Raw genomic sequence first — 1,153,433 nt, 5'->3', positions numbered from 1 at the left:
GTATCCCCCCACCCACAGAGGACCTCTGCATGAAGACAAGCTCTTTGTTCCTTGGAACTTCAGTGAGTCCTGCTGCTTAAGCCTCACCTCAAATCCTCATCTTTTCTTTTGAACCTCACAGGCAATTGCCTTGGTGAAGATTATGAATTTCACAAAGAATGGATTATGATTTTGGTTGAGTGGTGAGCAGCAGGAGTGTTTGAATTTTAATGCATGTATTTGCTTACAATAAACAGCAAGTGATCTCACACATATGCCTAGTTATATAAAAAAAATAAAAGTCCTGAAAACCCAGGGAGGAAGTGCTTCTGAATTTTCAGTGATGTCTCAGCTGCTGTATATCAGTCAATTGGTTAATTAACATTGTTTCTGATCTTGGTACTTTGCTTTTTAAGGACGGAAATGCAACTATTAGTTTTGTTCCCTAGATTCCTTGATTTTGGGGTCAAGCTGGAAAAAAAAAAAAAAAAGAAAAAGAGAGCGTCTGTTTCCCTGCCCCACCCCACACCCAGTCCATTCCCTATATTTAACATTTGCAGATCGGAGTCAGAGTTTCAGCACGTAGATTTCATGTGCTCTGTTCAGTTGCTTATCTGACACACGCGTTCTCTCTCCCTTCCCCCTACCACTCCTTTTCTGTGGCAGAAATATGTTTTCACCACAGGCTGGCGTTTTAGTTCTGTCCTTTTACTTTTTGGTCACAGGCTCACACAAAAAATGCTTTGATCTTCTTTATGCCATTGATTGATTTTCAAAAGCTCCTATGTCAGATCTGCCAGTTACCATTTTGCCAACGAGTTAAAAGGCTCTGTGAACTGTTCCTTGTAGCCAGGTGAATCTATAGACATTGCACGTCCCTGTCTCTTATCTAGATCTGCTTTTGCCAATGCCAAGAGCCGTGCTCTTTTTGTGTTGTGCCAGGTGACATAATTGCATTTCTTCCCAGCATTAGGCCCTGTCACAGTCTAGATGGATATCTCTCTCATCCAACTTCAAGAAGCAGAATATTTCAGCAAAGCTGAACTGAACTGACAATGAGCTCTGTGCATTTTCAGAAGCTTTTCAATGTTCTGACTTTTGTATTTTGTGCGTGTAGCGGGGAGCAATGGCACAGATTAATGAAACAAAGACCACATTGTGGTAGTTTCATTGTGTTTATCCCATAGGGCGGACAGGGAGTTGGGAGGAGGAATGTGGAGAAGAGGGAAAGGAAGATGACCTGGAGTGCCCAAGCAAACACTCCTCTCTGATCACATGGCATATTGCTACAAGCAGGTGACATTCCTATCTGTGCAAGCATTAGCAGTGTTGTGAGCTAGAGAAGAGGTATTGTTCCGCACCTGGCATGTGTGGGTTTGGTTTCCTGTGTCCTGCTGGTATACAGTGCTGTCTTAAGAGGAGTGTGACTTTAAAGGCAAATTTTCAAAGGGTCTCTGAAATTGTCTTGATATTTTCATCCATTTACATGTGCAAAGCTCCTTTTTGGCAGGTGCAAAGCAAATATTCATGCTGCTAACAACACATTTCTATGTGCAAATACTTTATTTTTTGGATATGCAGGTAGTTATATCTGCAGATATTAGGGGGATATTTTGGCATATCCCTGCAAACTGTTATAATATGGCACAAATGGATGTCATCTGCAACTCCATTAGCCCTGCTATTTTAATAGTGACTATTGCCAGTTTGGGTGCCAGGGGTGGATGGGGCACATTAAACTGGATATTGCTAGGTTGCCAGGAGGGAGTAATGCACACTCAGTGCACAGTGTACTGCTTTGATTTGTCATAGTGATTTTTATCTCGGGAATGAATGCATGAAGCATCTCAGGAATTGCTCGTCTGAATTCTTGAACCTAGATAGAAACTAAAGAGGTGGTGGATGAGAGGGCCGGGGATAGGTGATACTCCATCTGCACCGTTATTGGGTGATTGTTGCTCTTCAGCTGGCACCAGGTACAGGGATATTTGTCCGGATTTAAACCATCTACTTTTACATGGCTGGTCGTTGACCATGAAGAGGGGCAGTGCACCAATGCAATCTCAGGCTTTGAGCTGGTTGTAGTGTTTGTCTGCTATGGAGGTTCTTCCATGTGCTAGCACCCAGGATTGAGCCCAGCAGATCATGCCAGCAGGTGTCACCATCATCCCTTCAGATCCCTACAGACATAGTTAAACAGCTGAAGATGATAGGTTTCCTAAGCATCTGAGGCCATGCTGGTGATGTGTTTAATTCTCCGGCATTTTCCTTTAAAGTAATTCAGAAATACAGAGCTGGCTGTACTTCAGGGAGGGATGAGAAGGAATAGCCTTTCCACGAATTTTTGTACTGTTCTGAGGAGCACAGCTGACATTAGCAGGTGGTGCTACTGTTGTCTCAGCTGGTATTAATTTAGGGTAAAGAGTCATAAGCACTTTACAAGGAGAGGCCATAACCAAACCAGAAACTTCTCGGTCAGTATGGAATTTCTCAAGGGCAAAGAGATGGAGGAGGATGTTCTGTATAATGAAGATGCTCACAAGTGGTGGGTTACTCAACCATTTCTTAATAAAATAGGATGCTGCACGCTGGCAAATGAAAAACTTGAAATTCCCTTTCACCTGAGTCCAGGACACTAAAGTCAGCAAGTTTGGAAGAGGGACACGCTGGTGATAACAAAAGTTACAAACTGGGAATCTAATAAGCACGATTGTTTAACAAAGAACAGTGTTTACCAATATCAATAACTGTGCAAATCAAAATGTGCAGAAACCTCAAGATGGAATTTTGAAACTAATTAAAGCCTCATTACAGTTGGACTTTTTGCACTGAAGGTGCTGGTAACGGTAAGGTCAGGTATTTTTTCCCATGGTTTTGTGTAGCCCTGTTGAGAGCCATACTAGTGCCAGACAAAATTAAAACCAGAAAACCCTGTGCTCTCCACAATTCCTAGTGTCTTTAGATGCATCCTAAGAAAGCATCTGTCCCAAGCTGGGAAGCAGAATCTTCCATGAATGGGAAGGATTGGTGTTAAGTTATATCCTCAAGCACCAGCTTGATAACAAAACCCAGCAATAAAGGTTTATCATCATCATGGGTGCATCTACACTAGCCGGCTACTTCGAAGTAGCCAGCTCAACGTCACGTCTACATGCACCATGTGCTATTTCAACGTTGAAATCGATGTTAGGCGGCGAGATGTCGAAATCGCTATCCATCCAAAGATAGGAATAGCGCCCTACTTGGACATGGAACGTTGAATGTCGAAGTAGGGTGTGTGTAGACGATCTGCGTCCCGCTACTTCGAATTAGCAGGGTCCTCCATGGCGGCCATCAACTGAGGGGTTAAAAGCACCACAGACTCGGATTTCCTGTCGCAGGAAGCTGAGAGTGTGCAGGCAGCAGCATAAGCACATGCTAGCCCTGCACGCTTTCCAGAGGCCCCAATTTGCACTGCCACCAGCCATGGCATCGAGCCAGCCCCCTGAGCGCCCCCAGGGCTCCCCTCCTGAGGGGACCCAGGCACCCCCAGCAGCCAAGCAGGGGACCAAAAAGAGGAGGGGCCCCTCCTGGTCGGAGGCTGAGCTCCAAGACCTGCTGGGATAAGGTGGGAAGGTGATACATTTTACTGGATGAACTTCTGTGGGTGAAAGAGACCAGCTTGTGACTTACACAGAGCTCCTCCTTGGGTTAGCTCTGAAGAAGAGCTCTGTGTAGCTCAGAAACTTGTTTCTTTCCCTAACTGAAGTTGGTCCAATAAAAGATATTCCCTCATCCACCTTCTCTGTGTAATATGCCAAATGGGCTACAATGGCACTGCAAATAAACTATGATAGAATCAGAAATTAGGAGAGGTGTATAACAAAGTGGAGCAATTCTATTTTCAGTGCAGACCTGACTTTGCAAAAGATAGAGAAATTTAACTTCCTACACAGACAGAACCCGACATTTGCTTGCTCTGAGACAGCTTTAAGAGTACTATCTGGAAAAGTGCTTATTATGCTTTGTAGCTACAGTTGCACCTAAGTATAGTCAGCACTGGTGAAACTACAGGCATGGACATGATGACAGCAGCAGGGAACTTTCTTAAAGAGAAGTATAGACAAGGTTACTCTGTCTTTCAGCCCAGCCCTGCTTCCTCTGAATTCAGTGGCTTGATTCCTGTTGACTTCCCTGAGAACAGTTTGATAAAGATTCAAGATCTCTTTGAACGGTGACACTTGTTGCTGGCAGTCAAGTTTCATTCACTGAGTAAGCAGGATGGCAGCCCATGTTGGTCCCAAGAATCCAGTACAATGTGAACCAAATCCCAGTCTAAGTTGCATTTGGCTTTCATTGAACCGTTAATATTTGTCAGGGTCACTTACTTCCTCTGCTCGTCCTAGTAAATTCACGTTTCTGAGCCAATAATTCTTGGATCACTAGCCCTGTCTCTTGTAATTTCAGCTACTTGAATAATTATGGTCTCTGGACTCATAAATTGGGTCAGTGAGACAGGAGGGCCCCAAAAATGGATGATCACAACAGAATTGGCAGTTGTTGTACATTCCTGCCTGGATGCATGAGCTGCAGTGCATCATTTTATGTTCCTGCTTTTGCACCAGGCTTGTCCAGGATGGACTCCTTACTCAGGCAAAAGTCCTTGCTAGAGTCAAAGACTGTGTGAGAACTGTTGGTTCAGGAACTGTGTGAATATTCATTTCAGATGCTCAAACCTGCAAACTCTCACACTCATCTAGACGTGCACACTTTTTTCTCTACCTGCCCTGCATTAATAACCATCTGGCTTGTGATTGCCCTTGTCAAACATATTGGCATCTACTTCCATTATAAAGCCTATTTTTGGGCTTTGTTACAGAATTTGTTTAGTCAAAGGAAGAAATAGTTATGACGGGAGGGAGAGAAAGAGAGAGAAGTTGTAGTGAGACAAGAAAGGCAGCCGGGACCCCTAAAACCAAACCAAACAAAATGTAGTTCTGCCCTGCTTAGGGGAAACAAGACCCTGACCTGTTGAGATTCTTGTTACAGTCTTTTGGTAGGAGATGATCAATGCAGTGATTGACAGCGTTGTAAGATCTTAGGTAGACCATTTTATAGTTCAAATCTTTGTGTGGACTTAAAATCAGCAAAGAGACAGGCACTGTTTGTTTTTTCTTGTTTTTACATAATTCTGTTCACAGAGTAATTTTATCTTAGTGGAAAGTATTAACTAATTAAATTGTGCTTAGGTAAATTCTAGGAATCATACATACATTTAATGAGAGAAGAAACTTCCATATTTAAAAATGTTTCTCTTAACTGTGGTGTTAATAAGCTAGTTTATGAAAAAGGGAGTTCAAAACCTCGATTGAATTCTCACCATGTGTGTGCATTTTTGTACTTCACTTGGCTAGTACAATGAAACTTGACTGCTATGTTTTACTTTCGTTTCCGGAAGAAGAGTTTTTTCAAAGATGGGGTTTGTTTTTGAAAGAGCCCCGTCTACCCTGCTTTTTTTTTTTTTTTTTGAAAGAATCTCTTCAAAAGGAGATTATGCAAATGAAGCATGAGATATGCAAATCAGTGCCTCGTTTGCATTTTTGATTTCACTCATTTGCATTCCTCTTGAAAGAGGAATGCAAGTGTAGACACAGCCTTAGTGTTATGCTGTCCCATACAAGTGCTTGTTTCGTCTATTTTGCCCAACTGTGGGGAGAAAATTTTGCACTTTAATACATCCACAGAAAACAAATAGAGACAGTCATATTAACCCATCGACAAGTCAATTATAGCACTGATGCCATGTTTTCTATTATCCAGCATGCCAGCAAAGCATCTGGGAGTATCTGCATTTCTCTAAACACTCAGCATTTTTTCAATAAATACTAAAACTGGCTTTACTGTTCATGCATTATTTAGAGCAAAGAATTTGCAATCAGAATTAAACACACTGGGTTTATCAGTGGAAAGCAGCATGTTGAGAAGAGGGTTCCTTTAGAGTTCCAAAAGAAGAAGTTGGAGAAAGGGACAATTAATTGCATTGCTAATCTCTGGTTCAGGGACAGAGTATCCTGACCCTTGAAAGATAAGGTTAATTAGTAATTATACAGTAGTCTTGCTGCAACATGCAGGAGTCCATCGGCTCTGATGTAATTGTCTTTCATATATCCCACTTGGAGATAGTTTGATGTTTTGGAGGAGTATAATTGTTTTGATTTTTTAACTAGTTATTTTTCAACAACACTTTCCACCCAAAAACTAGGTGTCGGCAGGGGCTGGGAATGAGAAATTCAGCTTTGCAGCTCTCAGTCTCTGGAATAAATGATTCCCACATTGGTAGTGACTGAAAGTTCTTACCATGTAATGTCTGACCTAAGGGAACTGGTGAAGGCAGTCCAGCTGCCAAATCTATAAGTGTCCATACTAGAGTCAACAATGAGATAATCCCCAGTTCTTGTTTGTTGGCACTTTCAACGGAAAGAGCTAGGGGGAGAGTGGTCCATGGAGAGATTCCATCAAGGGCAGAACTATCCAGTTACCCCAGAGATTTTCCCTCAAGGGCAGGGATAGTTTCTTGTTCTAGAGTAAATAACCAAGGTAATTCACTGGTAGAGGAAATAGCTGTTGTTTATGTTAACACAAACAAAAATAATGGTTGCATATGGATTCATTCAACAAGACATATGGGGGACAGATTCCAGAAGTGGACATACGCTCCCAATAAGAATAAAAAATGCAAAAGGAAATCAAGATTGTACTGGAAGATGGGATCAGAAAATGAGACCATATGAAGACTAACAAGAAAAAGCCCCAGTGCCAGACAGGAAACATGGGAGATACACTCCTTTCCAGCTCATTGTAACCACTCAGTACGTTGTCAAAAGTGTGTAGAGGAAGTGCTGGGAGTGTGCTTGGAAACCGTGCTGCATATGCTGACAAGACAGAGGCTAATGGAGCACCTGGAATGTTAGTGTTTCATTATGACAGATTCTCGAAAGGGAGATCGCACCTAACAAATCTAATGGCATTTTTGGGAAGGAAACAGCAAAGAATTCGAAGGAGAAGCAGCTGTGGATACAAGTGACCTCTGCTTCAGGAAAGGGTTGATGGAGAATTGTACAAAGAGCTAAGCTGACAGTCATAAATACAATACAGTGCATTGCATTTTAAGGTCTACTAAAGAGCTCATGCACTTATCTGTGGTTGTTCCCAATCAGCACAGGAATTAGTCAAATGATCATCAAAACATCCTTATCTTCATCACTTACTTGGTCCTGTAGCATTCTTCAAGGAAAATATAAAAATAGCACCTCACAACAAATAATTCACCAAATTTAGAAATAGTTTTTGTTCATGAATTATCAGCAAATTTTAAATGTTTAAAATTTCTAGCAAACAGAGTTACGTCTGAATGTATTTCTGGCTATGGATTGCTCATGAACCATTTGCTGGGACTACTGTTCAATCACACTGCACAAATAACGACTACTGATCACCTAAGTGAAATGGTATTTTCTGCTCTGGGACAGAACGAGTCCCCAGATCACAATGAGTGCTCAAATGGCTATACAAACAGTTCTGTAGTATGGATGTGGCTAATGAGAGACTTCACTGGGCCCTTGTGGGGGGGAGCCGGCTCCAGGGGCCCCCTGAAAGGAGCACGGCCTCAGGCAAAAGGGGTGCAGCTGGGGTTGGTCCCTCCCAGCTGGCCTTTCAGGGCTTCCCAGGCTGCAGGCCATGTTTTGCTGTGGGCTCCTACCACAATTTAAGGGCCTGGTGCGCTGGTTAAGGGTGCTGCGGAGGTAGCCATGATTGGGATGCCTGGGATCTTTTAAATTGCTGGGTCCTGGGGCAGCTGCTCCCTTTGCCCTCCCAAGCCCCCACTGGTGACCCTGAGCATGGGAAGCTATTGGCGGTGTTATACACATATGTACTGTATGCTGCTGATATACATCTGCTGGAATAATGAATAGCCTTGGTGTATTTTTTGTAAGTAATCTGTGAGCAATCATACTTCTTTGCTGGAGAACTTCAAACCATTACACCAGTCTGGCTGCGTGCAGATAATTCATGGAGAGAAAACATTGCTAAAGTTGCTGAACAAATTGTAATGAAGAGGTTATCCAGCTCAAGCAGATGTCAAGACTTTGTGTGACCTCGGCTGTGTCTAGACTAGCCCCCAACTTCACAGAGGGCATGGTAATTAGGGTGTTGGGAGATTGCTAATGAAGTGCTGCGGTGCATATGCAGCACTTCATTAGGTTAAATTCCTGCCCCCCCCGGCAAATTTGAAGTGAGAAGCTTCGAAGTGCCGGTTTGGGTGTAGCCACGGGTCAGCCACAGATACTTCAAAGTGTCCACGCTACTGCAAAATTTTGAGGAGTAAAGAGACTTGGCAGTAGCGTGGGCATTTCGCAGTACCTGCGGCTCACCCGCAGCTACACACAAGCCTGCACTTCGAAGCTTCACACTTCAAAGTTGCCGGGAGGGGGAGATTTAGCCTAATGAAGTGCTGCATATTCACCGCAGCACTTCATTAGTAATCTCCCGACACCCTAATTACCATGCCCTCTTCGAAGTTAGGGGCTAGTGTAGGCACAACCCCAGAGACTTTTAGGGACAATGCAGCCTTATTTAAAACTAAGGCTGACTTTCAAATCTCCCCTTATTTTAGTGATGTAAAAAAAAAAAAAAGATTTTACATATAATTACAGACTTTCAGACCTTGAAAATTCTCGACTGTGGAGATTAACATTTTACCTGTTATAGGCCCCAAATCTCAGCACATCACCGGCTTGTCTCCATTGTAGTTTGCTGAGTGCCTGTTGTGGTTACTTATTGTTTTAGTTTTTCCGTGGGTTCCAGCCCAACACCTGTTTAATCAATGAGATGATCTCTCTGAAGATTTCGCGGTGTGCATTCCAAATAGGAACACATGCTGCCTCTCTCTCTGTGCTGAGCTGCACATGTGTCAGCAGAGCAGTGCCATGATGCCATGAGATCACTTTGCTCTGAAATTTGGAACTGGACCAGCAATCAGATGGTACCTTTTAGAGGTGCATGAAAGCAGCTCATAGCTGAACCCTAAAGCAAAGAACTTGCTATTGAAGGCACAGAGAAAGTAGATATGGCAGAGATGCATCAGTGATTCCATGAAAGAGTGAAAGTATAAGGAATGGCACCGAGGATGGGGTGTGTGTGTGTGTTTGTGTGTGTGTGTAAAATTTGTGTTTTGTCCTTCCTTCTATCTCCCTATTGAGGCTGCAGCTGCTTATTGGGGGTTAGCAAGCCAGCTGTATCCCAAGGAGTGGGGTGATGGGCTGAGGGGTGGGGAGTCTCACTGAGGGCCATCCCAGGGCAGGGATCAGAATTCAGCTCAGTCCAGGCTAAACTTTCCCTAGGCCATTGCTGCTGCTTCCTGCCCTCCGTTGGGGAGTGGTGTAGGCCCTGACAATGCTGTGATTAGAAGCACATTCTGCCCTGCACTGAACAATGCAGTGCCAGCAGGGGAGGAGCTATAAAAAAATCTAGGGGGTGAGAGGTCAAACCAAAGAGTGTGCTGCCATGTCTTGGAGCGGCTGTCTCACTACAGTGACCGGAGCGTCACTGGTGCTCCACTGCGGCATGGCTGCTGCTCCTGTGTTGCATTTGAAGAGTACGTGTCACCTGCGTTGCGAAATCTCTGCTTGTCTGACGGAGCCTGGAATGGCATTGGGGCTAGAGTGTTCTGTGCAAGCCAAGAAGTACATTACGTCGCAGTTATCACTGATGAATATTTGCATATGGGAAAGTGTTCTTCCATTGGCACCTAGTGAAGAACCAATATACAGCCCCTGTTGTAGTCTCTGGTTTCTCTAGCTTGAAAGGAAAGAACAGGCAGCTATACGGTTTACCTTGGCAAAGAGTTCTTCCTGCAATATCGTACTGTCTGGTTGGGACAGAAGTCCACACACATGCATCCATACACACTCATGGGCACACTCACTCACTCGCTCACAAGGGTAAAGTTTTCCAAAGCATGATGAGACACTTAGAAACCTAAGTCTTAGTGAAAGGTGGAGGCTCCTGAGTGCCTCAGTCATTTTTGATAGAAAAGTGGTATCCTAAGGCAGATAGGGATTGTTGAAAATGTTAGTCCAAGACTGTGCTATTGGCAGAGCTGTGGTACACTGTATCACAGTGGTGGGCAGTCTGTGGCCCACGGGTGGCATGTGACCTATTGAGGTTGTATTTGTGGCCTGTAGGACGTTTTTATTTGCTGTTGCCCACACACATGGTGGTCAGATTCCGCTGGTTTCCATCTGGATAGTTTTTTCCCTAAAGCGACCCACACATTGAGCAAGGGCACATGAAGTGAGGTGGGTGCTGACTGCATGCAACGTTGACTTGGAGAGCTGTGCATTTCCTCTGTATCCAATCAGAGTGCTGCTACAGTACAGGCAGCACACCTCGCAGATTCTAGGCACACAAATGCAGGTAGCAAACCTATCCTGTCTTGGGCATGGCAATCTTGCAGCTCACTGAGGTGAAGGAGGGCCACTCATGCAGCCTGCCTGCTAGCCTAGATTTCCCAGGGCTGCTGTTGCAGCAGCAGCTCCAGGGCTCTCAGGTTACCACTCAGTGGCGGTAAAATCAGGCCCAGTCCTCATAATTGCAAGTGCCACATAACCAACTTGCTGATTCATGTAATTTACATATATATTTGCATAGTATAGAAATGAATATGAACATCATAAATCCAATGCCTTGTCTACTTTGAAGTGTAAGATCCTTGGAGCAGGAACCTAGTTAGTTCTGTTTAGTGCCATGCACATCAAGGTGCTCTCTGGAAATGCTTTTTTTTCTCCCTTTCATTTGACATTCTCCAAGCACTTACTAAGCCACAGACCATCCACATGAAGCAGGTAAGAAACACATGAGGATCATGTCATTCCCTGCTGAAACACAGTAACTCTAGGCAGGAGCAGCAGCAGTTAGCACCCAGCAGCACTGTGGAAGTGCTCAGAAGAAGAAATTGAAGAAAAATATCATATCCAACTATCAGAGAGGTAGCCATGTTAGTCTGTATCTTTGAGAACAACGAGAAGTCCTGTGACACCTTACAGAGTAACAGATATCTGCAAGAAGCATTTCAGGGGCAGAGTGTATTTATACCCCAGCTTGGGTTTTTGCCAGGATGCTCAGTTTTCAGTAGTGATGGTGCAGTCAGCTATGAATAAGGGTCATGCTGCTGTCTCTGCTTGGGGGGAGTTGCAGAATAGCAGTAGTTTCTGAGGACTGTGCATGTCTCATTCATTTGACCTCAAACTCCTCTGCAGAATGCCCTAAAGCCACTTAGATGTGGTGCCCTGCTGTTATGCACAGAATTCAGGAAGTTTACAAAAGATAGAGTGAGCTACTTGCTGTCATCAACTCTGTGTTCAGTGCAATGTTTTCTGTTATAGTGCAGATGGACCTTGTCCAAGGGAACAACTGGCTTTTATAAACCCTGGGCCATCATAAAAATGCCCTTTTGGATTCTCACTATTTTACTGTAATTACATTAGATGAGCTACAACTTTGAGCAAAACATGTTTCAGATCAAGCTGATTTTAATGTCCCTTTCAGTAATGTAATGTTGTTTATGGGATTATGCCACAGGATGTGTTTCTGTCAGTAAGTTTGTTCAGCAGAATAGCTAGATCATGTATAGCCAGATTTGGAGAGGTTCTGAGGCTCTGCAGGTTGTGGGTGATCAACCTCTATCAGAATTTGGCCCTTATAAACTTTTCTCTAAATAATATTTTGTGCTTTCATAGTATCTTTCATTTAAGTATCTCAAAGCATTTTGCAGATGACCTACTGAGCATTGCTTCTCGTGACCTCTGTGAGATGAGGCAGTAGCATTGTCCTCATTTTGCAGACAGAGAAACTAAAATGATGAGAGGTGAAGTGACTTGTCCAATGAGAGTGCCAGGAGTAGAACATTTCTGATGCCAAGCCACATGCTTTCTCTGCTAGAGCGTAGTCCCCTGCAAATGCCAATAGGAATGAAATGCACTGGAGAGATGACACGGGGCTTGTTTCCCTCTTTGTGGGCAACCCTCACTTTGAAGGGGATCAAAAGGCTTTTCAACTGCAAAGAGACAAGTATAAGTTTTTCTGTTTTCCCCACCACAATTGCTAAAGTCACTAGCACCTGGGTAAAGGGTAAGGCATGTAAGGGATGTAGTTCCTTGTGCTGCTTTTGGCATCAGTGATGCCAGCCCATGTTGCAGAAGCAACACAGAAAAACCCTGGACTCTAATTTTTGGCACAGAAATAAATCGGTGAAATATTTTTCAAAGAATAAGTTTGAAAAAGAATCTGTCATTTTAAACCATTCATTTATGTTCCTCAGTTGGGGCCAGGGTTAAATGCTGAATAATTATAAGAAAAAGCCCCTGACTTTTGTGATTTTTCTCATTTGTAAGATTCCCTGTAGCATTTCTGAAGTGGTGCTTGCCTAGCTGAGGATGAATCAGGGCAGAACCAGCCTTCATCATCTCAGTGTTCCCATTTTTAACTTAACCCATTGTTCTAAACTAGAGCACATACTCTTGCCTTTTATCCTCGTATTCTACCACCTAAATAGGGTTATTCTGGGTCAGTATTTAGATGGGGTACCCATCTGTAGGCATAGTAGAAAATGACATTGATGATTCAAGTATCAGAGAGGTAGCCAAGTTAGTCTGTATCTTCAAAAACAACAAGAAGTCCTGTGGCACCTGTGACAAAGTGGGTCTTTGCCCACAAAAGCTTATGCTGCAAAATATCGGTTAGTCTGTAAGGTGCCACAGGACTTCTTGTTGTTATTGATGATTCAGTAAGTGGCATGTCCCCCTCTCATTCAGTTAGTAATCCATGCCCCAGACTGGGATAAGGAAATTACTTTTCTGATGAGGCATAAAACAGTAATTAAGTCCCTCTAGTGCTTTGTAAGTCTACCATTTAAAAACCTCAGTGCCTCTCACACATATCTGTTTGGGTATATGCTTGAAATCCATTCATTGTCATCTCCTGTCCTAGATTCCTGGGGGTTCTTTCTGTGTGACATTAAACTGTTGCTCTTATTTCATCCAAACGAGAGTGGGGGAGGAAGCGCTGTTGGTTGTGCATTAGTTGTGTATATACTGAGGTTTGTAAAGGGCTTTGTGGGGCCTCCGAGATGAACGGACATTGAAGTTATTTGACTCTATTGACAATTGTTTTCTTATGTTGTTCATTCTTGCTCCCCTTCAGCTGTCTGCAATTATGGTGTTTGTTACAATGGAGGAAACTGTATGGAAGGATCTTCTCAGCTCTGTCGCTGTCCTTCTGGTTTCCAGGGACCCCGCTGCCAGTATGGTGAGTTGCTTGCCAGTCCCTTACCTTAAGCCTTCCTTGTCCAGACTCTGAGTTTAAAGCCAAGCGAATAAGCAAGGAATGTTTCACCTGCTGTTTTGTTCCTGACCTCAGCATCCTTTATCTTCTGCAAGCTGCAGTTTTATCTGCACAACTCCAGCAATTTGCTGTACTCTTATCCAGGCTCCAGTTTGTTATGTTTTGCAAATGGGCTGTTTGGGAAGGAAGTGCTTGTCATGCCTTGCTGTGAATCCAGCCTTGTCTCTCCACAGTGGCTTTTATTCTGGGCCACCACCAGCAGAAGTGGTTTGTTGGAATCGGAGAAGGAAGCTGATTAAATCTGGGTTGAACAAAGCAGCGCAGGGGTTGTTTCCTGTAAGTGAAACCTTTGGCCATTGAATGAAAGCCAGAGGGAGCTCAGCCGTAGGCCATCACCATTAGAAGGGGACAGGAGTGGTAAAGCAATTTCTAACAAGGGTTTCTGTACATGTTTTCACATGTATATGTTGTTTAAACATTGAGACTCTACAAGAGAAAGGACTGGCTAGAGGTGTTTTGTCTTCTGTCAGGTCTTGTTGATTTTGAATGGTTAAACTCTTAGCTCCTGACGCAAAACACACACACTGTCTTGAGGAGATTATTGGACTTCTTATATGCTGCAATTCAGAATCTTCTTGTTCGCAAATATGCTGTTCAGTAGCAAGATGCTGCCAGACAGTTGGCCAAAAACTCAGACTACTACTGTGTACAAAACAAACATGTAGGAACAATATGCATTGTATTATTCCTAATGCTCTTGAAAATGTCCATCCATACCTCCAAGCAATCAAGCAATACATTTACAGTATTTGGTTGGCCAGGAAAATGTCATAATGTAACGATTAATTGAAGTTAGCCTGGGCATTGTGAATCTGTAACAACACATTAAAATTAACAGTATGTATATTGTTCACATTGCATAATTAATTGTGCATTTGATGGCCATTGGATATAACTGTGGCCAAGATCTTAGTGGTTATCAGAACGGGAGTAGACATTTGTATGAACAAAGAGACAGTCCTCAATTACAGCAAATAGGACTAGACACTTTGGTGTGTCGGTGGAGGAGCCGGTCATTGTTTGATAGGAAGACATATCCTCCAGTCAGATATTTGATAATTGCTCACTAATGGGTTTCATGCTCCTTCCTCTCATGTGTTTGGCATAGCTCACTGCCAGAGTATTGCAGTAGAGAGTTGGGACTCAGGGCATATGGAATCTGCAGTCATGGATTGCAGTTTATATAGAAATACAGCCTTCATCCAGCTTGCTTGGGCACTGGAGCAGCGAACTCACAGTAACACTGGTTTCAATGCAGGCCAACTACTTGCAGGGGCAACTGGTGCCTGTGGACAGAGGGGGTGCAAGAGGGGCCACCTAGAGAGACAGGGAAGGATCATGTGGGGGCACCGAATTTAGCAAGTAAAATTGTGGCAAGGGGCATAAAAGGGCAGTGCACCTCTGGAGTGTGACCTATGACTGCATGGGCTGTGGGGATCCCAGGGTTGGGGAGGGAAGCACTCCCAGCCCTGCCCCTTCCACCTGAGCCCCTGCCCCCACTGGTCTCTGACCATCCCCTCCCACACACACAATGGGGCAGTGGGCCCCCAGTCTGCGATAGTGAAGCCCTGGAGCTCCATGAAGCTGGTGGGTGCTGCGGTGCAGCCCCTAGCAGAGTCTGTGCAGCTTCAGGTGAGGCAGTTGTGAAAGCATTGCCTTCCCCTGCCTACGATACCTGCTGCCCATGTATGGCTGCTTGAATAATTACCCAGAGGTCGCGGTGGGCTAGTACAGCCTGCACCAGCGTCTGGTTTACAGGGATTTTGTGGCTGCAGTTTCCATAGTTGTACTAATGATAGCTCTGGTATGTCCATGGGAGCTGCAGTCACACCCTGGGATTTCCTCGTGGATGCACGCTCAGCGCAGGGATTCTGCTGCCTTTGCTGGCTTAGGGAAGGTGGAGAGTTCAGGACAGTAGTCTTTCCCTGCTGTTTTTAGAACTACTGGGGAGGTGGGCGTTGGTCTCGCTGCCCTGGGTTGTTGATTCGTCTCTGTGGGCTGATCTGCCATTTAAGAAGGGCTGGATGCGGGGAGGGGGGTGGATCCAGGATTGCAAAGGAACAGGAGCTTCCACTCCACCTAGAGCTTGGCATTTTAGCCTTTGTGGCCAGACTGCCCAGAAGAGAACCAGGGAAACAGGGCAGTCTGCTGCATTCCTCAATCGCTGGACTGGTTCTGCTGCTGGAGGATAAATGAGCAGCTTATTGCTGCACTTTGAAGAAGGCAAGGGGACGCATTCCCCCCCTTCTGGTGTACCACAAAGCACATAATTACCTGTTATAGTGGCCATCTAGGCTTCCGCTCCTGACTCAGCATGTTAGAGCCTATTTTTCATGCCACATCTCTTGTAAGGAACTTTAATTATTGTTACAGCTATCAATTAAGACGTGTTTAAAAGGCCTTAAAGTCTCATCCAGATAATCCTGTTAAAGACCAAAAAAAAAAAAAATCCCTTGGTTTCGTGCTCATTCCAGAATACAGTTGCATGTTAATAAGGAAACTCTTGGCTGCTGAAAAAGAGTTTGTTCTCAACTTCAGATGGTGTTTTCAACTGTCCCTGTCTCCATCCTGGACAGACTGGAGGAGGGGAAGTGTTCTCTCCCAGAGAACCCAAATCTTCCTTTGGGCTGAGCTGAGCTGAGCTGAGCTAAGCTGAGGAACAGCAAGTGTACATTCAGTTGACATGCAATCCTTGATTTGTGGTAACCCTATTTTCCTGGTGTATCCAGGTAGGGAGAGACCAATTTCCCTAGTAATTTAAATAGGGTTTTCTTTAAAGGCCTGGCTGTGCTGGCAGCAACCACTTCTGCTGCTCTTTTGATGAAGTACCTCTAAACCTAAATCATTTTCAGCAGTGGAGGTTTAATTTAGAAACAAATGGCCTCTTGACCCAATATTCCGTTCGATTTGAGTGTCTGCCCGCAGAGTTTGTAATGAGCTTCAGCCAGTCCTTCTGGAATAGTGTGCCCAACACAGATATATCCTCCAATGTTTCATTATGTGCATGGTGCTGCTTGAAGCTGACTGCACAGGCTGCCCCCTCAGCAGAGAAAATAAGGTAACAAGCTGCTGGCTTCCAATCCTTGGTGCAAGAGAACAGAACATCTACAAGTTTGTTGTGGCTTTTCCGATGAGCTGATTTGTAACAGTACTGTACAGAAGAATCCAAGTGCACAAAGTGGGGCACTGTGGAAATGCAACAAAAGTTTAACCTGCTTTTCCCTTCTCCAAAGAATCCCATCATGCACCATTTCTGGAGGGCAGGGAAAATGGCGGGGGCAGCAGCTGTGCATACCAGGATACTGCTTGCTCTTTTTCCCTTTCCTCTGTTAGGGACTGAGGAGGAAGCCCAAGGCTTGTGTGCATGCCTCTTGTTCCTGGCTGGTATGGGTGGGGGGCAGGGGAATAACTCACACAACCGTGTGCTTTCCATTCGCTCACTGATAGTCAGGGGAATGGGAAGAAGAGGGAGCAGAGTTCCCTGCCCCACTGAAATGGCGTCCATGTCTGAGATTGGAAACTGGTGTGAATCAAGCCTTTAAAAATGCCCAAAAAGCAGAGTGAAAGGTGCCACGTAAACACTCGCCTCAGTAGTGGTGAAATTCTGGCCCTACTGAAGTCAATAACAAAACTCCCACTGAGTTCAGCGGAGCGAGAATGCACCCATGGGCTCCTTCCTGCTCAGCTGCCTAGGTTTACCATAGACAGCCGTGGGGCCCCTCATGCTGTTCCTCTCCTAAGCTGACCCATCTCAGCATGTGATGTTAATTCGGTCGGTGCCTTGTGAAATTTGTCAGGGTACTGTGGGGGCTGAGCCAGGAGAGCACCACTTGCACTGATGCTCACTTGAGATGCTTGAGTGCCTCTGTTAGGTGCTAGACTGCGTCCACTAGCCAATTACACTTAGTCTTTTACAATGGTTCTGCTTCTTGTTACCGTTTGTCTTAGACATCCAGTACTCGGCTTTAATACTCCCACACTCCCACCCCACTGATCTTTTTGGAGCCATTGGAGACTTTGCAGTTTTGTGGTTACCCAGGCCAGTTTTGGAGGGCAGGGGGCAGTAGCCATGCGTACCAGGACCCCACTGACTCTGCATTCACGACATAGATGGCTGAAAGAGAGCCTGTGCCAGACCTCTCAGCATCATATATCACCTGTCCCGAATGAAGTTTTGGGATTACATCTGTCACCTGAAAATAAGCACTGGGTAGCGTAGGTCGAAAGGGCAAAGATGCTGACTGTTGCCAAGGATGCCAGAATTTCTAGTCTGAACATGTCACCTTTTTGTTTGTTTTGTCAATCACCCTAGCTGAAAGCTCATTTTAATAATGAGCTGCATTCTAGTGAAGTTGGAGATGTCATGGCTTATATTTAAATGTACAGTATGACTCTGCGCATAGCTCAGGACAAAAGTTTCAACTGCTGTTGAAGCCAGGTTTGGCTTATTGACTAGGAGGGCAAATGGGAACTAAGTCCAACAGCCTAGCCATGCTTTGTAACCTTACTGAAGGGGATGGCGAGGGGCAATTCAGAACAAAGGTGAGGCTGACTTGTTGCATGCAGTGACACTCCAGAGCATACGGTTTTGGGGAGAGTCTGGATTTCTCTTGTGTGTGCACGTGTGTGTGCGTGTGCCTTCTCTAGTTCTCTGCAAGTGGCAGTGACAGTGCACTGATCTATAGAGACGGAGCTCACACAGTGATCTCCAGTCTCCTGCATGGCAGAACAGGGCATTAACAAAAAGTATTGTGCTAGTGTGGATAAACCAGGGCGCATTCTGCAACTTCTTAGTTCAGATTGGACCCCCGCCCCTTGTAATCAGAAAGAGTGAGATGACAGACTTTGATCCATGCTAAGGCATGAAATCATTAGTCTGGAATGTCCCATCATTTGCACCTTGTCTTCTGTACAGGGGAGGGGATCTGTTTTCCACACCGGTTCCTACACCTCTTTCAGTGCCATTAGCAACATGATGTTGGTAATTTAATATCCACTGTTGCTTGCTGTTTTGAACGTAATATTGCAGTGGGTGGTCATATGTTGTTTGAGCATTGGCCTGCTAAACCCAGGGTTGTGAGTTCAATCCTTCAGGGAGCCATTTAGGGATCTAGGGCAAATAGATTAAAAAAAAAGAAAAAAGGAAGGGTGCTTGGTTCTGCCAAGATGGTGGGCACTGTACTCACTGACCTCCCTAGGTCCCTTCCAGTTCCATGAGATGTGTATCTCCATATGTTTCATAGTCTGGCGAGACAGCAGGACAGTGTGAATTTCCTTCAGCCATGTTTTTTGTTTCATGTTGCCTTGGGACAGATATGGAAAAGATGTGATAGCCTCTCCACATTCTGCTGACAAAGATGGTACAGAATTTGATTGGCATAGCCTCTCCTTTCCTGTATTTGCTTGCAGGAAACTCAACATTTCAGTTTTAACCTGTTGGTCACTGAACATTCTGGGGCAGGGCCAAGATTAAATGTTAAATTGAGATTTTAGTGCAAGAAGTAAAAGGGCTTGCTGTACAAATCATTTACAGTCAGCACGGCTGTTTTTGTTTTTGTAGCTAGCCAGTATTTCCAACATACTCAACAGTTAATTGTTTTATAATGACATAGCTCCAGGGAATAGTCCATGAGCATAGTTGTTCTTCAACATCTGCCAGCCCAATCCACTTGTTAACATTTCTGTTCTTCTCTAATTTTCTACATGAGGAGGGATCAGAGGAGAGCTAACTCACAGGTGACGTACTCACAACAGAATGCTTGTGTGCATATGTGTGAGTGTGTAAAAGAGGGATTAGTTTCCTTTGGAAGTAAACATTCCTGAAAGAGTCAATTGCAATTTTTTTCATATTTTCCTCATACAAGATCATAATAGACACACAGAGCACCTCCCCATACAGAACCTGGGCAATATAAAACAGTGTCACATTTGTAAAAGTTTAACAAATCCCTAAATTATAATTGGTTGCAGCTTTAAAAATAAACTATATATATATAAAATTTGGTACCTCAAATAGTGTTGTCTGGAAAAAAGGGGAAAATGACTGGTTTATTTTGGAGAGAAAGAAAACACATCTGTAAATTCCACTAACTTACCCCCCTTGGAGAAAGGTTCTAAAGTCAGTGCTTTCGGCTTTAAAAGGTCAAACTTTGTAGTGCTGGAGATTAGCCTTTATTTTCCTTTTCTGTACAGCTTTTGCAGGAACAGCATGAGACAGAAAGTGAAGGACAATAGTAGCTTGTATTAGTGGCACGCTCAGTACCATGTGCCTTATTCAGACACTTCCATGGGGCTAGTCAGGAAAAAAGAAATAAGGACCTTCACAAAAGTGGAATAGAACAGAACAGTTGAACCATATATCACTGGTCACTTTTCCAGTAAGACCAGGTTACATCTAGTTTTCCCTTGATTGTAGCAGGTTTGCAGGCAAGCAGAAGCATCTCCTGGAATGGGGCACTTCCCAGCCAAGTAATGAGTGGCCATTAGTCAGTGCAAGTGATAATTATGATCACCCATTAAAAGCTAGTGCTGGGGCAACCTCTAAAGGACCAGTTAGGACAAGCCCCCTTAATAAAAATGCTTCTTCCTTTTGTCTGAGCTGTTAAGGAGTGAAAAAATGGCTAGGAAATCTAGCAGAAAAACAGCCCCATTTGACAACATCTGTCCAGCTCTGCCGGGTTGAGTATCCAGGCCCAACGCACTTCTAGCTGGCGGTCAGTGACCCCTGTAATTTTTTCCATCCATGAATGGAATACATTTTGTTCTGTGCTCCAAGGCATATGCAGATGTGCACCGCCAATAGAAACGCATGCTGCTGGCTGTGGATGGCTGTGGGTGCTCTGCTGATCAACTGGGCAGCACCTGAATCTCTTCTGGGCAGCTGCCCAAGTTCTCTGCGTACAGGGAAGATGGCTGGTGCTGCTGTTGTTTCAGGATTTGTTTCTGGAAAGACACAGAAAGCAAAGAGGCAACCAAAAAAAAAAAAAATTAAAGGGGGAAAATGTTACCCAAGCTTTTCTTTCAAACTTTACAAATGGCTTGATTCAGATTGGGCTTTGAGTGGCAGTTCAGAGAGTTCACTACTCAGTAATTATGATGTTATTAAATTTTAAATAACTCTCCAAAGTGCAAAACACTGGGAGTCAGCTGGTGAATAGCAACATAGCTTCACTGATGTCAACAGAGAGAAGCTGAGTTGCGCCAGCCAAGGAAGCAGCCTAGAGTGCGTAAAAGGTAAAGTGCTACATCCCCAAACGATCCTTAACTGAAATTAGAGAAAAAAAAAAGTTACTATGAAATAAGCTAATTTAAAAAGTGAAGAGAATGGAGTGTGCTGGGTAAATCATTCTCCGTGTTACTTAATCTCAGTCTATAAAACTCAGTTTTTAATTTCCTTTTAGAACAGCAGAACCCAGTTGAACTGAGTGGATTGTTTTTTCTTTGCTTCCTCAAATTATTTTAATTCCTAAGTGAAGCATATCTCAAAGCTCATGGCAAGGGCAACCCTGTAACATCCCATCCTGCTAAGCTAGCTGTGTCCTTTTTGTTAGTCCTATGGTTTGTAAACTTTCCAAAGGCATGGCCATCCTGCTCCTCTTAGGGAACTCATACAGACACAAATGTCTGCTCATTAGAGTTAGAAGGAAGTGGCAGGACTTCTAAAAGCTCAGACCTAAACAGGAAATGCTGCATTGTTTATGATGTCTATTGTTTCCCTGTTCTTATGTTAAAATAGCGGAAGATGTAAGGTAACTAACGCTGAGTCTGGATCTCAAGTCAATTCCAAGAAAAGCAATGAGGGTAAAAATGTAAAATTCTAAGATCCTGGAGGAGTTTTCATGGGAAAAAATGGTCTCAAAAGTGCAAGATGACAAGTGTTTCCTGATACTCAGATTTATTGGGAAGTTAAGGATTCTCAATCCCTCAGAGGATCAGACCCATAACAATATGTTAACATCAAAGAATTCTGAGGTTCAAATTGGAAAAGGACCCAAGAGCCTATTTTGGGTTGGAAATCTCCTGAGAGCTGACTTTTGTGAGATTTTCAGTGATGGGGTCAGACAGGAGATAAATTGCTTTTTACAGCATATTTCCATTTCAGAGCAAAATCAGGAAGCACAAAGAAAGGTCCACAGACATTCTTGTTTTGAGTTATGTATGTTCATTGCAATCAGTATGAAGTAAGTAAGTGCCAGACAGACAGGCACACTATGAAGCTAGATTCATCATCTATGTTAAAGCTACCTCCACTTAATCAAATATTGGAAAGAGTGAGAGCTTGGTTCGCATTTTAAGTAAAGTTTTGGACTTGCTTTTGCTTTATCCCAGCTCTTCAGTCTCAAATTGTACAGATAATCTTGCTGCAAGGTTGCCTGAGGCCAAGGGAAGATACATTCACCTGAAAGGTACCTTATAGATTGGAAAGTGCCTCTTTGACACCCTTAAACACCAGCTCCTCATGTGTTGACAGCAAGCTGCATTCCTGAAACGGCAAGGTGTAAATCAGGGTTCTTCATGCCAGGCTTTAGGTGTAAAAGACTTTGTGACTGCTCCATACAGGTGAGAAGGGTTTTGCCACTTTCGATCAAGTCTACATGCAAAGGAGCACAATCCAACTCAGTAACAAAACAGAGGCTGTATGCAGAGTTCCCTTTCATTTTTTTCCACCCATGTGTGGAATACATTTTATGTGCACTGGGACAGGAGCAGATGTGCTCCACCAGTAGAAGCACATGATGCAAGCCGTGGGCACTCTGCTAATCAGCTGGGCAGCATTTCAATCTCCCCTGCATGTCCACCCAAGCACACAGCTTGCAGGGAGACTGACTATATCCAGACCTTTGGTGCTAGCTTGCTCTAATCATCTGAATTTTAGAGATGTGGTCATTTTAGGCCATTCCTTGGATTTGGCGATCCTGTTATTTGTATGATATTTATGTCGGAGAGTTGAGCATCACCTACTTAAAATACTATTCTCATGAATCCTCCTCCCAGTGCTCCTGGCCTCTCCCTGCTTCCCATTGGAATTTGCCTCTTCCCTTGCTCTGGGAGGCCCTAGGTTACAGTGAAGATACTTTGCCCGTTTGTCATTCCCCTGCTCTTCCTGAGATCTGTGGGATGCTCCCCATTTGTGTTTCAGTGGGTCTGGGACACAGATTAGCCCCCAATACTCTTGAAAATCAGAGTTTGGGTCACTTATCATTAGAAGTAGGTTTTAGTACTTTTCTGCTTTTTTCTGGTTCCTGTAGATCTTTGGAGAGGTGCTTGCATGATAATTTTTGTGGCTTTTGCTACATGCAGTTAGAAGTTAGAATGGTGCCTCCTCGGGGATTGTCATGTGATCAGTAGCAGTAGGAGCAGTAGTAGTAGGCATCCTTCAGTCTGCACAGACTATGGATCGCGCCCATTAAAGTTTCAATTGAGGACTTCATTTACAGCATCTATTGTGACTATGAAGACCCACACGAGAGTGACAGTCCTTGCTGCATCTCTTGCAGATATAGTGGGTGTCTGGCAAGTCCTTATCGTGCTTTCTGTGCGCTCGCATCTCCTCTGCTAGCTGTCTGATCCTCATCTCGCCCTTCTGAAGGCCCATGTGTAACCCCTGCCTCCATCTGCTGAGGTCGTCTGCTAGTTCTTCCCAGTTGTCCAGCTCGATGTCTACCTCTCTGAGGTCTCTCTTGCAGACATCTTTGTAGCACAACTGGGGGCGTCCGGGAGGTCTTTTGCCAGAGGCTAGCTCACCATACAGGATGTCTTTTGGAATCCTTCCATCATTCATCCTGTGGAGGTGGCCAAGCCAGCAGAGTCGACGCTGCCTGAGGAGGGTGTGCCTGGTTGGGATTCCAGCTTGCTCGAGGATGGTGGTGTTGGTCACTCTGTCCTTCCATGATATTCCAAGGATGCGCCTGAGGCAGCGCAAGTGGAAGACGTTCAGCCTCTTTTCCTGGCAGGCATACAGGGTCCAAGTCTCGCTGCCATAAAGGAGGGTGCTGAGGATGCAGGCTCTGTAGACTTGCATTTTGGTGTGAGTGTACAGCTTGTTGTTATTCCACACTCTCTTGCTGAGTCTGGACAGAGTTGTGGCGGCTTATCTGATCCTCTTATTTAGCTCAGTGTCCAACGACAGGGTGTCAGTGATGGTGGAACCAAGGTAAACAAACTCGTGGACGACCTCTAACGTATAGTTGTCAGTGCTGATTGATGGGGATTCAGCAACATCCTGACCGAGTACATTTGTCTTCTTTAGGCTGATGGTAAGCCCAAAGTCCTTGCACGCTTTGGAGAACTGATCCAGCAGTTTTTGAAGCTGGTCTTCTGTGTGAGACACTACAGCAGCATCGTCTGCGAACAGCATGTCTCTGATGAGGACTTCTCGCACCTTAGACTTAGCTTTCAGCCTTGCAAGATTAAACAGTTTCCCATCAGATCTTGTGTGCAGCAAGATGCCCTCTGTTGAAGATCCAAAGGCTGCTTCAGGAGGAGTGCGAAGAAGATCCCGAACAACGTCGGAGCAAGCACGCATCCTTGTTTGACGCCGCTCCTGATTCTGAAAGCATCCGATAAAGCGCCATCATATTGGATGGTTCCTCTCATGTCTTTGTGGAACGACTGGATCATCTTGAGTAACCGTGGAGGACAGCCTATCTTGTGGAGCAGTTTGAACAGACAATCCCTGCTGACCAAGTCAAAGGCCTTGGTCAGGTCGATGAAGGCTATGTAGAGTGGCTTTCTCTGCTCCCTGCACTTCTCCTGCAGCTGCCTTAGAGAGAAGACCATGTCAACAGTAGACCTCTGTGCGCGGAATCCGCACTGCGATTCGGGGCACATCCTCTCAGCAATCTTCTGGAGTCTGCCAAGGATGATGCGAGCCAACAGTTTACCAGTGACACTTAGGAGGGAGATTCCACGGTAGTTGTTTCAGTTGCTTCTGTCTCCTTTGTTCTTATACAACGTTACAATGTTAGCATCACGCATATCCTATGGAACTTCACCCTCTTTCCAGCACAGGCACAGTAGCTCATGTAGGGGTTCCAGGAGTGTGTCCGTGGCACACTTGATTACCTCTGGTGGTACACCATCCTGACCAGGGGCCTTTCCTGCTGCAGTGCTGTCGATGGCTCTCTTCAGTTCATCCACAGTCGGTTCTTGATCCAGGTCATCCATTACTGGTAGGAGCTCGACGGCATCGAGGGCTGCGTCAACCACAACGTTCTCACGTGAGTACAGCTCAGAGTAGTGCTCAACCCAGCGCTCCATCTGTTTAGCTTTGTCAGCAATGACTTCACCAGATTTGGATTTCAGAGGTGCCATCTTGTTCTGGGTGGGTCCTAATGCCCTCTTCATACCCTCGTACATTCCTCTGAGGTTACCAAAGTCGGCACAGGTCTGGATGCTACTGCATAGCTGGAGCCAGTGGTTGTTGGCACAGCGCCTGGCTGTCTGCTGTACTGTTCTTCTGGCCGCTCTAAGTGCTTCCTGGGTACTCTGGCTCGGTGAGCGTTTGTACTCCAGCAGTGCAGCACGCTTCTTTTCAATGACTGGAATCATCTCATCAGAGTTAGCTTCAAACCAGTAGTTCATGTTTCTAGCTCTTCTTCCAAACACCGACAAGGCCATGTTGTAAACTGTATCCCTCAGATGTTGCCATTTGGATGTCGCATCGGCGCCCCAGGGCCGCTGCGCAGATTTTCCTGGAGGGTCTCTCTGAACTTTTCAGCTTTCTCCGAGTTTGCCGTCCTTCTGGCGTCAATGCGGGGCCTTCCAGCAGGTTTAGAGCGGTACAGCTTCTTGGGTCTCAGCTTGAGCTTGGAGCAAACTAGCGAGTGATCTGTATCACAGTCAGCACTATGATAGCTGCGTGTCAGAAGGACGTTTTTGAGGTTATTACGCCTAGCAATGACCACGTCTAGTTGATGCCAGTGCTTCGAGCGTGGGTGTCTCCACGACACTCTCTGCTGTGGCTTCGATCAGAAGAATGTGTTTGTGATGCACAGATTGTGGTACGTGCACAGTTCAAGGAGACGCTGTCCATTGTCATTCATTTTGCCCACACCGAAGTGTCCTAAGCAGGAAGGCCATGAGGCCCAATCAGCTCCAACTCTTGCATTGAAGTCACCCAAGATGTACAGTTGTTCACGAGCAGGTATTTGCGCTACAGCAGCACTAAGCATGTCATAGAACTTGTCTTTTACTTCTGGTGTGGCATACAGGGTTGGAGCATAAGCGCTGATCAGGTGGATGGGACTGGCGCAAGTTTGAAGCGTGATCCGAAGAAGTCTTTCTTATCCGCCCGTGACTAAATCTACCATTTGTAGAAGGGTGTTTCTGACAGCAAAGCCAACACCATGCTCTCTGGGTTCTTCTTGGGCTTTACCCTGCCAGAAAAAGGTGTAGTCCTTTTCGTTTAGAGATCCCAAATCTGCGAGTTGCGTCTCTTACAGTGCAGCCATGTCAACTCGGAGCCTCTTCAGTTCCTCGTTGATGACAGCGGTCTTTCGGGTGTCACTGATGGCCTGAAGATCTTCAGTCAAGCCGGTCAGCATGATCCGCACATTCCAGCAAGCAAGCTTAAATTGTTGATGTTTCTCATTTCTTGTTGATTTTCTTATTGGTTTGCCTGGTGCCCAAATTTCAGTCACTTGTCAGGTTCAGGAACCTTAAGCCTTATGCACCCAGCGAGGCAGGTGAACTGTGGTGGGACAGTACCCTATTGGCTGGGCGCTGCCCAGCGAGATGCGAGGATCTCTCCCACCATCGAAGGCAACCCCTGGCGCTTGTTCTCTACGCCAGTCGAGCAAGAGCTTATAACCGGTATCTGTTGCCTCCCGTGTTGATGCAACGCTGTTCAGTGATGCCGGAGCACCTCTCCAGGTACGAGCCTGGGCACTTACTATGGAGACTCTGGGCTGCCCAGACACCAGTGTCCCCCTCTCGGCTTTCCTGATATAGTCCAAAGGAGAGGATAACCTCCACGTCTGGTACCAGCTCAGCTGCAGAAGTTGTTGGGACAGTGCCAGAAGTTGACACCGAACCGCCTTCTGACTCCACTCCGGATTTTCTGTCAGGGTTTACTCCCTTAGCCTTTCTCCTTCCCAGCATAACCCACAAAGCAGTGGGGTGTGGAGAATGTGGTTAAGGATCCCACTACTTCATACCTCTCTGTCACCACGAGTCGCCATAGCTCCCTGCAGAGCAATGACCTCATATCCCCAGGACCCTCCTCCCCACCTTTCGCCGCCCCTTCCCCCAGCTACCATCACCATAGGACCCTCCCCAACCCACTACCCCCATCTGCTCCCATGTCCACCCTCCTCACTGCACTGGCCCTTCTCCCCCCAACTGCTCTCAGTGCCCCCAGGTCCACCTTTCCCCATCGCTCTTCAGGTTCTTCTCTTCAGAGACTCCTCTTCCTGGTAGTGCTGCCTTGCAGGGCACAGGTGGAACACCATACCTTGTTCACTGAGAGCTCCCTGCTCGGGGATTGTCATGTGATCAGTGGAGCTCATCTGTAGTGAGGGTATTTCCTGTTAAAGAAGAGAAGACAGTAAACTCGCTGTAAGTGACCTATTCTGAGTCAATTGATATGGATTCAGGCTCTGAACAGAAGGCAGAGCATGCAGCAGGGTCTTAAACTGCCTTTCAATGAAAGCACCATTAGTCAATACAAAGGAAACAATTTCAGAGGGTTAGCTGTGTTAGCCTGTAGCTTCACGAAATACAAGCAGTCCCGTAGCTCCTTAAAGACTAACATTTATTTATTAGGTAATGAGCTTTAAGACCAATTTGAAGAAGTGGGTCTTACCCAAGAAAGCCCAAATGGTCTGAAGTAAACAGGATGAAGTTTAATAAGGACAAATGCAAAGTGCTCCACTTAGGAAGGAACAATCAGTGTCACACATACAGAATGGGAAAGGACTGCCTAGGAATGAGTACAGCAGAAAGGGATCTAGGGGTTATAGTGGACCACAAGCTAAATGTGAGTCAATAGTGTGAGGCTGTTGCGAAAAAGGCAAACATGATTCTGGGATGCATGAACAGGTGTGTTGTGAACAAGACACGAGAAGTCATTCTTCTGCTCTACTCTGCACTGGTTAGGCCTCAGCTGGAGTATTGTGTCCAGTTCTGGGCGCCACATTTCAAGAAAGATGTGGAGAAATTGGAAAGGGTCCAGAAAAGAGCAACAAGAATGACTGAAGGTCTAAAGAGCATGACCTATGAAGAAAGGCTGAAAGAATTGGGCTTATTTAGTTTGGAAAAAAGAAGATTAAGGGGTTAGCAGCTTTCAAGTATCTAAAAGGGTGTCATAAAGAGGAGGGAGAAAACTTGTTTTTCTTGGCCTCTGAGGATAGAACAAGAAGCAAGGGGCTTAAACTGCATCAAGGGAGATTTAGGTTGGACATTAGGAAAAAGTTCCTAACTGTCAGTGTGGTCAAACACTGGAATAAATTGCCTAAGGAGGTTGTGGAATCTCCGTCTCTGGAGATATTTAAGAACAGGTTAGATAAGTGTCTGTCAGGGATGGTCTAGACAGTACTTGGTCCTGCAATGAGAGCAGGGGGCTGGACTCGATGACCTCTCAAGGTCCCTTCCAGTCCAAGCATTCTATGATTCTATGATTCCCTAATCAATATGTTTGTTAGTCTTTAAAGCGCTACAAAGGAGACAGTTTAGTAACCCCAGTTGGGTTCCTGCTTCTTTTGTTTGTTTTCCAATGCAAACAAGGGCTGGCGAGTTTTGAACCTTCTGATTTTATTAGGGTAAGGCGAACTAACTGATTTACTGTCATAAAACCAATGGCGTGGAGGCCAGAGAGCAAGAAAAAGGATCAAACCAGAAACTGCTTTCCTCAAGGTTAGGACAGTGTGAATTGCTGAGTTTTTGAAAGTACAGGCAATTCTAAAGATCGATCATTTCAGGTTGATCAAAACATTTTTTTTTTAAATGTTGATTAATTGAAAAGTTTGGAGGGGCAAAAATTGCTTTGGGGTGAATGACATTTTCTTTGTACTAAAAGTTAAATGGTGCCTATTGATTTCAAGCCTTTTTTCCTTTTTTGTTTTTCCTAGTTTGTTAAAAGTAAACAAACTAAAATAATTTTGAAACAAAAGGTTATTTCAAAACACTAAATTGAGATGTTTTCTTTTAAAGTTTTCCAAACAGACTTTTTGAAATTTTAAAAAAGTTTTTCAACTGAAGTGATTCACTGAATTGGACACAAACTGGTGAAAGGTTTCAATCAACTCACATCTGCATTTTTAGCTGAGAAAAGTTTCTGTAGAAAATTTTATCTAGTTCTACTTAGGAGGATTCCTGGGGAAGGTGTTTGGTGGGAAACAGTGAGCACAGGTTTAATGATTCTGGTAATATTTTAATGGTGATGTTAATTGCGTCTCATTGGGCTGAGTATTCTTTCCTTATCTGACAGTTGCCTAATTTTGATTCTGTTAAGTGAATGAAGGGGGGATAGTTTGTGCTCACATAACCCAGCAGCCATCAATCTTTTCTAGCCTCTTGATATAGGTTTGCTGTTCTGCAAACACATGACACGTGAAATATTTCCTATTTAGCTCCAAATGGAGAAAACGATATATAGACAAAGTAGCTTGGAGACTGTATTTAATTTGCCAGAGAGTTTTTCTGCAACTTCCCCCAGTTCCCAAGCTTTCTTTTTAAATTCTATTTCCTGCCAGTGTTTACAGTATACAATATTACTGGTGTTGGTAAATAAAGTACTCTGCATACATTGTTGCTGGTTTGTTAAGTTCTAATCTTGTTTTTCTTTAGTGTTATGCCAGGTATACCTCTCTATTATCCAGAACATTTGACTGTCCGGCAATGTCTTGGTCCCGGGGCTGTTGGGTGTGAACAAGTTGACTGTATTTCAAAATAACTGTTGTAATTTTGAAATAACTAACCTAGCATCTACACAACACAATGGCTATTTCAAAATAAATTCTAAATAACGGGCATCATATTTCAAAATTAGTAAACCTAATTTCACGAGGAATAGCACCTATTTTGAAATAAGCCATAGTGTGTCCAATAGCTCTATTTTAAAATAGGCTTTATGTGTTTAGACAGTGCATTTTGAAATATCTAAGTGTTATTTCAAAATACTTTTTTGTGTGTAGCAGCATTATTTTGAAATAAGCTATTTTGGGATAGGTATTTTGGAATAAGGCTGCTGTGTAGACATACTGATATGTGTACACTTGCATTCCTCTTTTGAAATAGGAATGCAAATGAAGGAAATTGAAAATGCAAATGAAGTGCTGATTTACATATGTTTCATTTGCATAATCTCTTTTCGGAAGAGATTCTTTCAGAAGGAAAAAGTGGTGTAGAAAGGGATCTTTTGAAAATAAACTGTTTTTGAAAGAATACTTCTTCCTGAAACAAAATTGGAAGAAGGGCTCTTTCGAAGATGGGGTTTATTTCTGAAAGAGCCCCTTCTACACTGCTTTTTTTAATGTCGAAAGAATCTCTTCTGAAAAGAGATTATGCAAATGAAGCCTGAGATATGTAAATCAGCACTTCATTGCATTTTATTTCCCTCATTTGCATTACTCTTTTGAAAGAGGAATGCAAGTGTAGACATAGCCACCATAGGTGAAGGTAAACTGCTTTAACTAAGCTGATGCTAAATTGTATGTTGAATTTCTAGAGCAAGCTAGATCAATGTCTGTGAAAGCTAGACCAGTGTATGAGTGTTCTCTTGTCACTCTGCACTGGATTAAAGAGCCTATTTAACATTACATATCTGGTTAAAGAGGTGCAATTTCTATGGGCAATCACAGCCTCTTTTCTACTGCCTTAAGAGGGGTCTCTGTGAAATTAACAGGGTCTAGTCTACACTTAAAACTTACAGTGGCCTAGGCTTGCTTGTAAGGGGTGTAGATTTTTTTTTTGACCTAGCTACACTGGCGCACAGGCTGTAGTGTAGACACACGAATGATGGCATAAAGGTGCTATTGTGAGCATAGCTGATGTTTCTTGAAGGACTGGTATAGGCTATGTCATTTCATACTCACAGAGTTTCTGTTCAACTATATTGGGCCAAAAGGATGACTATAATCCGTTGACTGGAAGACTTTGCCTGTTTATTTTTTTAAGTTATAATATTTAGTTATTGGTGGATAAAGCAAGGCAGGTGATACTAGTGGATAGATTAGTATGATTCTAAGAACCTCAGTCCAGTGCCAATCACAGGAAAGATAGCCATCTGGCTATAGTATTTTGTGGGTGGAGGTTTCAGAGCTGGAGAATTCATATATGTAGGCTTAAAATTCAGATATGTTGGGTGGCACACGAATGATCTTTTGGATAAGCCTGGGACTGGGGGGAGGAATGGTCAGAAAATGGTTCTGTTCTTGGGTCTGCTACAGACTTCTTGTCACCTTGGGCATGTCTCTTAATTTGTAGTGCTACTGTTTCCACATTGATAGAAGGGGTTGAATTCTGGGTTGTTTGTAGATACCTTTGAGACACTTGACTCAAAGGTGTTAGAGAAGGGCAACATTATTTAGTATCATACTATTTGTGGGGCTTCCTCTGCAGAAAACTGCAGCAGTTCCAAATGAAAGAGAAACAGTTTGTCTTTTCCTTCCCACCCCTTTCTCTCCTCTCCTTGTCCAACAGCAATGCAATGGGACTGCTCATCAGCCCTTTCACCAGTCAATTTTGCATGTAGCATTGATTCAGAGGTCAGCCAGTGGAAAGACAACTATTTCCAACCACTGTTTAACCACCCAGACCTTCCATTTGCCTGCCCCTGCTGCACGGATAAATGTTTTTGGGACACCTGGGCAATACATACTGGAAAATAATTAGCTCTCTCTCACCTACATTGCTAACATTCCATTTTCAGTAGACTGCAGTGGCACTGAATAACAACTGGCAACACCTTGGTGCATTGCTTCGGCAGAGTGCCAGTGCCTTCTGAGAACGTGGGGGTTTCTGTGAACTTTTGTGTTGAGGGTGAAAGCAACAGAGGCCATTATTTTTGTTTTACACTGCAAATCAGCTCCTTGGCTGGATTTCACAGGAGGTTAATTGCCTTGGCTTCATGTTTGCATACTAAATATTTAACTCTACGATAGATAGTTTCAGCCACATGGAGTTTCTGAGGGTTTTTATATTTGAACTTTGCTGAGCTTTAGAGGTTGACCTTTCTAATTAGGCTGGCTGCATTTTGAGTGGTCATCCAGGCCAACCTAAACCTCCTTTAGGCGCTACTGAAGAGGTTGGCTAATGAAGTGAAGAAGGCCCTATTATTAACATGCTCTTTTGTCAGAGCCAGCTGGAAGAGTTTTTTGCTTTCTTATAGGACATCACTGTTTCTTTCCTTTGTTTTGCTGTCCTCATCTACACAAATGTTTGACTTGCCCTCAGTGCTACTTGATTGACTAGTAACACTGTTTCTTTCACTAATCCCTTCACCTTGTTCAGCTGGAAGAGCTCTGGAATATTTCTGCATGCACTGCTGAGCAGTGAGAAGAGTAGGAGCTGGAGAGATGGATTTACTGTAGAGTTGTTATCAGAGGTGATTGTCGGGGGGTGGGGGGAAACTCACTAAACTGCAGAATACTTTCAAAGCATTACAGGCACACTGGGAAAGGTTTTCTTTCTCCCCCTTTATAAGCAGAAGAAAATGCCTTGTAGCACTTTTTTTGAGTGGAAGATCAAGAGTATCAGAATGAAAGCCAGGGCTGTATTGGATATGTGTAGAATAAGATGACCTTGAACTCAATTCAGATATCTGTTTTAGTCCAAATCCACTGGACCCCCACAAAGGTTCATTGGTTTGACAATAATAGGATATTGTGTTCAATGTTTCGTGGTTTTACAGTTCACACATCTGGTTTAAAATATGGTTGTTGGACTAAGTAGCAGCAGTTCCTGATGTCTCATCAGAGCATTGGATAGATTCCACAGTTAGCAATACCACTACTAAATAAAGTAGAGCCTTTTTCCCTCCAGCAGCCAAGAAGTCACAATACTCGTATTGACAAACAACCCACAGAGTGTTGGGGAGCAGAGGAGTGCATGAACCCTGAGCTGGTCACCTTCAGGGTTTGCTTTGTGATTGTGCTTGGGTAGGCTGCTCCTTTCTTGTTCTTTTTGGTTCTGACAGGTAAAGGAGCAGGGACAAAAGGTGCAAAGCTCTGCTTCATTCTATGCTATCTGCTCATCTGTCAGCCAAACATTAAATGTTTAGTAGTTGGCAAATAGGTAGCTCTGAACCCTCTGAAGAAGCTAGGAAGAGGAAAATCAAGAGTTAGCCATGTGGAGGTGTACTTAGCTCAGAAACAGATTTTGATAAATTATTTGTAAGGGGAAAAGCAAATATGCGTAAGCAGGCAGAAGAGCTGGGATTCTGTCTGCAAACCTCCAGTCCCTTTCCCAATGTGTGTTTGAGATCAGAACCAGTTATTACCACATTTTTATATCAATAACCCCACACAGGTGCTTCTTACGGTTTCTGATGGATGTATCTGGAAGTATGAAATGTTTTTAAATAATTTGGATGTGAGCATTGGTGCATTAGTCTATACACACTAATTATTTAGGCTTTCTAAATAAATTAAGACAGAAGTTGTTCAGCAGCTCAGATCAGTAATAAAATAAATTCACGGGCTTATAATTATTATCAGACCATTTTGCAGGAGTGGAAAAGCAGTTGATGTTTCAGGACCTAGCCTACTCCTTTAGAATTCAGGAGAAATCTTTCCATTCATTTCAGATTTTTCTTAGGTTGAGTCAAGCCCTCGTTTGCCAGACAAAAGTCAAAGTTCATGAATTGTTGTTTTCCTTGAAAAAGTTGATGACATCAGATAAAAGAAAATGCAACAGTGGTGTTTTTGGATGTCTTTCAGTGCTTAACTCACTTCTTGGTAGATAAAGGAGTAATTGATTTGCAAATAGTATGCATCAATAATGTTTTGTTCTTAATAGGTTCAAAATTGTCATACAGACTTTTAGGCTGGATCTACATGGAGACATCCTGCCCACTGCTTCATGCTAATGAGCAGTCTTGCAATTGCAAATAGCTGCTCATTAGCCTAGCTGTGTGGGATCTGGCTGCTGGCAGAAGGCACTACTGCGAGCGAACAGGCCATGTAGATGTGCTTCTGCCAGCAAAAACCCCCTCTGTTGCCAGCCCTTTGGCATGAGGGGCTGGGGACAGAAGGGTTTTTTGCCAGCAGAGGCACATCTACATAGTCTGTTTACTGACAGTAGCACCCTCTGCTGGCAGCGGAATTTCATGCGGCAAGGGTAGTGAGCCATGGGAATAGGCTAATAAGTCGCCGTTTGCAATTGCGAGACTGCTCATTAGCATGAAGCTGCGGGCAGGACATCTCCGTGTAGACCCAACCTTACTGTTTTAATACCACCTGCATCATGGAGGTGTTGTGAATATTCTCTGCATTTCACACAAAGGGAAACAGAATTTAGTCACTCAGCATATATCAACTTGAACATTTTGCAGTTTTTATGTCTCCACAAAGAGTCCATTATTGATTTTGGACTTAGAGTGGATTTTTAAAGCTGTTTTCACATTCTGAACACATTTGACAAGCCAGGAATTTAAGAGCCAGGCAGACTTCTAGACTTCATGCTGAACCAGCCTGGAAACCTTTTGAGAGCTGGATCTCTTATCATGTTTATAGGCAGGCCAGAAATATCGAGCAAACACCCTGGTGTTGCAGTACTAAAGGTTCTGTGCTCTCTGAGTCCAGAGGTGTGTAAAAATGTAACAGAATGGAAAAATGTAACCAACTATCTTAGAAACATAAAGTTCTGTTTAAATTATTCATTTCTAGAGCTGGCAAAGTTCTGGCAGCACGTAAAAGAGAAAGTTCTTACTTTGTCTAACCAGTTTTGCTGTCTTTGAGAGCAAGCAGTATGTGGATTACTCAAACTTTTGCAGCACATTCCTTACTAATAACTGTCCTTCAGTGATGGTATTGTATATCACTATGATCCTATTATCCTCAGCAAATTGCAGGTAGCAGGTATACATAAAAAGAGTAAAAAAGGTGACTTTTGTTCCTCAACAGATATTTAATGGTGCTCTGAATATTTCTGGAGTACTTGGGCAACCCTCCAGGAATACAGTTAGTAAAATAACACAAGCAAGTTTCAATTTCATTTGGTGTCCCCTAGTTCTTGTATTATGGGAAAAGGTAAATAATTTTTCTATATTCACTTTCTCCACACCATTCATGATTTTATATACCTCTATCATATCGCCCCTCAATCGCCTCTTTTCCAAACTGAAAAGTCCCAGTCTCTCTAGCCTCTCCCCATATGGGACCCGTTCCAAGCCCCTAATCATCTTAGTCGCCCTTTTCTGAACCTTTTCTAATGCCAATATATCTTTTTTGAGGTGAGGAGACCACATCTGCACGCAGTACTCAAGATGTGGGCGTACTATAGTTTTATATAAGGGAAGTATGATATCTTTTGTCTTATTATCGATCCCTTTTTTAATAATTCCTAACATCCTATTTGCCTTACTAACTGCCGCTGCACACTGCGTGGATGTCTTCAGAGAACTATCCACTATAACTCCAAGATCCCTTTTCTGATCTGTCATAGCTAAATTTGACCCCATCATGTAGTACGTGTAATTTGGGTTATTTTTTCCAACATGCATTACCTTACACTTACCCACATTAAATTTCATTTGCCATTTTGCTGCCCAATCACTCAGTTTGCTGAGATCTTTTTGTAGTTCTTCACAATCCCTTTTGGTTTTGACTGTCCTGAACAACTTGGTGTCATCTGCAAACTTTGCCACCTCACTGCTTACCTCATTTTCTAGATCATTGATGATCAAGTTGAACAGGATCGGTCCCAGGACTGACCCCTGGGGAACACCACTAGTTACCCTCCTCCATTGTGAAAATTTACCATTTATTCCCACCCTTTGTTTTCTGTCTTTTAACCAATTCCCGATCCATGAAAGGATCTTTCCTCCTATCCCATGACCACCTAATTTACATAAAAGCCTTTGGTGTGGGACCGTGTCAAAGGCTTTCTGGAAATCTAGGTATATTATGTCCACTGGGTGCCCCTTGTCCGCATGTTTATTAACCCCTTCAAAGAATTCTAATAGATTAGTTAGACACGACTTCCCTCTGCAGAAACCATGCTGACTTTTGCCCAACAATTCGTGCTCTTCTACGTGCCTTGCAATTTTATTCTTTACTAGTGTTTCTACTAATTTGCCTGGTACTGATGTTAAACTTATCGGTCTATAATTGCCAGGGTCTCCTCTGGAGCCTTTTTTAAATATTGGCGTTATATTGGCCGTCTTCCAGTCATTTGGTACCAAAGTGGATTTAAAGAAGAGGTTACAAACCACTGTTAATAACTCCGCAATTTCACATTTGAGTTCTTTCAGAACCCTTGGGTGAATGCCATCCGGTCCTGGAGACTTGATACTATTCAGCTTATCAATTAACTCCAAAACCTCCTCTAATGTCACTTCAATCTGAGTGAGTTCCTCAGATTTGTCACCTAAAAAGGCTGGCTCAGATTTAGGAACCTCTGTAACATCCTCAGCCGTGAAGACTGAAGCAAAGAAATCATTTAATCGCTCCGCAATGGCACTGTCTTCCTTGATCGCTCCTTTTATATCTTTATCGTCCAAGGGCCCCACTGCTTTTTTAGCGGGCTTCCTGCTTCTAATGTATTTAAAAAACATTTTACTATCATTTTTTGAATTTTTGGCTAGCTGTTCCTCAAAATCTTTTTTGGCTTTTCTTACTGCATTATGACACTTAATTTGGGAGTGTTTAGGAGAAACTCTTCATTGATTTCCCTTACTCCTTGTGACTGGCAGGAGTACCGGGGTCACTGACGGTGCTATGACTAATTTCGCACGTCCCCACTAGGCATGCTAAATCAAACTCTGGAAAATGGACCACCAGTGCTTTGATCATCCCGTAAGTGTAGACATACCCTTAGTCCCAAGAAAATAGACCAAGAGTGAGTTTTGCATGGAGATGGGAGCAGTAGCTTGTTAGCCTAAGACCTGACACCAATAAAAGAGAGATGTGGGAGAAACAGCCTGTTCACGCTGCTGTGTCTAAGGTTTTTTACTAGTCATTCTAACTTTAGGTCCAGTCATGTGAAATGCTGAATGTCACCTTCAGTTTCCATTGAATCCAGTGGGAACAGAGGATGTTGAGTGTCTCACGTGGTCAGGTCCTTAATCATTACTGAAACAGTACAATAGCTGTCAGTCCCAGCTCTAATCTTCCCCACAAGGATTTCAAGCGGATGATTACTCTCAACTGTGACCAATTGAAAGGGTGGGTTTTTAATGTGCAAAACCTTGATGACTCTGGAAAATTTAGGTTGGGATTCAGAGTGCATTTACAGTGTTTTCCCTTTGTTTGTGATTTGTGAGCCGTGTGTCAACCTAAACATTTTGCTCCTGTAAACCATCTATTGAAAGCCAAAATGTATGCATGGAGGTGAGTTGAATCATATCTGTGGAGAGAGAGAGCAGGTCATTTCTCAAGTCAGGAAAATATAATGGTATGAAAATGGACCTGCAGGGGGTCTCATAGTGTAATTGGTGCTAAGGAGGACTTGATGCATGAATGCAAATGGAGAGAATTAGTGTGGAGTCCATGAGCCATTCAAACAGCAAAAAATAACAATCATAATATTAAATGGGTCCAAAAACTAAAAGAAAATAGTTTGGGCAGCATAATCAACTCTGGGGGTGTGCGTGAAACACACTGTCCATAGTCGCATGATCATTGGTGGGGACCAAGCACAAGCTGAACTAATGAGAGGAAAAAACAAACTTTTGTTTATGTTTAGAATGAATCCAGATCAAACCCCAGAAGGGCCTAAAATATTTGCTTAATGTTGTTTATTATTTATTTAATTTCTTTCCACTCCTAGAGGTTCAAGTAGTTTGTGTGAATATCCAAACTTCAAGGTGCTTATCAAAATTGAGACTAAACTCTGAATCTTTTGAGATTCACCCGGAGCTGGAGAGTGATAAGAAATTAAGGATGGAGCACCGTGTGAGGTCCCCAGGATGCTGATGCGTTGGGAGCTGAGTGGTTGACCTTCATGTTAGTGGAATCATTCTGTAATAACCTCTTGATTGGAATGAGCAGCACAGGACCAAAACTATCAGGCCAGAAAGACTGTAGCAACTAGCTTGTGTCATTTTTAAAAAAAAACAAAACAAAAAAAAATGATAGGAGTTTTCAGCCCTTCTTCTGCCTCTGTTTTGGTATCTGATATTTTTCTGAGAACAGATGTTTATTGCAAGACAGAAAACAATTTGCCTGTAACAAACTAGTGATTTTAATCTGGGAACAGCAGAAGGTCCAATCAGGTGGAATTGCAATACAGGCGAAAAAACCTCTGAACTCTACTGAGCTCAGTGGGAGTCTTTCCACAAATGTAAGTGGGCTATTGTATACTGCTATTGTATCGGGAGTGTGTTGTGGTTCTTAAGGCAACTAATTAGCAGGTCATTTATGCCAATTCATATCATCTTGTTATTCTGTTTCTGAAACAAACAATAGTCGGCTGAGCTGAAAGTTTTTTCATAATCTTTATTATTTTTTCCGTGCATTTAATCCCAACACATTTGCTTCTCTCGCCCTCACTCCCAGCATTACAGAATCATCATAGGAATAGAATAAGTAACATTTATTTTAAAGCAACTAACATAGTAATTCAAGAAGCTACTAATTGGCAGTGTCAAAGTGTCTTTGAGATGCAGTGTGTTCTGGGAAGAGACATTGAAGATTCCAGCTTCCAGTGGCATAATTAATGAGGGCTTGTGAAAAAATAGAACAGTTTCCCCATATCCTTGAATCAAATTCAACTGCTTGGCGGCTCTGCGCATTCCTGTGGCTCTGTGGAATTGTTTCCCAGAAGAGGAACCTGGCTCTTCTGGGCAATATCTAGCCAGACTACGTTGTTTGATAACAGAGCTCTTCAGAGGAGTAGAAGTTTTCTTTGGCAACTGCTGTAACTGGATCAACAGCTGGCACCAGCCAGAGAGAAAAACTATTTGTTACAATAATTTTTATTGCATAACATCTGTTACCAAATGCTGAAGAAAAATGATATTGCAGGAAAGATATCATGCAGGTATCATTATTTCAAGTTCAAATGTGAGGCTCAAGGTAGTATCAAAAATTTCCCCTTGTACACCTCCTTTTTTTTCTGAGCCTTTCTGACACTGGTTGGCTTCACAATATTAATGAATTATTTTAATAGTTGGTGAATAGGCTTGGACTTAAAAAAACACCACCACCACCAAAATCAAAACAAACAAACAAACAAATCAGCACAAAACCATAGACTAGCCCTTCTGCTCCTCTCCTTTGCCCATTTTTAGAACCAAACTCAAAAATCAACCTTGGCTGAAGTTCTGAAAGAGCCCAGTAGTTGTATTTTGTCTTAATGCTGAGCTAGGAGCTGAAAATATCCCCTAAAGCCTGTTCTTGCAGGATCTCTTCTTGGGTCTGGAAGCTGAACCCACCAGAAGTTTCTCGAAGTTCTGCGGGGTTTCTGGCCCATTTTGGTGTCAGAGGATGTTCAGGTGGTAATTATTGAAACTGTACCTTTTGAATTTACCTGACACTAGTAGCAGCACTATTCAAAGGGGGATATCATTACATCAGGATTACAGGTGGCTAAAGTGATGCACAGAGAGTGTTACAGATTGGCTGAGCGCAGACCATTCTTAAGAAGGCCTTGCCAGTAAGTGGCAGTACCAGTGGAGCATGCACTCACCTCCATCAATTAGCCTGGCTAAAATTCATTAAATAGGTCTGCTGACCCAGCCATCTTCCTTTCCTCAAAGTGGAGACCTCAAATCCAACCCAAATGGAGCACAGAGAATGTTTTGGTGATTAGATTGCAATGTGGGATTTCGGATTTCTTTTGCAGTAGCCAGGGGTCTCTGATGAGTAAGTCTACCACATGCCATGTGTCCCACTGTGATGGTGACTGGAATGTTTGATGTTGGATAAGAAAACTGACATCCTTTGGTGGTCTCAGATGGATTGGCTAAAGGTGTCTCTTACGGAAAGTATGTACTACATTTCAAGATTTCTACCTCAATGGAAATGTGAAAATTAAATACTCTTCTATCAGCCTCCCCATTAGAAAGGCCTATGTGATATACAGTAACAGAGAGGGAGCCGTGCTAGTCTACATACTGTCAAAACAAAAAAGCAGTCAAGTAGCACTTTAAAGACTAACAAAATAATTTATTAGGTGAGCTTTCGTGGGACAGACCCACTTCTTCAGACCCACTTCTCTGTGATATATGTGATTTATCAGACTAACATGGCTGCCTCTCTGGTAGCTATTAATCCATGATGACAGTGGACAAAGCTAAGGCCCTTAGTTGGACAGTGAATGAAGAGAATCTTTGATCCCTGTCCTCTGACTTAACATGCCATTTCACAGAATTTGTATTGGTAGAGCTAATCTCAAGACAAGTTTGCTAATTCATTGTAATACTAGCCATTTGATCAGGCCCTCTCAAAGCTCCAAAGAGGCCCAGGCCACTTCCCGCTTTTGAAGCCCTGTGGCCATAACAAAAATAAAAAATGCCGACACATGAAAACAAAATAAGACACCATCAATTTTGGACCAATATGCGCATAAAAACAAGCTGTGACACTTATCAAATCCTCAAAAGTTAACAAGTGTCTAAATCTGAGGCCCCCTTTGAGCTTGAAGCCAAAGCTCAATGCCCTCCTGGCCCTCGGCCCTTCCCTCCCTTCCTTGGACCTGTTAGTGCCCATGCATCAAAAGACAATAGAATCCAGAGGAAACTAAGTCAAATCTTTGCATTAGACTATGTGGCGGAGTGGCCGGAGTCACGTTTGTTTTTTTTTCTTTTTTTCCACCTGGCTGAGGAGTGAAGTCAGAATGCTTGCAAGCCAAAAGGATGTGCACATTGCATTTTTGCCAGCAGAAACAGCTGCAGATTGAATGGAGCATCCAATCAGCATTTGCTATTTATGGGGCAAGATTTTCCAATCTCAGCAGTATTAATTTTCTCCCAGGCACGCAACTGCATGCCTAACTTTAGGGGAGCAGTGTTTCTCATAGTTTAACATACATACACGTGCACATGAGCTGCACGCAATTATGGAGACATTTTTTTCTTTGCATGGTTTAATGTTTGTGGGGCCTCTAAACCCACTTTAGTTATTTCCATAGGTTGCAGTGACACCTGCTGTGTTCTCAGTTGGCAAAAGCCAGCCAAGGAGCTATTCTGAAAGCCAACAGGTGTTTCTGGTTTCCGGGAATGCTCAGAAAATTGGTTGTCTTTCTATCTCCTGGGCAAAGAAAAACACAATGGGCATCTGGAAGCTCTCCACCCAACATGAGAACAGCAAGTTGCGCAGTTCATGAGCGTCAAGAAATCAAATAAGTCTCTCTTCTGACTCTCTGACAGTCATGGATTAGATTCCTCCTTCAGTAGTTGCCATAAAAATATGTTTTTTTCTTCACATGATGTTTATAACAGTTAAAGGCTTTTATATTGTCTGTTTTTGTATGTCACATCACATATGATGCTGCCTGTCACTCAGCCTGTAACCTGGATGTCATCTTCAACTCTTTCCAAGTCCTCATGTCCCTGTTCTGTCCATCACTTCTGCCCTCTCACATGGTCTCCTAAGAACTGGAAGGTCTCCTAGGAGTCCATTCATGCTAATAATCTCTGGAGTAATGTATCTATGTAAACAAAGTTATCTCTTGCAACATTCCACTCTTATGGTTCTTTTCCACCCAAGGTTCAAGCACTGCACGTCTGTGGAGATCTTTTTTTAACATTCAGTTTCAAGTCCTGCATTTCAAGTGTGTCAAAATACTTTCTCAGAAGGATGCATGCAGTAGCTGGACAGGAAATGGCCACTTGGCTTATCAGGGCTGTCCTCTTCAGCTTCAGTGTGTGCTAAATGTAATAACAACAGTTGCATGACAAGCTAGTTTCCAGTTAATACACCAGAAGGCCTAAAATGACGAAAGTCCCGGCTATGTTTAGCTTATGCCGGAGAGAAGATAAGCTCAAAAGATAAATGTGCAACCACGAATCAACCTCTGGGATATATTTCATGTATGCAAATAATGGCATCCTAAGGCTTTCTGATCCTTTGCCACATGTGGCACGGTCTTCTCAGCACAGCCACAGCATTTGTTCTTTCACCAGCCTCAGTTGCACTGTGGATGGTTGCAGGATCCATGGTAGAGTTTACAAACAAAATTCCTTTCCAGCACCCACTGAGCATTACAGCATCATTGTAGTTTGTCCTTCAGAACATGTGGTTAACCTGAAGGGCTGTGGTACCAGTTTCTTCCCTTCCCTGGAGACCAGCGGTAGAGGGACTCTTAAGCTGCAGGCAGCTGCCCTGATGTGGTGAAACTGGGTTCCTGTATCTCATTGCAGCAATTTCCTTATCCTGGTTAAGGGACCAACCCAGAAACCAATCTGGAATAGCTTCAAAGAGAGAAGTCTGCTCAGAAATGCACTTTATGACGTAACTCAGTCACTCAAGCTTTGTTGCTTCAGGTTTTGATTGTTATAGCTTATGTACAACATAAAAATACATGGCAAAGTCCCCAGTAAAAATATGCCAAAAAGCATATAATCCATCACTCCACAGATACTGGAGTTTTGGCAAGTACTGTAGCAGCTACAATAGAAAGAGGTTTCTAACATTTGAACACATTACTGGCATAGTCCAGTAGACAACATAATATTATTCATTTGCATAAATGTATATCTGTTCAAGCTACTATCACATAGGAACCAACTCCAAACCCATTTGCCCCATGCAGTCATCTAAGAGATATCTTTCTCTTCCTGGTATTTTTTTAGCGTTGTGTAATTGCACCTCCCCAAAAGTGGAATTTGAGCTATTATGTGACAGGTTGAGTAAAATCCTCAGCTGGTGTAAGTTGGCCACACTAGCTCACGGGAGCTGTGGAGATTTATAGTAGCTGAAAATCTATCTGTGCATGTTTTTCTAAACTACTCAGATCTCTTGTATTTCCAGAATGAATTCTGTAACACATGCTGTTTTGGCTTTTTAATTTTTGTTTCTTGCATGGCAAGATGCAAAAAATAAGTTTAAGTACTATAGGGGCTCATTTGCATACTTGGCTTAATCTAATTCTTGGCTCCCCCCCTTCTGCCCCTCTGCTCTCTGATTTGCTCACCTTGATAATTTTTTCCTGATTTCTCCACCTTGATTACTGTTTTTGGTTCTCTGGGTCCTAAATATTGAGTCTGTTCTGGTCTGGCTATGGTCTGAAGAGGTGGGTCTGTCCCACGAAAGCTCCCCTAATAAATTATTTTGTTAGTCTTTAAAGTGCTACTTGACTGCTTTTTTGTTTTGATAGTATATAGACTAGGACAGCTTCCTCTCTGTTACTACACACAAAAAGCATTCTTTCAAAAGTAAATCAAAAGAATGTAACTCTCCTTTCAAAAGCGGTTTTCCACTCCCATTTGAGGAAAAACTCCTTCTTTCAAAAGAAAACATGTGTAGGCGCTCCGTGGGCCCTTTTTTCAAATGAGCGGTCCTCGTGGCACCAGTTTTTTCAGTCCCTGGCCCATTCTTTCAAAAGAGTGGGGCTGTGTGCACATGCTCTGTTGAAAGAGCAGATCACTATTTTGATCCACTTTTTTGTGTGTGGATGCACTCTTTCAAAAGAAGGTGGTGTTGGTTTTTTTTCTGTTTTCCCAGAAAAGATCTTTGGAAGGGCTTCTTTCAGAAGATGTCTGTAGTGTAGACATAGCCTTTAGAAGTTCTGAGAAGCCTCAGAACAAAAGTGAGATGTTATGCATGACACCGAGGACCAAATTTTTTCCAAGTGGGCATCTGGCTTTGTAAAGCTGGTACCACTCTGTGATAGCTGAAGTCATTGTTACCATCGTAAGTCTATAGCATCTAAAGGGAGAATGGATCTGAGAGAGCTTTTAGTTCTTGTTTTATCTTCCAGCTGTATTATGTGGAAACAGCTTGTTCATTCCTTGCTCTCTGATCCCAGTGATTGGAATGTGGATAAAGGGCATATCAAGTGGCAAAGAGCTTTGCACAGGTAGCTGCCATGTAGAGCTGTCATTTACAGCAGACATCACTAGTAAAAGAACCCCAGTCGGTTTCGTAGGAGTCAGGTGACTTTTAAAGTGGGGAGGCAAAGATGGCACATAAAAGTGTTCCTCAGAGCCGCTGAATGAAGCTGATAATTTTTGTGATTTTTCAACAAGCTAGGCAGAGCCCACTCTGATCCTGTCCCCATTGTCATGTTTGGGAGAGCTGCCCTTGCACCGCACAGCAGTTCTGCTATATAGCTTGTTTTAATATTCAGAAACTTCACATGTCACATATACTTTGAAGCCTGTACAATAGGCTCTGGGCATTCAGTGACTGACTATTACCAGAAAAAGATCAGTTCCCTTGCAAGACTGTGCTTTAGTTGTCCCTGTGGCATTAACAGTCACTGGTAAAATGCTGTGAGCTGGCTTGATGTAGCCTATATATTTGCACTTAATTTAAACTGGTAAACAATTTGAATGGGAGAACCTGAAGTAGAAAGCACATTCAGAAGGTCTGAACTTTGTTTTTTTTCCACTTGTGGGCTATTTTTTAAAGTAGCAATGACCCTTTCATCAGAGGGAAAAGGAAGGGCGTCTAAATGCCTTTTGTACCTTGGTAGTAAATTTGCTGAGGACTACATAAAACAGGCTCATAAAATGTTGTTTAAACAACATTACTTTTTTTCAGTAGCAATGTGATATTTCATCCCCCTGTTAATTGCTTGATGGAAGTCATGGAACAAACAAGTTTTCTTTCACCACTGTTTCCATTTATTTTCAGGGCTTTTTTGTTTGCTTTTTTTTGTTTGTTTTACCCTTGATACCTATTATGCATCAGAGAACATCAAGTGGTTTCTTTAATGGAAGATAAACAGTGAGTTGAGGAATCAGTAGTTTCATAGTCCATCTCCTCTCATCTAGCTGTTGCTGCAGCTTCTGAGAGTCTCACAGGATATTTTCTCCCTTTGGGGTTTCAGAGGTGTGGAGCTCAATTATATTGTAGACAGAGAAACTAGAAGGAAACCGTGATTATCTAGGAATGTACAGATCATTTGCGTCAATAACATGCATAGTGTTGTTGCCTCAAAAGCTACAGTATTTGGAATAACTTTGAATGAACACCCCAAATTTCTCCTCCTCCTTCAAATTATCTAGACTTCTTGGTGCTGCAAAGCCCAGTTGAAAATTTGGCATTCTTGAGCTGTCTCTTTCTTTGCCATTTGTAAGTTTTAGTTAGTCTTTTTCTCAATAGTTCAGAACTTCTGGTTTCCGTTCCCAGCTAGAAAATGGAAGTATAGGTTTATTGGGGGTAAGGATGAGGAAACAGCTTGTAGCCAAACATTTCACAGCCTTAAATGATTGTGGTAAGGTTCCTTCACAAGAGGTCATGTTCATGTTGTTTCTTACATATGAGTTAGTTTTACCCATCCCAAATAAACTTGCAAATGCTCAGTCTTATTCTTTCAGCCAGAGCGTCGTTAATTTCTTAGGGCACGTCTCCACTATGAGTGCATCAATGCTGCAGCAATTGATCCACTGGGGGTTGATTTATCAGATCTAGTGAAGAGCTGCTAAACTGATTGCCACTCCCTCTCCCATGGATTTCTGCTACCAGAATGAGATGAGTAAGGGGAGTCAGCGGGAGAAGTTCTTCTGTCAACCAAGCATGGTGTGGACCCTCAAATAAGTAGACCTAAGCTATGTTGATTTGAGTTATGCCACTAACTCATTGTATAGCTTAGGTTGCGTTGCCTCCATAAAGTAGACCTCCTGTTAAGTATAACAAAAAAGCAATCATGTAGCACTTTAAAGACTAACAAAATAATGCATTAGGTGATGAGGTTTTGTGGGACAGACCCACTTCTTAAGATCATAGCCTTACCAGCACAGACTCAATATATAAAGCAAAGAGGTCCAGCAATTGTTCTGGACAATTGTTTTTCTGATTTGTCAACCTTGACAACAATTTTTGGACCTCTGTGTTTTATATATTGAGTCTGTTCTGGTATGGCTATGATTGGAAGAAATGAGTCTGCCCACGAATGCTCATCACCTAATACATTATTTCGTTAGTCTTTTAAGGGCTACATGACTGCTGTTTTGTTTTGGTAGAATACAGACTAAGACGGCTACTCTTTGTCACTGTTCCCATTAAGTAAGTATCACAGGAAGAGTACTTTCAAGAGAAGTCAGGTCCCATTAGTGCCTCATTTTGATCATTGTGATTACTCAGGTCATTACTTCCTGGTTAAACATACTGTGGCTAGTATCACAGAGGTAGCTGTGTTAGTCTGTATCTTCGAGAACAATAAGAAGTCCTGTGGCACCGTATAGACTAACAGATATTTTGGAGCATAAGCTTTTGTGGGCAAAGACCCGCTTCAGCATACTCTGACTGTGCATTAACCAGGGCTGTGCAGTAGAACCTCTATAAAAGCTCTCAACTGAGAAAATGTCATATTGCTACTGGCATTGGCAGTAGGGTGTTAACTTCCATAGGCCCCTGTAGAAGTGCCAGTCTGCAGCTCAAACATGTATACCTGCAGGAGATTAATGTAACTACTTGAGAACACATTGTTTAGTCACTGTAAACTGCTGTCAGGGAATCTGTCAGCTCATTGATTCTGGGTCTTTTGAAAGGGACTGGGCAAGTAGCATCTGTTAATTATCAAGAAAAAAAGGTTTGACAAATGGGCTTTTAATGGATGTGTGTGTATATACAGGATCAAAGAAAAAGAGAAACAAGTGAAGGGCTTTATTATGGCTAATCAGTTCTGCTCTGGCTTTTAATGAGTGTACTCATCTATTGATCTTGTCTGTCATCCTGGGAAACAAAAAGGCTTGCTGGCTTTTACAGGTACAAGGTCACAAGTTTATATTGTGCAAGGATTCAGAAAAATACATCTGCTATTTAAAAAATTTTAGCTTCCTTGTTAGCTTCACTCCATTGCTCTTCGCCAGTAATTTGCCATATTTACAACTCATTAAAAATCCCCCAGGCAGAAGATATATTTCTGTAACAAACATTCCCAGGAGGGATTTTAAACCAAAAGCAAAACGTTTTTGCTATTCACATTCTTATAGGTAGGTGGAGATTTATGGATACTTAAATAAAATACGTGTAAGTGCTTTCTCTTGGTGGGGAACCCAAACTAGGGAACATCGATGCAGAAGCTGGGAGGTATGATTAACAGTGAGGGTAGACAAGACATCTACTCTAGCTGGTGAGCTGAAAGTAACAGTGTGGCCTCAGCATTGCTGGCTGTGGCTCTGGCTACATAAGAGTATACCAAGGAGGTAAGGGTAAGGCTAGCCCAAGCCACCGATCCTCCTGCCAGGGCTACACTGGTACTTTAAGCACGTTAGCATGAGCAGAGCTAGTGCACGGCTGTCCACCGGTTCTGAAATCACACCTCTCAGCGACTGTGGACATTCCATAGACTGTTAATGAAAGGCAAATGCCATGCACTAAGTCCTTTCTAGGGAGCCTTCCTCATAATGGTTTGATCGGTCAATTCCTTCTGGTTTTGACCATGGCTCTCCATACCCTTGTCTGAGATTTCAGCAGGCGCCTCTCAGAATGTTTATGCATTCAACTCATGGGGATGACACCACTATCAGTTTGTGTTGCTGAGGGCTAGGCGGATGACAACTGTCTTGTGCTACAAGACTTTGATGGCTCTTATCACAGTTTCAGGGTGATTGTTGTTTCCCCGCTCCTCTGTGGTGCACTCCTGGAGTGCCAAGTCCAGCCGTCACCCCTCTCTGGGCAGGGACCCTCGTCCCACTTCCTTCTGACTGGGTTGTAAGGCTGCACAGCTCCCTGCTGTATAGTGGCATACTTTAAAATTTTGTTGGCAATTTTAATTTTTGCCCCTTTGTTGAGGAAAACTGAAGCTTTTCATTTGGGGGTTTTCACTTCTTCCTTCACCCCTTAATTTATTTCCTTCTGACATTCACTGGAAGATCTCCAAGTAGTTTACAAACACCTGTGCATTAAGTCTCACAACTAGAAGGCGCATAAGCTGAAAAGTAGGCAAGTCTTTTGATATCATTTTGCAAATGGAAGAATTGAAGCAGAGAAATTAAATGATTTGCCCAAATAACACAGCAAATCTATGCTGAATCTGGAATCCAGATCTTGTGTATCGCAGTCTTAGGTTTCAGCCCTTTGTGCTGTTTCTGTGATATTGGAAATGACTGAATTGGCACAGACGAAATAATTCACCTGAAGCTTTTTGCAAAGTACTGTTTGAACCCCAAAGATTGGCATGGTTATATGCACAGTATCAGAGAGGTAGCCGAGTTAGTCTGTATCTTCAAAAACAACAAGGAGTCCTGTGACACCTCATAGACTAACATGCTTTGGAGTGTCAGCTTTCGAGGGCAAAGGCCCGCTTCGTATAAGGTGTAAAAAAACATAGTGCATCTCTGCGGTAAGGAGTGAGGGTGTAGGGACATAACGGCTCATGTAGGTGACTTGTGATTGCACATTGGGAGTTGCACCCCCCACAAACCCCATGCCTTTGCCAAAATTTTAATTCCCAAATGGGGTGTCCCCTGTGCCTCCTCCACACTCCTCTAGGTTGTCCTCCCTGCACTCTTGTCCTGCAGGCATGAGTTGCCCCTGCTGGCTTACAATGCATAGACCTAACTGATTCTGATGGTCAGCATCAATATTCCCTCCAACTTGTTCTATCAATGTGTGGAATAATTTTTGTTGTATACACAGAGGCATATGTAGGTGTGCACCACCTGGAGAAACACATGCTGCTGGCTGTGGAAGCTGTGGGTGCTCTGCCAATTAGCTGAACAGCACCTGAATCTCTTCTGGGTGGCCCTCCCCCACCCAAGCGCTTCGTGTACAGAGAACAGTAGTTTGCATCAGATTTTAGGTTGTTTGACAAGATGTGTTTCAGAGGCATTGCTTTAATGAAGGGACAAGACACTAGCCGGTGTTGTGAATGGGATTTATTTTCCTTTCGGTGCCTATATGCAAGTCCTGTTCTCTTCTTCTGATTGCCATCTTACAGGACAAAAGAATCAGAGAGGTTGGTGCAAAGCTCCTCAGTCTGGTGCCTATATTAAATTAACTGGTGTTTTAGTTAGTGTTACCTGCAACATAAATGAAAAAGCTGAACATAAAAGGTCTAGAGTCCACAGCAGAAGTAACGGTTTTATTACACTCAGCCTTACAGATTGGCTTATCTTACAGAATTTCAGCAAGATCGCTGTGCTCACCTGTCTCAGCTAGAACAGCAAGGAATCCTGTCACACCTTAAAGGCTAAAACATTTATTTGGATATAAACTCTTATGGGTTGGAGCTCACTTGGTCAGATGCATGAAATGGAAACTTCCAAGACAAATTTCAGTGACACTGAATGAAGTGGGCTCCAGACCACAAAAGCTTTTTATTTTAAATATTTTTTAATCCTTAACGGGGCCACATGGCTCCTTGTTACCTTTCAGAGTGCTTCTTCTCACTCCCATCCCAAAGCACAATGGCAGTTTTACATATAGGCTACATCTACACTTACGAAAAAGTTCAAAATGGCCATGCTAGTGGCCAAATCTAAGAATACTAATGAGGCGCTGAAATGAATATTCAGTGCCTCATTAGCATGCTGCCAGCACGGTTCGCTCCCCTGTGGTTCATCTATGTGGGGGTCCTTCTTGAAAGGACCCAGCCAGCATCGATAGCTGATAGGAATAAAGGGATTTTGATGTTGGCAGGGTCCTTTCGGCGGCATGCGCCATGCTAATGAATATTCATTTCAGTGCCTCAGTAGCATTAGCATGGCCATTTTGAAGTTTTTTGTAAGTGTAGACGTAGCCTATATGTAAACCTGCTGGTGTGCTTTGGGATGGGTGTGAGAAGCAGCACTCTGAAGTTTTTTGTAAGTGTAGATGTAGCCATAGAGTGTTCACTTCATTCACCATTGAAATGCAGCCATTGATGCAACAATATTGGACTGACAGTGAAAAATACAGTTGAACTTGAGAACCAGCCTAGGCTATATTCAGAGGTGGAATCTGCAGTATCCAGGTTGGAAATTGTTCACTTCACTATGATCACCATTCTTCTGCTTTCACCTGCCCTGTGATCTTTAACCACCAGGGTCTCAGATTTATATTTCACCCAGATTCATTGTATTTTTAAGGAGTTATAAATAGTGTAGTGGGATGTTTTGACAGCATTAAAGAAATGTGGTATTTCCACAGCATCCCACTGTGGGTCATTTGCCAGATTTGTATGCGATAGGCCAAGAAGAAAGAGCTGAGAAGCAGCCAGTTAATATCGAAGTAGGAAAAGCCTAATGGAGAAAGACACATTACACTTCCCAGCTTTTAGGATGAAGCTAGAAGGGTTTTTATGTAAGGGTGGCTGGTTCACAGCTAGCCATAAAAGAAAGACATATGGCTCACCAGGGGAGCCTGAGTCTGTGGCGTGACTTGTGACCTTGATGTTTTCCCTAGAATTGGAAAGTATCACGCAAAGCCTTGGAGCAGGATAAATGGGGAGATATGGTCCTGAAGGCCTCAGTGCTGAGAGTGCATGGCTCTGAACCTGTGGTACAACCAGTATGCTACTGATCTTCTAGGGACCAGAGCACAGCTGCACTCAAAGGGACTCCTGCTTGTGGGATTGTTTATAACCATTCACTCTCTTGCCAGCTCTGGCAAACGTATGGAACCACTCTGAGCACAGCAGCCCTGTCTGTCTAGTGCAACACGCACTCTTCCATTTTCTTGGCAGAGTACTGCACTCTATTCATCCAAGAGACTTGTTAGTGCACATGGGAGACTAAGTTCCATTTGCTGCTGTTGCCTGTTAGATTAAGAACTGGAATTTTTGAGCAAGTCTTGCGGCCAAACTCCGGGTCGTGGCTTTATGTCAGAAGAGGAAAGAATGGGAAAGTGCTGTTCCTTGAACAAATTGGAGGATTGTGAGACAATTCGGACACTGTTGGCAGGTAGAGGTTTGGGCTAAATACTTTAAGAGTGGCTAGGTTTCGAACTTGGAATCCAAGGTTCTTTTTCAAGTATTTTTCCTGTGAGGATCCCATACTTGTGTGCCATGTCAGAATTCTGGAAGGTGGGAGAGTGTCAAAAGGGGGATGGGAGGGAAGTGGGATGAAAGGAGAGATATGAGGGACCAAGATACTGGAGCAAGTCCCTGGAAAGCAGAAAGCCAATTTTCTAATGTAACTTGTAGTTGGGTAGTGCATCTATCATAGTGATGGGGGGCATGAACAGGAGGTCAGTGGCAGAATATAGGTAGGAGAAGGCAGGAAAATGATATCAGAAATAACTGGTTGGTAGTGATGATGTAGGATAGGGAAGGGGTGAATGGGAAGCAACTGGGCACCAGTAAATTGCAGATGTTATGAATACATTTGTCCTGCATAGAGCAAGAGTATTGTGTGAGCCTCTTTGTCAGCCCCATTTTCTCAGCCCTTAAAAGAACATCTTCAGCAACCTGGAGTTATTTGCATGGGCACATTTTGAAGTACTGCGTAACTACTTTCTGACTTCTCCTATAGCCTTTGCACAGCCAAAAATGAATAACTCCCCCTAGCCTGGCAGGTACTTCCATACATCCCAGTTGTGAAGGGGTGATTCCAAACCAGTCTTTAGCATGGTCTTTTAATTTCTCTTCCTTAGGGACTAGTAAACCTGCTACTTCCTGTCACTGGGAGATGGATTTCTTAGTCACTAAATTGTTGCTAAGGTTGATTAGGAGGACATTTTTAAAATGATTTCCTCCCCTGAGCCGTTCTTGCTGGGAGTGGTGAAGGGTTCTTCATGCCAGGAGTTAGCAGGAAAGAGACTGATGAGATGAACCTGCTTGTAGTCTTTGACAAGAGGTCACAGATGTTATTTAGCATCTCCACTAACCCAGGAAGCCTCTGCAAAGCATCTGGCTAGTCTGATGGAAACCGTAAAGGTAGTGTCCTGGAGAAAACAGTCCAGCTGGGGAACTTGAGGGCTAGAATGGCTCCTTTAGTCACTCACATAAATGTTGAAAATAGAGACAATATTTAATGTGAAACACTGTGGCACTAAAGAGGTCTGTTGAAACATTCAAGTAATCATCTTCCCAGGCACAGGATAAACAATTAATAGGCTTCTGAGGACAGCACTGGAAAGTGACTACTTCTGGGAGGTAATCAGCTTCTTGGATTTACATTTCCACTCTTTGTGCCGTTCATATATGTGTTTCAAGCTTCTCAAGTGCCAAAAGGATCCGTGTGTGGTTCCAAACAACATAGGATTTGATCTGATGTGATACTTCAGTTTCCTGTTAGTAGAGAGTACCATGGGAACATCTAAATTCCATGTCATTTCAGACCCATATCTGGTTCATTTAGGAGGGCATTGGAAGAGAGACGTACACACACATCAGTAGCAGGAGAGTGGAGTTTATTTAGGTCAGCTAAATACCAAAACTGTCAGAGTTTTCAGGCCTCTGTTTAACCTCATTTCTGAGCCATGGGTTTTCTGCTTTTTTCTCACTGTTTATTCCTTATCATTCCTGCTGTGGAGCATGGATGGTGGTGGGTGAACCTTTGAGGAATAAGGGTTCTTCCGGAAAGGGTGTTTCCTTCTAAAGGAGTCCCATCTACAAGGCAGCTTTTGCTTCCTTAAGATCTTGCGGGAATATGCAAATGAAGCACAAGATATTTAAATCCCCACCTCATTTGAATGTTGCCCTTTTCTCATTAGCATGCCCCTTCCTGAAGGGCAATGTAGTGTAGACATGGCCATAGAACCTATTTTGAAATAGAGCCATTGGACACACTATGGCTTATTTTGAAATAGATTCTGTTCCCTGTCTTATACAGCACATATTTGGAATTAGCTGTTTTGTAATAGGTGTTGTTCCTTGAAGAATGAAGTTTACCAATTTCCAGATAAACCAACCACTATTTCAAAATAGTGGTTGCATTGTGTAGGCACTAGGATAGTTACTTTGAAATAATGGCTTCTATTTGTAAATGACTTTGCTAGGTGGGTCTACATGTGTCCCTTCCTTTCGGAAGGGGCATGTTAATGGGCAGGTTTGAAAGATGCTGATGAGGTGTTGCCATGAATATGCAGCGCCTCATTAGCATAATGGCAGCTGCAGCAATTCAAAAATGCAGCTTTCAAATCGTGCACCACCTGTGGAGATGGGGACCTTCGAAAAGGACGCCCCCACAGTTTTTGAAAGCCCCTTCTTCCTAACACCAGATAGGAATAGGGGCTTTTGAAAACTGGGGGGGGTCCTTTTGGAAGGTCCCCATCTCCAAGGGCGGCACATGATTTGAAAGCCGCATGTTTGAATTGCCGTGGCTGCCATTATGCTAATGAGGTGCTGCATATTCATGGCAGTGCCTCATTAGCATCTTTTGAACCCACTCATTAACATGCCCCTTCCAAAAGGAAGGGGCTCAGGTAGACACAGGAGCTGTATAGACCTACCCTTATTTGCAAAAACTTTCTAGTAAGGGCAAGTCAGCTGTCCTGCAGAATACAAAACTAAATATCATGAAATACATGATGCAGCTCATCTCTGTTTTACATTTTCTTAGTTAGTATTTCGAAGATGATTTTCTATTTTAAATGTACTTTTAAGCCTTCACAAAGTAAGCATTATTAGTACATCTATAACACACTAAAATAAAGATATTTTAAAGTAATCAATCAGAGTGGTTTAGGTTGCTCATAACAATGTTCATTGCTTTTAGAAAAAGGGAACACTAGTTTTTTTTGTTTGATGATCATATGAATAGACATGTTTATGAAATTTCACCATAAGTTTATGTTAAAAATATGTTCCAAAAGATTTTAGGCATAAAATAGGATTTTACACCTTAAAAAGGCACTGATTTTGATGGAAGATTCTCTTAAAACTAGTTTATCAAATAGTCAGAAGAGAAGAAAGGGAAACTCGTTTGTCCAGAAATCTGGAAGGAAAAAAGATGTTGTCCTTTTAAGGATTCTCTTCAACAGGAGAAAGAAGGGTAAAAGATTATATCAGGGTTGGACAGAAAGACCTTGGAAGCAAGTCTTTTTGTACTATAGTAATTAAAATTAAAATGTGTATTTTAGATAAGGGTGATCTTTTGAAGAGGTTATTCTAAATAACTGTATGTCCGAAGAGCCAAGCATTTAAAGCTAAAGATGAATGGTACTCAGATTGTGCATCTAAAAATCTATGCAAGGATTTTTAGAGTATTATTTTATATGCTTCAGCAATGAACTAATACATATTCAAAGCAAATGTTAAACTAAGGTCATGTAAACGAACAGGTTCTGAGTAAATATGTAATAAAGAACTGTTTTTGTCAGTAAATTTAGAAATGGATACTTCCAGGTAGGCAAATGCTTTGCACGTGTTTTCATTACCATTTAATGGCTCTTTTCGACATTGTGCTAATGGTCTGGCAAGCTGGAAGCTTTTCATTTTTAAGTTTCTCAATCTACTGTGGAGGAAGAATCACTAGGCTGCAACAGCCTGCTGTGGGAGCCTTCCGGAAGAGTCAGAAAAGAAATAGGAATAGATGACCCGTTGGGCACTATGACCCAGGAGAGGCAGTGCCTTCCCTTGCTCTTATACCTTCTGCCCAAGCTGGGGAGGAATTTAAAGAAAAAAAATCAACCTTCCCTAAATTTTTGCCCTTTATTTGATTTCAGAGCAACTAGGTTTTTGGTTCTGACACAGGTGCTTAAAACATTCACCCCCATGATTATTTTTTACTTCATTTCCATGAACAACTTCTGCATGTTCTGGTTCTGGAGTGGCAGTGAAAGCGCTATACTGCCATCTGATAGCCCAGTGGTAGCACTGGGTGAGCTAGAAGCAAGGCAGTACCAGAAAGGTTTAAAACAAATACCATTCTCATAAGATGTTCAGCCTTTAGACAGCTGGGCTAGCGTTCAGACAAGCAGCGAGACGTTCCACAGCTTATCTGAACTGAACCTCTGAAGCATTTGAGCTTCATCTATGATTATATCCTTTGCCCTAGAAAAAGTCAGAGCCTTCACACTTTCCCTGAGAGTATTTAGAAGAGAATGTTTGACTTCTTTAAAGTTTCTGGTGTCAGAGCATGTTGTACAACCTCCAGGAGCTGAGTTCAGGAGACAGGTAGGTTTATGGCCAAAGTGAGGCAAATCATTTCTTTGTGAGACTCCAGTGATACAAATGGAAGGTTCATTTGAGAGCTGATACCACCATTTGCACTTTTCCTTTAAAACTGCAATGTGTTAAACCTACAGATTTCCCAAACTGGTCTCGTAAATTCAGAAATAGTAATTCCTGTAATACATATAAACTTGTTCTGTGGTACTGCTTGTGTGCACTTTGGCTGTATTTCATACTTATATTTATAGAGAAATTTAAAAGAAGCCAAAAACTGTAATTATTCTTTTCAGAAAGGCTGTTTGAGGCTCACACATAATCTTCAGGATACATATCTGGTATGTGTGGAGATGATATCCAAGTGATAAATTCAATTTATTACTCCGCTTTGACCACCATACCTGAACTCTGCACACTACTCCATCTCCACTGGGACTTTTTCTAACATTCCAAACCTCTGAGCTGATTTACACAGATGTCATACTTAAATTTGCCTGCCAGAAGAATACTTCTTTCCTCCTCCCAAATGTAGAATTTCCCTTTCCCCTGAAACACTGTTTTGATCTGACTCTTTGGATGAGCAGCATGCAGTCCTGTGCCAGTGATACATTTAAGACCATTGCTTTTCCTTGCAGGGCTACAGTTTTTAATCGTTAGAAAGTCAGAAATCTTCCTTTCCAGTGAGACACACAATACTTAATAAGAAAATTTTTTGAAATATTGGACCATAAAATCCCAACATTATTGAATTAGCATAAGCATAAGATAAATTTCTAAACTATTATAGTTATATTTGTTCTCTCTTTCAGCATGATGCTTATGTGTACATAACTGTATGTCTGTGTGTGTACACAGAACTAACAGAGGAAGTAGGATTATTGTGCACAGGACTGCGAGTCTGGTGGTCTGAATTCTGTTCCATCTCTGCCGTATACTAAGGCCAAAATTTTCAGAAGTGGCTACTGATTTCGTGTATTTCATGATCTGCAGTGCTTAATTTAGGCTTGATATTTCAAGGTGACATGAACTGTACACCCAAAGCAGTGGCCTTGCCTGAAAAGTTTGGTCTAGCTGCATGACCAAAGTCATTTAGGGCTTAATATTCAGAGGTGCTGGGCATCCAGTGCTCTGATTGACTCCACATGTAGCTGTGAATGCTCAGCAGGGCCCATAGCAGTTGCAACTTGAGTAGAGTTGATCCTCTGGCTACTATTTCTTCAAACACAGGGACAATTGAAACAAAAAAGCAGTCCAGTAGCACTTTAAAGACTAACAGAATAATTTATTAGGTGATGAGCTTTCGTGGGACAGACCCACTTCTTCAGACCATAGCCATACCAGAACAGACTCAATATTTAAGGCACAGAGAACCAAAAATAGTAATCAAGGTTGACGAATCAGAAAAGTATTGAGGTGAGCAAATCAGAGAGTAGAGGGGCAGAAGCGGGGCAGGCGGGAGTCAAGAATTAGATTAAGCCAAGTATGCAAAAGAGCCCCTATAATGACCTAAAAAATTCCCATCCCGGTTCAAAGTACGTGTTAATGTGTCAAATTTGAGTATAAAAGAGAGTTCAGCAGCCTCTCTTCCCAAAGTAGTGTGAAAATTCCTCTTCAGTAAGATGCAAACGTTCAGGTCATTAACAGAGTGGCCCACTCCATTAAAATGCTGGCTGACCGTTTTGTGAATCAGGAGTGTTTTTATGTCTGTTTTATGCCCAGTATTCTTTGTCTAAGAGAATCTGAAGTCTGTCCAATGTACAAAGCATCTGGGCATTGTTGGCACATGATGGCATATATGATGTTAGTTGAGGAACATGAGAATGTGCTTAAGATTTTGTGAATAACCTGGTTAGGTCCAGTGATGGTATCTCTAGAATAGATATGTGGACAAAGCTGGCAGCAGGCTTTGTTGCAAGGAAAAGTTCCAGGACTGCTGTTCCTGCAGTATAAACTGTGGTTGTGGGTGAGAATCCTCATAAGGCTGGGAGGTTGTCTGTATGAGAGAACAGTCCTGTCACCTAGGGGCTTCTGGAGTGTGGCATCCTGATTAAGGATAGGTTGTAGGTCTTTAATAATGTGTTGCAGTGACAATTGAGTTGAGAGTGTGTTGTTGGTTAGATTTCAGGTCAGGTGATGAGGTCATACTGCATCTGTACCCACGTTGTGCCTCTTTTTATGCCTGCTTAATTTATTCCAGTTTAAAATGTTACTTATGTCAAGTTCTGTCACTCTTCATATTTGATTCCCAGTCTGACATGCTTACGGAGTCTGGTTAAAAATTCCAGCAGCAAGGCAGGAAATGAAAAGCAGACTTACTGCACAGTAATTTAGATGCTAAACTACTGCCATGCCGAATGCCTGTTCGGTTGTGATTGGGCCAAATACTTTAATCCTTACTGAGGCAAAATTCCTTAGAACTCAATCAGACTCAGTTGATGCGATACAAGATTGGCTTGAATAACAGTTGTAGGGTTTTCCTATTATTTACAGTTTATTTGTTTGCAGAGAAGAAATGATCAGCTTATTGTTAGAATGCCTATTGTTGTAGCACAGAGAGGAATCATCTGAAGGTCAAGTTTCCTTTGTGCTAGGCTGTGTGTACACATATAGTGAAATGAGGTACATACATACCATGAAATGGTGCTTCAGAGAGCTTATCAGAGGTCACAGGTGGACACAACGAGCAGATGGGAAGCCAAAGGACCAGTGAAAGGGTTACAGTTAGTGGAATTAGCATCAGTTGCTGTTTATACAGTAAGGAGGAAAGCTCTTCATGGAATTATTGCATACAGAGTTCAGCACTGGTAATGCGTCTCCTGGCATCTTGGTTGTGATGGTAGTTTATCCTGCTGCTTTTTAATCAGCATGGCCTGGCAGGCAGCCTGTTCCTGCTTGTGTATTCGTTCTCTCTCGCTTCCTCTCTTTGTAGACATCACCAATATGTCTTAAGTCTGCAATGTTGTTTATATGCTTAATTAGTTAAGGTTGGATTAACTGATCACTAAGGAATAACTTCAGGCACAAACCCAATGATGTTGACTGTTTTACGTCTTACTGCTGAATTTTGGGCTAAAGAGGAGAGGAGGGAAAACAGTTATTTTGGTAATGATTGTTATTAATCTTGATTTCCATGTCTCTCTTCCCGAAATCCCTGATTTGCTGCTTTACAGGAATAACTGGTCATTTATCTTCTGTCTCTGGCATGACAACATATTTACTTGTTATGCCCAGAAATGGTGGAATTCAATCTGTCTTTGCACATCTTCTGACAATTTGAAACCTCTTTTAAAAAATAGGTATCTGCTAAACTTATTTACTATTCATTGCTGATATCACATGTGCCAAAGTCCTCACTAGCGTGAGGAGCAAGGCCGCAAACTCAGTCCCTCAATCTGGAAAGCCTCCTTTCCATCCATGTTAGGAGGATCTAAATGCTGTATGTCTTGGTCCTCTTTGGAGTTTGCCCAACACTTCAGATATATATCTGAAGAGCCTTTGACTTAGAAATGTTGCATCAGTACATCCCACTGGAAATGCCAAGAGGATAAACTCTTCATAGCTTTTGTACTTTTGGTCCTAGTCTAAATCCTGAAATTGGGAACATTCACTGCTAAAAAGCTAACTTAACCTTTTCCAGCCTTGGAGCAGGTTTCAACATCAGTTGAGGTTTCAGACTGAAGTTCAGGTCTGTTAATTTTTTCCAAGCCACTTTGTGTATCTCTGATTTCTGCCATAATTTTCCTTCCCGTCGGACATCAAACTTTGCCTTTTCACGTCATATTTGAAGAGCTTTTCTAACACCTCTGAGATGCTTTTATCATTTCTTCTTCTTCATTATCCCTTTGATCAATTTTTGGTAAATAGCAGCTGGCTGTTTTCTAGCTGTGTCTTCTAGAAAACCCCCAAATGAAGGATTAGATGTGGGGATTAGGGTGAGGGGGTCGGCAAGATCTCTAAGAGCAGGAGGATGGTATTTTGTAAACAATGGACTCCTAATATGTTCCAAGGCTGAATTTCATTCCCTTTTATGATGCTGACTCTTGAGTTATTGTTGTTGAGAGCTTTAGAGATATTTTCAATCTAATTTAGTTCTGTCAGTCTCTCTGTCACATTTCTACTGTGATAATCACTGTCATGTCTAAGTACCAATAATACTTTGCTTTTATCCAAGAATCCCAGAGTGCTTACAGTTAATATAGTCATCATCTGGCAACAGCCTGTGAAGTAGGTAAAGTGCTATCACCCCTGTGGGAAAACTGAGGCATGAGTCACTGACAAGACACAGCAAAGTCAAATCAGGTGTAGAGCAGAGGCAAGACTAGAATTCACATCTAACTCCTATTCCTTTTTCCTTAACTGCAAGACCCTCCTTTCCCAGTTTTGTCTATTGACTTTGTGCTCATCCTCTTAGCCAATTCAGAGAGGGGCAGAAGTTAATCCCAGGCATTTTAGCATCCAGTGCAATAACTTTTGCACTTTTTAGATGGTCACAACTACTTTTTCATTGGAATTTGATTGTAAAAATTAATACAATGCCCATGTGCACAGGATATAAAATAAAGGATAGTACCTCTAATTCTCCAAACACGGCTGCTTTTCTCCAGTGCAGCTGATTTCATAGAGATATGCTGTTTTAAAAACTAATTATGCAACGTTTCCTCTCAGAATTGAATTAATTCATCTCGTTAGCACTAACAGCTCTTCTCAAACAGCAACCTCACTCTGTTAAATTCACTGTTGTTTGAAGGCTTGTGAAACTAGTCCTGGAGGGTTGAATCCCACTTTAAAGTGTCAAGTATTGGAGGGGTAGCCATGTTAGTCTGGATCTGCAACAGCAACGAAGGGTCCTGTGGCACCTTATAGACTAACAGAAAAGTTTTGAGCATGAGCTTTCGTGAGCACAGACTCACTTCATCAGATGCTGGTCTTGGAAATCTGCAGGGTCAGGTATAAATAAGCCAGAGCAAGGGTGGGGATAACAAGGTTAGCTCAGTCAGCAAGGGTGAGGCTTACTACCAGCAGTTGATCTGGAGGTGTGAACACCAAGGGAGGGGAAGCTGCTTCTGTATTTAGCCAGCCATTCGCAGTCTTTGTTTAAGCCAGAGCTGAGGGCATCGAATTTGCAGATGAATTGTAGCTCAGAAATTTCTCTTTGGAGTCTGGTCCTGAAATGTCTTTGCTGTGGGATAGCTCCTTTTAAGTCTGCTACTGTGTGGCCTGGGAGATTGAAGTGCTCTCCTACAGGTTTTTGTATATTGCCATTTCTGATGTCTGATATGTGTGCATTTATTCTTTTATGTAGACTGTCCAGTTTGTCCGATGTATATAGTAGAGGGGCATTGCTGGCACATGATGGCATAAATTGTATGGGTAGATGTGCAGTTGAATGAACCCACAATGGTGTGGCTGATCTGGTTAGGTCCTGTAATGGTGTTGCTGGTGTAGATATGTGGGCAGAGCTGGCAACGAGGTTTGTTGCATGGATGGGTCCCTGAGCTAGAGTGACTGTGGTCCGGTGTATAGTTGCTGGTTAGGATTTGCTTCAGGTTGGCAGGTTGTCTGTGGGCAAGGACTGGTCTGCCTCCCAAGGCCTGTGAAAGTGGGGGATCGTTGTCCAGGATGGGTTGTAAATCCCTGATGATGCGCTGTAGAGGTTTTAGCTGAGGACTGTAGGTGATGGCTAGTGGTGTTCTGTTGGTTTCTCTCTTGGGCTTGTCCTGTAGTAAGAGGCTTCGTGGCACACGTCTGGCTCTGTTGATCTGTTTTTTCACTTCCTCAGGTGGGTATTGCAGTTTCAAGAATGCTTGGTAGAGATCCTGTAGGTGTTTGTCTCTGTCGGGGGGGTTGGAGCAAACAACAGATCAACAGAGCCAGACGTGTGCCACGAAGCCTCTTACTACAGGACAAGCCCAAGAGAGAAACCAACAGAACACCACTAGCCATCACCTACAGTCCTCAGCTAAAACCTCTACAGCGCATCATCAGGGATTTACAACCCATCCTGGACAACGATCCCCCACTTTCACAGGCCTTGGGAGGCAGACCAGTCCTTGCCCACAGACAACCTGCCAACCTGAAGCAAATCCTAACCAGCAACTATACACCGGACCACAGTCACTCTAGCTCAGGGACCCATCCATGCAACAAACCTCGTTGCCAGCTCTGCCCACATATCTACACCAGCAACACCATTACAGGACCTAACCAGATCAGCCACACCATTGTGGGTTCATTCAACTGCACATCTACCCATACAATTTATGCCATCATGTGCCAGCAATGCCCCTCTACTATATACATCGGACAAACTGGACAGTCTACATAAAAGAATAAACGCACACATATCAGACATCAGAAATGGCAATATACAAAAACCTGTAGGAGAGCACTTCAATCTCCCAGGCCACACAGTAGCAGACTTAAAAGGAGCTATCCCACAGCAAAGACATTTCAGGACCAGACTCCAAAGAGAAATTTCTGAGCTACAATTCATCTGCAAATTCGATGCCCTCAGCTCTGGCTTAAACAAAGACTGCGAATGGCTGGCTAAATACAGAAGCAGCTTCCCCTCCCTTGGTGTTCACATCTCCAGATCAGCTGCTGGTAGTAAGCCTCACCCTTGCTGACTGAGCTAACCTTGTTATCCCCACCCTTGCTCTGGCTTATTTATACCTGGCCCTGCAGATTTCCAAGACCAGCATCTGATGAAGTGAGTCTGTGCTCACGAAAGCTCATGCCCAAAACTTTTCTGTTAGTCTATAAGGTGCCACAGGACCCTTTGTTGCTACTTTAAAGTGTGTACCACAGGTAAGAGTTTGATTAAAAATAGTTTCTTTAAAGGTGGGAAAAAAAAAAAAAAAGAACCAAAGATGGATACTTCAGCACACGGTGGCACATAAGCATATGAGGTAGCATGCTCTCTTCCTGTGCAGGCAGAATACCCACTGAGAACAGGCTGCAGGATCAGAGCTATGGAAATGAGGCAAAGAATAGTATTTTTCCAAACTGTAATAAGTTATGGTATAATGCACAAAAATGCAGTTATTTCTGATGACTCCCCAGAGTACATGTATCCTATTAGGCTTGAGTTGTCATGGCTGGGGGAGAGAGGGTTTGGCAAGGCGGAGCCCAAAAAATAAATAAGTCTTGTGCAGAGAAAACTTTGTCTGAGATTTTTGTCCTTATTTAAGTTAACAATAAAGTCAAAGCCAATGGAAAGGAGAGCGGGGATCTGTTATGTGAAGAGTAAGGAACATAGATCATGAATCAGCTTTTGGGCATGTTAATTCTGTTCCATCATAAATTTCCAAAAAAACATACTGTTTCCTGAAACTGCCATTCAGCAAGATACGACCTCTTCCTCCAATTTGCCGCACAGCACTGAGGTGTCATTCAGCAATGTTATTAGTTACACAGCAGTTGAGCATTAGATAGTTAGACTAATGTTAGAGACAGTCTTTATAGTTGATAGTTGCACTATTGATTAAATTTACTTGGATTTGTTAAATAACTGTGGGGTTTTTAATTAGCTGTACAATAGTTATAATGCTGTCTTAAATGTAACAAGTATTGGAGGGGTAGCTGAGTTAGTCCACATCTGCAAAAATGAGAAGTCCTGTAGCACCTTATTGACTAAGAGGTGCTTATGCTCATTTATCAGAGCATAAGCTTTTGTAGGCAACCTACTTGACTCTGGAATTTCCACTACATGCATCTGAGGAAGTGGGTCTTTGCCCACAAAAGCTTATGCTCTGATATATCTGTTGGTCTATAGGGTACCACAGGACTTCTCTTTCTTAAATGTAAGTTTTCTGTATTCCAAGTCTGTGAATAGCAGTGTTACACAACTTGCAGAACTCCTTTATGAGCCATGTCTCTAGTCCTAGCAGGTTTGTATATTATCACCAGTGGCAAATGATTCTTACAGGAAATTACAAGGTGAGATCTTTACATTAAGTAGTTTATATGCAGCAGATAATTAACTTTGTGCATATGGTACTGGGAGGCAGTTCACTTAACATAAGAATAACCCTGCTGGATCAGACCAAATGTCCATCTAGCTCAGTATCCTGTCTTCTGACAGAGGCCAATGCTAGATGCCCCAGAGGGAGTTAATAGAACAGGGAATCATCAGGTGATCCCTCTTTTGTCATCCACTTCCAGCCTCTGACAAGCAGAGGCTAGAGACACCATTCCTACCCAGCCTGACTTACTTGACTTAAACCCTTGTACTCTGAGTGGTCATCTACAAGTCTCCTCCACTCTGTCTTGAGACAAAAGGTCTAGCTGACTCCAGGAGTCCCCCAGTTGTTGTCCTTCAATCTCAGTAAGTCTTCTCCACATTGTCAGAGGTCTTCCCCTTTTGCATCTTCCTTGCCGTTCCATGTGAGAGCTTGACGGACTATGCTGGATGATGGTTTTCTGAGAGTATGGCCCAGCCATCCCCACTTTCTTTTTTTGATTGGAACAACAAATGGTTTCTGTTCTGTTCTGTTCCAAAGCTAAAAGTTTGTGACAAACTGTTGCCCTTTGGTGTGAAGTATGTACCTCAGGCATCTGTTTACAAACCCATCCTGGCTAACAGCTAATTCGCTTAGTGTGAATTTAAAAGGATGAGATGTTTGTATGATTAAAAAGAGCAGCTACAGATGTAACAGCCCGTTAGATATTATGAGGGTTATGAATCCATACGTTTCAGGGCACAGAAGTCCCATATTATTGTATTGCATTGCTGGATGTATTATAGAGGATGGAACTGTGACCCAGTGATGGCCTATTCCATCATGGCAGGGCTTGTGTGCCTAAGAATCTTCTCTCTTTAGGATTAATCTGGAACTAGTCTGCTTCTGCTTGGCAGGAACTCTTGAAACCCCAGTGCCTGGTAGGACTTTGAGCAGGCAAGTCTCAGTGATGTGCTATATTTTTCAGTTGGGGTTAGCACTTACGTTGATTTGTTTCACTTGTGAACCCATGTCAGTTAATCCAAGGAAACTGTCCTGCTGTTTCCTGTCTGCAGCAGGCAGGTCATTACAGGTGTTTCAGCTTCTCTGGATTGGCCCTGGCTCTCTGCCATTTCCTTGTCTTACCTGGTCTCAGGCCAGCAGCTCATTAAATGCAAAGGGATATTGCAGGATTATGTTCTCAACAGAGCCTGTCTGTACAATTACAAATTAGGGGCCTTCGTAGATTAATGTGTTCTCTCTGTCTCCCTTTCTCTTGTCATGTAATGCGAACACATGTAAATAATCACAGAGAGGTAGCTGTTTTAGTCTGTATCTTAACAAAACAAAAAAGCAGTCATGTAGCATTTTAAAGAGTAACAAAATAATTTATTAGGTGATGAGCTTTTGTGGGACAGACCCATGAACACTCAGATCTGAAGAAGTGCGTCTGTCCACGACAGCTCATCATTTAATAAATTATTTTGTTAGTCTTTAAAGTGCTACTTGTAAATAAGTAAACGAACTATTTCATAGAACTACAAAGCACAAGCATATGGATTATCACAGTATCTTCTATTTAGTACATGTCACTGGATACTATGTAATTCACTAGGATTTGGCAGGAGCTTTATCCCTGGTACTAGTACACCTGTAGAGTACAATTCTAATTACTTATATCAATATAAATTAGGCACAATATAATTGGAGTCAGTGGAGTTGCACTAAGGATGAGTAAATTGAGATGAGGAAGAGGAAGACTAGAGGCACTGTACTAAAATGAGTGCATGGTCTCATTTCCTCATCTGTGAAATGGAGATATTAATACTTCCTTTCTCCCATTCTTTGACTGTTTTAGCTGTTTAAATATTAAGTTCTTTGGGGCAGGGGCCATGTTTTCCTCTGTTATGCAAGCCCCCAGCACAGTCAGGCCCTGCTCTCAGTTGGCATATGTAGGCATTTCTGTAATGAAAATGATAATAATTAGAATCAGTCTTGCAGTCCAGAAAAACTGAGGCAAAAGAGCACCTGCACGAACACAGTCTGAAACTTTGACTCTTGCTGGAGAAACATCCAGAGAACGGTTTTATATATGAACATGTAGAATAGCTCCAGTTCCAGGAGTTGATGGCATAACATTCTTCAAAGTGATGTGTTTACACACTTCTGTACTTCCTGGTTCTGGCTGGAATTAGGAGCAAAGAATTAAAATCCTTTGAGAAATCCAGCTCTGGCAAGTTTCCAGAGACTTGCAAAAAAGCCCACCAGACCTGGGACCTTTCATTTTTTAGCTATTTTGTATGAATATTGTGGAAACGCTGTGAAACAGAGTAATTGGGGCTGTATAAAAACTTTGTGGTTTGAGTTCACAGATTCCAAGTGTCCAAGGTGAGAAAGAGTCAATGTGATGAAATAGTCCGACCTCTTGTGTAATACAGGCCAGAGAACTTCCAAAAAATTCCTAGAACAGATCTTTCAGAGAATAATCCAACTTTGATTTAAAAGTTATTAGTGATGGAGATTTCACCATGACTCCTGGTAAATTGTTCCAGTGGTTAATTACCCTCATCATCAAAACTTTATGCCTTATTTCCCCTTCTGAGTTCCGTGTTAGTGTGAAGACTTCCTTCAGTTTTGTTTTATGTGGTTTCCACGGTCCAACTCTCGGTTTTGTTGACAATAACATGACAAAATCTATACTAGCTATTATTTAGCTTGTGTGTGTCAATACATTTTTAACAGTCTGTAACTTTGCTTTTTAAATATCTTTTTTCTAATTTAATAAAGCAACTGCTGCTTACTGAAGATGGCTAATATGGAAAAAAAGCCATTTTAAAACCTTTTTGAGAAATATAGAAATAATATGTATGTTTGTTTTTGCAGTGTAAAAGTTAACCAGTTGTGTCTTTTGCAGACTGTGCTTTATGGGGGCAGGTTTCCTAGATTTTTCCCAGAATGCTGCCCCTAGACTCTCTGATTCACTCTACTCCCTATTATGTCTGTGAGTTACAGATAGGAATCAAGAGTTGAGTTGAAATTTAGTGGTTAGAGTTATTCACTGGCTGAACCTCTTCTGGGATAGCGGGCACAAAAATATGTAGAAAATAATTCAGTCCTAATCTCATCCCTAATTATAGTGCTGAACCTAAATCACTGAACTCGTTTCCTAAAGAAACAAAAATTGTGCTAGACCCAGGTTTGGCCTATGGAGCAAGGTGGCTGCAGTTGAAGATTTATCAGCTTTGCAGATAAGACCATATTTATAGACAGATTCAAGCCAAGTGTACGTAAGATGTAGCATGTGTGTGCATGGGATGCGGGGTGGTGGTGGTAGTGGAGATGATTATTAGGGGTAAAATCTTGGCTCCATTCAAGTCCATGGAAAACTCCCATTAGCTTAAAGGGGCCAAGATTTTCCCCTTGGGGAACAGGAAGCTAATCTGTTTCCCTGAGTAATTTTTTTTGCAACCTGTTGCAAGCTTGTTTATTATTAAAAATGGATTACACTACTGTTTATTCCATTCTCTGTTTTTCAGCTACCTGTATCTTTCTTCTCTTGCTCGTAGCTGTGCACCTAGCTCTTTTAGAGGTACTTTTCATCCACAGACCTCCATGTGCTTCGCAAGAAAAGGGAATTCTTGATGTTCTCATAAATAAAAAGGTCTGCAGAGAAACAGACTCCAGATCAACTGCTGGTAGTAAGCCTCAGCCTTGCTGACTGAGCTAACCTTGTTATCCCCACCCTCGCTCTGGCTTATTTATACCAGGCCCTGCAGATTTCCAAGACCAGCATCTGATGAAGTGAATCTGTGCTCACGAAAGCTCATGCTCAAAACTTTTCTGTTAGTCTATAAGGTGCCACAGGACCCTTTGTTGCTGTTACAGACCCAGCTATAGTTCCCCTTACTTTGATATTTGTCCACCATTTTGTCTAAGATTCATCTTAGAAATCTTTCACCCTGTGTAATGGTTCTTGGGGAATGTAGGAGTGTGTGTCATCTGGTAATCCTCTGCTTCCAGCAGGAAGGAGTCTTTCTTATAGTTACTGGGTTTCAGCTGCCTAATACTGCCAGCCTTTCAGCCACCTTGGCACTCTGCTTTGGGATATAGCAGCCCTAACTCTGCCTTGCAGAGTGAAAAGTCTCCAAGGGATAGCCATGTTAGCCTGCCTCGTTAAAAACCATGAGAAGTCCTGTAGCACCCACAGAAGCTTATGCCCTTATAAATCTCTCTAAGGTACCTTGCATGTTAGCTGCCAGTGCATCCCAATCCATGAGTCCCTTTTAACTGCTCCTCTGTAATATCCGGCCTCTAACATCAGGCACTCTGAGAAATTCTAGCTCCTTTGTCCCCAGAGGTGTAGTGTATTCCAGTTTACTAGTTTTACATTAAGCCATCATGCCTGTAAACCACACAGCACTTGTAAGCACTTGAAATAAAGCAAAAGTAGGTTTATTTAAGAAAGACTAAAGACTTAAGTAGAAATGAGAGTCTTAAACCTGACGGAGACTGGGAAGGGAGAAGGGCTTCGTCCAGAAACAAAATTGGTACTAACGTGGGTGGATGTTCTTTCAAAATCCAGTGACTGAGCTGTTTTTGCTATCAAGGTTAGCTTTCATTATCAGAACTGGAGAGAGAACAGCGACAGGCAATCAATGCTAGCGAGTGTGTCGCAGGAGTGGCACTCCTCCATCCCAGTGGGCTGCAAGATTATCGTAACCAAGATGGTCTCCCAGGACAGGGTAGTTTTGCTAACTGCACTTGTTTATCTAGAATTTGCAGGATGTGCTGATTGAGCAGCAGCATCGCCTTGTTTGGATGCAGAGGAAGTGCACAGCTCTTACAGTCAATGCTGTGTGCAATGAGCATGAACCTCACTTCACTTGCCCTGGCCTGATGTCCATGTCACTTTAGTGATACCAATAGAAACCACTAGAATCCGGCAACCCTGCCTGTGGACACTGGTACACAAATGTCTCAGGGGGCTACACATAGAACCCCAGTGGGCTGTAAGTGGTCCCTGGGCTGCAGTTGTCCCACCACTGAGATAGAGGCAACAACAGAAGCACTCTGTGTTGTCTGCCAAACTCCCTCTCCTTATCAGCTTCTCTTCGGGATCGGAAACCCAACACCAAACTTTAGCTTCCACTTTTGCTTGTGTGTTCGGCAAACACTTTGTCTCTGGCAGTCAGAACCTAACTGGGGATACTGCTGTGGGGCCTGGGGCTGTAATGGTCCTTTAATTGGGAAGATGTTTCTGGCATGAGGCAAAGTTACAGGGCACATTTGCAGAGGCTAAGGGCTTTAGATCAAAGGGGGGCAAAATGGTTGAAAATTCTTCTTGTAGAAAGGAAAGGGGAGAGCAGTTGTTAGCGGCAGTTTATGGGGACTGCATGGACTATGTCAGAGGCTGTGTAGGAAGGGTGGGAATTAGCTAAGCTTGCCCAAACTTTGAGGCAAACTATAAGCTTTCAGTGAGGCCCAGGTATGTCAGCATTTTGATGTTTTAACCCTGTTCTGTGATTGCTGTGTGCCTCTGGGCAAATAAACCACTTGCTTGTCAAAAAGTTGCTTTGAGTCACCTTGATTGGCTGACTGTCACAGGCTTCCAGCGGGATGTTTCTGTCAGGAGCCCAGTATGCTTGCGCTCTCATGTTAACCTGGTTGTGAAATGGGGCTGCAGCTTATAGAGCCAACCTAAAAACGAGCGGAGGTGACTCAGGGAAAGGACCAAAAGCCTGTCACCTGAGGGTGGTACTGAAGAGAGCCTGAGGCGTAACTCTGACAATTAATCTGCCTTACAGAAAAATTTAGTGTTTGTGACCAAGACTCCTCAAACCGACTGTCACGTGAAGTAATATTTATATTTCCTTTGATTCAAAATGTGACCAGCCATTACTTTACTCAGAAGGACCCTCTGATTTGTGCATTTAGGAGACAAGGACAGAAAATGCCATCTCTTCTAAAACACAGGTTGCTCACAAGAGGCTTGAGTCTGGGGCTACAGGGAAGTTTGGCAGACAGGGAAGAGATGGCCAGCAGCTGTGGTAGCTTGTCTAATATGTTGCCAGATGGTTTGCTTTGCCATTATTGGTACATTGTCTTTGGGAAGTTGCTGGGACAGTGTCAGCTGTTGACAGGCACTTTATGTGCTGTGCATAAGTATACACTTTTCCCAGGAAAGACGACCATTTAGCAAAAAGAATGAAAAACATTCAGCTGACTTGGTCAGTGACCGCAGTACAGCTCAGCTGTATATTCTCTCTTGCTTTGATAAAGAATGTGTTTAAATATATATTTATACAGCTACAGACACATAGACACAGACCAGAGCAGCTAGTAATTAGCTATCAGCGTATACAGTGGCTTTGTGGTTAGTGGGTTGACCGCTGGGACATACAGCAGGGAGGTTGCAGTTAGTAGTGACAGGAGGAAAGAGTCAATGGAATAACCTTGTGTGGGTCATGGAGGAAGAGGAATTCCAGCAGCCAGAGGAATTGTCATAAATTTCGACAACATTGCAGAAAAATGCCGTTCGCCTTCTCATGTATAAATGGAGAAAGTGGGCTCATCTCAGCCGAGGTTACCATGCTTTTCCTCACCATAGCTAAAAAGAATCCAAAGCAATTAGCACAATCAAATAAGAATAAGGAAGTGCATTGTCTCAGGAAGGATGGTAGTGTGTTTTACCAGTTAGAGCAGGAAACTGGCAGTCTGGACTTCTGTGTTCTTCTCCTGTCTCTACCACTGACTTGCTTTTGGCGATGATGATCTTGTTTCTTTGTGTAATTGTCATGCCTTGGAGCCCGGGTTATGCACTTGGACTCCATTGAACCAGGCACTATACAAAAACAGGCCATGTCTGCATTACCCAGAAGATCAACCCACTCAGGGTTGATCTTCTGAGGTTTGATTTCACGTTCCTGGTAGGATCATGGGCAATCAACCGATTAGGGACCAGAAGTCAATCCCTGTACTCATCACTGTCGAGAGGAGTAAGGGAGGTCAATGGGAGAAACTCTCCCGTTGACCTTCCTCAGGGAGAACGGCCAGGTAAGTTGATTGCAGATAAATTGATTCTAACTACACAATTGCTGTAGCTAGAATTGGGTATCTGCAGTCCACTTACCTGCCTAGTGTAGACCAAGCCATGGAACAAAAGACAATCCCCCTCTGTGATTCTGGGTTGGCCTCTTTACTTCATTTCTTTTTTGTGAAATGGGCATAATAATCAAGAGAGTGGTGAAGAATGGAGTGGGCAAGGGAACTGAAGGGCTTGTTTGATGCTTGTTTTTAAGAATTTTGGTTTACTTGGCTAAATGAGGCTCTGGAAGTGCAAAAGTTTACCTGCTGAACCTACCTTAATGACCCTTTGCATTGGAGTTGGGAAGGTGTGGTGAAGACCACAAGCCTTTTTGCATGAAGAGGCAACCAAGTGGTGTAATGAAGCATGGCAAAGGAGAACCTCAGTGATTCAGTTCTGATGAGAAGTAGAAATTCAGTTTTTTCTCTGATCTCCTCCAGGGCTGGATATCTAAGAAGCCAAGGCTCTCTCAGGACAATCTCGGTGCCATCACACCCTGGTCTGAGAATGCTTGAAGCAGCACTTCCATCTCTCCCTCTGCCCCATCCAGAGCAGACCTGATGCTCCTTTTTGTGTTTGTGTGGAACAGGGACAGGGAAGTTTGCTCGCATGACAGTTGAAACCCAATGATTGCTCACATGCATCAAAAGTTCATTGATTAACATGTTAATTGCTTCTTCCTTTTTGCATCTGCTCTGATGTGCAGCCTGACGTAGGATTAATCAGTGAAAGGTGGTGTGTGACATGCCAGTTATGCATCTCTGGAATTAATGACTTGGAGAGGTTTGACACTCAAGTAAGGGTGGCAGAATACAGGGAGTTCCATGAAAGTAGTTGGAAAATACCTATTGCTGCCTAAGGGGTTGTTTTACTATTTTACCAAGTTGTTTCAGAAATTTGACTCCACCTGCTGTCACTGACACAGGATTCTTGGGTTCAGCATTTTATGGAGATGCAGAGTCAAATCTCATCAGTATTCTGTTGTCTCTATTAGTTTTCAGACCTGAAAAGGAAACAATTAGATGATGCTGAATCACTGACTGAGTTCATGTCCATCTGATAGCAAGTGGCAGTTTATCTCCTTCCTGCCCTGGGCTCCCACGCGTCCTGCGTGTTAACAACACAGCTTTTCATACTTCCTATTTCTTCCCCATTCACTTCCCCCACCTTAGAATGCTCTTCTGCTCCACTGGCTTTTCAGGTGGTGGCCTCTGGTTCCTCAGCAGCACTCTGTCTGACCAGTTCTGTAAATCCTACAAAGAGCAATAGACAGAAACATGCCAAGCAGGTAAAACAAAGCAAGTAGTCCTGCAGCACCTTAGAGACTAACAATATTATTGATTGGGCAAGGAGCTTTCATGGGATAGATCCACTTCTTCAGATTCTAGAGCAGAACATACGTGTTGAGGGGCAATGAACCATTTCAGGGAACTCTGAACTGACTGGAACCATCACCTCTTCTCTAGGACCACATGTATAAAGGACCTGTTCTATTTTCTCAGGTTGGATCAGTACCTAAATTCCTTCTAAGCTGTGCAGCTTAGTGGCCATGCAGCTGCTTAACCAGCCCCGTGCCTCTGCCCACTGGCCACAGCCATGGCACCTAACCTTGAGCTGCACCAGAGCACCCTTCCCCAGCTCCTACCCAGCTTAGCCTGGCCGTGCTCCAGCTCGGGGACAGTCACCTCTCCCCTGGCTGTGTCCTCTCCCCTGCACCCCAACCCTCTGTCACAGCCCTGAGCCTCCTTCTGTACCCTGACACCTCGGCGCCACCTCTGCTATATACTGTCCTTGTGCAGAATGACTTTTGTGGTGTGGTACGTCACCTCCATATTGGAGCACACAATGAAAGTCACGCCACACACGGACATAATAATTTAGGTGGAACTCTGATCAGAAGTGAGAGAAATCTCTAGAGAAAAACTCTTCTGGGGAATTTCCAGCCCAGTTTTGCAGGCTCAGGTAGGCTTTTGAAATTTGGAGAAGCTGCACTTTTGGAGGCATAGATACGTCGAACCAAGCTGTTCTCAATAACTGTCCCCTGGTACAAAATGTTTCTTCTTTGGTCAGTTAAATTGTACTGCCATTAATCTTCCTCTCACCTGATTTTCACTGGCTCTGCTTCAGGGGTTTGACCACCCTGTGCTTGAATGGCTTGATTTTGTCATGTTCCTGACTGGGCAGGAAAGTTGCAATTCTTTGGGGGAGGTGAGGTCAGCTACAGTTCTGAAACCAAATTCTCTCTGGTTTGCTAGTGGTGAGCATTATAACCGAAGTAGATAGATTCTGGGTATGAACTGGGAGTACAGAAACTGTCTTTGCCTTGGAAATGCTGTTAATAACTTAATGACACCTGGAAAAATTTAACACCTGCTTCAACGTTTAATTGGGACTGGTGTCTTCATGTGTATCTCCTTAGAGTTTTGATACAAGCTACTGTTCTAATTGTTCTGACTCTATTTTCGTAAATGTTTAATACAAAACTTTTATACTTCAATTTTTAAAATATAAAAGCAGTTTCAGTCTTGAGAGACACTGGATGTTCACTGTGCACCCAGATAAAACAATTGTTAACTTTTGTGCTGCTCCGAAAGAGAGAATGGGAGCAATTGCTTCCCCCTAGTGGTTTGCATTACAATTGCAAGTAACTTTAAAAGTGTGCCTCAAAAATGAATGAATGCCTTTGTCAGTGAATGGATCCTTGGCTTGTAAACTTCAAGTGAAGCTGTGTGAGAGAAGAAAAAAGAAAGAGACAGATATAAAGAGTCAGAAAATGAGGAGAACACTTAAAACAGTGGGCTTTGTGGAATCATCCTCTCTTGCTTTCTCTTCATGGATGAAAACCAGTCTGGAGGTCGTTCTTTTTACTTGAAGACAGCCTAGGGAAATTGCAACATGTTTTGCATTCCAGAAAATAAAAGCTTCCTTCCAACGTGCAGCTGAACCAGGTGTTAGCAAATTAGTTACCCAGTAAATAACTGGATGTCACCTATGTGCCAATGTGGGCTGTAGTCAGGTATGACTCTTTGCCCATAGAAACGTAAAATTCTTTTGCTTTATTGCAAGGGCGTGCGATCAGCATCAGCTCTTCAGGAATTTTCAGTAGGATCTTCCATAAATAGGTTCAGCATGCTTTTCCTAGCAGTGAAGGGTGAAAGCATTTCAGTGTAAGTCCTCCTGTATTGCAGGTGAATTTAAAGTTTTCCTGAAACAGGCCTAGCCGAGCCCAAAGGCTGTCCGCTCAGTATAGCTGCTGTCTCAGAACCGTGAGAATCTCTGCTGCTGTCTTGCCTGCAGTGATGTTTGGCATATGCCTGCCAGTGTAGAAGTCCAGCACCTTGGAGCTGGGAATTCAGACTGCGGCTGGTAAAACAAAATGAAATAATTAGTGAAGTTTGGAATTTACAGTTCTCTGTGTTATGCCTTTGGTGCTGCTCACGTATGTCATAACCTCAGCCATTTAGCTAAAGGTGAATGAATAAGAATTGCTGCAGATCATGATGTGCTCTGAGATGAATGGAGGGGAGCTGATTGATCTTTTGTCTGTACAGGGTAATTGGCCAGGATATAAAACAACAGGCCTGCGATCATGCCAGTGCTATCTGACTTGGCACAGAATTTCAGAGAAGTGATGTTTAAAATCACCCTTATAAATAGCACATTAACACATGGTTTAAACCAGGATGGGAACTTTCTGAGTCACTATAGGGGCTTGTCTGCATACTTGACTTAATCTAATTTTTGACCTCCCCCTGCCACCCCTCCACTCTCTGATTTGCTCACCTTGATTATCTTTTTCTGATTTGTCCTCCTTGCTTACTATTTTTGGTTCTCTGTGCTTTAAATATTGAGTCTGTTCTGGTCTGGCTATGGTCTGAAGAAGTGGGTCTGTCCCATGAAAGCTCACCTAATAAACTATTTTGCTAGTCTTTAAAGTGCTACTTGACTGCTTTTTGTTTTAAAATCACCCTGTGTCCCAAATCAACTACTGACAGAATAAATCAAAGAGAGGCTTTTGCAAACTGATTAATTGATGTCAGTGTCTCTCTAATGCCAGCTAATATTCTTTTCTTGGTAATCATGGTCACTGTAGTTGATGCTTATTTCACAGACTCGTCCCACAAATTGGGAGGCAACTTTTGGGAATAACTGGCAGTGAGATTTATTTAGCACTTCTGTTTTAGCTGGTTGGGGAAAAGTGGCCCAAAAATGTCCAGATGTTATTCATAAGCTTTCATTGTGAAATTACAGATGTGTCTGTCCTGGCTGCTGACAGTGTAAATGAGTGGGTTTTTCTCCCCCCGTATGCAAAGGAAATGTTACTCCTAAAAGAAGCTTGACAAGCCAGCTGCTTACTTTGCTGTTTTTTTGATGAATGGAAGACTTGGGGGTAACAGTTGTGTTGGGAATATAATTTAAAGAAGAATCCACGTGGCTTCAGGCAGTGTTAGGGAATGGAAGAGGGACCCCCTGCTAGGGACAGAAGATTGAGTGACTCAGGTAATGTAGAGTAGCTGCCTATAGCTATGCAGACTCTCAGTATTTTAATCAAACTGCTCAGCCTTTGGAGTTCACCCAGAACTGATCTCTCTGAGCTGCAGGAGAAGCAGGACAGGGCTTGGACGGGTAGAAAGGAGTAGTCAGCAGAGGACTGAAAACTTTAGAAGCAGTTTTCTGTCAGAGCAAAGACAATGTCTGGTGTCCAATTCACCCTACATTTTACTCCATAAGTGAAATCAAAATTGGGGCAATAAATCCAACACTGCTCATTTTCTGTGGCATGAACTGCTCTGTTTCCTAACATCTACCATCAGCAGTGCCACAGCCCTGCCCCTTCTACCCAAGGCTCTTACCCCTCCAGGAGCACAGAGCCACACCTCCACCCCTTGACCCAGAGTCTGGCAAGTCTGTTAGCCCTCTGCCCATGTCCCATGCTCCAGAGCAGCGGTTCCCAAACTTTTTGTCATCATGCCCCGCTTTTGATTTCTGAGAAACCCTCACGCCCCTCTGCCCCTTCTTTACCATCATCCAACCCCCCTTAACAAAAATTTTCAATTAGTAATTTAAAATAAAGACAAAAACTTGATATAAAAATGTTATTTAAAATTAAAAATAAGCACAAATAATTTTCTTGGCCCCTTGTTGGGTGCCTGGTGAAGCCCCAGCTGGCCAGGTGCCTGAGCCCCATGCCAGCCTCCAGAGCTACCTGCAACAGTCACCTGCCCGCCAGAGACCTGTGATGCCAGAGCTGCCCGCCCGAGTCCCACACGGCTGGGGCCAGCCACCGGCTCACCCACCAACCACTGGGATCAGCTGTCCACCTGCCTGCCAGCCGCCCAAGCCCTGCACTGCTGGGACCAGCTGTCAGCCCACCAGCCGCCTACCTCAGCCGCTTGGCCAGCCATTCGAGCCACTTACCCAAGCCCCACACTTCCAGGGCCAGCCACCCACCTGCCAACCCAAGCCGCCTGAGTCCCGTGCTGCTGGGGCCAACCGCCCAAGCCCTGCTTTTCCAGGGCCAGCTGTCTGAGTCCCCCGCATCCCGCAAGCTGGCCGGCTGCGCGAGCCCCACAAGCCCTGCAAGCCGCCCACCCAAGCCCCTCCCCTGCCCTCCCACAAATCCGAACACCCCCACACCCCATATAATCCCATCCTCCTCCTCCCCTGCAACTCACGCTCTTTTTCATTTGTAGAAGACAGCCAGCTCCACATGGGTGTTCGCCGGCAGCCTGCTTTTTATAGGTCACCCACGTAAAATGGAAGGCGCTGAGAGCCGGAAGCAAAGGCTGGATCTTTCTTCAGGTGGGGGGAATGATGCAGGGGGCTGGGTCACCTCGCACCCCCCCCCCCGAATTTCTTCATGTCCTCCTAACATTGGGAAACCACGCTCCAGAGGAAGTGACAAACCCCAGTTTCTGGGAATCTGACCTGGGGAGAAATTCTTTCTCAACCTCAGTTACGGTGGTCATGTGGGAAAGGTCCATCAGATAGATACCTGACAATGACGTGAGAAGAGACAGTAGGTACGTTCCAACCTCTGGGCCTCCTCAAAATGATTCCTGCTCAGTCAGAAGTTTAAGGATTGGACAGTCCCAAGTACAACTGTCAAGTACCTAGTCAGCCAGGCTGTCTAACAGGATAGATGCACAGTGACTGGATAACAAGTGTCCATGGAAGTCCATTTGCTGGTCACGTAGCACTTTGAGAAGTTACTTTATAATAAAAAGATATAAAATCTTTGGCCTACTTCATGGAGTCAGACTTCAAGTTCCCCTACCAAAGGCCATGATGTTGGAGATCACGGCTGAAAGTGTGACACATGGCAGGCAGTTGCTAGCTGTTCTGGCCAGAAGTGCTTGTTAGTGCTTTGGCTGGCATATAGCAGCCATGCTTAATATGAGAATATCTCTTATTTCAAGAGAGATGCAGTGATATCCAAGCCAGCTGGAGGATAGTGTGCTATGCGATATTGTTCTAGGTTTTAATACATTGGTGCCATTCAGACAGGGCATGTAGTTTGTACAGGGGCACCTCTCCTGCCTTTGTCCAGCTACTCCACCACACATCTATTGACATCAAGAGACTAGGAGGTTCTCCCTTTAAAGGTTACAGTTTGGGGAATGCACAGATGTATGTCACTCCAGTTACTAGTACGTGCATAGCAGGGGGAGCGGCAGCCAGGCAGGCAGGCAACCTTTTTTGCATTAGCAGAACGTGAACTTGGGCAACTCTGGGGGGAGAGCAGACATACGTGAGGCAGCCCGGCGTAAGCATTTTGCCAGTTTCCTGGTACATTGTATGACATTGCAACGTCATGATGTCACAGGTTCATGACAGATACAGCTTCTTCTCTTGTCCATCCTTAGTTTTCGGCACGGAGTGCTGCTGGGTGTGCAGGAGGATGCTGAACCTTCCTTTTTGTTACGATTCTGTTGCTAATTTGAACGAACTCCAAAGTGGGAGACACTGAAGTGTGTTAGATACTGAAGGGTGAGACTTGCTGTGGGTTCAGAGAAACATCTGCAGTTGTGCAGTAGGAACTGGAGTGGTGACCTCGGCAGGCTGCTGGGATTGCCAGCATTTGCTGGCCTGGGCCAGGCAAGAACAGCCTCTCGCTTGTGGCTTAGTGCGTCCTCTCTCCTGTGCAGCTGCACCAGGAAGCACCAAGGAGGATGGGAATGCCAAGCACCGCCCCCAGAGTTGCTCATTTTCAGGCTTCATGTAAGGGCTTTGTTTGCGTTTTGCTACAAGAATCTGGCCTTTGTTTCATTTCATCCCCACTGTTCATATGAGCCTGGGGAGACATAGGAACACTTTTCAGTGAGGAACAAGAGACCAGGCCTTTTGTGATTGAGAAAAGGATAGTCTGCAAAACCCAATTAGAGTTTCACATGTATCTGAAATATTTTCCATAACCTTTACCCTGTGATGTAAGCTGCACCTTTTTATTTGCTCATTGGGCACATCAACCAAATGCAGTGAAAAAGCTCTGCTGTTTTTAAAAAAACATATTTCAGTGCAGCCCTTTATTTTAAGACTACCACGTATTATGATGCCAACACTTTAGACATAAAGCCTGTCTGAAAGCAATTAGTTCCAATGGAGAATAGCAGCTCTGTGAGGTTCTCCTAATATCTGGATACAAATATAAAGCCTCTTTTGCCTCTTCTGTCCATGATTTTGATGCCCATTTTAAAATGTGATCGCTTTTCCAATTTTTAGAGAGAATTTGGTGTTGGGAACCCGACTCCCATTGTTACACTGCAGTCCTGTCTCTCACCAGCACTGGCAATCCCTCACTTGCTTCTCAAGAAAGTACCTTCAGGGGACGAGAGGCTCTGGGGCCCTTCACTTTTTGACCTGTCTACCAAAGGACAGATTGGGTGGCAATTGTGATGTGCACACCAGTCCACTGGCAGCTAGATTGCAGGCAGCTACCCGTTTCAGCTACATCACAAGCAGCTGTGAGATACTAAGGGCTTTTGAGGACTGACAGTTGGAGCCAATTTGGAGCAAGCAACACAGGTGTGAAAATTTGCACTGACCCATTCAACCTCCATTGGTGCTGAAGTTAGTTTGTGCTGCACAGACGTGCCGATGTGGAAGAGGGGCAAAAGGCACAGTTGTACTGAGTCCAGTAACTTGAAAGGGGCCAGGAGTGGTGGTGGCCAGAGCGCTGGGCTCTTTAAATTGCCACCAGAGCACCATATGGTATGTTTCGGGCAGCTCTGAGGGCTAGAGTGTACCAGCATGGTGCACTCCAGCTGGCCCTGAGAGCTGTTTGCCCCAGACCTGCCTCTGCCACTTGAGGCCACACCACTTCTGGGAGTGTGGAGCCAGGCCCCCACCCCAACTTGCACAGAGCCCAGCAAGGCTGTCGGTCTCCCCAGCACATGTAAGGCAGGCTATGTGAGAAAGAAAAGCAGCCAGGAGCGACGAAGAGGATTGGAGATGGTGTACACCGTGCACCCTGAAACGCCTCACTCCAGCGCTCCAGTCAGTTTTTAGGCTGTGATAGTGAGTCTGCTAGTCTGTGATTCAAACCAAGTCCATATATGTTCTGTCTTTAATAAGGGTTTGGAAGAATAAACCATCTCATTCGGCAACATCTTCCCTTTGCCTTCCAGGAGAGGGTCGTTTAACCTGCTGTCTAAGGGAACACAGCTCCTTTTAACAGACTCCAGTGAAAAGCAGCTTTTCTAATGCTGTTGTTGAAGTATTGCAAACCAAGATTTACTTCCTATTCCTCGTGTATAGTGGGGTCATGAATGTTTTGAGATGCTCACAAATAACCCAGTTGGTGCCCTGACGTGTGTGGTCCCCATTGCTTTGGCTTTTTATTGCCCTGTAAGAATAATGGTACAAAGACATTCCTGTCTTTCATGAATCTGGAGTTCCCTGATTTCTACCGCCTCAGTGCTCAGGGTCACTCAGAATTTGCTTGATGTTCATGTTTGAGAATTGGGAAATTGGCTGTGTGTTGATAAAGGGTAACCATTGTTCGGGACGCAGACAGATGCCCTAGACTTGGAACTCTTCATTCTTACTGCTTCCTCCGGGCCTTTTCACAAGAGGCTGTAAAGCCACTTGACAATAAGTGGTGAATGTTAATGGGATTTTCACCCAAAGGCAGATGGAAAGTAAGGTTATTTTTTGTTATGAATTTAGTCCAGCGGGTTTCTTTCATCTTGGAATGTTGAGACTCCATAAATAAAGTACCAAATACCAGATGTGCTTGAACCACTTTTCTTTTAAATCAGTTTGCCGTTCTTCATGAAAGTTCCCATTCCTTGTTGTCACTAGTTATTTCCCTTCAGTGGCTTTGCTGGTGAAAAGGTGTCAGAATAGCCATTCTGGAGATTGCAGACTGTCCAGCATGGGGGTACAGTGTGGACAACAGCATGAGTGTAGCTGTTGTGCCCTGCCACTGTGTCATGACCTAGAGAGCATCCTATCAATGGATTAGTGGGCAATTCAGCATCCATGATCCATTCCCTTGATGGCATTTCTGCTAGGACTCCTAACAAAGGGATGACTAGTGCTCATTATGAAGATGTTTTGTGGGATCTGGACATTCATCTGCTACAAACTGAACTGAGGCAACCAATTGATTTCACAGAAGAGCCAAACAACTCTCTCATGTTAATGACATTTGGTCTGACCATTATTGATCTCTTAGTTCAGACTAGTGACCAAGAGGTGAAAGGCCTGAATATCCCAATACCCATCCTATACCCGTCTGGAAACTGTTGTGTTCTCTGCTCGCAATTGTCTTTCTTTTGGCTGACAGGAATTCTTATTGGTGGAGCTGGCGTCATCTCAGGCAACTTTCTGGCAATCAAAGATTAATAAGGCAAATCTTACAGCAGTTTTAAAAATAAGCCTTCTGTCAAATTTATCCTGAAGAATGCTATGGCTGTTCAGATGTTTTTCATATTAAGATTTTGAGGGAGCATATTATTCATCTGAAGTCAGAAGCCTGGTTGCGCAGCTATAATGAAATGGTGGTACTGAATTAAATACTGTCTCTGAATTACCATGCAACACTGAAAATAAAATGTGTCGAGACAGTGAAATGTGTCATTTGAACCAAGGTGAAAGTTCATCACTTTCTGAACAGAGCAATTTAAACAAATAGGTATTAAATATCATTAGATCCACCAAGGTGTTGGAATCTTTCTCAGTCTCATAAGAGCAAGCAGACAGGGAGCCAGTCAGCATATTATTGCTGATGGGCTGATCTGTTCAGATAAAACAAAACTAGCCCCTGATTTCAGCCCACAACTAAAAGGGTACTTCTGCATTTGAGTTAGGAGATGTGAGTCCCAGCTTGCAGAAGTGTACTCACTCCAGCTATACCACACTAGCACCTAAAAATAGCAGTGTGCCTATGGTGGTATTAGAGGCTTAGCAATAAATGAAGCAGACCTGGCACAGGTATGTCAGGTATATCACACATCCCAGCTCAAATGTAGACACAACCAAAATCTGATTTTAAAGTGTTGAGAGTTTCCCAGAACTTCAATTGACATTTTGGTTTTTGAATTCCATATGCATTTCCACTTCCTGCTTTTGAATAGGTAAAGAAATGGAAATATTATTGCTGTATAAGGAAAGCTGTTTTCTTACTCCCAAGCCTCTAAAAATAGAGTGTCATGAGACTTTCACAGAGTTTAAGCGAGGCTGTGATGATCATTTACTTAGGAGTTGAGAGAACCTATTCAGCATTACAGCTCGGTGCCTGTGACTGAAATGATTTGGAGGCATTTGAAGAAGAAGCACAGCTTTTGGATGCTACTTTGAACTGTTGGACACTGCTGAAAGCATCTCAGCAAATAAGCCATTGAGCTAATCATAGTGGCCACTTTTATATCTAATGTGTATATAGAAGAGATATGCCGTGTGGATAAATGTGAATGGCCATTTTTGAGGAACTATAGGGACAAGTCTCAAAACTTCTCAAAAACACTAGAAAAGAAATAAATATGCAGTTGATCTAAGTGGTGTTTACGGCACACTTAGAGGGCATGATGATGAAATTCAGTAAGAGGTCTATAGCAGAAGTTGGAAGGATTATGGTTACCTGATGCCAATTCTAGTAGTTGGAAGGAGACAGAGAAAATTAAGTGGATTCAGTTGCATATGGAAAATGAATTTGGAGTGAATCCTATACAGGTGCAGGGATAAAAGGAAAGTGGAAAAGAATTATGAAGGTATCCCAAAGCAGATGAATTCAGTCTTACATAAAACATGGTTTTTAGCAGGCTATGTTTGAACTTGAGAAAGAGTATTATTCAGTGCATGTCTCTCACGCTGCTTAAAAGTGCATAGATTCTTTTGGAAATTTAATCACAGTAATGCATTTTTTTGCAAATCCCATTCTGGCCATTCCAAACTTCACAGGTTTGTTTGAACCTCAGAGGCCCAGGCTATATATTATAGTCTTAACATGTTCATTGTAGTTTTGTGGTATGAACCTTGCAACAATGTTAGACTAGCTTGAGAAATGTAAAAGGAATATAGAAGGTTGCCTGGAAAATGAAATACAAAAGTATAACAGTTAAATGCTTCAAAATCTTAATTGGCCTGTGCTCAGACTAGACTTTGGGATGTAAGAGCAGGAGGTTCCTGAGCTCAGGGTTGAAGTGCTTTGGCACAGTTGGGTGGGTAGTTGGGTTTGACTAGAATGGAAGGAGCATTGGTGGCCAGCACTGAGGTTTATTAGAAGAGCTGGAAGAGAGGACCTAGAATAGCATCAGCTCAAGTTGTGTAAGTACTTGTGCTACTACTTTCTTTTTTATACAAACACCAACACCAAAAGAGAGATCCAAATTCATTGCCATGACCTAATTTAGAGTCAGATTCTATTATCTTACATTGTTTGAAAGTACCATACTCTACAAGCAGCCCTATGGACTCAGTGGAATTACCTGTGGAGTAACATACCACTAATAGGAAATTATGGGTATAAGAATCTAACCTTTGTGCATTTTTAAAGAGATCCTTTGCATATAATTTCAAACAGTACAAGAGGTACATTTAAGTCTTACTGGGAAGATTTCTTATACTGGATTTGTCTAGATTTACGCTGGACCATTTACTTTAATAAATATGAGTGCATGGTTGAATAATTTAGTTGGAGTTGGTCCTGCTTTGAGCATGGCATCGGACTACATGGCCTCGTAAGGTCTCTTTGAGCCCTAGTTGTCTGTGATTCTGTGATTCTTTGATTCTGGGTTTAATGTACTCTGACGTGTCCAGTAGCATCAGGAAGCTTCTTTCAAGAGACAGGTTTGCTGGAATTCCTGGGAACTTCCTGAACATGACCTTAGAAATCAAGAATGGGTGGAGCCTGTTGAATTTATTCTAGGCGACCCATACTTGGTTTCAAGGGACAGCAGGGAATCATCAGAAGAAACACAGGCATTATTTTATTTGCCATTAAATGTGGAGGTGAGCCTCAGGGCAGCAGTTTGGGGGCTCAGGGTTGTGGTAGAGGAGTAGGAATGAATGCATGGAGTTGAGAGGTATGAAAGGGCTCAGAGTATGGGGCTGGGGGTTCAGGGTAGGAGGCAGGGTGCAGGAATGAGGACAGGGAGCTCTGAGGGTTGATGGGCGCTCAGGACAGGGGATGCAGGGTGCTGAAGTGAGAGCACATGACAGTGGGCTAAGGGCCCAGGGTTTGGTTGTAAGAGCTCAGGGCAGGGGGTACAGAAATCAGGGCAGGGTTATGGGTGGGGGCTGGAGTCAGGGCAGGGGGTGGGGGCTCAGGGTAAGGTGTGCAGGGAGCTGGAGTGAAGGCTGGTGGTGGGGGAATTTCAGGGCAGGGGCTTCTGCATAGGGGGCTCAAGGCAAAGGGTGGGAGGGCAGGAGTGAGGGCAATGGCTGCATGGTGCAGGACTCAGGGCAAGGGGCCCAGGGCAGGGGGCTGGCAGGCCAGTGGGAAAGCTTACTGGGGTGGTGAGGGTGGCTTCTCCTGGGAGGCTGGGGCTGTCCTCCCTGGATAGTGACCCCTCCCAGCAGGCCAGGGCTGTGTGGACCATCTCCAGCCTCCAACCTGACCAGGGGGACTGGGTTTTGGGGCCTGGCCCTGGCATCCAGCTGCCCCCACACCACCCTGTAGTCTGTTTGGTGGGGACAGTGGGGAATGAGTCTGTGCTCTGGGGCAGACCTAGACTCCAGCTGCTGTCCCCTGGCCTGCAGCTAGTGGGAGGTACATTTACCAGGTCTGACGGCTGGCACTCATGTGGCGCTCTGTCCCCAGCTGGTCACACTCCTGGTGGTGCAGCTGCCCCCAGTGGCCACTCTGCAGTATATTATCTGTCTTCCCTGTGCCCATCCTGCCTTTCCATGCTCTGGAAAACATTCCCCCACTCTTTAAATACCCCTCTGAAACCACCCCCGCACTCATGCATCTGATGAAGCGCGTCTTTGCCCACGAAAGCTTATTCTCTAAAACATCTGTGAGTCTGTAAGGTGACACAGGACTTCTTGGTCTCAAAGCTACAGACTAACACAGCGCCCTCTCTGACACTTATTTCCATTCTAGACATTTACCATTTTTCGGGCGCAGCCAAACCCCGATCTTACTTTAAATCAGCATAAGAGGAAATTCTGTGGTCCTAGCGCTGATGGTTTCGGAGGAGTTCTTGAACAAATGGAGTCTCAGAAGCATGGATGGACAGATGCATGGACAGACACACTCCAAATTATATCTATTGATCAATTGATAGCTAGAGAAAGGGGGAAATGAGAGGAGGACAAATTGGTTAATATACTGCATTTAACATTTCAGGGTTTTTCTTTCTTACAGAGGATCCTTCTACTCCAAAATCTTTATTTGATTTTTATAAATCACTTGGTTTTTTTCTGGTGAAAAGCCTTTGTGTATTTTTCCAATTCATAGCGAAAAACTTCATGCCCTGAACTCCTCAAGTAATTTACAACCCAAACCAATTTGGATAGCTGAATCCAAAAACCAGACAACACTCACTTCACAAACCCTAAAGTTAGACTGGATTCAGAAAAAAAAATGACTCATGCACATCAACGCTGTGTTATGGCTGAGTGAATTTTTGAGCTGCTGAGTTCATTCAAAGTTAAAATGAGATGCAGGAGTTCTGAGCCCCTTATTTCTGCTATTAGCAATTCTCTAGAGGTCTACAGAAGAGAACCACACAGAGGTCTTAATATTACTGGATTTCCTGGAATCTTCCAAAGTAGTCCCACAAATAGAGGTTTTCTCTATGACATTTGTGCTAATGGTACCAGCCAGTACCTGGCAATTCCTGGGTGAGTGAACATGAGGAAAGGACCTTTCTGAATCCCAAAAGAGAGTATTGTTAGAGGTCTGCTTTGCAAGTTTGAATGGGTCTTGTTTTACCAAACTAACTTTCCCATCTCCGTTTGTTCCGCTTAGGCCCAATCTGGACTGCATCAATTTCACTAGCCTTTGGAACAGATGGTAAATTTTCTATAGTGCCCTTCCATTCATGACCCACAATAGTATCTCAGGTTGGGCTTCAGATTCTCAGGAGATGAATGAACCGCTGTGACTGAACTCTCATATCTTACTTAATCTTTATTCTTTCAAGGAATTTTAGAGGTGAGTTGTTGATGAACATGGACCTCCACTTCCTGTACTGGCTCTGTTTGTATCCAGAGGGTTTCATTATCTTGGGCTGTCAGTCCAACCCTTTTCACCAGCCCTGAATTAATCCAGTAAAAATTATAAATGTAATAATAGAGTAATGTAGATATATCTTCTGATATATGAAATCATGGACAACTGTACATTGGAAATAATCGTTTTCAATGTGAATGATTTTCACAGCAAATGACTGTCTGCAGAGTGAATTTGTTGTGTCCATTTGGCTCTTGAAGAGTGCAGATTCCTTTAAAAAATTGAGACAATGTACTCAGGATAGGGATCAAATTACCTGCTTTTAATGACTCTGGCATTTGCCCCTTTGAGACAGATTTGTTCCTTGAAAATGCCGTTATCCAGAAATGTAACCTGATTTATAAACTGAGAAGGTTTTAGCTGGAGCAGAGCCAGTGAAAGGAAATCCTGATGCAGTCAGTGGGGAGTGATTTTGCATGGACTTAGGTGACTGGAAGAAAGATAGTAAAGGCTGTGTCTACACTGTAAGTAGGGGAATGATCCCCCTGCTCTGGTAAGCATACTTGTACTGGCTCTTGCTGAGCTAGGATGCATAAAAATAGCAGTGTAGCCACAGTAGCAGATGCATGGCCAAGCCATACTGAGTTCAAACCCACCTGAAACCAATTGATATGTAGTCCACTGCCGCTACTCACACTCCTGTGTCTACGCTGCTCTTTATGCTTTTACTAGTTCAGTGGGTATCACCCTAGGTCACCTGGATTAGAAAGGTTCAACCTGTAATCACATTCCAACTTAGAGCATGACCAAAGGCTAAGCCATCAAGTTTCCAGGAATCTGAAATGAATACATGGACTTTATCTATTAACTTCCTGACCTCGCATACATAAGTGCTACCACAGCACTGTGGCAGTTAGATACTGAGACTGCAGAACTCCCCAGTGTTGCCTGCAGGAAATTAAGATTCTGTGCAGTGGCATGAATGGCACATGCCTGCTGTGGCCATGGTCCCACTTACTGAGTTGTAGGAGATAACTGTAGCTGCCAAGTATTCAATATCATAAATCAATGCAGTGAATGGAGATCACTCCCGAACCTTTTAGCATACTTTATTATTTAACAAGCTCAGAAGGCATCACAAGATAACTAAGTGCCTTTCAGTTAACACATATTTGTCTGTCACTTTAGCCGTTTTAAAATATTTAGCTTTTTAAACTTGCTACATGTATTCTTGCTGAATTGCAGCGAAAATCATAAAGTAGATAGTTTATTTTTGTTCTCACTCCTAGATGACTAGATACTATAGGTTGAACCTCTCTAGTTTGGCACTCTGGGGAGCTGACTGGTGCTGAATGAATTTGTTGAACCATGGGAGGTCAATATTGTCTAGCAGCATTACTAACACTTCCACTGGTTACTGAGCTCTTAGAAGACATTTAGGTGTAAATTCCATCTAAATAACAGTACAGAACACTGAGAGCCAGGGCTGGTGGCTGTAAGCAAACTTTATGGGACCACAAGAAACTTGGCCTCACCCATGATAAGTGGACTCTTGGATAACTAAAATCATGCGAAATGATGGATGTTGCTGGATGAGAGTGCCAGACTAGACAGCTTCAATATGTAGGAGGGTTTCTGTTCCAAGCAAACAAGCATTAAATGTTTAACTGTCAAACCAAAAGGTACATAGTGCCTTTTCCCCACCAGTGATTTCTTGCGTAAGTTTTCTACTGTTCAGACTCAAATGGAATTCACACCCTCTGAGTTTTGAGCTGAGTTCTGGAGTTGAAACAAGACCAAACATTCAGGGCAAAACTTAGTGAAAAACACACACTTTCACCCAGCTTCATATAAGGACTATAAAAAATTGGCAAGGTTTCTGTGAAATGAGAACTTAACCCTTATTTACTCAAATCTAGGCCTAGTTTACTTGAAAGAATTTCAGAGCTTTCAGGGAACCTGAACTGAGTTTGAATTGTTCAGATTTATGAATATAAGATACTTTTGAATAGAATTGGGTTTTATAGCTAGTGCCCTGCATGGAAATAAAATTGGCACCTGCATCTTCATTGGTATATGCAAAAGGGATCCACATATAATCTCCATCCATGTCTCCAGATGGGAATATAAAATAGATAGCCATGGATTTGCAGGTTTCTATTAATAACCAAAGAAAAATGTTCCTGCAGCTCGGATATTTCACAAATGTGCAGTCACAGGGCCAGATTCAGCTCTCATTTACATTGGTGAAAACATAGCATAACAAGTAATGTCAGTGGAAAGTTGCAGTGGGTTTACGTCAGCATAGAATGACTAAGAGCAGAGTCTGACTCCTGGGCTGTATATGGATTAACTATTTGGAATGTCAGTTCAGAGTATTTTATTGAAAACTCCTCAACAAGTAAAAGGGTTCCTATGACTAAATTCTTGACACTTAAATCACTGATATTTTGGGTGGTGTATGCTTTTAATCTTGCATATGTGGCTCATATATAATCTCTAATGTGGACCAAAGACATTTAATGAGGGAAAGCCAGCAACAATCACACTTTTGTAAAACATAATGAATTGTTTGAAAGTGTAAGATAACCTGGGAATGTAAGTTCTCTTTCACCAAGCACACAAGGGGTCTGTTAGGACTGACACCAACCCAGCTGGTTCTAGTTAGTTCAACTTCAGTAGAGTCTAGTTTGATTTAGTGTCCAATCTCTACCACTGTTTGCTCATGACACCTGGCTGCAGATGACAGCCAATTCATGGCCATTCAACAGAGGCAAAATAAATCTCATAGCGCTGTACTTAGGGGTTTAGATAGAGTTTTCTAACCTTCTTTATGTAAAAGCAAAAAAGCAGTAAAGTAGCACTTTAAAGACTAACAAAATAATTTATTAGGTGAAGAGCTTTTGTGGGACAGACCCACTTCTTCAGATCAGCATGGCTTTCTCTCTGTTACTATGCAACATACAAGGCACTTCTTTATGTAGAAGTCCGAGAGTCCTGCAGGCCCATGAAGATGACCAGAGGGTCCCAAGATCATGTTGGTAAAAAGTTTAACTTATTCAGTCCTATTTTTTTTTATATTTAACCAAGTATGGATCATTGTTATCCCAGTTAATTTCCCACTCTTATTGGTGTTCCTAGTCAGTCATAATAGTGATATTTATTGGGAGAGTTTAGGAATAGCATTAGGAAGTGGCACTCAGAGTACAGACTGTGGGGGCCTGCTAGAGACTTTAAAATATCTCCTCGCTAAAGGTTTGTTTCTAAAGACTTCCCAAGATCACAGATTCCCTGGCCTTGGGTTGGTATTGCTACCCTTACCCAAATGCAAAAATCCCTTCTAGAACCTAGGAAGATGTATTTGGAATTCCTTCCTTTGGGGTACCCTCCAACTCTTTCACCCTCCCTCTGGAGGGAGCTGGGCAACTGTAATTTTTCTTACTACCTCAGCGGTGCAGTCTTAGACATGTGCGCACAGGACAGCCTGACTTCTAAGACACAGAAGCTTGAAATGGTGCTTTTTGTTAACAAAACAAAGAAAATACATTTGGTGAAACACATTTGATGCTAGGTGTTACAGAACAACTCAAATGGGTTGAAACAGAGAATTTCTTCCTTGGGATTCAGTCTAGAAACCTACAGTGTGTGGGGGATGAGGTGGGGAGGTATAAATGTGCTCAACGCAGAGAAGTCCAACAAACTCCAAAATAAAGAAAATAACCTGATCACATGGGACTAGAGATTCCTGGTTCATCGTACATATCTGTAGTTCCATGATGGCATGGGGTGGAGATCTGTCTTGATTCTGTTTTTCCCTGGGGATGGGGCCACTGAACACAGGGTTCCCGCTCTAGAAAAAAGACTGTTCAATGAATGGAAAGCAGTCAGGTCTTCGTCTTCAACTGGCTTGTGAAATCACCTCCCCACTCTAAGAGAATACACTGGGTAACAACCCAACTCAGTGATTCAACCCGTCTCATGGTGAAAGATGGCAATTTTGACTGAGGTTTCCCTTTGGGATTTCAGGATTCATTTGTCTCTGAAACGTAAGACAACACATGTGAGCGCTGAGATAAAAAAAAATACAATAACTAAACCACAAAAAGTTTACTGTCTCCTGCACGGTGAAGTTGCCCACTTCTTTGTGACTTTATGTAGTGTGAGCCCATTACATTTGTTATTTTGGGTGTTACATTAGGTTCCCCTTTAAAGCTTCTATTATTTGATCCTGCAGGGAGATCAAAATGTTGATTTGTGGCCTTGCAATCTCTTCCACAACTGCTGAATGTAATAAGTGAAGGATTAGGATTTTGCACAGAAAAAGCAAAAATGTCCTGTGAAACCATCACACATTTTAAGGATGAGTTTAATGCAGACAGGAAAACCACAGCCTCATCAGCAATTTTTGTTATTAATAATCTTACTCGGGCTACCCCAGCATGAAAAGCCCCCCTTTAATTTGAACTCATTTTTACTCCTCTCTTCATATTTAACTCAGCCTGGCAGATCCTTCTTTGCCTTGAGATGCCCTTCGAACTTGTAAAATGTCAGTTGGGCTTCAAATACCGAAGGCCTTTCAAAGCGGATCAAAATCCCAACAAGTTATATTTCTTAGCTCCCTTCCTGTCACAACCCTCATAGAGACCTTCGTTTTCCAGTGGGCATATATCTAACCAATCCATAGTCACTGCTGTTTGCACTAACAGCTGCACCTTCATGGCTATGTTCATAATGGACCAGGTTGGGAAAATCTTTCTTGTGCTTACGAGCAAGTGCAGTTTGCTGCATTTTAGGACTGTCTCATTCTGTACAAAACATGATCTGCCGTGTGTGTGGCTATTGTGTCCACCAGGGCTGGCCTCAGCCTCCCAAAAGATTTTTAGTGACCCAGTGATATGCATCTACTGCATTGGATTTTTGATGCAAATGCAAGGAAGGCATTTTAACTGATCAACATATTCTCCCCAGAGCCAGGTTAAATACATCTCGGGAGAAATTCCTAAACTAACATTTTTGCTTAGCCAGGTGCTGTGTTTAGGAGATTAAATTGTAAAGTGTTTCATTAAAATGTGTGCTGTTTTTTCTTTTATAACCTTAGGGAATGGAAATCCATTTGTAGGGATAACTCTGAGTGATAATTATGCACCACTTCTAGTAACCCTGTCGTAGCCTTTCTCTGTTCCACAACGTGTTTGGAATGAACTGTCCTGGGGGGTCTCCTAACCCCGGCAGGTTGCTGGCATGTGAGGATTAACTGAATGTAAATCCTGTTCAGCTTCAAGAGGGCTTAGGGTTTTGAGCAAGCAAAACAAAATTTGTGCAGCCTCAAGCTTTAGAAGTGGACAGAGCATCTTGACCCAAACAGACTTGTCAGCGCAGTAGACAAAGGGGGTGGAAGTTATTAATTGTGGACTAATCATCTGGGTTTTCAGGGAATATGAGAAATGAAAAATCACTCATCCCTTTGTGTGAAACATAGTCCAAGCAGAAGTCAAATCCACCTTTATTTAACAGTCTTCTCATTCAGCATCTCTGGTCTTAAATCCCCTCTAGCTGTAACAAGCCCTTTTAAAAATTCCTCTGGCAATAGGGAGTTTATGGGCATGTTTGGAGGCTTTGCCCCCGCCAAATGGCAAGCCTCTTGAAGGCAGAGTTTGCACACCTCCATGCATAACCCCACTGGCCTGACCAGAGTGAGCCTCTATAGCAGCTGAACACTGCCTGAGGAGACCTATAAAGCCAGCAGAGTCAGAGCCTGTGCCAGGTGTCCCCATTGCTCCATGTGAGCTGGGATGCAGGAGAAAGTCAAGCCAGGGCAATCACAACACAATATCCTCTCTGTGAACGGATGTCTCAGCTGGTTGGTTCTCTGTTTGTATGTTAAGAAAATAGAAAAGTGAGCTGATTTCTCTTACATATGCGTATACAGAGAGATCAGTGGCATCACTCACTCATACAACTCCAAGGATGTCTACAGCAGATGTTTTCAATTTTTTCTTTCTGAGCCCTTCCCCTCAACATGCCATAGAAACTCCAGGCCCAATTTTTGCACAACAACTTTTTTTCTGCTTATAAAAGCCAGGGCCAGCATTGTGGGGCAGCAGGCAGAGCAAGTGAGATGCTGTGCTGTCTTTGAAAGGTAACTGTTATCACACTGATTGCTGCTGTGGAAAATGAGCTCCCAAAACTACTGGGGTGTCTTTCTCTCTTGGAGAGCAACTCGCTTCCACAGAAAAGCAAATTGCCCTTCAGTGGTCATTGCGTGCTGCAAGCTGGTCTGATCTGCTGCTGATCCTGTCAGATGCAAGCAAGGCAGCAGGGAGGGTTTAACTGTCCAGCAGAGTCTCCCATCCATGATCTATAGGTGCCTCCTATGCTGCTCCAGCACCCAGCTGTGAGCAAAGCTCAGCCCTTCATCCTGGGTGTGTAACTACCACATGAGGGGAGGCAAAGGGAATCTCCCCCTGGCCAAGCCAACTAGAAATTGCTACCCTTTGGTGCAGACACAAGGAGTCACGCTGAACTGGCCTTACATGGACCACATGGTGCTTACTCCACGCTAAGCACGGACCACCTGCGGTCTGTACAGGAAGTAACAGCAACGAAGGGTCCTGTGGCACCTTATAGACTAACAGAAAAGTTTCGAGCATGAGCTTTCGTGAGCACAGACTCACTTCATCAGATGCTGGTCTTGGAAATCTGCAGGGCCAGGTATAAATAAGCCAGAGCGAGGGTGGGGATAACAAGGTTAGCTCAGTCAGCAAGGGTGACCTGGCCCTGCAGATTTCCAAGACCAGCATCTGATGAAGTGAGTCTGTGCTCACGAAAGCTCATGCTCAAAACTTTTCTGTTAGTCTATAAGGTGCCACAGGACCCTTCGTTGCTGTTACAGATCCAGACTAACACGGCTACCCCTCCGATACTTGTACAGGAAGTAAGAATTTAGTTCTTATTAGGAAGCTCTATGATGGCATTACAATGTGCCATCTTATCAGAGGCTGGTTATGAAAAATAAAGGCTTCAGTGTTCTTATTGGCAAGAATCTGCGATGACTGTAGAATGTGTGAGGCTCAATAAAAGCAGAGAAGCAGCTCGGTGGGTGTTAGCATCGTTCGTGGATTTTAAACTGTGTTGCACAAGTATCAGCTACTTGCACCGGTGAACTGCACCATGTTTTGAGCAGCAATACTCCTTAATTAAGTCCTTAAGAGATTGCCTTTGTGTGTACAAGTGTATGTGTGTGGTTTAGTGTGGGAACAGAAGACTGGAAGTCGGGCAACTTGGGTTCTAATCAGGGTTCCCTGTAAGCTGAGCATTTGGATAGCTGCCCAGAAGAGATTCAGCTGCTGCCCAGCCGATCTGCAGAGCGCCCACAGCCAGCCACATGTATGTCTGTTGGTGGTGCGTATCTGCCTGTGCCCTGGTGCACATACAATTTATTCCACCCAGGGGTGGAAGAAATTAGAGGGAACATTGATTCTAATCTTGCCTCTGAAACCAGCTCACAGGGTAAGTCTGGGGAAATCACTACACCCCTCTTGTGCTTATGGTTTCCTGTTGTAAAATGCAGGTCATACTTGTCTGCCTAACACAGGTTGTTTGTCCCACAGGGTCAGCATCTGCAGTGCTCTTCGTGCTCCTCACTGGGGCTGTACAAGAGCAAAATATCATTAACTGTGACACGGGTTGGCATAATGTGGGTTCCAGATGCTTTCTCTGAAGTGGTTACAGGTATTGGATACACTCAATAAAGTAGTCACACAAGTGCCTAGAAGTCTGGAAAAGAATGGAAAAATTACCTCCAGATGATTACACTGACATCTGGGGCTGCGGAGGTAATCCGGTTAGGAGCCTTCAACTCAGGAGAAATGTCCTGCTAACAGCTGTGTTCGTTCACTGGTATTGTAAAGCTCCGTAAATCCCCAGGACCTGTATTCTCTTACATTGCTGAGATGTGGATCTCCTTCTGTGAGGCAAAGTGGGAGGCATGACGGGTCTTTGTGTGTCCATCCCGATCTATGAGTTTCTGTTATTTTGTGTCCTTTCTTCTACGTACACCTCCCCCCACATGACGAGGAATAATATATTTGTTGCCACAGCTGTTCTCATTTATGTGCACTAACTGGTCACAGGTCACATTCCATGCATTCAGAATAAAACATAAGCCCCTATGGATCATATTAGACACAATAATAATCGTTCTCCAGCAAATCATCCCGAACCACCAGATGGGTAAAAGAAAAACAGCAACTCCTTCCCCTGCTTCCAATAGCCAATCCAACCTGCCCTGGTCTAGGATCCTGGACACCTTTTAGTGGTGATGGCCTGAGTTTGAAAGAGTTCCCAAAGCAAGAGAAATATTTGTTTGGTTAGGGGTTTCACTGCAAACTTTTGTCTCTCTCAAGTATTAACCTCCTGCTGAAATAAATGCTCCATTTACTTTGCTGTCATGTGTCGTGTAGCATATTTAAAAGGTTTCAGTGTATGAACAAAAGGGAAACCATTGTCTCCATTTTTTGGGCCTGTTTTGATAAACTCTGTAACCATATTGCTGGAAGTACAGTGATTCATGGTGCTCAAACATGTAGACACAGGATTTGGGCAAACAGATTTACATTGAGAAATCCTCTTCTGGAATTTGGCAGCTCTGAGAGAGTGCAATGTAGCATACACTAGTATTAGGAGGTAATGAATCACAAAACTGCAGGTTTGTGCTTTCTTTTTCTCTTTTTCAGCCAGTGATATTTGGTAATCTACTGAGGTCTGAATTATTTTACTTTATTTGGTCTCCTTTTCCAACACTGCCATATTTTCAACACAGCTTCAGCCAAAAGGCAAACATCAGGTTGTCCCATGCTAAGGGATTTGTAAATTGCCAAAGGTTCAGAATGCAGAGTGAATGTCTGAAATGAGAATAACAATTGCACATAAGTGGCAGGCATAATTTATTAAGGGTAATTGGATAGCGTCATCATAAAAAACAGAAACTGCTCAGGGCAGTTCACTCCCTGAAATCTTCCTGTACAACTTGGAGCTTTTCTTGTTTATTCTTTCTTATATTTTTCCACTGCCAAAACCTAGTTTATTATAGGCTTTCACAGTCCTCGTGTAATATGCATAAGTCTCCTTTGGTATTAAGAGGTGAACTTGACAGGTCAGGTCACTACAGACATCTGATTTTTTTTCCTCTTACTGGTATAAAAACAATCCACTGCCAGTGTTATAATGACTAAAGAATGCCACCCATAGGACCATCTTTGTGAATAGCTTTTTCATGGCTGGTCCAGATACAGCTTTCTAGAAATATGGTGTCAGGCCCCAGGTTAATTCTCTTTGCAGGAATGTATATGTTGGAATAGTGATTGTGTTTCCATGCTGACACTGATGCACGCTTTGTTTCACCTTTTCACATTCATTTCCTTCCATTTATTTTAGCTCCCCCGTCCCATTTGTTGGCACATGTGCTGCAAAGTCCGTGCAGAGCTTATGTGATGGCTTTCATCTTAGCCTCTTAAACAGCTGACATGGAATGTTTGACTCCATGGCAGACTGGTGTTCTTTCCCAGCATAACCCTGGCCCCCCAGGTAGTCATCATTTCCTGAAAATGCACATTGTCTCCCTTCCTGGGGATTGTTTCTACATCTCTCTCTCTCTCTCTCTCTCTCTCACTCTCACCTATCTGATCTGTTTTATCTGTATAGCTCACATCACCACCCTATTTGAGCATCTTCTCTAGCTCTGGCTTTGTTTTGTTTTTACTGTGTTTCAGATGTTGGACTGTTCTGATGTAGTGAATTCATGTGCAAGGGGCCATGAGATTTCCCCTAGTGATGGGGAAATCTCAAGCTTCAGGAGGATGGTGGAGAGTTTGTGCAAGCTCGCAGAGCTGCTGATGCTCCAGTTGAAGAATATGCGGACTATTCAATCCCTTTGGGTCTGCGTATTTGGGCTGGAAATCTCAGAATAGGCTGTGTCACAAGATGCTGTTTACTGCCTGTCGTTGTAAAAATACTGCAACTGCAGACTGAGTCTCAGACTAAATTCAGAAGTACCGAGTTAGTGCAGGACAAACATGCCAGGAGGGCAGATCGATAAGAACGCTGCATTTGGTTTGATTCTAGAAGATGGCATGAGTGTTCAGGCTGGGAGAATGATAATTCTTCTTGACATGCTTTGCCTAGAGCTGCCTTTTCTTCCTTCAGTGAGGAGTGTATCTTTCTACAGAACTCTTGCAATATAATTCATGGACAAAGTGGTGGAGTTTACCCACCAGTTGAAAATGTCCAGTCTAGCCTTTGGTTCTTGGACTGGAGAAGAGCCAAGGAGGCCTAGTTCAGGTTGTGGTTCTGCACAACCTCATCACTCAAGCTTTGTTTTTGCAGAACCAAGAAGCAGAGGCTGGTTTAGAATTCGGGTTTCTGTTAATCGAACTACCCAAATTTAGGGAGCTGGGGCATTTCAGGAGGGAAGTTCTGGTTTTGTCCCCCCGCCAGATAAGCATACAACACAAACCCGTGTGTGGAGTTTTGCCAGCTACATTAGAGACAGTAATGATTAAATTAGTGCATAAGAATGGCATCTTTCTCCTGAAGCTTGTACATAACAAACACCATGAAATTTTCTCAAAACACAAGTGATTCCACATCGTGCAGAAATAGTTAAGTGTTAAACAGAACTTGTGCACTGTTTTCAAATTGCCACCAGGTGGCATCCGTTTTACAAGAACAAAAAGCAACCTGGGATGAGCTACAGGAGAGGGATTGGAGCCTTTGGCAGTTTTGCAGAGGTGCTAAAAATTGTGCATAAGCTTCTCTCAGAATGCTTTTCACCCAGACACAGCAATTCGTGCTTTTATATGAATGTGGCCAACTGGAGAATAGTGCTTTTCCTTAACCAGTTTGTTAATTTTCCTATAATTGTGTCCCAATGCTTTGCCAACCAGAGAGGCACTGCAGCCTACAACTAAAAGAATGGTAGAGTCACATTAGCAAACTGGAATGACAGTAGGGTAAATCATCTTAAACAGAAGTGTAAAACTGATAATGATTGAAGATGCTCTAGGCAAGTGATTTCACTTTGCAGGATGATCTGTATGCTGGATGTGTTTCCTGAGGAGTTGGTTTGAGCATTAGTCCAAATTTTATAGTGTTCTTTCTTTGGCATTTTGTTGTGGCTCTTGTTTAGTGGCATTCTGATTTGCTTCTGGCATACAGCAGATGGCTAATGTAATGTTCAATCTCTTGGCTTCCCGATATTTTGGCCACAGAACCTTCTTTAGCAACTCTTTTGCGTCTGGTACCTTTCTTTATGAGGAATCGTTTTTTGGATCCCTGCACCATCCTGGATGTCAGCTTGATGAATATCATCACATCTCATGCTCTCCCACTCTTATTGCAAGACATTGCCTCTAGTTAGCAGAGTCTGCAACTGTTCTTTATATTACAGCTTACACCTTGCTTTGAATCCTGTTGTGACAGTTAAGGTCTGCTGGACAGCTCTAATCTTGAAGACTTGGTGGCCAGAGGCAGGCTTTGTCAGTCAAAGACCCCAATTACTGGCCCAAGTCTTGTGACCATTAGGGCAACTGACCTGAAGCAGCTACCTGACACAGAGACCCTTGCTTTTTTTTTTTTTTTTTTTTTTTTTTTTTTTTAAGTGAAACTGACCAGTTCAGAGGTGAAATGAAAGCCTAATTGGTTTACCAAGAATGTTTTTCATTACTCACAACGAAGCAGGTCACTGCCCCCGAAAGCTTATGCTCCAAAATATCTGTTAGTCTATAAGGTGTGACAGGACTTCTTGTTGGTTTTGAAGATACAGACTAACTTGGCTACCTCTCTGAGATTTAAAAGTAGCAGTCCTACAACAAAAATTTTTCAAAAATAAAATGGAAAGAGAATTACTGAGCTGCAATTCATTTGCAAATTTGACTCCATCAACTGAGGATTGAACGGAGACTGGGAGTGGTTGGCCCATTACAAAAGCAGTTTCTCCACTCTTGATGTTCAGACCTCCACATTAGCATCTGACAATGGGCCACATCCCCCCGACTGAACTGACTTGTTTTCTCCTCTCTTGATGTTCACAACTCCACATTAACTGCCAATAATGGGCCATATCCACCCTGACTGTATAGACCTTGTCAGCTCTGGCCCTCCCCTTTACTGAGACACACTCTTTAAATCCTTTTCTGAAACCCCCACCAGTCATGTGTCTGATGAAGCGAGTCTTTGCCCACAAGAGCTTATGCTCCAAAGTATCTGCTAGTCTGTAAGGTGCCACAGGACTTCTTATTGTTATTTGAAGATACAGGCTAACTCAGCTACTGGTCTGATACAGAGTCAGCAAAATCCTTACCAGTTTGGCCAAATGGAACACTCACTTTTGGCTGCTTCAGGTTCTGTCCACAGATTTTCAGAAGGCAAGTTAAAACACTCCATTGTAGAAGTGTGAGCAATGCCAAGTTGGAACTTGCCACTGGATGAGAAAAAGTGCTGATTAAGTCCTTGGGTTGACAAATACATCAGTTAGCTGGAAGGTAGTTCTGGAGACTTCCAGAAGTTTTGGTTCTGAGTTCAGTGAATCTTTTCCCTGTGGCACATGTTGACTTCAGCAATGTTTTAGGTGGAGCTGTTTTGGAGTAAGTGACTTGTTTAAAATAACATATATTCAGCAGTGTTCCCTTTAAGCTGGGCACTTGTGTGAACACTCAGGGAAGATTCTAATGCTGCCTGGATGATAGGCAGAGCTCCCACTGCGAGATTTTGTTTCTGCTGGTGGTGCATATTCAAACATGCCTGAGTGCACAATAAAAACCATTCTGCATGTGGATGGAAAATATCTACAAATGGATGGAAAAGATGAGAGGGAACCTGGATACACAGTACTTCAGGCTACATTTCACTAACATTTATTGTCAGTATGGATTATGCTCACAATGGACATCCAGCTGTCTCTGCATTACTTCTAAAATCACATTACAAAACAAGAACAAAGTAACTTTCTTCCAAGGTGCAACTTTCTGCCAATGTATGATCTATCAGCAATAATCTTTCTGACCTTAGCCTTTATCCAGTCGGAAGTGTGCTTTACTTTGTCTTTATTGATAATGTTTATGAGTTTGGAGTCAGAGTCATCAAAGTTAATTGCGGTGTGGGCAGGAATGGAACCCTTCCCTCTGTAGACAAGTGTGTGTGCCCTCTCAGCCCAGCGTGCATGAAGGGAAATGAGTGAGCTACAGCAGACAAAGGAATTGTACAGAGTACAGTATATATGGAGCACATACAGCTCACGATTATGATTTCCAGACCAAATGCATTAAAAACCATGCTGCTCTCCTCTCTTCTGACAGATTTGAGTAACGTGTGCTCTTTACAACACAGAACTAGCTGCTTGAACCCAAATACATTTTTTGCATGTCTTCATGCCAAATGCCAAGAATTTAATAGTGAATCAGTTCATCTCTTTAAAGCCTCCCCACACATTTCCGATGGCTGATTGGAGCATACCATTTCCAAATTTGGGTTTGTTTTGCATTCTGTAGCGGAAAATATGAACTATCCCACTATTACCATGGTAGAACATTTTATTTCTTTTAGTCTTGGTGTGGAGTCTCCTAAAAATCTCTCCTGCAGCCTATTTACATATGTTATTTTTGAGATTGCTGCAAAATTTGGTGGCTCTGAATTGATACTGAGTATTTCTCCTGGATGCACGTCACAGTATGGGAGGGTCAGATTATATACAGTGACACCTGTACAAGGGAACAAACTGCTGTTTGGTTATCCTGTGCCTAAGCCACCATGTGAAATTATCTTTAATGTTTAATTTTTCACTTGAATTCTGACCTCTGCCAGGCAGCTGATTTTTCCCTGGTCCTCTGGTGTTGGCTGCAGGTTGCAGAGAACTTGAAGTCTGAAATGGCAGCTAGTATGAGGTTGAGTCTGATATGCTGTCTTTAGGAACACTGGCCACTCATGAAGATAGTCTGTTGGTTTTGAACTAATTAAAGTCACGTCACATATTTCAGTGAGGTATGAAAATGGAACATTGCTCTTACCAAGAAACTGGGGTCACTTATTCAGTTATTAGCATCCAGGTGGATTATGGGGAGGATGGGAGTTCACTGGAATGGGATGTGTACCCAGAAACCAGCTACTTCAAGATAGGCCCAAGGAGGCCAATAATAGAACACCACCTATAGCCCCCAGCTCCAAGCCCTGCAACGCATCATAAAACTTACAACCTATTCTAGATCATGATGCTACACTCCAGAAGGCCCTAGGTGACAGGTCTATACTCTCCTATAGACAATCTCCTAACTTAAAGAAGATTCTCACTAGCAATCACAGGCTACACCACAGTAATACTAATCCTGGAACTTTTCCTTGCAACAAACCCCGTTGCCGATTTTGTGCATATATTTGCTGTAGAGATACCATCATTGGATCTGACCACATTAATTACAAGATTAGGGGCTCATTCTCATGTACCTTGACCAATATTGTATTTGCTATTATGTACCGGCAGTGCCCCTCTATGATGTACATTGGACAAACCAGGCAAACACTTCACCAAAGAATGAATGGATGCAGAGCAGACATCAGGAATCTCAGTACACTAAGCTGGTCAGTGAGCATTTCAATGGAGTGGGCCATTCTGTTAAAGACCTGAGAATATACATCCTACAACAAAGAGACTTTAAAAATAGATTACACAGGGAGAACTGGGCTTCATATTTAAATTTGACATATTAACACTTGGCATGAACTAAGACAATAGTTATCTCACGCTTTGCAAGGACTGCTTCTCTTCCTTTGATGTTTGTAATGATCTCAGACAAGACATTTAACATCCCTCACCACTCACCCCTCCTTCAGTTCATGTATTTAATTTGTCAGTTTTTATTGCACATTTTTTGGACCTCTGTGCTATATATCTGGGTCTGGACTGGAAATTTATATAGATCTGAAGAAGTGGGTCTATCCCATGAAAGCTCATCACCTAATAAATCAATGTGTTAGTCAAGTGCTACTTGACTGTTGTTTTGTTTTGTTAGAATACAGACTAACACAGCTACGTCTTTGTTACGATGGGAGGAGAAGTGTGAACTATAGCTGATTTGGAGATTTGATTCTTAAACCTATATCCGGTTTTGAAAGCTAGCATTGCTGTCTGCCCACAGAGTTCCTTCTGTGCCACTGGCCTACACCCCACAGTTCAATTACTGAACAATGCCATCTGTTTTTGTAGATAACAGAGGAACCAAAAAAGAAGAGTGGTGCTTTCCTCTTCTCTCTGTTGGTATTTATACAATCATTTTATTTAAAAAATAAAATCAGTAAAATACTTATTAAGGATCTGACCTGAAGGTTGCTGAAATCAACAGGTTATCTTTCTGTTGATTTCAGTGGATTTGGCTTTTCAGAATGTAAAAAAGAAATTCCTTGCTGCATTAGGGCAGAACCAGGACCATTAGATTGTTTAAACAAAGAAAGAAAGAAATTAAAAAGAAAGAAAGGAGAGGGTGACTTCTGCCCCAGAACAGCTAACAGCTCCACTGGTTAGGGAGTGGAAGATACAGACACTCGAAATAAGTTTCAGTTTCTGTGAATCTGCATTTTCTGAAAAAAACCTGTTTAACTGAAAAAATTCCCAGTCAGCTCTTGATCAGAGGTTGAACTGGCAGCCTTGCATGCTGATTTTTTTTTCCACCAACCAGATGTACACATAGCAATGGCAATGCCACTCTTGCCCCACGTGCCTTCATCTCAATTCATAGACACACCCATCAATGGAGGAAAAAAAGTTCTGTCTCCATGGACAGACTTGGCATTGGTTGGAAAGCCACCATCACCAACGAACAGATCTGAGAAATCACCATCTTGCAGCTTGCTTTCCCCAGAATCAGAAGGATGCTCTGGATTTGTTTGGAGCATATGTGCTGTCCTTGTTCTGTGCCCTCCCTGCGTCGCCTGAAGAGCTAATTGTGGCAGGCAGAAGGTGCGAGGGAAGGGTAGAGGAGTTGATTGGCAAGGTACTCCCACTATTTTTTCCCACGGAGTTGGTGCCTCTGGCTGCAGATCAGGCCACCTTTCAATGTATTTTTGTTTTATGGTTAGAAAATTCTGAGTGCATATTTATCATACTGGTGCTTCTTTTCTTCAACAGAGCACTAAATGTTTTGCTTTTTAAAGCTGACACGTAAATTAAACTTTTTATGGTAGATAAGTAATGAAACTCAGTCTCTGAAAGATTCTCGCTCACATCTGTGTATTTGCTGAAATGACCAGATGCTGCAAGCGATTAAGTGAAAGGAATTCCCTACAGAGCCTCAGCAAGAAATAATTGAGCCAAATGCCATGGAGGAGGTATCATGCTCTGCTGAGGATTATTAAACAGGTGACACATGAAACTTGATGGCATCCAGAACTGATCAAGAATTACAAGGTCTGAATAGTGGTACTGAGTGTAAAGGTAACAGTGGGGGTTTTAGACAGAGGAAGAGATGGACTTTTGGCTTGTTTTCTTTAATGTGACCAAAATATGTGCAAGATTATCTTGGAAACCAATCTTTTTCTAACCCCTGGATTCTTAGTAGAAGGTGAGTGATGGATTTGTTTTATCCTTTGGGTTTCCTCTATCAGTAAAAATTTCCACTTGTTACTTTTTGTCATGTGTATTTTTGAAGGTTCCTGCTGTGCGTCATTTGAAGATGGATTTTTCTTGTTCTCTTCATGTCCCCTTGTTAATAATTACATCTGATTTGTTGGGCACGAGCTTTTGAACGTGTTTATTAGACTTAGATTCCAGTGGGGTCAGCCAAGTGACTTTCTGCTGTGATCTCCTCTTCCATGTGGAAGACTCAGCTTACCTTCTGCCCTGGGTTTTTCACTGTCTTGGGCCTATCACAGATTCATAGCTCATAAGGATCCATGGTGATCATCTGGGCTGCCCCCCACCCTTCATCCTTTTCCTATAACACAGGCCACAGGGTGTTCCTGAATTAATCTGTTTGAACTAGAACTTGAGGGACTGGGAGCACGTGTTAGGGACCTGTTGAGTTGCTGGTCAGGAGGAGTGTCTCACTCATGAGATACCGGTGCAGTAAAGAAGCTGGCAGCAGATCAGAGGCTAGTCCACTGAGGCTTTAAGCAGGGATATTTTTCCACAGCACATAATGCAAAGTGAATAGGAGGCCCTCGTGAGCTGCTCAGGGCCTGAGGCAGTGGCTTAGCCTGCTTACTCCTGGCACTAACTGCATCTGATCATCAGAGGCTGGTGCATAAAAAAATAAGAGACCTTCCAAGAGTCATTGTTGCCTTATCAGACACTGGTATTCAGTAAGGATCATTGCTACTTAGGGGTTTATTTGTAACGTTATAATCATCTGCATGATGACGTCACAGGTAGAAAACAGCAACCTCAAATGAACAGCAAGCAGCAAAGGGGGAAATAGAACTACAGACAATATAAAATAGTCCATTTTCTCCATAAAAGGGTAGTGGATATTTAACAAGTTTGGCTGAGAAGTAGCCAACTCTTGCTAATCAATTACTTTGCTGCTTAGTTCTTAATGAATCATGCTCCCTTTCTTTATGTTGTTTGGCAAATCAGTTACTTTGGGCCATTCTGACAACTCGAATATCTTTGATTGGGGGACTGTGGTATTAAGGAATGACTGCAGTTCTTACAGGTTTGATGTTTTCTGTTATTGGTTGAACCTCTCTAGTCTAGCACTCTCTCGTCTGGCAACATCCGTAATCTGGTATGATTTAGTTAGCCAGAAGACCATTTATCATGGGTGTAGCCAAGTTTCCCATGATCCTATAAAGTTTGTTTCCAGCCACTAGTCTTGGCTTGCAGAGTTCTGATGCAGCTTTAATTTACCCCGAACGTCTTCTAAGAGCCCATTAAGCAACAGATGTGTTGGTAATGCTGCTAGACAATACTGACCTCCCATAGTCTGGCATATTCTCTCGTTCAGCACTAGTCAGATCCCATGGGTGCCAGACTAGAGAGGTTAAACCTGTACTTACACTGCTGTCTTGTTCGAGCTCACAACTGCTTAGGTTATGTCATCGCTGCAAGTATAAATTACAATATTACAGTATCACTTTTTCTTCTCTTAATATGGCAATAAACATGAGAACTGTTTCAGAGGACAGGACTGATGGTCCATCAGGTCTGATGGCTGTGGCTGTTTCTGAATGTTGCAGTGAAATCCTTAAATCTCCTACATTGCAGTAACTGTGAAATTTGATTACATGTTGGGAAGTTTATTTAAACTGGTGACCAGCTTACACCCTGAGATACAAGAATTGTGAATCCTTATGATTTTTATTTTACGTCTCTTCTTTCCCATGCAACTGTCTGGGCTTTTAAAAAGTTAATGTACAGGATTATTATGGTAAAATTTTCAAACTATACCTCATAAATTGAATCATAGACTACTAGAACTGGAAGGGCCCTCAAGAGGTCGTCAAGTCCAGTTCCCTGCTCTTACAGTAGGACCAAGCACCATAAATAGTTTCTGAAAAATAAATGTGTGCTCAATACACCTAGCTTCCAATTTTTGCATGCACAAATGGGTGCTATTGGGGGAAATAGGATATTTGTATAAACAAATAACACTCTGCATGCAAACACCTGTACTGTGTGTTCAGTGGGGAAAGTACCTGTTTTGTAGCAACACCTCTAAGCTTTAAAACGTATCCCTCAGCATGCACTCACAAGGTAGACTCGCTTTTCTCTCCTATTAATGATCCTTCCAGTTTTGCTGTCCACTGAAATCTCAACTTCTCCCCTCCCCAATTTCTCATCTCTTGCAGATGTCAATGAATGTGAATCTGGGAATGGTGGTTGTGAGTTCCAGTGCTGCAATACTATTGGCAGCTTCTACTGCAAGTGCCCCAGTGGCCTGAGGCTGAAGGGCGATGGGAAGGTGTGTGAAGGTAAGAATGGGGTGGCAGCCTGCTGACCTAGGCTAGCCACTGGGGGATTTGATGAATTCTCTTGGCTTCTACAGCTTTGTGTTTGTTACAAAGAACTGGTTTGTACCCTTAGAAATTACAAAGCCAGACCTTGCCACATTTATAGCAGAGTAATGCTTAGGGATTTTTACAGAACAGATCAGATCTCCCTGTGACTTGTAGAGTAAGAATCAGCTCTTGTAGTGGGTGCATTTAATTGTCTGTAATGTTGAGACCCTTCTGCTTTAGGAATCTTTATTCTCCTCTTTCTGTACAATCCAGCTGGTTTTAAAATAGGGTCTTTCACATAGTAACAGAGAGTAAGCCGTGCTAGTCTATACACTATCAAAACAAAAAGCAGTCAAGTAGCACTTTAAAGACTAGCAAAATAGTTTATTAGGTGAGCTTTCGTGGCACAGACCCACTTCTTCAGACCATAGCCAGACCCGAACAGACTCAATATTTAAGACACAGAGAACCAAAAACAGTAAGCAAGGAGGACAAATCAGAAAAAGATAATCAAGGTGAGCAAATCAGAGAGTGGAGGGGTGGGGGGGAAGATAAAGAATTAGATTGAGTCAAGTATGCAGACGAGCCCCTAAAGTGACTCAGAAAGTTCCCATCACGATTTAAACCATGTGTTAATGTGCCAAATTTGAATATAAATGTCAGTTCGTCCACTTCTCTTTCTAAAACGGTGCGATAATTTCTCTTCAGTAACACACATACCTTGAGGTCACTGACAGAATGCCCCATTCCATTAAAATGTTGACTAACTGGTTTGTGGATCTGGAGTGTTTTGATGTCTGTTTTGTGCCCGTTGACCCTTTGTCTAAAGGAGTTAGAAGTCTGTCCAATATACAAAGCATCTGGGCATTGTTGGCACGTGATAGCATATATGATGTTAGTAGAGGAGCATGAGAAAGTGCTCATGATTCTGTGAGTATCCTGGTTAGGTCCAGTGATGGTATTTCCAGAGAAGATATGTGGACAAAGCTGGCAGCGGGCTTTGTTGCAGGGAAAGGTTCCAGGACTGGTGTTCCTGGGGTGTAGACTGTGGCTGTTAGTGAGGATCCTCATGACGTTGGGAGGCTGTCTGTAGGAGAGAGCAGGCATGTCACCCAGGGCCTTCTGGAGTGTAGCATCCTGATTAAGAATAGGTTGTAGGTCTTTAATAATTCGTTGCAGTGGTCTGAGTTGGGGGCTGTAGGTGATGACCAGTGGTGTTCTGTTCTTGGCTTTTTTGGGCCAATCTTGGAGTAGCTGGTTTCTGGGTATGCGTCTGGCCCTGTCGATTTGTTTTTTTACTTCTCCTGGTGGGTAATTCAGGTTTATGAATATTTGGTAAAGTTCTTGTAGTTTTTGGTCTCTGTCAGTTGGATCAGAGCAAATGCGATTATACTGAAGAGCTTGACTGTAAACAATGGATCTAGTCACGTGTGCAGGATGGGAACTAGAAGGGTGTAGATAAGTATAGCGATCAGTAGGTTTTCAGTACAGTGTGGTACTGATCAGGCCATCCTTGATTAGTACTGTAGTGTCCAGGAAATGTATCTCTTGCATGTTGTAATCGAGGCATAAGTTTATGGTGGGGTGTAGATTGTTAAAGTCTCTGTGGAATTCTTCTAGAGCCTCTGTACCATGGGTCCAAATCATAAAGATGTCATCAATGTATCTTAAGTAGAGGAGTGGTAATAGGGGACGAGAGCTGAGGAATCGTTGTTCCAGGTCAGCCATAAATATATTAGCATATTGTGGGGCCATACGGGTGCCCATAGCAGTTCCACTAATCTGGAGGTATAAGTTGTCCCCAAAACGGAAATGATTGTGTGTGAGAACAAAGTTACAGAGGTCAGACACCAGATTGGCTGTGGTGGCATCAGGGATGGTGTTCCTGATTGCTTGTAATCCATCTTTATGTGGAATATTAGTGTACAGAGCCTCTATATCCATTGTGGCAAGGATGGTGTTATCAGGAACTTTTCCAACGTTTTGTAATTTCCTCAGGAAGTCAGAGGTGTCTCGGATATAGCTGGGAGTGTTGGTGGCAGAGGGTTTTCAAACCAGCTGGCAAAGAGGGTGCTGTTGTCGTCCTGAATATGTCAGACTATGAACAGGAGGCAGCCAGACAACTCTCCAACACCACATTTTACAGAGCTCTCTCTGCTGATCTCACTTTGGAATTCCAAAGGAAATTACAACAACTACTGAAGGAACTCCCTGCTGCTACTCGGGACCTCATTAACTCAGACACACCGTCTGAGCCGCAGCCTGGATTATTCTGTTTACTTCCCAAAATCCACAAACCTGGAAACCCTGGACACCCTATCATTTCAGGTATTGGCACCCTTACCACCGGACTATCCAGTTACGTGGACTCCCTCCTCAAACCCTATGCCACCAACGCTCCCAGCTATATCCGAGATACCACTGACTTCCTGAGGAAATTACAAAACATCGGAAAAGTTCCTGATAACACCATCCTTGCCACAATGGATGTAGAGGCTCTGTACACTAATATTCCACATAAAGATGGATTACAAGCAATCAGGAACACCATCCCTGATGCCACCACAGCCAATCTGGTGTCTGACCTCTGTAACTTTGTTCTCACACACAATCATTTCCGTTTTGGGGACAATTTATACCTCCAGATTAGTGGAACTGCTATGGGCACCCGCATGGCCCCACAATATGCTAATATATTTATGGCTGACCTGGAACGATTCCTCAGCTCTCGTCCCCTATTACCACTCCTCTACTTAAGATACATTGATGACATCTTTATGATTCGGACCCATGGTACAGAGACTCTAGAAGAATTCCACAGAAACTTTAACAATCTACACCCCACCATCAACTTATGCCTCGATTACAACATGCAAGAGATACATTTCCTGGACACTACAGTACTAATCAAGGATGGCCTGATCAGTACCACACTGTACCGAAAACCTACTGATCGCTATACTTATCTACACCCTTCTAGTTTCCATCCTGCACACGTGACTAGATCCATTGTTTACAGTCAAGCTCTTCGGTATAATCACATTTGCTCTGATCCAACTGACAGAGACCAAAAACTACAAGAACTTTACCAAATATTCATAAACCTGAATTACCCACCAGGAGAAGTAAAAAAAACAAATCGACAGGGCCAGACGCATACCCAGAAACCAGCTACTCCAAGATTGGCCCAAAAAAGCCAAGAACAGAACACCACTGGTCATCACCTACAGCCCCCAACTCAGACCACTGCAACGAATTATTAAAGACCTACAACCTATTCTTAATCAGGATGCTACACTCCAGAAGGCCCTGGGTGACATAACTGTTCTCTCCTACAGACAACCTCCCAACCTCATGAGGATCCTCACTAACAGCCACAGTCTATACCCCAGGAACACCAGTCCTGGAACCTTTCCCTGCAACAAAGCCCGCTGCCAGCTTTGTCCACATATCTTCTCTGGAAATACCATCACTGGACCTAACCAGGTTATTCACAGAATCACAGGCACTTTCTCATGCTCCTCTACTAACATCATATATGCCATCATATGCCAACAATGCCCAGATGCTTTGTATATTGGACAGACTTCTAACTCCCTTAGACAAAGGGTCAACGGGCACAAAACAGACATCAAAACACTCCAGATCCACAAACCAGTTAGTCAACATTTTAATGGAATGGGGCATTCTGTCAATGACCTCAAGGTACGTGTGTTACTGAAGAGAAATTATCGCACCGTTTTAGAAAGAGAAGTGGACGAGCTGACTTTTATATTCAAATTCGGCACATTAACACATGGTTTAAATCGTGATGGGAACTTTCTGAGTCACTATAGGGGCTCGTCTGCATACTTGGCTCAGTCTAATTCTTGATGTTCCCCTCCACCCCTCCACTCTCTGATTTGCTCACCTTGATTATCTTTTTCTGATTTGTCCTCCTTGCTTACTGTTTTTGGTTCTCTGTGTCTTAAATATTGAGTCTGTTCGGGTCTGGCTATGGTCTGAAGAAGTGGGTCTGTCCCACGAAAGCTCACCTAATAAACTATTTTGCTAGTCTTTAAAGTGCTACTTGACTGCTTTTTGTTTTGATGGTCTTTCACATAGGTTACGTCTCACAATGATTTGCAAGATAAATATTCGTGTAGATAGTGTCTGGGGGTGGGAGGAGTGGGAATAATAGGGTCTGGGGAGGCTGGATGATGTTTTGTGAGATGGATGTGTAGGTCTGGGAGTAGAGGTTGAACCTCTCTAGTCCAGCACCCTCGGGACCTGACCAGTGCCGAATGAGAAATTTGCCAGACCATGGGAGGTCAGTGTTGTCTAGCAGTATTACCAACACTTTCACTGCTTACTGGGCTCTTAGAAGATACTTAGGGGTAAATTACAGATAAATAACAGCACAGAACACTAAAGCCAGGACTGGTGGCTGTAAACAAACTTTATCGGACTCTGGGAAACTTGGCTACACCCATGATGGGTGGACATCTGGCTAACTAAAATCATGGGGGGTATGGATGTTGCTGGACCAGAGAGTGCTGGACCAGAGAGGTTCAACCTGTAGTACTGTGGAATGTATAGGGGCGTATTTCGGGGCAGTGTATGTGACTGCAAAAAGAACAGTAGAGATGTCATCTTTTGGCCACAGCAGTAACTGCAGTTCTGTACCCCTGAGATCATGCCACAATCGGGTAGAATTCTTCTTCTCTTTCGTAATTTCAGGGTGTGAAATAAGATTTGAATCCTGCTTAGAGCCAACATCCTGCCTTCCTGAGACGGACTTAACAGGACATTGGGTTTCACTTAAACACAGCTTAGCATATTGTGTGAGAACAAGCCTGGAACTTTTGTTTTCCTTTATTATAAGAATTGTAACTAGGCAAGCAAATACCGAGCATACACCCACTACATGCTCCATAAGTGATTGCTTGCAGCTTTACTGCTTGGTTTCACTTATTCATTTAATTACGGTACGCCTTTTATCCCATCACCTAGGATGCCTTTCATTTGAAAACCCCTTCTGACTACTGGGAGGTATCTTAAATTTCAGCCAGATTTCCAAGGGAATGAAAGACCATTAGCTAGGAGAGGCCATCTGGTGTCTCTCCCTTTCTCTCTGTCAGGCAACATATTATTGTCTTGCTGCTAATAGAACTTTCTTTTTGTGACGCAAAATCACTGAATCCTCCCTCTTTGGAAATGTAACAGTTCTGTTAGTGCCTTTTCCCAGCTGTGTACCATCTGTGAGTGGAGAAGGGCTGCTTGTGGTTTGAAAGCATTTTAGCCTTCTTGACTCTGTTTTGGAAAACTTTGGTACTGAGCTGGTTTTAAATGGGCAGATTTGTTCTGATCATTCGAGGAAAGGGGGATATATGCTTGGAAAACAGGTGGTTGTTTATATTTGTAGGTTAAAGAAGCCTGCTCTCAGTAAATAACTATACTCTGCAGTTTTCTGCACTAATGCTCCCATATACTAAAGCTGGCCTTAGTAATATAATTTCTCAATTATGTAGCAGTACTGACACCACCAGTTGGGACAACAGCTGTAAGAACATTTTCTTTGACTGGGATGAGGCAGACAGACTTGCTAATTATTTAGCTTGTTAAATTTTCTTGAGTCTATTCATCTAGGTGAGAGAAGGAGCAATGTGAAATATGTGAACGTAGAAAGATTTCAAGTGATCTTTGTGGGTGTTTCTAATTTTGGGAAAAAATTTATGGTTTTGAGTGGAAATCTGGCAGAATTTGATCCTTCGCTCTGGGAGGTTGGAGGGTGTTCAGAGAGAGAACAGCCTCTGTTGAAAGATGTCTTTATTTCTTTCCAGTTCCTGCTAATTTACTGCATGGTGTCTGAAACCTAAAACAAACATCCTGGAAAGGCAGAATTGCCTTGAATTTTCCAACATCAAATCCAGGCTCGAATAAAACAATCTTAAATCAGCCAGCACCTTTGAGGTTTGAGTGTAAGTTAGCAGGCCGTAAAATGGAGCCTGTGATGCCAAAAAAAAAAGTCTTCTCTGTGCCAGGGCTGAAGTACCCATTCCCTTTACCCACTTCCACTTAACATTCTCCTTTTATGAGTACTCACCTATTCTTTTTCCACCAGGACTTGCCAGGCCTAGAAGATTAGTCTTCCCATTTTCTACCAGGCTTCTCTTACTGGGCTCCATCTAAACAGTGGTAAGCTGGCACTGGCTTCCTTGGAAAACTGAAATGGTCCTTTGCAGGGGTCAGAGGAATTGGAGCAGTAAGTTAAAATGAAGGGGTTATTCAAATATGGGCTGTTAGTGGATTCAAGTGTAAAAGCTGCTCCTGTAAGAAAATGTCCAGCTAAGTTGGCATTTCTGATTTCCAGGTATCTCTTTTATTTCTTTAAACTGGTGACTGTGTACTGCTGCTAGCACAGCAGTGAGGAATTAGAAGGAAAATGCTAACATCGACCCAGCCATGGTATCTAAATGTTAATATATTTGTTCAAACTTCTAGAAAAAGCACTTGCATCTTTCTCTCTTCTTGCTTTCTTCAGTCAAAGTCCCTGTCACATGCGTAATTTCTATATACATTTGCTCTTGCTTTGATGTTAATATCAAAATGCCCTTCAACAAGGGTCCATGCTATTATAAACTATAAGCTGACATCTTTTTTGTCATCTGCTGCTGGGAATTCCTTGTTGCATGTCATTTCCCTATAGCTGTCTCAGAGTGACAGAGCATGGAGTGTCATTCTAATGATCCTCTGAGAATGATGGGGTTTCTTCAAAGTCTTGTAGCCTTCTGTTTGTCATCAGTACCGTCCTCTCTTCCAAAAGTGTCTCTGAGAGGAACATTATATTTTTGTGCTTAAATTACCTTGGGAATAGTAGTTTAACCATGCGATTGAGGGTTCTGCAGACTGTGAAGATAATGGACAGCTCCTTAGCCATTAGAAATAATTGATAGATCGTTCTACAGAGGGTTAGTGGTAATGCTCAGCTCCCTGTAATATTACTCTTCTCATTTTTACTCTGTTAATACCTTTTAGCACCAGATCATGCTGTGGTTTGGTCATGAATCATTATGTATCTAAGGAGGTTTTTATAGGTCCATGACCTCACCCACAGAGTAGCCCAGAAGTTAGTCCTAACAGCTAGATTTTAAAGGCCAGGCTGTCTTTGCTCTGCATACACTCCTGTTGTCAATCAGTCCTTCAGCATAAGTGCTCAGTTCCTGGGTACAGTCAGTAACATGGACATCTAAAATGATACCACGTGCATCCACAGAGGCTGGAAAAGGGTGTCTGGTTTGAAGCTGGGATGAAAATCAGGCTTTTGGGGTCAATCTCAGCTCCACGGATGTCAACTGGAGTTTTTCCATTGTCATACCAGGGCTGGATCTGACCCAAAGGGTCTCTCTTTGACTTTGAAGTTGCTCTTTCCACAAAATAGGTAGATACACACTTGTGCATCGTGTAGAGTGAAATTAAGGTTACAGTGTGCAATGTAATAATCTAGCCCACAAAATAAACCTCAGTAATATGAACATTTCTCCCTTTGGAGCTCAAATTCATTATCATTATCCAGCTGACATAAGAGAGCTAAACCTTCTCCCCACCCCCGGTCCCCAGGAATTATCTGCTACACAAGTGTTGCAGGTTTGGAATGACTGAAGCTCAGTATCAGAATATTGCAAGGGATTATTTGCTAACCACAATCAAAAACTAGCTGTATTTTTTTCTGAATATATGCCAATCCCAACACTAGCTGAAAATGTATGAAAAGGACACCTTTACCAAGTTTTTACAGCACTAAACATATAAAAACATACTTTCTTCAGAAAGAATTAAAGCACCCAACTCAGCATGTTTTAATGATATTTAAGTATTGCCATGTTTTGTAGTAGATTTATCGTCAGTTTGCTGCAACCTATTTGTTCAGTGGGAGAAAGAAGAAACTGTTCAAAGTAATCAACAAACATTATTGACATAGTGAGAGAGAGCCATGCTAGTGAACATTGGTTTGTACATCAAGGAATTTTTCTCCATCCTTGCCATTTTCACATATTTGTCATGTTTTGTTTAAAATAGCTGAAAAGTATCTCCTGGCTTCTTACAAGCACTTATTAAGATGTGTGAAATGAACAGCCTTGTCCTTCTCTGAGCCAAGTTATAGTACTTTGAATTTCCCCTGGACAAGGATTATTTTCTAAGATGATTTATTTCATGGGTTCACGATACTGGTGGGCATGAACCAGCCATGTACACTCTCTGGTACAGATCATGTGGAGCTGTTATACAATACAGACTGGTAAGGCAAAATAGTTTGGCTGAAATTAAAATGGACATGAACCTTTGCCCTGAAGTTAGACTCCACTAAATTGTTTTGTTTTAAATAGCAGCGACCGTAAAGGGCACAAGGTTCAGGAGCAAGTCTATTCCGAGGGCATTTCCAGCCCTGGCTAAAGAGCCTTGTGCAATTTCCAGCACCTGTCCCTTGCAATATTATCATTCCACTTTCCACTCTGTCATGGTTTGAGTAACCTCATGCAGACTTTTGGCCCTGACTCTCCAAAATGTTGACCCTTGTGTGGTCACTGTGCAAAGTGGGTTCTGAGCCAAATGGGGTTTTACACACACTTTGGACTGACTTTGCTCAAGTGTAATTGTGAGGCTTCCTCAGGATGCCCAACACAGTGAGTCACCTCATTGCTTCCTCCAGGAGGGAGCCTGTCTTATAGTGTCTCCTATCACCCTCTGCCTATCGCCAGCCTCTCTGACTTTCAAGCCCTGTCCTTAGAGTTCTGCCAGCTCTTGCTTTGCCTTACAGGTCTCCAAAGTATATGCCAGTCTCTGAGCCCATCTGAGCACATTCCCTGCAGTGTTCCGCTCCCGTTACCAGCCACTCTCAAAAATTACCAGGTTCTCTTGTTTGCTTCAGCTAAGTGCCACACATTGTTTACTAACACAGCACTGAGATGTATTTATAATAAAAACAAGAACCAGTTTAAAAAGACCTAGGACAGAGAATCGAAGACTCCGGTGAGCAGTGAGTTAGAATGTTGGACACAGCATGGTAACATACAAAACAAAAGGATAAGACTCTTCTTGGAGTCTATACCTTAACATGCTAAAATCCCTCTCTGGAGTAAGTTCTCATCTCAGGCAACTTCTGAGCATGGTAGGCAACCGTTCCTGGACACACAAAGAGTTCTCTTTCTTGTTTCTTAGTGATAGCTAACTGGGTGCTGACCCTGTCCTCAGAGATACAGTTCAGAAAAACCTCTGAAGCATGTCCTTTTAAAGCATCCACCTCTCCTCCAATAACATTCTTCTCCCTCCTGATTTTTAGCCCCTGTGTGCTCTATTCTGAGTGACTTCACAGATTTCTGTTGACTCAGAATGTAAATGTAGCTCCCATTGTATTTGGTGTATGCTTAATTTATGTCACAGAAAGGGATAGGTGAATAGACATGGTCAAGGTTCAAAAAACTAGGTAAGTTCATGGAGGTTGGGTCTGTCAATGGCTGCTAGCCAGGATGTGTGGGAATGGTGTTTCCCTAGCCTCTTTTTGTCAGGGCTGGAAATGGGTGACAGGGGACAGATGACTTGATGGTAACCTGTTCTGTTCATTCCCTCTGGGGCACTTGGCATTGGCCACTGTCAGAAGCAGGATACTGGGCTAGATGGACCTTTGGTCTGAACCAGTGTAACCATTTTTATGTTTGTGTGTTTTCACAGCTGGCAGAAAACACAGCTCTGAAGTCTATTGTGTTTCATTTTCATTGTCTATACATAACTTCTTATGCAAGGTATGTACATACCCTTTGCAGTCATATCAATACCAATGGTCAATGGCTTTGATCTGGCACCTAGTAAGACACTGTTCTGGTCTGGCTATGGTCTGAAGAAGTGGGTCTGTCCCACAAAAGCTCACCTAATAAACTATTTTGCTAGTGTTTAAAGTGCTACTTGACTGCTTTTTGTTTTGCTAGTAAGACACTGTGGATAAATACCATGAAAGTGGTATGTTATGTGTGGTGAGTGTGTCAGGCGCCAAGAGCTACTTTTACAAAACAGTGAATCCTTTGCCACTTTGCACTGAGGAGCTCTAAAGGTCACAGTAAATAACTATACGAGGGACAAAAGAGTGACGAATCACAGGACTTGTGTTGAGCTCATTGGCAAAAATTCTTATTCCTGTGGCAGGGTGTACTCTGCTATGTTGGAAGTGATTTACATTTACTCCTGTTTCTGCATCAGAACTAGGAAGCACCTTCAAATCCCTGGTTTGTTAAGGGATATGTAAAGAAGAACTAATGGGCTTAGATCCATTTTTGTGCCTTTTTTTTTTTATAAAGACACAAGACACAGAGATATTTAAAGTTTGAAACCTGCTTTTCTTACTGGAAATCCTCTTAGACTTTGAATAAAACAATCTGGTCTCCAGCATGCAACCTCCTGTCCTTCTCCTTGGTTCCATGTTGCAATTCACACCTTTGTTGAGAATATCCTGAAAGCATGAGCCAGGGCAGCACAGGCTGTTGTTCACTGTCCTGCTTGTGTGACTTGATTAGTGGCCTTGCAATATTTCAGTCACACCAAATCACCGGCCCCTTTGGGATCCTCCCCTTTGATGTATCTGTTAGATCAACAACCGCACAATAACATCAGCGGGGGCTTGGGGTAGAGTTGAAAACTTCCGGACTCAATGTTTGTGTTCGGGGTAGGAAACCTTATGAAAAGCACTTTAATCTCAGTGACCTGCTCTAAGGGCTTGGCAGCCCCTGAGGTAGATGCAGCACTGAAACCAAGAGTCCTAAAACCAGGTGCCCATTTGCTGTTCAGCCACGGCTCCTAAAGCACCAACAGGCTCAGAATCACAGCACTATTTCTGTGATTTTATGATTAGTTGCTGTACTGTAGAATTTGTGCAGGGTGATTGTCACCATATTGGAGGGCTTCCCATGCGGCAAAACCTCACACAGATTGAGATACCACTTTTTGTTTTTATTTTTATTTTATTTTGTCTTATTTTATTTTATTTTTACTGGTAGGAAAGTGGGCAACTGTGGGTACAGAGGTCCAATACAAAATTAAGATCTCCTCCAAACAGCGGTACGTGCAGTACTGTGTTCTAACCATGACTAGCAAGAGGCCTGAATCCTCCAGAGTGTGGTCCTCTCACACTGTTAGTTTTAGGTCATCTGTCTAAATATTATTACATATTCATGGAAGAAGCGTCTGTGAAGCCTTGTGAAGAGAGTGGCATCATCTGAAATTAAATTTCAGTTTTAGCTGGATTTTGTGACACAAGTGTAATTCTGCACAAAGCGAGTTCTATTTAATTATCAGCTAACATGTTCCTTATGCATATGTAGAAGGGTTCCAAAATCTGCCTTGAACACATCTGAGCATTCAGCCTTGACTGGTATGTGTTAAATTTTCTATGCTGTTTATTTACGTGTCTTTTCCCAAGCCAATGTTATATCACAGCACAATGATAGAACAGCCGAGATGCTATTTTGCAGAATCAAAATGTCATGGCTAGACAGATTTCTCCTCGTAGACAAACATGTCTGAGTTGTGCCAAACTACTTCATAGCATAGGTTAGTAGGGAATGAAAGGCGAGAGTGACAAATGAACTCTGGATAAACCATAATCGCCCAGTAGTTTTGCTGCTTCTTCTTTGCGCAGTCTCTAAATCTATGTGAAGCTTCTTCTGTTCCTTCTTTAAATCCTTGAATTATTCTGGAATCCATGTTAGACTAGTTTGATTCTCATTAGGAATTCAGGAATTTAATGCATATTAATGATATGCCCCAGTTCAGCCACCAATGATGCTAAAGCTATAGGACTTTCCTCATCTTTTTAATGCCATTTTAAATTAATTGTGCGTGGCTCGAGTTCAGGTTATGAGCTTTAGGTTGTTGTATGTTTGGGACAGAGGCTAGAATATGAACGTTTCTGTTGAACATGATTAGCTAGGTGCCTGAAAGGTGGGCATGTAGCCGTAGAGCAGAAGGCTTTGGGTCCTCATGTCACCTCATGACGGGATTCAGAGATTAAATTTCTTGATGCCTTAAATGACTGCTTCTTGGAGCAGCTAGTACAGGAACCCACAAGGGGAGAGTCAATTCTCGATCTAGTCCTGACTGGAACGCAGGATCTGGTCCAAGAGGTAACTGTTACTGGACCGCTTGGAAATAGTGACCACAATATAATAACTTTTAATATTCCTGTGTTGGGAAGAACACCGCAACGGTCAAACACTCTGGCATTTAATTTCAAAAAGGGGAATTACACTAAAATGAGGAAGCTAGTTAAACAGAAACTAAAAGGTAGAGTAACTAAACTAAAATCCCTGGAAGCTGCATGGAAACTGTTTAGAGACACCATACTAGAGGCCCAACTTAAATGTATACCCCAAATAAAAAAACACAGTAAGAGATCTAACAAAGAACCACCATGGCTTAATAGCCATGTTAAAAAGGCAGTGAGAGAGAAAAGGGCAGCTTTTAAAAAGTGGAAGTCAACTCTTAGTGAGGAAAATAGGAAGGAACATATACACTCCCAAATTAAGTGTCATAACGTAGTAAGAAAAGCCAAAAAAGATTTTGAGGAACAGCTAGCCAAAAATTCAAAAAATGATAGTAAAATGTTTTTTAAATACATTAGAAGCAGGAAGCCCGCTAAAGAAGCAGTGGGGCCCTTGGACAATAAAGATATAAAAAGAGCGATCAAGGAAGACAGTGCCATTGCGGAGCGATTAAATGATTTCTTTGCTTCAGTCTTCACGGCTGAGGATGTTACAGAGGTTCCTAAATCTGAGCCAGCCTTTTTAGGTGACAAATCTGAGGAACTCTCCCAGATTGAAGTGACATTAGAGGAGGTTTTGGAGTTAATTGATAAGCTGAATAGTAACAAGTCTCCAGAACCAGACGGTATTCACCCAAGGGTTCTGAAAGAACTCAAATGTGAAATTGTGGAGTTATTAACAGTGGTTTGTAACCTATCCTTTAAATCCGCTTCGGTACGCAATGACTGGAATACGGACAATATAACGCCAATATTTAAAAAAGGCTCCAGAGGAGACCCTGGCAATTATAGACTGATAAGTCTAACATCAGTACCAGGCAAATTAGTAGAAACACTAGTAAAGAATAAAATTACAAGGCACGTAGAAGAGCACGAATTGTTTGGCAAAAGTCAGCATGATTTCTGCAGAGGGAAGTCGTGTCTAACTAATCTATCAGAATTCTTTGAAGGGGTTAATAAACATGCAGACAAGGGGCACCCAGTGGACATAATATACCTAGATTTCCAGAAAACCTTTGACACGGTCCCACACCAAAGGCTTTTATGTAAATTAGGCGGTCATGGGATAGGAGGAAAGATCCTTTCATGGATTGGGAATTGGTTAAAAGACAGAAAACAAAGGGTTGGAATAAATGGTAAATTTTCACAATGGAGGAGGGTAACTAGTGGTGTTCCCCAGGGGTCAGTCCTGGGACCGATCCTGTTCAACTTGTTCATCAATGATCTAGAAAATGAGGTAAGCAGTGAGGTGGCAAAGTTTGCAGATGACACCAAGTTGTTCAGGACAGTCAAAACCAAAAGGGATTGTGAAGAACTACAAAAAGATTTCAGCAAACTGAGTGATTGGGCAGCAAAATGGCAAATGAAATTTAATGTGGGTAAGTGTAAGGTAATGCACATTGGAAAAAATAACCCAAATTACACGTACAACATGATGGGGTCAAATTTAGCTACGACAGATCAGGAAAGGGATCTTGGAGTTATAGTGGATAGTTCTTTGAAGACATCCACGCAGTGTGCAGCGGCAGTTGGTAAAGCAAATAGGATGTTAGGAATTATTAAAAAAGGGATGGATAATAAGACAAAAGATATCATACTTCCCCTATATAAAACTATGGTACACCCACATCTTGAGTGCTGTGTGCAGATGTGGTCTCCTCACCTCAAAAAAGATATATTGGCATTAGAAAAGGTACAGAAAAGGGTGACTAAAATGATTAGGGGTTTGGAACGGGTCCCATATGGGGAGAGGCTAGAGAGACTGGGACTTTTCAGTCTGGAAAAGAGGTGATTGAGGGGTGATATGATAGAGGTATATAAAATCATGAATGGTGTGGAGAAAGTGAACATAGAAAAATTATTTACCTTTTCCCATAATACAAGAACTAGGGGGACACCAAATGAAATTGATGGGTAGTAGGTTCAAAACTAATAAAAGGAAATTTTTCTTCACACAGTGCACAGTCAACCTGTGGAACTCCTTGCCGGAGGAGGCTGTGAAGGCCAGGACTCTATGGCTACGTCTACACGTGCAGCCAACATCGAAATAGGCTATTTCGATGAATAACGTCTACACGTCCTCCAGGGCCGGCAACGTCGATGTTCAACTTCGACGTTGCTCAGCCCAACATCGAAATAGGCGCAGCAAGGGAACGTCTACACGTCAAAGTAGCACACATTGAAATAGGGATGCCAGGCACAGCTGCAGACAGGGTCACAGGGCGGACTCAACAGCCAGCCGCTCCCTTAAAGGGCCCCTCCCAGACACAGTTGCACTAAACAACACAAGATACACAGAGCTGACAACTGGTTGCAGACCCTGTGCCTGCAGCATAGATCCCCAGCTGCCGCAGAAGCAGCCAGAAGCCCTGGGCTAAGGGCTGCTGCCCACGGTGACCATAGAGCCCCGCAGGGGCTGGAGAGAGAGCATCTCTCAACCCCCCAGCTGATGGCCGCCATGGAGGACCCGGCAATTTCGACGTTGCGGGACGCGGATCGTCTACACGGTCCCTACTTCGACGTTGAACGTCGAAGTAGGGCGCTATTCCTATCTCCTCATGAGGTTAGCGACTTCGACGTCTCGCCGCCTAACGTCGAAGTTAACTTCGAAATAGCGCCCGACGCGTGTAGACGCGACGGGCACTATTTCGAAGTTGGTGCCGCTACTTCGAAGTAGCGTGCACGTGTAGACGCAGCTTATTAGGGTTTAAAAAAGAGCTCGATAAATTTTTGCAGGTTAGGTCCATAAATGGCTATTAGCCAGGGGTAAAGTATGGTGCCCTAGCCTTCAGTACAAGGGCAGGAGATGGATGGCAGGAGATAAATCACTTGATCATTGTCTTCTGTTCTCCTTCTCTGGGGCACCTGGCATTGGCCACTGTCGGCAGACGGGATACTGGGCTGGATGGACCTTTGGTCTGACCCAGTATGGCCATTCTTATGTTCTTATGTCCAGGCTTGAGGGTTCTAGTCTGGGCTCTGCTACTAATTCACAGTGCCAGCTTGTGTGTCAGTTCTCACCTGAGTGCACTTTAGGAATGACTATAACATTTGTAAAGCGCTGAAGCTTGGCAACACCCCGAGAACCAGAGTCTGCTGATCTAGTCATGGAAAGCATGTAATCTGGGCAGTGTCAGGGCAACCTACCTTTACGCAACACAGTCAATGTGCTGCCCATCTGACTTGGCAGGAGCACCTCTTGGGCAAAGGGTGGGGCTCATTCTCTGTGCCCATTCAGTCTTTATCCTCTCTGAGACTGCCCACAAGGGTGCCAATTTGTTCCTTTGGTACCACCGTTTTGTCTCCAGTGAGCACTTGTCTGTGTGTGAGCTATACAGCGTGAGCTATTGCTTTGAGCAGAAACTTGGAGAACAACAAAGATTACTTAAAAATCCAGATGTTTTATCAATAACTGCCTCCATAAAATCCTCCGGATCCACTGGCCATACACCACCAACCACCAAGACCTGTGGCAACTGGCTGCCAAAAATCCTGCTGAAGAAGAAATGGGGAAGAGAAGGTGGCAATGGATTGGACTTATCATCAGAAAACCAACCCACCAACATCACAGGGCAAGCCTAAACCTGGAACCCACTAGGAAAAAGGAAAAGAGGATGCCTAGGAAACACCTGGCTAGAGACCTGAAGTGAGATGCTAAAAAGATGGGATACACCTGGTCACAACTGGAGAAGATCATCCAGGACAGGGGACTCCGACAAATGGTCATCAATGGCCTATGCTCCAAGATGTAGGAGTGGAAGAAGCTTACTACTACTACTACTACTACTATGCCATTGTTCTCAGGACAATGGAACAAACTTGCAAACCATTTGTTCTTCTCCCTGCCTGTCAGGTACCTCCCCAAAGGCTAAAATATCTGGAGCAGTTCACCAGGCTGCATCACTGGATACAAGACAGCACTGCAAATGCAACTGCAGCATGCTGGATATGCAGAGGACCCAAAGGGGCTTGGAAGGATGAATGACAAGCATGTGGTGTGTTACCGTGAATGAAAACCATGATGAGCTGAATGGGTCACGCAATGTTTGGAAGCTGTTGACATTTGGAATAGTCTACTCAAATGACTAGAGACTCAAGTCCACCTTCCTTTGGAAACTACGCGGCGATGACACTAGTCTGTTGTTTCTCTCCTGGTTTGGACTCCTTCAGTGTTGCATATTTATCACAGAGTGATATTCATTGCAGTCTAAACCACAGATTTTATTCTGGAATTTTGCTATGGCCAAATAATACCACTAAAAGGAACTGCTGTTCTCCTTCTACCATATGAAGACATGTTATGAAACATTCCAGAAAGCTAATGGTGCTTTATGAGTTGGCCTCTGGAAAATCCAATAAGCTATGCTTAACTCACTGTTTTTAAAGTTTAGATTCTATCCTCCATAGCACAAGAACTGGTAATATTATTACTGTCTTAGGGTAATTGGTGTGGCTTGGAAACAGAGCCTTAATTTAGAAATATTTAATAATAATAAAAAGAAAGACCCGGCGAAGTTTCTTTACAAATAATGGTTGCTAGAGAAACACTATGGGCATGGCTACACTAGCTCCTGCCTTTTGGAAGGGGCATGATAATGAGACACTTTGGCAGATGCTAATGAGGCACTGCTATGAATATGCAGTGCCTTATTAGCATAATAGCAGCCACGTGCATTTCTAAAGTCCCTCTTTCAGAATGCACACCACCCATGTAGACAGGGGCCTTTCGAAAGGACCCCCTGATTTTGAAAGCCCCTTCTTCCCAAAACCAAATGGAAATATTCATAGCAGTGCCTCATTAGCATCTGCCAAATTGACTCATTACCATGCCCCTTCTGAAAGGCGGGAGCTAGTGTGGCCATGGCCTATGTGTCAGCCACTTTCTTTGCTCTATTTTTCTCAGTTTGGGTCAAAAGGAGGACCAAAAGCATTGGAGATACCAAATATAGTCTGTTCTCCCATAGCTTTCACCATCTAGGACTGTCTGTGTTGGGCAAACAACCAGAATATGGATTCTCCTTTTTTTAACATATGGAGAATGTGTCCCCTCCCCAATGTTTTCATGCCATATTTTCAATCACAGGGCTTGACAACAGTGGGTCATGTGTTATTTGCAAGATGGGATAGCCAACCCATGGTTAGTTAAGTATCCATTGCATGCGAGGAGGAAGAGGAGGGATTTTTTTGGTCACTCCTAGAGAGGATAAGGCTAAGAGGATTCTGGTTGTAGATGGCAGGAGGCTTCACCACTCATCATTAGTCAGAGGGTGAAAAGGATCTGGGTTGGAAGTCAGATGGGAAAGAGAGAGTTCTTCATGTCAGTCTTGGGCTGGGAGGGTTTGTACTTCATCACTAAAGATTGCAGTCCACTTTGGGTTGGAGTCATTTCCGGGATGTATTACTTTGTAACGTGTAGCGGTAATAGGTGAGCAAAATGTCAATATGCTTTGGCTTGTCTTTTTTGCTTGCCGGTCAACCTTTGGGATTAGGGCTGACCCTTGAAGGCCACTCTGAGAGGATTAAGCACTCTTTAATCGTGGTGGTACCAGTGGGTGCAGCGGACATCTTGCAGGTGTTAGGCGTCTACACCCCCCTGTTCTAATCCATGTTAGATAAAATGTGGTTTGGGAACCACCTGCTGGCCTGCAAAAAGTGAGCTGATGATGCAAGTCCTATCTACACCACAAAACAAAGGAATCGCTATTGGCGTTAACTGCCATGCTCAATGTCAGTGTGCAGAACAAGAGTGAAAGCATGTCTTGTGGTTAATTATCTAGCCTGGTACTCAGGAGATGGAGGCTCGGTTTCTGTCTTCCCATGTAATCTTCTGTTAATCACTTCACCACATCTGTCCCTGCATTCCCCAGTAATAGTACTCTCCTCCAGTGAGAGGTGCCGTGGCGGTGAGAGCCCTGGAAAAACCTGTACCTACAGGAAAAGATTTAATGGGTCATGGAGACTGAACTCTTCTTTCACCACCTGGTCCTTCCAGATATGTGTTTATGCACTCACATTGGGGATTGGTGGGATGGGGGTGGAGGGTCAGTAGCTGGCTCTGTGGCTGCCTGTGTTATACCTATTCTGCAGTTAAAAACTGACACCTTTCAGCAGCACGAGATTGACTTAAAAACTAAAACAGCCTTGTAATAACAGGATCGTTCAGCCATCTTTCTGAAAAGACAACCCTGTCTTTCAACATGTGCTGTGCTTGTTAAGGCAGTTAGGGGCCACCTAAGGACAAGCATTCATATGTATAGCTTCCACTGGCATCACTGGGATAGCAGAGGACTTTGTAAAGCTCTAAGGAATTATCTTAATGTCAAAGTATTGCGGGATTCCTTTTCCCAAGCAAAAATAAGAATACAGTCAAAAGGGTTTTGCTTGGGCTATATTTGTTGGCTCAGGTGCATTTGGGTGTAGTTTGTGGGCTTCTGTTAGCATTGTGTATGGGCAGCAAACAGCTGAAATGCATAATGAAATAATGCAGCTCGTTTTCTTTTCAATGGTAACAGAATGTTTGTCTTTGCCTTTGATCATCTTTTTGTTCATGCTCTTTATTCAGAAGCAATCTGTGCAAACATTTGGAAAAAATGGTTTTGTTTGCTGTAAAATAAAATAAAAAAAACCACAAAGAGATTATCACTGACTCTTAGGTTTCCGGAATTGAATTGCAAGTGTTATTAATGTTTCTGAGCATTCCAGGAGAGATTATATTTGTATTATTTCATTAGTAAGACTGTACAGTGTGGGAACAGCTTGTGAGTTTTTCATTCTTCAGTTGATATCTTGATTCAAAAGACAGGTTTGTGCAGAACTAACCTTTGTTTGTTTTTAACAGATCCCAGTGTTCTCTTGCATGCACACATGCACACACAAACATTCGTATATCCACATGCAGCTCATAATGCACACAGTGCGACAGGGTCACTACCACTCCTGGGCCCAAGACCTCAGTTTGGTCCCCAGTCCCACAATATAGCACTCACTTGCCCTTTCTGGGGCTCGGACTTTGGTCCCTGGGCTTGAAGAGCTGAGGTTAGGAGCCCCCTAGTCCAACTGGGCTGAGTAAACTTCAGCAGAGCCCTGGGTTTACCAGGGGCAGGCAGCCCCCAAACACTCCATGTAGGAGCTGCTCACCTTCCTAGCTGTCTCTGATGTTGCTGTTATTCACCTTCACTGCTCTCTAAGTTTCTTCTTGCCTGGTCAAATCTCCTTATTCCTGTACAACCTCCTCCTCCACTCTCTCCTCTCACCCTACTGGGGGAAGGCTTTTAAAAGGCCCGTGGCAGCCTCAGGTGGGACCATCTGGCCCTAACTGATTTATAGCAGCCTCTTCCCCTTTCGCTCCCACTCTGCCTGTGATAATGCCTGATTGCCAGGCCTGGCTTTCTGGAGCTGCATCTCCCCTTGTAAGTTAGTCCACTAGCCTCACCCTGTCACAGCAGCCACACATGCCCAACACTTGTCAATCGTAGCACACACATGCCCATATGAGATTGTGTATCCATTGCACGTACATGTGTGTTAATCTAGGGCAAGATTCCATTAATTAATACCTGCTTTCAGCCCCTTTCCATAATGCCCCAGGGGTCCCTTTTTGTACCTAGAGGGGCTTAGAATGATGAATGGTCCCTTTATGATGTGGTACTCTGCAGACAAAGGGGCACACAATATGTTAGTATTTGTTCAAACGAACAACTCTGTGCTATCTCACATGCTGCCCCTCATGCCTTGGAGGAGCTACATGTAAATAGCTTCAAAGCTACCCTATGATCTTCCTTTAAATTGCTCCTAAAACACAGAATGGTTATCAGAAACATAACTTTGTGATCTTGCACTCCTAATATGGCTGGTCTCTATAATAGACTCTTCACAGGAATGCCACAGCAAAAGCTAGCAAAGCCAAAAGTAATGTTTTCCAGTCATTTAACAAACCTGGGACAGCTTGTGTAGCCCTTGGGTACCACTCAGGTAGTGGCAATTTTAGCTTCTTAACTCCTCCAACCATGTGCTTCATCCCATAGGTGGAGAAGCAGCTTCTAGATCAGCCACGGGCAACCTAGTTTAGTGAGCAGGCTGCATGTGTGCCCCTCCTTCATCTCAGTGGGCTGCAAGATTGTTGTAACCAAGGGTGGGACAGGCTGTTTTTGCTAACTGCGCTTGTGTATGTATAATTTGTGGGGTATGCCATTGAACTGTAGCAGTGCTCTGATTGGATGCAGAGGGATCACACGACTCTCACAGTCAATGTTGTGTGAAATCAGCACCCACCTCGCATAAGCTGCCCTGCCATGATAGTAATACCAGTGGGGGTGGGAGGGGCATATGGAGATGGAAATCAGTGGAATCTGGCAACCCTGCCATGGGCAAAAGTAAACAGAATGTCTTGTTGGGCACAAACAGAACCCCCATGAGCTGTGGCAGCCTGTGGGACACAGGTTGCCCACCATTGCTCTGGAAATAAGAGTAAAGTTATGGTCTTAACTCCAGACCTCTCAGCTGACAGAGGAGCACCGTAGTGTCTTTTATGCCCTTGAGGTCCTTAGGTGCTGGTCTGGGACCACCAGTTCATTTCATATTGGTTGTGGAACAATTGTCAGATAGTAATTTATGATTGCTAGAGATGTTTACTAGTGCCAGTGACCTAAAAGGGAAAGGCTGTGTCTGGCCACTTTTGAGTATTATAGACACAATTGACTATTTGTGTGCCCAAGCTATGTGTGCAAATACAGTACTGGGATTACAAATACCCTTACAGCAGTGGTACACAAGTGACCATTTGTATTAACTGACCCATTGCATGAGCATTTACCACATTTACATGCATAATTACATACTTGCGCACAAAAGTGATGTGCACCAAAATACAAGCAATTGCTTTTGCAAAACTCTGGTCCAAAATTTTAATTTCATGAGCCATCAAAATACTTTTCAATGTTTATTTTAGTCTAGGTTTCATTTGTAACATTATCCAGTACTGATCAGTGTATAATTGTTTCTTGCTTACATAGGCAGGGCTCTGTGGTCCTGTTTTTCCATCTGAAAAATAGGAAGTATATTCCTGTGCATCAGTCAAGAACAGAGCTGGTCAAATAACTTGCAAGCAGTTATTTATATAAATCACTAATTTTCACCTCCCTGGCAATTGTCTGCAAGCAGATTGTGATTGTTTTCAAGTATATTAATTATTCCCAATGTATTTGCAAATGCTCGCTTCAAATAATAAAGTCTATAACCTGTTTGCAAGCAATCTGTTTAAATAACAAGATAACCCAGAATGTTTTGATTTGACACTTTATATGTTTCTGTTCTTAACAGATGTGTTGTAGTTCTTAGTATCAGTTTTCTGGTGGAATATTCATGAATACCAGCCACAATTCTGTTCTGCAATTTGCATTTTCTGTCAATGAATGTTCCTGCCAGGAAACAGCAAACAGAAAGAAGCAAATACTATCAAAGTGGCTTAATTAACATTTTTGAACCACTGTTGGTAGGGGTTAGGTTTGAACCTAGGAAGAAAAGTCCTACTAAGTTCATCATCAGAATCCATACACCTAAATTCTGCTACTGAATTTTCCATGGGGGTTCCCAAATACCTGTGTTTGGTGTATAGGTATCAGCTGAAGTGCTTCTAACTCCACTCTCTAGAACTGGATGTTGTACTGGGGAATTAGAGACCAGACCTTGCAGGGCAAGAGTCTTCATCTCTGGAATTCAGTCCTCCCATTTTCTGCCAAGAACAGCATTCAGTGCAATGTGCTGGACTCCTGGTTCTGGCCAGCATTTGCTTGAATTTGGGCTAAGACTGTAAATGTCAGGCTTGTTGATAGCAGCACCTGTTGTCACCTAGGCTGGTTGAGGTATCATTTAAACATGTACTATTTTGTAAAGTCACAGCAATGGGGTATAATTGTCTACTAATTCAGGGGTGGTCAACCAGTTAGGGACTAAGAGCCACAGATAGAGTTCAAAGAGCCAAGTGGATAGAGTGCAAAGAGCCATCTATCTATCTAAAAAAATAAATATATACTATGGCTCAATACCCTCACCCTGCCCCAGAGGGGGGACACCCAGTCCCCCCTCCCCTCACTCTAACCCAATGCCCTTCCCCTCCCCCAGAGCCAGGCACCCACACCCCCTGCTCTAACCCAATGCCCTCCCTCTTCCCCAGAGCCAGGCACACCCCAGGCCCCACACTCAAATTCAATGCCAGTGACTCACTGGAGCCATGTCATGCGATTCTCCCACCAGGTGCTGGGACACGTGTGCAAAATGGCTGTCATCATTCCTGGTGCATGGCTCCGAGGAGGAAACTCATTTAATGGCTCAAAGAGACACACGTGGCTCGAGAGTGGCGGGTTGGCCACCCCTGTACTAATTGATGGCCTAATTTAGGCATCCAAATCGAATCACGTTGTTTGGTTGTGTCAGGGTTTGTGCTGCTAGAAGAGAAATTGTTCTTCCTGCTCCACCATGTGAGTGCCTTGGGATCTGTTGCTCTACAGTCACTAGCAGTGGTGAGGCAGGACTTTCCAAAATGTGGTGTTGATTTAAAGCTCCCGCCCCTTGCTTCTCCCCCAACTCTCCTATTTTTTGCTAACACGGCCAATTATAGAGCTCCAGCTTGGCCCAAACCCAGCTTCCCAATAATGCTCCGGAGCTGCCAGCCAGGAATTTTTTGGTTTCTCTCGGTTTGTGTGGGTTTGGGAGGAATGTGATGTCACGCACAAACTCTGGCTCAGGACAGAAGGAAAAGAAGCAGAGCAGAGGAGGGAGGGGGGAGAGAATGACTGTGCGGGTGGAGACTGTTCTGCTGGGTTTGGCCTTTACCTGCAGGAGGCGGGTAGAAAGTTGAGAACATAAAAGCGGAAGGGGTGTGGGAGGGTTTCTAAGAACGCTTGGTCCCAAACGACATGTGTTGTTATGAAGCAGTAGCTGTTATTGCAACGGGACATTGTGCATCTGTGAGTCTTTGCAGGGCAGGTTGGCTCTGTGTGCTGCTTGCCCTGGAAGTGACAAACACACTCTGGGGAGGTTTTATTTTCTCCCCAGTTTGTATCTTGATCGTATTGTCTTGTTCGTTTACTCTGCAATCCTGTTTGTGGCTTTTTTAAACATTCTGGTTGGCTTTGCATCATGGGAGAGGAGCAGATGCTTTTATGGATGGTGCTCTGGTGCAGTGGCCTTTTTGGTGGCTTCCCAAGTGCTGCTGGCATTCACTACCGCTATCTCTGGAGAAGCTGTTATCCCTGTTACATGGGGTATGCAGGGTATGGAGTTGAGATGAGGCCAGGTATGTATCCCTGCTCTATTCACGGTTACAGGGATGCTCTTGACAGGCTCATTCTTAGACAATGAACCTGTAGGAGGGGAATATTTTTTCTGTACACCTTGGAGGAAGCAGTCTTCCTGACAGCAATTGAAATCACACCAGTGACCAGGTTGCCCGTCTGATTACATTTTGGTGTAAATGTTCAGTGTTCTAGACATATTTCTGCTTGCATGGGTTTATTATTCTGAAAAGGCAGTCTTGGCAGGCAGGCTTTGTTTATGGAATTTCTTGTACTTCAGTGGCTATAAAGTTATGTAGCTGCTGCATAACGAGCATATTAAAACAGTATTGGGTCATGGGTTGTGCTGCTCTGAGTTTTGCAAAAGCCAAAGGGGCATCATTCAGTAGCTCTGTGCAACAAATGAAATGGTAAAATTCACGCTCTCTGACTGAGAGATTGCTCAAGTATGCCTCTGTTGTCTAACCAGTGCATGATGAGATCCTATACAGTTGTGTTGTATAGTGTCATTGCATGCAATGGGAAATGCTTTTAGAGGGTTCATTTTTCTAGTGGTAATTAAAGACAAAAAGTGAGGAGCAGAGCTGCTATTTGCACGCAAAGTAGTTATGAGAGGACTACTGCAGCCTGGAAAGCACAGCAGATTACATCTCTGGATTTAAGGGCCCAGCCTTACTAGTGTCTTTGTTAAAAACAGATCCCTACCCCCTTTATCTGGAGCCTGCTGCTCTGTGGCTATTTCCTGGCAAAGGCATGCAGTTGTCATTGAGAGAGTCAGACTACATCCTTTGTAGTTGTAAACATTAAGAACATTCTGTTGCTGTCATGTAACATTTTGTCATTTGTTCTGCTGATCTGAGTTCTGCAGGTGATAAAATACTACAGGTGGAACCTCTCTCATCTGGCACCCTCAGGACCTGACTGGTGCCAGGTGAGAGAATTTGTTGGACCCTGGGAGGTCAGTAGTGTCTAACAGCATTACCAACATTCTGCTGCTTGCTGGGCTCTTAGAAGGCATTTAGGGGTAAATTGGAGCTGAGGATTTATGGGGCCCCACATAGAGTAAATAAACTGGTGCCCCTGTGCCTGATGGCAGCTGGTTTTGTAGAGATGTGATGTTTATAATCTTCAGCAACACACTAATGAAATATTTAAACCGGGGTTGGGGAACCTAAAGCCTGTGAGCCAGCTTTGGCCCGTAGCTTCTTGCTCTGATCTGGCCCACAAGGCTCAGGGCCAGGTTCCCCACTGCAGGTGGAGGAGTCCCAAGCCTCCTGGGCGCCATCCAGGCAAGCGAGACCAGATTTGGTCCATGGGCTCCGCCCTGCAAGGGGAGGAACCACCCCCTGTTGTGGTCAATGTGGGTGGGGGAGGGTGGCAGGAGTTGCCAGTGGGGGGTGGTTCCTTGCAGCGCACAGAGCAACATGCATGCCCCTCCCCCGATTCTGTGCCAGGTAGGCCCTCCCATCCCCTGCCCTTTCATGCTCAGACGCTGCACCATCTCTTCCAGACTCGTCATCGTGCTCCTACAAGACCCCGGGTCCCTTCTGCTCAGTCCCTACCATCTGGATCTCTCCCTCCCATCACCACTGTGCTCCTGAAGCCCCCTTTCAGATCTCACACCTGCCCTCTCCCTCCCAGACACCCCCGCTGCTCCTGCACCCTGCTGCCCCACCTTGCACCCTCACGATCAGCCCACTCCTGCCCTCTAGCTCTGGCTGAGACCTCACATCCCCCCCAGCCCACTCCCTGGCAGCCCCCTCTCTTGCACTGGACCCCTCATTTTTTGCCCCACCCTAAAGCCTGGGAGGCCGGCAAAATTTACTAGCCCTGGTCCCCCTGAGATCTGGGGTGGAGCTTGAAGGAAGTGAGGTGAATGTCTTTTCTGCTTCCCAGTTGGGGTTACATCTGAGAGGTTTATTTGCTTCTCACTTGCATGTGGCCTCTCACTGATTCTCTGGGTCTGTGGCCCCCACCCCTATTTGAAACTAAGGTCTGTAGACTAACACAGTAAATTCAGAAATCGACAAGGTTTAGCAAATGCCTGTTACCTGGTTTCATTACCATTTGAATGGCGTTTCCACAGGTTCTGCCAATAGCTCTGGCCGGCTTTGCCTCTTTTCTATTAACTAGATCCTCCAGAGGAAGCAGAGGCACAGAACAAGAATAGGAGGAAGCAGCGGGGTGAGCATTAAGACTCACCAGTGCCCCAAATCCCCAGGTGGCCTAGGCAATTGCTTATTCTGTGTATAGGTAAGGATGGCTGTGTTCCAGTACCAAAGGTCCCCTTAGAGCCTTTCACTATTAGATAAAACACATTAATTGTGGTATCACTTCCTACGTTACTATCCAGCGTGTTCTGCTTTGGGGACCTACGTTGTGACCTTGCTGTGTTGCTTTCAGGCAAAATGAAGGTGAATTAAGGACACAGCACGTGACCTGATTCTGAATTTGGGGGCTTCTCTGTGTTAAATAACTTCATTTGGCATTATTATTTAACCAGATGAGATACAGTAAAATCCCAAGAGCGAGTGTTCCTGTTTTCCTTCGGGATGGGGATAGAGATTAAAGAGCCATTTTGGCCTCTTAGATGGGCACCAAAGTGAACCCAGCTCTGTGCTGGCTCTGAGAAGTGAAATTCCCTCTCCCCGTTTCCCCGAGGGCTGGAGACTGCTTGCTTGCTTGCTCACCTGGATGGATCTGCCAGTTTCGTTGGTGTTTCTCTCTGGGCCTGGAGCCAAACTGGAGGAGGATTATGAAGAGGAAAACTAAGATCCTGTTCCAATAGCTACCTTGACTGGGGCTGTGTTGTGTGAGTTACTGGTGCCTGGGACTCTCCTGTTGAGTGTTGTTGTTATTTATTCATGTCTACAAACCCTAGTCATGGACGAAAGGCCTGTGGTGCTAGGTGCTGTACAGACACAGAACGGAAAGGTGACCTCTGTCCCAAAGAGCTTGCAGGCAAAATGTAAGACGGGTCCCGGCAAGAGAAACATGAGAAACAATAAGATGGTAATGATCAGTGTGGTGAACAGGTGGTCTTTTGCCCCACATTTCTGGAAAACAAATAAGGCTGCATTCTGTAGCGCTTACTGCTGCATGTAATCCCGTCAGCTACTCAGGTGAGCAAAGAGCAGGGTGTGGTTAGTTCCCTGCTGCAACTTGAGAGCAGTGGTACTTGCAGCACAATTGTAGAGCCCCTGGTTTCTCTTCAGGTGCCAGCGTGCTTCTCAAGGCTTCCTTCCAGTCACTGCAGTTCTTTGTACCTGACAAGGCCATTGGCTTGTGCCTGGAAGGCTTAGCTCTCAGTGCCAAGCTGCAGTGTTCCACCATTGCAGCCGGAAGATGTTATTTCACAAAGGTCGAGGGTCTCCAATTAATTTTTGGGGCAGATCCTGTCCTACTTCCCTGAGCTGGGTCACACGGAGGGGCAGCCACCTGCAGGCACCCTACCCCGGATTCTCCCAGAGAGTGTGGAGCTCCCCCCAGCCCTAGGGCACATGGCAGAGAGGAAAAGCAGCTGTACTTGGGCTGGGTCTGGGGCAGAGCATTAGGGAGCCCTAGCCAGTAGTCAGTCATAGATTCTCCCTTCTGTTTCTCCTGGGCTGTCCTGGGTAGCAGAGGGGACTGGTCCTTCACTAGGTGCAGCCCCAAGCTCAGGCATGACCCAGCTGAGCTCCTGTCCTGGCAGGCTCCCAAAGTCCAGCAGGAAAGGAAGATGTGCAGCAGCTGGAGTAGCTTTTGCCTCCCTGCCCTGCAGTGCAAGATACCGCCACTGGGGGAGCTGCTGAACAGCTGGGACTGGGAAGAGACAGCGGCTGCTCTCAGCACGCGGGTGAAGACCAGACCTTGGGACAGCAGGGGAAGCAGTGGGAGGCAGCAATTTCTTCTTACTCCTGTGGCTCTGGAAGGCCACTGGCTGGCCACACTGCTAGCCCTGAGGCTCTCTGTCCTGCGTGTGCTGGGTGGTCTCCTTCGCTGTGCCTGTGGGACAGTGGTGCTCTTGACAGTGCTCTTAAAACAAAAAAAAACCATAATGCTTTCCAGTTCCGTGGCACTTTTCATCAATGGTTCTCAAAGGCACTTCCATAACAGAACCAAGCCTCCCCCAGGTACGACCACTTCCCCTCCCTCTCATTGCCTGCGTGGCTTCGTGGTGCCCAATGCTGGTGAAAGCAGCGGTCCCTGCACCAGATGGTTAAACAGGGAGAAGACAGAGTGCCACAGAGTGATGGGAGCAAGCAGAGACAAATGGGAGATGCAAACCCTGCTACACTTCAGTGATTCTCTCACTGCTGGGACTTGATTTTGCTGTGTTTTTTCAGGATTTTGGGCAATGGATGTGTGGCCTAATAGAGCCCTGACAATTACCCAGATTGCCCAGTGGGTGGGAGGGGAACAGAAGGAGAAAAGAGTGACCTCAGACCAGTTAATTTTTCATCCAGTGTCTTCAGGTCCCATTCTGTGCCACTGATTTCCATGGGGAATCTGCAGAGTGGGACAGCCATTCCAGGTCCATATACATATTTGCACAGCTCTGAAATTTTAGCAGTTTGATTCTGAAGCTGCTTATTTGCTGCTTGTTTCTCCGTTTAACCTCAGTATTTCCTGTAATTGCTGTAACCAGCGGTACCAAACTGGTACTGAAAAGATAAAGTAGCACAATCCCACATACGCACTTTAGAGATTTCAGTTAACCTTTCCTCCTGCATCCCTGCTCTGTAATCCAGGCTAGTCACCACAGAGATTAAAACCTGGCACTGGATCTGTAGTCACATACAGCAAACCCCAAAAGCGTATCTACTGCTTGCAGATGGGATACATCTGCTCTCACTCCTCCTCAGCCTTTCACAGGAGAGAAACTGCATCTGTGCAAACATTTCAGTAATTTGCAAGCTGCTGCTGCCCTGTGTCCAGTAAAACACTCCGATAGGTGTGAGCCGATGCCCAGGTGCCAGCTAAAGATCTGGTGGGGCAAAGGGGGGTGATGCCACACCAGCAGCTACGCTAAGCAGCCAGGGCATGCTGTGTTCTTTGGTTTGTGTTTAGTTCAGGTACAGCAGCAAGAGGAAAATTACACTTAGAGAGGCTTTAACAGTTACTTTTTATTTATACAAAGGTAGAAACAATTTAACTAAGACAAATGATTAAAGTACAAGTTAGTACTCGTGGTTTTTAAAAGTGGAAACAACACAATTTAACTTAAGAAAAGTTTTAGACAAACTAGCTAGCTTACACTAATACAATTAATGTGTACACAAGAAAGGCACGTTGCAGGTGTGATTTTCACCCCTGCCTCTTAGACCCGGTGGAACCAGAGTCTTTCCCTCAATTCCTATAGGAAAGAAGTGTAGTACAGGTGTAATTCTTACCCCTGCCTCCTAGATCCGGTGTGACCCAGAATCTTTCTCTCAATCCCTCGGGAAGAAGTAGATGCGAACCAGGCGTCCCCACTCTCGGGAGTTAATTCCAGACCTGGCCAGCAGGTGTAGGTGATTGAAACTCAAAGGGGGGTGGGCTGCCAAACCCCTCTTATACCCCTTTTGTCACGTAGGCTTCTTCCTGGTCACAAGTGGCCAATCGGGAGGAATGTGTTTGAACTCCAGGTTTCCCAGGGAAGGTGCAAGGCTCAATTTGCACCTGTGAATTGTGGACAGTTGGGCACCTTTGGAGGTGATGGGCGGAGATTCCCCGTTCTTCCTGGGGCAGTGATCAGGCGTGTCAGTCACCGAGATCAGCCAGAAGGGCGGCCATTAGCTAGCCCATTCACTGTCTGGTTTTTGTGTATAGTAGAGAGGCTGGGCGAGACAGCACACCTGCGCTCCCAGGACATCAAAGGCTGCCTGTCTCCCCTGCTTGTTTCTCTCTCTGTCTCTCCCAGTGGGGGGGAAAGGAAGAAAAGGCCAAATGGGGGGGTTCATGTCTGGCTACAGTAGGGAATCCTGTTTAAGAATTATTTCAGTTTCATTCAAAGCGGGAACCATGCTCGTTCAGGGCAATGTGGTCAATCACCAACATCTTCTCACATCGTCCTTTACTTCCACTCTTGTCTTCTGGTTTGTTCTGCCTGTGTTGGATTATAACCTCATTGGTTTGCCAACCATATTGTAAGATATGTTTTGGAAAGTGCAGTGGGGATGTACAGCTATCTCTAGTAATAAAGGATTAACAGCTAATCAGAGACTTCTACCACATTCAGGGAAGGTGCTCAGTGAATCAGGTATGCAGAACTTGAACTAAAGGATCATTCTTGTTAGTTGATGCTAACATGGTGCTTATTCCTAGGCCATTCTGTAGAAGGCAAGGCATTCCCAACTATTCCTAGGTCTGAGTCTGTCTGTCATATGGCAGCAAGGTACATGTGCATGCAGGCACACAGCGTGTACCTAATGCAGTGGGTCTCAAACATTTTCATATAGCTGACTCCTTATAAAGGAGACCTGCCCCTTCCCATCTTCTTCCCTAACATCCAATCTCAATTCCATACCTTCCTTGTGGCAACTATGTCTGGAAAAAGTGATGGAGGACAGTGTTGAGGAGATAAGAACCACTGGATTGCATCATGGCCCAAAGTATCATTTGGAAGTTCCCCCTCCTCCTCCAGGCTCCTTTTCTGAAGATTTTCAGTTTGGAGTACACCCTGGATTGTGATTTGTTGACTCCAGTCTGAATCCATCTGAGCTCTTTTTTATTCGCTTAAAATTTTGTTTTTTCATTTAAAATTTTTTTGAATGCAATGAATTTTGAGTTTTCATTTTTCAAGCCCACTAGTCACACTTAACCAGCCAAATAGCCACCTGTGGCTAGCGCATTTGACATCCTGGCTCTGGGGGAAATGGTGGAAGCATCACCAGGTGACACATTTAAATCTAGACTGAGCAATGTATTAGCAAACGTACTTAAGGGAACTATGTAGATGACTCAGTAGGTCCCTCAGTCATTCCTGAGACTCTGTGATTTCAAATACATTAAGCAGGATAGTAACAGAGAAGAAGCCGTGCTAGTCTATATACTATCAAAACAAAAAAGCAGTCAAGTAGCACTTCAAAAACTAACAAAATAATTTATTAGGTGACCTTTCGTGGGACAGACCTGTGAAAGCTCACTTAATAAATTATTTTGTTAGTCTTTAAAGTGCTACTTGACTGCTTTTTTATTAAGCAGGACATTGTCTTATGACAGGTCCAGCTGGACGTGGCTTTCCCAGAGACACTCTAAATGGGTCCCATTTGACTCCACACCAGACTTCTGCCCCAGTTGTTATTAATAGTCACACTTTTCTTGTTCCTCCTTTGTTTTCTTTTACTTTGGCCTCTCCCCTTTCTTTTGCACTCCTGTTCACCATTGCTTGGACAAACATGGCATACTGGAGCTCCCCCTCCTCCCAGGTGTGCACATGCGTCCCTGTTACTAACGCCATAAGCACCTAGGGCTTCTGGGAGAGCTCTGGGCCTCCTTGGGATTTCTGTGCACCTGAGAACCGCGGGAGTGGTGTGGCATACTTTATAAACATTTTGAAGGTGCTTTGCAGCCCCAAGTGAAAAATGCTAGAGGTGAGATAAAGTACTTCTATTATACTTCATAACTGGGCCATAGGAACACAAAGCAGGTTCTTTTTGAGGCTTTAGGAAGCACTCCATCCTTCCAGGGTTATTTTGTCACCTTCTTAAAGAAAGGATGAAGACCAAGGAGATCCCTTACACAGTCCCAGCTGCTGCATCAAGCAGCAGAGGGCAGGACAGAAATGAAAGCAGGACTGGGTGCTAATGCTGGTAGGTAGAGGGGATTCCACATGTGATTAGTGTGTGCTGGAAACAAGGTCCTGCAAACAGCTTACGTGCAAAGGCACCAGCCGTTATGGGAAACACCCTAGAATGGTTAACTGAGGAATCCTTTCTAGCTCCTATTAGTAAGAACCGGTGCTGATGTGTGTTTGTTTATCAGGCAGCAAGGACATATCACTCTGCTGCTGGCTTGACCTCTGTGCTGGGCTGGGGATGTCTGCCCCACTGCACCGATATATGTGAAAATGTATCGCTCCCTCTGCTGCTGCTCTCTGTAGCGGGAGGAAAGACACAGTAGCTGTTGTTGAGTAAATCCATTGGGGGATCTCCATGGCAGTGCATTGGCACAGAATCTCCGGAACACTCTCCCCATGTGTGCTGTAAATCCTGGGCATTGGAAACCTCCCAAGGCCAGAAGCCTTGTGCGCCGAAATTCGACTCCTGCCTTAGCTGTTTTATGTATTTCATCACTTATTCCTTTGAACAGCTCCTGGGAGACTGGCTGATACCTGGGAGGCTTGGGCGGAGAGAGCAGCTTGGGTTTGACGGGCTGGTTAGAGGGCAGGCTGGCATTTGGGTGTCATAGGCAGGGAGCAGAGAGTGTGTTGTTTGCAGGAGCTATCTGTGCAGTAAGGAAGCCATATTGGCTCTGCTGGAAGCAAATCCGCGTTCAGATTAGATTGAACTGCAAAGCTCTGAGCATGAGGTTCCCCCACAGTGGGGCTGTATTTGTGGTTTAATGACAGGCAAGCAGAGCTAACTGTTTATCTCCTTAAATCAGAGGGCTCAAGCTCAATTTACACTAGGGCCAGTGCCAGCCCTCAAATCCTCTTAGTGGGCCAGCAAGCTCTCCCCTCTGGCAGGGCTGGGGGTGGGGGAGAGGAAGAGGAGGGGGTGTGTGTTTGTTCTATCCCCCATGTGTATCCCAGCCCTGCCTGCTGGCTGTCACGCTGCTGCCATCCATACGTCTCCATGTCCCACCTGTCAACCTGGGCGATATAAACCCACAGGGAGGCCCCACCATTACCACTGGCAGCACAGCAGGGCTAAAGCAGCTTCTGTCAGCGAGCTCCATGCCACAGCCAGCCCCTCCCTGCGGCCAGGGGAGGAGTGTGCGGAACCGGCCCATCCATAGGTGCAAGCTGTGAAACGCTTCACTCATTTGTGAACCTGATCAGAGATGCTCAGTGGTGCAGCTCTCCTGATTGGATCACAACTCTCCTGGGAATTGGGGCTCTTCTCCCCACCCCCACTGGAATGTCCCAGCCACATTATTAGAATTAGGCCAGATCTGGCCACTTCACTACCTGATTCCTCCTGCACCACTATCAACTGCGAGTGCCCTGACTTGGCCAAGTATGCTTGTTTGTTGGTGCACGGTGTTAGAAGAAATCCCCAACTGCCACCGTTTGTGTTTTGTTTTTTTTTTAAAGGAAGACTTTAGGTCACATGGTTTGGGGAGAAAAGCTAGAAAATGTGCCCCGAGTTCAGCCAAACAGACCCAACACCAGATGCCAAATAAAAAGATCCCCAGGCGTATATTTTCGGGAGGAAAGGGGGGCTGATTTATGAGTGTGGAATGCCTGGGGTTGGTGATATATTACATGCAAGTTGATGGTGTCGCTGTCTGTGCCCAGCTGTCTGTGTCCAGCAGCTCAGACAGAGACCAGGATCCTACAAAAGACAAGAAACTGAGGCCTCACCCTCACACCCCCACATCCTTGGGTTGGACTTTCCCCTCCCACCACCTCTGCTACCATCTGTGCCCTCACACTGGGATCCTGCCTGATCCCCCGCTAACACCTCTGTCCTTGCGCTGGGGTCTCCCACCCCAGCCTGGGGTAATCGAAAGCAAAACCCACTGGCTCAACCCCACTGGCTGCAGAAGTACGTCAGCTTGGGCAGCTTCCTGGCTAGCATGGCTCACATCACAGCAGAGGCACCCACTGCGGCTTCCCAGACTGACTGGCACCCTCCTCAGTGGGGACTATGCAAGCACTGGGGGCCTGGGTTTCACTGGGAGCCATGTGTGCAGGTGAGTCTCTGCATGCCACGTGGTTGGGCATTTGAGACTCCTGTAATACTCTTCTTTATGGTCTCCCATGTAGCATGCAGTAGTGGTATGCCAGAAAGGCCTGTCCACCTAAAGGTAGAACTTGTTTTAATTTGATAAACTGTTATTGCAGATTAGAATAACATGTGATTTAACAAAAGGTCTCACATTTTCCATAGTCTCCTTGGGTTATTGTTGTTCCCTGCTACAGAAACAATTGCATTTAATTATGTTAACCTTTCTTTTCCATTGTGGTTTTCAAATTTCAGTTGTAATCGGATAGAAATATTTCTGGGCTCATTTCTTAGTGCTTTGATACAGTAGTGAAAGGAGAGTTGGAGCAATGGAAAGGAAACAGAATAATAAAGTATACTGGTTTATTCTCTCAGCCAAGAAGAAGAATGGTGTTCTGGCTGTACAGTTCCAGTTACATTGGATTAATATGACTTTAAGCCTCTTAGCAGGAAGGGAAGATGGGAACCAAAAAGAGACGAAAAATTAAATCTAGACTTGTAGTTTGTCTGTATGGAGGTACCTCTCAGCATGTTTGCATAATTATATGTGAGAGTTAAATATATGTATCGTAATTGACTGATATTCTCAAACACAAACTGTTTTTCATATAAGGAATCTCGTGTCTTTGAACCCTGCAGTTGCCTTCAGTGCCTCTAGCTAAGATAGCAATGGATACCATGAAGCTCCCAGGTGGTTACCTTCCTTGTTTCTTCAGTGCTTAAGGACAACTGTGTATGACTCAGTCATTGGGGAAACAGGAATTAGTTTCTTGTTTAATCTTCTTTTCATAGCCTTAACTATAAGGTGGGATACATGCGTGCTCTGGAAATAATGGATCGGTTAACATTTGAATCCTTGAAAGAATGCTTATTATTTGGAGAAAAAGATCAGGGTTGTTCTGGCAGGGAGAATGGCTTTTATTCAAGCCCAGATAGTTTCAGTTAACACAAAGGAATGCTGGCCAAATGGATCTCTCTTAATAGAAAGCTTTGCCTCAGTCTGATGAAGTTTGTTGTGCTGTGAAAGCCATGATGCCATGGACATCTGTGCAGTAGAAGGAACTAGAAAGGGTAGGCAAGAAGGTTACAACATACGTCAGAGTTTCATAGGTGGGGTCAAGTTGACCTTAAACAAATGTCACTGCATTATGAAAAAATTCTTATACAAGTCCATTATACACAATTTCAGTGTGACAGAATGATTTTCTTGGCTTTGTGACATCTAAGAGCTTATAGACTAACAGATATTTTGGAGCATAAGCTTTTGTGGGCAAAGAACCTGCTTTGTCAGATGCATGCATCTGAAGTGGGTCTTTGCCCATGAAAGCTTATGCTCCAAAATATCGGTTAGTCTATAAGGTGCCACAGGACTTCTTGTTCTTTTTAAAGACTAACACGGCTACCTCTGTGATACTAAGGACATATGGAATTTCTGAGCAGAGGTTGAACATCTATCACCTTCCACCCCAGGATTAGCTGTATGTCTACAAAAAGTAAAAGGAGATCTATACATGTAGTTTGTTAAATTTATTAAGTGCTTTGGGAAATCTGGGATGGAAAGTCTAAATATTAATAACATTTATTAGTCATATGCATTTGTCAGTATGCTTCAGGATGAAAGCGTATCCTGCTCGTGAGAGGGAGTGTTGGCCAACATCCTAACGACAAATGAATGTTTTCTTATGATGGCCTAAATTTTCAAAATGTTATGCAGAGATGCTGCATCCTTGACTTATCTACGTGACGCCCTGTGCAAACAAGGAGTATTTCTACACATCAAAGTTATTTCAAAATAGCTGCTGAAATAACTATGTGACGTTCTACACAACACAACCACTATTTGGAAACAATTTCAAAATAGCGGTTGCCTTATTTTGAAATGGGTAAACCTCATTCCACAAGGGATAGCGCCTATTTCAGACTGGGGGCTGTGAAGACAGGGAATAGGGCCTATTTCAGAATAAGCCATAGTACAGCCAATGGCTCTGTTTTGAAATAGGCTCTATTGTGCGTAGATATTCTATTTTGAAATAACATACAACTATTTCAAACTGCAGTTTATATGTAGCCGTGCTATTTTGGAATTTACTATTCTAGAATACCTCTTCTGGAATAGCTTATTCAGAAATAACACTGCTGTGTAGACATAGCCAAAGAAATCAGGCTGGCATTGACAGATCTATATCTTGGGGTGCATCTACACTAGGAACTAACTTCAAAGTTAGGCGCTACTTCGAAGTAGTGAGCAGAGAGTCTGCACACGTTTTCCCTGACTTCGTTAACTTGGTTAACTTCAAAGTAGAGAGCCCAACTTCGAAGTCCTTACTCCATTCCTGGGAATGGAGTAGTGCCCTACTTCGAAGTTTAACTTCTAAGTAGGGTGTGTGTAGACGCTCAACTTGAAAGTTATTTTTGTAGTGTAGACATAGCCCTTGTGTATATGAATCAGAAGACACATGCAGGCTTTGGCAAAGTTGAGCTTTAGTGTCTGTACAGAGAAGGGAGGATTCCTCAGCCAGCCCAGTCTTTATTAAATAGTAAATTGCAAAGAATCTGGTCTGTCTGTCTGAGAAAGATGCAGGTGCTGAATCAATCCTGCTGGGATTCCAACCCATAAGTCCAGGGAATCTTGGGATTTGAAACTTGCTGCTTTAATGTGTTCTTTTAGTCCATATGCTGTAACTTTTAGCTGTTTCCTCTTGATAGTATTACAAATAATTTAATGCATAAAGAGCAAATGGAATAGCCCAGCCTGTATAAGTTGAGTGAGAGCAAGGAGGGCTTAGAGGATGTACAGATCTTCTTTAGGTCTCAGAGATGGGATTTCCCCATGGTATATTCCAGTTGTTTAATTCAGACCATCTCTGCTTTCTTTACCCTGACAGCATGTTCCAACATCTGAAAGTGGCGTATAGTAACTCCTCTCTTAATGGGGATGGCACTGTTGCAGAGTCAGGTCTGAAGGATGATTTATTTTGAGTGACTTTGGTGCTCTTGGCATGTCTGACCTTGTGATTTTCACAACAGCCTGAATGGTTAAACCTGATGATAGGGTGCTCTGTCCTCTGGTCCTTTGTCCAGTCCTCAGATCTGGAGTCAGCCAAAAGCCAGGAAAATGCTAAGGTCAGCTACTTTCATGCCCACTTCTGTGGATGTTTCTGTTCCTCTTCCCATCTGCAGATGCTGATGAGTGCCAAGTTCACAATGGAGGCTGCCAGCACAGATGTGTGAACACTCTGGGATCCTATTACTGTGAGTGTAATCCAGGCTTTCGCCTGCACACTGATGGCAGGACCTGCATTGGTAAGTTGAGGCTTTCATTCTTTTGAGAGTGTCCATTCCTCTTTATCCCTTTTAGAACCCTGGGCAGCATTGTATGAAACACAAATACACTTTCCCTCTGCCCGTCTCTCTTGCTTCCATTGTCCATGCAATCAGTGACACACTGAAAGGACAAAAAGCAGTCAAGTAGCACTTTAAAGACTCACAAAATAATTTATTAGGTCAGCATTTGTGGGACAGACCCACTTCTTCAGACCGGCCACTTCTTCAGGTCTGTCCCACGAAAGCTCACCTAATAACTATTTTGTGAGTCTTTAAAGTGCTACTTGACTGCTTTTTGTTTTGATAGTGTATAGACTAGCACGGCTTCCTCTCTGATACTGAAAGGGCAGAAATCAGTTGCTGATTTCCTACAGTTTTCTGGCTCAGTGGCTATGAGGCATATTTTCAAACCCAATCAACCCCCAAAATGAACCGTTTTGAATGTCAAGCCATCCCAGCTTCCCTAAACATCCAGGTTTCTTGTTATTTTGGGCAAAAAGTTCAGGTTTGTCCTTATTTTATCTGAATCAATTTGCCCATTGCTTCATGAATGCACTGTCGAAGGAGATTAATGAGTATGGTGGCGTGGTTTTTTTTCATGTTGTCATTGTGGCTGTGGTAACCTCAGAACCCATGAGATTAGTTCCAAGTGTGCCCTGCTTGGGTTTGAGGCTGACCTCAGTCATTACACTATCTGGTCTAAAGAATGTCTAATCCAAAACCAAATATTAGTGAACTGTCTAGAGCCATGGGAGCCAAGTCGGGTTCAGGGAGAAGGTGTTTGTGAGCTGCATGCCCATTCGTGCTGGGAATGAATCTAGCTGGCAGTGAAAAAAGTGTTTTAAAGAAAGGAAAAAGAAACCTGTTGTACCTAGGCAGTACCCTCGTCTGTCAACCAGCATTTCATAAAAGGTTCATTCCTATGAAAGTAACTTACATTAAGTGCATACTCCACCTTACGCCTCCTAGAAACTAACGTGACTTGGATTTGTGTACTAACAATGTTCCAAACCTTTCCATGAGGATCTCAAAGTCTCTCGTCTTTGTAGGGTCTCCCATTCATTGGCCAGATGTTGCTAATGTAATGTGACCACCTGTTGGGACAACAGTGGTGTTTGATCCCCATGGTTCATTCAGTCTTAGCACTGTGTACTGGGTGCCAGCCTGTGTGGACAGCATTCTGGTAGGAAATAGACCTGCAGATCAGACATTAGATCAGACATCATCAGACCAATGTTTTGGTCACTTCTAACAAGGGATTTGAACTGGTGACAGGGAGGTGGCTGTCTCATTGCTGTGCCCAGTATAGAAACTAGCTGATCTCCCTGCATTTTGTGTGTGTTATGAATGTTTTGAATATGGAGTTCATAGCAGGTATCAGTGGAGTTAGTAGCTCAGGGTAGGTAGCCTGTGATCAAAAAGCCTTCTGAAGTTGGAATTTTAAAGTGTGAAAAAGGGACTGTTCATGTTTTGAAAAAAGCAAATTTCCTTTGAGTTGGTGAATCAATTTTTTAAACTACAGGTTGAACCTCTCTAATCTGGAACTCTCTCATCCAGCAAAATCCATAGTTGGGCATGATTTTAGTTAGCTGGATGACCATTTATCATGGGTGTGGCCAAGTTTCCTGTGGCCCCATACAATTTGTTTACAGCCACCAGTCCTGGCTCTCAGTGTTTTGTGCTGTTATTTAGCGGTAATTTACCCCTAACTGTGTTCTAAGAGCTCAGTAAGTAATGGAAATTTGGTAATACAGCTGGACAATATTGACCTCCTGTAGTCCGGCAAATTCTCTTATCTCGCAGTAGTCCAGTCCTGAGGGTGCCCGATGAGAAAGGTTCAACCTGTTGTAACAAATTAATTATATATCAGCCAGTCAAAGAAGATCCATCCTTGGTTTTAGGTTTTAATTTTCTCTCTTGATAGTATGTGGAAAATGTTGGCAGTATGGTTGGTCCCTGTTATAGCAAGTTTTCTGAGCAAAGGATTAATGAGTTCTTGAGAAGGAAGAGCAAGTTCTTGGATACAAGGGCACAGTGCTATGCCAAGGAAAAAATCTGAGGTGCTTTTCTCCATTCATAGGTGAGATTTTGGGTAGCATTTGATTCATGTCCCAACTTTTTGGAAAATTACAAGAGTATATCCTGCACTTTTGGCTGTCTGTGCTCAGAGAAGTCTCCAACTGCTTTCTCTGGTTCAGGACTGAGTTGGGGTTGCAAGATTTGGCTCAAATTATCCATACATTTTGGACCAATTGAACAATATTTTTTATCTGAGAGGATTGCGATAGCATAAAGGGCAATAACAGAACAATATGTTTAGTATGCAGTTACTTAGGTTTTTATTGATGTCTTCTGTGATGTGATATAGAAAAGCTATGGGAGACTCTCAGAGAGTTTGGAGGCTCTACTCATTGCTGAAAGTCTTGGGAGTACAAAACTAGACTGGCAGTGTCAGAAGAATTGCTTTTCTTGTAAGACATCAGCTACTTTCTTCAGTTTGGAATTCTTTCAAAATCAACTTGCCTTCTGGCATTCTGGCTCTTCCACTGCCAGGCAAGCGCCTAGACCCAGAAAGCACGGCTCTTCAACATCCACCAGGGCCGCGAGTGGGCAAGCACAGCAGTCACTTTGTTTTGATTCTCTTTGCGAATGGGAAGATTGGTTGCTTTTGGATCCTGCTCCCTTCCTAGTTCCTGACATGTGGCAGTGAGGCTAGCCAGCACACTTCTCAGCAGCAGCAGCCGGTCTCTTGAGTTCTGGTACCTGCTGTTGTTTGGAAGAGAAAAGAAAACTTCATAAAATTACAATTGATCTAAAAGCAGAAACATCTGTTGGAATTTTGTGTCGCTCTTCAAGAAAAATAAGACTTTACTGCATTCTACAATCAGTCTTTGTCGGCCAGCAACGGCAGATAGGGAGCGAAGTTAGCACAAGAAGTTCTTTCTAACTTATCCTTCACTTATTCTGCATTGGTTTACACTTCTTAAAATTGTGTACCCATTTCTGAGTCAGTAGAACCAGAGGGACCTAGTTAGCACTTTTGTTCTTTCTCCCAAATCTTTTCTTTTCTCTGTTTGAAGTCCCCAAGATTTAATGAAAGAAAGAAGAGCCTCCAGTTAAGACCCTGCAGAACAAGGGGCATTTTTAGTTGCATGTAATGTGAATGCCCTCTGAGTTGCACATTCATGAACTACATCCAAAGTTGCTATCCATGTTCTGGAGTTATTTGTATGCCTTGACTATGGTATCACATGTACAGTAGGATGAGAAGAGTCAGAGAAATATGGAATTTCATAGCTCTTGCTAAGTCTTTTCCAAAGTGTTCTAGATGTGTTGTGAAACATTTGTAAGATTTTAAAAGAGTTCTTCAAAAGTTAAAGAAATTTTTCGCCTCTCCTCGTGCTTTGAAATCTTTAAGAGGCGCCATCTATTTGACTTCAGTAATCCAATCCAGCTCCTAGTTCAGTCTGGTTTTCCGACCTACTTCCCAGCTGTTGCTGCTGGGTTTTCTCACACCCCTGGTTCTTGCATTTTAGAGGACACACTACACCAGCAATGTGTATTACTCCCAACTGTGCATGAACTCCATTCAGAATTTCTCTTCTATGGACTGTTAGCATGAGCTGACTGCTGACCAGTCTAGTACTATGAGATAAGTCCACATTCTCAGTAAATTAAACCACTTGGCTGTTTGTTTAGAACTGAAATTGGCCCCAAGACTGCCTGCGGGTAGTTCTGCCAGCCTTTTATTTTATCGGAGACTTTGCATGTGTAGCAGTAGCTTAAATGCTGAGAGCTCAGGTTTCCTAGCGTGTGCACGGCACTCAGGGTTTTTCCTTGCTAGACATAAAGCGCTCTCTGTGTCTTACATCACAACGAAAGAGGCAGAAAGGGAAGAGAATCAACATCCTGGAAACACAAAAGACCACATTTTTAAGGGCAGAGAAGGGGTTGGGTTGGGCCCCAGTTCGTATTGGTTTTTGAGAACTTCCCCCAGCCAGAGATCAACTTTCATTACATGGGACGGGGTCAGCCCTGAAGGTCAGCCTGCTGCTAGCTCAGGAATGCACTAGGAATGATGAGACAGGGTTTTTAATACCAAATGTAAAAGTTTGCGTAGAGGAGGTTTTTGAGATAATTAATCTCCTTAAAAAATAGCTTTTCCCTGAAGCAGGGGGTTTGCTCTGAAGGATAGTGGAGAGATCTGGAGATAGCAGAGTCTTCAAAACACCTTATTCAGTGCTTGATTTTGAGAACCCCACTGCAGTGATATTCAAACACACATTAATGGGGACACTCTTTTTCTAGCAGCTCTGTAGAATAGTGTTTACAACAGTGGCAACATGTTTTGGCATGTGCCTGCAAAAGCAACACTAGGAATTGTGCTGTGAAATAAATTCCCCATCCACCTTTTCCTCTGCGATTCCACACACGCAGCCCTTGGCTGCTGGAGATCCATGCCTCACCTTCTGTGCTTACATATAATTTCAGATGTAGTGGCTGGCATTTGGTTGGTTTCCAGTCCGCTGTCTTCTAACCATTCTCCCTGGGCTCCCCTCGTGGGCTGATGAGCTCAGCCTTCTTTCTCTTGCTGCTGCTGTTTTCAGTTCCTCCGGGCTGCTCTTTATTTGACATTTCTGCAAATTATTTCAGTAAATATTTGCAAAAGTGGAACAAAATTTTGGGTTTGGGGGTTTTATGAAACTTGTCAACTGCTGTAAAAATTGTCAGAGAGAAAGAGTGAGTGAATGTGTGTTCACCAGCCAATCACAACCGATGTGGCAACCCCAAATCAAGCCATAAATCTTTCGTGCCACATGGAACCATTATGTATATCCCATGCACTGCATTTATGAACTCACTCTTCCTCCCGTGCTCTCTGTCATATTGACACCCAGGCACCCCAAAAAACAACACAGATATACTGACCACAGCATGATATTTCTAACATTGTCAGGGCAGCATCAATTTAAATTGGCAGTTCATGGAATGTCATATGTTGCATGGCAAACATCCAGGGACAAAGGGATGGCAAGCAGAGAGAAGAAGCCGATGTCTCCCAGTCCATTGCTGTGACCACTTGAACCAATAACCATCCATTTATATGTATGCGCTGCTGTTATGTGAATTCTATAGAGTGAAAACTTGAACTCTCTCGTTTGGAAGCCCTTCCCCACAAGCCAAAGAATTTCAAAAGAAAACATATGAAGGATGATCATCATTAACAGGAACACTCAGTTAATGAAAATGGATTTTCCATGGAGTTCCAGGAACCTTCGTGCTTTCCTTCTCTATGGAAACTTTAACACTTGTTTGGAGCATCTATGCAAAACAGTTCCAGTGGGAATCCACTCAGGCCTATGCAGGCAGCAAAGCAGCTCTGAGTTAAACTTCCCAGGAGGGATGAGCAGGAGCGTGCCTGGTCCTAAAGCATAGCTACCAGATTGAAGGTGTCTCCATCCATTAAACCTGTGGGGGCAGCTTCTCATATCTCCTGATCTTGGGGCTGGCAGAGCGTGATATTATTCCAGCATGTCTGCACCTCTGTGACAAACAAAGTACAGCTAGGATCTGACTAGACGATGCATAAAGAGCTCGTAGAACCTCCAGGCCAGTGTTCTCTCCATTTTTTCCATCCATGGGCAGAATATATTTTGTTTGGTGCACCGAAGCACCACCAATAGAAATAAAGGCTGTGGGCACCCTGCTGATTCACTGGGCAACCCCTGAATCTCTGCTGGATGGCCGCCCAAGTACTCAGTTTGCAGAGAATCCTACTCCAGCCTAGGCAATCCATAAATTAATGTTTTTAAAAAACCACCACCAGGACACCTGTAAAGACACAGCATTCCTGCTTCGGTGTGATGCTTTTTGTCCTTACACACTTTCACGATAGAAGGATGAGGAGGGTGTTTGTTCTTACTTTATGATAACATCTGAAACCATGTGTTCACTAGGATCCAAGTTAGCAATATGGTAATTTTTAAAAATTCAGACTGGAATAGAGAAGTTGGGTTTATTTCCACACACAATAGGTAGGTTTATGACTGCCTTCCCTTCACTTCTAGGCCTTTGTTTGGCTCCTGCCATGAAAGCTCGTACCCAATGTGTGCCTCCTTTCCTCAGCTTTTTCTGGGTGGATGGTTTCCACCCCATCAGCTTGGTGTGGTGGTTCTCATAGTACCAATAGCTGCATCCTATCCAGTCACTGGCTCCACTTCAGTAGTCATGAACTGCAGCTCAGCTGACATGTTCAGAGGTGGTTTGAATTTGCAGCAGTCAATCAAACATACAGTCATCAAATAACAACCCACAGAAAGTGCCCCATGCTCTGCACATGAGGAGGCCAAAGGGGCACACTTTCCCCCGAGATTTATCTATCAGGAAAACCATGTTCCAGGGAACAGGGCAGGGGCTTCCTGTTCATTTACCAGACTCTGAAACTTAGGCTGATAACACCTCAACGTCTGGAAAATGCAAGGAGTCAAGCCAGTCTTCGCTCACTGGGTCACTTTGTAATAATCCCTGGCCCTTGAACGCGTGCCTGCTTTCTGTGGTGTTTTCACAAGTACATGAAAGTGGTTCAATCCGCCAGTGCTCAGTCTAGATAAATATTTACTCTGTAAAGCCAGAGGCTTTTCTATAAGTTGATCTTTGAAATCACATGGTTTTTATTAAACCAACATTCTTGACAAGTATTCCAGGGCTGGCTGTTTGAGGGCTGTAGGAAAGTGGGTAGTCTGCAGCAGAACAGACCTGACTTCTCATTTAATAATAACCTGAATTTATTCTTTAGTTTTCATCTTTTACAAACTCAGTTTGGGCATCAATTGAGAGGAAAAAATTTCTCCCGGCTGAATGAAAATCATAAGGTACCTGAAGGCAGAGGAGCTATGTGACCGAGAGAGAGAGAGAGAGAAACATAGTGAGCAAATTAAGTGATAAACCAGAAGACAGACTTTTGGTCAAATTTGGTGGATCCTCTCCAGTGGCAAGGATCCTCTCCTTGATGCTTTGGAAGTTGGTTCAGAGCGGCACCCCAACACTGGAAGGTTGTGCGTGGACACATATTTAAAGGGGTACTGTGGGTGGTGTACAGCAACCTATATTTGTAGCTGCAGTTAGGAATTTGAGCATCTAACTCAGTGCTGGGCAACCTAGGCTTGTGAATGGGCCATATAAGTGGCACTCCTTCATCTCAGTGGGTTGCAAGATTGTCATGACCAAGACTGTCTCCCACGGTAAGGCAGTTTTGCTAACTGCACTTCCATACCTGGAATTTGCAGGGTGTGCCAACTGAACCATAGCAGAGCTTTGGCTGAATGTAGAGGGAGTGTGTGGCCCCCACAGTCAGTGTGGTGTGCAATCGGCACGCACCTCGCTTCACATATACTGGCTTTATGTGTGTGTCACTTTCATAATACTGGTAGGAAAAAAACTACGCAGACAGAAATCAGCAGAATTTGACATCTCTGTGCATGAGCTACAGTAAACAGAATGTCTTACAGGCCACACATAGAACGCGATGGGCCGGACGTGGCCCTCAGGCCACAGGTTGCCCACCACTGATCTAAAGGGTGAGGGAACGTTTTCTAGTGATTATAGTAGTTGCTGCCTGCTAAGACATTCAGTATCCTGTATAACCATAAACACATTTAAAACTATTGTGATGATCTGGTTACTAGAGGTGGGCCTGGAGTCTGGACCTCTGCCCTCTGCTGGATGGAATCAGAACGTCTCGGTTGTATTCCATAGACTGTAGTACCTAGTTGTTGAAGGAAGTTCTCCAATGTTTCAGAAATGTAGGAGCTTGTGCTTTTGGGTTGTATCCCAGTGATGTTCTGAATGACATTGGGCCCAGTAGTGTTATCCTAATCCAGGCAAAACTCCCCTTGAGCTCATGGGATATTTTTTCTCTGAAGGGTCAGGCCACTTCTTTGTGTACATGGGCTGCATTTCAGCATGGGATATCTTTCAGCTGCAGTACAGAAAAGTCGCACAAAATCATTGCAGTTGTAGAAAATGGATTGTAATGAAACAAAGATTTAATAATAAATGCAGTGGACTCCCTCAATTCCATTCTGCTGAAGGGAACATGGAACACATATATTGGTTCCTAATGGTGCTCTGAGCCAAGGTACCCAGGAGTTTTGTAGTCCAGAGCCACTGTCGAGTAAGGGTATTAACTTTAGGAAGCTGTTGGCAATACTACTGGGCAGAAATGCAGGGCTAGAGAGTGTTTTGGAGACAGAAAGAGTATCTTGCTGTGAAGTTTCAACTTAAAATATATCAGCCCATGAATCCAATTCTCTGAATGTTTTCCTATCACCACAAAACCCGCAAAACTGTTGATTCATCAGCAGTACTGACTGAAGCACATCCTGTCTCCAGAGCCCCACGAGGGGAGGCTGGTGCTCTGTTAACTGTGAAGGTACGAAACCTGTTGCAGAGCTCAAACCACAAACAGGGCAGCAAAAGCAGAGGATGAATCCTCTTCCACTTCTCTGTTTGAGTCACTATTACATGTCTGTGATGGATAACCCAGGCCTCTCTGGTTCTTTTCAGTATTCAGGAACCAGAAACTAGGTGACATTTGGCTGCTTTTTTCCCATGCCTTGTGCCTCTTGTAGCTGTTTGTGATTGAGCACTTCGTACAAGTATAAATGGTGAGGCAGATTGCAAAGCAGAGGTGAATCAGATCTATGAGGCTCCTGAAATACGGAAAATATGTGGAAAAGCTTTTACAAAGGAAAAGAAAGGAAATAACCTAACAAGAAGCATGGCAGTTTGATAGTTAAGGTTGTCCAGGTAACAGAGTAATATCTGTTAGATCGGGAGGTATATTTCACCCTTTTTAAGCATCTTTCATCCAAGGTTCTCTAAACATTTTACAGTCCTGTGTCTCAATGGAACCTCATAGTAAACCTATTTTATTGCTGGGTAAATTGCTTCTCAGAGAATGTAAATGACTTAAGCAGAGTGCCGCAGTGAGATAGCAGCAGAGTCAAGAATAGAGTCCAGAACTCAGCCCTCCTTCCCCTTGTCCACCCAGTAAGCAAGTGTGGTACCCTTTGCAAAAGGCTTCAACTGCCACTCTCACCATATACACTGGACAAACAGGCCCCAAAAGCTTCAGCTGCTGCCTGGGGCCAATTTCCCTGGTGCAAGAACAGAAGTAGAGAAAGCCACAGGGTGTCTGCTGAAGACCCCTTTGCAAGCCCCATCTCGGCTGCTGTGCTAACTTGCAGGTGAGAGTGGCATGGCAGAGAAAGAGCTTAGCCCAGTACTGTGGAGATTCTCTACCATGTGGCTGCCCATCAGCAGCCAGAGACAGGCTGTTATACCTTACACTGCCCTCCAGGGCTGTTTAAATTCTGCCAGGGGCCATTCGGGGCCATGGAGCAGCCTAGAATTGGAAGGATGCACAATTTGTTAAACCCACTTCTCTACTCTTCACCCCTTTCATGGGCTGTGATGTGCATGTGGACAGTACAGCATAGAATCTCACCATGGCTGACAACTCATTGCGTGAGCTGCAGCAAGGTTGTAAGAAGTTCTTGTGGATTGAAGTATGACAGTCCAGCGTGAAGTGGCTTCAGCACAAAAGAAAAAGGAAAACAAACTGAGAGGTTGCTGCTACAGACGAGGACATCGTCACACTGTCCTGAAATTACCTCACATCCTGGGCCAGAAATGGATGGGGAGGGGCTAGTGGCAAATCTTGGCCAGTCCTTTTGTGCTCTTTCAAAGGGTGTTGCTTTTTTTTTTTCCTGGTCTTGGACTGCATTGCAAAATGAGGGATTTACTTTGAGCCAGTTGCTTTCTTTGGCCTGGGAAGCAGAGATTGTCCTTATTAGCGCACATGTTTCTGGAGCTTGTTGGCACGTCAGTTACACAATGTAGCCCTATTTATATCATTAAAGGCATTTTAAATGAAGACATCTCAAGTATAGCAGGCATTTATTTGATTGGCTGGAAGGACTGTGTTTTGAAGTTTTGTGTGTTTGCTTAAGTTACACACCCAGTGTATGTGCTGCCATTATGTAGAGCTCTGTTTTTCATCCCCCTGTGTTGTATGGCCCACTTAGGTAGATGTGTTTGAAAATTTTAACCCTTATTGTGTACAGTGGTGTTTAACACTCAGATATTTCATGGAGCTGAAGACTTTGTGTTAAGCAGTAGGGGATGAGTCCTGTGCTGACTGCTTTGATTGACTGCATTTGTGTTTAAAGAATTTTCCAAGTACTAGAGGGGTAGACATGTTAGTCTGTATCCACAAAGACAATGAGAACTCCTGTGGCATCTTACAGACTAACAGATGTTTTGGAACATAAGCTTTCATGGGCAAAGACCCACCTCATCAGATGCAATATAGTAGAGTTTTCCAGTTACCATTGATGACAAGACGAATAGACTTGAAAGAAAGGTACATGGACCACAGATGTTGCTGGACTAGAGACCGCCAGTGGTAAAGGTTTGCGGTGGGCTGGCAGCGGAGCTGGTTCAGCAGACTGTCATCCTACAAGGCTGCATACTCACTTGTTCTGCACAAGCCAGGTCCTGAGGGTGGTCTAACCTCCAGTGCATAAGAGAGAAAAAAGTGAGAGCAGGAGACACTGAGTCAGGAGGCCCACAGGTTCTTTTTCCAGCTTGACCACCAACTCGCTAACATATGTGACATTAGGTGTTGATTCAGCAGAACACCTGTGTTTGTGTGGCATAAGTTGGCTGCCTTCTTGGTACTACCCAGTGGCCTCAGTGTGGCCCTGGAAGCATCTCCACATACCAGTTTCCCTCTTCTGGAATCCGCAGTAATTCCCCACAAGGTTTCCAAGTATAAGTAGCCTGTGGCAGGATAATTAATTGCAGAAGTCCCAAAAGCATGGGTTGGGATTCTCCAAGACAGTCCCAACAGTACATAAAATCTTTCATATCTTAGTAAACCATCAGAACAGCAGGTGCTGCTCTGGCATCTCTTAATGTGCTCTGATGCAGCTCACATACCTTGCTTTAGCCTATGGTATCTCTTTAGACTGTCAGCCCGTTGTCACTCCATATTTGGTTGTAGTGCCGCTGAAAAGTTATGGCGAAGATGTTTGCTCATCATAGTAGCGGTTAACTCAAGGGCTTTCTTCTAAAAGACCTTTCTCAAGGAGGACTTGCTGGCCAGTTGCTTGAGGTGTATGTCCTTTCACTATTTGCTTATATCCAATGTAGCTTTATAATGACTGAAAGTCATTGCCATCTGACAGTGCTTGGATGGCCATACAGGTCCTGTGCTGGAAGCTTCACTCTGTCTTATTGTATATAATTGTCCCCATCACCAACAACCCACTATCATAAGTCTTAGCTTATGACATCTGGTTGACCTGTCTCAGTGGAAAGGCCATGGATTAAATCAGTGGTTCTTAACCTGGGGTGCATGTACCCTGTCAGGGTACATGATGCCCTTTCTGGGAGCGTGAGACATGTCAGATGTTTTTAGAAGGTAAATCATCAGAAACACAAATTAAGCACAGGCACGTAAGTACAAATACTTTGTTTCATCAGACCTATGAATTTATTAATGTTATATATTTTACATATATTTAATATGCATTTAAAAGTGTATAGGCCCCCCCTTCTCCATTTTTGATAAGGGGTGCAAGAACATATTCTGATAACCAAAAGGGTGCAGCCTGCAGTAAAGGTTAAGAACCACTAGACTAAATGGACATGGAAGATTAAACCTGATTTTCTTTGCTATCTAATTGGCAAGGGAGTCTTTCCTCTCCTGTGTCACAAAGGAGAAAGGGAGCAGGTTCCGAGTTGGCCAGGGCTTGTTTCGCAAATGGGAGCTGGAGAATGAGTTTGTATTTCATTGTGGGCAGAAATAGCTGATGCTGGTTTTCTTCTTCCGTTAGCGGTAAACGAGACCTGGGAGAGAGACTGACAGGAACGTAAAAGGGAAAACGAGCCTGCCAGGTCTCTCTGATCAATAAACTTTTTCCCATTCGGCACTAAGGAGAGAGGATGTCTCTCACAGCAGAGTGGCTGTGGCCAGATTCTGACATCACCCAGGCAGGGCCTGTTCTCAGTTTTCACTGGTGTCATAGAGCACAACCTGGCCCTTTTTTGCTCTGTGTTCTCAGACATGCCTAAATCACTGGTGTGTTATGGCCCAGTGGCAAATGCTCCTCTCTACTCCCAGCAAATCTGCTTTGGAAGCCTGCACTGATATTGTCCACTGATTGCTGTTGTGTGGCTGTCATCAGGGACTTCCCTCTCCTGGGCTGTCAGCACAGCGTGGTGTTGGCTTTCAAATGAAAAAAATAAAAACCAAGAACTTTGATTTTGGATTTTGAACTTTTGCTTTGTGTTTCTCGCGTATGGAGAAATGTACTGGCTGAGTGTCTCACCATTCCTCAGTCCTTTCCTTCTGGGAGGGTGCGTGTCGTCCCATTTCCATTCTCTGGTGTGGGTCTCGCTCTTGGACAGGGATGTCATTGGGCTCACCCCTCTATGAGTCTTCTGCTCTGTCAGGCCCTCCAGTGTCATCCCTGTGGCTCAGGGGACCAACAAGCATATCTCTCTGTTGCTATCAGCCATCTCTGGCCATCCCATCCAGCCTGGGGAGGTTTGTAGGTAACCCCTGTGCTGCCTTTCTGCCATCTGCTTCTACCAGCTTTATCTCTGGCTCCACATCCTGACTAGAGAACTTTCACCCACCCTTTCTTTAATGGCACCCTCTCCCTGTCGCTGCCAGCTCATCTTTGCTCTTCTCCTGAGCTCTCTGCTTCTCTAGATCCCTGATCTCTTCTGTTTCCCATTCTGGACTCTGAATTGTGTTATGCCTTTGGGCTGTTCCCCATTGATAACTCTCCAGAGGCAGACTTAACCTGGTGACTGCACCAGTCTAGGTTGCACCTGGATTGGGATAGGAGAGCTGACCTTGGTTGCATGTTGGGGACCAGCTATCCTGATGCAATGTGCTTAACTTAAGGCATATAAATTAAGCACTTGTTTAAGTGCTTTGCTGAATTAAAGCTGAATCGGGTATAATTATTTGCCGGTTGGTTCAGTCCATTCTATTGTTGGACAATCCATTGACAGATGTGGCTTTCTGCGTGTGGTGAATCCTGGCACTGTCCATGCTGTATCTGTTTCAGGATCAGGTGAGGACCTCGTGCTAGAGCCATCAGCCCAGAACCTTCCCACCCACAACACTCATTTTAGAGACAGAGAGGATGGAAATAGTCCTGTCTCTTTTAAGGCTGTGAAATATCATCTGTGGAAAATCTTTTTTCTCACAGGGATCTACATGATAGCCACTGTGACACTGGGTTTGGCAGTCTCATCTGTTCAGAAAGTTTCAGCTAGGGAAAGCTTCTGGGAGTGTAAATTTGTTTCGGTGTGGCTTTGTAAAGAAAGGGGTTATTAATTCAGATAAGACGGGTAATCATTCTTACTAGCCTTCACCCACCGCTTTGTGTAACAGCATTCTAAAGAGGCCCACGACTAAAAGGCCTTTCCTTTAAAAAGAAAAAAAAGAGGAAGCTACTTACTTTTTAGTTCTTGACATTCCCTGTGTTTAAATTAAACCAGTCTGCTTCTTTTCCTAGCATCTCTTAATGCTGGCATCCGAGATCGCTGCTACTACTCAGTGTAGCGTGGGTGGTATGTATTACAGGCAACATGATGTTATTGCTTTGATCCTTTTTGCCATAAATGACTTTGGGCTGAATATGCCAGCAATGCCAATCACCCCACTTTCTTGTCCATACACCTCTTGCCAGAGAATGACGTCTGGTTCCTATTACTTGTACTGGGCTGGAATGTACCCGGCATAGTTAACACAAACGGAACACTAGGGTTCTTCAGACGGCATGGCCACAGTCAGAATTTATGAGGTTCAGATGGGATTATTAGTTTTCAACAATATATTTGTTAATGAAACATATTGTACTTTGGGGAGAAGTGGGGGGCAATGAGTGGAAATAAAATAGCTGTAAGATCTCCACCTTCCTGGTGCTTCTGCTTTTGGCTTCAGTTTATTAGTTCTCTTCAAATGTTTGAGTTAGCTTTTGCAGAAAGGGGTCAAGGCCCTTCACAGCCCATTGTCACTCCATGTTTGATTGCAGTGCCACTGAAAAGTCATGGCAAAGATTTTTGGTCATCATGGTAGTGTTTTATTGAAAGTCGTTCTTCTAAAAGTCCTTTGTCAAGGAGGACTTGGTAGCCGGTCGCTTGGAAATGGAGTGTATGTCCTTTCACTAGTTGCTTATATCCGGTGTAGCTTTATGATGACTGAAAATCATTGCCATCTAACAGTGCTTGGATGGCCATACATGTCTTATCCTGGAAGTGTCACTCTGTCTCATTGTATATAATTGTCTCCATCACCAAAAACCCACTATGACAATTTGTGACATCTGGTTGATGTGTCTCAGTGGAAAGGCCAAGAACTAAAATGGTCCTCTCAAATCTGCTTGGAAGCCTGCACTGGTATTGTCCATGCTATTCCTGTTGTGTGGCTATCCTCAAGGACTTCCCTCTCCTGGGCTTTCAGCACAGCGTGGTGGTGTTGGCTTTCAAATGAAAAAACAAAAACAAAAACAAAAACCAAGAACTTTGTTTTTGGATTTTAAACTTTGGCCTTGTGTTTCTCCCATATGGAGAAATGTACTGGCTGAGTATAGCATTATTTTAATGATTTTTTTTTAAAAAAACAAGAACTGTAAGGAGGCTTTGAATATGTTTTTATTAAACATTTTAATATACCAGAACATTTTAAATGGCTACCATCCAGCTCTGTTATAACTCAAGTGATATAACTATAATTCTCCAGTAATGCCAATTCAGGACAATTATCACAGGCTGGTAGTTCTTCCTCCAGTATTATGCAGCATTCTGCAACATTTTGACCCAATTAAGTCAGTTTTATTCACAAAAATGTTGTTTAGTTAATCGGAGACTCATGTTTCCCTTAATATGAATGGAAGTTCAGAACAGATTTGCTCTGGGGAATTGTTTGTAGAAAAATCAGAACATTTTTGTGGTTTTCCTTGTGCCCTGTGGATCAAATGTCTGTACAACCATAGGGAAGGCTGTTGGGATACTGCAAGCACTCCGGTGAAAATAGACTATTTTAATCAAACAACTTTCAGTACTTCATCAGCATACTTTGCTACAGTAGAAACTGTTTGAAATGATGTCTGACGGTTGGCATAAAAGGTGCAGGTTAAATGGGTTTAATTAGGAGGGAAAATGAAAGGCATTGAACAAGTCTGAGAGGTCTGTTTCCATACTGTAAACATCCAACCTCAGGGGTCATTTTTCGTAGCTGAGCCAAAGAGCTGTACTGTATGTAACTTATAAAAGCCATGAGTTGTCATTTGATATAACTTCTTAGCCTTGTTTTTCTCAGCATAGTTCTCTGATGTTCTTTCTATCTGTTCATAACCCTTTCTAGAGGAGTAGGTCTTTTTGTTTCAAAGAAAGCTATACATAACAAAGGAAAAATCAATTTACAACTGCACTGTGTGCTGAATTCCCCCTTGACTAGGCCAAGAGAGGCATTAGACAGCACTCCTGTCCCAGTCAGATGAAGGAGGCATCCTACATCACCCCAAATCAGGCTAAGGGGGTCATTCACATACTTTCTGAGGAGGAAGAATAGAGCACCCAAAGGTGAGCAAGTGAGGTATTCAGTATCCCCAGCTTAATAAGAGCAAGACAGCAAACTTTCTGAACCTCCAGAAGGTTCAGGTCACTTGGAGTTCTGGCTAGAATTTCACTCCCACTCCATTCAGGTATTAGGCATGTATTTGTTTTTCTGTGTACCACCCTGGGGGTAAAGAGGCTTCTATGATTCATGTTTGTAAAGATCCAGCAATAAGAAGTGCTATGGACCCTGAGTGCTACTGTTGCTGCATGTTGTGATTGTATTGTAAAATATAGGTTGGACCTCTCTCATCCAGCACTCTCTGGTCTGGCAACATCTGTTGTCCGACATGATTTTAGTTAGCCGGATGTCCTTCTATCAAGTGGCCAAGTTTCCCGTGGTTCCATAAAGTTTGCTTACAGTCACCAGTCATGGCTCTCAGTGTTTTGTGCTGTTATTTAGCTCCAATTGACCCCAAATGTCTTTCCAGAGCCCAGTAAGCAGTGGAAGTGTTGGCAATGCTGTTAGACAACATTGACTTCCCATGGTTCAGCAAATTCTCTGATTCGGCTCTGTCCAGCTCCTGAGCGTGCTGGACTAGAGAGGTTCAACCTGTAATTATATTTAAAAATGAGGGAGCTGGAACCTTGTAGTGTCTCCCAGAGAAGTTTGTGTTCCTGCCACACTTAATAGGAGTCTAAGGATCTCATGAAGAAATAGAGGCTTTTATTAGCCTTAGCTTTCCAAGGTTGACTGGGTTAGCAATACTTTGGAGTCTGCTGTAAACTGTAGTTACCTGAGCAGTGCTGGCTTTTGTTAGGGACAGAGGTGATCCCCTTGTAAGACTCTTCCCTATAAGTACAGCAATTTCTTCAGCAAACTGAAGGTCCAGTATTTTTGACCTTCAATATATTTGAATCATGCACATTCTTGGGCTGCTGAGAACTCATTTCTATGTTTCTGTTTTAGAAGCAGCTTGACATATTCACACAACTCTGAAGTGTGATGCGCAATGTAATGCTAAACACAAGTGTGCAAGTGTGTGTTTAAGACAAAGTTTTAGGGACTGTTTCTCAGCTCTGCCAGAGGGACATTTTTGTTCAGAGTGAGTCAAGGGAAAAAAGTGTAGTTGGTCAGGCAAGAAGAAGAAGACAAAAACTGAAAACTAACAGAAAAAATTTTTAGGTACATCAGAATCAGGAAACCTTCCAAACAGTAGTGTCACTGAACGATTGAAATGCTACAGTAGCACTCAAGGATGTCACGTCATTGTGGAGGAATTAAATGAATTCTTCGCATCTTCAGTCCACAGTATCTCAAGAAGATTCCCACACCTGAGCCAGTCTTTTTAGGTGATAAATCTGAGGAACTTTCCTAGCTTGAGGTGTCTATAGAGGAACTCTGGGAACCAATGAGTGCATTGAACAGTAATTAGTGGCTGATTATTCACCAGACCAGCTGATATTCACCCAAGAGTTCTGAAAGAACTAAGAGATGAAATTGCAGAACTGCTAACTGTGCTACATAGCTGTCACTTAAATTAGTCCCTTTACTAGAGGACTGGAGGATAGCTAAAGACTGAAAATAATAGCAATAGTTAGAAAAGGCTCCTGGTGATTAAAGTCCAGTAAGCCTAACTTCAATACCAAGCAGACTGGTTGAAACTATAGAATTATCAGACACATAGATGATCCCAGTATATGTTGGGAAAGAATCAATATGGCTTTTATAAAGGAAAACCATGCCTCATCAATCTCTTAGCTCTTTGAGGTGGGGTTAACATACATGTGGACAAGAGTAGGATATAGTATAGTTAGAGTTCCAGACAGCCTTTGACAAGGTCCATCACCAAAGGTTCTTACACAAAGTAGTCATGGGATAGAGGGAAGATGTGCTCATGGATCAATGACTGATTTACCGTGGTTTTCAACCATCTCTGACCTCCACTATAGTGGCTATTGCTGTAACAAACTAGACATATTATTCTGAAGTTATATTTACTATTCAAGCCAACTAGCCACACTCAGTCAGCCAAATAGCCACATGTGGCTAATGGCTAGCATGATGGATACCATGGGGTTAAAAGACAGGAAACAAAGAGTAGGAATAAATGGTCAGTTTTCACAGTGGAGAGCAGTAGATGGTGGGGGCCCTCAAGGGTCTGTAATGAGACCATTGCTCTGGCTCATTTTGGCCATGCTCATATTCTTGTAACAGCAACGAAGGGTCCTGTGGCACCTTATAAACTAACAGAAAAGTTTTGAGCATGAGCTTTCCTGAGCACAGACTCACTTCATCAGATGCTGGTCTTGGAAATCTGCAGGGCCAGGTATAAATAAGACAGAGCAAGGGTGGGGATAACATTCTTGTGTTACTCTTCAAGGGAAATTGAGGATAGTGGGCAATCAGCTAATTCAGGAGCCTCAGTGGAGGCATCCTCTCATCCCAGGTCATAAGAGGTGTTTTTTTTCTTGTAGCCCAAGCAGCCTCTTTTTGTCTTGTTCATTCCAAGTTCCTTGGTGCAGAGAATTGCCATGACTTACTGAAGGCAAAAATTTAACAGCATGGCCACCAATGGAGCTCAAGAATCTGGATTCCCAGTCCCCTGTGCCAACCACTATGTGGTACTCCCTATCAGCACACCTCTCTGTACATCTCTGTGTGACCAAGAAGACAGCTAAGTGACTTTAGGAGTGATGGCAGTAGTTATAGGGTGAATGGTTGAACAAGCCTGCCAACTGTCTGAAGAGGTCACCATTTCAGAGTAGCAAATGGCAGGTTAGGATGCAGGATTTATGTGCCAACCTTCAGGTGCAGCTTAGGACATATATTCCAGAGTCTGTGATGTACAATTCATTGTTAACAGTTATTATTGACTTAAACTAGCTGGGCTACTGAATCTGCAGCCAATGCCTTTGAACACAACTGGAAGTCCTGAATCCCTGCCCTCTGACACTGCCACCTGCTAGGGAGAGATTAGCCTTTGTAAAGCAAACATGCTTGTTAACTTCCCTCCCATGTTGCTTTCTGAATTTAGCTTTAGATTAGGGAACCCAAGCCAGAAATATTCTGGCCTGTGTTTCTTTGCCCAATGAGCTGCTGGAAGTTGTACCAGGAACTCTTTATTTCTAGCAAATGGTATTTTCAGGATGCTGACTCATGCTGCTGACTAGTGCTGCTCTCAGCATTGAAGAACAGTGCCCAAGTCTGGGTGTGCTGCCCAGAATATCCTCCTTGCACAATACTATAGCCGTGTCTTGCATACTGAATACAAACGAGATATGTATAAGAGCAAGAATCTGTGTCAGTATAGCACGGTGTAAAGATTCACCAGGAACTCCCAGGACTGAATATGCTGCAGAGTTTGGAATTCTTATTAGCCAGTCGGATTCCTGCTGTATTTGCAGATTTGCACGTTGGAGCCTGTATTTTGCCCTGGCTTTCACAAAGCAGACTCTTGTGTACTAATTGTCTGCCCGCTCTAATAATTTCATTCTCTGACCCTTGCTGTCCTAGCTGTGAACACCTGTTCCATTAGCAATGGTGGATGTGAACATGACTGTGTGCAGCTGACCCTAACACAGCACCAGTGCCAGTGCCGGTACAATTACCAGCTGAAAGAGGATGGCCATCACTGTGTCCGTGAGTCTGCTCTGAGCACGCCAAATGAATAGTGAATTCAGAAGCGCTGTCCTTCCCATTTGTCCTTTCTTTCCCGGGTTGTCACCAGAGCTAGATTTATTTACAAGGAAGTCCTGTGCTGTAGAATTCCACATGATGATAGTCCCATGTTCTCACTCCCATTCCTAGAGCAGAGCCCAACATGAAGTGCATAACATAATTTAGAGGCTAGTTTGTGTGGATAACAGAACACGAACTGTGGGGATGCCACAACTGCATGCCCAGATGTGGAGCATGTGAATAGTTGCACTGTAGTAGAAGCTGGTGCCAAGTCTCCTGATTATATTGCCTTGAACATCTTCTGTGAATTACTTTGGAAACTCAGGAGGAGCAGAAAGGAGTCTGGCCAACCCACCTGAAATGCTGTTCCAAGGAAGTGAGGGAACAGCAGCATCTATTACTGCAACAGAAACCCCTGCACTTCCTTTCTACCTTACCACTGATTTAAGGCTGTCCTGCCTCCCCTGCTGGGAGAGGGAGAAAGCTTAAAGGGGGAACGAGTAGAAGCTCAGGCTTGTCATTTATAGCACTTGTCATCAGTTCCGAGAAGGGAGGTCTTTGTTGTGGAGCTGCTGAGAGAACAGGACTATTTGGGATCAGATAATTCGGGCATCTGGTGGGATTTTGCCATTACGTATCTGCTTGGCTCCTGTAACCGATCAGAAATTAGCCTATCTCTTGGTAAGAAATCCTTGGAAGAGATGGGCCCTGCTTTTCCTGCCTTATTACTTGGTGCTTTATTCTCCCATGAGGCTAATGCTAGCAAGAGAGAGGATCTGAGTGACTCGATGTTTCCTTGGTCCCTGCTCTGTCTCTGTAGTGAAGAACCCATGCGCCAACAGGAATGGAGGTTGTATGCACCAGTGCCAGAATCGCCGGGGAGTAGTACATTGTGAGTGCCACCCTGGCTACAGACTGGCAGCTGATGGCAAGAACTGCGAAGGTACAGTATCCCAAGAGCAGCTTGCATGGAGAGGGACATAGCCTTTGTCTTGCTCTGTAAGGTATTGTTAATGGTGGCAAATGTGACTTTACTTAGTCAACCTAACACAATGACGAATGAGCCTCAAGCTTTTCCAGAGGTTCAGATCAGGAAAGCATCCAAGATTCCTGTGCCTGGCTGAAATCTGTCCAGGAGCCTTACTTCACTGATCGAGCAAGAGGTCCAGCAGTTTCCTGTAAACAGATTAATAGTTCCTGGTTTCCAGCCCCTCTGTTTGCTGGGGTCTCTGCTTATGATCTCCACACCATTGAGCAAGTGAGAAGCTGGGGAATGTAAGGAATTTATCCCCCTCCCCACCACAGTTAGAACCAGAAACACCATAAATGAAATGCTTGGTCTCTGGTTTGAGTCTGTGGCAGAGGGTTTGGAAAAGAAGACAGGGCAAAACACACTATTCCTAACAAAATAGGCTCCTGAGCCAGCAATCCCTGCTTCCAGAACACAGGAGTGCAGTCCAGAGGAAAGACAGTCAGGAGTTTCCTGGTCCATAGACACTTGCCACTTCCCCCTCTTGCCCTCTGCCACTCTGCTGAAGTCCCATTTAACTCCATCATGCAGTGTATGTGGCTGTTTTCAGCACTCATCTCTTCAGCAGGACAAGGGGCCAGTCTACTGGGGGCAGTTCAGAAAGGAGACCCACAAACAGCTCCTTTTTTGGAGATGCTGAAAGGCAGGAGGAGTGCTCTTTCACGAGGGCATTCCCCTGGCAGAACTGCTCTGCCTGGTTTTAGTAATCGCCTGCCTTTCTCTTGCAGACATAGATGAATGTGCGACTGGGCTGGCCATGTGTGCGCACAGCTGTCTCAACACCCGGGGCTCCTTTAAATGCACTTGTAACTCTGGCTATGAGCTGGGGGAAGATGGCAAGCAGTGCTACAGTAAGTACTACCCACCGTGCCGGGGCTCGCTAACCCACTGGCAATGAGGGCGAGAGCTTTGGTTTGCCGAGGGGAGAGTAAACAGTGAGAAAATCCTTGACAAGCCTTCATGTGGCATTGTTCTAGATGAGCAGGCTCAATGAAACCCTTTCAGTGGCATCTTCCAAAGGAAGTTTATGGAACTGCTTATTCTCCCATCAGGACAAGAGCTGGGCCAGGTCTTTAAAGGTATCAGGAAAGCACATGCCGTTGCTTTGGTGATGTGTCAATAGCTGTTCAAAAACAATGGCTCAAATTCCACTGCACTCCGTCCTCTCCAAGCAGAGCTGGGTGAGACTGCACAATTGTAATGGAGACAGAACTTGATCTAATGCCTTTCCATCAGTTTCCTCCAGGGAGGAAATGACACTCCTGGTTCTGAAATGATGAGCACACATGGTCTTTATCAAGCTAATGAGGAGCAGCAGGGACAGCTTATTGCCCAAAGTGAAGTCACTGGCACTTAAAGCTCTACTGTCCATTTTCAACGTGATAAAGAACCACCATATATGTCCTTCTTGTTCTTAACATATTTGGTAAAGGATTAATGTGTTGCTAGTTGGATTGTGTCACTCACTTCCTCCTTGCTTACCCTACCTGTCTTCCACACTCCACTAATCAGTTATGGCATACACTGGGCTGGAGGGTAGTACAGTTACTCAAGCTTATTATTTCTTAAAAGAAGCAACACAATATCAGACCCCTACTTCAGAGCTTCACTCCTGTTGCTATCAGGCTTATCTGTGATCTAGACTTTGTCATTAAAAATGTCTTGACAAGCATGCAGATGCTGTAGCCCATTTATCCATTAAAAGAACATTGGGTTTTCCCCTAACAGTATAGTTCCTTGCGTCCCATGGACAGTTCATATAAAGCTATTTCCCTTATCACAGTGCTTTCACATTCATTTAGCAATGTTCCTTCCCTTTCTTGGCTCGGGATACAAAAAGAGAGCAGCTAGGTTTTTGGATTATCATATGAGAAAGGTAGATGCTAGTCCAGGAGTAATGGATTTGTCCAGTTAATTTCTCATAGGTTTGTGAATGTCCCAGCAAAGAATCCAGTCTACCTATGACTTTTGCTGCTAATTGGCAGACAGGTGACTTTTGAAAGATCTGTGCTGCTATCAAAGCCATGCTGCTGTTTAATAACAAGAGGTCCTGTGGCCATTATAGTCTTAACAGATTTATTGAAGCAGAAGCTTTTGTGGGCAAAGATACACTTCGTCAGGTGCATGGTCACCTGTCTGCCAATTAGCAGCCATGGCCATGCATCTGATGAAGCGGGTCTTTGCCCCGATAGCTTTTAGCTATCATTACATCTATGTGCAAAACCTACAGGCAGGTAATGGGCCAGATTCTGGCTGGCAGCATGCACTGGAGCATGTCTGAAAGCCTCAGTTGGCAGCAGGAGTAAGCAGTGGGCTTTGTCTGCCCATTCCCAAGGGCATTTGAAAGGTTGTAGAGAAGGAAGATTTGTGCAGGGATATTACGGGGCATAGCCTGGGATCGGGGTAGTGAACATGTAATGAGTTTGTGCAGTGACTCCTACATGGTGCAACTACTCCTAATACCCATAGCCATTATTGTGAACACACATGTTCTGGGCGTCTGTTATCCTAATGCATGGTGCCTGCCCAGATTTGGCCCTGTAAACCCAGATACGGCAGGTGTGGCTTTGATCCCCTGGAAGAGTACTGTGTAAATGTTACAAGGTGCTCCTTACAGTGCGTGTGTTTGCTTTGCAGGGATAGAGATGGAGATTGTGAATAGCTGTGAGGCCAATAATGGTGGCTGTTCCCATCTGTGCCGACACACCAGCTCTGGCCCTGTCTGCTCCTGTAACTTCGGTTATCAGCTTGATGAGGACCAGAAAACCTGCATTGGTAAGGGAATCAGTCTGACCTGCAGAGCTGGCACCATTGTGTGCTGAGTGATACGCCATTCTGTTAGGACTTGGGGTAGCTCAGCGTGCTCCACAGGGGCTGGAATGTCACAGAATACTGGAACTGGAAGGGACCCCATGAGGTCAAGGCCGGTTCCCTGCTATTACGGCAGGACCAAGCACCGTCTAGATCATACCTAACAGACGTTATCTAACCTGTTCTTAACTATCTCCGATGCTGGAGATTCCACAGCCTCCCCAGGCAACTTATTGCAGTGCTTAACCACCTTGATGGTTAGGAAGTTTTTCCTAATGTCCAACGTAAACCTTCCTGGCTGCGGTTTAAGCCCATTGCTGCTTGTCCTGTTGTCAGTGGTTAAGGAGAATAATTTTTCTTTCTCTTCCTTGTGACACCCTTTTAGGTACTTGAAAGCTATTATCATGCCCCCTTTCAGTCTTCTCTTCTCCAAACTAAGCAAGCTCAATTCTTTCAGACTTCTCACATAGCTCATATTCTCTAGACCTTTAATCACTTTTGTTGCTCTTCTCTGGATTGTCTCCAATTTCTGAACTTTTATGAACTTGCCATGCAAAGCCTATTCTCATCCCTTGTGTTTCTCACAAAACACAAGATATTTGCTATAGGTCTGCGTAGTGTTGCTTCATCTCCAGCAAGTTTGAATTATTTATAGTCTTCTTCATTCTCAGCTTTGATCTGGGGATAGCAAAGCCCTTTACAAGGGATCCTCCTGGAAAAAGTGTAAGTATTAACCCTATTTCACACATGGATAAAGCGAGTCCCATAGGGATTAAGGACCTAATTTTTAGTTCAGATGGAGCTGCAAGTGCTTCTCACTTTTGAAAATTATTCCTCAGTGAATCAGTGACAGATCAAGGAATAGAATCAAGCAGTCCTCGCACCTAGGCCCGTGTACCTGACCTTACTCCTTTCCTAGTTTACTTGCTGTTATGGACTCAGAAGGTCTGCTAGTCTGTAGCTTCACCTGGAAAGCTCTGACCTCTAAATAACTTTGTTAGCCTTTAAGGTGCTACGGGACTGCTTGTTGTTTGCCATTTTGGGTATTGTGTCACTTTCCATGTGCGGTCGGATTTGCATCCTGTCTTTAAAGGTAAACACCAAAGTTTTGTGGTTTTTTTTTTTTAAATCCTACACTGTTTATGGATCTCTATGAAATACGAAGTTCATGGAGATTTTCAACAAATAATCCAGATTGATAACTACATCTCTGCAAGAAACGTTGGCTCCATCTTTCTCATCCTTATCTGCTGCATCCAGGGTTCAGGTGACCTGCAGCAGCTGATGCTGTTGCACCAAAGCCACCACCTACTTTATTTTAGGTTGGTATGAAGTTGTCAGCTCTTGCAAAGGGGAGGGAAAATCATGTGTAGATATTTGGTTTTAAAGTGTATTGATTGCTGATTTCTAAAGGGGCATATTGTGTCTATTATTGGTTTGGAATCCAGATCTTTTTCTGTAACCTTTGCCTTTAAATAAATCACTGGCCTGAGAAGCGTGCTCATCAGGCAGATTAGAAATGGAGTGGCGCAGACAGAGGTACGTGTCTGCTTTCTGCAAAGCAGAAACTCTCCCATTTGATGCTAGCTGGTGTGTTTTATGTTCTGTCTTTAGACATTGACGACTGTGAGACTCGTTCTCATTGCTGCCAGCAGGACTGTTACAATTACCCTGGTGGTTACACATGTGTTTGCTATGCCGGCTACAGACTCAACACTGATGGTTGTGGGTGTGATGGTAAGCAGCAGTACCTAGTTGGACTACTGTAGGTAAAGGAGGAGGTGTATTGACTCAGCTCATCTGCAGTCTGGTATTAGGTTAGTGACAGCTCAGGCATGGCTGTGTTGGTCCTCCCATTAGTCTTGGTATACCTGGTTTTATGAACTTAAGATAAAGTCTGAGCCACGTCGACACCTGCCACAGGCCTGGGAGCAAGGTGGGAGGGGGGCCAAATTCCCCAGCCACAGAAAGGGTGGGGCAAAGGCAGAAGGGGTGGGGCTTAGGGCAGTCAGCCCTGCCTACCTCACACACCCTCAGAACAGCATTCAGAGAGGCAACACAGCACTCCATAGCATTTCAAGGGGGCCCAGAGCTCTAGCCACTGCTGCTGCTACTTAAGCAGCAGTGGCTGGAGTTCTGGGCCCCCTTGAAATGCCAGACCCAGGGGGAACTGTCCCTATGCCCCCACCCACTTTATTGGTGGGCCTGTAAATGTTAAATCAGATGTAAAGGCTTATTTTTATTGATTCCTCTTAGCAGGAGAAAAGAAGCAAAGACACACACAAGCCAGAGGTTCGCTGCAGTGTAGTATCAGCTAAAAAGAACAGTCTGGATCCAACACAGAATTTCCCAGAATTGAAGCGAGTTGGTTTGGTCTCACCTCTTCTAACAGTTACCAGAAATGTCAGGTTGTGTTGCATGTAATAGACCAATATTCCTGGTAATTTTGGCATTGAAGGGGCCCAGGCAAATGTCAATGTATCTACAAAAATATAGCGAGTAAGATAATATCTAAGGAGAGCTCTGAAATGAGATGACAAGAAATTCTTCCGTATGGCCCCAAAAAGCTGGCTGTTTGTTCTTGTTATTTCCCCCAGTGAATGTCAGTTTTTCCCTCAGTTCTGAATTGAGTAGCTCATTTAGCAGTCAAAATACATTAAGTGAGTGGGATTTGGGGTTACCATTGCCCAACGATAACCTGTTTTGTCACTATCTTAGCTATCCAGCCCCATTTGATGTTGTTTGCTGGAAGATTAAATTAATCCAGCTGGCCCAGCATATATAAACTGATTCATATAACTTGGGAAACTTATTTTCCAGTATCTGTGGTTGACTTGCTTGTGTGATCTTTGTTCAATGAAAAAGAAACATTAGCATATTTGCATGACTCAGTAAGACAGAAAATGAGGTGAAGGTTGTTTATGCGTAGATACTGGTAGGAAAAGTAAATACCGCAAATGGGAAGGAAAAATTATTCTAATCTATCTTGTGATGTGGTGAAAACAGAAGTCTTTGGGCTCCCGAACTATCAGCCCTGCAAAGAAACTCAGCACAAAATTGATTTAATTTTAGAGATTAGCACTAATACTTGGTGTCAGTCTCTGAATTCTATGGTGACAAGTCTCACAGGCATAGTGGTGTTAGTCTGTATGTGCAAAAGCAGTCAGGAGTCCTGTGGAACGGGACTTCTCTTTGTTTCTGAATTCTGGGAATGCCGGGGTGCCCACACTGGACACTTGCGTATGTTCATGTAGGCCTATCTATACATTTTTAGATCTGGATGAGTGCGCCTCAAATAATGGTGATTGTGAGCACATATGTCAGAACCTGGTGGGATCCTTCCAGTGCAGCTGCCAGACTGGATACAAACTGGACGAAGACCGGAGGAGCTGTATTTGTAAGAAACATTCTATACAGCTTTGTGTGTGTGTGTGAGAGAGAGAGAGAGAGAGAGAGAGAGAAATTTCCCATTGAAGGTATACATACATAAGCTATACATACATATTATACATAAGCTCTTCTACTGGAAATGATAGAAAGTAAAAACAAGGGTTTCTTATCTAGTCCCCTTCCTCCCCTTACACTGCTTTTACTTGGTGTCTTTTCCTTATGAAGCTTTGTGTATAATCCAATCCTTTTCACTGTACAAAGGCCAGATTGGAGATTTCCAAAGCAGTCACGGTGGGAGGAGATACTTCAATGTGCATCTTCTAAGGAATGGAAGGCTTATATCTAAATCCTCCAGGCTGCATTGAAAGCATCTTGGGTGGCGTATCTAAGATTTATTAAACCATTTCTGAGCCTTTGCTGGCTTCTCCACGGCTCCGTTATTAACACAAACTGCAACTATGTACTGTGTTCTCATAACCTCTGCAGCCTCCAACGGCACAAGCAGATCTTTTTCTTTTCTTTCACAGAGACTTTCCTCCTGGCAGGGTTGAGATACATCTTCCATTAATCTTGTTACATGATGCCGACAGCTTCTGTTGAATTATGATGATATAGTTCATGGTAGCTTCTGAAGTGCTGTGGAGAAGCCGAGAAAAATTGGAAAATGAATGAACAGATTTTAGCTGTACTATGCCCCCTAATATTTTTAAATGCACGCTCGTTTTAAATGTTAACCAGTTTTCCCTTCAGCTTCTGAAATGAATATTTTTAAGGGAAATGTCAAAGTAGCGATGTCGTATTTAGGCTGTAAAAACTCAAATAATAGGCAAAACAAGAGTGCCTTTGCAGTAGCGTGAGATGGTGAGCTTGCACTGTGTAACGGAACAGTCTCCTGGAAAATCAGATCTCTCTGTAAATATAAAACGTAGGCCTGTCACAGAGGTTTTTTCTGAGGCAGTCAGATACTCACATGATGAGAATGGTGTAAAATTCTAGACTGAAAGAAATAAAAGAAGGTGGAGGAAGAAAAGAGACAGAGAGTGAGTCACAGTCTCTAGAATGGCCAGGAAGAGTTGTGTGGGACCCTGGAGCAGACAATTAAAATGCTAGATCGGTACAGAACTCCATTGACTGTGTCAGGTCTTGTTCTCTTTTCATTTTACATTTTGTCTGTCTCCTTTGCTAATCTTGTGTTCATCTCTCATGTCTTTCATCTTTGAATCTCTCCTCTTTGGGTGGGTGACGTGTTGGAAATTGTTGCTCTTTCCCCCACAGCTTTACAAGACCCTGTGGAGGCCCTTGGTGGCCAACACCCCGTCATCCGCACAATTCCTCATGTCGCCATCTTGCGAGATGAGTACACCCAACTCTTTGATGAAGACTATGAAGAGGAAGAGGTGGAAGCAAGAGGAGAGCACACGCTTTCGGAAAAATTTGGTGAGCATTTTGTAGCCAGGGCATGTGGAAAATTCTTTGGAGTCTTTAGTAGTAGCAGCACATTCAGAACAACTTACATGTCCAAATTTGCACATGCAACAATGCATCCAAAGAGTTGGTCACATACCTGTTTTACTTACAAAAAACCTGCATTACCACACAGATCGGGTGAGCTGTTGTCCATTAAGCACATGGAGGCTGGGTGGCTGAGCACTCAGCTACAGTTTTGGTCTGCAAGTCTGTGCTTGCAGATGGAAAAATACTGCTCTTCCATTTTATAGATGTCATCAGTTATATTACACAAACTTGAGTTGTAAACGAGGGTTCACAATTTGTCGCTTAAGATCATATCATGTTTAAAACCAGTATCTTGTTTCAGGGCATTGGTTTGCTGCCAAACAGAATAAACTACCTCCCCACACATCTTCTTCACTTACGCATTTGGATTAATATTTTACCTCTCATTAAACACCTACTGTGAAATCTTGGCTCCATTTAAATCAATGGAAGTGTTGTTATTGATTTCCGCAGAGCCAAGACTTCACCTCAGATATTCCAGGTTTTTGATGGTTATTTCCAGACTCTGTTCTGGGTTCCCCCCATGCCCGAGACACTCCACTCCAGCACCACTTCTCTATACATTACTGGTGCATTGGCTGGAGATTCAGTATCCCTAAGTGGTGGGGTTTGGCTGCCCCACTGAACCTTTCTGCTCAATGAAACAGCTGTTGGGAAGCCTACTCATCTGCAGCTTCTCTTTATTCCAGTCTGCTTGGAGGAGACCTTTGGCCATGACTGCAGCCTGACATGTGATGATTGCCGAAATGGTGGAACATGCAATGAGGACCAGACTGGCTGCGACTGTCCAGAGGGCTGGAGTGGAATCATCTGCAATCAGAGTGAGTGAAGCTGGAGAAGGACAGGGGAGGGACAAGCAAAGAGCAGGGGGATGATATTGGTTTTGTGTTCCTTCCAAAAACCAGTCAAAAAGAAGAGTGAGCTGAGCACAAACCCCCATCTGGTCTGAATCGCACGAATGAGGCTGGCTTTTCTTTACCCACTGCAAGCATTGGCCATGTTTGTGCTGGCACAGCGCAGTGGTTGTCACCAGACAAAATCCCCAGTAAAATTCTTTACCTCTCATTGCCATATCAAGCCCATAGGGCATGAGTCTATAGTTCAGACATACAAATGTATGGATTTGGTTTTGAATCTTAGCTTAGCTCTCAAACAGCACATAAACCCATCGGCAGTGAATTAGATGTATTACGTTCTTTAAGAAACTATTTAAGGCACTAATATGAGTCCTCCACATTCCTCCTTCCAACTATACTTCTGGCTTCAAAGTGGTTGGCAGTTTATATGAAGGAATATTTTCCCCTTGGGCCTCTTTCCATTGAGACATTATTGGCATTTGATGCCCATTTCAGAGTACGGGCTGAAGTTTGCTATTTCATTTTGAATTTGAACCTCAAAATCCAGTTTGTCCAGCCAGTTGTCAGTCTCTAGACTGCAATATTTGGACCTGTATTTGCAAGGGGTTGAAAGGAAAACGCTAACTAGGTTCCCTGCCCTTTGGCTAGGTGCGTGCTTGTAAATATAAATAGGACGCCTGGATCTGGAGACAAATCTATTTGTAAGTATGGCATTTTCAGAAAATTTAACCATCTGTGTTTCAGAAGAGAGTATGTAAAAATGAATAGATAAGTTGATAAAATGGTAATGAAATTGGCATCTGGATTTCAGGGTTTATTTTCTTTAAAAATTTTGGCATGTAACTTTCAGCAAAAGAAATAAAAAAAATGTAAAGCTGGAAAAGTTTACTTTCCAGGTATTTTCTGTAGTGTAGAATGCAAAGCCAGCCAAGGTTGTTGGAGAAAAGAGGAGAAGAAAACTTCAGATATTGGAATAAACATCTAAACTGAACCATATCTACAGATTTTGTTCAGCTTTTTCTGGAGTTGTTTATACAATGAGTGTTTATCCATTGAAGTTTTTGGCTTATTCTTACTGCTACCATCATTAACTATGTGTCCAGAATTAGAGAAGGCAAGATCGCAGTCTTGAAGAGTTTACAGTCTAATTCAGAGAAACACCATTACCGAGGATAACAGGCAAGTGCAAGAAGGAAAAGAAGAATGTCGTCGACATAGAGGCTTTAGACAAAAGATGGAATGATAGCAGGCACCATGGTCAGTTGAGAGTACATCTCAGCTGGTCGTCCTGCAACTTTCCTACGTCCCTGCACCAGCAGTGGGATAATTGGAGTAGAGAGGTGAAGAACAGATCTGAGACTATTCCCTCTGCACAATGTATTGATTTCATACATTCCCATATCCATTTCTCTGCTTCACTGTGACCCATATGAATCACTGCAAATTCAGGATGTGCTTGCTGCAAGTCGAGCAGGTAAAGGTCTCACTGAGTTTGCTGGAAACTGATTGAGCTGACTGCCAGCTCTTATTGCAATTACTCTGTCAATCTAGGGCAACAGAAGTCAGTGAGTAGCTGTGAAAATGTGACTGCTTTCTGACCGCTGTCTGTCTGTCCTTTCACAGCCTGCCCTGAAGGCAGCTTTGGGAAGAACTGCAGCTTCACCTGCCACTGTAAGAATGGAGGCACATGTGATCCAGTGACTGGGAAGTGCCGCTGTCCGCCTGGGGTCAGTGGAGAACTGTGTGAGGATGGTATGGTCACGCTTCCCAATCTCCTGCTTCATGCAGCAATGAGACTCCCTGGTTTTGCTCCCTCGTGCCCCTTTCAGAGAGCGGCATGACAGTGAGGGAGATTGCGTCTGTGCAGGAAGTCTTGTTCATTGTACTAAATTAGACAGCAGGTTGTTAGAAACACTGGGCCACCCTGTGCTCCCGGATCTGTAACTGAGGGCACAGTCTGGCTGCAATTCCTGTGCCTTGCAGATTGTTGTGAGTGATGTTTCATATGCAGGTTAAGCAAGTGTGGGAGCTGGGGCTGGGGAAAGTAGAAAATGTCAGCACAGGACTGGAAATCAGGGACGCCTGAGCAGCCATCCCAGCTTTGACACTGACTTCCGGTGACCTTAGGAAATGCATTTAATCTCTCCACCTCCAACATCCCCTTTTGTAAAATGGGCACAGTGGTACTGATCGGGCTCACCAATGGTCTGTGATACTGAATTCATGTTTATAAAGTATTGAAAAGAGGAAAGAATTATGTCAGTGCAAAACATGTGGAGGATGGACAGAGGGATACGTGCTCAGGACGGGCACAGCCTCTCTGCTACTCTGGGCCCTGAAATGTTGTGCAAGGTGCTGGGAGTTGTACCTTCTTAATTGTCTTGTTCTCCTCCTTTCCCAATAGAATGTGTCTTACTGAAAATGGGGACAGACCTAGAGGAAAACAGTATTTCTTAATTGCTTACAAGTTACATTCCCAGAGCCAGCAGGGTAGCGCCTTTGCTGTTTATCCCTTGGTGGAGTGTTTGCTGTAGTGATAACTGGAGATTGTGGCCAGGTGTGAGGCTGTGGACGTTTGCAGTCCTTTTGTGGTTCTATTGAAACCTTAAAGCGCATTTCACATGATGTGCTCTGTTCAGTTTTTATTCCTTACTGTGTTGCTTGACACCTGCATTTTAAGGTCTCCTGACATCTTTTAACCTTTTTATGCGGATCATCACTGTTTGCATTAGGCTCTGACATTCATCAATTCCATCTCACTTACTGGTCATGTGGGCTTGCATTTAAACAGACTTTTTTTCCCTCCATATATAAAGAGCAATTGAAAAATCCACTTGATATGATTCAGTGTTCTAGATCATGCTACAATTCCAGCTCCTAGCTCTTAGCTGCCTCAACTTTGCAGATCAACAGTGTCCTTCTTGAGCCAGGAGACACTAATGGTTATGATTATGTACTGGGGAAACTTCAGTGTAAGGCAGAAAAAAAAAAGCAATAGAAGTGATCATACAATGATAGACTCAGAGAACTGGAAGGGACCTCAAGAGGTTATTGAGTCCAGTCCACTGTCCTCATGACAGGACCAAGCTCGCTCTAGACAATCCATGATAGATGTCTATCTAACCTACTCTTAAATATCTCCAGTGATGGAGATTCCTCAACCTCCCTAGGCAATTTATTCCAAGGTTTAACCACCCTGAAAGTTATGAAGTTTTTCCTAATGTCTAACCCAGGGGTCTTCAACCTGCCGCTCTGAAGTTGCATGCCGCTCTGAAGTTGCATGCAGCTCTTTAAGAACTTCTTTGTGGCTTCCAAAACTGTTATTGCAAAGTTTAAAAACAAACAAACAAAACAAAACAAAAAAACCCCAAGTATCCTGATTATTTTCTGTAAACAGTGCATGTCTAAAAGCCTAAAACTGAACAACTCATATCTAAATAGCAAATGATATGTGATCTTGAAACATTGGATAACTCCCCCTAGCATCCCCCAGAGAGAGAGAGAAGGTTCGGGAGTGAAAGAGAAGGTATGGGAGTGAAAGTCAGGAGGACAGTGGTACAAACACACATGTAAAGTGTTAGGAAATAGAATATGTAAAAAGTTTTTATACATCCATCACATTACAAATCATTGTGTCTGCACTGTTCTTAAAATAGGGGTACAAAAAGTATGGTTTGATGTTATTTATTAAGGACCATCTTGTGTTCACATGCATTGCGGATCTTGAATTATTGAGTTTTTCACCCAATTGGAAAAAATGGCTCTTCTTGCTACTTTGATTGCCAACCCCTGGTCTAACCTAAATTTCCCTTGCTGACTGTTGCTTCATGTCCTACCCTTAGAGGCCAAGGAAAACAATTTTTCTCCCTCCTCCTTGTTGACCCTCTTTCAGGTACTTGAAAACCGCTATGATATACCTCCTAAGTCTTCTCTTTTCTAAACTGAACAAGTCCGGTTCTTTTAGTCTTCCCACATAGCTCATGTTCTCTAGAACTTTAATCATTCTTGTTGCTCTTCCCTGGACCTTCTCCAATTTTTCCACATCATTCTTGAAATGTGGTGACCAGAACTGGACACAGTACTCCAGCTGAGGAGTGCAAGGTTAAAGAATTGTGGTGTCACCGTTGTCACTGAAGTGGAAGTAGGCATTGAAGACATTTGAGAATAACAGCTTCCCACCTTGCTGCACAATAGGAATCAGTTATGCTGGTGTAGATATTGATTTATTTCTTGTCCTGAAGGGTGAAAATCATGTTAAAAACATGAAAATGGGGAGTCAACAAGAAATGCAGATGATTGGGAGCAGATGGAATCCATTCCTGGAAAAGGCATTTGAAGCAGTGTCTAATGAGTTCAATAGACATCCAGACATTTTTCCTTGGAGAGGAGGCAGTTGAGGGGCACAGTGAAAAAGCAGGAATGTGGAGTTAAAATGAATAACAGAGAGCTAGGGAATTGGATAGCCTTTCTTCTTACTAAGCTATCTGATGTTACCAGATGGCAGAAGGCTTGTTCTACCTTTACATATGCTGGCTGGAACATTCTGCTGATACTGTATATCTGGCATATGCTTTCTAATACTATGTTCTTCAATACTAAAGAAAAAATTGGCAATTGTTTTATTCCTTTAACAGTTCAAATATGATTGTAATTTTTCCCAGGGGGTGGCTTACTGGTCTAAGTGTCAGATCTAAAAAAGCTTGACTTCTTGGAGTGATGTTTTGGCTGCTGACAGGAATGACTCAGCTCTTCATCCTTCCAGTGTGGACACAGTAGTGCTGGGTGCCTCGGAAGTGCCTTGGATACAGAGAGGGAGAAAGTACCATGTAATGTGCTGGGTGGGGCCCACTCTAATCTTGGGAGTCATCAGAAATCACAGAGCCATTGTCTCCCACTGGCCTTAATTTCTAACCTGACGCTTCTCATTGGGTGCCCTGCATGCAGCTGGATTTCAGTGCTTCTCTGCATTTTGGGTTGTGAAGCACTTTTGCGGATATTGGACTGATAGCAGGTGTGGAGCTGTAAATGGTAATTTGGCCAGTTGTGTTTTCTAGTTTGCAGAGTTCTGTCTGTAGCTCAGGCTTATCCCCATGCCATAACATAGGGTGCGTCACAGGAGGTCAGATCACTCTCCAGCAAGCCCTGTATCCTGTCTGTGGTATTGCTGATTCCTGATGGCTTCAGGCTATGTCTACACTTAGGGGAAGATCAACCTGCTGGCTGTCAATCTTCCAAGGTTTGATTTAGTGCATCTAGTGGGGATGTGCTAAATCGTTCTGTCATGTGCAGCCATCGATCCTGGTACTCCTGGCGTTTGTGCGGAGTAAGGGAAGTCAGCGGGAGAGTTTCTCCCTTTGACCTCCTACTGTGTGGATGTTGGCAAAAATTGATTTTGAATGCGTCAACTCCAGCTACCCTACTCTTGTAGCTGGATTTGCATAGCTAAAACCGATTTTACCTCCTGGCCTCAGAGAGAGCTCCTACATCCCATAATGCACCTAACCCAATAAGCAGCCCGATACATGAGGTGAGAGATGCAAGTCCTTCCTGACACCTGCAGCCATTGCATTATGCCCAGATTAAATGCTCCCTTCTCGTTACCTTACCTTTCAGTGATTCAGGCATTCTTCTTGTTGACAAAATAATCCACTCTCACCTTCATATCCAAGTGTCCTGTAGGACTGGGAAAATGTCTTATGATATACAGGCATTGGAGTGTAATTTGCAATGGGAATCTTCTTGTGAAGTTCCATTAGAAGCCCCCACTGATGTTAATGTGGTGCATCTATGCTGGGAGCTCTTACCAGAGTACACCTCCCTCTTTCTAGGCTGCCCGAAAGGATTCTTTGGGAAACAATGCAGGAAGAAATGCAATTGTGCCAACAGAGGGCGCTGCCATCGAATATATGGGGCCTGCCTGTGTGACCCTGGACTTTATGGACGATACTGCCACTTAGGTGAGTCTGCCCAGCTGTTGAAGGGTTGGCTGACATCTGGCGTGACCCCTGGTGGCTGCAGATGGCGTAGATAGCTTTCCTCCCCACCGCCAAAGGTCCAGTCGTGCTGGTGTCTGTTTCTTCTGGTGACTTGGTCCTCCACCCAGGTCACATTTTAGTCCCCACCTATCCCAGGGTAAAAATGTTCTTCCCCATCTCTGGGTCTCATGGTCCTCATACCCTTCTCTCAGGCTTTTGGTTATCCTGGTTGGGGGCCTCCGGCAGACTCCTTGCTGCTGCCTCCCTGGACATTTTCCTCTCTTGTTTTCAGGCCATCTTCCCACAACCTCTCTACTTTCCCCTCTTTCAGGGCTGGGACAGCTGGATTCTCCTTTGCAATCTCCCCAACAAAACCCCAAACTAAACATGGAACAAGAAACCTAACTACTGACCACTTGTCTCCTCTCTCTGTTTCTCAGCTCAGTGCCTCCTATGGCTCTCTCCTCAATGCCCAGATCCTACCCTTTTTGCAGGGCTTACCCCTGCACTTTGCTCCACCCTCATGGATGGTCCCTGCCTTGCGCAATGTCCAGCAAGGCTTCTGTACTTGGGGGAGAATCCCCCAGGCCAGCTGCCCCTGGGCCTCCTCTTAGACCCTGCTGTTCTCTCCCCACTCTACAGCCGACAGTGGGTTGAAATATTCTTTCCTTCTCTCCTTGCAGTCCCACCCCCATCTGATCTTCCTTCCTTTATAGTCATCATCCAGCTTGGCTTTATCTTTAGTTAGGCCTGTGCCCCCACTCCTCCCCCTGCCAGGTGTATTCAGGTGAGTGAATTAGCCTCTCAGGCCCTCATTAACCCTTTCAGAGCCAGTATGAGCACCTTCTAACACCGAGATGCAATTGATTGTCCTCTGCTGTTCGCTTTCCCAAAGCACTTAATGAGGCTTTCCCACTACATCTAGCCTGCCCAAAGTGGGCCTATGGGCCTGGCTGCTCCGAGGAATGCTCATGTGTGCAGCAGAATACCCAGGAGTGTGATAAGAAGGATGGCACCTGCCGATGCAAACCTGGTTACCACGGCAAAAGATGTCAGACCAGTGAGTGATTGAGTGACGTGGTCTGTGGGGTGGGGGAGTCTTTTCCTGGGCCATGCTTTTGTTTTTTCCCCTCCGCCTTAATTTTATTGGGAAAACAAAGAACCACACAGAAGACCCTCCTCAAGGACATTCTGTTAAACACTTAAAACAGGAGCAAACCTTGGTCAGCTAAGTCATCGTGTCCAGTTCCTCACATGTGGCCTGACCGTGCAAACCTCCTGAACTTGTCCGGCTGGGGGTGATGTATTAGATCACTGAGGCGGGTGCGGGGGCTGTTACATTTCCACAGCAAATATCGTGAATCCCTGCTAGTCTGTTTGGTCTGGGTGTTCGCCCCAGGTCTGTTTGCCGATGCCAAATGCTCTTCCTTGTCATTCATAGAGTGTGACTCTGGCTACTACGGTGGTGGCTGCAAGAGCAAATGTAGTTGCAACCCAGGAGTTTCCTGTGACCATGTGAGTGGAGAGTGTCAGAAGGAATGTCCGGAGGGTTACCATGGAGACAATTGCGAGCAAGGTAACATGCATGGAGCTGGGCTGCGGAAGGACAGGTGTTGCACAGCACGTCATGTCCCACTTTTCAGAAGCTCAGTGAGCTGCTCTGGCAGGTTCCTCTGCAGGCTGGTGAAGGCTGTTACTCCATTTGTTATTGTGCATCAAAGCTGGAGGGTGGGAGGGAGGAAGTTTCCCAAGTGCAACAAAAGCTGAGAAAAAGAAGCACTGGGCAGGCAGAGTAGGGATATTTTACACTTTGCAAGGATGACTCCTCTTGCTGTAGCCTGACTGCACTGCTCGGGGTCAACATACGCACATCTCTTGTATGGTTCTGAAGGCTACTTGTGTATGAGGTTACAAAGGAGTTACTGACACATGTAACAATTTCTAAGCATGCTGTGGATACAGGGTAGATTTTTCAAAAATGCGTAGTGACTTGGGAGCCCAAGTCTCACTAGGAGTACTATATAACTGACTTCCAGATAAGCGCCAGTCTGTTTTGAGCACCACCAATTTCAGTATGTAGGCATTTACCGCACTTTACATTGAGAGTGGCACCTTCCATGGTAAAACGCATATTAGACAAATCCAGGACATAAACTTGTACAAGGGTTAGTGTGAATGGCTTATTTCTAGGCAAGGACTTCTTTGAAATGAAGGATTACGGTGGGACTGCTGTGGGACTGCTGGCCCAAATTATCAAAAGCCAATATTAGTGTCTTTGGGGTCCCCAGGTTTTAGATTCCTAACGTGGCACACAGTAAAGGGACCAGATTTGGCTTCTTTCAGATATTTCAAGTTGAGCTTCCAGAATCACTAGTCCCTTTGGGAATGTTGCCCTCTGTATGTATGCTCAGTGTCTTGGCACTGTGCCGTGAGCATAGATTGGCTACATTAGTTCTCCAAGGATGATTTTTGATTTATCTCCTCTCAAGTGCGTGTGAATTTCACAAATGAACTGGGACAAAGTTCTTCTCTCTCCCAGTTTCCAGTTTGCATAAACCTGTCTTCTTGTGGTTGTCTCTTTGTTAGGCCAAATATCTTTGCAGGGTGCCTGCATTGCCCTTTGTCAGCGGCTGCCTGTGCAGACTCTGAACATCTATAGAGCTCAGTTTAAACGTCCCCTCCTGAAAGTAGTGAAGCCAGGAGAGGGGCCAATGGAAGCTACTTTTACAACCCTCCAGCCTTCCCATCCCTCTGCAGCCGATCAAAGGAGCTGAAATGGAAATGGATTTAGACAATAAAAAAGAGCCGTGGTCTTTCTCAAAGTACCGAAGTTTCTTTGAACAATGGAGGGAGGGATTTTTAAAATAACAATTCTTAATCAGGGCAGGAGGAAAAGGCCCCACTTTCTCCTGTCATTTGGGAGCCTCAGCTCTCACAGATGATGATATTTATTGGCATTTTCTTTTTATTCCTTTGACATCTATTTACTTTCAGGCATTCCTTCCCTGGTAGACTAGAATCAAAGTCTTCTTTCTGCAGTTTTATGCCATTGTCAAACCTTTTTTGATCTGCAAAAGGAAGAGAAAATCTTATATTTCAGTGGTCTTAAAATTTAACCAACTGCCTACATATGAGCCTGGAGAAGAGGGCCAGCAAGGAATATTGCAGAGAAATACATGGCGGAAACTCCACTGGAGCTGCAAGGCAGTACTCTGACTGCCAGAGATCCCTGGCTTTGTTAGTTCATGGCTGATGTGCATGTTAGATTTTCTGGCAGCGAATCTCTAAGGTTGATGTAAACAGGCAATAAAAGAACTGCTCTTTTGAGATTTGAGGGGATGATGAGCCACAAAACGTGGCAGCAACTGAATTTGGAAAATTGCACTTGGTTACAGCACCCACAGAGCAAAAAGCACCATCTCATTTGGGGGGCTGTTTTGTTCCGTGGCTCATTTCATTATCATTATTACATGTGTGTTACACTGGGGCCTCTGGGCTGGTCGCAGTAGGGGTGGGGGCATTGTGCAGTACTATTCAAACCCAGAGCAGCAGATGGTTCTTGCCCCAAAGAGGCAAGAGGAAGAGACAAGACAGACACAGGGTGCGGGAAGGGCTGTAGAACACCAGCAGAGTGAAGTGACATGCATATGTCGATAGCCTGTGGCTTGGTCATTCCTCAGTTCTTGGTCCCTGGGGATGCTGTGGGGAGAGGTGGCCCCATCTGGACCCCATTTTTTCCCTTCCTACCCAGTGCGAACTGCTTTGATCCAGTAGGAAATATCCAAGTGCTGTCATCTCCCAGGAGAAAGGCAAAAACCCACAGCATAAAAACACTTGCTGCCGTTCAGCGCCCAAATTCTGATTGTAACAATGAGTGAATTAATGGGTTTTAGATTTGATTTGGGTCTCATACCCAAGCACTTCATTTACACTGCTTTCAGCAGGTATAAATGATAGTGTAAGCTAGTAGCATGGCCTTGTGCTGAAAAATAGCACAGAAAATGTAGCTCATTCATCTTGTCAGTGAGATCAAAAGCTGTACATTTTCACCAACAATATATTCCAGTAGAACAAGTCAAAGTGTTTGCTTCTGTATCAATCCTACATCCCCATGAAAAGCCAAGGACAGTAAATAAGTGCTATAGATCAGCTTTGGTTCTGTGCTTGCAATGCATGGGCTCTCCTGACATGAATACCTTCCTAACAACAAGCTCTGTGGCTTAATTTTGTGTTTGTGTAATACAGTGGTGCAGAAAGAGACAGGGGATATGAAATACCCCAGCCCACGCACTCTTTTGCCTGTCACTTCAACCAGCTCAAACTGATTTTTTTTTTAAAGGTAATAGAAGTTCTTTTCTCCTATTTCCCCTCCCCCCAATTGTTTTCACTGTCATGTGCTTCCTGGTGCTATTGAGGTGTGGTAATGGCTATGCCATAGTGCAGTAAGAAAAGTTGCTCATGTGGGGTTAATTTAGTTCTGATTGTAAGCAGGAGGCCCTTGAAATATTAGGCCCAGGTGTGTCAGATTTCCAGATGCCAAATAAAGCTTTAGAAAGTTGGGCTAAACCCTGGAGCTGAGCACACCTCCAAACTTTAGGAAGGCTGAATACAAGCTTTGCAGCTGGCCCCTTTTTGTGTAAAAGTCTGATCTTTAGGTTGCAGGTCTGTACTGAACTGTTGAACCCTGTGGGTATTGTCCAGCATGGCCTGAGATTTAGACTCATGTTTATATTTCCCGTCAGGACCAACATTATGCCTGTGGGACTGACCACGTGCAAATGCCACTGACTTTCCTTAGTAATTCTTTCCATGCCGGTCAGGCATTATTCTCCTGAAGTTTGTGCCCTCTTTCTCCGAGACTCCTATATGCTGCCCTCCTTGCCAAATCTTAGAGAGTTTCAGAAATCTGCCGGAGGAGATGCAGGGATCATTTACAAAGTTTGTGCTTCATAACAGAGTTCCGAGCTTCCACTCACCTGGGAAGCAGGAGTCCTTCCTAAGGTCACTGTCGGGCTCAGAGCTTACATGTGGCTCAGAAATGCACTATATCTGGAGCCCTTGAGCTAGTTCAGAGGCTGGAGATTTCAGTCAGAAGGTGCTTTTTTAAAGAATAAGGAAGGAGCCAGAGTCCTCTGGGAAGAGTCACAGGAAATAACACAAATATTTTGATAGGAATAGCGGGCTCTTGACATTTCTTTGGTTCTGGAAACTATTAAAGAGTGAAGACGAACATCTGCCCTCAATTAGCAAAGAAGACAAACACCAGAAAACTCTGCAGTGTCCCTTTAAATCTCAGAACTGGTGTGCTTCTCCTCCTTCACCGTTTGTGAGTGTCAGTGTCTTTCACTGCCTGAGTCTAACGAAACTCTGGGGTGTATGAACAGAAATGCACTGAGCATGGAGCTCTCCTCAGAGATTCAAATAGGATGTAAGGATCTTTGACTTTGAGGCATTCGGTCTCTGTGCGGTTTAAATACTAAACCAGATTATGCTGTGTGAAAAACAAAGTCTGGCTTTTGCAAATCATCTTCAACTTCGCACAGTGAGCAAAAGAAATGAAAACTCTGCATTCCTCTTGGGCATGACAAGTCTCTCTCTTGTTTTGCATTAAATTATCCACTGTCGGCAGCGCTGTTTCTTAACACTTTGACTCCATAATGTCTGAGAACATCCATCTTAGCATGTTGAGGGGGTTTGGATCCCAGGGCTATGCTAAATAAATAAATAAATAAAGGGGTTAGGGAGAGCAGAGGTTTGACTCATTTAAAAATAACGTTCTGCCATGTAGGTGCGTACATATCTGCCCTCTAGTGGATGGAAGGTCAGATGTGTAGAGGTGTTGAAAGCCGATCCTGTACCTTAGATGGACATGGCAGGTAGTTACAGGTAGCTGACTGCAGGTGCAGCTACCCCAGTCCAGTGGTTTAAAAGGGCCCAAGGCTTTGGTCCACCACTGCCACTAGAGGGGCAACAGGAGCAGCCACAGACCTCGGTGCTGGGCAGAGCACACCAGACCATGTTGAAGGGCTCACTGGAGGAAGTGCTGCTCAGCCTGGAAGGTGCTGAGGGCTGGCTCTGGGAGCTTAGCTTCCAGCTCCACCCATTCCACTTGAGGCCGTGCCCCTTCTGGAGGCCTGGGGCCAGGCCCTCCAGGGGCCAGTGAAGTCTGTCGGCTGCGCTGGTCAGTTATGAAGCTTCTTAGCACTGCTCCTCACAGCACTTGCTCATGGTTAATTGACGTCAGCAGTGTCTGTGTGCGCATCAACAATGTGCCCGTTTTACGTGTGACTCAGTAAAAACATGGCTGCTTCTTGCATGGGACTGCCCTCCTGTTGTATCCTGCAGCTATATCATGAGGCCGCCACAATCATTTAGCTGATGAGACTGATACGAGAAATGAATGTTGATGACTGTACAGTGGATGCAGGAACCCCCTGACCCAAACAGAAGTATTCTCCTTAATTGGTGTGGGAGCACAGCAGAAGTCAGCCATGTGAAGAGCTTCCTGATTTGTGGTGGTTTGGTTTGGTTTTGCTTTCTGGGAGGAACTCTCCTTTAGCTTCTCAGAACATTAAGATGAATTTGACAGACAGAAACCAGGACCCAGAAAATTGGTCGTTGCATTTCAGTACAAGGGAGCCACTGACCTGACATCCTCAGTTGTTTCATGTGGGTTTGTTTACAGACAATGCCGAATTTTGGTGGAAGTCCACTAGAGGTGCTAAAATCTGGCAGCTCTTGGTTGATACCAGCCCCTGCCTATGGAGGGGAGTACCTCTGATAAGGACTCTTTGCAGAGTAACATTCCTGGCAATCAGCCATTGGCAGGATGGGAGGACAGTTTGACCTTAATGCTAGGTACTGAATACATGAGCTCTCATTGCTGTATGATGCGGTGTATGGTGAAAGGGCCGGCAGCAAGAGAGCGAGCTATTTTCAAATGGAAAAAAAAGCGTGGTGCTGTCAAATGTTTGTGTTATCACTTTGTCAGGGATCTCCGCTGGGGGTAGGATGCGTGAGGCCTGAAAACAGAGTGCAAGGCTGGTCTCCTTAGGGGAGGGCCTGGTCGTGAGGTCAGATAACTGAGCAGGGCATGCATTGGCAGCAGCAGTGTCTGGTCCCAAGTTCAAGCCACAACCCCCTCCTCCGTACTAAACGGTCTAGTTACGCTCCATTTCCACCTGAGGGGGCCATTTTCTCTCTCCCCTTCTGACGCATGCACCAGGAAGCAGCCCTAATTTGGCGCACAGAGTCAGGGGAAGAGGTATCTCCTTTGGGATGGCTTGAAGGAGCTGAGCTGTGATTGGCTGAACACCTTTTGAAAATTGCTGTGATATCTCCTCCATTATGTTAACTGCAGAGTGTCCAGAAGGGAAGTTTGGGGTTAACTGTTTACAATCCTGTTCCTGTGATGGCTCTCCCTGCGATCGGCTCACTGGGAAGTGCATCTGTTTGCCTGGCAGGACTGGACTTGACTGTGGCAGAGGTGAGAAGGCTAGGGGTGTGCTTGGGCTAATGGGGGTAAAGTTAAAGTGACCACTGGGGGGGGGGGGGTTCTTATTCTTTTGTTAAATTAAGGAGGTTTTAGAAAACCTCCTGCAAATAGATTGTATGGAAGTAAAATAAAGCAGCGTGCTGCAAGCGTACGAGACTCTGCCAATTAAACTGGCTCGGCGACGCCCATTGTCCAAGCTGAATGAAGTGTAAGCAGGTGATAAATGGCACAAGGAATTAAAAGTGAACAGGCTTTTCCCATTAATGCAGTCAAAGGAATTCTTCTTTTCAGATGTGGTTTATTATTCATTTATTTATTTTTAATCATCCTCACCATATCCTTTAATGGCTGGGAGACCAGAGGTCCCTAAATAAAAAAAGTTCAATACAGCAGCTGGAAGATATTAGTCATCTTGCAATGTTTTAGTTCTAATAGCTTAACTGAGAAATAGAAGACACATGAGTACGACACTTAATAGTTCCTCCCCGTCCTTGGCGTGGCTTTGGTATCATTTGAACAAGGGTATTCGATTCTACTTTTGCACTTCTGTGCTTCTTGGCTCCTTTTTTAAATTGAATGCAAATCTTGGGAATGGTGAGCAAGAACTCTGTCTAGCAATGGGAAACCAAATTGCATAACTGCAGACGCAATTATGTTTTCTTACGGAGGAGCAGGTCAGAATCCCCCTGGAGTAATTATAAGATCAAGAGGCATGAACACATTGTAAAGCACTTGGGCAAATACTGGAGGAAGAATTACATGCTTGCATAGTAGGCATCCTTCAGTCTGCATAGACTATGGATCGTGCCCTTTATAGTTTCAGTTGAGGACTTCATTTACAGCGTCTACTGTGACTATGAAGACCCACACGAGAGTGACAGTCCTTGCTGCATCTCTTGCAGATGTGGTGGGTGTCTGGCAAGTCCTTATTGTGCTTTCTGGGTGCTCGCTTCTCCTCTGCTAGCTGTCTGATCCTCATCTCGCCCTTCTGAAGGCCCTTGTGTAACCCCTGCCTCCATCTGCTGCGGTCATCTGCTAGTTCTTCCCAGTTGTCCAGCTCGATGTTTACCTCTCTGAGGTCTCTCTTGCAGACATCTTTGTAGCACAACTGGGGGCGTCCGGGAGGTCTTTTGCCAGAGGCTAGCTCACCATCCAGGATGTCTTTTGGAATCCTTCCATCATTCATCCTGTGGACGTGGCCAAGCCAGTGGAGCTGATGCTGCCTGAGGAGGGTGTGCATGGTTGGGATTCCAGCTTGCTCGAGGACAGCGGTGTTGGTCACTCTGTCCTTCCATGATATTCCAAGGATGTGCCTGAGGCAGCGCAAGTGGAAGACGTTCAGCCTCTTTTCCTGGCAGGCATACAGGGTCCAAGTCTCGCTGCCATAAAGGAGGGTGCTGAGGATGCAGGCTCTGTAGACTTGCATTTTGGTGTGAGTGTACAGCTTGTTGTTATTCCACACTCTCTTGCTGAGTCTGGACAGAGTTGTGGCCGCTTTTCCGATCCTCCTATTTAGCTCAGTGTCCAACGACAGGGTGTCAGTGATGGTGGACCTGAGGTAAACGAACTTGTGGACGACCTCTAACGTATAGTTGTCAGTGCTGATTGATGGGGATTCAGCAACATCCTGACCGAGTACGTTTGTCTTCTTTAGGCTTATGGTAAGCCCAGAGTCCTTGCATGCTTTGGAGAACTGATCCAGCAGTTTTTGAAGCTGGTCTTCTGTGTGAGACACTACAGCAGCATCGTCTGCGAACAGCATGTCTCTGATGAGGACTTCCCGCACCTTAGACTTAGCTTTCAGCCTTGCAAGATTAAACAGTTTCCCATCAGATCTTGTGTGCAGCACAATGCCCTCTGTTGAAGATCCAAAGGCATGCTTCAGGAGGAGTGCGAAGAAGATCCCGAACAATGTCGGAGCAAGCACGCATACTTGTTTGACGCTGCTCCTGATTCTGAAAGCATCCGATAAAGCGCCGTCATATTGGATGGTTCCTCTCATGTCTTCGTGGAATGACTGGATCATCTTGAGTAACCATGGAGGACAGCCTATCTTGTGGAGCAGTTTGAACAGACCATCCCTGCTGACCAAGTCAAAGGCCTTGGTCAGGTCGATGAAGGCTATGTAGAGTGGCTTCCTCTGCTCCCCATTTCTCCTGCAGCTGCCTTAGAGAGAAGACCATGTCAACGGTAGACCTCTGTGCGCGGAATCCGCACTGCGATTCGGGGCACACCCTCTCAGCAATCTTCTGGAGTCTGCCAAGGATGATGCGAGCGAACAGTTTACCACTGATGCTTAGGAGGGAGATTCCATGGTAGTTGTTGCAATCGCTTCTGTCTCCTTTGTTCTTATACAACGTTACAATGTTAGCATCACGCATATCCTGTGGAACCTCTCCCTCTTTCCAGCACAGGCACAGTAGCTCATGTAGGGGTTCCAGGAGTGTGTCCGTGGCGCACTTGATTACCTCTGGTGGTACCATCCTGGCCAGGGGCCTTTCCTGCTGCAATGCTGTCGATGGCTGTCTTCAGTTCATCCACAGTTGGTTCCTGATCCAGGTCGTCCATTACTGGTAGGAGCTCGACGGCATTGAGGGCTGTGTCAACCACAACGTTTTCACGTGAGTACAGCTCGGAGTAGTGCTCAACCCAGCGCTCCATCTGTTGGGCTTTGTCAGCGATGACTTCATCAGATTTGGATTTCAAAGGTGCCATCTTGTTCTGGGTGGGTCCTAATGCCTTCTGCATACCCTTGTACATTCCTCTGACATTACCAAAGTCAGCACAGGTCTGGATGCTGCTGCATAGCTGGAGCCAGTGGTTGTTGGCACAGCGCCTGGCTGTCTGCTGTACTGTTCTTCTGGCCCTCTCTAAGTGCTTGCTAGGTACTCTGACTCGGTGAGCGTTTGTACTCCAGCAGTGCAGCGCGCTTCTTTTCAATGACTGGAATCATCTCATCGGAGTTAGCTTCAAACCAGTCATTCGTGTTTCTAACTCTTCTTCCAAACACCGACAAGGCCGTGTTGTAAACTGTATCCCTCAGATGTTGCCATTTGGATGTCACATCGGCGCCCCCAGGGCCACTGCGCAGATTTTCCTGGAGGGTCTCTCTGAACTTTTCAGCTTTCTCCGAGTTTGCCATCTTTCTGTCGTCAGTGCGGGGCCTGCCAGCAGGTTTAGAGCGGTACAGCTTCTTGGGTCTCAGCTTGAGCTTGGAGCAAACTTGCAAGTGATCTGTATCACAGTCAGCACTATGATAGCTGCGTGTCAGAAGGATGTTTCTGAGGTTATTACGCCTAGCAATGACCACGTCTAGTTGATGCCAGTGCTTCAAGCGTGGGTGTCTCCACGACACTCTGTGCTGTGGCTTCGTTTGGAAGAATGTGTTTGTGATGCACAGATTGTGGTACGTGCACAGTTCAAGGAGACGCTGTCCAGTGTCATTCATTTTTCCCACACCGAAGTGTCCTAAGCAGGAAGGCCATGAGGCCCAATCAGCTCCAACTCTTGCATTGAAGTCACCCAAGATGTACAGTTGTTCACGAGCAGGTATTTGCGCTACAGCAGCACTAAGCACGTCATAGAACTTGTCTTTTACTTCTGGTGTGGCATACAGGGTTGGAGCATAAGCGCTGATCAGGTGGACGGGACCGGCGCAAGTTTGAAGCGTGATCCGAAGAAGTCTTTCTGATCCGCCCGTGACTAATTCCACCATTTGTAGAAGGGTGTTTCTGACAGCAAAGCCAACACCATGCTCTCTGGGTTCTTTTTGGGCTTTACCCTGCCAGAAAAAGGTGTAGTCCTTTTCCTTTAGAGATCCCAAATCTGCGAGTCACATCTCTTGCAGTGATGATTGCATAAAGCAGGCAAGAAAGCAAACCCGTCTCAATCCACAGCAAAAGCAAATAGTTCTTAGAATTTTAGGATACTGTTGTGGGGAGTGCTGAGCACCATTGGTTCCCATTGAACCCTGTGAGAATGGATGGAAAGCAATGTCATGCAGGATCAGGCCCTTTTTAATGTCAGTGAGCAGCTGGCATACTTTACTGTGGGCTGTTCCACACTTCCAGGGTGATAGATCTAATCTAAACAATTTAGGTAACATGAATAGCAGCAGAAGTCAACGTACGTAAATGTAGATACTGCAGTGTCTTCCCTGCAATGTATTAACAGGAGACACTCTCCCATCAAGGTGGAGTACAGGAATCAATGCTGAGAAAAATCATCAGTTAATATATCATGTCTGTGTTAGACTCAGTAAATCAACCCTTGATGGTTCGATCGCTGCCCCGCCAGCCAGCCAGTAGCGTAGACATACCCTGCATGTCCCTTGCATATTCGATGGGTTTCAGCTGCCTGTATACACAGTCAGAGAGTTGTGCATATTCAGCTCCTTCCTCAGCAGAGTGCTTTGGGTTACAGTAAACCCTCGAGTTACATGGGAGTTGCGTTTCTGCAACCCTCATGTAACTCAAATATTTGTGCAAGTTGGGGGAGACAGAAACCAGGCTGCTGCTGGTTCTCGGTGCCCCTGGGCTTGCAGGAGCCAGGAAACTGACCAGCCCACCAAGGCTGGTCAGTTTCCTGGCTCCCAGAGTGGCTCCTGGCTCCTGCAACTTTCAGAGAGGGGAAACTAACCAAGGCAGCAGCCTTGGTCAGTTTCCTGATTCCAGCCAGTGGAGGGGAGCTGGGAGCCAGGGGCAGCCTGGCTCCTAGCTCCCCTCCACTTCTTGGAGCTTTCCTGCTCCTGTCAGGGCTGGCAGCCTGACTCTCAGCTGCTGTCCCTGACAGGAGCAGGAAGAGGTGGCAGTTGCATTAACCCAATACACGCACATTTCGGAGTCGTACTGTATCTGGTGCCTCCAATTGGTTAGAAGAAACTTGGCCCAACCTGTTTGACCTTAGTAAGGCCAGCATTTTGTTTCACTCTAAATTGGCACTGGATGAATTGCTGTTTCTAAAGCAGCACTATTTGAAACCCCCAGCAATGTTGCTTTGCTGACATTCTTGTGGCTCATTTTTCATCCAGAATATCAGAAGAAAATAAACAAAAACTCAGGTAAAGAAAACAAACGGAACCTGCCAATGCACGTAAGATGCCCAGCAGGCTCAGAAAATCGCCTCAGGAATTAATAGCATTTCTGGGGGCAGGCGGCGTCTTTTAGTTCATTGAGACAACGTGCCTGTTTTCACTCCCAGTAGGGGACAGTGCAGCATCCCTAAAATGAGTGAAACAGAGAGAACTTTTTGGCTGCCAAAGGAACAGCATTCCAAAGAGACAGGTCTGGTGCAGAATGATTGCATTCCTAGAGACTTTGTTATCATAAAGATAACTAGCCCCAGCAGCTGAGATGCATGTAAATCCGTCCCCCAGCACCACACATTGCAAGAGAAGAAGTTTGACTCACGAGAGCATGGGCCTCACTTAAGTCATATAGAAACAATAAAATAAATCTTTCTCTCCAGTTCCTTTTAAATGGCTCTGTGGCAAGGTGCCCAGGGCTTGCAAGCACCCCAGTGCTGTAATATTTGAAAAAATGCTCTTGAGTTGAAGACACAGATTTCCCAGCTCATGCAGCATTACATTCACATTGTTCAAACTCCTGGAAAGATTGCCTGATGGGGGAACAAAGGGCTTGTTAAGTTTAACTATGTGACTTGAGCTGTCTTTGCAATGTCATTAGCTTCCCTCCCTTTCCTGGAGAAGGGTTTTGTTTAGCTCTGATTACAGGCGCAGGAAGCATACCAAGGAGAATTGCTTTTTTCTTGTTTTGCTTATTTTATGTTCATTCAGTTTTCTCAAATCCAGAATACAGGGAGAAAAGCTTGATTCCTAGGAGATCCTAATAATTAAACTTCCTGGTGAGTGTAAACAAAGCAATGCACTCTCTGACAGCATTTACCTTAGGGTGAGTTTCTGTCCTGGAATATGGGCCAGTGGGAGAGAGAAGAGGGGGAAGGATAGATCAGAAAACTTCAGAGTTTTTGCAGCCTCTTTGGTTCCTGGCTTTTACTACTCCCAGACCCTGATGTGACGAGCAGCAATAACAACCACAGGGAGAGTGAGTAGCATGGTGGTCTTACGCCGCTTCCTAGTGGAGAGGTGTCTGCATTGCCATTGGTGCTAATTTCCACCTTATTAATGCTCTCAGCAGAATGGAGCCCATCCCTAGAAATGGCCTGTCTGGGTGGGTTGTGGTGGTATGCTGGCTGGCTGGGCAGTGTGGGGGAGGCTTGCCCTGTCTCTCTGCCTGTAGCACACCTGCTCTGAGGATAAGCAGAGCTTGTCGTCCTCCAGGGCTCTGCAGCTAGCTCCTTTTCTCAAGCGCTAACTGGTCTTTGAAGTAACAAGTAGAAATTCCTCTGGCATCTGTCTCTGTGTGTGCTGCAGCTTGCCCGGATGGCCGCTGGGGAGTGGGCTGCCAGGAGATCTGCCCAGAGTGTGAGAATGATGCTCGCTGTGACCCTGCCTCGGGGACCTGCCTCTGTCCACCGGGATACTTTGGTAGTCGCTGCCAGGATGGTAAGCAGTGTTCCCTGTAAGATGAGCACTTGGGCAGCTACCCAGCAGAGTTTCAAATGTGGCCCAGCTGATTACTAGTGTGCCCACAGCAGCATAGCATGTGTTTCTACTGGTGGTGCATGTCCATGCATTCGTCAGTGCATATAACAAAATTTAATCCACACATGCATGGAAAAATTAGAGGGAACGTTAATGATAAGTGGGGCCATTAGGCTGGATTTGTTCAGTGTCTCTGCGAATGCACATCAGTGGTGATAACTAGGATACCTACAGGAAAGGCCTGGCATATCCCCTTCCCCTGGGGTAAATGAGAAATGGAGCTGGGCACTGTTCGTCCTGGAGTGCCATGCATTCTCTTTATCCTCACAACTCCCTGGGAGCTACCTGGAGTCCCATATAGGGAACATGCCAGTGATACGGGGGTCATACCAGTGTCACTGTGGTGCCATAGTTGTGCTGGGATGATCACATGGGGAAATGCTGCTACAGCAACAGAAGGGGTTTTTCTGGTGATGGCAGCTTCTATCGACATCTGCACTGGGTGTGAGATTGGCAGAGCCACATTGCCCCCAGGGGTGGGAGGGAGGAGGGGCATTTCTCAGGTCGCTAAATGTTAAATGTAAGTTAGCCCTGGAAACCAAGGCACCCAGGGGTTAGGCAGCTGGCCCAGAGTTCCTAGGTCCTCTTGCTCTGCTTAGGCACCCCTTCTGTGATCTGACAAGTGGTCTGGACCTAAAGTCAGGCTGTTCACGGGTAAGTGGCCAAATTACTCTTCTTTCCCCAACATATGGACAGGAGAGCAGCTCCTTTGGGCAGGTTTCTGGGTCTGGTCAGCCCAGGAGGGAACAGCTGAGCTCAGGCAAACAGGATTTTTAGAACATGTTTCTGGGAACAATGCAAATGGCCCTTCTCTACACCCAGGCTGGTAATCAGGCTGTGTAACACACACATGTGGTGTGTCAGAAACAGAACCACCACACCCTTGCCATAGCAGCAGTTTGCTCTTAATATGTCTCTTCCCTTTCAGTGTGTCCAGCTGGCTGGTTTGGGCCAGGCTGCCAGATGCGGTGCAGCTGTGGGAATGATGGAGACTGTCACCCAGTGACGGGGAAATGTAGCTGTGCACCTGGCTGGACTGGGGATAACTGCAGGAGAGGTAGGGGGCCTTTTGTGCGCAGAGTACCTCTCCTCGGGGGAGCCACTGAGCTGTCTGTGTTCTGTCTCATCTGTCTGCGTTCTGGCTGTGCTGTTTCTGTCAGAGAACCTCTCATTTCCCCTCTGCCTACCTGCCCTGCCCTCACGCTCCCCTTCCAGTTTCTTTGTGGTGCTTCTGTCTGCACACACAGAGAAGAGAAGAGCTGCTTCTACCCCTTGTCTTCACCTAGCTGAGGTGGGGCTGGGCATTGCCATTCAGGGCATGGTCTCCCCTCTGTTTCAGCTTGTGACGCTGGCCACTGGGGCCCAGATTGTGCTAACACGTGCAACTGCAGCAACAGCGATGGAAGCTGCAATTTGAGGACAGGACTGTGCGTTTGTGAAGCTGGCTATACTGGTCCGAACTGTGATCAGAGTGAGTGTTGTCATTTACCCTTGGATTCCAGGCTGGAGTGCTCAACCAAGCTAAACTATCAGCTTTGATGGTAGGGGGAAATGTGCTGGCCTGGCAGCCCTTCTGAGTGAAAATCTCTGCTTATCCCCCATGGTTAAAGAGCAGATAGCAGCAAGGCAAACCTTCTCTGTCATGATACCGTGGTTGGAGGTGGGGCTCGTTCTTTTCCCATGCCCAGTTTCTTTGCTGATATAGTAGAATCTCAAAGATACGAACACCAGAGTTAGTGACTGATCAGTTAACCACATCCTTCATTTGCAACCCAGATCCACAGTCAGTCAACAGAGATGAAAGAAAAGCAAATACCGTGCAATGTTGTGTTAAACCTATATAGTGCCCAGAGGTAGTGAGCCCTCATCTGGGGTGAGTGAAGTCTCTGCTCTACAGCCCCAGTTGAGAGCTGGCTGGCCTTTAGCTCACATGGTAGAATGCAGAGCTTTAGACCCTATGCTCGCAGGTTCTAGCCCTGGTGCCGGAAACCCAGGTCTGTTGGCGTTACATGTAAATACCAGAAAATAGTGGAAAGTTGTAAAGCAAAGTTTTGACAAGGTAAAGAAACTGTTTTAGTGCTTGTTTCAGTTAAAGTAAGATAGTTAAAAGCAGCCATTTTCTTCGGTATAGCAAAGTTTCAAAGCAGTATTAAGTCAGTGTTTTGTTGTAAACTTTTGAAAGAACCACAAAGAGTTATGGATAATTTCCATTCCTGAGGTGCTGGTAATTCTGAGGTTCTACCACTGTGTGCCAGTCACAGTTGGTGGTTTGGCAACATGGACACGTTCCCTAAGTTTTGGAGCAGAGACCACCTGCCCACTCCAAGCAAACAGCTATCATATAGCCCTGTTTTCATTCACTGCTGTCCTCCCTGAGCAGGGTGTGCAGCAGAGGACTAGCTTAGCCCCTGTAAGTGACTCTAATGGGAAGGATACTCCAGTCAATGCTGGTTGTCTTGTATTTGCTAGAGTGTCCTGAAGGATGGTTTGGGCTAAGCTGTCGACACCGGTGTCAGTGCGACAATGGAGCAGTCTGTGACCATGTCAGTGGGGCATGCACTTGCAGCCCTGGCTGGAGCGGGACGTTCTGTGAGCGTGGTGAGTACCCCAGAGATAAAAAGAACCTGGAGTCTTCGTATCGCTGAGATTTGACCTATGGGAAGTGTTGGCAAGAAGCACTCAGCAGAGCTGTGGAGATAGCAGGTTCATCCACAACACAGCCTCCCTCTTTGCACACCTGTGGGTATGGTACACATCTCATAGAGCTAGAAGGGACCTTGGAAGGTCAGTGAATCCAGTCCTCTGCCCTCAGGGCAGGACCAAGCATCATCCCCAGCAGCAGTTTTGGTTTTTAAATCTGTTTGCTCTAGACCCATAAATGGCCTCCTGAAGGATTGAGCTTACAACCCTGGGCTTAGCAGGCCAATGCTCAAACCACTGAGCTGTCCCTTTCTGACATGGTAAAGGCTATTGGATTTTGGCATAGTGCATGCATTTGAAAAGGGTAGCACTGTACTTCCTGGGTCCCACTATGACTGAAAGGGCTAATAAAAGACTGCTCTCATCTGATCTCCAACTTGGTCTAAGCAATCTCACAGCAAGGTATCCCACTCCACGCGGGGTAGGTACTGTGGGGGTATTTATCCAAATCAAGCTGATCGCAGAATCATGGAAGATTAGGGTTACAAGAGCTCTCAGAAGCTCATCTAGTCCAACCCCCTGCTGAAAGCAGGACCACTCCCATCTAAATTATGAATGTTTGAAAAGTCCTGCCTTGAGCTGTGAGCACCTTGGGGCAGGAACCATTTTTGTCATTATGTCCTTGTACAACAAGATTCCAGTCACTGGTTAGGACCTTTAGGCTGCCTTAGTATTACTAGCCGATTACTGGTCCAAAGCTTCTAATTATGGTGGTTAAACCCCACAGACTTAATGTCCGTTGATGTATTTGTAAAACAACTCACTAATCAGAAGAATCCGCTGTTTTGAATGGCCCTTTGAGATGTGTCAAAGATTCAGACTGACGCCAGCATGTATGTCAGCTCCCAAGGGCCCAAGTCCTAATCTGGGGGATCACTGAGGCTGCAGGTAATACCCCCACATCACTGTTCTTGTTAGTCACACACCTGGGCCCCAGTGTGGCCCCTGGTTCCACACCCGGCGAGCAGCCATCTTCAGCAAGCCTAGCAACGTGTGTCTTATATGGAGAAAACCAAATCAGTAAAATAAGCTCCCTGCTGAGGTGAGCAAGACCCTGAAGAGGCCATTTCCATACAGACCAGGAAGTAAGCCCTGTCGTGTTACTACTGTGACAGGACCCCCTGTGGAGAAGGCTGGAAGACCCCCACCCAGCTCAGAAAACAATAGGAACCACCAAGAGCTGACAGCTGCCTTGATAGATTTATGTTGGGGGTGGGGACCAGGAGAAGGTGAGTACTTAGTCTGCAGGCACCACCTAGCCCTGGAGCGCAGACAGTGGAAGCCCGTTTCTCCACCAAAGGGAAAAGACGATTAGTCCCTGAGACAAGTGCTTTGCTGTGCCCTGACTCTGACTGGAGCCCCACACACACAGGAGGAAGGTCGGAAGAGGCTGTGTGCAGTTCTCCTAGAACAGAAAACAAGATGGGATAAAGCACAGGAACAAGCATTCTGCAGGGCTTCCTGCCCTCTTTGTAACCACAGTGCTGTACAACTCTGTACTGACAGCACAGCTGCACCCCAGGATCTCCAGGCAGGTTACAAACATGAAGGAATGAAGCCTCCCCCTTTCCCCCGGTCTGTATTAGAGCTTGTCCACACAGCCACTTAGCTTGCAGCATGTGCGGTGTGAGTCTGTGCTGTGCAGTCCATGGGGACCCTGCTGAGGCGCACTAACAACCACCTCGCTGTGCTCTGGTGGACACCACTTGGAAGTGGAGTAGATAGAGTACACTAGGGCAGTGGTTCCCAGCCTTCTGAGTAACATAGCGTGCTACAATGAGGCAAGCAGTTCCACAGCACACCCACATTTGTCAGCTGAATCGGTTGCTCTTCAATGTCGTATTTACTTGCATTTATTACGGTTATGTCCTTACTAGAGAGGTTTGCCACATATTAGTCCATACAACAAGCTACAGAAGGGTCAAGTTCATTCACGTTTCAGATCCACCACAGGATACACCATCTCTGACAGTGAGCACAGGCACATTTTCAAAATCTGCTCTGCTCAGCTATTTCTAACTAGTCATAGCCCTAAATCTGTTCCACATGCAGCATTCACTTCACGCATCTGAATTTTGCCTTTTCACATTATGAACTTCATATTGGTAATAATATTTTTACAAGTATAATTTTTATTAAATTATTGAACTGATAATTGAAATTCAGTGGATCAGAGCAAAGTGCAAGGTAGAGTAAATAGCATCTTACCAGGTTAGTGGGAAACCTGGGCCTGTCGTTGTTCAAAAAGGTGGGCAAGTTGAGGAGGGGGTTGCCCCTCCAGCCCATTGGAGTTGGGATGTGCCATTTAAACCAGGCTCCCGGCCTCCCTCCCTCCCTGCTTGCCACAGCAGTGGGGGAAGCGGGGAGGACTCCCCGCCAGCTCTTTTGACCTCGGCAGCAGCATTTTAGCTGCCACCCAGTGTGAACAGGGTCCTGCGGGGTTGGCCTGTCCCCTTATGGTGGCTGTGCAGAGAGCCACTGTGAGGGAAATTTGACCAACCCTGTGCCAGCTGGGACTCAGGCAGCCTTGCTGCTTGAGCTCCAGCTGGCTTAGGGTCATCAATTCCTGCCCCACCCCCACAGTGGCTCTGCAAAGAGCCATGAGGGGAAATTGATACAATTTCACTGCACACTTAGACAGTTCTCATGGCATGACAGTGTGTCACAGCACACTGGCTAAAAAGCACCTCACTAGGGAGGTGTTCTTGCCAATCAGCAGGGCCCACACAGATAGTCAGCAAGTGAGTGTGTGGTAAATTCGCATCCCAGCTTGCTGTGAACTGTGTGTGTGTGTAGACAAGCCCGCAGTCTCCATCTTATATCAGTGGGGATATGGGGGCACGGAGGGGATAAATGACTCCTTCAAGATCTGAAGGCCAAAATCACCCCTATGCAAAGAGGTAGGAGAAGATCTGTGCACCACTTAACCCTTAAATGGCCTTTGTGTGGCTCACCCATAGTTAATAAGGAAAAAACCCGAAAAATCGGAATTCCCAGTCCTCTGCTTTACCCAGTCAGCATGGCTTAAGTCTCGGATACTGTACTGGGTAATATAGTTTATCAATGTAGAAAATAACCTTTGACAGGATATTCTTGGTCATTGACCCAGGTCCGCTGAACACCCAGCCCTCGCCTTTCATGTCGTGGAGCTCGTATTGCCCTGGAGCTCCCAGTCTGAATCCTGTCATGGAGCAAGATTGAAACAAATTACTTGTGAACCTGCCACAAATCCCTAGCAAAATGCCTTATTTGCAGGATGATCTATTGTGTGGGAGATTTCCAGCCTCCTGTACAGACTGACATTTGTGCAAATGTTTCTGGGCTTTTTCTGTTTTCCCAGCCTGTCCTGAGGGATTTTATGGATTGGAGTGTCAGAAAACCTGCACGTGCCTGAACGAAGCACAGTGTGATCACATGACGGGGCGTTGCATTTGTCCTGCTGGTTGGATTGGACCTAGCTGTAACCAAAGTAGGTGCCACGGGTATACCATTACAGCTGTCCCAGTAGAGGATTCCCATTTCCTGGCCACTGATGCCTTTTAAGATGAATCTGGTCAGAAACCACTTGCAACAGATCAACAGGACCTTTGTTTCTGTCTTGGCACATGATCCAAAGAGAATAGTTTTTTCATCTCATTTACTGCCTATTTGAATCCACATTGCTATCGTGGCAGATTGTGATGTCAGGTAGGGAGTAAGCAGCAGGAGCTGGTGGATGCTGATTGAGAAGTTGAATGTTGTGTGGGACTCCTGTTGGATGATGCTCCAGGAGACAATAGCCCTTGAAAAGGAGTGTTCCATATATACAGATCAGCTCTGAAGGTGAGTTTTGCCCTTAAATCTGGAAATGTGCAGGTGACGGGCCAGATCTCAGGTGGTGCAAATCAGCATAACATCAATGAGGTCAATGAGCCCGCTCTGATTTGCACCAGCTGAGTATCTGGCTCAGTGGCTCTCCATCTAGGAAACCCACATTCAGTTGAAACTGCTGCGGTAGTTTTGATTGGCTAAAGGTAATTATTTAACCTGGATTTTGTCCAGGATGAACTTGTCACTCTAGTGAATGTTTTTTTCAAAGCTTTTCATGAGGTGCCAGCAGCTTTTTAAGAGCTTGTGCGAGTGAAACAAACACAGAGTAGTGGGGGGAGACTTTTTTCCTGTGTACACACAAAGCTTTGCTGTTGCCTTCACATTGGTATGAAGAGTCAATGCAATCACTTGTGCCAAGATAATCAAAGACACTGTTTATGTTTTGCAATAATGAAACCCTTCATTCTCAGAGTGCTGCTGTCTTTTTAGTAGCAGGAAGGCGGAGTTTTCAGACCTTGTTTGAAGGCAGGTCTCAGACACCAATGTCTCCTGCAGTATTGATGGCTTTCACTTTCAGCAGATGCATGGTGGTCTTTTCCATTTTGATCTCCTCTCTCCATTTCAGCTGTGCTCTTTATCTGACACTGGCTACGTCTACACGTGTACACTACATCAAAATAGCTTATTTCGACGTAGCGACATCAAAATAGTCTATTTCAATGAATAATGTCTACACGTCCTCCAGGGCTGGCAACGTCGACGTTCAACTTCGACGTTGGGCAGCACCACATCGAAATAGGCACTGCGAGGGAACGTCTACACGCCAAAGTAGCACACATCGAAATAAGGGTGCCAGGAACAGCTGCAGACAGGGTCACAGGGCGGACTCAACAGCAAGCCGCTCCCTTAAAGGGCCCCTCCCAGACACAGTTGCACTAAACAACACAAGATCCACAGAGCTGACAACTGGTTGCAGACCCTGTGCCGGCGGCATGGATCCCCAGCTGCCGCAGCAGCAGCCAAATGCCCTGGGCTAAGGGCTGCTGCCCACGGTGACCATAGAGCCCCACAGGGGCTGGAGAGAGAGCGTCTCTCAACCCCTCAGCTGATGGCCGCCATGGCGGACCCCGCTATTTCGATGTTGCGGGACGCAGATCGTCTACACGTGCCCTACTTCGACGTTCAACTTCGAAGTAGGGCGCTATTCCCATCTCCTCATGGGGTTAGTGACTTCGACGTCTCGCCGCCTAACGTCGATTTCAACTTCGAAATAGCGCCCAACACGTGTAGCCGTGACGGGCGCTATTTCGAAGTTGGCGCCGCTACTTCGAAGTAGCGTGCACGTGTAGACGCGGCCACTGAGAGCAGCTGTGCCCACCAGGGAGGGTGAACAGACTTAGGAAAAATAAGCCCCCTCTTTCCCTGTCCTCTGGCCCATAACCCTTTTCTATAATCAATGCCCACGGGAAGGCTTGGAAATGCTGAGTTAGCTTTTCTTGTTCTTACATCTGTCTATTGCTGCCAAATTTCAGCTCAGGCCAGGTGTGGACATGCCAGAGTGGGCAGTTCTTGTGCTGAATCTAGCATGACTATAATCAGGAAATCCCTAGAATCTCAGAGAGGGCCTGTTCTTGCAAGATTTCTAGCCCAGTTTTACAGACTGAAGAATTTCAGAGACTATGTAGATCTGAATTGTGCAGCATTTATCTGAAACAGATGCCCAAATCTCAGGGGAATTCTGGGAGCAAATTTTGTCTGTTTTGCAGTTTACCTCCAAGAGTTTTGAATGGCTCGGTTTCTACGCCCATCCTAGCGAGGTCTGGGGTGTCTGTGCAAACAGCTTCCAAATGGGTTACTTTCAAAATATCCTGGAAATATAACATACATATTTGTGAGCTGTAGCCATATGTACAATCTGACTGTTATTTGCTCATGATACTGTAAACAAGTTTTTACACACACATACACACACACACACACACTTTTCAAAAGCAGACATAGCGGGCAGTTAACCCAAAATTCATGTAACAGTTTGGTTGGCAAGGTTTCTGGTTTGTCCCCTTTGTCTTCTCCCAAACAGCTACATTTCTGAATTATCAGCAAAAGTCTGTGCAACTCAGGGCACATCTTAATTACGGGGAAGAATTCTGCTGCTGCTGCTATCAATCTTCCAGAGTTTGATTAGTGTTCCTGGTAGGGATGCACAAAATCGAACTCTCTGGGTGCCCTGGGTGAGTTGTCAGTACTGATACGCCTGCTACTCGTGAGGTCAAGGGAAGTTGACAGAAGCATTTGCTCCTGCAGGGAAGACAGCAGAGAAGCTTAAATTAAGGTATGTCAACTCCAGCTACATAATTAATATAGCTGGAGCTGTGTATCTTAATTCGACCTTCCCATTTAATGCAGACTTGGCCTGAGGGCTTGTTTCCACTATGCTGGGATTGATGTGGCAGTGATCAGTCCAGCAGCCATTGATTTATTGTGTCTGCTTAGACATGCTAAATTGATCTCCAAGCACTCTCCCGTCTATGCTGGTACTCCACCAACATGAGAAGAGTAGCTGGCACTGATGGCTGAGCAGCTCTCGCTGACCTCGTTGCCTGCAAGAGGCTACAGTGAGTGTGTCGACTTCAGCGACACTATTTGCTTAGCTGAAGTAGCTCAGTGGCAGGGGTTATTGTAGGCCAGGCCTAATACCTGTTTCTTGGTTGTTGTTTCTACTTCTGCTTCTCTGCAGCTTGTCAGGATCACTGGTATGGTGAGAATTGCAGTCAGGCATGCACCTGCTTCAATGATGCCACCTGTGACCATGTTAGCGGGCAGTGTCTCTGTGCGGCTGGATGGACAGGAGCCACCTGCCAGCAAGGTAATACAATGTGTGATCACCGCCTGTTCCAGACTGTCCTCTTCCTTGTCTTGGGGGAAGAAATCAGCCACTGGAAAAAGAAATGCAAGGCTCTGGGTGAGCTGTTGTTTGCATCAGCCTAGCCTCTGGCTGTATGGCGTGCCCTGGTGGCTTGGGGCTGATCCGAGATTGTGGCTGAAATCTTCTCCCCTTGTGCTGCATGTGCTAGCCCTCAGTAAGGATCTGGCCCTGATCCAGCAAAACACTTAAACCCAAATCAGTGGGACGCTACCCATGCTTGCAGTTAAGCATGTGGTGATGTGCTTTCCCTGGGCTCCAACAGCAGCTTAACATGAGTAAAGCCGTACGGGATCAGCCCAGTGGTCCATCTGGCCCAGTATCCCGTCTTCCAACAGTGGCCAGATGTTCAGGACAGCGGGGAGGGTGCCCAGCACTCAGGGAGGGGAGAATCATAGAATCATAGAAGAGTAGGACTGGAAGGGACCTCGAGAGGCCATCGAGTCCAGCCCCCTGCCCTCATGGCAGGACCAAGCACTTTCTAGACCATCCCTGAAAGCCATCTATCTAACCTCCTCTTAAATATCTCCAGTGATGGAGATTCTACCACCTCCCTTGGCAATTCGTTCCAGTGTTTGATCACCCTGACGGTTAGGAACTTTTTCCTAATGTCCAACCTGAACCTCCCCTGCTACAATTTCAGTCCATTGCCTCTTGCTGTATCCTCAGAGGCAAGGAAGAACAAGTTCCCTCCCTCTGCCTTATGACACCCTTTTAGATACCTGAAAACTGCTATCATGTCCCCCCTCAATCTTCTCTTTTCCAAACTAAACAAGCCCAATTCTTTCAGCCTTTCTTCATAGGTCATGTTCTCTAGACCTCTGATCATTCTCGTTGCTCTCCTCTGGACCCTCTCCGATTTCTCCACATCCTTCCTGAACTGTGGTGCCCAGAACTGGACACAATACTCCAGCTGAGGTCTAACCAGTGCAGAGTAGAGCGGGAGAATGACTTCTCGTGTCTTGTTCACAACACACCTGTTAATGCATCCTAGAATCATGTTTGCTTTTTTTGCAACAGCATCACACTGTTGACTCATATTTAACTTGTGGTGCACTATAACCCCCAGATCCCTTTCTGCTGTACTCATTCCTAGACAGTCCTTTCCCATTCTGTATGTGTGACACTGACTGTTCCTTCCTAAGTGGAGCACTTTGCATTTGTCCTTATTAAACTTCATCCTGTTTGCCTCAGCCCATTTCTCCAGTTTATCCAGATCCTTTTGAATTATGACCCTATCCTCCAAAGAAGTTGCAACCCCTCCCAGCTTGGTATCATCTGCAAACTTAATAAGTGTACTTTCTATGCCAATATCTAAATTGTTAATGAAGATATTGAACAGAACCTGTCCTAAAACAGACCCCTGTGGAACCCCACTAGTTATACTTTTCCAGCCGGATTGAAAACCATTAATAACTACTCTCTGGGTACGGTTATCCAGCCAGTTGTTCACCCACCTTATAGTAGCCCCACCTAAGTTGTATTTGCATAGTTTATTGATAAGTATATTATGTGAGACCGTGTCAAATGCTTTACTGAAGTCTAGGTATACCACATCCACCACTTCTCCCTTATCCACAAGGCTCGTTATTCTATCAAAGAAAGCTATTAGATTGGTTTGACATGATCTGTTTTTAACAAAACCATGCTGGCTGTTCCCTATCACCTTACCACCTTCCAAATGCTTGCAGATGATTTCTTTAATTACCTGCTCCATTATCTTTCCTGGCACAGAAGTTAAGGTGACTGGCCTGTAGTTTCCCAGGTTATTCTTGTTCCCCTTTTTACAAATGGGTACTATATTTGCCCTTTTCCAGTCTTCTGGAATCTCTCCCGTCTCCCTCGATTTTCCAAAAATGATTGCTAAAGGCTCAGATACCTCTTCTATCAGCTCCTTGAGGATTCTAGGATGCATTTCATCAGGCCCTGGTGATTTGCAGACATCTAATTTTTCTAAGTAAATTTTAATTTGTTCTTTTCTTATTTCAACTTCTAAACCTACCCCTTTTTCACTAGCATTCTCTATGTCAGGCATTCCTTCAGATTTCTCAGTGAAGACCGAAACAAAGAAATCATTAAACATCTCTGCCATTTCCAAATTCCCTGTTTCTGTTTCTCACTCCTCACTGACCAATGGCCCTACCCTCTCCTTGGCCTTCCTCTTGTTATCAATGTATTTGTAAAAAGCCTTCTTGTTTCCCTTTATGCTTGTAGCTAGTTTGAGCTCATTTTGTGCCTTAGCCTTTCTAATCTTGCTCCTGCATGCTCGTGTTGTTTGCCTATATTCGTCCTTTGTAATTTGTCCTCGTTTCCATTTCTTATATGATTCCTTTTTTATTTTGAGATCATGCAAGATCTCCTGGTTAAGCCAAGGCAGTCTTTTGCCATGTTTTCTATGCAGCGGGATAGCTTGCTTTTGGGCCCTTAATAATGTCCCTTTGAAAAGCTGCCAACTCTCCTCAGCCGTTTTTCCCCTCAGTTTAGCTTCCCAAGACTGCTGTTGGGACTGGGTGGACTGGGCTCCCCTCTCCCTGCCTCCTGCCCTTCCTCATTAAGCTTGTTGCATTTTTTCAGTGGGATTTACACCCCAGTTTGAAAACAAGTGAGCCAGAGGCTCGTCTAACACTGGTTAAGCGCTGGATTAGATAGTGGCAGGGAGAATGCTGCTTCGGAGGTGACTACATCTCACAGCCAAAGGCCTGGACCTGGACGAACAGCCGGAGCCAGCAGGATGGTTGAGGCTACTGTGTTTTGTACCCCAGCCTGCCACTAGATTCGCTGCTCTGCACCCATCACCCAACTTTAAGAAATAAATCGCCAGCATATTGCAGGCCTGGCTAGAAGAGCCTAGCCCAACAAACTGCCTTCTCTGGCAGGGAAGGCCTCTCCCCAGCCCTCAGGGCCTGTCGTGGCTCTTGGCCAGCTCCCACCAGCCTGGTGCACTTCGGAGGGGTCACTCGGGACCACTGTAACCTCAGCACTGAACCAGAGAGGAGCAGGGCTTGTGCCTACACTTCCGTAGCAGGAGGGAGTGAAAGCTGGCCCCTGCTGTGCACACCGGGTGGAAGGTGGCCTCAGGCAGGCCTCAGGAAGTCATGTCAGCACCAAGTGGGCACCGTGGGTGCTGTGGAAAGGCTCACCAAGTGGGAGGAAGACATGGGAGAGGAGAGTGGGGTTAGGTACCAAGAAGGCTTCCCATGTATGTGACTCCCTCAGCTCTCTGCTCCTTTTCTCCCTTCCCCACCCCAGGCCAGTCCCCTGATGTGCAAGTTGGAAATATAGAACCTTCTTGTGGGGCCAGCTGGGCAGCCCCCAAGTGTTACTCATTTACTCATGTAGCAGCTCTGTCTGTTCCAGCCCCCCTTACTCCCACGTTGCAACACACCTGATCTCTGCCTTGGAAGCCCAGCGTTGAGCTGCTTTCTGACACTGGTCTTTGTCCTGGTTCCCCCCAAGCATGTCCTGACAGTTTCTATGGCATGAACTGCCAGCAGCATTGCCTCTGTCGGAACGGCGGAACGTGTGATCCTGCCACGGGCCACTGCACGTGTCTAGAAGGATGGACGGGATTGGCTTGTGAGCTGGGTAAGCACCAGGAGGGGAGCACCTGGCCCTGCTAAGCACAGGCCATTGCAGAGCACGTGTGACACATATGACCCTCTTCCAAGATATTTTCCCTAATTTCACTTCAGTCATGTCCTGTCCCATGAGGTGAGTACAGTGCACTCTCTAACCTAATCTAACCTCATCTATACTCAGTTGAGACTGCAGCCAAGGGGCAGAACACCGGTGGTCTATGGAGCCATAATGCCAGTAGCCCAGTGGCTAGTCTTAGAACAAGCTGGTGAGAGCAGCAGGGTCACTAGCGTGCACTGTCTGGAGGTTGCTTACGCTGCAGCTGGGAATGTGCCTCCCAGGTGGAGCAGACAGACATGCACAAGCATTGCTTGAGCTAGAGCACCAAAACTAGCCAGCGGACATTGCAGGGAGGGTGAGGGCCAGCCGACTAAGCTCAGAGTGCAGGATCTGGGTGGGTTTGAAGGGGGAGCCAGCCCAGGTTCCCACCAGCATTTCAGTGTCCATGCTTCTGTTTGTAGCACACTAGCTTCAGCAAAGTGCTTTGTACCTGGGCAGAGGCAGCCGCTTGCAGCTGCCGTGCAGACATACGATGACTTTCCATCCCCGAGGAGCCGTTGTGGGTTTGTATTTCTGGGCTAAGATTCCACCACATTCCTTCTCTAAAACCACTTCCGTCACCTCTCTGGCTTCCCCTAGAGTGCGCGCCAGGCCGTTACGGCGTGAATTGCCAGCAAGCCTGCGACTGCCAGAACTGGGGGCTGTGTGACCATCAGACGGGCCGCTGCATCTGCCAGGCTGGCTGGACGGGGCAGCAGTGCCAAAGCCGTAAGTGAACGCCTAGGGGCCCACCAACAGCCGTAGCTCCTACTGACTTGGCAGGACAAGACGACGGGTGTGGCTGGCCTGAGCCCTCCCTCAAAGGAATCTTCCGGGAAGTCTCGTTACCTTCTTGTATTAAAAGGCTGCTTTTGATGCAGCAAGAAGAGCACAAGTCCTCTCTGCCGGCTGTAGCAGGGACTTTGCTGGGCACGTCAGTTGGAGGCACCAGGGAATTATCGAGTAAAGGAAGGTCCCCACATCTGGTTGGCACAGCTTATGAGGAAACATGCCACGGTTCTAGCTGTGTGAATGTGTTCCACCTGTTGCGGTGCTCCCCTCATGGTCTGAACAACGGGAATGTTCCTGGTGCTGTTCCCTGCATGTACCCAGTGCTGTATGGTCATGAAAAGGTCACAGCTCTTTCCAAGGACCTAACGAGTCACCCACCGCCCCCAAGGCCCACCATGGGCAAAGAAGGCACTTGCATCTGTGCTCAGCATTTCAGAGGGGCCTGGAGCTCTGGCCATCGCCGAAGCAGAAGCCCCAGGCCCCTTTGAAATGCAGTGGAGTACAGTGCACTGCTCTGCGGGCAGCTGAGAGGGAGCATGGGGGGGCCCAGGGCTGACTGCGGAAAACCCTGCCCCTTACTCCCTTGTCCTGGCTCCTGCCACCCACGTCCATGGGCCCATGGTGGTTGTTGGCACACTGCAGCCTCCCTTTGAAGTCGACGGCAAACCTGCAGGAGCAGACAAACACAAAGGGCTGCAGTGGCCCTGCACAGCAGCTGGCGAGGGGAGGAGAGGTGAAGCTGAAGTGTCACAGGAAAACCTCTTCCTGACCCAAGACTTGAATGGCTCTGTGCTTCTCCAGCTCACCTTCCCTCCCCGCCCCCGTTCCAGCTGCTGAGCTGACTTGCTGCTGGCACCTCTGGGCAGACCCCCGATCCCTGGCTGCTGTCCTCAGCCCCTCATCATCAGCAGGGCTAGGAGAAGTCCTGACATTCACAAACTGTTTCTCATGTGTCACTGTCAGCATGTGGCTCTGGGCTTCTGTCGGTAATGGGGGGGTGGCTGCACAGTTCCCTGGGTTGTTAGGGGGAAGCAGGCTGCAACCTGTAATATGATGTTGTAGGAGCATTTCTTGGTGTGGTGTGGGACAAGGTCAGGCAAGTCTAAGAGCTGTTTGAGGCTTTACAAAGCTAAGAAACTCTAATCTTCTTTCTCCTTCCTGAGTATCCCTTCCGCTACTTCTCTCTTGGCTGAGCTTTGTGGACGTTACATGACATGCAGCACCCTCCTGCTCCCTCTTAGCTTCTCCATGATCCAGAGCTGCTGTAGCTTTTGTCGTCTCTCTCTGTATCCTTCCTAGTTCTCGCACACGCGCCCATCGTGGGCATGGCTTTGATCTGTGTAAGGCAGCTCTGGGGGATTGTTGTCTCAGACAAAAACAGGACGTGCTCTCGTGGTTAGAGGAAAAGCAGCTGAGTTTTTGGATTCTGAGCCCTCTCATTGCTGAATATGGAGAGTTCCTCAGCATGGCCTTGTGCCCCTCTTCTTAGACGAACTCTAAGGCCAGCGTATGGGAGAGGCCGGGGCAGAGTTCTGAAGGCCACGTATGAAATTTGTTCTAGTGTTTTCCAGACTTGGATGATGCAAACTGCAGCCAGCAACTCCAGCTCTGGTTCTGCTTCTCTTTCCAGTTACAAAGTGCAGGAAAGTTACCCACAGACACAAATGCTAGGGGAAGATTCCAGAGGGCTGCTCTGTTCCACTGCCATCCTGCTTGTTACCTTCTCTTATTTGCATTGGACCAGAGCCACCAGGTTCTTCTGTGTGAGGAGAAAAGAGGCCCATGTCATAAGGAGGTTTGACTGGACTTGGTAGCCCCTCAGTGCAACACTAGCACTGTAACGTGAAACGTGTTTCACTTTACCATCCACCATCATGGTGGACCAGCAGGCACCCAGATTTTGGCTGAGTATTCAAGTCAGCCTCAAGGCACTTTCCCAGACCATGCGTCCGTGTTGCTGTGCTATTTGAAACTCTCTGCACCTGACCATCCTCTAGTCAAGTCATTGATCTTCACAGGGCAGCTGTCAGCAATGGGTTGTCACAATCAGATTGAAGATTTGCAGCAAAATTATTCAGGACACTTGCTGTCTTGTTGTAAGTAGAATTTCACTACCTTGAAGCCACTGTTTACACTGACATAAAGATTTAAAAATCCTGGCACTGGCTAGCTTGTCCCACCCCCACCAAAATTTATAATCCCTTCTTTGACTTCTTTTTAGGGCTCATTACTAAAAACTGTGCAAATGTGCCTGCATGAGATATGTGCCTGTGATGGGCAACCTGCAGCCCATTGGGGCTCTACCCTGCAGTCTGCACCCTTCTTGTTTGTTGCTCTTCCCCTCTCACCTTTCAAGAGACGGGGCGTGTGAGCCTCAGGTAGAACCCCAGTGGGCTGCAAGTTGCCCTGAATGCAGAGCCACTCATGTTGCCCACTCAGTAATCTTGAATTGCCCATCACTGCCACATGCCCGACTGCGTGCTTGTGGTTACTACATTTGCATGTGCACCTGTCTTGTCATTTGCACATGCAGGTACTGAATTTGTGTGCTCAGTCATGTTGACTAGCTGCCAGTTAGGTGTGTAGCTTGTGCATTGTGTAACTAACTTCTTTCAAAGTCAGGCAATGAATGTCCTAACTGGTTTCCCTCTGCTTTAAGAACCAGCTTTCTACTTCCTCCGTGATGAGAGGGTGCAAATGGTTCTTACAGTGATGATGCTGTCCTGGCACCTAGCTCCCACTACATAGTGCCAGGAGCAATACTTCCAATGGCATCTGGCAGTGTTAGAGAAAGAAACTTTCATGCCAAATCAGGACGGAGAGACTGTTGATGCAAAGATCAGTTTGTTGGCTCACAACTTGCTTTCTTCCCCTCTTTTTATCTGGCTCAGCTCTTCCTGTGGCCTCAGCACCTGCTTCCTCCCTGCCCTGGATTCTGCCAAAGTTTCTGACCTCATAGGCTGTTGTCTCAAAGAGAATGGGGATGTCACAGATGCAACATTCTGGGCCAAGTCCATCGCTTTGTGTGTGCATAAGTGTGTGCAGCTCCACTGCCTTCGGCAGGAGCTGTTTACACCCGTCTGACCCGACGACCTCAGTTTATGAACAGATGGGTCAGAAAATCCTTCACTTAGAAACAAGCCCAGGTTGTTGATAGTTACAGAGAATGGTAAAGAAATGCCGAGTTAATGGATTTCCTAGGGGACGGGCTATTTCAGAGGACGGGAGATGGTGCTCACAGGTTTGCTGTTGCTCAGAGCTGTTGTGATTAACACATAGTATTTTCTGGTGACTGTTCAGCAGTCTGTGTCATGTGATTTCATTCCCAGTCAACAAATTTCCCCTTTGACAGGTAAACCAGCGGCACAGCTGGAACTGGCTGCCTGCTTTTTTCCTGGTCTCAGCCAAGAGGCCAGGGACTCATTAGGCTACAGAGATCAAATTCTCCCTTGCTCCTAACACAGCTGCAGTACAGGTATTGGTTCAGATCAGGGCTGTGGCACCACAGCCAAGCCATGTTGGGAAGCATGCATAGCAGCTGCCCAAGCTGTACCTCTGCTGGGAAGGAACAGAGGACTCTGTCCTCCAGAGTCGTCTGTCTGGCACCTAGCTCTCCTGCCACAGGAAAGAAACAAACCTGGTCTATTTGATCCTGTTCCCAGTCTCCTCAGGCCCTGTTCTGCAGACCGATAGATCCTGTCGGACTTGTCAAAATAGGAAGTGAAATGTAAAACGTTCCCCCCAACACGAGAAAGCGAAAGGGAAATAAAACAAATGTTCCATGTCCATTGTAAGGGAGATCTGGGTTTCAATTGCCCTGTGTAATGAAACTAGATGCAACCTTTATTCATTCTGCACCGCCCCAGTAACCCTGTCTCATGCATGTGTTAATCCCTACAGCTTGCCCAGAGGGTACGTTTGGAGAGCGCTGCGCAGAGCAGTGTGCCTGTGGGGATGGAGTCTCATGCCACCATGTCACTGGTGCCTGTGACTGCCCCAAAGGCTGGCGGGGCCAGCGCTGTGAGAAAGGTGAGAGTATCACGCCCTCCTCGCATTGCCTCTGCATCATCGCTGATGGTCTGGGGATATTTCAGTGCCGATGAACCCCTGGAGTCGTGGGCACTTTGGGAACAAGTCTGATTTCTCTGGAGTAACCGACAAAGTGGGACTAGCTGACTTGGGGTGGGCAGTGGGCTATAGACAGAGGCTTTTATCTCTCGCACTGTAAGATGTGCTGCTGGCTGGGTGATGTCAGAGATCTAACCCCAAACAGTCCTCCGTAAGCTGGTTGCCACAGCGTTATTGGTGCCAATGGAGACCAAGAGGGACCCCTCAGCAGAGGCTAAGGACTAAATGGGTCACAGAAACTGAATGTTCGCTTGCCTCTGTCATGTCCTGCCAGGCCCAGGCAGCACCAAGGGAAGCTCATACAGCTGGTCCCCTGCTGCACCTGTTCACTGAAGAACAGTGCTTTCTTGGCCTGTCTGTCTGGCCTCTCTCAGCTCACTAGCAAGAGACATGAGCAGAGGAAGATGATCAGGAGGAGCAGACAGACCTTGAGACTTGTTCACTTACAGAAACATCAGCACTTTCCAGCACGTTGGACAGAAGGTGCCCAGTTGAGGCATGATGCACCTTCAGTTCCTATTGGTTTTCACTGGGGCTTTTATTTCCTTTTCTTTCCAGGGATGGCCAACCAGTTAGGGATAAGGAGCCATGGGGAGAGAATGCAAAGAGCTGTGTGACTAGAATGCAAAGAGCTACTTGTCATGTACAGCTGATATATAGATAGATAGATAAAAATAAAAATATAATACATGGCTCAATGCCCTCCCCCTCCCCCAGAGTCAGGAACCCCCAAACCCCTTCCCTGCTCTAACTCAATGCCAGCGACTCATCAGAGCCGCTGCTGCCGCTGCCCCAGAACTGCCACCACCACCATGCACTTCTCCCACCAAGTGCTGGGACGCGTGTATGGAGCAGCATACAGCCCTCCTGACGCGCACCTCTGAGAAGGAGCCACATTTCCGGCTCAAAGAGCCGCAAGTGGCTCAAGACTGCAGGTTGGCGATCCCTGCACTAACCCCTCCATTAAGTTTCATTTCAGGAGCGTAAAATTCCTGCTGGTGCTGGGCACTAGAAAGAGTTGGCCAATCTTTTGTCTTGATGTCTTTTCTCCCTCTTGTTTCCTTCCCACAGCCTGCCTCCCTGGTTCATTTGGAAAGGGCTGTGCCAGCCTCTGTGACTGTCCCCTGGGAGTGCCTTGCAACCATGTCACCGGCCAGTGCGGCTGCCCTCCGGGATTCACGGGCCTTGGCTGTGAGAAAGGTGTGGTGAATGGAGCAGCACTCCTCCAGTTATTAGCACAATCCAGATGGGCCCATTCATTACTACTAAACAGCAGTGCTTTGCCAAAGAGCAGCTCATGTCTGGCCAGCGGTGCATGCCCACTTAATCTTAGCAGAGCAAAGGGAGCCAAAGGGGAAACCAGACCAGCGTATTCCATCCAGAGGATTAGCAATAAATCAGAGTGAGAAAGAGCTGCTGAGTGTGTGAACCAGTGTGGGTGAAACGGGCATGAGAGCAGATTCTTCAGTGCTGTAAGTGAGCGTGTGGATGCACGACTGCCGAGGGAATCTTGTGTCTGGAAGTTCGTCCTGTTCTTTTCTGTCCTGTTCCTTTGTGGGTCCCCACCACTACCCCCATGTTCCTTATACCAGGACACACCAGCGAGACTGGTTCCCATTGCCCCTGGCTTTGAGTGGCGGGCGAAAGCTGTTCTAAATCGTGGCTCTGGATTTGCTACCAGTAAATCCTGCCCTATATTTGAGACCTGAACATGACGTACATTAGGGAATGGAATTGGGCAAGACATTGGCCCCCACAATAATGATGTGTTGTTTTCATCTCTTCTCTCCCTACAGCCTGTCTGGCAGGGACCTTTGGGCTGAACTGTGCTCAGGCTTGTCAGTGCCCAGCAGTGAACCAAGACTGTCACCCTGTCACTGGGGAGTGTATCTGTGCGCCTGGATATCATGGAAGTCAGTGCCAGCTAAGTGAGTTTGCGCTAACCTTTGTTTTCTCTTGTCAGGGTGCATGGGACCTCATCTGCAGCATCTCTGTTGGATGCTGCCAATCAGGGGCTGTGTTCTGCATGCTGAGTGTCCCCAGGAGAATCCATCATCATAGCAGAGCTGAACATCTTAGGGGTCAGAAAAGACCTTCCTTGTAGCGTTCACACCTAACGTATCAGAGGAGAGGGGACTGCACTATCTTCTGCAATGCTGGCACCAGGAAATGAACTCCAGGGAACTTGGAACTGCTCCACTGTGGCACCTCCTGCATTCGAGTTGCCTGCCACTCTACCTTCCCACTGGCTTTCCTTTCCTTTCCCTGCCTTGCACAGCTCGAGATGTTTTTAAACATTTCCCAGGTTGTGGCTTTGTGAACCTTGCTACTAATGGGGAAAATAAATTCTGCTCAAGCAGGCACATTCTGTTCCTTTGGTCCTCTATCATCTGTCCCTGCATGCTCTCATAGTATCACAGAACAGGAAGGAAACTCCAGAGGTCAAGTCCAGTACCCTGTGTTCATAGCAGGACCAAGCACCATCTAGACCATCCCTGACTGGTGCTGGTCTCACCTGCTCTTAAAAATCTCCAGTTATAGAGCGTCCACAACTTCCCTAGGCAATTTGTTCCAGTGTTTAACCACCGTGACAGTTAGGAAGCTTTCTCTGATGTCCAGCGTAAACCTCCCTTGCTACAATTTAAGCTCATTGCTTCTTGTCCTATCTTCAGAGGTTAAGGAAAGTAATTTTTCTCCCTCCTCCCTGTAATACCCTTTTAGGTACTTGAAAGCCGTTGTCCTGTCCCCTCAGTCTTCTCTCTTCCAGACTAAACAAACCCAGTTTCGTCAGTCTTCTCACACAGGTCATGTTGTCTAGACCTTTAATCATTTGTGTTGTTCTTCTCTGAATCGTCTCCAGTTTGCCCACATCTTCCCTGAAATGTGGCACTCAGGACTGGGCACAACACTCCAGCTTTGGTCTAATCTGCACAGGGCAGAATGGAAAAATTACTTCTCATCTCTGCTTACAACACATCCATTAACCAGTCTTCACACAGACACGCAGGCTTGCTCTCTCACCTACATTCTCACTTTCTTACTAATCAGTGAGTAAAATCGTGTGTCATCAAAACCAACTTAATGTACCCAAGTGCCACATTCTGCTGTTCCCCATCTAAACCAGAGGGAAGTTGGCTACATATCAACAAAGAACATTTTCCTGTGGTTTTCCCTGAAGAGTAAAACTCCTTGGATGAGTGTCTCTCTGCCAAAAGCAAGAAGGGCTACTGAGAGATCCCATCACCATTCTTCTTTGGCCTGTGCCACTGGAAGAAGGGCAGCACCTTATGGTAGCCCTCTCGAAATAATCTCCCCCACTTTCATTTTTGCTCATTTCTCAGTGCATGATTTTTAACAAGTGTCTCCTTGCTGCAATAATAGCTTCTGCCTTAAGAGCCTCCTTGAAAACCAGGGACTTTCCAGGTTATTTTACATAGATCAGTAAGAGTTGGTTAATGCGAGATAAAAGGTGGAATGGGCCTATAGGTGAGCAGCTGTCAGCTAAGAGCTGTTAGCATTTATCCATGTTCTGTGCTGTGTGTCTGCAGGTGCGGGGCAAAGGAACCCAGCATCACCTTGTGCTTGGATTATTTCTGTCACAGTATGTGGATTATATCCAATCAAAACAGCCCACTCCATCATGCTGGCCATTAGGCAAGAAAAACCTAAATCTTTGTGCTGCTGGCGTGAACATCATATCAGCAGGACTGGTTTCATTGGCTCACTGTGAGATTTTTATTCCAAGAAGTCAGGAAATCAGCAGCTTCTCACTCAAAACAGTCAGGGAATGACCTTCTCCTAGCCTTCTTGCACTGATTGAAGCCTATTGGGTAGTCATTCTCTGGCACGCATTCGTGTCAACAACATTTACGCCAACTATGAGCAAGTACTCTGGGGCTAAAAACATGTTTACAAATGTTGACATTGACAAGTATATTCACAGGCTTGCTAGATTGCCAGTGTGCTGCACTCTATTTGTAATCAGCTTGCCAGGTCAGCACCAACCTCATGTTTAATAATAGCAATTGGGGGGAGTCCCTTGCAGTGTATGTGTCTCTGCAGATGCCAGATGGTCAGTGTTTGGGCTTGGTCATTTTTCTAAGCTTTGGTTTTTTTTAATTGTTTTCCTCCCAGGATGCTCAGCTGGTTGGTATGGCCCCAGCTGTGAGCAGCAGTGTAAGTGCAAGAATGGAGGATCTTGTGAGACCACCACAGGGATGTGTCAGTGCCTGGCTGGATACATTGGTGCTGACTGCAGTGTTGGTAAGTGTTCAGGGAATCACCAGGGGAAGTCTGAAACTGAGTAGTGGGGTGCTGTAAATCACCCTGCGGTGAACCCTTGCATTGGCTGCTCTCGCGAAGCTTCATTTGCAGCCATGCACATGAATGTGATCCTGCCCTTCAGGAAACAGCAGCCTTTACAGTGCATGCCGCAGCCGAAGCATGTGGCAGGCCACTTTCAAGCAGAAAGTTTGCTTTCCAGGTCAAGCTTTGCAAAAGATTGCACTGACCATCTCCCACTGCCCTATTTAGCGAGGAGAGCAAGTGAATTCTCAGTCACTACCGAAGTTCATGGACCAGTCCTTTGTCTGCTGACTCCCAGGGACTCCTGTTTTAGATGATTCACTGTCCAAAGGAACAGTAAAAGCAGGGCTGCGTTCACCTGGGGCATTTCTTACACTTTTAAAGGTTTAAGACTTCAGCAAGGGAAGGGAGTCACTTAGCACAAAACAAAATAATAAGCCGCCCTCTACAAAATGCTGTAAATCAACATTGAACGATCGTGACAGCTTTGGTTGGTCTTCTAAGAACAGATTCATGAAGCCTTTTCCTCTAGGGTTCCAGCAAATGTTTTTTGTCACAACACCTGCAGGAGCAATGATGACCTGCCAAAAGTACTTTGGCAGAAGGGAGTTTTCTTATGGCTCCTGAGGGATGAGTGTTTTTGCTCCAAGCTCTGTCCTGATTCTAATGATATATTAGCAAAATAAAGGGAAAGTGATTCGCTGCAAAAAATTCTTGCTGTTGCCAAAATGGATTTCACCAGAGGGAGCTCCAGCTGCAGGTGGGAGTTTAAGATGATCGTGATGTGCAGATAGGTGATATTGTGCTTTACAGCATGAATGGATCATCTGTAGGGTCCGGAAGGAACCTTTTCTTCTGGGTACAGCACTAGGTGAGTCGGGTGCATTGGTTGTCCTTTCTCTGAGCCACACAGGAGAGGAGGTGGACAAAGAGCTGCTCCACTGTTATGGCTCCTAAGGAACTGATTTAATTTCTCACTTTTCTTGAAATGGAGTCACTTCCTTGCTGTGGTTTCTCTCTCTGCTCCGTAATTGCTGCCATTTGTGGAAGTGCTGCATTGATCTGGCCATTCGCTTGTGCACTGTCCCATGTCGTGGCTCTGGAGGTTCTCTTCAAATGCTTTCCTCCTCCAGCACAAGTGATCTTGATGGCACTTTTACTTTCTCTACCAAATCAGGTGTAAGATCACAAGGTTAGTGGCAGAGCCTGGAAAAGAACCCAAGAGTTCTGACTCCTTGTCTCAGTGCTGTAACCACTGGACACGTTCCCATATGCCCCAAAGCCAAACCCTGCTCCTTCCTTTTCAGACCACAACCAGCTTCTCAGAATGCTCCTGTGTTAAGGTCCTCATCTCTGATGGAAGTGAGACCTCTCTTCTCCCCTCTCCTAGGCTGCCCTGTTGGTCGCTATGGCAAGGACTGCATCCACCTCTGTTCCTGTGGAGAAGGAGCCACTTGTCACCACGTGACAGGCACCTGTATTTGTCCAGCCGGAAGAACTGGTCCCAGCTGTGAACACGGTAAACATTACCCATGGTGCCTTTCAACCCAGACAGGGCAAACCGCAGTGGTGGCTAGAAAAGGGCTGTAGGGTTAAGTCCAGGCACTCAATCCCACTCTCTCCTCCTTTGTCTTTTTCAGTCTGCCAGAAGAACCAGTACGGGTCAGGCTGCAAGCAGACCTGCTCCTGCCAGAATGGAGGCATCTGCCACCCATCCGACGGCTCCTGTTCGTGTGGGCTTGGGTGGACCGGGAAGTTCTGCGAACTGGGTGAGGCCTCTGGAGGTGCTCTGTCCTGGCCCCAGTCTGGCCATTGTTAAACTGAGTTTGGGTTTGGAACGAATGTCGTCTTTGCAGTGGCCATGTACATGGCTGTGTCCTGCCCCATAGGACACCCCCTCTGGCCTGGCCTGGCCTGGCCTCAGGATGTGCTCACGTCTGAGCCGTGTGTCAGTTTCTCTCACTAAACTGTGTTCCCCGCAGAGTGCCCACCAGGGAAGTATGGCGCCAACTGCCAGCTGAACTGCGCCTGCCACAATAATGGGACTTGTGACCCAGTGGTGGGCACCTGCCGCTGCAGCAGAGGGCACTACGGGCACTTATGCGAACACAGTAAGTTTGAGCTGCTGCTCCATGTTTGCTAAAGATGTTTAATGTGGGTGCCGGGCTGGTGGGGGGTGGCCATGTGGCGAGGGGCTGATCTGACTCACATAGGGCAGTGTGAACATCACAGCAGGTGAAAGACCCAATGGCACTGTCACCTCCAGACACACGCATCTAGGGGGGGCTTTGGGCTAGATCTCAGGAGAGCCAACAAATCCAGTGTCCTGTCTTAGAGGCTCTGTCAGAACTCTTGGTAATGCACCCAGCCAGCTCACCACCGCTCTGTCCCCGGGAGGGGTGGGCTTGTGGGCAAAGCAGCCCGATGAGCCACAAGAGCCCTGACGCATGTCAGCCTCCTGGTGGTCGTAAGGTTGCATAGCCCAGCTGGCGTGGCGCCCCTGTGTTTGGCAGCCCTGTCATGGGCAGGTTATCAGTCAAGTTAAAGAGGCTGGTGGTCCGAATGTCCAGCCCTTGTATTATGCATACACAACATGGCCCCTGTTAGCAACTGCTTAAAAACATCCTGGAGGTTTTTTGGGTTTTTTGATTTTTTTTTTTTTTCAGAAGACAGCAACATGGTCCCATCTGTGATGTCAGAAAAGTTTTGTTTCTTTGGGGTGCTCAGGTGGAATCTGTGTTTTATTTCTAACCCAGGTTACCTAGCAGTATGGTAGGAAAGGCAGTGCAGCCACACACCAGCATCCAAGGGAAAGATTCTGCCCCGTCTGGGTAGTTGCACACACTTGTGGACTGAATAGAGATACAGGATTTATGGCTTATTGCAGCAATCTACAGCCCAGCCTTTTTGTCCTATGACTGCAAAATTAGCAATGGGCCACTCTTCCATGAATGGTCCCTTAGAATGTGTGCTTACTACTTATACTAACCAATCTGTTCTGTCTTGCATTTAGCTTTGATGGTCAGAGTATCTTAGACCCAAAAAAGAGCGGTGTGTGGCTGGAGAGTTTCACTCTTTCACCAACAGAAGTTGATCTAATAAAAGATATTAGCTCCCCAGTCTTGTCTCACACACAATGCTTTGCATTTTCCCACTGAAATCTTTCCCTGTCGTTACTAAAATGGAAGCTGACTTTCACAGACAGACTCTACTCTGGCCTTCACAGGACGTCTGTGAAATAGTTCAGATGAGTGAAAAGTTAGCTGTTGTGTACTGAGCTTTCTTTTTTTCTTTCTTTCTTTCTTTCTTTCTTTCTTTCCAACCCACATTGAGAGCCATGGTTAATGGCTCCAGTCTTACTGAATTTCAGGAGCTGCCTGCTGATAATTTGCAAGCTCTTTGTTTGCAAGGTCTGTGTTTATGTAGCACCTGACACACTGGGGGCCTGCTGTGTGAGCAGGGCTCTTAGGTGCTACACTAATAAATGATCCATGGAGCTAAAAGGCAGGCTGAGTGCAGCAGCTGCTCTCTAGATGGAAAAGTGTCAGAAAGGCCATTGGTTAACTCCTCCCTCTCCTCCGTAACAAAGAACAGGAGGGCCCTGTGCCTTTCAGAACTTCCCAGCGTAGAGTGCTCATGATTTCTCTCAGGAGTCAGTGGGAGGGTGAGCTGCTGGGTCACCCCTCACTATGAATACCACCCCATTGAAGTAATCTGTGTTCACTAATGACCTTTCCCACTGGCTTCCTCCCCAGCCTGCCCTCCAGGTTTCCATGGACTTCGTTGTCAGGAGTTATGCAGTTGTCAGAATGGAGCGACTTGTGACCCCGTGACCGGTCAGTGTCTGTGTCCTGCTGGCTTCCACAGCGACCGCTGTCAGACAGGTACCCATCGCTTCCGCCCATTTCCCATCCATGGGGCCAGTATTCCCTGTAAGCTGAGCACTTGGGCGGCTGCACTAGAGAGATCCAGGTGCCGCCCAGCTGATTAGCTGAACGCCCACAGTGAGCAGCGTGTGTTTGTGTGGGTGGTGCACATTCGCACATGTCTTGGTGCAGAAAATAAAATTTATTCTGCCCATGGAATGCTGCCACTGCCATCAGTGACTGTCCTGCCAGCCGACAGCAGTGGCACTAAGTGTGGTATGTGGGGAAGGTACCGCTGAAAAGGGCAAGGGCCCAGTAAGTCTGAGGTGGTATTTGCTAGCCAGAGGGCTTACCGCCCACTCGTCACACATCAAACCCCAGTGGTAGCTGAGTAGAGCCAGCCCCACTGTGGTGCTCAGAGGGGGAACTGCACCAGAGATGATGGAGACAGCAACGCAACCCTGGTGTTCTGACTTCCAGTCAGTCCCTGCTGTGATCCCAGACTGCATTCCTTCACAGTGATTAGAGGAGCGCCTAGACGCCAGCCTTCTGTGATTCTGAGCCAGTTGGAACGACTCAAATTGAGACAAGCAGAGGCACAACAATATACAAATAATCCAGCCGTTCTTTCTCTGCACTCTCCCCGCCCCCCGCCCCTCCAAATCGAGAGCCCAGGACCAATCGCCACATCAGAATTGGGACCTGTCACAACAGAGTCCTTTTGGTGGTGGGGAGTAGCCCTTCCCCTGCCTGAAGAGGGAAGATGCAGACGGGGTCTCCTGGTGCCTTGAGAGTATTTCCACATAAGGAAGATTGTCTCTTGCCTGGGGGCTGAGTCCCACAGGACTGGCTGTGAATTTCATCACTGGGAAGATCGAGTGTGAAAAAGCCCAGGCCAAAGGGCTGGAGATCTTTGTATGGCCCCTCACCCAGTCCCTTGTGCCAACAGGCTGTGAGGTGGGTCGGTTCGGAGAGAGCTGCCAGCAGTTGTGTGACTGTGAAGAAAACACACCGTGTGATCCAGTCACTGGGCACTGCCTGTGTCCTCCCGGCAAAACGGGTGCCCGGTGTGACCTGGGTGAGTGTGGGTCATTCATGAGTGGAAATCACAGTGGGTGGGCCTAGGGTGGGCCTAGGGTGGGCGTGCTGTCATCACTCTCCTGTTGGGGGCCGGGAATACTGAAGGGAGGGGTATTTCTGGGGCCTCGCCATAAGGCCTCAGACCCGGTTCTCCTTGCACAAATAGGAAAGGGGAGCGGTGCCCATTGTCTTGGTAGGACACGTTCATCAACCACAATAGGGCAATGATGGACATGAGGGAGGGATGGCTTCCTAGGGGCTGCAGGGCCGTTCACCTCTAGGTCTCCCAGCAGCAACTGAATGCCATGGCCTGTCTCACGCTTGCTGGAAGGGTGTCCCCATCACAACCCCCTCTTCTGCGCTGATTGTTGGCTGAAGTCAGAAGCCAGTAACCGAATGGAACTGGAGCTCCCCTCTGGGACTTTGAGGTGGTCTGACAAACCCAGGAGTGAGGCACAGCCTGGGAGCAGCCAGTCCCCTCCCTCTCCTATGGCAAACTTCCCATTACTTCGCCACGCCTGCGCCGTGTTCTGCCACCTCTAGGTCAGGGAATGCTTTGATAGCAAGGTGAGCCAACGTGCCGAAAGAATCGCAGCTTCTCCACACGGCCTCTCTGCCTTTCTGACCTCTGCAGACTGCCGCCTGGACAAATTCGGCCCAGACTGCGCCCTGACCTGCGACTGTGCCACTCTCAACTCCTTCTGCAATGCTCAGAATGGCCAGTGCACCTGCATTAATGGGTACCTCGGCCCGACCTGTCAGGAAGGTAAGCTCAGGCTGCAGCGCTGGGATTTCCCTGCTTCACACAGCACTGGTAACCGATGGCAAAGGCAGGGGCAAGATAAAAATGGTTGTGGTCCGTGTTTGAATGTGGGGGCCCCCCCACTCGCACTGTGACATTTTCCAGGACAAATGCAGTCTAGCGTAGACAGCCCCATTGTCCGCTAGATTCTGCCTGCAGGTTCACTGCTACAGTGGTGGGGGAATGGTAATGGCCGGGGCATCTTCTCTCTAACTAGCATTCCTGGCCCGGGAAACAGCTCACACACCCAGAATGGCAGGATAAAACATTTGCGTCTGTGACATTTCCTGCAAATTGTGCCGTCGGCCTCTAATATCTAAAGCTGACATTCAAAGTTAGTCCAAGGCGAATGGTTTGTTTCATGCCCAGGAATTAATTCGACCCAGCAACGGCAGAGTGCATAAACCTACTTTCCTTCAAAAGATTTTAATCTAGCAGCCCCTCTGTTAATATAATGGAAAATCTGATACTGAAGTAAATCACACCAGTTCTTCTCTTCCTTAATTGTATTAGAGTAACTGGAAATGTGTACATACAACTATAGAAGCTGGTGATGTAATAATGCTTACATGGTTCAGAGTACTTTCATGTCTTGATATATATATATTGGTTGCAAAGTGCAATGGAAGTTGCTATAAAAATGCTTACTGTGCTCAATACTGAGGCAGAATAGGAACACAGGGCAATTAGTTTGCTGTACTGGTCCCATTTCATTTCACATCAGAACACAGATTTGTTAAATCAAAACAAAGCATTTCTCTTCTGTTTTGGTAACACAGCACAAGGTTCCAAGCCACCCGTTCTGGAATGGGAATGCTGCTGTGAAACTTCCCCTGAACAAACTCCATGTTCCTGGGGAATGTGAGCATTTTGATCGCACCAGCATTTTCCACTGGAAAGCTTTTGACCAGCACTAGTGAACTCCCCTTTCATTAGTGTTGTGGGCCTCTCAGGAGATGCCATGCAAGCAGTGCTGGGTTACCTACACGTACCACTGTGCCTGTCTGCCCTAGAAATCCCAGCTTAAACGCGTCCTTCTCTTGTTTTGGCAGGTGGCCCACCCCGTCTTTTATCCAGTGAACAACGGAGCCCCCAGCCAGGTCAGTCACAGCTCTTCCCTAGGCAAGAAATTATAGTAAAGTGACCCTGGAGCCCAACAGCTGGGAAAAGAGAACCCTACTGCCGGAGTCAGCTACAAGGGACGCGATGGGGGAAGGCATATATAGGCTTAGCTTCTGCTGTCAGAGCCGGGAGCCAGCAGAGAGGCAGCCCACGCAGGGTAGAGCACCCCGAGGGAAGCAGCCCTCCCACAATCGTTAGCCAAAGCAACCCGGGAGCTGGACCTGAGAAGTACTTGCCAAAGGGGTGTGCATTAGGAGGTGGAGAGGTTTCACTTTCTGACCCGGAGGGTGCGATGGCACTAGTCATCCTACACTTGTGAGGGCCCATCGGCAGTGACGCCATGGCAGTGTGGCACTAGCTACAGAGCACCCAGCTACGTTACCGCTCGCCTGGGTAGCGCTCGCCGGCGCGCTGCTGGAGCAGACGTCAATGGACTGCGCCTGCCAGCTGGCAACAAAAATTACTATACAGCTCCAGAAGGGTGACCAAAGCTAGTGCCTCCCTGACCCTGATGTCCAGACTAGCGGGGAGGTGGGGGAGCCAAAGCTGAAGCCAAGAGATTCAGCCTGCAAAGGGCTGTAGCCTGAGCTCCACCATCCGGGGCTGAAGCCCAGGCAGTAGGGCTCAGGCTTCAATCCTGGGCCTCAGCAAATCTAAGCCAGCCCTGGAGACCTCATTAAGATGGGGTTATGACCCACTTTGGGTTCCTGACCCACAGTTTGAGAAATGCTGCCTTAAAGAGAACCAACAACATTTGGTGGCACAACGCGGCACAGGAGCAGAGATGGAGTAGGCTGACTGACCTATGATCCCAAGCCTCTTATGAGATCTTCCCTTGCTCCCTCTTCTCTTGCAGATGTGGCATCTAGAATACCTTATCCGTTCTCTCCCAGGGGAGTGAAACATTAGCTCATACTGCCATCATGTTCAAGGAAACTAAGAGTCCTCTTTTAACCAAGCCCCTTGGCTTTCTGCAGTACCTCTCTTAGCAAACACTAACCACACAGGAGTTCTTTTGGTGACAATACTGGACTACCTACGCTCTGAAATTCAGCTCTGCAGAAGTTTGAGGCTAACACACAAAGCTCAGCTCAGCTCTGCAAGGGGACTGTGAGCAATTGTGTAAAAAGCCACACACCTGGAAGAAATCCTGTTGGAATTTCATGCTCAACAGAGGACCACAGACCTTGGGAAGCATTTTGATTTTACTCTATAATAGAGAAGATGTGGTTTTCCTCCAGTGGGCAATTACTGGACTTCTGCAACTCATCCTCTAATTTTTTTTTATTGTCTGCCTGAAATTTTAATCAAAGCACATATTTATGTAAAGATATTTATGGGAAGATGTACAAATGTGTTTTCATACTGGGTAGCCAAAGACCACGGCGCCAGAGTGTGGATGTGCTGCATCACTTGATTTTTGAACTTGTGAGCAGTCTTTTCTTGTAGTTTACCTTTGGCCATGGTGCTGTAATAAAATAAACATTCAATTAGTTGGTCATAAGAGCATTTAAGTTCCAAAATGTACTGTAAGTCCTGGTTCCATAGAGGAGAATTTGATACTCATGGATGACGAGGTCTCTGGGAATTGTGCAAACTATGTTAAACTAATAAGACTTGACTTACACGGGACTGCTTCTTCTAGCATCACATGATCTAGGAAACACAAACTTGTTTTTAGTAGCATGTATATACAATAGTGGGTTGTGGTAGCATTGTATTTGTAACCTTGTTTTTCATCAAATGAGCAACGAGTCTTTCCAAGTAAACTTGGTCAGGCCCCAGACAGTGGAGCTACTAAACCACTTATCCTAGAGATGTTTTAAGGGGGAGTTTGAAGTGTTTTGCACTCTGTTTCACAGCACAAACTCAATATGTTACACTCATCCCCTCCACAGGCTGGGTCTGAGAAATTTTTCTGCTTTAAAAGAAAAATTAGCCTAGCTGCTCATTTGAGGAAAAGTTATTTATTTATGTATGTTCCACTTTGTACTCCCTTGAACCGAGGATTGCTAGAACTCAGTATTATGTCAAAACAACAAAAAGTGGTACCCAGTTTGGATTATAATAAAAGCTAAAGGGAATATGGTTTCATTGCTTAATATCCCCCATATAGATTTACAGCCAGACCACACTGTGTGTGTGCATAGGAAAAAGCAATACCGAAGTGTTTGCTACAGAGTGAAATGGATACCACATCTACGCAGGTATAGGTCCAGTTGTTCTGGACGGTGTCAGACAAGAATCCCAATTTCACCTTCTTACTGGGAATCTTAGAGAGAAACACTGTAAATGCGTTGAAATGTATCTTCATAAACAGCAGTCCAAATACGCTGTGCAACAAGGTTATCCTGCTGATAAAAAGTAGAGCAAAAGGCTATTTTTCTCTTCTATCGCTTCTGTTGTGACTGAAACAAACTTATACAACTGAGTTAAAACTGTTTGACTGCATACCTAATGAACACATAACTCTGATTTTTGCATTTACTGATTATTAGTAGTACTTAAAATCACAACTACGGTTTACATTTATTATTGAATCACCCTTCTTTGTTGTTTTCATTATCTGACGTTTACCAGCTACCACTGAACAGAATTGAGCACTTTCATGTAGTTATGAATCACAAGGGCTATGTCTACATGGGCACGCTACATCGAAATAGGCTATTTCGATGAATAATGTCTACACGTCCTCCAGGGCTGGCAATGTCGACATTCAACTTCAACGTTGGGCAGCACCACATCGAAATAGGCACTGCGAGGGAACGTCTACACGCCAAAGTAGCACAGATTGAAATAAGGGTGCCAGGAACAGCTGCAGACAGGGTCACAGGGCGGACTCAGCAGCAAGCCGCTCCCTTAAAGGGCCCCTCCCAGACACAGTTGCACTAAACAACACAAGATCCACGGAGCCGACACCTGGTTGCAGACCCTGTGCATGCAGCATGGATCCCCAGCTGCCGCAGCAGCAGCCAGAAGCCCTGGGCTAAGGGCTGCTGCACACGCTGACCACAGAGCCCCGCAGGGGCTGGAGAGAGAGCGTCTCTCAACCCCTCAGCTGATGGCCGCCATGGCAGACCCCGCTATTTCGATGTTGCGGGACGCGGATCAGCTACACGTGCCCTACTTCAACGTTCAACTTCGAAGTAGGGCGCTATTCCCATCCCCTCATGGGGTTAGCGACTTCGACGTCTAACGTCGATTTCAACTTCGAAATAGCACCCAACACGTGTAGCCGTGACGGGTGCTATTTTGAAGTTGGCGCCGCTACTTCGAAGTAGCGTGCACGTGTAGACGCGGCCAAGAAGCAACATAAACAAACCATGTGTTCCTATAGAATTAGATATGGCTCTACAGTTAACTTGATAGGGTCACAAACTGTAACTGCCAGTGATGTAGGAGCAGTTTAGCCAAACACCAGAGGGCCCCATGTGTGCTGTGGGCTTGTGACCATTCCCAAATGTTTTAGGCTATCAGTGAACTGCTTAGCCAAATGGTTGTTTTGATAAGATAACTGTCCCCATTGATGTTTTGTGCTTTGAAATCCCTGCTATGCTGTAACAAGACTTCTACAGGAAAGGTTCATGGTGTCTTAGCATTGCCTTTGATTGAACTGCTGTCATTAACTGACACCACGGCAAGAGTTTGTGCATTTCCTTTTGCACGTGCAATTTTCCAAGCATCCCACATTAGAGAGTTGAGACCAAGGGACTGATGTACCTTGAAGAGCAGTTTCATTAGCTGGTGGAATAGTTTACACCAGGTGAGCTGCCTACAGCAGTAGGACCCTGGCTAGGGTTCTGTTTTCCCTGTAGACTCTGCCATGATTGCACAGTGTCTAACGCTCATTTAACTAGGGACAGCAGCACAGGGTGAGTTCCATGTTTTGCCTGATTGAACTCATTGGCAAAGCCCCTGTTGCTTTAATTGATTGTTGTGGTGCCGGACTCAGCCCCTGATGGCAGTTTCAGTAGTAGAAACACCACCAATGGGGTGAGGTAACAAGTCAACAATCCAATCATCATTTAGGCAGCTGTACTCACGAACCAAAAAGTGGAGTAAAAGTAGATGGAGGAATGGGCGGCTCGCATTTGAATTAGGGTTTCCCTGACTGTGAAACTTAATGAGGAATAACCTTGGATGTTGTGAATAAGCCTCCAAATTACCCCAGTGAATGTGCCAACCGCAGTTTTTCTTAAGCAAGCCTAAGCTAACTCATGGCATCGGCGTGTCGGCCCCCTAGCCATTGATATACTTCACCAAGTTAACCGCTTAAAGTGCACTGCTGCTAGGACGCAGGCCCTCGTCACCCCACGAAGACTGGTCCTTGTAGCTCTGTTGGGCCTAGGTCTTAAAGACAGGCCAGGTGAGGTCATTTTTTGGTTTGTGGCCCACCTTTTGCTGGTGAAAGGGAGGCGTGTGAGAGCTCTTTTCCCAGTGACAGGGCCCAGCCCTGACAAAGACTTGCTGGAATGCAAAAGCTTAGCTGTTACCAGCCAAAGGTGATACAAGTCCCTTGTCTACCCTGCCGCCGTGAAAACACCACCATTTGTGCAACACCGGAGGAGGTGGGCTTTCTTGTGCTGCCGCAGCATGGGCTGCAGTAAACTTGGGCTCAATTCCCTGCTCTGCCACAGGTGACATTGGTTGTATCAATTAATCTCTGCACGCCTACACCTTTTTACCTTATTTGTTCAAATTGTTAGGTGTATAGCGCAAGGGCTTTGCTCTGATGCAGGTTTGTACTGGCTGCCATTCTCAGTGGGCCTCTGCATGTCACTGTACTACATGCCTAACTAATAATGGGACACAGAACAGTCAGTGCAAGGTGTGTGTGACACAAACCATGACAGACCAGCAAACCCAGGCGTAAATAGGAAGAAGTTGAACTCTCGCTCAACAGTGATTGGTATTTGCATCACACATGCCAACCGGATGTGCATAAAAGGCACCGAACAGAATATCCAGTGCTTGAGCAATGTCTTTTAAGGAGCTCTTGCTGCCGGTGCCACTTCAAAATGACTTTTCTTTTAGGGCTGTCAAACAATTAAAAAAATTAATATGATTAATGATGAAATGTAAAAAAAAAATTAATCGCACCGTCAAACAATAATAGCAATACTATCAATTTAAATATCTCTGCAATAATTCAATAAATACTGCCATATAATTAATGCATTTGTGTCCTCCCGCTGCAGGGAGGGCTGAGCCCCTGGGCTGGGAGGGCACACTCCCACCATGGGCAGTGCAGAGGTCGGGTGGTGGGAGGGGGAGACGCACACCCAGACTTAACTTTGGCGGGGCAGTCCCAGCCCCAGCAGGTAAAGAGAGGGTGGTTTGGGTGAGCCCTGTGGCCGCGGGGGCGGGGGGTGGGGGGGAGGGGGAGCGCCCAAGGTAGTCGCAGCTTGGGCAAGGCCCACCACCACTGGTTTGTTTTATGGGAGGGGAGCGGGATAGGGCAGGTGACCACATTTTCCTGTGCCAAACAGAGCACATCTGGCTTCCAGCAGTTTTTGGGGGTGGGGTGGAGGGGGGGGGTGCGCGGGGTGGGGGCGGGGGGGAGTGTAGCCCATGTCTTAGCTGCCCAGTGAAAGGGCATGCTAGTGATAGCCTATGGTGGGTCTCAGGGCAGCAAAATACCCTAGTAGGGCCTCGCACAGGGCTGGTCCTGCTCAATGTCCCTGCAGCTGGGCCCTATTCCTGGGCGCCCCCTGGTGGTGGGTTGCATTACTGTGCTTCACCAGGGATGGCGCCCTCCTGAGCAACACCCACCACACTGATCGGCGTTTGTGTCTAACATGTTAATGGTGCCCACGTTACTCGCCAGCCTTACCGTGAGGGACTTGCCAGCCCTGAGTCTTTGGCCGTGCACTGCATCGCTCATGCACCAAATGCGTGTTCTGGCAGGGGTACACCTAGCCATCCGCTGTGAACAAGCAGGGCATATGGCTGGCGGTTTGGGCGGGGGCGGGGGCAGTAAAATAAAAGGCCCATGAGGCGCCAGCGTTTGCCCAGCAGGTAATGCCTGGACAGCTGGGACAACAGCAAATCACGGCTGTGCCAGGCATAGTGTGCGGCTGGGTGACAGAACTCCCCAGATGTGACACCAGATGTCACCATAACTGAGCTACAAAGGCAACTTTGGCGCAACTGCCACTGGCCTGACCGGGCTGTGGGTGGTTTGTGGGGTTTTTTTTTTTTTGGGGTGGGCGGGGGGGGTGTGCTTTCCAATGCTGACCATTAGGCATGGCTCAGCAACCTGTTTGCCTACCCAAGAAGAATTGAACGGACCCTTGTGTGGTCCTCCAGGCCAAGCGCTTATCCTCCCAGCAGGGCTGACCAGACCTTGTGCCCCCGGGGGGGGGGGGGGGGATTAATAGCACAACCATGCCGGGGGGGGGGGTCCGCCGTCCCCCCCCCCCCCCCCCCCCCCCCCCCCCCCCCCCGGGCAAAGAATGCTACCCCCAACCTTTTTTTGTAACCTTCCTGCAAAGACATACACACAGGTTTGTAAGACAGCCCTTGTGTCAGTCTGGGTTGGTGCACCACTGAAGTCAATGCCAACCCTGCATGCGTGCGTGCGTGTGTGTACACGCCCACGCCCTTGAAGGGGGGGTGGGGGGGCTCAGCCTCAGCTCCAGCACTAGTGGTGTGCGCCCCTTTTCTTTTTACTAATGTACTGCATTTAAACATCAGCTATACACCGCCCCCAACACACACACACACACACACGAGAGGTCTTAAAAGCGCAGGGTGCTTTGCTTTACTGTCCCCATTCATCAGCACTGCAGCTGTTCACAGCGTGATTTTTGTTTTGCTCCCCACGCTGAAAAACAAGGGCTCTTGGAGCCCAGGGGGGTTGCCTGGTCTGGCATGTGTCAGGCTAGTGGCAGTTGGGCCAAAGTGGCCCTTGTGGCGCCTCGTGCGGTGAAGCCTGGTGGCACAGCTGGGGCGTTCTGGCACCCAGCGACGCACGTGTCCTGGCACAGCCGTGAGTTGCTGTAGTCCCAGCTGCCCACGCGTTACCCAGTGGGCAACCACCAGCTGTGGCCTTTTCTTTCACTGGTTCACCCCCACGCCCTGCAGCCAGCCACGCATACCCCACCCATTCGCCACGATGGACACATGCAGCACGCCAGAACATGTCTTTGATGCACGAGTGTTGCAGTGCGTGGCCCAAGATGTGGGGCTGCCATGGCCCTTGCAGTAATGTGTGCACCATTAACGCGTTTTACACACACACACACACACACACACACACACACACACACACACACACACACACACCCCCCCCCACAGCCCAGCAGGTGCTGGTCAGGCAGGCGCCATCGCTGGTGAGGTGCAGTAACACAGCAGGCCACCAGGCGGCGCCTGGGAGCAGGGGCCAGCTGCAGGGTCATGGCAGCAGGGCAAGGCCTCACCAGAGTACACCACCCCATTTCCCACACACACCCCCGCCCGGCTCACTCAGCGGCTGTGCTGTGCCAGGTGTCCCCTGTTTGGCACAGCGGCTGAGCAAAAAAAAAAAGGGTTGCTTGAGAAACATAGAACTGTGCTAATTATACTGAAGCATTTAGTTACATAGTCCACAACTATTTCCCTACCTAGCCGTGGGGGCAGTGGGTACCAGACGCGTGTGGTTTTTTTTTTTTTAAAGTCACTTGCCAGCCCTACACTAGTGTGTGCACAGCACAGCCCTAAGCAAGCAACAAGAAGGTGGGTGGGGCCAGCAATTGCTGCAAGGCTGAGCCCTTGGGTGGCCACCCAGGAGCAATTCAGGGGCTGCGCAGCTGATTAGCAGCGCACCCACAGCTGCCAGCATGGTGCATTATTCGTGGCGCACATCTGCACATACCTTGGTGCACAAACTATTTACCACCTCCCCCTCCCCCCACCCCGGCTGGAAGAAACTAGAGGGGCCATTGGTGGCGTGAAAGTTGTGCACCACACAAGGGTTTGGGCGGGGAGGGGCAGGGGCAAACTGACCAGGGCCAGAAGGGATGTGGTGGTACAGGAGATTCCTGTACGTCTTGGAGTGGCAGTGGGTTTGGGACAGCGTGGGGGGAGGGGAGCTGGGCTGGCGGGGTCGGGCGGGGCATGACTAACAAGTGCTTCAGCAGTCTCCCCACCATCTGCAACGTGCCTGCAGCAGGCCCGGTGCACAACAAGTATGCTGCCAGGGAGGCGGGGTGGGGGTGGGGGCGGGGGGGGCGCTGTAGACTTCTGCTGGCCTGGGATGCCTGGAAAGCATGTTGGGGGGTGGGGGCAGGGGCACCCGCCTGCCACACAGCTCCTGGCTAGTCCTCTGCTCATACAAAACCTTGCTTGTGTGTGTAAGTGCAGTACTCTGGGGAGCTGGCGGTAGGGGCTGATGGGCTCCGGGAAGGTGGAGGAGCACGTATTTCTTCACACACCCCTCCGTCACCTGTGGCACTACTGCCCACTGGCCGGTGAGCAGGCCAAAATTTAACTGGGTTTAAAAAACACAAACTCTGGTGGGCAGGTCTATCACTGGGCCCTTGCTCACAAATGCACACATGAAACCTCTGCGTGCTAGAGGCTGGGACCAGCTCAGGAGAGCTTGAGGGGCAGAGCACAGGGGCAGATCCACTGGAGCACCAGCTGCTGTGCCTGCTACTTTAGCAGTGATGGTGGTCTGAGCTCTGAACTGCTGCAGCTGCAGGAGGGGCTGGGGGCATGCATGTGCTTGCTAGTCCTGTGGTCCTGGTGCCACTAAGGGCTGACCTAGACCCAAGCTCTCAAACAGTGGCTGTCAGCCCTGCTGGACTGGCTGACTGGACTATTCCCCACGGAGGATCTAGCACAGCCGTTTTGGGAAGATGGGCAATGGGACAAGATGGAGCAGGTTCAGAGCCTGGCCGCGGATGCAAAGCAACAATAGGCAGCTAAAAGCTGTTTCTAGGCAAAGCTCTTGAAAAGCAGGATCAGGCCCCACTAAGTTTTGCGACTAGAAGAAAATTGTATGTGTTAAGGACCCAATCACAAGCTGCAGTACCTCACACCAGACTCAGCTAAGCCACTCGTTACAGAGACCTTTTCCTGTGGAAAAAAACCCAAAGCCAATCCTCTCTGTCAAGCCGTGGGGATCTTCACACCCCATTCCTTAATCAGATTTGCAGCTTTCCATACCCTCCAGAGACTGAGCTGGAGCCTTCCGCCACACGGAAAGATAAATCTAGTGTCCAATAATGTCCCAATGAGCATGAAGCAAAATATTGGCTTCCTGCCTTCCATTCAGCCCAGTGTGCTGAGTTAGGATGGCTGTGGTGTGGACCCTGGGGGCAGGGAACACTTTGCTATTCTGTTTGATTCTTGAGACTATTATCGTACATCACGTGCCAGAATGACACAGTCTGTGCATGCCAAGTCTTGAATTTCAAGCGGAATACACAAAATGCTATTCTTTTAGCATCTTGGATGCATTACTTGCTAGCAACCAAACTACTCTGTGTGTAGTTCCCATTCTAGCAGAGCAGCCATCGTTTAGTTTTAGCAAGTGATCTGATGCTTTGTAACGGATGTCCAACTTGCACTCACTGTTTTAGTTGTGAATCTTACTGCACTTGATCAAGATGGGTCAACTACGACCCTGCCCCTACATCTAGGGAACCTGAGATCGTAGAAGGTACCTAGCATTTTACAGCATACACAGGAGTTTATCAAGACAGAGAGTCAGTGGCTGACATATCCATCTCTCCTCCTCTCTCACTGCTTCTTTCTTGTGTTACACCGACCTCACCAGCATGAAAGGAAGGCAGGAATTTAGAGTTACAGTGCCACTGGAATTGCGATATGGTCGGAGCACACCAGGTTGAAAGGCTGTAATCAAAGTGTAACCACCTCAGGCTTGCTGTCAAACTCAGAGGCTGTACTCAGTGGCACCCCACATCAACATTCCTGCCAATCTTTTGCATCCGGGTTTTGATTTTTTCCATCCATGTGCATAAAAAATTTTTATGTGCACTGAGGAATGTTACTGTGCACCACGAGCAGAAACACACAATCTCTCTGGGGGTGCTCTGCTAATTAGCTGAGTGGCATCTGAATCTCTCTGGAGCAGCTGCACAAACCAACAGCTTATGGAGAACGCTGTTCTGCCCTAGTCAATATTTGCATTCAGGACTGGGAGCAGAGAGCACGCTTATAAAATTGGCAAGTAACACCAAGCTGGGCGGGGTCGCTAGCACGCCGCAGGCTAGAATTCACAACTGCCTTAACCTGGAGAATTGGTCTGAAATCAACAACATGCAAGTCAATGAAGACAAGTGCAAATCCCTTAGGGTGGAAAAAAGTCAAAACACACAACTACACTGTGGGGAAAGCTTGGTGAGGTGTAGTACTGCTGCAGAGGAGCTGGGATAAAACCAGCACCTACTGCGACAGTCAACACTGATGGGGCAGTGATCAAAGTTAATATTCTGGGGTGTATTAACAGGAGTGCCATATTGGGGTGAGCAAACTTTTTACATTAGGCCCCACTTTTCATTGCCCCCCCCACACCTGTCTGAACTGATGGAAATTTCAGTTACATTTGTAAGGAATTAAGCCTGTAGAATGTAAATACTTTATTCATTGGTATATAAATGTGAAAATTCATACACTAACATATTTCAACATGTTTGTGAGATGGATGAGTCTGAGACCCAACAGCTGATTAGGCTGTGCCCTCTCCACCCCCCCCAATTAGGAAATTTCACTCCATGCCCAAGGTGGGCTGCCCCGCAATTTGCTCACCCATTTTATATAAAACATGGGCAGTAACTGTCTCAAGCTATGACTTCAGCTGCAACAGTGTGTCCAGCTCTGGGTCCCGCCCACTAGGAAAGCTGGGAACAAATTGGAGCGAGGCTCTAGAAGAGCAACAAGTCATCAGGTATTGAAAACCTGACCTCCAAGGAAAGGTTAAAAAAACTGGACTGGGTTAATCTTGAGAAAACTGGTTAGGAAAGGGGCTGATAATGGTCTGTAAATACATTGAGGGCTGTTCTGAAGAAGGCTGCGATCGATTCATTGGCTGGCAAACAACTTAGGACAAAGTAACGGCTTGCCCCACTTAAATCTCCCTTCCAGCAGGTTATTAGAAGAACTTGCGAACACTCGAGGGCATGGTAAATGCTGGAACTGGTTTCCAAGAGGGTGCGGAATCCCAGCAGTGGCGGGTTTTAAGAACAGTTCGGGTGTCGGCGATAGGACTGGATTACTTGGCCCTGCAGGGCAGGACTTGAGAGGCCATCAAATCCAGCCCCTGAAGGTCCCCCCCCAGCTCTCCATTTCTACAGAATTCAAACCTTCAAAGCGTAGTCACTGACCCTCTTGGGATGGGCCAGCCAAAGGAATAAGGCAGGTGCAGACCGTCTGAGAGGCCCACATGCCCGAGCTGCAGCAGAAGGGAGTGCAAGCTGGAAGCCGTGAATTAAAATGGAAGCCCTGCCCTTTGTGGTTCCAGACAAAGGAAAGCTTTGGGGGATCTCCCGCCCTCTATACCCAGTGTACATGCCTGGTTTGTGAGAACCACTCAAACCTCATTCAGATACTGGGCTTGTCGCTCGCTCCCCTGGCAGAGATACCAGATTCCAGGAGTTGACTGGTGCTAAATGAAAGCCACCTTTTGAGCAGCATCTTGGATGTGACTGGGTCCCATGCACTGGGGTAAGAGAGAACACAGAGCAGCAGCACCGTGAGCTGACTTTACTCTAACTCCCCTCTGTGATCCACTGCCAGGCCGCAGCTCCCACTGACTAAGCATTTCTCTTTCTGAAGCTTCGGCTGCCACCTAGTGATTAGATTAATTAGAGGTGCCGAACAATGGAAAAATAATCACAATTAACCACAAAACTAAAACCCAGTCACCTCTAAATCACAGTTATAAGAGCCCTATCACACAATAATAAAACACCTATTTCAATAAAATTTATTATAAATATTTTGGATTTTTTTTTCTGTTTCCCACTATACTGATTTCAGTTACAACACAGGCCAACGTGTACAGTGCTCACTGTATACAACCCCTTGGGATTACAAATATTTGCGTGATAAGAGACCTGGGGGAGGGGGGCAGAGAGTAGGTAAGTGCAGCCACCACCCACACCCTGCACCCCCCTCCCAGCCCCATTTCCTCACCCACAGCCTGCTCCTGCCCCTCCCTCCCAAAACCTTCACCTCCACCCAGACCCATCCCTTTCGGACACCACCCCCAACCCTTTCTGCACCCTTCCTCCCACCTAGACCCACACCCCTAGCCTGCTCCTGCACCCGCCACCCCCAGTCCATTCCTGTACCCTGCTCCTGCCTAGACTTGCCCAACCCTGCATGCTCCCTCCAGCTCAGACCCCATCCCTGGCCCCATTCAGGGGTCACATCGGAGAGGGATTCCCCCCCTACTTCTCACTTGCGTGGCTCCAGACTGATTCATCTGTGGCTCAATGACCCCCAACACAAGAAAGTTTCCCCTCTGTTCTACACACACCCGCCAGGTAACTCACCTTATTGTATCAGCCAGACTTGCTAATGAGCAGCTCCTTGGACGCCGAACTAGCAAACCCCTCACCACTCGTAACAAATCAGCAACTTTATTGGCTCACATATTGCTACATACAATATACAGCAGTGTTCCCATCCCTTGGGTAAGTAAAATTTACCAGCTCAAGGTGCTGGAATTACAGATTGGTGCCTCCAACCACATTGCACATTTAATGGGTAGACAACAGATGCACTTCCACCCCCTCCAGCACAGACAAGGTGGCAGGTTATTTACACCCACCCACACCAGCGTGGGACATTAGAAAGGGTTCCCAAAACCATGCAGGGCACAAAGCACATCACTGTCTGCACCAGGCCATGCACAGGCCTGTCCCCCCAGCGTGGAGGCCGGAGTAATTTCAAACATTTTCCTAGAAACACAAGAAAAAACCAAAACCCCAGGGGAGAACTGAGAACTGGGGGAGCGGGAGCCAGTGCTTTAATTCCTTCCAGAAGCAGAACACGGTCAGGGCAGAGGGCTGGGGGTGGAGGAGGCATTCCAAGGCTTGAAATGGCTCAGCCGGTGAGCTGCAGGGGACAACTCCAGCTGGTCTGCCGGGTATGAATGACTCCCCATGGGATGCTCAGGATTCTGTATAGGGAGGGCCAATCTGTTAAAGCAACTGGCTACAAAGGCATTGGTTCCCAAGAATTCCAACCCTCTAATTCCAACCCTGGGGCCAGGGGCAGAGTACTTAAAAGTTTTCTTGCTGGTGTGTCCACACCTTTCATTCAGATCTATGGGGAGTGTGGGCTGGGGTGTGGTTTCCTGCATCCCAGCCCTTCCTCGCAACCTCAGTGTTGTGTAAAAAGACACTGGAAAACAGCTCCCCAAAAATCACACAGCGGGGTAGTCCAACTGCCACCATAGTAGCCTAAAATTATTAAGTTGCTCATGCCTTTTTCTGGGCAGGGAAGGGGAGAGAAATCTGGAACATCCAATTGTCCTGAGAAATCCTCCTCTTAATATATAATCAAGATGCTTTAAGATGGGCTTATCTGTAAATATGTCCCTCCCCATCCTGGCAGACTTCACACATTCAAAGCATTTAAAAGCACTTAAGGGCCCTGCTGCTAAGAGATAAATGTCATTCAAAAAGCAACCAAATCTCCACCAGTGCCCTATACTCACTGACTGCAAGCTGTTCCATGAGGCCACTGGAGATGGCTCCTTTAAGGCCATGCTTTCTTGCTGCTGTGTGGACACTGATTGAACAAATACAAGTAATCCTTGGAAACCAGCTGGCGGATGACATGGAGGGGCTCAGGGAGTGGGTGAAGAGGAGAGGAGCTTTGGAGATGGCGTAGTGCTGAGTGAAAAACGACACAGCCTAATCTCTGCTGGCAATAGTGTTTCCAGATTCATTAGGCAACAGACTCCAAGCCTGAAGAATTCCAGTCCTGGGGGTGTGGAGGTGAAACACTTAACTCTGCAGAGTCCCCACGGTGCCAGCTTCCCTCACAAGGGCCGACTTTTCCTCAACTCCCACCACCATCTTGGACTAGGTTCTGCCGGTGCTTCCTGGGGAACTCGCCATTAGTGCTCAGCACCGTAAATTTTCACGGCTCTCTCTCACTTTGAAGCCATCTGCCTGGAGCCTTTGGGGGCAGGGGAAGGTACAGAGCTGCATTAAAGGAGAATTCAGACATCCTCTACCCTTCTCTAAAGCTGCTCTGGGCTCTCATGGAATCCAGGCCCCCACCGTAACCAGTGCCATAAATACTGCCCTGAGCACTGTTGAAACAAGGAGCTAAAATAGAAGGATGACCTGGCACAAACCTGCATGGTGCACTTTGGGGCAGGGGGCACAAACTCAAGCGAAGCAGACTGAGTAACATGCCCACTCCAGATCACAGACAGAGGATGGCTTTGAAAGGCTGCCTCTGTTCCCAGCCATGGAGCGCTCCCAGCAGGGTCAGGATGAGAACCGATGGTGGCAGTGCAGTCAAACTGGTACCTCCAAGAAGTGGAGCAGCTACAGGCTAGGAGAGATTTCCTGCAGCAGCAGCCAGAGGAAAGTCCCATTTCAGTCACTTGCTCCCATCCCAGGCCGCTTGGTACAGCTCGCTTTTTCCTCACTCATTTTGTCACTCATTAGCCTCTCACCACTCCCCTGAGCACTTGCCCAGGGAGCTGATGGGGTTGGAATGAAAGGGAGGGAACCAGACAGACTGCAAAAGATAAAACGAACCTACCCATTCAAGCCAGAACTGCAGCAACCTCACCTGCCCGTGGCAAGCTGCCTTTCAGGTCCAGTCCAGCTTGGCTGTACTCTGAGGGAAATCTCCTGGATTCACAGGAAACGTCCCTGCCCCCGCCAAACACCCAGCCCAAGTCACATGGGGGCTAAGAATCCACCTGACACCAGGCTGCTCACATGGGGAAGCATCGCACCAGCTTCTCTGCAGCGGTTTCAGACCTGGCGTTTGTACAGCCTCCTCTGTGACTCTGGGAATCTGGAGGCTGGAGACTCAGGGACCACCCCAGTGTTTAAGACGCAGCCGGCCTTTCTGAGCCCATACACAACTTGCAGGACAAATCCTGTGCCGCTGGGGCAGGGTGCTGGGTGGTTTCTCCAATGCTTATAGTTAGTGATAAGCACACTAGAAAGCAATCACGGCCTAACCTCCTTGGTCCCCAAGCTCTCAAAGGATTCATCCTGTGCATGGCTGCAGAATCCCATGAGCAGTCACCCCTGGTCTGGATAAAGCTCAGACTGGCATGGACAGACATTTGCCCCACATTTCCCACACACTCTCCATGCTGCCTAATGATCCTCCAACCTCCTGGCAGGGTAGAGCCAGATGAAGACAGACCATTCAACTCATTAACAAGGACAAACATCCATTTTCTAGATACACATTGATAAAACTCAACCTGGATGCATCCCCCCAACACCACAGCTGTGGCAAAGAAGCAGTTGTGTGTAAACTGCTGTGTTCTGTGTCCCCAAGATGTCCTCGACCCAGGGCTGACAGTGGCAGGTGATGGCAGAGAGAATAAAGGAAAATCAGAGACAGCAGCATCTAAACTTGAATACCTGACTAAAAGGTTTGACTGGATTTCAAAGCATGGAGCTATGGCTTTCAATTCCTTGCAACAAATTCCAGTTGATCATTAGAAAACCGTCCAGTCGTGTGAGACGGGGCAGGGCAGATTTCAGGATCTAACATAGCCCCGAGGCTTGCTGAAGTCATCACAGAGACAATGACATGCCCAGACGTCCTGCAGATCCCTGTGCTGCACAAAGCGCTCAGGTGTGAGACAGGTGTGACCCACTAAAGAGAGAAAGGCAGCCTGCTCCAAAGACCATCAGCATGGGAGAATAGGACAGATGCTGCCAGATCTGAAGTCTCGCTCTCTGTGGTCTACAGGCCCAGCCTGTTTGCAGGGCTCTAGCTTGTGGCCTTTAAACTGGATTCTTCTAGAGAAAATGTCCCCCCTGGTCTGGGACTCAGACATCCGTCTCTAGCCGCAGTCGTTCCATGCGGCGGACGTTGCTCTCCACAGCGTTGCGGTTGGTGATAGGCTGAGCACACGACTGGGGAAACCAGCCCCTCTCGCCATCCCGCAGCCTCTCGCCCAAGTACCAGCCTAAGAGAGAGAGAGAGAGGTGTTCAGAACACACACAGTCTGTCCCAACCCCTGGCTCCAGGCACCTTCCAGTAATGAACTGCACGGCGCCTGGAAGAAGCTACCTAGTTTGACACAGGCTTCCAGCTCCATGCCAGGGACCCTGGAACTCCCAGGCCTGGAGTGGTCCACAAGGTGATGTCCTGAAGTTTTAGATCCTGAACTCCCCTGCAGTCCGCCCAGCTGTCCAACCGAGCCTGGCCTGGCACTCCTTGACAGAGCATCCAACCCAAAAGGAAACTCTTTCCTCACAAAGTTTCTGACCACCTCTAGTCATGATTGCATCTGGTTGCTGCTCCAGACAGCTCCTGGACAGGCCCAGCATACTTCCTGGGGAAGATGACAGCACCTGCTATCCCCTGACCTCAAAGCTCTTCCCACATCATCTCTCCATGTGGTACTGACACTGATGTGGGGAAGGGAAGGGACTTGTGCAATGGCCTTATGGCAGCATCAGGACCAAAGTCCAGAGAAACCTGCTCCAAAAAGCAGGGGGCTCATTTCGGAGCACAAGTTCAGCTGCCCCCAGATCACTCTCCCTTCCCAGAGCCAAGACCAGCACTCAGGTACCCTGGCTCCAGGACCCCTGTTCTAGCTTCCAGACGACTCTTCCCCCTCTGCTCTGTACCACAGTCCCACCCAACCACTCACCATCCTCTTCGTCGAGGACCAAGACAACATCCGCCTGCTGCAGGGATATCTCATCTGTCTGTTTAGCCAAGAAGGCCCTGATTATCTCCACCTGCCTCAGCTCTGGTTGAGGATTGGGGGAGGAGAGAGAGAGAGAGAAAATGAAATACAAAGATGGCATTTGCTGTGCTGAGGCTATGTCTAGTGGGACCCTACAGCCAAAACTACCTTCAGTCCCAGGTAGACGACTGCCTATAGGCCCTCCTGAATCACTGCTGGCTGCTGAGTGAGGGGAGGAAGAGGGCGAGATAGACTGCCTTTGCTCATGCAAGGAGAGCTGTAAACTTGGGGCCCTGGCATAACTTTTCAATACTTGAGCCTGGCAATGGTACATTCTTAACCATCAAACAAATCATCTGCCACTGTCCAAATCACGTGCCCCGGAGCCTCTGCACACAGCCAGTGGGGCAGAACAGGAACTGGAGAAAGAAGTTATTTCTATTCTGTCAGCTTTGAGCTTTTCATCTGGCTGATGAATGCCCCCACTGCACTCATTTCTGCAGTGTTTGGAATTAACACGACATTCCTGTTCACTTTCTGGTGTGGTCCCAGACATAAACCGACTCTGGAGTCCCTGAGCCAGCAGAGGGAGCAGAAGTCTCTTTTTCTATTCAGGAGAGCATTCATTCCAACTCCACTTTCATTTTCCTTATGAAGCTTCCCAACCCACCTTTACAAGGAGATCACAAACTCATGACAGACTCTTAGAGGGACCAATTTAGAGTTAACTGCACATCCCAAGTTAAGGGAGCTTCATGAGAGGCAAATGGTGACAGCAGGAGAATGTTCCACACCTTAGCATGAGTCCCTCAACAGGAAAAATTAATTAGACCTGTCCATATTTAATACATGTCCATCCACGCACAATGAAATCCCCGGGAATCTCAAACTTTCCACCCACAGACTTTGACCTTTGAAAGGAAATCTTCACAGTTCTTAACCATGTAAAGTTGGATAATGATTAACAGACATCAGTGTGCAAGCTACCGCCATGTTAAAAATAAAACTTAATGACCGAGGACTGCTTATCAATGAAGCTGTACCTCCTTTCCTAGCCTTGTCCTCTGACTTGTTTTCTCTGTGCATCAGAGCAGTGATCCAACGAGCCCGATCGCTCCTGACAGGAGGAAAGAGTTAAAGACGTTGTTATGGGGCAGGAAACAAGCATGGAAATAGTTTGCATTATATTACAACCAAACAGTACTGGTGGGCTATAGATAAGATACAACTCTGGCTTTATTCTACCATGTGCACCTACCCTCTCTCAAAAGAATCCAACATTTGAAGGATGCAAGACCAAACAAACAATTTAATCTATATGAAGTGTGCCTGGAGTTTATATTCTCTGCAGGCTGAAAATCAGAGGGAACAGAGTTGCAGCTTTAAAGCAGAAGCAGTATAAACATTTGCTCAGCAGCAACAAAACTTTGTGACATGTTACGAAAAATCAGGTGAGAGACAATAAAATGGTGGAGCTGGCAGAAAAAAAATACCCAGGATCAGTGGCAAAAGTTTGGGGATTTGCAAAAGAATAGTCTCTCTACCTGTAAACTTCTTGCGAACCAGCATCAAGAATGATGAATGAAGGCTCAGGGGGCCTCCCAGAGAAAGACCAAAATGAAATGCAGAGTCTAAGACTAGCAGGAAGTGAAAAAATGAAGAGAAGACCAGGTTCCATAAGAGAGAATGGGATTTAAAAGCAGCAAAAGGAAGTTACCTATGACCAGAGGGTAAAGGTAAGGCTTGGCAGGAAAGACTAAAGGGAAAGCTAAAAGGAGGAAGCCACTGTGGATCTAGGAGAGCCCAAAGGAAAGCAAAAGCAATGCAGGAGGCATTGAGACGTTAGTGGCTGCGTTCTCTGCAGAGCTATGATTTCTGCACGATGTGGGAGGAGAGGTTGTGGTGGCCATTCTAATGTATTACTTCATGTGCTATAAAGCCAGTCACTAGTGTAACACAGACCAGCCTGTTATGTATTTTTAACAATGCTCTCATTATTAAAACAAACAAACAAACAAAAATAGCCACCCACAAGCCAGGGAAAAGATTCACTCACAGAGACTCTGCGGACAGCACCACCTTCTCCTCCTTGCCTTCACTGTTCTTCCTCATGATCACTTGAAACAAGTGGCCGCTGCACTGGCTACGGGCTGTGCCACTGGGCCCTGGCTTCCCCGGGGGAGATGAGGGCGTGTCGGGTCTTTCAATTTTCTCCACTATGGTCTGGTCTAGCTTGGCGTAGTCCGTGACTGCATAGCTCTCCTCGCTAGGGGCAACCAAGCACAGCAGGATTAGAACCTCACACTGCTGCTCCCTCCCAGAGCCACGCTCCCCAGGGAAGGGAATTTGGTCTTGAAACTGGCCTTCCCTAAGGCGTACAGCACCCATCAAACGCCAGGACACACTTGCCATCAGGCCTCATTTTAACTCCCACCTCCCCTCAAGGCCAAGTGGTTTGCGCAGCTGTTGGACTTCTGGCACAGCAGGGCACCAGCATAGCTGTGCTGGCAGAAACCTCAAGGGGAGATGCCGTTATGCCTGGTAAGCTGCATGGACAGTGGTCTGCTTTGTGCTGCTCAGGGTACGAGCACGAGCCAGCAGGAGCAAAGTCTCTGTGTCCGCACAAGCAGTGCTTTGAGGGAACAGGACATTAGCAAGACCTGGCCTCATGGACTGTTGGACGCCATGGCAGACTTGTAAAGCCTGCAGAGCAGGTGCAGGATTCTATCTAACCTTGGTTGCTGCCTGGGGTGGACATCAGAACATAAGAAGGCCCAAACTGACCTGAAGAAGTGGGTCTGTCCCACGAATGCTCATCATCTAATACATTATTCTGTTAGCCTTTGAAGTGCTCCTGGACTGCTTCTGTGTTTTGAACACCCAAACCATGCCAGAGCAAATGTCCATCTAGCCCAGTGTCCTGTCCCCTAACAGTGGCCAACACCACATGCCCCGATGGACCCATCCCCCAAGAACTCATTTCTTTCTGGGGCTGTTATATTTCAGGCTTCACAACATACCCCGGCCAGGCGTTCCACAGGCTGCCTGTGCACTGTGTGAAGAAGTACTTCCCACTGCTTGTTCTAAGCCTGCTGTCCCCTTCATTTCACTGGGTGAGCCTTGGTCGTTTTGTTAAAAGAAGGGATATACAGTTCTGCATGCCCTTTCTCTACACCCGTTGCATAACAGACCTCTGTCTTAGTGGCCTGTTTTCCATGCCCAGCAGTCCCAGCTCTTTCAGTCTCTCCTCACACGAAAGCTCTTCCCCACCCTTCAGCACTGTGGTTGCCCTTCTCTGCCCCTTTTCCAAGTCTGATATTTCTTTTTTGAGACAGGGCAGCCAGAGCTGCACACCATGCTCAAGCTGTGGGCGTACCCAGGCAATATATTTTTGGTTCTTTCTCGTTCCATTAAACTGTAATCTCTGTGGTGCAGGGGCTGTCTGGAGCTATGCATCAGGACAGCTCCAGTCCAGATCAGACCTTTGACATGCTATCGTAAGACACAGACCATCAAAATCCACCATGTCCTAGAGCAAAAAGTGGAATATTTGAGATGGGGCTGGTTTGATTTTGGCCATTGGCAACCCAAGTTCAGTTAGGGTTTGGCCAGGTAATGACACAGCTAGCCTACCCCTCTGTCACCCTTGCTGTCTGTCCGGATATAACACTCTGTGCAAACTGTTAAGCTCAAATACAAGAAGCTATCAGCACAGAGAGGATTACGCTTACTCCCCTCATGGGGAAGCCCTGACAGTTTTGGGGGTCCCTGGGGGCTGTCCGTCCTGAGAACACCTTTTCAGGGCTATGAGCTGGGGGCCATGTGTCTACTTTGAAGTCCTCCACCTTTTTAACTCCTGACTCTGGGTGCTCTACTCAAATCTTGGGGGGGACAGGGATTTTTTTTTTTAAAGTAAGATCATCAGAGCCCTCCTCCGCCTCCAACAAGAGAATGAAATAGTGGAGGCTGGCTTCAGCAGGTTGGTTTCACTACCTTGCATCGAAGACGTGGGTCTTTGCCCACGAAAGCTTATTCTCTAAAATATCTGTTAGTATATACAGGTGCCACAGGACTTCTCGGTGTTTTTGCCCATTATTAGTGCTCCCAAACAGCTGAAAGGGAAAAGTTCCAGCAACAGGGCCACGTGGGGGAGGGAGGAATGCTACGGGTTAATGTGTGCCTAAATTATTCCTGTTTGATGACTTGTAAGCAAAGTATTCCCTCAAAGATCAAAAGTTTTCAACATTCTGTTAAGGGGAGTGTCTTGGACAAAAGGCTATTGGTGCCTTCCCCTCTCTGATTAACTCACTAATAAAAACAGCATTTCTAGCTTCCCTTGCCCCAGGGGCTCAAATGACAGGATTGGAGGGTAAAGCCTCTTTTAGCCAGCAGGACAGGAACAAGTTTCTACCCACCCAAACCCACCCACTAACCCACTGAGAGAATCTCTAGATTTCTGGTTCAGGAGCTAAACTGAAAAATCCAGAACAAATATCCAGTTGCATTGAACCTGAAATAATATTTTGTTCTTTACTTGCTTTGTCTTGGGTCAAAATAAAACATGCTGTTCAACATAAAACGATTCCCTCCCTCCCTAGTTGTTTTTGTTGTGGGTCGTCTTTGGGTGCTTTTCCACCTGAGTTTTTTTGAAATTAGCTGAACTGCAAAACAAACTGCCCTGGTGAAGCGAAACATCCAAGTATTTTGAGACGGCTGATGTGAAATGATTAGACTTTTTCACATATATGTTTTTCAACTTTTATTTCACAGTGAAACTAACTGCTCACCAAATCAGAGAGGTGGCCGTGTTAGTCTGTATCTTTGAGAACAACAAGAAGTCCTGTGACACCTTATAGACTAACAGATATTTTGGAGCATAAGCTTTCGTGGGCAAAGGCCTGCATTTGCCCATGAAAGCTTATGCTCCAAAATATCTGTTAGTCTATAAGGTGTCATAGGACTTCTTCTTGTGCTCACTGAATGTGATCCAATGTGGGAACATGTTCTGAGCCCCCCAAATGCAGTTTTCAGTGAATTGACTATCAGCCTAAAATACTTGCTCAGCTCTATTTGCAATATATCCCACCCCTGGCCTAGGGAAAACATCTCAGCACAAGAGGGAATGATCATTTCAGTCTCTGGCTCCTCTGAGGAGATTAGCAGCAGCTCTCTATGGCAGTGGTGCTCAACCTTTCCAGACTGATTAGGCTTGCACTCCCCCAAGTTTCACCTGACTTACAAAATCAGACATAAAAATACAAGTGTCAAAGCACATTATTACACACAAATGGCTCTTATATTTATCATGATTATAAAACCAAATCAATTGGAATATAAATATTATATGTACATTTCAGTCTATAGTACATAGAGCTATGTAAACTAGTATTGTCCATAAAATTGTAGTTTGCACTGATTTTGCCTGAACTTGTTATACATAAACTGTTATATATTTGTCGTGCCAGCTCATTTTCAGCAGTATTTCTAGATCTGAGGACGGGGTCTGCCCCACAAAAACTCATCACATAATAAATCATTTTGTTAGTCTTTAAAGCACTACATGACTGCTTTTTTGCTTGTGAAGACTCCTAACACTGCTCCCTATGGATTCAAACTGGTGACAGGTGTGACTGTGCCACCTCTCATGCCATTCTTCTGCACAGAAAGGTATTCATTAGCTGGCAACTTTTCACTAGATAACGCACCCTCAGTGCTAGTGACTGCTTCAGCTTAGGCAATTGCAAAGGTCAGTGTCAAACTACCTGATAAAGGCTCTCCCAACAAACTCAATAAGAAGCAGACCATCCATTCCCTCCCTTACCTTTTCTTCTTGGTTACGATCAGGACATCGTTAAACAGGAACAGGTAGCAGCTGGCTCTGCCAAAGCCCTTGCGGAAGATACCAGCATCTTCTCCATGGGACAGGGAGAGCTCCCCTCTTTTCAGCAGCCAGCGGGAAGCAGAAATCAGCGGTAAAGGCTGGAACAGAAACAAGATGTTTAATCAGTTTTGGGACATAACAGCAACAGTAAAAGGAGAGTCCAAAATGACCCCAAAGGTCACACAGTGCACTGTCAATGGAGCACTACACAGCCATTCTAGGCCCAGGTGTTCAGAGCAGCTCCCTGTGAGGCAATGAAAGAGGCAGAGGTCCAGGTTCTTTGGAAAATCTGGACTTAAGTTGGGCAATGAGCAATTCTCAAAATCTGGCCTGGGATGCACTAGCACTTAAGGAGTTTGCTGGTGGAACAAGAGACAATGATTTTAGTGATGTGAAACCCTCCCCAGACCATGAAGAGTAATTCTTTATTGCTCCTACTTCTCCTCTGAAGGGGAATGGCTTAAAGGGATTTCTTTCCAATGCACAGCAGTTCTTAAAGTAACTAGTCCCACCTGTCGGGTCTGATCTCCCAAAGACTGGTAATGTTACGGACTGCCACCAGATTGGCAGCGCTCTTGGAAAAAGGGACAGAAAACTGGTATTGAGTGTTAACCATTTGCACCTTCAATTTTAAAAGGAGGAAAAAAAAGACAGCTGGATGAACAGCTTTTGAGAGAGACTGTTTACTCAATAAACCAAAGTTCTTGTTTTAAACAACAGAACTCAGAGACAGGGTTTCAATGCGAGTTAGCATGTTCTAATCCATCTCACAAGATGTCTAAATATCTTTGCCAATCTGGCTGCAAGTACTGCTAAAGTTGCCACCACTGTTAACCCCTTATTTCCAACTCAAAGGGTTCCTCACTTTGATCTTTCCAAACTCCAGCTGCTTCTGAAGCGTGTACATCTGCTCAGTCCTCTCCATCGTGTGGGCTCCCTCATTGCACTTCTTAACTAGCTGGAAGCAGAAAGTCAGAGAACATGAACTGAAGGTCAGGATAACAGTCATTGATGCTGGGACGCCTCAGGCTTTAAACTTATATAGCTAAATGTACACCAATAAACTGCTTCTGGCTCGTGACTACTCAGCAATGTACCAGGGATCACGTTTTAATGCACCTTTAATTTCATTTCAGCCTCCAGACATGAGCAAATAGTTATGAAAAGATTCCCCAAACATTTTAAAAATCATCCCTAACAGCCATTACCACTGAGTTTGGCAACGGCAAATTCCACATTGATGGTAACATGCTGTTCTGTGCAGTAAGCAGCAAGGCTGTAGAATACAATCAATGGCAGACAATTATGGAACACATTGAAAGAGCTAAACAAACAATGGAAAATGAAAACAAGAGGCTGAAACAGCAGGGCCAATGACAACAGCAAAGAAACAATGCATTGGAACTGGCTCATTCTATGAATGTTATTTTATTATAATGACTGATGGTGCATGTAGGCTTTGAAATAGCTTAGAAATCAAAAATTCATGAATAAAGCAAGGTGGTCAACTAATAACTATATACCTTGTAGCTTGGAGTAAGGGTATGTCTGAGTTAGGTGGAAGATCAGCTCAGTCAGGGCGGCTCTTCTGGGGTTTGATTTCATGCCCCTGATAAATAGATTTATCTGGGGCCAGCAGCCAAGCCCTGCACTCCTCCATTTCATGAATTTCTCCTGTAGCCCTGTCTCTGTGAGGACGGCCAGGTGAGGCGATTGTAGGTAAGTTGATTCTAGCTATGCAATTTCTGTAGCTAGAATTGTGTATCTACAATTGACTTTAACGTCTAGTATAGACCTGGCCTAAGTATCCTTGCAAGTCCCTCCACAGCTAGCAGATTCTTAGCCAAGGCCACTGGCCATTCAGGAGCAAGGCAATCTGCTTTCTCCCCCCAGCCTCTTTTCAGAAGTTCTCCCTCTTCCTTTAAAACTGGCCTGGAAGGCAGTGGGTAGAGCGTAACTATGTGAGGATGACTGCTTTATAGGCCACAGGGAAAGTGAGAGGACTTGTTAACGAAGCGGAAACCACATCCCCTCGACAGTACGTCCCCTCAGACTGCAGTGCTAGTGGTATCTCTTCCGCTGACAGCTGCCCTTCAGTGCTTTTCAATCACACCCAGGTACAAGGTCACATCATTAGCGCAAAGACCAGAATACAGTAGTAGCCCCTTAGTGAGGGAAAGACGTTACTTCAACACTCATGCCAGCTGGAATAAATGCAGTCCTGGGCTGTGATGGATTCTTCGGGTTATAGTGTTGAAGTACTGTCAGAGGGGCTTGGCGAGATGCCTCCCGATGTGTGAAGTAACAAAGGGGTATAGACAACTGTAACCCATGTGTTCCCACAGCCCCAGGAACCGTATCTCACATAATCGCTGCAGATCTTCTTGCAGTGAGGCAGAGCCCCTATAGTTGGACAATACACACAGATCTGCTCTCCTTCTTCCAAAGCAGTGGAGGCCTCACCTTGCTGATGGCTTTTAAGGCCTGCGTGGCAGCTTCGTAGGCCGTGGTGTACACGTTGGTTTTCTGACAAACTGTCTACAAATCAAAAAGAGAACATGACAGGATCCTTCCAAAACAAAGGTCAATGTAAACTGCTTTGCTCTGTTCCCCACCCGTTCTAGGATGGGTGGTGACCTACTGAACATCGCCTGGTTCTGGGTCAAGGCTTGCCTGACTCTGGTCCCCAAGGCTTGGGCTTCTCTCCCCCAACTCCCCAGCATCCACTGTGAAGTAGAGGGTGTGGAGCCCTGAGCCTCACAGGCCAGAGTCAGGCAAGCTAGGCCTGGATCCAGCCCGCGGACTCTGCGTGCCGGGGGGTGAGGTGGGGGGGACGCCTCAGAGCTCTACCTCAGAGTCCATAAAATCAATTAGCCCCCCGCCTGGGACTGGTGCGCAAGGGGAACGTCTCTTTCATTTTGGGATTACGTCAGTGACGTGATTTGGGTTTTTTGGTTTTGTTGGCTTCTTACTTGTGTGCCCTCCGACTGATTTTTTGTGGGTCAGTGTTCCCAACCCAGATGAAGATTTCTCCCCACCCCAACCAACCCCCTAGTCTAAGATCTGGCAAACCCAGGGTCCATTCCCAGCACGGAGCTCAAAACTAGGACATGCAAGTGAGGGAGGGCAGGACACAAGTGATACTGAGGGAATTCTAAGCAAAAGTGGGAGAAGTAACTATTTTACTACTTGGAGGCATCTTCTCCCCTTGGCCTCTCTTGGCATTTACTGTAGATGAGACATGGTTACTATTAACGAAACAAGGACATTAAGATGGTCTCTTCCCTTCACAGAAACTAGCTGTTTGGAGCAAAGTAAAACTGGCTCTTCCTCTCCCAGAAACTTGCTGGCTTGGAGAGTCAGTGGATTCAGGGATGGGGCACCCAGGCTGAATCTTCCAGAGACAGCTCTCTCTGGAACTCCCAGGTGCACATCACTGCCAGCCCAGCCAGGGGGGCGCCTACTGTTCTCCACGGCGTTGCACAGGAGCCACACCCTCAGTGCTTTCACTTGACAAAAAAAGTCTTAGTTTTGCTGTCACTCTCCTGTCCAAAGTCTTTGCCCATCCTGCCTGGGGGGGCTGGGCTGTGACAGTACCCCTAAAACAGGGAGTGAAGGGACAAGGGCAGAGCTCAAGGGGTGAGACATGGCACAAGTCACATACTATGCTACTGACGGGCCCTATCTGTTAATGAAGCAGAGAACAGGGCCAACCAGCATTCTGGGATGGAGATCAAGTTCTTGACAAAGGCTCAGGTCAGCTTCCAAACCAAACCTGCCTTGCAGTTAGGCAGCCACCCAAGCTCCAGCAGAAGCCAGGTCCCAAGAACTCAGCTGTGTTAGACCCCAGAGCAGGGTGCATTTGGTTCAGTGCACTCAGTCCCTTCAAATGGTGCCAGGGAATTCCATGTGCTGGCTCTCACTTACATCCATAAGCAGTGGGAGACGAGTTACTCTTTGCATGGGGAGGATGAGAAAGGAGCTCATGGGCAGCCCACCACACTCTGGCTTCCTCTCGATTTGTTTCAAGGCCTCTTTAAATGTAGCATTTGTGGCTCTAAAATGGGAGACAAGTACCCTTCATTAGGCGTGGGCTTTCCAGACCCTTCATGAAATACAGATTCTCACAGCCCAGGCATGTCATGGACTTCCCAGGGTTTCTAATACAGGCTGAACCTCTCTAATCCAGAACTCTTTTGTCCATCAACATCCATAATCTGGCATTATTTTAGTTAGCCAGACAACCACTTGCCATGGGTGTGGTCAACTTTCCTGTGGTTCCATAAACTTTGTTTACAGTCACCAGTCCTGGCTCGCAATGTTCTGTGCTGTTATTTAGCTGTAATTTACCCCTAAATATCTTCTAAGAGCTCAGTCAGCAGGGGATTTGTTGGTAACATGTTAGACAATATTGACCTCCAATGGTCTGGCAAATTCTTGCATTGGCTCTGGTCAAGCCCTGAGGGTGCTGGACGAGAGGTTCAACATGTAGTCGGCTACAAGTCCCAGAGAGCCAGCAACAACAGGGACATGTGCTTGTTCAGAGAATGCCTGGATTAATCCCCTGGGAGCTTACAAAAAGGGGCCATAGACACCCCCCTCGAACCAATACTGACACTGCGACGAACTCTATGGCCTTGACATGAGCTGAAGAAAGTATGACTGGAAAACAGACAACCCCATGAAAGGTCCTTGATTCCAGGCTGTGGTCTGAGCCACTTTTCACCTGTGAGTCCACAGATCCAGGAAGGGAACAGATCCAACCCAAGAGCCCACACAAAACATCACGCTATTACTAGTTGAAGGTAGGTTTCCCCCTACCCCCTGGGGTGTGACTTGATGACTAATGACTAATTACAGGCCCAAAAGCCCTACCTGTTAGCAATACTCACAGCAGCTTCTGGAGCGTCCTTTGCTGGTAGACTTCATTGGAGCAGTAGATGACATAAGGGTTGAAGTGGTTCGACACGTGATCCTCCAGGATGTCGCTGATGTCAGGGATCAACACGTTTTCTTGGTGCCGCTTCTCCAAGTCCTCAAAAAAACTGCCAAGAGAAGATAAATACACAAGGCAGTCAGAGGGCCCATGGGAAGCAGACTTCAGGTCTATGTACAGGTATGCTCCTTTGTGCCCTTCTGGCTTGCCATTCCTTTTGTCTCTTAGAGCTTCTTGATCGTCCCTGGAGTTCTCTCTTCTCCCCTTTTCTCCTCATTCACTCTCTTATTTAATGCCCTGTTGTCTAGAGACCTTTCTTACCAGTGATATAGAATCACAGAACACTAGAACTGGAAGGGACCGTGAGAGGTCACCAAGTCCAATTCCCTGCCCTCTTTACAGGACCAAGCACCATCTAGATCATCCCTATTAGATATTTATCTAATGGGAAGAAGGATTCTTTCAAAGATGGGGTTTTCTTTCAAAACAGCAGCATCTACACTGGCTTTCTTCTTTCGAAAGAAGCCCTTTCAAAATTAGAATATGCAAATGAGATGTCAAATATGCAAATTTATACCTCATTTGCATTTCTGATTTGCCTCATTTGCATACCTCTTTCAAAAGAGGAATGCAAGTGTAGACACACCCCTTGATCCCTTTCCACAGTACTCCATCCCGGGTAGAGTCCCTTCCCATTTTTTATGAGCGAAACTGATTTTTCCTCCTTAAGTGGAGAACTTTGCATGTGTCCGTATTGAACTTCATCTTATTTGCCTCACTCCATTTCTCCAGTTTGTCCAGATCGTTTAGAAGTCTGACCCTACTCTCCAAAGCTCTTACAACCCCTCCCAGCTTGGTGTAACCTGAAAACCTGATAAGCATACTCTCTAGGTCATCATGGAACACTAGAACTGGCAGGGACCTCAAGAGGTCATCGAGTCCAGTTCCCTGCCTTCTCAGCAGGACCAAACACCACGTAGACCATCCCTGACAGGTGTCCGTCTAACCTGCTCTTAAATATCTCCAGCAATGGAGATTCCACAACCTCCCTAAGGTTACGTATTTCAGTGTTTAACCACCCTGACAGCTAGGAAGTTTTCCCTAATGTCTAATCTAAAGCTCCCTTGCTGCAATTTAAGCCCATTGCTCTTTGTCGTATCCTCAGAGGCCCAGGAGAACCATTTTCTCCCTTCTCCTTATAACCCTCTGGCTACGTCTACACTGGAACAAAACTTCGAAATGGCCGTGCAAATGGTCATTTTGAAGATTACTAATGAGGCACTGAAATGCATATTCAGCGCCTCATTAGCATGCCACCGGCTGTGGCTCTTCGAAATTGCCCCGTTTCACTGCCATGGTGCTCGTCCAGACAGGGGTCCTTTTAGAAGGGACACTGCCAACTTCGAAATCTATCAGCAGGTAGAAATAAGGGGATTTCGAAGTTGGCAGAGTCCTCTCGAAAAGGACCCCCATCTGGACAAGCCATGCAGCAGCGAAAGGCAGCAATTTTGAAGAGCCGCGGCTGGTGGCATACTAATGAGGCATTGAATACGCACTTCAGCACCTCATTAGTAATCTTTGAAATGAGCATTTGCATGGCCATTTCGAAGTTTTTTCCCAGTGTAGACACGGCCTCTTTGAGGTACATGAAAACCATTATCAAGTCCCTTCTAAGTCTTCTCTTTTCTAAACTAAGCAAGCCCAGTTCTTTCACTCTTCCCTCATCGCTTCCCTGCTGTGTGAGCATGCTTGAGTAAGGCTATGTCTACACGTACCAGGAATGCCGACAGCTGCTATGCAATTTTAGCAAAGCAAAAAGGCAGTCAAGCAGCACTTTAAAGACTAACAAAATAATTTATTAGGCGAGCTTTCGTGGGACAGACCCACTTCTTCAGACCATAGCCAGACCAGAACAGACTCAATATTTAAGACACAGAGAACCAAAAACAGTAAGCAAGGAGGACAAATCAGAAAAAGATAATCAAGGTGAGCAAATCAGAGCGTGGAGGGGTGAGGGGGGAAGATCAAGAATTAGATTGAGCCAAGTATGCAGACGAGCCACTATAGTGACTCAGAAAGTTCCCATCATGATTTAAACCATGTGTTAATGTGCCAAATTTAAATATAAAAGTCAGCTTGTCCACTTTTCTCTCTAAAACAGTGCGATAATGTCTCTTCAGTAACACACATACCTTGAGGTCATTGACAAAATGCCCCACTCCATTAAAATGTTGACTCTGACCCATGATTCTGTGAGTAACCTGGTTAGGTCCAGTAAAAAAAACAAATCGACAGGGCCAGACGCATACCCAGAGACCAGCTACTCCAAGATCGGCCCAAAAAAGCCAAGAACAGAACACCACTGGTCATCACCTACAGCCTGCAACTCAGACCACTGCAACGAATTATTAAAGACCTACAACCTATTCTTAATCAGGATGCTACACTCCAGAAGGCCCTGGGTGACATGCCTGTTCTCTCCTACAGACAACCTCCCAACCTCATGAGGATCCTTACTAACAGCCACAGCCTATACCCCAGGAACACCAGTCCTGGAACCTTTCCCTGCAACAAAGCCAGCTGCCACTTTTGTCCACATATCTTCTCTGGAAATACCATCACTGGACCTAACCAGGTTATTCACAGAATCACAGGCACTTTCTCATGCTCCTCTACTAACATCATATATGCCATCATGTGCCAACAATGCCCAGATGCTTTGTATATTGGACAGACTTCTAACTCCCTTAGACAAAGGGTCAATGGGCACAAAACAGACATCAAAACACTCCAGATCCACAAACCAGTTAGTCAACATTTTAATGGAATGGGGCATTCTGTCAGTGACCTCAAGGTGTGTGTGTTACTGAAGAGACATTATCGCACCGTTTTAGAGAGAGAAGTGGACGAGCTGACTTTTATATTCAAATTCGGCACATTAACACATGGTTTAAATCGTGATGGGAACTTTCTGAGTCACTATGGGGCTCGTCTGCATACTTGGCTCAATCTAATTCTTGACCTTCCCCCCCACCCCTCCACTCTCTGATTTGCTCACCTTATCTTTTTCTGATTTGTCCTCCTTGCTTACTGTTTTTGGTTCTCTGTGCCTTAAATATTGAGTCTGGTCTGGTCTGGCTATGGGCTGAAGAAGTGGGTCTGTCCCACGAAAGCTCACCTAATAAACTATTTTGCTAGTCTTTAAAGTGCTACTTGACTGCTTTTTGTTTTGATATGCAGTTTTAATATGCCAATTGCGTACCTAAGCTCGATTTTGCAGCCGTCGACACTGGTCTCTGTCTTCACTGCAGAATGTCGACGGGAGTGCTCCTCCTGCTGACATTCCTTAACTCTTGAGGCTCACAAGGAATTCTGGGTTCAACATTGATCCCAGAATGCGCATTTGATCTTCTGTGGCTAGTGTAGACCTAGCCTGAGTTCAGATCTCCAGAGCAGAGAACTTTGCAATAGGCCATAAAAGAAAGAACTCCAGGGAGGAAAGGAGTCAGCAAAACCCTTCCAGAGAGGGCTCTGGGAAAAACGCTAGGTTCTAAAAGACAGAATGATGGATTTCCATCTGCCCCAGGCGCCACAACTCACAGAAACGCGCTCTGCTCTGAGCTTTGTAAATGCTTAACATTGCTGTGCGGCAGAAGACAGATTCTCTGCTCCAAGAGAATGAAGGCTCCAGTTGCTCATCACTGCGAACTAGCAGCCAGGCGAGACAGTGCAGGTTAAGAGACAAGAAATCCCACCCGCCCCATAAGCACTAAGGGAAGGGACATCCCAGAAAGCAATGTCGGGGGGAGGGGAACAGATTAATTACCCAGCTGGCAGATGGCTTGTGCATTTAGCTTTTATTACTTTGTTTTAACTGGCTGTTGCCCAGGAACAATTTTTGAATCAGCCATAACAATGTTTTTAGCAGACATGTCTTCTCCCCTGCCCAGGGCCAAAGGAACCAGCCCAATGTCACCTACCTCCTTTCACTGAAGGGGGCCCAAAGGCACACAGGGGTTAAGTGACGGACCCAATGTCCCAGAGCAAATCAGTGGCAGAGCTAGAATCAGCACTCTGGGTCTTCCGCTGTCCTGTGCTTACCCCTCCTGCAACAGATTCTTTCTGTCGTCTCTTTTAGGAGTCATTCTACTGCAACTTCCCTGCCAAAACCCTCTGTGCCCTGTGCAGGCCAGCTCTAGCCGGGCTCTCATGCAGACCAAGCTGTGAGCCAGGCATTCACAGAGCACCCATCCACTACAGGTGGCCAGGCCCTGGAACGTCCCCAGCCTTGTCGAGTCTTTGGCCTGCGCTTTCTCTGTGCGCGTTGCACATGGCTCAGCTCCCTGACAGACAGCGAGCTTTTGGTTCAGCGCCAGGCCAGAAATAGTCTCTCTCTCGCACATGCACAGTCGTGCACACCACACCCTGCAGAGCAGAAGCCAAGCCTGCACTGGCAGGTTAGAGATGGAGCTCTTTTGCTTATGCATCCCCGTAACAAGTTGGGACAAAACAAACAGCGGCTTGCCAGAAAGGCTGCCCAGCAGCCTCTGCTCTACCAGCCAGTGTCACATCTGAACTCGACCCGGCCTGTACCAGGAGAGTCACCTGAGCCTGCCTCACTGCCCCACATGACGAGGCTCTTCTTGAGCAGCAGGATGGGAATTTGAAACCAGGCAAGGCGGCCCAGCAGAGTCTACCTGAGAATACAACACTGTGGGCACGAGCTGTATGAATATACCCCACAGGGCCAGCTCCCCGGTATGCCAGTCAGGTGGGCTCAACACTGTGGCACAGGGACTTGCCAGAGGGGAAGGGGAGGCAGGCAGGTCAACAGTACATTTGCTAGCCATATATTCCATTCAACCCCTGGGTGACCTTATTGTGTCCCACAATTGTTCCTTCAACAACACAAACAGTTCAAGAGGAAGGGCAGCCAATCACAGGGCATGGTGGATTTCTCCATCATTCAGGGTCTTGAACTGAAGACTTGATGCTTTTCTAAAATATCAGCTACAGCTAAGCAGAAGAGCTGGGCTGGATGAAGGTTCCTGAGTGAGGGTCTCTGGCTTAGGCTCTGTAGACTTGAGGAATGCAATGGCCCACTCTGCTCTTAACATCTATGACAAGTCCTGGCATCATTTCAGCTATTTCCTGGAGGATGGGGTAAATTCTGGTCCCTGCTCTCCGGACCAGCAGGGGACCCAGATCTCCCTGGCCAGGGAGCTTCCCCTCACTCTTACCCACACATTACATAAGCTGCTGCTGTCGCCAGGAGTTGAATGCTTAGCCCCTGTGGCACTCCACTGCACAGGAACTGATGGGTACAGGTGAACCAGGCTGTGATCCCATTAAGCCCTGCTGCCTTCCCCTGCACAGAGGGCCCAGGCCAAAATGTTGTGATATTAGGGCCACCCAGCTAGAGCAACTCTCTCCAGCAGCAACTGTACTGATCATGTCCCCCAGGACCTACCTACGGGACTTTAAGCAAAGGGGGTACTCCCCATTCCCCTCAGCACCCCAAAAGGCTCCACCCTTCCCCTCCAAGACGTACCTTTTGCTGATGCTCAGGATCTCACCAATGTTGGAGAAGAGGTGATGGTGCTCGGTTTGGGTCATTGTCGCCTTCAGCTCTTCGGATTTCAGGAAGTGACAAACCAAGATCCCCAGGCTGTGCAGGTAGGAGTATTCCGAGGTGATGATCTCAAAGATAGCCTGACCCAGGGGGCACCGGGAGAATAAAAGCCATGCCCATCAGCAGCAATCATCCCCACAGACAACACGAATGAGCAAAGCCGCACTGGAGCCCCCTCTGTGCAAGAATGATGCACACGCTGGACTGAAGAGGCCAGAGAAGTTTGCACTGTCACAGCATCATTCCATGGATAGGCTGGAAAGCTACTGTCATTGGGGTCTGAAACACACCCGCAGTAGGTTTGCTAATGAAGGCACCCACTAGCGCACCTGAAAAGTCTCTCCAAGGATAAGGCTCCCATTCATCTCCCCTCAGCTGACTCCAGCCCTCACGTATCCCAACAGCTTCCCTCACCTCTTGCCGTTTGCGCTCCTCTGGGGTGATTCTGTCTAGGATGCCTGCTTCCTGCACCTGAACAGGACAGAGAGACAACACAGAGTGGGAAGGACAGTTCTGCTTCCAATGCCAAATCCCATATGCAGGTGGGAAAGATTCCATAGGCCAGGTTTATACTAGACCTTGACACTGATTACAGATGTGCAATTCCAGCTCTGGCAATTGCGTAGCTGGAATTGACTTAGGTATGATTGACTTACCTGGCTGTCCTCACTGAGGGAGGTTGACGGGAGACCTGTCAACCTCCCTTACTCCTCATGAGACAGAGTACAGGGGTCGACTGTCGACCCCAGATAGTTTGATTTCTTGAGTTCCCAGTAGGAGCGTGAAATTGAACCCCGGGAGATTAACTTTGACCAGACTGATCTCTGGTAAGTGTGGATGTACCCACAGGTGGTGCATCATACCCCAAGGCTTATGGCAAGAGGTCCTATCAGGCTCCTGCATTGTGTCGTCTTAGGATACAAAAGCCAATTTAGCAGGTCCAGACCCTTAATCTGACACTTGGCTTCCAGCAGCAGACAAAGGGTGGTTCAAACAAGGATAAAAATAATTTCCAGTGCATGTGGTCAACAGCAAAAAGCTGTACATCATGGGAGATATTCTTCCTGAGCCTTGCAAATAACCTTATTGCAGCTGGAACACGGGATACCACACCCCGCCCAGTCTGGCAGGGTGCTACCTGAGAGTGGAACCTCTTGGCCTGAGTTATCAGGTCCCTATCTCCACAATCCCCTCATCCAAAGCTAACACTGAAGCAGATGGCAGCAGCAGCTAAACTGCCCTGCTGGAAGGGGTTAACTTTACCAGTGGCTCTTACAAGTGATTTTCTTGGAGACATTCTTGAGAAGCTTAATCCCTGCCATGGGACGGGAAAGGGCAGTGAATAACCAAATCAGGAAAGCAGGCTCGCAGCCTTGGAGGCAAAGACCCTTGGAGGTCAAAGGTTAACCACAAATGGTGATCTTCTATTGGGAAGTGTAAAAGGCATTTAATAGAAGAGTCACATCAGCAGAAAAAACAAACAGAAGAACATTGGCAGAAATATGAAGCAAATATGAGTGTAGGGAGCATTTGGGACGGAAGGACGCGCGCGCACGCACGCACGCTTCTGATGTCTATCTGGAATGATGCCCCAGGACAGCCAATTAGATGCTAATATGGATCTCACCTGCTCTGTAAAGGAAAAGAGTGAAAGCAATTTTCTTTTACTAGACCCTCTCTCCTCAATCAGCTCCTTCTCTGTGTCCATTTTATGAAAATTAACCTGTCCCCTTGCCAGCCCCACCCTGTCCTGCAGGCGCTTGCCCAGGGTCACAATCCCAGCTCTGACGCTCAGGTTATGGTGTTAAAACCCCTTTTAATTTGGTTGGGGGAAGAAAAAAAAAAAAAACGACAACAAAATAGAACAGCCGCAGCCACTGCCTCTGTGGCTTGTGTCCATTTCCTGGCTTAGCAAGATTTACACCAGCTCAACCCCAGCTTGCAGCCAAAATGAAAAAACCTCCTCAGCCCCCAGAGAGACTCGCATGCAGTGAGCGCCAAAGCTGGATCAGAGAGGGAAAACAGAGACCTTCAACCCCAACACAGCTGTGTCTCTGCAGGAATGGAAGTTGCCCCTCAGCTATATAATAGTACGAGCCCTTCCAGCTACGTAACTCCAGGTGAGCAGCCCTGTTCCACACAGCCCAACCCCACTGACAGCAGGGGAACATACAGTGGGGGACTGAAGGAAAGCTGGAGCCCAGCTCCTGAACTAGAAATCCCTCTGGTAGCAGCAGCGAGCTCTCTCTGGAATGCTGCAGGGCTGACAGACTCCAGGACAGGACAAAGCCACAGTGCATGAGGCAGAGCTCCTGCTCCCTACCTCTGGTAGCTGGCTCCAGGTCACCTGGGCAGGGCGATAGCTTTTCACCACAATGGAGTGAGGAGCAGGATGCTCCTCCGGAATGGATTCCTCCTCGAGCAAGTCATCGTCTGACTCATGGTTGATGGAGTTCAGCCCTCTCTCACGGATCTCCTGATACAGCCGGGGCTCTGGAGAGAGGATGCGAGCCAGGAAATTACAAACACACTCAGAAATCATTCCCCTTCCAGCCAGAGCCCCCTGCCCCCCCGCAGCCCTTTCCACAACAGGGGGGAGGGTAGAGACCGAGGCCTCCTGTGAGGCTCACAAGGACCTTGCATTCAACGGCCTCCAGAAGGCCTCAGGAGCAGGCTCTTCTCAGCTGGGGCAGGATCCATGGGCAGGCTGGGATGCGGCACAGGACGGCATGGGAGTGCTGAATGGGTCAGAGGCATTGCTGGCAAATCAGGGGCTTTAAGACGCTTAGAGAACACTCATGAAGGGAGAGATTTTATGGAGGAGACATTTAGAGAACCTGAAACGGCTTTGTGCAGAGCTGGAGCTGAGGAGAAATCAAGGCTGGGGGACACTGCAACAGCCTGCTCCTGCTCCCAGGAAACAGGGTCAGGAGCACAAGCAGCAGCTGAGCTCTTCGCAAATGGACTAGAGCCAGAGGCTCATTAATTCTCACACCACCCTCAGCAGAAAGGGTAACAATGAGAGGGGTTAATGTCAAACATGACAATCCCACGGAGGAGTGCCTGACTCCCGGCACACCTCTCAGAACAGCGCTCAGGACCACGGGACACTGGCTGCTTTGATCTCACACAAAATTCTGTCTCAAGTAGTTCAGGTAGATCCAGAGTGCCAGGGTGACAGCTAGCCCCCTGATGAATGAATAAAGGTAGGTTCCCCATCCCAGGTCAATGGTTAAAGGCAAGAGCAGGGGAAGGGGATGAAGCAGACAAGCATGAGGATGCAGTTGCACAGGAGGCTGGGGCTTGCATTGTGCGGGCTACATCCCCCCTGCCCCTCAAGTGTGAGCAGTGTTGATTTGATATGACCAGGACTTGCTGCTGCTGGGTTAGTGGTAGGAAGGACTGATCCATTTGCTGGGTGGGCTCATTTGCACAGCTCTTTCCAACAGGGGATGCTCAGACCCAGACTCTGGCTGTCCACAGGCTGTTCTCCAAGAGGGCAGCTCCCCGTGGCACTGGAGGCAGGGGGCACCTCTCAGCCAGTGGACACTCCCTAACTCTCCCTACGAACCAGTGCCAGGGGAGAAATGGGTCACGCCAGCAACACCAAAGAGCCTGTCAGCAGTGGGAGCAAAAAACAACTCACCATCCTTAAAGGAGCCCCCATGTTTCTGCATCCGCTTCCTCACCAGGGTTCTCTGCAAGAGTCACAGGAAAGATGCAGTCACTAGCAGACGGGGGTGGACAGAGCCTCACCTCCTCCTGGCAGCTCTGAGCCAACAAGTCCATGCTGGAGTCTGCTTTCTCCCAGTCAGTTTTACGGGGAGCGGAGCTCATGCATTAACAGCCCTGAGTCTGCAGTTGACCCACAGATCAAGCCCAGCATCTGTACCACCTCTGCAACACGTGCTGGTTCTCTGACCTTTCTGCTCTCTGTGTCCCTGCCTCAACCTGGTGGGAGTTCAGCCTGCAGATGTTCCACAGAAGCTGCCAACCCTTGAGTAGATCCAGTACTGCTAAGCATCCACAGAGCAATCCAACACTGACAACGTGATGCACTAGTTAAGTGAACGAGTTGGTTCCATCCCTCAACCTCCACCATCCTCCCCACCTTTCACTATAGGTCGGGTACACGCTCTTAAGTAGCATTAACTTTTGGCCATTGACAGCACGGGCTAAGCACGAACCTGCAGCCCGTTTCCAGCCTCTCATGGTTTATCGACTGCACCGGTCTCTTTCTCATTCCCACTGCCTACACCTAGGAGTGAAAAGCTATAAATTTGCAAGAGAAAAATCCTGGTTCATGTCTGAATGAAACACACGTGAACACTGAGCTCAGTAGCAATGTTAGCTGAACAGGTTGTGTGTGCAGAGAGGGAAGGATGGGTTTTTTCTCTTCCAGCAGAGAGATTTCTCATGGCAGAACACTTTACTCACATCAGGTCACAAGTGGAGAGTCACAGAGACACATCGGTGACAAGGAGGGTCAGAACAGTTTTTACTATGGGAAGACAGAAGATGCCTCATTTTACCTGCATCACAGGCTAGAAAGAGAAACTTTTCTCTGTATTAAAAATAAGAGGATTGATTCTCTTTGTTCCTCTGCCATCAGCAAAGTACTCTCCAATTTTGATCTGTGGAAATCGCCTAAACTGACTTATTCTGGATGAGAACATAAAAAAAAAAGAAAAAAAAGTCAGGGGCCAGCTGTGAAAATGTTGGGCTAAGCAAGTTGCCCAGGGTCACACGGTAAATCGGTGGCAGGTCTGAGATAGAACCTAGGTATTTTCAATCTTACTGTTTTTTGTTTTGTTTTAATTTAGTTCCTTCGAAAAGGAAGTTACCTAACCGGTGAGTTACCCAGTCAAAATCCTTGTTTTTCCAGGAAAAGCATGTGAATTCCACAGGCCTTGATTGCAGGGTTTGTTTTTTTTTTGTAATAATAATAAAATAAAAAGCAGGGAGTGACTCAGCTTTCATCTCACGTTACCTAATTCTATGTCAGAACAGCCTTAAAGGTGTATCAGTATTTTTTTGGCAGATGCTGCCTCTCTATGTCTAGTCAGTCCATGTAGAAAGGAGATCTGCATGTAATCCAGGACAGCGCCTCTGTCATTCATTTCTGGGCTTACTTCACTCTTCTACAAGCACTAGCCCTGAGCTGGGGGCAAGTCTGAGAACTGAGCCTGCAAACACACATGGTTACATTCTTATTGGCTCCCGTCTGCACTGCCAACATGTGCCAGGCTGCAATTCAGTTGTGTTTTCTGCGTATATCTGCACCGGGTGCTGTAACACTTCTCTGTGCCGAACCACGGATTTTCTAAACTTAGCCCATGCTCCATCGGCTGCTACTTACATGCTTGAGAAAAGTGCTTCAAACCAAGCAGCTGCCCTCAGCCATAAGTCTTAGACAAGACTGTGAGTGAACGAAGGAGTCAGGCAGGACAAGAGCTGATGTTAAACAGCTGGATCATGGCCTCCCAAAGGATTAGTTCCCACATCAGTTATACACAGCCTGTTCTTGCCCTCAAATTCTGCCCTGCCCCGCGAACCTTTTCAAGTGAGTTTAGCTGCTAAAACTTAACCTGGGCTGATCTCATACCCTCCCCCCAGCTCTCAAGTCCCAGTTTTGAAAGGCACAACAGTTCTGACGGCATATTTCTTTTGATCTCAGCCAAGTACGTATAACCTCCCAGGTGCAGAACACATTCAAGGTGGCTCATGGATTGAAAATACACGGGAAGCCAGGGAGTTAGTTTATTTATTGTTCTTTGGCCTCTCACCTCTTCCTGACTATACTTTGGGTTCAAGCTGCAGTAATTAAAGCCATCTGCTTATCTACAGAAGCTGGACCTGAAAATAGGAGAGGGGGAGGGGGCCGGAAGAGTCTGAATGTTCTATGGTAATTTTGCAAAATTTCACGTTAGAGCCAGGGGTTGGAAATCAGACCCCTGACCCTCTTGGCTGCAGGGAAGTACTTTCAAATAATGGGTTGAACTGTGAAACAGCATGCCATTCGGACACAGAGTTAAGCCACCAAAAAGGGCACGGCAGTCCTTCCAGCACACATCAACTTTGCGTGCAGCTGTTCTTCAAAAGCATGGCCAAGCCACATGATCGCTAGCTACCTACATCCACAGAAAGCAGAAGGCCATCTGGGCAGTGAGGATCAGCTGCTTCTTCTCAGCCAGTTTTTTTTTTTTTTTTTTTTTTTTTAATACCAGTGACTAACTCCCAGCCAGAAGCGCATGACAGCACCTAGATGAACTGGTTTCAGGACAGAGGCATTTGGCAACCAGCCCTGAGGGGAGGTGACTCGAGGAGGCTGAACCAAGAGAGACACCATCCCTGCTCGACGCTCAGCAGAACTGTACAGAGGAGCACAAAAATCTGGTCTGAGCACTGGCTCTGGGAACACCCAGCCAGGTGCGGCTTCACCTGATGGAGTCCGGCCAGGAGAGGTGGTACTCTCCAAGTAGGGTGTGCAAAGTGCAGGGTAGGCCCCCTTGGGGTTGTGAAATTTCTTAAGTGCGGGGCACAGCATGATCGGCTGCTGGGTCTCAGGCTCATCCATCTCATTAAAATGTTGAAACGTGTCACTCTTTTTCTGGGTGTGTACACATATTTATGTACTGAATAAAAAGGCTTTACATTCCGCATGCTTATTTTCATACATGTGCTGGAAGTGTTTTTTCATATGAACATAACTCAAATGTCTGTCATTTTGAATCACATTAGACAGGTTGGGGAAGGGAGAGCCTCCTGACTGCAGGGATGAAAAGTTAGGCCTGACGTAAAATGTTGGCTCACCCCTGCTCTGAAGTGTAAGCTCCCCGAGGGAGGGAACATCTTTTTGTTCTGTTTGTACAGCACCTAGTGCAATGAGTTCCCTGCTCCATGGCTAGGGGTTCTTCAGAGCTAAGCCATTACCGTTACTAATAGCCTGTGGTTCAGGGAATAGCACCCATTGGAGCTCTGGCAGCAGGAGGGACCAGAAACACGAAACAGGGCCTACCTTGGTTCTCCCCGGGCTGCAAGCCACTTGTGCACTGGTGTCCTCTGACGGTGGCTTTAGGGCGGCGCCGCCCTTCAGAGGCTCAGGCTCCTCAGCGGTCTCATGGCCCTTCATGGCTGCCCGGTATGAGGTGCTCCGCAGGTTGCGCATGGGCCTCCCGCTGGAATCCATCTCGATGTCCAGATCGTCTGTGGAAATGCTGGGGGCCGACATCCGCTTGTGGTCGCAGCGAGTGGCCTCTTTACTCAGCATGGCTACAGCGAAGCTCTGGTGCCTGGCAGGGGTCTTAGATTTGGTGGACACGGCCAAGCTTCTGGGGATCAGCTGCTGGGTGCCCATCTTGAGTGCGGCTGGGCTCTCCGTGCTAAGGATGACCCGTCGGGGCTCAGCGGGAGGCGGGGAGTGCTGGGCTGCCAGCGAGCCATTGTCCAGTGCCACCACGGAGCGGCGATTCCCAGGGGGAGAGGTCACATGGTCATCTATCTGGAGCTCCGATTGGAACCTTTGCTCCAGGAGAAGGGCCTTGTCGCTCATGGAGCCGTCAGAGTGCCTGTGAGACATGCTGGTGCTGTGGAGAGCCACGGACCCTGCAGAGAGAACAGAAAGGCCACAAGGAGCTCTTACCTCTTCCCAAGGCAACGAAAGAGACCTGGGAACAACAAAGCAGGGGCTTCCCGACTGCATGGGTTGGTTGGCTTGTTCATAGAGACACACCCCCAGGATGTGCAGCGTCTTAGAAACATAGGAGAGTCTGGAAAATTTACTCTAAACTGATGGCAGACAAGAGCACAGGCTAGCCTAGGACTTTTGTGATGGGAGAAATTAAAAAAAACAAAACCAAAACAAAACACCACACCCACACAAAAGACAAAACACCCAGCAAATAAATCAATATACAGAACAGCAGCCCTGGGAAAAAAACAAAAACACCCATGAGTGTATTTACTAGCTACTCCATAGTGCAGAGAGTTTATTTGAATAAGAACTCCTCTGGAATGGTCGGAGCTAGAACCACCAAATTCAGTATACAGCTTCCTCTTATTGTAGCTTAAAGCAAGGCAAGAATATGGCTGTGCCTGGAAAATGGGATGTGCCTGGAATAGGATTGCTTCTAATAAAACAAACAGAAAAGAGACAGAATCACTACATTAAGTAGAGGCCTAAAAAATGATGTAACTCAGGCTATGTCTACACTTGGCTAAGACAGTCAACCACACATATGCTATTCTAGCTACAGCAATTATGTAGCTAAAACCAACCTAACTGTGCTCCCTATACTGGGAAGGTCGACGGGAGAGCTTCTCCCATTGACCTCCCTTAATCCTCACTTCTTGCATCCGTGACTGCAACCCCCGAGAGGTTGATTTCTCACGTCTAGTAGAGACCTGCGAAATTGAACCTCAGAAGATCAAGTTGGAATGTTGAAAGACACTGAACGAAGATGAGCTAGAAAATAGGATGAACCTAGAATAGGATTGCTTCTCAATAAACCTTACAGAAAAGAGATAAAAATGGAGAAATTTGGAGTCATGCACTGTTTTGACACAGCTAAATTAATGCATAAGATTTAAAAATAGAAGAAAAATGTTACTGGAAACCAAATTGACAATAGCCCTTTTTTCTTCATACATAGCAAATTATAAGAGCTTATAGAGATGAAGAAAAAAAAAAAAACACTTGATGGAATTCCCATTAAAAAAAAAAGGATAAATTTTAAGGAATCTGAAATAAAAATTAACATCATATAATAACGCCCTATTTTTTCAAAAGTACAATCATTTAAATAAGACATGGACATTTCCCTTTTTCAATAAAAGCCCACTTCATAGAGTTTAGGACTCTAACAACTCAAGAAATCTGCTAGTTTATTATATTTTGATAACACCAGAGGCAACTGGCACCTGTGGGGTGGGGAAGGAGGGGCAAGGAAGGCCATGCAGAAGGACAGGAATGGGGAATGAGGGGACACCCCATTTAGCAATTAACATTCTGGCAGGGGCGCGGGGGAAGGTGCACTTCCTGAGTGCTACCACAAGTCACCTTTAGCCTACCACCTTGAAGATCCAATGAAGACTGTAACCCTATCATGCTAGGCCTTGCATGTGTGGTGAGAAACCGTCCTGGCCCCAAACTACAAGCTCAGATAAAAAGTGGGAGGGGAAACAGACCCAGACAGGGGAAGTGATTTGACCTGCTGGGTGGCTGGAAACAGAAAGCAATCTCCTGTGCCCCAGCCTGTGCTTGTGAACCTCCAGGGAATCTGGAAGCAATTGCCTGAAGGAAGAGAGAAACCGATGTGAAAGTACCACAACCTTGCCATGTATGTAGGCCACCGCTGGCCCTGAGACAAAGTGTGTGGAGCAGGGCCAGAGGCCGCTGGCCCTCAGTACCTGTCAGAGCACAGTGCTGCCCCCTCAGAGCCACGTGGGGTGCCCAGGGCAGCACTCTGGCTGTGAAATAAAGGCCAAAGTAAGTGCAGTGGTGCCAGGAAGTCCTGGGCCCCTTTGAATTGGTCAGCGCTGAGGCAACTTCCCACTACGCTCCACTCATTATCTGGCCCGATGAGTCAAAAATGAACCCCAAGAGGTGCCTGCATTATCCAAGTGCCATCAGCCAGGCTCACGCTATGGCTGAGCTCGAACGCAATGGAGACCTCTTGCCAACACCCAGCTGGCAGTACCATGGGCCCAAGGCACACCCGGACTTATGGAGCTGCAGGGCCACACAGGTGACAACGTGAATCCCGACTACAGACCCAAGCAGCCCACCACAATTCTGGGAAATCTTCTAAAAGCAAAGACCATAAAGGAGCTGTTTGTTCTCCCATGCTCTGAGAGCAACCAGAGACTAACACCACAGCCCCGTGGCACATCCCAGCCCCCACTGCCCCCAGGGAGCTTCCAAATACAGGCTGTTATTGTCCAGGCTTTTGGTACTCTTCCTGGGCATTTCTCTCCTCTCCTGAAACACTCAACAGGAGGCAAGTTGCTGGCCTCAAACTGACCAAGGACACTGAAGACAAGGAGGGACAGAACCATTCACAGTCCTTTACACATGGGTTCTATCCTGCAGCTTCAGCTGCCATTTGAGTCCCCCACATTTTAATACTGAAAAATGCAAAGCAAAAAAAGTCTCTGGGGAAAGGACCCTTGTTCTCACTCAGAGAGGACAGCAGTAAGTAATTCCAGGCCTGAGGCTGGGTACTCGGGTCTCTGCTTACAGGATGAAGTCAAGGATAAAAACTAGCAGGTCTCTTAAAGACACAGAGGTGAAATTGAAGTATTTGCTAATGTTCTAACAAGGCCAGCAGGCGTCAGACAACTAAAACAGCTTACCCAAAGTGGGCCTTGGATAAGACCATCACAACAGCCAGACTGCGTCAGCCCAAAGGTCCATCCAGCCCAGTGTCCTGTCTTCTGACAGTGGCCAATGCCAGGTGCCCCAGAGGAAATGAACAGGTAATTGACAAGCGATCTAGCCTCTATTGGCTATTCCCAGATTTTGACAAACAGAATCAAGAGACACCGTTCTTGCCAAGCCTGCTAGTAGCAACCGATGGACCTAACCTCCATGAAGTTACCTAGCTCTTTTTTGAACCCTGTTATAGTCTTGGCCATCACAACACCCTCTGGGCAGACTAGAGCCAAGGAGAAATAGCCAATGGGAGCTGAGAGATTTTGCCAGTGGTGGGGGCAGTGCAGCACAAATTCTCAGCTTCCATTGGGTGGTTGACAGCCAATAGGAGCTGACAGATTTTCTTGGAGGCTGGGGCTGCGTACAAAGCTCTCTCCCCAGCACAGAGAGCCACATGGAATAGCCAGGGGGCTGGGGCTTCTGGCCAGGAGCTGCTTAGGTAAGGCTATGGTCAGGAGGTGCTATCTCCGACACTGCAGCTCAACTCCCTCCCAGACCCTGTACCCCTCCTATACCCTTCCCCAGGCCAGAATCCTCTCCTGCACCCATACCCCCTCCCAGACCCTGCCCCAGGTCACAACCCACACTCCCTCACCCAAACTGCCTCTCAGACCCCACATACCTCCAGCACCCCAGTCTGCTACCTCAGAATCGTTTCTGCACCCAACCTCCATTCCAGACCCTCAGACCACTTCCCAAGATCTTGGCATAGCCCCCCATAAAAATATTACTGCCCATCCCGGTTTAGCATGCTTGTGATGAGCTTTAACTGTAACTCATTTTTAAACAAGAAATTTAGTATTTCAATGACGGTTTAAAAAGCCACTTGAAATAAAAATATTCTGATTTTTTAAAGAAGTCATTGATTTGTATCCACCTTGCGAATAACGCAAATATTCTGCATTGGTCTCACCGTGAGCAGGCCACAGTTTGCGTGCTGTTTGGTTGGCTAATAAAAGCAAACAGTGTATGACAGAAAGAGCTGTGTAGTCTCTGCTGTACAGCCTGGGATCCCCTCCCTACTGTGGGCACCCTTGGGAGGCTGAACTCTCCCAGATTAGAGGAGGTGCAACCCCCAACTGTGGGCTGGGTAACTACAGATAAAGCTACATGTGAGCACAAGCGAACAGCACCTGCAGTTCCTTCACAAATGCCTCCCACCCCCTCCAGCCGGCTAATTCACAGCAGGTCCCAAACGGAGGGAGCCTTCACCAGGGAGGGCTGGTTTGAAAGACAACACAAGCACAGAGGTAAAGTTAGTCCACTGCCCACGGGAAGGGCACAGAAGAAATACATACAGTTCCTGGTAAACGTCAGCCTCAAGTGTTTGCACAGCGCCTAGAGCAATCAGCCTGCGCAGCCCGACAGCAATGCAAACATACGGCGCGCCATTGCCGAGCTCCTCCCTTCCCTACTAGGCAGTGACACGCACACAGGCCGCACCCGGGCTAGAGGGACAAGGAGGAGGTTTGGCAGGTCTGGCGGGTTACCAAGCGCTCCCACTTCCTTTTCTTGGCTCTGGGGCTGATGTCAACCCAAGCAAGCTGCAGTTCTTTGCTCCAATCAGGAAACGGGAAGATTACTGAATGTGTGAGGCTGACAGAGACCTGGGTGGTTGGTAGGCAGGAAGGAAACCTGCAACCTTACCGGCTAAAGCAAAGTGCTCTACGGCATGAGCTAAACACCAGCCGGCTCCCTGCCAAGACCACAGAGCAGAGACTTGACTCTCCCTTGTCAGTGGTCTCGGTGCTTCTGGGGTCACAGACACAAGCCCCACCTGCTGTGCCTGCCCCTTACTTCCTGTGCCCATGCCCACCGCTGCCACCCTGTGCTTTCTCTAAAGGAATCCACATCATGCTACAACCACTGCCCTACCGGGAATGCACCTCAGCTTGAGTCCCAACTTCCCCACCGGTTCCAGATGTCTCTAGAGGAGTGTTTTTCAACCTGCGTTCTGCAGAACGCTGGTGTTCGGTGAATTGGCGTGCCGCCCACCTCCAACACTTTTTGGACTTCATACACAGATGGCACATACTCTCTGTTGTTAACACCAGACACAATGTTACTTCTTCATTGCTGTGGTCCGTGATGAAATTACTTCCTTTGGGTTTTGCTGATTATGGTGCTGTTTGGTTTTTAATCTGACAATGATTTTTTTTAAGAAAGTTTTCATAGATGTTCTGCAAAAAAAAAAAAAAATGTTATAGTTTGGTGCTCCACGGTCTCCAAAAGTTTAAGAAACACTGCTCTACAGGTATCCACACCAGGCTGCAACCACTGCACTAGAGGGCACACACCTCAACTTGAGTCCCAACTTCCCCACAGGTTACAGATTTCCCTAGCACCATTCGGAGAGTTCCCTGTGCAGAGCAGAGGGCATGCATGAGCACACAAAGTCCTTCTAGAAAAGTTGGGGCAACCCTATTTACAAGCAGCAGCCACCTCCCAGGCCCCACTTGGCACGTAGCATTCTGCAACACAACCAACGGCCTGACCTCCACACCCCTTTCCTCCCCATGATACCATTTCAGGAAATAAACAAAAACATGCTCCACGTGGTCCATACTGAGGTCCCATTGTACTCAGCCCTCCCCGAGCCTTTCCCCATCAACCACCATTGAACAGAAAATACAGACCAAGGCTTGAAACATGGGCTGCTGTATCAGAGCTGGCAGCCAGACAAGTCAACCCATCTACAAAAGCCTGTTTGACTGAGAGATGCTGCTCACCCACTTGGCCACTGTCCTGCCAAGCAGCCTGAAGGGGAGAAGAATAAACAGCAAAGGGTGTTACAAGGAGGAAGGAGAAAAACTGTCCTCCTTGACCTCTGAGGGTAGGACAAGAAGCAATGGGCTTAAATTGGAGCAAGGGAGGTTTAAGTGGACATTACAAAAAACTTCCAAACTGTCAGGGTAGTTAAGCACTGGCATAAATTGCCTAGGGAGGTTGTGGAATCTCCATCACCAGAGATTTTTAAAAGCAGGTTAGACAGACATCTGTTGGAGATGATGACTCTTGGTCCTGCTGTGAGGGCAAGGTACTAAATCTGATGACCTCTCAAGGTCACTTCCAGTGTTTTACAGGAAACCTAGCAACCTATAGCCATTGCAGAGCTCCTGAGGGGCAGTGCTCTGAAAAAAAACCAAGGGGTTCTGCTGTTCTGAGCACAGACCTCAGAATCAAGAGTTCCTGAGTTGTAATCTCAGCTCTGACACTGAGTCACAGTGTAACTTCTGGCAAGTCACTTCACCTATCAGACAGAAACAATCACAGCAGGGAACAGCAGCACTCAACAGTAAGAACAATGGGCCCATGCCATGAGGTAGGATCAGAATTCTGACCCCACCTTGCCTGAGGGATGGGAAAGAGGAAGTTTGTCTCTGACCCAATTCCTGGGCAAGAGTCAGCTGCAAAATTCAGCTCCAAAGTAGCTTCTGAACTTTTGCCACTATGGAGGCATTTGGATCCAGCATTTTGATTGAGCTTTGGTGGGTGACAAATTTCCTCATGTTTACCCATAGCAGGGCTCTTACACCTTCCTCTGAAGCACCTGGGAAGGCCACTGCTAGAGACAGGATATTGGACTACATGCCCACAGGTCTGATCTTGCCTGGCCACCCCAGGTTCACTGTCTCTCCTATTACTAGTTCTCACCACCCTTCTTCTCATGACCCAGAAGCAAGGTCCATGTTCTGCTCCTACTGCGGAAGACAAAGCCCAACAGACCTCTGTGAGCCCTCCCCGCCCCAGCCAGTGAGCATGGATTGGGAAGGGACTAGAGGGGCTTTATTCCCTCACAGTGCACCACGCCACTTTGCACCAGCTCTTCGTCTGGACTCTCCTGCACTTCCTTTACAGAAGAGTCCCTTAACGCTTCTCCCACCTGCTTTGCAATCGCACAAGGACGCGACTGGAGCCTGTCCAGCACGTTCTCAGCCTGCTGACGCTTATGCACCTGCCTTACTCACGCAAGCAGTCCCTTTTTAGTCAGCAGAACACCTCCTGTGCTACAAGTTACATATGTGCCTACGTGTTTGCAAGCTCACTGCACGGGAATGTGTTCAGCAGCATCTGAGGCAGAGTCCCAATTACACATACCCACCAGCAACTTACCAGACCCATTAGCTGGGACTTCTCTTACTCACTCCCTTACCACTGAAGAAAGGAGTCAACCACATTGAGGGCAAGGCCAAGAAGCTTTTCCAATGGGATCCAAACTCCAGCTCATCCCACCCTTGCAGGGCTGATTTCCCCCTCTCTCCTGGGACACTCCTCTGGAAAATGGCTGTGTGCACTGGGAGGTGGAACTGTCAGGAAGAAGGAGAAACCAGATCCAGGTTCTTCTAAGACCAGTTCAACTGGTCAGGAAATGAGAAGCTTTGTGGCAACCGGACTCCAGGGCAGGAGATTTTCATGCCATTTCTCCCTGGCCTTCCATTCTGCACAAAATGCAATAAAGTGGGAAACGCTCCTACATGCTTTCCAATATCACAGAGCCAACAACAGAGGGAAATCAGGTATTTTCAGCCTCAGGGGCAGCATCATGGGTGTCTCTCATTTAAATTTGCATATGCATGGATGAGCTGTGCTCTACACAGAGTACAAGGGTTTACATCAAGTAGGTTATGTGGAGGGGGAGGGCCAAAGGGGAATCAGAAACAACCCTAAACACATGGCACAGAGCTAGGATAAAGCTCCAGGTTAGAACTGATTGGGTTGTTTTAAAACTTGACTGTATCACAGAAAAGCAATAGCAGCTCTGCAGCAACTAAGGACCAGAGGCCAAAGGGAGGAGGAATGTTTGCTGCTGACAGCTGTGCTATGCTGTTCTTTGTGGTTCGGGGCATGGGCCATTTGCTAGCAGTGATCAGGAAGGAATTGCTCTTCCATTCTCCCCTAAACCTCCCCTGTGTAGCATGAGGCACTTTGCCCTTCCTCCTGCAGGGTCTTGTAGCTGGAAGTGATGGGACACCAGAGTAGATAAACTAGTCTGTGTAAGGAAGCATGGCAATTCCTGGCTTCCAGATGGATGAAATTCACTAACGCCTCTTTGAACAGAGAATCTGCCTTTCTGGATTGGCTCCATCAAGCCCTGCTTTAAAGGGACATCAAAGACTCCACTATACAATTAGACCCATTACACAGTGCTGCATTTCCTTCCTGACCTGTGTCCTGAAGCATGACATTTGATCACACATATAGCAGTAGACACCACAGATACTACTGGTTAGAAAATAACCTGATTCTTCTTATAATCCAGTTTCTGGGCTTGCCAAAAATCATCCAGCAGATACAGAGATGCTACTCTACTAATTATTGACTCTGATGTTCAATCTATCAACACAGCCAGGAGTTAACCCTGCTACATCCCTCCCTGAACCCAGTCATTAGTGGCGGTATTGGTTATAGTTCTTCACAGCTAAAGAAACCGTTGTGTCTGCAATTAGTCCAGACCGTGCCACGTCATACTAGGAGCAGAATGTCCATGCAGGAACACCTGCTGCAGGTTCACAGTTCAAAGATATCTGCCCAGGAGACAGCCTCTCCCAGAAGAGTTTGTTCAGTGAAAGGCAGGAAGGGAGAGGCAGGTTCCTTTGCTTGCTTAGCAGTACCAGAGATTGCTGAATCAAGATGGCAGTAAACAGTGAAGTATTTCGCTTTTACATAGTCACTACCATTCTGGGTCTGCATAGCACCTGTATTTGAATGGCATTCTTTGCCTCAATTCCTTCACAAACGTAAATATCCTCTGCACAATCTACTCACCTAGGGCTGAGATCCTGACACCTCTCTGAAAAGCAGCAGTGATGTTGCAGAGAAGAAACTGCAGGTTCCCTTTCGGCTGGCATCTCATACTCACTCCAGTTACTCTTTGGCAAAGACTCTGCAGTTACCCTCCTTGCTCCTTTGTCAAATGCCATGTGATTGCTAATGCCCCAGGTCATATACCAGGCCTCAGTTTTAGCTCTCACCCAGTAACTTCAACATCACTCTAAGCACTGGCTCAACACTGCACCAGCTTTAAACTCACTTCTTGCACCAGTCTCATTGTGAGTTTGGGGGGGAGGGGTTTGGGGGCCTAACTCATTACCCCTTGCAAGCACTCCAAGATCCTCAGATGGAAGTGTAAAAGGGTTCTGATTTGTTCCAGTGGAGACCACACAGGGTAACAAAGCAGAGACAATCTCTGCCCAAAGAACTTATAGAGTGAGAGATGAAGGCAAAGATTTGCAAGTGAGATCAGTGATTTTGGGTGCCCACCCCAAGACACCTGAAAGGACCTAGTCTTCACAGTGTTCAATGCTTTTCTCAACTCCAGACCACTTTCTGGGGTCTTGACCGGGTATCCTAAATCACTCTTCCCTTTGGAACCTATCAGCCTGACTGGGAAATTAAGAGGGAAGAGCTATTCTTGGAGGTGGTTGGGAAATAATTTAAGATACACAACTCCAGCTATGAAAATTGCATAGCTGGAGTCAGCGTATCTTAAACTGTTTGTTTTTTTTTTGTTTTTTTTTTGCCCTTCCCACAGTGAGAGGTCGATGGGAGAATTCTCCAGATGGCTTCCCTTTTGCCTCACAACTTCCAGGAGTACTGGGGTCAGCAGCGGTGCTCTGATCCTTCAGTTGTGCTCGGCATGCTAAATCGAACCCCAGATGGTCAACTGCCAGCGTGTCGCTCTTCTGGTAAGTATGGACTTGCCCTTAGTGTCTTCTTTATACCCTTACTTCTCAGCCCAGGAGGGTAATACTTATTCGGAGCAGTGCTACCCAAGTCACAAAGCTCCTCGTGGTCTCTTGCCCTGCAATTAATTAGTAAAATCAGCCCTTTTTTGTGTTGGTACTGAGTACTGGCCCTTCGACAGCACCAGCTGTGGGATTGGCTGGGGGGTGAAGATGGCTGAGTGGCAGCACCTCTTTTTTTGTTTAAAAGAAAAAAAAAGTACTGAGTAAAATAAAATCCACTCAAGAGGTGTTTTATCATTTCTTTGTGTAATTTGCTTCCATGCTCTAAGCCAGACTCTTGAACATGCCCCGACAGGCCACTGAAATTAATGACAGGTATTGTCCAGGAACGACGACGGTCTAATCAATGCAGTTGGACGGCGGAGACCGTGCCAGACTCCACTCCCTGTCCCTCCCACTGAGCCAATTGATTTGTTTATTTTGTCATTCCAAGGAAGCCCCTGACACATGTGGGTTTAGCAGCTGCCCCAGCTCCTGGGCTTCATTCCCCAATGGCTGGGCTGCAGCTTCTTCAGTGTGTGATTTTGGGTTCCACAGAGCATTTGGTTTCACCATGGAAAGGGAGACCTGTTGGGCAGGTGAGCATTAGCCAGCACGGGATCTACGAAAAAGCTGCCTTCCGGTTAGGAGCGGTTGGCTGACTCTTAAGGAGGCAGTTCTTGTTCCAGCAGCAAGCTGGAGGCCTGGGCTCCTCAGTTCTACTTGTGCCTGACCTTGGGCCTGTTGCTCAAGCCCTCTGGGCCTCTGTTTTCCCACCTGTGAAGTAGGTGGTCTCTCCCACACACCACCACTTTGGGGTATTGTGGGGCTACGGCACTCAGTGCCTGGGCAGTGCTCCTGGGAGTCTTCTGTGCTGAAAAGATGGTAATGAAAGAGCAAGGTCTATTACACCATCACTACACTGAAGAAGAAGCCTCAAAGACACTTCGCTCTCCCCACCGGCAAGGCAGGGTGGAGGCAGCAAACCTTATAAAACTGAGCACCGCTGGGAGAGCAGGGTCAGAGGTTAAGAGGACTTGTCCCCCACCTGCAGAATAGCTGTGAGAACAAGAAGCACCCCATTCTCCAGGGCCGAGCTTGCGGAACTGGTCTCCACTCTGGGAAGCGAGCATCCCTTACCAGCAGGGGTGGGAACAAGTAAGTGAGAAGGGCAGTACTTCAAAGAAACCAATCACACCCACTAACCCTCAGATCAACTCTGCTGTCAGCTTCCAGTGGTGGTAGAAGTAACCAGCGTTCCCTCTAGTTTATTTCCAACCACCTGCAGAACAAATCTGGTATGTGCAGCAAGGCATGCACAGATATGCACCATCAATGGAAACACACAATGCCGGCTGTGGACTTTGCTAATCAGTGTGGCACCTGAATCTCTCCTGTGCAGCCACCCAAGCACTCAGCTTACAGGGAATGCTGGAAGTAAACTCTTGGCCTCTAGGGGACTGGATCCTCCTGTCTGAGCACAGATCTACAGTGTGCACCTGCTTAATGGCTTTTGCAGACACAGGTCTTCACCCCAGAAGGGATCAGTCCTCACCGCTTAGGGGTCCTGGAGACCACAAAAGCCTTGCCTTTTAGTGACCATACAACATCCCTGGCTGAGCCCAGCAGTGGTACACAGCCATGTAGTTTGATTTGGCCCAGGGCAGACACAATCTCAGTGGTACACCCCACCCACTGCACTTTTCTGTTGTAAATACGAACGTTGGAGAGACACTCAGGGCCTGCCTGCACACAGAGCTGAAGACCAGGAGAGTCAAACAGCGCAGCTATAATTACAACCATTTCCAAAGAGGAAGGGAAACCAAAAGGCCTGCCTCCATTAGAGGGTTTGGTCCAGTATAACCATTCTAGTAACAAGAAAACTCACATCCCCAAGCAAAATAGTTCTACTGGCGGAAAACCATGTGGGTAAGGTTAGACCAGGTTTTTGGCTCTAAATTCACTGCTGTAGCAGCTACACACCAACACCAAATCAGCATTGCATCCTGAATGAGGAACCGAAGCTCCCTCAACTGAGTTTCCATAGAACAAAACACTAGTGCTAGAAGGGACCTCAAGAGGTCATCAAATCCAGTCTCCTACAGTGGCTGTCCCAGGAAGGGAGTCAAGACATTGGACTACCTCATTAATACAGACTCACCCTGCATCTCTCCAGGCTGCTGTTCCCAGAGGCCAAGGAACATATCACTGAGAATGGGCAATTGTTAAAGCAACCGCTGAACAGTTTTCCAAAATCACAGCCATAACCCATGCAAAAAGCTTTGCCAAAGATTTTAGCACGTTTCTCTAGCAATGCCCCAATCCGCTCTCAGGTTTGTGGATACTAGTGAAGCACCAGGAGCTTCCAAGTTTTACATACAACTCTTCTTAGGCTGCAGAGACTTGGCCTGTCCCGTAAGAGTGGGGACACAGCACTGATACCAGAACTAGTCCTAAATCAAAACAAGATCGCAATGGCAAACTGCGGGGGGCCACTAGTTAGCCATGCCATACATCTGTCTACACTTCCGTAGCTCTCTTAGCACCCAGGAGCGACTCAGGTCACAAACACTGTGTATAAACCAAAAGGGAAAGCGCTAAGATAGTAATGAGCATGCCCCACTGTCACATAGTCCTTCTCATCCACCTCTGGTTTCAACCTCAGCATTGTTATCTCCATTTTAGAAACAGGCAAGTCCCCTTCTGCCTGAGGTCACCCAGCAAACCAGCAGCACAATCAGGAACAGAACCAGGCTCCTGCTTCCTGGTGGGATGCACCAGCCCTGGGCAGGAGCACCCTGGGGGTTTTTCACGTGGTGCACGAACACCCACACCCTTATTTCAGGGTGTGATGGGATCCTCCAGTTTGGCCTGGTGAGCTGCTGGGCTGAATGTCGGGGAGTGGGGCTGTGGTGTGCATGACAGGTCACAATGGCACCCTCTGAAATGGGGGTCCCAGGGCAGCCTGCCCTCCCCCCCATTACCCAATCACTGCTGCGGGCACCACAGCCCCGCAGCCCGACACAGCCCACAACTCCCCACCACAGGACGCAGCCCAGGAGAGCCAGGGGGACTCAGCCACTACGGGGGCCGGCCCCAGCCGCAGGGGAGCCAGAGCAGCACCCGCATCCCAAGGTCCAGCGCTGCAGGGCCCCTTGCCGGCTGGCGGGTCTCGCCCCACACATGCAGCAGCAGGAAGCCAAGCGCCCGCCCCACCCTGGCTGCAGCCCGGGGGCAGAGTGGGAGCGGGAAGCCCAGGAACCGGCCCCGCCAGGCTGGGGGGAAGGGGCCATTCAGGACAGCGGCGGAGCGGGGGGCAGTTAAGGGACGGCGGGGGGCGGCGCTCCGCAGAGGCGGCTGCAGGGGTGGGGGTCCCGCGTTCGCTGCTCCGGCCCCGCGCCGGGAGCTCCGCACGGAAGCGGCCCCGGCCGGCGGCTGCCCCCCGCCCCTACCTGCGCGGCAAGCGAGCCCGGAGCGCTCCCAGGCAGGTCAGCCGCGGCCGGGAGCCGCCATCGCCTGCGGGCAGGTGCGTGACCCGCCGAGCTCGGCCGGCTGCCGGCGCGGGGAGGGAGCAGAGTCCGCCCCGCCCCGCCCCTGCACGGCCGAGCCCGCTGCCCCGCGGCTGCGGCGCCCCCTGCTGTGCGCGGCTCTGCCCGTGGGATGGCGCTGCGCGCCCTGGGGTGCTCCGGCAGAGCAGAGGAGGCGCCGCTGACTCCGCTTGAGCTTGGTCCAGGGCAGCGGTCTGCCACGTGCGGCTCTGTAAGGACTCCTCTGTGGCTGGAGGCTGGACTTGCAAAGTTAAAAACCAGGCAGCCAACCTCGTGATTATTCGACAAACGGTGAAGGCCTGAAAGTTCCAACGCTTATATCTAAATAGCAAACCATATGGGATCTCCAATCCCGGATAACTCCCCCAGCCTCCTGCAGAGGGAGAAGGCTCAGGAGTGACAGGCAGGAAGACAGTGGTACAAACAGCCAAAGGTGTGAGGAAATAGAATATGTAAAAAGCTTGTGAAAGTCCTGCAGTAAATGTGTATTGCTGTACACATCATACTGTGTGCGCTGTTCTTAAAATAGAGTTACAAGATGTCTGGGCTGACCTTATTTACTAAGGACCAGCTCAAGTTCACATGCATCCCTGCTCCACGGTAGCTCTGGTGGCGGCTGAAAAAAGCCAGAAGAGAAGATGAGGGAGCCCCCAAGGCTCTGCTGCCCAAAGAAGCCCCAGATGCAGCCCAAAAATCCAAGCACCCCTCCAAAGTTTTAAACCATCTCCTGATTCCTGAGTGGGTGCAGGTGCGGTTTGGCTGTGACAGAATCCAGGGAACTAGTTTCTAATGCCAGACCTGGCCGTGGGCCTCTCTCTCCACCCCTAGGCCCTGAAGGAGGCCCAGCCTGCCCTGCACAAGACACCACCAGCAGAGACCTCACTGCAGAAGCTGGGCAAATGACTTGCGAAGTGTCATTTTGGAAGAAAGTCTAGAAAAATCAGAAATAACAAGCAGCCCTGTAGCACCTTAAAAACTCACACATTTATTAGGTCACAAACTACTGGGTTTTACCCACCACTGCTCAGGACCTAATAAATGTGTGAGTCTTTAAGGTGCTACAGGACTGCTTGTTGTTTATGAAGCTACAGACTAACGGCTATCCCTCTGAGACTATTAACCAGCTAAATCAACTAAGCCACAGGGATGGGGGCACAGCTTTACCCCTGGTGGGGGTAAATCTGCTCTGCCCTTGGTTGGCCAATTCAGTGGTTAGGCTTCCAATGCCAAGATCAAAAGGAACAGAACAGCCTATGATATTGGATGGAGAGTTGCTGTCATCGCTAGCAGCTGTGGTGTACATGGCTGCTACCTGAGTCCTATTCCCAGAGCCCTGCCCTGCCATTTTCTCATACAGCTGCATGTATAACCAGGAGACCCGTAGCACCTTAAAGACTCACACATTTATGTATAGCGACAGAGAGGTAGCTGTGTTAGTCTATATTCTAACAAAATAAAAAAAAAGTCATGTAGGACTTTAAAGACTAACAAAATAATTTATTCGGTGATGAGCTTTGGTGGGATCTGAAGAAGTGGGTCTATCCCACAAAAGTTCATCACCGAATAAATTAGTTTGTTAGTCTTTAAAGTGCTACATGACTGTTTTCTTGTTTTTATTTATGTATTGGGTCATGAGTGCTTGGGGGGGTAGGACGCACTTGCAGTGAGCTAAAACCTTACCATCACTAGGACAGGTGGAGAGCTACAGCCCCTTACCACGGCGGGGGAGGGGGGCAGCACAGGGAGGTGTGGTCAGTGCATGCTGAAGGACAAAGCAAGGTGCTGGGTCTAGCGAGTTTTTTTGCCAGGCACAGCTGGTGAAAGTACTGGTGGGCTCCAGGGCCCTGCCAGTCCTGCGCAGCCGGCAGGCGTTGGGTAAGGCTGCCCTCTGCTGCTCCCAGGTGAGTATTGCAGCGTTTTCTGGAGCCAGCTGGTGCTGCACATGTAGGCCAGGGATGCACAAAGTGTGTGTGAGGAGGGGCAGTTCCCCGCGAGGGTGAGGGGAGAATGAAATTTCCTAAGGGGCGCGGGGGGGAGGGCAGCATGATCAGCCCTGGGTCTCAGGCTCATCCATCTCACTAAAACTGTTGAAATGTGTTCCTGGTTTTAGGTCTGTGCAGTCACAGCGCTATCCGATTGAGGGCGGGTTTGCATTCTGGGAACCTATTTTCTTACAGGTGCCAGAAGGGCTTTTTTATATGAACATAACCAAAGTTGCCATCTGTTTGGATAATGTGCACTGAGGTATGTGAGGATGTGGACCACCAATACAAACACACGCTGCGCACTGTGGGTGCTCTGCTAATCAGCTGGGCAGCAGCTGAAGCTCTCCCAGGTGGTGGCCCAAGCGCTCAGCTTAGAGGGAAGGGGGCTGTCAGTATTATCAGGTTTTCTGCTACTGTCAGTCTCCGTGGTGCTCGGACTGGCTGTGGGCTCCCTTCTCACTAAGAAGCTGTACTTTGTATTTCTGGCTCCTGGTGGATGGCCCAAAATATTTACAAGGGAGATATATATTCCATAAGGGACTCTGCCTAGGGCATCCTTTGGGAGCAGGTGGTACCATGACAGGGGCTCCTGCCTCAGTTTCCCTTTCTTCCATCCAGAAAGACACATAGTTTCATGGTGTCTGTTACAAAGCCAATCTCTAGACCCAAGTTCTTTTTTCCCACCAGCACAGCAATTCCCCCAAAGCACTGTAGTAAAACCATTCTCCAGTTCTCGGAGCAAACATCTACAGACACAACCTCTCTCCATCCTCCCTCCATCCCCCACAGGGGACATCACCACCCAACTTCAGGTTTGCCACAGCCTCTCCCCTGCCACCCACCCTTCACTCCAGTCTCTTCCAGAAGGTTTCTTGCAGCGCTTTCCTCCTCCAGGCCTCTCTGTCTGTGAGTCCTGCCCTGGCTCGGAGGGATTGGCTCACCCAAACAGACCTCTCACTTTCTGGGTCAGCTTCCCCTAACCAATGTGGAGCCTCCACTGCCTCCAGGGGCCATCACCCCAGGCAGCTGGTCAGCTGGAGCTCCCACCTGGGAGCAGTTCTCGCCAGCAGGCCTGTTTCAGCTCCCATTCAAACTGGGCTGGGGTGATGCTCGTCTCAGGCAGCTCTCCCCAACACATGCTGTGTCCAGTTCCCTCCCTCTCATGCCAGCTACCTTCTCTCCAGCCTCCTTTGGGTACTAACTGACCTGTCACAAGTGCATGGCCTTTTCTCCAAAGGCCACTGTTGTCCTGAGAGCCTGCGTCTGATCAGGGTCATTTTACAATCACTACAACAGGGGAAAGAGATTTAATTCTGAGGTGCCCTGGCAGTAAAATCAGCCACAGGGAGGAAGAATTGGGTCTGCCTTTTCCCACAGCAGCGAGGGAGAGACTGAAATGTAATGATAAACTGCTCCCTAGCGGCACATGGAGATATAGCCACGGGCAGGCTGCCTGGGCTGAGTCCCACCTGCAGGCACAGAGTGAGCTGGGCAAACACATTTTGCACAGGATGAACCCTGGCTTTGATGCACCCCATTGCAGTTTCACCAGGGCTGGGAAACCAGGACTCTTTTTCCAGCACCAGCGGAGCTACCCTCGTGCTTGCCACGGGGCAGTCAGTTGTTGTTGAAGATGGGATTTTCCCAGCATGACGTCCTACTCCAGTGGTAGGGTGGTTTCTAGCACTAGTACAAGCAATGCTACTGGATAACGAGGGCACATGTTCACCCAGCCCAGATCTAACAACAGTGTCACTGTGAGGTGGATAGAGACCTGGAGGAGCTGTTTCTGGTGAGGTGCAGGGCCCGCATCACTTTCTGCTGCCTGCCAGGAATGAAAACCAGCTTGGAACTCTGTTAGCTGGGCACCTCGGTGGGGTGTCTCTTCCTTCCATGCTTTCCTTCTGGGCCTCCATAACAGTGCAGCTTCTGTGTGTAGAACTGTTTTAGCACGAGCCTCTCACTAAAGCCCCTTGACTCTGAAGACCAGCCGTGTGACTCGGATGCTCGTCTTCCTCACTGCAAGAAGCTGGTTCAGTAGGTGATCTGATCTCACCCACCTTCTCATTGATACTCTGTGATGGAGGTGGCTACACCTACACTGCAGCGGCTGACTCCCAGGTACAGTTTCCAAGTGCGGTTATCAGTCTCAAGGGGTCAGTAGGATTGCTGGGTTCCTGGACAAGGTGTGGTGGTGGAGGGGGCAGGTCTCTGATCCTGGAAGGGATGGCACTTCAGACAGAAAGGGAGGGGCTGGAGGCTAGACTCCCTCTGCCAGCCCATCAGCACCACTCAGAGCGCATCACCCATGGCTCAGGGGTGGTGTAAAGGGCCCAGGGCTCTGGCCCCTGGTACTTCTGCAATAGCAGTGGCAGCAGCTATCCAGGTCCTTTTGAATCGCCAGGCCCAAGGGCAAGGCCAGCGGCATCGGCAGGTCTGATGGACTTAACTTGAGCTGGGTTATAGAAGAACGGAGCTGCACTTTCACCCAAAACCTGTTCCCAGCCCTAATCTGGAACCATTTCCCATTCATCAACCTTCCCACGTTTTAAACAACCCAACCTCCAAGCTGCTCATGTAGCCCAGGTCTGGGAGACCAAACTCCTGTGGTCCGAAGCTAAGCTCTAGTTCGCCACGGCTGAGCTGCAGGACGTTGACATTAACAGCACCAGCCTGATGCACCACAACAGGCAGGTTCCAGGCCTTCAGAAGTTCCCCTATCACCTGTTAGTGGCATCGGTCATCTGCTGCCCATGGGCACAAGCTGATGTCACAAGGGGCACTTTCTTTGCCTCGGAGGATTGTCCTGCAATGGAATCTGATGTGGGCGTTATCGTACCCAGAACAATTGAGCTTTTCACTGCAAATCTTTTTCTTCATTATTTTCTTGACCTATTACATAGTGCCAGTGTTCACATGGGCATCTTCCCTTGTTGGGCTCTCTCCAGGAAATCTCTTTGCAGTGACCTTAACATGAGACAGTTGGCTATTAGCGAGTCTGCTGGCAGAAGCTTTGTTGTCTCTCTGTTGGGGGATGGTGCGTGGGGGCAGGGAGATGGTGACCAGGCGCACACAATCTGATCACATTTCTAAGGCCGGCTCTCCATCCCATCTCTCTCCCCATAGAAGAGCTACGAAGTTGGCATTGTTTCCAAGACTAAAAGTGAGGTGGAGGCTGGAGCAGGCTACTAACGGGATTAGGAGAAACCAGAGGTTGATTAGAACCATGTGGTGCTAACAAAATGTTTTCGACCTGGGCTCAGTCCAGCTCCCTCACACTGAATAGTCGCGAGTACGGAACTAGTCCAGTCTGGTCCAGAACCAGACTTTGCGGCTGACCCCCTTCTTTGCATGAGGCCAAACCCAAATCACAGCCCTTCCCATCCCAAACATCCTGCACCAGGGGCTCAGCCCCAGCCTAATAATTGAATTAGAGCAAGAAAAGTACGTTCCATAATTCATCCAGGCCAGCCACAGGCAAGAAGGGACCAGAGCTCTCGCAAGCCAGAGTGCCCTTTCCAGGCCATTCAGAGCTCGGTGAACATCTTCGGAGATTCTCCCACCAAGTGGCAAAAAGAGCGTTTATCTCCATTGCACCGTGGAGTGATGCTGCAGTGGGCAATCCAGTAGCCATTGATTTAGTGTGTCTGCTTAGACGTGAGGACTTGGTTTCTGCGTGCTCGCCCATCGATGCTGGTACTCCTCCAGGACAAGAACAGCAAGCACTGTGGATTCGGGGGGAGGGGGGGGCGGGAGGTGTTTAGTGTAAACAAGGCCTAAACTGTCAACTTGCAAATTGTCCTTGGGCGGTGTCAGCAATGGAAAGGCGGTGACATCTCATGCTCTAGGGCGACTGGCGACGTAGAGACAGTTCCAGCCCACACAATTCAATGAGCAGCTTGTGTTCGGGGGGTGAGAAGCCCCCTGTGTAGAGGCCAGCAGGCAGCCCCGTGTGACCCAATGAAGCCTGATTTTGAGAGCCTAAGTGGTACCAGGGCTTTGTGCTGGCTTCCTGCATAAGGAGGCTGAGAGCCCCCCAGCTGCCCATTGTTAGCTGCCAGTAGTGGTATGGGATACCAGGCAGCACCCACTGGCCCCATTGCAGCAGATATGCCAAGGATTGAATGAGCCTAAGCACCCTCGAACATGCTGGTTGGTTCCATAGCTGACTGTCAGCCCCCTTGGGCCGGGAGGGCTGCGACATGCTGGCGTTGTCATGCTTGTAGGTAAGCAGAGGACTGCTGGCTGCCATCATCCGCCAACACTAACATCACACAGCAAGGGTAAAATGAAAATGGCTCCTCCTTTTACAGGTGGGAACTGAAACCTCGGGAGATTAAGGCCCCAAAAAGAGCCCCGCATGTGGCACTTCTGTGGCCTACTTGTGTTTACAGTAAAGGCATCTCCCGATCTGTTCTTCTGACTCACAAGTCTAACAAGGGATTGGCCCAGAGTGGTGCAGGAATTTAACCCAGATCTCTGAGTCACAGGGCCATGCTGCCTCTAAGCAGGGGGCGGTGGGTGGGGGGAATTTTGGCCTCAGGGCAAACTGCACCCTGGGACACCCTGCCACGTAGCCAACCCATCCGCTGCGTGCACCACCAACAGAAACACACACTGCTGGCAGTGGGTGCTCTGCTAATCAGCTGGGCAGCATTTGTATCTCTCCTGTGCAGCCACCCAATCACTCAATTGAAAGGGAACAGTGACTCCCACCCTGTCGTACAAGTCCCCTGCTTTGCCCCCCTCTCCGCCCCCCGCAGGACCAACTGCCCCATCCAACCATCCCTGCTCCCTGGGACTCTGAACTGATGGCCCCACCCAATCCCTCCTGCTCTCTGCCCCCCAGTGGCCCCTCCCTAGAGGATTCCCACTGCTTCCTGCGGCTTGGTGCACTGGGTCTGATGGTGCTACAGCCACTCTGCCTGTCTGGAGTGCACAGTTGCACTGTCTGGAGCACTGGGGGAGATGAGGCTGGAGGGGAGGAGGGACAGGAGGGGAAGGACAGGAGCTGGATGGCCAGACATAACCCACAGGCAACAGTTTGTCCTACTCCGCTCTAACATTTTTGACCCTCTCCCTCGCTTTTTGAAGTCACACCTCGTATGTTGATGGCTCTGCATGAGTTCGCCATGAGTTCACCATGATTCCACCCACCTCAGGCCTGCCTCTTCTGTTTCTATCGGTAGCTCTTTGGGGCAGAGAGTGCCCTTAACACTATGTACACTTAGTGCCTAGTACAGTGGGCCTTTAGATACTGTGGGAAAAATAATTATTACTTATAAAACCCTCCTGGACACTCAGAACATATTGATCTCAAATCCCACGACTGCATCATGTGCTTCATTATTCGCGTGCATTTTGTATGTTAACGAAAAGCAGGTTATCAACAGAGAACAGGTGTCGCAGCATGTCAGCAAGACCTAGCCCTGCTCAACAACACTGTGCATCCACCCCACCACTGATAACACACAGTTTGCTGGGAACAGATCTTTCCTTGACCTTTTTTCCCCTCCCCTGTTGATTTTTTTTCTCCCTAAAAATGGAGCCTTTTTCTCCCCAGTTTATACTGAGAATTAAGTGCTTTCTGGATGACAAAGTCCACTTGTCAGCAATATTCTCTGAAATGTCTCTGTTCTCTCTCAAAAGCCTGCCTGACAATCGCTCTATTATCGGAGCTTTCTTAACCAATAGACTTTTTTTTTTTTTTTTTTTTTTGTAAAAAAAAGAACGCCCCTCCAGGGCTAATAAGAAGTTGTTTCCAGCTGTTGCAGAGATGCAGAAGATTTCAACTCAGAGTTCAGCTCAGACTGAAACCCTTATATGGTAAACTCCGGGGCAGAGCTGTTATGTTGTATGTTGGATACTTTCATTTGAGCTTCATGAATGACTTTTTCAAGTGCGGCCCATTCATCGGTTTTGTAATGCACACTGTTAGTTCAAAGGCCCTGCTTTCAAGTCATTTTTGCTCCCAGTGCCCCCGCTGAAACATCTGACTACCACCATGAGATATTTCACTCTTTGCTTATTGTTCTGAGGGGAAAACTTTCCCAACTTCCTTCCTCTTATAGTGTAAGAGACTCACCTGCCACTAAGAATTTTCTGCTAAGAGGCACACCCGTTCGAGTACCCAATAGGGCTGGATGTCTCTTCTTCACCTGGGAAGAATAATTCAAGAGGGTTAGGGCTTCAGGAACCCATTTTACCTTAGTTGTGTCTTCTCCACACCATCCAGAAGTTTGACTTAAAAGATCTCTTGAAGCATTTCAGATGTGGCCATGGAGAGGTTATGCTTGTTAAGGTCATTCTACAGTGTTATTTACAATGCAAATGTCCTGGCAGCTTTGGGGCACTGCTGTTCAAGTGGTCACCCCAGGTACTGAAAAGTGAGTTCATGCCATCTTTTCTGTCACACACAGTTGCTTAGATTCCTCCTCATCCTTAGGGCAGTGCTCATAGGCTTCTCTGAAGAAATATTGCCAGCACTTCAGTGTTCCTCTTTGCCACTGGAAAACCCCTCATGGGTTTCTAGATGATGTGTAACTTACAGCGGGAAGAAGAATTGACTGTACTTTGCTGCTCTCTATGGCTACAGTTACACTACAGCAATTTGCTGACAGAAGTCACTGTCAGAAGAGATTTCCAGACAAAACTTCTGTTGACAGAGTGAGACCACACCCTAAAGCCAATCGGAAGAGTGCTCCACTCTGTTGACAGAGTGACTGGACTACCTGGCCACTCTCTCGACAAAACAGGCACCCAGAAGCACAGCAGACAGGGCTGCCCAGGAATCTGGATGCCCTGTCTGCCGAGAGAAGGCCACCCAGAGCGTCCACACAGCTTTTTTGTTGACAGAACCTGTCGACAAAAGGTGGTTTTCCTCATCTGGGAGAGGCAGAAGGTTGTTGGCAGAAGTGCCGACTTTTGTCAACAAACTGTCAACAAAACGCATATTGTGTGTGGACGTTCCACCAGTTTTGTCGGCAAAACTTGCTAGCGTATCCGTAGCCTATTAGAACATAGCAACAGCAATGGAGTGGGTGGGCAGATGGAATCGAAGAGGCTGTTTTCCACAGTTGAGGTTAGAAAGAGTTCAACCCTCTAGACTTTTACAAACTCTTCTCTTCCTGCACCCAAAACCAATCAGCCATACTGGGCCCCATCTTTTATTCAAACCTGTGTCCCGATGGAAACTCCTGGGGCTGCCAGTGAGTTTATTAGGCCCAAACAGCTTTATTATGCTAGTTCTACAGTCAAAATGAAAATACTGCACCATTTTCAGGCATGACTTTCTAGTCTGTTGTCTTGTGCCAAGAAAGCTCACAGGGCCACTACCTAGAAAAGCACACAGGTTTATTGCATATCAATCTCATGTATAAATTCATTGTAGCATTGGAAAGATTACATTTGGTATACATTCCTATTCTACAGCATTAACCTCAAAATCAGCTTTCCTATTCATAATTTTAAAGGTCTTTCTCTACACAAATACATTTGCCTTTTATCACAAGCATCAAAATGAAATTTGTAAAATCGCTTTTTAATAATTTTCTACACATCCTCTCTTTTATTTCATTATGCTCCCAACAAAGCGATTTCATATTAATTAATAACTGCCACTTTTTTATTTCTTCCTTGGCAGTTCAAGGCTTCGAGCCTTGTACGCAAAACCTAATCACATATACAATAAGTGCATCTACAGAATTTTTTTTCTTTTTGATAAAAATTTCACAAACAGACACCATAATGACTGCTAAACACAAGTCATGCACAGTTTACTTATAAACATAACAGAAGCAATATACAATCAAAGAATGATATAGAACAAGCACCATCCTCTTTCTCAATGTTTTTTAAACATTATATGAAAACCAGACATTTACAATTGATTTAAAAAAAAACCAAAACACTATACAGGTCTAAAGAGGGGGAAAATCCTAAATCAAATCTGTATTGTAACAATGGGAGACAGAATGACATAGGATGCACAGATTTATGATTTTTGCAAGCATAATATATATATATATATGTTTAAATTACATTTTCTGCAGGCTGCAAATGACATCGGGGAAAACATTTCTTGCTTTGAAGAGAGAGATGAGAACATAAAAATATACAGAAATATTTTCAGAATTAGTTTGTTCACATGTGAATTGCACATTTGGAAATCAAAGCTGCCTTCCCCTCCCCCCGTCTCTATTTCATTCTTTTCCAAAAGTGGTAATCAGAATCAATGACAGAAAAGAAAAACATATTGGAATAATGCAGTAACATTTTAATCACAGTATTACTCAACACTACAGAGAAACAGTTTCATGGCTTTAAACACTACTGACCATCCACTAGGAGCAGAGCTTTTGCCCTCATGATACCAACACAAATCTGAGCAGATTGTTTCATTACCTGCTTGTTTTTAAACAGGCAGCAAAGTACAGGTCCCTATGTCATGATGCTCCCCCCTTCCCCCCACACACTCACCCCTCTCCCCACACAAATACAGCACGTAAAAATTGAATGTAAGTCAGTAGATTGAAATAGGGTGAAGGGGTGAGCCGGGGCCTTACAGTCCAGTGCTTTGATGCTTAGAGTCTAAACATGTTAATATGTCATTGTGCAAGTGCTTTTAAAAAGCCTTCATCTGAAATGAAAGAAAAAAAGAAGCAGTTTTCTCTAACTATTGAATTTCTAAGTGCTGATTTTGGGGCAATCGAGAGGCTCCGCTAATGTTTTTGAGCAAGACAGAAAATCCTAACTTTCTTTGTTGTCCTGGGATGCAGAGTAGCATTTCAGCTCATGTTCTCACTCTGAACCCTTTTGGGTTAGGTTGTTGCTAGCATGCTGCTGTGCCGGCTGGGCTCTGATTGTCCAGTGATATAATGGCATGTCAGACACAGCTGGTGTGGTCCACAAATCAGTAGATGTATTCTGTATAAAGTTCAGCAGCCCAGCAAGTGTCTTCGACAGGATCCTGCCTGGTTTGTCTAACAAAAAAGAAACAGAGTCTTCCAAAAGCTAAGCAAGTGCATTGTAGCTGGATGGACCTGGCACAGTCAGTAACACAGCAGTTGCATTGCATCTTGAACATTCTGTACCTACCAAGTGATCAAGCTCAACCTTGTTATTTTGAATGCTGGCATCTGAATGAGCAACAGAATGGAGTAGTGGGTACACTGATTTATTTATTTATTTTTGCTTTTATAGTTAGCTCATATGGAAAAAGTCTGAGTTGAAAGTAGCAATCAGAAGGAAGGGTCCCTCTGCCTGACAGTTTTACTTCAGCAGCACTGAACAGTCTGGCACAGCCCAAGGCTGTTCATAATCTCCCTGGATCCACTGAGTGATATGAATAACAACACAGTGGGTCCCATTCCTGACACCTCCCCCCGAGAACTACTATGGCAATATGGCTGCCTCCTACAGACATGAAAACAGGTCACATAAACGGCCCCATCCAACAATGTTCTTTGTTATAATCACCTCTGGAATGGTACCTGATTTCGAACAATTCCCAGGCCTTATGGCAATCATGCTAATGCCACCCATGGATGTGCCACATCAACAGCATTGGTTCCTGAGCATAATATGCTAGCGATGTGGGGCATGTGAGAGCTACATTAAGGGTCCTGATCCTTCCCTTTGCTAGTTCTAGATGAGAGTCTGGATTCTGATTGTGGGACCTTTCTTGCCTCTATTTTTATCATAAGCACATCTCAGGAAATATCCTTCCAAATAAGCAATTGTGTTTTGCTTAAGCCCCAACAATATTAGCTACAAACCGCAACATTTTGAGTGCAGTTAAAGAAGGGGTTCAGGGACAATTATAAATTTGATTAGGTATTAGTGTTTTTTTTCTTGGTTGGGGAAAAAACAATCTTAAAATGTGTTGCCAGTGCTGGTTTTGAGAAATCAAGATACTTAAATGGACAGAGGCCAGCTGGAAGAAAAGAAAGGCAACAAAGTATGGTCCTTTTTAAGTAACAGGAAACAGAAAAAAAACATTTTATGATTTAAAATTTCTTTTCATCTTCCAGGGCTATAGAGCGTCACTTTTACGGTGATGGGTAACATACTCCTCAAATCCTGTTCAAATTAGTGAGCTACTGAGCCCCAGGACTGGTAGCACAACTTGGTCCCTTGAAAGTAAATGAATATTGCTCGTTGCCAGGCAAAATTCAGAGTTCTTAATGCGTTGTTCTTTAGAAGAAACAATGCATCAAATGAGGGGGCAGTGTCTCTAGATTGGAGGGAAGACAAGAAAACCTGTATGACATTTTTAAGGTCTTAGCTGAGGGTTTGGAGATGAGGTCACCTTGGAAAATTACCTCCACCCATGGTGAAGCCAGGCTGAACCCCCGCTTCAAAAACCCATGCTAATTCCTGCCAACCCAAAGTTGGGAGAAGACCTTGCCAAGACCTAATTCTGCTCTTAGGGCTTGATCCCGCAGGGTGCAACACACACTTACCCTAATCAAGAAAGAGGCAACAGCACATGCATAACCTTAAGCATGTAGTAGTTCCATTGACATCAAGCCCAGGCTTACCAGTTCTATCTGAATCGGGATGGATTTACTCCTATGCTTAAGGTTAAGCACATGCTTAAGTGCTTGGTGGTGTGATTGATGTGTGATAAGCCTTGACTGGTGTGGGCCTCTGAGCTTTGATCCTGCAAACGCATACATGGGTCAAGTCTACCCTAAAGGGGAAGGTCGAATTAGACACACAACTCCAGCTTTGTTAATTATGTCGCTGGAGTCAGCATAACTTAATTTGGGCTTCTGTGCCATCTACACTGTGCGAGTTCGATGGGAGCAAACGCTCCCGTCAACTTCCCTTACGCTTAGCGAGGGGCAGGAGTGTTGGCACTGATGTGGTGCCCTGTGAGTTTGATTTAGTGCATCCCTACCAGGCGCACTAAATCAAACTCCAGAAGATTGATCGTGGTAGGATCAACTTTCCCTAGAGTGAAGATGTGCCCATAGTTCCATTTGCAGGATGAAACATCGCCTCACAGATTCTTTTGAGGTATGTTTGTTTCTTGAAAAGAGTAAATATTTTAGTAACTATATTGCTGATCACCTCGCTACAGACTACACCCTTTTAGTTTTAGAAGAGCCCCCTTTAATTCTGGTAATTATACCAGTTACTTTTGTAAATGGCCAAGGGAACAAGTGTTATCCCCCGTGTTATCCATCTACACTCCTTGATTTGCATGTGAGATATTTACAAGGCCTAGATTGCTTACAGTCAACAAAAAATATACTGATGGGACTTAGTTTCTATTCCTTTATAAAAATAAGCACTGATTCCCCTTCCCCCCCAAATATGGTAGATTTGCATTGCATGCCATCCTGGCTACAATATGCAATTTCACAGAGGTTGTGGGTTTTTTTTTTTGTTGTTTTTTTTTTTTTTACAGTTTTTGTTGTTTTCTTTCTGTTGCTTTTAAAATTTTGTTTTCTTCTTTTGTTTTTTGTTAAGGGCACAATGGACAGGATTTTTGCTTGGCTTTTGTTTTCTCATTGTGATACTTTTTTTTCCAAACAATAAAAAATAAATAGAACACATCCGACATGCAAATGTAATTGAAACTCAGATTTAACAAAATATATGATTGTCGGGAAAATCGGCAGCAAGAGTAGCAGGTTATGTAGGGTCATTTGGCACATACAAATCTACTCCCTGGTTATCAATCATACAACATACAACCTTAATTACACAATTTTGGTCCTTCACTAGATACTTATATTAACATTATTTCTTCACAATAATGATATCCAATGCAAAAAATACTGTTAAGGAAGAAATAAAATAAGAAAAGAATTAGAAAAAATTACAATTTATATACAGATTAAGGTAAATTCCATTAGGAAAAAAACAATTATTTTATTATTTTAAATTGGCCCCTATAGGAATAATTTAAAGCCCAAGTGAATGGCAAGTACTGTAATGTTAGCATAGGCAGATGTGCCAGGGAAAGGAATGTTCCATACAACTCTTAGAGAATAGCTTCTTTTGACCTTTTCAGTTCTTGGGCTATAGCTAGTCAAGAGCTTTGTGCAAACATTTGAAGCTGGGGGTGGAGAGTAATCGATCACTGTTGGATTTGGAACCTTCAGCACACGTACATGTGACTTGCTGAAACAAGCAGGAGGCATGTCATCTTTCCCTGGGTGAACTATGGAGAATGCTGCGAACTATCCTTCCATGGGCTCTGCACCAGAGGCAACCAGAGGTGCAGCCCAGGGGCCAGCGGGGGCCTCATGGTTGACCTCTGGAGTATGCAAATCCCAGCATGCAATGCTCAATTGTAATGCAACCTGTTGCTTAAAGATGGAACAAGGCATGCTGGGACCGCCTCTGCTTCCATGATCTGCATCTCCATAGTCAACAGCAGAGCAGCAGCAGTCTGTTCCCATATATATAAACTAAGGGCATGATCCCTCAAATACCGATGACCTTACTACTGTGAGAAATTTCTCGGAAGTCAGCTGTTGGCCCCCTCATGAAAACACTTACTACTAGGAGTAGCACTTACTACAAGGAGTACACTCAGCTGTATGTGTAAAGAACCTGGTCCAAAGTACACTGAAGTCAGTGGAAAGAGCCCTGCTAACTTCAGTGGGATCAGAATCTAGCTTGTACTGAATTGGGTCCTTAGAACATCTGGAGGTTGTTAGGTGAGCTGCTGATGCAGCACCCAGATGGGCAAGTTTGGGGCACTCCTGCTTTAACTTAAAGTCACTTTATGGCAGGCACCTGTCTTACCTTCAGGCAACCCTGATTCTGGGACACCTTATCTACGTGTTTCTCAGCACACACATTACAAAGGTTGTCAGAGAAGCCAGTGTTATTCTTTGTAATATTTCTAACCCCTTTCAGAATTATCGTCCGGTTCACCTATAAAAATCACAGCTAGAACACCAGGTTGTTATTCCAGTGCAGCAATAGCACAAACCAATGTCACAGGATTTCTGGCGGCTACTTTATGCCAGCAAAAGAGCCGAGACGTCAAAGCAATTTAAAATCATCTACAAAAAACTGCAAGTAATTTGAGATCCAAAGAGAAAATACCTTTCCTTACCCACAAGTCTGAGCAGCATCGGCTGCATCTACACTAGAGAATTTTGTAGGCACACCTGGGATTTTGTCCACAAAACTAGTGGAGAGTCTACACACAAAATGTGTTTTGTCAACAGAAATTGTCGACAAAAAAGCCACGTAGATGCTCTGGGGGACCCTTCTGTTGACAGAGCAGGACAAAAGCTAATCCACTTTTATGTGTAGACATAATCTTTCGACAGAAGTTTTATTGGACCATCTCTTTCGACATTAACTTCTGTAGACAGATGCTTCTAGTGTAGACACAGCCAAAGGTATTAACAGCAAGGATTTCTTGAGACATATCATCAGAATGATGGGGAAATGATAGCAGGGCACTCTGCATAAGCAGCCACTAGCAAACCAACACAAGGGCAGAGGTTTCTCCCACAGCAATGAAGAGACAGCATTTGAAAGGCCCTCTGGGAGGGAAATACACAGGAGCTTTCTAGGGTCAGGCATACGTATGGGGTGTTGTCTGTGCCAACCCCACAATGCTCTTTCTGCACCAGTTATTTGTGCTCTTGGCAGAAGTTAGCCCTGTTTGGACATTGCACGTCGGGGAGCGTGGCTTCCCACAACAGAGACGCACGACACTGCCGTGTAAAGGCGGGCACTGTGGTGGTGGGGTGCAGAACTGCATGCTCTTTGAAAAAGCTAAGTAAGATTGGTCAATTTCACCATTCCTTGCTATAATGCTGGGGACTGTAACAGAATCACACCAGGGATGGACCAGCTCTAGACCTCTTCATCCACCCCCTTAGGACTGTTATTCAGTTGACATGAACATGATGTCGGGTGGCCAGGGGCTGAATGACTTCAAGTTTTAGTTTATAAGCAGAAACTAGCTGGCTCAGTTATATTGGCTTGTAAGTATAAAGGGGCCAGTATTTGATTGCACCTTTGCAATTCACTTCTTGTTTACACTATTCTTAGAGATGGTGGAATTCCAGGGCTGCTTCAGGGCTGTTCAGTTTGGAGAGTTTCTTTCTGACAAACTAGGAACGAACACCTGCAGATAGATAAAAATTCAGGAACTGCAGGTCATGTTACAGGTTTCGTCTCTCAGCCAAAAGCCCAGACAACTCCCTGAGGCCCTGATCCATCTTCTGCATGCTAAGATTTCTGATAGGGCAACTGCAGCACCACCACCTCTTCACTCGGACTCTGAACCAGTGCCTTCTCCACCCATCAGAGGTGGTTGATGGGGTTAAAGGTCCCCGACTCTGATGTGGCTCCTGCCATGTTCAACCAAGCATCCAGAGAATTCTGGGAGGAAGGATGAAGGGGAGTGTTCTCAGAAAGGGACAGCATCATTGCATAAGCCTAAAGAAAGGGAAGAAACACAGAAAGGGAAATGGATGAATACACACATGCTCCTGGGTCCTGGAATAACCTCAAGAAGTAGAGTCATTTGACTTTTTGCAAACTCAGGATGCTCAGTGTCAGTTACGTTGGTGTGGGCTGAGTAGTCTGCCTGCCAAACAGTGCTTAGGTTCACACAGGAAGAAAACACATAGACCTCACCCTCAGGTTTTATCAGGCAGCAGTGGGTTTTAGAAAGGGCACATTAACCAAACCTCTTAACTTCCTTCCTTGCACATGGCACTGCATGACAAATGCTGACATTTGCTTCCAAGCCCTGTTGCCTAGAGGGCATCGCTCCTCCCACCAACCATAGCTAGTGACTTCTGGCCTTTTTTTCATGTCCTTTTCAAATGTGCATTCAGAACAGTGTGTTGCTGAGTCTTGCAGATCTGCCTCCCCCAGCTGAGCATGATAATTTCACAATGCACCGGGGAAGACAGGAGCTCATGCACCTGTGAAACGTTGGCCTGCACAAACTAGTATTGATTCATGGAAGGAGAATTCTAAATGGCGATTCAGGGATGTGGGATAAAGGTGCCTGGCTCAGTGGAGAGGCACTTGCAGATGGCATGTTTCATTTCCTGAGCATCTCCCTTGCACCTGGTTGGAGTTGGAACGTATGGGTGTCTATTTGGGAATATAAGTGTGGTATGTTTGCAAGCATGTCTACATGTGCTCATCACAGTGCTGCCACCTGACAAAGCCTAGTCTGTGAAAGGGCTGAGATCACTGCTTACTGTATGATAACTTGATTTCTTTGCTGCCACTTAGGCCTTCTGCCCCCTCCACTTTTATTTGTCTCGTCTCTTATTTGCATCTTGTCACAACCCAGGTTCTGAACATTCCACACTGAATCCTGAATGTGCATTGTGAGTTAAAGTTTATGGAACTCCCTGTAGTGTGTAATGGGAAGGACACCTATAAATCTTTGCAGGCTAAGGCCCTTGATTGGATGCTGTCTTCCTACAGATGTCCATACAGTGCCTGGCAGGCTGGCATCTTGATCTGTTACTGCAATACAGATTTAATAAACAATAGTAATACTCCCTCCCCCAGAAAAAACCCTCCAAATACAACCTCCTTCTCCTCCAAAGGAAGCTCAAAGCCAGACCCAGTTCTCAATCTGACCATCACATTTCATGCTCACTGTATGTGTTGTAGTGTGTTCTACTTTGTGGGTATTTTACCTCCTATAGTGACAGTGAGCCAAAATTGACAGAAACGTAAGATTTCTGGTCTGGTCTGACCAGATAAATACTATTTCCCCATCAGATTGCCTATCTGTAGTATACGCAGAGCAGAGAATTTTACACTGTGCAAGTTATATCTCACAATATATAATATCTCACTTACTATAAAATTACTTCAAAAAGCAATCCTGTGCCAGCTCTAACCTTGCCGCCAAGAAAAATCAGGTTGTGCCTAACTAGTTAGTACACTCAGCATATTAGTAAGAGAACACAGACAGGCATGCAAGTGACTCATGTTAAAAGAATAAATGAGCTCCTTTTTCACTAGAAAAGCAGTTCAGTGCTATCTTTATAATCAAAACATACCCTGAAGTGCAGGCCAGTTGGTACAACACGCCCCCCACCTCCAGTAGACAACTTCTACCCAATGCGCCCTCTAATTTTTTCCATCCATGTGCAGATTTTTTCCATGCATGTGCAGAATAATTTTTTCTGTTCCACTGAGCATGTGTGGAATGTGCACCACCGGATGAAAAAAAAGCCTAGCTGTGGGCACTCTGCTGATCACCTAGGCAGCACTTGAATCTTCATGAGTGGCTGCACAAACACACAGCTTACAGGGAACACTACCCATATCCCAACTTCCTGGTTCAGTTTTAAGCAGCCACTATATAGTAGTCTTAGTGGTTTCAGCACAGTTTCCATTCCACTCAATCTTTAACTAAGACCTGCCTCTCTTAGGAAGTTGCATTGATTTTCACCCATGGGTGGTCTTTAAAAATATTTTATTATACTCCCATTGCTTAAAGACCAGAATGATTCCAAACAGCATCTCTCATCTTCAGTAAAACCTGAAACCAACGGAAAAATACTGCACCACCTTTGAACTCTTTGGCCTCTTTTATGCTGATAGAAACAGGTGGTTTATAGGAAAATGGTTGCAGGTCTTCTCAGGACTATTACTTGAATCTTGTCTCAGCATATCCTCTCTCTGGAAATGGGGCTGGGCATCTCACAGAGCAGCTCCCTCATGAATTCTGTTGCTGCTTCTTTCAGACTCACATGCAAATGTCATCAGAAGAGACCCTCTTGTGGCATTTCTGTTTATGGCAAAACCAGTGAGCCCAGAGCCATGCTAGTTAATTAAAAAAAAAGTTTTGCAAGTTCTTTCAAACTTCAGGATTTTGTTTCAGTTTTAGAAGAAGACCTGCATCAGCTTTTGCTGTGCCTAAACTGGTATGCCTTTTGATAATCGGGAGAATTTTGTTTTAAAGATGCAGTGGCATTAGATTTAAAGCATAATGCACAAAACAATTCTCCAAGCAAGTCTAGAACATATTACTCTGAATCTGATTTTATGTTGTTGTTACTACAGGAAAAGCTTTGTTATCTGGAGTACTTGGTTAATTGGCCTCTGCCATAGATAGCATTACAAGTCCCCCTTCAGTTAAACAGAAAAATTCTGACAGCTATCCAGCATCATTTTCCAGCAGTTGTGGAAATGGTGTTTGTTTGATGGCCCTGAGGAAGTAGAGGAGTAGAGAATTACAGTACTGAACATCTAGGCATAGGTCGACTTAAATGCTGCAGTGCACAGAGAGTTGATGGCAGAGTCAGGTTTCCTGGTTCCTAGATTGATGCCCTTCTTACAGGGTCACACTTTGGGTGAACATGGCCTTTCCAGCTCCTGGATGAAAGGTGGAGTGTGAAGTAAGGTTATTTCATCTCTTAAACATTTTTGCATTTGGTGAAAAAGCTTGATTAACCGGCACACTTGATTAACCGGCAGCACCTGTTCTCCATGCATTCTGGATAACAGAGCTTGTACTCTAAATCCTGTTATATTTTACCACTGTTTCAAAGGGACCAGACACTCAACTGGTGCAATTATCATTAACCAGGGAAACCAATGAAACCATTCCAGTGTATGCCAGCTGAGCACCTGGCCTGAAGTCTGTAACTGTTGTAGGATCATATTTCTGTGTATATTTCTATAGAGACCTATGGACAAAAACCTGCCCTCACTCCATAATGTGGAAAGTAATTATATAAAAATTGATTTAACAATTCCTTCCCGACTCCTGTTTCTTCAGGGCTGCAACATGGTAGCAAACCAATGCAATTCACAAGTTAGTCTTCATCATCAGAATCCCAATTCAGTGTGGACAGAACCCAGACCTGGCTAAAGGAACCCAGCTTGGTAAAATGTTCTGTCATATACCTACCTGGTTTTTAGCCTGCCTGTACAGAGTTTGTTTTATTGTCTCAGAGTCTAAGGTGGAATTAAACACATCTTTAACTTCAAATGCTTCCTCGGCTGCTTTGCGAAGATCCAGCCCCTTCCCAAAATTCGGCATCTGCTCCAAATCTAACAAGCCGGCTTCGTCCTCCTCAATACACCTGTACCAATGACCAGGGGAAGGGGTTGACCTGTTGTTAGCTCATCTCACTGTTTACAGTCTGACCAATGGGTGTGTTGCTAATTCAGTGCCTGCATGCACATACCATGGGTTCTCACAAGCTACATGCATGAAGAGACAGACAAACACATAGACAAAAATGCGCATGATGCCAGGAGCAAAGGAAAAATGGAAAGCATGGTTATACATCTACATCTCTAGTATTAGTGCTACTGTAAGCTCTGTGGCTTGGGATAGTTCTGGTTTTCATCTTTGTCCCCTATTCAGAGTTGTCTGGTTATTAGCTTTCCAGGGAAATACTGCACCACATTCCCTAGACTTTTAATTGGACAATTAATAGGCTTAATTGGAAAACTCTATTATGCTAAACACCCTCTGAATACAAATAATACTTTGTATTATACAGCACTTTTCACCCACAGCTACTGAAGCCTATTTAGCAGACAGAAACCTGTGGCACAAAAGAAGCTAAGATCTGTGATTGCCATAGTGGACTTTAATGTTGAGTCTTCTCAACCTTCTGCGCCCAGAAGGTCATGGACCGACCTTCGTTACCTACCACTTGATTTTCTCAAACACCAGCTACCCCCAACGGAAGTCAATGGGGAGTTCCTCCCTTCAGGAAATACAGAGAGTTAGAAAGACTCTTCCTGAACACTAGGTGTAGGTTGACTTAAAAGTTGCAGTGCACAGAGAGTCGATGGCAGAGTCAGGTTTCCTGGTTCCTAGATTGCTGCCCTTTTTACAGGGTCACACTTTGGGTGAATGTGGCCTTGCCAGCTCCTGGATGTAATGCCACAGGTTTTGTGACATGCAAGTGCGTTGGAGAGCTAAGGAAGGAGCAGTGTCCATTCTTCCCCATTTTTTACATCTTTAGAGTCAAACCGTGCTGTATTTTATTTTGCTTTTTAGCATACAGTTATCCTAGGGTACTTGCATGCTCATACTGCAAACTAGCTCTGCAGCCGATGGTTGTCTGTTAGGGTTAACACAGCTCTACACTGGTGTACTTTGTACGGTCAGCATGAGTAAGAAAGAGTAGAACAGAATACCAATGAAATATTTCAAACGTGTCCCTTCAGTACCCGAGAACATCTCCCTGGCGGTGTTCTAAACCAGGTACACAGCACAGATGGACACAAAAAGCAAACAAAGGCATGGGGACATAGCCATTCTGCCCACACAAAGGCCTGATGAATTGCTTCATCTGAAATTCATGAGGGGACTTCCATCTTGAGACAAAAGGGTGCTGCTATTGTGTTGCAGATCAAATGGATGGAGTAGTGGAAAACGGCCATTATCATCGACACTTCCTTGTACCAGCTTTCTTCACTGACCACCATCAAGACATTACCATTGTGTCAGGTGGAAGAGGATGCTGTTTTCTGATGTGCTAACTAGCCTCAGAGGGTAGCCATGTTAGTCTGTAGCTTCACAAATAACAAGCAATCCCGTGGCACCTTAGGGTAGTCTGCACGGCAAAACTACTTCAAAATAACAGCTGTTATTTTGAAATAACTATTTACACAATGCAACCACTTTTTCAAAATAATTTCAAAATAGCAGTTGGCTTGTTTCAAAATTGGTAAACCTCATTCTACGAGGAATAGTGCCTATTTCAAAACAAGCCATAGTTCATCCAATGGCTCTATTTTGAAACAAGCTCGGTGCATGTAGATGCTGTATTTCAAAATAGCTAAGTGCTATTTCTAAATGTATTTTTGTGTGCAGCCTTGTTATATCGAAATAAGCTATTCTGGAATAACTCTTTTGGAATAGCTTATTTCAAAATAAGGCTTCTGTGTGGACCTGCCCTTAGGCTAGGGCTACACCGTAACTGTATCTCAAAATAACTTGCAGAATTTGTATTGCACAAATTGCATAAGTTATTTTGAGATAACTTATTTTGAACTCGGTGCCATCCAAACAGGACCAAAGTTCAAAATAAGTGACTATTTTGAACTTCCAGCTACCCCTCTCATGACAAGGGGTAGTGGGAATGAAATACCATGCTCAGAACAGCCTTGCTATTTCAAGCATGGTGTTAAGCTGTGGGGTTTCTATTTTGGGATACAAATGTATCCCAAAATAGAATCCACAGTGTCACTGTAGCCTTAGAGACCAACAAATTTATTAGGTCATCTGCTTTCGTGGATAAAACCCATTTCCTTTGCAGGGGAGGGCTTGACCTGTTGATAGCCCATCTCAATATTCACAGTGGCCGTGTCTACACTAGCCCAAAACTTAGAAATGGCCATGCAAATGGACATTTGAAAGTTTACTAATGAAGCACTGAAATACATATTCAGCACCTCATTAGCATGCGGGTGGCCGTGGCACTTTGAAATTGATGCGGCTCGCCACCGCACGGCTCGTCCAGATGGGGCTCCTTTTCAAAAGGACCCCGCCTACTTCGAAGTCCCCTTATTCCTATGAGCAGATGGGAATAAGAGGACTTCGAAGTAGGTGGGGTCCTTTCGAAAAGGAGCCCAATCTGGACGAGCCGCACGGCAGTGAGTTGCGTCAATTTCGAAGTGCCGTGGCCACCCACGTGCTAATGAGGTGCTGAATATGTATTTGAGCGCTTCATTACTAAACTTCGAAATGGCCATTTCCATGGCCATTTCGAAGTTTTGGGCTAGTGTAGACGTAGCCAGTGAGATTAGCTAACAACAGGTAGGAAGCTGGTTTTACCCAGGAAAGCTCATGGCCTAATACATTTATTAGTCTCTAAGGTGCCACAGGACTGCTTGTTATTCGTGTGCTAACCTTTTACCTTTCCTCCTGTGCATTTGTCAGGCCTTGTGTTTGCTTTTTCCTCTAGTTTTGTATTTCAGCTGAATTATTTGTGCTCCCTGCCCTGGTGAAAATGAAGTTCCTAAGGCTGATGCCTACAATTAAACGGGAGGTATGATTCATGGTTTGAAAAATAAAGTGACAGCGCCCATGACCTACTAATGACACAGGGTGAAAAATCTAACCCCATTCTCATTCCCAAGGGACACGGCGCCACCCACCTTCGGGTATGGTCAAAGCTCATGGTGAGGGATGTGGGTTCTTCATCCTCCTCATCCTCAAACGTTCCTCGTGGCTCTGTCGTGGGTGATACTGTTTCATCCTGTGACTTCCCGGTCAGGCTATCATCATCTTCCTCCTCCAGTTCTTCTTCCTCCTCATCCATGTCTTCCGTTTTCTCATTTGCTAACCCATGACACTGGGAGTTGCTATCAATGTCTTGGATTTCTGGCCTGAAATGGTGGAGCAGTAGGGAAGAAACCAAGATGTGAGCTGAAAATGGCAATGCATTCCTACGTGGCTGCAAGAGTCAGGCATTTAACCATTTATTTGTTCTTTAGGGGCCCACTGATGGGGGGCAAATGGGGGCCCAGTGATTCAAAAGGACCCAGGTCTTCAGGGTGTGGCAGCCGGAGCCCTGGGCCCCTTAAATCACCACCAAAGCCCTGTGCAGCTCTGAAGGGCTAGTGGGGAGGCTAGCCTCCAAACCCCTCCCTTCCACCAGGGGCTCCACCCCTTCTGGGATTACGAAGCTGCCCCCCGTTCCTTGCTCCAGGGCCCAGCAAATTCTGTTGGCTCCTCTGTTTATTCAAGGTTCAAAATGGATGGGGTCAGAAAATCCCTATTAGATGAGCTAAGCCATGCTCCCTCACCAGTGCAAGATTATTCTCTACAGTTTCTAAGGCTGCGTCTACACTAGGGAAAGTAAGAAGATTGCAGATACACAATTTTAACTAGAATCAACATATCTGCAATCGACTTTCCTGGCCATCCTCACTGAAGAAGGTCGACAGGAGAGTTTCTCCTGTCTCCCTCCAGTAGTTCTCACATCTTGCAAGGAGTACAGGGTTGATGCTGACCTCTGATAGGTCGATTTCATGCGCCCCTACCACATGCACGAAATTGAACCCCAGAAGATCAACCCTGAGTGGATCAATCTTCCCAGGTAGCATGGACATAGCCTGAGAGCTAATGGAGTGAGTCAAGCATATTCCATTCTTAAAACTAGATTTTGTCCATTGTGGTTTTAAGTATCTCCACCCTTTGGATTGTAACTTCTATGGGCCAAGGGTCATGTTTTTGTCTGCACTGAAAGTATTAAAATCACCACTCACTCAGTGACAAAGCTGCACATTGGGACAGGAAAAATTTTAAATGAAACCTATCAGACAACCTAAATCTTCTTTTGTCCCATTGCCCCTTGTTAAACCCATACGGACATGAGAGTATGTAAGTTGCCAAGAAAATAAAACAAACCAGGTCAAGAGAACAAGATCCCATATGGAAACAGTATGTAGTTGCTAGATGGAATGACAGAAGTTTAACTTCTGCGCCCAGAAAATTTCCACTGCCCAATTAACGTTAAAACCAGGAATGTCATTGTCAGGTTGCTTTTGTTGAATGTAGGTTATACTAATTACAGGGAGGTCCTATACAAACATTTGTGCATTTTTTTTAAAAAAAATAGAAAAAAAAGGTTTCAAACTTGATATCAGCATTGAATGGTTATTTGTAAAAAAACAACAGAGCAGCAGGAACATGATTACAACTGGCTCTGGAACGGAGTGACATTTGTACTACACAGAATGTCCTTTTGGGTTCCTCTGTAGATTAAATATCACTCAGTCAAAATAAGGTTAAAAAAATTAAGGGGAAAATTCTCCAATTCCTGGATCTTGTCACTTAGTCTAAACACATCATCAGCATGTTTGTTTTAGAGAATTTTCATCGATTTTCTTTAAGGTACAGGCACAAATTTGATTCTCCCTCTGGATCAGTTTTACCAGCTTGAGAAGGAGTTCTCCTCCTGTCTTTTTTTTTTTGTCTACATCAGGTGAGGTTGAAAGATTCCTCATTTCCCCGGGGGAACAGTGAACCTTCATCCCTACCTCCCATCCCTGTTTTATTTTCACATATGCAATCTAAACAAAAGGCTTGTGTGGAAGCTTGCATCTGAGATAAGGTAACTCTATCTTGCTTCCAGGGCTGAGATGAAAACAACGGGGTAGGGAGGGAAATGGAACACGTCTCTACGTCACATTTGTACAAGGGTTCTGGGTTAAGTGTTGCATTCCACACATAAGTTCCAAAAGACTGTCACTACTGTGCCAGTGGCAATGAAACCAAGGCTGAGTTGTGGATAAGTTCAGACCTGGATTCAGTGTAATCATCTTCAGTACAGTCTGCTCTTTGTCTATGAGTGCAACTGAATATCCAGGACTGGGTCCATGTGTGATGGAGAAAACCTGGGACAAGAGCTGGGCAAAACTTTTTGGACCAAACTTTTTTTTTTTGTTTTGTCCAGGAGAAAACAAACTTTTTTGCAACATCTATGTACATTCTGTCAGTTTCACCAAATTGTTGATTTTGGCATTCCCCGCCCCCTTTAAAAAAGGAGAGTGGGGAGTCTGAAAGAAATGAAAAATTTTCTTTGGACCTTTTTTCTAATGAAACATTTCAGTTTTTTTTGTTTTTGCTTGAAACAACACTAACAAGTTCTCTTAATTTTACTTTAAATATCAGGTGTTAAAGAATAGCAGAACAAAGAACTAAACTGCAATGTTTCATTCAGCCCAAAGCAATTCTTTTTATCCATTCAGTTTGCCAAAATTTTCATTTTTGGTGCTATCTAAAGGAATTTTTTTTCACTTTTGGAAATCGTCGTTATATTGCCAATTGCGTTATTCACCCAGCTCTCCTTGAGCAATGGGACTCAAGGGGCTTGTCTACACTTCAAAGAGGGCATGTAAATGAGCTGGATTGGTGAATAGCAATGAGGTGCTTTGCTGCATATACAGCACCTTTTTAGCATAATTCTTGCCATGCCAACTTCGAAGATTCTAACTTTGAAGCACTGGCAATCAGTGTAGCTGCGGGCACTTCGAAGTACCTGTGCTACTTCGAAGTTCCCTTACTCCCACAACGTTTTGGGAATAAGAGTACTTTGAAGTACCATGGGTACTTCGAAGTGCCCACGGCTACACTGCTTGCTGGCACTTCAAAGTTACCAAATTCGAAGTTTGCTTGGTGAGAATTATGCTAATGAGTTGTTGCATATGCAGCGAAGCACCTCATTGCTATTCACTGATCCAGTTTGTTTACTTGCCCTCTTTGAAGGAGGGGTCTAGTGTAGATGAGCGCAAGGTGTAATTGCCCACAGGCAGGTTCGAATCTGGGACCTCTGGAGCTTAGTGAAGGCACCTCTACAGTTTGAGCTAAAAGCTAGAGAGTGATCTGCTACAGCTATAGAGGGGACTCCTCCTTTCTCTGTCTCAGTGTTCTCGGTGCCACTACTTTGGACAGTGACCCACAACCCTAGGTGCGTGGGTTACAAAGGTAGCAGTGACTTTTAGAGGGGAGCAACAGATGAGGAAGCACAAGGCCAAATTCAGACTTGGTGGGAGCCAGCGCAGTTGCACAGAAGCTAACAGAACAGCACTCTGCACCAGAGTGCTAAATTTGGCCCAAGGAGCCCACAGTGTGGCAGCACAGAGAGCTCATGCCTATTGCATACAAGCTATGAGAGGGTGAAATACTAGGGGCTAGTTGGAAGTGTCTAACTAACAGGGAGAGGGTACACTTTGATGGATCTGGGCCATGTTTCGTGTTAACCCTCTACCATTAATATGCTGTTCTCATTGACTGGAGGGGAATTCTTTTCTGTAGCTCATGTTTCAGGGGTGAAAAGTGTGATGCCATTTACCCACATCTGCCGTCATGCTGAGGTCTCAGCTCAGCCTCAGCAATGGAACACAGTACTTGGTTTATATTTCCATCCAGGCAGGTCAAAACCCAAGTCACGACACATTTGGTTTAACTGAAACCTACAACATCATCTTTCTCCTTGTCCTTCTTGGCAAACTCAACCCAAAATCCAGGCTGAGTGCTTCTGTGTTCCTTCAGCAACCTCTTGGCTTCGACAAAATGGGTTATGGCATTGGATGGGGACCGGGGATGGACCAGCATTAATGGATATTTTTAATTTGAGGGAAATGAGGTTTCCACAAGTTGTTCCTATTGGGAGTAACACTGCACATGCAATCTGCTTCTCTCCACGTCTGCCTCCACTACTTGGTCTGGTGAACTGTGGCCATGTCCCCAGGCTTGAGTGGTTTCACACTGAAGGTACACAAGGGTATCTCCACACTGCAGAGAAAATCCCAGTGCATCAAGTCTCTCACACTGGGTTAATTGTCTGGGGCCAGGCCAACTGATGGTGGTGGTGGGGGAAACAAAGGGGGAGTTGCTCCAGGGCTCCTTGCCACTTCCATTGCTACTGTGGCACCAGAAGCAGCCAGAACCCTGGGCCCTTTAGAATTGCTGTTGGCATGCTCCAGAGCCCTGCACCATGTGCTCCAGCCAGCTGAGGGCTGGTGGGAGGGGGCTGCCGCATAGTCTGGGTGGTGCTGGGAGCAGGCTGCTCCATCCTTCCCCTTCTGCCCTTGGCCTCACCCCTCCATGGGTGGGGAGCCAGGCTCCCCCATTTCCAAAGGGCCCAGCAATCCTGTTCACACCCTGGACTGGAGCTCTTGGATTAAAAATGACAGTGTAGACGACATTTCTACTCAGATGGGAGAGTGGGCTCTGAAACACAGCATTGGTGAAGAGTCTTAGAGCTCAGGCTCCAGCTCAGCTGAGAACATTTTTGTCTCTGCTGCCCAAGCTCTATTGGCCCTGCTCGAGGACTTGGCACTGTGGGTTCTTCTGTGTAGTGTTGGACCCTGTGACACTTGGAGTAGGGTGATGAAAGGATTTAAAAATACCTGGTGGCCAGAACTTTGAAGCATAAATGCACCAGCTCTGCCCTGGCAGAAGCTGCTCAGTTTTGATACTGAACCCAGAAGCAAACAAGAAACCAAATGTCTGTAAGTTGAAAGTCAAAGACAAGTGTCTTGAGCCAAGGCTGAGTTTTGAAAAGTGAACCTCTTCATCTATGAAGAGCGTCTGATTCTTCCTCAATAGTGCTCTTCCCCGCTGAATTCTATACTTATTATGGAGAGTCCTGTCTGGCCCTTCCATTCCTTACATTCTACACACTGGTCTGATCTGTATCTCTCATTCTGGGAAGGAACTTGGGCTCCTTAGACTCATTTTACAGCGATTTATGATCCTTTTCTGCAAACTGAATGGATCACTCGATGATTCCCTGTTATGTTCATTCCCTGAACTTTGGTCTGACCTTCTGTGGCTGTTCCTATGTAACTTCTGCCAGCAGAAAAGCATCCGGCAAATCCGCATAAAGAATCAAAGTTGAGTGCCTGGAGGCATACTCATTATGACTCTTATGCCTTCAGTCAATTTGACATCAAGTTTTGAACATGGAGATGGCTGGCTAGAACAGGCTGGTAAGAACTGCCCATGAATGTGGTTCTATAATTATTTGTTTACCTTTTATCTGTTAAAGTTGATGCTTGATTCATCTCATTATTTGCAATAAAATTTCTGATTTCAGAGAAATACGAGTCCTCTTTCTCATCTAAAAGTGCATGGTTGTCTGACTCCGAGTTTGGGGAGGAGGCGCTGGTCCCAAGGTGGTTAGTAATGACTCCAGAGTGCTGGCTCACTGCACAGGGACAAGAGAAGAACCAGGGGAAAGAAATCAGGTATTGCCAATGCTGCTCTCCACAGAAACAAGGAGGAAAATTAATGCAATAAAGCACCAGCTGCATGATAAGAATTTACAGGAAGTTTCAGGATGTAAGTATTGCAGCAGAAAAAGCTGATATCTTCTAAAAGTGAATGCGCACAGAGAGACATAATGAGCATCTGAACAGGGATAGGAAACAGTCTTAAGTACTATTCTTCATCTCTTGTAGCTTCTTATCTGCCATCCCCTCACCACTGCGGTGTCTGAGCACCTCTTGAGCGTTAATAAATTTATCATCACAGCTGTATGGCCACACCAGGAAAGTGTTATGCTCTCCATTTGACAAATGCAGGAATAGGGGCGGGGAGAAAGGAAGGGACAGAATTTTACGAGTATTTAGGCATCTAAAGGACACCTAATGAGATTTTTAATCCTGCCAAGGACCTAGTGTACAGGACACCTTTGAAAATTCTTACTGGGATTCAATACCTTTAATAAGTGACTTGCCCTAAGTTACACAAGGCACCTGAATCCATGTCCCCTATGTTCCCACCCCAAGCATTGAACCACACTTCCTCCCTGTTACTGTGGAGTTAGCAGTTCTAAATAATATGTCAAGTTTCTACCATTACATACACATTTCAGCATTACTGGCATTTGGGATATAAAACATTAGAGAAGTAGCATCCGTTATAAACTTCCATGTCTATTTGCTTGTAGCTTTTTCAAGAAATTCCTTCAGGGCTGAAAGTTCCTAGACTGGGTTTCAACACAGAGGTTCCTTCTCTGTTTGTGGGGTTAGTTTGTTAGATTTTTTGCTTATGGGAAAACTAATTTATCTGCTTCAGTATTAGGTGAGCATCTAAAATACATTTTTTCAGCTTTGTGTGTGTGACACACAGAGAGCAATGCATTTCTTTGTAATGTTAGAAATGCACCATCTAAAATTAATATTTTTCTTTTGCTGTCCAGTAATTTTCAAGTACAAGAATGGATATTTACATGAAGATGTTCACATGTGATCAAAAATGACAAATTTCTCTCTCCTGCCCCTAACAAAATTAAACAGCAGAGTCGACCCCCTACCTGGAACATTCTCATGTTCATGCTTCTTCAGGTGTCGGTCCAAATTGGTCTGCTGCCCAAAGCATCGGTTACACAGGTGACATTTGAATGGCTTCTCCTTGTTATGGATGTTTCGAACGTGCCGCTGGAGGTTAGAGGAAATGCTGAATGACCTGTCACAGTATTTACACCTGAAAAATAGAAGCAAATGCCAATGAGTGCAACCGAGGGGGGAAAAAAAAAGCAACCATCAAACATTGCTCTATAAATCTTTACTTGACGGAGGACCTGGAAACATGGGACATTAATCATCTCAGTCAATTCTGATATTATTATTCAAGATGCAGGAAGAAGGGGTTAGGATTAATTAAGAGGTTAGGCAGTCCAAACAAATAGGAACTTAAACCTAAATAATTACTTTTTCGTATATAAATGTACCAGCACAGAAGGAGAATTTATGTGTCTCAGGATTCTTATTTTGCAAAGAAAGAAGTGGGAGATGGAGATAGGAGGAGAAAGAACAGGCCATTAGTAGAGTCACAAGTGACAGAGTCATTTGGAGAGAAAATACACTAGTGATTTTCTGTGAAATTTCTAAAGGTCTGAAGGCGCAAACGGATGTTAAGGTATAGGTCTATTAGCACATCAATAATAGCCATTAATTAATAACAATGATCTCGGAAACAATCTCCAAACAGCAGAAAACACACTCCCTGCCTGAGGAGTATACACAGTGTAAAAATAAAACCATGAATTATGTAGCAAATGATCATGCAAACCAGAACAGCCATTTGTAAAAGTGTGTGGGGTGGGGTGGGGGGACCTACCCATTGATGGGAATCTAGTGTATGTAAGGAGCCATGGAAGAGAGCTTTGAAAAGAAGTGAGTGGGAGTGTATCCTTTCAGTCTCTGCAGAACCCACAGTTGATGTGACAGCAGCTGGATTTTTCAATACCCCCCCCCCACATCCTACCACCACACACACTTGTCTTTGAAACAAAGGAGTAACCAGGCCTTTATGAAAACAACCGTGTCTTGTGAGCCTAAACGTCTAAACTCACTTGCACTGAGGAAGAAGAATGTACCTAACTTACTGAAGAGGGCAGCTTTGAGCCACAAGGAAGGGTTTTAATGTCGAAGATTTCAAACTTTACGTCCTTTTGATATCAGCCGCAATTTCAGTAAGTTAAAAATCCTCATGTCTCCTTTCTCCAAATCCCATCACCACAATCAGCAACAACAGTGGAATTCTTTCTCCTCTGTAGGCTTTTGCAAATCTTTTCAACTTTCTGGACCAACCTCTGCCCTGACACCAACATAAATCCCACGTAACTTTACTTATATTTAAATAGTTGCTCTGGATCGATATGGACATAACCAAGAATAACCTTTGGCCCATTAAACCCAGGCATTACTGAACACAATTTAAACCCTACTGTTGGTTGAGGATTGTTAATGTTAGTTCCCTTTACTTCAGAGAGAGTCCTTCCCATGTGTGAGGAAGGCCCTGTTGTGCCATGAGCTCTGAGACTAGATTCAGGTCATTGGTAAGACATAATGTTGGTTTAAAAAATGATTCAAATGAAGGAGGGGTGGAAGTATCAAAAATTTGAGCTATTACAGTACACATACATGTTTCGTGCTACAGCTGTGACTTGTCTTTAAAAATATAGTCCTATTATTATTGAAAATAACATATACATGTGAAACTCTTTCTCTCCAGATAGTTATGGATTCCACATCCATCTCTCTTTTTGTGACTGTTAAATCACAAACAAGGATGAAAGCATTAGATATAATGTAACTCCATCCTGAAGACACCAGAAAACACACCATAGTGTTCTTTATCTCATTTTTTTCAAACTGCCTTTCTCCAAAAAATATTTTCCAAACTTTTTTAACTCAGCTCTTACAAAATGTGAACTGAACTACAGAGGAAAACAGAATAAGATGCCTCACTGGACATCGTTGGCAACAAAAGGAGCAAACACGACCCTGCCTCCCCCACATTTTATATAGCGATGACTAGATACACACCTTTGATACAGCTCCCTTTCCCGCCCCAAAATTGAAGGGTCCGATTTTCAGATAAGCTGGGTATCTGCAGCTTCTATTGAAGCCACCCAAACTGAGGGTGCCCGTCACTTCTGGTGATCAGGATTAACATGTCCAAATAAGAAAATGTCCCATTTGTTCCATAGACACCTGGTTTCTAATTATTCCTCTTTGCTGTCTAGCCTTTTGAACTATATTAAGAACAACAACATACAGGACAATACAAGAAATGGTTGCACTTTGACTCAGCAATGTCATATTTGTGTATAGACAATAAATAAATAAAGGCAATGCTAAAATTGGGAGAAATACCCCAATTAAACCAACCCAAAAGCATGGTAAGCCAAGCCAAGAAGCTCCCAGCTAGCTGTGTGAAGACCTGTGGCTTCCGAAGAACAGGCAGTAGTACTGAGAAATGAGTTTGAACAACGTGTGTGCTGTAAAACAATCGAGAAACTCTCAGGAATTTGCAGTTCTCATGGGGGCATGAAGACATGTCACAGAGGCGGGTGCAACATCACTGGAAGTGCAGGAAAGCAGCACCCCCCGATGCAAAGGTGCATCACTATCTTACACTAACTTCTGACTTCAGGCAATATGACAAGCATACTGTAGAATGACACAGATCTCTAGAAAGAGACACAGGACATCTTAGCTTCTCAAATGGGGAAGCTTTTCTCTCTCTGGCCTTGATGTCTGCAAATTCACCCTCCAAAAGTCTGCTCCCCATGCTGTTAAGTCTACCTTCCCAGCCATTGCTCCGACCACATGCTCTGACTACCACTGCTGTGGCCATCAGTCCCCCAGTAGCCCTTACTTCGCTGCCCCTTCACCCCACACCAAACATAGGCTTCTCCTTTTTGCCATCAAGGCACTTTGTCACTGAGCCCTGCCCTGCTTCTCTCCAGAGTGTTTCCTTCCTTTACTCTGCAAATGTCACTGGCCTTCCCGACCCACCAGTCAGTGTCTTGTGCATGGGGAATGCTCCTGGATAAAAATCCACGCAGGCAACCCCTCATCCTCCCTGCACTCCCTGCATGACTAGATTGGTGAGGATTCCTTCCCCTGACCGCCTTTTCCAACTCCCTTACTCTTTCTGCAATTGCTATGCCTCACCCTATGTCTAACCCCCAGTTAATGGCACCGGTGTGCCATTTGGGGTAGTGACCACCTCTATCTGTGTTTGTACCATGCCTGACACAATAGGGCTTCAGTTCTGAGTGCTACCATAATATAATTGTCTACTTCTGCTGCTACTATTGTAGGTCAACTTGCCACGTCCAGCTCACATTACTCACATGAGCAGTCCCAGGGACTTCAAAGGGCATATGCATGAATAAGGCAAGAAAGATTTGGCCCCATGTTTGTCAGTTTATTTAGATGTTCAGGAAGCCTTTGAAAAGTTTCACTTGACAGGCCCTTGCTTTAACTATGAACTATGGGGATCCAGGGTAGGATATGGAGAATGGATCAAGAGCTTGTTAAAAAAACAGAAAACAGAGGGACATGTGAAGGGAGGCATTTCTAATGTCTGTGAGTGCAGAGACGAGGGAGACACACTGTATTAAATGTGGTCCCAGAGGGGGTCGGAACTTGGATCTCTGCTGGTTTTAATCTAAATAAATTACCTCGACAGAGAGACCAACTAACTTTAAACTTAGGGAAGAGGTGAACGCAGAGGCTGAACGAAAGTAACATACAAAAGGAGTTGCATTTGGTTTGTAAATGCACTGACAAATGTCTAGTGAAATTTATTGCTGAACAATTTAAAATAATACACCAGCAGGCTCAAAAATAATAAGCAGGAGCAAATGATGGATAGCAAGGAACCAGAGCAGGGCGACTTTGAGAAAGCGCTCAGAGAAATAGTGGATAACCCATTAGACCTCAAGGAATATGGAGACATGGTTTAAAAAGCCAGTGGGAGAGAAAAAAGGCACTTAGAACACGGATGTGTAGCATTGCTTAACTCAGCTAATCACCATAAAACTAAGATACTCTGATTAAATCTCAGCTACAATATTATGGTGCCTTATTCTCTCTGTATGGTAAGATTCTACTTGTAAAACTTTATATTTATTTGAAGACTCAATAATATGAGCTGTAAAGATAGTAAAAGCCCTTAAACACATGGGTGTGCATTCCTTCCCTATGTAACTTCCAAGTCGTGAGTGGAGTTTCACCAGGGATGCATTTAGCCCATGATCTTTAACAGGAAAAAAAGAAAGAAGAGGTTTTTATTGAACTATGTGAAATCTTAAATGACATGGTAAATGTCAGCTGTAGTTGTTAGTTTCACCTTAAGGCAGACAACAGGACATAGGGGCCTAAAAGGAAATTAAAGAAAAACAAATTCAAAACAGACGTCAGGAAGCACATCTTTATAGAAAGAATCGCAGATCGAGGGAACAGTGTAACAGGCAAGGCTCCGGGATTGGGTGTAATTCAAGAATCAATTAGATGGCATCCTGGAGGGACTGGACTTTTGAAACAGGGAACAAGTCTCATTGAACCTAATGGCCTTTGCTTGGTCTTGATTCTGGATTTATGTAGTTTCAAAGCAGGAGGGGAAAAGCCCCAGCAAAACACCCTTGTATTCTTGTGTTTTAAATAGTAAGAGGATCATTAAAAAACTGCTTCTTCTGAATTTTGCTTTGCAGTGCAAGAAGGATGACAGAGCCCTGTTTTTTCACTACCTGAATTACCAGAGAAATTTGACTTTATTTCAAAACAAGCCAAACTTATTTTGTCCCCCTCAGAAGGAAATTGAAATAGTAAATTTGATTGCTTTGTTTTATTGTTGGATCCTGAAACATACTGTTGAATTTTAGACCAGCTGGAGGAAAAGAACTATAAATAGGAAAGAATGTCATCTAAATATACTATACTGCTTAGATGTACATATGTCATGAGGCAATTGAAGCATCTTTAACCATTTTATTTTTAAACATGTATGTAAAACACATTTGCGAGTATGGCTCAGTTACAAGACAAGTAGCACTTTAAATTTTCAAAGTATGGTATAAACGTTAGTTAATTAACCCCATTGGTAATGTATTATGCCCATTTTACAGATGGGGAAACTAAGATACATAGATGTAAAGTGACTTCCCAAAGGTCAGACAGTTTATCAGGGGCAGTCAGGAATAGCAGCTAGGTTTGCCGATTTGCTAATTCCTGCTATAACAATACTGCTTCTGTATTTCTGTATGTATGTTTGTGTCTGTGTTTTATGTATGTGATGGTTAGGTTTGTGCCATTGTGAGTTTGAATAATCTTCCATATTACAAGAGTGAACACAGCAACTGCTTACAGAATCAGAATAAAAGCTGCAACAACAAGAAAAAAATCCTAAAACCCAGTGATGTCCCTTTCCCCACACAAAGTCAGTGTTTGCAACAAAAGCTTTCAAAACAATTATTGTTGCTGAAGTTGGAAATGGCAGTTCTCAGAGAGCAGAAGAAAATCAATGATAATTAAACTCTTCTGTAAACATATCACTAACTCTCAGGAGTACTATTCCAATGCAACATTGTCCAGAAGTCAAACCTCTATTAGAAAAAAATACACACATAGCTCGTTTTCTGGGAGAAAACCAGATCAAATAAAATCTTTATTTTCCTAACCTTAGTTAGGTTAAATGTCTCCATTTTTGGAAGAAAACTGGACTAACGATCTGTGTGTAGTCAGGAGTGTACATTTTGGTGAAACCAGGGTATGGAAGGAATATGTAGTCTTTAATCACTTCATATCAAATAATGAAACTAAAGAATTGGAAGAACAGTGAACGGTTATACAATATGTGCAATTTTACAGAGGACTTGAAGTAATTTTTAAAATAATTTTTACAATCAAAATTTAACTGCTTCAGGAAACATTATATAAGAGGGAAAAGTGCATTCATTGACTTAAACTAAATCAACAAAGATGAATATCCTTTATGTTTGACCAAACAGCCTTTTGCTTTTCCTAAAATTGTTTCCGTTTGCCTTTATATGGTCAATGTCACAGGTCTCTGTAGAGATCCTCAGACTATTAATTATTAAAACACAGTCACAAAAATGAAAGTTACCTGAATTATTAATATTAATGATAATCCTCAATAAAAGTAACCAGGCTTGTTCTGAAAAATGTTAATAAACACAGGTTGCACTTCTCTAGTCAAGCATTCTCTGGTCCAGCAACACCTGTAGTCCAGCATGATTCTACCTAGCCAGATGTCCACTTATCATGGATGTGGCCAAGTTTCCCATTGTCCCATAAAGTCCTTTTGCCAGTCATGGCTCTCAGTGTTCTGTGCTGCTATTTGGCTCTAATTCACGCCTGAATGTCTGCTAAGAGCCCAGTAAGGAGTGGAAGCTTTGGTAATGCTTCTAGATAATATTGGCCTCCTGTGGTTTGGCAAATTCTCTTATTTGGCATGGATCAGGTCTTGAGAGTGATGGACTAGAGAGGTTCACCTGCATTATGCTAGCTTTGGTGAGGACCCAATTTGTCCTTCACTTGTGTAAGCTCAGGTCTTCATGTACCTATGCTGACAGTAAAGCTAGAGCTGCTCAAAATATTTTTGTCTAATGTTTTGTGGGCAACCAATAAAACTAATTAAAAAATTAAAAGGAAAAAAATGGCAAACATTCCCATTCTCATTTGTCAATGAAAAAATGAACTTTACAATTCACACTTCTAAATTCTAAAACATTTGCTCCACCTGGATTTTGCATGCACAGCTTTTATCACTTAAATGTGCTCAGGTTAGAAGGCACTGGAGGTAAGCAGATATGAAAAGAGTATATGTGGGTTGGCACACCTGTCATTTTGTGCATACACATATGGAGACTGACGTGTGAAAATCAGGCCTTTTGCTTACTGTGACCAATACTTTCCAACTGACTAAAGTAAGAACTTTATTTGTGCATATTTAGTTAGATTTCAAACAAGATACACAAAAAGGCCCAACGATCAGCTATTCCAGGCACTTCTGACAAATATTAAAAGAAAACTCATCTAGCTAAACCCACCAGCAAGGTCACTGGCAAGGACTGCAGAACAGCTCGATATTCAAAGAATGTCTTCAGCTCTCCTGGAAGTGAACTGTGAACGAGAGTGTTAAACCGCACTGAAAGTCGAACCACTCACTTGCCAGCATATAGCTAAACAGAGATGAAGTGCTTAACCTGAGTCTGCCAAGTCTGACACTTTTGACCTGTATGCATAATGTACGACCTTGCCAGTCACTACACGTAATACTATGTTACTGCAATATTATGCATGAGTAACTTTATTGAAATCAACGGAGTGGCACCGTGGGAAACCAGGCCCTCAACTTGTAGAGAAGGAATATTATCTGGGGAAGAGTATTACCTGTAGGGTTGTTCTCCTGTGTGTGTTCGGAGGTGCCTTGTCAGATTCGCTGATCGGGGGAAAATCTTACCGCAGTACCTAGGAAGGCAGAAATCAAAAGTAACCATCTGTGCATTCAGACTCTGCAATACATGTTCACTCACAACATTCCATAGCACCCGCACCTCCTTCTCTCTCCTTTGGGTGACATTCCCAAATAAGAACATTATTCTTTCTCAAACAACTTGTGTAACAACACACTCGGAAAGTGCAGGAGACTCTAGTAGAATCAATTGTATTTAAGACAGAGTAAAAGGAACAGAGTAAAAAGCAACTGGTTGTGCTCAAATGCTGAGAATGAACAGGAAAGCAGGATCAAGTACTCATCATTACATGACTATAAATTACCATTGTCTGGAAGAACTACTGCAGGTGCAACCATCTGCTTCAAACCAGGTGGTTTCAGCTTTACAAAGTGGTAAGCAACCAGAAAGCAGGAAAATGAGAAAGGGAACTGGATTTCACAATAAACACAGAAGGAGAAAGGGCTATATTTACTCATACTATGCTAATACACCATGATAATAACAAATAAAGCTTTAAAGGAGGGATAAAATTCTGCCACCGCAAAACCTGACAGTTAATGTTTCCATGGGGGGAATATGAACCAGCATGGCTTTATATGGTGAATAACAAAATCCAGGAATTTCTGAAACCTATGTAGAATCTGATACTAATTACTAGATCTCAATTATGGATACATTCGATGCATCCACTCTCTCAAAATGCAATGGGAATTGACCCAGAAATTTGGTAATTGCACATAAAACTATGGATGTGTAGATACAGTTGCACATAATTGTTATTCAATATGCACACACAGACATAGGGTTTTGCAGCTGGAATGAATACCTGCCTTTGACACACTGTTTTGCTGCATAAAACACCATTTTAAGTAGCAAAGTTTTGGATGGTTGAGTCTAAAATTGGGCTGTATAAAAGGCTTATTCCCCTCCACCCCCAAAAAATTGGTTTAGAAAATTCTGTTTGTCCTGAGAATTGCCAGATTAAGGCTATCGGTAAAAGGAGGCTGCTGAATTTTCTTCAAACAAACCAAACAGTTTTAGAATTAATGTGTTACCAGAATGCTCTTCTCCAATGCAGCTCTGTGGATTTTTTCTCCACGCCCCAATGGAGACTGTTAACTCCTCCAGGTGCTCCATAACAGGTCTGTGTCTGATACAGCTTCACATTCTGCTCTGTAGTCTCTGATGTTGTCTTAACAATTATGGAATCATAGTCCCCAAATGTCGTACCTCGGATTGATTTTAGTGGTGGTGCAAAGCTGCCCCAGCCTTTACCTGCAGGTGTAGCGCTCTTTGCCTTTGCGCAAGATGGGGTCTGACAGCGTTGGGGGTGGTGACCGGAAGTTGAAGGAGTGATGTGGTAGAGGCTGTAGGGATGTGCCAGTGTCTGCTTTCATGGCTGCAAAACTCTCCAGTTTCTCTGTCATGGTTTCTATGGCTGACATCTGTTTGCACAAGTAGAGAAGTCACGTTATGAAAAACCACTGAAAGTGGACCATGGGAAGCACAGAACACATTTCTTAGCTGTGCTGTGTGTGTTTCAGAAGCTATTCCTGGCTCTAGCCCACACCCTCTGAAGCCAGAAAATAGATGAATGCACTTACAAATAATTAACCAGGCTCTGAGAAATCAGCTTCAAGATTCAGCTGATGAAGCCAAGCTTGGCCATGTGGTGAACATTTTGAATGCACTTGGCTTCTCTCTCCCCCTATCTAAACTAAGCTCATGGTGGTGGTGGCGGCAGGCAAAACTAGATAAAAGTATTGAATGCAGAAGTTGCAGAGCAAACACTTTCCTCTGACACAAAATCAACCCAGGCTTGGAAAGTAGCACAGAGTATTTTACTTTGCATAGAGCCTCCACTACCCTGACTTACCCTCACCAAGCATTTTGGAAGCAGAGGGAGAGCCAGACCACCCCAGGGAGAAGAGAAAAGATGGGATTCCACCTGGAAGTGGTTCACAGGGAGGAGGCAGGAAAACTCGAGATGAATGGCAGGGCGAAAGAGCACAAGGGAAGGAGTGATTGTCAGCCCTGGAGAAGGGACTCCCCCCACTGACTGAGTTTGGAGGAGTGAAGAGAGCAGACAGGGAATAGGTGGATCTGAGGTCAGAGCTAGGACAGAGTGAGTCCTCAGGGAGTTTTGAAAGCGAAGACGGCAATGTTTTAATTAGACAGCAAGCAGGTTAGGAAGCCAGTAAAGGTGGTGAAAGGGTGGGTGTGATATGGGTGTCATTTCCTGGAGTGGAAGAGAATTGGAGCCAAAATATTCTGGCCTCCTTGCAGTTTAGAGAGTGAGAGTTTAGAGGGCATAAACTATGTCTTTTAAGGACTTAAAGAATTTGGGTGGAGGAATGCAGCGTTGGAGGATTCAGAAAGTCACAGTGGCATGACAGAGCATGTCTACACTGCATTTCCACACAACCCAGGGTGGGTTCATGCTAGCTGACTCAGGCTTGCGGGGCTCAGGCTAAAGGGCTGCTTAATTGCAGTGCAGGGTGACCAGATAGGAAAAATCTGGAAGGGGATGGGATCTAATAGGGAACCATAAAAGAAACCTCCCTCCAATATCTGTACATCTGGTCATCCTAGTTTGGCTCAGGCAGCAGTCACAACTCTAGGGCCCTTTCTCTTTGCAAAGCATGAGCTCCACATTTTGGACTGGGCTGGACAACACTAATAGGTCTTTACCATTGGTGGTTTCTAGGATTTATGGAAGCTGATGCATCAATGGCTGTCATATCATAGAAGCATGGGATTACATGGCCAAGTGTGATGGCTAAACAGCCCCCGGGGACAGCCATATGCAAAAAAATAAACCTGGTAAAAAAGGGTGAAGTGAAGCTTTTCTACTTCCATTGTCACCCAAATGCTCACGCAGACAAGCCCAGGGAGAAATGCAATTGAGAAGAACTGGACAACATTAGTAACAATCGTTTCTCCATTCATGAGGATTCTGTCAAGATACCAAACCAAAAATTTGGGTGAAATGAATGAGCCAGCAATAAAACTGTTGCCTTGCTGCAGATTACAGCAGAAAGAAAAAGCGAGCAATGGGGAGGAGTGGGACCTCGTGAGCTGGAGAACCAGCTACAGTGCCGGGCCAACTGTGAGTGAGCAGAAGGGAGTAGGAAGCCATATATCAAACTCTAGTGCTCTAATGTACAGGAAGGGCAGACCTTTTGCACATTTACACTATATTAAATGGGGTCGGAGGGCGAATGGGAGCCAAGATATTGTTTAAAAATGTATCACTGTAAAAAGTTGTGTTAATCACCAAAAAATACATAGTGGAAGGTTGACAACCATTCATAAACCTTAAGAAAAAGAGGAAAAATAAAGCCATTTCTTGTTAATAGAGCCACAGCCCGTTAGCAGGAGGCTCGCAGCCTATGATAAATAGTAAGTAACACTTAGCAGCAGCCACTTGAAAAGGTTACTGGAGCATTTACAGCAAAAGTCCTGTCCTAGCTGCCAGTCATGTAACAAAACCATCATGTTAAAACACTATCCAGATCTTTTAGAGCCATGTCACTTTGTTCTTTGCTGGAATACCTGGAGATATCTTTTGTTGTTCCCTATTCTTTAGGCACTTAGTCAGAGATGTTTGCTAGCATGATAGCTGTGGGCTTATTTTAAAATTCTAAATGCCGGCCGTGGCCTCTCCAGTGGTAGAGGTGCTTTGTTATTTAGGGAACCAGTGACTGGTATATTAAAAAAAAGAAAAGAAGAAGAAAAGAAAGTTAACAGGTGGGAAAGGGTTTGCCATTAAGTACTCATGAAGTCATACCATTTATTTACGTTGTCTAGAGGTTCACTTAAAATAGACAATGGCAATGAAAGCATTGGAGAGGGACTGCAGAGACGTACTGGATAAGGAACCAGAGCTGTGTAAAATTCATTTGGCTTCAAGGGAGAAACGCCTTTTGACTGCTCAGTCTGTGTCACACGTTAGGGTTGAATTCTACAGGGCTCCACTACCCAGCACTTCCTATGAGGTTAAGGGGACTTTTCACTTGAGGAAGGGCTGTGGGATCAGGACTTTCCCATTGAAGTTAAATCAATTTATTTCTCAGTTGTGCTCCAGTTCAGAGAAATACTGAACGGGTGAAATGCATGCATCTAGATTAATATGAGCTGTAAGAAGAGCAGAGATAAAGACATAAGAATCCCTTCATTCATGGGAGCTGGGCATACAACATCCCCGACAGGAAATGGGTGGGCAGCCTGGATGGAATCCACACAGCTCTAGACAAACACATCTTCTCTGTCTGCTTCCCTCTCTACGATCAGATGAACGACAGAACATGGGAACAGTGTGGTCATTTCATAACTCTGATCAGAATGAATTTATAGCTCGAGATTAAATACCCTTTGTACAGTATCCTATTGTACTTTTTTATCAGGAAGTTTCAGGCTGAGTGATATTTAGGTTTTAGACTATTTTGTGTAATAAGCTATTAGAGATAACCAGACCTTCCCTATCTTACTTTTTTCCATGGGAAGAGGAGGGGGTCTGGCTTTCATGAACAATGTTAATAGCCTTCCACCCAATGCTTGCTCTTGTTCAGGGCTTGTAAATTTCTCACCGTCTTGCTGGCCCCAGGCTTGGTTTTAGTCGCTCCTCCCTGCTATCAGATCCTTTACAGGCAGATATCCCCACTATTCTAATTCACACAAACACAGGATGTGCCTGACCAGCCTGTCGCCATTATCCCACTAGCTCGAAGGAAAAATCAGGGGAAGTTATTAACCAAACTCTCCGGCTGATGCGAAACAATGAAGGAACTAAGTTTAGACGTGAAAGCAGCCAGTGTCCAGCTCTCACAAACCTGTGGGTTATTTATCCAAGGTGGGAAATGCTCTCAGAAGAGAACAATGTATATAAATATAAAGGAGACCACAACTGTGACCACTGAGCTCAGCTCACACTGTGTTTGGAAAGGGGAGCGGATTGCGATCATACTGAAAGGGACAGTGCGGTAGCATGGCAGAGCTGACAGCTTTATCTGTAATGGCACAATGAGTCCCACGGAGCATTAGAATTATGTTAAATGACGAGAGGTTTGAATTTGTATTTACGTAATGCATTTTACGTGGGTCTGATTTGCACTGCCAGCCACTCTGGGTTTAAGGCTCAAATATGCCTTTTAAGCACAGTTCTGCACTAAGGGTTCACTGCTACACCCAGCAGAAGGTACAGCATGTCCCCCACAGATGTGTACCTGACTTTCCTAGCCATTACTTGGGGGTTGGCCCCTCTTCTTCCCCACCCCCTCTGAGATGAAGTGCACCTTACCGAGGTGCAGATGGAGCAGTCTCTGAACATGTGGGAGCACAGTGTCTGTACCTGTGCCCAACTGCTGTGCAGGGGCCCAAGAGAGCTGAGGCCCAGTCTTGTTCTTATGAGCAAACACATTCTTGAACTAACTGTGTGAGGACGGCATGATTCTCCAGTGCCTCGCATGCTGTGTCAGTATGATGGCGGCACTAACAAATGGAGCACCGAGAAATGCTGCTCCTTTGATTTGGGAGTTTCTTACTCACACTTTGCATTGGTTTAAACTACTGCACAAGGTGCAGGAAAATGAAGACTTAAAGCTGCATTTTGGAAGAGGACAGCCAGAGGTCAGTGCATCGCTCAGCCCTTTCTCATTTGTACCCTGGCAAGATGAATATCCTTAGCACTAATGGGACAGTAAGGGAGTGGTGATTCCTTCATTCTACAATGGGGCCTTTGCTTTAAAAATGAATGTTGGGTTCAATCAGAGATGTGACATCTCCAGCTCTAATTTCTTGCCATCCTATCAACACTGACGAGAAGAGCAGCAAAAATGATGAAGTTCTAGAAATCATTACCTCTGAGGGATGATTGAAAGAATTAGGTTTGTTTAGTCTAGAAAAAAGAAGACTGAGAGGGGACATGAGAACGGCTTTCAAGCATCTAAAAGGATGTTACAAGGAGGAGGGAGAAAAAATATTTTGCTTAAAGTCTGAGGGTAGGACAAGGATCTATGGGCTTAAATTGCAGCAAGGGAGGTTTCAGCTGGACATCAGGAAAAACTTCCTGTCAGGTTGGTTAAGCACTGGAATAAATTGCCTAGGGAGGTTGTGGAATCTCCATCACTGGGGATATTTAAGAGCAAGTTAGATAAACATCTGTCAGGGATGATCTACATGGTGCCTGGTCCTGCCATGAGGGCAGGGGACTGGACTCAGTGGCTTCTTGAGATCCATTCCAGTTCTAGTATTCTGTGATTCTACTGTATTGTGCTTTGCTTGGTTTTACCTGCGGGTGAAAAAGCAACGGGGAAGGCCGCAAGTACTTCTCCTTTAGGGCACCCACTGGGTCTGTCACCTTCCGCTTCTCCACCCTGCTGGACGACAACACAGAGGGTTACATACCCTACAGGGCTGGAAACGGAGAAGAAAACTAATAGCCACATATTATTTGCAGAGCAGTTGAAATACGTTTTAAGGCTATGATTTTTGGGAATAAACACACAGCACCTCTCCCCTACACAAGGACTGCAAGTGGTCAAGCTGAGCCAATGATTTATATATTGGGAGATGGTTTGCAGAACACCCCACAAAGCTCTGGTGCTAACAATGAACAAAGGGATAGAGGTGCCCAGGAAGCAGTGTCCTGGTGCCTTTGCTGCACAGACCTATGCCCAGAGGTGAAAGTAAGCAGGTGCGCCCTGCTGTGCAGCTCCTGCTAGAACCGGCTACGCTACAGCAAAAGCCAGTGGGGAGCTATTGAAAGACCTGGCAGGGACCAGATTGCAATAGGACAGGACCTGTAAGAAATGTTGAGTTACTTTCACCCCTACCTGTGCCCTAAAATGTTCATCACAGTTGTGGAATATTCTGACTACAACCCATCTGTGCTGCAACAGCTAAGTGCAAGAAGGAGAAGCTACAGGGTCTGTGGCAAGCGTAGCAAGGAAAGACCTTTGCCCCAAATTGTCTTCATCATACAGTTAACATTGACCCTGCTTCTGTAGCCCCAATGTGTACTAAATGTGGCTGGAACCACTAGGTGTTTTCTATTTATTTCCTCTCTCTCAAAGCTTAGACACACTTTGCACTGGCTTAGCTGGTAAATCCCTGCGGCCAAAACTGTGAAAAATACAAGCTGAAACTTTGGCTCATCAGAGTTTAGCCACAGCGTGTAGCATGCAAGGGGTTGGGACAGGGATCAACAACCCCTGGCACAGGTGCCAAAAGCAGCACGCGAGCAGATTTTCATTGGCATGTGAGGTGAGAGCTCAGCTCTGCCTCTTCTCTCCTGTGTGGCTATGAGTTTGCTCAAAGACAGACTGCCTGCGGATCAACAAAAGACCCACTAATGCTACCAACCACCACCTAACTGGTAAAGTTCTGCATCTTCATTTATTTATTAATGAAGTGGTTGTAAGTGGGACTATCAGTGACTTTAAAAAGCATCGCCGGCACTCAGACTGTACACAGAGGTCAAACTTTGGCACTCCGCCTTGGAAAGGTCGCTGACCCTTGCGCTAGGTGGGAATTTAAAGAGCACTAGATATTCTGCATGAACACTTTAAATATTCACTCAGTCTGCCCTCAGGCAGCTTAGCTTAGCACCCTCCAAAGTGTATAAAGCTGCAGCACACAGAGATGTTCTTTGTGCACAATAAGTGCATCCACACAGGAAGCTAATGGAGAGGAGTTGAAGTGCAATAGCTACATTGGGCTTCTTCCCCATGTCAGCAAGCCCTAAATCTACATTTAGCTTCCTGAGTTTGGTTTTCCAAAATACCTAAGTGACTTAGGAGCTCACGTTGCATGAGAGTCATGTAACTTCTTTTTAAAATCTCAAGATTAAGCACCTAAATATGGATTTAGGAGTCTAGCTTTTGGGTCTTATTTTTCAAAATATTGGTCTTGACATTGGTCATAGATTTGCAGTGAAACCAAGTGGTGAAATTATCCAGTCAAAGTCTGAATGGGGAACTAGAGCATTGCTGGGAAAGTACAGTTACGGATAATAACTCTTAGAAATGCAGCTGTATCTTTCAAACCTTGGGCTAGATTCTATTTCCTCTAGCCCAGTGAAAATCCAGTGTAAACATAGTGACTTTAACTACATTTCTCCAGGGTAAATGAGAACAGAATCCAGCGTTACATCTTAGCAGCTTGGTACCTAGTTTAGATTGCCAAAGGAGTAGCAAATTGGTTGCCCAGTTTTACTGAGTATATAAATCTAATCGGAAGCTAATCTTGCTAGAGGAAAAGAAACAAGGAGGATCTAAAACTTAGTCCCAATGATTATTATTCATTTTTGGGTATAAAAATTATTAATTAAGTCATTTTTGCATAAGAATAGCAATTTGTAGAACTAAATTTCAATCTGAGCCAGTGTAAAATGGCAGAGATATGTTAAACTCATTTGGAAAGTACTCTCCAAGCTACCTAGAAGGCTTCCCATGAAACAACCCAAGTGGCATCAAAAACAATGGGTGAAGCAATATAATTGCATGCTGCTCACCCCTGCCATCTTCCACTGCCAAGGACTGAATACAGTAAAGGCCAGATCTCCCTGTCAGAACCAAATTCCACAGTGACTAAAGGATTAAGCTGATCTTTTCAGCTCAGTGCCTGAGAACATTACCTTAACAAGGCTGAGTTGAACATGGCACTGATTTCAGGCTGTCTGGCTGCATTAAATTATATCACCAAGAGAAAATGTCAAAGACTTAAGCTGCCTTTGGGGCAGGGGTTGGGGGTGGGAGGAACCCAGTCTGGGGAGACAGTCTGATAAAGAGAAGTTTAGAAACAAAATATTTTCTTTTTTTTTTTCAAGCTAAAAGTTGGAGGCAACTATTTGCCTCCCATGGAATGCAGCAAATGACACCCTCATCCCTCACTTACATCTGTCTTCTGGTCCTTTGTGGTTTTCCTGAGCCAGCTATTTTAGCTGGCAAGGGCCCTTTACAAGCGCTGCTATTTTAGCAGTCCTTCTGAGACTACCCAGAAGTGGTGGAGTCCTAGGCTGATTCTCCGCTCCCACCCAATCCACCTTATTGATTGTCCAAACGCATTTTTACAAAAATAAATACCGGGCCTATTAACATCATCACTTATTTTTCTGGAGGAGGAGGCTCATCAGAGATGCCAGAGAGAATATATTGTAAGTCTGATGTGACGAAGCAGCCGTTTCTCCACCATAAAGGGCAAACATGTAAGTAAGCAGTGCCTCATCAGCCCTGAAAGTCTTGACGGAGAGACTGGGGCTGAATAGCAAAGCTACCCGGGCTCACTAATCCTTGTCTTAGTTGACTGCTCCTTGGCCTAGTTAGACCCTGACATTTTTTTCCCCACACTTCTCTGCCACACACTTGTCGCAAGGCAGTGCACAGCTGGTGTTGGTTTCCTGGGCTTTCCGTCTATTACAGTGCACACCTCTCAGAGCACATGGACAAAGTGCTTGGGAACCCACATGCCTGCAGGACCTGGAAACCTTCCATTAAGATGACTGTCTGGTTCCAACCATAAGAGTGTGCCCAAAAACCTTCTGTGCCTGGGCTAGAGCTAGACTTGGTTTCTCTTATCACCTCTTTTTCTGCAGATCAGTTGAAGTACATATAGTCAAGTGCTGGGTTCTCCCATTTCCACAAAGAAAGCAATGGAGAAACAAACCTTTAAACTCCTGGACACAGTCTGGAAAACGGACGCTCTAAGCCCAAACCCAGTACTTGCATTCTGAAATGGACACCGTGATACCCATTTGAATTGTAAGTGCCTACTTTGGTGCCTACCAGTGTTCCCAGTAAGCTGAGCGCTTATGTGGCTGCTCAAGAAACATTCAGCTGTTGCCCAGTTGATTAGCAGAGTGCCCACTGGTGCACCTTGTTTCTATTGGTGGTGCACAGTCACACATGCCTTGGGACACTTAAAAATTTGTTCTGCACATGGATGAAAAAACATCCACACAGGGATGGAAAAGATTAGAGGGAATGTTGATGCCAAGATCACGAATCTGACTCCCCAGTTTCTTTGGTCTAAATATTCGTATTTACCACTCCATAATGATAGCAGTACCACGGTATCTTTTATTTTAAAAATAGGAAGAAACCACTGACATTGCAGGCATGGGGGTGGGAAGTACGGTGCATTTACAGTGCCCTTTTTTTGAAACTAGAGTCTCTATGGGCTTTTAGTTCTATAAAAACTTGTAAAAAGTGCTAACATGACAAAAGACTCAAAGCTGCACTGTAAGTTTGAATCCACGCTCACTTTTTCTGGAGCCTCAAAAACTAGGTTTTTTTTTTTTTGCTGCTAAACTTCTGCATGCTCCCTAGGTTCAACTAGCACCAGGAGCAACAGTCCAAGCATAAGGTCTTCCCCACAGCTGAAATTAGGAAGCACTCAAACCTTGCTGTGAGGGAGACATGCTTGTGAGATTTGCAGATGAGAATGATTTGGATAATAATAATACAACACTTAGCAGTCACATAACGCCGGTGGCCTGCAGATCTCAAAGTTCTTTGGAAATGTGAGTATCAATCGTAATCCTCAGACAGAATAAATACAATAAAGAAAGCAGATAAAAGAATTCTCCAAGGGCCATAAAGATGTCAGTGGCAGAGCAGGGAATACAATTTATGCCTGCTGTCTTTCAGAGTCATTCTCAGCTCAGTATGGGTTCTGACACTTGGTAGAGCTCGCTGAACTGCTGTCTTCTTTCTCCAAATCAAACTCTTCGGAATTCACCCACACGAGGTGCCACTTTTTAGGCTGTGTCTACACAGCAAAGTTATTTTAGAATAACGGCCACTATTCTGAAATAACTTTGTGACAATCTTCACAGCAAAACCGACATTTCAGAATAGTGGATGGCTTATTTCAAAATCTTTAAACCTCCTTCTACAAGGAGTAGCACCTATTCCAAAATAGATATTTCAGAATAGGGGCTGCATAGACAGGGAATAGGGGCTATTTCAAAACATGCTATTCCAGAATAGGATTTTTTCCTGAAATAATGTTGCTGTTTAGACAGTGCTTCCAGGGGCTCTACTCCGAAACAGACTCTATCATGTGTGGACACACTATTTCGGAGTAAGTTTTGCTTATTTTGGGGCTTCCCTGTAATGTGGACGCATTATTTTGGGATAGCTCATTTCGGAACAACAACTCCGGAATAAGCTCTTCTGAAATAACTCTGTAGTGTAGACATGCCCTTCGTGTTGGCTAAGAGGTTCTTAAATGAGCCCTGCTCCTTCTTGTTGAAAGGGGAACATGGCTCTTTCCTCACACACACGTATGCCTCTGGATAACCTCAGTGACGATTCTTTTCAGTTATACAGCCCTTTCCATCCACAAATCTCTTCCTGCTTTACGAAAAGAAGACAAGCACCATCCAAGGTAGCAGGCATTGACTGAGTCATCCTTCACTTTTTTCCTCCCCTCCCCCCCAATGTTTTGAGCTGCTTTGATCTATGAACTGGTCCCACTTCAAAATGAGCCTGGAGGAAGCAACGATTAAGAAAGGATATGTTAATACCTGTATATGGGGTCCATAAAAAAGGGTGATGGCTTAGCATAATGCAGGGATGGCTGCTGTGGGAGCTGAGCCTGAGAAATCTTGGGTAGTACTTCACTGGCCATTAGTTTCCTTTCCCCATAGATGTGGTTTTTCTGGGGCTCCCTCCCTCCATTGTGGCTGGCTCGGATGCGGTTGCCGATGCTTAGATCCAGTGGCTGTTCCTCCCCAGACGATGGGGCTGGCAAGATCTTGGGGGGTGGCAAGATTGGCTTAATCTCTTTTGGTTTCATGGTGAGATCGAAGGGAGACTCTGAGCTGGTGCTCCCTACTTTGTGAAGGTCCCTGGGTGACTTTGGTTCTGCCTTGACTAGCAAGTTGTGATTGAGGGTCCGGTCCGTAAAGGGGTACAGCGAATGGGGAAAGTTGGGCAGGAACTGAAATGGGAACATGGAGTGGTATGGGAGGGATCCGATCTTCTTCTCCTGCATCCCCATAAAACCGGGTCCAAAATATTTCTCGGCAATGGAGGCGATCGCTTTTATGGAGTCATTGGCTGCCCCCGTTGTGGGTCGCAGCTGCTCCTCGGGGGGAGGGAAGAAGGAGTGCTGAGAATAGAAAAGGGGGAGCTCGCTCACATTGTTGGTGGAGCTGGTGGACACCGAGCTGCTGACAAAATCTGGCTTGTTCTCCGCCTGTTTGCTTTTGTCTTTCGTTTTGTCACTCTCCGCGTCGCTCTCCAGGTCAGAGCCAGTCCCCGTGGTGGTGTCAAGGTCCGTGCCGGTGGTGGTGTTGACATCCTCGAAGTCGCTCCCATCAGACATGTCGCTGTTCCTGGCTTTTAGCTTCTCCAGGTAGGAGTTTTCCAGGCTGCTCTCAAATTTCTCCTCCCCCAAGACAGGCTGGTTGCTGTTATTCACAGCGGAAATCAGAGGCAGCGCTGGGTTCCCCAGTGGGCTTGGAAGCTTGGCGTCTTGAGTGTGGTTCAGGGGGCTCTTAAGTAGTGGGGTTGGGGGCAACAAAGGAGGCCTGGGGTATAGAGAGGGGGGGAAAATCCCTGGGAACCCTGGAGTAAGGGCAGGAAAGGCTGGGGGAGCAGGCGAGAATGGAATACCCCCTGGGTGAGGCCGGGATGGGAAGTAATCGTTGAATCCCAGGCTGGCATGGTTGAGGTTGGGGGAGGGTTTGGATTTGTCCATCATGGAGGTGGGTGTTAAAGGGAGGCCAGGGGCAAAAATCCCCCCTGGGTTGTAATGGTTCTTGCCCTCACAGAAGCGTCGGTGCTTGTTGAGAGAGGAGGTAGTGCTGAACATCTGGCCACAGTCCTTGCATTTGATCTGGGTGCGACAGTCCGCGTGCATCCGCTTGTGACGGCAGAGGTTGGAGAACTGCGTGTAGGATTTGTGGCAGACCTCACCTAAAGCATCAACAGACACCAAAAACCAAAAAACAATATGAAATTAATTTGAAATTGCTTCGCTCCTAGAACGCTGGGCTTGCTGGGTGCCCTCTCCCTGCTCTCCACCCCATCTCACCCCTTTTCTCCCACAGCCGTACAGAAACAAGGAGGCACAGACTTCTGGGTAAGCCACTGGTCTGTCAGCTCTGCCTGTAGTGACTGGCTCTACTGCAACCTTCCTGTGCAATCTTAGGCAAACTACTTCACATCCTTGTGCTTTGGGCCCCTGCTTATAAAAGGGGGACAATGAGTCTCCTTCTGTCTGTCTCGTCTAGTTCAAATGTAAGCTTCCAGGGGCAGGTCCATTTCTTACAGCTCCCAGCACTGCTGTCTCTTGATGGTGGCTGAAACATGGAAGGGTGGGTGTAATGCAAGTAACAATAATAACCAACAAACTTTCCTGTGAAAAAGTTCTGGGGGAAGCAAGTCTCAACTCACATCTCTCCCCCTGCAAATCTTCAGAGACCTGATGTAATGTGCTATTCTAGCTCAAGGATTTTTTTTTTATTATTATTATTTTAAATAAAGATAATCATGTACTTTAATCATAGTATCTATTTATATAAGCTAGCCTGCTTTCCTTATAGTCTGGCATGGCAGGAAGTAGTCAAGGTTGAAGGGAGAAGAACTTTGATAGATTTGATTAAATGAGGCATTTTTTTAAAATGCCATTAATAGTAGTTACCACTCTGCGGGAATGTTCTATAAATATTCCTCCAACCAGGGCTCTGCTTCAGCTAGGAATGAGAAAAGATTTTGTGTTTGTTAAATTAATAAGGGCACCCTAGCAGTGTCAGAGGCAATGCCCTGTCAGCATTTTCCATATAGATTTTTAATACCAGGCTTTCAGAATGTGACTTGCTGCAATTTTTACATTGCCAGATTCAGACCTAGATGGGCCTGGTGAGGTGGTTCTGAAGAAACAAGAATTAAACCCAAGTCAAACTGTTTCACTTTTCAAACACCCCTTCTGCACTTAATATTACACTGTACAGCCCAGCACTTTTACTCTGTCTTCTGCCTGAGCACCTCAAAAGCAGAAAGGTGAAATTCACCCCTTGTGCATAGCCGCCATTCACCTAAATAGGACTTAAATGGTGCAACAGCCTTGGACAGGCCTCCAGCATGGGGATAAATGCCACCTGTTCAAGAATTAAGTCTTTCACTGATTTCACAAGAGTGCTGTTATTATTGCCATTTTACAATGAAGGAAATGGAGGAAGAGCAGGGTAAGTAAATTACACAAGCTAGTAGCCAAGCAAACACAGAATCCAGTCCTGTGGCTTATAGCTGAGGCAATATTTCTTTCTGTGCTAGAGGCTTAAAAGTGAAACCTTTGCTCTAATTTATTATCCTCTTGGTTTACACTCGTACTGGAATAGACGTATCGAAACAATGCAAGGTGGGGGAGGTGTTCTAATAATATTTCCAACTCACACAAATCCTGGCACTCCTAGAAAGCTGATGGGGAATCCAGTTCACAGATCTGGCAATTCAGTACACAAGCACCCTACAATAATCTCACATTAACAGATGAGCTCTCATTGAATCATAGAATCATAGACTCCTAGGGCTGGAAGGGACCTTAGGAAGTCATCTAGTCCAGCACCCTGCCTAAAACAGGACCAATCCTGACTAATTCATCCCAGCCATGACTATGTCATGCTGGAACTTAAAAACCTCTAGGGATGGAGATTCCACCACCTTTCTAGGTAACACATTCCAGTGCTTCACCACCCTCCTTGTGAAATAGTTTTTCCTAATATCCAACCTACACATCTTCCTCTGTAACTTCAGACCATTGCTCCTTGTTCTGCCATCTGCCACTACTGAGAACAGCCTCTCTCCATCCTCTTTAGAGCCCCCTTCAGGAAGCTGATGGCTGCCATCAAATCACCCCTCACTCTTCTCTTCTGCAAACTAAATAAGCCCCAATCCTTCAGCCTCTCCTCAGAGGTCAAGTACTCCAGCCCCTTAATCATTTTCTTTGCCCTCTGCTGAACTTGCACCAATGCATCCACATCCTTTTTATACTGGCTGTGTGGGTGGGGAGGGGGAGGAGTCAGAACTGGATGCAATGCTCCAGATGTGGCCTCACCTATGCTGTGTAGAGGGAAATAATGACTTCTCTAGATCCGCTGGAAATGCTTCTCCTAATGCACCCCGGCATGCCATTAGCCTTGGTGGTGCATATCTAGCCTCTCATCCACTGTAATTCCCCAGGTCCTTTTCTGCTGCACTGCTACTTAGCCAGTCAGTCCCCAGCCTGTAACAATGCTTGGGATTCTTCCATCCCAAGTGCAGGACTCTGCACTTGTCCTGGTTGAACCTCATCAGATTTCTTTTGGCTCAATCCTCCAATTTATCTAGGTCAGTCTGGACCCTATCCCTGCTCTCCAACATATCTACCTGTTTTCCTAGTTTAGTGTCATCTGCAAATTTGCCTTTTCTCATGATATGTTTGCACTCATGCTTCTGGCAACTCAGCAAGCTGAGCACCCAGGAAAGATTCAGAAGCTGATCAACTGATTAGCAGAACACCCATAGCTGGTAGCAGGTGTTTTTATTGGTGGTGCACATCTGCAAATACCTTGGTGCACATAACAAAATTTATTCTGCCCATGGATGGAAAAAATCAAACGGAATATTGCTCAGAAGTGCAAAATTGAAAGGGCAAATAGGAATCAAACACCAATCATTTTATCAAACTTGCTTAGTCTATCCCCAATTTCCAGCATTCACACTTTAAACTGCAGCAGCCTGTCCTCATACATATAGTATGATGATTTTTCCATACTTTGTTTCAACTATCTTACACTTTCAAAGGAGGTGTTTTGGTTGATGGGCTTAATTTTTTTTAACATTGCCTTGTTTTTAATGATTATTTCAAAAAGGTATTAAGGGAAATGAATCCCAAACGATTTTCAGTTAGGGTAAATGAAAACAATTTTGGCTTTGTTCTATTTACACCCTGATTTGTACAGGGGAATCCGCCTGAGTTTGCAAATCACAGAAATCACAGGTACTTGCACTATATTCCAGCTGTTGCCACTGCCCTTCATTTTTACAGAGCCCAAGAGACAGGCTTGAGGCAGCCTCAGAGCAATGAAGGGTTTCCTATACTGTAATAAGTGTTGCAGAAAATAGGCCAAAGTAAGGACTGAACATTCAACCTTAACTCTGCATTTCTTGGCTTTGACAGTTCCATCTCTTTGACTCTTTAGTTCTAGTGTGAAGGAGCATTTCTTCCTGAATGCTTATGTGTTTGCTAGGAGAGCATCTGTAGGCCACTGAGAGTGTTTGCATGTATTCAAGAGAGCGTTTATATGGCTCTGCATGAACACAAGTGTTTCCATGTGTGTGTGAATTTATAACTCCCTCTCAAATTACTAATAATTTTTGGATAAATGTCACATTTTTGGATTTATTGAAAAGATGTTTGTATATTTTTCTTTCCAGTGGAAAATTACCCCCTTTCTAATTTTAACTATGCCTCCTTTAATGTGTGCCAAAAGATGTTATATTGTGGCTTGGAAGAGATATAAAAATTCATAATAAATAGCTAATCTACTTTAGCAAATTACATCAGAACAGAATGCAATTTTTGTAAACATCTGTTGGCTGAACATTGGGTTTGTGGGTTAGCATTATCCCTATGGTAAATGTGTTTAATAATACAAATAAACAAGCAAAGTATAATTATCTCATGCAGAAAAAAGCTTATGGAAAGATGAAGGGTAATATTAAAGTAAGTTCATCCAGAGAAAGGGATTATCGTTTTTCATTTCTCCATGCCCTAAAGCAGGGGTGGCCAATAAGTTGTCTTGGGGCTGGATGTAGTCTGCCAGGGTTAGCTCCTGGTGAGCCACTGGCACTTTATTGATCCGTGTGCTTGCAGGTATGGCAGCTTGTAGCTCCTGTTGGCCATGGATTGCTGTTCCCAGCCAATGGAAGCTGCAGGAAGTGGCATGGACTGAAGTGACAACTTCCTGCAGCTCCCATTGGCCAGAAGCCGTTATCCATGGCCAATGGGATCTGCAAGTGGCTGTACCTGCAGACATACATGAATAAATCACCAGCAGCTCACCAGGGGCTAACACTGGTGAATCGTGTCCAACTTCTTGCCCACCTCTGCCCTAAAGGGGGTCGCACAGCTAAAGATACCAGAGCTTACTTTATCATACCAAGGCAAAGAAGGGCTTAAAATATTTTTTTCAAGTCCAGAGGTGCAATGATTTTGGAAATCCCCATGGAATCTCCTTGCTTGCTCTTTTGGGCTTTAGAGTTATAAAAGTCCCAAAACTAAGTTGTGTTATTGTCCAGGTGCAAACATTTTCTATTAAACAGAAAGAAAAAAAAGTCCAGGGGACTATGGCCCTAAGATTCCCCACAGCAGATCCAGGAAGAGCCCCAGCCCCCATATTTACATTTGTTACCTTTTACCCAGTTAACAGAGTCAATATTAACACGAGACTCCACTTGTCACACATGAACTGGATAGGCTCATTCTCCAGCTATTTGAAACCTTGAAATGGATGAGAACACTTTACCCTAATTGCTTTGGTAACAGAGTGAAGAGATTGATAGCAGAAACAGTTCATTTCAGTGTAGAAATATTATGAGATTCAGATTCTCTCTCTCTCCTTTTCATGCGCCAGTTGGCATGATATGCTCAGTGAAAGATCACATCATCATCTCTCTAGTCAGCAAAAAGAATGAGAATAGTAATTTCTATTTCCCTGCGGATGCTCCCCAGATGATCTCAATGCACATTAATGAACTTCGCTTTGCACCTACCCGTGTGCACTCTTCCCACTAGGGATAGAGAGGCACAGAAGTGTTGTGTGGGTTCGCATGATGTAACACAGGGGCAGGAAAGAAGTGGCTCACAGGCCAGATGCAGTGTGCCAGGGTTAGTCCCTGGTGGGCCCTGGCTGTATTTTCCTGCACATCCACAGGTGCATGGTCACTGCAGCTCCCCTTGGCAGCCGATTGCCATTCCCAGCCAATGAGAGCTGTGGGAAGCAATCACCTGGTCAGTGGTGACTGGTGTGGAGATTCCAGGGGGACATCGGCCACGTGCCCCTCCCCCGCCTCCTCACCATCCATGTTCCAACTTCTATCCACTCTGCCCATAGCTGGCCCAGCCCCCCTCCCCGCTTTCAGGCCACACTGCTCCGAGGAAGAGGCAGGACTGACCCCGCACTCACTGGAAGTGACTTGCTGCTGATGGTGAGTGCGGGGATGGGGGCAATGCTGCATGTGGTCCCCTGCACACATTGCCCTGATCCTGGCCCATGCCACTTTTCACAGCTCCCATTGGCTGAAACCAGTGCTCTGCAGCCAGTGAGTGTTGCAACAGACCATACCTACGGGCACACAGGTAAAGTGCTGGTAGCCTACCAGGGGCTAACCCTGGCAAACCACATCAGGCTTATTGCCCACCATGATATGACATCTGGCTTCAGACTCAAAGCCAGGAACTGAACATAGATCCTGTTTTGTGCTTCAGCTACACAACTCTTCTACCCTTTTATGAGATGCCCCCAGAGCACTTTATGCACATTTCTAGTGATGTCAAACACACCTTCCTGTGCTCTTACCAAGGTGCAATGGGTACGATATAGATTTATTAAAAAAAACAGAAAAACAAAAAGGCATCTAGAATAGAGATGAAGAGCTTGCAGCATTCCCAGGGTAAACAATCCCTTTGGAAATGTCCTTCTGAATAGCTCTAAGAATGTAGCCTGTTTGCCATTTAATTGGTTTCAGAGTCTTGTCTACATTAAAGTCTTCAGGAATTAAGAATTAAAACTCCTGCTTTTTAAAAGTGCTGTATTACTAGCATCGGCTGCCTTCCCAAATCCTTCAGATCAGGTGCATGATTTGAAGTACCCCAGAAACCCATTTCTATCAGGCTATTTATTTATGTCACCAACAGGAACATGAGAAAAAGAAAGAGAGAAAAGAGAAGAGAAAATGGCATAGCTGGGACTGCTGAGAGACTCAGCTTTTAACTTGTCAAGAAAGTCAAAAACTGCCATGCATGTTTACTGAAAAAACAAGGAGCATGCAAAAAAAAGAAAAAAAAATGCTGCGGAATTTCATCTTGTGCTCTGACCTATAAAATTACAGTGGCTGCTCACCAGAGGTACAGCCTGCACTGGGGGCCCCCCTCAGGATATGTGCAATTATAGTGAAAGCCAGGAACCGGGGAGGGCCATGACAACTTACATATGAAAGGTTTGACAGTACTGTGAATGTGCTTGTGTTGTTTGAGGCCAGACGAGGTGGCGAAGGTTTTGCCGCAGTCCGGGCAGGCATGTGCTCGTGCGCCAACGTGCTGGGAACGGATGTGCCGCTGGAGGTTGCTGGGGTCAGTAAACACCTGAAAGAAGGAGAAAAGAGAAAAGGCTGTCAGGGGCCAGACACAAATGGGGCGGGGGCGCAGGCTGACTGCGGTTCTTCGTCAGAAGTGTTCTTGGAATCACAGAGGCCGAGTTTGACCATGTGGGATTTTCACCTTGCGCTGCAAGGTGAGAACTGCTGCACTTAGTGCCAACCAGTGTTCCCTGTAAGCTGAGTGCATGGGTGGCTGCCTAGGAGAGATTCAAGTGCCGCGCAACTGATTTACAAAGCACCCACAGCCAACGGCATGAGTTTCTATTGGTGACACGTCTGTACATGCCTTGATGCAGCTAGCAAAATTTATTCTGCATGTTCATGGAAAAAAATTAGAGGGGACACTTGTGCTGACTTGCATCATGTTAACCTGTTGGCACTCAAGTCATCTGTAGTGTATTCAATTTTATACATAGAGTATTGCCTGACACTACACACACTTAATGAGGCTCTCCTGAAATCGGCAGAACCTGGCAATGCTTGGGAAAGGGCTGGGAGAACAGTTGCTTGCAGGTAGATTGGGTTCCACAGGCTGAGTCTTTTTCTTTGCTTTCTGTTGCAGGTTCCATCTCCCTGGTTGACCTAAGTGGTCCTGGACCAGGAAATGTCAATGCCCTGCTGGACTCCGGGCTTCCCTCCCAGCTGCTGACCTCTTCCTAGCCCTGGTCCCTGCTCTCCAGCTCTGGCCATGTCTCCCTGCCTCAGCCATGAACCACTGCTCCCAGCCCCAGATGGACACTGCTGTCCCTCATCTCCTAGCCCCTAACTCTCAGGGCTCTCTGGTCCAGCAACGTCTATGGTTGTGCTGGACCATGGATGTTGACAGACCAGAGAATCATGGATTTTAGAGGTTCGACCTGCCCTCGTGTTGCCTTATTCTGAATTATGGTTCCAACTGTTGTGCCTCAAGCCAGTAAAACCATGCCGACCACCACGGCATTTCATTATTTCTGCTGAGTTCCTCCAGCTCACCAGGTCTTTTCCCAGATGTTGTGGGAACCCACGCTGCACCGTGCCCTGAACCATACCTTCACACAGTTTTCACATTCAAATCGTTTGCCGCTGTCATGTGACATCTGGTGGCGAATCAGGTTTGATTTCCAGTTGAAGGCTTTTGGACATTGATCACACTTGTACTCCCTCTCCTCAGTGTGGATGATCATGTGCTGATCCAAGCTGGGAAAGAAAGATACGCAGCGCGTGGAGAATTCAGGCAGACAGCCACAATCAATGAACTAATGAATAGACCAGTTTCAATTTAGAGACAGGCTGAACAAGCTAGCAGCTGACAGTGGAGCTACAGTTACTGTAATCCCTGTAATCCTGTCTTGCGCATAGCTCTTCAGAGTCACGGTACTAAGGAAGTTTGAGGGAGATGATGGTGATTAAAGATGGCGACAGATAAAAAGGTCAACAACTATTAATTTTTTTTTTCAGACCTATCTAGCTGAGATGGTGCTTGTTACATCACATGACTTCAAAATCCTTTAAAAATAAAGTGACTATGGGATTAACAATGAAGGGCATTTCTAGGGTAATACTTTTTCCTTTGGGGATTTAATTTCACATTTGAAAACAGGCCCATTCTACTCTCCAAAATTTGTATTGTTTCATGAATTTTCTCACCAAAAAATGGGCTCTGTTCAGTGCAAAAGAGAGATAAAATGAACCCCTCAGTTTCCCCATGAAGGAAAAAGACTTGTGACAGAGACCCCTGCAGGATTCGGCACAGGAAAGACAAGATATTAGCTGTGGCTGCTTAATTTATCACATTGCCTTTTTTTCATGGGCACAAGGCCCATATCTTTGCAAAACACTGGGACTCAACATTTGAAAGAAATGTGATAAGGTGCAAACACATTTCACTTTTTAAATGTCAGACATCTTTTATTACTTAACTCGGCAATTTCAGCTTCTGCCAGCTGGCAGCTTCTCTCAAACCAGGACGATGATGGCAAACCGAAGTGGCTACTGGAACAGTGCCATTCCAGAGAGAGTTTTTCAGAGAAAGCTGTAGGTTCCCGTATTTCCCCCCCGTGCCAAAGCATTCTCTCTGCCTTTTCATCTCAAGAGGCTGCGTCAGCAAGCCACTCTCCTGCAGAGCCAGTAACCCAGGAGGTGACAGGAAAGGGAAGCCACTGTCCTGGGTGGTGGGATCAGTAAGAAGGACAGAAGCAAATTAGCTTCTCATTAGCAACTCAAGTGCCGAAAAAGCTGGAAAGGGTTCACCCTGTAAGCCTGGTGATCCTGAGAAAGGAGGAACATTTGTGACTGATTGGCTGGGAGTCCAGATCAGTGGGTGTTGCAGATGCTGAGCTGTACAGAGATATTCCACAGAACTGTAAGATCTACTGAAATGTAACAGAAAATGAAATCCTCTTGGTAGTTTTTTTTTAAGTTATCCTTATGGAATTTTAATGGAGGTAAACAATTGCATATTAAATTCTATGGGAAGGCGAAAAAAACTGACAGAAAGGTTCTGTGTGTCTATTAAATTCTGCAGACCAAAAACGTGCAGCATTTCTGGGTTAGGCCCTACGATTGGAATTTGAAAGAGGTTTTTGGGAAGTTGGGAAGACAGGACTTACATACTTAACTCCCTTAGTTTCATTGGAAAATCTCAGCAAAAAAAAAAAAAAAAGACTCCTGGGAACGAAAACTGACGTGAATTAAAATAGCTGTGATGTGGTGGCATTTGCTAGTTCACCAGTTACGATCACTGGGCACGTTGCTCTACCTCTAGCGCCCGGCTAGCTTTCCTTCTGCCAGATAAACAACATCTGATGAACCAAGGCAGTTTCAAATCTCATTACTCCACAGGATAGCCTCTCTTCTCCCATCAAGTTCTGATTGCTAATTGTCACAAACAAGACACTAATAAACTAACATGCTGCTAATGATGAAGAACAATCATCCATTCTGACAAAGAAACTAGGTTCACCATGAAGTTGTATTATTTTCCTGTGGTTAGTTGCAATTTATGAGTTTATTTAGAGAAAATATGGGCAACTAAATACAATATTTACAGGAAATACCTATTGAGATTAGCACATCTATTTACTTAGTCATCCGCTAAGTGCCCAATTTCAGCTCTCTAGTGATATTTTTGATTTGATCTATATTAAGCTCCAAAAATTGTTAGGCAAACTAGTTATATTGAATGTATTTATCTTGCTGCTTTATCAGGGGTTCTCAATGAATAAAGGGCAATGTTCAGATTTACTGAGGACCAAACACAAATCAATTGTTTCTTATTGAAGAGTCATTACATTTAATACACTCATGGAATTATATATTGGGAAAAGGGTATCAAAACTGAAATCCTAAAATCAACTGGCCAGAGGATTTTTAATTTTAGTGAAAGGTGACTAGTTTAACGCACACATAGGCACTCTGTAATTAAAGCATTTTCATTAAAACTTTCAATGTACAATTCACAATAAAGAGCTGGAAGTGGTCTCATACTTTAATGGCTGCTAAAGAGAAGAAACTCAACTGAAGATATCCTGGTTTTTCATTCATTTCCCCCCCAATGAGATATTTCTCCTTCACTTCTGAATCAGAAATAAATATATTTTAACAAAATTTGATTGTGATGGAAATTTTTGGATCACCTCTGTAAGACAAAGCTACAAAGGTAATGTTGTAGTCCTACAGCCATCTTTCTCTGGTATAGAACCTCTGCTCATTGACTTCAATGGTGAAGGAAGGGTTGTCCAAAGTGAACCCCCTCTGCTTGTCTACTGAACCAGCTCAGCATTGGAAGAAAGAGGACAATCACACCAGCCCTGTCAGTCTCAACCGGAAAAGAGGCAGGTGGAATATAGTCACTATGCCTGGTCAAGCTTTGGCCATTCTGCTGAGGTGGCCAACAATCAGAGCCAAATATCAGTATGGATCTTCTAAGGCAGATTGAAAATAGAAAATGTATTGTGTCAGTGGAGCTTAGGGTATGATCTGAGACCACAAACTCACTCAATGTCAGCTGACAAACAGCTTCGTGACAGAGGGTGATTTTCTGAGAACAGCTGGTTGGAGCCATATTCTGAATGGTGGCCTATAGTTAGTGGAGCCAAGAGCCAGAACAGGCCCCAGGACAAGGTGTGGGGGGTGGGCCCGGCTCCGCATCCCTGAAAGGGAAAGAGCCAAGGGCAGAAGGGGCAGGGCCAAGGGCAGTCGGACCTCAGTGCTGCTTGGACCAGGGCGCTGGCTCCCCCCTCCTTCACAGCCGCTCAGAGCAGTGGAGCAGTGCTGCTGTGGCACTTCAGAGAAGCCTGGAGCTCTGTCTGGCCACCACAGCTGAAAGTAGCAGCAGTGGTGGTTGGAGCTGTGGGCCCCTTTGAAATGTCAGGCCCTGGTGCAACTGTCCCCATTGCCTCCCACTCTTGGTGGGCCTACCTACAGCTGAAAAGCCACAGTCTACTACTAACCCGACAGCTCCCCCTTGATTCGCTCCCTTCCAAATCCTATTTTGTGGCAGGATATTTTCTTCTAGCTTTCCACTTCCCACCAGCGAGGGGTGCTCCTGCAATACCTGTATTTATTGGGGAACATTCTCTCACAGTCTTTGCACTCGTAGGCCTGCCCATCGCTTAGCCCTTCCTGTTTGATCTCTTCATTCAGCGTCTCGTACAGCAAGCTGACAGAATTGCAGGCATATTTCTTGTGTCGCCGCAGGTCCAGCTTCGACTGGAAGAGTTCATCACAGTCCTCACAACGGAACGTGTGCTCTTCTAACAACAGAGAGACAAAATGGCTCAACTTCAGACACGTCATGGCAATTCTTTTGATCAGCTATTTCTCTGTACATAAGATGACAAGCACTGAATGTAATCGGAACAAAGCTTGTTTGAATGCTGCAGGTACAGAATGCACATCCATAAATGGGACTGGTGCAGTTAACATCAAGCATGAATGATGTGATTACAAAAGTCAAACAACCTAAAGAGATCAGGCTTTCAGCTTGCTCTTTGCTACAGAAAAGTGCCTTGATTGGCAGCAGTTTGAATGCGCTTGTCTGCTTTTTGTCCTCAACTCTGTTGTGGCTTTTCGCTGACACCTATAGGTGTTACTGGATATATGCAGTACTGGGCTTGGGGTGCCTTTTTAATTTTGACAATTAAATGTTTTTCAACTACAAAAAATTTGGGGGCTGTTTCCTCAAATGAGCCTGCCAAGAGGTGTGAAAGAAAATTTTGCAAGCCAGAAGAATTCCCGACAAAAAAAAACCAAACAAACAAAACAAAAAACAAAAAACAAAAAACCATACCCCCCACAAAACGCCAAAAACAAACAAAAAACTGTAATCAATAATAAATTTATGCTAGGAAGAGCTTTTCTACTTTAACACAACATGGAGAACATACTTTTCAAGGAATTGTTGTCTCCCCCGCTCCCCTTAACCCTCTAAGCTTGTTATGTAGAGGCTACAGTGCTCTATGAAGGAGAGTTCGAAACCAGAGCACCATGCAGTGAAGAAAAAGGAGCCAAATTCTTTGTTAAAAAAAAAAAAGATCTAATGCACATAATAAATTATGGTAGTCAAGGTCAAACAAATTAAAAAGGGGGCAGCTATTATTAAGTTTACAAGGCAGCATCCTGACCATAGTGCCAAGTCAAACAATCAGCTCAGAGCTGTAAATTTTCCAGGAGAACGACTTCTGTGAGGGAGTTGGGACAATCCAGGGTTTCTCCACCCAGCAGTCAGCCTGAAACAGGAGCTTTTGAGTTACCGTTTAGTCTTGTGATGCCGGATTTCCCCCTTCCCCTTTCTCACTCCCCACTCCATTTCTGAAAGTTGTCTTTGCAATTCAAGTTTCAGTCTCACACTGTAAGAGCTTTACTGAAAATTTAAAGCCTGCAGCAAGACTCATTAACTCAAGAGACAGAATAAAAATATTCATTTTAAATGGAGAGAGCTTCTAGTGAATTCATGAGCGTGGCTAACATTGTTAGCTCTGCGATGGATCAACATAAGAAAGGAGATGAGAGTGTAAAAGATGGATGTGTTCCAACATGAACACTCCCCTGTGTGCCTCAGTCTGTCTGTCCTGCACTGGTGCTTCTAAGATACGTAACGAAATTTTTCTGATTTCCCTGCTATTAGTTACATCTGTTAATCAGCAAAAACGTTTGCATAGAATATCAGCACCATTTAACCTTTGTTTTATAGAGTCCAAAAGTGTGTTTGATGTAAATCAGAGAGACAGCTTCTGGAGTCAGTATGGTTGGGGCAATATAAGTGAAGTCATAATAAGATCCAAGGTCTTTTACTGCTTCCATGTTTGACAGTCAAGTATCAATCCTCCTTCGTAATTTTCAGTACAGGTTGAACATACCTAGTCCAGTACTCTCAAGACGTGGCTAGTGCCAAACCAGAGAATTTGCCACATCATGGGAAGTTAATACTGTCCAGCAGCATTGCCAACACTCTCATTGCTTACTGGGCTCTTAGAAGACATTTAGGGGTAAATTACAGCTAAACAACAGCACAGAACACTGAGAGCCAGGACTGGTGGATGTAAACAAACTTCATGGGACTATGCGAAACTGGGCCACACCTATTACAGGTGAACTTCTGGATGACTAAAATCTTGTTTGATTATGGATTTTGTGGGACCAGAGAGTGCCCAACTAAAGAGGTTCAACCTGAACTTCCTAGAGCAATGTAATGACACTAAATAGTATCAATATTAAATAATAATTACCACTCCCAGCACTTTTTAGGTAAAATAACACTGAGAGATTAACAAAGCAATTAGCTCTCCCACCCCCCGAGCAAGGAAGGCTATTGACACTGTTCCCTTTGGGCAAAGGAGAAAAATGAAACCCGGAGAAGTTGAGTGACTTGCAGATGGTGAGAAGAAGGGATGGAGAGAGGGGGAGACACAAAAGGCCAGCAAGTTGGCATTTCCTAAAAGTAAAATGTTCTCCAAATGTTTTGGTTCACATTTTGAAAAATGGGGCAAAATGAGTGAGATTTTCAATTTTTTCTTTTTTTTCAAGATTAGAAAGTTAATAGAATATGGATCTGATTCTTCTGCTACTGATGTTATCAATGGCCAAAGCTCCCCTGGCTTTAGTGGAAGCTGGATTGGGCCCCTGTTTGTATGTCATAGGGGAAGAAACTATGTTCATTGGAGATCTTGAGAACTGAGCCAATATGTGACATATTTTGAGTCACTGGCGAGGGAGAACTGTAAACACAAGCAAGAGAAGCTACCTGGATTCAATAGAACATTGACAAGGCATTGTAAGCTGAAGCACTTATTGTGTTTATTCTGTCATTAAGAGATTGTTTCTTATAAAATAAAATTATGTACAAGTTGAATTATTAAATTACATGGTCACACTTTATGGGATGCAGAAGAAAGATGTGATGCACAATGTTTCCATGGTCAAATTAAGTCACCATTGCTGCATTCCCTTAACAGCCTTTCCTGGGGGCATTATACTTGTCGAAGACATAATACATCTAGAGGTGCTGGGGCAGAGAGGAGGCTGGTGCAACAACATTACAAGGATCAGCCTGAACACCTAGTTTAGCAGCCATCTCAATGCTGTCACCAACACATTCCACTTCTGTCCTTTATTAATTAGATCTTGATCTCATTGCATCCTGCAGCTGATAATTATTGTACATTATGCCTATATCTCAACATCTAATTCACATTGGAAGCTGTACACCAAGTGCCATCATTGCTGGTAGTAGCTAATATCCCTACGTTTTTGTTTTGTCTTTGGGCTCCAGAGAATCAGGTGATACAGGTTGTCTAGCCCCTCCCTCCTCCCATCTGCAGGGTAACGGGATCTTCTTCTATAGAGGTCCATTGGTTATCTGTTTTGGCAACAAGGTCATCTACCTTAGTAACTCATCCTATTGATCTACCCTTCCGTCCGTCCGTCCTTCCTTCCTTCCTTCATCTACCTACCTACAGAAAGCTTTGGTCTGGAGAATTAATCAAAAGTTCATGTATAGCGGTTGTCATTTTTTAAAAACTTCCCAGTTGTGGCAATCCCAGCAAAGCCTGATCTCTTACAAAATTCTGAGTGTCCTAATTCTGTATGGGATCAAAATACCTCAGGTCTCAATGTACATTGGTGTTTCATCTTCTAACTCAATCTAAGAAATGCAGAAGTGGAATGGATTTTTTTTTCTTTTAACAAAAAATGTCCTTGAACTTAGGGGGCAGTTGCATTGGTTTTTATTTTACCTGAACCAGTTTCTAGGGATGAAATGTGCAGATGAGTATAGGCAGAGCTAGAAGGAACACCAGGGCACCTTTTCCCAAGGGGGAATATTTCATTAGCTAGATACAGGTAAATAACACATGCACGCACATTTTTTGTTTGTTTGTTTGTTTTGTGTACCCTTCATGCAACAAATATTTTGCAGATCAAGCTATTTGTGCTTCATATGTTTTGGGGCAAAAGTATCTATTTTGAGCAAACCTGTGAGAACATTCTTCTTCCCTTATCAAGTACAACAGCTTTTCCATGACCATGGAAAATGGACAATAGGAACAGAGTGGATTTTCTACCACTAAGAAAAGGAAATATATAAGAGAGATACAAAAGATGTCAGAGACTATGGTGGCCAAACACTCAAAACGTCCTCACTAGTTGTAATTCCTATCTGATTCTCAGACCCCCGGAAATAAGCTCTGTTAAACATTTATAGGGGGGAAGAAATTGATTGGCTCATAGATTAACCGAACCTCCCAGAATGACACAGAATAGATGCTCCTTTTGCATTCAGTGCTCTGAATTTTCATGCAAACAAATAATGAGGAACATTAGCAAGTTCAGCCTCACAAGACCCTTGTCTTATTGCTGCAGGGAAAGAAACTGCAACACGCAAATAAAGGCTGGATCAGCAGCTTGTAGGATCAGATCTCAAGTCACAAAACAAGCTCAGAACTAAACTCAGATCTCCTGGCTTCCAGAGTTGTGCCTTTATCCCTGAATCATCTCTCTATTTGTAGTTAATGATATTTGGGTTCACTAACGGATTTTTCCCCCTTTACGCACAATGTACAAAACCTGTGCCCTTCAAACACAGGTTCCCACTTTGATATATCAGCAAAAAGAAAAATCCAACACCACAAAATAGCTGCCAGTGCTCAATGTCTTGTTTGTCAAATCTGTGGTTATATGCGTCTATCTTAAGTTCCATCAGTAGCACTCAGGACAAAGCAGGAATGTAACAGAAAAATAAATCAGTGCCTAACAGCTTTCAGAGAAACCAAGGGGAACACAATTATGTGGCATCTACATGCTAATCTACCAGACTCATGTCTCAAAGGAGTTCAAGAGCCCTTTTCAAAATTCCTGCAGTGATAAGGGGTCTACTGCATTTGGCTGGGGTTTGTATAAAAGATTTTTATGATAATTATCTTTGTACAGAACATTTTTGCATTTTCTTTCTTGTGCAATTCAGAATTTAAATGGGGGGGATTGGGACAGGGGGAGGAAATCATTACTGAAGGTGAAAAGGTATTAAAAAGACAAATATTGGATGTTGGGCTATTAAAATCTGAAAGCAATTAGCTGGCAAAAACATGACACATTATTGTGAGGATGCAGATAAATGTTATATAATGACAACAAAGGCATATTTTAGGGAACAAGATGTTTTTGCTTGTTCATATAAATGTCAATTAAAAACAAAAATGAAATCTCTGAAGTAAAACAGGACACCCTACATTAAACTAAATACCTTTGAGATTTCTTCCTGATTTTTGTGCCTTTTTTTTTTACACAAATTATCAAAGGTCCATTTAGTTTTTATGCTATTGTTTTGAAAAAGAAACTACTCACCCCTGTGTCTTGCTCACAAGAATAGCTTTACTGTTTCTGAGAGAATACTGAACAATAAATTATTCAGAAACAAGAACCTGAATGCTGCAGTTAATCTGTATAAATTGTGTTTTGGACTCTGATGTTTTTTCCGAACACTCTTAGCAAAAGTGCTTTTTTGTAGGAAACAGCAAGAATCAAGCACACATTGCAGACCAATCACAAAAAGTGGAGTTTACATTTATAACCCTAAAAATTCACGTTAGAATTCTGAAACCAGGGAGTTAAATTAATCCACCAGCTAGGGAACAAAACCCAGCATGCAACCAGAATGTCCAACCAAAATAGCTTAGTTTTCAAATATTGATTAGGTAAGGCAATAGGCAAATAGCTGATGTGCAACCCATAGGATGAAATGGATTTGTATAAATCAGGCATCAAATAATAGCAAACAAGTCTATATTAGTCACGAACCATTTGCACGACCAACTTTTAAACAGAAAAGATGGACAAAATTCAGCTAATTGGTCAATCTAGAGCATTCAGCAAATCTTAACTTTCATCATCACCTAATAATCACCTAATAATAATAATCATCAGAGTAAAAAGCATATTCAAATACATTAATTCTTTAGCACATCTGTGGTAACTGTGGTAGCTTAGCTTTGCAATATCCTAATGAGACTGGTATTGTGTCAGTGTTACACGTGGCTTGCAAAGGGTTTGTTTGTTTTTTTTTAAAGAGGTGGGTTTCTTGCTCTTTTTTGAGACTTTAAAGGAGGCTTACAAGGTTACATTTTTCTATTGATTTACTGTGGCTTAGGTTGTTACCAGACATGGCATGTTTGGTTTTCCCTGTTTTTGTGGGAAGATCACCTCCCTGCCTTAGAGACCTTGCATTGTGAGCTCTGTCCCTTTAAGTGAAAGGGGAGCAGGTCCTGAATCTTTAATTAACACACCCTCTTTCCAAAATGTTGGTTGCTGTGTTCCATGAGCATTAATAAAACAAAACACTGGAACTGAGGAACTGTCAGAATGGGTCAGACCAAAGGCGCATCTCTCACGATGCCTAGCACCAGTGACTTAAAATAGTCCAACTATTTTCCATCCCCTCTCAAAAACTGCTCCACTTTCATGATGTCATCACATCACTAGTTCTCCAGGAGTGACAGACTATCCTGCTGGAGACAAGACTTCTAAATCTGAAAAAATGCAAGCAGACAGCCCTCCCCCTTTGATCTGGAACAATCATTTTCAGGGCATCTTTAAACATCATAAAGGCAGACACAAAATCAGTTTTTTCCCTTTGCAAGTTACCTTTAATTTCACAAAGCAAGTCAGTGGCATAGCCAGAAACAGGACCCAGGAGTACTGACCAATGTTCTCTGTAAACTGAGCACTTGAGCAGCCACGCAGGAGAGATTCACGTGCTGCCCAGCTGATTAGCAGAACGCCCACAGACAGCGGGATGTATTTCTACTGGTGGTGCACATCCACACACACCTTGGTGCACATAACAAAATTTATTCCACTCATGAATGAAAAAATTCAGAGGGAACGTTTGCCCTGACTCACAGCTCCTTGTTGGAACTATTATGAAACCCTCACTTCTCCACGAAAACATAATGGCTCATTTGATGTCCTGTGTGGTCACTGAACTTTAATAATTATAGAATCATAGAACACCAGGATTGGAAGGAACCTTGAGAGGTCATTGAGTCCAGCCCCCTGCCCTCATGGCAGGACCAAGTAGTGTCTAGACCATCCCTGATAGATATTTACCTAACCTGTTCTTAAATATCTCCAAAGATGGAGATTCTACAATCTCCCTAGGCAAATTATTCCAGTGTTTGACCACCCTGACGGTTAGGAACTTTTTCCTAACGTCCAACCTAAACCTGCCTTGCTGCAGTTAGCAAAGGTTGAACCTATCTAGCACCTGACTGGTGCCAAACCAGAGAATTTGATGAACCACAGACAGTCAGTATTGTCTAGCAGCATCACCAACATGTCCACTGCTGGCTGGGCTCTTTGAAGACATGTAGGGATAAATCAGAGGTAGACAACAGCACAGAACACTACGAGCCAGGGCTGGTGGCTGTAAAGAAACTTTTTGGGACCACAGGAAACTTGGCCACCCCCATGGTAAGTGGACATCCAGCTAATGACAGATGTTGCCAGATCAGAGTGCTAGACTAGAGAGGTTCATCCTGTATCCATGTATTTAGGTGGGGAATAATTACACTAATGCAAAAGAGCAAGATAAAAATGTTTAACCGGTAGGCCTGCTCAATGCACAATACCTCTATGCCATATGCTCACTCAGTGAGCCCATTTGACCCAGACACCTTCTGCTGCCATTCCAATATGCTGCCAAGAAAGACACATATTGCCAGGCAATGTAGCAATGAAGACGATAGCTTTGGTTGTGATCACTCATCCCACTTGGAACTAACTGTTCGGCTGAATGCCAGGGGATGTTGCAGAGCCATCCATACTCTTAACAGAACAGGGGCAGTTCCAGCTTTGGAACTAGTCACATTTGCTCTTTGGTCTAAAAACACAGCATGGTTTAAAAGTCTTACAATGGTTTGTTTCAGTTTTACTGCAAACAAACCACCCCGATCACCCTAGAAATTAAGGAAATGCTTCTTCTTGTACTCAAAACCTGACCATTCCTTAATATTATATATTCATGTACCTAGGCCTGTGTTTGAATTAAGAAAGGCATTGCTCAGATTTTACTGCCTAAGAGAAACAACATAACCAGCAAGAAAGGTATCACTATAAAACCTTTGAACAGTCTGCACTGGATAAAACACCAGTTCATGCACCAGTGGAGATTTCATTACTTACACAATGTGCTTTTGTCACCCCCAGTTGTGAAGTACACAGCGGAGTTAACAATAAGGACCTTACCTTCCAAATTAGGTGGCATGTTCCCAAGAGAATAGGCACCTTCCTTCATATACACCAGCAGTTCTTCTCCCGGCTTGATTTCTTTAATAACTTTATAGTAGACCTAGGGAGAGAAAAACAAAAGAGAGACAGACACGCTGAACAGGCAAAGCAATAGTTTTATAATTTTATGCAATGACTCAAATGATTCTGGCTAGGATGGGAGGCTGTCACTCTATTTGTTTGATAATTGCAACTGAGCTCTTTCTTTGCCTTTGTGTATACTCTACATGTATCAGAACTCCGTGTGGTTTGAATGATAAACTAGCATTTACAGTAAGAGTCTCTCTCATCCAGACAACAGAAAAGCTCGCTCCCCCAATAAGGTGACTGAACTTATATTTGTTCATGTAAGGGGAAAATAAAATTGCATAGAAGCACTTGGGGTTGCTACCTTACGAGACCAGACTCAAGTGGGAGCTCGAGCTCTTCAGCTGACCTAAATGATCATAGTTCCTTTGAAGTCAATGGAGCTACCCCACCTTACTCTGAGTATTTGAACCTAAAAGATGCAGTATCTCACCGCGGATGCCTTATGCCATTTTGCCCCTATCGTCAACCAAACTTAGTATTCTATAGGCCAAACTTTTCAGAATTTGGCAAGTATAATATTGCACCTCTTAGACATTGGTTTTGCCACCTTGAAGCACCATCAGGGAACATGAATAGCATTCACTCAAGGGCAGAGGCCTCAACAGACCTATGCACCACTCACTCCTCTGCTGAAACTGCATAACACAGAGCTCAAATGTTTTGAAAGAACTTACGTAATATAGATATGTACTGGAATGAGCTTTGACCACTTGTATATAAGGCAAACTTCAATAGAGCCCTAAGGATACATTTATTAGAGGGGAATAGAACTTGTTTTATTTATACAAGGTGGAAATTCATTGAATCCAAGAGACAAAAGACTAATGCTGCAAGCTAATATATGTTCACCGACACATGGCAGGTACCGCTTATTAAGCACATTATGTTGCACGCACTGTTATTTATTATGCACCATCCAAAAACATGTTGTTAGAGCTTTTACAGAGCAAGGGAGATAAGCATGATCCCACTAAGCGGACGCTCTATGGCCCTTCTGCAAATTATTACACCTGGGCAGCTTCCTGCACCCATAACAACTCAAGAATGACATAACTTATGTTCTTATGTTCCAATTCTTGTGGGCAACACAGGAAAGAGATTTTAGGAGCAAGTTGACGGAGGGAAGGTGAAGCCCCAGTAATCAAAGGTTGAGAGGTGATCTAGTGAGACATGCAGAAAAGAAAAAGTACCAAAATGGGAGTGCAAGAAGAAAACTAAAGATTGAAATTGAGCTGGTGCCTTGGTAAAACAAAAAGCAAATGTGCCAGGAGAAACGGTTTAAGACATTTTGCACCTTAGATGTGAAGCCAAGAAGGTTTCCAATTTTCCAAAGAGTTTGCTGGAGTTTGCACTAGTCTAATAGCAATACACTGAGAATTCAATGGATATTAGCTATTAACCTTAAAAAGTCAATTGGAAGGTTTTGTTAGTGCTGGGCAATCCTTTTAGTAACGGTGAATAAGTACCACAGTGTTTACATAACAGACTCATACAAATTTTCTTTTTTACAAGTTAATCAATGACAAGTCTCCTTTCCCCAGCTCCCATGCAATTTTCTTTTCTGAGTATAAACTACATTATATTCAGCACTTTCATAGTTCACTGATTTAGTTACAATAATTACTCAATCTCTGCCAATCCACAGTTTCAGTAGGAAACTAACATACAGAATTCCTATAAGTCTAATGGTGTGTACTGATCAATATCCCTCAAATGAATATTTATTCACAAAGTCTCTTTAATTTCTTCATACAGAGACTGCAGTACACAAGAATGGCCAAATTCCCAGAAGTTCAGAGCATCTGCAACTCCAGCTGAAATCAACAAGAGCTCAGCACCTCACATGATTTGGGCCTTCATTGTTTCTTGATCTGATCTTGCCAAAACTTACATAAAGTACTGGTTTTACTTCCATGTGGAGTCTCACTGAGTGCAGGAGGACAAAGTTAAATAGGGTTACTCATCTGAGTTTTTTCCAGAATGAATCCCTAATGAGATCACAAAAATCTCAAATACAACAAATAAATGCAGAGATGGCAGTAAGCTATCTCAAATATAAGATTATTTATTAATAAAGTATAAACTTTAGGGCTATGGTTACACTACAGCACTCTGTCAGCAGAAGTCACTGTCGGAAGAGACTTCCCAACAAAACTTGTGTTGACAGAGTGCAGCTACACGCAGAAGCAAATTGGGAGAGCTCTCCGCTCTGGCGACAGAGAAGCTGGAATTCCTAGCCGCTCTCTCAACAAAACAGGCACCAGGAAGCGTGGCAGACAGGCCTGCCCATTACTGGGGATGCCCTGTCTGTCGAGAGAGGACCCCTGGGGGCCTTTATGCAGCTGTTTTGTTGACAGAAATCTGTCAACAGCAGCATTCTGCATCAAAGTTTCGAGGCAGAACACTGCTGGAGAAAGTGCTGGGTTTTGTCGACACACTGTCGAAAAAGCCCATTTTGTGTATAAACGCTCCATGAGTTTTGTCAATAAAACCTGTTTTGTTGACAAAACTCTCTAAAGTAACCGTAGCATAGGAGTTTCTGCAGAGGTGTGATCTTGGGAATAATATCTTGCTCACTGCTTGTCTGTAATATCTCTTTTGTGTTTGCTTGTTATTTTAATTTGATACAATCTGAGAAATGAATTTAAATATAATCATGTTAAATTACACAGTCAGGCCCCAATTTTCCTGAAGCCAAGGGAAAGTTTTGTCTGACGAAAGAATGGGCCTAATGCATCAGCATCAGATATCAGCTTAAACTATGATTCATATTTTTAATCCTGTTAAAGAAAGAGAACAAGCTAGAAACATGTATTTACCAAGGACATAACTCTTTTTTATCATTATTGTTCAGTAAGATTATCTCCACTCATTATCTGCTGTAATAAATTGCTTATAATGGGTATAACTTCCATTCAAACCATTTTGATTTTTCAATTCATCTCATATACATTTTTGTTGAAAAGTCTATTTGGCTGGCTTAACAATCAGTGAGAAAGAAAAGCTAATTTTTTTTCAGATTTTAGTTCTTTAAAGAAAACACCTAGCTATTATTGTAAGGTAACCTAGTAGCTGAGGTGCTTTATTATGTCTCCTGAGTTCTTCCATTAGGGGGCACTCTTTACCAACTAAAATAATAGCTTGTAAATAAATACCAAAAGCTATGGGCACTCTCTCCTCACCCCGACCTTACACTGCAGCTTTCACTCACTGCTTTTCACATAACACTTGTTTTAAGGCCATCTCATCCCAACCTCCTTCTCCCAATTTAGGAGCACGCATACCAACTACACATGCAGAATCTATTGGCAGCCAAACCTATATGTAAAGATCCAAATCGTGTTTTTGCACGATTACCTTAAACCTTATGATCCAATTCAAGACAGTAAGCACAACAAAACAAGGACTTTGTGAAAACAAAAATGCCAAACATCACATGAAAACAAAAAGAGTCTAGCACAGGTAAGAAGTTATAAAGAAAGAGAAATTAAGTGTCTAACCTGTTTTCTCCGGGGAAGACGCATCAGTTCAGAGACTTGAGTTAAGTTTAAGGCTTTGAAGTAAGGTATCCCGGTATTAGTGGATCTGGTGACAAAAGCCATCCACTATACTTTAAGAGAGGCAGCAGGCCTTGTGACAGCTCCTTTGCTGAAAGATCAGCCTGGCTACTGCATTTTCATTCTGTGCATCTCTCTTACAGAGGACAGGGATTTCTTTAGAGATCCTTTTGCAATTATCTAAACTCAGACACTCCCCCTAATCTTACCAGTGAGGACTGTTCTCTCCAGAGACCCTCCCTACGTTATGCATGTAATAGAGACTATCACACTGGTGTAAATCAAAGGAAAAGGAAGTTTGGGTTATATAGCCAGCAGTCTAACTTTCAAACAGGCGGAAGATTTTATTTTCACAGCTCCATCTTCATTAACAGGCCTTACGCTCAAAAAAATTTTTCTTTTAATTGCAAGAAAAATCTGTATTATGAAGCTCAACTAATAGAGAATAAATCAGGCCAGGCCAAAAGAAAAAAATCCATTATTGTTAAATAATTTTATGACAATTTATTTGATTTCCCCAGTTGTCTCTGCTTGTGTTCATTTATTTTAAAAGTCCTATAACTTCAGCTGGAGATTAATTCAACAATTAATATCACATTCACAGCAGACCAATGAGTTCTAACATGAAAGCTGTTTTAAGTTCCGTTGTTTAACATGGACTTTTTATAGTAATGTGGACAAGATCTCAAATAGAAAGAGGGAAAATAAAATCCATCTGAAATTGACTAGTATCACATTCTTGCATTTTCTGTATTTATAAAAATCAAGCAGCCCTGTAGCACCTCAAAGACTAACACTTTTATTTATTAGTTAATGAGCTTTTGTGGGTAAGATTCACTTAATCAGTTTTGGCTTGTTTTGAATTGTTGTAAATATCTCACCCAAATTTCACTGCTTGGATTTCCAGTAACTCCTTCCCAGACCCACAACTGCTCTGATCCTATAAGTCAGTGGGTCCCTGTGTGGGCTCACAGAGTCTTCCCGTGGAGAGCTACTTGCAGGATCAGGGCCTCCAATTGTCAAGTGCTCTGAGATTCTCACCCAAAAGGCTCTATAGCAGCGGAACACATTCTTATTTTTAAAAATATATAATGTTGAGGAGTGAACATATCCCAGAGAGAATATGCTTAATCATTATGTACAAGCCACAGTCATCTGCCTCCTGGATAGACTCCAAGGAAAAACTACAGTTGATCTGAAGTGTTACTTTTTTCAAAAAAGGTTTTTCTTCATTTTCACATCATTCTGGTTTCTTTCCTGCCTCCTGCAACTGACACAAATACCAAACATCTTGTACAGTTTTCAGATCAGTCGTTACTCAGGCAAGAGCTCAATGGCAGTTTTGCCAGAGTAAGGCTTGTTTGAGTAAAGGTCTTCCGGCTAGCCTCAGCCAGCACAAAATTGATAATTTAGTGACACTTACAACTCACCAACTGAACCAAGAAAAATTGGGAAACCCAGGATACCTGCTACTGAGCATAACCCTCTGAGCCAATATGCCAGAACCAACCCAAACCGTTTTGTACATAAATATAAACAGCAGATGAACTAAAATCATGAATAAAATCTAGACCCCAATAAACTCAGTACTTAAGGGGTCCAGGATTTCACCCAATAGCTTCAAAATGGTAATTATCAATGACTCAAATTAAATCTAGTTTAATATAATATCATCCTTCGATTTTCCCCCTTCCACATGTTTCAAAACGAAAAGCAGCTGCAGTAAACAGTAACAATTAAGAAATGTAAAAATACAAGACAGATTAATTACTCTGAAAATAATGTTAGAATCTGCAGGAGTCACATTCGTTTTATCAAATGTTTCATTATAATTACCTTCATCCTGCAACTGAGCTCCTGAAATTCTGAATTAATGAAAACTATTGCTGTGTTTAAAACCTTTTCCCTTTTGTTTGCTGGGTTCTAAAACATACCAGATTAAATAGTACAGTCAAATCTTATATTTTTGAAATAATTTATCTTTTCTACTTTAATCAAAGTCCCATTACATTTCTTTTCATTTTTTCTTACATAAGAAGATGGTACCATTAACATTTTTAAACATCAGCCAAACATTAATGACTAGTGAATGATATTTATCCAGAGAAGAAAATACAAAAATATAACTTTAGGGCAGCACTCTCTCAGATTTGAAAATGTTACTACCATTTGCACTTCTTGATTCTCCTAAGAATTTCTCACTTTAGCTGGATATGGATTATTAATAAAAACAGACAAACCTATATTGGATCAAGGCACAAACCACAGCACAAAGGAAAGACTCCCAGTGACGTCAATGAGTTTTGGACTACTTTTAGGAGTCCCTTTTAATTCTCCCTCTTAAATTTTGTGTTTCTCAAGTTGTTTATAAGGATGTGAGCCTGATGTTTGGGCTACATAGAAGAACCTAGCTCTGAGCAGAGTACATCATTTTGCAGCATATTTAAAAAAAAAGTACAATTATTGATTATGCAGAATTCCCCTTCATTTACACTATATGACAATGGAGCTAATAACTGTACCTCTCCTGAAACAGACATTTCAAAACAATGTGGTAACTGTGCACATGCAATAGATGAAGATGAAGTGTTGAATAAACAAAGTTTGCCTGGGCAATACCTCATTATTCAAGTATCTTTCATTAGAAACAGCATTGTTTACCTGTTGCATGAGTGATGGCTGCTATTTACTCAAGCTTCAGCGTGATAGCATTTTTCTGCTTTTAAGAAGAGCACACACCACAGAACTGAGAAAACAGCTGCAGTGTTCGGCCAAAGATCAAAAAGTGCACCCACTAATTGCATCAGTGTGCAACAGACGTGAAGTACACAGTTTGAGAGAATTTAAATGGAGAATTACTGCTGTAGGGCATTTTTCTCCCTAGTTATATTAGAAATTACATGACTAACCCAAAAAGTATTTTTAAGTGCTGCTAGTCTAAAGATACTGTCAGACATATGTAAACTATACCATGCCAGTGTGTTGTTGCCTGAGCTGGTATTGGTAAGTACTTTGCCCATATATGTGGGCAAATCGAGATTGTGTATTTTGCTTTTACTTGGATGTTTATTGGGCCAATAACAACTGGCTTTGAAAATATGCTCAAAATTGTATTTGGAAAATTCGTTTACATATAGATCTGGAGGATAAAATGTTACAACTGGTGTCTTTAAAGAACAGCAACCAGTTCCTTTAGAAGAAGTTGAGAAAATATTTAGCCATCCACATTCTGTTTGCAGGCACACTTCTGCAAAACCAGAATAGTTTTATTGGCATTATTGGAGCTGGTCCTGCTTCCCATGGGTGTCAGTGAGATCAGAGCTCAGTCCTATGCATAGCAAAATAAGAGTGAAAAGGACCAAGTCCCAATGTAAACATGCATTATTTTTGTCTGGATAGCAAAAGGTTTTGATTAAAACCTTGTCCTGGCTTTCATCAGCACAATAGTGTTTAGTTATTTTGTGGGTAATCTTTTATTGTAGAACTTGTGTTTTCTTTACATGTTTAAAGAACAAAGATTAATCTTTGCATGCCTACTGAATGGGTGGGGTGAAACTTTTCACCATGTAGCCTGGGTCCCAGTTCATAGAAAGAATGTGCACCAGGCTGTACAAGAAATTAACATTCAGTTGTTTGTTATGCTGAAATTGAAAATGTTCATTCGTTTTGAAAAGTCACATTCGGCTTGAGCCAATAAAATTCTGAGCTGCCCAAATTCTCATGACATGGATATTGATGGTGCTCAGGACCTTGCAGAATCAAACCCCAGTTAACAGTGCCTCTAACATGCTAAATGTACAACACATGACATGTGGGAGGATTAATGCTTGTAAAACACTATGGCCCCAACCCTACAAACATAATCATGTAAATAAAGCGGCTCCTGTGCATAAACTTACCCCTGGGCATAAGTATTGAAAGATCAGCCCTCATCTGAGTGTTAATTGTTATTTCATTCACACTGAATTCTAAGAAGTGTCAGGAAAAGAAAGAAGAGTGAAGAGTGAAATATGATTTTCTCCCTTCAGTTTAAATGAGGGCTGAAATAGATAGGTTTTCACTAGCCACCAGGTGATTTAAAATGCACTTGAAGGTCTAGTGTGTCTTTGTAATTTTGCTCCTTGGTTTCCTGCTGGATCTGATGGGTGGGATCGGAAATACCTAAACCTGGAGTTTGGGGTCTAGGGAGTGCACTGTGACAGGTACCAGACATTGGCAAAGGTGCTAAAAAGAGTATTTTCTTCTACTCCAGAAGACAACTGTGGCTAGTTGCAATGCTTTCTGATTCCCACTGCATCCTACCGGAGCTGGAACTGGCTCATGCTCAGCTGAGACAAACTTCAGCCCTGAGGAGGAGGTATGTGAGTTTTTTCCTTTTCTGTTACCTCCTCGTTTCATATTTCTGTTTGTTCCCCCTTCACATTAGAACACCTCCAGCTGAGAATCCTAGGCCTGTCTGTATCTATTGAAATTCCTCAAACCAGACTATCCACCAGCAATTTCACCAGAGTCTCACTTAAATAATGCCAAAAGTTTGCATTTTTCCAATCAAGGAAAGTTGTGTTTGCATTTTGTTTTTAAGGTGGTGAGGAAACCAGGAAATGGGGGTAGTGTGGGGATAATATTAATACAGCATGGGCTTGCTTACTGGTGTCTTCCACCACATAAAATTAAAAATAATAACAACAACAAAGCCTACAAGGATTTCAATGAGCTGCTGATTATCCTAAAAATTACAAAGCCTAGAGCTACCCACAGACTGTCATAATGAACTGCTTGAGAAAAAGTACACCCTGACCTTGATGTTGCTCTGCCTATGATTTCTTCACATAAGTGTCTGGTTATCACTCACCATTGTCTGCTGCACTTTATACACTGGACCTTTTCATTCCTACCAGCTGGCTTGACCTAAAAGTCTTCATTGCTTCAGGAAAGAGGCTGGAGGGAGAAAACACTTTGAAATGCCGACCATCTAGTGGCATTCAAGGCTCTTTTTCTTCCCCTCTTCTTGAATAACCATTTTGTTACCTTTTTATGTACATTTTAATGATCTTTTGAATAAAGGGAACACCCAAGAAATGGCTAGAATGTAGCAGCAGGTAGAGAAAACAGGTTGAGGGTGGGTGGGGAAAGCAATAAATCAATTTTTTTCTAATCAGACTGTTACGTAAATAGAACCGATGCACAATCAAGAAGCTCCAGATGAAGGGAAAGAAATGCAATTAGTAGGTCTTTAAATAAAATGTGATACAAAGAATCATTTAGCCCTCTAGCTGTTGGCAACACACACACACTCAGTTCATTAGCCTGGCATGCTTAGAAACAGTGGTCCAATGGCTAATATTTCAAACAGAAAAAAATGGACATTAACATCAAATTAGCATATTTCATTTAGTCTCATTTTTGTACTTATACTTTTTTGCAAGGAGCCGGAACTTGGAAGGTACTTACCCCACCTAATGATCTGCCTTGGTGGTTTGTGTTTGTTACTGTAGCAACACTGGTAAATTCAGAAACTGGAAGCAGCTTCTTTAAATTCCTGGTGCAGGGCTTTTTTGGCAATGGCAGGTGTTAGTTAAGTGGAGCTGCTTGAACAGATTGTTGGGCAAGGCAACATTTCTTAAGGCTGGGAATGGACGCAACTCACTGGAGACATGGTGAGTAAGATATTAGGCAGTGCCAGAAGGTGTATCCCATTGTACTGGAGCAGCTAAATTTACTGGCAGACCCAAAGATATGACTTAGTGCATCACACAGATTATTCAAGTTTAGCCTGCTACAGTGGGAGAAAATCAGACCATTTGTTGCCTGCCTGGAGACCTGCATAATCTGACTGTAAAGGTCTAGGTAATAGGTAAGTGGAAACGTAATGGCCCCACAATATTTAGCTTCTCGCTCTCTGAAACTGAGACATGGAGTCCAGCTCCACCTGTAGACAAAATGTCCAGTGTGACTTTAGCTGTGAGGCAAGTGGCTGAGGATAAATGTAAGGTTCTTGGTTGTCGGGTCCAACCAAAGTTGTGGTCTGTTTTGGTGAATTTCACGGTCATAGCATTTTAGAAATGGCAAATGTCATAATTTCTGTGATTTAAATTTGAAATGTTACAAGACTGTGATGTGGGGGGTTTAACCCAAAAAGGACTGTTGAGTGTGTGTCGGTGGGGTCACAAGATTATTCGGGGGGGCGGGCAGGAAGGGTAATGGAACTGGTACCCTGATTTTTGCACTGCTGCTGGCAGTGTGCTGCCTTCAGAGCTGGGCCCCGGGAGAGCAGCAACCGCGGGCTGGGAATCCAGCTCTGAAGGCAGAGCCACCAGCAGCAGCAGAACAGAAGGATGGCTTGGGATAGTATTGCTGCTCTTCCTTCTGTGCTGCTGCTGGCAGGGTGCTGCCTTCAGAATCGAGGACCTGGCCAACAGCCGCTGCTCTGGCTGACCAACTGTGAAGCCAGCACAAAAGTAAGCCTGGCAAACTGGCAATACCACCTCCCCTGCAAAAAAAAAAAAAAAAAAAAAATTAATCCTGCAACCATCCTGCAGCTTTCTTTTGGGTCAGGATCCCCTTAGTCTGAGAAATGCTGATCTTCCCCATGAAACCTGCATAGTTTAGGGTGAGAGCACGCAAAAGACGAGATTTCACAGGAGGCGATCATCCAGATCCTATTGCAGTATTTAGGCTTTCCCATTCAAACTCATTTCCAAAGTCAAGCTCCACGGGAGCATGTTAAAACATGAATGAGAAAAAAAGTTTAGGGAACTCTTTCAAAATTCACCAAGTTTGGGTTTGGACTGGGTCCAGCATGGGGTAAAAAGTTCATATCCATTCTCATTTTATATGGACTGATGTGTCCCTCTACGTGAGACTCGGAGCCATACTCTGACTTCCATTTCTCCTCAAGAGTTTCTTGCATCTTTTTCCCTACCAACATGCATGTTAGAAAGGTGTTCTCATTCACAGCTCACTCAGCTGTTTATGCTTCCTATTGGCAATGCTGGGTAGTAATAATCTTAGCACTGCACTTCTCATTAGAGGTACATCTGAATCAACATCGTGGACGTGAACTTGACTTAATCTGCAGTTTTTATAAGTCCCCAGATCAAATTGTTCATCATGCATCAATTTTGAGTTTTTATTCTTCTGGGCACTTTACAAACACTAACTAAATAATACTTGCAACTCTTGGTCATCTCTCTTGGAGGAAAGATGACCAAGCCTTTGGGAACAGCTTTATAAAACTCACACTAATTCCTTGTAATATCCCCTCCCCAAGGAGGGCGTGTTACAGGCATCTCTACAACATGCCTATTGCTGTCTCTGAACAGTCCCCAAAACCATCCCCTCCAACACACTTAAATGCAGACAAAAACATCACAGCTTGGGGCAGACTTTCTACCCAGCCTTGTCAGCGTACAGCTTGAAAGACAAGCATGCATCTCCATTAATTTCTTTATTTTTTAATCAAGAGAATTCAGGTTTCATGCTTGATGTCAATGATTTGCAATTTCCCCTTCCTAGAAAAGAGGTCTTTGGGCCAGCAGATCTCCACCAGTCTAGCACTCTGAAAAAGATCCTGTTATTGATATCAACAGCAGTGTCCCTGAACTGATATCCCACTTTGATTCAGCAAAAGGTATTGGTGTTCTACATGGCTTGCTAAATTATGGGCCCAAACAACTGTCATGACTTTAGATTGGGCTATCTAAGCCTCTGTCTTGGATTAAAAAAGAAACCCTGGAGATAATCTGCTGATTGTTATTAGGTCGCTCTTGCAGCATTTATAGAATAAGTGGAAAGAAATATGTGTGTCATTTTCTTGACTTGCACACAAAGAAGAGATAACATCCCCATGAGGGCTCTTTTACCAGCACTCTTCAAGTCTGAGGGGTGCCAGAGAAGGATAAAAATAAACAAAAGAAAAATGCAGCTAGTGAAATGGAAAACACGACCTCTTGGAAACTAAATGGCCCCTGCTTCATTTCCCTATCATTCCCTTGTTGTCTTACATTGTGCAACCTTATGAAGAAGCTTTTCAACTGCATATATCCTCTTCAAGTGCCAGGGTGATAGCCGTCTGCTACCAGAGACAATCACTTCAGGAACAAACAAGTTGCCTTAAAAACATTTACAAATTGATTCCTTGGGAGTTTTATTCTGTTCCCCATGTGGCAGTAACACAACTTGAGTTATACGCACCTCCTTTTTGACCAGGCATCAGCATTAATTCCCTAAAGAAGAGCTGATATAAAGTACAAAGCTTTTTTTTCCCCCTCTTTCTTTTATGGATAAAAACCCCTTACTTATGGCTGGAATCACCACCACCTTGTGCCTTGTATGAGCTTTGTGACTGTGTACAGTGCTGTCAAAACAGAACGTGGTTTTTTATACAGGTGTAAAGAACCACACTGCCATGGCTATCTGTATGTGTGCTGAAAAAAGGATCTTTTTCCAGTGTATGCACTCATTCTGCTTATTCCTCAGGCAAAGCCGTTATACTTCCTCTGTGATGTCATCTGCTCAGTAACCAAGTATGATGTCACAAACAGAATGTTACGGCCAGTGTGAGTTTGTGTGTGGACAGTGGAGGGGAAGACAGAATAAGCTGCAGGCACAGACAAAGTCATATCAATTATTGGGTTTTAGATTTTTGGACGTTAAGAAAAAAACATTACCAAGCTTTATACATTGTTAAAACAAAACACCACATGTCAAAACATGCAACAGATCACACTTGTTTTCACTATTCATTTGTTACTCCACTTGTAACAAGCCTAATTCATAAGTCCAAAGCACTGGATATGGACTCTGATACATTCTCAAGCAGCAGTCTTCTGTGGGTGTCTATTTGTACTGTGACAAAGTCAGTCCTGTTCCTGGGCCTCTGTCGTCTGGTCTGTCCATTAGGACCCCTTAAAGGCCCTGTTGCCCTCGCTGGGGCAAGGGGTGGTCTGGGGGGCACCTGGCCTCCGCCCACTTGTACCGGGTTCCAACCCAGGGATCCTGTGCAGCTGCCAGTGGGAGGAGCTGACTCCCTTACCCTTGCCACAGCAACTCTCCTCCCTGGGCCACTTCCCCAGACAATTCCCCTGGTACCTTCTCCAGGCTGTAGCAGTCACGGGTCCTCAATCTTGACCTTGTAGAAGCTCCTGCTCTCCCGCTGTGATCTCTGGTGTTCCTGCTGCTCTCCTCTGCTCCTTTCAAACCTGTTCACTCTCTGCTCCTGTCTCCTTGTGTCTCTCTGCTCACCTCTCACTCTCTCCCCCTTGCCGTTCCCACCGTGGGGGGGTTTTAAAGGCCTCGTATTGGCCCAGTCATTGGGACCAGCTGGCTTTAATGAGGCTGAGCCATCTCCTAGCCAGCTGCCTGTGATTGCCCTGCAGGTACTTCTGCTTGTCTGGGCTCCCTCTGAGGGGCCCTTCAGCCTGGCTCTGCCACAGATCCCTCCACCCCCGTTCAACATCCTGGGGTTGGGCTACTTGGGTCCAGCAACAGTGCACTCCGGACAAGCCAGCTGCATTTCCATTTTGGCTTCTGGATCGATGTTGCACCTTGAAATTGAAGGGCTGCAGGGACAGGAACCATCTGGTGACCCTCGCGTTTTTGTCTTTGTTGCAGTGCATCCATTGTAGGAGTGCATGATTGATGACTAGGGTGAACTTCTGCCCCAGGAGGTAATAGCGTAGGGCCTCCATGGCCCATTTCACTGCAAGGCATTCCCTCTCTACGATGGCCTATCTTTGCTCACGCTGCAGGAAGTTTCTGCTAAGGTATAGGATGGGATGCTCCTCCTCTGCTACCATCTGCGACAATACCGCCCCAGCCCGACTTCTGAGGCATCAGGCTGTAGGATAAATTCCTTCTTAAAATCAGGGGCAATGAGGATGGGGTCACTGCAGAGGGCAGTTTTCAGGTCCATAAAAGCCTCCTCAGCTGCCTGGGTCCATTTTACAATATCAGGGCCATGGGCTCTGGTCAGGTCAGTCAATGGGTACACCCTGGAGACGAAGTGGGGAATGAACCGGTGGTACTACGCAACCAGCCCTAAGAAGGCTCTGACCTTCTTCTTTCAGGATGGATGGGGCCAGCTTTGTATTGCCTCTACTTTATTCAGTTGGGGTCTTACCAAACCCCTTCCTACAATATACCCAAGGTACTTGGCTTCAGCTAACCTGATCGCACTCTTAGTGGGGTTCGCTGTAAGGCCAGCTTTCCTCAGGGTCTCCAACACAGCTTCCACCTTCTCAAGGTGCGTGTCCCAATCTGGCATGTGGACAACGACATCGTCTAAGTAGGCAGCTGCATACTTGGCATGTTGACGCAGTAGTTTGTCTATGAATCTTTGGAGTGTTGCGGGCGCGCCATGCAGACCGAAGGGGAGGGCGGTGTACTGGAAGAGTCCATCTGAGGTTGAGGAGGCCATTTCCTCTTTGGCCCCTGGGGTCAGAGGAATTTGCCAGTAGCCTTTGGTTAAATTGAGGGTGGACAGAAATCGAGCTTTTCCCAGTTGGTTGATCAGTTCATCTACCTGTGGCATGGGGCAGGCATCAAATTTCGATACCTCATTCAGCCTTTGGAAGTCGTTGCAAAACCATAGGCTTCCATCTGGCTTGGGTACCAATATGATAGGGCTAGACCATTGGATGTATGACTCTTCAATGATGCCCAACTCCAGCATTTTTTTAACTTCTGCTTTGATCTCCCCTTTCTTTGCCTCGTGTATCCAGTAGGGCTTCACATTCACTTTAACTTCTGGATCAGTGACGATGTCATGGTACACCTCTGTTGTTCTGCTGGGTTTAGCTGAAAACACATCATGGCTTCTCTCTATCATGTCAAATACTTCCATGCGTTGACCTGGGGTCAGCTCAGGAGATATCCCCACCTGCTTCTGGGCATCCTCCTCTGGGGCTGGTGCTCCCAGAACAGCCAGCTCTACTTCTCTGTCCCGCCATGGTTTTAACAAGTTGACATGATATATCTGCTCTGGCTTCCATCGGACAGGCTGGCGGACCTTATAATCCACCTCGCCAACAACTTCTATCACCTCATATGGCCCCTGCCACCTGGCGATGAGTTTACTTTTGGCTGTTGGCACCAACACCATCACCCGGTCTCTCACCTGGAATTTCCAGGGTGTCACTTGCAGGTTGTAGTGGGCTTGCTGGGCTTTCTGCGCCTTCTCTAAGTGTTCCCGCACGACTGGGGTGACTCTGGAGATTCAGTCTCTCATCTGCAGCACATGATCAATGATGTTCTGCCCCAGGTTGGGCTGTTCCTCCCAGGCCTCTTTGACAAGGTCGAGAATTTCCCGGGGGTTACGGCCATACAAGAGCTCAAATGGGGAAAACCCAGTAGAAGCTTGAGGGACCTCCGTTACAGCAAACATGAGAAATGGCAGCAGCATGTCCCAGTCCTTGCTGTCTCGACTCACAACTTTTCTTATCATGCTTTTCAGAGTTCTATTAAATCGCTTCATGAGACTGCCAGTCTGGGGATGATAGACTGATATCCTCAGGATGCATATCCGGCGCAAGGTACATAAGTCCTTCATGAGCTTGGACACAGAGGGGGTGCCCTGATCTGTTAGTATTTCCTTGGGTATCCCCACCTTCGAGAAAATGTGGATTAGCTCCTTCGCTATTGTTTTGGACAGGGTATTGCGCAGAGGCACAGTGTCTGGATACCTGTTGGCATAGTCCACAACAACTAGGATGCTCTGGTGCCCCCGTGCAGACTTCTCTAGTGGCCCAAATATGTCCATGGCGATCCTCTCAAAGGGGACCTCGGTGATTGGTAGGGCACCAATGGGGCCCACAGGTGAGGTCGGAGCCCGTGTAACTGGCATTCTGGACATGAAGTACAATATTTCCGGACTTCTGTATAGATCCCTGGCCAAATGAATCTCCGCAGAATGTGGTCTCGGGTCTTGTCCATCCCCAGATGCCCCCCAAAGTAGTGGCTGTGGGCCAGCTCCATTACTGCCCTATGGTGCTTCTGAGGTACTAAAAGTTGTTCTACCCCTTGGTCCTGTATCCGGGCTACTCTGTACAACAAGTACCCCTTAATTACATAATAAGGGCCCGTACCTTTGCTCCTTCCCTCTACAGGGGTCCCATTAACCTCGACCACCTCCTTATGGACATTCTGGAGCACTGGGTCATTGGCCTGATCCTGGCCAAATGTTTCCTGAGGGAGACTCACATGTTCAGGGTCGGGGGGCCCATCTTGTCCCCCTCCCCTGATAAGCTAGGCCCTGCCTCTAGCTCACCTAGTTCCCTGCTTTCTTCCCTAGTAGTCAGATGGGGTTGCCTGCCTGCCAGGACCTGCTTCAGATTGTGGCCCAATATCCTGGTTCCCAGCCTGTTGGCTGCCCTTCTCTCCCACCTCGTCTTATGGGCCTTCCCGGCAACTAAGAATAGGTCCTGGGAAAATTCACAGAAGATTGGGACCAGGCTATCCCCTTCGGCCCCAACGTGCTGTAGTAGGTTATTGAACCCGGGGAAGTCCTGCCTATGACCACGGGATAGGGGAGCTTGGGAACCACTCCTGCAGTTACGTTACCTTGGACCTCTATCTTTACTGGGCTGGCCGGATAAATAATTAACATCCCCATAAACACAAGAGATCCCTGTGCATTTGGCCCGGGTCAGTTGGTCCTGTCCCAATAACATCTCCGATATCAAAGTAACCTCACTCCCAGAGTCTACCAATGCAGTTGTTTCTATCCCATTCATCTTCACCGGGTGTGTGTACTGATGAGGGGCTGCTGAAACGCCAGCAAGGTGAATCAGGGCACAGGGATCTTGCAGGCACCCCAGGCCACATTGCATGGGCTCCTCCTGATTGGGGCATTGTGCAGCTATATGCCTCAGCTCCCCACAGACGTAACACCTATGCCCTCTGTGGGGCATCCACCTTTTCTTTGGGCTGCTGGGTCTGGCTCTTGGGCCTTCCCTACCTTTGCCCCCAAGCTTCCTCATACCCTCCAGCTGTTCCTGTGCCCCCTTCTTCTCTGCCCGTGCCCATTCTGGAGCTTCAGGAACAGGGGCCCTGGGAATGAGGCTGGGCTCCTTGCTCCGCCACACCCTTTCCCCGGGGGGGGCGTCGAAACAGTTCCCTGGCCATCAAGCATCTCTCCATGAGGGCCACTAGCTCACTGAAGGTAGCAGGGTTATTCTGCCCAACTCACTCCTGTAGGTCAGGTGGCAGTCCTCTGATATATCTGTCCAGGATGACTACCTTGATGACCTTCTCTGCACTGTGGACCTCCGGCCACAACCACTTCCGGGCCAGGTGGATTAGGTCAAACAACTGGGTTTGCGGGATTTTGTTCTCCCAGTACTTCCATTCATGAAACCTTTGGGCCCTCACTGACACCGTGACACCTGCCCATGCTAGGATTTCTGCCTTCAGCTGGGGGTAGTCTGAAGCTGCTTCTTCCACCATGTCTATGCCTTCTGGACTCAAAAATGGGGCTAAAATACTGGCCTTCTGAGCCTGGGGCCAGCGCTCCTGTACCGTGCTTCTCTCAAAGGCTAACAGGTAGGTCTCAACATCATCATCCCCTGTCATCTTCTGTAGGTAACAGCTAGCACGTGCCGACTGGGTCCTGTCCTGATTTGGTATCTGGAGAGCCAGGGCCTTCACTGCTCCACGACCTCCTGTAGGGTAGTGCGGTCCTGGGCAGCCTGACTCACCAGCAGCTGCTTCGTTCCCTGCTGGACCTGAGTAGCCTCTTGCTGGGCAGCCGTGGCCTGCAGGAGTGCCTTTATCACATCCGCCATGGGTACTTCTTTGCGAGGGGCCCAGATAGTTGGCTTTAGGGTTGTTGTGAACCTCACAGCAGTTAGATCCCACGGTTGCAACCACATGTGACAAAGTCAGTCCTATTCTTGGGCCTCTGTCCTCTGGTCAGTCCATTAGGACCCCTTAAGGGCCCTGTTGCCCTCGCTGGGGTGAGGAGTGGTCTGGGAGGAACCTGGCCCCCACCCACTTGTGCCAGGTTCTGGCCCAGGGACCCTGTGCCCCTTCCATCTTGCCCTGGGGCCCACGGTAGCTGTTGGCCCTGCTGTTATTGATGGACTTTTTTTTTGTTGGCTTGTGTGTGTACAGTAAAACTGACATTTATTGATAAAGATTTCATCTTTCCATGTCTAAATATATGTAGGGAATAGAGAGCTTGTTCACCTGAAATAAAATGAGACCCATATATTAACCTAAAACTCAAAGAGAGCAAAGAAAAAATACCAGGTGAAAGGCTGCTCCTGTTGTAGTGTCACTTTGGCTGTAATTCCAGAAATATCATGAATCTCAGGAGAAAGCACAAATTCATCTTGTTGAAGTTTGATTCCAAGACCAGAGATGTTCAAAAAAAGCATGCAGATTTGAGGGCAATTATCTCAGCTGTCTACAGTATATAACTCCTCTGAATTTTCACATGGTGTTGTTTTGTTTTTCCCCTACATACAAAGCAAACCTGTGTTTGTTAAAGCGATCAGTAGAATGTGGCCACCTGATAATTGCCAACATCATAAAAAAATATGCTGACGGCTCAGTGGAGAAGATGCGTACCTGGTCATTAATGGGACATACAGCTAGATTTTGTTCATCACAGGAACATGCTACTCGAATGTATTTCAGCCAATTTCCAGCTCCAGTCTGATTAGTGTCAGCGCAGAATTTTTCATTTCCCAGGTCATCGGCAATCTAAAGATGAAAAGGAGGTAGATATTTTTCAGTTGACACGAAAGGATGATAAATATGGAAATCAACAAGTGAGAAATGTACTTTTATAGTTATTTGTATTGCAAGGCTCCCAAACAAGAAAACAAGCTACAGAAATAGCTTTTAGCCTACATGACTAATAAAGACATGCAAACAGAATAACACCAGTTATATTACACAGCTGCTTAAGTCCCAGTGAAAGAGTGTCAGACTAGAAGAACCTCCACTGATTTGAGGGGCACATGATCACATCCATAATGAATAAGGCCCTGCCAAATGCATGACCATGAAAAACATGTCATGGACCATGAAATCTGGTCTTCTGCATGCTCCTACCCTGTGTTATGCTGATTTCATAGAGGAGACCAGTGTTTCTCAAACTGGAGGCCCTGACACAAAGAGGAGTTGCATGGGGTCAAGAGGTTATTTCAGCATAATTACAGTATTGCCACTCTTATTTCTGCATTTTCTTCAGAAGGGGTGGCCTGGTGCCCAGGTCTGAAGGCAGCGCCCCACCAGCAGCAGTGCAAAAGTAAGGGTGGCAATACCATACCACCCTTACTCCTGTGTTGCTGCTGGTAGTGGCTCTGCCTTCAGAGCTGGGCTCCTGGCCAGCAGCCACTACTCTCCAGCTGCCTAGCTCTGCAGGCCGCACTGCCACCAGCAGCAGCACAGAAGTAAGGGTAGCAGACCTGTAACCATCCTTACAATAACCTTATGACCTGATCCAGACTCCTTTTTGGATCAGGGCCCCTACAATTAGAACACCATGACATTTCAGATTTAAAGAGCTGAAAATGTGAATTTTATGAGTTTTAAAGTACTATCACCATGAAAAGGACCAAAATGGACCATGAATTTGGTAGGACCCTAATAATGAGCCATGAAAATAGAGCTCTTGTATCCACATATCTATTACAACTCAACAGGTCACCTTTTCTGACCTGGTTTCTATGAACTATCTAGGCACTTTTATGGCTCCATCTCCATCTTGTCTGTTTCTATTCTTAGGTTTAAAAAAGGATCACACCACTTACTGTAAATAAAAACAGACATTCGATTCCTCAAAAACAAATTAAGAGTAAAACAGACTGTTTTCTTAAAGTTGCAAAATTAAATGTATAAATAAAGCTGGACACCAAAAAATTCTATCCTGATTTGTACTATTATCCCCTGCTGTTATGACCTGGAGTTGGTAGATCTGCACAGATGTGGAAGGTGTAACTTTCAGAACAGAAACCCTTAGCATAACAGAAGGGTTCTGAGGTAAGGGAGAGAGGAAGGGTGGTCTGTAAGCTAAAAAAGGCATCAACAGCATAAGACGTATGGCTTTTGCTTTCTTAAAACAGGAACATAACATTTGAGCGTGTAGTGATCAACAGGTACCCAACATTTCACACCACCGTATTTGAAAAGATGTTGGTTTTTTTCCAGCGTCACACTCAAAATGAAATTTACCAAATTACACATTATCTAACGGGTGAGGGAAACAAACAAACAAACCAAACCCCACAGCTTAAATAGGTTTTAATCATGTCACCATTTCTCAGTGATAACCACCCAGATTGATGATCCCTTGTGAATGTCTTGGTTTTTAAATTTAAATTCCCCTCTAACTCTCAGAGCCAGGAACCTTGCATGATTATTTCTGCCTTCCAAGGTTCTCAATATGCTTTTCCAGCAATTAATACCTCATTGGGCATGATGATACAGGTTGAACTTCTCTAATGCAGAACTCTCTCATCCAGCAAACTCTGTAAGCCGGCATGATTTTAGTTAGCCAGAAGACCATTTATCATGGGTGTGGCTAAGTTTCCCGTGGGCCTATAAAGTTTGTTTACGGCCATAAGTCCTGGCTCTCAGTGTTCTGGGCTGTTATTTAGCTCTAAGTTACCCCTTAAATGTCTTCTAAGAGCTCAGTAAGCAGTGGAAATGTTGTTAGTATGCTAGACAATATTGACCTCCCATCATCCGGCAAATTCTCTCGTTCGGCACTGGTCAGGTCCCAAGGGTGCTGGATGAGAGAGGTTCAACATGTACTTTTTTACCCATTTATAAGATGAAGAAACTGGGAGAGTGGGGCAGAGCAGAAGAGTTAAGTGACATGCTGAAAGTAATAATGAGTCAGAGGCAGGGATGAAAATTAGAAACTGCAGGGCCAGATTCTCAGCGGGTGCAAATCAGCATGTAGATTTGCGCACCATTTGAGGGTCTGGATCCATGAGTCCTAATGCCCCAATTTCTGCTCTGAGCATTAGATCACATTTTCTTAAACGAGCTGCATTAAAAATGGAAAAAAGGGAAAATCAGGGAGGTTAGAGCAGGGATAATCAACAGGCAGGATGCAGGCCAAACATGGACCACCAGATGCTTTTGAATGGACCCAAAAATCTTTTTATTTACTTACATCAGACCGGCTCTACTGGGTCAGACCAAAGATCCATCTGGCCCAGTATCCTGTCTTCCAACAGTGGCCAATGCCAGGTGCCCCAGAGGGAATAAACAGAACAGATAATCATCAGCAATTCATCCCCCATCACCCACGATTTTCAAAGATATTTGCCACACCAGAGAACATGTAGAAGTTTTGGATTCTATGCCAGGCTCTGGAGCATCATATTCTGTAGCGATCCCAGATTCTTCTGCCAATTCTCCCCAGCTTAATTCTATTCACCATTCCCTCCAATTTGTCCCTATCCCAGTCTTGCATTTTCCCTGCATCATCCCAGTCCCACTCCCATTATCTAGTCAGTTTCAGTCATTTCCCCTTCAGGGTTGCTCACCGCAGTCTGCTTTCTGAACCTCCTTTCTCCCAGTCTCAGCTTCCTGGCCTGGACAGTTCCAGTTCTCCCCTTTCAGGCTCCTCCGCCCCCTCCCAGCTTGTGCTTGTGTCCCCTGTCAGATTTTCCAGCCCCACTGGTTCCCTATCCCAAGTTCCCTCCATAAGCACCTCATCTAATCTCAGTGTCCCCCTCCCAGAGTCCTTTTCTCTCTTTGCCCAGCCAGTCCCAGTTCTCTCCCTGCAGCCTGATTCCTATCTACCCTCCTACCAACCTCCATCACCCTTCTCCATGACTTCCCAGGCTTCTTTCCAGGCCAGTCCCAGACTCTTTCACACCTCCAGTTCTCAGTCCCTGTCTCCCTCCATGCTCCTGCTCATTGTTTCAAAGGATTCGCCAACCCTTGCTTGCTTTGCTTTTGTTCTCCGTGCCTCAAAATTGGACAGCTTCCACCTCATCTGTGCTGCCTAGGTCCAGCTCATTGACAGCATGGGAGAGACAAATGTCTGGTTCTCTGTTTTGGTGACTGGCCCAGAGCAGCCCAGAAAAAGCAGCTTCAGGAAAAATCCCGGTCAGCCCTAAGCTGGAGACATAGGGTATGTCTGGACTACGCAGATGATTGAGCTGGTCAGGGTTGATCTTCTGGAGTTTGATTTTGTGTGCCTGGTAGAGATGCATGGAATTGAACTGTCTGGGGTCAGCAGTTGACCCCTGTACTCCTCGATATCGTGAAAAATAAGGGACAGTTTCTCCCCTCGCCCTCCCTCTGTGAGTTTGGTCAAGTAAGTCGATGGCAGATAAGTTGATTCTATCTATGCCACTGCCACAGCTAGAACTGTGTATCTGCAATTGACTTACCTGCCTAGTATAGACCAAGCCATAGATGACTGGTGCTGCACCATGTGGTGGTGGGGGGGCACGTTCTAAAATGGAGGAGACCTGATCTTTTCACATCCTCTGCCCAGTGACTCTTGCCTGGGGCTTTCCATGTCCCACGCTACCATGTTACTGTGGGAGCTCTGTTCTTCTCTGCCAGGGCCTCCCCTCCACTCAGTGTATTCGGCTGCCCTCCCCAGCCACTGGGCAGGGAGCCGCATGGAGTAATTTCTGTCTGAGCGAGCCTCGCTGGGCAGCTGGGAACAGGAGCCGAGTGTACCAGAGACCCCCTGCCCCCTCAAGACATATTCTGCTTGCTTGGCCCCTGTCTTCAGCAACTGGGGTGGCACCTTTTCATGCAGAAAGTACATCCCTGACAAAAAGGACGAAAAGACCATCACTCCCTCGCCAAATCTCAAGTTTTTGCTTCAAAGAGGAGAAGGCTGGAGCTTTAGGAATGGTCACCACGAATTTCAGGCATCTGGTAGAGACATGCAAAATCAACCTATCAGGGATCAGCAGTCAACCCCTGTACTCCTCATACATTGTGAGGAGTAAGGGAGGTGGACAGGAGAAACTCTCTTGTTGACCTTCAGTGAGCATGGCCAGGTAAGCTGATTGCACATATCTCGATTCTAGCTATGCGACTAGCTAGGCTAGAATTGCATGTCTGTAATCAACCTACTTGCCTAGTATAGACATAGCCGTAGGATGAAATCTTCTAAAAACATTTAGCCTAAGTCAAATGTCTAGCATGAAAAATTTCAGCCCAAATGACTGAAGTTATAAGTAACCTAAAAAAAGGGCCCCAATAATGGGAACTACCAGGAAAGCTTAATAATAGAGGGTGCTACCAGCCCTGCTTGCAACAAGGAACCCATTACCCGCCTTGCAGCTACCCCGTCTGTGCATCCCTGTTCAGTCTCCCCTTGGAAACTCCATTTCAGCCTGACTTCCTGAAATAATTTTAAAGAAAAGTACGCACATCCTCGCAGGCTTCAGATAATCTAATTTCCTACAACAGGATACAGAAACAGAGAGCTCTCATTTAACTGGGTCCTAGCCCATATAGGGTCTTACAGATTTGTAAACAAAGAGGCAAACAGTTCCAAGACAGATGCACTGAGGTTTTCAAACGTTCAGACCAGAATGAGAACTGCTGCTGCATTTTGCACTAGCTGAAGCTTCTGGATGGACTTCAAGTGTTGCACTAAGTAAAATGAACTGTGATAAACTAGCCTTGAGGTTACAAAGGTGTGAACTACTTTGGCAGGGTCTGTCTCAGAGAATAGTCATAGATTCTGGGCCAGCCCCATACCATATTTCCATAGAGAAAGTCTGAAACTAACTGTGAAAAAATGATTATTAACCCACAGCCTGCCAGAAAATGCCAGGCTTGGCTAGATGAATGCTTATATAGCAAAGCAATGGGTAGTCTGAAAGTCCCATCAACAAACAGATTTATATGATGGATAAGAGTTAAAAAAGAGGCTGTATTGCTAACACAAAAACTTCTGAAGAAGTGGGTCTGTCCCACGAAAGCTCACCTAATAAACAATTTTGCTAGTCTTTAAAGTGCTACTTGACTGTTTTTTGTTTTGATAGTGTATAGACTAGCACGGCTCCCTCTCTGTTACAAAAATTTCAGAAGTTTGGAAAGTTTTTTTAAAAAGGGGGCAGTTCTCTTGGGAAAAGAAGGTATTTGTCAGCACAGATCTGACTTATGATTGAGAGAAGTGTATACATATGTAAAATTTGTGTAAGATGCATGTCTCCTTCAGTGATGTAGAGGGGAAGTGGGACTAGACAAGTAAGTCCCTGACTCTGTGTGTGTCCCTTCTGCAAGGAATCTTCTGATTTTGAGACACTTTTATTAACAGGGTTACTATCTCCTTGGCCCCTTCCACCTCCCATCATCTCTCTGGGTGAGTATGAATCTATCATGCGCAGTAACCAATGTAGAAGAGACAGCACTAAGAGTTTGTCTACCCTGCAGAAAAAGTGTGCTGTTAAGGAAAGTTAGCTGCCTCAGGTTAAAGGTTCAAGGAAGATACACCACCCTGTTTTGAGTTCAAGTTAAGATCTAACCTCAGGCTCCCAAAAAAGCTTTTATTGAACCTGCGGATGCAAGCAAGTTAAGAGCAGAGTTGCTGTGTCAGCGATTTTAACCCATGTGAACTAACACAGGTTTGCTGACTGGAGTTAGGATTATCACACCCTGTTTGCAGTGGGGATGTACCTGAAGGGGTAGGAAGGGGGCTAACTGCCATCATTAAAATTCTCTAAGTAACTGAAACAGGATGTAAGTTTGATGCTCAGCTGCTGAATTAAACACTTGAAGTTAATAAGCAAATTAGGTAGCATGTGACAGTGTCCCCCGACCTTTCCAACACTGTCAAGGTGGATGGCTAATTACTGGTCTAAATTGCCTATGATGGTTGTAGAATCTTTATCATTGGAGATATTAAAGAAGGGGTTAGATAAATATCTAACACCGATGATATAGCTGATACCTGGTCCTGCCGTGAGGGCAGGGGACTGGACTTGATGACCTCTTGAGATCCCTTCCAGTTCTACCACAAACAATGAGAAGTTGTGGCATCTTATAGACTAACAGATTTTTTGGAGCATAAGCTTTTGTAGGCAATGACCCATTTTATCAGATGCATCTGACAAAGTGGTTCTTTGCCCACTAAAGCTTATGCTCCAAAAAATCTGTAGTTGGGTCTACATGTGCTCCCTCCTTTCAGGGGGGGCATGTTAATGAGGCAGTTTGGAAGATGCTAATGAGCCACTGATATGAATATGCAGCACCTTATTAGCATAATGGCAGATGTGTATGATTCTAATATGCCTATTTTGGAACTTATGCTGCCTGTGTAGACAAGGCCTTTCAAAAGGAACTCCCTGACTTCAAAAGCCCCTTCTTCCTATTTGGTTTTAAGAAGAAGGGGCTTTAGAAGTCGGGGGGGGGGGGGAGTCCTTTGGAAAGGCCCCCATCTACATGGGCGGTGCGCATTCCAAAAGCAGCATTTTCGAAACACATGCTGCCGGCATTATGCTAATGAGACACTGTATATTCATGTAAGCACCTCATTAGCGTCTTCCTAACTGCCTCATTAACATGCCCCCTCCGAAAGGAGGGGGTATGTGTAGACACAGCTTGTTAGTCTATAAGGTGCCACAGGACTTCTCATTGTTTTTGCGGATACAGAGTAACACAGCTACCCATCTGATACCTCCAGTTCTAGTATTCTATGAGTCTACAATTATAGTAGTGACAACCTGAATAAGGTCAAATGCTGACAACATACAGTCAAAGCACATAACAATGACCAGGACTACAAACACAGTCTAAAGTACAAGCTTTCTTTTGGTACTCTCTGAGGGATGGGGAAAGGCACTTCAGCGAGAGTGGGCTAAATCCAGAACTCAGATCAAAGACTCACAACTCACAAACCATGGCACCCCTGTGTTTCAGAATGAAACCTTGCCTGGCTAAAAAAATCACATGAAGCTCACTGTTTTGAGCTTTGAAACCCAAATCGAAACTCTGGGGGCGTGAAATCTCATGAACCAAAACCGGAAAGAATGTTTATGTGTAACCCTGAGAACTGAAAGCCCTGTCCTTCACACACTTCTTCTCCACCCATCAATAAACGGAGCTGATACGAACAGTGGCCCAGCACAAACACCAGCCTGTGTTTCTGTCCAGTAGTCTCTCGTTGCAGTGGAAGACAGATGGCAAGTAAACAGTGGTAGGAAGGCCATTCCTCCCATTTTTAACAGGAGACTTTTGGTTTTCTAAGGTTGTCCCCTGGTTGTTTCTGAGACAAAGCTGGACTAGGTTTTGAGACAGGAGATACCTTTTTGAAGAATGTGCTGCTCCTCACCTGCTAGCATGGTTCATACTAGTAGGGGCATGCCTGCAATATTCCTGGAAGTCCCAAGATGTCAGGTATTCTGGGAATGTCTGGGTGGCCACCCTTGTGGTGGGGCAGTTTTGTAAGAAATGCAATTAAGTTACGAACATACAGCTAGCACAGCTGAAAACGAGGAGAGCTATTGCTAGCACTTCTCTGTAAGGAGGTCACATTCAGGGCTTGCCTATCCAGTGAATGACTGCACTCGAGGGATGTAAATTCTAGAGCACGCTCTGCACTCAGTGGCCTGATGTGGTCCTGCTGGCAGGCCCCAGAAATTCCCTAGTGCACATTCATGTAGGTCTGTTTAAAATGGGACTACCTGAACCTGCACCAGAGAACTTTTATCCTGCACTGGAAGGGTCTACATGGCCAATATAGTGCAGCAGAATTTACATGTCTCTACGGTGGACTAATGCATGGGGTATCTAAGCCCCCAGCCTGCATTAGGAAAAATCACGTACAACTAAGGCACTGGACCAGCATTCTGGACATCCAGAATCAATGTCTGTCTCTGTCATTGTCTTCCTGTGTGACCTGAATCTCTTACTCTGGGTTTGTACTGTGCTTAATTAGGCCTTGATCCCAGTTCGGGCTGGTCTACTTTGCCCTCATATAAATAAGCTTGGAGGAGCTAAATACACCCCAACATTTCCTCCTTATTCATTGGTAAGACATATTCTTCCACCCTGGCTATGTCTACACTAGAAGCATCTGGCAACAGAAGTTACTGTTGACAGAGAACTCGCGATGGAACCTCTGTTGACAGATTGCTGCTATACACAACTTGCTCTGTTGCCAGAGAACTGCCAGACTGCACTGTCCCTGGTGATGGAAAGTGGAATGGCAGCTCTGCAAACAGGGCTGCTGGGCAACCGTAAGCCCTCTCTGTTGACTGCACAGCTACGTCTACACTAGCCCCTTCCTTTTGGAAGGGGCATGTTAATGAGTGAGTTGGGAAAATGCTAATGAGGTGCTGCCATGAATATGCAGCACCTCATTAGCATAATGGCAGCTGCACGTGATTTGAAATTGCTGCTTTCGAATTGTGCTCCGCCTGTGTAGACAGGGGCCTTTTGAAAGGATCCCCCTTGTCTTCAAAAGCACCTTCTTCCTAAAACCAAATAGGAAGAAGAGGCTTTCAAAGTCTGGGGGTCCTTTCGAAAGTCTCCATCTGCATGGGTGGCATGCAATTTGAAAGCAGTACTTTTGAGTGAAGCGCGGCTGCCATTATGCTAACGAGGCGCTGCATATTCAAGGAAGCACCCCTTAGCATTGTCCCGATGCGCTCATTGCCATGCCCCTTCCAAAAGGAAGGGTTCAGTGTAGACATAGCCCACTTCTGTCGACAGTACTCTATCGACAGAGAGTTATGCCTCAAATTTTTGAGGGGTAACTCTATCAAGGCAAAAGCAAAGTTCTGTCAAGACTCTGTTGACAGAAGGTTTTATGAGCATTGATGCTCCCTGAGTTCTGTCGACAGAACTCTCCAGTGTAGACACAGCTCCTCTCTTTGGAGCTAGATACGATATAGGCCTGGATACTTTTAAGTGTGCTACATTCCACACATGCTACATTTTTATGCAACAGAGAAATCTGAGTCTGAATCTTATTCATTTGGTACAGTGGGGTATTACTCTTTAGAAAAGGAAGCGCTGATAAGTGTATTATATAAGTCTAACATAATAGGCACAGATAATCAGTTTTAAAACAGTTAACCCAATACATTTTATTTAATAGTCTGCCTGGCCTCTAAATTCTCAAAGGGTAACTCTTCTCTAGTAATTAATTGCACCAGCATTGTTTTCTATGCACACAGTTAATCGGAAGTGAAAAAGATAGCAGTTGTAGGTTTAAGTACCTGATCTATATGTATAAAATATTAGTTAGTTGTGTAATTACTTTACTTGCCTGTAATTTAGTTGTATGGGAAACTGACGCAGTAGAACAACACAAACACACACACACACACACGCGCATGGCTGGTTGTTGCATCTCACAAAGCGGGTCTTTGCCCATGAAAACTTATGCCCCGATGAATTTGGTGGTCTATAAGGTGACACAGGACTTGTTGTTGTTTTTATGGCTGGTTGTGAAAATCAGCCATCTCAGTTGCCAAAGCTGACCATGCAGTTTCCCCATATATAGAAGGGAACTATCTGCACTACCTTAGATACCATTTACTGGCAAATTTTGACGTAAATATTTCAACATATTTAAATGCCTGATTATTTTTCTGACAAGCTTCAAAGGCGCCAGTCAATGAACTGCTGAAAAGAGATGATTTTCTGAAGCCACACTAAGAATAAGAGAATCAACTTCTTACTGAAATAAAGTACTGAACAGCCAGCTCCATGGTACAGGCATTCTTAACTGAGCCCAATACACTGTGGCTAACACCTTGAAATATACCAACACCCACGTCCTTTTCTGATGCTCTATAGGAAAGTTATGCCTTGACTATAAAAAAGTGATGAAAAAAGTTGGTGAGCAGTCCCTTATTACATGAGTAGTGGACTGTTTTTCTGAGTCAAATGTGCATGTACACAGAAAGATGTTTAAAATACCCCATAAAATAACCCCTAGGTTTTCATCAGTATATGTTGGAAAACAATCAGAATCTTAGCACTTGCGAATTCATAGCATCAACTGTTTCCAAATCAGTTAAAGACACTTGTCAATATTTTTCAAAATGATTGTGATTTTGGATTGACTAGACAGCAAATCTATCTTTGTCTGGTGTTATTTTTGATTATCTAACAGTGCATATAGATACCCCAAACAAGAACAAGGCTGCTTTTGGTGAAGCCTTGCACAGACATATACGAAAAGACAGTCAAAGTGTGGGAGGGCTGAAGAACTCTTATCTGTATTTTAGAGATGTAGCATTGTGGTACACAGAGATTAAGCAACAGGGTCTGTCATAGCCTATTGTAGAGCCAGGAACTGAATCCAGCTCTCTCTAGTGCTGTGGTCTTTTCACAGAACCACCTTTCTATCTGAATGGCATGGACTTTTCCTTATCTCTATTGACAAACAAGTCACACATTTATAAAGCAACAGCGCCCTGAGAGGTCCCTTTTGTGTCAGCAGCTGCAGGTTTGTTTGACCGCCCAGCCTCAGAGGTCCTCTATTGTTTATTCAGTGTCAGCAAACTGAATGATACTGAAAAATGTAAAAGTTGCACCTGGACTTGGCAAGTGAATCTGAACTAAGCAATTAAAAATCTAACAGAAGAAATTCTGCTTTTTGTTTTACACCTCAGCAATCTCTTTTACACCAGTGAAATTGCACAGGTATGTGTAAGAGGGACTTCAGCCCAGGATTAACTAAATTAATCAGCTATCAACATAAAAATCCCGAGAGACTAGCAATGATAAATATTTGGCAGAAAGTCAAAAGAGTGTTTATGGATATTTCATTCAGTGTCAAGCCAACGTACCTGCATTCTTCCTTGCACATCTTACCATGAAAATGGGATAGCACTGCCCACAAAGCAGAGTTCAGAGGGAAAGAGGAACATGTGTCTTCCTGACTATACCCAAATCTATCTCTCTCTTGAACCAGAGTGCAAGCTCTTTGGGCAGGGACTATGACTTTGTACGTGCTTGTCGGTCACTTAGCCCAAAAGGGTTTGATCCAATTTAAGTCCTTTGTGCCATATGGCAATGTTAAACATAATAAATAAATCAATGTGTAAGGCTGTCGGACCCGGGTCATTGGCAGGAGGGAATGAACCTGCAACCACATGAGGTCAAGGCCAGCTGGCTCGCAGCCAAGGCTATAGAACAGAGACTTCACTCTCCCTAGTACGTGGGCTTGGTGCCTCTGGGGTTACATAAGTATGATCCCTTTGCAAGCTCTCGTCCTAATCAGCCTCCTATTTCTTCTAGAATTTCCAATTTATTGTCATGGATTTCCTCTCTGCTTTCTGAGACTCAGCAAGTCACAGGTTGAATTTACCTTTTTTGAAACATCTCTCTCCTCTCTTTCTCCATTCCATTTGACAGCTCCACTATCCTCTTCATCATTCCACCATCCAACCTAGGGTTAAGCAGTATTAATTTATTTCTTTCTCTCTTCACATCCAAACTGTGTTGCTTCTACTCTAACCAACCCCTTCTCTGTCCAAGCAGCCAGGGCCATGGCTTGGCTCCTAGGGATTACTGATAGTTTCTATGACCCCAGCTCTCCTGCCTTGTCCCTCTTTAGTCTCTTCCATTAAAACATGCTCTGGCCTTCAGGTGTGTCTTTATCTGTGGGTTGGAACAGGCAAGAGACAGAGAGACGAATTTTGGAGCCAGGTGTAAAGTTCTGACCAGTTTTGGTTCTTCAAACACATTTTTATCCATCCATCAGGAAATTGTTGACATGCTCTAGGGCTCACTTTGCAACTTCCTCTACTTTCTGCGTTCACAATCTGAATCCAAAAGGCTCATTTATCTCACAAAGACGCCCGCTTGTAATTTATAAACATCAGAAATGTTGAGTTATGAAGTAAAAGTTATGGAAAAAATTCTCTTCACCATTTACAATTTTTTTTTTTGCACATCATTTGAGGTTTCCTGCTTCGCTAATTTGCGGGAACTCCACTGGGTTGTTTCTTTCACGTTTTAATGGGCAGAGTCCAATATCTGGCTTCAGCAGAGGTGTGCCATATGGACTGGAATGCCTGCGGATCTGTCGTCAGTTTGCCTAATGGATTCCTAGTGTGCAGGAAGAAATGAAGCGCCCTTGAGCTTGCCATCAATGACCCAACGTCCTGTTGCTGTAACACCACTCCCCAGAAGCGGAGAGTGCAATAAACCTTCTCATCCCATAGTCGCAGGATCTGCCTTTGACAGTTTGGCTGATGTATGAATTTTATTTGGCAGGAGTGAGGGAGGATTTTTTTCTTTAATGACCCACAAGCAGATTTAGAGCAATAAACTGTTGCCATAGGTTTTTTAAATAATGAAAAAATTGCTACAATTTATGACTTTTAAAAGTCACTGAAACAGAAAGTCCATTCTTGCAACAAAATGAAGAGAAAAAATATTGTCCAGAGAAACTTCTCTGTCAATGTGTAGACACGAAGCCTGGATGAACTCATAAATCAGCACTCTGCATGCAATTAACCAGGCTTCCTGGTGATCTGACAAAGAGTTAATAAGACGTGTGTCAGACAAAAACAGGTTGTAACACTGAAAAGTCCACATGAGGTGCAACAGAGCCAGCCCTGTTCATGGGCTCCCCACTAACTTCATGCCACAGGAAAGGCTTGGAGGGACACTCAAACAGAACTATTCTATAAAGCATAAAGCATAAAGCACAATCTCTGGCTCAAATTTAAGCCCCGCATACATGACTGCGTGTCTCCTCCCCATCCAGAACATCAGTGTCGTGTGATACAGCAAACAAGGATTGGAGGGGGCTTTTTTTTCAGGAACCAGGACCTGGGTTCTGTTTGATGGATCTGCCCCAGACTACCTGAACATTGACAAGTTGCTTAGGCTCTTGCTGCAAATATTGACGCACATACATAACTTTACTCCTGTGAGTCGTCAAATTGATTTCAAAGGAACTTCTGATGGGAGGCAAGTTAGTGTGTTTGTAGAATGACGGAATCACAGAATTTTGTGAGGTCATCAATTACAGTCCCCTGCATTCATGGAAGGACCAAGCACCTCCTAGACCATACCTGACAGGTGGTTGCTAAGCTGCTCTTAAAAATCTCCAGTGATGGAGATTCCACAACCTCCCTGGGCAATTTGTGCTAGTGCTTAACCTCCCTGACAGTTAGGAAGTTTACCAAATGTCCAACCTAAACCTCCCATGCTACAATTTAAGGCCATTGCTTCTTTCCTATCATCAGACACTAAGACGAATCATTTTTCTCTCCTCCTTTTAACAACGACTTATATTATTGCAATGTCTCATACTGTTAATGATTGCCTTAATTTCTCTGTGATGGAATTGCTACATTTATAAACTGGGAATACTATTATTTGCAGGCACACCATAGGGCTCAAATTCGTTGAGATTTTTAACTGGCTTCAGAATGTCAGATGGTGGGAGTCGCAGCATAACTAAAAATTGCTATGATTTATTCCAATATATAGCACCTCCAATGACTTGGAAATGTCATATGGGAAGCAAAAAGAAACCCTTGCGGGATGTCTTTCCTTTAAAACAAAATGTGCTAATAGCAACTGCGAAGATGTAGGGCTGGTCGACATGACAAGGATAGGTCAATCTAAGCTCTGCAATTTGAGTTACGTTAGAAGTGTAACTTAAATTGATGTAGCTTAGATCTATTTACCGTGGGGTCCACAGTGCAGGGGGTAGACAGAAAAAAGGTGTGGGGTCATTACTGGATGAAAGAGGTAACCTAGTGGCAGATGATGTAAGAAAAGCTGACGTACTCAATGCCTTTTTTGCCTCAGTCTTCACCAAGAAGGACAGCTCCTACACTACGGTGCTAGACAATGTGGTATGCGAAGGTGGAGGGCAGCCATCGGTGGGGAAGGAATGAGTTAAGAGCTACTTAGAAAAACTAGATGTACACAAATCCATGGGTCTGGATTTAATGCACCCAAGTGTACTGCGGGAATTGGCAGATGTCATTGCTGAACCTTTGGCCATTATCTTTGAAGACTCTTGGAGATCAGGAGAGATCCCGGATGACTGAAAAAAGGCAAATGTAGTGCCCATCTTTAAAAAAAAAAAAAAGACAATCTAAGGAACTATAGACTGGTCAGACTTACCTCAATTCCTGGGAAAATAATGGAGGGGATCCTCAAGGAATCCATTTTGGACCCCTTGGAAAAGGAGAAAGTGATCAAGAGTAGTTAACATGGATTGAACAAGGGCAAGTCATGCCTAACTAATCTGATTAACTTCTATGATGAGGTAACAGGCTCTGTGGACATGGGGAAGTCAGTGGATGTGATATACCTTGACCCCAGCAAAGCTTTTGATACAGTCTCCCACAACATTCTTGTCCATAAGTTGAGGAAGTATGGATTGGACCCATGGTCTACAAGATGGGCAGAAAGCTAGCTTGACAGCCAGGCCCAATGGGTAGTGGTTAATGGCTCAATATCTGGAAGGCGATTGGTTTCAAGCAGAGTGCCCCAAGGCTTGGTTCTGGGGCCAGTGTTTTTCAACATCTTTATTAATGACCTGGATGAGGGACGGGATTGTATCCTCAGCAAGGTTGCAGATGACACGAAGCTAGGGGCAGGGATAGATACGTTGGAGGGTAGAAACAGAATCCAAAGTGACCTGCATAAATTGGAGGATTGGGCCAAAAGAAATCTGATGCAGTTCAACAAGGAGAAGTGTAGAGTCCTGCACTTGGGACAGAAGGATACCAAACATTTTTATAGGCTGGGGATCAACTGGCTAAGCAGCAGTACAGCAGAAAGGGACCTAGGGGTTCTGGTGGATGAGAGGCTGGATATGAGTGAACAGTGTGCCCTTGTAGCCAAGAAGGCTAATGGTATATTAGGAGGAATATTGCGAGCAGATCTAGAGAAGTGGTTGTTCTCCTCTATTTGGCACTGGGGAGGCCACATCTGGAATACTGTGTCCAGTTTTGGGCCTCCCAGTATAAAAAGGATGTGGATGTGCTGGAGCAGTTCAGCAGAGGGCAACAAAAATGATTAAGGGGCTGCAGCACATGACCTATGAGGAGAGGCTGAGGGATCTGGGCCTATTTAGTTTACAGATCAGAAGGCTGAGGGGTGATTTAATAGCAGCCTTCAACTTGCTGAAGGGGAGCTCTAAAGAGGATGGAGAGAACTGTTCTCAGTGGTGACAGATGGCAGAACAAGAAGTAATGGTCTGAAGTTACAGGAGAGGAGAGGAGTAGGTTGGATATTAAGAAAAACTACTTTACCAGGGGGGTGGTGAAGCACTGAAACGCCTTGGCTAGAGAGGTGGTGGATTCTCCATCCGTGGAGGTTTTTAAGTCCCAGTTTGACAGGGTCCTGGCTGGGATGACTTAGTTGGGGTAGATCCTGCTTGAAGCAGAGGGCTGGACTCAATAATCTCTTGAGATCCCTTCCATCCCTATCATTCTATCATTCTATGATAGTCATCGCCTTTTACCTAGAGTGCCAGAGTTGACAAAAAAGTAATCAATGGTTGATTTAGTGCGTTTTTACTAGATTTGCTCAACTGACTACTGGTGGATTGATGGTTGCAGTGTTGATTCACCCCGCAGCGGAGGCAAACACTCAGACTGCATCTTAAAAGTGTATCCAGTGACCAATTCAGTTGGAAGCTTTTCTTCTCAAATACAGGGTTTATGTCTTATATTGGCCTTCATAGCAGGTGAGCAGCTTTATTCTGATTAACAAGCCTAGTGATAACAAACAGCTACCAGAGATGGGAAATAAACTTCAGATTAAAAAAAAGATTGTTCTTGAAACTTCACTCAAACTCAAACCAAACTCATGGCTGAAATGAAAATGTTTTGTTAGGTTATGTTGATATTTCTAAGAAATATTCACTACGGCTACGTCTACACGCAAATGCATATTCAGCGCTTCATTAGCATGCGGGCGGCCGCAGCACTTCGAAATTGACGCGCCTCGCCACCGCGCGTCTCATCCAGATGGGGCTCCTTTTCGAAAGGACCCCGCCTACTTCGAAGTCCCCTTATTCCCATCAGCTCATGGGAATAAGGGGACTTCGAAGTAGGCGGGGTCCTTTCGAAAAGGAGCCCCGTCTGGACGAGATGCACGGCGGCGAGGCGCGTCAATTTTGAAGTGCTGCGGCCGCCCACATGCTAATGAAGCGCTGAATATGCATTTCAGTGCTTCATTAGTAAACTTCGAAATGGCCATTTGCATGGCCATTTCGAAGTTTGGGGCACATGTAGACACGGCCTATGTTATCTGAATTCTGCAAGGCCTGGAAGCAGAAACATCCATGTCCTGCAAGTAAGACTGCACTGGTGACTTATTTCATGTATTTTCTTTTTGTGACTAAGGACCAAACTCACTTTCCTCCAAGCCCAACTGAGAAAACTAAGTCCAAAGACTAGTAGATGCCCCATGAAATCAGCCTATTCTTTCAAAATGTCCTATTCGATTTCTAGACCAAGAGAGTCTGGATAAGCTCAGACAACCTTTGGAAAGTCATTGGAATTTCTTGTCTCCAGGCTGAATCAAACCTCCTAGCCTTTTGAAGGTCTGCCCATTATTAATTGCTATTCAGTTATGTACCAACAGAGAAGCACCAATTATATTTCCAATGTATCAGTTGGCTTTGGGTGGGGATAGACAGCCTGAGAAATTGCTGTGTCCTTATAAAAAATTAGTCTCTTTCATGGATGTATCTTTCAAGACACCAGATTGATTCCAGCTGGGTGTATATTACACTGACGGTAAGTACAAAATCTCACCAAAGAGAGCAACAGCAGCAATAATAATACAGCATACTTGTCTCCAGAGCTCACTAAACAGGATTTCTGTATAAGCATCTCCCTTCTCTAGAAAGCAACCAGACCCACCATGTGTGAGAAGGTCTAAGGGAACTCATACTTGTGCTACTGACAGGGCAACCTCAGTGCAAAGGGTTAAGAATGAGAAATTCAAACCTTATGATAAAAATCAACAACTGCTCTGCTTTTCTTCCACTGTATATAGATCCCTGTTATTTTCTTGCTCTAAAGGTGCAGGCAATTTACACAGAAGCCAACTCTAAGTAGTACAGTGTGTCAAAAAAGTGCCACCCATGCTGATTATGACCAGTGCATGTCATCTTTTCCCCCTCTCTTTCTCTTCGCTTGCCTCCTCCCTGGCAACCTCATTCTCCTAAAGAGGGGAAGGGTTAAACTTTCACAGCAACAGGTGATCATCATGCAGAAAACCAGAAAGTAAAAATGTCAAAACAGAAGAAGAGGTTCAAGCTGCTGGCAAGCATTTATCTCAACAAAAGCTCATGTTACAGCAGTAATGTAATTCATACCACCCTGATGTCAATTAAACAGTAGGCTGTAAAATATAATGTTCAAGATCACAGCAAGGCCTCAGATGGTTGTACACACACATCAGTAATGGGACTGTCTGACTCTTCCCAACACATGCACACTAAATTTTGAAACTTTCTTCCCAAGGAAGAGCTAAGAACATATTTTTTTCCTAGAGTGCATTTTGCTGCATCAAAAAACAAAGCAACACAAAAACAATAGTTGGATGCACTTTAATACTAATTGTTCATCATAATCTGGAACCTTGTGGATGGAAAAAGAGGCATTTACTTGAAAAGAAGCACTTGACACAGTAAACAAATGATGCACAATATTTGCAGGTATATTGGGATTTAAAATTTCGCTCAATCTAATTCCAGTCTGGCTGGTGTGGACATGGGGAACAGAAGCATGAAGAATGGTACAAGTATTTTTCTGGTGCTGTTCAAAAGAATTATACGGGGCATAATTTGGATATAACTTGCTAGTAATCATTTAAAAAGGATTCTGTATTGCTGACGGGGCTTTGTCTGATGACACAATGTCAAGCCCAAGTGGTGGTGGTGGTTTTCAGAGCTGCACTCCAAATAGAAGGGAGAAATATAGACATAGAAACACTGACTAGAGAAGCGGAACAGACTTACTGAAAGAAGCCTTGGAAGAACCTCTGACGGGAACTTTTCTTGGTCTCTCCTTAATTCGTGGGGACTGAACTCGCTCAGCAGCAAAGTGCTACTTCTGCTTGTCAGAAGCTGGGAATGGGCAACAGCAACCGGAGCACTTGATAAATACCTGTTCTGTTCATTCCCTCTGGGGCACCTCTGGATATTTATTGACCACTGTTGGAAGACAGGATACTCAGCTTTCGTCTGACCCAGGATGGCTGTTCCTATGCTCTTATGCTCTTCCAGCCCTTCATTATCTTTGAACTTCATAGCTCTGAGCTTCTTAGACTGTCCAACACTTCACCCAACAGAAAGGGAAGGCTCCTGTAGACCTGCCAAAGGATCCAGTCATCTTGTTCCAGCCACAGGAGTCTCTGTATCTCACATATTGTGCAGAGACCAGCCCTGCTGGTCTAATGAGCAGCTCCCAGTAACGGCCCAGTTTGGAAGCTGAATATAATTGAAAGCATATTGGTAAGTTATGAACATATAACCTCTTTCTTTTAAAAGGTGACATGGACCTACTGGCATCTTGGAATTTTCCCTGACAACCTGTGGTTTTGGGAATTGCAAATAGAATAATATAGCAACCACTGTGTGGATGCAAACATGCCATCCAGCTGTCCCATGGGATGAAAGGAAATGGTAGAGCCAGTAAGAGTTGGGAGGAACTCTGTTAGCATTTTTACTTAACTGTTTGTCCACTGTTTGGCAACACACAATCATTGAGCTTATAGCACATTTCAGAGGTGAGAAAGTACCATTGTTTCCACATGACAGATAGGTAAACTGAAAAGAGACATAGTGTGAGGCTTGCTCCAGGGTGAGGCAGCAAGTCAGTGATTTCTCACTTCTGGTCCTTTTTGAATGATAAATACAGGAGGTGCCACAGTCCCCAGACATTGCCTGGCAGGGATTACTCGGCGTAGTTTTGGCTTCTTCTGAAGAAATGAACAGAGATCATTCCTACAGATCAGAAGGGTGTGTTCTATGCTTGTGATCTTCTGTGGCTGCAGGGAGAGTGGGCATTTGTAGGCATTTCTACATGATGAACAGAACCCTGAAAAGTGTGTGTGTGTGTGTGTGTCTGTGTGTGTGAGATCAAGAGAGAGAGAGAGAGAGAGAGAGAGAGAGAGAGAGAGAGCGCGCAGGAGGGAAGATATGCTTGTGGGTAAGGCACTGGAATGGGAAGTGGCTGGAATGAATTCTGGCCCTGGTCTGCCTCATGATGCCTGTGTGACCTTGAGCAAATCACTTCATCTTCCTGTGCCTCTGTCCACAGTCTGTAACACTGGGATCACAATATTCTCTTTGTCTGACTTGCCCAAATGGCAAGTGCTGTGACTGTCTCTAACAGGGGATTCAGAGCTCAGGCGTTACCTTGTGGTGCTACTGTGTTAAAAACAAACAACTCTAGTGTCAGAATGAATGTACGCTTCTTTCTGTTATGCTAGAAAGCAAAGCCATGGACTCAGAAGGCCCCTCAAAACTGGCCTCAAAACAAATACACAAGCCCTTTGATTAACTTCCATTAAAAGATTTTGCGTCTGTCTCTAGACTAGCATCCAGAGGGGTTACTGCTGCTGGTCTGAAGTCACTTATTACTATATGCCTCTGTATCTCCCTCGCTTTAAAGCTTCACGAATAGAGTTGTGGAGCACCACAAACTTGTAGGCCCCTTCAGAGTGATTCACTGAAAACACCGAGTGCCAAAATCATTTGCCACATTTCACACTCTTGCCAAATGCGTAGTAGTAACTTCCACTGCCCATTCATACGGCTAATACGAATCACAAATGCCACCCTTTTTGCAGCATTTGCAAGGTCAATGGAAGGCTTGGCCATCAGGAGAGCCATATGAAATAACATTGTCTGAAAGATCTCTTACAAGCCTCTTATGTGGAAGAATAATGGCTGGAGTTTGACAACTTCTTAGACTATCTTCTCCCACACACCAAACCAAAGCAATCAAATCAAAACATGCTCAGATTCTTCCTGATCAGTAATAACATATAAAAAAAAATTATCTCAGTTATCCAGATGACCAGGGAATGTTGAATGAATTCAGATAAGTGAGTTTTTAGAAATAAAGGGTGTTTTTAATTCAATTAATAGACATTGAGGCTGGGTCTACACGTGCCCCTTCCTTTCGAAAGGGGCATGTTAATAAGCAGGTTCAAAATATGCTAATGAGGCACTGCAATAACTATGCAGTACCTCATTAGCATAATGGTGGTAGCAGCAATTCGAAAGTGCAGCTTTTTGAATCGCGCACCACCTGTGAAGATAGGACCTTCTGAAAGGACCCCCCCAGTTTTCAAAAGCCCTTCTTTCTATATAGCTGCGTCTACACGTGCACGCTACTTCGAAGTAGCGGCAGCAACTTCGAAATAGCGCCCGTCGCGTCTACACGCGTTGGGCGCTATTTCGAAGTTAACGTCGACGTTAGGCGGCGAGACATCGAAGTTGCTAACCTCATGAGGAGATAGGAATAGCGCCCTACTTCGACGTTCAACGTCGAAGTAGGGACCGTGTAGATGATCCGCGTCCCGCAACGTCGAAATTGCTGGGTCCTCCATGGCGGCCATCAGCTGGGGGGTTGAGAGATGCTCTCTCTCCAGCCCCTGCGGGGCTCTATGGTCACCGTGGGCAGCAGCCCTTAGCCCAGGGCTTCTGGCTGCTTCTGCGGCAGCTGGGGATCTATGCTGCAGGCACAGGGTCTGCAACCAGTTGTCAGCTCTGTGTATCTTGTGTTGTTTAGTGCAACTGTGTCTGGGAGGGGCCCTTTAAGGGAGCGGCTTGCTGTTGAGTCCGCCCTGTGACCCTGTCTGCAGCTGTGCCTGGCATCCCTATTTCGATGTGTGCTACTTTGATGTGTAGACGTTCCCTCGCTGCGCCTATTTCGATGTTGGGCTGAGCAACGTCGAAGTTGAACATCGATGTTGCCGGCCCTGGAGGACGTGTAGACGTTATTCATCGAAATAGGCTATTTCGATGTTGCTACATCGAAATAAGCTACTTCGATGTTGGCTGCACGTGTAGACGTAGCCTATGTGATCAGAAGAAGGGCTTTCGAAAACTGGGGGGTTCCTTTCGGAAGGTCCCATCTCCACGGGTGGCGCGCGATTTGAAAAGCCACATTTTCGAATCGCCGTGGCCATTATTATGCTAATAAGGTGCTCCATATTCATTGCAGCGCCTCATTAGCATATTTCGAACCTGCTCATTAACATGCCCCTTTCGAAAGGAAGGGGCACGTGTAGACCCAGCCTGAGAGACATAACTGCTTCAGCCTACAGAAAGGTTCAGACATTTGAGGTTTGGATAATCAAAGATGTAGTGTATTATAGTTTTGATGCATATGAATTTAAATTAAAATGAGATTGTACTTAGAGCTGATTGTTTGATTCTCTCCTTTTTTCTGTATGGCTGTCTGGGCAATTTTTTTCTCCCAAAACCTTTGTGTGTTATCCATAGCGCCAAAAAAATCTGTTACTGGCAGGAAAAGTTCTGAGCAATATGACGGTAATAGGATTCGGCTGAACAGTCTCTCCAGATTAAGGAAAAGTCATTTTGTAGAATGACACATTACTACGTATGTGATCTACGCTAGTTGTACTCATCTCAGTGAGAAGCATTTTCAAGGTCTCACTTCATTGTAATTCACCTGTGTATCTGCTTTCCCACCAAGAAACACACTTAGTAGTAGTAGGCATCCTTCGATCCCGAGGGATCATGGGTTTGTGCCCCAGTTGGACTGATTCGAGCAGCGTCTTCTGTGGCTGTGCAATCCAATCCAGGAGTGGCAGTCCTTTCCGCACTGTGAGCAGCAGTAGGCAGATGTCACTCTGGTATCACGGGCACGGATCTTCCTGAGGGCTCTCCTGTCTTCCGCTTCCTTCACCAAGGTAGTTTCATACATAACAAGAGCTTCCTTCACTCCCTGTTTCCAGGCATGCCTGTCTGAGGCGAGTGAATACCAGGTGTTCACACTGATAGAGAAAGCCCTGAGGTCACACTTGCACATGTCCTTGTAGCGCAATTTAGGTCACCCTTTCGGCCTCTTTCCAGATGCCAGCTTGCCGAAGAGGAGGTGCTTCGGTATTCGGCCATCCGTCATGCGTGAGACATGGCCCAGCCAGCGCATACGCCTCTGTTTGAGAAGGGTGAACGTGGAGGCGGTGCCTGCCCTCTCAGGCACTGCGCTACTGGGGACCTTGTCCTGCCATGAGATACTGAGTATGCGCCTAAGGCAGCGCATGTGGAATGTGTTGAGCCGCTGCTCTTGTTTTGACTGCAAAGTCCATGTTTCACTGGCGTACAGCAATGTGCTCAAAACACAGGCTGTGTAGACCTGCACCTTGGTGTGTACAGTGAACTTTTTGTTAGCCCATACGCTCTTCATCAGCCTGGAGAACGTTGTGGTGGCTTTTCCAATGCGCTTGTTGATCTCACTATCAAGTTGTCCGAGATCGTCCAGCCAAGGTACACGAACTCATGGATGACTTCCAGTTCGTAGTCTAGCACGTTGATAGATGGCTCATTACCCACGTTTTGGCCTATCACCTGGGTCTTCTTTAACCTGATTGTGAGGCCAAATTCCATACATGCATCCGCAAAGCGAGTTATGAGTGACTGCAGTTCCTGCTGAGTGTGAACAGCAATAGCTGCATCGTCAGTAAAAAGGAACTCCCTTAGACACTTCGTAAGCACCCTGGTCTTCGCTCTAAGCCTCAACAGTTTGAAGAGGTTGCCGTCCGTTCTCATGCGGAGAGAGATGCCCTCTGTAGCAGTTCCGAAGGCATATTTGAGCAAAACTGCAAAGAAGATGCCAAACAGTGTTGAAGCTGGCACACACCCCTGATTCACTCGGCTGAGAATCTCAAAGGGTTAGGATGTGGATCCATCATATGCGACGGTCCCCTTCATGCCTTCATGGAAGGACCTAATAATGCTGAGCAGAAATGGGGGACAGCTGATCTTAGCCAGAATCGCGAACAGACCTTTTCTGCGGATGAGGTCAAATGCCTTGGTCAGGTCGATGAAGGCAATATACAGAGGTTTGTTCTGTTCCCTGCACTTTTCTTGTAATTGCCTAACAGAGAAAACCATGTCTGTGGTGGACCATTCAGCTCTGAAGCCACACTGAGACTCAGGGTAGACTCTCTCCGCAAGAACATTGAGCCTCTTCAGAAACACACTTACATGTACACAACAGTGCTAAAGGAATGGGCAATGGGGATTTAATGCCTTGGGATGCCTATGACTCATTCAAGTGGAATTCAGATTAGAAATTACCCAAATTTGTTTCTATTTTGTGGTGATGGTGATGGTGAAGGCAGCTGTAGTCCAGTCACAAAATCAGCCCTCATACTCAGGCCTTTTTGAGACTCAGCAGAGCAGGCAAAAACCTGAATGAGTCACAAACAGCGAATTCCCAGCCACACTACCTGGAGGCTACGTCCACACTACAGTGATTTTTCAAAAGAAGCTCTTCTGGAAGATCTCTTCCGAAAAAAGCTTGTTTTGAAAGAGAGTGCCCACACACAAAAAAGCAGATTGAAAGATGGATTCATTCTTTCAAGAGAGAGCGTCCACCCAACCCCTGCTCTTTTGAAAAAACAGGCCAGGGATCAAAAAATCTGGTGTCATGAGGACTGCTCTTTTGAAAAAAGGGTCTGCAGAGCATCTACACACCCTTTTTTTCCAAATATAGCTTTCAACAGAAGGCATTCTTCCTGATCCAGGAGCACAAGACGGCTTCTGGAAGAAGAGCCACCTTCTTTCGATTTCGGCTCGAAAGATCGCATTGTGTATGTGGACGCTCCGCGTGTTCTTTTGAAAAGGGGCCTGATTTTCCGAAAGAACTTGCTAGTGTAGATGAGGCTGCAGGTTGTAACGTGAGACACCTTGGCAGGGTCATTGTTTCTTTGAAGCTCACACTACAAAGTAGTCATGTTGTACTTGCTTGGGGATGAACTTGGGAGCTAAGTTTCACCAGCTATAAATTCCCAATTTAAAAAAGTAAGGAGAATTCTTGTACAGCTATATTGTCCAACACACTAGCCACTAGCCACATGTGGCCATTTGGCCAGTTGAGTGTGGCTAGTTGACTTAAACAATAAATAGATGTTCAGACTAATGTGGCTAGTTCACTATAGAACTGGTTAGACACCACAGATATACAGCGTCCATCTGTACTGAGATGAGCACATTTGAACTGTCTCCTCTGAAGAAAGAATAAATCCCTTCTTGCCTCTCATTTACAGTCTCGTGTCAGTGTATTGTGTTAGGAATGTTACTCTCACAGCATACATTTTTTCCACATACTCACATGAAATTGCACAATGTTATAAGCCAACAGCTTGCATATTATCACAGCCTTGGGCATGACCCTACACCTTGTGAGAAGAGAGGTTTAGAAAACGAAAAGCCATATCCTCTCCTCCCACCACCCAGCCCTGCTTGATATTGCTTTGAGCATATCAAGCCTGAAGTTTCATTTACACAGGAAGCACCCCCTCATCAAAGGTGCCACAAATGTATGGGGAAACACAGTCCTTGTAATCTTTCTTGCCAGAAATGAGTACAGCAGCTGCTTTGCAGATGATTCTCGTGCTCTTTAGAAGGTGTGAATTAGATGAGTTTGTGAACTGGGTTGGCCCTGAAAAAAGAATAAAAGGATATTGTAGGTTTACCTCCTGATCAACTTAGTTGACTGAAAACAAGAACAAAGACCTCTATTTGAAGAGCTCTGCAATCAAATCAGCCATCTCGCAGTACTAAGGTGCTGCTCACTGGTCACAAAGCTGAACTGTGTTATTTTCTTTACATTTTATGTTAACCCAGAAGGAGGTGCAAAAATGAGAGCATGAAGGCTGCACAATTGTTCTACTGTAACAAGGGAGGTTCTTCCCCTTCTGAGACTACTATGATGCTGCATTAGACCTGTCCAGGAGCTTTTCTTTGATAAACAAAAACCCACTAACATGGTAATAAAGCTGCAGCTTCTGAGAACTTGGTGATTGCCACAGTGCTATGACTTTGTAAGGATAGTCGGGGTAGAACTTATGTCTTCCTGCCCTTAAACACAGACCTTTACCTCGGGTGAATGGGAGGTAGCCCTTAGCTGGTAGCAGAATAGGGCTTGTGAGACACAAGCTACATCTACATTATAAGCAATTGGTGGCGGTGCGCAGGACATGGATAACTGCATGCCACAAGGAAATGCAAGCTGCCTGCACACTGCAGTGCAGCTACATGCACCAGTGCAAGACTCAGCTGTGGCTCAGTCCTTCCCCGTTGCCTCCCCCCACCACCAGAGTGGTTCCCCATTAGTGAGAGTCTTTTCTCAGATGGAGAAAGGCTCCAGTAGGGGGAGGCAGTGGGATGCTGTACTGCTCCAGACAGCAGCCCAGCTAGGGAAGCACAGCTTGGGCAACTAGGGAGCCATGCACAGTACCTAGCCCCACTGTTCAGGTGTTACTTTGCTTGCCCAAGTCATTTATACCCAAGCTGGGGGCAACCCACGCATGTACTCCCGAAGTATGGAGCATAGACGTACACATAGCAGTTATGCAGATCTGGTCTGTCCAGCCCAGCGTAGTCACACACACGTGCTAGGCCAGTGACAATCAGCCCCTTGCTGCCCCAGTGGAGAACATATTATTTCAGCAAGGGCTAAGGCTGCCAGATTTTCAAACAGTGTCTGCAGGACACAAACCCCACTAGCAGCCCAGCCATGGGATCCCTGCCAGGGGTGGGGGGCAAGGGGGATTTCCATGACAAGTCCCACGTCCCTCATTTACACAAAGAAGTTCAGTGGGACCTGGGACTTGTTATGGAAATTTGGGACTTCCCTGTAGATTGCAGGTTGTCTTGACAACTCTAGCAAGGTCTAGGGTGCAGTCAGTCCCTGAGGACAGATTCACTGTCCTCTTCTGCTCCTTTGGCAATTCTTGAGCAGTCGAATGGGAACAGAGTTCCACACAGGAGAGCCCTCCCATGTTGGAGTCCGCAGCTAAGCCTAGAGTCAGCATGGCTAGATCCTATATCTCCTAACTCTCAGCCCAAAGAAGAGGGCTGTGTCCAGGTGGGGTGAGTACAAGACTGAAGTGTGTTGTGTACTGGCTATCCTGAGCTAGCCTACAGAGCCTAGAGGACCAGTGCCTTTGGCATGAGTTTGAGGAACCCTGGAGCTGCCTAAACATGCATTGGAGCAGAGGATCAAGGACCTGTAACTACCTATTGGTTCTCAGAGTCTGCTCTCTTTTTGCCTCTGATGAGTTGTCCTCAGCAGCTTTGGGTTGGTGTGGGAAGTCCCCATTTGGCTCAGAAAAAGAGCACCGGTCAAGCTCCAACACAGCTTTTGTAAACTCAACAGACCCCAGTCATTTGTGGGGGGAATCGACCCTGGAACCCCCAGAGTTTAGAATGTGAGCATCTACTGTGGGAGCTAAAAGCCAGCTGGCTGTTAGCAAAGGCTGTGGAGCAGACTCATTATCCTCTCTGCAAGTGGGTGGAATACATTTTGTTATGTGCACCAAGGCATGTGTGGATGTGCATCATCAGCAGAAACAACACATGCTGCCGGCTATGGGTAGCTGTGGGTGTTCTGCTAAGCAGCTGTGTGGCACCTGAAGCTTTCCTGGGCAGTTGCTCAAGTGCTCAGCTTACTGGGAACACTGGTTACAATTTCTCCGGTGCTTCTGAAGTCAGGAGGGAAGTAGGCTAGGGAGCAGCCACGTACTTTCCTTGCTGCCCTGCAGTGCTGGGCTATAGGGGGTCTGGTTAATACCAGCTGCAGAGATGTGACAGCAGAAGCTCAGAGCACTGGGGGCCCACAGCAGAGCTGCTCCTGGAGCTGCAGCGGAAGCAGTGTGGAGGCAGCATTCTGCTTGGAGCTGCTTGTACAGGTGAGGTCTCTCAGAGGGAGGTGCCTTTCAAGTGATAGGCACGTCACTTTCCTGATTAGGAGAATTGCCCTTGAGAACTACAGGGGAGAGCCCCCGGGCCAGAGGCAGCTCACATGCTATGGACTGGTGGCTGTTGTCTTAGACAGTTGGATTCTCTGCACCTACACAGTGCCTGCGCTCTGGGCATTTCAAATCTCTTTTACAGAAGTAAATGAAGGATCCCTCAACCATACTCCCAGGTAAGCATTAGTCCCCTTCCACGGGTGCACATAAAGTGAAACATGGCAAGTGAAGGGGTTGGCCTCCAAGGCCACGCGTTTGATTTTAAGGCCTATTAAGTCCCCAGCTCCTGGACCAGCACTGCATTCTGGTGCACCCGTTCAGAACAGTAGCCACCAGGCCCCTCCTGGGGCATCCCACCTCACGGGGTTGGTACTAGGTTGTACGTCTATTGGCTCCAGAGACTTCATCCACCTCCGTTGAGGGCCTATTGTGAGATACCCTCTAAGCCTTGTACTGATTCTCTTTCTGAGATGCTCTGTTTGCTGGCATTGAGTCACAGTAGTTGGAGATGGCAAACCCTGTTAGGTCATCAGGTCCGTCTCCCTGCCTGTCATGTGTTACACCCACTGTACATTCTCCAGTGATTTTTCCAGTTTGGTGTGAATTACTCCAGGAGGGGGTTTCTATTGCTTCCGGGGGGATGCCCACAGTCAGGCAGACCTCTTTACTGACATGCAGCCTAAATATTCCTTGGCACAGCTTCATCCTTTTACTGCTGCTCATTACTATCAGCCTGTGTTAATACCTAGTCCCCAGGAGAGACTCAAGGATGTGTTGCGCTAGGTGCTGTTCACATACATCACAAAGATGGGCTAAATTGCAGCAAAGGCAATTTGGATTGGACCACAGATGTCCAGTCCATAGGATGAACTGGGGTGGCCGCCCCAGACCCCTCGCTTTCAGGGGGCCCTGCAGTGGTCACCCAGCTGTTCTAGGGATGGGAGTGGACAGCAGCAGCTCAGAACACTGGGGGCCGCAGCAGCAGGGGGTTGCTTCCTCTCAGCCCCCACACTGCACTCACTACAAGCCTGGTCTGCTCTGCCATGCCATGCCCCCCTGAGCTCCACTGTTCTGTGGCAGCAGGAAGCAGCGTTCACTCCCCCGAAGCCCATGGAGAAGAAGGGCTCAGTGTGCCAGGAGGGGCTGGTAGAGCGGAGCAGGCTGCTGCTCACCCCGCCCATGTGGTGAGTGTGGGGGAAGCTCCAGGGAGGTGGCCCATGGCTGCTACCATTGCTGCCCCACCCTGCCCCAAGTAATCCCTGGTCTGGTTAGTCAGGGAGGCAGTGAGGGGGCAGGGTAGGTGGACGTGCAGGGCCTTGGGTGTTCAGGGGTTGTCGTGGGCTCCACATCTGTGGCACTGGGTGTGGAGTTGCCTCAAGCCCTCCCCTCCCCTACTGGCATGGTTCTGGGTTGGACACTAGAAAAAACTTACTGTCAGGGAGGTGAATTACTGGAAGAAATCGCGTAGGGAGGTTGTGAAATTGCTGTCACTGGAGGTTTTTAAGAACAGATTTGACAACTACCTGCCAGGGATGGTCTAAATACTCAGTCCTGCCTTGAGTGTAGGAGACTGGACCAGATGACCTCTCATGGTCCCTTCTAATTCTACCGTTCTGTGATTGTATGAAAGATAACAGCAGCTCCCTCGGCTAACTTACCATCTTCTCTTGGTGTTCACATCTTTCATACAGTTACACAGCCTATATCCTCCTGTCTTTTGCCAGCTACATGAGCCATACACGGCCTGCTTGCCGCTGAACCCCTATCTGATGCACTGATCAAAATTGTACTAAGGAAGGATTCATTTTATTTCTGTATAAAGCTGGATGGTTAGGATCTGAGCACCCAGCCTAAAGAAATGAAGCAAGTATCTTGTCAGCCATCAGGAAGTGGGTTTTGAGCTATAAAGTTGCATGAGAATTAGTTGCATGTCTGGGTTTCAGTGCCTTCAGGGATAACTTTAGCCCAGGCCACTTTAAATAGAAAATTCTATATCACAGGGTATTGATTTGGATGAATAATTTGCCTATATGGAATATGCAGGTATTTTGAAACTTTAACATCTAGTACCACAGATTTTGCCATCTTTAAGGCAAAAGCTTAATTGCCACCCTGGAAGAAGAGGTCATCATTAAAGGTGCACTAATACCTTATTGCAGATTTGTTGTGCTGAGACAGAGGGCTCAGAACAATATGTATGTAATCTGACATTTTATATCTGGTGTAATTGTAAGGCAGGTTTGAGTTAAGGGGAATCTGACAGCTTCAACACAGAACTTCCTTTTCGTGTGGGTTTATTTCTCTCAATTTTAAAGACACACGTTCCAAGCAACTGAGTCCAAAATTTTGATCTATCTTAAAATTGTTCTAGTCCACTGAGAAAAGCTTCCTCCATTTCTAAAATTCACTGATTTCAGCCCAAAAATTAATCAGAAAAGAATACAGCAATAGCTACTGACTATCGCTAAGAGGTTGCAAAGCCAGACAGCCATCCAGCTGATGGAGCTAAAGTTAACATGTACTTTTTTGTTCTAGATCTGTCCGAGCACAAGAGAGGAAACAGACTATGGTTAAAACAGGGATGGCAAATCCAGAATCCTGAGTCATTCTTTTGGCTCTGCTGATGACTCATTCAGAAGCAAGTCACCCAATTTCTTGGTGCTTTTCTTACTGTAAAGGGAGTTAAATATTTGTCTATTTCACAAGATTTACTTCTGATTACTGTCACATTAACACATGGTTTAAATCGTGATGGGAACTTTCTGAGTCACTATAGGGACTCGTCTGCATACTTGGCTCAATCTAATTCTTGACCTTCCCCCCGACCCCTCCACTTTCTGATTTGCCCACCTTGATTATCTTTTTCTGATTTGTCCTCCTTGCTTACTGTTTTTGGTTCTCTGTGCCTTAAATATTGAGTCTGTTCTGGTCTGGCTATGGTCTGAAGAAGTGGGTCTGTCCCACAAAAGCTCACCTAATAAACTGTTTTGCTAGTCTTTAAAGTGCTACTTGACTGCTTTTTGTCATATTATACGTGATTTTTAAACCAATTCCTATATCTGCCTGAGTTTCTATACTCTGACCAAGTATCTTAGCAATATGATAAGACACATTCTCTGTACTGAAGAACTTGAAAGCTTAAAAACATCAAGCCAGCCATTCAGAAGACAGGACCCAGCCATCAGGTCAGAAAAGAAATGGAGTATGAATTAGTAAATAAGAAGAGGAAGCAATTAACTGCATGTGAACATGATTACCTCCTCTGGCTCTGAAAAAAGAAACATCGGGGAAAAAACTATATGGAATATGCAGGTACTTTGCAGCCTCACCCAGAAAGTTCTTACTGACTCCTGTGCAGTTAGAATGAATATTGGCCCATTTCCTTGTGGCTTCATTTTGACCTTTTCTTATGTTAAATAAAAGGCACCAGATCGCATCCAAGATGAAGCATTACTGACCTTCCTTCGAGTTGTAATAAAATCAGGATTTGAATGATAAAGAGGAAAAATTAAATCTCTTTTTCCCTTAGCAATCCTTCAGCATACAAACACTATTAATTGAAACATGCTGAGAAATTAAAAACCGTATTCCTGACAATATTACCTACATGCCTTTTGAAAGCACTTACGTAGTAAGTTCAAGCATCTATTCATAGCCTGAAATGCTGCTGAAAGAGTTTATTAAAACCTAACCCTATAGCCTTTAAACATCTAATTGTATAGTATTTCCATGGTATAAATGAGTCTCATATGTATCTGGCAGCCCCATATGTTCCCAAGGATGAACATAACAGAGTCAATTATCCCAAATTAAATATGGGTGTACATAAGCCACATAGCATTTTAATTGGGACATTTCTTGGCTTTTTTGAAAGAACTATATAATAGCAGAATCTTCAAGGATGATACGACACATATGTTTTCTCCCGTGAACTGCCTGCTTTTATTAATTACTCTGCCAGAGATATGTTTATATTGATGTTGTCAGTTTGTGAATAAAACCTCATGGATAGAAATGGTTTAATTAAAGCAGCAAAACATGGTTTATGTGTGCTTAGCAAGTCTGTTACATGAAGTCAGTAAAACTTTCATAAGCAATTAAACAGAAATAAATCCAAAGAAAAGATTTGTACTGAGTCCATCTTTTTACATGGTATATTTAAGTATATTACAGAAGGAGCACGCTCACAGAGATGAGACCCCCATTGTCTGTGTTCTCTCTGGGTGATCTCATATGGTGTCAGCTATCATCACTCATATGATTCATAAATCTTCTCCATTCAGAACTTGCTCCCTGTCTGTCCAGTCCTGTGTCATCATCAGAAGCTCAAGGAGTCCATGCTGCTCTCTCATAGTAGGATGGGTCCACATGCATCCCCACCACTCGCTGCTCTAAAGCAGCCATAAGGAAGCCTCCCTATGCATTCAACTCAGGTGCACACAGCTCACCTTTAAGACTTAACTTTGGGGCGCTATCCTCATGAGGTTGATGGACAGTTCCCCACTTCCAGCTTGGGCCATGGACCATGCAAGGGCGCCTGTGGGATCAGGAGAAGAGAGTTCTGCCAGATTGGTGTTCCCTCTACTGCCAAACTCAGAGGAAAACCTTGCTCCAACAATTAATTATGTAAATGCTCGTAAACGGCTTCAACATGGAACGTGTTCTGGCAGTGCTATCTGTTGAAGGACATTGCACCATCACTGTAGTCAGGGTGGCTGGCAGACTTGCCAAGTCCCAGGTCAAGATAGGTGGGGAGTCTCCATTCCCCTGGAAGGGATGGGGCCTTGGGTGAAGAGGCAGGGGCTAGCCTCCCCAACGCAGCCCTTTAGCACTACCTGGAGCATGTCATTAGGGGCTCTGACAGTGATTTAAAAAGCCGGAGGCTGTAGTGGGAACCCCAGGCCCTTTTTAATTGCTAGGCCCCAGGCAGCTGCCCCCTTTGTGCACTCCCCACCCAAGAGGCAGACCTGGCTGTAGTAACTGCACAATTGTTCATGTATTTCTGCTCACAGCAGCCCCAGGAGGTAGGGCAGGGTTACTATCCCCATATCACAGATGGGGAACTGAGGCACAGAGAAGCTATGGGCACATCTGTACTAGAGCTGGGAGCTCCCTGCTCCCCTGCACAGGCAGATAGGCTACCTCAGCTCGGGTGAATGCAGTGAAAGTAACAGTGTGGCTATGGCAGTTCTGAAGAAGAATTAAGCTAGGCTCCACCCTCCACCCCAGGGTCAACTCCAGAGGGTCTGAGCTGTAATGGCCATGTGGCTATTTTTAATGTGCTCACTCAAGCCGAACTAGTGCTAGCCCTGTCTACCCAGGATGTGAGGGTTGCTCCCAGTGGCAGTATAAACAGACCTTTAGTGACTTTCCTAAGGTCACCCAGAAGGTCTGTAGCAAGGCAGGAATTGAATCTAGGTCTCCTGTGTCCTTACCTAGTGCCCTCACCATCTGTTCTCTCTCTGATAGCACTGTTACGTACCATCACTTAACAGAGATGTTCCATCTAACATTCTTGCTTGGGGCTGGCACATGTCCCCCACAAGGTCCAGCTAATAAGTTCTGTTGGTAAATTATGCTGCACCTTGGTAACCTCACATATCTGATGTGGACAGAGAGCAGCCGGTCATTGAAAATTAAGTAACAAGAATATAAATAAATCAGGGCAACCTCTGAGGTATGGAGACCAGAGACGGGAAAGCATATTTTAGACCTATTTACTTGCCATGGGGGTGTTCCTGCCCAGTTTGCTGTTCCTCTTTTTCTCTTCCTCTTTTCCTTGAAACAAAGTTCTTGTTGTTGATTGGAAATGTTCTTCAGAGACATGAGACAGAACAAGGGCATGCAAGAGGATGTCAAACTCACATTTGAATAAATAAATAAAAATAAACATTTAACCTGAAGTAAAAGATCCCTCATTAGACACCCATAATCTTTTTTTTTTTTTTTTCTTATTCCAAGCTCAGTTTTTACTGGATGGGATCCAAGTGATTCCACGGTAATGTAATGGCCTTTTTCTCTATATGAACAAAAGTCCTTTTCTAGTCTGGAGGGCTGACAAGTTTATCCAAATATTCTTCGTTTACTGCTAGACCCTTTTTGAATTGATGGATCCAATAAAAGGACACTTTGTATCTTTAAAACTGCACCACAGAGCAGTAAAAAGCAACCCGCTAAGGAAACATGCTCAGGCCACTCGTTCCTGTCAAAGAGGCATAGCCGAGAGAGACCGAACAAACAGAGCATGTGCAAGGAAGAGCCTCTCCCGCTTCCTCCCCATGGCTCATAATTCACAGAAAAATATAAAAGCAATTCTTCCTCCCCTCCTGCCCATCTCCCCAATCAGAATGGCTGCACACGCTAATAGCCTTTTCCATGTTTCTGCCTTTTATTTTGGCTAAGCTTGTCCCGTCTGTTAGCAGCTGCCAAACGTATGAAGTAATGAGAACACATAGGGAGAGAAAGCTGACTCCATTCCAGTCGTGCTGAAGCTAACACAGCCAGTATGTTCTGTGGCTGTCAGCACGCTGTTGAAGTGGACCTCATTAGTGGATTTGACTTTAACAGCCAGACAAGAGCCATTCCTTAGTGCCACCTCCTCCCTCTGTGAGGCGAATCGTGTTGGCTTATCCCTTCAGCAACTTGATGAAACTCAAAATGGTTGCAATATTTGTACCAGAGTAGTTCCCCTCCCTGCCACCCACTCCCCTCAGCAATGGCCTATTACTTGTGATAACAATAATCATCATTAATCACTAAGTCTACCCAGGATTTGAAAGAAGAATAGGAAAAAGTGAAATAAACCACTTACTCTATATTTATGACTTCTGTTGAATAGCTGCAATACCAGGTTCCTGACACTGCTGACCTACTGCTGACATTCACCAACTGCAGCCAAACTACACAAAGTGCTGTAGCCACCCCGCAACCCACACAACAGATCAGTCACAACGCAGTCAGCCAGTTTCATCTCTCCACAATGTAAACAAACAGTTCGTTCTTTTTCAGGGTGTTTCCCATGAGCAGCTGAAGTTTGGTTTGAATTAAAATTCATCAGTGGAGAAAAATTAAACCTCCTGAGGCTGATAAAAAAGATTGGGTCAATTGCTCTGGTAAAAGAAGAAATTAGGTAACTCAGACTTTTAAGCAGAGCTAGAATGGTTATCAGGTAGCTTGATTGCTTGTTTGCATACTTCTTGGATTTTCTGGGGACTAGAGATGAAAATAACAAAACACCAAGAGAAAGGATGCTCCTTATAATATTCTGGTCTGGGCCAGAAATCAGGGAAGAACTCATAGACATGTGTCTCATCATCCTAAGTTTGAATGCTTAACCAAATGGATCCCTTCTCTGCTTCAGAACTATATGCATCACCACTCAAAATCCTTTTCTGGGCACGCTCTGTGTTGATGTTGGCCATATACATAGCCAGCCAGATGTAAATAGGGACCAAAGGAAGAGACTAGATAGATCAGACAAAACATCTAGCCACACTCCAGTAGAAATGTCTGAGAATAGAGTGCTGGGAACACAGTAGAATTGTGTGGGTATTACTAGCAGATGAATAAGATGTTAGACACATACTTTATCATCTCTAGAGCTAGTTGCATACTAGTTATCAAGCAATTATTCAGTAATTAATGGTGATATATGCTGGAAAAGCTATTCAGAAAAAAATTTCCCATACGGGACTAGGTCTAATACCTAAATTTGGCTAAATTAACTTCACTGTGTTCCCCAGTAAACTTTGCAAATATTTGTATTTATAAATACAAGTCATATTCACATAATATTGAAACACAATTTTCAGCAGATAAATAAATCTCTTTTTCTTTGCCTCATTAGAACCATTGCTTGCTAGGAAAAAATGAACCTTGTGTATCCCCAGAACATTTGCTCAGTTCTTGACAAGGAGTTTGCAATAACAGGCAAAAGAACATAGCTGGGATTAGTGCTACAATTTCCACGGGGCTGAGTGCCACAGGTGCACTAATATAGGCATTAGTGAATGATTAGGCCTCATAAAATATATGAATGCTGTTTCTTTAAGAAGCCATAAAATTTTATTGAGGAAAAAATCCATGTGTAAGGCTTTTGGTTTGTTTCATGCGGTCATTCAGAATCTCCCTCATTTCTGACAGGACTATGATAATTAAAACTGTGCCCTGGGTCTGGTTTCTATAAAGTCCATCTGGCCTTCCGCGATGGAGAGTTTTGGAAGTATGCAATTGCCTGGGCATCAAATAACTATTTTGCCCTCTGCAGTAGTTTAATTTTGTCCTTGCAGCAGGGGAGCAAAGTCAGAGGGGCAAAAGATCATTAACGTCTGTGGTTAGAGAGAAGGGCTCTGGGGGCAGCTGGCTGGCCTGTGTTTGTTAAAATGCTTGACACCAATGGGCCCCATTAATGCAGGGTTAGATACAATCTGTGGAAACGGCTCTATTATAAAGGGATTATTTGGAAGTGTTCACTAGATGGGGGTGGGTGTGACTGAAGGACTTAAAACTGTTACATTAACCCTTGGGGCACTCAAAGCAGTAACAAGCTCAGCATTAAAGAGCTGGTGTTTGTCATATTCGCTTCATTTCTTCTTCCTCAATAATGTAAAAGAGACTCAAAATGTCCATAATGCACTTTTTAAAGACGAGGCTTGTTTTCTGACAATTTTATGGTTGTAGCTGAAACCCCATCAGACTCATTACACACACACACACACACAGAGTACACCCAAGATTTGACAATAAAGTAAAAACATCAGTAAAGGTGGAGATTAGTATGGATAGTTTGGCAACAAGGACAGAGAGGCTCTAGAGGTCAGAATGAGCATCCAAGTCTCAGTTGCTCATGTTTAACTTATCTGGAAACCAAAACAAAGCTCACATTTGCAAGCGGTGACATTCTGCTGTCTCCGACACCATCACATAGCTACTTCCTTGTCCCTGCTGGACACCAGGAAAGATGTGCAAAACTTCTTTTATAAAAATAAACTTTTGAAACCACATAAAAAGCAAGTTCAGATTTTTTTTGCATCAGTTCATAGGTTATCGTTGATGAAAGAATATTATTAATAATCATTTGTATGGCGTGAGCCCCAAACAAGAGTTTATAATTTAAGCATGAGAATTGAGACAATAGACAGATACAGTGGACTGACTCGGGGAAGAAAGAGGCATACAACATAACAGTGAGACTGATTGAATTAAGTAGCAGTCATCTATTAATAACAATTATTTCTTTGTTCCCAAATGACTGTGTTCCTCCACCCGGGGCCCATTTGTCTTGTTCTGTGAAATGCTGTATTTCTGTCATTGGGATCGCGCATCTGGTACGACTGTCCAACACACACTGTCAAACCAAGCACCTGATACACAAGTCTTTACAGTGGCATTGGGAAAGGGATAGAAACAATAGTTGCAAGAGTGTCCCATTTCCTTCAGCACTGCACCACAGTTTATGGCAGGAATGCAAGTGACTGGCTTGGAAAGAAACCATGGTACTTAAATTAAACATTCCCCAGCTCTGACTTGAAAGAACAACAGGCATCAGAGTGGAAAACGCACTTTATGGAGAATTACTGAAGCTGTGAAACTTCTAGTACAGGTTTTCTAGTACATTCATTACTATTAGAATCTTTCTGAGCTGTTTAATAGCTCTATACAGAATATCAGATAGATTAAAAATAACGCATTTAAAACTCTATTACAGTTTATAAACCCAATGTACAAAAACTGCTTAGGGTATATACGTAATAGTATATATAGGTATATACGTAATAAGTAATATAACTGATAAATAATGTTAGTCTCTAAGGCTGTGTCTACACTAGTGAGATCTTTCAGACTAGCTGGGACTCTTTTGAAAGATCCCATGGCATGTCTACACACAAAATGTATTCTTTCGAAAGGATTCTGAAAGAACAAGACACTTGTTTCAGAGGCCCTCTTCCTCTCCCAGATGAGAAAGACACCTTTTCCTGAAAGATGCTTTCAGAAAAAAGCATGTGTAGATGTTTCAGGGGCCCTTTTGTCAAAAGAGCAGTCTTCATGGTGCTGAATTTTTTGATCCCTGGACCATTCTTTTGAAAGAACGGGTCTGTGTGGATGCTCTTTCAAAAGGGCAGATCATTTTTTCACGTGTGAACGTGATCTTCAAAAGAAGGGTTTTTTTTGGAAGAGATCTTCCAGAAGAATTTTTTTTGAAGGATTGCAGCCAAAATAAGCTATTTTGTAATAGCAGTTCAGAAAGAGCTTATTTCAAAATAACGCTGCTACACACAAAAAATGCATTTTAAATAGTACTTAGCTATTTCAAAATATATTGTCTAAACACATCAAGCCTAATTAGAAATATAGCCATTAGATGCGCTATGGTATTTCAAAATAGACACTATTCCTCATGAAATGAGGTTTGCCAATTTCAAAATAAGTCAACTACTATTCTGAAATCATTTCAAAATAGTGGTTGCGTCCTGTAGACGCTAGGTTAGTTATTTCAAAATAACAGCCATTATTTCAAAATATCTTTGCTATGTAGACCTACTCTAAGATGTTACAGGACTGCTTCTTATTTACTTAGGGCAGGGTTTAATATCGCATTTTACAGTTCAGGAGTTCTGGCTGAAGTCTAATGTAACAGGTCTAATAAGGTGAATATTAGCCTGGAAGATTGCAAGCCACATTCATTAACTATACAGAAAGGCAGAGCATACACCCTTTGAAAAATAAGTAGTAATATAGAGTGTTAAAAATGGAGATCGCAGATCACGACTGAAAATTTAGGATTGAGATATTTTCAAGCTTGCCATCACCATGTCATCTGGCACAAAGTAAGCTAATTAAGGAAAACAAAACTTTCCGTTACTCTCCAAGGTTTCATTTTCCCCCACTTTGTATTGGTTAACCACAGCCCTGCAATTAGCAATTAATCTAACCAAATGAGACCAAATTGAATCAGTAGAATCAATAGTAAAAAAACAGCTTGAAACTCCAGGCAGATTCTGACACGGTAATAAGCGACGGTTTAAATGGGTTTAAAAAAAAGTAGTTAAAAGAGTTTAAATTGTCTGTAGCATCTGACATTCATCACAGAATTGTATAACATGTCACCTGGCATATTGTTCCTCACAATTTTATCTCAGTCTCTTCGACCCTTTCCATGGAATATTGTGTAAGAGATGCTGTAGTGATTGCTACATACATCAGTGTCTTGACTCACTGAGGCTATGTTCCATTTTGGAAAAAGAAGAAATATCTCAAGTTAAGGGGAGAAAAAAAGGACTGAGTCATAACAGCTCTCCCCACCCTACCTTCTGTCCCTCTACTCTCTGGTTTGCTCACCTTGATAATTTTTTTTTCTGATTTGTTCACCTTGATTAGTATTTTTGGTTCTCGGTGCCTTAAATATTGAGTCTGTTCTGGTCTGGCTATGGTCTGAAGAAGTGGGTCTGTCCCACTAAAGCTCCCCTAATAAATTATTTTGTTAGTCTTTAAAGTGCTACTTGACTGCTTTTTTGTTTTGATAGCTCTATTCCTGCGTGCAAACTCAAGGGCACTGCTCAGAGCTTGAATAGCTACATCTACACTACAGAGATCTTTCAAAAGAAGCCCTTCTGGAAGATCTCTTCTGAGAGAACTTCTTTCGGAAGAGTGTGTCCGCACACAAAAATGTGGATCAAAAGAGTGATCTGCTTTTTTGAAACAGAGTATCCACCCAGCCTCCGCTCTTCCGAAAGAAGAGTCTAGGGATCAAAAAATCAAGTCCCAAGAAGCCTGCTTTTTTTGAAAAAAAGGGCCCGCAGAGTGTCTACACATTTTCTTTCAAAAGAAGCTTTTGAAAGAAGGCACTCTTCCTGAAATTCCACATTCTTTCGATTCACTTTCGACAGAAAGCTTTTTGCATGTAGACGCTCCACAGGCTCTTTCAAAAGAACCCCCTTCTTTCAAAAACTCTTAACTAGTGTAGATGCGGCCAATGACAGTGCCACATCTGCAATCTTTCTTCTGAGCTCTTTCTTCATAACATAGGGCATGTCTATACTTACCCACGGATTGATGCTCTGGAGGTCGATTTTCCAGGGTTCAATGTCTCTGAGGGACATGCCAAATCGAACACAGAGGATGCTCCCATTGATTGCTGTGCTCCTTGCATTGTCAGGGAAGTTGATGGGAGTGTTTTTCCCATTGACCTCCTGCTGTGGGGATGGTGCCAAAGTTTGATTACCTCCAGATTGGGTTACTGAAATTCACTGCATTTGAAGCTGAATATGAAGAGAAAGCGTAGGCGGTAGCAGGTACAGACTGTGCCTGGCTGTGCTCTCCATGTAGGTGCTCTGTATTTTGGTGTCTGACACTATTTATAAAAAACAACCCTCCAAATTCAATTTTTACCCTGTAACAGAAATACCAGAGACTTAGCAAAGTCTAGTAGTGGCTTTGCTATTACTATTCATTATGGCTGGGTCTACACTGGAGAGTTTTGTCGACAGAAGGGCCCTCTGTCAACATAACTTCAGGAGCATATATGCGCTTAAAGCATTCTGTCGAGAGATCCTCGACAGTATTATCCCTCAAAAATTTGAGGCATAACAATATCTGGACATAATACTGTTGACAAACATGCAGCGTAGGCACGTCTGTGGACAGAGCAGGCTTATGGTTGCCTGGCAGCCCTCTTTGTAGAGCTGCCATTCCACTTTCTGGCACCAGAGTGCAGCGCAGTCTGGCAGTTCTCTGTCGACACAGCAAGTTGTGTGTAGATGCAATGTTGACAGAAATTCTGTCGAGATTTCCTTGTCGACCGAAGTTACTGTTGACAAATGCTTCTGGTGTAGACATAGCCTATATGTGGAGAGTAGTCAGAGATATTAAAGAGATGCATTGAAATATAAGATACTCTGAGGTACCCACAGTGTACATCATAGTCAAACACACCACCCAAATATACAGAGGACTCCTTTGACCATTGAGTTCCTGTTTATGCTGAACCAAAAATTCCAGCTTGTTCTTGGATTCCTATTCCCTAAACTCACCCAGCTCTAGAAGACAAGAGGGGAAATGTTGGCAAAGAGCAGGGAATTGTTCTCTAAAATCTCCTGAGATTTTTTTTCTTTACAGAACACACTTAACGTTTGATTGATAACTGAGACAAGAAGTATATATTTTGAGGCACAAAATAAAGTTGTCTTAATGAAACAACTGATTAGCAGCATATTTCTACAACCACAGACAAAATTTTCACATGTGACCACAGTAACACTTGATGATAGCAGATGAAATCATTATTTCTAACATTTAAGCAGGCCTTCAAATATATGAAATATTTTTCTTGATATACTCTAATTTAGTTATACTCTAATTTATGTGGTGCCAATTTAATTACTAATGCTTTTAATTATACTTCCCTATTGTATGTTATTGATAATATTTAAAATAATTGGCTGTATTGTAAAGTAACAAGCCTGCCAAATACATTTTGGTGAATTTACCTTTATAATTTGTCAGTGTTCTCTTTAAATAGCTATTAATGAGTGTGAACAGAATTATTTACCAGAGTCAAAACTAAAGCATACTTGTACTAACTTGTAGAAAGACACATTACATGTTCAGTATGATAGACCATTATCCCATGCCAACATTTATACAGAATCACTTTAAAGAATGACACCATTTCCCCTTAAAGATCACATCAAAAAGACTTAATTCCTTCAAAGATATTTTAGATATAGATTCATTAACCTGGTGACATTGCTAAGACTAAGAGAGAAATTTTGCTAGAAAAATAAAAGCAAGACTGCCAACAATCCAGAAGAAAACAAGTTTCTAGAGAGGAAAAAAAATGTCAGAATAAAAGAAGCTGTGAACGTTTATGATGATAAACACTGCTGACAGGTGGAGTGGAGACTGAAATTTGAACTCCAAAGTAACTGCAAATAAAGATTTGTTACAGATGGTTTTAATATGACCTAACACTAGGATGCCAGCTACAGAATCACTTTTTACTGTAGCCTGGACAAAACTAATAATACAGTTATGGAAACATGTTACACTAAAGCAGATACATAAGGAACAAAGCTTTCTAATATGTGTATACTATTCTCTAAGGAGAGTAAGATAGGATTTTTTATATATTTATAAACTGTGCTTGAAAGAGGCATCAGTGCTCATTTTAAACAGATAAAGTCAAGTCAATCCAGTAAAAGTGAAAAATCATGGAGATGTACAACTTGGGCATGTGTTTAATTTGTGTCATGGGCTTTTGATTTTAGAAAAATTGTTCTTTATTTTTCAAAGACTACATTTGGCAAATGGACTTTTTTTTCCATCAGCTGAGCTAAGAGAATGCATATGCTGACAGTATTAGTGCTACTGGTTATAATTGTTTCACATTGCCTTCTCAGAAGGGAACATTTGGCCATTTTTCAACTATTAACAATTTTCTCTTCTATTCAGTGCACCTCCAAGAGTCCATTTCCTTATCAATGGTTTGAATTATGTGTGATCACGCCCTCCCTCTCTTGGCATGAATCATCATGGGTACTGCAGTGACTACAGAGAGAAAAGCAGTAAGGTAAAAATCACACATAATTTCCTTTCCTTAGGTCAGATTATCTCCAATAACTACTTGTACCACTATAGCAAAGTTTAGTTCTGATGAACTGCATCTGGTTTCCCACTAAAGGAGTATTTCTTGCATTGCTCAAGATGCTGAAGATGCATTTTAACCAGCGAGGAGGAGGTGAGAACACAAACCACAACCTTCTTTATAGCTCTATGTTTACAAAGATTCAGGCTATGTCTGTGCTTAAAATGGAACAGTGGCACAGCTGCATCACTTCAGTGGAGCCTCATCAAAAGTGTTCTTCTATCACTGTAGGTAAAGCACCTTCCCAAGAGGTGGTACCTAGGTTGTCAGAAAAAAACCTAGTGCTGTTTAGGTGGGAAGGTTAGGTCAGCGTAGCTACATCTCTCAGGAGTGTGCATTTTGCATGCCTGTGAGAGACACAGGGGTAGCTGTGTTAGTCTGTAGCGTCACAAAAAACAAGCAGTCCTGGAGCACCTTAAAGACTAACAAATTTACTTATTAGGTTGCCCTCCAATCTGAAGAACTGGGTCTTACCCACAAAAGCTCATGACCTCATAAATAAATTTGTTAGTCTTTAAGGTGCTCCAGGACTGCTTGTTTCTTTAACCTAGGCTGATGTAAGTGAGACCAGTGAAAACCAGCCTCCAGGAAAGGAAATAAAAGATTGCCCTAGACAATTCAGAGGAATTTTCATTCTGAGTCAGACCCCTGGTCCAATTCAGTGAGTGTCCTGTGCCTAAGCATGGGCTAGTACAGCGGTTCCCAAACTTTTTGGCATCATGCCCCCCTTTTAATTTTAGAGAAATCCTCACACCCCCCACCTCTTCTTTACCATCATCCAACCCCACCTTTAACAAAAAATTCAAGTTGTAATTTAAAATAAACACAAAAACTTGATATAAAAATGTTATTTAAAATTAAAAATAAGTACAGATAGTTTTCTTGGCCCCTTGGGGTGCCTGGTGCAGCCCCAGCTGCCCACCCACCTGAGCCCCGTGCTCCCAGAGCCACTCATCTGAGCCAACCGAGCCCAGCGCCGCTGGAGCCAGCCACCTACCTGCCTGCTCACCAGACACCGGGTCTAGCCGCCTGCTCGTCTGCCAGGGGCCAGCCGCCCAGCTGCCTGCCCAAGCTCCATGCTGCCAGGGCCAGTCGTCCGCCTGCCAGCTGAAGCCACCCAAGCCCCACACTGCCGGGACGAGGTGCCCACCTGCTAACCTGAGCCACCCAAGCCCTATGATACAAAGGCCAGCCACTCAAGTCCCACAAGCCCTGCATCTAACCCCATTTCCTTCCTGCTCCCCAACCCACATTCACCTTTCCAGGAGACAGCTAGCCCCACGTAAAAGGCAGGGGCTGAGAGCAGGAAGCAAAGGCCAGGTTTTTCTTCAGGTGGGGGAGATTGTGAGGGGGGCTGGGGTGCCTCGTGCCCCCCCTGGCATTTTTTCACGCCCCTCAGCTTGGGAACCCATGGGCTAGTGTAACCCACACACCTAGGCGTGGTTAACTGTCCCCTGTAGTGGTACCTAGAGCATGTCACAGAGAAAGAATAAGTGTCCTCCACAGCCTAACCTGAGAGTCAGCTGGCCTTTAGCTCAATCTGTAGAGGTACCTGCACTGAGGTCCCAGGTTCAAGCCTACCTGAGGACAAGTAGGGGCTCCTCTGTTATACCAGCTGGGTCTCTGAAGTGTGGGATGTGCTTCTTTGGCTAGGGGAAGTATGTAACCCACACACCTAGCTGTGGTTAACTGTCCCATGTAGTGGTACCTAGACCATGTCACAGAGAAATAATAAGTGTCCTCTATAGCCTAAGCTGAGAGCCAGCTGGCCTTAAGCTGTAGAGGTGCCTGTGCTAAGGTCCAGAGGTTCCAGGTGTGATCCTGCCAGAGGACAGCTACACTAGCAACAAATGTTATACTGCAAGCTTGCCTGCAACAAGGAGTTATGCAGTAATTTACCCTGAGCAAAAATTTCTTCCTAACCTCCATTAATTTGTGATTGGTTTATCCCATGAAGTATGCAGGGGAAGGGTATGTCCCTTTCAAAGCTCTTTGGTCCACTGTGTAAGGATGGGGGAGCACGGGCCAGGCATGCAGCTGGATGGACGTGTTCATAGCTTTTGCAAAGTACTCTTGGTAGTGAGCAAGGCAACTCCTGGGAAAATCCAGGAGGGACAAAAATGAAGCCCAGATATCAGTTTGCAGAGCAAAAATGCGTTTTGGAGTTGGAAAGCTACACAACTGCATGAGACTGCACTGACACATGGTACTGGAGCTGCAGTTCTCAGCTCAAGCAGATATACCTAGGCTAGCTTCCAGCAAGCTCACACGCTAAACCAGAAGTGTACTCATGGGAGCATGGGCAGCAGCATCACTAGCTGCCTACCTTGTGTGCAAACTTGCCTGCGCCCCCAAGAGCATCTAGCTCCTGCTACCACCTGCCACTGCCTGTGCTACTGCAGGCAGTGTACTACTTTTAACACACTAGCTTGTTTAGACTCAGCAGGGGAATGGGCACTTGAGCCTTAGCTCCAAATGTAGGTGTAGTCGGAATGTACAGAATATACAACCTGGGACCTCTAGGAGATTATGTAAATATACCTCGGCTCCACAGAGGGTTTGATGCAGTGACTGCCATGTCAGAGGAAATTGATCTTTCCGGTCATCCCTTCTCAGAGAAAGCCATGCCAACCAGGTTAGAAAAAAGTACAGATCATCATGAAGCATGGGGAATGAATCACTGAAATACATTTTAAGTGGATCTAGTAGCACAGCCCAATACTGAGGCTGTCTGATTGCCTGATAAAACCCAGTTTTCATTTGCTTATAACTCTGCCATACCTTAGCCATTTGGCTGGAATTTTACCTACCAGGGGACTGCTTCAAGCTTGTTGGTTTTTTTTTCAATTTTGTTTCCTTTTTTTAATTTCACCCACAATGGCACAGCTATGTGGGACACCTGGGATGGATTGTCTGAATACAGTCTCTCAGAATGTTTTAAGGAACTTCTCAGTGGGTGTGTGGGGGCGGGCGGGCCGGGGGGTGAGGGCGAAGACACTAGGTTGATTTGTCACAGATTTTACACACGAGCATTTCCTGCAGTCCATTAATCTCAATAGTTTTTTGGTTGCATGAACAGACCTTTCTGTTCTTCGATACTCATAGAGATTCTGGATAAAAAGGATGACTCTTTTTCCATCCCAAATTCATACAGCTGACCCTCTGGGATAAATAACTAGGGAAAGTGTCTTCTTTGGACATGTCTACCATACCCGCTGGATTGATATGCAGTGATCAACCCAGTGGGGATCAATTTATTGTGTCTCATATAGACATAATAAATCAACTACCAAGCACTCTCCCATAGTCTCCGGTACTCCACCAGAATGAGAAGCTTACACAGAATTGATGGGAGAGCATCAGCTGTTGACGGAACACAGTGAAGACATTCCAGTAAGTAGATCCATTTTTCATATACCTGAAGTTGTGTGAGTTAGATTGTCAGACCATGGTAGTGTAGATAAGGCTTTTAGGGCAACTTACAACACTCTCTTTCTCCTTTTCCTTCCCTAATTTCTGAAATCTCTACCTAATTGTAACCCAACAGTGCAGCTGAAATAAATTTGGTTGACTCATCTTAGTCTATACCTTGAGCATGTCTTAGTTTATTCCTTGAGCACAGCTGGCACCTCTTTTTTTGTTAAGATCTATAACAAACCCAATTGCATCTCAATTCTTAGACAATTAGTTTTTCCTCAGAATGGTAAATAATCAGCCAAGAGTCAGGAAAGAAAATGGTCCATTGTAACTGCTCGGCTAAACATAAGAACATATATTTAGTTTTCATCATAGATTGCTTAAACTGTGACCCATGCAGGGGCTCAAGCTCTTAAAAAATATGAACAAGATTTTCTGAAGCAACTAATGACTTGGAAAGCCTCAATGTTAGAGACACACACACAGACACACATACGAGTTTATCTTAAACTAATAAGACACATAATGAACACAATGTAACAGAATCAGTTCAGCAATGCAGACTGAAATAAAGTTAAAATGAAATTATTCATCATATTGGTCATGAAAACAAAATAATACAGCTTACAGTAGAGTACAAAAGGGAGCCAGTTTGTCAGTAATATCTATTGTTTTCCTTGCTGATACGTATTTATCATATATAATAAAGACAACTATAAGAGAAAGTGGAAGTTAAGAGTAGTAGTAGGCATCCTTCAGTCTGCATAGACTATGGATCGCGCCCTTGAAAGTTTTAATTGAAGACTTCATTTACAGCGTCTATTGTGACTATAAAGACCCACACGAGAGTGACAGTCCTTGCTGCATCTCTTGCAGATGTAGTGGGTGTCTGGCAAGTCCTTATTGTGCTTTCTGTGCGCTCGCTTCTCCTCTGCTAGCTGTCTGATCTTCAACTTGCCCTTCTGAAGGCCCTTGTGTAACCCCTGCCTCCATCTTCTGTGGTCGTCTGCTAGTTCTTCCCAGTTGTCCAGCTCGATGTCTACCTCTCTGAGGTCTCTCTTGCAGACATCTTTGTAATACAACTGGGGGCGTCCGGGGGGTCTTTTGCCAGAGGCTAGCTCACCATACAGGATGTCTTTTGGAATCCTTCCATCGTTCATCCTGTGGACGTGGCCAAGCCAGCGGAGCCGACGCTGCCTGAGGACGGTGTGCATGGTTGGGATTCCAGCTTGCTCGAGGACGGCGGTGTTGGTCACTCTGTCCTTCCATGATATTCCAAGGATGCGCCTGAGGCAGCGTAAGTGGAAGACGTTTAGCCTCTTTTCCTGGCGGGCATACAGGGTCCAAGTCTCGCTGCCATAAAGGAGGGTGCTGAGGATTCAGGCTCTGTAGACTTGCATTTTGGTGTGAGTGCACAGCTTGTTGTTATTCCACACTCTCTTGCTGAGTCTGGACAGAGTTGTGGCCGCTTTTCCGATATTCCTATTTAGCTCAGTGTCCAACGACAGGGTGTCAGTGATGGTGGACCCGAGGTAAACGAACTCGTGGACAACCTCTAACGTATAGTTGTCAATGCTGATTGATGGGGATTCAGCAACATCCTGACCGAGTACATTCGTCTTCTTTAGGCTGATGGTAAGCCCAAAGTCCTTGCACGCTTTGGAGAACCGATCCAGCAGTTTTTGAAGCTGGTCTTCTGTGTGAGACACTACAGCAGCATCGTCTGCGAACAGCATGTCTCTGATGAGGACTTCTCGCACCTTAGTCTTAGCTTTCAGCCTTGCAAGGTTAAACAGTTTCCCATCAGATCTTGTGTGCAGCAAGATGCCCTCTGTTGAAGATCCAAAGGCATGCTTCAGGAGGAGTGCGAAGAAGATCCCAAACAATGTCGGAGCAAGCACGCATCGTTGTTTGACGCCGCTCCTGATTCTGAAAACATCTGATAATGCGCCGTCATATTGGATGGTTCCTCTCATGTCTTCGTGGAATGACTGGATCATCTTGAGTAACCGTGGAGGACAGCCTATCTTGTGGAGCAGCTTGAACAGACCATCCCTGCTGACCAAGTCAAAAGCCTTGGTCAGGTCGATGAAGGCTATGTAGAGTGGCTTTCTCTGCTCCCTGCACTTCTCCTGCAGCTGCCTTAGAGAGAAGACCATGTCAACGGTAGACCTCTCTGCGCGGAATCTGCACTGCGATTCGGGGTACACCCTCTCAGCAATCTTCTGGAGTCTGCCAAGGATGACGCGAGCGAACAGTTTACCAGTGACGCTTAGGAGGGAGATTCCACAGTAGTTGTTGCAGTCGCTTCTGTCTCCTTTGTTCTTATACAACGTTACAATGTTAGCGTCACGCATATCCTGTGGAACCTCACCCTCTTTCCAGCACAGGCACAGTAGCTCATGCAGGGGTTCCAGGAGTGTGTCCATGGCACATTTGATTACCTCTGGTGGTATACCATCCTGACCAGGGGCCTTTCCTGCTGCAATGCTGTCGATTAAGACCTGTTTCCTTTATCAAAAAGGTCAAAAGACGGCATGCAGGGAAATGGAGCTTTTCATTAGCTGTTCAGTGTTCTGCATTCAGGCTGAATGCTGTCACCACCTGATGGCTCTCTGTTGTCCCATGTGAAAGGACCTGGTGATCTAGGATCTGGTCCTAGTGTTGTGTATTACATGGAAGAGGTCCCAGAGATGACAGGGTGAGAAAGGCACAAAGTGAGCTGATTAGTCTCACAGCTCAGGCAGAATGAAGTAAGGAGGGAGCAGAAAGACCTGCTAGTGTGGTGCATGGCTCTGTTAGCAAAAGTACAAAAGGCTAATGGGTGGCAGATTCACACTTAGTTCTGTTCTCCAATCAGTGATAGCAGAACATGAGTGACAAGCACAATCTTGTGGCCCCTTAGAGACTAACAAATTGATTAGGTCATGAGCGTTTGTGGGCAAAATCTGCTCCATTAAATCAATTTGGAGCAGAAACACAGAAAGCAAAATAATCACGAAAGCTCATGACCCATTTGTTAGTCTCTTAGGGGCCACAGGACTGCTTGTTATTTGTGACATTACAGATGAACATGGCTACGTGGATGGTATGCTGTAGTTCTAGTCAAAATCCATCGAAATTTTCTGCATTACCTAAGGCTATTGTAATTGCTAGCTGGGCAGGTTTCTCTTCAAGATCCTACAGCATGCCGTATTCTAGCGCTGAATAACTAATGCAGTGTCTGTGGTGAACGCTGCTAAGGCTTCTTGGACAGGGCTACCTTCTTAACATCCCAGCAGGCATGCACACTGAGGTTGGAGCTATGTTACAGTTCATCTAATTGAATAAGTTCACCAGTTATTTGAACACCAGGAGTAATGAATATTTACCATTAACCTTATGTCACTTGCACTGGACACTTGATCCACCCTGATCACCAACTCCAAAGAATAAAGGCATTCTTGGTGCTGCTGGGAGTTAGAGACCATTTTTTGAGGGGACAAGGTGGGAAAATGGCAGGAAAGCAAAAACACCAAAACCAAAAGCACCCTAAGCAGCTGGATCCCAGGGAGCTTAGAAGAAGCAGGAACAAACACAATTAAAAACACACAGGTATCCTTCTAAACCAGCTAGCAAAGACGCAGCCTTACCTTTCTTGGAACTTGTGAAGTAATGCCATGCCTCACTCCTATGGTGTGTTCTACTCTTCACAGGATCAAATTCAAACTGTATACTTGGGAGAAGAATTCCAAACTTCACCTACATGACATCTTAGCACAATGGCTACTGAGGAATAGAAGTTGCTTTTGCTTTGTTACAGCAAAGGAAGGTTTCTCTTGCTACACAAGCCTTAAGTTCACTAAGAGAAATACACTTGAATTGAGTTCATCAGGAAACTATTACCCAGGCACATGTATTAGTAAGCACTAAAGGAAGCCACACCTTTCTATATTTCCTTTTACTCATTATACTTCTATTTTGAAACTTTTTATGAATACCAAACACGAAAAGCGTACTCTGAGTAAGCCTTTTTTTTTGCTAAACTGGATAATACCAATGGCCTTTGGGCTTAAAACATTAAGGGACTGTCTGTCCAATGTCTATTTTTAATATGAACCCAATCCTTTTTTATCCTGTTTAGTATAATATTATACTGGGTGGACATATTTAGGGCCTGAATGGTTTGACACTAATGATTAATACTGTGCATTAGGAGATTCCAGTGAAAGTATCCAGGAGCAAGCTGTGCAGTTTGGTTCTCATCAGATGGTCAGGCCTACAGGCCTATTAAAAACAGCAGGAGAGCTGCAGACTTAATCACAGAGGCTGGGCCCATGGAGGGAGGAAGAGAGATGAAAAAAAAAAACCCAAAACCAAAAGCCCAAAAGAAATAGAGACTGAATCGAATGACAGAGTGGAGATATGTGAAAATGCAGTTTAAATCACTCTCAAAACAACAATAAAATTAGAGCAGGAGGAGGGGGAGAGAGAAATATTGAAAAAAAAATAAAACAGGGTAGAACGATTTTAAATATTGAAACTGCCTCCACACCCATAGCAGGTAACATTGCAAGAATACCTTGAAAAAAATAACACAGTGGTACCAGAACTTTGGGTGAGAAAGGAATTTTAAAAGCAAACTGCAAAATCTTTAAGACATGAAATAAAACAAAAGGAGGGGGAAAGAGTGTGATGATGGAGTGACCCAGAAGTGGCAATGCTCCCAGTAAGCACTTGGATGGGATTGCAAGCCCTGAGAGAATGTCTGAAAGCAAATTTATGAAGAGAAGTCTGGTAAGATAAGTCAACCACTCGGGCAGGGAATCATACATCATTGTTTGGGTACTTTCCCATGGCTCATATGTGCAGACTCATCTCTGAGGAGCGGGATGCCCCTCTGCAGGATGTAGGCCCAGTCCAGTCCCAGTTAAGTCACTATGAATGTAGTCCTTGGCTTAAAACTGAACTGGGAGAAGGTTCTATGCCCCTTTGTGATACCTGCCATGAGCAGGGCAGCAGCATCCGTCTGCAACACTGAGTACACAGCTCATTGTACAGATGATTACAAAGAAGTGATGCTGGGTTTGTGGCAATCTGAGTGACTGAACAGACAGGTGCCTGCGTTTGAAACTGGGGGGAGCATTTGCAGGGGGGTCGTATTTATGCTCTGATATGATGGATTGCAATAATGTAGCCAGGTAGTCACGAATGCGTAGCTAGATCTATAGGCTCAAGGACGATATCCTGATATATCTTGTTGCCCTTCCAGCTATATGGGTAGCCACCTGCACAGTGGAGTCCAAAAGGAGCTCTAGGCTGCAGAACAATGAAGCAATCTGAAGGTCGGCACTCTCAGAAAGGGAAGCTGTCACAGGGATGTTGATACTTTGAAGCACTTCCCTCTTCATTTTACCAGCATCTTCTCCGCTGGTGCTGATTTGAGCTACTCACTAGAAAATGGGAAGAGGGTGTTTGATCATAAGGAGATGTACTAAGCTGAAGGTCCCCTGTACACTGCTGGTGCTTCTGCCTGTATTATCTCATCAGCTCTTCCAAAGGCTTTGGAGCAGTGGTGGGCAACCTGCAGTCTGTGGGCCTCATGCAGCCCATCAGGGTTCTGTGGGTGGCCAATGTGACATTTTGTTTGCTGTTGCTCTTGCACACAGCTGCCAGATTCCACTGGTTTCCACCTGCATATTTTTTCCTAGCAGTATTACTACTGTGACATGCATGTAAAGCAAAGGTACGTGAAGTGAGGAGCATGATGATTGCACACAACATTGTGAGAGCCATGCACTCCCCCTGAATCCAGTCAAAATGCAGCACTGGTTCTATCACCACATCCCACAAATTCTAGGTATGCAAATACCTAGAATTACCTTCCAACTGCTTCAAATCCCAGGCAGCCTACCCTTCCCCCAGAAGACTGTCTTGTTCACAACAATCTTGTGGCCCACTCACTAGTCAAGGTTGCCCATCGTTGATTCAGGGAGATTTAGAATAATACAGGGGTGATGACTAGACCTTGTGGAGTTACAAAGGTGAGAATCTTGCTGGTGGATGAACAGATGCCCACACCTGCTACCTGGGTTTGGGCCAAGTGGAAGGACTTGAACAATGTCATTTTGTTTCTGTTCTGCCTTGCCTCTTCTAGGAGCTGATCTGCAGTATCCAATGCTGAGGAGAGGCCCTCTCTGATATATTGGATATTTCCCAGTTATACACCAGTCTGCTAGTCCCAATATTTCTTTCCTGTCAGGGGTGTTGGCACCCCTTCAGATACTTATGATCCCTTACATCTCACCTGGCATCTCTAAGCCAATTCTTTTAGTCTTTCTCATTCTTCAGTCACACTAGGCTTGTGATCTGAAACTAGGTCGCCTACTCTGATAATTAGACTTTGCCTTGAACTTTTTGAGTCTTCTCGGCCAAATGATCTTTGTAAATAAAAACATGTTCTCCAGGGATTTCACAGGGCAGCAATGTACCTCCACACAGTGAACTGCAGATCAGGGCCAATGGCTTCAATATCTTACCTGTAACTGCATATATAAGTTTTCCCAGGATTGAGGCCTACACAGAAGGGCATTTTACCCACCACTGAAATGCATTTTGACCAAACTGTTTTACAGATTTGATCCCAAAACCTGCCCTCATATGAAGTTAGAGCTCCTGGCCCTTCAACCAGGCATGTGTATTTATTCCATTACTCAGTGCCCAGTCTTTCAGAACATAAAAAGGCAGTTTATACATCTGCGTCAGGAGAAACATAATATCACCAAAGAAGTAAAGTCCTCCCAACTGATTCAAATCACAGGCAGCCTAACCCTGTTGCTTACTTCTCATCCCCTCCTCACTGAAAAATGAGCTGTGCAGTCATAAAAGATATCAGCTCAGAGCTAGTTGAGGACGTTTAGGCTCTGCTAGAAAAGACAGACCTCAGAACGTGGCCTCGACTCCAGCTGTCAAGGAACACCTTGCCTGTGACTACAGCTGTTTCATCCACTGCTGGTGGAAGAGAGTCAGTGGGATGGAAGGGGCAGTGCCTGGAGGATTCTTCCTGTCAGTGGAGTGCAGCTCCATACCCATGCTCTCATATTCTAAGCATTGCTTCATGATTAGGATGATGCTGTGGGAAAGTCAGCTTGAGTACTGAATAGGCAAGACATAAAACCTGTATATATGCTAAGTCTAAGGGTAAGACTTTTGGCCTGTGGGATCAAGTACACATGGGAAGCAGATTAATGGGTTGTGACATCTGTCATGAGGCCAGACATATAGTAAGACATACTAGTAAGGAAGGCTGCATTTCCAGTGTGTTCTTATAGTTCTGAGAAGAATGATCCCAAGGGCCTTGAAGAGATCAGCCAAAATTTCCTAAAGAGTGACTTTCTGAAGCTGGACACCTGACTCCATGAGAAAGGCACTGAAAGAAACAGCCTAATTTTCGAGAGTGCTCAGTGCCAGGGAGCTGCCAGGTAATTAGCACCTTTGAAAATGAGCCCTCTCTATGAAGGTGCTTCGATATGAATTTAGATGTCTTTTTTAGGCACCTGGGGTGTGCTGTGCTGATAGGGAGTGGAACCTTGGTACCCTCCCAGTTCTGGGCTGCTGCTGGGCCTGGAATGACCCCCCAGTGTAACTGGAGATTGCATAAATTGCAGCAGCCCAATATGAGCTGCCAATAGTGGGTAGCAGTAGGCAGAACCTCCCCAACAATACCTATTCCTTAACATCTCCTGTGTCACGCAGAAGGGGCCTTGTAGGATGGCCAGTAGCTGTCTTACTCCCTTCCTGAACTAGGAGAATTTTCTTCTGGCTGGACCAGGGGCTTTTGTCATGTGTTTATAATGACTGAAAGTGCTGTAGTGGGAATTCCTCCCTCCATTTTTAAAGACTTGGCTCGTTATCTTAGGTTTACAGTCTTATTGTCTGATTAGCTGGACAACCCTATGGTAAGATTAATTATGAATGGGAGTAGACTGGGAGTGCCAAAATGCTACACTATAGCCACCCACTAGAGAGCACACTTTGGTAGACCATGGCACTATGATATGTGATAAATTCTGGCTTCCAGTTCACACTCAAAACAATGCATATAACAATTACTGTAATTAGTCTTTAAAAATAAACACTGGAAAAAAAGAAACAAATACATAGAAAATAGGATGGCTTATTTAAAAGGTTTTTGACATCCTGTCCAGAATGCCTGATGTATACTGTAACATATTTCACATCCTGTTCACAGCTCACTTCCTTTCCATGGGTTATTTCTTTGTTGGATGTGATAGCAAAGTGATAAGTGTAGTTAAAAATGTGGGAATGTAGAATGCAAATAATGCATGGTGTGGCTTGAAAAGAAGATTTTTGAAGTTTTTTTAGTTTGTTTAAATTTGTGTGTTTATTTCATTGCTATTAAAACCACTGATTCCTGTTTAGATTTATGTTATCAAGAGGCAAAAATTGCTCAATGCTCCCATTTCCAGAATATTACAAGGCACTAAAGTAGTGAAAAATGAAAATCAAAACATTTATGAACATATAGAAAATGAGAACTAGAGTCATTAGATGTTTCCTGTTGCCTCCTATAGGACAGAATGTGATGAAACAGTTAAATCTTGACTGCTTGTACCCAAACCTAGGAGCTTGTCTATTAAACCAATGACCCATGCAGGAAATGTATTGATAGATAAGTTTTGCACTCAATCTCTATCCCATTGGACACAATGGAAGTTTGCCTGTTTAAACACTGAGTGAAGAATTCAGCATTGTTTCCATTTGTAAGTCATCAAGGAACACTGTTTACATGTATCCTCTGGCTCTGCTTAATGAGAGTCACAAATAAACAATACAATGCAAACTCTACATTATGTCCAGTCATACTACAAGTCGGGAAGTTACTCCAGCTTTGTGCAGTGTGCCAAAATAAGCTTCGAGCATCTACAGCCTTTGAAGAGCTCTTTCTTTAACTACATTCCAGACATTGGCTCAGAGAGAAAATTGAGAGAAAATCTGGTCCAATCTGTGTCTTGGGGAATGGTTCAGGTGAGGTGCTGTTTAATCCAATTAATCTTGTCCATCTCTAAGAAAGATTCCCACATACACACAAAGGCAAGGCAAAAATAAGATAACGTAAACACTATTCCATCTCCCAGTTTGTTGTATTTGGAGTTAATTTTCAGAATTTTATATGTATACATTTTTCTCTCATGCATACAATAATGAAGTAAGTACTGAACAGAGGCAAGATGCCTTTTTGAGGGGACCCTAAAGGTATTTTGAGCTGCACATTCCTAGAAGAGAACAGACCGAGGCTTAGTAACTTGTCCATGGTAGGCATGATTTTTCTTTTCATACTTAAGGAAAGAAGGGAATATGGGCCTGATTTCAAACTGAAATAAGGATAGAAACTCCATATTTTCTGGAGTAACTGGTCCATTCATTGTGGAGAACATGGCCTTATAGCTTTATTATTATTTTTGTAGCTTGCCTGATGAGCTCAGAGGCCACTGTCTTCTCCTGTACTGCAAAAACTACAACTACTAAATTGGTACTCTCTGTATGGGAATCTCCACAAAGAGGCCAAGGACTGCATAGACTGTAGCATATGGGTGAAGCTCCAAAGGTCCAATTAGAATAAGCATCTGAAAGTTAAAAACCATTTCCTGAAACTTATCCATGCTAACTCAACATCTGGAGTCTTGCTTATTTTTTAATTTACAATTTATAGAGATGTACCCACCACAAGACCTCTGGTTACATACGTAAAATAAAATGGAAACTAAAGTTCTGTGAAGAGTGCAAACATTTTCTCTGGAATAGTCAATTGAATTTTTAAATGAACTCACTTCCTCCATTCTGGTGCTCCTTGTGTTGGACTCAATGACCTCTTGAGGTCCCTTTCAGTTCTAGTATTCTATGACTCTATGATTCAAACCACCATTCACCTAGTCAAATTTTTTGGCATGAAAACTGGGGCAAAGTGAATTTCAAAGCTGAGAGAGTATTTATGGAAGATCTGAATAGCCAGCCTGGAAGTGCTTGTTCAGTCAATACCACATGACTACTCTAAAAAAGACAGCTGGATAGTGATACTAAAAGATCACATTTTTGCAGAGAGCTGTTTGCAATCAATCCATGTAGTTGAGAGTGTCTACTACAAAGTACCATGAAATGATTTCAAATTTTATATTTTATATTCATTAAAGAATTCATCATCAGCTGATGGCTTATTTTATGAATAGAGAAAACATTATTAATTATTGTCTCTGGTCTAAAGAAAATAGAACTTTTTCCCCAAACGCCACTTTAGAATCAGATGTTTTGGGAGTAAGGGCACTTCGAAGTGTCCACAGATACACGGCTTGCCAGCGCTTTGAAGTTAGCAAGTTTGAAGTTCACGCAGAGAAAATTATGCTAATGAGGTGCTGCATATGCAGTGCAGCACCTCATTGCTATGCACCACTAGGGCTTGTTGACATTTCCCCTTTGAAGGAGGCGGCTAGTGTAGACAAGCCCTTAGAGCGTTAGGTGAAGGTTTGTGTCAGCTCTTGATCCCCCAACACTTTGGCCCATGACTACCATGGGCTGTCAACCTAAGTAATAAAACTTCAGCAACATAAATAACATTGCTTAAGTTGACGTACTTAGGTGTACTTACCATGGTATCTTCACAGTGGTAAGTTGACACTGATGGTCTCCCATCAACACCTCTTACTCTTCTTCTTTTGGTAGAGTAGTGGAGTCAATGGGAGAGCACCCTGCAGTTGATTTATCATGTCTATACTAGACACAGTAAATCAACCCCTTTTGGATCAATTGCTGCTCATTGATCCAGCCCATAGTGAAGACATGCCCTTTACTTGAACTGGTTTCTGTAGGTTAAGTTTGAGGCACTTTTTTAGTTCAAGATAGGGATGATCATTACCTTGTGTGGATAAACACAGGACTTTTTCTTCTGACCTCTTACCTTTCACCAGTGCTAAGTTCACTTTAAAAATTAGATTAGCATTAAAATGCAACAATATTAAAACTCCAAATAACAAAGCCCCTGAGGTCTTCTAAACCTCCTTTAGATGTCAGAATAATCAGAAACCCAAAACAATAATTAATTCTTCTCCGATGCACAGACTCAGTTCAGTGACAAATGCTAAAAATACAGCAAGAGACAAGTGGTCTGGAACTCTCTGAAAGTCTGCAGTGCTGATTAAATAAATTAGATCTGAGTTGCTAAGATGGGAAGGACAGAAAGTTCAACACTGGTACAACAAGAGTTTGCCAAGGCTTTGAGTTGGAGGAGGAAAAAATCCACCAAAAAGGGGGGAAAAACAGCAGAGTTTACCTGATTACTGAATTCCAGACTGTTACTATTATTAAAGCTGACAATGTGATTTTCAAACCTAGCATAGCTGTGTGAATGAGAAAGTCCTCTTCCTGAATTGTATTCTCTGGCTATTGCCAAACAGTAGTCAGCACTGCACATAGAAAAGGGACTGTAGAAGCATCTCTGTGCAGAGGGCAGGGGAGCAACAAAACCAGGAACAGGCTCTAATACAGACAATAGACATACCAAGCAACTGAATGAGTTTGGACAAGGCTACAGAGCTGGGCTCTCAGGACAGTCTAACTTGGGATGTTCTAAAGATCTTTCTTGCTCCCCACCTCTTCACCTGGCTAAACCATCTTCAAAGTCCTGACTGCATCATGGTCTTCCCCCCAGAAGTGATTAGTACCGCATGGAGCATTGTCCATATATTGTCAGAGGACTGGAGTGCTTACAGAACACCAACTCTGCTGCATTGTGTAGTTCTACATCACACCATCCAGGAAGAATGAAGGGGCTGTTGTGGTTTGTTTAATTTTTTGCAAGCCAAGGGCTCTTTCTTCCTAGCTCTCTGGTGGACCAGTAGGGTGAGACATTCTATTTTTCACTTAAAAAGAAAGTTTATATTGGAATACTGAACATTTTAAAAAGGGAAGAAAAACTGGCCTGCCATATATTTCTGGTCACCAACAATACAGGCCATTGTCTAAAGATACGAGGTGCCGCATCTGGATGTCACTGGGCCTTTCGTGCATGTTCACAGCAATGCTGAGCCCATATGTACCATAAGATTGTCTGTAGCCTTTCCTTTTCAAGTAGATTCTGCATTATAAAACCCAGTAGAATAATTCCCTTCTTATGCACAGCCAAAATGCTTGGCACTTTATGATGCCTGAATGCAAATACCTATGTTCCACAGACTTCTCATGGTTCCAACCAACTCTGGAACCTGGGCAAAGATTGTATGTTCCTCTTCTGGAAGCATTTCTATTGTTTTTGATTGCAGCTTGAATCTGACTGACAGCAAGAGAACACTGGGACAGGACTTCAAAACACCCTACTGCTATCTTCATGTTATTTGGATTTGCAGGTTATCAGTGGGGCAGCAACTTCAGCTATGACCTCATTAACTAATGTGGCCACATCAGCACCCTTCCACGGCCTTTATCACTCATCATGTGTCATAAAGCCACTGGTTGACACCTCCTAGCTGACACTGGTTGTATCTTATCTCCTGAAGGGCTAGGACCCTCGCAGGGAGACAGAGCACGTCTAGGAATGTAGTTAGGAGACAAGTTCACCAGCAGCGGCTGACAGAGGATGATTTCTCAAACAAACACTGAGTGGGCTATTAATGGGCTTTGGTTTGCCACTGATAATACTGAAGAGAAATACATTAACTTCTGACTGCTGTAATTCAAGAATTATTACTGTAATTTCAGACTAGAACTACTGGGACATTTCCATCATTCTGCATCCAGAGTACAGCTGCTTTAGCTTCCTAACCTTACCATTACAGGAAGAAAGTCCAATATATTTAATTTTCAAAAATATAGTTTTATTGGAGGCCTGACAATGGTCTCCCTCCCTCCCTTCTATTTTATTTTTGGGAAGGTTGTGGCAGTACTTTTACCCCAATTTTTGTGCATAAAAATCATTCGTTTGCATCTCTTATAAATAGGACACAGAGGGAAAAATCTACCCTAAACCACTAGCTGCCAAACAGCTGGATTGCAGAATAAAATGATGCCAGGACGTCTTACCTTGTTACACTTAGCAAGAATCTTGTTCCCAAAATGCTTTTTTAAAAGGTATATTTTGCAAGAAAAATAGCCCATTTAAGTGGCAGAAGCTGTGCTTTCTCGTCTTGATGCACAAAGAGGGCTCAGCGTGGAAGTGAGTCAAGCGCTGGGATAGGGATGGCTTTATGTCACCAGCATGTACATTTTCAGAGAGCAGCAGAGAACAACTCCCCCCACTTCTCACCGCACATACCCTTTTTCCCCTCCAGAGCAACAAAGAGGCTTTGGACATGAATATTAAAAAACAGAGTTGAATGGAATTGCTTTATGTTCATGCAGAAAAAGGCATGAAATGGGTTATTCAGAATTAAATGAAAGCGACAGGAACACAAACACCAAGGGTGAATATGTTGGTCATCACTGACCTAATTCACAATGCCCTATAATCAGCAGTAGCAGCAGAAAAGAATACACACCCTGACAAATCCCAGTAAGAACATGGCTTGTAGTCTGGACCAAGCAACTGGCCCTATTTGGAGCAACAACAGGAAATATGGACTGTGGTTACAGCAGTGGACTGGGAGGCAGAGGACCTGGGTACAGCTCCCAGGTATGCCACAGACTTTCTTTGTGATCTTGGGTAAATCATATGATCTCTCAATGCTTCAATTTCCCATCTATAAAATGGAGATAACAGTGATGTCACTAAACTAGGGAGAGGTAGACACACTGGAGGGTAGGGAGAGGGGCCAGTGTGACTTAGATAAATTGGAGGATTGGGCCAAAAGAAGTGTGATGCATTTCAACAAGGACAAGGTTAGAGTCCTGAGCTTGGGACGTAAGAATCCCAAGCACTGCTGCAGGTTGGAGACTGACTGGCTAAGTAGCAGTGCAGCAGAAAAGGACATGGGGATTACAGGGTGGAAGCTTGATATGAGCTAGAAGTGTGCTCTTGTAGCCGAGAAAGCTAACAGTATACTGGGGTGCATTAGTAGGAACATGGCCAGTAGATGTAGTGGTGAGGCCACATCTGGAGTACTGTGTCCAATTCTGTGCCACCTCTTCCCCCCATTATAAAAAGGATGTGGATGTGTTGGAGAGAGTCCAGTAGAGGGAAAACAAACAAACAAACACAATGAATGGGGACCTGGAGCACATGACTTATGAGGACAGGCTGAAGGCTCTGGGCTTATTCAGACTACAGAAGATTTGGGAGGAGGGTGGATTTGATAACAACCTTCAACTACCTGAAGGGGGGTTCCAAAGAAGATGGAAAGAGGCTGTTCTCAGTGGTGACAGATGACAAAATGAGGAGCAATGGTCTCCAGTTGCAGTGTGGGAGGTTGGATATTAGGAAAACCTATTTCACTAGGAGGGTGATTAAGCACTGGAATGTGTTCCCTAGGGAGGTGGTGAAATCTCCATCCCCAGAAACTTTTAAGTCCAGATTTGACAAAGCCCTGGCTGGGATGATTTAATTGGGAGTAGTCCTGCTTTCAGCAGGGGGTTGTTCATGATGACCTTCTGAGGTCTCTTCTAACCCTATGATTCTATGGTCCTTCCTTTCACCACCCTTGCCTCTTTAGACCATAGTGTCTTTGGAGTGGGTTTGTCTCTGACTAGCTGCCTGTACGTCACCTAACACAGTGAGACCTTGCTGCTATTTAGGGCCTTTAGGCAGCTGCAGAGACATAGATAGCAGTGCTCCTGTCCATGGATGTCAGTTTCTTTCTACAGAATCTTCACAAGGCCTATTTCCTACCTTCTCTCGGAAGGACGGCGAAACCTTCAAAAGTTGGTGATTGTTTCTTTGGCAGTTAGTTTACCTTTGGAGACTGAACTTGCTGCACATCAGATACGTGAGTGCCAGATTTTGCAGCCTTTTCCTGCTATGGAATGTTACTTTTTCGGCCTCTTGACATGCGGAAGAATCATCTTTCTGCACACGGTGAATCATAGGTAGCTTTTTTGACTGAATAGGAACTTGGCCTACAGTTCCTTCATTGTCGTCTGGTACATTATGTCCCAGTGTAGCAATCTTTGTATGAGATTTCTTAACAATTGCAGTGCCTGGCAAAATTGCTGCTTTCTCTTTGCACTTCTTGCCCTTGAAAGAGAACACCTATTGCTAACCGACCACTAGGGTCTGCCCAGGCTTCTCTTGTGTACTCCAGGAGGCAGATTGCTGAAAAGGAATGCATAATGCTCTGTCCCTCAAAAGTCTGCGTGCACTGCTGTGGTGGGAAATCTGTGGCCTGTGGCCCATCAGGGTTCTCTATCTTGCCCACAGGGCATTCTGTTTACTGTTGCCCACTTGCAGGGTTGCCAGATTCTGCTGGTTTCCATCCACCTAGCTTTGTTCAGGTATTACTAAACAGACATTCGTGTAAAGCAAGGGCACGTGAAGTGAGATGGGTGCTGATGGCACATAGCGTTGACTGTGAGAGCTGTGCCCTGCCTCTGCATCCAATCAAAGCACTACTATAATTCAATTGACACACCCTGGAAATTACAGATACCCAAGTACAGTTTTCAAAATTACCCCATCCTGGGAGACCATCTTGATTACGAAAATCATGCGCCCCACTGAGATGAAGCTTGGGTTGCCCATTACTAGTGCACTGTCTTTCATCATAATCCATTCTGGGGCAACAGAACAGCACACAAAGAAATAATTCTAGCCCCTTTCTTCACCTAATAGAGCCAGATTTCTTCATTCTAAGTTCAGTTAGAGCTTAGGATATGAAATGACTGAATTTTGAAATCAAGAGACAGAATGTGAAGAACCCTTACTAAATTTCAGGGGAACTTTGTATCAAAATATAGATTCTGTGACAGGTTTTATTTGGGGGTTTGGCAAAATTTGCCATTTGTATTTGTACATTGTCAATAATGGGCTAGATTCTTCATAAGCGCATGATCCACAGGTGAAATGAAGTCCTTGTTAATTTCTCTCTGTCACTCTTGAGCAGAATATCATATCTTCACAAATCATGATGTCACACATGAGCTGCGTCTACACGTGCACGCTACTTCGAAGTAGCGGCACTAACTTCGAAATAGCGCCTGTCGCGGCTACATGCGTCGGGCGCTATTTCGAAGTTAACTTCGACGTTAGGCGGCGAGACGTCGAAGTCGCTAACCTCATGAGGGGATCGGAATAGCGCCCTACTTCGACGTTCAACGTCGAAGTAGGGACCGTGTAGACGATCCGCGTCCCGCAACGTCGAAATTGTGGGGTCCTCCATGGCAGCCATCAGCTGGGGGGTTGAGAGACGCTGTCTCTCCAGCCCATGCGGGGCTCTATGGTCACCGTGTGCAGCAGCCCTTAGCCCAGGGCTTCTGGCTGCTGCTGCTGCAGCGGGGGATTCATGCTGCATGCACAGGGTCTGCAACTCGTTGTCGGCTCTGTGTATCTTGTGCTGTTTAGTGCAAGTGTGTCTGGGAGGGGCCCTTTAAGGGAGCGGCTGGCTGTTGAGTCCGCCCTGTGACCCTGTCTGCAGCTGTGCCTGGCACCCTTATTTCGATGTGTGCTACAGTGGCGTGTAGACGTTCCCTCACTGCGCCTATTTCGATGTGGTGCTGCGCAACGTCGAAGTTGAACATCGACGTTGCCAGCCCTGGAGGACGTGTAGACGTTATTCATCGAAATAGCCTATTTCGATGTCGCCACATCGAAATAGGCTACTTCAATGTAGGCTTCACGTGTAGACGTAGCCATGTGCAGTCATACAAAGGAGTTTGTGTACGTCTGCAATGCCCAGTAAACTCTTTAATATCTGGCATTCTGTCACCTGGAACTCTCAAATAACCGGCATTTTAACCACAAGTAAATTTTAGTTACGTTTTCCGTAAGTACAGTACAGTGAAAGTAAATTGTCCCACGGAAGCTCATCACCTAATAAATTATTTTGTTAGTCTTTAAAGTGCTACATGACTGCTGATTTGTTTTGTTAGAATACAGACTAACACGGCTATCTCTCTGTGACTATACAGCAAATACAATATAAATTTACAGTGTGCATTACTACTGCTGTTGGTATGCAATACTCTGAATACATTTTGTTTGTTTCATAATATGTAATCTTGTTTTTCTTTAGTGTTCTGTATTGCTAGGTATACCACTCTATTATTCAAAATACTTGAATAACCAACAACCTTCTGCTCCCAGGGCTGCCAGATATGAAAGAGTTTACTGTATTCTTTTTAACATGCAAAAAAAGAAATGTCTTATGGCACCCCATTTCTTAACCACATTTTTTGTGAATTGTTTAACACTATAATGGAGTCAGAACACCATGTGGCAGCTAAAGGCAGTAAAACTCACTTGATGATCTGACAGTTCAGCTCCTGAGACAAGCTACACAAAGCCACTAGATCGCCTATCTTTCCTCTCAGATGTAAAATGTTTAGGGAGCATTTAGGATCTCACTGAATCTACGCTGGGAGAAAGACTCTTCCCTGTGCCTTTTCCAGACCTTAAACCTGATCTTTTATTAAACCACATTAACCCAAACATCCTCCATTTAGTCCTTCCCTGCTGCGTAACACCATGTCAGAACACAACCTGCCAGGAAAACTCAGTGTCCTGCTGAAAGCTGTAAAGTGGTAAGCTGACTAAATGCATGGAGCAGAAAACGTAAACACATTGGACTGACATCTTCCTCAGGGATTAAACTGATCAGGAACATCATTACGACTGCTCTCAGATGCTATAAACAAAAGTGAAACCCAGTGAACTTCTCCCATACCCAACATGCCAGGAAAAGCCATTGTTTTAAAATTAAATTGTCCTGCCCTCAGAAGGTTCCATTTCAGCAGAAATAATGATGTCACAAAGCCCCAGACTGTGAAGAGCCGTACATATTCAATACACCTTTATATACTATAGGGGCAACATTGTCTTCCTGCCATGAGTCATGGAGAAAGGAGCCAGCGATTTCAGATCTCACCTCTGCTACTGACTTGGAGCAAGTTACTTAACACTTCTATGTCTCATATTTGTCCTTTTTTAAAAGATGCTAAGAACACTTATTGATCCTGTCAGGGCGGGAGTAGCATTAAGTAGCTCATATTTGTAAATACTTTGAAGTGTAAGGATAAACTAAAGGAAGACTTCATGGAAGCTTCAGAGGTTCTTTTAAAAATTTTGTATCTTGGGTATACTGTGCTTGGTTTTTACCACAATACAGACAAGGCCAAGCCACCTTTGTGAATCTGTGAGCTGCCATATACACCGCCAGCTTGGACCTGCTCTGCATTTTGACGGGACATCCAAGGAACAAACAAACAAACCAGATACTGCTGACTCCCAACTTTCCCCCAAGTCAGTAATGAGGGACTGACCCTCACTCATCTCCTTACTCTAAAATAGCCCAAATTGTTCGACCTTCCTGACATGCTGTAAGGCCCCCCATTCATTTACCCAAGATTTTGGGGAAAGCAAGGGGCCGCTTTTAGTCATCATAAGGTTGTGATAGTATTTGGTTTATTTTGGGTTGTTCTTTTTCTGGCTTTGCACAAGCTTCTAATTTCTTATGACAACTAGAGCACCACGTAGCCTCTATTGTGAGTCTAGACAAATACATAAGTGAATAATGAGGGAGTGTGGTGCAATGGGTCAACGAGTCAGGCAGGGTGTGGTGATAAAGTCTCTCTTAGTGGCCCCAGTAGGCTTTCTTTGACTCAGAATTGAACAAGTGTGTATGCCACAGAGCATAGAAATGCTGGCACTTTAAGATCTGGTCTGTATGTGTGTGGGCAAAACACTATATAGTGCCACAAGTCAGTCCCTCAATCAGTGTGTCATGCAAATTCATCCAAGTCAATAAAAAGAAATACACACATGTGCACACACACACAGACTCACTTTTTCCTAACTTTATTCATCAAATTTTGCCTGCAACTTATACTGACCCAACTTAAGATTTACGTCCTCAAAATCTGGCCTTTTGATTTTATAATGATATATATTTCTATTAATTATGATATATTATAATAAATAAGAATCATTGAACTGGAAGGGACCTCGAGAGGTCATCAAGTCCAGTTCCCTGCACTCATAGCAGGACAAAGTAGTATTAGTGGTGGCAGTAGTAATAATAGTAATAGTAGCAGTAATAGGAGTAATAATAGTAATGGCATTATAGAATATATAATATACTTATATTTCTATTATATAATATATAATTCCATTTAATATACATATATTTCATTCATAAGTTTAATTCTAAAATCAGAGGGCCACATTGTGAAAACGCAACCACTAACCTGGGCCTATATAATTCCCAGGCAAAATAAGATAACTGAAGGAAAACAAGTATTTGCATATAAAAAGTAGGTATTTGCACATGCAATTTCCCCCTTATTTACACAATTACCCCTTTACACATACACACATATATCTGGGCAGTCATGCTTTTTGTTTTCACTGCTTTAGGGATTTTGTTTCATTAGCTGATTGGTATTCTTTTGGCTATTAATGTTATAAAAAGATCATTGTTCTTCTAGATGATCTTTACAGAGACACGTCCCTCATGAACGGTAACATTTAGTTAATAATTTAACACTGTGCTGTCTGCTGAATTTTCTGAACCAAAAATACAATCAATGGGGCAAACAATTGGTTTATTGAATTTCCTGGAGGCTTTATTTCCTGAAGAGACAGATGAGAATGCAAAGGATAGCTGCTGTGTGGGGTATACCATTGAAAAATTAGACTAAATCAATGCAAGTTGCCAAAAATAATTGTTTTATTCTCTCAGGGAATGTTCAAGACGCTATTGGATGCACTGACCCATAAAGTTGATTCTTGAGAAGTGCAGGTAGTTTGGCATTTATTGGCATTTTGTTTGCAACCTCAGAGATTTTGCCCAGTAAATGCCTACACTTCTATTATTTTTACTTTGTATGTTAGTGTTAAGGGCTGGAGGGAAGGGGAAAAGGGAGAGGAAGAAGAGGTAAGGCAGCCCAGCATACTTTGTCTTGCACTGCAAATATGAAACTAGCCATTTCAAAAACTAGCAGATTTACCTGGCGTTAAGGGGTTTTATTTGGAAAATAAAAGGAAAATGCACAAGTTTAATTTAAATATTTGTATTTTTCAAAAATAAAGTGATATTTTTATGAATTTTTATTTCCAATTTCTTAAAAACAGATTGTTTAAATGTGTATATTTAACTTTGTTAGTATTTTTTTTAAATGGGAATTCCATCTAGTGTATATTTTCTTCATCCTTATAAATGTATAAATTCATTATACTTTAACAAAAAAAGGCTATAGTCAATTTGGTTTCCAATAACATTTGAAGCAGTATAAAAGAGAGCACTGCTCCAAAATTCTCCATTTTCTCTCTTTGCTGGAAGGTTTATCAAGAAGCAGTCAATTTCAGGTTTGTCCCATTTTCTGGCTCATCTTGGTTCAATCTCTTTCAACATACAGTCAGTTACCTCAGCTTTGAGAACTGTATTTGATTTGGTGAGTCTGTCTCTTTTCTGTTTGGTCTCATGAGCAGCAATCCCATTTCCAGCACATCCTGTTTTCCTGGCACAACCAAACCCTTACGTTGCTTTAAGTTATGGTAAGAAAAAGCTGTACAGTATACTGAATTTGGTCATCCTCGGAGGCATTCTTGATTAAACAGAAAAACTCTCTAAAATATATAGCAGATCAATGTGTGGGTCAATGCACATATCCTGATGCTTTTACTTGCTCACATGCTGCTGCACATTCCCAGAGCAAGGAGACCACAAACTGAATGGACCAAGAGAATAGACTGTCTTCATTCCTTTACAGGTGAAATCTTCCAAGTCAGAGTTGATTTCACTTTGGTGGAGGCTAGCTCAGTAGAGGTTTGTACTGTCACTGCAGTTGGATTGTGTATGAACACAGTAAGGGCTTCAGTCCCAATGGTTATCAGTCTGCCTCATTCCCAGCCTTATATGCCATTACTCTCCTTTTGCTGAATGTATCCTACTATCTAGCACAAGATATACTCACAACCATAGTTAGAATTCTCCCAGAGGAGTGCTTGAACAGGTTGTTGTTGGTTTTTTTAATAGCAAGGGATGCTGCCAGCCAGGGAACAAACCCTGTTTATAATGGAAGTCTCTTCAAGCTGTCCTAGGCTACGTCTACACGTGAAGCCAACATCGAAATAGCTTATTTCGATGTAGCAACATCGAAATAGGCTATTTCGATGAACAACGTCTACACGTCCTCCAGGGCTGGCAACGTCGATGTTCAACTTCGACGTTGCGCGGCACCACATCGAAATAGGCACTGCGAGGGTACGTCTACACGCCAAAGTAGCACACATCGAAATAAGGGTGCCAGGCACAGCTGCAGACAGGGTCACAGGGCAGACTCAACAGCCAGCCGCTCCCTTAAAGGGCCCCTCCCAGACACAGTTGCACTAAACAACACAAGATACACAGAGCTGACAACTGGTTGCAGACCCTGTGCCTGCAGCATAGATCCCCAGCTGCCACAGAAGCAGCCAGAAGCCCTGGGCTAAGGGCTGCTGCCCATGGTGACCATAGAGCCCCGCAGGGGCTGGAGAGAGAGCATCTCTCAACCCCCCAGCTGATGGTCGCCATGGAGGACCCAGCAATTTCGACGTTGCGGGACGCGGATTGTCTACACGGTCCCTACTTCGACGTTGAACGTCGAAGTAGGGCGCTATTCCGATCCCCTCATGAGGTTAGCGACTTCGACGTCTCGCCGCCTAACGTCGAAGTTAACTTCGAAATAGCGCCCGACGCGTGTAGCCGTGACGGGCGCTATTTCGAAGTTAGTGCCGCTACTTCGAAGTAGCGTGCACGTGTAGACACAGCTCTACTGTCCCACTTCCCTCCCCCTTACTTCTAGCACTTCTGGCCCCACTCATTGAGTAACGAGCATCAGTGAGGGCTGAGATTCCATCAGAGATAAAACGTAAGCGGGGATGGTCTAGAGTTCAGCAGGCGTATGATAAAAAACTGTACGGCTGTGTCTACACGTGCCCCAAACTTCGAAATGGCCATGCAAATGGCCATTTCGAAGTTTACTAATGAAGCGCTGAAATGCATATTCAGCGCTTCATTAGCATGCGGGCGGCAGCGGCGCTTCGAAATTGACGAGCCTTGCAGCCGCGCGGCACGTCCAGACGGGGCTCCTTTTCGAAAGGGCCCCGCCTACTTCGAAGTCCCCTTATTCCCATGAGCTCATGGGAATAAGGGGACTTCGAAGAAGGTGGCGTCCTTTCGAAAAGGAGCCCCGTCTGGACGCGCCGCGCGGCTGCAAGGCTCATCAATTTCGAAGCGCCGCTGCCGCCCGCATGCTAATGAACCGCTGAATATGCATTTCAGCGCTTCATTAGTAAACTTCGAAATGGCCATTTGCATGGCCATTTCGAAGTTTGGGGCACGTGTAGACACAGCCTACAACTGATATACTTCACAAGGAGAAGGTGGCAGTGAATCCAAACAGAACAAACATCTCATCTCAGGGCAGGTCTGCAGTAGGGCAGAAAGTCAACTTAAGATACGCAACTCCAGCTATAAGAATAGTATAGCAGGTGTCGACGTACTGTAGGTCAACTTTCTCTGCTGTCCCCAAAGCAGGAGGTTGATGAGAGAGTTCCTCCTGTTGACTTCCCTTACTCCTAGCAATTGTGAATAGTAGTAGGGTCAGCAGAGTACCGCTAAGGGCTGACATTCCATCAGAGAACCGAATGTTAGCTTTGCCACGTCCCATCTGGATGCACTAAATCAAATCCCAGAAGATCAACCTCTGGTGTGTCGATCTTCCCATACATATAGACGTGCCCTAAAACCAGCCAAAGAGATGGGTCTATTTGTTTTCTTTGTTTTTTAGTCCAGGGAATAAATGCCAATGTTTGCAAGCATAATCTCTGATACTTAATACATTCTCTACAACCTAATCATTTGGGTACCATATTAAATTTGATACCTTAAAACCTTTTAAATACTGTCCCCTGCCAGGTAGTAAGCATGTTTACTGGTGCATCAAATCTCCAAAATATTTAGTGGCCTTTGCAGGGAATTCTGGGTCATTCTTCCACAGAATATTAGCAGTTTCACAGAAATGAACCATCCATGCAGAAACAAATACCACAGCGGACAGAATAGATCTAAAATGCAACTATATATTGAGAGCTAGCCCTCAAACTATGCCAGCGTCGGGAACTTGCCTAGGCTGAGATTTTACTTCCCTTATTCATTTTAAGGTCATCATGGGCTTGCAGGTGTGGAATGATGCTCTTTTTACTTTTTCTTTTTTTTTTTTTTAAATGAGAGATTGCAAACTAAGCAGGTGTTTTTGAGCATTCACATCTCTCCTTATTTGCACTGCCAGTTTTTGCAACACAATGTTCTGTGTCAGATAAATGAAATCTTTTCCTGTCTGTTCTGTAACTGATACTCACTCCATAGGGATAGGCCCTAACCTCAGGGCCTCAGGCTTTATTTAATACTGCATTTCTGCCATGCTGTGAATAGAGCCTGGATACAGCAGAAATAGCCAATATTCAACTAAATTCCAGATACTCTTTATCTCCTTCCTGAAGGGGCTGTTCTGGGACATGCTAAGCAGTGTCAGCAATGCTGTTTATTTGTTATCTGTAACATTAAAGACATTTGTATTTAAACTGTACTCGAGCTATGTAAATTTATGAATGTTTCATAAAAGAAGTCTGAAAGCTGACAGGTGAGTTGCATATGCACATGTGCAATGCACTCCTCATGATGCAAAAGTAGGAGGAAAAGGTAGTTAATGGAGACTTAACTGAAGTAGCTATTGAAACAAACATGCTTCAATCTGCCAGCCATTTGAATGTTTAGGATGATGTGAACCTATAGCTGCAGTGTATCCTCGGTACAATGCAGACAAAATACTAGAACACAGGGTTTATAATGTGAATAATGGACTTTTTTGTTTCACTAGCAATTCTGTAAAATCAAAAAAATGTCAGTTTGGGTTGAACTACAAATTAACTTTTTTCAAATATATGCTGAATTGTAAATGGAAAAACATTTTGTTCTAAGCTAAACTCAAAAATTTTTGGACAAAATCTAAATGTTTTATTTATATTTCTACCATGGTATAAGGCATCTGTTTATCTGAAAAAAACAATTAAAGGAAGTTTTGAAATGAAGATGGCTTTTGAACTAAAAAAAACGCAAAATGTTTCATTTTGAAAATGTCAAAACAAGATGATTTGTTTTTCTCAGATGGGGGTACCAGGAACAAAACAATTTGGTAACTAACACAAAATCACAAAACTTTTTTCTGGAAAATGTTTCAGCCAAAAAACTTCATCAGTCTTGATTTATAAATGTATATGGTCTAAATGATAAGACAATACCTGGCATGGATTTTTTTTAACTGTCTGTAAGTTTTCTAAAAGGACTCAATACTTCTTAGAATCATTTTACAGGTGGGAAAACTGAGCAGTGGTGTGTCAAGTGCCATGTGTTGTCTTATGCCACAAGTCAGTGACAGAGGGGGAATTTAATCCAGGAGGCCTGAGTGATTCCAAGGTCATTTCTCTTAATTTATACAGTCAGAATTAGACATGCCCTTGTAACATCCATTAGTAGAAAACGTGAGTTACTGTGGGTGCCCGAGGAAGTGTGTTACACATAATCCTCTGTAAACCTTAAAAACCACCAAACACATCTTTCTTTTTAGTGCTAGCCAAACGTTACCAAGTACAGGGAGAATGCAGGTTTCCCCCAACACTTGCACAGCCGGGACTAGCAGTGAAAACAACTGTCAGGGGTGGGATCTATTTGCTTTCCTTTCAGATTATGACAGTAAGGGGTTTTAGTTTTTAGTTTTTCTAAACAGAGCTACGACCATTCCAGAAAGAACACTCCATTACTTTGAAATGCTCTAAATGACTCATCCGGGCAGAGAGAGCTGACAAAGTAGGAAAAGGGAAATATAAAACATCTTGAAACCTGACTTCCTTTCCCACCTGAGTATCTGAAAGGCACATTTTTTTAAACAGGGAAGAAACCCAAAACATTCAAAAGTTCATTTATGGAAAATGAAAAATGAGCCGCATTAAAGCCTTGTTCAGCAGGCCCATAAAAAACAGAGCTGAGAGGGCTCAGTGTTTATCAATGGAGGCAGCCAGGAGCATGGCAATGCAATGCTAATGACCCCAAGAACATGAACCTTTTGGTCAGCAAAAGAGTCTTTTATGTAATTTTGGCTTGTCTTCCTCACTTGGCTTTGCCACTGCAGGGGTATAATGTAAAGTGGTTTCACTCCATGCAGAAATAATAAACTCTTAAAACTGATTCCTGAGTAACCTATTGGATTCATGGACACTTCCAATACCTGGAATAAGAAATCACGGACAAAAATTAATGACCAATTTTAAAGACGCTTTGAGAAAGAAAAGAACTAGTAAAGAGGCAGAAAGCTCTGGATGTGGGAAGGTTTGAAAAAAAGCAAGCCAGCACTAACTTAAAATAGTCATATCAAATCTGATCTTTTTCATGCATTCTGAAAAAAATTCTCTGTTTTTATCTTTTTAACCTGTTGATTACAACAACCAAATGAGGCTTCGTATATTTGGTTTTGAGAAAAAAAAATCAATAAACACAATGGAAATAAGAAAGAGAAAAGGGAGTATGCTGCTGCTGCCATTTCCACGACTGGAGAGGCAAAGCTCTCCATGTGAACCAAATGTGGATCTGTATCCCATTGAAGTGAATGGAAGTCACACAAGTTCATGGCTTTGTCAGATTAGGCCTTCAGGCTACATCTACACTTGCTTTCTTCTTTCGAAAGAGGAATGCAAATGAGGGAAATCGAAAAAGCAAATGATGCACTGATTTACATATTTTGTGCTTCATTTGCATAATCTCTGTGGGAGAGAGTCTTCGAAAGAAAAAAAAGGCAGTGTAGATGGAGCTCTTTTGAAAATTAACCCCATCTTCAAAAGAACCCTTATTCCGGAAATAAAATAGGCAGAAGGGTTCTTTTGAAGATGAGGATTATTTTCGAAAGAGCCCCATTTGCACTGCTTGTCTTTCTTTTGAAAGAATCTCTTCCAAAAAGAGATTATGTAAATGAAGCCCGAGATATGTAAATGAGTGCCTCATTTGCATTTTTGATTCCCCTCATTTGCATTCCTCTTTCAAAAGAGGAATGCAAGTGTATACATTGCCTCAGTGATTACTGTATTTGAGGAAAACCCTAAGGTGTTCTTTTCTATTGCAAGTACAGAAGTCGTAATTGGGAGCATGCACACCATCCCACTGTCCTTTCAATGGATGTCAGATAAATATTTTCTTTGGTTTTAAAAGTTTCTTGACTTTGGATTTTCATGAAGTTTGGGGGTTGAACTAACCCCAGTTCTTGACGGGAAACTTCATTCAAAACTTGGCACCAGATCTTTGGCATTGGTTAAGCGCCTGTTTTACTGCTTATACTTCATGGTGATTTCTACCTGCTTACTAGCACTCTGTTCTTGGGAATCCTGAAGGAGGTTATTTGTCCTTCAAGGAGCAGGGGAGTAATCCCCTGGTGCAAAGCAATCCCTTCGCCGCTTCCCATTGGTATGAAAATGACTGTGCTGGTGTTCTGCCCTTGACTCCTCCATTAACATAGCGTATGTTTGGAAGTATATGCTGTGATCCTGGGCTGGCCAGCAGAATTCAGTCACTTGTCAGCCCCAGGATCAGGAGAGTTGGAAAATCAGCGTAGAGCCACCCAATTGACAAACACACCTCAGCTGAGGTTAAAGATGTGCAAAACTGAGAATTTTGTCATATTACAGGTTGCACCTCATAAAATTGGCACTCTCTGGTCTGGCAACATCCCTCATCTGGCAGAACCAGGGATGCTCCTGGACCAGAGGGCCAGGGCAGGAGTGCAACCAGCTGGCAGCGGTCTGGGGGTCGCAAAGCTGGGGCTGGAGGTAACTTCCCCCAGCAGGCCCACGGGAAACTGAGGCCAGAGCACTGGCTTCTGCTGGGGCTCAGGGTACCAGCTGTGGTGGTCAGCTATGGCCAGGGAGCTGGACAGCCACAGCCAGAGGGCCAGCAGGAGATAGCATTAACCCCCCAAACTGGCTGAATATCCAGTAGCTCCAAGGTTTACTGCAAACATTTTGTCCAGTTTTAGCCTATCTGTTCCCTTGGTGAAATGATATGGGTACCAATTGATAGCTGAACATACACACACACTGTCTCTCTCACATGTGTGAACACACATTCCCCCTCTCTATTAGCTTCTGCTCTTTTGTACTATGACAAGTAGGACCTCAATTGTGTGATGCTCTAGGTACATTTAAAAATGAAGGACTTCATTACATTTAATCTGAAATGTTCAATATAGGAAGTACAGCATTTCCTGTGTTACTCCTTTTCATATTAAACACACCTTGTTCCCAAATTTTTGGTATGCCATAGATTTTTTGCATGGAGTATATGAATCTGAGACTCTGTACTTAATATTTTTTGATGTACAGTCAAGTTAATATATACACAGGGGGGTAAATTTTCTTCTTACTTGTTTTGATGCATATCTGGAAGAAGTCAATTGAAGTCAATCAAGGTACACCATCAAGTATATAGTTCGATTAGAATCTTGCCCACACATTGGTACAGCAGAAGCAGAAGGCAAATTACACTAATATTTAATTCAATTTTTAAAAAAAAGAGCTGGTGCACAATCTTATTATTATAGGGACCCACTGTAATTGAGAAGCAGAAAGAACATAACTTGAAATACAAGGTATTGTGCATTAAATAACTGTTTTAAACAAACTATCACAACTATCGGAGGGGTAGCCATGTTAGTCTGGATCTGTAACAGCAACGAAGGGTCCTGTGGCACCTTATAGACTAACAGAAAAGTTTTGAGCATGAGCTTTCGTGAGCACAGACTCACTTCATCAGATGCTGCTCACGAAAGCTCATGCTCAAAACTTTTCTGTTAGTCTATAAGGTGCCACAGGACCCTTCGTTGCTATCACAACTAAAGGTTGAACCTCTCTAATCCAGCACCCTCAGGACCTGACTGGTGCCAAATGAGAGAATTTGCCGAATCACGGGAGGTCAATATCGTCTAGCAGCATTACCAACACTTCCACTGCTCACTGGGCTCTTAGAAGACATTTAGGGTTAAATTACAGCTAAATAACAACACAGTACACTGAGAGCCAGGACTTGTGGCTGTAAACATACTTTACTGGACCACAGGAAACATGGTGACATGCATGATAAACGGTTATCTGTTTAACTAAAATCATGCTAGATTATGGATGTTGCTGGAGGACAGTGTGCCAGACTAGAGATGTTCAACCTGCATTGGAATTTACTTTATGGATGAATGTCCTCAGGCTTTTTTAAACTGAAAGTTAAAGTTTAAATTACAAAGGTCTCTAGACCTGCTCTGCTCATTTGAAATGCTATTTATGTGTTTTGCTTGGCCACTTTAGAGTAAAATAAATCTACTCTGCCTCTTCCAGAATGTTGTTAAACAAATGTTAAACGTTTTGCTCACCAATTCTGATGTGACTGAAAAAGTACTTTTCATAGGTGAGTTTTCATTGGGTCTATTGGATTAGTTTACATGTTTTCAAGGGCCTAATTGTCAAAAAAAGGGAGGGCAGAGGGAGGGGAGTCAATAAAATCTTTATGCTTGTTTCCACTTCTGAAAGGGTGTTTAACATACTGAAAGCAAGTACTCTTATTGCTACACAAACTGTCTCCATGGAATATTCACCACTCTATGGCATGGTCTCCTAGCTCCACTCCCTCCTAGAAACTAGAAGTAGGTAGCAGGTCCTTTTGTGAACTTGGTCACAGAAAGTCATGACTTAGTTATAGAATGATGCTCTCATCTTGCATTTTCAGGTCTGCAGTGCATGGCTGTCTACATCTGCACTACAGTGATCTTTCAAAGAAGTTCTTCCAAAAAATCTTCTTCCAAAAGTGTGCATCCAAACACAAAAAAGTGGATCAAAAAATCAATCTGCTTTTTCAATAGAGAGCATCCACACAGCCCCTGCTCTTTTGACAGAGAAGGCCAGGGATCGAAAAATCCTGCACTGTGAGGACTGCTCTTTTGAACAAATGGTCCGGGCAGTGTCTCCACATGAATTTTTTTGAAAGCTGCTTTGAAGACGAGGAGCACTTCCTGATCCAGGAGGCGAAGAGGGCTTCTGGAAGAAGAGCCACGTTCTTTCGATTTTGGATCGAAAGAGTGAATTGTGTGTGTGGACGTGCTCCACGTTCTTTCAAAAAAAGGGCCTGATTTTCTGAAAGAACTCGCTAGTGTAGACGTGGCCACTGAGTCAGATTGAGATGAATCTGCGTCGCAGTAGTGCAATATCATTCATGCAAACACTCGATGCCAGGGATCACACTGGGTTTGTACACTCCTCCATGTAATCCCACCGAGGTTAGCCATTCAATGGAGATTTCCTGTAGCAAGAGCTGTTGCTTTGTTAGGGTATATCTACACAGCAGCCTTATTTCAAAATAAGCTATTCTGGAATACCTTTCTTTGCAATAATGCTGCTAAGTTTGCTGTGTAGATCTACTCTTTGGCTGAATCTACGCTACAGTACCTTTTTGAAAGGGAGATGCAAATGAGGCAAATTGGAAATGCAAATGAAGTGCCAATTTACATAGCTCACACTTCATTTGCATAGTCACATTTTCAAAAGAGAGTCTTCCAAAAGAAAAACAGCAGTGTAGATGGGATTCTTTTGAAATGAAACACCATTTTCAAAAGCACCCTTGTTCCTGAAAAAAATTAGGAAGAAGGGTGCTTTTGAAAATTACATTTTATTTCAAAAGAACCCTGTTTACACTGCTGTTTTAATTTCAAAAGACTCTTTCAAAAATGATATTATGCAAATGAAACATGCACTATGTAAATCAGCACTTCATTTGCATTCCTTTGCATTCCTTTTGAAAGGGGACTGTAGTGTAGACACAGCCTTACAGTGTAGAAAAAGTATTTGCTCATATTTCCAGTTACATTTAATAGTGATGTGTGTGCTCCTATCCCAGCAGCATGGAACTTTATCTCTCTAGCTCGCTGGTTGTATCAACCAGCAGTGCAACATTTAAATGCCCATGGAATACCCATAGCATTTTTACAGGCTTTTGCCTGAAAATTGTTGCTTTTTGTAAAATGTTTATGAAATAATCATTTTGCATATTAAAGTATGCATTTCTGGATCTTTTCTGCTAAGGAAGCTGTCTTAGTTAAGTGGGCTCAAGTGAAGTAGAAGAAGGAATTGATTATTGTTTGCTTGAGGAAAATAGGTATAATTCTCAGCAAAATTTTCCATGAAAATAACAAGAAGTCCTGTGGCACCTTATAGACTATTATAGATGTGTTAGTCTATAGGGTGCCACAGGACTTCTCATGGTTTTTGCAGATGCAGACTAACACGGCTACCCCTCTGATACTTGTCACCATGAAAATAAGTTCATTGCCCCGTATCCTACAAGACAAAAACCTATCATTTCAATATTTCATACATTGCTATGAGTGTCTTGCACGTGATTATTACTTCTGCAATGGCCCATCTTGGCCATATACTGCCACTACAGTATATGGTTCTGCACTAATTTTAGAAAAATCTGCCCCTAAACTTCTCTAACACAGCTTTTGACAAAAGAAATATAGCTGCCCTTCCCGGGTGATGAGATACCGTATTTTATGTTAATTACTATGCTGGTTTGTTTTCATTTTTGAATCTCTTCCATTAGTTGTGGAACAATAGGGACAAGATGTTAACTTTCTGGTGTTCAGGATCTGAATCTTTTGACTGATAGCGACACATTTATAATACAGTATAGTTATTTCCTATGTCTCTCAAAATGACTTTTGTAACCTTCGGTGTAGGGCTGGTAGTTAACTCTTTACTATCAGGGAGTATTAGCGATATTAACATTTTTTGACACCCAAAATGCTATTAATACCTAAACTTCTTTTCTCAGGAATCTTTCCACTGTAGTTATTAGAAATGTGTTGATTACTTATATAGTTGAGCGGTACTGTTCTTACCAACACAGCAGACTCATTGAAATGTATGAGAAACAATTAAGCGTAATTGGAATCAATTAACTGATGATTTTCCTGTGAACTGGTACCTGATCTGTGGTGAATTCTAATTACTCGTTCTAAGTCTAGGAAATAAAACTAAAGCCACATTATAGATTTTTGAAAGGATTGTAAGTTATTTCCATGGGAAGAGCTGCTGTTTAGGCACAAATATAAAAGCAGGAAGGCTGTCCTCTGTAAATGAGAAAAATAAACAAATGCCACCAATCCAGGCTGGCATTGCTGTGACCACTGGATCTGCATGAATTCTTGACACACATCTGCTGTATCCATAGTTCGTCCATTTGCCTGACCTGGGAGCAATATTATAAACAGAATAATCTTGAAAATAAGAGAGTTTGGTTTACTACGAAGTAGTTTGCAGTGCAAACCTAGCCATGCATTCTCTATTATCTCTAGGGCTCCTGCCAGCTCCCACCCCTGCAGTCTCTGCTGTCCTGAAGTCTCTAAACTTGCTGCCCACTGGCAGTGTTGCTATGTCTATGGCCTCTTGCTCCTCAGGGTGCTGCTCAGAGCCAATGTAACGCTCTCCACGACATTCTAAATGTGACAGGACACTGAGAGATCTGCACGTTAGCAGGGGTGCTGAGTTGCACACTAATTCCTCCAGCTTCCATCTCCACATTCTCCTCTCACTTTTAATATTCTTATGTTCTTATGTTCTTATGTTCTTAATACCCAGGCCTTATTTTTTCACTGATGCATCGGTGTGACTCCCCACCTTCTTAACTGGAAAGGGCATCACAAGGTCAGACATGCAAAAAGCCATCCTGTCCTTTGCTTCTGATGGTGCATCCTGTGCTTCAACATCACGAGTTGAATGTGCTGGAGTGGGGTTATGGGGCATATGCAAGGGAATGTGAATGGATTCAGCTCAGCTGAGGTAACATCAGAGGCCACTGGAGCAAGGCAGGTGCATCAGGGCAGAGAAAAGTGTGAAGAATTTTACTTTATCTGTGAAGAATATTATATAATATCACTGGGGTGATTCCAAATACTCCATCCTCACTCTGGGATGTTCAACAGACCACTGTCTGACTTCTAACTTCAGCTGGTGAGTGGAGTTGCCCTGTCAGTGTTAAGTTTTGTGTCTATCCCTTATCAGATCAAACCAGGCTGGAGTTTCACATTCTGACTCCTGCCATTCTCCTTGCATTCATTCTTACTTCCTGTGTGCTGAAAGTCAAGCTCCCATTCACAAAAAGCCTGGACTTATCTTCTTACCTCTTGACCCTGAATCATGGCTGCAAGTATAGGATTTAATTTCTACCAGTGAGCTAATAGGGTGACAAAGTCCTTTAGTTCAGTGCCTTAAAAGAATAAAAGGAAGGCCATTTTGAGAGCTCTCATTTATGTTCCATGCATTGAAGCGAGTTTGCTGCAAAAGCTCATTAAAACAAAGCTCAGCTTTAGAATTTAGATGTTAAGTATTCAGTCAAATCAACATTAGAATTACATCTTAAGTTGTGAGAGTTGTTGGTAAGAAAATGAAGAAAAACATGGTGAGTTTGGTGAATTTTCCCTTTTACATGAGCCTAAAATTCAAGCATCTGGGAATAAACACTGAAGAAAAAGTTTCACAGGAAAGGCTGTGATCATGAACCAAAATGTCTCTAATTCCAAAGATAAAAGAATGAATCATGACCCTCAGTGAAAGTCCTGCAGAGTATTTTATAGGGGCTAAGGCTGAGTTTTCCAAAAAGCAGGAGTGAAGGTTAGGGATGTAGAGAAGAGGCTTGATGGGAGATTTTCAAAGGCACAAATGGAAGCTACTTTCAAAAGCCATTGATGCTCAGTGGGAATTGGGGAGGAAACTTTGTACTTTAGAAATGATTTGTGAAGTGCTGAGGGCCCCCGTCTCCCCTTCACTTTTCCAGGAGTTGCACTATGTTCAGCACTTCGAAATTCAGGTCACCTTAATAAGGATCTGGGAACATAAATTCATACTTTGTTTCTTTCGGCCTTTGCCATTGAGAGGTATTTAGAAATGATGCTAGAATTTAATAGAGAACAAGATTCTTGCTATATAATTCTATAGACTGACTAAAAAATTCTGTCCCATCACATTCTAAAGGACTTTTCCATAATGATAGACATTAGAAAAGAGTGTTTGCACGCATGCTTCACTGAGGCCATCTAACATAACAGCTCTCACCAAGATTCACATTTATAGTTTGCTTGACCTTGCAGGAGTGTTATCAGGTCTGGCTGACACTGCACTTGAACTGAGAGGCTTTTGGTGGGGCCAGGACTCTGCGACTCAGTTAGAGTAACTACCACATAAGTGTCAATGAAAGTATAGAGAGGAAAATCTAGCTTTGTTGCTTTAATGCCTTGGGGGGAAAAACCCACATTTATTCAAGACCACTTGTGTGTCAGACTACATTAAAATCTTGCACTGCTGGAATAACCCCTTCTGTTTCAAAAGTTAGAGATTTATTTTAAGAAATGTATAGAGAACAGACTACTGCTACCTCCTATGGTGGGCAGCAAAGGGTTAAGAAAGTCAGTGGAGTTTGACAAGTACAAGGTGAAGTGGGTGGTCACAGGAGTCTAAAAGGCACCCTTAACCCCTCTTGGCTGGGAATTCAAGCTCTTGTTCTCCGTGTAGACTTGCACATCATCACTTGTCGATAGAAATCAAAATCAGACGGCTGTGACAGACTGGTGCTTTTGTTCTTAAAGGGACAGTGATTCCAAATAGTGCCTCAAAGTGGACTTCTTTGAAGATACCTTTGCACTTTCCTTTGGCCTGAGACATATACTGCTCTGAATGCCCTAACAGCCTTGTTAGCGGGGCTGCATTAAGCTCTACTTAAAGATACCCCTCTGTAATTCACATGGTGCTTGGCAGGTCAAAACATGGGGAAAAAAGTCAAACCCTTTACACAGTCAAAACAAAAAGCAGTCAAGTAGCACTTTAAAGATTAGCAAAATAATTTATTAGGTGAGCTTTCATGGGACAGACCCACTTCTTCAGACCATAGCCAGACCAGAACAGACTCAATATAGTATGGCTATGGTCTGAAGAAGTGGGTCTGTCCACGAAAGCTCACCTAATAAATTATTTTGCTAATCTTTAAAGTGCTACTTGACTGCTTTTTGTTTTGATAGTGTATAGACTAGCATGGCTCCCTCTCTGTTACCCTACATAGTCAGATTGCCTCTTGCACATACTCTTCATATAGGCCCTGAAACACTTCATTCCCACTTCCCGGAGGCACAGCCTGGTGCCAGTGACAGTTTAGAAATCACTGGAGTGTTGCTATCTTTTCTGTTTGCTGCAGAAATGCATGATCCTTTGGCCCCTCTGTCAGGAATTAGGTAAGAGACGGACAGCAAAGTATAAACTACCCAACAAACCACAGAATGAAGAGTTCTGATGGATATTTCCAATGTGCAGAGAGTTCAGAAAATTAAGTCATGTCCTCTATGCAGTGTTCCCTGTAAGCTGAGTGTTTGGGTGGCCATCCAGGAGCAGTAGGCCCACAGGCAAAGTGAGTGGGGTGGCGGGGCAGCTCCATGCCCAGAAGGGGCAGGGCCAAGACCAGTCTATAGTGTGGCGCTGGCCCCAACCTCACTCCCAGACAGCTGCAGGCATCTGGAGCAGTCCTGCTGTGTCATTTGAAAGGGGCCCAGAGCTCCACCACTGCTGTTGCTATTTTGGCAGTGGAGGCAGGCAGAGCTCTGGGCCCCTTTGAAATGCTGGGGCTAGAGGCAACAGCCCTCCTCCCCGACAGCAGCCCTGCTCAGGAGAGAGTCAAGTGCTGCCCAGATGGTTACCAGAGCATGCACAGTCACCCACAGTGGGCAGCATGTGTATCTATTGGTGGTGCACATCCAGACATGCCTTGGTGCACGGGACAAAATTTATTCCACCCTTGGATGGAAAAAAGTTAGAGGGAACCCTGCTTCCATGATAACCCCTGGGAATGTCTTTTTTGTTTACGATTATACAGCACATAGAACCAACAGGCTATGTTCCCTGATTTGGGCCCCAAAGTGGTACAGAAAAAAAAATATATATAGTACACTTGAACTTCCTTAATCCAGGTTTCTGTAATCCAGGAATAGCTGTGGTTCAGACCCACCCCCACCATGGCTCGAACACCATCATGATAATAAAAACAAAATAAGTTTAAATGTAGTGCAACAAAACTAAAAGTATACACAGAACTATATACTCTACTGTTTGAGCCAAGTTTAACTTGTAAACACGAGCAAAGGCAGAACACTGTACAGTACTGTACAGTTAATGGTCTTCTGCTTAATTCCCTACATATAGTAATAAAAACAAAACAACAATTTAAATACAATGCATGAAGAATATATCTTATGACATGTTATACAGGTACAACGCTCTATAATGGATTGTACATACAAAAGCTTTAGCAGTAGACTTTGTTTGCTCTTCACTATGGCAAACACCCATGCTCTCTAAAATTCTGTAGACCAGCCTAGTCTATTTCCTAAGGTCGCCAGATTAAAGAGTTTCAAGAGTAATTAATAAATAGCTCTGTTGAAACTGGTGCACTCTAAAGGCCAGACAATGAGTGTGAACTGTGTGAAGAAGCTAAAACTAGGTTCACGATGTTTCATCCCTCCAGTCACCTTGATAATGGGGCAAATGATACCTGAAGGGCCATATCCTCCAATCCTTTACTCACATGAAGTAAGCCTTGCTCAGGCAAATTGTGTCACCAACACCACTCAGGAAGGGCTGGCAGGACCCCACCACCTTTATTTGTTAAAAAAAGAGAAATCAGTGTTACCTCTGTGAACTTGTTTCAAGCTTCCAGTGTCAGATAAAAGTGACATGAAAGCATGTCTCTTTACTGCATTCAGAACTATCCTTTGTCCCACAGCAGGACAGTGCGACCTGACAATGCGCAGTAGTCACCGAATTGTTCAGAAAACTATGTCATGTACAAGATAGGCACAGAGAGCTGGTATTTAACCAAGTGTCTGTGGCCCTTTGAACTCGTGATGAGCTTTGTATGTTCCATCCTCTTTGCTGTTTGCTGTAACTATTCCAGCTCCTGGGGCAGGTGAAGAAAAAAAATATAAGGCAGGGCTGTGTAAGGAAGAAGAAGGGCATGGGCGGAGGGGTAAAACTGATGAGGCAGGTATTTGTTATCACAACAAACTAGCATTGGAAAAAATTCAGAAATTAGGGGTTTGGAACAGCTGCTATATAAGGAGAGATGAAGAAGAACTGGGACTTTTCAGCTTAGAAAGGAGGCTAATGGGCGGTATGAAATAAGGCTGTATTAACTGGTGTGGAGAAAGTAAATAAGGAAAAGTTGTTTACTAGTTCCCCAACAAGAATTAGGGTCACCAAATTAAATGGATAGGTAGTAGGTTTAAAACAAACAAATGGAGTTATTTCTTTACACAAATGCATGGACCACCTGCGGAACTCCTGGCCAGAGGATACTGTGAAGACCAGGACTTCAACAGCGTTCAAAAAAGAACTAGATAAATTCTTGGAGGAAAGATCCATAAATTGCTATTGGCCAGGATGGACAGGAACGGTGTTCCTAGCCTCTGTTCATCAAAAGCTGGAAACAGGTAATGGGGTGGATCACTTCATAATTCCCTGTTCTGTTCACTCCTCTGGGAAACCTGGCATTGTCCACAGTCAGAAGACAGAATACTGGCCTAGATGGTCCTTTGGTCTGAGCCAGTGTGGACATTCTTATGTCCTCATAAGCGCTAGACACGTATCTGAATCAGATCTGGAGCAACAGTACACTAATGCTTTGTCTACACTAGCGAGATTTTTAAAAAGAGTTGGGGCTCTTTCAAAAAATCCTGCGGAGCATCTACACACAAAATGCATTCTTTCAATATTAAATTGTTGAACGTGGCACTTTTTCTGGTGGCCCTCTTCCACTCCTGGATGAGGAAGTGCGCCTTTTTCTGAAAGATTCTTTTGGAAATAAAGCATGTAGACACCCCAGGGGCCCTTTTTTCAAAAGAGCAGTCCTCCATGGCACCAGATTTTTTGACCCACGGTGTTTCCTGGACTGTTCTTTTGCAAGAACTTCTTTTGCAGGACCACTAAAGTGTAGACGCAGCCTAAAAAGACAGCACTTTCACTTTTTATAATTGCCTTAATTTTTTTATGAAGCTGGCGAAATGAAACCATGACCATTTCACATTCCTATAAAGCAGAATCTCACTTCCTTTTATAACCATTAGTCCTTAATATCCAGGTGAGGAAGGTAAAGTACCTATCTACAAATGGGTAGGGTGAGGCACAGAGAAAGGGGAAGAGACTTGGCCAACACCGTATGGCGAGAAAGAGAAATACAACACTAGATTTCTTGCTGTAAGACTACTGCCCAACCCACTGCAATGAAATGGGGTATACATTACATAAAATGTTTGCAAAGCAATTGCTGCTCTGCTGACATCATGCTGCAGAGACTGTGCTGAAGCTCTTGTAGTGGGGTCACTTCTCAGAGTAAATTCACTGACAGCAGAGGGTCATTTAAGGACTTTCATTTCATTTATCCGGTACAGATCATGTCAGAGTTCTGCAGAGGATGGCTCCCCTAAATCCATTTCTTATCCACACGGATACCAGTGTACCCTTCTGCCTCTCTGCAGTGAGTTCAGAGCAGACATCTCATTCATAGTTACTGTGGCAGGGACCACTGGAACCGTAAAGGGACTATTTAGGAATAAATCTCAGACTAACCCAGAGAACCCAGTTTTCAGAATTACATAGGGATAGGCAAACACAGATTTCAGTTCCTACCAGTTTTCCAAGGTAAAAATCAGATCCATTGACATTTCATCCACTTTAAAAAAAAATGTTTGTTGGCTTTGCACACAGCCCTGCAGTGAAGCTAGTACAGTTAAGCTGGGATACATTATTCAGGAGATCTCTCCCCAGCTCAGGTGCAGGAAAAAGGAAATCCCATCATTATTTACTGTGTCATTACTTGAGCATGCAAGAGGTCTTCCTTGGCATTATCTTCTTCCTTGCAACTTTTCCCTCTCTGTCTTTGAATAAGGCCCCGTTTCATTCCCCAGATGTCAGTACACCGGGTCTCAGAGTATCAGCAAGCACATCAGTGATTTGATACATTCAGTATCAGTAACATGATTAGCCTGGGGGTCAGATAACTTATTGTTGGGATAAACAGAATCACTGTAATACGCCTGTCTAAGCTGGTTGGCCCTATTTGTCTATGGTCTCACTGAAAAATGAGTCCCAGTACAGAAAGGGGATGGGAAGATGGGAGCTTCAGGAAATGGGTCTGGGACTTATTCATATTGAATCAGACTTAGGAGGAATGGAGGGGTTAAAGAAAACTTCTTCTGAGAGTTAAGCAAGTGGATCAATATCTGGCCCTAACGCTGTTAAATACCCTGTATTTTTTGACTTGCCTCTGACTTGCTGGGTGACTTTGGGGAAGTCACCACAGTTCACATTTTTAAACTGCTGATTTCTATTGCCCAGTATGAGATACCAGAGCCCGATTGTGAGATGAGCTGTACTCCTCCAATCAAACTGCAGAGGATGGAAAGGGCAGGCATTCCATGCTAAGCAAAACAAACCCTCACTGTCAAGCAGGGTGCTTGGAAAGTGGAATGAGGATACTTTTGAAAGTTTCATCCATACTGTCTCTGCGCCTCTGTGAACTGAACTGAAAAATGGATCTAATCCCTACCCCACATTCATCTTTGGAGAGTGCTTTGCATTTTTGCTAACTTCTCTGGGGATTTTCAAAGTATTCCTGCAATTAGAATGTCAAAGCACTTGTGAGTACCAACATGCATGACATCACTGCCTGCTCTGCACAAGGGTGCTAATAACCATCATTTGATGGTCAGTACTAATGTCTGTCTTTTGCTGAAAGCCTATTGATAGAGCCACATGAGCACACAGAATGTGTGCACAGACCAACTTTGCTAAGAATACATTTTACGGTATTCACGGAGCCTGCAGAAGCAGCAGCGTGAGGCAATTGAACTCCACAGTCAATCTTCTACGATAACAGGTTATCTACATAGCAGCCTGCAGGTCGGGCCTCCCATAATGAGAGATGCCTGGCAGTTGACTGAAAGCTGATTCCTGTCAGAAGCTATTTTCTCTCTCAGACAGAGGAGACATTGTACCCGTTGGTGCTTGAGTGTGGCCTTGGCTACTGGCAAAAGACCACTTTTTTTTTCTTCCCTGAGACAAAACAGAATCCCCCTGCTGTCAGCTCTATCTGGGGCTGCTGAAAGGAGATGTATAACCCTGGTAATGCTGCTGAGGAGATAACTGTCAAACAGCATGAAAAACTCTGCCTGTCTACCAAGCAGAGGAACTGAAGCACCGTCAAGAGTACAACTCAATGCTCAACAGTTTTTGGCATCTGTGAGGTCTTTTTTTTCAGTCACTCATTAATACTGTGGTGAAAGAAAATACCGTGGACACCAACAGAATTCAGAGCCTGCTTTCTACTCAGCAAAGCATTTGGGGGCTGGTCAACTGATTTTTGATTGGGGATGTGGCAACAGGCATTATTGCTTCTGAAAAGGAGGAAAAGAAAAAAAGACAGATTCTGTAGCCTATGGTGTGAATGTGAACTAGATTTTCAACTTGATTCTGCAGTGTTGTGCTAATCAGAAAAGAAGAAAAAGGCCCTTCCAGACGCACAAGTCTGCACTAAAATCACAAGGACTGCAATGTGCACTGCTAAAAAGTTGCAGCCTTTATTTTATGCTTTTTCCAGGGTACACTTGCATGAAAAACAACACAGTCTGAGTTGATAGTCAAGCCAGGTGGAGAATGTGGATGTACTAATATTACAAAAGCCAAACAAAAAAGTCAGAGACTATTAGGCTGAATGTAAGATGAGCTGACTTATTTTATGCCCCACAACAACACAGAATCACAGGACTCGAAGATAATCGTGAAAGACCATAAAATGCAGTCCCCTGCCTTCATGTCAGCACCAAACACCATCTAGACCATCCCTGCAGGTGTTTGTCTAACCTGCTCTTAAAAATCTCCAGCAATGAAGAGTTTACAATGTCCCTGGGCAACTTATTCAAGTGCTCAACCACTCTGATAGTTTGGAATTTTCCCCTAATGTCCAACTTAAACTGACCTCTAAACCCATTGCTTCTTGTCTTATCCTCAGAGGTAAGAGAGAATATTTTTTCTTCTACCTCCTTGTAACAACCTTTTTGGCACATTCCAAAGCTGTTATGTCCCCTCCCAGTCTTCTCTTTTTCCAGACTAAACAAACAATTCTTTCAACCCTCCCTCACAGGTCATGTATTTGAGACCTTCAATCATGTCCGTTGCTCTTCTTTGCTCTTGTTCCAATTTGTGTACATCTTTCCGGAAATGTTGTGTCCAGAAATGGACAAGTACTCCAGTGTTTGTAGGAACGCTACTAAAAGCCTTGTAATCAAGTCTTGCACTTCATGGTATATGCCCTGGGGGCTAGGAACCCATTGCCTCGCTATCCCCCGCTATACCTGACCACAGGACAAATGCTTATTAGAGGTTTGATCCAGCAAGGTGCTGAGCACCCACTAAGAGCTGAGGATGCTCAGCAGCCAGCAACTCACTTGACCTGTTCCACCACTCTCTGAATGAGTCCTCACACAGGCAGGATACTGGAGTTGGATTATTTCATATGACAGCATCTACGCTATGAAAGTAAGAAGCTATGACACACTGCAGTAAAAAAAGAAAACCCCAACCAAATCACCCCACCCCATGTTTGAAACAGAAAAAAAAAAAAGAGTAAGAAAATTTTCCTCCTTAAGAAAAACAACACTGTACTAAACTGCATTGAGCTGCAATGTGAGGTTACTGAAAAGATGAGTAATGAAATTCCAGAGAGTAACAAGAGGGGGAAATAACCTCCCACTGATAGTACAGTCTCTACAAGTGTATGAAAACCAAGAGCTTGTCCACTTGAGCAAGCTGGGGTGTGTGTCTACCCCTCACCAGCTTGCTGCAGTCTTGTTCTCTGTGTGGAGCTTACAGAGGCCCATGAACAATTAATTTGAGCACTTTGATTTAACTGAGCTACTTGGCTTTGAAATGGGACTGGGACAAAGGATGCTGGGAATGCACGTCAGTAGGTTCCACACAGATGCCAAGCACTGGTCTTCATCATGAACTTATGGTGCATAAATATGGTACTTTAGGGTATGGACCATCCACACCCTGCAAAGATGCAGTTATAGCGACCAGACAGCTGGTGTAGACATTGCTGTGGTGACAGGAAGGCTTGTCTCATTGACATGGTTACTGCCTTGCCAGGAGGTAGAATACCTGCACTGGAGGGAGAAGCTCTACTGTTAGCATACGTTGTGTCATGCCTAAGTGCTGCAGCAGCTCAGCTGTGCTGCTCTAAGTCCAGGTTGAACCTCTCTAATCCAGAATTCTCTCATCCTGCAACATCCATAATCCAGCATGGTTTTAGTCAGCTGGACGATCGCTTGTCATTGGTGTGGACAAGTCTCCTGTGGTCCCATAAAGTTTGTTTACAGCCACCAGTCCTGGCTCTCAGTGTTCTGTGCTGTTATTTAGCTCTAATTTACCCCGAATGTCTTCTAAGAGCCCAATAAGCAGTGGAAGTGTTGTTAATGCTGCTAGACTATATTGACCTCCTGTGGTCAAGCAAATTTTCTTGTCCAGCACTGGTCAGGTCCCGACAGAAGCCCGATTAGAGAGGTTCAACCTGTATTTTATACTGCAGCCCACTACTGTGGGACCATTCTGCTGCATAGTCAAACCATCCCGCTGCATAGTAAGAAATGCAAACATGGTAGGCAACCAGCTTGGCTTAACAGGGAAATTCTTAGTCAGCTTAAACTCAAAAAGGATGCGTACAAGAAAGGAAACTGTGGACAGTTGACTAAGGAGGAGTATAAACATATAGCTGGAGAATGCCGGGCAGTAATCAGGAAAGTGAAAGCACAGTTGTAACTGCAGCTGGCAAGGGATGTGAAGAGTAACAAAAAGGGTTTCTACAGGCATGTTAACAATAAACAGATTATCAGTGAAGGTGTGGGGCCATTACTGGATGAGAGAGGTAACCTAGTGACAGATGATGTAGGAAAAGCTGAAGTACTCAATGCTTTTTTTGCCTCAGTCTTCACAGACAAAGTCAACTCCCACACGACGGTCCTAGACAATGCAGTATGGGAAGGTGCAGGGCAGTCATGTGGAGAAGGAACAAGTTTTGAGCTACCTAGAAAAAATAGATGCACACAAATCCATGGGTCTGGATTTAATGCACCCAAGGGTACTGAGGGAATTGGCAGATGCCATTGTTGAACCTTTGGCCATTATCTTTGAGGACTCTTCGAGATTGGGGGAGATACCAGATGACTGGAAAAAGGCAAACATAGTGCCCATCTTTCAAAAAAGGAAAGAAGGACAATCCAGGGAACTATAGACCATTCAGCCTTACCTCAATCCCTGGGAAAATAATGGAGGGGATCCTCAAGGAATCCATTTTGGAGCACTTGGAAGAGGGGAAAGTGATCAAAAGTAGCCAACATGGATTCACCAGGGGCAAGTCCTGCCTGACCAATCTGATTAGCTTCTATGATGAGGTTAACAGGCTCTGTGAACATGGGGAAGTCAGTGGATGTGATATACCTTGACTTCAGCAAAGCTTTTGATATGGTCTCCCACAATATTCTTGTCCATAAGTTAAGGAAATATGGATTGGATCCTTGGACTATAATATGGATAGAAAGCTGGCTTGATGGTCGGGCCCAACAGGTAGTAAGTAGTCAATGGCTCAATATCTGGATGGCAGTCAGTTTCAAGCAGAGTGCCACAAGGCTCGGTTCTGGGGCTGGTGTTTTTTGACATCTTTATTAATGACCTGGATAAGGGACTGGATTGCACCCTCAGCAAGTTTGCAGATGACACAAAACTCGGGGGAGAGGTGGATACATTGAAGGGCAGAGAGAGAATCCAGAGTGACCTGGATAAATTGGAGGACTGGGCCAAAAGAAACCTGATACGGTTCAATAAGAAGTGTAGAGTCCTACACCTGGGGTGGAAGAATCCCAAGCATTGTTATAGGCTGGGGACTGACTGGCTCAGCAGCAGTACAACAGAAAGGGACCTAGGGGTTATGGTGGATGAAAGGCTGGATATAAGTAAACAGTGTGCCCTTGTAGCCAAGAAGGCTAACGGCATACTAGGGTGCATTAGGAGGAGAATTTCGAGCAGATCTAAAGAAGTAGTTGTTCCCCTCTATTCAGCACTGTTGAGGCCACATCTGGAATGCTCTGTCCAGTTTTGGGCCCCCAGTATAAAAAGGATGTGGATGTACTGGAACAAGTTCAGCACAGAGCAGCAAAAATGATTAAGGGGCTGGAGCACAAGACCTATAAAGATAGGCTGACGGATTTGGGGTTGTTTAGTTTACAGAATAGAAGACTTAGGGGTGATTTAATAGCAGTCTTCAACTTCCTGAAGGGGAGCTCTAAAAAGGAGGGTGAGAAACTGTACTCAGTGGTGTCAGATGGCAGAACAAGGAGTAATGGTCTGAAGTTGAAGAGGGAAAGCTGTAGGTTAGATATTAGGAAATACTACTTCCCCAGGAGGGTGAAGCATTGGAATGCGTTGCCTAGAAAGGTGGTAGATTTTCCATCCCTTGAGGTTTTTAAGTTCCAGCTTGACAAGGTCCTGGCTGGGATGACTTAGTGGGGGTTGATACTAGCAGGGGCTGGACTAGATGACCTTCTGAGGTCCCTTCCAGCCCTATGATTCTATGACAGGGATAGCACCTATGTAAAATCAATATCAAGATTCAGTGGACTCTATGGCTTTTCTGGCTGTCTTCCTTTTAGAGTATTTTGGTTGGTTGATTATTGATTTGTTTGTTACAAGCATTTATTTTGGGAGTAGTAGCATAGCAGAAAAGGGGCATCCATATTATGTGTCAACGTGCTATGCTGCAAAGAGTGTTTCAAAGTGGAAGGGTTTGTGGTGTTTCCTTAAAGGCAGTCAGTATTCTTAATCTCCTCTGGAAGTTTGCTCCCTAGTCAGATCTCTTGAGCCAAGAATGCTTCACCCCAAGTTCTCACACGTGTGAGCTGCATTGTCCCAGGGACTTTTCGCTCCAGGTTGGATGCCCCACTGTTGCTATTTTTATGTTACCTCTAGCTGATGCCATACCTTTGGGCACATGACAAAGGCACAACTTTATGCAATCAATTCACACATACGAGATCTGAAACTGGGCCTATGTTTTCTAAAACAATCAGATAGAAAATCAGTCTCCTCGCTCAGATGCTCTTGAGGAGGAGCCTGAATCTGTTGGAGCAAAGGTCCCAAATTGCTATTACTTGCCCAAACTAAAACCTGCTGAAATGCAGCTCCTGTTTTCTGATACCTAGAGCGTAGTTACGAATGGTTCACAGTCATGCTGGAAGGACATAAAAAGCGGAGTCCAGTGTGGATCTGTTCTGTTCAATGTCTTCATCAGTAATTTTGATAATGGCGTAGAAAGTCCACTTGCAAAGTTTCTGAACGATACTGAGCTGGGAGGGGTGGCAAATATTTTGGGGGTAGGATTATAATTCAAAATAATCAGGGCAAACTGGAGAAGTGGTCTGAAGTAAACAGGATGAAATTTAGTAAGGACAAATGCAAATTACTCAATTTAGGAAGGAATAATCAGTTGTACAAATAGAAGATGGGAAGTGACTGCCTAGGAAGGAGTACTGCAGAAAGAGATTTGAGTGTCACAATGGAACACAAGCTAAGTAGGAGTCAACAGAGTACCATGCAAAAACAAAAAACAAAAACAAAAAAAAGGAACATCATTCTGAAATGTATTTGTAGGGGGTAACTCTCTACTCTGTGCTGATTAGGCTTTAACTAGAGTATTGTCCAGTTCTGGGCACCACTTTTCAAGAAAGATGTGTACAAATTGGAGAAAGTCCAGAGAAGAGCAAGAAAAATAATTAAAGGTCTAGAAAATGTGACCTATGAGGCAAGATTGAAAAACCAGGGTTTGTTTAGTCTGGAAAAGAGAAGACTGACAGGGGACATGATAACAGCTTTCAAGTACATAAAAGCTTGTAACAAGAAGGATGGAGAAAAATTGCTCTTCTTAACCTCTGAGGACAGGACAAGAAGTGATGGGCTTAAATTGCAGGAAGGGAGTGTTAGATTGGGCATTAGGAAAAAGAAATCTTAGCTGTCAGGGTGGTTAAGCACCAGAATAAATTGCCTAGAGGGGCTGTGGAATCTCCATCATTGGAGATGTTGAAGAGCAGGTTAGACAAACGCCGCTCAGGGATGGTCTAGATGGTGTTTGGTCCTGCCATGAGTGCAGGGGACTGGACTAGATGACCTCTCAAGGTCCCTTCCAGTGCTATGATTCTACGATTCAGAAAGGAATAGATGCAATAGCCCTCACTGTATTTAATTCAACACTGAGCCAGGAGTTCAAACTTACACTAACATGTTGGTACAGTATGCAAGTCCACACCAGGTATGATTAGTATGTAGCAGGAATCGCATACAGCTACTTCCTCACCTATAGTTTTTGCTCCATTCATTACAAAAAGACATTGCTATTCACTGATTTTTTGCATACATGCTGGGCATGGCGAGTATGTGTGTCCTGGAGATCTATTTTAAGTGTCGTTATAGACATAAGGACAAAGCAGCCTTTGCACTGCAAAACCAAAACATTCTGTAACATTTCACTACAAATGCTGATGGTGAATTGGGAATCAACGATCACCATGATGACTTAAAGTGTGTGCTGGGTGATCATTTTTCACTACTTATCTGACAATAATGAACCTGATGAGCAAACACATAGCAACAATCAGTTAGAATGAGGGAAGAGGAGTAAATGTAACCCAGAGCAATCCCTAGCTCCCTGGTATGTTGGGCTGATAATAGTACAAACTGCCCCTCACCTTAGCTTCTGTTCCTGAAAGTGTTGGCACATGCAGCTGCTGGTGCAGTATGGCAGTATAAACTGTTGCATCTGGGTATCCAATCCTGCGTACATTTTCTTTTGGCTCACATTTGGCTCCTACATACCTTTTTAAATATAATTGTAGGCAAGTCCATCCCAAAGTCAATAGACCATATTTCTGTCATAAGAATGAGGGCTATATACACTTGCATGGCTGGTATTGGACATACACACCCCTAGAGCAGTTTGCTTATGCAGTGGGAGTCAGCTCCAGTCCTGGTGTATGTGGCATTGACCTGCTGTCTGAGCCTGGATCTAACGAATCTGACAAAAAAGCCCTGTGTTACATAAAATAAATTTTTGGCACGTGGCATATTTTAGATGTTATCTAAGAAGATAAGTGTGGTGCCTTCAAAGTGAGCTGCAAAAATAAAAAAATACTAAGGAGGCATTTTGCATGAACTCAAGGCTTGGAAGTCCCAAATGGCCCCATTCTTAGTAGTTTGACTTCACTACATGAGATGAGTTTTTGTGCCCTGAGAGGGGCAGGGTTCATCATTTAATATTTTTAGTCTAGAAGAATAAATGGGTATTGAGATGGCAAAGCCTTTCCTGTACAAGTGTGTGTGTACATACGTGTGTGTGTGTGTGCACATGCAGATGTCCATGGATCTCAACCAGAAGCTACACACTGTGACGCAAGGGTTTTGATAACTTTAGTGATGGAGACTTCATTGGGACTGTGCAGAATCAGCCTTGATCACACCTTCTCCCTGACTTGCCTCACCCACTTTTTGACTGGGGCTGGTACTCACCTTGTACCTCAATCTCCATGTGCAAATTCTTCATCACTAGGGGACTTGCTTTGTGCCTCCAGTAGCCTGCATAAACCAGGGGTGGGTTTAGCTCCACGGGTATATTTTACATTTAAAAATGGCTTACTCAGGTTCATTAGTAATTAAAAGCTACAGTGTTCCCTCTCTATTTATAGATTTCCATCCAGTTAAAGGGGCCTTGGGATGAAAAGAGTCCACCAGATGTTCTAATTTAAGCATGAATTCACATGCAAAGCTCCAAACAAAATGTGTAAATTGAAAGCATAATGTAGTTGGGACCAAGTGCACAATAAATGGCTGCCTAAACCATCGTGATGGAGACCTCAGCCCACAAAGTAATTAATCAGATACTTTCTTTTTGTTTTGATAAATGATAAGCAAATCTGCTTAGTTTATGTGGACTGTGCCTGCAGGGACGACTCCTTCCCCCGCCCAGTACTAGGACGGCAGCAAGCCAAAAATGTGAAAATGCTAGCATTTTGAATTATGTCAACCTGTGTGTTTATTTCTGTTCTCTGGGAACAAGAGACGTCTACGAGGAATTTCTGGTTTCATTCTTTGGTTCTGCTTTTCCTACATCTAACCACAATATCAATCCCAATTTTTTAAAGCACAGTTTGATAAATAAACTAAGTACCCTTCTGTTTATACATTTAGCAGGTGATAGTGGGCTAATGTGCTGTAACCATTATTCTCCCCTTTTCTGAATGAAAAAAATAATCCTTCTTCATGAAGCATGTCAAGTGGCATATTTTCAAGTTGCAGATTTTTATAGATTTACATAACCAAGCCAGCCCAGTACCACAGAATCCACTTTGGAGCTTATCAGCTGCAGAAAATGAGGCTAGAATGTGAGGACTTTGGCATTAAGGCTTGGATATTAACCATTAGAAAGCTTGGGTTTAGGCTCAGAAATGCCTCTTTGACATCATTACATAAGCGATCACATTACAGCCTCTTGCCACTGGATGAACAAATAGCCCGAGAAAAGCTCCTTATGTTGCTTCAATGTTCCTAGAGCTTTTGAATTGGAGCTTTTATTACCGTGGATTAAGGAATAAGGTCCAATTCAACTTTAATAACTGCAGCCCTTCTCAAAAGACCCCATATTTGCCTATGACTATTTTTATGGTCCCCTTCTAGGTCTGGTTTCCCACACAAAGCATTAGTAGTACTATCTTCTCTTCTGCTGGTATTTGCTTCATGGGCAGGACAGGACACCCTATGAACTAATCTGGGGACTGCAATATTTGAAAAGTGCACCTCTTCACCCACCTACGAGTGCCTGTAGCCGTCTTCTGATTGCATCCGAACACAGCTCTGGAGAGAGCTGAAGCCAATTATCTCTCATTAGTATAGGAAGAATGAGACCTCCTGACAAAGAGAGAGCCAAACGCGCAGAGCTCCAGCCACTGCTGCTACTCCTTTGCCAGAGGCAGTGGGCAGAGCTCTGGGCCCCTCTGAAGTGCCACAGCAGCACTGCCCCCACTGTGAGCGGCTGTGAAGGAGTGTGTGTGGGGGGTGAGACAATGCTATGGTCTGGGCAGTACTGACAGCTGACTGTTCTTGGCCCTGCCCCTTCTGGGGTGCAGAACTGAGGCTCCTCCCACCTTGCCAGGGATACCACAGTGGCTGCTAACGCCACTAGAAAGAATAATGCCATTAAAATCCCCAGTGACCTGGGAAATCTCAGATGAGAGACTCAAAACAAAATCAATGAGAGTTGTAGCAAGCTCAACAATTGAGCATTTTTCCTTTAATTTAAACCCTCTGAACCAAACAGGCCACACATTTGACAATAATCAGAAGAGTCCAATTTTCAACAATGGCACCTCTGCCCATCTGGGTGTCTTTGATCAGAAATATTATTGAAGAGAGTGGAAACGCAAATGTGTGAATTAATGACTCTTATCACTTGCTTGCCAAGTCAGGAAGTCTGGTATTTAGCTAAACCTCTGTGATATGTATGAAGAGAGTGTTATCTAAACCACTAAGAAGACTATAAAATATCTTAACAGCTTCTGCTGCATGGCTGGAAGCGGGGCTCCCCTAGTATCTAATATGAAACAAGTGGTCCAGCCTGTGAAAGGCAGCTCTATATTCAGAGGCCACAGAGGCTGGAAGCTAAGGGGTCGTCTCAGAAGCTCTCGATTGTTTTTAAATTCTGTTTTTACAAGGAGCATGAGATTTATAGGCTCTTGAGGGGAAGAAAATGATGTAACTTGAGTAAATCAACAGGCCATTTATTCCTGGCCCTGTTTCCTCTCTGTCACCGAGCTCTGGAACTAGCCCCCCAGCACTCTGCCTATAAAGAGAGGAAAAAAAAAAAAAGCCAGCCCAAACTGCAGACATTTTGCAGCGATCATTAAAGGCACAGTTCCTTTTTCTGTTGCCTGTTTCAAATGCAGATGCCTCAGCTGAGCCCGCAAAATCAACACAATGCAGCTTGGGTGCATGCAAAATAAAACTTGCCTGGCACTGGCATTTGGTCTCATGCAAATTGGGTACCAGTGTCTAAGTATCCATGGAAGATGCAGAACTTGCACAATGCGAACCCACACAGATTTGGGGATGCCTGTGTGACCACCATCAGGCAGACTCAAACCTGGAACCTCAGGAGCTTAGTTCATGAGTCTCCACAGTTTGAAAAGACCGAACAGGCCGGCGTGCTCTTGTATGACACGCGTATGACAACTTTGAAGAGCAGCGATGTGTACGCTTCATTGATGCTCGTGAGAGGAAGAAAGCAACAGCAGCAGCCACACCAACAGAGCCAGGACATTTCCCTTGTCCCCACTGTGAACGCCCATGCCATTCAAAGCTTGGACTCCTCAGCCACACGTGAGTCCACAACCAATGAGCCTGTGCATGCTTAAGATGTAGTCGTCGGACACGATGGACTACTTACTACAGTTTGAGCTAAAAGCCAGCAGGCTCTCAATGAAGGCTGTAGAGAAGGCTCATTCTTTCTTTGTGTAAGTGGTGAAAGGGCCACTACATGGGACAGCGAAACATATCCAGGACGCATGTGGGTTACACTTGCAGCAGGGGCATATCTTAATTTAGTTTTTTCCTGTATTAAGGGGTCTAAAGACAAGGACACACTTTGAATTGTCTGATAAGAAAAGCTTTCCAGAAGCAATGTACTGCAAACTGGAATGAGTCTTGGAAACTCTACTTCCTAAGCTAGCAATGGACATAGGTTCTTCTCCACTTGCTATAATCTCACTCTTCTTCTATTCTAATGTCTCTAATGACAAATCATCGTTTGCTGAGCTGTTATTTTCAAAATTGCCCTTCATATTGCTGTTGAGCTTCAGACCTGCTTGTTGACACCTCTCAGCATGCAACACTGTCAGTCTAAACATCAATACAATTTTTAGGTTGCTGTGTCATAATTAGTGTGGTGTTGTGGGGAGAAGGGGATGTTATGAATTCCCTTCCCAGGATCCCCCTAGAGATGCTAGACAAAGTTCACTTTAGGGCACAGGATCCATGAAAAGTTCACTGTAGTGGAGCCCCAGTCCTGACTGGGATGTTGAATGCAAGAAAACAGGCCATCGGGACTGGCTGTAGGCCAACACGGGGTGTTTGCTAGGTACAATAAGGTCTTGGAGTACACGAGGGTTCCGTTCCACACACCCTCGCAAAAACCCAGATTTCGCACAAGTTGGGGTCTGGCTTTTTTCCCGGCAGAGCACATGTTCCGCAGCCAGGGAAGCAGCAGAAAGGTAAGTCCTGGGGCAGAGGGGGCAGCTGGGGAGTGTTAAGCCTGGTGGTGGATTGGGGCTGTGGAAGGCGGGTGGGAGGGTTGGGCTAAGCCTGGGGTGGGTTAGGGCTGCAGGGGGGTGAGGGGTGGAGTTGAGCACAGGTGGTGAGCTGGGCTGCAGGGGGAGGGCCGAGATTTGAGCTGGAACCAGAGCCATGCCTGGGTGGTGAGCCGGCAGGGGGGTTGCGTTGGAGCCACGTGGGGCGGGCGAGCAGGCAGGCAGGCAGCTAGCTTGTGAGCTGGCAGGGGGGTTGTGCCGGAGCCGTGCAGGTGGTTTGAACCAGAGCTGCTTGCAGGTGGTTTAAACCGGGCCGGGGCGGGGTCAGGATCAGATGAGTAAGGGCGGGGCCGCGCACTCTGAGTTCGCATACTCTGAGACCTTACTGTACTTATTACATGCACATCACAAAGAGCACAGTTCCTCCTTGTGTGTGACTTCCTTCCGAAGCAAAGAGAAATAAGTGAAATAGGCAAACAGCATTCCCTCTAATTTTTCCATCCATAGATGAAATAAATTTTGTTGTGTGCACCAAGGCATGTGCAGAAACACATGGTATCTGCTGTGGGCGCTCTGCTCATCAACTTGTTGGCACCTGAATCTCTCTTGGCTGGCTGCCCAAGTGCGCAGCTTACAGGGAACACTTTTGGCAACTCGTATCCAGGGACCTGCTGCAGTTAAAACAGACAAACTCTTCTGATTAAAAATGGACTTTGTGACTCTCGAAAATGAGGGACACAGACCTGAGGCAGATGCCCAGAATGAGCAATACACTGCATGAGTTGCCACAGCAAAACTTCGATCACCTGCTGAATTAAAGCATGAGAGCTGGAACCCCTAACCGGCAGGGGGCGTTTGGGTGCGGGCCCTAGAATGAAGTCCCTTTGTAAGGTTTCTTATGCCTAAGCACACATTTAATAATCCAAACAAAAAGCAGTCAAGTAGCACTTTAAAGACTAGCAAAATAGTTTATTAGGTGAGCTTTTGTGGGACAGACCCACTTCTTCAGACCATAGAGAAGTGGGTCTGTCCCACAAAAGCTCACCTAATAAACTATTTTGCTAGTCTTTAAAGTGCGACTTGGCTCCTTTTTGTTTTGATAGTGTATAGACTAGCACGGCTTCCTCTCTGTTACTATTTAATAATCACTTTTCTTTCACAAACCAAAAGCTGAGCAGCTGAAAAGCCTGCTAAAAAGTCAGGAAAGCTTAAGCACTCCACGTAAGAGAACATTTTAACCCTTGTGCTCCTCAGATTTTAAGGCTTATTAGCATCTCCTCATTTGCCCCCTTAACTGGGAGGAAATTTTTTATAAACATCATTTAATTGACGTACACTCAAATACTTGACCACCAGTCCTTTCTCAACGCCACCTCCTACGCACTGAGCAGACCCCTCTTTCTGTTTCCTGCTGACACACAGAGGTACCACTTCCAAGTGAGTGCTAAAGTGAGCAGGGCAATTTTACTTTTCAGGCCAGTTAGCCTCATTGACCTCTCACCTTTGACAGGGATCTTTATCTGGACTCCATCTTAATTATTTATCTCAGGAAGGTCAGGAAGAAAATACCTCTCTTCAGACCCCTTCTCTTTCATTCTGTATAACTTTTTAAATTGAAGTTTCTTGTATAAATGGATCCTAGCAGGCTGTCTCAGACATTCCTGAATCAAATTTATATCAATTGTTAAATTTCCAGAAGAGATTAATTGACATCATTTGCATTTGTACTATAAAGACATGCTGTAGGTACCGAATTCAACCTATTCTTGCAATAGATTTGCTGGGAAAGAGGAATTCCATTAGTATTTTCTTGGCAATACTGAAATATCTTCGGAGGAAGTTTAGAAAATTGCTTGTGTTCATTTGGTACATTCAAACTTAGTAAACGGGAAGCTTTTCTCTTAAAGTCAAAAGTCACATTAGATAGTAAAGATTTCCCATTAATATGAAAGTAAAGCAGTTTTCATCATTTTGGGTTAAAGTATGCCATTAACATTTTTTTGTGGTTAAAAGTTGAAAAGTCTAACAAAACAGAACACACAAAAAAAGCCAAACACCCAACCAACCAAAACAAAACCTCTGACACACTAACACTTTTAAAAATTTAAAAAAAAAGCAATAAAACTTTTAAATGAGAATTCTTCACCGACATAAATAAGATTTAAGTAGAAAGGAGCAGTAACTGCAGTCTTCATAGAGTTATTAAAAATGCAATGCTTCCTTGTAATTGTATTTAACCACGTAATTTAAGAAAAGCTCCCCCCCACCCCACACACATACACAAAAAGGAAGAGAAAGGAAAAAAAAAACTTGTAAAAAAACCAGGGTATAATTTTCTTCAATCAACTCCAGCTCATGACTGCAATTACCCAAAATCTTTCCGAACCTTGCTGTGATACACCAGGGACAGGTCTTGGAGCCTCTGTGGGTGGCAACCTTTCATCTGCCTCTCAAACTGTTCTTTATTGTAAGGTTTCAAATTAGTGCTAGCAGCAATGAGCAAATTTGATAATTCGATCTCAAATTAGTTAATGTGAAGTGCCAAGAACCACTAACAAGGGCATTACAAAGGTGAAAATGTCTCTTTCCATAGTTAGGGTGCAAAGTTAACCAGTCTGACTTTTTATATCAGAAAAGTTGCTCTTTGCTTCAATGAAAGTGAAATACTCCTTTGCTCTCTGGGTGGTTTTTCTTATTCTATATTGTAGAATTCACTAGAAATGTGACACATGCTGCCTTTGTGATGCAGTATGAATTTTGTCCACACAATGAAGATGCAGATAGGACATCAATAGAATCACATGTACTGTCTGAACCTTTCTACATTAAGGATATATTTCAATGGAAAATTTCAGTACAATGAGACAGACTAATGAGTGACATTTCAGATCCTTATCTGAAGGTTCACAAACTAATTTGTACCAGCACTGAGGTTGAAATATTGAGGAAATATCGAGTAAATATAGTCTTTATCTTCAAGTTTTCAATACTTTGTGATTTTGACTTGATACTATGCAGGCAATTCTCTCTCACTGTAAGTGGATCATTTTGCTCTGGTTAAAGCAAACCAGAAAGTGAATGGGACAGATTAAAAAGAAAAAAAAAATGATTTTTTAAGAACCCAATTCCTTTTTTCTTTTTTTTTCAAACTTTAAAAAGAGCTTTGGGTCTGTGTTCAAGCTTTAGCCAAAGTTTTGAGTTAATTATTACTGAATCTGGCTTTTTGCTTTCAAAAGGCTCTCTCCTCACCCTGTCTGCTCAATGTACATGGAAAGCCATCAGGAGGGCCTTGAATGAGATGCCCTAATTGGCTTATTCACAAGAATTTCTAATGTGTGTGAGTGTGTGCGCACGCATATGCTTTTTCGGTAAATGTGGACCACGAATTTTTTTAAATGTAAAGGTGTTCAAAATAGTCATGCAATGAGTATATATAAGAGAGGTTAATGAAAAATTTGAGTGGAAGCAGTGATGGGTAAAATGATTTTGTTACAACATTCTAAAATGTATATTGTAACAAAGGTCTTATAGAAAGTACCTTTTTGGATCTTGCTGTAATATGCTAAGTGCAAAACAATATTCTGAAGCATTCCAGGCTTCATCTTCAGTAAAGACTATATCTAGGCTAGTGGTAAGGAAATAGATTTTAAGTAACAGCAAACTTTTCTTCAAGACAGTAAATTCACAGCAGTCTCTCTCTAGGCAGGGAGCTGGCCAGTGAACTATAGCTCCCAAGGTGCCTTGGGTTCTCCCATCATGCCCTGCAAGCTTGCTCTGCACAGCACAGCAGGGAGGAAGGGAGAGAAACCGGACATGGGTTTATTTTCTAAAGCACCCCATCTACATGGCTTTTTTCTTTTGAAAGAATCTCTTCCATAAAGAGATTATGCAAATGAAGCACAAGATATGTAAAATGGTGCCTCATTTGCATTTTTGATTTCCATAATTTACATTCTTCTTTCAAAAGAGGAATGCAAGTGTAGACACAGAGGTTGAAAGATAGAGCTTATTTTGAAATAAGCCATAGTGTGTCCAATTGCCCTGTTTTGAAATAGGCTCAATGTGTGTAGATGTTATACTTCGAAATAGGTAAGTGCTATTTAAAACTGCATTTTGTGTGTAGCAGCCTCATTTTGAGACAAGCTATTCTGGAATAGCTCTTCCAGAATACCTTATTTCAAAATAAGGCTGCGGGGTAGACATATCCTTAGACAGGAATAGCGTCAATCCACTGGAGAAAGGAGCTGGGAGAAATGATGAAGCCCATGTCAGCAATCTTGACTGAGGGAGCGCACCAGCTGCTCATCACATAATTCTGCACTTTGGCTGCCTTTCGAGATCCAGTAGATTCTGCCCTAAATGTATACATAGAAGTAGGGCAAGCCTGCCGACGGTAGGGGAGAAGAGGGCAAAGGGGTCAGTTGTCCCCAAGCCTGGCCTTTCAAAGGGGCCCAGAGCTCCAGCTCCTACCACTGCTATTCACAGTTCTGGTGTGTCTGGGAGGGGTCAGGGGTCCAGGGCTGAGGTCCCAATGGTGCCCAGTGCCAAATGCCCTAAGCCACACCCCTTCCCTCGGACCTGTGGAGGCCGTCGATGGTGCTGCAGCAGGATTTGTGCATCTGCCTCTGTTCTTTTTATAGTCTGCACTTGGTGGAAAGTCTGAGCATTTTTCTTTCCACAGCAGACTTCAATACAGCTACCCATCCTTAGTCACCTCAAAACTAGACCTTTTAGTCTGCTGGGGCTGGGGCTTCAGTATGGGACAATTCAGAATCAAAAGCTACTAGGAAGGCTACCTGTTAAATAATATTTGACACTTAGAGCTAGTGATACCATCACTTTGTAGACTACAGTCAGTGTCTCTCTTGTTTCCAGAAATATCCTCTTGCTATGTTGGGGCAGCAGTTTGTAGTCAGTAGAACTAGCTGAATTGAGATTGTCCTAATTTAGAAGAGAAGGAGATGGCAGAAGTCATTTTCATTTGGCAGTTCTTGAGAAGGCAACTCACTTCCTTCTGTTGCCTAACAGAGACTATTAGGTTGATGTGGACAAGCTGTAATGCTCATCTGTTTTCATGGACACTTGACCAGGAAGGAAAGGATAGTGGGAAGAGGTGAATAGTTGTTAGCTCTTCCCACCAAATCCTTGTGCATATTGATATAGTAAGGCCTATTTTAATAGTCCAGTGTTTCCTGTGGTTTACATCTTGCTTGCAGGGAAAACCTAAAGAAACAGCAAAACGCCTCTGACTAGCCTTATGAAGAGACAAACTCAAATTCTTCTGATCAGATTTGCCAATTTCCAATTTGTCAAACAAATCTGAAAGAGGCGGACTCCGAAACATACGCTTATCATGGTGAGCAGATGTTGCTGGTCAGAAAGACATTCTAATGATCACCGATATTTAGCAGAATGGAAATTCTTATAACTTTAAAAAATTAAGATTGTGAACATTCTTTTAGCTGCCAATATAAATATCTCAGCAAAGTGTCTCCACCTTTAAATAAAACCTCACATGAGGTGACATTTGGTCGGTGGGCCCCGCATGGCTCATTGAGTTGGAGAAGGCTCAGATGAGGGTGGAGAGAACACACAACTCTACTGCTCCCTGCAAGCTTCAGACATGGAGGGAAGGGAGCTCTGCCCTGACTATATATTGGGGTTGAACCTCTCTAGTCTGGCACCCTCAGAACATGACAAGTGCTGAACAAGAGAACTGGCTGGACCATGGGAGGTCAATATTGTCTAGCACATTACCAACAATTCCACTGCTCGCTGGGCTCTTAGAAGACAATGGGCTTGTCTACTCTACCTCCCTACTTTGAAGGGAGGATGGTAAGTAGGGTGTTGGGAGTTTATTAATGAAGTGCTGCGCCACATATGCAGCACTTCATTAAGCAAATTCCCCCCCGCGGCAACTCCGAAGTGTTAAACTTTGAAGTGCCAGCTCGTGTGTAGCTGCGGCTCACCCACTGGTACCTGTACCCGGGCACTTTGAAGTAAGAGTGGGTGAGCCGCAGCTACACACATGCCGGCATTTCAAAGTTTAACACTTCAGAGTTGCCGTGGGCGGGGGGGGCGGAATTTGCTTAATGAAGTGCTGCTTATGCACCGCAGCACTTCATTAATACGCTCCCAACACCCTACTTATCATCCTCTCTTCGAAGTAGAGAGGTAGTCTAGACAAGCCCATAAAGGGGTAAAATGCAGCTAAATGTCAGCACAGAACACTCACAGCCAGGACTGGCAGCTGTAAACAAACTTTTGGGACCATGGGAAACTTGGCCACACCTATGGTAAGTGGGCATCCACCTAACTAAAATCACACTGGCTTATGGAACTAGCTGGACTTGAGAGGTTCAACCTGGACTGCTAAACCAGGGTGGCAGGGAGCACTGGAAACATACAAGAACAAGGGCCACAGTATCTGTATTTACACCAGAGTGCACTGAAACTGCAAGGCTTCATTTCAGAGGCTGGAGTAAGAGACAGGTCTTTTCTAGGACAGGAAAATGTTGTGTAGTTAGGACATTCGCTAGCACGTAATAACTAACACCTTTTAACAACCTACTGTAGGAAAGGCAGTGTGTTACTTCACCCAGGCTCAACAGGTGGATGAAAATCCACATTTCCTCTAGATGAGCATTTCTTAAGCTGTGTTCTGCAGAGCACTGCTGTTCCATGACCTATTCCCAGGTGTGCCGCAAGCATTTGTAAAATACACTCATGGTCTATATTTTCTGTTATTAAAATCAGAAACAATGTTACTTCTTCACTGCTGTGATACCAGATTCAATGACTTCATTTTGGTCTTGCAGTATATGTTGCTGTTTGGTTCTTTTTGGTGTGACAACAAATTCTTTTTTAATTTTCTCATAAAAATATTATTGTTTGGTGCTCTATGGTCTCGAAACATTTAAGAAACACTGCTATAGACTTTCACTTTCCATCAGCTAAGCACATTAAGGATAGTGAACCACCTCATTGATATTAGCTTTTACAAGCTTGTCAGTGACCCCTTAACACACCTCCAAATCGTAGTTTATACAAAGCTTTGGTGGGAGAGAGGACACAGATGGGCTGGTCTATCACTTGAGCTAGGGTTTGGATTCTGTCACTGACACTTTACCCACCTCTCGCCCTATAGAAATCTTATATAACTTGGTCTGTGGCTTCTGGAAGGAAGATACTTGCTGGGAGGAAGTGAGTGAATTTCACTCATACTTCATAAAGCAACGAGCTTTCACGGTGCTTTTTAGCAGCAGCAGCAGCAGCAGCAGCAGCAGCAAAATGTTTGCTGGGCACAGCCTACCCCTTTCAGGAAGAATGTTTGCCTGGAATGGAAACAGTGGTGGTAATATATGAATGCCAGGCAGTTTGCTGCAAACCCGGGGAAGCTTTGAAGCAAGCTGTGGAAGTTAAGATGGAGGACAGGCCTGGAGAGAGTTTCAAAAGCTCCAGTGTTACTCCCTGTTTTAATCCGAGCTGAAAGGCCTCCGTCCCAGAGGCTAGTGACAGATGATTCTGCCCTGAAACATTTTAAAGTGGAACAGAAGAAGTTCTTTATCTGTGTGGTCTGAGCTCATTGACTCCAGGAGAAAACTACAGCTCCCTCCTGACTGAAAGCCAGGTCTTGTTCTCCCATCTGACGGATGAATGAAATTTAGAAGTTTGATACTGTCCCCGGAGATGTCATTTTAATCCACAGATACAGTCAACAAGCAGGCCAATGCCACTCCTTAGACTCATCTCTCCCACTCCCTACCTCCTTTTCCCCCATTCATTAGAAGAAGTCATTTTCAGTTTATTATTATTGCGAAATGAAGACATGGCTCCAATAAATATAAAACACAATAACCTGGGGTAGGGGGGAAGTCTCTTATTTGCGGGTCATTGTAATCAAACACAAACCACTCGTCCCTCCCTGAAAGATTAAGAATAATTACTGGGAATGTTATAAATTGTACACCTTCCCAAGGAAGTCTTGCATTTTCTTTCTTAGGGAGTTACCACATGCTTTTATGACTGGATATGAGTACTCAAATAGCAGAACAAAGCAAACAAAAGCGTTTCCACGTCCAGTCACCTGTCTACTGAAAACTCATTGGGAAGTTACCAGTTTGTCTTTTTTTTCTTCTTCTTTTTTTTTCAAAGATTGTGTAAATAAAGTTGTGGGGAAGGGGGAGGTTCTCACTAGTGCAGTTTCTTATGGAGGAGTCAGGTGTCAAATTGTAGAATGTCAGTGCTCTCTCTGGTGATATTTTTCTCCCAGCACACAGATAATCCTTAGTATCTGTAGATATGGCATTCCAGTTTAATGGATCTACACATCTTCTTGAGAGGCAAACATAAATCCACCTCCCACCCTAGTCATTTGCAAAGTAGCCGTGACAGTTTGATTTACTATTACCCTCCTGTTGTTGCCTTTAAACACCCAGAACTCAGAAAGCAAAAATGCTGCTGCAGAAAGGCAAGTAACTTTTTCTGGACCCCAGAATGAATTTACCATGGTGACAGCTGCACAGATCCTCCTCCTGAGTGGACCGTGTTCTGGGGCAATTGTGGTAGAAGCTGACATAAGATTCCTCCCTCTAGAGCAATGAACAGAATAAGCATCTGATTAGCTAGTAGTGATCTGTGAGCATTAAATCCAGCTCCAACCAGATTGCACTAGTCTGCACATTTTTCTGCATGCTATGTTCCTATCACTTTATCATCAATAAGGCACGAAGACAGTCAGAGCTGCTACTGTTGTAATCCATCCAAGATGAACAGCAGAGGAAGCCTGAAATAAAATCCAAGTTTCCTGTCCCACATATTGGCCAGACTGCTGGGAAGAGGTCAGGGGTATCCTCGCGCCAGACTAGTAATTGCAAAAAAATGAAGGAGCTAAACCCTAGCCAGTAGATCAAAGGACTAAGAAGCGAACAGGAGAGGGAGGGATTTTACAGGGAACAGACTAATATGTGGGCAAAAGAATAGGAAAGAAGAACTTCTGGTAATACAAATAGTTGGTAGAATTTTGAGAGTGCCTCCCAAAATAAGGGCTAGTAACTAGGCAAAGTCCTGGGCACTGCCTTACTTCTTTTTCTGAAGCAGAAGTAGTTTAATACTTCACTCCATGGATACACTTTTACAACCAAGATAGTCAGTATGGCAAACGGCAGCAAAGATTTTCCTTAGTTTTACTGAAGAGTTGAAACTGCAGCAGAAGCAAAAAGGATGTTCTTCGAAGTCCAGCATGGATTTACTGTACCTGGAATTGCTGGGTGAATAGGAGTTGGGCAAAATTAAGCTGGCACTGCTTTGGCATCACTGACAAAACTTCCCAAGGCCTGGCCCAAGGTGTTATTCACAGCAGTTGAGGTTGTGCGACAAGCAACAATTAGAATGAGAAGGGGATTGACTCAGTTTAAATTGGAATGTGCCTAAATCAGCATTCAGGCTGAAGACATGAAAAGAACCTGATTAATCACAGCACCGAACCTTTCTTCCAACTGCTCAGTCACTAGCCCAGCAACTCCTATGTAGCCTCTTATTTCCACCGAGTTCTGGCAGACACTCACCCCAGCCCTAGATTACCACATGGATACAAAAAGTGGATCCGCATCTGATCCTCAGCTGCTGGGCTCAACTCCTCAACTGATTCGGAATCCATGACTCGGATTTTATCTGCATTGACAAATCACCTGGCGGGGGCAAGGGAGGGAGCACAGATGAGCAAGAAGAGGACAGGGTCTTGCAGGAAACAGGCAGGCAGCACAAAAGCAGGCACTGGGGTAAGGGGCAGCAGGGACCCAGCACTGGGGCTCTGCAGGTCAGTGCTCATCAGATGGAGTGAAGCCGGGGGTAGGGTAGGCAGGGCCAACACTCAGACCCTCCTGCAGGGAGGTTTAAGGCACAGGTTCTTGTGTCCTTTTCCTGCAGGCAGCTGGCCAGAGTGGGAGGAGAACCCTGCACAGTTATCTACTCCACTAGCCGTGGACATCCGCATCCACGGATGCAGACTTAAGCAGCTCTGAAGCGGATATCCATGGATATGCAGGACTCTGCCCATGTCTCCACCCACTGATTCCTACGCACTGTTAACAATACCTATTACCCACCAGCACGCCCCATCTCCCACTACATAGATGCCTCTTATGCTACACTAGGGGTTGGCAACCAAAATAGCAAGGAGAGTCACTTTTTTTTCAAATTTGGTAAAAACTTGGTAATTTGACAGCCACAATGCAAGTGACAATGATTTGTAATGCAATCCAACTTTTTACATATTCCATGTCCTCACACTTTACAGGTGTGTGTTTGTACAACTATCTTCCTTACAGTACGTGTTGCATTTCACCTCAGGAAACCCGCAAGCTTCCTTTTCCTTCTCAAAATCAAGACTTCATTAGCAACACGACCCAAAGGTATCCTATCCCACAATGCACTGCACATACTGAAGGGGGAGTTATCCAAAGTTTCGAGAGCACATATCATTTGCTATTTAGATATGAGTTGTTCATTGTTGGGCTTTTAGATGTTCACCGTTTATTGAAAATAATCATGAGGTTTTTTTCCTTTTACTTTGCAATTATAGTGCTGGGAGCCACAAACAAGTCCTTAAAGAGTGGGAGCCATAGGCTGCAGACCCCTGCTCTACCATCCTCACTACTACCTCATTGTCCCATCATCCCCTTGTTTTCCCTGTTGCTAACTGAGCCATTTCTTTTGAAACAGAAAATGCAAACACGTCCTCTCTCTAAGCAAATACTGTATCACCTTAACTAGGAACCTGCTGGTATTGAGAAGAAGGTGCTAAGTACTTGTCGGTCTAAACTGTTTGGTAAAAGAGGAATTCTCTCGATTTTGAATCTCTCTGCATTGGACTGCCCCAAGTCCTTAATTCTGTATCACATTGGAATAGATAATATTATACAACCCACCAAGATTTTGCAGGCAGAATGGATAATAAATCATGGTTTTTGCGAGTGCTAATAGTGCTCATATTTATTCCTGTTAATACTTCCTGGTTTTGAAAGCTGGGCCAGTTCCAGAGATAATGCATTACAAGCCTTCCCGCTGAAGTCTTTGGGTTCCTCTAGGCTCAGTTCCAGTTATAACTGGCAGCTAATACTTTCACACATTCACAAATCCCTAACTCCTCCCGGAGGGCAGAGGAGGATGGAGAGGTTTTGGCTTGGGTCAGCAGATTGCAGAGTGTTACAGAAATTAATGGGAAATGATGCAGTCTTCTCAAAACATCAGGCTATAACAGAAAGATCTCTTCATAAATGTATGGGCTTGTGTGTAATAGATAAATAATGGTTGTCTGTACTTATATAGATGTCTGCACAACTCTGCACAGAAATCCAAAATCAAGAGTTTCAAACACAGCAAAATGCAGAGTAGATATTTACTGTCAGCCCTACAATAATCCTATCAAACAGCACCTCAGACAGCCCTACAATAACAAGCTACCATCCAAGTAACATAGCAGCTCCCAGAAGCAACCCTACAATAAATACAGTATGGAGGAAACATATGTTAAGAAAGCATGCTTGAGTTTGAAGTAGTTAAGAACATAAGAATGGCCACATTTGGTCAGACCAATGGTCCATCTGGCCCAGGATCCTGCCTTTTGACAGTGGTCACAGCCAGATGCCTCAGAGGGAATTAACAAAACAGAGCAACTGTCATGTGATCCCTCCTCTTACAAACCACAGTTGTGTTTTCCTGACTCCAAGGTGTCTGGTTCCAGGCAGGACGAGAAGTGGAGTATTGGGTGGTTGGAGCACAATGGAGGAAAATCCTCTCTCTAGCCAGACTCAAAGGAGGTTGTAGCCCAAACCTTGTGAAATTTCTTCTCCTAGTAGCAGAAAGCAGAGTACAACCCCATTCCAGCTGGAGTCAATAGGAATATTGCTACCCACTGGCGCGAAATTCATCAGGCCAAGGTTTGGGGGTGAACTCATTGTGGAGAAGCAGCTGATTTTTAAATGGTTTTGACTGATTGAACATCTCAACTTTCGAAGTTTGCCCTTCACTAATATTTACACACAAATGTCATTTAGTAAATGATAGAAACAGCATGGCCTAGCAGACTGAACGTGGAATCTGGAGTCACTTCCAGGAATTCTTACCATTCATTGAACTTGGTCCCTGACACTGACTTCCCTAATGTGGATTTTAGACAGTCACTTAATTTCTCATAGGACATTTCAGGAGACATGTGGAGAAATTGGAGGAGGTTCAGAGAAGAGCAACAAAAATGATTAAAGGTCTAGAGAACATGACCTACAAGAGAAGATTAAAAGAACTGTGTTTGTTTAGTTTGGAAAAGAGGAGGCTGAGAGGAGACATGATAACAGCTTCTAAGTACCTAAAAGGGTGTTACAAGGAGGGCGGGAGAAAAAAATTTTATTTAATCTCTTATGATAGGAGAAGAAACAATGGGCTTAAACTGGAGCATGAGTGGCTTAGGTTTGACATTAGGAAAAACTTCCCAACTCTTGGGGTAATAAGAACTGGAGGTATTTAAGAGCAGATTAGACAATCACTTGTCAGGGATGGTCTAGATGGTGCTTGGTGTTACCATGAGTTCAGGGGACTGGACACAATAACCTCTCAAGGTCCCTTCCAGTTCTAGTGTCTCATGATTCCATAACATCAACTCAGCAACAGGAAATGTGCTTCACAGTCTCAGCAGACAGACACGAATTCGCCCACTCAAGGTAGTGCACCAAAAATAGTACGGATATTGTGGCATGGGCAGAGTTGTGGGTACTAGTTGCATAAGTACAAGCCCCTGGTCTACTTACATGAGTATATCCATGCTATTTTTAGTATGCTCACTTGAGCAGAGCTAGCTTGTGTCTACCCACCTGGGCTGACGCTCCCAGCTGCAGTGTAGACACACCCTCTGTTTCAATTTCCCCACCAACAAGTGGGGATAACAATACCTATCTACCTGCTTGTTGGGGTTATTGTAGGGATTAGCTACTGTTTGTAAAGCACTTTTAATATGAAAAATCTATATAATGAGATATGTCATTACAGGGTCACTTGAACAGACATAAGCAATTGTTTTATATACAGCTAACCATTTAAATCAGATTTAAACAATTGCACATTGCTTTAAACCTTGCCCCTAAGGACGGCTCCCAGACCACAGTAAAGAAATTCAGAATAAACCCAAAGGCTTCTGCTAGTATTTATTATATGCTCTAAGTAAATCATAAGTGTGTGCATTTCGGGCTGTCATTATTAGTGTGTCCAGGGATGCCTATTGTTTTTGATGAACAAATAGGAAGACCTTTAGAACCATGTGGGCTTCAGAAAAGTACCTTCCACCTTCTTGAAAGTGTATCTCTTAGCGTACATTATAAATTTTAAAATACTCCTCCATTCTGTGTGAAGATCACACATGTTCATGACCCATGTGTACATTTCAGAAGTTATTTCTGGAAATATTGAATCTCATAACAGCAATAAAAGGAAAATATCACTGTAGCCAAAATAAATGTCTATCTGGAACATGTTTAAAAATATATTGGAATATTTGTGTAAGATTGAAATTCCAGCCCTCATAGAAGCACAACTTGCCAGTTCAGAGCTATTAAGAAGGAGGATAAATTCCTGAAGACCTTCTTACTTGATTTGACTATTTAATAAAACTGCTCAGTGACATAAAAAAGTCTGATATCAGATTCTTCTGTGTCCGTGAGATCAAAGTCCCTTTGATACCTCTTTCAAATCCCTTACAAGGGATAAACTCTACATGGACAGTATAAAAAGCACGCTGCACATTTTGATACAACCTGCTAATGCTTAAAATGCTTGTACTCATCTTAAGGCCTGGCACTGGAAACTTACAAAGGCCTGCATGTGCATCCTTTAGAAATGGATGCCAGTACGGAGGGAGAGGTAAGCACAGCAAAGAAATACAGGCATGAGGAGGGGACTGTACCACTCCTCACAGGTATGCACGAAAAGTGACATAACCTCAAAACATAAAATGGTGGGAAAATATGTTTTCTTTGTCCCACACTGAGAAGACAGAAACATATTTTATAGCTTGGTCTCAACATTTTTCAAAGTTGCTGTTAGAAACATACACTAATTCTGCCTAAAAAAAATCACTTAACAAGTGATTTTATCAACAAAAGCATCACCAAAGAAGTATTCCAAGAAAATTCTAATCTTTCGTGTTAGCTTCTGACAGTCCAACCGTGTGCTATAAAGTAGAAACTTCTTAGCTCAAGTCTCCTTTCAGTGTGTGCTCTTGTGAAACTGAGGGCATTTTCAAGAGGAAAAAAGCTGCTGGGATAGCTAGACAAATGGATGTTTATGTGGTAAACAGGTCAATACTGTTTGTTCTCTGTAAAATACAGGACATTTATTTGTAAGCTGCTCTCTGAAGTCAAGGAAATTACACCAGATGACACCATCTGAATGTCTGGCCTGATGTCTCGAGAAACTCTTGATCTTGTTTAGCCACCCTACAGCTCAGGAGCATGGTAGAAATACATGATCTATTGACCTGCAGATTTTATTTTCCCCTGAAAGAAAAACAGATGATCAAATATATTGAATCTAGATAGTGTGGGGGGTGAGGGGGTGGGGGGGTGAAATTAAAAAAATGGCAACCACAGTGACACTTCTCCCAGACCAGGAATGGTATCTTGTAACACTGGCGTGATTGTTGCTGGAGTGATCTGGTTTTCATTAGAGACAAGCAATGGGTCCAGTTTCTGTTGAGGACTGTGAGCTTACATCTTCCTGGTTGTGTCCTCTGCTGGCAGTTAACCCTTTAATTGGTCCATGGGCTGCTCACTTCTGGCCCTGTGTGGTGATAGGCCACAGATAACGGTTTTAAGACATAAAAGTATCCACACATGATATAAAAATCACTCCAGGTAATGTCCGCAGCCACGACAAGTGGGTACGGAAGCTTTCTGTCTCTGATCTCAGAATGGAAGGAATTAAATTGATTAAAGGGTTGCGGGGGAAATTGATTTATGTGGAAAGAAAAAAATAAATATATAATTGCACCAAAGCTTCAGGAACGCAAATTAAGGCCAGGTTCAGGGCTCTTTGAAAATGTGGCCCTTAAAGTGAATTTAGTGCTTGTGAAAGCTGATGTCAGATTAAAAGCTTGAGGAATGAAGGCCTCTATTTATCCAGAGAGTAGGTTCGGAATGGACAAAGGCACTGGAAGGCTCTTGCCTTCCCACTCATTACCTCCTGCCAATAGAGATTTGGAGGGATCTCCTTTTAAAGGTAGCCTCCAAAATGACAATAGGCAGGAATCACCCCCCTATCACTACTGATTTCAGGCAGAGATGAACTGGCGAGCCTGAATTCTTCAATCACCAAAGTCCCCACATGCTCGTTTTAAAGTTGTTCATTTGCCTGATGACACCCCTTTTCGTACATTAGAGTAATATTTGGTGGCAATCATTGTTTGAGAGGGACAGGTATCATTCTCCATTGTTTTGTTAAATTGAAAACAAGAAGGTGCTTGTTTGAACATGGAACAAGTGTGTGATGGAAGCTAGCAACTTTGGCCATTTGGGGTCAGGAGTAAACACATCAATACATTTTGAATATCTCTAGTCTGGCACCCTTGAGATCTGACCGGTGCTGAACAAGAGAATTTGCTGGACCATGGGAGGTTAATATTGTCTAGCAGCATTACCAACACTTCCACTGCTTACTGGGCTCTTAGAAGACATTTGGGGGTAAATTACAGCTAAATAATAGCACAGAACACTGAGAGAGTGATAAGTGGACTGCCTGCTAAAATGATGCCGGATGATGGATGTTGCAACACAAGAGACTGCCAGACTAGGGAGGTTCAACCTGTAGTTAATCAGTAAACTGCAAACAAAATATGTCACCATATTTTTGGTAGTTCTTAAGTGGAATACATTTGAGAGGTTCACATGAGGCAGTCTGTGAACAGAAAAAGAGAGGATCTTGATCCAGGAAATTACTCATTGCACATTTGTAACCATGCATCTGTACTACATATTCTGCATGCAAAACTCCCCTGGACAGCTACATAAGTCTGGAACTGTCCTTTTCTTCTGTATTCGTACAGCACCTAACAGAAAAGGTCCCTGGCCCATGATTAGGGTTCCCAAGAGTTACGTCACTACAAATAATAAATAATTACACAAGTCCTGTTGGATTTCTCTGTTGCTCCTTGTTTAACTACGAGAATTTTAAATTGCATATTAGAATGTACAATTTGCTATTCACAACTCAACCATGCTCAGAATTGAACTTTGCTGTCTGTGAGTAGCTCTTCTAATAAAGCTCTTTCACCAGCATTTTTGTGACAAATGAACCCAGAGAGGGCACGAGTGCAGCTAAAGCCAAAGGCATTTTAAAATTCACAAAAATGTGCATGCAAATTCTGTCTGAGGTATCCACCTCGCTCTGTGCACACTGTAGATCAGTGAAGGGAATTCTGCCCCAGCTTTGGAAGGTTCCACAATAACATGGTATTTATTTATTTATTTATTCTCTAGCTAAAAATTGAATAGATTTTGCATTATTCATGTCTAAAATGTGAATAAATGCCAGTCATATAGCTTGCATAGAGCGGCAGCTGCTCAGGCACCATGGCTAATGAAAGGGGATTGTTCAGCTGGTCTTGTCAGACCAAAGCTAGAAAGATTGAATCTTTCATTCCAGTTTACACATCTTTCAGACACAGAAAGCAGGTAAAGCTTGCCGAAGACATGAATTCCTAAGTCGTGCTATGCACATCTGCTGCCTCTATAAAACACTGTCCAAACAATACACAAAGGTGTTTGATTTTACAAGCTGAGAGACGTTTTTAGAGTTACACCGGGAAGCACTGCAAGACATGTGCTTAATTGTTCTGCCACCATTTTTAAAATGCCAAAAACTAGACCAAAGACCACACAGCAAGGCCAACAAAATCCAGACTGAAAAGGCAGATGAGGTGGGATGTAGTTTGGGCCCCACAGGGAGCTATAAGATCTCATGAGAAGGACACATTAGTCTAGTACAATTTTGGCTCCCCAAGGAATTTTTAATGTGTGTTGATTTTACCATGGCTGGTTCAAATGACACAGTCACATGTGGCAATATTTTACCATGTTCTTCCAATTTCAGGATTAGGTAGGCATAACAAATCTTTGCAACTGGAGCAGGATACAAACCCCTAAAATCCTCCTACCTTCATATGGAGATATTCACCCAAAACATCCCAGCAGTGCAAAAATTTTATTATGAAACATGAAAGTCTCTGTTTCCCAATTTGTTACCAACTCTTCACTCAGCCCGTTTGTTGAAAGGTTTGCAAACTTACACATTTTGTTAAACGAAAGTGTTAGGGGTGACCTATGACCTTTTCTTGCCATGACACCAACCAAAAATACCCAGTAACAATGAGGACCCACCATTCTAAGCAATTCTCAAACACAAAGGAAAAAGCACTCTCTGCCCAGAAGCATTTATGCTCAGATTATTAAAGGTTTTAAAGGAATTGCTCTGCTCAGCACAGAAAGGCCTAAATGAATGACTTAGGCATTTTTGCATGAAGTGTTGTTGAGGCCATGGCAGTCCCAGGGCATTAGAGGCACAAAGTGAGTGAGGCAACATCTTTCAGTGTTTCTTTGGCTACATCTGCACTTCCCTGGAAGATCAAACTGCTCAAGATCGATCTTCCGGGATTTAATTTCATACATCTGTATGGAGGCAAGAAATTGACCTCTCACGGGTTGCAGTCAACCCCTGTACTCCTTGCAAGATGTGAAGAGTAAGGGAAGTTCAAGGGAGAAACTCTCCCATCGACATTCACCTGTATAGACAGACAAGTTAGCTGAGCGCAGATACATTGATTTTAGCAATGCAGTTGGTATAGCTAGAATTGTGTATCTGTGGTCAACATTCTTAGTCTAGTGTAGACGTAGCCTTAGTGGCACATTTTTGTCTTATTGGGAATCAGGCTCCTATGCCACTTTGGGAAATACAGCGAGGAGTCACATTAAAGACTAACAAGTTTAGCTGGGCATAAGTCCTCATGGGTCAAAGCCACTTGGTCAGATGCATGGACCTCTGATAAAGTAGTTTAAACCATGGAAACTTATGCCCAAATAAATCTGTTAGTCTTTCAGGTGCAGCTGTTCTCCTTGTTGTTTTTACAGGTATGGACTGACATGGTCACTTCTCTGTGACTTTGGGAAATGGGACTTAGCCATATAAGTCACTTGGGCATTGCAGCTCTGAGTGGAGCTACACCAAAACACCTTTAAAAATCTGGGCCTTACCATCTAACCCCCTGAGCCTGCAATGAGTCAGTGGTGAGTAGGTAACAGCCTGCACCCATGTAGGCAGGGAATGTGCACCTGCATCAAATTCATTGAAGAACCAGGGCCTGTTTTCAAACCCATGCACAAAAAGTAGGTTTAACAACCAGAGGGAATGGGAAGGAAGGATGAAAATAGCCAAGATCATATAGTTTCACAGACTAGTTTGCACACAACTTGATGTACCTAAAATAATATATAATTAAACAAATACACAAAACGGATGTTACCAATTCCCATTGGCAAACCAGGTGTAACTAAAAAAGTCTGCCTGAGACCATGTCTACATTACCTAGAAGATTAGCCCATTCAGGTTTGATCTTCTGGGGTTCAATTTCACTCCTCTGATGGAGACATGAAAACAGTTTATCAGGGATTGGCAGTTGACTCCTGTGCCCCTCGCTATCATGAGAAGTAAGGATGGTCGATGAGATAAACTATCAGTGAGGATGACCAGGTAAGTCGATTGTTGATTTTAGCTGCACAATTGTCGTAGCTAGAATTGCGTATCTGCAGTCAACTTACTTGCTTAGCATAGACCAAGCCTGAGTCTTGCTTTGGGATTGTTTAGAGCCCAAACCCCAAAGGTACAAAGCAGGTAGACTGACAACGGAAATAAAAATATGTGATCAACCAGAGGTTTCTTATCCTCTCCCTTCTTCTCAGAACTCCATTGTTCGTCTAGCTTGTGACTCAGTCTCTACATTTGTTACCTGCTCAAAAATAATTTACATGCAGGTTTTAGATACAAAATACAAAGCCAAACCCTTGCCCAGCTCAACAGCCTCTCGTATTAGTCTGTTACATGCTCTCAGCTGATTTGCCCTTCTGTCACTAAAATCAGCTGGGTCTCCAGGGATGGTCTAGACAATACTTTGTCCTGCCATGAGGGCAGGGGGCTGGACTTGATGACCCCTCAAGGGTCCCTTCCAGTCCTACTATTCTATGATTCTATGATTCCCCTTAGCGCAAAACAAACAAACAAACAGACATGTAGATCTATAATAACACCAGAAATACCTAGTAGCAATCCTTTGGAGAATTCATTTAAAATTCATACTCTCCCAGAACTCTGGTTTGCATGCATCCACAAATATTCCTAATCACAAATCTGAGCAACATCAAGACACCATAATGAAGATTAATGGAGGCAGTTTCTGTCCCATTGACTGAATATTTTTCTCTTCTCCTCCTTCTGCTTCATATTTCTATGGGTCCTTTGGAAGGAGTTCTCTTGAGGATGGAAAATCCTGCCAGCCCTTTTATTGGAGGGAAACCTCTGGTGGTTTCCCTTTCCCTTTAAATTGAACATTCTTGTTGACATAGTTTGTGAAAGAATATCAAGATTGTAACAGTGAAACAGTGTTTCATTTGTGTTCTTGCCCTAAGCACAATCCTTAGCGAAAATTTAGCATAACCACAATATGTCAGGTCGTAAAGAATTTATGGGGGAGTGTATATGGTAGCAGTTCTACATACAGCCCAATACATTTCTAGCACTTCAAAGCAGAGGAAAGGCACTCAGTACATTGCTCAAACAATGCCTTGCATTATGTCAACACAATATTTTGCTGTATTCCATATATTGAATGCAAAGTAGTTATTTTAAACCATAAGATTAACTGCATGTTTTTTGGGGGGAGGGAAGACAAATAAATATGGGAGTTTATTCATAAAGTGACTGATTGATGTGGCCAAAAACAGGGCTTAACAACAACACAAAACCAGTTCTGGCAGAAAGACAGCAGTGTAAGAGGGGTGGAGTGCTGGGGGTTCTAGCCTGCAGCTCCAGTAATCTCACCTCACTGTGGTTTATCTCTGCGAGTCGGATAATTTTTCCTCCTTCTAGCAAGACAAAAGGAGAACTTGGCAAAGGGGCCAAGGCGAGAGGAGACATTTTGTAACTGTTGAGTGCTAGCGTTTCTGCAGATCATTTTGGCAAAAGGTTTCTAAATGGCCCCTGTCAGCCAAGTTGTATTTTGTTATTTCAAAGTGACTGTGGGAGCCTAATCCAGGTCCAGCCTTTTGTACATTTTAATGGAAGTGTTTGTGAACAAAGGATAAAAAACGCTTAGTGGCTGTTGGATATTCAGGAAATCTAAATCTCATATGTGCTTTTAATCACTGCTACTGTCTCCACAAGGCTGGTGGTTGCCGCCATGTTTTCCGACTGCACCTCCAAACTTGGTGTTTGTTTTTTTTCAAAATGCAATTTTATTTTATTGTTCAGTGACAGACATACAAACCAACCTGCTCCACCAAAAACATGTTCAGTACTGGGTGAATAATGAATTTTTCAGTTGGCTAGCAATTCTGAAAACAATCTTAAAACACGTTTCATTTCGGGTGGAAATGGATTTTTTAAAAAAAGTTTCAAATGAACCAAAAGGCAGGGACCTGGCTTTGGGTTCCTCTCCAGCCTTACATGGAGAAGGGATTTGAAACATGGTGATGCCTTGCCATTATGAATCAACATGAACTGCTGCCAAATGAATTGTTCTGAATATCCACCGGGCTAAGGAAAGAGAATGACTCCAAAGTCAGGCCAGCACAATTGCTCCTAGGCCCGGAGCTACTTTTACAGTAGTGGTGACTGAAGCTCCAGGCCCCTTTAAATTGCTGTGGCCATAGATGTTGTTATCAGGTCTGGTCCCCCATCTCAAAAGCTGTGTGTCTAAAGTAGGAGTAAGAGGAGATTTCATGTTTTCTGTGTGCTTGTGGGGGGCAGAAACGGAATTAAGATAATAGAGATGATATGAGAAACCCCACTAATTTCGGCACTGGTGGTATGTATGAAATGGAGAGAGATTGGCCCACTGTGTTTAAAAACTAAGAGAGAAAGTATGTACCTTAGGGGCAAAACACAGGAACTAGGGACTTATTTTCAAGGTATTTAAACTCCTGGAAAAGCAAATAGTTATCTATTGGGATTCTCAAAAGTGTCTGCTCACCTTTCTCTCACTGATTTCAATATCCTTAAAAATCTGTCTCTGGACGTACGGCGATCCAGGTTCTTTCCCTGGCTGTGCCACAATTATCTTTGGTGAACTGTAAATGACTCATGTTCCCTCTCTTTAAAAAGAGTGGATAATAATACCTTCCTACTTTGTAGAGGTATTGTGCGAATGAACGCGCAATGCTTGTAAACTGACATGGGATCCTTGGATAGAAAGTAATAGAGATGGAAGAAGTTTTTTCTTTTTTTTTTTTTTAATTTAGAAAAGGTCTAAATTAAATGTTTCAACCATTTTGAAAGTCTTTTCCTAATTTTTTTTCACCTCCAGAAATTCATCAAAATTGACCTTTTCTTGCAAAATGTTCAGTTTTGACAAATCAGACTTAAAAAAAAAAGATGAAAAAGATTTCACTGAAGAATTCTCGACTACCTCTAATACTAACCTCTCTCATATGGGGAGTGGTGAAGCTTTAATGAGGGGTGTTTCTAAAATGCTTCAAAGATATATAATATCTGACCCTCCAGTACAAGAAAAATTTATACATGCATATATGAGTTTAAAGCTAAGTAAATCTTCCCAGGACTGCACAGTTCTAAAATGAATCTTAAAAATGGATATATATATATGTTTACACACACACACACAACACACACACACACATATATGGCCATAGCCCTAGTTCTTTATGCTGCTGTACTGTGGGAAAAGAACCAATTCCCATGGTTATCTCCAAAATTAAACTGGATATCCAAAGAATACATGATATGTGAAATATTATAAGGTGTTTTGCTCTCTTCATTAAAATTGCCTTGTAGATTTCTACTCAGTCCACCTGGAGCTTCTGCTTCCCAGATGGGACAGCCCATATGGGTCACTCAGCAGGCTACCTCGTACAATTAGTGATGACCTACCCTCAGGAAAAACAGGAACTTATTCATTTGAGGATATTAGTCAGTCATTTTTGGCTCCTTTGGAGCAGTCTTCTAGCCACAGTGCTTTGGGGGAATGAGAACGACAAATTAAACATGGTCCAGACTAAACAAAAGAATAGTGGGGAAGTCTTAGTATTTGAGACTCAGAAGCAGGACAATTGCATCGGCTGGAAGGAAAGAATACACAGTTCCCTTTATCCTTTGCAAATACTAATGATGCAAAGGCTTCTTAGGCTAATATGAAATTCTGTTTTTCTCTTGAGGCATGTACACCATTCCCCCAACACTAATAGGATTTAATAAGAGGACTTAGTGCGGTGAGGTCCTTGGGCTCCCTGGACCTGTCCTCTGGCAGCTGGCAATCCGTTGTGAGAGCAGTCTGTGTGCAGACTACCTAGGATCTTTCCTGTACAGTGGTGGCACTGATTGGTTTGAAGCACTGAACGGGTGCTGATGCACTAGAAAGAGACACACAGAGGCTGACTAGATACTTAGAATGTGTCTTCAGTACAGGCTGGACAGACAGGCAGCAATCGACCAGTGGAAGTTAATTTATCTTGTCTAGTATAAGCAAGATATATTGACAATCAAACACTCTCCCACCAACTCTGGCATTCCATCAGTAAGTGGAGTCAAAGGAAGAGAGTCCCCTGTTGACTTACTTTAGTGAGGGTGTCACGGGAAGCAGACCTAAATACATCGACTTTGGTTGAAGTTGTGTAACTTTGGTCGAGTGACTGTGGTAGTGCAGACAAAGCCTCACCCAGTGACAATCCACTCAACAGCTTCTGCTAAGCTGTTACACAGACTAAGGCCGCCTTCCTGGCCCCATTATAAAAGCTGAGGGATTGTGGTGACCTCTGCACTCCAAGGCTTTATGATGAACCCCCTAGGTACTATGAGTTGTGTTAACACAGAACAAGGCTGGAACTCACTCTGCGTGCCTACACACGAGATCAAAGAGATACAAATCTTCCTCTTTTGCCTCTGTATGGCTAATCCGGATTTTCTACCTGTGCCCCACTGGAGTGAGTGCTGCTCAGGGTCACTATTTCTTTTCACCTCCATGCATGAGGAGAGGCCAAAGATTTGCCTGTGTTCCCCTGACATGTCAGCATGCGCAGCTCATCTGGCATGGGGAGAGAAGTTGTACCTGGTTAAGGAACTGCAGCAGATTCGTTTCTCCCAGGAGCAAGGGGAGAACCAGGGCAATATCTGAATCACAATGTCCTCCTTTGGGCCCTCCTGGAGCAGTGCAACTGTATGCTCTCTCTTAGAATCATAGAATCATAGAACACCAGGACTGGAAGGGACCTCGAGAGGCCATCGAGTCCAGCCCCCTGCCCCAATGGCAGGACCAAGTACTATCTAAACCATCCCTGATAGACATCTATCTAACCTGTTCTTAAATATCTCCAGCGATGGAGATTCCACAACCTCCCTTGGCAATTTATTCCACTGTTTGACCACCCTGACAGTTAGGAACTTTTTCCTAATGTCCAACCTAAACCTCCCTTGCTGCAGTTTAAGCCCGTTGCCTCTTGTTCTATCCTCAAAGGCCAAGAAGAACAAGTTTTCTCCTTCCTCCTTACGACTCCCTTTTAGATACCTGAAAACTGCTATCATGTCTCCCCTCAATATTCTCTTTTCCAAACTAAACAAGCCCAATTCTTTCAACTCTCTTTGCTCTCTCTTTATGATCTCTCTTTACTTAGGGCACGAGATTAAAGCTTGGTCTACACTAGGCAGGTAAGTTCACTGTAGACACGCAATTCCAGCTATGGCAATTGCATAGCTAGAAAAGACTTATTTGCAATTGACTTATCTGGCAGTCTTTACAGAGGGAAGTCAACAGGAGAAACTCCTCATGATATCTAGGAGTACAGGGGTCGATTGGCAATGCCAGATGGTTTGATTTCACGTGTCTCTACAAGGCATGCAAAATCAAACTTTGGAAATATTGACCCTGACAGGTCAATCTTCTGCATAGTCTAGACAACCCCTAAGTCTCAATGTGGTTCACAGTGACCCTACACTCAAGTTCATCAAATTTAAGTCAAAACCTATAAGCAAATTCTGATTTGTCTGGCTATTCTGCCTGACTTCTGCCTAGTCTCATGGCACCAAAACACTGAAATTAGGGTTAGACTCACTCAATGGAAAATAGTGGGTAACAAGAGATATATAATTCCCTCTTCCCCTGCTTTCTTTATTCTTACTTGGCATTCTAATGCTGAGTTTGCGACTTCCGATCTTGGTTGCATGTTACCCAAAAAGAGGGAACAAATAACCAACAAATGTCAGAGGAAGCAGGGATACAACTATATACAGGAGGGTGAAATTAAGGATGGAAAATTTAGGCTGAATATCAAGAAAACCTTCCTGACAGTGAGATCTGCACTTCTGAAATGTGTTTAGCTAACATCCAACTGGTACATGCACAATAGGGATGAATCCTCCAGTAGCACATGGGCTAAATGAGAGCTGGTCACTCTTTTCTATCTCTAGAGGCTACAATTGTATAACTCATCTTAACTGTTCTTTGAAGAAAGTACATGTATGTTAAGTGTATTTCGCATTGGTTATCTCCAGGAGAGTTTCCTGATGATTAAGTCACTGGGGGAAGAAAAGGGTGTGTTTCTGTTAACATATGCATCCTATGGGCGAGCACGCACATGTTTTGGGATAAGAGCAGTCTAAGGATGATATAGCTTGGGAGTTTCCTTCATTATGGGAAACGTGTTGCATCATTTAACCACTAAGAATGATAAACAGCTGTAGCATGTAATGCATCTGGCTGAATTTTAGTTCAGATTTTAAAAGGGAGGATATGGCCCACGAGGAACAATCCCATGCTTTCTATGAGATGGTTGTAAGGAACCAATGGAGGAACAAAAGGGAAAGAACAGAAGGAACCGGCGCACTGTATTGTCAAGCAATATACACACAGGACTGCTCAATAAATTCTATTCAACAATCTGACAAGAATTAAAAAGCATAATATCACTTGAGACAAGCATTTCCCCAAAGCACATATTATTCATTAATTTAGCTAAACAGCTTTCCCATGTAATCATCAGTTCATGGCCTGGATACCTGCATCTCTTTATTTATGAAAGAATAATGGAATTATATTTAAAAGCAGAGCATCAAAGTTCAGTGCCTCTGATAAGTTTGCAGTCTAGCTTTGCCCCTGGCAATACAATTGCTCTTATTAATGCCTTGTCCTGGTTCATAGATGGATGAATCACTGTATAGATATCAATACAACCTTTAGCCGTATATTATTAGAACCAGTGTCCATAGCGATTTTAGAACGCTTCATTACAGAGTTGTGTGTAGGTGTGGATTGAGATGCAAATATTTATACTGATTATCATAATTTCATATCCAGGAGGCCTGAATGATTTTAGCTGTAACAGTTGTAATGTCAAGTGCAGATTATTTTTCAGAAAGCTCAGCATCAATACAGATGCTGAACTGAATCCTTTAAATTGTTGAGCATCTCCAGTAGTTCCTGATTCCCCAGATACCAAAAGGTTTGGAAAGTGCTCTATGTGTAGCAATTGGTGCACAGCATTTCCCAGAATTATTCCAAGGTTTCCCAAAGAAAGTCTTCAACTGGGCAAATAGTTTGCTGGCTTTTGCTGTTGTTGTTATTCTATGACTTCTTGAATATTATCCCTCAAATAAACACACAGGATTTTAAGTCTTCGCATTTCCCCAGAATGCTCCAGACTATGAAATAAAGAATGAATGAATGAAGAAAATGACTTCAGGTTATTTGCTCATGTCAAGAATCCAAGCATATTACAATTAAGCCAAAATGAGTAGTGTAAATCTTTGGGAAATGTATATTTCACTGTATATGTCAGTCTCTTAAATGTAGCTAGAGGGATTACTAAATTATTTCTGAACCAACAAAAACCTTTATAGATAAATTAAAGAGGCTCCTTCCTTCTTTCTTTCTTGCAACAAATGCAAATGAAATGATCATTCCTATTCTCAACCATCATTTAAAACCATCATATTCCTTCATTCCTTCCTTCTCCACCCCCAATATTAGTAACCTGCATTTTCAAAAATGACTAGTGCTTTAAGGTTATCATGCTTTAGATTCTAAACTTAAGCTTTCTTCGGAGGGCTCCACTTTCATAAAGGGATGGTAACTGGGCCCTTTAGTATGTTGTACAGTGGGCCACCTCTCACTGTGGCAACAAACACCAGTTATTTTTGAAACCATGGCTACGTCTACAAGTGAAGCCTACATCGAAGTAGCCTATTTCGATGTGGCAACATCGAAATAGGCTATTTCGATGAATAACGTCTACACGTCCTCCAGGGCTGGCAACGTCGATGTTCAACATCGACGTTGCGCAGCACCACATCAAAATAGGCGCTGCGAGGGAACGTCTACACGCCACAGTAGCACACATCGAAATAAGGGTGCCAGGCACAGCTGCAGACAGGGTCACAGGGTGGACTCAACAGCCAGCCGCTCCCTTAAAGGGCCCCTCCCAGACACACTTGCACTAAACAGCACAAGATCCACAGAGCCGACAACGAGTTGCAGACCCTGTGCATGCAGCATGAATCCCCCGCTGCAGCAGCAGCAGCCAGAAGCCCTGGGCTAAAGGCTGCTGCCCACGGTGACCATAGAGCCCCGCACGGGCTGGAGAGACAGCGTCTCTCAACCCCCCAGCTGATGGCTGCCATGGAGGACCCCACAATTTCGATGTTGCGGGACGCGGATCGTCTACACGGTCCCTACTTCGACGTTGAACATCGAAGTAGGGCGCTATTCCGATCCCCTCATGAGGTTAGCGACTTCGACGTCTCGCCGCCTAACGTTGAAGTTAACTTCGAAATAGCGCCCGACGCGTGTAGCCGCGACGGGTGCTATTTCGAAGTTAGTGCCGCTACTTCGAAGTAGCGTGCACGTGTAGACACAGCCCATAAGTGAAATAGTTTTAATTAACAGTAAAAGCTCAGCTATCCGGCATCCAGCTAACTGGTTCATTTGGTTAACAGGCATGCCGCAGGAGCTGGTTACCCTGCCTGGGCTGGCTACCATGGGGCTGGTTACCTAGTCAGGGCTGGCAGAGCAGCCAGCTGTCCAGCTGGTGCTGTCAGAGCTGGGGACTGAATGACTGCTGCCCAGCCAAAGGGCAGAGCAGGGCTGGATGCTGGCTTCAGTTTGAATATCCAGAATAATTTATTAACCTGCATCACTGGTTCCCTGGAGATGCCAGATAATAAAGCTTATACTGTAGTAGAGCTGAGATTACCAATATGAGCTAAGTACAGAATTCCTTTTTCTCCTTGGAAAATCTCACTCTTAACTTTTGGGCAGTAAAACACTATATAAGTGTTGTTAGTGATCATACTGGCACTCAAAATAATGGTAATCATGAAAATGAGCGTGACCTTTAGTTATACCAACTTCATTGAAAATCTTGGTTTTCCTTAATTTACTGTACTTCCTTAATTACATTGATATGCACATTTCAGATTATACATGGATTCTTTTTATGAATGGGTGAGGTTCTGTGGCTTGCAATATGCAGGAGGTCAGACTAGATCATGGTTTCCCAAACGGGGGGGGGGGGGTATGTCCCCTTGGGGGGTGGTATGAAGAAATTCCAGGATGGTGTGAGGTGACCCAATCCCTTCACTGCCCTCCCCAGTGATTTTCCCCACACAAAGAAAAAGCCAGCCACTGCTTCTGGATCTTAGCCCCTTGCCTTTTTTACGTGAGTGATTTGGTGCAGCCACTATGAAAAGCAGGCAGCCAGCAAAGATCCATGTCAAGCTAGCTGCCTCCTGCACAGGTGAGTGAGTGTGGATTGGGGAGGGGAGGAGGAGGATAAGGTTAGATGAGGGGCTGGGAGTGCCTGGCTTTGGAAGAGGTGAGGGGCTTGGGCAGCGGGGCTTGCGAGACTTGGGTGGATGGCCCCAGCACCATGGGGCTTGAGTGGCTCAGGCTGGTGGGTAGACAGCTGGTCCCAAAAGCACAGGGCTTGGGTGGCTTGGGCTGGTGGCTGGCCCCGGCAGCGGGGGGCTGAGATGGGTGGCTGGGCAGCTCCAGCAGCGCAGGGCTCAGGCAGGCAGACAGCTAGCATGTGCTTCTCCAGAGGCTGGCAAGGGACTGAGGAAGCTGGCCAGCTAGGGCTGTATCAGGCACCTACAAGGGGCTAAGAAAAAATATTTGTACTTATTTTTAATTTTAAATAACATTTTTATATCAAGTTTTTGTGTTTATTTTAATTTGCAAATTGAATTTTTTGTTAAAGGGGGTTTGGATGATGTTAAAGAAGAGGTGGGGGCGTGTGAGGGTTTCTCAAAAATCAAAAGTGGGGCACGATGCCGAAAATTTTGGGAACCACTGGACTAGATGATCACAACAGTCCTTGCTGGCCTTAAAGTCTCTGAGTCTATGAGCAGCCACTGAAGCATAATCGTTTTTTAGGTGAAACTCAGATGGTCCTCCATGAAGAACAGTCTATCCAATTAGAACTAACTTGCATTCATAGCCTGTATAGGTCACATACTGAAATATGGACCCTAAAACACACACACACACACACACTCTTGCTGTGATATTCATATTGTCGACTATCATTAAAAATATCAAATAAACTGTCACCAGTTCATTTCCTTTATCCTCAGATATGTAACTCTCTCTAGACAGCGCAATCAAGGGTGAAGGTTATTTGTGTCGGACTTGCCAAAAACGCGCCCCTTTCAACGCTTAGGAAGCACAGTCAAATTGCAGATAAAGAAGCAGCCAAAAATGATCCTGTCTTTTTCAAGTATTATTTATCTCCTTGATGGTCTTTGTTTCTCTTAAGGTGGAGACATTAGCTAGAGTAAGGTCTAAAGACTCAGAAAATTGGATTCAACAACAATTTAATTCAACTTTCCTGCACAGGAAACTAATGCTGGGGGGAAAAGCAAGGGTCAGGGCTGCATATGATCTTTAACAAAAGCACAACTTCTATTCCTTTTCCTCAGAAATTGGTCACAATTTTATCAAATCAAATACCATTCCCCATCTTAGTCTTTGATAAAACTCTGGGCAACCACCAATAAATAAATTAATGTGAAATTTGGCTGGGCTGCATGTTGTTCACAGTTTCTTTGCATTTATGCAAAGACATTTTGTAATTAAATAAATTCCTATAATATGAGCTAACTCTGCTACCATCCATACATGCTTCATGAGCTGACTCTATTTCCGCCCAGTTGCAGTAACTAATTACAACAACCTTTTGAGACTAGTAGACCCTCAGTCAGAACAGTGAGAGGTCATCAGCATAACTGATAAAATGATTTCAGTAGATCCATGTGCTTGAATTAACCCACTCAAAAGCTATGGTTATTACACAATGTTCTGAACTGGTTTAGTCTAACCCTAAGCTCTGTTTTGAGGAGAGAAAGAACATATTTGTTTTGCAAAAATTTTCTGTAGAACTGTAGATTGTGTAAGAGCCTAAGAGACAGATACTGCATATATTTACCCAAGAAGATCTTTACTTACACAAGTAGCTATGTGACTTCCCTGGACTGCTGACAAGAGTGGGCTTACAGGATCAATCCCCTATTTTTGCAATATGCTCCCTATCTTTTGGCACAACTTAGTGCAATGGTAAGGTTCTTTTACTAAGATTACATTATTGTTCCCTCACACCACCACAGTTACAAGGAACTAGGTTTGTGGAAAAAATCCACCTTAAGGGCATTGTCCTAAGACCTCAGACTGCATCTCTTTTCCACAGCTGTGGGAGAAGAAGCCCTCTTCCCCAGCTGCTCATGTTGGAAAGCTGGGCCTGCTCCTAATAACATTGGTAAGACAGTTAATAAGACTCCCGATGAATGATTCGTATGGATTTCTGCACTGCTAATTTCCGTAACTATCACTCTTTGAAAGACAGCTCAAGGGATTTTGGGTTCAGGGTGCCTCTGTCTTTGCAAACACAGACCTGCATTATTTAACAAAGTTCAAATTGGTGTATCCCGTTTCAGTGATCTAATGTGCACTGCATTTTAAAACGATACAATATTTTGAAACACAGACTTAACTTACTGATACTTTCTGTTTGTTTGTTTTTTAAACTTTAGTGGTGCTAAATTCTCACAATGGCACACCTCTTATTCATTTTAAAACAACCCAAACATGGCCTGGGTTTTCCTGTCAGCATAAGCATTCTCTTCACTACTTCTTACTGACACCGCCTTCCCTTAAGTGTACCACCTCTTTTTCCCCAATGACAAAGCATATGCTGAAGGGCTGGTTTCTCACTGTTTGTGTTGGGATGGGATGGTTGTGCCTGACCTGAATGTCACATTGTTGAGATGGATTCATTTTCTTCATTTATTCTCAGTAAAAAGCCAGCATTTGGAATGTATTTTGAAACCTAGAAATGTATTTAAATGTAATTCTAGTCCTGTTTACACACATGCATTCCCACATACCTGTGGCTTGTTTAACACTGTGTGTTAGTTTACATCCATGGCGTGGATCTAACTTCTGCTGCCCCGCTCCCTGTCCCCCGGATGCTTGGGGGCTCCACTCCTAGTGGGACTCCCCACCATTGGACTACTGGGGGAGGAGGGGCTTTGCTCCTGGCCCACCAGTAGGGCTCCTTGCCATGGAGCTGCCAGCATTTCTCTGCTGCCAACCCTCCGGCCCTGCTCTCTGCAGCAGGTCTCCCCACAGGGGGGCTGCCAGTGGGGCTCCCGGCTCCCGTCAGCAGAGCCTGCTGGTGTGACTCTCCACCCCAACCCAGCTCCCCACCCAACAAGGCTCCCAGCCACCAGCTCACCAGCCAGGCTCCATTCCCAGCCCAAGAGCCAGGCAGCTACTGGGGCTCTCCAGCAGGTGCTCTCTGGTCCAGCAACATCCGGAACACAGAGTGCTGGACTACGGATGTTGCCACACCAGAGAGCTTCAAACTGTGTGTATAATAACTACTGAAACAAAAAGTTGCTGTCCTTTATAAATTAGGGTGATCAGTCAGGGTGATTGTGGACAGTGAATGTAAGTGAAGGGGAGATATGAATGTCTGTTGAGGGGAAGTTGCCTCTGTAGAGTGTTAACCAATAAAGGTCCTCATTGAGCCCTAATTGAATAGTAGTGAATATGCAAATGAGTTCCAATTCAACTGTTTCCCTTTTAATAAAGTTTCGAAGGGTGTGGGTTTTTTTTGTTTTTGTTTGTTTGTTTGTTTCGGCGCAAAGGTGGCTCACAGGACTCCTCCCTGGTTTTGCAGATACAGACTAACAGGGCTTCCCCTCTGAGAGTTTTCTCTAAGGCTTGTGAGTTATTACATCTTCACATTTCTCTTCTCACAGTCAACCCTTCAGCTGCTTAATATGGGGGTTTAACCTGAAAATGCTGGGGACAAACCAGTGACAGTATGAAGCTCAAAGTCCACAGAAGTAAATACTGTTAAACGATTAGTCATTTCACCCTGAAATCACATTCCTTTTGGTTTTAGTCCCTAAATCTCCCAAATCCCAGTAGGAACGCCTAATTCCAGCATACAGACAAATTCAGAGGTGCATTTAAGTTTATCTCTTTGGGTCATATGACATGTCATATTATACCTATGTATGTTGACTGTGTATACACATGAATATATAAACATATACAATATAAAAAAGACAGCCTGATTATGTGAACCAGCTATTGTGTCATCGCTGTAATAGTCCTCCTACTTTTCAGAGCATTCTGTCCTGGAACAAGAGCAGTGAAAGTACCTGAAAGCCTGAGCCAAGGTCCAAGTTCCTGTCAGATTGGAATGTAATTAGTGCAAATCAAGCAGCATCCTGAAAAGGGGGAGGTCAGAGAGAACTGGCAGGGCCGAGCAGGGTCATTACCAAGCTTTTTACAGCAAAGTCAGGCAGGGGTGTGTTTGAGTTACTGAAGCTACTGTAGTTTCAATTAGGGCTCTGTGTCTGAGACAGACTTTTCTAACCAGCGGGGACCAGACAAATCAGGTCAGTATGTATCTATTGTATCATCAGCAGCCAGGGAGCCACTGATTGCTAATTCAACCCAATAATGCAGATTTCAATTGTGTGGGGGGCAGGGGTATGTGTGTTTTAAATAGGGATAATGCAGATCTACCAAGATTCCCTGGTCTGTTTCGTTCCAATGCTTGCTTTTAATGTGAATTTTGCAGTGACAGGAGCTAGACAATCTTGGAGATAGAAAAGATATGCAAGTCCTATTTACCCATAACACACTTATGCACAGATTCAGGGCAAGTTTCCCCTCCCACTCTACCTTACCCTTGGGCTGGAGAGACCCTTTCTAGAAGGGACCATTCTCCATCTAGTCTAAGCCCTCTGATGAGAAATATCCCACAAACCAGTCCATACACTAGCATATCCATCTTTCCTTTGTGTCAGGAGCCAAAAGAAATGCTGTCTTTTTTTTGGAATTAACTAGTGCTGAAAACAGTTATTAAAAACAAATGGAACAGGAAAAAAATTCCTAGGATGCAAACTGTATATGGAGATACAGTTGGACAGTGGGTAAGGAATCTCCAACAGTTTAGCAGTTTAGTCTGAGAAATTCTTAACTTGTGAGTACAATGCAAGGCCCATTAAAATGTACACACACACACACACACACACACACTATATATATATATATATATATATATATATATATATAATGGACATATATATAAACATAAACACCTGTTCATTTTGTTAGGCATGAGATCAAATCTTTTCTTAACAATCCCAACCTTCTGAATTAGAAATCCTGCAATAATAGATTTTTTCCCAAGAATTAGTTCTAGCTTGCTTGCTGTAAATCCTTGGTACACCCACATCTTGCATACTGCATGCAGATGTGGCCTCCTCATCTCTAAAAAATATCTTGGCATGGGAAAAGGTGCCGAAAAGGGCAAGGAAAATGATTAGGGTCGTGGAACAACTTCTTTATAAGGAGAGACTAATAAGACTGGGATGTTCCAACCTGTAAAAGATAAGACTAAGAAGAGATATGATTGAAATCTATAAAATCATGACTGGTGCAGAGAAAGTAGAAAAGGAAGTGCTATTTAGTTCTTCTCAGGACATGAGAACTAGAAAGCACGAAATGAAATTAGCAGGCAACAAGTTTAAAACAAACAGAAGGAAGCATTTCTGCACACAACACAGTCAATCTGTGGAACTCTTTGCTAGAGGATGTTGTTAAGTCTTAAAGCATAACAGAGTTTTTTTTTTAAAAAAACTAAATAACTTCAGGGAGGACAGGTCCATCAATGGCTATTTGCCAGGATGAGCAGAGGTGGTGTCCCTCTCTTTGCCAGAAGTTGAGCATGGGCAACAGGGATGGATCAGTTGATGATCACTGGCTATGTTCACTTCCTCCAGGGCACCTGGAACTGGCCACTGTCAGAAGACAGGATACTGGGCTAGATGTTGCCATCATGACTGGAAAAGGCCTGGGAGAACATCCACAGACCTTGAGTCTGACCCATTATGGCTGTTATGCTTTTTCTTGGTGCACAGACACAACAAAAATTACTCGATGGAGGTATGTGTTGGTAGTTCTGGTTCTGATGCAAACTGTACTGAGCACTGGAAAAATGAAAAAGTGGGGGCAAAAAGTTTTATAAACTTTCTCTAACTCCATAAAAGATGCAGTTAAAACTCAACTTGAGTTCTAGGTCAAAGATCAAAACCAGCAGGGGAAGAGTTTGGGTTACCAGTACTGGTTCACTCATTTCTCAGTATCATAGACTTAGATTGGAGTTCAGAATAGGACTGTTGCAAATCTAATACACGAAAAATATTAACATGTTCTTCTTACTTCTAAAATTATTTTTATCTATGAAAACAAAGCTAAACTAAGTGCACAAATCGCATCTTTAACAGGAATATTTCAGGAATTCCGCAAGATGTTTGCTCTTCACCTGTATTAAAGGACCAATTTACAAAATCTCATGCACCCATACAAGTCAAATTTTGTAAGTTTTCCTTTGTTGCCAGGAGACAGACAGGCTAAGCAGCATTTGGTTATATCATTATAATTTATTAAGGATCATAAAGCCCTTTAGATGAGAAGTTGAAATCACTGACAATGGTTGAAAAATTATCCCATTGCATGTTCACGATTGACTTCTTTGTGAGAGCTGAAAAAGTCATTGTCTTCTGGGGAGATGCTGCAGGTTCAATTTGGTTCTAAACAAACCAACAATTTCATCCATTTTATGGCATTGGAAAACCTTGCATGAGTAAAGATGAAATGTGTGAATAACGGTTTTCAAGGTTATATTCTGTTCCATCCAAGGCCAACCAACTATACCAGAATTGAGAGTGAGGAACATTTGCATTTTGGCTGATATTTTCACACTGTTTAGAGAGACACTCAACTACCTCCTTTAATCCAATTTGAAAAGACCAGCCTTGGAGTTCACTCATAGAACCATAGGATTGGACTAGTCCTCAGGAGGTCACTGAGTCTATTCCCCTGCTGAAAGCAGAACCAAGCCGAACAAAATCATGCCAGCTAGAGCTTTGTCAAGCCATGACTTAAAAACCTCTAGGAATTGAGATTCCATGATCTCCTTAAATAACCCATTCCAGCGCTTCCTCACTCTTCCAGTGAAATATTTTTTCCTGATATCCAACCTAGACTTCCCCACTCCCCAATCTGAGACCACTGCTCCTTGTTCTGTTATCTGTCACCACTAAGAACAACCTTTCTCCATCCCCTTTGCAACCCTGAATGTACTATGTGCAACTCAAATCATTTTGAGACATCCGGAGTGAGGAAACTAAGACATCATAACGGAAAGCATCCCCATCAATAATTTGGGGAGAATTTGCACCATTCCTCAGAGTCACAGAACAAAGATAACCTTTATACATCATTCGTTTACTGTTTGTGAATAATACTTTAAATCTTCGAACAGTCATTTAAAAACCAAGGCAAAAGAGACAGCTTTGAGGATGGTCACACACTCTGTTTTAGGCAAACTTTGTTATGTATGTCCATGCAGTAGCCACACAGTCAAAGATCTTAGCACTGGAGACTTTTTTCATGTCTGACAAAACACAAAAACCCCTCCGGCATGGCAACAACAACAACAAAAAATAAATATCAAAAGAACATTTGAAGAGCTCAATAAATTGATCATATTTTGCTGAACCTTCACCCTTGTAACGACAGTACCATTTAAATGCTAATGTCATTTTTAAAAAAGTCAATTACAGGAGTTTTAAAGTAATGGAGTCAGCAGTCTTGATGTAAATCTGTTATATTACTCTGCTCCCTACCCTGTATCCATGAGCACTGATGCATTCACCCCCTTTTCCCTGGAGGTAATGTTCCCTCACAGTGGTACCAGTAATTGAATCAAGTTGATACAGACACCAAAAATATTGTAAGTCATGTAGGTAATGAAAGGCATATGTTGATAAAGCTAGTTGCTATATTTTTGGATAAAGGAGAGCTGACATTTTGGGAACTCTGAAACAGAAGTTAACCCTTTGGAGATCAAGTGACCTGGACTCTTCACTGCAGGCTCTGCTAATTTTTCTCAGGGAAGCTGTTTGAAAATCCTCCATGCTATATCAACCAACTCTTCTTTCTCCACCCCTGTCCCCCATGCCTGGCAGACACTTCTTGTTCTGCGTGCATTTAATTCAATCACGTATGGTTTTAACTAGGGCTGAGGAAACTGGTTCAGATTAAATGAAACCAGAAGTGGATGTTCTCCCAGGCATGTTCCAGTCATGAAGAGAACCTTTCTGAAGTTCTGAGTCGGGTTAATGTTTTTTTAAAAAATAATTTCCATTCCAGTTTGCTTTTTGCCACCAGCAGGGTCCACATGGTAGAAGAACATGAGAAGGTATGGTGTTTAGATCCAGGTGGAATGAAGAAGCAGTGAAAATTTAATGAAGAGAGTCTGTATTTCCAAGATTTCTGGTGTGATTTCTAGATCAGACAAGGTCAGCTAAACCTCCACAATTCAAATCAGTTTTCCACTCCTACTAAGGCTGATCTCTCACTAGAACAAAATCTTACAGGTGAATTCCGAAGCCAAGAAAGACTAAAGCACTATTGGAAAGATCAATGGGGATGTGGAGGAATGACCGTGTATGCCTGCTGATGTATTGTACTGCAAGAAAGTATTATATTTGGCTTTAACATAGACTGTTACCTCTCACACTGAGACCTGTTATATGTTACTGTCTATAAAGCACAGTATACACAGATGGTGTATTAAGAATAATAAAGACCAGTACTGTATAAGGTAACTATATATTGTATTAAAATAACATTTAAGGAGGGATTTTATCTGGGAACAAACTTGGCGAAAAACCAGTATTTTGCAACTCTTCAGTCCATGTTGGCCAATAATGATATATCTAAATTATTTAGGTTTTATAAACGGTTCCTGTACACAAGGCACACACTAAATAACAATTCCTAAGGGATTTACTGGGCATGCTCAGTATCCTTCACAGATTTCATGGGTTATGAGGAATAATACACAAAGACCTGTTGCTATGTCTCCAAAAGAACTCTGGTATACAGTGTTGCTGAGTCACAGATTATCAACTTTAGATGTAAATACAGACATCACATGCCAGCTATAATCAGTTCTCACAATCTCTTACGTTAACCTGAAAATTAAAAAGTTTAATCATTTTCAATAGTAGAAGACTATCATGGTCTAGTATAATAAAAGCATGGGGCTTGATTTTGATTTGGGTTGTTTGTTTACACTTATATCACTTTATGCATGAACTGCTAGTCTGGATAGGTTTATTAAGGACCATCACAGTTTTAACGAACAAAGGTGAATGTTCAGTTGCTTTACTCCTACAAGCATGATTGCAGTGGGATGCCTGAGCAGGTACATGGGAATTCATCTCCCCTTATCAACAGCTCTTGTAATTAGAGCCCTGCAAATCAACAAATATCTGCTTTATATTGACAGGTGTTCACATCCTATGTGTTTTTGCATATGATTTTACAAATTTTATATCTAGAATACTGTAAATTTGCACATACTGGCTTTATATCAACAGGTATCCACATCCGTGGATGTTGATGCTAATATCTGCAGATCATTTTGGCAGATGCAAGTGTGGATGCTTATTTTTTTTAAACCACACAGGTCTCCACCTGTAATTTATAATTTGCTGTCACAAAATATACTGAAGTTATTCAGGGTTTTACACTAATGCACTCAAGAGGAGAATTTAAAACCACTGTTATGAGCAAGGGTTGCATTCAATATCTAACAGATTTGGCTTAATTTTTACCTCACAAATTTTTTATTTTCAATTTTGACTTTCAAATACGGACTGCATACCAACAGAAGTATCTATTCGTATCTATGTTTCATATCAATATATAAAATCAAGCTTGGTGTTTGCATTTTTGCTATAAATATAGATACATATAAAAATAGAAAAGGAAGGGAAAAGGATGAAAATGCATAAAGATTATTTTTCTTTTATATAAGGATGAACAAATCTTTTTAAATATTCTACTTTTAAAACAAATCAGAAACAGCACTTAGAGACCAGTAATTGTCTCTGCATGCTTAGTGTGTTATATAAGCATGCTGCCTGTTTTCATCTAAAGAGAGGCTGATGAACCGTAAATCAACTTCTGCTGCTTCTATCCTCTATAAATTAATTTTCAAGTGTGGGACTAATAAAGTTTTAGCAAACAACATTGAACGCATATAAAATATTTCAGTGAACTTATAAATCTAAACACTTTGTAGCAATGTGTTGCACAGTTATTTTGTTAGCTTAGGGCCTTATTCTGATGAGGTTCTAAGGTTAAATGGATTCACACAGACTTTAAAACTGGGTCAGGCCCAGAGCTCCAAGGTAACCACAAAATTTAGAACATGTCTAACAACATTTTAATGTTTTCAAAATCTGGAACATTCCCAAAACACTAACAGCCCTAATATCACAAGAAATCAAGCTAGGATTTTACAAAAAGTTTGTTGCTACCTAACGTGTCAATATTTTTTATTACTATGAAATTTTCTCCCTGTACTACAGTCCTTCCACCCACCTCACAGCCTGTCGTTCAGTGGCTGGCGGGGGCAAGAGGGTGTTATAATCTAATTCTCAGCAGGGGCTCACACAGTGGTATTTATTGATGGTGCCCAAAATTAACACCATTGTATCGCTGCCACACTTTAGACTCAAGAGAGTGCCTCATCTGAAACTATTACAATGTACAAGGGACTTGCACTCACGCAACAAAGCAAAAACTTCCCAGTTTCATAAACAGCACCAGCAGGGCAATATTTCACCACTTCCATGGACGGGTTCTGTCCTCAAGACAAAATCCCTAAATTTGCCCATATACTAATTTGCCATTTTTGCGTAGAAATTGAAAAGTTTAGCTAGAAATCTGCCTTCTTACAGGAAAATGACAGTGTTCTGCTTCAAGACATTCAATACAATTGCCTGTATGTATGTTTGATTTTAAACAGTATTTCTTCCTTAATGAAAACTTTCCCATGCAGTTCTGCTTTCAATACCCTGGAAATTATCACTTTACCGGAATGATAAAATCCAGAAAAGTGCTGTCATTTCTGAGGTGGTGTTTATGGAGCCAGAATAGGTTGAACCTCTCGAGTCCAACACACGCTGGTAGGGCAACATCAGTGATCTGGCATGATTTTAGTTGGCTGAATGTCTACTTATCATGGGTGTGGCCAAGTTTCCTGGGGTACCATAAATGTTGTTTAAAGCCACCAGTCCTGGCTTTCCATGTTCTGTGCTGTTAGTTTGCTGTAAATTGCCTCAAAGTGTCTTTGAAGAGCCCAGTAAGCCAGGGACATCCTGGTAATTCTGCTAAGACAACATTGACCTCCCGTGGTTTGACAAACTCTTTGGTTTGGCGCAGGTAGGGTCCCAAGGGTGACAGACTAAATAGGTTCATGTTGTACTGTGAACAGAACCACAGTTTCGTAAGAATTTGACTTGCACGTAAACTGTGGCATGGTTTCTAAGAGAATTAATTATCTTGCAAACCTCAACAAGAAAACAAAGATACACACATATTAGGGCAAATTATTCTCTCACCCCATGTAAATGGGTAATAACTTTCTTCAAGTGCAATTGCTTCAGACCCTACCTGCTTAACTGAGAGCAGAATTCAGTCCCATTTTCTTTAATAATGTTCATAAAAGATTAGGCATCTGAACCACAAAGCAAATCAAGGTATTGTGATTCCATCCCCATCACTGTATGAAAATTTGAAGATACATGTATTCTGGCCGGAATGCTTGGATCTTCAGCATTCACATATGTCAAGAGGTATTAATTTTATTTTATTGTTTTGTTTTAAGCAAAAGTCACACATTAGTAGATACGGGGAGGCACATGTTTCTGCAGAGTATATTTGGCCCCCGAGTCCAGCTTTGAACAAGTTAAGTGAGGCTTGCTGTGCCCCTTTTCCCTAGAGAGTATCGCTCTGTTACTGGCAAGAACAGACCTATTGTACCAGCAGTTCTCAGCACATACTGTGAAGTAACTAGTGCTTCCTTTACAAATTTTTACCAAGAATGCTTGGATGTGGGGAAAAACAGAACAAAACAAAACAAAACAAACAAATAAAAACGTCATTTGGAGTGAAATCCTGCCTCTGCTGAAGTCAAAAAGAGTTTTCCCATTGACTTCTATGCTTTCAGAATTTCCCTACCTGAAGGTGAAGTTATAACATGGAGAAAAAGATCAGAAATATGAAGCAGAGCAATCTGCTTGGCTTATCTGGAACAAAAATTATAGGACAGCATTTGAATCTAGATTTGGGGTTCTTGATACACATAATTACAATGTGCCAAATAATTACTGGCACATCAGTCATAAGTTTTGTCAGGAAAGAATTATTATTTTTAGAATGGATCTAGATTTTAAAGAAAATGTAGCACCATGCCTGCTATTTAAACAAGCATAAAATTCTGCAAGAATCAAAGCCCCATCCTATTTATTAGCCAACCAGAAAACACAAGAGTTTGGGTTTTGTTTTCAAAGTCCAGATATAATTGGCAGCATCTGAAGAGAGTGTTTTAAGAAGAAAAATCTATATTTTATTTTAAGTTTTAAAACTCACTAACCTCAGCCAAAAACATATTTGCATATTACTGTAAATTCCATCTTTCAGCAATAGAGGGCGACTTCATACAGTAGTTACAACCAGCGTGCAGGCAAAACAATATGTTTAAAAAAAGCAATGGCATGCTTATGTGTAAAAGATCGGTCTGACCAGTTTTTAAGACATTTCCTCTCCAGGGATATGCTATAAAACAAAAACAACAGAAAATATATACCAAAATAGTCAACATTTATGCACTGTGTCATCTTGCATTTATTTTAAGGCTATTAAAAAGATTAGATTTTTTTTAAAATATGTTTTTTCCATATAAAGCAACATTTTTAAAAGGGAGACAGATGTATACATTTTAATAATTTGCACATTTCCCTACATTTCTTCATCCTCAAAAGAGAACGACTTCACCTTACTCCACTTAATCAATTACTAGAGAAGTAAATGCACAGAGTCATGTGCACAGTCATGATCTTCCTTGTAACTTTCATATTTCCATATCCTGATCATCTGCAGATCATTTTTATTTGTCCAAGAAAACATGATATACTTGGTGAAAACTGATGCAACTCAATATATTAAAACACATGCTGTTTCCTTCTTTTTAAGCTCTCCATATAACCAACTTCATTGCAATTCCATTCATATTTGACTAGCATGTAACTTTAACGAGGTTTGCTCTGATTTCTTTTAAGAACTCTTTAGCTTAACCCTAGAACAAAACTACTGTATCTTGACAATTCATTCTATAAATGCCAAGTCCTACAACTGTTTACGTTGAGTTAGAGGGTACCGTGTTACCAAAGTCAGACTGAAGGAATGAATGAAGAAAAGTTCTCAGAATAGCTTTCATTCATAAGACGTTAGTCCAAGTGTGACTTGACCATCATTACATCACAACCATCAGAGGGATAGCAGGGTTAGTCTGTATCTGCAAAAGCAACAAGGAGACCTTTGGCTGACCAAGTGGGCTTTTGCCCACAAAAGCTGATGCTCAAATACATCTGTTAGTCTTTAAGGTGCCACAGGATTTTTCATTGCTTTTACCTCCTAGATATTATCATAATGCATTCTAAGGCTTCAGAGATTTTATTTTAAAAATGATTTCTCCTAATATGGATAAAGTGTGGTTTACCTGGTCAGTACAGATGAGGCAGAAAAAAAAAAAAGAAAATCAGTGTAAAGTTGCTTTGCAATCAAATCAGTTAAAAATTAATTAAAAGGCGTCTAAGGAACTACATTTGCTGTAGAGTTTAGTTTCCCTGCCATTTTTCTGTGGTTTTTGCAAACACGTTTTCCTGTCTCTCCCCTTGTTTCTGTAGAAAAGACTCTCACAAACAACAGGGGAAACTGATTAACTGACTAGCAGGGAAGAGAGTGAAAATAACTGTACACCAAGCGCTGCCAAAAAAACAAACAAATTGAAAAAATATTCAATATTTCCCCCTTGTATTAAAATGGATAAAACAGTGCAAACAGAAGACTGATTTTTAAGATGAAGTTGTCTCCTTTTTTTCTACACTAGGTCTTTACTTACTAGAAAATGGTTTCCCTTGCCATTTAAAGTGTTTTGACTGGAACACAAAGTTCCACCTGTGTCAGCAGAAACCACTTTTAAACTGGGATTTAAAACAGTTTACAACTATTAGTTTAAAAAATCATATAGTCAGGGTCTTAGAAGAGGGATAGCTGATGAAATCTTTCAAATGAAGTAAGAACCACTCTAAACTTCTTCCAAAACCCCAACCTTTGGAAATAATAATAATAATAGTAATAATAATAATAATAATAATAATAAAGTTTGGTTATTTGTCTTTGTTCTTTGGACCTTTGTTCTTCCTGTTTGCATCTGGAATCAAGACTAAGAAATCCTGTTTGCATCTGGAATCAAGAAATGCGGTTACAAAAATTGTCGTTGCAATATCTCACATACTATCAATCCAAGAAGCATTGGAGTGCTCTTGAAAATGCAAAGAACTGGATTAAACTTCTGGGCTGTAATCCTGGCTTCATCAAAGTCAACGACAAAACTCCTATTGACTGCATGGGGGCAAGGATTTCACCCTTGAACGTCTGGTTGCAAATTCAACTGAACTTCGAGGTTCTCATATGACAATTTTAGGTGAAAACAGGAAAAAGAGAGGCTACTTTTAAGTGGAATTCTTTGTTCACCTTCCATTTGAAACTTCAGGACATTGTAATTCCACTTCCAACTGAAACCTGGACATATCAGCTTGAAGGAGTGCTTTTTGTCATTAAAAGATTTTAAAGCAAATAGCTCAGACATTTTTATAGGCATAAAAATAAAAGCCAAGTGGTTAGTGGTTTCAGATGTTTTTTTATTTGCAATTCAAAAAGGACTTTATTTATAAATTGAAATAGTACTGTTCGCTAACCCAGGAGGCCGGCTCATGCCTTTGCCTATATTTGAAGAAGCATAAAAATATATTTAAAAAACACATTTTATTTCATTTGGAAAAAATGAGTGCTGTAGTTGGACAACACATTTATTTTTAACCAAACTCCTATACAGACTTTTAGATTGCAGATTTATAGCTTTGCTGCCCTGGCACCTCAGCTGTAGTGACAGGTTAGAACATAATATTTAATGGGGAGCCACTGCTGTGGACTGTGTCATTTCATCTGCATACTAATAATCCCTATAAATACTCAATGAGACAATAATCTCTTTGGTGAGTTTAGAGGTAGTTGCCATTGATCATACAGTCTGACCTGATTGATTGGGGGGTGGTGGGGCATTGAGAGTGATGTGGATTAGTCGTCTGAACACAGGAAAAACAAACAAGATCACGTGCATCATAATCCAGCCTCTGCCACTAATTCTTTCTGAAGCTTTGGGGGGATCATTTGCTTATCTCTAAAGTGGGAATTACAACACTGATCTGAATCACAGTGGGAGACTTAGAGGATTAATGTTTGCACTCTGAAGATGACGAGCGATACCTAAAGGAACAGGCTCAGCAGCTAACCTGCTCACATGCCATATGGAGAATATCCATGACCAGTGTTCCCTCTATTTTTTTCCATCCATAGGTGGAATACATTTTGTTATGTGCACCAAGGCATGTGATGATGTGCACCACCAATAGAAACACACACTGACAACTGTGGGTGCTTTACTAATCAGCTGGGCAGCACCTGGATCTCTTCTGGGTGTCCACTCAAGTGCTCATCTTACAGGGAAGCCTATCCATGACCTTTCTGTTCCATGTACAGAAGCCTTTACCATGCAATCAGAATTCCATTAATTTTCAGTAGAATTAGGGCTCTTAGTCTCTGCAAGCTTCCAGTTTCTGATGGGAGACACAATGAGGATGTTTGGATATCTTAGGTTGCCATGTAGTTACATGCGGATGAGATGGATCAAGGTGAGAGAAAACAAGGATGGCTTTGGATAGTCTCCAATTGCTTGCATGCTAACCTGCACTTTCCTGCATTTTTTACATAACAGTTTCCCTTTCTGACTGATATGGAGGAGGAATCAATGTTTTTCATTTGAGCCCAGGACAACTGACAGCATTAATCCTTTACTTATCATCACAGGAGGAAATACTACCAACTGCTCCATTTTATTCATTGTGTAGTATTATATATGTATCAGTCTCCAAATTTGAATCTCCACTTGTGCTGCATCCAACTCACAGGTTCTATCACTGTAACTAAAGTTGGCAATGATAAAAGGATCTGAAATTATTTATCCTACTTTGTTTCCAAGAGCAGTCAGAACTCAGAACTTATGCCTCTTGGACTAATTGAATTCTTTTTAAGTAGTGCAACTAGCAGGGAAACAGCTCTGATATCCTGAAAGCAATTTCGAGACTGAATTGGGACAAATCTTTTATTGTATTTTAAAGATGGAAAAAAAAATGTTGCAGGAGAATCAATATGTTTATATTATTTCAAAATGGTTTGGGCAGATTTTTATTTGTTGGTTTGTTTTTTTCTATTAGATTAAATGTCCAAATGAAAAATAATTTTGAACTGGAAAATGTGGTTTATTTTCAATTTTGAAAATGCTGGCATTTGAAATGTTTGAACAATTTCAAAAAATGTTTTTTTTCAAATATCTTGAAAGCTGAGAAATTAACTGAAACCAATTCTCCTGCAAAAAGGTTTCAATTTGACAAATCAGCACCTGACCCAAAAAAAAAAGTTGTGCCAAAAAATTCCAGTCCAAAACTATTTATATTTTGATAGAGTCTACAGACTCCTGTACTAATATTCACTTAATAAGAACTGAAAAATTTAAAAACTAAATAGACAAACAAAAAGTGGGAGAAAGAATTTCTATTCTGATTTTGGGGAACTGAGGCACAGAGAGATTAAGTGAAATGCCCAATTTCATACAGGAAGTGTATAATAGAGCCAAACACTGAGCTCAGGTTTCTTGAGACCTAGTCATACCTTAGGGCATGTGTTCACTATGGGCTGGATCAATCTAGCAGGAGTCGATTTATTGCGTCTAATGTAGACGTGATAAATTGAATGAGGTTGTTCTCCCGTCAACTCTGGTACTCCACCACAACGAGTAGAGTAAGGGTAGTCAACAGGAGAGGCATTTTTTGTCAATCCAGCTCGGTGTGGCCCCTGCGGCAAGTAGATCTATGCTACATCAATTTGAGTTATACTAACTTAATTCAAATTGTGTAGCTTAGATTGACCTGTCCCCATAGTGTGGACCTGCCCTAAACCACAAGATGCTTGTTTCTGACACTGTGTACCAAAGGTTAAGTAAAACCCCCTCTTTTTTAAGTTTTAAGTGCTAACATTATTAGAGGAATGTTTTATTCTTGTAATCAAGCAACAATTTAGTTCCTGATAACAATTCATGTAATAGGGCTATGTTAAGTATTGTGGATATTGCTATAGTAGAGAATTGGAGCCTGCCAGTAGGTAGTAAAGGTTTTGTTACTGTAAGGATTACACCCATGGAGGAGGACTGTCTGGTAGGAAACAGGAAACAAGTTAGCAAAGGCAGGTTCCAAGAACTGGTGTGAGAGCAATATGAATTCTCCCTCTTCAACGAAATAAAAGTTGGAAAGAGAACTCTGCTTTTCTGACCTCCGAATTTCCAGTCACTTGCTCTGATACAACTACTCTTTATATTTCATCCATTACTTCCAGGGCCTGATTCCCTGTTGTCCTTTACCTGATGTAGTCATTTACAGCCAAGCAATGGGTGTATAAAAGGCTTCCAATCAGAATGGAAATGCTTTATTCTTCCTTTGCAATGGTGTAAACAGGGACACTCTGCCCTCAGAGGCTTGGGAGCAAAATCAACAAGCAGCCTTACTGAGGAGCCACAGTAGTGTGAATTCATTTTTCATTTACTATTTTGAGATACATTATTCTCACAGCAAAATGACTGACTAAGGATTATTATTTTATCAACTAGAATAATTTAGCAGAAGCACTGTGATTGGTTAATAATTCAATCACATTGTGTTTGAATATTCTGTGCTGTGAAGAGCCCCAGAGACACATTGAAAACACTTGGGGCACACAAGCCTCAGTCTTAGTATCACTGTAAAGGACTATATAATATTTAGGGCAAAGGAGCAGCAGGCCCAGGATATGTTACTTTTGTCTTCATCGACAGGCCTCTGCAGCAGTCCCCTTTGAACTTCTATCATCATTGAGGAGAGGGGTCAGCATTCTTATCATGTGCAGGCCACATCAGGTGGATGAAACAGACAAATTGAGTAGGTTGGATGCTTTCCAATTTCTATGGTTTTATTGTTTCCTTTTGGCGTCTATGAATTTCACATGCAATGCATGGGGCTAAATGACATTCACAAATTTTATTCTGAACCATAAAGGTTCTTCAGAAACCAAAACTCTAAATTTCAGTGGCCATGAGCACTCATGCAGGCTAAAACTAGTGAAAGTTTGATCAAACCCATGGAAAAAAATAAGCACTAAGGTTCACTCAGCTCTAAAGCACACCTGTGGATTTGACAAGACAGATATAGACAAAATATACAAGGCAAACACACAACAGAACATACAACATTGTGATGTGGACAAGTCTTGCTGGTTTTAATATCCTATACAATCACTGGGCTTTCTATGGATTCTGTTTTCTAGCCGCCAATCCCCTAGTGCTCCTTTCAGTATTTATGTATAGTTTCTTTCGGATGGAAAGGAAACTGACTGAGACACAGAGACTGTCACCCCTCAGCCTCCTGAGCTGAAATCATAGCTTGTTATCACGACAACGCAGTACATTAATTGTCTCCTGGAATTGTTTCTCCTCAAGTCAGGTTTGTTTGTTTTTTTGTTTATAACTCACTGCTCGAGGAGTGATTCCCTTTGTTGTTACATGGCATTCTTTTCAAGTGGTGTAGAAAAGTACCATAAGTGGTCCCTGGTTCTTATGGAAAAAGACAGGGACAGCAGACGTATACACACAGGAGAATTGCTTCCACCCGCTGCATATCCCATTCCCTACCCTCCCATAAATGGTAAGTGTAAATGGCCTTTGGACTTTGAAAAAATTCATTCTTACAGGGCCCTCCTTCCCTCCTTCTTTCAATATCTTCCCCTGCCCCATACATTCATCATTTTCTGTCTAAGTCTAATCAGTAGATCCTTGAGGCAGAGATCAGCCACTCGTACACACACATCACAACACACAACTGCAGCAATCTGCTGAACTAACTCCAGCATCCAGCAGACCCCATGAGTTTGAATATAAGAACATAAGAATGGCCATAATGGGTCAGACCAAAGGTCCAGCTAGCTCAGTGTCCTGTCTTCTGACAGTGACCAATGCCAGATGCCCCACAGGGAAGGAACAGAACAGGTACTCATCAAGTGACCCCTCTCCAGTCATCCATTTCCAGCCTTTGACAAGCAGAGTCTAAGAACATCCATTCCTACCCAATGATATGCATTGATAAGTACTAATGAGTCTGGTGTTACATTCCTGGCTACCTTACAAACCAGAGAACCCCTGATCTACAGGTTTAACAGTACTGACAAGCCAGCTTTGCACAAGGTCACTAGCCAACACAGAATATCCCATATCCCCAGCCACCCCCAATGCCCTTGATGATGTTTCTTACCACCAGCTAAATTTGTACTGAAATGTCCACAAATTTTTCATTCGTCTCTCTTCATCTCTCAGTCCTTCCCTGACCTAGAGGCCATTTTATGTGCATCCTTTGAGCCTCAGAAGCCCTGCGATTGTGTACTCACTGTAAAAGGCTGCTGTTTTTCCTTTCTTTTACGCCATTCTTTGCAGAGAAGAATCCCCCCTTTTGGTCTCAGTCATCCTGGACCATTCAGATCTGTCAATCCCATAGCACCAGCTGGTGTGTTTCTGAAGCAGCAGCCACTCTGCCGTGTGTGTGCTCACTCTGTGTGGACTGTACTGAAAACACAGAGCATTTCAATGTTTCCCTCTCCCTGCGAGGGCCAGCATGGTTACTTTCTCTCCGAGGCTGTGTTCATTACCCTCCTGTGAGTGAGAAGGCTACCTTCAGAACTCCAGTCAGCTAACCACAGCAGCAGGCCTAAACAGTACCTCCTCTTATTCTGCTCCGTGTCCAAGCCCTCCTGTCATCTAAACATCTTGTTCTTTTCAATGCTTTGATCTGACCACATTTACCCCAAAAACCAACTTGCTTCTTGGGGGCCCTGACCTCAGACTGCGTCAGGATCACTAAACAACATTTTATGAGTTTTCATCTCCAATAAGCACATGGAAAGTATCAGCCATCTCCACAGATCAAGGAGAGGCCTACCAGGCCCCTCTGCAGGATCTCCACCCGGTCAGATCCTGTCAGTAACTCCATCTATTCAGCTATGGTGAAAACTTCCCAATTATCATCAGCCACTTCATTAAAGAGCCAAGCACAAAATTCCACAGGTGTGTGTGTGTTTTTGCAACACGCATAGTTTCTTCCACAAACAGACTCCTTCAGTCAAAACTGCCCATCTGGAGAAAGCTGCATTGTGCTAGTTACCTAAACATGAACCTCAGCAGATTTGCAATATGGCCACATTGAGAGAGACAGACACAAATAAGAAATGAACTAGGCCTTAACACTGGGGAAATTCAGATCCACCTCCAGATGAGAGGCTCCTATAGTTGAGGCCAAATCAGACCAGCAGCTTTGAACACCCAGAGGCTTTAGATCAATTTGTCTCTGAACTTTGCAGTTCATAACTATCTCCACTGGTGACTGTGGTCAGTGGAAAAGTCCAAATAAAATAAGGTGAACCCTACTGTTGTCAGCAGGCTTGTGTGGGTGTTTTCTCTCCGTGCAGTCCCAGCTCTGTGCAGGTAGCTGGCTCAGCAGGCCATGACAGAACTGCCCAAAAAGACAAGTCTCTATTCAGTGTCAAAGATACTCGTGCAGCTTTATTCCCCTCACATCACAGCACTAGCTGCTCAAATTAATGTCCATTGGCATAGGCCTAGGAGGTAGGAGCAGGTGCCATGGGTTTTGTGACATGCATCAGGGGTTCAGCTGCCAGCCCACCTCTGGGTTCCAGCTGCCAGCCCTGCTGCATCTGAGTGTCCTGGCTGCTGGCCCTATGTGCTGCATTTTTGGACCCAAGGTTGTGGACACCACAGACTCCACTGCTGCTCAGGGTTCTGTCTGCCAGTCATGGTGGCCCCAGCCATCAGCCCTACACTCAGGGCAAAACAGCTGTCCTCAGATGTGGCACAAGCATGGGACAGTGAGTTGTATGGATGAGGAAAGAGGCGGGTGGGACACAGCTCAGCACCCCAGCCCTAAAAATTGTTCCAATTCCACTGTCTACAGGTACGCTAATGCATAAGGGCCCAGTGACTAGGACTGAGCTCAATCAGCTGCCAGGCTTTCCACTGCCCCTTTGTCTGGACAAAGGGTTAAGGCAAGATACCCCAACATTTATAGACTGAGACAAAACTTACATACCACCTTACATGGTTCATCATCTCTGTTAATTACTCTCCCCTGTTCCTAATATCATGGACAAAACATCCCTATTCACTCCTTTGTCGCACCCTGTACTCAATTGGCATATATCTGTAACAGCCGAACACATTTACGGGAATATGTAGTGCCTTGTACACGAGCGACAACTTGGCAACGAACTTGTCTGCATCTGCTTTAATACATGGCCCAACTCTGGTTCACACCTCAGATCTTGCAGCAGGTCCAGTGGTCCAGGCACTCGCTCTGTACTACACCAACCACAACGTTGGCTTGAATATTTAGAAAAAAACCTTACCCCTCCACCCCGTCCACCCACATGCTCTACGTTTTCTCACATCTGCCCCCAATGGTTTGCTTCAGACTAGAGCCATGTCTACATTACAAAAAAAAAAAGCTTTGAAGCTGCTTACTTCAAAGTAACGAACTTCGAAGTTGAGCATCTACACATACCCTACATTGAAGTTAAACTGTGAAGTAGAGCACTGTTCCATTTCCATGAATGGACTAAGAACTTTGAAGTTGGGCTCCCTTACTTCGAAGTTAACTTCAAAGTAAGGGAATACATGTGTAGACTCTCTCAAGTCAACTTTGAAGTAGCACCAAACTTTGAAGTTAGTTCTTAGTGCAGATGCACCCAAGAAGTTCCAAAATAAAGCAGAAGAAAAGCTGCTCTGTGGGGTATTTCTCATGCACTCCAGCCCAGGACAGCCTAATAATCTAACAGGCCGAGGTGGAAAAAGTACCCCAACAGTTACTCGAGTAAAAGTACACAGCTGCTGGGTGTGAGATTTACTTAAGTACAACTCGCTGCTGTCCCTTTGGAAAACTACTTGAGTAAAAAGTACATACACACGCATGCACGTGCGCACACACAAAGAGGCCACATCTTGATTGTACTCAGATACCCAGAAGTAAAAGTACCTGCAGTTTACTAAAGTAAATTTTCAGGCACTTTTTTCACCTCTGCTAACACGTGTGAGGCACCCCTTGGCCATTCAGTCTGAATTAAGTCTTCAGCCCCTCACCTGATCTCGTAAGGTTTGTAGCCTGACATTTTAGCATGCCAGAGAATCTGAGTTCCTAGCTAAAACTTTGTAGATGTTTCTATTAACCATTCAGTTTGACATGACAGGTTTACTATCACTGCATGTCTTTTGCACTGAAATACAACCATTACTGGTTGATTAATACTTGGTAAATGCATTTTTAAAAGAGTTCTGTACCATAGCTACAATGCTTTTCAATTCAGTAGAGAGTACCCAAGTATTATCATGACCCATGAATCTTCTAGGTTTTTGGCCATGGCTTTTAAAACTTATGTTGCAGGCTGTTTACGGAGCAGTTTCATTTGCTTTAGAGATTTCTTTTAAATCTGTTGGTATTAAGAGAGAGATTAAATTGAAACAGTTTTATGGTTGTTAATAAACATCTATGACTATTACACACATTCTGATATAAAATCTCATACAGATACTCTCACTAAACTATTCAAATTTGGTTGCTTGGGCCACCAGGGTTTATTTCACACTTCAGCAGTCACTATGGTTGTATTGTATCATGTTATCCCTTAGACCTGGGATTCTCAAACTTCATTGCACCATGACCCGCTTCTGACAGCAAAAATTACTGCACAGCCTCAGGAGGGAGGGCTGAAGCCTGAGATCACCTGACCCCTGCCTCCCAAAATGGAGTGGGGAAAAGCCCGAGCCCAAATGCCCATGGTGTGTCAGGCAAACCCAGGTCTTCAGACCCAGCCAGAGGGGTTTGTAACCTGAACCCCGCTGGCCAGGGATGAAACTCAAGCCTTTTGATTTTGGTCCCTGGCAATGGGTCTCAGGCTTCACTCCTGGGTCCCAGCAAGTCAAAGACAGTCTTGGCAACCCCATGAAAAAAGGATTCAGCCCCCTTTGGGGCCCTACCCCACAGTTTAGGAACACAGCTGGTGGGCTGTCCTAACCTAGTTTGATAACCCACGCGTTAGATCTTTTCATTTTCTATTTTCATATTATGACTCTGTCTTGGACAGGGGCACACTGTTGACAACACTGTTTGGAAAGGGGTACACAGCCTAAAAAGTTAGGAAACCACTCATCCTGGAGAAAGAGGGTTTTTTGTTTGGCAGAGGGATGGAGAGGAGAAATGATGGGACCCCCCCCCATGCCCCGGCCCCTGTATTTGGGGGAGCAGCATTGACTGGAAGGAGCAAACAGTTGGTTTCTTTACTTTTACCTATTCTATACTCAAGTAATAATGTGCAATAGGATTCTTAATTTCCTCTGACAGGCAAAGACTTAACCAAGGCCAGATTCAGACATACATACTATGTGCCTGTGTTTGGGACCCAGCTCCTGAATGTATTTGATTCCACATTTTTCCATTTTTTTTGAAGATGTTTGAGGACAGGGTGGGATGTAATTGTGGTTTAACTTACGGCACCGGTGCCCAGACCACTGGAGAGCACAAATCATACAGTAAACCCCTGATACGCGCGATTTCAACTTGTGCTTAATTTGCGTTAATGAGAGTTAAGTGCAAGTTGAAATCCTGGAGTTCCCAGGGCTGGGGGCTCCTTCACCAGCTCTCCACTCCAGCCCCTGGTCCTCCCAGCTGGGGGAAGCCAGGCTGACAGCCAGATGGACCATTGTGGCTTCTCCCTGTCTTCCCCCAGCTGGGGGAGTCTGGGCAGGGAGCCTCGCTGGTGTAGCTTCTCCCCAGCTTTCCCCAGCTGGGAGAAGCTGCGCTGCTGCAGATGTCTGCCTTCCTGGCTTCCCCCAGCTGGTGCACTGTTCAGTTTCACAGCTCCTGCAAGCCCAGGCCACTCTGAGAGCCAGGAAACTGACCAGCACTGGTGCACAGGGGAACCAGAAGCCAGGCTATCCTAGCATCTACACAAAGCAACTGCTATTTCAAAATAATTTAGAAATAGCGGATGGCTTATTTCAAAACTGGGAAACTTCATTCTATGAGGAATAGTGCCTATTTTGAAATAGGGGCTATGGAGACAGGGAATACAGACTATTTCAAAATAAGCCCTAACGCATCCAATTGCTCTATTTCAAAATAGGCTCTAAGTGTGTAGATGCCATATTTTGAAATAGCTGAGTGCTATTTTGAAATGTATTTTTGTGTGTAGCTGTGTTATTTTGAAATAAACTATTCCAGAATAGCTCTTCTGGAATAGGTTATTTCAAAATAAGGTTCCTGTGTAGACATGACCTAGGTGAAGAGAGTCTCTGTGCAAAGTCTGGCAATGAATAAGGCACAAAGAGTACTAGATTAAGAATGAGTATTATTGTGAGAGGTGCTGACTAGACCAATAGATAGGGCACTACCAAAATTCACAGTGGTTAAAAACACACCACAGACTGTGAAATCAGATCTCTCCCTCCAGGTCACCCCAGCTGGGGCCTCTTACCATGCATGGGGCTCTAGTTGTGAGTCCCAGTGGGGCTCGGGTGGTACAGAGCTTCCACTTCCCTTGCATGGTCACTCTTGGTGGTGAAATCAGACCCACCTCTGATTACCTCCCCCAGGCACAAGAAGCTCCTTGACTGATGCCTTCAGAGCCCACCTCCCATGTAAACATCAGAAATGGTGAAATTGACTTGCTTTGAAAATCCAATGTCTATGAATTGACCAAAACGGTCTGTCAATTTCATAGGGCCTCACCTATCTCATCTGTGCTTTGGTAGGCAGGGAAGATACCTCACAATCTGTCATATTTAAACTTTTCTGAATCAGTTCTTCCTATGCAAAGAAAAGATGGATTTCTCTTGTTACAGTCCAGGACAGGACCATGCGGTTTACAAAACAGTGTAATCTGACATGCATCTGCAAGTGCAGATTTTTACCTGAACTCTACTTGAAATTGACTGGCATACAGGTTGTGCCCTGAGTTTTTCTATAAACTCAGTAGAATGGAGAACACAACATTTGGACCTGCAATTTTAATTCAACTGCAGTGTCATTTATTACCGTACTTCTCATATTAGCGTCAACTGAGTGTCCAGCAGTTTCAAGTCTATCTAACTGCAATGAAGCTTGCCTAACGGTGTTCAGACACTGATCACTGGGGAGCAGGTTGATAAATGGCCAGTTTGTAATGCTGTCATGCCAATTTTGTCTCAGGGGAAATGCAGGAGTCTCTCAAAACAGCTTATTACCAACCTGTGGCTAAGGTAATGATCAATCAAATTGATCGGATATGGCAAACATGGTAACTGATACAAAGAAGATGTCTTACTGCACAGTTTGAGGTTAACATGACAAATGATAGGGGGAAAGGGACCAACTAAATAAGAAAAAAAAAGATAGCACATTAAATGCAGAGTTGGAGTGTAGTTCAGGGATATGAAGTTAACATCTATACCTTTTAACATGTTCTGTTTTCCCTCACTCATCAAGGTAACCATGATGCATTTACCGTGAATACCCAGTATACCCGGCATTTACTACAAATATCTTGTATCACCTGCATTACTTAATTTACTAAAAATCCCATAAGAATATAAAGACTGTAAGGATGGCCATCTTATCAGATGAATCCTCTAGCTAGCCCAGTACTCTGTCTTCTGACAGTGGCCAATGCCAGATGCTTCAAAACAATACATGGGCCAAGAACCAAGCGATCCATCTCTATTATCCAGTCCCAGTTTCTGGCAGTCAGAGATTTAGACACACATAGCAGTGTTCCCTGTAAGCTGAGCATGTTAGCAGCTGCCAAGGATGCTGCCCAGTTGATTAGAAGAGCGTTCACAATGCCCAAAGCTGGCAGAATGTGTTTCCATTGGTGGCACACAGTTGCACAGGCCTTGGCGCACATAACAAAATTTATTCTGTGCATGAATGGAAAAAATTAGAAGGAACGCTGACCTAGAGCATGGGATTAGGTCCCTGACCATCTTGGCTAGTAGTCACTGATGGGCCTATCTTCCATGAACATTGTTAATTTTTTCTTGAACCCAGTTAGACACTTGGCCTTCCTAACATCCCTGGGCAACAACTTCCATAGGTTGACTGTGCATTATGTGAAGAAGAATTTCCTCAGGTTTGTTTTAAACCTACTGCCTTATTAATTTCAGTTGGAGGACCCCTGGCTCCTGTGTTATGCAAAGTGGTAAATGACATTTCCTCATGCATGATTTCATAGACCTCCATCAAATCCCCAATTAATCATCTCTTTTCTAAGCTGAACAGCCCGGTCTTTTTAAACCTTTCCTCGCGTGGAAGTGCTTCCATCCCCCAGTCACTTTTGCCATCCTTCTCTGCATTTTTTCCAATCTTAATGTATCTTTTTTTGAGATGGGGCAACCAGGATAAGGCACAATATTCAAGGTTTGGATATACAATAGATTTATATACTGGCATTATGATATTTTAATGGTTCCTAACATTCTTTGTTGACTGCCATTGCACACTGAGCAGATGTCTTCAGAGAACTATCCACAGTGACACCTACATGTATTTCTTGAGTGGTAACAGCTCATTTAAACCCCATCATTTTGTATCTGTAGTGACGCGCTCCACGGTGTATCACTTTGCACTTTTGAATTTCATCTGCCATTTTGTTGACCCATTACCCTGTTTTGTGAGATTCTTTTGTAATTCATTTTTGGATTTAATGAGCTTAAATAATTTGTCATCTCACTGTTTACCAGATCATATATGAATATGTTAAACAGCACTTGTCCCAGTCTAGATTCTTGGCAGAGCCAGCTATTCACCTGTCTCCACTGTGAAAATTGACCATTTATTCCAGCCCTTTGTTTTCTATCTTTTAACCAGCTACTGATCCATGAGAGGACCTTCCCTATTATCCCAGTAATTAGCAGGCTTTATTTTATAACAAATGCAGAAAACTAAATACTGTACATCTTTAGAGTTTAAATATCAAAATTCAGAAATTGTCTGTATGTTTTCTCTAAATTGATTTTCTGCTATATACAGCAGATAGTATACCAAGTAACAGAGAGGTAGCCATGTAAGTCCGCAGCTTCAACAACAACAAGAAGTCTTGTGGCACCTTATAGACTGACAGATATTTTGGAGCATAAGCTTTCATGGGCAAAGACCTTCTTCATCAGATGCATGAATGGGGGAGAGGTGGTTTCTGAAGGGTATTTACAAGAACAGCTTCTCTGCCCTAGGTGTTATCTCCCCATTAGACTCTGACAATGGCTCATATCCCCGTCTGATCTGACCTGTTTTCTCCTCTTTTGATACATACTATTGATATTGGGCTATTTCCACCTGACTGAATAGACCTTGTCAGCTCTGGCCCTCCCTTTTACTGGGACCCCACTCTTTAAATACCCCTCTGAAACCACCCCTCCCACTCATGCATCTGATGAAGCGGGTCTTTGCCCATGAAAGCTTGTGCTCCAAAATATCTATTAGTCTATAAGGTGCCACAAGACTTCTTGTTATACCACATAAGAGTCATAGCTGGTTATCCAGTCAGTAAAGAGTGGAAAGTTTACCATTTAATTTGGAAGTTCCATACAAGCAGTTTGAAATAAAATCCCTAAGCTATAGTAAGTCAATATTAAGGTGGAAGAGAAAAGGCATGAAACACCATTAGGATGGGGTAACAAAGATGCTGTCCTATCATCATCATCATCATCCTTTATGCCTACCGGTGTGTAGGGCAGCTACAAACTTCTGTCACTGGCCAGCCTCTCAATAGTGCCCCTAGTGTGATTCACGCTCTCTCTTTCTATTTCAACAGTCCAGCACCATGTTGCCTTGGGTCACCCTTGGTTCTGCTTCCCTTCACAGCTGTGTCTACATGTGCACACTACTTTGAAGTAGCGGCACTAACTTCGAAATAGCGCCCGTCGTGGCTACACGCGTCGGGCGCTATTTCGAAGTTAACTTCGACGTCAGGCGGCGAGACGTCGAAGTCGCTAACCTCATGAGGGGATCGGAATAGCGCCATACTTCGACGTTCAACGTCGAAGTAGGGACCGTGTAGACGATCCGCGTCCCGCAACGTCGAAATTGCCGGGTCCTCCATGGCGGCCATCAGCTGGGGGGGTTGAGAGATGCTCTCTCTCCAGCCCCTGCGGGGCTCTATGGTCACCGTGGGCAGCAGCCCTTAGCCCAGGGCTTCTGGCTGCTGCTGCGGCAGCTGGGGATCCATGCTGCAGGCACAGGGTCTGCAACCAGTTGTGGGCTCTGTGTATCTTGTGTTGTTTAGTGCAACTGTGTCTGGGAGGGGCCCTTTAAGGGAGCAGCTTGCTGTTGAGTCCGCCCTGTGACCCTGTCTGCAGCTGTGCCTGGCACCCTTATTTCGATGTGTGCTACTTTGGCATGTAGACGTTCCCTCGCAGCGCCTATTTCGATGTGGTGCCACGCAACGTCGAAGTTGAACATCGACGTTGCCAGCCCTGGAGGACGTGTAGACGTTATTCATCGAAATAGCCTATTTCGATGTTGGCTTCACGTGTAGACGTAGCCCATGAGTCCAGTGCACACCACTCTTTGTGATAGAACTTCTGTCTTTCCTGAGCACGTGCCCAGTCCATCTCCAGCATCTTTTCATAATGATGGTGTCCATGTCACCTTGTTTGCATCATGCAAGCAGGTCCCGATTTGAAATTATTCTTGGCCAAAAAATACAGTGGATCCTCTGGAGGCTTCTGGTGTAAAAGGCTAGCTACTTCCAGAAACTGCATCTTCATCACACCAAACGATTCAACACTAATTTCTAATTCCCTAAATCATTTTTAGTTTATTTTGAAAATTGTCTATAAGCTCTCTGGAGCAGAGATTATGTCTTCATATATGTTTGCACAGCACTAATCATATTGGTGGTAGTTCTGGAACATAAATTATTATGTATTAAATATTATTTTGTCTAAATTTTCAAGGTATGTAAGATGAACTGTGCTTCAACGCACCTCTTTAAGAGTATTTGATGGTTACCAAATTTATATCTATTTCATTACAGTACTAAGAGCTACACAGTCAAGTTGCAGATGATCAGCTTTAATGAATTCAATTTGTAGCTTTAAGGGCTTAGCCATGTAAGGCATGGACACGTGCATGTTAAAATACACGATCTACTTGTCACTTCTAATGGTTTGATTATTTTGTTGGGTTTTTAATGATAGGATCTCTTTGAACACAATTCTCATCAAAACTCCCCTTTTACCTTCCTTTGGGCCACATACTTTTGTCATTTACACAGCGTAACAACAGAAAGCAGAATGTAGCCCATTATCTCTTTGTGCCTAGAGGAAGGAGCATCCATCAATGTTATCATTACACACATCTTTATTGTTAATTCTTGAAAAGTTGTTACAGGGTCTGTTGAGCCTGTAGCCAACAACTGACGTGACTCACTTGACTGGGTTTGTGAAAACCAAGACTTATTTGCTAGCAAAATTAATGAGAAAAGAATGTCTTCAATGAGACAATAATTTATGGCTTCCACAGCAGCTAGAGACAAACCCATCTGATTGTACATTTCAGTGGAATGTAGAGAAGGAAAAATGTCATGGATTCGTTTTTGAAAATCTCACTGTTTCATTCAGAAATCAGATGTTTTGGGTGTAGAATCTATTTTATGCAATTCCTCCAATTTTGGGTAAGGGCTAAAACGTAGATCCAGATTTCAACAATCTCTTCTCCCCCCTCACCCTCCATCCAACACCTGCCACCAGCAATATCATTAAGTTTAAAGACAGAAAAATGAAATTCAACACCATCAAGAGCTGCCATTCGGTGCCACCTCTTAAATTATACCTAGAATATTGGATTCTGAATATATTTTTACTTTGTTATGCATTGGTAAAATGCCAGTCATTTTAAGGTATGTTTAGAAATCTACATATTCAGAAATATTTCTAGATACTTATACAATAGTAAGAGTGACAAAGACAAATATATATTTTTTGCTGTAGCTCAGTTCCCAATCTGGTCACAAACACTGATTTTTTCCCCTTCAAATGCAGAAGACAGCAAATAGAAAAGCAAGAAAATGCATTAGAAAATAAAACCTGTATAATGGCTACCAAACTTACAGAGTGTCAGTTCTAGTGTTTTTGTACAGATAGGTTTTAGACTCTATAATAATCATGCAGCTAAGATACAAGGTCTCTTGTTGGCAATAACCTACATGACATGACTTAGAAGGCAGGTGTTACTGTAATTAGCTATTGTTTGACTATCAAAAGTCAGAGCTGATTAAAGCCACTAAGTACAAGTGCACTATTTTATTTCAAAGAATATTATGAACTGCATGCTGGGACTCTTTCACTGTGGACCTACCTTCTGGAGTCTGCTAAGAGCCCATGCCAGCAGTAATCAAAACTAAAATCTGCATAAACCTTCAGGGTTTTAATTCAAGCAGAGCCCTTTCATTAGAAATATGTTACTTTATGAAATCTGGTCGCCAGCAAGGGAGAAAAATGTGACTTCTTAAGAAAAGTGAATGGCATCTCTTTAGTGATTAACCCAAGATTAATGGAGGCTCCTACTGCTAGGCCTAAGTCCATTTTATTGCTAATTCATTTAGGTACTATTTCAGATGTACTTGATGAAAGTCACCTGCTAAGAAGTCATGTTTTGGCAAGCAAGAATAGCCATTATGGTCAAATCCCAAATAGAATTTTTATTAAAGAAGCTTTGAAAAGTGTCTCGTATTAGTCAGTCTGTTAGGGACATATTATTTAATGTACTTAATTAGTTAAAAATTTGGGGTCTAAGTCACTAAGCAATGAATCAGAGCTATTATGTGTAGTTTTTTTCCCCTTTCCATAGGTCTTTAATGCTCAAAAGTTAGGGTGACTATTGTCTCGAATGCACAACACACCTACAGACAAAAGAAGCAATCCCAAAACGTACCAGGAAGCTTGGGGGATTTGGGACACATGCTCCTTAGATCCAAGAAATATGGGACTGTCCAAGCACCTCTTTTTTTCCCCTGGTGTTGTGAACAGTGGAAATGAATGAGAATCACTTCTCAGTGAACTGTCCATAGCCACTCCCTTTGCACACCGTGTGCATGTTTCTCTGCAAATATGGACCTACACGAGAGAGAGATATGGAGGTGGATACACTGTGACACAAACTGGTTGAATTCGTTCGTATCAATAATTACGTTTCAGGCTTTTCTTCCTGTGCGTATTGTGTTTTTCTGGGACAGAGGTTGGAACCAAGTCTCCACATTTTGCGATTTGTGACAACGCAGTTCAGGGTTCAGGCATCATACACACAGCCAGCATAACCCTGTCCAAATCCTGTCCTTCAGGGACCTTATCTTTCATGGGCTCATTGGTCTTTAGGCATGCCTCAGGCATGATGGAGAGGCAGCTCTACATAAGCAGTGAACATCCCGGTGGCCATCTCCAGATATACACTCTCCAGGCACTTCCTGCCTCCTACCTTGTAAAGGCCATGGCACAGGTCTCCCTCTCAGAGAGGCAATACAACTAATAATGGAAGAGAGGAATGCCAGATGAAAAAGACACTCTCACATTAGGGCTCTGATATCTACATACTGTTCTCTCTCTCAACAATTCCTTCCCTTCCTTTTAAAATGCTGTACAATATCAGAACAAATGGCCAAGACAAAGAAAAATTAGATTTGGAAAAGATGTATTTTCCCATCCGTTTGTCTTCGTACACCCCAGAACATTCATTACTGAAATGGAGAACTTGAGAAGACTGCCAGTAATAACTTGTGTGGCTTTTAGGAGGTTCTAAGATAATCTTATTTAATAAATCTCCCTATGTCTTCATGCAGATCCCATCATTTCTGGTCCAAGTTACATGTTCATGTACAGAGGACGGTGTGCTATGCATGCAAAAGCCCCCGAAGTTAGCCAACCATGCTTGTCTCCCAGGGAGATGTCAAACTTAAGTAACTGATGGCTGAGACTTCATAGAAGCCATACCATTGGCCTGCTGAGGATCAGCCTATGATCTGGGCATCTTGGCCTTGCTCTCTTCCAGCTACCTCACGAAGTTTGCAGGTGAACCCTCTGCCTACCATGTTGGAGTGAGGATTCTGAGTATTTTGTGCTGCTATAATCCCTGTCCCTGAAAGATGGACTGTCCACCTCTGAGGTCCCTGGGGCAGGACTATGCTTGAGAGAGACTAATGTTTTTTTAGTGGGTTCATAGTTTGAATGTTAATTTTATTGCCACCACCACCTTCTGTTCTACACCAGAAAGTCATGCTTTGGTCTGGTGTTTGACTCTTAGACACCTGATTGCCACTGAGCACTATACAATCAATATACTATGGAATTCGAAAAGAGGACCTTCTGCTAGGTGTCCCAGAAGAAATATCAAAGAGTCTTGTATTAGCTTGGATCTGATTAGACACTTTTATCTGAGTATATGCAAATAAAAATGCACATGCACAAAGAAGTGCATGAGAAAAATGCCAATTCAACGTAGAAGACTTGAAAATCTGTCCCTCCATTTTCAGAAAATAGAAATCTGGAGAAAAGAGAAAGATATATGTGGAATATTTAGTCTAATCTAAAGATTTCTTAAGAGTTTGAAAGTTAAAAGATGACAGAGGATTGGGCCTTTGTCTCTAGAATCAAAACATATGTTTAAATACCAGTATTTAGACTCGACAGAGTCCATTTTGATCAGTGCTGTTTGCTGTATATTTGATTGAATAAAAAAATTGAAATGAATTTCTGAAGTTAATAAGAGCAACAAAAACAAAAGAGAAACTCTGCAGGAAGCCATAAGACTGCTTTAATTGCAAGCTTAGTTTCCCAGGATGTGTTAAAACCAAACCCTGAACGATTCTGAAACAAGGCACGTCACTGATATTCCTTGGCAATGTGAACCTTTTATGGACAGTGGCAAAAAAAAATCCTGGTGTTTTTACTTGGAATAATATGATTTGAAAAGGTTACTTCTATTTGGTGCAAAAGAGTTATTTTGGTTGAAGGTGATATAAGCAACAACAAGGAGGGCTTCTGAAATATATTTCTGAAGGGGAAGGGTTTCTAAAAAAGCCATCTCTACATGATAACAAAGTTAACCTAATCTGTTCTCTCTTGTGTGCTGGGGCACTCATACATGCAAATCTTGTCCCTCGTTCAACTGTTTGTTCCCCTCCATAGCCCTTCGGTGATTCAAATCTGTGTCTTTCTATCCTGTAATACCCTTGTCTAACAGTTCTTTTTAAATGCATGTGTTAATTATCTTGCCACTGCTGTAATTTCTCCCTGTGGTCCATTAATTAAGAGGTCACAATCTAAGAGCATGTTTACCCAATAAGCTTTCTTTTTTAATTATCCTAATTGCTTGAATACTGACAAAGGCTCTGTCCCTCCCCTTTCCCTCAGTGGATTAGTGAACGACATTAAAAACCCCACACAATGATGGGTTTGTTAAATATATACATTTATACCCCCACCATGTTGTATCATCAAAGGTCATTGGAAAAAAATGTTATAGAGCTGTGTGAGGCATAGGCAAAGGTAAATTAATTGAAACTCAGTTTATCAATACAAAAATTGCATCGGTTAGGAAAAATAGTAATACAACATTTACTTCTCCAAGGCCATGAACTGAAAAAGAGGATTGTATGGTCTTAGTCTATGTGAAGGACAATCATAGTCTAACAAAGAAATTCACAGCTCTGTGTGTGCAATCTGTTTGTGTAACTTTGGATAAAAGCAACCAGCAAAAACAAGCAGGGAGCTGGCTTTTATTGTATAAAAGATCCATTTTTTTTCTTTTTTCAGAAATGCCAGTCTACAGTAGGTCTAATGGAGTCTTGCACCTTAATAATCTGGTCACAGTTTCACTTTCTGTTGTTTTAACAGTAGTGAGTGCAACAAAATCTCTAGCATCTAAAAATGGAAAAACATAGTTCACGTTTTTGAGTACTTTACGAGAGGAAAATGTGCTGTTTGAGTTCCAGGCAAGATTTTAACACAAAAATGGGTAAAGGCTGTGTTCAGAAAGCACTGGTATTATTTTCCAGTGCTCTTTTCAGAGTGTAGGACAATATTTGATAAGTCAACAAATGCATTTTGTTTTTGTTTAATAAAGCAAATGTTTCATTCAGACTAATCATCTCTGGGAGTATATAACAGAAATATAATTAATTAGAAACTGCTTAAGGTAAGCGTGATTGATGCATTGTAAATAGATGTTTCCAGCACTTATTGTTTCTCCTTGATGGATTAGGAAGAATTGTTTAACAGTTCATTTGACCAGCCTCTCCTGGTGTTTCTTGAGTCTGACTGTGCCAGTCAGCACCAGCAGTTCCTTGGTAGTTTAAGTCTCTTTAATAAAGATTAAGATGTCAGAGGTCCTGCATTGCACAAAATCCCAATTTTATTAACTTCTCATTATCAGCTGAAATATGAAGTGCATTTCTTTTCATCTACAGAAGAGCATTTTTGAGCGGGGAAGGATGTATCTATATAATATACATTTATGATGATTAAAAGCCGCTTTGTTCAACCCAAGATCATGCCCATGAGCACCCACTCATGTGAGTGATACCATTAACAGCAACATTACTGCTCAAGAGAGTAAGTAGTCACCAAGCAAGCTGTTATTGTGGACTTTCTACACAGCAAAGTTATTTCTAAACAATGGGCACGCTTTTGAAATAACTTTGAGAGTGTCTACAGAATTCAATCGCTATTTCAAAATAATTTCAAAATAGAGGACAGCTTATTTTGAAATAAGGTAAATCTCATTGGATGAAGAATAGCACCTATTTCAAAATAGGCACTTGGAAATAGGGGCTGTGTAGACAGGGAATACAGACTATTTCAAAACAAGCCATAGTGTGTCCAATGACTTTATTTCAAAATAGGCTCTGTAAAATAAGTTTTGCTTATTCTGGTGCTTTCCTGCAGGGTAGATGCATTATTCTGCAACAGTTTATTTCGGAATAACAACTCTGAAATAAACTAGTCTGGAATGACTTTGCTGTGTAGCCATACCGCCCCCCCACAAGTTTACAAGTTTGTTGCCAGAGGTAAGTGTGGCATCCTCATTAGACTTTCTGTATTCCAGCCACTAGTGTTTGCATTGAACAGTGGCAGTTTACACTGTCAAGGCAGAGAAAACGAAATCACAGCATCAACTCCATCAAGACAAAAATATGTGTTGTTTAGTTTCAGTCAATGTCTCTTCAAAGTCTGTACAGCTCCGTCTAGAGCACAGACTTAACAGTCCAATAGTTCACTGTACATTTACACTCATTAAAACCGATCACAAAAGCATTCAAAGTCCACTCCCCAGCCAGAAACATAGATAATCAGCTCCAATGCCATCCATCTGAACTTAGACAGTTGCTGATAAAGTTAAATTGCTGAAGGCAGCAGCTTAGTTTGGAACATATATGACATCTTTGCAATAAGAACTGCTTTAATCTTAATATCTGTATCTATCATTACACGCACAGTGTAGCTATTGATCCAGCACATAAAAACCAGATGGTTTAAACCGCTTCTTTTCCCTATGTGATCAGTTGGGTTCAAATGTTTGGGAGCTTCCGAAAACTGCCCATGCTATGTATTAACCATATGTTACTGGGCAAAATCCTTTGAGATTTACCTCAGTTTTGAAGCTGTCCGTCAAAGGAAGGATACAGTTTCTACTGCCCGATACTTTCTCAAAGCAGAATGGATACACTTGGGAAATGTGTTTTGGAAAGATGGCAAGCACTACAGTCTTCCAGCAAGCACAAGTATCTTAGCAGGATGGGATAGGAAAATTGAACACAACCCTACAATAAAATGAACTGAGAACTTTTCATCAAAAGGTTTTTGAGCCATTGGGCTATAGAATCACTCTCTCTCTCTCTGGCCCAACGAATAGTTAAGTATTTGCAAATGTGAAACAGCACCAGCAGAAGAGACTAGCAAAGACTCTCCCCAAATAACAAGCAATTCTGTAGCACTTTAAAGACTGATAAATTTACTAGGCCAGGAGCTTTCATAGGTAAGACCCCCTTCTGAAGCTGATGGGGATACCCCACAGTCTGGGGGCAAGTTTGCTTCTGGGGCATGGGAAACTGTTATACAAGCCCTGTACTATATCAAGCACATCCCAGGTGAGTATAGTGCCAAACTATTGAGGAAAAATCTCTCTCTCTGGCTATGTCTACACTAGCATACTACATCGAAGTAGCCTATTTCGACATAAGAACATCGAAATAGGCTACTTCGACACGTATCATCTACATGTCCTCCAGGGCTGGTGCTGTCGACGTCCACACACACAAGTGCTCCCCGTCAAAATAAGGGACCAGCAAAGTCCCAAGCTGCTCCGTTAAAGGGCCCCTCCCAGACACACACAGCCTGCACAGCATGGCTACGTCTACACGTGCAGCCAACATCGAAATAGCTTATTTCGATGTTGCGACATCGAAATAGTCTATTTCGATGAATAACGTCTACACGTCCTCCAGGGCCGGCAACGTCGATGTTCAACTTCGACGTTGCTCAGCCCAACATCGAAATAGGCGCTGCGAGGGAACGTCTACACGTCAAAGTAGCACACATCGAAATAGGGATGCCAGGCACAGCTGCAGACAGGGTCACAGGGCGGACTCAACAGCCAGCCGCTCCCTTAAAGGGCCCCTCCCAGACACAGTTGCACTAAACAACACAAGATACACAGAGCTGACAACTGGTTGCAGACCCTGTGCCTGCAGCATAGATCCCCAGCTGCTGCAGAAGCAGCCAGAAGCCCTGGGCTAAGGGCTGCTGCCCACGGTGACCATAGAGCCCCGCAGGGGCTGGAGAGAGAGCATCTCTCAACCCCCCAGCTGATGGCCGCCATGGAGGACCCAGCAATTTCGACGTTGCGGGACGCGGATCGTCTACACGGTCCCTACTTCGACGTTGAACGTCGAAGTAGGGCGCTATTCCTATCTCCTCATGAGGTTAGCGACTTCGACGTCTCGCCGCCTAACGTCGAAGTTAACTTCGAAATAGCGCCCGACGCGTGTAGACGCGACGGGCGCTATTTCGAAGTTGGTGCCGCTACTTCGAAGTAGCGTGCACGTGTAGACGCAGCTCATGAGATCCACAGAGCTGACAACTGGTTGCAGACCCCAAGCATGCAGCATGGACCCCCAGCAGCAGCAGCAGCAGCCAGAAGCCCTGGGCTAAGGGCTGCTGCACGTAGTGACCATAGAGCCCTGCAGGGGCTGGACGGCGCGTCTCTCAACCCCTCAGCTGATGGCCGCCATGGATGACCCCACTATTTTGAAGCAGCAGGACGCGGATCGTCTACACACGCCCTACTTCGATGTTGAACATCGAAGTAGGGCGCTATTCCCATCTTCAGATGGGAATAGTGATTTCAATGTCTCACTGCCTAACATCGATTTCAACGTTGAAATAGCACACGGCACATGTAGACGCGACACGTGTTATTTCAACGTTGTGCTGGCTACTTTGAAGTAGCCGGCTAGTGTAGATGCACCCTCTCTCTCTCTTTATTTTTTTGGCAAATACACTGATAGGTCTTGGTTCCATCCCAGTGCAAAACAAGAAAAATGTCTGAAATCTGAAAATGTTTTCGCAGGATGGAAAAAGCTGTTTCCCACTGAGGCCTGCCTATAATCCCTTCCCGGTTAGTGTTAAGATCTGTTTTATTTGGTCCTGCTTAGTACAAGGCATTCTGATGCTAACGTGTAAGACTTTACATAAAGAAGTTCATATACAGCAAGATAAAGAACATTTAATTGACTGGCCCTTGTGGTATATGTAAGGCACTGCGGTATGAGTTTTTACTGACCGAATTGCTCAGGGTTTTAGAAAAGCCCATTGTTTGAGTTTGACCAGTTGTCCCTCAACATTCTGAAAGTGCTGAAACTCCCTCGACCTAGCTCCCTGCCTTGGGAGGAGACATGGCTGCTCAGTCCACTCCTCCCACAGTCTGTGCACAGGAGCACAGCTTGTACTGGGTGAGTCAGGTGGGGCCTGGCAGCTGAGACTGTCAGACTGCTATGGTAACAGGCTGAAGCCTGTCTCAATTGCTACCTCATGAACAGCAGACATCCCTGCCCTTCCTCCCACACCAGCCTCTGCCCCCTCACCTGTCTCCCCATGGCACCCTGTGAGAACAAGACAGTCCTCACCCACGGGCCCACTGTACTCCCAATCCCTGACCCTTGGTGTCTTTTGTAACGTTTTCATCCTTTTTTAAAAACAGGCATTTGAAATAAGCACTGATAAATTCCCAGTAGATTTTAAACCTAAATAAAAAATCGTAACCCTTTACTGACGCGGCTGCCTCTCTACCACTTTTAAAGTAGTCCTGTAGTGCCCTAAAGACCAACAATTTTATTGATTATTATTAGATAATGGGCTTTCAGGGTGAGACCCACATCTTCAGATTTGAAGAATCAGAATGTGAATAAGAGGGTCTTACCCTCAAAATCACATTACCTAACAGATAAAATTGTGAGTCTTTCAGGTGCTTCAGGACTGCTTGATGCTACAGACTAACACGGCTACTCCTCTGAGATTATATACTGCTTTCAGTATATGTCAATTTATAAGTAGAGATGATACACTAAATTCTGCAGTCCGTTTACTTCTGTCACTCTGTTCAAACCTTGATTTTGGAAATGGATTATACCTCTGATTATCCCACATCCTGCAAAAGTATCCCTTGTGCTGCATCATGATGTGGTCCATGTTACAGGCTTTGACCATCAATAAAGGCAGCAGTTGCAGAATAAGTAATGCATTAACTCACTCAGTGGCTTCTACCATCACATATAGATTTAGACCACTTTTCCTTTTCACCAGAGGGCATATTCATCTTGTCCTTTGAATGCCTGGTCATTGCAAAGGGGAGGAGACTGTTGCATCAGCTGAGCAAACAGCTGGGGGCTGTTTGTACCCCCACACCTAAGTTAAAGTCTGTAACCAGGGAAATGCTGGTTCTTCTCCTCCGTGTACTTCTTTGATGAAGCGGGTCAATGTATTACAAACTTCAACCCATCAGTATTTAGGAAGAAGGAACACATACGCCATAGCTTGTCTATTTCAAAGGTATGTATGTACAAAAGGTATGATAAGTAGGTGCTGAAAGTTTGGGAGTGGCAATTATCAGTTATACATGTCACTATAGTCTCTCAGCTTTTCAATAGCACATAGTTCCTAATACCATGTTTACTAGCCCAGATAAAAATGGACTCTTAATACTGAGCAAATATGACTTACCGGAGGACTTTGCTTTCTCACCTATTCTTGGGCTTTTCAAATCAACATTATTAATTGGCCAGCTTATCAGTAAGTGCTGTCTGAAAGTTAAAAAGATGTTTCCACCCATTGTATTGATACATAGAAACTGAGTAATGTCAGCTACAAGGACAAATAATTTCAATGGCTGAAGCAGAAAAATACTTTGACATACTAAATCTTCTTTAAAAAAAACAAAAAAACAAAAACACCTTTCCAAGATTAAGTTGCTATCCTTTAAGATCTCAGTTATTCCACATTCATTTGTCATTGTTTATTTTATATACATTACAGACTAATTCACAAAGGATTTGTTGGTAGAGGACATTTTTTAGGATATTTGTGCAATTTTATTTTTCCCCTGCCTCGTTCATTTTCTGTTGAGCAGGTGTGCGTCATGGAAGGAAAGGGACTGGAAGCTTGCCCGACTGCTGTCCATGCCATACCTGTTCCAGAGATCAGTGACACAGTCCTCCTGCAGATGGAATTCCTCCAAACTAACACACTTAATCTATTTTAAAATGGAAGGAGTAAATTGACAGGATGAGGAATACTGAAAATCAGAGACTATAAACACAGAATTTATATGAAGCAAAATTTACCTACATGCATTACAGAAATCACAACAAAACAGACAAATGCTCCAGCTCTCTTCCTCCCACAGCTGTTTCTTCCTGCCTCAGCCCTGGCCTGACGAAGCCACTTAGGCTACGTCTACACAGCAAAGTTATCCTGAAATAACAGCTATTTCAACATAACTTTGCTGTTGTCTACTCTATGCACACACTATTTCGAGTAGTAGTAGGCATCCATCAGTCTGCATAGACTATGGATCGCGCCCTTTATAGTTTCAGTTGAGGACTTTATTTACAGCATCTACTGTGACTATGAAGACCCACACAAGAGTGACAGTCCTTGCTGCATCTCTTGCAGATGTGGTGGGTGTCCGGCAAGTCCTTATTGTGCTTTCTGTGCACTCGCTTCTCCTCTGCTAGCTGTCTGATCCTCATCTCACCCTTCTGAAGGCCCTTGTGTAACCCCTGCCTCCATCTTCTGTGGTCGTCTGCTAGTTCTTCCCAGTTGTCCAGCTCGATGTCTACCTCTCTGAGGTCTCTCTTGAAGACATCTTTGTAGCGCAACTGGAGGTGTCCGGGAGGTCTTTTGCCAGAGGCTAGCTCACCATACAGGATGTCTTTTGGAATCCTTCCATCATTCATCCTGTGGACGTGACCAAGCCAGAGAAGCCGACGCTGCCTGAGGAAGGTGTGTATGGTTGGGATTCCAGCTTGCTCGAGGACGGCGGTGTTGGTCACTCTGTCCTTCCATCATATTCCAAGGATGCGCCTGAGGCAGCGCTAGTGGAAGACAATCAGCCTCTTTTCCTGGCGGGCGTACAGGGTCCAAGTCTCGCTGCCATAAAGGAGGGTGCTGAGGATGCAGGCCCTGTAGACTTGCATTTTGGTGTGAGTGTACAGCTTGTTGTTATTCCACACCCTCTTGCTGAGTCTGGACAGAGGTGTGGTCACTTTTCCGATCCTCCTATTTAGCTCAGTGTCCAATGACAAGGTGTCAGTGATGGTGGACCCGAGGTAAATGAACTCGTGGACGACCTCTAACGTATAGTCCTCAATGCTGATGGACGGGGATTCAGCAACATCCTGACCGAGGACGTTTGTCTTCTTTGGGCTGATGGTAAGCCCAAAGTCCTTGCACGCTTTGGAGAACTGATCCAGCAGTTTTTGAACCTGGTCTTCTGTGTGAGACACTACAGCAGCATCGTCTGCGAACAGCATGTCTCTGATGAGGACTTCCTGCACCTTAGACTTAGCTTTCAGCCTTGCAAGATTAAACAGTTTCCCATCAGATCTTGTGTGCAGCAAGATGCCCTCTGTTGAGGATCCAAAGGCATGCTTCAGGAGGAGTGCGAAGAAGATCCCAAACAATGTCTGAGCAAGCACGCATCCTTGTTTGACGCCACTCCTGATTCTGAAAGCATCCGATAATGTGCCGTCATATTGGATGGTTCCTCTCATGTCTTCGTGGAATGACTGGATCATCTTGAGTAACCGTGGAGGACAGCCTATCTTGTGGAGCAGTTTGAACAGTCCATCCCTGCTGACCAAGTCAAAGGCCTTGGTCAGGTTGATGAAGGCTATGTAGAGTGGCTTCCTCTGCTCCCTGCACTTCTCCTGCAACTGCCTTAGAGAGAAGACCATGTCAATGGTAGACCTCTCTGCGCGGAATCCACACTGCGATTCAGGGTACACCCTCTCAGCAATCTTCTGGAGTCTGCCAAGGATGACGCGAGTGAACAGTTTACCAGTGACGCTTAGGAGGGAGATTCCACGGTAGTTGTTGCAGTCGCTTCTGTCTCCTTTGTTCTTATACAATGTTACAATGTTAGCGTCACGCATATCCTGTGGAACCTCACCCTCTTTCCAGCACAGGCACAGTAGCTCATGTAGGGGTTCCAGGAGTGTGTCCGCGGCACACTTGATTACCTCTGGTGGTATACCATCCTGGCCGGGGCCTTTCCTGCTGCAATGCTGTCGATGGCTCTCTTCAGTTCATCCACAGTCGGTTCCTGATCCAGTTCGTCCATTACTGGTAGGAGCTTGATGGCATCGAGGGCTGTGTCAACCACAACGTTCTCGCGTGAGTACAGCTCAGAGTAGTGCTCAACCCAGCGCTCCATCTGTTTAGCTTTGTCAGCGATGACTTCACCAGATTTGGACTTCAGAGGTGCCATCTTGTTCTTGGTGGGTCCTAATGCCTTCTTCATACCCTTGTACATTCCTCTGAGATTACCAAAGTCAGCACAGGTCTGGATGCTGCTGCATAGCTGGAGCCAGTGGTTGTTGGCACAGCGCCTGGCTGTCTGCTGTACTGTTCTTCTGGCCCCTCTAAGTGCTTGCTGGGTACTCTGGCTCGGTGAGCGTTTGTACTCCAGGAGTGCAGCGCACTTCTTTTCAGCCTGAGCCTGTGTTGTGCAGAGAGGAGCAGTTTGCAGTAACTATTTCAAAATAGATTCAAAACAGTGAATGCATTATTTTGAATTTGGCATACATCATTGCAGGAGGAATAGCACTTATTTTGAAATAGCTATTAAATAATAACTATTCTGAAATAGGCGCTATAGCTGGGGCTACACATTCCCTTTCCTTTCAGAAGGGGATGCTAATGAGACAGTTTGGAAGATGCTAATGAGGCGCTGACACGAATATGCTGCATATTCACAACAGTGCCTCATTAGCATAATAGCAGCCACACACGATTCGAAAGTGTCACTTTCGAAACACACGCTGCCTGTGTAGATGGGGGCCTTTCGAAAGGACCGCCTGATTTCCAAAGCCCCTTCTTCCTATTTGGTTTTAGGACACAGCTTATGTGTTTAGACAATGTATTGTGAAATAGCTAAGGTTATTTCAAAATAGCTATTCTGGAATTGTTATTCTGGAATATATTATTTCAAATTACATTATTTTGAAATAGGGGTATGGTGTAGATGTAGCCTTATAGAACTCAATGGTTCAGACTCCATGGCCCATTTGTCCGTAGGTTTCTTTAATGCTGCTTCTGAAGAAATAAATATAATCACTACCACTATGGTGATAATTTTTTGGTGAAGGCAACTCATCACTAAGAACTCATCTGAGCTCACCAACTGTTTTCATACAGGCTACTCAACCAGCATAAGAACATCCACACCAGGCCAGAGTAAAGGTTCACTTAGCCCAGTATCCTGTCTTTTCACAGTGTCCAATGCCAGGTACTTCAGACAGAATTAACAGAACAGGTAATCATCAAGCGATCCCTCTCTTGTTGCCCATTCCCAGTTTCTAGGGACACCATCCCTGCCCAACCTGGCTAATAGCCATTGATGGACCTATCCTGTGTAAGGATATCTAGCTCTTTTTTTGAACCCTGTTATAGTTGTGGCCGTCATTACTTCCTTTGGCAAAGCATTCCACAGGTCAACCCATTAGACAGTGAGGACTATTATGGAAACATTATGAAGATTTTATGAGGTTAAGTAACACAGTATAATAATTTGGGATTCAGTTATTTAGCTACAAAAGGCCTTTTCCTGCTCTCCTGGAAATGTTATAACAGAAGCAGGATCAGGCCCAATCATTTTATTTTAAATATTTGGTATTTCAGTTTCTCTTACACAGCAGTTGCTTTCCTGGCCATCTCAACTGATGTTCAGAGGCCTTTTTTGTTTCACATTTTTTTTGAAGAAGCGCTTACTTCAATAAGTTGGACATTTTGAAAAACGAAAACAAATATTTGATGTTCTCTGTTAGCATGAGCATGGAGAGCACAGTGTATGGAGGGTGATTTCAGAGGAGTTATTCTGTGATCAGAAAAACAAACTGGGAGAAGAAGGGCTGCTATCAAAGATAAATCAAGGCTGTTTAAACAGAGAGAAAGGTATGGTCATACACACATGGAAAACTCTCACAAATTTAAGCAGTAAATAGTATGATGATAACAGACTGATGGAACAAGGGGAGGTACATGAGGATATGAACAATGACATGGGAACATTTTTAAGAGTAGAGGTGCTGAAATCCAGCCCCCTTTGCCTCAAAATGGACCAGGATTTCCTAAATCCAGCAGCGGGTCTGACACTTTTAAACAAATTTCAGCAGAATTTTCCCTGGAGCATGAGAAATTTCCTTTCACCACAAATATTCTCAGCACCTACTCCACCATCGCCTTCACTAAATTTATTCACAGTAAAATCTAGAAGTACAAAAATGAACATCTCTTTTCTTCCCTTCCTCTCCCCCACAAGACCATCTCTTGGGATTAGATGCTTGTACTTCACAGAAGGTAGGAATTGTTTTAATATGGAGAATGAGTCATAAACATCAAAAAATCAGCAGGCAAGGTAGCAAACTCTCACTGCCTTTCCTCTTCACTTTTTTTGATCATTCATACTAGCCATTTTAAATTACATACAACTCTGACTCGTGCACAAGAGATTTGCATTGCTTCCTGTTGCAATGTCCATTGGGCCAAGATTTGTTAAAAAATAGGGGTCTACAGTTAGGCTTCTAAGTTTATAATTAGTTACCTTAGTAAACGGGTCTGAGAGTTTCCAAGAGTGTAGAGCACTATTGACAACAATGGGTATCCTGAATTTCTGAACACAAAACAGGAAGTTCTGTACTTTGAAAAATTAGGCCTTTTATACAGCAGTCTAAATAAATATTTAGGAGCAGGTCTTTAGGCTTCTATCTTTAGAAGTTTTGTCTTTCCTGCATCTGTTGACTTAACAGCGGGCAACCTGCAGCCTGCAGGACAAATGTGGCCATCTAAGTAATCTGATTGTGGGCCATGAGACATTGTTCTGATCTTGACCATCTGCAGGTACTGCCCCCAGAAGATCTCACTGGCCATGAAGGATGAACCACACCAACTGGGAGCTGCAGAGGCTGATGCCTGCAGACAGTCACACCAGCAAAATGTTTTATGGCCTGTAATCAGATTACCCTACTGACCTCATCCAGCCTGGCACGCAGGTTGCTCACCACTGTGTTAAGTGATGGTCCTATAATGTGCTAATAGATATCAGTTTGCTCAACTGCTACCAAAATTCAAGCCCCTCTGGTGGAGAGAAAATTCTGCACCAGCAGAAAATATACATGAAGAAGGTTGATAACACCAAATCTTCCTGAATGTAGCTGTCACATCTAATTAGGTAATTTTCAGTGTGTAACATCTATTTCAGATGAGAACAATTCCAGCATAAATTACACAATTCACAACTGAAAGCAGAAGGATGATGGTCACATTCTGTTTTTTCCACTTTCTTATCTTCAGGGTTCTGTGGTACCCTGCTAGGAGAAAGGTGCTGTTAGTACAATAACACTAAAAATAAAGACAAGGTGATGGAGATTAATAGGCCTTTGAATGTTTTGGATTATCTGAAGATAGTCTGAAGCTTTGCTGCGTCTTTATTGGTGCTATATTGAAACATATGAGCATTATGTGACCTTTTGCTCCTGTCTGTATAGACAGAGCTGTGTGAGACTGGGCAAGGTCTAGAGGGATGAAAGAGTTAACACTTTGCATGTAGCCATTAAGTCTGTATATGACAGCTCTCATTTGAAGTCCCATCTCCTGATTTACCTCAGTTATTCCAGTATCAAATGTTCAGGCAGGAAGAAACCAAACAAACATTTAAAGTACAATGTTTGAATCCGGTAGAGCTGACAGCCACCCAGGCCTGGGGGCAATGTGTGGTGGGGCTGCACATCTTGGAAGGGGTGGAGCCTGATGCAGAAGAGGTGGGGCCAAGGGCAGCTAGACCTTAGTGCTGCCTGGAGCATAGCACTGGGCTTCTCCCACCCCAAGGCCTCAGAAGCTGTGTGAGTGGCAAAATGATGCTCCTGCGGTGTTTCAGAGGAGTACAGAGCTACCACTTGCCACCCCTGCTACTGGGCAGTTGCCTGTCTGAATCCTAGCTTGTTGTTCAGATATATAACATTATAGCCAGTGGGGCCAACAGACTCTCCAGGCCCTTGGACAAAGAAGGAGGAGGTGGCTCTGTATCCCTGACAGGGGCATGGTCTTGGATGAGAGAGGCATGTTTTATACTGAGAGGTTCTTCCATGTCGAAAGAAAGCAGTCGTCTGAGAGGCAACATCAACATATATGGTATGACTGAAATAGGCACAGGACTCACGTGATGTATTTGGGTAGTTCTGTCCCTCCTACTTACACTTCTGGCCCCCAAAACCCTACACGGAACTGCTCGAGTTAAGTGCCTCAGAAATGAATAAAGCAGCAGATATGTAGCACTTTAATGACTAACAAAATGATTTATTCGGTGATGAGCTTTTGTGGGACAGATACACTTCTTCAGATCTGACGAAGTTGGTCTGTCCCACGAAAGCTCAGCACCGAGTAAATCATTTTGTTAGTCTTTAAAGTGCTACATTTCTGCTGCTTTGTTTTGTTGGTGTACGGACTACCATGGCTACCTCTCTTACTATTCAGAAATGTATAGACCAGCAGTACCTAGATCATTACTATGATACTTTAGGTCTTGTTTCATTTTTGTGCAATGCTGCTGGGAGCTAATTCATGCTTCTCCAATCGCTCTCTCTCTTTCCTCTCCCTTTCCCACTCCCCCCTCACCCTCCATGTCTCCCCTATTATTGTCTGGGTTTTGAGCAGGAGAGGTCTAATAGGCTTCCTAGTTTATACATAGTCTTCACTCCAATAGAGCTGCACAGTTTAATTAACAGAATATTGCAGGCACCTGAAGATTACAGATTTTATTAACTACCACCATCTGGCTTTTATAATGTATGTAACATATACAATAAATCCTGTGTCCAAACAAGTCTGCAAAGAAATCTGTCCTACTTGGGGTAATGTGTTCTTACAGCACTAATATACATATACTTTATGTTTCATCTAAGTCATGGCAACACACACACACACACACACACACACACACACACACACACACTCTCTCTCTCTCTCTCTTACTTACATCTCTTTCCTATATGAGAGTGTTAGTTACCGTCTTCTCAATTTTCCCTACTGGTCTGAGTTGTGGCTCTGAATTTAGATCTAACGCTGCTACATTCATCCTCTGTGCATGGAGAGGAATTACAGGGTGTGTTGTGGGAGGGAGTGTTTGAGTTGGTTTTGTTTGGGAACTTTTTTTTTTAACCTTTAAGTTAATGTACAGTGCTAAAGTCCCAGTGGCGATCGTGCCAAAATTTGTGATGTTTTGTCTGCTTTGGTGATTTAAGGTTTGTCAGAAAATGTCACAAAGGCCATGAGGCCAAGGGCTTCCTGGTGAATGAGGATTTTCTTTCACATGACCTTCCTGAAGTTGATTTTGGGCTCCAGACAGTGCTGCCTTCAGCACTGACGGGGGCCGGCTGGCAATGGATTCATGGGGATCTCTGGGGTATTGTGGCATTTTAAACTATCTGGAGGCTGTAATACCTCCTAATCATCCAGAATATTATTTCACTAGTAATCACCTTGGAGGCAGCACAAAAACTCATGACTTTTGTTTTATTTTGCAGCTAGTTCCCCAATGACAAAAAGCCTGCATTCCAAGTGTATTCAAACAATTAAAACCACCTCTTAATTTAAATGAACAAAGACATAAGCTGAGCAAGTGTTTTGGATTTCACAGATGGCATTCTGTTTGGTTCTTTTGACAGAGATAGCAACAAATGCATACATATACAGGTGAATGTAACATGGATAAGAAAGGGTTGAATATTAAATACATATTTCTGAGTAATCTGACTAGCAAAAGTTTTGAGTTCTGTCACTATGACTTGCAGTTCCTATTGGTTAGGCAGCTGCCACAGGTATTCATAAAACTGTTTGAGATGCTTATAAAATTATTATTCAATTGAAAAGTCACATAAGAAAGTGTTATTCACTTTGTGATTCTTTACCCTCCTCTTTCAAATGCTTCAGTCATTGAATGAGGAAGCAGAAACAAAACCAGGTGTTTTGGTGGCCAACCACATGGCATGAACTGAAATGAACAATTAACCAATGCAAACGTTTTATAAATAATCCAGATGCTGAAAATTATTTGACCAAACTATTTTGTCAATACTTGCTAATAGGCCAGAAAAAATCACACCACATGAGTCAAAAAAGGTCTGCTTTAGTTGTCATCATTTTACCTGAGTACAAATCTATACTATAAGGACAAGTTGATTAAAGCTATGCAATTTGATGCTAAGTCTACACTAACAGGGAAGGTTGAATTAAGATACACAACTCCAGCTCTGTTAATTATGTAGCTGGACTTGACATACTTTAATTCGTGCTTCTGTGCCATTTCCTCTGTGAGAGGATGATATGTAGAAATGCTTCCATTGACTTCCCACACTGCTCACAAGGAGCAGAATTACTGGTGCTGATGGGGGAGCCCTCTGAGTTCGATTTAGCATTCCTCTACCAGGCAAACTAAATCGGACTCCAGATGATCGATGGCAGCAGCCTCAATCTCCTTTTTAGTGAAGAAGTACCATGAGTTACATTATTAGTGTAACTAAAATCAACATGGCTTAGGTCTACTAATCATGGGTCCACGCTACTGGGGGTGGACAAAAAACCTCTCCTGTTGATTCCCATTACTCATCTTGTTCTACTTGGGTACCCATGTCAATAAGAGAGTGATCGGTGATCATTTTAGCCAATCTTTACTAGACTCGCTAAATTGACTGCTGATGGATCAATTGCTGCTGCATCAATCCACAAGCCCTTGGTGAGCTATGCCTGCACTACTATAAGCCAAGGACAGCTACACTGGTTGTAGTGGGCTTTTTAAACTAAGTGGCCAACAGAGGTGAACTAAGACAGGAATAATTTATCTAACCACTCCCCTCCTCAAATTCTAGGGCAAAGTTATGAGAACACAGATTCATAACAGTCTGGGTTTTAATTAACCAAATGACCCAAGTTTCTTTTTAATAATTTAAAACATTCGCTGAGCTTAAGAGACCCAAGTTTCTGTTATCTCACTATAAAAAAAAAAAAAGTGTCCATTTGGTGCTACTGAATTTAGGTTCCCTCAAAGTCAGAGCATTTCAGGAAAGCTAAGACCCATTCTAGCCAGGCAAGGAGACCTCCCACACCTGTCATCCTCTGAAGTGAATACACATTTTTATCTCAGCAGATATTGTTGTAATACAATGTGTATAAATAACCCAGTAATACAGTTGAGGCACTATCCCCTGAGACACACCAGTCACAAAGGCAGGAAAATATAACAGTGAGCAAAAAAAAAAAAAAATGTGAATTAGCTTCATCACACCCTGGATTAATCTGTAGGCTGTGCTGATTTAATAGAGACTCTACGAAGTGGCTGGTGAAAAAAAAATCGACTTAATTTACAAAAAAAGTCACTTTTATAGTGAAATAAGAAAGTCTTCACCCTGTCTATGCTTTGCACTAACTCACAAGCAGAGACTGCGGTAATTTACCATCAGTCACTCTTATCATCCCTAGTATTGACAATATTGAAAATTGAAACTGTTGCAAAGGTGCTGAGTTCACATGGTTTTATATTGCATGGGGTCAGAGTTCACTTGAGTGTACAGGAGACGTGATATGGATCGAGAACTCTTAGCAATTGTAGGTCTCCTTAACTTGGCTTAATTTATACATTTAGCTACCACAGTAAAAAGGCACTTCACAGAAATATTTCTCTCTCTCAAACACATACCCTTGCCCTCCGTTACAGTCCTCGTCAGACTCTTGTATCATAGAAATTAAACCTATAGCTTTAGTAGTGCAAAGTCACTTGACTAACGCTTGATTTTCGAAGTGTTCTGTGACTCCTTTACACCATTTTTACTTTACATGCTTCATTTCAGCAAAATCAAGGATGCAAACTTCTTAGTACTTAGTTTCCATGGAAACCTAAGCTGACCTCAACATTATTGTTCTCAAGAGGGAACTGACTTTACTATATGTTCATTCACTGAATTAATGGACTCCTGGTTCTTTTATTAGCAGCCCTCGAACAATGGAAAGAGAGAAATGTTGTAAAAAAGACTCTCAGACAACTGTTCACTCCTTTGTCCAGGGCTTATTGGAATGACGCAAGTCTATTCAAGAAAAGATTATAAAAATCAACTCAAAGCTGCCTCTGTTTGTTGCAGCTAAACATACTTCTATTTCATAAAGATATAACCTATAAAATGAGCAAATTAAAGCTCTTAGGAAACAGCAACTCTATGTCAGAGATCATGTTGAAACTGGATTTTAGATATGACCATGAGATATTACTGTTCACTCCGATACAGTTTTGCGAAACATCATCCAGGCTTGGTTTCAGACACCTCACAGAATTGACTTGGAACTATTGCTGGATTATCGCTTTTTATGTGCAGAGAGAGAAGAAAACACCAGCCAAATCTAAACACAGAGATAGACAGTATCACAATTTAGAAATAATTACATTTATTCTCTGCTTTGCAATCACTCTACAACCCCTGTGCTACAATCTTTCTAACAGCTCACACTTACTCTAAGCATATGCAGTTAGTTGCTCAATTCACAGACCTGTAAAATAAAACAAATGTCATTGAAATCTGGAGGTTTTTTTTACAGTTTCAGGGAATCCACTTTTCTCTGTGTGTGTGTGGGCAGGGGGATACACATGTGCATATGTGTGCAAATATATAAATAAATGGTGGTAAAGGTTCAGTGAAGTACCGTATGAAAGGCTGTGAACCCATGAACATTGAACAGTTGAAGTTAAAATCCTAAGTCCCTCTCTCTGTGAGTATATCTATTATTATGATAGACCCTGCTTTGGCCTCCGGCTGTATGGCCTAGCTAGTAATTGCTCCACAAAAGACAGTTAACAGTTCCCCTGCTCTTCCCTAACTACCTTCCTGACTGCTTATTGAAGTCTGATTTCTTACTCCTCTGGGCCATCATTCATCAGCCCGAGAGATCCCGCTGGGACAGACGGACCAGACCTTTCCATATCCCTTGTTACCAGGGGCCATTTCTGATGGCCCAGGCTATAGAAAATGTCTGCACAGAAACCCAGTGGGACAAGCCACGGGTATAATACTCAAATAATCATTTCACAAATTATCATAATTATCAATCAATCATCCTGTTTGAACAATGTGTTTCTGAAGTATCAGATGGTTTTTGTGACCTGTAGCATTTTGTACACAATAATAAACCTGGAGAGATTTATAGGTCCCTCCTGCTTCATATTTGCAGCAACAAAATTTTTTAAAGTTATTTTTTAATTAAAAGCACCCACTACCAACAACTTTCCACTTATGTAGCACACTTTGTGGCATGGAACACTTTCCAAATGGTCCAGGTTTCCAAAGCTAAGACAGTTGGATAATCTTGAACAATGTTCAGAGAAAACTCAGTCACTTACTTGGGAAAAAAGGCTACTTTCAGATTATATTTTCTTTCCATCTGTACTGTATTAACAGCTTCTTACATTTTGCAAGATAAAACAAAGTGAGTCAGAAAAAATACTGTACACACACACACACACACACACACACACACACACGATACCAGATTGAATCTAACTTTTCTAAAGCTGATGGTATCTGCCTCTTCCTGTGTAGTACAGTCTTGTTAATGGATAAATTCAAGCTCTCCAGAAAGTCAAAGAATACATTTAAAACCTTTTGCAAAATGTCTATCCTATTGGATTTTGATAAGATGGCTATTGAGTTTTAATAATGTCTCCTATCCATTTTCAGCTGGCCCTTAACATGTCTCTTTATTTGTCCCTAAAGCCTCTTCAGCGATGCCTTTTTATTACAAGTCTCTCAGCTTGCTCTCAAGGGAGACAAGAGTGATAGATAGATAACTCCATAGATTATCTCCCACAGATGTTTTCTCTCCAGTAGCCCCTCAGGCTATTCCCTCTAAGTAAACAGAGACTAAATAGAGAGTCTACTGAAGACAGAAGTCCCTGAGGTCTCTTGTCACCACAGTGAGAAAAAAGAGTCTATCTAGAAGAGGTTGGTTGCGAGTGCTCTACCCTACACCCCGCTCAGCATGATTCTCAAATGTTCATTCAAAGTGACTTTTAGAGCAAAGTTAAATACAAGTAGCATTACCCATCAGAAATAAAAGCATCATGCAATGGCCGCTGCCATCATTTCCTAGCAGAACAGAGAGTATTACCTTTCGTTTCCCTCTCAACATTAAATCAAAATGATAATGATATAAAGTGGTGTTATCTGCAGTGGGAAAGGTTGGGAAAAGCAGATTAAAGAAAAATAAAATAGAAAGTAGCAGATTTAATCAGGGAAGATGTTCTCAAAAATGTGTATGGGACTAGGTGAAAATATCTCTATCTATGCATCTAAAAAGGTATGTACATGTGCATGTACCTGAGGTTATATATGGAGTGCAGCAAAGAAATGCTAGCCTTACCTGAGCAATTACTTCAATCTACGACAAAAATTATATCCCAAACCACATATTAGCAAAATGCAATCAAAGCTAACAATATGTAAATATAAAATGTTTGGTCATTCACTTTTGTCATTCACTTTGGCTCAGAGGCACATACTTAGAAGGTGGGATTATTCTGTGCACTATATGAATCTCTAGATTTCACAGAACTGGGCATGAAACCTCACGGGAAAAGCTCTTCTTACTTGCTTTCTAGGACTCTCTGCTCTTACATAGCAAGTGCCACAAAAATCAGCCTTCTAGTGTTAGTCAGACACTTCTGTGTATAGCAGCTACAGAACCCAGACACGCAGAGGTCATCACATATTGTGAAAAATTATTTAAACCTTAAAAAAACTCCACAGTTTGAGTTAATTTCTATTTTAGCTCAAGCTAAATTAAAGCCTTTATTTATTATACAAAAAAGTAGTGTCCTCTATGTAACATTCTTGAGCACTTCACTGGAAGTTTAATGGAAAAGGACTGAAAGAAAAGAGACTATTTTCTCCAGCTCATAATTTAACCAGGAAATATTATGATGAAGGTTTAAACTAAACAAACTCCATGTGTCTCCCACTATACTCCAATTCTATCTGTCCTTCCTCCATGTTCTTGCTTCCATTTCTTTTTCACTCATGCCAATTTATTTTCCTTGATACTGCCCCCTTCAGAACCTGTGATGCACAAGCCACTTGAATTACCTACTACCAAACACAGGTACCACTGCTTGGTCCGGAATTGACCCACCCACTACATTCACATCTGTCTTGGTGACTGGATGAGGAGTGAGCCATGCTTTCTTGTTCTCCAGCCTGCCTCAAAAGGAAGAGGATTAAATGGCAATCAACCCCAGAAATGTTCATATTCCACCAGGTAGGGCAATGCAATCATTCAGCAAGTCTGGAAACTGAAATGTTCCCCCCTGGCTTCTTGCACTGTCATAGTGAAATGTAGATAAAGCAAAGATAACTCTCATAAAAAAATTAGGTCACAGAGCCTGTCCTAATGCCACAAAAATCATACAGGGTTATTTTTCATTCCCCCTCTCCCCTTCCTCCTTGCTGAAAAGCTGTCCAGCAATGGTCCTTTCACAAGCCGTTAAGTTTAGACTTGAACTCTTTACCTTACTGCTTTGACCTTTTTTATCCTGGCTGTAAAACCCTACTGCCCATCCTTCAGTAAATTTATCACCTCATAAACTCCCACTAGTGCTTCTCTACAATGCATTTAGAAGAAAAGTCACAGTGGCAGTCCCTCTGTCAAATGTCATCATTGTCCAGTTTTACATTTGGAGCAAGGGGATTTTGGAAACCCAAGAAAGTATTTTTGGGGTGTGGATGGGAAAAAAAACGTTGTCAATATTGTTACTTCAAAACAAAAATCCTCCAATTGAACAGGTTTCAAAAACATCTGAAGATGTTAGTTTAATATCTCCCCATACTATTCTGTTGTTCAAAGTCTCATTCTTTTAAGGTTCCATGTAGCTTTGAGATATTGTAATTAAAGACTACCACAAAGAAATAGCTGGGCACTCCCTGGGCCATAGGCAATTTATTTCCCTCGTTGTGATAAGTGGGTTATGATAATAAGAACCTGCCACTATGTCTGCTCAAACAAAAGGATCCCACTGTGGCACAGACAAACATGAAATGAGTTATGGAGATCAACAAGGTAAAAAGTTCAGCACTATGGCTATTGGTCCTCTGGTGAGGTCACTGGATGGTCATAGAGGAAAATTTAGCTTCCCAAATAAAAGCTGGTTCTGCTCAACCTGCTGAGAATAGAATGGTCCATACTGGACATAGAAGGGCCTAAATATCTGTTCTCAAACTAACTTTGGCACCTGAAAAGTATTAGATCTCACTACATTTGGCAGAACTGTACAAGTGATTCTATTTACTTCCAAAGCTAAGAAATGGTATCTAAGATGCCTCTAAATGGTTGAATAAAATGGCAGTAGTTTTCCAACTTAAAATATTTGACATTTTTGAATCTCATATGTCTATTTCAAACAAGACAAAAACACATGAAAAGAATTAATACCAACTCATGATGCAAACAAAGACATCGGGCATCTAAATGGGTTATAATCAAATATGACTTGTTATGCTGTACCTTAATAATACCATTAACCAAAGATACCAATAGAAACAAACTCTTATTTATATAATATTTAAAATAATCCTGACCAAAATACTAGACAGGCTACTCACATATATAGTTTAAGTTGTTGTGAAACTGTTCCAATATGGATGTTTATTGAAATTATAATACAGCTAAAACATACTTGAAAGCAGATTTTCTCTGAAAATATATTTTAACATGTCACAAATGGAGGAAAAGCTTGCTAATATATAGACTAGTTAATTTCCATCCTTTTATTCATGCATACGAGATCCCCTTGATTTCAAGTACACATCATACGGTGAACGGACTTCCATTTCTAAGACAGAACAAACATCATTTCATTGGAAAATGGAGTTTCCACTTTTGAACCGCTATTGCCCCTAGCCTGTAACTGTATCAAAGATTCTTCTTACGTAAGTACTGGATCCACAAATCACACATAAAAGTACCTCAAATAAATCTAGGGATACAATCCTGCACTCATATAAATGGAAAAAAACTTCTGACTGTACTTTTCACGTATTTTGATACATACGTTTATTACACATTGAAATGCAAATGAAAATGGAAAACTGTGAAGATACTTACAAAGCCAAGTGAAGAACACAACATGGATAAAATTAAATCTTTCCCTACCTTTTTGATACAGCCCTCTTGAGATGCCACCTCCGGATCAGTCAATACTTGCTGTAAAATAATGAAAATGAAACTATGTCAGTTTTCAATGAAAAAGAATGTCAGTAAATATAAAGGCCAGAGTTCTCAAGGGCAACCCATGTAGACATTTTTAAAATGTGTTATAATATTTACTAAGTATCAGAGGGGTAGCCGTGTTAGTCTGGATCTGTAGCAGCAATGAAGCGTCCTGTGGCACCTTATAGACTAACAGAAAAGTTTAGAGCATGAGCTTTCGTGAGTGCATCTGAAGAAGTGAGTTAACTCACGAAAGCTCATGCTCTAAACTTTTCTGTTAGTCTATAAGGTGCCACAGGACCCTTCGTTGCTAATACTTACTAAGTTTCTTGTGGTTTTATAAAGTTTGCTTACTGCTACCAGTCCTGGCCCTTAGGATTCTATGCTGTTATTTAGCTCTAATTTACCCCTAATAACACTAAATGTCTTCAAAGAGTCCAATTAGCAGCGGGAGTATTGGCAATGCTGCTAGACAATATTGACCTCCCATGGTCTGGCAGATATGCTCATCTGGCACCAGTGATGCCCCAAGGGTGTCAGATTAGAGAGGTTCAACCTATATTACTATGAAAATACATTACATTGGACCTGAGCAGTCACTTTTTTCTGGGATGTCTTATAGAATTAAATTAGCCTAAAAGTGGTAAGTAGTTAACACTGCTACTTCAGGGCCCAACACAGCAAAACACTTAAGACATGCTTAAATTCCACTGAAGTCAATAAATAAGCAGAACAATATTAGCATAAATTCTACATCTGGGAGGCATATCTGGCTAGTGCTAAGAGTTTAGTGGTTTCTAAATCCTGTTTTTAACTAATATTTAATATATTTAATATAAACCATGGTATTAACATCTAATAATAAATGGAACAAAATATAATAAAGATTGAAAGGTGACAAAAAAGGTGGAATGCCATGAATACCATTCTGTTACTATACTATAGACCCCTGAGATACATGCACTTGACTTATGTGTATCTCAGGTTAACACAACTCTGAGTAGGCGCCAGCTCCCCACCACTCAGAGGAGCAGAGAAATTGACCAGCACTGTCAGTGCTGGCAGGTGCAGGGATGGTGGAGCCAAGAGTCAGGCTACCGACAGTGCTGATGCACTTGTCAGTTCTCCCTGTCCTGTGAGAGATGGGCAGCCCAGAGCCAGGGTCTCAGCTACCTGCCACTCACAGGACACAGGAAACTGACCAGTGCAACAGCACTGGTCAGTTTCCTGGCTCCCCCGAGTGGCACAAAATTTGACTTACACAGGGTTGTTGCAAGAACACAAACCCCACGTAAGTTGGAAGTCTACTGTATTTTTATCCAGTTCAGTAGTTTACTTCATTTGTGAAAGTCTTCTTCAAAATAGCCTTGCCTCTTAAATGAATGGCTGCTTAATAAGAAAGATAGTTTCAGCAATGGGATGCCCTGGGTCAGAGCATTCCACTCAAGCTACAGCATACATTAATAAAACACTATTCATATCAAAGGATCTCAAAACACTTTACTTACTTGGAGGTATACCAGACATGTTGATATTATTCAGCATTATTCTAGAACAGATAGAAATGGCAAGATCCCCTGCCTCCAGAAAAAAAACCCAACACCTCATTGAACCACTGAAAACTGTCAAATGCTCTAGTTCATGGGTGTCCAACCTTTTGGCTTGCCTGGGCTGCATTGAGTGAAGAGGAATTGTTTTGGGCTGCATATAAAATATATAATATAGTTAATTTATATAAATCACATAATGATGTTAAAAGTTTACGATCTTGTGGGACCACATTACGAGCTGTCCAGGGCCGCATGCAGCCCGTGGGCCGCGGGTTGGACACGCCTGCTCTAGTTAATCATTCTCTGGCTTTGATACACATACACAAAGGCATAAAAAACATGCAGCCTGGAGTACAGGCACAAAGAAGATGAAATGCAGAAGAAAATCCAGAGGGGTTGATACAGTGTTTTCTGAAATAGATGCCAGGGAACCATCCGCACCTGAAGCGCTACGCCAGCAGCACAATTATGAAAATTCTATTAGAGGTGAAGAAATAATGTGTTTGAAAATAATTAAGCTAGAGTTGTAGATGATCTTAATGTATCCACTAGAGCAATCTTCTTGCCCTGAAGATGCCAACAATGGAGAAAGAAGAAATAAATCATAGTGGTCTCAATGAAGTGGTGCTGGAACTACAAGTGCAGGAAGTGGTGATAGGAATGGTATGGGTTTGCAGGAACAAAACGTTGGAGACTGCTGTCAAATGAGATCAATGTTTTTTTAACCCACTTGTGTTCATTAATGACCTTATGGCTCTTATTAACAGTGGGTGTTGCCCTGACTCTCAACCACTGGTCAGATTCTTGCTTAAATTATTCATATTCTGCCTATTTACATTTTTCCTGTACTTGCACAGAGTGTGCTCCATGTTTTTCCCCCATACAGTTATGCTGCTGCAGGGTGCAGTAAGAGAGCTTCCCATGATTCTGTCTCAGAATGGCTGCACTTGGGTGATGGGTAACGGTTAGATACAGGCAAACAGGCAGATGGGGAGGTTCAGTATATAAATTCCACAAAACGCCATAAAGATTCATCAAGGCAGGCATGCTAAAGGTTGGAGTACTCTGGCTCCAATTCAACACAGCATTTAAGCAAATCCATTGATTTTGATGATAGGACTAGTCACACATTTAAAATAGAGAATCTGCTTAAGGGTTTGACTGGGGCTAGAGAGCTCAGCACCTTGCAGGATTACACACTCAGTGTAATATCAGAATGCATTTTGGCTGTCAACCAGAGTTACAAGGCTGCACAAAAACCTGAGATGGAAATGAAAGTGATCAAATTTGCAATGAGAAATTATACACATTTTAAAGAAAAAAAATCTGTTTTAACAACAACAAAACAGACCTTCATTTGGTGTTAACTGATTTTGATAATTTACATTACTTATTCTATTTATGAATTTATGCCAATTTATACCAGGCCAGGGGGCCTCTGTGCGTCTGGGCAGGTGAGACTGACAAATTTACTGAACTCAGAAATGTTGGCAAATGTTTCCAAGTTCAGCTGTAATAACAACATGCTATATTTTACATATTAAGCATTCTAACTCATTCTATATTTTACATAAGTTTTAATAGATACTGAAATTGTGGTTTGGAAAGGAGCTAAGGGCAAACAGGAGCAAAAGGTGAATACTAGGGCAAAATATGAAACAATCAACCCAACAGGCTGAGAGCTAAATAATTTAACATGCACTGTTACAAGCAGATTTCACTGAGCTGCTGTTGGGACAACCTGTTCTTCAAAGGTGCATGGACCTCACTCCTCCCACTAACTTCACTCAAAAGCAGCGGTCCTCAGTAGCCTTTCAGAATGAGGCCACACAACACTCCAGTTTCTTAACCAATACTCTCCCCGTCTGGGGCATGCCAGTGAAAAAGAAACAAAATCACACAGCTTCTTCATGCCAGTTTCAAGCTGGTCCCAGCCGCATATCCCTGAGGGCCTGCCTTCTCTTTAAAGTTCCTTTCAAAATTCAAATGCAAACAGACTTTTCCACCCAAAGGAGTCTCAAAGTTTCCCACCTTGGAGTTAGGCTTATTTCTGCCAGTGAGACCTGGATCAGCTTCCTCAGCTGGCCACTCCTCAATACCATTCCTCCTGGATTTGGAGGGAGCATGAGGTGGGACTCCTTGCTTCTTGGGTACATCTACACTTACCGGAAGATCGACACAGTGATGGTCAATCTTCCAAGGTTCGATTTAGCATGCCTAGTGTGTGCTAAATTGAGCCAAGGGCTCCACCATTGAGCCTGTTACTCCTCGCTGTCTCGGGAGGAGTAAGGGAAGTCGGCAGCAATGAAATTCACATAGCTGGGATTGTGTATCTTAAATTAATTTTTCCTGGTAGTAGAGACCTGGCCTTGATGTCTCTCCTCTTAAGAGGAAAGAAACAGGTTACAAACTATTCTGTTTCCTAGAACTCATCCTGCATGATTGGGAGATGGGGGAAAATTCTGGGGGGGAAAAAAAAGGTTTTAGGTTGATGGAAACGTTTCCTTTCAACAAAATCAAAATCTTTTCACTTCAGTTTAGCCTTTAAAATTTTTTCATATCATGTTAAAATATACAATACAAAATTAAAAATATTTTAAATGAAGTTTTTCATTTCAAAATGAAAAATTGATGCTTTTCATTAAAAAAGTTTCAAAACAAGCAACATTTCAGGACTTGTTTTTCTTGTTTTTCTTCCAAAATGAAGTAGTCAAATTCCCAGAGGTATAATGCCACAACTCAGCTGTTTGTGGTGTTCCAGTTTTGTGGGGCGGGGGGTGTGGGGGGAGGAGGCAGGATGAAGCGCAAAACAGGTGATTTGTGTGCTCCGAGAGTTCTGGGAGCAAGCAGGAGAAGCAGGTAAGTGTGGGGGGTGGGGGCTCTGGTTCCTCAGTGCACAAAAGGCACATGGGGTGGGGAAGCCATGGGTGCAACTTCCTTGGCACACTGGTTGCTGAGGTGAAGGAGGGCCACTCATGTGGCCAACCCACTATTGATGGTTACCCACCCCCAGCATAAGATCTTTGAGGCAACCGGGTCTGGCATTTACTCTAGGTATGTCTACACAGCAATTAAACCTGATGCTGGACCCATGACAGCTGTGTTGGTCCCTAATGGTGGTGCAGCCTTTCAGGCCTGGGCTGTAACTCAAGCTCTGGGCTTTGTGAGCAGGGAGGGTCAGACAGCTCAGGCTCCAGACGAATTGTGAACATCTACACACCAATTTTACAGCCCCACCATTTGAGCCAGCTGACAGGGGCCAAACACAGGTGTTTAATTGATGCACTCTATGGCGAGGTCTATACTAGGGAAATAAATTGATTTCCTAGGTTGATCTTCGGGGAAGTATAGACAAGCCCTATGTGTTTGTAAGAAAAAGGGTCCCTGATTTTAACTGGGGTCTCTACAAATAAACATAAATCATCATAATACTAATAACAGGAAAATACCACCATAAAGCAACCAAAATTAAAAATCCACCCATTGGGTAATTCTAGCCCTAGCAGATTTCAATTTATGTGAATGATAAATGTAGCGTCTGACATGCACAGTGGGCTATAATTCTGCAGTTAACACAGATGTTCACAAATGTACTCAAAATTTACACCATATGCTTTCTCTATCAACTGCTATGTTGTTTTTAGCCAAAAGACAGACAACATGTCAACAGCAGCCATCTCACAGAAATTTTTGTTATGGGAATCTGTTTGGAGGTATCCCTCTTTCAATTGTTGAAGAGCTGCCTTGGATTACATTTTCTGAGTTTAGGGAACTGATAGCAATAGACTCCCCACTTTTGTTACATTAGTTAGGGGTGTGCTATAATTTTTGCAATGCCTCCCAAATGTATACTAAACATGTCAAGTAACGCCATGTGATTCTTTTTGAAAAACAGTTTACAAGCTGGCATTCTCCAGCTGCAGTTAACCCTAATTTGATTATATTACTGAGACAGATCACAATGAGCTTATGTAAATAGTAATGTTATCCATTCATTCCCCAAGCTCAGATAAACTGTCATTTAAAAAAAAAAAATGGAACGGGCATGGCGTGACATGCTTAGCAAATTCTAGGGGGAAGAAGCTATAGAATGAGCCAAACCCTGCTCTGTAATATCAATGAAAAGACCAAAGCTGTCCTGCACACTTTTTCTAAATGCTTTTTTTTCTTTGTAAACATCTTGACCTGTTCTGTAATGAAGGTCCTGATACACAAAAGCATCCCATGCACATACTATTCAGGAAGGGCACTTGAGCATGTGTTCACATCCTTATGAAGTCAATGGGACTTAAGCACATGCTCAACTTTAAGCATATACGTAAGCACTTTCTTGAATCCAGCCATAAGTGTCTGCCATCTACAAATACCTAGCTAATGAAAATCACAATAGCAGTATATATGTACTAACTGCCCCATGCTTCACAACAATACAATAAGGCACTGCACACTTACAACCTATGTCAATCATAATAATGATACTTTGCTATTCTGTATCCAATACCTTTCATCCAAGAGAGCAGATTTAAATGCTACAAGGAACCTCAGGACTCTTGATCACAACTAAAATAGGAATCTTCTAGATGTTTTTTGCATTGCAGACTTGAGGGACAGCAACAGAAAATCCTGAAAACACCATTATAAACCTTGTCCCCATCCTGCACAATGATCTAAGAGAACAGATGCCTGTGACCCAACAGCCCCTCACTGAACTCAGTGGGCTCTCACCTGAACCCACTGGCCTGCGATGGGGACCGTGACATAGACTCAGGTCAATGAACATCTAATATCCAGCTGTTTACTCTCCTGGCACAATACGAGGAAACCAGCAATAAGAATGATATATGCATGCAACCAGCCAAAGCAGCTCCAGGTTCATTCCAAGTTGTTTCTTAAATGAATCTGCAATGCTCTAGTGAGGAAGGTCACAGTAGGCGTCTCCATAAACCCCAGAGCAGGATTTGGCCTCGCATCACTGTATGCCATTAGGGTATTGATTAGTGTACCACAGCCCCAGCAGGGCACTGTCTGTCTCCCGAGGGAAATGACCTGCCCTGCACTGCAACATGCACAAGCGGGGAGATGCACACTGCTGAAGTACATCCCGTGTGGTCCCAGCTGGATACTCTGCCTTGCTCCAGGAGGATGGACCAATTCTCTGATGCCTTTCTGCAGGCTAGCTAAGAGGAAGATACCCCTGCTGGGGTACAGAATAAACTAGGTACATTAAGCTTTCATTTTCTTTTAGGGCTTGAACCAATATGGTGCTGAGCAGAGCTTAACTTGTGCTGGTACTTGCTGGTACTGAATAGTGGCACCTCAGCAGCCCCAGCCATGGGATTGGATGGGGAGAGTGGGAAGAGAGCCGGGTGAGTACTGGCTCCTCTCTTTTTTTTTTGAGACACTGGTGCTGAGAGGTCTGACCTTGACCTAACTAAACACTCAGCTATGTTAATTACCACATTGAAATTAACAGGACTACTCCGCTGATGTCATTTGCTGGACTGGGACTAGAGTGACAAGCACTTCTCAGGAGACAGGTCACCACTGTAAAACACTCAAACCTGGTTCTATGCATTGAACTTCATTTGTCCCCTTATAAAGTGAGCAATTGTGCACCTTTCCCCCTTCCACTGCTGTTATTGTTTTTTATATAATAGTTAAATACACTCTCTGTAAAACACACTTGCGCACACACAACCTTAAAAAGTTATCTTATAAAAAGCCCACAAGAATCAACTGATATAAATATGTATATTTCCTATATTTTTGCATCCTTTTATATATAATTATTTTAGTCAGTATCAAAATTATATTGAAACTGTACGGACAACCTTCTTTCAATATATTTTGTTTATTCTGCCCATTTTCTCAGCATTTAAGGAGTAGCTGAACATGAGCCCAAATTGGAATAACATATTTTAACTCTCTGATCTTAACTTTCAATCCCGATACAAACGTGTGAGTGATCTTTGCAACCTGCAGTGATTTTTAACCTCAGACCATCCCGGTAAGGAAGGAGCATTCTTTCTACAGACTGACCTACTGGGGCACAGAGGTCAGGTTAGTTGCTGAAGGTGACAGGGTGAGTCAGCAGGAGAGCCAGGGACTGAACCTAGAGGCTCTGACTCACAATCTTCTCCCCACATAGTGCCTCCTATTTAATAAAGTGAACAAAAAAGTGTAATTTTAAAAGTTACCCAAATTAAGTAGTCCAAAATGACAGTCCCTTAATTCTCTTTGATGAGTCTAATAGTTATAGAGGTCCCCAAACAGTGTACAATGAACTGAAATAACAAGGCACACTGGGGCAAATTCAGGTCCTTGTCATTATTTGAATACAGACAGGGAAGGAGCTGGTTTAATATTAACCCGAATTCAGATGCTTTCTATGTAAACATTATCTCCCATAATGTGTTTGTCTGTTTTCACCTTGCTGTGCAAAGCTGCACTCTTCACCTGAATCTCCTGGCATTCCTCAAACACTGCCATGATTAATGGTCATTTTTTGTCTCACTATTCTGCACTTTAAACACGCCATCATGCAGGTACAAAGGCCTCGCCTTGGAGCTCCTTGAAATTAAGGGAATTCAGAGACCTCCCAGGTGGTGATAATAGGAGAGGCCATATGCACTATCCAAGGAGAAGAGGGTAAAAATGAACTGGTTAAACCCCCCACAACTCTATAATGCTAACTTTGTGCACAAGAATTATTCTACGGGCAAAGTTTGAGGGGAATGAGGTTTAAGGATCCCCTCCTGAGCAAAAACTCTTACTTTAGGAAACAAAATAGCTATCAGAGTAAAATCTGACTTTTGATCCGCAGGGACCGTCTTCTCATCACCTGTTTGTTTTGATTTTTTGCTCTGACAACTTTTGATTGTCCAGTCAGCTGCTGGTTTCAGCTTACATGTTCTATGGCTGAGCTTTTTTATTCCACTCATCACTTAACAGACATGTGAAGTGAAAGTTTCTCCCAAGATGCACAGAGAAGAGCCAAAGGATCATAGAATGCTAGAATTGGAAGGGACTACAAAAGGTCATTGAGTCCCCAGTCCTCTGCACTCACACCAAACACCATCTAGATCATCCCTGACAAATATTTATCTAACCTGCACTTGGGTCTCTCCTAGAATGGAAATTCCACAAACTCCCTAGGCAAGAAGCAGGACAAGCTTGTGAAGTCTGGTGGAAGTACAGCATGAGAAGGGCACCTAGAAAGGACAATATGCAGGATGCTAAGGTTTGAGTACTGGGACATCAGAACTGTTTTCTTACAGTAACAGCAAAATAGCTTGCTATGGTGCCCTTCTGCCCCATCCTTTGTTGTTAAGTAACATTGACACTGTGACAGCAAAGATGTTCAGGGTCCTAGAAGTGAGTTTCTGATGCTCATCATAAAACAAAGTGTTTGTGATTCACAGTATTTTCTGGCACATGACATATGAAAAGTCATAATGTTCTTTATGAAATGGGTTTGCATAGCACTACTGAATTGAGGAAGTTTTCAATATCCTGTACTTAAAATTAATGTACCTGAAATTAAGAGGACATGGAGGAAATATATTTTTAATCCTTATTTCAGAGTGGGTGTGGGACAGCAGCATTTGCTTTCCTGACTGGATGGATGAGTGAGGATGAACAGCATGGATTCATTATGCTGCCTAAGGAAGGGTTCTAAATAACCCAAATGCTACGTGGGTTATAAGGGACAGCTGAGTTAGAATCTGAGTCTATAGATAGATTTGTCTGGTTTCATTCAGAATAACAATGTGTTGAAGTTGAAGCCAAAAATCTCTCATTGTTGGCCTCAGGAACAAAAGAGTTATGTTTCTCTTAAACAGCTTTGATTACATTGATTTGAAAGTCTAATTTTTATCAGTAGATGGGTGGGGGGGAGTATAATTAACCCCCTAATACTTAAGAGTTACATGGATCTTATTCAGTTTATGATTCTACTATGGGTAATAATCAAATTATGTAACAACAACATATGCAAACTTGTGATACTTTTGATTAAAGTTGTTTTATACCACAGTACCATTTCGGAAGCAAATTGATACAGGAGGTGAGATGAGCTGATCACAGTGGTCCCTGAAACCTACGAATCTGTGGCATAAGAAAGCAGCAGCTGCAGCTGTCCAAAGAACTCATCACATTAAAGGATGAATTCTGCCTTCTGATGAGCAAGTGCATGTCCCATTGCCATCGGAAAGGAGAGTTTGCAAAGTTCGAGATTTGTTACCATTTAGTAGGAATTTACCAGTGTAAACAGAGATGGTAGTCTCAGTCCAACCCTCAATAGACAGGTTTCCATATCACAAAAAAACAGCATTATATGGAGACCAAGAACTGGGCCGTGATTTCCCTGCTAAAGGCAGGCACCTTTTTTGGAATACTACAGAGGAACACTGCATGGCTACTTGCCCATGCTGTGTTTCTTTTGGCAAATTTTAGGAGTGGTAACTGACTGAACTTTTATAAAGATGAACTATTAGAGGATATGCAAAAGAAACCAATGTCTTTCTTAAATCATATACTAGTAATGCATAACACCAGATTAAACTGCCCCCTCAAAAAAAAAAAGGCTATGTATTCAGGAGTGAAAAATGTCAAGGTCAGGTAATGGGGAAAACAGTGACTGTCAAAAACTCAGAATAAGTTAAAGAACAAGATTGCAAGAGGGCAAATAAACATGCAAATTACATGTATGGTATCTAAACACCTGTGTTTCGTTTTAAAGACTTAATTCCTCCACAACATTGTAATCAAATTCAACTGCAAATACCAGGAAGTTAAACACAATCTAATGGAGAGCATTTGTAATAAGTTCAATAAGCTGAGGACTTGAGACTTTCAGCCAAGACAAATAAGAGAGGGTACTGATTAGTAAATGTCACCATTTCTCTTGCCAAGCACTCAGAGGCTGGTGATAGGAGGGTATTAAATATAATCTCCCAGTCTTCAGGGGCTGTTTGATTTTATATTGCAATCTTATCAGGTTCTTAAAGTCCAACGTTAATGAGCATGAGAAACACACTTGGAAGTTTAAGAGGGTGGGTCTTGTCCATGAAAGCTCATTACCTAATACATAAATGTCTTAGTTTTGAAGATGCTACAGGACTGCTTGTTATTTGGAAGTGTGGCAGTTTTGCTTTAAGTATTTCATTCATTATATGTATTCTTTGGATACAAACAACAGAGCATTTGACTTTCTTACTATACTAAAGCACAGGTACATGTGGTGTAAATTCTGGTCTATTCCTTTGTTTATAGTAGTACAACACCATCTTTTAACAGTCACTTATTTATGCTATTTTAAGAGAAATAGGTTTGATCAGTTATTAAAGTAGTCAGTTATTTTTGTCAAGGTCCAAAATTTTTGGTCAAGGTCTAGCCTCCAGAGAAATAATAATTAATATAAACTAAGACCCCTACGGCCCAGCTCTCGAGAGCATCATGAGTCAAGTGGGAGAGCATTTATGGGACTGACTGTGTACTGAGAAATCTGGTCATACTCTGTGTATGACAATAGAGATCACATTGTAAGTGCTTAGATAAAGAGAGAAATCTTGAGCCAAAGACGACCGAGGTCAGCTGAAAGCCTCTCATGGACTTCAGTGGATTTTGGATCAGGCCTACAATCCTTAAGGGCCAAATTCTGCCACCTTTACTCACAGTGAGTAGTCTGTTGCTCCCCAGGTAGTCCTAGAACAGTATGATTTCACAAAAGGGTGACAGAATCAGGTGAATATTGATAATACCATGTAGGAAATATTAGCTACATTTATTTTTAGCATGTGCACTTGGTGTCATGTACATTATTTCAATATATTTGAACTCTGCACTGTAGTTCTGTATGCTTTAGCAAACTACAGGTTGATCCTCTCTAGTTCGGCAACATCCATGGTCCAGCTTGATGTTAGTTAGCCAGATCCCCACTTATTATGGGTGTGGCCAAGTTTCCCACAGTCCCATAAAGTTTGTTTACAGCCACCAACTCTGGATCTACTGTTCTGTGCAGTTATTTAGCACTAAGTGTCCTCAAAGAGCCCAATAACAGAGAGATAGGTGTGTTAGTTTTGCCAAAGAATAAATGGACACAGATCACATCAAGAAACCCAAAACACATAAATCAGTCAGTGAACACTTCAATGGAGTGGGCTGTTCTGTTAAAGTCCTGAGAATTTGTGTCCTGGAGCAAAAATAATTTAAAAACATTTGAGCAAGAAATTTGTGAGTTGGTATTCATATAAAAATTCTACACATTAACACATGGTATGAACAGAGACTTCAATTACCTCACGCATTACAAGGACTGCTTCCCTTCCTTTGATGCTCATAATTACTTAAGGCAGGAAATTAACCTCCCCCCATCTCCCTCCTCTGGATTTGATTTGTCAGTTTTTATTGCAATGTTTTTTGGGTTTTTTTTGGTCCTCTGTACTTATAAATGTCAGTCTGTATTGGAAATGAGATCAATCTGCTGAAGTGGGTCTGTCCCATGAAAGCTCATCACCGAACAAATCACATTGTTAGTCTTTAAAGTGCTACATTTCTGCTGTTTTCTAAGAGCCCAGTAAGCAGTGGAAGTGTTGGTAATGCTGATAAACACTATTAACCTCTATGACTTGGCAAATTCTCAGGTTTGGCACCAGTCAGATCCTGAGGTTGTTGGAGTACAGAGGTTCAACCTGTACAGCATTTTCATCCCATAAACTAATGTCTTATTTTTAATGCTAATTAAATAACGAATTTCTTTAATTTAATATTTCCCCCCTTCAGTCCTGCTGAAATTGAGCCATACAACAATCCTTACATGTTATGAAAAGGTCACTCTTTAAAATTCCAAGAAATCATTTGAAAGCAAGGTTTATGGGTGAGTATCCACATAATTGGCTTGCCAGCTGAGCAATCACCCAGATAAACATAATAATATGTGCAGGAGGGAAACGCACTAAAATAATCCCACAAAAATGGGGTTGTTTTATGAAACTGGAGAAGTTTGGACAGAAAGGAGGAATGTGACAGAAGTGTCTCCTAAAAGGACATTTTCCCAGAAAAAGAAGTGAAAGCCTAACAAGAAGTCAGGCATGACTCTGACTCAGTTTGAGACCACGTTCTTCATCAGTTCTTGCATTAATCCTAGTTCTTTTCTCAGATGTTTGAGTTGTCATGAGAGATGGGCCTTAGCTGCAAAGTGAAGAATCAAAGGACTTGTCTACACTATGGGAAAGATCAACCTAATCAGGGTCGAACTTCAGTAGTTCAATTTTGTGCATGCTATCATGAGGAGTAAGGGTGGTTGATGAGAGAAACTCTCCCATCAACCTTCCTCAGTGAGGATGCCCCAGTGAGTCGATTGCAGATATGTCTATTCTAGCTATGCAATTGCTGTAGCTAGAATAGAATTGCCTATCTATAATTGACTGTGTTGGTCAATACTGCCTAGTCTGAGTGCTCCCAAAGTGTGGGGACTTTTGAATTTCCTCTTGCATAAAGAGAGGACTGAAGGGGTGGATTAAGAACAGGTGGGGCTGTGGGACAACACAGTCACAAGCCACCAATCTGATTAGCTTCTATGATGAGGTAACAGGCTCTGTGGACATGGGGAAGTCAGTGGATGTGCTATACCTTGACTTCAGCAAGGCTTTTGATACAGTCTCACACAACATTCTAGTCCGTAAATTAAGGAAATATGGATTGGATCCTTGGACTATATGATGGACAGAAAGCTGACTTGATGGTTGGGCCCAGCGGGTAGTGGTCAATGGCTCAATATCTGGATGGTGGTCGGTTTCAAGCAGAGTGCCACAAGGCTCGATTCTGGGACCGGTGTTATTGAACATCTTTATTAATGACCTGGATGAGGGACTGGATTGCACCCTCAGCAAGTTTGCGGATGACACAAAACTAGGGGGAGAGGTAGATACTTTGGAGGGTAGAGAGATAATCCAGAGTGACCTGGATAAATTGGAGGACTGGGCCAAAAGAAACCTGATGCGCTTCAACAAGGAGAAGTGTAGAGTCCTGCACCTGGGGCGGAAGAATTCCAAGCATTGTTACAGGCTGGGGACTGACTGGCTCATCAGCAGTATGATGGAAAGGGACCTAGGGGTTATGGTGGATGAAAGGCTGGATATGAGTAAACAGTGTGCCCTTGTAGCCAAGAAGGCTAACGGCATACTAGGGTGCATTAGGAGGAGCATTTCGAGCAGATCTAGAGAAGTAGTTGTTCCCCTATATTTGGCACTGGTGAGGCCACATCTGGAATATTGCGTCCAGTTTTGGGCTCCCCAGCATAAAAAGGATCTGGATGTGCTGGAGCAGGTTCAGCGGAGGGCAACAAAAATGATTAAGGGGCTGGAGCACAAGACCTACGAAGACAGACTGAGAGATTTGGGTTTGTTTAGTTTACAGAAGAGAAGACTTAGGGGTGATTTAATAGCAGCCTTCAACTTACTGAAGGGGAGCACTAAAGAGGAGGGTGAGAAGCTGTTCTCAGTGGTGTCAGATGACAGAACAAGGAGTAATGGTCTGAAGTCGAAGAGGGAGAGGAGTAGGTTAGATATTAGGAAAAACTACTTCCCTCGAGGTTTTTAAGTCATGGCTGGACAAGGTCCTGGCTGGGATGACTTAGTGGGGGTTGATCCTGTTTGAAGCAGGGGGCTGGACTAGATGACCGCCTGAGATCCCTTCCAGCCCTATGATTCTGTGGGCCCCCGCCAATATATTTAAATATTAATACAATATCATTATTTATGCTTTTAAATCTATTTATGCTTATTAATTAGTCAAGGTGCATTATAAAATTACACAAATTAAAATAAGAATGACATAACACATCTTTTGTTCCATTAAAGCAAATTATTTAAACAAAACAGAGCTATGGAGCCTGGGGACCCCTCATGTCTGGGGACCTTAGGTGAACGGCCCCTTTTGCCCTTATGTTAATCGGCCATTGGAAAGCTAGGCACAAAGTTCAAGTCTAGAACTTGCCCTGGAATGGTTCTAGAACTCACGAAAGTTCTAGTCTCTTGTTTGAGTTTATGTAGGAACCAACAATCCACTGCTCAGGGTGACAAACAACAATGAAAGTCTTTGACCTAAACTCAGACTGAACCCAAAATATTTCTGAGGTTTAAAAATAAAAAAGATATCTAATCCTGTTCTTTTCAGCTTTCATGGCTTCCTCTGAACATCTTGATTATAGCTGGGTCTGGATGCAGAAGGCTTCCCCCAAACCTTGCCAGGGCCTTAATGAAAAGTTCTTATCAATGCAATGGACTTTATATCCCTATTATAGAATGTCATATAGAAAGGGCCTCATTCTTCATTGAATTATATAGAATTTTACAGTAATTTCTATTGCTGTCATCTTTGTCAAATTCTGTAGGTGAAATCTTTGTCTCATTGAAGTCAATGGCAAAACTCCTTTGACTTCACCAGGGACCAGAATTTCATCAAGGAAAGGCCATTTTTATTAATGTTTCTGGTCTGGCCAGATATAGTAAGTACATGTTAACTCAGAGTGTTTTCCACATTTCCAGAAAATTATCAAGACTAAGGAGTTTTGTGTCATTTGGATTGCACACAGGCATATGGATAAATCACTTTTAATAAATATGATACCTAGTTTGGATCTGGTCACTGGTAATTCCTGCTGCTAACTACACTACAAATACCAGAATGTCTTTCAATTAGAATTTTGGCATTTCAGTCAGGAGCAAGAAGAGAAGAATTTCACATATACATACACAAACAAAAGGAAAGTTTTGAATTTAACTCAAATTAACATAGTTTTTCTGAGGAGATTTTATTTCTGACCAGCTCTTCATGTATGCTCATTTTCTAAAAATGAAGTGTATTTCAATATAAATATTGAATAAAATAATAAAACCTTAAAAACTGAACTAGGAACAGGGAAATCTTTTGGTTAGAAGCAGAAAACTAGGAGAAGAACTTCTGTGTTATTATCTCCAGCTCTGAGAAAGGCACATTATCGAGTGGTTAGAGTAGGAATCAGGATTCCTGAGTTTTATTTCCCCCTCGTCTGTGACACAGTTTACCCATGTGCGAAATATGGATAGTGCTTTCAGTGCTAAGATTATGTGTTGATTTTCAAGCTGAATGAGCTAAATGATCATAAAGTGATTCGAGCTCCTCTGATGAAAGTTGCTTCAGAAAAACAAGATATTACACTTCCATTGAAAGTTTCATATTATATGAGCAAAAATTGTCTTGAAAAGTTAACCCTGTTGTTCTGGCTATCTGAGATAAAGCCTTGTTACTGGGAGTAAAGTAAATGAATTGCATGGTTAGCTTCAATAATGTATATTCCATCTATCTTTTGTTCACAACCCTTTTTAGTTATAGAAATGACCTTGATATTGACAGAATAATATAAATGAATTTCTTCATCACTTTATATATTGATGATCTGTTTGTTAAGATGATCAGTAATAATCATAAGTAAATAAGGAGCGATCATACATCTTCTGGTAATGACAGCCGTGACATACACTTGCTCTAAAGTAGTAAGACCTCTGAGCTTAGGTTGAAGAGATCATACTTCATACTAAATTGCAGCCTTCTTACCCAGGACACATATTGGTCTAGATATCTACCTAGGAAGATGAAGTGGTGGTGTAGCCATATTGGCCCTGGGGTATTAGGGAGTTAAGGTGTGTGAAGTAATATCTTTCATTGGACCCACTTCTGCTGGTGAGAGAGATAAGCTTTTGAGTTTACTGGAAACTTTGTCTCTCTCACCAGTAGAAGTGGGTCCAACAAAAATATTACCTAACCTACCTCATCTCTTTAGGGAGATTAACTCATTTTGTAAAATCTAATCTGAGCTAATCTCTCTGCCCCCAAAGTACCTTCAAAATATCCATCTCAACCAAGAGGAGAGTATTTAAATGGTTTGGGCTCTAAATCTACTAATCTCCTCAATAAGCTGATATAAAGTGATTGGGTGTGTGGATAGCTGTGTATGGTTCATGTACTGCTAGCTAAATGGTGTGCCTGATCTCTCACTAGCATGGAAGGTGCTCCTACCAGAGTGGGCAGCTTTGGGCTCCCAGAAAAGGTGGGGACAAGGATAGGAGGTGGAGGGATGAAGGCAGCGAGCCCTTTAGCTCTGCCTGGGGTGCCCCCACCGAGCCCTTACAGCTTCCTGGAGTGCATGGCCTGGTGATCTGTTGATGATTTAAAGGACTCAGGGTGCCAGCCATTCCTGCTGCTACTGAAGCAGCAGCGGAGAACAGAGCTGGGGTCCCTTTGACTCACTGGGCCCAGGGGTAATTGCCCCCTTTGTTGTAAGATGCACGAGTTCAACCAGACATAAATTTCTCTGTGCACAGTCATTCCTTTGTAATCACTCATGCCGTGTCTGGGTTTTTCCAGTTCTTTTGTGGAAGAACCCCTCTAAAAGCAGTACAATATCCAAAAGATATTTTGAATGATGTCTTATCACTGTCAGCATATCAAAACAAAGCTTCCTGCTGTGCCTGTGAGTTAGCTCATTCTATGGGAGAGATGGGGCTGGCAAGGGGTACCTTTTTATATCGAATACTTATGCACCAATACAATTACAGACATCATAGTTCACTTTTATTCATCCTTGGTAAGAATAACTGAATGCAGGTTAAAACTCACTTTAAAATCAAGAAACCTAGTGCTTTTCTCCCCTTCATCAATAGAGATTAACCTACACATACTTCAGTTTTATACCTGGATATCAGCAGCAAGCAACACCAGTCCAGGTCTGTACCACCAGCCATACAATGAGTTCGCTAGTGAGGTCAAAAAGTAAATCTTCATGTGACAAAGCCTTGTCAAATAGGAAGGCATCAATTAAGAGTGAAACCTGTCAGGCTAACAATACCTTTTAATCCTCCTATCCTAACATCTTGCCATAGTTATCAGTTGTAAACTAATAAAACTAACAGAGTATGTATCCATTAGCAGAGTTTCTTCTCATGGCCTCAAGCAAGGGAAAAGTGCCAATAATCTAATTTGTGCTTGCTTTGGCTTCTGCCATCTCCTTTCCTGAATGATGTAACCTCTGTACTGATGTAAATGTAATGATTATATAATCTGACTCCAAGAATTTGAGTGAGAATGGATGAGATTTGAGCTTACTTCATTCTTCTGCTTGCAGTCTAAATTTAAAAAAAAAAGTTATTTTCAAATGTACCATGTTCAAATGGCACATTTATAATGCAATACATTTTTCTTACGTTAGGAGAGCATGCTTTTGTCTTTTACATAGTGGTTAAAAAGCCAACTCTTTTCTCAGTACAAACAACTCAAACTTTGTCAAACTCACAAAACATCTTTTCAAAGTTAATGTGCAAACCCATGCACAAATAAAAATTCATTTGCCATTAACTGTAAATAAGATGTTCCAAAAAATCCAACTAAATAAATTATATTTTAACCATATCAAACATAATGACGTTCCATGTAAATGTATCACAGAGGTAGCTGTGTTAGTCTGTATCTTCGAGAACAACAAGAAGTACTGTATCGGAGGGCTAGCCGTGTTAGTCTGGATCTGTAACAGCAACGAAGGGTCCTGTGGCACCTTATAGACTAACAGAAAAGTTTCGAGCATGAGCTTTCATGAGCACAGACTCACTTCATCAGATGCTGGTCTTGGAAATCTGCAGGGCCAGGTATAAATAAACCAGAGCAAGGGTGGGGATAACAAGGTTAGCTCAGTCAGCAAGGGTGAGGCTTACTACCAGCAGTTGATCTGGAGATGTGAACACCACGGGAGGGGAAGCTGCTTCTGTATTTAGCCAGCCATTCACAGTCTGTGTACTGTGGCACCTCATAGACTCATGCATCTGATGAAGCAGGTCTTTGCCCACAAAAGCTTATGCTCCAAAAGATCTGTCAGTCTATAAGGTGCCACAGGACTTCTTGTTGTTCTCCATGTAAATGTAGCAGTGCAAAACAACTTTTCCTAAATAAATACCATAGCTGAGAGGTGCTTAAATATAGATTTTTGATCATTAATCATCCTTCAAATAAAAGAAAGCCAGTATGTCCATTATCCCCCATAATTTCAAAAATCTAAATTTGGAAATGCACCCATTTGCATGCATCTGATGTTGCAGCCAATTTACCTGTTCACACTGTGAAAAAAAAATGAATACAAGCAGGCGAGATTAGCCTCTCTCAAAGCTGGTACTGTCTGGGAATGTGTCCCTATCTGATACTTGAGAGAAAGGGTGGGACAGGTCAGTGTGACACCCATCAACATCCCTACACAACTGCCACTTTAACACGACAAGGTTATTGTCAGTCCATGTGAAGTAGTAATAAAAATGACACCCCCGCCTTAATTCTTGAAAAATAACTGGGAAATAAATGTAAGGCTGATCCTCAAGAAGTGCAGCTGCTCAGAGCCTCACTTGGAGCTTTCTAGCCAGTTTAAAGGCGGGTATAAGGGGACGAAATGAAAATGAAGTGTTATGATGAGTATATTCACTATGGGTGAATCTTTCCCCTATGCAGAAGCCCTGTGGAAAGTCGATGCACTGCTTCAGTGTCACTGAATCTCTTAAATATGGTTTACGTGGATTTTAACTCAGGCATTGGGGTGAATTTCAATCCACATATTTACTTCTTGGGGCAATCTATGTTTGTTACAGGAACAGTTTGTGCAATTGTGCGTGCCATTGTTTCACCACTTGTCGCCAAGACTCATTGCAGATTGAAAACAGGATACTTGTTTTAAATTGGTATGTTAACTTGAACAGTGGTTCCCAGTAGTAATGGTTTTCGACAGGGAAAAGTAACAACGGAGGGATGGAAAAGAGCATTTTTTCTTCCTTGATTCGGAAGTAATATTAGGTAAATGATATTCACTATGAAGAAAGGTTAACAGATGGATATCACTGTGGATTAATTTTAGACATTGCATAACCACTTTCCTATTTAAAAAAGCACACAATGTTGTTCCTTTATCTGAGTAGATAGGGGGTGCCAGGTGAATTCACTTTTAAGAGCTGTAGAAACAGTCTCAGACACTACTGGATAATATTATGCTTGGAATGATAATATTGTGTTTGGAAAGGGTCAATATTTTACTTAATCAGCCAGACTGGGAGTGGGTGGCAATTTCAGTGCATTTTCTTGAGACAGGAATTCAGAAACTCCAAAGTGAACTCAGTTTCTGTTTATGCCTGGGCTGTTGATACCTTCTACAGGTGGGAATTAATTTGCACTTTGTGAACTAGAAACCATGGTGCTCCATGGCTGGGTTCATCTAGAATGCTTCCACCTTTACAACCTTGATCAAACCTGCTAAATCTGGGGCACTGACAAATGAAAGGATTACGTACTGGTGCAGGCTAAGAAAAATGAAGGTAAATGGCCAGATGTCAATTGATAGAGCCTCTGTGTAAACGGTGGCTATATATTCCATCAGAACTAAACCTGTAATGGTATCACAAGCTATACTTAGCATTAAGCAAGTATCCTTGTCTTTCTCCCAAGCATGTGGAATAGGGATGAGGCATCATGCATGATTTGTTAGGAACTGAGGTATTTTGGTTGCTCTGACTCACTTCTCATGAAAATGCTCATTAAAACTCCAGGGAAGAGTGTAGTGCAGGAAGCATTTTCCCTGGATAGACTTTGCATTTGCCCTGAGTCAGATTCTGGGCAAACTGAGACCAGCCTGGGAGCTCCTCCTCCTGAGGCTTTTTAGGTAACTCTCAGGAGAGGTTATAGCCACCAGTAAGACTTGACAGCCAGTACGAACTCTCTGATCCACTCCCAGGCTTCGTGGGCAGAGAAGAAAAAGGAACGGGCTCACCAAGAGCTGTCAACTGGCACAACTCTTGAACTCCTCTTTCCAAGCCTGCCTCAGAAAAAGAACCTCTTTCCTCACAGGCAGGTTCCTTCATTTTCATGCAAGCTGGGCAGGACTATTGCTGTCCCAAAACCCCAGAGACTTCCCCTGCCGTCTTCTTCCACTATCACATTCCCCGTAGGTGCATGATTCTCTGTCTGAGCAGAATGGCCAACTTCAGTCATGGCCACTATGACACCCACTCAGTGTGGTGCTCTGTCCTTTTCTTGTCTTGACTGGGCCACCTACAGCCTTGCCTAGCAGCAACAGGTCTTCAGACAGTGGAGGCTTATAGAACCGGTGTGCCCACTGCCAATCAGACATCTGGGGCTGGGGTTACCACTCTCCTGAAAACCTGTCGAAAAGCCACCTGGAAGAAGCCTGGGCAGAAGGACGGCAAGTTCTTTTTCTTTCATCTTCTTTTGCCATGTGACAGGCAGCACCAGAGGCACCTTTGCAATTAGTTTCTCATGTGCTGCTCTGAGTGATGCAGGAGGTCCTCACAGCAGCAAAGTCCTGGATGGTGATTGGTCTTCATGCAGCAAGGGAGAAGGAGGAACCCTGTGGCTAAGGGTATAAGGAGGAGAGTTGATTTTGCCTCCCACACCACACCTGTGCACCCACATAGAAACATGCCACTGTTTAGCAATAATGTTGCTTGAAATGGTGCAATGTATAACAAGGAAAGTGAACTATAGAATATCTGGCATTGCCATCTTTGGAGGTAGGGGAATAAAGTACTGTGCACTTTAAATATTACCAGTAGACTTGAAGTACAGGTTGAACTTGTCTAGTCTGGCACCTCAGGGTCCTGACCGGTGCCAAAAGAAAAAAATTGCCGAACCACGGGAGGTCAATGTTATCTATCAGTACTACCAACACTTCGACTGCTTACTGGGCTCTTACAAGACATTTGGGGTAAATTACAACTAAACAGCGGCAGAGAACACTGAGAGCTAGGACTGGTGGCTGGAAAGAAACTTTATGGAACTATGGGAAATGTGGTCCCAACTATGATAAATGGTTGTCTGGCTAACTAAAATCATGCCAGATTATGGATGTTGCTGGACAAGAATGTGCTGGACAAAAGAGGTTTAATCTGGATCCATTTTACTGTCTCCTTGTGGCAACTACCATATTTTCTTTATGAATAGAAGACAGGCTTACAGGCTGAAATTTTAAAATGAGACCAGGGATTCCAAGCATCTGAATTTATCTGTCCCCAACCTATGTAAAGGGCCCTGATTTTCAGAGTGTGGGTGCTCAGAACTCTGACAAACTCTCCTCTTTCAAGGAGTCTCCAGCAGGGTATACAGTAACTGGGCTGCTCAGACTCACCAGTCACTTTTGAAAGTTGGCCCATGGCATCTAAGCCTTGCCAATTGTTGGCTTTTAGTTGGCAAATCCCTCAGAACAACAACAGTAAATATTTATTTTTATAAATTTGAAAATGCACCCACTCTTAGCCATCATTTTTATGCAATGGTCCAAGTGCAGATTTGCAGAAAATCGTGGGGCAATTCAACTTTTGAGTATTGGTTGCAAGGCTTTCTGCTTTGTTCTGTTTTAATCTGATGCCAAAAGGCACATTGAGGGTAAAAGATGACTCTCTGCATGATTGTGCCAAAAAGCATTTCTGTTTATGTCTTAAATGTACCACCAATATTTCATAGACACAGAAACATCCATAATGCATCCAGATGCTGGAGATGAATTTTTTGTGCAGTTGAAGAGGGTTTAATAAAGTAAAGCACATTTTAACTGCCTGTCCAAAGTAAATAATCACTGATCTGAGCACTGCTCAGGATTCCATCTGAGTTGTCAAATAATCACAACGTGCCACCAAGGAACTCCAGCTTATGGGAAATGCACAGCATTTTAATGTTCTTGTGAATTTCATTCTGTCCTCTGTCCACCCTAAATGCTCCCCAGATCTCTTTAGATTGCAAAAATGGAAAGCAAGGGCTAGGTCAACATCAACTGGCATGTGTTGTTCTTTAAGCAAGGGAAGAATAAGTGCACTGGCAAAGGCTGCAGGGTTTAATAGACATCAGGTTTAAAACAAACAGAAGAAAGTATTTCTTCACACAACACCCAGTTAACCTGTGAAACTCCTTGCCAGAGGATGTTGTGAAAGCCAGGATTTTAACAGGATTCAAAAAAGAACTAGATAATTTCATGGAGGTTATGTCCATCAATGACTATTCGCCAGGATGGGTAGGGATGGTGTCCCTAGCCTCTGTCTCTCAGTGCTGGAAATAGATAAAAGAAAATGTATCATTTCCTGATGACCTGTTCTGTTCATCCTCTCTTGGCCACTGTTGGAATATGGGATACTGGATTACATGGACCCTTTTTCCGACCCATTATGGCAGTTCTTATGTTCTTACCTGAATTTGCTACTGGCACCTCTTCTGATTAGAACAGAAACTGACTAACTCAGGCAGTCCCCAACTACGTTTCCTCCCAAAACACAAATGCAAACAGTTGAAAATGAACATTATGAGCTAAAACTAAGAATTGCTGTAGGAATGTGCCTGTACCCATCCTGGAATAAACATTCATTTTTGTGGTTAGGGTTGTTTTGCACAGCTTTGAGAATTTGGCAATGTACTTTACCATTTTGCCAAATTTTATCCATAGGATATGTTGAGATTCTTAGCTCTTGGGCAGCAGAACCTGATGATATGTTAAATTTAATTATTTATGCCCTTCCCTCATGCCCTTTCCTCTTGGGCTTCACAAAATAGCTTCCCTTTACTTTAAACCATTGTTTTTATACACAAATTAAACTTTATATAAAGAGTGTTTTTTCCAACTTCAGCAGAATCCTGTGCAATGCATAAACAAAGATTCTTGTCCTGGTTTTGGAGGGGCTGGGGAATAAAACTGAAGCCATCTTCTTTGCCAATGCCAATTTTTTAAAAATGGATGTGTAAATTAAGAAGCTACAGTGGTATACTTCCCCTCCCTAAATCCATACACTCAGCTTGCAAGTGAACAGAATACTAAAATTACATCAAGCACAAACAATCAGATTGCCATATTTATTTGTGGCATGAGTTTGAATTCAATCATTTCTGACCACTTAAATAATCTTATTCGTGGTACTCCCACTTTTATCCAAAATGGAATGACAGGGCTGTTTCCTGAAATTTTACATTGTTTTGAGATCACATTGGGTCAGCTGACATAAGATGTTGTGAACACAAAGCTTCATTTTTGGTCAACTTCTGTGGCCTATATTTATTGTTAGTAGGTGGTAAGCATTTAAAGCAATCCTCTGTGAAAAAGCTAATGAAACTATGAACATATCTCAGAAACACTCAGAAATTCTGCTTGGAAATTAGCATTTTATTAACCTGTTATAACTATATCTGCCTGCCCATTCCTTTTTCTGAATAATTTAATCCACAACACTAACTTTTAAATTTGAGGTTTTTACATCCTCAAAAGTCTTCCAGGACTTGCAGGTAACAACTGTACATAATGTAACCCTGACAGTTGTGAGGGCTTTCCTACAAGGTCACCCGTTATGCACTCCATTATTTCATTTGGAAAGTATATTGGAGGTGTTCTATAGGACCTCCACCAGGAAACAGCTCTGCAGCAAAAAGGTAAGATCTGCTTTTATCTGGAAAATAAACAATGGATTACATTCTGATCCCTCTTAGCTCATGAAGGGTTTCATCAAAGCAGTCAGTATAACTTGCCCTGTAGACCTTCGTCATTTGGGAGTGAATAATGAATGATGCCAGATAAATGTATACAATGATAATAGAAGGAACCAGCTCCATCTTAATTTCTGCTTCTGCACAGGGCAAAAATCCTCCAGATGTGGCACAGAAGGAAGATTTGTCTTTGCTGGTTTATTAACTTTAGTGAGAGCCTAGATAACTGACTCAAAGGATAACACACAAAAGTAGTTTGTGATACTATCTCCTGAGCTATACCTCTACAACTGAAGTTGTATGCATTGGGGGTCATATTTATTTCCTACCGATTTCATGCAATCTGGTTCAATTATAAAGTTGATTGCTTTTTTGCACAATATAAAATCCTTTACCCTTGCACCATTTAATTGTGTTCCATATGAGAACTGGTATTCATCACTACTACTGCTGTCCCCTAGCCCAAAAGATAAACCATCCACAGGGTAATAAATGTCAAACTCTGATTATTGATGCTTTCTGTGAAATTGATTATCTATTTGAGGTGCATAGCACAGTGATTTATTACTGTCTTTTACGTTGCACTTGCACAATGGCTTTTCTGAAAGATGAATACTTTGATTGTTTCGATAGATTTTTCTATTAAATCTGAATTTTTCAAAAGAGGCTCACAACAATTGCAGTCCTTGTTTAACTGGAATAGCACCTGATTGAGCCTGACGTATGTTATCTCTTTCCATTACCCTACAGAACAGGGATACAAGTTAGGTAGTGCACTGCAGAGGGAATAGCACTACCTTAATCTACACCCTCGTTGAAGAGCTCAGAACAAAAGTGCAGATATATAATATTCTTTTTTAAAATAGATGCACATTTACACCAAATGATGTTTTGGAAGAAAGATGGCCTGATTTCTCATTACCCTTCATCTTGTGCAGTCATCAACATGAGTGCAAACCCAGTTTAGTGTTTTACACTACCAGACCCATGTACAGTGTGAACTTCACTCATCCGGCACCCTCGGGACTTGACTGGTGCTGGAAAAGTGCATTTGCCAGATGACAGGAGTCTGATATTGTCTAGCACATTACCAACACTTCCACTGCTTCCTAGGCTCTCATAAAACATTTAGGGGTAAATTACAGCTAAATAATAGCTCAGAACACTGAGAACCAAGACTGGGGGCTGTAAACAAACTTTATGGGCCCATGAGAAACTTGGCCACACCTGTGATACATGGTCATCTGGCTAACTAACATCATGTTGGACTATGGATGTTGCCGGATGAGAAAGTTCTGGATTAGGGAAAGTCACCCTGTATTAGCCATTTAAGTTCCTTTTGCGTTGGTGTAAGTGACTACTACAACAAGTGGTTAACAAAGAATCAAGCCAAAAATACAGGCATAGATAGAGAAAAATATAGAAAAAGAGACCAGAGTGAGGCAAGGATAAGAATATGCTTATTATGCAATCAGGGTAGCTTCAAAATTCTTTAAAAAATATGGATCAAATTGCCTGTTGGTGCCACTGGCTTCTTCGGACTTGTGTCCACAGAGCATTCAAACCACAGAGCCTGAGTAATGGTAGCCACTAAAGTGCCACCCACAAAACTTCTACCTCAACCTAGGATGTGTGTGTTAGATACAGGCTTTACACACTAGGGCAGAACCAGTTTAATACTTTTTATGGACATGGCAGTTAATTTTGTTTTGCAACAAAATACGGAGATTTTCACTGGGCAAGTGCTTAAACGCAATTATGGCACAGGTTTTAAAAATCTGACTCTGTCTCAGATGATTTTGTAAAATGGGGCCTGGATTATGTCAGGGGAATCTATTTTTGAGACGTTAAATTTGGGATTTTAAAAAAAGAAGCCATTCTCTAAACTGAACCAGCTGCATCACCTCCTAAATCACAATAAGAAGTTTATTATAATACAGAAACAAGCGCTTTGTGTGCGAGTGGTGGCGTGTATGTATGTAATCTCTTTAGTCCTGCTGAACACTGTGAATCACCTGAACAGAGAGAAGGGATGACCTTCAACTCATCAATGCATTGTGTTTTTATTAGTCCCAGATAACAGGTGTTATAAACTCAGAGACATTTACTTATTAATGATACCGAACAGATGCCTCACAACCCATGATTTATGAGAAGTGTCATAAATAAAGTAAATCCAGAGACATCTGATAATTTGTTCAAAGAAATGTCTTCTGTGACTGATCAACACTGCACCAATTTTCACTATGGTTATTTCATCAGAAGACGTTATAACTGATTTAGCTTCTGTTTTGCAAACTAAACTCAGCTCAGAAGAAGATCCATCAGCCAGAGCGACACATCTGCTATTATGTACAGCAGACACAAGCATGGGAAGAGCATTTTTAGTTATAAGTCCCTTAAGGTGTTTTGTTTGAAACTCATATGAAGAAACTTACACAGACATTTTATTCTTAAGTATGCACAGTGAATGAGCTTGAATATCAGCACAGGAAACAGGAAGAAAATCCTGCAGTGAAGGCTACATCAGTTCTTAATTAGAAATAGGACCAGGTTCTCTCTCTCTCTCTCTCTCTCTCTCACACACACACACACACACACACACACTCTCCATCCCAAACATCTCTGAATTGAGGATATTAATTTCCAAATCTCAACCTCGTGGCGATTTCTCTACAGTACGGCCAACAGCCACAGTAGGCCTGGGGGAAAGGTGGCGGGGGCAGGGCAGAGGCGGATCCAAGTCCCTGGAAAAGGTGGAGCCTTGGGTGGAAAGGGTGGGGCGAAGAGCAGTCAGCCCTTAGCACCATTCAGAGTGAGGCCCTCAGAAGCCATTTGCAATGACAGAGTGACATTTCTATGCATTTCAAGGAGGCCTGGAGCTCCTGGTTGCTGACACTTCTACTGCAATGGCTGCAGCAGCTCCAGTCCCCTTTAAAGAGCCACGTCCCTATGCAGCTGCCTCCTTTATGCCCTCTCTCCTGCAACCCCCTGCTAGGCCTGACTCTATGTCTACAGTAGACCAGACCAATACTCCATTATGATTTATTAGGTGTATCACAGTGATTCCCAGAGGCCCCAACCAAGATTAAAGCCCTTGAGTGCTAGAAGTGGTACAAACACATAGCAAAAAAAACTTCCCTCAGACAGTCTAGAGAAGGCAGATAAGCATGGGAGAAAGGAAGGATTACTATCCACATTTTACATAGTAACAGAGAGGAAGCCGTGCTAGTCTATACACTATCAAAACAAAAAGCAGTCAAGTAGCACTTTAAAGACTAGCAAAATGGTTTATTAGGTGAGCTGTCGTGGGACAGACCCACTTCTTCAGACCATAGCCAGACCAGAACAGACAATACTTAAGGCACAGAGAACCAAAAACAGTAAGCAAGAAGGACAAATCAGTTTTTGGTTCTCTGTGCCTTAAATATTGAGTCTGTTCTGGTCTGGCTATGGTCTGAAGAAGTGGGTCTGTCCCACGACAGCTCACCTAATAAACCATTTTGCTAGTCTTTAAAGTGCTACTTGACTGCTTTTTGTTTTTATCCACAAGTTACTTACAGGTAACTGGTGCCCAAAAGATTAAGTGACACAAAGACTCTACGGCAGAGTCAGTTATTCAGTCCAGATCAGCAGAGTTCCAGTCTAGTGCTTTTACTACATACCCATCCGTTCTCCCCAAATGCAAATGTAACCTACACACCTATGTGTGGTTAGCTGTCCCATGTAGTGATACCTAGACCACTTCACAGAGAAACAATTAGCGTCCTCTACAGCCTAAGCTGAGAGCCAGCTCTCCAAATCATTCATTCTTTTGACTCTCCAAAGGCAGCCTGTGGAGATTCAAAAGAATGAATAATTTGGAGAGCAGCTCTTACAAATAGCATCTTCAGCATTGCAAAATAAGAGATATCAAGTCTGAGCTGTGAAGGTATTTTGGGGTCATTTGTTTTCCTTAAGGCTAGCCTGTGGGGTTTTTTTAAAGAGAGACACATTGAAAATGTTAGTCATGTTATCATGGCAGCTGTGCCTAGATATCAGCAATGACTGTGATGGCTGGGCTGGACTGTGCCATTGAGAAACAGAATAGGCATCTGCTCTGTTTAATGCACAGGAAGCACAGGGCAGGTTTTAAGAACTATGCAGAGGATAGGAGGACGTAATGGAGCCTTAATGTGTTTAGGTTTCTCCACTGGAATCTTGTTTTATCAGGAAACAAAGGTCCTGATGGGACTATCAGTTAAAAGAAATCCAGAACCTGTCTAGTAAGGAAAAGAGCTTGTGGAGATTGTTATGTCAAGGTGCACCAGTTTCTCTCCAAACAAGACAGTCACGATATAAATTATTTATACTGTTGAATTAGTTTCCTCTGCAGAAATATGTTTAGATTCTGTGCTTGTAAGAGTGATTTCAGTACAAATAAGGCACTACTTACCTGTCACTGATTCTTCATCAAAGGCAAAGAGAATGAACTGGGTGGGCGAGGTGTGGGGAGGAATCTCCAACCTGCTGGAGTTGCTTTTAGAAGAGTCAATAGTATCATATAAAAAGATAACCATTTGTGGAGATGCTTGTCAGGAAGCCTAAAAATACCCGCTGTGCATCTGAGAAGGCTTGTGATGCAACTTGTCCAGTGATGGACAAGGAGATTTTTATTCCATTCAAATAATAAAAATCACAAAAGCACCCAAATCCCTCATTCTGGATGCTCGAGCATATTTTACATTATCCTGTAATCAATTTTGTGCTGTTTACTCTATGATAAATGAGAGTCACTGGGCCTCAGTCACTCAATGCCTTCCCATAATGCAAGAACACGGAAGTGAGATGAAGTCACAGGACAGCCGACATGTTCTGAGCTCCCCAGCATTGAGCAGAATAGGGTTTGGACTCTAAAGAAGGGATTTGGGCTGAACAATCTAAAAGTTTGGCAAATTCTGATTTTAAATGAGCCCAAGTTAGTGTTTGGATCCAAGATAATGGAGGAAGCTGATCTCGCCTCAAAATTTGTTTTCAAAGGTGTTCTCTGAAAACCTCAGCACTGATATTTTTATTGCATTTCAGTAACATCCCATTGTAAAACATGCTCTCTAGGGACATGTATCAAATCTTCTACAGGACAAGGAATTATAATGTCCTTTCCCCCAGTTCTTCTTTTCTCCCACTTGTTCTTAGAGCTGTTATTTTCCTCTGATAGTTCTTAATTTATCTTGCATCATAAACTCTTTAGATGCAGGACTTGTTATAACGTACTACATGCATCACTAACCCTTAGGGTCTCTTTTAGCACAGGTTTTAGTTCAACTACAGACTGAACACAAGTGAAATGTTCATTGTGTTCGGATACCTAATGGTTTCTAGAAAAGAACTAGAGCAATATTTAAGCTCACTGCAGCAATTTGGAATCTCCAGCACCAGGCAGCAGCTGAGGATGATACTACAGGCTAAATTAATAGAAAGCCAATTCTTCCTCCCCACTGCGTCTGCACCCCACCCCCCACCCACTTCTCCTGTACCGTCCCTTCCCCTCACCTCCCCCCACAAGCACCAACTAAAAAAGGGAAAGAATGAGAAAGTGAGTACTCTGTAGCTGGCACGGCAGACAATGTATGTCTTGTGTGAGTAATTTAGCACTATGGCCAGTCAATCTGGTTTCTGGGCCCAATGCCCTGACCCTCTTTAGAGCTGCTCTCTCTCTCCAGCACAGTGTGAAACATTTCCTTTCACAGCACTGACACTTTGCAGATTGAGACGTCAGGCCTGTCCAACTGCAGCAAATTAGCAATTTTTCTTTTGCTAATTGGAAATAAAAATGTTTGCTAAGGGAATAATTTGTTGGAATGCAGTGTTAGGTTTCCGGATTTTTATAAGGATATTTTAAACGTATATATACATACACATACATGTCCACACACTTTTCTCCTGTTTTGATGCCTTGCACAGTAAATTTTAATAGGTTACTTAACTGTTAACTTTACAATCTTAGCCTTCCAAATGATTAGTGGCAGTTCTTAATTTCTCTCCCTCTCTCTCTCTCTGAAAGGCCAGTAGGGCCTTCTTAAAGTAGTCCCCAGCAGAGTTTTGCCCACTGTTGCAATGAGCAGTGAATAGGAGCAAGGCTCTAAAGGGTTACAAATATACTTGGCGACGTGGCATCTGGATGAACCTTGGGTAGGCAATTTGTAAAACTTTCAATTCACAGCACTCCAAAGTTCCCTTCAAGCTTGTGGGCAGGCAGCAGGGGGTGGGTTGTCCCTGGGACAGAGATGAGCAGCGTATTCAGGAATTCTCTGCCATGCTAACCTGTCAGAACTGGGTGATTTCATAATTCAGAATCTGTTTGTTGGCACAGTTGTTCCATCCCCACCACACATGCGAAGAGTGAAGATAAAAAAGAAACAGCCTTGTCTTTGTATGTCATGGTGCAAGGATGTTCTTAGGTTCCACTGCTCTAACTTAATTGTACTAATGCAGCTTTCTTCCTTTGATGTGAACAAGCTAATATACTGAAAAGGGTTTGGTGGTTGTGGTGGGTTTTTTTTAAATTCCTTTCATAAGCAAGAGTGAGCTGGGGACATTTTGATCTATTTGTTCTCATAAATCGCTCAGCAGTTTGGCATACAAATGACAGTCAATAAAAACCTATTCAATTAAAAAAAAAAAAGGAGGGGAGGAGATTCTTTGAGACAATGGGAATTTCCTCATCTAAAAGAAAAGACAATGAGGGAAAGCGAGCAAAATGCACTCCTGTCAGGTGCTGGCACTTAAAAAGTGCACTCTGCATCCATATTTCTGTGTCATTGGGGAAGCGCTCAAGACTGAACAGTCGGGATCTGGGCAGTCGTACATTAGTTCTTATAACAATGATAGCACATAAAGAGTTACTGTGCTGCCCTCCCCGCTTGCTCTCTCCCCCCCTCCCCTTCTGATAAAGCATTTGACAGCCATGCCTAATAATTCTTTCTGGGCAAGTTTCTTCTTTTCTTGATGTCTTTATGTGAATATGAAGGCTGAATGAAAAGCTTTGGGTGACCCCTGTGAGAGAGAAAAAGTAGGAACTAGAAGGAAAGAGAGTGAGATACAGACTCCCTGCAGAGCCATAGGCATCTTCTCTGGCAGCTCACGACTTGCCGTCAGAGGGCCTTTGTCAGAGAAAAAGGACTCTTCTTCACTAGGGCAATGACAATAGGTATTTTGTCAGAGGGACAGGATAAAAAGAGGAGGGTGGGAGGAGGGATCATCATCAGCGAGGGGCAAGCCTTTGGGGCCTGCAGATGTTGGAAGAAGGATGATTTATTACTCCAGTGTCCTCAGTGGCATTTGGCTAACTTCCCAGATCCCAGCACTGGTGACTGCGAAGGGAGGAGGGAAGCTTCTGCATCACTGAGGCAGCTCTATACCGTAGATGGGCAAAGGAGGTGGAAGTATCCCATCTCTCTTCCTGTTAATGAGGGTGAAGAAGAGGAATCGTGATAGAATGGTACTTGCAGAATTCAGCCCTCTCCCTTCCCCTCAAATCCCGCCTCAGAATCATGGCTCACAGAGAATTAGCTTCAGGCTTTTTCGAATCTCTGCCCTCCTCCCCCAGCATGAGGAGCAACATTTTTATTTTCTTCCCTGGCTGAAATCCCTGAAGAGCATTCCGAAAAGGGAGGCACTATTCACTGTAACCTGCAAGCACTGTGAAGCCACATGAGGACCGCCATTACTGATAGTTGGTGCCTGCAGTCTTTATAGGTAAAGTTACACTTCAGTCTTCCACCCTAAATTCCACGCAAAATCAGAGGACAAAGAGGTATCAGTTTGTTTGTTTGGGGGGCACATACCCAGAAGGTAGGATTTTTAGAGCTTCGATAATTCCTAGAAGCAGAGCAGTGAATAAATTATCGTGAATGGGAGGTATTTCAAATAATGCCAAATCTTTGGCCACATTTAAGCGAGGGAGTCTGCCGTGTACAGTGTAGCTCCTTGCTCAATGGCAAGGAGATTCTGCATCTGACCAGCTGATCCTGAAGACAACTTGATGTGGAGCATAAAGGGGAGGGAGGGAATATATTGATACAAACTGGCTCAGAGCAATGGGGGAGGATTTAGTCCAATCACTACAGAGGCCAAGTCTACACTAGACACTAAAGTCGATTGTAGATACGCAAAATTTTAGCTATGGGAATTGCATAGCTAGAATTGACTTATCTAGAATTGACTTTTCTGGCTGTCCTCACAGAGGGAGGTTCGACGAGAAAAACTCTCCTATCAGCTGTCCTTACTCCTCATGATATGGAGAAGTACAGGAGTCAACTGCTGATCCCAGATAGTTCAATTTCCCGCATCCCTAATAGGTGTGCAAAATCAAACCTTGGCAGATCGACCCTGAGCAGGTTGATCTTCCACGTAGTGAAGACATATCCAGACAAGTAACTAAAACTGTGGATGTCCATTTGAACCAAAACAAATCGCAGACCCATTGGAAGTTTGCCTATTACTCCATACAGCTGATATGTTATTTAAAAAAAAATAATTCTGAATTGCCAGTATTCCAGACCACTGAGCCAGGAAGCGCTGGATAACTTCCAGAAGAAAGGAATCACAGCCCAACAAGAAATACACAGCAAGACAGTCTATTGCCAGGAGTTTGATTTAGAGCTTTTTCTTTCCTCTTTTAATATATAGTTTTCCTCCATACTTTTTGCATAACTACTGTAGCCTAAAGACAACAGCCTCTTTTAATAGACTTCCTAAAAAAGGTTTTCTGTTGAAACAGGACTTCATGTTCTTCACTTTTACAAAGGATAGACCCAGAGACTATGTTAAAATTGTTCTCTGGAAACTGCTGGTGGATAAATAGAAAATAGAGAACAAACTATGACTGGGGGGTGGGACAGAGAGAGAAAAAGAAAGGTGTAAAACAATAGCTGGAACACTATGACTGTCCACCTATTGTCTCATCTAAAGCCATTAAGGTAAATGGAAAGACTGCCTTTTATTTCAATGGTCAGGATAGTGCCTGTATGGAGTATCTCAAAGGTTACTAGCATTGATATACTGTTTCTAAACACCCCTTTGAGGTAGATGCCTATTACTGCAGTACTCATTTACAGAAGGAGAAAGTGAACCATGAGTATCGGGGATCTGTCCAGAGTCACCAAGGAGGTAAATTGCGGAGTTAATAGAACAGTAACAAGATTTCTGCTTCTAATCCCTCTATTTTAATTGCTAGGCAATGGCTCCTGTTTCATGCACTGAAGTTTAAAAAAACAAAGCAAACAAACAAACAAAAAAAACCAGAAAAAAACCCTACCAACAAGATCTATCAAATGGCTATGAAAACTCTTTCCAGGATGAAACCTTTTCACTCAAAAATGCAAATGTTTGTGTGATTATTTATGGATTAGCTATAGTTATCTAGATCTCTTTTGTTGTGGTAGAAATGTGATGAGTTACACCAAGCCACACATGCACAGGTAGGTGTAGGGGCGGGCTACATAGGCAACCACTTGGGGTGCAAGACTTGAGGGGCACCCAGTTCGGGGTGCTGTTTGTGTTGTCAGAATGAATAAATATAGATTTACAGATCCTCGCATGCAAATGTATTGTCTTATATCAGGGATAAATCCCACATGCAAATTGTGTAGCAAAGTCATTCAGTGTGCTACAAATATAAAAAATAAAGTATTGAAAGTTTATCAAAGGGTGGGAGGACACCAAAGATGCTCCTTGCCTGAGACTCCATTTGGTCTAGGCCTGGCCCTCCACACATGTGCTAAGAAAAGTCTTTAAGAATTACCTCTGGTAAGAACAGAAAGCATAAAGTACACCAAAAATGCAACTCTCCCACCCCACCTTACTTTTTCAAATCTAGCAGACCACAAGTTGAGGCTGGTTTTTAGATCTGAATTTAGTTTGTCCAACTGTCATACTAGTTATTTATCGAGCCACAAGCCAAGAACTTAGAAAATCAGTCAGTGACCAGTGGTCTTGATAAAAAGCCCAGTGAAATGCAATGGAAAGCCTCCCATTGATTGCAGTGGGCTTGGACAAGGCCCATAAGCTGCTCCTCAATTCAAGCACATAAGTATCATTCATAAACACACATTTTATAAATACTGTGCTTGGAAAGTCTTTGCAAGTACTGCTTAAGAGGAGTGGAAATTAAAAGAATCTGAGAGATTAGCGATTCACTTTGCACTTTTGAGTGTGCGTGTGCGTCTGTGTTAATAAGTCCATAAATTCTCCTTATTTAAGTACAGTAAATCCTGTATATCATGTGATGTCAAGTTACTTGGCTCCTAGAGGACTACACGGTTTTGAAAGTGGAATATATAGCCAGCTCAGTGGTAAGAGAAATACTGTTCAAGTCTTGCTTTGTATATTTTTGTTGAACAGACACTGTTTGGACTTTGACCATGGATAACACTGCATCTTTAACGATCTGCAAATTGCCACATCAGCACTAAATACCTCCACTTAATTTTTTTCATGTTGATACGATGAAACATTTTTTCCCATGGAAAGAAAAGTCCGGTCTTTGTGAGCCTGGCAGTGCCACCCCGAGTTACAGTAAAGGTTAATCACAAACAAGAGACAAGTAAATAGACAAAGAGCATCATACACTTCACTTTTCAATGGATGTTTTCATAAATGTATGAATAATTTAAATTATCATTGCCGAGTATTTATTCGAATGTTTCAGGGGGAAAAATGCCGTCTCTTTTTTTCCCTCCTTGATTCTTTTCATTTTTGTCTCATCTCTTTTATGTGCTGCATCGGCTGTTTTCTTGCCATCTGAATCAGTTTTTCAGAACAATGGGATGTATGAGGGCTGAGGGGGCAGATGAAGAATACAGCCCTTGTTGTACACTCTGTGACTTGACATTGATTAATGAGGGTGCGGACATGGGCAGAATTTGAGAGAGAAGGGGAAATTAGAGGACCTGAGGGCACCAGAAGAAGGGCAAGAAGATGACTGAGAAAATGCCAGAATGATGCCAGTGAGACTGAGACATACATGGAAAGAATGCGAGACAGAAGTCACTGTACCACCTACATCCCAGAGCTATGATATATCTGTAAATGCCTCTTCTAGAATAAGAAACATACAATGACCACACAAGTGAATTCTACATAATACCACATCATTTTTATACCATGGGACATGACTTGTGTTAGTTATGCCACTTTCCCTCATGTTAATCTAGGTCCCTGGGAAAAAGGCAGAGAAAAATCTTTATTATTCCTGCTATTCTTCCCACTACAACTTGTTGAATTATTTTAACCATCTAAAGACACATTGGCTATGGTTACACTAGAAGCATCTGTCAACAGATGTTCCTGTTGAAAGAGATTTTCTGACAAAACTGCTATTGACAGAGTGTGGCCACACACAAAAGCCAATTGAAAGAGCGCTCTGCTCTGTCGACAGAGCAGCTGGACAGCCCGGCTGCTCTCTCAACAACACAGGCACACGGAAGCACAGCAGACAGGGCTGCCTATTGTCCTGGATGACCTGTCTGTTGAGAGAAGGAGCCCAGAATGACCACATGACTCTTTTGTTGACAGAATCTGTGGACAGCAGCTTTATGCCTCATGGCTGAGAGGCAGAACACGACCAGCAAAAGTGCTGAGTTTGTCGACAAACTGTAGACAAAACACATTGTGTGTGTGGACGTTCCACCTGTTTTGTCAAAAAAACCCAGTGTTTTGTCAGCAAAACTTGCAAGTGTAACCATAACCCATGAGTTTACCACCTTTCTGTAGGGGTCTATAAAATGTAGCATTAATGAATGCCCAAGCAAGGTTTGCTGACACCACTGAGCTGATTTTTAAAGTCAATGCTGCTTTGGAAAGATGAGAGATTTCCCAAAATGCTATTATTTCAGTGGGATGCTGCTTTATTTTCCTCATATGGACAAATTCAGAAGATTTGATCATATCAGAAAAGAGCCAGGTTTCATGCTGTGAAAAATTGGCATTTCTCAAAGGAACTGACTCCTCCCTTTGGGATAATGGGCTTCAAGTATATTTAACCAGTTGGTGAAGTTTGAGTGAAAGAACAGTGTATTCCTTGAAATCTGCTAAATGGTTTAGGATCCTCCCATTCCTGAAGTCCCCTATCTGATTATTGCAGTTCTTCAACATTTTTTAAATGTTAATTTACTTTTTTCAGGATGGACGAAACCATCCAGTTCCTGCCTAACAAGCAGTGGAACCTATAAAAGTGACTTTGTGGTTCATTATAATATTTTTTTAAAATTCCATTTCTGACCATTTTTTCTGAGATTGGTACAATCTAGCTGTACATTTGGTATAACAGACACCTGACTGTCCTCTCTATCACAAAAATTAAAAAAAATATTATTGCTATAATTTAACTAAAGTACGTCTGGAAATGGCCGTAACGGATAGATAGATTATATCTTCTTTGGCAATGTGTGTACATATTCTTCGCATCTAAAATACCAGGATACAAGAAACATTTGTTTTCCTGAGTTGAGAGGGACCATAACGGCTCAGCTCAGGAGATCAAAAAGATCAGCAATAAGTAGTTAGTGGCTAGGATATTATTTATATATATTTTGAGTGAAGGGGTCACTTCCAATTCTAAGAGTAAAGTGCTAACTTTGAAGGTTTCAGATATCCCTGATTTTGGAATCTGAACCAGGCACCTCCCACTGAAGTTAATAGATTTCTAGTTCCGTGGCTTTTCTGTGGCTCAAGTCCTGCAACCCAATTTTGCACTGTGTTGAGTGTCTTTACTTTCCACTAGCAACGAAGGGTCCAGTGGCACCTTATAGACTAACAGAAAAGTTTTTGAGCATGAGCTTTCGTGAGCACACACTCACTTCATCAGATCACTTCATCAGCATCTGATGAAGTGAGTCTGTGCTCACGAAAGCTCATGCTCAAAACTTTTCTGTTAGTCTATAAGGTGCCACAGCACCCTTCGTTGCTGTTACAGATCCAGACTAACACGGCTACCCCTCCGATACTTTACTTTCCACTGAATTCATTGGAAGTTGAGCATCACTCAGCAACTTGCAGAAGTGAGATTGTACTTTTAAAAATGGTTGAGAATAGCCCAGAGAAAAGATTACCTGCTCCCTTTCAAGAAAAGTGTGTATAAATTGAAAGTCAATTAGTCAGTAAAACAGAGAAAGTGTTTTGTGGCACTAAATATTACAAATCATAGGAGTTACATGGCTAAATGGCAGCATTTGACTGGGCTAAATCTCCCAGAGGACTCATAATGGGTGCTGGCCATGGTATATGGCACATGATTATGGACAGGAACAAAGAAGATGTGCCTACCTCCTGGGCAGCATACCAGCTGGTCAGTGGCAGACCTTCCTTCCAAGGGGGTTTGCCGTGAGTTTATACTGGTATGTCTGAAGGGGTGGGTAAGAGAAGTTGTTAGATAAGGAAAACAGCCATTAAACCACCTTCCAGGATTATCTGAGCTCTTACTTTGATGCCACCCATGAAATAGACTGTGTATCACTGCATATTTTGGAATTACACTGGCTCAGCAGCATACTACGATGCACCAAGAGGAGGGTATCAAAGATTTGGCGGGCAGAAGCCGGCTGCAGGCAGCTATCATTTCTGCATTCTGCTGCTAAGTTTTCACTTCTTCCAGTGTTTCAAAATGCAGTGAAGTGGTGGCCACTCAGAAAAGCTTTGTTGGTCCCTGCCTTTCCAACAACTCATGGAGCCTTTTGCTGCCAGGTGGATGCCAAAAGCAGTCACACTTGACCAAACCTTTCCACTGGGTGCCCACCTGCGCAACAGGAGTTGGTAGTCCCCTGGGAAATGTTTTTTTTGTTTAAATGCAAAACAAACAAGCAGTCCTGTAGCACTTTAAAGACTAACTATATAATTTATTAGGTGACAAGCTTCATGGGAAAGACCCACTTCTTCAGATTTGGAAAATCCTAATAAATGATAATTGAGACAAAGATAATTTAACAGAAAGATAGAAAAACATGCAATGAAGACTGATGAATCAGCTAGATAGGACAGAAAGGAGTGGCAGGAAAGGGAGAAGAAAAATAGTTTTTACAAATGTCTATTAAGTTAAGTGGCTTCCTGGGGTCATTGTGAATATCAAAGTTGGGAAAACTGTCCTTGCAATGCAGAAGGTAATTGATATTTTTGTTGAGTGCAGACAGTCCCACAACTGGACACCTTCCTTCCTCACTAATCTGTTAGAATTCTTTGAAGGGGTTAATAAACATGCGGACAAGGGGCACCCAGTGGACATAATATACCTAGATTTCCAGAAAGCCCTTGACACGGTCCCACACCAAAGGCTTTTATGTAAATTAGGTGGTCATGGGATAGGAGGAAAGATTCTTTCATGGATCGGGAATTGGTTAAAAGACAGAAAACAAAGGGTTGGAATAAATGGTGAATTTTCACAATGGAGGGGGGTAACTAGTGGTGTTCACAGGGGTCAGTCCTGGGACCGATCCTGTTCAACTTGTTCATCAATGATCTAGAAAATGAGGTAAGCAGTGAGGTGGCAAAGTTTGCAGATGACACCAAGTTGTTCAGGACAGTCAAAATCAAAAGGGATTGTGAAGAACTACAAAAAGATCTCAGCAAACTGTGTGATTGGGCAGCAAAATGGCAAATGAAATTTAATGTGGGTAAGCGTAAGGTAATGCATGTTGGAAAAAATAACCCAAATTACACGTACAACATGATGGGGTCAAATTTAGCTACGACAGATCAGGAAAGGGATCTTGGAGTTATAGTGGATAGTTCTCTGAAGACATCCACGCAGTGTGCAGCGGCAGTTAGTAAAGCAAATAGGATGTTAGGAATTATTAAAAAAGGGATAGATAATAAGACAAAAGATATCATACTTCCCCTATATAGAACTATGGTACGCCCACATGTTGAGTACTGCGTGCAGATGTGGTCTCCTCATCTCAAAAAAGATATACTGGCATTAGAATAAATGGCTATTAGCCGGGGGTAAAGTATGGTGCCCTAGCCTTCAGTACAAGGGCAGGAGATGGATGGCAGGAGATAAATCACTTGATCATTGTCTTCTGTTCTCCTTCTCTGGGGCACCCGGCATTGGCCACTGTTGGCAGACGGGATACTGGGCTGGATGGACCTTTGGTCTGACCCAGTATGGCCATTCTTATGTTCTTATGTTCTTGTATAGAAAAGGTTCAGAAAAGGGCGACTAAGATGATTAGGGGTTTGGAACGGGTCCCATATGGGGAGAGGCTAGAGAGACTGGGACTTTTCAGTCTGGAAAAGAGGTGATTGGGGGGCGATATGATAGAGGTATATAAAATCATGAATGGTGTGGAGAAAGTGAACATAGAAAAATTATTTACCTTTTCCCATAATACAAGAACTAGGGGACACCAAATGAAATTGATGGGTAGTAGGTTCAAAACTAATAAAAGGAAATTTTTCTTCACACAGTGCACAGTCAACCTGTGGAACTCCTTGCCGGAGGAGGCTGTGAAGGCCAGGACTCTATTAGGGCTTAAAAAAGAGCTCCATAAATTTTTGCAGGTTAGGTCCATAAATGGCTATTAGCTGGGGGTAAAGTATGGTGCCCTAGCCTTCAGTACAAGGGCAGGAGATGGATGGCAGGAGATAAATCACTTGATCATTGTCTTCTGTTCTCCTTCTCTGGGGCACCTGGCATTGGCCACTGTCGGCAGACGGGATACTGGGCTGGATGGACCTTTGGTCTGACCCAGTATGGCCATTCTTATGTTCTTATGTTCCTTGGGTGCTTCAGCAAAGGCCCCATGGCCCTAATGAGTCCTGAATTCAGAAATACCAACCTGCTTTGAGACATGCTTATTCAAGAACAGGGTGAGACACACGGGTTGGACTGCATGTGATTGCTGAGGCTACCAGACTTGACTCTAGCATGTCCTGCACCTTTCTTGGGTGACATTTACTGCCATGTGTTTCACTCTGCATTTTAAAGGAGGAATACAAAACACAACATACTAAGGTCACTTTTCCAGAGGACAATACCTCCACTCCCCATTCCTGGTAAAAAAACAATCAAAATTACAGCCACAGATTTTGAAAGAATTTCATTCTGCTTCATTCTGATTTTAACTTTTATCTAAATAATGGCCTAATATTGCAAGTTGTTGAGTGATGCTCCTCTTCCAATAAATTCAGTGGGAAGTAAAGACACTCAACACAGTGAAAAATTGGATCACAGGCTTGAGCCTTAGAAGAACCAAGCAACTGGAAATCCATTAACTTCAGTGGGAGGTGCTTGGCTCAGATTCCAAAATCAGGGATATTAGAAACCTTCAAGGTTAGCACTTTACTTTTTGAATTAGAAATGAAACTTGCAAAAAATAAGCTAGCAAAGGGGCAGAAGCTGCACAATCATCTTTTGCTTATTTGTCTCCATAGGCGGGTACTGTGTTTGGGGTTTTTTTTGTGTGTGCATGTCAGGGAGTTCTTTCCTGCTGTACTAAAAAAGAGAAGAGAATGTGGGGGAAATGAAGGAATGAGGGAAAAAGGACAGATCAAAATAGCTAGAAATGTAAGAAATGTGCTTGAATGAAGTTGACAGGACCTTTGCACCACTGTTTCTCTTGGGATCAGAGTACTACTACAGAGAGATAGACAATTAAAAAGCACAAATGGCCAGGTGACAGTGGGAGAAAATGTATCAATGGACTTTTTGATTTTGGATTATGTGTCAAGTTTCACATTCCTTCGCACGGTTTATCATGGAGAACCTGAGAGTCTATTTAAGCACAGTGAATCACTGATGCCAAGTCACTGTTCTGCAGATACTGAGGATGCTGCATACGAAATGGGTACAAGGGCATTTTTACTGGTGCTTCTAAATGACAGAGCTAACTGTCTTTTATTTGAGGAATACTGCATCCTTCAGCTAAAAGGATGTTTTATCAGAGCCCCATAAGGACCATTTCATCCATCAAGTGAACAACAACCTCCTGGGAGGTGAAACCTAGCACGTTTTATTCCTAATGACAGCACTTCCCGGCCTATTCAGCATACGAAGAATACAATATTCATTAGAAACATTGAGGGGGAGGCAGAATGTCATCACTTTGGTGGGGATTTGGCCAGGGGTTCACAATTCTACTCTCTAAACAAGTGATGGGTTCATCAGAGGCCACATGGAATTAGGGACCCAGTTTTGGGCGTCACCCAAAAGACCACATATAACTAAAATACGGAGATGGCCTGACTTTCCACTTCTGGTTGTGCAGGCACTCTGTCAAATTAGCAGCTCATACACTAAAAAATACTCATGAAACACAAACTTGACCAGGATGCTCTGGTCTTGGACTGTGTCTCATTGTGCCTGAGTCCCTAACCTCCAACTTCTCAGTAATTCCCCTCCTACCCCACCCTCCCTCTGCATCCAAAACAAGGAGTCCAGTGATCACCTGCAATGGCAGCCCCAAAGGGTGACCTGAGCCCTAGAGCTACTGCTGGAACAAATGAGGGAGCTTAACTAGAGCAAGACTGGCATAGAAAGGAAAGAGAAAGAAAGAGAGGAACAAAGATTCCGTCCAATTTGCTCTTTTCGGCATTGTGAAAACTGGCCTGTTTCCCAGTATATCACTCTGCCATTGAATAAGGTCAATTGCAGAGCAGTTCTTCAGTCATCCTGATGGGTTTTCATGAGAAAGTGAATGGAGTGCAAATTAGCCAAAGTCGTCACAAGCTTTTTCACTGTCACTCCAAACCTGACAGTCCAAAGGAAAATGAGGATTAATAAATCTAACGAACTTTCTCTATTATCCAAGCCAGGTTAGGAAACTACTTATTGTCTCTTTTTAACTCTGTGTTCCATCCGTTTTGCCCACTGTGGGGAAGCATTTTAAGAAGAATGGAACAACAGATGCTGGCGCGCACATGCACGCACGCACGCACGCGCACACACACAAACACACCTTAGCCCCTCCATTTCTACAAGACTATGACTTGAACACAACAGAAAATAAAGGTGGTTATAGCTTTATAATTCCATCTTGCAACTAGTACTTACACAACATACAAATGGCCTGGCAGTTAAAGACTAAAAGGATATATTATATACGAGTGTTTATGCATACTTATGTCAAATTTAATAAATTACAAAATAACTAAGTTTAAAAAATCCCACATTAGTACACGATAAGGAAGGTTACAAAATAGCAACACAGCCTTAAAAGTGAGATGCTGTCATTGTAAAAAGTGAAAAAAAAATCCTGATTCGACGTAAGCGAAAAACATGTTCTTAGAAGACATTTATGCCATACAGCATCAGTTTATGATCCCCTTAACATTTATGTGATGATGGATTCTACAACTCTTAGGAAGCAAACTTGCTCGCAGGATGAAGCCTTATGTAAAAATGGTCAAAGTCAACTCTATTTCAAAATTCACATGCAATTGGCTTAATTGTGTTCTTCAGAAAAAGAGTTTGTAAATTGTTTGTGTTTTTTGTTTTTGTCTGGTCTTGCACTATTTCAGTGCAACTTACAGTTACAAGTACTATCATTACCTCTACTGTAGACTGGTGCCTTCCTTTTTATGATTAGGGGCAGAAACATTGCTGCTTTGTAAAAGATGCACTAAAAGGGAAATCTTTTAAATCATTTGGGCTTCTCTTGAGAAAACCCATCACTTGGAGCACCAAGGTTTATGGGCCATATGACAGCAATGCTACCCAATATATAATTTACTCCTCCAGAAAATTAAAGACTTCATAATGTATTAGATAAGGTGGAGTTGGAGTTCATGAAATTTCATGGTGTAATTCAAAGGGTAGGATTTGGTCTTCAATATGCAAAAATTATTTTTCTCCCCAACATGTGGAAGTGGAGCAGAGAACTGAAATTAGCACAGTGCAGAATTCAGATATTTTCATGCAATTTCCCCCCTTTAAATTGAAATGCACTATCCTATTCATTTTATTTTATTTTAATGACCAAATGTCCACAGTGAATAGAAAATTGGCACTTCCCAAATATGCGATTTGTATGTTACATGTATGTTCTAATACCAAATATTACAAGAATATTAGCTATATTTCAGTGTTAGTAGAACAAATAAAACTGGAATGTCAAGTAAATGTTTACCTTCCCTTGTACTGGAGGTACCTGAATTGCTACTGGTCTATAATGCAAACCTTCAGTAGCTGGTGTTTTAGGAAAACAGTAATGCTTAGAAGAGGCTCTCACTGCACATGCTTAGGGAGTAAGGGACCATGACCCAAAATGGAGCTCTAGTAATCATAAAACAAATGCCTTAAGTACCTCATCCTGCACACCCATCAACTTGCAGGACACAAGAAGTTTTCGTGCATATCAGCTGCATCTACACTTGCATTCCTCTTTTGAAAGAGGTTGCAAATGAGGGAAATACATTCAAATGAGGTGCAGATTTACATATCTGGAGCTTCATTTGCTTATTCCTCTTTTGAAAGAGCTTTTTTCAAAAGAAGAAAGGCAGTGTAGACATGATTCTTTCTAAACTAACCCCAATCTTCAAAAGAACCCTTCTTCCCATAAAAAAGGGGAAGAAGGGTTCTTTCAAAGGTGGGGTTTACATTTGAAAGAGCTGTGTCTACACTGCTTTTCTTCTTTCAAAAGAAGCTCTTTCGAAAAGGGATATGCAAATAAGGTGCCAGGTATTTAAATTTGCACCTCATTTGCACTTTTGATTTCCCTCATTTGCATGCCTCTTTTGAAAGAGGAATGCAAGTGTAGACACAACCACTCCCTCTGAGAATCTTGAATTGTTTACAAATTTAAATGAATTAGACTCTGGATTTTGTGCTCAGAACACCTCAGGCAGATGCCCAAGAACACATACTTCTCAGTACAGAATCAAGCCCTGTATGCATACGAAGCCCTGTAAGAAAGACGGCGGGGTGGGAGGGACAAAGCTAAGTGATTTGCCTTAAGTCACTGAAATAGCCTGGAGAGAACCAGGAATAGATGTATCTAGATCTTCAGACGGCTGGACTTAGCTTCCTCCAAGGATTAATTTTGTTTGTGTTCTAGGGAATTTACGTGCATGAAAAGTTAAACAACTTTTACTACATCCTCGCATTCATGAGTGAACATTTCTGATGCAACTGGCAGAAGTGAGGAAATACCAAGTTTCAGAGGAATGGAAATACACTTTGGGTGAAAAGAAGGGGCAGTTGAGATGTATAAACACTTTCAAACAGCCTAAGATAAAGAATTTTAATACAAGGTCCCATGTCGCTGTGAAAAGGTGCTGAGGCTGGAAGGGAGGTTCAACCAATGCACAGACAAATAGGAGGAGCACTGCCAACAGGTGCATTTTAGAGAATCACAGGCTGCTGAATTGTAGCAGCAACCAAAAATGATGTATTCATTCAGGTTCTTTTTGTTAATCAGAAAAGTGTTACTGTATCAAATCTTGCTTTTTCCCTGTTTGGCTTTATACTGCTGATAAATGTCTCCGCCCCATAATTTCACACCCATCCTAGCCTCATGTCTAGCAAAGAGCAGAGATGGACCAGAGAAAGAGGTAGCTGTCAAATAAGTGAATTTAACTAATTCGAAAAAGGATTTCCATTGCTTTAATTGTTTCCAGTTTTGTTGTTATTGGAAACAGTGAAAATTGCAGCCAGTGGGGCATTACACACAGAGTTTGACAAATATGCAGGGACAGAGAAGTTGACTAAAAAATTAATTCAGAGTCAAGTCAAAAGAGTTTGTTGTAACAGTTCTGTTTTCATATGGAGACACCAGAATAAAATCTTTAAGAGGAATGAAGTACCACAAGGTGACAAGCCAAAGAAAATTATTTACCATTCAGAAACAATCTGGGGTTTGTTGCGATTTTTCCCATTTTTATAGTCACTTGTCATTCTATTAAATAAGAGAAAAACTTTCCTGCCTGTCCAAATTATGCTATTCAACATATTAAAGAAAACACACACGCTGAAGTCAATGTAAAATTGTTCTGCAATCATCAAATCAGCCTTCTCTTCTTTATCCCATCTGTATATACTTCTCGTAAATGCTCAAGTATTGGTTAGGAAGCCATACAAGCAGCATAGTCCTACCTGCTTGCCACTTAAATTGCTGGTATTTCAATCGCATCAAAGAATCTGAGTATTTCTTCCTGCTGTTTTGTCTTTCCTGTCTCTTAGTCTTGTCACATTCACTAGTTTTGAATAAGTGCAGAACTTACATTTACAGAATTTGCAATCTGCAAGATTGTTTAAGTGATTTATCAAATACTTTGACTGCACACTTATTTTGCCATTCTAGTTCTGAATCTCATTTAAATAGACTGGGCTCAACATAAGCCTTTTGAACGAACACAGAGAAATGGATTTGGGTTGTGGTAGGGCCAGTACAAAGAGAGATCCTTCCACCTCTGTATTCGACACTTGTGGATTTCTGCTCAGCTTACAAGTAGTCATTCACAATTCCCTTTGTTACACACCTTACCAGTGTTTCATTTCTGCAGCTCCAGCATTTGTGGGCTTGGCTGTTCAGAGCCCAAGCCCTTCTGGGCTTGTGGCATCAGTTATGAATGTAAAAAAACTGCCTGAGCCCCAACACCTCTTCCATTACAAATTAAGCACCATGTCTTATCTGTGATAGAAACAAAACACCCACAATTGAACAGAATATACCTCATCAGTGAGACAGCATGAGTGAGACAGGGTTTCTGTATCTGGTTCGTAATAGATTCCACCAGGTAGAAATAAAACATAATATGATAAGGTGTTTTAGAAAAAAATCATATCGTTTTCTCTATTTCAGCAACTGAATAGCCTGTAATGTAGTCCAGCTTTGCACACCAAGAAGACTATGTTGCCTAAATAACAGTGACAGGTAAACTTTTTTCCTTCCTCCCAAACACCCTCCCTGCTATCTATTCTCTGGATTCTGATTTTCCTCTTTATTGTCTCATCTGAGGAAGTGGGTTTTACCCATGAAAGCTCATAACCTAATAAAGTTGTTAGTCTGCAAGATGCCACAGGACTGCTTGTTGTTTGTGAAGCTACAGACTATAACAGCTACCTCTCAGTGCCTTACCATTGTCACTTTAAATGCAGAAAGCTGCTGGCACTATAGATGTCAAAGCACATTTCAAACACCAATCCAGTGACACCCTTGGGAAGTAAGAGAGCAGTGTATTATCCTCAGAACATGCTCTCATGTAGCATTGGGAAGATATGAAGCTGGGGTGGGCAATAATTTCTGTTGGGGGTGCTCTCCAAGATTTTGGTAAGCGGTCAAGGGCCATGCTTTTCTATGAAGTGGCATGGGTTGTGGGATGGAGGCTGAGTGCAGAAGGGAGCTTGGAGTTAGGTAACTGGAGTGCAGGAAAGGGTGTGGGCTCTGAAGGGGTGTTTGGTTGAAAGGGGGGGTGACCTGGGGCAGGCTATTTTGGGGCCGGATCTGAGGGGGGTATGAGTGCAGGAGAGGATTCTGGACTATGTGAGGGAAGTTGGGGTGGAGTTCAGAGTCCAGGAGGGAGCTGGTGTGCAGGAAAGGACGGCATGCCAGAGGTAGGCTCTGACCATGAGGTGCTCACCTAAAAGTTTCCAGACAGCAGCACTCTCAGGCAGGCTTTCCTGCCTGCCAGCAGCCCCAGACCTCTCAAAGCAGCTGGCTCTTCCAAGTGGCTCTCTATGCTGCAGGATGGGAGGGCTTCATGCTCTGCCCCCACCCCAAGCAGAATCTCTCAGCTCCTGTTGGCTGGTTTCTGGCCAATAAGAACAGAGAGATTTTCATGGAGGCAGGGACAGTGCATAAAGCCCTCCCACCTGCAGAGCAGAGAGCTACAGGGAGCATCCCACTGCTTTGAGAGGTGCTGCAGGCAAGCAGTTCTACAGATCCTAAAAGCATTGTACGAGAGCGTTTTATATGGAGTTACCAGAAAGAGCCAAGCAGAAGAGCTCTTTTAAACATCTAGAAAACACTGCACTAGCAACTGGCTTTAGTCTTTGGAAGAAGATTTCTTTCAGCATGGAATAGAAAAACTATCTGTACTAGTAACCCTGGTTTTCATTGCTCTGCAAAGCTACAGTAACCCCTCCCCAGCCCCAGTATTACGAAGACACATTGAGCGCCAGAGTGGCACTTTTTAACTATAAGAACATAAGAACATAAGAATGGCCATACTGGGTCAGACCAAAGGTCCATCCAGCCCAGCATCCCATCTGCCGACGGTGGCCAATGCCAGGTGCCCCAGAGAAGGAGAACAGAAGACAATGATCAAGTGATTTATCTCCTGCCATCCATCTCCTGCCCTTGTTCTGAAGGCTAGGGCACCATACTTTATCCTTGGCTAATAGCCATTTATGGACCTAACCTGCAAAAATTTATCAAGCTCTTTTTTAAACCCTAATAGAGTCCTGGCCTTCACAGCCTCCTCGGGCAAGGAGTTCCACAGGTTGACTGTGCGCTGTGTGAAGAAAAATTTCCTTTTATTAGTTTTGAACCTACTACCCATCAATTTCATTTGGTGTCCCCTAGTTCTTGTATTATGGGAAAAGGTAAATAATTTTTCTATGTTCACTTTCTCCACACCATTCATGATTTTATATACTTCTATCATATCGCCCCTCAATCGCCTCTTTTCCAAACTGAAAAGTCCCAGTCTCTCTAGCCTCTCCCCATATGGGACCCGTTCCAAGCCCCTAATCATCTTAGTCGCCCTTTTCTGAACCTTTTCCAATGCCAATATATCTTTTTTGAGGTGAGAAGACCACATCTGCACGCAGTACTCAAGATGTGGGCGTACCATAGTTTTATATAGGGGAAGTATGATATCTTTTGTCTTATTATCGATCCCTTTTTTAATAATTCCTAACATCCTATTTGCCTTACTAACTGCCGCTGCACACTGCGTGGATGTCTTCAGAGAACTATCCACTATAACTCCAAGATCCCTTTCCTGATCTGTCGTAGCTAAATTTGACCCCATCATGTAGTATGTGTAATTTGGGTTATTTTTTCCAACATGCATTACCTTACGCTTACCCACATTAAATTTCATTTGCCATTTTGCTGCCCAATCACTCAGTTTGCTGAGATCTTTTTGTAGTTCTTCACAATCCCTTTTGGTTTTGACTGTCCTGAACAACTTGGTGTCATCTGCAAACTTTGCCACCTCACTGCTTACCTCATTTTCTAGATCATTGATGAACAAGTTGAACAGGATCGATCCCAGGACTGACCCCTGGGGAACACCACTAGTTACCCTCCTCCATTGTGAAAATTTACCATTTATTCCAACCCTTTGTTTTCTGTCTTTTAACCAATTCCCGATCCATGAAAGGATCTTTCCTCCTATCCCATGACCACCTAATTTACATAAAAGCCTTTTGTGTGGGACCGTTTCAAAGGCTTTCTGGAAATCTAGGTATATTATGTCCACTGGGTGCCCCTTGTCCGCATGTTTATTAACCCCTTCAAAGAATTCTAATAGATTAGTTAGACACGACTTCCCTCTGCAGAAACCATGCTGACTTTTGCCCAACAATTCGTGCTCTTCTACGTGCCTTGCAATTTTATTCTTTACTAGTGTTTCTACTAATTTGCCTGGTACTGATGTTAAACTTATCGGTCTATAATTGCCAGGGTCTCCTCTAGAGCCTTTTTTAAATATTGGCGTTATATTGGCCGTCTTCCAGTCATTTGGTACCAAAGTGGATTTAAAGGAGAGGTTACAAACCACTGTTAATAACTCCGCAATTTCACATTTGAGTTCTTTCAGAACCCTTGGGTGAATACCGTCTGGTCCTGGAGACTTGTTACTATTCAGCTTATCAATTAACTCCAAAACCTCCTCTAATGTCACTTCAATTTGAGTGAGTTCCTCAGATTTGTCACCTAAAAAGGCTGGCTCAGATTTAGGAACCTCTGTAACATCCTCAGCCATGAAGACTGAAGCAAAGAAATCATTTAATCGCTCCGCAATGGCCCTGTCTTCCTTGATCGCTCCTTTTATATCTTTATCGTCCAAGGGCCCCACTGCTTTTTTAGCGGGCTTCCTGCTTCTAATGTATTTAAAAAACATTTTACTATCGTTTTTTGAATTTTTGGCTAGCTGTTCCTCAAAATCTTTTTTGGCTTTTCTTATTACATTATGACACTTAATTTGGGAGTGTTTATGTTCCTTTCTATTTTCCTCACTAGGATTTGACTTCCACTTTTTAAAAGCTGCCCTTTTCTCTCTCACTGCCTTTTTAACATGGCTGTTTAGCCATGGTGGTTCTTTGTTAGGTCTCTTACTGTGTTTTTTTATTTGGGGTATACATTTAAGTTGGGCCTCTAGTATGGTGTCTTTAAACAGTTTCCATGCAGCTTCCAGGGATTTTAGTTTAATTACTCTACCTTTTAGTTTCTGTTTAACTAGCTTCCTCATTTTAGTGTAATTCCCCTTTTTGAAATTAAATGCCAGAGTGTTTGACCGCTGCGGTGTTCTTCCCAACACAGGAATATTAAAAGTTATTATATTGTGGTCACTATTTCCAAGCGGTCCAGTAACAGTTACCTCTTGGACCAGATCCTGCGTTCCAGTCAAGACTAGATCGAGAATTGACTCTCCCCTTGTGGGTTCCTGTACTAGCTGCTCCAAGAAGCAGTCATTTAAGGCATCAAGAAATTTAATCTCTGAATCCCGTCCTGAGGTGACATGCACCCAATCAATATGGGGATAATTGAAATCTCCTGTTATTACTGTGTTTTTTATTTTGATAGCCTCTCTAATCTCCCTTAACATTTCAGCATCACTATCACTGTCCTGGTTAGGTGGTCGGTAATATATTCCTAATGCCATATTCATATTAGAGGAATGAATTGTTATCCATAATGATTCTATGGAACATTTTGATTCCTTTAGGATTTTTGCTTCATTTGATTCTATATTATCCTTCACATATAGTACCACTCCGCCACCCGCACGACCTGTTCTGTCTTTCCGATATAATTTATATCCCGGTATGATAGTGTCCCACTGATTGTCCTCATTCCACCATGTTTCTGAGATGCCTATTATGTCAACTTCCTCCTTTGATATGAGGTACTCCAGTTCACCCATCTTATTAGACAGACTCCTAGCATTTGTGTAAAAGCACGTTAAAAAACTACCACTATTTATATGTCCGCCTTTCACAGACGCGTTGGATTTTTTTATGCACGATTGTTTCACATCTGATCTTGCCCATATATTATTTCCCACGTTCCCTATCTGACTAACTTCTAGGGAATCCCTATCTATGGAGCCTCGTGTAAGAGAAGTCTCCGTCCGATCCAGGTACTCCCCCGCACCAATCGGCTTTCCCCCACCTCTTAGTTTAAAAACTGCTCTACGACCTTTTTAACTATGGATGAATAAATAATCATTGCTATGATTTCCCCCTCCCCCAAATCCCTCATCATGACTGATAAGCATGGACCCTGGTACTCGGTACAGAGTACCACTGAACTGCGTGTGGGGCCACACTAGAAGATCACTTTGCAGGGCAGGGCCTTACACGGATGCAGTGTCCTCAAGAAATCACACTAGGGAGGTTATCTTATTAATGTCATTTGTAAAATTAACCAAGTGTTTCTTTGTCACAACTTTCCCCATCTCCACAATGGAGGGTAGAGACACCTCCTAAAACCATACACATTTACAACAGTTTATTGTTATTGGGAGTCAGATGATTCGACCACATAGTAGGTGATTTCACTTTGTGACCTCCAAATTACAATCACAAAGTCCCATTTGGAACCAAAAGACCAAGCTCCATGCCAGCTATTTCATATTTCAAAGACAACTAAGCTATCTGTCTCTACCTAATTTGGGCTAACTAGAAGTCAGCACACTAAAACTGACAATGTCACCTTTACAACTTTAGAAAATACAAACCAACATATCCAAATAATGATTGTGTCTAAATCTGAGTCAACAAAAGGGAATTAAAAGAATTCTAATTCAAGAATACACTGAACTGTTATTGGCAATGCTTTGTCGATTTCATGAACATACACAAAAAGAACAAAACAGGAAGCTATATATTAAATGCAAGTATAGTACATCTTTGGAACCTGGTAACTTGTAGAACTCCTCTGACCTCTGGATATGATACTCCTGGATTGGAATGATTCCTCCTGTTAGGTTTGGAAGTATAACTAGACTGAAATGAATGATAGAGTTACTAGATTTGTTTAAATGTTCTCGGTTTTAACACTCTTTCTTAGAGGCAGAAAAATAAAAGTAAACCAGTTTCAATAACAATTTTAGCTTCTATTTTTCAAAATCATCAAATAACATTAATGACATCCTAACATGGTGATTGACAACTTAAGGGAGAGCAAGTACATTCCATACAGACTCTTTTGCATGCCTGCAGTGTCATTTCCAATAGCATAACCATTATGAATAAGATAACAGGAACCATGGAAGACTAAAGACAAGCAGAGGTGGGCCCATGCCACAAGACCCAGGGTTTGGAGATGATTGAATCCAGAGTTTTTGTCTTTAATAGGAAGTAAGACAAACTAAAATATAGGAATAAGTTTTGCTTCACACAATTCACAGTGTATTTAAATATATTCTGGAGCATAACTGATTTCCCTCTGTCTTATTAAACCTATTGCCATTTAAATTCATGACATGGATGATTACTTCCAATGCTCCATCCAAATCTATGCGGGATAATATGCTCCCAACACTACTGGCTGTAGATAATACATCCTTAAAATCAAACACTCATCTCACATCTAAACAAAAGTGAGTTTTCCTTCCCATTTTCCCCAAGAAAGGAAGCTCAGAGCCCTTTTATGCATTGTGAATGGCCCACCTAATTTAGACTGAATTTTACCCTAACCTTCATTTCCCCTTTACTTCTTTGCTTCATTCAGAGGTTTCTGACTTCAGCTAATTCACTAACAATCCCAGCTGGTCCTTCCCAGCTCCGGGTTCTTTAGTACATTGTCCAAGGAAACTATGTGCTTCCATCTACACTGGTATTCCACTCCCCAATTAACCTACTGCTGAGACAGCTTTACCTCTCTTCTCCAGCCATTGCGCTGCAGATTCTCTTTTTTAACCTCTTACTATTTGAATTAAACTTTGTAAGAGACCTTCGAGCTAAGATGGAGCTAACTTTATTTGCAAAATCTAGGGTGGGCTACCCCACAGCAGTGTAACAAGTGATACAGTCATGAATAAAGGAGCTAATTGTTCTAGAAACCATTTACAAATCAAGTATTAAACTGTATATTTAAGATATGTAATTGCATAAAGATTTTGACACTTGCTGTCAGACTGGGATATAATTTCTCTTGTTTACAGTACCACAAAGACTCACTAAGATCAGTCGGAGATATGGCTAGGGTTAGAGATTCACTGAACTTCAGTGGCATTGCTTCTGACATTAACTTTTACATGGATTTATTTTCTCATATTTAAAGACAATCTACCATTTTTCCAGACACGTTTGTTCTGCATGACATTACTTCACAATGAATTCCCACTCCTGTGCAATAAGTGCAAACGCTGCTTTTTTAACCTTAGAAGTCTTCCCATGTTTGATCAAAATTAAAAGGTCACTTAAATCCACATTTCAGACAACATCGCTTCAATGCATTTTCTTAACTAATAAAGCCACCGCATGGACACAACATAACTCATGAAATACATGGATGATTTTATCTACCAATAACCTAGATGATGTGTTGTTCTGCCTATCTTGGGACTTATTAGGACAAGTAAATAGCCTCATTTTATTATACATGAGGAAACTGAGACAGAGAGGTTAAATGACTTACACAATGTGACTCATCAAGCAAATGCAAAGCCAAGATTAGAATGTAGTAGTTCATAGACCCCAGATCCCAGGCCAATCCACTAGACTACGTGGGCTCTCTGCTTAAAGATACAGGAAACCAGGTACATTATTACAGCTCCCAAGTTTATTTCAGAGTAATCTGCAAAGCAGTTCATTCGACATTATTCCAGGCCAATCTATCTGCACCACAGAATTTCAGCTACAGTCATTAATTCTAGGATATAATCAGCCCATAGTTTCTACCAAAGCAAACTAGGGAAATGTGATCTCAGGGAAATGACTAAAGCGGATGGCTGAAAGGCCATAGTCAAAGATTAGCTTGCTGTCAATCTGGGGTACATATTTAGTGGGACCCCTCATGGATCTGATCCTGTTCAATATTTTCATTAATAACTTAAAAAAATATAAATGGAGATACATATCTCATGGAACTGGAAGGGACCTCAGGAAGTCAGTGAGGCCAGTTCCTTGCCTTCTTGGCAAGACCAAGCACCCCCCCTTTTTTTTAAAATCCATTTTCCCCAGATCCCTAAATGGCCCCCTCAAGGGCTGAACTCACAACACTTTGTTTAGCAGACCTGTGCTCAAACCACTGAGCTATCCCTGTCCAAACATAATAAAATAAACTTGATAATGAATGGAGAGTATGCTTACAAAATTTGCAGATGACACCAACTTGGGAGGGGTTGCTTGCAATTTGGTGGACAGGATTACATTTTAAAAAGACTCAGATTTATTGGAGAATTGGTCTGAAACAACATAACAATATTAAATAAGGGAAAATGCAAAGTGATTGATATAAGTCAACCCTTGTGATGCAGATGTGAAAAAGGCCAGTGTTATTCTTAGTTATACACGACATCCACACTAGAACAGTTTAGCAGTATAGCTATCCCAGCAAACTTTTTCTAGTGTACACTAGAGCCCTAATTTTAAGAACCTTAAATTTTCATTTAGGCATTTTTTAAGTCCTTGAACATTCTAAATAGAGACACAAAATGAACTTTTCTCATGAAATATCGGTGTGTTGTTTCCATGGAAATAATCAGTATTATTTATAAAAATCAAAGGTAAAATAAAGGTAATGAAAAATGCAGTTAGTGGCAATTAAATACCCACTTCCCCACAATTCCTCCTTTCCTGTAAATTTGCTTAGAACTAAGTGAGCATAATAGCAGCACAGTTTTCAGAAAATGGTTTTCAGAATCAGGCAGTGAGGAAGTCAATATGGGCTACGGTGTCCATTTGTTTTGATTTATCTCACTAACTTCAATTGACAGTTAATTCATCAGAGTAGGAAAATGCCAGTCTAGTGAAAACACAACTCATGAAGGAGAGAGAACATAGTGGCAAACCTACAGTGTGGATAATACAGGTAATAAATTAAAAGGTTTAGTATCAGTATTTTATCATTCACATACTGTGTTCAACTACACCCTGAGTCTTGCCGATTATAATTTCTTGTAAAACGTAGGTAAAGATGCACATTTATTTGCTCTCTATGGAATGAAGCAACGTACTGTTTTCCCTGTAATATGAGTTTAATCAGTCACATCAATGGTGGTGAAGGAAAAATACATGTATCTTTCAGTTTCTAATAAACAGGCCCTGACTCAGAAGCAATGTTTAAGGTAGTAAAAGTTACACATGAGGAAGTAAATCCAAGTAGCTATAAGTCTTGGGGGGCAACATAAACTGGTGTAAATTGCATGCCAGGGACCAGAAGAGAAGCAGTAACTGGAAAAACAGAAGGAAATATGTATTATTAGTTGTCCTTACTTTCTGCCGTACTTCTTTACCTTACACCTTTCTTCTGTCTCTTGGGTGCATCAATTACACTACAGTAGAATCCTTTATCAATGTGAATCCTACACCTCCTTACACATCACTTCTGAATTTGTCCCATCCTTAGATAAATCTGATTTTCATGTATCTAATACATCTGACAGCAAATCACTTTATTTTTAAGGTAGCTATTCTTAATGATGATAATTATTAGGACAATAACTGTAGTCTGTCAATTTAAATAAGTCATCTGCTGGAAATTCTTTAGATGCAACTAAGGAATTGCTTATACTGAGAATGATGAAATGCCAGTTTTACTTATTGATGTTAATTAATAGAATTTGGTAGGTGCTAAATATGTTTCTTTATCTTACCTACATTTAATTTTTTTCAGTATTTTAAAAGGGTTTCATCACAGCGCTATAGGGAGAAGAACAAAGAAGAAAGATTGAAACCCTAATGGTTATTGTTTCGAGTTGCATTACATTGGCTCATATCTCTAAAACTGAAATTTGCTGATTCCTACCACATATTGTAACAAATCACTGAATGTGGGATGAGGCTTGGTGAATTTCTGGGTGCTATGAATCCTCTTACAACAATCAAAACTTGGTAAATAGGGCTTCGAAGGGGGCATGTTAATCAGGATGGGAGATTTCTAATGAAGTGCTGCAGTGAATATGCAGCACTTCATTAGGCTAATTCTCCCCTGCGGCAACTTTGAAGCATCAAACTTCGAAGTGCCAGCATGCGTGTAACCCCGGGCACTTCCAAGTGCCCACACTACTTCAAAGTGCCTTTACTCCTCAAAATTTTGAGAAGTAAAGGCACTTAGAAGCGCCTGCGGCTACATGTTGCCACGGGGGAGAATTAGCCTAATGAAGTGCTGTGTATTCACTGCAGCACTTCATTAGCAATCTGCTATTGCCCTGATTAACATGCCTCCTTCGAAGTTGGGGGCAAGTGTAGACCCAGCCAAATACTGGGAGACTTTTAAGATGGTAAACACCTGTGTGGTGGGAGTGGAATGGGAAGACCATCATCTTTCTGTTTCTATTATTATTATCTGTTACTCGTCTGTTCCTTGCTGACAATTGGCTTTGCAGTGTACAAAAGGTAGAGGACAACCTAATCTCTGCCCCAAGGAGCTTACAAACTGACTAGAATCTGCACTTCTTGACATTCCTGTATCAAACGTATTAAAACCTAAGTACAAGTGCAGTAGACTGAGAAAAGTTAAGCTCCTATCTGTCTGTTTCCCAGGAAATTGGACCCCAGCCAAAGATAACCTGTCCTGTTTAGAGTATCTGCATTTTGCTTCAACAACTCTCAAGAAAAAGGCAGGCTTTTTTTCTCCTGCAGTATTGAAATTCAGTTTGGTGATGATATAAAGTGCTTGAGAAAAGCAAAAGATCCCTAACTTCCTGGACCAGACTCCAAAGAGAAATTTCTGAGCTACAATTCATCTGCAAATTCGACGCCCTCAGCTCTGGCTTAAACAAAGACTGCGAATGGCTGGCTAAATACAGAAGAAGATTCCCCTCCCTTGGTGTTCACACCTGCAGATCAACTGCTGGTAGTAAGCGTCACCCTTGCTGATTGAGCTAACCTTGTTATCCCCACCCTTGCTCTGGCTTATTTATACCTGGCCCTGCAGATTTCCAAGACGAGCATCTGATGACGTGAGTCTGTGCTCACAAAAGCTCATGCACAAAACATTTCTGTTAGTCTATAAGGTGCCACAGGACCCTTCGTTGCTGTTAACTTCCTACAGTGCCTCTAAATCACTGTCTGAAACAATGGTCCAGGTGGTATTCAAAGGTTTTGCGTTTGATGCACAAATCTTTTTTGTATTAATGTGACTAAAAGGGAGAACAGGTTATAAGCTTGAGAACAGTGTAAAGAGTTTGCATTATGGATTTTTCCCAAAGAGATACAATAAAACTTGAGTTTAAGTCCAGCTTGGGTCTGAGGGGAAAGAAAGCACATTAACTGTAAAACCCTGGCATCTCCAGATAACTAGCCAAATAATTGCAAGGGAACATGTGTATTATGAGCATGTGACGTGGAAAAGATAAATCAAATGAACAAAGAAGACGGAACCTTAACTCAAGTTTTGACTCAGATTGGAAACTCTGAGGTTTATGAACATTTGTTTACTCTTGTTTTCAATTATCATATGACATTCTATTTCCCGGGCCAACTGGAGCTCAGAAAAGAACACCAGTTATCAGGATGTTATAATCTGGGATGAATGGCAATGAGAAGAACTGGAAATCTCTCTGCCACTGCCTTCTTTGGCTACATCTGCACTACACAGTTATTTCAAAATCACAGCTGCTATTTCAAAATAACTTTGCTAGTGTCTACATTATGCACAGGATATTTCAAAATAAATTCAAAATAGCACCTGCATTATTTTGAAATTGGTAACCCTCTATGCAGGAGAAATAATGCTTATTTTGAAATTGCTATTTCGAAATAGGCACTATTAAGACATGGAATAGCACTGTCTTGAAATAAACCTTAATGGGTTTGAATGGCACTATTTCAAAACAATGCTACGTATCCGGAAATGGTATTTCCAAACACCTTTTGTGTGTAGTTGTGTTATATTGAAATAAGAGGTTCCCAAATCAATTTTGATCATATCCTTAAATAAGCTGCCAAAAATGTAGCTCCTTATCCAGCCCCGTCTCCTAAATCTTCCAAGGTTTGTCCATGACATATCTTTGTGTGCAAATGTAACCCACACATCTATTGGGTGTCTTTCACTGTTCCATGTCATGGCATTTAGACCATTTACAGGATATGTCTAGATTACAGCAATTTGTTAACAGAAGATTTTGTTGGAAGTGATCTTCTGACAAAACTTCTGTCGACAGATCACGGCCAAACTGTCCCGTGGATAACTAGAGGGATCCATTCAGTCAACAGAGTGTGGCTGGGCTGCCCAGCCACTGTCTCAACAAAATGGCCAACTGGAAGCACAGCAAACAGGGCTGCCTGATGTCCCAGAAGCCCTGTCTGTCAATAGAGGGCCCTACAGGACATCCAGACCAGCTCTCTGTTGACAGAGGCATTCTGCTTCATGGGAAATGGGGTAAGACTGTTAACAAAAATGCTGTGTTCTGTCAATTTACTGTGACAGACCACCTTGGGAATCTGGATGCTCCATGGGTTGTCAACAAAACCCTCTAGTGTAGATATATCCTCAGGGGGCATGTCTACTCTAGCCCCAAACTTCGAAATGGCCACGCAAATGGCCATTTCGAAGTTTACTAATGAAGCGCTGAAATGCATATTCAGCGCTTCATTAGCATGCGGGCGGCTGCGGCACTTCGAAATTGACGTGCTTCGCCGCTGCGCGGCTCATCCCAGACGAGGCTCCTTTTCAAAAGGACCCTGCCTACTTCGAAGTCCCCTTATTCCCATCTGCTCATGGGAATAAGGGGACTTCGAAGTAGGCGAGGTCCTTTAGAAAAGGAGCCCCGTTGGGATGAGCCATGCGGCGGTGAGCTGCGTCAATTTCGAAGTGCCGCGGCCACCCGCATGCTAATGAAGCGCTAAATATGCATTTCAGTGCTTCATTAGTAAACTTCGAAATGGCCATTTGCGTGGCCATTTCGAAGTTTGGGGCTAGAGTAGACGTAGCCAGAGAGAAAAAAAGCGTCTCCTCTACAGCCTTGGCTAACAGGCAGCTGGATTTTAGCTCATGCAGTAGAAGCTGATGTACTAAGCTCCAGGGGTCTCAGGTTTGATTCTACCTCTCGGGGTAACACAAACACACAGAGACGATGTGCCAAATTGGCACTTGGGCATTCTTTTCCAACAAACCTTCACATTTCATTCCATGCAGGCCCTTGAAACTTTTGCCTTTTTTTCCCCCCACCTTCTCCTCCATAAAACCCAGGAGGCTACAGCCCACCTGTCCAAGTCAAAAGCTTCTCCCTCCATTAAAATTGTATGTACACTTCTGTACACTATGCCACTTGGAGAGTTGCCCATTATCTGATGATTCCAATAAACTTTGCATCTGATACTTCCTAGGTAACTAACTTAAAATGCAAGCTCCTTCTGCCTGGGACCCCACATCCCTGTATATTTTGTTCATGTTCAAGACAGACAATACATACATAACAACTACAACCACCACTAATAACGTTCGGCCCACCAGCACTGTATTTAATTCTTCCCTTGCCAAAACTTTCAAGTCAACCCAATTAAAGTAATCCAGTACACTGATGCAACTTTTATGGACAAGAATTTGTTTCCCTCCTAACACACACACACAGAAACTCCTGCTGCAGCAATAGTGTGTTTGAGACCTATTAAAAAAAAAAATCCCTTTTTATTATATAAACAGAGCAAGGAAGCCAAAAATATAAGCACTAATAAGAAAAATTAAGTCTGATGCCCTTTTGTACTAACGATAACTTGGTTGATTTCTATAAAATAATACCAGCTCCCTGTGCCACACACATAGAATTGTCATCAAAAATTATTTTGGTTTTGTTTTTCCATTTTCTGCCCATACAGACAAATCCTTCCTCCCTGCCTCCCAGTTGTACCTCCAGGTTGGGGGTAGCTGTCCCTGTTTGGCTGCGCTGAAGATAAAGGGGATTTCTTTTAGGTAGGTCTGATCTTTTGACATTTCTCACCCTTGCTGAATTCACTTAGTTAAAAATAAATGTGACAATTAACTCTTGGCAATATTAAAGATAAGCTTCTGATAATTTTTGAAAACGTTGTTTATTGAGTGAGGGTGGATAAATAATAGCAGCCTGGATTTCTACACAGGAAGATTTTTGAGAAAACAAAAAAGCAGTCATGCAGCACTTTAAAGACTAAAAAAATAAGATTTTTGGTTCACGTCAGAGCTGCTCAGTAATCTATTAATTGGGCCAACAAGTTCAGTCTAAAACTGCAGTAGTCTCCTGTGGTTTAGGATTCTCTGAAACAGCTGTCGGGCTTTCTCGATGGATAGAACACTGAGCGCAGCACAAGCCCTTCTAATGTCTCAGGGACAAGTGAGTGTTCCATCAGTGAAGACGCAGCACCAGAGGGCCAGGAAGGAAATGGTGAACTCAGCTATCACTCAGACCTACCACTTTGTGATTTCAAGGCAGGCAGCTTAGATGCTTTCCTGCATCGCTCCTCTTCTCACCAACATTTGGTTGGTTTCTTTTTTTCCCTCCCTTTCCCAAGTTTAAGGCAGTTCACCACTTATGGTCATTTACAGCTTACATCTCAGTAAATCCAGAAGGTGTCTGATGAAAAAGAGGGACTAGCCAAGCATCTTAATCCCCCTGTTCATTCATGCTCTCTGTAATGTTCTTTCAGGCCTCTGCTGAGAGACTAGGCTGAAATGAAGGCTGATAAATTAGTCTGGAGGGAAACAAGGCAGATCCTGCTTGTAAAAGGTCATTCCGACTTTGTTCTGGGTGAGGGTTTATCTTGACTGCAGCTGCGACAGACAATGGCCGGGGCCTAAATGGCAGAAATCCTAGCTCTGTTCGTGAAATTACTGTGCTGATAAGGTAGAATGGACTTGAGTGAGATCTAAATGGGAAAAGGGAGGTAGTGGTGGCAGCAGAAGGGAATGGCAGGTATTTCTGAACATGACTGAACAGGGATGACAGGACACAACGAGATGTACAATTAAACCAATGACTTGCCCACGCATTCTCTCAAAACGAAGGCACACACTGCCACGTAATCAGACACAAAGAAGCAAAATACCCACTTCACTGTTCTGAATAAACGGCCGCAGTACAAGTTCCAGGACAACCTGGCTGAAATAATGTCTCAGAGGGGGAGCCGTATTAGTCTGCAGCTTTACAAACAACAAGCAGTCCTGTAGCACCGTAAAGGCTAACAAACTGAATAGATCATGAGCTTTCATGAGGGTAAGAATCACTGCTTCAGCTTATTGGTTGGATTACAGTGGTTTCTATACTATAAAACAGCTTAAATACAATGTTATTTCTCAAGTGTCAGTGCTTACAAACTGTGGTGTCATTTATCATACCCTATGTCACTTGAGGGACCTCCTGGAGATTTACTTTGGAATTAGCAATGTCTTGTCAAGGCAGGGCCATGTGAGGCCCAGCTAAGAGCAGGAGATAACACAGAACATTAGGGTGAGAAAACTCCTTAGTGCCAGGGACTTTTTAAAAAACTATATTCATCTACTTCTGAAGCCAAAACAATAAGGGATGGCAAGTTCTGACTAACCACCCTCCCATTCTGAGCCTTCTGATGTGTACACACATTGACTTTCCTTCAGAGAGAGATGCCTCTCCTTTATTTACACATCCCACTTGAATGTGCATGTCTTTGATGAATGCAAACACATTAAATGGTCACAGCATACTATTACCAGGCTGGGACCTGATTAAGCTAACCAGTTTCCACTTAGCCCAGTGTCTAAAATGATCTTGTTATCTGTGTACTTTCAGAGAGAGCTCAGAGAGGCAGGAAACGAAGAGAGAGATGCACAAATGAGTCACAGTGGATATTTGACAGGGATGGCTGAGCACTGTGGCTGACATGAGGCACCATTTAGAACAAAAAGTAAGTGGCTTGTGAGAGAAAGCACCAGAACTAAATCCTCGAACTCACCCTGTGTGTGGAAATGCCCTTCTTATTCTATTTGGCAAAGCCACCAATCCTATTAGCCCACCCACCGACATCCCTCCCTGCAGACTCAGTTCCTTCAGCAGTGCTTATAAGGAACGAGCCAACCAGAGCCCAGTGGGTGGAGCCCAAGGTGGTGTGCTGACCACAGGGCCCAGCTGGTGGGCAGCATATGCTATACTCAACTGGAGCATGGGGTCCTGAACACATGAGATCCAAGGCAACCACCTAGCCCTAAAGCTGAGCCTGGAGGCAATTAATCAGCTACCCCTCCCATCAACATACTTCCATCTTATTCCTTCTTTAGGCATGTCTAGTAATGCCTGTCTTTCTTTGTTCCTATCTTTCAAAATGGTACGTTCTTCAGGACATGGATTGTCTCATTTTATGTACACAGCACTTTGTTGGGATTAAAGAAGACACTAGGATGAGGATGAGGTATTTAAGGTATACACATTCCTGAGCCAGGAAGCTGACATCCTGATCTCCTTCAAAGTCAGAAAGGCTCCAGATAGGCTCAAACTGAAAACCTTTTGTCCCCCTTTGCATTTGCAGGAACAGATGTTATTAAACCATCTCATGAGAAGAGCGAGGAATGAGCTAGCTGAGTGTCTTGACCCTGCCTAAGCCTTGGCCATATAGCTATAAGCCTGGTTTGACTACCCTCTCTGCCTGTTAAAAGATACAGCTGGATAGTAGCATTTGTATCTTTTATGAGACTCTACTGTGGTAGATGCTGAGAGCTGAAATCACAGGGCGACAGTTGAGGCAGGGGGGAACATGATAGCAGTTTTCAGGTATCTAAAAGGGTGTCATAAGGAAGAGGGCGAAAACTTGTTCTTCTTGGCCTCTGAGGATAGAACAAGAAGCAAGGGGCTTAAACTGCAGCAAGGGAGGTTTAGGTTGGACATTAGGAAAAAGTTCCTAACTGTCATGGTGGTCAAACACTGGAATAAATTGCCTAGGGAGATTGTGGAATCTCTATCTCTGGAGATATTTAAGAACAGGTTAGATAAGTGTCTATCAGTGATGGTCTAGACAGTACTTGGTCCTGCCATGAGGGCAGGGGGCTGGACATGATGACCTCTCAAGGTCCCTTCCAGTCCTAGCATTCTATGATTCTATGAATAAAAGCACAGAAACCACTAGTCTCTTCAAACAGAAATGTGTCAATTCTGAAAATAGCTTTCAAGTCTAACATCAAATATTATAAATTTCGTTTTGAAACATCTACTCTTGCACATTAACATCTTGTCCCATTCCTGCAAGCAAGAAGCAGCACAAGATACTGACAATCCAATCTGAAATCAATTTTCAGATTTCATTACAAACTCAAAACTCAGATCAAGTTCACCCAAAGGTTTGCCAAGGTTACAAAACCTTTGGAGTCTAATTCTAGGCCGATTAATGATTTTGCAAGAAAATCATGTTATGTATGGGGCTTGGAAATGTGGCAGCTTTCTCTAAGCTTTCTCACAAAGCTGAACAAACCACGCAAACAACTTTTCCTGGATGATCTGAGTGCGACCCGAAATGCTGGGAATGAGCTACACAGAGAGAACCTAAAGAAAATAAATGTATGAATCCTTTCATAGTGCAACCACTAAATTCTGCACAGTGAATGACTTGTTGCAAGTCACCTAGTGATGCTTTTGTACTTTGGAACCCGGATGAGATAGGATAAAAAATGGTACCTTCCATGTAACACTGGTGATTTCATTCTAACTTATCGATCATTTCCCTTACAAAAGGCTACTGTGTTCTAAAGCTCCATCAGCCAGGACTTTCTGGGACAAGCAGAAAAAATAAAGCCTGGAATTATAGGAAGGTTAACATTCCAGAGGAAGAAATACCGTCCTGTACCCTGCAAGGCTTCTGACAATGAAAAGGCATTTTTCAAGTCCTGTGGTCACAAGTGAGCTATTCTTGGTTCTTGCTCTCTCTTTTTTAAAAAATGTGGATGATAAAATAGTTTTTCAGAAGCTGGTATTCATGGATGTCTCTCAAAGACGAAAAGAAAATATTTATTTCCTTTTTCTGCTTGTGAATCAGAATGTTCTATTTAAAGAAAGTGCCCTCTGCCGGTTCACTCATGAGTTATTACCCCTTATGGAAATAAAGGAGAAATATCAGAGAGGTATTCTTAGTCATTGCCTCTGTCTCTTTTTTTCCTTAATTCCTTATATACCCATGTTTCAGAGCAGTGCTTAAGATAGTGAAGGATTTCTTGGTATTCCTGGGCTAAAAATGACTCCTGCCTTTAACCCTGGTGTCATGGTGTTGGGGAAACATCAGAGTCGTACTGATTTATATGGTATCGCTTTGCACTATTTTGATACAATTTTCACCTTTGTCTACAGTTAAAACTCTGTTCCAATGAAACAAGCCCTTCACATAACTAAAGAAGGGTAATTTTTGAAGACACAAGAACCCTACCTTGTTTGGGTCAATCAAATTATAGAGCTCACTTCCAAAACTTTTCTGGAGTTCTGACATTTCAGATAAATATTTTTGCACAACTGATTTCTGAAGAAGAACCTGGTATCACTATGGTGCTGCCAGGAAAGTTGAGCATATTTCTTTAATGACATGCACAGTGCAGACACCAACAAATGAAAGGGCCTAGACCAGTGTTCCCTGTAAGATGAGCACTTGGGCTGATACTCCAGAGGGATCCAAATGCCACCCAGCTGATTAGCAGAGCATATACAATTGGCAGCATTTGTTTCCATTGGTGGTGCACATCTGCACATGCCTTGCTGCCTATAACAAAATTTATTCCGCACATGGATAGAGAAAATTAGAGGAAATCCTGGACTAGACCACCAGAGAACAATCTGCAGCCCAAAGGCCACATGCAGCTCATTGGTGGTCTATGTGTGGCCCAGGAAACATTTTTTCTTAACTGTTAGCAGGGTCACCAGATTCCACTGGTTTCCATCTGCATAGGTTTTTTCCTAAGGGTGCTACTAAAGTGACCCACACGCAAAACAGGGGCACGTGAACTAAGGTGCTGGCTGATTGCACACAACATGGACTGTGAGAGCTGTGCACTCCCACTGCATCCAATCAAAGTGTTACTACAATTCAAACAGCACACACCGCAAATTCTAGGTGGACAAGCATGGTTAGCAAAACTACCTTGTAACGACAATCTTGTGGCTCACTGAGAGGAAGGAGGGCCACTCATGTGGCCCACTCACTACCCTAGGTTGCCCATTGCTGGCCTAGTGGCTGTGTCATCAACTCAGTCCAAGAAGCGGTCACTCTACAACAGTCTCGGTATCATGTTGTGGGGTACAGTGGCACTGTTAACGTCCATCCTGAACTTGTTCTATGGGAGGATGACTCAGTGACTTTCAAGAGCCTTCACAATCACACTATTAAAAAAAAAGTCCAAAGAAAAAGATCAATAGATGTTTTTCCCCCAACAGACTAATTTAAAAAAAAAATCACAGTTTCTTCACTAAATTTCAGCTGGCAGCAAATGTCTACACTTAGGTTTGCAAACTATAAAAATCATCTAGACACAAACTTTTAACTACTAAGATAGTAACAATTACGCTTTAATAGCTGTTAACAGCTACTAGAAAGGATAGGTGTGTCTAAAGAAGACACACCTTGCCCTCTTGTGCTGTTTACAATATGCTCAGTGCCCTGCAGACTGTTGCATTTGCAGAATTATGTAATCAAAACAACTTCTGGAATTGCAAAGGAGCCCTATAGAACAAAAATATGTATTGCAAAGGTACCATGGCTCTATCTGTAGGTGGGCTGTGCGCACACATCTTCAGCAGCCCCTGAAGACTGCCTGTCCCTTGCAAGAGAACTAGGTGTTGCTCTGAACTGAAAGATTCATAAATTCCTGCCTTCAGAGAGCTAACAGTTGTTACACAAACACTACTACTCTCAAGCCAAAGGGAAAGGGAGAGGTTGGGGGAAATGAATGAATCAGAAGATACAGAAAGAAAACCCATAAGGAAAGAGCATCACATCCTTTCAGTTTAAGTATAATCAGGGTATTCATTAGTAAGAGATGGGGCAAACGGATTCTCTGGTTTGGTTGCATGTAGCTTCAGGGTTCAGATGCTTCTCCAAGCTGCTCTGGTCTAGAAATGAGGCAGATGAATACAAGATCTCTTGGGATCTCTATTTTGGTTCCTTCCTAGTAAGGCTGAGCTGGCATCCCAACAGTGACAGGAGAGCTCATGTTTTAGCACTCCCATCTCAGATTCTGACTGTGAATTCCAAAAACGGATTTGGTGGTTGAGCATCAGTTCACTTTAGGGGCAAGGATTTTGCTTGGGTTTTGCTCGAGAAGTCCTTGCTGTTTGCTCTTCAGGTTTTGGGGAATATAAATTCTTTTGGGGTGTGATCCCCTGAAGACTCTTAATAGACCCCAAAGGACTTTGGATTAGCTTCTGAAGTGAAATGAGATATTTGGGATTCTGCATTCCTCCAGCGAAAACCAATCCAGAAACCATCACTTTTTGAAATCTGTTCAAATTCTTTTCTTACTTGCCTTAATTTTATTTAAACACTGAGGAGATATGACTCTCCCCACAGTTCTCTGAGCCAGTTCTTTGAAGCACATTTTTCCTCGGCGTATGCGTCACAATTTCTTAAAAGCAAAACAAAACACAAAACCACACACAATGCTGAAATCGTCTCTACTGCGAGAGGAACGATGCTGAACTATTATGCCTAACTGACAACATAAAATGTCTGAGATATTCAGAAACCACCAGCACTTACTATTGGACCAGATGTGATTCTGGCACTTCCAAGCAAGGAAAGCCCTGCTGTATCTTGAACTGCTCCCTCTTAATGTAGCCGTGACACTGTTGTATCTTTAGGAAGATGGTTTCTATAACCACCCTTAAAAATGGAACATTTTTCTTTCGTCTGTAAAAGACCATTTTGATTCTCCAAGGTTTATAGGACAGGCGTCAGCAGTCACCCCCTATGGCTCAATGGGCTGTTACCCTTAAAATACAAGTTGAAATAAAGGGGCTAATAATTCTGTTCTATGAATTGCATTTATTCCCTGACACAAACCAGCCCAATAGCACTTTGAAGCACTGCTCCCAAGCTCCCCAGCATTCAGCTGCTATATTTCCTTCCAGGATGTCAGTCCCAACCATCTCTTAATTAGTAGAATAAACAGCACGATGATAAATGTCATTATTTACTCAACAAATGATCATATTCATTGCAGTGGGTTTTTTAGGCCCCAGGGGCAATAAAGTGAAAATATGGTGTGATTTATTCAGGGTACTGGGACTGCTATGCTCAGGATCAGTTGGAAAAGGATCAGCAGAGCAGAGTACACTGAAGTGCAAACACATCACACAACAGAATCAAGGGCTTTTCATTTGGGTGGCATCTGCTTTTAAAAAAATAAATAAAGAGAGAAACCAGCAGCCTGGTGGTTTCCAGGAATGACTGCTTCAGAGAGCATACCCTGAATTGTGTGAGCATTTATTGAACCCTCACTATGGGGAGGGAAGTAACCAGGTTGATACATCTCCTTTATTCTTATGAAATGAGAGTAAATCATTCACTACCATGCTGTTTAAAAAAAAAAACAATAACAACAGAATAATAGGTGTGGTTTGGGTAAAAGAATATGCTTAAAAATGCAGCCCAAAAAGCAAATATTTGAGAAAAAATATAAAGAAACAATGCGGTTAAAGGAATGAAGCAGATAAAGTAGGAGATATTCACACAGTGCAAACCTGAATCTTCATGTCTTGCTAAAGGGAAAATGACTGTATAATAAACAATTATGCATTTTTTTCTCTTTCACGGCCAGACCCGGCCTTCTCTATTCCCTGTGTGGTGTTTCAGGCTATCAAGGAAATAATGAATAAGCTGAAAGTTTCAGCAAATGGCATTCTTCCTTTGCCTCCTGGAGCAAGATGTTTTGCATCAGCACCAAGCATGGGTGATGCCGGTCAAATAAAATTAGAGCTGACCCCTCCTTCGACAGGACCATGAACCTATTCTGAAGTTTGAAAAAGTTCAATTAGCATTTTTGTTTTGCTTGAATTTTCACGTCTACCCTCATCCAGGCCAAGAAAAAGAATGTTGATCTTAAAGTAATTCCATCCTAACCAGAATACCCCATTCTTACAGGTTTTCCAGACCAAAAGGTCTTGTTCTTTATTTAAAATAAATACATAAATAGAACAAGAAGGACCTGAGCTACAAAGTGTAGAACTAGAGTCACATTTTCTAAAAGTCTCGGCAGTGTTGGGTTCTACAGCATTACAGGTCAAACCTCTCTCATGCAGAACCCCGGGGACATGACCAGTGCCGAATGAGAGAATTTGCTGGACCACAGAAAGCCAATATTGTCTAGCACATTGCCAACACTTCCACTGCTTACTGGGCTCTTTGAAGACATTTAGGAGTAAATTAGAGCTAAATAACAGAACAGGACACTGAGAGCCAGGACTGATGGCTGTAAACAAACCTTATGGGACTACAAGAAATTTGGCCACACCCATGTTAAGTGATCATCCAGCTAAATGCTCATGCTAAAAATAAATGTATCTATTACTTCCTACATGGTATAATTATCAATATTCACTGGTTAACTATAATCATGCCAGATTACAGATGTTGCTGGACAAGAGAGTTCCAGATTAGAGAGGTTCAATCTGTACCATGTTCCTTTCTATTAAAAAACCCATTACAGTATCCTTGTTTTTACCTATGACTGGGGCCATCCCTGGATAATTGGAGATGAGATCAACCCAATCCCAAGATCTGTAGAAAACCTCCTTTTTTGAGGTGTGCAAAATCTAAACCCAAAGCCTGATTTTTTCAGATATCCCCTAGTCTTGGTACTGTACAATTGAAAAGGTTTGTGCTTTATAAAACCATCAGTGGAAGACATCTGACTAGACCTGGTCTATATAAGGCCATAAGGCAAAAAAACAAAACAAAACAAAACAAAAACAAAAAGAACCCCAAATGTAACTCTTTTCCACTGTGGTTGTCAAAATTAGAAATTATGATGAAAAATATTGGCTAGCTTTAGTGCTGAACCTGTACCCAGTTAGAATAACCAGCTTTCAAATAAGATGTAACACGCCCCCGGCCCCCACCGAGAGCTTGATCCCTCAAGCTGTATTTAAAGTTGTGGTGACGTCTTGATGTATGTTAGTCTAAGACTGCTTTAATACCTACCATTTTGAAGATCAAGGATTTTATATTTTGGGGTGAGGAAAAAAAACCCACCAGAAACACAAACTAGTTTTAACAATACTATGTTTTTAAAAGTCTTCAGAATTTGTTTTAATGGTTAAATTTTAGTTTAGAAATTTCAGCTGTTGGGAAAGAAATGATGGCCACTTATTCTGCAAGAAACTATCAAACCAAGAAAAGGATCTTTCATGAAATAAGCGCACTAATGAAATGCATTACATTGCACAGCATATCAAACAGTAATATTCATAGTGTGTGTAGCTGTCAGTAAGTAATTAATTTTGTGAAGAGATTCTGCTTTCTAGCATTATATATCAAGGCAGATTGAAACCACAGGTCACACAGAAGTTTTGTTAAAAAAAAAAAGGTAGTATGGTTGAGTATTTACAGGTATGGGAATAGCTAGCACACAACTAGCATTATGATCATTGTGAAGATTTTTCATAGTACATTGCCAACACTGTCTAACTTTACTTATCATCCTTTAACAGTGTTCAGTTTCCTATGTAATGACTGCCATAGCCAGAGGAAGGAAACAGTTACTTACTCTAAGAAATTATTATTCTTTAGCAAAAGGAATAGTAGGTAAGATAGCAGAGGAAACCTGTTCTCAGGTTTTGCAGTCTTACACTCCAACGAATAGCAATGAAACAAAAACTTCCAAAAAATAGAGGGGCGTAAGTACTATTTTTACATGCGTCCTAATTCACAACTCAAAGGCCTCCAAACACACTGTTTAGATGGAACACATGGAAATTTCTTTAGTGAGTAAAAGTAGATTTCTAAAAGCAATTAAATGATTATTAAAAATTGCTTATCACTGACTTGATATTGATAAATTGAAAGAAAACGAACACACAAAAGAGAAGACAGGTCTTTGAATTAACAAGGAAACCAAGGTCAAAACAGATAGCATCAGAGTGGGTCTAGGACTGTTTGAGGACGTTAGATTGAGGACAAATATTACGAGCTTTCTTGCATGAAAAGTATCTAGCAGGTCAGGGAACAAAGGAATGCCTCAGAAATGTGAGGAGCACCATAGAGGGAGAAAGTTCTCTCACGTACACCACAAAAATAAATAGTATCAAAGAGTCAACATATATGGCAGATAATAGAAATGGCTTGTGGCAGGTCTAGCATTCAGTGAGTAATAGTGATATGGAACATTACTCAAAAATATGAAAGTAAACAGAAACTTCTATCTGAAGAATACAGCAGACAAGAACAAAGTTATCTCAAGGTTACAGGAGGAAAAGAAAGCACTCTCCTTCAGTATTCAAATGCCCTCCAGTTTCCAGGACTTGTGGGGCAAAGGGATGGCACCATATTTAGCCTCTAATCATGCTAAAGAGGACAGACATGCTCCAAGACCAATTCTGTGTGTGTCAGGTTCCGAAAAAAGCAAGAGGATTTACTTCCATTCACAGCCACTCCCATCTCCTAGATTGAGAACTATTTACTTCTCATGTTGCTTGAGGACATCGCTTTGTTTTACAAGGTGTTGCCATTCTGATCAGAGCAATATTTAATGTGCATAAAGAGTATTTCATGTGATCCCACTGCTTCCCTATCCTCACACCCTCCGTGAAATGGCCACATATTTCCTGTGCTTTAATATGGGGGAGGAAGAAGTCTTTTCCAAAAGCATATTTCGAACAAGATATTGACCAACCATTCCATACCCTACAAACTTCACAACAGAAGGCGTTAATTCAGTGATGAACCTATGACACACCCAGGATATATCAGCTGTGAGTCTCTTTCTTTCTTTCCGAGAGAGAGAGATAGGGAGCCCTGAAAGCCCCCAATTCTAACACTTCAGAAACTTCCTGGTACAGAGAAAAAGCAATATGTAGTTGAACTTTGTTAAAGTACTGGTTTTTTTTCTGTACTTTGAACATTTAAAAAAAAGTAAAGAAAGACATGATCTACATCTGAATACATTTATTTGGGCTTCATGGAATCTGATTGTAAAATCTAAAGAATCAACGTATTTTGAGGAGTGCAAATATACTCAGGACTGAGTGCAAACATTTTAAATGAAATTTGACCACTTTTCAGAGTACTAAAACTCTTTGATGTTTATGAGTTTGGACAAAAATGTATGGCCAAAATGGCTGGCTTTGCCAACCATTTTTTGTTATTTTTAATTTCTATTTACAATTCATCACTTGATATCATATGACATTTCCATTTTTTGTCTCAAGCAAAATCCATTCAGTTACAAGACAAATTTAATTTCATTACAGACACAGTTTTGAATTGCATGTATTATTCTTTTAGTTTGTGAATATTCAGATGAGCAGAATTTCATTTGTAGAAAAAAACAATGATTTTACTGATGTAAACTGAAGTATATTTTGTTTGCAAGCATTGTAAAAAACACCTGTTCTTGTGTTCTCCCAGTTTGTAAATGACAGCATAAGATGTGTCTTCATTTTTAAGAAATGCATTGTTTCAGAAGTGAGAATCATTTTTAGGATAAGGATAAGCATATTAGAGATACATTTCTTTTTCAAGAAATATCCTACTTGGTGGTTCCAACTGTAGATGTGAACTTATTAAAATCAGCATGTTTTTTTCTAATATGTTGGTATTGCATGTGAACAAAGCCTAAGAAACTACATCATGTATTTGTCTTGAATATAAGCCAGGATGGGAAGGAGAAATACCAGACGCAAGGATAAATCTTGTACTATTCAGTTTCTAAGCTGACCAAAAGCAAAAAGTCCTGGAAACATCACTAAAATGTATTTTCCTTAGGGCTCTTTAACCCATAGAGGTTAATAGAATTTCAGGTGTTTTAACATTGCTGAGCATCACGGAACTGAAAATGGAACTGAGCCTTGTGTTCCAAACAATCAGGGCTATGGATTTAAAAAGCACAACCTTCCCACAGAATTTTAACAAAAACATGCTAAATAACATTTTCCAAAATTGCTAATTTATGCTTGAGCTAATATAAAATTTTGAAATAATGCCCTCTAATGTAAGACTGGTGCGGGGTATTTTCAGAGAGGAATACACAAAGATGGAGAGGCTGGAAAATGTTCTGGGGATAAACTCAACAATATAGCAGAGAGGCAGACAAATGTATGAAAGATTGCACTTTTTTCCTTATTCTAAAAATGTTCCTAGGTTCAGTCCTGGGGAAATGAGACTCTGTTTCTTTACCATTATCATCTGGCAAAGGACTCTATGATGCTTGCTTCAAAGATGTTAATGGATACAAGTTATCTTTAATGCAACCAACTGAAGGACTGGTACAACAAACATGGACTGGCCAGCTAAGGTGACACACTTAAGTACTTTGCTATCTGCAAAATATAATATGATTAATTTTATTTGTTCTGTTGTTACAGCAAGTTTAGAAAATTGCAAGAACATATGTTTTAAGAAATCAAACAACTTCACTAAAGCTAGCCTTCAACGATGATGTGAGAGCAACATTTGCGGCCTAAAGGCAGTATTTCTGTTGCCTTTCAAAGTAGTGCATGTAAACTGCTGTGCAAAATAAGCCAGAGAAATATGACATTAGCAGAGCACCTCCTGTCTATAAACTCTTGTCCCCAGGCCAGTCGGAACTCAATATGGCTTCATAAGTATTTTGGATACAAGACAAATGATCAATCATATTCAGCAGGCTTACCTCCCATCCAAAGTTTGTTTCCTTTAATGAGGTCCTTGGTATTGTCATGTAAGGTCCAAATCTTTCCCCAACTTCAATCTTCTTTTTGGCCCAAATCCCCAGCCCTGCCCCTGGAATCGAGGATTCTCTGAGTTCAAAGTCTGGTGGGATTGGAATGTCATCGGGAATGTAGACAGGGGCTTCGTAAGGTGAGCCTTCCTTGGGGGTGAAGTCCTCACTGGTAGGAAAAGGTGATGGAGGTCCAACGGGGATAGGGGACATAATACTGTCCTCTGTTTCCTCCTCCGCACTCTCACCAGCCAGGAGATCAGGGTCTGTCTCATACATATTATTTACAATCTCACTGTCACCTACAGGGAAACAACAGAACAACACATTCTAAAATCCTGAAGTCAACAGTTTAGTTAACCCCTTCCCTGGAAAAGGAACATCTAAACCCAGTGGACATTGTAGAGGGTTCGAATGGTACTACATGTTGAACCTCTCTAATCCAGAACTCTCTCATCAGGCAACACCCATAAGCTGACACGATTTTAGTTAGCTGGATGACCACTTGACCATACTTGGTGTGGCCAAGATTCCCATGGTCTCGCATAGTTTGTTTTCAGCCACCAGTACTGGCTCTTGGTGTTCTGAGCTATTAGTTAGTTGTAATTTACCCCTAAATTTCTTCTAAGAGCCAGTAAGCCTTGGAAGTGTTGGTAATGCTGTTAAACAATACTGACCTCCCGTGGTCTAACAAATTCTCTCATCCAGTACCAGTTAGGTCACAAGGGTGCCAGACTAGAGAGGTTCAGACTGTAGAGGAGAGATGATTGTGAGCCACAGAATTCAGAGATTCAGCTTTCCCCCATTGAGTCTGGGGGTTTTCCAAAGTTTCCTTATAATTTGAAGGTGGGTAGATCCAGTGTTTCGGTGCAGATATGTCTATAATAATGCACAGCAAATGACACTGACCTTAAGGAGCTACCTTTGCTTGATTAAACATTCAAGTCCAGCTAGTGAACAACTATTATGTTAGACAGCCCTGTGAACATCTGACTGTGTTCCACAGAGGTTTGCACTTCAATGGATTGAGATTCTACTGAAAAAAAGCAATTGTGGCCTCTAGAGAAAGGGCTTTAGGTAGCGGTTAAGTGGTATTCAAAAAAGCACTCACTGGAGGAAGGAATAGAGTCTTGCAACCATGACTTTCAGGTGGCACTGGCTCTGGATAGCTATGCCAGATGGAATGAGGTCAGAGGAAAATGGAGAAGGGGGCCAGTGCTCTCTTATACTGCTCATTTTTAAACTGACTCGGTGTATGTTACACCATGCGCAAAATGCCACAGTAAAGCAGAATTGTGGATAAAATTTACGGCATCAAGATCAAATAATGCTAGTGAGTTTTCATTTTCCTTAAGGGTCCCAGATTGAGCACATTTGTGTTATGGAGCATGTAGGTACTTGGTTTTAGCTCACTTACAGTATTACGGCAGGCCATACTTTCAAAACAGAGACTCTAACCATGGAAACAAATGTTGATGATCCGTGTTTCCATGGTCTGCACTGCTCTGATGAGGCGCCATTCAGATACGATTCAGGGGGACAGCAGCACCTGCACATTCTCATCTCTGAAAAACTGAACGGTAGAAACGTCCACAAGGGCAAATTAGCTGTGTCCATTTCCACAACCAGGAGCGGTCCTGCAGGCACCTCCCATAAACAGAGCATAGTACCTAATCTCAGGGCTGGGGTTACCAGTAACAGCCAGCCCCAGTATATGTACTGCAGATTAGTACCCAAAGAGCTCTGTTCCACTGCAAGAGCAGTGACCCTAAGAAAATCTCCAGCACCTGTGACTCAAGCTTGGCGAGAGCTACCAGACTAGTTTTAGGTTTGGTTTCTTTGGTTCAATGGGTTATTCAATAAAAGCTGTGGCCAGTTTGACCTTCCAACTACGTCTCTGTCTTTATTTGTGGTTTGGCACTCAGCAATGAACGTTCCTTCTCAAGCAGAACTCTACCATCCCTAGCTTCTAACATCCCATTAAGGGTAATGTATCATATATGCTTAAACAGTGGACATTTTAAGTTACTCTTTCAACCACACTACATCGATTGTTTCATAAAACTTCAGAGAAGAGGGATGTGGTTTAAAGCAGTGCTGCAATGCTGAAGCAGAGAGCTATGGAAAAGTTGTATCATATTGGTTCCAGAAAAATACGCCATGCAGCATTTCACAATTTGGTTAGAAACAGATCAAAATTCAGGAGCTGTTTAAAAACTGATTTTCTATAGAACCCAAAATCTTTAAAAAGTCATGTGGCGAAAACATTTATTTAATTTAGCAGCATTCAGAACAGTAATTGTTAGGTTTTAACTGACCAGAGATTTCTTTTTCTTTTCCTTTTTTTTAATTGAGTTGTGTGATCTTTTCACAAAAACAACAGCAGAACTGCAGCTGTTTCCCTTGTGTCTGAAGTTCTTAAGTTGTTTAGGTTTCAGAAACACCCACATAAAACATTTAAGTGGGAAGTAAGCAGAATAAAGGTAAAATTGTAAGCAGGAGCAATTAACATTATTAGTCAGAATGGGTAACTGCATCCGGTTACAATGTGCCCTATCCTGGGAAGACTTAGTACCCTCAAACTGAATTGATTGCAGTTGGAGTGGAGGCTGTTAGCCTTACAGGATTGGATCATAAATCAGTCTTGAAATAAAGGAAAGTTTGTTGTTGTTGTTACAGAAAATATTCTCAACAGCCTTGCAGGATTAAGCATCCATTCTTCAGGAGCAATTAGGAAATAAGTGCTATTATTTAGGAAGTACAAATTATTACCCTTGAGATAATTGCAAGGAAACACCATTATTAAAACTATCACCACAGATATCTACTTTCTGGTTTGATTTTTGCTTCTAAAACCTAAATAAACCCAAAGAAATATTAGGAATTAGAAATCTTTTCTGTATCGTTTGGAGGGTTGTTGAATAAGAAAATGCAGTGGAACCCAGAACCTGAATGTAGTAAAAATCCAGGAGTAAACAAGAAGATAATCTAAAATTAGGAAGTGCAGGGTTGCACTGCTATACCAGTGTAATTTTTGCTTATTGTGACCCTGCTTAGAACACTTAGTTATTGCTTATGTTGCAGTAGCACCAGAGTTCGTACAACAGCTAGCGTATAGACTTGGTCCTGAAAAGAGGGCAGGGGACTGGACTTGATGACCTCTCAAGGTCCCTTCCAGTTCTATGAGATATGTATAGACAGAGACAGTACCTGCCTCAATGAACAATCCAAATAGAAAGAAACAGTGGGAGAAAGAAATTATGTTTATACCCATTTTGCAGTTAGGGAATTGAATCACAGAAACTGTGTCCACATGAGCCCGGAAGGGGTGTGTTAGTGAGCAAGTTCGAAAGATGCTAATGAGATGCTGCCATGAATATTCGAAAATGCTGCTTTCAAATCGTGTGCCCCCCATGGAGACAGGGGTCATTCAAAAGGAATCCCCCCCGGCCTTTGAAAGCCCCTTCTTCCTAAAATCAGTAGGAAGAAGGGCTTTCAAAGTCTGGGGTCCTTTCGAAAGGCCACCGTCTCCACGGGTGGCACGCGATTTGAAAGTGGCACTTTCGAATCACCGCAGATGCCATTATGCTAACCAGGTGCTGCATATTCACGGCAGCGCATCATTAGCATCTTTCAAACTCGCTCATTAGCACACCCCTTCTGAAAGGAAGGGGCTTGTATAAGCACAGCTAGAGAGATTTAGTGATTTTCCCAAGTTCGATCAGAAGAGCTGTTACAGAACTGGGAACTGAATCCAGACTTCCTTTGTCTCCACCTAACATGTTAATCACGCTTTCTCACTCTTACAGGAGCAGAATATGGAGATGAGGGTAGATATTACTATTATAGGTGGTTTTCAACTGAAGCTCTTTTCCAAACAGGGTTCTTCAGCTGAAACTCTGCACTCCACACACTCCTTATTTTAGCTGGAGTGGAGATGTATTTTTCAGTAATGCACCATTCCTGAGGAGGGCAATTTGTAAAAGTACCATGGCAGTTTGCAATCCAAACACAGGTTTACAATCACTGCTAACCAGCCTCAATTACAGCAGAAGTGTTTCCAGTCTCTCTCTTCTAGGTTGCTGGAAGGTCTTGCCAAGAACATGAGATTTTTTTTAATGACTTTGGAAATATGCTACACACTTGTAGGTTATTTACTTGCAAGAAAGTCTGGAGTTCTTTGTTTTGGTTTTGCAGTGGTTTCAGGTGATAGGCTCACAACTGTGCTGGTCATTCCAAAATATTTTTGAGCGATGCCTAAAAAAATAAGGAAAATGTGTGTGTCCCAGGGGGGAGTAGGAAGAGAAAAAATATATCCAGACTTCAATCATCAGTTCCCCATAGTCACAGCAGTATCTCAATTCTGCCTGGTGAACATGTCTCTCACTTCCAGGGAACATCCAGGAGTTGAATACAGGGGTGAGGGAAGATATTACTATAATTGAATAGTAACAGAGAGAAAGCCATGCTAGTCTATACACTATCAACACAAAAAAGCAGTCAAGTAGCACTTTAAAGACTAACAAAATAATTTATTAGGTGAGCGTTTGTGGGACAGACCCACATCTTCAGACCATAGCCAGACCAGAACAGACTCAATATTTAAGGCACAGAGAACGAAAAATAGTAATCAAGGTGGACAAATCAGAAAAAAAATTATCAAGGTGAGTAAATCAGAGAGTAGAAGGGCAGAAGAAGGGTGGGAGGTCAAGAATTAGATTAAGCCAAGTATGCAAAAGAGCTCCTATAATGACCCAGAAAATTCCCATCCCCGTTCAAACCACGTGTTAATGTGTCGAATTTGAATATAATAGAGAGTTCAGCAGCCTCTCTTTCCAGACTGTTGTGAAAATTCCTCTTCAGTAAGACGCAAACTTTTAAGTCATTAACAGGATGGCCCACTCCATTAAAGTGCTCGCTGACAGGTTTGTGGATCAGGCGTGTTTTATGTCTGTTTTGTGCCCGTTAACTCTTTGTCTAAGAGAGTTTGAAGTCTGTCCAATATACAAAGCATCTGGGCATTGTTGGCACATGATGGCATATATGATGTTAGTTGAAGAACATGAGAATATGCCCATGATTCTGTGAATACCCTGGTTAGGTCCAGTGATGGTATCTCCAGAATAGATATGTGGCAAAAGCTGGCAGTGGGCTTTGTTGCAACGAAAAGTTCCAGGACTGGTGTTCCTGCGGTACAGACTGTGGCTGTGGGTGAGAATCCTCATAAGGTTGGGAGGTTGCCTGTAGGAGAGAACAGGCCTGTCACCTAGGGCCTTCTGAAGTGTGGCATCCTGATTAAGGATAGGTTGTAGGTCTTTAATAATGCATTGAAGTGGTTTGAGTTGGGGGCTGTAGGTGATGACCAGTGGTGTTCTGTTCTTGGCTTTTTTGGGCCTATCTTGGAGTAGCTGGTCTCTGGGTATTCATCTGGCCCTGTTAATTTGTTTTTTATTTCTCCTGGTGGATAATTCAAGTTTATGAATATTTCATAGAGATCTTGTAGTTTTTTGGTCTCTGTCAGTAGGATCAGAGCAAATGCGATTGTACCTAAGGGCTTGACTGTAAACAATGGATCTAGTTTTGTGTGCAGGATGGAAGCTAGAAGCATGTAGGTAAGTATAGTGGTCAGTGGGTTTCTGGTAGAGTGCGGTACTGATCAGGCCATCCTTGATTTGTACTGTAGTGTCCAGGAAATTTATCTCTCGTGTGGAGTGGTCGAGGCATAAGTTGATGGTGGGGTGCAGATTGTTAAAGTCTTTGTGGAATACTATCTCTGTGGATTACTATACTTGGTTTTCACTGTAGCTCCTTTCCAAGCCTGCGTTCTTCAACCAGACCTCTGCACTCCACACACACCTTCCTTTAGCACAAGAAGAGGCTCCCAACATCTGTCTAGAATTGTTCTTGGCCATTTTAACTCCTAACACTGATGCACGGCCTCAGGTGCTGGTGCAAAGGTAGAGGAGCTCCGGCCTGCCTTCTCTTCTGGGTTCCAGCCCAGTGGCCCTGTTTCAGGGCCTAAGGACAGTTTCTAAGGACAGTTTCATCAATTCCTCTGCCGCTTTCCTGAGCTGCTTCTACCCTCACCCTTGCCTTCCCAAACTCATCAGGCCAGCCTGCTTTTGTCAGTGTCTGCCTTCTGTCTGCCTTCCATGTGAGGAAGGAGGCAGCTCTTATGCTGGCTATTCATCCCCCGCTGAGTTGGAGGGAGAGAAGAGCCTGGTTCCCACCTTCTCTTCCAGGCTCCTTATTCTCGACATTACTACTCTTATGGGCAGACTACCCAAGTTGTGCCTATACAACATAATTAAATGAGCTTCTCTCTCAAGCTAAGCTCATCCATTTTGGTACATGCACATCTCTCTAATAGAAACCTGGACAGCTTTTCCTTAAGCTTCCAAAAGAAAGAACGTCAAACCTCCTTCATCAATGAGCTGAAATTCAGTACAAAAATAAATTGCAGACCTATCTCCTCCTAAAAATTATTAAGTAATGAAAGCAAGGACCATCACGGATCGCTATAGTTTCTGCTGGAGTACTGGCCACTATACATGTTATAATACATTATTTGAATCCAGTGTAACAAACTGGTAGTCACATGCCTCCTGCTGTATTGTAGCCAAACTAACATTATTTCCCAATATTTATTTACTTCAATAAATATGGATTGTGTGTTTGGCAAGAAAACAACAGCTTTAAGAGAACCATGGGGAAAATGATATATGAATATTCCCAGATATCAGAACCAATAAGATAGCTATTAGATATTGAGTAAAACAGAGATGGGTCTCACACTGTATTCCATGGTTGTTAATTCTAAATTAATATAAGTAAATGTATCCAGCTCTGTTAGCATGTTAGCTCAGCAATATACAGCTTCTGCTGCTGTAACTGAAATGGAACGTGCCCTTGCAACTCCTTCGTGATCCCAGGGAGTTTTATGGAAGGGGTACCTGCAACAGTACCTGACTTTTCCACAGCTAGATTCAAGAAACTGTCTGGTTTCAGAGGAAAGGAGAATCCCAGCCATGAAAATAATAATTAGTCAAAGTGATCCAGGAACAGCATATAGTACTGCAGTAGGGAAGTCTTAAAGAAGAACCTTGGCATTGACACTTAAAGAAGATGAGGCACACTCTCATGAATGCAGAACTGAATTCAAAGGTAGGGAGTAGAGCACACAGCTTTGGAGGATGGTAGCAACAGAAAGCGCATCAGTGAAAATGACCTGCATAAAAAGACAGCACCAATTTTCTGATTTGAAGCATACAATAATTAACCTGCCAGCACTCAAACTGGTACTTAGATGCTCACATTTATTTGTAAATTATATTTTCAAAGCGTGTTCATCAGGATCATCTTTCAGCTGAGCATATGCTTAAAAATGGCCAATTAATTATGCTTGATTAAAGTTGTTTAAATGTATAAACCACAATCACCAGGACCGGCCATGGGGCAAGAAGAGCCAGGTGGTTGCGTTGGGCCTGGGGCCCTGTGCTCCAATTGACTATAGCATCCACTGCCACTGCCTGAGCCCTGCTGGGCTAGCTCTGACAATCATCCCCCCAGACAAAAGGTCTGAATCCAGGTATGATGGGCCCTTTTCCAGTCCTTGACACCTGGATTCTGCTCTCTCCTTGCAGGACTCCAAGGAGTGACACTGTATGAAGACTAAGGGTGCAACTACACTAGAGCAGTGTTTCTGACATTTTTTTCAGACCACAGAAAACCAAAAAATAATATTTTTATGCAGAACACCGATGAAGTTTTTTAAATTGTTGTTAGACAAACAAAAAAACCCACCAAACTAAACAGCAACAGTAATCTAATCAGGTATCATAGCAATGAAGTAACTTTGTATCTGGTTTTAACAACAGAAAATATAGATCATCAGTGTATTTTTCCAAATGCTTGTGGCACACCTGCGAGTTATTCACAGAACACCAATGTTCCACCAAACCATTTGCATAGTTTAAGAAACCCTGCTCGAGAGAGTTTACAGCAGCACAACTGCACCAGTGCTACTGCAGCATGATAAGCCCTGTAATGTAACTGCCCTACCCTGATGGGAAGCAGATCTTCCATTGGCTTAAGTATCCCATCCCTCATGAACAGCAGTTATGATGTCAACATAGCCGTGTCCACACTGGTGCTTGTGTCAGTGTAACTAATCCTAATGTAAGCTCTAATGTGGACATGTCATCATTATCATGATGTTCCCATTATGCCCCTGGTACTGAGGACAATAACAAAGTTCCTTCACTGCTGTCTCCATCTAAATGATTGAGAACCAGGCCTTTTGACACAGTGGGATGAGAGAAAAAGTTCCAGAGGCTAGGGCAATGCCCCAGCAATGCCCTGGCTCATCATTCAGCTGTTCAAATCTTGTCTCATAGCAAGAGCATCTGCGCTGAACTTTCCCATCACAGGAATGCATGAGAAGAGTGTCCACCAAATATCAATGTGAGCATCAGATAGGCTTGAAAATGGAGTGATGCCATCTGATCCTAAGCAGGGTATAAAAGCAAACAGTGCCAGGTCTGGGGAGCTGCAAGAGCAAAGGAAAGGAAACAGAGAGAAAATGGGTGATTCTCGGGCTTTGGGGAAAACGTTTGGGAATTTTCTATAAAGAGTCTATTGCTGAGCTATGACCCTCATGTGCAGGAGAAATGGAGCTTTCTTCATCCAAAAGGAAATGTGTAGGGGGGAACATACACAGATGAAGGCAAAAAGAAAAACACATTTGTCATACAATATAAGGGGCTGAAGTATTTAGGGAACCGATTTACCATCTCTCAATTAAATCCAAGGCAGCATGACTGTGCTTTCCTTGCACAGTAGTTTCCACTATGATAACAACTCCAACAACTGCCTCATTGTGGGTCGGAGAGAAACGAGAGGGACTCCCACGGTGAATATTAATGACTGACCTCTGATGTAATCATGGGGAAAAATAGCACCCAGCAAAAATTACAGTTTTCACTTCAGCATGGAAGGCATTTCTTGCTGCCAAATAGGAACTATCAGGGGAGAATAGTGATCACAGCAGGGCTGTGCTTAAGGAGTACATACTACAACTCTTTTATAGCCTGAGAATAGGCCTTCTGTATTGAAAGAAATATCTCCCCTTTTTGAGACCACATCAAGATTTTTTCTGGGTTCATTTCTCGTCCCCCTGCAAGAAAATGTGTGGCCCACACCAGCAAGGGAGATGACTTTGCTCCTTTCCTTGCTGGCTTTTTCTGTCCCAGTTTTTGGGAAGTACAGCAAACCCTGTGTTGCAGCCTGCAAATGTTTCCTCTAGTAAAAAGTGCAGCCCTGCTTACGCCAACATGTCCCCAGAAACAAGCTTTCATAAGCATTATATGCCATAATCCCCCAAATACTTGTGGTTGCTGGAAATGTTTTCTCTCCTGGTATTAGCAAGTCAAATTATTTTCTACTCTATGATTAGCCTCTTTTGCACTTAAGAAACAGGAATTCCAGCAGAGTTGAAAGCATAGCGGGGCTTAGTAGAGCATAACCGGTGACACACTCGAAATGGTGCAGGTAGACAATAGAGATTACTCTCTAGGACAGACCACTAATGTAGTATTGTTGCTATTTCGTCAGACCAGTCCAGATTTAATTTAAAAAGCAATCTCAAGTGACCCAACCTGACATGACCTTGTATAGTTGTTGAAGGTCAATGAAGTGTGGTTAGCGCCTTCTCCTTGTTTTTTCCTTTCCCTAGGCTGCCGTACTTTCTGGTGTTGGAAGTGGAAATACTCAGTTACCATGAAATGGAATATTCTCATGGCAATTCTGACCTATCTGGTGGGTGGCTCTAGAAACCCCCATGTATCTCTGTGATGTCAGAAGTTCTTCAGATGGGCGTTTGAGCATATAGATGTTTATTACAACTGACCCTTTGGACAGTTAACTCAATTAGATCATTTCAGAAAGAGCAGGGATGGTCCTGGAGATCAGGGAGGGCCATTTCTCTAATGCACCCTCCCCCTACCCCTCCCACACACCCACTCAACACACACATATTTTGTACAGCAAAACAGCCTGGCTGCACAGGGGGAGGAATAGAAATCTACACCCCAAGAATGGATAGTGTGAACATGCATAGGAGCTTCAGAAGATATTCTGCCTCTGGTTCCACCCCCAATCAATGCGGCTCCACGCTAACCCTTACCATTGGCTTTGTCTGTATGGCTCACAATGTCATTTTGCATTACACCTGCTTATCTCAACAAGAGAATTGCTGAGACACTGTAAGATTTGGCTCTATGGTTGATTCAAAGTCTCCTGAAAGAGCAATGCTCTGAAAGAGCACAAGACTGGTCATGTATCATCTTCTAGTTTGAATGGCAGAACCAAAATTTTATGAACTGTTTTCAGGATGGTAGTAAAGGCATTGTCCTACTCCCCTCTGAAGTGTAATCATCATAGGAGTTAAACAGATGTATTGCAAAATGTCTAGCTATGTAAAATGGTTGAGTGTTGCCCCTTAAATTCAATAAAATACAGATGGCTTTAGGCCTGTAAATGTGTTTGAGGTTGAACATTTGTACCACACTGTTGGGTTTAAGAGGTTTTTTTGGAACGTTAGGGGAGAGGACCTGAGGAGATCCACCTCTGGGAAAGGTATTCAGAGGCATTCTCAAAAGCCATGCATTTTGTCAACCTGAACTGGCTGGGAAGTGACATGACCTGCTGAGGAAGTGAGAGTGACCGTAGATATTAGCTACATGTCATCATACTAGACTTGTGTGGTGTTGTAGTTCTGGGGTACATTGGCCTGCAGCTCTGGTTATAAAGTGCCCCCTTAGCTGTATGATGGCAGTCTCTAATTTAAAGAGGGATGCTCATCCAATGTCCACTAGCTTTGCAAAGCAGATACAAGCAGCAGGGACAGTTAGAGTACAACCTCTGTGTGCAGATTGCCTCAGGATATGGGTAATACTGTCAGGTGTAGCAAGAATATTGTACTGCAATGTCTGAATATGCAGAGTGCTGCACAGGATCTAACATGAGAGTCTTTCACTCAAGAGGCTTACCAGAACTCTGACAAGCTCAGCAACGCAAAGGCTTCTTTATAGACCCCTTGTTAAAGTTGTAGCCTACAGACAATTGCTGTTCAGTTTGTGCTGTCTACATACACAGAACCATGCATACCCACAAATATCTGCTTCAAATAGCAGCAGATAGTGGAGTGGATACCTGTGTACTCTTATCAGGGAAAGGATGCAAAAAGCTGCATTCTAAATCTCCCTGGAGGAGGGGCGGAGTGCCTGCCCTGATCAGCCCCCCTCCTCCCTCCCACCTGATGGACAATGATCTGTATAACCCCAGCCCTGGGTCCCTCCTGCCCCTTATCCCCCAGTCCCTGCTTTCCTGCTTCCTGCCTTTTCCCTGCATGACCCTGCCCACTTCTCACTTACTTATGCTCCCTCACCACTCCCCTCCAGAAATGCTGTGTGGATGCAGGTAAACTCTGGATTGCAGATTGGATGAGGCAGTAAATCTTGTGGATGAAACTCAGATGCTGATCCATATTTTAGTCTCCACACAGGGCTCTGTACATATGCAGGATGCGACTGGGGCAAGTCCAGCCACTTGAGGGTGGAGTCCAATATTTGGTTAATCCTCTCTGGTGTCTTCATCACAGAACACGGGATTACTGGTGGAAGTGCCATCAATACAATACAATACAGTAGTATGTCTGCATTAAACCTACTGCATATTTCACAATCAAGACTTTAAGTTGCTCCCCTCAATGTTCTAAATTTAATGGGGCTAACAAAATCACAGGTGACAAGTGTAGCATTTAGGAGCACTCTTCACTTCTACAGAGTTTCATCCGTGCTTTGCTGTCTTTTATGGCTTTTGCTCACAGCATGGGGGATGTTACCATTTGCAAATGACAGCCATGCAGTACTGCATGCTCCTGCCTCTGCTGGCAAGTGTTTCCACACTCTGGAATGTCTGGTCACGTGTAAAGTGCTCTAGAAATACAACTTGACCTTAGTGCTGTTGTCATGAAACTAAAATTGGTCCTTCGAAGCTCCTACCCAACTTACTAAATAAAAGACCATGTTGAAAAGTTGTTTCCCCAGATAATCAGATGCCGGGTTAGGCTTAAAATCTTCCAATGAGGTTTCTGCAACAATTAAAGTCGTATTTTATTATTGGCAATAAGCCTCCTGAATAATCTACTTGACAACTGTAATATATAAATATGTAGTTATGTGTGGGTGTGAATATCTATAAATCCAGCAAAAGATGTGTGTATGATTTCCCAGATAAAAAGTAGCAGAAAATTAACAACTTCATAAAAACAATGAGTTAGATTTTTCTTACAGCATAGGATCCCATTAGTGATACACCTAGTTATGTAAAATGATTAAACCACTCTAAGACCCATAGACATTTGGAGGAACAATGCAGATTCCTTAGTCTTTAAGACATACAGAATACACCCACACTGAACTCAACTCAGACAGCCAGGGTCTGAACAGATTCGATCAGCAAGTAAGCGTGCTCTTCTTGAAATTGTCCTGACCTCATAAGACATAATATTGGGCCCAATCCTACATTCCTTCTGTATTTAAAAGTCCCATTAAATGCAGTGGGAGTTTTCAGAGCAGAGAGAATGCAGGACTGAGCCCATAACACTTTTGTCATACTCCATTGCATTATTCCGTTGGCTGACATACGGTGACTTTCCAAGCTAAAATTTGGCAGACAGCTTAAGAACTGGATGTTCACAGAAAATGGGTCATTTTTTCTTGCACATAAAATAGCAACAGGCTCAAATCCACAGTGCTGCCAGGGCTTCAAGAAGATTCTCTAGTGGATTTGGTTTGCATAAATACAGCCTACATATAAAACGTTCTGATATTTTCATTTTCTTTACTAAAGAGAAAATTTCAGGCTCCCAATGAATTCATGCATTTCTTGGAGGCTAGTGTGCACTCTCAGACCAAGGAAAAGAACTTGCATACAATAGTTGAGAATTTAAATATTATCTATATCCCTTGATAGTAGTGAAATTGTGAGGAGGGACAAAAAGATGGCTTAGTTCTTTAATTAAAATACACCCTGAAGGGGATTAGCTGATTAATTGTTGAGGATTTTTTTCATTTTATTGTTCATCCTTTATAAATGATATTTCTTTGCAAGTTTGAAAAGAGATATGGCCAATGACTATGTTGGTATTGTCTCCAACTGCTTTTTATCGGGCAACTGTCTACCATGATTTAAAAGATATAGTCAAGCAAACACCAAAGGCGTAAAATATCCATTAGCTTAAGGCTTCTCTGAGACCTATTTCTTCTGTGCTGAGTTTAGAAGAGAAGCAGCAGCAGCAGCAGCAAACATTCATTTCAACCAGCAAGGGACTGTGTCCATTCCCTTTATGGCTGGAGATTTTTAAGAGCGGGGTTAGACAGACATCGGGGATGGCCTGGATGGCGCTTGGTCCTACTGTGAGGACAGAGGACTGGACTTGATAACCTCTCAAGGTCCCTTCCAGTTCTAGTGTTCTGTGACTCTGATTCTATGCCAAAACTCCTGCAGTGCTTTTTTGTTCTGTTCTGTTTTGTTTTTTGCTTTAGCCTCAAATTTTCTCTTTAAAAATCCGTACTGGACATTGTTTTGGATTACCACTGTATTAGCAAGAAAGCATGAAAAATATCACACCTCCAGTAAAACATGAAAAAAAGGACCTGTTGCCACTTTTATTGGTGGAGGGAGGGCTCAAAAGGACTTCTCTTTCCCTATTCAGGAATTCTCTCAAATTTTTTCATAAGCAAAAATTTAATTTTTGGTGCTGCAGAATCACAAGCCAAGGGAAATGGTGCAAAAGAACACATTTCTAGCTCGACCACAACACAGCACTTAAGAAGGTACTTAAATTTCAAAGTCAACAGCAGCCACGGTGCTTGGTACCACGGGAAAAAACAGGCCTCTGGAAATAACCCACAGCTGTCTTGGATTCCCTCTGGAAGATTATTTGGGCCTCCAGTTCCCAATCCCATTTCCTTACTCTGCTCTCGGCATCTGATAAGGCCTTTGGAACTTCATCCCAGTGGCTCATATGAAACCAATTAGTGGGTCTCAAAGTCCCGATCTTAGATGTCATGTTTGTTAATCACAATGAATACCCCATTGCCCCAATCAGCACCCACATTAGCAGTCCCTCTTGAGGTATCAAGCACTGATTAGGCATGGTGATCAAATGGGCTTTTTCACACTTTGGGCAGGGTTGAAATACAAGGGCAAGGCTGAAGCTTAGTGCAAGGCAAAACTGCACTGTGCCTGCACACATTGTTTGGATACTAAGCTTGGGTTTCAGAAGGGAGGGGCACGTTGCAGCTCCCCTTTGCAGAGACTAGAGCTCCATATTTTTTAAAAATCAGACCCACATTCTCCAGGGATGTCTGACCAGGCACTTTGTGGCATTGATTCAAAAGCGATGCCAAACAAAGTAACACCCACACCATGGCAGGACGTTAGAAGGTGCTCATTCTTCTACAGGCCCAATGTATGGGTTATCTGGACCTACTTCCCCTGTTCACCCCTTTGTTTACAGATTATTTAGTCAGCAGTTTAGGCTGCTAATGGTGAATCTTTTCCTGTGGTTAGGAGGGCTCTTCTCTGAACAGGTGGAAGGCAAGGCTTGTGGATTTTAGCTCTCAGAAGGCAAGGGATACCAAGGCTGAAGAACTAAAGGAACTCTGGGCTGCCATTATGGTGCATTTTGAAAGCACTTGTTTTCCCTAACTTCACAAATGATGTGAATTAGTGCCAGCAGTGGGGACCAGCTTCACTTGTGATTCACTACAAACTGGACCAAAATCACAAATACATGCCACTGGGACAGCAGGAGTTAAGTTGCTGCACACTGGTGAAGCTGTCAGGTGGTTTTTCCCCAAATCTGTTGTGGGCATTTCTCATTCTCAACAAAGTTGCATATACAGAGAGCTACAGGACTTGCCAACGGACATTGGACAAATCCAGCAGCATCAGGGTGAACCCTGAACTAGGAAGCAGCCAATAAGAAATCATTTGTAAACACATGGTTCTTAGACCCTTGGACAAAGCCTTCACATGTTTGTACAACTCTGGGATGCCCATAGAGGGGAAAGTAGAACTTACTGTATAACTGACTAAGGGGCATCTCTCCTTCATTCATGAAAATCCTTGGTTTTCCCAACCTCTTACAAGTGCAAGGAAGACCTAGGCAGGCACTGGAAATAAACAAGTGTGGTGGGAAGCAACCCTAACTGAGACATGGATAGACAGTGCACCCCAATGCCATTGAAGTTCCACATGGCCTCTTTGTCTCTCAGAATGTTTATACTACGTGCAATGATTAGGTCCAGTTCTGCATTTAACTTGCAAATTAAAATGAGTCCACTGTTGCTGGGTATGATTTGCCTGATTTTTCAATAGTACAGGAAAATACCTGATGGACAACTATCCCATGTGGGACAATATGATGCCTCCTTTTCCTTTTTGCATAGCATCGTGCGGGCTAATAATAATGGATGATGCTAGAGCTGAGAACATGATACATAGCAGTTAATTTATCTGATGAACAGAGTCTACTATTCTGTGTGGAGGATAATATTCATGAGTAGATCACATGTTCCTTGAACTTACTCATTGCTTTAAAGTATACAGTTTTCAGAAGTGTGTCCTGTGGATTGACCATGAACAATTCTGTGCAAGGATCTGGAGTCTGAACTGCACTCTCAAGATGCATGAGGTAGCTCGGATTATTCAGCTGAGTCACATGACATCATTTTGGTTCCAATGGGATGATGGCTCAACTCATTGCACTGTGCACGGAGAGTAAATGTTCATCTTCCATAAATCGTAAATGGCCCAAATCCACAGGCAAAGCAATTGGAATGGAATGCAAATTGGATAGAAATGAAAATGAATCAACAAATCTGAATAAGCACCCATCTCTAGCTAACATCCTCATTCCAACTGCCTTAATTTCCAGGCTCCTACTTCCCTTTTTATTGAGTAATTCAATTCTTGTGCTTCTCATGTATCATTTAAACGTCAGTGGAGCATAATATTTTCATTTACATGAGAATCTTATCAGCTGATCTTACGGCACTATAAAAATAATAAGGCTCAATATTTTAAAAGGGTAAATGGGATGACCTGGGTAATTATAGGCCTGTCAGTCTGACATCGATCCCGAGCAAGATAATGGAGCAGCTGATATTGGACTCGATTAGTAAAGAAGTAAGGGAGGGTAAGATAATTAATGCCAATCAACATAGGTTTATGGAAAATAGACCCTGTCAAGCTAACTTGATATCTTCTTTTGTTGCGATTACAAGTTTGGTTGATAAAGGGAATAGAGTTCATGTAGTACACTTAGAGTTCCGTCAGGTATTTGACTTGCAACTATGTGACGTTATGATTACAAAATTAGAAATATATAAAATCAACATGGCACACATCAAACATATTCAAAGAAGGCAAATTGATGGGTCTCAAAGCATAATTATAAATCTGGGACCTATCATCTAAAACATTTTTCTAGTAGGGTTCTGGATGAACCACTTCACAGCCCTAGGCCATTTAGCATTTTTATTTATGACCTGGAAGAAAATATAAAATCATCACTGATGAAGGATGCAGATAACCCCCAAAATGGGGGAGAGATAAATGAAAAGGGCAGGTTATTGACACAGAAGATCTGGATCACTTTGTAAGATGGGCACAAGCAAAGAATATGCATTTTAATATGATTAAAATATAAATGTGTACAACTAGGACCTGGAAGAAATCTGGGAGTTCTGGTGGATAATGAACTGGAAAAGAGCTCTTGGTGCCATTCGGTGGTCAAAAGGGTAAAGGCCATCCTTAGCTGCAGAAATAGGAGACTTCAGAAGTCAAGAGGTTGTTTTACCTCTGTAGATGGCAGTGGTACAAAACCAGTGAGAACACTGGGTCCAGTTCCAGTGTCCACAGTTCAAGGAAAATGTTGATAAATTGGAGAGAATTGAGAGATGAGCCACAAGTATAATTAAAGGATTAAAAAACACGTCTCAGTGCTCGACTTAAGGAACTCAGTCTATTTAGCTTAACAAAAAGAAGGTTTAAGGAGAGACTTGTTTCCCAGGTACCCACAAGGGGAGCATATATTTAATAATGTTCTCTTCAATCTCACAGAGAAAGGGAAAACACAGTTCAAGGGCTGGAAGATGAAGGTAGACAAATTCAGACAGGAAATAGATAATTTTTAAATATCATTAATAGCATTGGAACAGCTTACTAAAGGTCATGCTGTATTTTCTACCACTGATCATTTTTAAAGTAAGATTGGACATTGTGCTTTAGGAATTATTTTAGGGGAGTTCTGTGTTAGACAATAGATTGGGCTAGATGATCACTATGGTCCATTCCAGCCTGGGAATCGATGAATGCACCTAAGGAGGGGGCTCAACATTAAGATGGTCATTTTCTAGAAGGGTCAGTGGAGACACAAGGAACGTTAAGTGACATGGCCCAGACCTCACAAAAAGTGACTAACTGGCAACAAAACTCAAAAATCCCAGTTGCCAAGGCCTGGCTCTAACCACTAGATAACATTGCACCTTGGCAGATAATACTTCTTCAGTTAGTACTTCCCTTTCTCTGCTAGATTCGTGCAAAATATGAGACCCCAAGATATTCATTTTTTGGAATCTTGCTCAAGGAAATTCCTTTTTGTCCTTGAAATTGGCTCCTAGGTGGACATGAGTTTTTATTTAATCCCACACCACCATAAAACCACATGCACACACAAAAAAAGGGTGGGGGCCTAAGTCAGGGAAAGGCTCTCCTCTTATAGCAAGTACAGAAGTACCATGGTTACTACTAAATTTGAGTTTCCAACCTAATGAAGCTGCCTAGCATCATCCAGCCCAGCGTTTCCCAAATGATGTTCTATGCAACCTCGGGGTCCTGCAAAATGAAAATAAGGGTTCCACAAGAAAATTCCATTACAATAGCCAACTCCTCTGTGTCCCTGCTGCTGCTGAAACAGTACAATTAAATGTAATTGGTTTAATAGCCAGTAGGAGGGATCCGGCCATTCAACCAACTGAATTTAGTCCCATTATTTCAGGGGCAGCAGAGTAGGGAGCTGCAGAGAGCCTTTCACTTGCCCCGCTACCCAAGCAGCCACACCCCTTCAGTGGAAGTGGCTCAGGGCACCCCTGCCAGAGGAACACCTCCATGCCAGCCTTCTTTCTGCTGGGCACACGTGGCTGCCCAGCATAGGCTTATCAGACAGTGAAACAGATGGGTTAATTCTGAGGGCTGGTTTGAGGTCGAGGCAGGTTAAGCTTGGGGGTTGAGGGGTGGTTTTGGGGCTGAGAGGGGTTAAGCCTGGGGATGGGGGAGGTGGGTTTGTGGGATGGGGGGTAAATTTGGGGATAAGGGGGTAGATTTTGGGGTTGAAGAAGGCAAAGCCTGGAAATGGGGGGTGGGTTTGGGGGCAGAGTGGAATTGAGCCTGGGAATGCGGTTTCACAATATTCTTTCAAGTTTAAAAAGGGTCTGTGGCCAAATAAAATCAGGAAACACTAACCCATCCACAACCAACAGCCGTTAAGATAGTGACAAGTGTAGCTTTCCTCCTATGGTCTCTCATGAGAACAGCCTTAACAGTATCTCAGTTGTACACAAAACCAGGAAATGCAGAAGTATTGAAAAGTGTGGGGAAAATGGACTTAAGCCCAATATAAATAACTCGAACTATTCAAAACTTCACATTTGTTCCTCCCTTTGATCTGAATTTTAAGCCCAGATTCATTTCAGATTTTCAGCAAAAGGCACGTCTATTCTGATTCTGTCTTGATTACTTCTCCCACCCTTAGGTTAGACACAATTCTCTTCTAAAAAAGGTAGAATTCTCCAAGTATGAACACCAAGAATTGGTAATGACAGAAATATGGAACTGAGGAGTTAAACAATCATATTTAAAATGATCTTTCTAAAAAAAGAAATCTCTGTAGAAGCTGGTTGTAAAAAGCAAAAGATTTAAAGATTTAAAGTGCTTTCAGTTCTAAATACAAAATTAAGTGTTTTCTTTTATTAAAGGATTTCTGCTGGCGGAATGGAGAATAAATCCGGTAACAATATTTCAAAGTGTTCCTAATACGCATTTTCCTCTAGTAAAACCAGCAGGGAGAGTGTCCAAATAACTCTCCACTAAATGCCAGTATTATATTTCCAGTAAAAGTCTAGTTCAGCCAGGCATCAAAAATATTTTCACAGAAGAACCTATTAGAATCAAAGTCTTATTAACAGGAGGTTGCTGTCTGCAGCTAAACTTTACCTGATTACCTCTCTGGGTTTTTTTTACATGCCCAGTATTACATTTGAATTTGAAGTGTATGAATAAATCTCTTACAATTCTACAGTGTTGTGCAGACAGTTCATGGCCTAGTGAGATACAGCAGATAGAACTGAATTCCTTTAAAGAAGAAAATATGGCCAAGTTATGCATTGTTAAAGCCACTAGGGAAGATAAATCGGTCTTTGGGGATTTCTGTGGCAAATTATTTGCTTAAACTAACTCTCAGTGATGAAGCAGCAAAAGAAATATAGAGTACATAATATAACCACAGTCTTTAATCTCAACAAGCTTTTTGCCAATTTAGGGAAAAAATACGAACAATTAATAAAACTGAAACCAAATGCAGGAACGAGGCAAAGATTTGATCTTAGAGAAAAATCAGAATTGTATCTTACTGCTTTGGTTATTTTCTCCATGAACATTTTCTCATCAAGTCTGGTAAATCATGAAAAAGTTCCCAGTTCAATGGAAAGTTCTCTCATGACAATGTGAAAAGGTGAAAAAACGAAAACTGCTTGAAAGATAATTTGTCTGGGAAGAGAAATTTCGTCTCAGTAAAATAAATAAATAAATGTAGCAAGTTGAAGTCTCCAAAAACTAACAAACGATGCTGGGCATTTCTCTCAGACCTGAACCACAAACTGCAGCACAAGAATAAAGCATTTGTAACTCTCCAAAAGGAGACATTGCATTTGGAATTCACTTCTCTGCCAAGTGAAAGCTTTTCTGCTGTTGTCACTGTCTCATTGTCATTCTACTCACGGCTGGTTCCCTAGGGTCCAGAATTGGAGTCCTGGCATTATTAACATAGCGGATTAACAGCAGTGGGAAAAGACATTTTCAAAAACATACTAAATATTAATAATAATCAATAACAATTTATATTTCTTAATGTGAGCTAGACAAACCTAACCTAGGCATGGAATAGAGGCGGGGAAGGCAGAACAAAGTAAAGACACGGTATTAACAGGCTCTGCAGAATGAAAAGAGAACCAGTGAATCAATGCAGGACAGGGTACTGAGCCGTGAGGTGGATGTCAAAAACTAAACTCTTTTAAGAGGAAAGGGAGAGAGATTTTAGTGTAACAACGTAAAATGGGTTTTCTGACTGGCCAAAAAAAAATATATTCTTCCACATTCTAAGATTTTACACAATCGCATAAAAAGAAAAGCTGTGTAAACTAGCTGAAAAATTTCACCTGACTATTTTCACCATTTGGGGCACTATTGTACTCTGCACATCTTTCTTTCCCCCAAACATGTTATAATGTTCTTTTTTAATCAGAAAATTGTAAATACCCAAATTTCTGCATTGGTATTTCATGGCTGCCCTGCACTCTAAAAAAGGGTAATTTTCCATAGAGGAGAAATCTGTTTTAATGAAAGAAATTTGAGTTTTTTGGTGAAATTGGCTCACTGTATCTCATAGCAAGTTTTAAAATATATGATTGTGCATAGCTTCAATCTTCCATTGTGACCATCTTACACAATTTTAGCTATCATCAGCTGATGCATATGGGACACTACGTTAAAGAGTTTGGTCACTTAAAGAGGCTCCTGAAAGAACAGGTGGGATTCAAAGAAATCAAATCTCAGTTTCTAAACCCCAGATCTGACTTTTGCATTTTGGGCCCATCTTGAGATATCTTAAAATTTGAGTTATGGATTCCAATCTTTCCCTCAGCAACTGTGTGAGTCCCATCAAATATCAATTCTCATGAGTTTGGGGGTTGAGGAGGAGTTTGTAATATCCTTCTCCCTGGTGTTCCAAATACCCCCACTTCCCTTGAGTGTCAGAGTTTTCCAAACATGGAACTGAAAGTGAAGAACTGCATGAACCCCACTTGAGGAGAAATTTCCAAAAGTGTGGCCTTGCTGACAGCTACCCAGAATGGCAGAAGAAGGAGGCTCACGTTTGTGAAGGTTGAGGGCTTGCTATTTGGAGATTTTTTTACTATACTCCAGGCTGGCTCTGGCATCTTACTGGGCTGGGGTTCCATGTAATCCCAGCTGGTCCTGGAGTCTCTAGACATGGTTGCTGCCTGTCCTAAAGTGGCTGGGTTGCTAGCCCCTGGGCCTAGGTATGCTGCTTGCCCATGGAAGATGAATGGAGTATCTGGCCAGCCCTGCCCTGAGCCGCGGATTGGTCCAGCTGAGTTACTGTACCCTTGCTGGGTGCTGAGCTCTGGAACGTCCCTTACTTCCAGGATAGGGAGTGTCCAGCTCCTGCTGCCTAGCTAGGGAAAGCCCTGAGTCTGGCTCCTGATCCTGCATTGCTACTCGCAGGCCCCTCTCACCAAGGACATATGTTACCATAGAGAAGCAAACCTGGAGTGTCTCAACTCTCCAGCTTCAAGGTATAAAGCTAACTAGGGCAGAGCTGCTGAGAGAGAAGCTAAAATCTGGAGTCTCCTTGCTACAAGAGGCAACTGGGAAGGACTAGCTGCCCTCCAGAAACTCCCTCCCAAAACACAGCTTGTTTGGCCTGTGAGGAGGTCAAATTACAGTGAGCTCTTGGTGGGCTTTTGGATTTTATTACAGAGCTATTTAGAAGTCTCTCTCCAGCCCTGTAAGTAAGTAAAGGTGTGTGTAAATAGGAGAGACACCCACAGCCTTATTCAGACCAGAGATCTTAAATTAGGACTCTCACCTCCCTGGGGAGTGCCCTAACCTCCAGGCAATAGACTCATTATCACTTCGTCTGACCCAGGGAATATTTGTCTCATATGGAACAACTCCCACAGAAGTCTGTCTACATGGTATAGATACTCTAGAAGAATTCCACTGAGACTTTAACAATCTGCACCCCACCATCAACTTATGTCTTGATTACTCCACACAAGAGATACATTTCCTGGACACTACAGTACAAATCAAGGATGGCCTGATTGGTACCACACTGTACCGGAAACCCACTGACCGCTATACTTACCTACACCCTTCTAGCTTCCATCCTGCACACATAACTAGAGTCATTGTTTACAGTCAAGCCCTTAGGTACAATCACATTTACTCTGATCCAACTGACAGAGACCAAAAAACTACAAGATCTCTATGAAATATTCATAAACTTGAATTATCCACCAGGAGAAATAAAAAAACAAATTGACAGGGCCAGACGAATACCCAGAGACCAGCTACTCCAAGATAGGCCCAAAAAAGCCAAGAACAGAACACCTCTGGTCATCACCTACAGCCCCCAACTCAAACCACTGCAACGAATAATTAAAGACCTACAACCTATCCTTAATCAGGATGCCACACTCCAGAAGGTGCTAGGTGACATGCCTGTTCTCTCCTATAGACAACCTCCCAACTTTATGAGGATTCTAACCAACAGCCACAGTTTGTACCGCAGGAATACCAGCCCTGGGACTTTTCCTTGCAACAAAGCCCACTGCCAGCTTTGTCCACATATCTATTCTGGCGATACCATCACTGGACCTAACCAGGTTATTCACAAAATCATGGGCACATTCTCATGCTCCTCAACGAACATCATATATGCCATCATGTGCCAACAATGCCCAGATGCTTTGTATATTGGACAGACTTCTAATTCCCTTAGACAAAGGGTTAATGGGCACAGAACAGACAACAAAACACTCCAGATCCATAAACCAGCTAGTCAACATTTTAATGGAGTGGACCATTCTGTTAATGACTTAAGAGTATGCGTGTTACTGAAAAAAAATTTCACACCACTATTCAAAGGGAAACAGCCAAGCTGTCTTTTATATTCAAATTCGGCACGTTAATATGTGGTTTGAACTGGGACGGGAATTTTCTGAGTCACTATAGGGGCTCGTTTGCATACTTGGCTTAATCTAATTCTTGACCTTCCGCCCCCCACCCCTCCACTCTCTGATTTGCTCACCTTGATAATTTTTTTTCTGATTTGTCCTCCTTGATTACTGTTTTTGGTTCTCTGTGCCTTAAATATTGAGTCTGTTCTGGTCTGGCTATGGTCTGAAGAAGTGGGTCTGTCCCACAAAAGCTCACCTACTAAATTATTTTGCTAGTCTTTAAATGCTACTTGACTGCTTTTTGTTTTGAGAGTATATAAACTAGCATGGCTCCCACTCTGTTACTTTTTTGGTTCTGATAGTAACAGAGTAAGTCACTGAGTCACTATAGGGGCTCGTCTGCATACTTGACTCGATCTAATTCTTGATCTCCCCCCCCACTCCTCCACTCTCTGATTTGCTCACCTTGATTATCTTTTTCTGATTTGTCCTTCTTGCTTACTGTTTTTGGTTCTCTGTGTCTTAAATATTGAGTCTGTTCTGGTCTGGCTATGGTCTGAAGAAGTGGGTCTGTCCCACGAAAGCTCACCTAATAAACTATTTTGCTAGTCTTTAAAGTGCTACTTGACTGCTTTTTGCTTTGTTTTGGTTCTCTATGCCTTAAATATTGAGTCTGTTCTGGTCTGGCTATGGTCTGAAGAAGTGGGTCTGTCCCACGAAAGCTCACCTAATAAATTATTTTGTTAGTCTTTAAAGTGCTACTTGACTGCTTTTTTGTTTTTTTAGAAGTCTTTCTCTCTCTGTCTCTCTCTCTCTCTCTTTCTTGTTTTGGCCGGTGATCTCTGACCTTAGAAATCTTCCCAACAAAATGTCTTGTGGAAACCAACATTTTCTACTTCCAAAATTTGTTTCAATCAATCAGAATTTTCCAATGAAAACTATCCCACTGAAGAATTCCCAACCAGCTTGTTGGCTCACACCCCTCAGAATCATAATTAAAAAAACTAATACCTGTTGAGTTGATTTTAAATTTTGTTCTTTGGTTTCTGAGCCAGTAAGGTTTACTCAGGCTATATTTTCAAGTTTTTCTTCAAAACTTTAAGGGCTAAACTTTTACTTTAAAAAGAACAAGGAAAAGCTAGGAATCTCCTGTGACAACTTGTCTCCAAGAGTTGGAGATTTGAGGAAAAACAAGCATCACGAGACTCACACTAAAAATATTTAAATTGGCAACACTAAACCCTCACATCTGAATCTGACTTTCATGTCTGGGGCATGCCTCTAATGCAACCTGCTCCCCATACCACTTACCCAGAGTTAACTTGACAGACTCCAAGAAGCTGGCAGAGGAAGAGCTAGAAAGAACCCACAAGAAATTGCAAAGGTGCACTGATCATTGGCCAAAGAGACAAAACACTGATGCTCTGTTAATTAAACCAAACTGTCTGCCTATGCCAGGCACCATCTCCTTCAGATACCACCACTCTGATGAAATGTTTAGCTTTACAGGGGTAATAATATTTGATGTGGACAAAATACATTTTAAAGGCAACAGCAAAAAACACAATTAAAACGTATTTTTAAGCATCTTTCATCTCCTGGTTTCAAAGAGCGTTTGCAAAGTGAACACCTTTCCATTTGCACATTAAGGTTTTTCACTGAAGGTGTCTTTACCAACAAGCTTTCCTTTCTAATAAAAAATACTGCATAAAAACTCACTGACAAAGCACCAAACAAGTGTTTAACCCTTTATTCACATGAAGAAACCCATTTACAGGTCTCTTCCAATCAGGACAGTGTGCCTGGAACTTTTCCTGTTACATTCAGATATGAGATGATAGCAAGTCCTACACACAATAAGGCATATTGTAATGATAAAAATAAGTTGAATTTATAGTCCTTTTCTACCACTTTGCAATTATTTTGCACATCATAACATCCATGAGAAGCAAGAATATATTTCTCACCATTTTACAGACAGGCAAACCGACGTGTTGAGAGGTTAAGGGATTTACCTAAAACCACACAGGGATGGGAACAAACACCACACAGAAAATTCACCCCTCATAAGCATTCAGATCCCCCATTATCTCGAAATGGGAGTTCACATAACTCCTAATCACATGCGAGAGCTTGAAGGGCCGAGGAAATACTTACAAAATAGTCAAATGCAACCTGAAAAAAGATGACTATTTCTGTTACGACATCTCAGAAGCTGTCGACTGATTGCATCTCTCGGCACCCTGTTGCAAGGGTGGGTGTCTGCAGTTTTGAGAAGCACTGATGGATGCCTGTGGTTGCGCAACTAGAAGAACATCACCAGGTACGGAAACAACGTGCAAGTCAATCAAGGCAATCAGGCAAATTGTTCTGTAGTTGGCGCAGTCAACATTGCTCTTCCTGAACTGGTATATGGAGTCATGTAGAGACCCACTAGTACAAACTGTGATCGGTGACATCCTCAAAATCAGGGTGGCCTGGAGTAGTTTCATGCTCTAATCATCGAGCCACCTGACCTTGCAGCCCCACTCAACTATTTCATATTATATCTGGGTTCATATGGGGATCCTTTTTAAATGCTGACATATGATAATATTGAGTGAGGGTACACTTGATTTCATGCACCTGGTGGAGATGTGCAAAATTGAACTATCTGGGGTCAGTTGCAAGGAAACACTCTCATCGACCTCCCACTGTGTGGACAGCCAGGTAAATCAATTGCAGATAAGTCCATTCTAGCTACATAATTGCCATAGCTAGAGTTGCATAACTGCAGTCGACTTATCTGCCTAGTATAGACCAAACCTGAGAGGGAAGGAAAGGGAAGTGATGGAGAGGCAGGTGGGTAAAAGGTTTACTGTACAGCTACCACCATCTATTCAGCATCCTGCCGCAATCAGAGATCTTCCAAAGCAATCTTAGCTGTTGCCCCATGCCACCTGGTCCTATTTAAAGTCAAAGGATTCTAAATAGGATTATTTGTATTGAAAATCCTCCTGCCCCCGCCCCCAAATATTTGTATTTCGGGGCTGCTGCATCCCCTGTTTCCTTATTGCTTTAACATAGCCTGAGGCAGAGCGAGTGAAATGAGTTGTGAGGCCACTGTAATTTTTATCAAGGCTTGTTCCTGGTAAAAAGGCTCTTTGTTTCAAAGAAATGTGATTTGGCCTTTTTCCCCCCCTCCTCTGCTCTGTTCCTTGGTTAATATACTACTTCCACTTGCCCTGGGGCTAGGAAAGGTATTCCACGGAATTGCTCAAATCTCACTGTTTTTCTTCTAAATCACAACTGACTTTTTTTTTCGTCGACCCTTGCTAAGCACTATCTAAGCTGACAGTCTGAGCACCAAGATTTTATTTCTGCCTTAACTCTTCCTCTCCTGGATTTTAAAGCTCACAACGCTACGTCAGACAGACGCATACCAGAACTCGTCATTCTACTCTTGCAAAGGATGGTCATTGTAGAGCGGGAGACAGAACAGAGAAATCCTAGTGGGTGGTTTTGGCTTTTTTAGAATCATAGAATCCTGGGGCTGGAAAGGACCTCAGGTGGTCATCTAGTCCAGCCTCCTGCCTAAAGTAGGATCAACCCTAACTAAAGTTGTAGAAAACATAAAAATAAATGATTTCCATGAAGCTGTTAACTTTTATTGTGAGTCATGTGACTGCAAAGAAACTTTTTATAGGGGTAATTACGGACAAGTACATTGAGAAATAATATACCAGACAAAATCAACAAGGAGATAGGCAGGGTTCTAGGTGTAGTATTTTGGAGATCTAAAGCCTTTGTTCCATGCTAATAGCAATTCTCTCCTGTGCATGCACATGCAAACTGCAACCAACATGATAAGACTGAACATCGGCATGGATGCTTTATTAGCAAGGAACTGTTTTGGAATGATCAGTTATCTTCAGCAAAAATGGAGAGCAGTGGTAATAGGAACACAACAACGGAAAAAATGAAGTGATGAGAAATAGATAGCTAATGGCGTCAAAGAGATTTCTGACCAATCCACATTAACATCAAGGGGTACACAAACCGTGAAATAAAAATCAAGGTTCCAAATATACTAAGACAGCAATTACCAAAAATTAAAACACAATAGCTGAAAGAATACCAAGTAGCAGTCTTCCCCTCTTAGATACATTTCTGTTCAATTGGCCACGGAAAGAGAACCCACTAGTCCGTTATTTTCTACCAAAGGAAATGAAATATTTTCCTAGGTCACACTGTGCTTTATTCTACAGACTGTTACAGGAAAGGTAGGTTCCTGCACCTCTCTGAGAAATAAAAGCAAAATAAGTCATTAGGCCTCTGTTGGGGGTGCATACCCACTCCTCTGGAGCAGATTTCTGATGGTATCCCGAGATCCAAAACCAATGCTTCCTTCTTTTGTAGCTCCTGAACCTTTCCAACCAGATGAACTGGCATGCAAATAAGGCCACTTAGTGCCATGGAGAATTCCATATAGTAACACACAGGGCAAGGGATGGAAATGAAGATATTTTGTGAAATATTGTTTTTCATGAGAACTAGAGCCAGCCAAAAATGGAATTCCCAATCCACAGGAAACCCTGAGATTTCAAAAGGTAATTTCATCCTGAATCAGACCAAAGAGCAGAAAATCTTGGCAATTTGCACTAAATTAAATATTATCAAAAGCTACCCTGTATTCTAACAAACAAGCAGTCGTGCAGCACCTTAAAGACTAACATTAGTCTTTACAGTGCTACATGACTGCTTGCTTGTTTTATTATCAAAAGGTTCCAAGTCAAAACATTTTGTTTTGATTTTATATTTGATTATTAAATTATCAAAATGATAAAGTCACCATGACATGTAGAAAACTGACCAAGTCCATACTTTCTATAAACTATTTCAGTTTCATCAGATCAGCATTTTCTGATGGGAAAAAGGTTGCATCAGAAATTTGCTTACCTGCTCAAATAAGCGCCTACATAGGCCCTTCATACAGCTTTTTTTTTATAAGTTAGCACATGCACAAGTATTTGGCAAGCCTCATAGTGCTACATCTGCATCATCAAGCTCTCTCAATGTATAGTATGCATAATTTTTAATGCCAGGACACAGTTGTTTGCCTTTGCTTCTTGCATGATACACATCACTCATATATAAACCCAACACTTCACCAGTACTGAGATTGTCTAATTGCATTACGATATTTTTGCATCTTGTGTTTCTCATATTTGGTTTTGCCACATATTTGTTTGGAATCGCCTTTGAGATGCATGCCAGCAAGAGATTCTGAGCACAAGACTGACAGAAAATTATTAATTCAGTGAAAAAGGCAATCCTAGTAATCTGGCATTTACAGAATGACCAAAATACTTTGCAAATTTAAACAAAAGCAAACTATATAATGCAGTCACTTTACACATCTCTGAAATGCAGCCACCTCTGGGGTGAAATTCAGTATCTATTAGTTGGCACTCAGTCACACTGCACTACACCCAGTCAATAAGGTAAAAGCAATTGAGCCCTGTAATATATCATTATCCAATATTTCCATCAGATTTTTGCAAAGGGGTTGGGACTCAGAGCACAATGAGATCCTGAACCATCCAAACCAGCTACTACTACTACTACTACTACTTCTTAATCCTTGTACTCCACATGGTTCATAGGTCATCCAAACCAGCGAGGACCTCCTTTTAAAGCAGATTCTCAAAGTTCAACCTCTTTCTGCAAAAGAGTACTCAATAGTACCGACTTCTGGTATGGCGTATCCTCCCTCCCATAAGAGACTTTGGTAGGATTTATAAGTTTTGTTACCAACCTACGCAATTCCATCAAAACATCATGGATTAAAGTCTACAAAACTTTTTAAAATGATATCTATTTTCTTGTTGGCTCACACTGAGTTAATTTTATGCCAAGCAGCATTTTTGTGTGTTTACATGGATGTAAAATTGGCACTCAAACAATATTCATTAAAATGATAGTACAATTAAAAATGATTCAAGTTCTTAACTTCATCCAGGGTGAGGCAGATGCCTTGTTGTGAAGATTTTAAAGAAATAATAACTGTTTCTCTCTTTGCTTTGCAGTAGTGCAAGGAAACTCTCGGTGGTGAGGAGAAGGGGAGGAGGGCTCTTGCAGGAAATTGACTGAATGCATCACATGAAACAACCTTTCCTAGAGCACAGAGAGCATACAGAGCACGGTCAGATCACCGCTGTGTCCTACCATCTGGAAGGTGCACCTGGGCACATAATATTCAGTCCAGCGTAACATTTGGGTATTTTCTTTAGGGTTTCCCCCTTGTTTTCCTTTTCCAGTTCCTTAGTTTTGCTGCTCCACAGGAAGCCGGCTATGTGAAACCTTTCAAGGAGCAAGATCTCATGCCAGGTCAATCTTTCTTTTCTTCCCTTTCACATATGAGACCCTTTAAATGGTGTATTTGCTGTTAATAAAGATTTGATGCCATGGGCAAGGGTTTCCAGAAGGGCTGTATTGTTTCTGTTTTCCACATAACATGCGGGGGTGGGAGTCTCAAACAAAACAAATAACTGGGTTATTCAGCGAGTCACAAGCACATCAGCTACACCTGGAATATGTAAAAAGGGGAGGACAGACACTGTACTTATCTTTATTGTGAAGGGGCAGCTAATTGAGACTGTGGATCTGCGGTGTCCAATACACTACCAATTCGCCACATGTGACAAACAGGTTAGTGGGATGTGACGAATGTGGCTCAGGAGAGCCACACATGTGAGGCGCCCCTCCCACCACTCTGCGCACACGTCCCACCACTTGGTGGGACAGGTGGGACAAGCACATCGCAGCAGAAGTGGAGACAGCTCTGAGCCATGGACTCCTGTGGCCCCGCAGCTCACGCAACATAGTTCCAGCCACACGGCAGCAGCTCCAGTGAGTAATCTCGGGTTGGGGGCCAGTGCCTGTCTTGGGGGCAGAGGGGCAGGGATGGCACCTGGCTGGCAGGGAGCAAGTGGCAATCCATTCAATTTCTTTTGGACACCACTTCTAGAGATCCCAGAATACAGTGGTCTGAAGTTTCAAGCAGATGAGCTGCTAGTCTCTAGGATCCATTCCTAACTAGGACATTGTTGCAAAAAAAGCATATATCATTCTGGGATTCATTAACAGAAGTGCTGTGAGCAAGAAATGAGAAGTAATCCTTTGGGTCTGCTCAGAGCTGTTCAGGCCTTAATTGGAGTATTGTGTGCAGTTCTGGGCACAACCTTTCAAGAAAGAAGTGTGCAAGGTCCAGAGAAGTGTAGCAAAAATGAATAAAGATCTAGAAATCATGACCTAAGAGGGAAGATTGAAAGAAATGGATCTGTTCAATTTGAAAAAGAGAAGACTGAGAAGGGGACAGAATAGCAGTTTTCAAGTACCTAAAAGGGTCTTATGAAGAGGAGGAAGAAAAAATGTTCTCTTTGGCCTTTGAGGATAGGACAAGAAGCAACGGGCATAAACTGCAGCAAGTGAAGTTTAGTTTGTACATTAGGAAAATCTTCCTCTTAGGGTGGTTACACACTGGAATAAATTGCCTGGGGAGGTTGAGGAATCACCATCATTGGAGGTATTTAAGAGCGAGTTAGATAGACATCTATCAGGAATGATCTAGATGGTGCCTGATCCTGCTGTAAGGGAAGAGGCCTGGACTAGATGACCTCTTGAGGTTGCTTCTAGTTCTAGTATTCTCTGAGTCCAAAATCCCAATGGACCATGCTTCCATGTTAAAGAGGAGTTGGACTGTCCTGGCTGCATTTGGACCTCAGATTGCCACTTGGTCACCCCGGAATTTTACATTGGGATACAGACTCACCAATGAGCGGCTCTGGAGAGACAGAAAGGAAAAGGTAGAGCAAGCTCCTTTGGACATAAAGCCTTCACTAATCACACTTCTGTGGCCCATACTGATGGGTCACAGGTGTCAAGCAAGAGAGCCCTTGTTCTTACCGCAGGTAAGAAGACAATGATGAGTGCCTGATGATATTGGGACTATTATCATTCCCAGCTAACTTCCTCTGCCCCATCCTTCTATCCTGTGGTGGTGTCTGCAATAACCAGATGCAGGAGCATTGCATATGGGAAGGCTGCAGCTCACCATGGGGACCACAGACATTAGCCATATGCTGAGCAGCAGTGTAAGGACCTGGAGCCTTGGGAAAGGTAACAACACACACATGCACACACTTGTAAAAGCCAATGTTCTTTGGAGCAAACAGCTTCAGAGCATGGCCAAATCCCCAATACTTGCAACAGCCTATCGCAACTGTAATAAAGATGTTTATAGTTTTAACCCTCAAATAAAGTGCTTAATTCCACCAAGCTTGTCCCCTCTGCTCATTCACTCCGTGACTTCATTTAGCAGGCCAGCGGTAAAAAAAATTCATTAATTTTTATTAACAGGGAGAGCCATTTGTTCCCTGTGACAATATTTGACTTGTCGAAATGATTTTCACCTCTGCCATGAGGTGTGCACTCCCCACATACATCACCCGATTACTCCAAGAGCGGCCAGAGTTGCAGTCATTAGCCAGTGAATTAACGACAATCCACAGCGCTATTAATCACACTGACAAAAGCGTTAGCTTGCTGCTGACCCGAGCACGGCTCTGGGACACAGAGGAAAGGAGAGCACAGCCACAGGGCTAGGAAAGAGAGGGGTTTTTATTTATTTATTTATTTTGGCAAGCTGGTGAGACAGGGGAAAAAAAGGGAAATTAGGTAGTAACAGTGGAGCAGAAGTGGCCTAAACGTGGAGACTGGGGGGGAAGGCACAAAGATTCCAGGAGAGGGTGTCCATCCAGTTGTTTCATTGTCATTTGGCCTATTTCCATAAGCACTGTGTGTAAATTTCTTTTTAAGCATCCAGGTGACTTAGGCGCATACAAGACCTTTCAGTGGGACTTGTGTACTTATGTAAACGATATTTGTTGTGGACAGATGATGATGATGGTTGGACAAGACTAGGCATTATTTTCCAATTTACTGCTCCATCTCCAACATTTTGGCATATGTTATCCTTTAAACACTTCCCTGCCCCAGGAGAAAGAAATTTATAGCTGAAAACTTTCACCCTGGTTCCTAGAGTTCTGGACAGTGATTGCAGGAAATACAACTTAAAAGAAATTATCACTGTAACTGATAGGTTTCTTCGGCCAGGTTTTTGAAAAAGCAACTGCTGATTTGAAATTTCAGGCTGGACACTTCAGAAATCTGTGACACCCCTAAATCTGAGGCACCCACATTCAGTGGCCAATTTTGAAAATATTGCCTTATATGAAATGTCATAGATACAATGACTCAAAAGTGTTTCAATATGATGGCCTAGGTATGGGTGACACTATAAATAATAAATAGTCCTTATAATAATTCAATAGAATAAAACTCTCACCCTTAAAAGTCTCGCTGTGTGAAACAGGTTTGAAGGAATGTGGCTCCCATTTGAATGCATGGGAAAGTAGAGACCCGCATGACTGTTGTAAGGGGTAAATCTTTGCCACAGTTTTGAATGTCCCTTCTTTCCCATGCATGGAATGGAAATGGAACTGCATTCTTTCAATCCTGCACTGTACCATCCATCTGTAACTCCCACTAGAAAAGACCAGTTTCAACAGAGAGGCCATTCACAGCTATGAAGATAATAAAACCATAGTGGGAATGGCAAAAATGTGTTTAGAATGTTATTTTTTAAAAAGGCAAATTACAGTAAACTCTTTCATATCCAGCATTCTATTATCCAGAACTCTCAAATAACCGGCATTTTAGCGATAAGTAAATTGTAGTTATATTTTCTGTAATTACAGTATAGCAAGAGTAAATACAAATAAATACAGCAAATACAGTACACGTTTACAGTGTGCAGTACTACTGTAAATACAGTGCTCTGCATACATTTTTGTTTCTTTGTTTCTAATCTTGCTTTTTCTTTAGTGTTGTGCATTGCTAGGCATACTGCTCTCTTATCCAGAATATTTGAATGTTTGGCAACCTCCTGGTCTCAGGGCTGCCGGATATGAAAGCATTTACTGTATTTTTACCTAATAAGCATATAAGGCAGAATGTTCAAAAGCACTTGCTGTTTCCCAGAGCCAAACCCACTTATAATGGGACAGAATTTTGATATGATGATCATTAATATAAAGGCATTAGAGAGAAATTAACAGTAAACTGCATCCTTTATTGTACATCCTCTGGTTTTTTTGGAACGTAGCACTTTTTATTCAGGGTTCATTGGTCTCCATCCCCTGAATTACAGATTCTGTCTCTCTCTGATCCTTCCCTTTCAAAGAAGTGGGATTGTTACTAGCCTGGTTGATGGTATTTTGTTTTTACCATGCAAGGGAATTTTAGGAACTGTTTCTTGTTACTCACTTTCAACGGTTTAATTCTTCTCTGTTAGGGAGGAATGTTGTGAGGAAAGCTGGGTTCGGAAATCCGTGATTTCCTGCCTTTTAATTCATTTCAGCCAAGCCAAAAAGCAAGGTGGTATTCCAGTTTAATGCTGTTACTCAGATACAGTAATAACCAGGGGCTAAAAAGGATTTCGCCTGCTCCCATTTATACTGCCCTTCTGATAACCCCAAATACACACCTTGTGCCAATTTACACTGTTCCACAACAGCTCTTTTGTGCCATTTACATACTAAAATAACTTCAGCATAAAAGTATCTGAATGGATGTAGGTACAAACCATTAAATTTGTCAGTTTGGAAGGTGAAGCTTTACCCATCCCAATGACTCTAACAGGCAATATGAATGAGAAGTCCTGTGGTACCTTATAGCCAAACAGATTTTTTGGAGAATAAGCTTTCCTGGGCAAAGACCTGCTTCATTAGCTGCATTCATCAGATGCATTTTGTGATATTTGCCCACAAAAGCTTATGCTCCAAAAAATCTGTTTGTCCATAAGGTGCCACAGGACTTCTCGTTGTTTTTGCAGACACAGACTAACGTGGGTATCCCTCTCATAATAGGCAATATGAGTAACTGGTAACTGTACTTAGTGCATGAGGCCCATGTTAGCAGCCTCCCAAGGCACACGTACATTGGCTTGATGACAGGGGAGGGTCAGGGGATAGTTGCATAATGGCTCAGCATTCCAAAGGATGCCCAGAGCTTCGGCCACCACCACAGCTACTTCAACAGCTCTGGCGGCCTAAGCTCTGGGCCCCTTTGAACTGCTGTGGCTGTGAGCTGGTTGGGGCAGGGCATTGCCACAGTCAGGCAGAGCTAAAGCCTGACTGCCCAAGGCCCTGCCCCTTCCACCTTTTTTCCTTCCCCTTCAAGGCTATCAGCCCCACTGCATATGCAGGAAACACCCCCACTATATCTGATTCCCTTATTTAATGGGAGACTCTCTATATTTCAGGCTTAATGCAATCACCATTGCCACCAACAAGCCCACTCAGGCCACATGGAATGCCATGCTGGAGCCAACAGTCCCCAGAACAGCACAGCTGTGTCCTCTGATCTGCGTTAGGTGACAAATACAACCTCAGGAACTTCCCCTCAGGCCACAATGTCCACCTCACCACTCCTGCAGGTTCTCTTCCAGCTCCCACTCATACCACAAGACCAGTGACAAATACACCTACCATCAACAAAGCACCTTCTTCAACTAGCCCATGTTGACCATCTCCCCCATCCTAGAAAATGCTCACCCCCCCGACACCTTGCACCCATCCCACATGCAGTTTATTTTACTCATGCAAAGGAGGAGAAGCCAGCAGAATCGCCAACAATCATTTAGGGTCTATCCAAGTATGAAAATTAGTTTACCACAAAGTCGTAAGATTTTTTAAGGCAGAATTAGAGTAGATCATCTAATCTGACCTCCTGTGTATTTCAGGCCAGAGAATTTTATCCAGTTCCCTTCTTCCATCTAACTTTGACTTTGCCTTGTGATGGCACAGGACAGTCAGCTGCATTTGAGCATCCATTTATCAGCCTGCAAAATCCTTGCTATAATACAATTAAGACATAAATCAGTTTTTAAATTGTTTCTGATGATCACCAACAATCTTACATTGCTTGAAGCACTAACTGTTATTGGGAGTGACTTGCAGCTTCTCAGTTTTAAGCGCAAAAATTCTTATCCGTTCAACCAAGCTGTCTGAATGTTTTTGACTTTAACCGGTTATTCTTCAAGGCAGAAGTGAAGTGGGGAAAGCTGGATGCACTGAAATTCCCCTGCCACTACTTATGAACAAATATTTTATTTTATTTTAAACTAGAAACAAGAAACCCAAGTTTTTAATGTAGCAAAATTTGTCTTCTCAAATTGGTTGTTTCTAGGGTTGCCCATTTTGGATGTATCTCTGTAGATTTTACCACATGACATAATTTGTAATTAAATATTAATCTGTAATTGCTGGAGAGTCCAGCATAATCCTGGAGAACTGACAACCCTAGTTACTACCCTGTTTATCTGACCAGAGACTACACAACGATACTTTAAATCACTTTTCAAATTTAGCAAAAAAAGTTCCTCTAATTATTAAATGTTATATTGATGCTATGATAAGATAGGTCAGTGGAATATAATTCATAAATCAGTGTACAGAGACAGATGGATTCCTAAGAATAGAGGCACGGGAAATATACTACCAGCACAGACACATGCACCCTGAAGTAGGGCTCCAGGGTATATGTAAAAGGAGCAGAGATGCTCTCTTATCTTTTCTCCTACCCATAGTGTGTAAATAAATATTTGAATATGCCTAAAAAACATTAGATTTGTGCCATAATTTTAAATAATTCTGGAATGAGGCTATTGACTACAACCAACAAAGCCAAGTATTTACATTGGACATTCTTTGCGGGGCTTGTCCTGTTACTTCTTTTTCTAGCACAGAGCATGATGGGGACTTACCACACTACAAGGATTAAATCATACTGACAGACCCAAACATCTCACATTAATAATAAACCTTCACAAAAATTTCCTAGTAACCACATAACTGCTGCAAAATATAAATAATGTATCTAATATGGAAAGCACAGTTCATAATATGGGCCATACACCTCTACTGGAGGACATAACATTCCACACAAATTTTGAATAAACCTTACACTGAAAAGATGTTAAAAATCTATGTCAGTTGCTAAAAGGATAAAATTACAAAACTAAAAATCTACCTTACAGGCCCTGATTCAGCTAAACACAAACAGTTGTTAGCTTTATGCATGTGCTTAAGGACCTGATTCAACTCCCACTGAAGTACATAAGAGTCTTTGAGTTAGCTTCAATGGGAGCTGCATCCGGATTACAGCCATGTGCTTAACTTTAGGCACACAAGAGTACTGTGCTGAATGAGGGCCAAAGATAACAATTGATATGAGTGTCCTAGTGAACCATCTAATACATGGAAGGGATTTTTCCAACTAATCAGTAGAAAATAATATGCCCTGAATGTGCGGTCTTTATTCCCAGGTGTGGATAAGGATCCTTCAGAACTCTTTTAAATGTACATTAATTATTCTATAACAACTCTCTCTCTTTAAATGTTCAGAGTATGTAATGCCACTTTAAACCTCCACTTGTTTAGTCCCAGCTCATAGTCTGATGCTAGAAACTCCTTCTCCTCAACTCCTGTAACAGTCACCCTACCCTCTTAGATCATTCCATTTCATGTTTAAAGGCAAACTTCTCTTTTTTCCCTCTTTCTTGTTTCCTTCTTCCTTTGATGCAATATTTTGTTTAACTCTACAATTCTATTATTTAACCCTGTAGTGGGCTTGCGATACAACTGGTATGAAAGATGTAAAGTAAATTAAACTAAAATTAAACTATAAGTAACTTTTCAAGGATTAGATATTTATTGGTGAATGCTGAATTAACCTTGTTCATACAAACTGACAAAATATTTTTATTGACAATAACTGAAATTTACAGGCTAGGAAAACTTATTAGGAGACAACTTGAAAACTTATTAGGATTTCATGTAAGGCTAAAAATGTTGACAGTTTTGTATTTTCATTATTACAAAGCTTTAACTTTTAGAATCTTACCGTCTGCTGCCATTAAATAATTATTGTCTGACTTTCGCTGTTGTCTAATTCTCCAGATTTCCCTGCAACTTTGAAAATTTAAACTGATGAAAATTTAAAAATGCTTTAACATCACAATTAGGCACAGTGGTGAACATTTCAATTAACAAAAATCAGGAAACATGCTTTAAAATAAGATCCATCAAAATTATAAAAAATCAAATTCCACAAATCCTATCCACAATCATGATAGTAAAAAATACAACATTTTATATTAGTGATGTTCCTGTTCTATTATTATACTGCTGTCATATGTAGTGGCCCCTTTCAGGGATCAGGACATCATTGTGTTAGTTGCATTACAAAACACAGACTATAAATACACTCCCTTTTGACCATTAAAGCATAGAAATTAGATTCTTTAGCTTTAAAATGAATTTCTGATGTGGAAAGTTTTCTGTCTCTTTTCAAAGGCCATCAGAGGAGACAGATAGATATTGTATCACAACAATATCTCACATTAAGGGAATAAATAGAATGGTGCTTTAAACTTTTACTTGCTCCCGTTCTTTCTGTTACCTGCTTTGGAGGATACCAACAATGAATTTGCTCACATAGCAAAGTTCAAATCAATATATTTTTTCATCTACTCCTTACTCGTTTTTTAAACAAACAAAAATGAAAACCAAATTAAACTTTTTAAAAAAGGATTTGTGTGCCTTAATTTGGACTTTTTTTTTTTTTTGGCCTGTTGTTTAAAACCCACACCCAGATATCTGACTTTCAAAGAAGAAAAAAAGAAAGATCATCCCCTATTTGTTGAAGGCCAAGTGTAATTCAGAGACAGGAGCTTCACTGGTTACTTCCTGCAGGAAGTCAGAAATGAAAGTTATCTGTAGAGTTCCCTTTGGCTGGCCAAATGCTAGGATTCTTCATTTTCAGAAGTCAGGATGACAATGAGATAGTGACAATGGAAATAAGCTTTTTACTATTTGTTTTTGTCATCTCCTGATCCATCCATGAAGAGTTTTTCAAATCTGACTCAGCTCATCTTTTTAAATGCTGTAGCCTGGTGCATTCTCCGACCTCTGCCCTTCAGCTCACTTGCCTTTCAGAAAAAAATCAGGGCAACAATGCAAAGGAAGTGGCAGAGCTGTGAAACTTCATTTTGAGGTTATGCTGCAAGTTCGTCCTCTGTTTCACCAAAGTTTGCAAACTTTTTCAGTCAGCCCCACCAGACTCAGTTTTTGACAAACCTGAACAAATACAGGTGATTTGAATGGAAACTAGCAGTAACTGTGAATTTCTCTTTGATGAGTCAATCGTTTGTCTATTTAATAATTTCTCTTAGGCCCATCATGATGGTATCTGGACAGCAAATTTTTATGTGAACCTGAAATTAGAGCTATCCAATTCTACCCTGATTAGAACCAATAGAAAAAAGTTTGCAAGACTTGTTCCCCCTAAGCAAAAAGCCTTTAGGAACCTTAAAAAAACAGACTGAATTGTGTGATGGTGATAAGTAATTAGCATTATTTGTTATTTGTCTCTACACATCATTGAACATACAATTTCTAGAGCTCTTAAATGTTGCCCCTCTCTGTTCTGCTTTTGCCTTTTCTAAGTCCAAGTCTTCCATCGAATTTCCTTGCCATGACTTCTCTCTGCTTTCCAGAAGCTCTGATGTATTAAAAACTGCAGAATTCTCTGGCCACCTCATAAAAAAAGAGCAATTGATACCTGTGGGCTCATTTGAGAGCACACACACATTTCTGCAAGCCCACTTCAGGTGGATAAGTACACCTACAGATAGACAGCCAGCTGCAAGTCACCCATTTTACACACAAGTGCATGTGCAAATACAGGTCCATTTTACACCCTCAGATTATGGGCCCCAGTTGGAGGGCCACAGAAAATCTGATCTCATGTTTTTGTTTTTTTTTTCCTTTCTGCTTACTGGTTGTTTTATACCTTATCCTGAAATGTACGTAGAATGAAAAACATTAAATGTTACACAGACTTTTTAACTTAGGGTCTTCATCCCCACATATTTTTCATATTACTCATATTCCCCTGCTTGACTTAAACTCAAACAGGCCTGGAACAACTTCATTAACATAAAACCACATGATAATAAGAAACAGAGCCTTTTAATGGTTTATTTTCTTATTATCTTATGATATATTTCATCCTCTCCCTCTTTTCGGAGTGCTACTACATTCCCTCCTGTTTTCACTCTGGTTACTGGTTCTAACACAGCTCCAGCTTGGCAGCGGGAAGAGACCAAGCCCAGAACATAGGATTCCATCGATGGAGACCACATACTGTAAAGATCACAATGTGCTAAGATGCAAGTTTCTCATACCTGAAGCCATTCTCCCATCATTAGACATCAGCTGCCCTGATATTCTCTCAGGCTACATCTACACTTCAGAGAGCTCTTCAAAGAAGCCCTTCTGGAAGATCTCTTCCAAAAGAACTTCTTTGAAAGAGTGTCCCCACACAAAAAAAGTGGATAAAAAGAGTGATCTGTTCTTTTGAAAGAGAGCGTCCACACCGCCCCTGCTCTTTCGAAAGAACGGGCCAGGGATCAAAAAAATCAGGCCCCCTGAGGACTGCTCTTTCCAAAAAAAAAGCCTGCAGAGCATCTACTCATGTTTTCTTTCAAAAGAAGCTTTCAAAAAGGGGCTCTCTTCCTGAAATGGGAAAGGAAGTGCCATTTCAAAAGGAGCACCACATTCTTTTGATTTACTTTCAAATGAGAGCTTTGTATGTGTAGACACTCCCCGGGATCTTTCGAAAAAGCCCCCTTCTTTCAAAAAATCTTTCAAAGGACTTGCTAGTGTAGACACAACCTCAGGATTTGACTACACAGAAAAGTTATTTCAGAATAATAGCCACTATTTTGAAATAACTTTGCGAGTGTCTGTGCTACCCAACCCCTATTTTGAAATAGTGGATGGCTTATTTAGAATGTGATAAACCTCATTTTACACAGAATAGTGCCTATTTTAATTAAGTTGTGGTGTGTCTAAGGACCCCATTTCAAAATAGGCTCTAGTGTGTCTGGACGCTCTATTTCAAAATAGCTAAGCACTGTTTTGAAATGCATGTTGTACGTAGATGCACTATTTCAAAATAAACTATTCTGAAAATTCTCTTCTGGAATATCTTATTCCAAAATAATGCTGCTGTGCAGACATAGCCCCATTCTCATCCAGTAATATCAGCGAAGACCACAGAATGTCCTCTGTTGAGAGAGACCACTCTGGCAAACAATATTCCTGACTTTTGTCAGAAGAAAAGCAGAGGCTCCTATAGAGGGAGCACCTCCAGTGACAATTTGTCTTTCCTGAGGGTCCATTTTAGATGCTAAGAACACATATCAGATTAGACCAACATTCCATCTCACTCAGTATCCTGGCAGTACCAAAAACTCTACAGAAATGTGTAAATTCCCCTACAATATATAATTTTGCAATAGCAGGATGATAGTGTAAGTTCCTTCTTAACTCCTGCCATTTAGACTTGTTTGATACCCTGGAACCTACCTGAAAACAATTTACTGTCCCACACCATAAGATTTCTAGTAATTCCTGAGTTCATTTGATTTAGGAATGTGATGATAAAAATTCTTCCTACTTCCAACTGGAGCTGAACCTCAGAATTTTAGAGCCATAACATTTTTCTTTAATGGAACTTTTTGAAAGGTCAAAGAACAACTAGAATTTAGGACAAATCAGGTCAAAATTTTATGTTGGCTCTTTTTTTTCTTTGTTCTGTTTCACTCATCTCTATTTTAATAAGAAATAAAATTTTTTTTAGAATTTTAATTGAAATAGATTTCATTTTTCTTTACGCATAATAAAAAATTCACAGATGTTTATCTGCAGAAGAATTTCTGCCTCTTTCCTTTGCTGTTCTCAACACAATAAACTGAATCCCCAATTAATCAAACTATGAAAGGTCCACATATTGCACCCTAACTTAGAATACCTTAACTGAGCATGCATGACCAATATGGGATTTGTTGCCTGGGAATTCAGTAGCAGCCTCCAGACTTGTATTTTAAAAAGGAATGGCAATTTCTAGGATTCTCATTCTATCATAGCTCAAAGTAGGTTCTCTGAATAAATGGGAGAGGGAAATCGGTGAGATATATTAGCAATGGTGCATATTTTTCATTTCCTTCTGTCTTTCCTTCCAAAGGAATATTGGTGATGAATTTGCAAATGGTCCTGGATTATGACAGAATTTTTTTCCCTTCATTATTTATCCCCCTGCTGAACACCTCTATTAGAGACTACAGTGACAAATTCATGAATAAAAGGCAAAGACAATATTTTAGCAGGGCAGCGTAAATCTCCTTTTACGCATTATTAATTTAAAGAAATCTATTATACCATACAGCTCTGAGGAGGAAGACAAGGTTACGTAAGAACGGTTATATATGCTCAGGGGTCAGAAGAAGATATGATCCTAGTTCTGTCACTTTGTGCTGGTTAGTTTCCCAGGTCCTTTTTTGTGCAAGATATTTTTACCTTTGCATTTGTCTCTTATTTTCCCCCCATTTTAATTGAATGCCGGTGGAAAGCAATTGACAGCCTGGGAGGCTTAAGAGCTGCTTATCCACAGAATGGATACAGCAGGGGTCAGCAAACCCTGGCACAGATGCCAAGAGTATCGTGTTAGCCAATTTTCATTGGCACGCAAGGCGGGAGCCCCTCCTATTCCATGCAGATGGGAGCTTGCTCAAAACCCTGCTGCCTGTGTGTTCACAAAAGACCAGCTAGTCCTACTAACCACCACCTAAATGGTAAAGCTCTGCATCTTTATTAGTTTAGTAAGGAAGCTATTGTAAGTAGTGAATTTAAAAAGCATCGCCAGCACTTGGACCACACATAGAGGTCAAAAGGTCAACGTTTGGCACTCCTCGGAAAGGTTGCTGACCCCCGGGGTAGAGCATAAGCCAGGACAAGGCAAACTTCTCTCTGATACTGAACCCTACCAATGCTCTTCAACCCTGCCTTTGAAAGACCACATCTATGGGAGAGAGGTAGCACTTAAGTCTCCACACGCCAGTCACTGTTCTTGGCTTCTCTGCTGAGAGTGGGAAAAAACATGTGCCTGAAGGTAAGGGGAGGGAGTGGTAGCAGCTAGTGTCTGCGTAGTGGTGGGTTGTTTTTCCTCCCCCAGTGATGTTGGCCATTATCTACTTTGAACTGGATGGAGGCGCAAGTTCATAACACAAAAGCCACTCGACAGCTGTGTGATAGCCCAAAACGTCTCCCTGCCAAGCGAGGCCAAGATGCATTCACTTTCACCACTCACAGTTTTCAAAAGGGAAAAGCTTGTGGCTTGAGTTTTGGGGATTCTCCTAAACCTGGCTCTGCCTAAGGCCTGTGACCTAAACCAATAAATAAATAAACCTGCCCATTTCCCAAAGCTGCCAAGCCTGAGCTCTGAAACACAGAGCTAAATGGGGCTCTGTGCAGCTACTCCCTCCCTGTTCCACCGACAGAGTGAGAGGCGGAGGAAGTGCTGCTCCTATCAAGAGGAAGGAAAAAGGAAACCAGATGGAAAGTGCTCAGAATTGGAACAAGTGCATTTTAAACAATACAACAGGTCCTTTTTACTCCAAAAACACAGAGCCCTGAAAATCTATGTACAATAATGCCATCAACGACAAAGATAACAGGGAAATAATTCTGTGAACCTGAACTGAAAGCACTTTGTGTCAGAGATGCTAATCACCCGACGCAGTCTCCATATAACTCTTATGATGCAAAATCATGCCTTTTATTTTATTTTAATAACTTTAACCAAAGACTGCCAGAATTGAAATATGCCACACTTACATCTACCTAACTAAAATGTGCACCCACTTACCATACTTAATTTAATTTTTTTGCTAATTAGTTATTCATACTGCAGTTGGTGTACTCACTGGTGGATCACTTACCCAACAAATTTATTCATTTTTTAGTTCACCAACTATTTTCATGGAGACATGTTATTAGACTGATTATGAATATTTTATTCACATTAAGTTCCAATCCTGCAAACACTAGCATACATGCCTAATTTTAACCCTGCCTATAATCCCAATGATTTCAACAGGCCTGCTCACTTGTTTAAAATTAAGCATATGTGTGGGTGTGAGATCATAGAACTATTGCTAGTAGAGTACATAGCTTGCAGGCTCAGAAACCTGTGCTCTTTGCCAACATTTTAAATCAAAGTTCTTCTGATTTTTAAAGATTAGCAAAATAATTAATAAGGATCAAATCTTAAATCTATCCAGACGAACTGTGCATCATTCACTTTTAATGGAGAGACTTTAAAAAATAGTTTGGGGCCAGAATTCTTGGACTTACTTGCCTAAAGTTATTTCAGTATTGTTGTAGCTGTGCTGGACCCAGGACACTAAATAAACAAGGTGGGAGAGGTCATATCTTATATTGGACCAGCTTCTGCTGGTGAAAGACAGGCTTTCAAGCTTCACCGAGCTCTTCTTCAGATCTGGGAAAGATACTTAGCAGGTATGCATACACTGTGATTTAAACACTTAAAAGTGACGAATGGTTTTTGGTGCCCCACAAGTCCCCTTAAAAGGGCATTAAAATTATTTGAAAATAGGGTTCCTTGAAGTTTTGGGCACCCAACATCACTAAGAGCTGCAGCTGCCCTGGGTCAGCTGACTTGGGCTCACAGGGCTATAAAACTGTAATGTAGACATTTGGGCTTGGGCTAGAGCCTGGGATCTGAGATCTCATGATGGCTGTGTAGCTCAAAAGCTCGTTTCTTTTACCAATAGGGCTGGTCCAATAAAAGATATTACCTTCCTCACCTTGTCTCGTGCATAATCTAAATAAATCCACAGACACACCCCTAAACAAGTGGTGTGAGTTTAAAAGGTTCTCGGCATCCTTCAAAGTCAGTGGGAACTACAAGTTATCGATAGCACTGGGAACCAGACTTTTTTGGTTTTGTGATTAAATATGGATTTAGGTACCTAAGTTTAGGCTCCTAAATTTGCAGATCCTGGGTTGGAATGCAAAGCTACCAAAGTATTAGAGGCACATGGATTAAGAATTCAACCAGCCTACCATCGCAATCAGTGGTAAACCCACAATCTTAACAGGAGCAGAATCAAAACCATAATACATATCTGGGATTTTTAAAGGATTGTTAGCTAGTCATTTAAAACAGGAATATTTGATCTAGCTTCTTGATGGGAATAAAATATTGACATCACAGATCTTACTGCTCAGTGAGAGAACAAATGTACTAGATATGGAGCTGGGGCCTTCTTGCTTGGCAGCAGATGCTATAGCAATTGGAGCATGGGGCCCTGAAGGTGCAAGGCCCAAGACAACTGCCCTGCTTATCATCTTGCCTTAAGGCCAGGCCTCATGTTTAGCACCCATTAGAAGTGCTGAGTGCTCTATCATCTGTCCAAGCCAACAGACATTGAGGGTGGACTTCCCCTTTCAGACTTGCTCATGCCTTTTTTACTTCCTTGACTGTAGTTAACTGCAATAGGGGTTCTGAACAACTGGGGATTGCATGTGAAAAACAGGACTTGATCTAGTGTAGGCTGAACCTCTCAGTCAGGCCCCTTGGGACCTGATCGGTGCCAAACCAGAGAATTTGCCAGACCATGGTAGGTCAGTATTGTCTAGCAGCATTACCAACACTTCCACTCCTTACTGGGCTCTTAGAAGATGTTTAGAGGTCAATTACAGCTAAATAACAGCATGGAACACAGAGCCAGGACTGGTGGCTGGAAACAAACTTCATGGTACCATGGGAAACTTGGCCACACACATGATAAGTGATCATCAAGCTAACTAAAATCATGCTGGATTATGGATGTTGCCCGATGAGAGAGTGCCAGACTAGAGAGGTTCAACCTGTAGTGATAGAAAATATTAGGAATGGTTAGAAGCCAGGAGTCTGGAGATTTAGGTTCAGAGCGGGATTTGAATAATTAATGCAAATCTTATCTGAACTTCTGTGGGCTTCTAACTGGATCTGAGCAAGATATCTTCTGAGACTATACTTTCCTAAAGTAATTCAGGGCATCTTTTCTGATAGACTCATGTGGTTCAGAGGCCACCAAAAAAATTCAAGAAAAAAATAATGAATTAAATTAAAAGAAAGGAGTGGATTCACACTCAGTGCATCTTTCTTCTACTCATTTGCTTATCCTTGAAGATGGCTTTTAGTGATCAGAGTTTGGAGGTGGGTCCAAACTTTGCAAAGCTTGGAGGATCTGGTGGTTTGGTGCAAGCCCATTTTCCAGCTGTATAATGAAGAACAAAGCAACGTCTAGCATAAAGGTTGCTTAATTGTGCTTGTGGAACACAGTGGTTTAAACATTCAATGGTGACTGATGGTTTTAGGTGACAAATGCGAGTTCCCTTCAGGGTGTTATGAACTTTTTGAAAATCAGGATCCATTACAGTTTTGGGCACACATCACCACTCTTCATGTCTGAACATTTAAAATATCGTTCACGGATTTCCTTTCAGCTGAACTGAGGTTTCTGGTGGGGCTGGGAGTGCAGATGCTAGGAGTCATATTGAACCTTTAACTTGCTTGCTTTCCCTTGATTGCCTTAACAATAAATCCTTTGAAAACCTGGAAGTGCTTTAGTGAAAAGGCTGATGGGAAGCCTCGAAAAACATCTTGCAAGAAATACGTTATCTCTGTTTTTAGGCAAAACATACTTCCTGCTCTTTTCCCTTCAGACTTGCTCAGTCTTCTGCAAAGCCCGGGCTGCTGGGATTTCAGCAGATCAATAGATTAAAATTGTCACTTCTACTGAGGTTTTTAACTGGTGTACAAACCTTTAATATAGACAGTGAAGCTTTAGCTGTATGATCCTCCCTTGTGTAGACATAGTGCAGCTTCACTTGTAACAGCCCACTCATGCTGACTCAGTGACTGCTATGAGTAGCACAAATGTAAATTACAGCTTAACTTGGTGCACCAGTCCTACTGTAGGGTGGGTGTGCCCAGCCACTTACAATGTTCCCTGTAAGCTGAACATTTGGACAATCTCCCAGGAGAGATTCAGGTGCCACCCAGCTGATTAGCTGAGCATCCAAAACCACCCACAGTTGGAAGCATGTGCTTCTGTTGGTGGGTGCACATCTGCATATGCCTTAGTGCATAAAACATTTATTCTGCCCATGCATGGAAAAACTTAGAAGGAACACTGCTCACCTGCCTAAGAAAAACTGCTCTAATGACGAAGAGCTTTCACTGTAGACAAGGCCTCCATATTCAGGAGAGAGCCTGTTTTGGCCCATGGTTGGAATGTATGTGAAAGGACGAAAAGGGGAGAAATTAACTTCAGTAGTTTTCTTATTTCTGGGGCAATGCAAACTTTGCATGAAGAATTTTCATCTGTAGGGGCTTTCAGTTTTTTAAGAATTTGCAAAAAGAAAAGAAAAGAAAAGAAAGGCCACAACTAATAGCCAACAGCACTACTTTACTAATAGCAAATGACTGAAAAACTGCCATGAAAGCCATAGGGTTACACCAAATCATAAAATGACACTTAGGCATGTTCATACATGCTCACTAAAGTTGACAAAAAGAGTTATTACTGCATCTCAATGATACTGTCCTAATAAAAAGGAAATGAATCTGTTTAATAACAGTGCATAATGAAGACTGTGGAATAAAGCACTGGATAATTTGTCAGTGATTACAAGGTCATGGAGTCAATTTATGAACAACTGAGTCGCTTTACCTGAGGGTAGCCACTTATGTAACATGAGAAAGCCCCTCCTTTGTCTCGGTTATCTTGCCATTTGTACACTGACATCTAAATAAAGCTGTAATTTATCAGTCCCAATGAAAATGCAACCAAGTTTTAAACTAAAACACCTGTCAAAGGAGCAAAATTTTCTTATGTTTCATTTAAAATGCTTTCCCAACCAGAATTTTTTTCATGTGGCAAGTACCCACAATCTCCGTGCCCCTCCACCTTCTGAAAGGAAAATTGCTCGTTTATAGTGATCGCAGTGTGAGATTTCATCAACTCAGATTCAATACTTTGTATAGTACATTTAAAATGTAAATTCTGAGCTAAGAAGATTGTGTGGTAGTTTATTAATCCCCTCATCATTCTCCTATTAGTTGCACCTTCTGAGCCAGTTCTCAATTGTTCAAGATCAATGAATGTGATGTTGACCTGGGCTCACTGAAGAGTGATCCACTGTGGAAACTTTCTCTGGGAAATTTTAAAAGGTGAATTATAAAGTTTTGTACCTGCCAAACTCTTATTCAGGATAATCTGTTTCCTCTCAGGACTGGCAACCATCATGTCAGGGCCCTGGGCAAGGTCGAGGAGGGCTCAACTCCTGGCTGCCTGGAAAGGTTGGGCCTTGAGAAAAAGGGGCAGGGCTAGGGGCTAGCCTCCTTCAGCCAGCCCTCAGAACTTCCTGGACTACATCAGGTGGAGCCCCAGTGGCAATTTAAAGGACTTGGGGCTCCTGCCAATGTAGTGGCAGTGGAGGCCAGGAGACCCCAACCCTTTTAAATTACCAAGGCCCCGAGGTGGCTATCCCCCTTACCTCCTCCTGTCAGTTGCCCTGTTTCCTCTGCAACATTTGCTAACATAATACACACCTAGAGCATGAAGACACACCCCTCACACAGGTCTGCTTGTTGTACCAGTGAGGAGAACATACAATTCTGAACTCCAGTTCTGGTAGAAAGAAGAACTGATTTCTCTCTGTCCTATTGAACGGGTATTCCCGTGTGACTTTTAGGTGCCTGTACTTGTCCTCTCATCCCTGCACATCACCCCGTCGAATTCAGTGGTAAATAGTATTTGTTATTTGTCTTAATGTAGAGAGCAGTGGTGGGCAGCCTGTGGCCCACAGGCTGCACATGGCCCATCAGGCTTCTCGGAGTTGCTTGCAAGATATTTTCATTACCACTGCCAACGTGCAGGGTGGCTAGATTCCACTAGTTTCTGTACATGTTTTTTTTTTCTGACTGCTGTTGCTAAAATTACACACACATAAAGCCATAAAGCAAGAGCATGTGGAGAGAGGTGCCTGTTGATAGTACACACCTTCGTGAGAGCTGTGCACACTCTCTGCATCCAATCAAAGTGCTGCTGCAGTTCAATCGTCACACCCTGAAAATTCGAGGCACACAAGTGCAGTTAACAGAACTACCCTATCCTGGGAGGCTGTCTTGGTTATGACAATCTTGTGGCCCGCTCAGATGACACAGGGCCACTCATGCAGTCCACTCACTAGCCTAGGTTGCCCATTGCTGTCTTGGAGGCTCCAACAGCTGTTGAGGCCCTATTGTACTAGCTATACAAACACACAGTGAGAGACAGCCACTGTCCAGAAAAGCTTGCATCTAAAGATCGTTTCAGAGGGGTAGCCGAGTTAGTCTGTAGCTTCACAAAAAACAAGCTGTCCTGTAGGACCTTAAAGACTAACTATTTTATTTATTAGGTAAACAGCTTTCAGGTAAGACCCACTTCATCAGATTTATAAATAAATTTGTTAGTCTTTATGGTGATACAGGATTTTTTTTGGTGAAGCTACAGATTCACACAGCTACCTCTGACAAAACAAACCAGCAGCCATGTAGAACTTCAAAGACTAACAAAATGATTTATTAGCTCACGAGCTTTCATGGAGCAGACGCACTTCTTCAGATCTGGAAGAAGTGGGTCTGCCCCATGAAAACTCATCACCTAATAAATTATTTTGTCAGTCTTTAAAGTGCTACATGACTGCTGGTTTGTTTTATTAGTATACAGACTAACACAGCTACCTCTCAGAGACTATTCACCATGCAAGGGAATGCATTTAGTAATTTGGAGTGGAAATCCATTAAACTGCATGAAAAAAACTCACACAGATAGGCTGCATCTACACTTGCAAACCTCTTTTGAAAGAGGCATGCAAATGAAAATGCAAATGAGATGCTGATTTGAATATCTGGCACCTCATTTGCATATTCTTCTTTCAAAAGACCTTCTTTCGAAAGCAGAAAAGCAGTGTAGGTGTGGCTTTTTTGAAAGGAAACCTCATCATCGAAAGAACCCTTCTACACTTTTTTTTATGAGAAGCAGGGTTCTTTCAAAGATGGGGTTTACTTTTGACAAAGCCAGGTCTACACGGGTTTTCTTCTATTATAAGAATCTCTTTCGAAAGAACAATATGCAAATGAGGTGTCAGATGTGCAAATCAGCACCTCATTTGCATTTCGATTTCCCTCATTTGCATGCCTCTTTCGAAAGAGAAATGCAAGTGTAGATGCAGCCACACAGACAGATGTCTTCCTCTCCAAGTGCAAGAAGATGAATATTATACCCAGTGGACTGAAAGTGAAAAATCCATTGCAATCAACGTACGACATGAAATACAGTGAGAGACTGTGTCACACACTCTCAAAAAAACTGAGGAACCACCTAACCAGTATCCTGTACAACAAACAGGAGAGGATCAAGAAGCCCTCTCTAACCTAGAGCAGCTAAAGACAGGCAAAGGGTGGGAAGAAAGAAATTGCTTTTATCCACATGTAACAGATGGGTGGCAACCAAGCCACTGAGACATTAAGTGACTTGCTCAGTGTCATTCAGGAAACGCCTGGTGGAGCCAGGACTGAAACCTAGGTCTGCTAATTCTCAAATACAGAGCCATCCTCATGAATGAGTGGATTTAGTTTAGTACTAAATCTACACACTAGGGGACCAGTTCTGCACCCACTGAACTCAATCACATACACATGCACTTTCTCAAATGTGCCAACAATGCCCAGATGCTTTGTATATTGGACAGACTTCAAACTCTCTCAGACAAAGAGTTAATGGGCACAAAACAGACATAAAAACACTCCTGATCCACAAACCAGTCAGCTGACATTTTAACGGAATGGGCCATTCTGTTAATGACTTAAGAGTTTGCATCTTACTGAAGAGGAATTTTCACACTACTTTGGAAAGAGAGGCTGCTGAACTATCTTTTATATTCAAATTCGACATATTAACACATGGTTTGAACCAGGATGTGAATTTTCTGGGTCATTATAGGGGCTCTTTTGCATACCTGGCTTAATCTAATTCTTGCTTCCCCCTCCCCTGCCCCTCTACTCTCTGATTTGCTCACCTTGGTAATTTTTTTTTTCTGATTTGTCAACCTTGATTACTATTTTTGGTTCTCTGTGCCTTAAATATTGAGTCTGTTCTGGTATGGCTATGGTCTGAAGAAGTGGGTCTGTCCCACGAAAGATCACCTAATAAATTGTTCTGTTAGTCTTTAAAGTTCTACTTGACTGCTTTTTTGTTTGGATAGTATATAGACTAGCACGGCTTTCTCTCTGTTACTTTCTCCAGTGGGAGCAGGTACAAGTCCTCTACCTCATTCATCTACAGGTTGAATCTCTCTAGACCAGCACTCACTGGTCCAGCATGACTGGAGTTAGTTAAATGTCTATTTATCACAGGTGTGGCCAAGTTTCCCCTGGTCCCATAAAGTTTGTTTACAGCCACCAGTCCTGGCTCCCAGTGTTCTGCACTGTTATTTAGCTCTCTCGCTCTCTCGCTCTCTCTCTCTCTCTCAAAGATGAAGCTTCATATTTAAGTCTCTTTTAAAGGGCAAGAACTTTTTTTCCTCTTTAAAAAGACCATTGGATTAACTTTTTAAAACATGAATAAGAACTCGTGTATTTAAAAAAACACACCAGATTTTAAACAAAAGCTGAACCCTGACTAAAAAGAAACCAAAGAAATAATTTTCAGCACAAAAAAAATAATTTCAGGCAGAGCACCTCTGTGTGAGATCAGATTCCACCCAAGACAAGGGCTGTATTGCAAAGGCTCATTGAATCTGAATTGATAATAATGCTGTGACTTGAGCCCCAAGGAATTCTCCACATTTTTTCATTGAAATGATTAAATTGGATGAGGCAAGATATCTGATCAGTTAACTTTTCCACTCCTTCATTTCCAGTGAAATAAAATCTCGCAACAAGTTTTTGTATAAGATTGCATTCTGTGCCAACAGGTCAGTGGCCAATTTCACCATCATAAACAGTCTGGCATTTCAAAGACGTTACAAAACAGGGAGGAGGGAGAAGAACAGAAAAATAAACCTTGAGTGCTAGAAGACCATTTGTATTTCCCTTGCACTTTTACACTTGCCAAGTCACTAGCACATTTTCCTTTTAGCTGGCTAATTCATCTCCCTAATGAGCATGGGGAGAATAGGGGTTCAGACAGTCACATAGTCACAAAGTCACTGCCATAAACCACAAACTTACTTGCTATAAGATTATGTAATTTCCTAAGAGCAACAAACTCAGGTAACATCCAGGTCCTATGAAACTTTTTAGTCTTTACCTAGCATAAGCTGCAAGTTCAATTTCCCTGGCATTGAAGGTGTTAAAATATTTAAGTTCTGAGTTAAGGAACAGTAAAAATTCTGGCCCAGAGACATTTTGTCTGATGGTCATTGGTCCCCCACCTCACCCCACCCCCGCTTCCTCCTCTTTTGTTTTGAGAATTGCAGTGAATGCAGCCTTGCATAATGGAGAGATGGTTTCCAATTTAATTTAGTTGTTTTGTCTTTTATCATAATGGAAGAGAGTACAGGATCCTTTGGGGGATTTTTTCACCCTGTAAAAGGATACAGACTTCACTCTCCTGGCCCCCAGGGTGGTGAAAAAAAGAAAAGTCTGAGTGTGAAGGGCAACATAGCTGAGGTGGCAACATCTGCAGAAGAAACAAACTTGCTCATCATAGATAGGAAAGTGCACAGCAGACTGGAAAGACCTTCAAAAGGATCTCAGAAAACTTAGTGACTGGGCAATTAAATGAAAGATAAAATTCAATGCTGAGAAAGGCAAAGTAATTCATATAGAAAAGTATAATCTCAATTATACATATAAAATGATGGGACCTCAATTAGCTACTACCAGTCAAGAGAGAGATCTTGGAGTCCTTGTGGACAGGTCTCTGAAAACATCCATGCAGTGTATAGCAGCAGTCAAAAAAGCAAACAGAATATTGGAAATCATCAAGAAAGAGATAGATGATGACAGAAAATATCACATTGCCTCTATATAAACCCATGGTATGTCCACATCTTGACTATAGTGGGCTGATGCAGTCACCTAATCTCCAAAAAGATACACAGGCACTGGAAAAGGTTCAGAAAAGGGCAACAAAATGATAAGAGGTGCGGAATGGCTGCCGTATGAGGAGAGTTTAATATGACTGGAAATGCTCAGCTTGGAAAAGAGAACTAATGTGGGGGGGGGGCACGGTATCTGACAAAGGTCTATAAAATCATGACTGGTGTGAGAAAGTGAGTAAGGAAAAGTTATTTACTTCTTTCTATAACACAAGAAGTAGGGGTCACCAGATGAAATGAATAGGTAGCAGGTTTAAAACAAAAAAATCAAAAAAGGAAGTATTGCATCACACAATGCACAGTCAGCCTGTGGAACTCCCTGCCAGAGGATGTTGTGAAATTCAAGATTTCATCATGGTTCGAAAAAGAACTATATAAATTCACGGAGAAGAGGTCCATCGATGGCTGTTAGCCATGATTGGCAGGGATGGTGCCCCTAGCCTCTGTTTGTCAGGGCCGGGAATGGGCAACTGCGAGTGCATCACTTGATGATTACCTGTTCTGTCCATTCCTCTTGGGCACCTGGCATTGGCCACTGTCAGAAGACAAGACACTGAGACAGATGGACCTTTGTTCTGAGCCAGTATGACTGTTCTTAGGTTCTTATGCTGCTGAATCACTAGGGAGAATCAAAGATATATTCTTTGGTCAATATGAATTCATATTCACTTTAGGGTTAGAACAAATAGGTGACTCTCCAGTACCCCAATACTGAATCAGAGTCTTATAAAGGGGTTTCATAGCTTCTGACCGCTGAAGGTCAGACTGAGCAAAATTATAGAACAAAGGGATTGATTCTGGCAGATAAATTCCATATCTGACTTTTCCAGAGCAGACCTTGGGTAGCATCTGAGTTACCAAGCCAGCCCCTTTCTGTGTTAGCAGACTGGTGTGTTTGGTATTCATAAGTATTACCTGAAGTAGTTTGAACTGATCACTTTAGACCATGGCTTGTCCATGAATAGCTCTCTTGAGCTCCGTGCTGTTAGAACCTACTCCTCCCTAAAGGTGATGGCAAAATATCCTATTAACTTTCATAGCAAAGGACTGGACCTTCGGCTATTACCTTTTGCATTGTGTGTCCAACCACCTAAGTCACATGATTTTATTTTTGCTTCTTGATTGGCCCACCCACATTTTAAACAAGAGAATAACAAACAGTGACTGATGCACTATTCTAGTATAAATATTTGAACGAATAATCATTCAGGGGGAAATATGTGAAGCTTTCAGGATTTACAAACAATTTTGAGAACACCTGGCATTCACCCAAATACTTAAGAAATAATCTGACGCCGTGAAGAGCAAACTGAGTCCCACATTTTTTAGGATGAAAAGATTCACAAATACTTCCAAAAAAATCCCATCTGCCCAACTCAACAATTTCTGAGACCGCTGGCTTCCCAGCTGGACCCCACATCCAGGTGAAAGGGCAGGTCATCTGCCTTTCTTGGGACAGGTGTAGGAATTTCCTGCCATTGAGCAAGGACTAATGTCTGTGCATGCTCAAAGCAGCAGTCTGCACCATTTTTCTGTCTTACCCGCTAAAATGTTCCATGCAATAACTCAATGTGGGGGTGAAAAGAGATTAACTCCCTAGGGAGCAGCAGTGTTCCCTGTAAGCTGAGCACTTGTTTGACCCACTCAGGAGAAATTCAAATTCTACCCAGCTTAATTAGCAGACCACTGACCGCTAGGTTTCGTTTATGCAGATGGTGCACATCTGCACGTTTTAGTGCACATAAAAATTATTCTGCACTTGGCTGGAAAAGCTTATAGGGAACATTGGGGAATGAATGTGTAAAGATAAGGTGCCTTGGCCTATGTTTACACTTGACATGCTAGAGTGGCACAGCTGCAGCTACGTCACTGGAATACCACAGTGTAGACACTTTGTGCATTGTTGGAAGGAGTTTTTCCATGGATGTAGGCAATCCACCTTCTGGAGCCATGGTAATTAGATCAATGGAAGAATTCTCCCATCAGCTTATCTGCATCTATACTAGGAGTTGGGTGAACTTAACAATAGTGCTCAGGTGTGTGAATTCCTCACACGTCTGATTGATGTAGCTAGAGTGATCTAAAATTTACATGTAGACCAGGCCTCCCTGGTCTGTTTATATTCTTTTGCTGCCCGGGGGTTATAAATGGTTGGGGTACCCTTCTGAGCAAGAAGAAGTCTTGTGGCACCTTATAGACTAACAGATATTTTGGAGCATAAGCTTTCGTGGGCAAAGACCCACTTCATCTGATGCATCTAATGAAGTGGATCTTTGCCCACGAAAGCTTATGCTCCAAAATATCTGTTAGTCTATAAGGTGCCACAAGACTTCTTGTTGTTCTCAAAGCTACAGACTAACACGGCTACCTCTCTTATACTTCTGAGCAAGGTGCGGGCTTTGAGAGTGGTACACATAGGGGAGAGATACTTAGGGAGATATCCTCACAGGTGATTTGGTGATACAAAGGATGAATTACATAACATCAGGAATGGGAACACACATACACCAGTCGGGAAGCACTTGAACCTCCCTGGACACTCAATAATGGATTTAAAAGTAATCATTCATCTACAAAAGAATTTTACCACAATATTATGGAGGGAAGCATCTGAATTGGAATTCATTGACAAATCTCATGCCTTTAACTTTGGGCTGAATAGAGATCATAATTATCTTATGCTTTACAAAGGCAAGTTCCCCACCTTTGATATACACAGGCATGGGACGCATCCTATTTAATTTGCTTCATTAACAGGTCCTACTAGTGACAGGTAATTCTTTTTTCCCCCTACACATGCGCCCAAGCTCTCTCCTTGCTATATAAACCCTAGATTCTGTTTTTCCTTTCTATTTCCATCCAAAGAAGTGGGTTTTACCCACAACAGCTCATAATCTATTAAATTTGTCAGTCTCTAAGGTGCCCTGGGACTGCTTGTTATTGGTGAGACATTGTTACAAAGCTGCTGCTATGACTGGAGAGTAGCACAATGGTACTAATCTCTTTACTTCTTGGAGCAAAGTATGTACAGGTTGAATTTGTCATAGAGTTGATTAGCAATTACAGGAAATCCAGCACACATCACTTCTTAGCCGTAGGGGTGGAAGAATGCACAAACAGATAATGACACAGATTGGTATTAATTCTCTGCAGAGAGCAATACACCTGTATCACTTGCTAAGAAAGCATTTTCATTCAAGTCATTGAAATAAGACTGTCAGTTTCAGGGGTTATTATTAATTGGAAGCCATTCTCTTAGGAAAGTCAGAATGTGCAGTCACAAACCAGCTCTGTGACAATTCTGCAGCAAAACAGCACCCTATAATTTAAGATCATGCACTTTGCCCTGCAGCAAACAGAGGTACATAACCCAAAGTAAAGACATATCTGGGGACAGCACACGATGTCAAAAGGAATGCAGTGCACTGTTTAGTACAGGAAAGACTGCTGCCACCCAGAAGTGAAAAGGAGTTTGTGTCTAGAATCCTTGGTTCAAATCCTAAGTCAAAGATGAAAAAAGCAGCATCGATTTCATTCTCAAATTCTGTGGATATTTATCACCAAACTTCTCACTCTCTGGAGATGCCCATGACTGAAGGGCCAAGAATATTACAAATCACAACTTAGAAACTTGGGCAAAGTAAAGGAGAAATCTGCAAGTCGTTTCACAGCATGCGACACTCCTTTGGTTTCTGTTATTGACTGTCTCATGAATGCCGCATTTGGACTGAACAATGTACGTATTTATTTTAAAGGGAATCACAGAGGAACTGCTAATGTTAAATCACCTTTATATTGTCACAACAATCTCACTTATTTATTGGCTAATCCAGAAGTCTCAGGTGGTTGGCCTTTAAACAGATAAGCATCAGGTAAACATGATCCAAGTCTAAAAAAAGGACCCTATTGGAAGAAGACATGAAATATTCATGAAAGAAAAGCAGGACTTTCCAAAACCTGAACCTCAGCTCTTATAGGAGAAGAAGAAAAAAAGAACAGCAAAGCCATTAGCACATGATGTGCAATAATTCTGCACATCCAGCAGCTGCTTCTAAGCTTAATTAATGGCTTCCAGGACAACCAAAGCATAGTCGCTGCTAAACCCCAAATATTAATGGCATGTGAGACCTGGAATTGGACAGCGCAGGACTTTGGGCACAAGGGTGTGAAAGATGAGCTGTTCCAACACAGCATGTTGCTGGTGGCACAACTGGTGGTACAATTCCTCTGGCCTGTCTAGGCATTAGAGTGTAGGCTTGCGAGGATAACTGCAAGACACAGTGCAAGGAATGAGGACAGAGGAGACAGTGTAACATCTCTGCTTTTACCCAGAAAGTAAAAAGGTCCTGGGAAGGTGAGCAGGGAAAGCCATGTGGTAAATGTGGGTGTGAAGCTCCTGTTAGCACAGGCATGAAGACAGTCAGCTTCTTCCCCTACTTCCAGCCTTTTAGGATTATAATTATAATTGGAGATATGCTTCTCCTAAAATTGGAAGGGACCTTGGGAGGTCATTTAGTTCAGTCCCTGGCTCTCTTGACAAGACCAAGCACCATTCGTGGCATCTATTTGCCTCAATCCCTAAATGGCCTCTACGAGGATTGAGCTCACAACCCTGAGTTTAGTAAGCCAATGCTCAAACCACTGAGCTATCCCTCCCCCACAAAAGCTACCCCGAGGCCAGGAGAAGGTAGGAATTGGCTTGGATGGTCCTTGCTACGTGCTTGGGAATGGAAACAATTCAAGAAATCACAAATGTGAAGCCTCTGTGCATTCTCATTCCTCCCATCAGTGGGGGGAGCAGCACATCCAGCAGTTCAGAGCACAAGAGTAGGTTCCATTCCCAACTCTGTTGCTGGCTGCATGGCCTTGTGAAAGACCCCTAACCTATCTGTGCTTCAGTTCCCATCAATTTCAAGCAAGGGCAACACTTTTTAAAAGGTGCTTTGACATAGCTAGATGTGCCAGCAACAGATCATCATGCACAAAACACAGGCCTGAGAATTTAGAGAGGAGATATTTAAGCAGCACCTGTTTTTTTTTTTAACTAGCCCGGAAGCACCACATTCAGCTGCATGTCAAAAAACTGTGTTCTGCTCTGATTGTAGCAAGTGTCTGAGCTGACAATCCCTATCAGACAGAGGCATCAGATTACCTGAGGTCACATCATGCCATTATGTTGAATCATGACACACTATAAACATGATACAACATGACTCAGTTACTAGATAAAATACAGGAATTCTCTCCCCTTTTTTTGGCCAGGGAAGCAAGTAAAGTATTGCGGGGAAAAAGCCTGCTCTTTACATGTCCAGATTTTTTAAAACTCCAAAAACTAGCTTCCCAAACCCTGCCATGAGGTCTTTGTGGGTGGATCTCTGATCAGAGATCTGCTGATTTCAGTGGCACCCATGTAGAGTTCATTGCAGGACAGGGTCTTAGTTGGCAGCTAAAAAAGTTACAATAAAGCTTGCACATCTCAGAAACAAAAACAAAAACAAAACTTTTGACTGTGGCTTTTGAAATGATCACCCTTGAGAGACTCTGACACCTCAAGTCCTGTTGTGCTACTTACATGGCTGAAGTGCCAACTGATGACCTGAAGCAAAGGAAGTTGCTTTACAAACATCACTCTGTAATATACCTTAGCAAAGTTTTGCAGAGTGCATAAAGTTGTGGGAAGGTCGTGCTATGGGCCACTTTTGGCTTGGGACTGCAGACAATCAGTGATATGCTGGACACTCAAGTAGAAAAGAGTTTCTGATGAACTGTTCAACTTATTTCCAAACATGATTCGGCATGATACAACACACACACACAGAAACATAAAGGTATGCACAGTACAGCAGTCCTGCTTTTTTTGGTGGGGGTGGGAGGGAACCACACACACACCAACAAGTAAAGCCAAACCCTTCTCAGGTATTTTTCCACCTGCTTGGATTGCACAGGACTGTAGCAGAGCAAATAAAATATCCATGATATCAGCAGATAGCACAATTCATGGTTAATTTCAAGTAACAAAGAACATACCTCTTCAGCCACGGTGCCTGCCAGATCAAACAAATTTTAAAAAACTCTTTGGAAGGTTGGATGTGTTGAGCAAGCAAGCATCAGAAAAGCAAATTTAAGCAAGCCCACTGATGTAAAACATAAATATATATGCTTTATCAAGAGAGTAAAACTCTCCCTCCCCCAACCCCAGTAGGATTTTTGTATTATCTACTATTTGTGTTACAATACAGGTCGAACCTGTCTAGTCCAGCACTCTGTCATCCGGCAACATTTGTAATCAGGCCTGATTTTAGTTAGCCGAACTGCTTCTTCATGTGGCCCAGTTTCCTGTGGTCCCATAAAATTTGTTTCCAGCCCCCAGTCCTGGCTCTCAGTGTTGTAGGCTGTTATTTACCTCAAATGTCTTCTAAGAGTCAAATAAACAGTGGAAGTGTTGGTAATGTGCTAGACAATATTGACCCTCTGTTGGTCCAGCAAATTCTCTCATTCAGCATCAGTCAGGTCCCAAGGCTGCCATATTGGAGAGGTAAAAGCTGTGGCACCTGAAGGCCTGAAATAAGAGCTGTCTGGCCTATTTGGTCTGGAAAGGTCCTAAAGGAGGGAACCGTGTCATATCCTGTGTCTGTACAGCACCTACCGCAATGGAGCAGGAGGTGTGATCCTTGCTGGGGCCTGAAGACACTGCTGTAATACTAATAATAAATAACAAGCTGTCAGGAGGGCCAATGGAAGTAGTAGAAATAATAATACTGCTTTGCCTTTCTAGATCACTCATCATATTCCACATGCTTTACATACCCTAAGTAAGCCTTGCAAGATGCAAAAGGAATTAAGAATAAACCTCCCTAGGGAAAGGAAAGTCCATAATTTCTAGTACAGAGTTCCTCCCAGTCCTGCAACCTTCTTCTGAAGCACGTGTTACTAGGCACCATTAGAGACAGGACACCAGACTGCCCTGTTGGCATGGCTGCTGACAGAGGGGAAAAAAAGCAGCAATTGTCCTAGGGCCTGGCAATTTAAGAGGTCCCAGGCTCCCAGCCATCACTACAGTGGAAACAGCAGGAACTGGAATCCTGAGCCCTTTAAATCACTGCTGAAGCACCAAGTAACACACGTCAAGCAGCACCGATGGCTAGCTGGGGGAAACTAGCACCCAGCCCCACCCCTTCCAGCCCAGTCCCCCTCCCTCCCAGGGCCCTGCACTGTCTCCTCCCACACATGTTGCTCAAGGGCCGGCAAAGCCTATCAGCAACCGTGCATGGTATGACAATTCCAAGTGTCAACAGGTGTGTGCACTGAGATTCAGAGGTAACAGGGCTGTAGTTACTGATTGCAACAGGAGCTGAGGATGCCAAACAGAGGAGCTGTTTTAAACCAAGAGCACACTTGTGAAGATGGGCAATTAGTGTCACCGGGGAGTTAATTATTTGTCTTGTTAAAGTTCTTAGTTATTTTTGAAAAATCAGCTCTTTTCTTTTGGTACTGACCCATGGAGTTTGGTGGTTAGCATTAGACCTCCACGTGTGAACATTTTAGCACCTAGGATTTGTCAAAGTTCATCCAGCTAGTCAGTGAGAAAGCCTGAGATTACAGATCTCCCCTCACCCACTTCAACCACGTTGTGTTTATCCAGCAAATCTCTAGGAAGCAGCTCCTGAAGCTACTTGGTCAGAAAAAAACACACTGCAAATCAGAAAGCTGAACCCTGTTTAAGAAGGGCATCAACCTTTGGGAAATGGGCTAGACCACCACATTCCATGGCTACTAAGTATGAAGTTAATGGGTTATTCATTCAAAACTATTCCTCTGCTTTGGATGGACACCTCAACAAAGATTTTTTTTAAAGCTTCATTGCAATATGCTATACCATCCCAGTACACTCCGTGTTCACCACAATTTACATCTTTTGTTACCCAAGCAGGAAGCCTTAATACTTGTATTTCAACCACCTGTATTTAATAGACAAGTTTATTTGGTGCTATTTGACACTTTGCTGAGAAACATCCAGAGTCCATATTCACCAACTTCTCTCTCTCCCCTATAAAATATCTTTATTGAAATTTGGGCTTAGATTAGCAAGAGAGCAACAGCACAGCGACTCTAAATCTAGTGCACACCTTTCCCTGCTAACTGTAAAGGAAGGGAAAGCCATGTGATGGCTCCTTCCACCTTCCTGATTTATAAGTGTCTAGTACTATAGGTCAAATGAATGAAAGGCACCGGGGAACATGCTGCAGGTGTGCTAGCAGCCGGGGAGTGCAGAGAAGATGGCTAACCCTGCTCAGTCAGACAAATTAGATAATTAAATGGAAACAGGCTAGATAAATTGCACTTTCTTAATTGGGTTATCAGGAAACAATACTGGCTATGAATGACCTCACTGTCTGTGTAGTCTAACAGTTGTCTCTGTAAGAACTAGGAGGGAGTTACTGTCTAGGTTCGGGTTATTGTTGGCCTAGAAAATGAATGCTTAAGAATAACATTTTGTATTCCCACCCTGGCCCCTACACACACTAAAAGCCCGTGATAGATAGAAATCTAGGTTGGCCAGGGTGGGAGTGAGGGCAGGGAAAAGAAGCCTTGAATGAGCTTTGCGTTAAAATAAATCTTTCTCTCACCAAAATTTAACTGATGTCCAGTAGATCACCAGCTGCAAATATCGGGCTCACTCAAACACTCACCTTGTCACCACTTGTGGAATTATTCTTAGCAAACAGTGTGCACTGGGGAGGGGGTCTGGTGGGGGCAGATTGACAGGTGCTCATAGGACTTTTCAGCTGTTACAGGGAATACATTTTATAGAGGCAAAAAGCCCTGGAATAAGTGAAAAGCTGCCTCATCTGGGTCCAAGAGCCCATTGTCTTTCTGTATGTCCAGCCAAATATTCTTGACCTTCACAAAGCTATGCAACATGCTTTGCCAAAGTCAGTCCTATGGGGACGTCCTTATTTGCCTTGGCCACCAAGCACCTGTGCTGTAGCTCCACCCTCTCCCAAGGCTACAGTAGCAGCTGCATCCCCTCACCCCCATGTGTGGGGGACAGAGCAGATGCCGCCTCAGCCCCAAAACTCTGTGCCATATGTGGTCCAACTGCTGCTTCCCACAGAAAAGTGCTCCAGAATGTAAAGGCTATTTGGAGACTCCTAGTTTATGCCATCAGGGGCCAGAAACCAACTTAGCATGGCTGACGCACAAGTCTTCTCCTTCCCTGCCCTTTCTCACCAGGGCATCAAAGTTTGGACTCAGGCTCACAACATGCAGAGTCCAAAAGAAGGGTGAAAATGACAACTGCCCTAGTGATACCAAGAAAATGGAGATTATGTTCTTACTAAGAGTGTGCTCCTTCCCAGCGCTTTCGACAGTGGCTTTATGACTGCCTTACCTACAGAGAGACAACTTCCAATCTCTCTGGTAAGCCACACCCATCCAATCACCCGCTGTGACTGAACAGTGCAATTGAGCAAACACGTTTCTCTTCCTTTCAGTGCAGTGGAGGGCAGCTTAACAGGTCTCAGATGTACATTGACAGTGCGCAAATTTATCGGGACTAGCAACGATTGGATGCTTTGAGATGTGCCACCAGTTACTTAAAAACTTGATTATGATCAAATCTTACCAGCATGCCCTATCCAGGGGAAAATGATTTACTTGCAGCCCTGGGAGAAAACAATTTATAACAAAGGATTTGTAATAAATAAATAAATAAATAAATCTCAAGGTTTGGTCATTGGAATCACTGTGTTCTCATTCCTGGATGCGCTGTAAAAAAGGTCCAGGACTTCTTTGCAAAAGCCACACAAAGCAATTGGCATGCATAGCTTTGCAAGGGACACAATTAGCCAAATGCAGGGTGTAGAAGAAAAGTACACAATTCAAAATCACATTTAAAATGGAGTACTGGCATATGGCTTATGTTTAGAAATCTCTCCCGACTCAACATCCCTGAGGCAACAGGCGACTTGAAAGCCTAACCTCAGCATTGGCTGCAAGCTGTTGTGCTGCAATATATTGTTAATATAGCCCATGTAGTGTCGATTGAATTCATTATTGTTATGTTTTGACTGGTGCTCAGCTATTAATGTCCTGAAATTGATTCTAATTCCACCCAGTTCCTATTTGCTTTTAGGTCCCATTTACGAGACAGAAAGTGGTTGTGCCTGACAAATTAATGGCAACATTGCATTATGGGATATTTGCAGCTTGTTGGCTTTAGTTTTAAAACTCTTCCTTTGAGACAATGCTACCTAAAGCTACTTTAACTCAAGGTTCTTGTTAGTATACCACTTTCTCTGTTCTTATTTTTATTGAATGTGACAGGAAAGCAAAAGCATCAAGTGTAGACTTTTTATTTAAGTCTCCATGAGATCTAATGAAAAACATAGCTGGGGGCTGCATCCAAGAATATGTTTAGGATTCTGAAAGTAGAACGCTGCTACTGACATTCGTCATCTAGTTACCATGGATGAGACACTGGCAGACTTCAGTATGATGTTAACCAGATGATAAACAGTTTAAGACATAAAATTTAAGCTCCATTCCCATTCTATAGCATCTTTTATCCAACCATCTCAAAGCACTTTAGAAATGTTGAATCTTAGTGACTGCATCTAAGAAACAAGGCATCATTATTTTCATTTGTAGAGAGACACAACTGAGGGTGCAGAGCAAGCAGATTAAGATAAAACAGTGAGTCAGTGGTAGAGCAGGAATTAAATCAAGGAGTCCTGCTTCCTGGTCTCCTGCTCTTATTGCTGGATAATGCTGGCACATTAAATTTGCGCTTGTAAATGAGCATGTAGAAGAGTGAAAGTTGCATATTAGCAACCCCACATCCCTTGAAGAATAGTCCTATGCAAAAAAGAAAAAAAATGATGATTTTGATAGTTTTTGTGGATTAATGTACAGCTCAAACCTCCCTAGTCTGGCACCCTTGGGATCTGACTGATGCCAAAGGAGAGAATTTGCCAGATCACAGGAGGTCAATATTGTCTAGCAACATTACCAACACTTCCACTGCTTACTGGGCTCTCAGAAGATGTTTAGAGGTCAATTACAGCTAAATAGGGGAGTATGGGGTGTCCAGGGTAGGTAGCACCTCTGGTGTAGGGACTTGTCATGTCTTTTCAGGGCAGTTCATGCACCTTTGGTCCCCACCTGGCACCCAGCTCTCACCTGTGGCTCCATGAAGCTGTAGCATGCAGCAGCCACACCCCAATAAACCACTTCGATAGACGGGCTAAACCAGGTGAGTGTAGCCGGCTGGTCTGAAGCCTGCGGTGAGATAGGGAATTGCCTATCCCAGCATGCAAAGTCAGCCCAGCAGACTGGGTGGATGAGATCAACAGCAAGATCCAACGACCAGGAAGGTGGTTCTGCAATGCTCTGTGGAGAGCGAAGGACATGCCAAGGCACCAAAGATGGCATGGCCATCCACTGCAGCCTAGGAAGTCTCAACCATGATGACTTTTCATACCACTGGAACCAGGCTTCTGAGGTCAAGAGAGCGGAACTGCCCCTGTGCAACGGCTTTTCCACTTTAAATGTTCTCCTGCACAGGTTCTTTGCACATTCTCATCACTTCTGTCTACCTCAAAGTCCTACGGCGATGGAGGAGGGGCGAAGCGACAGGTGGAGATGCCACTTGGAATTGTAGTTCCAAACCTGCACATAGGCAGCCTGTGGACTTTGGTCGCTCAGCTCTGACCCCAGGACGACAGAGGAGTTCGGCAGCATCCCAGGTGACTGAGCAGGCCTTTTTAGGAACAGCACTGCTCACCCTCAAAATCAGGGAGGGGACTAGAAAAGGTGTCCCAAAAATTGCTTGTCCCAACCAAAATGGCCAGCATGCTGCAGCTGGCAGTTTTACCCTCACAGCAGTCGAAAAACAATGAAAAGAAAGATGATATTTGCAACATGGAACGTTTGCAACCTCTTGGACAGGGCGAATGCTATGAGTCCTGAGAGAAGAACGGCCCTCGTAGCAAGACATAGCTGCCCTGAGCGAGACCAGGCTGGCAGAGAAATGATCCATCTGCGAATCAAAAGGAGGTTACACTTTCTTCTGGAAAGGCAGGCCAGAAAATGAAGACAGAATCCACAGAGTGGGACTTGCCATCAAGACATCATTTCTGCACCAGCTTCCTGACCTACCAACTTGCATCAGTGAGCGTCTGATCAAGCTCCGCTTCCCCTTCAACACCTCTCGCCACGTTAGTCATCAGCGCTTATGCCTCCACACTGACTAGCAGCAATGAAACAAAAGAAAGTTTCTATGAGGGCCTTGACCTTCTTGTGAAAACAACTCCTCCTAGTGACAAGCTTCTCCTGTTGGGTGACTTCAACACCAGGGTTGGCAAGGACTGTTGTACCTGGAAAGAGGTGCTGGGGCATCATGTTGGTGGTAACATGAATGCCAATGACCGCCTTCAGCTGAGCTTGTGTGCAGAAAACGACCTGACGATTACCGACACTCTCTTCAGGCAAGCCGATAAATACAAGACCACATGGATGCACCCAAGAACAAAACAGTGGCACCTGACTGACTATGTCATCAGTCGCAGGCGGGAGATTCGAGATGTTAAGATCACCAGGGCCATGCAGGGAGCTGAGTGCTGGACTGATCATAGACTCATCAGATCAGTCCTTATGCTGCACATCACACCACTGCACCGCAAGAAGCTCCAGGTTGTCAGACCCTGCTTCAACATCAGGAAGGTGCAACATATTGGTCTGTGAGAAATTCGCAGCCTGCCTTGACGAAGTGCTGATGTCCCATGTACCTCTGACTGGAGACCCAATAAAAAAGTGGGACCAGTTCAAAACCCTGGTGATGGAGTCAGCCAAGTCAACACTAGGACTGAAAAAGAGAGTTCACCAAGACCGGTTTGATGAAAATGACGAAGCCATCATGAAGATCTTAGAGGAAAGACAGAATGCATTTCTGCTATGGTAAAATGATCAGTCCTCAATCTCCAAACATGATTGTTTCAAACACCTTCAGAGCCAGATGCAAATGGCACTTCACAAAATGAGTGGTGGGAGAGTAAAGCTGATGAAGTCCAATACTATGCTGACACCAAGAACTCCAAGATGTTCTTCAGTGTTATCAAAGCTATATATGGACGTTCAAAGCCAAGTACTACACCTCTCCTGTCTGCAGATGGCATGACCCTTCTGAGGGAGAACAGCATCTACAATAGGTGGAGAGAGCACTTCAGCGACCTTCTCAACAGACCCTCCTTTGTCGACCCTGTGGCCCAAGCCCAGATTCCTCAGAAACCCACAATAGACAGTCTTGACCTGCCCCCTACAATGGATGAGGTCAAAAAGGCAATCAGCCAGACCAGCTGTGGCAAAGCCCATGGGATGGACAATTTCCCTGCTGAAATTTTCAAAGTGGCAGGACCAGTGTCACTTGAAGCCTTTCACAACATCTTGATCAGCATCTGGGAAGAAGAAGGCATGCCCAAAGACTTTAAGGATGCCACAATCATCTCGCTGTTCAAGAACAAGGACAAAAAAGCTGACTGTGAAAATTACCGGGGCATCTCCCTTCTCTGTACTGCTGGGAAGATCTTGGCTCAAGTCATCCTCAACTGTCTGATCACCAGCATCTCAGAGGAGAACATACCAGAGGCACAGTGTGGTTTTCGCCCAGGCTGCGGCACCATTAACATGATCTTTGCTGTTCGTCAGGTCCAGGAAAAGTGCATAGAGCAGAACTTGGATCTGTACACTGTCTTTATAGACCTGATCAAGGCATTTGACACCATCAACGGAGAAGCCCTGTGGATTATCCTGTCAAAACTTGGCTGCCCGAGAAGATTTGTTTACCTCATATGCCTGTTCCACGATCACATGACTGGCTTTGTTCTTTCAAATGGCAAGTCCTCAGATCCATTTGAGATATCCAATGGTGTGAAGCAAGGGTGTGTGCTGGCCCCAGTGTTATTCAACCTCTTTTTCACATGCGTCCTCAGCCACGCAGTTAGGGACCTGGGCCATGGAGTCTACATAAAATACAGACTTGATGGGTCACTTTTTGACCTTCATCATCTGAATGCTAAAACCAAGACACTTGAGAGGCTCATCCTTGAAGTCCTTTTTGCTGATGACTGTGCACTTATGGCACACATGGAATCTGATCTCCAGCTCATTGTCGACGAGTTTGCTGATGCCACTTGCCTCTTTGGTTTGACCATCAGCCTAGGAAAGACTGAGGTACTGTTTAAACCTGCTCCAGGATCTGCTGATCTCCCAGCTTCAATTTTTATTTTATTGAAGGAACAGAGTTAAAAACAGTAGAGGAGTTCAAGTACCTTGGCAGTGTGATAGCCAGCGATGGCCCCCTTGACAAAGAAATCAATGCCAGAATCTGCCAGGACAGCCGGGCACTAGGACATCTGAGAGCGAGAGTGTTGAGTCAGCATGATATCCGACAGTCCACTAAACTGAAAGTGCACAAGGCTGTAGTCCTAACCAGTTTCCTCTATGGCTGTGAAACTTGGACCTTATACAGAAAACATATAAAACTGCTGGAGCACTTCCACACACGCAGCCTGAGGTCAATAATGCACATTTGATGGCAGGACAGAGTTAACGAATCTGGAAGTCCTGGACAGAGCAGGAACCACGAGCATTGGAGCCATGATGCTGAAAGCCCAGCTTCACTGGACAGGGCATGTCATATGAATGGAGGAGTCAAGAATCCCGAAACAATTCCTCTACGGTGAATTCTCCCAAGGCAAAAGGAATCAAGGTAGGCCTTGCAAGAGGTATAAAGACTGCATGAAGGCCAATATTGCTCATGCTGGTTGAAAACCAGATCAGCTAAAGCAGCATGCAAAAGACCGAACAGGCTGGCGTGCTCTCGTACGACATGTGTATGACAACTTTGAAGAGCAGCAATGCGTACTCCTCATTGATGCTCATGAGAAGAAGAAAGCAACAGCAGCAGCTGCACCAACAGAGCCAGGACAATTCCCTTGCCCCCACTGTGAATGTCCATGCTATTCAAAGCTTAGACTCCTCAGCCACATGCAAGTCCACAACCGATGAGCCTGTGCAAGCTCAAGATGTCATCGTCGGACATGACGGACTACCTACTACAGCTAAATAACAGCACAGAACACAGAGCCACGACTGGTGGCTGGAAACAAACTTTATGGGACCACGGGAAACTTGGACACTCCCATAACAAGTGGTCATCCAGGTGGCTAAAATCATGCTGGATCACAGAGGCTGCCAGATGAGAGTTTCAGATTAGAAGCTTCTACCTGTAACAGAAAGGCCTGTTGGTAAATGCAGCTATTCACAGGAGCAACATAGCAGAATGTCACTTGCTTATGACAAAATTCAGAAATTTGTCCTAACTAGAAATTTTGAGATTTTCCAAATTCCTGAAAGGAGTTTGGAAGCTCCATAACTATTCAGAAACCTTCAGGAAATGGATATTTTTCAGCAGCAGGGGAACTTCTTTTAACCCAGCAATAGACGCACACAAAAGTAAACATATCTATGGCCATGTTGCATTGCACTAACCAATGGAAAGCACAACATTTATTTAAAGGTAAAATTTTCAAAGTTGGCTGCCTAAAATTAGCCCCTCAAACCCACACCACTGGCTTCTGAATAATTAGCCATAATTTCAGTGCACTGAATAGCCAGAACTTGCACTGAAGACAAGTGGAACAATTATTTAGTTTGATTTTGGTCACCAATGTTTAGGATAAATTTTTCTACATTATTTGGATAATCAATTTGTCCCTGAGATACCAGCCGCAGGGCTAAAATTTGATTTTCAATGCACTCATTCAGTGCCCATTAAAAATCAGTGGTGCTATGAATGTTTCCTCAAGACTTGTATCCTGCTCCCGCTAATGTAAAGGGAAAAATTTACCCTGATGTGTTAGACTAATGTGAATACGGTCAGTCTCAAAAGATCGCTATTAAGTTGATTTAAATGCCTCTTCCCTAGTCCCCTTTTAAAATCAAACAGATTAATTATGTCACCGGAATTTATCTTCTAAATGGATACTTGCTCAGTATATTATTTACCCTATTTTGTAATGAACTCTGCACTCTCCTACTCTTCTCTGAGGGAGCTGCAATCGAAGACAAAAGCCTGAGAACGAGAGACAAGGGCAGAGGCCATGTCCAACTTTGATATCTTGTTGATAACATATTGCACAATTAGATCAATTTGACAATTTCCATTATGCCTGATAAAATATTTATTGAGCCTTGGAGATGATGTCTGATCCCCGTGCCATTTGTTTTACTAATGGTGGAGATACTTACCAAATCAGTAAAAAGCATTCAAATCTCAGATCCTTATAGACTCCCCTTACATTAGATTTGCAAATTACTGGCTCAACTCATAAATTACAGCACAGCACAGCCAGGCTGATGCCAAGCTGACAAGTCAGGTAGATGGCTTACGATGACATTGTTTCACAGAAGCATTAATCATAGCGAGAAAGAAAATATTCTCAAATTGGTCCATAAGTCTAAATATTAAGGAGTGAGACGTAGGTTGCTGGGAGATAGCTTTAGCTGGAGCGGGAAATGAGGAAATGAAAAACTCTATTATTTAACAAATCATCTTAATAATATCTTCAGCTCAAGTTCCAGGAAACAAAGAAATTCAGACTCTTTTTCCCTTAGCTCATTATCCTCATTGCTCTTCAGTAACAATATTCATATCCCGGAGACTGGCTCAGAAGCAAACTGTGTCGTATTTTTGGGTCATAGCTTCAGTTAAAAGAGGATAAATATATGAAACAGGAACATTTTAATTCCTATGTTTCACCTATTTACTTTGCCAGCAACACCAACGGGGGCTGTAGCCCCTCATCTGGGGTTATGTTCAAGGTCAAGTGCATGTTTACTTATGTGTGGATCATGGTTATTAAAATCAGATAAGGTGCAAAATCCAGTTTACTATGAAACACTGAGACATGGGCTTGTAATCTTCAGGAAAAAAAAAGTGCCTATACTGTTGTTGATTAAATACAAGTCCTGCTGATTAATTTGGGGAAAAAAACGCCACCTTACAGAGATGATTATACAATCTGTGGCTTAAAATGCTTCCCTGCTAATGGCATTGTCAAAAATCAGAGCCTTACAGTCCATTGACCAAGGGAGATTCATAGCATGGGTTTACTGAAGTAAATTGAAGGGGACATATTTGTCTAGCAGACATAATTAAAGGTATAATACTGGTGCTAGAGGTCAGAGTTGTAGAGTCCTGAGGCAAAGGCAGTTTGAAAGAACAAGCTATGGAATAAAGGAATGAAGAATTATGTTGGTCAGGAGCCTCTGAGACCTCTCTCTCTAAAAATGGGAAGGCTTGTTTTTGGCAGTCAGGTTTTCCTATCCGGCTTCCATGAAAATAAAGCCAGATTTTCAAGGATTCAGTATCTCCAGTGGGAGGCAGCTCCCATTGTGACATTCCTGGCCAGAATTCTCAAGTTCAGAACCAGCATCAGCCAACAGGCTGAGCTGTTCTGAAAATCTAGCTACTTATTTAAGTGTCTCAATGGGAGCTGAGCTCATCTGAGAATCTGGCCTAATAACTAAATTCTTCCCACTTGAAGATACACACTCTTACAGGTTTATTTTTCTTCATTGCACGTGCAGCTCCTGCCCATGTTAACAGGAGCTCCTTGAATAGATAATGTATAATTCCAATAATGGAACTGACGTCTGCAAACCAGTTGGATTGAGGGAAGAGCAAATAGCCTTCAGACACTCAGGAAAAGTTTGGTTCACTAGTATTTTTCCCTAGACTCAAAGTCCCCTGCTGCTTTTCAAAGGCACTTCATTTCCAGTCTGCTGCAGTCAGTGCTCCCTTTAAGAGCAGAGAGATTCAGGTGCCACCCAGCTTATTAGCAGACCACCCACAGCCCCCACAATGGGTAATGTATGTCTCTTGGTGGTGCATGTTCACACATGCTTTGGTGCACATAACAAAATTAATTCCACCCCAGGTGGTAAAAACTAAAGGGACCCCTGGGCAGCATCCATTGCTATTTCCATCCTGGAATTTCACGCATTTCTCTCCATGCACCTCAAAGTCAGGTGCAAATACTCTTGTTTGCTGTGACTGTGGGAGAAGGCTGCTAGACCTTTAACAGAGAAATCTCAGAGCAGCGTGGTCTGTTTTGTTTAAGATAGCAAAGTTGTTGTCCTTTGCGGCTGTCTGGCAGCCCCTTATGTCCCCAGGATTTATCTCATACACATGATGCAGCTTTGTGAAAGGGATCGGCAGGGACTTTACATTCCTCTGGTGGGATGATATGGGTTTGTATCTAAATCTGTTCCATATGACCCACCTCACATGGCTGCTGTCTGGCCGATGCACTTGGAAAGGTCAAGAAGTGTTTGAGCTGAGGCTTCAGAGGGCTGATTAGTAAATGCTCCTACTGATAGAATCAGGCCTGAGGAATGAGGTTCTGAACACTGTCCACCCTCTGCCTGGAGAAGGAGGGTGTTTGGGGGCAATAAACAACACAGGTGTACATTTGCTTTTCTGAGTGTGTCACAAACCTTCTTCCCTCTCTGCAGTGTTTAAAGCAAGTCAGCCTCAACAGGTTCAGACTCTGAGATAGGTTAGAGCAGTCTCAGGCTGCCACAACTGGCTGGGAAATCTCAGATCAAAAAATGATTTCTTGCCAGCTCACTGGCAGAATCAGCATTTTTGGGGATAACGTTAGCTTTGTGTTGCTGGTGGTTTTTTGGGGATTTTTTTTAGGGGGTTAAGGGGTTCTTGTGCTCTTCCAATCCCCGTCTGAAGCTGAAGGTGCAAAATGGAGTAAAAACAAACATATATCTGAGCACCTCTAGCACTGAACCAGAATCTCCTTGCTAAACACCACAAACATCAGCAAAGGCTGGATCCACAGCCGAACTCTCCAGGTGGTTGTGACAAAGTGGGGTGTGTGAGGATTTTATTCTCCTGATTAGGTTGTGTATCCCACTGTCCTGTAGTAACCCGGGGTGAGTGCCTCAGTTTCCCTGGGCACAGCATTAGTGCATACTTGGTGATGGGCATTTCAGTGTGATGACTTTTCCCATGTACATAGTGGGCCTCCATGCCATTTGTAACTTAGGCAACCAGGTGACCCCTTTCTTCCCTGCAAAACAGGACAAAGGAGGGAGAAGGGGCCTAGCTGGTTTTGAATAGGAACTGGGTTGTTGAGTTGGGGAATCTCAGCTGACAGATGAGGAAGGAAGGAGGGCCAGGACCCTGAGTTGGGGACCCTCTCTGGGCCCCCTCTCCACAAGATGGATTGTACAGACTGCCTATGGTTTCTGTGCTGACAAGTCTGTTTTACACTGCGTCCCTGTCAACTAATAAACCTCTTCTCCCTGCTCAATGAGAGTTGCATCAGCCTGCCATTGGGAGGCAAGGCCTGGTAACCCGCACACTTGGTGGCAGTGGTATATCTCCACAGTGAGCTAAAGGAAAACATTCAAAATGAGACATGGCACACTTGGATCCAGCTTTGTTGCTCAGGCTCATCTGTGTTCCAAAATCTTAAAAAGAAAGATGCCCTTCCGCAGTTCACATCTGAAAATGGCCAAAGATGTGCAGGTGGGTTCACTTCATTTGAACCAGTTCACTTTTCTCCAAACACAAGGTGCTCCTTACAAAGAGGACTTTAATGAAGTTGGCTGAGGCTGTCTAGAAGTCCCTGAATCAGATTTACTTTATGTATCTCAATCCAACATTTCAACAGTAGAGGATATTCATTGAGAAGAGAAGCTAGGAGAAAAGGAATAGCTACCACTGGGCTCATTAGTTTCTCTTGTATTCTCTGTCTGGTTAATCAGATCTTTTACCTCAGGAACAGGAGAGGCTCAGACTGGAAAGTCTATGGGGTCAGCAACTGTCTTTTTTGTTCCATGTTTGTTCAGCAATGAGCACAATGGGGGCATGATTCCTAACAAGGGCTTCTAGGTACTTTTGATCATACAAATAAATACATACATTGAAAGGAACCGAGTGACCTGGCCTTGGGATGCCTTCTCTTCTGTTACAGGAGAAGAATTTTGTCACTGGTTCTGCAGCCCTTCCGTGCCATGCACAGCCTGAGATCAGAGAGACCAAGCCAGAATATCTCTGTCTCATACACCACTGTCAATAATAATGCTTCCCCAGACGTGCTTCCCCCTCTTAAATCTGTGCACCTTCCCTATCCTCCAGTTATCTCCTGGCTTGCCCCTGCCCTGTGGTTTCAAACCAGGTTTCCAGACAAACCTGCAACCCCATGACTGCTGTCAACAGATGGCACAGCTCTACCCAAGGGCTAAGCTTGGCCTGCCTGTTGGAATTTGGTCATTCTTTTGCTGAATTTTGAGTCGGTGGCTAACAATAGAAAAACAAATGTTGTCAATCGAGTCAGCAGACCTGACCGACAGCAGGCTGGGTGCAGCCTAGTAGAGTGAAAGGGACTATTTTTCGTACAGGCACATTTCAAACTGCACCCTCTATTGACTCAGATCTTCCTTTTTGCTTACCTGCAACGTGGAAAAGGACACCAGGAGTAGTGGAGTCTTAAATGTCTTGTTGCCAAGAGACTTCCACTGAAAGATGCCTTTAGTCAGTGTTCTCAGACAGAGAATCCTCATGCAATCCATTCTATCTATCTCCTAACCATCCCAAAACCCTTTCTACCCTCTCTTCCCCACACATAGCTGGCCACCTTTGGGGTGGAGACCAGGTCCATATATGTTATGCAGGAGAGAATGGTGGGATCCTTTTGGTTTCAGACACTTAAGCAAACCCCTCCTCCCCTATTTTCTCACATAAAATACAAAGAGATCATCTCTCCTAATTACAGGCCCCTAGGTGTTTTTTGTCTAATCGGAAAGAGACCCACCCAGTTGCCCAATTTATCTATCACTCAAGGGTGAAAAGGTCTGTTCACTTGTGCCTTGAGTTGGTGATTCTGAGGATTTTAAGATCTTAGGGTAAGATTCTGTTTGGCAAGATGTGCCTTGAATGCTAGAACTTGGAGAGACCCCTTTTATTGTTAAAACTACTCTAGAGGCAGTAGGTCAGAAAACATCCTTCCAAATGGAATTTCAATAAACAAGACATATTTTGCAAAAAAAATTGCTTTTTTAAAACATTTCTGACCAGCTCTAGATTGCTACAACATAGATACCTTAGGAGCACAGTGACTGCATCACACATGAACTTTATTTAAATGAAGAATAGAGTGGTTGGCCATTTCCCCTATATCTTAGCAGGAATGTAGGTTAGTGACCTTTCACCTTTAGATTCATAAACTCAGACAAATGCCAGCTAACCCCCAATAGGAACAGATAGGTAGCCGTGTTAGTCTGTATCTTCACAAAACAAAAATCAGTCCTGTAGCACTTTAAAAATTAACAAAATAATTTATTTGGTGATGAGCTTTTGTGAGACAGACCCACTTCCTCAGTGAGTGTTTCAATGGAGAAGGCCATAGCATTCAAGACCTGAAAACCTGCATTCTAGAACAAAGAGACTTTTAACACCAGATTACAAAGTGAGACATCTGAATTGGAGTTCATTCTCAAGTTCAATACTTTAAGCCTTGGTTTCAACAAAGATAACAGTTAACTTACATATTACAAGGACAGATTCCCCATCTTTGATATTCATAGGGATCTCAGGCAACCCATTTAACTTAATACACACTTGCAGGAAGTAATTTTCTGCCCCCTTTTCCACTTTTGCCCTCTATCCTTCTGTCCTATGTAGCTGATTTGTCAATTTTCATTTTTTTTCTATTTTTCTGTTAAATTCTCATTGCATCTGTTTACATTTATGAGAATGTCCAGATCTGAAAAAGTGGGTCTGTCCCATGAAAGCTCCTCAGCTAATAAATTCTTTTGTTGGTCTTTAAAGTGCTACAGGACTGCTTTTTTGTTTTCCCAACAGGAAAAATTCAATGTTTGTTATCCTGATGAAGCACAATACCACACCAATAATCTGGTTTACAGTTGGCAGTTTGTAGTCAGGAAGAATTGGGCAGAGGAATGATGGAGACCAGGATTGGGGTGTCATGTTTTTTAATTCAAGAAACAGATTAGCAAGGAATTAGCCCCCTTGGATGGTGGGAGGCATTCAGGGGTCCGAGTTCTGGAACTCTCAAGGCTGAGCTACAGGGCAGCTTGGAGGTGCAATGTCCAAGCTAGAACTTGAAAACAGCTGAGGGTGCCCCAGGTTAAGACCTGTCTGAAAAAGATACTGAGATTTTTATGTGCTGATAGTGTGTTCCAGGATGGGTGGATAATAATCCCCCCATCCCCCACCCTGCTGCACAATTGTCATGCCTATTTGTTACAGAGACTTGACTCTAGAAAACCCACTAGAAATTTGGGACTTTGACCCATCACATCAGGAACTAAGCAGAAACTTCCAACACATGGGCCCACCGCCAACACTACAGGTGCTACAGAGTGGCTTGTTATTTCAACAGCCCGTGGGTAACTTTCTATGGGCAGAGCCATTAATTAAATAATCCAGCACCAGAAGTTACATGAGGGAAATACACTGAGTTAAGGTGTAAATTATTCCTGATGTTAACCATCAGAGACAGAACACAAGCTGACAAAGAACAATGGAAACACGTTAACATGTTTAGAGGGTTCTTCCTCCATCATTTTAGAACAAAAAAAAGATCACGTGAACTAAAAAAAAATCATAGCAATAATTTTAGGAAGTTCTTCTGACTATAAATCTTTCTGCTGCCGTGTTTGCCAGAAGGAACAGAAAAACTGAACTGAGCTGCGGGGCAGGGGAAGCACATGCTCTTGTCTTTTTATGAGGTTTGTATGCAGCACTGAATACCTGTTTCGCTTCAGGTAACCTGACCCCCCACAATTACCAATATCCACTCAAATGGTGATGGTGTTCACTGCTCACAGTGAGAATAATAAGGAAAACAGCAGATGAAAAGACACAATGCTTAAAATAAATCCACACTGGCACATTACATCAGAATGGTTTAGGTGACATTTTGTGCCTCTGTTTAGGCTACAATAGCCTACAGGGTCATGTGACATAAGGATTTGTTTGGAGGCAGACATACTAGAGACATTTGCTGGTCACGGTCAGCTCAGTTGGAGAAACCAATTCAAATGCTTGGAAATTGGTCTGGGTATGTCTCAGTCCTAGTGGTGGACTAGGTTAAATGATCTGTCATTCATGTTGTGACCAGAACATCATTAACTGGATTTTTAACAACCTTTCCAGCTGTAAACATGAAGTAATTATAATATGATAAAATAGAGACACCACCAGATGGACAGTCATTATTAGCTTTATTTCTCCAAAACCCATCTAGAATAGCAATATGGCAGCTGACTCTGTCCCATCTCCTCTATCTTCCAGTAAGCCTCAGCACAGAATGGAAAAAGCCATCTTTAAAAGTGAAAGGAAAGTTCCTTTTTCATGGCTAGTTCAGTCACAGACCTCCCAACCAGGCTGCTACTTACTGTACTTTAAGATGGTGCCTTTGTTTTCTGGGAATCAGTTGAAGTCCACAGACTCATCTCCCACAAGCCATCAAACAGCAAAACTTTTTGGACATTGACCCTAGAGGGCTGAAAATTTAGGTTCCCATTACCAGTGCCCTAAGACATCAAGTCCTCTTTTGGCCCCTCTTAGCTCTTCAATGGAGTACAGAAATTTAATTGCTTAGGGTGCATCTACACCAGACTAAGAAAGTCGACCAATGCAATTTTAGCTATGCCAAGTATGTAGTTAAAATTGACATATCTGTGCTCAGCTTACTTATCTGTCTATACAGGGGAAATCAATGGGAAAGTACTGGGTCAACTGCGACCCCTGAGCAGGTTAATCTTCTGAGGTAATGTAGACATAGCCTCAGACAGTTAAATTTTGAATCCCACTCCTACACTGTGATTACAGAACAGACAAAGGGTCAGCTGACACTTTTTGCAAAATTATCATTTGTTCCCCAAATATAATCTTCAAGTTCAACAACTTAATGCTTTTTCCGCTTTCAAGGAGGTAAGGTAATGTTTTCAGCACTACCTGTTTTCAAACTGACTTGGACCCATGTTTTTCCTGAACAGCAGTATCATTTAGATGATTTTGAAAATGTTGTCCATAATCTACTGCTCATTCAATACGAATACCACTAACCCAGAAGGAACTGAAAGTAACACTGGAAAGACAACTACTGCATGACACTTCTTATCCATCGCAGACAGGTTTGCTACCTATTCTTTCCATCACATCTTGTGGGTGGCCAATGGCTTTACTGCTTCACTAGCAACTCTGATTTTTAATCCCCCTGCTAATACCCCAACCTGATTTGCCTTACTGGCAATAGATAAATCATGTTTCTGGGTCCCGCACACAGTGACCAGACACTACCTTGCAGGCAAGCTCTATCGCTAAACAAAAGAAGCTTGTTTGGTCACCCTTCCTTCAGAGAGGCTTAAGAACATTTTTGTCATTTTTGAACAGCTAATATCTTGGGGTTGGGGGGAAAGTTGTCTAATCTCTTTAAATTTAATCTTTACTTTTTGAAAACTCTGGGTACAGATGCTTAGTACTGGAATATGTTCCATTACACTAATTAGGTCCAGATTACCTGAAACAGTATGACTCCACACCAGCTTCATCTAAATTCTCCCCCTGATTACCCGCTTCATCATTAAGATCACACCGTTTGGAGTTTATTCATTTATTGCCTATTTTCTTTCCGTGCCTACCTCACCCTACCACCAGAGGGAACAAAGTGTCTTGAACACTCATCAAATGTTGTACTGAATAAGAAATATACAAGAGGCCTGATTCTCCAAGGATAACTAAATGAAATCAGTGGGGATCCTGGTCGTGAAATTCATCAAACAGCGCTATTAGAACCAAATTTGGTGAAACTCTTTAAGTATCATCTAACCTGGTGATGGGCTCATTGTGTTTTGGTTTAAGGCTGTTGCATCAAGTTAGGGTCTTTTATTTTTTTTTCTCTAACAAGCTCATGGAGCAGATTCTATGCTGGTACAAATTGCTACCCCGAATATCAACAAGGCTGCGCCAATATGCACAAGCAGAATTTGGCCCTACTTATATTTTGCATAGTTTATGATTTTAGTGTTTTTAAACCACCTTTCTTTATGACAGATGACAGCTAATATAGTATTGATTATTTTTGTTGTTCAACATTTTTAAAGATCCGTGTCAGACTCTAAACACTTAACACATATGAAAATAAACATTGGCTCAAAAAAAGTAAGAGCACATAGAAGCTATTTGATGACCACTCAAAAAGAGAAGTCATAATCACGAGCCATCAATATGCCCACCATATACCACCCCATCAACCCATCTGTTCCAAAACTGCTCCTCCAAGCAAGGCACATGCAGGTTTAATGTTTTGTCTTGTATTTACAGACTTATGGTTTCATCAATTCAAAACAAGTAGAGCCACTTGAAACACCAAGGGGTAGCATTTTTTTAAAATGCTCCTAATTCACTTTGGAATCTAAGTCCTATTGAAAGTCAATGTCTGTTGAAAATGGGTTTCCAGCCTTTTTTTTTTCCATTCTGGGTCTTTTATCACTTGAGCCCTATAACTAATTATCTAATGCAAATAAGCCCATTAAAATAAATGTAAACAGAGCTGTTAGCTGTCTGTTAGTCAATAAGGGGTGCCACAGAACTTCTCGTTGTTTTTGCGGAGACAGACTAATATGGCTATTCCTCTGATGCTTATAAACAGAGCTGTTTATTTTTACTTTTATTCCTTTAAATCGGGATGTTTGTGGAGGTTTTAATCTCTCATTAGGTTATTCCATGTATCTGCACATATTCTACATAGATGAACATACTTTGCTGTTATTTCTTCCATTCCAAGCCTACAATTAATTTTTTAATGAATTAAAACAAATGAGAAAAGCCCATCCATCGGAATCAAGCCGCCGTGTACCAGACGACAGCTACACGCAGAGACCTTGCTCCCAAAGCCAAGAGTCAAACTGGGAAAGTAAAAGGAGCCTAGAAGAGGCCCAGACTTTGCTAGAGAGCATGCACAGGTCTGAAAACTTCTTCATTTAGCAAATCTGGCCTCCTGAGACTCAGTGTATAGCCGACCTGGGCTTTGGTTGCAGGAAGAGCTGTGCAAAAGGGAAGTCAGTTAAGGAAAAAATACACTAACTCCTTAAGAATTACCACCTAAAACCAGAGAAACAGTTATAAGTGAGTGTTAATTATTGCTATGTGAATCTCATGGTGTTTGGATGGGTTTGGAGTTCATGTTAGCTGAATAGTCCCAGGCTCATCCAAAGCACACAAACTGCCTGAGCTTGCAACATAAAGACAACACCCTCCTTGGCAACATCTTCACTTCCTGCTAGCAGTCCAGGGGGCGAATGCTGCTCCTGGTGCACAGCATGGGGGGAATGGAAAGGAAAACACTGTCCAAATCTTCCTTGTAAAAATAAAATTGTATCCTGATTCTGTAGCTTCAGAGGCTGGAGGGTGTTATCATCTCAGTCAGGTCACATAGTGCTAGTGTCATTGAATTGTTTTAAATTAGGTGAATAGAAGAAAGAGGTGTGTCCACACTACAGAACAAAAGAGCAGTCATGTAGCACTTTACAGAATAACAAAATAATTTATTACGTGATGAGCTGCTGTGGGACAGACCCACTTGTTCAGATCAGATCGGATTCCTGAATAGCTTATTTCAAATTAGCCCCAATGCCCTGTCTACACAGCACCTGTTCCAAAATATCTATTTCAGAATAGGCACTATTCCCCATAGAATGAGGTTTAACAAATTTGAAATAAGCCATCCACATTTTGAAATTATTCAAAATAGTGGTTGTGTTGTGTAGATGTTGACAATGCTACCTCGGAATAGTGGCTGTTGTTCCGAAATTATGATCTTCTTGATGGTCACTCGATACCAAGTAGGATGCCTTCGTGTTAATAACTCTGCTGTGTAGACATACTGTGGGTGGCCTGTACTTCCCTGGCAAAACCTCACAGGTCCTTTCCCCACCTTATGGTTTCAATACCCAGCCCCACTGAAGCCCTATCATCTTTCTAATCCAAGACACAGAAGACTCACTGTGCTATTCTCCTCCGTCAACCAGAGTGATCATTGCTGAGCTATGGGAGAGGGAATTTTCCATTCCAGCTCCAGACTTGTTCGTTCATTTAATCAGGCTACTCAGCTGAGCTAGTTGCCCAGAGTATATTAGGAGACAGGCTACAATAAGCCAGTTAAGAAACCAAGCATTCCTAATAAATACGGTAACCACCTTTCATCATAACTTAAGAACCCAAGTTATTTGACATGTGGCTGTCAACCCTTGACATTGTACAGTGCTGCCTTAACTACTTAAGGTGATCTGTTGGGTTTGTGTATTTCAAAACTTAATGCATGCTTTAGTCCTAAAGGGGACATGGTCAAATCATCTAACCTCATGCTAATATTTTGTTTTGCCCAGTTCCTTGTTCTCTTTGCTTTTATTTTGTCCCTCCCTCAGCCACTGGGAGATTGTAAAGATATCTCACTCTTTCAGAGAAGAGGGATATATGGCCTCATGGGCAATTCATTTGGCGTCACTAAATTCTGCCTGCAATTCAGTTATATCTGACATTTGGTCACTTTCCGTCCTGAACTGCAGCCTACTATTGCTGGGCATGCTTCAACAGTTTGCTCTGCTTCACCTCTAGAGGCAGCACTTTAGCAGTGGACTAAACAGTACCAGTACTGAGCTTGGACAGAAATCAAGAAACCTATTACATAAAACCCCTAGTATAAATGCAGGCTGGGATTCCTGATAGCAGCATAAAGGAATTAAAGAATTACCCGCAGGCCTAAATTTGTTTGAGAGTCTGGGTCTAGGCACCTAACTCTCCTAGACTCTTGAAAATCCCACCCCTAAAGTATCAGTACTTATAAACCTGAGTTTAAAAAAACAACCTCTCAGAAGTTATGATGTTTTCAAAGTGTCCTTCTGAGCAACGATTTTTTTCTTGCTTTGTCATCTGTTCAAGCTCTAACCTCCTTTATGCGCTGTAGTTTGTAGTGTGTCAATATTTACTTTCCTTTGGCTGTTAAATACAGTCTGATGTTAATATGTCGGGGAGTTCTGCTATAGCTTTGGATTGGAAGTATTTGTATTTATTAGAGTTTGAGGCTGTGAATAGGTTTACCTGGCAGCTCTCTAAACACTGCTGCACTAAATTAAACCAAATGAGCAGCACTGGGGTTACATGGGGATAAAGAAGTCAGAATCTGGACCTATAATCTACATTTCTTTTTTTAATATAGGATGAACCTCTCTAATCCAGAACTCTCCCATCCGGCAACATCCGGTATGATTTCAGTTAGCCACATGACCGCTTATCATAGGTGCGGCCAAGTTTCCTGTGTTCACATAAAGTTTGTTGATAGTCACCAGTCCCAGGTCTCAGTGTTCTGTGCTCTTATTTAACTGTAATTTTCCCTAAATGTCTTGTGTTACTGACCTTCTGTGGTCCAGCAAATTCTCTCATTCAGCACTGGTCAGGTCTCAAGGGTGCCAGACAGGAGAGGTTCAGCCTGTATAATTTAAAAGACTTCCTCTTTTGTGGCAACATCAACAGCATTCTGCAGTCTTACAGCACTCCCACGAGGGAATCTCAATGCCTGGATAAGTATGCTTTTAGAGGCAGGATAAACTGAGGCACCAAGTCAGTCAGATGGACTCAGAGAATTCAGGGCAATGGAAACGGGTCACCTGATCCCTGGTCCTACTCGCAACCATGAGACTATTTGTGAATTGTTCTTTAGGCATATCTGGAAACCATGTATGCAGGTAGCACATATTAACACAGGACCTCTTTCAGTAGAGGAGCTCTAGTGTCTTCCTGGCTCACCTGATGCTCTGAGCCACTTACGTGCAAAATTAATCAGATGCAATTGCTTCCTGAACAATCTCCCAATAGAAAACTATCTAGAGATGTCATTAAAAGCTCTATCGAACCAATTTACTCTAGCAAAGACAATAGTACACCCAATATACTCTAGCAAAGACAACAGTACACACACACACACACACACACACACACAAGCTGTTTTCTATGCTCCAAACCCCTGATCCCCTGGACTGTGAGCAGAAGTGAAACCTCTTCCCCAGCCTCCAAGCTGCAGCTACACTGTTGTAAAGCTTCAGTGTAGAGATTCCCCATGGCAATGGGAGAAGGGTGCATTTTTCACACTCTGTGTGACCCAACTTTTTAGGGTACACATGGCCTTTGAAACCCCAAGCACTTATCAGCATCAAAGATGGCAAATTAGCAGCACTTAACATGCCAATCTAAATGGTCCTTACTGATCACTACAGCAATATGGGGAATATCTTGGGATCTTCCTGTGTATGGAAATTCCTGCTTGTGGGAAGCTTATTAGTGGATCTTGTAAATTGTTTTGTAAATCTGAAACTTGGGTGTTACTGGGAAGCATGGTTCCCCATCAGCAGCACATATGAGGAGGCATAGTCCAGGCACTACATCAGTGATGCAGAATGCCAGGAGATCCAGATGGATATGGAGGACTACATAGCCTAGTGACGGGCAATGTAGGCTAGGGAGTGGACCGTGTGCGTGGCTCTCCATCTCAGGGAGCCACAAGATTGTCATAACCAAGCTGGTCTTCCAGAAGAGGGTAGTTTTGCAAACTGTGTGTGTGCAGCTAGAGTTTGTGGGGTGTGCCAACTGAACCACAGCAGTGCTTTGATTGGATGTGGAAGGAGCACCTGGATCTCACACTCAGCGCTTTACCAGCCTTCATGTACTCCAGCTTTACCAGCCTTCCCAGTAACACCTGAGTTTTGGATTTACAAGACAATTTACAAGACCTACAGGATGCTTTAGTAATAGTGATAGGAGGAAAAAAATCACACTGATGGAAACCAGTGAAATCTGGCAACCTTGCAAATAGACAACAGCAAACAAAATGTCTTGCGGGGCACATGCAGAACCCTGATGGATCACATGCAGCCAATGGGTAGCCGGTTATCCACCACCCACACAACCAATTAGAAGTCATTTTCCAACGCTCATGTTTCAGAGAAAATGAAATTGTTGCAGTGCTTTTTTTGTGCTAGTACAGTGTACCTCAGCAGCCCCAACCGTGGGATCCCTGGCTGGAGTGACGCCCTCAGCAGCCTTGCAGCAGAGAGCCGGCTGAGTACTGGCTCCTTCTCTTCTGCTGAGAAAGGGCACCAAGAAGGAGCACACCAGAGAAATAAGAAGTAGCTACATTAGAAGGGTTTAGATGTGTACATGCACCCCAGTACATGAAAACCTCAGTCTGTTGTTAGTAAAATCAAAATGAGGGGGGGATAACACTCAGGCTTAGCTCATTACACACTTAGAACCTACACAACACTTAGGCAATGTACTCAAAAGGACAATCTTGAATCAGCCTAAGGTGAAATGGACTCAATAGATCCTCTTTATCTACAACTTCTGTAATTATTTAATGCCATGCTGATTACTAGTGATCATGCATCTATGGTCAATACAAGGTGGCAACAGTGTAATCAGCACTACAGAAGACAACGCTAACAGAAGACAATAAAATACAAATGTAGAATGTTTTCAGAATGGCCTGACTCTTAGCCACGCCTTCTTCTTATCAGCCTGTCCTTCAACAGGGAGCTGAGATTTCAGTTAATTATATCTATCAACAGAGAGGATCAGAAGCACAACAGGAAAACTCCAGTCTCGATCGCAACTCAGCTTCTAAACTTCCCCACACAGTAGCCTCAATCTTTGGACTAGAGTCATGCTAATCACATAATTACACCCACTAAACTCTAATGTTGTGGGAGGGAAATGACATCACATGATACTACCAACACCAGGATTACAGGCTGGTACAGGAAACTAGCCAGAGTCAAAATGAAAACTGCTGCTACAAATTACAGTCAGCTTCATGATAAGCAAAAACACAGTCCGTGGACAATTATCATTTAAGAGCTGGAAAAATATATACGTGTTGAAGAGTTTTATTTCTATGAGCTCTCCCAAGGTCTTTGCCAACTATAGAACTTCTTGCAAAAGTAAAATTACTCAAGTGCATCACTGATTGCAGGACTGAAGTGTAAACTAAAATGTTTCAAGGGCGTGTACATCCCTTTGTGATGGGTGCAGTCTATGTCATGACAGAAAAAATAAAACAATCAAATATTCAAATAAATCAAATATTCCAAAAAACATTTTCATGACATTATTAACACCTTTGATTACTGATCCTGAAAAAAATTTAAGCACTGAATAGGCTTGTTTGCCATGAGTGCTGATTTTTACCATTTGCTCTGTATTTCACCCATTACAGTTCACCCGATTTGTGCAATGAAACTGGACTGGTGAGTTTCACTTCCTGTTTAGAGGCAATGAATTTTCTGGCTTCCCATGCATTACAAATATGCTGTTGTACTTCAGTTTTCAACTCTGCCACAGGTGGGTTTAATTTAAAAAGCCAGTTATTAATTAATCTTAATGACAACATTTTAATCTACATCAGATTTTCTAGAAACCATGTTTATCACCATAGATTTTGGATTCAAACACTTAAAAGTATTCAATTTGCAAGCATGATAAACTACAGAAAAGACTTGCCAGTTTGTGGTGTTTAACTTTACATGTAAATTAAGTAGGCCATGAAAAAAATCCCTTTAAATAACATTATGAGTAAAAATATGAGTGAAGAATAAGAAAAAAGAGAGGGTGACACTAGATAGGGACTTGATCTGAGTTCAATACATAGAATCACAGAACCATAAGGTATGTCTACACTACCTCCATCCTTTCGGAAGGGGCATGGTAATGAGTGAGGTCACAAGATGCTAACAAGGCGTGGCCATGCATATGCAGCACCTCATTAGCATAGTGGTAGCTGTTCGAAAGTGCTGCTTTCTAATCACGCACTGCCAGTGGAGATGAGGGCCTTTCGAAAGGACCCCCCCCAGACTTAAAAAGCCCCTTATTCCTATTTAGTGGTAGGAAGAAGGGGCTTTTGAAGACTAGGGGGTCCTTTCAAAAGGCCCCTGCGTACACAGGTGGCACTTTCGAATCGCTGCAGCTGCCATTATGCTAATGAGGTGCTGCATATTCATGGCAGCACCTCTTTAGCATCTTCCAACTTCACTCATTACCATGCCCCTTCTGAAAGGAAGGGGCTAGTGTAGACACAGCTATAGGTTTGGAAGAGACCTCAGGAGGTTACTAAGTGCAACCCCCCACTCACTACCCTACTGTTACTTCCAGTGTGAGCTTGGCCAAGTCATTTAGTTGCTCTGTGCCTCAGTTTCCCCTCTGGACAATTAAGATAACAACACTGCCATATCCTGGGGGGGTGGGCTGTGAGGAGAAATACACTAATGATTGTGAGGCCTTCAGATACTATAGCAATGTCTTACTCAGACAAAAAAAATCCTCTCTCTCATATGGGAGCAAGTTGGCTTACAACAACTCTTCAAACAATGGAAGATTTCCGTTTCTGCCATTTAAAATGGACGTTTTACAAAATGAAGAAGGGAGACAGACTAAACAATGACATAGACAGTACACTCCATTTTAACCAGTATTCAAACAATCAGAATTCTCAATTAACCAGCATTCCGTCCCACCCCAGCCATTGACATCACTTCCCCTTCTTACTCTAGTGGCTTCCTGAGCATCACCCCACGCCTTGGGGGCTGGCCCACCCAGTGCCCGCCCTGTGTCCCTCCCAGGCTGAGTGTGTGCACAGTGGCAGCTCCTCTGATCTCCAGCCCAGCAACCCACCACCTGAAGTAGATCCCCATGCAGTGTGGCCATGAACGAGCCCTACAAACAGCTCCTCGCCTTCCCCACCAACAAGGTAATCGGGCAGCTGTTGAGCGGAAGTCAGCACTGGGGGTTGTGGGGAGCTGAACTTTGTTACCCGGCATATTTGAACAGCCAGCAACCTCCTGGTCCCAGGGCTGCCAGATATGAAAGAGTTTACTGAACTTCCTGAACAAATGCAAGAAACAAATTATTATCCTTATCCCATCTTCTTAATTATCAGTCCCAACTTGTAGTTCACTCAGATACTCACATTCTTTCTCCAGACCTGAAGAAGAGCTCTAGAGTCATAGAACCACAAAGTATTAGAATTAGAAGGGACCTCAAGAGGTCATCAAATCCAGTCTCCTGCCCTCACGGTTGGACCAGGGACCATCTAGAGCATCCATTATAGATGTCTATCTAACCTGCTCACAAATATCTCCAGTGATGGAGATTCCACAACCTCCCTAGGCAATTTATTCCAGGGACAGTTAGGAAGTTTTTCCTAATGTCCAACCTAAACTTCCCTTGCTGCAGTTTAAGCCCATTGCTTCTTGTCCTTTCATCAGAGGTCAAGAATAACTTCTCTCCCTCCTCTTTGTAACATCCTTTTAGGTACTTGAAAACTGCTCTCATGTCCCCTCTCAGTCTTCTGTTCTCCAAACTAAACAAACCCAACTCTTTTAGTATACCCTCATAGCTCTTGTTTTCTAGACGTTTAATCATCTGTGTTGCTCTTTTCTGGATCCTCTCCAATTTCTCCACATCTTTCTTGAACTGGACACAATACTCCAGTTGAGGCCTAATCTATGTAGCTTGAATGTTTGTCCCTTCCACCACCACAGCTTGATCCAGTAACACATATAACTTCATGCTCCTTGTCCCTCTAATACCCTGAAATAACATGGTTACAACAACACTGTATGAAGTATGAAATTCATTCATATATTCTTATTTAATTGAAACTAAAAGATACCATTTTCTGTTCTCCTTTCTAGAAGTTTGGAAGCCAAAAGAAACCAAAGGAAACACTAATGCCCAGATGGCTATGTTTAGAAGCAATGTTTCCAAAACAAAATCATGAGGAACCAGACAATCAGTTTGGGCCGAACAAGATTCTTCAAGTAACTGTGAAAGCTCCTCTTAATACAGTCAAAATAACTCCCGGGGTTAAGCTCCCTTTTTTCAATTATATGGATCATGAAAATAGTAATATAAAGTATAGTGCCAGCACCAAAACACAGAAGTTAAAGCATGCCTTTTAGGTAAGCTAATAACATAAGAAGCAGGAGGGGAAAAAAATTAAGGAACAAATTATAATTTATTGTATAGATCAGAGCTTTAGGCAAGCAAAAACACTGCAGATGAATTGTTAAGTAACTTTTTGCCAGATAGCAACAGCTGCCTCTTGCCAAAATTACAGCAAGGTCAAACACATATCCCATTGCCTAGATCACCTGGTCTAACCACCACATGAAATGCCATAAAATGGGTTTTATGCACACGAGGACAGAAAGATATTTTTACTTAGTTGCCGTTCATCCTATTTTAAATTTCACCCGGTCCAAAGAGGGCCAAACTTGTGCCCTTTCCTAACTTCCAATCCCCACCACCCATCCTGACCCCCTCCAGGAATTCCGTGACGACAAGTTGGTGAAGGAGAATGTCAGAACACACTCACAGTGAATCACAACTCAGAGGAAGAGAGACAAAATGGAAACAAGTGGGCGCACAGGAATCAGTTGCTCTGTGCTTCTCTGCCTCTCAGTTGTGCACAGCTGATGGGAAGCACAGAATGGGGGAGCTATAGAAGGCAGCAGGCGGCGCTCCCCTCCATCTGACACACTCCTTTTCCTCTGCAAATTAAGACTTTGCAGCCTGAGTCAGAAGCCCATTTTACTTTCATCAGCCAGTGCCTCCCCGATGCCCTACCCATGGCATGGCAACAGCAGCTTTTAGTGCATTATTTCCTGAACCTCCTCACCAACTCAGCTGACACCCATGCTCCAATGGTCACAGCAAGCCAAAGCAAAGCCACCAGGCCGTTAACAGAGATGTTGGGGCAGCATATCAGTCTGGTGCGAGGGATGCTGTCGAGACCCAGAGGTGCCAAAACTTCAGACACCCGTTTAAAAAGGGAGGGAGCCCAAAGTGCATCCCTGAACACACCTCCCTCCACACACTTTATCGTGCATGAATATATGGGGGCAGGATTTGTTCGTTAAAATGTTCTCACTGCCAAGGACCATCCTCCTTTTGAACCAGATACAGTAGGTCTGCAACCTGCCTCTTGCTATTGTGTGGCGTTGCTGGGCGCTGTTAAACAGCTGTTAGCTTCCATTGTAAGGGCTGCTGTTTTAATCAGGAGTGAGGAAAGTGATCCCTGATTGAGGCAGGTCTAATACAATGAATCCAACACTTGCCTTCCTTCAGACCGCTAACACTGGAGGAACACAGGGACACATAAGTATATAGGATGTATATGCCTACGTGTATATAACCTTCCACAGTCATTACAGTTTTCTCTTTTACAAGACTATATGGGGAGGGCCTTTGCTGATTGTCCGTGTGATTTTAAAGACACCTTAACATTCATTTCCTCAGCAGTTTCTGACAGTTTTTGAAAATGAATCCATAAAAGCTCCAGTACCTGCTGCTCAAATCTAAAAAACCTTTGAGTCAACAGCAGGAAAGAGGCTCTGTATACGTGCCCTCCTCCACAATGGGCAGCTTTTCTCCTCTTGTTTACTGAGACAGTTCAGAATATTTAAACAGTTGTATATTCAAAGATTACAATGGAAGGAAGAGAATTACCTAAGGACAGGGTTAGCCTGTTTGATCAATGCATAATCAGATAACTGCTCCAGCTTTTTTACAAGTCTTTAAGCAAAGATCAGCCACTCAAATTCTAATTCCTTTTGCTAATTAAGCAGCCTGTTAATTGCTCTCCGGGTCTCTAATGCCATGTCATTATGCTTTTTAACAGCCTGCTTGACATCAATAGGGCTGCAAGCGCCACGCAAACAAAGCGGGCATCTAGTATTTAATGAATTAGGTTAATGCTGGTATTCTAACTGGTCACTGGCACATCGCCTTTAGCGTGCAGGATTTCATTATAATTTCATCATCTTTCACGGAAAAAAGCAAGTTACAAATGTTCAACACTTACCATAACAGGCAGCAAAAAGTACTGAACCTAATACGAAAAGACCTAAAAGATTTTTTGCCGCCCCCCTTTTTTTCCCCCTGGTCAATAGGACTTGCATAATTGCTTCCTAAAAAACACAACATCAGTGCCACCCATTCAAAAGACCGGCGAGTTCTCAAGTTCCTTTGACATGTTCGGTGTCAGTCAAACGATTGAATGTGCCACAGAGGTTCTACACTCGTAATGCCTTGTTACGGCAGGGAACCCACAAAAAATAATTAAAAAAAAAGGATTTCCCTTCCACTCTCTCTTATAGGAAAGCCCCTCAGAAATGAACGTGAAATGGTATTGTGTCTACAGGGTATTTCTTCTAATCAGCCTTGAGAATTTATCCGAAAGCTTATTCAACATCCCATAGGAAGGATGTGTTTCTCTATTAAATTCTGTAGGTTTTGAGAAGCTAGCCCCATGAATTTCTATGGAAACACAGTGCTTCCGCCTTTATTACAGCTTGGAAAAAATATTAAGACTTTTTGCTTGAGGGTCCCGCTAAATACACAGAGAGAGACACACACACACAAACTGAGGAACAGTTATTCACGCTCAAATCAAAATAGCTGTGTGGCGCACACAGCTATTAAGTCCTGTTAAGTGCCTCTCTCTCTCTCCCTCATTCCAAGACTAAGCAAACCATGTGGCTCCAGCTGAGGTACTCTAGTTTCTCCACTCCATTATTCCAAAATAAATTCCAGTGGTGAACTGATGAGTGAGAGACCTTATCTGCCTGTCATAGATTCGTCTCTGAGGAGGGGGGTGGCAGGGATCGAGCCCAGTTTGCACACAAGAGAGGTTAACCGTTGCTTTTATTTAAACAAATAGACATGCAGAGATATGAAGATACGAGAAACACACAATTTTTCAAAGCTTCTTGAAGGAAAAAGAAAGCAATCCCGCACCCAACAGCAGGGAATATCCCATCCCCTGCTGCAGAAATCTTGCTGGACAAGGATTGGGGAAAATTCTTTGTGGGTCGCGACATGGTGTCCACACTCCACCAGAGTGGATGAGCTCTGGGCTACTGTTCCCTGTAACCTGTGTGCTTGTGTGGACACTCAGGAGTAATTCAAAGGCCACCCAGCTGATTAGCAGAGTGCCCACTCCTGATGGTGCACATTTGCACATCTCAATGCACATAAAATTTATTCTGCACGTAGCTGGAAAAAATCCACACAGATGGGACAGATTAGAGGGAACATTGGTCAGGGCCATGCAAAAAGAACACAGAGAAGAGCTGCCTAACTGCACAGATCTGCAGCTTTTGGGGCACCCATAGAGAGAGCCAGCCTGGAAAACACAGCATGGCTTGCTCACAGTGGTAGATGCTTATTGCCAAAGAAGGGTTACAAGCAGCATTCCTTGTAAGCGGAGCACTTGGACAGCCACTCAGGAGAGAGTCAGGTGCTGCCCAGCTGATTCGTGGAGCACCCCCAGACACCCACAGTGGGCAGCGTGTGTTCCTACTGGTGGTGCACGTCCACCTATGTCTTCAAGCACATTGCAAAATTTATTGTGCTCTTACTTTTATTTACTCAGCTCTGAGAAGTCATTTAGGGTAAATTGGAGCTAACCAACAGCACAGAACCCTCAGAGTCAGGACTGATGGCTGTAAACAAACTTTATGGGACTGCAGGAAACTTGGCTACTCCCATGCTAAGTGGATGTCTGGCTAACTAAAATCATGCAGGATCACAGGCATTGCTGGATGAGAGAGGGCCGGATTAGAGAGGTTCAATCTGTACTTGAGTGTCAGGAAATCCTCTCCCCCAACCTCACTCCCACGGGCAGAGCACAATATAATGACCATCAAAAGCTCAACTTGGGCTGACTCGCTCTTTTGAGCACCATAGGCTGGTTCATTTGTTTTCCATGAGCAGGCCATTAACCGGCCCCTGATGTAGAAACCTAGCCTTTCGGACTAATTAACCCAAGCTTGGAGCTGCTGAAGAGGTCTCACTGCTTCAGGATCCACTAAAGAGCAGCAACAGCATCCCCAGAGCACCCTCTTACCCCAGTACCTTTCTCACAGTGCACTCACAAGGACCCATCACTTGCTGCTTTTTTTAAACGATGCTCAAATGTGAAATGCACCAAGTTAAGCACACAGTCAGCAGCCTCTTCCATGACTGCAGAGCACAGGGATTAGGGACATCTATATTGTGACAATGGGCAACATAGGTTACATCAGACAGCCTGGGAGCTAGAGAGCCACTGAGGACTACTGGGTCTGGTCTGTGTCCAGCAGCTGAAATACAGTTGCCTCACTGCAAGCCCCATCTCTTCCACATGGGGTGCTAGTGCATCACAGCACTGCAGGACCTCCCCCTCTCAGGGAGCCAGCTGGTTTGCAAACAAGGCCTTGCCACCTCGGCTTACAACCAGCTGGGCGGCTCAAATCTGGGATCTCTGGAGCTCAGTGCAGGAAGCCTCTACAGTTTGAGCTAAAAGCCAGCTGGCTCTCAGCTAAGGCTGTAGGGGAGACTCATTCGCTCTCTCTGTAAGTGGTCCAAATGCCACTACCTGGGATAATAAACCACATCCCTAGGTGTGTGGATTGCACAGGCAGCCTAGAGAATCCTCATGCAGTCAGTGATTCCACCTATTGAGGTGCTTGTTCCTGCTTCTGGCAATGTTAATGTGCCAGAGTAGGCACCTGTTGAAAGCTACTGGGCTTTTTAATGCCCAGGGGATAACGAGGAGGTCTTGGGCCCCCCTCCCAGATGCTCTGCTGTTGCTGCTCTCTCTCCGCACACAAATTCTCTTCATTGTTCCCTCTTTGCTCCCATCCTCTTTCCTCATTCCTTGCTCTGTCCATCTTCAAAGAGTAGCAACTCAATCCTCACTATTCATGACAGTTTCCATCTGTTTGTTATCTCCCCCTGCTAGCTGTAGCCTGGGAAACTCTCCATGTTGTCCTCTTTCTTCACTATGCTGCTCCCTCGGCGTCTCTGCCAGGATGGCTAATGCTCTTCAGACAACTGGCTCAATGACAATAAGACCCTATGGTCACTAGTATGTGCTACCCACAGATGAACTTCAGCACGAGCCGGAGATCAGCTGAGCTGAGTTGCACCCATAGACGCTGAATATTTCTGTCCCAGTTCCACCAATAGCACTCAGTTAAAACAGGCTGTGTCTTCTTATCTCTGCATGAATGAACTCTTGCATTTTAGGCGTTGACTCATGGTCAGCTATGCCTAACATCAGTTCTTAGCCTAGCTTCAGGGCATTTTAAAACTTCCATATAAAGTAAATGATCTCACTTGAGATGCATTTATTTGTTGAAAATGTCGCCTCACCTCATTTTGTGAGAATGAGAAGAGACTAAACCCTTCAGAAGGAGAGGAGACAAAACCATGCAGTGTGGGGCCTAGAGCAAGGGCTTTTAAAGGGACTGGTGTCATTTAGCATTCATCTGTGGCATGAAGAATATTGAGGTCAAACATAGTTTCAAAGATAAGGGCAATTAAAACACATTCAGTTATGATCATGTGAATATTTTATTGCCCTTTGAGCCAAATTAGCCAGAAGTCCCTTTGATTAATTTTACATACACACACCCCCATACACCACAGATGTGTGTGTGTGCAGGCACTGCAATATGTGTATGCACAAAACACATATCACACACACACACCACAGATATATATGGGTAGGTCTACACAGCAAAGTTATTTCAAAATAACTATGATAACATCTACATAATGCAACTGCTATTTCAAAATAAATTTGAAAAAGCCACTGACTTATTACAAAATTGGTAAACCTATTTCACAAGGAATAGCCCCTATTTCGAAATAGGCCAGTGTGGCCAATGGCTTTATTTTGAAATAGGCTCTACGTGTGTAGAAATTTATTTTGAAATAGCTAAGTGCTATTTCAAAATGCATTTTTGTGTATAGCAGCGTTATTTCAAAATAAACTATTCCAGAAGAGCTTGTTTTGAAATAAGGCTGCAGTGTAGACGTACTCTGTGTGTGTGTGTGTAAGCCCAGTGATACGTGTATACACAAAGCACACATGCACACGAAGCCATTATGTATCACATTTCGGTCACACGGTGGTAACAAAACTAAGTGACCATGACTGTGAAGATTACACATACAGTGAGTAAAATGAGATGGTCACAATGTGCTGGGGAGTTGCTAAAAGTCTGGGAATAGAAGACAAAATTGGGTATAGTCATGCAGCTAATGAGCAATAAATACACACTGGCACACACTCATCAATTTTAAGGTCTTGGTTCGAATAGAATGTAATTAATTAAGGTACGTTGATTTATCAGCGGTCGCATAACAAGATTGATAGAGAAATCTTTTTCCTGCAATCTGTCATGGTTTCTTTCTAGAAGTCAGCCCAATGTGTGACGACATCATCCTTGAGCTTTCTTTTAAAAAAAAAAGTGTGAATTTTTGCTTTTTAAATAATCTGGCCATTTCTTAAGCCCTGGTTTGAATTTAGTCACACAATGCTGGTAGTAACTCACAGAGACAGAGTATTCCTATAGGCTTATGGGAAGAGTTCAACCTGTTCAAAGTAAAATAAAAAATTAAAGAAAACCCTTTCCAGGTCTTTATTAAACTAAAAATTGTGTGCTTTAAGAGTAAATCTTCTTTCTTCATCCCCTCCTTAAAAGTGATTTCCTTTCCTAGCTCGTTGTAGAGAGAGTCTGGTGAAAAGACAGGGTTGTGGCATTCCTCGAGTCAAGATGTTTAATTTTTTTTTCACTCACATAATGATCCTTTTTTTCCCCTCCAGCCACTTGAGTTTTGTTTATGCTGCTTGAGCCCTAAACTAATAGATGAAGTCTCTTCACTGCCAAGAGGATGACTTTGGCACCAGAGAGGTCTATATTCATTTTTAAGGATGCAGGCTGTTTAAAAAGACATCATTTTATAGTTGTGATGAATTGCATGTATTAGAGGAAACAACTGCCATTGCAAAGGCTACTACTGGCCTTGTAGAAGAAATTCTCAGTTTTATTTGCTTTCAGAGCAGTTAATTTTTGCTAGGGGCCATGTAACTTTCATGTCTGTTCTGGTCTATATTTTGTTACTTTTAGAATGCTAGTTAGCAATAATTAGAATTGGAGAAATTATCCCTAATGATAGAACATCATGAGGCCAAGGCATCTTGTAGAGCATTAATGGATTATAAATGGTTAGCTTTCAGGACAGGGGGAAAATCCCCAAATTACATTAGTTTTACCCTTTCAAGAAAAGATGAATGAGACATGCAGCTACATTCACTCACGCTAGGCATGTAAAACTTGTACTTAATGACTGATGAGCAACAGTTTTTTCTTTTCCAAGTGCAGTTGTACAAATCTCTCCTAATTAGAAAACTGAGAAAAATCTCTTTTGAGCACTGCACTGTCTGAATGTTTCACAAACCAGAAGTTTAGGTGGTGCTTGGTTAAAAAAAAAAAAAAAGTGCAGCAACATTTCATATAATGTGATCCATATTCTGCCACATGCACATTTAATATAAAAGCCATGTTTGATATATACCGCCTTAGCATTTTTCTATTTCAACTGAAAGCCTTTTGTTCGGTCGAGATTATACTAAGATTTGCTTTCATTTTTCATAATGTTTCACTCAATACATCACTAACATTAGCAGACCTTAATAAGTACCCACCTTCCCCCTGGCTCCCCCCCGTATCTTTTGATGCACGTTCTTCAAAAATCTTCAGAAGTTATATGTTGTCTGAGAAGCAGTCTCTCTAACCCCAAATATCAGATAATGAAGACTATGTTTCTGTAAAACATTGCCTGGTAATAGCAAAGTGTAGTAAGCAAAATGTCTTGCAGATTAAATTGCGCCCTTGGTATGGTCTCTGTAATGGGCTTCCCTTCCTCCTTTTCTCTGTTGCAGATTCACATCTGTTTCTCTGCATTTTGAAACTGTGTTCATTTTTCACTGCTGCCCTTTGTTCCACACTTACCAGCTCTCGCCAAGGGCTTCATTTCACTTATTCAATAAGCGGGGAGGCACTGCAGACTGGAGAGAGAGCTTTCGGACAAAGCTCAAACTTCTCTACTAGGATTCAACAAAAATGTTTTTGTTCCCCATCAAGGAACGTTTTTTTTTCTATTGCTTGTTGTTGTTTTTTTAATTAGGAACCATTTGTTTTGAGAGTATTTTTTAGCATAAGATTGTTCAAATAGCTTGGGATTTTGAACATAAGTCATTTTAATAACTTTAAAAAACATTATAAATTAAAACGATGCCTCTGGAAAATTATATGGGACCTAAGAAACTTTGTAATTGGAAACGTCTTTTGCTCTTCACTTTCTTGCTTAAAAATAGTCAGTGGTGTCTGCAAATACCTTCGTATTTCTCACATTTTAGTGAGATTTAGATACCAGCACTTTGTGCCTGTGACTGTGTAGCTCTTCATTGGACTTTTTACTCTGTATTTTCCTGTCTCACTAACTTAGTACACATTAAAATTAAGACCACACTGCACTGCAAAATTGGATTTATATTGAACACCAGGCAAAGCTTCCTGGTGAACACCTTGCTAGACCATCCACTGTTATGTCTGGGTTATTCCTTCCAGCACGTTTTCCAGAGACTAGGCACTAATTGCTGTGGTTTACAGCACAACAAAATTAGAGTGAGAGAGAGAAAGAGAACCAACACCTATGTTTTTCCAACACAAGATTTTGACATATTAGCAAGTTTATTATATGCTGCTGCTACTCTAAACAAGGTTTTTTGTTTTTTTTGTTTTTTTTTTGTGGGGTGCAGGGAGGAAAAAATAAACACCTAACAGTTAACCATTGCAGCAGCAACCTAATGTCTGAAAGTAAAATAAACAATTTAACTCTTGTGGCTATCTTCATTATGTCATAAACACACTGAATCAAACGCAGGGCTTTTGTTGTTGTTGCTGTTGTTGTTAAATCATCCTTTCACTGTGGTGCCAGTATTGTAAATAACTATAAAACTCTCTGATTCCAGAAATATTTATACACAGATGCTCAGCCTGAGAATATTACCAGTCTATGTGCAACCCTTCCTCCCTCCTCTAAAAGCCCCCACTTCTTTAAAAGTATTTAAATTTCTGCTCCCCGCTCCCCCCCGCCGCCTTTCCCTCTGGGCTAGTGCTGATCTGTATTCTGGAAAACCGCCGACACTTACATGTGTTTCGTTAGTAATTACGTCCTATTTTACAATGTAAGGCTTAGAACATAAAAGTCAACAAAACATGTACTTTTATAATCGCTACATCTAAGGAGTACGACACTAATTTTATGGGTTTCTTGGCTTACAGAATCTGCGCAGCTGTACATTTTTTCAAGCACTATTCTTTGGGCCAATGTAAGAGGTCTTATAAAGGAGCCAACATCTTACGCCCAGCTGGTGGGCTGCAAGCGAGCTCTCTTCAGTAGCAAAGGATCCTTCGAAATAATAATCAAGGCCCAAAGTGTGGTCACCTGACTGGGGAAGTGTGGTATAATGGCTAGAGCACAAGACTAGCTTCTGGGTTCTATTACTGGCTCTTATCGCTGTCCTGTGGGGGACTTTGGACAAGTCACCACTTCCCCTTTTGTGCCTCAGTTTCCCCATGTGTAAAATGGGGATAGCAGTGCAATACCAAGTGCCCTTTGGCATCTGTTATTATTGCATTGGTCTTTCAAAACTCTTATACTTAAATTTAAATTTCTTTTCTTCCAAATTATGGTACTTTCTTTACAACCAGATGAATGTAAGTGAGCATCAAACAGTAGCATCTGTCCATCCAATATTTCTTAGGTACCTATCATACCATCTCAGTGTGGTCGGGTTTCTCTGTTCGTATCATTTCATCCTCACTGCATCTGCCATATTATTTGCTTTAAGTTCTGCGCGCATACAAGGGGGAACATTTCTTGTTCCTGATTTGTGGACAGGCTCTACTTCAGACCCCAGGAGGCCTGCACCATTCTGACATCCGAAACATGTGTTTGTCGTCTTCCGCCCATCCAAACTCCTGTTTGCTGCAGGCGGTTTTGAGTGCTACGGAATTTTAAAGAGCCGCCCAAGTTTATTTACTTTTGGCCCATTTTCTGGCAATTAAATTCCATCAGTCGCAATGAACAACTGGTGACATTAACGAGGCTTCAGAACAGCGAAATTGCTCTGTGGTAGTTGTCTCTCTTTGGGGGGAGGTGTTGATGATGGGGAAGGAAATTTGATATATGTGAAATTAAATTATACTGGATAAGCAAGATGTCCAAGGCAGATTGAATCCATCTCCTTAATGATTTAACAGGATTTTTTTTTTTATTCCTAGAAGTGTATTTCCCCTCTTTTTCCTTCCCCCACCCCCCACACTCCTGTGGGACACTAGCCATCATGATGCTAAAAGTCTGAGCCACTTCTATTCTGGGACACATGATGGCAGAAGGGGGTTCACCACTAAAGACCTGTAAAAATGAATGCCTTGGTTTTCAGATATCCCTTAGAGGACATTTGCCATATGACAGTCCACCGGGAAAAAATTTAACAGCCATTGGTGGATAGCCTCTTTTTAAGGGAGACACAAGGTTTGGAATTTCTATGGGCTACTGACTTAGAACTTCACACAAAGCTTTGGGCAGAAGGCAGTTGTGAAGGAAGAGGAATGAGGAGGATGGTACTTGCAAGGCTAAAAATCAAACCCCTTGAAGGTGGCTCAAGTTAGCCACCCAGAACCAGAGGTTATCAAGTCACTCCTCCAGTTTTGAAGCTTGTGGCTTTTTAGACCAGGTTCTCCAGCACAATGCAGTTCCTTTGAACTTCACCACCACCATGAATGGAACCCAAAGCCTGGTGAGGAGCATACTAGTGTAGGTGAATGAGTCCAATGAAAGGACTTCTATATCACGTGCCCTGATCGTCTGGTGATCAGGGAAATGGTCAGGACACTGAGAGACCATGATGATCCAATGGGGGTGGGGGCTGTAGTGATCCATATTGAATGAGAACAGCCCTTGGCTGGAGAACCTGCCTTGCAGAAAGGTATCAAGGGAGTGCAGAGGTAAGATTTTAGCTACTTTTCTGTGCTCTCTCTCTCTAGGTTAGTCAGACCCCAAGATCTGAGCCCATCTGTTTGACAATGGAAATAGGATGGATATCGTAGACCAGGAAGGACTTTGGTTCTTTTAAAATACTCAGATATAAAAATAAATAATAAACATACATGTCTGAGTATTCCCAGCTAGGAACAATCCTTGCACTAAACTTTGAATAAGTGAATCATCATTCATGTCTGATTCTTGTGCTCTTGCCAGTTTGGGAGGAATTGGCTCAGGTTCACTCAGTACCCAGGCAACAAGCTCACTGCCAGATAGCAATGGACCACTTGCACTCCCTTTCATCTATCTCACCTCACTGGTGCCAAGATAGACATAAGCCCATGTGCTCAGGTATAAAGAACTTTTTGAAAAGTTCAAGTCATTTTCCAATATTTTACTGCTATAAAACACTAAGAACAATCTAATGTGGCTGCACTTGAAGAATTATACATCAGGAAATTCAGATGTACAGAAAGGTTTCTATTGCTTTAGTTTGCTGAATACGAATCCTTACTGAGAGCAAGGCAAACCTTTCAATACGTCTAAATCACAAAATTATTCCATTAGTTCAATTTAGTCAAGGGCAGTTTTCCCTGAAAGCTGAGCATTAGGGCAAAGTGCCCATAGCTGCTCACAGCCAGCAGCCTGGGTTTCTACTGATGGTGCATATCTGCAAATGTCTGGGTGTACATAGTAAAATTTATTCCACCCATGGATGGAAAAAAATTAGATGGAACCCTGGTCAGAATATGCTTCCACTTACACCTTACTTTGTATGTAATGTTAATTCAAATAGCCAAAGAACAAGTAAATCCCCAGCTATCTTTGGGAGCAGGAGGCTTTTAGTTCTGTTCCGTTCAGGCCCCTTCCATTCACACTAAATATTTCCAGTTTATTTACACTTTCACACACACACACACACACACAATTAATTCTCATCAAATTGGTGCATGAATATTTACAGAAATACAGAAGAAGATAAGTCCTTCTAGTCCTCTTCAATTGAAATTTCATCTCAAGCCAAATAAAGTGAAAGGTAATTAACAGGGATTCCAAAGGAACAAACTCATCCCTAGGAACAAACTCACCTGTACGGCAGCACAATGGGCAACCGCCAAGCGAATGGGCAGGCCTGATGGCACGTTATTTAATACGTCTATCTTGCCTCGATGAGCGGCTCACATTGTGAATCACAAGGAAAGGCCTACGGCTGTACAAGTCAGGCTGACACAGTCAGGGAAAAAGGGGAAACAGTGAGAGCTCTCTGCAGAGGAGGATACCGACCCACTCCAAACCAGCATGGAATTGATGTGTTTCTAGATGAATTCATGAGGCAAGTTTGGAGAAAAAGCCACATGCATGGAGAATGGCAGCTGTCACACAAGCACACAACCCATTTTGCCATCAGCAAAGATAACCCAGCCTAGTAAATTACATGACCACTTCTCCCTTCACAAGATATGTACACCAACATGCGTATTTAAAAAAAAAAACAGTGTCATACTACACCGTATGCCTCTATTAGCACTTGCTTTCTTTCCAATTAGGGCTCCAATAAAGACAAATGACTGTGGCAGAGTCAATGCATTTTTACTTGTCAAATACAATGCACGTACTTTCCTTCATGTGCAGCTGCCTGTTAAGGGAACTAGCAGCAGTGGCTTGATGCATTGCAGATAAGCGTTGTTATTATATACATCACATTCCCTTTCAAGGGTTCTTCCTTGCAAAAGAGGTTTGTGACAAGTTGGGAAATGACCATTGGTTCCAATCATCCATTCTCTCTGGACATCCTCACCCAGTGTTATAATCAGGGAGACTGACACACATACAAGCTGCATGGATCTGGGATCATTGGCATTGGCTTAGGCCACATAACTTTTGGCATTCTAATTTTCCAGGGGTATGTCTACACTACATAGCTTATTTCAGCACTATTATTCCAAAATAAACTATACCGGAATAACACGTCCACACTACAGGGAAGCCCCAAAATAAGCAAACCTTATTCTGAAGTAGTGTGTCCACACACAATAGAGCCTATATCAGATTAGGGACCCTGGAAGCACATAAAAGGTAGGCACTTGCAACCCGTATTCCATGTCTCCATACCAGTTTTATTTTGGAAAAAACTATTCCGGAATATCTTATTTCAAAATAGTCTCTATTTCCTATCTATACAGCCCCATTCCAAAATATCTATGACATATTAGGTCCTATCCATCATGGAATGAGCTTTAAAGAATTCAAAAAAAGCCATCTGCTATTTTGAAATTATTTCAAAATAGAGGTTTTGCCGTGTAGACACTCAAAGTTGTTTTGGAATAGCGGCCGTTATTCCAAAATAACTTTGCCGTATAGAAGCAGGTCTTTGCCCACGAAAACTTATGCTCCAAAATATCTATTAGTCTATAAGGTGTTGTTTTTGAAGACACAGACTAACACTGCTACTTCTCTGATACTTTGCTGTGTAGGCTCATCATTAGAGAAATCCAAACTAAATTATTTGATACGGAGTGGGGGATTGCTACACAGGTATCATTTTTTTTTGATTAGGTAGGTCCTCATTGATGCATCAATGGAGCAGTAGGTTTGCTATTTAAGGCAAAAAAGGACAGACATTCCTTGGTTTTTGATGATTCAGGAAAACTCAGCTACATGCCATGCCTTTTTCCCAGCCTAGGAAACAGAAGTCAGGGTGAACGGGCCAATGAGAATGGACAAAGCAGCCCCTCAAACAATTAGCTTTCTCTAGCTTCTGAACACGTCATGCATACATTACAGAAAGGAGGGAGCAAGAAAGAGAATTGCAACATTCTAGAAAAGTGGCTGGTTTCCAAGGAAGTCCAGACAAGGTAGAGCAGCAGTGGAAACACACCTTCAACTGTTTCATTTCTTCATGCTCAGCACACCATTTCTATTATCTTCCAATAGTTTGACGTCCGGGGTGAATGCCAGGACAGGTTGTCAAACTAGATCACCACCATGGTCCCTTCTAGCCTTAGGATCCATGACATCATGTCACCAACTTAGGCTTGCCAGACAACCCGTAACTGAAATAATTTCCTCAACCACCACACCACCACCACCACCACCACCGTGTGCACATCAAATTAAATCTCACACAGCAATGGCAGGAGCATCCAAAAAGTGAGGGCAAAACTAGCAACAGCAAGCACTGAAATGGGAACTCTGTCTTTACTAACCTCCTGTATTCAGGTTGGAGAAGGGGCCATTTGAATCAACACATGAGAGTGAACCAAACTCAGTTGTTTTTTTTAATGTTGTTCAAATAGTACCATATTAGTAAATTCCAGGTTATTTTGTTTGTATCATCATGCTGCCTTGGCATTCTTTTTATACCTGATTTTAAGGCTCTCAAAGTTCTCTACAAGTTTTAATGAATTAACCTGTAATCCCTTTAGGAGGGAAAGAAGCAGAATTTTCAGGTTATACATGGAGAAACTAAGGTACATGACTTGCCTAAAGCTACACCACAAGTCAGTGGCAGAGCTAGGAATAAAATCCTACCCTTTGGTCTCCCTATTTTCAGCAGTTCAAGTTTGCTCTATATCTTAATTGCTTTGCAGTGAGGAGGCAAGGTGCAGAGGGAACAGAAAACTTTACTACAGCAGTTTTAAATACTGCATGATTTATAAGTATTGCATCATGGCTGGTACAGATTGTGACTGTTATAAGACTGCCATGCTAGATCTGTACAGAAAAGCTCTCTAGCATGTTCAGCAATTTTAGTGAATGGACAGGGAAGACCATATTAAGGGCTGTACTAACAAATTATAAGCAATACATTTTGCATCTATGTATGGACATGTGTTCATGGAATATACCTACAGAAATTTTTACCATACCCAGAGGACCATGTTTTCCATATAAACCTTCCCATATCAACTCTGTTTTCATTTGAATTCCAAAGTTTTTATGATTAGTGGGAAAAAATACACAGATCTTTCAGCAGGCCAAAATATATACTTAAGTATTTATTTTACAAAGGGTCCATATAGCTCCAAGTAACTACCATAAAGTCTAACGCTTTTACATATAAACTCTGAATACTTGATTTTAATGACACACTGTACAATTTTAAAAATAATATGTGCCTGTATAAATTGTGGCATGACAGCTAAACTTTTCACTTTTTTTTTATATTTCATTGTATACTTTCTGCCTGGATCTTAATTCACATGCTGTTTCTGATTAAAAGCTTTAATTATAAACTCTGTCTTGTTCCAGAGTATCCTTATATATATACACCTAAAATATCAGCTTGTTAGGCTCTGATCATAAATATTTGGAACTTTCCAAAAGAGTTGCTTTAGATGAGCTCATGCCTATTTATCTAAAGTATCAAATGGGTACAGAGAAATATCAACAGAGAAATTGATAGGCGCACAAGCACCTCCCTCCACCCCTCATTCAGAGGCAACTTGAAAGCTGAATAAATATCTTGAAAAAGCGCAAACAATATATATATATATGTATAAAAAAATGGGTTTTGAACCTGACCTTTTGAATTTAAACATACACATTTTAGGGGCTGATCCAACAAATCCTTTGTCGTGCAAGCAGTCCTACTGATTGCAGTCTTGTAAAACCATTGTTATGGCTTGCAAGATTGGGATTTGAGGTTGTAATGAACTTTGTCAATTCTTTTGGTTTCTAGATAGAGCACAAACCCATAACATCCCCTTAGCATAAATTAGAGGTTCAGGTGCTACTGGCTTAGAAAGTCAAAAGTTTTGGTTTATCAGTGGATTTTTTTCCCCATGATCAGTGCATATGTATTTTTGCAAGTGAGTAACAAACATCTATTAATGATTGCAAATTTATCTGAGAGCAATTAACTGGTACTACAACAGATTGAAACAAATGAAAAGGGGTTTTTTTGGAATACTTGATAGACATAAATTATTTTTTAGAATAAAAACAAAACAATGTGCAGACAAAAGTTCAGGGCCTAATTTAGTTCTGCAGCAGATGGGGATTTGGACAAAGGTGATGACTGAGGAGAGAGCCAGAACACTCCAAAGTGAGAGAGAAATTTCACTTCATGAAGCCTTTGGATTCTCAATACTCAATTTTTTTCCAGCCAAGGAATATAGACCATTAACACCAGTGGGTTTGCATCTGGCATTCTAGTGCTGCTTATTGCCACTGGACTGCTGTCTCTGTGCTAGCTTGTCGCAGAAAGTAAAAGGACACCCTATTTGCCATGTGTTTGACAGCATGTTCTTTATCTGGTGCAGGAGAAGCCAGGCCAGCTCAGTTGTCTGTGAAAAAGGAAGGAAAGGAAGGGTGCAGCCAAGGGCAGCCATTGCAGCCGGACTCTGGACTGCCTAATCTTAGTGGGAGGAGCATAATAGGACCTTATTTTTCAAAAAATAAATATCATTAATCCTCCTGTGTCTGTCTGTCAAAAAGGAGGGGGGCAGGGAAAGCATTAAAAGCCCCATAGAGCTCTGCAGGGAGTTCTTAGCACCAGACTGTTACTCTTTCTAGTATCACAGAATTTCTAACGAGAAGCCAGCTTGATCTCTGGTTTGGGGAGGGTAAGGTTCTCTGACTCCAATGCTGGGATTGTGAGGAGTCAGTGGGTGGGATACAGGCTCCTAAGTCCCTGAGGCAATTTTGAAAGTCTCTGACTATATTCCTAACAGTGGCTCTTTTTGGGCATTGGCACACATGGCCTCGCCCAGACTCCTGCCTCTATGCACAACCCACTCGCTTTCCTCTCTTTGTAAACACCTCAGCTGGCGAGAGGCAGGCCTGCCAACAAGAGGGCAGTTGCCCTGGAGCTCAGCATTTCAAAGGGACCCAAAGGTTCAGCAGTGGCAGCGGCCAGAGCTCTGGGCCCATTTGAAATGCTATGAAGGGCTGACTGCCCTAAGCCCTGCCTATTCTGCATTTTGCCCCACCCCTTCTGGGGGCAGGAGCTGGGCCCCCCTTCCAGCTAGCCCTGGGGCCCATGGTGGCTGTCAGCCCTGATGCTGAGAGGTGCTCTGCTGCTGAGGGATACCTTACCGGCCTGGGGCTCAGGTTTGCAACTGCTACTGAGACACTTTTCCCTGAAGAGTGTTCAGCTGAGTGACCAACTCCCACTAACCCCAGTGGGTGTCGAGGGCACTAAGCACAGCTAGCAGCGTGCCTGCGCTAGAAGGGAGGCAGTGTCACACCCCCAAGCAGCATCATTCACAGGAGATCCAAGAAAAGGATGAGATAAGTTCATGGAGGGTTGGGTCCATTAATGGCCATTCACCAACCCTGTGCTCTCGGTTACTTTGAACCTCCCGCACCAACAGCCAGGGCTGGACTACAGCCGATAGATCATTTGCCCTGTTCTAGTCATTCCCTCTGATGCCTCTGGCAGAGGCCACTCTTGAACTGTGATCCCTGTAACCTGTGCACTTGGCTGGTAGCCCAGGAGGGACTCAGGTGCTGCCCAGCTGATTAGCAAAGCGCTCACAGCCACCTGCCGCTGCCAGCATCTATTTGTCGTGCACATCCCCATGTGCTTTTGTGCACATAAAATTTATTTCACCCATGGATGGAAAAAAATTAGAAGGAACATTGTTCTTGATACTAGGCTAGCTGGACCATCAGTCTGACCCAGTATGGCCATTCTTACGTTCTTCATCAAGAAACAAAGGCTGAATACAAAAACTCCCACATCCCTTCTCGGATGACACTACACAGGAGTGTAGGTGGTGATCATGAACTCTTCCTGCACTCCAGTGATCCCTGGCAGTGAATACAGCAGCTCACGAAACAAGGAAAGGGTGTGGGGCAGGGAGGGAGTGTGTGTGTGGGCATATATAAAGGTGATTGAGTGCCACCACAGCAATGCCTTCTTTGGCTGTCGCTGACAATCTGAGCCACTACTTTTAACCCAAACACCCTGATGTGTGTATATACTGCCCTGTAATTAAACTCACAGGGCAACATATGCCACTCCAGATTCACTTCTATATGACTGCGCAGCTTTTTTTATTGTTTTGATTTATATTTAAGGATGGGCAAGTTTAAATCATCGGGCTGGAAGAGACCTCAGTATGCAATTGCTTCTGCATAACACAGAAAATATTATTGAAAACATACACCACCCAAAGCATCCATGAATTCCATCCATTTCATACCAGCCTGGATATTTCTGGAGGGTGGGAGGGGAGGAAATGGTAAAGACTGCATGTCTATCACACAGCACAGTCTATCTTTTGGGAGGGAAAAAAGGACAAAAACTTTTAAGCAAATACTTTCTCCCCCACTGAAGGAGAAAAACAAATAAAGTGAAAAGCCTTAAATGAGAGAGAAAAAACAGCGAGCTCAGGTCTTGTCACCCTGAAAGAGAGAAACAGGAGGCTTGCAAAAGCCTGAAATTTGCCAAATCCCTGTTTGTACTATCAGAGGAAAAACCTTTAAAAAATACTTATCTGTCAGTCCATAGAAATTTTATTCTATAGAAGTTATGGTTGTTCTCCCCCACCCCCAACCAACCGATCCTCCCAACAACAAACTCCATTTTGTCTTAATTTAAAGTTTATTGTACGCGGGAGACGGTACGAGGCTAGCAACAAATGCACAGACTATCAGCAAAGATCTCTCTTTTGTCCCTACAAATGCTATTCACAAGGTCTCAAGCTCTCCTGCCTGATAGAGTATTGATCCCCTGGAGTGCAAAGTCCAGCGTGCCATTAGTCCAATCTGTTTTCAAGCTGACACAATCCCATCATTTGTCATCTTCTCCTGTCCTGCTGTGTTTGTTTAGGAGCAGGATATTTGCTTTATCTGTCACTTTCCAATCTTCACTGTATTCTTTACCCGATATGCAGTTTATTGGGTCCACAGTTTTCTCAGAGTCATTAATAAAGGAGATTATGATGTGCTGATGGGATCATTGAAAAACATGATGGCTTGGGAGGCATTCACGCATTCGCTTCTAAATATGATTTAAATAGGGACCTATTCTGATCTTTCAAAAATAAGAAATAGATTTGGGAGAAAGATTTCTTATGAAGTAGATCATTTCTACACTCACTGTCTGAAAAACATGGCCCAAAGGAGGACTTACAGATAACTGGAGTCTGTCAGATTATTTCATCATATAGAAGTGAGCACATTTAGCATCTTCACATTCCTTTCAGTGGAAAATAAAAATCCAGGTTTGTGTCCTTTGAAAGTAACAGGAAGCCACACTTGAAGGGTTCCCTAATATGAATCTATAAATTGCCATAGTCCTTGGACGTTTGCTGCATTATACAGACAGAAATTTTAGACACAAAATCCTGAAAGAGTCTCAGTGCAGCTGGATACTTAAAAATAGGACTGTTTACAGCATTTTTGAGACACGGCTGAATTCTTAGGAAATAAAGTTCCATTCAAAATCCGAGTGGCTACGCCATGTCTCCACATCCAGACACCATGTTCTTCACTATACGTGAGTGAGAACTGATTTGCACCAAGGTTTGGTGAATGGTTGATCTTTCTACAGGTATCTACACTGGCATGCAGTGCATGGACATTTTCTATTTATTATTCATCAGTCACACTGAGGTTTTGCTCAGTGGCACCTCTTGTTCAGTAGGCCACAGACAGTTCAAAGCTCCAATTGACCTGGTCAGCCACTCACAAGTTCACAAAAACCAAACCAACCAGTGACGTCCTGGTCATCTTTGAACCCAAAGGACAAACAACAGGTACTCATCCATCACTATTTCCCATTTCAAAGATTCCGTCAGCCAACCTGGGGAGCAGCAATGATAGCACATGTTAAGTGAGCAACCACACACCATGAACACTAAGTAGTGCATGAACAGCCCTGTTCTACTGAAATTTGTTTTAATAAACTGTCCCCTAAAGTTTGGTGCACACTTGCAAACAGCAAACACTCGTGCAGAATTCTGGATTTGATGCAAGGGTGAATCACAAACGGGAAAAGAAAGACTTCATTTCTAAGGTCACTTGTTCTCCTGGAATAATTCACCAGGCTCCTTTTGCTTCTGTTTGAAGTGGAATCTGCAGCTTTTAAAATTTGCAAATTAATCTATTTAAATACAACATTTTAAAAGGACAGAAATGTCTTCCTTATTTCTTGATATCTTCATTGCATTTGAGTGAGTGTATACAAGCAGACAACTATCTGGAATTCCAAAGGAGGTTCAGTTTATCTTCCTCTCTCAAACAACCTAAGCCAGAGTAACATGCAAACCCGCCCCAAATAAAGGTGATTCATTCTGGAAAATGTGAAGCAATTAAGTTGCAAAAGTTGCAGGTAAATGCAACTTCTAGGCAACGCAGTTCTACGCAGTGGGAGCTTTTCCATTGACTTTAATGGAGTTTGAGCAAGCCACCAGCATTGCTACAGATGCCACTGTAACCTCTCGTTGAGTGTATATTACACCTCACCCTCTGAACGACAAAGGAGGTAAATTAGTGGTTTTTCAACTAAAGCAGGAGAAGCTCATTCCCAAATCCCAATATCTTAGGTCTGAAGATGTGGACCATTCCATTAAACCCCAGAGCATGTGCTAATTAATTTGCATCAACCTGCTGACATCTTTATTCTATGCACAAAGGTCACAGCCATGCCAAATCTTGCCATCTGGTGCAATGCATGCCTGCACGTCTAATAACAGAACATGTTGCAGTGGTAGATTCTGGTTTTCTGTGTTGTGCTGCTGTGTAATAGCTTATTAAGAAGTGGAGGAACAAGGAAAGGTAACATCATTAGCTGGCCTGTCTCACTCTCTCCTTTGCTTTTTCCATGATTCTCTTCTGTTCTACAAACAAATACATAGAAGAAGTTGTCCTGAAATTTAAATGACCCCAATGCGTTTACCTGTCTGACAAACTCAATACTTTCTCCTGTGAATCTAGGTAATAATCAAATACTTTGGGCTCTGCCACTGTACTTTTCTTTGCGCTCACACACACACACACACACACACACACACACACACACACACACACACACACACACACACACACACACACACACACACACACACACACAGAGAGAGGTGGGTGGGAGGGTGTTAAAGCAGAGAGGAGAAAGTAAATAAGAAACCTGGGTAATTTAGGAGCTGGCATTACAAGGGTTCTGGAAATCTCTAGTAGCTCAATATCCCTGAGAGATTTGGATTAGGTAGGTTATAGATCACAGGATACACTCCTCAATAAAATTTTAAACATTCTCATTAGCTAACAGAAGTCTATACAATGAAAACAGCTGTACAGCTGTTAAGGGTTGTCTGTGCTCCCCCTGTGTTGTAAATGTAGTTCATACTGTAATATCAGCCAAGTGCTGCGCAAGGGAGGAGAGGAGACTTGTTACACTGTGATGGAAAATTCACACCAGTTCCCAGATCACTGTCACTCAGTCTCACAGATGTTAACTGAGTTTACTGCAGCTTTCTGCTGTGGCCTGAAGGTTGCTGAAGTAATTGGTTACCAAAAAAAAATAAAAATAAAAAAATAAAAGAATATTAATAAAATAAAAGCAAAACTTGAACAGCTCCATAAAAATATATAGAAACGGCGGTTTGTTTCTTCTGAGCCAGCAGCATGAGTATTTATGAACAAACAGGCCTTCGTGTTCTCTCCCCTACCGATAAGGGATAAGGTTACATTTTATTTGTAGAGAACTTTATGGCAGCAAAGCTCTTTCATTAAAAAAAAGCCAAGAGACAGGGAAAAGAGACGATCGTTACCCCGGAATCCTCATCAATTCTTTCCTGATTGTCTGCCCTTTAACATTTTAAAGACATTTTGAGACAAAGATGCTTTCTCTCTCTGCTGTGAAAAAGAAGGGAAAAAGAAGAAGCACAATTCCACCCAGGGGCTTTTTAAATCCCTTTAGGCAACGCCCTGAATACAACATTCCTTTTAATGAAGAACTTTCTGGTGTTCTCCTCTATATTCCCTGTAAAAAAAATTCAAACTTCACAAGTTCATAAGCACGGATCCCCGGGTAGGACTTTTATTAAGTCTTTTCTATTTACTTCCTACCTAGATAAGATCTTAATCACAGCCCCCAAATTATCCGCAATGACATTTATCAACTCTAGTCATCTTTTCTTTAGCAAGCTCCGCCTTGACCGGTCGGCTTTTCTTCCACCCCTTCCTTTCAATGGAAGTTAATTTCGAGTACATGATTTATCTTGCTGGGCTAACAGCACTGAGGCAGCCCACCTTTTCAAAGGGCTGGCCAGGGAGTGAATTATAGCAGAGTTGTCCAGTGATTGCGTTCCATAGGGAAGGAGAATAGGCAGCCAGTATGTTGCCCTGATGTGGCGCTGGGACCTTTTCAGCGAGTGAAGAAAAAAAGATTAGGCCTCTGACCGTGGGACTGACAGGCAAGCGTTATATCAGCAGACAAAGGCTCAAATACCTGAAAGGATCAGAACTCCATGTACTCCGAGATGGGATGTTGTTTACAACACCAAATGCGGACCCTATCCTGAATTTACATGATATCAGTGCTGCGGGCTTTAACCTTTACTCATTCTTCTGTCTGCATCTTCGCAGCCCTATTAGCATACTAAGAATTAGTAACGATGACATTAAATCCACCAACACTTTGAAATCCTTTGCATGCATTCTGCAGCAAGCGTTGCTGAAATGTATAATTTTCCTGCATGCCTTGTATATATCCAGGGGCTCTGTTTGGTTTGGCAATGGGTTTCATTCAGTATCTATTAACATTCAGCTTCTATTTGTAAAGGGCATGTACAACCCACTCAAGTACATATTTGGCACAAGCTACAGTCATTTAGTATTGGTCCAGGAGTACAGCTGGTGCCATCTGGGGAAGGATAATAAGAATCTTTCAGAAGCTGCACTTGCGTATTTCTTCCTTGTTCTGTACAAACCTCGACCCACAAGTCAGGATTGGATGAGAGATGGCGGAACCTCTGCTGCTTTGGAGGTTCTGTTCAGAAAAGCCCCTAAAGAGTTTGGAGGCTTCTCTGAACACTGGGCCAATCTGCCTGCAACTGCTTTGGTTTCATGGAAAAGATTTCCACCACTTCTGGGTTTTGAGCCAGCAGTAAGTACCACAAGGCTAACTGCCTGCACAGTTATGCCACTTCCCACCCCAACTAGCAGCAGGGAGGCCATGGTTACTTCACAAAAGCCAACTTCTTCAAATGTAATAAAAGGGTCAGTTTGTGGGTAGGACAAAAGCTGCAGCTGATTTTTACCATATCTGAATGGGATGGCTCATCCCATCTAAACAAGAGGCACTCTATGGGCCAGATCTTCCGGAATGACCCACAAGTTCTGGCTGCCCAGCTTGAAATACTTGAAAGGAACAGAGGAAACTTGCATGACACTTTGAGGATTAGCCCCCTTTCATCTGTATTTCAAGGTGTGCAACCAAAATCACTTGAAAAACTTTACCTCAATGATTTGCACTTCCACTTCCATTAATTGGTTTCTTCTTCTTCCATTCAAAAGTGTGCATTCAACTGTAGCACACAAATTCCAAATTTCACAAATACCGAAATGAGAAAGAAAAATTCCAGTCCAAGCTACCAATTCCCTATTCACCACCTTCAGACTCACTGCCTCTGAACAGGCGTGGGTTAACCCGTTACCTCACCTTGTAAATCAACAACTCTGATACTCTGCCCTACTGGAGGTGAGTAAACTCCATGGTCAAGGGCCCCTTAGTGCAAATGGTATGCCAGAGCCCCATCTTGGTGATGCAAAAGGTTTTGTCTGGTCAAGTTGGTCATCAGACCTCATATAGTACAGTACCACTCCCACGTGGCCACAACCCACACCAGTTATAATGGAAATGGAAATCAATATCAATCCTAAGGGATGGAGGAGTACAGCGTCCACAAGAAAGCCACTAATCAATTAAGGAAACAGTTCTCAAGTGCAAACCACATCCCTCCAGGGAAGGGAGGCTGAAAAATAACTGTATTCCACCAGAACAGCAGAGCGCTGGTGCCACCCGTTTTAATGGACTTTCCCGAGGACCAACAAGAAGAGCTGATGCTGAGAGCAATGTATGACCAGCTAGCATGAACCAATGGCACAGTGACGACTACGGAGAGTGCCATATTGGCTGCAGTTTGAACCGAGGGCCAACCACCTATACTGGATGACCTGGGACCTCCAGACACAAGAGATTGGTTCTCAACTACTTGTTCCCTGCTGCCTTCACAGGGCCGTGCTCTGACTCACCCACAACATCCCCATGGCCAGTCACTTGGGATGCGAGAAAATGCTGGCAAACATGTTGTCCCATTTCTTTTGTCCTGGGGTACATCAGGAGGTGAGAGACTATTACTAGTTACCCCCAGACTTCCAATTGGCCACCAGATTCATTATCTTCAATATCACACAGACTTCAGATGACCACTCACATCTATGTATCTCTCAACATGGAAGTATTGAGCCTACCTGTGGCCAGAGAAGGTACTTTGTTACATTGTGGTTATCTCCTTTTCATCAACAGGCCGAGATTTGTTGTTTTCAGTAGTTCTTTCACTGCTGGAACCAGAATGGTTGGAAACAATCTCTCAGAAATGCTGGTATTTCATTTCGTACAAGTTTTGAATGAAGAGTCTTATCCATTGTTCCCTCTAATTTTATCCATCCATGAATGGAATGAATTTTATCTCGTGTACCATGGCATAAGCAGATGAGCACCACCAATAGGAACACATATAGGAACAGGTATAGGCAGCTGTGGGCACTCTGCTAATCAGCCAGCTGGGACCTGAATCTCTCCTGTGTGGTTGCTTATGTGCTCAGCTTCCAGGGAACATCTTATCAGAACCAATTCACCAAAATTAATACTTGGTAAGTTTGTGAAGGGCCAAGAGGTTTCTGCTGATGAAATATTAGTCATATTTGTGTTTAAAATTAGTAATATGAACATGTACACAGCCTTCTGAAAGACCATTATTGACCCTGTCCTAGTTGCTCTCAATCTGGAAGACAGACAAGAAGGAAAATGCAATGTGAGACCCATGTTTTTCTCTGCAATTGATCACATAAGAACATAAGAACGGCCATACTGGGTCAGACCAAAGGTCCATCGAGCCCAGCATCCCATCTGCCGACGGTGGCCAATGCCAGGTGCCCCAGAGAAGGAGAACAGAAGACAATGATCAAGTGATTTATCTCCTGCCATCCATCTCCTGCCCTTGTTCTGAAGGCTAGGGCACCATACTTTATCCCTGGCTAATAGCCATTTATGGACCTAACCTGCAAAAATTTATCAAGCTCTTTTTTAAACCCTAATAGAGTCCTGGCCTTCACAATTTTTTTATGCTTACCCATCACCCTGATATCTGAGCCTTTGCTATGGTTCAGCAGTAAGGAGGGAATGCAGTGGGTGATGTTTCTTTAAACACCAGCTACAGCTATCATAACTTTTGATTGACCTATAAATATTTGGTGCCAAATGGAGTTCTTCAATTATTGTTGACCTAGGAACTTCTGTCAATGGTTAAATGAATACCTGTCTTATTCAAAATGTAATTTGGTTTAAAATATTATGCTTTTTACATAAACACTCTTGGTTTTTTCCTGATTTATACCATAATATACAGCTCCTGTCATTCAAGCTGAAGAGACCATTCATAGCAAACAATTTATTCAATAAATTTAGCCTCTTTCTGCTCATGAATTATCTTAAAATAGTTTACAATTTTCTTGAATTAATTTACTAAATAATTTTTCATTTTATAGTCTGAATATGTGCAAGAACAAACTACTTGTGAACAAAATCTGAATGACAGCTCTGCTTGGTTCACTTTGTTTGGATAGATAGCTTACTTAGAACCATTTCTCTCCCTGTCCAAATGACTACTAGATTCTAGATTCATTTTATTTAAATGAGATCAAAATCTGAATTTTACAAATATATTTGGTTCCTCAAACTCTATAAGCAGTCTATAAATATAATTCCAAGAGGCTCATTTGTTTAATTATTGATGAAAAGTGAAAATAAAAAGAGATCCAAATGCAGTCATATCTAACAATTCTTAGTGTGTGTTTTTCAATTCCGCTGAAAATTTTAAAAATTTGGAGCCAGTTCCCTATCCCTAGTTAACATGTTCAGACAAGTCAAAGAATAGATATATTTAACACGATAAAAACCAGACATTAAACCAAGAAAAAAATGGGTTATTATAAACTATGTATTCATCATTTTATCGCTCCTCAGTTAATTGTCTGGCACATTCCCTGCACTAATATTTTGTCATTCATGAATAACCACTGCATATGGGAATACTGAAACACTGAGCACTTACAAGGTTATTAAAAGATGTTTGACTTCTTGAAACTTTGCAAATCCTAATCATTTTAACATCTGTCTAGAGAACTGCACAATCCCTTTTGCACATTCATCCTTACAAAGAAGGGCATGGATTAGCAATTGGGAAAAAAAAACATGAGAATAAAAAAGCACTTTTAGCTTTTACTGAGTTAATGAAAATTTGCCAATTTTTCAGACAAATGTAGTATATTTTTATTCTATCAATTTGTACCCTACCAACAAATACAGACAGGAGAAGAGTACTACTGCTGTGAGCTAAGGACGTTGCAGCCAGTCCTACAGCAGAGCTTAATATTCACTCCCATTCAAGTTAAAACTACACAGCGACAGCCAAATGCAGCTTCCATAAAATGTAAACACATCTCTGGTCCTTTCAATGGCATTTTTATAGTCAGCAGTGGCCTGTTGTCAGTCAGCTTTCACAAAGGGCAATGATATAATATACTGTATTGAAGACAAGAGGCTTAACCATCTTTGGCTATTAAATTTTATATTTCAATTGTAGAAGAATAATTCAGAAACACACAGATGAGAAAAAATAATTAGGAGTAAAACAAATTAAAACAGCATTAGCTTAGACATTGAGGGGTCAGAAGGCAAAGAGGTGTGAAAATAAAAAAATAAGCCTTCTATGTTTAATCTATTAAGGTAACATTTTGATATGCACTAAGCAAACCAGTATTTGAAATCATGATAAGACGACCTGCATTCTCAGCTAGGTTAACTAAATAAAAGCTGGACATATGGTGTTTGGAGAGAACTTTACCATTACACAGCTCTGCAATATTGTAAGTTTGCATTAAGTGGCATGTAACTGTACTTGCAATTATTCCTATGTTTATGTTAGGGTTTGCATTGAAGATTGACATCAAAGAACTGTAAAACAGGGTTTTAAATCCCTCACTATTGCAATCTCTTATTAAATGCACAAGCTACTGTCTACTAACCTGTGTCCTTAATAACTAGGCCCCAGTCTTGCAACCCTTACAAAAACAGAACATCTGTTAACTTTGGTCATATTTGGGAGTTCTGCATGAGTAAGGGCTGGGCCCAGTCTGTGTGTTCCCAGCTGCGGCTGAAAATATCTCAAAGTGAGTGATGTTTGCTGGTAGACTCACTCCTTACACTAAATACAAGGCCAAGAAAAAGGAAAAAACCTTATACTGACCCAGCAGGAACATTTGTGAGCAAACAATGGGAGCAAATGGCTCAGGAAGCACAAGGTTCTGTTCACTTTGGCTCCTCTGTCTGAATACACAGACAGTGCCAAGAAGGAAGGAAGAGTAAAGGCATCTGTGACTACACTTCAATGACTTCCATGCTGGAACACCATGCTAGCCTGCGTATACCCTGGGATGGCAGGTGGAGCCCACCAGAACAGCGAAAGGCTGCTACCTCAAAAGAGGAAGGGTACACAGAACCACGAGTTCAGCTAATTATGGGAGACAAAGGATAAAAAACAGCAATGAGGATGCAGGTGACAGGATCAAAATAAGGGATCCAGAGGTAGACTGTTGCCTTGTTAGCTGAGCACTTGGGCAGCTGCCCAGAAGAGATTCAGGTGCCACCTAGCTGATTAGCAGAGCGCCCACAGCCACCCACACTGGGCAGCAGGTGTTTCTATTGGTGGTACACATGCCTTAGCGTACATAAAATTTATTCCACTCATGGATGGGAAAAAGAATTAGAGGGAACACGGCAGAGGGGTACAAGACTAGTAAAATCTTGGAAAATGCTGGCTGCCCTGAGAACCAGACAGATCTTCTGGCAAGCCACAGGATGGAGACATCATAGGCAACAGCAATAAAACCTTCCTCACATTACTCATATGTCAGTCCTGGTAAGGTGAGATGAAAGCTCAGCTTCCTTGGTCTCGGCAGGGCTAAGGCCTTATTGATGCACAAACGTACACAAATGCTTAGTTAAACTGCATTTGTTAACTTGCTCCTAATCTACTCCAACTAAACCAAAGTAAGCCCGATTTAAATGGAAATAATAGCACGGACATGACCTTTTGCACTGGGTCATTTGAACTGGCTAAAAATCACTGCTCAAGTTATTAGAAATGTGTGCACAGATAAGCCATAAAGAAGGGCTGCCATTAATACCAATGCTAAGGATGACTATGTTTGTGATAAACAGACCCACCACTGAGGGATAAGGGGGGACAGCTGCCCCAGGGCCCAGCATTTCAAAAGGGCCCAGAGCTACCGCTACCACTTCAACAGTGGCAGCAGCTGGAGCTCTGGGCCCATATGAAGTGCTGTGGGAGCACTGTCCCACTGCGCCACATAGCTTTCAAAAAGGGAAGGCGCCAGCACCATGGTCTAAGTAGTACTAAGAGCTAACTGCCCTAAGCCCCAGCCCTTCCACCTATGGCCCCACCCTTTGCAGGGGTGCAGTGCCTGGCCACCCTCCCACCCCACCCCACCCCAGGGCCCACAGTGGCTGTCATCCCTGTTGGTGATAAACATGTGCCCACCCTACACTGAGAGCCTTGGTTAGCTGTCAGGTGTTAATATCTGCAATGGTTTTGGCTTGGTCTGGAGTTGAACCAAAGACCTTGAGCTTTTAAGGATCCGTTGTAGTTTGTTTTTTGTTTGTTTGCTTGTTTGTTTTGCTGCAGTCCTCTCTTAGACATCTTTTCTTTTATTTAATCAAGTTATGCTCAAGCAATGCCCTTCTTAAATAAAAGCCAGTGATTGTCACCTTGAAAAGTCAATGCTAAACCTCAACTTGAGCAACTTCTCTAGATCTTCAGTTCAAACCATCAAGATACTATGAGATATTGTACAACTAGGAACTAAGGAACTTGCCCATAAATACCTGTGCCCATCTAACCTCCACCCTAGATTCTGCGGGTGTGGGGATGGATAGAGATCCTAAGTGTGGTTAAGTCAGGCTGAGAAAGGGCAGCACATCAGCTACCTCTGCGGCAAGAATCAAGCCTATTACAGAAGGTAATTAGCACCAACATACACCTATCGCTGTAAAACAACAAGAAGTTCTGCGGCATCTTATAGACTAACAGATAATTTGGAGCATAAGCTTTCGTGGGCAAAGACCTCCTTCACCTTTGCCCATGAAGGCTTATGCTCCAAATTATCTGTTAGTCTATAAGGTGCCACAGGACTTCTTGTTGTTTTTGAAGATACAGACTAACTCAGCTACTTCTCTGATACCTATCTCTGTAGCAAACAACCCCAATGACTTCCCTGTAGCTATCCATCAAACCAAGCAGATGCTAACCTGGCAAGCCTGATATCAACCAATTTTTATGCGCAGAAATCAAATCAGGCTGTGTACCAGTGGTTTAATTTAGGGTGGCACTGGCTTGAAAGAAGAAGAGCCCATAAAAGAGAAATCCTAGTCACGGTGAAGGAACTCCATCCACATGGCAAACCTGACAAACTTATGATTAGTCGTATTTTTTAAGTGAGCTTATTCTCGCTGGGTCACTTTGCTCAAACCTGCCCAGGCCCAGTAATAATGAGCTGAGGCTGGTAAAGCAGCTAATTAGCATGCTATTTGTTAGACGAGTTAAGAATGTAATTATTGTGAGTAGGCAGAGCCTGCCGACGGAATGCATTTGGAAGGTTACCATAGGAATCTTTCCTTGGTCTATTCATTCTGAGTGTAATACTAATCACTATCATAAGGAAAGGATTGCTTGGATATAGACTGTAGGTTAACATCTGATTAGATTTCCAGTGAACAAAGCAATTCAGGCAGTTTGTTTGTTAACCCTTTTGGTCCAGCCAAAGTATCCTGACCTGAGGGAGGCACTCTGGGAGGTTTTCCCTAGTTGGAAGGAAAAGTATCCAGCCGTACAGCTCCAGGACTTTAATTGCAGAAGGTGGGCTGAACACTAGTCTGCAAATGAACAGAAATTAGCAGGGTATTTACCCAAACTGGCATAGCAAGCCTCCTATTACCCGCTTTTTTGATTGGTACATTGGTTAAGTTTAAAGTGGGCTGGATAATTGAAAGATGTGATTAAGCTGCTCACTGGAAAAAGCTCTAGAACCAACACAACAACATTTTTTTTTTTGATACAGCTTTCCTTGCCATTCATTCCGGGATACTACCAAAAGGCTAGTAAGGTGAAACACACTTGTGTAACAATCCTGCTTTCAAATCCATCACATCTACACCAGGGCTGACTTTTCCCTTGAAAGTTGGAGCCACACTAAGAGTGGGTCACAAGGGTGTATTGCCTCAGTTCTTGAAAATGGGGGACTTTCGCATCACGCAGCAGTGGCACATGAACACCTAAGGGCCGGTAATGTACCAGTCTAGGGGCAAACATGGTCAGCCTAGAGATGTTAGCAGCAGGCATCCCTTTGGTGCCTGTTGCCACATACATTTGGCAGCCCTGATTTCAATTCCTTGACCACCGCATACCCATCACAACTGCCCTGTTCAGGTATAAGGCACACAGCAGCTGGGAGCCTCCTTTCCAGAGCAGGTAGACAGACACCTGCTAGCTCTGCTGAAGCAAGCATGCTAAAAATAGCAGGGTAAGTGGGGGTAGCATGGATGGCAGCTTGGGCTAGCTGCCCAAGTGTGCAGCAAGGTGTCTGAGCAGATTTGTACTCATGAGATTACTGGTGGGCTGACAGCTTCTGTGGGTCTCCAGGCAAGGTGCATGGGAGTGTTCCATGCCCCAGGAAGGGGCGGGGCCTTGGGTGAAATGGGCGGGGCTATGGGACAGTCAGCCCTCAGAAACACCTGAAGCACAATGCTGGGCCCCCTCCCAGCCCTCAGAGCTGCACAGAGCACATGCCACAGTTGCTTCAGTGGCAATTTAAAGGACTCAGGGCCTGGCTGCCACCACTGTCACAGTAGCAGCAGGACAACTATCTGCCTTGCTCCTCCATCAGTGGGCCTAGGTGGCTAGTCCGAGCCACCAGCAATGTCACCCCTACAGTTACCCTGCTATTTTTAGCCTGCTGGCTCAAACAGAGCTAGAGCATTGGTATACCCGAGCTGCTGTGGAGATGTAGCCAAATTGATGCTAGTAGCAGCAAAAGGGCCCACAGCAGGCATGGAAACCAGACTATCCTCTCCCCTCTAGAGGGCACCCTTCCAGATTAGTGGGGAGACACGTTGGTGGAACATCACAAGTGAAGCTTTGACAGCTACTTCATGTGCCACACTACTCCTGTGGATAAACAGCAGCTCTCTGTTTTAAAGGGAGGCAAATCTGGCGCCTTTTGTTCAAAAGAATTCCTCCCCAACCCACCCCCGCACTCCCCCCCACAAAATCACAAATAGGGGCAGTCACATTTACACTGAGTGTTAAAGACCTCCGGATGTTCATTAAACCGCCTCTGCATATTTTGCTCTCTTTTCTTGAAGCTGCCTACCAAAATTTCACAGCAGTGTTTCTTAGCTATTCTCCTAAAAATATAAATAATATGTAAAAAATGAAGCCGAGAACCCCACAATCTGAATGCATTCTATGTCCCACACCATGCTGTTAACAACACAACTGCCAGGCCGAAACTCGGTGGGAATTTACAATTCATCGACGACTAAACTATTTTAATGTTATCAACACATCTTTACCCCGGCATATGAGTGCGTGACTTATGAAGAGAGAGGCAATTTGTTTTTTGAATTTCATCCTTTGTTATTGCAAGCTGCTGGATTTGGATGTATAAAAACCTGTGCCATTAAGCCACAGGGCAGAAACATCCCATGGGCTTACAAGTTTGTTTGCTTGTTATTATTTTTTTAATATGAATGACTTTAAAGTTGCATTGTGGGAGCTTCAGACACTGTTTTTCTTTGACCCTGTTTTTCTTTCAAGAGTTTTAAGAATACAAGGGGAAAAAATGAACTGAACAGAGCAAGATTTCAGCTGAATAGAAAAGTATCACCGATTTCTATCTACTCCTCCAATATTTCTGAACATCTTTCCAAACTCATGTTATCTATTCATGCTTTCTAAAAACATTTGCATCGTCATCCAAAGAATTGTTGAATTTTCTCTGGCACAGTTTGTTTCATACTGTGCTCACCAGTAAATTAATCAGTTAATTCACAGAGCCTAAAGCTAAAAAACAGCTTCATAAAGTAAACATTGTCCATATTAATTTGTTTTCAAAACTCAGAGCAGCTGCTGGAAACAACCACTTGATTTTCCATGACTGGATGACAGTAACACTCCTCCATATATCAGAAGGAGCAATCTCATAGCTGATGAAATGGAAAGCTGGTCAGGAATTTTTTATTAAACATCTTTTCTTTGGGAAATGCCAATTCATCTAAAACAAAATTTTTAAAGGAAAAATACAGTTTTGAGTAAGTTCCCTTTTTTGAAATATTTTTTGGAAAAAAAATTCAAATTGTTGAAACATTCCATTCTGATTTTATATAAACAAAACAGTGTTGGTTGGGGGTTCAAGAGATATGTCAGTTACAAATTTAAGTTAATTCATGTGAACAGGAATTAAAATGAAATGAAGCATTTCACTTGACTTGATTCAAATTTCTAGTTTGTGAAAATATTTGCGATTTTGACTTTTCTACCTGATTTAGGAAGAAAAAAAATTGTGGATCTTTGAAAATTCTAGCAGGTTAAGGAAATAGTTTTCTGCTCAGTTCTAGATACTTTAGGACAACCAGATGCCCTGATTTGATATGGGCAGTCCCACTACTTGAGGCTTGTCTTTATAAGTGCCCACTACTACTGTTCCCACTAGTTTTTTTCCATCCATAGATGGACTAAATTTTGTTCTGTGCACTGAGGCATGTGTGGATGTGTACCACTAATAGCTATGCATGCTGCCAGCCACAGATGGCTACGGGTTCTCTGCTAATCGGCTGGGTGTCACCTGACCCTTTCCCGGGCTGCTGGCCAAGTGCTCAGCTTACAGGGAACTCTGCCTATTAACTCCATGTCTACTGCAGTTTTTTAAACTTACTATCTGGTCACCTCTCGTTAGATGTACCATGAAGCATTTGCGTTTAGATGCACCCCAAATACCGTCCAGATTCTAATATCCCCTAGTAGGAAAACAACAATTTTGCCTTCGTTTTCCGTTGCCCTGGAATGCAATGGAAATATCCTAATGACTCAGGACCCCAAGCCTGCTAGCACTGGCAGCAAGCAATTACTTGGCACCTGTGTTACTGACTACACAAGGTGCAAAGCAGGGGGGAATCAGCCCCTTGACTTTTCAAGTGCCTCATTCTTGCAGTCTGAGTCAGTTTTTGCTAACCTTGACAGCAAGCAAGCTTTGTCAACTGGAGGACTGCACAGGTGGCTCAGGAATCTGTAAAACTCCCTATTATTAAAAGTGTAGGAAAGAGTAGCTCAAAAAATTGTATTATTAACTATTTTGTAGACAAAAGACCCCAAAACATATTATTTCAACCAGTTTATTTTTCTCCAGTAGGTTTATAAAAACAAGAAGAGGGGGCAAACCATTATAGTAAAAGGGAGAATATTCCAAGCCAGTTTCCACAAGAACATCAATTTCAAGGGAGAAGGGCAGAGAACAGACTATTGTTTCCAAGCCAGCTTTTTCACTCTGTTTTTGGCTAATTAAATTAATCTGGTAAACAGGTATAAACCCATCTGTTTAAACCATGGTTTGGGTTGCTAATAGGAGAGACTGAAAGTAGTTGCACATCCAGAGATTTGTACAAGAGAGCATTAAACCTCATCAACAGAGGGAAACTTCACACAGGATGCAGGAAAATCCTGTTTAGCACTTACCAAAAGGTACCCACTTCTAAATGCAGAGTCCTTTTAATCCTGTAGACTAAAACCAAGGAAAGCAATAATCAGTGGGTGTCCTAACACGACCGTTTTGGCCAGCTACTTTGCATAAAATAAGCCCTTTGCTCTCTTTGTGTGTTCATAACTTAATATTGTAAATAGAGACACACAAATGCCTCTGTCCTTTGACATTTACACAACATTCACAGATGTTAACGATCTCACTTTGATTCAGAAATACTTCATATCCTGCCTTTACTTTCTGTGGAAGTTTTATTTACTTACACTCAATCTTACACAAATTTCTACCAACTCAACCAACAACAAAAATCAATAGTATAGCATAACCGGGTTTGTTGGTATCAAGGCCCTAATGTTAAATAAAATCAATGAGCCTGATGCTGATCTGATTTATGCAGTGTAAGTAGTTACTCCTGATATACACCAACATATATAAGATCAGATGCAATAGCGTAAAAAATTGAACAATAGCTTGGATCAAGTGCCCTTATAGAGAAATACATTGCAACACAGCGAACATGTAAAATATTTTAATTGTTTTTAATTCCTTTGGAGCAATCTGACAGAAATGGACTCCAGCCTGAGTGAAAGCTTCATTAGTTAGTGGACAGCATCTTCCAGCTAAACTGCAACAGGAATATCATTCAGCAACTCATTGATTGCAGAGGTCACTACTAAGTCTCCAAAATCCTCCAGAGAACGTCTGAGGAAATATCCTTGAATGGATTTCTAATGCACCACGCTCAGTTTTCAAAGGTGGGCCCTTAAAATGGGCATCCCATCTCAAGTTTGCCATCTCAACTGTGCACGGTGACATCCTAGTCTCAGAACCCTGGAAAATATGAGACAGAACCCATTGCCTAGTGAGGCATATAATAGCTGGGTTCTATATTCCTTGGGCCAGGTTACTCCTATGTCTTGCAAGGATATACACCAGGAAGGATTCCATGCCAAGAAACTTCCCCCTTCCCCTTCCCTCCCTCATGGCTGTGACATAGATGGGCAACAGTGGAAAAGTAAGCATGAACCATGACTTGTATCCCTCCTACATGCACACCCGACCAGCATCGCCAACTTGGGGAGAAGGGTTTTGAGGAGGAGCAAAGGCAGTGCTCTCTGAGGGCTCCTGGTGGTGATGCTACAGCTGTCCTTCTCTGATGGTACCTGAAGCAGCTGTGCACCTCAGCACCACCACCAACACAGAGCTGTGTCAACATTTGCCTTGCGTCAGCTACTGACATTCCTCCTTGAGGTCACATCCAGTGATGTGGGAGAGCAGAACATGTGGTCAAGGCAAATACGTGGCTGCTTTGTTTGGAGTTCACTGCAGGATATCTGGCACGTACAAGGCCCTCTAGTAGAGGACATCTAGTCCATGCCCTGCTCTGAACACAGGATCACTTCCTTTTTTTTTTTTTTTTCTTAAGCCATCCCTAGAGGGAACCGAACCTTTATGGAGCTCCCACAGCCGAAGCAGTAGCATTCCTTTGCCAGAGTTGTTCCTGAGTTTAAAAATTCCCTCCCCCATCTCAACCCCAGATACTTCACCCAATATCTATTTTAAACGGTGACAAATCTTTCCCTCATTGTGTCACAGAATCCCACCATGACAGTGAAGGTCCTCCCTTCCCCAGTCCAAAGCACTTTCTCCCCCCACCCCGACACACACACTTCCTGATTTGCTCCTACTTTTCGTCTGTTTGTGAAGGTGCCCAAGACAGGAGCTCACTTCATACGGTCCCTTACGCTTGTGGCGCAACAGCCTATTCAGTGCAGATAAGCCCCTTTAGAAATGAAGGGGAATTTAATTCAGTGCTTGAGTGACAGCAGGAAGATTTATCCCCTCACTAGACAATACGGCTTTTGGGGCTTTAATCTTGCCCAGACAATGGGCTGTTTCTCGGCCCTCATCTTGTGCTTTTCCCACGATGTTCGGTGATTAACAAGGGCTCCATTGGATGGAAGCCACTATCTCTCTTTTAAGAGTGTTTGCGCCTCTGTCAAGGACTGAGAAGGGAGGGAGAGAGGTGGGAAGGGAGGGGGGGAAATAGTTTAACATCTAGGAGAAATGTCTATTTGCAGATACAGCCTGTATGGCTGCAAGGCCCCAGCATGGATTTGTTCGGATGCTAACAGGGCCTGAAGTCAGCGGGGCTAAACGAGAAAGTAGATGGACACCTATTAGCATCTCCTGGTGAGCTCGACTATCACCAGCTTTGCGAATGAAAAGTGGGCGATCTCTTTTAAATGCATGGAGATGCCTTCCATTATTTCATCATGGACTCTATTCAAAAGAACACTTCACACGGACTGAAATCCCATTGGGATTTAAACACATGCTTAAAGTTAAGCGCATGCTTAAGTGCTTTCCTGAATATTGATCGATTTAAGCATGTACTTAAGTGCTTTCTTGAATCAGGGCCTGTTTTATCCTTCCTGATAAGCTGCTGGAGTTCTATAGCTTCCCAATCACATTTAGAGTTTCTCAGAATCCAGAGTGAGGGCAACAACATGAAAACCTAGAACAAAAAGCCTTCAAAATAGATAGCTTCCTATAGATGAATGCAGCTGTGTCAAACCCAGGATATTACAGAGACAAGGTGGGTGAGGAAATACCTTTTATTGGACCAACTTATATTGCAGAGAAAGAAAAGCTTCTGAACTACACAGAGCTTTTCTTCAAATCTTCAAAGATATTCAAAGCATCAGAGCTAAATGCAGACCTGAAAAGCTTGTCTCACCAACAAAAGTTGACCCAGCAAAAAATTACTTCACCTACCTTCTTTCTCTACTTTCCTTTAGAGCTAAGAAACATTTAGAGTCACATTTATTTCCGTAAATCTTTTACAGATAAAAACCAGTGCAATTAGCACTACGGACAGTGTATTTTATTGCTGCGGATTAATTTTGTTCTAGGAAAGGATGACAGCAACCATTTTTCTTTGTTAATTTGTAAATCTGAGGGATAACGTGGCCATTATTTATTTTTATTTATATAACACTGTTGCAATGGGGAAGCAAAAAAACCCAAACAGAACCAAGTATACAAAAAATCCTTCCTTCCTCATCACAAGATTGTTGAATCTCACACTTAAATGTTGGATGGGAGTGGAAATTTCACAATGCAGTAAAAGCAGACAATTCCAGAAATGTGTTTATTACAATAACACTGTGTCAGGGTGTCCTTAATGCTTTCTAGTTATTGAAACATTGCTGAGCCAGTTTATAGTAAAAATTGATTGGTTGCCAAGTTTGCTTCAGCTGCTGTATTTTTATCTCTTTGGAATTGTCTTCTCAATTGGTGGGTAAGGGAAATAAGATTTTTTTTTAAATTAAGACATCAGCAGAACGAACAACAGCTTCTGGCCTCCTCTCCCGTATCTTTCAGGACACAATACACATTTTGAGGTTGTGCTTTGTCTTTCATCCCAGAATCTGTCAACATTCACAAGAAGTGGCAGTACTTCTGTTTTCTAGATGGGGGATCTGAAAGGTTACTGGCCCAACCCAGCACTCGGGGAAGTCAACATAAGGATTATCCTTACCCTCTCGATGGGCATCTGATGAGGCCCTAACTGACTTGTGTAAGCTCATGTGGTAAGTCAAAGACTCAGAGCCCCAACTTCAACTCCTCTTCTCTGTCCAGTGTACAACACCAGTAGACACAATGTACTTTCTCTGCACCCATATATATGCTGCGGCCAAAAGTTAAAATAAAAGTGGGAAACCATGCTTTTGATGAGGGGTTCCCAAAGGAGACCTCTACTTTCCACACCCACAGTTCTTCAGCAATGGAGAGAACTGGAATGGATTAACACTAATGAAGGGTACTTCCATGTCCTGGCAGCCCAGGAAAAAGAGACGGTTAATTATTTACCATTTATTACTTGTATTACTGTAGCACGGAGGAGCCCAAGTGAAGGACCAGCATGGCATGGTGCCAGTAACTGACCCAGAACAGGATAAAAAGACAATCCCCTCCCCAAGAAGCTTGCAGGCATTGAGTCCCAATGACACACATCAGTACAGAACTTATACCTAGAACCAGCAAGCTGGTTCAAAGCTGCTTTGTCTTAGGCTAATGGTCAAGACTTACGGTACATCAGTCGTTCTCTGATCCCACAACTGCATGTTTGGATGACTTGATTAGATGGGGGAAAAAATGCTGTTGAACTCTCTTTTGTTGATGACACTACTTGGCAGCAGCTGAGCCAAGAGGCAAAAATCACATGCTGGTGATGACTGTGTAATCCAATAGACACAGCTGAGTCAAGGCCACCAACAGACTTGCTTAGATCATGCATTTATAGCACAGAAGATGCCCAACCCATGGCATAGTCTTACTTTGACAGAATGTTTGCATAATGAAAAACTGTGGCTGCTGTGATGTCTAGGGAATGATTAAAATTAGAACCAGCTCTAACCCAGTTCCTGAATTGTTAACCAGTTTGAATCATCCAGCATAATGGTGCAAGTCACTAGATGGTGCTATTCCCCATTGTCTTACAAATCACTTTTCTTAGCACGTGAGTAGTGAGCACTCAGAAATGCTCTTTTGTTAGCCTTGCACTGTGGTTCCTTCTGGAGGAGCTGTAGCAAACAGCAGCAGTTTGCCTTCTCCTTAGCTCTCTCTAATTAGAGTCAAGTCTTGCTGAAGAGTTGCATTCTCAGATCCAGACACTGCTTTTGGGGTTGATATTCCTGGATTAGGACAATGGACTACATGCTGATGCATCAGGCTGTGGAGAATAAACAGCTAAGAGGGACTGAGGGTTTGTCTACAGGAATATTTAGTCTGCAGCAAGGTAGGGTGGGACTCTATCCTGCAACTAAAACTTTGGGGGCACCACTGTAGTGGTTTGTTAATGTACTATAATCTAATCCCATGTCCAAGGGACAGCATTTGTCCTCCAGAGTCACACTAAAGCAATAGGAGTGAACGACCAACTCACCCAACACTCTTGATAGAAGGTGTCCAGGAAGGTCTCACACGATAAAGAAGAACCATCAAGAAAAGTCAACAGCTAATCACTAATTGCTGTACAATAGGGTAACCCAAGTCCAACCCATAGAGTGCTACAAAGGGTTTCAATCATCCTCATTTTAGGAGATGTGTGAGAAGACCAAAGAGCCCACGCCCAAGGCTTTCATTTCATAGACTGCACCTCCGCTTTACAGAGAAGGGGCACTGCTGTTCACTTTATTTATTCAGCTTACTTGTGGCCCACAGGCATCTGCCAAATTGCTCACAATGTCTTCAGCTGGGCAAAATTTAGCTGTCCCCTGGGGTAAAATGAAAAAAAAAAAAAGTCAGCCCCAGCACTGGAGCCATTACAGATTGATTATCTGTACTGGATGACTGATTTTCTCCAGTTTGGAACTTACTGACGTGTGCTCACCGTGTTTGATTTGAATGTTACTGATAGCCTCTTCCACCTTATGTCACCAGTGAGAGGTGAACGGGAGCTGGTGGGAGGAGGGAGAAGAGAGATGTAATCCAAAGGCTCAAGTGTAGTGTTAAGACAAACAGCCACCCACAACCAGAAAGGGAACACAGCATGCAGAAAGACCTAATTCTGATCATAGTTAGACCCGAGCAAATCCAGCCTCACCCCACTTAAGTCAATGGAGTGACTCTGGATTGACACAGTTCTCAGTCAGATCAGAATCTGGCTTACACCCTATTGTAACCGCCCCATGTTTTTGTGGAAGATCGAGGACGAGCTATGTTTGGGGAAGACAGAGGACGAGGTATGTTCATACTCAACACGTACACAGGCACCCTAAAAGATATCTTAGATTTCTGCAGAGGGGAAGAGAAGCATCTACATGTTAAGAGGAAAATGCATCATTAAACCAACCTTATTTTGCACCTCCCACAAACTACGCTGTCTTTCCCCTCCCACAATAGCATGGCCCATATCTACCTCTGTTTTCCCACTCTGGGAAAGGAGAAGTACATGTCTGTGAGTAACACAAGGGTGGAGGAGATTGTTTCCATTACAGAAGACTTTGTTTCTATTTCAGGGGGATAGTTGTTTTAATTCCTGAAATTAGAGGGCAGGGCTCACCCTCTGACAAAGCCGTCTTCTCCTCTCTCCCCTTCCCGCACAATCCCAACATGTCAGGCAAAGCCAAACTGGTGGCCACCAGCATCCATGCTGATGAACCTCTCAGCCAAAGAGAGGCAGTGGCAGACTGGCAGGGACTGCCGGGGCCTCATTGCATATCAGTGCAGGACACAAGAAAAACTGCCAAGGTCAGCAGTGCCAGGAATGAGCAGCTACTGTGTACAGCCTGCAAACAGAATGCAGGCTTGGATTCTGCAAGGTGCTCAGTGACACCAGTGGCAATCACCTCCAGCTTGTCACCCACAGAGCTCTAGGCGCACTGCCCAGTGGAGGTAGGTGTGTTTGTGGAGGTGGGGAGGTTAAGAGCTGCTATCCCCAGTTCACAGAGGGTGTATCAGAGGCACAAAGAGACTTGACCAAGGTCACACAGTGGGTCTGTAGCAGAGCTACCTCACCTCCCTGCCTAGCACTGCATCCCCTGGACTATGCTGTCTCCTTGACTTCACTCAACTGTCACTGGAGTCCAGGCAGGGCTCAGCACCTTCCAGAGTCATGGATGAGCTCTTGTGGTGCAGGATTGTGGAGAGGGTAGTAAGCAGTGCATGAGGTTACGGCCTCTGCAGGAGGCCTTGGCCATGAGCTGACAGGCTGACTTCTATCTGGCCACACTCACAACAGGACAGGATGGACTGGGGTGGTATTGGCCTCTGTGCCTCCCAAAATACCCTGTGGTTGTTGGCCAATCAATTCGTGCTTCAAGGTAACCCTCAGCAGGTTTTGAAGCTTACCTGCCCTGACACAAAGGGTTTGAGACGGAGTCTTTTGTTCAGCTACAGCGACCTGCCTCTCCCCTGCCCTCTTGACTTTCTTGAGTCTGATTTTTCATGGATATTGTCAGGCAAATCTTGGTAAGGAGCTGCTGGAAATAGTCCAGGGGCGCTTCAGAACCCGCTTCCAGCAACTGCTTGTGCTTTAGTGTCTCTCCCCAACATCCAATATTTCCCTCTTCTGACCCCTTTATAGTTTGAGATTAATTATGTGAGCTCCCCGGTAATGTAAGCAGCTGTGTTCCTATTTACCTCAAGGTTCCCCTCTGAATTGTGACAATGAGCAGGAGGTGTGGGCTTAAAGCCGCAGCAGCAATCCAGGAGATCATGGTTTTTTGGGCTTTTTTTCATTTAGATTCTGACCTTAACAAAAAATGGCTCTACCGTCTCACCGCGCCTTGCTCCAGCATTTATTTTTGTAGGCCTCTGATCAAATGCCCCTCCTCCTAGCAGCAGGCAGGCAGAGCGGTACGTGCTATTCAAACAGGACTGGTTAAGCTTATTATTCATATTGGGCAGGTTTGCACTGCAGCAGAAGGTAAATTGAGGTATGCAGTTCCAGCTATGTTAATTTCATAGCCAAAGTCAATATACTTTAACTGGGGCTTCCGCACCATCTGCACTAAGGGACATCCATGAGGGCGTGCACTTCCGTCAACTTCTCTTACCCCTAACGAGGGGCAGGAGTACCAACACCGATGGGGTGCCCTGTAAGCTTGATTTAGCACATCCCTACCAGGCACACTAAATCGAACTGTGGAAGATCGACTGCAGCAGGTTCACTCTTCTCTGCGGTGAAGACCTACCCTTTGTCATATTCCAATAATGCCTCTAAGCCCCAGCATGACACTGAGGCCATCTTCTGCCAGGACTTATACAAACTCCCAGTAAGAGAGAAAGAGTTTGCCATCTAAACAGGCAACACAAAAGGTGGGAGAGGAAAGAGATGTGAATTGGCCCAAAGTCACCAAGCAGAGCAGTGTCAGTGATGGGAATGAACATGTCCTGAATCCCAGTCCAGTGCAGTATCCATAAGACCAGGATGCCTCCTCTTCTGAGCTATTCTAGGCAGGACTGGAATATGCCAGAAAAACTGTGCTGGTTTATCCTAAATGGGATCAGAATTGTTGGAAATGCTTTTCAGCAGTCCAGTTCACTCACAAGCTCAATGCACTGGAATGACAAGGAAGCATATGGAGCATGGTACCCATGGCTTTGAAAAAAACAACTCTTACAAGCATGGCTGTAAATCACAAAGATGAGGCCATGGGAGAGTTCTGAGGCAGTAGTATCAGGGTGGCCAGGGAAACGGGGGTTGATGGGAGGGCAGCTTATATCTATTGCCCAGAGAGGCAGCCTCCGATCAGATTTTCCTGGAGTCGGAAAATCTGGAGGAAAAGGAGTTCATTCAAAGGGAGCACAGGAGCTCAGCCAGCGAATGTGCCATGTGTAGCTCTGCTGCAGTGAGTCTTGGTGGGCAGGGAGAAAAGGAGTAGGGTGGTGTGTTTGGTCCATGCTGCTCTGGAAAGGGTGCTAATGTGCCACAACTCCCAATCTGAAAGAATTTGCCATTTTTTCCCTCAGTCTGAGGCTGAAATGCTATAACTCGGGGTCACCTTGAGCATCCCCCACTCCACACTCTGCTCCCTCCACGTTTTTTTAACAAGTGATGATACTAGGGTAGAAGTTACTGATTGCACCAAAAAGGACCAAAATGGAGCTTAACTTACCACAATTCATGTCTCAAGGCAGCATTTCTTAAACGTTTTGAGACTATGGACCCACCAAACAATAATATCTTTTATGTGGAACCCCTATGACAATTTTCTTTAAAAAATTGTCAGGCAAAAAAAAAATCCCCAAAAACAGCAATATATACAAGAAAAACAAAAGGAAGTAATTTAATCAGGTATCACAGCAATGAAGATGTAGCATTGTATCTGATTTTAATAACAGCCTTATTGTAAAACTTTGAATTATTTTTCCATATGCTGGTGGCACACCTGCAACTTGTTCACAGAACACCAGTGTTCCACAGCACATAGCTAAAGAAACACTGTCCTAAGGGATGTTTGGGATATATTTTAGAAATGTAGCCAAACCCATGAACAATTAAGATGCATGCTCATTTCTTATAGAATATTACAAAACTAGCACACTCATAATTTCTCAAGCCTGAGTAAACTAATCTGGAACCAACAGTTGAAATAACTGATTGAAACCTTTTCTGGGCTATGAAAGCATCATATTCTTTGCATAAGCTCACCCCCCACTCACCAAGTAAAGACTGTAACAATTCAGTGCTGCACAACTGAAGGACGAAGGAAGTGGTGATAGAAAAAAAACCTACCATATAGTATGCACCAAAAGTATCTTCCCCACTCTGGTAACTTCCTCTCCCTTTAATTTTCCACCCAGCAGCAGAGAGAAGTGTGGGTATATGACATGCCCATGTATAGTCACTTATTTGAAGCAATGTTTTCATGAGATGTAGGTCGTGGGATTGGAAAGGAGAAATGTGCTTCTAGACTGAATGACAAGTCATGGACTCTCGAGTTTGAATACTAGCACTGACACCAACTCCTTCATTGGTCCTGGGAATGTTATTTAGGGACAAAATTTTCAAAAATGAGTTCTAGATTTAAAGATACTTCAGGATTGGTTGTCGGGAGGTGCTGGACAGCTGCAGCTCTGATTGATTGCATTGGAAAGCACGGGAGCTTAGCACCTCTGAAAATGAGGCCCTTAAAATATGACATGAAGTTCACAAAATTAGAAGCCACTTTTGAAAGTCTGAAACTTCAGCTCCTTGCCTCAGTTTCTCCATTTTCCAAATGAGGGTGACAAACATTGTGTATCTCAGAGTGGTGGGTGGGTAAGAGAAAGTGTTTTGATATCCGCAGACAGAAGACAGATTGATATGTTATATATATTGTGACACAGTCAGGCCAGAGGGCTACAGAAGAATAGTAGCTGAAGGGAACATATTAGCCCAGATTAAATAGGTCCCTGTTTCCAGGGTTAAACTAACAGAGGCTGTTCTAGAACTAGCAGAAACTTGCCAGAATCAATCAGGGCAAGGAAGCCAATTAAAGCACTTAGAGCCAATTAGGGACGTTTCCTGTGTCAAATGAGTCAGACTAATCAGAACACCTGGGACCAATTGAGAACCAGTTGAGACTGGTTAAAAAGAGCTCCTCTTCTGTTAGCTCAGTGCACACAAGGAATTGAGGAGAGAAGGTGCTGTGGAGGATCTGTGAGGAGCAAGCACAGGCAGGTGCCAGACAGAAGAAACTGTGGGGAAGGAAGCTGCTGGGAGGGGCCATGGGGAAGCAGCCCAGGGAACTGTAGGTGTCATGCAGCTGTTATTGGCAATTTTTGCAGGCAGCTGCTTTCACAGAGTCCCTGGCCTGAATCCCAGCGAAGATGTCGAGCCCAGCCTCCACCTACCACCCTCTCCCCATTACAGGATAGGAACAGGACTGGGTTGGTAAGAGGATTTGTCTTGTCCTGTACCACTTAGAGAGGCCACAGAGATGGTAGAATTTGGTTTCCCCTCTTTTCCATATGCTGGCCAATGATGAGAGTAGCTCAACACACAGCAAGCTGGTGCCCCAGAAAAGGTGTCTAAACTAAGGACTGCCATGAGCTTCTGAGGCGAGCAATCCACCTAAAAGCACAGGACCCACCAAGATTGAGGAGGATATATATGTGTGTGTGAGTAAATATATAGTGTGATAAAGTATGTGAAATCTTGTGAAAAGCCATACAAAGAGCAACTGTTTGAATTGTATATAAATTCTGACATTAAACTGATTTAATAGCTGGCTTGCTGCCTTGGAGTTCAGCAGCTAAAAGCACTGAAATATAAAATTTGTTGCCCTTCACCAGTCTTTGCCCAAAGCTACTAAGTGACAGGATGGCTATTAGACACAGACACTCACCCTTGTTTTTCTAATGGGTTTTTGTTCCAAACATCTTTAACTTCCCAAGCCCTTGGGTAAAGCTATGATAGTCACAGCTATTCAAGATGCATCCTTGCCCCATAATTAGTATATTGTGGCAGTGAAATTAATTCTTTACTACATGCCCTGTGTTACTCAAATAATCTGCTGTAAAAGAAAGTTAAAAGATCAGTTAGGCTTAAACAGATTCCAGAGGTAAAACTGAAATTGACACTTCTTTGTATTTCAGTTTTTACTCATGTATCTGTCTTGATTTGCTGTCCTTCAAAGCAAAGATTTGGGGATGTGGGGGGATATTTTATATAAATTCCTTCCCACCCAGTCACATGATCTTACTCTTGCTCCATGTTTCAAATACGTGCCAGGGTTAGTCTCTTTCAAGGAGTCTTAGAGATGGGGCTAGGCGCCTCCTTCCTTAAGGGCACTTTGAGTTATATCTGTGTATGAGTAAAGATAAACAAGCACCTAGAGAGACAAACATATATATCTAGGCCCACATACATCCACACAGCTCTCTGATCATGAGCAGCTGAGCAGTTCTCATTAATGGTCCAAATGTCAAGGTCACTCTTGCCTCAGTCTTTTTGCACTGCATTCATGAAGGTGTGTGCCCACATAAGACTGGCAGACTTGGTCCAACTAACAACTCTTACTGCTGCCAAATGGCAACATTTTGAGGTGACAAGTAATCAGTTTGTTCAGATGAAATGCAACCTCCCCCCAATCTCAAACAAACTAGCACTCATGAGAGGTGTCAGGCCTGGAAATCAAAGCTTGCTCACTAACCTCACAGGGTTGGCAGCACTGCAAGCTTCCCGGTGTACTGCTCCTCCAATATGGCTGAACCTATGGAACAGATTTAAAATGCACGCTCCCTCTCAGTCTTTGACCTTCATGCCAAAAAGGTAACATTGAGGTTTTGTGTTATGAAACAATTTTCCTTCCCTACTGTAGGCAAGGTATTAGTCTCAAAGCTGCTTAGGAACAGAAGAGCAGGCAGAAAATTACTGTGCAAGATAGTCCTTCTAATGACAGCCCTAGAATAATTGCTACTGGTTGAACCTCTCTAGTCTGGTGCCGAACAAGAGAATTTGCCAGACCACAGGAGGTCAGTATTGTCTAGCGGCTTTACCAAGACTTCCACTGCTTGCTGGGCTCTTAGAAGACATGTAGGTATAAATTAAATAACAGCACAGAACACTGAGAGCCAAGACTGGTGGTTGCAAACTTTATGGGACCATGGGAAACTTGGCCACAACCATGATAAGTGGACATCCAGCTAACTAAAATCATTCCAGTCCATGTATGTTGCCAGACAAGAGAGTGCCAGACTAGAGAGGTTCAACCTATAGTAGGAGCAGACTGGCAGAACACACTGCAGTTAGAGTTTTTTTCTAATAAGTAACTTTGATTTAATGGTGAATGGATCCTTTACCTACAGAAATTATCAGCTGGCGTGAATCTGACTGCTTCAGAAAGACAGTGCTGAACCCACTCTAACCTGCCTTTGAGCTTCTAGTGTGCCATCTAACTCGGAGAAGCTTGTTGGGTGAGGAGCAAGCAAGCCAGGGGGTCAGCAGGAGAGTAAGTCCAACCCAAAAGGTGTTTGATCTGAAGAGGACATTCAGTGATGGACAGCAAAGGATGGCAGTGGCCTCTTAGTTAAATACACAATATTCAACGAATAGCCCTAGCCATTCTTGGCACAGTAAATTCTGCAACCCATACAGCTCCCAACAAGAGGCCTGCTAAAAGAAACCTGGCCTTGGATTTTGAATTTTGAAAATGTCAATGGCATTTTCTCAAAATACAGTATTTTGGTGAAAAAAGTTAAAATTAAATATATTTGTTTTGCAAATCCCCTCCTCTTTTATGCGGCCTGGCTTCATTCTAAAGCATGAAAAAAGCAACAATGTTTATAAGGATAGTGAACTGAAGAACCTGATGCTACCTACAGTACAACAAAAGACCATTTATAAACAGTGACAATGGAAGGATTCCAGGTGTCCCAGGCTGGTTTCCATTCTGGAAATAAAATTGAGAATCTTGAACAGCAGCTAAAGCCACAGAGAGGGAAAAAAACCTCATTATCACTAGGAACACAAAAGGTTGGGATCCCATGTGAGACAAAGAAGGAAAATGAAGCAACACTAGAGCAGAAAGCAAGGTTGAGAATCATTTAACATCGACAGCTGCAATAAGATGTCTTCCCTTGCCAAGAGAGGAGGATTGGGAGAGTCAGACACCAGCAGTCTGTCAAAAGGTACCAATAGAGAAATGCGCAAAGATGGATAGCTCAGTTAGGGATCGATGAACTAGCGCTGAAAGGAAGCCACAAGACATGTAGAAGAGGCAAATAAAGACTGATTGGTAATGCCACAGTTATAAGTCTGGCTTAAAATGTCCAGAAAACAGTTTAGGATGATTTTAAACAGACCTATCTGGGAAAGCATCCATCTAAATTTCTGGACTATATAAATCCACTTATTCAATCAAACAAAATGGAAACAGTCTTCAGCTACTCACCAGACTCTTGTTAACAGCCAGAGTGGTCCAAATGTTCCTCAGTTTCTTGACTCAACTGTGAACATGAACATCTTTTTATTTTTATTTTTATTTTTATTTTCAATATTTATCTGAGGCTGCAGGGAAATCTAGATTTCTCCTCTGCAGCTAGATCCAGATTCCATGGACAACGAAAATGCTCCTGAAGTTAGCAAGTTGCAGTACTCAAATTACCTTGGGTTTCCAAGAGATGAAAGCAGTGATGTGGCATTGTTTGCAAGAAAGGCAAAAAAACTACAGAGACAGAAAGAGGAAGGAAAGAGGTAAAAGTGTTAAGAAGGAAGTACTAATTCTTCGACACCTTTGCAAATAGATTACAGGTTTGCAAAGCAGAACATACCCCTTCCCTTCTGCAAATCTTCACAGTCTAATCTGATAAGGGGGGGACCCAAACCTTTCTAATGAAACATACCCCTTCATCATTTCAGCATGGTGGCACACCACAGCTCAACATGGACAAGTCTGAGGTGGTCACCTCAAAATTCTATGCCTGACCCCCTTCCCCTCCCCCTACCCCAAACAACTGTACGACATTTAGCTGCAGGCTTTCAGTTGGTTTTCATCAGAGCAGTTGTGGCCATAAATCCCAGGCGGAAGGTGCTTAAAATACAGTCAAAAGGATGAATGAAGATGACAACTGCCCCTCAGTTCACTGGATGTGAGCTATGACAATATGGCCCCTGGTGACCAGGGATTCCCACACAGGATGGAACCCAGATCTTCAATCCCTTCTGACGGGTCCGTGAATGCCTTTTGTTGTCATTGCTGCTAGCAATTTGCCAGCAAACTTATCTTGTTAGCTGAGTTCAGTTTCCTTTCATTTATCAAGTCACATATGAGGGCCTAGTTTAAATGAGGTGTAAAGAAATCACAGCTCCTGTTCACTCCAGTTGGAGCTGGGATGGCGGGGGTGGAGGCAGGACACCTCTGAAAATCAGGCTCCAAAAATTATGTTTGTGTGCACATATTCGGCTTTTAAAAGGAATGTGCAAACTAGGTGTGCTTCTGGAACAGGGCAAACCTGACCCTTGGTAGTACAAAGTCAGAGCCTATTGGTTTATCGGTCAGCTATCAGAATTGTCTCACAGCTCTGTAATAACAACCAATCAGGAAAAGCATCTTAGCAAAGTTTCTCCTTAGTAAACAACTCTTATCTGCCTTGTGTGTGTCAATCAGCTGCCTGGAGGACGTGTGTCCTTGTCTGTGTTGATCTGCTGCCTGTAGGACAACCTGTTGAATGCAAGGGGGGAAAGCAATCCAAGGAAAGACACCCGAAGAGATCATGTGAGCAGCTGCTTTCAGATAATCAGTAAACTAGAGTCCAAATTTACCCACTTTCTAGAGTTTAATATTTTTATCACACAAAGTAGCCATACAACAACGTTTATCTCCATCCTTGGCTGCTCCTAGGTAGAGTTCCTCCCATAAGGCTGCTCAGCCAACATACTAGATTCCTCCCTCACTAGAGCACCACTCTCGCCGTTCCTCTTTCTGCTTAAAATAATAAGCTACTTGCCCCAGTGAGTTAGCAAAATTGACTTAACTCTTTCCCAGCAGGGTCAAGAAAGCCTTAAATACTCAGTGAGCAAATCACTGCCCTCAGCTAGTAACACTGAGAATGCATCTTGAAGAGTAATATGGAAGAATAAAGTTAGAGTCTGATTCTTGGTCTCATATGCTAGTCAATGGCATGTGCCTTAATAACCTTCTCAGTCCATTTAAGGTATGTGGACTCATCTACTCTTGGTCTGCCAACAAGGCAAGAGGTTAGCCTGGTGCCTTGTGATCTATATTCCTCAGCCATTCGGAGATTCTTGTTCACAAATACACTCGAACGTTAACAGGATCCTGAAGTGCACTGAGAAAATTGAGCTGGTGCATTCATGCAGGTACAGCCAAAAAAACTGACTGCGTTAGATAATTATTACTCTTTTGGGCTCCACGCATAGTGAACCAAGCACAATTGTTTATGGAAGTGGCTGCAAGTTTTCAAGAAGAGAACGTATGCATATATTTGCCTGCCTCTTTCTCTCGTGTACCTTAAGATACCATTTGTCTACAGTCAACTAGATCCTAAATTGTCAAGCTTCAGAATCCACTTCCAGTAACACATGCACAAGTATACACCTGACCCCTTTATTTTCCTGTCTTTGATGTTCCCCACTATCAGACCCTTCCTCCTTAATATTGGATGATCTCTCATTCAGCTGCCTCTACTCTGATTAGCTGAAGAATGCAAAAAAAGTCAAAAGCAGAGAGAGAGAGAATTCTTCCATGGGCTCTGAATTCCACTTGTGCTCTTCTACATGCCCTGAAACTCAGAACTGCTAACACCGTCACAAATGGGGCAAAACTAAGACTACTTTGTATCTGTTGCCGGCTTTCAAGGTCACTTGATGCTTTTTTTTTTTAATAGTATGTAGTTCAATTATTAAATGATTACATCAGAAAAATCCTTCTAAAAGCAAAAGGGACCCACCTCTTTCTGTTTCTGCTTGTATTAAGTAGCCATTTAGAAGACACAACCATAGCTGGTGCTGTAATATGCTAGGTGCTGTACTTATATGTGCTAAGACCAGTCTGTGCCCTGTAACTTACATCTAAATAGAATAAAAGAGTTATCTGCCAACCAGTCATTTCTAACCAAAGTGCTTGCATGGCCTATTGCCATTCCATCTCAGCATGTCACTAGCTTTATTTTTGCAACAACTTGGAGGAGGGCAGTTCTATTAGGCCTGTTTTGTAGATGGGAAACAATCTCAGACAGACAAAGTGACTTGCCCAGAATTGTTTAGGTAGTCTGTGGTGGAACAGAAAATTAAGAGCCTAGAGCAGAACATGGAACTGAGGCCTCCCAAGTTCCAGGCTATTGCCCAAAGGCAGGGCCATGCTTCTTCCCAAAGGATGGGAGAAAGGAACTATTGACTGAGGGACAGAGAAATTAAGTGACTTTCCCAAGGTCTCAAGGGAGGCTGTGGCAAAGCTGGGATTAGCTTCTCGAGGTCTCCCAAGGCTCAGTGCAATTCCTTAGACAGGCTGCTTGTTTCCTTTGGAAACCGCAGGAATGATGAGTTTCACAGGTGTGTAGCCAAAGCCCTAACAGGCAAGCAAGTGCCCCTCTCCACTGTGCGTTATTTGATATTTTGAGGACTGACTGGGTAAACCTACAGAAATTTCCATGTTCCAACTGATAAGGAGAAAAGGAGGAGGAGTTGGTGGCTAAATCTAACAATTCCCCTTCTGTTCTGCTGCATTAGTCTGGATTGCAAGGAGAAGTAATATAGCAACTGCTCCTGCTTCTGAGTAGTAAGCCCTCTCTCACCACTTAGCTGACAAAGGCTTCAGGGTGTTTTGATAAATCTCTTCAACGTGGTCCCATTTTTACGTTTTGATGCATCTGGTGTCAGGGCCAGATTAGCGTTTCTGGGGGCCCGGGGCTATGTAATCGTATGGGCCCCCCTAGTCTCTGGGGTGGAGCCAAAATGAGGGATTCAGATTCCAGGTGTGGGAGCTACAGGCTGAGGCAGGAGGATGGAGGTGGAGCTGGGGATGAGGAATTTGGGGTGCAGAAAGGGGCTGCAGGCTGATGACAAAGGGCTTGAAGTGCAGGAGAAGGCTCAGGGCAGGAGGCTGGGGTGGAGGTGAAGATTGTCAGTGCTCAGAGCTCCATGCCCCCGCTACCTACCCCACTAGGAAGGGTTGGACACAGTGGCTGCAACCCAGAGCCCTGGGCTGATGGGGCCCCACAAATTATGGCAGCCCAGAGATATTTTTGCAGTGTGTCCCTTAGCCTGAGACCATGGACTGCTGCCCCTGCACCCCATTTCTCAATCCAGCCCTGTCTCTAATTCTATAAGCCCCATTATATGCAACATATCCAGTATACACAAAAATCACATGGCTCTTTTATATATATATATATAAGGAGGTGCTCTATAGATAAATATCAGAGGTCATTTTTCCAATATCCATGCATAGAAAATTGCAAAGGGACCTGAACTGATTTGCAGTCAAATCAGACACAATTTTCACATTTTTTTCAGGACTGATTATTCTCATCTTGCTAATTGTCCCTCATTCTTAATACTGCGTAGGAAAAGAAACATGTGTGGCCTTTACAACACTGAACAGAACATATAAGGCAGCAGTGTGATCTAGCAAACAGGGAACTCAACAAAAAAAAAAAAAAGCTCAAGAGAGCTACGTGCTATTATTGTCTTTGCTATTGACCTGCTAAGTTACCTTCTTCAAGTCACTTCTCTCCTCTGTAGCTTCTTGTTTCACTTCCCACCTTTTTTTCTGTTTAGATTGAAGTTCTTCCTGGCAGTAAATGTCCGTCCCTATGTGTTTGTACAACTGGGCAGGGATCCTGGCTGAGGCTGTAGGAGCTAAATAAATAATTAATAGCAACTTCATATCACTAAGAGGTCGTGTCTAAGGCCAAAGAAGTCATTTCAGTGGCAAGGAAAAATTTTTTTCTTACATAGATTGGCTGACTTGGGGGATAAACCCAAAGAAGAAACATTAAAAAAACACCAAGAATAAAACTTTTTCAGATGTAGATTGTGGCTCAGAAGAATTCTTTAAGTGTTTAACCTGGCAATGTTACAATTTTTTTCTCTGAAGTTTATAAGACTTGATCCCAAAATGGATTGACTTCTATATTATCTGACATTTCCTCATTAGCTTCTTTCCTTTCTCCTTTTCCCATTCTCTTTGCAAAATGGCCCTTGAGTCCAGCCATGTCAGAAGTCTCCGAAATTTGTCAGATCTTACATTTCCAGCTCATTTTCTAATGAGTTTGTACATCAGGACCAATTAGCGTAATAAAGAATTCATGAAGCAAATAAATGTAACACGAAGACACCTTGAAGAGGGAAAAGAAAGAGCAAGTCAAATATGTTGAGAAAAGGTCTGGCCTTTTTAATCTTCATTTAATTGTTCTGACAAAGACACTTCATCAAACAGATTTGGCACTTATCTGGATTTTGCTTACATAAAATACTGGGCTTTGAACTCTTTGTCATTTGCATTAGCAAGCCAGAGATCCCATCATTAGCCTCATTTAAGCAACTTTTTATCAAACAAAGATTTTGCTAACCACCTAGCAACCCTCTAAGCATGATTTCTAGGCACTGCAAAGTACAGCTTTCCTAACGGTGCACAATTTGCAATGGACTGCGGTCACTGGAGTTGAAGTCCTCAGCTGCCCAGCCAGGGTGGTATAAATGCACGCACTGATTTCAGACCAGCTTGCAAGCTGTGGAAGTTTGCAAGTCAGCCTGAAACTTTCTGAATGTCTGATTGGAACCAAAGTCAAGCAGAGTACCCCCAGGCTCAGTTCTGGAGCTGTTTTTTTTTCAATATCTTTATAATGACCTGGAGGAGGGGATGGATTGAAACCTCAGCAAATTTGTGGATGACACTAAACTCAGGGGAGAGGTTGATATGCTGGAGAGTAGGTAGAGGGTCCAGGGAGACCTAGACAAATTGGAGGATTGGGCCAACAGAAGTCTGATGAGGTTCAACAAGCACAAGTGCAGAGTCCTGCACTTAGGACGTAGGAACCCCAAGCATTGTTACAGGCTGAGGTCTGATGGCAAAGCAGCAGTTCTGGAGAAAAGTACTAGGGGATGGCAGTGGATGAGAGGCTGTATATGAGCCAACCACGTGATCTTGTAGCCATGAAGGCTAACCGCATATTGGGGTGCATTAGTAGGAGCATTGCCAGCAGATCTGAGCTACGTCTACACGTGAAGCCTACATCGAAGTAGCTTATTTCGATGTAGCGACATTGAAATAGTCTATTTCAATGAATAACGTCTACACGTCCTCCAGGGCTGGCAACGTCAACGTTCAACATCAACGTTGCACAGCAGCACATCGAAATAGGCGCTGCGAGGGAACGTCTACACGCCTAAGTAGGACACATCGAAATAAGGGTGCCAGGCACAGCTGCAGACAGGGTCACAGGGAGGACTCAACAGCAAGCCGCTCCCTTAAAGGGCCCCTCCCAGACACAGTTGCACTAAACAACACAAGATCCGCAGAGCCAACAACTGGTTGCAGACCCTGTGCATGCAGCATGGATCCCCAGCTGCAGCAGCAGCAGCCAGAAGCCCTGGGCTAAGGGCTGCTGCACACGATGACCATAGAGCCCCACAGGGGCTGGAGAGAGCGTCTCTCAACCCCTCAGCTGATGGCCACCATGGTGGACCCCGCTATTTCGATGTTGCGGGACGCGGATCGTCTACACGTGCCCTACTTCGATGTTCAACTTCGAAGTAGGGCGCTATTCCCATCCCCTCATGGGGTTAGCGGCTTCGACGTCTCGCTGCCTAACGTCGATGTTAACATCAAAATAGCGCCCAACACGTGTAGCCGTGACGGGCGCTATTTCGAAGTTAGTGCCGCTACTTCGAAGTAGCGTGCACGTGTAGACACGGCTCTAGAGAAGTTATTACTCCCCTTTATTTGGCACTGGTAGGATCGCATCTTGAGTATTGTGTCCACTTCTGCCCCCCCACACCCCACCCCCCATTACAGAAAGGATGTGGACACCCCGGAGAAAGTCCAGGAGAGGGCAACAAAAATTATTAGGGGACTGGAGCATATGATTTATGAGGAGAAGCTGAAGGATTTGGGTTTATTTAGTCTATCAAAGAGAAGGGGTAGGGGGATTTGATAGCAGCTTTCAACTACCTGCAGGGGGACTACAAAGAAGATGGAGAAAGGTTGTTCTCAGTGGTGACAGATGACAAAAGAGCAATGGTCTCAATGTGTGGTGGCAAAGGTCTACATTGGATATTAGGAACAAATATTTCACTAGGAGGGTGGTAAAGCACTGGAATGGGTTATCTAGAGAGGTGGTGGAATCTCCATCCCTAGAGGTTTTTGAAGCCTGGCTTGACAAAGTTGGGCAGGATGATTTAGTTAGGGTTGGTCCTGTTTTGAGCAGGAGGCTGGACTCAATGACCTCCTGAGGTCTCCTTCAACCTTTGGATTCTATGAAGTGCTAAAGATCATCCTGTACTGCTGGTTGATCCTTTCTCCTAATGATGGGCCCTTGATAATCAAACACTGGCTTCATTAACCTGCTGTTAACGGGCATCACTAAGGAAAAGGGGCACAATGTACATGCCATGGCCAGTGTATCTCACTAGGCAAAAATAATAGGAATAATAGGTTTATTTGTAAAACACAAAGCTATATTTGCATTTCCTTATTATTATTCACCTACATCTCCCTCTTTCTTTAACTGATCAACTGTCTTGAGATAGTGCCTGAACTTGGGATCCCACTGGAGTGGGCATCAAACAAATAACATGGTCCTTGTCATGAAGAGGCTACATTCCAACTAAAATGAGCAGTACATAGGAAGGGGGAAGAATGATAAGATCACCAGGGAAGCTTACATACTCGCCAGTCCCCTGGGCAATATAGCAGAAGGCCCAGCCTCCATGCTCCTGGAAGGGGTGGAGTCTCTGATGGGAGGGGTGGGGCTGAGGGCAACCAGCCTTTAGCACCAGCCAGAGTGCACCATGTTCCCCACCCCCAGTCCTTATCACCATCCAGAATGTGCTGCCCACCGCTCCAGGGATTATATAAAGGGCCTGCAGCTCTGGCCGCCACCACCACCAGTGCCACTCCAGGAGCCCTGGGCCCTGGGACAATTGCTCCCCTATCAGTGGGCCTGAAGATCACACAGTTACATGGGTAACTACAGTAGAACTTGATGGTTGCAGAGTCACATAAAGATTTTATTATTCACATAAGCCCCATCCAACCCTCCCTGGCTGACTGATTTTGTGTATCCATCACAGTGTCACTGGGGCTTGAGTATGAGGACACCCTAAGGGAGCTATGCCTGATGCACTGGTTTTTGCTACAGCTGGTGAAAATTATCTGCTGCTGTAGTGACTCCTGGTAGCACTCGGGAGGTGCACTGTCCCATGTCCCTACCAAAATGTTAATTCCTGAATGAAGTGGCCCCATTCCCCTCCCTGCCCCTCCAAGTGCACCTTCCCAAGGGGGCACCTCTCCCCCCGCCAGTCATCCTGTCTGCTGCAACTGCAACTTTTTTTTTTGGTTGCAAAAAGACCCTAATTTCACAAATGTTTCAGTTACTCAGACTCATTTGAAGAGTATTTCACGCACAACAAGTTTTCATCTACAGCTTATCATAGATTGTCTAAAGGAACTGCTCACCCCCTGACTAGTCAGCTGAGCCATAAAGCACCAGTTCCACTCTTGGATTGGATGACACTCTTTTCAAAACAGGAAACTAAGAGGACCAAGAATCAGCCCCACTGACAAGAAGGGAAGTGAAGCAAAGGAGACAACTGCCCTGGGGCCCAGCGATTCAAAAGGCCCTAGGGCTTCTGACTGACACGGCCCATGCCCCAAACCCTTTAAATTGCCATCAAAGCACCATGCAGCACATTCCAAATGACTCTGAGAGCTGACTGTCCCCAGCCCCACCCCTTCCATCCTGAGTCTCCGCCCCTTCCAGGAGTGCAGAGCCACCCCCCTTCACTTTGCCCAGGGGCTCAGCAAGTCTCTTGGTCTTCCTACAAAGACCAGGATGGCTATGTAACAAAGGCACTAGACAGGAACTTAAGAAACTGGATTCAAATCCTATGTGTGCCATACGTTCTCTGTCTGACCTTGATCAGGTAACTGAGGCTGAGATTCTCTAAAGAGATTTAGGTACATACCTCCAACTGCCCTTAGGTGCCGACCCATCTGTGCAGGTCTGGGCTTCAGTTACATAGAATGGAGACAATAATATTTTCTTTGTCTGTCCTTGTGCCAGTTTGTCTCTTCAATAGACTTAGTTAAAATGTTTTATCAAAACATATTTTTCAGTGAAAAAAAGCTTTTTAACTAAATACACACACACACACATACACTAGTTCAAATTTTCTGGGGAGTTTTGACAACCCTCCCCAAACTGGACATTCTTGGAGGTTGCGTCCCAGTATGGGAAGAACAAAAATTTGTATCTAAAAACTAATTTACTGAGTTATGAAAAAAAAATGGCAAAAAACCACATCATTTGGATTTCATTTTGTTGTTTTGTGGTTGATAAGCAAAACTTTTCCCAACTGTCTATGAAAAGGGGGTGACAGTTTTTGAGCAGCTCTGCTATTTCTATAGTAAGGTTCCATCTGGGAACACGTCTTACCATGGGCACATCTACAGTAGCCGCAACATTGACCCGGTCAAGGTTGATCTTCCACGGTTTGATTTTGCCTGCCTCATGGGCACAAAATAAAACTATCAGGGGTTAACTGTTGACTGCTATACTCAATTTCCCGAGGATAAGGGAAGTCAATGGGAGAGTTCTTCCTATTGACCTCCCTCAGTGAGGACAGCCAGGTAAGTTAATCATAGATACATCAATTCCAGCTATGTAATTGCTATAGGTGGAATTCCATCTCTATGATTGACTTTAAGGTCTAGCGTAGACATGCCCTATGTGTAAATACAGCACTTAGCAGTACGGGCCTTGATTTCTATTGGATACCTGAGTGCATTATTGCATGACAAAGAGCAGCAACAATTAACAGCAAGCACTGATTGCAAGAGGAGTGCTTGGATAACTAGTCAGTGGCGAACCCTTCAGTGCTCACAGTCATCTGTCTGCTGGCTATCTGAATACGTCCCAGCAAGGAATAGGACCTGACAAACAGCAGCAGCAAACCAAACTCACCACTTTTATCCATGAATCCCGTTTTTGTATTAGTCAGCCAGCTGTAATCATGGCTTTCCTCCTGAAATGGATGTTTGCTACCTCCAAACCAAAACCTCATCCTGCTGAGGTTCCTTAGGAAACTGTAAGAAGATTCTTTTTGAACTGGTACTGTATGTAAAATAGTTCAAAAGAGTCCTTGTCTCGCAGAGAATGGAGCTGCATTGGGAAGTTACTTTTTTGTTCTTCAGAAGAAAGAAAATCCCACAAGAAAAAAAAAAAAGAAGAAACTGAAGAAACCTCAAAGAGTTCAAAGACTGCTTCATCAACACCTCAGCCTTCAAGACTAAGGGCCCTATTGTAATCTTGTGGTGATTGCTTGGCTCGTCTCATGAACTGACTGTGCTCGGGGCATCTGGTGTACATTGAGGGCAAAATTCTTCTCCCCATTCCACACTGAGGATCGGCTATCTGTGGCGAGGATCTCTATTGAATATTCTGTACTGCCTCTGTGCTTGGCTGTCAATGGGTGTTCTGTGTGCGGAACAAGTGCAGGCTATGCAGTAGGAATTCACAGGGCGGAGATGGCAGAGGAAAAATTCACCCCTAGTCTGCTCTTCCAATTGTGTTCCTGGAGAAGAAGTGTGGCTGTGGATCTCACTGGTGCCCACATGCTTAATATGCTCACAGTAACAGGACTGTGGGGCATGCCTGTTTTGCCATAGTCGGATTGTAGCGGAGGTTACTCAGCCCAATTTTTAAAAGATTTTTTTCAATTAAAATCTTAGGCCAATGTAGGCAAAAAAAAGAAAAGGGTAAAAGTCCATTGTAAAATGCAACATTGAAAACCTTGCACCTCTTCCCAGGTTTCTAGGAAGCTTTTCCTTTTTGGACCCCTTAATTCCAGCTGTGCGCTTTCCTTCTGCCTCCTACCATGTTCTCCACTCTGTATCATCCTTGTTCTATGTCGCTGCTCTCTCCGCTTCAATCTTTATTGAAGGAACAGAGTTAAAAACAGTAGAGGAGTTCAAGTACCTTGGCAGTGTGATAGCCAATGATGGCTCCCTTGACAAAGAAATCAATGCCAGAATCTGCCAGGCCAGCTGGGCACTAGGATGTCTGAGAGTGCGAGTGTTGAATCAGCACAATATCTGACAGTCCACTAAACTGAAAGTGCACAAGGCTGTAGTCCTGACCAGTCTCCTTTATGTCTGTGAAACCCGGACCTTGTACAGAAAACATATAAAACTGCTGGAGCTCTTCCCCACACATGCAGCCTGAGGTCAATACTGCACATTTGATGGCAGGACAGAGTTACAAACCTGGAAGTCCTGGACAAAGCAGGAACCACAAGCATCGAAGCCATGATTCTGAAAGCCCAGCTTCGCTGGACAGGGCACATCATACGAATGGAGGAGTCAAGAATCCCTAAGCAACTCCTCTACGGTGAACTCTCCCAGCGCAAAAGGAATCAAAGGAGGCCTCACAAGAGATATAAAGACTGTGTGAAGGCCAACATTGTTCATGCTGGTGTAAAACTAGATCAGCTAGAGCAGCATGCAAAAGACCGAACAGGCTGGCGTGCTCTTGTACGACACGTGTATGACAACTTTGAAGAGCAGCGACACATACGGCTCATTGATCCTCATGAGAAGAAAAAAGCAACAGCAGCAGCTGCACCAACAAGCCAGGACAATTCCCTTGCCCCCACTGTGAACGCCCAGGCCGTTCAAAGCTTGGAGTCCTCAGCCACGTGCGAGTCCACAACCAATGAGCCTGTGCAAGCTCAAGACATTATTGTTGGACATGACGGACTATCTACTACCAATATACCTCTAGCTGAACTGCACTCACTGGCACTCTTCTTTTACCTTATTTCCCTCCATCTTCAATTAATCTAACTGAAGAACAGCTACATCCCTCATGGACATTTCTCTTTATAAATTTGCTCTGCCTTCAACGTTGCTCTCTGCCAAGCCTGCTCTTGTCTCTATTTAATAAAGATTGTGATTTCATAGCGGAGAATGTAGGTTGTAGGATGCTATGATTTTGCAGGGAAGGGGACAGGCCAGTGTGAAGTTTTAGGTTATTTTTGTTTTCTTGCCGGATGTGTTTGTGTGGAACACTTCTAGAATGGGACCTACACTGTAAGAATCTGAGAAGAAGAAACCAATGTAAGGGAGAAAAATAACACAACCTCTTTCAGAATCAGTATTAATTCTCACAAACTCAAGGTATATTGTGGCCAGCCTCCTGAGTAAAAGAATCTCTAATTACAAAGATAGAGGGGGGAGTAACAAACAAGGTAAGAGTTTTCCAAACATCTATGAAGAGTCCAAAAACAGATTCAATGCAAGCAGAGAAAAAACATTCAGAGCTGGAGCTTCCTTGGTCAAGCTAGTATTCCTGACAAGTTGAAGAGAAAATGCTGCTTTGCAAAACACAAAGAGCATTGTAACTTCATTCTAATTTTTATATATAAAGTGCAAACTTGGCAGATTTCTAGTATCTTAAATTAAACAAACACTGAATCTGTTTTCCGGCATGGCAGCCTCTTTATATCATCTGTGAGAAACCCAGGGAGTAAATTCATTTTAGGGTGAAATTCCACAGACTCCAGTGGGATGGGGTTCTCCCTCCATCTTTGATCTAAACCTCGTTTTATGTGTACACATTGAACAATAGAGAAAGAATTCACTTGTTTCCCCCATGAGTACTTATGGCCACAAGGGCCTGGACACTATCATAATCTCTGAGAAGCATAGGTACCCTTGCCTGCTTAGATCCTTGTAGGGCTGAAGGCTGAGATCTCATCAAAATCATTGTTAATACAAAATTTTGTTGAAAAAATGGCCTTTCAAAATCTGAATTTTTCACAAAGAAAAAATGTTGCATTTTCCAGATTTCCCTTTGGTTGTTTTTCAGTTTTGTTAAAAAAATGGCCATTTCATTTCCCTTCTTTTCAACAGAAAACAGGAAAAGGGCAAACAGAAGAGAACTGAGTACAAGGGAAGATGGAAAGTTTTGAAAAAATCTCTTTCTGAAAATGAAAATTCTCCCTAGAAATATGCATGACAAATGGTAAATGACAAAGCTGTAGTCAAAGCCTTCAAAATAAATATTTCCTCAAAATAAATTTCCTCTGCCCCATAGGCCTCCTGCTTAAATGCATACTTTGGAGGACAGAGTTGTTCTCTATTTAAAATTACTTGTCCCCCTCTCCCCGCTTTATATCCTGTGCTATGAATACATCTGCTTCAGCTCTGTCAGCCAGTGCAAACCTCCTCCTGGCTTCTGTGATGCTAACCAAGGTAAACTTCCAGGTAATTCCACCACCTCACCACTTCTGTTAATAAACTTCTTCAAATGGACTAACCGCATAAGGCAGCTTTACCACAGCAACAGAAACACTCATTATCACCCTGGGAGTGGCTGGTTCAAGATGCCTTTTTCCCAGGAAAGGATTTTTTTCTCTTATTCCTTTGTCAGCATTCAGTTGTGTCTCAGTTTTTGACCTCTTGGCCAGTAGGAGATGGCAGTGGGTCAGAAATTTGCTGAATGGTGTTTTGTAGAAGGTTGCATTTAAACTTGATTGAAGAACAGACCCTTCAAATCCAGTGCCCTACCCATTTGGTTGCTCACCCATATTTTGCACTGCAAACTATGTTGGCTGCAGATCTTCTGTTGCACTGAAAGTTGATTCCAAAAGTTTGCATTTAAACAAGCCCTTTGGGCCCCTTCGTTATTAGATTTATTCTAGACATTTTTGGGGGGAGTTGGGGCATGTGATGAGATCAGGGATTGACATATTGATAGCTACATGCAGATCGCTGATAAGATTGAAGCTAAAATAACTAAACTCTTTCAGACAAAGCTGAAAGGCTATCGACATTATTGCAATAGCGATCATTTAAAGAAAAAACATTTACAAAAAAACTAATACAAAAGCTACCTATTCCATAGGCATAAAAAACTAGGAAAGTCATGCAAATAGTGACACCCCAGCAGGGAGCTCATGGATAGAAAAATCAGGGCACACAATTAGCAGGTAATTATTGTTTGAGTTTTTTCCAAAATATCCTATTCCCAGAAATGAAAGCTGGGGATTGGAAATGAAAACTCCTGTGTTCTGTCTCCCCGTCTGCCAAGGAGTGGCATAAGATATTGGGTCAATGACTTGAATTTGACACAGGTTTGAGCCAAATGCTCATCCATATTGGGCAGCTCAGATTCAAATTCTGAGCATCAGGCCCACATTTCATAATAGCTTCGACAGACATTTATGGACAAAGAATTTTGTGTCTCTCATTGTCAGCCAGGCAGCCTCAGTTAATCCACAGAACAGGTTGCAGCACATCAACTCCGGTCTGCTCAGCCTTGTGCAGGGAGGACCACTTCTTTGAATGTGATGGTTAAACCTCTATGGCTTGTTCAGTCAAAGGCCTCTTTCACCGGTCCTAGTCAGGTTCCTCATGATGGGTATATGCTGTGCTCTTGTCCAAGGGGAAACTGATGGGGACCAGGGGCAGTTTGCAGTACAGTGCTATTTATTTCCAGCCTTGTAACTGTATGGCTTTGTGCAAGTTTCTGAATCTCATGTAGTTATGCTTCAGAGAAACAACTTTTTAAAAAAAATTTACCGTCTCTAAAATCAAACTCAGTTCTTAATCGTTCGCCAAGAATAGTGAAGCAAGATGTATTTTAATCCTCTTTCTGAATGTTTTAAGGCAATTGAATTTGGAGATACTACAGTAAGAGCCTGTCCTTTTGGCTCCGCTGGAAGGGGAAAGAAATGAACCGGCTTTAAAATGAAACATGTTTTCCTTCTGACTGACCAAAAGCTACAGGATGTTGATAGTGAACCAATTAAAACACATCTTAACATGAGAAATACAAACCAAATGTACATTATCAGACTGTTCAAGCCTCATGTTTCCCTGTTGTTTGGTATCTGCTTATTGTTATCATATGAATTTTGAGGGGGCGGGGGGAAATATCAAATTATTTAGGAAACGATAAATAAAGGAGACAGCCAAGGAAACAAAAAGGACAGCGTTTACCCAGTCGTAAAATGAACTGCACCTTCATATGCTATGTCAAAAAGATGCTACAATGTGTATGGACTGTCTGAGCTAGGAAATAAATAGGCAATGGCAGAAAAGCAATTCCCTCTGTATATTTAAGACAATTTGGCTTCTCATCAGTATTTGAGGAGCAGTAAGGAGTCTGCTTTGGTACTTGCTACACAAATAGATCTCCAGTGAAAACAGTCCAGTCTCAGTGTATGGGCAGCGGTCACATTGCAGACTAAGCTTGCACTTGTTCATTTGAACTTACAGGGTCTTCACCTCAGCTAGAGATATGTGAACAGGTCCAAATGAGCTCTGATCCCCCCCCACCTCCACCTCCAAAACTACAGTCCCAAGTTCTCATCTTCAGCCCAGTCTGCAACATTAGAGGAGCATTCCCGCCCCTCGGTGACAATCTGCTGGCCAGCTCAGACATTCTCTGCAGCAATATATGAGATCATCTCCTTTCTCCTTCCCCCTGGGGTGAATAGTTAGGGTGACAAATGGGGAGGGCACTTCTGTGCCCTCGTGTCCAACCACTTATCGTATTACCCATCACCTAAACTACCCTCAGCCTTTCTTTCCTGTGCATAAGCTCTTCTCCCAGGGGCCAGTCCTATTACCTCAGAAATCTACACAAGCCACCAAGCAGAGTCACATGAAATGGCTGTCATGCATTTCACTGGTTTGCACGTGCAAATTCCGACACTTGCTCATGCATTTGGAAATGAGGTCCTGAATGAAACTGCCATTTCTGTTTGGTAACAGAGCATTTTGTAGCTGGGGAGAAGGGTGGGGAAATGGGCTGTCTGGGCGGTGGGTGGAGTGTGTTAGCACACACATCTGTACATAATTGCCCCAGCTATGGAAATTCACTATTGTCCCAGTAAAATAAAAATGAGGTGCAGTAGATACTCTTTACAAACCCTGGGAAAACAGGCTTTTCCCTCCATAGTTCTTCTGGCTCTCAAAATCTTCTCTTAGCAAAGTCTGGGAATTCTCTTGACTGCTGTCTCTAAAACACTATGCACAATCCCAGACCCAGAATGGTTAAGTCTTCCTGGGAAACTGGAATGCTTGAATAATGATTTCAACGATTTGAGGTTTCAGGTAAGTATCTGAATAAACTGTCCACTGCTTCACAGAAGGAAGTTTTGAAAAATCTCCTCTGCAATTCCTTGTTTCACACTTTATAACGTGATACTTATAAATACTTTGGTAGCAGCTTAAGATGCAGAGAAGGAAAAACATTTTAAAAAATAGCACAAAGCCTGCAAGTGTCCAAATGAGGGAGCAGAGACTTGGCTCTACACTCCAGGAGGGGGTTTATGAGTTGTAGTGCCATGTGCCATACAATACAAGATAAACATATGTTGTTATTTCAGCAAACCTAAATCAGATGTTCAGCTTTTTCTTCAGAGGGATAGTGGCACAAAAGAAAGACCTTTTTTATCAGGGTGGCTGCATCTAGTGCAGGGAAGGCCAGGAGAGGTTTCTAGATGTGATTTAAACAAATACTATTAAAGTAAAATAGTGGCACAGAAGTGACCTGTTTTGACCTTAAGTATGCCCCAGGTCTCTAATGTAAATTCTTCGTCATCGAGGCTTTATTAATAAGCAGGTTAACATAGCAAGAGCTGGGGATGTGTCACTGTCCTAGGAACAATGGGCATATCTATACTTATCGGGAGGTCAGCCCATTCAGTGTTGATCTTCCAGAGTTCGATTTAGCATGTCTGGTGAAGAAATGCTCCCATCGGCCTCTCTCAGTGAGGACAGAACTTAGAGTTGGCTGCAGATACATCGATTCTAGCTACGCAGTTGCCGTAGCTAGAATTGCGTATCTGCCTTTGACTGTAAGGTTTAATGCAGACCAAGCCTCAAGGTCTTATCCAAAGCTTAGCATAGACAATGGGAAGACTCCCAGTAAGTGCTTATATTGTGCCAGGGCTCAGCCCAGGCACCTCCAGGCTTGGCAGTTCATAACCTTGGTGCCTCAAGATGTGCTGCACCAGTTATGAAAATAAACAAAATTGCTTGATCCCTGGCACCTCTTTCATTACAAATTAAATACTGCTCCCATTGGATTCAATGGGCTTTGGCTGGTGCCCTTGAGGGCCTAGAAAGGAGACCCTCCTACAAATCAGTGTCCAGTTTGGGTGCCCTTAGGACATAAAGATAATTCTTGGCATTTAACCTGGCACAACAGTGTGGTCTTGAGGTTCCATTCAGTTCTAGTATTCTATGATCCTAAGCCCCCATTCTGGTGCCTTGGATGTGGAGCAAACTGGTAAACCTCAGTTGGAGTCTCTTGACAAAAGGAACCAAAGTCCATGACCGTGCAATGGAACTGATTCCACTGGACATCTTCATAACACCCATATTTATAACAAGCACCAAGTGACCCCTGAGGTTTGGTTGAATCGCTCAAGCTGGAAAATTGGAAAAGGACTTTTTGCCCTGAGGTTCCCTCAGTCTTACGAAAGACAGAGAGATGATTTTTGGCCACTTGGCTAATTTTCAGGTATCAACGAGCACTGAGGCAAGGCCAGGCAGCGTCTGCAGCTACCACAGAATCCAGGCTTTAGTGCCAAGCGACAACGCCAGACACACAGGGTGTCTTATGGACACAGCACGCTCAGCTCTAGAGAAATGGAGCACCTCTCTTGCTCTCCAGTGACACCTTCTGGTGGAAGCACTGACTTCCTTTTTTGATTGCACACAAAGGTAGGCCCTCTTTGGCTTTTTAAAGAAACAAGGGGGACCCAAAACTGGGAATGTTGTAGGTTCCAGAAGAAAGTTGGAGGGACACAAATTGTCATGTAGAAAATTAAGAGAAAAAAATGCTCCAATGTAGCTTTGCCATCATTAATGTCCCTTGATTAGAACAGTTTCAACTTAATTTGCAGCATTCCACACTTAAAATGTAAAGAATCAGTCTTAATTGCTAACTCTGACAGCTTGTCTACTGTGCTCATTACATGCTGTAAGCAGTATGGTACAGCTAAGTTAATATTCCAGGCTGTTTCTGGTTTTGACTTATTAAAAGGGTTCTTATATCCAAACCACCAAATGGCATATGGAGTTCAGATCTCCAAGCCTTAGGGCAAAACTTCTAGGGGTTATACTGGACCACTGGAGATGCTGTAAAAAAGGAAATTTTGCAAGGTACGGTTGCAGGAGCTGTGCTGGTGTTTCTCTGCACAGTGGTTACCAGCAGCACAAATGAACCATAGACCAAATGCAGAACTCTGGGTAAGGTAGTAATAGTCTGCTTTTTTGTCCCAGTCCAGATGTATTTCTGTTCAGTTTTTAATTAGGAAATTTTGTGGCACAGACTGATTTAACAATGCAGTTTTAATGACCCAGTATATATGCCTTTTGTTTCATTTTTATTTACCTTACCACCATACTAAAATATAACTAGCATACTTTAGTTTTTACATTATATTTTAATTAGTATTTTTATGTATAAAAGACAAAGACACTACTCAGTACAAACACACCTTTACTGTGGTGTGCTGCATTTCCCATGGCATATGTGTTAACACCAATGGCACACAGTCCTTTTCATCACTGTTAATGCATCCTTAAGGCCCCGATCCTGCAATGAGAGGCTTCTCAATTGACTTAAGTACCCATGCAGACAGCCTTTGATTTAGTAATACATCTGATTGCAGGATACCAGGGGTTTTTATATGGGGCCTCATGTTTTTGTGCACTTAATTGTGCATGCAAATGTTAGTATTTATGCATGTATTTCTTCTGAAAGCATATTCAGGCTGATGTCTCAATGGTAGTATTTCCACACATGGCTAATTGCATCTACAAAACGGAAAGCAATTTTAAAAAGTATCCTGCCCAGGATGACATCTAGACATTTTTAATATACAATAAGCAACACATATTAAGAATATACTTTGCATTTCTTTAAAAATTGTCATATTCAAGAAGTTTCACCCAGAACTCAAATCAACCAGAGCCTTTGCTGATGTTCCAAAGAGCTCAATTACCTATGTCAGTACATTTCCACAGACCCCAGCTCTTCCTGGAGTCAGAAGCAGAAAGCCCAGCATGCAATGGAGCAGACAATCCTTCAGTAACTCTGACCGACTTAGAACTCAGCAGCATCTCATGTCTGGTTTTCAGGAGACTTTTCAGACTGATTTGCAAGCAAGGAGAGGGAAGGTATTGAGTAGGGAAGTTTTAGATAAATTTTTAAATACGTGTCCAGATTGAACCACTGGAAATTCACTGGTATTTGACCTGGAAGTGTGCTATAAAGTAGCTTTGCCCACTCTATCCTCCCTTCCTTTTCTTTGTTGCTTGAATCAATGGTATAAGCACATTAACCCTAAATTCCCACAGTTTACGGCTGATAGGATAATATTTAACTGTATCAGCAAAGCACAGAACGTGCAACAGAAACAATATCTGAGTCGCAGAAGAAAGGTTTGGTTCACCATTCCTTTGAATGTGGGGTTAAGGTTCAGAGTAGGGGCTCACTAGAAGAGGATTTATTTTGTTTTCTATCTGAACTGGCTTGGTGTCCCCAAATTTAATCCTATGCAAGATTTATGGAGCATTCCTTTCCTCCGCCTCAAAAGCAAGTACAAATACTATTTGGCAAAGAGACATTATCCACAAGAAAAGTTCCTCGATCCAGTGGCACTAGCGATTGAACTAACCACAACTTAGAACGTCTGAATAACACTGTGAAGAATATATGAAAAATGTTACAATGTGAAAAATCTATACATAATAAATCTTCAGTGTGTGATTTACTAGGTTTTGAAGGTGATAGAAACAACATAATGAAGTGGAATGAGAAAAGAAAAAAGAGACTGTAGCATGAAGGCCAGAGTGCATGGAAATCACCAGGGATTTGGCTAAAATGCAACTGTAAAAAAATGTTAGTCTAGTCTTCGCACAACCAGAACTGGCAGAATTTGCTTCTATGCTGTAAACAGAGATGCACTTCATTTCAGAGCAAACTGCTTAGTCAATAACCAGTAAGACGATTTTAAAGAAACAGACCGGGAGTGACAACATTAAAAAACGGTTTTGCTTTTCCCATTAATCTGGTCCAAAACCAGCAAAAATAAAGCCGTATTCAGGTAATTATAAATGCAACTTTTACTATAGCAGCCCTGTTGTCTTTATTCAAGTTAAGAATTTATAAGCATTTCTGTTACAAACTCCTGGTTTTGGAGAGAACAGTTTACACAAAAAAGGGTTCATTTTAAATAACCCAGTTATAAAACGTGCCCATAGGTTTGCCAAAATTTCAAAATATATCCAACATTCAAGGTTTAAAACCCAGACACACATGCCCACTTTCAAGTTAGTCCTTTACAAAAACAAAAAGAAAGGTAGTTAGAGATTATCTTTCATGTAACTCCATATTTAGAGACGCTTTGCTGTTTTCAGATTGTATTGCATTTCAGCACATTGTTGGCATATGAAAATAGTCAGTGAGCAACTGCAAGACAAACAGAATATATTTGGCAAGCTATTAGTCCAAAGGCGAGACTAGTCATTTCTGGAAAAAATAAAAATCCCCATTATTGATTTTCAAAGCAAGGGTTTATTAAATGAGCATAATAATTAAAAAGATTTTTGCTGCATACTCTAGTGGATAATTCCTAAAAACATTCAGAATGTATTCTCCCAAGAACTCTTATTTTTAATCACTTTCCAACAGAGCATTATTTATCAGACCAGAGAAGAAGAATTATTTTTATTACAGTAGCACCGATAGGCCTCAGTCAAGAATCAGGGCTCTGTTATGCCAGAAACATAACAAAAACTATCCCTGTGGCCTTAGCTATTCCCAAATTTACCAGATCATCAGATATGAAATATTGTACACACAGAAAGGAAATTCAGAGCTATGCTTGGAAGTACAGGTCACTTCTAAAAGAGCCTTATTTCAGCTATAGTTCATTCTAAACTGGATTTTTCAGCTGTAATGGTGAAGTTTTCTTGCTTCTGTGGCTTCAAGTCAGCTCATTAACATTACTTAGACATCATTTTTATAGTTGAATTATACCATGTTTATACTGCAGAATTCCATTACTTAATTGCTTCACTACTGGAAATTGCAGTGGGATTCTCATTTTTCGCATAAATCTTGTGAATAAATATGTTTCTGTATTTTTTTACCTAATTAAGTGCATATTTCATCAAAACAGCCAACACAGACAAATTAAGCTGAGAATAAATGTGTTTAATCAAATGGGAAACTTGCACCACGTGCATATGGGCAAACGTCAAAGTCTTTGGCATGTGCTTCAGGTAAGTGCCCAAAGGCTGAGTACTTCTCCAAACTGTCCCACCAATTTTGGCCTACAAAGCTTAGACAAATGTCAAACTGCAAACCTCAAAGCAGGTGGTCTCGCTATACCGCCAGTCCCAAGAGTTTAAAAATCATGAGGTTGGCTTACAAATCGTGAGATTAAAAAAATTGGGCTTTTTATTTGCCTTCTTCCTTCCGAGCCGTTAGAGTGCAGTCAGTTCATGTTTCAACATTTTCTCTGTGACCATGAGGTCCAGAAACATCCCTACAAAAACAACTCTGAAATCATCATGTAAATCAGATAGCTCCAGGGGTGGGGCTCTAAGAAAAACATCAAATCTGACTACAAGAGTTGGCAACACAGTCATGCTTTCTTTCACATGAGGTAGAAATACGCAAGAATGAAAATTTTCTTGGAGGCTAAAAAGCCAGAGGTGATCAAACAATGGTCACAAGTGTTTGTGTTTTACGTCTAAGTTCAAAAGTGGGAAGGTATTTTTTAAATCTCCCCTCCAGACAGTAGTTCTTCACTTTATGTGAACTTGGCCTGCAGACCAACAGGAGGCACTGCACACACAATAAACACCTGACTAATATATCACCTTATCATATGATATCTCATAGAACTGGAAGGGACCTCAAGAGGTCATCAAGTCCAGTCCCCTGCCCTCTCAGCAGGACCAAGCACCATCCCTGACAGATTTTTTTAACCTATTTGCCCCAGATCTCTAAATGGCCCCCTAAAGGACTAAGATCACAGCCCTGGGTTTAGCAGACAAATGCTCAAGGGGGAACAATTTAAGCAAGGATATATTTGTAAATGCCAAGGGATAGCTTCCCATTAACACTCTCCCCTATGGTTTCAGGTTTTTACAGTATTCTTCTTCCTTTCAGTTCCAAAATTATGGTGAGTTTATGTACAAAGTTAAATATCTCCCACCTTTCCTGTCAGAGGTGACTATGTTTTAGTGGTGGGTACCATGACTGCTATATTTAATATTTGAAAAGCAGTTTTGAATGAAGTGTTCTACATATCTAAGACTTTGGTGACAGTTGTGTTTGTTCCTAGTATAGAGTGTGAAGGGGTGGGGGAGGTTGGAGAGAGAAATCTGCAAGATTCTGGCAGATTAGGGATCTGGGATTCAATATGACAGTAAATTTATCATCTCACTATCAGATAAATCCCACAATTCATTCCCCTTCTCCTGAAAGGCCCATGCCTTTTAAAGCTGGCATCAGGACCTATTTCAGATTTCCCTTACAGCCAAATTCATGAGGTACTGGCCATTTCATCCACAGCAGGAACCATTTTAGGCTAGGTCTACGCTAACCTGAAAGATCAACCTGTTCAGGGTCAATCTTCCAGGGTTTGATTTCAAGTATCTGGTAGGAATGCATGAAATCAACCTCTCAGGGGGTCTCAGTTGACCCTTGTACTCCTTGCGGGACATTCAGAGTAAGGGAGGTCGAGGGGAGAAACTCTCCTGTCAATCTTCTTCAGTAAGGACAGCCAGATAAGTAGAGCGCAGATATGTCAATCCTAGTCATGCAATTGCAGTCACTAAAATTGCATATCCACGGTTGATTTACTTTGCCTAGCGTAGACATAGCCACAGCAGTGTTCTGACAGCCCTCGTCTTAAGTATTCTTGTCCTCTCATGGGGCGTGTTATCTCAAGAAGTTTACGTTCCAGATTCACCAACATTGGAAACTTCTGCTATGAACAGTTATGATTATATACTCAGTATTCCTTCAATGTGGCCTTCAAAATAGAAATTTTCTCACTAGAACAGGGCTGAACTGAGATTTTTAAATTACAGTACTCAAGTGCCATAGTCATTCCTGGTGGAGCTGCTCTCTTTGGCGGAGTTCCCCCACAGATAAATATGGCCCTGGTACTTATAGACCCATTAACTGGTTTTCAGAAAGGATCCTGTTTTGAGCAAACTTTTATTCAAGCAAACAGAACTGTGATCATCTGTTCTGTCAGAGAAGCAGCAGATAAACAAAATGAGCATCTTGATTTGGTTTTTGTCAGTGTAATTCAATGGCATTGGACTCTGTTTCCCCCTATCACTTTCTGAAATGCAGCCAGATTTTAGCTTCCTCAGTAGAATCTGGGTGGGTGCTGGCATTCCAATAATTTCCCTGGAACCCCAGAGGAATCTGAAGATTTATTGGAACACAGTTGCTTGTGTACCATGAACAAACTCCAGTCATCAGCTTGACAGGATCAAACCCGGAGCCTCTGAAGCTAAAGGCATGAGCATCTGCTGCAGGACCCTTGCCAAAGCCTGTAGAGAAGACTCATTAATCTCTAAGGGGTGTCAGTGCCACTAGCTGGGGCAGAGCGCCACACTCAGGAGGTGTGTGGATTACACTTGCACTTTAAGCATGGGCTAAATACTAATCAATAATCAATCAATATATATTCATACGTCATTATGGGCTTTTGTGACTTTTCTAAGACCAACATGTTTATGGAACTATAAATAACTTCACACCGATTGCCCTATTTAAATGCAAGCCCCATTTTGGCATGTGCTCTATGTTTTTGGAGGACTGCAGATGACTTTGGTTACTTACAGGAGACCAATGAAAAGACTGAATTAAGGAGGAATACTCTTGTAAACTGTCGTTAGGTGTAGCAAAGTGGTGTGGATTATTCAAGCACATTTCAACCTTCATGTATAGAATGGGAACTTTTTTGGATGCGACAAAGGAGAACATTGACTTTTTGATCATTTTTGCATTTCCCAAGAGTGCCAGCTGGAAATGCTGGATCTGGTGTGTGGGGATATTTATTCAAAATTACCTTTTCTACCACAATAGAAAAGTGAGGATGGCAAGTCAAGCCCCAGTCCCATTTTACAGCTCCTGGCTTTCTACCAGTCACTTCAGGAATACTCTCTGCTCTTTGAAGCATCAGTGGATTTCTGCTTCTCTGTGGTTATGACCACTTCAGTCATTGTCACTTATACTCCACCAGAAACTAGGTTTGTGGGAGATCACGCCTAATTTTGCAAACTCAAGAAGTTCACGAGTTTCAAAACTACACGCCATTGACCTATTCTGCCCCCATTCCTAGTCATTCCAGACAGGCCTAGCCTTAAGGCAAGGGGATCAAGATGGTTGCCTGGGGTATCATTCTCCCAAGTGCCATGCCTCACTGTCAGCATGCCACCTTGGTGTCCGCCCACTGATTGGCCCCGCTGTCAGAGTGCCGCTTTGGTCTGTGCCCATTGACTGGCCCCGCTGTCAGCGTCCTGCAAACTCTTGGCTGGGCCTGATTCCATTTCCGTTTTGATATAGAATAGAATGGAACAGAATAGAATAGATATTAGCCAGTGTAGGGTAGAAGAGAATCTCTCTCAAGAACAAAAGCAATGGTGAGATATCTTTCTCCTGCACAAAGGTAAGGTACAGAACAACTTTCCCTTCCATTTAGCCTTTGGGAAGTGGCACAGTCTGTGGGATGCAAAGCTGGTATTCTGTGCCCAAACTGGCTGATGTGTTGTGAAATAGGTCAGGGCTTTGAAATTTCTAGTTTAGTTTTAGGGGGTTTTGTTTTGTTTTGTTTTAAGATCAATGCAGAATTGTCAAAAGCATCTAGAGTAATTTAGGTGTTTAAGTCCCATTTTTAAAAATAATTAAGGTACTTATGTTACCTTTGAAAATAGGATTTGGAAAATTCTGAAAATTTTGTCCATAGTTTCAAATAGAAAAAGATGGGTATAAAAGACAAGAGATTTTGATATATCTGTAGACCCAACTGTTATTCACACAACTGTCCTTAGGGAAGAAGACTGTTCAGAGGCTTACATTTTCTGATAGGTCCATTTTTATCTCTAGTTTTAGCCAGAGGTGCTAATGATCCCTATGTGAGAGCCTAGACCAAGCACAGTTTTTTCCAGATGCCACCAGCAGATGCTGCATGGTAGCAAAAGAAATCTGTTTCTCCAAGGGACAATGGGATTAGTAGAGATTTCATTCCCCCCACCTAGTAGCTCAATTGTGCTGCTGGTTTTACCTCTGAGGATTTCACAGAGCTGACACTGGTCTGGTGACAAAAGACTTAGAAATTTTTTATCTTTGAGGAGCCACACAGTCCCCTGAGATTTTTATAGTCTCAGTTACCAGTTCTGAGTTCCAAAGGGCAAAAATGAAAGGCAGTGTGGCCCACTAAGCTGAAATTTATGGCTTGACAGAAACCTGAAATGGACGCATGCGTGCGCGCACACACACTCCAGATTTCCCCCTCTACCTCCCTCCGCCACACACACACACACACATGCAAGTGAAAAAGTTTCTTCTGTTCGGAGTGCACAATGACAGCATTAACTTTGAGATCATAGTTTATCTTTAACGTGTGTTTCAGCCTGTAAACTTTGTTCTGACAACTGAAATTATTACATTAATAAAAGGACTTGAAATGAAAGTATCATTCATGCAGGCCAGGAAAATGGATACACTTTGATCTGAGTGACCTAGCAAAAGGATTTCAAAATCATGTCTGATTTTAGATAGGTCTTAATTTAGGTTTAAGGCTGCAGTGACCATTAACAAGATGCACATTTGAGTCTCTCAGGTCTGACTTTTGCTTGCAAACTGACTTTGGTTGCAAATGAGTGCCTTGCCATTCCAAAGATCAATTCTCACACTGTTTAAAAGTGAAACATTGTTGCACTGAACTTAACTTTTTCCCAACTGCCAAGAGCAGTAGAATATGAACATCGAAAGAATGGAAGAAGGTTGCCAACAGAAATTTTGATTAAATAAGGACTGTGAAATTTGGCCTAGAAAGCAGAGATGATAAAATAATGCATTATTGTACCAACATCTTTCAAACAGTGTGAAATGAAACATTAGCATGGTGTACTGTGCTACATAAATGCCAACATGCCAGCTCTCATTTTATACCTCTGCTAACAAGCACTGACTGTGCTCATCGTGTATTGTGACTTTTTTCTTGCACTTTCCTTTTAGACTAGGAAAATACGTTTCTCTGACAGTTTCTAAATCTTCTTGAAATCTATTTAACTCTTAAGATCTCTCTGCCTGAAGAACAAAAATGAACGAGCTCTCTCCTATGCACAAGCAGAAAACGTCCCTTGCTTGAGATTTTTCTAGGGTATACATAGCTACCAATCTGCACAGCATATTGAGAAACAGCCTACCTAGAACATACAGGAGCACCGTTTAAATAGGTGCCAATTTTGCACAGATATGTGTATGGTAGTATTTGCAGTACTCCACATCTTTCCTGTACTTTTCAAAGGGACTACTTGGAATGCTCCAACTACTGAGAGAACCTTATCGATCTCTACAGGGCAAAGCCGGCACACTTTAAAGGTGACCACTATATGCAACAAAATTATATTCCCAAAGGGGAAGGTCGCTTACTGTGTATTTGGATGCCACCCAACATAACAGGGCCTTTATCTTGCTTGTGCCTCTCAGCAATACCATAATACAAGTAATAAATAAAAGACCTATATGATGAACAATCCACAGTTCATTTGTGGTTGTACTGGCATTGAGATGTCTTTAGATACATCCTATTTCATAATTAAGGCCTCCCTGCACACTCACACACACATTTTGCAAAGGCAAAAATACCTAAAGTACCCCACAGAAAATGAGGTTTATAGGAAACCCAGAAATATTATTCCATTTTCTGCTGAGTAAAAGTCTTGAAGATTCTTTGTCAGAGGGAAGTGGGGCTGGGTTCCTTTATCCTCCAGCCTCTTTCCCTCACAATGCAATACTCTGTTTGGTGGGCCAAGGAAGGGCATCTCCCAGGAGATCCTAACCGAAATCTGTCCTTTGGTAATGGACTCCTAAGACTAACTATAACCGTCAACCTCCTCCCCGTTTCTCTTTGAACGAGGGTAGTCTGTCAGGATTGGAAAGCAATTTAAAACCCTCGGTAAAGGGAGAGCTCAGGCACAGAGGAAAGAATGATCCCTTATCAAAGCTGCCAATAGAGAAGACCCAGGCGGCAGGGCAGAGATGGATCCTGAACACCTCGCCTAACTAATAATTAGCAGATGAGATTCAATAACAAACAGTGGCTTTTAGCAGTTCAACCTAACCTTCCAAGGGTGAAGATTAACACCTGGCCAGGGAGGGGGAAGAATCAGAACTTAGACTCTGGGATTTACCATTCTGGAATTTCCATCTCAGAACAAGAGATTCTCAGTTCAGCTGCTCTATCTATACCTAACATTGCAGAACTGAGGCAGGTTAAAGGGGCCATCTTTAGAACTTTTACATATAAAAAGACTCTCCATGCTCTGCAGCCATAAAAACATTCAGAGTGCATAGGGCTTTCAGACGGTCACTAAACAGAGGTGGATAGCTCTCAGCTAGAGTGATTTTCAGATGGAGGGGTTACAACAGGCCTTTGCTGCAAGAAATATTTTCAAGCATTTTTTGTAATGTGTGTAACTCAGCCAGACCTTCAGCTGGCTCATCTCAGAGTTGGGCCAATTTACACCAGCAGAGATCTGGCTGACTATGTGTAACTATTCTGACTGAACTGGGCACCTATTTTTCCCGCATTATTCATACTTTCTCTCTGTGGGAAAAGTCAGCCACGGAAGAAGTGAGCAACATCTTTGCAAATAAGTTACACTACCAGGGAAGTTATCAAGGAAGCACTTGCACCAAACAATTACAATGTTAAAACAAAAGAGACATTTTTAAAAAATCATCTTTGGACAGGAAATAGACCAGATTTTAATAGACTCAATTTTGAAGTCTTCCCATTATGTGAAGTGGGGCAAGATGTACTTGTTTTTGATATCTCTTGACATTAAACAGTGATAAATAATTAAATATGTTTAACTGTTTCATTAACAAAAGATGAATCGAGCAAGCAAGTCGGATAGATAGAATATAGATCAAAAAGATGGAGACTGGCTGCAAATTCCCCTGATGTTTTATGACACCATTTGTATTCTGTCACTCACTAGCTTTATGCATAGTCCAAGCTGTGAACTGAATACCCCATTCAGAAAGGCACTCACTCTGCATGTTATTGCAATTTAATATTTTCACACACAGACACATCATTATCTTGGAACCCGACACTGCAAGGATAATTCTGTAATTTTTCAAGAGAGCCTATTTTTTTTAATGTGAGCACTAAGGCACAAGGCTGGTCTAAAGGACTCCACTTTCTTTTTCCTTGTTTAATCTTTTGTACATACACGCACATGTGCACACACACACACAATATATACGTACACGTGTATACACACACGTGCAGCCACACACGGGTGTGTGGCTGTTCCTGGATTCCTCTCACTTAAACTTGCACAGATTTAAATTTCACTAACAGGACTGAATGAAAGAAAAGGGATCATTCACATGGCAAAACACTCTCACGCATCTCAGTCAACTGAAACTATCTGGGAAACCCAAAGAGTTAAATATAATTCAGAAAACTGGAGAATCTGAAAGCTCTTTATTTGTCTCCAGTTTGTGAAATGTGTTGTTCAAAACAAGCCGGGTTGGTTCACTTTGTCTGTGCTGGGAATCTGAAATTGTGACAAAACATATTACTCCATTGGGTTTGTTTTGAGGCGATTTGGACACATTAATACACATTAATAAATTACAGATAAAATCATGTTTATTTATGAATATTTTAAACACTAGGTCATAGTACAAAGGACTTCAGCAGAGGAGACAAAGACAGCATTTTCTTCCATGAAAACAGATGTATTACATACCAGACCCATACTAGGTAGGGTTCAATTAGCATTATATAGAGAAGAACCTGCTCACAGTGGACTCAGACGTAAATGAAATAGAAATGAATTCCTAAACTGGCCAGTCCCTTCAGGCCCTGCTCCAAAATCCAGGGAAGTCAATGGAAAGACGCCTGTTCAACAGGATGTACAAACTGCAGTGCTGATTATAGATGAAACTCAGGCTGTGGAGAAGGTCCACTGTATCAGGTAATCCTCTGTAGGTGATGTGAACTCAGCACAGCCCAGGAATGTCCCAGTTCAAACCAGCACTGAGTTACCAGTTTCAAGGCATTCCACATGGATCAGCAACAGGGTAAGGTCTGAATTACAAGGGAGAAGGGGAAAGGATTATCTACAAGGAGTTGTGAAGTTGAGCTCCTTTTGCTGAATTTGTGTTTCAGGGCGTTAAATAGAAGGTTTAAACCTAATTCACCTTAACTGCATTTTAGATATTTTTATTAACATAAATGCTCTCACTCCAAACAGAGCAATGGCTTCTAAGGAGAAGCTGAGGCAGAGGGTTAGGCTCTCAAAGGGATGCATGTGTCATTCCCATCTGTGCCTAACTCTTGCTGATGTTGGCTAAATTATCCATCCATCTGCATCAGTTTCTCCAGATGTAAACTGGGTATAATGATATTTCCTTACAGCACAGAAGCATTGAGAAGTAAAATTCACTAAGATTCTGAAGCACCCAAACACAACAGTGACGGACTCCACAGACAAGCCACTTGAAAGAAATATGAAATAAGTTGCTGGAATGGCTTTTGATTATTTCCAAAACAAGAGTTGCAAGGGCCCGATACCCTCCAATCCCTCTAAAGAGGTAGTTAAAGACCATTGGGTAAATATGGTTGTATAAGTATTTTAAAAACATGTTTCCTGCACAACTAGAATAGAATAAGCTATTATATGAATCAGTATTTATGCATCATATTGGATGCTGACTCATGTGACTGCAAAGATGTTTATGAAAACAGATCATGAGAAAGTTTCTGAACATGAGATGGGGATTTTTTTAGAAGAATTATACTGAACCACTCAACACATTTCAAATACAGAGAGTTCTCTCTCAGCATTAGGAGCTAAAGAGCTATAAAAATTTCAGTATTAACTGACTTTACCAGGGAAAAAGATAAATATATGCCTTGAAGTGGAAATAATCCCTTCCCCCACACCTTTTGTAGGTTGAAGGGTACCCAATATATCCTTACATCTGCATAGACATTGATACATGCATTAGTGGGGGGACAGAATCCAGAATTAAATTTTCCGATATTATATAAGAGAATGATTGCGTTTCATTTCAGAGGAATTTTTGCTCTTTTTTTTACAGTAAAGGAAATGAATGAAAGCACTAAAATTAATCTTAAAGAGCTAAAATGGACATATGAAATATTCTGGTTTGTGACAATTCATCTTAAATATCATATTTTGAAATTCTTGAGAAAGTAGCAGCACTCCCTGAGTTTAGTTATTAAGGACAGAAGAGGTCATGGCAGCACCTCATGTTCAGCTGCTAGTCCTAAGGAAGCTGTTTGTCAAAATCATCTCATCTCATTCATAAAGTAAACTATCATGTCACACAGACTGTCGACCAGATTCTGCTCTGAATTCTACAGGCATAAATCTGACTCAAATTCATTTTAACTATTCTGCAACGAAAAAACTCATCCAGAGTCTAAGTCCCCACAAAGAAACAAAGATCTGGTTTTCATTCACTGTATATGGGATATATGAGCAGAATTGTTTCTGAGTAGAAGGCTTTCCAAAGTTTTCCATGAGGCATTAATGGCTGTTCAAATATAGTTGTTATGCCACATAGGGATTTAAAATTGATTTTATTTCTATTTGATAATTCTAAAATAAATATGTATGTGCATGTGTGTATGTGTGTGTGTGTGTGTATGTATATATACGAATATTTGCTGGCTGTGCATGTTCTTTATTTCATGACTGTTATAAACTATAAAATGAAACCAGTGCTTTTCTTATGCACAGAAAAATATTTTTTGTAACGCTGTTTTATGACAAACCATTTGTGAGCCTTAACTACAGCAATTTCTTAAAACATATTTTAATTTACATGAGTGATCCCTGCAGGCCCTCTCCTCGGGGAGCACAAACAATAGCAAATTATAGTGAAAGGTTTAAAATACAAAACAAGGCGCAAAATGCATGAAAGCAAAACATTTTTAGAAGACATTTTAGAAAGAAGAAAATGTGTAAGCTCAAATCGGTGCAATAGAATACAAGTTCTGGTCCTAATGAAGTTGGTAGAAAGGCAACAAATGACTTCAATAGAAGCTGTATCAGGCTCATAAATCGTTAATAATAATAAGCTTGCATTGCACTTTTCATCCAGGGATGTCAGCATGGTGGAGACAGGAAAGGCCCGTCACCTCCTTGTACAGCTGGAGAAACAGAGGTTTGGAGAGGCCCAAAGCCCAGAATCCCACATGCCCTACCCACTGACTGCGCTCTTTGGGGATTTTAAGGACTCTTTTTAAAATGCATACACCACACCCACCAATCCCAGTTTCACGTAGTCGGATAAGTTTTCCACACGGCCTCAACAACTCTTCATCCAAGTTTCTGCACTTTTCTCAGACAAAAAGGTAGGATCTCAGGAAAATAACTGGGGAAGGGTAAAAGAGAAGCGAAGCAGAAACTCCAATAGTCTATCCATGAAGTTAGAGGACAGCTGTGGTTTGTGTGATGAAGCCAGAATGAATAAACTTTGCATAAGGGGATTGCCACAGCATTCTGGAGAAAGCATCTTCTCTCCACTCGCACCACACCTGATCATGTAATGCTGTTTCTCCGGTCTCAGTTTTCCCAGCCTGCCATCAGAGAACCTCACCACAGCAGCAGGATCAAAGGAGCTGTGCCAAGTCCCTCTTCCCCCTATGCAATTTCAGTCCCTTGCACTCTCCATAGTGCCCCACAAATCATAGCAGTTCAGGAGCTCGTTCACCTTTGTAGAGGGTACCCGTTCAGCCTTACCTTCAGCAAAATCACCCATAACACTAGCTCCCTCTGGAATGCAAAACAACCCGGTTTTAGGGTTCAGCTGCTGACCTGGGCCCTCAACATGAGTCCTTTTTTTAGCTTCTTTTTGCAACTTTGTTATTTTAGCAGGAAACAAAACAAATCTTTTCCTTTAAGAATAACAATCCAATACCTGAGTACCACTGCCACCAAAATACCAAGGCTAGTAAACTCAGCACAAAAATGACAATAAGTAGAACCCTGGAGGAATCCAAGGACCCTGTAATTCAATGCAATCTGACTAAGGCTCTTCTGTGTCCGAAATGGGACATTTTGCCCCACCTTCTGCGTTCTCTCAAGTGAGAACAAACAGCAAAGCCACAAGTTTTGGCAAGTAGCTCTCGCAGTGGTGGTAGCACAATGAAAGCCTAGAGATTATGTCACACCACATATTTGTGTCTATTAGAAGTGAACACAGTTTAAATTATGAGGAAAAGAACATCTATAGCTACATTGGGGGAGCAGGAGGGGAGAGAATGGGGCACCCAAGAGAACAGCTGAATTGTGTCAAAGACATTCCTTATTCGGTACACCTGGACTTTGTTTCTTGCCTTTAAAAGGAAGCTCTGGCAATTCCAGAGACTAGGCATCCATGAACCTTCTGCTGAGATCATAAGATTTATCATTCCATAAATAAAAAAGGACATTTTTCTATTGATATATTGATTTCCAGATGCTAACAGAAAATTCTCTGAAACCCTCCATACTCCAATATTTCTATATTTTATAGATAGTCGCAAGGCCCAGATTCTCAGCCAGTTTAATCAGCTCCATCAATGCTAATACACAAGACTAATGGATCAGACCCACTTTTCTTTTAAACATAAGATGTTTATCTGTTCAATTTAAGTGATATGCACATGCCTAATTCATATTAAAACACAGTGTTATAGCTGAGTGGTATTCATCAGCACAGGACAATGGCACAGTAGAAATTTGAGCTGAGGTTAAAAAAATATGCCTGTGTATTAACAAATAAGTTGGAGGATGGCATGGTGGCTAAAATAACTGTAGCTGAAAAATGACGAGTCTGGATAAATTAGGTGTGGAAAATTCAGCAAACTAGACATGAAGTTTCAAATCCTGATCCTGTGTGCATAAGATGTCCCACTGAACCCCAGAGAACACTGTATCAGTCAAGAGAAGGAAGATTGTGCCCCAAAATACTTTTTCATGGAATCAGAAGAAAAAATATTTAATTAAACTAGATGCCATAAGCAAAAACTGGAAATGCTTCAGTATCACATTTAATGAGCACTGCATGCTGTGTAGCACATAATCAGCTACCTGAGCAGGAAGGTGCATTTGGGACATTAGCTTACTTTGCCTGACCTTCTGATTTATGTTGTTGGGGAAACAGACCTCATACCCTCTCTCCCAAAAGACAGAGCTGCAATGGTGCAGCTACATGCATTGGGTTTAAAACACACACAGAGGAAGAATCATAGTTGAGTGCTAAAATTCCATCTTTAGTTCTGGAATCTTCAGAAAGAGAAACATGGTTTTACTAAACATAGAAATCAATTCATAAAACGTGCCTGTGTGATAATGAATAGCCAGACTTCTTTGGGGGTGATAAAATATTCTAACTAAAAGCACCAGGCCATGTTTTAAAAATGGTTACAAATTATTTTAACAGTATACTTGCAAAGGGTTATAAAAACAGCTATAATATTTTTGTCTTGGATTCTAGAATTACCAGTGTGACAGCTAATGCAATAATGATTTGTTTCAAATGCCAGTGTTTAAGCTGTATAAAGCTGATTTTATACATTTTTCCAGTAGGCCGCATTGTAGTTAATGAAATTAAACACACCAATCGCATTTGTCCCTAGGGGCCAAGGAACTGAACACACCACTGGTTTATTTTTTTATTAAAATAAATTGCAGCCAGCAAGATGGACTAATTGCATACAGAATTGGAAAAAAAACATTCCATTGATATAATTAAGCCAATTTTCATGGACAGAAATAGTTAGAAAAGGATATAAAATAAGCAGAGCATTCACTAGAGTCTGACTGGTCCCTGCCCCACCTCCCCACACTTTTTTGGTTACAGAATGTTAACTATTAAGTAAATAGGTATCTCAAAAGGGCTAGCTGTGTTATCTAGTAATGATGGCTAAATTGTCCCTAATATCTGGTGCCAGGGCATTGTGTCTTGGGGTCTGGATGAAAGACTTGACAGGCAAAAAAAAAAAAATCCCCATAACAACATCTTAAGAATGAAGCACCTGAAATATTTAAATCAGTCAAGAGGAAACTATATCACCCTCTACTTATTTTGGTCCTGCATAGTAGCTGTGCACCCACTTCTCTCTGGGGATTCACTTGCCCTCCTTCCTGCTTCTTCCTTGTAATGATTACAGGAACACAGCTACTTATGGAACGTAGAGTTCCAGACAAAGATATACTAAAAATTACCATCAGGTAAGAGTGATTATCGAAAGTGCTTTGACCCTCTCGGTCTGTCTTCTGACTGATAAAAAGGTCAGCAAGAGAATTGTCATCACTACCTCTTGGCCTTATTGGCAGCTCAGAGAGATCATTGGTTCAGTGGACAGTGAGACTACATGGCCCACTCATCTGCAGAGGAAATACTGAGGTACCTTGTTAGGACAGCATGCAAGGGAAGACTATATGAACAAACAGAAGTTCCCCCCCAGACCAGTATCCCACCCAATGGCGAATGCTTCAATGAGTACTGTCAACATGTCAAGTGCCACCTAAACTTACCTACAAAGTGACATTTAGTCCCCTGGCTCAAATTGAGACCTGCTTTACTCCATGAAGACTCCTTGCAGAATTAGCCATGAATCAACATGAAGCAAAGGACCCAAATTCAGACCTAATTACTAAGGATGTTAAACCTGTATAATTCACCTTATTGTGGGAAATTTCTTTCTGATCACAATGCAAATGATCAGCCTCTTTTGGGTCCTTCAAATCCAAGATGAAGGAAGCTCACTTGGACGGAGAAATTCATGTGTCCTTTTTATTTGTGATGAAGGCCATATCACGCAGCGAATGAATAGCAGCCAAAAAGCTTTTCCAGAACAGGAGTTGTTTCTGTGGTATGTTTGAGACCTGCCTAGCCCAACAGGACCCTATCTGCTCAGCACAACCATAATACAAACACTAAAACTCCCATGATACAGCAGCCTGGCAATTCAAGAGTTTAAAGAGGTGATGAGATCACAGGTAAAGATAGGAAGGATCCCTCTGGTCATGCAATTCTTCCAGATGAGCACACATTAATGAGTATGTGGAGCCCTGATGTATTTATGGGAATAGGCATGCATAGGGGTTACTGATATCCCAGAGTCTAAGATCAATTGTGTTAGTACATACTTCTTATTCTACTTCACTGTAGGTAAAAAATACTGGGCTAGTGGAATGGTTACTCACCAATAATGAGTTATGCAATTTAACATACATATTTTGCAAATGCAAAGGAGAATGCCTATTGTTCAGTAAAGGTTTTAACCTCTACAGATATCTGTTGGAAACATTTGGGTTCCGATTTACTGGTCACAAAAAATATTTTATGAAAGCAGTTACATATTCCAAGGATGGAAGGATGGAATAGCTTCATTTTGCAGAAGTGAAGGCCTTCAGCTCACCAGTTTCTCCACCTCTCTAGATATGGCAGATTATTGTCATTTCTATATACCGGGGGGAATCTTACATTGAAGTCACTTCATTTTTCTGCAGAAGAGTTTCATTTATCAGAAGTTCACCACGAATGAAAAAAATGGAATAGGAACGCTGAATAATACGCAGCAGGACAGTCTTGTGATTAAAGCACAGAATTAGGCTTGGAGAGATTTCCTTTCCCTCTCTGGGTCAGCCATCAACTGTGTGAGAAAACTTGGACAAGTCCTGGCCCTTCTCTGCCTCAGTTTCCCCACCTGTAAAATGAAATTAATAATTACAGTCCCCACGTTGTAGGCAGGCAGCTGAGGCTTAAACTCCTTAATGTTTGCAAACTTCTTGAGGCCTTCAGACTCAAAGCACTAGATTAAGCATTACATGGCTTTTATAAAATATGTAAGCCATAATAATAATAGTCATAATAACAATAATAATGCTTTTTACTCAATAGGGTCTTTCCTTCTGAGGATCTCAGAGTGCTTTACAAACATTATGGCGCCATGTCATAGAGGGATATTTCCCTCTCACACAGAAGATTCCCTTGTCAGATTCTTAAGGTATTTCACTTAACAATTGAGCCTATTTACGCAGCCAACAGTGCAACCCATGCAGACAGGTGTAACCTCTATGCAGCAGGCAAGCTGGAGCATTCCTTTATCACCAGCCACGGCATGGTTACGTCCGACTAAAGAGCTGGGATATTATTACAGTGAGTGACAGCTATGAATTACACTGCCTCTGTGTTGTGAAAGCCTACCGTCTGCACTGCCTTTTGCCCAGGACTGAGTGGAGATTGCACACATTTCGGGTATGGCTAGCGTGCTCCAGTTTAATGCTTTAGAAACTTATCTGTTCTCAGAACTATTTTTCCCCATTTATTATTATTATTCTCCTGTCTGCTGAGGGAGGGCACACATAAAAGCTGGGAAAGTGACGTTTTGTTCACCCTGAGTCCTAACCATTCCATTGAACATTTGGTCACAGAAAGCTCTAGTTGCAATTCTTTTAATTTTTTTATGGTCTATTAAATGCTCGCATTTTCCCTTTTAAGGGTCAGTTGGAGTTTCACACTACAGGTTCAAACACAAAACTTAAATGTGGATAAAGTTTTTTTTTTTAAAAATGGTCATGTATTTGCAGATAGGATACACATAGGTCGTGATGTGTGCAGAGAACAGGTATACATGATGTGCATTTGAACTCTTGAGGTTCTGTCAAATTCTATAATTCTAGCCATACCCATTAACATTGCTTATACAGCTAGATATAAGCATAGAACTTGCTACATCATGTGTTCTGTTTTTTTTACCGTCTTATACACACACAGGTGATACCATTAATATGTATAGCTATGTCATGATAAAAACCAAGCAGTCCTTTAACACCTCAAAGACTAACAAATGTATTTATTAGGTAATGAGCTTTCATGAGTAAGACCTGCTTCTTCAGACTGGAGTACTTATTACCTAATAAATACATTTGTTAGCCTTTACTGTGATCCGGGACTACTTAGTTTATTTTGAAGCTGCAAACTAACACAGCTACCCCAGTGAGACTATGTCATGATAAGGACATCATGTGTTACTTTCGGTGTGCATTTCATATATTTCCATTATACCCATCTAACAAACGTGCTGGGGTATGCATAAGTGTAGAGGTGTCTGCATAATACAAACTACACATAATATCAGACTAATCTCTGTGCATCAGCTATGTTGTTGTTATGAAATCTTTATTTGCAGTGCCCTTTTCAGCTCCAGAAAAATACTTTGCCATCTTAAAACTCTTCAGCTAATGGACAAGTTCAACAACATTAAAAAAAAAAATCCTGGACCAAATAATCCAGGTTTTAGTTACTTGGCAAAGTTCCTGGGACTTCAGAGAGGCCAGTTTGTATTTGTCCCCTTTTTGCAGCTTTCCCCTGGCAAACTGGGTGAAAGAAAAGCCCTGAACAATTTTAGTTAACATGAGTGGGGAGTGAAGAATCCCGACCATCTAAATTCCCCAAAAAGACTTTGGAATAAATTTTGTGGAAACACTAATTATCCATCACCTTATTTACCAGAGCAGTTCCCCCCCTCACCCCACCAAGGCTTCTAATTGCCTAACTTAATAAAACAGGGCGGCAGCAGCTAGCAGAGGTCCATTACAGAAAAAAACTGTTATCCAGGTTTCCCCAATTGCTGGGAAGGAAAAATCACTCGTGGGGTTAGTGCCACAGCACGAAGAACCTCCTCCACAATGTCACATTTCACCTCCCCCCACCTGTCACTCAGCATCAGGCTCCTTCCCAGTGGGACCCCGCCAGAGTGGTGGGCTGGGTGGCTCTCTTACTTCCCAGGCCTGCTCTGAACTGTGCCGGCTTTGAGCCCTGCTCCAGCTCTAGACTTCCACAGGGGGCTTGGAAGGGAGCCGTCCTGAAGCGGGGCAAGGGAGGCGTTGCGAGAATTCCGGCGCGGCTGGGGCTGGGGCTGGGGCTGGGGCTGGCGCCAGCGCGGTATGGCCCAGGAGCAGGCCGCTCCGGCCGAAGGGGAAGGGGAAGGGGCCAGGGAGAGGGATGGGGGGGAGGCAGGTCACCGCGCCGCCGGGGCTGGCTGGCCGCCTCCGGAGTGGCTACACCTGTTTGGGTTTACACGCCAAAGGGCCTGCGCCAAGCGGAGCCCTTGAAGCAGGGAGCCCAGCTGCCTCCCAGAGACGGGCCAGTGGCTTCCCAGCCGGGGGCTGCGAAGAGCCCCGCTCTGCTTCCCCTCCCTGCAGGTGACACCCCCGCCCCGGGACATCCCAGCTGCGCCCGGCGCGCACCAAGGAACTCGGTCCCCTGCTCTCCCCGGCCCCGGCTCTGCAGCGGCGCCCGAGCTAACCGCCGCCCGCCTCCGGCGCAATCCCCGGCCGAGGTGACAACAAATGGTTTAATTTCCAGCGCCGGGCCCGCGAGCCGCTCACCCCTCCCCCGTGTCCCCAGGAACCGCGCGGCCACAGCGCAGCGCCCGCCCCGGGGCGCGGGGGGACAGAGGCGCTTGGTGCGAACTGCCGGGGCGGGGCGGGGCAGGAGGCAGCGGGCGCCTGGGGGGCTCCCACTGCAGTGGCCACCGCGGCGCTCAGTCCAGGGCCGGCGGGTAGCGGAGCGGAGCAGAGCGGAGCGCCGGCCACGCCCGCCTCGCCCCGGTTTGCTGTGCAAGGGGCCGGGGAAGTGTGATGCGTATGGCTGGAGCGTGGCCGCCTCCGCCGCACACGCACCCTCGCCCCCCGCCCGGGGAGCGGCCCCTGCGCGCGGCTGGGGGGTCGGAGCGCCCCGGCGGCGCTCGGAGCTGGAAGAGGTGATCCCGGCAAGGAAGGGCCCCGGGGGCGCAGGGAGACCCACGCAGGGCCCGCTGCGGGCCCGGCCCGGCCCAGGCGTCGGCAGCGGCGGGTCGCGGCTACGGGCCGCAGGAAAACGCCGCCCCTTGCTCCCGGGGCCTCCGAGCCACGAGCGACGCGGGGCCCGGCCGAGCTCAGCTCCCCGCCCCGGCGCGGGCCCAGCAGCGGCCGAGGAGAAGCCCGATCCGCCCGGCCAAGGCCCGCGCCGAGCGAGCTGCTCCTTCGGGGACCGCGGCGCCGGCCGGACAGCCCCAAGCGCCTCGGGGGCTGGAAGTGGAGCGAGCGCGAAGCGGCTGCGCTGCAGCCGGGGGTCAGCGTGTCACCGGCGGGAGAGCCGGCGCGCAGGCACCCCGCGGGCCCATGTGTGCGGGAGCTCGGCCGGGTCGCGGGGTGCTGAGCGCTGGCTGGTCTTTTCGCACCCCGCGCGCACCCGTGTTGTCCCGCTCCGCATCGGGAGAAACCGAGCGGCGCAACCCGCACCGTGCGCCTTCCTTCGGGCGTTTGTACCTGAGCTAGGAAAAGCGCCCGTCGGGGTGAAGCGGCGGCGCAGCAGCACAGGGCTTTGGAGCCGAGATCGCTTCATTGAAACCCCCGTCAGACACACACCTCGCCGTGCAGATGTCGCCAGACGCAAAGCTGGTCGCTACACCGTGGGGCAGCGCGTGGAACTTCCCCGGCTGTGGGATCCCGGAGTTTGGCCCTTACCTTATTGTACCCCCTAATCTTTTGATTTACAGCCATTAAAGCCGAAAGGCTCCTGTCCCAACAGATAAATTGTCTCGAGTGATCCAAAGCAATTTGCATGTCTAGCTAGGAACTGCTTCAGCCTTCTCCCTTGTGCGCCAGAGTGAAATTACCCAGAATTTCCCTCTAACCCCCCCGACGGGGACGGACGGACGGACACACACACACACACACTCTCTCTCTCCCCAGCCCTTTGGAAATCAGGTAATAGAGTCGAACTCCCAGGAGAGCTTCACATCTGCTTAAAATATTGTCCAATGAAATGAAATTCTCCAGCGGACGGTGGGTTTAATAGACTGCGCACCGCGAGCCTCCAGCCCAGGCCCGCAGCAGGCGTGTGGCTCGCCTTACCGCAGAGACGGGAGGTATTAATAGCTACAAGCCGACATGAATGGGTGAGACACGTCACGAGCAGGGCTGCAGAGGTGTGCTCGGGAACGGGGCTGTGGCGGGGGAACAGCAGGAGCCGACTGTGTTAGCTACACCCAGAGCCGCGCAGAGGCCTGGCGGTGTCCCGGCTGTTTCGCAAATACACGCTCCTGGCACAGGGGAGCCCCAGCTTCGGGCTCCTGTTTCCCACTATGAGCCCTAAAAAGCCTTGGGCTGGACCCCCATAAACCGCCGGGCCCTGCGTTGCACTCAGCGCCTGATTTTAATCAGAGCGCAGCCTTCCGGGCAGACCCTTCCAGCGCCTGCGAAAGACCCGCGCTTTGCCTGCAGCGCCGAGGGCTGAAGCCAAATCCCTGGTTCCGGCCCTGCGGACAGATTGGCGCGTTCCCACGTCCCTCCTGCAGCTCCTGGGGACACCCAGGTCTACCCCCGGGGGCATATGCACGGCTGGTCGGGACAGGCGCAAGTCCGCCTGAGACCCACTCTCAGCGCAGCTGCTAGAGCTACGAAATGAAACCCGCTCCCTGCGGCTCCACCTCGCTTTTCCATGGGGGGCGGGGGGTCAATAGCGTTCAGCTCCTTACATATAAGGCAACAAATAACCCGGGGTGTTTCACACGGGACGTGCCAGGCAGGGGTGCAAATCACAGTATTAATGGGAAAGCGACTTCCCTCCTCGTGCGCTCCAAGTGGGCCCAGCGCGTTGCAAGCCACGCGCGCCTTTGTAAGCAGCTTTCGTGGGCGCGCAGCCACGCGGCTCAGTGCGGGGAAGGGGTGCGTATATTCCGCACTTGACACAACTCGGAGGGGAGGCGGGGGCCTGATGGAGCCTCGTGGAAAAACACCCCTGGCAGTGAAGTTGCTGGGCCTTGCCCGGGCGCCGCGCGGTGTCCTTGTGAGAAGGAAAGGGGTTGGGGCGCCCCTTTTCCGCGGCTCCACTAAACAATTCTGGCGTCGCCTCGCCAGGCTTAGAAGCGAAAACGCGGCTGGCGCTAGTAACAAGCCTGTCTGCGGAGTCCGCCCGTCCTGCGAGCGGCCGAGAGCCATTGCAGCCGAAGGCAGGGCCAAGCCGCTGCCTGGAGTCAGGACTCGAGCCCGGCAAAGCACGAGAAAAATGTCCCTGGTCCTCGAACAAAACGCTGGGGAAGCTGCTACCTAGCAAAGCACCCGGCCTGCGGCCTCGGCCTCGGCCCCGGCCCAGACCTGCCGGCGGGCCGGGGCGGCTCTCACCTCCGCTACTTTTCAACTCAGCGAGGAGGTCGCTGTCTTCCTCCAGCCCCGCTGGGCGTGTCAGCCTCGACCTGCTCGGCCCCGGCTCCAGCCGCTGCGCACACCTCGCCCTGCTTACCTGGCACAGGTCTCACCTCTCCACTGCCACGACCTACGTGAGCAGTGCGCGCGCCCCGCACATCCCCGGGCGCTCCGAGGAGAGCTGCCGCGTTTAAGCGAAGCAGCCAGCCCGGCGCTTAGCGCGTGTTCCCGCACCCCGGGGAGGAGGCTCAGCGCCCGGCCCGCGGCGCGTTAGCACAAAGCCGGAGCGAAACAGAAACTAACCACAACACTAGTAAAACAAACGGTAAACAAAGCAGCGCCGCTTCGGAGCGACTCTCCAGGCGCCTAAACCCCCTAGCGAGCAGGGAGCCGGCTGGGAACCGCCGCCAGCGGACGCGGCGGGGGTGGGAGGAAGGCTCCCAGCCGGCTGCTCGTGTGAGCGCTCCGCTTTGCCAGCCACAGAGCGCAGGTCCGGGGGGGGGGGGTCCGGCCGCAACGCCTGGGAGTTGAAACGGCGGAATCCCAGCGTGCCCAGAGCCCCCTCCCCCCGCCCCCCCCCGGCAGCGGCTAACTCGGTCCGGGCCAGGGGTTGCCCCGAAGGGTCCTGCGAGTCCAAGCCGAAGCGAGCCGGGATCCGCCGGGGGCACGTCCGCTGCCCTGCGCGCCCCTAACTCCCCGGGCCGGAGAGCGCTGGGCTCGGCCCGCTGCGGCTGGCTGGCGCTCTCCGCCCCAAACGCGGAGCTCTAGCGCCCACTATTTCCAGCGCCGGAACAGGAGCGGGCCGGGCTCGGAACGGCTCGGGGGAAAAAAAAAGTTGCTCTCCCCTTTCGTCAACTCCGCACTAACTTTCGCTTCCCGCCCCCCCCTCGCGCGCGCCGAGCGAACCCCGCCGGGGCGCAGCGCAGCGCCCCAGCCCGCAGGAAGCCGCGCGGCGCCTCCGGCCCGAGGCTCGCGCACAAACCAGGGGGTGGCCCGCGGGGCTCGCCCGCATCTCTGTCGCTCTCGGCGCGAGCCCGGGGGCTCCCGCCCCGCGGCTACTCGCAGCCCCCTGCTCCGCAGCGCCGGCGGGCCCCGGGGGGGTCCTGGGAGCGGAAGAAGGGAAGGAAAGGACCTACTTTTGGGCAGCTTCCTCGCCCTCGCCTTAGATCTCATCTTGGCGGCTTGTGGATCCTTCTCCTCCTCCTTGAGTCCAGAAGCAGCTACAGACTATCTTCATCTCCCCAGCATTGTCAGTTTGGACACCTTCGCACATGCGCACAGAGCCTTCAATCTGACACCCTCACCAGGGCCAAAAAAACTTTCCAATGTATTCATCACCGTCAGGGCGTTTTTCTGCTCCTATCCTCTTCTTCAGAGCACTTATCTCCCCCCAGCACCGTCCCAGCCTTTCCCGGAGCTGCCCCTTTAAGAAAAATCAGCCCTTTCTCCGCCTAACCCTTTGCACGCTGCTGACCTGACACACTGGACAATATTTAAGGATCAAGGTCCCGTCCTGGCCAGAGGTGATTCTTTCTGATTAATTACTGCCGCGGTTCCTTAGCAATGGTGTAGCCCGGAGAGGGGGAGAGGGGGTCCCTTGGTCGTGGCGCGTGTTTTAAGCAGCCTTGTTGGGGGGCTGGAGGGGGGGTGCGTGAACTTTTTCAGTGCTTTTCGGTGGCTTTTCCTTTGCGCCGCAGGTTTGGTCGGTTGGTGACAGGTCTGGGCTCGGAGGGGCGCGCGGCTGTCTCCGGACACGCCTTGTGATTTGCACCACGCCGTCGTGTCACGGTTTTCACGAGGATCGTGCTCTTTTGAACGCCGGAGCGAGAGAGACTTGGCTGCTTGGCTCCTCGCGTTCCGCGAGGGGTGAACACTTTCGGGACAAATGGGAACCGCCGCGGTCGGCTTTGGGGGTGCGGGCGGCACTCTCTTGTGTAGTCACGCTCACGCCCGGCCCGCACACATGTTCGCGTGCCCACGGGGAACCGTGTCTTGCTAAGAGGGGGCTGGAATTGTGGCTGTTAGCGGGCGCATTTAGCACAGAGGCGGCAGGCAGGCTAGTGGCCGGCAGGTCCCTGCGCTTTGGTTCCACTATTCATTCTCACCGTGCGAAGGTATTTTAAAAACCCGCTCGGCGGTATTTTCAAAGGAGACCGAGAAGGAGGGTGCCGGGCTGCCGTGCCCCAGAGCCCCAGCTGCCCCCGTCTTACACGGGCGCCTCTGCGCCAAAGCCTGGGCAGGCACCTGAGTGTGGATTTCCGAAAGGTCCCAGCTCGGTTCCACATTGGTCCCCCCAACCCTCCTGCCTGGACTGGCCCGAGGGTGTCCCTTGCTGGCCGGGAGAGCTGCTACCCCCGGCAGGGGCTGGGGGCAGTCGGAGACACAGAGCCCAGGTCTGGAGGGAGCACGGATGAGGCTGCTGCTGCTTTTGCATTGCAGGTACCGAGTTCAGAGCCGTTTCCCGGACGCCAAAGGAAAGTTACAGCTCCGGCCGCGCTCCCGGCAGGGCCAACGGCTTGGCCCGGGAGCCCCGGAAGTGGCGGCCGGCAGGTCAGGCAGCCCCGCTTGGAAGCGAGGTGTGAGGAGGTCGGTGATTGATGGGCCGCCTGGGACTGCGGAGAAAGCGCCCGCCACCGGCCTGGCGTGGCCAGGTCAGACGGTCGCGGCCGAAGGCGGAGGTAGGATTTAATGAGATTAACATGGAGGGAGAGCGGCTTCCGCAAGAGCCCAACACGAGCCGGGAAGGTGCGGACAAGTTGGGCTCTGCTGGCAGGAGCCTCTCCCCAGGGCGCTCCCAGCCCACGGGGGAGGGTAGCCGGGCTTTGGCTCGGCCCTGCAAACCAGGCTGCAGCTGAACTTTTGCACTGCAGGTGGACCGGGCGCGGGGAGGGGGGGGGGATTATTCTTGTTAATTACCGGTTTTCCCCTTCTCAATGCTCTCTTTAATTGCAGACGGGAGCAGGGCCCTGGCGGCTGCTGCTGATTGAGTAATAGCTGGGGAGGGGAAGGAGCCCAATATTTTAATATAAATACAGCGAAACCCCCAAGCACGTGTCGCTCAGAGTGTTGAAACACCGAGGGCGGCTCGTTTTCCCGAGCCTGTGTTGCTGCTCGCCGGGTTCGCTTCCTCGCGGGGACCTGAGCTGGGAAAGCCGGGCGGCTGGCAGCTGAAACGTGCGAACAGTAGCCCTGACGTCTCCCCGCGGTTGAAATATTTCCGACCCAGACTGTGGGTCTTCTCCCCGCCTTGCAAGGAGCTGGTATAGGGGACCCCGGCGCGCGCTCCGGTAAACGTGCTTAGCTGCTGTTTTTCCCTCCGTTTTACTGGCCATGAGCCCTTTCTGCAAAACAGACGTTTAAAACCTTCACCCCCCCGTGGGCTGTTGTTTTGTTTTGTTTTTAAAAAAGCCGATTGAGCAGAGATGCATCTGAGCGTCCAGCCCAACTCCCCTGAGACAGGTCTCGAGTCTGAACGGCAGAACAGTTTTAACTGCAGGCTCCAAAGGCGGCTTATTGCTAATTGCACGCGGGGCTGTTTTAAAAACAAAACAGTTGTGTGCAAAGAATTCTTGGTTGGCCCCCGAAGATACCAAGTGTCTCTCGCATTGCTCATGAGCACGAATAGCACTACCGCGCGCAGCCAGAGATACTAGAGCTCCGGAACTTAAAACCCAGCCATGCGCTGCGGAGCGGGCTGCTGGTAGCTGACATATTTAACTCCCGCGCTACAATCCAGCTCTGGCTGAGTGACGGTGCGCGGGGGGAGTTTGAGCTACCCGAGGTCAAAAATCACCCTCACCTGTGAAGAGTCAGTGGCTGCCCCCCCGAGTCCCCTGCCAAGCCGGACAGAGGGTAAAACGGCGGCTAATTCAGGTTGCACAAAGGTATAACTGAAAGCCCCTTTCCCTCGCTTTGCAACTCCTCTTAATCCCGAACCTGTCCCACGCTGGCCCAATGCCGAGCATTGCCCGTGCGTTCCTTCCAGAACCGGCCCAGCCGCGCCGGACCCCCTGGCCCCGCTGCAGCCGCGGGGCTTTCTGCGCGGAGAATTCTAGCCAGCCTCGGGACCCAGAAGGACGCTGCTTTCGAAAGGATTCATTTTATGTATTCGTTACAAATTAAACAGGAAATGAAATGCCCGAGCAGGCGAGCTGGAGGGCTCCGAACGCAGAGGCCGGGAGCCGCACTGGGAATTCATTTTATTTTATTGTATTTGTAGCTATCTTGTAGTAAACATGACCTGTGCACAATTTGTAACAAGGACCAAACGGATTTCTTTTCGGGGCCCCTATCCCTTCCTCCTTCGCCTACCGTCAGGCCGACGCTAATTTACAAAGAAGAAAATGCCGCATTCGGCACGAGCAGTTTTACCTCGTTTCTCTCCCCTCCGCAAAAGAAAACCAGGTACAAAACGGACATAGGATTTATCCTAGCGCATGGGGGGAGAGATGCAGGAGGCATTAAAAACAAGGACAAACCCCAAAGTGTAGTTAGTTAGTTAGTGTGGGTGTACACAGGCGTTTTCCTCTGTCCCCGTCGGGAAAACACGCTGCATGTTTTCAATAATTTCACAAGGTGTTTCTATTTTGAAATTATTAAAAATATGACGCGCGCTTTCCCGCTCAGGACAGAGGGAAACATTTGTCACTCAACGAAAATTTCCGCTTTTTGTCCCACGCTCCCTTTGTGCTCCGTCAAAAATCTAGTTCGATGGTGTCGCGCTGTAAAATAGCATTGAACCAAAGGCAGGCGCGGGGTCCGTTTACACGGCGCTCCGGCTAGGTGCTGGTGCTTCGGGTTCGAGTCGGTGCGCGGAAGAGACAGCCGCCTTGTGCGCCTGTTACACGCCTTTCCCCAGTCTCTGATTTCCGCGCCAGGGTTGTGTTGCTGCATTTCAGACCTGACCTCCCAGCGGGGCAAGAAATGAGGCTGGAGACGGAAGGCGGGTGCGCAGCGAACCCCGAAATAAGAGCCAGCCGGCCCTTCTCAAACACAGACTGCGGCAGAGGAGTGCAGCCGCATGCCCCGCTAGCCGGGTATTGGATTGTACAAAGAAATCCCTCGGATCCCATTTTGCACCTGTTTGAATACGTATCGCTTGCACGGATACGGGGGCGGGGGTCCCTGTTCCTTGCTGGGCTGGGGGAGGGAGTCGCTTGCGAACGGGTGGCCAAAGACCCGTGTGCTCCGTCCCCCAGCAGCTCTGCAGCCGTGTCGATTTCAGAGGAGGCGGCCGACACTGGGGAGTAGCGGAGTAGGGCGCAGGCGATTCCTGCCCCCCGCTGCGGAGCTGCACGGTAGCGCGCCAGGGTTCCCAGAAGCTTGGTGCGCGCCTGCAGCTGGTTTCAGACTTGGGCAGAGCGCTCTCTCCCCCTCCCCCTCTCCTCGGGCAGGGTCTCCCCCCGTGCTCTGGCCTGTACAGTTTCAAAGCAGGCCACCTGGGGAGGAAAGAGTGCTGCGCACCGGCCGCCGTGAAGAACCGCGCGCAGCCCAGGCGCTGCAGGGGTGGCGTGGGTCTGCCCGCAGGGGCAGGGATCGCCCTTTGGAAAGTCTACGTGGGATCTGCCTCCGCGTCCCCTGGTTCAGAATCCAGCCCGGGCCCGCGTCCACGCACAACCCCCCGCGCGGCTTAACGGGCTGTTGGCGCCCCGGGGTTGCTTCTCCTCCCCGGTCCCGACTTTTCCGGACTTCATGAAGTTGGCTTTGAAAATAGGCCGCAGGCGCCACTCTGTGCGCCAGGAGCCGAGTTCAACACCTGCAGGGGGCCCCATTCGGGGAGCAGCCTCGGCGCACGGCAGCACCTGGCCGGCGGCTGGGAGGTTTGTAGAGCCCCCCCGGCTCGCACCCCGCGAGCTGCGAGCGCACGTGCATTTCGAGTCGCAGAGCAGACTCCAGCGGCGGAGATAACATGGCTGGAGCAGGAGCCGCGGCCCGTGCGGAGCCGCTTGGGCTGGCCAGGAGTGTAGAGAGATTAGGCAGAGAATTATTAAGAAACCCCACGGAGCCCCCACCCCCACCCCCCGGGGGTAGAAGGGGCCGCGCGCCCTAGTGCCAGCGAGCCCCGGGTCAGACGGTAACACTGTCACGCTCACCCTCCCACCCCCCAATCTGCCGCCAATAAACCAAGGAAACGCCGCAGCCCGGGTGCGAAGGGAGGCCGGGGCAGCCCGGGGCAGCTGAGGGCAGTTAAGGACAGACGGCAATAGCAGCCACTGGCCTGGGCAGTGCCCGGGGCCGGCGGGGGTGGTAGTGGCAGGGCTTTCACTTCCATCAGCATCGCCCGGCCAGGGCAAAGTTGGAGTTGGTTTAGATGCCAGCTGCTGAGTGCTGCCCTGCACAAGGGGGCAATCCCAAGGCTCGGCTACCGGGCACCCCATAGTCCCTGCTCTCAAAGAACCCGGGAGTTGGGACGTAGCCCCTGCCCCGAGGAAAAGCTCCGCGTTGCTCCTGTTTGCTCAAGAATTCTGCTGGGAAAGGGTTTGCTTTGCCCAGCCCCTGTGCCCCTTCCCCTCGCCCGCAGCTAAAAGGAGGAGGGAAATTGAGTAAAACCGAGGAGAGCTGAAATACCTTCTAAAGCTCCTCCTAAGATGATTTTTTAAAGGAATCAGGGAATCATTTATGCCACTTTTGAAAAGTGCATGTTATTTAGCTAATAAACTGCGATGGCCCCTTCCCTAATTAAAGAGCTGTTCATTTGCATACTCATTAAAAAACACATTGTTTACCCAACACCTCTAAACATCTGCTTAAGCAGCATCTTTCTTCCGCCAAGGAGACGGAGAAGGAATTTCGCGGGGCTTTTGCGCGGCAAAAAACCGAAACCGACGAGAATTCTGAAGACATTTCTACCGAGAAAATTAGGAGGGAAAAAGGAGGAAAAATACCGATTTTATCAGGCTAATAAAATCGAAATATTTCTGTTAGTGCCCAGGTCTTCCTAAAGCACAGCATTGTCTTACTATGTTTAAACGTTAAAATATATTTTGATCCAAAAACTAATTTCGGTGCAGTTTATTAATTTCCAGGGCAAAAATATTCTGGCTCCCTCGGGGCTCTGAATATGTGCCATAAAAATCTGCAGTCACGTAGCTATCTGAAAGCAGCGCGATCAGTCTAAGAATTCCTTCAGATTCGTTGCAGTCCGCTGTGTATATATACCGCGAGCGGGAGAATACCCGGGCAAATGCTAAGCCAAGCAGCTGCGAACAAGATCAAAGGGACCTTTCAAACCTCAAGCTCAGCGGGTTAAAAAAACCATTTCGAATACTAGAATGCCCACATGCCCCCTGGAAATCCGCTTAGTATTAGCACGAGGCCAGCACAAATTAATTAATCCCAAACCTTTCGTAGGAAGAAAGTTAAAGCAAACGCTAAATGATTTGTTAAATTCCATTCAAACGCTCCGCTCGGTAAATTACACCGAGCAGCGACGGATCCCGCCCTTTTACTATGGAAAAGGGGCGATTCCCGATCTCTCCGGCCAGGCTGTTCCCTATGCCCACCAGGAGATGCGAGTTGCCCCCTGACCGGCCCGTGCGTTCTAACAACTTGACAGCCGCCCCCGAACGAAACCCAGTTTTGGGGGGGGGGCAAGTTTTCCCACTGAACCGACGTAGTTTCTAAAATCCCCGAACCTTCTGCGGAACATCAAAGCCCCCCCCCCAGGTGTTTGCTTGTAACGCGCGAGGACGATGCGGTGGATGGACCCTCCCCACTGCGGGACGGGGAGGGACTCGGGCCGCCGACAGCCCCGGACCAGCGGATTCTGTGAGGGGAGGGGAGCGACTCCGGCCCCCCTTCCGTTTGTCCGACCTTAACACAGCCGCGGCTCCCTGGTTACTAGCCCGCAGCCGGGCGCCGGGCTTTGTAACCCAGGAAGGGAGCTGCTCGAATTGCCGAGGCTCCAGCTCCGCGGCGCGCCGCTGAAAGGGACTATCCGGCAAGGGAGCTCCGCTTAGAGCTGCGCCGCTGCGAAGTCACGCCGCCCTCTCCCGCTTGTCTAAACACGCACCCACCCGCCAGCGCCCCTGCGAGACACTTGCGGCGGGGAGAAGCCGCCGGCTTTGCCTCTCGCCCGAGCATCGGAGATGAGCAGCGAATTCACCCGGGGGGGAGGGGAGGGAGGCTATTGTTCCTCATTAATTCTGATGACCGATTTCTATTAAAGAACGTCGGCGTCCAGGTCTCCAAGCGAGCAGGACACCAGGAGGAATGAAGCGCCGCGTCGCGCCTGCAAACACTGGCACAAGCCGGCGTGAAAACGGAACAAGGCGACCCGATTTGGCCCTATATTTATCCCGGGCTACGGCAATTAACATTGCTGCCTATTTAGCAAGTCACCTTCCTTTCCAGGCCGGCTCCCCCCGCGCCCCGGCTGGCTGTATAATTATTAGCCATTAATTGAGTTCAGGACCTTTGGCGGCTGTGGGAAATGAGAAGTCTGACCACTCATTCCAATCAGGTGCTGCGCACAGCCAAGAGCTAGGAAAAGTCATCCCGGGCTGGCTGGGCCCAGCTTGAACCCCCCCCACCCCCACCCCGCGCGGGGGGAGACGCGAAGGGGGGGGAAGGACCAGTAGGTGCAAATGACAAACTTTAACCGGGCAGCTGGATCAGAGCACGCGGGGGCGGAGCCCCCAGCCAGGTGCCCGGGAGGCAGCCGAGTGGAACAGTTTGTCTTGCGGCAAGAAAGGAGGCACAAGAAAGTCAAGTGCAATAAAATGCCCATTAAGGGAAAGGCTCTGCGGGCACCCAGCCTCGCCCGGCGCCGCGGGGCTATTTTCCAGCCAGTGGCCCGAGGAATGTGGATCTGCCGCCCCGTTTCGATCCATTGGAAGAGCCCGAACCCCTCGGCTGGCGCAGTCGCTGGGGAAAGTGAAAGGCAAAGGGGCAAATCCCGGGCTGGCTGAAACTGCGTCTGGGATTACCCCTCCCCCCGCGCCAGCAAACCTGTCCCGCGGCCCAACGAACCTGCACGTCTCCCTTCTGCTCCGGGACCGGGAAAAGTTAAATCCCCCCGCCCGCCCCCCAGGCCTCCCCAGGCAGCCCGCCCGGCTCAGTCCGGATCGGGCGCGCTGCTGAGCTCCGGAGGGCTGCGCTGGGCTGCAGGGCGCCAAGCCCGTTTCAGCCCCACGGTGCCGGCAGGACGGAGGAGGGCAACAGAGCCCCAGCGAGCTCCCGGGCTGCGCAGCAGCTGCTGGCAAATGCCCCCGGGGAAGCAAGCGGGCGGCTTGAGTCCAGCTCCGGCCGATGCGAAGAGGGGCCCCTGGCGCTCAGGAAGGAGCCGCGGTGCGCCGCCTCGCCGCAGGGCTGGAACGGGCAAGCCGGAGGCGGCGGCAGGAAAGCCGGTCTCCTGGGCCGGGGAGGCAGGACGAGGCCAATGGGCTGAACGTGCCGCCGGGGTTAGGCTGGGCGTTGGGCATCACCTCCCGCGCCGGCGGTTAAGCGCTGGACGGAGCTGCCCGGGGAGGCCGCGGGCTCTCCACCGCCGGGCTGGACACACGTCTAGCAGGGCCGACGCAGGCGCTGCCAGGTCCTGCCCCAGGAGCCAGAGGCCCGCGCGTGCGGCTGCGTGTGTCATAGACTCCCTACAGACCAGCCAGAGCGGAGCACTCGGGGGTGGGCGGAACCGCCCCGTGTCCCCGCCCGGGGATGGGGACGTGTCCTAGGGGCGCTGCGGCGGCTCCCCTGGCTCCCACCCGGCCCGTGCTCGCTTGGAGGCGGCCTGGGGCAACGGCCGCAGCCCCCCGCGCAGCGCTCAGACGGCTCGGCCGCCCGAGGCCTGCCCCTCCGCCGCCGGGGTGAGGGCCCCGAGCGGATTACAGCGGAGCTAACGCCTCGCCGCTTGCCCCGGGCCGCCCGTCCCGTCCCGACCCGACCCCCGCCCAGCCGGAGACCCCGGGAGCGCCCCCCCACCCCCGCCGCTGCCCTGGGGATTAACCCCATTCCTCCCGGAGGGGAGGGGCCAGTGGCCCCCGGGCGCGGCCGGACGGGAGCAGCTCGGGCCCCGCTCGGGCAGGGTCGCTCCCCGGTAGCAAAGGGCCAAAGCGGGGAGGGGGGGGGGGGCGCGGCTGCCGCGGGGGAAGAGCCCAGGAGCTGGGCCGGGCTCGCGGCTGCCTCTGGGCTTCACCGCCCGCCTTGGCACCGCCGCCAGACGGCGCAGCAGGGACCGGCCGCAGCGGAGAGCCCCGCACCTGTTCGGGCTGGCTCCCACCCGGGCGGGGCGGGGCGCAGCCCGCGGTCAGTATCGGCACCGGCCGCTCCTGCCCCACGCTGCTGGGGGTGGGGGGGGGGGTGGAATCCCGCTTCCTCGCCGAGTCCTGCCGGGGGCCGGGCTGCCGCGAGCGCACGACCCCGCCGGGGCTGGGCCGGCCAGGGGCGCCCGCGGGCCGCGTTCACACGGAAGGGGGCAGCAGACACCCGCCAGCCCCGGCCGCCGGAGCCCGCAGCACGACCCCCCGCGGAGGGGCAGGAGCCGGGGCGAGTCCTCCCGGCGCCGCTTTCCCGCCCACCAAGGGCCGCAGCTCCGGCCGGGGGGCTTGGCTCGGCCCCGCCCCTCGCTCAGAGCCGGGCCAGGGGTCCCGCGGCGCTGGGCGGAAAGAGGCCGAGGCCCGGGAAGGCCCTGGAGCCAAAGCGCTCCGGACGTGAGCGCCGCGGGGCCGCAATCAATCATGCTCGGCCGCAGGACACCCCGTAGAGTCCAGGCCCGCGAGCCGAAGCCAGGCAGGGCCGGGAAGCCTTTAACCCTTTCCCTGCCCAGAGCCCCGCCCAGCTCAGCTCACACATCGAGCTGGCGGCTGATGAGAACAGCCCGGCTGGGCAAGGCCCTACCCGCAGTTAAGAAGTTAGGGGGCAGCTTTTATCCCCGGGGCTTTGGCTTCGCCGGGGGGAGCCCCTCTCTCTTTTCCCCTCTATGGGCGGAATAAATTGTTACCCGCACCAAGGCAGGCGTGATGTGCACCACCCTGGAACCCCCCACCCCTGCTGCGGAGCGCTGCTAATCAGCTGGGCAGCACCCGACTCTCTCCGGGGTGGCCTCCCAAGACTCAGCTTACAGGGAACAGGGCTGGGGTAGGTTTGCAGGTAGCCGGGTAGGACCAGCAGTGCAGACTGAAGGCACTGCTTCGTTAGCCCAGTGGAACAGACCTGCCAGAACATCCTACAGCTCTTGCAGGTGGGGAACCCCTACAAGGGTCCCCTCTAATTGTTTTCCATCCATGGGCAGAATAAATTTGTTATGTGCAGATGCGCACCACTAATGTTCCCCACTGTGGGCAGCTGGGGGCACTCTGCCAACCAGCTGGGTGGCGCCTGAGTCTCCCCTAGGGATCTGCCCACGTGTTTACAGGGAAGGTGGTCCCCACCCTGAAAACACAAAGCAATTTGTTGTAAAGGGTAGCCAGTTTATGCCTCATCACATCACCCCTGTGCTCTGTGCACCTTTGGGCTCCTGCCCAGCCAGGACAGCCTTTTGAAGGAAGCCGATGCTATGAAGTCAAGCACAGCCAGGACGCAAACAGTGGAAGCTGCAGGTTTTAAACCAAGGTCACTTTTTGCTGAGCTCAAGAGGTATGGCTTCCCCTTCCAGGAGCATGCCCCTAACGGGGTACAGGACCAAGCCAGCCTGCTCAGTTCCCTGCGCCCATCCCATTTCTTCCCATGCCTCCTCCACCCTCTCACTTCTTCCCACCCCTGCTTCACCCTCACCACTAAACTGGCTCCACCCCCACTTCCCCACTCAACGCAGCCGGGGCGGGGGGGTTAGCGTGGTCCTGGCACTGACTGTAAGGGTTGGGTCATTCCCTCCCCCCCACCCCCCGTTCATGCTCACTGGTGCCAACAGCTAGAACCAGAGAGAATCACCCTCAATCACCCTCAGCTCCCGGCCACCAGTGCGCACAGGGGCAATCCCACCTCTTCCCTTACATGCTGTGGCTAGGAGCTGGCAGGTCACTATGCACCCCACCACCACTGGTGAGTTCAGGGATGGACCTGACCCCTACTGCTGGCATTAGTCTGCTTTGACTGTGATGGATGTAGCTATCCCAGTGTGCACCTGCCCCAGGCCCCACCTCACTGAGATTGGGTTTATATCAGCAAGATACAGGGCAGGACTCGGAAATTCGTTGCCCAAGTACAGCCAGCTGAGCTAGGACTCAAACCCATTTCTCCTGTTCACAGGGCCATACCCCAGGGTACTGTGGTGCTTCTTAAGCTCCCCTGCAACACCAGCCCAGGTCCATTCTCTTTCACTGATCTCCCCTTGAGAGCAGAGCACAGCAAAACCCTGCTCTGAGTTTCCACATTGGGTTCAGATCCAAAATCCTGTCCAATGCATTTACTTGGTGGGCTCATTCCTAAGTACCTTGCTGGCTGGGAACCTTCTCCGAGCACTCATGTGCCTTACTCCTTTCTGTACCAGTTACCTCTGCTGGTATGTACACCTGCTTAGAGCCCAAACCTGCCAGAGGCTTAATTTCCTAAGAAACTGTAACAGAGGGAGATTGATTGTCAGCCTCACCAATTTTCTTCCCCAGCCCTGCCTCACAGCAGCCCTGCCAGCACCGTTTCACATCCGTCCCTAAAACTGGGAAAAACCTTCTGATAAAAAAACCCACACACCACAGTCCTGTCCTGGAGCTGACAAAGAATAGCCATCACTAGAAAAGTACTTAGGAGCATTTCTTCAGTGGCCAGTGCTGTTTGTATCTCGCCCAAGTCCAGGGAAAAACTATTAGAATTCAAAATAACTCTGCCAACCACAGGAAACCTTAATCCATTTAGATGCAGAGATGCTATCCCAGCAAATAGTGTTAAGAACCCACATTACTACACAACAAACAACTTCTCTGAAAGGGTGCTTGCATCCAGGAAGAATAGGCCAAGTTCATCCCTACTGTAAGAAAACCCACCCCAGTCTGTGGGATTACAAAGATGTATTTGAATTGTTCTGTTTCTTCTAGCCAATACATTGCCTTCCAATATACCCCAATGCTGTTTCTGGTCTGTATGGAGGAGCTGCCATTTCAGAGGAAAAGGAATAAGTATTATAAAAATAATAATAATAAATTATTAAGAAAATCTCCCCATCCACCATCCCCAGCACAAAAGTGACTGTAGCCTTGCTATTTCGATATTTGCAGGGTAGTTTGAAATCTCAGCACCAGTAGAAGATCACCAACCTCAGATCAGTAGAAGAGAGAGGAGCCCTAATCCATTGCTAGGACAACCTCAGTTTGTGTATCCAAAAATCAAGTTCCTTACATCCTTCCTCCCCCTCAGTAGATGGCCATGCAGCTTGGCAATTAGAACACCAGGTTTTAGCTGGGGTATGTGTGACCTCTGGAGGTAGGGAGATGGTTCAGAGGCTACATCAACTCATCTAGATGGTTGTCCAGTTTTACAACCTAGCAAAGTCAATACAAACTAAAATGTCACAAGATGATGACTTCTTTCTCCTGCTCTCTAGACTATACACTGAAATGAGTTGATTTATGTTATAATGACATGGTAAAAAAACAAGAAAGTCAGCAATTTGACAGTGCGTGTGCTGTGACACACTTGTATTTTTCACACCTGAGATTGTACACAAGAGAAATGGAATTTGGGGTACACAAGACTAATCAGACTCCTGAAAAGGGGCTAACCCTAGGGGTTGTGGGGCCCGGGACAACTCCCCCTACCCTGCCCATTCTTTGGCTCTTCCAGTTCTGTTCTGCCCTCTTCTGCCTCCATTCCACCCCATTCTCCAAGCCCCCTCCCATGTGCGATGCTGGAGCTGATGGAGTGGAGCAAGCTGGGCCTCAGTTGCTCCACTTTCAGCTGCTGTTGGTAAGTGTGGGATAGCGGGGATGACATCTGCTGCCAGGACCAAGCCTCCCATTAATTCCCTGGGCCACCCTTGGCCCCACATGTCCGCATCCCCCTGAGACACAGGTTCCTCCATGAAGCCCAGAGCTGCTGCAAAGAACCATCCTATGGACAGGATGGCTCTGGGTAGAGTAGTCTAGAAAGGTCAAGAGCCACTGAATTAGGGGACTTAGATTGCAGCTTCCCCGACAGCACATCAACCATTTACAAACACGATCCCCAGGCTGTTATATTTGACTCAGGGTTTGCATCCCAAATTATCCACCTCAATGGCAACTTCCCCCAGAGGAAAATATCACAGTGCAGCTTTGCTAGCAGAGCAGACGGCTCAGTCAGAGCGGCACATACTCTGAGGCAGTTAAAGAGAAAGTCCGCTTAGAAAAACCGTCACAAGTTTAATTGCAGAAAATTGCAGCCCACCTTGTGTGTGTGGAAAATCGTGGTGGTGCAGAAGTTTTAGACTTTTTTTTTTAAAAAAAAAAATCCCCTGCCTGTTACATTTTACCATCCTTCTCTTTCCACTAGTAATGTCTCTGCACTTCCTCTTGTCCAGGGTCTGCTCCACTTAGAAGCTATTGGCCAATCTTGCAGGCACTTTCTACCTGGCTTGACCTGCCCTCCACACTGAAGTGAATGGAAGAAAGCAGGCTCTTCCGCGCAACACCAGTGGGAATGTCTACATTGTAACAGAACCCCTGCCACTAGCCCAGGCTACTGATTCAGGCCTGCAGGGCTCAGACTTGCATGTATGGGCTCTGGGACCCTTCTAGCTCACAGGGTTGAAGAGGCTAGGCTGTCACCTGAATCCAAAAATCCACAGTGCAATTTTAGAACCTCACTGACTGAGACCCGCCAGCCTGAGTCATTTGACAGAGGTCAGCCATAGGTGCTTTACTGCAGTGGAAACGTACTTGTGCATTTTGTGACACATTGGTTAGGCTTGGAAGGATTAGATTTTTGTCAGTAAACGCCAATTTCACTGCATGCACACAAATCTACAATTGTTTCTTCCACTGCTTTTAATCCAAATTTACAGATGGGCAGAGTAAGAAGAATGCTGCTTGAGAATTATTCTAAGTGATATTTATCTTGTATCTTTGGACATGAGTTTTTGACAAGTCACATTTTACTGGCTAGAAAGGTGCAAAGTTTTGAATCTCAGTGTCTGCTGCCATGGCTCAATCCCCTCATTGCATAATTTCTCTACTGTGAAAATTTAAGTAGACTATTTTTAAAAAACATAAAACCCCATAATTTTTTACTTCTGTGAAAACCAACACAATTATGAAACACACACTGAATTCTGTCAATCCTATCATAAAACACTTTGTTTTTTCAGATCTTGTGTCGGAAACCCATATGCCGCTGAAAGTAAAAATTAACTTAGTAGCTAAATTAAAACAAAACCTCATTCAGTAATAGTGTTTACTAGACTTTTTAAAAGAATAAGTTTGCTACATTACTGTACTTTGGCATGAAGCAACCCCCTTACATTGCCATCCGATTAGGGGGTATTAAATTTAATTTGTCCTCACGCTATTGATTGGAAGCCTGTCCAATCAAATTTCCCTGAACTAGCTTACTGTGCATTTCCAGGAGCCTTGGTTGAATTCAGGAAGGAATGCAGTACTCAGCCTACCTTTAAGTGATAATTTTGGGTAATATTCTGCATTAACAACAACTGCAGGAAAAAGAAAATATTCCATGTGTACCTGCCCAGGTTCCACTGAGCACTTTTCTCCTTATTGATACATCAAAAAACAAACAAACAAACAAACAACAAATTTTGTTCACCGATGGATAACATTCACTTTTCTTGCATACTCAACAGGCCCACTGAAGTTCTATGGACAGCCTAGGCTAGCGAGTAGCCCTCCTCCATTTCAGCAGGTCACAAGATTATCATAACCAAGACAGTGTCCTGGGATAGGGTGGTTCTGCTATCTGCACTTGCATACCCAGAATTTGTAGCATGTGCTGACTGAACTGTAGCAGGAATCCGACTGGATGCAGAGGGAGCACATGGCTCTCATACCTCACATCCACACACACACACACACACACACCCCTCACATCACGTGACCTCGCTTTACATACATGTCATGTTAGTAATACTGGTAGGAAAAAACTATGCAGGTGGAAACCAGCAGACTAACAACTCCGTGTTTGGGCAATGGCAAACAGAACGTCTTGCGGATCACAAATAGAACCCCGATGGGCCACAAGCAGCCCACAGCTTTCCGACCTCTCTTCTAGATATACATGGAGTACAAGGCAAAAGCAGTCATATAGCACTTTACAGACTAACAAAATAATTTATTAGGCGATGAGCTTTCATGGTCCAGACTCACTGCTACATGACTGTGTTTTTGCTTGGTGAAGATACAGACTAACAAGGCTACCTCCCTGTGACTATGGAGAAGACAGAGAGGATCAAGTACCTAAAAGGCTGTTACAAGGAGGAGAGAGAAAAGCTATTTTTAACCTCTTATGATAGCATGAGAAGCTACAGACTTAAATTGCAGCAAGGTGGGGGGGGAGATTAGGTTGAACATCAAGAAAAACTTCCTGTCAGGATGGTTAAACACTGGAATAAATTGCCTAGGGAGATTGTGGAATCTCCATCACTGGAGATATTATTTAAGAGCTCCTCTCCCAACCCATATATGTAAGCAAAATGATCTTAAAGAAAGGAGATTTGCTGAGAACTAATGGCTGGGGAGAGCACAGTTCCCTCTAATATTTTCCATCCGTGTGTGGAATAAATTTTGTTATCCACACTGAGTCATGTGTGGATGTACACCCACAATAGAAACAAATGCTGCTGGCTGTGGGCACTCTGCTTATCTGCTGGGTGGCACCTGAATCTCTCCCACTTGGCCGCTCAAGTGCGCAGCTTACAGGGAACACTGGTTGAGAAGATCTGGTCTAAGTTGCACCACAGGTGGCATCAAGTGCTTAGAGGCCAGAGCATCATTTCTATGCACTGCAGATGGAAAGAAGTCCACAAGTACACTTTTTTGGTTTTGTTTTCCTGAAAGTATGTGAATGGGGTTTATCAAATTTGAAATAATCCATCTGCTATTTTGAAATAGCAGTTGCATTGTGTATACGCTTGCAAAATTATTTCAGAATAGCAGCTGTTATTCCAAAATAACTTTGCTGTATAGATGTACTCTATGTGAGTTAGAGTATCTAGATCATCAGTGTAATACAAATAAAGCAATACACAGACCTCACATCCAACTTCCTATTTTCAGAGCACATTATTGTACCTACTGAGATGGTTGACCTTAACAAGCATTGTGCCCCTTTTAAAGATAAGCAAACAGCAGCAGAGCAGTAAAGTGACTTGCCAAAGGATGGAGGCAGGGTGGGATCAGACCCATGGGTTCCTATTGCTTGAGCCATACTAATGGTATATTAAGAAGAGAATTCTTATAAATACAGTGCCACAGGTCTCCTCAGTTTCTTTGTCCATGGTGTGGACCACTCCTTTGACCACCAGATTCAAAAATAATGCTTACATAAAGTCTTCTAAGATTCAGCTGCAGCTTTTAAGAGAACAGTGTCCATAGCAGTGTTTCCTTGTACATCTCCTGATCCTTCTCTTACTTTCATTCTGCGTTCAGTACCCCAGAACAGAAACACCTTCCACAGCTCGTCTACAGACTTGCCCTTCTGCTTATTCATTATGAAAAGAGATGGAGCCATAATTTACTTCCTCAAAATTAAATAGAGTGAACTGAGAACTTTCTTTACAAATAAGTGAATGAGATCAACTATACAGTTGCTTTTAAATGGCCTGTGTAAGAGTAGCTGTCTTCTCTCTTTAGGAAATAAGTTCTCACAATGACTAAGAGGCTTACGGTTTCAGTCACTTGTGTGCATTACGGCAAGTAGGATAGTGCTCAGTCCTTTAGGGGAATGTATTGTCTATAACATGATTACTAGCTATTTAGTTCTGCTTTTAAGCAACCTAGAAGGTGAACCAGTTAAAGATTACTTTTTCAAGGAAATCAGAACCTTCATTAATATTTTTTGGCATAGAGTTCAACAGAATGAGCCATTCTGGCAGCGAGGTATGCTACTCTGCAAGTATATTGACCACGAAATGCTGTCTGGCAGGGCACATTTAAGGTGTAAAGGAGGACTGCAAAATAATAAAACTAAATCAGGTCCCAATGGGGAAAGTGACCGGTAACAGCTATTATTTCTTTAACAAATAATTCACAATGTCTGCTCCATTTGTGACACCTCATATACTAGTCACCTTGGCGGGAGTCCTGGCAGAAAGTGCCCTGCATTTCTGTTCTAATCATCTGGGCCTCCCCTTAACCTTTAATTTTTATAGCTGGACCAGTTTATCACAGCCTACCTTTCGCAAAAAAGGAAAAACCATCGCTTTAGAGCGCAACCATTCAACACTCTGCATCTCAGCATAAATAAACCAAAACAAAATTTGTGCTCTCCCTCAAGTAGCAAACTCAGATGCTGCCTGTTCTCCAAGCAGGCCAATCATCTTTTTCTCTTCCTGTTATTGTTAAGGCTAAATGGTACAGTGGAGTACATTAGGAGGAGCATTTCCAGCAGATCTAGAGAAATTATTATTCCCCTTTATTCAGCACTGGTGAGGCCACATCTGGAGCATTGTATCCAGTTCTGGGTCCCCCAGTACAGAAAGGATGTGGATGCACTGGAGAAGGTCCAGTGGAGGGCAACCAGAATGATTAGGCGGCTGGAGCACATGACCTATGAGGGAAAGCTGAGGGATTTGGGCTTATGTAGCTTGCAGAAGAGGAGAGTAAGAAGCAATCTGATAGCAGCCTTCAACCTCCTGAAGGGGGGCTCTAAAGATGATGGAGAGAGGCTGTTCTCAGTAGTGACAGATGGCAGAACAAGGAGCAAAGGTCTCAAGCTACAGTGAGGGAGGTGTAGGTTGGATATTAGGAAAAACTATTTCACTCAGAGGGTGGTGAAGCACTAGAATGAGTTACTTAGATAGGTGGTGGAATCGCCATCCCTAGAAGTTTAAGTCTCAGCTTGATAAAGGCCTGGCTGGGAAGATTTAGTCAGGGTTGATCCTGCTTGGGTAAGTGGCTGGCCTCCTGAGGTTTCTTCCTGCCCAGAGCTTCTATGATTCTACACAAACAAATGCTACAATTGCTCATTTTCTCATCCCACTGGTCATTATACAGTCCTATTTCTCCCCATCCAGATACTTCTTCACCTTGCAAGCCAGGAACACAAGTCCCCTACCATAAAATTCCAATCCCTGGCATGTTGGTGATGATCAAAACCTGTCACTGCCAATGCGTGTGAGCAACTCCAAGCAAGCAGACTGACTGGACTCACTGACATTACTCACGTAAATGCTTGCTCCTTAAACGAGTCCCTTTCTGCAAGCTGGACCATGCAAATGTGAAAACCAGCATATCAGCCAACACACCCAGTATCTCCAGAGCTAACAAGAGCCACTGCAGACTGAACCAAAGATCCAAAGCAGTACAGAAGATGGCCATAAGAACTCATATCTTCTGTGGATTGGAACAGAGGGAGACCTATAACACGTATGCCCCAGGGAGTTATACATACAGTGTTATATCACAAGACAGCTGACTGAATGAACAAAAAAACCCAGAATTTTAGAACCCACCCTTAAACAGGTCACATACATGTGAAGTAACACTGTTTCTGAAGGTTGGGGAAAATGTTAAACATTTTTTATGAGGGGAACAAAATTACAAAGCTGGCTTTAAATCTTGAAATCTCCCATGCCCTGATCTATAAATAAAAGTTATTGGGATTTTCTTTTGTGCTAAATTTAAAGGGAAGTCTCTTTTCCATGGAGAGCTCGTTTTGAATCTAGCAATGGCCCAGAAGGATTTAATGATGGCATTTCCAACAAGCAGCATGAATGAATTAAACAATAAATGCAATGGGAAAGCAGCTGTATTATTTTTAATAGGAGCAGATGCATTTGTAGTCAGCTGTATGTATTCCCAAAGAAGAACAAAATTCCTTAGCAATACTCAGTCAGATTTCAGTGATGGTTTCCTTTCATCTTTATACTTGAAGTTAATTGGTTCTGGTGGCTAGTGGAATTTGTCCTCAAGTAAAGCATAGATCATTTGCTGAAACATTGGAAAGGAACAAACAAATTCAAAAGAGCTCTCTCCTTCCCCAGCTTATGCTGAACCCACTTCCCAGCTTTCTCCATTATCTGTTTTCCTTAGATTGCATAAGGGAAACACTTGTCAACTGTTTGATTAAATCAAATTGAATCTAACATCAGGATACAGCAGAGTGAGCTCAGCTCTTTGGGTTAATTCAGCTATGCCACTTTATAATGCTGAAAACTCTTTTGGGACTACTGTACCCAGAAATCAGTCAGGGCCTTTCCCCTCCTCCACTTTCAAAATACATTCAGCAATCCTAGAAATGGCCAAGCCTCAAAATGGTCAGTTCAGATAAATAAAGTGCCTGCAAGTTTATCTGCACAAACTGCTTTGTTTGGGATATTTTAATAACGCAGTGGTGGGATTTCGAGTGGTTCAGACCCTAGCTTGTGACACTTTTCAGGAGTAGTACTGATAAGCTGGGGGGGGGTCTGGATAATAATGTTATTTGAAGTTTCAGTTAGATGCTGTCCTCAACTTCCTGGCAAGCTGTTACATACTTGCATGATTGCCACATTCCACACCAGAGCTGGCTGCATTTCAATTGCAGCAGCTGACAGTGGTACCTAATAAAAGTTAAGGTTTCCTAAATTGCTTTCTACATTAGCGCTCCATTTTTAAATACTTATATTTGGGAGTCTGTCCTTTCGGTCCTTTATCTCCTCCCAGAGTTGAGCTTTTGGGAGAAAATCAGAGTGAAAACAAATAAGCAGTTACTGAGTTAAGGGAGTGTGGAGAGAAGATGCAGAGTACCACAAAGGCATACTGAGGAGTTAGAGCATCTGTATACTCTGCAGTGCTTTTAGTGGTCAAGCACTCACTCCTCATGCACATGGTGTCTGTGTCCACCTCAGAAATCAGCATGAACCTGTGACATTTTGATCCACAGGGTGTGGTTAAAATAGGTGGATTTTTTTTTTTTTTAAATTTAGAGCAAGTTTGCCAGTCTGCTTTGTGGTAAGGAGCTGTCTACTGAGGGAAGTAATGACAGACTCTATAGACCCTTTAATCTGTAGTTATTACAATCTAACCAGATAGTCATGGTTCTGAGGTTCAACACACCACAACAGATGGGACTGACACAAGAAAGTAGATCACAACAGGAAGGGAACACAAAGTGTAAATCAAGCAGTTCTTTATAGCAATACAACTTTCTGGAGTCCATCTACAAACCCTCTGCCCCGCCACGTGAATGCCCTTGTTTTTGTTGTGCTTCTTACACCAACCTTCTCTCAAGTTTTTTTCACCTGTGGGCAGAATCAATTTTGTTACGCGCACCAAGGCATATGTGGATGCTCAATACCAATAGAAACACATGCTGCCTACTGTGGGTGCTATTAATCAGCTAGGCAGCACCTGAATCTCTGCTTGGAGGCTGCCCAAGTGCTCAGCTAACAGGGAACACTGGTTTACACAGAATTGTGCCAACTTGCTTAAACATGATCCTTCCTTTCCCCTAACCTCTGTCTACTTGTCCATCTGCTAGGAGCTTGTGAGCTTTTCAGGGTAGGGCCTACCTCTTCCAGGATGGCTGTAAAGTCTTACCCTCCTGTGGGAGCTACTCTCACTAAATGGAAGACTCATCAAGATAAAATTTAAAAAGCCCAGACAGCACGACCACATACTTGAACAATGCAGATGAAACAACGAGGCAAATAAACACAAATAAATTAGCACTCACATGCAAACATACAGGGGCCTAGAGTGGTTGGAGAGAAGTGTTCCACCCTGCCCAGTGCTCCAAAAGAAAAAAAAAAAAGAAAGATGTTACTCACAGCCTCAGCAGCTCTTTTTGTCATCCATGCTGGCACATGGACATTTCTCCAAGGGTGGTATTGTTGGCCTAGATCAGTGCAGGGACAACTTCAAGGAAGCAGCAAGAGCAAAGGCCCTCACATACAGGAGAAAGATAGCAGCATGAAGCTCATTGAATAGGCAGTCCCACAGCAGGCTATACAGTTGATGGTAGAATAGCAGCAGGAGCCCCATGAAGGTTTCAGCAGTGTTCTTATTTAAATACTCTACCACTGGCTGACAACAGTTCCAAGAAGACCCATACGTAGTTCTAAAATAGTGCACGATCCTCTCCTCTAGTGCACTGTGGTACTGATGCAACATTTCATTGGTTTAGGTTTTACTTCCATACACACAAGGCACATGCATTTAAAAAGAACATTCTTTGGACTTTTTTGCTGGGGCTTGAGGGGGTACAGCCTGCTCCCATTAGTCCCAAGGTCATTACTGCAAAAGAGTTAAAGAGAACATGATATAAAAATATGTTTGTGAGTCAACCCAGACAGGCTAGATGCAACCTTCCCATATAAATACACATTATAGCTTTTTGGTGCTGCTCTGTTTATGCCTGTGTCCTTGGTAAGTTGAAAAAGGTGCTGTCATTTACTAAGACGAGCATAACCTGATGGGCCTGATTTTCTCTGGCTGTACCCAGCTGTTCTCCCTTTAGATATTGTAACATTGCTGGAAGTCAAGCAACGTGTAGAGCAGAAAGATTGATGCAATTAGAGTCTAACACCATCTAACAGGGTGAATTCTCTGAGCCAGCTGTATATGCAACAGGCACAGGTGACTGGGAAAGCTGTGATGGCAGTTTTGTGTCTATAATGAGTTCCCTTAGGGGAGCATCAATAATCACATAGGGGTGAGAGAAAATTGCTACCTCAGAGGTCTTTTCTAAGCACGTTTTTCTGACCAAACATATTTCTAATCCACAGTGTATAACTAGCCTGAAAGGATTAATTGGCAAATGTGTGTTCTGTAAGGCAAATGAAATACAATAGATTTCAAAGTATGCAAAAAAAGGCAAGAAAATTAGAACCATGTCAGCTCTATCATTGTGGCCTAAGGTGACCAGAGAAATCATTAGTGTTAGGTATGTTTTCAGCATTCAAAATGGGGATCTGGCCCAGGAAACTGACCAGTTCCAGTTCAGGATCCTGAATCTACAAAGGAGTTTCAAATGCATCTGTGCAATTTTGTTATGTGCTGTGAAATAGCAACCATGTTCCACCGTAGAGCTGGCTGCATTTCAGCCAGGGGAGAATTGATTCCTTTATGTTGAGCAGAGCTGATTGAAAAGTGTTTTGTTGGAAAATATTTTTGATGGAAGCATGACTTTTTGACCCTAAATTTTTTTTAAAAATGTCCAGTTTTTCAATTCAAAACTAAAGTGTTTTTGGTGGTTAGTTAAAATGGCCCATTTTCAAAGAACAAAAACACTTCTGGTTTTTAACTAGCCCTGCCAAACTAATTTTTGGGGGGATTTCAGAACTCCTCCCTCTCAAAAAAAATTACCAGGGGATAAAATATTAGTATTTGTCAATAAGTTCTGTTCTTGAAATACACTGTGGAAAGTCCTGTCTCATAAACATATAACGATATGTATATTGAAAAGAAATAAAACTCTGCTAAAAAGACACTCCACACATGAGAGATATTAATAACGTTGTTTGAAGCACTACGATGCCCAGATACTGTAGGGATGAGAGCTGTACAAGAAACTGAATAAAGAATAGAAACAGTCCTGTTTAAAGACTATTCAGCATATTCCAGCTCTGAAGAAGTGGGTGTGTCCCATGAAAGCTCATTGCCTAATAAATTATTTTGTTAGCCTTTAAAGTGCTACCAGACTGTTTTTTTTTGCTTTGTTTGTTTGTTTGTTTGATGAAGATACAGACTAACATGGCTACCTCTCTGTGAGTGTAAAATAGAAAAGAATAGAATAGAATACATCATCTACTATGAAACCAGTGAGGTCTTGTTCAGCACACCTGTAAGCCTGTGCACAATTACAGGATCAGAGGCACAGTTTATCAAGTACTTCTGGGACCTTTCCTGGTGAAAGGCCCTCTGAATGTAAATGATTATTCTACAGAGCAAACCCTATTGCAGGTGAGGTGCTCGGCTACTGCCTAATGCTATTTGACTTTCACAATGTGTCTGCTGGAGTTTTCACTATGCAGCAGGTTGCTCAGGAAACAGCATTTCTAACAGTCAGAGAGATATTGGTAAACAGGGCTCAGCTAGGACAATCTTTATTCTATTAGTGAGTGAAAAGATGGATGTCCCAAAGGTATATTCTCCTTCATGGAGTATGTGTAACATGTTTAATTTATGGATTACTTTATTTCCCTGCCACCATATGCATTATATAACAGCTAACATAATTTTTACACCTCTTCACCCATGCACTGGAAATGTGTAAAACACAAATAATAAATTTAATGCAAGCTGCTGGCAGCTCTGGTTCCAGAGCTGAGAGGATAGTTCAAAATTCACTGCAAAAACCAAACCACTTTCCTCCAAACATGGGCTGCAGAGGATGTGACATAACTGTTCAAAAAAATTCTGGCAAAGTCAGGTATTATAAATTGCTCTGCTGCACTTTGCAGTGGTGGGTATTTTAATTCTGTGATCTCTGCTTACAACAGACATGGAGGGAAGTACAGACAATCACGCAGAGTGGATTAGAAAGAACAAAACAATTTTCTAAACAAAAGCCCGGCTGGGTTTAGTAGATGTTTTGACTGGTTATAAGAGACACAAACCTTTGCGAGAAAAATGGCTGGGGGATTGTGGGCCTTTCTAATTCTCTGATGCAGGAGAGGAGGAGCAACAGGGGAGAGCTGGCAGCTATAGACCACAGAAGGAGGGAAGCCTACAGGGAATTGTTTACCTTCCACAACACAGTTGCTCAAGTTCTGTGTGTTTCACTGGCCTTTGGCACAGCTGAAGAGATAAGCATTTCTGATGTAAATTAATTTTTTCTCACTCTGCCCCATATACATTTACACGCACACACTTGCAGCACTTTTCTGTTTTAACCGGTGTCTATTTACATGGGATAAAATGGATGCAGCATGATCAGAAATGTGCAAAGCTATAGCCAAATGCCTCAAGTCTATGGGTGTTGCAGCCAATCAGTGCATGGAAGGGTCAATCCCTTAGGCACATCCTAAAGGCCCAGTCCTGGACTCATTAGTTGCACATGTAATCATTTTGCAGGTCAATAGGACTGCAAGTGTAAAGGGGAGTTTGGATGGCAGACACCATGCCCCATCCCAGCCAACAGGGTTAGAGGAAAAGAAGAAATAACACAGCTGAGTCTGCGTCCTGCTAGCCCTTGGCAGCTGGAAAGGGGTTGTAGGATGGATGTAGGTCCCCACCTGATTTATTCCCCCACTACATAAGCCAGGGAACTCTTTTTTCATGTCTGTCAGAATAGTGGGGCCTCAAGCGTGGAATACAGAGGGGCCAAACCGGGGACAGAAATGGACCAGAGTGGACCTGCCTCCTAGCACTTCTGCATCCCCAAAGTGGCTCATAATGGCTATTCAAGTAAGGCTGCAAAGCAGGGCTCCACTAGCCAGTGTGGAAGCTGCACTGCACCCTGCACACACATAGCCCCTGTACTGACACAGACATAGAGGAAAGAATTAACCAGGCCCAGTAAATTCTGCCACAGTGAAACCATTTAGAAAACGTATCACAGGGGTAGCTGAGTTAGTCTGTACCTTCAAAAGCAACAAGAAGACCTGTGGCATTTTATAGGCTAAGAGATATTTTGGAGCATAAGCTTTTGTGGCTTGTGCTCCAAAGTATCTGTTAGTCTATAAGGTGCCATAGGTCTTCTTGTTGCATTTAGAAAAATCCACTTCTCTGGGGTTAAGGAACAGAAAACCAGCCTAGACTTAAAAATTGGTGTTTTAAAAATTTCAGTTGCCCCATGTTGCAAAGTTTTGCCTTTTTTTGAGAAGGGGAATTTTTTCAACACAGTGGCCGTCTCCTGCTATGGCAGACAGGCTTTGGAATAATTCATTCTGGAAGTTAGACCCCTGCAGAACACCACTGTGGAGTGATATTGACAATGCTTTCTTTTTCCTCTTCTGTTCTTAAGGAAATCTTTCCATATTATTAATGGCGGCTCTATGCAGCATGTTTCTTCCAGAATTTTTTTGTTTGCTGTAGTCTTCAAATTTTCCAGTTCATTTCCTATTTTCCTGCTCTGAAACCATTGCCAAAAAAAATCCCCAAAGCGCTCTTTGGTACTTGAAGAGAAGAAAAAGAAATCCAAGCTGCAGACGTTTGGTCCAGATTTTGTTCATCGTAAGCAATGTAGCTTTCCAGAAGAAGCGCGTCACTTTAATTATCCACAGCCAGCTCTCTATGATGGATATTTATTTGACTACCTAGGACATATCTCAGAATGCATTCCAGTCACTAGAAACATTTAAGGAAATTTGTGCAACTGTATTGGATAGACCATCTGCAATTAATTGTCTGGGACCATCCAGCCAGAATCAGGTTTCTGATACTCCATTTAGGCAATCAGGTTTCTTTAGAAATGAAATTATGGGCTGATGCCTATGTACTGTAAACAGTATTAGCTCATACAGATAATAAAGTAACAGATACTCAGGAAAGGGTTTCTCATCCAGGAGACTGGATATTATAAATAAAAGTGACTGTGAAATCCTCCATCGAAAGAATTATTTTGGTTTCCTGTAATTCCCATCAGAAAAACGGGAAACTTTACAAACTCCATTGGTATTACAGCTCTGATATGAGCTCGTATCAATGGGAGCAGGTTAAAAATTAGGGAATTATTGATGACATTCTAGTAAAAAAATATGAGGCAATTTCATGAAATATTGGTGCTTTTAATTCACATATTTGGCTTCCAGAGGGAAAAAATCCTGTCCATTTGGTTGCTTGTGACACGTACACAACTCTTCAACTATGACCTGAAAATAAAACCAATATGTCTATCAACCCAGTGGCACAAGCTCCAGCGCTGAACATTTCACAGCATGTTTTTATGGGAGGCTGGTTCATTCATTAAGTAACAATATTTCATTTGGAGAGAATGAATTACAAATATGGTCCAGAGCCTGTGCTCCTGTTACTGATTTCAATGGCCTTCACGTTCCAGTCCTGAAACTGACTCTATGCATGGGCTAATTCATGCATCTGCAAGGAACCTTGTTGGCTTCAGGGACTCCATACAAATACAGGTGTCTGCCTGCAAATAACAAGTTGCAGGACTAGGGCCTCAGTTCAGAGTGAAAGACGGGGACCAAAAGCCAGAGCTGTACCAGTAGCTGAATTGAAATGGTCTCATCCAGGCCTGCTGGGACATACACGTGCTCTTCTGGATATCTCCCTGCACTTAGCACCATCCTGGTTCCTCATCTGTATAAACACAGTGGGGGAGACCACAGACTTCTTCCTCCCACCAGTGAGCCATTAAGCACCCAAATTGCCCTGTCAACTCCCAGGGCACCATTTGGATGAGAAACTGCCCCCATTCCTGTGAGCAAGGTGTTCACAATCTGAGTTTAGCAAGATGAACCTGGAACCCAAATCTCCAGTGAACCTCCTGACTCCTGGACCATCCTGCCTCCTTTTGACAGCCCACTTCATCCATCCCACACCACAGCTATCATTGCCTCATCTGGACCCACCGGTTCAGCGCTGGTGTAAAAACTGTGCAGAAGAAGTAATTTGCAGTTCACAACAAGTTTATTGGGTCTACAAAATCCAGGAGTTATGGCACCTGCTCATAAGCCGGGTTCTCTCTGGTTTTTTTCTATCCATGGGCGAAATAAATTTAGTTATGTGCACCATGACATGTGGGGATGTGTGTCACCAGTAGAAATAGATGCTGCTGGCTGTGGGTGCTCTGCTAATCAGCTGAGCAGCACATGAATCTCTGCTGGGCAGCTGCCCAAGCACTCAGCTAAAACAGATCACTGCTCGTGACTACTATTTAATAACCCTGTATCCATTTATTAGCTATTTACCTGCATATACATATAGGGTGCTCCTCTAACAGATTCTGATATCAGTTACATCAGCTAGTGTAATCCAAAGAGTGGAATGAGTTGGTGCAACTGGGATCAGAATCTGGCCTTCTATTTGTGGACAAAAAAAAAAATCATGCCTGCAACCCATGCCTGTAAAAAATTCATGCTTCACAACTGTAATAGCAAAAGTTTCTAGGTCAAGACCTGCTTTGAGACACTATTACTAGTCAGAGCTGCAGTTAAACTAAGTTAGTTTGAGAACCAGAGTGAGAAAAAAGTTTAAACACCCTGTAACTTCCCCCTTATTCTTAGGGAGGGAGATTCATTGCAAAAGCAATCCCTTAATTCTCAAGTTCTGCAAGAGTGCAGCACAGAGGGCCAGACAAATTAAGACAGATGTTCTGAACTTTTGGATCACAAGGAGATGGTTTCATGTGGCAGCCATGTGAAGGCTTTTAGGATATCCTCCCTTTTCAGACATGGGAATAAAGTGGATAGCCAAATGAGACACTAAACTGAATCCAAGTGGATTCTGACGGGTGGGGAAAAAACCTGTTGGGGCTTGCAGACAGGCACCCCTTGTCCGGCTGATTTCCCAAGTCAGATTCATGCTGCTGAGCACATTCCCATTATGTGAGCCTTACAAAGTATGAAATCAAGTGCGGCCAAGTGTTACCAAGCCAGGAAAAGGATTTATCAACGAGCCTTGTAAAAGGGAGGGATGTGTCCCTGTGTTATTGTTTGCATCTGCAGAAACCAGAGCTACAGAAAGATCAGACAGAAAAACTGAGGAGCTTTTAGGAAGGTTTGGGTGGCTTCTAATCTTGATTCAACAACCACATCATTTTGCATCCTCACACATTTCATCTGCTCCCAGAAGCAGGAGCTTGCTCTCCTTGTTGATAAAACTCTCCACAGACTCTCTCCAGATCTTACTAACTTCATGTCTCTATACCCACTTCCCTACTAATAGAGAGGAAGCCATGCTAGTCTATACGCTGTCCTCCTTGCTTACTGTTTTTGGTTCTCTGGGCCTTAAATATTGAGTGTGTTCTGGTCTGAAGAAGTGGGTCTGTCCCACGAAAGCTCATCACCTAATAAACTATTTTGCTAGTCTTTAAAGTGCTACTTGACTGCTTTTTGTTTCCCTACTAATCTATGAGTGGTGTCTTCTCTCCCACCCTCTGCAATCTGGCCATTCATAGCACAAGAGACTTCTCCTTTGCAGTTTTCATCCTGTGGATTCCCTGCATCCCCTCATTCTGACTCAGCTAAGTGCTCCTGTGATTTACAATTCTTTGGCATGAAACAGGGTTTTGCATGCACAAGACCTGCCTCTTTTCACACCAGAATCATCCCAGTTCCTTTTTACCCTGTTCTCTTTCAGAAAGGAATCATAGAATCCTAGGGCTGGAAGAGACTCATCAAGTCCTGCCCCCAAAGGAGTCTGGGCCCTAGTGGGTTGATCGCTACCACATGTACTATTGCAGTGATCTAATTCTGTTTTTTATATGCAAACTAAGCTGGGGACCAAAACCATAATTCAGGAAGAAAAATGCTCCGTATCCAATAAAAATGAGTATAATGGGAGGCAAGACAAGTGTGGATTCTGCTCCAAAACTGGAGTCGATATTTAATTCACCACATTTCCCTCTACAGAATGTCTTCTCATGGAGCTAACATTTTGCTTTCCCTGGAATATGTATTTAAAGAAGTCTGCACAGCGAATGACGGTTATGTTGAGCCCTCTTTACACATCTCTCCATTCCCAACTTCACAGAGGTGGCAGATTGCTGTCACAACACATTTCTAAGCTTCAAACTGTCACTCAAAGCTCACAGTTTTTCCACCATCTATGTTGTCTGCAGGTGAGTTTAAAAAAAATATTTTCCTTGTACATAGCAAGTAGAACTTGGGTATAGAACAAAACAGTCTGGTAAGCACAATCATTAAAGACTTAGGTAATATGTATGCTTATTGTCTCACATACTTTTCCAGTTAAAATATTTGGTCTAAAAATGTGGGAGGTAAAGAACTTATATTTTGAGGTCTTTATAAAACATAACTTACACCCCTTGATTTATGTTCCCTGGGACTTGTTCTATGTGAAACATTTAACCAGCTATATTTTAGATAAAAGAAACATCTCAAGCATTGGTTGTTTTGGAGTTGCTCATTCTTTACTCCCATATATCTTCATAATATTTTACTGTCAGGTGCAATAATTTTAAATTCAGAACCTTTATGCCTGCTCCTTAGTTCTCTTTGCTGGGGCAATATTTATAGCATTGACTTAATATTCTCCACCCCTGCTGGGTTCTCAGGACCTAATTCTACAAACTCTTACACATGCAAGTTGTCCCAGTTCACATGAGGCAGCAGGCAGTATGTTCCCAGGTCTGGCATAGATGAAGGATTTAAGGCAAAGCTTAGTGAAATCTGTGGAAAGATTTAAAACTCTGACATCGATGTGCATTGGATCTGGCCACAGCAGTGTAACCTGGTGCAAGTCACATAAACTCTTGGTTCCTCAGATTTCTCACCTGTAAAGCTGGGGTAATAATACCACACAGCTTCCCGATGCACTGCGGATGCAATCCTCACCTGCTGTGCTAGTGTAATGCTGCTAGGCAGAAGTGAACCTGCGAGCTGAGGGCATGAGCCAAAGCCAACTGGCACCCAGCTAAGGCTGCAGAGGAGACTTATTCTGCCCCTGTGTAAGTGGTCTAAGTGCCACTACATAGGGCAGTGATCCATAACCGGAAGGTGTGTGGGTTACACTAGCACTTTACACTAGGTAAAAAGATCAATGCAGCATAAGGGAGTTCAAAAAGCTCTGTGAAAGGGGATTCCCCCAGTGCAGGCAAAGCAAAGTTGCTTTCTGAAAACACTCCCCTGCATCCACAGCAGAGATTTTGGGCAGCATCAAGGGCAGCCTGGAGAGGTTACTGTAACTTAGGCCCCAGGAATGGCTAAAGTTGCCCAACAAGCTTCATCAGTCCCCAGGGCACCTTAGAATGGGAGTTGCTGGTGGTGCTTGGAGGCCCTGCTCATGTCTCTCTGCCAGCGCTATGATTTCTATACAGTCTTTTATCACCCAGTTACAGAGGGAGACATCTTAACTGGAGTTCATGTACAAAGTTAACACCCTTAACCTAGGCTTGAATAAAGATCTTAACTGGCTCTCACATTACAAGTGCAATTTTCCCACCTTTGATATTTGCACTTCTACATCACATGATATGAATGAGACACATCCAGCTTAATTTGCTTCATTAACTGGTCCGACTAATGACAGGTAACTTCCTTTTCCTTCCTTCTTTCCTTTTCCTGCTTTGTACATATATCCTAGATTCTGTTTTTGCCACTGCAGCTCAGCTGATGATGTGGATTTTACCCACAAAAATTCATGACCTAATAACTTTGTTAGTCTCTAAGTTGCCACAGGACTGTTTTTTGTTCCAGAATCTCATTATTATTGTACTAGTGAGGCGTTCATGTGAGACTATCTTCATGGCATTGGACCTAGAGGCTGTTCAGGATGATCTCTCAGTTTCCCAGGCCAGGATGTCGGTATCAGCTTAACTTCCACTGATCCCTCTCATGTGTTGTCTCTCTTTCTCTCTCCACTTCTCCCAGGCCCACCCATTGTTCTGTCTCTCATCGCTGGCCTAATAGTTTCCAATGGTTTTATACACACGTGCACATCAATGAAGGATGACTGGGTGGTTAGGGCAATGGATACAGGGGCAGGAAATCCAGGTTCATCTACTGGCACTAGTTCATGTGAGCCTTGGACAAGTGCCTGAGTTCCTCCTTCACTTCTCCCCATCATCTGTTTAGACTGAAAGCTCTCTTGAGTCAGGCAGGTTTGCTACGTGTATCTCTAGTGTGAAGGGGTCCTCATCTCAGTTGGGGCAGGGAGTTGCTGTTAAAATATGAATAAGAAACTAAAATGAGCCAAAGTTCTTATAGGCCTTTGCTTTGGAGGGTCTGAGCAGCCGGTGCAGGTCCGACTGACTTAAATCCAAGTCGCAGGTGTGCTGCCCGAGGGGAATTCAGGCTCAAGTTGTACATCTAAAATCTGAGGCTGTTTCTGAAAATCTGGGCCCTTGCAAATGAGTTGTGCTGCATTAACTGAATGAAAAAAAAACATTTAAATGCCAAGTCACATTGTGGCCTGGAACTTGCAGTCCTGGGAACCAAGTGACAATGCCGATTGTCCTTTATGAAATTTTTATTGTTTTTTTTTATTATTATTATTGAATATGAATATTTTACACGTCTGAGCTCAGAACAATGCTGTTTTTGGCCGCCTCTGCTGCTTTCCATAGCTGTGCACCTCGAAGTTGCATAACTGAGAGGTATCCATTTACACACGGGGGAGAAGGAGGCTAATGACTCTCAGCAAAGCTAACTTTAGTGTGTGTGAAAACAGGGCACTCTGAAGTTTTCCAAATAAAAAAAATATAATACTTGTGTGGAACAGCTTAATAAAAATCAGGTTATGTGTATGTAATGAATACAAAACTCCTCTCAACAAGAAGAAAATAGTATTTAACTGAGCAACACCTCTATAGGGCAAAGAACAGGAATATTCTTAACCTTTTACCAGCAAATTCATTACAGCCACATGCTCTCCAGCAGCAGAAAGGTCAAACAAGAAGGTGGCTGGGCAGTGTTACCTCTAATTTTTTCCATCCACATGCAGAATAAATTTTATTATGTGCACCAAAGCATGTGTGAACATGCACTGCTTATAGAAACACATGCTGCCGGCCGTGGGTGCAATGCTAATCAGCTGGATGGCACCTGAATCCCTCCTAGGCAGCCACCCAAGTGCTCAGCTTGCAGGGAACACTGCCCCTGACCAAATTCTCTACCTGAGTAAATAAAATTAATGGAGCTGTATCCATTTAGAGGAGGAGGAAATTGAGGCCAGATTTTTTTTTCCCTCCACAGGCAATATTCCCCCTCTCTGGACATGCCTATGAAAAGGATGACCTTTTGACCTGGTTCCTGAGGATATCTCAAAAAGGCAATCAGTCTAGTAAGGGGCTCTTACCTCATCTTCTGACAGCTCTGGTAAGGCTACTGTCAGAGACAGAACACCAGCAAGCTGGACCACAAGAACTGATCCAGGTATCAGACCCATGTACCGATTTTTTTTTTTTTTTTTTACTGCTAGCATGTACAGGTTGCACCTCTCTAGTCTGGCAGCCTTGGGACTTGACCAGTGCTGAAAGAGAGAATTTGCCAGACCACAGGAGGTCAGTGGTGTCTAGCAGCATTACCAACACTTCCACTGCATAGTGGGCTCTGAGAAGACATTTAGGGGTAAATTACAGCTAAACAACAGCACAGAACACTGAGAGCCAGGACTGGTGGCTGGAAACAAAATTTATGGGATCACAGGAAAGTCGGCCACACCCAGGATAAGTGGCTGTCCAGTTAGTTAAAATCATGCTGGATCAGTGCTGCTGCTGGACCAGAGAGTGCCAGACTGGAGAGGTTCAACCAGGACCAGATTATGCATAGGTCTGCTCACTCTTGCTTGCTCTGCCCTGGTTCTCTCCAGAAGAGCCTTCTGAAATAGAATCTGCTGCAAAGCCACCTAGCTGCCTTAAGGGCCTTCACTTCCTGCACAAGCTCCCCTCAAACTCTGTCAGAGGAATAGGAGTGCACTCACCTCTTCTTTCACATCAGAGTTTTCACATTGCTGAAAAGGGGAAAGAATCAGGCTTGAAATAACCAAGAAAATTTATGATGTGTCTAGTATGTGAACCCAATGCTTTTGCTGTGCATTTGATAATGGGGAATGCAAGCCAATGTTCCCTTTAATTTTTTCCAACCATGGGCAGAATAAATTTTGTTATGTGCACCAAGGCATGTGCAAATATGCACCACCAAGAGACACACATACTGCCAGCTGTGGGTGGCTGTGAGCACTCTGCTAATCAGCTGGGCAGCACCTCGCTCTCTTCTGGGCAGCCGCCCAAGTGCTTTACTTACAGGGAACATGAATGGAGGCTCTCCTATATTTCTCAAGAGATTGAAGAGGCAGGCTGACACTAACCACATTGTTCTAGGGGCTCAGGCTGCATCATCCCAGCCTGACGCGACCAAATACACATGGGCAAGACAACCCTGAGATTTGTCAGCCAGGGGAAAATACAAAATGACCAATGGACATTTAAAAGAAAGTAAGTGCTGTTGCTAGGTGAGAAGCTAAATAAAACATGGGGCAAAGTGGGTTACAGAGTTGCTAGTAGCAGACTGGTATGTTTATACAGCTCTAGTGTCATCTTCTCAAATGATGGTATTTATTTCTTGAAGTCCCGGAGCTGGGGATGTGGGCACAGGTTCTCCCACCCAGAAACACGCCAAGTTAAAACTTTTTGTATGTGCTGGAGAAAGATTTATTATGGCTGAACATACCAGCCCCAACCGAAATCAGGACTTCATTGTGCTAGGGGCTAGTCTTAATAAGAAACAGCCCCTGCACTGAAGGGTTTACAAGCTAAACTGGAAAAGCGAGAGAAAGAAAATGTTATGATCTCCAATTTAACAGTGGGGAACTGAGGCAGAAAGAGATTAAGTAGGTTGCTCAAGTTAAGAACATAAGAACAGCCATCCTGGGTCAGACCAAAGGTTCATCCAGCCCAGTATCCTATCCCCTGACAGTGAGCAATGCCAAGTGCCCCAGAAGGAGTGAACAGAACAGGTAATCACCGAGAACAACAAGAAGTCCTGTGGCACCTTATAGATTAATAGAAATTTTGGAGCATAAGCTTTCGTGGGCAAAGACCCGCTGTATCTGATGAAGCAGGTCTTTGCCCATGAATGCTTATGCTCCAAAATATCTGTGAGTTTATAAGGTGTATAAGGTGCCACAGGACTTCTTGTTGTTCTCGAAGATACAGACTAACATGGCTACCTCTGCGATAGGTAATCACTGAATGATCCGTTTCCTGTCATCCATTTCCAGCTTCTGACAAACACAGGTGAGGGACACCATTCCTACTCAGCTGGACTAGCAGCCATTGAGGGACCTAAGCTCTATGAATTTTCTAGTTCTGTTTTGAACCCTGTTAAAGTCCTGGTCTTCACAACATCCTCTGGCAGGGAGTTCCACAGGCCTACCATGCACTGTGTGAAAAAAAGCTTCCTTTTGCTAGTTTTAAACCTGCTACCCATTAATTTCATCTGATGACCCTTAGTTCTTATGTGATGAGAACAAATCAGTAACTTTTCCTTATTTGTTTTTTCCACACCTCATGCTTCGGAATGATTGAACCAGGCAGATGTGGCAGAGCCAGGAATTACAACCAGATCTCCTGACTCCCAGTGCAGGGCTAAACCAAAACACCACGCTTCCTCTCTCAATGCTGGGAAGATTAAGAGCTTTCATTAATGACATTCTGTAGGTATCCAGAAGGGGAGGTACAGCACAGGCCAGACTGGATTAAGGTAGGGGGGTCATGGAGCCACAGTTGCAGACCCTGGACTAGGATGAAAGTGCCACTTCAAAACATTTAAGAAGGAAAAAGACCCAAGGCATTCTTAAAATGAAAACAAAATAGAGTAGGTCAGGGATTCCAGGGGAGCACTACAGAGAGGAAACTTGGCCCCACTGAAGATTGGTATAGGCCAGCAGTTAAAGAAACCAGTTAGGAGTCTACACTTCTGGGTCCCATATGTAGCTCTGCTACAGTTTTGCTGTGTGAACACGTCGCTTCTCATCAGTAAAATGGGATCAGCAAGGCCCACTTCATAGGATGGAAATCATGTGATTTTAATAAGGGCTTCAGAGCCTCACGTAAAAGGGGCTAGATATTATGGGCCAGATTCTCAGGTGATCTCAACTGCCATCTTTCCCACTCAACTTCCATTGGTTTACTCCAGCTAGGACTCTGGCCCATCAGGTGAGAAACCTTATTAAAAAAATGCCTAGTTGTCTGTGGGCACTTTGCTTGCTCCGCTATTGGAATGTGATTGGGTTTTTGGCTCTAGGTTGTCAGGGGAAATGGTTCTCTGTTCTTTGCCTTTTGTTTTTTCCCATGCCAACAACAACCGTGAGGTGCTCCATTGTGTCAGATGTCCCCTGCTTTCCAGTGAGAGGCGTTTGCATTTTATCTGCATTGGATTATTGGAGCAGGAGTCTGAACACTTAAGTTACTGTAAATCCCTTCTCATATGGAAGTCAGTGAGCTGTAAAATATTTAAACTGTCTACAGTTGTACCTCATTTGTTTACACATTTCCAGTAGGCTGCTAAAAGGTAACATACTGTAATAGAACAAAGATTTAGGATCGTTGAATCAGATTTCATAACAGCTCTATAAGCACTCTGAGTATGTACATGAACTGAATGGGGGTAACGTATAGCTCAACAGCTTCAGCTCTGCAGGGTTAGTTGATGCTGTGAGGTAAACCACTATGCTTTTACCTCAGGAGTTTTTTGGTTCAATCCTTTACCTCAGGCCTGGCCAAAGAGTTTGCGAGGCCCGAGGTGGCATGCTCACAATGGGGCCCAGGTGGGGATGGGGACCAAGATGGAACACAGACAGCAGGGCCCAGGTTGGGGCCATGAAGATGCGGGACCCAAGGTAACCACCTTGCTGACCTTGCCTTAGGTCCAGGCATGGTTTAGCTGCGTTCACAGGTGAAAATGCATTTAGGTAGGTCTCATCCCAGGCCTGGGGTTATAAGAACATAAGAACAGCCATATTGGGTCAGACCAAAGGTCCAGCTAGCCTGGTATCATGTCTTCTGAAATGAGTCAATGCCAGGTGCCCCAGAGGGAATGAGCAGAATAGGAAATCATCAAGTGATCTTTTCCTGTCATCCATTTCCAGCCTCCGACAAACAGAGGCTAGGGACACCATTCCTACCCATCCTGGCTCATAACCATTGATGGACCTAACCTCCATGAATTTATTGAGTTCTGGTCAACTGTTCAAGGTGGTGAAAATAGCAACCACTGAAGAGAGAGGCTAGAGTTAGAGCTCATAGAGAAATAACTGAGCCACAGATTCATAGCTTGTGCAAAGTCAGGTCACTGTGAGGTGATCAGAAAAGCCTTACTTTCTGTTTAACTAAGTCTCCACAAGATCCTTGTCCAGATTAGGAAAGCAGGTCTGCTGGGGCAGGGGAGACAACTGCTAACACCGAAGCCTACTTCCGACAGTCACCTTTAGCTATAGCTACAACAACTCATACCAGCTGAGGTTCTGCTGCATTAGTTATTATGGGCTGTTAGCAGTTGGAAGTAGGGCATGAGTATGGAGGTAGGCCCTACATAATGGTCTTTCTGTTTAGACAGGCACCTAATAGTGTGGCTATCTGAACTACATCCAAGATCCTGACTCTGCCAAACGAGTCAGGGTGCGGGGCTCATGTAAAAAAAAAAAGAAAAACAACAAAAAACAAAAAAGCACTCAACAGCCAAACTGGAAATCTACGCCTTTCACCCAAGGACCTGAGATTAAGCATCACATCATCTTTGTGCTGGAGGCAGTTACATGAATAGACAGTTAACCATAGCGAGGTCAACTGAGACACGGGGGCAGCATGATTAACCTTGTGTTGTGTGGCTAATCAATGGCATCACTTAGAATAGAACATAAGGACATTAATTCCCAGGTCCTTCCTTTAACTGCTCGACCAACTTCTTTTAATCTCACACAGAAAAACAAACATAACACCTCAGCTCTTTCTGTGTTTCTTCCAGGCTCACCCTGGCTGCCATGGGAGATATCCTGTGCTAAAGCAAAGGGTCAGCAGCACACCAGAGCCCTCTAGTTTTCCATCAGCAGTTTCTTTCTAACTTTTGGTAGCTTACAGTGAAGGGCTGTGAGCCAGCCCTCCCAGACATATGCTAGAGGTGACTTGTTCACTGGACATTAAAAGTCTGATAAACTATTTGCAGTTCCAGTATGGTTAAACACACTTAAGCCGTGTCTACACGTGCACGCTACTTCGAAGTAGAGGCACTAACTTCAAAATAGCGCCCGTCACGGCTACACGTGCCGGGCGCTATTTCGAAGTTAACTTCGACGTTAGGCGGCAAGACGTCGAAGTCGCTAACCCCATGAGGGGATAGGAATAGCGCCCTACTTCGACGTTCAACGTCGAAGTAGGGACCGTGTAGTCATTGCGCGTCCCGCAACTTCGAAATAGCGGGGTCCGCCATGGCGACCATCAGCTGAGGTGTTGAGAGACGCTCTCTCTCGAGCCCCTGCGGGGCTCTATGGTCACCGTGGGCAGCAGCCCTTAGCCCAGGGCTTCTGGCTGCTGCTGCGGCAGCTGGGGATCCATGCTGCAGGCACAGGGTCTGCAACCAGTTGTCAGCTCTGTGTATTTTGTGTTGTTTAGTGCAACTGTGTCTGGGAGGGGTCCTTTAAGGGAGCGGCTTGCTGTTGAGTCCGCCCTGTGACCCTGTCTGCAGCTGTGCCTGGCACCCTTATTTCGATGTGTGTTACTTTGGCATGTAGACGTTCCCTCGCAGCGCCTATTTCGATGTGGTGCCACACAACATCGAAGTTGAACATCGACGTTGCCAGCCCTGGAGGATGTGTAGACGTTATTCATCGAAATAAGCTATTTCGATGTAGGCTTCACGTGTAGACGTAGCCTTATAGAGTTAAAACCAGCATGCTGGATAGCAAAAGTGCACAGAACAAGGGTTCTTTCTTTACCAAAGCCATAAAATCACTTACTACAAATCAATTATTTTTGTGATGATTTATTAGCTGCTTTCCAGCTGTTCAGGTTGGTGCTGTGATTTTCTGGATGGCTGGTCTTCTCAGAAGCATTTTCTCTGAAGCACAGATGGTCCAGTTTCTTTGTAGTCTTGCCTCGTGACCCACATGTCCCTAAAGGATGATAAGCTGGTGAGGATGGATGCCCCAATCCACACAGAGTACATCCTATTTCGGGGCGCTGTGATCTTTACAGAGATTGTGTTGGTGGTCTGCATTTGCAGCTCCTTCTGAAGTCTCTCCTGAAGTCCATGGAAAAGAGTTGACCCCCCAGACAATACCACATTCTTCATGAGATCAGGGTGGATATTTCCATCACATGTCATAACACTTTGAAGGATCATTTTGCCAATGCCTGGTGCTTCCATGCCAGCATGAACTGGCACAAAAAGGGCTTCAGGAGCTCTGAAGAGCTGGTCAGTAATCTTGATGATATTGCCATCTGGGAGAACATACTCCCGAGCAAGCTTTTTGGACTTTTCCTGATTTTTTTGGTTGGGCTCTAGAGCCACATAGCATAGCTTCTCTTTGATGTCCTTCACAATTTCCTTCTCTGCTGTGCTCACAAAGGACTGTCCAGTCTCCAAGAGCAGCTGAGCAAGGTATGTAGTAATATCTCTGCCTGCAAAATCCAGCCTGGAAACACCATGTAACAAGCAGTGGCCTTTGTAGACTGGGACTGTCATGGAAACGCCATCTCCGCTGTCCAGCACTAACCCAGTCGTTCGGGCTGATGCGTAAAGGGCCATCAGAGCCTGCAGAGCCACAAAGAGGGCTGGCACCTGGAAACCTTCGAACATGATCTCAGCCATTTTTTCTCGGTTTGACCGTGTGTTCAGTGGTGCCTCCGTCAGTAACACTGGCCTTTCACTTGGCTTCATCTTGAGTTCGTGTTTAAATAAATGCCACCAGATCTTCTCCATGTCCTCCCATGAGGTGACTATGCCATGCTCCATTGGATACTTAAAAGACAGGATTCCCCTCTTGGACTGAGCTTCTTCTCCGACATAATACTCCCGATGACCAGCTCCAAACATGATCGCTTTGGATTTGGGGTAGCCTACAAGTGTAGCAATGACTGACCTGGGTGCCTGTTCTCCTGACAGACCAGCTTTGCACAGCCCAGATCCATTGTCAAAAATCACTGCAGAGAGCTCTAAGGTTTCGGATTCAGCCATTCTCTAGCAAGACAGAAGCAGTCTCCAGGCAGCTCTCTCTGTCTGGCCCTGTGCTTCTGCTCAGAGGCAGGCGAGTGGTGTAGGGGACAGACATAGACTAGCTAAGCGTTCTAGATTCTTGAGAGTCACAAATGCGACATTCCTCTGAGTCCCCCTGAGCTCACAGCTCATTATGGCCACCCAGTGAATACTGTTCCCATGCAAAAGGCCTTGGAGAACTCCCTGAAGGCCACCAGCATGAAAAATTTTGCTGTGTTCTCTATGACTGAGTCATTTTCATTTCCTGGCTGAACTATAACAGAGTGACAACTCCTAGTCTCCAACTATCATGTACAGTGGGGTTGGGGGTCTAGTGCTTGCATTGGCTTCTTGTTTGTTTTAATACCTAATTAACTCAGGTGTTGATACCTAATTAACATTAGATTTGGTCTTCTCCTGCCACTCCAGCTTCTAGATAATGGAAACATCTTGTGATGACTTCATCACGTGTTCTGAATCCCATAAATAACTCCATCAAGTAAAGAAACCTGTGGACAGATACCTGTGGACAGTTGCTTGAGTTCTCTGGAACTAGAGTCTAAAATAGGCTAGAGAATTGGCCCATATGGGTATACTACAGCCTTTATATGAATTTTAAACATTGTACTGTTTATGTGGGTTCCATCTTGATAGTTTTTAAAATAATTTCTCAAGATGAGGGTTCCAGAAGATAAAGTGTTTGACTCACAGCCCAGTTGTTAAATAGAAAAATTACTGTACATGTTCTTGTTTGTAAAAATGGGCAATTCCAAACTATAATGGTTACCATAAATTGTCTCATTTGTGAGAATGATGACATGGTCTATAAGTTGTTCAAACTTACTTTTTTTGTTAACAGTTGGCTGCATGTTGAGTGGCTGGTTGTTGAAAAAGAGCCTAGCCAATCAGCTCTTTTTAATAGGATTTTTTATGTTGAATTTTCCATATATAGCTGATGCAAGGTCATCTCAAAACCTTTTCATCAGGATAAGCCCATGCTAGGTTCCTCAAAAATGTCTCTGTGTGTGTGTATGTTGTATGTTGGGTTTGATGTCTCAGTGGTATTTAAAACACAAAACATTTTTAAAATGGTTGACTGAAGCACAGCTCTTCCAAATTGATTCTTGCTGAGGCTAACCTAGTTTAAACCTGATTGGATCAAGTTACAGGGCTCCAATGTCTTGTCCAAAACCTTACAGGGAGGTGCTACAAGATACAGCATGCAAATACGTAACTCATAAGAATCAAGGGTCAGGTGGACTTGCTAAGACTGACTTACTGGTCACTTGATTTGGCAGTTGTATTGCTTCATTCTAAGTAGTTCAGCTTTGGTGATAATATTTTTATTTAATTTGTGTTTGTGTAAGTGTTTTAATCTACTGTGTACTTGAGAGAGTTTGTCTGTCTTTACATCTATCTGTTTGTTCAAGAACTCCTCCTAAACGGCAGGAGCTAGGACCACCAAACTGAGTCTGCAGCTTTCTCTTATCATAACTTGAAGGAAGGCTGGGATTTTAGTTGTGCCAGGACAATGGGATGTGTCTGGAATGGAATTGCTTCTCAGAAAACCACACAGAAAAGAGACAGAATCAACAGGCAGGTGAATGGGACTCGCAGGGGGTGTGCCCCTCTCTGCCTGGGACTGCCCTAGGCTTGACCTCCTACCCCCTCTTTAAGGAGAGCAGGGGCCACTGAAGTTCTCTCCCCACCAATTTCTATGGGAACATCACTGGCTCTTCCCCTTTGTCAAGGAGCGAGGGGAAAGTGCACAGTTTGTTGCATTCCTCACTCCTTGTGAGGAGTGCAGGGGGCAGATGAACCTGGATTTGCCCCAGTCAGGGAACATGCATCCCTCCCTGGCTGTGGCTGCTAGAGCTGCAACTGCCATGGAGAGGCAATTCTCCCCTGGCCCCAAGCTGCTGAGGTCAGAGAGGGGGCTGGGATAATCCTCAGTCATTGGAGCAGACACATACTAACCACTCATCCCCTGTTCCGCCTCCGAGCAATGATTTAAATGAAGCATTGTTAGTGGATAAATCCTCTAGTAACACGTATATGAAGATAGCAAGTCACAATTATTTCAATAAGCAATGAGTCCAGAACCTTTGATGCCCCAGATGATCAACCCAAACTCCTGAGCAGCTCGCTGTAATTAATCTTTGGTTCTCACAAACCTAGCAGGATAAATGCCAGTCTCAGTTGCTCTGGTGTACACTGTAAGTCAGGAGTAAGACAACTGAAGTAAGTAGAATTGTGCCCACTTAAAATCAGTGTAAATGAGTTCAGAGCCAGGTCTGGAACATTTGCAGTAGGGGGTGGCAATGGGGGAAGTTGCCTTGGAGCCAGGCACTTCAAAGGGGACAGAGCTCTGGCCACTGCTGCTAATATTTTGGCAGGGGTAGCAGTCAAAGTTCTGGGCCCCTTTGAAGTGCTGCAGCAACACTGGTATGCCACCCCACATGGCTCTGTGGCAGGGTAGCACCACCATCCATTCAAATGGCACTAATAGCTGATTGCCCTAGGCCCTGCCCCTTCTGCCATTGGCTCCACCCCTTAGAATCATAGTATCCTAGGACTGGAAGAGACCGCAGGAAGTCATTGAGTCCTGCCCCCTGCCAAAAGTAGGATCAACCCTAACTAAATCATCCCAGCCAGGCTTTTGTCAAGCTGGGACATAAAAATGGAGATTCCACCACCATTCTAGGTGATGCATTCTAGTGCTTCACCACCCTCATAGTGAAATAGTTTTGTCTAATATCCAACCTACACCTCCCCCCTGTAACTGGAGGCCATTGCTCCTTGTTCTGGCATCCATCACTACTGAGAACAACCTCTCTTCAGCCTCTTTAGAACTCCCTTTCATGAAGTTGATGGCTGCTATCAAATCACCTCTCACTATTCTCTTCTGCAAACTAAATAAGCCCAAATCCCTCATGTGGTCCAGCCCCCTAATCGTTGTAGTTGCCCTCTGCGGGACCCTCTTGAATAGATCCACAGCCTTTCTATACTGGGGGGGGACCAGAACTGGGCACAATACTCCACATATGGCCTCACAAGTGCTGAAAAAAAAGGGGAATGATAACTTTTCTAGATCTGCTGGAAACGCTCCTCCTAATGCACACCAATATACCATTAGCCTTCTTGGCTACAAGGGCACACTGTTGACTCATATCAGCATCTCATCCACTGTAATTCCCCAGCTCCTTTTCTGCTGCACTGCTACTTAGCCAGTCGGTCTCCAGCCTGTAATAGTGCTTAAGATTCTTCCGTCCCAAGTGCAGGACTCTGTATTTGTCCTTGTTGTACCTCATCAGATTTATTTTGGCCCAATCCTCCAGTTTGTCTAGGTCTATCTTGACCCTATCCCTACCCTCCAAAGTAACTACCTGTCCCCCTAGCTTAGTGTCATCTGCAAATTTGCTGAGGGTGCAATTCAGCCCCTCATCAAGGTCGTTAATAAAGATTTTGAATAATACCAGTCCTAGAAGCAATCCTTGGGGTACTCCACTTGAAACCACCCCCTTCTAGGGATGCTGAGCTGGGCCTACCTTTCCATTTTGCGCTGGGGCCCGTGCTGGTTGTTGGTATGGAAGTGTCTGTGGCCGGCTTGTACAAATGAATACATATTTTAAGTCTCTATTTGGTCCTTTGATGGATAACGTTAGAAAAGAACAATGAGATAAACACATGATGATATAAATACCTCTGTGTGTTTTCTGACATGACATCATTTTAATACTGGGGATGCATTGTTTGAAGGCTGCACAGTGGCTAGTCTGCTACCCATTTCCACATGCCAGGGTGGAAAAATAATTTTAAGGCATGTCAAACCAGTTTGGCGACTATAAAAACCAAGCTCAGCCAAGTCATATTGCAGACCCAAAATCTGTCTGTCAGTCTAGGTTAGTCAAAGAAAGTCATACCTCAATAGTCCCTCGCCTTAGCAGAGAGGTTGACATCTTAAAGTTGATGTAAACAATGATTTGTTAGAAATGTCACCAAGAGTGTGGGCCCTCTGAGCTACCCAGTCCCTTTTCCTAGCTACAAGGTTATCAAAAAAGCTTCAGAAGTTTTGGACTTTCCAGTTTTTGAACCCATCAGAAATGAGCTTCCAAGCTCCTCAGGGCTTCCAGGTAGGAGTCTAACATGTCAGAACAGAGGCTGGTTTGGAACAAGCTTTGTACTATACATATTTATTATACCCTCATGCCCCTTTCTCCGCTGCCCACATGCATCTCTGAGATGTAAAAGACAGGCAGACAGACAGGCATCAGGCTTGAAGCAAAGGCCTAAACTAATTTATTCTAACTGACTTCCACAGGTTTTGGGTCAAGCCCACAAATGATGACCATATCCATAAAAACCTGGAGGGAGATGCTTTCTCCTGCTCAGCAGGGCCAACAGCCACCACAACCCCGGGGCAAGGTAGGAGCAGGGCTTAGCTCCACACTCCTGGAATGGACAGGCCAAGAGTGGAAGGGGTGCAGCCAGGGCAGTCATCCCTCAATGCTGCTCTGACCACAGCACTGCCGCTACCCCCCAAGCCTCAAGGAGCAGCCCAGCAGCACTGCTGCAGCAATTCGAAAGGGCCCAGAGCTTCAGCCACTACTACCACCGGCCCCTGTGTAACTGCCCCCTTTTCCCTGCCCCCCCCATCAGAACGTCTGCCCCTGATCCACTGTTTTGCCCTCGGTGTGAAAAGTACTGGGCATGGAGCATTCCCCTGGAGCAGGCCGCTGTCAGGCTGACCTCTGAGGGGCCCCCTCACAAATTGGCACATCGGGAACGCAGCTGTTGCACACAATCCTCTGGTCCACAGAGCAGTGCGTGCTCAGGAGGGTGCTGAGGTGACTCCTAGCTGCCTTCGCCTATGCTAGTTAGTCTCCCAGAGGCGCAGGCCGCAATGTCACCCTCTGTGCTCTTCTGCCAATGGGAGGGTTTGACACAGCATTTATGGGAGGTGGGGAAAAGGATGTTTCACTCCAGAATTGCCCTGTTCTGTACACTCTGGCACTAGCCACTGTCACAAGCAGGTACGGGGCTAGATAGACCATTGGGCTGACACAGAGTGGCAGCTGTTATGACTGGGCCCTTTGGCATTTCAGTGTGATCTCTCAGGCCCTTTCTGGGTCATCTCAGCTTCCTCTGATCCTTCTAGTACTCTGTGTTTCTTACAACCATTGTTCTATCTTGCTCAGCTTTCCTTGCCATAAGGGATTCTCACACACACACCAGCTGGCCACAGGGTTCAGGCACTGAATGGAGAGGCAGGAGAATGAGTTTCAATTCCTGGCTTGGTCTCAGACTTCACCTTGTCTTCAGCAAGCTACTTGTAATCCCTTTGTGCCTCAGGTTCCCAGCTGTAGCCCCTCTCCCTGCTTGAACAGCATTAAAATTAACACCAGTAAACATAACTTGAGCAGATTATTTTGTATTCCTGAAGATAAGGGGACAGTGCTGCACTGGCCATGGAGCTGAATGGAGAAGAGGTCACCATCTACAATTTCTACCCCTCTGAAATCAAATATACAATTAGAAAAAGCCAAACTTCTATCTACAGTATTTATTCCTTCATCTGAACAAGCAAGTGCAAGAACCTGACAGTGTTCTGAATGGATGCTGGCTAGATTTACCTAAATCCTCTTAAAAGCATCTTCTTTGGACAATGTTTGGTCCAAAATCCTTGTAATCAGCTGCAGTAATCCACATTTGCTTGAAGCTGGACAAGGAAGTAATCACAGAAGCCCCAATCCATGTGGAAAACCACCTGTCTGTAGGTGCTATGATCTTTATAGGAACCCCTTTGGGGACCTGATGTTCTAGTCCCTTAAAAATCCGCTCATCCAGCCCATGAAAGAGGGATGAACCACCCGACAGCACCATGTTCCCATAGAGAATGTTGTGAATTGTGGCATCGCACTTGGTAACGCTCTGAGCGATCATCCTGTGCAGGCCTGGTGCATCATTACCAGCGCTACCTGATGCAAAGAGGATCTCTGGTGCTTGAAAGAGTGGGCTGCCAATACTAACAAGATTTCCATCAGGCAATTTATATTCTTTCAGGACCTCCTCTGGCCTCCTGGCTAATACTTCGTGTGGGTCTGGAGCCACGTAACACAACTTCTCCTTGATGTCCTCTATGATATCCTTCCTCCCAGCAAGGCTCTCAAAGCGGTGCCCCCTTTCCACCAGGAGCTTTGTGAGGAACTCTGTGATATCTCTGCCTGCAATATTCAGCCGGCAGACAGCATGGGGTAAGTAGTACCCTTCGTAGACTGGTACTGTCTGGGTAACACCATAGCCGCTGTCTATGACCAGTCCTGCGATGCGGGCTGAAGCATACAGGGTTAGTATGGCTTGGACAGACAAGTAGAAAGCAGGCACCTTGAACCATTCAAACATCAACTGAATCAGTTTTTTGCGGTCCTCTGCTGGGTTCAAAGAGGTCTCTGTCATGAGCACAGGCCTGTCAAAGGCTTTCAGTCCCAGTTCATGCTCATAGATGTGCTTCCAGATCTTCTCCATATCATCGTAAGATATAACCATACCACGTTCAATGGGATGCTTCAAAGACAACATGTCCCGTTTGTGCTGGGCTTCTTCTCCCACATGGAACATCTTCGGAGCCATTCCTAAGAGTGGCACCTTTGTTGTGTGGTGGCCAATAACTGTAGGAATGATATGTCTTGGACCAATTTCTCCTGACACACCAGCTTTACACAGTCCAGATCCATTGTCAAAAATCACAGCAGGCATATCTAAAGCTTGGGGATTCAACATCACTTCAGCTTCCCCCTGGACCTTAAATAGTTTCTGAAAAGGCTGCTTCTGGGAAACTTATTTGTGAAGGTTTAAGGATGCATCTTTGAACCATATCTTCTCAGTTTTAAAAGATGACAACCTCTGCTAGTCTCCAAAATCTAGGAATGGTGCTCTTAACTTTGTCCAGGATTCAGTATTTTTGTCCCCACACAGGTGAGGGCAACCAAGACATTTTCAGTGTTCAGTCCTGCACACATAACAATGGATGAGCTAGATAAGGATTGTTTGGTGGCCACTGCATTTGAAGCAGATATGTTCAGCTCTTTAAATGTACTAATTCACCTAGTTATTTGTATCAAGAAATTATTAAGAAATTTAAGTGTAAAGCCTTTTGCAAACAGATCCTAAAGGAGTTGAAATGCGCTGAATCAGAGAGAGCAATACATCATTTGCTTTTATAAGGCCCTGAGCATTTTTAACACTGAGACATATATTGGTGTGCATTTTCAATGAGCTGAATCCTTTTCCAACTGCTTATGCTACACAAAACATGTGTCTCTCTCTTGGGGATGATACCATCTCCAAAGCCATTCCACTCACCTAATCAGCTGAGTTTTTGAGAGTTGAGTTCTGAAGTTAGTCATCCTGGGATGAAGCGGAATGTTGGCTATGTTCAGTCACTTTATACATGTTACAGAAAAGTACAGTCATTGTCCATGAAGGAATCCTCCTCTCTTCCAGCTGCTGCTCTGGTGCCCCCTAGTGAAACGCATGCTACCCAGTCTGGGGTGCTGATGCACAGCGATCCAAACTTGGCCACAGTTGCGAGTGGAGCAGTGTATACTGAGTGGCCACAGAACAGGAAGGTCAGCAAATCTGATGTGATTTTATGTTCTGAGGGAGAAGGTGCTAAGGGTATATTTGTACTGCAAAAAAGCAAAACAAACAAACAAAAAAAAACCAAACACCTCCCCCCCACAAAACAATCAAAAACCCCCACAGAGGCAAGCCTCAGAGCCTGGTTCCACTGACATGGGCTCACCCTATAGCATGAAAAATAGCTGTGCAGACATTTGGAACTCAGGCTTTAGAGACAGGGAGGTTGTTGGAGCCTGAGCTCCCATCACCACATAGTTGTGGGGCCAAGGCTGTAAACATAGGCTCTGAGACTCATCTAGAGGGAAGGGGGTCTTGCCATGTAGACACAGTCTAAATGTCCACCTACCAACAAGCAAAACCCACATCTTGGACTCAGGCCAGACAGTCAATAACTATCTGAAATGACCTAGAGCAGAAGTAATCAATTCTTTTTGTCAAGGCCCACATTTCTTGGTCAAGGTACAGTCAAAGTCCAGGTTCCAGAGAAAATAATAATTTAAAAAAGTAATGATAATAATATTTAAAAAAGATATTTTAGGGTGGCTGTCTAGATCTGGCCCATGGTCCACCTATTGTTGATTCCCGAGGGGTTATGACAATGGAAAGAATGATGCCCTTTTATGTGCCGAAAAGACACCTGTTCTTGTATCAATTGACTAAATAAAACATGAATTAAATAGTGTTCATTCATTTGCATTACAACTGCACCTAGGCACCTTAGCTGTCACTCAGGATCCATGCGCACTGGGTGCTGTACAAATACAGAACAAAAAGAAGGTCCCTGTCTGAAAATTTCCAATCTAACTAGGAGACAGGAGACAATAGATGGATACAGACGGGCAACCAGTGGGGAGTGAGTGCAAATAAAAAATGGGACAACATCGGTCAGCACAACAGGCAGTAATATTGTTAAGCCTGACCAATGTTAAGAATTATGTTGACAATGAGACAAAGGAGAGTTTTAAGGAGGGAGGATAACGAGGCCACTTCCAAGATAAAATACTTGATTTTAGCCAAGAGTGCAGGACAGCACAAGTGTTGTTCTTTCTAGAGCAGCGAAAGGCCTCCTTCTGAATGAGTTAAGGCTCAGCCCATCCAGGTCAACTTTTGCACAAACAAGCAGCAATACAGACAAGATTTAGACAGCAGAACTTCCATTTGAATGCCTGTTGTGAGTCTGCCCCTTTGTTTACCATAAACCAGATCACGACACAGAAGATAACAAAACATAAAATATCCACCTTGCTTCAGCACTGAATTATGTTGCTACACCAGGATAGACCAGTTCAGTCTTACAGGACTCCACTGCTGGTTTGGGGCTTTTTTTCTTCTGGTAGTAGGAGGACGAGCATGGGGGAGCTACAGTATTCGGTCAGTGAGAAAGAACAGCTCTCCGTGCTTTAGGATGCCCTCCTGGCCTTGTAAGGAACTGCACACATCTGTGATGTTGGGAGTCCCGCCTATCCTGAGAGGAGACCACACAGATGATGAGTGCAAATGAAGAGGTGAAGAAACAGGAGCAAGGAGAAGTTAGAGGAGGTGGTCAGACATTGTGCACCTTTGAGAGGATAGGAAAATAAGACACCTTAACAGCCATTCTGAACAAGATGGTATGTCTCTAATGTTTTATTTTCTTTAATGTTTGGTCAGCCAATAAACACACAAGGCACCATAGCACCTTCACTCCTTGGTGGTGTTTCTTGAGCACCATTGATTCTAACGAGACCCTAGCTCAATTTTATAGTCTGTCCTTAAAAACATTTCCTGTGCACCACAGCTGCGCCAAACTCTTTGTAGTCGCTGACAGTAACCCACATTTGTTTAAAAGAGGACAAGCAAGTAAGGATGGAGGCGCCGATCCACACACAGTACTTCCTCTCGGGTGGGGCAATGATGCGGACTGCCATCCCAATGGGCACCTGCCGCTGCATCTCCCTCAGGATCCGCTCATCCAGCCCTGGGAACAGGGTGGATCCACCGGAAAGAAGCACATTGCCGTAAAGATTCCTGCGAACATCAATGTCACATTTCATCACGCTGTTGAAGATCATTTTATGCACCCCGGGAGCTTCGATACCAATGTTAGCTGGCATAAAAAGGGTCTCCGGGGCTCGGAAGAGCTGATTGCCTATCTTAATGATATTTCCGTCAGGCAGTTTGTATTCTTTGAGGATTTCTTCCGGCTTTGCTTTCATTTCTTGGATGGGATCTAAAGCCACATAGCATAGCTTCTCCTTGATGTCTTTCACAATCTCCCTCTCCGCTGTGCTCACGAAGGAATGCCCACTTTCCAAAAGGAGTCTCATGAAGTACTCTGTGATATCCCGGCCTGCGATATCCAACCTGGAAACAGCATGGGGTAAACAGTATCCTTCGTAGATGGGTACGGTGTGGGTTACACCATCTCCGCTGTCCATGACTATCCCTGTAGTGCGTGCTGAGGCATAGAGTGCCAGTGTCGCCTGCACAGCCACGTACATGGCCGGGACTTTAAAGCCTTCAAACATGATCTCGGTCATTTTTTCCCGGTTCTGCAGGGGATTGAGTGGGGCCTCTGTCAGTAGCACCGGCCTGTCACTAGCTTTGATTCTCAGCTCACACTCATAGACATGTCTCCATATCCTCTCCATGTCATCCCAGGATGTAACTATGCCATGGTCAATGGGATAATTCAAACTTAAAACCCCTCTTTTGGACTGGGCTTCTTCTCCGACATAATATTCCTTCTGTCCTGCTCCTAGCATTGTAGCTTTGGCTTTCGAGCGACCAACAATAGCTGTAATAACTGACCTTGGAGCACTGTCCCCAGCAATACCAGCCTTGCATAATCCAGATCCATTGTCAAATATCACAGCTGGGATATCTAAAATTTTAGGGTCAAACATACTTTGAACAATTGGCTGCCCACCTGAAAGCTGCTTGGGGGGAGATCTAATTGCAAGCGGAACGTTGGGTCAGAAATATTCTAGACTGCTGATGTCACATATGGCAGAGCCCTCTCATTCTCCTGCGTTGTTGGCAGGCTTTCATGCTACTGACAGAAGCCAAGGCCGTTTTTTGAGGAATTTGCAGCTTGCCATTTCTGCCCTCCAGTGCCTAACAATGGACCAGTGAAGTAATAATGGTTTTGCTGAAGAGTCAGATGAGTTAGGGCTGTACAAACTTGATTTCTGATCCCAGATAAAATCCCTGGGGAAAAAATGGCTTGCTTAGATTCCTAGATTCACAGGGTAACAGGCTGGAAAGAACCATTATATAACATGGGCTACCAATTTATGTTGCTTACCCCTTTATTGAGCCCAATTGTTTATGTTTCATGTGAGCATCTCTTTCACAAAGGCATGTCTTGGTTTGACCTAATCCTGACTGGAGTCTCTAATTGCTACCGCTTACAAATAAAAATAATCAGCTGTTTACACCAATGCACAGATGTTCATAATGCCTCATCAACAACTAACAATCAATGTTTCTCCCCCGCCCATGCGCGTGCGTGTGTGCGCACACACCCACCCCTCTGTATTATTTCTCCTACGATTTCTCCTGTGGCTGGTGATGTTATAAGAAGTGTTCTGTTATGACTATACAGTTTAGTAGCAATTTTTGCATAAGCTCCATATGAACTCATTTATGGACTTTGGGCTATTTAAGAATCTCTCTTCAACCTGCCTCCAAAGTGTCTTCTTGAAAATAATTAAACCTTTCATGTGCGCCTGCACCTTAACAGATAATAATCTGCAAATACCACCGACAGCTGCTGAAGATGAGAAAAACTTCACTTTTGCGTCAAATCTAACTGAGTTTGCCTGTTTGATTTCTGAACTCTGCCTGCACCAAAAAGCAGAACCTGTCACTTAATTCTTTTCAATTATCCACACAGAACTCTTAAAGATATTCTTTTTAAATGGAAGGGGGATACATTTAGTATTGGTTATGACATCCTGTTTTACATAAGTGTTTGTTAGTTACTTTCAAAAGTTCCATTTTACCTGCAAAAAATCATGGAAGTATAAAACAAACAGGACATTCCTGCAGATTCTTCTGTTTTCAGAAGACTAGCTGAAGTTTCTAATTTCCATTGAAAAACGCACCCTTCCTAAATGAACCTGCCTATTGTGCTGTTGGCAGATGAGCATGCTTGCAAACAAATATCCTTCTTCCCTACTTAGCCTTTATAATCACAGCACATTCCAGGGACGAACCACTGCTCCAAAAGTTTTAGAATATCCTGTCTGTGATATTTGACCTCAGTTTTACATCTATTTTTTTTCTTTTTGCTTTCTTTTTACATCGTACTTCTGGTTCAAGAAAAGCTTTCCCAAGGCAGGATTCTATCATTAATTTTGGAATATACTTCTGAACACAATCAGACCTGACAACCCAATCCCCGTTACAGTGAAAATATCTGTTAACAAAAATTACCATATAACTTAGTTTAGAATCCACTGCTGTTGCAGCTTAATTGCTTCTCTCCATGGCTTTAAATCTAAGGCAGCTTCAAAGCAAAGGTGGCATCTATTAAATTTAATTACTTTCTTTTGCAGCTTGCATGACAAAGGTGCCAGCTACTAAAGGAAGGTGGTTATGACTCAGAGGCCAACTCCAAACAAAGTGGATTTAAAATCTGTTTCATATACAAATCCATGGCTGTTAGTACAGGGACTTTCCCGCCCCACGTGAACGTAAAGAAACCCACTAAAAACAAAAACATAACATCTGATAAACGATCAGCTCCATGCATGTTATTTCCATTTCAGCTTTTATTCCACACATGTTCGTGTTAAATGCTGGTCTATCCATTTTAGCAATTTCTCTAATCCTCTAAATAGTTGTGTACATATATTCCAATGTGAGGCACATTTATTTCCATGTGCACTTGTATATTAATGTCAACAGGTGTCCTAATCACTTAAGAAGTTGTTATATTCATCGCAATAGAAGCCCTATTAAGTTCAGCATGTTCTGTGTGCAGTTTACAGTGAAGTATTCAGTACAGAACATAATGTTTATTATTTAAACAAGGGAATTCTGACTGCAATTATAAAACAGTAGTTAGGATGAGGAGTTGGAACACCCATCTGGACCCAACATTGGCTCTACCTTGTAAATCATCATAACAAGGTCATGCATGAATTACCTTTAAATATGTTACTATAATGTTTGTAACAATGTGTGGGAATTTGCTGCTCCCGTCAGTTGGAAGTATTGGAGAACAGGTAGAACATGGAATAACACAAGTTTCCTTATGTCCCTGTGACATTGTTGGATTTTTAAAATGAACATGCAAAACAGTATTGTAACCACTGTTCTAGGTTTGCACCAAATCTTGTTCCAAATGGACTACGTGAGATGTGTAACGAAAGCTGGCGGTGCACTGAATCTGTTTATGCTGCTTATATGTGTGCATCATTTTTATATAGAGAGTTATGAGTATTAACTCTGTGCTTGTAGTTGAAATTTTAGTTTATGCAGACCAGAGCAGGAGGTGTGGCAACCATTTATGAAAGGATTCCTAGTCAGGTAAAGCAGTACTTGATTTTAATCTGCATCTGAGGAGTGTGGCTGTGGACATGTAGCCCAGGAGACTGGCAATGGCAGATTGCCCCAAAAAGAACATGAACAGGTGACCTTCTCATGTGACAGGCTCCATTTTGGACATGCTTAAACACAGGGAAGAACAATGGAATTCCCTCCGCATGGGCAAGGGTACAAAGAGGCCCTGAGGTCCCTCCATCTTTGTCTTCAGTCTTCAATATAGCTCCTCACTTCAGAAGCATCTCTGCTATGAACTGAGCCCAAAGGATTGCTAATCCATCTTAACAAAGGATGTACTCCAGAGACTTTTAAGATAGTAGCAATTCCACCTCTGCTGCAAGACTGCATCAAGAACTTTGTGATGGAGCTATATAATTTGATTGCTATAACAAAGTTACTTTCACACAATTTTTTCTTTTATTAATGAACCTTTAGATTTTAGATTCTAAAGAATGGGTGCTGTGTTCTCTTTCTGGAAAGACTTCAGGTATACATTGACTTGGGAATGTGGAGGGGCCTTTGGGACTGGAAGAACCTGTTCAGCTTTGGTGAGATTGGTTTATATAACCTCTCTTGTGTGTAAGGAGGGATACCAGTTGTGGCACAAGGTAAGCTGGAGTGTCTGAGGGAATTGCTTGTGTGACTTCTTGCTGGCCAGCGTGGCAATGGAAGTGCTCTTTGGGACTGGTTTGGTGTGCCCTTTAGGGGTGGACCCCACTCTTCGGCTATAAGTAGCCTTGTTTTAAGCAATTTGCCCTAATTTGGCTCTCACAGCAGTGCCTGGAGAAACTTCCTATATTACAGCCCCTTTGACAATGTGCTTCAAACCTATTCCATCTCAACCAAATTTAGGGGTGAAAAATCTGTTCATTCTCTATGGTCCATTCATCCTTGGTCCCACAAGTCTGCCAACTGCTGTCAATTGGAGCGGAACTATTTGCCCCTAAGAAACAGTCAAGATCACTAGTTTCCTTTCACACAGGCCGCCGAAGAACAAGCAACTGGTAATGAACTGACAACCCAGGAAAAAACCCACTGGGAACATTTTAAATATGTGCATTCTACAAAATTTCTGCCTGTCAACAAGCACTGGATTTTATAAGTGGAAGGGCACTGTTATATGGTCTTATTTTCACATTCACAAAAAGTTAAACATGCTACAAATAAGGCATTCTTGCTTGCTTTATTGGAGAAGGGCTGAGCATACTGTTTCTTCTGAAACAGTACACAGCTTTGTGCTTTGACGGCGTTACCTGCCCAGAAAGCTCTCTCCCTCCAACCCACCACCACCCTGCCAGTGAAACATCTCTCTGGTGGCCAATCCAGAATACAGGCTACAATCTGAGTTTAGAAGCCATACAAAACTTACATCGTGAGTTTTGCTAGGGGGCAAGGGGCTTCAAGGTGAAACAGTGGAGGAAAGGAAGCAAATCCTCTGCTGGCTTAATCCCTCTGCTCCCGCACAACCTCTCTGAAAATGCCCATGCTGCAGATTGTGCAGTACCATACACAATAGAGTTCCTGATATGGAGCCTCTAGCTCCCCCCAAATAGCGGTCAAGCTGTGTGACCTTGAGAAAGACACTGGACGTATCTGTGCCTCCAGCTGTAAAATGGGGACAACAGCATTTTCCTATATTCCAGGTGAGCTTTGAGAATAACTACATTAAAGATTGGGATACACTCAGACACTAAGGCAATGAAGACCATATAAGTACCTAAGAAAGACAGAAAGTAGCCAAATAATGGATTGTCTAGTGGCTGGCGCAGGATTCAAGTTATTATGGAACTGGGCTGCAGGGATGTGAGTCCATGTTATGGGACAAGAGAGTGGAACAACCTTTTATGATCTGACTTTGCTTGGTAGTTTTAGCACAATTTGCACAGTGATCAGCTAATAGCCTGAAGCACGAGGAGTAAAGTCCTTGTTATACTGTTTAAGATGGGGTAGCGTCAAAGTAATTAATTTATCCATATGTTGATAGAATAAAATTTAGACATACAGTATTTTTATACTGGACTCCTGCAGCAGTGAGTTCCAGAGTCTGAGCATACCACAGTGTTTCACTGCTGTTGGTTGCCCCTTTGATTCATAACTGAGAATAAAATCCAGTCTTCAGTTTTATTCCATCAGACTTTCAAATACTTCCTCAAGTCTCTTAACTCTTCTCTGTGTTGTTATCCCCCATTGTACAGGTTGAGCCTCCCTACTCTGGCAACCTCTGGTCCAGCAACATCCCTGGTCTGCTATGATTTAAATTAGCTGGATGCCCAATTATCTTGTCTGTTGCCAAGTTTTCCATGGTCCCATAAAGTTTATTTACAGCCACCAGTCCTGGATCTCAGCATTCTGTGCTGTTATTTAGCTGTAATTTACCCGTAAATGTCTTCTAAGAGCCCAGTCAGCTGTGGAAGTGTTGGCAATGCTGCTAGACACTATTGACCTTCTGTGTTTTGGCAAATTCGCTGGTCCAGCACCATTCAGGTCCCAGGGGTGCTGAACTAGAGAGGTTCAACTTGTACTTATTTTCATTGTGTGAGCATCTTCATTCTCATCTGAATCTTACTAGAAGATGGTCCAGATTTAGCAAAGCATTGGAAGGCTGGAAGAGGAAGCTACACCCAATCAGCCTAAAAGCAAGGTGCAAATCGTTACCAGCAAGGGTAATTAACCCCTGAAACATTTTTACCAAGAGTTGTGATAGATCCTCTAACACTGGGAATTTTTCCCTAAAAAGACAGGTTTTAATTCAAACAGAAGTCTGGTCAGCAAAGTCATACAAGAAATCAGACTGCATGATGAGAAGTAACAGAGAGGCAGCCGTGCTAGTCTATATACTATCAAAACAAAAAAGCAGTCAAGTAAACAGGAATCCTCCTTGATTACTGTTTTTGGTTCTCTGTGCCTTAAATATTGAGTTTGTTCTGGTATGGCTATGGTCTGAAGAAGTGGGTCTGTCCCACGAAATCTCACCTAATAAATTATTTTGTTAGTCTTTAAAGTGCTACTTGACTGCTTTTTTGTTTTTTTACATGATGAGAGTTTGTGTTAGCTGAATCTGCCCCTCCAGGGAGCATAATGGTTTATATAGAAGCATTATTACACCCTCTACATTGCTTATACAGAGTTGGATACAACTGGAACCTCTGACGTGCTAACTGCACGAGAGAGATTCTCAGAACATGTCATGTGCTAAGGCCACATTATTGTCAGTTACAAGGTTGCCAGCAACATACCCTGGCTTAAATCCTAGTCCTGCTGAAGTCACTGGGACTAGGAATTTTGCCACTCACCAAGTCCAATCCAACTCTGGTACCTCCTCACTTATCTATCAGCAATCACATCTTGCAATCTAACACCATGCTTATGAAAATCTCAGACACATTGCTCCAAGCAAGAAGTGACATATCCATCATAAACTTGACAAGGGGCCTGATGAATTGGTGTTAATTTCTCTCCCAAATAACAAATGAGCTTTGTTGGGTCAGACATAACCGCCAGTGTGTCAGGGTCCCCTTTTCTCCCTTTCTTCTCATGCATCCCCCATAAAATGTTTATTATTTGTGTGAATTATAGTTTCCACGTTTGCTTTTATGGATGGGGAACATGGGCCCTGCATTCATCAGCTGGGCTGGCTTGTTTTTATATTTCACATCTGTGATAGTGTGTTGCATGACAGGATGATTGATATGGCTTTCAAAATGGATTAAGCTCCAACTTTTAGATTTCAGTGAAGCTTCAAAGGAAACACATTTCTGTACCTTTTTTTTTTCCATGATGGAACTTCCTTATTAACCATTGCATGCTCCTAGAGCACTGAGTCAATATCCAGGGAACATATGCCTTGTTCTTATTTAGACGGATATAACAATAGACCTGAGAACAGCAATCCAAGGGAGCAGAGAACATGCTATGATGGTGGCCTTGTCTACACTAATCTAATATACACATCTTCATGAACGCAAGTACAATAGCTGAAGAGGACATACAAACTGCAGCATCTTGTGTGTGGTAAGGTCAGTGGGGGCTGCACTCTAGTCAGTGCTGGCTACTCTTCTCATCCTGGTGGAATATCAGCATTGGCGAGAGAGCCCTTAGAGATCATCTAAGTAAACGCTATAAATCAACAATGGCAGACTGATCTCTTCAGCATCAATCCTTGGCATGCTGGAGAAAAGTCCTCAGTCTCAAAAGAGGATTTTGCAGCATCTCTTTCATATTTGAAAAGAAAATTAGTGGCCGATGTCTGTTTGGAGTTGCAATTCGAGAGAATGCCTCCAGACATTAGTGATCTCCAATGAATTAAAAAGGAGAAAATAAAAGAAATAAAGAGCAAGAGGCACACAATGATGGGAAAGATATTTCTTAAAGCAGACAGAGGAGTCATGTTATGTATGATATCATGTTGCTGTCTTGTGGCTGCCCCACAGGATAAAATAAAGGACCTATTACTACTGCTGCCAAAGGAAGATCTCCTCTAGGTCAAGTAGTTTTTGATCTTGAAAGAGAAGAATTGTTGTGCCATCTCCCAGCGTGAGCATGACTTCTGCAGCCAGTGCCTCTCTGTAGCATGTGGATTTGCACAGCGTGTCCTACGGCAGTGGAAGGGAGTATTGCCAGGGAGATGAAGGCAGACAGGGGCGTGTTCTCCCAGAGGGAGGGCATCTCCACTAGGAGAAACTGGATGGGAGTGAGGGAAGCAAACAGAGAAGTAACAAAATGCACTGAAGGCAAGCGAGCAAAGAAAGCTGCTTAGGTTAACAAAAGTAACAGGACGGAACAAGCATTCGCCAATCAGAAGCAGTAATCGCAATCATCAATTCCTTGCTCGGTCGACCCTTTCCTCTCCAATGGGAGGGGTCTGATTGCTTCCTTACTTGTTCCAGTGTAAAGCCCTATTGTACAATGTCTTCAGCACACTCCAGACACCCACCACACTCTTTGAAGTTGAACTTTAATGTGTTTATTGACACCAGTTATGATATTTCAAAACACATCAGCTACAAATTGTTACCATGCGCCCCTAACATTTCCAATAACCCCCGTGTAAAAACAAACTCTGCTTTCCCTGATGATTTTACAGCTTCACGCTGACTCATTTGACTGAGTTTGTTTAAACTCCCGGGGTTTGGGTTTTTAGAAAAAACAGAAAACATTCAACACACAATTTTCTGCCTACCCAGATTTCAGACACGGTGGCAGCATTGTGCGCTCCCTTTTGCAAGCACCAAATGGACAAAGTCCTCCTTTCTGGCAGTGCCTGCTCCAGTCTCTTGCCCCTCTCCAGGGGTATTGGCAATCCTGCCTCCACATACTCACTACTGTGGTCCACTGCAGCCTCCGTCTAGCCCCTTACCTCAGGGCAAGCCACAGTCCATATAGACCCCTCCTCAGTGTGGCTAAATGTGGCATAAGTGGGACTCAGGCCCACCCACTACTCCAAGTCCCAGCCTAGGGACCCACTGGTGACAGTCTTGTCCTGCCCTCTTCCTCTCTCCCTTGCTTGCCTCTCCCTCCCTGGGCCACTTCCTTGTGACTCTTGCACCTTTCCAGCCCTTATATCAGGACCAGCAGTCTGGCAGGGATCATGCTGGAACTTCTCTCCTGCTCCTCTGAGCCTGCCCAGCCCTGCTCTCCCCAGGTGCTTCCTCTCTTGCTGGGAGCTGGTCCAGCACCTTACCTGGCTGGGACCCAACTGCCTGCGTTCTGCTGAGCAGCTGCTTATATACAGAGCTGCTCCAGGGAGCTGCCCTCTGATTGGGTCTCCTAGCAGCCCTTTTCTCATTGGCTGGGTCACTGCATCAGCTGCCGCTAGCCTATATTAACCCCTTCCCTGCAGGAGTGGGGCAGGGGCCCCACTACAGGGTCTCTAGTACAAAATCTGCCATCATTCCATGCATGGAACACCTATTAATGTAAGGATTGCAGCAATGGCCCACCTGTTAGGGTGGGTGACACCCTTCTGACAGTGGCCAGATATTTCAGAGGAAGGGGCAAGGAACCCTGCAGTGGAGTATTTGGAGATACTTCCCCTTGGCCAGCTCTTAGTCTCACTGACACCTCAGGGCAATGAGTTCCACAGGCTAGCTGTGTAGCAGAGATACAGTCAAGAATCTGAAAGAGAGCTCTGAAGAGTGGAAGAGAGAAGAATTTTAGTTAGAATGGGCCTGATGGTACATTCTTTGTGCCTCCAACTCTCCCTGAAACCCGCCAGAGACAAGGGTTGCGCATGCCAGAAATGCAGAGTTGGGTCCTTGCTGCCAGCTGAGTATTGGATATTTTTTAGACAGGAAAAGTAAAATTCATATTTTAAGGCCAGCTCTGTTTTTCTGGAGAGGTGAAATTCACCCCTGTGCAGAAGGACAGCACAAGACAAAATTCAAGTGGCACACATGGCTTTGGCATTGCTTTGTATGAGGGATGAAATTCACCCTGAACTGGTTCAGAATTCTCTAGTAAATCGCCTAGATTTTAGTTATAGAAGGAGAAGCAGATTTTAAACACCCAACTTCAAAACCATGACCCATGCTGCAAAATACGTGCAGCTGCGGACAGTGGTTCCGACCCCAAGTAGTCCCATTGAAATTGCATAGCAGCAAGCAGTACATTTGGCAGCTTCTGCAGGATCACACCTTTGTTATGTGGAAGCCACAAAACTGCATTGTGCTCCCTCTGCTGACCCTGCAGATGGGTTTCAGTAATAATCTTCCTTCGCTGAGCTATGTGTGGTAGCCACAATCAATGCCACCAAACACATGGGAAAGCTCTGAGCCTGTTCCAACTTTATTGTAGCCACTGGCTCAGGCCCTTTGCAAATGAAGCTGCTGTTTTAAAAAAAGTGTGTTAATTTCAGCTGCCTACAAAACACTGGGGAAGGAAATAAAATCAATGTTTGCTAAATAGAAAAGAAGACCGAAATCAACAGGGAAAGTGTTTATTTTCTAGCCCCTAAACGGTGTTCTGGAAAGTGGAAACAAATTATAAACTATACCACAAAAAAATAAATGCATCCCACAGTCCTTGTAAGGGCAACTTAAATTACCATGTTGGTCACTGGGAATGTCCTCAGGGATACAGACCCAGTCTTCTACTTTTTACAATCACTAAGCATCCCTTGTGGGGCTGTGGGGCTTGGAATTAATAGTATCATCTGAAATGTAACAAACCTTGCTAGTGACAAACAGTTAGGAAGGCCCAAGCTCCAGCAGAATTAGGATTTGATTGAAACAGCTTGGAATCCAGCGTCTGAAGAGGCAGTTCAAGTTGTATATTTTCTAGTTTGGGAAAACAGATTTAATAAAAAAAGAGAGAAAAAAGATTGGAGAATGAACTCCTCTGTATAAACAACGTATAAATAAAAACCCAGCTGAAAAGTCACATATTTAAAAAAAATGGACCTGATTATCTGAAAATTGAGGGAAAAAAACAGAAAAAAAGAGACTTATTATTTACTTCTTCCATGGATAGCAATAAGAAAGGGTCAAGGAATTTCACTCAAATGTGTTCCTTCTGCTCAGCCATGAACTAACCCCTTTCTGTTGCTACAAGCCAAAGGTAAAAGTAATGCCACTGGGTTTGACACATTGAAAGGCAATAAAAAAACTCTGGATTGGGAAAAAAAAGAGATTGGGTCAGTTCCCAGCACTGACATTGATTCCTTTTGTGACTTTGGTCAAGTCATTCAGTCTCTGTGCCTCAGGTCCCATCTGCAAAATGGTGACAATAATCCCACTCTGAGTTGGTCTCTTCAGTTTGGATTGTAAACTGCTGGAGCCAGCTCTGTCTTCTTATATGTACATACCTTTCCTAGAGTAAAATTAGTTCTAAATTGCAACTGGGACAGCGAGGTTATACAGCAAGACAAGTAATCAAATAACATGCAGCTGAGATAAAGCTTTGAGCATCTACTTTGAAAAGGAAGATGGAGAGCCACATGCAAAAATCCTCACTGCTATATTTGTACAAAGAAATCAGGCAGCTGTGCTCCCAGATGGACATTCAGGCACATAGACACTTTTCTGTGTATGCAACCGCCCATTGTCACTTTCCCCCAGCTGTTGTCTATTGCTCCTTCTTGTATATATAATCTCAAATATGCTTAATTAACAGGGCTTGTAAGGGTGGCACTGAAGTTAATGGGAATATTACTATTGATTTCAATGGGTGTAGTCCAGGACTTGAATGAAAAGTAGATTCAGAGCTATAGAAAGGAAATTTGAGCTTTTCTTCCCTATAAAGAATAATTAATTAATATAGGCTTTCATTTGCAGTTAACCAGTTTGCAGTCTCATTATTACCAGTTAGTCCTGTGTCACAAATCCCCCCTCCCCCCTGCCGCAGCTGTGTTTTATGCCCAAATGATGTAAAGTTGCAAGTGTGTTGTGAAAGTAACCAGTGCAGAGTTTTAGTAGTTCAACATGCAATGCATTCACATTAACTGGCATTCCAGTATAATATCACTGGAGCCTGGCCAGTGAGCTAGCTCAAAACTCAGTCACATGCCCCATTACTTAGTTCTGAACATCCTTCAAATCCAGCTAAGCAAACAGCTCTGAAACTCTTTTGCCAAGTGCCAACCCCAGCTGGCATCCTTGTGGGTTTTACTGAACAGCTTATTGCATTTTGAGGTTATGAAAAGTTTACTAATGAAAACCATTTCAGGCAACAGCGCCAGCAACTTCATCCAGGGGAAGATCCATAATGATGCAAGCATCTACAACTTTGGTAGAAAGTCTGGAACATCCATCCCACACCCTAAGAGCAGCATCTCTTTATAAATCCCAACAGTGCTGGACGTGAGCAATTGCATGGGTTTCTTCGACAATATCTAGGTTTTGCTTTCCAAATATTTAAAATCCTGGTTGAAATTAAAGACAAAGACCGACACAATGCCTCACGCCATGGGGACTTGGCTTGTGTTTAGTTTTCAGGGAAAGCCCGTGTTGTACAAACATGAACTCGATACGGGGAATGAGGTGAGCGCACCAAGGAACAGGGCATGTCAGCAAAATGTTTGGATAACCAAGAAGACCTCTTTACGGGCTCCTGCTGAAGGGCTGTTGTGAAAGAACACTTGACTCCTACGAAAAAATCATTGAAGCTGAGTGTTATTTTTCACAAGTCGAAAGGACCAATCACACTTTCCTGTAATAGAGCTACAAGAAACACTGGTCTGATTTTCATTAAGAGAGCAGCATATTCCTTCGCAGCAGGGCCAAGAACTACCACCGGCCCCAGGGCCAAGTGCTGTGGGAGAGGGCCGGCTCTTGGCTCCAGAAGGGGTAGGGCTTTAGGTGGAAGGGCAGGGCCTGAGGTGGAAGGGGCAAGGCCAAGGGCAGTCAGCCTGTAGCATCGCTCACACCTTGACATTCTCCACCCTGTGACGTATGTGGAGCAGAGACCCAGTGGCAATTAAAAGGGGCCCAGGACTGCAGTGGCAGCATCCAGGAGCTCCAGGTTTTAGTAAATCTCCAGGCCATGGTGCAGTTGCCCCCTTGAACCCTCCTCATCAGTGGGCCTTTTCTTTTGGAGCTGTTACATTTCCCCCATGCTATTTTGCCAGTGGCTGACACCTCTTAACTATTGCACACCAACCTTTTACCTACCCAATTACTCAGAACAGCATTTAAATAGTATCTGAAGGTGTCCCCCTTAACAGAAGCCATTAATGACTAAGGCATGTGTCACAAGTGGCTTTTAACCGACTACCCATTATGGTTCTCCATTTGAAGCCAGAAAATCCAGCAAGGAAAAGGGATCGACCTAAGACAACTGGGAAGTGTATAATTATCAACGACACAGAAAAATGTAATGTGAAATGGGAGGGCTTAGGTCACAAGGCAGCTGATAAACAAACACAGAGAAGGCCCAATGTCCTAAAAAGCACAGGATGGACTATGGTCTAAGGTAAGCACTGTGCAGCTGCCTGCACAGCAGCAAGCAGCCTGGGCAGTTACTCTGATTCGTTATTGTTGCATTTCTTGCTTCCTTACCTTTTCTATGGTTCAGTCACACTTGCCCACTGAAAATTTCCCTCAGACACAACCAAACAGCACCCACAGAAGTCAGCAGAAATAGAGCAGGCCCAACTGGGTCTTAAGTGGTTTCATTCTTCCACTGGCATGCAAAGGATAGGTGGATAATGCCTATTAATGCTAACAAGACTCTCCTGGGCTGTAGTTGGAGATTGTTCATCGAAGGCTGTTCCACTTCTGCAAGGTAAACAGGAGCTTTGATTTCAGAAATATAAATCTCTGCCTCCAAGTTCAAGGGTTTTGTAAACTAGTGCCTGTCGCATGATCCGACATCAGCAAACTGAATGATTGGAAAGAGGGGCAAAAGACAAGAGTGAGCGGGGTGGATCGGCAGTCTGCATTACTGGGAAACGATTGGCAAGCTACGTTACTGGGAGATAGGCAACATTTACACAACCAGAGTCAACACTGGAGAAAAGCAAAAGGAGGAAATTACAGTGGGTTTTGCACCAGGGTCTTCCCAACCACAATGTGTTTTTTTCCAGTTAAGTCCCTCTTTGTCTGTTTCCTCCCCTGTCATCCAACCCAGCACTGCAAAGAGATTAACTCTTCTGCTGCCATCCCACGGGATTCCTGGAAGAAGAGCCAATACTACAAACCAAATGAGAGGCCTTTGTGATGCGAGCGAGCCCTCTGCTCTCCTTCAACTGGGGCCTGATCTGGATGCAGTGTGAGTGCAGAAGGGTGTCTGCCTACCCACCAGCGTTAAACATCGTTTGACAGACCACGTTTCCCTTAGTCTTCCAAAACTCTTGGCTTCCCTCACGCCTGCGTGTTTTTACACGAGCCTTCATGTGATAAATCAAAGTTGTCAGCCTAGGGGAAAAATAATATGAAGTTGTTCAAAAGGCCACCAGCCATGTACATGCTGCACTTACAGTATGAAGTCAGACTTCCTTGAGAACTTGGCTTTTCATGTTGATTATGTTTCCCTATGAGAGTATTTGCTAGGGAGTGCGTGTTGGAAGAGCTGTAGGGTTGCCATAGAACAGAGTATGGCTTAGATCATCTACTGAAAGGGCTGCTTTGAATCTTGTGATGCTAGCCACCAAACTCCCTGTGATTTCAGAGGGTGCTGAGGAGAGTCTGTATCTGGCTGGTTCTGACTCTTTATACAGCTGGGTCTGAGCCACAGAGTCGAAATCTGGATCCAGATTTGCAACAGCCTCAGGTCCAGACCTGGGATTTTGGTTTGGCTCCATTACAGAGCAAGGGGCCAACGGAGTCCAAATAATCCTTTTTCCTATGCCCTGTAGCAGGGGAACATGTTGAATTATTCATTGTGAGTGATTTATCCAGAGAATGTTGTTGGCATTTGTGCTGAATAAATAACAAAATATATTTTCCCCCTTACTTGACCACCTCTGCGAGAGCAAAGGGCTTCAGGGCACTGACTTTCTGAAAGCTTCTCTCCCAAGGTCGAGAAAAAGAACACTTAAGAAATAACTTGGTGTCAATCTGCAAAGGCCAGTAGTTTCAGGGTGAAAGACTCGACCACAGGTTAGGGTGCTATCATAGAACTCCTGTGCCATGGGTCACTCCCTGGGTCTCCTCTGAGCTTCCTATGTGATTCTAAGTCATTCAATCTCCATGCCTATCCATAAGTTGGTCGTTTAACCTCATTGGGGTGTTATGAGCATAGTGAGGTGATAGGACAAGAAGCAATCAGTTTAAATTGCAGCAAAGGTTTAAATTGAACAAGTAAAAACTTTCTGTCAGGATGGTTAAGCACTGGAATAAATTGCCTGGGGAGGTTGTGGAATCTCCATCACTAGGGAAATTTAAGAGCGGGGTAAGTAAACATCTGTCAGGGACGTTCTAATTCAATGTGTCTTAAACTATGTTCCACAGAACACTGGTGTTCCGTGAACAACTCGCAGGTGTGCCGCGAGCATTCAGAAAAATACATGGATGGTCTATATTTTCTGTTATTAAAACCAGATCCAATGTTACTTCATTTTGTTCTTGCTGTGTACGTTCCTGTTTGTTTTCCTTTTTGGTCTGACAATAATTTTTTTGAAGAAGGCGTTCCACATAAAAATATTATTCTTTGGTGTTCCGTGGTCTCCAAAATTTTAAGCAACACTAGTCTAGATGGTGCCTGGCCCTCCCGTGAGGGCAGGGGATTGCACTTGATAACCTCTCGAGGTCCCTTTCAGTTCTAGTTTTCTGTGATTCAATACCTACCCTAAATATTGTAAGGTTCTCAGAGAGTGTGGTGGTAGGACCTATGTACTCATCTCAAATAGAATAGTTTCAGAAAGCACCTAGCTGATTCGCAAATAATAGCCCAAGCAATTGGAGACCTTGCTGGGTGAAAGACACAGTGCCTCATTAAGTGGTGATATGTAAAGGGCTCCACAGCATCCTTTGGGACAAACATCCAGCTCAGCAAATCTGTTGTGTGACTGTCTTCAGCCCAGTTCCTTTCTGTTGCTTTAGTTTAGATTGGCTTTCAAAACCCTTTATCCAGTAGCTGTAGGCCCTTGTGCGTTAACTCAGAATTTAATAGAAACCAGATACCTTCTCCCAGAACAAAAATTTCAATCAGACAGCCCCAAAGTCAACAGACTGGGGACATGTTGGGCTACACTGAATGTCGAAGCTGAAGGTCCTGACAGCACCCTCCATCTATCTAAGCTACAGGTACGAGGCACCTGTGCCGACTGCTCCTGTGGCCCCTGCCTTAGCTGCAGCTTCAACACACAGTCTAGAGAGCTGCTTTTGTGAGCCATGCTAACCCACCTCTGAACACACTGGCCTCGAGGCTTGCTCCACAGTGCTACATGGATGGTCCCTGAGAGCTCAAGTGACCATTTTTTACAGGTATTTTGAATATGACTGTTCTCTCCCCGCACACACGCTCAATTACAATCATTTTGAGATATTTCAAAACGTTAGACCCAAGTGACTCCCTCTTGCCCCTTTAAATTACCCAAATCTTTGGCACAATAAGTCATTGTTTGTGAAGGCTCCGGGGAGCGGTGCTTATTGAAGTGAGACAGTTCAGGTTTGGGGTGTTTGAAAATGGATTTGCCCTTCCAAACGGCTCTGACGACTCCAGTTAGCTCTCTGTAGGGTAAAGCACTCAAGGCTTTCAATTGCAGCAGGCCCTGCTGATTCAGGGCACGAAAGCTGTGGAATTGCTGGCAAAGGAAATGCTCATAATTAAAGCTGCAATCATGACTCTGAGGCAAGAAATAGAGGCCCACGGGGTGACAGGAGATTTAATAAACAAAGCAGATAGGCTCCTAATGCTATAGAGCGGCGATTACAGCTGGCAGAGTATCCCTCCTGTCTTCTACGCCAGCACAACAGGTACGCTGGGTACAGCTCACAGAAACACAGAGCCAGACGCCTGAAGAAACAGCACATTGCTGGGTTGGAGAGGCGCATCCAAGCAAAGGGTTCAGCACCACGTATTCCCACTTCACACAGACGAAAGGCTCTGGCCCAGCGGTTGGGAAACTGCCTGCTGCTCACAGGGATTTTGTCAGGCATGGTCGGACATTTGCCCATTCAGGGACAAAGGGCATCTGGTTCCTGTAAAATGGGGAAAATTCTCTCTCTCCACGCCCCCACCTAATGCTAACAGGAGACAGGACTACAGATGGAGGAAAGGCAAAAGGCCTTTCCACACTCTCTTGTTGCTGGGCCTCATTTCTGATCCACCTTCCCCCACTAAAACCTGCCATTTTCCAGCAACACCGTTATTTAATTCAGAAAGGCTGCAGCGTGAAAGCTCAGCAGTGGTAGAAAGCCATCTTAATGCCAACAAGTGGAATTGAACCTGCACCCTCTGGGGCTTAGTGCATGGGCTAAAACCCAGCTGCTTGTTAGCTAAGGCTGTAGAGGAAACTCAGTATTTCTCTCTGTAAGTGCCATGGCCTAAGTGCCACTACATGGACAGTGGTGTGTGAGTTACACCATCATGACAGTACTTGGTACTTTGCACCATTCGTCCAAGGAACTGAAAGAATCCTTCAAACAGCTGACTCACTCATCCTCACAGTCTCGCTTAGGAAAGATTTTCCTCCTTGTTTCTAGTTGCTCTCTCTCCCACAAGCACAGTATTATCAAATATTTTGCTAATATAACTTTCCCACAAAAGCAATGGGTAGATGCACTGGGAACATTATGTGACTGCGAGTAAAGAACAAGGGAGGCGTGCATTATCATTGCGAATGGACAGCAACATGACTCAGGCAGTCAGGAACCAGAGAAGAAATGGGCCTGGGAAGGTCTATCTATTAAGATGTAGTTGGCTTTATGAAAGTGTCTGAGAATCCAAGCCACGCACTGTCTCATGCTCTTGAGCTCTTTAGGGTGTTTTGGGATACAGCTATTTATTGTAGAGAATCAGGACAGCTGTGCTATTCATTACTGGCACAGCACCACAGGTTTAGCAGCAGTGCACTCCAGTGAGCAGGGCACTAGATTGTGACAAGCAGGCCCACGACAGGGAGGGGACCAAGGGGGCAGTTGCACTGGGGCTTGGCATGTCAAAGGGGCCTGGAGCTCCATCGGCTGCTGCTGTTTCTTTGGTAGCAGAGGCATCCGAAGTTCTGGGCCCCTTTGAAGTGCCATGGCAGCACGCTGCACTGCTCCACATGGCTGGGAGAGGCAGCACTGAGTCTGGGCAGTGCAAAGGGCTGACTGCCCTAGGTCCCACCCCTTCTGCCCTTAGCCCCACCCCTTTCAGGGGCACATTGCTGAGCCCACCTTCCCCCTTGTCCCAGGGTTCCTGGCAGCTGTCATGGGAGATCTGCTTGTGTTCCTAGCTTTGCCACTGAACTGCAGGGTGTCCTTGGGCAAGTCCCTTCACCTCTGAGTTCCTTTGTTAGCCATCTCTCCTTCTGTCTGTTTAGCATATGATCTCCTGTCCCTTTGCTATGTGTTTGCACATTGTGTAGTTAAGTGAAGACACCAGACCACACTGTAATATTGCATCTAGCCCTATTGAAAGATGTACTCCATTGTCCTAAAGTGCTTACATTCTACCCCATTATTATATCTAGTCTACTGGAACTAGTTCCAACTAATTCTCCCCCGTAAATAAAGCTCAGCAAGACTGGGACACTTTGACAAGTTCTGCGCCTGGTAGATGTTCTCCTTGGGTACAGAACAGCACATATAGCATTTTACAACCATTTCCCACTTGCTCAGCAATGGTGTAAATTAGGACAGGCAGTGCAGGACAATGTGTAAGCCTCCTGGAAGCAAATGACCTCTCCTTGTGGATGTCTTAAAACCCACTTGAGACATCTACAGTTTCAGGTAACTGAAATCACAGCGTTAAAAACTCTATTATCTTGACACAACCATTCAGATTCAACCCTCCTGTTTGGAGTCTGCTGTCCATTGCTGGGGGTGGGGAGAAGATGGGGGTGTTATTCATAAGGAACAAATTAATCTTTTCTCCTAGGAAGAGAGACACTGGGGCACTAAGTTTGGCTGAGGAAATCTTCATCCAGGTGTAGGCATAATTCAGGGGTAAAAGCAGGGGGTGGATATTCTTACTGGAAAATTAGATTCTTCAGTTCCCATCAATAAGAAACAATTCTGTAAGAAAACTTGACCTGGAAAGAATCAGTGTAACCCCCTCAAATGATGCTAAGAAAAAAAAGGCAAGGGTCTATTTATTTTTTTAAACAAAATTGGCCTAATAATGGAAGTGATTAAATTATAATGTCTACGCTCTTGTTTGGATAAGGCAAACGCCTCCACAGGCCATTTATGGGCTATTGCCAGCAGCAAACCGAGGGTAGCTTCAACAATACAGAAGACTTTTCAGCTTGCTGTGAGATTTGATCTCCATAAACTTCCCAAAATATATATTGTGCAGCAGTAAATCATGTATAGTTTTATTATCCACCCATCTGGGGTCTGAGTGCAACCACGAAGACAACAGAAGAAATTTGGATTTCTTTTAGCACCGCGTGAAATGAACTTCACTGGTGGTATTTGATTAATTCAGCAAATTGATCGCACTTACAGCAGGAGTGACCGAACTTACCATTTGCTACATTCCAACCATTTCCCATAGCTTGGGTATTTTTTCCAAGTATTTCTGAGGCTTTCATTTGTGTTTTGAAATGGTTATTAGATGAGTGTGGTTGGTTGGTTGGTTGGTCACAGCAAAGGGCTGAGTAGACACAAGAGTTGTAGGAAGCTTTCTCAAAGAAAGCCAAAGTCCACCCAAAGTTCAGTTGTTTTCAGGTTCAAATGCAAACTTGAGACACAAACCAGTTTTGCTGAACTTTCCTAGAAAACTTTGCAGCAGCTTTGTCTGAAACTGAGAATGATGTGAGGGGTGATATGACAGAGGTCTTTAAAATCATGACTGGTGTGGAGAAAGTGAACAAGGAAAAGTTATTTACTTGTTCCCATAATGTAAGAACTAGGGGTCACCTTGGCTGCAGATATACTGCATTCCACTTTCAGAAGCAGAATGCAAATGAATGAGATTGAAAATGCAAATGAATGCAGATTTACGTATCTCACACCTCATTTGCAAATTATCCTGCAAAAGTGCTTCTTGGAAAGGCTTTTCCGGAAGCAAAAACTGCTATGTAGACAGGGTTCCTTCAAAAACAAACCCCATTTTCCAAAGAACCATCTTCCTATTTTGTTTAACAGAGTTCAAAAGAGAACTAGATAAATTCCTGGAGGTTAGGTTCATCAATGGCTATTAGCCAGGCTGGGTAGGAATGGTGTCCCTAGTCTCTGTTGTCAGAGGCTAGAAATTGGTGACAGAGGATGGATCACTTCATGATTAGCTGCTCTGTTCACTCCCTCTGGGGTACCTGGCATTGGCCACTGTTGGAAGACAGGATACTGGGCAAGATGGACCTTTCATCTGACCCAGTGTGGCCGCTCTTGTGGTCTTATGTCATATTTGACGTACAGCCTCGTGTTACTCTCAGGTTCAGTCAAAGTTGAAGAAGTTTCATGAGCTCATGCTGAGACACATTCAAACTAATGGGCTGCCAGCTTCCACTGATCACTGCTTGTAGGTCTGGGGTTAGTGTGAGCCTAGAACTCACAGTGAAACTGAGAAACTGCATAGACCTAAGCCAGTGAAGAGTTTGCATGACCCTCTGTGAACGTAATGCGTCCAGTTGCCCACAGATCAAGTGCCCAGGAAACCAAATTGCTAAAAAGTTGCTCAGGTGTTACTGGGGGCCTGACCCAAATCTCCCCTTTCCCCTTCTCCCTTGCTCTTTGGAACAGGCCTCTCATTATTCATTTTTGTTGGCAGGCTAAGCAAAGAGGTTGACAATGGATGATCTTTGTTCTTGTCCTTAAAGTGATTCCTCCTATGTAGGATTGAGGTATGTTGGTGGGGGTGATGGGGTCACTAAGGTATATGGAATCTTTTAATTATAAAACATCCATCTCTGGTGGTTCTCCAGCATAAAATTCCCTGAATGAAAAGTTAGCTCCGAGATGGGTTAGGGTTTTGGGTATATTTCCGTTTAAGGTGTCAAATAGGCCCCATCAGGACAGTATTTAAGCATCTCACAGCCTTTAGTATTTGTACCCTCACAACATCCATCAAGACAGGGCAGCTACAATCTCTATTTTACAGCTGGGAGAGTGAGGCCCCAAGAAGCTAAGTGACTTACTCACAGCTAGGGTGCAGAGGAGAACACATGTCTCATAAAACTGTAGGTTTTCTTATCCCAGGACCACCCAGCATGTGGTTTCGGAACAAAATCCCCAGTGTTAGCCTTGAGCCTGTGACCAGATCTTAAGCATCCTGAAAGTTCAGGGGACCCCACTGTGGAGGCAGGGACACTGTGAGCACGTCAGAACCTTGAGAGCTCAAACAATAACAAAGTTCCCAAACTTTTTTCAGAAGTATCACTTACTTCAGAGCCTAGGAGTAATGTTATGTAGGCCCGGTCTCCCCAAAACATAATTTGTACCCACTGAATTATATTAGCTTCCTAGAACTAGCTTAGTACTTTGCGAGCCTATCCATGTGTATACACACTTATTTTGGATATCTTCTCTGGAAATACCATCACTGGACCTAACCAGGTTACTCACAGAATCACGGGCACTTTCTCATGCTCCTCTACTAACATCATATATGCCATCATGTGCCAACAATGCCCAGATGCTTTGTATATTGGACAGACGTCTAACTCCCTTAGACAAAGGGTCAATGGGCACAAAACAGACATCAAAACACTCCAGATCCACAAACCAGTTAGTCAACATTTTAATGGAATGGGGCATTCTGTCAGTGACCTAAAGGTATGTGTGTTACTGAAAAGGAATTATCGCACCGTTTTGGAAAGAGAAGCGGCCGAGCTGGCTTTTATACTCAAATTCGGCACGTTAACACATGGTTTAAATCGTGATGGGAACTTTCTGAGTCACTATAGGGGCTCGTCTACATACTTGGCTCAATCTAATTCTTGACCTTCCCCCCCACCCCTCCACTCTCTGATTTGCTCACCTTAATTATCTTTTTCTTGATTATCTTTTTCTGATTTGTCCTCCTTGCTTACTGTTTTTGGTTCTCTGTGCCTTAAATATTGAGTCTGTTCTGGTCTGGCTATGGTCTGAAGAAGTGGGTCTGTCCCACGAAAGCTCACCTAATAAATTATTTTGCTAGTCTTAAAAGTGCTACTTGACTGCTTTTTGTTTTTATTTTGGAGTATGAGTGAGAAGATCATAACAACTCCTAAAATCAGCCAACTTAATTACAAGATGCAACCCAAATAACTAAATCTGATTCTGTCCCCAGACTGGCCACTTCCTATGTGCCTGTGCATTGCCCAGTCACAATACAGGCAGCCTGCCTCAATTTCCCTCTCATGGGGCTTCTTGAAAAAACTCCTGGGTAAACCTTAACACCTTTGGGGTCCATTATATTAATATGCAATTGTTTGTGTGTTCTTAAAGTATTCTATGAGGACAGTTAAAAATGCAGTTTCTACAAGAACTCAGTGCAAAGAGGGATGCTTAGCCAAAGTCTAGCTCCAGTCTCTCGTCCCTGTACCAAGAGAACTACATCAACTAGTTCAAACTGGATTCTCCAGGAACCAAGTGAAAAAGAAAGGGGTTTTGGATAAATAGCTTGGTGGTAAACCAGACACACAGCCTTCATTTTGATCCAGCAAACAGGCAGGACAACTAGTCCATGGAGGCTAATAACATAACAATGGCCATACCGGGTTAACCAAAGGTCCACCTAGCTCAATATCCTGTCTTTCAACAGTGGCCAATGCCTGATGCCCCAGAGGGAATGAACAGAACAGGTAATCATCAAGTGATCCATCTCCTGTCATCCATTTCCAGCTTCAGACAAACAGATACCAGGGACACCATTCTTACACATCCTGGCTATTAGCCACTGATGGACCTAACCTCAGCTCAGTCTTTAGGGAAGACGTGAAAGGATTTTACCTTACCAAGGTCTCATACGACTATATGCTTGTTCTGAGCAATCAGTGTTATGTATTGGAAGCTGTTTGAAGGACTGCTCACCTGTCAGAGCCCTTTCACGTGCTTTCATTTTTGTGAAGTATGTTTTCTCTCTAGCACTTTAGCCTGAAGAAAAAATGTGCTTGCTTAGAAAGAGCAGCATGGTAGATCAACAGTGGTGATCACACTGATAACCAGCTATCAAAAGAAGCAGCATATCCATGCTTGGAAAGCTGCAATGTAGGCAGAGAACTGTGCAGTCTGGAAATACCTTGGTCAGAATGGAGAGAGATATGTGTTTCCATCCAAGCTAGGCAACAGCTGTGGAGCCAGAAGCCCAGAGTGGGTGGTCCTTGCTGGAGAACAGTATGGCATAGACTGTGACATTCCAGAACATTCAGGCCAAAGGTCATTTAAAATATTCCCCTTCTAGGATGCAGTTTTACTTCTTACACAGTCTGGCCCTCCAAGCACCAACCCCAGGTCGGGGTCTTTCTGTCCCCTGACATATGGAGACTGATTCTGCCCCATTCCCAGAGCTGGGTCCCAACTCAATTACCATGGCCAGGTTTTACCTGGCTGGAGCTCAGCCTTTTAGCTCTGGCTCCAGACCTTCCTGGTGCCAGGAGCTATCCCTTCAGAAGCTCCCTAACCCTTTGAAATCATGACTGGTGCAGAAAAAGTAAATAAGGAAAGGTTATGTACTCCTTCCCATGACACAAGAACGAGAGGTCACCCAATGAAATTAAGAGGCAGCAGGTTTAAAAATAAACAAAAGGAAGTATTTTTCAACACAACACAGTCAACTTGTGGAACTCCCTGTCAGAGGATGTTATGAAGTCCAGGACTTTGACAGGGCTCGAAAAGGAATGAGATAAATCCGTGTTCTATTTTTCCCATCCTTGGGAGGAAGACATTTTGTTATGTGCAGATGTGTACCGCCAATAGAAATGCTTGCAGGTGGATGTGGGTGTTCTGCTAATCAGCTGGCCGGCCTCTGAATCTCTCCTGGGCAGTCGCCCAAGTGCTCAGTTTACAGGGAACGGAGTCCATCAGTGGCTATTAGCCAGGATCTCTGTGAGGGCTGGGAATGGGCGACAGGGGATGGATCACTTGATTATCTGTTCTGTTCATTCCCTTTGGGAAGACTGGCTACTAGACCTTTGGTCTGTCCAAGCATGGCTGTTCTTAAGCCTTTCCTCACTCTTGAGCTTCCTGCTGCTCTAATAACAAAATTGTCTGCTCTGTCTGTGCCTCTTGTGTAACTAGGGTTGGCTGGTGCAGGGCCTCTATCCCATAAAGCACAACCCCTCCTATTACAGTTTCCATTTACCCCTTTTATTATTTTGCTGCAAGTTTGTGTGTAGGCCAGCCCTGGTGCTCCCCCTCTCACCAGAAGCATCAGTCCAGAGCTCTGGCCTTGAAAGAAAGAAGGAAAGATGGAAAGAAAGAAAGAAAGAATACCAACCACCACACCCCAAAACTCGGAAGGCTTACCCCGCCTGCCTCCAAATAACCTCAGCCTTCCTGTCTGCCGACTGACAACAGCAGACCCGAGCTGCAGCCCCCACCCTTTGTGGGGAAATAAAAATGCCAGGCTAACTACAGTGCAGGAGAACTGTCCAGCTCAGGCGGAGCGTTGTTTAAATTGCAAATGCCTGACTTACTTGATTTGCATTGCGCTCTGCGCCCCTGTGCATTTCATTGGCTGAACACAATACTTTGGGTTTCTTTACAAAGCTTGGCATGATTGACAGGCCCTTCTTTCCCCTTCCTTGAGGAGACCAAATTCAATCCGGCCCCCTGTAGGGACACCCCTCCCGAAGCAGCCCAGCGCCTGCCTTTGCAATCCTGTCTCCAACCTGTCTCCTGCTGCGGTAGGTAGCGAGCAAAGCCTTTTTTTCAGCGAGTCAATCCCCAGGCCTCCTCAAATGTCGCCTCTTTTCAACAGACCCAAAGGGGCAAAATAAAACTTGGCTCCCTTTCCTCTACAGCCGAGCCCTTTCAAAAGCCTCTGCCAGTAGCCTAACAATAGCTGTGGAGAGGAGAGATTTGTTCTGTTTGGAAGACCCCCAAGCACACCTGGACAGAGGACCTTTCTGCTGGCTCTGTGAGAGGCCATTGTTTGCCGTGTCAGCAGCCTGAAATCACAATCGTCCGTATATCATCATTCCGATGAGCGGAGCTGAATGCGGCAGGCTCCTGGCAAGGTCATGTAATGTGGCCCTCAGTCCCCATAGGCTGAAACCTTAGCACTTCACCCTCAGCACAGGCTCTGTGTGCCAGCCTTTGCTAATGGACTCCCTGCTTCTCTGCACACTGACCTTTATTGTACGCTGAGTCGATTGCCTGCATGGGGGGGAGAGAGCGGGGGAGGAGAGAGTGTGCAGGAGCAGTGGCTTCACTGGCCCTCAAAAGAACTGTCCCTAACGGTGCCGAAAATGACTGGGGACTGTCTATACCTGTGCTGGGCAACCTGTGGCCCTCTGGCTTCATGCAGCCCATTGGCTTTCTAGAGGTGCCCAAGAGACATATACTGGTGCCCCTGGGCCGGGTTGCCAGAATCCACTGATTTCCACAGCATAGGTTTTTTTGCCTACCAGTATTACTGAAGTGACTCGCATGTAGAGCCAGGGCCTGGGAAGTGAGGTGCGGGGTCATTGTGCACAGCACTGACTGTGTGAGCCATATGCTCCCTCCGGGCCCAGTCAAAGTGCGACTGCTGTCAAGTTGGCACATCCTGCAAATCCTAGTTATGTGAGCACGGTTAGCAAAACTACCCTGTGCTGGGAGGCCATCTGGGGTGTGACGATCTTGTGGTGCAGTGAGATGAAGGGCGGGGGGGTCACACCTGCAGCCCACTCCCTAACCTAGGTTGCCATCATTGGCCTATACTCACCGGTGTGTCCTTTCAAGGCTGGCAGTGGGGTCAGAAGATAATGATCCATTTCACAGTTTCATCTAGACTTCCAATAACTGCCCCCATCCCCTACACCATGGGGGAGTTTTACGTTGGGCCCCACTTTGCATCCCTGAAATTAGCAGGCTGTCTCCAACTTGTCTGATGTAATTCAAACCAAGGGACATTTTGGTTATGTTCATATGAAAATAAAAACCCTTTTGGCAGGTGTAAGGAAATCAGTCTGTAGAATGTAAAAACACCAGCACATCAGTGTGACACACAGACAGAAAAACAGTAGCATATTTCAACATTTGTGATGAGCAGGATGAGCCCAAGATTCAGCAGCTGATTGTGCTGTGCCCCCCATCACAAAATTTCATGCCCCCATGAGGGGGCCTGCCTTCCACTTTGCTCACCTCTGCCCGACCCAACCTCCTCCTCCCTTCCACTTACTTTCCTGCACTGAGGTCCTGACTGGTGCTCTCTGCTCTCATTCCTGCCTCTGATCCTTTATGGGGTTAGACAGGGGCCCCATAAGGAGGCTGTGCACCAGGGTTTTCTCTAATTTTTTCCATCCTTGGATGAAATAAATGTGGTTACATGTGCTGAGGCATATGGGGATGTGCACCAACAAGAGACACACACGCTGCCAGCTGTGGGTGCTGGGGGTGCTCTGCTAATCAGCTGGCAGCACCCGAATCTCTCCGGGGCAGCTACCCAAGTACTCAGCTTACAAGGAACGCTTCTGTGTACTCAGGGGACACTGGCAACCTTCTTCCCTGTCCAGAAATTGATAGACATCCTCTCATCAGTGGGGATTGCTTAGGAGACTCTAGTCACATCCCCTTTCTGGCTAAATGGGGGACTTAGCAGAGTGGGGCTGTGAGTGGTTTGTGGCATTTCCCTTTCCATCCTTCTCATGAGGGTCTCAGCTCTGGGCTATGCCTGTAGCTGACAAATACAGCAATAAATTGAGTCCTTTGAGAGTTAGCATCCTATGAGCCCCAAGAATTCTGACACATTCACCAGGAAAGTTCCCCATCAAAAGGAGCAGCATAACTTGGGGGGTAGCCATTGCAACAGGCCTTACAGTCACACCAGCCCTTCCCTTTCCCTTTCACTCACATCTTCTCCTGTTTTTTTGATTGAAATTAGTGTCTGCTCCTGTTATCCACATGGCCACCAGAGTGCACACTGCAGAGTGCAGGCCACGTGGCAGCGCTCAGAATATCAATAACAATGCCTCATTAGCACATTTCCTTCTACTTGTCTCTTATTATTCCAGCTCTTCTTCTGGCTTTTCCTTCATCTGTCCCAGTCAGACTCCTGTCTGAAGAACAAATAGCCTTCTGTAATTAGGGCTTGAATTAGCCAGCAATACATGTGTAAAGTGAGCACGACCGAGGGAAATCAAATAGGGAAGCGGAGTCATTTTGTTCCCTGAGTTTTTAAACTGGAGGTCCTGTGGATGGTTCCACAGGTTTTTGTTCAGCACAGTGTGAAATTAACACTGTGGGTTGTTATTTCACTAGGCAATTTCTGGTGATTCATTTTCTTCTATTTTACCTCACCCAAAAAACAAAACTGTGGAGAATTTACAGCAAAATGCTTGGGTTTTTAAACAAAGGACATGCCAAATGGAACATTGCTCTCTTTTATTTTAAATGCACTCAAGAAATCTGACCATTTCACTTGAAAACTGGCATTTGTAGCAGCATTTCTAATAGAAATGGGCTTAACTTGCAGTCACAGCAAAACAAAACCCACCAGAATTTGCAGTCATCATGCATTTGGTTATCAGTATTTCACAGCCAGGCAAGGTGGGATTCCAAACTCCTTGCCCACAGGGTGAGGTTTTAAGCACCTTTGCACCCTCCTGAGCTTGGAATGGCATAACTCTAACTACGCTTGCCAGGATCAACTTCAGGTGCCTAGTGGTGACGCACAAAATCGAACTATCAGGGCTCAACAGTCAACCTCTGTACTCCTCATTTCTGTGAGGAGTAAGGGAAGCTGATGGGAGAGTTTCTCTGATCAACCTCCCTTACTGAGGGCGGCCAGGTAAGTCAATCCCAGATGAGCCAATTCCAGCTACACAATTTTCATGGCTGGAATGCATATCTAAGAATACTAGAACTCCTGTGGCACCTTATAGACTAACAGAAGTTTTGGAGCATAAGCTTTGGTGGGCAAAGACCCACTTCATCAGATGCATCTTTGCCCATGAAAACTTATGCTCCAAAAATTCTGTTAGCCTGTAAGGTGCCACAGGACTTCTTGTTGTTTTTGCAGATACAGACTACCCCCTGACACGTGTCTAAACTTGACTTTCAGGTCGAATGTAGACCTGCCCTCATCACACACTCCTGGATGTTTGTCAACTAGAACAGCCTCCACAGGCTGCAGCAGCGGCCGGTGTTTTCAAGGTACTGTGTTGCAGACATGCACTCACAACATGCTCTCTGCCCTCAGCCAGTCTCCTGGCTTGCAAGGGCTCCTGAGAAAATGGCAGAGGGCTGTATTCCAAAATGCCTGTGCAGGGAAAATCCCAGATAGCTATGGAATCTCATTGGCCCTTCCATCTGGTGCAGAATGGGGATTAGAATTTCACCCCCTGCTTTCTGACTTTTTCCTTTATGCTGTGAGATAGGAAGGGAAATTGGACAGGAGTGGACATTCTCCAATTCTAAACCATCCCTGTTTTTGGGTTGTCAGGGGAATCAAAATTTTTGCTGAGACAGGCTTGAAGGAATCTGCACTTTTGGACAATGGCTGCACTCTCTCTCTCTCTCTCTCTCTGTCTGGCTTTGAACCGCTTGTGATAGTTTTGCAGCTTGAAAAGTCTACAGCAGGCAGTGCAGACACCCATATGAAATACCAAACATATTAATTGGTTTTAGAAGGTCACTGAACAGTTTTGCTGTTAAGCTTACTACATGGAAGCTGGAAAAATCACTGTGTTCTGAGTTGTTTCCTTCAGAACTCTCTCCGTCCCCTCCACATCTGGCATTACCACAGCAGAATAGCTGCACCAGAACTGAATGGACAGCCAACTGGGGGTGCAAGTTATGTCTTGCTATAGAGTTCACCAGCAGGAAGCACAGAGCAAGTTAGCCAGATGGATCAGGACCCGGAATACTTCTGCCCCATTTGTAATGTAAATTAATAGTTCAACTGGTTTTGAGCTGCAACATCAGCAGCTGGTTACTGAAATCACAATAATTTGAATTCCAGAGGAGACAGCAAGATCATTTCCATAGCAGACTATGAAAGAGAGTGTGTGAAGTAGGATCAACATCTTTACAACATCTTACCCAAAACAATGCCTGGCAGAGTCTGTTTCAAACAAAGATGATTTTCCAGAGTATCATTACTGACTTGTGTTGTGTTAGTGAATTTTGTATACACTAATAAAAATGAAAGCCGCTATAAAGAACAAATCAATGGACTATACCTGGTTTTGATCACACATGAGCTGGCCCTTTGCATTGGTATTTGCAGCATCTGTTCCAATTAAGACTTGTTTTCTAGTTTAAAGATATTAGTCCAATCACCAGTGCTCTGTTCAGAACATGAATAGGGCATTGTTCTGGCAGTACATAGTTAAACAGACTCCACAGACTCTATTAAGTAGCTTTGCTGCCCAATTAGAATAAGAAGGAGTCAAGCAGACATGACTGTACTATATACCCTCTGTCCCACATGTAGTTTTACAGTCAATGTAAACAGTTAACATGGAACATGTGTTAAGAAAACACACACTGTATGCTGTGACAGAGTATGACAGATAGAGCATCAAGAAATTGCTCAGGATTTAACAGACACCAAATTTAATTATGATAATGACTGCATATGAAATAATGATGCACAGAAATGGCAAAATAAGCAGCTTGCATATGGTTAAAATCAGCATTTGAAATCTGGTAATACAGAATCCTGAAAGTATAAAAATTGAACGCCCATTCACTGAGAAGACCCACACCTCTTTATGTGAGGTTATTCGACGAGTTTCACTGCTGAATTGGAGGGATTGTTGTGTGTTGCAAGAGAATGGTGAAATTCTGCTCACAAGTTTGTGTGTAGCTTATGGAGGACTGCTGTCGACATATGACAATGTGTTGTGGAGGTGAATTAGAGGCTCAAGTGACCATATTGCACACTGTATTTAAGCAGGAAAATTAATAAGTAACACATTTTCCCCAATGGAATGATAAAGGATTTTTAAAAGGCTATTTAGAGAATACATAATATCTTATGGAAACCTTGTCCACTAGGAAACAGTACTTCATACAAAGCAAAGATCTTCTGCATTTATTTTGCCTTATTGCAGAGCAATATTTGCACAGAAGCCAGGCATTTGTTTCTAAGGAGCATATTTGCTTCTCAAGTGTATTCCCCTCATCTGAGGTATAACCAGTATATGCTCTTCCTTATTGTTTTGTGGCTAGGGTCATCTCTATCAACGGTGAAGTTCGGCTCATTGATAGTTTTTATTGAACTCAGTAGGACCCACACACAGAGGCAGGTGGAACACTGCAGGAGGAACCAAACCCGGGAGCTTAGTACGTGAGCCTCTGCTGCCTGAGCTCAAAGCCAGCTGGCTATTAGTTCATGCTGTAGAGGAAACTCAGTCTTTCTCTCTGAAAGTGATCTAATTGCCACTACCTGGGACAGGGAACAACATCCATAGGTGTGTGGGTTACACAAGCACATGGAACGAAGGGACTAGTGGTGTAGGTGTTAGCCTGAGACTCGGGAGGCCTTAAATCTCTGCCCTGCACCAACTGGATCCAAGGTTGACCCTGTACTGGTCACTTAGTTTCTATTCCTCAGGTCCAAATCAGCAACATGGGGGAGCTATGAACAGCCGTCTCTTAGCATCCAGGAGCTGTGAGAGGACCAATAACTCAGAAATGGGAACCCCATACGTGCCTGAGATAGAACGTGACCTCAGGGCAGGATTCGGCAGCCAGCCTCTGTTTGTTGCACTGTTTCTGCAGTATCTACTTGCAGTGCCCCATACGGCTGCAACTTCACCTAAGAAAGAGCATGTTTCCCGGCTAACTCGGGTGTGCAGACGCAGCTCTCCATGCAGGAGCCAGGCACATCCCATCCAGTAACAGAATCTGGCTGTTAATTCAGACCCTTTAGCTTTGATTCCTGGGAGAAGGTAAACATGCAAAGTGAAGTCAGTGGACCAGACTGCATTTGGTTGCACATGATCTTATCATTAGATACAAAGCAACATAGACACACCCAATACAACCCTTCTCTGCCCAAGGGAAGGCATGATCCTGTCCCAGGTATATGTCTACTCCATAGCAATGCACATGTGCAAAGCAAATCAGACCCCAGTTTATTAGACAATGATTTTTTGTGGATTTCAGAGACTCCCAAGACACTGAACCGCAAGCCCTAGGCATGCAGACAAACCTATTAAAAAGCAAAATCCAGAAGAAACCATTTCGAATCCCAGGTTGCTGGAAACCAGGCCAAAGAGCTGCAGTGTGCCAAGCCAGTAAAAGATGGGCAAGAGAAAGAAGCCTTCTCCGTGCATCTCCCTTCTATGTGCACTGCCCAGTTGAGTAGGTTTGGTCCTAAAGATTAAGGTCCTGGATGCAGAGTGTGCAAGCATATACTGCTCATGTGCTGACAGTTAGACCTGGCCTTAAGTGCTTTAGTGAGTTGGAGACTAAGGCCACAGAGGAAAGAAAACATCAGCGTAGGGGTAGTGGTGGAACTGTTAGTAATGCTGGTCCCATTGACGTCAGTGGGTATCATATGAGTAAACCTTCACCAGCATGAGCATGGATTCTACCATTGGGCCCATAAGAAGCCTTCAGGCAAATGCAGTGAGATCTGTCCTGCATTCCGTGTTTCAATTTTAACTGATATTATTCCCCACTGCCTAGCGGTGGTGGTGTAACTTTGACCTCAGCTAATTAGGTTTAAAGTTTTGATGGATGGATTGATTCAGCAGTTAAACAGAGATAAATTAACTGTCCATCTAAACATGACTTAAATGAGAAGGGAATTCTGATTAGACTTACTTCATGAAATATCATGCATCTTTCTCAACCAAATAGTCTCCCATTCTCAACCAAATATTCTCCTGACAATCTTAAATGAAATTAAACTGATAGGACTTTAGAGAAACTTAATCAGGTCCTATGGAAATTACTTTAAGGATGTCTAAAAGCCAAACCCTCCGTTGTTCTAAATTAATAGAGCTGCACTGATTTACACCAGCTGAAGATATGGCCCATGGAATTTAATTAATTAAATATTTTTGAATAATTTAAAATGAATTTTCTATTGAATTTAGTTAGACTGGCCCAGAAATCAGGACAGAAGGTATTTTCCATTTAATGCTTTAAGTTGTTTCCATTGGAATAGTTCTCCTAAATTTGAGAGACAAGATGGGAGGGGTCATATGACCCGTATCCTGGGACTAGCATGGCTACAACCACATTCTCCTGCAATACTTTTAGTTATTTTTTTTAAAGATAGTGACAGGATTAAGAGCAAGCCCATAGTGCCTGCTCAGACACATAGCCCATGGGGGGAGGTCAGAACTCTAGCTAGGGTGTAAATCTGAATTTCTGAATTTTGCACTTTTATAATGAGATAAACCAACCCGCCCTGAACTTTGGGGTTTCCAAAATCTGCATCCAGATCCCAAACCTGTGCTGTTTGTTTATCTTTATTGCAAACCCTTCTTTTCCTCAATCCTAGAAAACAAGTCCTTGGCTCTCGTCTGATGAACTCCAGTTACTTACACTGATCTGACTCCTTTTACGTTACTCCTGATTTACACCAGCATAAGCAAGAGCAGACTCAAACAGCAAATTCTGAATTTTAAATATATTAAATGAGCCAAATAAAATGCATGGGGTATTTTCTCACTTCTCTTTTAAAGAACAGACCATATTTTACTTACAGTTCTCTGGCTAAATATTTTCTTAACTACTATTTCAAAAAATCAACAGTTATTGCAGGATGATTATGATGATAATTAATAAATAATAATAACCGTAATAATAAGCAAAGTCTAATTCCCTCTGGGAAGATTATGTAGGTCTGAAATAAAATATAAAATTATAAAAAGAATAAAAATAAATATATGGAAAGAGATTTCTCATCTGTTGCAGAGCTTTAATCAAGAGTTTATAGAAAGACCTAGTTTGTTAAAACTGCATGCAGCACTACAGTACCTTAGCATGTAGGTATCTTAAGAACTAAACACAGCTCTCTGCTAATTTTAAATATGTTAAATAAACATGCATCAAGAAAGATGAATATTAGATCATTTCACATAAATATTAACTTTTAAAGCATTCCAACTGGCAAAATTAAGGCAACCAAGAATGCCACTTTATTTGCAACCTCATATACTCAAGGGTCTTGGAATGGAACCAAAGTAAAAAAACAAACAAGCAAATGCAGTCTAAAAAGTAGCACTCAAAATTTTTGTAGATGCTGCAAATGGAAGCTGGCACAACCATGAATTTCTCTGGATGCCTTGGCCTGCCAGTGTAAGTAATGTGCTAGTGCTAGGAAGGGCAGCCAAGTCCAAGGCTTGCACAGAGCCAGCTTTGCTATTCCCTCCAACACTGGAACACATGCCCAACATTCAGTCTGAAGCATATGGAAAAGCCATGTTTATGGAAAAATAACGCGTCGCGAGATGAACACAGAGGTAAACCTGCCTTTGTGCACACAAAGATAAATGTGCTGCCACTCACTTTATAAAATGATTCTAAGAGTGGATTGCCTTCAAGAGTACTCGTGGCCCCACTTTTGTTCCCAGTCTCAGCTGTAACAGGATCTCTGAGATGTTCCTTTCTTCTGTGGTGAGAAAGTAATCCTGGAGTCTCCCACCTTTGGCAGTGGCAAGCCCGCTCCACGCACTCCATGAAGAATCTCCTGTTGGCTGTTCAGAACGAGCACTGCTAATGGCACTGGCTCTGTTACCTTCCACAACACCAGGCCGACCTTCAGGGAAGGCCAGTCAGCTCCCTCAGCCACAACAGGCAGCTTGGTTGTGGCCATGCAATACTTTTTTTTTTTTGCTGGGAACACTAAGGGACTTGTCCTGCAAAGGGCTAAGCTTTGAGCACTTCCGACTCCTGGGAGACATTTGTCTCACAGCAGGTTGGACACTCAGCCTCATTTGTTAAAGCTTTAGTGCCAGTTCACACCACTGTCTCCTACACTGCGGCTGCTGCTCTGAAGGGCTACGTCTACACGTGCACCCAACTTCGAAATAGCTTATTTCGATGTTGCGACATCGAAATAGGCTATTTCGATGAATAACGTCTACACGTCCTCCAGGGCTGGCAACGTCGATGTTCAACTTCGACGTTGCTCAGCCCAACATCGAAATAGGCACAGCGAGGGAACGTCTACACGGCAAAGTAGCACACATCGAAATAAGGGAGCCAGGCACAGCTGCAGACAGGGTCACGGGGCGGACTCAACAGCAAGTCGCTCCCTTAAAGGGCCCCTCCCAGACACACTTTCATTAAACAGTGCAAGGTACACAGAGCCAACAACTAGTTGCAGACCCTGTATATGCAGCACGGACCCCCAGCTGCAGCAGCAGCAGCCAGAAGCCCTGGGCTAAGGGCTGCTGCCCACGGTGACCACAGAGCCCCGCAAGGGCTGGAGAGAGAGTATCTCTCAACCCCCCAGCTGATGGCCGCCATGGAGGACCCCGCTATTTCGATGTTGCAGGACGCGGATCGTCTACACGTCCCTACTTCGATGTTGAACGTCGAAGTAGGGCCCTATTCCCATCCCCTCATGGGGTTAGCGACTTCGACGTCTCGCCGCCTAACGTCGATTTCAACTTCGAAATAGCGCCCAACACGTGTAGACGTGACGGGCGCTATTTCGAAGTTACTGCCGCTACTTCGAAGTAGCGTGCACGTGTAGACGCAGCTAAGAAGTGTTTGCATATGAATCTGCCCAAACCAATATAAGTGGAGCAGAGGGAGGGGAGAGAATTCATTTTCTACAAATCAGCTCCTTATGTATTTGTTTATTGAGCTTCAATAATCTTAATAAGCCTTAGTCATACCAGGAGACCCCAGTGTAAGAGACGTTTCCTCTCTGCTGAAGAGGCTGCGCACACATTAAAACAAATTGCAGACCGTTGCATGCTCCAGTAGGATGAGAAATGCCCATTAAAGTGGGATGAGATTTAAGGCTGAGGACAAACTTTCCTACAGAGGCAGGATCGCATCAATCACCAGCCCAGGGCAGATCCGACTGTTAGGAGCACTGCCATTGGTCAAGGTGGGTCTCTCCATGTGGTACCACTCAGAAAAGGTGCCATGGTGCAGAAGCCGGTGCCTTACTTTTTTCAGGCCTCAGCCTTCTGCTGATTCTCCTCTTACAAGCACTGCTAGGCTGGGTCAACTTGGCGCATCACCTCGCTCAGTTAACTAATTGCACTGGGGCACCTTAGCCATGATTTGCTTCTGGTGGTATCTCTCCGCACCACCCTCAGCAAAATTGAAGGCCCTTGTTAGCAAGAAGCCCATTATCCAATAGGTGTGGTGCTGCTCTTTAGTGCATGATAGAAGGATATTGGTGGGCACATATTGTGCCATTGGGAGTTCCCTTAGTGCTATTCCTGTCAAGTTGGTTCTGTTCCCAATGGAGGTATTCAGGATCCAGAGGCTGCCAACCTGACAGTTTTCACCACTGCTAAAGACTGTCAAAATAAAAGTGACTAAAAATCATTATTTAACTAAAGCTGTTAATGTAATGGTGAGAGACGTGGCAGATGAGTTAATATCTTTTACTGGAGCAGTTTCTATTGGCAGGGCTGGTGACAGGCCCTGGGCAAGATGTGGGGCGGGGGGCAGCTCCAGGGTCCTAGAAGGGTGGGGCTACAGACAGAAGGGGAGGAACTAGGAGCAGCCAGCCCTCAGTGTGATGTCTACTCCAGCAAGTCCTCAGTGCTTCCTTGACTGTGCCATGTGGTGCTTTGGCTGTGATTTAAAGGGCTTGGAGCTCCAGGATCTTTTTAAATCCCAGGCCCTGGGGCAACCACCCCTATATTCCCCTCCCATCAGTGGTCCTACCTGTTGGTGAGAGAGACGAGCTTTTCAGCTGACACCAGGCTTACATAATTGTGAGATTGTTGTGGTGATTTTTTTTTTCCCATGGGCAAAGTTTGGGGGTGGATGTGAGAAGCACTAGGAGAAATGCTATTGGCTCTGTTATGCAGGAGGGCAGACCAGATGATCACAGTGGTCCTTAAAACTCTTTGAACATTTTTCATGTTAAAAGTTCAAGTCCGTTTTCCTCATGCAGAAAACAAGATACTGATGATAGCTTTCGTTGCAGAAATGGCCTGTAATAAATACGAGTCAGGAAAAACAAAGGCACGTGGCTAACAATTCAGACACACAGCTCATGTCCCTGGCTCTAACATTTTGGAAGCAATCTCATATATATTTTTTTACCCTGAAAATCTGTATCTTTTCTTCACTTCATGAATACAGCAAGGACTGTCATGAATTCTGACAAACAAAAGCGACAGGGTCTTATCCCAAGGCCCTTGGAAAACAACATAAAAGATTAATTGTAAATCGATACTCTATTCAGACCATCACCGATAAGGCAAGAAGACAGCCAGACACACTTGTTTAGCCAGAAGGCAGAGGCAGAGTCTGTAGAACCAGTGCCCCATGTTGGCAGAAAAAGAGCACAGCAATTTGGTAAGCAGAAAATATTTATAGCTATTTCTGGGTCTAATAAAAAGCTTCAGGTTGTTTACCTCAGCCAACAATTTAGGAAATCTTAAGTGCTTTCAAAATGCAATGTTTTTTCTTGCAATATACATTTCTCTGCATTGAGCATTTTAAGAGAGAAGTACGATTTGTACTTGGTGTTTCTCTGCTATGAGGAAATGCATCTGCATGGCGTTGATCATTTTGATAACTGATTGGACGATGGTACTTTGACAAGTTTGTTTATTTAGGAAAACATTAGTGAACGATGGATAATACTATCTTCAATTTATATAATGCTGTATATGCATGTATCAATAAACACATTAGCTGGAGTATTGAGTCCAGTTTTAAGTGCCACACTCTAAGAAAGATGTGGAAAATTGGAGAGAGTCTAGGGGAGAGAACAAAAATGATAAAAGTTTCCAAGCAACTGACCTATGAGGAAAAGTTATAAAAACTGGGCATGGTTAGTGTACAGAAAAAAGACTGAAGGGAAACATGGTAACAATTTTCAGATACATGCAGCTTAATTTGCTTCATTAACCAGTCCTACTAATGACAGTTAACTTACTTTTCTTTCCTCCTCCTTTTTTTTTTTCTCTTATAGGTACACCCTGAATTCGGTTATTTCCACCCATCTGCTGAAGTGGCTTTTACCCAGGAAAGCTCATGACCTAATAAATTTGTTAGTCCCTAAAGTGCCCCAGGACTGCTTGTTGGCGTCGATATTACAAAGTAGGCATGCGAAATCAAACCCAGAAGATCAACCCTGACTGGGTCAATCTTCCAGCCAGTGCAGATGTGCCTTCAGTCTGCACCAAGGGAGATTTAGATTAGATATTAAGAAAATCTTTCTAAGTGTAAGATAGTTATGTACCAGAATAAATTATCAAGGCAGATTCCAGACTGTCCATCACTGAAAGGTTTGCAAACAGGTTAGACAAAACTTGCCAGGGCTGGTTTACATTTACTTGGGCCTGTCTCGGTGCAGTGGGAATGGAGTAGAGGAGAAGACCTATTCAATTACTATTGATTCCCTTTGATTGTAGGCACATTTCTTCTTCAGTTCCCAATGTGTATGAGGGGGGTCATAAAACTTTCTCACCTCAGAGAGTCCTGAGAGTTTGTAAAACACTTTGCACTTTGTATGTAGTAGCATTCACCCAAGGCAACAATGGTAATTAGTAATAAAAAACTAATAGAATATTCAGAACCAGTAGGGTGAACTAAACAGCAGCAACATTATCTTAGGCTTCTCTTTTGTATGTGTTTGTGTCTCAAGTTTAATATTTTATTTCACCCCTTTGTATTTATTGTAAATATTTCTTTATTTCATCTCTCAGTTTTTGCTGTACAAGGGTTATTTGTTTTGGTATTATTTTAAACTATTTATGTCTTTAATGGCTGATTACTTTTAGTGGGTTCCTGTGTCTCATCGTACACAATTTAGTTTGGTGAAAAGGCAATTTGCCCTCTGAGCAGGTTTGTTCACACTTAAGTGGTTTCTGCTCTGTTTACGGTGTACTGTAGGTTATGTGGAGAATTTCATGAGGATCCAATGGAATGAAATGTATCACTTGCTTTAGGTTCCCTGGACAGAATCAATCAAGTGTTTCCAGAAAATATTCTTCCCTTTTTTCCTTTAACACATGTGCATGCATTTCACTCAGACTGCTCTGGAAAAACGTCTTTGTAGCACTCATCTTGGCACGATTTCTATAGAACAGCAATATTGCAGAACAGAGAAACTCCATCGGCTCAGTAAGGTCAATTAAGGTCAATAAAGTCCCAGATCTCTTAGCAAACTCCATGACAGACACAGATCAGAAAAACATTGAGGGACAAAAATTGAGAAGTTTTGTTTCAATGCAGAGAGAGAGAGAGAGGACCCCAAACTCCAGTTTGGGTTCTGAACTACCTACATCTCCTAGGATGTGAAAATTGGGTCAGGTAGCCTCTCAGTACAGGATTTGCTCATGGGATCTCTTTGGACCTGCATCTGGGCTGGTCTGAAAGAGAGCTTGAACATGACAATACTTGGGATATTTTGAGAGATTTTTGTTTTCCTGGTCCCAACCAGAATCAAGAATTGCAAAGCTTCTGGAAAATGTCACTAAATCTCTGACAGGATTTGATTCTGGATTGAGATCTTGGAAAGATAGTTCATTTTCCAGAACATACTTGCTTCTCCTACAAGATCTCATGTTTTCAATACCCCTGGTGATGCTCTAATTTAAACACCAGTGCATATATGCGCCAACGATGAAGGTACTAGCCTAGAACCTAGGAGACTTGGATTTGGTTATCTGATTTTCCAGTTACTCCATGTGACCTCAGGTCTAGATCTAGAAAGGTATTTAGGCTGCCAACTTCCACTGAAATCAATGGAAGTTAGGAGCCTAAATACCTGTGAGGATCTGTACCTTCAACACTCTGTTAAAATCCTAGGGATGGAAGAGACCTCAGGAGGTTATCTTGTCCAGCCCCTTGCCTAAAGCAGGATCAATCGTAATCAAATCATCCCAGCCAGGATTTTGTCAAGCCAGGACTTAAAAAACTCTAGGGATGGAGATTCTACCTCCTCTCTAGGTAACACATTCCAGTGCTTCACCACCCTCCTAGAGAAGCATTTTTTCCTAATATCCAACCCAGACCCCCCATGACCACTGTAAATTGAGACCATTACTCCTTGTTCTGCCATCTGTCACTACTGAGAACAGCCTCTCTCCATCCTCTTTAGAACCCCCTTCAGGAAGTTGAAGGCTGCCATCAAATCACCCCTCACTCTTCTCTTCTGCAAACTAAATAAGCCCAAATCCCTCAGCCTCCCCTCGAAGGTCATGTGCTTCAGCCATCATTTGGCATCTGTTCTTCAGGTCCCCCTCCGTTAAATGGGAATAATAGATTTTGAGCTCAGGAACTGTGGTTAGAAGTGTGATACAATTTGCTTAGATAGGGGTCAAAGCTCTTTGTAAATAGAGAGTATTTGTCAACATCATCATCATCAACAACAACAACAAGCATGGGCTCAGTGCCCATTGCTGTCTTATGCTGCTTTCACTATTTCCTTCTATTTTTCTCTGTCCACTGTGGAGTGGCTTAGTTTCTGTAGACTAGCTCCACACCAACCTACTGTATCATCTACCCATTCTCTATGGGGTCTGCCTCTGCTATTCAACCCATCCATTATGCTGAATACCAGCATATGTTCCAGTTATTGGGACGTTTTGAAATCATAAAAACCAGAGCAAACCCTGAGTGGGCATAACATGAGTGGTCTGAGAGGCTGGCTGATGTCAACTTACAAGAACAAGGTAGGACAGGATTTATGGAATTCACTTCAGCACAGAGCCAATTAGGGAAAATTGTACTTTATTAAGCTGATCTGCTCCAAGTAACTGCAAAGTATTCACAAGGTACACATTAGTGAGCTTAAGCACAACAGGATGTATATGTCTGGCTGAGAGGCTATGTGGCCTGCTTACGTCTGTTTCTGCCCTAGGGAGTGCCAGTCCTGAAGTGCCTCACATCAGAGCCATGGTGGACATTGCTCCAGCTACGGCAATGGCCAAGGCATCCCTGAGTCAGACAGTCTCCAATGAAACTCAGCTGGGGCAAGATTTCACAGTGATTTTATCCCTTAGCTGTTTACTGGGTGTGCACATACTGGCTGAGCACCACCTCTAAAGTTCTCATGGGGCTGAAGCCAAGGTTGCCCTGGTCACTGGTCTCTCTAGTTCCCACGTCTAAACACAGGTGCCAGGGGATGTTATAGCTATCTCGTGGTTATGTTGGTGGGGTTCAAGGCTGTAACAGGCATAATACTGGGGTGGGAACTTGGCTGTATTACAGGAATGGAAGTTTTCACTCCTGCTCTCTGAGGCCTGCTGGCTGCTCTTTAAGGCCTGTAGGCCTGCAGACAGGTTAGTTGGTGTGTTACATGACAGCTGATAAGGGGAGATTCTCTACTCCCTCTGCTTTCCTCAGTGTTCCCTAGAACTAATTTTCTACCTGCACAACCATCGGAGACCGCATTTCAATAACTCACGCAAAGAGCGTCACCATTAAGCAGGTAGCACCACTCCAAGCCCTGCCTTAGCCAAGAGCCAAAATCCTGGGGTAGGATTTAAACCAGCAGCAACTTTCTGGCCTGGATGTGTGTGCGCCATCCACAGAGCCAAACTGACACTGTATCAGAACACCCGTTGCTTCAGACGTAAATCATCGACATGGTACATCACAAAGACCCCCCGTGGAGATGTTACAGAGCATTGTGGCAGTGGATAATATTGATGTCATATGGCAATGTGCAAATGGATCCATCATTCACTGCAGCCTCCTACATGATGAAATGTGCAGTGTCTTACAAGGCAGCCTGATGATATTACTATGCATATAATTATATGCAGGCAATGTCTATAATAAAAATATGTTCACTTGTGAGCGCTAATACTGCATGTGCTTTACATTATTAAGAACATCCATAAACTAAAGACACCAGCCTAAAGGAAACCGGAAGCACCTGCCTTATTCATTTATTGCATTGTGTAAGTAGAGCATTTTTCAGAACATGATCAAAAAATGCCTCTAAAATTCACAAGCCCTCTTTTTGTTTCTTGCTATAATAAAAGAATAGTCTCAACCAAGGTTTCTGGGTCTCGTTCCCTACAGGAAGCTCTCATAAATGAGATTCTGATAGCATGCAAGCCTTGGACTCTCAGGGCCAGATGTTGACAAGTGAATGCATACACTCCAGCCTGGCTCGGTTGTATATGTGTGTGAAAAAAATGAGGCATTTGTGTGCACGTTTTCACGCACACATGAAATTTTGGGCCTTCAGCTTTATTCGCACACCATTTCTATATAATATCTGACATTTATAAATTGCCGTTAATCCTGAACAATTCCCATACGCCTTGCAGACTGTGTACTTACCATGTCAATGAAATGCAGTCACCTCTGGGGTCCAGTTGGGGACTCACTCGGTAGAAAAGTGGGGGAAAGGAGTGAAACGTAGGTGACAGACAAAGGAGCAAAGCACCCTGGGATCTTTGATGTGCATTCAGAGGAGACAGGACCTGATTCTTTATCATCCCATCTGACAACCTGAAGCACACGTATTAAACCTCATGCGGGTGAGTTTAGTTTGATCAGAAGGCAGAAGGGCTGAGATGGGTGCATTTTGCTGAGATCTGAACCTGTGGTTCCCCAAAGTATAGAGACGGCTTCTGACACTTAAATCAACCTTTTTAACCTTAGAGGAAAGGGACAAGCATGTGTGCAATAGATGCTCTAAAGACTTAGCTATCCCTGCGTGCTCTTTGATCAGCTTCTACTGACCATCAATGGATTTTTTTTATAGAAATACTCCTCCGCATAAGAGATTTTAAACTCCAGCATGCAAGGAAGTATGCTTCCAGCTGCTGTGCAGGGCTGATCTAGAAGCTGGAAAGGCCCCGGCATGACACAGTCAGCAGTGGGGAGTTCCCCTGGGCCCTGCATCCTTGCAGTGCTGTCCCACTCGTGGTATGACTTTTGCACCGGGGCTTGTGAAGGACTCTGGGGAAAGCAGATTTACAATTGTTTTCTGCAGTGCCTGCTCCACGGCTCTGAACAACCCACAGCGAGAACTGGGCTTTTACAGACTCTGTGCAGCTCTGTCCCTTTCAGCTGGCATACAATGGCTGGATGCACCATGAGTATCACACCTTTACCGTAACAACCTCATACATCTCACAGGGCTAGAAGAGATCAAATGCTTTCTGCTTCATAAACCTCCCTCCTCACCTTTCCTGATATTTTGGCTACAGGAGAATCCCTGAGAGGCACAGCAACATTAGGATTCATACCATCCCTAATCCTACAATCACTAGAGGGCAACATGTTCCAGGCCCTTATTCCTCGTCTGCCCCGCCCAGTAGAGGGTGGCATTGAGACTGAGGTTTGGTCTGTATGAGGGAGTTAAGTCAATTGTAGATATACACTTCTAGCTATGGCAATTGTGTAGCTCGAATCAATTTATCTGCAATCGATTTACCTAGCCATCCACACAAAGGGAGGTTCATGAATGTTTCTCAACCTCCCTTACTCTGTGCAATATCAGGGAGTACAGGGGTTGACTGCCGACCCCAGATAGTTCAATTTTGCACATTTCTAGTAGGCACATGAAATCAAACTCCAGGAGATCGACCAACCAGCTTGATCTTCCCAGTAGTGTAGACATACCCTGAGTCGTTACCTTATGAGATGCCTCTTTAAAGGAGCTTCCTCAACTGACTGATCTCACCTGCTTTCCAGCTTGTGCTGCAGCTGTTGCTGTAATTGCTCCCTTGCATTAGCCAACCCCCTCCACCTCAACTCTCACCCCCTCCCTGGCTTCTGGTGATCCTTGCCTCTCTCTCTTCTGATGTGAAAATTTTCCCAAAGTTAGTGACAATTGTCAGCCATCATTGATTAAAATAAAGCAGCTCCATTGGACCAATCTTGGGTTAAAAGAAAACTGTAGTGTAAGGATTTGAGCAGCCAGGTTTCAGCCCAAAAAAAATTCAGGGGTCAGGGGGAGAGCTAATCTCAGGACCCCTGAATTACTCATAACTCTAGAAGCCAAGCCCAGGCAACATTGGCATGATTGTGTCTCCAATCCCAACATGACACATATCATCCTCCTAAGACACCCCACCAAGCGCTTGACTCTCTGAAATATTGCAGCATCCCAGGAGAGAGCAGCCAGGGTGGGTCAAATGACACAGTACCACCACACACTTCACTAGACCACCAATTGCCAAATGACATTCAGACTTTCAGAACCCTTTGCCCCCCGTACTGTTTCAAAGAAGCAAGAGCCCAGAAAAGGGCTGCAACCCTCTGTCCTGTTAGCTGGGGTTTTACTGAACTCTCATGTACCATTTCAGGTATTTGGCCCTTTTACAAAGGAGGTAAGCCTCTCCCCAGCAGTTTTTTGGAAGGAAAATGTGGCATGCACCTATTTTGTTTCATTCTGTGCCAGGGCCTATAAAGTTACTGTGGGCTGCAATTCTTTGCCAAGTTCTAAAGGTGACAGGGCAATGGGCACCCAAAGGACACTTTTATCAATGCCCTTTTATTTTTCTCCCTTTCCCCTTCCACCAACCATTTTTTTTCTAATAGAATTACTCTTATCTGCAAGTGATTTAAACTCTAAGGTTTACAGAAGATTTAAAGAGTGCGAACACAGTTGGAATGTTTTAAACTAACAGTACAAGTTGCATTTTAAGAAAATAATTAACTCCCAGGGGAGGTGCGGTTCTTGGAGTAATGACAGATTCAAGGCTGGCTTTCCCTATATGGAGTTTCCAAATAATAAAATATCTTTGGTTCCCTACTGGTGTCAGATGAGAACCTGTTAGTGTGCAAGTTGCTAGTGGACTGTCATGTATTTTTTTAGTGGGCCCATTAGTGTTTTAAAGACACAGTACACAGTAGGTAATCTTACATGCAAAGCTTTAGCATGAAACACTGTAAATGCATTTATTTTATGTGCTTACGAACTTTTTTTTTTAAAAGCTTTCCTCTCATTTTGCACTTTTGGCTTCTTAATACCCGTGGTTTTCCCAAGGACTTAGCAATACCACAAAGGAGAACTGGACTTGAGTTTTAACCATACTGGAATATGGTAAATATGACAGACACAATATAATATACACAGCAACTCCCTCTCTCTCCCCCTCTCTCTCTTTCCTCTTTTACTGTGAGAGTTAGTCTAGCTAATTCATAGCCATCTGACTGAGTCCAAGAACATATGCCAAATCTGCCAGCTAACAAGGATGCTGTGATCAGAACTAAGATGCCATTTAACCATTATCATTACAGACTTTGGGGAAAGCAAGGAGTCACTGGATTCTCCTGAACAGTCACTAGAACTCTTGGGGCCAAATTCTGGGCTTTAGGGCACATAAATTTCCCATGCCTTCGGCCGGTGTGATGAAACACAAGCATCACACTGTGAACAGCTAATAATATTCTTTGCTGAACTATAATAATGTGCTTTAATCCTTTGACCATCCAAGACTCAGTGTTTTGATTGGCTGCTTATTGCAGCTGTTTGCTTCAGCCCTGGGGCTTTGAAGGAGATTGGGAGCAGCCAGTTAATAAAAACTTGATATATTTTAAGGGTTATAATTCACCAGGCAGGCACGAACATTTCTGATACATAATTTTCTCAACACCCTTAATGTCACATCATTGGAAGAGCCGGCAGAAGCTTCAGAAGATGGGGCTCATTGCAGATTGCTTTATAAAACAATGCCATTTTAATGGCAAATGTCCATTCTTCACCCAACAGCACCAATCCAGCCTTAGCCATGGAGAGGAAATCCAGCAGCCAAGCAGCTGTCTGGCCTGTGAAACACATAACCAAGTGAGGAGTGCCCTCATCACGAGGCAAACCTGCAGTGCAGAGATTTAATGAGCAGGGCCACAGAGGTGTCTCACTACTGGTGTAAAAAGAGTGGGGACCCTGCGGGGTCAGAGGGCAAAGAGCGAGTATTCACTGAAGGGTCAGCTGGCAACACAAAAAGCCCTGGCCAAAGTTGGGGGTTATTTCAGGGGTTCTGTTTAACCTGGCTATTTTCCTTCCATTCAACTTTATAGATGGTAAATGTCCAACCCTATAACCTAGACAGAGCAGCTCTTCCATTTCCACAAAGCAACCAGTCGTACCAGCAAAACACCCTCTCTGTCTCTCTCTTTTATGGTGCTTAGCCCAAACCAGCTCAGCTTCACCTAATTGGCTCCTGGATGGAATTGTCTTCCTGTATGGACCCTGAGCTCTAGATAGGAATTTATCCACTAAACCCCTGGTTGTTATCTGGCCTGCCTTGGTTGGACAGCCATTGGCATGCCTTCTGCCTAAAATCAGGACTGGTGTGGAAAAAGTGGATACGCAAAAGTTACTTACTTGTTCCCATAACATAAAAACTAGGAGTCACCAAGTGAAATTAATGAATAGCAGGTTTAAAACTAACAAAGGAAAGTTTTCCTTCATGCAGTGCATGGTTGGCCTGTGGAACTCCTTGCCAAAGGACGTAGTAGAGACCAGGACTTTAACAGGGTTCAAACAAGAGCTAGATAAATTCGTGGAGGTTAGATCCATCAATGGCTATTAGCCAGGATGCGTAGGAATGCTGTCCCTCGCCTCTGTTTGTCAGAAGCTGGAAATGGATAACAGGAGAGGGATTACTCAGTGATTACCTGTTCAGTTCACTCCCTCCGGGGCATCAGGCATTGGTCACTGCCAGAAGGCAGGATGCTGGGCTAGATGGACCTTTGGTCTCACCCAGTCTGGCCATTCTTGAGTTCTTATGTTCTTTTGGGGTGTAATTTTTTCAAAACAACTCCACATGAGTAAGTGTAGCAGAATGGGCCACACAGATTTTAACCTACAAATAAAAGACCTCAAAATCACCAGTCAGAGTTGATAATGCATGAACTTAATAAAAACACCAATATGACAAAATAAAATAGATCTGATCTTCTCACATCTAAGAGCCATCAAAAGAACTGGTCTTGAGTGTTTTCTACTAATGTCTGCTGTCTTTCCACCCAGAAATACGATCATAAAAACAGTCTTTGGCTGGAATTAGTATGTGCCCCCCAAGCACTGGAATGAAATATAGGCCAGGTTTTGCTAACCTCAAAAATGTTTTGATTTTAGATTTGGCAGAACCTTTAGGTGCTTCTTGTTTTACCTGAACCAGATCACACATCTATTATTTAGGTTGGGTTGATAGAGACACAATACCATGGTTAAAACTTGGAGAGGTAAAGGGGCACTGGCTAGAGAGATACAGTGGCTTAGGTGAAGATGGCAATGACTTTTATAAGACACAAATAGAATGTCTGGAGCTAATAAGGGACATCAGTATTGATTTATGTATGGATCTGCAACTTGTTATGACCACCTTATTAGGCCCCGTTCCAGACGCTTACTGAAGTACATGAATTAGTCCATCTCTATTCAGGACAGCACTGGAGCACATGTTTAACATTACATATGTGCTGTCCAGTGTATGAATATTTTTGTGAATTGCGGTGTTAGTGCCTTTATATGTTATATCTCTCTCTCTTTCTCTCTCAGACACAGTGCATCTTGCAGTTAAGATAAATTTTCAGTTCTATGGTATGGAAAATACATTTTCATCTTAGATCCAGTCAAATGTCCTGATACTAGTTATATAATTAACTTATTAACTGTAGAGGAAAAATAACTATATTAGTTAATCCAGCTCAGATATTTCAAGTAAAACATGTTCCTTCAGAGCAGTAGCTGTTAGCTTCTCATATGCTATGAACAATATACCATATATGTAGCAACACAGCAATACATAGACATTTGCCTGTTCTCAAATACTTTCTTCTGCTTCTCAGAGTTAGTGCTTTCCACTAATTTAACTACTTGCAAAATCTTTGGTCATTAACACCCAACCTAAAGCTTGTTGCAGGTCACAGACTATTAAAAAAATAAACCCCTGCTCCCTACACAAAGCTCCATTAAGCATTATCAAACAATCCCACAACAGTATTGTGGATGCCTATTGACACTATGTTCACTCTAGATATTTCTAGTGGCTATAGCATTTTTAATTCTTTGGCCTTTAAGTCTGTACATGGCTCTTAGATGCTATGAAACATCCCAGAGGGGGCTGCATTTTGCAACAGTTGTACAGAAGTTGTGTGGACACATGAAAGTTAAAGTTAGTTAGTCTAGTTAAAGAGAAATTCACCCTTGTGCAGAGAGCCAACCCTATGTGCCACAGAAGGCCTATAGAAATCCTCTCCAAGATACAGACTAACACGACTACTTCTGTGATACTTGCCTCCGAATAATGAGACTTCAGTGCAGAACACATCTTGTACAGGTGTTCTGCTCAAGGATGGATCTCACCCTAATCAAGGCTAACTTCCAGTGACTGCTAAGCACTTTGGGGTATATACATGTAAGAGTCATATGATTATTATTAATTATCATTATCATCATCATCAGGATCCTTCACAAGGCATCTTCATTGGTTCAAAGTCTGTCTAAAAGTTTTTGCATCTGTCTTTTATGAGACTCTCTCTATGGGTTGGGGGGCAGCTCCAGGTGTCCTATAGAAATCTAAGCATAGGGACATATTTTTGCTACCTTTCTTTTACAATGATCTGGAATGGGTTCTGTTAAGGACACAATGCAGCAGCTGTTTCACCTCCTTTGCACAACCCAGCCCAAGACAACATAAGTCACAATCTGTTTCACAAATTTTGCCTCTTGGAACGCAGCTAGTTAGAAAATGATGCATAAGTAAATCTGAATGCATGTGTTCACACAGAGATAGCCCTCTTGGGCCGCCTGTAGTATAGATATTTTATGGCTTTCATAATGTTTTCTGGATTTTTCAATGCAAGGCCATATGTTTAATATTCTCCAAATTTACACATTGCACTTACTGGAAGTTGTGCTCATTCTGGCCCCAGCCAGCGTAAACCTTGTTTTAAAAACAGAAAGGGGCAGAGAAAAAGACAGCTACTCAGCCCAGCCATCACAGCTTGCTCGCAGCCCTGCTACTGAAGTCCAAAATTACTGGGTGTGCAGCCTCATCTGCTTTGATTTTACGAGGCTATAAAAGTTAATGATTTCCTTGATGACTAGATAATCCAAATTAACATCCAAACAAAAGATAGAAACTTGACAGCCAGCAGATCATGGAAGAGGAGAAAGTAAACAGTTGAAAATGCTCCATATTGTAAACCAAATTAATCCAGCACTGAAGTAGATTGGCTGAATTTGGCCCTTTGCAATTGAGGGGGAGGGAGGAGAGCATGGATTGTGAATAAGAGACGAAAAAAAGCAGGTTTCTTTGGTTGCTGCAACCAATATGCAGCAACCTTTCTAAATCAAGTCACCTACTTAGTTCAGTATCGGAGGGGTAGCTGTGTTAGTCTGGATCTGTAACAGCAACAAATGGTCCTGTGGCACCTTATAGACTAACAGAAAAGTTTTGAGCATGAGCTTTCGTGAGCACAGACTCACTTCATCAGATGCTGGTCTTGGAAATCTGCAGGGCCAGGTATAAATAAGCCAGAGCAAGGGTGGGGATAACAAGGTTAGCTCAGTCAGCAAGGGTGAGGCTTACTACCAGCAGTTGATCTGGAGATGTGAACACCAAGGGAGGGGAAGCTGCTTCTGTATTTAGCCAGCCATTCGCAGTCTTTGTTTAAGCCAGAGCTGAGGGCATCGAATTTGCAGATGAATTGTAGCTCAGAAATTTCTCTTTGGAGTCTGGTCCTGAAATTTCTTTGCTGTAGGATAGCTACTTTTAAGTCTGCTACTGTGTGGCCTGGGAGATTGAAGTGCTCTCCTACAGGTTTTTGTATATTGCCATTTCTGATGTCTGATTTGTGTGCGTTTATTCTTTTACGTAGAGACTGTCCAGTTTGTCCGATGTATATAGCAGAGGGGCACTGCTGGCACATGATGGCATAAATTATATTGGTAGATGTGCAGCTGAATGAACCCACGATGGTGTGGCTGATCTGGTTAGGTTCTGTAATGGTGTTGCTTTTGTAGATATGTGGGCAGAGCTGGCAACGAGGTTTGTTGCATGGATGGGACCCTGAGTTAGAGTGACTGTGGTCCGGTGTCTGGTTGCTGGTTAGGATTTGCTTCAGGTTGGCAGGTTGTCTGTGGGCAAGGACTGGTCTGCCTCCCAAGGCCTGTGAAAGTGGGGGATCGTTGTCCAGGATGGGTTGTAAATCCCTGATGATGCGCTGTAGAGGTTTTAGCTGAGGACTGTAGGGGATTGCTGGTGGTGTTCTGTTGGTTTCTCTCTTGGGCTTGTCCTGTAGTGAGAGGCTTCATGGCACACATCTGGCTCTGTTGATCTGTTTTTTCACTTCCTCAGGTGGGTATTGCAGTTTCAGGAATGCTTGGTAGAGATCCTGTAGTTGTGTAGGACACTCCCTACACAAGCACAAGAACAGATTTATACCAACACACCTCTAGAGCCCCGTCCGGGGCTATTCTACCTACTACCCAAGATCCACAAACCTGGAAATCCTGGACGCCCCATCATCTCCGGTATTGGCACTCTCACTGAAGGACTGTCTGGTTATGTGGACTCTGTCCTCAGACCCTATTCCACCAGCACTCCCAGCTATCTCCGAGACACCACTGACTTCCTGAGAAAACTGCAAGACATTGATGACCTACCAGAAAACACTATCCTAGCCACCATGGATGTAGAGGCTCTCTATACCAACATCCCACACAAAGATGGAATAAATGCTGTCCGGAACAGTATGCCTGATGATGCTACAGCACATCTGATGGCTGAGCTCTGTAACTTTATCCTCACACACAACTATTTCAGATTTGGCGACGACATATACCTTCAAATCAGCGGCACAGCTATGGGTACCCGCATGGCCCCTCAATATGCCAATATTTTCATGGCTGACTTGGAACAGCGCTTCCTTAGCTCTCGTCCACTAACACCCCGTCTCTGCTTACGCTACATTGATGATATCTTCATCATCTGGACCGATGGGAAGGAGACTCTGGAGGAATTCCACCGGGACTTCAACAACTTTCACCCCAACATCAACCTCAGCCTGGAACAGTCCACACAGGACATCCATTTCCTGGACACCACGGTGCTAATACACGATGGCCACATCAATACCACCCTGTACCAGAAACCTACTGACTGCTACGCCTACCTTCATGCCTCCAGCTTCCATCCCAGACACACCACACGATCCATTGTCTACAGCCAAGCACTAAGATATAACCGCATTTGCTCCAACCCCTCCGACAGAGACAAACAACTACAGGATCTCTACCAAGCATTCCTGAAACTGCAATACCCACCTGAGGAAGTGAAAAAACAGATCAACAGAGCCAGATGTGTGCCACGAAGCCTCTCACTACAGGACAAGCCCAAGAGAGAAACCAACAGAACACCACCAACCATCCCCTACAGTCCTCAGCTAAAACCTCTACAGCGCATCATCAGGGATTTACAACCCATCCTGGACAACGATCCCCCACTTTCACAGGCCTTGGGAGGCAGACCAGTCCTTGCCCACAGACAACCTGCCAACCTGAAGCAGATCCTAACCAGCAACCAGACACTGGACCACAGTCACTCTATCTCAGGGACCCATCCATGCAACAAACCTCGTTGCCAGCTCTGCCCACATATCTACACAAGCAACACCATTACAGGACCTAACCAGATCAGCCACACCATCGTGAGTTCATTCAGCTGCACATCTACCAATATAATTTATGCCATCATGTGCCAGCAATGCCCCTCTGCTATATACATCGGACAAACTGGACAGTCTCTACGTAAAAGAATAAACGCACACAAATCAGACATCAGAAATGGCAATATACAAAAACCTGTAGGAGAGCACTTCAATCTCCCAGGCCACACAGTAGCAGACTTAAAAGTAGCTATCCTACAGCAAAGAAATTTCAGGACCAGACTCCAAAGAGAAATTTCTGAGCTACAATTCATCTGCAAATTCGATGCCCTCAGCTCTGGCTTAAACAAAGACTGCGAATGGCTGGCTAAATACAGAAGCAGCTTCCCCTCCCTTGGTGTTCATACCTCCAGATCAACTGCTGGTAGTAAGCCTCACCCTTGCTGACTGAGCTAACCTTGTTATCCCCACCCTTGCTCTGGCTTATTTATACCTGGCCCTGCAGATTTCCAAGACCAGCATCTGATGAAGTGAGTCTGTGCTCACGAAAGCTCATGCTCAAAACTTTTCTGTTAGTCTATAAGGTACCACAGGACCTTTCGTTGCTACTTAGTTCAGACACTGCAAGCCTGATGCAGTACAATGCACAGTGCTCAGTCCTGCAGCTCTTGCTCATGTGAATAGAGCTCTCCCCAGCCATGAACCAGCTCGCCCCTGCAAGGGGTGCAAGATCAGGCACTTTATTATGGTCTGATACTTATGGAAAACCATTCTGCCTAATGTGCAGACTGAGACTTTCTGGAGTGGGGACTATAGTTTTGTTCCTTGTTTGGATGGTAGCTGGCGCAATAGGGCTCCATTCCTCCATCCAGGCTCTCAGTATGGTAATAATACGAACCACCAATAATAATAAAATTAAACTCGTCCAGGTTTCTGGTCTGGGCAGAAGGGAGATTTTGCTGAAGTTTCCTTGTGATACAGACTGAGAAAGACAGGTTGCATAGAGGTCTTTCATTAGCAACCTTGGGAAAGATGGATGGTAGAGAAAGAGTGGATTGATAAAGACAAGAGGATGAAGAAAAAGCTGGGGACAAAGCAGAGCCGAGCTCCTGCAAATGCAGCTACATGTCAATGGACCTGATTCTCTTCCACTGGAAATCCAAACTCCCTTAAGCCCAGCAAAGCTAAACTAGTGTAAAAGCAGCACAGCATTGAGATCAGAATCAATCCCATTGAGAGTTTCAGGGTCAGGTCCTAAAGGAACCAGTCACATAAGTTTGGGCATATTGAAAAGACCAGCGTTGTTATCCTAATCCTGACCCACTGAACACCACTGTCCCTCATCTAGAGGCTGGCTAGCTTCTTTCAATACTACAGTGTTTGAAGCCAACCAAGGAGAGTGCAGGCCTTAGCAGAATCTCAAGGACCATGTCTCTGTCAACACACAGCTCAGAAAGCTTTTTTTTTCAATAGGACAAACCACAGAGGGCAATCAGACCAGCCCTCCAGATCATGGAGATGTGCCGTCCTTTTGGGGGCAGACACAGCTGCAGTGCAAATGTAGGCAGGCTATGGAGAATGACCCAGATACCCAACTTTCCCCTGTCTGGTAGTCACTCCATGATCAGAATTACTCAGATAATATGTCCCTCAATCCATTTCAATGAAGCACTGGGCACTGTAGAAACAATAAGGACAGAGACCCTGGCTGACAAAGAGTCTCATATCAGGCCCAGCCTGAAGGAGTGGGGCCCAAGGCAGCTGCCTTGCTCACCTTGCCTTAAGGTAGGCCTGTCTCGTATTCAGAAGGGAAGACTTCACTTCAGTGAATGTCTGGTTTTTGGTATGGATTGGTGGAGAGTCATATCACTGTCAGATTGCATACCAAGAATCCATCCAATCCTGTATTAAAGCAGGTTACATGCTTACATGTGGGTTTGATGCTGATCTGCTGGTGGGCCATTACCATTTAACTCAGGCCATCACTAACTTCTTAAAACCAGTAATAAGCTAGTGGGTTTGTTTGGCTGTTTGCTTCTGTCCTTGCCTTTCCCCAGCCCATGGGTTGGACCCTCTCTCTGTTTCCTCTAACACCTTTTAAAATACCAGTTCCCTTTCAGATTTTGTAATGTGCCTTTCTCTTGTGCATCTTATTTCATTTCATCATTCCCATGGAATGCACCTGGGTGGGATGCAGCTGGGTTGGCTTGGTTTTAGTGTTTTACACATGCATACACGGCCTTGTCTGCTCCAGTTACTAAGCTTTTAATTATTCCATGACGTGAAGAGGTTATGTTTCTGATCAAATTAGCCTATATGTGTGAGTCGCTGATGCTCTTCCAGGTCACCCCCAAAGTTCTAGTTTGCAGGGTGCAGTTGTGAGTGTCCAGAAGAGGCCCAGGCTGCTGCTTGGAGGGTTCTTAGCTCCTGAGATAGGCTTGTTGCCTTCCTTCTCCCTTCAAAAATAACCAACCCATCAGCAAATAACCTCAGAAGTGGGCTTCCAGAATGTTTCCAGAATGGCACAGTCATTTCTAGCCTGTGTTCACATACAATGAAGCTGACGTTCATTTCAAAATCAAATGCCAGTTTATGGAGAAGATCCAATAAAACTTAATCAGCACTTGGAGTCTTCCATATTGCTTCCAAGTGGAGGAAATAAATGCAAGCAAAGAGATAGTGCTGAGTTTTAGGTTAACCAACAGTACATGTGTTTGTGCATTATGGTCTGTATCTTTGGTTTTACTTTAAGTACATTCATATTTTTAGAGCTGGACAAAATATGGACCAACGTGTTTCAGTAATTTCTTGTCTTTTTTAGTTAAAATTCAAATATAAACAATATTTCATCAACATTTTGAATGTCAATGTTTTGTAACCAGATCAAGTGTTTTTATCAGTAGGTGGAACTTGAGGAGATTTCCAGCAGGCAGGTGTTCTGTGTCTCAATCCCCAGAGCAGACGCGTCTTTGAAACTGGGTTCAGAAAAGAGCCAAACAAGTTCACTGAGGTTACCTCCATCACTGGCTATTAGCCAGGGTGGGCGGGAATGCTGTCCCTCATCTCTGGTTGTCAAAAGTTAGAAATGGATGATAGGAAAGGGATCATTTTGATGATTCCCTGTTATGTTTGCTCCCTCTGGGGCATCTGGCATTGTCCGCTGTCGGAAGACAGTGCACAGAATTGATCTGGTCAATAGATGCTTAAAGACCTAGCGCTGCAAAGACTTTCACGTATGCTTTCACAAGTACTCTCAGTGAAGTAACTAGGGTTCTGTTTCCAGCTCCTGTTCTGTTTCACTCTGTGCTCTAGACTACATGAAGGGTGAGGTCAAGAATGTAACTAAACAATGAAAACTTGCCCCTTGCAGAATATTCTTGGGTTTTTAATCACTCAACCTTATTGGAAAGGCCTGAAACATCCAGAAAAGTTGTAGTGCACAGTGGATTCACCCCACCCCCTGCTTTAATTTTCTGGGCTCACACCAGAAATGGGCCTGACCCAGAAGCCCTGAAATGGACAGGTTCAGACTTTGTGGGAAGTTTGGATCCAGCCAGGCAAAGATCGTGTCTCATGCCCATATCTGTAGATGGGAAAGGCCACTCTTGTGAGACTCCTCCCCACCACTGGGCAGAACAGTGCTGGAAATAACCCCAGGATGCCTAATCATGGGAGGCAACCAGCTCACCTTGGCAGATTCAGGCAGCTGGATGAGATAAGCTGAACCACTAAATTTTGGAAGCTTGAGCCGCTGCCCACTGAAGACTCACAAAACCAGATTTTTAATGTAGTTAGGCACATAAAAATGTAGACAGTGCCTACTGGAGTTTCCTAAAGCGAGTGGGTGTCTAACACCCTCCAGCCATGTCTCTGCATTCACAGATGCCTACATAGCTTTTTAAACCAGCCCCCTCCCTTGTCTCAATGACTTTGAGATCAGGCCCTTACTGCTTTCCAGTCTTCACTCACCCCTAGTGTTTTTCCCCCTCTGTGTCAGCACCTGTAAGCTCAGGGAACTGTGTTATTGCACCGTCCAGAGAAAACAACAAGAAGTCCTATGGCACATTATAGACTAACAGATTTTTTGGAGCATAAGATTTTGTGGGCCATGAAAGGCTTATGCTCCAAAAAATGTTAGTCTATAAGGTGCCACTGGACTTCTCATTGTTTTGCTATCCCCCTCTGATACTTGTCCAGAGAATGTAAATACCCTTGATATTCCAGGTTCAGTCCTGCCTACTGACAACTGGGGTCTGTAGACCAGTGGTTCCCAACCTTTCCTGTCAGGGTGGTTACACACTGGAACAAATTGCCTAGGGAAGTTGTGGAATCTCCATAACTGGAGCTATTTAAGAGCAGATTAGAGAGACATCTATCAGGAACGGTCTAGAAGATGTTTGGTTCTGCTGTGAGGGCGGGGGACTGGACTCAATGTCCTCTCAAGGTCCCTTCCAGTTCTAGCGTTCTATGGTTCTATGAGTCCCTCCCTGTAAAGCTGTGCATATTTTGATGCAGAGAGGCCTTGGAAATGTTCCTGGCCCCTTTGCAGTCAGAGCAGAGCGGGTTAGTACATACTGGCGATTAGCACGCTGTCTGCCTAGAATGACTCAGCCCCTCCCTACTTGTCTCCTGCTGGTGCCAAGTATGCCCATAAAGAACGACGCATTTATATTATAAAACACACTGGTATTATTAGGGATTTAATGAATGCTTTGCAAAATATTGGGGATTTGTTAGGTCTCTCATTACGCATTTTAACAAGCGTGTTCTCCATGAAGGGGCTTCTGTGTCCCAAGGCTGCATACAGTGCACATTGTGCCATGCATTGCTTTGATTAGGACTCATTTTTATCGAGTAACAGATTAGAAATGCATATAAAATCCACAGAAATGACCTGGATCTGTGCATCAGGGCCACTCTAATGCTTCCAGAACAACTTTTCAGCCACTTTGATTTGCCTGCAGGAATGTCAACAGGACAGGTGCACTTGTGCCCAGTCTCCAGTCATCCGACAGGATCACCAAAACCCCTTGCTTCTTGGTAACAGAATACCTCCATTTTGCATGGTTAAAGCTAGGAGACCCTCACAGACACCATGGTCCCAAGCAGACACAAACAGGGAGTTAGGAGTGAGGACTTCTCAGTGGGCTCTGTTACGGGGATAGACAGTGACTTGTTATGTGGCTCTGGCCACATCACACAGCCTACGTCTACACTAGAGAGTTTTGCCAACAAAAACTGGGTTTTGTCAACAGAACTCACGGAGCATCCACACAAAATGTGTTTTGTTGACTGTATGTCAACAAAACTCTGCACTTCCGTTGACAGCCTCCTGCCTCTCTCACAAGAGGCAGAACACCTTTCTCGATAGAATCTGTCAACAAAAAAGCCATGTGGATGCTCTGGGGGGCCCCCTGTAGAAAAACAGGACTTCTGGGTCACCAGACAGCCCTGTCTGCTGTGCTTCCAGTTGGCCATTCTGTCGAGAGAGGAGCCGGGGAGTCTGGTCACGCTCTGTCGACAGAGTGGATCGCTTTTTCAATCTGTTTCTGTGTGCTGACACATTCTGTCAATGGAAGTTTTGCCAAAAGATCTCTTCCAACAGTGATTTCTGTCAAAAGATTTCTGTAGTATAGACATACTCCTAGTGTTCTGTGACTCAATTTGCCCTCTGTATAATGGTAAGCACAGGGTTTACCCTTCTTCTCCATGCTCCATAGAGGTGAGTTGCTATAAATATTAAATAAACGATGAATTGTCCATTGTTGCATGATTGAAAGAACTTGTGGAAATTTGAACTGCTTTCTGCTTTATCGGGACATTCTGACAGTGGATGGTGGCCCACCAAGAATTGCAAAGCCCATCTTTTTATTCGGATGCAAAACAATAGCATTTAGCAATGTGCAGGTCAATGGGCAGTGGATGTATGATACCCATTGAAATCCCTGGGAAAACACCCCAGCTTCAATATTGCAGGATCGGGGCCATTCTGTTAGACAGTGTCCACCACTGTGTGTCCACCACTCTGTTAGACCTGTCTGTCTGTACTTCAGAACCACTGTCGCTATTGAAGCTGCAGTTTGCTGCCTCATATGCTCTGCTTGTCCCCTAAAGCACATGATTTTCAAAAGACCACAAAGCATCCTCATAACAATGTTCCTCAACCACATCATGAAACTGCCCCATGGGGAAGCGACATTTACTGGATGTACAGGCATTGTAAAATTTAAAAAAAAAAAAATCCCATCCCGAGGGGACAATTACAATCAATCACACTCTTATTCAGATCCAATTTGCTGCCAAGGAATTTACAGACCAGCAGGACTGACACATGGAAGAATGCCTGTTCATAAAGCATAGTCTGATGAAAAGGTGAACTCCCTGGAATGAACTTCTGATTGGTCCTTGATACATGAAGACAATAGTTTCCGCTTCATGCACTGTCCACATTCTTGTGGGACAGGTGCTTGGCCTGGGACAAAGATTGTTCTGCAGGATTCCCATTGACTGGCTTATTGTTATGTTTAACATATACTATGTCATTCAGTGAAGGTTGTGTAAAAATCTGAACAGAACAGCTTAATTAGAAGTTAAAAAAGTATGGCCCCTCTGCTCATAGTTAAAGGGCCTAGCACAGGTAGAGCTCAGCGGCACATGGCCTTTTGGGCAAACAGTGCTTCACCTAGGAGACTTTTCCCAGGTTTGTGGAAGGGAGGGCTTGAGGAGGCTCACTGCACACCACTAAGGAGACCATTCCCAATGCAAGGGCTGAAGACCAGAGGAAGTAAGAGACCAAAAGCGATCTTGAGAGAGCGACAGGACTCAGAACTGATTCCTCTGGGTGCACGTAAGAGAAGAAAACCTGGCTTTCAAAGCAGACAGGATGAAGGTCTCAGTACAACCAAACCCTCACTCCTGAAGCCCTAGATACAGGGTTAAAGCTAAATATGTGCTCAAGTTGTGAACAGGGCTGGGGTGCCATTTCAGAGTGGGGGCAGGGCGACCTGTGCATGCTGTGATGCAGGGAGGGGAAGAGAGTGATGATGTGGAGGGCAGACTGAGAACAGCAGGTTCAGCGTTGTTGCTGAGCATGCTCAGTACAAGTCAAGAAGCAAATTGTGAGTGGGGGACTGACCCTCTCTCCCTCTCCCCCCAGTCTTCACCTCTTTCCAGGGCACTGGAAAACTCTGCATTGTAGGGATTTTTTGGCAGATAACTTAGCAATTAGGTGACAGGAGCACTGTATCTAATTCCTATACACAAGAAAGACAATTATATAAATGTTTGTTTGTTTTAAATCTGCTGCCTATACATTTAATTGACTGAGCTTCTTATGTTATGAAGGAACAAATAACATATCTTTATTCTATTTTTCCACAACATTTGGGATTTTCTAGACCTCTAATATATCCCCTCACCACCATTTAGCCATTTCTTTTCCCAGCTTCCCAGTCTCCTCACATGGAAGCTGTTCCTTACCCCTAATCATATCTGTTGCCCTTTCAGTACCTTTTCCAAATCCAATATATATTTTTTAAATGGGATGACCAGATCTTCATACAGAATTCAAGGTATGGGAAAACCAAGACTTTATATAGAGGCAAGATAATATTTTCTGTCTTATTCTCTATTCCTTTCCCAATGATTCCCAATATTCTGTTAGCTTCTTAGTATTTAGTCTGCCAGCGCACATCAAGCAGATGTTTTCACACAACTATCCACAATGATTTCAAGATCTCTTTCTTGAGTGGTAACTGCTATTTTAGGCCTCATCATTTTTGTATGTACAGATGGGATTATATTTGTCCATATGCATTAGTTTGCATTTATCAACACTGAATTTTATCTGCCCTGGTATTTCCCAGGCACCCACTGTTGTGAGATCCCTTTGTAACTCTTTTCAGTCAGCTTTGGACTTAAGTATTTTGAGTAATTTTGTAGCATCTGCAGTTTTTGCCACTTCACTCTTTACCCGTTTCAAGAACATTTATGATAAGTTTAACAGCAGTGGTCCAAATGAAAATCCCTGCAGCACACCACCCATGCCTACTCTTTTCACCCCTTATTTTAAGTGGACTAACCAGCAATGTTTTCATGACGATCTAATGATCCTTCAGTTATTTAAATGACAAGCTTTTAGTTATCTGTAATCATCCCTCCTCCCTCTGTTTAAAACAAACTCCCTGTGGAAGCAGCTCAAACTCTACTGAAGTTCAGAACTGCCTCTGGAGCTAAGACGTGCGTTAATAAGACTTCATATATGAAATTCAGGAGTTCAAACTTTAGCAGGGCTACTGCCTCCCCCAGCTCCCCCTTAATGGTGCCATTGTATGGGGCCTTATGGAAGATCATAGAAGTTGCCTGTTATGAACTCATAGAATCATAGAATACTAGGACAGGAAGGGACCTTGAGAGGTCATCGAGTCCAGCCCCCTGCCCTCATGGCAGGACCAAGTACTGTCTAGACCATCCCTGATAGACATTTATCTAACCTGTTCTTAAATATCTCCAGAGATGGAGATTCCACAGCCTCCCTAGGCAATTTATTCCATTGTTTGACCACCCTGACAGTTAGGAACTTTTTCCTAATGTCCATCCTAAAACTCCCTTGCTGCAATTTAAGTCCATTGCTTCCTGTTCTATCCTCAGAGGACAAGAACAAGTTCTCCCCCTCCTCCTTATGACACCTTTTTAGATACCTGAAAACTGCTGTCATGTCTCCCCTCAATCTTCTTTTTTCCAAACTAAACAAGCCCAATTCTTTCAGCCTTTCTCCATAGGTCGTGTTCTCTAGACCTTTGACCATCCTTGTTGCTCTTTTCTGGACCCTTTCCAATTTCTCCACATCTTTCTTGAAATGCAGTGCCCAGAACTGGACATAATACTCCAACTGAGGCCTAACCAGTGCAGGATAGAGCGGAAGAATGACTTCTCATGTCTTGTTCACAACGCATGTTAATGCATCCCAGAATCATGCTTCCTTTTTTTGCAACAGCATCACACAGTTGATTCATATTTAGCTTGCTGTCCACTATAACCCCTAGATACCTTTCTGCCATATTCCTTTCTAGACAGTCGCTTCCCATTCTGTATGTGCGAAACTGATTGTTCCTTCCTAAATGGAGCACTTTGCATTTGTCTTTATTAAACTTAATCCTGTTTACCTCAGACGATTTCTCCAATTTGTCCAGATCGTTTTGAATTTTGACCCTATCCTCCAAAGCAGTTGCAACCCCTCCTAGCTTGATATCATCTGTAAACTTAGTAAGTGTACTTTCTTTGCCAATATCTAAACCATTGAAGATATTGAACAGAACCGGTCCCAAAACAGATCCCTGCGGAACGCCACTTGTTATACCTTTCCAGCAGGATTGAGAACCATTAATAACTACTCTCTGAGTATGGTTATCCAGCCAGTTTTGCACCCACCTTATAGTAGCCCCATCTAAGTTGTAACTCATAGGAGAGGGGCACAGTTAGTCAGATTCACTGCAGCAAACATTCATCTGGGTCTCAACTGAAACACTTGGCAGTGGACACTGAGTACTTGTGGTAGTTTTCTAGACTGCAAAGACTATAGGTCTGATCCTACAGAGCAGCACCCATGTCCACCGAAAACCTCCAGTATTGTCACCTCCTCAAGATCTGACAGTCCTCTGTTGTGTATTTGGGAGAAAACTTAAATTCCACTAGCATGGTTGATTCAGAGGCACACAAACAACCCAAAGCAAAACATACAACAGAACAAACTGATAAGCTAAGTCCCAATATTCCACATCCTCAGATGTTCCATTTTGGTAAAACACCAGCCATTACTTTCACAATACTTGCATTCATTACCTTCCTTGAAAACAGTGCACTGTGTCTGGCAAACAGGAAGTAAGCCATAAATCTCTAGTTTAAAAGCCATCTGAAGCTTGTGGACCAGATATGTTCTCAATCAGTAGTCAGGCAGTAAATAAACATTTATATACAGCAACTGCTCTCAACCAGCCTGACCTCCGGCTATTACAGGGCACATAAAGAGGAAATTTGTTTAGTCCCATAAAAGTCCAGGCAATATATCAATAGATTATTAAAAATGGAAACAATGTAGGCTAATGGATTATATTGATTTTAATAAACATAAGTATATGGGATGCAAAGAGAAGAGTAATGTATTGCATCCTACCATGCTCACCTTTGGAAGGTATCTTCTAAAATTAACTGCAAGTAGCTTCATTAAAAAGGTAAGGCACTAGATTTTCCCTTGACAAGCCAGCATGTCTTTGGCCATGGGATTTTAAGCAAAGTGGGGATTTTGATTGTGTCTGTGAATCTCAACTGCACTAAGGTAAAATAGTTTGTGTGTGTGTACATATTTAATATTATATATAGATGTATATGCAGAGAGATAAAGGTGAGAGGGAAGCACCAGAACAATTTGCAAGCAATTATCAGTTTCCAGAAGACAAGAGACATGTTAGTGAAAATGTGCTTACTCTGCTGTATTTTCTATTTCATATGGAAGCTATGACACTTGTCTTAAATAGTAGCTCTTATATTTTACACATTAATTCTTCATTATAATCTAGCTATCATTGGAGGTTTTCTGAAAGTGACCTCTGAGTTAGAGTTCCTTTATTTTGGGGTGTCTGGGCAGTAACATGAATAACTTGACTACACTGGGGCTAACGCAGTGTTAAAGTTACTTACACATTTGCAGCATCAAGGACCAATACTACACACAGGACTATGTTTGAAGAGATTCTGACAATACCCACACCCAGTAAGGCCAGCAATGATGCAAAAATTTGGTCCTATAAACTGAACATTTTGAAATTTGTCCAGTGCAGGTTATAATATTTCTTTCCCTCTGCAGTTCCAAGATTAGGCTTTATTTTCAGAGATGACTCAAACTTGCAAACCTTCATTGTTCACCTTTGATTTGCCTCAGTCGTCCAGACAATATTCAGCATTATTCTGAAAAATTACTCTTTTGTTTTTACACCCGGTATAAGGCTTGGGAATCTTATGAGTCAGAGATTACCAGGGGCCATGAGACTCATAGGCTTTGTAGAAATTAAGCAGATGGCAACCTTGTGCACAAAACTGAATCTGTAAGAGCTACGCAACTGGCTGTTGGTGAGGAAGAAAATATGCAATCTATGAAAGCATTCTCAACTTCATTGTACAAAACAAGTGTGTTCAGATCATATTTTAGTAAATGTAATTACAGATCTAATCTATTTTACTGATTATAAATAAATGGATTAAATGCAAAAATCTTGTTTCACTAACAGAAACCCAGATATTAACCTAGACCCTTCACCTAGTTTAAGGGAATATTCTCCATCAGTTGCAATAGGTGTGCATTTCTTAATATGTATTTCACAGGTCAGTTCAGCAATCCTAAATTCACATTTGTCTCAAAGGTTATACAAGGTACAGAGATATCTTTATGATTTTAACATTTTTTCCACCAGCTGCAATAAAATGTGAAAATGCAAATATTTTTCTTGTTGACTTTTCTTTCTACAGGTTGAACTTCCATCTGGCACACTGGGGATCTGACCAGTGCCAACAGAGAGACTTTACCAGACCACAGGAAGTCAATACTGTGCAGTAGCGTTACCAGCATTCCCACTGCTTTCTGGCTCTTAGAAGACATTTGATGTAAATTACAACTAAATAGCAGCACAGAACACTGAGAGCCAGGACTGATGGTTGTAAACAAACTTTATGGGAGCCCAGGAAACTTGGCCACACCCATGACAAATGATTGTCTGGCTAACTAAAATCATGCCAGATTATGGATGTTGCCTGATGAGAGTGCCAAACTAGAGAGGTTCAACCTGTATCGAGTTTTCTGAATGGAGTTATTCAACCCTAAGGGACAAAATTCTTCCTTCAGGTATGCATGTACCTTTTCCACTGTTACAGCCATGCTTATGTTTGAGAATCAAATCCAGCTTTTGATACAGGTATTACTTGATTTGCAAATTATTTCTCATCTTTGATCATTTATCATCATTCTTTTATTAAAAGAACATGTCTACATAAATTACATTAATACCAAATTATACAAAAGAATGGTTTCCCTGAATAGCCTTTTAGTTGGTGGGGAGGGGATGAGGGAGAAAGGGACTACAACAGCAATACACAAGGCAGAAAAGGCCTATATTTAAGGAGTACCTACCCTTCCATGGATAATAATGCAGCAATAACCCTTAGCTTTTACATAGCACATCAATGTACAAAGCGCTTTTCTCTGGAGAATAGGTAGGTATTATTCTCCTTTTAGAGAAGATGAATTAAGGCCAAGTATTTTGCAGTTTCTTAGATAGTAATTCCACTGTGGTCATCTAGACCAGGGTTTCCCAAACTTTATACACTTGGGACCCAGTTTTTTTCGTACCTTTTTTGTGGCCAAAACATATAAACACATATAAAAAATGAAAAATTAATAAATGTTTGCTGTTTATTATTTATTTACAATAATAATAGTACATGGCAATAATTTGCATATTTTCTAAGGACCAGTATTGTTTTTCCCCAAGGACCATTACTGGGCCGCAGACCACACTTCCGGAAACACCGATCTAGACTGACATCCAGTCAGGTCATAAAGGCTGTAGATGATGGAGAATCCACCAGAAGCCTAAATGCAGATGTTCCAGTGGTCCATTACCCTTGTTGCTTAAGGCTGGCCCTTGATGACAGTTTTGGGTGGCAAGTTTGAGATTCTTTTCAGCCATAACTAACATCCCCAATTCTACCTGAAGTCAATGGAAGCTGCATGTGCTCAGCACCTCTGAAAATCAGAATTTCACCAGGTGTCTTATACTGAGGGTTCACCAAAACATCAGAGGCCAACTGACTTGAGCAAGGCCAAACAGTCAGTGGCAAAGCCTTCCCTAGATCTCCAGCCCCAACCTAATGCATTGGATCATGCTTCCTGATATTAGCTATCTTGTGAAGGAAACCTGACTGTTCATCTCACTCATGAATCCCTAGTTTCTTGGAATGGAGATTCAATTCAATATTTGTAGCAGAGTTCAGACAAGCCTGAAACCTTATAGATAGTCCTCCATGAAATTTAGAGAAATTCAGGTCCAATTTTTGTGGCTAAGCCCCACTTCCCATTTATAGTAAGAATGTGCTGCTATTATTTTACTGTGATGATCAGACACTACTTAAAAACAAGTGAAGGCAGAGCAGACCTCAGATGGGTAAGATTAATACTCATAAGTCTGAATATTTATGGCACAATTACCCATACTGCCTGACTCTTCTGTAACACTGGAATGGAAAGGTTACAAATTAGGACTTTTCATGACCCCTCATCACTCCCAGTTTTGGTTCTGCCCAGAAGTGAAAACAAAAAAGCATTGAAAGCTTAACAGACATTTTGGCCAGATCACTGTATTTGGTTATAGAAGTGGTTACAGATTGGAGCTGGTGTCCTATCTTCTATGTATTGATTCAGCCTACACGGCTTCTAACTCCAGGGAATGGTCTTACCTTCCATTTTGCCAGAAAATATTAGTCTTTGTTTTTCCCCCATCACACAAAAATGGTCATTCATAATTTTTAACTTACTGAAATTATAATTTGTGATGGTTGATGATGGATGATTTGCAGGTTCCTGTGGCTCTTTTTTTGCATCAGGTTGTTCTACTTAATTCTGAAGAAATGGAAAAAATTCAACCCTGAATTTACAGTAAAGTTCCACTACTGCTCATTAGCCCCCAACAGTAGAAATAATACCCTTGCAAAATGCTGAATCCCTCCCCAATTACAGTAAACTGTAATTATAAACTACAGTGTTAATGAGGTTTGATTGCCTGCTATTTGCGAGGCCACCTGTAATGGCAGTTTACAGTTTATTGCATATTGAAGTTAATGACCTGTTTTGGGAAGATCACTAATAGTAAAAAATGGACTTTTATGAACACTTTTTGCAATTGCAATTTGTTACCTAGAAACCAAACATGTCCACAATGTATTTAACCTAGTTGTTGTGCATGATCCATTTGGTTCTATGCCTAACAATGCTGCTTCCCTTCCATTCTGATGCTGCACTTTATGCAAAAGTCCCCAGCTTTCTTAATGAAGGAGAGTGGCATCTGAAGTTTTAGGCTGGACCTTTAATCAACGTTATTTTGATAAGTCTCTAAGAGACCGAATTGTGTCAGTCATATACTTAAGGGATAAGGTACCTAGTGCAGGAGTCAGCAACCAAAACAGCAAGAAGAGCCATTTTTTTTTCAAATTCAATAACAACTCAATCATTCAAGAGCAGCAATGTATGTGAATGAGAATGAATGAATGTATGTGACTGTGTATGTGAATGAGATGGTCCATAATTAATAATTAGTAACCCCTGTTTTAAGAACAGTGCACACACAATGGTTTGTAATGTGATACATGTTTACTGCAGGATGTTCACAAACTATTTACATAGTCCATTTCCTCACACTTTACATGTGTGTGTTTGTACCACCGTCCTCCTGACTTTCACTCCTGAACCGACTTTAAATATGCAATTTTACTTCACGTTTACTTTCAATTTTCTTTCTTAAAACGTGTGTTGCCCTTCACAGCAGGAATACCACTAGCTTCCTTTTCCTTTTCAAAGTCAAGATTTTAATAGCAACACAAGCAAAACACCGATACAGTATCATATCTCACAACGCACTGTGCACACAAAAGGGGGAGTTATCCAATGTTCTGAGATCACACGTCATTTACTATTTAGATATGAGTTGTTCATTGTTGGGCTTTTAGACATTCAACGTTTATCGAAAATAATCAGGAGGTTTTTTTCTTGTTTACTTTGCAATTATAGTGTTGGGAGCCACAAAGACATCCTCAAAGAGCTGCATATGGGTCCAGAGCCATAAGTTGCAGACCCCTGACCTAGTGGAATTGTACAGGAGGCAATAATGGACTTTTGTGGGAGATTGCCCAGGCAAAGCAAAAGCATTTAGATACTAGCAGAAGCCATTTATGGACACAATGCTGTGATGTCACAAACACCACTGTTTTCTATAGCCCTATACAACAAGAAGAAAGTTGCACCACAAAGCATCACACAGAGGAAAGGACAAACCAGTGAGGTTTCTCCTGAGGAATCCGGACAGTTCTGTGTGCTCTTCTTCATGCTTCAGGAGATGTGGCTTAAGTGACAACAGAGCTGAAAAGGGAATAGCTGATGGAGAGCTTCAGATGCATGTGGGGAAGGAGTAATGGAACCTGACAGAGAAAATGTCAATGGGGGTGTCTACACTGGGAGTAAAAGAAAAAAAAAGCCATCTCAGCAGCTCCACTGAAGTCAGTGATCATTTTAGTATTTACTTAAACAGGGTCAGGATCTCACCCCCACTGTCTTAGCAGAGAGCACTGGTATGGTCATGTACAGCTGATTGTACAGCTTGGAATGTGCCTGCCAACATTTAAGAACTAAATCTCAGCAAATAAGAGGAGCAGAAAAGATGCATCACTGAAACACGTTGAACTAGGCAAGATATTTAGAGAGATGGAGTGTAAAAATGTAAATGCTTTATGAAGAAATAGGCAAGCTGGGCACAGGAAGAAGGCAAGTCAAGGTTAAGGAGCAATTAAAGGGCTACTTTTATTTACATATTTCATTTTAAAATACACTCAGTCATGTCTCTGAGCACATGTAAAATACCCATCATAATTTAACAGCAGCCAAGTGTAAGATCTGTCCTAACTCAAGAGGAAAGCCTGAGGAGACAATAAAGATCTTGTAGCATAACTTGAAGGTAACAAATTTAAGCTTTAGGGAACAGAAGCAGAAAATTCCACAGTCAAGGATCCCCCATCAAAAGCCCCGGCACTTCCAGCCACATCTCAGCAAACCCACGGGATTATGAGCATGTGTCCTTCAGACAAGCTCTGACATCACCCAGGCAGAGATGTTAACAGCAGAAGTAAAGAGGTGCTAACCCATTTAAAGCTTCACTAGCTTAATTCTAGAAATAACAAGCAGTCCTGCATCATCTTAAAGACTAACAAAGTTATTAGGTCATGAACTTTCAAGGGTAAGACCCACATCTTCAGGTGACTGGAGTAGACACTTGGACTGCAGGGTTTCTAGAGCAAGGAAGGAAGCAGAGCTACTCTGCTTTCTGAAGCTCAGCTGAAGTTAGTAGGGTTTACGTCCACCAGAGCAGGAAGTAACACCTCTAGCTGCAGTGCAGGTATACCCATACCTGATCATTCTCTTTCTGTGTCACCACAAGTAATTCCAACTCCAGACTCTCCCGATCTCTCAAAAGTATAAACCAAGCCAAGCTTCTCTTCTAGCTCTGTGCCACAAGCTTAGGGCCAGTGCTAAGCAACATGGTTGGTGGTGATGACACAAAACCTGATACTTTAAGGAAGTCTGAGAGAAAGTTACCTAAGAACTGCTTCTGGCTTTGACCAGTTGAGCTCAGTTCCTGGTTCCCTGGTAGATGTGCTGCCTACACACTGCAAGGGACTTGCTTTGAGTATCATTTGTGATAACAGGCTGGGTGCTCGTGTAATGTTACTGCACTGTCTGTGCTGCATTGCCCTCTTGTGGCTGAGCCACACAGAAGATGATTACCTACTACTGGTGGCATCAAATGGAGCTGTTCCTGTAGCTGATGTCCTGGAGGTCTGGTTTGTGGTGCTGAAAGTCCCTGATTCAATCTCTGCAGAAGGCCCACATAGAAAGTCCTTCTGCACATAGAAAAAGTCCAAAAGCCAGTAGACTCCACAGTTTAGGGCTTAAGACTACCGTAGTATCTAGTCTCAGGATGGCAGTGAAGTATTAACTAGTACAAAGGGATTGGTTACAGGAAAATTTCAATGCCTGTTGTCATTAAGACACAGCTTTGAGCCCGGCCTGCTGAGGTGCTGAGAACCTTTAGTTCTCATTGACTTGAGCATGCTAAGCATCCTGCAGGATCAGGCCTACCTATGGAGCGAGAGACAGGAGAATCACAGGTGTGCTCACTCATTCAAGTTCTTCCCTCATATCTTGTTTCACAATGTCCAAGGTGAGTTAAGCTGGTCTGAGATTTCTGCAGAAGGTAGGGCAGGGAGGGGCTTTACTTGGGATCTTGCTCTTTCTTTGCCGACCTCTGCACTAGCATCTTCAGACACTTCCAGGACGACCTACCATTTGATTCCAGTATTGTGCAGAGCACAGACAATCTTTGGGAACCTCTGATGCTCATATACCTGTGGTCTCTTAATTTAATTCCAGTAAATAGGTATGCATTGACCTTGCAGCGCTGCGTGAAAAGGGAGTTAAAAGCTTCTCATCGTAAAGCGATTGCTGCTAATACGCCATATACAGAGTAGAATATACTTAATGCATCATCTATTCAAGTTAAACATACACAAAACTGTCACAAAATATTAACACTGATATGAAGCTATTAGGAGAAAAGTCATTCCCCCCAAACAACAGGCTCTAAATGCAGATTACCAAGGTTGTTGTCAATTAGAAAGCTACATTAAGGTTTTATCCCTTTTAAAAAATAAAATAAACAGGAGTTTTATAGTAACAGGCACTTCAGAAAGCTGGTGTTTGTAAGTTTAAGGGCAAGTCAATAAGGCGTAGCTAATTGGAGAACAAATTGACATTCATAAGCTGGCGTTTAACATGACTATGGTAAACAGAGTAATAGACACTTAATGCACTGGACAGGTTTGGTGAACAGCCACAGCTCTGGCTGAATAATGGAAAAGAAACAATTGAGCAAATTCAAAGTGCAAACAATCTGATTTCAATCAGCTTAGCGGGGATCATTGACAATCTCATAGCTATTACCAACTCATTCGGGATGTTGTCTTTAAAGAATGCGTCTGTCATCCCAAAGAGAAAAGAAATCTACACAATAGCAAATGAATCCGGGTTACTAAGTGCACATAGTGATAAGGCTCAGGAGGGTAAATACGAATGGTTGTTTAGGGCTGATAGGTGAAATAACAGCAACTAATCAGACAACAATTGGCCAGCATATTACTTAATGGGGTATTATCTTATTATAAATGTTATGAGGAGTTACGTAAAACAAAGGAGCAACTAGGGCTGGGCGTGCTCCTAACACAGAATTCTTTTGTCCTTGTAAGACATGTGGTCTTCTCCAGTATTGATAACAATAATGCACTGTGAGGGGTGGGGTTTCTTGGAACCCCATTTAATTTAGATTTGTAGCTGTTAAGGCCAGCGTGGACCATTATAATCATCTAAGTCAGACCTCCTGCACAGGGTTCCTGCTGATTTTTTTCCATCCATGGGCAGAATAAATTTTGTTATGTGCACTGAGGCACATGCGGATGTTCCCCACCAGTAGAAACACATGTTGCCGGCTGTGGGCTCTCTGCTAATCAGCTAGGCTGCATCTGAATGTCTCCTGGGAGGCTTCTCAAGTGCTCAGCTTACAGGGACACTGGTTACAACTCTATTTTTTATTGTCTCGCATCTAATAATATCAAGTTACACTTCAGACAGACTTCCTTTTTTGCAGTCTTACCTTCAGCAATCAAAACACCAGTTCACACTAACAATTAATACCAACAATTATCATTGATTTGCCATCTAAAATTAAGAAAGTCCTGCCATTAATCAAGGACCATCATGCTCTTTCCCCCATGTTGTCTCTGGATGAAGCAATTTATCTTCCTATCATGGGGGCAAAAAGAGAGATGGAGGTTGCTGTGCACTTTCAAACCCCATTTTCCCAAAATTACCATGCAGTCTACAAAAGCCCAGTCCCAGGGGAGAGCCCACTTTACGGAGGGTCAGTAATGAGTTCCATATGTCATTTGACAAGGCCATGATCTCTGCTTTAACTCTCCTCGAGTTGTCAGCTGCGTTTGGCACCCTTGACCATGAGACTCTTTTAGAATGTTTGGGGAGTTTGGGGGTTTTGTGAGCTTCTCGGGCGCTGTTCTTTTGTGGTTTCAGTCATTGCTTAATCCAAATCTACAATTTACGGCTACAAATAATTCCTTCTCAAACATATTTGCTGTGTTATGGAGTCCCTGAGGAGCTCCCTGCTAAACTCTGCTCCACCTTGTTAGAGATTGTCTTTTGGTTTTAACTTCTAGCCCTGAAAGTTTGAGGCTCTGTTATTCAGGTGACAAACTACTCTATTGTTGCACAAAAATAATTTTCAACGTCACTTGTTATTTTGGACACTTTCTACATGCTGTTCTGGTTTCACTTTGGTGACTCTCCATTGGCTTCGGGGGAGTTACTTCTGATTGCTGTGAGAATAAAGGAATTCAGAGTCAGGCCAGAACTGTCAGAAGACAAAAATATTTTAACCCTATACATCCACTTGTCATATTGTATCATCCTCCCTTCTAGTGACTGCATAAATCCATTCCACTTGCCATTCTAATGGCTGCCTCCTCTTCAGAGTCTTGGATCCTGTCCAATCCCAGTTTAACATTTGAAGACTCTTAAATAGACCAACAAGACACTGTGTGTCATCGCAGAAATATTTTTCTGCTCAGACATATTGCCCAAAATAGATCTGGGAAGATTTCTGGATGCCTCTATATTAGGGAGGCATGAACCAAAAATGGATAAAATAAGCAGCTCTTTGCCTATGAACAGGCAAGCTTTTCCCAAGTAAGTCTTTTGGGTCTTGTTAGCCAGAACTGATGAACAGGATGGTAGTGCATTACTAATATATAAAATCTTGCTTTGCAGTATAGAAAAAAAGAATGCCACAAGCATTTTCTGTCTCTGTGTTTGTGAAAGAGTGTGAGAGAGAGAATTCCCAGTCTAGCGTGTTCCCTCAAGATAACCTAGTTTAGTTTTGCTGGTATATATGGGGCCATAAGGTTAATGAGATTGATATCTGCCCGAGTCTCTTGATACCTGCAAATTAACTAACTACACACTGCTAAATGGTAGAAACATAGTTGTGAAGGATGCTTTCCTCAGAAGCATTGATTCATGTAATTGATGACAATGGTTTCCTTTTGAATTGGTCACTGTTAGATATATTGGGAGGCTGTATGAATTGCATAGCCTCTATTGCTAAGTGACAGCCACGATTAACCAGATGCTCACCAGGGTATTATCCCTTATGCAAACAAATGATAATTTCCTTCATAAGGGGCCTCGCTCGTATGAAATTACATATGTGTGCACTGTGTGATTTGCAGTGGAGACCTTGCTCACAAGACAGGACACACAGGCCCTTTGCTTACTGGTGTAAATCAAGAGTGACTTCACTGAAGTCAGCAAAATTTTCAGCTTGGTAGATATGCGCAACTGAGCAAAGAATGGGGGTCATGCTGTGTACCGGAGTCAAAGAGAGAAACCAAAGGACATGCACTCAGAGTAGCGTAAAGGACATTTGCAAACATTTCAGCAGAATCACAGCGTCAAGTTCAAATGTAAGCATGGGGGAAAAGGCCTTCATGGACATAAAAGGACATCCGAGATCGTATGTGTATGCCCATGCTACGCTGATATGGAGCTTTATCCCTCCAACGGAGCCAACTAGCATGTGGCACAGCCCTAGCTGCAGCAGGAATTTGGATTGCTTCATTCCCAGGCTGAATTTGGCCCAAAGAGCAGTGACGGACTGACATAAGGGCAGAAGGATCCATTGCTCCAGGGGCCCCAGGCTCCATAGCTCCATTTTGTTTAAACAATTCACTTTAATGGAGCAAAGTGAAAGCGCCATGTCATTCTTATTTTAAGATTAATTGAAGTATAATGTTAGGGTGCATCACGAGCAATAATAAGCACAAATAGATTTTAAGTCATATATAATTATGTTACTTTAATATTTTAATATGAGGGGGGGACTTGTGACTGTGTTGTCCCCGGGCCCCACCTGCCCTTAATCCACCCCTGCCAAAGGGAAACCCGAAAGTCAGCAAGAGACAGGCAGCTTATCCAATACAAGAGATTATCCCTAATGAACAATGAGCAGCAGACAGATAGGCAGGACATGTAATCCAGACAGTAGGGTATTGGGCTGCTATGCTGAACACTTGGGTGCAAGTCCTTCAAGCCCTGCAAATTCCCACATACCCACTTCATATCCACCAGCTGACACGCAGACCCGTGGCTCCTTTCTGCAGACTTGGATACAAATTAGCATCTAGAACCCTGTGATTTGCGGAGATCCACTTTATATCCACAGGTCTCTGCACTAGTGGATGTGAATGCAGACATCCACAGATTGTTACTTTAGAAGCAGATGTGGACACCAATTTTATATCCGCACAGGGATCTACAAGTCCTCACTTAACTACCAGCTTCTTGTGTGAGCTTCCATAAGCCATTTAATACAGGTTGAAACACTAAAAACCAAGACTCTCTGCTCTGGCAACATCTGTGGTCCTGCAAGGCCATAGATGTTCCTGGACCAGAGAGCCCCGGCAGCTGGGACTCAGGCAGCAGGAGGGCCTGCAGCTGAGAGCAGTGTTCACTGTAAGCTGTGTGCTTGTGCTGTTGCTCAGGACTGATTCAAATGCTGCCCAGCTGATCAGCGGAGCTCCCACGGCTAGGTTTTGTGTTTCTGTTAGTGGTGCACATCTACACATGCCTTAGCACACATAACAACATTTATTCCACACATGGAAAGAAAAATATTAGAAGGAACACTGGCTGGAAGCTCTGCTGGGGCCAGCTGCAGTAAGGGCCAGCAGTCCTGCTGGGGCTGGCAGACAGGAGCCTAGCCAGGGCGGGTAGCTGAAATGATCCGGTGCCAGGGGCTAGCAGCCCCACTGGCTGGGACTGGAAGTAAAGCCAGTCCCTAGGGCCAGTGGCCAGTAGCAGGGGGCAGGGAGGCAGGCTGGATAGCAGAGAACCGCAGCTGGAGCCAGGACAGCAGCTAAGTGGGGGCGGGGAAGCAGGGCAGAGAACTGATCTCCCCAGGTTCCCCCAACTTCCTCATTCAGGACTAGTCATCCCCCAAGGGTACCATACCAGGGAGATCCAACCTGTATATCTGTTCCTCACCTATCAAAATGGGGACAAAACTGCTTACCTCACAGGAGTGTGTTGAGATTAAAGACACTGAGAACCATGAGGGCCCAGTGAGAGAGATAACAGAAGCTGATAAGCACCAGAAATAGAGGCAGAAACAGCCCTCCACGATTTTTGATACATTAATTTCTCAGAATCCACCCAAGAGGAGAATGGACTCCATAGCGCTAAAAGAAAAAGAAGTAGCACAGGCCATGTGGCAGGCCTCAACATAATTAGGCTCATTAAAAAAAACATAGGAAAAGTTTGGCTTAAAAAAGCCGTGTGTCCATTAAAGCTGCAGTTTACATGGCTTTTATAAGAGGCACTCGAGCAACCACAGTTTTTTCATTAAAAGCAGCAAATATATAAAGCTGCATTTAAAGACAGCACGTCGTGTCCAGGTGCAGGGTAAAGCAATGCTGGGCCAAATTAATCTTGGGAGGAAATCTAACTCTGGACTTGCAGCAAAGATCAATTTGGTGGAAGAAAGTCTTGACTGAACACTCTTCTTTAAAATGCACTCTTTGTCTTGGAGATTCTCCAAGATACTCCCATTATTTCCTCTTACAAATTCAAGCCCCCCTTAACAACTCAGGGTATGTCTATATTTACAGGAAGATCACTGTGCTGCAAGCAATCTTCCGGTGTTCAGTTTCACCACGTGTGTGAAGATGAGGCACAATCAATCTCTCTGTGCTTGGCCATCGACCCTGGTTCTTCATGCTATCATGCAGAGCAAGGGACATTGACATGTGCCCAAAGAGCCCCCGTCTACACCAGGGCAGAAAGTCAATTTTGATGTTAATTCTAGCTATGCTAATAGTGTAGCTAGAATTGAATATCTGGGATCAACTTTGTTCCTCAGTGTAGACCAGGCCTCACTTTGTATAATGACCCATCCCTGACTCACTCAGCTGGGGGAAGGGAACTCAGGGAGTTTGGATGGAGACCAAGACAGTATTTCCTTGTGTGTCAGGCTGATACCAATCCAGTGACATCTAAGACTTCTTACAGTATAGAGAAGATGAGTACATGGTTAATAAAAATGGGAAAAACTTTGTGCTTTCAGTGCATTAGAATGCCCAGTGCTGTATTTAGCTCACCCGGAGACATGTGACTAAAGCAGAAATATTGGTTGTGTAGTACTATAAAAACAACTCAGTTATTGGAAGTTCATCAAGAATTAGTTTCTTACAATTGTTGTGTCAGTCCAGACCAACTTGTTCAATGGTTATTCTGAATTTTGCATGTGAAATATACACTGCTACAGTGAACAACCCCAATGTGACTATTAAATGATCCTTCCTCATTTCAAGATACAATGTAGACAAGTTAGGAGAGGAATGAGGTTTAACATTCTTTTCTTAAAAAAAAAAAGAATAGCAATCATTGACAGACCTAGTTGAAAAGTTTAAAATTTTTACACTTCCATTAAAATTTTCAACTTTAACTCAAAAGGTAAACATTATTGCAACTACTGTCCTTATTTTTAACCATTTTAAATTACTTTAGCTAGCAACCAAAAGGATGTTTTATTTTTGAAAAAAAAATGCAAAAATGTCCTTTCCTTGTCTAACCACCACAAGTATCTTAATTTTGTGCACAATAGAAATGACTGCCTAAAATTCAACAGCAGTAGAAGTTCTTCATTCCACTCTTCGTCAGGGTACGTCAGCCCTGCTCAGAAGGGCTGACAGTCACCCTGGGTCCTGGGTCAAGGAAGGAGGGGGCCCACCTCCCTGCCTCCAGAAGAGGCGGGGCCTAGGACAGTCATCCCGTAGCGCTGCCTGGGCCACATGCTTGGGGTCTCCTTCACTGCCATGCAGAGGAGTGGATCAGCACTGCTGTGACACTTCAAAGCTCCACCTGCTGCTGCTGCTGCTGCTGCTGCTGCTACTTTGGCAGTGGCAGTGGCCAGTTCCTGGCCCTTTTGAAATGCCTGGCCCCAGGGCAATTGCCTCCTTTTCTCCACTTTCCCCTTCTCCTGCAACAGTTGGCAGGCCAGGCCCTGCTTCTCAGCATTACAGGAAGTGCCTTCTTAAAAGTTTCTTATCCCAGTCTCTTTGCTGGCACTGCCAACAAAGATACCCATGAGGGCCAAATGCATAACATTTTACTTCTAAATGAGTTCATATTTTGACCTAAAACTACTCTATTGCCAGTTTCTACAATGCCATAAACTGCACCAATCCTACCTTTTCTCACCCAAATCCAAATTTCTTTCAAGTCATTTTTATATCCATTCAAACTTAGCTTGCTAACCCAATAACACTTGAGTTATCAGAATCAAATTACAGTCTTTCCAGTGGCAGTTAAGATTCCCCACTAAGAAGATCATTAAAACAAGTAGCATCTCCACTGCTCTTGGTTTTAATGACATTTGGTGTTTTTGAATGGGAAAGAATTGCACAACATAGCTTTGCATATAATTGTTGTGTTCGGTGTAAGAACTAGAACTAAACTACTCCAGAATTCACCCCAAGCACTCATGATGACACTCTAATGCTGTGTTCCTTAAACTATGTTCCACAGGACACTGGTGTTCCATGAACAGCTCACAGGTATGCCGCAAACATTTGGAAAAATACACTGATGGTCTATAATTTCTATTATTAAAACCAGATACAATGCTACTTCTTCATTTCTATGATACCTGATTAAATTACTTCATTTTGGTTTTGCTGTGTATGTTGAGGTTTGTTATTTTTTGGTCAGAAAAAAATTTTTAAAAGAAAATTTTCATAGGTGTTCCACATAAAAAATATTATCGTTTGATGTTCCATGGTCTCAAAAAGTTAAAGAAATACTCTTCTAGTGCATGTCAGCTATTCTTCCTCTGCAGTGTCTCTTCTTTATGAATACACACACACACACACACACACACACACATTTTGTTGGGAGCATTACTGCTTGGAAGGCTATGCATAGTTCAACAGCTATGCTGGATTTGTAAGAAGTTCCTTCTGTTGTTTCATTTTCCTGATTGTTTTGTTTTTTGATGGTTTTCCTACTTGGAAGGTTTCTGAATTCACAGTGTCATGTATGATCTTCGGATGCACATTGTTGGATGCCCACCTACAATAAAGTATCGCAGGGGTAGCTGTGTTAGTCTGGATCTGTAACAGCAACAAAGGGTCCTGTGGCACCTTATAGACTAACAGAAAAGTTTTGAGCATGAGCTTTCGTGAGCACAGACTCACTTCATCAGATGCATCTGATGAAGTGAGTCTGTGCTCACGAAAGCTCATGCTCAAAACTTTTCTGTTAGTCCATAAGGTGCCACAGGACCCTTCGTTGCCGTTACATCTACAATAAAGTTAGTCCCCTCATGGCTCCAATAGTCCTCCGAAACAAAATCCAAGACGGTATCTTATGATGTTTCTCTTCATTCATAGGTATTTCATCTAGGAAAAAGAGCGAGAACAAAACAAACAGAAACTGATGCTGCCGTAACCCTGTTCAGTCCTTCATCAGGGTCTGGGAACATTTTTGAAGCTACACTTCAGGGATAACCTGATTTTTTTTTTTTTTTTAATCATTGAAGGTGCTGAGATGCTTTTGCCTGCTGTGAGTTACCATGAGGAGCACCCACTCCCCAATAGAGCAAAACATATGTGTTATTTCCAACACATGTGTAGTTATATTGATTTCAATATGCTTAAGTGCTTTGCTGGATCAAATCCCAAGTCATTACATGAAGGTCCAGTGGAAAAGGAGTTACTCTCTTCTCAGCATATGGAGACAATACATTTTTCCCAGAAACATCACTAGGGAGAAGGGTATTTTCCCAAACAAATTAGTCTGAAAGACCTGGTCTCTTATCTGGTTTTAGTGCACATTTTGCTTCAGCACGATGGCTAATAAATACTATTCTAGTGTCAATGGGTTAGAATCAGGCTAACAGCTGTGTCTCTTCTCAGACAAAATGGATTCTCTGAGCAATAAATTCCAAAATCAGGAAACATCCAATGTGCCTTTAGCTTGATGCAGGCAAGTAGGCCATGCTTTTGTAGAGAGGGTCTCTGCTCAACAGCCAGCCCAGTTAACGAGAGAGCATTTGCTTAAGGCACTAGAATCAGAAAGGCAAACTATTGGTATAGAGCTAGGTATATTGGGATAGAAAAGATCAGGAAGGTTATTTTATGCACAGTAAGGCAGGTACTGAATAGGAATCGTTCATTGTTCTGTTTTTATAATTCATTTAAGTAGCAAATGGCCCTTGAAACTGATACGACGAAGTTGGAAGGCATAGTGAATTAATGATGCAGGTGTGGGTTGTTGTTCCAAAAACTTTTTTATAGCAACAGTGGGAGAAGAGAAGAAGGTGGGCGTGGGGAGGAAGGGGGAGCTAAATAAAAAGGTTTGGTCTATGTTACATTTTTCTAATATTTGAATTTTACCTAAGATTACTCTTTTTCCTCTCTTTAATATATTGTTTTAAATAAAAAACACTAATAAATCTTGAGAGAAATATGTCATAGTGGAGCTTAAAAACTGTAGTGCAATATATAACAGTTCATAAAATATCCTATTCAAATAGCCAAAATTGTCCTGCATTTGGACCAGAAGTAGTTAACTGCAGGAACAGTATTTTATTAGCTACTAAAATTAAGAAAGAGTACGGCTGTTTCACAGCCAGATAATTAAGTACCGTTTTCTCTTTTTTAATACTATAAAATTAAACTTCCTGTTTAAAAGGCCTGGTGGGGACTGCAGGCAAAGGGGTTGTCTGATGAACCCGCCGGGCAAATCCAGAAACACAACATAGAACTTATTCACACGGACGTTAACAGCATGGAAAACACTGTGATTGAGGGGGAAAAAATGCTGCAGTAAGCAAAAAAAAAATTACAGGTAATAAATCAGAGATCCATTTTTTCACATCAGTTTAGCTAATCCGTTAAATCTCCTTGCGGCAGAGTCTATCAGAAACAGAAGCTACTTGCTCTCATTTCGACATCTCCTAATGTTATTGTACCTGGATGAGCACTGAAAGAACTCAGTTACACCTAGAGTACTGATGAGATGTTCCAGAAGCTCCTGGCCCACCAGCTACGTCTGTCTCTTCTTTAGTTAGTAGCAGTTCTTCAGGGAGGAATTATGCCCTGGTTTATGATAAACCTAAAGGAAAGTAGACATTACTTTATACAGGCTGTCTCTCTCTCTCTCCCTCTTTCTCTGACATGGTCAAACTCCACTAATATTAATAACAAAATCAAGTTAGAGTTAGCTACTTATAATATGTATATTTCTCTTATCCATCAATCTCATCAGATTATGAACGTGTATGCTATAAATCAAACACTACCTCAATTTTGACTGTAAAGCACAAAGCAGGTGAAAGCTGCAATAAGGATTACCCCAACTTTGGCTAAATGAAAGTGAATTCTGACAGGCTTTGATTACATGTCGAATTTGCACTATATTACAGCTTATTAAATGAAAGATTGCTGAACGAGGCAACCTAATAGCCTTGCCATTACTTAGCCAGCTCCACTACTTTTATATGAAAATGTTGTTTGTATTGGTTCGCATTAAATGTGCAAAAGGTATAAATTGCAAAAGCACCAGTACATACTAAAACTCTCACACACAATGACCCAGAAGCTCCCACTGAGCTCAAAAGATGATGATGGTCTTCAGTACAACAGGACTGAGTGCTAAGAAATGGTACTGTATCATAGAAACCAGAAGACTGAAGATTTGTCTTATTCAGGTATACTGCAAGAACCAAATGAGGGGCCAAGTTTACAATTCAGGTTGCAGATAGATTGAAATCTCTTTAGGCAGCTTAATGAGTAATAAAATGTGTCTTTGGTATTGCAAAGTAGTCCAAAGCTATCTGCTGCTAGTCTGTAAGACTACGTCTACATGGTATCACAATTCCAAAGTAAGATATTTTGAAATTACACAATCACACAAAAAATGCATTTTGAAACAGCACCCAGCTATTTCTGAATAGCATTTATGGGTCAATGGCACTATTTCAAAATAGCGCTATTCTGTGTCTTAATAGCACCTATTTCAAAATCCTTATGGAATGATGTTCACTGGAATTGGAATAATGCACCTGCTATTTCTATTTTGTTTCAAAATAGTGTGTGTGTTCTTTGTATGCTGCCAAAGCTATTTCAAAATAACTGCTGTTATTTCAAGACAACTTTTCTGCATAGACACAGCCTTAGAGTACTCCTAGGCTATGGTTACACTACAATGATCTGTCAACAGAAGTCATTGTTGGAAGAGATTTCCCACCAAAGCTAATCAGGAGAGAGCTCTGCTCTGTTGGCAAAGTTGCCAAGCAGACCGGCCACTCTGTCAACAAAACAGGCACCTGGAAGCACAGCAGACAGGTCTGCCCATTGTTCTGGACGCCCTATCTGTCAAGAGAAGGCCTCCCAGAGCATCCATACAGGTTTTGCATTGACAGAACCCTGTCAACAAAAAGCGCTCTTCCTCATCCAGGAGAGGCAGAAGATTGTCAGCAAACATGCCAGATTTTGTCGAGACGTCAGCAAAACACATTTTGTGCATGGACACCGCATTAGTTTTGTTGACAAAACCAGGGTTTTGCCAGCAAAACTAACTAGTGTAATCATGGGCCAAGTCATGTCCAAAATAGCACACAAATAAAATTCTTCTGTGCAGCAGAAAAGTAACAAAAAGAAGATAAAGGGTGAAACTACTGTCCTACTGGACATTTTGATGCTTTCACAACTTTTGTCTGCTAGTTTTCTTTTAAAATGAAAGCTGATATATAAAGTATTTCCATTTCAGTGGAATATTCCAATGAAACATGGGTCTCTCAAAATTTCTCCAGTCATCACTATGTTAAAATGGTGCAATTTCTTTGCCACAATCCCCAAAACAACATGGAACTCATCCCATTTGGCTGTCATCCACAGCTGCTAACATCACAAACATTTTGAAAGACCCAAAATGTGGTTAGTCTGGACCAAATTCATGGCTTTTTAAGTCATTGTTTTTCAAGGTTTCAGAGCAAATCTTTGTTAAAGTCAGCTGACAACATTTTACACAATACCCTGTGTCCTCCAAACAGCCCAGGTTTCACATAGCATTACTGAGTACCAAAACTCTACCCAATACCCAATACTTAGTACGAAACCCAGTTTGTTCAAAGGTGACTTTCTACTTTTATAGAATGCGGTCATCGCGGGAAACACAGCAGCAATATTCAAACGTAATGTGCAGGTTTGAGATTTGTCATTCTTTTGTTTTAAATGTCCCATTGTACCTATGCTGTTAACCCATATTATACAGTAGCTGTGAAACTTTATAGATGGCTTTGCTTGCAAAATCCTTTGGTGTGTTTATGGTAATCTAACTCCACATTTTCATAACAAAATGCATTTCAAACCTTAAAAGAGAAAATAAAGTCTTTTATGTTGCTATAAAATTTTCAAGTAAAGTCAGGTTATCAGATTTCATCCTTCTGTTCTTTAGGATCCTTTGTACCAGATTGTTTTCTAGATAAGCCACTGCAACTACTGGCTCTCCTTCATGCATCCTTTCCCCAGCACTGAGGGGAGCTCTCAAAAAAAGACTGAACAGTTGAAAGAAGTGCTTTGCATTATAACAATTACAAACTGTTTCCAGAAATAAAATTAGGCCATATAATGTTTAGTCTCATTCAACTAATATTGGCTGCTAATGGGTTCTGACCTTGCTTGAGTATGGAAAGATTTCATTGTAATGAATCAAAACTTAACATTAGTTTTGTGTATCATTTGAGTAGCTCTGCATACAAATATTTTAATAGGTCAATATCAACTAATTTTAGATTCAGAATTAAAATAAAGTTAAAATTTTACAAATTATTTTTAAATTTTTATTAACTTCTAAGAATAATTACAACCATACATCCTGTCAAAAGGCAAAGCAGACATCAGATGAACCAATAAAAATAATCTTTAAAAACATGTTGAATTATCCAAAAAATATGCACAGTGCTTTTCTTTTAGGAGAGATTAAGAAGAAAGGTATAGTATGCAAAAATGAATCATCACAAGATATAATTGATGTCCACAGAGCAAGGAGGCATCAGAGATATCAAAACTTGTACGTAGGTTTTCATTGAGAAAAAGTAGTTCTATTTTTTATTGTTACACTGCTACATTGAAAGGGGCTCTGCATTATCAAAATTAATAGAAGCCTTCTTCAATTAATGACAGTCAACTGGAAATACTACTGAGGCACAGAAACTGAGAGAAGAGAATTCAGATGACAAAATTATAATTGTCTGCAAAACAATCTAGTTTAGAGAAAACAAGAAAAACTGAAAATGTACTTTTATCAAGAAAATGAGTATCCTTCCATTTCCAGGTGCCACTCATTAATGATCTGCATCATATAAATTGCAAAATTACACTTGAGGCACTTTGCAAAATGGAATATTTTAAGGATGTATGTTATATTTTGTTAGTAGAGACTAAACCAAACATAAGGTTAGTTGCTTTAACCAATTAGTCTCTAACTCATAAGATATTTAGCAATACTCAGAAATCTGAAAATATATAATTTTAATAACATGATCCATGGGTTTAATATAGGATAAAACAAGCACATTCTTAACTCTTTAATATAAAGAAAAGAGTTCTTAAAATTTAAATAAATTCTCCTGCTACCCATGAGGGGAAACAAATGTCACTGAGTTAGAGTATGAAACTAGCAGAAAATACTCATAAATAAAGTGAAATATAACAAGGAAAATAACAAGCAGAAGTGGGAACAGCAAATGAGATTTTAAGATTTTAAAAAAATCTTTCATTATTGATAACCAAAAGGCACAGTTAGCAAAATACAGGTGAGAATTTTTTATGCAAGCTTGGTACTAAAAGTCCCTTGTTATATAAATTATTCTGATAGTAAAATCTGTGGAGATGTCTACATTTTTTTAAATAGGCTATTCTGGAAGAGCTTATTTCAAAATAATTCTGCTACACACAAAATTCATTTCAAAATAGCGCTTAACTCTTTTGAAATACAGCATCTGCACACATAAAGCCTATTTTGAAATATAGCCATTAGACACACTATGGCTTATTTCGAAATAGGCGATATTCCTTGTGCAATGACGTTTACCAATTTTGAAAGAAGATAACTACTATTTTGAAATTATTTTGAAATAGCAGTTGCGTTGTGTAGATGCTAGCATAGTTATTTCAAATAAAAGACTTATTTTAAAATAACTTTGCTGCATAGACAAACTCTTTATTTAAGTTTGCCTAACCATTTCCATTAAAAGACCACTCTTCGCATTTTTTTCACCTATTTTCTTTCCATTTATTTCAGTTGCTTATAACTTTGCTAAACTGTAAATGTTTGGGCTGAAATACATTCTGCGGAGCTCCAAAATGAAGTGTGGACTATACTTCTGCGCAGCCACAGAAAGAAAAAACTCTCTGGGAAACGATTATAGGATGACTGAAAGTACTATATAGTATTATATCATGACAATATAGTTCTGTTATATCATGACAATATAGTTCTGTTGTACTATATAGTTGTGGCAGAGGTTTCAGTCGAAGCTCCTAAATAAAAAAATAAATAAATAAAAGTGACATGTGGTAAGTTGTAATTCAGTTTAATTCTGAACAAAAAATAATTTTATTAGGCAGACCAGGGAGAGAAGTCTGGCCAAGATGAGAGAAAAGATTAATATGGAGATAACTTCTTCAGGGAGGGGTTTAATTGCAGAAATGCTGTGATTTGAGAAACCGATACAATTTCATATACATTGTGTATTAGCTAATCTTACCCTTTTAATCGTGCTTTTCCATGGCGGAGCTCTAGGAAACTCCATTTTATCCCTTATTAGAATGGACCTGACATTCTAGTCCATGAGCTATGTGAGGGCACAGCTAGAGGCAGAATGTTCAAGCACCACTGGATTTAAAACAGTGCAGAATTTTCAAGACTAGTTTTGCTGCTGCAGACAGGCTAAGCTGGGACTTGTTATGCTGCCATAGGTTAGGCCAGATTTACTGAAGGAGCCACATAAATTCCTCAACATTTCAGGCTGGCTTTCAAGTGAACCAGCACTAAATTTCAAGCCTCAACACCTGCAACAAACCAAAGTCCTGGTGAGTTTCTCTGTGGTGTTTTAGGGGTTGTTAACCTGAAGGAAGACACAAGAAGTGGAAATTCATCTGATCCCACACAAGACCTGGGTCAAACTTCTCTGAGTTGAAACCATCCTGCCCCGACATAGCCTCCAACCCACTGATGGCTTTAAGGTGATCAGATGCTATCCCAGTTCTTTCTTTCCGTGCCTTTTCAGTTCCACAAATCCATCCCCTTCAGCCATGTCCCCCTTTGAGTGCCAGGCAAGACTGCCAGCAATCTCTGCATGAGACCCCCACTAATTGGCAGCAGAGCGCAGGCCCGGCTGACATCTGCAGCTGGTTTCAGTGATAATAAATCAGGGGCGGGGGATGGGGAGGGCGTTCAGCATGGCACACTGCCAAGGTGTTTTCTTTTCCATGACCAGCCAAGAAAGTTAAAGGCAACAGGGACTGGAGCTGTTCTGGGGTTTTGGGATCACTTGGGAGAGAGATCAGATACGGCTGCGGCTAGCATTCAGTTTGTGCTTTAGCTTAACTTGTATAACTAAAACCACACAGTACTGTGTTTAGCATGGGCCAGACTGGGAACTCCTTATTTCCACCGGTGAGTGGTTACTTGCGCAGGGAGTCTGACTGCAATCCAACACTAAATCAACAGGACCGTTTGTATGAGTAGGAACCGTTTCCCAGAGGAAGTAAGGGGTTCACAGTTCAGAGAATTTCTGAAACTGTCTGCTCTAGTAGCTGCACAGTGATCATTTAACGCGTTCTAAAAATAGTTGGGTAGGTAGATTTATAATAATTACATTTGATGCCCAAACCAACACCTGGGTCCTGAAAAACCTCCAGTTTTGGGGATAGATGGACCATGAGTAGGGTGACCGCACTGCCCTATGGCAAATATGGGACACCAGCCTCCGGGGATGGTGAGTTGCTGCTCCATGTCAGAGCTCTTCAGGGATGGGGGCAGCTGCCCCACAGTGAGGCACCAGGGATGGCAACTTTGCAGCCTCTGATGTGGAGGAGTGTAGGACGGGTGGTTCCACAATCTTACAGCAGTGGGGCACCAGGGAATAAGGCAGCCACCCTGTAGCAGAGCTCACTGGCAGTGGGAGCTGCCTCCGTGGGCCGTCAGGGAATGGAGCAGCCTCCCAGTTAAGGAGCTCCCTGGCAGCAGGGGCTGCCACCTCAAGACACTGGGTGCTGGGGAATAGGAAACCTGCAAAATACGGGACTATTTGCCCATTTCTTAAAAATGTGGGGATGCTTGTGAGACAGCTTAAATAAGGGACTGTCCCAGGAAAATCAGGACAGATGGTCACGTTATCCATGCCCTTGGCTCCCAGATCCATCTCCAGCACAGAGCTAATCCAGAATGCAGATCTGAATCCTCTGACTTTTGGGAAAATTCAGACCTAGCATTTAAAGATGCAGGTTGGGCATTTGTGTAAGAATAGGGGCATAATTTTTGCATTTAGAACTATTTTGAATCTGATAAAGAAACCTGTTCCCCTATAAATGACACTGAGTCTTCTTAAAAACTCTGTGTGTCATCATTAAACTATAACGTCAACTGTCCAACCATTCTCCTGAAAGTCAGATCGATCAGACATAGCTCAAACAGAGCAAAGAGGTGACAAAGCCCAAGAAATCAAGGTGTTTTGCATATGTTTCCATGCTCAGTCTGGAATATTTCTTTCCAGATCAGAAAGCTTCCATAAAGAGAATACATTTTAAATAGGACAATGTGGCTACCAAGCTTTTGAACTACAAATCTGCTTCTTTGCTGACTAACTCTCATATTTTGCATCCCCTTCCTTATCATCTACAGTCAAAACCTTATTAACCATTCCTTGCATCAGCAAGAAGCATCTGAGTTGCAACCAATAACTCTGTTCCAGATAGCTCAACAGCTATAATAGTAAAAGTCCCAGAATCTTTTTTTTAAATAAAAACACAAACATCTAAAATTCCAGAAGAGATTTTCCCAAAGCACCAGGTGTTCCAAGAAAATATCTCCCCAAGTGTCTTTTAAGAGGCCGGGCTCTCAGCCATCAGTGGAGGCATAGGGAAAAAATACAAGAAGCAGTCATTCATTTTCACTGACGTTACACACGGTCTGCTATTGCATACGTTCCAAATAAAAGCCCTCTATGAGTTATGAGGCATCCATGGTCACATGAACCACAGAGGATGAGTCAGGAAAAAAAATTAACAAAGAGGCAATAAAGAAGCAAAAATGAGTCCAGTGGTATCCATATTTCAATGTTCTTTTCTCATTTTAGAAATCTCACCACTAGAAGGAGAAGTGCTCATAAAATGTTGACTGTCTCTGACTTCCAAGTTAATTCCAGTTAATGTTTAGCCAAGTCTTTCAACAATTTGTTGTTTTGACAAATGATGCCTTTGACTCGATAGTTTTCATGCTAGTTATTTTTTTCAAGACAAACAGCCGAATGCTAATAGCTGCATTTCTATAACAACAGCTTTGCCCTTCAACAGAGTCATTCATCTGAGGAACTGATAGCTCTTTACAAATATTAATTAATAAGCCCTCACACTAGGCAAGTATTATTATTCCCATATAGTAAACTGAGTTGCAGAGCCAAGAAGCTACTTGCCCAAGGTCACAGGTGAATACGGCATCCTGATCTGCCAACTTCCCTTTCCCACAAATTCCAAGGCAAATATTCTCTATATTCAATCGGAAGTTGGATCAAAACTGGAATCATTGATCTAAAAGGAGAAGAAAAGTTTGGGAATTCAAATAAAAGGGGACTGAACCATTCCTTGACTGAAAAAGTTTTAAGAAATCAAAACCACCTAGTTTTGCCTATTTAACTACTTGTTTCTCAAGAGCACCAGTGCATTTAGTACACAAGTGCATACTCTACCAGCAGCTACTACAGGGTGTAAAGACCCCAGGCATGTGGAATGACCTCTGCGTATTTGTTTTGCATCTGAAATGAAGGTGCCAGTGTTTGAAAACGAAGCCCTATAAGTTCCCTCCAGGGTAAAACTTTATTTCTTACACTGTGGATTTTAGATACCTAGAAAACCAAACATACTAACAAATCAAATACCGCCTGTTTTATTTTGCTGTACAAGTTGAACTTCTCTTGTCCAGCACACTTGGGACCTAACAGGTGCCAAACTAGAGAATTTGCCAGACCACAAGAGGTCAAAATTATCTAGTACATTACCGACACTTCAGCTTCTTACTGGGCTCTTGGAAGACATTTAGGGGTAAATTACAGGTAAATAGCAGCACAGAACACTGAGAACCTGGGCTGGTGGCTATAAACAAACGTTATGGAACCATAAGAAACTCGGCCACACCCATGATAAGTGGTCTTCTGGCTAACTAAAATCATGCCGGATTATGGATGTTGCCAGACGAGAGAGTTCTGGATGAGAGACGTTCAGCCTGTATTAGTGTCTGCACAAGGATACTGTATTCAGAAAGTGCTTTGCTTGCAGTTTGTTTTCATCCCACTGGAGCTGTATGAAAGCAAAAGCTCCTATGCTGTTTTAGCATCAAAACCTGGCACCAGAAAAATAAATGAGTATCTGATTTGCCGTGTATCCCTCTCTTTTAGGGTAGCATTTTCCCAGTTCACACCTGTCCTGAACAATTACAATAGCTCTCCTGCTTTCCTAGTGAATTCTTCTCCACAGTCCACACTGGCACTGCACCATGAAAGGAATTCATTTCCCCTCACACTTTCTACCTTGGATATAAGGTCAAAAATATATGGGTGTGTCTACACTAAGAACTAACTTTGAAGTTAGGCACTATTTCCAAGTAGCCAGCAGAGAGTCTACACACATTTTCCCTTACTTCTAAGTTAATTTCGAAGTAAGGGAGCCCAGCTTCAAAGTCCTTACTCCATTCCCAGGAATGGAGTAGTGCCCTACTTCAAAGCTTCCATGGAAGTAGGGTGTGTGTAGATGCTCAACTTCATAAGCAACATCAAAGTTATTTTGTGGGGTACACACCACTTATGTGTCTCAAATACTCTTTTAACCCAACAGACTCATATGAAAGCATCCAACGGTAGCAGTTAAAGACTGCAGAATTATTCTGGCTTTACAATGCTCTGACAGCAGCACTACTAGCAACAAAAATCTCACTGCTTAGATCCACAACTGCAATAGAGCTTTCAAAAGAGTTTGATTCCGTAGTGGTAGAATGAGCAATTCAGTGCTTGGGGAAAGAATAATAATGATAAAAAACAGAACAGTCAGAAGCAGAACTGAGCAAATAACTGATATTTCATTTCATTAGCCAAACCAAAAGAAAAGAAAAGAAAGCCTCTTCCAAAGAAATGTCGTACCTTGTAAACCAAAATGTTTTTTTTTCTCTTTTTCCCACTGAAATGGGCTGGACTGAACAAAACATTTGAGGTTTTCAGTTTTTATTTGGCTGGAACTATTCACCAAATTTGACCCACATCCATGAACAGTTTTGGTGCCCTGAAAAAAATGCATATTTCAGTGAATTTACTATTCACCAAGAAGCTCACCTAGCTCTAATCAAGAGCTCATGGTCCAAGTCTTATTGCAATGATATCTCTGACAATTGTGTGCAGTCGGCTGTTTCACAACGTGGAAATTGTGATTTGGGTTGGCGAGAATGATAACTAGCAGGAACTATTTATTGGGTTTATTTCAACTTAAAAACCCATGGAAGGAACTATCTGAAGGCATTTCCATTTTAAATTAATGACCAGAAGGATGTCACAGGCAATAATCATCTTACTGTGCTAAACCTCTGCAATAGCTTAAATGAACCTCTAATGGCCTTAGTTATTAATGTTCTGAATCACAACTAACCAGTGTGATGCATTCCAAGTTCCAGAGCCCAATTAAAAGAGACTGTATAGGCTCTCTTAGACTCCCCTCGTTAATTTTGAGACACCAAAGAAAAAAGGTCTCCTTCGAAGCCAGCTGAAAAACAGACACTCTGAAGGTGATGAGCTCAGACTCATGGGAAGGCAGCCACCTTCCACAGACATAGTGCCTCTCATTTCTAACGTTGAAATCAGGGGAGAAAATGGAATGACCAAGATGCAGGAAGAGGCTGGAAGTCAAAGGATAGTAAGTGGAAAGGTGTTTTATCATTCCATAGGACACACTTCTGCTCAGCTTGCATTTGGTGCTTGACTAATGATTTGGTCAATAAAACACATTTTCTGCCCTAATGTTTTATATGCAATATTTAACTGTACTCTTCACTATAAAGAAGGAGTCCAGTGGCAGCTTAAAAGCCAAAACATTTATTTGGGCATAAGCTTTTGTGGGCAAAAATCCACTTCATCAGAAGCATTTGACAAAGTGGATGTTTGTTCACAAAATCTTATTCAGTCCAAATAAATCTGTTAGTCTCTAAGGTGCCACAGGACTCTTCATTGTTTTTGCAGATACAGACTAACATGACTCTCCCTCAAATACCTGCAAGGGAAGGTTCATGCCAACTCGCATTATGATCGTTTTTTTCTGATTTGTCCTCCTTGATTACTGGTTTTGGTCCTCTCTGCCTTAAATATTGAGCCTGTTCTGGTATGACTATGGTCTGAAGAAGTGGGTCTGTCTCACGAAAGCTCACCTAATAACTTATTTTGTTAGTCTTTAAAGTGCTACTTGACTGCTTTTTTGTTTTGATGTTATATATGAAGTGGATGTTTAAATCTCAGTAGCTACGTCTACACTGGGATGCTACATCGAAATAGCTTATTTCGATGTAGCGAAATCGGAAAAAGCTATTTCGACAAATAGCGTCCACACATCCCCCAGGGCTGGTGCCGTCGACGTTCAACATCGACGTTGGACAGCGCTACATCGAAATAGGTGCTGCAGGGGAGCGTCTACAAACCAAAGTGGCCCAAATCGAAATAAGGGTGCCAGGAACAGCTGCAGACGGGGTCACAGGGCGGACTAGCACTTCTGGGGCAACAGCAAGCCTCTCCCTTAAAGGGCCCCTCCCAGACACACTCAGCCTGCACAGCACGCGGTCTGCAGAGCCACAGGCACGCACACCCCGTGAAGCACCATGGACCCCCAGCAGCAGCAGCAGCAGCAGCAGCAGCAGCAGCAGTTAGAGGCCCACACACCCGCCGCTGGAGGAGCAGTGGCTGCCCTGCTCAGTGCCATGCAGGAGGCAGCTGACCATCTTTTATTTGAGGAAGATGAGCTGTCCTCGGGGGGATGAGGAAGCAGCCCCAGACCATGCTGCCCTCCCAGCCCCCCCGCCGCACACGCCGCCAGCTGTGGAGATACCCCACGAGCACGGACTGGTGGGAGCGGCTGGTGCTCGGCGAGTGGGACAACGACCGCTGGCTCCAGAACTTCTGAATGAGCCGGCAGACATTCCTGGAGCTCTGCCAGTGGCTCACCCCTGCCTTACAGCACCAGGACACCCCCATGCAACGTGCCCTCACTGTAGAGAAATGGGTCGGCATTGCTGTCTGGAAGCTGGCCACTCCAGACAGCTACCGATCCATAGGGCAGCAGTTCGGCGTGGGCAAGGCCACCATCGGGGCTGTCCTCATGGAGGTAAGAGGACCCAGGGCCGGGGGAGCCCAGGGGGGAGCCCTAGCAGGAGGGGGATCTCTGGGGGGAGGGGGAGAGCCTGGGGGGGAGCCCTTGCGGGGGGAGTGGGGGAGCCTGGGGGGGAGGGCCAGATGCACCCTGCACACCGTTCACCGGTGCTCTCTCATGTCCTTCCCCTGCAGGTCACCTGCGCAATCAATGCCCTGCTCCTCCACAGGCTTGTGTGGCTTGGGGACCCGGATGCTGCCATCGCGGGGTTTGCCAGCCTGGGCTTCCCAAATTGCTTTGGGGCTCTGGATGGGACCCATATCCCCATCCGTGCCCCGGAGCACAGCGGAGGATGCTTCCTCAATAGGAAGGGATATCATTCCGTGGTCCTCCAGGCCTTCATGGACAGCCGGGGCTGCCTCTTGGACATTTATGTTGGCTGGCCTGGCAGCACCCACGACACCCGGGTTTTCAGAAATTTGGGCCTGTGCCACCGGGTGGAGGAGGGGACCTACATTCCCCAGCAGGAGATCCCTGTGGGGGACACCACCATACCCCTCTGCCTCATCTCAGATGCGGCGTACCCCCTCCGGCCCTGGCTCATGCACCCTTACATGGGCCATGTCACAGCCAGCCAGGAGCGGTTCAACACGCGGTTGAACTGTGCATGCCAGGTGGTCGAGCGCACTTTTGGCTGCCTCAAAGGGCGCTGGAGGTGTCTCCTCACCCGCCTGGATGCAGACTTCACCAACATCCCCCAGGTTGTGGGCGCGTGCAGCGCACTCCACAACCTGGTGGAGAGCAAGGGAGAGGCCTTCTTCCAGGGCTGGGCTGTGGAGGCTGGCAGAGCAGACGTCCAGCCACCTGCTGCCCCCAGTCACGAGGTCGACCCTGAGGGGATCTAAGTCCAGGAGGCCCTGCGGGCCCATTTTGACCAGGCTGCGGGGTGAACGCTGGCAGGGCCAGCTGTGGGTGAGCCATCCACTGCACCCCCCCATCCTCCACAATACTCCCTGCCCCCATGCCCACACCACAGAGCACCCAAGAGCACCCCCCCCACACACTTCTGTGCAATAAATGGAATTTTTTTTAAACAAAACCATGCAACCTGTATTAATTATTAACAGAAGAAGGGGGGAACTATGTACATGGGGGGGCAGGTACAAAACAGGGGTAGAACAAAAACTATTTACAAAGATGGGGGGAATATGTCCAAAGGAGGGGGCCTTGGGGGGCAACGTCCTCGGCCACGAACCCCCTATTGTCCTGCGCCTGGTGTTGCGGGGCGCAACCCACTTCTCAGCCAGAGGCCCGATTGAGGCTGCGTGGGGGCCGGGAGAACCAGCACATAGGGCTGGGCGGAGTCCGGAGGCCCATGGTCCCCCTCGGTGGCATGCCCCAGGACGGCTGATGGTGGAGGGACGGCAGGCGGAGCAGTGGGTGGAGCGGCGGGTGGAATGGCAGGGGGGGCCAAGTGCCACGCGATGTCCTCAAAGGTGCGCCTGAAGGCCCCCCAAGCCTCCTGGCACCAGGCCAGCACTCGGTCCTGGAGATGGATCCACCGCTCCTCCACCTGCAGGCACCGCTTGGACACCTCCAGCTGACGCCGGAGGATGGCGAGCAGCTGGGGGTCCGTGGACGCCCGCAGATGGCTCCACTGCTGTCAGGCTCATCCTGGGGCTGGTCCGTGCTCTGCCGAGGGGCTGGCCTGGTGGAATGGCCCCAGTGGGCTCTCCGGGACCACTGACGCCGCGCCGGTGCTCTCCAGGCCCTCCGATGGTGCAGCTGCGGAACAGAGGGGGGAAGAAGAGTGGAGACAGCCATTAGTCTGGGCCCTGACCCGTGGCCCTTGTCCCCCCACCCCTCTGCTGCTGGTTCCCCATCCCCATCCCCCGGAGATGCTGATGCTGATGGGTGTCCAAACCCCCCCCACCCCCGGGGGGACCCTAGGTTCCGCTCCCCCCATCCCCAGGGATGGGGCATGGTGCTGTCCTGCTGGGGGGCAGGGGCTGATGGACTCTTCTGAGGGACATGCCACTGCAGTCCTCGGGGCCATGGTCATCTGAGTGTGTAGAGGGCCCTGGTCATGTCTCTTGTCCCCGCCCCTTAACCCCACGGGTGTGCACCAGAGGGGTACATACCTGACGGTCCGCTCCCACAGTCGGGGAACACCCATCAGGCAGACGCTCTGCTGGAGCTGCAGGAGGGGAGGTCGATTTGGAGCCCCCTGTAGCTGGAGGCCTCCTCCTCCTCCTCCTCCGGTGTCCCAGGGGTGGGCTCCTGTGGGGGGCCCTGGGGTGCAGGGCTGGCCTCCGGGGCATACTCCGTCTCCAGGGCCTGCTGGGGCTCATCGCCTGATGTGTCAAGGGTGGCCAGGGGGGCAGCAGGTGTACTGGGGGCCCAGGATGGCCCTGAGCTCCCTGTAAAAGGGGCAAGCAGCAGGGACGGCCCCAGATCGGCTGGCCGTGTCCCGGGCCTGGGCGTAACCCTACCGCAGCTCCTTTACCTTACTCCTGACGTGGTCAGGAGTGCGGGCAGGGTGACCCCGGGCAGGCAGGCCGTCATTCAGCCGAGCGAACGCATGCGCATTCCGCCTTTTGCTGCCCATTACATGGAGCACCTCCTCCTCACCCCAGAGCCCCAGCAGGTCCCGGATCTCGGCCTCCGTCCAGGAGGGGCCCCGCTGCCTCTTCCCCCGCTGGCTGGCAGGCTGGGAGCCCTGTGTCCCCTTGGTGGGAGTCCCCTGTGGGTGCTTGGGAGGCTGGCTGGATGCCATGGGGTGCAGGGTGGTAGGTTGGGGCTGCTGAGGGACATGCAGGCTGTGCATGTGGCTGTACTGTTGCCTGCACGAGCTCTCAGCTTCCTGCACAGGAAATAAGGGGGTGGGGAGCTTTAAGGGGCTGCTGCACGCAGCGACCATAGAGCTCAGGGGCTGGAGAGAGCGTCTCTCAACCACTCAGCTGATGGCTGCCATGGAGGACCCCGCTATTTCGATGTTGCCAGACGCGGATCGTCTACATGTGCCCTACTTTGACATTCAACGTCAAAGTAGGGTGCTATTCCCGTCTCCTGATGAGGATAGCGACTTCGATGTCTCACCGCCTTACATAGATTTCAACTTCTAAATAGTGCTCAGCACGTGTAGACATGGCGGGCGCTATTTCGAAGTTGGCACGGCTACTTCGAAATAGCCGGCTGGTGTAGACGCGGCTAGTGGATACAATCCGTCTCTCCAAGCATTTCCCCTGGAAATTAACCCCTAACAAAACCACCCAATGTTAGCTGTCTTTAAGTTGTTAAAAGAGGCTGGTGTTTTACCTGTGGGCCACAGGAATTAAGAAGCTGTTGTGTGGGATTTACAATATTTCACTATAACTTCTAGAGAGCGCTTGACCTCTAACCAGCTATAGATCTCATTGGCACAGTATCTTAGATACCTTGCGTATCTTTCAGAACACTACATTCAAGTGTCCACTGCATTGTCATGCTAAGTTTATCATCTTGTTAGTCTGCGCTGGTAAAATATACTGAGAAAACCTTTTATCCTGAAAGATTAGGAAGTTAATCTTAAAGAATAAATGCAGCAGCATTTGACACCAGCCAGAATGCACCAAGATTTGAGTTTCACTATAAGCTTGATGAAAGTCTGGTTGCCCCACCTCAAAAAAAGACATTAGAATTGGGAAAGAGACAGAGAAAGGCAACAAAAAGGGTTTGGAGGCATGGAACGGCTTGTGTATGAAAAGAGATTTTAAAACCTGGCAGTTTTCTGTTTGGAAAAGAGACGACTAAGAGAGAATATGAGAGAGGTCTATACAATCTTTACTGACATGAAGAAAGTAAATTCTTTTTTACTCCTTCACATAACACAGAAATGAGAGTCACACAATTAAACGAACAGGTAGCAAATTTCAAACAAAATAAAGTCCTTCAATCAATCAGTCAACTGGTTGGACTTGTTGCCAGGAGATGTTGTGAAGGTCAAAACTATAACAGGATGCAAAAAAAAAGAAGTGCATAAGTTGCTGGAGGTTTGGTCCATCTATGGCTATTAGCCAGAATGGGAAGGAATGGTGTCCCTACCCTGTATTTATTTGTTAGAGGCTGGAAATGGCTGACAGAGGATGGATCTCTTGATGATTCCCTGTTCTGTTCATTCTCTCTGGGGCACCTGGCATTGGCCACTGTTAGAAGACAGGAAGCTGAGCTAGATGAACCTCTGGTCTGACTCAGCATTGTCATTCTTATGTTCTTGAAGCTCAGATCAGGACACAAGCTTCACTGAAGCCAGTTCCACAGTACAGGGAAGATCGATTTAAGATATGCAACTCCACCTATAAGAATTACATATCTGGAGTCGATGTACCTTAAATAGATTTTTCCTGCCATCCCCACAATGGGAGGTCAACAGGAGAAACTCGTCTGTTTACTTCCCTTATGCCTCGCCACTGTGAGGAGTACCAGGGTAAATCATGGAGCCTTGATTGTTCGATTTAGTGCAACCCCACTAGGCACGATAATTGAACCCTGGAAGATCAACCTCCATTGCGTTAATCTTCCTCTAACTATAGCTAGAGGTGTACTCAGGGTTGTGATCCCACCACTGAGCAGAACTATTTCGAAGGAACCTGAATAGAGATATTGTTTTCAGGGGCAAAAGTAGTGAAACTGCATGGGGTCAGACTGAATTGTGACTGCTTGTTTGAATTCAACATTCAAAGCACAAACTCCAGTGGCTCCTACCGCTGTGTACAGAAAATATTCATGTCCAAGTAACCAGGCAGCACTTAATAATTAATAACAGCTCTGGAGAAGTGGAATGGCTGAGATGCACCAGAACTAGCTACTCAGTCGTCATGGCCAGCATTATTTGCTGCTTGAACAGTGACAAATGACTTCACATCCCTATACTAATCTTTAGGCACAAACACACATTTTTGCTGATGTTGTAACTGTTTACCTTGCAGTTTTCCAAATTCTTTTCACCCCTAACTACAAGCCATGAATGTTCAGTTATAACAAAAATCACTGAGATTTTATCTCAATGTAACACACCAATAAAACAATCATAATAAACAACTTTCCTAAAACCAAAGGCTTGGAAATGGCTTGTTTTCTTTTCTCTCCCCTCCCCAGTATATTTTATTATTTCAAGGCCATTTTCTCACTGACAAACTTTGCCTTTCACTCTTTCTTCTAACTTATACATAGTGTTGAAAGCCTGCAAAAATTATATATTTAATGAGAAGGAAATATTTTAAGGTTCCCTATTCATAAAAAAAATGCTTAGGGTGACTTGGACCATGAATCTTCCACCCAAAAGTTGAGATGTACATAAAGAATCTGATTCAAGAAAGCGACATAGAAAACTTCTGTGGGTGCCTGTGGCTCAGTGGATTTATGGAAGTAGGAGCTGATATGTGGGTAGCATCCAGGCAAGTAATTAGTTCTTTGCAGTACTCAAATGGGGAGTTACCTTTTGCCAATTGTGCACAGGTTTTCTAATCAGGCAGCAGGTCTCTTTTTGCATTTCCAATATCTGCTCTTTACAGAGGTTGCTCTAACTGATCCTTGTGTGCAATGATTAATTAATGACAAATTGCAGGCTTTTAGTGGACGGGACAAGGGTTTCTAATGGATGGATTTGGCACCCTGGCCTCTGAGCCTGGTGCCACATGCATAATCTTGAAATCCAGCTTGCCAGATTCAGTTGTGCTTAAGTTCCCAGCGAACTCCAGTTGATAAGGACTAGCGTGGAAAATTCAAGCACTTTCCTCTGTGCATGTTAGCTTTTTAGTAAATTTTGTGGGGATGCCACTGCATTCGTACCCCTGAAGCTTGAAACCATTTGTCTAGCCATGAACCTGGAGCAGCCAAGGAAACAGCAGGGCAAGCTGCCACTTGCCATTGTGTCTCATCACTGACATGGATGGACCACCCCTATGAGTAAGTCTCCATAGTCCGTCTCTTCAGTTCTGGGCCACTCTGCTGACTGCCGGATGGAGGAGGGAGTATTTTATTATCCCAGCACCTGCAAATTGGACTGACACCACCCGTTTCACATAAGCCACTACCAAAAGGAAACCGCGCTGGCTTTTGGAGCATTGGTGACCTCTGCAGAGAAGGGCAGTAAGTTCTTTGCAGGTGACATGAGTACCTTAACATGCTCTCCTTTGCACCTAAAGGGACATATAACAGACTAATCCTGGTTACTTTCCCTCTTTAAGCCACTTTATTTGGGGCTGAAAAGGAAAACTGATTAGTGTGCCAATAAACTTCCCTTTACAACTTGCTCTGATTCCATATATAATACATTAGGATTTTTCCAGGAGGTGAAGCCAAAGAGTACCACTCATGATGCTTAGTTCTAAAAAAGGAGCTATGTATGCCAATGACATGCTTATGTCGCTGCATTTAAAAACGCAACACAGGTGCACCTTGAAAGTCCTCCACCCCACCCCACAAGCCATCCAATGGCTACAGCTGAGGGCGGGAGCTGCCCCTTTCCACCAACTTTCAGGTTTTAAGTTTCCTCGCAGAACAAAAAGCCAGTACCAAACTCCCTGGAATTTTTCTCTCTGAATTGCAAAGCAACTTGAAAGTTATAAATAAAAAGTTTTAAAAGCTATCCACCACCTTAACAAGCAAGCAGAGCTTGGCTGCATGCTTTAACCACAGTTCCAACCTGCATCTGCTAGCTAACCAGACACAGGAATAAGTATACGTTAATCAGCCTGTATCTGGACCAGTGTTGTTGAGGCATAAAGCAACCTTTAAGCCGACATAAAAATTGTACAACATGTTCATCCTTAATTTGAACCACCTAGGCATTCAGCTGCACTAAGCACTAAAAACTTCATGTACAATGCCTCCTAATATCGAAATTTGCCTGGACTTTCAATTATCCAGACAATCATGAAAACATGTCGGGGAGGCAAGCATCAGGTTACAATCACAAATTCTTACTTCAATAACAGCAATAAAATGGAGACCTGAAGCATGTTTTTTGCTTTTTTTCAAACATTAGCAACTCATCTGATACTTATTCCAAGGATCTAGTTTCCTGCAAGCTGATGACATGTGAGACCACAACCCCAAGGCTGATATTAAATTATATATAGAGATGTACATAGAAATATAAAGAAAAACCTGTGAAATTACGGACACAGATGTGTTGTTGGTGTCATAATTTTTTTCCATTAAACACTGTATTAGGTTTATCCCCCCTTCTATACCTGAAAATCTTCCCATATAAAAGATGAATAGCAACTTCTCTAGGGGATCTTTGTGGTTTAACCTTGTTTCAGAAGGTCAAATGCAACATACAAACTATATTGGTACAAAGACGACTGTAAAATGGAGTTAGCCTTTCACTCTCTCTTCTAACTGAGGGGAAGCAAACTTTTGCATTTCTTACTTCCTTGCAATTCAAGATCGGAAAATGGGCTGCTCTTTCCTCTCTCTTACGAACTTAGGGTTCAGGGGAGCAGGGATTTTCTTTTTTCCTATGCAGTGCCCCAGCCAGTGTGGGGCACCTCTCTGCACTGTGGCTACCAGGTGGTACCAAAGTGCAAATACTAAATAATAATAGTAGCCTGATGTTATTCACATTTTAATGATGACTTAGCTTTGAAATCGCTGAGGCACCAATCCTATTAGAGATGATTAACACCAGCAGTCCTTTGCCTTTTTGCTGGTGGACACCCCTCTAACTGGAATTAGGTGAACAGAGACATGAAGCTTTACTTACATTGTTTCCACTCGCTTTTGGGAGAGGGGATATGAAGATTTTTATATATTAAGGCATTGCAAGGCAGGGAGGGTGGGGGTGGGGGTAAAAGAAACAACACAGAAAGAAATGGAGTGGATGATTCATATATATGACTCATTCTGGGAATTCCTCCTTTCTCCAGAGATTTCTTAGGGTACATCCACACTAGCCAGGAAACTGTCCCAGTTAGGATAGATCTTCTGGTATTCAATTTCTTACACCTAGTGGGGATGAGTGAAATCCAACTATCAGGCGTTGACAGTTGACCCCTGTACTCCTCATTCTCATGAGAAGTAAGGAAGTTTGACAGGTGAGTTTCTCCCATTGACCTCCCTCAGTAAGGATGGCCAGATAAGTCAACTCTAGATACATTGATTCCATCTACACAATTGTTGTAGTTTGAATTGCATATCTACAATAGACTTTTAGGTCTAGTGTAGACCTGCCCTCAGTCACGTTTATCATCTTCTCTCAGTATGTGAACTTGTGGGGGGAGGGGTATTCTATTTGTCTTGATTTGCATTGGCAATTGCCTGATTTTATCATGAGTTTCACAGTGATTCTCTGAAAGTCCCAGCTCCTGGAGTCCTGTGATTATGTGACAAGTACAAGCTTCATTACAATAACAACAAAAGGGAACTCTTAAGCCTTTGTGGCTGTGGAAGAAAATGCTTAGAAGCAATATCTGAGCACCCTAAGGGCTTAGTAAACTCACCAGAAATCAAGCAAACCCTATATGTGTTATAATTTTAAATCTCAGGATTTGGGGGCAGGGATGACTCATGATTTGAGTTAACCATATTGTGTCATGAAGGTTGTGAAATGCACAGAAATATGAAACATGCAAATGAGAAATATTTCCAATAGCAAACTCCTCATGTCATGTCACTCAAATATTTTCCTTCATCTGAAACCACAATATCACCATAATTAATACCACCATACAGTTTATTTTTGACATCCTAGCAAGTGGTATTTTCCAAGAAACAGCTTCCAAAACCACGATTTGCAGATATTACTATGTATAACAACACTTTGTCACTAGGATTTTGTATGGAGAAACTCACTTCCTATCCCCAGATGTTTTGCAGGCAAGACATCTGCAGGCCTTATGAATTTTACAGTCATTTGGACAGAAATGGAAAGCATAAGAACTTCCAAAGGAAGACACCAGCAACACATGATAAAGATCTTCATTATTTCTCCTTGATGTTTTCATGATAGAATTCATGTAGGACATAATAAAAGCATAAGGCATGTTTACTGGAGGTTTTATAGTTCAATAAAACATAAATAAACAGCTTTTTAGATCAAAGCAACTTAAATAACAGAAGCATTGCAACTTCTGGGACAAAGCTAATACATCACATGTTTCAAAGTTGAAAGAAATGCTACTGGTATTCAAACTTTTATTCTAGTGCAATTCTACCATAAAGGTGTATAGGCCCAAGTTCTACTGTGATCTACAGCTGACCTCCTATTTTATGTTTAGGAAGTATTTTCAACAAGCTAATAAAGTTTTTATTTTTTGGCCTTGTCTACACTTACTTGCACCTTCAAACTACTATAGCTACGCAAATAGCGTGGAAGACGCCAACATACCTACTGTGGCATCCCCTATGTGGTAAGGTCCATGATGGCTGCTCTTACATCAATGCCAACTACTCTTCCCATCTTGCTGGAGTACTAGCATGACAGGAGTGAGCAGAGAGATTGATTTATTGTGTCTATAGTAAACATAGTAAAATTGATGGCCTGTGGATCAATAGCTTGAGCATCGATCCACCGTGCAGTGTAGACAATGCCTCAGTTTAGCTTTATCTCTTGTTCAAAGCACTCTACCTCTGATGAGAGTCTACCAACACAATAACAACAGTAGCAGTCAACAATATTAAACACTTGTATAGCACTAGATTTTCCAAAGTGCTTAGAGTACCCACAAATGGGAACAAATTTAATTTCAGTAGTGCTCAGCCCTCAACATGTCGTAATGTGCTGAGCACTTTATGAAATCTACTTAATACACTCAGGTCTGACTTTTCGTTAAGTCAGTGGAAAGCAGAGCTGAGAGTCCTAGATTTTTCATTTTGCCTGGAATTCTGCAGTGACAATATTTCCCCCTATGGTGCAATGGAATGGAAAAGAAAACAAGCAAAAATAGATAATAAAATGAAATTCTGAAAAAAAAGGCTGCGTGGGGTTGATAAAACATTTCGTTTGGATAAAAATTCAAAGGTTTCATTCTGACTTTGCCTTGTTTTCAATTAGTGTTATATAAAACAAAATTTTAAAAATTAAAATAGTCATTACAAAATTAAAAACGGAAGCAGTCTCTCCCCAAACTGTCTCCTGAACAGAATACAACACTTTCAGAAATATTGCATCTGAAACACAAACCAATATGTTTCTCAAGAATGCTTTGCCTTCATTTATTTAGCCCTTTCTAATGGAAAGAAACATTGTGTTGGAAAATTTGCAAACAACTTTACCAGCAAGACTCCTAGCAAAGGTGCTGGAACTCAGGGTTTGGGGGCTGGGGTGCAACATCCCCTGGCTTGCAATGATTTCCATTTTATCCAGAGTTTGCAGTTTGGTTCAAAGGCTCTTAGCACAACACACACACACACACACACACACACACACACACACACACACACACTTACTTTTAGGTCTTTGAGTCAGACCCTAAATATTTAAAACTACTGTATTTAAAAGAAGGATCATTTTTCTTACAAATCACACCCATAGCTGTGTAAAGAACTTTGTGAGTCTCCACATTTTCCCTTCATCTCTCCTATTTCTTTCCTTTTGTGTGGGCCCAATTCTGCTCACACATATATGAATAACTTGATTCTCAAGTCTAATCCCCTTGACCTACTTGTGTGGGTCAAGTTATATACACATAAATATTTGCACGACCGGGCCCTATGCCCGCAGGAGACCATTCACTCCTCTTTTCCTGTAGATGTATCGCATCCACCTCTGGCTAATTTTTCTTCCTGACTCCCACACCCAAAGCCTCATTTAGTTTGGTCCCCATCTCAATGTGCCTTTTCACTGTCAGCTCAGAAGAACTGCACACATCAGACATGCTGGCTCTTTATTAGGGACATGCTCTGGCTCATGCCAGAATAAACCCCGTGCATACCTGCACACACATTCCAAGATCTTGTGTGGTTTTCTTTTTACTCTGCTGCCAGATATTATGCAGATCCTGGTTTTTAAGCATTATTGACACTCAGTCCTTGGTCTGTTTCCTGCTGGACATTTTATATTGTGTTTCATGGTGTGGGGCTAGAGGCAGCCTTTGTGGTGAGCTTTGGTCCTGTACCTCAGAATGTAAGGTAGTGGGAACTAAAAACGTTACATGGACTGCAGCGTGTCTCGGTACACAGCTAGCGACCGAATGCCAGCATCAGTGCCGGCCACTCCTAAAATGGCATGGGTCCATCGAGCCTGGAGCACTGGTTAATCTGAACAAAACCAAAGAGAAAATCCTGTGAGAGTGCACAGAGAATGTAAGAACTGCCATAGTGGGACAGATGAAGGTCCATCTAGCCCAGGACCCGGTCTTCCAGCAGTGGCTAGGACCAAGTGCCCCAGAGGGAATGGACATAACTGGGAATCACTGAGTGGTCCATCCCACGTTACCGATTCCCAGCCTTTGACAAAGAGAGGGCAGGTCTACAGTACACCTGAAAGTTGATTTCAGATACGCAATTCTAGCTATGGCAATTGCATAGCTAGAATCAATGTATCGGACATCAACTTATTTGACTGTCGTCACTAAAGAAGGTCGACGGGAGTGTTTCTCCCATCAGCCTCCCCTACTCCTCGCAATAGTGAGGAGTACAGGGGTCGACTACCCACCCAAGAGAGACTGATTTCATTCATCGTTACCAGATCTGTGAAATCCATCTCCAAGAGATTGAAGTGTAGACAAGCCCAGGGGCTAGGGACAGCATCTCTGCCTGTCCTGCCTAACAGACATTGATGAACCTATCCTCCGTGCATGTAGCTAGTTCTTTTCTGAACTCTGTTCAGTGCAGCTGACACACTCCCTGGGCAATGTGGGAGGTCGGGGGCGGAACTCTGCACTCCCAGAAGAGGCAAGGCCAAGGGTGGATGCAGGTGGGCCTGTGGGTAGCCGGTCCTCAGCACTGCCTGGAGCATGGCACACTCCCTTCCCCTGCAGCTCTGAGCATTGCTCAGAGTACTCTGACAGCAATTTAAAGGGGCCAGAGCTCTGCCACCTTTGCTACAGCAGCCATAGCAGCTGGAACCCCAGGTTCCTTGGAATCACCAGGCCTTGGGGCAATTGTCCCCTTGCCCCCACCTCCCTTGGTGGATCTGACCGTGGTATAGTCTTGGCCTTCACAATATCCTTGGGTGAGGAGGTCCACAGTCGTGTGTTGTGTGAGGAAATGGGCCCTTTTGTTTGTTTTAAAACTTGTCACCTGTTCATTTCATGTGGTGATCTGAGAGAGAGAGAGAGAGAAAGCTCCCAGGGCCTTAACCACAATGGAGCTGGTGGGGCTGTACTGCCTGGGGAGATATCCGAGATAATGGACACGGACTCACACACCCAGCGGCACTGAGAGTTGCCGTGGGCCTCAGGGCAAGATGGGAGGGGGTCCCAGCTCCTTGCCCCCGAGAAGGGGAAGAACCAAGAGCTGTCAGCTCTCAGCGCCATATGGATCACTTCCCCACAGCCCTGTGGAGCAGCACCACCGTGGCACTTCAAAGGAGCCTAAAGCTCTGGCCACCACTGCTGCTTTGGAACGCTGCACTCTGGACAACTCTCCCCTTTGCCCCCGACTCCACAGCATCAGCAAGGCCTGCACACACACTTCAAGTCTGCACAGCTGTAACTGCAGTGAAACTGGTGTGGCTGTACTGCCTGCCTGGAGCTGTCCTCAACAGGGTTCTCTACACCCAAGTGTGCAGCATGGTTACCTTAGTCTCAGGTGTCAAGAGTGAGGGTTTCATGGACTGTGCTTCAGCTCTCTGGACATTTCCTCCTCCCTGAACAGGGGCTGTGTGCAAAGAGGACAGCTCCTTATCCTCTGAATCACTACCCTCTTCTCCAGGCCCAGCAGCAAAGGCCAGTAGAGCAGCATGTGGGAAGCTTGCCCTGCTGATGTCCAGGCAGTGAGGCTACATTTTCCTGGGCATCATCAAGAATCCAAAAGTCCACAGAGTGAAAGAGAAACGGAAAGCCTCGTGAACAACTTTGAAGTGAGGCAGCTCTTAGGAAAAAGAGCAGCCAACTGGGAAGTGCCCCTTGCCAGGGCTATGGGAAGACATTGCCATTATTTTCTTTGTTGATACAATGCTAGCCCAGGGCAGGGCTCTGGCCTGCTGTTGAGGTGCTGCTCCAGCTGACTCAGTGATTCTTACTCCATTTCTGCAAGGGATGGAGAGACACCACCTTGCTCCCATGCCAGCTGCTGTAGTCATTGAAACAGCAGACACTCAATGGGAATGTTGTGCCAGGCTCCAGTACGGGTCCCCCACAGAGTGCCCCACATCACAGTTACTCAAGTATATAAATGCATCCAAAATCATCCTGTGAGCTGGGCGTGGTACCTACAGGGCCAGGCTACTTTCCCTCTGCATCACCCACCATGACCCCCACCCCGAACTGGTGGACAAGGCTGGTGATGAAGCACGCAACCCCACACAATCCAGCTTCCCCTGTCATGGATATGTCAGCTCTGTGGTTGGACAGGCCTAGAAATACTCAAGTGAGTCTCTTCAGGAGTCTGATTCTGAGTCACTCACATGAATGTGGGTTGTATAGGAATGGGACCTAAAATCACATTCACCCTGTCGTGTAGACTAGAAGACAAAAAGGGTTTGCTGTAGCCATCTGCCTTTCTGCCCCCCTCATTCCTCCTTCACTGGGGGTGCAGTGGGCTGCATGAAGAGGCAGCATAGAGCAGGGGGAGTCCTCATCTGACTAATTAGATACACTTTACAGCACTTTCCTCTTCAGACTGTGTCAGGACCTAGGACCAGAAATGCAAGGTGGCCAGGTCTCATTTGTACAGCTACTTATCTGATCCTTAGCCAAATTTTGAGGCTTTATTCTTCTTCGATGCATATTTTTAAACCCCCATTGCTTCTGGTGGAAATTCTGCACCATCAGTATCAGAAGCCAGTGGTGCAGAAATCTTCCCCTGAGCTTTGTTATAGCCAGAGCATATACAGAGCCTCCCTGAACCTCCAAGACCTTGGATAACCAATCACCAAGCCAATAATTTCAGACTGAAGATGCACACATACCTTCCTTGTGCACTTTAGAGCTAGGATATATTTCCCTAGGAGTGGCTTACCACTGGTGAGCTTTCTGTACTAATCTTTAGGAGGCTAATAATCTGTTATATACAAGCTAGTTTGCCCTAAACTCCTCCCGCATGCATTGGAGTGGGTAATTTTATACGAAATGTGCTTGTCTAAAAATACCTCACTTCTGTGTTTTTTGACCATATGCCCAGGATCACGAAAAATTTTCCAGGGGGGGGGCGGGAAAACACACAAAAAATCCTGAAACCCATAACATGTTGGAATGATTTGACCACTTTCTTCTCAGGACATGCTCTCTTTTTATAACATGATGGGGTTTCTCCTGAATTTAAAACATCAATTTGGCCTAACATGAGGGGAGTGTTCGTTCTTCTAATCCATAAAAGATCTGAGACTGTGAACTGTTGTTTCTTAAATGTTTCATGGCAAGAGGCTTTCACAGCATAACATTAACACAAGGTTTGCTGTAAAACAATCTGGGAAGTGTAATCTGTATAAGAGGTTTTTTTATGCAGCGTGTCTAATTGTCCCTGACAATATGATTTTACATCAGGCACTTTTTTGTAAATTCAACACCACTCAAAGTTTATAGCAGGTAATATTCCTTACAACTGCTAAAATCCTGACTGCCTCTAAATTACTGTTGTAGTGATTCCTTTTTTTCCTAGGACAAAATATGGGGCCCAATTCTCTCCTGCCTTGCATTGTGTGTGCTCATTTACAACCACATAAAATGCTTCCATACTGGAGTTCTCCATTCACTTGCACCAGTGGTAGCTTTTTACACCACTTTTTCCACAATTTCATGTGAAAGAAATTGATAGAATCAGGCCCACTGCCTCCACGGGAAGGGCAAACTGACTGAAGCTTTAGGACAAACTGAGGAATGTAGAGTAGGAGACAGAGATGATGACTCATGGAGCCAAGTCTTGTGATACTTCATGTTTTTCAAGTTGCAGCTCCTCCAACCATGTGATTCCATGGGAATGTCAGCTTCCATTCAGAAAAAAATAAATAGATCTCATGACAATGAAGTAAAGTTTGAAGACAGGAATCCTAGGACATGTTTACACTATAGAGTTATTCTGGAATAGCCTATTCCAGAGTTATTATTCCAAAAAACCTATTCCAGAATAGTGCATTTACACTAAGGGAAGCCCCAAAATAAGCAAAACGTATTCCAAAGCAGTGTGTCCACACACAATAAATTCTATTTCAGATTAGAGCCCCTGGAAGCACTGCTTCCAGGGGCTGTAATCCAAAATAATATGTCTACGTGGCAGCTCTATTTCAATATAAACTATTCCAGAATAGTTTATTTTGAAATAGTTCCTATTCCCTGTCTATACAGCCCCTATTTCACAATATCTATTTTGAAATAGGCACTATTCTTCATGCAATGAGGTTTACCAAATTTGTAATAACTCTCCCACTGTTTTGAAATTATTATGAAATAGCAGTTGCGTTGTGCAGACCCTCACAAAGTTATTTCAAAATAGCGGCTGTTATTTTGAAAGACTTCGATATGTAGACTCAAAATCCAGAAGGAAATTAAAAGCATCCCAATTTTTATAATTTTTTTAAATGTCATGCTTATTTGGGGCCTGACTCAGGATTTTTGCATGCTTGGTTTTAGCAATACTGGAGAATGAACACAGCGTGGACCTGACTGATTTCTAACCACATACCACCAGTATGTGTGTGTGAAATTCACATATTACAAGACAAAATGGAAAACTAGCCTAATCCCACACCTAAGAGCACCTGGAAAATGGCTAAGTCTGTAGTACTTCATCTTGCAAGGAGCTTCATGTAATTTAGACTGCATACCCCCATACAGCTTCCTGTAAGGTAGGGAGCTGACGGTCAGATTTTGCCCAAGGTCAGAGCAGGGACTTGAGCTCAGGACTCCCAGTTCCTTGGCTAACTTAAATATGAAAGGAAAGGACCAGAAATAGATACCATGAAATAACTGAAATGGGTAGTAATGGTAGAGTTTAAGAGGCTTTACGGAAACCAAAATGAGCAGATGGTGGAGGAGGGGGATTGAAGGAAGTTACTTAGTCCCTGCTTGATGAAGAAGGAAACCAACCACACATGAGTCCCAGGCCAATACAGAAAAGTTGTGATAATGACTGAAAATAAACAAACCTTCCTTGTGACATGTTCTTGATTGGTGCCAGTTGTTGCAGACCAAGGGGTGACAGCTCAGTAATGCTGTCAGTGATTTGCTTGTCTATTTCAGCTTGGTGTATCATACAATGTATTTCACAAAATGATTCATGTAGAAATCACACAAAAAACATGAGTAGGGCAATACAGGTTCGAATTTAAATACGTTAGCAATTCGTTTTCATAGAGAGGAGCCACAATATGCTGAATAAATGGAGATGCTTCCAGACAAAATTGGCCATGGTGAGGGAAATAGAGAAACTGAAAAGAAAAAAAAATCACCTAGCTCTGTACCATGATATCTTTGCTAGTAACATGTAATTTGATCACTGGATGTCTCTATCTGCAGTATAGCATTTCAAACAGATTGTGATCTTCAGTGAATCACAGACACAAAGCTGGAACTTAAGCTGGGTGGAAGCTGACTGGTTTGTGTCTGTAGCTGTTTTCTTTAATAATTACCTCGTCTTTTGAAAGAATCGTTAAGTCCTAATAGCATGACAACTTGTGATCTCATCACAGCTCAGTTTAAGTTACTCCTACATGAAGTTCTTTACTGGCATCGTCTTGAAGTTCTAATGTGCGTGTTCAGTGCTCAGATACTACAGGGATTGATGTTATATGAAACCATGAGATAGATCATTGATTAAGCAGATAAACAGCCAGATATTATACCACTGGAGGTGTTGCTTTCAGAAGAGATGTGAAACTGAGCTTTTAGAGGCATTAGATACAATTTCCACTGTGGGAAATTCTGCCAAACTGAATTCCTCCAGAAGGTTCAACAGGCATCCTGTGCTAAATTCCGGTGTGAAGCTATGGGTTATGAAGCAGCTGCCACATTTCAATAAGTGATGGCTTCTTTTCAAGGTGGGATGAAGTGGGCTTTTGTTGTTGTTGTTTTTGGAAAATGTATAAAATAGTTTCAAGATGAAAATTTAATCTATCAATAATCTGTCTTCCAATGGAATAAAGCCCTTCTTCTAGCCAGAGCTCATATGAGCAAAATGGATTGTAATCTGAATTATCTGATCTGCTGGTGAGCAGACTAGAACCTTAGCAGTCCTCTTAGGTGAAGTCTTGCATAGCTATCCCATGCAGCCCACAGCCAGCGTTCTGACCTCTTAATCGATTGCTCTAGTCTTCACTGAGATAGGCATTTGTTTTCTGGAATGGAGGGAAATCTCTTGTGATTCTTCTCTTCCATAATTCCTTTCAATACAGCAGGAGTGCATTACTTATACCTACATCATCGTCCTTAGGAGTTAAATTCAGTAAGTCTGAGCCATAAGGAACACTCAGTTTATGAGTATTTCTTACAAGAAATTCTTTAAAGCCACAAAATTTAATCTGAAGAAAGTTGGACCCTGATTGGAAAGCTACAGACAACTACACTGTTAGCAGAGCCAGGGGTGCTGAGGGATGGATGGTCAGTCCCATTAGCAGACAAATTAAAAAGTAATTTTAACATGGTGTCTCTCTAACCATGACCATTCCATTCCATTCCATGGAGAATCCACTCTGCTCCCCATCCTTGGGATGGGATTATACAGCTCCAGGGATTGTGGCCAAACCTGTTTTGCCAGGCGAGGATTCTGAAATGGGTGAATTGAAGCTGATTCATATTTTTAAAAAAATCAAATCAAAACAAAAAGCCCCACCTTTCGTTCCACTCACTGCAGCTTGTAAAATAGGACTTATAAAACTTTACAGGCCCTGTTGCTCCAAGGGGCTCATTCCAAAGCAGAGTACGCAAAACCAGCCATTTTATATTATGGCACGAGAGGGCTCAGGCTGTGAACAGTGCTTCAGATGATGCAGAAACAAGATCCAGCCTGCAAAGGGACCACACAGCCTGGCCTGGCTTGCTTCAAGGGCCGCAAATGGATATGTGCCTGAAGCAAAGAGACCAGTATTAAAACACAAGCCTCTTTTCTAATTTGAAAAGAACCCTGCCGTACGGGTGGTAAAGAGAGTGACCCACAGAAGGCACCATGCATGTACTATAAAAATGGCAAGAGCGTCTGTCTTCTGGAAGGCCTCACCAAGCATGAGCCAAGAATCAGTGGAATCTCCAAGTACTAACCCAAACTAGCCTCTTCTTGGAGTATCACATTAACTTGCTGCTAACATGAGAGTTTTATTCTGCCATCTGCAGTAAACGGACGGATCCCTTCTGTCGAGAGGGGTTAGGGCCACTGGACGCAGAGACTGTTGGCTCATTTGGGTGCAGGAAGCACCTTAATATTTTCAGGAACACATCCTCTGTGAACATTACAGAGAGGAAAACCAGCCCCACTCAGCCAAGCTCATAAGCTTTAAGCACATGATTAAATCTCATTGCCTTTAATGGGATTGAAGCAGCGCTCCATATTGCTGAAGATTTAGAGTGGGATTTAAGTATGCAGATAAGTGCTTTTCTCAGCTGGGATTTAAAGGAGAGACTTAAGGGCCTCCCAGCCTCCCACCCTGAGGAGTTTCACTTTCCGGAGCCCATAGCGAGGCTATTGGGAGTTTTGTGTTTGTAACACAACCCTAATCCAAGCAAATTTCACATAGCAGTGAGTTTGATTGTGAACATTTTGCACAGCCTGGCCCAAAACATCCTTCTACCAGCTTCTCACTCTGTCTTTGTGTTTATTTTTCTTGCACGGAAGGAGCCAGAGTCATCCAAGTCACAGCCTCACTCATGTTACACCTCCAGGCCCATGTTCAGAAATGGCATCCCATGCTGTATCTGTTCTTCTCCATACCATTGCAAAGTCAGCTTCTTAGCCAGCTGGTCTAGACTGGTTTCCCCTTAGTGTTATTTTTCACATATTCAGCAAGTAGGTTTTCTTAGCACATAATTCAATTATTCATTATCTTCTTTATTTTTTTCCTTGGGTGGAAAAGTTAACAAAAAGGCTTCTGTCTTGTATAAAGCATTTTTATGTTTGGGTATTAATTTTTAAAATGTGCCATTAGCCCAGTGTAAATTTATGCTCTATTGTTGGTCTTTTTATTTTTTTTAATTTGACCTGTTTCTATATAAGGAAGTCAAAAAACAAGGTTAACAATAAAACATTTTGTATAAACTTATTAGATATAAACAAGTCAATTTTTTTTTAAAAAATAAGACTAAGTACAGAAAGTGTGTGTGTGTGTGTGTGTGCGCGCGCACACATGTGTGTGTTTATTTTGCCCTAAACTTACTTTCTGATATTTGGCCTTATTTTTGTCAAAGGTCCTAATTCAACAAAGCACTTAAGCATGTTCTTAACTTTGAGTTTATGCTTAAATCCATCTTTATCTTGAAAGGAATTTAAACATGTACTAAACTGAATAGAGGGGGAATTGAGCATATGCTTAAGTGTTTTATTGAACTAGGTGCCGTCATTTTAAAACCACATTTTCTTTTTAGGGTCTAATGAAGAAACTTTGGTTTTGTTCAAGAACTGTAGTCAGTAAGGGATGCACTGTCCGATCATCATGCAGCAGCAATGAAAGCTTGGGCTCCTCTACCTTTAGGACTAGACCAGCCTTTGACTCACATACTATGCAAAGGTGAGTCACGGTGATTCACCAATAATCTTGAGGTGTCTGCATGCCCAGCATTAATGAGTGTGGCATGCAATGCACAGGTAAGAAAACCAAGCAGCTCCCCAATGGTAAATAGGCTCTGTTTGTTAGAAATAGACAAAAGCTTAAGGGACTCTCTTTTTTGACAGGGCAGTCTATATACAGGTTGAACCTCTCTAATCTGGCAGCCTTGGGATCTGACTAGTGCTGGATGAGACAATCTGCAGGATCACAGGAGGTCAATATTGTCTAGCAGCATTACCTCCACTTCCACTGCTTGTTGGGCTCTTAGAAAACATTTAGATGTAAACTACAGCTAAATAGCAGCACTGAACACTGAGAACTGGTGGCTAGAACCAAACTGTCTGTGATCCTGGGAAACTCGGCCACACCCAGGAAAAGTGGTCATCCAGCTAACTAAAATCACATGGGATTACAGATGTTGCTGGATGAGAGAGTTCCAGATTAGAGAGGTTCAACCTGATTCCTGACCACTCATCAATAAAAGTATATTTGCAGGAGTCCTAGCCAAAATTAAAACTGAATTGCTTCACCTGTCCCCAAGAGTTTCAGGTGGCTGTGATGGTCATCACCTCTCATTCTAACCTGGCACAGAGATTTCCTCTGCAAACATAAAAGGTTGCTCCTTCCCATTCCAGAAGGACCTATGTTTCTGCGGCAGGTTATATGCTTCTTGTATATGCAGGACCCAAACCTGTAATTGTGGAATCTCACAGAAATTTTATCATTGACTTCAACTGGAGCGTGCTGGGGCTCATTACCTATGAAATGCTTTGTGATCCTTCTGGGTGAAAGAAGCCAGACAATATGTTCTCATCATAGGCCCAGAGTATGTTTATTTATTTATAGCAGGTTTTGGAACAGCCTTGAAACCCAGCATCCAACAGTCACTCAGGGCCATGCCAAAACTCATCCATGCTCTGCTGTGAAATTTGAAGTCACCTCTTCTCTAATACAGGTTGAACCTCTCTAGTCCAGTACTCTCTCGTCCAGCATCATCAGTAATCTGGCATGATTTCAGTTAGCAGCTAGACAAACACTGAGGATGGGTGAGGCCAAGTTTCCCATGGTCTATGACTAGAGATTTTAGTAACACCATTGGGACCATTTTGAACCCCTGCATTTTGCATGCGGCGGGGATGGGGGGGGGGGACCACATCCATTGTGTACGCAGCTCCACACATTTGTACATGATAGTAGGTAATAGTCCATGTCGACAAGGATTCCCATGTACAGACTCCTGCTCTGTACACACTAAAATGTGGGAACGCTGGGTGGGCCAACAAGTGCTGTACAAGTGCAGGTGCTGTGCAAGCATTTGAAAATTAATGCAATCAATGCCTTTATGTACTATAACAAAATCTAGACTGTAAGAGCTTTGGGGCAGAGACTTTGTCTCTGACTTAGTCTATGAAGTGCCTGGTGCACTTTGGGGTGCTGTAATCAGAACTAATGGCCACAGTATGCCACACCATGCATTGTTTTTATGCAGCACTGGGGCAGATGTAAACCCATGCACATTGACTCACAGAACACATGGATATAGACCTCACACATCTGTTCATTCCACCATGCATGCCCATATCAGCTGGGAAATCTGACTACTTAAGAGACTGAGCAGCCCAGTAAGGTCACTCCATCCAGAGAAGGGAGTAAAAGCTCCCTGAGTGGATGGTTCAAGCAGCCCTGAGCCTTTTTCATTACAGAATAGATATAACTCTGACATTATAACACCTTTTATTTCACTGCAAAATATCTTAGTGATGGTGTTTTATACACAACATGTGCACTATAAATATCTCCATAAAAACGTATATTAAAATATAAAGTTGGCAAAAACAAATCAAAAGGTGAAAAAAAAAAAAACCCCAAAACCATGCAGTTAAACATACATCGTGGTCATAAGCCAAGGAATTATGAATAACAACAACCCTGTGAGTCACATCAATAGGCCTTTCTGATCACTTTTTGAATTATACTGGGAGCAAGGCGTGACACAAGCACAAAGATTCAATCAAGATTAGTGGTGCGGAAATTCTGATATCCCAGAAGCCACCACAAAGTCATGAGAACCTGGATGGAATATCTTTCTAGGCCAGCGGTCAGCAAGCTTTCCAAGGCAGAGTGCTGAAATTTGACCTTTTGACCTCTATGTACAGTCCAAGTGCTGGTGATACTTTATAAAGTCACTAATAGTCCTGCTTACAACAGTTTCATGAATAAATAAATGAAGATGCAGAGCTTTACCATTTATATGGTGGTTGGTAGCATTAGCTGATCTTTTGTTAATCCATAGGTGGCACAGCTTTGAGCAAACTCCTGGCTGCATGGGGGAAATGGGGTGGGGCTGAGCTACCTGCCTCATGTGTCGATAAAAATCAGCTCACAGGACACTCTTAGCACCCATGCTGGGGACAGTGACCTTTGTTCTCGGCTCTTACACTCTGTATCTAACCACTTCCCAGTGCTAAACTGTCAGCCCAACACAGCGCCAGTCCAGGTTCCTTTTTTCTATTAAAATTTTCTCAGTCATCATTTCTATTTGAGACCTCATTCGCTGTCAGAGCCTTTGTGCTGTACGCATGGATAGGAAGCAACAGGTGCTGTTAGTGAGAGCCTATGGTCTGAATAGACAAGATAAGCTTATAGACAGAGAATGGAGAGTCAGTGCAGAGCAAGTGGCTTCCCAAGGACATTACACAGTTTGTGGCAGAATCCAGTCTCTACATTTATGAACTGTGTGCTGCAGGAGCTCTGATCAGCTGATCACAACTTTCACTTCTGACCTTAAAGACTATGAAGGTGTGAACAGCTGCTGAGTTTCCTTAACCTGGATGCCTATAGGCCTGATCTATACTAGGGACCAAAGTCAATCCCAGCTACGCAATTCTAGCCATGCCATTTGCATAGCTAGAATCGACATATCAGGATCAACTTTCTTCCCCGGTGTAGATCAGGGATCTTTGGGCTCATGTCGACCTCCCTTACTCTACACATCAGCCTGGAGTACCAGGGTTGATGGTCAAACCCAGAGAGATTGATTTTGCCATGTCTTCACACACAGCAAAATCGTTCCTCAGAAGCTCTATCGCAGCGTACCGACTCCCCAGTAAGAATAGACATACCCCTCCTGAGGCCCTTTGGGTATCAAAGGACAGGTCTGACAAACTCTAAGAAAGTTTATGGATCATACCAAGCTAGGAGGGGTTGCAAGTGTTTTGGAGGACAGGATGAAAATTCAAAATGATATGGACAAACTGGAGAAATGGTCTGAGGTAAATAGGATGAAATTCAACAAGGACAAGTGCAAAGTACTCCACTTAGAAAGAAATATATATAGCATGGGAAGTGACCGTCTCAAAAGGAGTAATGGAGGAAGGGATCTAGGGGTCATAGTGGACCACAAACTAAATATGACTCAACAGTGTGACACTGTTGCAAAAAAAGCAAATATCATTCTGGGATGTATTATTAACAGGAGAGTTGCAAGCAACACCTAAGAAGTAATTCTTCTGCTCTACTGCAGGCTGATTAGGTCCCAACTAGAGTATTGTATCCAGTTCTGGATCCTGCATTTCAGGAAAGATAAGGATAAATTGGAGAAAATCCAGAGAAGACCAATAAAATAATTAAAGGACCAAACAATAGGACATAGCAGAGAAGATTGAAAGAACTGGGTTTGTTTAGTCTGGAAAAAAAGAAGATTGAGCAGGGACATGATAGCAGCTTTCAAGAACCTAAAAGGCAGTTATAAAGAGAAGGGAGAAAAATCATTCTCCTTAATCTCTGATAATAGCATGAGATGCAATGGACTTAAACTGCAGCAAGCGAGGTTTTGACTGGACATTAGGAAAAACTTCCCAACTGTCCAGAGCTTACCCACATGGGAATAAATTGCCTGTTACTACTACTACTATGACTTTTACTAATTGACCCCTGTACTCCACGTGGAGCATAGGTCATCTACAAGTCTCCTCCACTTCACTCTGTTTTGCCTATAGAGTTAGTAAAATCTCAATCATGGGAGATTTTTAAGAGCAGGTTAGACAAACACCTGTCAGGGTTGATCTAGATGATGCTTGGTCTTGCCATGAGTTCGGGGGTCTGGACTTGATGAGCTCCTGAGGTCTCTTCCAGGATTAGGAGTCTATGACTTGATGACTTTGCAGCTGGCCTACCATGAACAACAAGCATTGCTCATGTTGGCCTAATGCCCTGAGGACAAAATCCTGTTTCTTGAGCCAGCTGCACTGTAAATGCACATTACCAAGCTGACTTGTCAGATCAGTTTGTCTACAAATACATTCACACTTGGAAATCTCTCCCCACACGAGCCACCAATCCATTAAACATGCAGCTCTCTGGTTTCCCCCATCTCTCTCTAGCTACACCTTTTCACTCCTTACATAAAAGAAAGGTTTCTTCTTGGTTCCTCGCAAATGCCTATTGCATATTTTTGTGCGTTTTAAATATTCACGCATCTGAAAAGGGGATGTAAAAACATGGCCTGGTTTATTTATTATTTAGTGTGCGCACTTCCCCGCCCTCACCAGAATACAAAACTTTTTTTTTTTTTTTGCATTTTCTCTTCATTTTATTTCCATTAGTCTGCTCGTTAAAGTTTAAAAACAGCTTTGTTTCTCAATGAAGATTTATATGTCTGCCTGTCAGGAGATATAGTTGTACTTGGTGAGAGGGTGGGGGTAGGGAGGGAACACAGAGGACTGTTGGCTTGTCATACAGAGCTCCAATGGCTATCTAGAAATCTTAAATTATGCCAACTTGGCTGCCAGAGAGGCTTAGAGCATCAAGAGTCACATGGACCCTGGGCCTGCTTTCCAACACAAACTAAGCCTGAGCTTTGAAAGAGGCTGGTGTTCAGACATGAAGCCCGCAGCTATTAAAAGGGTACACAGGAAGGAACATTATTTAAGGAAATATCTGCCAGATGCCACTCCACAATAAACACTCACAAAGGACTGGACTCACAGATATTAAACCAGACAAGGTCATTTTTTGATCATGTAGCCTGACCTCCTGCACAACAGGGACAAATGATTGTCTCCCAATAACTTCAACAGCAAGCCCAGAGCTTCTGCCTGAGCTACTGTGTATGTTTTAACCAGACAGACATCCAGCCTAGACTGAAAGACTGTAAGTGAGGAAGAAATAGCCAAGTCCTTAGGTCAGTGTTTCCTGTGAACAGTATGCTGTGTGGCCAGTCAGGAGAGATTTATATGTCACCCAGCTGATTAGCAGAGCACTCACTGCTAGGGGTTTTTTTTAACTGATGGTTCATGTTGTCATTGCCTTAGTGCACATGCAAATTATTCCACACCTGGATGGAAAAAGTCCACACCTGGCTGGAGAAGATTAGAGTGAACATATCCCTAGGTAAGTGGTTCTAATGGTTAATTTCCTTCCCTGATGCTCTTTATTTCCATAGTTTGTTACCCCGGATCTGGCTGAATTGCACTTTAGAGCACAGGCAGTCCCATTCACTCCGGAGATTACTTGCAGGCAATTTCTGAAATAAATTGCCTAGGGTGGTTGTAGAATCTCTATCACTGGAGATGTTTAAGAACGGGTTGGATAAATATCTAAGAGGGATGACCCAGATGGTGCTTGGTCCTGCTGTGAAGGCAGGGGACTGGACTTGATAACATTTTGAGGTCCTTCCCAGGTCTAGTGCTCTATGATTCTAGAGTAAGGCCTTGTTAAATGAGAAATAGGCAGTCTGAGTCTGAATAATTTGCTGAGCCAAATTCTTTTAGGTGTCCACATTGTAGCAGAAATTTAAAGTTAGATCCTGAATCAAGTCTCATGAACATTAAGCTGATAGCCCTGGAGACCAGAAACATCCCATTTTCTAGCTTATACAATTGTACACAGGCAACATAAAACTTCCCTACACTACCCTCACTGAAATATTTCAGTGCTAAGCTAGAGGATCCATCTCTCAGGAGGGCAGGAGAGCTCAGGTTGTCTGGGTCATACAGAATTTCGCCTTTAGCGGATACTTGATGGTTTTCACAAGCTGGACATCTTTCCACTAGCTTATGGACTGAGCCCAACAACTCTTTTCACACGGGTCATGCAACAGCCATAACGATCGGTGTGGTCTGGATTCAAATAATTGGTCTTTCACAAAAAGATCTGGATCCGCTATGCTTTAATGCCATTAAAATGTTCAGCTTTCCTAGTGTCTGGTTGGCAAGGACACGTTCCATATGCTAGACTCTAAGATCAGTGACATACAGTGAAAAGATATCTCACAAAAGATAGGCAAGATTACTAGCTTTTGATGTATTTATATACTATGCCATAACATGTCATACACCACTTTGTAACGTACCAAGGCCATTGCTGGAGCTACACAAATACTACGTTGTTATACGCTAGAGAGAGAAATCTTGTACTGGAGAAATTGAAATATCTTTTGTTTTTTTGCTATTTTATTTAGGTTTGTATATTGCACCCATAACCTTGGATGCTCAATGTCCTTTCTAACTTGTATGAAACATACCTGGGAGCAATTACAAATGCTATAAACCACCATAAAGGGACTCATTCTGTTCTCAATAGCTTCAGCTTAAATCAGTCAATTAGGCATAAGCAACATGCAACCAGTGTGGAAAAAGAACTAAGCCCTCGGGACTTAATATACTTGTAGGGACTGATTTCATGTACGGTAAATAAAGAGTCACTCCATTGACTTTAGCAGAGTTACTCCAGTTTAGAATCAGCATAAGTAAATTGAGAATCAGGAAAATCTTTCCTGGACCCTAATCTGGTGAATGAGGATACTGGCTTTGCCTCCACTATGTGGTGGATTGATGAGGCAGTGACCGATCCACCAGTCATCAATTTATTGCCTGTAGGATAGACACAAAACGGCAAGTCTGAGTGCTGTTGAAAATTGGGTGTGGACAGCTCTTCATACAATTCCAGTCAGCTGAGGGAAACAGCATCAGTCACTAGATTTGCCAGAGAACTCAGGTGACCATATTTCCCTATGCAGAATATGGGGCACCTGGAAAAATTACTCTTATTCAAGCAAGTTAAGCAGCAATCATACAAACATTCAAATTAACATTAAGTTGACTGAGACACCGTTCAAAACAAGTACTGCCTAGTTGGAACCTTTTTATTTACATTCTTATCTTCAAGGCTTTAGGGCTCACACAGGGAGGGGTGACAAACACCCCTAATTCCACCCCCCCCCACACACACAAGGAGAGGTGACACTTTCATACACCTTTCTCATACGTGGGGTGACCAACCAACACCAACCCGTCACTGCCCAATGCTCTCCACCTGCCATGCCTGGCTGGGCCCGTGGGATGGACCTGCCTCTCCTGGCACCTGGCCCTAGGCCTTCCTGAGGCAGCATGTGGGGGAGCGGGGGCACACAGGGTGATCTCCAGATTTCTGCCACATCAGAATGGGACCAGCAGCAGCCTCTTTGCACAGTGCAGGAAGGAAAGGATGGGAGCTGCTGCCAGATGCAGAGTAGGCAAAGAGAAGGGAAAGGATGACCTAACCCATGTCTTTGCAGCACACTTCTCTCTCCTCCCCTCCCATCTTTCCAAACCCTTGTGGCTGGAAGCAACTTGTCTCTTCCCGGGCACATGGTTTCCAATGGTACTGACACTTTCAGGCTGCTGCTGGTCACCAGTACCATCCAGTCACTTCCCATCCCCTGGCTACAGCACTGGCAGAAAGGGGTTAGGGCATCAGGATGTGCTGAGCATGAAAGCCCAGGGAACCTGACCTCAAGGTCTTTCGCAAACCTGACCAGAGAGGTGGCTCAGCATAGGAGGATGACTAGGGGTTGGAGCAACCACATGTTCCCAGGGGCAGGGTATGGGTGAAGAGGATTCTGTGGAGCTTGCACATTTAGGTTGTGAACAAGATGGAAACTGCTTCCCCCCGCCACTCCAGGGCTGAGCTGAGGGGCAGAGAGGCTCCCCAGTGCCATTGTTTTGTGTAGGTTTGGCACCTGCAGAACTCAGCTTCATCAGGCCAGCACCCTGAGCCATTGGGTCTTGGGCTTTCCCAGGGTGCCTGCCCTGCCAGAGAAAGTTGGTGGAGGGAAAGACCCCTGGCAGCCAAGCTGTTGGAAAGCTCAGTGCTCCTATCAGGGGCTGGGTCTTTGCAAAGAGCTGGGAGCAGGATGGGTGGGGAGACAAGGATGAGCAGCAGAGGCTGGGGAGAGAGCATGCAGAGCAAGGACAGGGCTACGCAAAGGGCCAAAGCACAGGCAGCAAAGACGACATATAATGGGCTGCTGCCTGGCACCAACCCCTGCAGTGCACAGCCAGTGCCGGCTGGAAAGGGGATAGGAGGCACGGTGCAGCTGGCTGACAGCTGGCATACAGCAGGGGCGGCACTGCATGAGCAGAGTGGCTGACCCCACACGCTCCATCTTCATGCTGCCATCATCCTTACAAACTCACCCTGCTTGTTGGACACTGCCAGGCCCCTCTCCCAACAGATGGCTGGCAAGCAGAGATCTGGCCAGCAGCTGGGCCAGTAACAATGCAGGCAGAGACAGAAAATACAGGACAATTGGCATGTTTTTCAACAAAGGGCAGGCGGATTTGAATAAATGAAATTGAAAAAAGCCAAGCTCCAGTAAGAGCGCAAAGATAAGAAATCTCATCTTCTGTGCAGTTGTGGAAAGTGCCCTCAGTTTAATACAGGCAACAGGTGTGATCCCGCGCTGCAGAGGAGTGCGGGGGTTGTGTGAAGTTTACCCTCGTCTAACCCCCACCCCTCTCCACAAACACGTTTCATGGGGTTTCTGGGTGAGTTGGTTGGCTGGGTTCTTTTGTCCCTGATTATGCTGCATTTAGAACTGAGCACGTCCTTCTCGAGAAGCAGCTCTCTGACTCCCTCTAGAGAGATGTGTGCGCTCTCTGCAAATACTGGAATCTAGGTGTTGCTCTCTGTGTGCACGCAACCAACGGGGCTGCTGACTTCGTTTTTGAGGTTTTGTCTCTTTAACATAATGAATTTTAGAATCATCTGAATCATTTGAAACCGCACAGCTGGCCTAGTAATCTATTGAATTCGCTCTTTTCCTTCCATTAAGGTTATATGCCACATGATCAGCCTCACTAAACATGTGGTCTGATTGGAATCAAGAATACTCATTTTACTTAGTAATTACAGCTCAATACAGACATTTACTAATCTACCTAGAATTGCACAGAGGCAAAGAAATGAAACCTATACATATACAACATAAGTTATCTAAACTTTTACAAGTTCTGTACACATTTTAGGCAAAGATTCAGATTGGTTCTGAATTCATTAGCCCAATATCTTCCAAGTCTCCAGATAAACTATTAAGAATATGCAAGCATCTACTTTAGGTCCAGCCAGGGCTCAGGCTCCAGGAAACCGTACCAGAGAGACAGTGTCTACTGACTAATATCCAGCAATAAAGACTCCGGAGCCTTGTGTTCCAATCCTGGCTCTGCCACTGACTTCATGGTTACGTCTACACTGGGACGCAACATCGAAATAGCTTATTTCAACGTAGCAAAATCTAAATAAGCTATTTCGATGTGTAGTGTCCACACATCCTCCAGGTCTGGTGCCATCGATGTTCAACGTTGACCTAGGAAAGCACTAAATTGAAATGGGCCCCGCAGGGGAGCGTCTACACACAAAAGCAGCCCCAACAGGAATAAGGGGGCTAGGAAAGCCTGCGGACAGGGTCACAGGGCAAACTAGCCCTTCTGAGGCAACAGCAAGCTGCTCCCTTAAAGGGCCCCTCCCAGGCACACTCGGCCTGCACAGCACAGGTCCGCAGAGCCGACAACCAGTTGCAGACCATGTGCACGCAGCGTGGACCCCCAGCCACAGCAGCAGCAGCAGCCAGAAGCCCACACGGCTGCCTCCGAGGCAGCGGCCACCCAGTTCAGCGCCGCGGAGGAGGCCGCCCAGCACCTTCTGGGAGATGAGCTGTACTCCTCGGGGATGAAGGAGCTGCCCCAGAACACCATGTGGACCTCCACCCTGCCCCGCTGGGCGCGCCGCCAGCTATGGAGATACCCCACCAGCACAGAGTGGTGGGAGCGGCTGGTGCTGGAGGAGTGGGATGACAACCGCTGGCTCCGGAATTTCCAGATGAGCCAGCAGACTTTCCTCGAGCTCTGCCAGTGTCTCACCCCTGCCCTCAGGCACCAGGACACCCCCATGCGACGTGCCCTCACCGTAGAGAGATGGGTCGGCATCGCTGTCTGGAAGCTGGCCACTCCAGACAGCTACCGATCCATTGGGCAGCATTTCGGCGTGGGCAAGGCCACCGTCGGGGCTGTTGTCACGGAGGTACGGGGACCCCAGGAGGAAGGGGTGAACCCGGGGGGCAGCTCGGGGGAGGGCCAGGCACACCCCTCATGGTGCTCATGTCCTCTCACCACAGGTGGTCCGTGCGCTGAACGCTCTGCTGCTCCCCAGGCTCATGCAGCTCAGGGACCTGGATGCGGCCATCACGGGGTTTGCCAGAATGGGATTCCCTAACTGCTTTGGGGCACTGGATGGGACCCACATCCCCATCCGCACCCTGGAGCACAGTGGAGGACACTTCCTGAACAGGAAGGGCTACCACTCAGTGGTCCTTCAGGCCATGGTAGACAGCCGGGGCTGCTTCCTGGACATATACGCTGACTAGCCTGGCAGCGCCCACAATGCACGGGTTTTTAGGAACGTGGACCTGTGCCACCGGCTGGAGGTGGGGACCTACATCCCGCAGAGGGATCCCTCTGGGGACACCACCGTGCACCTGTGCCTTGTGGCGGACGCGGCCTACCCCCTCCAGCCCTGGCTCATGCGCCCCTACAGGGGCCACCTCAGCACCAGCCAGGAGCAGTTCAACACCCGCCTGAACCATGCACGCCAGCTGGTCAAGCGCACTTTCAGCTGCTTCAAAGGCCACTGGAGGTGCCTCTTCACCCGCCTGGACATGTGGCTCCCCATCATCCCCCAGGTCGTGGGCGCTTGCTGCGCACTTTACAACCTGGTGGAAGGCAAGGGGGAAGCATTTGTGCAGGGCTGGGCTGTGGAGGCTGGCACAGCCTACCCCTAGCCCGCCACTGCCCCGAGCAGCCAAGCCAACCACAAAGGGATCCAGGTCCAGGAGGCCCTGCAGGCCCATTTTGACCAGGCTGCGGAGTGAGCGCCAGCAGGGCCAGCCTGGTAGGCCACCCACCGCCCCCCATCCACAACACACTACACTATCCCCACACCCACACAACCGAACCCTGAGAGCACATGACACACATTTGTTTTGTTTTAAATAAACCGAACATTCTTGAAACCCAAACAAAAATGATGATCTTTCTAAACCTGAATGGGGAACTACATACACAGCGGGGGGGGGACAGCTACTAAAGGTTGGTGGGACAAGGCAACTATTTACAATAATGGAGGGGGGATTATGTACAAAGGGAGGGCCTGGGGGCCCAATCCTTGGCCCCCTTGCCCCTACTGTCCAGCGCCCAGCTGGCGTGGGGGGGCATGACCCATGTCTAGGCTGGAGGCCCCATCGAGGCTGGGTGGGGGCTGGGAGGACCAGCAGGTATGGCCGGGCCAGCTCCTGAGCCACGCGGTCCTCCTTCTCGGCAAGCTCCTGCGCAGGTGGAGGATGGCTGGAAGGGACGGCGGCCGAAGCGTCGGCGTGTGCCATCCACTCAGCGATCCACTCAAAGGTCCTCATGAAGGACCCCCAAGCCTCCTGGCACCAGGCCAATGCTCTCTCCTACAAGTGGAGCCGGCACTCCTCCACTTGCAGGTGGCGCTCTGACACCTCCACCTGGCACCAGAGGGTGGCAAAGAGCTGGGGGTCAGTGGCCACCCGCGGCCGGCTCCAGTGGTGGTGGGCTCATCCCCGGGCCAGTCCCTGCTCCGCCGCCTGGCTGCCACAGTGCGACACCCCCGGTGGGCTTTCCAGCATGACGGATGTGGCGTCCACGCTGTCGTGGCCCTCAGGTGGTGCAGCTGCAGAATAGAGCAGGGAAGAGAGAAGACAGCCGTTAGTCTGGGCCCTGACCCGTGGCCCACACCCCTGACCTCTCCGCTGCTGGGTCCCCATCCCCTGTCCCCCAGAGATGATGATGGGTGTGGTTTCCCCCCATGGGCGACCCCCTTCAGGGGTTCTTCTCCCCCCTGCCCCCAGGGATGGGGCATGGCGCCATCCTGGGGGGCAGATGCTGACGTGCTCTGAGGGACATGCCACTGCTGTCCTGGGGCCGTGGTCTGGCGGGACCATGGTGGGCCAGGGTCAGTTGGGTGTTTGGAGGGCCCTGGTCGTGTCCCTTAACCCAGGGGTGTGCACCTGGGGTACATACCTGATGGTCTGCTCCCATGGTTGGGGGACACCCAGCAGGCCAATGCCCTGCTGGAGCTGCGGGAGGAGAGGTCAGTCAGGAGCCCCGCATCGCTGGAGCTCTCCTCCTCCTCTGCTGTGCCAGGGGTGGGCTCCTCTGGGGGCCCCTGGGGTGCAGGGCTGGCCTCTGGGCCCAGCTCCGGCTCTGGGGCCTGCTGGGGCTCCTCGGCTGAGGTGTCAAGGATGGCCAGGGGGGAGGTTGTGTACCAGGGGCCCAGGATCTCCCTGAGCTCCCTGTAAAAGGGGCAAGCGGCAGGGGTGGCCCCAGATTGGCTGGCTGTGTCCCAGGCGTAACTCTGCCGCAGCTCCTTGACTTTACTCCTGATGTGGTCAGAAGTGCGGACAGGGTGACCCTGAGCAGCCAGGTCCTCAGCCACCCAGAAGAACGCATCTGTGTTCCGTCGCTTGCTCCCCATTACCTGGAGCCCCTCCTCCTCTCCCCAAAGCCCCGGTAGGTCCCGGATCTCGGCATCTGACTAGGAGGGGCCCTGCCGCCTCTCACCCCCCTGGCTGGATGGCTGGGAGCCCTGGGTCCCCCTGGGGGCACTCGGGTGGGGGGGCTGGCTGGCTGCCATGGGCGCTGGGTGGGGGATCAGGATGCCTAGAGGGCATGCAGGCTATGCATGTGTCTGTGCTGCTGCCTGCACACTCTCAGCTTCCTGCCACAGGAAATCAGGGGGCGTGGAGCTATAAGGGGCTGCTGCATGTTGCAACCATAGAGCCCAAGGGCTAGCCAGAGCATCTCTCAACCCCTCAGCTGATGGCTGGTATGGAGGACCCTGCTCTTTCGACGTAGTATGACACGGACCATGTACACATGCCCTACTTCAACGTTGGATGCTGAAGTAGGACGCTACTCCCATCTTCTGATGGGGATAGTGATTTCGACGTCTCACCACCTTACGTCGATTTCAACTCGAAATAGCGTACAGTATGTGTAGACGTGCCAGGTGCTATTTCGAAACAGCCAGCTAGTGTAGACGTGGCGCATGTGTGACCTCAGACAAATCACTTCACTTCTGTTTCTTCACCAACCTTGTGCCTGTCCTCTATTTAGATTGCAAGTTCTTCGAGGCGTGGGCAGCTCTGTGTGGTTACAGTGCCTAGCACAATGAGACCCCAGTGTTGACAAGAGTCGCTACATCAGAAGGGAACAAACTGCAGCCTGCAGCCCGCAGCTGACCCTCTAAGACCTTTCAGTCCAGCCCCCAAGCGCCAATCAGTGAGATGGGTCAAGACAGCCATGCTTGGGGAAGCCAGCCCAACTCGCAGGCAGTGCAGCAAGCAGGGGCAGCCCCTTGCCCCTTCCCTTCTCTCCCCTCCCCTGCAGCCTAAGCTGCCCCAGTGCCTAGGTAGCACGACCACCATACCACCAGTGCCAATGCTCCAGGTGGGTGGTCAAGGGGCAGGAGCAGAGGGTTGGAGAGGGTGGGGGGGCCAGGCCATGCCTGGGGCAGCACAGCCTCCCCCAGACTTCTCTACCCAGCCCTCCATACCATTTCTATACCCATTGTGGCCACCAGGCCACATTGTTTGCCCATCTCTGCTCTAGATGCTCCTGTAATACAAACCATAAAGTGCAATCTACGCGACGATCTCTGCCTTTTTCTCTGATTTGCTATTTTCCTGAATTTCTTCCTGGCTTGGAAGAATTCCATGACATTTTTCATCTGTTCGGTTTACTCGTGGGTTTGCTATGGGAGCCCTGTTGATTTACAGCAATTGGTCCCATCGACCAGTCAACGCTCTCTTAGCTCTCCCCTTGGATGAGACAAATGCTTTTCACTAGATATTAGCATGAGTTTTAAAGTTTGCGGTCTTCAAGCGTGTGAAAGTGCAAGTTGAAACTGCTGGCTTTTCATTGCGCTAATTCATCCCCAAATCTAACTCCCACCAGACTTCACAAGGAGTGAGCAAGGGAAATGACTGTGAACACAAAAGGAAAGATCTTTAAAAATGTGCACAAACGTTTGGGTTGGCTTGGTTCTAGTTTGCGTTACACTGACAGATTGTTCATCATTGTTCTACTGGGTGATTACCTGTTTGGGAGGTAAATTGGTCATTATGCGGTGTGCTTGCTTGTTTTACAGTCTCTGCAGCTATTTTTGCAGCTAGCATATACAGACATTAGGGCTGTACCCCAACTGCTGAGAGCAGAACATCATAAGGTTTGCAGGAGAAATAAAGATACAATAGCTTGCCTTAGTTCACGGTGTGTCAGCCTGTCTGAGATTCATCTGAAATGTCTGTAACCTTGGTGAGTCTAAGTATCATGTGCCATGAATGGACATGCAGTGCGTTATGCCTTCAAAGCTCTTATACTTCTGTATGTGTGGGCCAAAGTCCTCGACCTGAACAGTGCAGTAGCATCAGGTTCATTCAAAGTCCCTCCTGTAATGCTAAGAAGCTGTAAAACAACAGAGCCCAGGGCAGCAATGTCACATGGGAAAATCTGAAGTCAGATGTCTCCCCTTTGAAACATCCAAGACAAACAATAACAGGAAATGTTCAGCAGGCTGTGCTAAGGCTTCGAAAAGACTATCATAAACATTGTGAGAGAGATGATGAGGCAATCTGGAGTGAGCCTTGCCTCAATTCCCTAAGTCCCTTTCTTACTGCTAAAACCAATGGTGCCAACTCAGTGAGCATGAAAAGGAAGGTAGCTGCATGCGCAGAGCAACATTTGCTCTCTTTCTCTCGGACCCGCTTGCTAATGTCTTTAAGTGTCAAAACCAAAATACTTAAAAAAAAAAACAAAAAAAAACACCCTAATGCTGGTGATGGCCCATAAAATCTGTGACCAATTTAACAGCTCTGTCAAAGTAAAGAAAAAGCAAAACTTGAATGAATTTTACCAGGTGAACAGCCTGGTAAAATAGCTGAAAGTTTTAAAAGCCTTTATTTCACATCCCCTATATATATGATAGATAGATAAAAAAAGAACGAAGCCTACAGAAGCTGAGCTAGATGTAGGAGTGCAGAATTCAATATCATCTTGAAAAGAAAAAAAATGTATTGTCTAGTATGAATAAGATGCCAATGCTATTGAAACTGCTCTGAATTGGAAAATACCTCCATCAAATTACAGGCCCTTCCTGAACTGCATGTTCCCAAATTATGGATGGAAGAGGAACCAGTGCTTTTTTAAAGTGAAGGGGGTTTCCATGGAGTCTCATTGGAAGGGCACATTTTTCTTTGCCTAAATTAGGAAGATCAGTGCCTCAGCCAAGGACATTCGAAGGTTACGATTGGTGTGTGGCTGCAGGGTCGACAGCCTTGCCAGGCCACTGGGTAAGATGTGGGGAGCCCTGCTCTGCAGACCCAGAAGGGCCGTAGCCTCAGGCAGAGGACATGGGGCTGTCGTAGCCAGCCCTCAGCCTTGTCCAGACCACAGCATGCCCCTTACTGAGGCAGCAGTGGCGGCTGAGGGTGCCAGGCTCTTTTGTATTGCTGGGGCCTGGGGCAGTTGCCCCTTGACACCCGCCCAATTTGTGGGTCTGGCATTTAGGCACAAAGGGCAGAGAATTCAGCACCCAGGAGCCATGGTGTCCTCACTTTCATGGTGATGTGACAAAACCACAATGACCAGCTAAGGAGATATGGAGATCTGTCTACCAGCAAGGTGACTGGGAACATGAGTCTCAGGAAAGGCCCATAATTTGGTGAGGTGTTGTCCAAAACAGGGAGGTGAGCAGTTCCTGCAGCATTAACATCTTAGCCATATTATAAATGGCCTAGGGAGGGTGTGGAATCTCTATCATTGGAAATATTTAAGATCAGGTTGGATAAATATCCAACAGGGATGATCTAGGTGGTGCCTGGTCCTGCCATGACTGAAGGGGACTGGACTTGATGACCTCATGGATCATTCCAGTTCTAGCATTCTATGACTGAGCCCACACCCTAGTTTTACATAGGTTGCCATAAAGAGACCAGGTGGCAGTAAGTAGGGCTAAGTAAATCACCTGTATTCAATAATGTCACCTCTTTTTCTGTTTGGTCCTGATTGGTCAAGGTACACAAACATGTGGTTATTCTCAGTGAATCCAGTGCAACTATTCCTGTGCTTAAAGTTATGCACTTGATTACATATTTTGTGGAACAGGAACTTCTGAATACCCTCTAAACTGACCATGTGCATCTTGACTTGATTCTTGTAAATGATTATCCAAATAATTCATGCAAATAGTCCCTAGACTGCAGCTCACTTCAGAGGTTTTTTTCCTTTTTTCTTTTGTTTTACAAATATTTGCTAGCTGAATTTTAAGAAGGGGGCTTAGAGAGAAGCCCCCCTTTCTTGAGAAGCCCCCTACGTGATGGCAGTTTGTCTTTCCCATTTATCACTCTCTTTCAGGTAGGCAGGTCTCCAGAACTCAATGCAATATTCTAGGAGGATCCCATTCTATTCTTTTCCCTTTAGGCAAAGGGCCTTTAAACAGCAGAAGATGGCAAATAGCTAGGCAATTAAGATAAAGAATACCGAGGGGGTGAAAAAGAAAGTAATGCATCCTTTGACTGTAATTTAGAGAATATAGTAGTCATTTAAAACCTCGATGATTTATGAAAAAAGCTGTAATAAGAATAAAGAAAAAATTGCATAAATTTGAACTCATTCGTAAGACAGAGATGGTAACAAGAGTGGGAAATGACAGACTGCTCTGTTGGACGTGGTTGATTTCATAATTACAATCATATGGGTATGTTTTACTATCACTGTTGGGTATTCTTTTGTTAATTTTATCTTGGAAACATTTTTATTCAAAATACTTGCTTTATATCTTTTAAAATAAACATGTTTCATGTTTTCTGCCAGACGAGCAGCAAGAACTTGTGCAAAAAGTTTTGTAAGGAAACCAGAATTAATTGATTACATTTGTGAGCTCTCAGGTCTAGATACACATGGAGAAGGCAGGCTTTTTGGGGTAGGAATGGAAACCGGGCAAAACTAAGAGGCTTCAAAACACATTTCACTTTTTTGTTTCTTTTGTCTGAAGTGGTTTGTGTGAACCTCTGTGAAAAGAAACAGTTGAATTTCACACAACCAGATGATGAGTCCTACGCTCAGTTAAAATCTCTATTCTGTAGCCTGTCTTCACATGGGTAATATTTAGTGAAGATATCTTTAGAAAATGATAAGAAAATCACACCCCAGAATGCCAGCAGTTATCTCTACTCCCGAGTGCATGAGTTACTATCAGCTGCTAGATTTCTAATGGGTTAGTTGGAAGTGCCAATATTGTATTCACAGAAATTTAGACAGACAATTTCCAATCTTTTTTTTTTCATTTGCCTAGAGGTGGCATAATGTGAAGCCTATTTTTGTACTGCAAGTCTAAACAACAAAAGAGAGCTGAAGGGCGGGGGGTGGTCAGGACCCACAACACCACCTGCCTACTTGGTAGGAGGACTTGCCATGCTTTTTGTGCAGCATCTGGAGTGATCTCATTCACAAAATAAAAGAAAAAGATTGGCATGAGATCCTGACGACTAAACTTCAGATTCAGAAACAAGACTCGGCTGCAACCCACCCTGCAGACTCTAAGCATAGCTAATTCTGTGGCTAGCGGTTATTATATCTTTTCCCCATTTGCCTTTTGCTTCCTATAGATTTTCTTTTTCATGTCGGCCCAGGGGACAGACTTGGTGCCTGATCCTCATTTCAACCCCGAGAAGCCAACAACAAACAAACAAGAATGAGGGAGAGGGAGCCACATAACTGTTTATTCTGAAATATGTTCTGCGGCTTCACCCTGCCGAGTGACAGCCTCACTACGTTCCATGTGTCAGAGCTCATTTAATTCCCTGAGCAGCCAGAGTTCTGACAGGCATGTGAGTAACGCCTATGTGTTACGAGATTTATTTAATGGGTATCTGATGAGCTGATGGGGAGCTGGGGTCCTCCCAAAGCCATATTATCTCTGCCAGGAATAAAAATCAGCTGGAACAGGAAGGTTTGATAGCCACAATCCGTTACCAGAAAATTGAACTGTCACCCTTGTGTGTCATGTTCATTTTGGCTGATTAAAGAGATATTAATCTACTGTCATGGTTACAGTATCTGTCATCATGGGGGAAAAAAACCAGGGATATGAAGACAGCTCCTCCAGATACACATGAAGCGAAAGGAGAGGTGTGCGGAATATTAACGAAACTCTGATCCCTTAGAAATATCGAACCAGCTAGAATTGATCGTATATTCACTTATGAAGAAAACAATAGGTTTCACTTCAGGTAATGAACCATTTTGGTTGGTATTGACTACAGTTGTAAGGGATTCAAATGAATTCCTTACACTTATACTTTGCCCTTTTCAGGGTATCACTACCTTTACACATCTGTAAAGTGGGTGCAGTAACCCTCTGCTACTGTTCTAGGTTGTCAGAAGCTTAACAAAATTAATGTTTCTAAAGCACCTTGAGGTGGCTGACAGGAATATTGGGGCTTCCCCCCACCAGGGGATGTATTGGGTCATGTACAATTTGGAGCACAGATTGCACAAGATCTTCCTGCAGTTGTGATTACTTAGCGGGGGTGGGGTGGGGGGAATTGGTCCCATGGACTGAGCAAAGAACAGGGAGACAAGAATGCAGGCTGTAGCTCCTAAACCCAACTCCCTTTTGTCTGTGGTCCCCTGCAGCCCAGTGCGGTGGGGAGGGTTGGGCAAGGCAGGGTGCCTGCTGCAGGCTTCGAAGCCCATGCAGGGACCTCCCCTGGTCCAGCAAATACTCTTGCTTGGGTCCAGTCATGTTGGATCAAGAAGGTGCAACCTGTACATGTATTCTAATCCCAGCTCTGGCTCTGGTTTCCCTTGGGCAAGTCTAGTCACTCTCCTCTGCTTCAACTTTCCCTTCTTTAAAATGGGATTAAGGCTACTATTTGCAGCAGTAACGTATTACAAATTGTTAAGTGTTTAGAAGATAAGCGTATGCTGTCATTACTAGATTAGCAGAAGTAAAGTAGCAGGCACAGCGAGAAAAGGGGAATAAGAGAAACTGGACTTCAGTGAAATTCATCAGGATGTGGTAATGCTCTGAAATGGACCCTACTTCTCTTTAATGGGTCTGGGTGCACTTAGGCTGGAAGCAGCTTTAAATGTGATAACTCAGATCATTCTTCTGAGGACTGGGAAAGGGCAGAAGTCAGGCTGGAGGCTGTTTGCTGACTACACTTGCCTGACTCTCCCAGTGGATTGACTCAAACTTTAAGAAAGAAATAGGAACATCAAACTGGAGAAGACGGTGGACTGCCCCAGTCCATGCCCTGCTGCCTCCTGACAACATTACATGTTTTCCCAGGAAGACATCTGGAGGATAAGCAATTTTGGGGGCTAGGGGGGCGGGGCAGAATATCAAACTCATGTTGTGAGAGGCCAAAGTCCCTTTCCCATTGTGGCCCCTGGGCCAAAACATACATTTAGGAGTCCATACATCCCTCTGTGGACAAGGAGACTCCCATGCATCAAACAGGAGGATGCACAAAATCAGGAGCTCGGTAACATAGAATATGGCCTGTATATAGCGATTCAGCTTTTCCATTCCAGGCACCACAGTTTAGGAAAGACGTGATGAAACTGGAGAGGGTCCAGAGAAGAGCAACTAAAATGATTACAGATCTAGAACATATGACCTATGGGAGAAGAAGTGGGCTTGTTTAGTTTGGAAAAGAAAAGGCTGAGAGGGGACATTAAAGAAGCTGTCAAGTACCTAAAAGGGTGTTACAAGGAGGGAAAAAATTCTTCTCTTTAGCCTCTGATGGTAGAACAAGAAGCAACGGGCTTAAGTTGCAGCAAGATAGTTCAGATTCAACATTGGTAAAAATGTCCTAATTGTCAGGATGGTCAAGTACTGGAATAAATTGCCTAGGGAGGTTGTGGAATTTCCATCACTGAAGATATTTAAGATAAATATCTAACAGAGATGGTCTAGGCGCTGACTGATCCTACCATGAGTGCAGGGGACTGGACTTGATGACCTCTTCTAGTTCTAGTGTTCTGTGTTCATTCTCACCATTTTAGTTCAACGTTGCTCAGTGGGGAAACTGTGCAGTCGGTGCCCCAGTGCTCCTGATCCTCTATACTTCATTCCCTTCCCCATCCTTTGTTCTCCACCTGTCCCTGCCTTAATATCTCTTCGATATTTCCTCCACTGCAGCAGATCTCAGTCCCCCCTCAGGACGCCATTTCTGCCTCATTCTGCTTTTGGACACTTGATCGGCATTAAAATATGGCATGCGACCTGCCAACAGGAGTCTCAAGGGTCAATACCCTGTTGAGGGTACTGAGTGAGGCAGGTCACACATCTCAGCACTATCATTGATGTTGCTGGTAAGAAAAGACCATGCTACCATGGCTTCATTCAGGTCACATTTGGAGAGGTGCATTTTGTAACCATGAGAGCTAGAACGGAGAGAATCTCAATAGGCCAGACAGCCACCACAATACACTAGTGAAGTGGATGGGTTAGGGCCTCTGATTTAAGTAATAACACCAGTGTAGCTTTAAAATGACTCTGTAAGGCCCACTTAACAGTAGAGAAAACAGTGTCCCTATCTACAGAGCTAGAGAGCCAAAGTCAGCCTGGACAAAACTGGACACTGGATTTAATTTTAAAACTCTGGTACGTGTTTATTAAAAATGTTGGTGACTTCAGTGAGAGATGCATGTGCAGAATCCCAGGCTCAGTTTAGTTTAAAAAGTCCCTTTTTTACATGTGGCTCAAGGTGAAAGTAAGCCAGTGCAATGCACCAGTAAGAAAATTACCAGCAGGCAACAGGGCCTTAACCCTGTCCTTCCTTGACACCCCCAGTTGAGGCTGGGAGCAAAGCCGTGGTGTGTGGGGATGGCAGCCAGAAACCCAGGCACTGAGCCAGGATCCTGGGGTGCTGCAGCATCCCACGCACTCTCAGCCCCGCTCCCATGCCTGTGAGCATTGCCCACACAGCTCCCATTTGGCTGGGAACAGGAGCAGCAGAGGGCAGAGCCACCAATGGTGACAGACTCCCATCCCACCATCCACCCTACACACACACACACACACACACACCTGCCCTGACTCCCATACCTCCCCCTACTGCCATGAGCTCCTACATCCCTCCACATCTCTAACCCCCTGTCTTGACTCATAAAGCCCCCCCAATCCTCTGTCCTGAACTCTCTGCTTTCCACCCCACACTGTCCTATCACAACATCCTCCCCTGCAGCCTGGGTTCAGGGCAGGAGTTGGTGGGGAGGAGGGGTACTGATATGACAGAACTTGTAAGAAATTTAAGATACTTTCACCCCTGCATGGGGCAGAATGGCTGTTACTTTGAGTCAGAAAGTGAGACATCATTAAAAGTTTCAGTTAATATTCATGCACAGAAAAAAAATAAACTCAACTGGGTCCAGATGTTTTGTAATTTTCTTTGTAGCAATGATCATAAACCCCAAACACCCCAGGAATCCAGCACTTTTATTGAGATTCAGATGAGAGAGATGTAAGCTGCACGTTCCCCAGCTGCCGTCTCATTTTTACTACCCTCCTAGTACTTTAAATTTGAATCAATAACTATTTTAATCCAGGGGAGTTTGGAAAAGTTTGATTCAAATTCCTTTGACACCATTCCATCACCATCCAGTTATAGAGCCATTCTGCATATGACTCATTAAATATTTAAAAGATTTCTATTATTGAATTAACTATTTATTGATTTATAATTTAAAAGATTTATGCCTGGCCATTAAAAAAAATTCCAAACTGACTTTCACTTAAAGAGATGTCAGGTACCATTTGCTGCTAGCGAATGCCTAATGTACCCTTTTCACCCCCAGAGTGAAGAAAGGACAATTACTCAAGGACCTCTGGTTCAATATTCTTACTGTTTAGATGCTGAGGTCTGTGGCTGGTTTTTCCACACACACACCCCCCGCCATTAGGACATGCTCAGCAGCTCCTATCCATCCCACAAAAGCTCAGCCTCCGTGGAAATGCACAGCTTGTCGTTTCTCTCCTGTTACATTTATTAATTAGGGTCTTGGATGAATTTTCCACCCTTTTGTGTGACTTATTTATTGTATTCTTGTTGTGCTGATGCTCTGGTTGGGATCATAAATTCATTCACATTCACACACAGCCCTTCTCTTTTATCAAGGCTGATATAGGACCCAAACTCAACAGAACATGTACACATATAGGTAGTCCCAGTGGAAATTAATCACTTTCTTAAAGTTAAGCACAAACTTCAATGTTTGGCTCAAATCGGGCCATAGACAAAATGATAATCTTCACATTTGTAATGCTGACTCCCAACTTTGATTTAGGGAAAGAATAAACTTAAGAAGCAGGGATGGATTTAAATAGGTTCTGTACCAAAATGGAGTGGATCAGAATAATAATAAAATGCTCATCCATAGCACCTTTAAGATGAGGCTTATAATTTGCTGTATCCACATTAGCTATCGCCCAGTAATACCCCATTTTACAAAGGAGTAAACTGAAGTGTCAGAAGGTTAAAACTTGCCCAAGATCGCACAAAGAGCCAGTGGCAGAGGCAGAAACAAAAACCAGGTATCTCCCTGCAAGCCAAAGCAATGGGATGGTCTTGTTGGATTTGCTGTTCATAGAAAAGGCAGATTTGGGACTTGTGCCCTCAGCCCTAACTATGTGAACCTGAATGTTTTCAAGCACAAACAGAAGTTCTGGCTAGATTTTTTTTTAAGTGAATTTTTTGTACCTGGCTAGTAAGGGGTTTTACTCTGATAAGGATCTCTTACTGTTTGTTTTACTTTTGGCTTAGGGGACCCCAAGCTTTAGTGAGACACATTTTCCTACAACCCACTGTTGGCAATACATCAAAACCACACCAAGTAATTAGTGCGGGTCTGTCAGACAAAACCATAGCAAAGTAATGTACTATACTTTGGAAATTGCTGCCCTGGTTTTGCCAATCAGTGAATTATAAATAATGATTCCTCTGAATTGAAAAGAGTGCATGCTATAAATAATAGCTCTTTTAAGACTCTCATGTAGCGTCCTGATGGCATGGCTGTGGGGTAGGGATTAACCCTATGAAGATAATTATTGGACTATCAGATACAAAATTGCAATAAAATATCTTAAAACTGACATAATAGAAAGAATCAGAGGATCATGAGGCTAGAAAAAAGAAGCTCATTCCAGTGTCATATTACCATGGGCAAACAGTTTTGTATCTCTCAGTCTATCTATATATCAGTATTGTGCTAGGAGTCAGGCAACAGGGCAACTTTGCATTGCATCTTAGATTCTAGGGTTAGGCACTGTAAGTAGAGTGTTTGGGAAAAGGCAGCAGGGCCACTAAGGACTTTTCTTACCCCCTCACTCTACTTCCATTTCACTTCTTGTCTTTCTTTTTTGGAAAGGTAGAAGAGGGAGGAAAGGAGCCATTGGCTAAATCATGAAAGAAGAGAGATGGATGAATGAAAAGACTGACAAAGTTCAATCTTTGCCTAAATTCTAGCTGTGAAATAGATACATTATTTTAGGTAGTGCTATTAAATGATGAAAGTGAGGAGCTTGAAATCCCCTTTTCTGGGGTCTATTCACTGCTCTGCTACTGACTTGCTGTATGACCTTGGGCCAGCCATTTAAGGATAGATGCGCCTGCTCATTCATCTGCACCTTATAAAATCATAGAACACTAGAACTGGAAGTGACCTCAAGATGTCATCAAGTCCAGCCCCCGGCCCTCATGGCAGGACCAAGCACAGCCTAGACCATACCCAACAGGTATCTACCTAACCTGCTTTTAAATATCTCCAGTGACGGAGATTCCACAACCTCTCTAGGTAGTTTATTCCAGTGTTTAACCACCCTGAGAGTTAGGAAGTTTTTCCTAATGTCCAACCTAAACCTCTCTTGCTGCAGTTTAAGCCCATTGCTCCTTGTCCTATCCTCAGAGGCCAAAGAGAACAACTTTTCTCCTGCCTCCTTGTAACCCTCTTTTAGGAAGTTGAAGGCTATTGTTATGTCCCCTCTAAGTCTTCTCTTTTCTAAACTAAACAAGCCCAGTTCTTTCAGTCTTCCCACATAGCTCATGTTCTTTAGACCTTTAATCATTCATGTGGCTCTTCTCTGGACTTTCTCCAATTTCTCCACACCTTTCTTGAAATGTGGTGCCCAGAACCAGCCACAATACTCCAACTGAGGTCTAATGAGCACTGAGTAGAGTGGAAGAATGACTTCCCATGTCCTGCTTTCAACACTCCTGTTAACACATCCCAGAATAGTGTTTGCAAGCCCCCCCAGCTTGGTATCATCTGCAAACTCAATCAGCACACTCTCTATGCCAGTATCTAAACTGTGGATGAAGATATTGAACAGAACTGGTCCCAAAACAGACCCCTGCCCCAAAACACACCCCACTTGTTATGCCCTTCCAGCATGATTGTGAACCATTAATAACTATTCTCTGAGAATAGTTATCCATCCAGTTATGCACCTACCTTATAGTAGCCCCATCTAAGTTGTATTTGCCTAGTTTATTGATAAGAAGATCACAAATGCCTTACTAAATTCTAGGTATACCACATCCACTGTGTTTCCCTTATCCACAAGGCTTGTTATCCTGTCAAAGAAAGCTATCAGATTGGTCTGGCACAATTTGTTTTTCACAAATCCATGCTGTATGTTACCTATCACCTTATTTTCTTCCAGGTGTTAGTAGATGAATTCCTTAATTATTTGCTCCATTATCTTTCCCAGCACAGAAGTTAAACTGACTTGTTTGTAGTTTCCTGGGTTGTTCTTTTTTCCCTTTTTATACATAGGCACAATATTTGCCCTTTACCTGTCTTCTGGAATCTCTCCTGACTTCCAGGACTTTTTCAAAGATGATAGTTAAAGTTTCTGAAACCTCCTCTATCAGCTCTTTGAGTATTCTAGGATGCATTTCATCAGGCCCTGGTGACTTGAAGACATCTAATTTTTCTAAGTAATTTTTAACTTCTTTTTTTTATATTTTATACTCTAAACCTCCCCCCTTCCCACTAGCATTCACTACATTAGGCATTTCTGCATCAGACTTCTTGGCGAAGACTGAAACAAAGAAGTCATTAAGCACCTCTGCCATTTCCAAGTTTCCTGATATTGTTTCTCCCTCCTCACTGAGTATTGGATCTACCCTATTCTTGGTCTTCCTCTTGCTTCTAATATAGCTAGATAATGTCTTCTTGTTATCCTTTATGTCTCTAGCTAGTCTGAGCTCCTTTTGTGCCTTTGCCTTTCTAATCTTGCCCCTGCATATATTTATTGTTTGCTTATATTCATCCTTTGTAATTTCCTCCTAATTTCCACTTTTTATATGACTCCTTTCTGATTTTGAGATCATGCAAGATGTCCTGGCTAAGCCAAGGTGGTCTTTTACCATACTTTCAAGCCTTGCTATTCAGCGGGATAGCTTGCTTTCAGGCCCTTAATAATGTCCCTTTGAAAAACTGCCAAGTCTCTTCGGCTGTTTTTCATTTTAGTCTTGCATCCCATAGCACCTCACTTACCAACTCTCTGAATCTATCAAAATCTGCCTTCTTGGAAGCCATTGTCTCACTTTTGCTGTTCTCCCTTTCACCATTTCTTAGAATCGTGATCTCTAGGATTTCATGATCACTTTCTCCCAAGCTGCCTTCTACTTTCAAATTCTCAATCAGTTCCTCCTTATTTCTTAAAATCAGATCTAGAACTGCTTCCCTCCAGTAACTTTTTCCACCTTCTGAAATAAAAAATTGTCATCAATGCAATCCAAGAACTTTCTGGATAGTCTGTGTCTCACTGTGTTAGTTTCCCAACATATGCTGCATAGCTGAAGTCCCCATCACCATCAAATCCCGCACTTTGTAAGATTTTGTCAGTTGCTTAGGAAAAGCCTCATCCACCTCTTCTACCTGTGTAGGTGGTCTGTAGTAGATACCTAGCATGACATCACCCTCGCTTTTTAACCCCTTTTAACCTAACCCAGAGACTCTCAGTGCATGTCTCCTTCATCCATCTCCATGTCAGTCCACATTTTTAATAGACAAGACACCACCTCCTCCCTGTTTACCCAGCCTATCCTTCCTGAGTAAGCTGTACCCTTCTATACCAATATTCCATTCCTGTATTATCCCACCAAGCCTCTGTGATACCAATCATGTCATACACATCAAACAGCAGTCTGGATCTAGCCCTCCTTTCTCCTCACCTCACCTGAAGTGTTGGGATAACAATACCTCCCACCAGGCATGTTGGGAGGTTTGACTGATTTATGCACAGGAAGTACTCTGAGATCGTTAGATGAAAGAGCAATGCAAGAGAAAAAATGTTGCTGTGACCGGCCATGATGTCTTTTTTGCCTGCCTGCTTCTGCCCAGCAGATTCATAACAGCACTGTCTCTTAGGATGTTTATTTTCTAAGACATGTTTTCCTGTCTGTACAAGGGAAATAATGTGAATTACAGCCTTTATCAAGAACATCAAGGACTGTGCATGGAAAGCTCTAGAGGGGAAGTGAGGACCAGTGCTTCCCTGTCAGCTGTTTGCTTGGGCGGCGGCACTCAGGAGAGATTCAAATGATACCCAGATGATTAGCACAATGGCCACAGTCAGGGATTTGTCATGACACGTGTTGTACAATTTGCACATGCCTCAGTGCACATATAAAGTTATTCTGCAAATGGATGTAAAAAATCCACCAATGGATGGACAAGATTAGAGGGAACATTGGACTGGACTGCTTAGTACAGGGGGGCAATAAAAAAAAGCAGTGGCCTGCCAGGGTTAGTCCTTGGGGAGGGTGGGAGGGGGGACTGCTGCCACTATATTTATCTGCACCCCATCAGGTGATTGCAGATCTCATTAGCCGCAGGTCCCAATTTGCAGCCAATAAGAGCAGGGGGAACTGACAGAGACCAAGACAGCGCTTCCTGCCACTACTCCCATATTCTGCAAATGGCAATGCATGGCCCACAAGGGTTGTGATCACCCAATACCTGAGGAGGCACCAGTAAATATAGAAGTGGAGGACTAACCCTGATTGAATGAACCTGGCATATGGTTTCTTGTCCACTGGTTTTTAAACTATCTTGGAAACACACATGCAGCAGATTTGTTTTAAATATAAAAACAGCAAGAAGTACTGTGTCACCTTATAGACTAACATATTTTGGAGCATAAGCTTTCGTGGGCAAAGACCTGCTTCGTCAGATGCATGACGAAGTAGGTCTTTGCCCACAAAGGTTATGCTCCAAAATATCTGTTAATCTAGAAGGTGCCACAGGACTTCGTGTTGTTTTTGAAGATACAGACTAACTCGGCTACCTCTCTGATATTTGTTTTAAATATAGTTACTTCCCGCTGCGAAGGACTTGTTTCAATGTTCATATGAACCACAAACCATTGGGAACACTGGAGAGGGTGAGCTCTCAGATTGCAGTCAATGGGAAGGCACTCAGTGGTTTCCGTGAAAGATGGCTCTGGCTGCAAGCATGCCAGAGCCTTTTGAAATATGCTAGTGGAGCCTGAGTGAAGACATGGGAGGAGCAGCAGGAAAGAAGATGCTCTGCTTGAAAGGCAGCAATGCCTGACAGGCCATGTATTGGATGTGTCAGCTTTAATGGACTGGAAACTAAAGAGGCCACAAGAAGAAGACAAAATGAGTGTCTGCCTGTCTCTGAGAGCCATACATTGCAAGCAGAGTGAAAGATGAACTGTCTGTCCTGTCAGCCCCGATTAGCCACTACATCATCATAACTTGCTGGTTCTCTCAGAATGGAGAAGTATCAACAAACCAATTTCAACCAAAATAACCATAAACTATTGGCCAGCCCAGTGGGTTGTCATGGTACCTCGGTCTGAGCAGCAATGGGTCAAGCAGCACATAAAACTAAACGAGCCAGCAATGAACTAATATTTAAATGTGAAAGGCAAACTTCCAAAGGATTCCAGACTGGGTGCAGTTTGGCTAAGCATACACAGTTCATAAACTTGGTGGAACTTTGTGTGCTGGCAAAACAGGCTCTATCATGAGATATTCTCCTTAACCTCTGATGATGGTATAAGAAGCAAAGGTCTTATATGGCAGCCAGGAAGGTTTGGGCTGGACATTCAGAAAAACTTCCTGTCACAGTGGTTAAGTACTAGAATAGTCACTCTGACACAGGGGGGTTGCGAAAGCTCCATCTTTGGAGACATTTAAGTGCAGGTTAGACAAACACCTGTCAGGGATGGCCTAGGTGGTGCTTGTTCCTGCCATGAGTGCAAGGGACTGGACTTGATGACATCTCAAGGTTCCTTCCAGTGCTACGAGTCTGTGATCCTGTGATACCTGGCCCTTCCGCCTCTTTTTCTGTACCAGGGTTGACATTCACTGAATATTCTCTCCTGGCCTTGAAGAGCTTCACTCTGACTGGTTAAAGGAGAAGAAAGCCCTGCCCTATGCAATACTATAAAGCTCCTAGCCCTGGGCCCTTAAATGAACAGTATCTGTGTTTTCCTAATTCCTCAGGACTGCATCCTCTCTTCCTGCTACAGTGCCGTCCCCAGGGCCTGTGTTTATTCCCATGTCCCTGGAATAGGAACTTCTGGACCCCACCAAGTCTTAAGAGACCAATATATCACATTGCACTTTTTAGTATATCTGATCTATGCACTGCCTCCCACTGCCAAAACCTGGAAATGGCAAATATGGATCAGGACATTAAATCATATTAAATCTCTCTTTGCTTTTGGTTCCAAAAAACACTCCTGGTGGGAGGAAAGGAGATTTTTTCCCCCAAACCTATTCGCTCTTCCCTTAATGGCACCCAGCTCACGAGGGTTATTCCCTATGACGGGGGAGCAGACAGATTTGCCGAGCCCCCAGGCACAGTGAGGAGGAGGGCTGGCTCCATGCTCCCAGAAGGGGTGGAGCCTCAGGTGGAAGGATCAGGGCTGGGACTGCCAGACCTCCATGCCACATGCAGTGCACCACGATGACCCCCCTGGCCTGCAGAACCACTTGGAGCACACTGCACAATGCTTTGGCAGCAACAGAAAGAGTCCAGGGTTCTGCATGCTGCCATTTCTGTAGCAGGGGTGGCAGCGGCTGGGAGCCCTGGTCCCTTTTGAATCCCCTGGTCCCAGGGCAACTGTCCTGTTTGCCCATCCCCCTGTCAGTGGGCCTTCCCTGATGTCACGGAGTGAGTAGGGGGTCACCGGGCTCTGCACCCCCTCCACAGTGCAGGGAGAACAGGAGGGTTATTAGTCAAAAGGGACACAGTGTAGAACAGAATTGTCAGCACAGAAACCAGAAGCCATCAGAACAATCCATCTTGGGGAGAGGGGGCCCTGGCCCTCCTTCCTCCCTCTCCAGCCAAATGAGCCTGCCCCACTGAACTGCCCAGTTCCTATTCAAACCTGCCAGGCCCCTCCTCTCTCCCTTGTCCTGTTTCCTGGGGAAGAAAGAGGTCACTAGGTTACAAAGAGCATAGAGGCCCATTGTCTACATGTGAGAAGTCATCACACTGAAACTCCTGCCACCACTGTGTACTGATGCTGCGCCTAGGAAAACTGAAGCACCCACCTCAGGTTACTACAGGACAGTAGGAACCACATGCAACCTAACCTGGGGAATAAAATCCTCACACATGCCACTTCGCTACACCTATGATATAAGAAGTGATTTTAATCATGGATACTTCCCATATCATCAAACTGGGGGTAACACACTTCACTCTAAAATCAACTCCCAATGTCATGGTGTGATGTAGAAATGGTTATAGGTAAATATTAGGGTGCACAATCGATTGGCACTTGAACAAGGAGGACGAGGATTGCTTTGTTGCTTTGATACCAGTGTGACAGCGCCATGGAGAGTAATGCACAATCTGAACGGCTCATGAATGGTTCTTTTCTGTGCATTTTTCACCAGCTAGGTAGTAATCTAGTTCTATACATGCTCAGTAGATCCAAAGGCACTTCTGTGTTCCTATTCAAGAGGCAGAGGTGGTGATTTCATAAACTGAGGTTCAACACAGCTCTGCTTTTCACTGTAATCTCTGCACACTGAGATTAATAGAACATCACTCGGTGGCCAAGAAAGCAAGTCATGATGAAGAAGCTGCTGAAACAGGAAACAATTGATTTCCCCAGAGACCCCTAAATCCACCTCTTATGTCCTTTCAAATTCTGCAATTATTGCTGTAAAAATTTTAAACACAGGTAAGAGTGTGAAACAGCCAACATACTCATTTACCATTCAAAGAATGGTACTCAGGATCTGTGCTTGGAAACCCATTCAATGTGCTTAGCGGCTATATAATAATCACAGAAACCTCCTCAGCTTGGCTTTGGAATGTACAATGTCACCCATTTACAGTCAAGTTGTTGGTCCTCACTTTTACACTTATTACCCCCTTGTTCTTGCCCCTCATTCTCTCCCCTCCAGAATACTATTCCAGGGTGACCAACAAAGTCAGACACCCTTAACACACAGAGCCTAAAGGTCCAGAGGTAGGGTATGCCTGCAATATATGTCCTGTCTAACATTCTGGTGACAGCATGTCATAAATCCTTGGTAGGTATGCAGCAGGCTAGCCAAAGGGGACTTTTATGCCATAGGATTTATTTTATTTTATTATGTTTATATTAAGTCAGCAAATTTTATACTAAATTAGGTCTGATGCAGTTCTGGGTGTTGTGCCAATGTTTGGGTTGAGCCACCCAAGAAGACAAGGTCAAGTACCATCTCACAGTAAAAAAGTCAGCTTCCTTCACATAGAGTTCATCACAGCACAAAGTGTGGTGTTTGGTCAATGACTGTTTTTATAAAAGCTGCTATTATGGGGCCTTGCTCTGTGACCTTTGATAACTCATTAATCTCCCCAGGCCTCAATTACTCATCTGTAAAATGAGGATCATAATTCTTTTGTCTGCTCTGTTGTCTGTTCAGACTCCTCAGGGCAGAGACTCTCCTTAATATTTGTTCACAGTGTCTAGCCCACTGGGGCCCCAAGCACAACTGAGTTTCCGTAGTATTAATATAACAAGGAGAGGCCTAAAAATAAGTTGTGTGTATGAATGGTAAGTGATAAATTTCATTTTTATAGGAATCATAAAAAGCGGAAAAAGTCTGTTCCTGAAGTCTTCATTGTGCTGAAAAGATCATTTTGCAGAGTCAGAAACTGACTTCACCTGTGTTGTCCTCATCCAGACACTCATTATTAAAATATATTTTCTTTGAGACTGGGCATACAAGACCCCAGCAGTTTATTTCCTTTCAGATAGCAGAGAAGAAAAAGGGAAGAGCCTCTAAATACACAGCTAAAAAAATTTCATGATTGTGAGGGGTTTCCTCCAAAATTCAATTTGCTGTGAAAGAATTGGCTTAGTAGAAACAGGAGGTTTTACTCTGCAGAGGGGCACAGGTAGATAGTGCAAAAGTTGAACATAAAAAACAAGCAGGCTGGTAGCACAGCTTGTTTTTTGTGAAACTACAGACTAACACAGCTACTCCTCTGAGAAAAGTTATATACAAATAGGCTATGCTTCACAAGAAGAACACCTACCCCAGTGAAGAAATACTTACAGACCTGATGATGAACAGACTGTGCAAGATACAATTCTTAAGAATGGCTGTACTGGGTCAGACTAAGATTTATCCAGGCCCAGATCTCATCTCTGACAGGGACCACAGCTAGAACTTCAGGGGCAGTAGACAGAGCAGGGCAATTATGGAAATAACTACCGCTGTCTCTCTCGCCTGCCTTCTGACATTCAGAGATTTAGAGTCATCCCATGCAGGAATTTGCATCCCAGACCACCTTGGCTAATCAATATTGATGGACCTATCCTCCATGAAGTTACCTCATTCTTTTTTGCATCCAGTTATACTTTTGGTGATCCCAGTGGCATTACAAAGGCATTGAGGTCTTTGGGGATGTGCAATAACTATGGTGATAAAAATACAGGTTAAACCTTTCTAATCTGGAACACACTTGTCTGATAACATCCGTAATCCAGCATGATTTTAGTTAGCTGGACGACCACCTATCATGGGTCTGGCCAACTTTCACGTGGTCCCATAAAGTTTGCTTACAGCCACCAGCCCTGGCTCTCAGTGGCTATGTGTACACTAGCCAAAAACTTCAAAATGGCCATGCAAATGGCCATTTCGAAGATTACTAATGAAGCGCTGAAATACATATTCAGCGTTTCATTAGCATGCGGCAGGCCGCGGCACTTCGACGTTGACACGGCTCGCCGCTGCGCAGCTCATCCCAATGGGGCTCCTTGTCGAAAGGACCCTGCCTACTTCGAAGTCCCCTTATTCCTATGAGCAGATGGGAATAAGGGGACTTCGAAGTAGGTGGGGTCCTTTCCAAAAGGAGCCCCGTCGGGACAAGCCACGCAGCGGCGAGCTGCATCAATTTCGAAGTACCGTGGCCGCCCGCATGCTAATGAAGCGCTGAATATGTATTTCAGTGCTTCATTAGTAAACTTCGAAATGGCCATTTGCATGGCCATTTTGAAGTTTTTGACTGGTGTAGACACAACCAGTGTTCCATGCTGTTATCTAGCTGTAATTTACAGTTTCAACCTGTAATTAATATTAACTATTTCACTTATATAAAGTGACTTATACTTGAGGATCGTTGAACAGTTTTGGAAGGAGGGGAAGTATTACCTGCTTCAGTTACACATAGGGCAGTTAAGACAGAAATTTAGTGGCCTGTACCAGGTTAGACAGTGAGGCAGTGTTGGAGCTAGAAACAGAAGACTGGGCTCTCCAGCCTGTCAGCTCCTTGCTCCCCCACTAGACACTCCAACTTCCTTGAAACATTGATTGTGTCCTGCACAGGCCTTGGCACATAGTGAAAGGTGCAAAATGCACAGCAATATTAATATTAGTAGTAGTACCCTGTAGGAGAGGTAGGACAAGGCAACATGGTCTCCCTGCTCATACCCCAGGGCACAACCCTTAGGCTCATGGATGGGAGGGCTGCACATCTTCTTTCACTCCCCGCCTCTCTCCAGTGTGACATTTCACACAGGGATGCACCAGGACGGACAGAGCTGCCCAATGCACAAGTATCCTATGCGACAGCTTCAGAGCACAGACCCTCACCTGATCCTCAGCTCTGGGAGCAAGACTTGGCATGCTCAGCTTTCCTCCCTGAACTTGATGGATGGGGGGGGTCCCATGGAGAGTTGCTGCTCCACAAAATGGGGTGAAGCAACTCACTCTCCAGCAAGAACAAAGAGGGGACTTGTGGGTCTGAGTCACAGTTTGTTCCCCAGGCTGCTCCAGGGTCAATGCAGCTCCAAGCCAACCCAGGCCAGATCAAAGAGTTATTGTCCTGGGTGACTCTTCCCATCAGAATCAACTGGACGCCTCCCCTAGGAAGTTGCAGTTCAGTAAGGGTGATGGCGCCAGGCCCTAAACTGCAGCCAAGAATTGCACAGTGTGGAGGAGGGAGAATAACATTTTCTTTCACTTACTGCCCCCAGTTGTTTTGGATTTGTACAAATCTGAACAAACAAACAAAGCACAGAGGGCCAGCTCTGCTTCTCATCCCTCTGCCCTGCCTACTCCCAGGCCCCTTGGCGCAGCATGAATTGTAATCCTGGCCTTCCATAGCTTACACTGTTAAACACAGCGCCCAGCTCTCAGCCACACTCCCCGAGTTAAAGAATGCAAAACACATTGCAACCAACAGGTTACATTTACCAAATTCTAGCCATGCATGACCTAGTTATGTGAGCCGCCAATTCTTAGGTTTCCTCAACAGCGATATTTTTTCCTTCTTTCTCAGCTGTACAGTGTCTTTTCTCCCTCTCTCTCTCTCTCTCTCTCTCTCTCTCTCCCTTTTTTTTTTTGGCTTGAGATCTCTGCCTAATTATCTGTAACCTTCTGTTCGAAGATCGCTGTCCTAGCCTGATAAAAACCAGTAACTTTGAAAGCAAACTGGGTCTTAATTTTCCTTGACAGCCTTTCTTGAAACATGTGGGCAAAGCCCAGGCTTAATTAAATGCACATTCGTATTCCAAACAAATTAAGTACAATTAAGGACTCTGAGTTATGGGTATCTATCACTCGGCAATGTTTTTGTAAAAATTACCACATTTAGATCAAAGGCAGAGGACCCTTTGCTTAATTGCTTCATTAGGGCCCGATGCACTGGGCTTCATAAATATAGGGTCCGATGTCTCTTGGGGAATTGCCCAAAACACAGCTCTTAAAGTAATTGCTTCCATATTGCTCTCCATGCACCATTCATGTGTGCTGCTGATCAAAATGGGTTGACTCTCAGGAATGAAAGGGAACGTGGGTCCCTCGTTATCCTCCAGCAGCACGCCTTTCAGAGCATGAGTGGGCTTGGGGTCACTGGCGACTGCTAGTTTGGTTTTTATTGGATATTTCTCCAATTCACCCCTCCTGAGCATGACCTTGGGATGCACGCTTGCGTTACAAGTGCATATCAGGTAGCCCCGCCACCTTTCAGGTTATCAAAGGGTATACAGTGGGGCTTGCAAGTTTGCATTATGCTTACTTCTATGAGACTTACAAAACCAATTAGATAGATAGATAGATGCTGAATATCTACATGGATAATAGATTGATAAAATTATATCTGGTTTTCGGTCACTTTCACCACACTTCCCTCTCCAAATGTAGACCCAGTTTTTTTAAAAAATGATGGTTACTTAGAACCATCATTTTTATTGACCTGAAGTTACTTTTGACTAACCTCAGCCTCTCTCTGAAACCTAGGACTCCCGTTTAAAGGACGAGGATTGAGATGTTTATCTCCCGTTTGAATTAAAGTGACTTGTTGAACACATACAAGAAGGACACAGAAATGAAAGGAACTATTTTCCACGATACATGCTTATTACTCTAACACAGTCAAAGAAACATTATGATGGTTAACGCCCCGTATGGATACCAATCTTGTATCTGCATCTGCACAAATGATATGTGGATATCCATGGGTATAAAGCAGATATTCACAAATTTGCAGGGTTCTAGATAGACAGTTGGTATGCACATCAACATCCATATCCACAGAAGAGAGCCATGGGCGTAAAACCAATATCTGCAGTTTTGCAGGACTTTAATTATGACTTTGAACTTAGAACAAACATTTTTTAATTGCTAGTAATGGTCTATTTTTTTTAAATGTATTATAACCATTTCTTTTTGGCTTGATGCTTCACTGCACGGTCACCTGTAACCAGGCAGAATTTTTCATTCCTCGAGAAGGCCTGCAGCAAGACACCAAACAAGTAAATTATCCTTTCCCTTTATAAGGAAGATGAAAATGACAGAAGGGTCTTGTCATTGTGGTGTAAGAAGTTACTGGGAGCTTGTGGCCAGCATCTAGTAAAACTTCAGGTTAATTTTTAATGAGACTGAGCTATAAGTGGAAGCCTGAGCCTATGATTGTTTATTATTGCAATGCACTACACAGCCATGGCATTAAAAAAAAGGGTCTCTGGAAAGTGGTACACAGCCATACAGAATTAATAGCTAGCGGAAGGAATGATCCTGGTCCCTCACAATGGAAACACTGTGCTGTGGTAATAAGGTGGATTTTTGGTGAGCGCTCTTAGAGAGTTGAGAGAATGGCTTTATTATAACCCGCATGGAATTGCCCCCCTGTTGTAAACAGAATGACCATATTTTTTGTTCCATTTTCACAAATGACCCAGATTCTTTCTGTTTCATTTGATTAAGTTTGGATGAAAACTGTAAGCAAATGCACCAGTTTGCTTTATTCCTCTTCCTGTACGTATTCTAGGTTATTCACAGTTTGTGAGATAGAAAGAAAGTGCAGTCATGTAGCTGGCAGAGCTGAAAAGCACTTTTTGAAACGCTGGGGGAAACCCATCTAAATCTACTTGGTCAAGCACTCCTCTTAACTGGTAAGAGCTAGGACCACCAAATTTGGTGTGCAGCTTCCTCTTATCATAACTCAAAACAAGGTATGGGTTGGGTTGTGCCAGGACAATAGGGTGTGCCTCGAATTCTATTGCTTCTCGTGAAATGGAAGGGAGAAGTCTGGTAGGAAGGACAGGGGATGTGAGGGTGCAGCAAAGGTCCAGAGATGGGGAACAGAAGAGCTATAACTTCACTGGGCCAGCAGGGGGCAGGGTGGAGACAGGGACAGCTATCATCTATACAGTTCAGAGAGTGTGTCTTTTTGTGTGTGTGTCTGTCTGTCCACCAGCTGGGGACATTCACCCGCTCCCCAGCTGTGCCCACTGCAGCAGCCATGGACAGGCCCTCCTCACCTGGCCCCAAGTTGCTGTGGTCAGAGACGGCTGGGTTTGTCCCCTCTCTTCAGGGCAGCCTGTTAACTGAACCCCTCATTCCCAGCCTCCCCAGAACAATGATTTAAATGAAGAAAAAGAAAGTTTCAGATTTTTCAGTTTGGAGATTTTCTCACTCTTCTTTTTGCCCACATCCTCTCACTCCCTCTTATGTTTCCCCCTTTTTCCATTTTTGTCCCTGCAAAAGGACAGAGGGAACGGAGAAGGAAACTAAAAGCCAACATCATTCCAATTTTTGTTCATGCTGTGACTAGAGTACTGCCAGTAATGGAAGTTACCCTTAGTGAAAACTGTTTAACTCTGAAATTTTGATTCTTGGTTCATCTCAGCACAACACTACCAGCACATCTTATAATTTCGGAAGGGACGATAAAAAAGAGCAACATTGGCAGAACTGCAGACTGGAGCCACAGAAAAAGGGTAACATGAGCACCAACAATGTCAGTTCTGGTATTATGGTTATGGGCTAAGATACATGATCTGGATTAGTGGTTCCCAACCCATGCATGGACCCCTGGAGGTCTTTGAGAGTACTGCAGGGGGTCCATGAAAAAAAATAAAAATGATAATAGAAAATGGCTATGTCTACATTTGCACCCCACTTTCGAAAGGGGGATGCTAATGAGACACTTTGGGATATGCGGCACTGCAATGAATATGCAGCACCTCATTAGCATAATGGCAGCAGCAACACTTCAAAAGTGCCACTTTTGACAGCACACGGCTTGTCTACACAGGGTCCTTTTCGAAAGGATGCCGCACGCTTTGAAATCCTCTTATTCCTATTTGGTTATAAGAATAAGGGGATTTCAAAGTGTGCAGAGTCCTTTCGAAAAGGGCCCCATGTAGGTGAGCCGCACGCAATCAAAAGCAACACTTTCGAAGTGCTACGGCCATCATTATGCTAATGAGGTGCTGCATATTCATTACAGTGCCTCATTAGCATATCCCAAAGTATCTGATTAGCATGCCCCTTTCAAAAGGGGGATGCTAGTGTAAACATAGCCAATAAGTTTTAAATTAATTGCAAAGTTACAATTATTTTAAATTAAATATCTTCCAAAAATGTTAATTGCTGGCCAAAAATCTGTTGTGGTTTCCTTTTTCATTGAACAAAGTGTACATAGCAGTTTGAATTGGCTTTGATGGGGGTCTGCAAAAGGTTGGGGGGTCACTGGGGGCCCACACTAGTGAAAAGGCTGGGAACCACTGATCTAGATACATGCTTCTCCCAAAATGGCCCACCTATGATACAGAAGAAAACCCCTTTACAGTGACACGGTCTTCAGACCTTGATGCCCCTCAACATTCCACTGAAGCTGCTAAGCATCTATTAACTTTTGGTCACTACAATCTTGATCTGTGTTGTTATCATTGACCTAAATACAATAGGATCCATGTCTGATCGGCAGTTCCTTGAGCCATCCGATCCCCTAGAAGTCCCACATTTTAAGGACTTTGCCGGTAGCAAGGCAAAGCTATAAGAACAGACAGGCTAAACTAGTTGCTTGGAATAAGTTTTTGCTCCATGGGGTTAGAAAAGAAAAAGTCAGCCAGACTAGCAATCCTGTTCATCAACCTCCAAGTCTGGCAATGAAGTAACTGCATATTTCCAGGCAGCTTTCTTCTCCAAACCAATTTTACTCAGTGCTAAGGGGGGAAAAATATCACCCCTGATTGTCCAGTCCTGGAGTGGCTGGCTGGCTGGCAACAGAAATCCCATTTCCAAACTGACCCTTGCTTTCCAGCCTTACATTCATTAATTCCACTGGCTCACATTGCTAGGAAGATGTCAGTCATGTCTGTGAGTTTTCAATCAGCTATTAATGCCAGATCACAAGGTGAGAAAGCAAGGGGTTTAATCTCAAGACCTGCAGGAGATGAAGCTGAATATATTTGGTGCAAGGCATATGTGTGGAAATGCCAGGGATAAATATTGTTAAAGTCAAGGGTGCTGATATTAACTCGTAATCTTAAGTACTATAGGTCTGGCTGAAAACAGTTCTCTGCTTCCTCATTATGGTTGTTCAGCTATGATCAGCACATATCTCCTGCCTCCCACTAATGATCAATTTAATTCACAGAATCTGGTGCCTTTACCTGTAGGAATTTAGATTTCTGTGCTGACTGGAGAATGATTTAAGGCTCTTTAAATACACTCACCATGACAGACTTACTGCTTCTTTGTTAGTAAGGAGGAAACTATAAAAATTCCCTGCTCACCCCCCAAAAACTGTATTCTTCACTCTAAATGTCTGATAATTTCTAAACAGGAATATAATTTTGCCTTCTTTACCATGTGGTTTGCTTATTCAATTGCCAAACATATTAACATGTGTCACAACTTTGTGTCCTTTGTATGGCTTATGGAATTTCACTTATAAGGTCTGGACCCTGCTACTTTTACTCAGCGGATGTATAACTTGTTACGTACAGTTTCATTATAATCAGTAAAAATAACAAAGAGCCCTGTGGTACCTGAAGGACTACAATTTACTTGGGTATAAGATTCTGTGAGCAAAAACCAGCATTGTCCAAAGCCCATCTGATGCAGCGGGTTTTTGCCCAAAAATATCTTATGCACAAATAAATCTGTTAGTCCAAGAGATGCCACAGGATTCAGCAATTTTGCAGACACAGACAAATACAGCTACTCCCTCTGATGATTGTGATTGTGGGTCGATATTCATAGAAATGTACTGTTCAGCCTGAGGAAAGTTGGCAGAATCAGGCCCTAACTAACTGGTGCCTCTTTCGATGAAGGCTAAGCTAAAACCATCACCATGAACCTGATTTCTAAATTACACCAACAAGCCCCATCATACAGAATGAGGTGTTCCCACACACACCCAGAAATATATTCTAAGGCCCTATTAAAAAGCCAAACACACATTCTTAAAATTAGCATACAAAGGGCCTGGGCCTGCATCTCTCCCCTAGTCAGAGAAGTTCCCAGGTAAAGCCAGGAGGCAGTAGGAGCTTTTGCAAAGTGTAAAAGGCTCCCTACAAAACTGTGGTGAGGGGGAGGACTGTTGGAGTGGAGCCGGAATACCTGCACATGTAAATTGCAACACAAAAAAAGCACTGAATTTAAAAGACAGGCAAATGGGAAAATCAGACCGAGGAGTTTGCTTTTTGTGTGTAGGGCTGCACTTGGAGCCAGCTGCCGGCAGTCAGACTGCAGGAGGAGTCAACAGGAAATTCTGATAACTGGGAAGAGCTGCTACTCCCCAAGCCAGCCCCTCTGGACTCACCAGGCTCTGAGCAGAAGCTGAAGAAGCCAAGACTATTAACCATCTATCTATGCAGCATCTGCTCGTGGACCATGTCGGAATCTACTTGCTGAGATTGGATCCACTTTGCTTGGTGTCTTTTCCCCACCCTTTCTCCAGATGGGCCTATGATCTTTTGGTAGACAAAGGGTCAAGATTACCTGGTGGAAAAATTGCCAACTTCTCTGGTGATCTGAACTCTGTGTATATGAGTGAGAGAGAGAGAGAGAAAGGGGAAGGGGAAATACAGGGGGTGGAATTAACATTCCCTGTAAGATGAATGCTTAGGTGGCTACTCAAGAGAAAGTCAACTGCTGCCCAGCTAATTAGCAGAGCACCCACAGCCAGCAGCATGCGTTTCTACTGCTGGTGCACATCCCTCAGTGCACATAACAAAATTTATTCTCCACATGGATGGGAAAAATGAGCTGGCACATTGTGGAGGAACAACCTAAATCACTTCCCTAGATTTCTACTTCCATTGCTTGATTCACAAATCAGAGCCTGATTGAAAGCTGCCCTACAAGGCAGGGCTCAATTTATTCCATGCGGTTACCGCCATCTTGCCTTCAGAAGCAACACGAGCAAAGAAGGCTGCACCTCCCAGCCGGCTCTGTATCCTCCACAGCTGTGTCCCGATACGCCCGGGCCATGAAGCTGAAGAAGTGTATAAACAGGCTCCACTGAAATGTGAAGATGACTGATTATGTCGTAACACCAAGCCCCCTTGCTGTGATTATTACCCCCGAGTGCTCCTTACAGAATGTGCCTCTTATCTCACACTGACAACGCTAATAGAATATGCATAGCCCTATTAGCATACAAGATAATAGCACCCTGGAGGGGACAGAGCCATAAAACTTTAAGTAGAAATCAAAACAGAGGAGGGAGGAAAAAGAGAACATTGTCATAAGCAGGAAAAAAAAAAAAAGAAGAGAGAGAGAGAGCGCGAGCACACACGCCAGAGGGCAAATTTTGCTGCAGTGAACACACAGAGTCATAATTCTTGCACCAGTCACCATGCAAATGGTAAGCGACTTGCGGTCCCCTGAATACTCTCCGCACCGTTTGCTGTGAAACATTAATTGAGATAATGGGCCCCTCTTGGATGCAGCAGGGAACTGTGTGTGTCAGACTGTACCATAACCAACTCATGGCACCATCAGCAAGGAAATCACCGCCAGGTGTTGCAAGAACACTACTTTCCATCTCTGCTACTGGGGGTGCTTCGCACCTGCCCAGCACAGCTCACACCCCAGCATGCATTTCCTTTCCAAACGCTGTGTACCCAGGATGGGCAAAGGTTCTGCATTTACTGCACTGGCTGCAGCCTCAAACAGGTCTGAGAATGCCAAGGCCTGCCTTGAGTCCCATTTGTTCCACACAGCCTTACCGTTGTAGCTGGCCTTTCGTCACTCACCCACAGCTGGCAGACAGCCAGGCATTCATATGCTTTCCATCTGACATCAGCAGCCAAAATAAACCTTGCTAGGGCTGGCACAGGAGGGGGAGTTCACTAAACAGGCTTCAAATGAGCCTGAGAGGGCTGGTCTCTAAACAAGGCTCATGGTGGGGCCCTGCCTGGGCTAGACCCCAAGAACCCAGAGCAGCCACGTGGACCTGGCCGGTGGCCATGGGCAGATCTACCTACAGTCAGAGTGGTCAGAGCCAGAGCTCTGCCCCTGACCAAACAGCGAGCATAGGTGATTGTGGAACCATGGGGGAAGTGCACAGCTCCCCCCACCATGCTCCTGCCAAAATTTTAATCACTAAATGGACAGCTCTCACATGCTCTCCCCTGGCCCTCTGGGTGGCCTAGCCTGGCCTGGCCTGCCCTGCATTTCCTCCCCCCACAGGCACCTGTCACCTGGGAGGATGAGGAAGGACAGCAAAGGGGTCCCTTTCCATTGTTCTGAATGCGGGATTGGAAAGCTTCCTGCCTGGAAAAACTGCTCTGTAAATCACTACCTGCTTTTGCCTCTGCTGTCCTATAGTAACCACCACCGAGTCCCTGCAGTGCATCAGGAAGGCTCCCACCAAGCTGTGTGGGAGTCTTCTGCTGAGGTAGATAGAGAGCAAAACTCTCTCTGGTGTCCATTGGCAGGGCAAATTCTCGCAGCTCCCAAGAGCTTGCCTTCGCTGCCCTGGAGCTGGTGGCACTGGATGCCTATGATGTCAGCAATTACGACACCACTCAGCATGACTCAAGAGAACAAAATCAAATTACTCCAGGGAAAGACAGAAAAGTACCCTGAAAACTAGCTGCCCTGGCTCAGAGACCATCAACTACAGTCTGCCCCCAAGCAAACTTTTGGGAGGCTTGAAGGTACTTTGGTCAGAGCTGGTTCCAGAGAGGCAAATGCCAAGCATGGCATCATCTCCCACAAGCCCTCTGGAGATTTTACAGTTAGCTCGGGCAAAATGTTACCAAGTGCAGTATAGGGAATGATTCTAACCAGGCCTCTTAGCTGTCCAGTTCTGATAGGTTATTTCTGTCACCCAGGCCTGGATCTCCTGGTGACATTCACTATCTCGAAAATAAAAAATTTCCTCTGGCACAGAAGTGATAATCATACCAGTGGCCAAAGCTGATTGGTCACTGCTGAAGCATCCTCCCAGAAGACCACCACTTGTACAGACAGTACTTACAACAGCAGTGTGAAAACCAAAGTTGGGCAGACCCACATGCTACATTATGGATTTGGGGGTCAACCAAAATACCATACATACAATATTCATTTAATTAAACTATCTCAAAACAGCCATCCAAAGCCTCTGGGATCTTTTCCGGGACTCAAACTAAATGAGTGTAGAGCAGAAATTTTCCTTTCTGCACGCTAAGATTGTGACAGCAAGTACTTCACACAGATGGTTGTGAAGCTCTGGGAATACACATCCAAGAACCACATCTCATTAAAAGAAGTTTTAAATATATATTCAACATATGAAAGTTTTCAGAGCTAGTGAACCAAGACTAAGTCCTCACCTGCATCACAAGCATCCTGTGTGACCTTGGGCAAGTCAAAATAATACTCCTGTCCCCAACTGGAGTGTTGTGAAGATCCATCCACTAATAAATGTACTATAGTGATGGGGGCCATATAAAATGAAGATGGATAGAGAGATTCTGTCATTTACCTCTCTCTTTCTGAGATCGGTGGCAACATTTTTTCTTTGCTTAAGACATCTGATAAAACATACGTAAGGAAAACAAGAAGATTCTGCAATGGATATTTGCTTATTGAAGACACAATACTTACCAGTGAAAAAAATTCCAACCACAGAGCTAAAATGCAGAGTCTCTTGAGCATTTTGGAGTGTGTTTTTACTCAAACATTCAAGAATTATTCATTTTTATGCAACAGGAGAGTTTATATTTAGTAAAAAAAAAAATCAAATATCTTGGTCCAGATTCTCCACTGGTAGAACCTCACTGGGATCAAAGGAGTTATGTCAGCAGAGGAGTATGTCTATATATGCAATCATAGGTAACTGATGCCCACAGCGGGAGGTGAAAGGCGGTCAGAGGGTGCAGGGAGGGCCACCCCATGGAACAGGGAGAGGACATGAGCGTGCACCTCATTTAGCAACTGAAATTTTGAAAGGGCTAAGGGGGAGTAGAGCACATCTCAAGTGCCACCACAATTCACCTACTAATGTACATTCATTTTCTGCATCCTTCTAATATGATGTCTGCAAAGCTAAATATTCAGAAAACCCTACTCTAAAGAAATGTTTTTTTCCCCTTCAAGTGATCCATCTGCAAGCCTCTGAACTCGAATTAAAACAATAATGAGTGTTTTGTTCATCATTATCGTTCAATATATCAAATTTAGGACCCTGTTGGGCTCCACATTTTCCATTGTGGGGTTGGAGCTAACTATTTCTTCATTGACTATGATCATCAGAATTGGCTGGAGGATGCCAAGGTTTAAACAAATACCAAGGGAATGAGTAGGTCGGTTTATATTTTTGTTGCATTCTAGATCTGATCTGATACACAATCTCATTGGTACAGAGGCCTAATGTTCCTCAAGAGACACCATTGTGGTAGGAGTTCTATTATTTTTGCACAGCTGCTTATATTTACTGAAAGTGGATGCATTGAACTTTGAAAGTCTATTTGATACAGTGAGTGATTAAGTTTAAACCAGTTCACTCATGGAAAAAAAAAAACATTATGGCAAAATATATTCAGGCTACTGTACTTTGCCTGATGGCTGAATATATTTTCCATCATTCCTTATAAAATGTTACATCTCGGTGACCTTTCTCCTGGACATGGCTGTTGTTCTCTTCCTGTTTATGCCTGCGAAATGTTAACATAAGAAATGTTGAACAATGACATGGAGGTCACTGAAAACTTTGTGCACATTAAAGGAATGGACCACGCTGCAGTTTAAGGTTCTATCTCTACTGTTTCACGCTGCCCCTCCCTGCTTGAGATTTTTGATTAAAAAGGCCAGAAGCCTGGCATTTGGACCTTCACAAAGCAGACTCCGAGCTTGCAGTCTGACTCAGGTTGCAATTCAGCAAAACACATAAGCATATGTCAAACGGAAAAAACTTCATTTAAGGGAAAATCAGGATGTTACTCACAAAACTTTATTGCTTAGAAAAAGGGACAAAATTCAACAAATAAGTTGTTGCTTGGGAATTATTGCTTTGTGATGCTGGAGAAACATATTCTACCCATCAACACTCTGTGCGCGCGCGTGCGTGCATGCTCACACATGACACAGACAGGCCGGGATAGATTTCCTGCTCCATGTTATCCTGCTTAGTTTCATGAATCAATAATTTTACATAAAAAGGTATTTTTCCCACCCACATTTGACTACAGCACAAGCCTTATCTAGTATAAATCATCTAAGAAAATCCTTAATAGACCAAGACATAGAAGAAGCCATGCCATTCCGCCTGGATGTTATATATTTATTAAGTTGTACCAGGCCCCATTTCATAGCAGCTCTGCAGTTTATCACATAAATATCAAGTGCCAAATACAAAAGGGAAGAAAATAACATAAAAAATTTATCTTGGGGAGGAATGAGAGAGGGGGAAAGGTGCTGATAATGCAATCCTGCCTTCAGCTGTACTGGCTAATGTCCCTTTGTAAGTGTGGGGTGTAAAAATATTCCACTGCTGGGGGAACGGAAGCAGAATGATGGCGGGGAGGGGGTGCTTGCTGTTGTTTGTTTTAAAGTGTATTCTGGTTGCAGGCTAGGTCAGCGGGTGGCCAGACTGAGAAAATGAGTCCCCCGGGCTGTAATAATTGTAGCTGTCAGGGAAAAAAGTCAAGGTCTTAGATAGCACTGGACTGCTCTGACTTCTGACCACAGAGAAATATATATGAAAACTACTGCCTGGGGCACTCGAGGAAGAAACCAAGAGGATTTAACTCCTGGTGGTTTGTGCTTATGAATTTCAAGCTCATTTTGCACCTTGGTGAGTTTTATCTTTATTATTGCTATTTCTGTTCACTGTTTGGTAGGAAGTAAAGAGCTTTCTTTCCATAATACCCAATCCATGCTGTAACGAACAGTAAGTACTTGACTGGATCTTTTATGCAAAAGCCCTGGGCAGCAGAGAGGAAATGATCCATAGATCATTAAAGGGGGCTGATTCTCACCTCACTTTTAATACACATATTATGTACATGGGGGCATGCCATAGAATTATTTCAGATTTATGCCAGCATAAATCTCCACTGATTTACCAGATAACAAGCAGTCTTGTGGCACTTTTGAGACTAACAAAGTTATTAGGTCATGAGAGTTCATGGATGAAGCCCACAAACTAATGACCTCATATATCTGTTAGTCTCTAAAGTGACACAGGACTGCTTGCTGTTTGTGAAGTTACACATTAACGCACTACCCACCCCCCCATGACTTACCCGAGTTACTCCTGATATGAAGCCCACAGCTGGGAAAAGGTATAGAGTTAGAGCATGCAAACAAGGAGAGAACCCACAAATGTGACTGATTTCTAATTGTGCACAAAACCTAATTTTTCAAACTCAGAAAAACTGTTTATAACACATGCCAGACTTTTCCTAAAACACCACATGGTTTCCCCTTATTTGAGAAAGTGGGATCTCAGGGAAAAGTTTAAGTCCATGGCCTACAATTCTAGTTGCATCCAGAATCGACTCAGCGGCCAATTCATAACAAAAGCCAAGGAAGAGGATGAGGTCAAGTGAATGATCTCTTAGTTGGGTGTGGATATCCCTCGAGCAGGCAGTGGAAACTATTCTGCTGTGTTTATGGAGATCATGCCTGTCCCCAGAAGGAATATATGGGCAGATCTGTATCATGTGGGCTTGAATCTCTCCTTACTTGTGACAGTTTAAATCAGAAGTAATGCCAATTAATTCAGTGAAGGTACAACAGCAGTGTAAAGGAGAACCACCAGGCCTAACTTTTTATCCACACAGTGCAACCAAGCTACAAAAATGTGCATTGTTGCATGTTCTGCATGGCTTCAGGGCAGTATTGGATGCTGAGGGAATTTTCAGAATGGGGTAAGTTGCGTTAAGGTGCCCTCACTTAGTATTTCAGCTTGTTCACAAGGATGGCAGAGGTGCCCCATTCTTGGCACCAATTGCAGGGTTGACCTTCTCGGTGAAGACTTCTCTATGTTTAGGGTCTCACTTTCTGGTTCCTCCTGCTGTCTTCCCTGCCTCCTGCCCCATTCTCTGTTGCACCTCCTGTCTTCTTGCTCACATATACTGCCATCTATCTTGCTAGTTACCCTCAGGACCTTCTGACCTACCCCATGCCTGCTCACTTTGCTTAAGGGCCTTTGGTGAGTAGCTTTGTCAAAGGCTTTCTGTAAGTTCAGCTACATTATATCCACTGGAGCACCCTCATCCTCGTGCTCGTTGACTCCTTTGCGAATTCTAGTAGATTGGTGAGGCATGATTTCCTTTGGCAATTGTCTTGTTGACTCTTCAACATAATGTGTTCACCTGTATGTCTCTTTATTCTGTTTTGTACTGCAGTTTCAACCAGTTTGCCTGGTATTGAAGTTAACTTTATGGGCCTGCAATTGTCAGCATCACTTCTAGATCCTTCTTTAAAAAAAATAGGTTTTACATTAGCTATCCTCCAGGCACACGGAAGAAAAACTGATTTAAGCAACAGTTTATGCATCACATTATATCAAAGAATAACACAGCAAATATCCATGGGTATAAAGAAAGGATATTAACAATGATAATTCCCAATTTTACATGAAGTGTTTCCATCTCAGTAGTCCGAATCTCCCCCTTTAGCTTACTAGGCACCATCTGTTGGCCACAGAAAACAGATCTGTACAAGTGGCAACCAATGAGACAGGCAGACACATTGAGACCAGGAAAGATGATGATGAAAACGGGAGGTGAGAGACAGGCAGAGCTGGTGTTTCAGAGAGCCATAGATTTTAAGGTCAGAAGGCACTGCAAGATCATCTCATCTAACTTCCTGCACAAACACAGGCCAGAGAATTTCATCTAGTTGCCCCTGGCTGAAGCCCAATAATGTGCATTTAACTAGAGCCTCTCTTACAGAAAAGCACCCGGTCTTGATTTAAAGACATTCAGAGATCAAGACTCCGCCATTTCTCCTGGCAGTCTGCTCCAAGGCTTAATCCCCCTCCCACTGTTAAAAATGTGAGTTCTATTTCTCATTTGAATGTGTGTGGATTAAACTTCCAGCTATTGCTCCTTGCTCCACCACTCTCTCTCAAACCAAAGAACCTTTTTATGCTCGGTATTCTCTCGCTGAGAAGGCATTTATACACAGCAATCAATTCACCTCTTGATCTCTTTGATACACTTCGGGGGCAGCATGTTCCAACGTGCTAGTTACAGCCCTTGAAAACAGAGCTGCAGTCACAGACAATAAGATCAGCATGTGACCCACAGGAAGCTAGGTATAAGGTTTCCTGTAGAGGCAGCTGGCAGGAGAGATGTGAGATCAGGGAAGTACTGGTGTCCTCTCTTCCCTGCTGCAGGGAAAGGTCTCTACGCTCACGCCGTTTGTATTATTTTGAGACTTTTTGCATCTTCTGTTTATTAATAAACCCTCCCACAGTGGCCCTGAACTCAGGTTTGGGCAGTCCAGAGAAAGCATGTGCTGGGCAATCTACCCCCATGCACACTCCCTGAAAATGGTGGCTCTGACTATTTGTAGCTACAGGGATCCGACGCAAGATGATGAAGTGATGACTGGAGATTCCTTCTGTGCAGCAGTTTGTCTTCACGGCTGGGTGAGGCCCTGCGCCATATATGCCAAGGGGTTACGGTGGCTCTACCTGTGGCTTGCTAATCCTGCTTGTGCCTGGACAAGCAAGAGATTGGATGAGTGATTTGCTATTTAAAGGTGAAGGTGGTCCACATGGAAGAGCTCAATGTCATTACAAGGCAGGGAGGGAGGGCACACGGAGGAGGAAGGCAGAACGCTTCCCAACTAATGTCAATTTTCTGCATCAAATATTTTGATAATTAAACGAAGCTGATCAAGAGAGGAAAACAGCATGTCTCCTGAGCGCAGGAAGCAGAGGCCCATTAAATAGAAGAGTCAGAAAGTGCCAGAGGCGGCAGCCTCAGATTAATGACACCCCCGTAATAGATTTTTCCCAGGCACAGTCACACAGGAGACAACTACTGTGTAGCCAGAACAACGATGAGGCTGTTAAAGGAATAGTAACATTAAATCACCTGATACCATAGGCGTGCAGTGGATAGGTGGGGGAGCAATGACTCTAGCACTGCAGAAGATGTAAACCACCATCTGGTTTCCAGCAAAGGGGTTGGAAACTGCTGGTTATCTGCAATGAGAGTAGATGGGCTGCTCGGATGTGCTGTGTGTATAAAAAGAGGCAAAGGAGAGCATGGTGAGTGGAAACAAAAATCTCTTACTGATGCAAGGATGGTGCATTTGGATTTGAGGGAGAGTTAAATGCTACATATTCTGCCTTTCCAGAAACTGGCCCATCCTTATTTCAATTAAAATGCTCTTCTCTTTTTTGCAAGTGATGTAACCATCTAAGACCAGTTTCATCCTGAGTGCAACTCCTTTGACGGGGTTAAACCACAAGATAAATTTGTTTAAATGCAACTGAACTCAGGAACTGAATGGGAAAATGGACTGTTTTCTTATGATCAAGTCAGTCTTATCTCACCAGTGTTTGAACTGATCCCCCTTGAAATGCCCATCTTGTCTGAATCATTTCTATCCATTTTTATAATACAATAACAACAGAAACGAGGGCTTCTGCTGAGCCGAGCTGGCACCGATTAGAGTTCACCAGGAGCATGCTTCACACACAGCTGGGATGTATGGAAACCATATGAAAAGGCTGAAAATCGGAAACAACTTTTTAGAAGTATTTGAATCCTGATACAATCACATCACTGGGATGGGTTAAATTTATGATCTTATCTGAGATTTTTGTTTGTAATCTGTCCCAGACCTGCTGGCTATCCCTCCCTACTAGCTTGCGATTTCCCTATGCTAACAGGGAAAATTTGGGACATCAAACTGTCAGGGAAGGAAGCCAAAATATGATAGGATATTAACAGATAGGATCAGAGCTGGAATGCAAAAACAGAAACTGGAAAATGATGGTCCTTCACAACATGTGAAACTCAGCATTGGCTACTGCAATACAATGTTGCTAACACAAATAATTGTGTGTGCAAAAAACATGCAGGAAAAGCCCAGAACTTCCTAGGAGAAAGCCTCTTGGATAAAAAAGCAAACATAACACAATAAACAATGAAACCCTCCTGATATCCCACTGTGTAAAAATTTGCTCTCCTATGATGGAATTCATGCCTGTGCTTCAAAAAGTCAGTGCAACATACAAGTTCCAAACTTGTCCCACTGAAGTCACTCGCTGGGAACACAGGAATCCCTTCTTCCCAACAGAATGCAAGATTTGTGTATTTTCTCTCCTCATTCCTGCTGCTAGATACAAATACATAGACACATCACAGCCCATACCCTGAATAGCTTATACCATCTACCTACTAAGACTTCCTTCTCTGTAGGTATTGATTTTAACCAAGATTTTCTTGTTAAATGTTAATCCTAAAACTTCCAACTTCACACAGAGATAGAGAGAGATTGGTACCAAATTAAAAACTAAAGAAATTCGTGTTATCCACTGAATCCTGCAGATGGTGGTGATACAAATGAGCAAAAAAGACTGTACTCCATTTACACCTTTACCTTGGGAATGGATCTCAATTGGATACTCCCAGGGGGTGCTTCTAGAGGTTAAGATTTCCTGAGATTGCAATGCCTGTGGGCCCATTTCTCTTACCTGTTATTCAAAATAAATCAATATCTTAATTCTCTCAACTGCCCCCATCAGATAGGTCATAATTATTGTCCTCTTTTACAGATGGGACAAGTCTGGAAAGTTACCTAACCCAACTATGCCTAAGGCCATGCAACAAACTAGCAAGGGAGCTGGGAAAACAACTGTAGAATCCTGATTTTCAGTTCCCAGCTCTAACCATTAGAACACAGCCTCCCTCGTTGGGCCAGTTCTTCCCACAAAACTAAGAGAACTATGGGTTCCTTTGAGCCATTCCCACGCCCTCCTCCCCTGTTCTTTGTTTGCTCTGCTTTTGTACTGACAGAGGTCAGTTTTATGTCCCTCCTTGGGGCTTTGGGCCCCAAGGCATGGAGGGCAGCAGGGAGAGGCTTGCTACAGCTCCTCATTGCACAGAAATGTAATATTTCAAAGCCAAGGATCATACTATGGATGTATAATAGGAAAAGCACCAACACGTCTAAGAAAAAAAACAAGTCCTGGTTTCTTAATGTGGCAACTGGGTTCCCCAGGGAGATACTTCACATGCTTGAGGTGCAAGTAGCACAGTGTTCTTCTGCTGTCAATATATGTAACACTCTGTTACAAGTCAAGATACTACGCTGCATCTAGTGTCCCTAGAGAAGAGGGGTATTGAGATTTCCAGGCTACTGTGCAACACGCAGAAGCTTGAAGGGGGAGAATGCCGCCTTCTCCAATTTACTACAATGCAGCGCATTTTCCAATTAGAGTTTATAGCAGGAATCTCACTCCCTTCTCATCATGCACTGTGGCAATTTACCTGCCCCCTAGTTTGTGTTCAGAGGTTACCAGACATGCAGTTTACCATAACCCTTTCTGCTGGATGGAGAAATTCTAGTCCCTGGGTAATGGGCACAACAAGGCTACATTTAAAATCTCTACTGAGTCAACTACAGAGATTTCCAAGGGACTAGATCCAAAGGATCCACTGCCTATAATCCTCCAACATTTGATGAACCTGCCAATCCAAACTTGGCGCTGCTGATGACAAATGGAGCTGCCATGCTAGTTTGGATTGGCCATATAGAGGAGATCTACACAGCGAAGTTATTTCAGAATACCGGACGCTATACCAAAATAACTTTGCAAATGTCTATACGATGCAACTGCTATTTCAAAATAGTGGGGAGCTTATTTTGAACTTAGTAAACCTCATTGTACAAGACATAGCGCCTATTCTGAAATAGGTAGTTTGGAATAGGGGCTGTGTAGACAGGGAATAGGGGCTATTTCAAAATAAACTATTCTGGAGTAATTTACCCTGAAATAATTCTGCCATGTAGTCATATTATTTTTGGATTAGAGCCCCTGGAAGCACTGCTTGCAGGGGCTCTAATCCAAAACAGTGTCGCTACACACAATAGAGCCTATTTCAGAATACATTTTGCTTATTTCAGAGCTTCCCTGTAGTATAGATACATTATTCTGGAATATCTTATTTTGGATTAATAACTCTGGAATAACTTTTCTATGTAGGCATTCCCACAGTGACCCTTGAAAACAATCTGTAGTGGGCTGGACCCCTCCTTTGGAAGAGCTGCATGGTAAAAATAATATAAAGATACTGTCCTAAAATTGTTACAGAGAATCATTTATGGAGGCGTTTGTTTGACTTCATTCTGACATCTTCAGCTGTCATAGTAAGGAACTCTTCAATTACTCCACATTTCTAGCCTTGGCCATTGGCAGATAATTTATTCTCTAGAAAACATCCATTAGAATAATCTGATTTATGTTGGGTGCTTGCAACTCACATATGTGAAACAAAGTATTGTAAAATCAGATCAGGTGCGGATCATAAACTCACACTGAAAAAATAGTGACGACATTATGTCTCATTTAAGCCGTGTCTACACGTGCACGCTACTTCGAAGTAGCGGCACTAACTTCGAAATAGCGCCCGTCACGGCTACACGCGCCGGGCGCTATTTCGAAGTTAACTTCGACGTTAGGCAGCGAGACGTCGAAGTCGCTAACCCCATGAGGGGATAGGAATAGTGCCCTACTTCGACGTTCAACATCGAAGTAGGGACCGTGTAGTCGTTGCGCGTCCCACAACTTCGAAATAGCGGGGTCCGCCATGGCGGCCATCAGCTGAGGGGTTGAGAGATGCTCTCTCTCCAGCCCCTGCAGGGCTCTATGGTCACCGTGGGCAGCAGCCCTTAGCCCAGGGCTTCTGGCTGCTGCTGCGGCAGCTGGGGATCCATGCTGCAGACACAGGGTCTGCAACCAGTTGTAGGCTCTGTGTATCTTGTGTTGTTCAGTGCAACTGTGTCTGGGAGGGGCCCTTTAAGGGAGCGGCTTGCTGTTGAGTCCGCCCTGTGACCCTGTCTGCAGCTGTGCCTGGCACCCTTATTTGGATGTGTGCTACTTTGGTGTGTAGACGTTCCCTCGCAGCGCCTATTTCGATGTGGTGCTGCGCAACGTTGAAGTTGAACATCGACGTTGCCAGCCCTGGAGGACATGTAGACGTTACTCATCGAAATAGCCTATTTTGATGTTGCTACATCGAAATAAGCTATTTCGATGTTGGCTTCACGTGTAGACGTAGCCTTAGAGGTGCACAAGCCAAAGATGGTATGATCAACTGGATAGGTACTAGGCCTAGGAGTCAGAGAAGCTTATTCTGTTTCCAGCTTTGTCACTGACTCTTTGCCTGGTCTTGGGCAAGTATCTTTGCCTTTACTTCCTCATCTTTAAAATCATGCTAGTGAAATTCAGGCCCATTGACAGAAAACTCTCTTATCAATGGTGAAATGCACTATAAAATGTGGAACATTATGGTGCATGGGCTAACACCAGACATCTGTACTCAGCTTTTACACCCCAAACACAAGCTAATTTGTGGAAAATTGACTCAGTATTCAGTTTGACCTTTTGTTGTCAGTCTGTGTGGCTGACACAGGAACCACAAGGAACTTTGACCAAAACTCAAACGAAAACATTTTTGATGGTCCAAAAAATTTGGTAATTTTGTTTGTTTGTTTCAAATTTGACTGAGTCCCCTCATTTCCTTGTTTCATCTATGACAGGGAGTCAATGTACTGGAGTACCACAAATAAAGCTGTTCTCATGGTATGTCAGAAAAAAGTCAAAACTGGGGGAAAAAAAACCTTTTTCCTGTCAGATTTCCAAACTGTTTTCCAGGCCAAGCCTTCTGGAACAAAACTTTAAGTAAGCCACTGAGGGACTTGGGATTGTGGCGGGTTGAGATTTTTTGTTTCCTTGTTTACCAGAACCTGATCAAACTTATTATTTCTCCCTTTGTGTGTCATGACCGAAACAGATTGGAATTGTGGACAAAATGTCAGGCTGATTATCTAATCGGAACCAGTTCGCCCAGCTCAGCTCACAGAGAAAGAAAAATGAATATGACCATCCAGTTGACATTCAACTACACTGCACAGGGAATGGATTCTCAAGCCCAAGAACATTATTTCAGCCATCTCCTTTTCTCCAATTTTCAGTTCCTTCTAGGTTGTTTCGGGTTTCTTTCGTTAGGGCTTCTGGAATGAGCTCCCAATATCTCTGGGACAGGTTTAAGATGGCAAGTGGCTGTACCCTTCACACACGTGAACAGATTTCCAACCAGCTCTGCAAGAAACAGCCAGGAGAATCAGAAAAGCCAAAACAGAAAGGGAAATCTTTTCTGCTGCAGCAATGCATGTTTTCTACATAACTAGGTGGTTATTTATGCCTCTCAGTTTAATCCTAAATACTCAAGGCCAATGTCCCCTCTAAGATTTCCTGTCCATGTGCAGATTAAATTTTGTTACTTGAACTGAGACGTGTGGATGTGCACCACCAGTAGAAACACATGCTATCGGTTGCTATTGGGTGCTCTACTCAACAGCTGATTAGCCCTTCTGTGACCACCAAAGTGCCCAGTTTACCATCAATACTGCTCAAGGCTTATGCTGCAATGTCTCTCACTTCCATGCAGCAAATGACCACTTGAAACTAATTAACAGACAAGACAATTTAAAAGAAAAAAAACTGAAGCTAATTTCTATCAAATATCAAGACTGGCCCCGTGAAATGGCGTGAATTCATGAAATACACACTGGATTGCCAACCATCTTTGTAGTGGTTATACAGCTGCTAGATGAACAGAGTGATAAAACTGTTAACATTTCAATAGCAAACTCTTATTTTTAAACATTCTTCAGTTGTTTTCCATCTGGAAGTGTCTTGTTCTTCAAAAACAAACAAACAAACAATCTGGTAATATAAGCATATGAAGATTATTCAAAAAGAAATCCTTCATAGGTGGTTCTCAAGCTGCTTTAAAAACATTAATTCTCACAATGCCTTCTGAATCAGGAAACTATTATAATACTCATTTTACAACTGGATAAAAGGACAAACAGAAAGATTTGTTACTCCCCCAAGGCCATCCCAGTGGCGGAGGTGGGCCTATAAAACCCTAACTCCACAATGCCCTGCTCTAACCTTTAGACACACTTTTTCATATCTCTAATTTCACTTTTGGCAAATGTGATGACTATAAGAAATATGCAGTGCATTGAAATTAAACTGATGAATGACTTACTCCATAAGTAACTAACAGACATTGTCACACATGCATCAAAAGGGCTAAATTAGGAGTCACAGTGTGAAGAGTTTTGTTCAAAGTTCTCACAATGAAACCAGAACACACCACCAGGCAGCATGTAAGATAATCAGTCCCCCATAAGAAACAGAACTAGAAACAGAACTAGAACAGGAAACTACTTAGGGCTAGGGTCCGCTGTTGATTATAAACCTGAATTCCAAAATCAAACATACAAGTAATAAACAAGAAGAGTTACTAATTGAGTATTGTGGTTTTACAACAAGCGGATCAGAATCTTGTCCTCAGAATCACACCTTTCAGAGAATCCACAGAAGTCAGCGTATCAGTAGCACAGAATTTTTCCTAATTGGCATCAGATGTGAAACAGCTCATTACCTGGATGTGGCAAATAGTACAGCAAGAGAGAAGTCAAAAACCAAATGTGTTTCTGCTTGCATTTTTACAAAGACCAAATGAGTTCCATGGGCAAATTGGAGCTGAAGTGTAAATGGCATTAAAGAATAGTGATAAAATGTTATGCTGGTACAGTACAAAAACGCCAATGTAATTTCTTCTAAGCATAGCCTCATGGGAAAGATGTCTATTGTTTATTATATGAAAATGACTCTTAAAATGAATGTTACATTATTTGTAGAGTGTCAATAACCTGTGAATTAGTACTGGTGTGTATTTGCTATGTTGAAATTTATATGCATATATGAACTCTCTACTACGTGACAGTGCAATAGCTTACAAACCAGCTGTAGAAACTATATGTTACCCATGAACTTGGTAACATTACCAATACAGCTGTAAACATCTGGGTCAATACCACTAGTGGCATCTAGTGAAAGATTTAGGGTGAAATTTGCAAAGGAGCCTAGGAGAGAAAGACACCCATGTGCCATTGAAATTTGACAATCAGTTTGTCTGTTACCCTTCATAAAGGAGATTCTGGGATCTCCATTATTTGCCCAGTTAAACACTTGTAATAGAAACTCTAGTAACATTTTAAACAGGGTTGATGAGGATAGCTACCTGACAGTGTGACTAACACCCTCAATGGGGTTTCTGGTTTAGGAAAGGAAGTGCTATTAACTATCCCAGCTTTGTTTTATTTGCAGTGAATGTAGCACCAATGCATTTCTGACTGGCAATAAAGTTATAGCAGTAGCTGGTGCCAGACTAGTGCCTGAGAAGGCATATAGTGATAGCCTTGAGAAGTTCACTTTGCATAGCTACCATTGCCTTCAAAGGACTTTGGATTAGGCTCATTATTAGAGGAGAGAAGAGAGTACGAGTTAGGCTGTATCTTCAAAAACAAAATGTCCTGTGGCACCGTATAAACTAACAGATATTTTGGTGCATAAGCTTTCGTGGACAAAGACCTGCTTTGTCAGATGCATCTGACGAAGCAGGCCTGTGCCCATGAAAGCTTATGCTCCAAAATATCTATTAGTCTATGAGGTGCCACAGGACTTCTTGTAGTTATTAAAGGAGCAACTCATGTGTCAACCTCCACCTCTATCTGCATGTACACCTCTCCCAGTTTCATTTAAGGAACATTTTCTGTGAGTACAGAACATAAGACTGTCCATACTGAGTCAGACCAAAGGTCCATCTATCCCTGTAGCGTTTCTTCCAACAGTGGCCAATGCCAGATGCCCCAAAGGGAGTGAACAGAACAGGGAATCATCAAGTGATTCCTCCTGTCACCCATTTCCGGCCTCGGACAACAAAGGCTAGGGACACCATTCCGACCCATCATGGCTAATCAGCATTGATGGACCTAACCTCCATGAATGTATCTAGTGCTTTTTTGAATCCTGGTAAAGTCCAGGCCTTCACAACATCCTCTGTCCAGGGGTTCCACAGAGAAGCCTAAAACTGCACAAGCAGCAGATGTGCAAAATATGTCCACTGGACAATCTGTCTAACGATTAAGGGCCCTTGAAGACTTCTTTCAGTGCATTTCATGGCTGCCATCTTGTTCTCCAAAGCCATTCTGCCCTCCGCACCCCAACATCCAGACAGTCTAAGTTCCTCTTGAACTGAGAAACAGACGCTGACTTTCTTTCTAGAACATCTAAAGGGGGCATCATATCACATTAATGCATTAGGAATGGTAGGTAGCACATACATACATAAACCTGAGAAGAAAAAATATTTCCTTCAGCCCTTTAAAACAAAATGGAGGGGAAGGGGCAAAGTGAGACACAATGTGGGCTTTTGTTTTCTGTGGCTGTGTAACCCCAGCCTACCTACAGTACAACAAGATCTACTTAAATGCAGACAAGGTCAAAAGCTGACCCTTTAAAACTGGTCAGCCATGTTGACTCGCAATGAACATTAGTACCACATCATTATGTTCTGATAAAACTCAGTTACTTCTCAGCTAAAACCCATAAATCACAACGCTTCACCCAATCAGGGTTCTGTCACTGTAACTAAACAGTGACTCAAGAAACACCTTATTTCTATTGGCTGTGACAGGAGGGTATAAATCTGCCCCTGGCCAATCCACTGAAGGCAACAGGGCATGTCAAGAATGGTGACAGCCAATCAAGGATTCGACACAGAAGAGATCAGAAAGCCCCTTCCAACTTGATAAGAGGGAAACTCACAACACTTGTTGTAGTTGTTGAAATGCCTTTAATTTTAAATGGTGAAATGCTATTTCAGTTATCACTTCAAAGAAAGGTCAATTTGGGCTTTGAAATGTTGCATGTCACACAGGGAGCTAGTCTTGGGGAACAGGTTTTCCACTTGCCGGCACAGCAGAGAGCTTCAGGTTTGTTTTCATACTGATACCCTACTTCTGTATTTGGCATTTGGACAAAGGTAAAACTTAAATAAGCCTCTCCCCTTTGCTGGGCAACCTGTGTACCAGGCCTAGTCAGTTGCACTGCATCTTAATAACTTGAGCTCCATCTGCATGCAGGGTGCCCTCTCCCCCTGAGGGGCTTTAGCAACCTGGTGACCCAGGAAGGCAGGAGAGCTTAGCAATCATGGTTGGTATGAACCAGGACCTTCTACCATGGAGTTAGAGCAAGGTGCATGAAAGCAGAATCTGACCCTGTGCCCTCTTGGCTCTTTGCTTGAGCTGGTTTGTTAAATCTGATGCCACCTTTCTCAGACAACATTTGTTATTAGGATTGTGCAGCGGGGGAAACTGAGGCCTAGGGAAGAGGTCTGATTATTTTTCCCTCCAAGACCACACATTGAGTCACTGGCCAAGCTGGGATTAGAGTTCAGGAGTTTCTGACTGAGCCCCAACTTACTCAACTATACCAGAAAGCATTTGGCTACTCCACCATTAAACAGCCTGCCCTTGTAAGAGCTCAGTACCAAAAATGATTCACCCGAACTCACACAGGGCAGCCCATTGTTTGGAACTGTCACTCTGAAATGGTTCAGGTCCACCCATTGCAAATGGACAGCAATTATTCTGGCCGCACTAGAAGCTGAATTTTGACTCTGCTTGAGGACAGCTCCCATTCACCTCCATGTGCATGACAGAGAGAGAGAATTTGGCCGTATGTAGAGATTTAAAGCAGGTCGATAATGATTTACCACAAGCAGTGAACATTTCAGACAAAAATAATGCGGGTAATGAATTACTTGCCAATCCAGACGAACAATTGGACATGCCCACCTCTTGTGGATTTAATCTTTGCCCAACTGTTAGCTCAAGAGCATGAAATATCACTTTTGAGGCATTCTGTTGCATTTTATGCAGGATATAGTTACAGTAGGCAGCTTACGAACACATCAACTCACTCGAGTGGGGTGTTATATGATACAAGCAAAGTAACACAAGCTTTTAAATGCAACTTGATGGCCATCATCCATTTCCAATTTGATCTTCATTTCATTTCAAATGCTTACTGTCATAATTCACACAAAGCAAATCCTTCTGGCCTTCCCAATGTGAGCAATTGCACTGAAGTCAATGGGGAGTCTAACCACATCAGTGCAGGAACTGAGAACTGAGCATACATGGGTGAAGGCATCTGTGATTTAGTTGTAAATCTTAGGTATCCTGAAGTAGCAATGTCGCTGCTCTTCTGGTTCTGGTACCCCTCGTTGTACAAGGAGTAATGGAACATTCAGAATAATTGCGTAAATTATTTTGAAAAATTCTTGCTGTGTAGACATAGCCTTAGTGAGCAACCCTCAAACTGGTTTCTATAATGCCCCAGATGGGCGTGGATTCATCTCCAAGCAGAAGCAGATAGGGCCAAATTCCCCGCTGGTATAAGAAGGTTCATCTCTATTGAATTCAGTAAACTGATGCCCATTAGTACCAGCAAGTAATTTGCTCAGAGGCTGTCTTATGCACGCATAGTAGATACAAATATCAATACATTAGCTTTTAGGAATGGAGTTGGTATCCTCAGATCTGTTACCATTCAAAGAGCTAACGAGAGGATTTGATCCAAATCTGGATAACAAGCAGCACATGATAATACATTTCAGAGACTTTTCTATGGGAAATGCCTCATACTTAAAAGGAAGTAGTCAAAGCAAACACAGACAACAGACTAGCATGTGAGTGATGATTCTTTATCTTATGTCTCTGGTTAAATTCTGAGTATGTTTTTTTTCCCCTCATGAGGCGATTTCGCCCATCCCCTTTCTCTTCCCAAGAACGAAACACTCTGTTCATATCAGACAGTAGACAGAAACGTGTCAATTTCAATTTTATTCTGATCCTGGGATATTTCTAACTCTCTCCATATCCTTGATAGATAATGGTTTAATAAGCGATCTGTTTTTTATTTAAAGGGTCGGTAGTAAAACCCAGATCACATTTCTCACTTGGTGGGTTAAAAAACCGCTTACGCTCATTTCTGCAATGTAAAACGACACTATATCAAATCAAACATTTCCAGATGTGGCCAGCCTGCATATGTATGTGCAGGAACAACAAGCAGATATATGCAAAAAATGGTTTCTCTGCTGTCTTTGGTAGGGTTGGAACCCCACCTGCTGGCAAAGACTGTAATAATAATGTCAAGGGAAAAACATATGTAACTGTTCCAGGGCCAAAAAACACATCTCTGTAGTTGGGCTCCTAAATAAGTGGTCTGTTTTTCGTAAGTGCCAAGCACCCAGAAGCTTCCAAAGTCATTAGGAGCTGCTCAATCCACTTGAGCATTTTTAAAGCCAGGTAACTTTGGGAGATGCCTAAATGTGAACTAAGGCCAGGTCTAGACTGTGGAGAGATAGCAGCACAGCTACATGGCCATAACTAAGCTGGTATGACCCCCTGACATAGGCACAGCTTACAGCAGTAGAAGAGATTTCTTATTGCTGCAGGACCACAATTTCCCCAAGGATAGGCTGATGGAAATATCCTTCCAATGAACTAGCTGAAACCACAAGAGGATTAGGTCAGCATAGCTACAACATTCAGTGGGGCAAATTTTTCACACTCCAAGCATCAGAGGTATTTCAACCTACATTTTAAGCATTGATGAGGCCTGACAGTGAGATTTTCAAGAGTTAAGTGGCTTGAGAGCCCAAGTCCTTTGACTTTCAATGTGATCCCTTGTGCACCTAAGTCACTTACACACTTCTGAAAATTCCATCCTTCAGCAGTGCAACTTCAGACTTCTAATGTTGAAAAATTTGGCTTAAAACCCTCATATGTTATTCTGGAAAAAAGCAATGGTCCCAAAAGCCTTCAGTATTGGATCTCAGTAATGTACATGGCTCAGCTAATTTGTGTATCTCCATTTCATGCCACTTAAAGCCAATGAAGACTGGCAAATTAAACAGGCAGTCAGGGTAGAAAGAAATACCATGAGATCTGCTAAATATTCACAGCCAAATTAGACAACCATGAAATGAGAGGTTTTTGGTTTTCATTTAACATTCGCAAAGCAATCTGAATTTTGGAAAAATGTCTCTAATTTTGCAGTTTTCTGTGGAAAAAAATAAATAGTCCTGTTTTAAGGAAAATCTTGGCATTCCCAAAATCTGGAATCCTAATTTAAAAGATCGTATTAAAAATATGAATATTTGCATGTTTCAAAGCCAAACCAACCATTTCAAGGAAAAGAAATTTACAGAAAGTGAAATCACATGTCCATGAAACAGTCCAGAATGAAATGGCAGAGGTTTAAAAATAACTCAAACCCACAGAACAACATTCATTCTGTTTACACACCACCACTAGAGCGCACTACTCCATGCACAAAGAAACCACAGTTTATGTTTTCCCATAATTTTAATCATAGGAATAACTCGGCGGTTTGTGATATGATAGATTCCTTAAGAACACAGCAATAGCCAATAGCTTGTTCTATCTTCTCAGAAAAGGTGATTTCTGGATGATTGCTTCATGCATGTATGCGAATGGGGTAAAAAAAGCCAGGACAGAGGATGCTGAACAGATCATTTTCAATTCTAAAGTCAGGCATTTTTTCCAAAGGAGATTAAAAACACCATTGAAACAACTGAGACCTCCTGTGGTTTGTTCTGTAAGAAATCTAGTGGCCCTAAAGCCAAACATATGTATTAGACACCAAGCCAGGTTAAGACACACAAATAGGGCTTTGCAAATCTTCCATCACTAATACAAATCCAAACCTTCAAGACAGTGGTAGGCTGGTTTCCGTCCACATAATTTTCTTCCTTACTGGTATTACTAAAGGGCGAGGGCACATGAAGCAAGGTGCATGACTGATTCCGTACAACTTTGACCATAAGAGCTGTGTGCTCCCTTGGCACCCAAGTGCTGCTACAGTTCAACTGGCACACCCCACAAATTCTAGGTACACAAGCACAGTTAGTAGAACTATACTATCCCAGCTGGCTGTCTTGGTTACTACAGTCTTGTGTCCCACTGAGATGAAGGAGAGCCACTTAGTTGGGCCCACTCAGTAGCCTAGGTTGCCTGTTGCTGCCTTAGCAGTAGAACCAGCCTGAATCCTCCCTATAACCTCTTTTAAGAAACTACACATTTTCCCCTTGACTCTAGTTGGCTTGGAAGGAGAGCAGTGACCATCTACTTCTTTCCCTCTATGAGGTCTTCAAAGAGTGGGTGATTGCTGTGTTTCAACCTTTTCCACCCTTCCCCAATTCCTTCTTCAGGACCTAACAGGCTAGGCCCACCCCTGCCCTTTCCTCCCTCTTAACAGCCCACACACACGCATCTGGCTTCTCTCAGACTCTGCAACAGGAGATGCTGCTCTGTTCAAGCTACTGCTCATCAAAGCCTTTAGTCCAGTTTAAACAATCCAAGCCCACTGAAGCAAAGCCCACTGCCAATTTTTCAGTCATATGATAAATACCCAAGGAAAGAGATAGCTCACAGAAGCAGGGACCGCTCTGAATAAAGCTAGAGGTGCTGATTCATAGCCAGACACTTGCTTCCTTTACCATAGGGGTTCATTGACTGAATTTTGTTACCGTTTCGTGTTTCTTTGTGGACCTGCGTGATGCTGATTGGTCCATCCACTGAAAAGACTTACAGGCCCTGTCCTCTGCTCCCCAGAGGCACTACCCCAGGACACTAAGGTTACCAACAAAAAAGAGCATACATCTGCATCAGTAGTTACTAACTCATATTGCACGAATGTGTTATAGTATATACAGTACACTAATATAACTGATACACACCCTTTCAGGGGTGCCCTCTTTTTCGAAAGGTCAAATATAGTAACCCTATGGGACACCCAAATTGTAGCGGGGGAACCAACAGCAGGCAGACAGCATGCACACACATCTCCTATCCCTCCCCCTTTTTCACCCAGATGCAGAGTACATAGGGCTGGGGCAGGCCAAACACTCCTAAGCTAGCTCCCAGATGGCCTTCCCCTTCCCAACAGCCCTCTATTCCATTGTGCAGCAGACAGCCTGGGCCAAATTCTCTCTCTCCACTGACACAGTGTCAGACCAATGAGCCAAGATGTCCGGCATGTGCCACAGAGTCCTTCAGAGAGAATCCAGACACTGTCTGACAGAAAGAAGAGATTGGGTTATTTGTCCATATCTGTACTTATGCATCCAACCCATCCAAGCATGAAGGGAGGAAAAAAATCTCTATCAAGAGCCAAGGCGCTGAAAAAAGAAGTTTCCAGGATGTGAGTCAGAAAGTCCTAGAAGAGTTTCTCTCGAAGGACTAATGATAACGGAAGGGAAAGTTGAGCATTGAGCTAGCTGCTTAGATAAGGCCTAGGTAGACACGTATGCTTCCTGTCATTCAGAAAGGAAACAAGATCCATGCATGCACACACACACGACAGTGTATGCATTCCAAGGAACCCTTTCACGTGAGGAGAATCATTTACAGAAAGCCACACAGCTGGCGCATCTCTGGGCACGGTCAGGAATGTCTGTACAGAGAGCTGGTCAGGAGGAAAGACAACAGGCGCTGAATACAGCTGGCAAGGCCTAGTTGTTGAACACCAGGCCCCTAATTTCTGAGAGCCCCAAAATTGCCCTGAGCATGCATATAGATTTATGGAGTTATTTTCAGGACAAACAAAATATATGTTCTCTAGGACATCCTTTGCTTGTGCTGGTGTCTGCCTTGCTCAAAATCTCCATTCACTACAGGGGTTATTCACTCAAAATGAAAACCTGTAACTACAGAGACAGGGTAGCCACAGGTGTAAAATCAGAAAGCTCCAGGCTACATTCAGCCACAGTGGGAGTCTGGCCCCTCCTACAGATGCACTGTTAAGGGCCACTTGACCATTTCAAGCTCTTCCACTTCAGACAGCTTCACCATATTTTTGTAGCTTAGAAACCTTATCCACGAAGCAATGCTGCGCGACCTTACTCAGCTCAGCACCCTGAAAATGTGTGCGTTAGCTAAGCAGTGTACTGAGAAAGCAAGTATTTTAATTAACCCTCACACTGCCAGTTCCCTGCTGTCATCTGCTAATCTGTCATGGTTTCCGGTGACATGAAGAAAATGTGAGGATAGGGACTCAAACTTCCTTTAAATAGTGTATATCACATCTCAGAGGAGACCATCTCTTGGATCTGCTACTAGAGCATCTCTGGGACAACTACAACTATGATGCAGAGACAAGGGAATTATTAGGAATGTATTTCAGTTGTCTTGAAATGCAGTTTAGCAGCTGGAAATGAGGAAAAATGCAAGCATCAAGTGGTCAGTTAGTCTGTGGAATACCAGCAAGCAACCACTTCCGTGGACCACCATGCTAGGATATACCTGGTGCAGTGAACAGCCCCAGCAGTTGCCTTGTAACCTGGGAAGAACTGGAATGCTGAGAAGCAGGGCTAGCAATTAAACCTGCCATTCCTGAGTGTTTTGCCAGACAGGGCCCCTCCGGGGTAAGAAGGTGCAGGTGCTATGGAACTTTCTGGGCCAGATTCAGCACTGACGTAAACTGTGCTGTGAGATACACACACTTATCACCTGATGCCTGTGGTGTAAGTGAACAAAAGTGGTTAAGGAGTCGGGTGCGCTGATTTGGTAGTCAGCTGACGTATCATAGAAGGGTGACTTACATGGCAAGGGGGATTGCAGCAGAAACATTAAGGACCAGGAGAGTATAAGATAAAGCTCCCACACCCCTCGCCCCTGCCAGACACACAGAGGCCAGCATCTCCACCGCACACTAGTGTAACAAATGCAGCCACTGAGAGCAGGGCTGAGTTTGGTTCCAAATAAGGGTTTTTCCTGACTTGTGTACTGAATTAAAATTGCCCTTAGGCTCCTGGCCCCAGAGGCGTTAGTCACAATGGCCAGGTCTAGATTACTGCAGTTTGTCAACAGAAGTTTTTGTTGAAAGATCTCTTCTGATGAAATTTCTGTCAGCAGATAGCAGCCACACTGCCACTACATCACAAGAGGGATACGCTCTGTTGGAAAGCAGCAGGACTGCCCAGTCACTCTCTCAGCAAAATGACCACCTGGAAACACAGCAGACAGGGCTGCCCGTTGTCCCAGAAGCCCTATCTATTGACAGGGTGTCCCCTGTAGCATCCATATCAGGTTTCTGTCGCCCTTGGGAATCTCAATGCTCCCCAGGTTTTGTTGACAAATCCCTCTGCTGTAGGCATAGCCAATGAGACGATGCCTTTCACACCTTCTACATGGAGCAAGAGGCTTCTCCCCCTTCAGTGTTGCAAATTGCTCTGCAGAGAGGACTGGCAGCAGACCCCTTTTCAGCCCAGACTGGAGTATGAATAGGAGGAGAATAACTGAAATTTTCCTTTTATCCAGCCTGAGTCAGTAACCCCCTCCTCCCTTGGACTGGTAGCAGAGAAATGGGATGGCTTGTGCGAGTGAGGGTGACTTGTGCCAATAAAGGTTTGCAGAATTAAGCCTCTTCTTCCAGAGGTATAAAGAAGTCAATTCTGCCAGAAAGGCCAGAATTCTACAAGACACCTTCTTCTTTGACACTGCTGGGAATGGTTAACGTATGTGTTTTAAAACCAAGGCAGAATGGATAAAGCAGCCATCTGCTCCACGTGGTGACTGTGCAACATAACCCTTGCTAAAACCCTGAGGTAAATCAGACCAACAGCTTAACATGAGGGGAAATTCACTCCTGTGCAGAAGTCCAAGACCAGTGCCTGAGTGCCACTCTCACTTTGCATAATCCTTGGGATTGGAGCCACGCATAGGCTTTGGGCTGGCCCTCTAACTCGTTCTCAAGTGCACACTTCAGCCAGTTGGAGTCAGGAGGGGCTTCGTTTTTCCATCAGAGCTGCACTGTGGATCTTTTTGTGAGATACTGGGCCCCCCCTAACCAATGCAAGTCACCTTGCCCACAGTGAAACTAATCCTATGATTTAGAGAAGAATGACCAAGCCTTAAGCAATCTAGGGACCAAATTCCACACTCAGTAACAGCAACATGGCTCTGTTGAAGCTGTGGCGTTACAGTGACTTATACACATGTAACCGAGAGTGGAAACTGGCCTCCAGTACAAGTGCAAGCTGAAGGAAAAGAGCCTTCCTTAAGCCGTGCTTCCAAATTGGACAGCCTGTGATTCAATTAAGCTTCATCTTCCTACATCTCCTCCTAAATAAAAGGTTCAGTCTCTGTGCTAGGCATTTCTGAAGAAAAAAATATCAAATCAAATCAGAGGTTTGGCAGTACTCAGGCATTCTTGCTGCTAAATAGTCCTTTTGCTTGATGCAAAATTTCAATACATTCAAGAGAGGGGATAGCTTCTTTGACCGGGGTCCAAAGGTTTAGGGCTGTTGAATGTGAGTTTTTGCCTGTATTTACATGTGGACTGGAGCACAGCCATCCGACCACAAAATGTTCCCAAAGCAAACATCCAAAACCTGGACTTTGGCAAGGAACGCTGACAGATTCTCCTGAAACCAATCATTCACAGAAAGCCAAAACAACAGAACAGCGTTGGTGCAAAGTACACGGGGTTGTTTTCTTACCTCTTGGGAAGAGGCCATTGAAAGTGATAGGAGGCGGCAACTGGCGAAACAAAATATGGTTTCATTTTTGGGGGTGTGTGGGGAAGATCAGTGTTATTTCAGATGTGCAGAAGTGCATACTAATAATGGAAACATACGCTGGCCAATAGCACTTAATGCCTGCCATGGACCCAACCTAACGTACCTGCGCACTGTAGAATCCAGATCAAATGAGTGAAGGAAAAACAAGAAGTGACAAAGAATGCGTTGCAAAGACTGTGAATGGGATACAGCCACCCTATGAGTTAGTGGCATGGGAATCTGAAACCAAGGCGTAGCCTGCTGAAGTTCAGATAATTTCAGTGTTTGTCTGGACATACATGATGGCCAGTGCACAAAGGAAAGATGGCAGCAGGACATTCAGATAACTTTTCTACACATTTTTTGAATATATAGACTATAATAGAAAATTGTATCCTTGACATAAACCTTGTATAAGATGGTTCAAAATATTACTTAGAAAGCATTGAATTCGTCAAGTTTTGTAGGTATGTAAGGTGATTTACTTTGAATCTTATTACATGTCTGCAGAGCACTAATGGTGTCATTCCTAATAAAGTCTCCAGAGCTTTACCATGAGGAATGGCCACTCTGGTGTTTGCTTTGCTGCACCTTTTCATAAACTAAATGCCGCTCCTCCTCCATGTCTCACTCGCATATGTGCACACCATGGAGATTGTGCATTGCTCCCTTACTTCACTATTCCCCTTGTATAATGTGATCTGCATTCAGATTTCCATGTCAGCTAGCAGCCAGATTCCCTGAAGATGACACAGAAGGGTATGCAATGTACCCTTCTTTGGATCATCAAAGCCCTTTGTACTTCCAATGGGGCATTTATCCCAAGGAATGGACAGCAGGGTTGTCACCATTACCCAGGTTCAAGTCCAAAAAAAAGAAAGCAGCAACTCCAGTTCTCACTGAAAACTCCAGTAGTGAAACCCTTTTAGGGGAGGTATTGAATCAGTACTCTCTCTGGCCATGCCCTTTCACAGTCAGCCTGGACAGATATGGTAGTACACTGGCCATGGCAATGATGTATTTGCTTGCAATATATTATTCAGCCACTAGATGTCTCTCAGTTCCATGGAAGGGGTTAACATAGAAGAGAATGCTGGAACTGAAGCTGTGCAGAAGTCTGTTTGCTTAGGCCTATGTGTTGCTGCTAATTTCTTTAAAAAGTGCCTCTGGTTTAAAATGGACTGTTATTCTATGTATGACAGTCCTCCCGTTCTCACTGGCAAAAGGAGGATGTCACCAATTTACGTCAGAGCCTCCTTATTGGCAAACTTCAGACCTCTGGGCTTTCTGGTTGGCTGCAGACTGACATAACAGGCTCAGTGACTCTAGCTCTGAAAGTATTGCACCTCACACCATATGTGCTTCTCATATTCTGTCGCTATCCCTGTTTCTTCTGTGGTTCTGACAAACAATGATTGCTTCCTCTACAAGCAATGAAAACATTTCACCACGATATTTTCTTTCTGCTCCCTGTAAACACCTCCCCACTGGCTAAGTGCCCCGACCCACTCCATCCTTGTTGTTATTCCTATTGTGCGTTGACACCTAGTCATACGAGTCATGTTGATCACTTGGCAGGTGCCCCCTGATGCAGAACTGGCCAACAATCCTCTCACAAATTTGCTCTGCTCGGGAATATTGAAACCAGATGGCCAATACCTTTCTAAATTTGTCCAGGTTTGAGGGATCACTCCCTCACAGCAGGGACAGTGTTACAAGGGGCTCACTGTAGCCCCTGGTAAAAATGCACAGCTTCATTAAAATAATATTAACATTTTGACACAAAGCCACAATAGCAAGGAAATGTTAGCCAAGGTAGCCACAACTGTCTTACTTCCAGAACAGCCTAAAACAAGTTGTCCTGCAACAGCATTATATGGTACGTAAGCGAGCCCGTGGGACTGCTTATGACCTGAAAGCAAAGGATCATGTGTGCTTCTTTTGATGAGAAGAATGGGGAAGGAATTCAAGGTGCTTCCACTAAGTTAACTTTGAATGCATTTATCTTTGTGCATATAGAGCAGACCTGTAATGCCATCATAATACAGGTGAGATGTTCATTTCTATCCCCTGTATTTTAGAAGGAGAATAGATATCAGTACCCAGAGAAATGATGAAAACGTGGAACAGTTGCTGTTAAAGGAACAATGATACCAACTATATTTTATCTGATTGTTTCTCAGACACTATTAAGTCTCTTATTTATGCTGCATATCCTAGGTGGAATATAGCTACTGTGCTTCTGAATATACTAGTCAGGTTCAGGTACATGAGACTGCACATGCTATTTTGTCCAACATATCAGTAGAGCTGAGCAGATAGAATTTCGGGGAGCTGTGAGGAATTTGGCCAATGAGAAGTCCTTATTTTTGTTTTCACCCCACTGGCAATTTTTCAGTTTCCCCCCAACCAAGAAGTTTGGAATTGATGTGAAATGGCACTTTTCATTTCCAATTGACATTTCCGAACAAAGTGACATTTTAAGGTGAACAGAAAAAAACTGGCCCATTCACTTCTGAGCATGGATTCAAAATGAAAAAGTTCTTTTAGACCTTTCCCGGAGCAAATCTAAAATATTTGTTGGAATTGAAAATTTCAGTTTCTACGAACCAAATTTCTGGAGGGAAAAGTTTCATCTGAAAAAATTGGACCAGCGCTGTACGTCATGCCTATCCAGGTAGAATTCAGATGCTGGACATCTGCTTACAGGTAGGTCTAGAGCAGGGGTATGCAACCTGTGGCTGTGGAGCTTCATGAAGCTTTTTAAGGACTGTGATCCCAATGCTATAATTGCAAGGTAAAAAACCCTTCCCGATAATTTTCAATAAATAGTGAATGTCTAAAAAGCCCAACAATGAACAACTCATATCGAAATAGCAAACTATATGTGATCTCAAAACCCTGGATAACTCCCCCTTTAATATGTGCAGTTCATTGTGGGATACGATACCGTATCTGTGTTTTGATTGTGTTGTTACTGAAGTCTTGATTTTGAAGAGGAAAAGGAAGCTTGCAGCATTCCTGCTGTGAAGGGCAACACGCATTGTAAGAAAGAAAACTGAAATTAAATATGAAGTGAAACTGGAATAATAAAACAGTGGTTGGAATGGCTTCAAAAAAAAAAAAAAAAGGAAAAATCAAAGATGAAAATAGAATTTCAAACTGAATGGACCCAGTCCTTCACATTTATATACAGTCTGGCTGGGCACCCCTTATGTCTCATTTCTAATGAGAAATTCACCACCAACAACAAAAAAATGCAACCTCAAGAGACATTTTCTCAAAAACATACTACTTTTCCCAAACAGTATCCAGCAGGAGATGCCAAAAAAACAGCACCATGGAGGAACCGCTATGCAAAGCAAAACAAAGTAAGAACATGCTCACAACATGAATGAAATCACAAAGTAGCATAATGGTGGCTAGTTTTGTGGCAATCTAAGAGATCATGAAATGAGGAAAGCCATTCACAGATGGTAAATATACAAAGAGTGTTTTATCAATGTATCAGAGAAGCTGTACAGTGATTTCAAAAACAAAAATGAAATTGTTCAGACTCTAGCTTCCTTCAGAGAGAGAAGGTTTTATGAGTGAAAGTCGAGAAAATAGTGGTACAAACACACACGTAAAGTGTGAGGCTATAGAACATGTAAAAACTTTGTGAACATCCTGCAGTAAATATGTATTGTTACAAACCATTGTGTGTGCACTGTTCTCTAAAAAGGGGCTACAAAAAGTATGGTTTGATGTTATTTATTAAGGGCCCTCTCATATTCACTTGCATGGCAATTCTTGAATTATTGAGGTTTTTTTTTTTTTTCCAAATTCAAAAAATATGACTTCTTGCTATTTTGGTTACCAACCCCTAGTCTAGAGCAAATATACCTGATGTTTTCCAGACATAACTTGAGTTACTCAAGTAGAGCAGACTTACCTTCACAATAAGCACAAAATCTGCACCTCTTCATATTCCAAAACAAAAAGCAGTCAAGTAGCACTTTAAAGACAAGCAAAATATTAGGTGAGCTTTCATGGGACAGACCCACTTCTTCAGACCATAGCCGGACCAGAACAGAAGTGGGTCCGTCCCACAAAAGCTCACCTAATCAACTATTTTGCTAGTCTTTAAAGTGCTACTTGACTGCTTTTTGTTTTGATAGTGTATAGACTAGCACGGCCTCTTCTCTGTTACTATTCTTCATATTCCAGCGATTGCAACAATGTGTTAGCAAAGGATTGCCATATGGCAGGTGGATTGCCGCAAAAGTTGATACAAACATTTCATGAAGAAAACACTGAGATGCTATCAAGGTATACAATAAAAAGTGGAGGAGTGTTAATTGCCCCTTTGATTCCCAGTAGTTCTATTGTCCCACACTGGTACTTGGCAGAAGTCTGACCACAGGAGCTCAACAAATATCTCAAAACATTTCCTGGTAATGTTCCATGAGATGAAGACTGGGATGAATTTGAGTCACCTGTGGTCTTCCTCCTTTTTTGGTCCTTCTCTGTGACTATTCTGCGGCCCATGTTTTCAAACCTGGAGATAGTGAACACTTAGATGGGGTTATGGGCAGGTGTCAGGGAGATAGGACTATTCATGTTATACAGACAGAAGCAAAAAGAGCAAAGCTTTTTCACAGTTGCAGCACATGGTCACAGTTGAAGAAAGGCTGGAGCCCACTGTTACAGTGCACAGATTTGAGTGGCTGTTAGTGAATATTTGTGGGAAGCAAATCTAAAAATTCTGGCTGGGATTTTCAAGGCCAATGTCATAACCCGCGAGTTAAGCTGGTGCTTAGTGGGATGTAGAGGTAGAGAAGGGAACTGGATGGTTGGTAGCATAATGAGAAGAAATGACATCAATTAGAATTGAAATTCACATCTCTGTGAGACTGCAAGGTGAGGTTTAGTTCAGCTCAAGCAATCACCACCTGTCCCGCCCACCTCCTCCCCAAAAAAAAAGAAATTTAGGAGTGAAATCCTGATGCCATTGAAGTCAATGGCAAAATTTCTGGTGACTCCAGTGGAACCAGGGTTTCACTCTAGATGACTGTACGAAGTTTCTCCAAATCTTACAGGCCTCGTGTGTCTGCAAAAAGCAGCTGGAAATTTCACCAGGGCAACCCCTCTTGGTATTTCGTCACTTCCTGACCCAGCAGTCACCCAAACATGGAGAGGGGTGTGAAAATCTTTGTTGGCCTCACTTGATTTATTGAGCTGAACAGGGGCTGCCCTTAACTGTGTTTATATGGTCCAGCTAAGAGTCAGGCTGTGGCTTGTTTTCTTCTCCTGGTGCACTTTATTTCACTCTAGGTGTTTGTTTTCAAGCCATGGTGTGATCTCTTGGGAGTTCAGACATAGTTAAAAACCATAGCCAAGCCTATTAAAAAGGTTTCAAACATAACATATTACCCACAATATTTAGGGCTTTTATAGCCATTTTAATACATGTTGCTTGAAAAATATTTTAACAGGTGGATTGGCAATGCTGCCCAGCATCCATTTGAATCTGTAATATTATTCTGTTAGTCTATAACGTGCCACATGACCCTTCGTTGCTGTTACAGATCCAGACTAACACGGCTACCCCTCCGATACTTGTAATATTAGCAGCATTTTAAGAGATAAACTGAGGGCTGTGCTATGTTTTATTTGCCTGAACTATTATTACTTGTGATGCAGAGGGACTTGAGTTGTTATAGAAACCCATGGATCTGCCAGAGAACCAGTCCGGAAATAAGGTTACTGAATCATGCCAGGATGTTCAGCCAGACCGGTGGAATTTGCTTACTTTCTTCTGCCAACTCTTCTCATGGAAAAGGAAACTAAGTTGCATGAAACATGCCCCTCAGTGCTGGCATGGATGTAGCTGAAGTCCCTTGACAGCCACAGCTTTTTTCCTTTCGTCAAAGATGTGGCCACCCTACTTTTTTCATTATTAAACACACACAGATGGAGTATATAGACTAACTACTGGGTCCTCAATATTATGGCCATAACAATGTTATAAGAACAACATAGACTAGACTAAACTTTCTTACATTCATATTGAATTGATAAATAAACCAGTTTGGCTACCATAAAAATGACCCCACCTCAGCTAGAACTTTCAACAATTTATTGATTGTGTCATCAAAAGGGGGTGGTTTGGCTTATGATGTCTGGTGTCACACACAAGGGATTTTGTTCAAAAAAGACTGAGCTGCATTTTGTGGAAAACTACTTCAGGATGGGAGCTGTGAATAGGACATGAGGGTAGGACTTGTGTTGAAGACACTAAATGGCAACCTAAACAAACTCTAGGTTGTCAGCATAGGGAATATCACACCAGCCAGTGGCTGGATGATCAATCAGGTCTTTTTCTGGAGTAATCTGCACGATTCTGCAATTATGCCACAATGAGGAACATCTGAGGTATGAGCAATTTTTCATGGAAAATTTGATTTCCATAAGACAAATAATAAATAAACTAGGAAGTATGAGATACTGAGGAGGCAAAACATTTTACAAATAAAAAGTGTTCTCAATGTTTTCCACGTGCACAGGATATCCCAGGGAAGCTTTTAAAAGGAGCATATAAAATTGCACAGTGAGCACATATGCTCAAATGGCAACACATTCTCCCATGCATTTTCATGTGTTAGATTTGCACACTCAGGCAGGTGAAAGCACATTTTGGAGGCTTAATCCAGGAAGGGTTTTTGATGGAGTCTCCCAGTGGACGAACAGGTCAGAAAGTCTCTAACAAACAGGATAGTGTCTACTGCAAATAGCTTTCAATGTAGAAACATAAATCGAAAATGGGCCCTACTACACATTGTGCTGAGCAATACAAAAATTATCACCTTCTTCCCATGCAGAACAAGATGGCTTTGCCTGAGTCACATGTGCACAGCATGTGTTCAGACCATGGGCTCTCAATCTACTCCAGAGCATGGACCACAGCCTCATGAATGCACCTCCCCTTACGTTCATAACCACACAGAGCATCTCCTCCCCGATCCTCCCAGTCCCATTTGCAATCAGCCTTTTGGCAATACCTGCCAGTGTTTATTCACAGCTACTGAGGTTCTAATCCCTTGCTTCCACCTGCACGTACAGAACCCTGAAAGAGGCATAGGAACCAGGTTCTCTAAACATTATTCACAGAAGCATAAAGTGTGAATTGTTAGGGGCAAGTGGAAGTAGAATCATCATCAGAACACATCAGCTGAATTCTAGGAGTCAAGCTTTCCTAACAATGCCTTAAAAAAATCCATCTACCTTCCAGTGTGAATTTCACTGAATTAATCCTGAGATACTTTCAATGTCTGCTCCTGCTTGATCTTACTTGGGAAGGCCACCCCAGAAGAAGATGGTTTAAGGTAGCTGAAAGAGGATTAGCCTTCATGAAAGACTCAGGATTCCTTTTTCTCAGTGAAAGTTTACAATAATATTTTAAAGGCTCTCAACCAACACCCATACTTAAGCTTTGAAAACAGATAATGCATTTTTAATGGAGTTGCCCATCTGACAAGGAATTTGACTAATTCCTCCAATAGCAGACAGCTTCCTCCTCATAATTCATCTCAAAAGGATCAAGAAATCAAAATACGTCCCCCAGCAAGTGTCTGGAAAAGGCCAGATCAGTTCCAGCAGTTTAACAGCAAAGCTGTGTCCAGATTGCTGAGAACTAGAGGCAAAATATATGCAAATTGCACAACACATTTTCATATCTTTTGATGACAGTTCTGTTGGGAGAGGCTTTTCTAACATTTGGCTCACCCACATGGGGCCAAATGTCGGGAAAAAACCTCCTCTGTCAAGATACCTCTTCTTCATGGAACGAGGTGTACAGGGATGCCAACAGAACACTCCCAACTGGCAGATCTCTGCTGACAGAAGTCTGTAGTCTAGACATAATCCAAACAACTAGTGCAAAAGATGCCTTACCTGCCCATGGTCTGTCCTAATGAAGTAGGGGTCTGGACCAAGACACAATAGACAACCAAGAAAGTAACTGAGATGCCAGTTAAGAGAAACTGGCACTTCCCTGAGTTTCATTGCTTCGGAAATGAATTTGGGGGCCAATATTTCAGCTGCTGGGCATTACGTATAATGGACAAATGCTTTAAAGTTGGTTGCCTCGCATTGCACAGTTTGATCTCAGTCAATATGGTGACAGGCCAGGAGGTAACCATGCTACAGACATTGAAGGCAGGATTATTAATTAACATTATTATTTGTTTAATGAAGGTTACCCACCCACAATGACTTGTTTTCATTTGCATCCAAGCCTCTCCAACCCACCCACAGAAAGAATTAGGCCAACTGGTCCATATTTGCGTATCTGTGCCTTTAAAGTGCGGCCCTGTATGACTATGTTGATGATCCACAGCACAAAGCCTGGCGAGGTCTGTCAAGGTACTATTAGCATTTGTTCTGGGTTTTTTTAAACCCTGCGGTATTAGGGTGCACTAATCTTTAAAAAGGTTAATTTATTCATAGAGATTTTGACAGAGATTTATGGCTAGGCTGGAGTCCCCGGCACCTCTTCCCGAGGGGAAGTGCTAGAGCAGAGGCTGCCTTTGTGAGACTAAAAGAGACAGACTTTAGAAAACAGGCCCTTTTGCTTTCTTTAGCTAACCAGCGTTTGGAGCGGGAGCTGAACCAACTGAGTTTCTGCTGATAAATAGAGAGGATTCCTAACCAGTAACAGGAATGCTTTCTTGGAAACCAGAATCCCCAGTCAATCCTAAGCTGCAAAAGCACCATAATTCTTTGGGGAAAAAACAACCAATAGAATGCTCTCATGCTTCCACCCAAGCCAATTCCCAAAAAAAGTGTGTCCTGGAGAGAAGAAAGACATTGTAGGTTGGTAGCAGAGGAGGAAAAGTATCCCAAATGCTACTTGAATAAAAGTGCAGCTGCTTTCACTTCTAGATACTTAAGTACAATCTACATGTGACGTATAGGCATGCACGCCCATGCGCACACTTTTTGTCAAGTAGTTTTCCAGAGAAACACTGGTGATTTGTACTTAGATACATTCCCCCCTCCCCTCCCAGCAGCTGCACTTTTGCTCAGGTAACTTTTGGGGCACTTTTTCCTGCTCTGATTGATACCACTAAATGGAAAGAGTGTGTGAGACAACAGAGAGAGATTCTAATGAATTAATTGTTCTATTTGTCCAGCTAGGCCTGCTGCTAACTTGGTTTTCCTGGACAACAACATTATGTGCTGTTGAAGGCAATATATTTTTTTCTCCAGTGAAATTTTGGTGACTATAAATGACATCTATCTACATAGCCTTCTACTCATATGGACATCCTATCCATAGTGTCTGGATTCACCCAGGCACGTAGAATCCTGTTTTCAAACAGGCATTACATAAGATGCCTACGCCCAGAGACTTCAGTCTAATATAAATGGTTCCTCTAAAATGGCTGATTGGAAAGGGAGGGAGCTGCCTGATCATGCCCCACTGAAGTCAACGAATACTTTGCTACTCACTCCAAGGGGAGCTGGTTTGGCCCCATAAGCCTATATGAAAAATCACTCACTTTTTAGAATGGTTTTTGCCTGTTTAAACTCAAGCACCTGGGACAATGAAAATGCAGAAAGCAGCAGACCTTGTGTCTCTACCGTGAGCTCACAGCCCCCAGAGTGTCAGGGCATTGTAAGATGCCAGCCCAATCACTGGTCTGGTGACCTAATTTTAATTTGTTTGGAGTCTGTGCAATTAAACACACAATTTCCAATGGGTAGCTATCTACAGAAGGAGAAAGGTCTGAACTAATGCGTGAATGTCCTCAGACTGCCAGCAGCAATTGCTCAATGTCAGGAACACCTGTCCTGTTACTTACATGCTCTTTCCTAATGAACAGTCTTAATCATGCTGATTGGTGGATGGAGTCTCCCAGTGGACAAACAGGTCAGAAAGTCTTTAATGAACAGGAGAGAATCTACTCCACATGGCTTTCCATGTAGAATCATGAGTCAAGGATGGCCACTGTTACGCATTGTGCTGAGCAAGACAAAACTGGTCACCTTTCTCCCAGTTCAGAATTAGATGGTTTTGCTTGAGTCACATGTGCCCAGCATGTGATCAGACCATGGGCTCTCAATCTACTCCGTGGCATGGACTATGGCCTCATAGACCCACCTCCCCGGCATTCATAACCACACAGAGCACCACCTTCCCTACCCTACTGGTCTGATTTGCAATCAGCCCTTTGGCAACAAACAGTGTTTATTCACAGCTACCATGGTTCTGCTCCCTTGCTTCCACCTCCACGCACAGGACTCCCGAGAAAGTTGGTTATGGTTCTAACTCCTATCTCCATGTGAGAGAACAGCCAGTGTTCTTCCAACTACAGTTGTGGAACAGCTGTTTTTTAAAATATTAACCTACAGCGGCTGAGGAAAATCACAAAGCTACTTAAATCTCAGGAAATCAAATTCTCCACACGAGAAGCACGCAGGTCCCAGTAGTGTGAATCTCACACACAAGGACATCAGGAGAGAACACTTAGGTGGAGAGAACTTGTTTGCAGACTTTTGGAGCCACAGAAAAATGATGGTTACTAGATTTAAAAATCAAGCTTAAATCTTCTGAGGTTCAAGCTTTTTTTGGCTCTGGCAAACATGATGAGTTCTGGGTTTCCACATGGGTTTTCAGGTCCCATGAGTCTCAGAACTTCCACAAGTTTCATGATAGTCCCTCTTCCCCACATAAGTCATTTTCTAGGAAAACATGTTTGAAAAAAATAGACTTCCGACCTGAAGCATATGCTATGCAAACTTTGTCTGAAAGCATGTTTGCCCAAAGGCTAGTACGTAAATAAATATAGGTGTAGCGGTTTTGAAAAACTACAAGAAACTAGGTTACCACTTATCCATCAGGAGAGATTACTCATTTTGCCGACTTCTTGTATTATGTGTTTAATAACAATAAAATGTGTTAGAATCAATAGGTAGATCCATTCTTCCAGCACTAAAAAGCTGCCACCTCTGGAGTGGAACATGGTAGCTGCTTAATGGCACATATCAAGCCAACTTGAAAGCAAAGGAATTTATTGCATCAAGTTGAAACAGCATCTTGCTTACTCAGAACTCCCCTGGTAATCATGCAGGTAGCAGTGAACATTCCTAGTGGTTCCATACATGACTACGAGCCATCAGTACCTTGAATACAATTTAATATCTAATTATCAGAGAGGTAGCCATGTTAGTCTGTAGCTTCAAGAACAACAAAAAGTCTTGTGGCACCTTATAGACTAACAGATATTTTGGAGCACAAGCTTTCATGGGCAAAGACCCGCTTCATCAGATACATGCATCTGATGAAATAGGTCTTTGCCCACAAAAGCTTATGCTCCAAAATGTCTGTTAGTCTATAAGGTGCCACAAGACTACTTCTTGTTCTCTTTAATATCTAAGTTACCTGCGGCACACTTCTCTACAACACCACTGAGTCATTGATGTGCTATTGACTCAGAGTAGCACTCAATGTACCATCAACACTATACCAATGGCACCTGGCTTTTCAGTGGTCATTTCCCATCCAAATGCTATTCATACCCACCTCCCCCCCACCTTGGTTTATACCCAACAAGTCCTGAGCCTGGCATGGGGGAAGTTGAAGGCTCCTTTGCTGAGACACTTTAATCTGTGTTGGTTGTTTTCTTTTAACAAGCAAAAGGTTTAGGTAGGGTGTGTGCCTGTTTCTAGGTCAAGATTATGTTGTAACAGAGAAAGGGGAATTGCTTTTCCCATTGAACCTTCCATTGTTTGAAACATGAACCCACTGCCTTTCAACACAAAGAGCAAGGATGGCAGGTGAAACCTGAAGATTTTAGGAAGGAGGGGGCTTTCCTCTGAGGTAGGGATGGAAGGCTCTTAACTTGCAGTGCTGAGATAATACCCTATGGGCAGCCATGGCTTACCTTACTGCTTTGAGAGTCAGAAATTCACAGCACATGATGGAAACAATCCACTGGAACACCATAGAACCGGCATCCTGGAAAACATCAGTGTAGAGTGCATTATTCCCTAATGTCTGAGCTACTGTGCTGGCAAAAATTTTTCATAATGACAATCACATACCCCACCCACCCCGGTTTGCATTACAGAAATCACAATACAGCGGAAAGCCAATTTCTCTTTGCTACAACTGGGTTTGGATGTGTTCCAAGCAGTCAGTATCTAACATGCTCCTTTCATAAATTCCCGCTTACTCTGCTCAGACCAACCTATTTTTACCATGTTGTCTCATTTTGATCTGTGTGTTCACGTAACAGGAGTGCAGATGGGCTCCATTTAAGCCCAGAGTAAGATCTGGGCATAGCTCATTTAATCTGGTTTCTTGGGGACAGTGGCAAGTGTGGACAATAATTCCCATGGGATTTATTTCTGCCATGTATTGGCTGGGTTAAGTACATTATTGGGTCTGTCTATGTGTCCTCAATCACTCTTCCAGTTCTAGGAGCAGCTAGCAAGCCTGCAGTTGGTGTTGGTCAATACTTTTAACCCAATCATTTCAGGGGATGAAAAACAGTTTGGGAACAAAATGGAACATTTTAATTTGGGTCTCAATTTGCTATCTTTTTGATGAAAAAACCAAAAGACAACAACAACAAAAACACCTTTTCAGTAAACCGTCTAGGGCTTGGGTAAAGTGTTTTCAGTTCTGCTTACTAAACAGATCATCTTCTTTGGTTTTGGGTCTCAGATTATTCCACCAAGAACCTGAAATACATACTATAGAAATTTCAGAAATCACAATTTTCCTGCCAAAATTTCCCAGGAAAAGTCACTAGCATTTTTCAACCAGCTCTATCTGGAAGCACAAAGATGAGGACATGGAACTGAAAGCATACAGGGAGGATATATTGTGGTGGTGTAACTATCTTGCTTGTGAGCAACAGGCACCACTGTTGTCCAGTGGATGGACTCAGAACTTCATACTGTGTCATGGCTATAATCTCACAAGAGCTGACAAAGATTCTCCCTCAGTTCAAATGGGATAGGGTTGTGCTTTTGGATTAATGTGACCTGGGTTACTCTCTGTCAATATGAAATTCCAAACATTCCTGGTGTGCACAATAGTCCTAAGTGGCCAGAGATTTGCTACAATAGGTGAATGGGTAAATGTTAGGAAACAAAGTATTTGTTTTATAGCTAGTGGGTGGGTACTGCCCTTTCGTCCCACAAGCTGCTGCCATGAAGCAATACCAGGCAATTAGTGGAATGGATGAACACACCGTTTTCAGACGTCATCTCCCATTATAGATGCCTCAGGAACTACAACAACACATCTTTGCTTTGCATTATCCTGGCTGTAAACTGCAGCTGCAAGGAAGGGCAGTGTGCTTCACATATTGCCAGGTTTACAACTCTGGAGACTCTCTCACATTACAAAACAGTAACATTGTGTGATCTCTCATCTCTCCCAGGGAGGCTAGAGCATCCTAGTGGTTGGGAGTGCAAATGAACTTTAGGAACAGGGATTTCCAAACCCTGATGAAAAGGAGAATCAAGATTCTGAGGACTGTGCTTAATACATTTACCTATTGTAATAACCGATTGCAGTAAAAATAAATGCACATCATCATCATCATGTTTGCTGGTGTTTGTATTGGTCTCAATCGGTGACTGGCAGCAATTGCCTCCTGGTTGAATTCACCAACAATAAAAGCATGCACCTGCTCAGCTTGGGTCTCACGCTGTAGCTAGATGGAGCTGTGGAGGGCATTTTACTATTACCTCTAGTCTTTATTTTTGCTGCAACAGCAAAGAAGTCAAGGATGAAATAACTCACACAATGCCTTCCATCTCCTTGATCCCTAAGAGCAGGCCCACCAATGGGAAGCAGGAAGGGGGCACTTGCGCAGGGGCCCATAGCTCTGGTTGCCAACGCTGCTACTTCAGCAGACAGAGCCCTGGACCCTAATGAAACATCATGGCAGCACTGCTCTGCCACTCTGTGCCACTCTGGGAGAGGGGGACTCCCAGCACCATGGTCTGAGCAGCACTAAGAGCTGACTGTCCTAGATCCAACCCCTTCCACCCTTGGCCCCAGCTGCCTTCTGGGGCATGGAGCCAAGCCCCACACCCACTGCCTTGGGGCCTGCTGCCAAAGAGCCTGTTCCGTCTTGGGCAAAGGCCAGGCAAGGAAGGATGAAGGAAAGATGCTATTACTACACACACTATGTCTACACTAGCCCAAAACTTCGAAATGGCCATGAAAATCTGGAATAAGGGGATTTCGAAGTTGCCAGGATCCTTTCGAAAAGGAGCCCCATCTAGACAAGCTGCGCAGCGGTGAAAAGCGGCAATTTTGAAGTGCCGTGGCTGCTGGCATTCCAGTGAGGTGCTGAATATGTATTGCAGCGCTTCATTAGTAAACTTCGAAATGGCCGTCTGCATGGCCATTTCGAAGTTTTGGGCTAGTGTACACACAGCCACTATGTGACTTGATCTGTAATAAGCAATACTTCATTCTGCAGGCTGGCCCTCAGGAACATGCCACCAGCCTGAAAAAAAAAAAGCAACCAGCAAAGGACTCTGCAGACTTTGCTGATGCTGGTCCTCACTAGCTCAAGTGAAAAATAAACCCTTCCTGCCCCCACCTCCTCCTGAAACACAAGAACAGCCAGGATCAAAGGGGTTCCAGGGGCGCTCTCTCAATTGGAGCTGCTCAGCTTTCTGGGACCACAGGGTATCACCACGCTTACATCCAGTAACTCACTACAGTTTGCAGCCATATTGCTGAATTTCCTGCTGCTCTTCAGTGACTTCACATAGGTATCTTGTCATCCTGGAACTCTGGGTAATTTTATAGTGAATAGCAAACCATATATTGCTATGTGCACTGCTCACATTTATACCATGGAGTAAAATTCATCCATTTAAGTGGGGTCACACCAGCTCTGCACCAGTCCCATGGAGTGAGATCTATTCCAAAGGACTGCTAAAAATGTCCCATCTTCCTCTAGAGCTAGAGCTTCTCTGGCTCCTGAAACTCACCTGTTTGGATAAGAACCCAACACATCAGCCTGCTACCCCACAGCGCCCTCCACACCTGCAACCCTCACTCTGATACCTCACTTCCATACTGATAAGCAGAGAAATGCTGCTTCATGAAGCAACTCTCACAGACGTGCAATGTAAATCTCCCATTATGTAATGGGCCACTTTAATGGCATGCTGCCTCTGAGGCAGCTTTACTTTTGCTTCAACAGAGGGTCTGATTTTGAATAGTGGCAGCCATAATTTTGCAAGTAAGTCAATTGCAGATATACAATTCTAGCTAAGGCAATTGCATAGCTAGAATCGACCTATCTGACTATCTTCACAAAGGGCAGTCCATGGGAGGAACTCCCCGTTGACCTCCCTTACTTGTTGTAATACCGAGGAGTACAGGGGTTGATCGCTGACCCAGATAGTTCGATTTCATGGATCTCTACCAGGCACATGAAATCAAACTCCAGAAGATTGACCCTAATCGGGTCGATCTTCTGTGTAGTGTAGACATACGCTAAGCAACAGAAACACCAGCAGCCCATGTGGTTCCATGAGAAATATCTGCAGTTACTAATGGAATCCCTGTCAATATTTAAGCAATAAGCTCTTGTCCCTAGGAACACATGGAATTAAATAAAGACAGGTTTCTTCTGTCTGCTGAGAAATCACTGGAGCTCACTTAGCGTGTTACACCAGCCTGATTCTACATTTCAGCATTAGTTACTCCACTAGTAGCCCAGAGTTCAAGAAGCAGGAAGGACACTATAGCCAACAATTTCCATTCACCACATCCTTGGCCTCATCCGCAGTTCTAAGAACCCTTTTTAAAAACACATATGCAGTGAATCAAAGGGTGTCTTTTGTAAACCTCCACTGACGCCTTCCTTCCCTGGGGTGTGTGGGCAGTGACTTCAGAGGCTCATTCCTGTGTGAATGTTTCAATTTTTTATGTCTTCATGGGGTTTTTTGGGGGGAAGGGGGCAAACATTTTTACACAGGACAGATGATGTCACCAAGGCCGCCCTTGTAAACAAGATACGGAGATGGCATGGATTGGGTTACCTCAGTAAAATAGTTTAAAATAAATAAAAGGATGGTTGGTCTGTCTCAGGTGAATTAACTTGATTGGAACTGTCAGGTTAAAAAAGTCTAAATAAACAGAGTTCTGCATCTACCCATACTGGAGTTCAGAGACTAGGACATTATTCTCAGGATACAAATGCAGTCAGAAACCTTAGTTGGTAAAATTCACCCCTATGCACAGAGCCAGCACCACTTATGTCCCAATCAAAACACGGTCTATCATCTGAGACTTTCAAAAAAAAAAAAAAAAAAAAGGGCAGGGGGTTACATTTTGTGTGATATAGAAAGTAAACCACTGGGAACTCAAGGTAGCACTGAGTCACTTCAGGCAGACCAGCAACTATTGAATTTATCTTACAATATCCCAGGACAGGTTCAAATCTACCCCCCAACAAGTTGCTCGTGCCCTGAGCTATTATTTACTTCAACAGATATAGGCCTTGGATGGGATAACTGGATTTTTTCATATGCCCATGCCTTTTTGCTTGGGAAGTCACAGAAAAATCAAATCAAATCATAGACATGCCAAAAAAGTAACACCAAAGAAAAGAAGTGGGACCCTTGGACACAGCAGAGAAGTAACTGGGTGAAATTCCCTGACCCATGTTGTATGATAAGCCAGACTAGAAGAGCAGTTGCTCCTTTCTGGTCCTAAAAAATTCTGAATGGCACCAGAGTGTGATTCTCTCTCAGTCCCATAGATATAGCAATGCACATCACAGGTCTGCAGAGGCAGCTCAGCAGTATTGGAAATAAAGAGCCATATCAGGTTCTTCCACTGTGCTAAGGTTTGGAGGGTATATCTGTTCAGACAAAATAAAAGGAAAAAACTATAAAGTAGCAATAATAATAAAATCTCAACAATAGAGGCAAAACCTGTTTTCTGCCCTTTCAATGAATTTAGGTACTGTCCTGCACAGCGCACCCAGTTCAAAGCATGCACTAGAACAGAGGAAGTAATAAGCAATGAAAAGCAATATGCCACACTGGGATATGATTGGACAAACTCAACAGGATCAAGCAGCATTGCATTTGGATGGGCCACCTCTATAGAATAGATAGGTACTTTCTGGCAGTGGTGTTAGTGAAGGCAGGTGGTGCTCTTCTCTGATTCATCACTGAACAAATTGCCTAGCATGTGGCAGGGGCACAATGCTCTGAGACAGCCATCATGTGAAAGTCCTTAATGATTAAAACCATTAGAGCTCCTGCAGCGCTTTCCCGCAGATTCGGATGGTACTGGCCACATTTCAGTGCAGATGTTGTAGCTATATAAATCCTCCAGCTGTTTCAATTGGAGGCCGTAGTTATCCTCACGTGCTGCCCTACATTGATAAGAAGTTTTGATATTAAGGGACTGCCAAGCACTGCACAGAAGTTGCTGCCTATCAGCTGTAGATTATTCCACCTATGTTAAAAAGCAGGAGGAATGCTGAGCAACCCTTGGGGAAGGAAAGTGTGTGAACACAAAGAGTGGGAGACAGATATCTGGACCCCACTGAGATCCAGTGAGTGATCATCTACTAACCAGTTCTGCTCCATCAAAGAGCTCGTCAAGGTAGTAAACAATCCAATGGCCAGACGGTGAAACTAGACAAATTCAGACAGTAAAGAAGATGTCATTTTTTGACACTGAAGGTCAGGCCTGCTAACTGGTGGGGAGAAGGGAGGGGGACGTAAAGGAGCAGCTGCCCCAGAGTTCAGTGATTTAAAAAGTCCCAGGCTTCTGGCTGCCACTACCACTATTGCAGTAGCTGGAATCCCTGGCCTTTTAAACTGCTGCCAGAGCCCCAAGTGGCACATTCCCAGTGACACTGAAGGACTGGCTAGAGAAGGCTATCCCCAGTCCCACCCCTTCCACTCAAGGCCCTGCCCCTTCTGGGGGCACAGAGCCCCTCCCCTCATCTTTCCAAGGGCTTGTCAATTCCATCAGCTGCCCTGCTGAGGATAATTAACCACTGAAACCATTGAACAAGGGTCATGGTGGAGTCTCCCCACTCCCCCACCCTGTGACAATTTTTAAATCAAGATTCGATGCTTCTCAAAAAGACCTGCTCTAAGAAGCTCTTTGGCTTGTGCTGCATAGCAGGTCAGACTAGACGATCGCCATGTTCCCTTCTGGCCTTGGAATCAATGAACTCCTTTGGCCCATTTAATAATCCTACCCTGCCTCTATTATAGTTGGCTCAGGCAGCAATGCCTTTTATTAAGGTTGCCTGACACCTCCCATTGTAAATTCCTCCTTTCAGTTGCTTATAACTTTGCCAAACCTTAACCATGTGGAGTGAAATTTTCCAAGCTGGGATATCTGCCGCAGGCGGAATTTGTCTAAAAAGTCTCAGCTAAAGTGGTTCAGCTGTTTCTGAGACCAAGATTAGGGGAAAATGTTTTGTTTTGCCCAAGTTAAGAATTAGCTATCACTGGGAATTTCAAAGCAGATTAGGAGATTGAGACAGCCACAAGCCCCACAGAAGGTGTGCATCTCAATCCTTAGTTTTAGAAATGTCCACCATGCATATGTAATACACCCATCTACAGTTTAAAAGGAGCTTCTAAAGCCAGGAAATAAAGAACATTGGACAAACAATTGGAACCACTGCAAATGCCTGTTGCAAACTAGCTTAGAAAATAGATTCTGTTCAGACCAGAAATTACCTTAAATGACTGTTGAGTTGACTGGGTTACAATATTTTAAGGATCATAAAAATAAATATAGTTGTCCAAACAGTGAGATTCAGTGCTCTGCCAACTAAAACAGCAGCGCATGAGGGGTGCTTACCAAGCACAGAGCTGGGCTGCCTGTAAACTACAAGACCCAGAATGAAGTGACTCTTTGTTCAGTCTGTGTGCTTAGAAATTGACGAGTGCCCCGCTGTATCAATCACGCCTGTCAGACAGCACAAGTGCAGATCTGTTACACTTAAAGGGTCGTCAAAGGAGACATGATTTAATTTGCCATTTTTTCCTCTATTTCTGAGTGCTGTGTGCACGTGCTCTTCATTACCCTTTGTTGGCAGGGAAAATGAATAAATTTTTTGTATAATTTTTTTTGGCAGGGTGTGGGCAGCATTTGTTTACCAACTACCCAGTGCTTGTGAAGGGATCGCACACAGCTGGTTCTGACATGCCCTCAAGAGCTGAGGCTACAACTAAAGGCTTTCAGGGAGTGGGAAGAGGCAGACAGATTAAGGTCCTGATCCTGCAAAGAGCTGATCTTTGCAGGATCAGTCATCATAGTGTTTGCATTTCATCAAATTTCCCTTGCCTACTGTTCTTCTCACTGACCTTTGAAAACAGAACAAAAAAGCAGTCAAGCAGCACTTTAAAGACTAACAAAATAATTTATTAGGTGAGCTTTCGTGGGACAGACCCACTCCTTCAGACCATAGCCATACCAGAACAGACTCAATATTTAAGGCACAGAGAACCAAAAATAGTAATCAAGGTTGACAAACCAGAAAAAAAATTATCAAGGTGAGCAAATCAGAGAGCAGAGGGGCGGGGTGGGGGGAGTCAAGAATTAGATAAAGCCAAGTATGCAAAAGAGCCCCTATATTGTCCCAGAAAATTTGCATCCCGGTTCAAACCACGTGTTAATGTGTCGAATCTGAATACGAAAGAGAGTTCAGCAGTCTCTCTTTCCAAAGCAGTGTGAAAATTCTTCTTCAATAACACGCATACTCTTAAGTCATTAACAGAATGGCCTGTTGCCAGCTTTGTCCATATAGCTGTTCTGGAGATACCATTACTGGACCTAACCAGGTTAGTCACAGAATCACGGACACATTCTTTTGTTCCTCAGCTAACATCATATATGCCATCATGTGCCAACAATGCCCAGATGCTTTGTATGTTGGACGGACTTCAAACTCTCTCAGACAAAGAGTTAATGGGCACAAAACAGACATCAACACACTCCTGATCCACTAACCAGTTAGTCTACATTTTAATGGAGTGGGACATTCTGTTAATGACTTAAGAGTATGTGTCTTATTGAAGAAGAATTTTCACACCGCTTTGGAAAGAGAGACTGTTGAACTCTCTCTCGTATTCAGATTCGACACATTAACACGTGGTTTGAATCGGGATGCAAATTTTCTGGGACACTATAGGGGCCCTTTTGCATACTTGGCTTTACCTAATTCTTGACTCCCCCCACCCCACCCCACCGCTCTCTGATTTGCTCACCTTGATAGTTTTTTTTCTGATTTGTCAACCTTGATTATTATTTTTGGTTCTCTATGCCTTAAATATTTAGTCTGTTCTTCAGACCATAGCCATACCAGAAGTAGGTCTGTGCCACAAAAGCTCACCTAATAAATTATTTTGTTAGTCTTTAAAGTGCTACTTTACCGCTTTTTTGTTCTGATAGTACATAGACTAGCACGGCTTCCTCTCTGTTACTAATCTACTTTTAAACAGCTTTTACTTTGGGCCTCAATCCTGAGATCAGTGGGGCAGTTTTTCAGAATTGTGCCTGCTGGCCCAAGGTTGTAAGTTTTCCCCTAAGGAATGTGTTAAAATACAAGGCCAGTTTTCTTTTATTCTTCAGCTAAATTTTCTTTTATTGGTTTTCATAATCAAGTTGGAAACAGAGCAAATATGTGAGGAATCAGAATGCTTTGTTGGGAGGAAAAGCCATTTGTTTCAGTAATTGATGAGTATTGTTTTTACTGGATAGTAAAGGAGAGAACCACCAATAGAAGGAGGAACCTTGCACAGAGGAAAAGAGCTATGAATTAGCCCATTTCGCCAATGACAGAGCCTATAATTATCTTCCTGAAAGGTCACTTGCAGGTGTCTGCGCAGCTTTGGATTCTCAGATAAGGCTATTGTGTTGCCTAAGTCAAAGAGCAAGCCTCAAATATTAAAATAATATAAGGACCAAATCCCACATCTTTATAGTATTTTTTGAAACGGGTAAGCTCTTGCTGGTTCTCAGTGTGAGACTGTGTCAGCACTTAAAGACCTTTTAGTTTGGTCTCATGAATAATACTTTCACCTGACAAAGCCAGATTCCACAGCATGGTGATCACCTTGCAGGAAGCACTCAGCAACTCAGAGAATCAAATCCATCCGCTGATTTTATCTATTGGCTTCTAAGTACTTGACAGTGGTGTTATCTCCAGACTTTACAGATGAGAAAAGTGAAATATCTAGAGTCTGTCTGGCCCAGAACCGTCAACGGCAGATTGGAGAATAGAACCCAGGAGTCCTGACTGGCAGCCTCACCCTGTATAATAAACAATGATTATGTTTTTTCTTAGAGTGTTTTTTATCAGTGCCTCTGAAAAGAGGTTATCAGTGTTTTATGGATGAGAAAGTGAGGCACAGAGAGCCAAAGAAACGATTCAGCTGAAATGAGCTTAGAACAGAGCTGGTCCTAACTCCCAAAATAGAGGTCCATCCACTAGGCAATATCAGCACCCATCCTACTGCTCACAACCACTCCTCTTTATGTTACCCTGTTGCTGCACATTTGTGGAAAGGCAAAAGCTTTCAGTTAACATAGAATGATTATTTCTCCCTGGATGATAGCATTGTGGCAGACAAATTATTTGTTGTCATTTGTATTCCAGTAACAACTAGGCTGTGGCTACACTGCATCCTTAACTCAACACGAGATGCACAATTTGCATAGTGTCGTTTGAATTCAGGGCATCAATCCCTCCAAGCACAGAACTATTTTGGAATACCACAGTATTCCCACATAGCTCTGCAGTGTAAACATAGCACTAGAGACCAACAATGAGGCATCAGAACCCCATTGTGCTAGGTGCTGTACAAAGACAGGCCTTCCCCCAAAGAGCTTAAATTTGAAATAAATAATCCCCCTGCAGCCTCCAGTTGAGATGTGAACCCACAAGCCCTCCCTCATCAGGCCAGATATTATGCATTCTGGCTGAATCAGTTGAGATCTAACTGCACCTTTACATTAGGCTTCGTTAATTGCAAGAGGCTGAAGAAAGTCTTAGTCCCAACATCAAATGATGATTTATTGTAGAACCAATTGTCTTTTTTACTCTCCACTAAGCTATCTTTTTCCCCTCAGCTGTACTGCTTTTTAATTGGTCAGGATTACATCTCTGAAGCAAATGCCATGCTGAACTCCCGCCAAGCACAACAAGGACTGTCCTGTCTCGCATAAAGGAGGGTCTAAATTAAAATCCTACTTATTCTAGCATTTCCTATGGAAACATTTTACAGATCCCCAAAGGAAGAAAGTGCTTGATTTAAGTATCATGCTAAACTGGCAGCTCTGTGTTCCATATCATGATCTAGGAAGATCACTTAAACATTTTTAAAAACATGATTCTGGAGCTGCAGCATTTGAAATAGCAAAGTGGCAAGAACTTTCCTCATATTTTCATCCAGTGATCCTTGAAAGTAGTTGCCACCTCTCACTAAAGCCTCATGTGTGTACAGAGTAGCAAATGAAGTCATCAGAACTTGATATACAATAGGGTCTCAACATTTGCGAGGGTTCTGTGTTGAGAACCCTCGCAAACGTTGAATTTCTTGGTTGACTTCTTGGTTACAACATAGGATTAAGCTTCTCGTTCCTGCCTCTCTGATCTTAGATATATTAAATTACCTCCATTTGCCTCTGGTCTGAAATATTTTCTTGATATTTCAGAAGTTAGACAAGATAGGGGAGGGGATATCTTTTACAGGAGAAACTTCTGTTCATGGGGGAAAAAACAGTATTCAAACCATACAGAACTTGTCTTTAGCTTTTTGTTTAGAGGGTCATAAGGCTTAATTTATAAAATACTTATATTCATTCTTTTCACCAAACCACATGAGCAGAGCTGGTCAAAACAAGAGTGTTCAGTGAAAAAATACTGGAAAAAAAAAGCAATGTTTCTATATTTTTCATGGTGAAAAAAAATAAAAGAAAAACTGTTCAACTTTTGGACCAGAAACCTGAAAAGTAAAACATTTCTTGACCTGCAACACTGAAAACCAGAACTCTTCCTGACTTTTAAAAAAAAATCTTTTAGAGATTAGATTTTTTCTTCTTTATACCCTGCCCCATCTTCTTTCTCCTACCACTACTCCTTTCAGTCACCAAATGGAACAGTGTCTAGGTGGACAACTGAAAAACAAAAACAACTCAAGTTTCAAATACCAAGACAATTTTTTCCATTTAAAAACCATGAAAATAGTTCACGAAAATTTCCATTTTCAAAAAAGACATTTAAAAATTTTTTCAGGTAAAAAAAATTTCGCTAGTGAAGCTGGCTGAATTTACCCAACTGAACTAGGATTTCCCATAGAAAAAAGCTGTTCCTGTGGAGACTGCTTCTACTCAGCGTTCTAGGGAGAGGTAGAAGTGGAACACTATGCTAACATTGTGCCTTCAGCCACAGCAGTTCTCCAAAATAAGAGAAAAAAAAGAGTTTTCACAGCTCTTCAGAAGTTTAAAAGTTCCCCACCACCCGTTCCATTGTTATCTGATGCTGTGACTCTATTCAACATATCCAGGGCTCACAAAAATGAACATAAGACTTGTACTAAGGCTACATCTACACTTCCAGAAAGACAGACATGCTGGCAGTTGATCTTCCTGAGTTCAATTTGGGACACTAGTGGGGTCATGCTAAATCAAATGACCAGGATGCTGCCATCGAACCCAGTATTGCTCACGGTCACCAGGAATAAGGGAAGTTGACAGGAGAGTGTCTCTCATTGACTTAATGCTGTGAGGACAGTGGCAAAAAAAATTGATTTAAAATGCGCCAAATCCAGCTATGCAATTCTTGTAGCTGGATTTGCATATCTTCAATTGTTTTTATCCCTTCGTGTAGACCGAGCCTAAGATTCCTAAATAGGCACTGAATGGTGATTAAACAATATTTTATTGAGGTTTAACAATCAGCATCTATTGTTGTCAAACAGCTGCTTAGCTACAGTATGTTTAACCCTTTAATTTCTCATTCCCCCTCCACCCACACCTGTCGTGTGTACACTGTCCATTGTCAGCAGGGCAACAAATTTAAAATGGACACAAGGGAACGAATGTTTTACACAATGCATAATTACTGTAACCTACGGAACTCATTGCCACAATAGAGTTTGAGGGTAAAGAGTTTAAGGGGGTTCTCAAAGGATCATGAGAAGGTCCATAGATTCCACATGTTCCTACTGTACCTGGGTAATATCTATTAAGGTCAGCATCAAAGATTTGTATCTCCAGATATTTGGCATGTTCAGAGAATCACAAAGAATTTTATAATGGGCCACATGGGTGTCCCACTACTTCAAACTAATCCTGATCATCTTGCCAGGTCCATGACATGTGGCAAGTCCTCTGTACTTCAGCAGGGGCTCTGGCCTTCTCCCAATGCACAGGAATGGGCCACTGCGCTGTGCTAACATCCTCTTTGTAAGATGTGGTAACACCACTTCCTTTCTCCTACCCATTTTTTGCCTTGTCTGTTTAGACAGTGAGCTCTCGTTTTACTGCGTATGTCTGTACAGCACTTAGCACAACAGGGCATCTTGCTTAGCTGAAGCAGCAAGGCTCTACTGCACTCAGGTGACCACCCATCTCATTTTGGCTGGGACAGCCCCATATTTCGGGCCCCAGGAAGGCACCCACTTCATTTTAACAAAGGGGCTAATTGCCCTGTATTTGCACGGGGGAGCGGCCGCTGCCCAGTTCCCAGCTCCCCGCAGCTTGGGGAAGCCGCGACCCTGACCAGCGCAGCTGCCGCTCAGTTCCCAACAGCTCAGAGGAGCTGGACCAGCATGGCTGCTCCTGGCTCCTGGCTCCACACAGCTGAGGAGAGCCAGGCCAGCGAGGCTACCCCCAGCTCCCCGCAGCCTGGGGCTGCTGAGAGAAGCACCAGCACACCAAGGCATGGGACAGCCAGGAGCTGCCCCCCGCAGCCAGGGAACTCCCCCACACTCAACAGGGTGGCAGCCTCCACAGTGCAGTAGGGTGACTACATGTCCCATTTTGGGTGGGACAGTCCCCCTACTTCAGGCATCAGGAAGGCATCACTCTCCCCGTCCCCAGGGTGCCCTGTATTTAGCCTGGGGAAAATATGGTCACCCTAACTGCAGGGGTGAGGAACCTTTAGCCCATGGGCCAAATATAGCCCCCATCGTGCTTTGATCCAGCCTGAAAAGCTCAAGGCTCCACCCCCGCAGCAGAGAGCCAGCACTGGCAGTCCAGCTCCATGTACCCTCCCCACCCCCGCTGGCCAGATCGTGGCAAGCTGGAGCAGGATTGGGCCCAGGGGCTCTGCCTGGCGTAGGGAGGGAGTGGCTCTGAGCACGGCCATTCCTGCCCACTGAACATTTTTGGCAACACCCCAGAACCAAGAATGGACACAAAATCTACCAGCTCTGGGCCCCAAGAAGATTTAAAGTAGCCTGAACAAAGCCCTGACTCTGGCTCCTCTCTCCTTCATTCCCTGTGGGGCTCAGGCACAAAGGGAACAAAGCGTCTCAGTCAAGGGCCACTGTGAGGTTAGTGTTTTTTGCTGCCCCCCACCCCCCACCACCATTTGTGTGGTTCCCAGCTGATTTTTCTGGGAGCCAGTGGCCTCCAGCCCAAAAAGGGTTCCCCACTCCTGCTCTACTGGAACACTAAAAAATCTGCAGGAGCTCAGACAGAGGACTTCCTTACCCAACGGTCTGGTATGGTACTGCACAGAGAGCAATCCTGCAAAAACAAATCAGCAGAATGAGGGACCAAGATGTCCCTGGGACTTGAGCACATGCTTACTAGCTCAAGTGAATAGCCCCACTGAATGTCATGAGTCTGGTCATGGAAGTATGGACAGCAGAACTTGGCTGTATTTAGGCAAAGCACTCACTCAACTCAAAGAATACATTCCGAGTTTCTTATAACAATGACTCAGAATTCAAGAGGCCTCGTGACAGGAGCTTCTTTTGTTCCTAAATCAAGTTATAAGTATAAACGTATAGTTAGCTCCAGTTTGAAACATTGCGCCTCAGACCTGTTAAATGTCACCCACAGGCAACTCTTAAGGAAACCAGCAGCACGCTAGCTTTGCATGCCCAACCTCTCAATCAATGTACTTCCTCAACCCTGCCTTGAATAGTGGAGGCCAGCAAGAATAACATAAATCGCTATGTGTGCGCTACTAGTTGCAAGGAGAGGTAAGCAGAGAGGAAAGCCTCCTTCTTAATGATACCTACACTGTTTGGAAAATCATTTCTCACAGCTATTTATCAGGGTCCTGGGCAAGAATTTCAGGCCAAAAAGTGCTCAATTAGAAAAAAAAAATAAAATTAAATTAAAAAGGAGGAAAGGCAACTGAGGAAGGAAAAATTGGAATGCTATCAATCTTTACGGTTAGAGAAAGATAGTACGTATTACAAAAAAATATTTAACTAGGTGTTGCACTGCTGTAAGAGAGGAGGTCAATTTGTTCTGCTCAGGGGATTTAAATTTGAACAGTAATTCTTTATTATTTAGAATATTTTACGGGGTTTTTTTCCACAGTGAGCTACAGATTCCCACACCCAAATGTTTATCCAAGTTCCTCACAGAAATGCCAATAAGGTCATTTCCATAGTTGGAAAAATCTGCTAAAAATGAAGGCCAGATTCTTAGCTAATCTTGTGCAGTGCTTGACATGGCTGAGTATGGGGACTGGAAAGATGGCTTTAAGCTACTGAGACATGATTCCTGATCCTATGCTGAAAGGGGTCTTTCTAGTATCTGGACATTATAACAGGTGAGATTCCAGGATGAATTTATTAATGCATATAGCTATCAACTATAGATACAAACAATCTTCCAGCAGCTTGAGTTCCATCTTTGTCTCCCTTATTTACCAGGGGTCTCACACTACCCGGAACTAAATAGAATCATAGGGCTGGAAGGGACCTTAGGAGGTCATATAGTCCAGCCCCCTGCCTGAAGCAGGATCAACCCTGACTAACTCATCCCAGCCAGGACTTTGTCATACAGTACCCAGAGACATCTAGTGGCTAAATGATACAGTACAAGTAAACATTTTGATTTTATATGGTGGGCAATTGGTCCATAATATCTAATTTCATTGTACCTGAAAAGAGACAGCAGCAGCCAAAACAGCAAAATGTAAAAAGCCAAAGGCATATGTTGGCAAAGCCATTATCACGGCTTTGAAGTGGGTAAGAGTGAGCTCCCCTGAGGATTACCAATATTAATTTAAATACAGAAATTTTGGATCGTCATTTGTAAAAAGGGACTGCACTATAGTTAGAAGATGAATGTTTATCATATTTTAACAGATCATATTCATGACTGTTCAGAAAATACATATTTAATGTTCCTAGGGAAAGAACATTATAAAACAAATATCTCCCTGGGAATCCCAACTGCTGTGATGTTTTTGATTAGTTCAAATGTTTTTCTGGCTGGCTGTGAAAATGCGTTTAGCTGTAATTGACTAGTCATTGTAATTCTGAAGCTTTCGGAAACAAAAATCCCAACTCTGATATAGAAATCTGAAAGAAGATGACGTACTCTGCCCCATGAGGCAAACTTAATGGAATAAAAATATTGCTCTAACATAGAAATATCAGATTTAAATTTCACTATAGCTTTGCAGTATTATCCGCAAGTGGACAAAAGGGAGAAATCCTAACATGGATATCGGTTAGGATTTGGAACACTCTCTCTCAAAGGAAGTGGCAGAATCCTCATTGTTCATTTCATTTAAATCTGGACTAAGCCCTGAAAAACGGACTGCACTGTACAGATCCGTCCAAAATGGAGAAGTATCAGAAAGTGCATTTTCTATTTCTGAGTCAATGATAACTCAGATGCAAAGGATTCAAGAACCTTATAGATCTTTGTCCTAATAGATAAAGCACAAGATGGGGTATTAATGTCTGCTACAAGCCATCAAATTGGACCAGGGATCAGGATGACCAGATCCTTGCACCTATCTAGAATAAGGAGGAAAAAATGCTGCGTAATCATGAGAGATTTCCACTTAAGTGACAGATGCTGGAAGTCTCATGCTGCTAGTTTAAGGACATCCTTGGAATTTCTAAACATTATAGACAACAACTTCCTAGCTCAAAGAGTGTTGCGACCAACATGGGAGAATTCTGTTTCAGTGTTAACAGACAGACATACCACAGAACCAAAAATAAGGCAGCTTAAGACAAATGATCATGAACTGATCAAGCTTATAATGTGCAAACAGAATAAAGACAAAACTAGAAATGGAAATTATATACATACACGTGTGTGCATGCGTGCACACACAGCACCAATTTTACAAAGCTGAAAACAATCATGAGCCAGATTGGCTGGGAGGAAGAACGCAATAAGAAAAATGCAAGTGATAATTGGAAATTGTTTAAGAACACTTTACTAGATGCCCACAATCCCACAATCCAGGAATAAGGATGATTTAGAGAAGCAGCAACTGCAGCAAGACAGCTATACATAATAAAATAATCTCCTGGTTATTCTCTGAATCCTCTCCAATTTTTCCACATCCTTCTTGAATTGTGGGCAACAGCAGTTGCATGAAGGTCATATACAGAGGTTATTTACCTCTGTATTAGAGAGGTAGCCATGTTAGTCTGTATCTTCAAAAATAGAAGAAGTCCTGTGGCACCTTATACACTAACAGATTTACCTCTGTATTCTGACTTGAGAGTGCCCTGTTTATTCATCTAAGCATCACATTGGCTCTTTCAACCACAGCTTGACACTGGGGGTTCCCAAATCTTTTTCAGGGTCACTGCTTTCCAGAGAAGAGTCCTCTAATATCCTAGAAGCATGAGTGCCATTGTTTGCTCCTAGAGGTGTCCTCTTCATTATTAACTACTGCCCCCGTTCCAGTCTTCTGGAACTTCGCCATTGCTGTAAGGCTTGTTAAAATCAAAATGAATGATTCAGCAACCTACTCAGCCAGCTCTTTTAAAACTCTTGAATACACGTTATCTGGACTGGTTGACTTAAAAAGTCTGTCTTTAGTAGCTGGAATGGAGAGCACATAATCATATGATAACACTACATCATCTGTCCCCATCCCACCCCGCAACACAAAACAGAAATATTTATCGGCCACTTCTGCCTTTTCTGGATTGACTAATGCTACCATTTCCATTTGTTAGTGGTGTCAGGATTCTTTTTTATCCTAATATAGGACAGGATTCCACGGTCAGTATTCTTTTTGGTTCTAACACACTTGAATTCCTTATTTTACTGTTGATGTCACCTTGTGTCAGTTTGCTTCCCTTATCGTTTTTCTGTGATTTTGAGTGTCCACTTTATATTCTTTCCCATCAACTTCCTCTTTCTCCATTTATTATTTGTATTATAGTGATAGTCTCAAGGAGCTCCTGTTTAGTTTTAATAAAGATAAGTCTTAGACATGACTTGATTATGATCTATAAATACCTACACAGGAAAGACATTTTTAATAATGGGCTCTTTGGTCTAGCAGACTGAGATGAAACACAATCCAATGGCTGGAAACTGAAGCTAGGCAAATTCAAACTGGAAACCGGGTGTATATTTTAATAATGAGTGAAATTAACCACTGGAACAATGGAACTAGGATCATGGCAGATTCTTCACCAACAGGAAATGTTGAAATCAAGATGGGTTGTGTCTTTAAAAGCTCTGATCTCAGAATTATCCTGGAGAAGGTCTATGCCCTCGGAGGTTAGATAGATGAACACGATGGTCCTTTTGGGCCTTGGAATCTTCGACTAGGAATCCTGCACTGCGTGGGGACAGGATGAATTAATGTATCTTTTCCACTTCTGATTGTTATGATTCTGTTACTTCCTTTGTCATTGAAACTGGAGAAATGGACTAGCCCCATTGTGACAGCTATTGCAGTAGCATCTCACAGTCCGTGTGTCTTTTCATTGAGCCCTTGAATGAAGACATGCTCTGGATGGTAGGCAGACAAGAGAATAAGCTTCCTTTGCCCACCCCTGCAGCTGGGAATTGCAAGCCTGCTAGACTCCCTTACTCTCATTTTATAGACCACTTTGGAATAATGCTCTGAATTAGATCTCCTTGTGGGAAAAACAAATCTGTCAAGGGAACAGACTTTTTAATGTGTGAAACAAGGAGCTTTACCGTGTGGTAGTAACGACGACACCATCAATTTAGTTCAAACGGTTGATGCTAAGCTGAAAGGCAACCACGCAAAACAGTGTGGCAGCGACTAACTGGCCAAGGGATGGCTGACCAGCACTCTCCCTTCTATTTCATTTTACTCCTATCAAGTTCTGAATGCGATTCCCCCCTCCTCTCCCTTGGGGGAAAAGAAGTAATGTTGAAAATAAAATAAAACCACGGTAGGTAAAAAAAATAGAAAGATCTTGCGGCATCGAATCAATTAATTCGAGTTCTTCCTAACTTCCATGCAAGCTTTGCCTTCAATTAGCATGATCTCACTGAAACCTCTTGTGCAGGCCCGGAGCAAAAGCAATGGAAACTTTCTCCCTTCTTGTTTTAATCTTTCACCAAGTCCTGACTTTCGCCTCCAGCCCGTCTAATTGAAACTAATCTTCGCGGGCGAGGCCTGTCTCTTTCCCCTAATCCCTCTCTAAGGAAGCTCACATGGTCCCAATTACAGCCACACCGGCCCCTTTTATTCCCCTCCTCGTCTCTTTCTGCCAGTTTCATTTTTTGAAAGTTTGCATTATTAACTCCATGCTTGCGAGTTCCTGTCTGTCACGGGGGCCTGGAGATGTTATCACTGGTCGCCGATGTATAAGGTTACCATGAAAGCATTTTATGGATTACATTTTGCAAAAAGGCGATGGAGGGCATGATAGCTAGGAGAGTGGTGAGCTTTATAGGAGTTTATATCAGCAATAAATGAGGGCCGAGGAAGTGTTTATCTTGGACTTCAGCATATACCTACTTAGCTATCTGAAGGCAGAGACAATAGTGGCTAAGAAGTCATCACTAACGTTTACTGGGAAGGTTTCGCAGAGATGCCTGTAAGATGTGCTGCTATCCCTAGAGCAAGGCAGACCACAGAGAGACAGAACCAGGGAGCCCTGCTGAAGAATGTGTTTAACATTACTGAGTTAATGAGGTTATAGGAAGGCAATGATAGTGCTCCCTAGTTCCCAAGCAGACTCCTAATCCCAAATCGGACCCTAACCCACTAATTCTGAAGCTCAGGCAATTTATTAAAAAATAGACAATTCGCTCTCTCTCGGTTTCTTTTTTTCCCAGCTCAACTTCCTCCCCATCACTTGCCGAGTCCCAGGCAACAGCTCTGCGTTCCTCCAAGACCATGATTTATTGCTTGCTTATATAGTTTCTGGTTTAAAGCTAGGCACATAAATCAATCACGGTGGCTGCTCCCCAGAATACATTCACTTGAACTTCCCTCTCTCAGCCAGGAGAAAGGCCATTGAGCACCACCCCCAAAAAACCAGCAGAGCAGAATTCGCTCTGGATTTCATTCACCCGAACACCCACTCCCCTCAATAGTACTTTCCTCACCCAGGAGAGGTTCAGGAGCTGCCCGGCTGATTAGCAGAGTGCCCACAGCTGGCAACAGCCTGCAGTATGTATTTCTATTGGTGGTGCACAACTGCACCTTCTCCATTTTAAACAAAGCCACAAAAGCCTAAAGTAAAGGGATTCTTGCTCCCTTTGCCACACTGCACAGCACATGTTGTGTTAACTAGTGGTGAGCTGGCTGATACCTTTTAAAATAAGAAAAAAAAAGACAAGTTTGAAAGGGACAGGTGAGCTTGCAATTGTGATCATTGTGGTCTCCATCCCTTGTCACCAGCCTGACCCATGCATCTCAGGGTGACAGGCGCCACAATGTGGGTATGGCTCTTTAGTCATCGATATATAAACGGCTGTCAGGTTTGGGCGAACAGGTGTCCATATCACATTGATTTCAGACTTAGATCTCAGTCCTAACAAGCATTCTGTAAGCTGGGTGCTTGGGCAGCTGCTCAGGAGAAATTTTGCATGTGGATGGAAAAAGATTAGAGGGAACATTGGTCTCACACCTCATTCATTCCAAGTGTCAGGCACTCTAGCAGATCCTGGCTTTTTCAGCACAACATCCAGCTAATACAGTCAATTGTTTCTAAAAATAATCTTCACCCCACACAATTTCTCCCTTTGAAGAGGGAGGAGAAGAGCAAAGAGGAGCCAGGTGCTCCAGATGCTGATCATGTCACATGATGCACAGTGTGGAGGGCAGAGTAGTACTTTAACAGAATGGATGGAATAAAAAGATGCAGGCAAGACAGTGCCCCACCTCTATCCCCAGCAAGTCCCTGGGGCTGGATGCACCAGGACTACTAGAAGGGTCCCAGAGGTAGCTCCCCTTCACTTCACATGACTTAGGTGAAGAGAAGACTCCACAATTGAACAGCGGCAAGCACAAGGAGTAGATTGTGATCTCATTTCCACTGCAGTCAACTCCAAATAATCTCACTAACTTCAATGGAGCTGCTCCAAATTGCCATTGTCCTCCAGACAGACGCATAACTGAGGCTCTGTCCAGATATTTGCATTGCTTCCCATCCTGCTGACCGGAATGGGTTAGAACATTTGAGAGAATACAGATTGCCCCCTTCTGACCTTCCACTGCCCACCTTCAAGAATTTTGAAAAAATTCTTGAACCCTGTTGGGAAATCAAAATGAAACAAAATAATGATTCAATTGAATCTCTAGTCCTGCCTCTTGAAGACCCATATTTTGACTTGAGCCAAACACTTTCTCATAACAATGCATCTGCCCTATTTAGCTCAGCATGTGGATAGAATGACCAGGGAGCATTGTAAGAGATCATCCCTCAGAGAGTCAAGTTAAAATTCTGTAAGTTCACGATGTTGATCTGGCAATGGCAGAAGTCAGAGCAGATCAGGATTGAGGTCAGTGCTCCCTGTAAGAGAGATTCAGAAGCTTCCCAGCTGATTAGCAGAGTGCTCACAGCTGGCAGCACCCCACAGTATGCATTTCTATTGGTGGTGCACATCTGCACATACATCACAACACATAAATTTTATTCCACACATAGATGGAAAAAATAGAGAGAACATTGACTGAGGTGCAGTGTATGTTACAGTTCCACTTCTGTGCCAAATCTGCAGAGGATATGAGTCTGTCACTAGCAATAAAGCTGTAGCCACTTACCTTTTCACATCTTGAGATTCAATACCTTACCTGTCCATCAAGACTGAGGGCCATTCTGTAAGAGGGTCTGCAACTGACTCATATCCTATGTGGGTCAATTAAAGTCTCCTCTGGGTGTGTAAGTACAGGTCCCCTGCACACTCGTCAAGGTTTCATGTCTGTGGTACCTGCTCACATGACGCCTGACTAACAAGCACTACTAGTCCTTTGTTACAATGGATGCTTATGGCTTCTTAAATAAGTAACATTTATCCTACCTGTCACAAACCCTCTCTATTTCATACAAGTTCCAACTCGTGATTTTTTCCATCATTATCAAGCTTTCTGATTTTATCACCCAATAATTGGTCCTTTTCCTAATGCCTCAGTTCCAGGAGTCATTTGATTGTACATAAATCCCAGGCGTACTTTAAAAAAAAATTCTAACCTTCCCTATTGAGGAAAAAGCTTGCAAATTCCCTGCCCTCCCCACCCCTCTTGGTCTCAGTATACAGAAGGTTAATTAAAAGCCAACCTTTTCTATTTGTTTTAAAACTCAGGATTTTTAGGCCAGTCTCATGATTTAGGGAGGCTTATTTATGGTTTTACAAAGTTTGGTGCAAAAAAATCCCTAATTTTTATACTACAGAAAAGGGAAAAATCAGTTTCTTTCAATGGATACATGAACACTCAAACATATGCAAGCTTCATGAATGCACCCCATGTACTTTATGTCATGTATGCACTTAAAAACTTCTCTCACTGATCTGACTAAACAGTTCTTACCACATTCACTTCCACAATCTCTTTCAGCTTAAAAATGTCCTAGGCAAAGACTTAAGCATCAGATACCCTAGGTCTATTGCTGATCTGTTCACCTACCAGTTGTGAAGTAAAAACTCTTAGCGTGGCATTAATGGTACAAGGAGAGTAACTCTTCCCCTCCCCCCTCCCCCCTTCCCAGACTGTGATATTCACAAGGACTTACAAAATGATTAACTCAGGAGGACAGGGGACATGAATCCTTCCAAACAGTGAAGGTTCAGATTCTCCAAACCAAACAAATGGTTCTGTTCCAGATTTATGGTGTTTTCAGAGCCTTGCAATGATGAATAAGGGCCTAGCTTCATACTATTGAGGAGTTTATTATGACGATTTATCACCAAAGTAACATAACCAGATCTGACAGATTTTCAGAATAATGCTGAGAAAGCAGCCAAGATCAGGGAGCTGTGCACTTCCCTGACAATCCAGGGGCCTGATCATGGGGTGTCTGCTTAAGTGTGTGCCTGAGGAGGGACATGTCACAGGAGGAGGATGTAAGAGAGTGTGCAGCCTTGTGCACAAGAGGGGGATAGTCCCAGAAGCTGGTGCATGCTCAGGCAGGAACAGGAAGGCAATGAGTGTGGAGGGCAATGCCCTGTGATGCTGAGTGGATGTGTGAAGGTGAAGCCTTGTTAATGGAGAAAAGACTATCACCTGGTGGCAGGGGCACTGGAACTGTTTTTATGGTGCGGGTTCTGAGAACTGTTGAACCAAACTGGAAACCCTGTATATAATGGAAACCACTACAAAACCAGGGGATGTTACAGCTCCCCCATCACCTCTCTACTTCCAGCACCTCTGCCCTTGAGCGGGCAAGTATCTGCAAGCTCATATGTGCAGGTTGGTTATCCCAGTAGGAAGGTAGGCATCCACAGTAAGGAACGAGAAGAGGCTTTTACAAAGATCCACTGTTTAAAAATGCCATTAATCGCCTGGGTAAATTTTTCTTCTAAATATTTTAATCGTCTTTTTGTAACAAATTCTTGAGTTTTGCAAAAAAAAATAGGTTTTGTGTTTTTCAAAATTCAGCTCCCCCCCACACCTTTTACCAAAAAATAAAAAGTTAACAAAACTGACGCTTATGTCTTCTTAAATAAATAACATTTATGCTACCTGTCACAAACGCTCTCTATTTCATACAAGTTCCAACTCATGATTTTTTCCATCATTATCAAGCTTTCTGATTTTATCACCTGATATTTGGTCCTTTTCCTAATGCCTTAGTTCTAGGAGTCACTTGATTGTACATAAATCCCAGATGTACTTTTAAAAAAATAAATCTAACCTTCCCTACAGTGGAAAAAAGCTTAAAAACTCCCTTCTCTGTTTTGCTGTTTAGTTTTAAAAAAAAACCTATACTTTTACATGAGGAATTTAGGACTCAATTAAATTTTCTGAAAATAATAATAATAGTGATTTTTCAAAACCAGGGCCACAAAGACACACAGATGCTAAATACAACCCACACCAATGAGCTGGAGAAAGGAAGATGCAACCTTCCACTTCCAAAACAGACATGCCTACACTACTTGCACTATAAGAGAATATTTTGCAGACCAGCCATGACCAGGTGTCAACGTCACAAGCAACAAAGCATGCCCAGCATTTCATCCAGGAGAAGGTAAGTGCATTCACCTCATAGGCACTCTAGGTAGGCAATACTTGCCCTCTAGTGTTTGCTGGCTTTCAGACAAATAGCTATAACAGTTGCCTCTGGATCAATAGATATTAGCCCCTACAATATGACAGAGATATTGACTTTTTCTAGTTGCAGGCCATCCCTTTGTGCTCCCCCTGGAATCGGGGCCAGCAAATAAAATCCAGGGCCAAGTTTTCCTAAAGGCTTTGTCTACACTAGCAAGTTCTTTTGAAAAAATCAGGCTCTTTTGTGAAGGAACATGGGGAGCATCCACACACAAAATGTGCTCTTTCAAACCAAAATCGAAAGAATGCAATTCTTCTGGAAGCCCTTTTCCTCTCCCCGGTCAGGAAGAGCACCTCCTTTCATGAGCTTCCTCCCAAAAAGCAGGTCGATCTTGCAATCCTCTTTTGTGTGTGTGGACTCAATCTTTCGAAAGAAGATTTTTGGATGACGTCTTCTGGAAGAACTTCTTTCAAAAGATCGCTGCAGTGTCTCCGTAGCCAAAGTGACTAGTAATTTTCTTTCGTAACTCAAGAGTATGGATTTGCAGACAGCCCCTCACAGAAAATCAAGCTGTTGCCTGAAGCTGAGTCCCCAGAATCTTTAGCCACCCTTGAAAATCTTTGTCCAGCATCTTACCCAATTCCAATCTGTAAAAATGGTGAAGTGTTTATATGGTGAAAAAAGGGGGTCATTCTTCACCTGCTTCCTCTGCACTCTCCACAGACTACGCGTGAGCCAGCCAGCTCCAATGAGTAACATGGATCCCATCCAGAACTGAGCAGAGCCTACAGATGGACGGTATTTGACACAAGTTTAGGAGGTCTTCCAAGATGTTCGCCAGTTAGTCATCATCTCTCACAATATGTTTTACATGTTATTGCACCATTTACAGGGAGACTAATACAATCGCAGTGCAGCTGCTCACAGCAAGACAGAGGTCCTGGCACTGTGTACACGAGCAAGCTGTGAAAGTAACAGCTATCCAGCTCCTTTACCCTCTTTGCGCTTTTAAAAGCCAACAGAAGCAGAAACAAACAGTGAGCGTTCAGCCCTGGGAAAACACTGGACAGCATGGAGCAAAAGGAGGGATCTGGTTTGTATAATTTGATTCCCATTCCTGAGATGGCCGCCAAAGCCTTTGGATTCTGGAAAACATTCAGAAGTGGGGCTTTTGGGAAGTGACGGTGTTTATTGGAAAATTACATCTTGCCCAGTCAAAGCTGACAGTCGACATGCTCAAGTCTATTAAAAGTTACAGAAAACACTGTGAAGAGTTGATTTTATGATTGCTACTCTTTGGGTTTGGGACTTTGATGCTTCATGTTGGCACACAGAGTTTGTGGTTCCAATATAGCAATGGTCAATGTTGCACAGCTGACTTCTCACATGCATTTGCTTTGTGAGCTGCTGCAATGGCCTCTGCCTAGTTACCAAGATTTTCCATTAAAGATAAAAATAAAGCAACAGAGGTAAACAGCAACATAGTGACAAGAGCTACCCACTAAAGACCAGAATTCCAAACTGCAGCAAGGGGGCTTGGCACCAAAGCTAGGGCCTGTCTCTTTGTTCAATGCATTTTACACAGTTCCTGGTATGATGAGATCTTAGTCAATGGGTGCTCCTGGCCATGTCTACACGTGCCCCAAACTTTGAAATGGCCACGCAAATGGCCATTTCGAAGTTTACTAATGAAGTGCTGAAATGCATATTCAGCGCTTCATTAGCATGCGGGCGGCCACGGCACTTCGAAATTGACACGCCTCGCTGCCGCACATCTCGTCCAGACGGGGCTCCTTTTCAAAAGGACTCCGCCTACTTCGAAGTCCCCTTATTCCCATGAGCTGATGGGAATAAGGGGACTTCGAAGTAGGCAGCGTCCTTTCGAAGAAGAGCCCCGTCTGGACTAGACGCGGGGTGGCGAGGCGCATCAATTTCGAAGTGCCGCGGCTACCCGCATGCTAATGAAGCACTGAATATGCATTTCAGCACTTCATTAGTAAACTTCGAAATGGCCAGTTGTGTGGCCATTTCAAAGTTTGGGGCACGTGTAGACGTAACCCCTACTTGCTATGATAATACAAATAATAAATAAAAAATAACGATGAACTTTGGGGCCAGCAGATGAGCTTAAAAGAAGATTCCAGTTAGTTCAAATCAGCTGTTGACAGGGTTCCCTCTAATTTTTTTCCATCCATGGGCAGAATAAATTTTGTTATGTGCACTGAGGCAACTGCAGATGTGCACCACCAAAAGAAACACATGGTGCCAGCTGTGGGTGCTCTGCTAATCAGCTGGGCGGCACCCAATTCTCTCCTGGGTAATGGCCCAAGCGCTCAGCTTACAGGAAAGGTTGGCTGTTGATCCTCTGAACTTTCCTAAAGCTCTTTGGAGTAAAAATCAAATTGAAGATGAAGAAGAGGGAAAATCCTCCTGCCCCAAACCATGATGCAACTAACAAAGACTCCCACTCGCTTCAACAAACTTTAGATCAGGCACTTAATGTACACCCACTGCTCTGTGTGTGTTGGAGGGGGTTGGTCAAACCCTTGAATGCAGGGGAGAGATTTGTGATGGACCTTAGTTCCACAGTCTTGGGCCGGTTCCAAGAAAGCTCTGCCTCCTGAGGTTGTTTGTTTTGTTGGTTTTAATTACATCCATGAGGATAAAAACCTCACAAGTGGCAGAAACTCCCATTTTTCAGGCCATGAGCCAACCACACATTGATGTGGGTTTGGAAGATACACCCCACAGAGGGCTGGTAATTCTAGAACCACCCTTGAGGGGCACACAGCTGAGAGCATGCCGTCATCCGATAAATTGTCTCGCAGCAGGAGTTTGTACCTTGCACACAAGAGCTGACTTCCAACTCCTCAGTTTGGGGTTTATATTCCCCCTTACCTTAGGCAGCATGCACCAGGCTGACAATAGGAGAAAGGCGGATAAAAGGAGCAGCTGCCCCAGGATCTGGTGATTTAAAAAGGCTCGTGGCTTCAGGCTGCCACTGACACTACCACCCCTGTGCCCTTGAAATCAATGTTGGAACCCCTCACCACGCAATCCAGGCAGCACAGAGGGCTGGCTGCCACTAGCCCCACCTCTTTCACCTGAGGCTCCACCTCCACCCATGCATACACTGGCCAGGGCCTGGCAAAGGCTGTCACCAGCACTGAGTATGCACAGACCAGTCCCAAAGATGGTCTGTATAAGTTTCCAGGGTTATTGTTACTGTAGTGTAAGTGTAACTGTATTAGTCCCAGGATAGAGACAAGTGGGCGTGAGGGAACCTCTCTCTCATTGGTCTGCGTGGCTCAAAAGTTTGTCAGTCTCAACAACAAAAGTTGGTCCAATAAAAAAAGATATTCCATCCCCTACCTTGGTTTTTTTTGAGCATTGTAGCTCACTTTTACACCTGGAGGCAAGGTTGAATTCCTCCCCCACTACGTATATTATTAAGCTTCACAAAACAGTGATCCAGCCCTTTAATCTGTGGCTATATTTGCCTCAGTGGCTGTTACGAAAATTATCCTACCTATGCAGACTGACAGTAGCTGAGAAGCTGGCCCCTCGTGTGACAATTGACCATTGGGGTCTGGCAGGAGTGGTGACTTCCACTGCTGCCATTGGCATCCCAAATTGCCAATTGTACTGTAGTCAGCAGCACATAAGCCTATGGGTATGACTACACTTACCAGGAGATTGCCCAGGTCAGAGTTGATCTTCCAAGGTTTGATTTCACATGCCTAGTGGGGTCATGCAAAATTGAACCATCAGCGCTCGACAGTCAACCCCATTCTATCATGAGGAGTAAGGGAGCTCAACAGGAGAGTTTCTCCCCCAGTGACAACAGCCAGATAAGTCAACCCCACATAAGTCAAGTCCAGCTACACAGCTGTCATAGTGGGAATTGCATAGCTAGGATCACCTTTCAGGTCTAGTGAAGATCAGCCCTAAGTCTCTACCTCAAGGGCACAGCAGCTTTTCTGCTGTAGGATAGACATTTGTTGCAATGACCTAAGGGGTTCTTCTGTTGCTGTACTAAATCCACCCCCCTGAAAGGCAGCAGCTAGTTCCATGGAAGAATTATTCCATTCCCCTCACTGCCTGTACACTGGTCCTTAGGTCAACCTACCCCTGATGCTGAGGAAGTGAAATTTCTCACAAGTCTCACTGACGTCACCTGGTCAGCCTATGTTTTAGGTGTTGACCAGGCCTGAAATTTACAAAAAAAAGAAAAGAAAATGCTCTGGTGACACACCAAGTGATGCGGTGTCTAGGTCTTTGTAAAACTGCAGTTACATGCTGTCTCCTAATGGAGAGATGCAGCATAGTCCTTTCTGCCACAGATTCACAGAAGGGAGGATAGAGGCCCACACACAGCAGTGTTTTCTGTGTGGGGAAAGGGTGCTCCCGGAGATGCTGCACTAAGCTCTCCACAGTGACACAGCAGTTGCCCTATTTCTTTTCCATATCAACATCATGTACATTTTAAAAGTTCCAGTAACAAATCACCAACAATGTCTCTCATTGTTCATTTGAACTTCGCCTGCCTCCAGACAATAGGTTTGTTGTAGTTTCAATAATCTGGAGCATATCTGCTATCTGCCATGCAAGGAAGGAAAGGTTAGGCTAAGGGTAAAAATAATTTTGGCTTCCCTGGTGCTGAAAACCCTTTCATTGGGGCTGATATTCAGGGGCCTGGTTTAAAATGGGGGCTATCTTGCAGCATTATCCTCTCTCTGATTGCATCAGCGTGGCCATGAGGATATAGAATTACAGAGCAGTGCCCGTTCAGCATTGAACACTGTGGAGAAATTTTAAAGCATAATCAGTCCATGGTGACTAGCCTGTGCAGTATTTAGCTGCTAGAAACAGATTCACTGGAGCTGGATTGAGAGATGGCAAATAATTAGCACTGGGGCTTAGTTGACAGAACTGAATTGTAGGCTACATATGGAGCCTGAGGGAGTGTTTGGGTGGGGGGGAGGTGGGGAATGCCCACTGATTCACCCCTCTCCACATACAACGTGCCTCAGGTAGAGCACACAGGCACCGAACGCAGTAGCCTGCCAGGGTTGACCCAGTGTTCACCTTAGCCACTGGGGCTGTAACACAGAGAGGTTTTGTTCCTCCCCTGAGTGGACAGCATCCAAACAGTGAATGTTCAGTGAGGGCAGAAAGAGCGTTTGAAGCAAATTCTTGGAGAAATAAATGTGAATGTACTTAACTTACCATGTCTTCTGCCTTTCCCCCACTGCCCCCAACCCTAGTTCCTTCCTTCTGCCACTTCTCAATGCCATCCCTCTCATATCTAAGTCACCCTTCACACTCCCCACGGCATCTCTCTCTCACACCGTCCCTGGCCCAGATCTTTGTTTTCTCTCTCCCTTTTTTCCCTCTTCCCAGCCCAGATGTCTCTGCAGGTGAGACTCTTTTCCCCAGGGAGCCTAGAAAAGAGTCAATATTTTAACATCTTCAGAACAGGCGAAAACACAGAGGCCTGCACACAGTGAAGCAAAGGAGCTGGAGTGATCACAGAAAACAAAACTGGGCAGAAAAGGTTGGTTCTTGTGGCCTTTTCCCGCACTGGAACTGGGACTTGCCAGTTCCCCCAGTTTTACTAGGAGCCTCATGAGATTTTGGTGGTTCCCTGGTTGTTGGGACCATGAGACTTCCCACTTTAATTTTAAATGAAAGTATCTTCTCGCTCTTGTGGCTGCAGATTTGAAAACTGGAACTTTAGAAATCCAGAAGGCAAAAGAAAAAAAGATGTTCCTATTTTAAATGTGATTTTTTTAAGCTTGTTTTTTGATTTTGGGGAATTTGATCTCCTTGTAGAATCTAGAGTACCCAGCTGTGATCAGGGACTTCCTGTACATACAGCACTGAGCATTTAAAGTAAGACATTTCTCACCCCAGAAAGCCTTAAAAGGTGAGACCCACATAGGAGGGAGAAAGAGAAGTAATATGCAGGCAGAAGATGGAAGCATGGAGACAGAGAGAGAGAGAGGAAGTGTAATACCCCCCAATCACAGAGGAGGTACATGTCAGGGAACAAGTTCAAACCACAGTTCCCAAACCACAACCCAACACCGTAACAAGATCATCCCTCCTCTCTTCTGTTTGCTGTTTTGTGGCACAAAGTTGAAAATAAGGCCAGCCTCAGAAATAGTCTCCTTGCATCAGAGAAATCTACAGCTGGCCATTGCAGCAATTCTATGCCACTCCCTCTCCAGAGTATTCTAAAGTGGAAGGGGATATAGCTCAGTTTCCCCCTTGTCCCACAACGTGCCAGCTGTTGGGGAGGCTGCTTGGGGCTGTGGCAGACAGCAAGCTGCCTCAACGTGCCTTGAGGAGGGTCCCAGAGGCAGTGAACTTAACAACAGCTTTGTCTCTTCCCTGCCCAGGTCTTCTCCCAAACACAGTGGGGCCGCTCCAGATACCCAACTCTATATTCTTAGAATCTTTATGGGTTGCTTAATATTAGTAGGCTGCTCATCATAGGGTAACTAAGGGAGCCTCCACCACTATCTCCTCCCATGACATTGACAGTGGTGGTGCCCCATCCTTTAATGTCACCCATCGTTCTTCCTTGGGTGAGACACTGGCAGGCACACACACAATAGCTGTGTCTACACGTGCACGCTACTTCGAAGTAGCGGCACTAACTTCGAAATAGCGCCCGTCGCGGCTACACGCATCGGGCGCTATTTCGAAGTTAACTTCGACGTTAGGCGGCGAGACATCGAAGTCGCTAACCTCATGAGGGGATCGGAATAGCGCCCTACTTCGACGTTCAACGTCGAAGTAGGGACCGTGTAGTCGTTGCGTGTCCCGCAACTTCGAAATAGCGGGGTCCGCCATGGCGGCCATCAGCTGAGGGGTTGAGAGACGCTCTCTCTCGAGCCCCTGCGGGGCTCTATGGTCACCGTGGGCAGCAGCCCTTAGCCCAGGGCTTCTGGCTGCTGCTGCGGCAGCTGGGGATCCATGCTGCAGGCACAGGGTCTGCAACCAGTTGTAGGCTCTGTGGATCTTGTGTTGTTTAGTGCAACTGTGTCTGGGAGGGGCCCTTTAAGGGAGCGGCTTGCTGTTGAGTCCGCCCTGTGACCCTGTCTGCAGCTGTGCCTGGCACCCTTATTTCGATGTGTGCTACTTTGGCGTGTAGACGTTCCCTCGCTGCGCCTATTTCGATGTGGTGCTGCACAACGTCGAAGTTGAACATCGACGTTGCCAGCCCTGGAGGACGTGTAGACGTTATTCATCGAAATAAGCTACTTCGAAGTAGGCTTCACGTGTAGACGTAGCCAATGACACTAAGGCAAACCTTACCAGCCATTAATCATATTAACCATTCTGGAAAATAGACTCAAGCACCATTTCCTACCTCACCCATTATCTCTTCCTTGGAAGGACTAGGAAGAGGCAAATCACCAGTCATTATACCTCTGGTTTTGGCCATAAATTGAGATTTTAAAATCCGCAAGGGCAGAAAACATCAGCACTTCCACTTCAGTCTGTTTGATCATCTCCTTTATCAGACTGACCCCAGCTCTCTAAGGTTTGGTCTCTGCTAGGCAAATAAGTAGAGTGTAGATATGCAATTCTGGCTACAGCAATTGAGTAGTGAGACTCAATTTATCTGGCCAACTTTACAGAGGCAGGTCAATAGAAAAGAGTCTTCTGTCAACCTCCCTTACTTCTCATGATATTGCAGAGTACAGGGGTCAACTGCTGACCCCAGAAAGTTTGATTTTGCATGTTTCTACCAGGCACATGAAATCAAACTCCAGGAGATTGACCCACTTAGAGTCTATCTTCCAGGTATTCCAGGACATATCCTAAGTGGAATCACAAAAATGTTTTTTTCCTAAGGCAAGAATGATCCCTACAGGCAACTGACCAATATGTCACTAGCTTGTGCACTCATGGTTTAACACAGAGATTCCTGCATTGCACAGCAAACTATTTGGGATCACCAAATAGCAGGAGAAACCTATTCTCTTGGGATGCACAGAAAGGGCTTATTAAACAAAGCGTGATTTGGTCTCACATGTTTTTGCAGGGCAGCCATGTAGAGAGTATTTTGCCAGTTGCCATTAGGGATGGTATGTTTTATTAATACTTGATATTAAAATTTAATACAGTGATTACAAAGGAGGAAAAATGGTACTTCACATTATGGAGGTATTAAAGAGTTTGGCACAAATCCTTATTTTGAAAGAGATTTATCAAGGATGCAAAGGTGATTGTTATTCAGAGCATTTTCAAATTGGATGTTCAGAAATGGGTCAATATGATTATTAATGGCAAAGGAAACTATTACAGGTTGAACTTCTCTGGTCCCTGGGACATCATCAGTGCTGAATGACAGAATTTGCTGAACCACTTCTTCCACTGCTTACTGAGCCATTAGCAGACATTTGGGTTAAATTACAGGTAAATAACAGCATAGAACACTGTGAACCAGGATTGGTGACTGTCCGACTTTAAGGGACTGTGGGAAACATGGCCATACCTATGGTAAGCGGCTAACCAGCTAAGTAAAATCATGCCAAACCACAGATGTTACCAGATCAGAGAGTGCTGGACTAGAGAGTTTCAGCCTGTACCGTCTTAATTTTTTCCAATCTTTTGCCCAGCTCGTCTATTTGCATAGGGTGTAAACAGCTTGAGGCACGGATTGCATACGTACCAGACCTTGCGCAACAAGGCTCCAACTTCCATTGATGCGACCGTAATCATCATCATGGAGAGCACAAACTAACGAAAGGCGATTTTCCAGAGGTGCGAAGATTTCAATTCAATTGAAAAATTCTCAAGTTTGATATGAAGGGCTGGAGACCTCTCCAATCTCTATAGCCTCAGTCGGACAGCCATGTTAGTGTGTAGCATCATGAAAAACAAGCAGTCCTGTGGCACCTTAAAGACTAAAAGATTTATTCATTAATTCAGAAGAAGTGGGTTTTACCCCCAAAACTCGTTACCTAATGAATAAATCTGTTAGTCTTTAAGATGTCACAGGACTGCCTGTCTTTTGCCAATCTCTTAGGAATTCCCACTTGCTGACACCGTGCTCAGTCGTTCTCCTTATGAAAAAAAAGTGTCAAGATTTTAATTAAAAATTATAACTTGTTTATAGATTTTTCAAATGATGCCTGGTTAAGAAAAAAAAAGCCATAGAAAAATCAGTTTCTGTTCATTAAATTCTAGAGTTTAGTTTAATGTCTCTAGAACCCTATTAAATAGGGATTGAAATGTTCTGGTTCTTCTGACATAGGTTACAGAACGATAATGACATTTGGTCACTGTCAATCCCAACAGATCCAAACGACTAGCTTGGAGATGGGCAGTCAAGTATCATTTTACTAATGATCTGAGCCAAGCTTCCTGCCTTCCCCTATCCCAAAGAAGGAAATTCTCCACAGGAAGACGTTTCCACTGGAAAAAACACCAATTTGTCAAAAGTGAAACACGACAATTTTAACAAAAGTTGCTTCAGGAAAAAAAAAAACTTGAAAACGAGTTTAAAGAAGATCTACATCACCTTTGCAGAACAGAACATTTAATTTTCTAGTTTGGAATGACTGTTCAGGCCAAGTCTATTATATATATAAAAATCAAAATCAGAACAAAACATGTCAATTTCATCAAAACCAAACTTTAGATTGACCAAAAAAGTTTTTTTCTTCCTTTTCTGAATTTTACCAAGTGGGATTTTGTGAACATTGTGGGCTTCATTCCAGTTCAGACTTGCTGCATACTCCATAAAAACAAAATAGCCGGTTCCTGCCCAAATGTGCTTCCTAACACTCAGGCTGGTTTTTAGTAACACAAATCCTTTCCTGCTTATTTGAACCTCTCAGCCTCTCTGTGCTAACTTCTCATTTCCCTCCCACACACCTTCATGATACACTAGCCAGACACAAGACCATCTGAAGCTTTGGAATAGGCTTGTGCCTCTTCAGTTTCATCAAGAGAAGAGCCAAAGTTAATTTCCTAAAGAAGAAAAGCAGCTCTCTTATTTCCTTCGAGGGTGGTTTTAATCTCATCCTGGACTCAATAGATCCAGAAGATGGAGCAAATGGCAGCCCCATGAGAGTCTAACAGCAGCCACAGGGAAACATTATCTGATGCCTTTTTTAGGAAGTGTTTAGTGTAAGAAGTAGCAGGAGCAGTTAGTGGAAACAGACTCTCCTGTCAGTGCTGCAGCCAGTGTTCGCTTCTGTGACCCTGAGCAGATGTGTCCATATCTCAGGCAGTAGAGTAGCCATGTAGGGACCTTCATGATGGAATTAATTAGCTCCTACTTCCTCACTTTTTTAACCTCTCAAGTCCTGGTACAACCAACCAAGCTGGAAGCAGCGTTCCCGGCAAGCTGGGTGCTCGTGCGGCCACTCAGGAGAAATTCAAACACTGCCCAGCTGATTAGCAGAACCCAGCTGATGAGCAGAATTAGGTTTTATGATTCCATTGGTAGGGCACATGCACACAAATCAATGCATGTAAGAAAAAGAATATTCCACCTATAGATGGAAAAAATCTGCTCCTGTGGAGAAAAGATGAGAGGGAACATTGTCTGGGAGCATGGAAATTTCACGGACATGGATGCATGCCTGCAGGGGCCAGTGCACCCCAAGCCCAGAGCAGTGGTCTCCAGTTGCTCAAGCATGAATGGGGCCCCACCCATTTGCCCTGGGATGAAAACAATCATACCATTTATTCCCTCTCCATTCCAGCCCCTGTGATAGAAAGGGAGAATGGGCCATCTTGTGAGTTACTTTCAGGGCTGCAGAGAGCTCCCTGGGCACAGGCCCTGGACAGCCACAGGCTTGAGCTGGGAACTGAAGGGCTTCAAGAACAGTGAAAGAAATAAAAGCCCTGCACATCAACTTGCATTTCCGAACAGCGTGAGCCATTAGCATTTGGTCAGCCACCCAGCCTTTGAATCACAGAAGTACAGAATCCCAGCTGCTCTCTCAGACCACTGCTTCACACTTGTTCTCCCTGGGCCAGACTGTGCCTTTAAGTAAAGTCCCAATGAGGGGAGGCACATACCCCTCATTGTCCCCCAGAGGCCTTGTGCCCCAGAGGCTCCTTGGATTTACAAGTCTCACTCTGCTTCTTCCTTATTCATGCATGATAGTAATGTCCTGCTGGTCTACGCCTGAGCAGCTGAGGTGTCCAAGAACCACGAGTCTGATACAGTGGATCCACAGATCCACTGGATTCACTCTCTGGGATTGCCATTCTCCAGAGTATCATCCAAGGTCCATCTAATTCTAGGTTCATGACCGCAGGAGGAGACCTGACGATGGTTGAGTTGGGAGTGTGGGGGGTGTCTGTCACTTGAGAGTGGAGAGATTTGATTCTAAAGTAAAGGAGGCGGCGGCTGAAATAAAACCTTGGGAATAGGATGGAGCAGAGATTTCTCTTAGTGGAAACCCTGGTTTCTGACCTCACTCAAAGTTTCTAGTTGAGGTTAAAAGTCATGTGAACAGTGGGTTTGCCTAGCCCACCTGTGCCTGCTGAGCAGTATTTCAAGCTTCCTCACATTGTGTTTTATATTTAATTTTCCAGCAAACACACTCTTTTATCATCCGGAACCATGAAAGTAAATTAAGAAGAAATGGTTCTCTTTCAATTAGGCTCACAGTTGCTTTGAGTAACTGCCTATAATTCTATTTAATGAAAAAAATAAAATCATTACTCCACTTCTCCCGGTGCCCTGTGACAAGCACACAGACGGGCCCCATTAGCGGGTGCTGTAGATTTATTTAATTAGAAAAATATTTTGTTTTCTCCAATTCTTAAAAAAAAAAGAAAAAGAAAAAGACCTCCAGGCACAAATATTAATCAAATCTGTTACCTCGTGCTTAATAACTTATAAACTACAAGCATCTATCAATCCCTAGGTTTCTTTCCCCCATTGTTTTAGTTTTCACATCTTAGGACAATCAAATGTCCTGTTTCGTCTTTGCCATCCCAGTCTATGCACCAGATGAGGCTAGAGATCAAAAGAAGAGGCTCAGTCACCCACATTTGGATCCAGGATGGAAACAGGACTAAGTTCAGAATAATATCTGAGAGCAAAGAGCAGGCCACCTCGGAGCGCTAATTTCAAACACCCACAAAGGTCTGACTGTTTTGTACCCCGTTCATGCTACTCTGAGCTCCCCCACTTGCAGTACCTGCATGCTGCTTCTCATGGTGCATCTCAAACCTAAGTTGTTTGGGGCAAAGATGTGTTTGGACCATGTGTAAAACAAGGTGATTGAGCCTCTAAGCACAGACACAAATATGAGGAATGAAGGAAGGAAAGAAAAGAAAAAAAAATGTTGATTGTTTTTCTTCCCTTTAATCTCTTTTCTTTGGGGGGGCCGGGGGGTGGGGGGGGACAGACTTCTGGGGAAAGGAGCCTGCATATGTATGGTACATTAGGGGCAGGGCAGGTTAAGAGTCACATGCTGCTCTGGACAGATGACACAGGAAGGGTCAGCAGTACAACAGCTGCCAGTCAGCAGAAGGAAGTGGTGCCAGCAGCCAAAAGCAATTGTGGGTCATGTCACCATAGCCCATTCCTGCCTGTAGAAACCAGGAGGACACACCAAAGGTGTATCCGTTCTGCTGTGAGATCAGGAGCATTGGTGAGCATACCTGAAGGCCCTGACTGCCTAGATGGATTTGTAATGAGCATGTTTGTGCAGGGGTCAGCTCTTGGGTGGAGTTGGGGTGAAGCAAAGAGGTAACGTGTCTGACTAAATTAGAATCGTTTTTCAAGCAGATTCTCAAAAGGCCTGATCCAAAGCCCAGAGAAATCAGTGGGAATCCAAAGTGCTTCCACCATCTTGGTTCTCTCCCCTTTCTGGGATGCCTTCCTCTAGCTGCCTCTGGAGGTACTGCATTTATTCACCCCACTCTGAGTGGCAGTGAATGGAGGATAAGGGGCCAATTCCACAAACTCTTACTGCTTTATTTAGCACAGAGCTTCTTGAAACCAAGTTTGTGTAGGGTCAGGTCCAGAACTGGTTGGGTAAGTATATTGCTTTGGAAATCACACCAGCTAGCGAGGGTGTCAGCAGGGGTTATTAGCAACACCAACCAAGGGGTAAAGCCCCATTGTGGTGAGCATTGCATGTGCTCAGGGCACAGACTTGAGGCAAAAACATGGACGAGACCAAGTCACGACCAAAAAGCAGCCAGGGCAAACAAGTCACATTTTTCAGAACAAAAGACCCAGGCTGGTTGGCTCATCAAGATGGCCCCCAGTAAAATGCTAACATGAAAAAGAAAGAATGGGAGGGTGGAGTCTATAGCCAAGCTGCCGTGGGTTTTGTGCTAGGCGTGCCAGAGATTTGTGATCCTGACATTTACAGATTACTAGACACAACGAACTGAGCACCTTTATGCTTCAGCATCCCGCATCTTCTTATTGTATTTGCTTAAACCTAAATGCCTTGAAGAGGAGGAGATTTAAGGATGAACCACTGAGCTGCCATCCCCTAGCTTTAAATTAAAATAGATGGACTAGCCCCAGGTTTGGTAACAAAGGAAACATTCAGCAGCACTGTCTGATTACCTGGGCTGATAAAGAACATGTGGAATTTAGCATGGGATGCTCTCTGGGCACCAGGTGTCATTCTGAAGAGCACTGAACCTTGCAAAGAAGGCCACTGACTCAGGAAATAAAACTAGAGCCTCAGCAAGTATAAATCAGATGTAGTACCCAGGGGCACTGAGACCTCATCTAGGGTGAGTGAAGCCTCTGCTCTACAGCCTTGGCTGAGAGCCACCTGGCCTTTAGCTCATGTGGCAGAGTGCAGGGCTTTAGACCCTCTGCTTGCAGGTTCTATCCCTGGTACCAGCAACCCAGGTCTGTTGGTATTACTCAGAGACACTCCCTTGACTTGCAAGCTGGGCCTCAGTGGAGCTGCTCTTACTTCGCCCAGCAGAGGACCAGGCACTACATGTATGTGTTCCTTCCTGCATGATGCAGGGTAGTCTCCATTTACTCAGCATTTAGCTGCCTCTTCATCTAGCAATGAAACATTACAACATGCAAATAAATCTACATCTCAACAAATGAAATGCCTCCTCTTCCCATCGTTCATGCGTCATTTACTCTGTCAGGATGTAAATTCTTTGGTGCTTGGGTCACCTTTGTCTGCGTTCATTTGGCAGGACCTTGTCCTGATGGAGGACTCTAGGCATTGGTCTAGCTTGAAGGTGCAATCATAATATTTTAATTTAGTGCTCGTGAAAGGTACCAGTTTGTGAGCTCCAGAGGCTAATGTCAATTATTCATGAACAGATCAGGTGCAGCACAGGCAGCAGCAATACACCCTTTCCTTGCTGATGCTGTGTGTCAGCCTTACCCTAGAGGCCACCAAACGCATTCAGTTTTGGGCCTCTGCAGAGCTGTGGAGGCAAAATGGTACAGGCAACTAGAGGTGGAAAAAGTACCCAAAAAGTTACTTGAGTAAAAGTGCAGCAGTTTTCACTTTTGGATACTTTAGTACCATCTAGATTTGACACGTGTATGCACAGGTGCGGGCACTTTTACCCAAGTAGTTTTCCAAAGGGGCCTGTGGTAACTTGTACTTAAGTACATTCCTCCACCCACCCAAGCAGCTGCACTTTTATTCAAGTAACATTTGGGGTACTTTTTCCCCACCTCTGCAGACAACAGGGCTGCTGACTAGGCATCAGGAAGTCTGGGTTTGCTTACCAAGTCTACCACTGATGGAGCATGAGTAGAAAATCTCTTCACTGCAGTTTCCTCATCAGTACACTGAGGATAATGCCCACCTTTACAAAGCAGGTGGACATCTTGGGATGAAAAGTGCAGTGCATTAGCACAATCCTTGGAGGTGGGTTTCTTGGGATATTCACTGATATCCAAAGTAGGCCAAAGACTCCAGCTAACTACACAGATGTCACTGAATAGCTCCAACTGATCTCAAATAGGTTCAAGCTTCTACTGTTCTCAGCAGAAGACACCAAAACTACATGTCAGCACCTGGGTATGCCAAAATTCAATGGCAAAGTCTCACCTAGCTTGAAGTGAACCAGTAGTTAGCATCGACATTTGAATACAGACCCATGCCTGATGAAAGCTGCATCCTGGTAATGGTTACAGGACCCTTATGAATACAAAACTGGGGATCAGCTGAATGTTCTTCCAAGATGATCTGCATTTATCATAATTCACATGGTCTTTGAATGTGAGGAACTACTGGCTGTATTTCTAGGTTTAATTTGGGATGAACCAGCTTGTATAGATAAATTTTATCCCAAACCCTCACCCAAGCTCAGAACCACAACTTTTCTGAGGTGCATAAAATTCTCTTAACCCCTTCTTCACCTATTTTTATTTTTGAGCTCCCAGTAGCACTAGAAAACAGGGGGGCAGGTCACAATAATGGAATCACTCATTGCATCTGCCAACTGACTGGAAGCAGAAAATATCAGGCCCTCTTGTGAGATGTCTGCACTTCTGAAATTCTCAGAGGTAGAAAAAGTACCCAAAGAGATACTTGAGTAAAAGTTCAGCTGCTTTTGGGGGAATGTACTTAAGTCACCAGAACTACTTGTGTAAAAGCACACAAACCTGTCTCATCTTTATGCAAGTACTTAGAAGTGAAAGAAACTACTTTCACTTTTAAGTACTTGAGTACAGTAAAGATGTGACGTGTTTGTGCATGTGTGCTTTTACACAAGTAGTTTTCCAGAGGGACAGCGGTGACTTGTACTTAAGTACATTCCTCTACAAGCAGCTGCACTTTTACCCCAGTAACTTTTTGGGTACTTTTCCCACCTCTGGAAATTCTCTCCCCTGAGGCTGTGCGCACACATATGCCTGAAGCCTAATGAGCTATGCTTCCATGAAGAAGCCAAGCACCTGCCTGAGCTGAATTTGATTTGTGAAATTCCTAAGAGTTGCCCATCAGACCCCTGCAAAACAAAAAGAGGGCTCAGAGGGCAGGCCAACAACTCCCCACAATACTGAGGTAGAAAAGGACACAAAATAAATGAATTTCAGAGTCTGAAAAGAACAAACCCCATCCATTCTGACCATCACATTGAGGCTCCTGCAACCAGCTTTTAAGTGCAAATTCCATGAGCAAAATGCCTAAATCCCATAAGGTAACAGCTTTCTGCTTTTGCGAGGGTTTCAGTTTAGACACACAAAGGAAAGATTCAGGACTTCCAAAGGTGACCAGCCATATAAACAGAAACAGTGCATTGGCATCCTCTGCTGGTAACAGTTTAGAATAACAGGATGAAATTCAGAATCCCCTAAAACGGAGAGGCAAACTTTTTACATGGGGCCTCACTTCTCATTGCTGGAATTAGCAACCCCCCTGCCCCACAACCTGTCTAATGTAATCCAAATCAACAGACGTTTCATCTATGTTCATATGAAAAAGAAAATATGTAAAAGGTAACAACTTTATTAACCGGTACGTAAATGTGAATACAGAGACATAAACACAGTAACATAGTTCAACATTTTTAATGAGATGGATGAGCCTGACACCCAGCAGCCAATTGTCCTGCTCCCCTGCCTTATGAAATTTCATGGCCCACCACCCATGAGGGGACCTGGCCTCTACTTGCTCCTCCTGTCCTAAAGTACTATCCAGGGTCAAAAAGGACAGACAACCATACTGGCCCAAAGTTTTAAAGCTTGTTAGAGTTAATTTTCTTTTCACATATACCACAAAACTAGAGCATATGAACTGGCAGCAGCTTTCTCCACTAGGAAGTATCTTCCACTTGGAATGGATTTACTGTATCTCTACTGTACTCTTAATATAGTATCAGGACACCTTACTTATTGATTATGCAACCCTATATCTTTATACAAAAGATGTACAATCCCAAATCACGATCCACTAAAAACAGTTAAGTACAAATTTGTTCTCAAAATCAGTATATTCATTCAAATTGACATATCACAATGTGAGTATCTGGGGAATATTGCCAAGGGTCTGTACTGGGACCAATCCATAAATGATTTGGAGAAAGGGGCAAATAGTGAGGTGGCAAAATCTGGTGATCATACTAAACTTCTCAAGACAGTTAAGAGCAAAAACAGACTGAAAAGTTTCAAAAATCTCACAAAACTAGGTGATTGGGCAACAAAATAAAAATTAATTTTAATGTGGATACATGCAAAGTAATGCACATTAAAAAAAAAAAATAATCTCAACTACACATACCAGATGAAGAGGATTAATTTAGCCAGAACCACTTGAGACATATCTTGGAGTCACTGTGGCTACTTCTCTGAAAACATTCATTCAATGTGCTGAAGCAGTAAAAAAACAACATGCAAACAAAACATTAGGAATCATCAATGAAGGGATAGAGAAAAAGGCAGAGAATATTTTATTGCCACTATATAAATCCATGGTCCACCCACATGTAGGGTACTGCAATACAGATGTGGTCACTTCATCTCAAAATTATATATATGAATTGGAAAAGGTTCTGAAAAGGGCAACAAAAGCAATAAGGGATATGAAATGGGTGCCATATGAAGACAGATTTAAAAGACTGGGACTTTTAGGAGATGGGGGAGGAGTGTGATAGAGGTCTATAGGATCATGACAGGTAGGGAGAAAGTGAATAAGAAAAAACGTTATTTACTTGTTCTTTTAACATAAGAGCTAGGAGTCACTAAAATAAACTAATAGGTAACAGGTTTAAAACAAAAAGTTTTTTCTTCACACGGTGCACAGTCAACCTATGGAACTCCTCATCAGAGGATGTGGTGAAGACCAGGACTTTATCAAAGTTCAAAAAAGTAGTACATAAATTCATGGAGAAGAGCGAAGGGTAGGAATGGTGCCCCTAGCCTCTGTTTGTTAGAGGCTGGAAATGGATGACATGAGAAGCATCACTCAATTACCTGTTCTGCTCACTCCCCTGGGGCATCTGGCATTACCCAGTGTTAGAAGACAGTATCCTGAACTAGATGGACCTCTGGTCTGGGCCAGTACGTCCTTTTTTACGTTCTTACCCGTTAATTTAATGTGGATTAAACTATTTATCCATCACTTCTGCAAACATCACAATTCAAATGTTTTTCCAGCAGCTGCAAGCAGAAACTAAACTATGCCTAAGCTCTGTGCTGCTGGGTTCTAGTTATTGTTATTATTTATTTCTGTTGTGGTAGTGTCTAGGGATGCTTTTTTCTTTCCATAGCAAAGTCATGCTTTGAAGGACTTTTGCCTAGAATTCATCATCCCATTCTGCAGTTGAGAACAGGCCATGATTCCAAAGTGATTAATGCTGTATACGCAGGGCAAATAAACTTGCCCTAGAGAAAGGAATCAGAAACTGAGTGGCAGGACTGACCCTAAAAGGGCTTGTCTATGCTAGGCCCCTCCTTCGAAGGGGGCATGGCAATCGGCCCGATTGGAGAATAGCAATGAGGTACTGCACTGCATATGCAGCACCTCATTAGCATAATTCCCACTGCACGAACTTCAAAGTGGTGGCAAGCAGTGTAGCTGCAGGCAATTCGAAGTACCTGTGCAACTTCGACACCCACATGGCAGGAATTATGCTAATGAGGTGCCACCAGTCCTGGCTCACAGGCTATGTCTAGATTAGAGGGCTCTGTCAACGGAAGTTTTTGTCAGAAGATACCTTCTGACAAACCTTCTGTCGACAGATTGCAACCAGACCGCAAACCGAATTGATCTTTTCATCTGCTCTATTGGCAAAGAGTGGCCAGACTGCACAGCTGCTCTCTTGACAAGATAGATAAGCGGAAGTACAGCAGACAGGACTGCCCCGTGTCCCAGAAGCTCTATCTGTGACAGGCAACCCCCCAAATCCTCCAGACTAGCCTTCTGTTGACACATCTCTGTTGAGGTGTTATGCCTCTTGGGAAGTGGGATGAGACTGTGGACAAAAGGGCTGTGTTCTGTCGATTTATTTTTTGACAGAACACCCTTGGGAATCTGGACACTCCCCAGGTTTTGTTGACAAAATGCCAATTGTAGGGACATAGCACCAGTGTTCTAGGCTGTTATTGAGCTCTAATTTAACCCCAAACATCTTGTAAGAGCCCAGCAAGCAGTGGAAGTGTTGGTCATGTGCTAGACAATATTGACTTCCCACAGTTTGGCAAATTCTCTCATTCGGCACTGGTCAAGTCCAAAGTGTGCAGGAGTTGAGAGGTTCAACCTGTAACAACGTTAGATGTTTCCAAGCACCAAGTCACTCAATTCCTCTGGCACTTGAGCAAGCAGAGTTTGTATTTGCCTTAAGCTTGCAGTAAAATGAACTTTGTGGGATTTGGCGACGGGCCTTAAAGGACTGTGGCCCGTCAGACACTAAACCTCCCAGTCTCACATCACACTTCCCCTGCAGCCAAATGCTTTTAGGACATTGCAAACAAATATCCCCATCACCCCTTCATCACAGTAGTTCATTTGATCAAGCAACAAACCCTCTTGGCAAATTAACATGGAAAAAAAAAATCACCCAGCCATTTATCCATTACATAAGCAACAGGGAGTATTTCCATCTGGAGAGCATTACCTAGCAAGAAGGTGACTAGAGGCATAAAGACCCACAGGGAAGTTCCATCTAGTCTTCTTTGGACTTATAAGGTCAGGTTTAATTCAATTGTAAAACCTATTCCAGGTTGTACATGAGCTCCACTGCTTGTAAAGAAAAGGGCAGGATGGGCATTTTAACTAGTTCTATACAGATTCCCTCCTACCCTACCCCACCCCTGAGTAAAATGGGGTAGCTGCAGTAGGGGGCAAAATCTGTGATAAGAAGAATACAGCCTCCTAAAGATAACAAAGAGAAGACAATGGAAGAAGAGCTCTCAGCCACTTAACAATGATCAGAAGAGAGAAGGGAAGTGTTGGCAGAAAAGGTCCCCATGTCAAGAGTGACAACAAAACAAGCAGCACATGAAAGACTGTCTAGCATCAGCCTACAAAAGATACCAAACTAATGCTGCTACAGAGGCCAGAGATTCTCCTGCAGCTCAGGTTCTGGAGACCTCTGATTTTTAAAGACAAAGCATGTTTTATCCCTGCAGATACCCATGAAGCGTATGTGGCTACTGTATGTAGCACACAGATTTTCCTGTGGCTGTTATACTTTGACAGCTTAGCCTAATACAGTCACAACAAGAAGTCCACACAGGGAAAGTCTCCCATCTGAATTCCCACATTCCTATGTCATTCCTACCAAGGAGGATCAGTTTGCCACCTAAACACGCATGGGCCAGGCTGGCAGCCGTGCCACACTCGAGTTCCCCCAGAGATCTCCTCCCCCTCGAGGATAACGAAAGTACAGTGAGCCATCCAAACGGAAGATCCTCTGCCCCCTCTTCGGCTTTGGGGCTCCCTCTTCAGACTCCCCTCAGGCTCCCCACCCTTTACATCAGACTCACCCACCCCTTTTTCAGGACAGAGGCAGGGGAACACCAAACTCAGTTCTAGCTCAGGGACCCTGAATATTGTAGCCAGGCCCTTCCCCTTCAGCCACACTGCTGTTTGCCAGGGCCACTTCCTAACCTCCAAGCCCCTCATGCAGCTTTCCTGAAGCTTAATACAGTCACTCTTCTGGCTCTGAGCTCTCCGGCTTCTTTCTAGATCATCCCAGCTCCTTCTTTCCCTGCTGGAACACCAGGCACTCAGAACAGCCTCACTGAGCCTTATCAACCTTCTAAGCCCCACTGGAAAATTATGCTCTTGTAGAACTTCTTCAATTTTCCTTCCCAGAAAACAGCAATTTCTTACCATCACTCTCCTGGCCTTTCTCTACAGCTTTCATTGCTGTTTTGGTGAAGAAGGCCCAGATGGAGCCAATAACAAATCAAGCCTAGCACCTGCAGGTGTAGAAAGGTTGGCTAATTGAGCTCTTAGTTGGCAGTTATACCTTTTTCACTTGTGTGGGGTAGACATCTCATCACATACACACAGAAGAGCACTGCCAGCTATCCCGAAAATGCCCCCACCACTAGTCTAGCCGAAAAGGGAGCATGTGACACTAGCAATGTGATCAAACTCGGTTAATTATTTCTCCTTCATGTTAAATCCTTCCCCATTGTAATGAGAATAATAACAGCAGCATTTAGGGCTGGGTGAAAATTTTTCCTTTCATGTTTTATGTGAGAGATGGAAAAAAGCCCCTTTTTTAAAACAGAAATTTGTAGAGAAAGTATTGGTTTTCTTTCCAAAATGTCCATTCTTGGGTGAAGGAAGAGAAAAAAATATTGAAAATCAAAAGATTTTTGGTTTGCACATTTTCACTGGAGCTCCAGCAAATGTCTGCAAATATTTACCAAAATGCAAATTGCCTGTATATTTCTTTCAAATATTTTTGTAGAAAATACCTTTCTCCCTCTCCAGGTCTAATTCCTCATCTCTTTTTTCAGATAAGGAAACTGAGCCTGAGACCTATGGGACAAGCCCTGAGCCACACAGTACTTTAGCAGTAGAGAAGCAGACATCAGAAGTTTCTGGATAACAATGCCAATGCTGCCTGTTTCATAATCAGTCACTTTCCAGGAGGGAAAAAGCCTCACAACTTTCCATCAAATAAACAAATGTTCTTTGTTATGAAGGAGTGTAACTAGCTACTTCATGATATTTGCCTTCTGGCTTTTCTTTGGTCCCTAACCCCCTGGATAAGAACCACAAGGAGACATCATTGACCTCTGTTTTCAGAAGGGACTGGTGAGTTGCAGTGCTTTGCTAGGTGCTCAGCTTGACGGGCTACAAACAGCCCTGATTTAGCCAGTGTGAATGTGCATCACTTTTGGAAAATCTGGCTGCTCTGAAGGGCAGAAAATGATTTTGGAAAATCCTGGCTAACATTTTGATGTGTGTGTCTTAGCTCAAAGCAGCAAGTGCCTGCCGCCTTGGCATTGTCTCAGCATGGATTCACCTGGAAGAAAACATCTGCCTAGAAGCACAGGTCACACTGAGAAGACCTCTCCAGCCCCCTTTGCTGATACATTGTTTACACTAGCTCATCAGGGAAGAATATACCAGTCAAGTTGTTGGATAAGAACATAAGAACAGCCATACTAGGTCAGACCAAAGGCCCATCTAGCCCAGTATCCTGTCTTCTCACAGTGTCAATGGCAGATGCCCCAGAGGGAGTGAACGGAACAGGGAGTCAAAGTCTCTCTCCTGTCATGCATTTCAAGCCTCTGACAAACAGAGGTTAGGGACACCACTCCTACCCCTCCTTGCTAATAGCCATTGATGGACATAACCTCCATGAATTTATCTAGCTCTTTTTGGAACGTATTAAAGTTTTGATCTTCACAATGTCTTCTGACAAGGAGTTCCACAGGTCTACCTTGTACTGGGTGAAAAAAACAAAACAAAACAAAAAAACTTGCTTTTGTTCCTTTTTAAACCTTAGACTTACTTAGAGTTAGGTCCGCCTGTGCATCTGGGCACACCTGCTATTTATTAATTTCATTTGGGGACCCCTTATGTTATGGGAACAAGTAAATAACTTTTCCTTTTTCACTTTGTCCACACCAGTCCGGATTTTATTTACTTCTATCATATCCCCCCTTAGTTTCCTAAAAGTCCCAGCTTTCTTAATCTTTCTTCATATGGCAACCATTCCAAATCCCTCATCACTTTTGTTGCCCTTTTCCAGTTCCTCTCTCTATCTCTCTCTAATATATTTGAGATGAAGTGACCACATCTGTATGCAGTATCCTAGATGTGGGTGTACCATGGGTTTATATAGAGGCCCTTTTTTTATCAGGTTTTCATGTGCAACCCTGGCATCAGCTGTGCTACAGCTACTTATGATGCAGTGACCTACTCTCCTGCCATATGCATTTACAGTAGGTCCCCTTAGGGAGATCTGAGTTCAATACCCCAGTAGGAATCTACTGCTCTGGGTGGAGCACTTTGAGATCTGAGCTACTGTATACAACTCTTTTAGCTAAGGCTGGAACTGTCTCCTCATTCTCCATGTATGGCCCATCTGCCGGGAGAAGAGAACAGAGCTGCACACTGAATGGTGGTAGATTACACAGGCACATCCAATGTATCCATCAGGATGCTGACCACACCAGGCATCTCCAAGTCATTTGTAGAGTTCAACAGCGTACCAATCAAATGACAGAAAAAAGAACCAATGAGAGGCCAGGTAACAGATGACTCTCACCAGGACCCAAGATCTTTTGGTTCTATGGCTTGTCATCACAAAATGCCAAACTCTAGCCTGGTCTTTTGATGGTTGCAAATGTATTTGCTCTCTGACATGGAGTAGTGGGCTGAGAAAGCCTTCTGCATATACAAGGCTGGCTTGCAAAATGAAGCATGAACCCCTGAGACACATGCATGTATGGAGGTTCGGTAACCCAGGCTCTCCCATTTCTAAGCACGGCACTGCATCCGGGAACCACGCTGGAAAAACATTCTCATCTGACTTCATTAATCGAACTCTTGCTCCTGTCTCAAAGTGTGGCGCATTTTCTTGTAAAAATGATTAAGCTGCTAATTAAGCTGTTTATAACTTGTTTCCCCAGTTGCTAATGATAATTAACATGCAAATTAGCTGAGGGAGGAGAGGCACAGGGGTCCTCAGTTCATTACCAAGTTAATTACTGTTTGCATATTTAAGCATTACAGTTATAAATGGTGGCATTTAATGTAATGGGCAAGATGATAATTATACCAACGACATTTTGAAAAGTCATTTTGCTGTGTGTTATTTTTCTGGGTGATTAATGTTTCTATGCCTGATTGATAAATTCAGTTCAACCCATTATAGGATAGGAACATCGTGTAACCAAATAAGTTACCCCTAACAGTCACCTGCTTTTCTATCCCCTTTTGACTATAAAGTTGCGGGATGGGGAGTCAGAGAAAAACATATGGAACCTCAATATTGAAATACAAGGGTAGAATGGGCTGATTAATATCATCTCATGCTCTGTTTTTGTTGCACTTGGATGAGTGATGCATTATATTCAGAGGAGCTGAGGACCCACAGTTATCGGGTTGTAAACATGAGCATTGTTTATGGTAACAATAGTCCCCAGAAGCCACACGTGACCTCAGAGCCCCCTTGTGCATGCATGTGTAACCACCATCAAGCAGACTTGAACCTGGGACCTAGTGCGTGAGCCTCTACAGTTTGAGCTAAAAGCCTGCAGGAACCACAGAATCAGCCCCTGCTCAGTACCCTGAGCTCACCAATGGCCTGGCTAACACATTCCTTCCTTCCCCCCTTGCTGGACTAGCAGTTAGGGAAAGCCCAAGACCCAGGGTGCTGTTCAGAAAGAGCTGCATGGTTGTCTCTCCCCCTCAGCTAAACTCTGGATGGGAGACTGAGGGAGGTGTGATCTCCATCCTATTTTTCCCCTGAGTCCTGTTCCTGGGGAACATGGGACTGCTCCATCTCCTGGGCACCCTCCCCTGCTGAGCCACCACTCTGGCCAGGTTTGCTGAAGCTCCTTCAGTCAGGCTCAATGGGCTGCATCCTTAGGGCTTCATTCCTTCCTGCACCTGCTGTAGCCGGGGTGATGGAGGTGCCTGGGTCACACTGGTGACCAGATGCAACCTGGAGACGTTAATGGTCTTTTCGATGCTGTATGGGCAGGAAAGGACAAGCTGCTTCCAGACACACAGGAATGGAGGGCTGGGGGAGTGGGGGAAGAAAACCTGAGCTCTGCCAAGATGTGGGTCAAGTCATCCCTTCCTCCCTACTTCTCCCCTGTAGCTGGAATCAACTCCCGTCCCTTCCCTTCCCTCCCACATAGTGTTGTGAGGCTGCCACTGTCCACATTCTGGCATGAACCCCAACAGAAATCTGGGGAGGGAAAACAGGTGACTCTGCAGGATGGCCACATGTTGCCTCAGAAAGACATAATGCCAGGTGCAAAGAGAGATGGGTCTGTTATGGGGGTTCAGCCAGGCATGGAGGAGGGAGCATGCTGGGGGAGGAAGGGTTGGATCGGTCACTCAACCTGCTCTCATGTGAGAGAGGGGTATAGAGGAGTGTGTGTATGTGGGAGGAGAGGTTGGAGTTGGGGTGTTATCCCTGCCTCTTTTGGACCCTAAATCCTGGAAGAGAAGAAGGTAAATTTAAAAAATCCACCTACACTTTATTTCTTTTTAACAGGGGCTCAGTCAACTCCATGGTAATGCAAATGTTTGTCCTCCATAGTTCAGATTGATTGCCACCACTGAACTTGCCTGAGTACAAGTTATTTTCCCAAGTGCCCCATACTGAGCACAGGTCAATATGGTTAGCCTAATGAAAGTTGATCTCTGATTACTGCTAAATCTTTCCATGACACCCAGGAATTAAATTGTGGGCCCTGCCCAAATATGCAGGGACCGCATGCAACTGCACCAAGTCAGCAGGACTGTTGCTCAAGATGTTATTGCAGTCTACAGAGACAGTGGACGAAACCATGGGCTTACTTCCAATATCGCCACCCATCCCAAAAAAAAGCAAAACAGCAGAAATGTAGCACTTTAAAGACTAACAAAATATTTATTTGGTGATCAGCTTTCATGGGACAGACCCACTTCATCAGATCAATTTCATTTCCAATACAGACTGGCATTTATAAGTACAGAAGGGAAAAAATCTTGCAATAAAAACTGACAAATCAAATAGGATAGAGGGAAGGGGGTGAGAGGTGGAGGGATGTTAATTGCCCTGTCTGAGATGATTATGAGCATCAAAGAAAGGGAAGCAGTCCTTTTAATGCATGGGGTAATTGTTGCCTTTGTTCACTCCAAGTGTTCATGTGTCGAATTTGAATATGAACTCCAATTCACAAATTTTACTCTGTAATCTGTTTTTAAAGTCTCTTTGTTCTAAGATACAAATGCTCAGGTCTTTAACAGAATAACACACTCCATTTTGTTAGTCTTTAAAGTGCTAAATTTCTCCTGTTTTGTTTTGTTAGAATACCAACTACCTCTCTGTTTCTATTCCCCCATCCCATGTGCACCCTGAATGAGAAGTACTTCCTCACTGACTGCTTGGTAGTTCTGCTTTATCCTCCCTAGCACTGGGAGGCAGAGAGCTAATTAACTTATGCTGCTGCTTCACTGAGTGCCCAGCTACATCCCAAACAATGAGTGCACTGGACAAGAATGTGGGCTGTTCTTCGGGGGCTTGTGATGTTGTTGTTTTAATTTCTATAAAACTAATAGAAGGGTTACTTTTCTCCAGCAGAGTAGCAATAACCTTCTTGTAATCCTGTTCAAATGCTCTTCTGCAAGTCTCCCTTCCATTCTTTCCTTGGATCATATGCACTGTGATTCTAGGTGAGCTAGAGCTGTTGTGGGGTGGGCAGCTGCATGAGGAAATAGGGGTTTCCACTCTCCCTCTACCTCCCTTTATAAATAGAAATATATTTGTGCGTGTGTTATATTTACAACTACATTTATAAAGGCGGTAGAAGGACAGAACAGAGAGAGAGTGTTTATACATGTATATATGCATATACATGTACTTTTTCTTTCATGTACTGAGTCATTTGTGATTAAATGTGCACAAGGAACAAAAGTGTTAGAAAAAAACAGGTGGCAACAAGGCTAAAACAGGTGGTGGGAGAGGATCACTTTGATCTTCTCTAATAAAGATCACTCCTACAGGTCTTTACTGAACTGTAAACAGTACAAAAAGTTTTAAAACATTGCAGAGAAATGGGGGTTGACTAATGAAATACGACTTCTCCTTTCTGTAACTGCTTTCATCCAGGATCTCAAAGCACTTCGCAAACATGGATTGGTCACCTTTCAATGCCCCCAGTTATATTGTTCTCCTTGTTGTTCTGACACATAACTCACAGCACAGAGGTAAGACAGATTTCCCAAGAGCACCCAGCAAGTCAGTGAAAAAAAATAAAGTTGAGCTGATCAAGATGAGGAATTTCTGTTCCACAAGAAATTATGATATTTCAACCTTTGATTTGGGGATTAAATGAAATGTTGAGTTCAGATTTTTCCCAATAGAACATTTTGATTTACCTTTTTTTCCTGACAATAAAATCTTTTGGTCCATATTTTTGGCCAGCCCTGGCTTCCCAGGATACAGCTCCAGAGTCATGACTCCTCATGTCCTCCTCTAACTGCCCTAGCAATGGGAGCATGGAGAAGATATTGCAGGTGCTGATTTTCTTGGCAAGTCAGGAAGTGCCTCTCTCAGTTTTATATCCAAATTCCCCAGAATGTACTTAGGGGAGGCAGGGAGCACAGAACTGAACACACGTAGGGATGAAATTTCATCATGTGGCTTCAAAGTGGATGACATGTAGCATTGCCTCTTGACTTCAGTGTCATGAGCATTCAGTTATCTTCCATCTATTACGCAATAGAGGCTAACCTCTTCTCTCCCTGACACCAGAGTCACCCCATTGTCCTCAGCCCTCAAACAGATGCAGATAAGAGCAAGATTTATCTCCTTGACTCTGAGTAACTCAACTGGTAACCTCAGTGGAACAGGTCACAAGTCGTTTTTTGCAGGGGTTTATTTTTCTAATTTTAGCTCATTGCTCTTAGGTTATAGCCCGTGGCGACTGGTGAGCAGGCAGATGGGGCAATGAACATGTCCCCCTGCCTCACTCCCTCCCCTGTCCTGACCATCCCTCTCCCCTGCTCTGCTCCCGCCCACCTCTTCCTCCAGAAATGCTGCCCCACTTCTGGTGAGTGTGGGGGTCAGTCCCACACCTCCCCCAGAGTACTGCTGCTCTAGGGCTATGCCACTCTGGGGGAAAGGAAAGACAGCCCCCACGCTCTCATGAAGCACCACAATACTGACAGTGAGTGCTGGGGGCATGGACATTGAGAGGTAACTGCATGTGACCCCCTGTATACCTCCCACACATCACTCCTGGATATGGCCTCTTGCGTCAACCACAGAATTCCTGTCTTCTCTTGAACTGTGCACCTTTCATGTCTCTCAGATACAATTTTCAAGATAACCCTGATTCAAAAGTTAGCTAAATCATATGTATCTAAATTCTTCAATGTTTTCTCCGCAGTCCATTCGTTAACATATACTGCTGAGCTTTCTTGAGGATATGTAGGGGACACTGCACTGGGGTGGACTACGCTCGAAGGGCCCCTGCTGCAGATGGCAGGGCTCTGCCATACACATCTCAGGAAAGGAGCCGTAGAGAGGTCCTTCGGGAAAGTTGGAGTGGCTTCAGAGGAAGCAGCCAATCAGGACCCAGGAGGGCCGTATAGAAGGAGGACTCCCTGCGGATGTAGCTTCATATGAGGGCTAGATTACTTTACAACCACAGCCCAGGGAGGGCTCGAGAGAACCACCACCAGAGGGGTACTGAGAAAGGCCACCGTGGACTCTGTACCTTGGAAGGGGTCTTTTCTGGTTAACATACACACACTGGGTGACTCAGCCAGAGGGCTGTGTTGAGAACCACTGAAAGCAGTGACCAGAACTAAATAACAGACACACCCAGCCAGAGAGGGCACTCACGAGAGGCAGGTGCTGGCCCTCTTAAAGACACAGTATCTGCTTTTGTGTGACGAATGCTGAACCCTCTCACAGAAAGACACGTTCCAGTACCAAGGGTCTAGATCAACCTTAACTTGACCCTAAAGTGCTTTCAGGCTTCCTTAAAATCTGTGAGATTCTTTCCCCCATTTTCAATGAGCTAAGTGCTATACCCTCAAAACACATCCCCTCGCTCACTCTGTCCCTGCCACTGATGTATTTAGTTCCTCTCTGTGTTCCTGCCAGCCTCCATCTCAGCTTCAAACAACTAGTGAAGAACTACCTAATGGGTCCAACACTGAGTGTGTTACTGTCACCCTCTAGTGGTCAAACCCGCTAGGAAAGAGCAAAAGCCCTGTGACCAGAGATGGCTAGTGGAGACAAAGTCATCCTTAGACATAAGAAGGATGTACAGGTGCATAGGGCACCACTGAATCCGGGGCTCCAAATTTAGTGGTGCCCTAGAAAGCTGCATGCTGCATGTGTGGAACCCCAAGCAGCACCTGGGACCTGGGCACAGGGCCAGTAGCAGCTGAAAACCCCCATAAAGTGTGGGGGTGATGCAGCACCCCCCCTCCAGTTCTCACCCTTATGTCTTCTTGCATTGCTCCTACCTCTCTTCCCTCAACCTCCGCTCTGAGGAGTAGCTGCTCCTCCTTCCCTCTTTCTACCCCACCTCCAGATAGGGAAACATCAGGGTGGCCCTGAGTGGAGAGTCTCCTTTTCTGCTGCAATAGTAGAAGCCCATATTTCTGGTTCCAAAGATCGTGGGCTTTTATCATCACAGCCATCCCTGCCTGGAGCATGTGGGGTTATTATACTGCCTAAAATATACATTATAGATGTCTATGGTTTCTGCTGTCATGTTTCTGCTGTGCCTTTGGTTTGTAACCCCTCAAGTCAGAGGCCTGCTATATGTAGCTTCCTGCTTTTTCCAGCATTGCTGGCCCTCTAAAAACAAACACAAACATCTCAATAACTTCTTCTTAACCCTCACCCGTATCTTTTCGGAGGAAGGTAATTCCATCCACATGCTGCTGAACAGCACTCTGGAAGGGCCAGCCTGCCATCTGTACTCACTGCCTGCTCCAGTCCTATTTAAATATTCATCACCTGGCTGCGACAACAGGAGCAGCTATTGTAATGTATTTAATATTTAACTAGTGTTTGGGAAAACAGTCTTCTTGCTCTTTCTCTGTGCTGGTTTACACATTTGCGCCACAGTAATTCTTTACCATATGGGAGAAGCGGCATGATCCAGTGTCTTGGACACAGGACTGACAGCCAGAAACATCTTGGGTCTATCTCTACCCTTGACTCAGTTTATGAGGCTGAGCAAGTTGCTTCACTTCTGTGTGTCTCTTTTATTCCCTCCCACTTGGGTTCAGTCTTGTCTGTGTAGAGTGTTAAATGCGCTCTTGTTTGGTGAACGTACAGCACCAAGCACAGTGGCGCTCTCTTCTTATCAGGTGCTAAAGTTCTCTGTTTAAAAAAAATGAATTGACAACTTTATCTTTCTCCATGAGCTTTATATCCCCAGGACATGATGCTGCTGGCAGCAGTGCCCAGACCAGTGATATGAAACCTCCTTCCTTCGCACAGCAAAGCCAAGTTAGGGGTAATGATTTTTGAAACGCACCACAATCCACTGAGAGCAGTGGCCTTATTTTCTTCTTTCCCTCAAGTTGAGCTCTAACCGCAGTGGAGGAGGGATGAGTCCCCTGTGTTTGATCAACTCAGCCCTTGCTAATGTGATTTCTAATGCAGGACTGTTCCTTTCTATGCCTTCCAGTCTTTCCTAGCAATATTACCTATGGCCTGATGTGACAGCAATACTACATTATTTCTGGATGGCTCATTAGGGTAATTAAAATGAAAATAATCAAAGCCAAGTAATTGGCCATCTCTTAATAAACTGTCAAAAAGTCTATATTAATCATAGGGGTTTTTCCCCCTCTGAATGTCAAAGAATACAGTCAAAGGAAACATTGGGCTTCAGAACCAGTCCTGCTTGAAAGAAGCACAGGCAGGCAAATGGCATCCAGAAAAATATTCCTTACTTCTGACTAACAGTGTCAAAAAGCCATTGTGCAACACAGAATCTGTTTGCTCCCCTTCCACGTTTCACTATCTTAGACAGTGAAAATAGACTGGTCATGGTCAGCTTAATTTTCTATTTATGCGTCAGCTTCCCTTCCTGGCTGCCCAGCCACAGAATGTACATTGTGTTGGCAGTCTAAGCCATACAGGGAGTAGTTATTCTTAAAACAAAACCATCGTTTTCAAAAATGATGGTATTTTTTTCATTTCAGACCAAAATGTGATCATCCCTCTCCACTTCTCATGGGCCAGACACCACTGACAGCTACAAGCACATTGCCAGAGTAATGACTGAGACTGACAGCTTCATAGGAGTTCATAAGAGTTAGGGAGCCAGCCCCCCATGGGATCTGAATGAACACATTTACAGAGCACCCAGCGAGATCCGGCAGAAAAGTGCTGTGTTGTGACACAAGGCTTCCTTCTCCACATGAGGCACACAGCCGTCATGTCAGTCAGCTGAGTGAAGCCCTAGTTTAGGACTTTGGCCAGCACTTTGTCATTGGCTCACCCCACTCCAGAGCAGGAGTGAAAGGGTGACGATGACAGGCCTCTCCCATGACATGGATGCTCTGCCTTTGTTGGGGGACAGCAGCAAAGTGGTAGCTAAGTCCAGCTGAGAAGACAGAGAGTTAAGGTGGGTGAGGTATTAATCTCTCTTGCCATCAGAAGTTGGTCCAGTAAAATGTATCACCTCACCCACCTTGAATATCCAGAGACCAACATGGCTACAATTACAGGGGGTCCTCGAGATACATCGGGGACAAGTACTGTAAATTTGTGACTTAAGGCGAAACGACATATAACGAGGAATTTTTCCCCATAAGAAAGCATGTAAATAGAGCAGGACAGAGATTGTAAGAGTGTAAATTTGGCCTATGTGACCATTTAAACCCTAATGTGCCGCTCACTGACTGTAGCAGACATTTAAAGCATTTTAAACAACATTTAAAGAAATGCTCCTCACCCAAATTACATTTTTAAACCATTTTTATCCTATGTGCAGTACTTTTACTTGCTGCTACCATGCATACATTAAAAGCATTTTAAGCAACATTGAAAGAAATGGTCCTAACCCAAAATATGTTTTTAAACCATTTTTACCCTATGTGTAGTCTAAGACAGAAGAGGGCCACAGAGGATGCTGGGAGGGTATGCTAATTTTCCATTTTCTAAATGACATGACGACACAAGTGCAAGCAATTTTTACATCATGTTCCTCAAGATTCAATGGTATAAGTGTGAAACAACTTTATTGGGGTGACTTTTATCAAGGACTGACAGTACAGTACAAGCAACTAGTAGGGCAGAGAGATAGATTCACCATAGGGTTAGAAGGGAGCAAAAGGGTCACCTAGAAGGGCAGGAGATAGATAGATAGATAGATCTGGCTCTTCAGGCAGCCCTCCAGTCAGGGACTGTGTGCCTGCACTGTGCATCCAGCCCCTGCCTGCGGGAACAGAAGCCTGTGTTAGTGTTTACTGTCTCCTGGGTAACAGGGCATGTGGAAGGATGAACCTAGCCAGCCCCTTCTCACCCCATCTCTCCTAGCGGCAGCTGCCTCCTCTGAGTGCTGCAGATCCGAGATCAGCCGGCACCTCCACCCCAGTGAACATGTTCAAACGTGAGTTCCCAGGTCCTCCTTGGGTCCTCTTCCTTCCCCCTACCCTTTGTTTTTGCTGCTTTACAGTGCCATTGTTTAAGGAGTTTGGTCCCTGTCTAATTGTACATTCTGACCTGTCTGTGGTGGGATAAGTATTTGTGAATCCCCATCCCTTCCAGTCCCAAAGCTGGGAAGAAGCCATGCCAGCTCTAACCTCCCAGTTTCAGAAACAAAGGGAGACTGGGCATTGTCTCCTCCCCTCCCCATTGTCCCCATCACCCAGAAAAGCAACAATGTATGACCCGTTTCTGATGGGGGGAAAAGGCAAAGCAAGAGCAAAGTAGCACACCTCAGGGAGGGGGAGATGGTTGGGTTTCTTTCCCGGCATCCAGCTTTCAAAAGGCATCTGCTGGAGCAGGTGGGCTGAGAAGGGAAGAGCTCAAGCAGGGGGATGGGAGGAGCATGGATCAAAGCAGAGCTGGACAACCTCCTGAGTCAGAAAAGGGCTTTTGGAAACTTACTGGTCGGGTTATAATTAGTGTCGGGGGGCTCTGTGTGGGCAGCAGTACTTGACTGTATGTTGTGTGTGTGCAGCACAAAGCCTCACAGAGCTGGCATGCTGAGCATCCACTTTATTTCCTTTTTTAAAAAAAATCTGCATATATTCAGTTTCATTGAAATAGAACACTAGAACAGGAAGGGACCTCAAGAGGTCATCGAGTTCAGTCCCCGCCCTTACAGCAGGACCAAGCACCATCTAGATCATCCCCAATAGGCGTCTATCTAACCTGCTCTTAAATATTTTCAGTGATGAAGATTCCACAACCTCCTTTGGTAGTTTATTCCAGTGTTTAACCACCCTGACAGTTAGGAAGTTCTTCCTGACGTCCAACCTAAACCTCTCTTCCTGCAGCTTGAGCCCACTGCTCCTTGTCCTATCCTCCGTGGCCAACAAGAACAATTTTTCACCCTCCTCTTTGTAACCCTCTTTGAGGTACTTGAAAACTGCTATCATATCCCTTCTAAGTCTTCTCTTTTCTAAAGTAAACAAGTCCAGTTCTTTTAGTCTTCCCTCATAGCTCATGTTCTCTAGACCTTTAATAATTCTTGTTGCTCTTCACTGGACCTTCTCCCATTTCTCCACATCTTTGTTTAAATGTGGCGCCCAGAACTGGACACAATACTCTAGTTGAGGCCTAATGAGTGCTGAGTAGAGCAGAAGAATGACTTCTCATGTCTTGCTCTCAACACTCCTGTTAATGCATCCCAGAATCATGTTTCCTTTTTTTGTGATGCTATTGCAAAAAAAGTTTGGAGCATACAGCAAATACTATGAACAAATAATGACAACAAGGTGCCAACTACTGCCTCAGATGGTCTCTTATCTGGGTCCAAAGCTTGCTGCATGACAGTGCACTTGAGGGTCAGGGAAGGCCCAGTCCTGAAAGGTGCTTTGTACCCTCTGTTCTTACAGAAGCCAGTAAGGGAAGCTGACTCATTGAGAGCTGGTGTTTCCGAAATTTAGACCTGAGCTAGTTCACTGATATGGGGTTGGGGTGGTGTATTGTGCTGCTGGGACGAGAGATGAAGCTTGTGTCCTGGAGGCTTGCACCGTGTGCATGGTGATGTTTGCAAGTGTAGGGACACTTCGGGGTCCCTGCGCAATGGTAACTTGAGTAACTGCACATGGCTTTCCCCAGCTCCCCCTGAACAGTCATTATTAGGAATCTTCATAGACTGACCTCACCAACTCCAGCTGAATCTCTGACACCTCTGGGCCAGGAGACTTTGTTTTTACTGCAAAAATGTGTCCTTGCCCTTCCTCACTGCGTTCCTTCACTTTCCTGTTTCTCACCTAGTCTTCTGTGCAGTAAGAGTCTGTAGTACTGCCATGAACCTGGGAACAGAGCAACAGCTCAAAGCACTACCCAAAATAACCAAAGGCTGGTACAAGAAACACACTGTTTCCAGGTGTCCCGTCATGCTAGTCAGTGTGTCCGACTTGCGTGCTGCACTGGAGGGACAAGAGGCAATGTGTAGCAGCTGTCTGAGGCAAGGAGGAAGTGGCTCTTGCTGGCATTTGACTAGGATGGGAACAGGCAAGTCACACCTTCCACAGACACAAGCATTCACACAGGTCAGCCTGACAAACGATCGTTGCAAAGCCTCTGCTTACGGCTCCAAGCTTTCCTATAGCACAAATGTCACAGCACTCTCGTCTTTGCTGTTCTATGTGTGTGTTATCATAATCCACATGCCTACTGGGTGTGAGTCACTGTCCCATGTAATGGCACTTACACCACTCCCAGAAAAAGTCTCCTTTGCAGCCTTAGCTGAGAGCCAGCTGGCTCTTAGCTCAAAGGCTCACATGCTAAGCTCCAGGCTCCCCAAGTTCAATGCTGCCTAGTAGTGTTATAGGTGTGGGAGCTCATCTAGGATTTCAGCTGGGCCTCTGATGCTTGGGATGCACCTCTTCAGCTAGGGGAAGTACAAAAACCACTGTTTTTTAGCTCACACGGTAGAGACTCATGCACTAAGCGCCAGAGATCCCAAGTTCAGTTCAACCTGACAGTGTTACATGATTTACACTGTTTTCTTTCTGCCTCCAAGAATTCACTGTCTCCCCTTACCGCCTCATGGGTCAAAAGTCACTTATTGCTATCATTATCTATTTTGCTGTTGTTATCAGAGGTGGAATGAGGGGAGGATTCAAACTATTGTTCCTCTTGCCACATCAGGAAATCTCTGGTAAAAGGGTGTGTTCCCATGGCCCACTTTTCTAGCTTCCTCTGTGAGCTGTGGCAAAACAACAGCCATAAAAAGGTTATGAATATGGTTATAAAGGTGCATAGAGGAGAGAGAATTACGCTCCGATGTTTGATTGGGTGATTTAAAATTTATAGTTTAAATTTTAACAGCAAAAAGGGCAAACATTTCCACAACCTGTTTGTGACCGTTTCCCCATTTTCTACAAGCTCTTACAAAGATTAGCCACTGCCCCCCTGTGATAAGGTACCCCTGTGTCTTGCCAGGGTCCCCCAACTCTCTCTTCAGTTAGTGGATTTGTGACTGCACCCACCTCTGTCTGTCAGGGCCAGTTGGTCAACCTCTTTCCCCCTAGCCACCATCAGGGCTTTCAATCTCACCAGGGGAGGGGAGCCCTGGCACTCTCCTCTCCTCTCCTCTCCTCTCCCTCTTGCAAACTCTCCTGGTCTGCTTATCTGCTTTGTCTCTCCTTATCTCACTCTCCACTGCTACCCTACCTCACTCTCCCCTCCTTCCCTCTCTGGGGTGGCTTTTTAAAAGCCCTGCCAGTGGAATCAGCTGTCCTGCACTGATTAACTGCACACCCTCCCTGCTGCTTCCACCTGGGTGTTTAACCAGCTCTTTCTCTCCTCCCCTGGCTGAGGCTCTATCCTGAGCTGCCTTTCCCCCTTACTGTGATCTGCTGGCCTGACCGTATTACACCTAATTTGCTGCTTCTCCTGTCTTTGTTCCCCTTTGCTTCTGCTTTTCAGTGACTTCAATTCTTTTGCTCTTCTTTTTGCACTGTGACCTTCAGAACATCTCAGTTCCTTGTTTGTGTCTGTCAGCTTGGGATGAGAGAAAACACAACCTATACCCACAAACCACGGCAATGGGCTTGGTGTTCACTGCTCTAATTTCTGTTCCACAGGCAACTGACAGGTCTGTGTGCAAAACAACACTTGTGGCCGATGTAAATGCCTCTGTGTTCAGAATGTCAGCACAGGAACTAGCCAACCGGCTCTGCAAGGAAGGGGATCAGCACCTGGCGATGGACGAGCTGCCCCTTGCCACTGCTTTCTACTTGGCTGCGTTCAGCTGCAGTGCACTCCTGGCCGTGCAGAAAGTAAAGACCCTTGGGAAGGGGCCCTGGGAGAAAGTGATAGACACCCTGGAGACATGGTGCACAGGCAAGAGTCAGATTCCCAGCATACACTGCAATGACTTGGCCATTGTGTCGCTCAACGTGGGAATAGCGGCCGTGTTCCTATCCACCCTGAGCCCCAATAACTTGGCTTCCTCTGTAGTCAAGATGGAGGCCATGCTCAGGCAGGGGCACTATGAAGAAGTGGTGAGCCGGTGCAACACCCTGCTCAGCACCCATCCAAAACATTCAGTGGCAGCACTGTTGACCAGGGCTTTGGCCTGGGTGCTGTCAGGGACACAAGCCAGGAATGGAGTTGTGGACTATCTCCAAGCTTTCATGATGCATCGGGCTGAGACAGTGTCATATCTGCACAGCAGGCAGAAGGAACACTTGCCTCAGGTGATCCAGACCTTCTCTGATTACCTCTCAGTACACCAGGAGAAGGGCCCAGCCAGCAGGGCCTTGGATGGCCAGCTTGATTACTGTTATGAATTCCTCACTGCTGTGGCACCCAATGACATCCAGGTGTGCCGGGCACAGGCCGCATACCTCTTTGAGAAACACAAATATGAGGAGTGCGTGGCAGTTTACAGCAAGGCTCTGGAGGTCTTTTCTGCTGGTAGTAAGCTCAGAGATGAGAGAGCTTTGCATGTGCTCCTGGGTCGAGCCGCTGCTTACTTCTCCTTGGGTGGGCGGACTCGGGAGATGCTGCAGGACTTGATAGAAGCCTTCAAGATCAACCCTGGCCAAGCAAAGAAGCACTTCGATGAGCTTTTCTCATCTTGTGACACTGAGAGGATTGAAGAACAGGCCCGAGCGGCCCTGGATGGGGAGTTTGCGACCTACAGGGAAGCTGTGCATGCTCGAACTGAGCTTCGATGTGATGCTGGCACAGAGCTGCTCCTCCCAGTCGTGGACACTCTCCAGTTCCTCATTCAGATCACCCCAGGGTCGAGGCGTGAGCTGAGTGTCCGGCTGGCAGACTGCCAGCTGCTGAGCAGATGTGTCAAGAGTGCCCTTAAGCTCTGCAGCCATCTTTTGGGTTCTGAGGAGAATACATATTACAACAGCCTCCTGGTCCTGCGAGGGTTTTGCTACCTCCATGCCAATGACAACCAGCAAGCCCTGCAGGACTTCCAGAAGGTGATTGAGCATGACTCGCCGCACCCCAGCAGTTGTGTGAAAGCCCTGTGTGGGCGGGGGCTTCTCCGGAGTTCAGGTGGCAGCGCTTATCTCACAGCCCTAGATTATATCACGGCCTGTCGGCTGAGATTAGATGAAACCATCCTCACTGTCAAGTCTTATGTGCCCTGGAACCAAAGAGGGCTGCTCCTGAAAGTGCTCCAGGAAGAAGGGCAGAAGATACTCCAGAAAAAGCTGAATCCAAAAGGCAGCCCAGACTGCAGGCAGAAGAAAGGGATGGGATTGAACGGCTTCCTGACAAAAGAAGGGTATGGCTTGGCTGGGTTGATTGTCTCAGACAGACAGAGAGTAAGGCACAGAGCCTTCACGTCTCAGTCAGCAGCTGATGGGAACCCAGCCCAAAGTGGTATTAGGCAAAAGTCACTGATGTTTCTATGAAATATTTTCAAAAACACTGGATTTTTTTCATTGCTTTCCATATTTTTATGGAAAACCATCAGCTATTTTCTGAAAAGTGTTATAGAACGAGAAAGAAAGAAATGGCTTTAGAAATTTGGTTGCAAATGGAGTGTGTCACTAATACAAGTGTGGATACTTTAAGATGGTTTCTTACTAATAATATCTAACTCCCCACAGCATTTTTCTCATTAAATCACAAAGCAACTTAGTGTCATTATCACCATTTTATAAATGGAGAAACTGAGGCACAGAGAGGCAATGACTACCATAGTCACTCAATGGGCCAGTGGCAGAGCCTGGACTAGAACCCATGTTTCTTAAGTCCCACCCCAGCATACTCAAAGAAGGAGAGTTTTCTAACAAGGCTGTTCCCGCATACATGTGTTAGTGTTTTTTAGCAAGTTTTAGTAAGGGGGAGTCCTTCAATGGAGACAATACATTATTTTCTATACCTGCTATTTGTATTACCATAGTGTACCCTCTTTTGAAGCCATGCTTTCACCTGGAGTTGGAGGCCTTTGAGGAAATGTTTACAATGTGGCTTAAATGTTTATGCAACAGGAGGTTCTCCATACCTGGTAACAGTGATGTTTGGTCCCCATAGTAGCAGGGGGCTCATTCAAAGCCAGCTGCTCTGTATGAGTGACAGAAATTCCACCAGAACTTTGAGCAGTTCTTCTTTTGATCTTTGTTGATGCAGGGATGCTTTTGGGGTTCACCAGCTGGCTTCTCTCTTGATGGAGCTGGACCCTTCTGACGAAGTCTCTCAGATCCTGTGTGCCGATGCCCTGTACCAGCTGGAGCGCATGGAAGAAGCTCACAGACTCCTCTTGGTAGCTCTCTCTAAAAATCCCCAGAGGTCTCCCCTCCTGGCAAGGCTGGCACTGCTGCAGCTGAAGAAGGGTTTCTTGTATGATGGCACTCAGGTAAAAAGCACCTGGCTAGTAACAAGGGTGAGGCAAAGTCCTCCTGCAGGTGAAGCGACTGTGGTGGGGGGTCCATGGTTCTCACTGGCTATGTTAGGGATGCAGTGGGCACACACAGAAAGGTGGTTGCAAGAAACTAACCATTTGTGCTTTGTGATCTGGGGGAGGCGTATGTCTAAAATGCTGGGTCGAGCTGGTGGACAAATGGCTTAGAAAGTTCTCCATCAGGAAGAGGCACTCATACTTCACAAACACTTTCATGAAGGACTAATTTAAAGCTTTTCCACCCACACTCCTTCTGGGATTGGTAATTTCCCCTTACAAGAGAAGGAGTAGACCACTGCCCTCCTCCTGCAGCTATCTAGCCTCCTCCACCATTGCCCACAGCCTACATGAGGCAAATGGTGGTCTTATTTTAGGATCTCACCGGTGAGCAGGTCCATGTCTCCGGAAAGCAGCGAACGTCTGTGTTTGCGGCCCTTAAAATAAAGAAATGGACTTATGAAATGTATTCCACAGTGGATAGGTGAAGAATTAGTGTCGCCGCTGAGGCTCTGAGGAACCACACCTCTCACAGGCAGAAATTCTTAATTTTAAATCCCACAGTGTTCACCTGAAATCTGAGGGGCCGAGGGGCAGTTGCCCAGGGCCAATTCAAAGGGGTCTTGAGCTCTTGGCTGTTGCTGCCACTACCACAGCAGAGGCAGCAGCTGGAGCTCCAGACCCTTGAGGTCACTGCTGGAGTACCTGGCAGCACACTCTGGGGAGCACTAAATGGCACATACAGAGGCGCTAGCCCCTAGATCCGCCCCTTCCACCTGAGACCCTGCCCCTTCCAGGAACGCAAAGCCACTCCTTCACCTTGCCCAGGGGTCCAGCAATTCTGTCCATCCCCACTTCTCAGAATAACTAATCCTTCACCAAACCTAATACTTGACCCATCAGGTGAACAGCTCCCAGGAAGGCAAGTGCCTAGGAGATGGGAGTGCAGGTCCATTTCTAGCTCTGGCCCTTTTTGGTGCTGACTAAGAGAAGCAGAGGCCCCCTTCCCCCTTTAGTTTTAGAGAACAGCTTGTCCTAAAGAGCACCCAAGATCCAAGGTGGGTTGATATTCAGAATCTTCCTCTCAACACCTGCAGGCCAGAGACCCTGTTCTTTGCACACCCACAGATCCTGTTGAAACCAAATATGGATGTTATAAAGAGCTGTTTGACACAATAACTGCCTAATGATGTATGTCAGCCCTGGAGGAGAATATTGGTGGCACTTGTACTGATGGAGGATGAAATCCTTAACCAGGCTGATACAAAGTGTTAGCAGCAAAGCTGGAGTCAGGAAATCTTGAGTTTATGGACACAAACACACTGCATAAAATGTAACAAGTTCTTTTGACTTCTATATGTCACTTGATCCAATATGACAATAGTTACTAAGACTCACCTACTTTGGAACAGGAGCTCCCCGCTCAGAAAGTGAGTCGTCCTGTGGACATAGGCAGAACCTAACATAATACAGCTGCCATCAAAATACAACCAAGAGTCAGAAAATAATAAGCAGAACATATCACTGGCAAAAATGTTTGGGGGTCCATGGATAAATGCTTGGGCGTAGGTTGGTTGCCTTCTAAATTAGAAGGGATGTGAGTGTTTTTTATTTGTGCTAAGCAGATGTAGCTGCCAAGATTAGATGGTTAAATGACCAGAATTTGCCCACAGAGGGCACTGTTGCATTTTTAAACTATGCCATAAATCCTCAGGATGAAAAAGTATTCCACCCAACCAAAGGGGCAATTTTTTTCCCCAGGGGGTGTTAAACTATTCTATTTGCTGACACTGTAAGGCCTTTGTGTGAGTGATACCAGTCTTCAGAGTTTACATATAGCCCTGGGAAAATATGACTGAGAACAAGCTTCTTAATGATTTTGCTATTTGGAGTCACGGGTTTGGGAGGGGGGAAGTTGTTTATCCATCCCCCCCCCCCCCCTCCCCCGGTTCAGTGTGCAAACAAACTGTGATTGAAAAGCCATTGCTTTATTCTTTGGCCAGCACATGTTACCTGAAGGGCACATTCCATGATGGACTCATACTTGAACCCTGTGCATGATGGCATAAAACTTTTTGTGAAAGTTTTGTGGAAGTTCTTTTGGGCCTTTATAGGCTGCATCAAATCTTTTTGAATTTTAGGAAAATTTTCACAATTATTTTCTTTACCAACTCGAATAAGAAACAACCCAAATTTAAAAAAAAAACAAACCTACTCCAAAGTTTGGAATTTTAGATAAAATTATTCATGTCTTTATTTCAAAATGTAAGTTCAATATTTCCTGACCCCACCCAGAGCAAAACAGAGTAGTGCCAGTTTGCTTTTGCATTTGAACACCCAAATATTGCATTCAGAAACTGCTAATTTCTTCATCACATGGAAACTACATTGAGATCAGATAGACTATTAAATACTACGCTCTTGTGCTGTGTTGGCCAACCTCTTCAGGTTGATAGTCTCTTATTGAAAGTCAAACATTTTCCTGGCCCCCCTCCCCTGACATTATTATAAAGGAAAAGTAAAAATAAATTAGCAATACAATGCCTATAGAATTTATTTTTGCTGCATGTTTCAAGCAATTGACAGGGAATATTTGACCTGGAGGGCTGGTAGGAGAGTGGGGAGGGTAAATCCCCATGTGGATGAGAAAGGGGCAAAATTGTGACAAGCCCAACACCACTGGTTGCCCTCAGATGTTTGGAAAGTTTGGCCTGCACTGAGGTTATCTGAAAAAAAAATTCCTTGCCTTGGAATTGGAATTAAATTTCAACCCTCTGTGACACCTTTCCACTCCTCACTGCTTTTGATCGCTCTTCCTGGGGATCATGAGCCCTGGCTGAGGAATACTGCTCTAGTTCAGTCCCAAAATGTTTGACTCACTAGTGTTCATCTATGTCTATGCCCACAGTCCAGCTGCATCTGACCCTGTCTGATTTACATTAATGCCAGTTTAACCATCCTCCCTTTCTTCTCTGTCCTTGTTAAGTTGCTGAAGAAAATGATCCAGATCGGAGACACTTCCTGCCTCCTGCTGATGATGGATATTTTCAAAGATGAAGACAGGAAGTTGATGCAAACTCACTGCCACTCCAGGGCGATGACCATTCTGAAGAATAAGCAGGGAGACACCTACATCAGAGAAGCTATTGCCTACCTTTCCTTTGCTATCATTGCATCAGGTAGGCTTGTGAGAGGTTTGCTTCTGTGGGAACTAGGCCAGCATGTGGACAGGTGTCACTCTTCATACATTATTTCTGCTTTCCTCTAAATAAAATGATAGAACACAAACAAAAAGTGTGCAAAGGTATGTGGATGGCTGAGGAGAAAAGCTCTATATACCATAGTCATTCTCATCTAAGTAACTGGTTTGACATGGCCCAGATACACAATGACCAAAGTCCTTAACATCCAGCAACATTGTGGCCTGTGTGAAATGAGTTGGCTCGGCTGTTTTGTCGCCAGAGATTTAGGTTAGATATCTAAATGTAAAGGTAGTAAATCTCTGGAATAGGCTTTCCAAGCAGGTTATGGAAACCCTATCAGGAAAGGTTTTTAAGAGGGTGGACAAACTCCATGCAGGGATGCTCTAGGTTTACCTGGTTCAGCCTCAGCACAGGAGGTTGGAATGGGTGATGTCTCTAAATGCCCGACATGTCTACAATTCTGTGGAAAGTCACACTGGTCATCAGCAAATTCCCCTGTGGACTCCAGCCGTGACTAGAAGCAGGGTGGCATAATCCTTTGGTAGAGAGACCACCACACTAAGACTCAGGAGAGCTGGTTTCTGTTCTCAGCTCTGCTGCTGACTGTTGCCTGGCCTTGGGTAACTAACTTCACCTCTATTTCCCCTGCACTTCGTCTCTAGGTCTTCTGCTAGCCCAAGGCACATACATGGGGCAGGGAGCATGAAGGGTGTGAACACACTCCCCTTCCCATGTCCAGTTTCTCTCCCTTCCTCACTGCTGCACTGTGCAGGGAGAGTCTGCAGGGCATGATGGGGGAACACAAGACACCCTGGGAGCTGTAGTTCCTTGGCCAGCTCCATATCTAGAAGGCCCAAGGGAATATTGTTTGTCACTTACAATATTACAGCAAGGTTGCAGAAGGTAATTTCTATAAAATAGTTGTTACTGTATGAATTTTTAGTATGTTATAACAAAATCATTTTACCAATCATTGTTTTCACTCAAATTTTTCATTAACCTCTCTTACCCACACTCTTTGCATGACTATTTCAAACTTTATATTTAAAAAAAATTGCAGTCCACATTTACAAAAAAGCACACACACACACACACACACACACCAGAAATTCATGCACATGGGCCTCAGACCTGTAGGGCAAGGACTGTCTCTCTGGGTGCTTGTGTAGCACCCAACACAATGGGTGTCTTTAGGCACTACTGTCAAATAAATAATGAATAATTCAAGACAAGATTAAAATATCTGGGACTGTTCACCTTTCAAAAGAGATGGGTAAGGGGAAATATGACAGAGGTTTATACAATCATGACAGGTGTGGGGAAAGTGAATAAAGAAATGTTATTTACACATAAGAGAGGAACCCAGGTCACCCAATGAAATTAATAGGAAGGAGGTTTCAAGGCAGCACATCTTCACCTAACATGCAGTCAGCCTTTGAAATGTGTTGTCAGGCAGCATTGCATGTAATCTGCGCAGTTGTGCAGCCTCTGGGAGACAGTCAAATGCTGCCTAGCTGATTAACAGAGTGCCCACAGCTAGGGTTTGTAACTACTCACGGTGTGCAGCTGCACATGCCTCGGTGCACACAAAAATTTATTCTGCACATGGATGGAAAATATCTGCACATGGATGGAACAGATTAATGGGAACATTGCCTTCATCAGAGGATGTTGCAAAGGCCAAATGTATAACTGGGTTCAAAAATGAATGAGTTAAGGTCATGGAGGACAGACCTATCAATTGCTGCTAGCCAGGATGGTCAGAGATGCAGCCTCATGCTGTGTGAGTCCCTAAACTTCTGAACTACTGTTCATTCCCTCCAACATGCTGGGCGCTGTCTGCTATCTGAAGCCAGGAGAGTGTGCTGAACAGACCATTGCTTTGACTCCATCAGGCAGTTCTCATAATTGGTTGTAATGGTGCTTTGGGGCTCAGGACATCTGTTTGCTTCATCGCCTCTGGTCAAATTTTCATAAGCACATCATTCATTGAGGAGCCAAGGCCTCAGCCTCCATTTTGCCAGCAGCATTTAGGGACCTTTGGTATTTAAGCCCATTTGAAAAGCTTATAATGCAACCCTAGTGACCTGAGCATCTGGCTCACTTTTGAAACTTTCCCCATTACTGCCTTGTTTCACACAGATAGCAAGTGGCTTGGAGTGGCTGCAGGATTCATTCCAGTCTTGACCAGTCTACCAAGCTGGAGAAGGCTATACAACCCATTCACAGTCTACGAAACCAGTTAGAGCCCTGCAGCCACTCACGGTAGGAATGCTGAGGGATATGTTCTTTTTCTTCTGCATTAAGCTGTGTTCAGTATCGCAGTTCCCACCCAAAGCTACTTGCCCACCAGTGAGTTTTCCTGATGCTGTGAGTCTGCAGGTGTTTGAGATGCATTCCCTACTAAAAAGTTACACCCCTGCCTGGGTGCATTAGAGCTGAAACATTACCTCGGTTCTCCCCAGACAGAAAGGCTTAGCTAATTTAGAAATGTTTCTGGCATGTTCTAAGCAGAACACTATTCTTATGGAAATATGACTTTCATTTGCAGCAAATGTTATGACAGTAGCATGGAGGAGGAGGGAGCATAAAAAGGAAAGGGAAAACTGCTAACTGCCTTGAGGTGGCTCAGGCCAGGTCTACACTAGACATCAGTCAATTTAGAGAAGTTATCATTCCCCTCTACTTGGCCCTGGTGAGGCCATATCTGTAGTATTGCATCCAGTTCTGTGCCCCCCACTATAGAAAGGACATGGATGTATTGGAGAGGATTCAGTGGTGGGCAATGAAAATGATTATGGGGCTGGAGCACATGACCTATGAGGAGAGGCTGAGAGATTTGGGCTTATTTAGTTTGCAGAAGAGATGAGTGAGAGGCAATTTGATAGCAGCCTTCAACTTCCTGAAGTGGGGCCTCTAAAAAGGAAGGAGAGAGGCTGTTCCCCCTAATGGCGGATGGCAGAACAAGGAGCAATGGTCTGAAGTTACAGAGAGAGAGGGGTAGATTGGATATTAGGAGGGTGGTGATGCTTTACCTAGAGAGGTGGTGGAATTTCTATCCCTAGAAGCTTTTAAGTCCCGGCTTGACGAAGTCCTGGCTGAGATGATTTAGTTAGAGTTGATCCTGCTTTAGGAAGGGGGCTGGACTAGATGACCTTCAAAGGTCCTTTCCAGCCCTAGGATTCTATGATTCTGTGACTTACCTGGCTGTCCTCACAGAGAGAGGTTGATGGGACAAACTCTCCTGTCAGCCTCCCTTGGTCCTCGTGATGTTAAGAAGTATAGAGGTTGACTACCAACCCCCCATATTTCAATTTTATGCATCTCTACTAGGCATACAAAATTGAACCCTGGAAGATCGATCCTCTCTGTTTCACAGGCCATGTATCCAGCTTTACCAACTTTCCACTTGCTAGTGCAGATGCTTGTTAAGAAAGGGGCCTGGTCTGTTGTTGGCACTGATCATTAGAGCCCCACAAGCATTAATAGCATTTGGTGAGGAATTCTGGAACATCATTTGGAGGGGGAAGACTTGCTATTGAAAAGGAATTGCTAAACGTGCAGCTGCTGGTACATTTCTCCAGGCAGCTGTGTGAAAAGCCACACTCACTGACCGCCCCCAAGAAAACAATATTTACAATTCATCCAATATGGGGATGTCACTGTTATTGATCACAACCCTTGGCAAATAAAGATGCTCACTGAAATTGCTTTGAAAGCAAGGTGGTGTGTGAATGAATGAGACATTCATTCTCTGCAGCCTCTTGTACGTTTCATATACAAGTGATCGATTTAGTTGCGACTGGAGAAAAGGGTATCCTAATGTCACACATCCCTGTGTCTTGACCTACTACATGATATGGTGAGAAGTGAGACAGACCATCTGGGTTATTATCCAAACCAAAGTAGTGTACATTATCTGATTCATTCCATCAGACCCTACCAGCTCCTCTCCCTGATAAATGGCTCTGCTTCTGCCTCCTAGCAGCACGTCTCATCCAGAGTATTCTTTCTCCTTTTGTGCTGCCATTTGTGAGTTATATCTACATCCTCAGCCTTCAGAGTTGTTTTAACTAGCTAGGGCCCAACCATACCACCTAAGTTGCTGTGTCATGCGCCATTGGAGCTACAGTACATGCCTTTGCTGTGCACTAGCGAGGAACACTGCTGTTTGCAAGGGTATAAAGGAATCATAGAACAGGAAGGGACTTGAGAGGTCATCAAGTCCAGCCCCTGCATTTAACGGCAGGGCCAAGCACCATCTAGATCATCCCTGGCAGATGTTTATCTAACCTGCTCTTAAATACTTCCAATGATGGAGATTCCACAACCTCCCTAGGCAATTTATTCCAGTACTTTCAAGTCATCCCCTCTTGGTTTGCATCCAGCCACCCACAGCACTTCTAATTTTCTTGGCTGCAGCACTCCCTCTGACAGGTTCAGATCCAGTTCCCACCAATGAGCGAAGGAGGAGAGGGGACCAGTGTAACTTCCCAGAGAGAAGCTTTCCAGGTTTCCTAGGAAACTCAACCCAAACTGCCTCATCAAAGCAATTTCATCACAAACAGCAAAAAAAGCAAACAAAATGGCAATTGTGGGATTTCTTTTAACTGTTCTAGACAATGTCTGTGCACAAAGAGGCAGCAAAGGAATGTTGAGCAATCCCTCTTCTGGGGGAATCTCAAATAACTTAAGAGGGTTTGGTAAATAAATAAATACAGCTGGAAAAGAGCATCTGTCACCACTGTGGGCCTGCACTGCTCTGAAAAGCAGGCCTTGCCGGTAGCCTATTTGTTACATGTGAACCAAAACAGTGGCCATCATATGAAATAACATGAAATCAAAACTGACCAACAAGCCACAAAAAGGAAAGCTAATGGAGAGTGAGGATGGATTTCAATGGAGCAAGCAATCGAAATACTGTAAGATGAACTGAGAGTCAGTCTTCCTGCTGATGACCAGACCTGACCAGAGCAATAGAGCAATAACCAGAGCACCATTGTTTTCATTTGTACCAAAACAGAACTTGGGCATGTCTATACTTACAGGAAAATTAACACGCCAGAGATCAACTTCTGGGGTTTGCACCTAGTAGGGAAGCACTAAATCATACATTCAGGACATCCCCTTCGACCCCAGTAGGCCTCACAGTCATGAGGAGAGAGGGAAATCAACAGGAGAGCTTTTCCCACCAACCTCCGGCTGTGGGAATGATGGAGAAAGTCAACTTAAGGTATGTTGAAGAAAATTTACCTAAAGTACATTGAAGAAAGTCAACCTAAGGTAAATTGAATCTAGCTATTCTCATAGCTGGAACTGAGTATCTTAAGAGGGCTTTCTCCCCTAAAGTAGACCTGCCCGTAGGTTCTGTTCTTTCTATGTCAGTTCTTACATCACCCTCAACACCCTGATATCAAAACACTTTTCAGTGATATATTAAGCAATGAGATTATTGTCCTGGGGCTCTTTGGTGGTCATTTCTGCTGAGCAAAAACATTTTATTAACCCTTTTAACCTCTCCTATCTTTAAAACTGAGAGCATTACAAATTAAACAGGGAAAGGAAAGTTTCTAAGAGAACCATATATTTAGTATATAGGGAAGATCCATTAGAGAGCGCCAATGCCTGGAGCCCAGGAGATCTGCATTCTGTTTCCAGGTCTGCCCTGTGTACTGTGTCATCTTCAACAGGTTATGGAAAAACAGGGTCTCTCAGTCCAGGTGCCCAAGTAAGCCAACAAAAACCACAGGCCGTATCTGAAAAATTTGTATGTAACTAATTACAAGCTCCTCCCTCAAATCCCTCCTGAAGACTAATTTCTTCTGGGACACCTGCCAATAATCAGAAAGCAAAAATGACTACCTGGGAAAAGCCGCTATTAACTGATTTATGTGGAGCCAGCAAGCTGTGCCCATGAGCGATCTATGGAACTGCTCGATCTCACTGGTGTTACCCTCTGCCTTCCTCCACCACCTTTGTCAGAACATTCTTTTAGCTTTTTTTTTTCCAATATTCCTGTGTTGGGAAGAACACCGCAGCAGTCCAGCACTCTGGCATTTAATTTCAAAAAGGGGAATTATACAAAAATGAGGAGGTTAGTTAAACAGAAATTAAACGGTAGAGTAACTAAAGTAAAATCCCTGCAGGCTGCGTGGAAACTTTTCAAGGACACCATATTACAGGACCAACTTAAATGTATACCCCAAATTAAAAAAACACAGTAAGAGACCTAAAAAAGAACCACCGTGGCTTAACAACCATGTAAAAGAGGCAGTGAGAGATAAAAAGGCATCCTTTAAAAAGTGGAAGTCAAATCCTAGTGAGGAAAATAGAAAGGAACATAAACACTGCCAAATTAAGTGTAAAAATGTAATAAGAAAAGCCAAAAAAGATTTTGAGGAACAGTTAGCCATAAATTCAAAAAACAATAGTAAAATGTTTTTTAAGTACATTAGAAGCAGGAAGCCCGCTAAAAAAGCAGTGGGACCACTGGATGATGGAGATATAAAAGGAGCAATCAAGGAAGATGATGCCATTTCAGAGAACATAAATGATTTCTTTGCTTCAGTCTTCACGGCTGAGGGTATTACAGAGGTTCCCAAATCTGAGCCGTCCTTTGTAGGTGACAAATCTGAGGAACTGTCCCAGATTGAAGTGTCAGTAGAAGAGGTTTTGGAACTAATTGATAAGCTAAACAGTAGCAAGTCTCCAGGACCAGATGGCATTCACCCAAGGGTTCTGAAAGAACTCAAATGTGAAATTGCAGAGCTATTAATGGTGGTTTGTAACCAATCCTTTAAATCAGCTTCGGTATCCAATGACTGGAAGACAGCTAATATAACGCCAATATTTAAAAAGGGCTCTAGAGGAGACCCTGGCAATTACAGACCGGTAAGTCTAACGTCAGTACCGGGCAAATTAGTAGAAACAATGGTAAAGAATAAAATTGTCAGACATGTAGAAGAACATGATTTGTTGGGCAAAAGTCAGCATGGTTTCTGTAGAGGGAAGTCATGTCTTACTAATCTATTAGAGTTCTTTGAAGGGGTTAACAAACATGCAGACAGGGTGGTCATGGGACAGGAGGAAAGATCCTTTCATGGATTGGAAACTGGTTAAAAGACAGGAAACAAAGGGTTTCAATAAATGGTAAATTTTCACAATGGAGGGGTAACTAGTGGTGTTCCCCAAGGGTCAGTCCTTGGACCAATCCTGTTCAACTTGTTCATCAATGGTCTAGAGAAAGGGGTAAGCAGTGAGGTGGTAAAGTTTGCAGATGATACCAAGCTGTTCAGGATAGTCAAAACCAAAGTAGATTGTGAAGAACTTCAAGGAGAGCTCAGCAAACTGAGTAATTGGGCAGAAAAATGGCAAATGAAATTTAATGTGGGTAAGTGTAAGGTAATGCACATTGGGAAAAATAACCCCAATTACACATACAATGTGATGGGGGCAAATTTAGATACAACAGATCAGGAAAGGGATCTTAGAATTATAGTGGATAGTTCTCTGAAAACATCCACGCAGTGTGCAGCGGCAGTCAGTAAAGCAAATAGGATGTTAGGAATTATTAAAAAAGGGATAGAAAATAAGAATAAGAATATCATACTTCCCCTATATAAAACTATGGTACGCCCACATCTTGAGTACTGCATGCAGATGTGGTCTCCTACCCTCAAAAAAGATATACTGGCGTTAGAAAAAGTTCAGAAAAGGGCAACTAAAATGCTTAAGGGTTTGGAAAGGGTCCCATATGAGGAGAGGCTAGAGAGACTGGGACTTTTCAGTCTATAAAAGAGGAGATTGAGGGGCGATATGATAGAGGTATATAAAATCATGAATGGTGTGGAGAAAGTGAATATTGGAAAGTTATTTACTTGTTCCCATAATATAAGAACTAGAGGACACCAAATGAAATTAATGGGTAGTAGGTTCAAAACTAATAAAAGAAAATTTTTCTTCACACAGCGCACAGTCAACCTGTGGAACTCCTTGCTGGAGGAGGCTGTGAAGGCCAGCACTCTAACAGAGTTTAAAATGGAGCTTGATAAATTTTTGGAGGTTAGGTCCACAAATGGCTATTAGCCAAGGGTAAAGTATGGTGCCCCTAGCTTTTAGTCAAACGCTGGAGATAGATGGCAGGAGACAAATCACTTGATCATTGTCTTCGTTTCACCTCCTCTGCGGCACCTGGCACTGGCCACTGTCGGCAGACAGGATACTGGGCTGGATGGACCTTTGGTCTGACCCAGTATGGCCATTCTTATGTTCTTATCTTTATACAACTGGAGCAAGGAATGTATCTGTGCATCAGCCAGCATGCTGGGGCCCCTGTTTCTGACACTGCAGTAGACAGATTGGGGCTACAAATTAGGGCTATACATCTTGCAAAGCAGCTTTTCATGGATCATTGTCAGAGACACGTTTTCCCACCTCTTCTTAGTCACTTTCCGAACTTGATTACCTCTGTGATGGACACACACACACACACATGCTTCATAGAATCATAGAACACTAGGACTAGAAGGGGCCTCGAGAGGCCATCGAGTCCAGTCCCCTGCCCCGACGGCAGGACCGACCACTATCTACACCATCCCTGATAGACATCTATCTAATCTGTTCTTAAATATCTCCAGCGAGGGAGATTCCACAACCTCCCTTGGCAACTTATTCCAGTACTTGACCACCCTGACAGTTAGGAACTTTTTCCTAATGTCCAGCCTAAACTTCCCTTGCTGCAGCTTAAGTCCATTGCCTCTTGTTCTCTCCTCAGAGGCCAAGAAGAACAAGTTTTCTCCCTCCTCCTTATGACACCCTTTAAGATATCTGAAAACTGCTGTCATGTCCCCCCTCAATCTTCTTTTTTCCAAGCTAAACAAGCCCAATTCTTTCAGCCTTTCTTCATAAGTCATGTTCTCCAGACCTTTTATCATTCTAGTTGCTCTTCTCTGGACCTTCTCTAATTTCTCCACATCTTTCTTGAATTGGGGTGCCCAGAACTGGACACAATATTCCAGCTGAGGCCTAACCTGCGCAGAGTAGAGCGGTAGAATGATTTCTCGTGTCTTGTTCACAACACACCTGCTAATGCATCCCAGAATCATGTTTGCTTTTTTTGCAACAGCATCACACTGTTGACTCATATTTAACTTGTGAGCTACTAGAACCCCTAGATTCCTTTCTGCTGTACTCCTTCCTAGACAGTCTTTTCCCATTCTGTATGTGTGAAACAGATTATTCCTTCCTAAGTGCAGCACCTTACATTTATCTTTATTAAACTTCATCCTATTTACTTCAGACCATTTCTCCAATTTATCTAGATCATTCTGAATTATGACCCTGTCCTCCAAGGTAGTTGCAACCCCTCCCAGCTTGGTATGATCTGCAAACTTAATAAGCGTACTTTCTATGCCAATATCCAAATCATTAATGAAGATATTGAACAGAACTGGTCCCGAAACAGACCCCTGCGGAACCCCACTTGTTATGCTTTTCCAGCAGGATTGAGCACCATTAACAACTACTCTCTGGGTATGATTAGCCAGCCAGTTATGCACCCACCTTATTGCAGCCCCATTTAAGTTGGACTTGCCTAGTTTGTCGATAAGAATATTATGCGAGACCATATCAAATGCTTTACTAAAGTCTAGGTATACCACACCCACTGCTTCTCCCTTATCTACGAGTCTCGTTATCGTGTCAAAAAAAGCTATCAGGTTGGTTTGACATGATTTGTTTTTTACAAAACCATGCTGGCTGTTCCCTATCACTTTACTACCTTCCAAGTGCTTGCAGATGACTTCCTTAACTACCTGCTCCATTACCTTTCCTGGCACAGAAGTTAAGCTGACTGGCCTGTAATTTCCTGTGTTGTTCTTATTCCCCTTTTTGTAGATGGGCACTATATTTGCCCTCTTCCAGTCTTCTGGAATCTCTCCTGTCTCCCATGAGTTTCCAAAAATGAGAGCTAACAGCTCAGCTACCTCTTCTATCAGCTCCTTGAGGATTCTAGGATGCATTTCATCAGGCCCTGGTGACTTGCAGACATCTAATTTTTCCAAATGGTTTTTTACTTGTTCTTTTTTTATTTCAAAAACTAACTCTACCCCTTTTCCACCAGCATTCACTATGTCAGGCATTCCTTCAGACTTCTCTGTGAAGACCGAAACAAAGAAGTCATTAAGCATCTCTGCCATTTCCAAGTTTCCCGTTACTGTTTCTCCCTCCTCACTGAGCAATGGCCCTACCCTGTCCTTGGTCTTCCTCTTGTTTCTAATATATTTGTAAAAGGCCTTCTTGTTACCCTTTATGCCTGTAGCTAGTTGGAGCTCATTTTGTGCCTTAGCCTTTCTAATTTTACTCCTGCATTCCTGTGTTATTTGCCTATGTTCATTCTTTGTAATTTGTCCTAGTTTCCATTTTTTATAGGATTCCTTTTTTAGTTTGAGATCATGCAGAATCTCCTTGTTAAGCCAAGGCAGTCTTTGCCCATATTTACTCTCTTTCCTACATAGGGGAATAGCTTGTTTTTGGGCCCTTAATAATGTCTCTTTGAAAAACTGCCAACTCTCCTCAGTTGTTTTTCCCCTCAGTTTTTCCTCCCATGGGATCTTACCTACCAGCTCTCTCAGTTTACCAAAATCTGCCTTCCTGAAATCCATCATCTCTGTTTTGCTATTTTCCCTCCTACCAGTCCTTAGAATTGTGAATTCTATGATTTCATGATCACTTTCACCCAAGCAGCCTCCCACATTCAAATTCTCGACCAAGTCCTCCTTATTTGTTAAAATCAAATCCAGAATAGTTTCTCCCCTGGTGTCTTTTTCAACTTTTTGGAATAAAAAATTGTCTCCAATGCAGTCTAAGAACTTATTGGATAGTCTGTGCCCCGCTGTATTAATGTCCCAGCATATATCTGGATAGTTAAAGTCCCCCATCACCACCAAATTCTGGGCTCTGGATGATTTTGTTAGTTGTTTAAAAAAAGCATCATCCACCTCTTCCACCTGGTTAGGTGGCCTGTAGTAGACTCCTAACAGGACATCACCCTTGTTTTTTACCCCTCTTAAATTAACCCACAGACTCTCAACACGTCCATCTCCTATGTCCATCTCCACCTCAGTCCAAGTATGTACATTTTTTATATATAAGGCAACACCTCCCCCGTTTTTATCCCTGTCTATCTTTCCTAACCAGGCTGTAGCCTTCAATACCAACATTCCAATCATGTGTATTATCCCACCAAGTTTCTGTGATGCCAATGATATCATAGTTATATTTATTTATTAGCACTTCCAGTTCTTCCTGCTTATTACCCATACTTCTTGCATTGGTATATAGGCACCTTAGATATTGATTTGAACTTGCCCCCCAGTTTTTTCCTGGCCCTCTTTTTACTCTGACTTTGTTGCCCGTGCTCCCTCCTACTTCTGACCCATCTCCCAGGTTTCCATGTTCTCCACTCACCTGCAGGCTTTGCTCCCCTGTCCCCGGCAAACCTAGTTTAAAGCCCTCCTCACCATTTTTTCATGGAAAATGGGTTATGAATATAAATATGCATAACTCACGGATGCTTTGAATAAAATTCCTCTTGTAACCTACCCTTGTGTGTGAAGTTAGAAATATGGAGTATATGTTTGTTTATAGCTTTAAATGTGCTAATAAGGGAGCAGGGGTAGGGACTTCATTACCTATTTTCCATAAAGTGTGGGGAAGAGGTCCGTCACAATCTCCAGCATACAACATGCTGAAATTATACTCCCCAGACTAATTGGCAAAGTATCTCATGTGGGAAGGCTCATCTGAGAAGTAAAATGTTCCTTTATTTATATACCACAATCTCATTATGTTCACTAGGAATCTTTACCTGGTTCCGGCTTTCTGACAGGAAGTTTCAAACACTGACATGTGATAGGACTGGCAGCTAGGTGGGGAGTGTTGGACTTTGATGATTTAGTAAATATTTTCCATCTCAGGCTCTGTTCTCAGCTGCTGTTTGGAATGAATGATGGTAGCATTCAATATTCTATGTGCTGAAAGCATCAGAGAAAACAAACTTATCTTGGTGGGATTCCTGACTCTGCCACTGAGTTGTTGGCCACATTATTTTTAATCTGTCAGTTTCAGTATAACAGATTTTTGGAAGGTGGACCTTCAGGCCTGTCAGAGGCAACAACAGGCTCAGCTAAGACTTTAGTAACACTTAGTTGTCCTTTCACTAACAGTTCCTGACAAATGCAGAGTAGGGAATTGTGGCTTAGTGGACCCTGGAAAAGGCAGATAATTGCGGGCTCTGTTGCTGTGTTGCTGAGAAAGTCATGGTCCACCTGTGTCCCATTTTCAGTTATTTTAATTTTCCTTTGAGCAGCTCTTTAAGTAGAATGGGTGACAACAACCACCTAAGAGCCAAGTTTTTTTTGTTACATTCCAGCCACTGAAGGGACAAAGATTGCCTCCCTTGTGGTACTTTTTCAAACAAAACTATTCTTTTCATTATCATCTCTCAGCTTTAAAACAGTGAAAATATACGTACAAATCCATACCTATGGGACTATCCTTTAAGTAGTAACAATAAAGTGTCCCCACCTTGGTTGGAAATAGTCCAGGCTTAATGACCTTCTGGATACCATGAAAAATCCAGTTGTTTAACATGCTTTGGGGAAGGCGGAGGGAATGTCTCTGGTGTGGTAAAAGAGATTTTTGTTGTTGGCTGCTGGGTGGTCATCATTACATTTCTGTGAGTAGTATTAATTGTGAAGCGGGTTTTGCATGAGCATCATCTCTTGTTGTTTAAAGCCAAATGAAAACAAAAATACTTTGCATTTTGTTTTTTTAATTCAAGGACCTCAATATCCTTTGCAAAGGAGGTAACGCTGGTTTTACGGTAAAGGGACAAATCAGTCATTTGTCCATATTTACCAATTCAGGGCTCAGTCCTCTAACTGGATCCACACAGGTGCAGGGATCTGCTTGCACTGTTCTGACTAAAATTGAATGCTTCAGACTATAAATAAAACTTGTCCCATGTAGATTCCCCACTAGGTGGTAGTAAATCATCCTCCATCCTTATGGAAAACTCCAGTGAAAGATTTCACACACATATTTCTATGTACCTGCTTTAAAAGCAAATTAGGTAAATTTTTAAAAAGCTTAAAAAGTTACCATTATTTCAAATGCCTTGAGAATACAAACCATAGTCCTTGTTTTGTTTTATTAAGTAAAATATAATTGTTGGCTAAATATCACTGAGCACCAAGATGCAGATTCTGTAAACATTGAAGCTGTAACGGGTGAATTAAATCATAATATGACTGGCTAAGTTCACTGCAGACTATCACTGCAATTCTAAATGGGGCATAACTGCTATTCATCTAGGTGCTTCTGTGGCCCCCATCAATTAAATATCTGGGCACATCACAAGCATTCATTAATGTTCACAGCTATCAAATAAGGACTCTTTCCCCAAACCCAATGGTATAGGTAAGGAGCTGGGACACAAGTCTATCTTGCTAAAGGCTAGATAGCCAGTCTCTGGATAATGCACCCCTGGGCAGCTTGGTGATTTCAATTACTGTATTTGACTAGAATTTTGCCTCGGACTCTTTATTCTTCTTTCTTCCATCCCCTGAAGTGCCACACCAGGTTTCTCCACTGCTGCGGGGGAACAGGGTTCTGTTGCTGTCAGAATCCTGGCCAAGGCACCAAGGAAGAGATTGCAAGAAACGGGCAGTTAGAAAAAGTGCTGTCATTTAAGAGAAGTGGTTTTAGTTAGCGGCCAAGTGAGTTGGAGCTTGGCGAGAGGCTACAGGGAAATGGGTCAAGAGATTCCTCAGCCATGTGTTACTATCACAGGGATCTCATAGAACTGGAAGGACTTCAGGAGGTCATCTGACCCTTGCCACCACCTCTAGTGTGGTGGAATGGTTGTGAATACAGCAAACTCTTTCATATCCAGCATTCTATCATCCAGAACTCTCAAATAACTGGCATTTTAACCATAAGTCAATTTCAGTTACACTTTCCTTGAGTACAGTAGAGTGAAAGTAAATACAAATAAATAGGTCAGGTACAGTCTAAGTTTACAGTGTACAATACTGCTGTTGTTGGTAAATAAAGTACTCTGCATACATTTTTGTTTGTTTCTTAATATCTAATCTTGGTTTTCTTTAGTGTTCTGCATCGTTAGGTACACCTCTCTTTTACCCAGACTATTAATTCTGAGAGATATGAAAGAGTTTACTGTATTTTTGTTTATCTCAGTGAGAATGGAGCTCTATACCCTCACATCCCCAGCTAAGTCCTGATTTTCTGTCTGTATCTTTGCTTCTTCCAGTGGGTAATCATTTCTGGGCAGCCTATAACACCCCCAGTGCCAGCCTGGGCATAGAGAGCTTTGCCCATTTCCTATCTGAACCACTCTCCTTCTATTTACTGCCCTAGGTCTGGATAGTTTGTGAAAGTATGGGGGGGCTTGTAGCCCTCGTAAGTCCAAGTCACAGTCTAGCACAGGGGTGTGGGGACAGGCCCTCTTGTGGGAGGGTGAAATTTCCTGAAGGGGGCACAGCCCAATCGGCTGCTGGGACTCAAGCTCATCCATCTAGCTAATTAAAAATATTGAGATAAGTTGCTGTTTTTAGGTATGTGTGTCTCATCTATATACCGATTCAAAAAGTTTTTACATTTTACAGACTTATTTCCTTACATATGCCGAAAGGTGTTTTGTTTTTTTCCCTATATGAACATGACTGAAATTTCCATCGGTTTGGATTATGTTAGACAGGTTGGAGAGGAGGGCTACTAATTGCAGGGCTGAAAAGTGGGGCCTGATGTAAAAAATTTGTTCAGCCCTGGTCTAGCCCACACTCTCGTGGCTTCTTATTCTCAGGGCCAAGAGCTGTTCCATGTGGAAGGCTAGAGAGACAGAATACACAAACAGCCAAGCTCATGAGAGACAGGGTTGCTTTTTCCATGCAACTGGCTGCATCCCGTGTCATCTCTATGCAGCAGGGATGGCCGGAGTGCAGCAAGCAGCTGATTCCAAATGCTGCAGCTGACAGAAACCAAACAACTGCATCTCTGTCCATGCCAGGGCAGTTCCCACCCCAGATGTTTTCAGTGTTTCAGGTTCCCCACCATTATCATTACTGCAGCAAGGGCAGCCTTCTTTTAATGTCCAGCTTGGGAGAGAGGTCAGGAATGTGTCCACTGGTGAGCATATCATTTTAGAAATCGCACTTGGGAAGTTACCATTCTCCTTCTTTCATTTTTCAGACCTATCAGGTTGCAGGGGGAGGATTATCAAAGCAAATTGTGCTGTTCAAACAGCCAGTAAGAACCAGTTATGCATTCAGAGGAGACATTCAAGAGGCCTCGGGCAGCTTCTGGATAAAAACTCCAAAGAGCAGCTGCCATTGGCACTGTGAAGAGACCATTCTCGATAGACTAAGGGGCAGGCTCTGCTCACTTGGAGCCAGCTGCCTCACTCCAAGGTGTTAGTGGCAGGCTCAATATCTGGCATCCAAGTGCAAACACATGTGTGTGAACGTTGAAGCCATAATGTAACTGGGCTTCATTTCCAAAATAATCTCTTTAGTGACCCTCACAGATTTCATCTTCAAGGGTGAAAGTCACCATGGTGTAGAAGGCCAGCACAAACTCTGAGCACCATATAACCCCCGTTTAATTCCCCATGTGCAGACTAAAGGCCCTGTTGAACCACTAACCCCTTTTCTAAGGCCAAAATAGTGGTCTCACTGAATCCAACAGCAATACTCCTGTTGAGGTAAGTGAGAGATAGGACTGGATCTGGAGGGCTTGAAAGGGAGCCAAGGAGTGTTCAGATTCTTGTGCACTGGAATGACTTTTGCATTTTTGATGAGTTTTGTCATCACCATTCTGCTTAAATACTTTCCCCAGCATTCCAACCCCTGGAGACCAAGGTCCAACCTATCCTTTAAATCCACTTTGGTACCAAATGACTGGAAGACGGCCAATATAACACCAATATTTAAAAAAGGCTCTAGAGGAGATCCTGGCAATTATAGACCGATAAGTTTAACATCAGTACCAGGCAAATTAGTAGAAACACTAGTAAAGAGTAAAATTGCAAGGCACATAGAAGAGCACGAATTGTTGGGCAAAAGTCAGCATGGTTTCTGCAGAGGGAAGTCGTGTCTGTCTAATCTATTAGAATTCTTTGAAGGGGTTAATAAACATGCGGACAAGGGGCACCCAGTGGACATAATATACCTAGATTTCCAGAAAGCCTTTGACACGGTCCCACACCAAAGGCTTTTATGTAAATTAGGTGGTCATGGGATAGGAGGAAAGGTCCTTTCATGGATCGGGAATTGGTTAAAAGACAGAAAACAAAGGGTGGGAATAAATGGTAAATGTTCACAATGGAGGGGGGTAACTAGTGGTGTTCCCCAGGGCTCAGTCCTGGGACCGATCCTGTTCAACTTGTTCATCAATGATCTGGAAAATGAGGTAAGCAGTGAGGTGGCAAAGTTTGCAGATGACACCAAGTTGTTCAGGACAGTCAAAAGCAAAAGGGATTGTGAAGAACTACAAAAAGATCTCAGCAAACTGAGTGATTGGGCAGCAAAATGGCAAATGAAATTTAATGTGGGTAAGTGTAAGGTAATGCATGTTGGAAAAAATAACCCAAATTACACGTACTACATGATGGGGTCAAATTTAGCTACGACAGATCAGGAAAGGGATCTTGGAGTTATAGTGGATAGTTCTCTGAAGACATCCACGCAGTGTGCAGCGGCAGTTAGTAAGGCAAATAGGATGTTAGGAATTATTAAAAAAGGGATCGATAATAAGACAAAAGATATCATACTTCCCCTATATAAAACTATGGTACGCCCACATCTCGAGTACTGCGTGCAGATGTGGTCTCCTCACCTCAAAAAAGATATATTGGCATTAGAAAAGGTTCAGAAAAGGGCGACTAAGATGATTAGGGGCTTGGAAAGGGTCCCATATGGGGAGAGGCTAGAGAGACTGGGACTTTTCAGTTTGGAAAAGAGGCGATTGAGGGGCGATATGATAGAGGTATATAAAATCATGAATGGTGTGGAGAAAGTGAATATAGAAAAATTATTTACCTTTTCCCATAATACAAGAACTAGGGGACACCAAATGAAATTGATGGGTAGTGGGTTCAAAACTAATAAAAGGAAATTTTTCTTCACACAGCGCACAGTCAACCTGTGGAACTCCTTGCCCGAGGCGGCTGTGAAGGCCAGGACTCTATTAGGGTTTAAAAAAGAGCTTGATAAATTTTTGCAGGTCAGGTCCATAAATGGCTATTAGCCAGGGATAAAGTATGGTGCCCTAGCCTTCATAACAAGGGCAGGAGATGGATGGCAGGAGATAAATCACTTGTCTTCTGTTCTCCTTCTCTGGGGCGCCTGGCATTGGCCACCGTCGGCAGATGGGATGCTGGGCTTGATGGACCTTTGGTCTGACCCAGTATGGCCATTCTTATGTTCTTATGTTCTTAACTCAGTCTCCAGCTCTTTTGCCCAGATGCAGAGCTGAACAGCCAGCTGGCTTTATGTTCTGTTACATGATGGTGAAGAAGGTTCACATACCATCTAGGACCTCTAAATAGGGTGTTTGTGGGGCAACAGGCGCTCCACGTGGGGTAAGTTTACCCACAGTGCCCACTGGGGAGCTGTCTCACTCGAAGGCCTCTCTGATTTGTACATCTCTGTCTTGCCCAGGTGGCCATGCTGAAGAGTCCCTTCTCACCAGAGCCCGATGTTATGGACAACTTGGCCAGAAGAAAACTGCTATTTTTGATTTTAATGCCATCCTTAAGGAAGACCCTAGAAATGTCCAGGCCCTGAGTGGAAGGGGATTCATATATGTTGCCCTGAGCCAGCAGAAGGTATTGTTGTCATAGAATCATAGAACACTAGGACCGGAAGGGTCATGTTGAATTATTGTCATGAGTTATCCAATAAATGTAAAGTATTTGAATGAACTATCTCATATTCCATGGGCCTGACCGTTCACCTGCTGAAATCAATGGGAAATCTGCCACTGGATTCAAGTAGAAAGCAGGGTTGGGCCCCATATGCATTGATACCTGGCCCTAACATCATGTCTATATCACACCAGTGGCTCATCACCTTTTTCAGACTGCTTTTACCCCTTTGTTTTGTGTACCCCCAAGGGTCACCTCACTTAAAAGTGTCTTGCTTACAGAATCAGACAGAAAGACATGGGAGGCTATTACTGACTGATTACTTACGTTCTAATTTTTACCGTAGTTGAAAAATCAATCAACTGGAAAATATATTTACATTTTGGCATATAGCCCATAGAGCACTATAAACAAGTCAGTGTCTGTATGACATTTTAGTTTGTATTGCCATTGCTGGTGCTTTTTATGTAGCTGGTTGTAAAATTAGGCAGATATCTAAATAAGCTGTGTTACCCCCTGTAATACTATCTACTCCCAGCTACACATACAGGTTGAAATGTTTTAATGCAGAATGCTCTCGGATGGCAATATAATCCAGCATGATTTTAGTTAGTTGGATGACCACTTATCATGGCTGTGGCCAAGTTCCCTGGGGTCCCATGAAGTTTGCTTCCAGCCACCAGTCCTGGCTCTCAGTGTTCTGTGCTTGTTATTTAGCTGTAATTTACCCCTAAGTGTCTTCTAAGAGCCCAGGAAGCAGTGGACGTGTTGGTAATGTGCTAGACAATATTGATCTCACATGGTCTGGCAAATTCTCTCATCCAGCGCCGGTCAGGTCTCAAGGATGCCAGATCAGAGATGTCCAACCTATAGTAATAGGTGAGAATCACTGTATTACTCACTGTCCTGGAGGGGTGGTGAACAATGGGCCCTGAAAGTAGCTTCTCTGAGTCTGTGCATAAGCCCCAACTGTCTGCAACTCATTCAACTCTCCCTGTGGCTCATTATCTACAGGGGCAGCAAAGCACCCTGTGGTGCATGTGCGGACGACACGTAGCATGGCCAAGGAAATGAAACATTACTTCAAGATCCAAAAACGTACTGTAAATGCTAGAACCTGTGGGATCTGTGCACGCACTCAGATGCTCTGCTGCGTGTAAAAGCCCTGACCCGGTATGGCCTACGGAGCTTCGTTGCCCCAGTCGTTCACTGTCTGGGTTCTAAAGACAAAACATGCTGTTCGCAGGCAGCATGTGATGCGAGATCAAAGCCACCACTCAGTGCGGTAGCCTGCTTTTCCTATGTGCCCATCTGCCCCTCCCCCTCTACTGATAACTCAGTTGCCCATGTCTAGAGGAGAGGAAGGAGGACACATCTCTCATGTGCATCACTCTGATGCAGTCATATGCACTGCTGCAAAATGACTAAGGGTCTGGAGCAACAAAAATGATGAAGGGTCTGGAGCACAAGACCTATGAGGAGAGGCTGAGGGATTTGAGCTTGTTTTGTTTACAGAAGAGAAGACTTAGAGGTGATTTAATAGCAGCCTTCAACTTCCTGAAGGGGAGCTCTAAAAAGGAGGGTGAGAAACTGTTCTCAGTGGTGTCAGACGGCAGAACAAGGAGTAATGGTCTGAAGTTGAAGAGGGGGAGGTGTAGGTTAGATATTAGGAAAAACTACTTCACCAGGCGGGTGGTGAAGCATTGGAATGCGTTGCCTAGAGAGGTGGTGGATTCTCCATCCCTAGAGGTTTTTAAGTCCCAGCTGGACACGGTCCTGGCTAGGATGACTTAGTTGGGGTTGATCCTGCTTGAAGCAGGGGGCCGGACTAGATGACCTCCTGAGGTCCCTTCCAGCCCTGTGATTCTGTGAAAATAAGCCCCTCTTTCCACTGGAACAGGCAACGTAGCACCAAATGTAAAAGAGGACAGCAGTGCTTGGTGATGACACATATGTCCAAAGCTACTACAGCTACACAGCACATCCACTTACAAGCTGTGTGTTGTCATGCTTTACAAATTGCAGGGCTTCTTTCATTACCCTCAAGTTAAGTGGCACATGTCAGACTTATGCCTGTGTCATGTGCCGCATGCATGGCCAGAATTAGTAATAATAGTTATACCCAGTGATTAGACAGCACTTTCTATCGATAGATCTCAGAGCAGCACTGAGCTTTGCAACATTGGCAGTACAGGGCCAGGTGCATGGCTTATGTAAACTGGAGCAACTCCACTGAATTCATTGGATCTGTGTTAAGTTACAGGCCTGATGATGGGGTGGGGGAAGGGGACAAAGGAGGCAGCTGCCCGAGGATCTGGCAATTGAAAAGGGCCTTGGGCTCCCAGCCACTGCTACAGGCAGCCAGTGCTCCAGGCCCTTTAAATAACCATGGAGCCCCCAACAGTGCACTCCGGGCAGCTCTGTAGGGCTGTCTGAAGGGCCTGCTTAGGAAGGTTAGCCCCCCCGACCCCTTCCGCCTGCGACCCTGACCCTTCTGGGGGTGGAGCCATGGCCCCATCCCATCTTGCCCAGGGACCTGGCAAGTCTGTCAGCCACCCTTTCAATTTACACCTATTGAGCCAAATTCTGCGCTCATTTACTCCTGTGTAAATCTAGAGTAATTCCATCAGCCTGAGTGGTTGACCTCTAGATTTATACGAGAGGAACAGAACAGAAATGGGCCCAGTGTTTTCATGATGGCAACTCCTGCCTGAATTATGGGCTTAGGGTTACAAGGGCTAAATGTCTTTTTCTGCCTCCACCAGGAATATTTTTCTCTGTTTATCCAATTATTTTAGTACCCCCAGTGCTCCTCTCCCCAGTGGAGGAGTAGCCTCGTTTTCCTCCAGTGTTTTATTGTGTTTTTATTGGCTCTTGAAGTGCTGTGGCTGCTCTTCCAGTACACAGAGTCCCACAGCAAGGGAAGCATTTTGTCAAGACCCTTATTATGTCTGAGCAATGGTACATGCTCACCTCTGAGTCTTGAACCCTGTGGGATTGTTGGTGGCTCGCTCCCTTCGGTGTCAGCATGCTACAGGGCAAGGCCTGGGTTTGGAGAATGAAACATGATGGACAAGGCTTTGAGGACCAGACAGGAGCCATTTTTTATATCAGTTCCACACACTGGACTCGTCATGCCAGGTTCAGACTCCTTGTGAGACTTACTCAAGTGCTGCTTTAAAGAGTTGAGGGGTTCACATAGGCCACATGCTCTGTTTCACAAGGGGAGCTTAGCTCCATGCAGGCATTCGGCTCTGCCAAGCATGTGCTCCTGTGTTGTTTCCTTCCTGCTCCATATGGTGTCGACCCACATGGGTCCCCGACAGTTGGCCCAGAGTCCTTCCTGTAGGTGGCAGAGTGAAATACCAGAGTGGAGGTTCAGAGAGGTGGTAGAGTCCACTGAGCATCTTCCTCTCTCACCAGTGAAACGCAACTTTCTCCGCAGGTGAAAAACTTGCAGCGATTCTAGCCATGGGCTGCCATGGATGTGGTCAAACGAAGGGCGAGCTTTATGGCAAGTCCTGGGCTTGGCTGAATTGTGCCAGACTGAGTGGGTTAGACTTGAAAATCCTTAATCTAGCCACATAGGCACTCCCCTCCATCTTGCCTAGCCAGTGTCCCTTAACCTTCCTCCAGAAAAGCCACCTTGACTGGTGCCAAGGTCACTCAGGCTCTAGGGCCTATTCCATACTTGGCCCTTGTGTGGCAAGCACCCTGAAAGGGGCAGGCTGTGATGCAGGCACCTGTTTACTGTGGAATAGGCCAAGATCTTTCCCCTCACACACACAGCCACTCAGTTCACATAAACTGCCAGAAACCATCACAAGGGGCTGACTAGGTATTACCAGTGAAGTACTGAGGGTCAGGACCAAAGCACAAAGGAGTCCTTCCTGGACTTCAATGGGGTCCTTAATGAATTCCCTCCCAGGAGAATTTGGATCTAGAATCTTGGTTTTGCTGCATCAAAGTTTTTGATAGAATGTTTCCAACATCTTAGAGCCGTGCCGTCCAATACGGTCACTACGCACCACATGCGGTAAATAGGACATTGCATTGTGGTTAGTGCATGTACACCTAACTCATTACATGGGGGTGGCCAACTGCCATCCACCCACTCTGCACACGCGCCTCACCACTTGGTGGGAGAAGTGCATGGTGGCTGCTCCAGCAGCAGTCCTGGCAGCAGGTCCAGCAGCAGCTCCAGCGGCACTGGTGGGTCACAAGCATTGAATTAGAATGGAGGGGCTGGGGATGCCTGGCTCTGGGGAGGAGAAGGGCATTTATTTATAGTGGGGAGGCTGAGAGTGCCTGGATCATTTGACGTTTTGGTGTTTGTATTATTTAGTATGAAATGCCTACCAACAGTCTCATTAGTTAATAAAGTTTTGTACAACATAATGTGGCAAATATGGAAAGATGACAACCACAAGAGCGGCGAGCACTGAATTCCTACCGGACACCACTGCACTAGTATCAGAGAGGTGGCCATGTTAGTCTGTAGCTTTGAGAACAACATGAAGTCCTGTGGCACCTTATAGACTAACAGATATTTTGGAGCATAAGCTTTTGTGGGCAAAGACCCGCTTCATCAGATACATGAGTAGGGAGGATGCTTTCAGAAGGGTATTTAAAGAGTGGGGTCCCAGTAAGAGGGACTAGTGAGGTACTTGCTTAGACTGCTAACTCCTGCAGAGAGCAGCTGTCTTTTTTTGTTATGTCTTTGAACCACATTTAGCATGCTAAAATCCTGGTCTACATTTGGTGCCCCTGGGTAATCCTGCAATTCTAATCATAATAATTAATACATACACATGAGCCAACCTAACTCTGCTCCCATGGAGGTTAAAGGAAGTTGACTTTAGTGGGTGTGGTTAGTGATAAACACTTTTGAAATTCTACCTCAATGTTTGAAGCACTATAAAGATGTTGACTGAGTCATGTAAAGTGGCGCAGCAAGTCAGTGGAGGAGCTGGAAATGAAACTCAGAGGCTGCGTCTACACGTGCACGCTACTTCGAAGTAGCGGCAGTAACTTCGAAATAGCGCCCGTCACGTCTACACGTGTTGGGCGCTATTTCGAAGTTGAAATCGACGTTAGGCGGCGAGACGTCGAAGTCGCTAACCCCATGAGCGGATGGGAATAGCGCCCTACTTCGACGTTCAACATCGAAGTAGGGACGTGTAGACGATCCGCGTCCCGCAACATCGAAATAGCGGGGTCCTCCATGGCGGCCATCAGCTGGGGGGTTGAGAGATACTCTCTCTCCAGCCCTTGCGGGGCTCTGTGGTCACCGTGGGCAGCAGCCCTTAGCCCAGGGCTTCTGGCTGCTGCTGCTGCAGCTGGGGGTCCGTGCTGCATATACAGGGTCTGCAACTAGTTGTTGGCTCTGTGTATCTTGCACTGTTTAATGAAAGTGTGTCTGGGAGGGGCCCTTTAAGGGAGCGACTTGCTGTTGAGTCCGCCCCGTGACCCTGTCTGCAGCTGTGCCTGGCTCCCTTATTTCGATGTGTGCTACTTTGGCGTGTAGACGTTCCCTCGCTGTGCCTATTTCGATGTTGGGCTGAGCAACGTCAAAGTTGAACATCGACGTTGCCAGCCCTGGAGGACGTGTAGACGTTATTCATCGAAATAGCCTATTTCGATGTCGCAACATCGAAATAAGCTATTTCGAAGTTGGGTGCACGTGTAGACGTAGCCAGAATGTCCTGACTCTTCTGTGGTTTCTCTGTTGTCCACTTCTAATCTTTAACAATTTCGCTTTTTGTAATCATGCCATCCTTCTGCAAGTTCATAAACTACACCCTAGTACTGTACCATCGAATGACCTGTCTGACTGCACAGCAAAATCTTGCAAACAGTGAAAAAATTCTCCATGAGGAGATGAACTTTGTGATGTACTGCCCCTTGAAAGTGATCCACAGCATTCATGTTTATTTTGGCTTCGATGACAGTCATCATCCTTGTAAAACCCTTTCCCAAGTGAATGAACATTGGGATCATTGCATGCACATTCATTAAGAGCAGGTTCAATATCCTCTCAGTTTGCCAATAAGCTGTAACCGGAAGCAGCCAAGCCCAAATGGTTTCCATTGCAGTGATGTGATTTCTACTGACAGCTTTAAAACCCTTTTAGCCAATAGCTCCCATGTTAATAGAATAAGGCACTGACCTAAGCTGATCAAATGATCCTCCTCCTGTCACATCTTGTGTGCTCAGAGACGTGTGTGTTTTCACAGACTGGAGAACTAACATACCAAACATTCTTGACGCTTACGAGCAGGCGGCAGTGTTTTATTTTGAGTATCAGTCACATTTGTCTCCAAACACTGTTTTTAGGCATGTTTTTCACCCCACCAATCATCTATCACAATAAGTAACAAAAATGCCACCAGGGTACCTGTCAGCACTGTTACCTGCTAGTGGTACAAATAATTGTATGGCATCTATCAGTACCGATTTTCAGACACTGTGCTGTTACCCAGGGAGATATTGCTCAGACAAGGTGGTAACTCCAGGAATGATGTTAAAAAGACTATAGAATCACAGAATACTAAGGCTGGAAGAGGCCTCAGGAGGTCACCAAGTCCAGGCCCCCGCCCAAAGCAGGATCAACCCTAACTAAATTATCCCAGCCAGGACATTTTCATGCCAGGTCTTAAAAGCCCCTGGGGATGGAGATTCTACCACCTCTCTAGGTAACCTGTTCCAGTGCTTCACCACCCTCCTAGTGAAATAGATTTTCCTAATATGCAACCTAGACCTCCAACCACAACTTGAGAACACTCCTTGTTCTGCCACCTGTCAATACTGAGAACAGCCTCTCTTCAGACTCTCTAGAAAGTTGCCATCAAATCGCCCCTCACTCTTCTCTTCTGCAAACTAGATAAGCCCAAACCCCTCAGTCTTTCCTTGTAGATCATGTGCTCCAGCCCCCTATTCATTTTGGTTGCCCTCCACTGTACCCTCTCCAATGCATCCACCTCCTTTCTATACTGGGGGGGCCCAGAACTGGGCACAATACTCCAGATGTAGTTTCAATAGTGCCAAATAAACATTTGTTATGTGCATCCAGCACATCCAGCAGTAGAAACACATAGATGACCACAAAGAGTCTAGGTCTGAGGCAATGTCTGTGGATCTGTGGCAGGGTAGTGCCAGACTAGTTGCTGTCAATACCTATTAGTGCTGCATAATATTTTTAAGAATTTTTGTTTGTTTGTTTGAATTCGGAAGAACCAGGGAGATAATTAGAGTGAAATTTGCTTCAGACATTCCTTTGGAGGAGGCGAAATTCACCCCTATGCAGAGGGTGTGAGAACAAATGTTTTGCATGACTTACACGTACTTTCTTCAGCCCTGTTCCGAAGACTGATGCTGGATTTACAAAGCCTTGTGCCAGCCCAGCCCTCTTCATCAGTAGTAATCCTCCAGTTCTTTTGTGCAAATGTGACTTTCAAAACTTCCCTCCCAATACTGTCCTTTAAAGGTCTGAGTACCCCTTCTCCCCAGAGTACAGCCTCCTTTTTGTGTTGATTACAGTTTCGCAGTCAGAACATTAAAGGAGGACAGCAGGCAATTTTGTTTCTTTTAGCAATCTCTGTGTCTGTCTTTCTCCTTCTTTGCTTGGTCCAGATAGAACACCATTGATGCAAATTTTCCTTGAACAGGAAATGCTTAACCAAGACACCATAACCACGTTAGACAAGGGCTAGCAATTGGAGACAAATTGCTAACACAATGCAACGTATCTTTGTGATTCATATTTTATGGAAAATCCATTCATTGTGTTTTGGGAAATATCTGCACTTCTTTTCTGAGTATTAACAATGAAAGATGCAAGTTCAAGATATGAACTATTACAGCCTACACTCATAGCAGTATTTCTACTGTCTGAGGCAACTCCACAATTATGACATGTTTAAGGACATTACGGGGAGCCTGGAAGATGGGATTCATTATAGAATCAGGACCGCTTCCTGGAAAGATGGGATCTGCACTGTGTCTTATGCAGAGATGCTAATAGAATGAGATGAGGAGTTACTTGAAGCTGTATGAGTTGTAATTGTTCATTAAACCAATGAGAGTAAACAAGTAAAAACCCAGATACAATAGATCAACATCATAAACTTTCAAATAGACAGTCCCTCCCGCCTTGTAATCCAAAGCATCCATAGCAAGTCAAGAACTCTCTCTTCTTTTGTTTTTTGTTCCATGGATTGGAAGAAAGATGCCTCATTTATAACAACTGGCCTTTCTTCCACCTGACTATTTTAAAAATGTCACTGGTGATAGCTTGTCACGATACCTTTTTCAGTCAAAAATTTAAATAAAAGAGGGGTTTTTTTAACAAAGATCAACAGTGGGAATGCTTCTTTCTTTAAACAATCACCTTTCCTTGTTCTCTTGCCACCCAAAAATTGTACCACCATCTTATAGTGCCAGAACTAGAAAGTGAAACTGAGTAGAATCTTATACACATAGGTGAAACTAAATGGTCTTTATTTCATTATGCAATATGAATGACATGCAAATAGGAACTAAACAGTCCAGCAGCCTCCAGTGAATATTTACTGACTCTTTAATGAAGGTTATTTCTCATGATTTATATTTAGAAGCATCCTTCTAAGCTGAGAAATTCGTGGAATGACAAACAACAGTAAGTGCTGTAGAATTAGTTGTTCAATGATTATATCAGCTGGAATCTGACCACTTTTTTAGGATTAGTAATGTAAGGTGTTATGGTGAGAAATTTTAAAGTACAGGTTGCACTTCTCTCAACTGCCACCCTTGGGATCTGACTGGTGCCAGGTGAGAGAATTTGTCGGACCACGGGAGGTCAATATTGTCTTGCAGCATTACCAACATGTCCATTGCTGACTGGGCTCTTAGAAGACATTTAGGGGTAAATTACAGCTAAATAACAGCCCAGAACACAGAGAGCTAGGACTGGTGGCTGTAAACAAATTTTATGGGACCACAGGAAACTTGACCACAGCCATGAGAGGTGGTCGTCCAGCTAACTAAAATCATGCTGGATTATGAATGTTGCCGCACGAGAGATTTCCAGATGACACAGGTTCGACCTGTGATAGCATTACCATGTTTATTGCACCTGGGTCCTCTTAACTCCAATGGTCTGCAGCTGTGAAGGGTTAGAATGAGAATTTGCTGAATGCTTTGAGCAAGAGCAATGCACAGGTGCAGCATCCCAGGACCATTTCTGGGAAGTGTGTGTGACTCCATCTCTGCTGCACTGGGGATTTCCACTGGGTACAGCTTACTTCCTCTCCATGCCCTGCCAGTTCCATTGCTTAGCACAGGAAGGCAAAGGAATCGCTACTCCACCAACATCCAGATTCCCCCTACCTGTCCCACCTGCCATCTCCCTCCCCAGTGACAGTTCAAAGCAGCCCAACCTTTATCTGCTTATCCTTATGGCCTAGCCACAATGTGGGCTGTGCTCTCATGGCTACCTAGGGAGGCAAAGTGGGAGGTGTTTCACTCCCACTTACTCGCCTGCATGGCTGTGATAGGGCCAGATTATATCCTAAGTACTTAGAAATTCACTCATGACCAACTCAGGTTCCCATATGAAAAGGAATGATTCTTTGCATTGATAGAACATGCAATTCCAGGAGCTCAAGCTGTTCCACAAAGATTAATTAATCAACCCTCACAACTCCCTTTGGGAGGTAGGGCTGTATTTATCATCCCTAGTTTACAGGTGGGGAAAGCATGTCACAGAGAAGTTAATTGATATGCCCAACCATCACAAAGTCAGTAGCAGAGAGGGGAAAAGCCCCCATGCCAGAACTCATGACTTTCAGTCTCATGCTCACACCACTAGATCACTCTCTGTTTGCCTATGGATTGTGGCTGTACAGAACTAGGCACCCAGCCATATGAATTGCTGTTTGTTTGTTACAGGGAATGTGCTTGTTCCTGTAAGGGAAAACCTGGGGATAATAATAGAAATCAGATGTCTAATCTGATTCTTTGTTGGATAAAAGCTCAGACCTAACGCAGCATGTATGTACTGATTTTGCTAAGGGCTCGAGGCTGAGGAAAGAGAAAGAAAATAAAAGATGCCATTAAGATAAGAAAGTTTCAGAAACAAATCCCCGGACTTGCTGTCTAGCTAGCAATGCTGCTTTGAGCACCGTCTGTTCCGATCCTCCACGTGCCATCTGTTTTTCCCCTTCAAGGGCTTTGGGAGGGCTGCTTTCAATTTCAGCAAGTTGTGTCTCATGCAGATTCCTAGCCTTTTGGGTGGCCATCTCGGCAGCTTGTTCAAAACATTCCCAAATGTTTGGAGTATAAAACAGCAAATGTGCATTTTCACTGCACCGTTGCAACTCATTTAAAACCCAATTTGCAAAATGCTTGCGTGGGCTTTAGGGAAGCCAGGGGAACTAGTGGATTTCATATCCAAGGCCCAAAATATGATTATGAACATTAAAGCTCTACAGGACTGTTCAGAGCTGGATAGTCAAAAGGTAGGGAAAGCCTCACGCCTGAGGAGCCCATGCTTTAAGACTTTCAGTCTGCAGCTGTTTCATAGGAGGAGAACCCTGCAGTCATAGAGAACAGCTTGCCTAACGTTATTTACCTGCCGAGACCAGTGCAAACAGATTTAGCATCTGTTTGCAAAGCTTTGCAAAATGATAAGCACAAAGGAAAATTTCAAAAGGGTAAAAGTCACCTTGTGCAGCTGTCCCATGCAAGACCTATGCATCACTTAATTAATTAATTGAACTGATATATGGCGCTTGTGCTGGTCCCCTATGTAGGAATGAATTTCACCCTTACTGTGTAAGTTTCTCCCAAGCCATGGGTGTGTGAGCCTTTAAGTGTGCATGCCAGATATGAACATACAGCACAGAAATTATTCATGAAAATGTGTTAGAGAATGTAAGTCAAATGGCTCCGCTTGCCAAATGGAACTGTCCATTTCTACATCATTCCCAGCCTTCCTACACTAATCACTACTAATAAGGACATGCACACTTTGTCTAGCAATGCTCCTAAGTGCAATTGCTTGGAGATCGGGAATCTAGTTAAAGCTGGAGAGCTCTCTAGCTCCACTTGTCGCAGGCGTAATATCATCATGGCAGACATTGCAAGATAGTGCTAAATAGGTGGTCTTCCAAGCTCTTTTTTTTAGCATGTGAGCAAATGTTCAGGCTTGGGAAGACATGCTATGTTGCTGTTAGTTTTTACTCAGTCAGGGTTCTGTAGAAAGGACCTTGGAGAGGGAGCGGGTTCAGCAGCAGCTGAATTTGCTGTCTGCCTTAGATGCTGATCACAGTCAGAGTTTCTGAGAAGCCAGCGCTTGTTTTTTGGGAACTAGCTGAGATTCCTGGCACAAGGAATTGCTCTGCAAACTTTTCAACCACTTTCATTGCATCACTCGCGTAAATAAAACAGGTTACACATGGAAGGGCCCTCGAATCCACCTCACTGGTTTCTCCTTTGCTGGGAAGCTGAACTGCAAGGCCTTGAATATCTGCTCCAGCTCAATAGAGGGTGATGCTGCTGTTAGAAGAAGGGACAGCAATACTTTCCATCCATAAAGCACTTAGCAAACTTTAAGGGTACATTACACTGAGTTAAAAGGCTTGAGGCCCTGCCACACCTAGCCCGAATCAGCTGACTCAGGCTCACAAGACTTCTACTGCAGGGCTACAAAATGTTAGCAGTTTGGGCGTGAGCTGGAGCCCCAGCTCTGAGACCTTGCAAGGGAAGGGGGTCTCAAAGTCCAGACCTCAAGCATCTGCACTGCAATTGGATATTGTAGCCCAAGTCTCGCACACCCAAGTCAGGTGACCTGAACTGTGAGGCTGGGGGATGTAGGTTTTTTATTGCAGAGTAATTTAAGTAAGCCAGCCTCTGGACCACCTTTTGCAGTGGACAGATATTTCTGGTATCCCAAAGGGGCAAACTGAGCACAGAGAGACTAAATGACATGGTAACAATGCTAGATACTGAATAATGGCCAAAAACAGAACCTGCATGAATCACCATGCAACATCCCCCCAGCACAATGGCTGGAGTGGTACAGTAACATAGTACTCTTGATACTCTGTGCTCTGGGACTAACGGAGCTAAGTTACTAGATTCAGAGGGGTAGCTATGTTAGCCTGTAGCTTCACAAATAACAAGTAGTCCTGTAGCACCTTAGAGACTAACTAATTTATTTATTAGGTCATGAGCTTCTGTGGGTAAGATCCACTTCCTCAGATTTTGGAGTAGATAATAAGAAACCAGGGTTTATCTACTGGGGTGGCGGAGCAGGAGGGAAAAAAAGGGGGTGACCTGTCACTAACAGGAGCAGTAGAAGAAGCAAATTAAGTGAGATGGGATATATCCCATGCCTGCAAATATCAGAGGTGGGGAAATTGCTCTTGTAATGCATAAGATAATTGAGATCCCTGTTAAGGCCTAATTTAAAAGTGTCAGATTTGCAAATGAATTCAAATCAGATGTCTCCCACTGTCATCCTGTGGTAAAATCCCTTTGGAGAAGAATGGTAACTTTCAAAGCCTTTATTAAACGTCCAGGGAGGTTAAAGTGTCCCCTATGGGTTTATGTGTATTCCAATTCCTGATGTTAGAGTTATGTCCACTCATCCTTTGGTGCAGAGATGATCTGGTTTGTCCAATGTCCATGGCAGAGGGGCATTGCTGGCACAGGATAGCATATATCACATTAGTGGATGTGCAGGTGCATGAGCCTAATGGTGTTGCTAATGTCGATAGATCACAGCCAGACACAAAACCAGATCACTCTGTTCATCCGCTCTGTCAACAGAGAGTTGCCAGACTGCCCAGCTGCTCTCTCAACAGAAGGACCAACTGGAAGCATGGCAGACAGGGCTGCCAGGTGACCCAGAACCCCTGTCTGTCGACAGAGGGGCCCCCTCCCCCAGCGCGTCCACATGGCTTTTTCATTGACAGATTCCATTGAGGGAGGCAGAAGGCTGTCAACAAGAGTGCCATGTGCTGTCAACAGCATGTCAACAGAACGCATTTTTAGTGTGGATGTTCCATGGATTTTGTCAACAAGACCCTCTAGTGTAGAAGGAGGCAGGATGTTTTTCTAACGGACTGCATTGTGGAGCAACAATCCATTCCAGCCTAGTAGAGAAATCGGCTCCTTGCTTTTCATTCCACTTGTCCTCTGCTACATCTTTCCTAGTGGCAGGAGGAAGGATGGTGTCTGGTAGGAGTCATACTGAGACTGGTGTGGGTGAGGGGGAAGAGAGAGAGGGTGAAAAACCTATCAGGACTGGAATTCTTATGAGTGCCATTGTATCCAGGCTCTCCAGACACCTCTTCATCTGGCTTGCAAGTTCATGCCATATTTCCTCTGCTCCTTGTCTTCTCAAACGATGAGAGACTTGAAGAATAGCTTTAAAACTGGTGGGCTTTACTGCCATTGGATCAATGTGCTGACTCATTAAACGGAAGATTAAAGGCACTTATTACATTTCTCAGGAGGGACAAGACTAATAAAATAACAATTAATGTCACTGGTAGGAAAGTCTTGTCACAAATGTAGCACCTATCAAAGTCATCTCTCCAGCCTGTGCTGTAGCTCCACGTTGAACCTCTCTCATTCAGCATCCTCAGGACCTCGCTGGACCCAAACGAGAGAATTTGCCAGACCATAGGAGGTCAACATTGTCTAGCACACTACCAACACTTCGGGCTCTTAGAAGACATTTAAGGGTAAATTAGAGCTAAATAACAGCACAGAACACTGAGAACCAGGACTGGTGGCTGGAAACAAACTTTATAGGACTGTGCAAAACTTAGCCGCTCCCATGATATGTGGTCATCTGGCTAACTAAAATCATACTGGCTCATGAAGAGACCGCCAGACTCGAGAAGTTCAACCTGTAGTGTGCAAACAGGTTCTAGTTATTATCCTAGTGGTAAAACAATTACACATAAGCATTTCACTTATTTGTGTCATGTTTACCAAACTGTGCTGATTGGAAAAAAAAAAAGGCAATTCCAAAGCAATCAAAACTTATCCCATTTGACATTTTCTAAAACACTCACTCTGGTTTGGTGGGGTCATAATGACTTTTGTTACAAATTTCTTCCCAATTTATTTGCAGAATTTTTTAAAAGAATCAGAATCTAGATTAAATGTTTCATTTTGGGTCCCACTGAATGTTCCTGTCAACCCAGAATGCTTTTTTTCTAACTTTTCAATTTGTCAATCCTTTTGTTTCCAGCTTGACATGAAACAATTTCCCACCCACATTTTTTTGGAACTGCAAATGAACCAAAAAAAATCCCTTATTCTAATAGCTGCACTCAGGAGATCGAGATCCTATTCTTGGGGTTGCCACTGAGCTGCTGCATGTCTCTTCTCCTTCCCTCAACCCTTCTCTCTCTCCTGTTTCTTTAGACTGCCAGCTTTTGGAAGCAGATATTATTTTTCACTGAGAATTTCCACAGCACTCAGTAAAATGGGGACCCAATCTCAGCTGCAGCCTCTAAGTGCTAATATAATGCAAGTACAGTGTTTTTTAAAAGCCGAAGAAGGGGAAGGGAATAGAGAGTAATCTTTCCCATTAATGGGACCCTCCTTGCTGGCTCTGAAAATTTAAACCATAAATAAGGAAAAGATAAAACCAATAAGATAAGATAATGCCTTGGTAAAGCCACACATGGGTCAGAAAGTGACTTCAAAAACCTCCCTCTCATACTGAGTAAAAGTACAGGAATAAACTCAAAAAATGCTCAGGATTCTAGGCTAAATCTGCATCCTTTGTGGTGTCCCTCCACAATCTTCCTTTCTTTAACCCTTAGCCCTAAATATACAGTAGCACGTACTCCTGGGAGCCCTCCAGTAGACACAACATGACTGAGGAACAGAGTTCTTAATAGGGTCAATGCATCTTACTTACTCCTCACACATTGTTCTATCTGTTCCTGTGTCGCATTGCTTCCTCTTCAACACCGTGTTCAGATATTTTAGTTTGTTCTTCCATATGCACATATCCTAATAGGCTTTCAGGGGCCCAGCTGAATGCAGATACTACATCTACACTGCAGCTCAGGTAGCCAGATTTGCTCCTTCCTCCTCCAGGCTAAAGACTCCAAGCTGAAATGTCCACAAGGTTCTTTTTTCCATGCTAGGGTAAAGCTGATGGCCATAGAAATGAACCTGCGACCACAGGGGTTAAAGCCATGTGCTCTACCGCATGAGCTAAAAGCCAGGTGGCTTTCAAACGAGGCTGTAGAGCAGAGATTTCACACTCCCTTGTCAGTGGTCTCAGTGCTTCTGGGGTTACATTAGCTTGAGTCATGCTGGTGCTAGACAGATATACGCTAGTGGATTCTACATACATGTGTTGAGAAGGATGCTCCCAGTTGTACTGTAGACATGCACGAAGTCCATGCTGCTGATGGATGTAATTAGGAAGCCACTTAGCAGGTCCCTAATAAGAACTTCTATTCTTCCTGTCTCCTTGTTGCAAAATTAGGACCATGGTTACATAACTTCTTCCTTTTTCAGAAATAACATTTTGTCACTCTCTCGCACCGCACACCTGAAGATTTCAGAGCACTCGACGAGTGAATCTGAGAACCCCTCCATGAGCTTGATAATAGTATGATGTCAGCATTGCAGGTGGGCAAATCAAGGTACAAGGAGACTAAGCAGCTTCCCCAAGATCCCACAATCTGCCGGTGGCAGAGCTGGGGATGGAAGTTTACTGGAGAAGGGCAAATTATTATTATTATTATTATTATTATTATTTCTTGTTTTCCATGTAGGAGGCAGTGCAAGATTTGACTTCAGCCCTCATAAAGGATACAGCTGTGGTAATCTCAGAGATCCTATCTTTAAAGCAGGAAGCCCGTGGCCTTATCACACAGTGGCTACTTGACCACTGCAGGACTGTGCTAACTGAACTTGTGGCCAGTAAGGACCTTCACAAGGAAGAGACTGTCAAGGATCTGGTTGTGATTGGCAAATCATTAATTCAAATTAACAGCAAGGAAGCAAGATGTCACATCTTATACACCGACGTTTTGATGGCAGATGGTAAATTCCCATCCTCATGCACGATAGGTCACTTGAACTGTATAATATAGGTTATTGATACCATGATATCATGCCTCACAGTGTGCCCACAAAGTACTGTACAAATGCTGTATGCAGAATCACCTTGGGAAAGTAGAGTCTCCTGGGCTAGAAGGCAGCAAGCATTACATGGCAACACTATAAAACAGGTTTGGAGAGAAATTCCAGACTGTTTCATTCTCTGCAATGGCAGGTAAATTTAAGGAGGCAGAATGTGATCAATCAAACTAGAATGAAAATGGGCATGGGAATGAGGCTAGTACCTCATCTCTCAGGCAAAAGCTATGAGATCTTCAGTCACATTACATGGGCATATTCTCCATTTTCTCCCTCTTCCAAGAGAGTTTTGGAATGGGACCAGTGCCTGTTATCAACAGGCCAGGTCATCACCAGTGTTGTCTCAGGGTATGTCTACACAGCAGCCTTATTCCGAAATAAGCTATCGCAGAAGAACTATTCCAAAATAGATGATTTCAAAATAAGGCTGTTACACACAAAAATTCATTTTGCCATAGCACTTACCTATTCCAAAATACATCGTCTAAACACGTAGATCATATTTTGAAATAGAACCATTGGACACACTAGAGCTTATTTTGAAATAGGTGCTGTTAAGACAGGAAACAGCCTATTTCCAAATAGTTACAGAGAGGAAGCCGTGCTAGTCTATACACTATCAAAACAAAAAGCAGTCAAGTAGCACTTTAAAGACTAGCAAAACAGTTTATTAGGTGAGCTTTCGTGGGACAGACCCACTTCTTCAGACCATATCCAGACCAGAACAGACTCAATATTTAAGACACAGAGAACCAAAAACAGTAAGCAAGGAGGACAAATCAGAAAAAGATAATCAAGGTGAGCAAATCAGAGAGTGGAGGGCTGGGGGGGAAGATCAAGAATTAGATTGAGTTAAGTATGCAGACGAGCCCCTATAGTGACTCAGAAAGTTCACATCCCGATTTAAACCATGTGTTAATGTTCCGAATTTGAATATAAATGTCAATTCATCCGCTTCCCTTTCTACAAAGGAGCGATAATCTCTTTTCAGTAACACACATACCTTGAGGTCACTTCTCTTGAGGTCTCATGCTCCTCTACTAACATCATATATGTCATCATGTGTCAACAATGCCCAGATGCTTTGTATATTGGACAGACTTCTAACTCCCTTAGACAAAGGGTCAACGGGCACAAAACAGACATTAAAACACTCCAGATCCACAAACCAGTTAGTCAACATTTTAATGGAATGGGCCATTCTGTCAATGACCTCAAGGTATGTGTGTTACTGAAAAGAGATTATCGCTCCTTTGTAGAAATATTGAGTCTGTTCTGGTCTGGATATGGTCTGAAGAAGTGGGTCTGTCCCACGAAAGCTCACCTAATAAACTATTTTGCTAGTCTTTAAAGTGCTACTTGACTGCTTTTTATTTCCAAATAGGCACTATTCCTCATGAAATAACGTTTACTGATTTCAAAATAAGATGGCAGCTATTTCGAATTTGTTTTGAAAATAGCAGTTGTGTTGTGCAGATGCTAGGTTAGTTATTTCAAAATAAGGGCTGTTATTTTGAAAATAACTTTGCTAGGTAGACTTTTCCTCAGATGCCATCATCAGCTGCACTTCATACATGGCTTTTCCTTGGAGTCCACCCAGCCTAACTACTGAACACGCTTAGTGCATTTCCTCTTAACGAGAAGGAGTCAGTAGAAGCTCCATAATGAAGCTATCATGCGTTTTGTAGTGAAAGCAGGGATTATGTAGCCTCTGACTAGTGCCATCATGGTGTTCAACACTGAACACAGATGAGACATGGTCCCTTGCAGAGACTGTTATAGTCCCCAAATATAATGGCTTAGAGCTGGCATGATCAGATCAAGTCACAGTGAACAAGTTGAGGAAGTTGCATTGTACATAGTGATAAAAACATAAAGAAAAAGTTCTGGAGACTCTGGACAATCAGATGGGATTACCAAATCTCATTAGTTGTGCCACAGTAATGATTTAACTTACAATAGGGCTCCAAATGCTTAATGTGTCTTGCTGTAGTCAAAAAGTTGCTGATTGTAAATAGGTGAAAATCAACACCCAAGTGCCATCTTAGAACAAAGAGAATGATTTGGCTGGAATATTGATGTAATGGTTGGAGGTTTCCTAGGGGTATCTTTCTGGATTTGGTATATGATATTTAGTCACTTTTTTGGTGTTTACCAACAGGGAGGTCTGAAGATGCTCTTCTGCACCTTCAGGAGTCATTTGGCCAAGCTACAGCAGACAGATCTGCCAGAGCTCGACTTGCTGTGCTGCAACTGAAGAGCAGAAATGTGCTGCCAACTGCTCACTCCTTGAGCATTTTGGCTGAGAAAGACCAGGGAGAGCTGGGATTTCTCCTGACATTTTTAGGCACCAAGCAGAGACAGAACCTCGCTCAGGTACATCTTTCTTTCTCGGCTGTCACCTCCAAATCCATAACAAACAGATGAGGTTTGGAAGCTTTGGGCAGTTTGCTGACGGCATGAGGTGCAGTGAGGGAGAGACAAAATTAGGCTCAGCAGGGTGTTAATTAGCACTCAGCCCTGTGGTTTGCAGCAGGCCGAGCTTGCAAAGAAGTAAGACAAAGGAACGAGGGGGGTGGAATAAAGGAGGCAGGAATAATTGCCATACTCTTCCTTCTTCTTAATTCAGGAGGGAGACTGAGTCTTAGGCCAGGTCTACACTAGACATTAAAGTTGCTTGTAGATCTGCAATTCTAGCTACAGCAATTGCATTGCTAGAATTGACTTATCTACAAGCAACTTACCTGGCCTTCCTCACAGAGGGAGGTTGATGGGAAAGTTTCTCCTCACAATATTGAGGAGTACAAGGGTCAACTGCTGACCCCAGATAATTCAATTTTGCACTTCCCTGCTAGGCACACAAAATCGAACCCTGGAAGTTCGGCCCTACCAGGATGATCTTCAATATAGTGAAGACACACCCTCAGTTTGAACCCAATGACTGTTTTATTGCTTGAGTATAAACAGTGATCCTGATGAAAACTGTAGAGTCATCAGCACCATCTTCTGCACCCTTTGTGGGAATTCCTTGGAAGTCACCACTGCAAGTGTTGACCCTGTTGAGTTCAGATACTGTAGTGACAAGGGCCATGCTGGGAGGGTGAAACAGACCAATAGAAATTTAACAAGACCATTGCCGAAGTTACAGCCTGCATCCAAGTATCACTTGTTCTGGAAAGTGACAAGCCAGGACAAGGTCAGTTCCACGATGAGCAGGGCTTGTATTCACTCAAGCATCTGCAATGCCAATTCCCCAGAATTTCTGTGTTCTGAGAATGCTCATTCCTAATCAGAATCCGTTTGCTTCCTTTTATTTAATTTGTGGCTCGTGGGTTGCGTGCACTCCAGTGGGAGGCTATATTGTTATGCTTTTTCCTGGTTTATAATACAAGCAACATGCTGATACTCTAAATGCATCTTGAGAGGAGTACTTCATCTGTATTTTAGAAAGCCAGCTGGAGGACATAAGCAAACAAGTATTAATTTACCAGTCCCTCAATATACTCCATTACAGTGAAAAATGCATCTCTCTTCTGGGCATTAAACAAAGTTCACTTTGCTGGGGGAACAGTGAGGAGATATTAGAAGTAATTTGCAACCCATGACAGTATAAATAAGATAAAGATGCAATCAGGTATTTCTCTGGAGACCCAAGAGAAGGGGCCGGTTGACTGAAGATAAGTTTTACAGCTGAATTCCCGAAGTGGTCAGGTCACTCTGTCTGTATGGGGGTCTCACAGCTAATATTTCTCCTTGTTGCTTTGAAAGCAGAGAGTTCTTTTGATTTGCTGGAAAGATAGTAGACTTTTTGCACTGTTGGAACCAGCCTGACTTTGGGGGAAACTCAGCAGTAGGACAGATCATGAAACACAGTGGGAGAGAGACAGTTTTTTGTTTTTTTTGTTTTTTTTCCTGCCTTTCGTCAATCCAGAACAAAACCTTAGCCAGTGACTGATTTAACCATGATCCAACATAGTCCGTCAGGGTCTCACATGGAACCCGCAAGGAAGACACAAAAGAGGAAGGCCTCAGGCAATGTGGAGAAGACCTACTGAGATTGAAGGACAACTGGGATACACATGGGGTCAGTTAGAAGTTTTGTCAGGAGGCTTATTGATCTGTGCTCCACTGGGAGGACAAGGGTTTAAGTCAAGTAAGTCAAGTAAGTCATTTCCAGTAAGTCATTGGTCTCAAGTTGCGGTTGGAAAGGTCAAGGCTGAACATTAGGAAAAACTTTTTCACTAGGAGGGTGGTGAAGCATTGGAATGGTCTACCCAGGGAAGTAGTGGAATCTCCATCCCTGGAGGTGTTTAAGTCTCACCTCAACAAAGCCCTGGAGGGGCTGATCTGATGGGTTTGGTCCTGCTTAGAGCAGGGAGCTGGACTCGATGGCTTTTTTAGGTCTCTTCCAGCTCTATTGTTCTATGATTCTATGATTCCTCTCCCCCTTGCAAAGAGGGAGCAGCTGAATCAGTAAATCCTAATTAAACCCCTAATGAGGTTCGTAGAATCATAGAACAGTAGAAATGGAAGGGAGCTCGAGAGATCATTGAGTCAGTCCCATGCCCTCATGGCAGGACCAAGTGCCATCTAGAACTTCCCTGATAGATGTCTATCTAACCTGTTCTTAAGTATCTCAATTGATGGAGATTCCACAACCTCCCTGAGCAATTTGATCCAATGTTTAACCTCCCTGACAGTTAGGAATTTTTCCTAAACGTAGGAAGCCTAAGCTTCTCTCGCTGCAGTTTAAGACCACTGCTTCTTGTCATATCCTCAGAGTCCGATAAGAACAATTTTCTCCCTCCTCCTTGTAACCCTCTTTTAGGTACTTGAAAACTGCTATCATGTCCCTTCTAAGTCTTCTCTTTTCTAAACTAAATAAGACCAGTTATTTCAGTCTTCCCTCATAGCTCATGTTCTCTAGACCTTTAATCATTCTTGTTGCTCTTCTCTGGACCTTCTCCAATTTCTCTACATCCTTCTTGAAATGAGGTGCCCAAAATTGGACACAATACTCCAATTGAGGCCTAATCAGCACACAGTAAAGCAGAATAACAACTTCTCATGTCTTGCTCACAACATTCCTGGTTGGTTCCATTGTTGTCTCCAGTTTATAAACTGCTAAACTGAGATATAAAATTATTGAATAAATCATCCAAGGACACACAGGGAGTTGGTAGCAGAGCTGGAAATACCACTTGGTAGTCCTGACTCCCTAATCTCCTGCTCTAAGGACTCCAGAACAATAGCATTTCTGCACACATTGATTCTCACAATTTGGGAACAAAGTATGCTGTGAAATGTGTCACTGGTATCCTGAAGTTGGCTAACAAGTTAAAAACAAATTAAAAGCCATCTGCATGGGAAAGGATGGAGACACGAGATCTCCTGACACTTAGAAAGAAGCCCTGATGTTAGTGTTTTTAAAAAACTTAAGAAGATAAGTAATTACAAATAATAAAACCCTCCCACTTGCAGTCCAGGAAACCCTATGCTGAGGAGTATAAAAATAGCTGAGAGGTCACCTGGGCCTATGAATTTGATTCCAGAAGGTCAGGGAAAGGGAGCTTGCTATGTTCTTTCACAGGTCTGTCCCTGCAATTGCTCGTGCCAGAGGTTAAAAATGTATGACTGATAGCCGGTTGCTGGTTTTTCTCCTAAGCTATTTGTCACTGCATCCCCATGGAAATACTTTCAGAACCCAGTGGAGTTGCATTCTGAGCTGGTGTGATTCCAGCAATATCTGATTCTGGTCCTGTGTGTTCGGCAGTACGCAGGCCTACTCCATGAACTATTGCAGGCAGGCAAACTCAGAACTGGCTCTGAGAGCAGCGCCAGTCATTTGAAAAAAAGAGAGGTTTTAGTTTGGTTTTCTAAGCAGTCCAGGCAGGGGTGTGCAAAGTAGGGCGGGGCATGAAAGTTCATAAAGGGGGTGCAGCTTGATCAGCTGCTAGGTCTCAGACTCATACATCTCATTAAAGATGTTCAGCTATGTTACTGGTTTTATGTCTGTGTATTCACATTTATGTACCAAGTAGTAAAGTTTTTACATTCTACAGACTTATTTTCTTACACACGCCAAAAGGGTTTTTTTCCTTAGGAACATAATTGAAATTTCTACCAGTTTGGATTACATTAGACAGGTTTGGGGGCAGGGAAATGAAAACTGCTTTGAAAATCTCAACCAAAACCCTTAGTAACAGTGAAAGGCTATGTCTACACGTGCACCCAACTTCGAAATAGCTTATTTCGATGTTGCGACATCGAAATAGGCTATTTCGATGAATAACGTCTACACGTCCTCCAGGGCTGGCAACGTCGATGTTCAACTTCGACGTTGCTCAGCCCAACATCGAAATAGGCACAGCGAGGGAACGTCTACACGCCAAAGTAGCACACATCGAAATAAGGGAGCCAGGCACAGCTGCAGACAGGGTCACGGGGCGGACTCAACAGCAGGTCGCTCCCTTAAAGGGCCCCTCCCAGACACACTTTCATTAAACAGTGCAGGATACACAGAGCCAACAACTAGTTGCAGACCCTGTATATGCAGCACGGACCCCCAGCTGCAGCAGCAGCAGCCAGAAGCCCTGGGCTAAGGGCTGCTGCCCACGGTGACCACAGAGCCCCGCAAGGGCTGGAGAGAGAGTATCTCTCAACCCCCCAGCTGATGGCCGCCATGGAGGACCCCGCTATTTCGATGTTGCGGGACGCGGATCGTCTACACGTCCCTACTTCGATGTTGAACGTCGAAGTAGGGCGCTATTCCCATCCCCTCATGGGGTTAGCGACTTCGACGTCTCGCCGCCTAATGTCGATTTCAACTTCGAAATAGCGCCCAACACGTGTAGATGTGACGGGCGCTATTTCGAAGTTACTGCCGCTACTTCGAAGTAGCGTGCACGTGTAGACGCAGCTAAAGAGAACAGAAGCTTATCTGCACATAGAGATGGCAGTCCACTCTCTAATTTTTCCTGATGTAAACACTTAGAGGTCAGGCTGGTGGGGGAGGAAAAAGGATGTTTCTGGACTGAAAAGCAACTTGCTGTAAAGTGAAGTGAAGTCTGCTTTCCACCTGGTTCTCCTTGTAATGTCTTTGTCCAGAAGCAGCTGTACATTGGGGCTGCTATTTAGTGTTTTATCTGGACTCCACATTCAAATGCCACCCTACTCCATTCCTTTAGAATAAATTAAACTAGAGATGAGGCAGCTTGTAAGATCAGGATAGCTATGTTTATACCAGTAGTACAAACAGAATTGTAAAATTGTATGCTTTAGTTCTCACAGATTCGTCCTGTGAGTTTGGTGGAGGGGAATAATCCATAGTTTCCCACCAACCCACTTGTTTACATCCAGCAATGCCAGGGATGCCTATTTACTGTCTGTAGGACTCACAGCAGCTGTCTCTGCTATACGGAGCTTAACTCAACTGCGACTCGACAAAGTTCAGTGCATAGTCAATAATGATTGGCGGCAACTGGAAATGGTCTTCAAGACAGCCACAGAAATGTGCACAGTTGGCTTTTCTGTCACTGAGAAAATATTTATCCTTAAAAGGGTGAAGCATTATTTTTTCAACTTACAAACATGCATTTCAAAGAACCGCCCTGAGCATTTTAGGACAATCTGTTCTAGCACTCCCAGAAAACGTCTGTCATGTTAGGATGCTCCTGACATAAAGCTGCTGTTTCTTTGGTTCCTGATTCTATCTCGCCTCTTGTTAAAGTATGACAGCTAAGAAAATTCCAGAGTTGCTTTCAAAACAGCTCTAAGGATAAATTATATTTGGTGACATTTAAATGGTATAGAGAAACAGAGACCTGAAGGTTTTGTGGATACACTATCTGGCACCTTTAGGGCCAGATCCACTAACATCAGTTGAGCTCCACTGATTTACACCACCTGATGCTCTGGCCCAGTGTCGTACCTTTCTAGGTGCAGGCATGTGAATCAGCAATGGGGAACATGGTAGAATTCCACACTCTTAATTCAGGGATGGCTGGCCCGAAGCTCTGCCCAGCCCATTAGGAGCAGAGAGTTATTTCACACCAGTGGAAAAGGAAGAGTTATAAGCTCTCAGGTTTGACCAACAATGTTGATTCATCTTTTAAGTGGGTTCACCAAGAAATAGCCAGTTCTAATGCAGCTGAGGTTGGTGATGATCGGACATTATGCCTACAAAGCACCCATACAGTAACCTGTGTGAAGAGGTGGTAGGGTGACAATCCAGTTCCCAGGTGAGGCAGGCCAGTGTGACATGAAATCAGCATCACAAATAACAATGACATCAAAAAAAGCCATGCACTGGGAGTGAAATTCAAAGGGCCAGTACAGGACTCTCAAATCTCTGATGTCATGCAAAAGACTTCCTAATAGGGCTTGTCCTGGCCCCTACAGAAGTGACTTTCATTTCTTGAGTACACAGAAAAAAAAACTACCTTGTAAGTGGGACACACTCACAATGAGGGCAGCCTAGCCTAGTGAGTAGCCACATGAGTGGCCCTCCTTCTGTTCAGTGGACTAGTGGACTGCAAGATTATCATAACCAAGAGAGTCTCCCAGGACAGGGTAGCTTTGCTAACCACACTTGTGCACCTAGAATTTGCAGGCTGTGCCAATCGAACCATAGCAGTGCTTTGACTGGACACAGAGGGAACGGGTGACTCTCACGCTCTTGTGTGTTATGAGCACGCACCTCACATCACGTGTCCTGGCTTTAAGCACTTGCCACTTTTGTAATACCAATAGTGAAAAAAAATTATATTGAAGAAAACCAGCAGAAGCTGGCAACCCTGTGCATGGACAACGGTAAACAAATGTCTCATGGGCCACATAGAACCCCAATGGGCTGCATGAGGCCCGCGTGTTGCAGGTTACCCACCACTGCTCTAAGGCAATGTCTGCTGGGAAAGAAGTTTGCTTATATTGTATCCATACGATGGATGAGTACAGGACTCAGTTCTCCACAGCTGTTAGTCTAGTATCACCCAGTAGCATTAGAATTCACACAGAGTAATTTTAAAAAGTGCTTAAAGTGTCTGGAAGAAAATAAGGAAAGCCAGCACTTGTTACTCCTTTCCCTGTAACACTGTGATTCAGCAAAGTACTTGAACCCATGCTAAATTTTAAGCACCTTGAAACAAATTGGAATATTGTAAAGTTAAATATAGACTAGAGTCTTCCCTGCGTCCGGCTTCAGACAGGGCCCCATCCTGTGAAAAGCTGAGCACTCCCATTTCCCATAGAAAAATTCTGCAGATAGAAATAGTAGAAATATCAGAGAAACTCCTCAGGAAGTGACCTCGGACAAAGGGAGCACCTGAGCCTGGAAGATCCAAAGCCATCCAACTTTAGTCCAGTTTGAAAACAAAGGGGCCTTTGAAGAAATAGTTGTATCATGCCAAGGAGCACTGTCACATAACTTTTGAAATCTTCCACTGTTTGAGAAGGCTACATGCTTTTCCCACTGCTAATCTTTTGACATGGGCTAAAACATCTCCTACAATTCACAAGGACACTAATAAAACCAGCCATCCATGGCCTAAATGCTCTTAGCTCAGCCTTGCTGGATACCTATGTTTGTGATGGTGCTGTTTATAACTGAAGTATACCCTACTGCATGTAAAAGCACTACTTCATTTATTAGTAATAAAGAGCAATAATGAGAAATGCATTAGAGGCACATAGTTCTAATGGAACTTTGAGCTTTCTAAACCTAAAAAATTATGAGTCTTCTTGTTGGGTTGTTTGTTTGTTTCCCCTTTGGAAAAAGGCTAATGGCCAACTGGCACTCAGGACTAATGATTAGCAAAACTGTCAGATGGGTAATTTTCCCCTACACCCTGAATCAGGCTAGATCTTTTTTTGCTACTAAAACATAGATATGGACGTAGAGATTCCCATTTAGTGTTCTTGGTTGCTTCAGAGTTATTTGTCAAGTTTTGCAATAGGTATAGCCCTGCAGATAGCTGAATAAACCAATGAGCCAGCAGAATTAGTATACTCTGAAAAATAATGCAGTTTCCCACAGTATCGCTTTGTCATGAGTGATGATGCACAACATAGAGAACCCCATGACTCTTAGACCCTGTGTTGAATTTTAGATCTGGGGCTAAGAGTCATGGATTTTATCCCCAGTTGACTTTAGCAGACTCTAAAACCAGGATTCACCAAGGTGCCTAAATGAAGCATATGAATAATCTCACTACAGTCCTTGTGAATGATTATGTGCTTTAAGACAGGAATGGTATGGATGAAACTGGGAAATGAGCCAGCTTTGAAACTACACAGGAGAAAAGCCTTCATGCAGAGAACACTTTATTAAACTCAGTAAACACAGTTTCAACCACAAACGTATCAGAAAGGGGAAACGATACAACGTACAAAAACTAATCGGATGGATGGATAGAGTAGTTGAAATACTACTTGTATGACTCATTTTTAAAGGAATAATTACCAGCAATTCTCTGTCCACAGGTAGCAGCCCAAGAAGGAAATGCACTGATGAAGGACTGTCACTATGCGAAGGCTCTACGTTATTACTCACTGGCTGTCTTAACGAGCAGCAACAAGCCACGATACCTTCGGCTGCGTGCAGCCTGCCTAAACCACCTGAAGGAATACGGCAAGGCTTTAACGGATGTGGAGCAGGTGATCCAGAAACATGGATCTCATGGCCTAAGAACTCAAATTGAGGATCACTGCTCAAAGGGTCACATACTCTTATCCCTTGCAGAAGCAGAAGCTGCAGTGAAACAGTACATCAAGGCATTGCAACTAGAACAATCCCTGGCCTTGTGCAGCATCACTAGTGGCCCCGGGAGGGAAATTTTGGCCCAAACATTTCACCAAATTGCACAACATTATTTTGAAATTCCCCGCTATGAAGAGGCCTGGAAAACTGTGGATTATGGTCTCATCATTGACAAGAACAATAATGAACTCAAGAAACTAAAAGCAAGAATTAAACGAGAGGCATCAGGGTGCAGTGTTCATTAATTTGTTCAGTTTGGGGTTTTGTTTATGTGAGAATAAAGGAGAGGGTTAGCCGTTTACTATATATAGCATCAGCCAATTACTACTCTGAGTATCTTTTGTATATGCACTGTGCATTGTATGGCGACATGCAAACTGTACTGTGGACAGCAAAATCAGATGATTCAGTGCAGAAAGTTACAAACATTAGAACCAAACTGACCAAGAAGTTCATGGAAAGGAAAGATCATGGAGTGCAAGTTTCGCTATCTAGTATCCACTTCAATTACCTTTGGCATGTGTATTAAAATTTAAGATTTTCTTATGGAGCAAGGAGTTTCTCGGGATAGTCTGAAAATTAATCCTGGCTAAGCACATAGCCTCCTATCAGACTGAATGGAAATTCTAAATGGTTGTGCACAGTTTGTGAATAATTACTGTATTAATACTATTGATTCCTCTGTTGCTTACCTTTAACATTCATTAGCTGTCTCCAGCGATCTTGTGCTGTGCATGCCAAATGAGTGGGGCAAATGGAAACATCATGACTGCCCCATCAATTAAGACATTTGCTGTGCATTCCATGTTTATCATTTGGAATCAGCCTTGCCAATATCCCAGTCCTGAGATAAGGGGAGTTCCACATATGGGTTTGTGGGTGCTCAGCAGCTTTGCCAAGCAGACCACAAATGCTTTATAGAGACAATTGCTCAGAGGCTAACGAGACAAGGAAGCTTTAAAATAAATGATAAAATCTACCTTATTCATTGAGTAACAGGGAAGTCATAGAGAAAGAGCTCAATATACAGACCCATAGTCTCAGGTTATTCTTATTTAACATTTATAGAATGGTATTGCCCATAGGGCAAGCAGGTCAGGATCCATGTTCTCTGTAAGCTGAGCACTTGAGTGGCCACCCAGTACAGATTCAGGTGCCACCAAGCTGCTTAGCAGAGCACCCCCAGCTAGCAACATGTGTTTTTACTGGGGGTGCACATCCACACATGCAGTGCTGCACATAACAATGGGTAGAAAAAAATTAGAGAGAACATTGGTCAGGGCCATGCTGTGCTGGGGGATGTGCAATTGTATAGCAAGTGACAATCCCTGCACCAAAGAGCTCACAGCCTAAGAGACAAAACACAGCAGGCTGATGGAATCCCACAGGACCAAGTAAAGAACACTGTTGAGAGCGATGCAGCAGGTGGGGAATGAACCAGACAAAGACCTGATATCTGAAGTACACACATAAAGTGCAGAGCTGTGGCAAACTGGCCCCTGGAAGGGCAGTGCTCTGCATTCACTTTGCACCAGAGTAACCCAGGACTTCAAGTGGCCTTTTCCACTTCCAGTCAACATAGTTATGGGGAGAAGGGTAAAGTCTGCTCTTGTAAATAAGGTTCAAAACCATGCTGGAAAACAAGACGGTTACTTTCCTGTTTTGATTTAGAATAGAAGGGGAGTGGAACAAATTCACCCCTTTTCTGATGTACTTCATTGTTTATGGAAGGACAATATTTCAGAATAAAACCGCGACCAGCTCTCATTCAACCAACCAGCAGCCTGTGAATGTGACTGGAACCTCTGATATTTTTACTTCACTAATTTCTCTGCCTTCAGAGCCCAGGGTGGGTCAGTCTGGGTTTCCTTTCCTTTTCAAGGTCAAGAGAGTTTCATGTGAATTTACTGCAGGAGGCATTGATAAGTAATTATTCCTCCTGATTGGCATCAAAAAAGCCATAGAATAGTTTCTGCCCAAGCATGAAATTACATTTTTTTTCAGCTAATGTTGGCTATCATTGCAGGCTGAAAGGACTGGCCTGGCTTGTTGAGAATACTGATATTAATTCTGCAACAAAACCACTGTCAAGACTTTTACAGTATATTACTTTGGAGATTACTTTGGGGGGATTTAGGGGGTCAGCTTCTTGTTGTTTATAGTGCCTGAAACAATGGATCACATCACAGCCTCATGTTTTCCTAAAAGCGTGGCCTCTTTTAGTTGCTGTTTCCATGCTGAACAAGTGGTGTCAGTTGACTGATTGACACTCTTTAGCAAATTTGCTCCTTTCATGGCATTTACAGGGCTGCTGTCCAATCACACTGTGTTCCTTGTTGCTTGCAATTTGCTATATGTGAAGACAATCTGATGCTGAGGAAGGTGCCGTGTAGGAATCCCTGAAGAATAAAGGTCTCAAGGCCTCTCCAGAAGGTACCCAAGTTTTTCTCACCTGTATTAACTTCATTTGGAAGAGTCAATGAGTCAGAGCTCCCTGACAATTATAGCTAGCGTAACTCAGGATTAACTCCAGTGTAAAACCTGTGGGAATTGGTTCTGTTCCTTTTGGGAGTGGCTGGAGGGAAAGAACTGCTTAGCTTATTCAGATCTCACATCCTCCGCTCAGGGAGGCATGTTGGCAATCTTTTCAATTTTAATATGAGTCTCACAATAATTGGTGTTTTCTCATGTAGTCACATGGCTCTGGGAGCTGGATATTTAGGGGAATCTCTGCTTCCATTTGTTTACAAGAATGTCTCATTGTCAGGGCTTCTGAGAAGCATGAGAATTAGGTCAGGGCATAGCCTAAAAGTGCAGAAGCCAGAAGACAAAGAGCGAGCCAGAAGGTCTAGCTAGATTTTTTGAATATTAACCTGATCCCAACTAAGTAACGTATAATGTAGGATGTTGACTTTATTCTTTTTTTGTAATTTTGCCTAACGAACAGTTTCCAAACTGTTTTCAAGTGCATGATTTAAACCAAACACAGGATTTTAAGCCATCCTCATGATTTTTTGAAACTCAACTCGTTATTTCAGAATATTTCAGGATGGCAATATTGTAGAGTGACCAGAAGGGGGCTAATGAGTTATAACATGGATGGGGTCACCTGGCCCACTAGAAACAGGGCTAACACTCACCAAATCATTACACAAAAGCCACTGACTGGCATAGCAATCTCTGGTTATTATAATAATGAGGACTTGGTTACAGGTGCCAAAGAATATAACCTAATTAAAGTACCGCTAAATTACATAAAGTATATCTATATCAATGTATAATTTACAGTAAAAAATAACCATTCCTTTTCTGCCAGGCATACACATGGGTTTTTGGTTCTAACTCCTACTTTGTCTCAAGAATAATACCGAGTGAGTAATTTTCAACATGTAAATTAATCCACAAATTTTGCCTCTCTTTCTTCTTCACCATTTTCCTGTAGACCACTCCCATTTGAGTACCGTTATTCACTAAATAGCTTCACTATGTATTTTTCCCCAAGATATTTCCTGGGTGGATTGGTCATGTGAAATTAAAGATGTGACAGATCATTCTGATAAGACATATGAGCCGTGTCTACACGTGCACACTACTTCGAAGTAGCGGCACTAACTTCGAAATAGCGCCCGTCACGGCTACACGTGTTGGGCGCTATTTCGATGTTAACATCGATGTTAGGCGGCGAGACGTCGAAACCGCTAACCCCATGAGGGGATGGGAATAGTGCCCTACTTCGAAGTTGAACGTCGAAGTAGGGCATGTGTAGACGATCCGCGTCCCGCAACATTGAAATAGCAGGGTCCGCCATGGTGGGCATCAGGTGAGGGGTTGAGAGACGCTCTCTATCCAGCCCCTGCGGGGCTCTATGGTCACCGTGTGCAGCAGGCCTTAGCCCAGGGCTTCTGGCTGCTGCTGCTGCTGCTGCAGCTGGGGATCCATGCTGCATGCACAGGGTCTGCAACCAGTTGTCGGCTCTGCGGATCTTGTGTTGTTTAGTGCAACTGTGTCTGGGAGGGGCCCTTTAAGGGAGCGGCTTGCTGTTGAGTCCGCCCTGTGACCCTGTCTGCAGCTGTGCCTGGCACCCTTATTTCGATGTGTGCTACTTTGGCGTGTAGACGTTCCCTCGCAGCGCCTATTTCGATGTGGTGCTGCGCAACGTCGATGTTGAACGTCGACGTTGCCAGCCCTGGAGGACGTGTAGACGTTATTCATCGAAATAGCCTATTTCGATGTCGCTACATCGAAATAAGCTACTTCGATGTAGGCTTCACATGTAGACGTAGCTATGGTGTGTTTCTCTCCACGGGCTGGAGAAGTAAGCTTTCACTTCTACAAATTCAAAAAAAGTTTCCTTCATGTGTGTAAAATACTGTCATTAAACTCATTCCATATGTTAGTAGTTGGGATAAACTTTCTTGTTTTGGGCTGGGTCACCTTACATTCAGAATAAATATAAAGAATACGTAAATATAAGCAAGCCATTTTGATCAGCTGGTTAAACAATTAAGTGCCTTCCTTCTCAGACACAAAGACAAGGTGACATCTAAGGCTACTCAGGCATGTGAACTATGTGGGTACGATACCGGCTGAGCATTGCTCTTGTAATTGGGTGTGAGAAACAGAAGCACCCAGAAAATCAGGCAGGCTGTAATAGTAGAATGTAGCCGTTAGAAAAAGCTAGCAAGAACACTTTTGGAGCACAGAGTGCTGGCTAAAAAGGCAACTTCAGAACTACAAACAAGGAAATGTCTCTTGCTTCTTAATCCATACCATGTTCAGGGAAACAGGACTTCAGGTAGAATTCTTATAAATAAAGATTGCAACAACGGAAATGCCTGGCTCTGGCACTGATTTCTCATTCCAATGGATGCAGCTTGCAGGGCCCCAAACTTTAGTTATGGGATTGGCTCAGAGGCGGCAATTCAGGCAGCATAAAATAAGTACACACACAGTCAAAGCAGATAAATTGAATACGAGGGGGAATTGCAATAATTACCCAAGATGGCAGCTTCCTTCCTTTAATTATCAGTATCTTGGTGGCACCTAAAGAGGCCCTAGTTGAGATGAGGCCCCCATTGTGCTCTGTGCTGTACAAATGAGCGTTAAGAGACAACCTTCAACCCAAAAGGTGTACTAGCTAAGATCTGATCCTGCACAGTGGAATTTTTACCCGGACGTGAAGAGTGCAGGATCAAGAAAGAAAAAGGATGGGAGAGAAAACAGAAGTGACTTGCTCAGCATCACATGGCAGACATAACCAGGAATAAAATCCAGGTTGCTTGGGCTCAAGGTACCACATGCTGTTCCATGAGGCCTCTTTCTAAGAGACTGGTTTTGTGTGTTAATAATTTATCTTCTTTGTAATTAAATGGCAGGATTAGAAGAACTTTCTGATTTCCCTGGAGTAGTTCTTTAAACCAAGGGGCCAAATTCAACCCTGCTGTAACTCCACTGGCTGCCACGAACCTACTTCCAGGGTGAATTTGTCTTCAGATCCCTACAATTCCCATTTCTTCAAGCACCATGAAGTCACGTAAGAACTTCTTATTCTATTAGTCATGGTCCAGATTAATGACTGCTTCTCTCAGCAGGTCTTAACCAATCTCATCAGCATTTTTATTTGTTTCTTTTATCTTTTCTCCCCTCTTTCTATACCCATTAAGCTATTGCGATCAAAGCTCTTATCTCTGCCTGTGCCCAAGCTTTTTGATTTGTTCTTTATTCTTCTGTTAAGGCCTCTTTTCTCCCAATAATTTATTAAAATATCAAATAGAACTTTCATATTAGTCACAGTGAGAGGGCTTGATTAGCAACGTCATCCCTCTTGACATGCCTAATGGAATTTCACACTCATCATGACCCACTTTAGTTCCTGTCTTCCTGGAACACTGGAGAGCAAGCAAGTTTGCTGTGACCTTCTTAATTTCAGCATCTCCCTAGTCCACAACTCTGCGGCCCTTCCTTCCACACACACACCTTCTCCATTCTGCTATTAGGTATTTGCCGCTAGAACAGTATTTACTTGTACGTATTTGTTAGAAAATCTCTTTTTCATTTCAATCTCTGGAGCAAAGTCTATGTTGAGAATCCAGTCTCAAATGGACTTCACTGGACTATCTCTTATGCAAGATGATGAGTTTGCAGGCCCATTCACATCCCCCTGGAACCATGGAAGATTTCTACTGGCTTCACTCCTCTCCAGTGAGCAGTCCCCTCACTGAGCATAAGGCTTGCCAGTCTGGCCCATGAGTGCTAGGAGAATGGAGTTGCAATAGAACAGACATATGCAGGAATAACAAGCAGTCTTGTAGCATCTTAGAGACTAACAAGTTTATTAGGTCATGAGTAAGATCCACTTCTTCAAATGAAAGATGAAAATTTTCATCTGAAGTGGATCTTACCGGTGAAAGTTCATAATCTAATAAATTTATTAGTCTCTAAGGCTATGTCTAGATTACAGTGATCTGTCAACAGAAGTTTTTATTGTTATTCCAACAAAACTTCTGTCAACAGATCATGGCTAGACTGCCAAGTGGATCTATCGGCTAAACAGCCAACCAGCAGCACAGCAGACAGGGTTGCCTAGTGTCCCAGAAGCCCTTTCTTTTGACAGAAGGCCCTCCAGAATGCCCATACCGGCTTTTTATCAATGGAGGCATTCTTCCTCGTGGAGAGCAGGGTACAACTGTCAACAAAAGTGCTGTGTTTTGTCGACTTACTGTCCACAGAACACCCTTGGGAATCTGGACACTCTGCGGGTTTTATCGGCAAATCCCTCTAGTCTAGACATAGCTACAGACTGTTTGTTATTTGTGAAGCTACAGTCAAACATGGCTACTCCTCTGAGACTATATGCAGGAATGTGCGCTCAAATACAGCACTCTGCATTTATATTTGGAGAGAGAAAAAGGAGGACGGGGCAATTGAACATCAAGACCTCTGTTTGGAGGTTTTCTCTGGATCGCCATGTACAGTCCAAACAGAGCCTTAGCATTCTCTCCTGCCATCTCTGGGGAACAAAAATGCGTCCTTTCCTTCCAGTCCCTTCACCTTATGCACCAGGGATGGCTGTGCCGTATCATTGAGCCTCAAATATCCTCTTCTCACTTCAAAGGCAAGGTCTACACTAGACCTAGATCAATGTATCTAAAATCAACTTATCATCCTCACAGAGGGAGGTTGACAGGAAAAAGTCTCCCATTGACCTCCCTTATTCCTTGCAAGAATGAGGAGAACCAGAGTTGACTATCAAGCCTTGATACTTTGATTTTGCACATCCCTATTAGGCACACAAAATCTAACCCCAGAAGATCAACCCTGACTAGGATTAATCTTCCAGTAAGCATAGACCTACCCCAAGTATCCAACACCAGGCCCACAACTGCCAACTGAGTCACTTTACACCTCTCCTATTGTGTAACAGGAAATAATTTCTCCTTCTCCCCAGCTGGATGAAAAAGGTGAGTCAGGTGGGTTCTGTGTGCTCCTTCAGGAGGAGGCGTGATTCTCAGAGGTACTGCTAAAGACACACCTGTGCTAAACCACCCTCTATGTGTGGCTGGGAACAGGGGTTGCACATGGAAGATGTGGTTTCCTGGTTGTAACGCCCACCCTCTGAACTCTCCGATAGGTCTCCCATTCTAAATGGTTCAGGTCTGTCATGGGGCAGACACACCATTATGGTGCCTCCTGCTGGGAGCTCAGAGAATTAGCTTGCCCCTCAACAGGACACCCACTTCCGGCTAGTGTGTCCTCCTCCCCGTTCTCTCCATGCTCCAGTCTCGGGAGCAGTGTCGCTCCTGGATCATGGTATCCCCTTCAGAACACTATCCTCTGGCACTGCCCCCTGCAGTATCATGCCCCCTTCCAGGGCACTTGGCAGTCCTGTCTCAGCACACCCACCACACCAGCCAGTGGCAGCCTCCAGCTAGCCCCTCACTGCAGGCCACAGCTCACACAGCCACACTTAGGTATGGCTAGGTACAGTATAAGGGGGAAGGAACTCAGGCCCACCCACTACTCCAAGTCCCAGCCCAGGGACCCTCTGGTGGCAACCTGCCCTGCCCCACCCTTCTCCCCCTTGACTGTCTCTCGCTGTCTGGTCACTTCCCCTGTAACCTCTTGCACTTTTTGGGTCTGCATCGGGGTCAGCAGTCTGGCAGGTGTCAGGCTGAGGCATCCCCCAAGCTACCCTAGCTTGCCCACCACTGCTCTAGCAAGGTGTTGGCAGTTACTGGGGCTTGTCCCACACCTTCCCTGGTCAGGACCCAACTGTTGCACCAGATGTTAGGCTGAAGCTTCTCCCTAGCTCCCCTCAGCCTGCCCTGCACTTCTCCATCTAAAGCTGTCTCCCTTGCTGAACACCTGTCCTGCACCCTCCTCAGTCAGGATCCAACTGGCTCAGCTCTGCTGAGCAGCTCCTTATATCCAGGGCTGCACCAGAAAGCTGCCCTCTGATTGGCTGTATCCAAGTCCTTTTCTAATTGGTTGGGGTGCTGTGCAGGCTCCCTCCAGGGTGCATTAACCCCTTCCTTGCAGGAGTGGGGCAGTGACCCCTCTACCAAGCCATAAAAATTCCATCTCACAGTGGTGTAACTGTAGGGCAATTGCAGATATATCAAGTGCAGTTGGGGGCAGGTGGGAAGGGCTCGGTTCTGTACTCCTGGAAGGGGTGGGCTTCAGATGGAAGGTCAGGAGTCGGGCCACTGGCCCTCAGCACTGCCCAGAGCACACCAGACTACTCCCTCCCCCCCCCACACACACCCTCAGGCACACACTGAGCAGCACTTTGTCAGAAATTTAAAAGGTCCACAGCTTCCAGACACTGCTACTGCAGGAGTGAAAGCAGCCACAGCTCGGGGCCCTTTGGAAGAACCTGGCCCCAGGATAACTGCCCCCTTTGTCCCATCAGCAGGTCTGAGTGCAGGACCTACACTGGGGTAACCAATTAGAAGAGAATCTGGGCCCTGTATGCAATGTAGAGTTGAACACCAGTTAATTCAATCCACCTTAAAGCTGCCTTTACCCAAAGGGCTGTGTCTATAGAATTAGCGTTTCTCTATTTAACTGGAAGCTGCAGACAAGAATCTACCATTCATTCCTCTGTTTTACTGTCTCTGCTTCCTTTAGACTGTTAATGCAGCCTCGATGGTGAGCTGCTGAAGATGTAACACTCTGCATGGGGAAAGAAATCAGCCTGAAGAGACCAGTGGAGAGAACAGCTGACCCTGCATGGTCCCCAGGTAATAAATACTGTAATGAAGGAAAAGCTTCAAAATAATGACTTGAAATGTCTCTGTGAAACAGGATCAGCTGGCAGCCCTGGCGTTATGAAGTGTTTATTCTGTGCTTCTCCTAAGGATATAAAAAGAAAGCAGCCACAAAGAGTGATTGCCCAAATACAGTGGAATAGATACAGGCCCCAACCTTAAGTATAGCAGCCACAGCCCAGGAGTCAAAGAAGGGGCTCTGGAAAGATAAAGAGTGCATTTGGTTTCAATCTTCCACCAGAACCTTTGCCCAGAACTTAACCAGAGCCAAACTCCAAACTTCTCTGAGTTTGAAAATGAGGCCATAGGGGTGGGGGATGTTTCCCTGTCAAGTCTTCTCCCCTCCCCATTATTTTTCACTTGCTTTCACTTCTGCACTCCCAGGTACTAACAACACCAGAAAAAGGGATCAGCCAGCATAAGCTTTATGTCTGACACATTTGGGCACAGGACACATCTCCAGTGCAGCAGCTGCCTTGCTGTTCACTCTCATCCAGGGTGCTTTTCAGAGTCTAAGGCCCAGGGCAATTTGCACTAGCTCACCCACCAACTAACCCATTGCAGGCCTTCCTTGAATCAGATGGCCTGCCTAGGGGGACAGTGAGGACAGTGCTGACACCTGGAGACAGCTCTTTTGCTTTAATGACAGCCAGTCTAAAAACCATTTGTTTTACTACCCTCTCCCCAGGCGAGATGAACTGCGATATCACGGCATCGCTTCTGCAGCAAGCAATTTCCAGCTTGCCAAGGCTCTGCAGAACTCCTGTCCTTTATTCATGCAATGTGCTGCATGAAATTACCATTGGCATTACCATCTGCCTTTGGAGTCTTGCCTTTTAATCACATTGCCCCTAAACTAGCCCATGCTGGCATCTGGTGGTTCACTGCGCCATTACTCAGCAGCACCTTAAATAAAATGGCTAGGAATTTAAAATGCACAGCACTCCAACCTCACTGAGGCAGCCTCCTGGAGCAAAAAGGATCTTCCTCTCCAGCCCTGCTCCTGTGGTAATTCCCATAAACACCATCATTTCCATAAATGGGCTTTTGTTTTATTGTGAGAGGCCACACAAAGCCTTTCCAGCCCTGCATTTGCACCATGGACGCGTTACATAACCAGGGGAGCCCCTTGCATCCCTGGGACCCCATGCACATGACCCGTTGTTTACTTGGCAACCGGCACACAGTGAGGGCATGAGACAAATGCATGACTATCCAGCTGACTGAAGCAGTCCCAAAACTAAGGAATACAGCAATGTTGTCTAGTGGTTAGATCCCTTTGCTTGGAGTCAGGAAACTTGGGTTCAGCTCATGACTCGACAGAGGATTTGCTGTTTAGTTATTTATTTGTATACAAGGCTATTTTCTAAAAGGGGAGGGGGCCTCAAGGTAGGTTCCTATATAAGGTCTAATCCCACAAGCTCACAGTGAGGCAATAATAATGCTCAGAGTCCCATTCTTCTCACATGCCTCAGTTGCTAGACATACCTGGTCCTAAAAGCCACATGAATTTAGTGTGCCTTTATTTTTATTGTTGAAAATTCACACAACAGGAAAGGACCACGCTATTTGCTAAGGCTGTGGCCACACTAGGGAGTGACATCGAAATGGCTTATCCCTATCCGTTATTTCGAAATAAGTGCTATGGAAGCGACTACACACGAAATGTGGATCGACACTGCGATCCGCAGCATCGAAAAGACTCCCAGTCATTTCAAAATCGAGCGGCTACACAGCCACAGCTTCATTTCGAAATAACAGGGCAGGAAATGGTGAGGCCAGGATCAAATGGCCGACAAGCCCTTCCTGGAGCAGGGGCAAGCCGACCCCTTAAAGGCCCCCTCCCAAACACATCCCCCGTGCACTTGCTGAGGACCCTGGTGGCTTGCAGCATGCGACCTCCAGCACAGCACTCGGCAGAGCCTTGGTTAGTCACCACACCACTGCCTGCCATGGACCCACACCACTTCACTGATGGGGACACCCTGGGCATTATGGCCAGCCTGATGGCCATCCTGACAGCATGCCACATGAGGCTACATGCTGCCCGACACATGGCCAACCTCCTGCAGGCTCCCCCCACGGTGCATCCAGAGCACCCCCTGCTCCAGCCCCGCCATCACTCTGGCAGTACCCCACCAGCAGGGAATGGTGGGACGACATCATCCTCAGAGAGTGGGAAGATGACCAGTGGCTCTGCAACTTCCAGATGACTCGAGCCACCTCCATGGAGCTGGGCTACTGGTTGGCACCAGCACTTCGCCACCAGGACACCCGCATGCAGCCCGCGCTCCCCCTGGAGAAATGAGTAGCCATCGCCCTGTGGAAGCTGGTCACCCCGGGCAGCAACCACTTGGTGAGCCACCAATTCGGGGTGGGGAAGGCCACTGGCGGGGTCGTCCTCCTTGAGATAAGGCACCCAGGGCCACACACCCACAGCGGGGTTCTGGGGATGGGGGTCCCAAGGAGTGGAGCCCCAAGGAGTGGGGTCCCTGGGAGGAGGGGGTCCCAGGGAGTGGGACCCTGGGGAGTGGGGTCCCGGGGAGGAGGGGTCCCAGGGAGGGGGCCCCCCATATGGTGCCACACACTCATGGGTGCCTGTCCCCTCTACCCCCTACAAGTTGTTGCCGCCATCAACAGGATCCTCCTGCGCCGCCTGATCTGCCTTGGAAACGTGGACGCTGCCATGGCCGGCCTCCAGCAGCTGGGATTCCCCTACTGCATCGGTGCATTGGACAGCACCCACATCGTCATCCGGGCCCCACCACACAGCCGGGGGGGTGAACTATTTACATGGGGGGCAGGGGGCCTCAATCCTCTGTCGGAGTGGCTGGTCGGGAGCCACGATGGCCCCTGGAGCCACAACCACCCCAGGTCCAGGGACCACGGTGGGGCTGGGATGGGGCAGGTGGAATGGGGAGGTAGGGCTGAACCAGGGTCTCTGGGGGCTCAGACTCGTGGGGAGGAGGGGGGAGCAGTGGATGGGCAGGGCTTGCCTGGCCACAGCCAGTGCACCAGCTCCCGCCACTCGGCTGGGGTCATGTCGGCCGGGAGCAGAGCTGCAAGGGCCAGGGGGTGGAAGGGGCACAGGGGCTGGGGAAGAGGGGGGTGGTAGGGAAGAGTGGGAGGCTGGGGCAGAGGGTGTGGGGAACAGGGGGGAGCTGAGGAAGAGGGGGGTAGCAGGGAAGGAGGGGAGGCTGGGGCAGAGGGGAGGGCCGGGGAAGAGGAGGGGACCAGGGAGGAAGGGGGGGTTGGGGCAGAGGGAGGTGCTGTGGGAAAAGCCATCCATGGGGCAGGCGGCTGGGCCAGGCGGTTGGCGATGGCCTGGGTCAGGGTGTCGAGATACCCAGCCACCCGGTCCCAGGCCACCCACTCCATGGAGAGCCCATTCCCGCAGCAAGTGGTTCTGCTCCTGCCATGCAGTCGTGTGGGCTGATGCCAGATCATCTGCCCAGCTGCAGCGGCGGCTCCTCCCATCATGGTGTCTGCTCCAGGGAGGCGTCACCTACCACCCTCCTCTGCTGCTGCAGGGCTCCTGGACACATCCAGGGGGCTGGGGTAGCTGGCAGATGCCGAGGCTGTGAAGACATAAGGCGAGAGGATGGTGCCCTGTCAATCATGAGCTCGGGTACCGGGGGCCAGGAGCCTTGTCCCCACCCTGCTTGTGGTGAGGGGCTCTGGGGTGGCCTGTCTTCTGTGGGGTCCCTCAACACGGGGCCATTAGAGTTGCTGCCCCAGCCCTCCCGGGCTTCTGACCCGCATGGCAGCCCATGACCCCATGTGCCCCCCGCCAGCAGCGATGATGGCCATCCACGGGTCCCTGGCCTGTGGCCATGTGCCCAGGCCTGTATTGGCTGCGTTGGGGACTGCCCCCTCCCCTGCATGACCAGGGCACCCTACGCCCGGTCCTACCTGAGGGTTCCTCGGGTGGTTCAGGGAGGCCCAGGTAGAGGTAGCCTGGCTAGGGCCCTCGGAGGGTTCAGCAATGCACAGCAGTCCCTTGCACCCGCTGTCACTGTCCCCGGTGGCAGCAGGTACTTCGGGGCCTACAGTGGGGGGGGCATCGAGGGTCCTGGCTGGGGCTCCTCACCCTGCCCCACCAGCTCCGCCATGTCCAGGGTCTCCTCAGGTGGTGCAGCCTCTATGGGTCCCAGCAGCTGGTGGAGCTCCCTGAAGTAGGGGCAGGTGGCCGGCACTGCCCCGACTGCCTGGCTGAGTCCCTTGCTCAGGCACAGCCCCGCCACAGCTCCTTCACTTTGGAGCGGATCTGGTAATGGGGCCGAAGGGGGTGGCCCCTTGTGGCGAGGTTGCTGATGAGGCAGGTGAAAGGGTCCGCATTTCTCTTCCACCCCTCTGTCCTGAGCAGGATGTCCTCCTCCCCCCAGACAGCCAGCAGGTCCCGGACTTCTTCTTCCAGCCAGAGGGCCCCACTCCTCTTTGGGGGCTGCCCAGAGCCCTGGGAGCCCTGCTGCCTGGACCCCTTGGCTCCACAGGGATCCTGGGGGTCTTGGCTGCTGGCCATCCATCCAGCCACGGAGGGGTGTCACTTTCTGGGGATGCTAAGGAGTGTTGTCTGGCCACCTCATGCTCCTATGGCTGCCAGCACACTCTCAGCCTCCTGCACGGGGTTTCTGTGTCCCGGCAGCTTTAAGGCACCCGCAGCTGACAGCCATAGAGCTCTGGCTGCTGGTGGGAAGGGCCAGCTGTGTGGAGAACTTTTCATTTCAAAATGGCAGCCAGGGAGCAGCTACACACATTTCATTTGGAAATTGACATCGAAAGGAGGCGTTGTTCCCAACACAGGAGTGGAATAGCCATTTCGAAATGAATGTCTTTTAATTTCCAACTTAATCTTGAAATGAGCAGGTGCTGTGTAGTCGCTCTCCCGCTCATTTCAACATTGCCCCTCATTTTGAAATAATTTTTTAAATGAGCTGCTAGTGTGGCCACAGCCTAAGTCTCCTGCATGCATCAGTTTGGAGTTCCTCTCCCTGTGAGTCTTGGTTGTGCCTCAGCTCCACCTCTTCACCTTTGGGCCAGGGAAAGCTAAACAAGAGGGTCCTGCTTGAAAGTTCAGTTCGGGATCGGGAGTGGTTGCCCATGATGATGCTTAGCTGCAGTGCTCAGTGACTTCCTAAGGGAGCAGGAAGCGCTCAGTCCTCTCCAAAATCCAGCCATGGTTACCTGAATGAAAATGGCACCCACCTGTGGTCATGATTCCTCAAATCATATCGCAATGGACCTATGGATTCGGTGGTCATATGTGACGCCTAGGAAATCAGTAGAGCTCCAGGGGTATAAATAGGGCCCTACCAAATTCATGGACTTGAAAAATGCATTGTGGACCATGAAATCTGGTGTACCCCAGTGAAATCTGGTCGTTTGTGGTTTTTAGCCCACTGTATACAGATATCACAGGCATGAAACCAGTGTTTCTCAGACTCAGGGTCCTGACCCAAAAGGGAATTGTAGGGAGGTCACAAGGTTATGTTAGTGGAGGCAAGGTATTGCCACCCTTATTTCTGTGCTGACTTCAGAGTTGGGCAGCTGGAGATAGGTGGCTATTGTTCTGAGCACCCAACTCTGAAAGTAGCCCCTTGCCAGCTGCAGTACAGAGATGTCACAATGCCCTACCATGCCACCCTTAATTCTATGCTGTTATCTTCATAGCTGGGAGGCCAGAGAGTGTCACCTGCTGACTGAGGGCCCCACTCTGCAGAAAGCATCACAGAAGTATGGGTAGCAATACCATATCTTGCCATCCTTACTTCTATGCTACTGCTGTCAGTAGCTCTGCCTCTAGAGCTGGGCTTCCAGCTAGCCGCTGCTACTCTCCAGCTGCCTAGCTCCGAAGGAAGCATCACTGCCAGCAACACTGCAGAAGAAAGGGTCATGCAGCTGAAATCATATCATTACTACTTTTAAAAATCCTACAACCATGAGAATGGCCAAAAAGAACTCAGAATTTGATAGGGCCCCACAGTAAAAGGAATAAGAATTACATAGTGTGAGAATAGGTTTACTGGCCTGATCTGCTCCAAAGTAAATAAGGGGGCATCCAGTGGTGGAGAGTGGAGCCAGTGTATTGTGCCGCAGGGTACTTGCATGACCCTTTTCCATTGCGGTGGTGTATGCCCCTTGGGCATGTTCTCATCACACAGACACTGCCCCCACTGCAGACTTGCTTATACTGATGAATTGTTTCACTGGGAGGTTCTGTGCAGGGGGGCATCAGCAGAGAGTTTAAGCTTGAGGAGAAACATGTTTAGCGTCAGGTGGGGGACAACAGAACCAGTCAAGCCATTGTTTTCATGAAATATAACAGGTTTTCCTGGGATCTCTTTCAACGTACAGATGCCTGTGACATCTAATATTATGCATCATTCAAACACTTTAGACTTCTATTAATATACTTCCTAACTTCAGAAAACTGTAATGTAAAAGATAAGACTACATTGGAGTTCCGTCTGAGTTTTGGGCAGAGGTGCAGGCATAGTTCTTATGTAACTGACCTTTAACAGCAAATTGAGCTTTTCTCCGTTTGCTTCTTGGCTGCCTTGTTGAGATGGCTGAAATGTGTGTTTTTGCACTGATACTTCTTTTCTTTTCATGCATCTTCTTGCTCTTCTTGGGCAATGAATTCTACATAACGAAGCAGGTAATTAGCCGCCTACAAAAGTTATCCTGTGTCCACGTCGTTAATGAATTTAGATGCTTTAATTGATTGAAGTCTCAACTGCTTTGGACTGGCTTAAATGCCTGCTAATGGAATCCAATTAAGCCTCCTAATAAACCCCACTGATAAACTGCAGTATAAACACACATGAAGTAGAGAAGCAGAGGAAAATGCCAAGGAGCTAACCCTCTAAGGTTCACAATAGACAGTAAGCTTTGATAGAGAGGAGGCAGGAGAGGTAATATATTTTATTGAACTAACTTCTGGTTGTGGAAGAGACAAGTTTTGAGATACCCAGAGCTCTTACCTAAGCCCTGGGAAGGTATCCAGAGCATCACAGCCAAATACAAGGTTGAAAAGATTGTTAAACACAAGCAGTTTACAAGTGTGGCAAGAGACGGTTCAAGATCAGTTAACATGTCCGCTGTCAAAGGACTAAGCACCTGATCTATCTGCCTTTGGGAACCTTTCCAGCTGACTTCAGCTGTTGTTGGCTCTGGCATCTACTCCCTGGTGCAGGACAGCTCTTCAGCACATGCTTATCTCCAAGCTTATTCAACAAGGTGCTTTAAAGGCCTTTGCTGCCCACTGCCCTCCCCCATTCTTTGGATAAAGAAACTGCCATTTTTAAACAATCTCTCTTGGGTAAATGTTGTGTCAGACACAGAGTGTCTTTTGGTTGTACAACTCTCCTACAACCAAAGATTTGTGCAACAGAAAAACCAATGAATGCCTGAAGAGAAAAGATGATACAGATTCCTACATTATTTTGCAGTGTAAGACTGTCTACACTGCACTTTGAGCTGGTAAAACTTGATGGTCAGAGGTGTGAAGAAAGCATTCCCTAACTAACAAACATGTTACTGACCATAAGCACTGATCGGGATAGCACTGCATCCATGGGAAACACCCTCCTGCTGCCAAAGCTGCTGGAGAGCTCTCTTTCACTGACAAAGAGCAGCTGCACTGTGCACCCTGCTGCTGGGCTGCTGTAGCAGGAAGGTCTCCTGTGTAACCACCCTACCCTGGTTGGAGGGAGCTCTCCCAATGCCATAATTAAAGTACCCCCAACAAAGCACAGCAGTTTTGTCAGTAGGAGATGCTCGCCACACTAGCACTTTTTTCAATTAAATTCACATCAGTCAGTGGGGGGTTTTCTGCACGCTGACCAACAAAAGTTTGGCTGACAGAAGTGCTGCAGCAGACAAAGCCTGAGGGTTATGCCACATGAAATGCAGTTCAAATTCTTTCTGAACCATTGTGTACCCGTAGATATAAGGAGTCATGCAAAGGAGGTGTGCATGGCTATCACTTCGAAGGCATGGTACCATGAAGTAGGGGGAGCCTCAATGAAGAGTATTGGTGTGGTCATTCAGCCGTCGGATTTGCTGCAGTGTAAAATCTAACAGCCTAAAAAGTGCAGGAGAAATAGATGTTTTTCAGATACTTGCTCTGCACTAGATTTTCTGACATTCAGTTGTACCTTAGACATTGATAAAGCAGAACACTGAACCACTCACTGAATTCTGTGTCTGTGCTTAAGTGCAGTCCTAGTTGAGGATGTTTCTGGGACCTGGGTCCTGTGTTCTTTGCTGAACAGGGATAGATTTAATGACCCACTTAAAATCAAGCCTGTGCTAGCCTGGTTTGATGAAATGGGACCTCACTAAATGAACACCTGCATTAAAATGAATAGGACTGTTTGCTGAGTAAGGTACTGCCAAGCCACAGTGAAGGTATGTGCATACGGACCAGCGTGACTAAACAACATGGGTATGTGTTTTAAAGCAAACACACAGGAGTCCATATAACCTTACTAAGATTGCACTCGCAGTCTTTCTGACAATCGTAACATCTTTACTGGTCTGAGGGCTTATTCCTACCCATGCAGTGGGGAACGCTCTTCAGAGACTACTCCCTGAATCCAGTCCATTCAGTCAGAAAGCGCCTGTGCATTGAATGAGGGAGCAGTGACAGCCACTACCTCAGCCCTGGGACCAGCGCTCTGTTGCAGGGGCTGTACAAGTATGTGAAACTGTTTTGTAAATTGTGCCTTTGCAAACACTACAAAGTGGCAGCTATAACAGCATTTGAAGCTATCTACATCACATCAGAGCAGTAGCTGAGTTAGTCTGTATCTTCAAAAGCAACAAAAAGTCCTGTGGCACGTTACAAACTAACAGATATGTTGCAGCATAAGCTTTCATGGGCAAAGATCCACTTCGTCAGATGCATCTGATGAACTGGGTCTTTACCCATGAAAGCTTATGCTCCAACATACCTGTTAGCCTATAAGGTGCCACAGGACTTCTGTGTCCGCAATGTACAACTCAATATGTAGCTTGATGCTGATATGACGTGTATGGGAATACATACTGGTTCATACATGTATAAACTTTATATAACTAAATCAAAACAAGACCTGTGGAACTCCTTGCTGGAGGATGTTGTGAAGACCAGGACTTTAACAGGGTTCAAAAAAGAACTAGATAAATTCATGGAGGTTAGGTCCATCGATGGATGTTAGCCAGGATGGATAGGAATAGTGTCTCTAGCCCAGGAGTGGGCAATAATTTTTGATGAGCGCCTACTCTAAGATTTTGGTAAGATTTCTATGGAGGATTGTGAGGTCTGGGACACAGGTTGGGTGCCCAAGGGGTAGGGAATTGGGGTGCACAAGAGGGTGTGGGATCTGAGAGGGAGGCTCTGGCCAGGAGGCACTTACTTAGGCTGCTCAGGCCATGTGTCTCTCTGCAGGTGTCTCCCAGGGCACCGCTCAGGCAGCTCCCATTGGCCATTTTCTGCTGTGAGGATTGTGCTGGGGGTGAACAAAGTCTCCCCCTCTCCCTTTAGCGAGAGACATATGGTACAGAGAGGCACATGGCCTCAGCAACCAGTTGCTTTGAAGAGCATAGGGCTGCGGCAGGCAGGGAACCTTCCTGAGGGTCCCACTGGGCCAGATCCAAAGGCTTCATGGGCTGACCCCAGCCCAAGGGCTGTGTTTTGCCTGCCTCTGCCCTAGTCTCAGTCAGAAGATGGCAGTGGAGGAATCACTTGATGATTACCTGTTCTGTTCATTCCCTCTGGGGCACCTGGCCTTGGCCACTGTTGGAAGACAAGATACTGAGTTAAATGGACCTTTGGTCTGACCCACTGTGGCCGTTCTTATGTTCTTATTCAGTCTCCACACGTGGTCAGACTTTGTCACATATATTTATACATAATTTCATTTCTAGCTATTTAAGTTGAGGACTTTGCACCCTCCCAAATATATTTTCTGTGAATCACAGTGTGTTGTAACGAAATGGTTGGAAAAGACATTCCCTCTGTGGAGCAGCTTTCTTTCTGAACTAGACATGTGAAAACATTTTGGGAAGAGATTAAATACATCATTATGAATTAGAGCTTTCTT

At 44.0% G+C, this 1,153,433-nt stretch overlaps 7 protein-coding genes and 3 long non-coding RNA genes across 22 annotated transcripts; 5 read left to right on the top strand and 5 right to left on the bottom strand.

The window, feature by feature from the left end:
• Nucleotides 1-100,856: 100,856 nt before the first annotated feature.
• MEGF6 (multiple EGF like domains 6) lies at nt 100,857-220,804 on the top strand. Its single transcript, XM_075017981.1, has 38 exons — nt 100,857-100,914; nt 103,142-103,264; nt 108,920-109,053; nt 109,411-109,468; nt 139,900-140,022; nt 159,203-159,328; nt 160,188-160,310; nt 161,126-161,248; nt 163,035-163,172; nt 164,823-164,945; nt 166,483-166,605; nt 167,874-168,035; nt 168,803-168,934; nt 170,594-170,722; nt 174,799-174,927; nt 175,871-176,005; nt 176,387-176,521; nt 182,306-182,431; nt 188,832-188,963; nt 189,991-190,119; nt 190,402-190,533; nt 191,532-191,660; nt 195,103-195,231; nt 198,310-198,438; nt 201,952-202,080; nt 202,771-202,899; nt 206,863-206,991; nt 208,162-208,290; nt 208,887-209,018; nt 211,225-211,353; nt 212,786-212,914; nt 213,036-213,164; nt 213,378-213,506; nt 215,151-215,279; nt 216,211-216,339; nt 216,976-217,107; nt 218,196-218,243; nt 219,122-220,804. Exons 1-38 carry the CDS (start codon nt 100,857-100,859, stop codon nt 219,172-219,174), a joined length of 4,635 nt encoding a protein of 1,544 aa, XP_074874082.1. The 3' UTR covers nt 219,175-220,804.
• A 10,035-nt stretch (nt 220,805-230,839) lies between these two features.
• On the bottom strand, nt 230,840-272,452 carry ARHGEF16 (Rho guanine nucleotide exchange factor 16). Of its 4 annotated transcripts, none has more exons than XM_074975796.1 (16): nt 272,188-272,452; nt 263,897-264,190; nt 258,597-259,183; nt 255,225-255,276; nt 253,902-254,071; nt 251,993-252,049; nt 251,498-251,658; nt 245,903-246,055; nt 244,938-245,067; nt 243,474-243,548; nt 241,876-241,968; nt 240,951-241,108; nt 237,186-237,395; nt 236,173-236,246; nt 235,091-235,192; nt 230,840-234,400 (listed from the first exon to the last, which is right to left on the bottom strand). In XM_074975796.1, exons 3-16 carry the CDS (start codon nt 259,155-259,157, stop codon nt 234,261-234,263), a joined length of 2,136 nt encoding a protein of 711 aa, XP_074831897.1. In that variant the 5' UTR covers nt 259,158-259,183; nt 263,897-264,190; nt 272,188-272,452; the 3' UTR covers nt 230,840-234,260. The 4 variants fall into 4 exon arrangements, with proteins under 4 accessions (XP_074831897.1, XP_074831898.1, XP_074831896.1 ...); XM_074975797.1 differs by lacking the exon at nt 272,188-272,452 and adding an exon at nt 266,124-266,204; XM_074975795.1 differs by lacking the exon at nt 263,897-264,190.
• A 9,158-nt stretch (nt 272,453-281,610) lies between these two features.
• Nucleotides 281,611-808,405, bottom strand: PRDM16 (PR/SET domain 16). 3 transcript variants are annotated; one of them, XM_074975910.1, is made up of 18 exons: nt 808,380-808,405; nt 615,571-615,669; nt 612,090-612,162; nt 611,365-611,714; nt 539,127-539,177; nt 359,835-359,969; nt 341,578-341,680; nt 333,395-333,593; nt 329,889-330,036; nt 328,693-328,846; nt 321,021-322,416; nt 315,783-315,870; nt 310,769-310,938; nt 309,429-309,506; nt 302,033-302,202; nt 300,748-300,922; nt 295,362-295,592; nt 288,540-288,692 (listed from the first exon to the last, which is right to left on the bottom strand). In XM_074975910.1, the coding sequence occupies exons 4-18, from the start codon at nt 611,689-611,691 to the stop codon at nt 288,680-288,682; spliced, it is 3,438 nt and encodes a 1,145-aa protein (XP_074832011.1). In that variant the 5' UTR covers nt 611,692-611,714; nt 612,090-612,162; nt 615,571-615,669; nt 808,380-808,405; the 3' UTR covers nt 288,540-288,679. The 3 variants fall into 3 exon arrangements, with proteins under 3 accessions (XP_074832012.1, XP_074832011.1, XP_074832010.1); XM_074975911.1 differs by lacking the exons at nt 612,090-612,162; nt 615,571-615,669; nt 808,380-808,405 and adding exons at nt 292,150-292,324; nt 787,693-787,825 and having other exon boundaries at nt 281,611-288,692; XM_074975909.1 differs by lacking the exons at nt 612,090-612,162; nt 615,571-615,669; nt 808,380-808,405 and adding an exon at nt 787,693-787,825.
• Nucleotides 488,032-492,618, top strand: LOC142001026 (uncharacterized). 2 transcript variants are annotated; one of them, XR_012642373.1, is made up of 3 exons: nt 488,032-488,133; nt 489,526-489,688; nt 491,981-492,618. It is a non-coding gene; the product is annotated as an uncharacterized LOC142001026 (long non-coding RNA). The 2 variants fall into 2 exon arrangements; XR_012642372.1 differs by having other exon boundaries at nt 491,978-492,618.
• Nucleotides 787,938-790,816, top strand: LOC142001058 (uncharacterized). Of its 5 annotated transcripts, none has more exons than XR_012642384.1 (3): nt 787,938-788,079; nt 788,254-789,234; nt 789,509-790,816. It is a non-coding gene; the product is annotated as an uncharacterized LOC142001058 (long non-coding RNA). The 5 variants fall into 5 exon arrangements; XR_012642386.1 differs by lacking the exon at nt 787,938-788,079 and having other exon boundaries at nt 788,190-788,670; nt 788,996-789,234; XR_012642385.1 differs by lacking the exon at nt 787,938-788,079 and having other exon boundaries at nt 788,190-789,234; nt 789,509-789,843; nt 789,965-790,816.
• An 11,123-nt stretch (nt 808,406-819,528) lies between the features above and the next one.
• On the top strand, nt 819,529-873,334 carry LOC142001059 (uncharacterized). Its single transcript, XR_012642388.1, has 3 exons — nt 819,529-819,569; nt 864,270-864,361; nt 873,291-873,334. It is a non-coding gene; the product is annotated as an uncharacterized LOC142001059 (long non-coding RNA).
• Nucleotides 825,234-826,367, bottom strand: LOC142025578 (actin, cytoplasmic-like). Of its 2 annotated transcripts, XM_075018048.1 has the most exons (2): nt 826,233-826,367; nt 825,234-826,103 (listed from the first exon to the last, which is right to left on the bottom strand). In XM_075018048.1, the coding sequence occupies exons 1-2, from the start codon at nt 826,365-826,367 to the stop codon at nt 825,234-825,236; spliced, it is 1,005 nt and encodes a 334-aa protein (XP_074874149.1). The 2 variants fall into 2 exon arrangements, with proteins under 2 accessions (XP_074874149.1, XP_074874148.1); XM_075018047.1 differs by having other exon boundaries at nt 825,234-826,367.
• LOC142000948 (actin-related protein T2-like) lies at nt 832,029-833,165 on the bottom strand. The gene has a single exon (XM_074975667.1). The coding sequence runs from the start codon at nt 833,163-833,165 to the stop codon at nt 832,029-832,031; it is 1,137 nt and encodes a 378-aa protein (XP_074831768.1).
• Nucleotides 835,730-836,911, bottom strand: LOC142025575 (actin-like). Of its 2 annotated transcripts, XM_075018040.1 has the most exons (2): nt 836,766-836,785; nt 835,730-836,681 (listed from the first exon to the last, which is right to left on the bottom strand). In XM_075018040.1, exons 1-2 carry the CDS (start codon nt 836,768-836,770, stop codon nt 835,778-835,780), a joined length of 909 nt encoding a protein of 302 aa, XP_074874141.1. In that variant the 5' UTR covers nt 836,771-836,785; the 3' UTR covers nt 835,730-835,777. The 2 variants fall into 2 exon arrangements, with proteins under 2 accessions (XP_074874141.1, XP_074874140.1); XM_075018039.1 differs by having other exon boundaries at nt 835,730-836,911.
• A 209,955-nt stretch (nt 873,335-1,083,289) lies between the features above and the next one.
• On the top strand, nt 1,083,290-1,134,330 carry TTC34 (tetratricopeptide repeat domain 34). Its single transcript, XM_075017979.1, has 7 exons — nt 1,083,290-1,084,893; nt 1,085,745-1,085,970; nt 1,088,999-1,089,191; nt 1,106,954-1,107,120; nt 1,122,954-1,123,224; nt 1,125,482-1,125,696; nt 1,133,800-1,134,330. The coding sequence occupies exons 1-7, from the start codon at nt 1,083,290-1,083,292 to the stop codon at nt 1,134,319-1,134,321; spliced, it is 3,198 nt and encodes a 1,065-aa protein (XP_074874080.1). The 3' UTR covers nt 1,134,322-1,134,330.
• The last annotated feature ends 19,103 nt before the right edge of the window (nt 1,134,331-1,153,433 follow it).

The sequence above is a fragment of the Carettochelys insculpta genome, chromosome 23 (genome assembly GCF_033958435.1).
Source record: "Carettochelys insculpta isolate YL-2023 chromosome 23, ASM3395843v1, whole genome shotgun sequence".
NCBI lineage: Eukaryota > Metazoa > Chordata > Testudines > Carettochelyidae > Carettochelys > Carettochelys insculpta.
Note: the sequence above shows the minus strand (reverse complement) of the source record. Positions and strands in the feature narration are given on the sequence as shown.

Excerpts from the sequence above, each read along its gene's own strand:
- MEGF6 (XM_075017981.1), top strand. The coding sequence starts at position 100,857 with ATGTGCAAGATTATCTTGGAAACCAATCTTTTTCTAACCCCTGGATTC. Across the intron at positions 206,992-208,161 it reads GGGCCAGCGCTGTGAGAAAG|CCTGCCTCCCTGGTTCATTT; the intron begins GTGAGAGTATCA and ends TCCTTCCCACAG. Across the intron at positions 213,507-215,150 it reads CGGGCACTTATGCGAACACA|CCTGCCCTCCAGGTTTCCAT; the intron begins GTAAGTTTGAGC and ends CTTCCTCCCCAG.
- ARHGEF16 (XM_074975794.1), bottom strand. The coding sequence starts at position 259,280 with ATGCAGTCGGGAAGCCCCTGCTTTGTTGTTCCCAGGTCTCTTTCGTTG. Across the intron at positions 255,277-258,596 it reads GCAGCCCGGGGAGAACCAAG|AGAACCCTGGTGAGGAAGCG; the intron begins GTAGGCCCTGTT and ends TGACTCTTGCAG. Across the intron at positions 243,549-244,937 it reads GTCTCCCACTGCTTATGGAT|ACAGTTTGTCAGAAAACCAA; the intron begins GTAAGTGAGAGC and ends TTTGATTTGTAG.
- PRDM16 (XM_074975911.1), bottom strand. The coding sequence starts at position 787,729 with ATGAGATCTAAGGCGAGGGCGAGGAAGCTGCCCAAAA. Across the intron at positions 539,178-611,364 it reads AAACAAACTTTGGATGGGAG|CAAGTATTGACTGATCCGGA; the intron begins GTAAGCCTGCTG and ends ATTATTTTACAG. Across the intron at positions 302,203-309,428 it reads ACAGGAGAACAACCCTACAG|GTGTAAATACTGTGACAGGT; the intron begins GTAATACTCTTC and ends TCTATTTTTCAG.
- LOC142025578 (XM_075018047.1), bottom strand. The coding sequence starts at position 826,367 with ATGGCTGAATCCGAAACCTTAGAGCTCTCTGCAGTGATTTTTGACAAT.
- LOC142000948 (XM_074975667.1), bottom strand. The coding sequence starts at position 833,165 with ATGTTGAATCCCCAAGCTTTAGATATGCCTGCTGTGATTTTTGACAAT.
- LOC142025575 (XM_075018039.1), bottom strand. The coding sequence starts at position 836,911 with ATGTTTGACCCTAAAATTTTAGATATCCCAGCTGTGATATTTGACAAT.
- TTC34 (XM_075017979.1), top strand. The coding sequence starts at position 1,083,290 with ATGTCAGCACAGGAACTAGCCAACCGGCTCTGCAAGGAAGGGGATCAG. Across the intron at positions 1,084,894-1,085,744 it reads GGCTTCCTGACAAAAGAAGG|GGATGCTTTTGGGGTTCACC; the intron begins GTATGGCTTGGC and ends TTGTTGATGCAG. Across the intron at positions 1,107,121-1,122,953 it reads TTGCCCTGAGCCAGCAGAAG|GAGGCAGTGCAAGATTTGAC; the intron begins GTATTGTTGTCA and ends TTTTCCATGTAG.